Source organism: Pleurodeles waltl, chromosome 5, assembly GCF_031143425.1.
Source record: "Pleurodeles waltl isolate 20211129_DDA chromosome 5, aPleWal1.hap1.20221129, whole genome shotgun sequence".
NCBI classification, from domain to species: domain Eukaryota; kingdom Metazoa; phylum Chordata; class Amphibia; order Caudata; family Salamandridae; genus Pleurodeles; species Pleurodeles waltl.
In genome coordinates this window covers 67,079,400-68,232,832 of record NC_090444.1, presented here as the reverse complement: position 1 = coordinate 68,232,832, position 1,153,433 = coordinate 67,079,400, and the positions used below count along the sequence as shown (strand labels likewise).

At 46.2% G+C, this 1,153,433-nt stretch overlaps 2 protein-coding genes across 2 annotated transcripts; one reads left to right on the top strand and one right to left on the bottom strand.

Moving 5' to 3' along the window:
• The first annotated feature begins 78,575 nt into the window (after window positions 1–78,575).
• On the top strand, window positions 78,576–157,229 carry SLC30A3 (solute carrier family 30 member 3). Its single transcript, XM_069236503.1, has 8 exons — window positions 78,576–78,739; window positions 108,341–108,546; window positions 140,133–140,279; window positions 141,506–141,659; window positions 152,436–152,655; window positions 154,812–154,917; window positions 155,778–155,912; window positions 156,250–157,229. Exons 1-8 carry the CDS (start codon window positions 78,576–78,578, stop codon window positions 156,393–156,395), a joined length of 1,278 nt encoding a protein of 425 aa, XP_069092604.1. The 3' UTR covers window positions 156,396–157,229.
• A 109,900-nt stretch (window positions 157,230–267,129) lies between these two features.
• GTF3C2 (general transcription factor IIIC subunit 2) lies at window positions 267,130–987,286 on the bottom strand. The gene is made up of 19 exons (XM_069236502.1): window positions 987,114–987,286; window positions 962,954–964,812; window positions 911,765–912,185; window positions 873,754–874,156; window positions 820,031–820,125; window positions 779,929–780,006; window positions 777,778–777,876; window positions 727,293–727,520; window positions 673,733–673,844; window positions 642,933–643,050; window positions 555,626–555,657; window positions 526,558–526,687; window positions 492,594–492,738; window positions 455,032–455,193; window positions 429,444–429,531; window positions 428,895–429,023; window positions 393,310–393,483; window positions 349,288–349,395; window positions 267,130–270,336 (listed from the first exon to the last, which is right to left on the bottom strand). Exons 2-19 carry the CDS (start codon window positions 964,749–964,751, stop codon window positions 270,118–270,120), a joined length of 4,539 nt encoding a protein of 1,512 aa, XP_069092603.1. The 5' UTR covers window positions 964,752–964,812; window positions 987,114–987,286; the 3' UTR covers window positions 267,130–270,117.
• Window positions 987,287–1,153,433: the final 166,147 nt, after the last annotated feature.

Here is a 1,153,433-nt window from a genome sequence, read left to right as displayed (position 1 = left end):
GCTAGCTGGTTTCTCCCAGTATTTTTAAAGGTAAAATACCATTTAAAAGCAAAAATAGCTTGCAGTGGAGAAGAACATGTTTGCTCACACAATTGGCACACCTCTGGCACACAGTTAAGTCCCTTGTAAAAGGTACCCATTGTACCAAGGGCCTTGTGGCCAGGGAAGGTCCCCAAAGGCTGCTGCATGTATATGCCACCCTGAGGGACCCCTCACCTAACACATGCACACTGCCTCACAGCTTGTGTGTGCTGGTGGGGAGAAAAAGACAAAATCAACATGGCACCCCTCTCAAGTTGCCATGCCCACAACCCACTCCCTGTGGCATAGGTAAGTCACCCCTCTAGCAGGCCTTACAGCCCTAAGGCAGGGTGCACTATACCTCAGGTGAGGGCATAGCTACATGAGCACTATACCCCTACAGTGTCTAAGTCAATTCTTAGACATTGTGGCAGTGTAGCCATAATTAGTATATGGTCTGGGAGTTTATCATTACGAACTCCACAGCTCCATAATGGTTTCACTGAATACTGGGAAGTTTGATAGCAAACTTCTCACCACAAAAAACCCACACAGATAAAAGTGTTGGATTTATTGAAAAATGCACCCGAGGGCATATTAGTGATGCCCCCTGTATGTAAGCCAAACTGCTAGTGCAGGACTGCCCAGTCTGTGCCAGCCTGCCACTTTCAGACAAGTTTCTGACCACATGTGGTGAGGGCCTTCGTGCTCTCTGAGGCCAGAAACAAAGCTTGTCCTGGGAGGAGATGCTTCACACCTCCCCCCTGCAGGAACTGTAACACCTGGCGGTGAGCCTCAGAGGGTCAAGCCTCTTGTTACAGCACCCCAGGGCATTCAAGCTAGTGGAGTTGGCCACCCCCCTGACAAAGCCCCACTTTTGGCGGCAAGTCCGGTGGTAAAATTAGGTAAAGCAGGGGGGAGGAATGACCACTTCAGCTGGGACCACCCCTAGGGTGTCCAGAGGTGAGGTGACCCCCTCCCTGCAGAATCCTCCATCTTGATGAGTACAGAGACCAATAGGGTTAGGTTTATGTCCCCCCCCTCAAAGGGGGTGGACAGAAGAAGGGTGTAGCCACCCTCAGGGACAGTAGCCATTGACTACTGCCCTCTGACCCCTGTAAAGCCCCTAAGTCCAGGATTTAAGGGCTCCCCTGAACCCAGTTCATCAGATTCATGGTGACCTCACAAGAAAGAAAAGGACTGCTAAGCTGAAACCCCAGCAGAGAAGAAGGAAGACGAAAACTGACTTGGACCCAGCTCTACCAGTTTCTCTCCTGCTTCAGAGAACCTGCAAAAAGAAAGCAATGCATCCTGCGGGTCCAGCGCCCTCTGCCGAGCCTCCAGAGGACTGCCTCCATCACTGAGGACCAAGAACTCCTGTGGACAGTGGCCCTGTCCAAGAAGAAACAACATCTAAGGACTCCAGAGCCTCCCCAGAACCGCGAGTTCTGACCACTCTGCACCCGAAGCCCACGGCCCATGTCCAGGTGGCCCAACTGACTAGAGAGGATTCCCAGGTGATTCCGAATAAGTGCCCACCCTGGGTTGACCTCTCCTGTCCCCCATGGCGACGTCTGCAATGTGAATCTAGAGGAGCCCCCTGACCGCGAAAGCTCCAGACGAAGATATCAGATGCCAAAAGGTACACTGCACCCGCAGCCCCCTGGCCTTGGAGAACCCGGCCTCTGATGCAGCAACGTTCAGCAGGCAGCCCTCCGACTTTCCCAGCCTGTGGTTTTCTGAAACCGACGCCCTGGACCCAGCCTCCAGCATCTAAGTGACTTCCGGGGTCTCCTCATAGGAAAGCATTGGGAGCCCGATGCTTTGTTTGCACTCTGCACCCGGCCGCTCCTGTGCCGCTGAGGGTGTGTGTTTGGTGCTTACCTGTGGTGCTCCTCTAAACCTCTCCGGTCTGCCCTCCGAAGACGCGGGTACTTACCTGCAAGCAGATCTGAAACCGAGAGACCCCAGTCTCCGTAGGAGCCCATGTTAAATTTGCTTCAACTTTGACCTCTGCACCTGGCCAGCTGGTGGTGGTGGGTGTTTGGGATTAACTTGAACCCCAACCTGTGGACTTCCTAACCCCCGGTGACTAGAACTGTAAGTCGTGTACTTACCTGTAAAACGTGCTAACTTTCTTCCCCCCAGGAACTGTTTCTGAAAATTGCAGTGTCAACTTTTAAAACAGATTATTGCCATTTATTGAAAAATTGTACAACTTACCGATTCCAAACAAAGTAATATTGATTCATATCTGAAATACGTATTTATTGATCTACTTACCTGAAACCTGAATCTTGTGGTTCTAGAAATAAATGAACAAAATATATTTTTCTATATAAAAACATTGGTCATTGAGTGTGTGCTTCTTCTGTTGCTTGTGTGTGTACAACAAATGCTTTGCACTACCCTCTGATAAGCCTAACTGCTCGACCACACTGCCACAAAAGAGAGCATTAGTATTATCTACTTTAGCCTCTGTTAAGCCTCTGGGAACCCCTGGACTCTGTGCACAATATATCTCACTTTGATATAGTATATACAGAGCCAGCTTCCTACAGACAGCATTAGTCTACCGGTCCACAACAGAATTTTGCAACATTTAAGAGTACTCCACAATGCTGAATCCCAATATCCTGTAGCAAAGCATCATGAAGATAGTGCACTTTTAAATGGTTTTTGATTGGTTTGATTAGGCCCATAAAACCCTAAAGGAGGGTAACTGAATGACAGGAAATAGAAAAAGGAATGTACAATGAAATCTTAGCCCGCTTGGTCATTACAGGACTGTACCATGGTGCGGGGGTGCCTGCATGACAGGCAGGATTGTTGTTTTGCAGGAAGGCGCTCCTTCCTGCACTAAACAATCCTCTGAGGCCTTTTCCTCTTGTGATGCGTGCTGTAGAATGCCGCACACGTAGAAAGTGGAAATAATGAGGAGAAGTAAAGTCATTTCTCCTTCTTACGCCTCTGTTACGCCTCTGTTGGGATAGCATTCTGTTTTAATGCCTTCCCAGGTTTACTGGTCTTAGTAAGTCTGGGAATGCGCCAGAACCCATGGGGGGGACTCATGGGAGCACCCACGCTTCACCCACAGAACACCTTCCCAATGCAGAATAACGCACACAGAGCCACGCAAAGTGTGGCTGAGTAAATCTGACTTAAGGGCTTGTGTCACCTTGCGTGATACACAGGCAACGAAGGCCCTTACTAAACCTGGGCCTTAGTGTATAAGCTAGTTATTTCCGTGCCACAAGAGGAAGTTCCATTGTAGATGCAGATACAGTGGCTAAATGGTTTGGTTATATTTATTTAAACACCTGCTTCCATAGCAGATGATGATATATGATAATGGGCTTAGAAAATATTAGTCTGCACTGAATTGAAAGAAAATATATTTTTGAAAGTGTCTTTTCTATGTATAGTATTTCTATGTATAGCATACACACACACATATATATATATATATAAATAAATAAATATTTATATAATTAGTTGTATTTTTTTGCTCCTTTTTTCACCTTCGGCTGGTGCACTCTCGGACGGGTGCCATACCCGATGGCGGTGAGTCCATCCATCAAATATACACACCCTTTGGAGAAATTGGTCGCCACTCTAAGGGGAATAATTCAAACTGTTTGTTTATACAAAACAAACAGCAGCAACAAACAAATATGTTTCGGCAAGCGCCTTCTTCAAATTATATATATATATATATATATATATATATATATACATTTATTACCTAGTGGATGTCGCCACTAGGTAGTTATAGTTGGGACAATGTTTCCATTGAAAAAGCGTTTTTTGACTTGCCTATATCTTTGGCACCGCTCGATGAATCTTCACAAAATTTTCCCCAGGAAGTGCCCCAGTGATTCTTGTTGTGCACAGAAGGTTTTGGGGTGATCTTTCAAGCAGGGGCCCAGAAAAAAGTGAGGGGGGCAAAAAGTTGCATTTCCCATGGTAATTCCAAGAAGACCTTTAGACACTCCTACAGCCCGAGCCACTGGACTGAATTACACCAAATTTGGCAGAAAGCTAGATATGGTTTTGTACATTTAAAACGTGAGCCTAACTATAACATCCCTGTAACCTTTTTTTTTATGTTCTGTGAGTTTCTATGTTTTTTTAATTCTATTTCCTATCTATAACGTCATTATAACCTTTGTTTTTTGCTGTCATATATATTTATATATATATATATATATATATATATATATATATATATATATATATATATATATATATATTTTACACTTTAAAGAAAGTTAAATTAGAATAAAACTATAATGCTTGCTTTCGGCGGCTCCTTAGACAGGTCGAGCTCCAGTTGGTGGCCAGCTAACTTTCACCCTCTTCATGCTTCTGCTCTGGAAGCTAAGAATGTGTGAGTCTATTTCAACTCGCCCTCACCTTTCTCTTCTTCGATTGACTGGGTCCAATCCAGCTGCTTCTACTACTTAACAATCATCCGCTACCTGGTCATTGGAGGAAGCCAGGTGTTCGTCTGTCATCACTGCTAGATTGGATCATGCTAACACTCTATCTTCAAGGTTGCAGCTGGTCCAGGACTCGGCTGGCAGCTTTTTCTGCATCTCGCCCTTTCTTCTCACATCTCCTGGGGCTTGCATCAATTTTCTGGTTTCCTCTTGAGAAGTGGTGAGTCCTTAAGGCGATCTATATTTGTGCTAGAGCTGCCCCTGATAAACATCCCTCTGAAGCTGGCCGTGTCTTAGCCACTCAGACTCTCCGTCCTTCTCGGATGTTCCTTCAAGCTCCTAAAGTCAGCAAGACTTGGATAGATGGTAGATCCTTTTCTTTCTTTGCTCTTTGAACTTGATCTTTCTTTCCACAAATTCCTCAAAATTCTTCCCTTTTGATACTTCTTAGTTTTTAAGATTGCTGACTGGGCCCAGATTTACAAAGTTGTAATGAGACGCAACATAGAATCCAAAGCCCCGTACCTAGTAAGATATGGCGTCGCCCTGCTCTCTCTAGTGCTGGCACACAATCCCGATGCCTAGCGCCACACGCACGCCTTTGCATCACAGTGCGAGTTGTCTGCATCAGGTCCAGCATAGGCTTTATACGGAAGGTGCCCTTCCATTACCAAATGCTATGCCTAGGCAAACTTGACAATTGTTCCCACAGGGGAAGTGTGCTGTACAGTGCAGCACACATACAAAGTAGCAAAAGTTTGGAAAAAGAAAACGCATTTCTCTTTTTCGTGCCTGCCTCGCAGAGGCGTCAGGTTTGGGTGTACAACCCTAAATGCTATTGTTAGTAGATAGGGCTTTGCATCAAAATCCACGGTGGTTACATCGCCGTGCCCATGTATCACCCACGGAACACCCGGTTGACGCAAAGTACTGAAAGCAAGAATTGAAAGCGCTGTTTTACTTTACTTACAGGGAATTTTCCCATGCAAAACAGGTTTAGCTTTGGAAAGTAAAGCCAAAATAAACATTTTGCACAAAACATTAGTAAATATGCCCCTAGGCTTTCACATTTTATCCATTGCTAGTACATCCCCTAGGGTACTAGTACATTGTGTAAATGTATATTATAATAATAATTATTATTATTTTTATTATTATTAATATTATTATTATTAGTAGTAGTAGTGTTTGCATTCAATGAAATGCATCAACTATAAAGAAAAGCCGCTGAGATGAATGACATATAAATTTGATCCATTACACGATGCGGGAAGCTGGAGGGAGCGACATCGCTGCTGTGCATTGGGCGCTGTGATGGTACCAAGCACTGCACATTTGGGTCCAAATCTGAAAGACAGTGGCACGCTCAGCCTTCTGGGTGCAGTTTCCCAGAAGAGTCATGGGTAAACAATGGTGTGCCATATATAAGGCTCAAGAAGCTCTCATCGCTGAATATTTACACATTTTTTCACTGACTTTACTAAAGTTAGTCTTATCGTAATTGATGCAGATTGTGGAGCCTCAGAGTCCCATTATAGTCCCTTTTCTCTGTTGAATAAACTTGTCATTACAGTTCTTCTGTGCCCCATGGTCTGTGCCAAAGTCTAGTCCTACTAGCTGTCGCCGGACATTATGTGAACAACCTAAACAATGGCTTTAAGAAGCACTACCAGGATGAGGCTTTAGCTCCGCCCACATGCTGATAGCCAGGAGCACATTATTTGAATGGCCAGAAGTTGTGTGCTTCCACAAAAAAGTGCTTGCCTTCCAATCACCTATGATGATCTTGTTTATTAATCCATCTGCCTGAGCCCGAACTTTTAGGGGCACATACATGACATTGTAATGCTATTAAGTACTATTAAAGATTCTTAGATAGCTTATGTGTTTGTTTTTTTCTAGCAGCAGCACAATTTGGAGGACGGCAGTCATTACCTTTATACTTCAAACTGCAGTTGTGTTTGAGAGCCTAGGCCTAACGTAAATGGATTTTAGGTCCAGCTGGACAGTGCAACTGTCGCCAGACCTTGTGAGATCAACACAAAGGGGCTTTCAGAGGCCTACTGAGAGAGGGACTTAGGCTCAACCATGATGGCTTGCCTGACTACAGGATTTGATTGGGCTGAATCTGTGTGCTTCCACTAACAAGACTACTTATATTGGGTTTGTTGGCTTGTGCCAAAGTTTATACATGATACAGCAGGACTGAGTTGATTATGGTGGCAAGCCAATGATGACGATGATGACTCTGGGTATGATCTGTTTAATATGAAATGTTATGATGAAGGCACTAGGCCTGACGCATTTATTGTTAAAAGTACATGTTAAAGTCTACAGTCATTTAAGGTTGCATAGTTGTTACTTTCTTTTAAAGTCTACAGATAGGTATTTTGTTACATGGCATCGCACGAAAGGCAACAGTTTGTCAGAATCCTAGTTGGGCTTTCTTAGGAGAAATAGTATTTTGCCTTGCCTACTGTAGTTTTATTTACTATGTAATTTTATGACTATGCCTGAAGGTTGCCTTGTGTGAAAACGTAATCTTCATACATGAGTACTTTGTTGTTTATGGTGACAAGCCAATGATAACAGCTGGTTCACTAGGAAAAAATAATTCCAATGCCATAGGTCTGATCAAAGTTATGCTAAATGCAGTAGGCCTGACGTATTTAACATGGATCACATATGTTAAAATCAATATGCATTTAAGGGTGTGTTATTATTTCTCTGTAAAAAAGTGCACATATAGGTATTTTGTTACATGGAATGTCCCGAACTGCCTATGTAGAGAAGGATTTTGGTGTTGGGTATCACTTCTGACAAACCCTAGGGGGAGAAGATTTATACTGTAATAATTCTTGCTAGAATTTCTTTTTAGCTGCTGGTAAGATTTTTTTTTAAAATACATACATTCATATATAAATATCTATCCAAATAGATACATAGATCGTTTTTGGGGCAGCCCTGATCTGCCATCTGTCTGTCTGGGTGTCATTTCCACTCTGTTCCATCCATGACACTGAACTGGATGGGGTGATGGTTCAGTCCACTTCAGTCATTGGCTCTCTTGCCCTGCGAATGGCGGCATTTTCGGATCATGTGTGCACATCCACCTGAAAATGAATAGGTCAGGACTGAGTGTCTAGTATTTTAGTTTTGAATCTACTCCTTTTATAGTTCTCCTTTCATTTATTTGCTTCTCCTCTTTTTATTTTAACGTTTTAAAGAGGATATAACTGCTTTTCAGACAGTGCTAATGGGTCGCTGGCTTCCGCTCATTTTATCTGCAGTGCACCGCATTCCCACAAGGCCACTTTCTCTAACCAAGAAGGCTATTGTCCGTAATGTATCATTGTTTTACCATTCAAAGATGACTAACACTTTGATTCTAAGTGTAGCAGCCATGTTTGAACTTTAAAACAATGATAGACTATTTACAATGCCTTTACAAGACGGACACATGCTGCTCTGTTTAGCCTTGTTATTGCAAGCGTATGGCCGCTTTGTTTAGACGGCAGCACGTTTTCTTTTTTCCACTTTCATTCTTGGAGGTGGCACGTTGTGGGTGGCTGAGGCGAAGCCCTAGCCGGGCACAGCCCGCCAGTCCAGTCAGGGGTGGGTGATTACACTCACTGTAGGCCCATAGGTGCAAATGGTTTTGCATTTCCCAATTTGCAAATTCCAGTTAGGAATTCGCAAATTAGGGAATGCAAACCCCAGGGTGCTGGGGTCTAAGGCCCCCTCTGATGCACCCCAAAAAAATATTTGTGGACATGTGAAGCAAACACATGCCTTAGGGACATGTGTGCGCTACATGTCATTTTTAAAAATGCATTTATAATGCATTTTTTTAAATTGCACGTGCTTACCACCAAATTGGATTTGGTTGTAATTGCATTTCCTAAATGCCCAATTTGCATTTAGGAAACGCTTGATACATGTGCTTTGGGAATCGCAAATAGGAATTCTCTATTTGCGATTTCCTATTTAGAGAATCGCAATTTGTGATTCCCTAAACGGGGTCGCAATTTTAAGGAACCGCTATTTTAGTGATTCCTTAAAATTGCACAGCGAATGCCTTTCATACATCTTGAAAGGCATTTCTGCATTCGCAAACGGACGAATTTTGCGATTCGAACCGTTTGCGAATGCAAAATTGCTTGATAGATCTGGCCCATAGTGACCTCTGCCGCCTAGGCCACATAAATAAAACTCAATGTCAACTGTAAGAGTCCTCTGGCAAGAAATAACCTGCACAGCACACCACCGTGTTGTTGCAACAATCACCCGAGTACACTCCTTGACATTCACTCCGGTGCCACGGATATCAGGTGACTCGCACACACGCACTCCCTCCTGGCACCCCAGTGCGGTGCACTGATATCCGGCAGTTAATGTCACTGTGCTCTCAGACATCTGGGGCCCCAAACCTCCCTCCACCCGCCAACCAGTTCCTGCTACCCCACCCCTCACGAGCTGAAGATGAAAGCAACCTTTCCCCGGATACTAAGCTGAGCGCGGCCAAAATGGCACTTCTCAGGATCCCAGGAACAAGGTAGGGGGAAGAACGAGATGACGGCTGATCTGGCAACAATCAGCACATGGAGGTTTGGGCACCTATCGGGAGGTTTGATCAGAAGTCTGCAAAGTATGAGGGGGGGATCGCTGGGGTCACACAATAGTCACAGCGGGGCCCAGCCAGGCACTCCAAAACCCAAATAGTTACCAATAGCACACCTCCTGGGAAGGAGGCACATGTTGGTACGTGATGACTTGAGCCGCCCGACAATTCTGATTGCACACCAAGAGTTACAAGGTCTGCACTTCCTGGAAAGGAGGCACAAAGTCTGGTGCACAATGACTTGAACCGCACCAGACGATTCCGATCCCAGATGCAAAGTGCTCAATGCTGTACGTCCCTGGAGTGAGGCACAATGTGTGGGGCACTATGACTTGAGTTGTCCCAGGCAATTGGATCACTCATGAAAGAGGTTTCCAATGCAGTACATCCCAGGATCGAGGCCCTAGTCTGCTGCGCGATAACTTGAGTCACACAAGACAATTCCAGACAACCACATGGAGAACTCCTCTCCCGTACATCCCTGGAAGGAGGCACAATGTCTGGTGCGCGATGACTTGAGTCGCACCAGACAATCCGGTCAAACAAAAAGACGCAAGTTCAGCAATGCCACATGAGGTAGGATGCAGCACTGCTCTGGATGAACCCCCACTTCCGATGGTCGCAACCTATGAGTCAGGCACCACACACAATGAGCATGCAGTCAAGTGTTGCATGAGAGAACTGTGACGTGCTCTACAAAGGCGCGCCACGACGGGTCCCATAACCCATGAACCCGCTCACAAGAAACAAGACGTTAATGCGTGCAGTGGGCCCACAATGAAGGGCCACTTTCCGTAAGTGCAGGCTGTACCTTGAAAGCTCGGCACCGGGCAATTCCGGTCTACAGGTGCAAGACTTATTCTACACTCACATATATGCTACCAGGTGGAGTCCAACAGACAATGTAGGCACGGAGAAGATCACCGCTCTCCAGATGACACCAGTAGATGGTGTAGGTCCCTCGTGGGAGGTCTTTGATGTCCCTGAGACCTCCAGACAGACCAAGGGGCAAGCCAACAAGCCCTTGGGCCCTTGGAGAGCTCACTTCAGTGTGCCACACAGCAGCAAGCAACCTGCCCAGGCCAGCCACGATGCAGGAAGGGGGCACAGGTCCCTTCCAAGGACAGTATATAGTCCTGTGCACCACAGATTCCTCTAGCAGTGTGCACCACCCCCTCCAGTGATACCGGTCCCACCTCCCTGCTAGTGTTTTGCTAAGTTGCTGAAGTGTGATACTCGTAGTTATACTCCTTTGAACCACAGATGTCTCCCCTAAATTTCAGTCCTGTCTGCGAAGGGGCCGTGGAATGCAGATCTTAATCTTTAGTGGGGCCATGGTCTGGCTCTGAGAGGCCAAGTTTCAGAACCTCTCCCTCCAATATATCCAGCCAGACCCTGAGATGGCAGAGGTCTGTCCTTCCAGTTACCTAAGTTTTATAGCTGTCGCTGGGGACTACATAGATGTGCTTTTCCCCCACTTCCAGTGAAATGAAGCTGAATTCAAAGACAAAAGCAGCGTTTTTAGAACATAGAATGGCATTTATGGTGAATTATTGAGTGTCTAAACCCATCAACTGGCACAAACGCACATTCATTAGTGAGAGAGAGAGAGAGAGAGAGAGAAAGAGAGAGAGAGAGAGAAAGAGATAGAGAGAGAGAAAGAGAGAGAGAGTATGTGTGTGTGTGTGTGTGTGTGTGTGGTGTGTGTGTGTGTGTTTCTGGTGTGTCTGGTGTGTCTGGTGTGTGTGGTGTGTGTGTGTGTGTGGTGTGTCTGGTGTGTGTGGTGTGTGTGTGTGTATGTGTGTGTGTGTGTGTGTGTGTGGTGCGTCTAGTGTGTGTGGTGTGTGTCTGTGTGTGGTGTGTGTATGGTGTGTGTGTGTGGGTGTGTGTGTGTGTATGCCCCCAAGGGAGAGAGAGAGAAAAAAAAAGAGGGTGCAGGAGGAAACGGTGAAGCCAGCATGAAGTTAGTGTGTGAGAGAGGAGGGAGCGAGATGCAGCGCGGGAGGAGGGTGCATCAGGAGATGCTTTGGGAGAGGAAGAGAGAGAAACACAATGGAGGATGCAGAAGGGGAGATCTTTGGTCAGACAGGTGTGTTAGAGAGAATGGTTGGTAAGGGGGGGATGTGGGGGACAGAGGGAACTGCTGCAGATGGAGGGTGTAAAACGATTGCATGAAAGGAAGGCATAAGATGCAATGCTGAGTGGAGGATGAGAGAGAGGAAGGTGTGTAAAGCTGAAGGACATTGACAAGGGAGGGAACAAGCGGGGTGTGAAGAGGAAGAGCGATGAGGAATGCAAATGGAGTGGGTGTGACATGAGGGTCAGAGGGGGGTGTGAGGCAGAGGATGAGGAGGGTGAGAAAAATGGTTTGGTAGCACGTGGCTGAGAAGAGGAAGGAGAAAGGATGATGCACTGTAATCTCAGGACTGAAACATCCTGCAGGCTCTGGAAATGCACCTCTATCCTGACTTTTCGTGCACCTGTATTACTAACATATCCGCAGTACTCGTGCAGAGCACCTCTGGTCTCAGCTTTGATTTGCACTGGCCTTCAAGTAAAGCCTCCACCATGCTTTCAAGATGTACCTCACGGTGCAATACCATCCCAGTGATGGGGCACCGGCTGGACCATCACAATGCACCTTGGCAAGAACTGGCACCACACAGTGATACCCCTTCACACATAGATTCACAGGGCTCTCACAATGCACCTTCACACGGACTTGCTCCACGCAAGGATATCCCTTCACACATAGATTCACAGGGCTCTCACAATGCACCTTGACAGGTACTTGCTCCACGTAAGGATATCCCTTCACACGTAGATTCACAATGCACATCTACAAGGACTTCCACCACGCAAGGGTATCCCTTCACATTTCGATTCACAAGGCTCTCACAACGCACGTCTACAAGCACTTACACCATGCAAGGCTATCCCTTCATATGTAGATTCACAAGGCTCTCACAATGCACCTCTACAAGCACTTACACCATGCACGGATATCCCTTCAGACATAGATTCACAAGGCTCTCACAATCCACCTCTACAAGGACTTGCACCATGCAAGGGTATTTCTTCACATATAGATTCACAAGGCTCCCACAATACACCTTGACAAGGACTTGCACCACGCAAAGATGTCCCTTCACACATAGAGTCACAAAGCTCTCACAATACACCTTGGCAAGGACTTGCACCATGCAAGGATATCCCTTTACACGTAGATTCACAAGGCTCTCACAATGCACCTCTACAAGGACTTGCATCACGCAAGGAAATCCTTTCAAACGTAGATTCACAAGGCTCTCACAATACACCTTGAGAAGGACTTGCACCACACAGTGATACCCCTTCACACATAGATTCACAAGGCTCTCACAATACACCTTCACAAGGAGTTGCTCCATGCAAGGATATCCCTTCACACGTAGATTCACAGGGCTCTCACAATGCACCTCTAAAAAGACTTGCACCACGCAAGGATATCCCTTCCCACGTAGATTTACAAGGCTGTCACAATGCACCTCTACAAAGACTTGCACCACACAAGGATATCCCTTCACACGTAGATTCACAATGCACCTCTACAAGGACTTGCACCACACAAGCGTATTTCTTCACATATAGATTCACAAGGCTCCCACAATACACCTTGACAAGGACTTGCACCACGCAAGGATATCCCTTCATACGTAGATTCACAAGGCTCTCACAATGCACCTCCACAAGGACTTGCACCACGCAAGGGTATTTCTTCACATATAGATTCACAAGGCTCCCACAATACGCCTTGACACGGACTTGTACCATGCAAGGATATCCCTTCACACATTGGGTCACAAGGCTCTCACAATACACCTTCACAAGGAGTTGCTCCACGCAAAGATATTCCTTCACACGTAGATTCACAAAGCTCTCACAATGTACCTTGACAAGGACTTGCACCACGCAAGGATATTCCTTCCCACATAGAGTCACAAGGCACTCATAATGCACCTCTACAAAGACTTGCACCATGCAAGGATATACCTTCACATATAGATTCACAGGGCTCTCACAATGCACCTCTACAAAGACTTGCACCACACAGGATACCCCTTGACACGTAGATTCACAGGGCTTTCACAATGCACCTCTACAAAGACTTGCACCATGCAAGGATATCCCTTCAAATATAGATTCACAGGGCTCTCACAATTCACCTCTTCTACGACTTGCACCACACAAGGATATCCCTTCACACGTAGATTCACAAGGCTCTCACAATTCACCTCTACAAAGACTGGCACCACACAGGATATCCCTTCACACGTAGATTCACAGGGCTTTCACAATGCACCTCTACAAAAACTTGCACTATGCAAGGATATCCTTTCACATATAGATTCACAGGGCTCTCACTATGCACCTTGACAAGGAGTTGCACCACACAAGCATATCCCTTCACGTAGATTCACAAGGCTCTCACAATACACGATTGACAAGGACTTGCACGACGCAAGGATATTCCTTCATATGTAGATGCACAAGGCTTTCAAAATACACCTTCACAAGGACTTGCACCATGCAAGAATATCCCTTCACATAGATTCACAGGGCTCTCACAATGCCCCTCTACAACGACTTGCACCAATCAAGGATATCATTTCACACGTAGATTCACAAGGCTCTCACAATGCACCTCTACAAGGACTTGCATCAATCAAGGATATCTTTTCACACGTAGATTCACAAGGCTCTCACAATACACCTCCACAAGGACTTGCACCACGCAGTGTTATACCTTCACATGTAGGATCACAGCTCTCACAATACATCTCTACAAGGACTTGCACCACACAAGGATATCCCTTTACACGTTGGTTCACACCTCTGTCACCATGCACCTCATGAAGGACTTGCAAAATAGACTAATTGTGTTTTTTTCTGGCACATGCACAGGCCTCTGCAATGATTAACCTCTGTACTGCCCTGCACTGTGCACCACTTTCTCACTTTTGAGAAATTCTGAGAGCTCTAAAATTATACACTACAGGAGGGACCAGTTTCTTGATTCACACTATTAATCCTGGTCTATCATTAATAATCCAACTGAGCTTTGCCCACTTTGTGCACATATGTTCCTTACTGGAGGATAGACCTCACCCACTTAATTGTGGCATGCTTCATCCTTTGCTTATTCGGCCCGTCAGGCTAAGGTAATACTAACCTGGCGGCCTCAACCTTGGCCAAATAATTTCTTTTTCTTGGGGAAGAGAGTTCAAGATAAATTGTATCCTGGAAGTGTAGGGAACCAGTCTCAAATAAAACGGCCTCTGGGCATCTCTGGGATATCCCCTTTATTCGTGGAGTGCATGGGGTAGGGTTAATATCTTGTTGCTCCCACACTGTGGAGCAACCACTGGTGTGAGTTCTGGGTCATTAGTGAGAGCGAGACACCCACACTATTCTTTATGCCATCATGTTTCGGCCCTTAAGTGAGACTCCTTACCTGGAGTCCTCTCTGTACTTTCTCTTGCAGGACTAGGCCTTCGTCAAGGCTCGTTAGTCGCTAGGGTCAGCGGGCCTAGGTGAACTTTGGCCTAGGTGAACTTTGGAATGCCTGAGAGAAGGGCAATTCTATAATCTAGTCTGGAGAGAATAAGAGACTGCGCCTAACTGGGGTCTGCAGCAATTCCGAAGGGCACGCCCCCAGCGCCTCGGGTACGTACCCGCCTTGAACGGGTGCAGCACAGGTTGCAGCTACTGCACCTGCACCCGTAAGACACAGAGTTTAAGGCAAGGTCTGCCACAAGCAGGACTCCCGGCCAAAAGTAAGGCTAGGATATAACTCAGGTGTGAGATGTACTGCGCACCATGTGATCTTGAACAAAGATCTTTTTCTCATTCGTGGTCTTGATTGCTACTTGGTTGTATATTCTACTAGGGATCTAATATAGCAACCAGTGATGGGATAATAGTTAATAGTGTATAAGGAGGCTCTGCCTTTACTTTGGGGTCTTGAAATACTTGCTTTTTTTCTTAAGTGAGTTCTTTTTTGTCCCTGGTTTAGTGAAACCCTCTGGTTTCTTAAGTGAGTTGTTTTTTGTCCCTGGTTTAGTGAAACCCTCTGGTTTCTTAAGTGAGTTGTTTTTTGTCCCTGGTTTAGTGACACCCTCTGGTTTCTTAAGTGAGTTGTTTTTTGTCCCTGATTTAGTGAAACCCTTTGGGTCCTGGTTTGCTGGTAGGATCTCAAGCGCTCTTTAAACTTTCCCAGGGGTCCAAATATAGTTGTGGAACCCGGATAAGTGTGTATACTCTAAAGACGAAATATCTTTAATCGTGCTTCTCATTGCTACAGGGTGAGTCAGGAAATCACGAGGCAGTAATGCAATCCTTACAAATACAGAGTTGTTTAAAGCATGCAGTTAGTGCATCCTTAGTGGGGCAGAATTCTCCCAGGCAGCCCCACACTAGTGAACGTATTGCACAGAGTTGTATTGCATTGCAAATGAATTTATATAGCGCTTCATGCCGCGGACGAGGTGCTAGCATGTGTTAGCGGGGAGCAGCACGTTACTCCCTAAGCAGTGCTTGTTTGGAAGAGTGTTGCATTGCAGTGTGCCCTATGTGGGAAGTGAATTTGTGGTCCACATATGATGTGGAGAGAGCTGCTCTCATCCTGATATCAGTCCCTGAGCTCAGTGGGAGTCATAGGGTGAGAATGAGTGAGGGATAGAATACATGAGCGCTACAGTAACTCATTAAAGGGTTGTGTTGGGTTGGTAGCATGCCAGTCATGGCCAGGGCCACTGGAATTATGGAGCAGAGGAGGCTTCATTACATGCCAAGGATGACTATATCAGGCAGCAAGACAAGACAAATTATGTGGTGTAAAGTAGCACATTTTATGATAGTATTACCTCATTATTCTATCATTTTTATTCATGGTAAAACTGGGCAAAGATTTCACTGCATTACTACAAGTTTAGCAAACAGATGCAGCAATAAGCAACTGACGGGTGACCAGTCAATTTTTGCAGACGGCCTCCCACTGCCTGGGAACACGTCTCAATGCTTTAGTAACTTTTGATCCGTTTTTTAGAAGGCCTAGCGCCTCCTTGCGCCACATTAGCGCCATTTTTTATGAAGCTAATGTGGCTCAACAAGGTCAAATTTGCAGTGCTATATTTACAAAGTGGCGCAATGCATGCATTGCGCCATTTTGTAACCGCTTGCGCCACATTATGCCTGCGCCAGGCATACTGTATGCAAGGGCAGTGTTTCCCCATTAGGGGGACTGCAAAAATGGTGCAGTGGAATCTATGAGATTCCACTTCGCCATTTTTTTTTGCGTTTTTTTAGCACCCGCACAGAGCAGGCGTTAAAAGGAGGCGCACCATCATTTACAATGAGCCTTCATGGACTTTACAGGGGGCGCTAATCCTGCAAAGTACAACAATAGAGTCAAAAATGTTGATGCTTTTGTCCCTAACCGGCGCTGTGGTGCGCCGTATGTTTAATATGGCGCACACATGATAGAGTTAGGGGGACACTAAGGGGGGACACTAAGGGGCAGAAGAAAAGTGGCGCTGCATATAATGCAGCGCCACTTTCCTTAAATTTGGGGCAACGTTTTTGTCAAAATCTGCAGATTATGCATCAGATGATGGATTATGTGGCAAATGCGGAAAATCGATAATTATGCAAAAAATGTCGCAGCCTCAAAATCACATCATTCCAGCGGCCCTGGGTATGGGTGAAGCCCATGAGTGAAGTGTTTAGGCGGCGTGAGTGATGAGTACAGGAACGCACATCTCATGTTGCTGTGCTTTTGCACAGAGTGAATAGCAAGAAACAGGTGCAGGAGCATGGCAGATCCCCCTCCCCCACCATGGTTGCACTTTGCTCAAAAGTGTTGAATATGTGATGCACAGAGTGGTACCCAGACAGGAGAGCCTGCTCCAGAGATGCAGTCTGGTCACACTCCATTAATTCTGCAGTGATAAACACTTCCCGCCTCAGTACCCCCGCAGCCTGGCTTCCTCCCTCTGCAGCGGGTAATAATGTCTTCTCGACAAGGCCAACGCGTCGTGCACCGCCAGCGGGTGCGCGTCAGCAGACACCCACGATGTGCACGTGCGCACATACGACATCTGCCGCGTGCACCAGAAACCTGACCATTATTCAACGTTACTGTAGCATGAAAGTGTGCGCTGGCGCACAGCAGAGGTGTGCACCTGCTTTTAAGACACGGCACTGTCTGAAGCGCAGCCATTTCAGGTGGGAACGCTACAGCAGCGGTTCTTAACCTTTGGTCCGGGGAGTCCTGGAGTTCCGCGAACTCAACTCAGAGGGTGCGCGACTCCTTCGAAAATCAAATATTATTAACAGATCAATAAAGTGCTTATAAATAAAGAAGAAAAATGTACAGTTAAACATTTGAAAACGTTCTATAAATGTGAAGGAATTTGAAACTGGGGGATAAAAATTAAGTTAGTATCCTCAGATTGAATTGTGGGAGCACGCAGGAGCATCACAGACAATATGTTATGGATGATGGGTGGCCTCAATTGAATATAGAAATCCCCAAACTTCCTATTCAAATTTAAATTTTGTTTTTTTTGTATTTGTTTCCAAATTGAATAAACAATTTCATAATATGTGTATTTGATGACTGTTTTTTCTGTATTTGTGTGCATTGTTTTCTTATTCAAATCATCGAAAAGGCTTAGGCTGGGGACCCTGGACTCCAGGAATTAGACAGTTGGGATTCCCGGATTCCAGCAATGATTCAATGGGGGTCCCCGGTATTTAAGTGGGAGTCAACAGAAGTAAAAAGTTAGGAACCCCCGCTCTACGAATTAATGCATGAGCTGCCGACAACACCGCTCAGGAATGGGGAGCAGTGCTTGTCTCTCCCTTTGTCTGAGCTGCGCAGTCTGCGGCTAACACACTCCCCTGAGAGCTTCCAAGTTCACTCCGCCGCTTCGGAAGGTGCAATCTGCTGAAAACATTACAACGTCCGCTCTGCGCCAGCGCACACATTCATGCTAGGACCCCAAGAAGGTCTAGCGTGTACGGCCGAGCCTCGCTGCACGCCCCCGCTCCACTTCCGGGGTGCGCACTGCATGCATGCAGCAGGGTGCACTGCATGTGCCGTCCAAAGAGCACATTGGTTTGGGGAGCCCCTGTCCCACCGGCCACGCAGCATATGTAGCGTGCCAGGATGAAGTGGGGGCCCATCGCACTATTTGTATATATGTATTTGTGTGTATGTATGTTTGTGTTTGTATGTATGTTTGTGTGTGTATGCGTGAATGCATGTGTACATGTATGTGTACGTGCATATATGTGTATGTATGCACGTGTGTATATTTGTATATATGTATTTGTGTGTATGTATGTATGTTTGTGTGTGTATGTATGTGTGTATGTATGTATGGCTGTGTGCGTATGTGTGTGTATGTGTGTATGCATGTGTACATGTATGTATGTACGTGCATATATGTGTATGTATGCACGTGTGTATATTTGTATATATGTATTTGTGTGTATGTATGTATGTTTGTGTGTGTATGTATGTGTGTATGTATGTATGGCTGTGTGCGTATGTGTGTGTATGTGTGTATGCATGTGTACATGTATGTATGTACGTGCATATATGTGTATGTATGCATGTGTGTATATTTGTATATCTATATCTGTAGTTGTGTGTGTATGTGTGTGTGTATGTATGTTTGTATGTGTATGTATGTGTGTATCTGTGCATGTATGAATGTATGCATGTGTGCATATGTATATTTATACATGTATGTGTGTGACAATGTGTGCACAAAACATCTGGTTTTCCTGCGCGCCTCCACACCCTTGAAACTCTGAATCGTAGAGGGGGGCTTCCGCTTCGACAGGAATGGGGGCCATAATCCGTCTCGCGCACTCGTACAGGGAGGAGGCAGATTTGGGGGTTTATTTGTCTGTTAAACCCCAGTTGCTACCTCAGATACTTCCAAGTCTGCCACACAAGGCACCGGTTGTTTTCTTAGATACGTGAATTGATTATTAAATGAATAACAGAAGAGAGCGCCTGCACCGAATGTGGCGGGTACTTGGTATTATGGGGGTGCCTGCTACAGCTTTGTTATAACTGAGGCTGCAACAGAGTCACCGAGGGTAGAATAGAAAACACCTCATCACGCAGAGCAAACATACAGACCAAAGGTAGTAATGTTCTCCTACCCCGTCACCCAAGCCAGATTTCATTAGCTTCATGCCAACATTCTGTTACCCATTCAGGGTGGAATAGTCAAAATTACATGTGAGAAACAGAGATACAAACACGGGGGCGGGCAGAAAGTTAACAAAAAGGGCAGTTGCCATCGGGTTGAAGGAAAAGCGCTTCTTCCTGGGCGCCTCGAGCCCCTCGGATGCCTGTCCTCGCATGTATCCCCTCGGTTTGGATACATAAATACACGGTGGTTAATTAAGAGCTAGGAATGCCCTGAACGGGGGGGCAATAATGCCTAAGTAGTGCAACACACAGGAGCACTTTGACAAAGATGTACGAAGATGTGCTAGCGCCTTTGGCTGTGCGGGTTTCAGGCAGCGCTAGCAGCGGTAACCCTGGCCCTTCCCTCGGTCTCCACCTGTCTGAGATGTCCTGCGAGATAGAGAGCCAGGCCCCCTTTACAAAGCAGCCTCCAGCCCCGGGCAGTCTAAGAGACAGACCGAGGGGGCGTCTCGCCTCGTGCCCTGACACCCCCAGCCTCGCATTTCATGCATTCATGCTCCATGCCTCATGGGGGGTCAGATACCCGTGGATTTATCAAGCGTGCACTCCCAGCCCTGAATCCACCGGGGTGGGGGCTGCACTGGGGGAGGAGGGTTGTAATGGGGGTGCTGGATGGGGGCGTCCGCCCGCCCTTAGAATGATCCCCTGCTGTACCGTCAACACATTATACAGCACTGAGTGCGCACCCTACCCCGCTCCTGGAGGGCAGGAGCATGCGCTGTGCATGAGAGGTGTGTTATGGAAGGAGCACGTGTGTTGTTTGTGGAGTACTGATGGTGCAGCGTGGGTGTGTGCAGGTGTGTTGTGTTCAAAGCACTGGATGGGAAGTGTGTTGGGCGGTGCAGCGTGGGTGTGTGCAGGTGTGTTGTGTACAAAGCACTGGATGAGAAGTGTGTTGGATGGTGCAGCGTGGGTGTGTGCAGGTGTGTTGAGTACAGAGCACTGGATGAGAAGTCTGTTGGACGGTGCAGTGTTGGTGTATGCAGGTGTTTTGTGTACAGAGCACTGGATGAGAAGTGTGTATAGGATGGTGCAGCGTGGTGTGTGTAGGTGTGTCGTGTACAGAGCACTGGATGAGAAGTGTGTTGGACGGTGCAGCGTGGGTGTGTGCAGGTGTGTTGTGTACAGAGCACTGGATGAGAAGTCTGTTGGGCGGTGCAGCGTGGGTGTGTGCAGGTGTGTCGTGTACAGAGCACTGGATGAGAAGTGTGTTGGACGGTGCAGCGTGGGTGTGTGCGGGTGTGTTGTGTACAAAGCACTGGATGAGAAGTGTGTTGGATGGTGCAGCGTGGGTGTGTGCAGGTGTTTTGTGTACAGAGCACTGGGTGAGAAGTGTGTATAGGATGGTGCAGCGTGGGTGTGTGTAGGTGTGTCGTGTACAGAGCACTGGATGAGAAGTGTGTTGGACGGTGCAGCGTGGGTGTGTGCAGGTGTGTTGTGTACAGAGCACTGGATGAGAAGTCTGTTGGGCGGTGCAGCGTGGGTGTGTGTAGGTGTGTCATGTACAGAGCACTGGATGAGAAGTGTGTTGGACGGTGTAGTGTGGGTGTGTGCAGGTGTTTTGTACAGAGCACTGGATGAGAAGTGTGTTGGACGGTGCAGCGTGGGTGTGTGCCGGTGTGTTGTGTACAGAGCACTGGATGAGAAGTGTGTTGGACGGTGCAGCGTGGGTGTGTGCAGGTGTGTTGTGTACAGAGCACTGGATGAGAAGTGTGTATAGGATGGTGCAGCGTGGGTGTGTGCAGGTGTGTTGTGTACAGAGCACTGGATGGAAAGTGTGTTGGATGGTGTAGTGTGGGTGTGTGCAGGTGTGTTGTGTAAGAGCACTGGATGAGAAGTGTGTTGGACGGTGCAGCGTGGGTGTGTGCAGGTGTGTTGTGTACAGACCACTGGATGAGAAGTGTGTTGGACGGTGCAGCGTGGGTGTGTGCAGGTGTGTTGTGTACAGAGCACTGGATGGGAAGTGTTTTGGATGGTGCAGCGTGGGTGTGTGCAGGTGTGTTGTGTACAGAGCACTGAGTGAGAACTGTACTGGGTGGTGCAGCGTGGTGTGTGCAGGTGTGTTGTGTACAGAGCACTGAGTGAGAAGTGTGTTGGATGGTGCAGCCTACCTGTGTGTAGGTGTGTTGTTTGCAGGGTATTGGATAACAACCACCCTTGGGTTGTGTTTACCTGATGGGATTGTAGATTGTTGTGCCTAACTAGACTCAGGATGCCTGCAGATCACCCTTGGGTTGTATTCTCCTGGTTGGATTGTAGACCTCTTGTTCCTAACTGTACTCCGGGTGCTTGCAGACCACCCTAGGATTGTATTCCCCTGGTGGGATTGTAGATGTAATGTTCCTAATTAGACTCAGGATGCCCTCAGACCACCCTTGGGCTGTCTTTGCCTGGTGGGATTGTACACTGTTGTTCTTTACCATCATCAAAGAGCTCTCCAAACCCAAAGCCAGCAACCAAGACCCCACCCACACACAAACCCTCTGCAACTCCCTCTCAAATTATTTCCACCGCAAAATCCAGGACATACACAACAGCTTCATACCACACAGACCCTCCACACACAACTCCCACCCACCCAACACAAACCCACCACACCCCCCCCACCTACTCACCACCTGGGCCCCCACCACCGACAAAGAAACTGAAAAGACAATGAACTCCATTCACTCTGGCTCCCCCTCCGACCCATGCCCCCACCGAATATACAAGTCCAGTCCCACCATAGCCCCTAAACTCCGAGCCATAATCAACAGCTCATTCACAACCGCCACCTTCCCTGACCTCTGGAAACACGCGGAAGTAACTGCGCTCCTAAAAAAAAAACAAAGCCGACCCAGACGACCTCTCCAACTACCGCCCCATCTCCCTCCTCCCTTTCCCAGCCAAGGTCACGGAAAAACTAGTCAACTCCCGCCTATCCCACTTCCTCGAGACAAATCACACACTTGACCCCTCCCAATCTGGGTTCCGCAAGAACCACAGCACGGAAACCGCTCTCATCGCTTGCACTGCTGAAATCAAATCCAGAGTCGACATGGGCGAGACCGTAGCACTCATACTCCTTGACCTCTCCGCAGCCTTTGACACTGTCTGCCACCACACACTCCTCACACGACTCCAGGATCCGCCACCTAGCCCTGGACTGGCTCACCTCCTTCCTTACCGACAGAACCCAAAAAGTCTGTCTCCTACCCTTCCAATCCTCCACCACCAAAATCACATACAGAGTCCCACAAGGCTCCTCCCTCAGCCCCACACTCTTTAACATCTACATGGCCCCACTAGCCAACATCCTCAAACCCCACGGCACCACCATCCTCTCATACGCTGATGACACACAACTCATTTTTCCCCTCACCCGCAACCTCACCACCGCCAAAACCAACCTACACGCTGCACTCCTTGACACCGCTGCCTGGATGACAGCCAACCACCTGAAACTCAACTCCAACAAAACAGAAAGAATCATTTTTGGTCCTCACAAAAACACTTGGGACCTCTCTTGGTGGCCCACCACATTAGGCCCCGCACCCACCCCCGCAAACCACGCACGCAACCTCGGCATCATCATGGACCCCTCCCTCTCTATGACCCAACAAATCAACGCCCTCACCTCCTCATGTTTTAACACACTCCGCACACTGAAGAAGACATTCAAATGGATCCCCAGAGAGACCAGAAAGACAGTCACCCGTGCACTCATCAGTAGCAGGCTTGACTACGGCAACGCCCTCTACGCCGGCACCACACAAAAACTCAAACGCAAACTACAACGAATCCAGAACTCAGCAGCACTACTCATCCTCGACCTGCCCCGACATGAACACATCTCACCACACCTCAAATCCCTCCACTGGCTCCCCATAGACAAAAGGATCACCTTTAAGATCCTCACCCACGCGCACAAATCCCTCCACAACACCGGCCCAACCTACCTCAACGAGAGAGTGACCTTCCACACTCCCACACGCCACCTTCGCTCCGCTGACCTCTCCCTCGCCACAGTCCCCCGCATCAAACATACCACCACGGGGGCAGATCCTTCTCCTATCTGGCCCCCAAAGCCTGGAACTCCCTCCCCACCCACCTCCGCAAGACCCAGGACCTCCTACTCTTCAGAAAAAACCTTAAAACCTGGCTTTTCGAACAGTGATCTCCCATCCCTCCGCCTCCCTCCAGCGCCTTGAGACCCTAACGGGTGAGTAGCGTGCTCTATAAATCTCTTTGATTGATTGATTGGTTGATTCTTAGCTAGACTAAGCTTGCCCTCAGACCACCCTTGGGTTGTATTTGCCTGGTTTGGATTAGTTACCTGTCAGACCATCAGTGAGTTAACCTGGAGGGTTCTTCTCAAGGACCTGACTGCCTGACTTGGTCTCAGACTCCATCCTTCCATCAAAGCAGAGCCTAATTATTTCCAGAGTATCTTACCACAGCTAACTGGTCCCAGTCACATATAGTTCTTTTCTAAGCACCAGGTTCTATGACACCCCAGCCTAGGTGCCCATCTACCAGGAGAGGCCAATGACAAATAGATCACACACTCTTGACTGGACAGCAGCAACATGCAGCTGGAGTTACACCGGACTCCATCCTCAACTGAGGCTGTGCTGTTGCATTTCTCCAAATGAATAAGGGCACACCCAGGGGCCTAGCTTGGTCAGTAAGATTAGGGGGGCTGAGCTTCAGGTTTTCCAACAAACATCATGACATATCATGTTAATACATTACAAGAGCCAATGCAGAAGGGGAGTTAAAAGAGGGGGTGGGAAGACAGTGGAATGCAGACTGTAAGGACTTTTTTCTAAAATGTAACTAACATTTTTAAGATCTTTAGCACATAGACAGGAGACAGTGTGTGTGTGGGTGTTTGTGTGTTTATCTGTGTGTGTATGTAAAATTCCTAGTTAAATCCGGCAGACTCCTCACCATACCCGAATGAAAACACCTGTACCCAACTATTTACTACAGAATAGATTTATTGGGGGTGTAGCACCCCAAACACCCCACCCTCGAAGCTTCGCCCCTGGGTGTATCAGCTCCCACTGCCTGGCCTGGTAGTGAGGTCCCTCTGGAATGGCCACGGCTTCCTTCCTTCCTTCGCAATGACCCCTTTCCATCTGAGTGATGGTAGGAACCACTCTCTGGAGCATCGGAGGCCTAACAAGTGTCAGCAGATGCTCAGACAGCACTGAAAGCCTGGACTCCGGCACCATTCATGCATTCATCCACTGGCCATGGAGTCCACGGGGCCCTGTGCAGATGATGGAGATGTTCAGGGGTATTTTGTCCGTACAGTGTGCAGGGCAGCACCTCTTTGCTTCCTGGAACTCTCCCCCTCTCAATAGGCGTCTTAGGGTAAAGCACAGATCTGCCTTCAGTTTAAATACTTCTTTTCCTTGTAGAATGTGGGTGAGTGGATGTCCCTAGAGGGAGGGAGGGGGAGTATAGGAGAGTGTCTCTTAGACTCTACTTATCCAAGTCACTCTAGGGACAAATTCTACCCTCTTTGTTTTTTTTTTAATGGTCTGTGTCAGTCAGGGTCTGGTTCTGGTCTGTGGTCCCTCAGCATGCCCTGGGTGAAGGCTGGTGCTTGAGGGTCTCTAGGACAGGGAGGTGTCTCACCAGTGATCTGTAGCAGTCTCTCTGTGTACCTCCCAGTCCATCCTGCAGGGCTCCCCTTGTGCCTCTTCTAAGCTCTGGGGGGGGGGGGAGGGGCTCCCCTTAATTGCATCAGGGTTACCTGGTCTGATGGGAGTTAGGGCTGATAGATGGGATTCTAGGGCTTCTCTGGAGGATTTAGCGTCTTAGGTTTCAGTCTATTACCAGAGGGAATGTAGGTCCCTTCCATGATGTAACAAAAATTATAGGAACACCTATAGATATAGAGTAACTGGAATTCTCCCATTTCTGCTCTGCATTCACGACTGGGCAGTTGCACTGCTACTAGCGACCCCCGTAGGCGCTTCACTGCTCCCAGCGGCCACCAGTAGGCACTTCACTGCTCCCAGCGGCCACCAGAAGGCGCTTCTCTACTCCCAGCGGCCACCACAAGGTGCTTCTGTACTCCCAACGGCCACCAGTAGGCGTTTCTCTGCTCCCAGCGACCCCCGTAGGCGCTTCACTGCTCCCAGCGGCCACCATCAGGCGCTTCTCTGCTCCCAGTGGCCACCAGTAGGCACTTCTCTGCTCCCAGTGGCCACCATCAGGCGCTTCTCTGCTCCCAGTGGCCACCAGTAGGCACTTCTCTGCTCCCAGTGGCCACCATCAGGTGCTTCTCTACTCCCAAAGGCCTCCAGTAGGCGCTTCTGTACTCCCAGCGGCCACCAGTAGGCGCTTCTCTTCTCCCATCGGCCACCAGTAGGCGCTTCTCTGCTACCAGCATCCACAGGTAGGTGCTTCTCTTCTCCCCGTGGCCTCCAGCAGGGGCTTCTCTGCCACGAGCAGACGCTCGCCCTCCCACCTCTGAGATGCACCTTCTCACAGCCTCCAGTAGGGGGCTCTCTGCTGACGTGTCTGGCGCTTACCTTGCAGGTTATATAACCTCCTTCGGATTATAAAGCGGTCTAACCCTCTGCGTTAATAACCCGGCTCTTCGGGGCACATCTTTGGTTTGGAGGTTGACCTGCCCTAGAGACCCCGACCGCAATGAGCACACGTGTGGTGCAGCGCCCAGAAGTACTCACGAGCGAAACATTTACACATACCGGAAGGGCCGGGTCTGCACTTGTGCATGTGTAAACGTAGGGCTAGAATGCATTTTCATTCTGTCACTTTTTTGTTTCTCAAATATTCTCCCCCCACCCACCCCCACCGAAACCTCCTCCGCTGTGGAGTTACTTTCCACTCACTGCTTTAAAACATATTTACTCCTGCCCATCTTCACCCTGACACGCCACAGCCCACAAATTTACTCACACAGGACATTCCGCTGCAGTGACACATTTATACATCTCGATAATAACGTTTTATTGTGTGTGATTAATAAAAAACAATTACAAGTCAAAGATTTTTCTTAAAAGAAAAAAATGTTTTAAAAAATGCGCGGCTAAGGGAAATGCATTTTTTTTTAAATAAAATGCTAACGCAGCATCTACCGAAATTTCAAATAAAGTGCGGCATATTTTGAGTAACAACGTATTACAGATTGGTCAGTTCCTCTTGGATTATATTCATGTACTTCCAAAGAGCCCCGCTGCTCGGGGTCCAGCACAAGGAAAGCCCTGTACAGGACGCAGCCTGCTTCGGATCGCCTGTGAAAAAAGACCCTTCAGTGGCACTAAAACAATGCAGCCTTGTCGCATTTTCAGATTTTTAGGGCCATATGTACGAACACATTTTCCCATAGACACAGAATGGGCAAAACTGCTTTCTACATCTGGCCCTAAGTGACTTAAAGGTAGTAATTAATTGGGTTTTTATTTGGACAGCAACAGAGTAAGGCCCATATTTCTGAAGCCTTTGCATTGCCCTTAGGTCAGGCAAGGTCGTGCGAGGACAACACTTAGGGGCAGATTTATAAACCCCTAGCGCTGCCTTGCGCCACACTGCGCTAATGTAGCCCAACGAGGCCAAAATCCCAGCGCCATACTTACAAAGTGGTGCAATGCGTGCATTGCACCGCTTTGTAAGCCTTCGCGCTACATTATGCCAGCGCCAGGCATAATGTATGCAAGGGCCCGTTCCCCCATTAGAGGAGACGAAAAAATGGCGCAAAGAAATCTAAGAGATATCCTTGCACCATTTTTTTGGCACTTTTAACGCCTGCTCCGAGCAGGCCTTGAAAGGGGCTTCCATTATTTAGAATGGGCCCCTATGTACTCTGCAGGAGTAGCGCCAACATTTTGACGTTACTCCTGCAGAGTACATCAATAGCGTCACATAGAATGATACTACTGCTCGCTACCCTGCGCCATGGTGCGCCATATTTTAAATACAGCGCTCACATGGTGGCGGTAGGGGGCGTTAAGGGGTGCAAGGAAAGTGGTTCTGCACTCCCATTTCCAATAATACTGCCCCTTAGACTGCAGCAATATTGGCAAAGCCTGATTTGCGTGGCCTTGTAAATAAATGTAACGCAAGACAGCTGCTTATGCTGTGTTACGTTACATTTCAAGTTGAGAGGCATTCCACGGGTGGAGCTTGGGCATTCCCACACATTCCATGGCTTGAGCTTGGGCATTCCCATGCATTCCAAGGGTGGAGCTTGGGCATTCCCACACATTCCATGGGTGGAGCTTTTAAATACAGCGCTCACATGGTGGCGGTAGGGGGCGCTAAGGGGTGCAAGGAAAGTGGTTCTGCACTCCCATTTCCAATAAATCTGCCCCTTAGACTGCAGCAATATTGGCAAAGCCTGATTTGCGTGGCCTTGTAAATAAATGTTATGCAAGCCAGCTGCTTGTGATGTGTTACGTTACATTTCAAGTTGAGAGGCATTCCACGGGTGGAGCTTGGGCATTCTCACACATTCCATGGGTGGAGCTTGGGCATTCCCATGCATTCCAAGGGTGGAGCTTGGGCATTCCCACACATTCCATGGGTGGAACTTGGGCATTCCTATACATTCCACGGGTGGAGTTTGGGCATTCCCATGCATTCAATGGGTGGAGCTTGGGCATTCCCAGCATTCCATGAGTAGAGCTTTGGGCATTACCATGCTTTCCAAGGGTGGAGCTTGGGCATTCCCACACATTCCATGGGTGGAGCTTGGGCATTCCTATGCATTCCACGGGTGGAGTTTGGGCATTCCCATACATTCAATGGGTGGAGCTTGGGCATTCCCACGCATTCCACAGGTGGAGCTTGGGTATTCCTGTGCATTCCACGGGTGGAGTTTGGGCACTCCTATGCATTCCATGGGTGGAGCTTGGGCATTCCCATGCATTCCACAGGTGGAGCTTGGGCATTCCTATGCATTCCACGGGTGGAGTTTGGGTATTCCCATGCATTCAATGGGTGGAGCTTGGGCACTTCTATGCATTCCACGGGTGGAGCTTGGGCATTCCCATGCACTCACCCATGGATGTTGGTGCATTCCCAGATTTACAAAGACCTGCAAACCGGAATGTCTCCAAGTGCTATGTCCTTCCGAGTGAAGGGAGTGAGCAGAAATATCTTCATTTCCCCTCATTGTTTCTCTTTCCACAGGTGTTGCAGCCCACATAGCGGGAGATGCCTCTGAGGATAGCTTCTGTGCATGAAGCTGCCCCTTCTCCACAAAAATATTCCTGTCCGTAGCACAGGCGCCCGTGCACGTACCTGACTACCATCCCAAGGGTGGGTTATCTCCGATGCTTTGCACCTCTGCTGGGTGATCAACGCGTTCCCCCCACCAGCTCCAGCAGTGATGCTATCATGCACCTTACCCTCCCTCCTATGTGTAGCCCTCCCCAAAGAACACTGAGGCTATCACAGTGTTTGAGTAGCACTTTACCAAACCTAAAAAAAATAAAAAAGTTACATTCTGATGGATTACCAGTCATGATTCATGGGCAACAAACAAGTACAAAGGTCAGAACAGCAACAGAGCAGGGTAACAACCTCACATAGCATTCCACCTACCCTCATAGGTGGAGAAAGTTCTGCAGAAGAGGAGGGCGTAACTGGAAAGTCAGGGTGTCGTTGACTGTAGTTATCAAGAGACAAAACAAAACAACCTGGGGAAGTGCAGTTCACTTCTGTTTAGGTCTACGGTCTATGTCTCTCGCTGGAAAGGACCTCATGCATCACCCCTGCCTTGCAAAATTTACATTAGTGATGTAATAATTATGAGAAATTATTATGTCACATTGGGGGCCTGGCTGAACTGTGCACCCAAGAGGAGGGGTAAGTGGGAGGGGCTTGGCATGAAAAGATTTGCAGCCTACTCTTAGAATGAGGCAGCTCAGTAAAAGAACATTCGCGGACTCAGGCGAGAACTTTGACTGCAACTCTGATGTGCCAAGAATTTGCTCGCCCCGGCGGAACCCCAGCACTCTGCAGCTCCCCTCCCCCTTCCATCCGACTCTAACTTACACCTTCAAAGGTTACAATGTAGTGTAACCGCCATTGTACATCCTGTGTTAGCAGTGGACACACCCAGTCAACCGCCATAATCCAACCAAAATTCCTGCATTCCTGACAATTAAATGGGAGACGTCAAACTACACAACCAGTAACAGAAGGGAGGCGCGGCCACCCATGCAAAAAAACTGCAGAGGGAGGCAGCCGATATGGCTGCTGGAAATCCTTGAACGCCTTGACCGTTACAGTGATGAATTTTCAGCCCACAGGTACTTCATTTAATGCAATGTCCTGAAGGTTAGCTGGCCAAATAAATTGGGTCTTCACAGCTTATCGAAGCGTAGCATTCCGGCATGCTGCCTCCTCAACCGTTGGTCATTAACGCTTCAGTCCGCGCACGCTCTCTGGCCGCCAGACGCCAACTTTTCCACTGGATGCAATAATTGTTATTAATTGTATAACGTAAGACTATTGAGCTTAGATGTTTCACCTAGGTGATTGAGCTGCCAGGTCTGTTCTGTAGCATGCAAGATAATTACTGAAAAGTTGCTCAGGCGTCCCAGCTAAGGGCCTAGGTGTCTATACTAATTCTAGGTAATTATCGCAGAACACCTGGATGTAGAAAACTGACGCACGCTTAGCGCTTTCTGCCAAAGACAGGGCAGAATGGTGAATGAGGGGCCCTATATGCATGGCCTGAAGCCTCTGAATTATTGGCAGCTGCCCCACCTGCATTCAGTGGAGCTAAACTGAGACGCTTGACCTGGCCTAGATGCTTAGGTGCTGGGCTCCTTTTGATTCAGGGAACATTGCAAAGGTCCACTTCCCCAAGTGCTGCCGAAGTTTAATTGGCCGAGCTTTTCATCCAATCACCACTGCTGAAAAGGAGTCTCAGTCCTAATTAGAGACTAGACTGCTAACCCTACCACTTGAAGACACTTTCAAATGTGCACATTTATTTGTTCTATGTGAATTTGTTGCTTGTGTGGTATTGGTATTGCAGACAATCCTAAACCTCCTATCCGATCGACAGCCCAGATCCCTCAGGATCAGCAGGAATGAGTGTTTCCCCACACTCTTTTCATCATTCAGTGATTAGCCAGTGTGCTGACTGTCAGCTCGGGCCAACAGCAGTGGTTCATTACATGATGCCCCGGTCAGCCTGCATGGGCAGGACTCATTCTCACAAACACATTCTGTGTTGGTATGATTAAGTCCACGTAAGCGCTCAGAAGAACATGTGAAGATCCCTTAACTTCTGAGATCTGACAAGATCAGGTGCTTTCAGGGTGGTATAACCCACGTTTTGTATTTACGGCCATACCACCCTGGAAGCACCGGATCTCATCTGATCTTAGAAGTTAAAGGACAAAACTGTCCTTTGCATGTTCTTCTGGGTGCTCAAATGAACTTAATTATATGAATTGTTTGTGGAAATCCTCGACTTTCCCGGGTAATTGTGTGGCACCCTTGCTCTGTGTTTGAGCACCTAAAGAATAATATCAAAAATGAACAAGCGCTCAGGGGTGATTTCCACCGACATGTTCTCAGGCCACCTAATTTAGCTCACATTCTGCATTGTCCTTGTACAAGCCAAATGGTGAACTTTGTTTCCTGATTCAATAACACAACTCCAAAATATTGTCTAGAAAATGAAAATGTTCTAAGGAATGTAGATCCCAACACGAATTTAGTTTCTAGAGGGGACCTGCCTGGCCTGGCAGTTCAGGCTGGACTGTTCCTATTGGGATAATACCAAGCATAGTTTGAAATGGCTGGTCTCTGCTTAGAGTGGCTTAGTAGGCAAAAAAACAATGTGCTAGAATGCTGGCCAAGTAATTATGAGAGTCAAGCATTCCACCCATCATTTGATGTTCTAAACAAAAAGTCCTAGGTGCATCGGGTATGCCAAGACATGGGTCCATTACCTACTGTGCCACTGGACTCAGTCTGTACCCCAGTGAAGGGGCCCGCTAGGCCAAGGCTGCTCCAGGATTGCTTGTATTCTCATCAGGTGTGGTATCGGCCTGGCAGGTTGGGCTGGAGTGTTCCTGTTGGACCAGGACCAAGATTGATTTGCATATGCCTGGTCTCTGCCCGAAGTGGCATAGTGGGCAAGAAAACCATGGGCTGGAATGTGGGCGACATTATTACAAGTTGCTGAGATTCAAGCATTTCACCCATCAATGTTTTGTTTTTCGTAGTTCCTTGTGTGTCCCTGCTACGTTTGTGTTCCTCACTTTAAATATTTACAACTTACGTTCACCTCTTGCATTTGTCGATCCTTGGTCTCGATATCAAATTTCACTTTTACGCAGGCACGTTCAAGTGATCCTCAAACTGAATGGATTGTATATTGAGGTAATAGTACAACTTTCAGTGCTTAATTTGTAAATGATTGCGTGCCTGTGTCCAAAACTGTGGCTGATACTATTAAATGTCCACTTGCCAAATACGAAAGCTGATTTGTCAGTACCTCTTTAATTCACTACCAGACACTCCATGCCCCTCTGACTCACTTTTGCAGGTTCCTACCCTCTCCCCAAAAATGAGTGCTGGTGCCCCCCACCAGCAACCACCGGCCCAAATTAAGGTATGACAACAGTGTAGGTCACCTGCGCACACATTCACCGCTAGCTGTAGATCAACTGGATGTACTTAAGTAACACCAAAGCATGGATCAGACAAATGGATGCACGGATCGGTAGATGCACGAATTGGTTTTTAAATGTGAGGTCGATCTCCACAGAGAGCGATGCTGCTGTACATCACCAGAAAGACCAAGGGCTTGATTTAGATATCAGCAGATGGAAACTCTGTCACAAACCTGACGGACATCCCGTCTGCAGTATTACGATCTCAATAGAATATAATGGGATCATAATACGGAGTACGGGATAGCCGTACGGAGTATCCCCCCAAGGCAAGATCGACATTCGCGGAGGGGTTAGTCCGTCACAAACGTGACGGACATCCCATCTGCAGCATTACGATTTCAATAGAATATAATGGGATCATAATACGAACAACGGGATATCCGTATGGAATATCCCCCCAAGGCAAGATCGACATTCGCTGAAGGGTTAGTCCGTCACAAATGTGACGGACATCCCATCTGCAGCATTACGATTTCAATAGAATATAACGGGATCATAATACGAACAACAGGATATCCGTACGGAGTGTCCCCCAAGGCAAGATAAAAGTTTGGCAGAGGGGTTAGTCTGTCACAAAAGTGGCGGATATCCCGTCCACCGAAATATAAATTCTATAGGATGTAATGGAATTTATATTTTGGCGGACGCGATATCCGTCACTCTTGTTGTGACAGAGTAACCCCTCCACCAGACTCAGGGCCATAAGCTAAGAGTTTGCTTGCGTTACTGATCACTTTGCGCCCATGACTGAGTGTGAAAGGAGTTCCAGAAAGGCTTTTCCTCCCCTTGCATCTTCTGAGGGTGCCGCGAGGTGTATCGGAAAGCAGGGTGGGTGGACCCACAAACTCAAGGAATTCCTCGTGGTTCTTCGTAGTCCGGTTAACTGGTGATATCGCGCGATAATTGGCAATTTCACCCCCCTCTGCCCCTGTCCACTGCGCGTCACGCGCCATCAAGAGACGTCCGCGCGGCCCCCTCTCAATAACCTGTCGGTTTCATAAAACAATTACATAGATGGATGGATGGGTGGATGCAATCGATACATCGTTAATACCGGATCAATGGCGCGCGCGGCCCCTCCTTCCGGGGCATCCGCACATCTTTGCAAAAAAGAGTATATAAAACAAAAAATACTGCGGCGTCATGAGCATTTTATTGATTTCAGGCAGCGTTTGGGGTGATAAACAGTTGAGGTCCCCCATTAAATCTTGGCGGAAATGACAATGCGCTGTCAGGCTGGTGGCCCTCGCGCCGTTTGGCACCTAAAATTATCTATTATAAAGCCGTTTATAAGGCGCGAGCTAGCAGCTGCGGAAATTGAGGTGCCACCTGGGAATGAATAGCCAGGCTCTGCACGGAGCAGATTATAGCGCCTCAAATTTAGCGGCCGAGAGAGTCACGTACGTTGTTATGAAATTGCCTTGAACCCATCAGCACAACATGCATTTTTCTGATTTCATGATATACATTTCTAAACTCTGCTTGGAAGAGATTTGCACGACGCAGGAGCCACTTTCAAGCATTGTGTGGTTTTGCAGCGTTGCAGTTTGTCTCAGGTCACAGTACAGGGAAAGAAACGCCCCCCACACAGCCCTGCCAAGCTTCCCAGGTCCACGTGCTCCTTCAGTCTAGTTTTTTCTTTGAATTCTGGGAATTGTAGGCTTAACAGGACTACAAGTGCCAGAATTCAAATGGATAACAGTAGACTAGAGCAGCACGTCACACGTGGACTTGAGAAACTTGGCAGCTGTGGACACACAGTACCTTCACACCCACCAACCACAGAGGCTGGCATAAGGTTCTTAAAGTGGCACAGAGGATTTCTAGTGCCAAAGGGTAGGCAGGCAGGCCCGCGGGCATTGCCAGCTGTCTTGAGAGCTCCAGTGCTTGAGCAGGATGGGGGCCCACAGCTTGCACCAATTAAAACACACCTTTCAAACTATTGTACAACAGTGCAACAGAAAAAGGATCTATTCCACCGCCATCTCCGAAAATAAAGGAAATTAGAGACAGTTCTCAAAGAAAAAACGGGAAAAGTGCATGGTAGTATTTAAAGGGGCCATAAAGTAAATGATGTCACAATAATTTCAAAACCCAACCAGACATCATCAGACCGAGGCCCTTTCGGGGATCCTGATTGGTGGGATTGATGATGCATCATTGGTTAAGGGACCGCTCAACTGAATGATGTCATAATGCATCTTTCTGTGGGGATGTTTGGTGATCTAGGATTGGTTAAACGTGCCCCCTTCATTAGCCTATGTGTCGGTCAGCTGGGTAGCTTCTCAACCACAGGCCTGCATTGGATCATTGACGGGATATCAGAAACCAAAATATTGTGTGGACAGAATATTGTGTCAAAAATACTGAAGACCTAAATATTGAGAATGTAAGTGCAAATAGATAAGTTTACTATTCATAACTCCACATCTATGCACCTTGAAGATATATATATCATCAAGGAGCATATATGGGCAGTTACATATTGTAAAACTTTGCTTATCCATAGAAACCTACCTTCACAATATTTCTGCCCCCGATATTCTTGGTGCAATTCTTTTGTCCCACAATGTTTTTGTTTCCGATATACTGCCTAAACAACCCCCTGCATTAACATCTTAACATGACGGAGAAGTTGCTAACAGTTTCACATAAGTCACTTATTTTAAACTTTTAATATTAAGGCCTATATTTATACTTTTTTAGCGCCGCATTTGTGTCATTTTTTGAAGCAAAAGCGGTGCAAACTTAACCAAATACAATTGTATTTTGTTAAGTTTGCGCCGCTTTTGCGTCAAAAAGCGGCGCAAATGAGGCGCTAAAAAAGTATAAATAGGGGCCTAAGTTTCTTGTATCTTCCTCCAAAGTTCGCCCTTACCTGGACGGAGGGGGACACAATCCATTGCTGGCCATCCCAAGAAGAAGCCACCTCCACGGTGCTCCCTGAATCTTTATCAGGAAAGAATGACCACATGTGCCGCAAGAACGCACTGACACGTAAGCGGGTCAGCTTTAGAATCCACAAAACTGCATAAAACGTTTAAACAAATTCACAAAAACTGCAGGGAGTTATTCTAAAATACACCTTAGATCTCACACCCCAAGACACGTTCTGGGTCCCTTGTTGGTGAACAATGTTGGTGGTGTCTTTGCATTTTTTGCCTGTGTATTGCTGATTCATCTCCTGGGCTTCCAGGCGCTCTGCAACATATATGCGGAAGTACAAGATTTTCAACTGTGATATTTTCCACACAAGTATGAATTTTCCATACCTGCCACCACACCCACCACCTGCCACATAATATGCAGATATCTATTCCAACTTCTTGAAAGAAAGCATCGAATCCATAACTACTTCTGCAAATAGGAAAATGTATTTTATGGATCAAAATAATGGACAGCAGACAATCTATTGATTAAAGAGAGAATCTGGTCCCTTTTACCTTTAACAAATTAGATCACACTCAGCTGTCCAGTCACACAGTAGACTTCATTTCTATATATAACATAGAACATAAGGGAGCACACCGAGTGGGGTTAACCAACCGCTTACCACTGTCTGAATCTCCCATCTGAAATACAAGTCACATCCTGTCTCCATCTTGTTCAGACAGACCAAAGAAGTAAGCAAGAGTAAATCTTTTCCACATGTAAAGCATACGCAAAGACCACAAAGTATGACGAACCTATATTAGTTATGATAATATATGCTACAGACCAGTATTGCAATATGATTGGTTTCCTCTAAGCATTGGGTGTGAAGTCAGCAAACATGATCAAAGGCTCTACCCACCAAACTGCATCAATTACTCATTCCCAAGACCATCTACCAACCCCACAGACCTTTCAGTTCTCTCAGTTCTCCAGGAGGCCAATGACTTGAAGCGTTCGTCCCTTCCCCTCTCTTAAAAAGGCCACCTGCAAGATAACTCCTGGTCCATCTCAAGGTTGCCACAGACCACCAAAGAAAAATCATGTTCTTTAAGATCTCCGTGACATCTCTGGGTAGACTCTGAAATGCTGTTTATCTTTTTGAAGATGTGGATTGAAGAATCCTCCATAAAGGAAGCCATCAAATTAGAAATAGTGAAAACATTTGTGAAGGGAGGTTCATGTTCGATGCTTCAGTGACCACCTCTTTCCAGAGGCGCTGAAGTAGTAGCCCAGGGGTGCTGCAGCACCCCCATAATAACCCTGCTGGAGTGCCAGAGGAATGAGTAATAAAGATGTTTTATAATTTATTTTTTATCTTGTCACATTTGCTGTGCGTTCACAGACAGAGGTCAAACATCAAGCTATGTCTTCTGCAAAATTGTTGCTTATTCTTTTATTATGGGGATTGGCTGCAAAGTCAAGGAATTTTGCAAAGTGAACTATCTGGTAATCTTGCTGAAATACAGGAAGTGTGAAAGAAAATGCGTTAGAATGCCAGTTCTTTTAATATACAGCAGCATTTAAATACCTATAAATGAACTTTACTCAGATTTTAAAGTATATCAGTAGTTAAGAAAGCACAAAAATGCATATTATTTGTAATTCTGAAGTGTGAAGGAAACAAACATTTTAAAAAGATCAAAATAAATCAAGAGACATTACTCTACTGATGTGAAAATAATAAATATTTGCAGAAATACGATTGCCGCACATTATCATTTGTGTGTTATATAGTTATATCACTAAAACCGAATGTCCGTACGCATTTTGTGGATATTTCAATGGAAAAAGTGCTGTCTGTAAATGACTGTACGCTACCACACCATGCTTTAGTAATATACTTGCGACAGTGTGCTCCAAAATACGCCACTAGCTACTTACCAGTTGCCTGCTGAATTGGTGTGACTCATTGCTATACTTGTTATTTGTGGACTTTTCACATACCCTATGACTCCAGTGATGTACCACTGATGGCTGCACCCCCCACTTTGAAGACTGGCCAGCACCACTGTCTTTCCATGTCAATATCCAACATTTATATGCATCCCTTGGAAAAATCAATGTGATGACACTATGGGGGGGTGTATGAGGACAACACCAGCTCCATCTCTTCCCAGAGAGCCAACTGAGCTCAAGACTACAGCTGAATGAAGTGAAATCACCTGTGCCGTACAGCTCCAAAAGAGGTGAGCTGCAAGCGAGTGACGTCCTTGATGAGTGAGTGGCATTCACTGGCCCATAACCATGGCTTCAGTTTTAAGCTCATCATCAGAGACAGCTAACCCAGGAGTAATATTTGATTGAGACATAAGGGTGTTCCCACCGAACCCCAGTAAACACCGAGGCGATGGGTGCTACCGTCAACTGTCCATGCTCACAAAGGACCTCACATTTTAAGGAACTAATCACCAGATGCAGATCCTGACAAGTCTAATCAGACACACCATAATTTAAAATAACCTGTCCGAAACACTCCTCAGAAGGTTACAATATGTAGAAAAATAGATGGCCAGCTTCAGCCTGACCATGAAAAAGCGAGAAAAAACAGGACCCGACTTCAACGCATCCCATTGGCCCACAGTGGTGTCTGAATACTCCAAGTGCTTGGCATTATGCATGAGACTTTCTGGAGCGAGGTCATGGACCTGGCAAGCACTGGTCCCTTTCTGAGCTCCAGGCAGCACCATCAGATCCAGAAAGCCATGTCTGGCCAATCAGACAACACCATTCCATGTACCCAAAGCGTAGCAGAAATCCCACTGTGTCTCAGACTCCCATGACCACCGAGCCTCCCCTTGAGTGCCAAGTGTAACCATCAGCTCTACAGAAAATTCCCCAGAGAGACAGTTCGACAAGACACAACACCGGACAAGGCACTGTGATTCCACAGGAGAGGCCTGCTGGCCACACGCGAGCATCCTGACAGTGCACAGAAGGTCTCCCAACCCTGGTGGCAACCTCCTCACTCTTACTTATAATGTAGTTTTGTGCCCACAGTACCTACCCCATCCACAGGGTCTACTATATATTAATAACAAAGGGGCCTGAAGGGGTTTGAAACTATCAAATCGTTTTTCCTTGTTAACTCTTGACACTTCCAAGTGTTTGTAAGTGGGCTTCTCCTGGAACCCTCTCCTGTGTCCACTGGGCAGGTTCAAGACAGCATTCACTTAGAAGAGTGAAGGGAGTCTCCATCCACTCCCAATTCATGCTGATATATAAACATGTTCAGGCATAAGTAAATGACCACCTGGAGTCATTACTTCTCAAACTTGATTTCAAAGTTAATGGCTGGAGGGATAATGACATCAACAATTAGGCATCACCCTAAACCCGATCTTGTTCCACTAAGGCCCTCGTTCAAAAACCTGTGGGAATCCTGAAGGACATGCGATTTGGTGTTTGCATCGAATTCAGATCACAACTGTTGGGTGAATACTGGTCTGACCTGCTGTGTTTTTAAATCCTACCAAACTTTGTGCGGGAAAAACTGCAATACTCTGGGTCTTGGAGCTCGGAACAGGAGAAAACATGCGTTATTCCCCAAAACGACCTATGGAATCCAACCCAGAGCGGCAATAATGCTTAGCTTCAAAACCAAACCCTACACTATAAGTATTTCTCTGGGTGGTATTATCACCGGGCATTACCCCACTTTCTGGAATGACGGGTGAAAACGTATCATAGTAGCTAATGAAAAATGGTATAATACGTACCATGTTTCAGATGTCGGTTTTTGCCTTATGAAGTTCTCGCCTCTCCACTAAACTGAAATGCTTCCCTCCCATACCTCCCAGCAGGGGTACTTTGAGGATTTTCCGAGTGGGGGTGCTGCCCTCAGATCACATGAACTCAAAGGGAGTGTGAAAAATGCAAGCGCCACACAAGAACATATGTAGCAAACTAGCCACGCCCATTCAGGAGGAGAATGCCAAGGGTGATCCTATCAAAATCTCTGTCTACATCACACTTCAGCATTAAACATGGGCTTCATTTGCGCTTTCCTCACTCTTGATATATTTTGAAATATTTGCACAGTTCATTTACAGGTATTTAAATTTTGTAGAGCGCTAGGAAAAAATGTCATCCTGCATCTTTTCCTTTGGCACCCCCTGCACCCCAACAGGATTGTCACATAGTTCACTTTACAAGACTCTCCCACTGTGCAGTCACAGAAAGAAAGGTAAACATTGATATCACTTCTACAATAATACACAGTAATGTGCTAGAAGACATAGCCTGACATTCGACCCCCGTCTTTAAATGCATTGCATATGCGACAAGATTTAAACATACTGCATAGGCCTCTTTTTTGCTCATTTATCTTCTGAACTACAGGGTGGTCATTTTGGGGGGGCTGCATCACCTCCGTATCGCTACTTCCAGCACCTATGCCCACCAGTCAGCCGCACTCTCTACTCTATTGCTTCAAACACGTGTTCACCCGGTCATCCCTTGGTTCTGTACAGAGCGCTCTGGTACCAAGACTAGTTCAACTTCTCAACAGCACCCTCAGGGCGGCCATTGTTGGAAGACAGTGGCTTCCTTGACAACAACCAAGCTGACTTCCACCCGGGAGATTCTCACCTCCATCCTCCATTAAATGGACATGCTTACTGCGGGGAACGCTACCTGTGCTGTGATACTTCTGGACCTCTCAGCAGCATTCAACACAGCTCTGACCTCCTGTCCCACCTGCACTCTTTTGAGATCTGTGGCCTGGACTTGATGTTGTTCTTTTCCTTTTCTTCCAACTGGACCCAGTCCATCACCCTTCTCCCTCTCGCATCCAGGCCTTAGCATCTTGCTGGCATTGACCTCACTCTACCCACCCCTTTCAACACAACCTCTGATCCTAGACTCTGTCATTCAATCACTGCCTTAACTTTCTGAGCTTTGCCACCCACATCTGTGTGCGACTTGAATCGGATGCCCACAGCATGTGCAGTGACCTTGGCCTCTGCATGGCCACTTTTTACTCTGGCTGACTGAAAGGCAACGGTTGTAAGACTGGGGTTGCTCTACTGAGCAGCGGTATAAACATTTACCAATCTGTCTTATAGCCACAGATCTTTTGACCCCAGATAACACAGTAAGGTTGACCCCTTTTCCCAACCTTTTCACTTTATCAGCCTTCTACTGAATGCTGAGGAGCTGGAGAAGGGTACTGCGTAGATACTACAGAAAGTAAACAGAGATTTTGAACCCTGTTTTACTTTCTGTTCCTGCCATCTGTCTTTATAACACCAGGTACCATGGTAGCAAGAGCAGTACCAGGGACAGCAAAGGGCAAACTATGAGCAGCATGTACCCACCCCAAGTCACATCCATGACATTGACAAGTAAGTATGTATATATTTACTGTACCTAACTCCACATATACATATCTTCACAAGGGGTGTGGAATTTAATAAAATATCTACTTGTCCATGGGACAGGTTGCTTCATAAAGCTACTTGTCCTGTAACAAAATCCACGTGTCCCTTTGGTGCCATGTAGTGCAGCAACAAATTATGGCAGCAATCTCATAATTCAGGGGCTTTGATAATAGCCTCTCTGATTATGCCAGGGCTACTACCATAGTAGGGCTTGAATACTATAAAATTCCCTTATTTTGCCACCATTCCACAGATGGACACACTGAGGCTGTAGGTAACAGTAAGCAATAGTTCCAGGTTTGGAAAGCCCTTTTAAGTTCCTGCAAACCTACGAACTTGCATGTTTTATGGGATTTTACCAGCTCTTCTCTGATTGTTTTCCATACTGAGAAAGCTTGGAAATCTATTTCTGACAGTTGAGGAAAAAAGTAATTGGAGGGAAAGCAAACTTGTAAATGCTCAACAGATTTTTGCATGAGCAAACCTAGACATACATATTTGCTTGAGATAAATTGTAGTTCACAAACATTTTCTAAGAGTACCATTTCCTGGTCTATATCTGTAAATTCTTGGTAATTCATGAGTCATAAATCTGCACTAATGCAAGGACGTACCATAGGTGCAATTTTGTGACTTCCTTTAAGAATTGTGCCCCTAATTAGGTGTGGCGTTAACCAAGAACATTTGTTTTTATAACAGTTCTGTCTCTCTCTCCATCTATTGGCTGACTTCACTATGAGTGACAGCATTGTGCTCTTTCACAAGGTAGCTCTGTTCAGTGCCGGAAACTACTGTGGCAACGTGTGCTTTTGAGACCAAACAATATGTGTGCCTTTGCCAATGTTTGTTATAATAGTGAGGCACTGGTAGCTCCTACAACAAACATTTGCAAAAACCATGTCAAAACAAGACATGCATTGTTAAAACCAAAAGGCTGACAACTAATGTCGATCCTACTGACTTTGACAATGCTTATTTGTTTTCATACTTCCCATAATCGTGTTGAAACTGGATACAGTGATTTTTCCATTATGGCTATATTTTTTAGGAGTACAAGGATGCATCAACACATTTTACTGATTGATGCTCCAAAGCAATGGTACCTAAAATTTCATAGCAGCCTTTAGCAAAACATTTTTCCCTCATTGCATTTTTTCCATGAACGTTTTGATTTTTAAATCAAAGAATCCTCAATATTGCTTTCAAGCTTCAGCAAATATTTGCATCTAATCAGAGAGCATTCTGGGAGCAGTATACGTAGCCTCATATTGTTCAACTTTGCAAACATGTGTGTACACATTTCTATACTGGAACTACTATCAGTAGTGCTGTCCAAGCTTACAACATTTCCTTGGGCTGCGCCCACCCTAATAAGGCTTTGCATTAATGAACCATAAATACAAGTTCAAACAGCATTAACATATGGACACAAATGTTACCTTTACTGTAGACAATGCCCTTCCCTGATCCGTAATGTGGTATGTTAAACTGGCAACCATAGGGTTTGTACTGCAGGGGGTTGGATCTACTTGTCCCAAGGACAAAATAAATATGAAAACTTGTTGTCCTTGACCCCAAACGGTCACGATCCTTTGACATTACTCCTTGGGTGCTAAAAACTCTTGGTTGATATCCTGGAGCAAGAATGGTTCTAGGTGAACGAGCCTCAAGGCAAGAAGAGGCTGAATGGTGAATGTATATAACTGGTAGTGTGGCCATCAATATATGAAAGGTGTTGTGGAGTCATGAATGTCCATGGTAGCAAAAAACTTGCAATGTGTGCAGATGGCCAGGCAACTCAAAGTGCTGGTGGAATGTCCCCATGTGCAAAGGAAGAGATCCTTACATGAGATCAAAACACATGGGGGCATATTTAAGAGCCCCTAGCGCCATTCTAACGACACATTAGCGTCATTTCTTTGACGTTACTATGGCATTAGATGGCCAAAACGCCACGCCAATATTTATAAAGTGGCACAATGCATGCATTGCGCCACTTTGTCAACCTTTGCGCCACATTATGCCTGCACCAGGCATAATGTAAGCAAAGGGGGCGTTCCCCCGTTAGGGGGGCAAAAAAAATGGCGGAAAGAAATCTAAGAGATTTCTTTGCATCAGTTTTTTCGGCACTTTTAATGCCTGCTCAGAGCAGGTGTTAAAAGGAGGCTTCAGTTGGTTACAATGGGCCTCTGGATGCTTTGCAGGATTGACGCTAGTTCCCTAACGTCTGCCATGGTGCACTGTATATTAAATACGACGCACACATGGTGGCGTTAGGTGGGCGCTAAACGGCACAAGAAAAGTGGCCCTGCACTAGGTGCAGGGCCACTTTTCAGAAATATGCCCCATGGTTCCTTAAAATTAGCTCATGGATGGGTGGAAGAGGGAATCAATTAGTGAATGATATGGACGATCAATAGCTGTTTATGAGAATTGACTTGTAGGTGTATCAGTGAATGGGTGACAAATGGCTAAATGAGGTGGGGAGATAATGGAGTGAAATGACCGGTAATCATAACAATCAATCAGGATTTATAAAGCGCAGCAAATCACCCAGGAGGGTGTCAAGGCGTTGGCATTGCTTGCTGCTTCATGGTGCTCTGTTCATTTGAACAGCCGTGTCTTATGTCATTATGGATGTCTTTATGATTCACTGGATAGAGCGCTGGATTGATTGACGGATGGGTGAAGTAGTGTGTGTATGGATGATCGGGTGGATGAATACATTGCTAGAAAAACTGATTGATAAATATATGGACAGATGAACAAGTGAATTGCTAAGTTTACTTATGGACTGTTGTAGGCATTGAAGGCTAGTTGGATTGAAGCATTAACTAGCTAAAAGACATATGCAAAAATAAATTCATTTTTGGATGAGTTAGTGAATTCATGTTATTTCATAGATACTTTGAATTACTTCAGTCACCTGTTTACATCTGCTTTGTACTTGGCCCTATTCACAATGAGAGCCTCCTCACTGTATATGATTAAAGCTCAAAAACAGTCTAATGCACATCTAAAGGCTGGGTGGGTGGAGGAATGACAAAATGAATGAGTGTGTGGATGAATGAAAGATGATTGATTTGCATTGTGCACAAATACCAGAGACTCATGTTAATCGGTGTTGAAATGCGAAATACAAAGAAGGTCATGAAAAGGCTAGAACGTGTCGAATGGCGCACATTAGAGGTGATGGGCTATTCAGACCATGAAAGAGCAGATTGAATGCCAAGAGGATAATGAACCTCATAAGATGGCCGAGGATGACATGACAAGAGCTAGAAAGTAGATGAAAAACAATGCAGCGATTGGCTGCGGAACCCCCCCACTATCTGTAATGGTAATGACTGTTCCGAGCAGATGGGCCATAACGTTCAAGTCTGCGGGGAAAGATCCAATTCGAGATGGCGGGAGCAGTGCCTCTTCCTGTCAGCTTATGTTATAGCGTCTTTAAATGCTAAGTGCTGGGCATAACAGCGTGAAATGAACGCAGTAAAAGAGAAAGCCGGGACCAGGAGGGAAATCGAAGCACACGTAGAGTTTGCGCGGGTCTGGGAGGAGGCTGGAAGAGAACTCCCGCTCTGCAGCAGGGCGGGGAGGAGGCGGGATGGGAGAGCGCCTGCTCTGCAGCAGGGCCGGGAGTGGCGGGCTGGGAGAGGACGCCCACTCTGCAGCAGGGCCGGGAGTGGGGGCTGGGAGAGGACGCCCACTCTGCCGCAGGGCCGGGAGTGGGGGCTGGGACATGACGCCGTATGACACAATTAACTTCATAGGCCGATTCAAGTCAAATTGTAAACTGAAGAGGTGCGCTTTAAAAACAAAAAAAGTTCCTGAAGTATGGGCATGAGGCAGTGGGAAGTACACTGTAAGCGTGGAACACAGTTTGGTGTATGCAGGACATCAGCCAAAAAACTTCCTATTTAAAGTGTATTGATGTCTTGGAGATAGTCTGATAATCAGGCGTATTCACACAGTTGGTGTATGCAGGACATCAGCCAAAAAACTTCCTATTTAAAGTGTATTGATGTCTTGGAGATAGTCTGATAATCAGGCGTATTCACAAAAGCATTTTGGGGTACGTAAAGTAGTACTTCTATAGTACTCTTTTACGTACACACCCATCAATTTATGAATTGGCCCGAAACACCTAAAATTAGAATACCAAGTAACTATATGTATATATTCAATTAGTACAAATAGAAAGAAATGTGCCCTCCTTGCAACTTTACTAATTAGGAGTTGGATGTTTCGGGTCCAAATCACAAAGGCATGCAAGAGTACCTAAATGAGTACTCCTCCAGAACCACTCCCCATACTCTTAAATGCTTTGTGAATTGGCCCCATGGTTTCTACGACTTCCATATGGGCAAAATGATCGCATGATGATACCTTCCTGGTCAGTGTAGTCAATGATGTTATCTATGTACTGGCATCCAGGGCAGAGGATGGATGGAAACCCACGTATACCCATCGGCTTCTCCACTTTACCAGGGTGATGTTGTATCCTGAAAATATGTTTCCAGCTTTATAATGTGTGGTGATCTTCTCAAGAGTGTAAGGGACTGCTCCGCGGTTTGATTTTCAGAGCCCAAGTTTAATGATTTGTTGGTGTTTTACCGTTCTATTTCCATAGCAAAGTGACATGGATTTTAGTATGTTTGTTGCAATATGCTGCACTCTTGTGGCAATTTGCTGTGTTGCCATAAGGCAGGTGCCTTTGTGGCTTTGATTTAACATTGGCCCTGAAAGCCAGTCTCTGGACCTAAAAAATCTTCCAGGCTGTCGCTGACACCTGTTGCTGACATACTGTGAATATTTGGATTCTGTCCAGTTGATCTGAAGGGATCCTTGGAGGGTCTCCCCTCGCCTTCCCTTTTCAACACCTTTCATCCCTGTTAAAACAAGGCCCCAAATTGGGAAGACCGGGTGCAGGGTGGGTTAACAGTGACAGTGACGCATGAGGAGCCTACTGCATTTCGCTAGTAGGTTTAGTTATTTGCCTCAAATTTACACTCTGGGGTGTTGATCGGGAAGAACCTTTATTGAAATTATTGAATAGTTGTTTATTTGCATATATGCACCACTGATGCTTACCTCTGCACCCATGTTTGTTCTCGCACAATACAGCTGTACTTTTTATGAAAAATGCAAATAAAATGTTTTTTTTAAAAACAAATTCACCCGATGATTTTGAACACCTGAGTGTGTAAGTAAACCATTTTGCAATAAACCCAGGTTTCGTGGAATTTCATAATCACAATCTACAGTCTTAATAGGGGACAATTTACTGGTATCTCAGAGTTGTTACTCGTTTGTAAGCGTGTGATTATCTCTAACTGAGGTTGTGGTACTTGAGGTCTGCATTATTTAAAAATCCTGGTGTGACTCCAGCTGTTTGACCAATTTCTGCCCAATATCTTTACTGCCTTTCCCCATGAAAATCTTGGAAATACATGTCAATAGACAGTTCTCTGGGTTCATTGAATGTTACCACATTTCCTACCCATTCCAACCTGACTTCACCCGGCCCATGGAACAGACACTGCATTAGTCTCTGCATTGGACCACCTGAGGATGCTGGCAGATAGGCGTCTTTTTGTTGCACGCATTACTTTATCTTTCCGCTGCGTTTGATACAGTCTCCCAAACCATCCTGCTTTCTGTGGTTGGCTGAGGTGGGCATTATAGGCTCCGTCTTGCAATGCTGTAGCTCAGCGGTTCCCAACCTTTTGACTTCTGTGAAACGTCACTTAATCATTATTGGAATCCGTGCCCCTCCCCCCCCCCCCCCACTGAGTCATAACTGGGGTCTGGGGACCCAAGCCTAAACTTTGCTGATGATTTAAACTGCAAAACAATACATAAAAAATACAGAAGCAAGCATTCAACGAACTGATACACAAATGATGACACATTTAGTTTAATTTACAAACAAATAAAATAAAATAAATATGAATTTTAATAGGAAGGTTGGAGCTTTTCTAAATTCATTTGAAGCCACACATACTATATTCCGGTACTAATTAAATTTGTAGTCTCCAATTTCAAATTCCTTGACATTTAGAATACGCTTTAAAAATGTCAGTTGTGCATTTAGCCACTGTATTTATATAGACGTTATTAATCTGCTAACAGTTTTATTTGTAAGCAGTCACGGACCCCCTGAGGAGGATTCGTGGACCCCCAGGGGTCCCTGGAGCAGTGCTGTAGCTGACACCTGGGGGGCAGACAACAGGTGTCCATCTTCCTTCTCTTAGAGCCTCAGGTTGAATCACTGAAGGAGGGAGCACCACAAGGCTCTGCCTTACACCCCCCTAATCCCCCCTCCCCCCGGCTTTGGGTCTCAGATCACACGGTGCGCCTTTAACGAACTTTGGAGACGATGCTCAGTTGGATATTTCAGCAAACGCATGCTTCCACCATGAGGGGTTGATTAGCTGTATCTGTGGCTCAGAACGCTTTAGGGCACTGCCAGTGGGGGGCATTGCCCATGCCCCCACCCCCTCCTTCCAAGCGGCCCCTGGTAAGTGACCAGGAGAGTCCTTTGCACCAATGCTGTTACCTTTTTTTGTAATTTACAACAAATTGCATCACTCAGTCTGTGACACCCGTTCCTGCTATGGGAAACGGATGCTGGGGGTCACAGAGAGGTCACGTGACTGACCCCTTTCTTTGTAACTTGTGCTATGAGGCGGGGAATGACTCAACTTCAGGCGTGATTAGTTGATGTATGTTTAGATATACATTACTCGGCATTAACCGGCATCAGCATACTGACGTGTCATTCTAGAACTGTTTAATATTCCATCTTATGTCTGGAGTCCATTCATTCATTACCTTGACGGTTTGAAATAACTAAGCAATGGCATTGTTCCCTGCTGGACTGTCTCTGCAGAGCTGTGAGGGCATCGCTGGGGCACCTGTGCCACGGGCACTGAACTCCTGTGAAGGGCGCCCACCCGCTGCCACCCCACCCACAGAGGCCGGTGCATCGTACTCTGCACCGCAGAGCCGGGACTGGGGGAAGGGGGCATGTGAGGGGTGCCAGCCTCAGCGTCCCCTTTCCAGCCGCAGGTGTCTGCTTCACCCCGCTAGAGTGAGGCCCAGAGCTGTCACGTTTCCCAGGTCCGTGCGTGACGTGCTGCTCCAGTCCAGGTTTTTTCCCTCGGAATTCTGGGACTTGTAGTCTTCTTTTATAATGGAATAAACAAAACTACAAGTCCCGGAATTCAATGAAGAACCCTGACTGGAGCAGCACATCAAGCACCGACCTGGAAGATTGGCAGCTATAGAGGCACTCCGGCGGGAGGACCGAGAGGGCACTGGGCACAGGCGCTGAGGCACAACAAGGGTCCCATGAGTCCTAACACAGCCACACGAGAATGGGACCTCTGACTCCCCAGGTACATAGCAAACGATATCCTTAACTGACCTACAATGATCACCTCACAGCCTGGGCCCCGTTGCCACTGCACCTGCTGCACTAATGAGAGCTCTGATCCTGGCCTTGATGTGAAACACCTTTGACACGTCTCAGCACTGGCAGATGCAGGATTTGCACACTGCACAGTGAAAGGCGCCCCTGTGGGCTCTGGGGCTTGCGTAAGTATATAGGAGGGTGCATCAGTAGTCAGTGGCGTAACAAAGGCCCCCGTAGCCACGGCGGTGCAGGGGGGCCCCCGAGCTCCAGACCCCCACCCTCAGCACAGCACGTGGATTCAGTGAGTCTGGATGGGGGGGGAGGGGGGCTTCCTGCTGTTAGAAGCCCCTCAGCAGTTTCTTTACGCCGCTGCCAGGAGTTAATATTTTACAATCACAGACGCCCGGCCAGATAAACCCGGGAGACCTTCTACCCGCGAAGTGAATGTTTACAGCAAAGTGACAGGAAGAAGAACCTAATTTTGAGAAGGCCGGAAGCAAAAAAATCAGTCTCATAAGTGTGAAGAAAATGCAGGATACGTGAGATTTCCAAAAAAAGATACTTCACTAGCAAAACCATTCACCGGCACAGATCGCCTGACCTCTCCTTGCAGGGTGTGGCTGAAACACAAATAACCACCACCCTGCTTAGTTTAAGGACCACCCCCAGTGGGTAGACTGCAGCCTTCTGACCCTCTCGCCTCAAGCTGCACAGATGTTTTTAACAGAACTAGCCAGTAGTGAAATCAGGTGAGTGCCAGGCCAGCTGACAGGCAAATCAGGAAATCACATGACAGCCCTGGCCTGCCGGAAAACTCTGATTTTGTGATAGAATTTTTTTTTATTGAAATTGTGACAGACCTGGTCTATAAGGAAATCAGAATATTTCACTGCAGTCCTGGCCGACAGGCCAGAAACGAGTATTAGAAACAGAGCTGGCTGAGAGCAAAGTAGGTAGAACAAGTAACAGGCCTGGGCAGGTTTTACAACAAGTCCATGGTGCTGAGAGAACAGGTGAGCTGGGATAGGCTCACCTGAGAAGGGCATCACAAACAATGCAACGTGGGTACCACAAAGGCACCCTTTGTCTGTCTGCTTGTCAACATGTTCATTTTATTTATTAATTATTCCATGTTTTATATAGCGCTGCTGTACCAGTTTGTGCGCTTTCCACATTAAACAACCATGCTGTGCTAGGCATCTGTAAAGCGCATGGTTACCCAACGGGCTTCCCAGCGCTAGAATCCTGTCCTACCTCTATCTCGAGCATTGGGAGCAGCTCAAAGTGATGGGTTTTGAGAAGCTTTCTGAAGGTCAGTTTCTTTGCTGTGCCTTTTAAGGGGAGGTGGAGAGATTTCCAAAGGTTGGTTGCCAAATAGGCAAAAGAAGACCCCCCACTTCTCAATTTCTTAATTCTAGGTACTAGGAAGAGGCTCTGGCCTGCAGAACAAGGTGTCTTTTGGAAATTTAAGGGATTAATAACCTCTAGATTAGGAGGGGACTTTTAGAAGAGATCATGTTGTGGGCTTGACGGAGGGACTTGAAGTTAATTCTTTTGGTTACCAGTGGCCAATGTAAGTTTCAAGGGAACAAGAAACGGAGTGATGCACTGGAATTTTTAACAAGGTGCGTGATGCAGCGTTCTCGACTTCCTGAAGATGCTTGACCACATATTGAGGGCTCAGTAAATAAACTGTGTTGCCGTAGTCAAAGCGGGACAGGATAAGACCTTGAACCACAGTTGTCCAAGTGGCAGGAGGAAACTAATTCAGAATCTTTCTTAGGGCCTGGAGAAGTCCAAAACATGAGGCAGCAAGTTTGGTCTAATTTTACCTTGGTGAATACCAAAAAGTAGTAAAATTAGACTTTTGCTCTAATTTTACCTTTGTGAATACCAAAAAGTAGTAAAATTAGACTTTTGATCTAACTTTACCTTTGTGAAAACCGAAAAGTAGTAAAGTTAGACTTTTGGTCTAAGTTAGACTTTTGGTCTAACTTTACCTTTGTGTATCGGACCCAGAAACTGTATACATTAAGTAAACCTTTGACTAGGCCACACAAGTCTGAAGGTTGTATGTTTGAATTCACTGCTTTTTGACAGATGTTACAAGTCTCAATCAGTTTGGGTGTCATCATATTATGAAGGGTGTTGCCTCTTACATCAGAATTTGCAAAGGCAAGAAAATAAAAAACCTTTATTCAAAAACTCTGGGAGCACTCAGGGGACACTGCACAAACCATTCCAACCTAAAGCAAGGTATACCTGAGCTACTACTACTAATGTATAACTTATGCGTTGATAGCGGTATGGGCTGGTGCGCAGACAGCTCGTTATTACAGAGATCTGCGAAATTAACGTAATTTGAACTTGCGTAACTACATGAAATTTTGGAAAAATAATATAAAAATATGTGCAATCACATGAAATGCCTAACTGGCATTTGGTACTATATTTCAGCAGCAAATGTGTTCCTGCATCCTACTTAAAAAGTGAGTACGCATTTGGTGATAAATAAAAGTGCAAAAAACACCAGCAAAGCGAACAGCGGCTGCTCACATTCTGGTTCTATGGTTTATGTTTTTGTGTGAACGGCGCTTAATTACGCAAAGGGTGCACCAGTGAAGTTTTGGCAATTTGGCATAACAAGTGTAATGAAATTACCAAAATTACGCAAGATTACACCGGTGTGCTGGAAATTTTACCCGGGCCTATTATTACATCCAATGCAGGGCCTGTATTTGATCCCATTATCACAGGTTTGAACCTCAGTGGACCCACTCATCCTTTCATCTTCCCGAGGGCGAGAGTATGAGTACCCTTGAGTTGTGTAATAATAAGCATTCATTACTACAGTTGTATAAATTAAACTTTACTAGTAGCGGGTAACCAATGGAATGTGTGATGGAACAACGCATGCTCCAACCTCTCATGCCTGAACAACGCAATCAGAACAACGACCGCATTGTTTCGTTGTAAAGGCATGGTGGTAAAGGCATGTGTGGAACGGCATGCGTGGTTTTCACATGCCATCCCCCCACCCACCCTAAAAATACATCTACCTTGATACCCCCAACCCAGCCTGAGCCCTAAAACCTACCCCAACCCCTCCACCTGCTCTAAAAACAACCGACCCCACCTCCAAAAATAAAACTACCCTGCACTTAAAAACAAAATTACCCCGACCCCCCACCCCAAAACCCAACAACCCCCACTCCAAAAACCAAACTACCCCCACTCCCAAAAAATAAACTACTGTGACCACAACACTAATTACCCTGACCCCCCACCCCCAAAACAAAACTACCCCAATCCCCCACCCTCAAAAACCAAACTACTCCGACACTCACCCCCAAAAACAAAAGTACCCCCAACCCCAAAACAAAACTACCCTGCCCCTAAAAACAGAACTGCCCGATCCTCTGCCCCACAAAAACCAGAACTACCCCGATCCCCCACCCCTAAAAATCAAACTACCCTGACCTCCCCCCATCCAAGCCCTTAATCCACCCCCACCCTTAAAAAACTACCCCCCAACCCTGCCCCAGCCCCACTTACCTGACCGTGTCCTCTCCCGATGCTGACTCCCTTTTTCTCTGCCTTATTCACGCATGTGAGTTGTTCAGCACATGTGTGGTGAAGGCAGAGAAAAAGGGAGTCGTTGTTAACGCAAGCATGGTTCCGCTTGCGTTATCAACAACGGCGTGGTTCCGGAGTCGTTGTTCCAGATGTTCCCCGTCACCAATGCATTACTACTACCGGAGAGCTACGTGACCTCAGCAGGACTATAGGAGCATTACCAGTGAAGCGGACAGGGAAGCTGCTTCTTTAACAAACCATTAAAAGCACTTCATGCGGCTCAAGGTTATGGAAAGCGCTATATAAGTACCAATGCAATAAAATACTAATACATGACTATTAATGAGTCAATCAAAGGCTTTTATTTGGATGAATATTTTTGAAATCATGAATTCACAAGAATGAAGAAAAAACACAAAAAAGGATTCCACAAATCCATACATTCCGACTCTAAACTAAACAGTTCAGAATCCTGTCGACTGATATTATAACTTGCTCACAGGTGTGCTTTGCCTTAATTAGGACAATAAAAGAGGAAAAAGTACATTAATTCCTAGAGAGTTCATTATCTCTTACAATTACCAAACCCATCTCGTTTAGGTCACGGACGATGGCCCGTGATTATTACTCCATCGGCTAAATCACTGTAAAACCATTAAGGTATGTCACCCTAACAGCAACGTCAATAATGTGTTTAATTTCCACTGATCCATTTAGCTAACATGGCTAATGGATATGAAAGTATTGGACATAACTTGACTTATGCCATCATCTCAATAGTCTGCAATCGTCTTGATCAACTATATCGACTTTAATGTAGAAGGACCCCTCTAGCTCAAATTGTATTTACTAACCAGATTTTATTTTTGCAAACAACATAATTCATACTTTGTTTTTCAAACTGGAAGCTATTCCAGCTTTCGTAAATATAACCCTACACTGGTTAGGTCCTCAAAATAGTCATCGAAAGCATATTCTCATCTTACAAACTTCTGATAACTAGATCTAAGGGCCCTAAATAGGTCCACTTAGGGTGACAAAAGCAAAAAGAACAGATGATGGATGGAATGCTGAACAATGCAAACATTCGCCCCCAGTCACAGATCTGGGTTTAACCCATATTTCTTTTGCTCACCACACCACTCCAGTTAGGATCCAGCCAAATGCAAATCAGTCTTGACCCTGTTCCCCAGGGGAACAGTCCAGCCCAAACTGCCAGGCCAGGTCCTCCCTGGACCGGGAACAAGCATCCTGGGACCGGTTTCGGGTTATCATGGATGGAATGCTTTGTTCAGCATTCCAACCATGATCTGTCCTTTTCGTTTTTGTCACCCTAAGTGGGAAGGGTAAGCCCAGCCATGGGTCCTGTGCTCACTGCACCACTGGATTCAAGCTAGTCTGGCCGATGAGGGGTCATACCCCAAAACCTGTCCCAGGATGCTTTGCCACAGACTAAACAATAAAGAACAAAGAATATGATTTGTAAAGTGCCTGTACCAAATTTAGTTTAGTGATTCAGATACTTTCCCGGGTTCTCGTTCCTGTTCGCTAAGCACCCGCCAGATGGAGAGACCAGCTACTAGTGAGACCGGTAGCTAGTGTGTATATATATTTTTGGGTACCACAGGAGTGGAGAGGGAAATGGTTGGTTTGGTGGTTCCAAGCTGACACTTTTCAGCATAAGTGTGAAAAGAGACGCGTCATTCAATCGTCTCCCATAAGTTACAACAGAACCAGCAGAATTATAAGAGTGGTACTGAAGAGATGTAGAACTGAGGACTGGTGGTAGATGATGAGAGACACGTTTTTTTTTAAACTGGCTTTGTCAAGGAAGGACTCTGTATTTTTGGTTTCCTTTCACATTCTGGTTGTAAAGAAGAAAGTGGTGACAGTCGATACTGGTGACATGTGACGTGTGAGGAAGAAGCTGAGATTACGGAGAAGGTGGAGTTGGAGTCCAGTTAGGTCATTTCTGGATTGTCTGGAAGGAGAAGGGTTGAGTGCTGCCAACTCCAATTCGAAAATGAAAAGACCACTCTTGATGAGTGACTATGAAACGTAGATCAATTAGAACCTTCAAATACTATGTTTTACGATGTAAGTATACCATGTTGGTGTGCACTTTGTCGGTATATAGTTGTTTTTATATTTTATTTTTCCCATGCATTTTGCATACACTTTGAGAGTATAATATGTGCAGAGCCACTTTAATTTGATGAGCATCATTAAGCAAATGTTTGGAGTATTATGGGTTGAAAAGTTGGTCAGAACAATACTTAGAAAAATCAAATGTGTCTGTCCTCTTGATAATCACCTGATTATCCTAAACTTAATCAATACGGCTTCCCATCTTGAGTAGGCACCTAGTGCATGAAACAGGAAGGTACAAGTTTTTCAGACACTTCTACTTGTACATTACTATAATCTACTTCACCTCATTTGTGTGGTGCACTTCCATGAACAAATGTTGCTGTCATCCATAAATATGTTATGGATCATAATGTTTCTCTACCCACCAGCCTGTATCAGCCACCTCTTATGTCCAGTTCGGTGAGTGTGGATGTTTGACACTAGTTACATGTTACTTGTATACAAGCATTAATTCCCACAACAACCCCATCCCCAGGTATCTTCTGCCTCGGTAAATGCTGCTACGATGTCCAACCGTTCATCCGCTATTGGGTTTTCTCGCAGCCTTCTTCTTTCCTCTGACTTTATAATCACCCCGCCAGCTACTGCCCTTGTCCCACATCTCCTTCCATCTGCTGTGAGGTGGACTTTGGGGAGCTCCAGTGCATGGAGATGGCTACTTTAGCCGGCACCAATGCAAGATCCAGAAATCTAGAGCTCACTTTAGTGCCTTCTCGGCCAGGCATAGGCCCAATAAACATTAGTCCACCTGCAGTAAACTAGTTTTATTCATGATTCTTTCAAGCACGTCAAGTATTTGCCTCCAAAAGGTTTCAATCCCCATACAGGACCATGTCATATGAATGAAATTTGCATTCATTATATTACACCTTGGACAGGAGTTATTCCATGTTCCTTTATCCTGTGAATCCTATGTGGACTCCGGTGAGTAGTCTGGAGCTGGGTAGATTGGGTGTATCGGAACCTCGTGTTTCAGGATACCTTACGGATATGATCCAAGACTCGGTCCCATTCCTTTTCAGGGAAAGTCCTGTCTGAGTCTTTCTTCCCACTTGTTCCTAACATTTGTCAAATCAATACTAGTCTTTGCCAAAGCTGATCTATATAACCAGGATATTGATTTATACCCATTGCAGAAGGTAAGTCAAATTTGTAAAACCTCACGCCTTCCAAGCTCTGTGTGAATATCTTCCCAATCACTGCGCGTTGCTTGGGATGTGTGCGTCAAGCATTGAGATTCCGGTAGTCTTTCCTTATTCCTCAGGTCCTCTGAGCTCCTGAACTTCCTTCCACCAAAACAGTCCCCAACGGTACGTATCTCCACCGCGGTTTACACTTCCATCCGGCGTACAGTAAAACAAACCCCTCCCCCTGCGATGGGAAGCCTATCAGTGGTGGGGGATACACCTGATGCTGATGATGAGTTTTTCATGAGCTTCTTCCAACGTCTTGAGTAGTAGAGCCATTTTCACAGTGGTCAGACCTGTTCCCATCAGTAGAGCTACTAAAGCCTCCTCTTGTTTTTCTCCCACGTACCCCATTTCTTTGCATCGCATTCCAGGGAACTATCTGGCCATCCATTGCAATTGTGATACAGTGTCAAATCTGGGACCCCTAGATCTCCTTCCCTAGTCACTCTTCATAGAGCTTGCAATAAGGTATGCTGCCCCCCAGTAGCCCAGATTAGATCCCACAAAGGGGAATTCAGTGTTACAAACCAGGTTTGGGGGAACCAGATTTAGACATTCACAAAGAAATATAAAACTTTAGGAGACAATATCATTTTAGTAAGTGCAACCCGGGCCATTATAGGGATCTTTAGCATGGGCAGAAGGATAAACAGCCCCTCAGTGCACTGTCTACGTTGCCTTGCCTTACATCTTCGATGCCATAATAGCCTTTGACCCCCCACGGTCCCGACTGAAAGTTCCCCTCCTCCATCGTCCGTGGGATATGCGTGAAGTTAGCAGACACCGGAAACACACAAGCCTTATCCCAGTTCATACAAAGGTCAGAAGTGATCCCCAGCAGTGTCACCATTGGGATGTTCCATTCTACTCCAGGGCTCACATCACACAGACATAGGAGCACATCATCTGCATACAGTGAGATGTTATGTTTTTTATTGTGTAAGGAGCTGTTCCCTCTACGACCTTCCTTCTGGATTATATTCACAAATGGCTCTGTGGCTAGTGCATATAACATGGGGGACAGCGGACAGCCCTGACGGGTCCTGGTTCTAACCTCAAAAGTGTCCGATAAGTTTGGTCCTGTCATTACTCTCTGCTTAGAGAAGAGCTATCCATTTATCCCAGCCATTACCTAAAATGATCTTCATTGATGTGCGCACGTATACCAGAGTAGTGTACCAAAGCCTTGTGTAAGTCAATGGATAGAACCGCTGCTTCCGGAAGTTGTGCTAGGGGACTCTCATCAAGAATCCAAAAGAGGTGATTAATATTCAAAGATGTACTAGGTTGGTGGACACAACTATTCTGGTCGTCGTATATCAGTTCCTGCATACATGGTTGTATCTGATTAACCAAAATCTTACTGAATATTTTAAAGTCAAGACTCAACATAGATAAGGGACGGTTATTATGCGACATCCAGTGAATCTTTGTGGCATTCAGAGAGAGAAATCAACTGTGCATCTCTGCTGGAGGGAGTCAAAAAGCACTCTATTTCTGCAGTTTATAGAGCACGAACTCCATCTGAAGGTATCAACGTACTTTACATGAGCACCAGGTACATTACACAAGGTCCCATTCATTTTTTAAGCACCAGGAGATAAAGTGATTTACCCAGAATCACAGGATGTTGAGCCATCAGCGAAACTCAAACCTGGTTCCCCAGTTCCAAAGTCGGCAGCTCTGACTGTTGCACCACATCCTCTCCCCTCTTCAAACAATACCTTGTACCACCCAGTTACTTGCAGGGCAAATAAGAAGGGCTAAGTGTGACAGAACTCTGCAGGAAGCCCACCTGTGCCTGGGGTTTGCCCCACTTGCCTGGTCTTTAGTAGCTATCTTAATTTCCTGCTCAGTGATGGGGCCACCCAGCACATCTTTAATCTTGTCTGGGGAGCACTTCAATGTTGCTTTATCCGGAAATGCCTTCCCTATGGTTTCCACAGCATAATGGTGTCCTCTATTTATTTCCCTATGGTACTGCACACACACTCTGGCCCAGATTTAAGAAAAGTGGCACTTCATGTCATACAGCGCCACTTTTCTTGCAGCTCATTGAGCCCCTCCTAGCGCCACCGTGTGTGTACCGTATCTAACATGCAGCGCACCATGGCGTAGGTTACGGACAATAGAGTCATCAGTTTTTACGCTATTGTTGTACTTTGCACGATTAGCACCAAACATTTTGGTGCCAATCCTGCAAAGTACCTAGAGGCCCATTAAAAATAATGGTGCGCTTCCTTTTAATGCCTGCTCTGTGCAGGCATCAAAAATGGCACATTGGAATCGCAGTGATTCCACTGCCTCATTTTTGGGGGCCCCCAATGGGGGAATGCACACCTTGCATGCATTATGCCTGGCGCAGGCATAATGTGGCGCAAGGGTTTACAAAGTGGTGCAATGCGTGTGCTGCAACACTTTGTAAATATGGTGCGGCGTTTTTGCCACACAATCGCCGTATTAGCGTCAAAATAATTATGCTAATGTGTCAATAGTTGGCACTTTGCGTATGTCTAGTTGCGAGTGCATTGTTTCCCCCTCAAGGTTTCTAATCGCGTGTGTGGCACACAAGCGACCCTCAGAATTAAGCAGACAGGTGAGAAGGCTTCCTGCCCTACTACTTTCCAAATGTATGGTATCCACATGCTCTTTATATGTGAATGACCATAAGAGGCGTATCCCTGCAGCACCTGGTTTCAGCTAAACCTGGCCAATGAGCTGTTTCCCCAGTACCCCATTCTCAAGAAGACAAGGGGGCTCCTCCATTGTAAATAACTATCCTTCCACTGACTTCCTAACTCCAACCTGCTGATCTATGCGGTGTGGCCGATCACTACCTACAGCGCTTACCATTTTGAGTGTATATGGGCAGCAGTGTTCCTATTGTGAGGAAGTACTCACATATGATGTCGACCAGCGTAACACGGAAAATTGGGTCATCTAGCAGTCGTGGGTGTAATTGCCAAGTCGAGATTGGAGAAAATTTTAGCAATGGGTTATGGTAAGATAGGGTGCAGGCCAAATATCCCACATGAGTGACTCTCCCCTCCACCTGTGAGGACACCATTAATTTAGCCAACCGGACATGCAAGTCATACACCGGGGAATAACAGGAATATTTCATAAGATTGCGGTTCCTATGCTTCCTCACATCCGTGAGCTGTCAGTGCCTAGCTCATTCTCTAAAGTGGTGAGCCATCCTATGTATTGGGGAGTCTTGTAATGGCAGAGTGGAGTGGCGAAGGGTCACCTCTGCTATACAATTACGATTCCTTCCCATCATCTGCACATTAAGCACATCTCTGCCCAGCTGTGGGGATAAAGAATCTAGGAGAAGCTACTGGTCCAAGGTAGGGACATACATACTACCCATTAGCATCGGGGAACCATCCAGTGTAGCCGTCAGTATGGTGTACCTACCCTCTCCATCCTTTTCCTGCATGGTACACACCAAGGGAACGCCTGCATGTACCCAAGTCAGCGTTCCGCATGCATGCCATGAGTAGGTTGTAGCAAACGCCTGCCCTTTACATGTCCTTTTGAACCTAGTGACATCACTGTCAACCAATTGCGTCTTCTGTAGCAGTGCGACGCCCACTCCCCTTCGCTTTAAGTGAGAGTAGAGTTTATGACTCTTGCTAATAGATCCCATACCTCTTGGGTTCCAGGTAAGGATGGTGCACACCATTTGTGAATGCTGAGTAACATGGTGCCTTTACACCTACTGCTTGGTAACCATGGGAACTGATGCCCACACATGCCAAAATCCAACCATCCATACATCCATTCCCTTATCACTAATACAGTGATATTCTACATGGAAATCACGCCTAGCAAACAGAGTATAACATTCCCCAACTCCCACAGTCCTGGACCCCCTGACAACGATCAGGTGTCCATGAAACAAGAAACCGTTACTGGACTGTGAATCGTACTCCATCCCCCCTAATGAATTAAGAGGTTCGGCGAGAAGGGGGGCATAAACCAGTCCTCAGTCTGAACTGCTCAAAGCTCCACTGGGCTTGCCATTCCATTCAATCTTGGAGCTCATAAACACTCAAGAACGTCATACCCCCATCATACCTACACAAACAAGTAAATGTGAACCGCCTATTGCTTTCACAGTCATCTGCAGTACAGCGGGTTAAGTGTAGTTGAGGACAAGATCCTCCCGGGATCAAGTTCAACTCCAAACTCCCAGGTGCTGAATCTAACTAGTATCAACTTTGCTTTTGTGGTTGTAAATTACAAATCATAGTTGCCACTTCCACCTCTGGTGCTTTATCTCTGTCTTTTTGTCTCTTGGAGTGATGCTGCACCCTGGAAGCATCTCATGGATGCATCTCTGCGACATTGTGAATGCCTTTTTGGGTGAGGGGGCTGGTGCCGTGTAGTATTATCAAAGCCACGTCTATGTTGCCCCAGCCACTCCCACACACTTGTGGGGTTGTTGAAAAACAGTAAATGGCCCACTAGCACAAATTTGAAATTTACTGGGAACAGTAGCATGTACTGTAATCCCAACTCTCTCGGTGGTCACTTAATTTCTGAGTACAAATCTCTTTCATATTATACCACCAGAGTATAATCCAGAGAAATTTCCATGGAGCTGTTTTCCACTTGCAACTGGTTCAGAACACGTGCCTTTTGCCGTTTTGTGTCTCCACCTGCACAATGCAGCAAACGGGCAACTACTGGCCGTCCATTGCTCCAGAAGAGGTCTTCTTCTGGTACCCTATGTGCTTTGTCCAGGACAAAGAAAGGGAACAGGCCCTGTGGGGCCAATTTAACTGTCCACCATTGTTCCAAATATGATGCCCTCAGGCAGGCCCACAATTCTCACATTCTTCCACCTATTGTGTTCTTCAGCATCTTCTGCCCGATTGCCTAACTGATCAACCCTTTTAGAGACTGTCTTACGTTACTCCTTTAACATGTTCATCACACAGCACATTTCCTTTAGCACAGACTCATTCATTTTCACCTTTTTCAACAATTTCTGATGATCATCCCTTAGACTGCTCACATTAGATGCCGCCCTGTCCATTTTTAATTCCATTATTTTCCGTGAAGCATTAATAGCTTCCAGTATTCGATCCAGCTTGACATCTGAAGTGGCCATCTGTACGCACCCATGCATCTCAGAAACCTCATGGCACAGTAATTGGATTCCAGTTGTTTACTACCCAGGAGATCCTTTGTCGCTCTGTTTATACCCATTGTGGAGATGCAGTCAGTGTGTCGTTCCGTCTCATACAACACCAGATCTTATCACTCCAGGAAGTGCCAGGCTGCTCCTATTGCCACGTTCTCCCACCTAGTTTGCCACATGCAGCCCCCATCGTCCAATTTTATCAGTGAAGTGGTGACAAGTACTGATGCCCCTGCCTAGCTGCTGCCTTCCACAGGATGCGCCTTATCCAACTGAAGTGCAATGCGGATAAGACCGCAGTCCTGTCTTTGACCGACATTCTTCAGTGGACTGACAGGCTCTGTGGCCGGACGGAACCCTTCTGTTGGGCATGTGGTTAAAAACTTACGGGTTAAGCTTAATAACCAGTTGTCATTTCAACAAGTTAACTCTGTGGTTGGGATGAACAGTAAAAAAGTTTTAGCACTTTTTCTCCCTTCCAGAGCCAGGAAATCAATCACCCAAGCTCTTATTGGGTCCAGGCTGGATTATGGAAATGTACTGTATCTCGGCTCTCCCAGTACTTAGTAAACAGGTTACCGGTGTACAAAATGCAGCTGCTCACCTGCTCCTCAAGCTTCCGTTCAGAGCTCAGAATTCCTCTTGTGTACACTCCTTGCATTGGCTTCCGGTGAGGAAACGCATCTTGTTTAAAACTCTGGAACTCGCACACAGAGCTTTGTGTCTTACTAGACACAGTTACCTTGCATCCGGGATGCACACATGTCTCCCAAACAGGAAGCTGTGTTCCTCTGATGGGCACTTGCCATAGTACCCAGAATGCATCTTTCCAGAGCAAGTAGTTGGCCTTTTGAGGTCAAGTGCGCAAGCGCTTGGACGTGTTGCAATCTATCTGTGGGCTTCTGACCACGCCCATCACACGCCCATCACTATCACTCATTCATGGGCTTGCCTTTCAAAAACCCTTTGTTATCATTGGTAAATGCTTTACGTTTGTCCCTCCTTGGGGCGGTTTTGTTACCGCCTTGGCCATTGACCCTGTTACATGGATAATTGCACGTTTGCCAATACTTTTGTATGTGAGCGAACTTCTTTTTCCTTTTGTGTCTCTCCTTCGCGCTCATGCTCATGGCGGCCGCGGTGCTGTGAATCGGCCGCTTATGTCAACTGTTTTACTTTTCATTTTCAATTTATGTGGCGAGAAAAGTCCGGTTAGGAATTTACAACACTAATAGCTCCAACTCGAGCAAGCGCGAGACCCATTACATTGCAAGTGCTTTTTCTTACGTGGGACCCTTGGCCTGGAACAAAGTGCCCCCTGAACGTCGCCCCACTGAATGGTAACAGCGGTTGAAAAAGAAGTTGAATACCTGCCTATTTTCTTAAAGATAACCGCATTCACTCATGGCTTAGCGCCATGACACTCTTAGGAGTAGATGTGCGCTTCACAAATCCCTTTTCATCTATTCATTCATTGAGGTATAAAGTGTGCCTTTGGAGATATAGATTTTTTTTTATAGCGGGCAGAAGCTCGGAAGCTACACAATAAGGCAGGTAAGGTATATTTTAATTTCTGTGCTAGGAGAGATGCTGTTGTCTCTTGGGCGATACTAAACTTCACTTGCGCCTTGGTTACAGTTATAGTTAGGTCCGACATCCAGGGATCGTGAGCGACGCGCCCGGTCGCGATATTCCAAGTTATGCGGTAATACCACATGTTTTCTCAGTGACCACGTCGCTGGTTTGCTTGCTGAGCTTGCCCGGGGTCAAACGCTGAGAAACAAGGAAAATCTGTCTAAATCGTGCGCGTTACTCCTTGCTTAAGTCCCCAAAACACCTAATTGCGCGGTAGTTACATCAGTGGGTAAAATCGCCAGGTGCATAAATGGTTTCCCCCAAGAAAAAGTTATTTTAGAGTAATTCTTCCGTAGTGGGAATGGGGCCTAACAAAGGGCTCTAACGAGCAGATAATGTAGCACTGCGCCTTGTAATTCATGCATGTTCCCCCCTAGGAAAGGAATACAAGCCAGGCAGCGACAGGGTTAAAACCTTTGTTTGAGGTCCGCCTGCTCCCCCCTCCAATCTCCCCCCTTCCTCCCTCCACTACCTGTAAGAGCTTCCCGGGAGCCATGGACTAAAGCCGATGCCGTGCTCAGCGCCGATGCTTTCATCTTGTGTTCTGCGGCAGAGGGGAGTGCGCGTGCGAGCCCGTGTCTGTGTTCCCTCTGCTGCCGACCACAGCCAGAGAAAATTGTTATTATTGAAAGAACAGCACTAATGACAGGCTTTAAAGCTGCATTATATTCCAGATGAAAAGGTTCCCCTCCTCCATCTGTCAAATAAAATGTAAACAACGAATTGACTTGGTGCGTTATGGTGTAATTGGAAGTGCATGTTTTGTGCCACAAATATTTCAAGATAATCTATCTGCGGGGCTGTTTCCCTCTGGCTAAAACCGGCTGAACTTGTGCTGCAGTGATGAGGTTAGGAAAGAGGCTGGAACGGCTGTCCTCCTCTATGGAGCACATTGTTATAGAAATCAGCCGGAGAGCATAGGGGGCTCCATCCTCAGCATTCCACGATGACATCACAGACTCTCAGCTTTCAGCATCAAGATTCCATGATGACATGATACCCAACTTTCAGCCAGCCCCATGCTCAACATTCAATGATGACATCACAGACTCTCAGCCTCAGGATTCCGTGATGACATGACACTCCCAACTTTCAGCCAGCCCCATGCTCAACATTCAATGATGACATCACAGACTCTCAGCTTTCAGCATCAAGATTCCATGATGACATCACACTCCCAACTTTCAGCCAGCCCCATGCTCAACATTCAATGATGACATCACAGACTCTCAGCTTCAAGATTCTGAGATGACATCACACTCCCAACTTTCAGCCAGCTCCATGCTCAACATTCAATGATGACATCACAGACTCTCAGCTTCAAGATTCTGAGATGACACCCCTGACTCCCAGCTTTCAACCAGCCCGAGCTTCAGCATACCGTGATGACATCAGAGACTGAGCAGCTCCGGGTGCTCGACAATGTCCCCAAATAAAAGTAACTCGGCACCGGGTACAGAGTTAGATTTTACATGTGCTGACTAGCCGGGTGTTGTTGTTGTAACTAAGCAATGTTTTGCTGGTTATTTGGCTGAGGGGTACTCTCCATCACCGAGAGCAGCGAGCCGTCATGGCTTCCGCCGGAGAGGCTGTGGGCCCAGGGTGTGTCCTGCAGCCATGGGGCCGGGTCCAGGGGGTAGGGAGGAGCCCTGGTCCGGGGAGACCGTGCTCTCCAAGTGTCTGTCTGCACCCACCCAGGTGTGCCCTGGCCACCCTTTCCTGCCAGCGCCTGGTTACCAAGACAGGGCTCGGCTCAGGTTGGGTCGCGCCACCTGGTTTGCTGGGGTCCAGCTGCCATTACCTCTCTGCATGAAAGAAACACATTCACAATGAGGCACGGTGACTAGTGAGTGAGACACAATGACCAGTGAGTGAGGCATGGTGTCCAGTGAGTGAGACACAATGACCAGTGAGTGAGGCATGGTGACCAGTGAGTGAGGCATGGTGACCAGTGAGTGAGGCATGGTGACCTGTGATTGAGGCAGGTTACCAGTGAGTGAGGCATGGTGACCAGTGAGTGAGGCATGGTGACTAGTGAGTGAGGCAAGTTAACAGTGAGTGAGGCATGACGACTAGTGAGTGAGGTATGGTGACTAGTGAGTGAGACACAATGACCAGTGAGTGAGACACAATGACCAGTGAGTGAGGCATGGTGACCAGTGAGTGAGGCAAGTTACCAGTGAGTGAGGCATGGTGACCAGTGAGTGAGGCAAGTTACCAGTGAGTGAGGCATGGTGACCAGTGAGTGAGGTAAGTTACCAGTGAGTGAGGCATGGTGACCAGTGAGTGAGGCATGGTGACTAGTGAGTGAGGCAAGTTAACAGTGAGTGAGGCATGACGACTAGTGAGTGAGGTATGGTGACTAGTGAGTGAGACACAATGACCAGTGAGTGAGACACAATGACCAGTGAGTGAGTCATGGTGACCAGTGAGTGAGTCATGGTGACCAGTGAGTGAGGCATGGTGACCAGTGAGTGAGGCATGGTGACTAGTGAGTGAGGCAAGTTAACAGTGAGTGAGGCATGACGACTAGTGAGTGAGGTATGGTGACTGGTGAGTGAGATACAATGACCAGTGAGTGAGGCATGGTGACTAATGAGTACTGGACGGTGACTAGTGAGTGAGACACAATGACCAGTGAGTGAGGCATGGTGACTAATGAGTGAGGCAAGTTAGCAGTGGGTGAGACATGGTGAATAGTGAGTACTGGAAGGTGACTAGTGAGTGAGACACAATGACTAGTGAGTGAAGCTAGCGACTGGTAGCAAAGACAGGGCTTGTGCCCAGGTTGAGTCGCGCCACCTGGTTTGCTGGGGTCCAGCTGCCATTACCTCTCCAGCGCAGTCCAAAAATGATTTCCACATGCAAGAAACACATTCACAATCTGTGAGCTGAGGTGCGTTCCTCGTGGAACAATGTAGGGTGCTCCTCTCTGCCAGGGGCGGGGTTAGGGTGGCGCCCCGAGGTATCACACCGTCTGTCCTGGGAGGGCTTCCTGGGACGTGGTGCCAAGACCCCTGAGGCACAACGCACCCCCAGCTCTTGTGGCAGGGTTTTCAGGCTGGCACTCTGCGGGTGGTATGCAGACGCCTTATCGCTGACCTCTGACCTCCAGGCAGCTCTCACCTGCACCACAGCACGGGGTAATACACAGCAGGCATGGCAACCCAGAGGCAGCGGAGAGCAGCAGGGTAACAGAGGACACTCTGGTGAGTCATATAAAAAGAGGGCAGTTAGAAGAAAACACAACATGGATTGCAGTCTGTTTGCAGTGCTTAATTTGAGCCGGTGGTTGCAGGTGGAGCCCATAGGCACTCATTTCTGGAGCTAATTTGACCCTGAGTGAGAGTGAGAAAAACACACACACGTGGAAAAGGAGGAGGAAGAGAGAGAAAACCAGGGAGAAAGGAAAGAGGGAAGGAAAGCAACCTGGAAGAATGAGGGAATGAGGCAGGCAGTGCCTGATGTGGATGAAAGAGGCATGAGGTGGGATCTGGACTAAGCTGCCTGGTATCCAGTGCTTAATTTGTAAATAAAAACGTGCCGGTGCCCAAAGTCCTCCTCTTAAACACCCGGCTGCTGCATTTAAATGTGGGAACACGGAATACTGAGGCTGCATAATCCTGAAGCCACCTATGGCCTTTTCAATCCATTTACAGCCACTCCCTGCCCTTTAAGCTCACTCTTGCAGATTTCTGCTTTCTCCCACTGTGACGCTTTTTCGTTTTTCTCTTCCTCCGTCTTTCCCATATGTGTTTTTTGCTCACAGATAATGCTTGAGGAAACCAATAAGCCCCGGCCCTCAAAACTACGTGCCGGTGCTCAGCACCGGACACAACAAGCTCAAATTAAGCACTGCTGGTGTCTGGCACACATGATATTTGATAGTACTCACCGCTGGCTTCTGAGCAAAACTTTGGACCCTGGCACTTATTCTGTTACAAATTAAGCATTGAAAGTTGGGCTGAGGGTAGAGGTGACCGGGCAGTGAGAACCTGAGGTAGGGAGCATCATGGAGAGCTACCCAGGTCTGCTCCTCTATGGCAATGTCTCCTTCCGTGGCTGTGTGACTGTGGCCTACCCCGATCCTCAGCCAGTAGAGACCACAGATATCTGGCAAAGAGCCACATAAATAGAGTGGGAGGAAAGGAATGGGCCAACACTGAGGCAAGCAGGCGTGGACACACTGTGGGAAGGTCACCTGTGTCACGCGTGTAGCCGACACCTTCTCATGGTGGACAGTCATACAATCAGTTGATGTCTTCTGCTGCAAGCTCTAGCCTTGGTCTTCAGAAGCAGGAACTCCAGGAAACTATGAGCTGTTTACTGAAGGCCCTTCAGAGCAAGACCCCACACACCACCAGCCTCCACAAAGGGAGCTCCAAATACACTGATCCTATTTACTCAATACCATTACTGGTGATTGACAGGTTCCGCCATCAGCACAAGATGATGCAAAGGAGGGTCTGTAGACACAGAGGCTTCCATAGTCCTGTCCTGTCTTGGACTTCGCTCTCAGCCTGACCTCTTTCAGCCACCATCTGGACTACTGCCAGGTTTGTTTCCCAGTTCTACCCTCTCACTCCTGGGCACAACCCTTTGTTGCACCCCCTTCCTCTTAACACCTAAAACATCATTAACACTGTTATTTCAGAGTGAATGAGCTAATAATGTCCTTCTGGCCCTAAACAATGCATGAAAGACCTACGAAGCGTCTGTGAGTCCGCCCTTTGATGACAGCCCTGTGGAGAGGGGATAAGGGGGTTCTGCGGACCCCCCAGGCATCCCCATGCAGGCAGGTGTGGTCACTTACTGCCCCCGCCTGCAAGGGCAGACCTAATTCATCTTTGGATTGCAGGGTGTTGCCTGCATGGGGAATCTCATAGTGCTTAGAAGCAGCCGTTCCATATTTCACTTGAATGCGCTGCCCGGGGGTGGCGCGAGCTCCTGGGTGCCCCAACCACAGGGCGCGCGGCCACCATTTCAAAGGTGCGCAGCATCAAACAGGAAAAGTGCGCCCTATTTGTTATAATGGCCCAGATGCTGACTTTCAGCTCCTAGAGAAGTTCACGCTCCAAGGGGAGCACAGAAGCATGAGTACCCCAAAGACTCCGCTTCTATTTATAAAACATCCAGTTAGCCCTTTGGTTTAAGATGTAATTTGCATCAGAATTGTGCACATGAAAGCATCAATTGCATTACAGTTTCTTTCACGCTTGAGCAAATTCCCTATATTCGGAACCTCGAGTAAACACCCACAGTGCACTGCTCTGAAAACACATCAGAGCTTTTTCAAAACTGGATGCGAAATGACAACCAGGCTGAAAATAAAGAAACTTTAATACGTCTGTCTGAACCCTGCTCCCAGCCAGAACACTGCCTCTCTCTGTTGTCTGAAGGACATCAGTCTCTGAAGTGAATGAAGTCTCCTGCAGCCCCTTCCAGCACCTCAACGGGACCCTGATAGCGTGTTAACGCGTCATTCAGCCTGGTCGTGCGCGCGAAGCCTGCGGTAGATCAGTCCTACTTCAGTGTCAATGGGAATGAATATATAAAAGTGAGGTGGACCTCACCAGCTCGTTATGTGTCGATGCAGGACTGGGGCCTGTAGGCGCCCAAGTCCTCTCCAAAATCAAGAGTTACTCCGCGTTCCCTCACCACCTGCACACTTGCAATGTCGGCTCGCTCGTCCTACTACAAACAACTGAGCTATGGTCTAAGGCACTGACGTTAGCGTGCTCCAGGCCAGGCCTTGGCCGGCTCAGCGGCGCGTGACTGTCTGTCCACCTTGTTAGTTGTAGACCTGAGAGTGACTTTCTTTTGGTTCATCTCCACCCGGAAGTGTGTCATTAAAATCAGTGAATCACCTACATGGCACATTCTCCAATGCACTGCTCCTGTTCGCAGACTTTACTTGTTGCGTTTGTTTCTCTCGCATTCGTGACACATTTAGCAGCCGCAGTGTGCAGCTGGGACACAGGTGGTCGAGCCAAACCAGGGACTCATGGCGCCCCCTAAGAAAATACACAAACCACAACAACGTTTGTGCCTAGCTGAGTGAGGCTGAGGCGTGGTGACCTGTGAGTCAGGCATGGTGACCTGTGTGTGAGCTAAGTTACCAGCGGATCAGGCACGGTGACTAGTGAGTGAGGCACAGTAAGTGAGGCAAAGTGACAACTGAGTGAGGCACGGTCATCACTGAGTGAGGCACGGTGACCACTGAGTGAGGAACAGTGACCAGTGATTGAGGCACGGTGACCAGTGAGTGAGGAATAGTGATAAGTGAGGGAGGCACAATGACTAGTGAGTGAGGCAAGGTGACCAGTGAGTGAGGCAAGGTGATCATTGAGTGAGGCAAGGTGACCAACGAGTGAGGCAAGGTGACCAGCAAGTGTGGCAGGGTGACCAGTGTGAGTCAAGCAAGGTGACACATGAGTGAGGCACAGTGACCACTAGCTGAGGCAAGGTGACCAGTGAGTGAGGAACAGTGACCAGTGATTGAGGCACGGTGACCAGTGAGTGAGGCATGTTACCACTCAGTGAGGCATGGTGACTAGTGAGTACTCGGAAGGTCACTAGTGAGTGAGGCGTGGTGACTAGTGAGTGAGGCAAGTTACCAATGAGTGAGGCATGGTGATTAACGAGTTAGGCAAGTTACCAGTGAGTGAGGCATGGTGACTAATGAGTGATACAAGTTACCAGTGTGTGAGGCACTGTGACTAATGAGTGAGACAAGTTACCAGTGAGTGAGGCATGGTGAATAGTGAGTGAGGTTTGGTGACTAGTGAGTGAGGCATAGTGACTAGTGAGTGAGGCATAGTGATTAGTGAGTGAGGCATGGTGACCTGTGAGTGAGGCAAGTTACCAGTGAGTGTGGCATGGTGACTAGTGTGTGAGGCAAGTTACCAGTAAGTGAGGCATGGTGACTAATGAGTGATACAAGTTACCAGTGTGTGAGCCACGGTGACTAATGAGTGAGGCAAGTTACCAGTGAGTGAGGCGTGGTGAATGGTGAGTGAGGTATGATGACTAGTGAGTGAGGCATAGTGACTAGTGAGTGAGGCATAGTGACTAGTGAGTGAGGCATAGTGATTAGTGAGTGAGGCATGGTGACCTGTGAGTGAGGCAGGTTACCAGTGAGTGAGGCATGGTGACTAGTGTGTGGGGCAAGTTACCAATGAGTGAGGCATAGCGACTAGTGAGTGAGGAATGGTGACTAGTGAGTGAGGCAAGTTACCAGTGAGTGAGACATGGTGACTAGGAGTGAGGCATGGCGACTAGTGAGTGAGGTATGGTGACTAGTGAGTAAGTCACAATGACTAGTGAGTGAGACACAATGACCAGTGAGTGAGGCATGGTGACTTGTGAGTGAGGCAAGTTACCAGTGGGTGAAACATGGTGAACAGTGAGTACGGGAAGGTGACTACTGAGTGAGACACAATGACCAGGGAGTGAGGAATGGTGACGAGTGAGTGAGGCAAGTAACCAGTGGGTGAGGCATGGTGACTAATGAGTGGAGCAAGTCACCAGTGAATGACGCATGGTAAATAGTGAGTGAGGAAAGTTACCAATGAGTGAGGCATGCTGACCAGTGAGTGAGGCAGGTTACCAGTGAGTAAGGCATGGTGACTAGTGATTACGGGAAGGTCACTAGTGAGTGAGACAAGTTACCAGAGAGTGAGGCGTGGTGACTAGTGAGTGAGACAAGTTACCAGTGAGTGAGGCATGGTGACTAGTGAGTACGGGAAGGTGACTAGTGCGTGAGGCACAATGACCAGTGAGTGAGGCATGGTGACTAGTGCGTGAGGCAAGTTACTATTGAGTGAGGCATGGTGACTAGTGAGTGATAGAAGTTACCAGTGAGTGAGGCATGGTGACTAGTGAGTACGGGAAGGTCACTAGTGAGTGAGACACAATGGCCAGTGAGTGAGGTATGGTGACTAGTGAGTGAGGCAAGTTACCAGTGACTGAGGCATGATGACTAGTGAGTAGAGGGAGGTGAATAGTGAGTGATGCAAGTTACCAGTGAGTGAGGCATGGTGACTAGTGAGTACTGGACGGTGACTAGTGAGTGAGACACAATGACCAGTGAGTGAGGCATGGTGACTAATGAGTGAGGCAAGTTACCAGTGGGTGAGACATGGTGACTAGTGAGTACGGGAAGGTGACCAGTGAGTGAGGCATGGTGATTAGTGAGTGTGGGAAGGTTACCAGTGAGCGTAGCAGGGTGACCACTGAGTGAAGCACGATCACCGCTGAGTGAGGCATGGTGACCATTGAGTGAGGCATAGTGACCAGTGAGCGAAGTAAGGTGACTAATGAGTGAGGCACGGTGACCTATGAGTGAGGCACAATGACTAGTGCGTGAGGCAAGGTGACCAGTGAGTTAGGCACAGTAAGTGAGGCAAAGTGACAACTGAGTGAGGCACGGTCATCACTGAGTGAGGCACGGTGACCACTGAGTGAGGAACAGTGACCAGTGATTGAGGCACAGTGACCAGTGAGTGAGGAATAGTGATAAGTGAGGGAGGCACAATGACTAGTGAGTGAGGCAAGGTGACCAGTGAGTGAGGCAAGGTGATCATTGAGTGAGGCAAGGTGACCAACGAGTGAGGCAAGGTGACCAACAAGTGTGGCAGGGTGACCAGTGTGAGTCAAGCAAGGTGACACATGAGTGAGGCACAGTGACCACTAGCTGAGGCAAGGTGACCAGTGAGTGAGGCAGGGTGGCCAGTGAGTGAGTGAAGCAAGGTGACTAGTGAGTGAGGCAAGGTGACTAGTGAGTGAAGCAAGGTGACTAGTAAGTAAGGCAGGGTGGCCAGTGAGTGTGTGAGGCACAGTGACCAGTGAGTGAGGCACTGCGACTAGTGAGTGAGGCAAGGTGACCAGTAAGTAAAGCAGGGTGGCCAGTGAGTGAGGCACAGAGACCAGTGAGTGAGGCACAATGACTAGTGAGTGAGGCAAGGTGACCAGTGAGTGAGGGAAGATGACCAGTAAGTAAGGCAGGGTGGCCAGTGAGTGAGTGAAGGACAGTGACCAGTGTGTGAGGCACCATGACTAGTGAGTGAGGCAAAGTGACCAGTAAGTAAGGCAGGGTGGCCAGTGAGTGAGTGAGGCACAGAGACCAGTGAGTGAGGCACCATGACTAGTGAGTGAAGCAGGGTGGCCAGTGAGTGAGTGAAGCTAGTGGACCAGTGATGAGGTGGGTGACCAAGTGATGTGCCCATCAGCCCATGACTGGGGTGGGAAAGTGGCCACTGGCCCATATGTGGTCCCTTTCAGCCTGAACCCTGCACTGCCATAGCACAAGGATCACACTAAAAGACACGTCTATAAGTTGCATTTTGTTTCCATTACCACATCAATGGACCTGTTTTTGTGATGGTGAGGAAAGCTTTGTGAAGGGACAGTTGTCCACTGTCAAAGTGCTATGAAGAAGCAATCAATTAATGATTTTAAAAGGGGTTATTACTGAGGCTGCCACAAACATACGATACACGCATCTCTTTGCCGAGGTTAAACACCAGAATTATCACAGTATAGTGTTGTTCTTCCATCACGCATGCGGTGCAAGGGCAGCGCAATCCTAAAGTCAGATTTACCAAGCGCCACAAGGCCACCTTCCGTGGCCCTGCGTTGCTTGGTAAATCTGGAGTAACACAAGCCAGGGGAAGTCTCTGCTTTGTCGTACTCTACCCAGGGAGGCATACCATGGGTGGAGTGTGGGTGGTCCTACATATTCACCCATGGATTTACAAGGCCACCTTCCGTGGCGCTGCGTTGCTTGGTAAATCTGGAGTAACACAAGCCAGGGGAAGTCTCTGCTTTGTCGTACTCTACCCAGGGAGGCATACCATGGGTGGAGTGTGGGTGGTCCTACATATTCACCCATGGATTTACAAGGCCACCTTCCGTGGCGCTGCGTTGCTTGGTAAATCTGGAGTAACACAAGCCAGGGGAAGTCTCTGCTTTGTCGTACTCTACCCAGGGAGGCATACCATGGGTGGAGTGTGGGTGGTCCTACATATTCACCCATGGATTTACAAGGCCACCTTCCGTGGCGCTGCGTTGCTTGGTAAATCTGGAGTAACACAAGCCAGGGGAAGTCTCTGCTTTGTCCTACTCCACCCAGGGAGGCCTTGCATGGGTGGAGTGTGGGTGCTTCTACGTATTCACCCATTGATTGTGGCGCATTGCCAGATTTACTAAGACTGGTAAACTTGGGAATGCGTCAAAACGCTACGCCTTCCCATGGGAGGAGTAACTAAGAGAAGCATCTTTATTTCTACTTGTTTCTTCCTCTATCCTCTTTCTACCTCTGCTGCCTTCTGCTGCGCAGGGAGAAAGAAGAAGGACCTCGAGAGGATTGTTTTTTGTGCAGGAAGGTGCTCATTCCTGCACAATAACACTTCTGTTAGTAATGCAGACACCCTTGCACTATTCCGCAAGAGTGCCTGCGTTGGTGTTAGGGAGCAGATTGTGCAGACAGAGCAGAAACGCGCCATATAGTGGTAAAAGCTCACAATTTGTTACCTTTCATTGAAACAATTTGTTTAGCTCAGGCCCAGAGTGAACGAACAGCGAACACTTTTATGAAGCTTGTACAAGTTGCAGTCTAGTTGAAAGCAGCTTACTAAACCAATGCAAAGCAATATCTAAATTTCAACAAATCCCTGGATTCTGCAAATACAAGATGGCACTAATTCTCAGTTTCGTGGCACTTGGCTTATCAAACTTGAAAGGATGAAAGTTTGGCCTGTGCCCTGCTTGGATATGAGCTCATGACCGGCAAGTGAGCAGAAGTTAGAACAACAACCTTTTCTTACACAGGAAGGCACCAGGCACCCCAATAAACGACGAGCAGCGCTCCCATCACAGAGGTCCCACATCCACCTGACACAATTCCAGTCTTGGACTTCCCACCCTCTCTACTGCCTCAGACTAGCTCGATCTTTTAAATCTGGGAACTTTAAGGAAGGGAAAACAGAACTTTCAGCCTTCCACTCCTGGTGTAAAACTAACAGATTTCCAACCACCCTGCCCCTGGAAGTGGATATAAGACCACAGTATGTGAGTGACGATCCACACAGGTGAGGACAGAAGAGGTAAATGATGGAGAGTAGATTTTAGAAGTCAAGGGAGAAAGTGGATACATTCAGAAACAAGCACTGGCAAAGCCAATAGGCCTGTCTTTGATATGCCATTACATTTATTTAAGTAGACATTGAGCTATTTTGTGAAATAATTAGCCACTTCCTTAATTCTTTAATAATGCTTACCTTTGACTATCTAAAGCCCCATAATGTTGGGGAGTCGATGCAATGACCCACAACGTAGTGGATGTGTTTTAACCGAGGTGCATTACTGACATCATTGTTACCACAGCCATGCAGGTTTATTAGCACAGTATTAATAGGTTATATCTTCACCCAACTGAGTGGTACTCATTTCGTCGATTTCAAAAGCATTAAGAGATGTCAATTGCAAAGTGTGTCGGCTTAGTTCATCCGCTGGTAATAATGGGCCAGATGTAGCAAAAATGTGCGAGTCGCAAATGGCCCGAATCGCAATTTGCGACCCCGCAAAATCGGAAATGGGATGCAGAAATCCCATTTCCGAAGTGCAAATTGTGATGCGATCCATTACCGACTCGCAAAAATTGCGACCCCATTGTGCGACCCGCAAATAGGTAGACCCAATTTGCGAGTCGCAAACCATATGAAAAAGCCACTCTCAAACTGCGACTAGTCGCAAAAAGCCCATTTTGCACATCCAGATTACCACGATTCAGAGCAGGTGGTAACCAGAACCAAAGTATAAGAGGGGACCCAGAAGCCACCTGGGTCACGCAAGATGGCGGAGATATACCTGATAGCAAGGAGGAGGAGAGCCCACGCGGCCCAGCAGATGAGGAGGAGGGGCCAGAGACAGGAGAAGATATACAGAACCAGGCAGACACTTTTCCAACAAACTGAGGAGGAGATTTATGATAAATACAGACTCAGCAGTGCAGCAATATTAGAATTAATTGATCTACTCAATCCGCAGCTTCAACGCCAGACTGTGCGCGGCAGCGCCATCCCCACACATCTGCAAGTGCTATGCTCACTGCACCTCTTGACCTCGGGTAGCTATCAGGGGGTCATTGCAGTGGCAGGTGGGGTATCCCAAAGTGCACTCTCACGGTTCTTCAGATGTTTCCTAGACCCCTTACTCACACACATGTCCCGATACATATACCTACCCAGGAAGGAGGTAGAAATCAACAGCACCAAGTTGGAATTCTACAGGATTGCCAACTTCCCTCATGTAATAGGGTGTGTGGACGGGACACATATACAAATTTGCCCTCCTGCAAATCTGGAATATCTGTTCCGCAATCGGAAGTGTACCCACTCACTGAACATCCAGGTGGTATGTGACGCCCATTATGTCATCACTGACATGGTAGCCAAATTTCCAGGGAGTACACATGACTCTTACATATTCAGGCATAGTGGGATACACCAACGCCTAGAACGTGGGGAGTTTGGAGACGATATCTACTAGGTATTGCTGAAGACACCCTGAAGCCATACACACAGGTCACTGTAGAAACCATCCATGCACTGCTAACATTGTTAATTTTTGCCAAACAGGTGACAGTGCATATGCGCTACGACCATAGATACTTACCCCGTACCTAACACCAAGCAATGAGAATGAGAGGCGATATAACAGTGCACATAGGCGGACCAGAAATGTCATAGAGAGGACCTTTGAACTTTTAAAGGCAAGATTCCGATGCCTCCAAGAAGTGGAGGTGCGCTCCAGTATGCCCCAATAACAGCATTCAAGATAGTTGGCGCATGCGCTACTGTATAGTGCACAACATTGCCACCAGACGTGGACTACATCTCACCCCTGAAGACCCAGATTCGGAGGATGACGAGCAAGAGCTACCACATTGCCAGCCTGGGGATAGAAGCATTGCAAATCAAGGCAGACAGAGACGGGACCACATTGCAAACCAATACTTTGGAGTATACGTGGGAACTGTCACCACACACACTAATGTCACACACAAAGAGCCCAGTTGTGAAGTGGAGCAAACAAGACATTTTAATACGTGAACCTAATAACTAAATAACTGAACTGTTGGTAAGGGGCTGCACATGTCCACCCTCAATGAGGACACATTAACTCCATGTGCCTCATGAGTCCTGCAGTGTTTGGGTCTAACACTGGGCATGGTACGCCCAGAATGGCTCGTGCTAGGTGGGTCAGCAGACCCCTGACGTGCACTGCCACTCCGCAGTACACGTGTGTCTGTGGCAGATGTGCTGCTGATGGTGGACCCCTCCTCACTGTCCTGAGGTGTCTCAGCCGTGCCCCTTGCCACCTGCATGGCCTCCAGCATGTCCACAGCGTGGCTAATGCGGCCCAGTCCCCGCGCCACATCCCCTGCAAAGTGGCCCAGGTCCACCTGCAGGCTCACGGTCCGTCGTGACAGGCCTGTGGTGTTCACTGGAAGACGGACAATGGATGCTGCCATGCAGTCTAATCTCTGCACTAGTTGGCGCTCATGGCGACTTGCACTTTGTCTCTCTGCCCCCAGTTCCGTCACCAGTTGGCGTATTGATAGTGCTAGGTCACTGACATTGTCATTCAGTCTTGTGAACTGTGTGTTCACTTCTGCCAGGCCATGAGTGAAATTGTGCTCCATCCTCTGCATTGCCCCAGAAATAATCCTCAATTGCCTTGTTTGCAGGCGCTGACCCGATAGGAGGGATGCCTCAACTGCAGACATGGATGCGTCCCCTAGATCCTCCTGGGCCACTGCCTGGACTCTGCGTCTGCGACGCGGTGGTGCTTCTGGCTCTTGCTGTCTCACAGTGTGGCTGGGACCAGGTGCTGTGTCTCTTTCCTCCATGTCTACTTCTTCATCTGGAGGGAACTGTGGTGGTGTGGTGCTGGGCCCTGTATTGGCTGCTGCAGCCTCCTGCCCTGCCTGTGGCCTGCTGTCTTCACCCTGGATGGTGGGGCTGGTGGGGGTGTCTTGTGGGAGACCTGTGGGACATAGGGAACACACTGTCAGTATCTAACATCTGTTGTATGCCTCCTAATAAACATTTGCCTATATGCTGCCTACTGTACTACATTGCCCATAATGCACCATTCTGGTGGTTGCTAGTCTGGAATGGAGCTAGTCTGGTTGTGCATGCTGCTGTGTACTGGGTGAGTGCGGGTATAGCATTTATAGGTGTACATGCATGTTTCATGGTACTCAACTTTTAATGTCCCTTGCGCTGACGTGTCCAGTGCTCCCATTCCTGACACTGCCTCAGGCTCCAGGGTCTGCTCAACCAATCCCTCCATGGCTGTGGGTGGTGGGATGGTGGATGGGCCTCCTCCTGTGCCCCTCATCTCCCTGAGGCGCTCTGCCACCCTCTCCTTTGTCCTGGAGCGCAGGTCATACCACCGTTTTTTAATTTATTCGATGCTTCTGTGGCTCACCCCTATGGCATTGATCCTCTCCTGGATGTCCTTCCAGATCCTCCTCTTTTCAGTGTCTGGGACACTCAGGGATGCCTTTCCAAAAAGCTGGTCATGGTGCTGGCAGCATTCCTCTGTCAGCACCTCAAGTTCCTTCTCAGAGAATTTCAATTTCCTCTTCCTTCCTGCACTGCCTGTGTCTTCCATTGTTGCAGCTGTTCCTCCAGGTAGTTGCTCAGCAGTTTGAAAAGGGTGTGGTCCTCCCTCCTCCCAGGTGTATTTGATGTCTTCCTGGCTCTGATGTCATCAGCAAGAGTCAGGAAGTGTTTTTCCAACTGTTTTGCTGCACCTGCATGCAATTTGCAGCACAGTCGCAATTTGCGATACCCGACTCGCAAATTGCGAGTTCGGTTTTAGCGAGGTCGCAATCTGCGGTGCGACATCATTTGCGAGTCGCAAATTGATGTCGCTTTTTTTTGTTGGATCCATTTTGCGAGTCGCAATGACTCGCAAATTGTTTCCTTCCTACATCTGGCCCATTGCTCCTGCGATAGCTCCAGGGTTAGCGCAACTGCTGCAGGGCACTTTCTGCAACCTGCAGGCTGCAGATATACAATCCTAGCAAGACAAGTCAGTGGGATCAGTGTTTGAGGAAGTGTGATGGAGTGTAGGTCAGTGTTGCGTTGAGGTGAGCGGTGGACCCTGTTGTCGCAAGAATACAGCCGAACCACCAGGTTCCTGTTCAAGAGACAATGGCAGGTAGTTTACACCCCAATAAAGTAGGATGGTGTGGCTACCAGCCGGCCCTCTGGTGGCACTCTTCGAATGCAAGGGAGGCTGAGTGACGCAGAAGGTAAAGCCTTCAGTGGGGAGAAAGCCTTTGCCGCAGTGTGGCGTGCATGCGTAAACAAGAGTGGATCAGCCAGTAATGTCTAGGTACATTTATTCCAAGTATCAGGAGGCGGGCTCTAGGCTCCACATCCGCTCAGCCACCTGCTTCCGAATGACTCACTCGCAGCTCAATCCAGAGCATTCTATCATTCTCAGTGAAGCACCACCGCTGCTTCAGTTCAACGCATGAGGCCATACAAGAAGTGTGAGGCCGTACAACAAGAAGTGTGAGGCCATACAACAAGAGGCCTGAGCCCTTACAAAAGGCCTGAGGCCATACAATGAGAGGCCTGAGGCCATACAACAAGAGGCCTGAGGCCATACAAAGAGAGGCCTGAGGCCAACAACGAGAGATGTGAGGTCTACAGTGAGGCACAAGGCAGTACAATGAGGCACAAGGCAGTAAAATGAGCTGTGAAAGACCATGCAACAAGGGGCTCAAGGCCTAGAACGAGAGGCACGAGGCCTACAATAAGAGGTGCGAGGCCTACAACGAGGCACGAGGCAAACAAGAGGTGCAAGGCCTACAATGAGAGGCAGGATAACGACAATGAGGCATAAGGCCATACAACGAGAGCCGGAAGACCAGGCAATGAGAGGCTTGAGGCCCTAGAACAGGAGGCCTACAAGAGGCGTAGGCCTACTACGAGGTGAAATCCCTAAAATGAGGCACAAGGCCTACAACAAGAGGCGCAAGACCAATCAACGAGAGGTGCAAAGACATACAACAAAGTAATGAGGCCTACATTGAGAGGCGTGAGGCCTACAATGAGAGGTATGAGACCTACAATGAGAGGCACAAGGCCTTACAATGAGTGGCGTGAGACCATAGAACAAGAGGCAGAGGCCTACAACAAGAGGTGCAAGGCCATACAACAAGAGGCTTGAGGCCACAGAACAAGAGGCATGAGACATGCAACAAGATGTGCAAGACCATACACCAAGGCTTGAGGCCTTAGAACAAGAGGTACAAGGCCTACAACAAGAGGCACAAGGCATACAACAAGGAACGAGGTTGTATGATGAGAGGCGAAATACCATAGAACAAGAGGCATGAGGTCATACAACGAGATGTGCGAGGCCATCCACCAAAAGACTCGAGGCCTTAGAACAAGAGACGCAGGGCCTACAATGAGAGGCACAAGGCCTACACAAGAGGCGAGAGGCCTACAAGAGGCAGGAGGCCTAGAAGAGGCTCAAGACCATAGAACAAAAGACGCAAGGCCTACGACAAGAGATGCAAGGCCTACATATGAGACATTAGGCCTACAACGAGAAGTGCAAGGCCTGCAACGATAGGCGCAAGGCCTACCACATGACACGAAACCGACAACAAGCGGCGCAAGGCTTACAACAGAGCACAAGGCAATACAATGAGATCAGCAAAACCATGCAAAGAGACGTGTGAAGACATTTAACAAGACGCTCAAGGCCGTACTACAATAGGTGTGAGGCCTGTGGGGAGCAAGAGATGCGAAGCCCACAACGAGAGGCGTGAGGCCTACAATGAGAGGCGTAAGGCCATAGAATGAGAGGCTCAAGGCCAAGGAACAAGAAGCATGAGGCCATACAACAAGAGGGTCAAGGCCATAGAACAAGAGCTACAAGGCCTACAACACGAGGCGCAAGACCATGTAATGAGAGGTGTGAGGTCATACGAGATGCTCGAGGCCATAGAACAAGAGGAGCGAGGCCAACAACAACAGAAATGAGGCACAAGGCCTACAACAAAGCACAAGCCCTACAACAAGATGCGCAAGACCTACAAACAGAGGCGTGAGGTCTTAACAAGAGGCTCACATCCACAGAACAAGAGGCATGAGGCCTACAACGAGAGGCTTGAGGCCTACAACAAGAGGTGCAAGGCCTATAACAAGATGCATGTGGCCTACAACGAGATGCGTGAGCCTAAAATGTGAGGTGCGAGGCCTAAAACATGAGGCACAAGGCCTACAATGAGAGGCACAGGGCCTACAATGAGGCCATACAATGAGAGGCGTAATACCATGCAATAAGAGGCTCAAGGCCATAGAACAAGAGGCATGAGGCCCACAACAAGAGGCATAAGGCCTACAACAAGGCATGAATCTGTACAATGAGAGGCGCCAGGCCATGCAATGAGAGGCTCAAGGCCATAGAAGAAAAGGCTCGGGCCTACAAGGAGGCATGAGGCCTACAACGAGAGGCGCTAGACCATGCAATGAGAGAAACAAGGCCTACAACAAGGCGCAAGGCCTCAACGAGAGGCACAAGACCTACAACGAGAGGCATGAGGCCTACAATAAGAGGTGTGAGGCCTACAACAAGAAGCTTGAGGCTCAAAATGAGGCACGGGGCTTACAACGAGGCAACATGAGACATTTGGGGCCATAGAACAAGGGGTGCGAGGCCTACAATGAAAGTGCGAAGCTTACAATGAGGCATAAGGCCTACAACAAGAGGCAAGAGACCGTGCAACAAGATGGGCAAAGGCCATACAACAGGAGGCTCTAGACAACAGAACAAAAGGTGCGAGGCCTACGAAGAGAGACATGAAGCCATAGAACAAGAGATGTGAGGCCATACAACGAGAACCTGGAGACCATACAATGAGAGACGCAAGGCTGTACAACGAGAGGCCTGAGGATTATTGTTACTGCTTGCTCAGATACAACCTGACATGGCAGCTGCCTGAAGACATAGGGCCTGGTTTAGATCATGGCGGACGGGTCACTCCGTCACAACGGTGACAGATATCTTGTCTGCCGAAGTCTAAATCCCATAGGATATAATGGGATTTATATTCCGGCGGACGGTCTATCTGTCTCCGTCCACCAAAATCTAAATCAGACCCATAGTTATCCTTTAGTTAATGTAAAACAGACGCAGAAACAGTCAAAAAAGGTCCCACACACAGACCTGAGACCAGCCCACCGGACGCTGCCTGATTGCCCTACAGGCCAGACCCACCCTGATGCTACACACCCAAGTGATGGTGTGAACAATACTTCTTTCAGCTCTGTGGTGTGACAGCTCCTTGTATCATAGGGAAGCTATCCTGAAAAGTGCTTAGAAGACAGAGTGGACGCTCTTTAGTGTTACTACAGATTTATATGTGAATTTCATCAATTCATGATGATTCCTTTACTTGTTAGTTGTTGCTGAAACTTTGCTTTATTAATGTGAAAACAGTTAACTTGGCTTAATCTTTATTCATCAAAATGCTGAGACCTCCTTTCTTTTATTCATGCAGCGTTGTTGTGCTTTCATTGGATATACAGGGGGGTGTAGCGCTTAAGTGCTGGTGTCAACCTGTTACATGATGCAGAATACAATTGACCGCTTTCTGCTGTCTATGCACACCTTTTCTTCATTTTTTGTCTATAGTTGGCCCTTTCAAGGAGCTTCACTAATTATATTGCTTTTATATATCTCTGTTCCTTTCTTACTCAGGCTGTGAACTGAGGCTGCAGAGATGCTCAGTTTTAGGCCTGCTTGGGATTTGGCAGTCCTGCTGTCAAACAGACCCACTGTCTTTAATATAGTTATAGTTGGCTTTCGGATTACTCTTGGTAAACTGGATTTTGAAATTCAAAATCTGGGACCATGGATGTCAATTCACTGAAATGCGAGGGGTAGGGGGAGTCACATCACACGCCCTTTGACCTCCACTTTCACTCACACTCACACACACAATTACACATACACACAAGTTCACACTTACATACACTCCCTCACATAAACACACTCACCCACAAGCGTGCACACAGCAGAGACTTAAAAGCATTTTTTACTTACCCCAGCTGCCATGGAAGGGCATATTCCAGCCAATTGGACTCACTTTTTATCACACCAATAGTGAATAATATATTATTATTCACTATTAGTGTGAAATAAATGACAAAAACGAAGAGTGGAGCCCCAACTGACTTCCATAAGGACGAGCAGCTACTATGTTCCTGGCACTGATTTTGCCACCTCTGAGGCCAGGGGTCGAAAAGGGCAAGCCAGGGGTCACAGCTACGACCCCTGGTGACCCCTAAATGACGTCCATGTCTGGGACGTTCCACAAACATCCCAGAAGTAGGACTACAGTTTTGCAAAGAACAAGGGCTACAAAAGTAGTTCATTTAAAACGCTCATCAACATAGTAAATACAGATAATTGAGGCGACCAGGGGAATTAAGTGCAACTTTTATAACTGAGCCATGATTATTCACTAAATTACTCTCTGATAAGGGCTGACAACTAACCTTTATCTGGAACAAAAAAGCTTAATTCCACTCTGTGTTCAGTCGACCCTCTCTGACAACTGGAAGAAGAGCTAACTTTCTGAAATCCACAGAGGCAGATGATGAAAATCTGGGACTACTGTGGCCAATCTGGGACTCTTCATCACCACACATTTTCTGTTACTTTTGGCCAAGCCTCTTTCTGGCATTGCCTTGAGAATTTGTCAATTACATCTTGGCTCAGCCCACCGGAGCCTCCCTCTCTCGCCTCAAGTAGTTGGATTTTAGAAGTGTGTATTTCCCCTTACTGCTTATTCCCACCACTTCCACTTTTCCTTCTTGTTTCAGCTTCTCCTGGCTCCCCCCACCTTCCCTCTTTTCCAGATGCATCCTCCTCGCTGCCACATCTGTCCTTTCCTACTGGCAGCTTATCAACAGTGCTGCCAGGTGTGTCTAGAAACCAAAGATGGTATATCTTGAAGGCCCCCTTGCCTTCATTATGGTGCTGTTTTTGCTTCTATGCGAAATGACAAATGCGCAAGACAGCCTTCATTATAGTCCATCCTTTTTAAGTTGCAGCCCACCATACAGCACAGCAGTCTGGCTAGCTAGAGACATTTTGGGGACATTCAGAAAGTTGACATAGGAATGTATTACGCCCGTCGCTTACCATTGGTTTTGTGGTTTGTAACTCACAGTTTCTGGCTTTCTATTTGTTGGCTATATTTGCTTTAGGCTGTCCAGCTTGAGTTTGTCCCTCCTGTTGCCTAAACCTTTTTACTGTATTCCTCCATAAACTTGTTTTCTGTAAACAGGCGTTTAAATCTTGTTCTTATCTATTCATGTTTGCTGGGCATTCAAAGACAGAGGTGAAATGTCAAGCTGTGTCTTCCGAGGGAACTTGGTGTTTGCTTTCACTAAAGAGGAATGGAGAGTACTCTCCCCAAACAGCCCGCTCGTGTCCCTCCAATGCTCCAGTTTACAAGGCTGTAACATAACCCTTAAATAGCACATCACGTAACATGGGCATGACAGATTTCAGCTAGATAGGTGAGTTACTCCTTTTAACACAGGGATCCTTTTGTTCATTTCATTTAATAAATTGTAATCCTTCTAATATAGCACAATGAGCTAAGAAGGACATGTGGCTCCTACACCTTGTAACCCTCACTGTTTTATGCAACAAACATCTTGTACATTGATTTACATACTTACATTATATACTGTCAATGTATAAAATGTGTGTTATGTAAAGCGCTCTGACACCCTGCACTGGGATGAATAACACTATAAATGAAATAGAATAATGGTATTCATATTGTTATTTGTGCAAATACTGGGACAGAACAACGCATCTGACTTTCTTACAGTGCATACATTTCTCTTATAAACAGGGACTGAACAAAGTCAAAAGTTGCCTCTCTTAAGCACCTGCGAAGTGATAGCAAGCTGTGAGCCTTTCTTTCCCCTCCTTTGCATCTGCATCTAAGTGTGAGCCTCCAGACCGCACCCAGCCAGGATCAGATTGGAACAAGAGGAGGCCTGATGGCCCCTTAACTTTGGCCTTTATCTTTGGCCAAGTTGGATGTGAAAATAAATTTTAAAAAATCCCACTTGCACCTGCATGATGCTACTTGGAATGAATGCAGACAACAGTGCAGGAGCTCCTAAGCCTGTCCCCGGTGTCTGAAAATTACACCAGGACAATTTCAGCATAGGCAACAAGGCAAAGCCGTTCTTCACAAATAACACAACATCGCTGCTCTTCTAAGCACCCCAAACCCCCTCTTCCTTCCCATCCTTTGGACACGCACTTCCAGGAGCTTACTTTATTTTCAAACAGCAAGTGCAGTGACACCAGGACAATAAGAACTCATGGAAAAATTAAAGTACGCTAATGCTTCAGTTTACTTTTTAAACAGACAAAAAGAACACAATTTGTTTACTTGCACTAGGAGATACCACACAATGCCTACACCAGAATATACATTTGGCCCTAGCTTCATGTTAAAATACAAAGCGCAGCTATTGTTTAGAAACACCACAACTTATCACCCTGCTTCGGGGCACACACACCAACAACACACCTCTCTATCGGTCATTCTGAAAAACACTTACCAGACCGGACATTACATTTGTGCAGCAGGTACAGTGGCACCATGCCCAACACAAACACAATGAACATAAAACACAACTTCATTTCGCCTATCTACATATTCTTCTTCTGTCCCTAGACTCACTGCCCCCTGCCACACTCCCCCATGCTTTTACAAACTCCTGACGTCCATTCAGGCAGCAAGTCTACTGGCTCCAGGATGGTAATTTCACTCCTTTGTGCTCTTATGCACAAATGCGCAAGTTGTAACATTAACCTTCCTACCACCCGTAAACAAACATACATCACAATCTGACAGCCACTCTGAAAATCCCTCCTCTGCTCACCCACAGGTCTAAGCACCGCCAAGCTTCTCTGCCTTTCCAGCGTTAAAGCTTCACAATCTGCCTTTAGGTTCTTTTAACACTTTGCCCAACACTGTGTCTACTTACACCTCACTACACACTCTAACAACAGCTACACTGCATCCTTCATGCCCTTTCACCACGGACAACAATAAAAATATATGCACTTTCAGGCCCGGTCTATCACTTGTTGCAAGTATATAGTTATTGTATTTACATAGTGCTTACTACCCCTGAAGAGACGTCGAAGTGCTTTCCTGGAAGTAGCACGCTACTCCAGAACCCAAAAAGGATTAGTGGTGGCTTAGTATAGGGAAATATGAGCTAATTTGAGCCGTGGATATTCAAGTCTGTCGTTTGGATTGAATAGGATAACGGAAGGATAGAAGAGACTGGAAAGTATTATTTGGGGGATCATAGTAGTAAGATGAGGTTTGAGATGAGTAAAGGAGGGGTGGAGGAGGGAGGAGTCTCTAGAAATGGATTAGGAAGATCATAGGAGTAAAATCAGGTTAGGGATGAGTCAAAGGATGGTTACGTGAGGGAAGAATTTAGAGAGGGTTGTTTGGGAGATTGTAATAGTAAAATGAGGTTTGGGGTGATCCAAGGAGGGGCAGAGGAGGGAAGAGTCTCGAAAGGGTTATTTTGAGATCATAGTAGTAGAATGAGTTTTAGGATGAGTCAGAGAGTGGCGGCAGATGATATCATTACATATTCAATAGCCATTTCATTTTTAGAAGCCCCAAAAAAGCAAAAGAATGATGTACTTCAGTTCTGTGACTTGTTTTGCAAAGTAGTTGTATATTAGATGAGGAGGGTCGTAGAGGTAAAGCAGGCAATCGACCTTTGGTGGAGGCCCAGTGACCGAACTAGGTGAGGGGTATTGATGTCAGCCATGCTAAAAAAAAAAAAAAAGTGAGAGATTTTAAGAAAATATTCAGGACAATGTGTTTCCGCCATTGGCTTCTATTGAAGTGCAGGCAATTCCAGGCTGCAGACAGCCAAAATATAGCAATTTTTTGCTTAAAAAATCAGGGGTTTCCCGCCTTACGGTGTGACGGGCATAGTTTTGTAACAATTTCCTGAATGGAAAACTCAAATTACTTCACTGGTATATTAAGCAATACGATTGATGGTCTCCAGCATTAATCTGGGTGATGGAGCCCTCTTGTTATATGTCTATAAACTGGAAAAGCATTTTATCCATTCCAATTATCCCCTTGTAGCCACACTGAACCAGCTTGTTTCACACACTGATACCTCCCCACCAAGAGTGGTATCACCGAACCATTCACAATCGGGATTTCAATTTCTAAAGACTCAATTCACAGTTTTACATTTTGCTATACCAACAACCTGCTTAAGAAAGTTCCTATTTTCTCTTGCAGCTCTGAAAGCAACTTTTGAAGCTATAGCTCCCTGCTTTCATTATTGGTGGTGTCCCAAGACATGCCTGGTATTCAGTTGCTTTATAGGGGCCTACTAATACAGCATGGACTTCTGACTAAAAGTGGAGTGAAACCAAGCAAAGGGATTAAACAAGGACTTTTGCTGGCCCTGATGCTATTCACAACCAAGGTGCATGCTGAACTCTCAAGTACATGTACAAGATGGAAGCTCATCTATACCAGAATTAAGGTACTCCAATGATAGTTATTCTCAGTCACAAACTAAAACATATGCCTGCTTAATAAACTGGCAGGCCACTCACAACACCAATTATTTTCACATTAACCATGTTTAGTCAAAAACTGGGGTATGAAGTCTCAATTGGTTTGCATGGTCAAGGTGACCCAGATTCCGCGGTCTAGAACTGCGGGTCCCTACACATATCAGAGGTCGGACTTGTCTGGAAATCTCCTTTGGGCAGTAAATTGTCCATAGCTAGATATATTATTAGGAGACTTGTTAAATGTAAACAAGTAGCATAAGCAACCCAAACAGGCCTCTCGCTTTTTATTACTTTTCCAGCCCTAGCCTATACAACATTACTTAGTGCGCCTTAATTACAAGTACTGCACATGGTCACTCCTTGTGCCAAAAATAAGATCAATATACAATATTAATTTGTAATATAGAGCTGCATATTTACTTAATACCACTACAAATCAAGACACACTACCTCTGCCATGGAGCACTTTTTCATTAAAATAGATTTGACTTACTGGCGTTATCACCTCTAACCTACACCAATGTGTTCTTTTGAAATCACTAATATTTCATTACACTTTAGCAGGCATCTCTTTCTCCTGTCCCTTCCTTTTGGACACACACTTATATTTCACTCTTTCTATTTGCATAACAGGTGCAGTCCCACAAGGACAATCTGGCACCAAGGACATACAGAAAGCAAAATTCTGCTTCAGTTTCAGTTTTTTACAGGACACCAGGATACTATTTCCTCTATCTCTATGCAGTGTACTCTATGCCACTGCTCTCTACGCCACTTTACTCACTGCAACTGCACTCTGCAACACTCTACTCTGCAACACAGCACTGTCTGCCACTGAAGTCTCTACCACTCTACTCTGCACCACTCTGCTCTGCTCCACTGCACTCTATGCCACTCCACTCTACTCTGTGCCACTCTATGTTCTATGTACTCTGTACCAATGCACTTTACTTTACTATGCACCACTATACTCTTCACCACCGCACTGTACACCACTCCAGTCTAGGTCACTCCACTCTACTCTGCTCCACTCCAATCTACGCCAGTGCACTCTATGCCACTGCTCTCTACGCCACTTTACTCACTGCAGCTGCACTCTGCAACACTCTACTCTGCAACACAGCACTGTCTGCCACTGAAGTCTCTACCACACTACTCTGCACCACTCTGCTCTGCTCCACTGCACTCTATGCCACTGGACCACTCTACTCTGTGCCACTCTATGTACTATGTACTCTGTAGCAATGCACTTTACTTTACTATGCACCACTATACTCTTCACCACTGCACTGTACACCACTCCAGTCTAGGTCACTCCACTCTACTCTGCTCCACTCCAATCTACGCCAGTGCACTCTATGCTACTCCACTCTACCCTCCATCATTTCACTCTAAGCCACTTCACTCTACTCTGAAACAATCTACTTTACACCGCTGCACTCTATGTCACTCTTCTCTATGCTGCATCACTCTACTCTGTGCCACTACGCTGTACACCAGTCTACTCTAAATCACTGCACTCTACCCAATGTACTGTACACCACTCTACTAAAATCAATGCACTCGTTGCCACTGCACTCTATGCCAACAATTCTGCACCTCTACACTCTATGCCAATATATTCTACTCTCAAAACTTTACACCACTGCATTCTGCATCACTGAAGTCTACGCCTCGCTACACCATTGCGCTCTACATTACTGCACTCTATGTCACGCCGTTCTACTCTGTACCACTGTACTTATGCCACTGCTCTTTAAAGCACTCTATCTACACTGCAACACTCTATGCCAATGCACTCTACACCACTGCACTCTAAGAGACTCTACTCCGCAAGACTGCACTCTCCGCCACTGAACTCTACGCTACTCTCCACCACTGCACTCTATGCCACTACACTCTGCTTTGTATCATTTATCTCTACACCAATGTACTGTAGGCTACTACACCCTATGCCACTGTAATCTACTCTGCACCACTGTACTCCACACCACTGCACTCTATGCCACTGCACTCTATGTCACTCTACTCTACACTTCTGCACTCTATTTTGCACCACTTCAGTCTACTCTGAAACAATCTATTCTACGCCCACTGCACTCTATGCCTCTTTACTCCACCCTGTGCCACTCCACTCTATGCCATTGCACTCTACAGCACTGCAATCTAGTCTACTCTGCACCACTACTCTATGCCACTCTACTTACTATATGCAACTGCACTCTACGCCACTGCACTGTACACCACTTTACTCAAAACAAATACACTCTAAGCCACTGCACTCTATGCCAATCTACTCTGCACAACTGTCCCTAATGCCAATTCACTCTAGGCCACTCTACAACACTGCACTCTATGACACTCTACTCCACTAAACTCTACTTCACTCTGGCACGCTACTCCACTCTACAACACTCCACTCTGTGACTCTCCACTCCATTAAACTTTACTCTAATCTATGCCACTCCACTCTATGTCACTCTATGCCACTACTCCACTCTACGATGCTCAATGCAACTCCCTCTGTGCCACTCCATGCCATTTTACTGCACTCTATTCTATGACACACTAATCCACCCTACACCACTCTTGTACTCCACTCTATGCCACTGCACTCTGACACTCTACACCACTCTACATTACTCCACTCTGTGTCACTCCACTCTATGGCAATCTACTCCACTCTACCACTCTACAGCAATCTACTCCACTCTGTGCAACACACTCTACACCACTCTACATTACTCCACTCTATGCCACTCCACTCTGACACTCTACACCACTCTACATTACTCCACTCTGTGTCACTCCACTCTATGGCAATCTACTCCACTCTACCACTCTACAGCAATCTACTCCACTCTGTGCAACACACTCTACACCACTCTACATTACTCCACTCTGTGTCACTCCACTCTGACACTCTGTACCACTCTACATTACTCCACTCTGTGTCACTCCACTCTATGACAGTCTACTCCACTCTGAACCACTCAACTCTACAACACTCTACACCCTTTTCACTCTACAACACTCTACTCCCTCCATGACACTCCACAACTCGTGCCATTCCACTTTGCCATTCCATGGCGTTCCACCCCATTCCACCCCATGCTACTCAACTCTACACCACTCCAGGCCTCTCTAGGCCACTCCATAACACCCCACTCTCTTCCATGACAAAGTACTTTACAACACTCCACACCACTCTCCTTTACGCCACCTTTAGCCATGCTGAACAACTGCCAAGCTGATGTACAACATGGCTAAATCATATTAGCAAAGCCAATAGCTCTTGCAAAGGTGAGACATATTGGCTTTGACAATGCTTGTTTTCTGTGGCATAGCAGGACTATAATGAGGCTCTCTTGCCATTCAACCTTTATTTGATTTAGGAAAAATGTCAGCTTTAATATACTTATACTGCATGCATTCGCATATCAAATCCAGAGCTACAATTTTAACCATGTGTGTGTTATTTTCTTGTGGCACAGATTCTCCTAATTTTCTGTTCAGTTAATAAGGGGAAGTGGGAAGGGTGTGAAAGAATTACGCTATGTACAATCAGGCATAAGACACACACACATACTAAAAAAAGCTGTACGAAACTGCCACAATCTTTACTATTTACCCTTTAAATAGGGTTGGGAGCCTTCTGTTTATCTGTTCACTGCTTTAGAGCACTGATCACCGTCACCAGTGTATGCATGCACACTTATATAGCGCTTACTACCCCTGACAAGGCGCTGAAGACCACAAAGAAAGATTACCAACTAAACTCCACCTCAAAATACAGGTAACAGGTCTCAACTCTGACTCTCAGGAGAGGAAGGGGCGTGTTCTGTACTTTGGAACACTTCACAGCCCCTTTTCCAGGGTAAGAGCCTGATTTAGAACTCGGTGGATGGGTTAGTCCGTCACAACAGTGACCGATATCCGGCCTACCGATATCCGGCCCACCGAAATATAAACGGGTATCCTGTCCGCTGAAATCTAAATCCCATAGATCAATCACGCCCTAAATTTAACTCCCTGACCGGTCCTAGGTAATACCGGCTATGCTCAGTGGTACAGGGAAAGGTAAATGTGATGGGGGGCGAGGGGGTCATGTGAGAGTGGGGGAGGAGGCAGATGTGAGGGGAGGTGGTACCCTGGTTCAGGAGACACGGTGTGCACCGAGGGGCTGCAGTGGGCTTCCCAATGAGGCAGAAAACAAACAGAGGAGAGCGGGGGCTTTAAAGGGAATTGGAAAGATCCCCTCAGAGGATGCAAGGGAGATACCCAGAGACACTGTGGGGGGGTCCATTGTGGGTAGGGAGGAAACTCGAGGCGTAGGGAGGCGAGAGAGAGGTCAGATGGTGGGAGTGAGATTTCTAACATGTTGCATTTTGTACCCTCCAAGATTACCTTCTGTTTAACAAATGGAGCCATTTCAGGAGCAGCGAACTGTGAAATAAGCAAGACCCAGAGAGGAAGGAGGAGGAAAAGAGAATTCAGAGGTGAGAGCAGAGCCAGGCAGACACAGCATCCACAGAGACCGGGGGAGTACAGAACAGAGGAGAGAAGGGACCCAGACCGAGAGGAGAGCACAGCACAGGGAGAGAAGATACCCAGACTGAGAGGAGAGCACAGCAGAGGGAGAGAAGAGACCCAGACTGAGAGGGGAGCACAGCAGAGGGAGAGAAGAGACCCAGACCGAGAGGAGAGCACAGCGGAGGGAGAGAAGAGACCCAGACTGAGAGGGGAGCACAGCGGAGGGAGAGAAGAGACCCAGACCGAGAGGAGAGCACAGCGGAGGGAGAGAAGAGACCCAGACTGAGAGGGGAGCACAGCGGAGGGAGAGAAGAGACCCAGACCGAGAGGAGAGCACAGCGGAGGGAGAGAAGAGACCCAGACTGAGAGGAGAGCACAGCAGAGGGGAGAGAAGAGACCCAGACTGAGAGGAGAGCACAGCAGAGGGGAGAGAAGAGACCCAGACTGAGAGGAGAGCACAGCGGAGGGAGAGAAGAGACCCAGACTGAGAGGGGAGCACAGCGGAGGGAGAGAAGAGACCCAGACCGAGAGGGGAGCACAGCGGAGGGAGAGAAGAGACCCAGACTGAGAGGAGAGCACAGCGGAGGGAGAGAAGAGACCCAGACCGAGAGGAGAGCACAGCAGAGGGAGAGAAGAGACCCAGACTGAGAGGAGAGCACAGCAGAGGGGAGAGAAGAGACCCAGACCGAGAGGAGAGCACGGCAGAGGGAGAGAAGAGACTCAGACCGAGAGGAGAGCACGGCAGAGGGAGCGAAGAGACTCAGACCGAGAGGAGAGCACAGCAGAGGGAGAGAAGAGACCCAGACCGAGAGGAGAGCACAGCGGAGGGAGAGAAGAGACCCAGACCGAGAGGAGAGCACAGCGGAGGGAGAGAAGAGACCCAGACCGAGAGGAGAGCACAGCAGAGGGGAGAGAAGAGACCCAGACTGAGAGGAGAGCACAGCAGGGAGAGAGAAGAGACTCAGACTGAGACGAGAGCACAGCAGAGGGAGAGAAGAGACCCAGACCGAGAGGAGAGCACAGCGGAGGGAGAGAAGAGACCCAGACTGAGAGGAGAGCACAGCGGAGGGAGAGAAGAGACCCAGACTGTGAGGAGAGCACAGCAGAGGGAGAGAAGAGACCCAGACTGAGAGGAGAGCACAGCAGAGGGAGAGAAGAGTCCCAGACTGAGAGGAGAGCACAGCAGAGGGAGAGAAGAGACTCAGACTGAGAGGAGAGCAGAGGAAGAGAAGAGACTCAGACTGAGAGGAGAGCACAGCAGAGGGAGAGAAGAGACCCAGACCGAGAGGAGAGCACAGTGGAGGGAGAGAAGAGACCCAGACTGAGAGGAGAGCACAGCGGAGGGAGAGAAGAGACCCAGACTGTGAGGAGAGCACAGCAGAGGGAGAGAAGAGACTCAGACTGAGAGGAGAGCACAGCAGAGGGAGAGAAGAGTCCCAGACTGAGAGGAGAGCACAGCAGAGGGAGAGAAGAGACTCAGACTGAGAGGAGAGCAGAGGAAGAGAAGAGACTCAGACTGAGAGGAGAGCACAGCAGAGGGAGAGAAGAGACTCAGACTGAGAGGAGAGCACAGCAGAGGGGAGAGAAGAGACCCAGACTGAGAGGAGAGCACAGCAGGGAGAGAAGAGACTCAGACTGAGAGGAGAGCACGGCAGAGGGAGAGAAGAGACCCAGACTGAGAGGAGAGCACGGCAGAGGGAGAGAAGAGACCCAGACTGAGAGGAGAGCAGAGGCAGAAAAGAGACTCAGACTGAGAGGAGAGCACAGGAGAGGGAGAGAAGAGACCCAGACTGAGAGGAGAGCACAGCAGAGGGAGAGAAGAGACCCAGACTGTGTGGAGAGCACAGCAGAGGGAGAGAAGAGACTCAGACTGAGAGGAGAGCACAGCACAGGGAGAGAAGAGACCCAGACTGTGAGGAGAGCACAGCAGAGGGAGAGAAGAGTCCCAGACTGTGAGGAGAGCACAGCAGAGGGAGAGAAGAGTCCCAGACTGAGAGGAGAGCACAGCAGAGGGAGAGAAGAGTCCCAGACTGAGAGGAGAGCACAGCAGAGGGAGAGAAGAGACTCATACTGTGAGGAGAGTACAGCAGAGGGAGAGAAGAGTCCCAGACTGTGAGGAGAGCACAGCAGAGGGAGAGAAGAGTCCCAGACTGAGAGGAGAGCACAGCGGAGGGAGAGAAGAGACCCAGACCGAGAGGAGAGCACAGCAGAGGAAGAGAAGAGACTCAGACCGAGGGGAGAGAAGAGACCCAGACTGTGAGGAGAGCGCAGCAGAGGAAGAGAAGAGACTCAGACCGAGAGGAGAGCACAGCAGAGGGGAGAGAAGAGACCCAGACTAAGAGGAGAGCACAGCAGAGGGAGAGAAGAGACCCAGACTGAGAGGAGAGCAGAGGCAGAAAAGAGACTCCGACCGAGAGGAGAGCACAGCAGAGGAAGAGAACAGACCCACAGCAGAGGGAGAGAAGAGACCCAGACTGAGAGGAGAACACAGCAGAGGGAGAGAAGAGACCCAGACTGAGGGGAGAGCACAGCAGAGGGAGAGAAGAGACCCAGACTGAGGGGAGAGCAGAGCAGGGAGACAGAAGAGACTCAGACTGAGAGGAGAGCACACCACAGGGAGAGAAGAGACCCAGACTGTGAGGAGAGCACGTCGGAGGGAGAGAAGAGACCCAGACTGAGAGGAGAGCACAGCAGAGGGAGAGAAGAGTCCCAGACTGTGAGGAGAGCACAGCAGAGGGAGAGAAGAGTCCCAGACTGAGAGGAGAGCACAGCAGAGGGAGAGAAGAGACTGAGAGGAGAACACAGCAGGGGGAGAGAAGAGACCCAGACCAAGAGGAGAGCACAGCACAGGGAGAGAAGACACCCAGACTGAGAAGAGAGCACAGCAGAGGGAGAGAAGAGACTCAGACTGAGAGGAGAGCACAGCAGAGGGAGAGAAGAGTCCCAGACTTTGAGGAGAGCACAGCAGAGGGAGAGAAGAGACCCAGACTGAGAGGAGAGCACAGCAGGGAGAGAGAAGAGACTCAGACTGAGACGAGAGCACAGCGGAGAGAGAGAAGAGACCCAGACTGAGAGGAGAGCACAGCGGAGGGAGAGAAGAGACCCAGACCGAGAGGAGAGCACAGCAGGGAGAGAAGAGACTCAGGCTGAGATTAGAACATGGTAGAGGGAGAAAAGAGACCCAGACTGAGAGGAGAGCACAGCGGAGGGAGAGAAGAGACCCAGACCGAGAGGAGAGCACAGCAGAGGGAGAGAAGAGACTCAGACTGAGAGGAGAGCACGGCAGAGGGAGCGAAGAGACTCAGACTGAGAGGAGGGCACAGCAGAGGAAGAGAAGAGACTCAGACTGAGAGGAGAGCACGGCAGAGGGAGAGAAGAGACTCAGACTGAGAGGAGAGCACAGCAGAGGGGAGAGAAGAGACCCAGACTGAGAGGAGAGCACAGCAGAGGGAGAGAAGAGACCCAGTCTGAGAGGAGAGCAGAGGCAGAAAAGAGACTCAGACTGAGAGGAGAGCACAGAAGAAGGAGAGAAGAGACCCAGACCGAGAGGAGAGCACAGGAGAGGGAGAGAAGAGACCCAGACTGAGAGGAGAGCACCGCAGAGGGAGAGAAGAGTCCCAGACTGTGAGGAGAGCACAGCAGAGGGAGAGAAGAGTCCCAGACTGAGAGGAGAGCACAGCAGAGGGGAGAGAAGAGACTCAGACTGAAAGGACAGCACAGCAGAGGGAGAGAAGAGACCCAGACTGAGGGGAGAGCACAGCAGAGGAAGAGAAGAGACTCAGACCGAGAGGAGAGCACAGCAGAGGGGAGAGAAGAGACCCAGACTGAGAGGAGAGCACAGCAGAGGCAGAGAAGAGCCTCAGACCGAGAGGAGAGCACAGCAGAGGGAGAGAAGAGACCCAGACTGAGAGGAGAGCAGAGGCAGAAAAGAGACTCAGACCGAGAGGAGAGCACAGCAGAGGGAGAGAAGAGACCCACAGCAGAGGGAGAGAAGAGACCCAGACTGTGAGGAGAACATAGCAGAGGGAGAGAAGAGACTCAGACTGAGGGGAGAGCACAGCAGAGGGAGAGAAGAGACCCAGACTTAGGGGAGAGCAGAGCAGGGGGACAGAAGAGACTCAGACTGAGAGGAGAGCACAGCACAGTGAGAGAAGAGACCCAGACTGTGAGGAGAGCACGTCGGAGGGAGAGAAGAGACCCAAACTGAGAGGAGAGCACAGAAGAGGGAGAGAAGAGTCCCAGACTGTGAGGAGAGCACAGCAGAGGGAGAGAAGAGTCCCAGACTGTGAGGAGAGCACAGCAGAGGGAGAGAAGAGACTCAGACTGAGAGGAGAGCACAGCAGGGGGAGAGAGGAGACCCAGACCAAGAGGAGAGCACAGCACAGGGAGAGAAGACACCCAGACTGAGAGGAGAGCACGACAGAGGGAGAGAAGAGACCCAGACTGAAAGGAGAGCACAGCAGAGGGAGAGAAGAGTCCCAGACTGTGAGGAGAGCACAGCAGAGGGAGAGAAGAGACTCAGACTGAGAGTAGAGCACAGCAGGGGGAGAGAAGAGACCCAGACCAAGAGGAGAGCACAGCACAGGGAGAGAAGACACCCAGACTGAGAGGAGAGCACGACAGAGGGAGAGAAGAGACCCAGACTGAGAGGAGAGCACAGCAGAGGGAGAGAACAGACTCATTTTTATCAGGAGATTTGTGAGAACTATGGAGGGGAGGATGTTTGAGGCTCCCAGCAGATTCCAATACTTTGAGGGATCCACACGAGCCACCCCTGAGTACCCCAGGTGTCTAGTTTACGAAAATATCTAGAGATGGTAAATTCTCCCTAGAGATAACGTACACCCTGGCAGAAAATACAAATATTGCTGCACAACCATCTACTCCTCAAGTACACACAAATACTGGTTGGATTTGGTATGAAGGTGAGTGAAGGGTTCAAAATGTAAATTTTATTAACAAGAGATTTCACAAAAATGAAATACACTGTTAATAAATGAAAGTTAAAAAAACTCAACCAATGACTCACAGCTCGTGAGCTGTAAAACCATGACAAGGCACCAACCACTTTACATGCCATTCACACATCTTTCATGCGTAACACACACAAAACCATTCACACCGCCAGCCGCGGGCCCAGCACATTACAACACTCACATCAACAAACAGCGCCATTCAAGGTCCATCACATTCATATGCCCACAGGACTCACACAGCAATCACACTGCTTGGCAGCTGATGAAGTGTGTGGACTGATGTTTGGCTGGCAGTGTGTGTGTAGTGAAAAGCAGCAAGTCACTACACGCAAACCTCTAACCAAATGCCAGCTCACACACACCACCAGCAAAAGCACCCTGCCAACCAATCACCAGCCCACACACACTGCCTGCCAAGCACCAGTCCACGCACACTGCCAGCCAAGCACCAGTCCACGCACACTGCCACTCAAGCGCCAGTCCATGCACACCACCAGCCACGCACCAGTCCACGTACACCACCAGACAGACGCCAGTTCACGCAAACTGCCAGCCAAGTGCCAATCCACGCATACTGCCGGCCGGACACCAGTCCACGCACACTGCCAGCCAAGCACCAGTCCACGCACACTGCCACTCAGGCGCCAGTCCATACACACTGCCTGCCAGGCACCAGTCCACACACACTGCCTGCCAAGCACCAGTCCATTCACATCACCTGCCACACACCAGTCCATGTACACCACCAGACAGACGCCAGTCCACGCAAACTGCCAGCCAAGCACCAGTCCACGCACACTGCCACTCAGGCGCCAGTCCATGCACACTGCCTGCCAAGCACCAGTCCACACACACACTGCCTGCCAAGCACCAGTCCATTCACACCACCTGCCACACACCAGTCCATGTACACCACCAGACAGACGCCAGTCCACGCAAACTGCCAGCCAAGCACCAGTCTACGCACACTGCCACTCAGGCGCCAGTCCATGCACGCTGCCTGCCAAGCACCAGTCCACACACACTGCCTGCCAAGCACCAGTCCATTCACACCACCTGCCACACACCAGTCCATGCACATCAGCAGCCAAACGCCAGTCCACACACAGCACCAGCCAAGTGCCAGCGCTCACACTCACACACACACACACACACACACACACATATATATATATAGATACATATATATATATACACACATAAATTTGAATATGTATATATATAACTATCAATTAAAAGACGGGCTCACTACCATAGTTTAGTACCTATTTGAGATGTCCTTCACACTTCTGTATAGGGAAAATAACCTTTTAAGTGTTTTAAAAGAACCTTCACCCCCTAACACTAGTTAGTGGCATGCTTCATCATCGGGTTCCCACCCGAGGTGCTGAGTGCCCCCGATGTGCTTCAACGCCTGGTTACAGCAGAGCTGTTTTTTTGTGAATCTTAAGTGACAAAAGGGTGATTTAAAATTGCCTCCAGTTTACCAACCACTGAAGGTATTTTTAATGACGGTAATGTGAGGCAAATTTTAAGAACAGTGGTGGGTGTGTTATGAGATATAAGTGATCTCTCCCTTTCTGGGTCTACATGTTTCAGCCTTGTTATTCCAATGCCCACAGGGTCATTTCTGGCTTTATTCAGGACCAGCGCTGCACACGGGCTGAGGCGTGTGATATTTTTTTCACAGCTCGTAACTTGCAATTGTATGTGTCCCTCCTCCTGAGTTTCTGTCATGGATATAAGAAAAGAAAGACACCAACAGTTAAATGGTAGCAGTATGTGAGGAGGAACCAGGGTGCAGTGCCTGCAACACATTTATGCCATGCACTATGTTTCGAGCATCTCGGAACTTGCGTACTCCACCAAGATCACTCATGGTGCACTCAGTCATCTCACTGCAATAGTATTTGTCCCAGGAGTTCTTTCTGTACCATTGTCAATGCCACACGACGCAAGAAAATTAATTAGGGCACAACAGCGGATCAGACTGTTTTTCAGGAGGGTCGACCACCTGACAATTTCTTTAAAAATATATATTTTAACCCCCACCAAACTCCGGGGCACAATTGTGACCCCAGGGGGAAGGAACATATGTTTAACAAGAATTATAGCCCCTCTGGGGAGTCGGCTCAATAGCCACGAGGGCAGCACCCCTAAAACAGGTCCCTGGTGGCCTCGTCTTATGGATCGCGCCACAAATGCCACCCATGAGTAGGAATAAGTTTCAGAGAGGCGTCACTCGGAAGGAAAGGGGATAGTCTCCCCTTTCCAATGATGCCTCCCATGAACATGGGGTGGCGTCCTACTGGACGCTTATTTGCCTGCTTCCCTGCTCCTGTGGGGGCATGTGACATCAGCGTGTCTCGAGGCGCTGACGTCACAGATGGGCGGGAGGGGAGGGAGGGACGCAGAAGCAATTCCCCTTCTCCCCACCCTTTAGGGGGAAACAGGGAATCCTCGGTGCTTACACCAGGGGATCCTTCTAAGCCAGTGGTCTCCATACTTTTCTATGCCGAGCCCCCCATTTGAAAAATAAAAATCATTCGGCCCCCCCTCAGAATTTTTCACAATTATTTTATAAAGATGGCAATGTTTAAATATGTCTAGACCTATCTAAACATTGCAATTAAGTACTGTTACCTTTTTAAAAATGCAATAACATGCTTTGACTTAAAACAAAGGCCTGTTATCTGTATAATGCTTCTTTTGGCCAGACTCTGGCGCCCCCCCCCCCGGGATCACTTGAGGCCCCCCAGTTTGAAGACCTCTGTTCTAAGCCCTCCCCGGTGTCGGCCAATAGATGACAGACACACCAAGGAAGGTGTGTGTGTGTCGGCCGTTGGCCGACACATCCACCAAAGGAGTTACTATGTAACCATGAATCTAAATATTTAGTCCTCATGTACAAGAGAAGAAAAAAGCATTGCTAAGAATCACCTAAACTAGGCATTCTAGAATGTTCTTTGTTTGATGATGTTACATTGGGATTTGAGAAGAATTGTAACATCATTCATTGAATGGTCCTTTTAAAGATCATAGAGTGGAAGGGGGAAAAACAAAAGCGAGCGGAGCTCAGCGCCCTTTCCCCACCCCCTTCTCCTCTTCCGCTCTATGGTTTCTGCTTGCTGGAAGTATATCTATCGCAAGAGTTCATCAAACTCGTATCCATTGAAGGACCGCTGACACAAAGAAGAGAGCCCACCTCAATTTACATAAATTAGACTTTGTAATACATCATCCTAACACGCAAACAACACACAAAGAGATAGAACTTGTCTCTACAATAGTATCTCTGAACTAGTTCCCCACAAGATAATGATAATGCAATCGCTGCACAAGACGGTGCAATCATATTGGTGGGAAAAAGACCCCCCTAATAAAACCGACCTGCGCTTCATCCTAAAACAACTTGACAGTGCGCCTTATAGCGTACGGCACATGTCCTCCCTAATGCAGACACTAACCTCCAGCCGCCCCAGAATATCTCACCTCTGCCGCCAAGGCCCACAAACCAGTTTTAACTCATATCACTCCCTCAATAAACTAATCGTCCTTCAAACTATAACTTTTGTCTGTCTCGTCCTATCCCCTCACCTCACCTGATCTACCTCTCTGGTTCCCTTCAGAGGATCACCACTAACCTCAACGCCCAACAAATCCCCTCCTGAGCTGGCCCGCCCATCGATTTTCCTTGCCAACTCTTCTTTAATCCCTCAACTTGGCTGTAAGATATAAAACACTCCTGGAGAAGCCTAAAGTCTAACGTGTTTAATGCAAAGACGGCAACGTTCTATCAATTGCCATTTCAACGGACCAGAGCTTCTGCCCAAAATCCGTTTGAAGCATTTAATGCTAAATTCCATACATTTTAAACAGAGTTTCCCTTTACCTGGTTCCACTGAGGACACGGATAGTGAGCGGATCCCCGCGTAGAATGACCACTGCGGTTCGTTGTATCTGAGGATGAGATGTGGCTGCTGGACCCATGAGTGAGAAGAGATGCTAAGGATGGATGAATGGACCATCTGAGGATGAGATGTGGCTGCTGGACTCATGAGTGAGAAGAGATTCTAAGGGTGGATGAATGGACCATCTGAGGATGAGATGTGGCTGCTGGACCCATGAGTGAGAAGAGATTCTGAGAATGGATGAATGGGCCTTCTGAGTATTCCTCTTTAAAAACCTTGAAGCAACAACCCATTCATCAACTTGAGCACAAACGTAGACTTGGTGCTTAGTTTTTTAAAGGAGTTACCTAGAAAGGCATAACCTTAAAAAGGAAATTGACTGAGCTGCAGAATAGCTGCTCCTCGTCTGCCTCCTGTGACCCAAGCCTCAGCAGCCTGCCTCTGATCTCCTCTCTGCCCCCTCCCCTATGTGGCCCCTGACCCCGCTCTCCTCAAACACGTTGCTATGTCCCGTACCCCATGTAGCCTATGGCCCAGGCTCATAGTGGTGCCATCCACTGCCAAGAACCTTGGTGAACTTTATATTTAATGTGAAATTCACTGTGATTATATGCATCTGAAAGATCATCGGTGCAATCATTTGAATTCTGCATTTATTGTTGCTTTGATAACTTGCACATAGATTGTCTCTCCTTCTCCTTGGAAGGTGCAGGAGGTACTGAGTAAGGTATAGTACTCCTCCACAGAAGAACCGGAATTAACATATTCTGCACTGGGCCACTGGGGCTTTTCATTGTGATTCTGTGGCTCAGGTATCACCACCCCTGCCCTGATAGCACACACACCACCTGGTGGTAGATTGTGTCTACTGCCTCGGGGTATCCACCATTGTTTGACTGCACACTCTTCGTGATGTACAGAACAGATTTTGATTGGCTGGATATTTTGTTTAAGCTCTCTCGGGGCCAATCGTGTGTGGGGAAGACATGGGGAAGCCTCATTTCATCACAGAGTGGGGTGGGGTCAGCAGGTCTCACAGACCGCCTCACACTCTGTGATGAGGTAAGGAAGCTCCTCCTTTCATCGGCTGACCTTTGACAAGGTCAGCTGTAGGAAAGTACCATCTTGCCTGGCATGTTACCCCCATTTTTCACTGTATATATGTTGTTTTAGTTGTATGTGTCACTGGGACCCTGTTCTCCAGGGCCCCAGTGCTCATAAGTGTGCCTGAATGTGTTACCTGTGTAGTGACTAACTGTCTCACTGAGGCTCTGCTAATCAGAACCTCAGTGGTTATGCTCTCTCATTTCTTTCAAATTGTCACTGACAGGCTAGTGACCAATTTTACCAATTTACATTGGCTTACTGGAACACCCTTATAATTCCCTAGTATATGGTACTGAGGTACCCAAAGTATTGGGGTTCCAGGAGATCCCTATGGGCTGCAGCATTTCTTTTGCCTCCCATAGGGAGCTCTGACAATTCTTACACAGGCCTGCCACTGCAGCCTGAGTGAAATAACGTCCACGTTATTTCACAGCCATTTTACACTGCACTTAAGTAACTTATAAGTCACCTATATGTCTAACCTTTACCTGGTAAAGGTTAGGTGCAAAGTTACTTAGTGTGAGGGCACCCTGGCACTAGCCAAGGTGCCCCCACATTGTTCAGGGCCAATTCCCCGGACTTTGTAAGTGCGGGGACACAATTACACGCGTGCACTACATATAGGTCACTACCTATATGTAGCTTCACAATGGTAACTCCGAATATGGCCATGTAACATGTCTATGATCATGGAATTGCCCCCTCTATGCCATCCTGGCATAGTTGGCACAATCCCATGATCCCAGTGGTCTGTAGCACAGACCCTGGTACTGCCAAACTGCCCTTCCTGGGGTTTCACTGCAGCTGCTGCTGCTGCCAACCCCTCAGACAGGCATCTGCCCTCCTGGGGTCCAGCCAGGCCTGGCCCAGGATGACAGAACAAAGGACTTCCTCTGAGAGAGGGTGTTACACCCTCTCCCTTTGGAAAATGGTGTGAAGGCAGGGGAGGAGTAGCCTCCCCCAGCCTCTGGAAATGCTTTCTTGGGCACAGATGTGCCCAATTCTGCATAAGCCAGTCTACACCGGTTCAGGGGACCCCTTAGCCCTGCTCTGGCGCGAAACTGGACAAAGGAAAGGGGAGTGACCACTCCCCTGACCTGCACCTCCCCTGGGAGGTGTCCAGAGCTCCTCCAGTGTGCTCCAGACCTCTGCCATCTTGGAAACAGAGGTGCTGCTGGCACACTGGACTGCTCTGAGTGGCCAGTGCCACCAGGTGACGTCAGAGACTCCTTCTGATAGGCTCCTTCAGGTGTTAGTAGCCTATCCTCTCTCCTAGGAAGCCAAACCCTCTTTTCTGGCTATTTAGGGTCTCTGTCTCTGGGGAAACTTTAGATAACGAATGCAAGAGCTCATCCGAGTTCCTCTGCATCTCTCTCTTCACCTTCTGCCAAGGAATCGACTGCTGACCGCGCTGGAAGCCTGCAAAACTGCAACATAGTAGCAAAGACGACTACTGCAACTCTGTAACGCTGATCCTGCCGCCTTCTCGACTGTTTTCCTGGTGGTGCATGCTGTGGGGGTAGTCTGCCTCCTCTCTGCACTAGAAGCTCCGAAGAAATCTCCCGTGGGTCGACTGAATCTTCCCCCTGCAACCGCAGGCACCAAAAAGCTGCATTACCGGTCCCTTGAGTCTCCTCTCAGCACGACGAGCGAGGTCCCTCGAATCCAGCAACTCTTTCCAAGTGACTCCCACAGTCCAGTGACTCTTCAGTCCAAGTTTGGTGGAGGTAAGTCCTTGCCTCACCTCGCTAGACTGCATTGCTGGGAACCGCGACTTTTGCAGCTACTCCGGCCCCTGTGCACTTCCGGTGGAAATCCTTTGTGCACAGCCAAGCCTGGGTCCACGGCACTCTAACCTGCATTGCACGACTTTCTAAGTTGGTCTCCGGCGACGTGGGACTCCTTTGTGTAACTTCGGGTGAGCACCATTTCACCCATCCTCATAGTGCCTGTTTCTGGCACTTCTCCGGGTGCTACCTGCTGCTAAGAGGGCTCCTTGTCTTGCTCGATGTCCCCTCTACCTCCTGGTCCAATTTGCGACCTCCTGGTCCCTCCTGGGCCACAGCAGCGTCCAAAAACGCTAACCGCACGATTTGCAGCTAGCAAGGCTTGTTGGCGTTCTTTCGGCGGGAAAACACTTTTGCACGACTCTCCACGGCGAGAGGGATCCGTCCACCAAAGGGGAAGTCTCTAGCCCTTTTCGTTCCTGCAGAAACCTCAGCTTCTTCTGTCCAGTAGAAGCTTCTTTGCACCCACAGCTGGCATTTCCTGGGCATCTGCCCATCTCCGACTTGCTTGTGACTTTTGGACTTGGTCCCCTTGTTCCACAGGTACCCAAGATTGGAAATCCATCGTTGTTGCATTGTTGGTTTGTGTCTTTCCTGCATTATTCCTCTATCACGTCTTCTATGTCCTTGGGGGAACTTTAGTGCACTTTGCACTCACTTTTCAGGGTCTTGGGGAGGGTTATTTTTCTAACTCTCACTATTTTCTAATAGTCCCAGCGACCCTCTACAAGGTCACATAGGTTTGGGGTCCATTCGTGGTTCGCATTCCACTTTTGGAGTATATGGTTTGTGTTGCCCCTATCCCTATGTGTCCCCATTGCATCCTATTGTAACTATACATTGTTTGCACTGTTTTCTAAGACTATACTGCATATTTTTGGTATTGTGTACATATATCTTGTGTATATTTCCTATCCTCTCACTGAGGGTACACTCTAAGATACTTTGGCATATTGTCATAAAAATAAAGTACCTTTATTTTTAGTATAACTGTGTATTGTGTTTTCTTATGATATTGTGCATATGACACTAAGTGGTACTGTAGGAGCTTCACACGTCTCCTAGTTCAGCCTAAGCTGCTCTGCTAAGCTACCATTATCTATCAGCCTAAGCTGCTAGACACCCTATACACTAATAAGGGATAACTGGGCCTGGTGCAAGGTGCAAGTACCCCTTGGTACTCACTACAAGCCAGTCCAGCCTCCTACATCAGCCAATGAGAGGAAGCGGGGAATCTTTCTTCCGTTCCTTAATTAAAAAAGCAATAGCGGCTTCCCTCCTGCCGTCTGTATTGCTCCACTAAGCACTGTTGGGCTGACTCGCCAGACACAGACACTCTGTCACTGCCAGAAGAGCAGACTTGAAAGACCCAGTGGGCAGGCAGATTTATTTTTTGGTACTGTGGAACTTGACAGAATTAAAACCAGTGGCCCACATACTGGCCCCTTCGAGCTAGCCCACTGCCAGTGGTAGAGGGCCAGACAGGCCATTCCAACACTGCCCCTAGGAACACTGCAAGCTCCATATTTACATCTCACGACTGTGGAAAGGTCAGCATCAGGGCTTAATTTGAGCCGGTGGTTGGCAGTGGGGTCCACTGTCACTCATTTTGGGGCTGGCTGGTGGGGTCCCCCACCACTTCTGTTTTTAGGTTGAGCATAGCAGTGCCCAAGCGCTGCTTTTCCAACCTGTTGTTATCTATTTGGGCTTTTAACCACAGCCACTTTACTCCCATCACTATAGCTTGTTCATGGGCTTGCCCTTCAAAAATCCTTTGTTATCACTGGTAAATTTCTTTATGTTTGTACCTCCCTGGGACAGTTTTGTTACCACCTTGGGGACCGACCCTGTTTCATGGCTGATTGCACGATTGTTGATACGTTTGATTGCAAGCAAACTTCTTTTGCCTTTTGTGTGTCTCCTTCACATTCATGCCGTGGTGCTTTGAATCGGCTCGCTTATGTGAAACTGTTTTACTTTTCATTTTCAATTTATGTGGCAAGAAAAGTCTGGTTAGGAGTTTACAATGCTAATAGCTCTAACTTGAGCAAACGCGAGACCCATTGTATCGCAAATGCTTGTTTCTTATCAGACATTCCCCGAGAGCATCAGAAGGGAAAACAACCAATGGGAAACAAGAAGGAAGTGAAAAACAAAAAAACATCAACAAGGGAGAAAGCAGGAGCTTGCAAGAGTGAGGTAAAGGGACAGGGAGTGTCGCAGTGGATTATTGTCAGTTGTAGTGTCAATCTCCAGCAATGCAACCGAGGTTGCACACCGTTTTAAAACATGTATGGGTACAGTTGTGAATTGGATGAGTAACAACAGCCTCAAACTGAGCTCGGAGAAAACTGAGCTCCTTCTTTTTGGCAAGTGTACCTCCTTTTGGGATCAGTCTTTGTGGCCCCAGACCCTGGGTCCTCCTCCCTCTCCAGCATCTAAAGTTAGGAATTTAGGGGTGACCTTTGTCTCCAGACCTTCTTTTATCGACCCTATTGATAAATTCATCGCATCTTTTTTTTCTGTTGTGCATTCTGAGAAACGTCCTCCCTTGTATCTCATCATCTGTCTACATGCCACATACAGAATCCAACAGTGCAGTTTCGACACACATGCTGCACAGCGCATGAATGTTGTATAATTGGAAATTACCGTGCTGATCACAGCTCACATTTCCACCACCTACACAACATGCAACAGAGCACTTTACACTGAACTGTGCACACACGTCCTGCACAGCACACATATGTTGTGACAGGCACCACCTTGCCCACAGCGGCTCACATCTCTATCCACATTGCACATATGCAACAGTGCACTTTACACAAAACTTTGCACATACATCCTGCACAGCACAGACAGGCCAAATGAATGGGTAAACATGATCAACGCTCTTTCCATAGGACCCTCCTTGGACTGACATACAACCAGTGCTTGGAATGGAAAAATAGAAGTCCAGGTACTCTGTGCCAGAGTCCCTGCTTATTTCTGAGAAGTGCTGGTACTCTCTAATTAAAAGTATTAAGTTTTTCCCAAGAACTGCAGGTACTCTCCCGCTTAAAATAATAAAAGTGCCGGTACTCCGTCCCGGACAGTACCAGCCCATTTAAAGCACTGCATACAACAGAACACACTAAGACACAACTCACACATAAATTTGATTGGCTGTTGTGGCAGGCTGCACTCGCTCATTACATCTGATTGGCTCACCCAGAGGTACTTCTTCTGGGCAATGACCATATTTACTCTCTTAGAAGATTTATGAATCACCTTTAATTAGACATCAGCTGTGTATGTGATCCAGAGGTGAGATACAATTCAGACATATCTGTTTCTTTTAATAGTTCATTTTTAGAAAGCATTGGAAGTTGTGTGACGTGAGTGGTGTCAGTGCTCCACAGGCAACTGTAGTGGAAAGAAACAATTGCCCAAGTAGTGGTTATTTTGTAAATAGAAACATGCCGGTGCCCACAACTCTTCTTTGAAACACACGGCTGCTGCAATTAAATGTGAGCAGAGAATAGAGAGGCAGCATAATCCTGAAGACATCTTGGGCCTCTTTAATCCATTTACAGCCACTCCCTGCCCCTTCAGCTCACTGTTGCAGCTTTCTCCCTTTGTGACGCTTTTCCATTTTTCTCTTCCTCTGTCTTTCCCATGTGTGTCTTTTGCTCGTAGTAACTGCCCGGTACACGTTAAAATTAAGCACTGAGCCCAAGCCTGGGGCCAGGAGTCAGAGTTGTTATCGAAGGCTGAGCTAGTGTGTGTGTGTGTGATTGAGAGGTTAAAGGTCAAACCAAAGACAGCAGAGGGCCTCGTCAAAATGAGGTGGTAAATAAGATGCACGCCTGTGTAGTTTAAGAGCTGAGCGTCTCTTTGCCCTGCAGTTGAATGAGACTTTAATGGAACTTTTGTGAAAGTTTGTTCTAAAGTTTGGGGGCAAGAGCTGAGAAGCTCCGGCCTCCCATCATAGCTCGGTTCAAAAGAAAGGACTGCAACACTCTTGTATCCCGAATGTTAGAAGACTGCATCTTTGAGTGGATGGGAGCTCCCCCCACAGATACAGTGGGGTAACACTATAAAACAGTGATACTCAAAGTACGGCCTGGGGGCTGCGTGCGGCACTCCGGACCTTTACACGCGGCCCCTAGTCAATAGCAGCACTGGGCTGCTAGTTACCCAACTCAGCACTAGCATACAAAGATGTCACATAAACAGGCAATCATTTATTTAAAGGTTAACGAAGTAACAGAAAGGAACACCTTCATTTTAAAGACATCTTGCAGCAAAAATCACTTAAAAATCCAAAACGGCTCCTTTTATTTACAAGCAGAACCGTTTCACCTTAGTACATCGGATTATATATGTGCATTCAGAAGTATTTCTTTTTTAAAGTGATAGTTTCAAAAATGGATTTAGGAGCAATCACCCCCCGCAATGAGACCAGTGAACTAAGACGCAAGCCAGTTGTTAAGTGCACTCTTTGGGCGGCCTGGGAGCTTAATATACATGAACACCATTATAGTTTATTAAACCAAACACAGGGCAACGTTTTGTATGGTACACATCCTGAAGTCGTGTATTTTAAGGCCCTCTTATATGTGAAAATGAAGAAAAAGGAGGGCTATAGAAATAAAACAATTGACTAGAATCACACAATTTGGTTAAGTGGGGAAGCTGGGATCAATCCTAGGTTTCCTTGTTACACATTGTGCAGTTCAGCCACTAAGGGGGTGATTCTGACCGTGGCGGACGGCGGTCGCTGCCCGCCACGCGGTTCCCGCCGAAAGATCGCTCCGCGGTCAAAAGACCGCAGCGGTCATTCTGGCTTTCCACTGGGCTGGCAGGCGACCGCCGAAAGTCCGCCCGCCAGCCCAGCGGGAAACACCCTTCCCACGAGGACGCCGGCTCAGAATTGAGCCGGCGGAGTGGGAAGGTGCGACGGGTGCAGTTGCACCCGTCGCGAATTTCAGTGTCTGCTAGGCAGACACTGAAATTCTTTTTGGGGCCCTCTTACGGGGGCCCCTGCAGTGCCCATGCCATTGGCATGGGCACTGCAGGGGCCCCCAGGGGCCCCGCGGCACCCCCTACCGCCATCCTGTTCCCGGCGGGAGAACCGCCAGGAACTGGATGGCGGTAGGGGGTGTCAGAATCCCCATGGCGGCGGAGCGCGCTCCGCCGCCATGGAGGATTCTCAAGGGCAGCGGAAAGTCGGCGGGACACCACCGACTTTCCGTTTCTGGCCGCGGCTGAACCGCCGCAGTCAGAATGCCCAGCGGTGCACCGCCAGCCTGTTGGCAGTGCTACCGCCGACCTCCGCCATGGCGGTAATTACCGCCAGGGTCAGAATGACCCCCTAAATGTTTATGCTTTGCTTCCTCTACATCCTCCTTACGACAACCCCCCTCTTCCTCCCACGCCGCCCCCCAATCCTCTCACTGCTGGCGTTAATGCGGCCCTCGCTCACATCGTAGACCAAAGATTTTGGCCCCTGGGAAAATGTTTGTGAGTACCCATGCTATAAAACAAGCTTTATTCACCCTTCGCAGGCATGTAAATGGGATCTTGTCTGTTAAATGTGAAATCTGGCATGGCTGCTGAGACAGGATTCAGTCTGCCCATCACAAAATCGGACCCCTGATCTCTACATGACTTGCAGTCATGATAAGAGTTTAGTAATTTCTACAACCTAACAGGTAATTAAACAGTTAAGATGTTGATCTTTTATAGCAGATTAATGTTCATTATTGCACTACTTAGCGGCGTAGCTTGGTTCGTAAGGTTCGGGGGGTGTACTTCATATTTCCCAACAACCATACTAGAGGTAAAAGTACATTATTATGAGAAGGAGGGTGGGGGGGGCTTATGGAGCAGTTGGAAGGGTGAGTATGGCAGATTGTGAGCAGTACTTAAAAATCAATATTTTGTAAAATAATCATTTTTAAAACAGAGATGACTGTGTGTGTTTTTGTCTGCATGTTTATGTAAACATCTCAAGTGAAACCCAACTAACACCTCACCATACCTGACTTAAAGCACCTGAACTCAACTATTTACTACAGAATACATTTATTAGGGGGTGGGGAGGGGTGCAACACCCCACGCTCCCCTGAACCTACGCCCCTGATTATATTATCAGATTCTTACCACCTAACCAGAGGTTTAAGGGAAGTTCATGTCTCCTTGTGCTATAACCACAGCTAATGCCCATCCTCCCTCCCAGACCTGGGCTTATTACAAATGTGTATGTTGTGTGCCTTGCCGGTGTATTGCTGATCTCTGCACATGATTGGTCACTTTTATCTACAAATGTGTACATCTTGTATATGGCCTAGGGCGGTGGTTCCCAACCTGTGGTCCAGGGACTCTAGGGGTCTGCAAAACCTTCTGGGGGGTTAGCGACTGCTTGGAAAATTAAATAATATTAACAGATTAGGTTCCCAGCTTTCAGTAATGACTCAGTGGGGGGGTCCCTGGATTCCAATAATGATTTAGTGGGGGTCCCCCGGTTCCAGTAATGATAAAGTGGGGGACCACAGAAGACAAAAGGTTGGGAACCACTGCCCTAGGTTCGGTCCTGCTGCCCAGTCTCACTTGTCTCACTAATGTATTCATGACATCATTTGTCTTCCACTTGCAGGTGTTGTGCAAATTCTTATTTAATTACTGTGTGTTATAAAGAGCTTTGTCACTTTTTGAGGTGCAGCAGCACTAAATAAACACTATAAAACAAAGAGACACAAACGATGTCCCGTCTTTGTGACGCTTGCTCTGACCCTTGTATTTAGACGCTGACTGATGCCTCCTCCAACCTTCAAACTGACCCCCATGTTTTCCCCCCCTTTGTTTTTTTGCTCAGTCTCTTCACGGGCTCCAAGGACTCCTTTCCCAGCATCCCCTTGGAGAACGGCGGCGCGTCCGTGGAGCTGGAGCGGCACGCGGCCCCGCACTGCCACGGCCTGTCCTCGCCCAGCCCCGAGGGCCACCGCGGCACGCTGCAGGCGCGCGACAAGCTCTGCTTCGCATGCGCAGTCTGCTTCATCTTCATGGTCGGAGAGGTCGTAGGTAAGGGGGGGCTGCTGCCAAGACTGCGGTGGGGCGGGGGGTTGTAAGGCCTGGGCAAAGTAGGACCAGCCCCAGCCTTTCAGGAGGAGCACTGAGTGCCTTGTCCCCATGACCGTGGATAATTCTTAAACAGATGATTAAACACAGTTTTCCTTTCACATATTTTTAATGTGGGTGATGTGTGTGTGTCTGTTGCAGACATTTTACAGATAAATGTTGTGTTTATGTTTCATGTAACATCCATAAATGAAAGAGCTGAAATTGGATCCTAAATTCAAAGCTGCTCCGAACAGGGGTCCCCTAAATACGTTTGGCCCAGGGCCCCCAAAGCCCTTAAGGTGTCCCTGCGGTTCTGCTACTAATCCGTGCTTAACAGGAGAATGAAAATTGTGTTTTGATTAAACTTTAGTCTCTACTGCGAGGCAGCCAAGTACCTCTTTTGGATGTGAACTACATTTAGCAGACTCTTCTACATGCTGTTCTTCGGCTGTGACGCAATATTCTTATGCACAATATGCCAACTGGCCTTTCATAGCCTCCCACGTGCCAGTCTAAGCCACATCGGAGCACTTGATCCCCTAAACTATTTGCATGCACTTCTATGTGTCAAAGCCTGGGGACTTGTAAGAGTGACCCTGAGGGAAAGTCCCCAGGAACACCTCTTTTCGTATACTTCTTTGTTAAGTTTAAAATTCTTTATAATATACCAGCTTATCAAAACTACACAAAATTGAACTCTTATCTATAATCAAAATATACATCTGAAAATTATTTGCACGTCAATGCAGTTAAATAAGTGAATGACATTTATATATCTCAATATTAGATTAAGCATATAGGGGGTGATTCTGACCGCGGCGGTCGGCGGTCGCCGCCCGCCAAGCGGTTCCCGCCGAAAGACCGCAGCGGTCATTCTGGCTTTCCCACTGGGCTGGCGGGCGACCGCCGAAAGTCCGCCCGCCAGCCCAGCGGGAAACACCCATCCCACGAGGAAGCCGGCTCAGAATGGAGCCGGCGGAGTGGGAAGGTGCGACGGGTGCAGTTGCACCCGTCGCGAATTTCAGTGTCTGCAAAGCAGACACTGAAATTCTTTGTGGGGCCCTCTTACGGGGGCCCCTGCAGTGCCCATGCCACTGGCATGGGCACTGCAGGGGCCCCCAGGGGCCCCACGACACCCCATACCGCCATCCTGTTCCTGGCGGGCGAACCGCCAGGAACAGGATGGCGGTATGGGGTGTCAGAATCCCCATGGCGGATTCCCATGGGCAGCGGAAAGTCGGCGGTACACCGCCGGCTTTCCGCTTCTGGCCGCGGCTGTACCGCCGCGGTCAGAATGCCCGGCGGAGCACCGCCAGCCTGTTGGCGGTGCTACCGCCAACCTCCGCCATGGCGGTAATTACCGCCAGGGTCAGAATGACCCCCTTAATGATGAAGATAAGGTGTATACCTGTAATATCAGTAGATCATAAAACATCTATGTAGATCACTGGGAAAAAGGAGGAAGCAGGGGAAATACTGAGTGACAATAACGTGTATATGAAAAAGTTAAAGTGTGTGAGTAACGCACTATTACATGCAATAGAAAAACACATCGTGTGAATCAAACAATGCCCCAGTGACTACTAAGTCTTTCTGGAATCAAAGTGACCTTTGATGTGCACAGAGGATGCTCTGTTTCCCTCTCCTCCAGTGTGTGTATTCCCACCCCAACCATCAGGAATTTCAGCAATCCACATCTAGAGACTGGGGGTTTCAGTCCTCACCTCCACAAGTTTCTTCAGGCCCTGGGCTTGCAAAATAAAACACACAGGTCTCCATGGAATGTATGATATGTACAAATCACAAGCACACACATGCATCCCAGCATGCACACACAAGTATCACACTCTGTCCGGCGCTACGCACAATCCATGCAGGCCAAGGGTGAGTTAAATACACAGACACAGAACCTTAATTGAGTGGATCCATAGGCCCCACTCCACTGACTCTGGTAAAAAGGCCTGTTCACCAGTGATATTGATTACTACTGAACACACAACATATATGCTGCCACCACTGTGCTCATGTCACGTAACTCCAGGTTGGGGCAGTAGTCCTCTACTGTCAGAAGGGTAGTACTTGGTGTGCCCTTCCCGGTCTAAACAGACTGCATCACCATGAGACAAGCTGGTGAACATGCATGATCCATGTTCACCCATGATCAAAACTCATTACCAGGGGACCGGATATCCAGGCAGCTGCTGCACTCAGAGCCGGAGTAAACATCCGTCACAATACAGGGCACTTTTCTGTCCCAACAATAAGCTCATTGATTAAGTTCCAAAGTTGGACCCAAACTGATATAGTAATGGGGGCACTTATAACGGATGTGTAAAAAATCTGCTTTCACCCTATAACCAGCAATGCCAGGCAACTTGTTAGATTTGTGTAATAGATACGGTGTCAGATGCAGTCGTCAGTAAAGAAAAATAAAGCAACTTCAGAAAATAATGGCATGAGATGTAGAATGAAGCCATGACCATAGAGGATCTCACGCTTGAAGTGACCACACTGTAATCAAATCCCTTTCAGTTTGAGATCTGACATTACTCATCTCTAATATTTCCTGGATTCAAGAAGCCTTTGGAGGCTGTGAACATTTCTTGAATAACTCGTAAATACTTTTTTGGGAGTCTACAGAGGCGTAATTCGAATCCCTTTTATCCTCAGCAGCTGTTATTAACTTAACACCCTGTGTACGAAAAGAACTGGGCAGGGGAGGGGGCAAGGAATCATCGTCAAAAAGTGCCCTTAAAGTACCATTCAGCCCAGTAGAAGACCCTAGGATTAATATTTAATTTCTCAATGTACTTTAAAGTTGAGCTAAAAATGCTCCTTCTCACAGAATTTTAATGTTACTATAGTTGTTAATAACCTGCAGTGTTATTAGTGGTAAGGGAAGAGACTGATTTGAGCTTATGGGACATCCACAGTACTTCCGGAAATGACAGAAAAATCATAGGTCTCTCCAAGGCAACCATTGTAGACATAACCAAACCATGTGCACTAAAAACCCAAAACCAACACTGTTGGAGGGAAAAAGCAGAATAATATGTGTAAATATCAGGAAACCTTACACCTCCAACATGTTTAAATCAATTAAGTTGTGAAAGAGAAATTACTGCCTTTTTCTGGTTAAATAATACAATTTTGAAAGAACTTTATCAATAGTCTGAACAAGGAGCTGGGTAAATTGATTGTTAACATGAATTGTGTATAATAATATCAGGAGCAAGCGTCATCTTATTGGTACCACACGGTCCCCACCAAAGCAGAGATAAAGGAGACCACTTCAATATCAAGACATCTATCTTTGGATTTACAGGTTAAAGCTAATTGTTTATTTGATTGAATTAGACAACCAAATACTAAAGTACTTTAATCAATCAATCAGTCTTTATTTACGATTTTAAACAAAATCCAGGTAAGAGCAAAACAATACAATAACACAAACACATCAAATCTAAAATCTCGTAATAGATCGTAAGTTTTTTATAATTCATAAAATAGTTTAAAAAAACATACTGGTTAACAAGTGTGTTTTCCTATAAATTCACCAAATAGCATATTTTAAAAAACAACCAACTGAAAAGCACAGCAAGGGGGTAGATAAGATACGTAAAATGCAAAGTGCCGCTCTGTATTGCTGAAATCCATATGGTTTTAGAATTTGGATTACAAATTTCAGTTTAGGAATCACATAATACTTGCAGAAAAAAGACCTAATCTCAGGGACAAATTAAAATAGACACTGAGTTACACTGACCAAGTGAAAAACCCAGATGAACCTACTAGTGGCTAACCAAAATTTGGTGAACAACAGCGTTTTCCAGGAATTCCTCACAAAATCTAAACAGGGTTCTGTGCCGTGAGAGATTTGGATCATGACAAAGTCCCAAACAATATTTTTTTTATATTCTTCCTCTTCACCATTTACCCTATGAAAGGACATAAGTAAATTTTTAACACTTTCGGCGGCTCCCTTAACTATCAGGTGAGGGGAGATAAACAATTCCGGTCTGCCCAGGGCTTTGGTAATGCTCAGCTTAGCCATTCAATATTATGACTCCCCTTGCAGGCTAGACAGACAGTAATGACCATATGATTAAAGCTAGCCTGCTTGTTAGCTCAAACGGAGACCCAGAGGAGGAGAGATGCTAGCTTAATAGAGTCCTCAATATAAGGAAGGCTCCTCATGTGTACAAAAATACGAACCTAGAGGGTGGGAGTCCTAGCAGTTGCCTGTAGAAGTGCTTTTCCTCCTGTTGCAGTTTAGCACATTTTTGGAAGCCCCAGATAGTTGCCCCGTTGGATACCACTGGGATGCACTCGCGTTTATAAATACTGAAGTATTTGATTTTCTGAGTGTTGCCAATCAAATTATAGTCTCCAGACAAGGATCAAATATTACATTTATTCAATGATTACATTTCTGATCTTTCCACATTTAGGGGGTCATTACAACCCTGGCGGACGGTGTTAAAGCGGCGGTAAGACCGCCAACAGGCTGGCGGTCTTTTTTTTTGGAATCATGACCATGGCGGTTACCGCCATGGTCATCCGCCGCTTCTCCATTCCGCCCTCCAGGGCGGAGACAACCGCTGGGCTGGAGACATGGGTCTCCAGCCCGGCAGCCGTGACAATACCGCCACCGGTATTTTGACCCGGCTTACCGCCGTGGATTTCCAGCGGTAGGAAGCAACATGAAATCCATGGCCGTAAGCACTATCAGTGCCAGGGAATTCCTTCCCTGGCACTGATAGGGGTCTCTCCCATCCCCCACCCCCACCCCACCCCAACTCCTTCCCCTACACCCCCCACCACCCCTGCCATCCCCCAAAGGTGGCAGGGCAGGACCCCCCTCCCCACCCTGACCCCCGACATTACCTTACACATACACACCCGACACTCACGCAGGCACCGCCAACACACATACACGCACACACACCGACACACATGCCTACATCCACACACACAGTCAGACACGCACACCCACATTCAACCATACACGCGCACATCCACACAGACATACCTACAGACATACACGCACTCATTCCCAAAACATGCACCACCCCCGCAAGCATACACGCACTCACACTCCCCCCCTACATACACCCACGTACACCCCCATGCATCCACACAACACACAACACCCTCCCACCCCCCTCCCCTGACGGACGATTGGCTTACCTGTTCCGTCGATCCTCCGGGAGGGGATGGGAGCCATGGGGGCAGCTCCACCAACAGAACACTGCCACGCAGACTCACAGGACGTGATTCGCTGGGCGGTGTTCTGTTGGTGTGGCGGTGGAGGTGGAGCAACCTCCACTTCCCCACCGCCCGTCACCATGGCTGTTGGCGGCTCTCCATCGGAAAAACGATGTAGAGCTCCCAACAGTCCTAATACGCCGAGCGGAAAACCGCCACCACTGGCGGTCTTCAGCACGGCGGTCCCTCAGCGGTCTTGTGAAAAGACCACCGAGGTTGTAATGACCCCCTTAATGTTTAGCCAGAAACACTGACAAATTGACCCACTTCACAAAAAAAGATGTGAGAGATTGTTCAGATACATACAACATGATACTGTCAGCAAATGTGAATAACTTTACTTCACTGCTGTGAATATGAAAGGCACTTATATTCTTATTTGTTTAATATTACATAAAATGGCTCTTCACTTGAATAAATAGAAGTGGTGATTAGGGACATCCCTGTCTTGTATGTAGTCTAAGAGTAAATTGTGGCGAGAGTATGCCATTCATAAAAACTGAAGCCTTCGGGGAGTCATATAAGAGTGATATGTAGTTTGAAAATATCATGCCATTTTAGAGCCTGAAACGTATTCCCAACCCAAACGCCTTTTCTGCATCAAATGCAATAGAAGCCATTGGGGAGAAAATGTTAGAAGTAATATAGAATACACACAGGAGACAGTGATAAGGCCTGGACCAGATGTCCTCAGAAACTGTCCCGCTAACTCCAAAGGCACTGTACTAGGATGTCAATAAAGTTTATGCAGCCTTTTATTTAGCCCTGTTCTCCCGAAGGACCTGCCCCTTTTAGCCCTCTGTGCTGTGGTTCTGCCTAATTCGCATTGCATTATTACCTCTGGATGTAGGAAATTTTCTCCATTAATGGGGAGAACCATCTTCCGGCACTAAGGTTACCATAGTGTTTCCCATGAGCACAAGGTTGTTGGTAACCTCCCGGGTGTGCCTGTGAAGTAATACGGTGTAGGAGGCTGGCCTGCTGTGTGGTGGGTACCTATGGTACTTACACCTTATACCAGGTCCAGGTATCTCCTCTCAGTGAAGTGTAGGCAGTGTCTAGAAGCTAGGCTCTCTAGAGGTAGCTGTGGATTACCAGCCAACGCTTATCCAGGAGACATGCAAAGCTCATGCAATACCACTGTAGTCACACAGTAGTTACACACATGAAAGAAAACACTCGGTGTTACAAAAATAAAGGTACTTTATTTTGGTGACACAAATACCAAAAATACCATAGAGGCTATACTCCCTTAGGAGGTAAGTAATACACAAATTATATACACTAGTATGCAGAAATAGGCATAAAACAGTTAGAAAACAGTGAAATGAGTGAAAATCGCAACAGAGAGAAATAGCCGTAGGGGGAGCAAAAACCATATCCTAAAAAAGTGGAATGCAAAAGTCGGTCCCCCACCTAGGTAAGTGAACTGTGTAGAGATGGGCTGGGTGTACTAGGAAAGCCCAAAGATAAGTACCACAGCCCACCCCAGTGACCAGGAAAGCAGGAGTAAATCACTGTAACTTCCCCAGAACACACACAGAGAAGAGAAGAATTATGCAAAACCCTGAAGAGACTGCAAGACACCAACCTGGACAAGAGGACCTGTAGAAGAAGCAGACCAAGTCCAAGAAGCACAGCAGAGTCCAGGAAGGGCAGGAGCCCCTACCCACCAGACTGAAGGCGCAAGAGGTGAGTCGTTGTGGAAGAAGGAGAATCAGCACTGCACCCAAGAAGACGAAGTCGAGTTCCTGGAGAACGCAAGTGATGTCCCATGCCAGAAGGAGAATTGCAGTCAGGTTTGCGTCTTCGGATTCCAACAACAAGCCTTGGCACACGCAAAACACGCGGTTAGCGAAAGTGGACCTGACGGGGACCAGGAAGGACCAGGTGGACTCTACCCAGGAGGGGGAGTCAGAGGGGGCCCTCAGAAACACAGAGAGCCCACAGAAGCCCAGGCAGCACCCACAGGAGTCCCACAGGCCTGGGACACGAAGATCGAGGAAGAGGCCCACACAGCACTACAAAAAAGGGTCCCACGTCTCTGGAGAACCACTCAGGGAGCTGTGTGTTGCAGGATGGAGTGCTGGGGGCTGGAGCTTCAAGATGCCTGAAGATCTTGTGGAAAGGATGCCAACAAGCCGTGGCAGCTGCAAAGGATGCAGTGCACAGGGGTACTGTCCTGCGTGGGCAGGCAAGGGCTTACCTCCACCCAAGTTGGAGAGCTGGAAGAGAGGACCGTCGGGACCACTTCAGTACACCACCTATGATGCAGGATCCACACCAATCAGCAGGAGAGGGGATCCACACAGCCAGTCGTCGTCGCAGTCGGTGCCTGCAGAAGCAGGGGAGTGACTCCTTCACCCCAAAGGAGATTCCTTTGTCCTTCTGATGCAGGCTGAAGACGGGCTGTCCTCAGAGGATGCACGACTTGGAAAATGTTGCAGTTGATGGAAGGAGCCGTGGATACAATGTTGCAGAATGCGTCTTGCTTCTTTGTTGCAGCTTGTTGGGTCCTGGAGCATCCAGATGCAGTTTCCTCGGTCAGAAGTCAAAGTGGAGAGTGCAGAGGATGCCTTCTGGAGTCTTGCAATCTGAATTTGAGGAACTACCCTAGAGAGAGACCCTAAATAGCCCTGAAAGGTGGATTTGGTCATCTAGTTCGGTGACCACCTATCAAGAGGGGGCTCTGACGCCAGCGGTTGGCACTGGCCACTCAGATGCTCCCAGAGTTCCCTGGCAAGCTTGAATTCGAGATGGCAAAACCCAGGGACCCTTAACAGGAGCTCTGAGCACCACCCCGGGGTAGTGATGGACAAGGGAGTGGTCACTCCCCTTTCCTTTGTCCAGTTTCACACCAGAGCAGGGACTGGGGGTCCCTGAACCGGTATAGACTGGTTTATGCAAGGAGGGCACCAAATGTGCCCTTCAAAGTATTGCCAGTGGCTTGGGGAGGCTTCCCCTTCCAAGCATGTAACACATATTTCCAAAGGGAGAGGGTGCCACACCCCTCTCCCAAAGGAAATCCTTTGTTCTGCCTTCCTGAGCTTGAGCTTCTTCTCAAGCTGCAGGAGGTCAGAAACCTTTCTGGGAGGTGGCAGCAGTTTAGGCTGCCTGGAAACCCTCAGAAGGCTGTAATGGCAATACTGAGGGTCCTCTAAGGAGCCCCCTAGTGCATGGAATCATACCACCAATGCTTACAAAAGCATTGGGGTATGATTCCAACATGTTTGATACCAAACATGCCTATGTTCGGAGTTACCATTATGTAGCTGGACAAAGGTATTGACCTATGTCCAGTACAGGCAAATGGCATCCCTGCACTCACGAAGTCTGGGAAAATGGGCCTGGAGATCGTCGGGGTACCTCTGCTAGTGAAGGGGTGCCCTCACACACAGGTACTTTGCACCCTGCCCTCTGGGCTGGAGGTCTGCCATAGGTGTTACTTATAAGTGACCTGGTGTAGTGAAAAGTGGCAGTGAAAGGGTGCTTGCACCTTTTCAAACAGGCTGTAATGGCAGTCCTGCAGAACCCTTTGCTTGGGCTCCTCATGGGTTGTAAAATATATGCTGCTGCCCATAGGTATCCCCTGGAACCACAATGCCTTGGGTACCTAGGTACCATAAACTAGGGACTTATAATGGGACACCAGTGTGCCAATTGTGGATGAAATACAGAGTTTTTGGAGAGAGAGCATAATCACTGGGGTCCTGGTTTGCAGGATCCCAGTAAATACAGTCAAACACACTGACATCAGGCAGAAAAAAGGGATAACAATGCCAAGAACGAGTTTACTTTCCTTCACAGCCCCTCCCCCCCAAATGAGGGACAAGAAGGCTAACCTTGCCCAGACGAGTCTTCCTTGTCTAGGTAGAAATATTTGGAGAGTCCATCTGCATTAGAGTGGTTACTCCCTCCCAGGTCTATGTTCCACTGTAAAGTCCATGGACCACCTTAACAATTTGGGGTTTTCTCTTTTCATCTGTTTAAGCCAGAAGAGAAGGTTTGTAGTCTGTCTGAACAATGAAGTGAGTACCAAAGAGGTATGGTCTCAACTTCTTCAAGGCCCAGACCACAGCAAAGGCCTCTCTCTCTATGGCAGACCAACGCTTTTCTCTGGTCGTCAACCTTCTGCCAATAAAAGCTACTGGTTGATCCTGGCCCTCTGTATAAAGTTGAGAGAGAACTGCCCCAATCCCTACCTCTGAAGCATCAGTCTTAACTATGAACTTCTTGGAGTAGTCAGGGCTCTTTAGCACTTGACCTGTTGGAGCTCCTCAAAAGCGTTTTGACAGCTGGCTGTCCATAATACCTTTTTAGGCATTTTCTTAGAGGTGAGGTCATTAGGAGGGGCAACAATGAAATGGCGACATAGTTCTTAATGAACTTTCTGTAATACATAGTGAGGCTTAAGAAGGCTCTGACCTGGGTTTCTGTAGTGGGGGAGTCCAATCCAAAATGGTTTGGATCCTCCCCTGCAGTGGCTGAATCTGTTCTCCACCTACTAGGTGTCCCAGATAAACCACCTTCCCGTGCCCTAGCTGGCACTTTGAAGGCTTGATAGTGAGGCCTGCCTTTTGCAGAGCCCCCAAATCATTCCAGAGGTGGACCAGGTGATCATTCCAGGTTGAGCTAAAGACAGCTATATCATCTAGATATCCTGCACTATAGGCTTCCAGACCTTGGAGGACTGTGTTCACCAGCCTCTGAAAAGTGGCAGTTGCATTCTTCAAACCAAAGGGCATTACTGTAAATTGGTAGTGCCCTCCAATGGTAGAGAATGCAGTTTTTGCGTTCGCAACTTCTGACAACTTAATCTGTCAATAGCCAGCAATAAGGTCAAAAGATGCCAGCGTATCGATGAGCTCATCTGCCCTGGGGATAGGATGAGCATCTGTTTTGGTTACTGTATTGAGCCCTCTATAGTCAACACAAAACCTCATCTCTCTTTTCCCATCCTGAGAGTCTGGCTTTGAGACCAGAACCACTGGGCTAGCCCAGGGGGTATCAGAGTGCTCAATGACTCCTAGGTTTGATGCAGTCCCTTACATGGTCAGGCTGCCTGTGCATTTTACTTTTAACAGGTAAGCTGTCCCCTGTATCAGTGGCCTGTTCACACCATGTGGTTTGGCCAGGTGTAAGGGAAAACAGTTCTGAAAACTGCCGTAGGAGATCTCTGCAGTCTTCCTTTTGAGACTCAGAAAGGCAGTCTGCTAAGACTACCCCATCAACTGAGCCATCAGCTGCAGAATTGGAGAAGAGGTCAGGAAGAGGGTCACTCTCTTCTTCCTGTCCCTCATCAGTGGCCATGAGCAGGGTTTAGTCAGCCGTGTCATAGTAGGGCTTTAGGTGGTTCACATGATGTACTCTGAGGGGACTTCCTGGAGTGCCAAGGTCTACTAAATAAGTGATCTCACCCTTTTTCTCCAATATGATGTGTGGTCCACTCCACTTGTCTTGGAGCGCTCTGGGTTCCACAGGCTCCAGGACGCACACTTTCTGTGCTGGTTGGTACACAGTCAGGCAGCCTTCTGGTCATGCCATTGCTTTTGCAATTCTTGGCTTGCCTGAAGGTTTTTACTGGCCTTCTTCATGTACTCAGCCATCTTTGATCTGAGGCCAAGTATATAATCCACTATATCTTGTTTAGGGGACTTCAGGGGTTGTTCCCAACCCTCCTTCACAAGAGCAAGTGGACCCCTAACAGGGTAACCAAAGAGGAGTTCAAAGGGGCTGTAGCCCACTCCCTTCTGGGGTACCTCCCTGTAGGCAAAGAGGAGGCATGGTAACAGGACATTCCATCTCCTCCTGAGTTTTTCAGAGTGTCCCATAATCATGCCTTTGAGGGTTTGTTAAAACCCTCAACCAACCCATTTGTTTGGGGATGGTAAGGTGTGGTGAATTTATAGGTTACACCGTACTCTTTCCACATAGCTTTTTAAAAATGCAGACATGGAGTTACTACCCCTGTCTGATACAACCTCTTTTGGGAAACCCACTCTGGAAAAGATTCCCAGGAGGGCTTTGGCCACTGCAGGAGCTGTAGTGGTCCTAAGAGGTATGGCTTTTGGATAACTGGTGGCATGGTATACCGCCGCCAGAATAAATCTGTTTCCAGAAGCGGTGGGCGGGTCTAGGGGGCCAACAATGTCAACCCTTACCCTTTCAAAGGGTACCCCAACCACTGGCAGTGGAATTAAGGGGGCCTTTGCAGGGCCACCTGTCTTGCCACAGGTGACACAGAAGCGATAAAACTCCTTTGTGTTTTCTGACATATAGGGCCAGTGAAAGTGAGGGACAAGTCTGTCCCATGTTTTGCCTTTTCCCAGGTGACCAGCAAGGGGAATGTCATGGGCTAAGGTCAACAAAAAATCTATATTGCAGAGGGATTACCAGTCTCCTGGTAGCACCAGGTTTGGGTTCCCTAGGTTCTGAATACAGGAAGTTGTTTTTCCAGTACACCCTGTGGGTGCCACTGACACCCCCAGCTTCCTGTTTGAAAGCTTGCTGTCTCAAAGCCTCAAATGTGGGACAAGACTGTTGAGCCACACGTAACTCCTCCCTGGCAGGACCCCCTGCACCTAAGAGTTCAGGTGTGTCAGCTTGAAGTTCTTCAGATGTAGGTTCTGTACAAGGAGTAGATTTCTCCTCCTCAAAGGGGAAATCATCAGTGGAAGGAGGGGTAGGGGAGAATTTCTTACCCTTTCTACCCCTGCTTTTGGGAAGCTCTTGGTTCATAGTTTCAGGATCCAAGATTCCTCGTTCTCTTTGCTTCTTGGCCTGAGCCCTGGTTAAAGCAAAGATATGCCCAGGAATGCCCAGCATGGCTGCATGGGCCTCCAACTCTACTTCAGCCCAAGCTGAAGTCTCCAAGTCATTCCCTAGTAGACACTCTACAGGTAGGTCTGTGGGCACTACACATTTTTAGGACCGGTAACTTACCCCCCACCCCCAGCTGAGATCAACAACTGCCATGGGGTGGCTCACAGTATTGTTGTGGGTGTCAGTCACTTGGTACTGATCACCAAGTAGGTGTTACTCAGGGGGGGCACCAGATTTTCCGTCACCATGGTGACACTGGCACCTGTGTCCCTATAGGCCTCAGCCTGAACAGCATTTATTAGGGGTTGTTGCTTGTACTTATCCATATTAAGGGGACAAGCAACAAGGGTGGCCAGGTCAATGCCACCATTAGAGACTAAAACAGCCTCAGTGGATTCCCTAACTAAACCATCTCCCACTACACTTCCCAGAGTTAGCCCTGCTACACCCTTGGATTGAATATTGATAGTATTAGTCTTCCCACCACCACTGCTGTTGCTAGGGGCACTAGTTGTAGGAGTGGGGGTAGTAGTGGTGGGAGGTTTAGCGCTTTTCTTAGGACAGGAGCTGTCTCCTTCCCTATGGCCTTTGTTTCTACAAATATAGCACCAAGGCTTTTTGTTCTGATTGTTTTGGGAAGAGGATTTATTCCCACCTCCAGAAGAGTTTTGTGGGCCTGATGAAGACTCTTTCTTATCTTTGTCCCCACCTTTGTCATGTCACTTACCACCTTCATTCTTCTTGTCTTTGTCACCCCCTGTATGAGCTTTACTGGTCATCCTTGTTCTGACCCACATGTCTGCTTTCTTTCCCAATTCTTTGTGAGAGGTCAGATCTGAGTCTACCAAGTACTGGTGTAACAAATCAGACACACAATTATTCAAAATGTGCTCTCTCAGTAACAGATTATACAAGCCCTCATAGTCAGACACTTTGCTGACATGTAACCAGCCTTCTAAAGCTTTCACAGAACAATCCACAAACTTAACCCAATCTTGTGAGGCCTCTGTTCTGTTCTCCCTGAGCTCAATTCTGTATTGTTCAGTGGTGAGACCAAAAGCATCTAAGAGTGCAGTTTTTAGAATTGTGTAGTTGTCTGCATCTTCTTCTCTGACAGTGAGAAGTCTATCCCGCCCCTTGTCAGAGAAGGACAACCAGAGAAAAGCAGTCCACTGCCTTTGAGGGACCCTCTGAACTTTACAGGCCCTCTCAAGTGCAGCAAACCACTTGTAGATATCATCCCCCACCTTGTATGGGGGAACAATTTGTGTGTAGGGTTCTGGAATTCAAGAAGTCCTCTCTGACTCTGTAATCCCTGAAACCTGAGTTGCTGCTGCCACCATGGGTGCTAACCCCAACCCCTGTCTCTCTCTCTCCCCGCTGCCAAGGCCTCCCTATCTAGGACTAGTTATTGCTGCTGCAGCCTCAGCCTGGCCTCCTCCAGCCTCAGTTTTCTGAGCTCTCTATCTATAGAGTCATCCCCTGGAGCTGTGCAGTGTGAACCCTCGGACACTGAAGTGATATGAGAGTGAGCAGAGGTGGATCTATCCCTAGTCTTGGTGACCCTTTCTACTTGCCCTCTGGGTGTGAAAGTGTGAAAGGAGCCCTACCAGTGTGGCTTCCCTTCCCACTACCAGCTATGCTAGTTGGTCTGCTAGGAATATGACGATCCTTTGAGGAACCCTCCCCCAGATCTAGAATGTCATTTTCTACCTCAGTGGGGTTCGGGTCTACTTCTTCCTCCTCCTCCCCCTGGCTACCAGCTTGATCCTGATCATCCTGGAGGAGGAGACCCAAGAGCAGACTCTTGTTCGGGTTCCTCCCCATGTCCAACTTCCTCTGTGCACACAGCCCCTTCAATTCCTTGGCCAGGTTCTCATAGGGAGAGTCCATGACCTCAGAGCTATGTCCAGCTGCAGACATGGTGTATGTTAGGATAGTGTAGGGTGTACCTAACCTACTCAACTCCTAGACTCTCAGAAAGAAGTTTAGAGCAAGGGCTGTGCCTTTACCCTAGCTTGCCTAAACTTTAGAGACTAGCTTTCTGTACTAGGTACTATGGGGCTCATTCTGAGCCCAGCGGGCGCCGCCCGCCGGGCGGAAACCGCCGAAAGACCGCACCGCTGTCAATAGACCACGGGGGTCATTTTGACTTTCCCGCTGGGCCGGCGGGCGATCGCCAGAGGATCGCCCGCCGGCCCAGCGGGAAAGCCCCTGCAACGAGGAAGCCGGCTCCGAATGGATCCGGCGGAGTTGCAGGGGTGCGACGGGTGCAGTAGCACCCGTCGCGATTTTCACTGTCTGCATAGCAGACAGTGAAAATCTTTGTGGGGCCCTGTTAGGGGGCCCCTGCACTGCCCATGCCAGTGGCATGGGCAGTGCAGGGGCCCCACGACACCCGTTCCCGCCATCCTGTTCCTGGTGGGTTTTACCGCCAGGAACAGGATGGCGGGAAGGGGGTCGGAATCCCCATGGCGGCGCTGCAAGCAGCGCCGCCATGGAGGATTCTCTGGCCCAGGGGAAATCCGGCGGGAAACCGCCGGATCCCCTTTTCTGACCGCGGCTTTACCGCCGCGGTCAGAATGGGCACTGAAGCACCGCCAGCCTGTTGGCGGTGCTTCCGTTGCCCGTGACCCTGGCGGTTTAGGACCGCCAGGGTCAGAATGAGGGCCTATGTGTACCTCTAGGTAAGGAGTGGTCGTTCCTGTGGAAAGCACCAGGTGACAGAGTGGTAAGGCAATTGCAAGTGCTTATCCCATCGCTGCACCACCAATGTAAGAAGCTGGCCTGGTGTGTGGTGGGTACCTATGGTACTTACACCTAATACCAGGTTCAGGTATCCCTTACTAGTGTAGTGTAGTCAGTGTGTAGAAGCCAGTCTCTCTAGAGGTAGCTGTGGATGAGCAGCCAAGGCTTATCTAGGATACATGCAAAGCTCATGCAATACCACTGGAGTCACACACATGAAAGAAAACACTCAGGCCCTCATTTGGACCTCGGCGGTCTTTTGGCAAGACCGCCGAGGTTACTCCTGGCTGAAGACCGCCAGTGCAGGCGGTCTTCCACCAACCGTATTATGACTGCTGGCAGCCCTCCGCCCTTTTTTGGACGAAGAGCCGCCAGCAGCCATACTGGTGGTCAGCGGGGAAATGGAGGCTGCTCCACCTCCACACCACGTCATCAGAACACTGCCCATTGAATCACAACCCATTATTCGGCGTGGCGGTGTTCTGGTGACGTGTTGCTTGCAGCGGAGCAGCCCCCATGGATCCCGTTCCCTCCTGGAGGATCACCGGAACAGGTAAGTTGATCGTCCATTAGGGGAGGGGGGTGGGGAGGAGTTGTGTGCGTGCATGGGGGTGTGCGTGTGAGTGTGTAGAGGGGTTGTGTTAGTGCATGTATGCATGCAGGGGTGTAGTGTGTATATGGGAAATGTGACGAATATGTCTGTGGGCATGTGTGCATGTATGTGTGCGTGAATGTGTATGAGTGGTGTGAGCGTGCTTGTAGGAGGTGTGGGGGTGTGTGTGGGTGTTTCGGGGGGTGGGGAGGGGATCCTACCAACTTAGGGGGTTGTAGGGGGGTCATGGGTGTTGGGGGAGGACTCAGGGGAGAGGGAGGGGAGACCCCAATCAGTGCCAGGGAACTTATTCCCTGGCACTGATAGTGCCTACTGCCATGGATTTCGTGGCAGTACAAAACCCCATGAAATCCATGGCGGCATGCGGAGTCCTGATACCGCCAGCGGTCTAATGACGGCCACCGGGCTGGAGACCGAAATTACCAGCCCAGCAGTTGTTACCACCCTGGCGGTCGGAGTGTAAAAGTGGCGGTTTGGCATGGCTCAAGACAGAATGGAGTCCAAAAATCAGGGTGCAGTAAAACAAACATTCAGGTACTTATACGGGGCAATGGGGTTCCATACACATCAGATCCTGCCATAGGTTGCCTCCCGGTTCAGTTTCCACCACCTGTGGTGCACACATCTATCAGTTGATATCATCCAGTGTGAAAGGGCATTGTTTATGTAGTGTACATACATCAACTGTATGAGGGGTCTTTCTCTTCAGGAGCTTCAGACCTGGATAGCTCAACCACCCACTCCAAAGACCTGTCCCTAAGATACTGTCCATGCCCCTTCTGAACCCAAAAGTCACATTTTTCCCCAACAGTTTTGAATTCTTATTACCAATAAGCCTTCTAAAAATTATATTTAAATATTGAGTGCAATCTATGATAACAATCTTACCTCATAAATTTTCACCCACACTGGAAAAATAACCTGTACTTATGTTTTTGGTAAAAACTTACTTTTGCTGTGAGAATTTGCTCACAAAAAAATGTTTGTGAAAACTTCTTCGGCACAAACTTTCGTACAGGAATTTTCAGACAAAAGAAGAGGTTGCCAGGGTGTCCATCTTTGCAGCTTCATAAAGTTGCATCATGTGCTGTGTTTACAAATTTCTGTTTGATTTCATTCTTATTACTTATTCGATGAAATAGTTCATATTTTGTATTATTCACTCTGTAGTATATTTTCTTTTTAAATGTATTTTGTTCTACTAACTACATGGAGGGGTTAACCGAGCTATTGTTCCACAGATGGGTTGAAGCACTCATGGACTTCTATCCGAACGTGCAGGACGTTCATGGTCATTTCTTTCTTATCAGTAGAATCATTCTAGTTTCAAATTTGTTTCAAGCCTCAGCAGTTCAATATCCTGTTTCAATTTATTGGACCTATATGTTGGACTGAACCCTAATCCTTGGTCCAGCAACATAATGGCAGAGTTGTCAGTTTATGAAAGATCACAGGAAGCTGGATTTTTTTAGTGCCCATTATCTATTATTTGCTTGTCATGACCACATAGGTTGTATGCCCCCCTTGATTCCGCATTTGTTTCCTTTTGCTTCCTCCTCCTTTACACTTCAGTGATTCAGTGCCCCCCCCCCCCTATCTCTGGAGCCAAAATTATTTTCTCAACTTAGTTAATTCATCTTTTCCTTCTATTTTACCCACTGATTCAAATCTGGTCTTTAAAACAATCTGATCAACCTTTATAAACATATTTATATTACACATCTGTAGGAAAGCAGATTATTGTTTGGGGTGGATAAGAGTTCATCTGAAAATATAAGGCCACTAGCTTCTAGATGTCACACAATTTCAATAAAATAAACCTGTGTTCAGCATCTGGTAATGTGACACAAAGCAGTCAGGTTGGGATCAAAGGCAATGTGTAGAGTATTTAATCTGTGCATGCACAGCAGAATAAGTCACACAAAACACAATAAAATTCAACAACCAGCTTTAAAATAAAGAGAAGAGGGTTATGGGCAAAGAAAGACCAAAAGACCAAAAATACAATATGAGGAATCGGAGAAATTAATTTTGAAAGATTTGAGTAAACAATAGCACCAAATTGTACAACGCACCAATGATAGTCGAGCAAAGCAGTATACTAGAACCAAGATGTGATTTGAGGCCGACCACGATGGAGCCCTCGTCAAATACAAGTGGATTGTTCCTGGTGAAAATATGGAAGTCAAAAAGTTTTTAAATGTTTCTAAGTCCCAAAGCAGAAGAGGACTTTGCATTTTTTGAGAAGTAAAATCCTCCATGAGCGGGCCGTTGGTGAAATTGTAGCCACTGCCATGGAACAAATGGCTGAATATCCCGCTAAAGCTCTGGAGCTTTGGCAATATCTTGCTGAAACGTTCTTAAGTCCCAAAGCAGAATGGGACTAGGGGGCCAGATGTACAAAGTGTTTTTACATTCACATATGGCCCAGTTTGCAGAATCGGGCCATTTGCGAATTCAAAAAGGCATTTTTGTATGTACCAAGCCCAAATTGCGATTCAGCAACCTGTTACTAAATCGCAATTTGGATTTGCGATTCAATATTACGAAGGGGCGCGTTTTGGGCGTCCCTTTCTAATACTGAATTACAGTGGCATGTCTGAATGCTTTACGACTGAAATGCGGTCACAAAACATTTGCATTTTACCACCAACTCCAAGTAGGTGGTAACCCACACGCAAATGGGAGGGGGGCCCCAAGGGACCCCTTCCCCTTTGAGAATGGCTGTAAAAAACTTTTTGAACAGTTGGCATTGGTCCCACTGCCTTCTCTTAAAAAATGAAAAGAAATATTTTAATTTTTCTTTCTAAAACGCGTCCCATTTTGCTTTAAGGAAAACTGTCTGCAATGCAAAAAATAATGCTTTATTGAAAAGTAGACACAGACTTGGGGTTCTGCTGACCCCAGCAGGTCACCGTCCCTGTGATTTTTGTGATTCGCAAAGGGTCGCAAACCTAGACCTACCTCTTTAATATTGATGAGGTAGCTCTATTTGTGACTCACTGGGAATCACAAAATGTGTAAAACACCCATTTCTACATTGGTGTTTGCAGTTACCAAATAGCGATTCACAAAAATATGCTATTTGGTAAACACAAATGTTAGTACATGTGGCCCTTAGTATTTTTTTCAGAGGTTCTAGGAGTCTTGAAGGGGCAAAGCAAAAATCCAGTCAACGCCATGGAACTGCTGGTTGGATGCTTCTTTCCCAGAGGCCCCCTGAAACCTCTGGAAAAAAAGTTTGCAAAAGTTTACAGATCTTCTTCTGCTGCCCAACTAACCACAGGAGTACACTTTTAAAAGCCCCAGGCCCTCAGGAGACGGTAGAGACTCTCAGGGTGTTATGCAGGCAGAGACCTACAGCAAAGCCCAGTCCAGGTCCATTTGCCACTGTTCAGCTGGGCATTTCCAGGAAAAAGGCCTCTTGCCATACAGTGGAGGAGAGCCAGCTGACCCTTGAAGTCCACATCCGTGTCCTGGGTGCAGAAGGGATCAGGTCCAGTCCTTCAGGGCTTCTCTCAGGTCACAGACAGCAGGTCCAATCCTCTTCTCATCTTCTGCAAGTCCAGTATGTGTTCTGAGTATGGTCCCTGAGGGTGCAATATTTATGCCTGGCACCAGCTATTCAGGCGATTGTCTCAAGCCTGGAAGCAGTTTTCACACATCTTTCACACCTAATTAAAGCCAAGTACAGACTATTACAGGTGTTAGAACGCTAATGCAAATTAGCCTCTAGCAGCTTCTGGCTCAGTAAAGGTAACTTTCTAAAAGTTACATTTCCAATATATGTAATAAAAATCTGACTTCACCATTAAACTGGATCTTTATTATATCTAAAAATAAGTATTTGAATGAAGTCTGTAACTTGTCAAAAGTTATATATTCAAGTATATAATATGTACTTCAACTTTTCGGATGTACCAGTGACATCCTGACCAGTAACAATGTCATTTTCGGCCTAGTTGTTTGGGGAACATGCCATTTCTAATGTCGCACATGTGTCACTCAAATATTTTGCAGCCTACCTTGTGTGCAGCAAGGGGTGCTTCGAGGTGAGTTATTTAATATTTGAAATCATGTTTTCCTACCGGCCAAAGGGGTGATTTAGACAGGTCTAGGCAGCACAGTTCAAGCTGCTGCTGTCAGGCTACACAGGGTAGGCCTGAAGCTGTTTTCACTGCCATTGTACTGGGTGGCACAATAGGTGTTGAAGTTCACAAGTGGCATTTAACTTTCCATGCCATGGGTGCCTTTCTGCAGTATATACTATGGCCTTACAGGAAAGCTAACTGTACCTATCAGGGTTAAGCCAAATTTCAACATGTTTTAGGGGTAATAGCACATACATTGTACACTGGAAATTCACAGTGTTAGCACTCAAGATTACCAGCAGCGGTGGTCCCAAAAAAATAAAAAAATAGTTGTGGATGACCCCATAAAGAGGTCTCTTTGGAACAACATGCATGGATAACATAGTCCTTTACCACCCTAATTAATAATCAGGTGGAGTGGTATTCACAGGTGTGGGAACACCAGACCTGATTTTACCATTAAGTAGCCATCTTTCAGCACTGCATCAGCAGTCATTAAGGATAGTGCAGCATTCTTCCAAACAAAGTATCACAAAATCCAATGGGTTTTCATTATGTGCATATACAGCAGTAAAAATGATACTGATATTTAGAAGAGTATTTGACGTAAAGGTTTCCTGAGTCAGCATTTTTTCTGCATTTTATTACAGTAAATATGATTAAGTTATGGAGAGGTATGGGGAAAAGGATCCATAATCCGAATATAGGCTGTGAATGAACTCCCAAGGGCTCCAACAAACCATGACTCACCCTTGGTAGCCAGCTGGGACTTCCAAAGAGCAATGCAAGCAGAACATGCGCAGCAGTAAGCCAAAAACTGTGCACAAAAACAGTTATGAAAGTAAGTAATGAACATATTCAAACCAAGACAGATAATAACAAATACAACGAACAGAACAGCACAAAAAAAGTAAGAAAATTGGATGTAAAGGCTAAAAGTTATAACAAAAGCAAGACTATTAAAACTAGTAGAAACAGGACTTCTGATTGATTGCAGCCTAGAAAAAAGTTTATCTTTGGGCTTAGAAGCATATCTCGAGCAGCACAAGGCCTTGATCTTTCCTACAAAAAGCTCCAACTGGGAAAACCAGCAATGCTGAAGCCACCAATATCACTCTTTTTTTCGGATAGGTTTTGTGCCTTGTCCATATTGTCCAGAGAGAAATTATTTTCTGCATCCCAATTTTACAAAAGGTCTGGAGCTTTAGTTTCTTAACTTAAAAGCCTCCAAACTTTCAGAAAAAGTTCTGCAGACACTAGTCTGAGGTGGGATCCTCAGAACTGCACTTCAGTTAGATGTACAATTGTGATTACTTTATCATATTTCTCTACAGCAGCTATGTAAGACCATAAGAACGTTTATACTTCCAGGGCACAGAGGAGACTTTTCACAGGACAGTGCAAGGGATATGTTCAGTTGTAATTGGTCCATTGTTTTATTTCCACGCAGCCTTAGCTTTCTTTGTTTCCAAGATAGTTTGCCACATAAACAAATTCTCACAGGGACAAGCAGTTGTCATTGGCAGCATCTGGCCACACCAATAGTAATTCTCTCTAAGGCCTGTATCAAGTAGTCAGGAACAAATTTATTATGTTATGTCGATTTGTAAAGTACCTTAATCACCCGTGAGAGTATCCAGGTGCTTGAGCAGGTGTGTAGGTGTGTGGTCCCCACAGAATTAGTCAAAGACCCAGGTCCTCAGCTCCTTACAAAAAGCAGGGAGGCTCTGATGTGTTGTTGGCAGTCGTTCTATGTTTTGAATGGAATGTAGGAGAACGAGTGACTTCCTGCTCTGCTTTTGTGAATACGGGTGGTGTGTGCAAGTGAGACTGTCACAGGCTACTTGTAGTTTATGTCTTTGGCCCACTGGAACTGCAGAAGGGTCTTGATTATAGTAGGTTCTGCCTTGACCAAGGTAAGGGCGGCCCTTTCTGGAAGCCACGGTGCTGCCAACGAAGGAACGCCAAAAGCAGTCCGTGCCCTCCAGAAGGAGTCCCAGAGGGAAAAAAAAACCAAAGGGAAAAACCTCTATAGCAGGAACTCCCTGGAACAAAAAGAAGCAAAAAGGAGAGGCTTCCAACAGGAAAAAACAATACTGGAAGTAGCTGGAACAAGCGAGGTAATAACTGGATAAAAAATAACAGGAGCGAAGATAACCAACAAAGGAAGTGTTGCAGCGCAAGGAGAACAAGAATCACTCACCTTATATACCCTAAAACAAGAAATGACAACAGGATGAAGCAAGTCACCATATTGGATTGGGAAAGAATCATAGGAACATATAGAGAAAATACGCCATTTTGAAAAAGGGTCCTAAGGCATGAAGGAAAAAAGAAAGGCATGGTGGGAGAAAGAAAGAACATGACTGCTACATGTGGACATAAAAACAAGAGGAAAAGAAGTAAAAAGAGAGAAAAGAAGAAAAAGAAGAAAAGATAGGCTCCCCAGGTAAGTGAGAGGTAGGGGGGGAAGGTGCCCATAGTTTATATTGAGGGTGCGCTGCACCCAAGACTCGCGGAGGCCCTATGCCCACTTTGGGGCCTCGTGTGAGGAAGTAAAGAAGAGAAGGGGCGCTGAACACCCGACCGCCAGGAACCGTGCCTGTGCCCTGAGCCGAATGCTTGGCTCGCGCCACAGTCCTCTGAGGCACAACAGTAGGTTCCCCCCACCTAGAGCCCCAGGTTTGTGCGGATATAGACCAAAAAAACGACGGATCAAAAGTGGGGCGTAAACAGAAGAAGCATCTTCCCAAGAACATTCACTAAGAGGATAGCCTTTCCAATGAATAAGATTTTGGTGATGGTTTCAGAATATACGAGAGTCATATATTTCTTGAACTTCATATTCGGGTTCGTCATTCACCAACAAAGGAGGAGGGCATGTGAATTGTCTATGAAAAGGGTCAGGTTTATAAGGTTTCAGTTGAGAGACGTGAAAAACTGGATGGCTTTTCCATATTCGAGGTAAACGAAGACAGAAGGATACTGGATTCATCTTCTGAAAAATACAAAACGGTCTATAATAACAAGGTTTAAACTTATTTTGTGATAGACATAGGCGCAACAATCTGGAAGAAAGCCATATTTATATTGGACTTGATAAGATGGAGCTTCACATTGTTTCTTATCTGCCATTCTTTTTATGTGCCTTTTAGTTAACAAAAGATTAGACCGTATAAGACGTTGAATTCTATGTAATTTTGGGGAAATAGAGGTGATTGCAGGGAGTGTAGAAAAGTTCTTAAGAGTGGCAGGAAAAAAATTGGGATGAAATCCATAGGAGCAGAAAAAAGGAGTGGCTTTTGAGGCACTATGTACGGTATTGTTGTAAGCAATGGATAAGTACGTGGTCCAGTTACTCTGAGTGGAATTAAAAAAACAGCGGAGATATTGCTCAAGTGTTTGATTCAGACGTTCCGTCTGTCCATTGGTTTGAGGATGAAATCCAGAAGATAAGGCTACATCGATATTTAGGGTTTTACAGAAGTACTTCCAAAACCGTGATATGTATTGAGGGCCCGATCTGACTCAGTAACTTGAGGAAGGCCATGGAGATTAAAGATTTCTTGGATGAAGATCTGGCTTACTTCTTTAGATGTGGGTAGCTTCTCCAAGGCAGTAAAATGAGCCATTTTTGTAAACGAATCTACAGTCACCATTATAACTCGGTTTCCCGCTGAGGGAGGAAATAAACACATAAAATCGGTTGATATTGCATGCCAGGGGGCTGGTGGACCTGGTAAAGGTTGAAATAGTCCTGCAGGCCTCATATGGGGTATTTTTGATTGGGTGCAGATGGGAAAAGATACCAAATAACTTTCACCATCTTGCTCAAGTGTAGGCCACCAAAAAGAGCGACGGAGCAATTCCAGCGTTGCTTTGATACCACGATGACTGGCCACAGGGGAATCGTGACACATTTGTAGTGCCTTTCTTTGCACTTTCTTAGAAGGTAGGAATAACGTGTCTTTATGGTAGAAGTACCCTTTACTCTTGCGTAATTTCGGACGCAGCTCCTTCATCACTTGTTCTGAGAGGGTTGAGTATTCAGACCGTACTTCATCGAGGAAAGTCTGGACTAAACCGATTATTTTGTCTGGTTCAATTAGATGCTGTAAAGGGGTGTTAGTACTTTCAGGATAGCGTTGAGATAGAGCATCTGCCAAGATATTTTGAGAACCTGGAATATATATAATATAAAAATCGAATTGGCTAAAGAAAAAGGCCCAACGGGCTTGGCGACTGTTCCGACATTGAAAGTTTCGTAGACATTGTAAATTGCGACGGTCTGTTCTCACTTCAAAGGGTTCTTCAGAACCCATGAGGAATCGTCTCCACTCTTGACAAGTTGTCATTAGAGCTAGGAGTTCTCTTTCCAATACCAAATAATTTTGCTCTGAATCAGAGAGCACATGAGACAGATGAAATATTGGATGTTCTAATCCGTCGTCGTCCTGCCTTTGCAATAATGCTGCCCCAGTAGCTCTTTCTGAAGCGAAGCATCAGTTACAACTATGAATTGTTTGTTGGTGTCCGGATGCCGTAGTATAGGTGCTTGGGTAAAGGCTTGTTTTAGGTTTTGGAAAGCATTTTCAGCCACGTCTGTCCAGATGAAACCATTTCGCAAACTCTCTTTTTTTTAAGAGTCTGTGTGATTTGACTAGTTTGTTGAGCAAAGTCCGAAATAAATTGGCGATAAAAGTTGACCAGGCCTAAGAAACACTGAGTTTCTTTGATTGACGAGGCGGGTGGCCAATCTAGAATGGCCTGAAGCTTCTTTGGATCCATCGAGATACCGATCTGACTAATGTGATATCCTAAATATTTCGCCTCTGTCTTATCAAATTCACATTTCTCAGGTTTACAGTAGAGCTGATGTTGCCTAAGTCTGTTTAATACTTGCTTTACGTGTTCAGTGTGGAGTTCAGGGTGTCTGGAATATATGAGGATATCATCTAAATAAATCACTACAGTGTGATTCAACAGGTCAGAAAATACCGAATCCATGAATCTTTGAAAAACAGAGGGGGCGTTTGTTAAACCAAAAGGCATTACCCTATATTCGTAATGACCAAAAGGTGTACGAAAGGCAGTCTTCCACTCATCACCTTCCTTAATTCTTAAGAGATGGTATACTCCCAAAGGTCTAATTTAGTAAAGATCTGTGCCCCCCCTAACTGCCTCCAATGTGTCTTTGATTAGAGGTAGTGGATATCGGTCTTTTATAGTGATTTTATTTAATCCACAAAAATCTTTATAGGGACGTAGATCCTTCGTCTTCTTGGGCATGAAGAAGAGGGGAGCCCCAGCAGGAGAAGAAGATGGTGCAATAAGACCACTCTGTAGATTTTCTTGCAGATAGTCCTTGAGTATCTGCTTTTCAGGTTCCTTAAGAGAATACATTCTACCAAAGGGAACAACCGCTCCAGGTTCCAGGAGAATGGTACAATCGCAGTCTCTATGTGGAGGTAGTACTGGTTTTGAGGGTTTTTGGAACACGCCTATATAATCCAGATAGTGACTAGGTGCCCCTTGAAGAGAGTTTATGGAATACCCTAATTCACGTTCTGTGGATAACATCTTCTTTGGGGACCAATACGTTTTGGATGCATAGCAATGGTCTTGACAGAAGATTGAGAGGGTTGTGTTGCATAAACCAGGTTATTCCTAAGATTATTGTATGATTAGGAGAGGAGATTAAATCAAAAGAGACATGTTCCTGATGCTTTCAAAATTGTAGACATAGGGTAGGAGTGGTACTGATGACAGAACCGGATGCTAATAGGGATCCATCTCTAGTATGCACTTGTTCTGGAACGTCCTTCAGTAGTCGTGGAATTTGTTGTTCCTTGGTCCAGGTCTCATCCATATAAATTCCACTGGCTCCACAATCTAATAATGCCAAAGCTCTTTCTTCCCGACCGTCAGGTAATTGCACGATAACAGGTAACAAAAACAGGGCAGTTGCATCTTCTTTGGAAGAATTGCTTGAAGGTATCGCAGAAAATCCCATCCCCTCCCTTCTCACAGAGGACAGGAATTGGCATTTCCCGAGGACTTCATAGGACGGACTGGGCAAGTACAGAGCAAGTGGCTGGCAGCTCCACAATAAAGACATAGGGCCTGATTCTAACTTTGGAGGACGGTGTTAAACCGTCCCAAAAGTGGCGGATATACCACCTACCGTATTACGAGTTCCATAGGATATAATGGACTCGTAATACGGTAGGTGGTATATCCGCCACTTTTGGGACGGTTTAACACCGTCCTCCAAAGTTAGAATCAGGCCCATAATCCTTTTCTCCATCCATTTTCGCACTCACTAGTAGAGAGAGGACCACGGGTGGTGTCTATTTGCATTGGTTCCCCTTCTGTTGCCTCCCTTAATTCAGGTCAAGGCTCTTTTCGGAACGATGGACGATTGTACGTGTGTTTCATGCATGAGAAGGTCCACAATTCTTTCTCTTTTCTAGATGGCGTTCTTGTAGATGATACTCTATGGAGAGCGCTAAATCCATCAAGCCTTGTCAATCTTCCACTCTAGCGGAATGTACTAGTTAGTGTTTTATTTCGTCTCGTAGACCTCTATGAAAAAGAGTCATCAGAGTATGTTCTACTCATGTCGTCTCTGCTTCCAGCTGTGTAAAGCATTCTATATATTGGAGAACATCTTGGGTACCTTGCTGAATGTCACATAAAGCTTCAATTCCGGGCGTTCAAACATTTGTTTAAATGCAGTGACAAAAGCTGAATAGTCAGACAGCACAGGGTCATTGGAGGCTACTAATGGAATTGCCCAGGCCAAGGCAGGACCAGACACGGCACTGATGAAGTAACCCACTTTTGTTTTATCTTGCGCAAATTGTGTTGGGCGAAAAGGCAAAATAGGCAGTCAGAGCATCGAGGAATTCTCATAGCTTATTTGGATCTCCTGAGAAATGGGGCATGGTAGCAGAGACAGTGGGAACATCCGTGGTTCGGGATACCAGGGCTTGTCGTAAAGCTGCATTTTCATTTGATAATCGGTGCAGTCCCCGGGCTTGCTGTTGAATGGTTAAGAGTAGTGACTGGTTGGGTTCTGCAGCAGCCATTGCGGTATTCTCCATTCTGCTCGACGAAGTCTGGTTTGTTTGGCGCTACAATCTGTTACGGGCTACTCGGCATTTTTGTCTTTGGCCTACTGGAACTGCAGAAGAGTCTTGATTCTTGACCAAGGTAAGGGTGGCCCCTTCTGGTAGCCACGGTAATGCCGACGAAGGAACACCAAAAAGCAGTCTGTGCCCTCCAGAAGGAGTCCCAGAGGAAAAAAAAAAACAAAGGAACCAAAGGAAAAAACCTCTACAGCAGGAACTCCATGGAACAAAAAAGAAGCAAAAAGGAGAGGCTTCCAACAGGAAAAAACAATACTGGAAGAAGCTGGAACAAGCGAGGTAATACATGGAGAAACAAATAACAGGAGCAAAGATCATCACCAAAGGAAGTGTTGGAGTGCAAGGAGAATAAGAATCACTCACCTTATATACCCTAAAACAGGAAATGACCAACAGGAAGAAGAAAGTCACCATATTGGATTGGGAAAGAATCATAGGAACATATAGAGAAAAGATGCCATTTTGAAAAAGGGTCCTAAGGCCTGCAGGGAAAAAGAAAGGCATTCGTTCTGCTACAGTGGACATATAAACAAGAGGAAAAGAAGAAAAAGAAGAAAAGGACAGGCTCACCAGGTAAGTGCAAGGAAGTAAAGAACTGACGGGGCGCGGCACACCTGTCTGCCAGGAACCGCGTCTGCGCCCGAGCCGAATGCTCGGCTCGCGCTGCGGTCCGCCGTGGCGCGACAGAGACTAAACATAGGTGTCTTGATGGGTTGTGAAAGTGTATGTTGCTGTTGAGGTATGCAGAACTTGTGATGTATAGGGTTTTTTAGGTGTGGGTGAGGAGTTTGAATTAGCTGTGTTTGTGAATGGGGAGACAGTGGAGCTCCCTGAGGTGAGATGGGGTGTGCGAGCGGGGAGGAAGGTTGGGTATGAGTCATGTGACAGCATTCTGAATGATCTGAAGTCTGTTCTGGAGTTGCTAGGAAATTCTGGCGTACAGTGCGCTGCATTAGCCGAGTTGGCTGGTGATGAGTGCTTGCGTGACAATTCGTTTGGTGTTCTGTGGAAGCCACTTGAAGATCTTTTTTAGCATTTGTAAGATGTAGACTCAAGTGGAGCTCACTGCATTGACTTGTGACATCATGTTGAGCTTGTCATCCAGGATGATCCCCAGATTTTGGCATGGTTGATGGGTGTTGGTGTGCAGCCTAATTCATTCGGCCACCAGGTGGCGTCCGACAGTGGGAGCAACAGAGAAGTTCTGCCATCTTGGCTCAAGTCAGCTCTCTGCTAGTAATAGGTCAAGCAGGGGCATTTAAAAAGTAAAATAAATCTGCCACTGGCAATGAATGACACCTAAATCACACACACATTTAGATGCAGGCTTTCCCATCCCATTTTTTGCAACAATATCCCAGTTCTTGTTCCAGGACTATGCATTCAGGCAAATTCCTTTAAAAATAAAAAAGAAATCCAAAATGGTGAGAACTTTGATCCTTGGCGCTCATCTCTGCCCTTCTATAAAATCCTCTCAGGCTGGCCATGTTACTCCCACCAAGAATCCAATAAAATCTCCACCTTCAAGTGGCCATTTGAGCTAGCCCATATGCAGTAGTTTAGCTGTGAAGAGCCAAGGAATGTTCCTCCAAAACAGAATAAACGTTTTTTGGAAGCTCTTCTTCAGTCGATATGGTCTGGGAGGCCGGGGGCCGATGATTCCTCCATTTCACGGTATATTTTGGTACTTTTGTAGTCTCAGCTACATTATTTCAAATAATTTCTTATATTTCAAGGAAGCCTTGCAGCCTGGCTGCAGGAAATATGCACTGTCCAAAGCATATAGATATATATACTTTAGGTGTAAGTCGGAAATCATGTTATCCCGCCTGCTCATGTAGGACATTGTTAAAACTGTGTGAAACAATTCTTAACTCCACATCTGTATGCATTGATGATGTACCCATACCTTGACAATAAATATGTACATTGATGTATATCATCAGAGTACATAAATGTGAAGTCATGTATTGTAAATATGTTCTTAACTGTAAATATTTACCTTCACAATATTGTGGTAAACAATATTTCGGCTATGATATTTTCATATGACGGAATTCAAAACATGATATGCTGGAGGAAAAGCTTTCTAACACTATTCACAGTGCAGAACAGTATTTAATTTGTAAATCAGTGAGTGCCTGTGTTCAAAACTCTTCTTAGAAGCCTGTGGCTCACACTATTACATATTAACATGCCACATGCTAAGGATGCATAATCTGGAATCCACCTCATGTCTCTTTAATCAGCTACCAGATGTTCCGTGCCCCTTTGTCTCACTATTGCAGGTCCCAACATTCACCCTTTGTGGCGTTTTTCTGTCTTTTGATTTCTACTTCTTTCGTCTTTGTGTGTTTTCCCTTTCTTGCTCACAGGAAATGTCAGATGAGGAAAAATAAGTGGTGGTCCCTGTTATACCTGTCAGCCTTGCGGTGGTCTTCCCCCAAACGGTTTGACTTCACTCATCCTGTTTTGCAAAATTTGTTTTTGTTAGCCATAGGACTCTGCACATTTTACCACAACTAACCAGTGCTAGAAGTGCTTGTCCTCTATTAAGCATGGTAAAATTGGTTTACATCCAATTGGTAAATTTAATTTACTTGTAACTCCGCAATAAAGTGGTACTACAGGTACCCAGTGTGTGTAAATTAAATGCAACTAGTGGGTCTGCAGCACTGATTGTGCCACTCACTAAAGTAGCCTTTCAAACTTTTTCCATTTCCATTTTTGCCATTTCAACCTGACAAAATAAACCTTTTGCAGGGCCTAAGCTTTCCTTTATAATACATATGAGTGGCCACTAGGGTAAGCCCTAAACAGCCCACAGGGCATGGTGCATTGTATTTAAAATTTTGGGCAAGTACCTTTAAGTTGTACATGTCCTAGTAGAGAAAAACTCCTAAAGTATTTTTCATTACTGCGAGGCATGCGTCTCCCATACGATAAAATTAGGTTACCGTATTACCTTTAATAAGTGATAATTTTTTAATGGGAGCAGGTAGGAAAGGCATGTTTGGTGTCTGAGGAATTGTTCTTTAAACCATTCTTTAATGGTAAGTTCGGATATTATATCACAGTTCTGAAAATGCCACTTTTAGAAAGTTGTCATTTTCTTGTCTTAAGCATTTGGTGCCTGCAACCGGTTACAGGGTCACATGACTAGGTGTAGTTGACAGTTGACCTTTGTGCATTCCTCCTAGATAGCCACACAATAGGGAGTCTGGGTGTTGGTAGGATGGGCCAGCTCTGGAAGGGTGAGGGGGCGAAGCTGTCACCTTCTATACTTGCAATTTAATGGAGCTGCCTTAAAACACACTCAAAGGACTTCACAGTAGCCTATTGTGTTCCCAAACAGACTGGGACCAGGGCTGGGAGGCAGGAAATTCCAGATACAGCTGTAGAGGAAAACTCCAGAAGCTTCTCCTACTTCACAATGGGCACCAGGTATAAAAAGGGGACACTCAGACCCACACTTCAGTTCACTTCTGGACCTGTGAATAATTCAGAAGAAGGACACCCTGCAGCCCTGCTGCCTGAGACCTGCTCTACCTGCTGAGAATGAAGACTGGACCTGCACCCTCCACTGTAGGCTGAAGTGACTCCAAGGGCCAGACAACCGACCTCCTGAAGCACTACAGGGGTATAAAAAGCTCCAGAGGGCTCCCTGACCTGCAGCCTGGACTTGTAACCAAATCAAACTGAATTTGCAACTGGACCTGCAGCTAGACCTGCCTGAGCCCTCGTGGCTTCTGCTGGAGTGATTTTCAGACCCCTAAGAGGTGCCCTTTGGGTCCTGGACCCTTGGTGTGGCATCAGTTGAGCTCTTTCTTGAAGAAAAGGAGAAATCCTGATGTTTTGGGATCTTTGTGACTACAAACGGGCCTGTCCGTGCCAAGATCTTGCCACACATGCCACACGTGCCACTCATCAACGCAAAGCTCTAGTGATCCTGACTTGGTAGGACAGTGACCACCAGCGACGACCGGTAGCACAGGATCTGCACACTACACCTTCAACAGCCTGTGGTGACCTGCCAGTGGCAATCTGCAGCAGTGACCCTCCCCTGACGCCCAACAGGGTATTCGCACCACAGCGACGACCGTCCGTGATGCCTGGCCTGCTCTTTGAGCTACAGAGATGACCATCTGCAACGCCTTCCTTGCTCCTCGCGGCCTCCTCCATCGCGAATGGAACTCTTTGTGCTGGACTTTAGAAGGTTTATTTTTCAGCGGAACTCACCGGGTCGCAGTATCCAGCACATAGTTCATTGTGGTCGACCTAAACATGTGACTTTTATCAGATCTTGCATGACCAGATAACCTTGAGTGGTACATTGTGCTTTTAGGTGCTATACTTACCGTAAATCTTTAAAATTGCATGTTTCCAGATCTTCAGATCTGATTTTTGTTGTTTTGGTGTCAAATAATTTATAAAATTTTACTCTGTTATTCTAAATTGGTGTGGGAGTTTGCTTTATCACTGTTTGTGAGCTGCGTAAAAAAATTGCCTCTAAGTTAAGACAGACTGCTTTTGTGCCAAGCTACCAGAAGGTTGAGCACAGGTTATTTTAGTGACTTTTTGTGGATCACCTTGACAAGGATTGTGACTGTTTCTCACAGTCCCCAAAAATGAGTGCCAGTGCGCCTCACCAGCAACCACAAGCTCAAATTAAGCACAGGCTATACCTAAGCACTGTAAAGTGCTCTGAAACAAGTGTCCACCTCAATGCAAAAGGCTATTATTGTATAAACAGAACTAGGGGAGCTGACAGGCTAAACTTCAGTTGTTTTGCTGCTTTATTCTAAGACCCTTAGGTAAGTTTTCTCATCAAAGTGAATTCTGCCTGTTCTGCAGGTGGCTATCTGGCACACAGCCTGGCCATCATGACGGACGCCGCTCATCTGTTGACGGATCTGGGCAGCATGTGTGTCAGCTTATTTTCACTGTGGATCTCGACTCGGCCTCCGACAAAGAAAATGAACTACGGCTGGCATCGATCTGGTAGGAACAATTATCTAGTTATCATTTGAATTACTGTCCAGCAAATGAGTTACAGCTGAGTTACCACCTAGTTACAGAATGAGTCAAGCCCTTGGGCAAAGGGTTGGCCAGCTGGGTTTCCTCTTCCTCTCTGTTGGGAAAGAGTAAAGTAATTTTTTAGGTCCATCCATTCTGATATGGTGCAGTTGTTGCTTATGATGGGGTGATACAGGGAGCCCCAAGTCGATCAGCGGATCGCTAAGCATCTTCTGTACATGAACTGCTGAAACAGAACTGCTAGTAAGTGAGAGTGTTCAACTATATCTCATCATATCTTTAGGGAACCTAATGCATGGTTTAGAGCATCAGGGTGTGTACAAGTTCACAGATTCTTAGCTGGTGGGGGAGGGGTACATTACCAAGAGAATACCTCCACAATGCTAAGTCACATCCATTGTGGAGTGTGTTAGATTTCACATTACTATCAAACTCTAAACCATACGCTTTGTCTTGTCAAAGAAACCATTTCCCATGGATTAGGGAAGTGTGTAGCTCTAGGCTGTGAGCTCTCGGCTAGCACGATCCATTAAAGGTTGAAAAATTGCTCATACATTTGAATGGTAGAAATCTTGTTCATAATAATACCATGTATGCCAGGCACTGCATTGGCCATTGGCATCCTACCTACAAAATGAATATGGGACTGACACTCCAGCCAGGCCGTTTTTCCAAATATAGATTTGTGGGTAGTTCTGAGTAGGCTGTCTACTCTGGTGGTGGTACAAGTAATGTCCGTTCCTCTATACGACTGTGTGTGTGCATGTGCGGAGGGCAGGCTAAGTGCAAGATATATATGTACACATGTGCGCCTGCTGTTATCTCAGCGAGGCAGCATGGGATGTCGTGCAAATTGGGAGATCTTCATAGGTAGTGGTTGTTAGCTGTGACTTGGGAGTTGGGAGAGATGTACTTGTGCTTAAGACATAAATTACTTACCTATCACTGGTTTATGGTAGGAATAGTACCCTAGGATGAATCAGGGGCGTGGAGAAAGTTTCCTTTTTTACAGCCTCCCAAACCTTATTACACAATGAATTTGCTCCCATCTTAACTCCCTAAGACATACACACAACGTTAAAGCCAGTGATGTGCCCACGCAGATAGTCACAAGAAGTAATATCCATGGGCTTGTCACTGAGCATGTCTGTTCTCACACGCCTTTACTTCTCTGTTGGGGGATATCCTAGAGATTCTTGGCGCGCTGGCATCAGTGCTTTCCATTTGGATCGTGACAGGCGTGCTGGTGTACCTTGCCACCGTGAGGATCATCAATAACGACTTCGAAATCGATGGACATGTCATGCTCATCACCTCCGGGTGCGCTGTCGGAGTCAACTTCATGTGAGTTCCTTGTCAATGTCTCTATGTCTGTATAACGTTCTGGGAGCCTGGAATATCTGTACAGAAGATGCCTGTAATTTACCTATTACAGGCGGCTTGTGACACCTCTATTCACCTGTAACAAAGAAATGACATAGCTAATTACTCATTACCGTTAGATTCTGATGTCATAGTGCCTGCTGCCAGGGCAACTGAGGGAAAGGCAGTTAACAGAGCATAGTTCCAGCTGCAGTTTAAACAACAATAGGACTAAGTTGCTTTTCCATCTGATCTGTTTTTCTAGATGGACAGTCATAAGCAGAAAATAGAAATGTTTTGCAGCATGTTCATTATTTCACCCATTAGGTAATTCTAGGAAAAAATAGAATCTCTCTGTTTGTATGCATTCTCAGTGACAGCATTTAAAAAAAAAATCTGAAGTATCTTTTTATGACAAAATATCTAACAGTTTTTTGGTGTGTTTAATTTTTCACTAGAGATTCAAACATTATTCTCCATGTTTACAAACGTCTTCTCTCTTTCCTATAAAAGGGCACCATACCTAGAGTTTAAGTGATTTGTGGGAAGGGGTACAGGGTGACCCTGTATTATAAGGAATAAAACAACCCTTGCTGTACATTATAAAGATATTACAAGTCACCTCAGAGTTCCATGACATAATAAAGGAACTTGCCCTCCGTATGGTTCATGGAACTCCCCAGTGATTTGCAATATCTTTATGATGTATGGTAGGTGTTACTTAATCCCATATATTACTCAGTGCACACCTTTACAGCACTCTTTAATTGTAAATATAAAGTGTATTTTACAGTGTTAACTACCCTTGATGAGGTGTCACCATGCCTAGATCATTTACTCAAGTTTGATCTCATCCTAAGAGGCAAGGCCACCTAATATCCTCGCCGGGTGTGAGCGATGATCACATGTAGTGAGTACCGCTATCCTGACATATTTTCCCTTCAACTTTCAGATTTGAGAAGCAATCACCATCATGCTCTTTCTATGCATATGTATTTTAACTCCTTCCTCGTCATCTGGTCCTCAAGCTAACATTATTTATAGTATATTAATTCGGAAAAAGTTAAAGACACCGACCCCGTTTCAACACACTGACGTCAGCGCCCATTATTTGCAGTGTCCACAGCTTGCTGCAGACACTTGCTGTTTGGGGCTACTTTTATCAGACTGAAGCATGGGGCGGAGGGATGATGGTATAAAGAGGAGGTTACTTGTTGTCCCCTTTTCTGGACAGATTGACATAGGTCAAGAGACACCAGAGGAAAAGCCCCAGGTCCTTTAAAGAGTTTGTCTAAGCTACTAATGAGCTGGACGGGGTCAGGGGCCTGAAGTTGGTGAATCACACAGGTCTTGCTTGTGTTTCAGGGTATGTTTGGAGCTAAAGTGGAGATCACACAACTCTACCCTTTTTATGGCCGAGCACAAAGTGCTCCGTCCATTCTGTAATCTCTCTTTGGGCTTGAAACCACGCCCATGCCACATCAGTCACTTACATTGGTTCGGGGGCTTGCCTTTTAAAATCCGCTTGCTTTCATTTGTGAAAGGCATACATGCGTCATGCCTTTTCGGGTGTTTAGCCCACCTACACACCACCGGTAAACTACTGAAAACATACGAGGTTCGATGTTTTCAGCCTGGAGTCCGGACTACTTTATCTGTTTATTTTCCACGCAGCGCAATCGTGCTGCATTTTACATAGCGCTATTGCGCTGCTTTTTTTTTGCTTTACAAACGCTAATAGCTCTAACTCGAACAAATGCAAGACCCGTTGCATTGAAAATGCTTGTTTCTACTGATTTGAACCATGCACTGAAGGCAGTCACATTCCCTTAGCTTTTCTGACTATGGGGTGACCGTAGGTGTTTAAAACTAAAAGGCCAGTTGACTTAAGAAATATCAAAAAACAAATCACATCTTAATTTTGTCGATGTATTTATTTTATATTTATGTATTGCAACATGCTGCCTGGTGGTTTCTTTAGAACTCATTCTGTTCGCACTGAATGTTTTCACTCAGGCACTAACACAGAATGGTAATCCTCTTCATGCAGAAATTCATATTTTTGTCCTCGATATTCTTGACACAATATTTTGTCCACACGATATTTGTTCGCCGATATTCTATCTGCACACCGATTAGTCTTTGTCCATACTTGGAATACTTTTTTCAAGCTTGGATTACTTTGACTTGTGAAGGTGCCAACCTCTTCAAACATAAACTTTATCAGTCGTCACCAGTTTATCAATTATTTTGGAAACCTTTAGATACCTATATTGGTAGATTTCCCTTAAACAATATATAGGCCCTCATTATAATATTGACGGTATAAACCGCCTACCGCCGCGGCGACGGCCACCAAAAGACCGTCACCTCGGCTACCAGCCTTCAGCCAGATTATGACCACATCTGGATTTCCATCAGAAGGATGGCGGACATCTGGCTGTGGCCACGCCGGCGGATGGCGGTAAGGTGGCGCTGCTGCCAGCAGCAGCGCCACCCCAGTAGACCACCGCAGACCGTATCATGACACATGATACAGCCTGGCGGTGTTCTGCTGGCGGACGACCCATCCCGTCTCCTGCCGGAGGACCCCCTCACAAAAGGTAAGTCGGGTGCTCTGACAGGGGAGGAGGGTGTTGTGTGTGGGGGTGTATGTCTGTTTGTGCGTGAATGCGGGTGTGTGTTGCGTGTTGTGTGTGTGTGCAGGTATGGATGTGTGAGCGCGTGTGTGTTGTGTTGTGTTTATGCGTGTGTCTTAATATGGGGAAAAGTACCGCCAGCCTTTTGGCACTACTTTTCTCCATTTTACCGCTGTCCTCCGGTGTCATAATGACCTCCATAGTGTTTCTAATGATCCAGTTGATTTTTAACTGTGCTAATTGTGTACTAATATTGTATACATAGAGGCTTTAAATGTAACATATGTAGCTCATTTTAAGTTCTCCTTTTTCTTTGATTCTGTGGTACTAAGGATGTATTTTTTTTTACAATTTGAACACTTCTGTCATATACCTATGATCATTTGTCTATTCTTTAACTGTTTTTTTTGTTGTCACTTGACATTTGTTAGACCGGTCAGCCCTTGCTGTGGTTTCCCCTGTCTCTCAGACTTCTGACCTTCTGTTTTGATCCTGAGCTGAATTTCGTTTTTGATGGCTTTAGGACTCTGCGCACTTTACCACTGCTGACCAGAGTAAAAGTGCAAGTGCTCGCTGTCTAAATGGTATTGGTGATTGGTTTATCCATGATTGACTTCTTTGATTTACTAGTAAATGCCCAGTACAGTGCACCAGGTGTGCCCAAGGCCTATAAATCAAATGCTACTAGTGGGTCTGCAGCAACGATTGTGCCACCCATGAGTAGACCTGTAAACATGTCTCAGACCTGCCTTTGCAGTCTCTGTGTGTGCAGTTTTACCTGCCACTTCGACCTGGCAAATGCACTCACCTGCCAGGCCCAAACCTTCCCTTTTACTATATATAGGTCACCCCTAAGGAAGGTCCAATGCAGACCCAAGAGCAGGGTGCAGTGTATTTAAAAGGTAGGACATATACTGGGGTGTTTTACATGTCCTCATAGTGAAATACTGCTGAATTTTCAGTATTGCAAGTCCTATCTCTCCCATAGGTTAACATGGAGATTGCCTTGAAATATCTTTTACATGTAATTTCCCATTGCCTAAAGGTACCCCTGCACCCGCAGCCCCCTGGCCTTAAGGAATCCGACCACCGGTCCAGCAATGTTCAGCAGGCTGCCCTCCTCCTTGTCCAGCCTGTGGTTTTCCGGGACCGACCCTTTGGACCCAGTCTGCAGCATCTTTGTGACCCCCAAGGCCCCCCTATTGAAAATCATTGGGAGACCGACGCTGTGTTTGCATCCTGCACCTGGACGCCCCTGTGCCGCTGAGGTTCTGTGTTTGGTGCTGACCTGTGCCCCCCGGTGCTCACCTTAAGCCCCCAGGTGTGCTCCCCGAAGACGCGGGTACTTACCTGCAGGCAGGCCTGATTCCGATTGCTCCCAGTCTCCATGGGAGCCCATGTTAAAATCTACATCAACTTTGACCTCTACACCCGGCCGGCCGGTGTTGCTGGTGGTGGGTGTTTGAATCCCAACCTGTGGACATCCTAATCCCTGGAGACTGGAACTGTAAGGCTTGTACTTACCGCAAAATTTTACTAACTTTTTTCCCCCAGAACTGTTCCTGAAAATTGTACTGTCAACAGATATTTGCTATTTTCTTGAAAACCGTTTAACTTGCCAAATTGAAACAAAGTGGTATTGATACATATGTGGATACACTCTTGCAAATGTACTTACCTGCAACCTCAACTTTGTGGTCCTAGAAATAAAGTAGCAAAATATATTTTTTCTATATAAAAACAATTGGCCTGGAGTTAGTCATTGAGTGTGTGCTTCTTCTAGTGCTTGTGTGTGTACAACAAATGCTTTGCACTACCCTCTGATAAGCCTAACTGCTCGATGGCACTACCACAAAAGAGTATTATCTACTTTAGCCTCTATTAAGCCTCTGGGGAACCCCTGGACTATGTGCGCACTATATCTAATTTTTATATAATATGTACAGAGACAGCTTGCTACAGTATTCCAATTCCCTTACTGATTATGATAAGGCTTGTGTCCATGGATTCCAATGGTAGTTTTTCTGAGAAGTTCTTGCATACCTTTCTGGAATAGTTATTTCGATAACCCCACCCAGGGGTTCCTAGAGTTGCTAAATTATCTTATTAACAACACAGTTTATAAAGTCTAAGAGTATTTATGTATTGAGGACCATGCTTATAGCTTAAAAGCATTCACAATGATAACTCCATCCATGTTTTACTGAGCACCCCATCTACATAATCCTGAAGTAAATGTACTTAGAAACTCATCCATAGAATCTTAATTAGTTACACCAATTAGACTGAGCACGCCATCCATGAATTCTACGAGGAGTTATACTTTCAACCCCCTCCGTACGTTCCAAGAGTTGTTATGTGGAGTACCTCGTATGCTAGAGTGTTAGAATAGTTATGCTAAGATCCCCATCCTTACTTTTTAAGAGTAGTTGTACTTAAAACGTCATCCGGAGAGTCAAAGGACCTTCATATGGAGAACCACTGCCATACATTTCTGGAGTAGCTAGGATGGGAACTTCATCCATACATTCTTAGAGTAGTTGTTCTACATAATATTACTAAGAGACTTACAAATACGACTGCTAACAGCTTTATCATCAAGAAAACTTTTTATATCTATTTATTTAGTATTGATGCAGTCATTCTATAAATCATAGATTTGTCACATTCCTGCTTCTTCACATAGCATCAGAAGTCTCAGCCCACCAACCCCTTGTATGATCTCAGCTTGTGATTGTGGATATACAAATAGTCAATGCATAGGTTCTTTTAACAATGAGCACACATGATGTGATGAGCTGTTGAAGAAGTCTGCTCCCACGTTATAGCGGGTGTGGCAGGCGGTGTGGTTGGTCCTGCTCCTACCTTTATTGGTGGCTGGAAGTGTTTCCTTTACAGGCTTGTCTTCTGAGCTCTCTTGAAGGATGTTGGGTTGGGCCCTCAGATGTTACTTCAAAGTGTTGCATTACTGTGTTCCCCCTGCCCCCCAAGTCACTGTTAACTATCCAAAGTATTTTAATTTAGGTTTTAGGTGTATGGCTGTATGTGGTATTTGTATTGTGCAAACTTTTGTCGAAAGACTGTGGCACACCTTACAGTGCCAATGGCAAAGATGCATTCAATACGTGATTGAAGAGGGAGCTGTGTCCTGTGTGCAGACTGTTACTGCTTCTTCATGGTCTTCTTTCGAATGGCAGACCGTCCAAATTGTTCAGGGTTGGACTTGTCCTGATGGAAAAAAGGATGTTGTTCCAGAATTAGCTAAACAGAAGCCTGGAGCTCTGTCAGTGCAGGACAGATGTTGCCCGACTGACACCCACTTGTTTTTGTGTTCTTTGGAGCTTGGGAGTTTCTTAGTTAAAGATTGCAGGATAGATTATGTTTAAATTACCTATCAGGAGAAAACCAGAGCCTTAGTGAATTTAATGTGGGGACTCTTCTGCATGTGTTTAATCCACTGGTTGAGTCGTGATAAGGTTAAAAGTCGGTCAAACAAAATTTCTAGTAGTTTGGGGCATTGTTTACCAGTAATTGGTGGGGTCTCCAAGTTCCTGCAGCCTTGAAAAATAGAAACGGGTGCAAGCTGCCTCTCTCTTCAATGGTGCTTCAAAGATGGGCATTTCTTTTTAAAATAAATATTTTATTGATTTCACAACCAAGGTGAACTTGGTTCTCCACATATTGTATTCACAATATACATCATCATGAACAGTAATACAACACATCATTCTGACAGCAATATTCAGTTAAGAGACAGAGCCACAACATTTGTTGAACCAGCGCCAGCTTCCCCCTCCCTCACCCACACCCCATATGCATCCCCGTAATGTTGCCATGGGTTGCCCCTGTGGGTCCATGGCTTATCTGGTCAAGGTTCTAGGTGTATGCCTCTAGATTCGGTTCAACCTTTCCACATCTTGAAATTTTTATGGAGGCATCCTCTTGCCATGGAGATTGGACGTTGCAAGCCCATGCAAAAGCCCATGTCATTGGCACATACCTCTATAGAGGGGGTAGCCATGTCTTTTCACACCCCTGCAATGTCTCTCTTGGCAATTGTAGGAAGCTGTCCTGGTGCGTGGTGAGCACCTATAGTGTTATCACCATATTACAGGTCCAGGTATCCCCTATTAGTGAGGTGTAGACAGTGTCTAGAAAGCCAGGGCTCTCTAAAGGTAGCTGTGGATGAGCCGCCAAGGCTTATCGAGGAGACATGTAACGCTTATGCAATACCAATGTAGTCACACAGCACTGACACACATAAAAGGACCACACAGTGTTACAAAAAAATAAAAGTACTTTATTATAGTAACACAAATAATAAAATACTGAATAGGCAATACTCCAACAGGAGGTAAGTAGACACACTATTATGGACACACTAGAAGTCAGTGATTAGGAAAGCAATGGCAAATAGAAAAAAGTGAAGGCGCTGGGGGAGACTAAACCATATACTGAGTAAGTGGAATGTGAAAGGCAGCCCCCGCCAAAGGAAGTGGAACAGTAGAGGGGAGCTGGAGGAACTAGGAGCCCCCCAAGGTAAGTACCAGGGTGCCCCACAGCAATCAGGGGAGTACAGATAAGTACCTGGTTTTTCCCCAAAGCCACGTGAGAACTTTGAAAAAGGACTGTGCAAGACCCAGACAAGACTGGAAGAAACTAAAGGTGAATCCTGACAGAAGAGGACCTGCAAAAGAAGGGACCAAGTCCAGTTTGAGTTGGAGTATCCGGCTGTGGCAGGACACACTACCCAACGTTCTGTGGAAGAAAGACCAGGTCGACGGTGGATGAGGAAATTCAGCAGTGCAGCACAGGAGCAGAAGAGGAGTTCCAGAAGTGATGCAAGTGATGTCCCACGTCGGCAGTCGTGATGCAGTCAGTCAGTGGTGCTGGAAAACCACCAACAAGCCTTGGCAAATGCAAGAGACAGAGAAGAAGGTTTTGCAAGGTTGAATAGGACCTGCAAGGCCCAGGGGACTCGACTGAAGGAAGGGAATCTGAGGTGACCCTCAGCAGCTGGGAGAGCCACAAGAAGAGCCCCCATAGGCGAGCGACAGGCAGCAGGCACAGGAGTTGTAGTAAGGCCCACTCAGCATACCTGAAGAGGAGTCCCACATCGCTGGAGCAGCAGGCAAGAGACTGTGCTTTGCAGGGAAGAGTGCTGGAGGCTGGGGCTACACGGAGCCTGATGATCCCTTGGAGGAGGAACAAACAAGCCTTGGTTGCGGTGCACAGGGGTACTGTCCTGCAAGAAGAGGCAAGGGCTTAACGTCTCCCAAGTTGGACAGCTGGTAGAGAGGGCCAAGGGGACCACTCCAGACTACCACCTGTGATACAGTATCCACGCAGTTCCAGAGGAGAGAGGATCCACGCAGCTGGTCGGCGTTTCACTTGGTGCCTGCAGATGCAGGGGAGAGACTCCTTCACTCCAAGGGAGAATCCTTCTTACTTCTTGTGCAAGCTGCAGACGTGTCGCCCTCTGAGGATGCACAGCCAGGGAAATGTTGCAGTTGCTGGAAGGAGTCGGAGAAACATTGTTGCAGAGCGGAGTCATCGCTAGAGTTACAGATTGTTGGTTCCTGGAGGGCCAGTTGCAGTCCCGGTGGGCAGAAGATGAAGTAAATGATGCAGAGGAATCCTTCTGGAATCTTGCACTTCAAATCTGAGTACCCACCCGAGAGGGAGACCCTAAATAGCCCAGGAAGTGGGATTGGTCACCTAGCAAGGTGACCACCTATCAGGAGGGGGCTGTGGCGTCAGCTGCATGACCTGGCCATTCACATGATCACAGGGGCCTCTGCCCACCTTGGATTCAAGATGGCAGAATCAAGTGGCCACCTGGAGGAGCTCTGGGCACCACCGCTGGGGTGGGAGATGGACAGGGGGGTGGTCACTCCCCTTTCCATTGTCTAGTTTTGCGCCATAGCAGGGACTGGGGGTCCCTGGACTGGTGCAAACTGGTTTATGCAAGGAGGGCTCCAAATGTGCCCTTCAAAGCATGCCAGTGGCTTGCGGAGGCTACCCTTCCAAAGCCATGTAACACCTATTTCCAAGGGAGAGGATGTTACCTCCCTCTCCCACAGGAAATCCTTTGTTCTGGCTTCCTCTGCTTGAGCTGGTCAAGCAGCAGGAGGGCAGAAACCTGCCTGAGGAGTGGCAGCAGCGCGGGCTGCCCGGAAAACCCCAGAAGACTAGTAGGAACAATGCTGGGGTCCTCTAAGGAGCCCCAAGAGTGCATGGATTCATACAACAAATACTGGCAACAGTATTGGGATATGATTCTGGCATGTTTGATACCAAACATGCCCAGGTTCAGAGTGACCATTATGTAGCTGGGCACAGGTAGTGCCCTGTGTCCAGTTCATGGGTAAACTGGCTTCCCCACACTTACGAAGTCCAGTGTAATGGGGCTGGAGTACGTAGGGGCACCTCTGCTAATGCAGGGGTGCCTTCACACATGGGTACCTGAACCATGCCATCTGGGCTAAGAGAGCCTGCCATAGGGGTGGCTTACAGTGACCTCTAGTGAAAGGGTGTGTGCACCTTTTCACGCAGGCTGCAGTGCCAGGCCTGCAGACACATTTTGCATGAGCTCCCCTGGGTGGCACAATACATGCTGCAGTCCATGGGGACCAATGGTGCCCCAATGCCCTGGGTACCTAAGTACCATATACTAGGGACTTATATGGGGACACCATTTGTAGGGTGTGCTAAGTCCTAAGCAACCAAATTTAGAGGGAAAGAGCGCAGTCACTGGGATCCTGGTTAGTAGGATCCGAGTAAACACAGTCAAAACACACTTACAGCAGGCACAAAGTGGAGGTAACCATGCCAAAAAGAGGGTACTTTTCTACAGCAATAACAAGGCCCAGCCAGAGAAGTGTCCTCAGATATCTCGTGCCATCCACATCATCTGTTACATGGAGGAGCACTGGTCTGGGGTCCCTCAGGATTTTCCAGCCCAGCACCCCCTCCAATCGCCCCACAACCCCGTCCCAGAAGTGAGAAAGAACAGGGCAGTGCCAGAAAGTGTGATATAGAGTTCACTAGGAGGCCCCACATCTCAAGCAGGCCTCATCGGATATCAGTCCCATACTATGGAGGCAAGCCTTGGTGTAGTATACACGGTGGAGCAATTTCAGTGGTGGGTAAAGAATAATATGAAGGCTGGGGTATTAGCAGGAAACACAGCTAGGCATGGAAATGTACTGGAAATATTATTATGGGCATAACACTGCCCATAATGCAAAGGTGCCATAGTGTTGCAGAGTGCAAATGAGACACTGGACTTCAATATGACCAAATTAAGAAGCCATTCTTTGAAGTTTTAGCTGTCAGCAATTTCTTGTTTTATTCATTATATTTGGGCCTATGGTAACCATAAACCCCCAAAAAAGGCTGCATATTACTATTTTGATGTTCATATTTTTGGATTACCATTATTTCATATTTTGTTTTCAGATTACCATAAATTTGACCTGATAAGTATGTATACAATTATCATCATTTTCAGGTGTTTTATTTCTTTTTTTTTAATTTTAATTACTTTTTAGGGTCAAACCATGCGTCTAGATGCGCTTGCGTCTCATATGCGAGACGCTGCTGTGGTCAGAAAAGGGCATGGAACTGCCTGTCACTCACCATTTGTTGGTTTGCATGACACTCTTCTTTACAGCCTCAACATTTGTCAAGGCACACCTGGCATCATTTCCGTTCCTCTGTGTGGAGCAGGGATCAAGCACTAATTGATTTCAACTTAATTAATGCCCGTCCGCTGCTTCCGACATGATCGAGGTAATATTTTGTTCTAACTTCCAGTGCCCCGCAAATGGCTTGTGACTGGCAAAAACATGCCCAGCAGGACAAACAAAATTGCAAAGTTTAATTTTTTAAAGCTAACTTTATTTTATTTTAATGAGTCGTCTTTTCTCAGTTTCCACTCATAATTTGTTTGTTTTTGCTTGTGGCTTCTGTTGTCAAAAGATGACAATCAACTTGTTTGAAATATGCGAAACCCATTGCATTGCAAATGCTTGTTCTAAATAGTGGTAGGTCGAAATTGTAGATCTGAAATTGTGGTGATTCACCTAACTAAAGCTATCTGTTGCTTCCTTTGCAGAATGGCTTACATTCTTCACCAGTCCACTGCGTTTCATGGACACAGTCATGGCCCAGAGTATGAGACAATCGAAGATAGTCCCACCAGTGCCACTGGTGGATTTTCGCAGCACCTGAGCCCTCCCAGCAACACCAGTGTGAGGGCTGCTTTTATCCACGTAATCGGAGATTTACTGCAGAGCATTGGAGTCCTAATCGCAGCCATCATAATCTATTTTAAGGTGCAGTTTTAGGACAAACCTATGGGGAAACCCCATATTTATGATCAAGTTCAATCATCTTCCATAGATATTCTACCACCCGGCAACAAAAACATTTCGGACCACAGTCTGCATCAGGGATGAAAAACCAAATTCCAGATCTATGCCAGATTTCAGGATACACACATGAGCTAAATTTAGATATGTTGCCTGATTCACTAAACGTTTTCTGGGAGCAGTGTCTGTTACTCCTGTCTAAGGTGTCAAATACTCCTGATTATCTAGGCCTAATTCACAAAACTTCTTCTAAAATTAGTGAATCACAAAACGGCCTTTACTGCCAGTACTTACAGACCAAGTGACAGCTAAGTCTTGAGTAAGAAACAATTACTCCTCGAAAATGTTTTGTAAATGAGGCCTGGCTAATCAGTACTAATTCACAGCTAAGACAGGTTGAAGACACAGCTACTCACAGAAAAAAAACTGTGTTAATCAGCCTCAAAGAATTGATTCTAGTCAATGGTTTTCCTAAATGCCAGCATGGATTTAACCCTCCTTTATCTATGCTGGCTACCCCGCCTCTCCCTTTTACTTTCGGAATTCTACTCCAGATTCCAGTTAGTGAGGAAAATATCTGGAACTGAAAAGCAAAGTAAATCTCAATGCTGTATCCTGTTTTAGGGAATTTGAATGTGAATTCTTATTTGCTATTTTTCACTCATATCAAACATGTAGAACTTCCTCCAATAGTTCACTCTGTAGTAACTGTTGTGTATAATTCTAGGCGGGAACAAGAAGCACTGGAGTGACATAAAATCTATAATTTACATAAAATGTAGCAGCCAAAATTCAGCCCAGGTAGACAGAACTGAAAATGCTTTAGTCACAGCAGGGACCAGGGACCACATGAGCTGGGGCAGAGGAGTCTTTGATGGGGGTTCAGTGCTCCTCCTCTGTCTCAGCTGGTGAAGTCCACTCATGAATGAACAATGATAAACCAACTTGGTAGTGAGATTTTAGCAGATGTTCTCATCTACAAGCAAAGCGAGTGCAAGGAAAGGGAGCTCTCCTGCCAAGAAGTGTCTGTAATACTGTGGGTGTTTCTGGCCTTTGAGTTCTGCCACTTATGTCACAGAGGCAACATGGTAGGAGCCACCCCCCCCCCCCCCCAAGTACAACCTGAGCTTCAGAGTGGTCCGCCTGCATCAACGTCAATTAGGAGTTGCTTGAGGTAGCAGCTTCTTCCCTTGGCCGGTTCTTTGGTACTCCTGGTGCCGATGACACCTCTGGTCTCAGGTGTTGCAAAGGCAGCAGCAGAAGTGGAAAATACACTTAGGCCAAGAGCCATGTTTATTATTTGTGGCTTCCACTCTTGCCTTGATCGTGGTGCCTCAGCAACAAATATGAGACTTTCAAGAGCTTAGAGTTAAACAAATAGCCCAATGATGTCATCAAGGGTCACAGGTTGCATGATGTTACTTCCTGGCATTTTTGTAAATTGACCTCTATGTGTTCCTGCTGCTCCTAATGCCCTCAACCGCTGCAGAGTGCAATATATTGGATCATTGAAGGCATGAAGTGGTGGCAGCTCTGAGGCGGAGACTGGCACGAAGAGGGGCTGATTGGAGAAAAGTCTAGGTGGAAATCATCATCCTCAGAGTAACGGGCTGAGAGAGAAGCAAAATGGGAAAAAGGGCAATTAGGTTTTGTCTGATATGAAAAAGAAGGGAAATTGGGTCATGTGGATTAGGCAGGAGGTCACAGTGGTGTCCTCTCTTTGAGGAAGAGCTGCAGACTAATGTACCTTCCACTACATCGGTACTGATGCCCACTAGAGGTAGTAGAAAAATATATTACCTGATACATTTGTGTCTCACAAAGGGGCTGTGGCTTTTAGAGGGTAGTTCAAAGGGAGTATTTTTGGAAGATGTGGCGACACATAAATATGTGAGTCTCAACCAGGCATTAAGGACAGTTTTCAACCACATAAGTTTCTGGTTTTAAACATACATGATGTGACCAGTAATGCTGGGCAATAAACTCTTTCCCAGGTATCAGTGAAAAGAGCAGCATGCACTCAGAAATATGTGACGTGGATGCACTCCATCCCTACCAGTCTTTCGTGCTTTTCTGATTTGGGCTCACGTCACATTGACATCTTTGTTCTTGTCTTGCAGCCTCAATGTAAAATTGCAGACCCCATCTGTACCTTCCTTTTCTCAATCTTCGTCTTGGGAACCACACTTACCATACTGCGAGACGTCTTCCGAGTCCTTATGGAAGGTAAGAAATGTCATGACCAGTTTCCTGAAAACCTTCTTGATGTTAAGATGTCCTAATATGTTATCCCTACAAAGGAGGATGAGTAAGGTACACCCACCAACCCTAGACGACTACTATGCAAGATTGGTCAAACCCACCTATCTCTGGCATCTAAATAGAAAGACATAGCTCATCCCATGAAGATCAAGGAAAGGACAGGTGACCTAAACATGTCACCACTTATAACATATGCTGTTTGCCAGCACTTGGACTGGTAAACCTGGTTGATCTTTCATGGGTAGGCTGCATGTCGGTTCCCTGTGGATATGCAGCTATTTTGAATTGAAAAATCTAGTATTACAAATAAAAGGCACAACTAACTGGGTTGTGATACAATGGAGATATGGAGGTGTTTCTCTGGTAGGGGGCAGAAGTCATAAACTTGTTCTCCCCCCCCCCACTCCAGTCTCTCATTTCTTCCGGACATACTGTGCACATTATGGGGGCTCATTATGAGTATGGCAGTCTATAGACCGCCACACTCGAACTGGCTGAGCGGTCTGACCGCTACATTACAACCCTGGCGGTCGGACTACCAGGGAACCACCAGCTCCGCCAGGATCTTTGATCTCGGCAGTCTGGTAGTGGCGCAGATCCTAATCTGCCAGGATAGAACTGCAAGCAGCGCTGGCTTGGGGATTACAATCTTCTTCTCTGTAAGGTGTTCAATGGAGTTTCCTCTTTGTAGCAAGCACGACAAATAATTCAACCTAGCTGACAACAACCATGTCTGTTGAGAACCCAACCCCAGACTGTGCTTTTACCTACATCTACTGTCAACTAAAGCTTTTGCATTTTTGTCTGTCCCGCTGGCTGTCTAGGTGTGCCCAGGGAAATCTCTTTCAATGCTGTGAAGGAAGTCTTGTTGTCTGTGAAGGGAGTGAGAGCAACACATGGTCTTCGGCTGTGGGCGCTTACTCTCAGTCAGAATGTAGTATCAGTCCACATTGCCATTGGTAAGTTTCATTCCCAGCAGAGGTATTTGTTGCTGTCACTGATTGATGGGGCTGCATTGATGTTGGTATTTCTGTCTTCATGATGTTGACCACCCCTCAATACATGTTACTTTCTCCAATACACAAGATAAATGATTGATGAGGTGTAACTCCAAGTTTGGTATTTCCCCCTTCTGTAACAACAGAGCTTTGATTGACTAATGCCGCTGATCACCTCCACCATGGTCCGCCTGGTAAGATGACTCCTGTCCGGTTCGCCTGTGTCTGACCTCGGTTGGAAGGAGTCTGCTCCACTCTTGCCTTTTCTTCTAAACCATCTCTTAATTTTTCCCATCAGATGGCAGCGCTGATGCAGAGACTGTGCTGAAGGAAGCTACTGACATACTGCAGAGCAAGTTTGGCTTTTTCAGCACTACCATCCAGGTAGAAAGGTATTTGGAAGAAATGGCACATTGCTTAAAATGCAAGGATCCCAGGGATTGATCCACCAACCCCTTCATCCAGACATTAAATCAGAGAGGCAGCTGTTGAGCAGGAACTCACAGCTACTGAGCCACCCCAGTCACTAATGCCATCCCAGAATCTGACAGAAGCCAGTCTTGAGGGGACATGCCCAGCATCGCTGCCTCTCCTGACCAGATCGCTGCTAATGCATATCTGTCATGGCTGCCTGGGAGCCATACTTGGTTGGGACATTGTATTGCATCACCTTGTGTTTTCCAGCCTTTTGTTTTAAGAAGGATTTCGGAACGGTGACCGTTGTGTTTCCGTCAAGCACCGTCCAGCATGAATGCAGAAAAAGGCACTGTGTCCTAAGTAGTTGACTTGGACATACAGAATAAACTGGGTTACAACTTCAGTGAACTGTTTGCCCTACACTGCCAATTTCTTCTCAACTTTATCTCCAACACAATTCCAAATAGTCTCTCTGTCCCATGATTATGCAAGGGTTGAGGGACCCTGGGTGAACCAAAGCCAAAAATTGGTGTCGGTCAGTTGGAACTCCAAAGTCAACATAAAACCTCCATCATCATTTCCAGACCACCCAGTGCGCTACAAGGACATAACAGTGGCCGACTGTGACAAATGCCGGTAACGTAACAAAATGCAATTTTATTCTCCAAATTCAAAGTAAAGATACAGACTATTTCCTTTGCATCCACTTGCCTGGCTGTACCTGGGTAATCCTGTCGAATTTTAGATACTCATCCTTCAAGACCGATACCGCCCTGGACACTGCCCTATATGTGAAAAAAATACAAACTGTTAAACTTGATACATTCATCCAGCTTCCGACATTCCAATGTGAAGTTACAAAAAATTGCAAATAATGAAATCCCACAACATACTCTTGGATTCAAGTCTACAGCATTATGGAAGGATATTGATGTGTGATGGATCTTTGATGAAATGTATCTGTAATGGTATTTTTAATGCAAACCTTGGTAAGTGAGGATGATGAGGATTATACAAACTCCTTCTTCTTCCTTTGCAGAGGTTCTTTGACCAGACTCATATACATGTCCATGCTCTAGGATCGCGAGCTATACCCATTATTAGTGTTTTTCCCTTCCAACTGTTGTATTTATTTATTTATTTTTATTCCCCACTCCATTGATAGATCTGTCTTCAACAACCACCAAGTCTCCCTTGGGTGGATTCTTATCACAGGATGATATTCATCCCTCTGCTGTTGTGGTCCATCAGTGCTAGGCACAGTAGTTGAGCACCAGCTGGTAAGGAGATGTTACACTGGAGTTTTGCTTTGGCATTCCATACCTTCAATAACAGATTTATGTAAAATATTCCAATATCAGCAGAGAAGCTTGGCTAGCTGAAGTGTTCAGATTACCTGACTCAGGCCCATTTATTATGTACAGTGCATTCATGGCGTAGACTTTACAGAGTTGCTGGTACCAACTAACCCCTAAAGATTAGAACCCTCATCCCCATCCCTGCCCTTGAGAACATGCTGAGGTCAGGACAAGACCAGGAACATTAGTTAACATTATTAACACCTATCGTTTTGAAACCTTGAGTAATAAGCTTTTTGTAAATGGCCTCACCATCTTGAACAATTTCAGGTTGAGTCTATCATGAAAGAGATGAGCACATTAGGAATACCCTGGCTTGTAAAATGTTCTAATACCACAAAATGACATCCAAGCGAATGTCGCCAAAACATAGACACAACAAACAAAGAATGCATAGCTACCTAGGGAACAGTGTGATTACCATAATCCTACAGATGTAGCTAGGTGATTGAGGGAGCAAGTTTCACAGACTGGCTGATCTAGTCTTTAGAAGTTATAATATAATGCATCTTGGTTCAGGAGGGGTGGACTTGTGCCATGAGAGGCATGGTGGGAAATGCAGAGCACTTTGCCTTAAACCCACCTGGCCACACGTATTAATATGCCTGGGGACAAAGTTGCACAAATGTGGTCTGCAAGCAGACAGATGGACAGCTGCATTTTGCATCAAATGTAGGTGGCTTGCATCCCTAGTTGGAGGCTATTGACACATTTATTTTATTGGAAATTGTAAGTGAGATGATGGAGAGATGCATTAGAGCAGTGTTCCCCAACCCCGGGCCGCGGACCGGTGCCGGTCCGTGGATCAATCGGCACCGGGCCGCCCCACTGTGGCGGGCAGTAAATGTTTGATCATTTTTCCGTGGCCCGCTTGTCACACAATGGGACAAGCGGGCCACGGAAAAATTATCAAACATTTACCGGTCCGCGGCGATAAAAAGGTTGGACAACACTGCATTAGAGGACCCTTCATACATTTTTTTTTAGATTTCAAACGGGGTGACAGCTTTTGCCTGTGCAGTTATGGGCAAATGGTAGACTGGCACCCCATATTCCTAACTATTTAGGGTACATATCAGTAGGGCCGAAAATGGGTCTTAATACTGCATTCTGCCAAACAATACTACCTAGATTTCATCTACATTTAAACCAAGTTGATGTTGTAGCCACCAGTGACCTTTAGTCTCTGGATAGATAAAGTATAATTTGCACGCCTTTGATACATGTGTAGAATATGATGACAAACGCAGAAACAAGTGTGGCCAGGGATTGCAAAATATAGCAATATCCCCCAAATCAAGACCTGAGTAAAAGTGACAAGACCAAGCATGTGTTCTACAGCTGGAACTTAGAGAGAAAGGAATTATACATGTGGAGAGATGGCCATGTTACAGCATTTAGTACTTTCTTAACTAGTAAAATTTCTTAGCAGGCCCAATATCAAATTAAAACGTCATGCACCATAGTAATCACAAAATGCAAAAACATTCAGAAGCAACTATTGTCTCTTCCTATAGAGATAGACTGTTTTAAGAAGCAAGGGTTTCTCAGATGCAGCGCACGTCAGCTATAAATCAGTCTAATAGTGCTCAGATACATGAATGAAAAGAGCTAGTTACAATTAGATTGCTGAACCAGTGTTGGTACAAAATGCTGTTCTTCTTCACATAGAATTTACATCAATCTTCCCTCAGATCCCCGTAGCACACAATACAAGATACATCCCGTCCAGTATCATACTGTACCAGCAGCGGAGAGTCCCATTAGTCTGCAGTCCCAGTAGCAATGTAATCCCAGGGGCATGCAATCCCAGTGGTATGCAGTCCCAGTAGCAATGTAATCCCAGTGGTATGCAGTCCCATAGCAATGTAATCCCAGGGGCATGCAGTCCCAGTGGTAAGCAGTCCCAGTAGCAATGTAATCCCAGTGGTATGCAGTCCCATAGCAATGTAATCCCAGTGGCATGCAGTCCCAGTAGCAATGTAATCCCAGTGGTATGCAGTCCCATAGCAATGTAATCCCAGGGGCATGCAATCCCAGTGGTATGCAGTCCCAGTAGCAATGTAATCCCAGTGGTATGCAGTCCCATAGCAATGTAATCCCAGTGGCATGCAGTCCCAGTAGCAATGTAATCCCAGTGGCATGCAGTCCCAGTAGCAATGTAATCCCAGGGGCATGAAGTCCCAGTGGTATGCAGTCCCAGTAGCAGTGTAATCCCAGTGGCATGCAGTCCCAGTAGCAATGTAATCCCAGTGGCATGCAGTCCCAGTGGTATGCAGTCCCTGTAGGAATGTTATCCCAGGGGCATGTGGACCTAAGCCATGCAGTCCCAGTGGTATGCAGTCTCAGTAGCAGACAGCATAAACAGTATTCACTCCCAGTAGCACAGTCTGTGTAGTCTCCCAAAACCATACATTCCCCTGAGCATACAATGCCTGAAGCACAAATTCCCAGTAGCAGACAATCCCGGCAGCAGACAGTTGCAGTAGCACAGACGCCTCCCCCCCCCCATTTACAACACAGTCCCAGAAGCACACAGTGTAGTCCTAGTAACAGGCAGTCCCTGTAGCACACATCCCCAGTAGCACACAGCCAAAGTAGGATATAGGCCCAGTAGCATAAAGACCCAGGACCATAGGATCCTAGGGGCGTCAGTAAAAGCATTGCATGCTTCCAGTATCTTACAATCCCTGCAGCGTAACGGCTTAGTAGTGCAAAGTCCTAGATGTATGCAGTCCCAGTGGCATACATGACCAGTACAGATGCACAGAGTCTGAATAGAATACAGTCCCATGTGCACACAGTCCCAGTAGCATACAGGTTAAGTAGCGCACAGTTCCAAGAATAGGAAGCCCCAGTGGTATAAAGTCTCAGTAGCACACAGCCCCAGCAGTATAAAGTCCCCAGGAGTATAAAACCTCAGTAGCACACAGCCCCAGGAGTATAAAGTCCCAGTAGTATACAGGTTCAGTAGTCTGCACTGCCAATAGTATAAAGTCTCAGTAGCCATCAATCCGATGAGTATATAGTTCTAGTAGTATACAGTCTCAGTAGCACACAGTGTAGGAGTATAAAGTCCAAGGAGTATAAAGTCTCAGTAGCACACAGTCCCAGGAGTATAAAGTCTCAGTAGTACACAATCCCATGAGTATATAGTTCCAGTAGTATAAAGCCTCAGTAGCACACAGTTGCAGGAGTATACAGTCTCAGTAGCACACAGCCCCAGGAGTATAAAGTCCCAGTAGTATAAAGTTTCAGTAGCACACAGTTCCAAGAGTATGAAGCCCCAGTGGTATAGAGTCTCAGTAGCACACAGCCCCAGGAGTATAAAGTCCCCAGGAGTATAAAATCTCAGTAGTATACAGTCTCAGTAGCACACAGCCCCCGGAGTATAAAGTCCCAGTAGTATACAGTTTCAGTAGCCTGCACTGCCAGTAGTATAAAGTCTCAGTAGCCATCAATCCCATGAGTATGTAGTTATAGTAGTATAAAGTGTCAGTAGCACACAGTTGCAGGAGTATAAAGTCTCAGTAGCACACAATCCCATGAGTATGTAGTTCTAGTGGTGTAAAGTTTCAGTAGCACACAGTTGCAGGAGTATAAAGTCTCAGTAGCACACAGTCCCAGGAGTATAAAGCCCCATGAGTATAAAATCCAAGGAGTATAAAGTCTTTGAATCACACAATCCCATGAGTATATAGTTCCAGTAGTATAAAGTCTCAGTAGTACACAGTTGCAGGAGTATAAAGTCTCAGTAGCACACAATCCCATGAGTATATAGTTCCAGTAGTATAAAGTCTCAGTAGTACACAGTTGCAGAAGTATAAAGTCTCAGTAGCACACAGCCCCAGGAGTATAAAGCTCTAGGAGTATAAAGTCTCAGTACTGTACATTTTCAGTAGCACACAGTGGCAAGAGTATAATGTCCCCAGAGTATCAGGTTTCAGTAGCACACAGTGCCAGCAGTATAAAGTCTCAGTAGCACACAATCCCAGGAGTATATAGTTCTAGTAGTATAAAGTCTCAGTAGCACACAATTGAAGGAGTATAAAGTACAAGGAGTATAAAGTCTCAGTAGCACACAGCTTCAAGAGTATAAAGTCTCAGTAGTATAATGTCCCAGTAGCTCACAGTTTCAGAAGTATCATGTCCCAGTAGTATAAAGTTTCAGAAGCGCACACTGCCAGGAGTATAAAGTCCCAGTAGTATAATATTTCAGTAGCACACAATCCTAGGAGAATTGAGTCTCAGTATCACACACCACCAGTATAAAGGCCCAGAAGTATAAAGTCTCAGTAGCACACAGTCCTAGGAATATAAAGTACTAGTAGTATAAAGTCCCAGCAGTGTACATTTTCAGTAGCACACAGTGGCAGGAGCATAATGTCCCCAGAGTATAAGGATTTAGTAGGACACAGTGCCAGTAGTATAAAGTCTCGGTAGCACACAGTGCCAGGAGTATAAAGTCCCCAAAGTATAACGTTTCAGTACCACACACTCACAGGAGTGTAAAGTGCTGGTAATATAACGTTCTAAAAAAACAGCCTCAGGAGTATAAAGTTTAGTAGCACAGTTGCAGGAGTGTAAAGTGCCAGTAGTATAAGGTCCCAGAAACACAGCCCCAAGAGTAAAAAGTCTCAGTAGCACACAGTGCCAGGAGTATAAAGTCTCAGGAGTATAAAGTCTCAGTAGCACACAGTGCCAGGAGTATAAAGTCTCAGTAGCACACAATCCCATGAGTATGTAGTTCTAGTGGTGTAAAGTTTCAGTAGCACACAGTTGCAGGAGTATAAAGTCTCAGTAGCACACAGTCCCAGGAGTATAAAGTCTCAGTAGCACACAGTCCCAGGAGTATAAAGTCTTTGAATCACACAATCCCATGAGTATATAGTTCCAGTAGTATAAAGTCTCAGTAGTACACAATTGCAGGAGTATAAAGTCTCAGTAGCACACAGTCCCAGGAGTATAAAGCCCCATGAGTATAAAATCCAAGGAGTATAAAGTCTTTGAATCACACAATCCCATGAGTATATAGTTCCAGTAGTATAAAGTCTCAGTAGTACACAGTTGCAGGAGTATAAAGTCTCAGTAGCACACAATCCCATGAGTATATAGTTCCAGTAGTATAAAGTCTCAGTAGTACACAGTTGCAGGAGTATAAAGTCTCAGTAGCACACAGTCCCAGGAGTATAAAGCTCCAGGAGTATAAAGTCTCAGTAGCACACAGTTCCAGGAGTATAAAGTCCTAGTAGTATAAAGTCCCAGTACTGTACATTTTCAGTAGCACAGAGTGGTAAGAGTATAATGTCCCCAGAGTATCAGGTTTCAGTAGCACACAGTGCCAGCAGTATAAAGTCCCCAAAGTATAACGTTTCAGTACCACACACTCACAGGAGTGTAAAGTGCTGGTAATATAACGTTCTAAAAAAACAGCCTCAGGAGTATAAAGTTTAGTAGCGCAGTTGCAGGAGTGTAAAGTGCCAGTAGTATAAGATCCCAGAAACACAGCCCCAAGAGTAAAAAGTCTCAGTAGCACACGGTGCCAGGAGTATAAAGTCTCAGTAGCACACAGTGCCAGGAGTATAAAGTCTCAGTAGCACACAGTGCCAGGAGTATAAAGTCTCAGTAGCACACAGTGCCAGGAGTATAAAGTCTCAGGAGCATAAAGTCTCAGTAGCACACAGTGCCAGGAGTATAAAGTCTCAGTAGCACACAATCCCATGAGTATAAAGTCTCAGTAGCACACAGTGCCAGGAGTATAAAGTCTCAGTAGCACACAGTGCCAGGAGTATAAAGTCTCAGTAGCACACAGCCCCAGGAGTATAAAGTCTCAGTAGCACACAGTGCCAGGAGTATACTGTTCCAGTGGTATACAATCACGGTCGCACACAGTTCTCCACATTCTTGTGTGTTGATAGAAGTCTATTTCTAATCATTCAGAAAAGATCAAGAATGAATGGCAATCAGTCAATCCTTAACCTTTTAATTACGAGATAGAAGTGATCAATATATATGACAACTGTGGCCTACAACTCTGTTATATTAGTGCCATATGAGGTCCCTCCTTCGGTTACTCGAGACCAATCATGTTCATGTGCGTCTATGACTTTTCTGGGGGGTGTCGACATGAAGGACTATAAGGTAATTTGGATATTTATAATGTAAGGTTAATCATCACTTTCACTTAAATGACTTTGCCTCCAATCTCACAATAGGATCAGTTCCATTGAGGATCAGGGGGATCCCATCACATAAGGTCCTCTGTTACTCAGCACATAATTCAATGCATAAGGAACATCATAATGCATTTTACAAGGAACAACACAGAATACATCTGAGCATTAAAACAAAACCTGAAACCAGTGTAACTCTATAATGCTAAAAGTGTCCTAATGTCCCTAAGTATATCTAGAGCACCTTTCATTTTAAAAGGTCTATTGCAGCTTTTCTGCTTGTGCCGACCACTCAGATCGCAGTATGTAAAGCTGGTAGGTTGTTGCAGTGTTGAGGAATTACTATGCCCCCCCCCCCTTCAATATAGGCCAGCACTGTACAGGTTCCATCTCTTAAACAACACATCACACTGATGTTTAGTGAATGAAAAATTGAAAGATTTGAGAAAATCCATACCTCTTCGCATTTGGTATATCAGGCCACATATAATCATCAGAAGAGTAAATTATCCTTTCCTCTCAGATGAAATGCACAAATCTTTCTTCTCATTCCTTTTTAGACAGAAGGACAATTAAGCATCATTGTACATCTTATCCATTGAGTACATGATAGGTTTTTGGGATAAATGTAAGTTCTCTCCAAGATTTCCCTTTTAAATTGGAGTGAAATAGAAATTTCCCATGTGAAGCAGAGAGGAAATCCAAGATGCTTTTAGAGACAACGAGGCAAGTGTTATATGCAAATCAATTTGTTACTGTGACGTCATACATCATACAGCGTGGTATATAGGACTGCAGCTCCATAGAGAAGGTATCTTTATTCTATGATCCTATGCAGGGCATCCCATGTTAGCAGCAGCAGCAACCACCGTGCAGTCCACAGCTCATCATGCAAAGGTATTCAGTCTTAGGAACATCATCAGCACTGTGTGTGGGGCAACAGTTCCAGAGTGCAAACCTATCAATCAGGAAACATCAATCTGAAATAAATTAGTTTAGTCGAAGAGTGATTGTTGAGGGACCTGCAGGAGAGGCAAGGAGACGAGATGCCTGTGGCCATACACAAGGAGGCAGTAGTCATGGCTGTGTACAATATAAATGGTAAAGAGGCAGCCCAGTATCTTGATTTCCCTAAAAGTAACCCAGCCAGGCCCTCCTTTTTGTAAAAAGACTCACCCACCAGCTATTCTGGCCGCGTGCTCCATCATCGGATCTTCATCCAGGTTCCTTCTCTATCTGAACGGGCTCTACCTTGAACCCTCAGAGGAGCACTTTTGAAGGGAATACATGAATTAAAGATGCTTATTGGGTACCTCTGTAATAGTGCTGTACTGAAGAGATCCACTGGCATAACTAAAACAAATTGAAGATAATTTGTTTCTCGCGCATCAGTAGATCAACGTGTTTCAGCCACTTTCTTTGCCACCAAAGGTCATATGGCTTTCTGCAGGACTAGACCTACATCCCTACTCCTCCTGCTGTTTCTATCCGATAAATGTACCATGCGCATTCACACTCATTCCATACATATAATCCAATTTAAGAGTATTTCTAATGCTTCTGTGGGTTGAAATTGGAGCACATGAGTACCAATACTTCGCAAAACCATCCATTCCGTTTACACCATGAGAAAATCGTGGCCAACATTTGTGACCGAGAACTGAATTAACAAAACCAGTAGGAGTTCTACAAGAAGGCAAGAAGGATGGAAGAAACAGTGTGCATAGTGAGAGCCACCAAAAACAAAACAGCGAGAAACCATTGCGAGAAAAAGAACTTTATTTCAAGTAGGCCTAACTCATGGCCAGGCACTGGAAGGTTAAGAGAGGGATGCAGTAGGTCCCAAGAAGAACATGGTGGTCAACTCAGCAGCAAAGGGTGCTAATATGCTAACATTGCATAGACGGAAGACTACTTCTTGAGGAGGATTCCTGTCCTTTCCCAGCACTGGTGCACTTTTGGCTGCCTGGCACCAGTGAGGCACCCTTGCGTCATGGTGCCTGTGTTGTAGCAGGACTGTTTTTGCACAGGAAAGGACATCTTCCTGCACAAAAGCAATCCCGAGAGGCATTTTCCTCTTTCTACACATGGTGCAAAAAAAACAGGAGAAATAAAGATATTTCTCCCTGTTTCGCCTCACTTGGGGAGGCGTAGCATTTTGACGCATTCCTAGGTCTACCACTAATGGTAAGTCTGGGAAGGCACCAAATTCTACAGGTGGATGTGTGAGAACACCCACCCTCCACCCATGGAACGCCTCCCTGTCGCAGACTAACACAGGGCAGAGATTTGCACTGCCTCGCAGTACTCCAGATTTGTCATGCCATGTAGGGCCACTCAAGGTGTCCTTGCATGGCTTGATAAATCTCACATGGCGCAAGGACCACACAAGACCTTGATAAACCTGGCCCTTTGCTTCAGACATCTGCATTATCTACACACTAGTCACTGCTTATGGAGTGTCCAGTTTTATAGTCTACGCAGGGCATTTGTATCTACAGCCACACTTGCTATGATTGGAAAAAAGTGCCCTGTAAGTATCTTTTTAAAGATTAGAGTGCTGTAGATTCATATGCACTCATGCTCCTCCCAGGAAGTCTACATTTGTTGCAGATCTCTTCTCTTTTGGTTGAACCTACACCATACACAGGGTGCACCATGTCTCTTTCTCTCTCCTCTTCATACACACACTCAACTGCTGTGTGAAAAACAATATAACATGGAGTCACTGCGCTTGTGCATTGTTCACTAAGGGAGGAGACACAGCACAACCAATGTCTGGAAGGACGTCTTTGAAGATAAACAACCTGCTAATGCCCAAGCCTAGATGGCAGAAGCATGGAGAGCATGTGAATCTACAGCACTGCACACTAGGAACAAATGCCTACAGGATATGTGTCATTGTAATTCCAGGAAAATAATGCCAGTAAAATACTGTGATGGAATACTAAGCCTATTTTACCAGAAAATGGATGCACTCAGAAGCGAATGCTAGAAAAATATTTCCCAGGAAAATAATGCCCAGGGAATACTGTGCCAGAATAATACCCTTATTTGCCAGAAAATTAATACACACTGAATTTAACGTTAGAAGAATATTGTTTGTAGAACACTGTAAATGAATAATGCCAAAATTGTGCTAAACAATTAATGTACCCGCAATATAATGAAACACACATACTTTAAGGCAGTAAGTATGTTTCCCAGAAAAGTATTGTTTATACAGTATTATTTCCAAATCATGTTCATACTGTGCCAGAAATTTACTGCACCCAGGACTTGAAGCCAGAAGAATATGTTTACCTGGAAAATACTGCCTATAGAGCACCATGTTAAAATTATGCAGCAATTGCAGCAGAAAACGAATGCACCCAAAACTTAATGCCACAAGACAAAGTCTCACAAGCACTGACAAGGACATAATGGTATTTAGTGGAAGATTAGAAGTCTCTCAAGGACTAAATTCAGTGTGCGGTCAGGCGAGTTTTCACTTCTAAATTCAGCAAGCTTTCAGAAAAGTCAGACCAGAATTCATTACACAGAAAAGCAAAATCAGTAAGTAAAATATGTGCTGCATTATAATCCTAGGGTTCATCGCCATTAGGTCAGTTGATTTAGGAGATATTGTATAAAACGTGATTCATTATTTTCACCCACACAGATGATTCAGGAATTCTGCCGTGCTCATTTGCCTATGGCCATGCTGCATACAATCACCAGTGCCAGGTACCAGATGCTATCCAGTGCTTCCTCCCAGCTCCTGGCTCTCTGCAGCTCATCTACTGTGCCTGGATAAACTACAGACGCTCTTGCGTCCCTGGTCTCCCTCAGGATCCCTGCAGTTAAATGTCACCCCCGCTGTCCTCTCATGGTACTGCAGCCTGCACAATTGATTAAATGTCTGCCCCCGCTGTCTTCTCATGGTACTGCAGCCTGTGCAATTGGTTAAATGTCTGTCCCGCTGTCCTCTCATGGTACTGCAGCCTGCACAATTGATTAAATGTCTGTCCCCGCTGTCTTCTCATGGTACTGCAGCCTGTGCAATTGGTTAAATGTCTGTCCCCACTGTATCTCATGGTACTGCAACCTCTGCAATTGGTTAAATGTCACCCCGCTGTCTTCTCATGGTACTGCAACCTCTGCAATTGGTTAAATGTCACCCCGCTGTCTTCTCATGGTACTGCAGCCAGTGCCATTAGTTAAATGTTGCCCCTGCTGTATTCTCCTGGTACTGCAGCCAGTGCCAGTAGTTAAATGTCTCCCCCCCGCTGTCTTCTCATGGTACTGCAACCAGTGCCATTACTTAAATGTCTCCCCGCTGTCTTCTCATGGCACTGCAGCCGATGCAATTGGTTAAATGTCGCCCCCACTATCTTCTCATGGTACTGCAGCCAGTGCCATTAGTTAAATGTCTCCCCTGCTGTCTTCTCCTAGTACTGCAGTCAGTGCCAGTAGTTAAATGTCGCTCCCGCTGTCTTCTCATGGTACTGCAGCCTGTGCCATTAGTTAAATGACACCCCCGCTGTCTACTCATGGTACTGCAGCCGGTGCCAATAGTTAAATGTCTCCCCCCTCTGTCTTCTCATGGTATTGCAGCAGGTGCAATTGGTTAAATTTTGCCCGCTGTCTTCTCATGGTACTGCAGCCGGTGTCATTAGTTAAATGTCTCCCCCCGCTGTCTTCTCATGGTACTGCAGCCAGTGCCATTAGTTAAATGTCTCCCCCGCTGTCGTCTCATGATACTGCAGCTGGTGTCATTAGTTAAATGTCGCCCGCTGTCTTCTCATGGCACTGTAGCCGGGGTCATTAGTTAAATGTCTCCCCGCTGTCTTCTCATGGTACTGCAGCCGGTGCCATTAGTTAAATGTCTCCCCCGCTGTCTTCTCATACTACTGCAGTCAGTGCCAGTAGTTAAATGTCGCTCCCGCTGTCTTCTCATGGTACTGCAGCCTGTGCCATTAGTTAAAGGTCTCACCCGCTGTCTTCTCATACTATTGCAGTCAGTGACAGTAGTTAAATGTCGCTCCCGCTGTCTTCTCATGGTACTGCAGCCTTTGCCAATAGTTAAATGTCTCCCCCGCTGTCTTCTCATGGTACTGCAGCTGGTGCCATTAGTAAAATGTCTCCCCCCTCTGTCTTCTCATGGTATTGCAGCAGGTGCAATTGGTTAAATTTTGCCCGCTGTCTTCTCATGGTACTGCAGCCGGTGTCATTAGTTAAATGTCTCCCCCAGCTGTCTTCTCATGGTACTGCAGCCAGTGCCATTAGTTAAATGTCTCCCCCCGCTGTCGTCTCATGATACTGCAGCTGGTGTCATTAGTTAAATGTCGCCCGCTGTCTTCTCATGGCACTGCAGCCAGTGTCATTAGTTAAATGTCTCCCCCCGCTGTCTTCTCATGGTACTGCAGCCGGTGCCATTAGTTAAATGTCTCCCCCTCTGTCTTCTCATGGTATTGCAGCAGGTGCAATTGGTTAAATTTTGCCCGCTCTCTTCTCATGGTACTGCACCCAGTGTCATTAGTTAAATGTCTCCCCCCGCTGTCTTCTCATGGTACTGCAGCCAGTGCCATTAGTTAAATGTCTCCCCCCGCTGTCGTCTCATGATACTGCAGCTGGTGTCATTAGTTAAATGTCACCCCGCTGTCTTCTCATGGCACTGCAGCCGGTGTCATTAGTTAAATGTCTCCCCCGCTGTCTTCTCATGGTACTGCAGCCGGTGCCTTTAGTTAAATGTCTCCCCCGCTGTCCTCTCATACTACTGCAGTCAGTGCCAGTAGTTAAATGTCGCTCCCGCTGTCTTCTCATGGTACTGCAGCCTGTGCCATTAGTTAAATGTCTCCCCCGCTGTCTTCTCATACTACTGCAGTCAGTGCCAGTAGTTAAATGTCGCTCCCGCTGTCTTCTCATGGTACTGCAGCCTGTGCCAATAGTTAAGTGTCTCCCCCGCTGTCTTCTCATGGTATTGCAGCTGGTGCCATTAGTTAAATGTCTCCCCCCTCTGTCTTCTCATGGTATTGCAGCAGGTGCAATTGGTTAAATTTTGCCCCCTGTCTTCTCATGGTACTGCAGCCGGTGTCATTAGTTAAATGTCTCCCCCGCTGTCTTCTCATGGTACTGCAGCCGGTGCCATTAGTTAAATGTCTCCTCCTCTGTCTTCTCATGGTATTGCAGCAGGTGCAATTGGTTAAATTTTGCCCGCTCTCTTCTCATGGTACTGCACCCAGTGTCATTAGTTAAATGTCTCCCCCCGCTGTCTTCTCATGGTACTGCAGCCAGTGCCATTAGTTAAATGTCTCCCCCCGCTGTCGTCTCATGATACTGCAGCTGGTGTCATTAGTTAAATGTCACCCCGCTGTCTTCTCATGGCACTGCAGCCGGTGTCATTAGTTAAATGTCTCCCCCGCTGTCTTCTCATGGTACTGCAGCCGGTGCCTTTAGTTAAATGTCTCCCCCGCTGTCTTCTCATACTACTGCAGTCAGTGCCAGTAGTTAAATGTCGCTCCCGCTGTCTTCTCATGGTACTGCAGCCTGTGCCATTAGTTAAATGTCTCCCCCGCTGTCTTCTCATACTACTGCAGTCAGTGCCAGTAGTTAAATGTCGCTCCCGCTGTCTTCTCATGGTACTGCAGCCTGTGCCAATAGTTAAGTGTCTCCCCCGCTGTCTTCTCATGGTATTGCAGCTGGTGCCATTAGTTAAATGTCTCCCCCCTCTGTCTTCTCATGGTATCGCAGCAGGTGCAATTGGTTAAATTTTGCCCCCTGTCTTCTCATGGTACTGCAGCCGGTGTCATTAGTTAAATGTCTCCCCTCGCTGTCTTCTCATGGTACTGCAGCCAGTGCCATTAGTTAAATGTCTCCCCCGCTGTCGTCTCATGATAGTGCAGCTGGTGTCATTAGTTAAATGTCGCCCCGCTGTCTTCTCATGGCACTGCAGCCGGTGTCATTAGTTAAATGTCTCCCCCCGCTGTCTTCTCATGGTACTGCAGCCGGTGCCATTAGTTAAATGTCTCCCCCGCTGTCTTCTCATGGGATTGCAGCCAGTGCCATTAGTTAAATGTCTCTCCCTGCTGTCTTCTCATGGTACTGCAGCCGGTGCCATTAGTTAAATGTCTCCCCTGCTGTCTTCTCATGGAATTGTAGCCAGTGCCATTAGTTAAATGTCTCCCCCCACTGTCTTCTCATGGTACTGCAGCCAGTGCCATTAGTTAAATGTCGCTCCCCGCTGTCTTCTCATGGTACTGCAGCCAGTGCAATTGGTTAAATGTCACCCGCTGTCTTCTCATGGTACTGCAGCCGGTGGCATTAGTAAAATGTCTCCTCCCCCTTGTCTTCTCATGGTACTGCAGCCAGTGCAATTGGTTAAATATCACCCGCTGTCTTCTCATGGTACTGCAGCCGGTGCCATTAGTTAAATGTCTCCGCCGCTGTCTTCTCATGGTATTGTAGCCAGTGCCATTAGTTAAATGTCTCCCCCCACTGTCTTCTCATGGTACTGCAGCCAGTGCCATTAGTTAAATGTCGCCCCCCTGCTGTCTTCTCATGGTACTGCAGCCAGTGCAATTGGTTAAATGTCGCCCCCGCTGTCTTCTCATGGTACTGCAGCCGGTGCCATTAGTTAAATGTCTCCCCCGCTGTCTTCTCATGGTACTGCAGCCGGTGCCATTAGTTAAATGTTTCCCCCCCGTTGTCTTCTCATGGCACTGCAGCCGGTGTCATTAGTTAAATGTCTCCCCCCGCTGTCTTCTCATGGTACTGCAGCTGGTGCCGTTAGTTAAATGTCCCCCCGTCTTCTCATGGTACTGCAGCCAGTGCCATTAGTTAAATGTCTCCCCCGCTGTCTTCTCATGGTACTGCAGCGGGTGCCATTAGCTAAATGTCGCTCCCTGCTGCCTTCTCATGGTACTGCAGCCAGTGCAATTGGTTAAATGTCACCCCCGCTGTCTTCTCATAGTACTGTAGCTGGTGCCATTAGGTAAATGTCACCCCGCTGTCTTCTCATGGTACTGCAGCCAGTGCCATTAGTTGAATGTTTACCCCCGCTGTCTTCTCATGGTACTGCAGCCGGTGGCATTAGGTAAATGTCGCCCCCGCTGTCTTCTCATGGTACTGCAGCCGGTGCCATTGGGTAAATGTCGCCCCCGCTGTTTTCTCATGGTATTGCAGCCGGTGCCATTGGGTAAATGTTACCCCCCCTCCCTAGCCCCATACCCCCACCCTGCCTTCTTATGAAACTGCAGCCAGTGCCATCCTTGTTTTTTGGTAGATGGCTTCCTATTGAACTGAGAGCTGCAGATGAATCTTTCTGTATAATCACTAGATGTGAGATAAGCATGCTTGTTTGTGCTACATTTAACATTACGAAAGGGGTTGAGCCATAAAAAGAGGCTATTTGAAAAAGCTACTGTTGTGGTGTTTGTAAAATGTTTTAATGGATGTTTCTCTCTCTGGTTCTGTGACTTCTTTATACATTCCATAATAAGTTGTGAACACAGGGGTCCCAGCCAATGAACTCTATACACTCATGTCCTCCCTGAAGGGGGCGCCGTGCAATTACTGTCATGTGGCGTACACTGTAACCAATGTGTCCTAAGTGTTCTTCGTACTGTAAACCTGAAAGTGTTTGTGTCTCAGTGGCCCCTAATCTTCCGAAAACAGGGCGTGGTCTAAGCCCTTGCTTTTGTACGCAGCCACTAAAACATAAGGAACCAAAGCAAGCGCTTATATGTATATGTGGATGTGTTTCATGCGATCAGAGTGTCAGCTTGTAAACCCCATTGTTGGGCGTACTGTGACCAACAATGCCAGATTTTGAGGGTTCTGAAAAGGCATCACGACTGTTCTCGGAACCACTGCTTACTTCTATTTTAAAAACAAGAAAACGTTGGAGTGTTTTACTTTTTTTTAATGCAGCTGCTGTAGGAAAATGGCTGCTTTAAAAAAAAAAATGGTGGCTTATTTAAAAGCAAGCACAGACATAGTGGTCTGCTGACTAAGCAGTCCATCTTCCCTATGACGGCTGCAAATTGTAGCGCGTCGCAGTTTGCAAACTACCTCATTAATTTTCAGGAGGTAGGTTGAATAGCGCCTCAACCACAATTCGATATTTCGCAAACCGGCCTATTAGTGTATAGGTCAGTTTGCGGAATAGGAAGCAGAATACAAAGGTATTCAGTAAAATTTGGTGCGCAATTCGTGACCACTTTTACTGAATGCATGCTTTGTACAGAAGGCCCTGGGTTCCTTCTGGTAGTCTCAATTTACTCCAAGCATTTCACCAGGAAACACTTCCCAAGTGTCCGGGTGAAACACATCTGAATCATGGTGATCCCAGGGTGGTTGTAATCCATATGGGACCTCACACTTGTGTTAGTGGTCTCATGAAGCTTAATGGATGACCCACAAGCCCGGTCCTAATATTAATTAAAGAAAAGAACAGTAAGACGAAAGCCCAATGCAAAAGATTGTTAAGTAGAAGTTAACATTGCCCAAAAAAGCAAATGAGGCGTGCAAGAATAGAGTTCAGCCTATAAGCATGTAAGATGGTTGAATGCATAACACCAGCACACTCACACTCTGTAACAGGCGACAGGTGGTCTTTTTCTGGCCTCCAAGCTCTAAAGGAAGAAAGATTCATGTGCAATCAATAGGGAAAAAATATAAAAACATTTATTTAAAATTTTTGACCCCTGGCACAGGGCCTGCACCATTTATAGAGCTCTATATTTCCCTATAGTAATCCACCACTAATCCTTTTTTGGTTCCGGAGCAGCATGCTAACTCACCAAAACGCCCTTTGACGCCTCATTAGGGGTAGTAAGCGCCACTTAAATAGAATTACAATTCCCTCGTCAAGCTCAATTCCGTTAACCAAGAAATGTCTGTAGAGGTCCAGGCTAGTAGAACACCGAAAATGACTGACAGATTCATTATTGTGTATTGTCCTGGGTTAAACATTCATTTCTTTCCGGTTAGTTATATGACAGAAGGGCAGCAATCGCACCTGTATGGTGAGCACAAAATTATTCAACCCCAATTATTGTTACAAGTGCTTGTCGAAAGGCGCTGGCTTGTGAGCAGCCCATTGGATGCTGTTGTCGCGCGAGCACTTCAGCGGTTGTGGTGTCCAGGTTCTAGCTGGTGTACCCTGCTGTCGATAATTAAAAACTGCATCCCAGTAGATGTCTACGCAACCGTACAAGGTGTACTGCACGTGCCACAAGCTCTGCGAAGGGCCAATCAACGGAACCAAGCAATTTTAAATTAAGATAAAAGCGAGGAGAACGAGATGTAGTAAGCTCATACAATCCACACTGCCCAGGCTTTTCATTGCCCACATACTACTTTGTCTGAAGATACTCTAAGCTGCTGGGTAGTATTTTATGCCAGAGTCTTAAAATCTATGACTCTCACAATGGACAATGTTGTTTTTAGGTCTCAACCGCAGGCAGCTTTAGCTGCCTTCTGAAAGATCAACTGTTTCCAATAAAGAATGTACTTAGGAGCATTGGCCCACCCTCTTGCTGGTGATTGGATGGCTTTGTAGTCTATCTCACGTATCTGCTCTTGATTCGATGATTTTCCTTCCTGTTCATGCTTTTGTCTCTCCAGCAGCATTTCATTCTCGTAGTGTTCTAAACGGAGAACTTGTATCCTTGATTTGAGGGGTCTCTTTTTTTCTATTTATTTTCAGCACTCAATCGGAGTGCATGTGTATAATTTCTCTCTCGAACTCTAGTCCATCTGCTCCTGAAACACTCCTTTTACTTACCCCTAATGCTCCCTGTTTTAAATGTTTAATTAATCCACTTATTTATTTATGAGGGTCCAGAAGCTGTAAAGTGCTGTCTGGCCACTGCAGTGGCACCCCATCTACTTATGCTCCTCACCCTTTTCCCCTGTTTAATTTGTTACTAAAATTATACTTTCATTTTCTTTAGGGGCAGGCAGCTGCAAAGCTCTATCGTCTGCTTGCTTCCAGTTTTTGCGCTGGTGTGCACTTTAACCTTTGATTTATCATTCCAAGAAGGCCGTCTACCATGTTAGAGCGGTAAATTAACAATAAGAGAATGGCCACTATGTCTCACAGTGCTTACGCACGCATGCGTCACAATGCACACGTGAACCTGCATCACATCACATGGACTACAACAATTGCACATGCATCGTGATGAATGCACGAATGGTTATTGTGACACATGCACTCATTTGCAGCCATCTTGGAATGGGTTTGCTTTAATAGCAGTCCCATTGCAAAACTGCCCCCATAACTCATTTGCACACATGTGAACAGAAAAATGAAAAAGCACTGGCGCAGCCAATAATTCAGCCTTTTAGACAGACCTTTTGGCATTGCTAATGCTTGTTTAAATTTGGAAGTCATTTTTTTCAGAGACTCGTTGCCCTTTGAGGATAGATGGGGGAATATGACTGGCCATTGGGGATAGCATCAATATAGAACAAGCACAAATGTGGCAGACGTCTAAAGTTTTAACAGTTCCCTCGTATAAAAGTTAGCACACACTATATTATAGGGGGAACAATAGTGTATGTCTCAAATGACTAATTAGCAGCAGTCTAAAGTCAGTGCTGTCAATGTTGAAATATTCATCCTCCCAGAACAATTTGATTGGCAGGAAGGCGTGAGATTCCCTACTTTGTTAGTACATTGGGCCCTGTAATATTTCATAGGAGCCCTATTGATACATAACTGGATTATTCTGCAAATGATGTGTTGGTTGGCTATCAGTGTGTTTTGACACACTACATCCATTCATAGCACCTTTCACAGACAAAGCCTACCACTAAGAGAAATCGCACCTTGTCATTACATAAATTTGGATGGGTTTGGCTTTATCATCCAGTGATATTTTCCTTCATCTCCTCTGCAAGGGTACACGCAGAGGACTACTCATTCTGTTAACTGAAGCGACTGCGTTCAGTTCAGGATGACCACTCTCCGTGGTGGAATTCAGGCTAGGTGCACAACAAGGAGAAGCACAGAGGATTTAGGGCGATCCCACTAAGGAGAAGTGTGTAGGTTGTGTGGGATTCATCCACAGCTTGTTCAGATACCTTAGACCAAGCTGAGCCACCAGCAGCGGCCGTGCGCCGAGGGCCTGTACAGAGGATGAGGATGAACACTTTCAGGTTTACAGTGGTCAGTGTTGTGGGTGAATATTCCTGTCCTTGAATTGGGAGATTGATTCTGTGTGCTTCCAACACCCGCATATCAGGAAGATGATTAGACAATTTTTTTGGGATAAGGAAAAGTGGATGAGTCCACCTGTACTTTTGGCAGCTGCTGTAACCACCAGGTAAAAATGTATATGTTCTTAATAGCTGTGCAGAATGAACCCATGCAATATATTGGTGAAGCTTTTCAGAGCACTCGTAGGTGACTTATCATTCTTACACACATCTCATCAGGTCTGTTTCTCCGTGCCTTCAGTTGGATTTAGAGATCATGAAGTTGCCTGCATACCCTGCAGTCCAAGGAACGAGACATATCTGATTTGTTGCCGGTTGAACAGGGATGGTGAAGTGTTGATCAAAGTCCCGAAGAAATCTAGACAACTCATTTTCTGAAGCTACAACTTTGGCAGCACACAGAATCAATAGCCCATTGTAGCCCTCAGATGTAGTGTAAACGTACCCGTGTATATCGCGGTCTTTTGGTGGCTGTGCCAGTGTGTGTGTGTGCGTGTGTACCAAAATTGTGTATATGTGCAAATAAATATTTCTAAAATAAAGTTTGAATAAATAACAGAGGCTCGGCTTTTGTTGAATAGAAAGTCACAATTTATTGTATGCCTTTGAGTAATCATGTTATACTAACTTTACATTAAATCAGCGACTGAGAGCAGGCCCTAAGAAGCGATATGGACTTCTAGTGAAACACTGGGCTTCAACCATGTCCAGTGTTCATGATCTGGTAACAATAAAAAGAAAGTTGTCCATACAGAGGAGTTTGGAAGTGTCACAGAAATTACCAGAGTCGTGTTGCGGATATCCATAAACCTTTAGCAAGGCTCCAAAGCGATCAAAGAAACTTTGTTGCGATTTAGGAGAATGAGATTATTAAGAGGGCGCGGGGAAAAGAACCAGGCACTGAAGTTTGCCTTCTTCAGCGAGTGCTCTACACACTACTTGGTTAAGCGCTTGATATTCCCTGTTGTATAAGACCTAAATTGCCCAATAACTATTCTACTGATAACCATGCAACAATTGTTGAGACATTAATTGTATCTGTAAAGTATCTATAGGAATCCTTTGTCAACTCTCTTGGGTTTTCAGTATCTCAGAGCCTTCTCACTGCTACAGAACTTGAAACTCCTTCTGCTCACACCGAGGGCCTCAGGCACATGTGCAAAATCTTCAGCATTAAGCCGCCGAGGCCTGCTCCTGTTACCATCCTGTGTTGATGTGTAATCTGGTGTTATCATTTCTCTTCTGCTTTATTTCCTGTTCTGTTTTTCCTCCACCTCTTTTTGTCAAGTTGTGTGTCCTGTTTGCTTCTTGTGCCCATTGTCTCTGTTTGACCTTCTGTTACAGTCTTGTGACGGGTTGCGTGTTTACTGTTATCTGGAGTCCTACATGGCACCGCCTTGGGCACAGGTTATGAGGCTACCTTACTGCTGCAAAAATAATTCTGTGATGAGTAAGACCTGGCTCTGCCTCAGGATTTTAATAGGAGATGAGATTGATTGACAGTGGAACCTGAATACCTGGTGTGCACTGACCTCCTGTAATGTGTCCCGGGGTTGACAGCCACGGCAGTGATTTGCATTCAGGGAGCGGACTTTGTGGTACAAAGTAAGTTGTCAACTGAGTCAAGACGACTGCCATGTGGTCAACGGGGGCATTGCCAAGCCTGAGTAAAATCCTTCATTGCTTTGTTTGAGGAATCTCTGATGTCATCACCATTCAATGGGACAGGGTAGGATCCTGATGCGTGGTTGTAGTGGGTTCCCTTTGTCACGCCAAGCGTAGTGGACCTCAGCTCCCTTGAGCATGCTTGGAGGCCTCTGCTTCACCGAGGGCACCCAGTTCATCCCAGTTCACCCCACCTATGGGGACATGTTCTCAGTGAGCAGGCAGTGCACTCTTTTGTGACCCGGCGGCTTGCCAGCTAGACATCACCGCTTGTGCTCTTTGCTGGTGCTGTGTTCTGTGCCAGCTCGGGACCCGTTCTAATGTGTGGAATCCCTGTTGCCTTGTTTGTCGCTGAGATGCTGCTGGCTACTTCTGTGTCACTTTGAGCCACGTGCACTTAGTGACTCTTATTATGTTCTCTCGTTTTGTGTACCACAGTCCTACCTAGTACATTTCTACCAACTTTCTTCTTCCAGTCTCTGACTGAGTCACCCATCGAGTTCACACAACTCACCTGAGTTTTCATAAACTAGCCCCTGGCTGTGGATGGCAGATGACTTGACTCCAAGAAGGCTCTTGTGGTCCACTTTCCAGGAGTTGAGTGACAAAGAACATTAACCATCTGCATGTTGTTGGTCACGTGGCTGGTACTGGGGATTGTGATGGGTTCCAAAAGGCCATCAAGAGACTGGAGGGATCTTTTTCCAAGTACTAACCACACTGATGGAGTGTGCAGGGTTCTTCACACATTACCAGTAGGCTGAGAAATTCACTCCAGATTTGTGGTCTGTTGGATCACTCAGCACACACAAGACTGCTGGAATGTTTTACTCGAACGATTTAGAAAATGCCTAGTTTCTAGCAGTCTAGTCTTAGGTTGAAACAGATCATGTACCCACAGTCAATCTAAGACCTTAATAGAAGGGTTGGATATGTGTTGTGCATTAACATTATTTGACCAAAAATTGTAACACCACCGCTAAGATTCAGGAGGGGGGCATGGGGCAGAGGGCAGACTGCAGGGAGTGTTACCGGTAAGTCACGAAATCAGGGTGCTTGTTGGATTTCATGCTTCTAGCTTGAATCTTCAGCAGTCTCTGAATTTACCTGCTTTAGAATAATACAATTCCCTTACTGAGGGATCGGTGTGCAGATAAAAAATGTCTTTTCCTGCTGCTGCGTCAAGTTTCTGAAATGCGTGAGTCCCCGAAAACCTTCCATTGCATGTGCTGGTTGCAAGTCTGTGAGATTTGTGAAGTTTATGGCAGTTTTTTACTTTGTTTCATAACGGTACCCTTATTGTTTTGACAGATTTACAACGTTAATTATCTTTGAATGTCACAGTTTGTAAGGTATAATAATGAAGTACTTTTTTTTATAGAAAATAAACATATATTTTTAAACGTGTTATAATTTCTTTATATTTAAATTGCACTAAAAATTATTGTGAAGGCAGTTAACATTTGTGCAGAGATATGCAACTACCGACAAGAGCAAGTGGGGAAAAAGAAAAAGAAATGTATTAAATGTCCAAGCAGCAACTTAAATGTTGGGGTGAAATTCACGAAGTTGTTTGCTGGAGGGTGAGTTTTTCATGGGACTGCTGCGGTAGAACTATGCAAGGTGCGTACCTGTTGGATAAGGCTCCATCATGTAATTGACTGCTTTGTGGTGAATGCCAGATTTCGATGTTCCAAAAACCAAGAACTATAAAGGGTGGAAACTGATTTGAGTCATGATATAAATCATTTGCTGGGTGCATCATACACATTTTAGGAATTCTGGTGAGTTCTATGCAACGGTGGGCCCTCCGATAAGGCGTGGTAGTGTCGCCGCACTGCTTTCACAAGAAGGAAAAATAAAATTATAGTAACACAAAGTTATCATTTTATTTATCTGGAGCCAGGTTAGGGTGGGGTGGGGGCAGGAGGAGGAGGGGTATGTGCACCATAAGTGCGCATGTCTGTTGGGCGGGCCAAACAGACATGCACACTTAGCATTTCGCCTCCCGGCTGTATCGCACAGCCGGAAGGAGAAAGTGCGCAGGGTCCCACTCCTTATGTGAGCGCCAAACCAGGCTGCTCACACCAATCACGATGCTGCTGTCATGCTGGTGAGAGCAGCATCATGATTGGCTGAGAGGAGTGTGGAAGCCAGTGTGCTTTCCGGACGGAGGAGACAAATCCATCTACCGACATAGGAGGTAAGTGGTTTTCTAAAAAAAAAAAAAAAGTACGTTATCCTCCATACCCCCTTATTTGTCCTGTCTGTTTACACAAGCTACCCATCTTCTGTGTCTCTTAATACCTCCGAATTTTAAAATATTGTTTGACAGCTAAGTTTTTTAAATCTTTCATTTAAAAGTATGTGAGTAGATTTTTAGTTTAGAGGTGCAGGAAGCTATTTATAGACAGACCTCACATTTGAAACTATAAAACACATTAAGGCCCATATTTATACTTTTTGACGCAAAACTGCGCTAACGCAGTTTTGCGTCAAAAAAATTAGCGCCGGCTAACGCCATTCTGAAGCGCCATGCGGGCGCCGTATTTATTGAATGACTTTAGCCGGCGTTAGCCGCCGGCGCCGCCTGGTGTGCGTTAAAAAAAACAACGTACACCAGGCAGCGCCGGCGTAGGGGAAAATGGAGCTTGGGCGTCAAGAAATGGGGCAAGTCAGGTTGAGGCAATTTTTTCGCCTCAACCCGATTTGCGCCATTTTTTTTCACTCCCAACCCCCATAGAAATGACTCCTGTCTTAGCAAAGACAGGAGTCATGCCCCCTTGCCCAATGGCCATGCCCAGGGGACTTCTGTCCCCTGGGCATGGTCATTGGGCATAGTGGCATGTAGGGGGGCACAAATCAGGCCCCCCTATGCAACAAAAAAAAAAAAAAAAATCACTTACCTGAACTTACCTTAATGTCCCTGGGATGGGTCCCTCCAGCCTTGGGTGTCCTCCTGGGGTGGGCAAGGGTGACAGGGGGTGTCCCTGGGGGCATGGGAGGGCACCTCTGGGCTCCTTCAGAGCCCACAGGTCCCTTAACGCCTGCCTTTTGCAGGCGCTAAAAAACGGCGCAAAAGCGGCCGTACGTCATTTTTTTTGACCCGCCCACTCCCGGGTGTGAATTTTGCCCGGGAGTATAAATCCGACGCACATGCCTCGGAGTTGATTTTTTAGACGTGAACGCCTACCTTGCATCTCATTAACGCAAAGTAGGTGTCCACGCTAAAAAATGACGCAAACTCCATGGACTTTGGCGCTAGACGCGTCTAACGCCAAAGTATAAATATGGAGTTAGTTTTGCGTCTAAATTGCGTCAAAAAAAACGACGCAATTCCGGCACAAACGGAGTATAAATATGCCCCTAAGTTTGGAGCACGAATACAGTGTGTGGAAAGTTTGTGCACTCACCAGGATATTCCGCAATCCTTGCAAAAGCGACAGTGCTGCTAAGCATGGCATGGAAAATTCATTTCACATCGGTAAACTGGTGGTGCCTATTGAACGAAGTGCGGGGAATTGTGCAACTGGTCCACTTAGCAGATCTATGTGTTTTGTGGAAGTTAAAAGGTTGTGTCTAGAAATGATGGATTATTTATTTGTCAACATATACCATTGGTTTCTGTGCATGTCTTCATCACAATAGGTTGTTATATGAGTTAGATGCACCTGTTATAGTGAAAGAGGTATATGGTGGAAATCCCTTTAAACAAAAAGAGAGATCTTACCAACAATGCAACCTGTAAGATCTTTGAAGACATTGCACAGGCCACACTGCAAAGAGGACGAGAATTCAAACGCATCAGTGAAAGACTTAAGAGTGATGAAAATAAAATATGTGCATGGAAACAGAACAGGACGATACAACTCAACAGCAGAAGAGACCTGACACCGTGGAGCCGGAACCTTCATAACACGAATGGCAGACACCCAGACCACAGAGAAGACATGATCCTGGAGGGAGAAACCACAGGACTGATGCTTCCACTAAAGACAGACTTTTCGATGATATGTGCCAAAAGGCGAATGCTATCGCTAGCTAAACTACCTTTACTGAAGCCAGATTGTGTGCGATGTACTATTTTTGGAATTAAGGTAGCAAGATGTGCAGCAAGAATCTTTGCATATATTTTTGTTTTCATGTTAATAAGAGATATGGGTCTAAAGCTTTTAGGATCTGAGTGGTCTTTCCCTTCTTTGGGGATGACTATGATTGTAGCTCCAGATGTGGACCCTGTGACTGTGGAAGTGAAGTGGGTCAGTGTTCCCTAATGTATCAAGAATAACCTCAGTAAAGGTTTTGTAAAATTCTACCTGTAGGCCGTCGGGCCTGGGGCTTTCCCAGATTTGATGGATTTAACAGTGTGAGTAATTTCTTCTCTGGAGGTTGTGTTGTTTAGCTTTTGTCGATTTGCATGAGGGGTTTGCTTGATTGGTAAGGAATTCAGGAACTCTAAAATAATCAGTCATTAGAGTGTTAACTGAGGGAGTGTAGAGTGATATAAAAGCTTTGAAAAACTCAAAGTATTTTGTCAGTAATGGTTTGGAGTTTGTTCTGGTCATCTTTGATTGACAGGATAGTACTTTTATTGTGTTTATATTTTAAATAGGCTGCCAGGGATTTACCAGCCTTGTTGAGGTAGAGAAGTTTTTTGCCTTTTTGTGCTGGAGCTCAAAGGTGTGCCTATTTGCTAATGGTAGTACTGAACTCATATTTAAGACATTTAGGTTTATCAGGATATTTGGATCATTAGTTTCCCTAAAGAGGAGTTCAGTGACTTTTATATCTTTTGTTAGCTGGTCAGGAGTTGATTTGATAAGTTTATTTCTGTGTGACATACAACTAATAACGTGACCTCTCATTTAACACTTAAGGGAGTCCTATAGAGTTACTGGTGAGGATACTGAATTTTGGTTTATATTAATGAAATGGGAAAGTTCTTCTTGGAGTTCTTTGATAGACTCCGCGTCTTCCAGGACTCCTAAGTTCATGCGACAGATTTTAGATTTAGGAGACATAGTGAGAATCTGGGGGCACATTGTTATAGCTGCATGGTCTGAGACAGTAATCGGTTAGATGGAGGTAGAGGCAGCATATTGTAAGAGCGTGGCGTCAACTAAAAGCTAATCTGTTCTGGAAAAAGAGTTATGAGATGGTGAAAAGAAGGTAAAGTCGCTGCCCTTGGGATTTTGATGTCTCCAGACACCGTGGGTCTCACCAATTGTGGTCGCAAAGAAACCCAAGCAGCCCAACGCCGTCTGCATCTGCGTAGACATGCATCTACCTTACCAGGCTATCAAGAGAGAGAGGCACCTCAACCCAACAATCAATTACATAATAGGGGAACTGTCAGGCTCTAAGTGGTTCTCAAAAATGGACCTCCTGTCAGGTTACCATCAGATGGTACTGTAGTGTAGCCATTTTTAAGACAGCTTCATGTGCGTTAGCTTAACATATTAGGCCTCTGTGCACTTTGTCCTAGATACATTTTATTCAGCCTCGCACTGTTATTTTACAATAACCAGTTTTACGGTCTTGTTTTAATTTCCTCCTATCACACTGTTTAGCTTAGTTCAGCACTGTGTTCTCAAATAATGCATTCTTGCTCACTCTGTGCTTCAGTCAAGGCTACAGTCTGGTACATTGCCGGTAAACGTGGTAGAAGTTTAGTCTCTAATGTTCGTAGAAAATATACATCCTTACGTAGGGACATTTTCTTAGAACATCTGCGTGTTAGTTATAAAAACACTTTCTAGTCCTAGTACACGTCAGAGGGAGATTCCGACCAGGAACCTACAACTACATGCTGACTGCCCCGTTGCAGATGCAGATGCCGATTACAGGCCTTTGCTCAGTTATGAGGGTTGATGTCCTCCCGGGGGAACCTGAAAGGCAGGCTTAGAGCTTCGCATGCTGTGCTCAGAATATAACTTAGAGAGAACCTAATCTAGTTGCACTATGATAGCCTTATTCTTGTGCTTCACTCTCATTGTTACTATTTTAATCCTACTATGTTGTGTAGTTCTGGTTATTGCAGCTCAGGCTTTGCTATCTAAAATGCAGTTGTTTTATTAAACCAATCTTTAAAACTTAAACTGCCTTTGTCATTTATATATGAGACCGCACTGTGTATGAGAGAACCGGTTGTGACCCGAGTGACCACGTCTTCCCTGGGAAGTACTAAGATGTCATACGCTCAGCTGCCCAATTGTCTCTTCCCTTTGGGAGAAATGAGGCACTGCTAGTTAGCCGGAGCAAAACCCGGATTTAGAGTGACAGGGGTCCTTCACCGTGGGTCAGACTTAGTCCCCCACACTGTGAACGATCTTGCCGCTCAAAATCCAGTAGTCTCATTAGGATAATGAGAGCCTACGCGACAGTACTTCACCCCAACTCCAGACCAATCACGACCTTCTCCACCCATGTAGGCCTGTGGAGATACACATGTTTGAACTATGGTATATCGAGTGCTGTCGAAATCTTTCAACATACCATCAAAGTGGTACTCGCAGGACTAACAGGTGTATTGAATGTAAGCGATGACATTCTTGTGCACATCCCCATGCTCGAAAGCACCTAGACTGCCTACGCGCAGTGTTCCTTCGGCTGCAAGGCCATGGCCTTACGCTGCATTGCGAGAAGTGCAAATTCCTGAAAGACAGCATCAGCTTCTTTGGTTATCGTTTCTCTCAACACAGGATCAGCCCAGACCCAGCCAAAGTGAGGGACATCCAAGAGGCGCCGGCTCCCACCTCAGTGCCCGGAGTCCGTAGTTTCCTGGGCATGGTCACATATTGTGGCCATTTCATATCGAATCTATCAGACCTTACAGGACCTTTAAGAGACCTCACCAAAGTCGACCATCCCTGGGTGGGGGGCGAAGCCCAAAAGACAGCCTTTAGGAATACCAAGAAGGCCCTGTCAGCTGACACAACCCTGGCCTTTTTCGACCTTCGACGAGAATCCCAACTGTCTGTCGACGCCAGCCCTACAGGACTTGGGGCTATATTAGCTCAAATGCAAGACTGCGGAACATGGGCTCCCATCGCTTTTGCGAGTAGAACTTTGACGCCGACAGAGCAGCGGTACTCCCAGATTGAGCGTGAGGCTATAACCATCCACTGGGGGTGCCGGCATTTTCATTTGTACGTGTATGGCAAAGCGTTCACAGTGGTGACAGACCACAAGCCACTATTGCCACTTTTCAAAGGCTTGTCATCAAAACCGCCCCTGCGGATTGAAAAGTGGATCCTGCAACTGCAGGAGTTTGACTTTCAAGTGGAGTACAAACCTGATGCCAAAAACCCATCAGACTTTTTATTGCGCCACGCGCACCCAGCCACTCCTCAAGAGGATGAGGAAGCCTTTGAGACCGAAGAATATGTGCGGCTCATAGTCAACAGGGCCCGACCGTTGCCCATCCCTCTCCACGAAGTAGTGGAAGCAACGAAGCAAGATGACTGCCTGCTGATGGCTATCGAGGCTGTGCGGTCTTGTGACTGGCGGCAACTGCAACATCCTGCCAGTTTTCGTACCACAGAAGCCAGGACAATGCTCCAGGTGTTGTTCCGCATAAGGCATTTGATGTCAGTGAGCGAGGACGGCTGCCTGTTGCGTGGACCCCGGCTAGTGCTCCCTGCATGTCTAGGGCCGAAGGTGGTACTGTTGGTGCATAGAGCCCATCAGGTCATCGTTAAATCCAAGAGCAGGCTGAGAAGCAAGGTCTGGTTCCCGGGACTCGACCAGCAGGTATAGGACACTGTCAAAAGCTGTTTGGTCTGCCAAGCCAGTGGCACTCGTGATCCCCCAGCTCCTGTCATCACGGAAGAAGGTCCCACTGTCCCACGGCAAAGGGTGAGTGCCGATTTTGGGGGTCTCCCCGATGGATCGTTGTAGGAAAGTACCATCTTGCCTGGCATGTTACCCCCATATTTCCCTGTATATATGTTGTTTTAGTGTATGTGTCACTGGGACCCTGCCAACCAGGGCCCCAGTGCTCATAAGTGTGCCCTGTATGTGTTCCCTGTGTGATGACTAACTGTCTCACTGAGGCTCTGCTAACCAGAACCTCAGTGGTTATGCTCTCTCATTTCTTTCCAAAATTGTCACTAACAGACTAGTGACCATTTTTACCAATTTACATTGGCTTACTGGAACACCCTTATAATTCCCTAGTATATGGTACTGAGGTACCCAGGGTATTGGGGTTCCAGGAGATCCCTATGGGCTGCAGCATTTCTTTTGCCACCCATAGGGAGCTCTGACAATTCTTACACAGGCCTGCCACTGCAGCCTGAGTGAAATAACGTCCACGTTATTTCACAGCCATTTACCACTGCACTTAAGTAACTTATAAGTCACCTATATGTCTAACCTTCACCTGGTGAAGGTTGGGTGCAAAGTTACTTAGTGTGAAGGCACCCTGGCACTAGCCAAGGTACCTCCACATCGTTCAGGGCAAATTCCCCGGACTTTGTGAGTGCGGGGACACCATTACACATGTGCACTGTACATAGGTCTCTACCTATGTACAGCGTCACAATGGTAACTCCGAACATGGCCATGTAATATGTCTAGGATCATGGTATTGTCACCCCAATGCCATTCTGGCATTGGGGGGACAATTCCATGATCCCCGGGCCTCTAGCACAGAACCCGGGTACTGCCAAACTGCCTTTCCCGGGGTTTCACTGCAGCTGCTGCTGCTGCTGCTGCTGCCAACCCCTCAGACAGGTTTCTTCCCTCCTGGGGTCCAGCCAGGCCTGGCCCAGGAAGGCAGAACAAAGGACTTCCTTTGGAAATAGGTGTCAGGGCTGGGGAGGAGTATCCTCCCCCAGCCTCTGGAAATGCTTTGATGGGCACAGATGGTGCCCATCTCTGCATAAGCCAGTCTACACCGGTTCAGGGATCCCCAGCCCTGCTCTGGCGCGAAACTGGACAAAGGAAAGGGGAGTGACCACTCCCCTGACCTGCACCTCCCAGGGGAGGTGCCCAGAGCTCCTCCAGCGTGCCCCAGACCTCTGCCATCTTGGATTCAGAGGTGTGCTGGCACACTGGACTGCTCTGAGTGGCCAGGGCCAGCAGGTGACGTCAGAGACTCCTTCTGATAGGCTCTTACCTTTCTTACTAGCCTATCCTCCTTCCTAGGTAGCCAAACCTCCTTTTCTGGCTGTTTAGGGTCTCTGCTTTGGGGAATTCTTCAGATACCGAATGCAAGAGCTCACCAGAGTTCCTCTGCATTTCTCTCTTCACCTTCTGCCAAAGGATCAACCACTGACTGCTCAGGGCGCCTGCAAAACCGTAACAAAGTAGCAAAGACGACTACTGCAACCTTGTATCGCTAAATCCTGCCGGCTTTCTCGCCTGTTTCCTGGTGGTGCATGCTCTGGGGGTAGCCTGCCTCCTTCTTGCACCAGGAGCTCTGCAGAAATCTCCTGTGGGTCGACGGAATCTTCCCCCTGCAACCGCAGGCAACAAAAGACTGCATCACCGGTCCTCTGGGTCCCCTCTCAGCACAACGAGCGTGGCCCCTGGAACTCAGCAACTCTGTCCAAATGACTCCCACAGTCCAGTGACTCTTCAGTCCAAGTTTGGTGGAGGTAAGTCCTTGCCTCCCCACGCTAGACTGCATTGCTGGGTACCGCGTTATTTGCAGCTGCTCCGGCTCCTGTGCACTCTTCCAGGATTTCCTTTGTGCACAGCCAAGCCTGGGTCCCCCGACACTCTAACCTGCAGTGCACAACCTTCTGAGTTGTCCTCCGGCGTCGTGGGACTCTCTTTTCTGACTTTGGGTGGACTCCGGTTCACTCCTCTTCTAAGTGCCTGTTCCGGTACTTCTGCGGGTGCTGCCTGCTTCTGTGAGGGCTCCCTGACTTGCTGGGCGCCCCCTCTGTCTCCTCATCCAAGTGGCGACATCCTGGCCCCTCCTGGGCCACAGCAGCATCCAAAAACCCTAACCGTGACCCTTGCAGCTAGCAAGGCTTGTTTGCGGTCTTTCTGCGTGGGAACACCTCTGCAAGCTTCTTCACGACGTGGGACATCCATCCTCCAAAGGGGAAGTTCCTAGTCCTCTTCGTTCTTGCAGAACACAAAGCTTCTTCCATCCGGTGGCAGCTTCCTTGCACCCTCAGCTGGCATATCCTGGGCATCTGCCCACTCTCGACACTGTTGTGGCTCTTGGACTTGGTCCCCTTGTCTTACAGGTACTCAGGTCCGGAAATCCACTGTTGTTACTTTGCTGGTGTTGGTCTTCCTTGCAGAATCCCCCTATCACGACTTCTGTGCTCTCTGGGGGTTGTAGGTGCACTTTACACCTACCTTACAGGGTCTTGGGGTGGGCTATTTTTCTAAGCCTCACTGTTTCCAGACAGTCCCAGCGACCCTCTACAAGCTCACATAGGTTTGGGGTCCATTCGTGGTTCGCATTCCACTTTTGGAGTATATGGTTTGTGTTGCCCCTATACCTATGTGCTCCTATTGCAATCTACTGTAACTTTACATTGCTTGCATTACTTCCTTTTGCTATTACTGCATATTTTTGGTATTGTGTACATATATCTTGTGTATATTTGGCATCCTCATACTGAGGGTACTCACTGAGCTACTTTTGGCAAATTGTCATAAAAATAAAGTACCTTTATTTTTAGTATATCTGTGTATTGTGTTTTATTATGATATTGTGCATATGACACCAGTGGTATAGTAGGAGCTTTGCATGTCTCCTAGTTCAGCCTAAGCTGCTCTGCTATAGCTACCTTCTATTAGCCTAAGCTGCTAGAAACATCTCTTCTACACTAATAAGGGATAACTGGACCTGGTACAGAGTGTAAGTACCCCTTGGTACCCACTACAAGCCAGGCCAGCCTCCTACAATCGTACATGCTGGTGGTAATGGATGACTATTCTCGGTATCTGGAGGTCGAGTTAGTTCCCTCTACCGCTGCTCATGTGGTCATCCCAAAAATGGAGAAGCTAATGGCCTCCCATGGCCTCTTCAGGGAACTGCGCACCGATAACGGGCCTCCGTTTAACATCTATGAGTGGGCTGAATTTTTAAATTCCAGGAACACTGTTTATCGCCGAAACACGCCCCGGTGGCCTCAAGCCAACGGCAAAGTGAAAAGATTCGTAAAAAAATTGTCCAAGACTATCCGCATTGCCGTGGCTGAATCACAGAACATTGAAAGTGCCATTTACATCTTTTTGCCAGAATATAGAGCCACGCCTCATGCCACCAACGGCATTGCCCTCAGCCAGTTGTGTTTCGGACGAGTCGTAAGGGACGCCATCCCTCATCACCATCGACTACCAGCGCTTAGAATCAGTCTGCGAGTAGAAGGTCCAGTAGCAACGATTATGCTTCCCAGAAGCGGAGAGCTCGGCGGAGCATGGTTCAAGTAGGAGACCGCCACCCAGGTGGCAAGTTCCGCCTACCATTCGAAGCTAGGAGGTGGACGGTGACTGCCGTCAAGGGAACCATGGTCACTGCGACAAGAGGTGATGAAAGCGTCACGAGAAATGTATCTCACTTCAAGCTCCTTCCTGCTCCGCCAGTGGCTGATCACGAAGAGCCTGGCCCCATGGACAGCCAATCCGTAAGTGATGAAGACGGCGCGGATCCGATACTTACCACGTCTCAGCTGTCGGAGCCCCCTGCAGAAAGCCGGATCACATCTGAACTCGTGGCCTGGTGCATCACCCTTCCTCAGCGACAAACGGAGCAGCATCGCACGCCAGGGGTTTACGGACTCTAAGTGCCATGACCCCGGTGAGGTCAGGGCAGTCAAGAACTGAAAGGTATCACCTGCCGTCCAACCCAGACCCGTCCCGGCGATATGCTGATTTTATATCTGACTAAGTTCCTGTTTGCTGTAAGGCGTTTGATCAGAGTCATAATGATATTTGCTAAGGTACCTCACCAAGACTGATTTGGTCCCTCAGTCTGGGCCTGCCCTTCTTTTGTGTTTGTGGGTTTTTATCTAGTTGGGGAGGAGTGCAGTGTCCGCCCGAACTATGGGCGCGCCCACCTGTGCGGGATTTAGAAGGGGTCAACCTGGCAACCCCTCCTTACCTACCGCATTTGGGACTTGCCTGCAGGGACGCAGGGCGAAGGGTTAAATAGCGAAGGAGGGCGGCGGGAAAGTTAGATAGGGAGAAAGTTTTGAGTGGTTAACTACGTTTGGCAATAAAGCATTGGGAGACCACAACCGGGCCTTGTGTCATTATTTGGCTGCAGACAGGACAGGCCCCACTACAGGTACCTTGCAGGGGGTGGGGGCACTGAGTTCCGATACGATACTGCACTGATCGCCTCTTTGCCTGGGCTTTGGAGCGCTACACAAAGACGGACATGCCATAACCAGAGAGGCGAGGGGGGAGCCCAGCGGATCCTTTGTATTTGCTTATGCAAAGGTACCTTGTTTTTGTATAAAACCGGAAGTCTCTTGCTTACTTCAAGAGTACAAGATAAGAATAATACCGTGCGTTGTGGATAAAGGCACAAAAAGAAATCCTACAGTCATAAATAAAGTGACTAAATCAAATGAAGTAAAAAGAAATGATGAACCGCAAAGAACTAACTGAGAAAATTAAAATAAATGTCGACGATATCCGTAGATAAGTAAACAGAGAGTACGGCTTAAGACAGAACAATGCATTGCTAATTAAAACATAATTACAGTACATTAGCTGTCTTCCAAAATCTATGATATTGATCATTAAATTATGAACAGGTTAGGATTAGCCCTAAACCGTCAAGAGTGGAAAAATTAACAATCTGGAAGCAAAAGCGGCGTGAGGTGAGGGGACGAGGGAGTTTAAAGCCACGCGCATGCTTCCACGTGAGGGTCGCGAGGCCGTACCCCACAATCCCCACGTCACAGCGCGTGCCGCCTGCAATACATAGCAAGCATTTGCAATGCCAGTAGGTCTGGGCGAGGCAAGCCTGCGCATTTCTGTTACGCCGATGTATATTTATTCTGCAAACACTCAGAAGAGGCACTAAAAGCTGAAAAGGAAATTTAAAGAGAAAATGCTGTTATCTAAAGGTGGTAAGTATATGTTTTTTGTGAGCTACTGATTTTGTCAATGTTTTAGCCTTGTTTTACAGCAGCATGGCTGAAAGCAAAAAAAAAAAAAAAAATGCTGTGCGTGGCCAGTGCTTGCTGGGATATTATTCAGGAACAAGAGCAGAACGGGAAGCAACACACAGGGAGAGGAGAAGGCAAACAAGACAGAAAGCGGGTGGGGGGGAACACTCGATGTGACAAGCGCGGGTCACATCATATTGCTGTTCTTTTTGTTATGATAAATGTGGGGACCAACACGGAGGACAGAGGGAGGGCAGACGGGTGGGAGAGGAAAGCAACACGGACAACAGAGGGAAAGGAAATGGGTGGGAGTGGAAAGCAACACGGATGACAGAGGGAGGACAGACGGATGGGAGAGGAAAGCAGCACGGACGACAGAGGGAGGGAGGGCGGACGGGTGGGAGTGCAAAGCAACAGAGACAACAGAGGGAGGGCAGACGGGTGGGAGAGGAAAGCAACATGGACGACAGAGGGAGGGCAGACGGTGGGAGAGGAAAGCAACACAGACAACAGAGGGAGGGCAGACGGGTGGGAGAGGAAAGCAACATGGACGACAAAGGGAGGGTAGACGGTGGGAGAGGAAAACAACACAGATGACAGAGGGAGGGCAGACAGGTGGGAGTGGAAAGCAACACAGACAACAGAGGGAGGGCAGAGGGGTGGGAGAGGAAAGCAACACAGACGACAAAGGGAGGGCAGACAGCGGGAGTGGAAAGCAACAAAGACAACAGAGGGAGGGCGGACGGGTGGGAGAGGAAAGCAACACAGATGACAGAGGGAGGACAGACGGGTGGGAGTGGAAAGCAAGACGGACGACAGAGGGAGGACAGACTGTGGGAGAGGAAAGCAACAGAGGGAGGGCAGACGGGTGGGAGAGGAAAACAACACAGATGACAGAGGGAGGGCAGACGGGTGAGAGAGGAAAGCAACACAGACGACAGAAGGAGGGCAGACTGTGGGAGAGGAAAGCAACATGGACAACAGAGGGAGAACAAACGGGTGGGAGAGGAAAGCAACAGAGAACAGAGGGAGGGCAGCCAGGTGGGAGTGGAAAACAACAGAGACAACAGAGGGAGGGCAGACGGGTGGGAGAGGAAAGCAACACAGACAACAGAGGGAGGGCAGACGGGTGGGAGAGGAAAGCAACACAGATGACAGAGGGAGGACAGACGGGTGGGAGTGGAAAGCAAGACGGACGACAGAGGGAGGACAGACTGTGGGAGAGGAAAGCAACAGAGGGAGGGCAGACGGGTGGGAGAGGAAAGCAACACAGATGACAGAGGGAGGGCAGACGGGTGGGAGAGGAAAGCAACACGGACGATAGAAGGAGGGCAGACTGTGGGAGAGGAAAGCAACACGGACAACAGAGGGAGGACAGACGGGTGGGAGAGGAAAGAAACAGAGAACAGAGGGAGGGCAGACAGGTGGGAGTGGAAAACAACAGAGACAACAGAGGGAGGGCAGACGGGTGGGAGAGGAAAGCAACAAAGACAACAGAGGGAGGGCAGACGGGTGGGAGAGGAAAGCAACATGGACGACAGAGGGAGGGCAGACTGTGGGAGTGGAAAGCAACAGAGAGAGGACAGACAGGTGGGAGTGGAAAGCAACAGAGACAACAGAGGGAGGGCAGACGGGTGGAAGAGGAAAGCAACACAGATGACAGAGGGAGGGCAGACAGGTGGGAGTGGAAAGCAACAGAGACGACAGAGGGGATGCAGACGGGTGGTTGAGGAAAGCAATAGAGACAACAGAGGGAGGGCAGATGGGTGGGAGTGGAAAGCAACAGACACACCAGAGGGAGGGCAGACGGGTGGGAGTGGAAAGCAACAGACAACAGAGAGGGCAGACGGGTGGGAGAGGAAAGCAACACAGACAGCAGAGGAAGGGCAGACGGGTGGGAGAGGAAAGCAACACAGACAACAGAGAAGGCAGACGGGTGGGAGAGTAAAGCAACACGGACAACAGAGGGAGGGCAGACGGGTGGGGGAGGAAAGCAACACAGATCTCAGAGGGAGGACAGACAGGTGGGAGTGGAAAGCAAGATGGACGACAGGGAGGACAGACGGGTGGGAGTGGAAAGCAAGACGGACGACAGAGGGAGGACAGACGGGTGGGAAAGGAAAGCAACAGAGACAACAGAGGGAGGACAGACGGGTGGGAGTGGAAAGCAAGACGGACGACAGAGGGAGGACAGACGGGTGGGAGTGGAAAGCAACACAGATGACAGAGGGAGGACAGACGGGTGGGAGTGGAAAGCAAGACGGACGACAGAGGGAGGACAGACGGGTGGGAAAGGAAAGCAACAGAGACAACAGAGGGAGGGCAGACGGGTGGGAGAGGAAAGCAACAGAGACAATAGAGGGAGGGCAGACGGGTGGGAGAGGAAAGCAACACGGATGACAGAAGGAGGGCAGACAGGTAGGAGAGGAAAGCAACACGGACAACAGAGGGAGGACAGACGGTGGGAGTGGAAAGCAACATGGACGACAGAGGGAGGGCAGACGGATGGGAGAGGAAAGCAACACAGACGACAGAGGGAGGGCAGACGTGGGAGAGGAAAGCAACAGAGACAACAGAGGGAGGGCAGACGGGTGAGAGAGGAAAGCAACACGGACAACAGAGGGAGGGCAGACGGTGGGAGTGAAAAGCAATACAGACAACAGAGGGAGGGCAGACGGTGGGAGAGGAAAGCAACAGAGACAACAGAGGAAGGGCAGATGGGTAGAAGAGGAAAGCAACAGAGACAACAGAGGGAGGGCAGACAGGTGGGAGAGGAAAGCAAAATGGATGATAGAGGGAGGGCAGACGGTGGGAGAGGAAAGCAACAGACGACAGAGGTAGGACAGACGGGTGGGAGAGAAAGCAACAGGGACAACAGAGGGGGGCAGATGGGTGGGAGTGGAAAGCGACACCGACAACAGAGGGGGGCAGACGGGTGGGAGTGGAAAGCAACACAGACAACAGAGGGGGGCAGACGGGTGGGAGAGGAAAGCAACACAGACAACAGAGGGGGCAGACGGGTGGGAGTGGAAAGCAACACAGACAACAGAGGGGGGCAGATTGGTGGGAGTGGAAAGCAACAGAGAGAGGGCAGACGGGTGAGAAAGGAAAGCAAAACGGACGACTGAGGGAGGGCAGACGGTGGGAGTGGAAAGCAACACAAATGACAGAGGGAGGGCAGACAGGTGGGAGAGGAAAGCAACACAGACGACAGAGGGAGGGCAGACAGATGGGAGAGGAAAGCAACATGGACGATAGCGGGAGGGCAGACGGTGGGAGAGGAAAGCAACAGAGACGACAGAGGGAGGACAGACGGGTGGGAGAGGAAACCAACACGGATGACAGAGGGAGGACAAATGGGCGGGAGTGGAAAGTCACACAGACAACAGAGGGAGGGCAGACGGTGGGAGTGGAAAGCAACACAAACAACAGAGAGAGGACAGACAGTTGGAGTGGAAAGCAATAGAGACAACAGAGGGAGGGCAGGTGGGTGGGAGAGGAAAGCAACAGAGACGACGGAGGGAGGGCAGACGTTGGGAGTGGAAAGCAACAGAGACGACAGAGGGAGGACAGACTGGTGGGAGAGGAAACCAACACGGATGACAGAGGGAGGACAAATGGGTGGGAGTGGAAAGTCACACAGACAACAGAGGGAGGGCAGACGGGTGGGAGTGGAAAGCAACACAAACAACAGAAAGAGGACAGACAGGTGGAGTGGAAAGCAATAGAGACAACAGAGGGAGGGCAGGTGGGTGGGAGAGGAAAGCAACACGGACGACAGAGGGAGGGCAGACAGGTGGGAGAGGAAAGCAACATGGACAATAGAGGGAGGGCAGACGTGGGAGAGGAAAGCAACAGAGACGACAGAGAGAGGAAAGACGGGTGGGAGAGGAAACCAACACGGATGACAGAGGGAGGACAAATGGGTGGGAGTGGAAAGTCACACAGACAACAGAGGGAGGGCAGACGGGTGGGAGTGGAGAGCAACACAAACAACAGAGAGAGGACAGACAGGTGGCAGAGGAAAGCCACACAGACAACAAAGGGAAGCAGACGGGTGGGAGTGGAAAGCAACAGACAACAGAGGGAGGGCAGACGGGTGGGAGTGAAAAACAACAGAGACAAACGAGGGAGGGAAGACCAGTGGGAGTGGAAAGCAACAGAGGGAGGACAGGCAGGTGGGAGTGGAAAGCAACACGGACAACAGAGGGAGGTCAGACGGCTGGCAGAGGAAAGCAACATGGACGACAGAGGGAGGACAGGCAGGTGGGAGTGGAAAGCAACACAAAAAACAGAACCTAGAGAGGGCAGACGGGTGGGAGTGGAAAGCATCACGGACAACAGAGGGAGGGCAGAAGGCAGGAGTGGAAAGCGACACGGACAACAGAGGAAGGACAGATGGGTAGGAGAGGAAAACAACAGAGGGAGGGCAGACGGGTGGGAGAGGAAAGCAACACGGACGACAGAGGGAGGTCAGACGGGTGGGAGAGGAAAGCAACACGGACGACAGAGGGAGGTCAGACGGGTGGGAGAGGAAAGCAACACGGACGACAGAGGGAGGGAGTGGAAAGCAACACAGACAACAGAGGGAGGGCAGACGGGTGGGAGTGGAAAGCAACACGTACAACAGAGGGAGGGCAGAAGGCAGGAATGGAAAGCAACACGGACAACAGAGGGAGGGCAGATGGGTGGGAGAGGAAAGCAACACAGACAACAGAGGAAGGACAGACGGGTGGGAGATAAAAGCAACACAGACAACAGAGGGAAGGCAGACGGGTAGGAGTGGAAAGCAACAGAGACAACAGAGGGAGAGGAGGCGGGTGGGAGTTGAAAGCAACAGACAACAGAGGGAGGGCAGACTGGTGAGATGGTGAGAGGGAAAAGCAACAGAGACAAAGGAGGGAGGGAAGACCGGTGGGAGTGGAAAGCAACACTGACGACAGAGGGAGGGCGGACGGGTGGGAGTGGAAAGCAAAATGGGCTACATTGGAAGCTGGTGGCAGTGGGCAACAACAGAGGGAAGGAACTGGCAAGCAACATGGGCAACAAAGGTTGGAGGGCATGGGTGGGAGCAAGCAACACAGGAAACAACTGGAGAGGGTGGGGCAAGCAACATGAGCAACAACAGAGGAGGGTGCAGTGGGGAGCACTTCTGAACATTTTTTACTGGGTGAAGAGGGGGCAGGACCTTGAAGGGAGTGTGGCCAAATATAGCCCTAGACAATTTTTAATTCACTGCCTCCACCCTCCAACACCAAAAATGGACATCGGCTGCTCATAGCATCTAAAAACAATTAGCTAGAAAACTGCTCTCTGCTGGGGTTTTCTGCTAATTGTTTGCACACTCTGGGATATTTGCTCCATACCAGTTGAATGAGTGATGGAAGCTGATATTGCGAGAAATACAGTGGCATAGTGTGAGTTGGAACGTCTGGGGAGGATGAGTGGGGGCAAGCAAAATACAACCCAATCTGAGGACAAGAAGATGGACAGCAGGTGGAGCAAAAGTACACGAGGGAGCCAGCTGAAAAAGACACACTCTTTTAGAGTGCTTAACCACAAAGAAAAATGTAACCCCTACAAAATTAAGCAGGGGAATGACACAAGTAATTATTCCATGCTCCAAGGGAGAGACAAACACACAAAGAGAAAGGAAGTATATGGCAGCTGACGAGTCAAAAGCAAACAAATGAGAGTGGCAATGAAGCCAACCAATGGTAAGCAATGGGCAGTCTCTAACCCCACTGATGGAAAACAAAAGATCACGAAGAGACAGTACATACACTGTCTAGACAAGATCTAAAAAGTTGAAAACAAACAATCACAACAAAAAAATTAAACAAAAACACAAAATGAAAGCAGAGATTGGCCTTCCAGCCTATGTACTGAATTGGACCACTTTTTATGGGGATGTGCACATGCACAAGCAAAACAGTGCCACACACAGCGAAGCCAGCCAATGGCTGAAGTGAGGTGACCCGTTGCCCCACACTGTATGCCATGGTGGGCAGAATAAAGAGGGCTGATCAAAAGTGTCTTTATGTATGAATTTTTTTGGATATTTTTAATTGTGGATATTCTTAATATGAAAACACTAAAGCTATCTTTTGGCCAGACCTAAAGACAGACGGGGTGCAAATACAATGGACAGATAACTACATGGCACAATTGGAACACTCTAATGGCATTGTAAGCTAGTCTTGTTGAGGTTGAGGGTCTGTGATCATAGCAGCTCAAATGAAGAAAACCCTGTACTCTTTTGGGTTAGCTACTTTTTGTACAAAAAGAACTAGGAAAAGATATTACCAGAGTCTCATAATGCTTTGTGTGTGGTATACACAACTCCCAGCAGGCCACCTAATACAATATCTGTGCCAAGCAGTGCTTCTGGGCACCTTCAAGAATTCAGACCACCCTATATATTTAAAGAGAGAGAGAAGGCTGCAAAAAATAAAAACTCCTGGTCAAAAACATACCCTTGATCTGAGAATTAATTCCCTATCTTCTGTTCCCATGTATTTCATGGAGAGTACAAGCCCCAGGCAAGGCGTTATGCTCCACATTGACCATCAGTAACCTCATCTACACCCCCTCCCCAAAAATACCCAATACTAACATAGGTACCTACATACAAGTGCTTGAATGTTCAAGTCCTCTAACCAGAATGACTTGGTAACACCTCCTTAAACTCAGCCCTTTGGCTTGGCCCACAACTTTCTAGTACCACTACTTTCCTTATCTTCTGAACTGAGTCTGGCTACCACCCGCTCATGGAGGTGCTACATGCACCGCCACCTCACACAACAGTTTTCACGGGCATCAGTCTAAGGAACATCTACCACCAACTTCAGAGCAGCCAATGTGACTCAAGTAACAACCGCCTCTCCAAGCAGTCACAGACTGGTCCATTGCCACCACACGCATTCATTGTGAGCCATGAGAAGTGCTCCTTTATCTCCTTTCTCATCAGTGACAACTACTTTGAGGGGGGTTTTCCACTTGGAAATTATCTATCCATTTTCTCAAGAACATTACAAATTCATATTAGGCATCTCCATGGAAATGTTCTTTCATGAGTGTAAATCTACACTCTCTGGGAGAGGCACAGCAATCACCCGATCATCAAATGAAGCCTTGAACCTATCTGTAGCCACTACAATTATCTCTGCAGCCTTTGAGAAAGAATCTTGTGGCAACCCTCTCTGAAGGGTGGTGCCAGTGACAACTCAGAATCAGCACAGAGGACAACTGGCCTAGCATTTTCACTGGCAGAGGTCTTCTCCAGGAACAGCAATCAAGCTAAGCCTGTGGTGCCGCTGAATCTGCTGGCATGGGGGTTAGAGCACCACAATCACCAAGCCCACAGGATCTGGCCCACCCTTGAAAACTAGCCCACAGCGATGAGGGTAAGTTCTGAAAATGTACAATATGGCCAGTCAAGAGGGTTTGAACTGATGGGTTGGCAGATGGAGCCAGAAACTCCAGTTTGTTTCCTATAAATGGGATTAGTTCAACGACATGACAGAGACTGGCATTGGTCAATGCCACTGTGTCTCAGAACCATCTGAGGAGTGGGACAGCTTGCTTGATAAAGAAAAGGACTTCTCCTTCCTGTGGCATTTCTTACTTTTTTGCAGGAGGACCCATTGGACAAATGCTTCATGTCAGGAGACTTACCTGAAAGAGACAAGAGGGACTCTTTTGCGATGCCTTTATAGGCCCCAGTCAGAGCCAGTTTCACTTTCTGCTATCAGATGCCTTTGGGTGCATGGTGGTGCAAGAGTCTCAGGTCAAAGGACCATAGTCACTCCCCATACACCACACACAGTTGTTATTGGCAATGGACAAATAAATCTTCTCTCAACGCTGTGGAGTGTTTGTTAGACCTGTCAGACTTAGGGTGGTCTCCCCCCAAACCCTTTGCCTTCACCCCTCCTATTTTTGCTCACTTCCTTTTTGGTAGCCTTAGGACTCTGTGCACTTTACCACTGCTGACCAGTGATGAAGTGCTTGTGCTCACTCCCCTAAACATGGTTGCATTGGCATATACTGATTGTAAGTCCCTTGTAGAGTGGTACACCAAATACCAGGACGTGTAAATTAAATACAACGACTGGGCGTGCAGCACCTATTGTGCTGTTGTGTAGCCAGTTTAGTTATATCTCCAAGCACGTTATTTTTACATACTAGGCCAGCCGCTGTGCGCTTTACCCTAGATATATTTTATTCAGCTTCATTTTATTATGGTTACAGTAGCCACTTTTACAGTCTTGTTTTATTTTCTCTATCTAGCTGTTTTTGCCTAGACCAGCACTCTGTTCTCAAACAAGACATTCTTGCTCACTCTGTGCTTCTTCCAAGGCTGCAGTAAGATAGGTTGCCTGTGAGCGTGGTATAAGTTTAGTCTCTGACATTCATAGAAGATACACATCCTTACGTAGGGGCAGTTTCTCAGAACATTAGCTGTTTTATTATAAAAACACTTCCCTGTCCCTTACACGTTAGAGGGAGATTCCAGCCAGAGAACCACGACTGTATGCTGATTGCTAAATGCTTTGCTACAGCTGCTAATGCAGACTTCAGGCCTTTGCTCAGGTATGGGGGATGATATCTTCCCAGGGGAGCCTGAAGGGCAGAATTAGAGCTTAACACGCTGTGCTTTGTTATAGCCTAGGTAGGAATTAGTCTATCGACTGTCATGACAATATGGTAGCGTTATTTCTATGCTTTACTCTCCTTGTCACAATTTTAATTCTGTCATGCTGTATCGTCCTGGTTATTGCAGCCCATGCTTTTCTATCTAAGATGCAGTCGCTTCATTAAAAGCATTATTGAAACATATACTGCCTCTGTTTGTCATTGTGTATATGAGACTAATGTAACTGAGAGAAACGGATGATACCTGAGTGACCACGGCTTCCCTGAGAAATCAGTTATGTCATGTGCTCGGCTGCCCAGCCATCCCTGCCCTTGGTTAGAGATGAGGCACTGCTAATTAGCTGGAACAAAACCCGTATTGGACCGACAGGTGTCACCTGTAGTGGGTCAGACTCAGTCTCCCACACCGCAGGCAATTCTCCCGCTCGAAATCCAGTAGTCTCATTAGAATAATGAGAGCCTACGCGACAGAGCCACTCACTTAAATAGCACTTCAAAACATGTCCCAGGTCTCCCATTGCAGCCTGAATGCAGTGGCCCACTGTCATGCCGACTTGGCATTTGAAACCCCTTGCCAAGTCTTAAACTTATCTTTCATTACATTTAGGTCACCCCTAATGTAGGCAATAGGTAGCCCATAAGGCAGGGTGGTCTGTAATTAAAAGGACATGTACTTTTAAGTTTTACATGTCCTGGTAGCGAGCCCCTCACCCCCAAATTCATTTTTCACTACTGTGAGGCCTAGCCCTCCCATAGGATAACACTGGGGATTCCTTATTGCATTCAATAAGCAGTAATTCCTAAATAGGAGAAGGTAGACATGCCATGTTTGGGACTTAAGAAATAGTAATGATAAACCCATGCTAGAGTTGAATTTAATGCTAGAGTCGAATTTATCATGACAATTTTGAAAATGCCACTTTTAGAAAGGTGGCATTTTCCAGCCCGTTGGCCATTGTGCCTGTAGCCTGTCTCGGGTCACATGACTGGGTGTAACTGACAGATAGGATATGGTGAATTTCTCCCACACAGTCACACAATAGTGGTATTGGCAGAGCCTGAACGGCCCATAAACTGGCAGGATGGGGACATGCAGCCCCACTAGCATCTCAATAGGTTATGTCCTGTCTCATCGCAATAGGCTTAACGACCCTGTATTGTCTGTGCAGTCAACTTGGAGCCAGGACACTCCCAGAACTTTAAAGAACCTTTCTGGAAACCTCTCCCACCTTCCAGGAGCAGAGCACCAGGGTATAACAAGCATTTGGAAAGCAATAGGTCTTGCATTTACTACAATTAGAGCTATTGGCATTGTAAATGCATAACTGGACTTTTCTTGCCACATAAATTGGTCAATTCTGCCACATAATTTGGTCCCCTCTGCCACATAATTCCAGTGGCCCTGCATATAACTAATGCACTTCCATTTACCTTGTTCCTCTATCTGCAGCAAAAAATGAAAATATTGCCATTATTTATTATATTTATTTACATTATTATTATTATGAGACTCCCCAAGTAGGTGTGGGGACCCAGAGATGACCCGGACAGAAAAAGCATGTTTGCTGACCGTTTTGACGGTCGTCCTTTTGTCCTAGGACCAACACATGGTGAGCTATGGGCAAAAATATTTTGTAAAAGGAATGACCCGCAAAGCATTATGGGATGAATTTCTGAGTGCAGTCTCAAGGCGGGACAAAAGTAAAGCATTTACCTACAAAATCAAGGGAAATTTGAAAGACAGGCCAAGGAATGAATAAAAGTGATGGGCATGCGATAGGTGTGGTGAAAGCCAACAGATGTAGAGCACAACATGTCGAGAGAGAGCGCATGCGCGCTGTCTAGGCTCAACCTAAAAATAGGGCACTCAAACCCACTTTTCAGCTCACTACTGGACCTGTGGAAGGACTCTCAGAGGACTGCCTGTTGCTGTGCCTTGTTGTCCATTCTGCCAGATTGCTGGTGTACCTGGAAGGACAGCTTTCCTGCCTGGACCCTGCCTTGAACTCTCAGAGGCCATCCCCTGTTGTTCAACTCTGCATCTTCCCCTGCACACAGGACTCCCAGAAGTGACTCAAAGGGCTAGTTGCTGGCCTTCTGTTCTGAGCCACAGGGACATAATAGGCTTCCATCATCTTGAAACCACACCTGGACCCAGCCGGAGTGAGTCCTGAACTCCCAGGAGGTCTCCATCCATTCTTGATTCTTGGACCCTTGATTGTGGTGCTAAAGGGGCACAGATGGCCAATTTATAAAACTGAGAACAGACAAAATGTGGCCAAAAAGTGCTCTGACAACAAGGAGAATACTGGGACAAGCCAGCTCGCCTCTCTGCCCCAGGTACATCACCTGTCAGATTGACTTCACAACTTCTACCGATACGCTCTTCTCCGCAGCAGCAAATCTGATTAAGTGGTCCTTCGCCAAAGGGCTATCTGACCTTCTGGAACGGTCTTTGGCTACCCCCTTCTGCTTCGTCCCACTGGATATTTTTGACTTCCATTCCAGCAACTAAGTCCAAAGGTAAAAATATTCACCATGACTCCACTCTACTGCTATGCAGTGATGACGATCCCTTCTCTGCAGTCTTGCCCTGCTGAACTTCTACCTTCTCAGATACTTTTCTTCAAAACTTTTTGAAGTTAATCGCTGACTGTGTCCAAATCCACTTTCTGTATCCAAACCAAGCTCCATAGTGGTCGGTCTTAACTTTTGACTTTGCACTAGTCTATCGCGACGAGATGTACGCGGTTGGTGCTTTTCTCTTTTAGGGACTATTTTGAACGTAAAACTTTAAAAAATCATAACTCCAGTTCTACTGATTGGATTTCTGTCATTTTGGTGTCAAATAATTTATTAAAATGTACTCTACTTTTCTAAATTGGTTTGCAAATTTTCTTGCGTTGTGTTTTCACTTTATTACTGTTTGAGTGCTGCATAGATACTTTACACATTTCGTCTAAGTTAAGCCTGACGTACAAGTTACTTACCTTCGGTAACAAAATATCTGGTAGAGACATATTCTAGTTGCAGATTCCTTACCTTTGAATTTCCCCAGGCGTCAGACTGGATCCGGAGATTTTTCTTTGAGCAGTACCTCTGTGTGCCGTCAGGTGGCGTCGGTCGACTCCGCGGGCGATGTTGGCGTCGTGCTTGCCGTGATGACATTGCGATCGTATATAGGTGCCACCCTGGTGCGCTGACATCAGTTTCTTTTCACGACTTTCCACACCAGTAGCACGGAGCCATGAAGAACACAGAGTGGTGCGCCAAAACTAGGGCTCTTAAGGGGACGTTCCTGTCCCTAGAAATAAGTTCGCAATGCGGGGAGGATGGGCTGGTCGGTAAGGAATCTGCAACTAGAACATGTCTCTACCAGATATTTCGTTACCGAAGGTAAGTAACTTGTACATCTGATAGAGACTTCTAGTTGCAGATTCTTTACCTTTGAATAGATAACCGAGTAATACCATCCCCGGTGGTGGGCTGCGAACCAAGATCACACCAAACGTGTTGCAGGACCGAACGGCCAAAGTAGCTGTCCCTTCATCTAAGCAGTAGTGTTTGGTAAAAGTGTGCATAGATGCCCATTTTGCTGCCTGACAAATATCCATGACTGTTACAGTTTCCAATGCTTTTGTGGTCCTCTGAAATGCGGGGAAAAAACGTTCGAGGAACAGAATGATTATAATGAGAAGGAACAAGGAACACAAAGGCATAGGAAACTGTTACGGTTCCCAACGATCCCCAGGAATTAATCGACTCTGCTGGGACATTTATATTGACAAGGGAGGAACGTCCCTATTTAACCCGGAACAGCTGAAATAATCTAAATAAATTTTGATTACCTGACTAGTGGGTGCTACCATCTAAAAGTTTGGTGTCTGAGAAACTGTTATTAAGATCCTCTTTAATGATTAAGTCAGATTTTAAGTTACAGTATAGAAAATGGCATTTTTATAAAGTTGGCATTTTCCTGCACTATGTGATTCATGCAGCCTGTTCCTGTGCCACATGACTGGGTATTGTTGGCAGCTGGGCTTTGTAAATTCTTCCCAGGCTGCCACACATTAGAGGGATTAGGTGTGCCTGGGTGGGCCATCACTAGCAGGATGGGGTGCAGAGCTGTGCACAGCCTCACTTCCAAATCAAAAGGCTGTGTCCTGCCTTCATACAAAGAACTTCACAATTGTATATTGTGCCTTCAGCCACACTGGAGCCACCAGGGCAGGGGAGGCAGGAAATTCTAAGCACTTCAAAAGGAATCTCTAGAAACCTCTCCCTTCTTCAAAGAAGGCACCAGGTATAAATATAGGATCCTCAGACCTACACTTCAGTTCAATTTCTGGAGGCGCACAGAGGTCTGCATGCTGCTCTATTTCAGAAGACTATTTTGCTGCAAATGGAAGGACTGCTGTGCTGCCTGAGGCCCAGCCTGCTGCTTGATCCCAGATCCACTGCTTGATCCCATGACTACTAAGGTGACTCCAAGGGTTAGTTGGCTGGCCTCCTGATTACTGCCTCTGGGACAGAAAGGGTTCCAACCATCTTGAACCCACACCTGGACCAAGCTGGAGTGATCATGGTCTGCCAAGTGGTACATCTCTAGTACTGGACCCTTGGAACTGGTGCTAAAGGTGCTCAGATAGCCAAACACCCAAAACGTGGGTACGTACAAACATTTTTGGCTACAACGTGCTCTGAGAACCAAGAGGAGACCAGTACCCACTTGCTCATCAATCCACCCAAGGTGCATAGCTGTTCTCCCTGATTTCACTGCAGCTTTGTTAAATTCTTCTTAGCAACAGCAAATCCTGTTCAGCTGTTTCTGGCAGACGGAGTACCCAGCCTCATTAAACCCCTTTTGGCTACAGCTTACTGCTTCTTCCCACTGGAGATTTTCAACTTTAAAAAAACAGACTAAATCTGAACGTAGAAATCTTCACTGTGACTTTGTCCAGTAGCTCCCCGACGACAGCACCTCATTCTTGGACACCCCTACACTCTTGCCCTACTGAACTTTACCATCTGAGACATTTTTACACAAAAATCTTTTTTTAAGTGCAAAGGTAAGCGCCGACAGGGCAAAATCCACTTACTGTATGCAACCCCCTCTCCATCGCAGGTGGCAATAGTTTTCAAATTTTATAAATTCTTACAAAGTAAAATTTTTACAAAGTTTATAAATTCATAACTCTGGTTCTACTGATTGGTTTGTTGTTGTTTTGGTGTCAAATAATTTACTAAAATGCATTCTATTTTTCTAAATTGGTGTCAAATAATTTACTAAAATGTACTCTATTTTTCTAAATTGGTGTGGTATTTTTGTCTTTATTTGCACTTTCACATATATATTGTCACATATCAGTATCAGGGTTACTCTCAACAGGCATAGTGCACAGATTTCAGCAGAATAAGATGTTTCATACTTAATGTCCTAGAAAGTATATAACAGAGCAATCATCCTGGTCATACATGAAACCACTTAAGAAGTAGTTCTGCTTGACAGGAGCGGTGCCAATCTCCCTAGTCTGGGCGGCAATCTGACCGGGATAGTGCCACTGATGTTGGATAATTTAACGTGTTTTCCCCAATTTATCAAGGTTATAAGTTGTGCAGGCTTTTATGCAATTAAACAGTGAAGTAACAATAACAAACTATATCAAGCAGAAATAATAACTATCCATGGCATTGGACGTTCAATGTGGGCATGTATGTAGGAGTAGCAATGATTCCCGTAAATGGGGGGGGGGTATGTGGTGGTGTCTGACCATACCTTTATCTATAATTGCCTACCCGCATGAAGAGAATTTGGTAGGCGGGGGTATGAGACTCTCAATAGTTATCTGCTCTCCTAACCTTTGGATCCCACCATTCCACCTTGAGTCCACTCCACGCTCGAATATGTGTGTGTGTCTCCAGTTTAGACTCATAGGTCTACATCTTCTAGCAGGTCACTCCACAATTCTAGGTCTTTCTCTGCATTCTCGTCTATATGGACCAATTTTAGTCTTCTCTCCTCTGTGGCTCCCAATTCCCAGGGATTTGCCCTTCACCGTCCCAGCGTGGGGGGTCCGGCCCGCGTCCAGTGAACTGCAACACGGCCTTCAGACAGTACCAGTCCCAACCTGTCTTTCATTTTTGTCCCTTTCTTGGGTATGGAGATTAAGCCCAACAGGCAATGTTTGGCCAAAGGCTCAATCTGTATTGTAGTGATTTCTCTCAGGTCATCAATTATGCAGCTCAAACATTTAATTGCCTGGGGCAGTCCCAGGTCATATGGATGAAGGATGCTGGTTCAATCCCACATCGTGGGCATCCAGGCATGCACACTAGGTCGATCTTATGTAGTCGTTGGTGGGTAGGGAACATCAGTGTAAATAGTGGAATTGGGTTAACTTAAAACGGGCTTTGCTTACCACATTGCTGACTTGTGCAAAAGCCCACCTCCACTGCGAGACAGTGAGGGGAGTTCCCAGATCTAGGGCCAATCTTTCTTGAATTGTTGTCACACCTACTTTGCGATCTGCTTTTAGTGCTTATTTTGGCATATATTGCAAGTAATGATCCGGGGGCAGCCAATAACATTCCAGAGCCTTGTCTATTGTAAGGAATGTCCTGTTTAGGTATAAGTCCCCTACATTTGCACAGCCGCCATCATACCATTTTGTCAAATCCATTACCTCTTGTACCTGCCAGAAGCTTGGAAGCCACTGCAGGGGTAGTAGTTGTGCATATGGGGCCCTGCAAATCATAACTGCGACCATTCGTTTCCAAACCTCCGCCACCTGTCTGACTATAAATGGGGCCTCTTCAGGCACTCTCCATCCCTTCATCAGGTATCCAGGAAGGTCCACCGCTCCCTCTCAGTTCCCCAGTGGCATCTTATGCATAGTGATTATGTCTGCGCACCACTGTGCAGCATACTGTAGAATTCCCGCAAAACTATATAGCTGCAGATCTGGGATCCCCAAACTCCGGGTCAAGCTTCATCACCTCCAATTTAACCCAGCTCCATCCACCCGCCCATAATAGGAAGATTAGGAGTTTTTTGAGCTTTATGAACATGGCCCGCGAATGAGGCACATCAAATTCTGTAGTATATATAGGCAGCGGGGAGCAGGACCATTCTGCTCAGTGCCGCCCATCCCATGGTACACTGCTCCAAAAGCGGATGGAGTCTTCCAGGCTCTTGACAGTAGTACCCATATTAAGTTCATAATTGGCAGCATCCGAGTGGGCACTTGCATTCCCAGGTCTCAGAATTGGGTACACTCCCAGTCTATCGGTGTCTGAGGCAGACCCGCAACATCCATCCAGATAAAACCAACCATCGGGAGAAGAAGTGATTTGCACTGATTAATGCGCAAGCCTGATATCTTCCTTGTCATAATGTCCAGCAGCACGGGGGAGAGTGTTCCAGATTTGTCAGGTAGATTAGCACGTCATCTGCATAAAGGGAAATGTCATGGTTGTGCCCACCTACACTAATTCCCTACCCTGCCATCACCCTCCTCAGTCGCTGTGCAAGGGGCTTGATCACAAATAAAAAAAGAAGTGGAGAGTGGGGACATCCCAGCCGGGTCCTTCGAGTTCTGTGTATGCTTTCAGAGACCACCATGCCTGTGCGCACCCATGCCACTGGATGGGTACATAGGAGATGAAACCATGGGAGGAAGTTAGGTCCCAGGCCCATCCTTTCTAGGACTATCCACATGTACTCCCACTCCACTGTGTCAAACACTTTTTCGATATCAAGGGCGGCCACAGCTGCCTGTGTCTCCGCGCTTGTCATAGAGTGAAGGATGTGGGACAGTCGCCACAAGTTCATGTGGGTCCCGCTGCCTAGCATAAAGATGCATTGGTCCACATGTACAAGATGAATTATGGCACATTTTAGCCTTGTAGCAAGGACTTTAGCTTGTATCTTGGTAGCCACACAGAGGGGTCTATATGAGCCTGGATTCTCAGGATCTCTGCTCGGCTTGAGGAGTATAGTAATCTAGGCTTCACAGATTGACTGAGGCAATGTGGCCAGTCTCTTTGACTCCTGGGGAGTCTCCAGTAGTCAGGGTAGCAAGAGGTCCTTGTATGTCTGATAGTAATCAACCGGCCATCTATCTGGGCCTGGAGCTTTGTATCATGCCATGTCTCTGACCGCCTCTTTCTTGTGCTATTTACACTTTAATACTGTTTGCGTGCTGCATAAATACTTAACAGATTACCTCTAAGGTAAGCCTGACTGTTTTTGTGCCAAGCTACCAGAGGGTTAAGCAAAGTTTACTTATTGGTTGACTCTGATGGGGATTGTGACTGTTGCATGAGCAGGGTTTCCACCTCACTCACCCAACAACCCAATTTCTCGCGCTGTTTAAACCCTGATATCTTAGGAGGTGACATCTGACCTATCAGTTGTTGTAAAAAACTGAGAAATTTTGTAACACTGTAAATAGCTTCAGCCAGCATCAATAACGCACAGAAAACAAAGGACTGATGCCAGTGCAACAGGTGGTGTCACATTCTGGTGGCAGTAGTTGTGTTGGAGTCAAACAGCACTGTAGAGCTATTACTGATGGAAATGTTTCCAGATCAAGTCTGTTGCTTGAGGTGAGGAATCTTTAGGAATAAGTATTAATCAGAAAAGAAAGCGTAACCTCAAACAGTGCCCTTTTCTTCTGGAACTCTGTTAAAAGGAGAAGATGCAAGAAATGCTCTTGCAATAGGATAACTCAAAATGTAATTTCCAAGAGGGAAACTTTAGATCTCTGGAATAAGTTGGAGTACATCATAAGAAACTTAAACGCCAAGTTTAAATCTCAAGCCAGAAAAATAAAAGGCTTCAACAGAAACTTATTTTGCAGATAGTTAAGACCCCTAAACACTACAGGTAGTTTAAACAGTGAGTCCTCTGCAGGCCAAAACAAACCAGCCAAGATAATCAAGGTACTTATCTGTAATACTTAGTCCTGGTTCTCCTTCAGTGAGTCTTCATTATATTCCCAAGCAATGAACCACATGCAGGATCCCAAAGTACTTTTTTACTTTTACAAAATATACATGAAATATTGCACACATGCTTTTGTTTTGGAGGAAAAAAAATCAACTTTTAAAGAAAAGTACATTTTAGTAGAGTCTATGAAAGTCAGGGAAAAAACAAGGTAAAAAAGCTATCACAGAATGAAAGGAAAAGGTTTTGCTTAGATGTTTGGCCCACCTAAATATCAGCTCTGGAATCTGAATCAATAAAGTAGTGTCTTGAGAAAGTGTGTACAAATCTCCACATGGAGGCTTTACAGATGTCAGTAATGGAGACATTTCTCAGTAGTGCTGAAGCAGCAGTTCTGCGTCTAATGGAGTGAGATCTGTGTCTACCCGACAAGGATTTGTTAGCCTTGCTGCAACGAAGAAGAATGCTTGAAACAATCCACTTGAAAATGGGGTGTTTAGATGTGGCTAGTCTGCCTATTGTCTTTGGTCTTTTCCAAGTAGAGTTTTAGAACCCCTTTTCCATCCTGTGCATGCAAGGCCTTTTCAGCTGTAGACTGAAGTAAGGAAAAGCCTCTTTTTGCATGATCACCCCTAAAGTTTTGGACTGATGCTGCTGGAATTTCAACTCTGAGGCCTGCTAACCAGACCTCAGTGCCAATGCTCTGATGCTTAAAAGTGAATTTTTAATTGGCATATCCATTTGGCATGAGGTAAGTTACTTATAAGTCCCTAGTATATGGTACCAGGGGTACCCAGGGTCTGTAAGTTAAAGTGTCCCTCGTGGACTGCAGAACTGCTTCTGCCACCATAAGTATGGCAAAGTAAAGCATGTCTCCCAGCCTGATACTGGAGACCGGTAGAGCAATTTTAAACTGTTAAACTCGACTTTGCCAAAGTCCATACCTTCCTCTTTAACATATATATGTCACCCCTAATGTAAGTCTGTTAAGCACTAAGGCAGGGTGCTGTATATTAAAAAGCAGAACATGTTTTTCCTCCATCTTTGTTTGTCCACTTCCAAACCCCTGGTCTGTGGGGTGCCTCAGGGTTCGGTACTCAGTCTGCTGCCCTTTAACCTCTACTTGACCCCTTTGGCCGCTCTCATTGGACCCTGGGGAGTGAGGGTAGTCTCCTATGCGGATGACACGCAACTGCTGTTCTCGTTCCTAGAATACTCAAAAGCAGCCTCCCTCAAATTTAAAGAGTGCTTAAAAGGGATAGCAAACTGGATGGACTACAACTATTTGAAATTGAATACGGATAAAACCGAGGTCCTCTTCTCCAGACAGCACCGCACCCCCTTGCAAATCTCTGGTGGCCAGCTGACGTAAACCCACCCCGGTGCCGGCTCGAACAGCAAATAATCTGGGCATTGTGTTTGATTCTGACCTCTCCTTTGCGACCAAGATTAAACAGATCCCTTCAACTGGCTTTATGAAGCTTAAATCAATCAGGAAGCTTCTACTTCTGTTCCTGGAAGAGACCTGAAAAACTGTGGTCCATGCTCTTGTGACATCTTGCCTGGATTATGCCAGCAGCCTCTATCTGGGTCATCTGGCTTTTCTGATCTATAGACTCCAGATTAGACAAAATGCGCCTGCCAGACTTATACAGTGGATTCTGTTTCGACAAAACATTTCACCTCATCTTAAGCAGTGCCATTTGCTCCCGTGGCAAAAAAGATTCAATTTAAGACCCTCACTTTAGCTTTTACAGCACTGCGGGGCAAAGACCCCCGTTACCTGAGAAACAGACTTGGCAGACTCTGTTATAAAACTGTGCCGTAGTGTAGTTTTGAGATTACTAAAGTTTGCACAACCATTTTTTGAGTATTCAAAGATAAAAACCAAAAAACCATATACATTTTCTCAGGTGTCTAAGCAAACCAAAGAAGCATGCTGCTACCTTGGTAATTTAGGGATCCATTGTCAATCTGTCATTCAGCCAAAAACCTAAATCCTTAATCGCCTGACTAGGAGTAGGACAGATGCCTAACTCCTTTGGGCAACGATGGGGCCCATTGCCCAGGAGAGATCCCCGACATCTAACCACCTTCGACTTACGCATATCCCCAGGGTTTGCTAAAGCTGGTCGTGGTGGTACATAATTTTTGGTACTAATAGCGAAGTTCTGGAATTCCTTGCCACTCAAACTTCACATGGCCGAGTCCGAACTCTGCTTTAGGACAGAATTAAAACCTGGCTCTTTGACCAAGAGTAGTGAGGTTAAACCAGCTTTCGTTCTCAGTCTCTGCTTTTGAGTGCTAGGGTGCTTCGGTCGAAGCAGCCAAGCGCTTTACAAATGCCATTAATTGATTGATTGATTGATTGAAGGAACTTTCTAAACAGTGCGGGCGAGTTGCAAAATCGCAGATTGGACCGCAAGGTATTCCATAGCTTCGGCCCCAGAAAAGCAAAGGACTGACCTTCCTGTCTTGCAAGTCTAACTTTAGGGATAATGGCCAGGTTGGAACTGCCTAAGTGGAGTTCCCACTTAGGAGTGGGGTGGGGTAAATCAACGAGCATATGTATGAAGGGCTAGTGTAGGAAGTTGGCTCTGAATATACTATCTCAAAGTAAGAAATAGTGTGCACAGAGTCAAAGGGTTCCCCTTAGAGGTAAGATAGTGGCAAAAAGAGATAATTCGAATGCTCTATTTTGTGTTAGTGTGGTTGAGCAGCATGCTTATCAGAGGGTAGTGTTAAGCATTTGTTGTACACACAGGCAATAAATGAGGAACACACACTCAAAGACTTAACTCCAGGCCAATAATTTTTATTTAGAAAAATATATTTTCTTAATTTATTTTAGAACCACAAGATTCAAGATTTGAGGTGAGTACATAAAATGCAAGGTACTTCACACAGGTAAGTATAGAATTTTGAATCAAAGCAGTAGTACACACAGTTTTGGTTAAAATGGCAATAAGCTATTTTAAAAGTGGACACAGTGCAAAAATCAACAGTTCCTGGGGGAGGTAAGTTTGGTTAAGTTTCTCAGGTAAGTAAAGCACTTACACAGTCAGGCTCCTGAACATAGGCATCCCACTGTTCAGAGTTCAAGGCAACCCCAAAACCATAGCACCAGCAACACAGGGCTGGGGTCAAGGGAGGGCCCAAAACACATAGGCACCTATGAAGAACAGGGGTGCTCCGGTTCCAGTCTGCTAGCAAGTAAGTACCTGTGTCCTCGGGGAGCAGACCGGGGGGGTTTGTATAGCACTGGGGGGGACACAAACAGGCACACAAAACACACCCTCAGCGGTAAGGGGCGGCCGGGTGCAGAAGGGACCCGGGGGTCACTTAGGCGATGCAGGCAGGGCACAGGGGGGCTTCTTGGGCCAGCCACCGACTGGGCTAAGAAAAGGGCCGCCTGCTGGTCACTCCTGCACTGGAAGGTGGTTCCTCTCGGTCCTGGGGGCTGCGGGTGCAGTGCTTGGTCCAGGCATCGGGTTCCTTGTTACCAGGCAGTCGCGAGCCTCTGGATCCTCTCTGCAGGCACCGTTTGGGGGGTGCAGGGGTACTCACGTCATCGTAGTCGCCTGGTAGCCCCCTCTGCGGTGTTTGTTCTTTAGAGCTCGAGGGGGGGGGGGAGGGTGCAGAGTGAGAAGTCTCACGCCTCTGGCAGGAAGAGAGTTCTTTGGAAGTTGCTTTAAAGTTGCAAAGTTGTTGCAGTTTTTGAACAGTGCAGCTGTTCTCAGGAGTTTCTTGGTCTTTCGGTTTCAAGGCAGTCCTCTGAGTCCTCAGAGGTCGCTAGTCCCTGTTGGATGCGTTGCTGTGCAGGTTCTTTGAATCTGGTGACAGGCCGGTAGGGCTGGGGCCAAGTCAGTTGTTGTCTCCGTCGTCTCTGCGGGGCTTTTAGGTCAGCAGTCCTTCTTCTTGGTGTAGGTTGCAGGAATCTGATTTCCTGGGTTCAGGATCGCCCCTAAATACTGAATTTAGGGGTGTGTTTAGGTCTGGGGGGCAGTAGCCAATGGCTACTGTCCTTGAGGGTGGCTACACCCTCCTAGTGCCTCCTCCCTGAGGGGAGGGGGGCAGATCCTATTCCTATTGGGGGAATCCTCCAAAACCAAGATGGAGGATTTCTAAAGGCAGGGGTCACCTCAGCTCAGGGCACCTTAGGGGCTGTCCTGACTGGTAGGTGACTCCTCCTTGTTTTTCTCATTATCTCCTCTGGACTTGCCGCCAAAAGTGGGAGCTGTGTCCAGGGGGCGGGCATCTCCACTAGCTGGAGTGCCCCGGGGCATTGTAACACGAAGCCTGAGCATTTGAGGGTCACTGCTAGGCTCACTGCTAGGTGTTACAGTTCCTGCAGGAGGGAGGTGCTAAGCACCTCCACCCAGTGCAGACTTTGTTTCTGGCCTCAGAGAGCACAAAGGCTCTCACCCCAGGGGGTCAGAAACTCATCTCAGTGGCAGGCTGGCACAGACCAGTCAGTCCTGCACTGAAAGAATTGGGTAAAATACAGGGGGCATCTTCTAAGATGCCCTCTGTGTGCATTTTTCAATAAATCCAGCACTGGCATCAGTGTGGGTTTATTATTCTGAGACGTTTGATACCAAACTTCCCAGTATTCAGTGTAGCCATTATGGAGCTGTGGAGTTTGTTTTGACAAACTCCCAGACCATATACTTAATGTGGCCACACTGTACTTACAATGTCTAAGAATAGACTTAGACACGGTAGGGGCATATTGCTCATGCAGCTATGCCCTCAGCTGTGGTATAGTGCACCCTGCCTTACGGCTGTAAGTCCTGTTAGAGGGGTGACTTACCTATGCCACAGGCATGGCATCCTGAGGGGGATGCCACTTTGACGTTGCCTTTTTCTCCCCACCAACACACACAATCTGCAATGGCAGTGTGCATGTGTTAGGTGAGGGGTCCCTTAGGGTGGCACAACACATGCTGCAGCCCTTAGGGACCTTCCCTGGTCACAGGGCCCTTGGTACCACTAGTACCTTTTACAAGGGACTTATCTGCGTGCCAGGGGTGTGCCAATAGTGGAAACAATGGAACATTTTTAGTGAAAGAACACTGGTGCTGGGGCCTGGTTAGCAGGGTCCCAGCACACTTCTTAGTCAAGTCAGCATCAATATCAGGCAAAAAGTGGGGGGTAACTGCAACAGGGAGCCGTTTTCCTACAGCTAGCATGGGTTTATGTACATAACATAGCATAGTGCATTGAGATATTGGAAGCCATGCAATTGATGAAGATGTTGAGAAACTGATGCACTGCAAGGCATGTGGAATAGTAGAGCAGCTGCAGCATTCTGAACAGTTTGCAACTTTTTATCCAGGACTGTGTGGCATCCGGATATAAAACTCTGCTGTAGTGTAGTCTTGAGATTAATAATGCTTGCACAACCGTTTTTTGAGTATTCAAAAATAAAAACCATAGGATCTTTCTCAGGTGTCTAAGCAATCCGAAGCAGCATGCCGCTACCTTGGTAATTTGGAGATCCATGGTCAATCTTTCATCCAGCCAAAAACCTAAATCCTTAATCATCTGACTAGGACAGGTGCCCAACTCTTCTGGCCAACAGTGGGGAACATTGCCCAGTATAAGTATCACTGTTTTATTCCCATTTGTTGTAGGCAGTTGAGCCTCGTCCAGTCAGCCACTTCCTTGGGGCAGCGAACCATGCTGAAAAAGGTGCTGTTATCCATACCGGAGAGAGATAACTCAATTTGTGAATTATCTGCATAGGCATATAGGGATAACTGATGCTTTTCCACTAAATCTGCCAGCAGACAGACATTTATATTAAACAGAGTAGGGCTCAAAGAGGAGCCTTGGGGAACTCCATGAAGCGGACTATACAATGCAGATTCTTAAGGGTTTGCGATTACTTATATATGACCTTCCAAAAATGACAGAAACCAGGAACGATCTACCCTGTGGACCCAACGTCTGCTAATCTCTTAAGCAGCATACAATGTGAAGCTTTGTTGAATGTGGCACTTAAATCCAAGAGTATCAAAGCTGCAGTTCCCCCTCTACTAAATTCCTGCCTGTGTTGAGTAACGCCTAGCTGCGCTGTTTCAGCGCTGTGCTCCATTAGAAATGCAGATTGAGAGGGATATAGTGCATTATAGGCTTCTCGGAATGTAGAAAGTTGGCCATTAATATGCTTCTCAAGCATCTTCATATAAAGACATAAAATAGAAATAGAGCGATAGTTGGCCTAGTCTGATTCCTCCAAATTGTTTTTTATTTTTAATTTTTAGCAGAGGTCGTACCATGGCATGCTTTTGAACCGTAGGACCCCTGCTACAGGCTACAGAGGTGTTCAGCAGATCGGGGAGAACGCATCACTCACCATGCTCAACCAATGCGGCAGCTTAGGCACTGGTAGGAGCACGCAGTTCTTCTGGAGGATGCTTTTTTGCAAGTGCAAAGCAGATGTTAATGCAGAGCATGATCCAGTGGGACATGGTCCTCTCCTGCACAGCCTTATCTTTTTTCGATCCAGTGAACCCCACAAAGAGTTGACCGTCCACCCAGTGTCTTTGGTAGAATCTATGCAAAACCTCAGTGCTCTCTTGGGGTCCAAACAATTTGGTCTCCTTCTCCTTAGAGGGGTGAGGTGTAGCATAGACCGCCAGCAGGGTGACTGATTGACCGATGAAGAACATCATCACAACTTTTGGGAAGCAGTATGCTTGTGTCTTCAAAACCAGTTTGTCTGGGAAGAAAGGATTATACCGTGAGTTGACACAGAGTGTGAAGATTACTCACTCCCCACAACAAGGAACACTGTCGTGTGGGTGAAAAGCAGCAAGGGGCAGCTCTTAAGTAGCTTGAAGAGAACACACATCAGGAATGTAATGATCGAATTAAGGTCCCACTGTGGCATGACAAAAGGGGGAGAGAGGAAACAGGTGTTGTAACCCTTTTTTTAAAAAATGTATAACAACTGGAGACTTAAGCAATGAAGGCGGATCTGGTAACCGCAAAAAAAGCCAAAAGATCTGTAAGATACAATTTAACACTGCTCAGAGGAAAGTCTAGCTTGAGTAGGGCCGAAACAAATAAAACGTCAGATAACTTTGCCTGGAGAAGGTCTATCTGGCGAGTGCAGCACAAAGCCACAAATTAACGGCAGGAGTACTCCATTTTTTTCCAAGAATGCCTGGCTGCCAAGATGACATCACCCACCTCCAGAGGAAGGTCGAAGGTGTTCAACTGTCACCTCTCAATCTCCATCCATGAAGGTGGAGATTGCCAAAGCCGGGGTGCAGAACCCAGCTTTGCTGCTGCCGTAGAAGATCTTCCTGGACAGGCAGCCTGGTCTAAGGTCGGCTATTCAAGCACAGGAGTTTGGGATACAATCATCTTCGTGCCCAATCTGGAGATACTAGGATGAGTTTGGCCGGTCGGTCCTGATCTTCTTGAGAACTCAGACCAGGAGTGGTATCAACAGAAAGGCACATAGGTGTGCCAAATTCCACTTGAGGCGGAAGGCCTCTCCGAGTGGGAGATGCCTTGGAAACTCCATCACGCAGAAGTGTTAACATTGCCTGTTCTTGGCTGTGGTGAAGAAAATGAGCCAGGGTTCTCCCCATTTGTGGAAGAGACCTTGCGCCACCTCCAGATGCAATTGCCAGTCATGATCTGCTAGGCGTGGATGGCTGAGTTTGTCCACCTGGAATTTAAAGAGCCTGCCACATGGTGCACCACCAAGATCTCGCCAGTCCAACCATTTGCAGAGGTGCAAAGCTTCCCGAATCAGGGTCCATGACCCCACTGTGCCGTGTTTGTTGCAGTACAAGAAGGCATTGGTGTAGTCTGTGAAAACCTGTACCAGCCTCCCCTTGATGAATGGAAGGAAGACTTTCAACACAAAGAGGAGGCACTCAGCTCCAGAAGGTCGATATGGAGCCAGGAGACAAGTGGCCTCTGATCTCCACCTCTTCCAGATGGCTGCCCCAGCCCAGAAGTGACGTACTGGTTACCACCGATAGGGAGAAAGATCTGCTGCTGAACCAATCATGGTCCATCAACTACCACTGCAGATCTTTAGCAGCGTCCTACAAATCTGGACATAGTTGGAGAGGTCGCCTTGATGTTGGGCCCACTGAGACTCCAGATCCCACCTGATGTGCTTGACGTGCAGGATGCAGGATGCCATTAGTCCTAGCAGCCTCAGAGGTCACCACTCTGAAGTCCAAGACTGAGGCTGAAAGATTGGGGTCATTGCCTGCATGTCCTGGGACTCTTTCCCAGGGGAAAGCCACGAAACTGACACGTCGAGCGAATGCAAATGGCAACACTGGTGGTGTGCACGCCACAATGAATCATAAACTTCGCCACATTGTGACCATCTTGGATAGCATGAACAAGGACAAGATGGAGATCTTCAAGGACTCAATGGAGGCCACGGAGTCCCAAAGCGTGTGGGAGTAGCATCCCAGGATAAAGCTGGTGTTTACTGATCAGAGAGCCAGGCTGGTAGAAAAAGAAACTTGCTTCTCAAATATTTCCAATTGTATAGACTACTCGGGGGAGTAGTAGGAAAAGTGTTGGTGTGGTGATTGAATCCATTTTAGTTCCCCGCGGGACATAGGAGACAGCTTAGCTATCGGCTTGCAGGCCTGTTTCCCTTTTTATCTAGTAACCTTTTACTCACTTAGCATGCTCTGTTTTATCCCACTTATTTTATTATTTCTTTTAGCCCTTCACAGCAGCCTAGATTTTATAAGAAATGTTTTGCTTATCAGTGCCATTCTGAGAAGGCATAATTATCAGTGACATACCTAGGTTTTGTCATCATGTCCCTTTCTCACTTACGTTTGACAAGAACCTAATACATACTTGTTAGGGATTGTTTAGTAATTGCAAAAACAATTCTGCCACATTATCAGTTGTTTAGGTTCATTCCTGCAACAGGGATCCTACATGGTCAGTATAAATACACCTCACATGGACAAAGTCTTTAGAGGGGTTCCTTCCAGATGTCATCCATGCTGCATGTCACCTTGCTTCAGAATTCTGCCTTTGTGTTTCTACAGAGTCTGACCTCGAGACCTCATTCCAAGGTAACAAGGGGAGGGTGGGGTGGAGTGGGCTTTGAGGGGGGGAGGGCGCTTCTCATGGACATGGTACTGGCAGAATGGAGTTTATCACACCTAGCTCTCATTAAGGTAGAGATTAGGCATTCTTGGTTAGGAATTTCATATCTTATGTTTATTGCAATATGGTGGGGGTTTTCATATTCACAACTCTCAACTTCATGATTTTGCTTTTATTACTGCTCAATTTCCTAACCATTGCAATTCATGAATTTTACGTAGATTGCAGTCTTTTCAATAAATATATTGAAAACTTTCCTGCATCTCCTTCATTGTCTATGTGTGTATGAGACTTATTGCTAACAAGAGAAAAGGGTAACTTCTGTTCCACCACAACTCAGAGAAGTCGCATCTAGAGTCCAATGTGTAAGGCTGTCAGAAATCACCTTTACAGTCAGAGTTTTGGTGAGGTACTGGTTGTGAGCCAGGAGGGTTGGGCTGACAATTGTGACTTGTTGTAGAGTGACTCAGTCACCTACAAACAGAAGTGCTGTCAAACCTAAACCAGCAGTCTCACGAAGGAGCGAGAGTCCAACAACAATATGGCGCCACCAACAATGGTGTTTTGGCACAAATTTAACAGATGTCCAGAGTATCTCTGTCTCACACCCACAGGTACCCTACGTACCATTATACGGAGACATCTGTGGTCTTAGGGGTAATACTCCTCAGCTGAATAGAGAACACGTATATGGGCTCTAGTTTGTTCAAGCTTGAACTTTAAAAAGGATATCCCCCATCTGGTGTTCCTTCTCTGTACCCACTATTCAATATGGCTGATGCCATGGACATTCCAGAAAAGGTCAGACACGCATTAACACAATATCTAATAGTCCATGGCTTAACAGATGAGGGTAGGGATGTCACATTTATCGTGGAAGCTCATGAAGGTTACCAAACAAACATTTTATTCATGGGTTACCTTTCCTGAAGAAGACAATACAACATATACATTTCACACATATGAAATAGCAATAATACCACAACGGTACCAAGTTTTACGGTATCCTGAAATACCACTTTCTTATCAAGAACATCAAAACTGGTTCAATGGCACCCTACCACGTATAATACAATCCGTGAGATTAAGTACCTTAGGTAATGACGGATCAACGTGACCCATGTTTGCCACATACACACACTGCATCCTGGCATTCAGGCCACCGTACGCACACTTTACAATGAGCTAGTAGCACTAAACGGATGACTGGTTCAGTTCGTAATGCGAACTTTGAACACTATCCAAGCGCAGGCGACACCAGTTGGACACCAATTGGCCGTTATTGGGATTAATCCACAAACAGTACATTCTGTTATGGGCAAGGCAAATTCCTTTCTGGATAGCACAAAAAAACTAACCAGCTGAAAACAGTATTCCTCCATATGGGACCCAAAGAAATCTTACAAGGTGCTTGCCATTCAGAATGGTTACCTCATTGGACAACTGCACCACATAGGGTACAGTCTTTGCTGCAATTTATACTACTACGCATGGTAGCCCAATACTTGCCAATTTACAGAAGGTGTTAAAACAAATTCAAAATGTACACAGGGCTGCTCCAGCCCTGGATTTGGGGGTGAAACTGATGTACAACTGATGTGACAGCAACTAACGATTTTCTTGTAGTTGAGAATGCAGACGGGCACGTCCTCCCACACCTCAGGGTTTACAATTTAAATATCCAAATTGAGGAGACATAGAGCGCACTATTAGTGTAATTTTTTTGGGAAGAACTTAATTGTGATATCCTATTGGCAGAAAAAGACTAGTCACCTGAGTATGTCTGCAAGCTACCACATGGGGAAGATTACATTTTGCCTCTCAGATCTTGTTCCAGATGCAGTAAAAGAAGCCAATGCTTTTAAATGGGCTTTTGGTGCAGGCACCCACGCTGTACCGCACCATGTACAGTGGGATAAGGATTCCCCCCACCATGTAATACCGTTAGGTCTACACCCTAGCCTCAACCTCAATGTCCAGTCAAACAGGAGGCTAAACCCCCAGTGAAGGAAATCCTCACTCGGAGTATCAGGGAGTAATTGAGCCCTGTGTCTCTGCAATGGATAACCCATTATTTCCCATTGCAAAACCAGATCATTCATAGGGAATAGTCTTAGATTATAGACACTTAAACAACTGCACACGCACATACATGATACAAAATGCACCCAGCACCACACTAATTAACAACATAGTGCCTAAGAAATATAAGACAAGCTTGGATATTTCAAATGTTTTTTTCTGCTAAAACTGGGCACATGAAAGTCGGGACCTCAGTGCATTCCCATTTGGCTCTCAGCAGCACTTTTGCCATGTACCACAAGGCGATAAGAACAGCCCAGGCTTGTTTTCTGCCCTTGTAACATCAATATTGCATGATATTGATCCTGGGGTGTTGTCCTATGTGGATGGCATTTATCTTGCAGATGAAGACCTCAACGTCCACCTTGACAGGGCTGATCGCATTGTCTTAGGATTTGACCTCTTAGGCTACAAATTCAATTTTAAGAAAGCTAAAATAGCCTTTCTCAGTGTATTTTTCCTCGGATGCGATCTGTCAGATGAAGGCAAGAGCCTGGCCCCGCACTTTCTAGAGAAATTAGCTCAGCTTTAACCACCAAATACCATCAAGAAACTGCAGTCATAACTTGGTTTCTTTAACTTTGGTAGAACTTACATTCCTGATTATGCTTTTTTTTTTAAACACATTTTTATTATTTTCTCCAGATGTCAATAAAATAGCTTGTGACATATTTCAATACAGTGATTATCACAGTATATAATAGACATTATAATTCTCAGCCAAACTTCTTCACATTATTACATTCAGTCATGGAATCTTATATCCAGATTTCTTACGCGTGTCTATTCTTGATCAGTATTAGAATATATAGGATATTCCTGTTTTCGCGGAGTTCCCGGATTGAAGCTGTGTTCTAATTTCTATTCCATAACTTGTAACAATAAATATTCTCCCCCTCCCCCCTATATAACTGTCCAACTTGACATCTTATTCTCATAGCAGAAGCGTAGCAGGGGCATGTCCGGAGTCATTCGCGCAACATAGATCATACGGTTATTGTTTGGGGTCGATACAGAGGGTTTCTTATCCAGCATCTGAGTCCAAAGGTGCAACCGCAGGATCGCATTTCCATTATTTACACATTTCGATCAGTGGTTGTCAGCTCTCATTAAAAACAAAGTGACCTAATAGGGCTGTGGCAATACTCACCCCTGGGTCTTGTCCACCCCACTTGCCTTCTCAAAAGCATCTAATACTTCATCCCAGTCTGAAGCCATAGGGTGCCTCTTCACTTCTCTGCTCTCTTCTCTTCTGAGAGCGGGACCCTCGGCTCAAGCCCATTCCAACACCTCCACACTTCATTGTGTCACTGAGGGGGCCAATGTTGCCTTCCAACGCCTAGTCAATAAGCGTTTTGCCAGTAAGAGTGCCAAGTCTGCAAACTGTGATGCCACTTTCCCCTTCCTCTTATGTGGAAACACCCCAAGCAAACATATCTCCACCGTCTCCCAAATATCCCTTCCTCTTACTTTCTTCAAGACTGCACCAATCTCCTCCCAGTACCCTGTAATAGTAGGGCAGCTCCAGAGCATGTGTATTAGCTCTACCTCTGCCATTCCACATCTAGGGCATTCAGATGATAACGTAGGGCAAAGCTTATGCAGCCTATGCGGAGTGAGATACACTCTATGCAGTATAGTATATTGTATGAATTTGAATCTTGTGTTTCGTGAAACCCGACTAGGGTATTCTAGTATAGAAGACCATTCTTTATTTGATAATTCTTTTCCCATATCTACTTCGCACTTAGACTTAAGAGCCGTCAGGGGCTGCAGCAGGTGTTGTCTAAGTCCTCGGTAGAGCCATTTAACTAGATGTGTCCCATATCCCACCGTGCATATGGAATGAACACATTCGTGTGTGGGGGGTTCTATAGAGGCTAGAGCTCAGTATTGTTTCACGAAATGTACTATATTTGCATGTAGTAAAAATAATTATTTTGATAAATTATGCTCATGGACAAAATCTGTGGCCGTCTCTGAACAGCATCCCGACTGTGCCCACTCCCTCTTGTGTCTATTTTAGTATCCTGTTTTGGGTCAATGGCCCAGTTGGCACGGGCAACCCTAGCAGTGGGATGTTAGGAGCATAGGGAATCGTTCCGGTTGTATACCTAAGCGCAATTTTCCAATATTGCAGGGCTACACATAACAGAAGTGGCATCCTTTTAGTGGGATAGGACCCAGGACTATTCAAGGAATGTAGTCGTCCTCTATCAATCATTGTTTGGGTAAACTCAATTTCCTGCAGATTTCGCCCAGCCAACTAGTATGCAAGCCATTGAAGCTGGCTCGCCACACAGTAGGCTTTAAAGTCGGGCGCACTCATGCCGTCCTGGTCTACTGACATTTGCAATGTAGTCAGTCCAATCCGGCATCTTCCTCTTCCCCAGATAAGTTCAAGCAGCATAGAGTGTAGCACCCTGAAATAGGCATCCGGTACCCTCACCGGTATATTTACAAACAAATACAGGATACGGGCAGCATCACCATATTGACCAATGCTAAGCGCCCTGCTATAGATAGCGGCAACATTACCCAAAATTGAATCTGTGGTTTGAGCGAAGTCATCGCTTTCCGCAAGTTGCCCTCCAATAAATCCAGCGGGGTCCGATAAACCTGTATTCCTAAATAACAAAAGGTGTCGGCAGCTACCTGCAATTGCTTATCTCCGAACCTCACTGCAGTCTCCACATCCAGATTTCGGAAGAGGAATGCTATAGACTTATCATAGTTTATATCTAATCCTGACAGTACTGCAAAATCTTCAAGTATTTGTACAGCAGAACTCGGGTTGTGGGCGAGGTTTTTCACATATAAAATAATATCATCAGCGTATAATTATATCGACTGCCTTGTAGTCCCTATCTCAATTCCCCATGATTCCGCGTCTCACCGTAGTCGGTGTGCCAAAGGCTCCACCGCCAGGACAAACAGCAGGGGAGACAATGGGCAGCCCTGTCTGGTTCCCCTGTAAATATGGTAGGAGGGTGATATATTCTGCCCTGTTTGTGTTCTTGCAGTAGGAGCCGCCTAGAGCAAGCAAACCCATCGGATGTATTCACAAGGAATTCTGAATCTTTCCAGTACTTCAAACATATACTCCCAGTTTAAAGAATCAAATGCTTGGCGGAGATCTAATGAAAGCCACCCCGTTTGGGGGTAGCTCTCTCTAACGGACTCTATTACATGATATAATTGGCGTATATTCAGCGAGGTGCTACGAGACGGTACAAATCCATTCTGGTCGGTGTGTATTAAGTTTCCTACAAAAGGAAGGAGTCTCTGCGCTAACAATTTAGCTAATATTTTATATTCTGTGTTCAGTAAGGATAAAGGCCTATAAGACGCCATATCTAGTGGAGACTTCCTGGGCTTTAATAGTGAGGTCACTATGGCTTGCTTAGTTGTATCTGGGAGGCAGTCGTTGGCCAGTGATGCCTGGTATAATCTCTCCAATTGGGGGGCTAGTTTTGAACTGTACAAGGAATAGAATTCGGATGGGAGACCATCTGATCCTGCTGATTTATTATGACCACTCGTATCTCCCCTTGTGGCATCTGTGCACCCAGTATTTGTTTGGCTGCATCAGCAAGTGTCGGTAATGTAATGTCAGAAAATAAAACTCCAAGGTGCACCTGATCTAATACCGGCGGGGCGGAATACAGAGTTCTGTAGTGGTCACAGAATGCCTCGTTAATTTCCATCTGGGTGTTTACACTAGTTAGTTGTGGTGTATTGATATGTAAAATGGGGGTGGGAGATGGGTCATCTTTTATAAGGCACGTCAAAAGCGCACCTGCCTTATCTCCTTCATTGTGCGTGCGTTCCCTATATTTGGCGTAATCTACCTTTCTTAGGCATTCCAGTAGCTCTGTATGTTCAGCTCTTGCTTCCCATAGCTGCTGCGCTGATTGGGTCTGTGCCGCTGCTTTCTTTTTTAGGGGGCCCAGGCTGTCCTCCACCCGTATTATCTCCTTCAATATGACCGTCCGTACCCCTTCCAACGCTCCTACCAGCGCTCCTCTGACCACTACCTTAAACGCTTCCCATTCCATTGATGGGGAGGACGCCGAATCAGTGTTGTCGGTAAAGTAGTTAGTTATTACCTGTGCTATCTCTTCTCTCAACACCACATCTTCTAACAATGCGGGTTGTAATCGCCATGTCGGAATTGGTGTAATCCGCCTCCCCAACTCATAGTCAGCTCCAATGGGTTGTGATCCGCCAGCGTTTTCCCTAAATATGTAGTGTGTCATCTTCGTTTTCAGTGTAGTGGTGCATAGAATACGATCAAGTCTCATATGTACTTTATGTGGGTGGGAGTAAAAGGAATATTCCCACAGCCCTACGTTCTTTGCTCGCCATATATCCGTGAGTGCCCAACCGTGTAGCCAATTCCGCAATGCCTCCGCTTGTCACAGCGTGGGGTGGATCAGTCAAGGGCTGTGTCCAGCACTTCATTGAAATCTGCCATCTATTATCCAGGGGGGTATCAGCCCATGGGGTAAGCACCATCGATAGGCATTCTAGGAAAGCATCTTGACCACTATTTGGGGCATATACATTACCCAAGACCACAGGCCTCCCACCCAAGCCACCCCTGACCAACGTATATCTGCCCTCCTCATCTACTTTTGTATCCAATCCTTCAAAGGGGACCCCAGACCATATCCACACGGCTGCACCGCTGGCAAACGCGGAGTATGATGTGTTAAGTAACTGTCATCGCCTTTTTTTACGAAGTTTCACCGCCTCATGAGTGGTGAGATGCATTTCCTGTAAATATGCTATGTGAGCTTTACGGCTATTCAACTGAGCCAGTATTCTATGTCATTTGTGGACAGATCCCATTCCACGTACATTCCATGTAACGATATTATAATCATGTAGTGATAGCATTATAAAACCATGATAAACGATTTCCCCCCCCCCCGCTCCCACCAAATTGCTTCTCTCCAGGTAAATCATGCATATAACATTTGTTGATGTCAGAACTTCAAAACCATAAACCATGTCCTCAATGGTGCCCAATTCTCAGCAGAGCCAGAACGGACTCTGCCAAACCCTTACATAATAAAAGTTAAATCTATGTATAATCATCATTATGTAAACAGTCAAACAAGCATACGCAATGGGGTGTGCGAGTTGTTAATGCAATACTAACCTTTTGTGGTCAACAAGTTCCCCTATATAAAACAGGGACCACAGAGTTCGACCGTCTGGGCCCGCAATCAAGGAAGGAGATACTAAGATCCCTTCAAGGGAGGGGGATCCATTCATTAGCAGAGAGTGACTGTGACTTCTGCCTCATATCTCCACAAACAGACAGCACAGCAAGTCTCACTTTCACGTACCGGTCAATGATGAAACAAAGGTGCGACTCGTCTATGGTATAGTTAGTCATTATGCGATATTGTACAGATCACATGAGCAGTCTGTGGGTGTTCGTAGTCCATACCCCGTGGCAATCGGGGAAGTTATTTAGGGGCATTTTGTCACTCCGATTATATTAAAGTTCCTGCGCTGTCTGTGGTGTAATAGATGGAAACAGTGTTGAGCTACTTTCTGAGTCTGACGCAACTGTGTATCCACCGATGAGGCAGCGCCAGGGGAGGGTGGGCCTGTTCTATGTATGGAGTATGCCAATTGTATCATATTATTCCGACCCTCCAGCATCTGCAACATAGTAGGCCCAGTTTTCTTCCAAGTTGTCTGTTCCTCCCGCTCTTGCGGGGTTGGTGTTTCTGCCTTGGTAGTAGGGCCTCATTTTGTCTCTGGGAACCCAGGTGCGGGAAGGTCAAATCCAGCCAGTCACGCACTAAATCAGGGGCGTCAAAGAAGTGCGCCTTTTCATTATATGTAATTCATAGCCTGGTCGGAAACAGTAGGGCGATCTGTACTCCCTCCACTTTGAGTCGCTTCTTCACTGACTGAAAGAAGGATCTTTGTCTTTGAACTGCCAGCGTATAATCCGGATATAGGGAAACTCAAGTATTGTCGACAACAATGGGGTCTGTTTCTCTCGCCACTTGCAGTAGAGTATCACGATCTCTGTAATTTAGTACCTTGGCTACTAAGGGGCACGGCGGTGCCCCCGGCGGGGGGTTCCTACCAGGGATACGATGTGCTCTTCGATTGTAAAATGGATTGAGAGCTAATGCATTGCCAAGGCTTTCAACCAGTCTTCGACATACTGTGTAGCATCTCGACCCTCTTTTTCTTCCGGTAGACCAATTATTCGGATATTATTACGTCTAGATCGCCCTTCAGCATCTTCAACTCTTTCCTGTAGGGCTTCCACTTGATGTTGTAGGTGCTCAATAGCAGCTTTATGCTCCTTATGGTCTGGAAGGATGTTGGCAACATTTGTCTCGGTCTATCCGTTATTTTCTTCTGATCATCTTTTAGAATACTTAGTTCCATCGTGATTGACCCTAGTCTTTGTTCTATCGCCACCCGTGACTCTCTAATTTCCTGTAGGATGACATCAAGTTTGACCATCGGGACATCCCTTGCTGCGGCTGGCTCCTGGTCCTCTGGGGTCGGCACATCCATGCCCTCAGTGTGTTTACCCTTTGTGCGGCCCATGACGGAACTGTCAGCCCACTACAGTGGAACAGCCGGTCTTGTTGTGCTGCAGAGTTGTCAACCGCGGGGGCCACTGTCCCCTCCGCTCTGGTTATTCTTCTGTTTCCTGCGGCAGTAAGTTGCTGGCTGTAGTGGCAACGTTGGTCACTGCTCCTTCACCATAGGAGCTAGCCAATGATCGTGACCGTCGCACAACCGCCACTGCCCGTCTCGTCCCAGGTATCACCCTTATTCCTTTGTTCCCCTCACCTCAGCAAGTAAGGCTGCAGCACCGCTTCGTCACCCTCTCATAACCCCTGGCTCATTCTGTCTCATGCTCAGTCTAGGAGCCCGGGATGCCATCTCCAAGGGACAGCAGGGCCGGCCACGCAGCCATCAACTCTCTTGGCCACCTCTCCGCCGCCCCCGGACTCACCGCGCTCCGCCGCAGACCGCCTGCCCAGTCCCAGGTATCCTCCCTGGTTCCTCTGTTCACCACATCTCCAGAAGGTAAGGCCGCAGCGTCGCCAGTCTTTCTCCCTAAATCTCCGGCTCTCTCTACCTCTCACTTAGTCCAGCAGCACAGGAGGGCAGGCCGGCACCACCCAGGAGCACCAGGAGCAGTGGCCCTTACAACCAGCCCCTCTCACGGCCTCGTCACCGCTGCGTCCGGACTCACCGTGCCGCACCGCCAACCCGGCAGCCGATCCGCTTCCTCCTCTCCAGGCCCAGCATCGCACATGGTCAAACGGCGCTCTAGCAGTGTCGATCAGGGGAGCTCCACCACTCCACAGTGCACTCCTCTGCCACACGAGGGTTGGCAGCTACTTCTCCTCATTGAATGGTCCCCATTTCTACCGGATTCATTACTTTTAGCGGGAGATCCGCAGTTAGATGGCCGCCATCTTGGGCGGTTAGCCACGCCCCCACATTCCTGATTATGCATGACGCATTAAACCACTCTATGATTTAATTCGCCCAGATTTTTCAAGCAAACACTGAACAGCAGAACACACACACATTCTTCAAGAGATGCAGCATGACATGCTAGAAGCAAAACACTTACACACACGACAACAAAACAAATTTGGCCATCAGAATAATTGCTGGTGCCAACGGGTTCACCTATATGTCACCTTTGATGAGGGCAACGGTGCCCACAGCATACAAATCACATTTGTACTCAAATGCAGAACAATGTTTTGCACCCACAGAAAAGATTCTGACCACCGTACAGATGGCTGTCATCAAGCAGAGGCCACTAGCCCAAGGGAAACGTATTATTGTTGTTACCCCGGTGCTGGCCTTACACCGATGATTCAGCACAACCAGATTAGGTACAAAACATCAATACACAGCCGCTTGCGCAGCTGTCAGATATGTGATGAAGGATGGTGTATCCCACCCTCAACATACCTACACGCAGACCCTGGGGGACTGCACCACTCAGTTGGCTGAGCTTAAAAGTCATCAAAGTGAGCCTTCCTAATGCTAAAGCATTACATCCAAGTTGGATTCAATGGGCAACCTCCCTGACCGCCACTGATGTAGACTTCAATTTTTGATCCAAAACTTCAAACACAAGAATTTTTCCAGTACCAACAGGAGTACCCCGCACCTACTAACATATTGCCACTTGACAGATACCAAGCTACCAAGCTGTCATTTACACCGATGATTCAGCACAACCAGATTAGGTACAAAACATCAATACACAGCCGCTTGCGCAGCTATCAGCTATGTGATGAAGGATGGTGTATTCCACCCTCAACATACCTACACGCAGACCCTGGGGGACTGCACCACTCAGTTGGCTGAGCTTAAGGCTCTTATCTTGGCACTATGGAAGAGTGGGAGTTGCTTATTGAGTTCAAATGTATTAACGGTGAACCAGGTGTAAGGAAATGCCTCCTTGGCATGGTTACCCCCTGCCTTTTTGCCTTTGCTGATGCCAAGTTATGACTTGAAAGTGTGCTGAGGCCTGCTAACCAGGCCCCAGCACCAGTGTTCTTTCCCTAACCTGTACCTTTGTCTCCACAATTGGCACACCCTGGCATCCAGTTTGGTATCAAACTTCTCAGCACAATAAATGCACAATGATGCCAGTGTATATTTTATTGTGAAATACACCCAGAGGGCATCTTAGAGATGCCCCCTGAAAACACACCCGACTTACCAGCCTGCCACACATCAGACATGTTGCTGGCCACATGGGGAGAGTGCCTTTGTCACTCTGTGGGCAGGAAAAAAGCCTGTACTGGGTGGAGGTGCTTCTCACCTCCACCTGCAGGAACTGTAACACCTGGCGGTGAGCCTCAAAGGCTCACCCCCTTTGTTACAACGCCACAGGGCATCCCAGCTAGTGGAGGTACCTGCCCCCTCCGGCCACGGCCCCACTTTTGGCGGCAAAGCCAGAGGAGATAATGAGAAAAACAAGGAGGAGTCACTGGCCAGTCAGGACAACCCCTAAGGTGTCCTGAGCTGAGGTGACTCTGACTTTTAGAAATCCTCCATCTTGCAGATGGAGGATTCCCCCAATAGGATTAGGGATGTCCCCATCCCCCCCCCCTCAGGGAGGAGGCACAAAGAGGGTGTACTAACTCCCCAGACCTAAACACACCCCTACATTGAGTATTTAGGGGCCCCCAGAACCAAGCAAGATAGAGTCCTGCAACCTGAAGACGAAGAAGGACTGCTGACCTGAAGCCCTGCAGAGAAGACGGAGACACCAACTGCTTTGGCCCTAGCCCTACTGGCCTGTCTGCCCACTTCGAGAAAAACTGCAACAGCGACGCGTCCCCCAGGGCCCAGCGACCTCTGAAGCCTCAGAGGACTACCCTGCATCTAAAAGGACCAAGAACTCCCGAGGACAGCGGCCCTGTTCCACAAAGACTGCAACTTTGCAACAAAGAAGCAACTTTTAAAGACCACACGTTTCCTGCCGGAAGTGTGAGACTTTCCACTCTGCACCCGACGCCCTCGGCTCGACCTGCGGAGAACCAATACTACAGGGAGGACTCCCTGGCGACTGCAACCCTGTAAGTAGCCAGAGTTGACACCCCTGACCCCCCCCAAGCGACGCCTGCAGAGGGAATCCAGAGGCTCCCCATGACCGCAACTGCCTGCTTCAAAGAACCCGACGCCTGGGAAACACACTGCACCCGCAGCCCCCAGGACCTGAAGGATACGACCTCCAGTGCAGGAGCGATCCCCAGGTGGCCCTCTCCCTTGCCCAGGTGGTGGCTACCCCGAGGAGCCCCCCTGGCCTGCATCGCTGAAGAGACCCCTGGGTCTCCCATTGAAACCTATTGCAAACCCGACGCCTGTTTGCACTCTGCACCCGGCCGCCCCGGGTGAACTTTTTGTGCTGACTTGTGTCCCCCCCGGTGCCCTACAAAACCCCCCTGGTCTGCCCTCCGAAGTTGCGGGTACTTACCTGCTGGCAGACTGGAACCGGGGCACCCCTTCTCCATTGAAGCCTATGCGTTTTGGGCACCACTTTGACCTCTGCACCTGACCGGCCCTGAGCCGCTGGTGTGGTAACTTTGGGGTTGCCCTGAACCCCCAACGGTGGGCTACCTTGGACCCAACTTTAAACCCTGTAAGTGCTTTACTTACCTGAAAAACTAACAAATACTTACCTCCCCAAGGAACTGTTGAATTTTGCACTGTGTCTAGTTTTAAAATAGCTTATTGCCATTTTTGCCAAAACTGCACATGCTATTGTGTTGATCCAAAGTTCCTAAGATACCTGAGTGAAATACCTTTCATTTAAAGTATTGTGTGTAAATCTTGAACCTGTGGTTCTTAAAATAAACTAAGAAAATATATTTTTCTATCTAAAAACCTATTGGCCTGGAATTGTCTTTGAGTGTGTGTTCCTCATTTATTGTCTGTGTGTATACAACAAATGCTTAACACTACCCTCTGATAAGCCTACTGCTCGACCACACTACCACAAAATAGAGCATTAGAATTATCTCTTTTTGCCACTATCTTACCTCTAAGGGGAACCCTTGGACTCTGTGCATGCTATTTCTTACTTTGAAATAGTACATACAGATCCAACTTCCTACAACAGGTCTTTCTGAGAGGAAGCGAATGTGAGACTACTTTTAGTCAGTCAATGATTTGCAAGCAGGTGTGTCTCTTCACAGCTTTTGCAATGTGGAGGCTGCGAACCTGCACGCTTTCTGAAGGGTACTCCCGTCCTTTTGATTCGTCCAGCATTTCAATCACTTTCAAATGGAAGTTATGTGGGTTTGAACGATCAGTTGCTGGGGAAGGCAGCTGGGAATTGTCTACATAATTTCAGTTTCTCAAATTATAACTTGTTGCAGTCATGTTTTATTCCCCCCAACACAAGAGATAAGGGTAGCAGACATGTGACTCCACATTGCTACTGCTAATGTAAATTTTGACAAGCTGAGCAGACTAAAGGCGCTATTGTTTAAAAAACAGGTGGCATTGACATCGGTCAAGGAGATGTAAAATCTCCAGGTAGCGAGATCATCAGCTGAGATACAATTGTTATTAAACACCAACTTCCCCAAGCACTTTGGAGAGCTGATCTGCAGGATTTTTAATGCTTCAAGCACTTCAGATATTGTACACTTTTTAAAGGCTGTAGGTTCTGGATTTCTTTCCACCTTCCAGACTGTCTTCGGAGTCATTCCTTCAGCTATCCATTCACTGTTTTTGAGTGTGTTTGGCAGATTTCCAATAACTTTGGCGCTGAGTGGCAGAATACTGCAACTGCTATTCTTGATACACAGTGGTTATGCTTTCTCAGCTAAGGGGAGTGATGGAGCTACCACCAGCCTAGCTGTGTTATGACCGAATGATGCAGTATTTTGGCGCTCCGTGGCTAGAAGAACTGGTGCATGATTGGTCATTGTCATTCTAACCTGTCTTTCACTGCATCTGGTGCCTCTTTGAATGAATACCAATAGTGTGTCTTGCTGGATAGACAGTGCCTCCTGTGGACAAGGAACTGTTAAGGTTCCCGATAAGGGTTCATTCACGGTCGTGCCCCATGAGACTAAGGTTGATTCACGAGGACACTTATTAGCCACCGATTGTGAACTACTTGGCTCCTGCAAGGTATGGCACAATGGACGGTGCTGCCTACGTGGGTGATCCTGCATCTGAGGCTTCTGCACACTTCTGCTCCGTGGATCCCTCTGGCAATCATGTGATTGATTTGTCATCTGCTGATGTGGAGTCCTTCCTGGACGCACTCCCGTTTAATGACTTCGGCAACTTTCTACAGGATCACACATATTGTTGAAATTCGACCATTGTCTTTTTTTAAGATATAAATTGTGATACCAAATTGCCTTATTAATTCGGCTCGTGGTTGGTCTGCCTTGCTGGTCATGGTTGACATTTTGGGGCACATTATAACATTGGCAGAAAGTGCCGCCTACCGCCGCAGCGGCATCCGTCAGCCAAAATAGGACCACAGCCAGATTTCTGCCACAAGAAGGGCGGAAATCTGGCTGTGGCTATACTGGCGGATGGCGTTAAGGTGGCGCTGCTACCACTAGCAGCACCACGCCAGTAGACCGCTGCCAGCCGTATTATGTCAAATAATATGGCCTGGCGGTGTTATGCTGCTGGCTGTAGCAGTGCCCCGTCCCCTGCCGGAAGACCCCCAGGATGCAGGTAAGTTGGGTTTCCGACAGGGGCAGGGGGTGTTGGGTGTGTGTGTGTGCGTGAATGCAAATGTGTGTGTAGTGTTGTATGCATGTGTGCATGTGTGAGAATGCGTGTATGAATGGAATTGTGAATGCGTGTCAGTATGACTGTGTGTATGGATGATGCGTGAATGAATAGATGCATGCGTGTATGCCTGTGTGAGAATGCGTGGTGTGTCCCTGCGAGTGTGCGTGTATTGGGGGAGTTTGGAAGGAGGGGAGTGGGGGGCATCTTAGGAGTGTACTACAGAGTACACTATACTGAAGTCCAAGACTGAGGCTGAAAGAATGGGGTGGTAGCCTGAATGTCCTGGGGCTCTGTCCCAGGGGAAAGCCACAAAACGTCGTGCAACTGCGAATGGCAACCCTGACAGTGTCCACGCCACAATGAATCATGAACTTTGCCGCATCATGACCATCTTGGATACCATGAACAAGGAGAGGATGGAGATCTTCAAGGACACAATGTAGGCCACAAGTCCCAAAGGGCATGGAGTAGCATCCCAGGATAAAGCTTGTGTTTATTGATCAGAGCCAGGCTGGTAGAAAAAGAAACTTGCTTCTCAAATATTTCCAACCGTTTAGACTCCCTATCGGGGGTAGTAGTAGGAAAAGTGTTGGTGTGGTGAATCCATGTTAGTTCTCCACAGGGCACAGGAGACAGCTTAGCCATTGGCTTGCAGGCCTGTTGTCGTTTTTACCAAGTAAACTTTCACACACTTAGCATGCTCTGTTTTGTCCTATTTTATTATTGCTTTTAGCACTTCACAGCTGCCTATATTTTATAAGAAATGTTTTGCTTTTTAGTGTCATTCTGAGAAGGCGTCATTATCAGTGATGTACCTAGGTATTGTCATCATGTCCCTTTCTCACTTACGTTTGACAAGAAAATAATGCACACTTGTTAGGGATTGTTTATGTAATTGTCAAAATAAGTCACACGGACAAGTTCATTAAAGGGGTTCCTTCCAGATGTCATCTATGCTGTACGTCACCTTGCTTCAGAATTCAGCCTTTGTATTTACACAGAATCTGACCTAGAGACCTCAATTCCAAGATAGCAAGGGGAGGGTGGGTTGGTGTGGTGTGGGAGGTTGAGGGCAGAGGGTGCTTCTCATGGACATGGTGCTGGCAGATTAGGGTTTATCACATCTAGCTCTGATTAGGGTAGAGTAGGCATTCTTGGTTAGGAATTTAATATCTTATGTTTATTGCAATATGGTGGGGGTTTTCATATTCACAACTCTCATCTTCATGATTTTGCTTTTATTGCTCAGTATCCTAAACGTGCAAGTTACTTACCTTCGGTAACAAAATATCTGGTAGAGACATTCTAGTTGCAGATTCCTTACCTTAGACTTTCCCCCAGGTGTCAGACTGGAACCGGAGATTTTTCTTCGAGCTATACCCTTGCATGTCAGTAGGTGGCATCGGTCGACTCCGCAGGTGTTGTTGGCATGGTGCTCGCCGTGATGACATCAGGAGTAGTACATAGACGCCTCAGCACAGTGACGTCTTTCCATGCCAAAGCGCAAAGCCGCTAAGAACACTGAGACTGGTGCGCCAGAGCTAAGGACCTGAAGGGGGAATCCCTGTCCCTAGAAATCAGTACGCAAGCTTGGAGGATGGATGGATCAGTAAGGAATCTGCAACTAGAATATGTCTCTACCAGATATTTTGTTATCAAAGGTAAGTAACTTGTAGATCTGATAGAGACTTCTAGTTGCAGATTCCTTACCTTAGAATAGATAACCAAGCAATGTCATCCTCGGAGGTGGGATGCGAACCAAGATCATACTAGAAAGTCCTGCAGGACCGAACAACCAAAGTAGCCGTCCCGACGGACCTGACTGTCCAGGCAGTAGTGTTTAGCAAAAGTGTGCGGGTACCTCCACGTAGCTGCCTAGCAGATATCCAGGACAGGAATGCCGCGTACTAACGCAGTGGAAGCAGCAGTCGCTATGGTGGAATGAGCAAGCAAGCCCTCATGGGGTTGCTTCTTGGCCAAAGCGTAGCACATCTTGATGCAAAGAAGTACCCATCGAGAGATGGTATGTTTTTGCACCACCTTCACTTTCTTCGCACCCACATAACCGACAAAGAGTTGACTGTCCACCCGGAAATCTTTAGTACGATTAAGATAGAACGCCAATCGCTCTTTCTGGGCCCAGACGGTGGAGTCTCTACTCCTCAAGGGAAAGATGTGGCGGTGCGTAAAAAGTAGGCAGGGTGATGGAGTGGTCTACATGAAAAGGCGTAACCACCTTGGGAAGGAAGGAAGCCTTAGTGCGCAATACCACTTTGTCAGGGTGCAAAGACAAGAATGGAGGTTTGGACGAAAGGGCCTGAAGCTCACTCACCCTGTGAGCAGAAGTGATGGCAACAAGAAAGACAGTTTTGAAGGTGAGGAGCTGTAAGGGACAATTGTGCATCGACTCAAAGGGAGTACACATTAAATAAGTAAGGACAAGATTGAGGTCCCACTGAGGTATGATAAATGGAGTGGGAGGAAATAAACAGGTGAGACCTTTTAGGAATCTACTCACAATAGGAGATTTAAAGAGTGAGGGGCTGATCAGGTAACCTAAGAAAGGCCGAAATGGCAGATAAATACTCTTTAAGGGTGCCAAAGCAGAGCCCTGCTGGGCCAAAGAAAGAATGACCAAAAGAACCTCAAATAGAGGGGCAGAGAGGGGATCAACAGATTTGTTGGTGCACCATGCCAACGACAGACGTATACCATTTTGGTGGAGGGATGCCTGGCTGCCTGGCTGCCAAGATAACATCACAGACTTGGGGTGGAAGACCAAAAGTCGTCAACTGATGTTGCTCAATCTACACACCATTCGTGATCGGCTGTGCATCGACGGCTGAGTTCGTCCTCTCTGGCATTGAGAGAACCCACCAGATGTTGAACCACCAGGGTAATGCCCTGATGTTCCAGCCATGTCCAGAAACGTAGTGCCTCCTGACAAAGGGTCAAGGATCCTACTCCACCCTGTTTGTTGCAGTACCACATGGCGTTAGTACTGTCCGTGAACACCTGCATTACCTTCCCTTTGAGAGAGGGAAGAAATGCTTTCAAAGCAAACCTGATCGCCTGGAGCTCCAGAAGATTGATATGGAGCCCAGACTCCGCCGGAGACTGAGGCCTCTGATCTGCGCCTCTCCCATGTGGCCGCCCCAACCCAGAAGCGACACATCTGTCACTATAGATAGATCTGGCTGGGGAAGGGAGAGGGATCTGCTGAGGACCCAATACGGATTCGAAAGTCACCACTGCAGGTCTTTCGCAGTCCACTCCAAGATCTAGATCATGTCGGAGAGATTCCCCTGATGCTGCGCCCACTGGAACTTCAAGACCCACTCAGAGCCCGCATATGCCATCTGGCACGTGTCACTAGCAGGATGCAGGAGGCCATGAGGCCCAGCAGCCTCAGAGTCAGTCTCCCCAAAACCCAAGACAGAGGCTGAAAGATCAGAATCATAGCCTAAATATCTTGGACTCGCTTTTCGGGAGGATAAGCCAGAAACTGCACTGTGTCCAGAACAGCTCCAATGAAAGGGGGCATCTGAGAAGGAGTCAGGTGTGACTTCAGCATGTTTATAGCGAACCCCATCGTGTGCAGGAGGCTTGCCATAGTCTGAATGTGGAAGACGACTTCCTGGGGCGAGTCCGCCTTCAACAGCCAGTCGTCGAGGTAGGGGAAGACTGAAACCCCCTAACCTGCACAGATGAGCTGCAACTACCGCCATCACTTTTGTGAACATCCAAGTGGCGCAGGTAAGGCCGAAGGGGAGCACGGTAAACTGATAGTGCTCGTGACCTACCACGAATCGTAGGTAACGTCTGTGGGCAGGCAGGATGGGGATATGTCAATGGGTGTCCTGCAAGAAATGGCACCCAATTCCTGTGCCCAGTCCAAAGAGGGGTCATCCTGGTATTCGTAAGGGTCCAGGGACCCGTCCAATCCTTCCCCGAATTTGTACCCATAGGACAAAGGGTCCAAATCCGACCTGGGGTAAGTAGGCCCCATCGAAAACAGAGGTGGCGACGGCTGTGCCGCTCTGAAGCCCCGTCGTCTGGGATAAGGATCTGGCTGACGTCTGGAGCGTCGACAATCAATCCGGCGCCGGGGAAGGTCTCAGTGGTGCGACCGGCGTCAGTGCGGATCTGGAAGGGACTTCGGTGACCTGAGCCAAAGCTGGCGGCGGAACCCGAAGGCCCCTCAACCGAACCCCTTGGGCTCTAAGGTACCGTATCGGGGTCGGTCCACCCAAATATGAGGCGCATGGCCTCACAGAACTCTAAGTTGGGCGGGGGTCACTCCGGCTCCTGGAAACTCGGGGAAGCGTGGAGCGGACCCAGAAGCAGGCTCTGAGGACGGAGGCTTTGAGCATCGATGCTCCTCCCGCATCGCATCAGCCGAGCGACGGTGCAAAGTCGAAGTGCAATTAGACCGCTTGGGCAGCTCCTTTTTCTTACCTGTACCCGAAGATTTGGAGGAAGACGAGTGGTGGTGGTTCTGCAATCGATATTGAGTCCTTCCTCTCGAGTGAGACCGGGACCTACGCAAAATCGAGCGCCGGGCTGCCATGAGCTTGAGTAGAACGTTCCCTCAAGGCCTTCAGGTGCATGGCCCGGCACTCAGAGCACGACTTCGGGTCGTGGTTGCGCTCCAGGTACCACAAACAAACCTGATGCAGATCCGTCACCGACATCATGCGGTGACAGTCCTCGCACGGCTTGAACCCGGTCTTCGGGGACATCCTCGACGCACCAAAAAACTCACACAAAACTCGACAAAAGGTTTGAAATCGGTCAAAAAGAGACCAGGGTAGCTCCCTCCGGATCAGCGCATGGAGCGGAAAGAAAAGAACTGACGTCACTGAGCTGTGGCAGCATCTATGTACTACTCCTGACGTCATCACTGTGACCACGATGCCCCCGGAGTCGACCGATGCCACCTACAGACGCGCAAAGGTATTGCTCGAAGAAAAATCTCCAGATCCAGTCTGACACCTGGGGAAAATTCTAAGGTAAGGAATCTGCAACTACAAGTCTATCAGATATTGCAATTCATGCATTTTACTGTAGAATGCAGTCTTTTCAATAAAGATTTTGAAAACTTTCTTGCATCTCCTTCATTGTCTATGTGTGTATGAGACTTTTTGCTAACGAAAGAAAAGGGTAACTTCCGTTCCACCACAACTCCCCCGAGAAGTGGCATCAAGAGTCCATGCGTAAGGCTGCCAGAAATCACCTTTCCTTTCTGAGTTTTGGTGAGGTACTGCTTGTGAGCCACAAGGGTTGGGCTGACAGTTGAAACTTGTTGTAGGAGTGACTCAGTGGTCTACAAACAGAAGTGCTGTCACCCCTAAACCAGCGGTCTCGCTAAGGAGCAAGAGTCCAACTACGGCAGGGTTAGGCCTGCTGGTGGATGCTGGAACCACTAAACTTTCAGAGTATGGGTGCTGAGAGAGAAATGCAGGGTTGTCCGAGGTAGGGCAACAGCGCTTTGCAATTGGTCTGTTTACTTGAGGGTCAGAGCAAGGTTTGGGCCAGGCCCCCAATAAGGTATTCATTAATGCCTCATTAGATGATAAAAGGGGCTTAAAAGATGTTGGCCCCAGCTTGAGAACTTTGGTCAGTTTGGTAGTCTTGACCTCCAAGGAAGGGAGCTGGAGGTCAATGCATTACAAGTGTTTTGGAAGTGGATTTCTCTGTGGCTGGTCCAGATGGTGAGGGAAGGTTTGTTTAGGGGGGGTTATCAAGACCACTATCCTCCTGCCAGTCATCATACCAATTGTCATCTTGACTGGGCTGAGTGAGCTTATCACCGTCATCATAATCATTGTCCACGTCTGTACCAAAAATGAGTGCAAGACGTGTTGTCTCCCTTGTGGAGGCGGCAGATCAAGTGGAGGGAGCAGTGCCTCAACTGTTGTCAGGCGTAGCTTTGTTGAAGGTCAGTCAGGAGTGGACTTGGAGTCAGACAGTACTATTGGTATCTATTCATCCGGAGTCAATGATTTCAATACCTGCATCGAAGTCGCAGGGACCAGTGTGCACTGTGATGCCAGAGACAGGGTCCACACCGGAGCCAGAGGCATTGTGACAGGCAAGGATGCCCATGATGCCAAGGGCAAACCTGTCTGCAGTACTACAGAAGGAAGGCCTTTTGACTCCTTGGGGCCTGACGACACACCAGAAGGAGTAGGAAAGGATCCAGAAAGTGAAGCATGGCTGTGTAGAACTCTTCAATCTAACATGGAGTGGCAGACGGCCCTGGAAAGTGTCCGAACCACTTGTGGGATCAGCTCCAAAGTCGCAAGCTCCATGAATGAGATCAACAACCATGGATTCGCACCAGTGCCTGCACAGATGAATGACAAGAGGGGGCAGAGTCCTGCTTCAATTTCTTGTGTTTGTTTTAGCACTTACCAGATGATCTGGAGGGCGATGAAGACGGGCCTCTGGAATGGCTTTGGTGACTTCTGAAGTGGGACCAGGAGCGAACCTTGGACTTGAACCATGAATTAGTTCGGTCCCTGCACAAAGTCTTATTTGCTTGGCGATGTAAAGTTTCACCTTGCAGTCCTGGATGGATTTCTGGCTCATTGACGTCCGTTCACAGGTCAATTTCATTGTTGACTCCAGCTGACATTGACCAAGAGGAACTAAGGCACGAGCAGCTGTACGATGGTGAAAGTCTTGAACATGACTTCAGCTGACACATAGGAATGGGGATACTGAGCTTGTTAGATCCTCTCACCAACTGGTTAAACCCTTTCTGGTGAAGATTCAGGGAATGTTGGTGAATGCGTAATAACAGGAAGATAAAGAGTACATGAAAGTATGAGAAGACCTTGACCATCTCGAAGAGCAATAGGATCTAGAGTGTTGTTGAGGTGATGCATAGTGTTGACGGCACTGGTGTAATCCATCACAAGAGCTTCTCAAGTGCTCTTTGTGTCCTCTGGATCTGCTTCTACATGTTCTTGGAGGTAGTGATAGAAGTTAATACGGTATGTCTTCTTTTCTTCCTCTGGGACCTTTCCTTAGATAGTTCCCAAAGGTGGGGCTTGGAAAAGGAGGAAGGGGCAGAGGGGGCACCATCTTCATGTCTTTCAGGGCTTCTAGAGACCTTTTATTGCCTCAACTAGTTCCCCTGAAAGGCATACATCCTTATCTTCTCCCTGTCCTGTAAAGTCTTCCTAAATATGTTCTTACAGAATTAGTAGAAGTCAGGGAGGCACACAATATAGACAGTGAGATGGTCTGTTTGGGCTTTCTTTCACAAGGGGGACACTTTAAGAGCAGCCGGAAAAAAGAAATGGCTCAAGTGCCACCTACAAGGCATGATGGGGCACTGACGGTGTGGTACCCATTAAAGGAGCAGCAGTTTCTCAGTCTTTCAGGTGTCAGCCTGTTAGGTTACAATTTCCCTGTTTTCTTTCACACTGCCTCCATAACAGGTTTGTGAAAGAGTTTCTAGGTCACTAGGATAATGATTGGAAAATTGGCTAATATAGCTTTTCAAAGGAAGTACTAAAACATGTAATGGTGCCTTTTAGGATCCTGCGCAAGGGCAGGACAATTCAGTGCTTATATCTAACAATCAGGCCTGGCCAGAGTTTGCGGGATTCTCTGCAGAGTGCCCAGAAACCTCTGCCGCACTATGCTGAGTTCTGCGAGCGGCAGAGTTTGGGTAAGCCACGCTTTTCGTGCTGATTTTTAGTGCCAGGAGTTTCTCCTGTGCTGTAAAATCTGCGTGAACGGCATCACGCGGAGCGCCAGAGTGCACTAACTACTTTTTGCCGCACAAATAGATTCTCTGCTAGAGTTGCAGCTTCCTCATTCAGAAATCTTGCTTGCCAGCTTACTGATTTCTCTCGCTCGCGTTCACCAACATAACATTGTCGAGCGCAAGAAAAAACACCGCTCCACCTCACTTTGCAGAGTTTTTCGGAACTCTCCATGGAGTGGGGAAAACTCCTCCGACTGTGCCCGCCGAGTGAGATTCTTCATTCATCCCTACTAAAAATGAAGATGTCCTGTAGCTGAACTGTATTTATGTTAGGCTTCTTTTCTGCAAAATGAAGGGCAAACTGCTGAAGATGAACCATGTGTGCTCTGAGGATCCACAGAATGCTCGCTACAATAAGCATCAAACCCCATCCGTTGGAATATGCTGCCTGCATGACTCGCATTAAACATCAAGAACTTCCAGAGGAAGCTGATAATCAGAAAGAGCCATCCTTTTCCGTACCAGCATGAACATTCAGGGCCTTTGGATCTTGGTTAACCATTCTGGCCCTTTTCTGAGGCAAAAGAAATATCCCTGAAGACAGAGGCCAAAATGGGACACACTCTGATACAGTAATCTGAGTATCATGAGCGGCAAGATAAATTTAGGGGAACTGGAATTCCTTGCACTCTATGAAGACAGGTTCTGCTGATAATCAGCTCCATCAGCTGAAGAGGAGGAAATGTATAATGAAGATCCAACATCCAATCCAGTGAGAAGACATCCCTAAGGAAAGGAAAATCCCTCAAGCGAAGTGCCTGGTCTCTTGTAATGCACAGATTTATAAGCAGGAGTCACCAAATCTGGAACATTTTGGGCATCACGTTTGAGTGGAGATGCCACTCATGATTCACCAATGTCATGCTGCAGACTTGGTACTTCTAAGCGTAGCCAGTCAGAACGCACACCTCCTGCTTGAAGACGTTCCAAACAGTGGTGGGTTGTCCATTAAAATTGAGATCTTCTTGCTATGCAATAGAGGCAGAGAGACCTATAGGGCCAATGTGATTGCTCTCAGTTAAAAAATATTTATACAGAGTTTTTTTTTCTCCTTTCTTGACCACAACATGTTGAGCATTGGCTGTTAAGGTAACATCATACTTGAAGATATGCATCCACACCAGTCACTTCTTGCCAGGGAGAGTGGAAAAACTCCTTTCTCCAAAAATGCTCCACACTTCTCCCTCCCCAGTACCTGAGCTTGGAGGCAGACTGTTAGACCTGTCAGTGGTCTTCCTCCAAACATTTTGTCCTCGATTTTTTACTGATCTCATTTTTGTTGGCCATAGGACTCTGTGCACTTTACCACACCTAACCAGTGCTAAAGTGCATATGCTTACTCCCTAAAACATGGTAACATAGGCTTACACCCAATTGGCACATTTAATTTACTTTTATGTCCCTAGTAAATGGTACTATATGTACCAAGGGTATATTAAATACTATTGGGGCTGCAGCACTGATTTTGCAACCCAATTTAGTAGCCTGTCAAACATGTCTCAGGCCTACTATTGCAGCCTGTGGGGGCACTTTTAACTTCCATTTCGATCAGGCAAAATAAAACTTTTGCCATGCCTAAACCTTCCTTTTTAATACATAAAAGTCACCCGCAGAGCAGGTCCAAAACAGCCCAAGGGCAGGGTGCAGTCACTTAAAAAAGATGGAAATGTACTTGTAAGTTTTACATATCCTGGTGAACAAGTTACTTACCTTCGTTAACGCCTTATATGGCAGAGACAGAATCTAGCCAGATTCCTTACTTTAGAATCTATCCCAGGAGCGAGCCTGGATACAGAAACTTTTTCACATAGTACATATGCGCATTAGCAGAGGGCATGTCACGACTCCGTAACAACATAATCCATTGAATGTGACGTCAGTGGAGTCCATAGAACTCCCTTGCCGACGTCAGTTTCTTCTGTGACTTTTTTCCACGCTCCAAACATGGGGCCACAATGAAACTGTGTGACGGAAACAGTGTGCTTTAAACAAAAGACATCCTTGTGTCAAATAATCACCAAAGTCTTAATTTTAGGAGTTGATTTCCATTACGAAATCACCTGAGACAAAAGAGGAACTCAGCTCAGAGCAGGGAGGATGGAAGGGTTGTTAAAGAATCCGCGGCTAGATACTGCCTCTCCTAGATAAAGTGTTACCGAAGGTAAGTAACTTGTTCATCTGATAGAGATATCTAGTCACAAATCCCTTACTTTAGAATCAGATACTAAAGCATAGTAAACCAGAGGAGGGACTGCAAACTGAGACCCTCAAAGAAGCCTCCAAGTCTCACAAAACCAGTCTCGAACAAGAGAAAAAGACAGTACAATCAGAAGAATTAAGATAATTAAAATTATACTCCACAACATCAAAACCTGTGGAAGTAACTGCAACATGACAGCATGGAAATAAGCTCATCCATGTTAGTATGTCAATTGTTTATCAGAAGCGACCTAACAACATTGAAGGTACTCTAGCCAGAAGAAAAGCTGGTCTAGTACAGGAGAAATAGACCATGTACTCGTATAATACATATGAGGAAGAACATCCTCATTAGTAAAAGAATTGTGTAAAAGACCACATGATTAAAAAGTATATAAAACAATAAGAACGTGGTCAGAGCACCCATGATCGATATCATAAAAAATTATGTTCTTAGAACAAAACTGGCCTAGAGTGATGCAAAAAGACTGACATTCATGAGAACGTAGGTGAGCCCTAACAGATTTCACGGGTTAAGACTCCTGGGAGGAACTACTGATAAGGAGTCATACATAGTCAAAAACATGGGAAAAAAACTAAAGGGCATGTTAACATGACTCATCAGTGTTAGGCTATACTGAGGCTATATTAAGCTTCTTTTTCCCTTAACGAAAAAAGAACAGATACACAAATACCCTGTCAGTACTGTGGAAGGACCACAGTGATGTAATCATAAAGGCAAAGAAACCATGGCCAAGAAACACTACCCTGGACAGTGTTACCAAATGACGTTGTGAAAATAGCCTACTGTTCTTATATGTAGACTGAAACTACATATGCTGTCCTGATGGAACACAAAGCAGCATGACATGCCATTGAGCAGAATCTCTTACCATGTAAAGCCAGATCATAACTAGACCTACATCATAAGACACAAATGAAATGTGCATCTCTTGGAGAGAAAACACACAATGGGCCTTGTCAAAAAGAATTCGAAGAAAACAATAGTAACCATTTGGGATATAAATATACTTTCCCCCTAGGAAAAGTGGTAGCTTTAATAAAAACATCTTCAAGATATTACTCATTTATATCTCCACTGACAAAGGAGTGAAACAGACAAACACCAACGTAGTACCAATTAAATATACATTTATAAATATATACCTATCTAAACAAAAGGTCATAAATCTGACACAGTGCACTCAGACTGACGGTGCTAGTGATAGGAGGTAGACCAATTCTCCTCAAATTATACATCCAAAAAAACAGCACCGCACTCCGTTTCTCCAAAAGAATAAGTGTTTAATCCACCCAACAAACACCATCTGTAAGAAGCTGGCTCTGTATATACTATCTCAAAGTGAGAGATGGTGTGCACAGAGTCCAGGGGTTCCCCAAGAGGCTTAACAGAGGATAAATTAGATAATACTAATGATCTCTTTGTGGTAGTGTGGTCGAGCAGTAGGCTTATCAGAGGGTAGTGTTAAGCATTTGTCGTACACACACACAGGCAATAAATGAGGAACACACACTCAAAGACTTAACTCCAGGCCAATAGTTTTTTTATAGAGAAAAATATTATTTTCTTAATTTATTTTAGAACCACAAGATTCAAATTGCAGGTAAGTACATTAAATGTAAGGTACTTTGCATAGGTATATTTAGGACTTTGAACCAAAACAATAATGTACACAGTTTTTCATAAAATGGCAATAAGCTATTTTAAAAGTGGATAGGGCAAAAATCAACAGTTCCTGGGGGAGGTAAGTATTGGTTAGTTTCTCAGGTAAGTAAAGCACTTACGTGTTCAGTCTCCGGGGCATAGGTAGCCCACCGTCGGGGGTTCAAGTTAACCCCAAACACCCAGCACCAGCAACACCGGGCTGGTCAGGTGCAGCGGTCAAAGAGGAGCCAAAATAACATGGGCGCCTGAGACAGGGGGTGCTCCTGTTCCAGTCCGCTCGCAGGTATGTACCTGCGTCCTCAGGGAGCAGACCAGGGGGGTTTGATAGAGCACTGGGGGGTCAAACGTGGGCACACAAAGCACATCCTCAGCGGCACAGGGGCAGCCGGGTGCAGTGGGCAAACAGAGCTTCGGGTTTGTAATAATAATCAATTGAGGGACCCGGGGGTCACTCAAACACTGCAGGCAGGGCACAGGGGGGCTTCTCAAGCCAGTCACTGACTGGGAAAGGGTGAGGGCCGCCTGCTGGTCACTGATGCACCAGTGGTCGGTTCTTCATGGGCCTGGGGGCTGTGGGTGCAGTGCTTCTTCCAGGCATCAGGTGTCTTCGTCCAGGGCAGTTGCGGTCAGGAGGGTCCTCGGGATTCCCTCTGCAGGTGTCGTCGTGGGGGTGCAGAGGTTAGCCCAGGGTGCACACGTTGTCAGAGTTGCCTGGGGATCCTCTCTGGGTCGTTGGTTTCTCTGGACATGGGCTAGAGGTGTTGGGTGCAGAGTGGTGGGGACTTACGCTTCTGGAGTGAGATGAGAGTCCCTTTAAAGATGGTTCGTTCTTGTCTGGTTGGACAGGTCCGCTGTCCACAAGAGTTTCTTGGTCCTTTGTAGTTGCAGGGCAGTACTTTGAGTCGGCAGAGGTCCCTGGGCCCCCGGGATGCGTCACTGGTGCAGGTTCTTTGAAGTTGGAGACAGGCCGGTAGGGCTGGGGCTAGAGCAGTTGTCGTCTTTCTTCTTCTCTGCAGGGTTTTTCAGCAAGGAAGTCCTTCTTCTTTGTAGCTCATCAGGTATCTGATTTCCTGGGTTCAGGGTCACCAAAAAATACTAAATTTAGGGGTGTGTTAGGGCTGGAGGGCAGTAGCCAATGGCTACTGTCCTTAAGAGTGGCTACACTCTTCTTGTGCCACCACCCTTTGGGGAGGGGGGCATATCCCTATTCCTATTGGGCTAAATCCTCCAAAGCAAGATGGCGGATTTTCTAAGGAGGGGGTCGCTTCAGCTCTTGTCACCTTAGGGGCTGAGGGGGTGACTCCTCCTTGTTTTTCTCACTATCTCCCCGGACTTGCCACCAGAAGTGGGGGCTGTGTCCGGGGGGGGCGGGCATCTCCACTAGCTGGCGTGCCCTGGGGCGCTGTAACACCAGGCCTGAGCCTTTGAGGCTTACCGCCAGGTGTTACAGTTCCTGCAGGGGGAGGTGTGAAGCACCTCCACCCAGGACAGGCTTTGTTCCTGGTCACAGAGTGCACAAAAGCACTCACCCCATGCGGCCAGAAACTTGTCTGGAAGTGGCAGGCTGGCAGAGACCAGTCAGCCTAGCACTAGCAGTTGGGCTGGCAGGCAAGGGGCATCTCTAAGATGCTCTCTGTGCATTTTTCAATAAATCCCACACTGGCATCAGTGTGGATTTATTGTGCTGAAAGGTTTGATACAAAACTTCCCAGTATTCAGTGTAGCCATTATGGAAATGTGGAGTTCGTGTTTGACAAACTCCCAGACCATATACTCAGTATGGCTACCCTGCACTTACAATGTCTAAGAATTGACTTTGACACTGTAGGGGCATAGTGCTCATGCAGCTATGCCCTCACCTGTGGTATAGTGCACCCTGCCTTAGGGCTGTAAGGCCTGCTACAGGGGTGACTTACCTATGCCACAGGCAGTGGGTTGTGGGCATGGCACTCTGAGGTTAGTGCCATGTCGACTTAGTAATTTTCTCTGCACTAGCACATACAAGCTGTGTGCATGTGCTGAGTGAGGGGTCCCCAGGGTATCCCTCATCGAAGAATAAATCAGAGACCAAGTTAGAAAAATGATACTTTTGTTCATATATACTTTAAACCCAAGAACTTTGCTATAAGGTAAGTATGTTTGCGAGCATAATTACTTTTTAGTTTAAAAGAAAATTGACAGTGCAATTTCAGAGTTTTTCAATGTTAACCTATAGAGGAAAACCATGTTCAGCAAACACACGGTTAACGACTTACGAGGTAAATTTCAGAGAGTTAAGATAAGTACTGGGCACTGATCAGAACCACACCAGCAGGTCACTCCGGGTAGCACTGGGACAGCTGGATGCATGGATGTAGCAAGATGTCAGGTGCCCAATGGTTTTCAATGGGAATTGGTCCTCAAGAAGACCGGCTGCAGGCTCTGTCTAGGAAGCCAGTCGGGGACAACAAACAAGTAGGTTGAAGACATGTGGGGCTCAGGGACGTAGGTGCACCTTTGGTCTTTTTCTCCAGGGGCGACGGATGCAGGGATGTCCTTAGGCACGGGTTTCTCTGTCCAGGAGCACTCACGGTCAGGGGGTCTTGTGTGTGGGGGCTGCAGGAATCATCAGAGTCCAGCAGGGATGAAACCCGGGTGGACTCGAGCTCAAGGGAGCAGGGGGACATCATTGGCACCAGTGACCCACCTCAGAGTGGGTCGTGGGCGATGGGTGCAGTGGTTGTTGGAGGTGTTGGGCTTTCTTTCACCACAAGGCTGCGGGAGAGGGCACCTGTGTGCAGAGGCTTCAGGTGACTTGGGAGAGTCCAAGAGGGGTGAAACCCGGGTGGGCTCAGACTCTGGACAGCTGGGGAAACTTGCTAGCACTGTTGGTTTACTTCACCTCAGGTCGTGGATGTTGGGTGCAGAGGTTACTTCAGGTGTCGAGCCTTTACTATTCCACTGTAAAGTCCAAAGGCCTTTGACACCCTGAAAGAAGCAATGTGCTCAGCATTTGTTCTTAAAGCTCCAGATTACACCAAACAGTTCATAGTGCAGACAGAAGCCTCTGAACATGGGATAGGAGCAGTCCTGTCCCAAATCGATGATGATGGTCGTGACCAACCTGTTCCTTTTATAAGCAGGAATTTACTCTCCGAAGCAGCATTGGAGTGCCATTTAGAGGGAAGCCTTTGTTGTGGTTTGATCCCAGAAGATGCTGAGACCATACTCGTTTGGTTCTCACTTCCTAGTTCAAACTGAGCAGAGGCCTCTTCAGATGGCTAATGCATATGAAAGATGAAAACCCCAGTTAAGGAGGTCAATCTCCCGATAGGAAATGGACTTTACAGTGGAACACAGACCTAGGACTGACCATGCCAATGCTGATGGCCTTTCCAGGTTCTTCTACTTGGAAGATGACAAGTCTCCTGGGAAGGGTTGGTTTCACGCTCTTTCGTTTGGAAAGGGGTCATGTAAGAAAGTGTCTCTTTTGACATAGTCACCTTCCTATTTTTTGCCTGGTTTCTGGTGTAATTTCGACTGAAAGAGCACTGGGTTCTTGTCAACCAGGTCCCCAGTGCCAGATCTTTTTTCCCCCAAAACTGCAGTGTTTTTTCCCAATTGGCAAAACCTTTAGCACCCACTGTTAGTCCCTTGTAAATGGTACCGCTGGTGCCTGGGGTACTAAGGTCTCTAAGGTCTGCAACACAAATTGTGCCACCTTAAGGGACCCCTCACCAAGCACATGACAGGCTGCCATTGCAGGCTGCGTGTCTTGGTGCAGACAAAAGTGAAAACATGACAGGGCTCACAGCCTGTGTTCCATGTCCCCTAAACAGTTCATACAATATTTGTAACTGACCCCTCTAGCAGGCCTAAGGCAGGGTGCATTAAATTACATGTGAGGGCATATCTGCACGAGCACACATGCCCGTTATGTCTGTCAATTCTCAGACATAGTAAGTGATAATGAATGCCATTTTAAATGCATGTGCTGGACAATGGGCCATACAAGTTCCCCAGGTACATGATGGCTTCTCTGAATACAGGGATGTTTGGTATCAAACATATCAGATTAATAAACCCTCACTGATGCCAGTGAGGGATTTATTAATAACTGCATCCAGAGGGCACCTGAAAACCTACCAGCTACTTGTGTGTCGACTGAATGGTCCTGACCAGTTCAGCCACCTTAGACATGTTTCTGGCCCCCCAGAGGTGAGAACTAGCACTCTTGAGGGCCAGAGACAAAAGCCTGCACTGGGAAGGTGTGTTAGCACCTCACCCAGGCATGATTGACATTCCAAGGCAGAGACCTTCAAAGGCCTAGCTGCCTTTGTAATGCAACCCAGGTCTCTCAAGATGACGGAGATGACCGACGCCCATGTCTGGACTCCACTTTTGGTGGCAGAACAGGAGAGAAAATTAGTCCGATTAGGAGGTGTGCCCACTTCATGCCAGTTCAACCCTTAAGGTGGACGAGCTAAAGTGAACACTACTTTTTAAATTTCTTCATCTTATTTGGAAGGAGTTAGGCGACTGGGGTTAGGGTTATGCCTACTTCCCAGTGTAATTGGTTATAAGGTTGTAGTCACTCTAAACGTGGTCCAGCCATTTACTACCATCAGGCACCCCCTTAACGCCCCTAAGTTGAGTATTTTGGTGGCACCCTAGAACTCAGATTCTGATGACCTACGAAAAAAGGACAAAGGGGAGTTGCACCTGCAGAAGAGCAAAAGAAGAAGCAGCTGACTTGGTACCAGCCCCACTGGCCTGTCTGCTGACTTTGACGGACTCTGCCCAAAAAGATGACTCGTCCTGTAGCTGAGCCTCCAGGACACCCAGGAAGACTGCTCATCTTCCACAGACTCCCGTGGATCTGCTCTGCAACAAAGCCTCAAGAAAGGACTCTGCAGCCTCCGGAACAGCAAAGACCTGACACCTGAAGTGACCTCTGCATCAGACGACCACAACTTCAAGGTGATGCCAACCAACTGTGCCAGCAAGGTTCTCCAGCTGTCCAGTCTGAGTCCACCTGGGTTTCACCCCTCATCCCCTCATGGGCTCCCCCAAGTTGCCTGCAGCCTCTGCACAAAGGCTCTTCCGTGGCCTTGTGAGGAGAGAAAACCTGACACCTCTGGCAACCACTGCACCCGTCGCCCACGAACCAATCTGAGGTTGGTCGCTGGCGCCAACAATGCCTCCTGGATCTCCTGAGCTCAAGCCCACCCTGGTTTCACCCCTGCTGGACTCCCTGACGACACCTGTAGCCTGACCACATAGGACCCCCCGACGAGTGACCTTGGACAGAGAAACCCAATGTCTAAGGGCAGCCCTGCATCAGTCCCCCCCTGGGCCCTGGAGAAAAGGACCAAAGGTGCACCTATGTCCCCCAGCACTCCAAGCCTACAACCTACCTCTTTGTTGTCCCCAACTGACTTCCTTGCCAGGGCCTGCATCCTGTCTTCACAAGCACCAATTCCCATAGGAAACCATTAGGCACCCGACGCCGTGCTGCATCTCTGCACCAAGCTGCCCCAGTACTGCCCAGAGTGACCTACCGATGCGGCTCTGATCAGTGCCCAGTACTTAACATAACTCTCTGAGATAGGCCTTGTATGTTGTTAAATGTGTGTAAGATAAATCCTCTCTCTGGCATGGTTAGCCCCACTTTTTGCCTGTTGTCAGTGTGCTTAGACTGTTTTCACTGGGATCCTGCTAACCAGGACACCAGTGATTGTGCTCTCCTCTAAATCTGGTTGTCTTGATACTCTTTACACCCCACAATTGGCATACTGGTGTACCGCTGGAAGTCACTAGTATATGGTATTTAGGTACCCAGGGCATTGGTACACTAGGGGTCCCCATGGGTTGCAGCATGAATTAGGACACCCATTGGAGCCCATGGTAACTCCGAACCTAGGCATGTTTGGTATCAAACATGTCAGAATCATACCCCAATACTGATGCCAGTATCGGAGGCATGATTTTATGCACTCTGGGGGAATCCTTAGATGACCCACCCAGTATTGCTCCTACCAGTCTTCCAGAGTCTGGGGGCAGCCCATGCTGCTGCACCCCCCTCAGATAGGATTCTATGCTCCAGCTGCTTGATCAGCTCAATCAGGGGAATGCAGAACAAAGGATTTCCTGTGGGAGAGGGGTGCAACTTCCTCTCCTTTGGAAATAGGTGTTACAAGGCTCTGGAGGTGTAGCCTCCTCTCACCACCGGTTTGCTTTGAAGGGCACATTTGGTGCCCTCCTTGCATAATCCGGTTTGCACCAGTCTAACGACCCCTGACCACTCCCCTGTCCATCACCACCCCAGGGGTGGTGCCCAGAGCTCCTTCAGGTGGCCACTTAATTTTGCCATCTTGAAAACACGATGGGCAGAGGCCCCTGGAAGCATCTGACTGGCCAGGTTAGGCAGATGACGTCACTGACCTCCTCTGATAGGTGGCCACTTTGCAAAGTGACCAAGCCCCTTTTTGGGCTATTTAGAGAGTCCTCTGCAACAACCTCTTCTGCTCCTGGCTACTGGAACTGCTGCTGGACTTCACAGGAACCGGACAAGAATGCAACTTGCAGCATTTCCATGGTTGTCCATCCTCTGGGGTCGGCAAAGAAGCAAGAAGGAATCTCCATTGGAGTGAAGGAGTCACTCCCCTGCATCGCCAGGCACCTAAGGCAACAGCGTCCGGCTGCAAGGCTCTGCTGTCCTCTGGACCTACGAAGATTCTCCAACGCAGATGGTGGTTCTGAGGGGTCCTTTCTGCCTTCTGTCCAACTTGGGAGATGGTGAGTCCTTGCCTCTTCCTCCAAGACAGAACCCCTGTGCACTGCGACTGTTGCAGCAACCAAGGCTTGTTGACTCCTGCTCCGAGGGATCTTCAGGCTCCAAGTAGCCCTGGTTCCCAGCACCCTACCTCTGGAAGGACAGTCTCTGCTGCTTCAGTGACGTGGGACTCCTCTCCAGGCGTGTTGCCTGGGCCTCACTGTGACCTACTGTGCCTGCTGCCAGTGGGTTATTCGTGGGGGCTCTGACTGCTTCTGCTGGCCCCTACCCCTCCCCCTTCCACCCCCCTCAGGGTCAAGTCCCCAGCACCTTGCTGGTCCTCTTCAGATCTGCAAATCTCCAACAGCTCCAGTTGCATTTGCTTGTTGGTGGTCTTCCTGACCACTGACCCTTCTACAATCCGGCGATCGTCGAGACAGCTCCTAGGTTACTGCAGCTCCCGGACTCCACAGCTGGACTTCACCCACCACCGTTGACCTGGATCTTCACCTACAGAAGGGTGGGCATTGCATCCGGTGCCACATGGACACTCCTCTTCTTTTGCAGATCCTCTTCATCCACAATCCACAGTTGGGTTCCACTGGCCTGGTCCTGTTCTTGCAATATTCCATTTGTGAGTCCCAATGTTAGCCTATTTGGCGACTAAGTAATTTACCTCTCCTCTCCTGGTCACCGGGAGTCTTCTACATAATTACCTCTTGGGTTTCCACTCTCCCCCAGCCCTTAGAAAACTAGTATATATCCCCTGGTGGGGAACCCATTCTCGTAAACCTTTTAATTTGTATATGATTTGCCCCCCCACCATAGGGCCCTTGCTATTTTGTGCTATTTCCCAATACCCCCGCCCCAAAAAAACAGATGTCCTCAGCCAGGCGCGACGCTTTAATGCCACTGTTGATGCAACCGTTCTGCCTACTGAGTCAGTCATATCAAAGCAACAATGAAAGGTGTACTTAGCTGCGTCCTTCCCGTCTTTTACCGCTTTGGAGTATGGCCCGGGCCTCCTACAGGACCTGAGGCAGCACTTGCGCAACCGTATCCCAAACATTATGTGAGAAACAGCCCAATAAGCAAGAAGTACTCACGGATCTCAGTGCCAGGCTGGTGGAAGAAAACAACTTCTTCCCAAGATGTTCAAGCCTCTTGGATTCCCTATCAGGAAGAGCAGAAGGAAATGCACCATGGGACGTGGAAGCTTAGACTACCAATCTCTCAGGAGTGTGCTGTTGGCTGAGGAAGCTAGGGTCGCCCAGTGCAACCTGGGGTCGTCCTATTTACTGATGCCCCTGTGCTGAGCTTAGACCAAGTTCCAAGCAGGATGTCTTTAAGTGCTTTGTTAAAGGGGTTCGGATGTAGAAGTCCCAGGCTGAAGCACTTCTGTAAAGATATTTGTCTTAACAGCTACTGAGGGCAGTTCGAGGTTGAGGACCTCCGCTACCCTTTGCACCACCATTGCATAGGAAGCTACCTCCTCGCAGCCAGTGTGGAGAGCAAGCCAGTATCTAGAGAGGTGTCCAGCACACTGGCCTCTCCTAGCTCCTCATACCAGTCCAAGGATCTGCCCAACTTGTGTTCTAAACTGTCCAGTGACCCCTCCTACCATTATTCCATGCCGGGCTGTGAAAAATAAGGCTCAGGCAATGATCTGGCACCTATCTGCGCCAGAATTTGCATCGTGCGACGCCGTTCTGACTCATCGGAAATCAGAATAGGGCTGGTGCCGACGGTGGGCACCGGGAGCATCAGCGTTGTGACCGGCGCTGGAGAAGGTCACCTGGGTACGATCAGCGCCGGTCTGGACCCAGAATCAGTGCCATGAGGCTGCGCTGAAGGAAAGGCCGAATCTGCCGGCGTGGATCTGGTTGGGAACTTCTGTAGGTAAGTAGCATCTTTCTGCCATAGTTACCCCCACTTTTTACCTGGTGTCGGTGTGCTTAGACTGTAGTACACTGGGATCTTGCTACCCAGGAACCCAGTGTCCGTGCTCTCTCCCCTAAATTTAGTTGTAAGGTAACTTTTACACCCCACAATTAGCAAACTGGTGCACTCATGTAAGGCCCTAGAATATGGTACTTAGGTACCCTCAGTTCCCACTCTGGGGCAAAACTAAACAAAGGATAGGGAAGTGACTACCCACTGGTCCAGCCCCTCCCCCTAGGGAGGTGCAAAGAGCTCTGCCAGGTAGGCACTGGATTCTGCCATCTTGGTAATAAGATGAGCAGAGGGCACTGGGAGCGTTTGACCGGTTAGTTAAGCTGGGTGACCTCCCTGACGCCCTCTGATAGGTGGGTCATTGCAGTAAGAGTCCAACCCCCTTCCTGGGTTACTTAAGGGCTCCCCCAAGGGTGGTACCCTAGATTCGGTTGCAAGAATTCAGGACCCGTCTGCAAGTCTCTTCTGCAAGGCATTTCTGCAACCTGGACACCGGAACTGCTGTTGCTCTTTACTGGAACCAGAAGCAAGACTGTAACCAATAGGAAGTCTCCTGCTGCAACTTTGTTTCTACTTTCAACAAAGACTTCAGAAAGCCTGTGGCTGTGCATCCTCCAGAGTCACTAGGACTCTGCCTGCACATAGGAGAGCAAGAAGAAATCTCCCTTGGCGTGAAGGAGTCACTCCCCTGCATCCGCAGACACCTCAAGGACAAGGACAGGCTTGTGGATTTACGGTCCCATGGACTCTCCAAGGCTCTGCAACACTGGTGGTGGTCCAGAAGCTCTCCAGAGGTCTGATCTATTTTCCTTGCATCTGTGAAGTTTGTGGTCCCTCCTTGGATCTGCTTAGTTTGAACCCCTGTGCACTGTCTGGTTGTCGTTACCAAGGCTTGTTGGCTCTTCAGTCCGAAGTCCTCCTAGAACCAAGAAGCCCCAACCTCCAGCACTCGCCAACTCCAAGAATGACATCCTCTCTGCAACTCCTGCGACGTGGGCATCCCTCTTTGCTGTGCTGCTGGGCCTCCAATGATTCCTGCTGGCTCTCCTGCTTGCCGAGGGCTGGCCCTGACCTACCTGCCAAGGTTGGGTATCCTAGATGTTCCTGGTCCCCACAAATACTGCAACTCCCTGCATTTGCCAAGGCTTGTTGGTGGTCCCGCTGGTCACTGACCTCTCTGAATTCCAAAGACTGATGTGGGACAGCTCGTGGACTACTCCTAGGCTCCTCCTGCATCACCTGGGCTTCACAGCTGCACTTCTTCGTTCACCGTCCCACAGGAAGCATCACTGAGAAGGGTGTGTATTGCTCTTCTGCACTGCCTGGGCACCTCTGGATGGACTGGACTCTGTCCCCTCTCTCCTTAGTTCCTCTTCTTCTGGAATCCACTCCTGGGTTCCACTGACCTGGTCCACAGGTCGTGACAGCAGCTGTACAACTGAGATCCCCACTGACTTCAGAGGGAGGTACCAACACAACCTCAACGCTATGCACATGGGCTCCCTGGTGTAGGTACTCCACTGTTATGGGTACCTATAAGGTGGGGCTACTATTAACCTCCCTTACCCCAAAGAGTTTCCTCGGGGTCCTCTGGGAAGGGTCCTAAAATGCGAAAACTCCAACAACTACTTCCCCATGTTATCCTATGGACACTAACATGAAACGTCTACTCTGCACACAGCGCTTGGGGAATCCTTCCTACTTACTTTTGGAGTTTTAGTACTTCCTCAGTCCTAAGGGTCCTTGGGTGGTATTGTGGGTTGGGAGTTGTTTTCACATTCCAATTTGTTAGTATATGGTTTGCCCCCCCCATAGCGGACCATGTTATTTTATGCCTTTACTTACCTGTTGCTAAGTGCATGTTTGTACGACCATATCTCCAGTTAGGCGATATACCAAAATTAGTTATAGAGTGTGTGTTATAATAAATGAACAAGTTACTTACCTCCAGTAACCAATTATCTGGTAGAGACTGTGTAGCTGCAGATTCCTTACCTTAGAATTCTCTTGCGTCAGCTTCACATCCGAATTTTTCTGCTGAGCAGTACCCTGCGTGTGCCGTCGGGTGGCGTCGTTCGGATCCACGTACACCGCCCAGCTCCACGCGGCGTCGTCAGCATCGTTGGAGCAGTCTGTGACATCACGGCCTTATATATATATGCCCTGGAGAAAGGGTAAAAATCTGAAAAAACATAGTATATATCTGCAGAGTGGGGAGGCCTGGGTGGGAGTAAGGAATCTGCAGCTAGACAGTCTCTACCAGATAATTTGTTACCAAAGGTAAGTAACTTGTTCATCTGAAATAGACTTCTAGCTGCAGGTTCCTTACCTTAGGATATATGCCCAAGCTATAACCTCCTGGACGTGGGCTACGAAGATATACTTTACACAAGGAAGTCCTGCAGGACCAAGCAAGCAAAACGCCCCTCTCTTTTCACCTGGCTATCCAGGCAGTAGTGTCTTGTGAACGTGTGCAAGGAAGCCCACGTTGTCGCCTGGCAAATGTGTAGAGCAGGGCTCTAGCTAACGCTGTGGTAGCAGTTTTCCCTCTTGTAGAGTGAGCTCTCAAGCCCTCAGGAGGCTGCTTCTTAGACCAGTGATTCCCAACCTGTGGGCCGGGGACCCCTGGGGGTCCGCGACCGCTTAAAATATTTAATAATATTAGGTCCCACCTATCAGTAATGACTCAGTGGGGGTCCCCGTGTTCCAATAATGATTCAGTGGGGGTCCCCGGGCTCCAGTATTGATAAAATGGGGGTCCACAGAAGTCAAAAGGTTGGGAACCACTGTCTTAGACAATGCGTAGCAGATTTTAATACAGAGAACGACCCAGCGTGAAATGGTTTGTTTCTGGACTGCCTGGCCCTTCTTTGCTCCAACGTAACCCACACAGTTGGTCATCCACCTGGAACTTTTGTGTGGTCAAGGTACATCGACAACGCCCTTTTTGGGTCCAGACTGTGGAGACGCTCCTCTTCTCTAGAGGGATGCGGTGGAGCAAAGAAGGCAGGCAGGGTAATGTTCTGACCCAGATGGAAAGGGATCACCACCTTGGGGAGGAAAGAGACACGAGTTCTGAGGACTACCTTATCAGGATATATTGTGAGATAGGGCGGTTTTGATGATAAAGCCTGCATCTCACTTACTGTCCTGGCAGATGTGATCGCCACTAAGAAGGCTGTCTTGATAGAGAGCAGCCAGAGAGGACAATTATGTAAAGGCACAAAAGGAACACACGTAAGAAAAGTAAGCACTAGAATAAGGTCCCACTGGGGCATAACGAACAGCGTAGGTGGAAACATATGTACAAGCCCTTTTAAGAATCTCTGTACAATGGGAGACTTAAACAAAGATTGTTGATCAGGCAAGCGAAGAAAAGCCGATAAGGCAGAAAGATAGCCCTTAAGAGTCCCTAAGGAGGAACCCTGTTGTGCAAGTGTCAGAATGAAAAGGAGGATATTAGAAAGAGAAGAAAGAGGATCAATAGACCTCTCTGTACAATATAATACAAAACGTTTCCAATAGCAGGCGTAAACCGTCTTAGTGGAGGGATGCCTGCCTACCAGAATAATATCACAGACTTTGGGAGGGAGGTCATAAACCATCAACTGCCACCGCTAAATCTCCACGCATGAAGCCACAGAGTTGACAGGTTCGGGTGGAGAAACTTCCCCTGCTGCTGTGACAGAATATCCTCCAGAAGAGGCAACCTGATTGGAGGATTGATGCTCATTTTGGGGAGCTCTGGATACCAGACGCTTTGTGCCCAATCCAGAGCCACTAGGATTACTTGGGCCCAGTCATTTTTCATTTTCTTGAGAACTCTGGGCAGAAGTTGTATGGGCGGAAAGGCGTCCAGGAGGCCTGAACTCCACTCGCAACGAAAAGTGTTGCCTAGCGATAGCTGCCTTGGAAACTCCAGTGCGCTATACTGCTGACATCGCGCGTTCTCTTTGGAAGCAAACAGATCTAACCAAGGCTCTCCCCCACTGCTGAAAGAGTCCTTGCGCCACATCCGAATGGAGACACCATTCGTTATCCATTAAGCATCTCCAGCTGAGTTTGTCCGCTCTAGCATTCAAAGAACCTGTCAGATGTTGAACCACCAGGGCTGTGCCCTGGTGTTCCAGCTACATCCAGAAACATAAAGCCTCTTGACAAAGGGTCAACAACCCCACACCGCCCTGCTTGTTGCAGTAGCACATCGCGGTAGTGTTGTCGGTGAACACCTGCACTACCTTCCCTTTCACAACAGGGAGAAATGCCTTTAATGCTAGCCGGATCGCCAATAAACTGATATGGAGCCCGGATTCTGCTGGAGACCAGAGGCCCCTGGTGTCCACCTCTCCCAGATGGTTGCTCCATCCCAGAAGTGACGCATCTGTCACTACTGTAAGATCTGGTGGGGAAGGGACAGGAGTCTGCCTTTGACCCAATCGCAGTTCACTAACCACCACTGCAGATCCTTTGCAGTTCCCGCCGAGATCTGAACCATGTCGGTAAGATTTCCCTGATACTGTGCCCATTGGAAATTCAGGTCCCACTGCTGAGCCCTCATATGCCATCTGGCATGTTTGACTAATAGGATGCAAAAAGCCATGAGTCCCAACAGCCTCACATTATGCCTCACCGAAATCCAGGATAGAGGCCGAAACATCAGTATCATAACCTGAATATCCTGGACTCGCTGCTCGGGAGGATAGGGCCGAAACTGCACTATGTCCAGAACCACTCAGATGAAAGGGAGCTTCTGAGAGGGAGTCAGGTGTGACTTTGGCACGTTTATAGTGAACCCCAGCGAATGCAGGAGGTCCGCCGTAGACTGAAAGTGGGTTACGAGAGCCTGGGGCGTCGGAGCCTTCAACAGCTAGTCGTCCGGGTGAAATCCCTAACCTGCGCAGATGAGCTGCCACCACTGCCATCACTTTCGTGCACACCCGAGGGGCAGTGGTGAGACCGAAGGGGAGCACGGTAAACAAAGTGCTCGTGGCCCAACTTGAACCGCAAGTAACCCCTGTGGGCGGGCAGAATGGGGATGTGAAAATACGCACCCTGCAAGTCCAATGCTACCATCCAGTCTCCTTGGTTTAGGGCAGACAAGCCCTAAGCAAGGGTGAGTATCTTGAATTTCTCCTTCTTGAGGAAGAGATTGACGACCCTTAAATCCAGGATAGGACGAACGCCCTTGTTCTTTTTGGGAATCAGAAAGTAGCTGGAATAACAACCACTGCCTACTTATGACATTGGGACCCTTTCTATGGCTCCCTTGGCCAAGAGAGCCGTAATTTCCTCGCAGAGTAAGATCAAATGATCCTCCATCAGCCGCTTTTTCCTGGAGTGATACAGGGAGGTAAAGACTGTAAGGGGAGGGAATAGCCCTTCCGTATGATCTGCAAGACCCACTTGCCCGATGTTATGGACCGCCAGTGAGGAAGATGAAATTGAATCCTCCCTCCATCTGGATGGACATGGTCTTGCAGAACCATACTAAGAGGGCTTGGGTGCTGCGGAAGGGGGGGGAGGGGGGGGGGGGGGGTTGGTTGGGTGGTGGCAAACCTCTGGCCAGACCCTCTGGGTCCGACTGTACCACGACCTCGTCTTCGCACAGGATGCTGTGAAGCCGGAGGACGGTGGCTAACCTGTGGCTGGTGTGGTACCGCGCCCCTTCCGAAGCCTCAAAAGTGACAATAGAAAGACTGCTGACGAGCTGGGGCTGAAAAGCCCAAGGATCTGCCCGTAGCTTGAGAATCCTTGAACCCCTCAAGCACAGTCTGCCTTCTCACCATAAAGGCGAGAGACAACAAAAGGCATGCCCATCAAACTCGACTGGACATCCCCCGAAAAGCCAGTAGAACGTAGCCAGGCGTGGCAATGGAGAGCCACTGTCTAAGAAATCGCCCTGCCGAGCGAGTCGGTCGTGTCCAAGCCACACCTGATGGTAAACCTGGCTGCATCTCTCCTATCCTTGACAGCCTGGGTGAGTGTCCTGTACGCCCTCTGGGACCTAGGGCAGCAACTGTGCCATCGTATCCCATAAAGTATGGGAAAAACGGCCCGATGCCCGGCTTGAGGAAGAAAACAACTTCTTTCCAAGTTGGTCCAGCCTCTTGGATTCCCAATCCGGAGGGGCAGAAGGGAAGGCACCACGGGAAGTGGAAGCTTGGACCACCAAGCTCTCCCGGGTGGGGTGTTGGGTGAGGAAACTAGGGTCGTTTGGAGCAGGTCTATGACGGCGGACGATTGCCCTATTCACAGGAGCCCCTGTGCTGGGTTTGGACCATGTTCCCAGAAGGGCATCTATCTGTGAGGGCTTCATTGAAGGGTAACACTGGCTCTGATGTAGCAACCCCCAGCTGAAACACCTCTGTCAGGAGATTAGTCCTGACTGGCACCGTAAGCAAGTCTAGGTCCAAGACCTCAGCTGCCCTACGCACCAGAGGTCGACTGTGAGAAACTGGCACAGGTCCAGATCCGCTATCAGGTCCCAGGGTCCCCAACAGCCCGAGGCCAAAGCTGCCGATGTTGAATCCGATGGGGCCCCTGCTGACCCTGTGGGGGCCGAAGACCCACCTGAGGGTGCAGCCCGGAAAGGAGGGAAGATGCAGAGTCGGCCCTGGCGAGGGCTCTGTGGAGCCGCACTTGGAACGTCGACATTCCCTAGACGTAGCAAAGTCAAAGTCCGCTTGGACTTCTTCTTTTTGTGCCTTTTACCTAAATGCCCCAAAGATCTCGAATGCGAGGAAGATGACTTGGGGCTCCTGGAGTGGTGCCGCAACCTCCTCCTAGAGCGGGACAGTGATCTCCTCAGAGATGCGCTAACCGAAGACAGCTGCTGGGCCGCTAGAAGCTTGAGAGATCTCTCTCCCAAGGCCTCTGGAGCCATGTCCTGACGGTCGGAACAGGACTTTGAAACGTGGCCCTTCTCACATCACCAGTGTTACAGTGTGGACCCGTAACAGATATGGTGCAATGACATGCACCACACGGTTTAGATCCAGTCTTTCTCAAAGACATCGCTCAAATCTTTGACAAAAACATTGAAAAAAGGGTAGCTCTTTCCGGATCTGCACTTAACCAGCGCGGATGGAAAACAACTGACGTGCGCTCGTCTGGGTGGTGCCTATATAGAAGGCCGTGATGTGTCAGATGGCTCCAATGATGTTAACGACGCCACGCAGTGCTGGACAACGCACGCGGATCCAAACGACGCCACCTGACAGCGCGTGCAGGTGTACTGCCATTTGATAAATTTTGTTTTGACCAATGACTTTGTGTTTCACCACTGCGCATATTAGTTGCTCAATGTTCACCAGTAGCACATTGTATGTTTTGTTCAGTTGAGCCGCCTATGGGCTTTGACATGGCATTAGCCATTGCTTTCTGTATTCAGTTTAGCCGCCTATGGGCTTTGACATTGCATTAGTCATTACATTCTGTATTCTGCCTATTGGCTTTGACATGGCATTAGCCATTACTTTCTGTATTCAGTTTAGCCGCCTATGGGCTTTGACATTGCATTAGCCATTCCATTCTGTATTCTGCCTATTGGCTTTGACATGCTGTATCCAGTTTAGCCGCCTACTGGCTTTGACATGATATTAGACATTGCATTTTGTATTCAGCTTAGCTGCCTATGGGCTTTGACATGATATAAGACATTGCATTTTGTATTCAGCTTAGATGCTTATTGGCTTTGACATGACACTAGACATTGCATTTGATATCTAGGTTAGCTGCCTATTGCCTTTAACGTGGAGTTAGACATTGCAGTTGAGAATCCAAGCTGTATTTTTCCAAGCTGTGTTTTTGCACAAGAGAACCAAGATGTTTTTCTCACAGTAGACTAGACATGATAAGAGAGAGTACATGGGTGTTGTTTTTCTTCGCTTGAGCTTGGGAACAGGAGTAGTCTTGGAGACCTGGCCAGTCTCCAAAAGGCTTGCTCAGTTTCCCAGGTCTGAGAGGAGGGGGCACACCTTTGTAACGAATGACACAGGCTGCAGAGATTCAGATTCGGATCTGCCGGACCTCGTGCTGGAGCTTGGCGCCAGCTGCCAGCAATCCCGTGTGGGTAGATGAATCTCTTTCTCGCGGCTGACAAGGGGTCATCAGCTTGCAGACCTTAGAAAGATGAAGCTGTAAATAGTTTCCCACACGGTGAAGTTTGCTTTGCATTCAATATCTTATAAATATAACCTGCTGTGTATATTGCAAACTGATATATTTTGTTTGATTAACGCGGGCTTGAAAGCTACTAATTCGTCATTCATAAATATTGTGGTTGGGGAAGAATTAACAACAATAAAAGTCTTCTTTGACCTCAGAAGTGCATTTCTGGTGTGTTATGTTAGTGCTTAGAAACTAGATAAGAGGAAAGCACTACAGCAGGGTACTGCTCAGCAGAAAATTTTCGGATTCGAAGCTGACGCCAGGGAATTCTAAGGTAAGGAATCTGCAGCTAGAAGTCTCTATCAGATATTACATATTTTTTTAACACTGGTGTGGTTCTTTCCTGTATTTACGTCACAGACAGACCTGTGTGGTATTTGCAACTGCTTTAAACCCTCCTGGATAAGCCTCAGCTACTCTCCACAGCTGCCTGTATGAAAGCTCTGGTTATCTAGAGCCGCCCACACTATCACTAAGAGTTGCCTGGACTTTGTACACGGTGCCTCATCTAAAGGTATACACCATACTCTGAGCCAGCCTCCTATACTGGTGGTAGGAATGGGTTAAAGACTTGCATTGCTTTACCACAGGGTCATAAGTGAGTTTCCACAGGAAATCACTACTGACGGGTGCATACCGTACTTATCGCACATTTTTTTTTTTTTGGTTTGTTTTTTAGATTGAGTTGTTTAGGGTCTGACAGTCTTTCACCGATCTTTGAGAAAACGTTTAGGCCACTAGGATAGGATAGATAAACATACACTATACTAGCTCCATGTCATCAGTTGATGAATCAAGACAGACTCGGGAGTCTGGATATAGCATCCTTAAGTTCCAGGAACTTAGGGTTCTGTATAGGTCTAGAAAACTAAAGACAGGGAGTAACCCTACTAACCCTCAGCTCCTACAAATGCTTGTGCAATATGACTTCCAGAATCCAGAAGGGCAGGTACAGCAGGGAGAAAAGGGTAGTAGGGGAAGACTCTTCAGAGTTAGGCCAGGAGGTGCCCAATACCACACATTCTGGCTCTGAGCAGCTCGAAGAGGACTCAGAGGAGGCCTCAAAGGACAACTTGGACTATAGAGGTAGGTACTCACAGTATAGAAGTGGGCCACTTAGGTAGGTCCACTTCTACTCCCCCCTGGGAGTGTCCAAAGGGTTCCTAGGAGGAATAGATCCTCCTTAACATCCACTTACTCCAATCACTCGGAAAAGTCAGTGTTAGATAGGGGATACCACATGCTCAAGCTTGAGAATGTTAAGCTCAGGCTGAAAAGAGAGCAGCTGGCCCTCGAAAGGAAGGCCCTAGAGGTGGATAGGAAGAAGCTGGGGTTAGAACTCAATGGAGAAAGCATAAAAGATTCCAGAGTCAGAGAGGAACACTTTTATTTTAGGAATCTCAGCAGGATAGTTCCCCCTTACAAATCTGGGGATGGCATCCAATCAATCAATCAGGATTAATAAAATGTATTTAATCACCTGATAGTGTATCAAGACACTTGCAGGTCCCAGAGGCTTATTTGAACAGTCAGGTCTTGAGGGCCATTCGGAATTCCAGAAGTCAGGTGATGGTCTGGAGGTGCAAGTATGGGCAAGTGAAAGGGAGGGAGAGCGCAGTCTTCTCGACGGTTGGTGGAAGTTCAGGCGGTGGTTAATGTACGCGGGTCCTTGGTTGTGTAGAGCCTTGTGAGTGTGGGTCGGCAGCTTGAATTGGCATCTCTTCTGCATGGGGAGCCAGCAGAGTTGCCTAAAGTGGGTTGTGATGTGGGTTCGTCGAGGAAGGCCTATGATGAGTCTGGCTGCGGTGTTCTGTATGGTCTGAAGTCTCTGTAGGAGGTGTGTCATGCATCAATGGAAGCTGGTTCTGGTGGTGGAGGGGTCGTCGTGAGAGATAGTGTGAGTTGAATGTCAGATGCGTAGGAAATATGTGGAGACCATGGGATCTGACGATGTTGGCCAGTGGGGTCATATATATGTTGAAGAGTGTGGGGCTGAGGAACTCCTTGGGTTCGGAGATGAAAGGTGGGAGGTAGATCTTCTGGGTTCTTCCGGTGAGAAGGAAGGTGATCCATCTGAGCGCGTCCCCTTGGATGCTCATGTGATGCGAGTCTTTCGATCAGCATGTAGTGGGATACAGCATCGAAGGCTGCAGAGAGTTCGAGGAGAATCAAAGCTGCTATTTGTCCTCGGTCAAGGAGGGTTGAGATGTCATTGGTGGCTGCGATCAGGGCAATTTTGGTGCAGTGATTGCTGCAGAAGCCGGATTAGGAGGCATTGAGTAGTTGGTTCTGCTCTAAGTATGTCATGAGTTCCTTGTTGATGATCTTTTCCAGTACCTTCGCTGGGAATGGGGGATTGGCTGGTAGTTTTTGGGTTTGTTGGTGTCAGCGGAGGGTTGTTTGAGTAGTGGTCTGACTGTGGCGTGCTTCTAGGCATCAGGAAGTGTTGCAGTGTTGATAGAGGTGTTGAATAGGGTGGTGAGTTCCCGGCCGATCCTTTGATTTCTAAGGCTGAAGATGTAGTGCGGGCTAGGGTCTGTGGGAGCTCCTGAGTAAATGGATTTCATGATGGAGGTCGTGTCCCGGGTAACTGCTCTGGAGAGGGCCTGCAAAGTTCAAAAGGTCTCCCAGAAGCAGTGGGCAGCTAATACCTAATCCAGACTTAAACCCCATCCGTGCTAACAATTGCATGGCTAAAGTTGTGCACACAGGTTTAAGTCTGAACGAGGCATGTGTCCCTTCCAATTATGTGTATTGTCTTTATGTTGTTTCTTCCTTCTTTGGTTTAATTGTATAAGTTTATGATTTTTTCTTTCAGGTGTCCCGTTATTTATGTTGTCCTGATGAGACCTTATATTTATTAAAGGGTTGTAACGTCGTCCACGAAGCCTGGAGCAAACCTATACACAGCAGCCCTTTGATTATAATTGGTTCACTACAAATTGACTTGAATTTGATTTAGGTCTTTTGTGGCTATCTTTGGAAACCAGTTTTGTTGCAATATATCAATGTATATTGATTGATGTATGTTCTTTGGTCGCTTTGGGGTTTGTCTTACAATTAAATTGAACCCTGCACTAACATATGAAGGTTTTGATTAGTTTCAATTCAGCGCACTGATTATAGCTATTTATAATTGTGGTTGCCTTTCCCCTCCTTCTCTCCTGGGTATAATATCAATACAATTGTGTTTTGAATTTTATTGTTTAACTAAATTATAGTCCTATGGGAACCACTAAACAGAAAGCCAGCTTCCTACAATGTATAAAAGATCTGATGGAACTTCTCCAAGTGCTCAAATGTTTAAGGACACATGGCTTAGTGATCACGAATATACTGCATTTTGAACTCCGCTTTCTCTCTCCCAATGTTTAAGGAGATTCCACATTTTTGATAAAGAATAAGGTCCTAGGCGGATAGCTTGGGCAACACTGCCTTCAATTTGGTGCTGTCTGCAGACGGCGGACGCCTCGGAGGTCATAGCCACCCATCTCCCTCTCCTGACCGCTCTGCTGTGAGACCCTCTCCTGACCTCTCTGCTGTGAGACCCCCTCCCTCCACTCGGCCACCTGCGAACACCTGATGAATGTCCTCACTGTTCTGCCCTAGTTCTACTCTTGCTCCTCACCGTTTTGGCTTGATGTGCTGTTCTATTTTCGACATAGCTGGCTTCCTATGCAGTATATTTCAGGATATCCGTTTTTGCTTCACTGTCTACTGATTTTTGTGTTTCATGATTTAACGCACTGGGCAGCTGGTGCTCTCCTCTGGGTTCCTCCATCGACCCCGCGCGCTAGCTCGTGCCAAGGGAGCAACTCACAGTTGAGTATTTCTAGGCTCAGGACACCTGTGGGGGTCTCCGGTTGTAACAAGGGGCTATCCTCTGGTTACAAGAGGATGGTGTGTTAGAGGGAGGGGGCACTGTATGTGATATATGTCAAGTGGTTCCCGCATTTAGTGCATTCATATTGTTGGTTTTACATGACCTGCTGAGGTCACCGGGCCCAGGGCATAGCGCCTGACGGTTGAGTGATTTCCGCATACCGAGGGCAGAGCCTGATGGTTGGGTTTTCCAGTGCGTACTGCAGTGGTTATACCGTGTGTACATGAGAATTGACTGTACAGTTCCATTTCATGTTTTGAGTGGAGATTGCATTTCCTCTGTATGCCTCTTGAAATTTTCCATCTGAGGTGTTCAAATGCTTATTGTCACTGTATTGGGTCATACCTTTTGTCTGTATTGCAGTTGTAGCATGGAAGTGGCTTTCAATTTCGTTGATACTATTACCATTCCTTCCCCTAGATTTTGAGTAGGATCTCATGTCCTGGCAATTGTCATCTGGAGGTGGTCCATAACTAATTGAGAAGAGTCTGCCTTTAGCAACCAGCCATCGAGGTATGTTAAGACTGGTATTCCCAACCTCCGAAGATGGGCAGCAGCCACCACCTTCACTGGGGCACTGGTGAGGCCAAAGACTGAAAATGAAAGTAGTTATAGCCATCCTGAAACCGCAGTGAGATTGTGAAAAGGGGATGTGAAAATAGGCATCCTACAAGTCCAACCGCACCATCCATTCATCTGTATCCATTGCAGCTCAAAGGGTAAAGATTTAAAATAAGAATACATTTGCCACCCTTTTTAGGTGCCAGAAAGTAATGGGAGCAGCAACAAGTCCTACTTTTTATGCCATCAACCTCTCTATGGCTGCCTTATCCAAGAGGGCCTGAACTTCTTGCCATAAGATGGACAAGCGGTTCCCCAGAAGCTGTTGTGGTGTAGGTGATGTGTGGCAGGGTGGATAGGAAAGCTAGAGCCTACTCATCCTGGATGGCTTGTATGATGTGATGCTTTACCACCAGTGGAGTTAATAATTTATCCTGTCTCCAACTGGACGACAATGTGTTGTTAAGAGCAAACTAAAAGGGATTTGGTGCGGCAGCAGTAGGGAGAGGCAGGGGACTGAGTAGTACATTGCCCCTAAGGACCTGGTCGCAGTGAGCTGGATCCCCAGCCTTTAACTTGGAAGGACTTGGAGGTCTGCTGTTGCAAAGTTCGGTTTTGCCATTGCTCTGGTGGAGTCCCCTTTCTAAAGCCTCTAAAAGAGCACACAATAGCTTTGCTTTCTTTAAAGTCGAAGGGTGCCATAAAATGGCATATCCATCAGTGATACTTTGACATCACTTTGGAAATCTGTGGATCTTAACGCGTGATGTGGAAGTACCAGGCTAATTCCAACTGCCTTACCCAGTCAGTCAGTGATGTCCAGGTCTGATCTGATTATATACTTCACAGCATCTTGGCCATCTTGCATTAACTGTGCCAAATTTGCCCACAAGTCATCAGGGACCACAGGCAAGATCTCACTCACAATGTCCTACAATACGTGCGAAGTAATGTCCCAGGAGGCAACCTGAGATCAAGGATCTGAGGAGGAGGCTGGTAGAGGAGAACATCTATTTCCCAAAGGCCTCCATGCATTTAGATTCTCTTTTTTGGGGGTGTGGTTGGGAACGTGTTAGGGTTCAACCTTCTTGTAGATCCTTGTACTACAAGACTCTCTGGTGAGAGATGTTGGAGGAGGAAAGATGGATCTCCGGAACCGGTCTACGATTCCGTGCAATTGGTCAGTTGACAGGGAAGCAAGATCCTGGTTTTGTCCAAGTGGCCATCAAGGTGTCTGTGAGGGCCTCATTAAAAAGGAGGAGAGGCTCTGAAGAAGTCTGCCCCAGCTGCAAGACTCCTATAAAGAAGTTTGGTTTTACCTCCACAGTAGGTGATGACATCCACAGCCCGGCTAATATAATGGCGAAAGATGTCCGTTCTTCCCTCAAGGTTAAAGTGGTGAGTTGAGACCAGTGTTAGATGTGTCCAGACTGCTGGCATCTTGGAGATACAAAAATACATTCTCCTGGTCAAATAAGCGGGACTCATCATCATCATCATGGGGTTCCGGGTCCGAGAAACGTTATGGGAAAGTAAGCTTACCTTCTGAGTCTGAGGATGAGGTGGGTGCGACTTTGGTCAAGGTTGCGGTGGGTTCACTTCATAGTCCGAGATAAGACTATTGGTTCGACCTCTGGTGGCGGCAGCCTCGGTGCCTGTACTGACTCAGGGAAACCAGCATAGGCTTTGGCACTAGGTGAGGAGTTGAAGCAAATGCAGGCTTCAGAGTTGAGGTGGACCCTAGAACGTGGTTGACAGGCACAGTCAACCTCAGGGACAGGTCCGTCAGAGGTAGTCCGACTGGAGGCCTCCTCAGATTTTTGGTGCCTGGAGTTGCGCCAGAAGGAATCAAAAAGGTACCAAAGATGTGCAGCATGGCTTCTTTGAAGGCCTGGATCTTTTGCAGCATCACTGGTGGCCCCGGGAATTCAAGCTGGATCCTTTCCGTGGTGGGAGATCGAGACAGAGACTGAGACACCCTGATGTCTGTTACTACTCTGGACTAGGATGGCTTCTGTGGGGGTTGGGACAGTTACATGTATTTTCACACTTTGACATAGGTTTCTTCTTTGACTGACTTACCAGATGTGACACACAAATGTTCAACTTTAAAATCCATTCTCAAAATGAATATCAGATCAAAACTAAAGTATATATAAAGAAAGAAACATTTCAGACTGTTCTTAAAAAAGCTGTTTTATTAAACAAAGATATCCAGAGTGTCCCATTAGAGCTCAATGTGAGCGACTTAGCATTCAATACTTACAGCCAGAAAAATAACATTTGCAAATTTCAAAGGGTGGGACAGAAGTGTCTACTTCAATAATTTCATCCTCACAGCTGTATAAATATACAATCTTATACAAATAATCCAGGGCACTGCCTACATATTCCCATGCATGCACGGTTATGTATGTTCAATGAAAATACATGTACACGTGTAGCTGGCTACATACACATAAGTGCCAGGTCATTTGGGATGTTTTCAGGGTTATGTTTGACGACTACCTCACAGAACTGTTTTTGGATATTTACAGGCCTGGGGATAAGGTCTAGTTTAGGAAGACAATGCTGTTTTGCTTTGTACATTGCTAATACCTCCCTGTACTCTCACATGGGTCTGGGACAAAGGAAGCTGATTGCACTCTACTTAAAACTAAGGAGATGGGTCCTACTGTGTTGGAGCCACAAGAATGGATTTTGCTCTGGTGTGCAAGGTTAGCAAGCCTTGAGTGCCAATTTAAGAGATCACCAGTGAGACACAGACCCATCCACGAGATCTGAACAAAAGCAATAACTCAAAAGTAGGTGAAAGTTAATTTGACAGACACACTTGGCCAATTTTCATAAAACAGACATATAAGGTGAAAAAACTGAATGTGGCAACATGTTTTCAACCACCTCATGTATATATATCTATATATTACTAACCCCGCCATATGGAGCAGTGCATCAAACTTATACCTATGTACACAACAATTATGTGGCAGCTAATGTTCTGAACCTCCCATGTAATAGAAATTAGGCATACGTTCTTAAAAAAAAAAAATGCCTAAAACTCTACTCTCCGTCCACTGCCAAAGACTGGCAAGAATAAATAATTTACCTGCAAAAGGAGCTCAACAGTTTGGTGCCTTCCATAGAGCCACGCCATGAGGACATAATCTGGCTACTCTACAGAAGATCTTAAGCTGAAGAACTAGAATAATGGCTGAGAGAAGCATGTTAAGAGGGGCACGAGTCTTTCAATGACCAAAGGGACAAAGACAATAACTTCTCTTAGTCTGCATGGAGAATGAACTATCACCACGAAAAAGCTCATCTTCATGGTCCAACTGTTAGGCTCTTACGCCATTTTGATTTAGATTAATGGGAAAAGTGAACACCCAGATTTTACCTAAGAATTTGTACAGTACTGCTCTTCAAAAAAGAAACAGCTGATTATATCCTTCATCTTCACACGCTTACGCATGGGATACAAACAGTGAAAGAATCTATTTGCTCCACGCTTCACTCAGTACAAATCCCATTGAATGGTGAAATGCATTCAGATTAAAACATGGCACCTGCCCTCAGGCTTAAAAGAGAATTAAGACATTGGTTCCATTTAATTAAAAGATTCTGAGCGTGGGCAAACACAGCCTTCAGCTGTGCATGTTTTCAGCAGTCCACACAACTCTGTTGGTATTACTGTATGCGTGTGTATCTATAATCATTTGTATATATTTACAGTCACGTGCTTTATGCAAGGATTGGAAACAGAACAAACGCCTTTATCATAACGACTCCATAACAAGTACTATATATGAATGGTTCAAGGGCAAACGCCACAAGCAACATTTAGGCCAACGTGGACTCCAGTATTAATATACTGCATGTATGGCCATTCTTCCCCCAAAGAACTCTGCTGTATGCCAGAAGGGCGCTTTGGAGACCACCACCCACAATATTCTCACAATATAGCGTGTAGACCGAAGAGATTGGCATGGGGCAATCGAAGCCTCACTTCGAAAGAGCCCTTCTACAAGGGCAGATAAAGTGAGTAAAGCTGGCCTCTGGATGGCGCAGGTCTGTAAAATACCAGTGCAGTACTTCTGTTCAGTTATAGTACACAAACGTATAGATTAGTGAGAGGGTCTTCTTTGCACTCACCCAACGACACCGCTACCAAGTGAGAAGGGCCTGCAGTAGAACTGACAAACCACAGGCAGAAGGCTTCAGTCTTTACAAGTGGTCCTGAACAAGCTACACTGTATTTTGAAAGCAAAAACATAACATAATGCCAGAAAAGGGCAGGCTTCCACTAGAGTTAAAGTTAGGTTTCAAGAACCGCCTTTTCTCTTCTTTACCTGAGTTTGCACAGATACTTTGTTACAAACGGTGCTTTGATTGCGTGTTCCTTCCCAGCTCTAGCTGTGACTATTTCACTATGGCTATCTGACCCATGAGCACCTCCATGCTAGCTTGGACCCTGCCTCGCTCTGATTGTCTATCACTCACACTGAGATGGATCTGAGCACTAGCGCCAATGCACAGACAAGAACAAACAGTGGAATGCACCTTCCAAACTTTGAAGAGTTTCTTCGAGCAGTACCTACTTCTGTGAGGGTCTGACAGAAACATCACAATGACATACACAGCTACTAACAGCAACGGACAGAGATCGGTCTAATGGCTGAAACACAATTACATGAAACCTGAAAACAGCTGCTCACACACAGGTCATGAAACCTAGAAACAAATATACCTCGGACAGACTGACACAGTGAGCCTATGGACTTGAGGGCAGTTTTCAGAAGAAAAAAGAAGGAGGCATGGGGTGATGTAATTCTCAAACTGCATTTCTCGTGTGGCTCTCATCCAGAAAAACGTGCACATCCCACAGGATGCTCCTGTGCCATATTAAACAGCGCACGCAGACAGTATATCGCAGGAGGGAACTCCAGGCACATTCAAACTGCTCTTAGTGCGCACATCAAGGCGGAACGCAGGACAGATGCTTAGCACAAGAGTACATACACCCTTCTTGCAAGGCTGGAACATTTCCCATCACTGTTGAAGGTTGGACTACCATTCCTTGGGTGGGTACATTTTCTGTTAGTGCTTGAGACCAGGTCCATCCTCGAGAATGAAAGTAGATGTATAGACACGAGCCTGCTCTCCTTTTCCTACTCCGCCTGCACCACGCTGTGCCCCACTTCCGGGATGTACTCAGCCTCATCCTGCATCTCATTCTCCTGCATAGTACTGAACTGGGCCTGGCACTCCATGACCAGCTTCCGGCTCACATGGGAGCTCAGTCCTCTCATACAGTGAACTCTGACGAGGCCGGCCTGACCCCCAGACACCAACCAGGCATGGGCGTCCAAGTTAGGATTGAAGCGAACCTACAGAGGAAAAGAAAGAAGAGAATTACAAGTTGGATCACAGGTGGCTTTACACCCAAGAATGCTTTACGCTGTTATCATGGTATTCGAGCCTATATTTCAACATCTGCACAATACACATATAGTGTCAACAGATCCACGTTTCCAGTAGCTAGTTGTCATGACAGGCAAGAAAATGACTTTAAACATCAAAAAGGTCCACTTAAACTATGTATATAAAACGTACCTCGCCCCACATGCATAGACCATATTTTTGGGGGTACGCACAAAGAATGTCCTAGCTGCCGACACAAATGCATGGTTTTACCACATGGTGTAGGAATGCCAGCTTCTGCAACATGCATAGGCAATGGTAACGAGAATGACATCAGATGATAGACCGCCTGATACCAGCTCTGCCTCCTAGGGCTCAAGCCAAGACCCAAAAAGGACAGACTTGTGTGTAGATTTGTACTTCTGGCGTTCATATATATATATTTTTTTTTAAAGCATTGCAATGACCTGGAAAGTGAGCACAGCCCCGGAAGTGAGGCTGTGAATAAGAGAATTTTTGAAGTGGGCAAAGGTAGAATCTGATGGAGAGGTTACTTACCTTCTTTGGTAATGTCTTATCTGGTAGAAACTATTTCTGGCTGCATATTCCTTACCTTTGAATTCTCCGCAGGCCTCAGACTGGATCAGGAAGATTTTTTGTGAGCAGTACCTCTGTGTGCCAGTAGGTGGTGTTGATTGGCTCTGTTTCCGTCGCTGTCTGCATCAAAAGTGACATCACAGATTCTATATGGGTGCCACCCAGGTGTGCTGAAGTCCATTTCCTTTTATAACTTTCCACGCCAGAAGCGGAAAGCCATGAACACCGACCACTGGTTTGGAAAACTAGGGCCCTGATAGCAAAAAGCCCTGTCCCTAGAAATCCATTCACAGAGCGGGGAGGATGGGTGGGATGTAAAGGAATCTGCAACTAGACATAATCTCTACCAGATAAGGCGTTACCAAAGGTAAGCAACTTGCTCATCTGACAGACTTCTAGTTGTTGATTTCTTACCTCTGAATAGACACCCAAGCAATACAATCCAAAGAGGAGAGTCTGCAGACCAATTTCAAACAAGAGAGGTCCTGCAGGACTGAACAGGCAAAGTGCCCGGACCGGACGCTCCAGGCAGTAGTGCTTTGTGAAGCTGTGTAAAGAGGCTGCCTGGCAGATATCCAGGACTGGAGCTCTGCATGTTAACGTAGTGGTCACAGCTTTAGCTCTGGTAGAATGAGCTTGCAATATTTCAGGAGATTGCTTTTTGGCCAATGCGTAGCAGGTCTTGATGCAGAGTACGACTCACCTAGAGATGGTCCGCTTCTGCACAGCCTGACACTTCTTCACTCCAACAAACCCAACGAAGAGCTTGTCATCCACCCAGAACTCTAGTTTGATCAGGGTACAACGACAACGCTCATTTTGGGTCAAGACGGTGGAGTCGCTCCTCTTCTTTAGAGGCATGTGGAGGAGCAGAAAAAGCAGACAGAGTGATGGATTGGCCTACATGAAATGGAGTGACCACTTTTGGAAGAAAGGGAGGCTTTTGTGCAAAGCACTAGTTAGAATAGATGGTGAGGTAAGGAGGCTTGGATGACAAGTCCTGGAGATCACTCACTCTTCAGATAAATATAATTGCTACAAGGAAGGCTGTCTTCATTGTAAGGAGCCAAAAGTGATAGTTATGGAGCGGCTCGAAGGGCGCACACAGCAAGAATTAAGGTCCCACTGAGGCATGATAAATGGTGAAGGAGGAAAGAGATGTACAAGACCTCTGAAAAACCTATTTACAATAGGGGACTTGAAGAGGGATGTCTGGTTAGGCACCTGCAAAAAAGAAAGCAGAGAGGTGGCCCTTAAGAGTGCCAGTTTAGAGCCCTGCTGGGCAAGAGAAAGTATGAAGAGGAGAACATGAGAAAGTGAGGCAGAAAGGGGGATGAACCTGTTTTGCTGCATACCATGCCACACATTTCTTCCATCGGCAGGTGTACACATCTTGGTGGAGATACGTCTGGATGCCAAGATAACATCACAGACTTCAGGAAGAAGATCAAAAGCTGTCAACTGCCACTACTCAACCTCCACGCAAGACGGCAGAGACTCAACAGGTTCAGGAGGAGAACCTTTCCCTGCTGCTGCAAAGGAAGATCTTCCCAGAAATGCAGCTTGATTGGAGGACTGATGGCCATACTCAGTAGCTCGGGATACCAGACTCTCCGTGCCCTGTCTGGAGCCACACACAACTTGGGCCCGGTCGTTCTTGATCTTCTTGAGAACTGTGGTCAGAAGTGGTATGGGTGGAAAGGGGTGCAGGAGGCCTAAGCTCCACTCGAGACAAAGTGTCTCCTGCAACACCCGCTTTGCAAACTCCAGTGCGCAGAACTGCTGACATTAAGTCAGTGAAAGTCATCATAGTAAGAGCAGTGTGTGTCTACATTGTCTGAGTGTGTAGACGGTGTGTGTGGAAGTGGTATAGCATCAAGCAGCATAGGACTGGTACCCTTATGCTCCATAGTCTTTTTCTTTATAGGAGGCTGAGTTGAGCAATGTCTGGCCTCTTCCTCTTATGGGTCATCTCTTCAAGCAATGGTTCCGCCTCCAAATATTGTTTCTTCTCCATGAGCCCTTGGAGGTTTTCAAATATGTTGCCCTATACACGTTTAGAGTTGAGAAATTGCGAGGGTGTCCAAGTTCTACAGAGCTCCAGCACTATCCGTCCGCAACCAATGACAGGAAAAAAAATCAATCTGACAATGGAGCCGTTCACTCAAAGTGAAGGAGTCCCGACGCCATGTCAGCAATAAAAGACTTCTTCGAGAAAAGCAAGTTGTAGAGTTTGAGCCTAATACTAGATGGCAGAAGTGTGCATATAATGTGTATCTGCAGCCAATATATGCTACAAATATTTTTTTTTTTAAGGATATAGTAACTGTAATATTCATATTTCATTTCTTTTAGTCATCATTCATCACGGATATCATTATTATTTACCACTTATACAGGGCAGCTAGGTCCAGAAATATGTAGGGAAAAGCACTTTGCAAATAATTTGAGGACATTACTAAAAGTATTTACATCTATGACGGGAATGGAAAGTGAAGCTACAAGGATTCTTAACTAGAAGCAAATGAGAAACAAGCAAAGCACCGAAAATAGTTGGGAATCAACAAAAAAGATGAGAAATAATAGAAAGTCTCTATCTTGAAAACTGTTTGAATAAATTGTTTCTAGTTGATTTATGAAGGCCAGAAGCAGACTGTGTTTTGAGGATGACAGGCAGCGGGTTGCAGCCTGCAAGAACAGCTGGTGGTGAATGAACAGAAATTGGAGACTTCTCATAGTAGAGAGTCCTTGCTTCTCTGACATCTACAGCCAGTTATGGGCTCGGCCAGGTTGGATGGAATGCTGCCACAAAGAGACTTATGAGTAACAATGAAAAGTTTGAACAGGGATGGGTAGCCAAATGAGGCTGTGCAGAATAGGTGTGAAGAGGTTGTATATTATTGCCTTGTTACCTAACCTAGCAGTGAAATAAAGGAAGGCTCTGAAAGGGGGAAGTGAGTCGGGGAGATGCCTGCCTCATGTGGCACTACTCATTATCTTGCAGCTCCAATGGAAACAATATGTCATTGTCATATAAAGGTTCTGCATTCACCGGAGATGAAGTACTGTCCTTTTATCACACATTATAAAACTAAAGACTGTACTAAAGATGGAGCAAATTACCTACAAAAACATAGCATCTTCAAAAAAGGAGGATGCAAAGGTGTAAGGAATCTTCAAGTCATCATATCCATCAGAAAGAATGTTCCAGATAGTAATTAACGTGTTCTTCCCATGGATATACCTATTACATAATCCCTACTTCATTGCTTCCAAAACAACTCAAAAGAAAATGGGCTGAGGATAATATATCTCTTGAAATAAGGAAAGACTGCAATACTCTCCGACCAAACAGACTAAGCAGGGTTGGCATCAATAAGGTTTTGAGACAGAGTGAAGAGAAGATCTGGTAGCAGGGGTAAACATTCTCTGCACAGCTACATCTCTCAAACATTTGACAGACGTCCCCCACCCCAAGAGGAAATTTCCCAGTCAATTTATAGCAATGTTGTTGTCATGTCCACAGGTGGGTTGGAGTTATAAATAGAGGAGAATGGTGATACCTGCCAAAATGCAAGAGGGACTGCAGAAACGTTTCCAGATTAAGTATGGCACTTAGATTCACATGATGAGGAATCTGCAGTTAGAAGCATACATCAAGCTAAACATATTTTTCACAAACACCTGAAATTTCGAAGATACACAGTTGAGGGAAGACCTTCAGGCAATGGGTTCCCCACTTCAGTGACCCACACTGACAAGCCACACCCATCCAATCAGCGTTTTCTCAATCTAGAGATTTAGCAGATTAGGCGTTGATCAGTGAAGAGTGCCTGAAGAAGTATATTTTTTTATCTGTTTACTGATACCAAAAAGGTGCATGTCCACAGTAGGTTCTGTGCAAGGTGCATAAATCTTTAAACTCGATCCCTTTTTAGGAAGGAAATCGGTGTATCCTACTTAGAAGATGACAGGAATGACAGAATGACAGAAACGAGGAGCAAATACCCCAGTGTCTGGTTGTGGTATCCTGAACAACTTGCATTATTTTAAGATTAGTTAGAAGACCAGAAAACAGAGTTGGCATAGTCCAGCCTGGATCCAAAGATGGCTGCAATGGCTCCACTTCTACCAGTTTCTCTTAAAATTGGATGATCTTATTTAGAAGTCTATGGTGGCAGGAACAAGTAAATACCAGAGATGTAACCCGATTATTAAGTGAGAGCTCCTCGTCTAGATGTTACCTCAAGCTTTTAACAGATTTTAATGACACTGGTAGGTGATATAGCTCAGGTGGCCAGAAGGTGTTGAGTCATAGGTTAAAGCAACCACTGGTGATTACCACAGTGTTATTTCTGCACTGACTATAAGATTGCTGCGATCCATCCACTTGTAGATGAATTTCATACACATTAAGTTGGAGGCTATAAGACTAATCAACATTACCAGACGAGTTTCATCCACACACATGGAGTTGAGGTATTTAGTGAGAGGTCTTACATAAGCCACAGATTGAGAAAGACTAAGCATTGTGACCCTATCAATCTCAATGATGCTTCAGGGCCTTTGAAAGGCGAGACTCACAGACTCCAAAAACAAATTACTCACCTTTGGTAATAGCCTTTATGATGGATATTCTATCTGACTGCAAATTCCTCACCTTTAGAATTTCCTTCAGGCCCGACGGGATCTAGAAATGTTCACAGCTGTGCTCTAATACACTGCTAGGTTGCGGCGTACAGCTCCACGCAGGCCTAGTTCCACCTTGGAGGTGCTAAACTAGAGCCGCATATAAGCACCACCCCAATGAGAAGACACTAGTTTTTAGCTCGACTCTCTCCATGCCCTTGAACGAGGAGCACAAAACAATTTGAGGTACCAGTGTGCAGCTCTCTAATTTGGGATCTCTAAAGTGGTGTAAAAAGAGACCACTCCACAGAATGGGGAGGTGGGAGGGCAGCAAGGAATCTGCGGTTATCCACCAAACAGTGTGTTATCCAAGGTAAGTAACTTGATCACCTGATAGATAGTTTTAACCACAGATTCCCCACCTTTAGAACAGACAGCAAAGCAGTACCTCCCCATGGTGGTCTGTGGATAGGACTCAGAACAAAATGTCACTCTGGACTGAAAATAAACATGACCTTTCCATCAGATCTGGTTGTCAAGGGAGTAGTCTACATTGTGGTCTGACAGATGTCAAAGACAGGAACTCTGCATGCCAGTGCAATGGTGGCAGCCTTAGTGGAATGAGGTCAGCATCCTCCTGGAAGTTGCCTCTTGGCCAATGTGTAGCAGATCATAATATAGAGGACTATCCACCTCGCTTGACCTACCTTAAGGCCAAGCTGGCGGAAGAGAACAATAACTTCCTGAATGCCTCAATCTTGTTTTACTCTGGCAGGAGGGTTTAACTTTGCTGCTGGATACCTTGACCACCAAAGTCTCAAGAGACAGATTGCCCACAAGAAAATCTGGGTTGTCAGGAGTCGGTCTATGGACTCTGTGACAGATTGCCGGAAGGGCTGGATCCTGCCTCCTACTGGCTCTGAATGTGCAGTTGATGGCAAACTAAAGCGGTTTGTTGTTTGCTGTAGCTGGAGGAATTGGAAAACTAGCACCTCTGCTGGCCCACATGTTGCCTGGCAGATGCTCAGACACAGCATTTAACAGACTGGGCTGTCTGTTGCATTTCTTGCAGGAAGGGCTCTGTCTGCCTATAAACCAGCCTGCCAGAATCACCTCTAAATTTCCAGAAAAGGTGGGGAAATTGTTTGGCACTGGTCAACAGAAACCCCCAGGTGCTCTGATGTCTTTGAAAGTATTCCAAGGCAAAGTCCATTGTCTCTCAGAAGGGGTGAACATTAAAAAGCTTGTCCATCAGAGAAGCCTGAACATCACCAGATGTCTTTGGAGGATAACAATGCTACCAACAGCCCTGCCGAGGCAATCTATGGTATCCAGGGCCTGCACACATAATATACTTCCCAGTATCTCACTCATCATATATTATCTGGGCCAAAGCGGTATCCAGGGCCTGCACACATAATATACTTCCCAGTATCTCACTCATCATATATTATCTGGGCCAAAGCGGTCCAAAGATCCTACAGGTCTGCCAGCAAGATATATTTGACCATGCCTCAAAGGGCATATGTATCAGCCCAGAACACAAAGTGTTAACAAATTGCAGTGCCAGGCTGGAGCAAGAAAATGAATGTCTGGCAAAGGCGTCAATCCTTTTGGATTCTCTTATCCCAAGGAGAGGTCAAAAAGGAGTTAGGATTCATCTTACTGGTGAGGCCTGTACAGTAATGCTCTCTGTAGTGGGATCCTTGCTATGAAAATCTGGGTTGCCAGGCACCGCTCTATGAGGTCTAGCACCTACCTGTTAAATGGCAGCAAGAACATGGTTTCAGCCACAATTTGTAGTAATTATAAAGGGCTCAAAATCCTGCGGCTTAGGCTGCATAATGTCTGTCAAAACACTTGTTTCAGTCTCAGCGGAGGGCAGTTGCAATTCTAGTACCTCGTCTGCTCTCCGAACCACCACTGTAAAAGAGCAAACTCCTGTTGGTGGCACCTATGGCAAGTTAAGGTTTGTCTCAGGGGAAATATTGAGCCCCCCCGGTGTTCTGTAAATCAAGGTATAAGTCATCATCAGTACAATAAATGGAGAGCAAGACATCCCCTGCACCACCATCATAATCATCAATATCACAATCCTGGTGGGAACCCTGCTCTGGCACACAATCAGAGGTAAAAGGAGAATGGATCCTCTGCTGATAGATGTGACGTGGTAGAGGCCTAGGATTAGAGTCACAGTGTCTGACAAATGGCTGCACCTTTGTAATCTCATAGTGTGACATCAGCTATGCTTGAGCCGACACTGGTTTGATATCCAACACAGGGGTATTACCAGCGTTAGGGTGGCGAGAACCGACATGGAAGTCTGTACCACAATTGCTAAGGGCCCAGGTAATGGGTCCTAAGGTGACAGATGCGCTAAGGATAGAGCTGGACGAGCACTTTAAATTTGTAGCCTGGCCTCTCTGAATTCCTCAATCTGCTGCAAAGTCAACAACGGCTCTGGAAACTCGGGTGTCAGGATCAACTGAGAAGTCAGTTCAATGGCCGGTGATCTCGATGAACAGCAATTTGCATCTTGACGCATTGGCAGGATGGGGTAGAGTCATGCTTCACTATTTTATGTTTGCATTTGGACTTGGACTTCTGAGCAACAAGTGGCATGTCACATCAGCAGCCCCGGAAAAGAATCCAGACCCATGACTTAGAATGTGATCTATGCTAAAAAAACACAACTTTTTGAGTTCAGCGACATACTACCTTGCCTCACACCCCCTACGGGTGCTTGAGGGCACACTTATCACACGACTTAAGAGTTGTGTTCTGAGTCGAGGTACCAAAGACGCACATCGTGCAGGTCCATCACAGACATCTGTTACCTGAAGTTGCAACCTGACTTGAATCCTGTTGTTTTCTGTGGATTAATTGCTGTGATGTTTGGTGGGGACATCATTCCTTATCACACTGGTAAATGTTTCAGCAGAAAACCGACACAATCAGGAGTGGAACTCAAGGTTCACTTCGAAAGGCACGGATAGAACCAGTGTGCTTCCAAGCACCCAGGTGACCAGTGCCAACTAGTCATGGACTGGACCCTACTGTGGGCCTCTGTTGGACACCATGTGAGTCTCCAAATACCTCTCATGAGGCCCTGGGGGGATTTAGATGTGTTCTTCTGTACTGGATTAGGACTGTGAGAGTGTGCAACTGTTCAGAAGAAAGGAGGCTGCAACCGACCTCTTATGCTTCGCAACACTCAAGGTGATTTTTATGTCAATCTGACACTGAAGGGAAGGCCCCTGAATGGATTTTATCTGCCTTCAATCTTAGAAACTAGTGATGAGTATGATGTATGGGTAAGTACTATTATATGACCCTAGACCTATGAGGCAAAAATAATCATGCCTTCGGATGAAACAAAAGATTTCCTGAAGGATCACCATTTTGAAACACTTGTTCAAAATATTTGTTCAATCCTTTAACATCCCAGGTTGGTCTCCAATCTTATCTGCATTTGGTAATGATCTTTATTAGTATCCTTTGTTTCGTAGGTATTTTGGTAATTATTAAAATACATGTAATTTATTTTTCAAAATCTTGCAGGTGCTTGCATTTTTCTACTTTTGGTGGATGTTTTGGAGGTTTGTTCCACACTTCCACTGGCAGGGAGGATGGGAGAAAAGGTTCTCTCAAGCAGTTTTTGTCTTTTGTGAAGAGCCGGTCGTTGACTTGGTTGATTCACACATCTTTCTGGAGAAGACCATGCTTGACTTCTTTGCTGAATCTGAGTTTGGTTGCATTGTTATGTTGAATACCATGAGTTGCTGATCTGTAGTTTTTAAAATAACTCCCTCTTTGATAATATCCTCTGCGGTTTGGTTGTCTTTTGTAAGTAAAGTATATCTTGCCTTCGGTGTAGTGCTCCGAAGGAGTGTGCCATATCTATCTGTTGTTATTGCCTGGAGGGCTTAAATCCAAAATTGTTATTTCCAGCAAATTGTTTGTCCACTAATTTTGTTTGCATATCTGGTCTGAAGATGGTGCTCGAGCCATCCATGTCTACACATTGGAGCTAAATTAGCAATATGCCAAAAGCCTACAAAGGCTGAGGCCATGGCACAATCTATCAGGGTGGCCAGTCTCTGCTCACTTTCCTTTAATATGGCAAAAGCCTTACTAAATAAATGGAGTTGTCATTCCAAATTTGCTTATCGTACCAGAGAACTATGGCAGAAGCATTTGCAATTTTCATACCTTTGACTGAGAGTGCATTAACTCCCCACCCTCTCTGTGCAGCTCTTGAAATGACTCCGGCTGCATGAGGATTTGGTGTACTATATGATACGGCTGTAGGGCCTTATTGAGCAGTACACCGTTTTGGGTCCAGTCAGGCTTGTTTGCTTAACCTTAAGCCCCACCCTGGGTACTGGTGGCTGCGAGCAGTAAGGCTTCGCAAAGGAACTTAATGTAAAGGCTTTAACAGCACAAAACAACAAAATAAGAGTCACACAACACGTAACAAATTTGACACCAATTTATAAAAATAGATTATATTTTGATGAATTTCTAAGGAACCTGATGAACAAAATCCACCGGAGGGTTCCAGAGATTTTAGAAGCAGTGGCAGTTGGTGGAAAATTACATTAGAGGGGCGCAAAACACATAAAAACCACACAGTAACATACCCACAATATAAAAAATAAAAAATAAATCACTTGCCTTACTCGATGTTCTCCAGAACGTCCCTTTCGTTCTGCAGCACGTCCTCCGACTGAGAAGCTCACAGCCATCTCCCTCATCCAATCAAGATGCTGTTTTCATGATGTTAAGCAGCATGAAAAAAGTGTCTATACTGGCTTGTGCGGGATGACTCCAGGTTCCAGAAGACACTGTAGGCCTGTGCCTGCTCTCCAACCTGGCTGTCTAGGACAGCCGGGCTAGAGAGGCTTGAACTGCGCAAGTCTGTTTGGCCGTAGCATAGTAGCCAGACAAACTAACATTTGCACCTCAAACTTAATTCGCCACTTCACACTGTTGCCAATCATTGGCAGCTGTGACGCAGCAGCGCTGCCCCCGAATTCCATTTGCGGGCAGAAAGCGCCACAAAAACGTTTTCTGCACAGCAGTGTGGGGTGGGCTCCGCTCCAACAGAGAAACTGCCGCTGTTTAGAAGATATTATCACTTTTAAATGCAACCGCAAACAAGCATTTGTCAACAAACAGTTTGCAAACTCTTGAAAAGTTTGAAAGAGTTAGTCTGACTAGTCCAGCCCGGGTTGGGCGAGCAATTCCAACTGGACAGAGCTCTAGGGGGCCGCGATGGACAGCGACTACTATAGATATCAATGGAGTGGTGCTGATGCTAAAGATACAGACAAAATATGCTCAAAGGATGCTCCGGTTGTGGTGTATTCGATGTGGATGTGTGTGCTCCACAAGTGAAGTAGGGCAACTTTGGCCACAGAGCTCAAGATTACTCAAAGTTCTCTACTTTGCAGTAGAAGGCCAGCCGATGCTGGGCTACTGGCCTCTTTGCACCGCGGTTCGGGCGAAATCCTTAGGTGGAGCCTAGTATCCACTGGGTGTGACGAATCCAGTCTTCGACAGCTCTCTGGGGTGGGGACAGACTCAGGTGCAACTTTTGGCTTTTTAGGATCCTTCCTTTTGGGCACAGAGAAACGTTTGTGGTGGCAATGGAGTGATTCTGATGCTGAAGATACAGGCAAAAGATGCTCGTAGGATGCTCCGGTTGTGGTGTGTTCAACAGGGGTGTGTTTGTGGTTGTCCTCTGTCCACGGGTGAAGTAGGACAACTTTGGCCACAGAGATCAGGGTCCCTCGAAGTCCTCTACGCTGGATCTGGGCTACTGGCCTCTGTGCACCACGGTTGGGGCAAAATACTTAGGTGTGAGCTAGTGTCCCTTGGGTGCAACAAATCCAGTCTTGGACAGCACTCCTGAGTGGAGCAGACTCAGGTGCAACTTTTGGCTGTCTTGGATTTTTCCTTTTGGGCACACAGTAACTTGTAGCAGCAAAACGTCTGCAGTGGCTACCAACTTGTCAATTTGGGCTTCTTCAGCTGTGTCCTTGTAGATGGTCCAGGGGATCAGCCAACTGATCCTTGGCGTCACTGTTTATGTCTTGGGCCAGGAATCCTTTTTCCCCTGCAAGGTGCCACAGTCCAAACTTCATTAGCCCAAAATGCAGCACGTGCAGTCCTTCTGGCAGTGCAACCTTTGTGAGATTCCAAGGGCAGCTTAGCAGTACTTCTTCAGTCCACTCATCAAAATCCAATGTGATCTGAAGGGCAGGGTAGCAGAAGTACTGATTTATTCCAGGAAAGAGTCCAGAGGGTACCATGTGGTCACTAGCCAACGGGCTAGAGGATCACCTCCTTCTTAGCTACGTGTTTCCAGTGATGTGTGGCACCTGGCTACCCCAGGGTGCAACACTGTTGCTCCTTTCAAGATGGCACAAAAAACGGTTTGGGGATGGGTTTTCCTTCTCTGGCTCCGTCTCCACTTTTTCTACAGGAAGAGAAGGCATCCAGCTCAGGGGTGTCATCACTACTTCCCTCACAAAGGCGGCTTCCCTCTGAAGTTTGCCTTTTGGGCTAACACCCTGAGTGACTATCCTGGGAGTGGAGGTAACACCTCACTCAGGAGCAACAGCCTTTGTTCCCAAACCTGAGAGCCGTTCACACATCTCCCAGGTGGGCAGAAAGCGGTCTGTGTGCTAGGGTCTTTGTGAGGCTCCTGGGCTAGCTGGAGTACAGAGTGGCTAAACTTTAATTGTGAAATTAAATTTGATCTGGGCATCAGGTCGAATTTAATGACATGATTAATTTCATACCGTACATGACCCAGGTAAGTAGTCCCATTCCGAAGTTAGCCAGGCCGGGGTGGCAACCGGTAACCCTGTATTAGTCAATTAGAAGTGTTGCTGTTAAGGGGTGAAAAATATTTGTCCTACTTAACAATACGCAGCTCCCTGCTATTGGGCTCTACAGGCCATCCTTTGTGGAGACTTACATACATTAATGGAAAGAGTGGCTTAACAATTGGTTTGAATGGCAAAGTCGAGCTGGAAGTATAAATACAGTTTTTCCATTCTGCAGTGGCAGCTGGGAGCCATTTTGTACTTTGTCACACACAGGGTAGCACAAACAGTGCTGCAATCCTGAGAGGACACTCTGCCTTACATACCCAAGTATCAAACAAGGGACTTATAAGTAAGTCCGTTTTTGACAATTGGGCATAGCCAATTCATCATATAATTTGTATACGGTCAGAACACTGGCACTGAGGTCTGGTTAGCAGGCCTCAATGCACTCTCAGTCGTAAAACCAGCTGCTAGTAGTCCAAATAGGGGCAAAAAGTGGGACAAAATCAGCAGAAAGCCTGTTTCCATATAGTCTGTCTTCGTTAGGTCCACTATACATCACACTTTTTTATAAGAGGGCTATAATGATAATGTAGGAGTCTTCATGTGTTGAAGACTTTATTACCAAAAATGGCCCGGAATTAGGATTGCTCTAATTGGTTTTCATTAAATTTTCTTTAAACACATAAAAGCTAAGTATATTAGGTGCTTATTCCACCAAAGCTTGATATTGATCAATATGGTCAGGTGGGGAATCTTTTGGTGCAAGTTGTGGACTTGTGCTGTCTGGCACCACAAAATCATTCCATTCTGACAAGCAACTTGTGTTGCGTGGTCTAGTCTCTTGGTCATCTTTGTTACCTAAGTCTTGGTCATCATATTCAATCATCAGATGAGGTTGCTGTGCTATCAGCATCCTTTGCTAAAGGATCCTGGTGTGTCTGTCTTGGTGATCATCATGTCTGTAGCTGTAACATAGTTGGTTAAATCAAAGTGCTGATTGTTGTAGGTATCCTTTCATCTTGTTTTCTGACATTTGATGATGGCCGAATTTATTGAGCAGTTGCATTTGCAGAGGACAGATGCATGTAAATGTTGTAATCATTTGTTGTAATGAAATAAGTCTACCGAAACTGTAATCACTTGGAGTGTGTGTAGGACATTGTGTATGCCTTACTAACTACATACAACTTACTACTAACAGAGTTAGCTGGTGATTTACATTAACACATTTGGTGTGCTTTGTAAGCAGGAGGTGGTCCATGTTGTGGCAAGAATTAAATGTGAAACTGACTTCAGCTTGTGGCTTGCTGATTTTCCTCACCTTCATCCTGTGATTAAAAAAAACTGCTTCAATTAGTTCTCCATTGCTATCTTTGCTGTGTGATTCTTCTTCATCTCGAATCACCGCTGGTTCTTGCAATAATTGACAGCAACAAAATACTTAATTGTGAGACCTTCACAGATTGTATTTGCAGTGTTGCAGTATTTGGAGACATAGGCCCTCATTCTGACCTTGGCGGTCTTTTCGCGAGACCGCCGAGTTACCGCCGCGGTGAAGACCGCCGACCGCGGCGGTATGCCGCTGTGCGCATTCCGACCGCTGGGAGCGTTCCGCCGGGAAACCGCCAGCAGCCACACTGGCGGTCGGCGGAAAAGTGGAGACTGGTCAACCTCCACCGCCACGCCAGCAGAACACCGCCCACAGAATTACGACCCACATATCTGTGTGGCGGTCTTCTGTTGGCGGTGTTCTGTTGGCGGTGTTCTGTTGGCGGTCACCTCCCCATGGCTCCCGTCGCCTCCCGGAGGACCAACGCACAAGGTAAGTTGACCGTCCGTGAGGGGAGGGGGAGGGGGGGGTGTTGTGTGATGTGGGCGTGCATGGGGGTGTGCGTGTGAGTGTGTAGAGGGGGTGTGTGAGTGCGTGTATGCGGGCGGGGGGTGCTGCTGTGTCTATGGGTAATGTGTGCTGTTCGGCAGGTGCGCATGTCTGCATGTATGTGTGCGGGTATGTGTCCCCGTTGTGTATGTGTGTGTAGGGGGTGTGTATATGTGCATGTTGGGGGTGTGTGCATGTCGGGGTGCATGTATGTGCATGTCGGGGTGGGGGTGGGGAGGGGGTTCGTACCACCTCTGGGGGGTGGCAGGGGGGTGGAGGGTGTGGGGGGAGGACTCGGGTGGGTAGTGGGGGGTGGGGGAGACCCCTATCAGTGCCAGGGAAGGAATTCCCTGGCCCCGATAGTGCTTACCGCCATGGTTCGCATGGCGGTTCCCGACCGCAAGAAACCGCGGCGGTAGGCAGGGTCATGATACCGTTGGCGGTCTTGGGACGACCGCCGGGCCGGAGTGCGCAAACTCCAGCCCGGCGGTCATGACCGCCGTGGCGGTCGGAGTGGGGAAGTGGCGGGCGATCGCGGCGGTGACCGCCGCGGTCAGAATGCCATTTTTCTGACCGCCGGTCTGTTCGCGGTCCGACCGCCGCCTCTCCGCCGACCGCCAGGGTCAGAATGAGGGCCATAGTCAACACAGTAAGAGTGGTATTTACTGTGGTATACCGGTTCTCCATAGTCAAAAGTAAGGCATCCATCGTCCGTGGCAGGTATTGTTGCGACAGAATTAAAACAGTCTGCTCCATCGAATATGGTGGTTTCTCAGTTTTCTGCACTGCAAAGACTTCCTTAGATATTGCTTCTTTAAAAATGTATTTCGTCAGCAGACAAGAATTTTGCTTTGACTACAATTCCCCTTTTCATCAACTAGTATGAATCTGTAGTCTGCCGTCTGTTTGTTGACTATTCCCTTATCTTCGTCTCTGCTAGTGATTGCATTGACAGTCTTGGATAAGGCTAAGTTTGGTTGGTCTTCGAAGACCGGTTCGTAGACTATGCTTGAGATGATGAATGGTGTCCTATCTTCTTACTCTAGGTCAAGATGGACAAAATTATTTTTTAATTTGTTTTTCACTGAAATTTCAGCTGAGGTGTTTTTTGCTTTTCTGTATGTTGTCGTAGTTTGGACTCTTGCTCTAGGCAAGACTTCTGATTAAAGGATAACAGTACTTTTCCTTGTAGGCGAATATGCCTATCCTACAACAAGTTGCAACTGTTGTCCCAACCTTACCGGCTCACTAGCAGCACCTCACCAGAAACACAATAGTAAAAGGTGATTTGTGGCAGCCTTTACGCATGGACTCGACAATAAGACATCTCAGGGAGTGTCGTGGTTAAACGGAGATTACCCCTTTCTCACAGATGTATCATGTCTCATACAAACACAGGCAATGACAAAGATGCAGTAAAGTTTCAATAGTTTTTATTTAACACAACTGCAGTTTGCAATATGTTGCATGGGCTGCAATGATTAGGATAATGAATAATGCAAGAAACAGAATTGTGAAGACAAGAGTCATTATTACAAAGACCCCCACCATCTTGCAATGCATGTAAAAGACATACGAGATGTAATATGCCCTAATAACCTAATGTGAGAGGCCTAACCTCCTACCTAAAGGAGCTGGGTTTGCTAAACCTAATCTGCCAATGCCATGTCCATGAGAGGAGCCCCCAACCCTCGTTACCTTGCAATGAGGTCTCGATCTCAGACTCTGCAGGTACACGAAGACTGGGTCAGCGTCAAGATGACGTGCAGCATCGGTATCAGCGATGGTGGCGATGCCCTCTGGTCGGAATCCCACTGATTATCTGTCTAAAGTGTGATGTATTTATACAGATCTACCAGGACCACTGACGTAGGTGTGTTCCCAAACAATAGATAACAGACATGCTTGGGACGGCAATTATTATAAACAAATCCCTCGAAAGTATAGAGAGGGAAAATCCCTAAGTGTGAACACCTACTGTTTGTTTGTCTTTGTCGCTTGATCTTGACGCCTTAGCGCGGTGGCACTGATAATGCAAAGCATAACAAGTGGCCTAACTATAAACAAGGAAGCCATCTTGTGTGAATTAAATAATTAAATGGGCTAAGTCAGAGCAAGCTAAGTAGGTTAAAAGTCACTAGGTGACGGGGGCACGAGTCTGCAAGCCAAAGGCTAAGCTAACTCCTGTTATCCCATTAAAACAAACTAGAATTCACTACACCCTCCCCCATTGCCATAACAGGTATGACAAAGGTACAGGAACCCAAATGCTAAAATTGCTCTGAACTAAAAAGCTAAAAGCATAAAAAGTAGCTAAAAAAACCCTCTTTAAAATGTGTTAAAAAGGAATAAAAACTGTTCAGCTAAAATACATACAGAGATGTTAATGTCAACCATGACAAGCACAGCGTGCCAAAGCAAGTTAATTTAAATGCATAATTTGTAATCGGGAATGGCAAGCCAATTCATCAAATAATTTGCTGTACGCATGATCTCGAAGAGTGTCATCGAAGTCACCAACCAAGGACCTCAAAAATGAGTCAACATCATCTGATGTTAAATCGAGTGCTGGGCGGACAAACGGATCCACAGAGCAGTACTTTCTGGTGTAAAGTCATCTGTTGCAGTGCTGTCGTCCATGGTAGGTCTCAAAACGGAAGGCTCATAGGTGGCCTCGTGGAACAACCTCAGTCCCAAGGGGCATGACCGTGTATGAACCCTCATCGGGGACATCAGCAATTCGTGGTCCACAGGAGATGTCGGTGCAACAGCAAGACAGACCATAGGCAGATGTTCAAAGAGGCACCATATGCAGCGGAAAACTGGTTGTACGCACCAGGGGGAAGGGGCCGAAATAACAACTAGTCATGCTCCAGTTCCACCAGCAAGGGTGCACGGAAGATCCGAACCAGGCGTTCACGGCACAGTGGAGTTGGTGGGAGCGGCTCCATTGCTCTGCGTAGCTGGAAAGAAACAACCACTGCGAATCAAAAGATATAGCAGTAGTAGTCCGCCTATCAAAGCCAAAATAATTGGAAAGCCACCAAACACACTTGAAAAGAGAGAGTGGGTGACTCTGAAGACAGTCTGGAAGATGGACACGAAACCAGACCCGACAGCATTAAAGAAATGGACAATCCCATTAGTGCTTGAAGCATTGAATATTCTGGATACCAGTTCTCCAAAGTGCTTGGGGAAGTTGGTATTTAATAGGGATTGTATCTCGGCTGATGATCTCGCAATCTGGAGAGCATAAGTCTCCTTTGCGGATGTCAAGGCGACCTGTTTTTGAAACAATAGCGTCTTTAGCCTGCTCAGCTTGTCATAGTTCACATTAATAGTATCTATGTGGGGCCACATGTCAGATACTTTTATCTCTTGTGGACATGTTTTGTCCCCCCCACACACAACACGTAACGACCTTCAAGACCGAGATTGCGTAGGCAATTCTTGGTCGCATGCCGCAACAACTTTGATGGTTCAGTACCACATAACTTCCATTGGAAAGTACATGAAATACCATGCGAATCAAAGGGACGGGAGTACCCTTCAGTAAACAGGCCAAGTTTGCGACCCCGCATTGCAAAGACCATGAAAGGACACCTGCTTACAAATCATGGAATGACTAACAACAGTCTCACATTCGCTTCCGCTAAGAAAGACCTCTGTTTCGCCGTTCAGACATTTATAGTCAAAGGGCAACTCCCACTCTTCCTTAATACAGCGATATCCTTGTTGCTCGTACCTTCCCACTGCAAGATGTTTCAGGCAGCTTGAGAAACAAAAGGTCGTAATGGGTAAATTAATTACGCCATGTAAGAGCCAGATAGTTGAAGGACTCGCTGCTACCGTGAAGGGCAACTTATCTAATTTTTCTACGTGAAGCATGGTGAAACTAGCCTCCAGTTTAGCCATTGTCTGTTGTTCTCTGGAAAGAATAAAAGCAGTGAAGAATTCACTCCCGTTAATATACTTCCATGGAACACGGCCATTTTTCAGTGTCTGTAGAGTCCAACCCAGCTGCATGATGGAAAGCAGCTGTGTCTGTCCATGATATAACCGGGAAAAGTCTGTCTGAGTGATATCAATAGCAGACAACACTATATTCGATAGTGAATAAATCCTGTTGGACAGAGTATGCATGCCGTTGTCGACAACTGCTAAAGCCTTCTCTAAATTTTCCTTATCCAATTGCATTAAATGCGCAGCAGCCTCAATCTGTGAAAGTTTCCAAATTTCATTGTACATAGCATATAGGAACCTTTTCGAGCGCTGTTTTCTAGGACCCAGCAGAAATTCCTGCAAGTCTACATCTTCAGAAAGAGTGTTCAAGTGTTTAACTGCGGCTAACGTGTTGGTCTGTACCAATTGCTGGCACAGTTTACCCACACTGTATGTCGTAATTATACCTGTATGTTGACCCGATATAAAGCGAGGGTCTGGCCTGTTAATAAAAAAAAAACTGAAGAGTTCAAGAAACGCGCTTGACACTCATTAGTGTCAGTGGGCCATATTAACCACCCGCCTGGACTGGAAAGTGAAGAATTATAAGTACCAGCCTTAACCATTGCATCTAGCCTTTCCTCGTGATATTAAGGAAGTATGGCCAATCTTTAAATCTTGCCGGAGTGGGGATACTGGGCGTGCTCATGTCTTTTATTTTTGCTAACCCTAGACAGGATGTCTGCTGAAAATCATTTGCACAGGAATCGGGCATGCTCGAAATAAAGCTTCCCTAACCGTGTATATGCCAATTCTGTGTTCCCCATACACTTTTCAGGTCAATAGTGCTCTTCCAGTATTCGTAACCTTCACCTGTGAGCCGGGAAACAAAGGGATCTGAATGAATCAGTTTTGTGTCAGCAAACATTTTCTAATTTGTGCTGGAGGTATTTTAAAATAATACGACTGCTTTGTTTGTGTCATACCCAGAAAAATATGTAAATTTATCACTATAGTATTTCGGGCTCCCCACTGGTGGTGTAGAACAGTGTTCCCACTGTGTGTAGTTTAATACTGGCCTGTATCTAGTGGCACGGTGTAGGTAGTAATGTCCCCAATTGTTATAGCAGAACATTTGCCCATAATTAATTGTATGTTCATATACATCATCACTTTCAAAAGTGGAATAGTCCTTCATTTCAGTTAGCATGGAATCAACTGTTTGGACATCCCAATCATCAGAGACAACATCAGGTGTAATTACATCTGTCATAGAAATTTTGAACACATATGGTATTTGAATAATCTCTGTAGGCCCGTATATATCAAAGGGAACTTTGTCCCACACAATCCCATCAGAAACCGGTATTGCTGTAACATTTACAGGGGACAAGTCTCTTCGGACCTTATGTGAAGAATCATATGGAGTTAAAACTTCATCAACAGGCTCAACAGAGGAGCGATAAGGAATATAGTGACCATTTATGAGCAAAAAGAAAACGGTCACAAAACCAATCCATAAAAATAATGCAAAAAATGTCAAACAGAACCATAAATAGTTCCATCTGTATAGTAAATAGTTCTTTCTAAGCCATTGATACAGCTTACTTCTTGTCGAAACATTGTCAATCACAGTTGTGGATGAGTCTGAAGAAAAGTCATCAATGTCAATGAAATAGCCAGAGGCAGTCTCTGCAAACACGGGAGCCGGTGCATCATTTGTACTTTGGTTCACTTCATGTGGAGGCTCTAGGTAGACAGTGTCAACAGTCTGTGAGGTGTTTGTGTAAAAAACAGCCAAATCTTGGACAGGAGTGGTCATTGATGTGGTGACTGGAACTAGCAAAAGTTAATTTTCCGCCCTCCCCATGGTCGAGGAGGTATCTGGAACAGCATTGGACATAGTTGCATAGTCCATAGTAGTGTTGTTCATCGTACTATGTAGATCTATGTCCTGTTGGGTAGTGAGAGGAGATCGGGAACCACCCAAGGGACTTCTTGGTCTACTGTGAAGGATCAGCCACATGGTGTAATTTGATGTCATCGATGGAGATAAATCTGTTCGTTCGAGAGCCAGACAGTGCTGGTAAGATGACAGTCCTGGCACCTTGAATTCCCCAGACCGGTACAGGTGCTCTGAATGATGGACCAAATTCCTTCTTCACTGCGATCTTCTCACGAACCAGATCCCCAACTTTAGGAATCCAGCCAGTCGAAGTTTTCGCTAAAGCCCTTATTCCTAAGGTGGCAGCACTTGTAGATGATTGGCAAATTATTCAGTGCTCTCTGGACCCCATATAGGTGATGTAATCAACTGCGTCCTGAACCTAATACTCGAGCTGTTAAGGACTGCTTTAGATCATGATTCCGCCTCTCCACGACCAAATTTCCCTGGGGATGGTATGGTGAGGAGTAATGGAGTTCAACACCCATCGTCCCCATGGTGTCCCTGAATGCCTTAGAGGCAAACGCAGGGCCCTGGTCCGATTGGAATGCTGCAACCGCATATGTACCGATAAAGATCAGCAAGTCTTTTATAACAGTCCGAGCGTCAGCGGACCGCTGTGGCCATACCCACAGGAATCTAGAACAAGTGACTAGAATGTATTTGTATGCACCATCAGGCTGTAAGGGACCACAATGGTCCAGGTACACACACTGTAGTGGCCTGTTGGACACTAAGAGGGATGTCTGCAGTGGGCATTTGATATTAGAGCCCTTTATCTGCTGGCAAATGTCACAGCAAAGGACATCCTGCTTTGTTCGTCTGCATAGACCAGGCCATCAGAAGTGTTTCTGTAAGAGTGTTATCGTGGCTGATATACCAGCATGTGCAGAAGCGACACCCTCATGCGCTGCTTTCACTAGATCTAATCTCTGGTTTTCGTTGGGGATCACTCGATCTCCAACCCCAGGAATTGTTGCGTAGGCAACATTCTGTGCACTGATATGGTAAGTATAGTTTCTAGGGTATCCCTTCGGAAGGGGCTTGCCTGCAGCCGAAGCTTTCACAGCAGTCAGTATTTCATTATCCGATCTCGTTTGTGAACGAGTCACTGCAGCCACAGAAGCCGTAGCTACTGCTGCTTTGGCCGCTTCATCAGCCAATGTATTGCCAGTAACGTGTACTCCTACACATTGGTGGCCCAATGTATGTACTACATGGACACACAGTAGCTTATCCTTAAGATCAGCCACCCTCCCCCACAATATTTTGTGTTTAATGGTGTTCCCTTTAGAGTCTCTAAACCCGTTCAGCTTCCAATGATTGAGATAATCATTGTATGATTGAACGTAGTAATACGAGTCACAGACTTTTAAAGTCAGGCTTCCTGACTCAGTATGTTCGAGTGCTAGTATAAGAGCTTTAAGTTCAGCCAACTGGGCTGTGCAGTCCCCTAAAGTCTGCGTGTAGGTATTGTGAGGGTGGAAGACTCCACCTTCCATCACTCCGCTCATGGCTGCGCAAACTGCGGAGTATTGATGTTTAGTACCTATAGCCGGTTGTGCTGAACCATCAGTGTATATGACAGTATGGTATCTGTCTAGTGGCAAGATATTTAGAGGAGCGGGGTACTCTTGTTCGTACTGGAGAAACTCCTGTGTCTGAAGTTTTGGATCAAAAATGTTATTGACGTCAGTGGCGGTCAGAGACGTTGCCCATTGAATCCAACGTGGATGTAATGCTTTAGCGTTTGGAACGCTTGCTTTGGTGACAGCCTCTAAGGCCGGCACCGGGGAGACAACAACAATACGTTTTCCCCTGAGCAAGAGGCCTCTCTTTAATGACGGCCATCTGAACTGCCGTCAGAATCTTTTCAGTAGATGCAAAACGTTTGTGACGGGTTCTTTATCCCGGGTGGAAGGGATATTGGATTAAGACGACAGACGCGTATTCAAGGGGTTAATTAATTTATTTCTGTTATGGTTCTACGATAAACTTATTTTCTTCTCAGAATGTCAGGCTTGATATAGTCTCTCAATGTAAATAATAAATCCCTTGTTTATTTATTTTCTCTTCCAGGGTTCGGACAAGGGTCCTGGTGGGGTCTGGTCCGGCTTTAAGAGGGTTCTGCTCCTCCTGTGTGACAGCGGCCCAGGTTCCCAGAATAAAGAAGAAAAAGGAAAAAAAACAGGTAAGTGGGGTTTTAAGTAAGTAGGTAGGGTTAATTGGTTTTAGTAGGGATGTGGGGGATAGGTAGGAGTGCCGGGAGGTGAGGGATACTTTTGATCACGTCCTTCTCCCTTCCCCGGTGCCTTCGTGGAACTCCCCTTTGTGTTGTGGTAACAATTATTTTAGGGTGGGGTTTTCGTGCGGTTAGAGGGTACACTGGTTTCCCTTTTTACACCGTCTCCCCTCCCTTATAGGACCTCAGCCCTTTCCCCTTGGTTCCCCGTAGTCCCAGTAACCACCCTGTGCCCCAGTCCCACTTGCGGTACGATCGTACCTTTGTAGGCCACGCCCCTCCAGGGACGTGGCCGGCTTCCTGACGGTCTCCCGACTTCACTGACTCAGGGGCGGGAGGCTCCCTACGTATCGCTCTTCCTTCATGGTGCTCGTCTTCCTCGCTGCTTGCTCTCTGCGCGTCTCGATCCTTCGCGTTCTCCGGAGCTTCGGCAGCGTCCCTCCTTTTAAAATTCCCTCTGGCGGACATGACGTTTGACGTCATGACGTCCAGAGCTCCTCGGGTGCCCCCGGGGAATCCCTCGTCAGTTTCCTCGCTTTCCTGCAAACCGGCGTCGGGAGACGTCCGGTTACACATCCCCTCACTTGAATGGGGCTGTTCGAGCCCCACAGGACCCGGAAACCGGGATAGATAGTCGGCCTGACCCATAAGGTCACCTGGGAGATGGCAGACCTGAAAGGAGAAAGGTTGAAGCTCGATGAACCATCTCAGGATGCGATTGTTGGTATTCTTATATCTTGAGAGCCAGGTAAGGGGAGCGTGATCTGTATACAACAGGAAGGACCTGCCCAAAAGGTAATATTGGAGGCTTTCGATTGCCCACTTAATGGCAAGACACTCTTGCTCGATAATGGGATACTTCTGTTCTCTGGGAAACAGTTAACGGCTGATAAAGACCACGGGATGGCTTACTTCGGTTTCATCTTTCTGAAAAAGCACGGCTCCCAATCCTACGTCGGAGGCATCCGTTTGAAGATGGAAGGGTTTATTAAATTCAGGGCATTTTAAAATCGGTTGAGTAGTGAGACATCTCTGTAAGGTACGATAACTATGGAATTGACCTGGGCTTAGTCTCGTAATGGTTTTAGGTTGTCCCTTTCTCAGAAGGTCAGTCAAGGGGGCGGCCAAGGTGGAGTAATGGGGTATAAAGCGTCGATAGTATCCTACCAAGCCTAAAAAAGAACGGACCTCCTTTTTTGAGGTAGGAGCATCGATGCGTAGAATGGCCTCAATTTTGTTCATTTGGGGTCTCAGTATACCTTCCCCTATGTGATAGCCCAGATAAGAGATAGTCCATCCCTTCGTAATGCTATAAAGATTTTTCCTATGTGCGTTAAATGGTCCTCCCAAGTCTCGCTAAATATGACGATGTCATCCAGATATGCGGCAGCGTACCTGGTATGGGGTCGTAGAATGGTATCAATGAGACGTTGGAAGGTGGCAGGGGCCCCATGTAACCCGAAAGGGAGAACCTTAAAATGATATAGTCCAGAGGGGGTAGAGAAGGCCGTTTTTTCTCTATCTTTTGGGGCCAGGGGGATCTGCCAGTAGCCTTTTGTCAAGTCGAGAGTAGACATGTAGTGGGCTTTCCCCAATTTCTCTAAAAGTTCGTCTACTCTAGGAAGAGGATACGTATCAAACTGGGATATAGAATTGACTTGTCTAAAGTCAATACAAAAACGTATGGACCCATCCGGTTTGGGCACCAATACTACTGGCGAACACCAGGGGCTTTGAGAAGGTTCTATAATATCTAGGTCTAGCATTTTCTCTATTTCGCTCTCTACCAGAACCTTCCTGGCTTCGGGGATACGATAAGGGCGTAAGCGCACTATCTTGTCAGGAGGGGTTAAGATCTGATGATGTACCAAATTGGTTCTTCCCAGTGTCAATGAGAACATCTGAGTATGTTCTTCAAGGAGTTTGTTTAACTGCTTGTGCTGTTGAACCAAGATATCTGTATTTATGACCGGTATCTCGTGTCCACTGGGGCAATCAGTGGGGCACCACCCTACCTCTAATTCCTTAACAGTGTTAACCAGACATCCTCGGACCGGGTCGGTCACAGGTTCTTCCCATTTTTTTAGCAAATTAACGTGAAAGATCTGTGACCTATTGGGTCTATCGGTGAGCTGAATTTTATAGGTCACAGGTGTTACTATTCCTGTCACGTTATATGGTCCCTGCCACTTTGCTAACAATTTGTTGTCTGAGCTGGGGAGAAGCACTAACACTTTATCCCCTATGGAAAAAGACCTCAACTGTGTATTCCTGTCATAATACCTTTTCTGTTTCTCTTGAGCCTTCTCCATGTGTTCCCTTACACTTTCCCACACCGTGTGTAGGTGGTTTTTTAATTCTTGGGTATATTTCAGAAGGGTCTTTTCCCCCTCCTCCTCTTCCCATAACTCCGCTGCCATATCTAATAGGGTTCTGGGTTGTCGTCCGAACAACAGTTCAAACGGACTATGGCCCGTAGAAGCTTGCTCGTGGGTTCTGACAGCGTATAATACTAAGGGGAGTTTCCTATCCCAGTCTTTACCTGACTTGGAGATTGATTTCTTTAGAAGGGTTTTCAGCGTTCGGTTGTACCGTTCCACCAGACCATCAGTCTGTGGATGATAAACCGAAGTCCGCAATTGTTTGATCCCCAAGAGTTGACATATTTGGGACATTAGTGAGGACATGAATTGGGTGCCTTGGTCTGTTAAGATTTCTCGGGGAAAGCCGATACGGGAGAAGAACCCTATCATGGCGTGGGCAACGCTCTTGGTGTTGATGCTACTAAGAGGGATGGCCTCGGGGTACCTGGTGGCGTAGTCCACCAACACTAATATGTAACGGTATCCTCGAGAAGAGGGTAGGAGAGGACCAACAATGTCCATTCCTATCCGTGAGAAGGGAATATCTATGATAGGAAGGGGTTGTAAAGGGGCTCTTCTCCTCGTACCAGGATCAATCATTTGGCATTTAGGACACTGCTGACAGAATTTCCTAATCTGAGAAAAGACACCCGGCCAATAGAACCTCCTCAACAGATACTCCTCCGTTTTTTCCCTCCCATAGTGGCCACCCCCTGGCTGACTGTGTGCTAGGTGGAGAACTTGTTGTCTTTAGGGTTCAGGGACTATCAATTGCTTCTTTTCTGCTCGGTCATTGTTAGTGACTCGGTATAATAGATTTTTAACTATTGTGAACGATGGCCCTTTATCTTGGAGGGTCCGGGGTCGTGCACTTTTCCAGGCATGAACTAAACTTGGATCTTCTCTTTGACAGCTTCGGAAGGGGGGAAGGTTAGTAAGGGTAAGAACCGGTGTAATTACCCTCTCTGGGCTTGAATTTTCTTTTGCGTAGGCTTTTCTGGTTGCTCTCTTTTCACCTCGGGAGGGTTTATACCGATCTAGCGGGGTTGGTATAGGTATGTTAGAGAAGGGAGCATTTTTCCACCATGTATTCATTTCTTCAGAATGTCTGGTACTATCTAGAAGCTCCGAAAATTTTGTAAAATCCGTTCCTATAATAGCTTCTTCCACTAGTCGTTCCACTACCCCCATCCTTATGGGATTTTCTTTTCCTCCCCATGACAGGGTGGTCCACGTTAGAGGATATTCTTTGGTTTCCCCATGAATACAACAGATGGACACAGTAAAACCGGCAGTAAAGGTAGGGTTAACAAGTAGATCAGCTCGGATTACGGACAGACTGCACCCTGAATCGATAAGGGCCAGAGTGGGTCTTCCATTGATAACCAGTCTCTTCTTATATGGGGTTTCTTTTCCCCCGGTATAAAAGACTCGTCCCCTAGTAATTCCTATTTCCATTGGTTCTGGTTTTTCGGTTTTTAGGGGGCAAACCCGGGCTATATGACCCCATTCACCACAACTAAAACACTGTGGCTGTTGAACATACGGCTTTTCAAACCCTCGCGTTTTTCCACTTTCCTCGTTGGTTCTTCGTCCTGCCGATGAGGATGAACTGGGATTCTGTCGATTTGGACTAGGTGTTGACCGAAGGGGGGGGGGGGCCTTGAATTCGAGGGAGCGGTGAAAGGCACATGCTAACTCGATGGTGGTGTTAGTGTCTGGGTTTGGGTGTTGTTTGATCCAGTGACGTGTGTGGGGGGGTAGGGCGTCTAGATACTGTTCCAAGAGGACGATCTCGATGATGTCTTCCCTATTAGTCCCGATGGGGCCTAACCACTTGAGACCCAAATCCTTGATCCGGAAGTATAGGGCTCGGGGATTTTCGAAGGGTCCCCACTTGGCTTTTCTAAACCGGACTCGGTAGTGTTCTGAATCGAAACCCACCCTTTCCAGGATGCTCTTTTTAATGTCCTGATAGGGAGTTATTCCACCTGGGTTCACCGCTTGATAAGCCGCTTGGAGGGTTCCTGTCAATAATGGGGCTATATATTGACCCCATCGCTCCTGGGGCCAGGTAGCGGAAGTGGCAACTCGCTCAAAATTGGTGAAGAAAGCATCTGGGTCTTCGCCTTCCTGGTACCGCTGTAGGACCGAACTGGGTACATTCGGGTGTACCCGGGTGACAGCAATGGTATCCGTGAGATTTTTATTGGCAGTTTCATGAACCAATTGATTGTTGGCCATGATAGTGGCCTGGCTTTTGAGCGCGTTTTGCAGGGCCTCCCTTTCCACTTTAGCCTCCTTCTGTTGCTCTTCCCAGACTATTTGCAGATGCCTCTGTCCCTCGGCTAACTGCTGCATCATATCTGATATTGTGGGCTTATCCTCCATGGTTCTAGACTGTCTGTCGCCCGGTCCAATATCCCACTTCTGACACCACTGTGACGGGTTCTTTATCCCGGGTGGAAGGGATATTGGATTAAGACGACAGACGCGTATTCAAGGGGTTAATTAATTTATTTCTGTTATGGTTCTACGATAAACTTATTTTCTTCTCAGAATGTCAGGCTTGATATAGTCTCTCAATGTAAATAATAAATCCCTTGTTTATTTATTTCCTCTTCCAGGGTTCGGACAAGGGTCCTGGTGGGGTCTGGTCCGGCTTTAAGAGGGTTCTGCTCTTCCCGTGTGACAGCGGCCCAGGTTCCCAGAATAAAGAAGAAAAAGGAAAAAAAACAGGTAAGTGGGGTTTTAAGTAAGTAGGTAGGGTTAATTGGTTTTAGTAGGGATGTGGGGGATAGGTAGGAGTGCCGGGAGGTGAGGGATACTTTTGATCACGTCCTTCTCCCTTCCCCGGTGCCTTCGTGTAACTCCCCTTTGTGTTGTGGTAACAATTATTTTAGGGTGGGGTTTTCGTGCGGTTAGAGGGTACACTGGTTTCCCTTTTTACACCGTCTCCCCTCCCTTATAGGACCTCAGCCCTTTCCCCTTGGTTCCCCGTAGTCCCAGTAACCACCCTGTGCCCCAGTCCCACTTGCGGTACGATCGTACCTCTGTAGGCCACGCCCCTCCAGGGACGTGGCCGGCTTCCTGACGGTCTCCCGACTTCACTGACTCAGGGGCGGGAGGCTCCCTGCGTATCGCTCTTCCTTCACGGTGCTCGTCTTGCTCGCTGCTTGCTCTCTGCGCGTCTCGATCCTTCGCGTTCTCCGGAGCTTCGGCGGCGTCCCTCCTTTTAAAATTCCCTCTGGCGGACATGACGTTTGACGTCATGACGTCCAGAGCTCCTCGGGTGCCCCCGGGGAATCCCTCGTCAGTTTCCTCGCTTTCCTGCAAACCGGCGTCGGGAGACGTCCGGTTACAACGTTGTTCTGCGTTTGAGTATAAATGTGATTTATATGCTATGGGTACTGTGTTGCCTTCGTTGAAGGTGACATAAGTAAATCCAATGGCACCAGCAATTGTTGTGATGACCAAATTATTTTTATTGTCACGTGTGTGCAAGTGTTTAGTTTCCAGCATGTCCTGTTGCATTTCCCTAAGGATGAATGTGTGTTCAACTGTCCAGTGTCTGCTAGAAAAATTGGGCTGAACCAAGTCATAAAGTGGCTTGATACGTTGTGCATAGTCTGGAATGTATGTTCTTCCAAAATTAAAGAAACCTAGTAATGACTGTAGTTTCTTAAGTGTGATAGGAGGGTGCAGTTGAGCACATTTTTCTAGAAAGTGCGGGCCAGGCTCTTTCCCTCATTTGATAGCTCATATCCCAGGAACAATACACTGAGAAAGACTATCTTGCTTTTCTTAAAGTTGAATTTGTAACCGAGGTCTGCAAATCCCAAAATGATCCGATCGACCCTCGCAAGATGAATGTCGAGGTCGTCTATGAGATATATGTCATCCACATAAAATAACACCTCAGAATCAATATCATGTAATATTGATGTTACACAGGCTGAAAATAGCTCCGGGCTGTTTTTATAGCCTTGAGGTAAACGACAAAAGCGTTTCTGTGAGCCAAATGAGAATGCACTCAGGTCCCGACTTTCATGTGCTAAGTTCTGGCAGAAAAAGCCATTAGATATGTCTAATGTTGTTTTATATTTTTTACGCACTATATTATTTATCAGTGCTGTGCTATGTGAATTTTGTATAGCATATGTGTGTGTATGACTATTTAAATGTCTATAATCAATGACTATTCTGTATGAATGGCCTGGCTTTGCAACGGGGAATAACGGATTTATATTGCAGATGTACAAGGCTCAATTACTCCCTGGTACTCATGCTGGGTGAGGATCTCCCTCACCGGAGCTTTCGCTTCATGTTTTACAGGATATTGTGGCTGCGGTTGGGCCGTGGACCTAATAGGAATAACATGACAAGGAGACTCCTTGTCCCAACCTACATGATTGCGGTATAACGCAGGTGCCTGCGCTAAAGCCCATTCAACAGCATAGGGGCTTATTTTTCTGCTTCCGGAACAAGATCGGAGAATGAAGGCAAAATTACATCTTCCCCATGCGGGAGCTTACGGATGTGTTCAGGTGGCCAGTCTCTTTCGGCCAATAGGATATCACTAGTAAGTTCATCCCAAAATATCACACTAATGGTGTGCTCCACGTCTCCCTCTATTTGAGTTTTTTTAGTCAAAAACCCTATCGGGTGGGAGGACGTGGCCGTCCGCAGTTTCAACTGCAATAAAATCGCAAGTTGCTGTCACATCCAGATGATCTTTCAGACTCTTGCGACATATCGTGATCTCTGCTGCACTGTCTAACAAAGTCACTGCCCATGTCTTGTTCCTCAACAGTGTTCTCAAGTATACTGGCATTTTTAGCTGTCAGTGCTGCCACCTTTTTCTTTTTAAACTGTGGCTTTTGCTGAGTAGTCTTTTCTTCTTTATTTAATGGAAGACTGCGGCGAGTCTTTCTTTTCTTTCACTTATTCAGGGCGTCGGTCTGGACGGCCCCCTCTCTCGCTGCGTCTATCCGGTGCGTCCTGAAAGGAACGAGAGGGACGTGAATCAGTATATCTGTCTGGAGTTTTAATGTTCTCCCTATTTCTGAGATTGTATCTCCTTTCGGAGTTCTCCGGGTGTGGAGAATCAGCTCTCTTATTTTTTCTATCTTTGAAGTCTTTTTGTTTGTTCCAGAGCTTCTTAGGGCCCTCTTTTGCCTGCTTTATACCCTCCTTACGGGTGGTACTTTGTAACTCCAATTCCTTTGGCTTGGCTCCCAAACTATCTCGCCCTATACTAGTATAGGTGTCGGAAATAATTTTTGCAAGCAGTCTCTGTTGTTCCAGGCGTGGAGTTTCCCGGAGACGTTGGCGTATTGCCAGTGCTACCGCTTCCCCTTTAATATTACTGAGTATTATTGAGGAAACCGCGTCAAAGTTACGCATTAATTTCATCCCCAAATCCATGGCTGGTGCAGCCCCGTGCTCATTCTGTATTTGTTTTAACACCTCCGATAAATTGGCAAGTGTCGGGGTACCACGTGTGGTCGTATATATGGTAGCGAAGACTGTACCCCATGTGGCACAGTCATCCACCGAGGGAACCATTCCAAAGGCCAAGCACATAGTGAGCAATCTATGTTTTTCCTGTGGCCCCGTATGGGGAAACACGGCTTCCAGCTGATTAGTTTTCAGGGTAATCCAGAACGGTATTTTTCCCCGTTCTGCAGGTACTTTACCCATGATAGTATGCACTGTTTGTGGATTAATCCCAGTAGCCAATTGGTAACCACCAGCTGCTGGCGGTGCTGGACGCGCTGGTGTTGTGTTCAATGTTCGCATTACGAACTGAACTAACCGTCTATATAATGTCACTAATTCATTATATAAGTTTAGCAAATCTGCTATCCACATATTTTGTATGCCTGGGTGAGGTGTGTGTGTGGCAAACATAGGCCACGTTGGTCCGTCATTACTTAAGGGACCTAGCTTCACTCTTTGTAATACATGTGGTAGGGCGCCTTCAAACCAGTTCTGGTGCTCTTGGTATGTGAGTGACATTTCATGATACGGGTATGCTCAGTACCGTGGAGGTAAGTTTGCAATTTCATATGTGTGAAATGTATGTGTTCTCTGGTGTACCTCAGAAAGGTGACCCAACAGTAAAATGTTTGTTTGGTATGCTTCATTAGCTTCTATTATAAGAGTAACATCCCCGCCCTCATCTGTAAGGCCATGTGTTAATAAATGTTGCGTTAGTGCTTGTCTAGCATTTTCAGGAATGTCGATAGCATCTGCCTTTTTTTTTTTTTTTTTAGCAAACGGAACACCAAAATGGGGAGAATAAGTCTTTTTATGAGTTCGAGCTCGAACAACCTACAGCTTAATCAGGTGTTACCTTTTCAGCTGAGGAGGAATTTCCCAAAGACCACGGACGTCTCCATATAATGGTACTTAGGGTACCTGTTGTCTGTGAGACAGTGATAGTCGGGGTATCCGTAAATTAGTGCCTAAACACCATCGTTGGTGGCACCATGTCGTAGTTTGGACTCTTGCTCTAGGCAAGACTGCTGGTTAAAGGATGACAGTACTTTTGCTTGTAGGCGACTATGCCTATCCTACGACAAGTTGCAACTGTTGTCCCAACCTTACCGGCTCACTAGCAGCACCTCACCAGAAACACAATAGTAAAAGGTGATTTGTGGCAGCCTTTAAGCATGGACTCGAGAATGAGACATCTCAGGGAGTGTCGTGGTTAAACAGAGATTATCCCTTTCTCACAGATATATCACGTCTCATACAAACACAGGCAATGACAAAGATGCAGTAAAGTTTCAATAGTTTTTATTTAACACAACTGCAGTTTGCAATATGTTGCATGGGCTGCAATGATTAGGATAACGAACAATGCAAGAAACAGAATTGTGAAGACGAGAGTCATTATTACAAAGACCCCCACCATCTTGCAATGCATGCAAAAGACATACGAGATATAATATGCCCTAATACCCTAATGTGAGAGGCCTAACCTCCTACCTAAAGGAGAGCTGGGTTTGCTAAACCTAATCTGCCAATGCCATGTCCATGAGAGGAGCCCCCAACCCTCGTTACCTTGGAATGAGGTCTCTATCTCAGACTCTGCAGGGACACGAAGACTGGGTCAGCGTCAAGACGACGTGCAACATCGGTATCAGCGATGGTGGCGATGCTCTCTGGGCGGAATCCCTCTGATTATCTATCTAAAGTGTGACGTATTTATACCGATCTACCAGGACCCCTGATGTAGGTGTGTTCCCAAAGAATAGATAATAGACATGCTTGGGACGGCAAGTATTATAAACAAATCCCTCGAAAGTATAGAGAGGGAAAATCCCTAAGTGTGAACACCTACTGTTTGTTTGTCTTTGTCGCTTGATCTTGACGCCTTAGCGCGATGGCACTGATAATGCAAAGCATAACAAGTGGCCTAACTATAAACAAGGCAGCCATCTTAGATGAATTAAATAATTAAATGGGATAAGACAGAGCAAGCTAAGTAGGTTAAAAGTCACTAGGTGACGGGGCACGAGTCTGCAAGCCAAAGGCTAAGCTAACTCCTGTTATCCCATTAAAACAAACTAGGATTCACTACAATGTCTTTCTTGAATGGTATTGCTTTCTTGTTTGCAATGATCAATTATACTCCATTCTTCTTTAAATGTGAAATAGATGACAGGCAATGAGACTGGGTATAAACTGTTTAATTGTCCTCTTAGGTATACTTTTTTGGCTAGAAGATTTGGTTTCAACCTTCTTTCCTTGGCAGGAACAAGAGTTGATATCCTTCCCTATAAGAGTAAAGGCTAGCCTTCACTTGTGATCTTTCAATGTCTAGTTTGGAAAAGTGACACTAATAACCTTTTTGAGGTTGTGGTACAGATCATAAATCTGTCAAACTTTTTAAATAGTGACAAGGATAACACTGAAAAATAATGTTAACACGCTATAACCAAAGCAAATCTATGCTTTTTTGCTTAAAAAAAGAAATGTAGAGCTGAGCTCTAGAGGGTTTTCCCTCACAAACAGTGAAAAAATCTGGCAGTTGGAACCTCATAGGAGGGTAGGAGACTGGGTATTTGGAGCTCCATCTCACTGGCTACAGTTAGGGTGACATAATGAAGTGGAGTGGGTGTACATGCACAGGGTTCATCTGATTATTCAACGTACTAGAGGGACCAATATTCAAACATATGTTCCAAGGGTTACCAGCCTAATAGCAGGGAATATGTTCAAACAAGTGAATCTACAGACGATCCAATGCTAAAGAACCTAAGGAACAAACAGGTCAATCAGAATTCTGTATACAACAATTAATACAAAATGGACGTACCTTCATGAGTGATTGTGTCTATCTTTACTGTATTTGCAAAACACTTATGTCTGTGTGACATAAAGCCCACTCTCCATTTCCACCCACCAACAAATAGAAGAATGGGGCAGGCAAGTGGTCACTTTTTTTTCTATTTCTTTGTACTCGCCAAAAACAAGGAAACACTCAGTTTCACAATGTAATTAGGCGTAATTTAAAATGTCAGTGCTGGTACTCCACAGCTCACTGGGACACATTTGAAAGCCATCCAGCCCTAACTTCTAATGCAGTGCCAAAACTCAGTCTGCAGTTAAAAGAGATATGAAAAACTGTTCACCCACAGAGAATGATATCTGCTGCACGAGATAAGGCCAATCTATCTTAACTTGACACTGTTTCTAGATAATACTATTCTTGGTCAACGCTCAGATCCCAAAGCAGATATACGCTCAAGAGCTGCTCGCATGACAAAAACAAGCAATGATAAAGCCAGACGTACTGACATTGGTAGTATTGGTACTGTTATGGTGTTTCGGAGGTGGTAACAGTGTAATACTGGTAGTGGGTGAGCTGATATTGTTGTGAAAGTATTAACAGTATTGGTAGTGGTGATAATGTGGGTACTGGTGGTAATGGCTGGTTTTGCTATAAGTGGTTTGTAGTTATTGGTGGTGGTAGTACTGGTGTAGGTGATACTGATCATGGTGGTATCAGTTTGTGGCGTCTCTGGGGTGTTGCGCTGCTGATGGTAGTGTTTGCATTTTTGGCACCATTAGTGGTGTGGTATTAGTGGTTATGTGATTACAAGCAATTGTATGCCAGAGTCAAGCTCGCTCTTGAGTCATGACAAGAGTATTCAAAAAGTGATCGCTGCAGAAAAAGGATTGCTTTCAGTATACAATGCATACCTGAAATAAACACAATGTGTCAAAAACAGGAGGGTGGAGTGTACCTTTAGAGGTAAAATACTCTATAAGAGGTGAAATGGCATTCCAGTCAATACCACAGCGGTAAGAGAAATAATCGTTTGGGATGATTTAAGTTGTGCTTGACAAGGCCACATGCCGATGGCTGAAAGAGTCTGATCCAAATATACTAGTGGTTGAAGTGGGCTATCCCAAAGCCCACCTTATGTTTATTGTCAGCAATAGGTGCTCAAACTGCAGCACTGTCAAGTGAGGCCTAAAAATGTTAAGCGCTCCCAATGATAATTGAGATTCCGCAAATCTAGGTAAAATGTCATCCTAATTTGTAATCCATGCAGAGGCACCAGAACCACAAATTGTATTTTTTTTTTTAGGGGAAGGCTGAAACAAAATATCAGGAAAAAGTAAGGACAGATAAGATGGAGAGTGATGCACTGGAGATGGGAGAGCATTAAAGGAAGAAGAGGGGAGGGGGGAATGTCAGAGGAGTCTCATTAGGGTGGCTGCTACCTAGGACCTGTGGCCCAGTGCACTTTAATGGGTACAACAAATTAGCATGCCAGGACAGGCAAAATATGCAACAAATGGAAAATGTTACTTACCCAGTAAGCATCTGTTTGTGGCATGTAGTGTTGGAGATTTGCACACTTAGCATAATCTTGCCACCTAGAGTTGGGTTCGGAAGTGTACAAGTTGTTTTTCTTCAAAGAAAGTCTTTTGAGTCACAAGGTAGAGTGACTCCTCTTGCGCATGAGCATTGACTCCATTGTGAGATTGTTTTCCTGCACGGCAGGTGAGGTTGGAGTGTGGAGCATAGAGTAGTATAGTAAGATGTTCATGCTTAATGAATGTGTGATAACTTCTAAAAGTGACTGTAAGACACAGATGTCCGGGGAGGTGGGTGGGCACATGTGAATGTAAACACTACATGCCACAAACAGATGCTTACTGGGTAATTAACGTTTTCTTAAGTTGAAGGGACATCCAGAGCTGCAGGTTCAAGAGGCTAAGGTATAGGGATGATAAGTCTTCAGAGGATGACATTTTCATGTACAGTTAGGTGTTCTTGGCAAAAAGATGGTTGAAGATGTTTGTGTGTCACAGGTAAACAGTGAAAGGTTAAATATAAAGGCTAAAAAATGGGTGAAAGGTTTGAGTCTGTGGGGACTAACAGTGGTACAGACTTGCTACTTAAACCAAATCAGAGCAGTTGCTGAGATCGAAGGTGAAACATCTGAGAATGGTCACACTCAGTCCCACTCGATTTTCCAGGGCCTTTAGAAGATAAGAGTGGCTGACCATGTCAAAGGCTGATGACAGGTTGAGTAGACGTTAGCATGATTAATTTTGGTCACGGAAACCAAGGGCACCACTTTAAACTTTGCACAATAGCAGCTTTGGTGCTACAAACCATTCTGAGTTAGTTAAGCAGGACATTCACAACAATTAATTGCTTAAGTTGTGATTCAGCACAGCCTTGTATGGTTTTGGCCAGGAGGTTGAAAGCAGGATATGGGACAGAAATTGTTACTGACTTCTGGATCTGCTCTTTTTAAAAATAATGTGAGGACCAATTTTTAGGCAGATAGGAATGTCTCCCTGGTATAGGGAAGAGTTGAGCAGTTTCTTGTAGTGGCGATGGTGAGGATGAGGGAAGTGGATGTGAGTTTAATTAGGCTGGCCTGGACATAATCTAGAGAGTGAAAGGAGGGTTTGACTTCAGCAGTGGTTTTGATAAGTATACATTACTATTATAAACTTCAGTATGTTAACAGCCTTGAGTAAAGTGAAAGGGAATTGTCCTTAACCCTTTCACTGTCCTATTGACATATATGAAAAGGTGTACAGAACACACCCTTTTGACATAGACAGCCCCACATCCAATAAACAGATAATGCAACTTAACCTGAAAGCATCTGTTCGTATAATGTAGTGCTGTAGATTCACATGCACCTACCCTCCTCCATGGTCTGAGTACAATGATGCAGACCGATACAAGTGAATTCCTCACACTACACATTGCAGTAATGCACCCTATCTTTCTTTCTCAAACCATACAGCCTTATACCCACTTGGCGGAAAACAATCTTACATGCCCAATGTGCGTTGAGAGGCGGAGTCACGCTGCATCTCATGAATAGAGTACCTTCTTCTAAGAAAAACAACTTGCAAACATACGAGCCCAACACTAGAGAGGATTATGAAAAGCATGTGAATCTACAGCACTACACCCTACAAACAGATCCTTACAGGATATGACATATATACATATATCTATATATAAATCTGCAACTTTGATGCATAATATACAAACACACATGCTTAGCATAGACTGAAAAACAGTAGGGTCCAGTAACTGTGGCTAACATGTGGCTGATGCAGAGCCATCTAGTTGCTTTACAGATGTCAGCTATGGGTATGCTGCCCAGGAAGACAGTTGTGGCTCCCTTCTTACGAGTAAAGTGTGCCCAAAGAGGTGCATGAAGTACTTGTTTGACTTATGTAACAATTTTGGATGCATTTAACAGTCTATCTGGATATGCCCAGTTTGGAAATTGCCTGCACTTTGTGAGGCTTTTTGAATAAAACAAATACTATTTAAAAAAGTGTGTACGACCCTTTCAGCCTGCAGGGAAGAAACCGGAGGTTCTAAGGTTTGACTGAGGTGAAAAGGAGAAATTTACTTAGGAAAGAACTTGGAGTTGGTTCTAAGAAATAACCAAATTCCTATGTATCTGTAGAAAAGGCTCTTGTACAGACGTGGAGCCCCAAATGCAAAATGATAGAGCAGTGTGCAGATTCCTAGACTCAGGATCTTATTAATGGGTCGAGTCCAATCACAGAATGAGAAGGCTGGGAGGGTCGATGAGGAATCTGCAGTTAGTCTCTCTACCAAAAAGAGCATTAACAAATTCAAGTAACTTGTTCCTCTGATAGAGACTTCTACTTGCAAGTTCCTCACCTTCTGAATAGATAACAAAGTAGTACCCTAAGTGAGGTGGGTTATGGATGGACTCAAACCAGAATATCCTGCAGGACCGAGAGGGCAAAGTGACCCTCTCAGCAGACTTCGCTGTTCAGACAACAGTTCTTCGAGAATGTATGGAGGGAAACCCACATAGCTGCCTGGCAGATCTCTAGGACAGGGGCTCTGAATGCTAACACAGTGGTAGCAGATTTGACCTGGTAAGAGCTCGCAGACATTCCAGGGGCTGCTTCTTCGCTAAAGCATAGCAGATCTTAATGCAGGGCACAGTTCGGCATGAGATAATACACTTCTGCACAGCCTTTCCTTTTTCGCTCCGGCAAACCCCACACACAGCTGAACGCCCACCCTGTGTTTTTTAGTACGATCAATGTTGAAGTTTTGGGGTCTAAGCCATGGAGACTCTCCTCCTTTGAGAGGTGAGGCAGAGCATAGAACACCAGCAGGGTGATGGTTTGACCGACGTGTAAATGTCATAACATTTGGTAGAAAAGATGCCGTAATTCACCAAACCAGCTTATTTGGGGAGGGGGTGGGGGATGGCAGGGATTGTGGGGAGGGGAGGGACTGGTGTATGGAGGATAAACACATGGAGCCCTAAGACGACTCACAGGTAGTGCAGAGGTGATGGCAACCAGGAACACAGTTTTGATGGTGAGAAGCCGTAAGGGACAAGTATAGAGTGGCTCAAACGGAGCACACATCAGATAAGTAATGACAAGACTGAGGTCCCACTGGCGCATCACAAATGGAAAAAAAGAGGAAACATGTTGCAGCCATTTTAAGAAGAGCATCACAGCAGGTGATTTAAATAGAGAGTTGATCAGGCAACAATAAAAAGGCTGAGATAGCCAAAAGATAACCTTTATCTGTGCCCAGAGAAATGCCTAGCAGGGCAAGAGACAGCTCAAATAATAAAAACTTCTGACATTTCGACTGACCAAGAGGGGATCAATCTGGAAAGTCCTGCCCCAAACTACAATTTTGTCACAAACAGTATTTTCTTTGAGGGACACCTAGATGCCAAGGTATGTATAGGAGGGTACACTAAAGTGGTTCGGGAGATGGGGTAGTTTAAAGGGCAGGAAGGGGGCTAGATGGTACACTGCCCTTGACAGCAGGAGCAGTGGGCACAACAGCCTCTCCAGTGAAATTCCTGGTTCCCTGCTGGGGAGGGACCTACCTCCAGAGGAAGGCTGAAGATGGTCAGCTGGCACCGATCAATCGCCATGCATGAAGATGGAGGTTGTGGAAGCCAGAGTGGAGAACCTCCTGGAACCACAGATTCTCCCAAAGGGCCAGTCTGATCAAAGGACAGATGCTCTAGACCAGGAGTTATGGATGCCATGCACTCCCATACCCAGTCTGGAGCCACTAAGATGACATGGGCTTGGTCTTACATCTCCAAGCAAGAGATGCCTTGGAAACTTTAATACGAAGAAGTGCTGACACTGCAGGTTCCTGGAATTGGCTAAACAGATTGAGTCAAGGTTCTCCCTGTTCTCAGATGAGACCTTGCGCTACCTCCAGGTCAAAATTCCATTCGTGGTCAGCTATGCACTAACCACTGAGTTCATCCTCCCTGGCATTCAATGAGTTCATCAAATGGTTTGCCATCAGTGGTCCAGCCATTTCCAGAGGCGCACAGGCTCCTGGAACAGGGTCTGTGATCCCATCCTACTATGATTGGTCCAGTACCATATGGAGACGGTTTTGATCTTGAGCACCTGTTCAAGCCTTCCCTTGATAGATGGCAGGAAGGCTTTCAGTGCCAGGCAGATGTCTCTCAGCTCCATAAGGTTGATATGGAGTTGGGACTCCTCCAGAGACCAGAGGCCTCTAACCTCTATCTTTACCAGGTGGCCATCCCAGCCCAGAAGTGAAGCATTGTTCACCACTTTCAGCTCTGTGTGCGGAAGAGAGAGAAGTCTGCTTCTGACCCAATCATGGTTCAGTAGCCACCACTGCAGATCCTTCCCAATCAATTCGGAAATCTGGATGTGACGGAAATATCCCCTTGGTGTTGGGCCCACTGAGATTACAGATGCCACTGCAGAGCCTGCCTACGTCATATGACATGCTTGGCAATCAGGATGCTGGATGCCATCAATTCCAGAAGCCTCGGAGTAGACCTCACTGAAATCCAGGACCGAGGCTGATAGAGATCATAGTCTGAATGTCTTGGACGCCCTTTTCTGGTGAACAGGCACAAAACTAAACTCTGTCAAGACTGGCCCTGAAGAAGGGAAGCTTCTGAGAAAGCGTCAAGCGTGGCTTCAGCACCTTGATTGTAAACCCCAAAGATGCCATGAGGTTTGCAGTAGTCTGGAGGTAACTGAGAACTTTCTGTGACAAGCCTGCCTTCAACAGCCAATCATTAAAGTATGGAAAGACTGGCACTCTGCGCAACCAAAGACCACCACTGCCATTACTTTTGTAAATATTTGGGAGATGCTGATGAGACTAAAAGAAGCACAGCAAACTGAAAATGCTCCTCTTCCCACCACGAACCACAGGTAGCACCGATGGATCAGCAGGATGGGAAAAGGAAAATAGGCTTCCTGTAGGTCTAATGCCACCATCCAGTCTCTATGGCTAACAAGACCTGAGCCAGGGTGAGCATTTTTAATTGCTCCTTCCTTCCTAAGACCTATGTCCTTCTTGGGCAACAGAAAGTAGCCGGAATAACAATGATGTCCTCCTTCTAACCCTCTTGATAGCCCACTTGCCAAAAAGGGCTTGCACTTCCTGCTGCAAAATAGAGAGATGGTCCTCCATCATTGAGGAGTCAGTGGAAGGTGCGGCGTGAAAGAAATTAATGGTAACGCATAGTCTGCAAACAATTTGGAGGACCTATCTGTCCGATGGGATCGCTTACCAGCCTGGATTGAATTGGTGGAGTCTGTCTCCCACTGGGCGGCTGTGACCTGGTGAGGGTACACTAAAGTCGTTCAGGAAATGGGGCTATTTAGCGGGCGAGGAGAGGGCTAAGTGACGCACTGCCCTTGGCCACAGGGGCAGTGGGGGCACCACCGCTTCTCCTGTGAAATCCCTGGTTAACAAGGTCCAGAGAGTGAGTGGTAGTCATACTCTCCCTGAAAAGTTCAAGGGCAGAATCAGCCTCGTCCCCGCGCAATTGAGTCCCACCAGGGAGGACAGGACATCGCCCACTCACAGCATGGCGAAGAATGGTGACCTTAGTGCCAAAAACCTATCTGACGGAGACTGTGGTGTTCAAGCCACAATGAATTGTGATGTTGGTTGCAATATGACTATCCTGAATGGCCTGTGACAAAACAGGGCGAAGGCCTTCAGGAACACTTGGGAGAACTTGTGCCACCAATACTCAGAGGGCATGAGTATAGCAGCCCAGCAAACTAGAGGCATTAACTGCTCGCAGGGCCAATCTGGCACATGAGAAGAGGTGTTCCGAATGTCTCAACTCACTTTGATTCCCTGTCAGGGGGAGTGGTAGGGCTTGGTCGGGTTAGTGGAGGCCCTCCACCACGAGGCACTCAGAAGAGTGCTGCAGCAAAAAGGCCGGGTCACCTAGAGAAAGGCAATGGCATTGGGCACGTTGCTGGTTAACGGGAGGACTAGTACAAGGTTTAGCCCAAGCCCTTAAGAGGGTATCAGTCAAGGCCTCAATAAAAGGTAAGGCAGGCTCAGAAGCAGTCCTGCTAGGACTGCCGTTAGGACGTTTCTTTTCACATCCATGAGAGCGGAGGTGGAGGTCAAGGACTTTGGCCACCCTATGCATAACCATTGCACAAGATGCATATTCTTCCATGGCTAGACCAGGACTGCTGAAAAGGCCTGACTATGGGGAAGTGTCCAGCCCACTAGCATCTTGCAAATCTCTATGCCAACTGTCATGGACATGGGGCTGAGCAAACATCACACCCTGGTCATAATTGTTATCAGAGTCCATTCCAAAGAGAATGAAAGGAATGTTGCCTACCTTTTGGTAAGGCAAAAGCAGAAACTTTGGTCGAATTCGGCTGTGATGTGTCGAATTCGGACCAGCACAGTAAAGGAGAATATGGACCACCTGTTTGGGCACCTAAGTAGGGATTGACGGGAAACGTACCCAGTTATGGGGTGGGTTTGGGTGCTAGAGTCAGCTCTGTACAGTGGCCAAGGCCAGAAGCAGCTGAGAGGGATCAGCTGGCGCAAAGGGTAAACTCGCTGGCAGTACTTCAGGTGGTATGCCTCTCATCTCCATGGGGCCTGAAGGCATGCCAGAAGAAGGAGGCAGAGAATTGAAGAGCTAATGCACAACGGAAAGAAACTCTTCGATCAGGTGCTGCATGGCTCAAGGCCCCAGCAATTCGGGTTGTATCTGAACACACAGAGCAGGAAGGGGACAGTTGGCAGCACCCACACACTTCTTCAGCGTGAAGGAGCAGAACTCTACTTCAACTTCTTATGCATCTTGTACTTATCTGCAGATTTGGAGTGTGATGAAACTACGGGAACGGGAGCAAGACAAGGAACAGTTCTTGGACATGGAGCAGACCTGACACTGCGTCGTCTTGTTTTTGGCAATGTAGAGTTTTGCCTTGCGCTCCCTGATAGCCTTCTGGTTCATGGATTCGCAGTCTCCGCAGGTCTTGTGGGTTGATCTCAGGTACCATTGGCAAACCTGGTGGGGATCTGTCACATACATGCGACAGTCCTTACAAGGCTTAACACCTGAACACCCTTCATCTTAGGGGGTGACATCCCATGAACACTGTAGAAAATTTATAAGAATTCTTTTTTTTACAGTGTAATAGCGGGCTGTGGATTGTTGTGGAGTGGCATACAGTGCAGTGGCACAGACTGGAGTGGTGTGGAGTGACAGAAAGGAGTGGCATGGAAAAGTGTATATTAGAGTGGCTTGGCATTGAGTAGTGTTGTACAATGGAGTTGAGTACAGTTGAATAGTGTAGATTGTATGGGCATATAATGTAGTAGCAAACAGTGGCGTGGCAGAGACTGGAGTATCCTACAGTTGAGCAGCATACAGTAGAATAGCATACAATGGAGTGGAATACAGTGCAGTGGTGTACACTGGAGTTTGTTAAACTGGACTGGCGTACAATGGTATGAAGTAGAGTATGGTGGGGTACAGTGGAGTGTGGTACAGTAGGATGTTGTGGAGTGATGTAGCATGGAGTGAGGTACAGTGCAGTGGCAAACAGTGGAATAGCGTGGAGTGGCAAACAGCGGAGTAGCGTACAATGGAGTGGGGTGTAGTGGAATAGCATAGCGTGGAGTAGAGTGGAATAGAGTGGAGCGGCACAGAGTGGAGTGATATACAGTGAAGTGTTGTAGAGTGGGGCAGTGTACAATATAGTGAGATAGACTGTAGTGGCGCACAGTGTAGTAGTGTACAGGGGAAAAACATTGACTGTTAGTGGCACAGAGTTGAGTGGCACATACTCTAATAGCATACCGTAGAGTGGCGCAGAATGGAGTGTTGAATGGTGCAATAGAATAGAGTGTAGTAGGGTCAGCGTGGATAAGCGTAGAGAGATGTGCAGTGTAAAGTGTACAGTGTGTTGTCGTGGAGTGGCGTATAGTGAAGTGGCATACAGTTCAGTGGTGCAGACTGGATGGCATAGGTTGGAGATGGAGTGGCACCGAGTGGAGCGTTTTATTGTGGAGTTGCGTACGGTGGACTATTGTAGTGTACTGGTATATTGTAGAAGCATACAGTGGAGTGGTGTTGACTGCAGTGTTGTACAGTTGAGCAGCGTACAGTGGAATATCGTACAGTGGATTGCCATAGAGTGGAGTGTTGTTGAGTGGACTGGCATAGAGTAGAGTGAGCTACAGTGTAGTAAAGTGGTGTATATTAGAATAGAATGGAGTGGTGTAGTGGAACGGCATACAGTGCATAGCGTACATTGGAGTGGGGGTAGAGTGGAGAGGCGTAGAGTGTAAAAGCATAGAGTTGGGTGCCGTAGAGTGGAGTGAGATACAGAGTAGTGGTGTACAGAGAAGTGGCATACAGTCTAGTGGAATAAAGTGGCATACCATAGAGCGCATAGTGTAGAGGTGTAGAATGGAGTGGGATACAGTGGAGTGACGTAGAGAAGACTGGCAGAGAGTAGAGAGGCACAAAGTAGAGTGCTGTAGAGTGGAGTGAGCTATAGTGTAGTGTTACAGATTGAAATAGCATAGAGTGGAGTGGCATACAGTGGAACCGCGTACAATGGAGTGGGGTACAGTGGAGAGGCATAAAGTGGAGTGACTACAGTGTAGTGGTATACAGTGACATATCGTAGGCTAGTGTGGCGTGGAGTGACGTATAGTCTAGTGGGGTGGAGTGCTGTAGAGTGGAATATCGTAGAGTGGAGTCTTTCTTCGGTTCTGTCTTGGACCCAGTGCCATGCAGGGTCAATTGCCCAACTCTGCTAGCTCCTGCCTGGCCTAGACTTAGATGCCTGCCTGTCCTTTGCTTGTCTTGGACCCAGTAATGCTACTGGGCTCATTTGTCCAACGCTACTGCCTATGCCAGCTCCTTACTGCTCCAGGCTTCAGTGCCTGCCCGTACTTTGCTTGTCTTAGACTGAGTACTGGTGCAGGGTTCATCCACCCACCTCTGCTGCCTATGCCAGCTCCTGTCTGATTCAGGCTGCAGTGCCTACTGGTCCTCTGTTTGTGTCTTGGACCCAGTACTGGTGCACAGCTCACACGCCCAACTCCGCTGCCCATGCCAGCTCCTGACTGTTCCAGGTTTCAGTGCCTGCCCGTACTTTGCTTGTCTTAGACTGAGTACTGGTGCAGGACTCATCTGCCCACCTCTGCTGCCTATGCCAAATCCTGCCTGGTTCAGGCTTTGATGCGTGCCGGGGTCCTTCAGTTCGTTCTTGGATTTAGTACCATGAAGGGCTCATTCGTCCAGCTCTGCTGCCTATGCCAGCTCCTGACCTCTTCAGGCTTTAGTGTCTGCTCGTAATTTGCTTGTCTTAGACCCAGAACTGGTCATCCGCCCACCTCTACTGCCTATGCCATCTCCTACTTGGTTCAGGCTTCCATGCGTACCCAGGTCCTTTGGTTTTTCTTGGACCCAGTACTGGTGCAGGGCTCATCCGCCCACCTCTGCTGCCTATGCCAGCTCCTACCTGGTTCAGGCTTCCATGCGTGCCCAGGTCCTTTGGTTCTTTCTTGGACCCAGTACTGGTGCAGGGCTCATCCGCCCACCTCTGCTGGCTATGCCCGCTACTGCCTGCTCCAACTTTCGATTTCCCGCCTGCATTGTTGCAGAATGATCACCTCAGCCGGGTCTTGAAGAGCTCCACTGACATTTTCCTAATTTTACGCCTCATTACTTCTTGCCTTTCAACTGTATTAAAAATGATTTCCACCCCTGGCTCCTGTTCCGGCAGAGGCTGGCACAGGAGCAGGGCCAGTTCTGCACAAGGTTACATTGATATCAAGGAGGGGGAGAGGGGAACGGAGCAGAGGCTGCAGTAGAGAGGAGGAGCCGGGTCTCTACTGCTCCCCGCAGACATGTGTGCTGCAAGACCATCTCCCTCGCGTGGGACACAACAGTAGGCCGGAAAAATACTGCAAGCTCTTCACAGATAGATGAATGTTAGCAGCTCCCTACACATATGGCAAAATAACCGCGGACTCTGCTACCTAGAGATGTGCACGCAAGCCATGCTAGACATACAACCATCTCCAAGCTCTGCTGCACACAAGGACAACAGCCAGAAGCTGCAGAATACACGCAGCTCCATCGCATGGAGGGACACATTCACACAAGCTTTGCCACACAACCGGGTACATATCCGCGGCTCCACTGCATACAAATAAAAGCAAGCTGTAACACACCTAGGGACAAATAACTACACGCTACCTACATACCCGAAACTGCAGCACTGACGGACAAACAGGACGCTCCGACACATATAAGGTCAAACAACCACAAGCTAGGGTACACAGGACACATACCGGGCCCCAAGCCTGCCACATACGGGGACAAGTAACCCCAAGCTACACTACATACCCGAAACTGCGGAACTGATGGACAAACAAACACAAGCTAGGGTACACGGGACACATACCGGGCCCCAAGCCTGCCACATACAGGGACAAGTAACCACAAGCTAGGGTACACGGGACACATACCAGGCCCCAAGCCTGCCACATACAGGGACAGGTTACCACAAGCAAGGGTACACGGGACACATACCGGGCCCCAAGCTTGCCACATACAGGGACAAGTAACCCCAAGCGACACTACATACCCGAAACTGTGGTACTGACGGACAAGATCCGCCACACATAAGCAGATCCGCTATACACAGAAAAACACCTAAAAGCTATTCTACAAGGAAACAGCCTGAACAACGACTCTGGAACGACGACTGTGTTGTTCACGAAAGCGGAACAATGCTTACGTGAACAACAACTCTCTTTTTCTCCGCCTTAACAACACGTGCTGAACACAATGCGTGATAAAGACAGAGAAAAAAGGGAGTCAGGATGGGGAGAGGACGCGGTCAGCTAAGTGGGGCTGGGGCAGGGGTAGTTTTAAGGGTGGGGGGTGAGGGGTCGGTCGGGGTAGTTTTCATTTTAGGGGCGGGGTGGCAGGTCGGGGTAGTTTTAGTTTATTTTTTTTAGAGGGGGTCGGGTATTTTTAGTTTTTGGGGGTTGGGGTGGTGGTGTCGGGTTGCGGTAGTTTTAGGGGTGAGGGGGTCCGGGTAATTTTAGTTTTGGGGGTGGATGTAGTTTTAGTTTTTAGGGGCGGGGGTTGCTGTAGTTTTAAGGGTGGTAAGTTAAGGTAGCTTTAGGGGTGGGGGAAGTTTTAGTTTTAGGAGGGTGAGTGGTTGAGGTAGTTTTAGGGATAGGGGTTGGGGTAGTTTTCATTTTTAGGGGCAGTGGGTTGCAGTAGTTTTCGGGGCGGGTGGGGGGGGTCAGGGGAGTTTCAGTTTTTAGGGGCGGGTGAGTGGTCAGGGTTGTTTTAGGGGCAGGGTAGAGAGGTCAGAGTAGTTTTCGTTTTAGGGTCAGGGTAGGGGGGTGGGGTAGTTTTCATTTTTAGGGGAGGGGTGGGGGTTCGGGTTAGGTTTGTTTTTAGGGGCGGGTAGTTTTGTTTTAGGAGCGGGGGTCATGGAGGTTGCATGCTGGAACCACGCATGCCATGCCACACATGCCTTTACCAGGCATGCCTTTAAAACGAAAAATCATTGTATAGGCATGCGTGGTTCCAGCATGCATTGTTCCATTGTATATTCATTCTACACAATTGTAAAATACCTGAAGCTCCACTAATCAGATTGTAAAATACCCATCACATATAGATAACTACTTGTAAACTATGCTAAACATACCATCAATATCTGCATTGTCTGCTGTGCACAAAGATAACTACTGGTGAAACACATGCACTTGCAAGTTTCTATACACACAGGCAGCAATACATGGAAGCTCTGCTGCACAGGAACTGGCAAGGTCCCCCACACACATAACCGCAAGCTCCGCCACACGTATGAGTTAACACTCAAAGCTCCACTGCATGTACGGAGAAACAGTGGTGAGGTCCACACTCACAAGCTCAGGTACATATATGGACCAACAACTGCAAAATCTACACGCTCAAGCTGTGGTACACTTTCAGTCCAACATTATTAAACATCTACGTGACCCCGCTGGCAGACATCATCAGATCACACATCGATGTTCTCTCCTATGCAGACGACACCCAACTGATACTCTCCCTGTTAGACAAAACCCCCACTACAAGAACCAACTTTGTCAACTACACCTCTACAACCTCTGATACAAATACAAACACCAGCGAGTTCCACAAGCGCAAGCTGTGGTACACATACAGATAAAAACCTGTGAGTTCCACATGCATAGGCTGCTGTACAAGTACAAATGTCTGTGATTTCCACACACACACACACACAACCCCTGTTATACATACAGAGAAACACCTGCAAGTTCTACATGCACAAACACGGACACTAGCAAGTGCTGCACACACAAGCTGTGATACAAATATGAGTAAACACCAGTGAGTTCCATACACACAAGCCCTGGCAAACAGACAAACACCTGTGAGTTCCACACGCACAAGCTCCAGTACACATAGGGACAAACATCAGCAAGATTCATATGCACAAGCACTGGTACACATGCAGACAAACACCTGCAAGTATCGCATGCAAAGCTGTGGTACACATACGGACAAACACCCACAAGTTACACACGCACTAGCACACTTACAGAAAAACTCTCAAGTTTGACACGCACAAGGAGCAGGTCCCAGGCCACCTCTCCTCTGGTGCGGCACTGGTCTTTCCTGGTTGCTGCCTCATTCTCACTACCTTCTCCTCCTCATCCCCGGTTTTTCTGAGTGCTTTCTCCTGCCTTCGGTCTCGTTTTCACTGCTTTCTCCCTCCTTTCCACCATTTTTCTGAGTAATTTCTTCTGCTTTTTGCCTCCTTTCTTTTTCTCCTCATTCCTCCCCCCCCCCCCATTCACACCTCCCGCCTAGTCCCGCCAGGCACCCTCAACGCCCCTCCCTTCTCCCAAGGCCAACTTAAAAAAAAAAAAAAAAAAAAAAAAAAAAAAAAAAAAAAAAGCAACAGCGTGGCTGCGCTGAAGGTGTGCCAGAGGCAAGCCTGAGTGCACCCGTCCGTGCCTGGACCACACCCAGCACCCCCTGGCTCTTCCACCCAACGAAGACACACCACTGCTGATCTCAGAGCCCTGGACGCACCAACAACCACTGCTGGCTTTATTCCTTGCATACCACCAGAGAACCGTTCTCCTGTCGACTCACCTTCAGCATAAAACCAACACATTCGACACACTGACTGAGACCACCATGATGACTCCAGTGCATCCTACTCAACGCACATTCACTAGTTAAACACGCCACCAAGGTCTGGGACAAGAGCTCCTCCCTAATTTCGGATGCCATATTCCTCACAGAAACCTGGCTCAACCACGCTTCTGAATTAGACATCGCCACCGCCATCCCCGAAGGTTACAAGACAACACACCAGCACAAAACCAACAAGCACGGATACGGAATCGCCATCATCTACAGGGACACCATCCGCAGCACAACATCCCCCAACACCAGTAATGGAATACCTCAACTTCCAACTCCACACAGACGGACCAAGCACCATCAGAGGCACCCTTGCCTACAGACCACCAGACCCACAACCCAGCTTCTGCAACACCATCCCGGAATTCATCACCCCGCAAGCAATTGACTTTGCGCACTACATATTCCTAGGGGACCTCAACTTCCACCTCAAAGACCCCAGCAACGTCAACTTCACTGACCACTTAACCATCTCCGGACCCACATACTCTGGCACTGTGCCCCCAGATCCACGCAAATAAACTGGAAAAGGTATTAGAAGACTAGTGGAACGACACTCTCCGCTCCCACATCTCAGACTCTCACCAATCCCACAGCCACCAAGAACAACATCACTCCCTCCTAGAAATTGTGCGATAACCTTGCAGACTTCTTCCATAAGATCTCTGCTATCTACGAAAACTTTGAATGCCAACTCTCCACAGCAGACAGCATCAACCAGCTCACATGCACAAACACAAACCCCAAACACATTCTCACCCACTGGAAATTCCTCACCACTCAAGACATCATCTCCTTCATGAACTCTGTACACTCGGGAGCATCCAGAGACCTTTGCCCCCACCACGTCTTCAACTTGGGAAGCAAGACAATCGGTGATGAGCTCAGGAAGGTCCTGAATACCTCCAACATTCCAGCCTCCTTCCCGGAGGTCTAGAAACATGGTGAAGTGAGGCCCCTCCTGAAAAAAACATCTGCCGACCCAGTCGAACTGAAGAATTACCAGCCAATTTCTCTGCTTCCCTATCCAGCAAAAGTCCTTGAGAAAGCAATCAACCAGCAACTCACCCAACACCTAGAAGTCCACAACATCCTGGACACCTTACAATCATGATTTTGAGCTAACCACAGACCCCGACTGCAGCCCCAGATGACATCAAAGCCCTCCTGCACTGTGTGGAAATGGCAACCATTATCCCTCAGGACCCGTTGCCACAGTCTCCCACCGCATCCTGGTCAACAGACGCCACCACATCGGGATTCAAGGAAACGCCCTCAAAGGGATTGCCTCGTACCTCACTGGCAGAACCCAAAGGATCAGTCTCCCACTGTTCACCTCGGAGCCCAAGAAGATCATCTGTGGAGTCCCCGAGGATCGTCCCTCAGCCCGACCCTCTTCAACACCTATATTACCCCTCCCTGTCTCAAATACAACACTCAAAAAGTGGAGACATCCCATGGATCAGTCGAGCCAACAGCAGAGGACACTCCTTCCCGCATATGGCATCCAAGGCTTGAAACAACCTCCCCCTGCACCTCAGGACTGCACCGTCACTCCAGCAATTCAGAAGAGACCTAAAGACCTGAATGCTCGAATGATCATTCCTCCATGCAGCAGCATACAGCGCCCCCGGACCTTGATGGGTGATTTGCCACACTCTAAAATGTTTGACGGTCAAAAGCTGTCAACCGTCACCACTCAATCTCCATGCAAGGCAGCAGAGAGTGGACAGGTTCTGGTGAAGAACCCTCCCCCCTGTTGCTGGGAGAGAAGTTTATCCCAATTGGGCATTCTGATTGGAGGATCAATGAACATGCTCAGTAGCTTGGGATATCAAACTCTCCTCACCCAGTCCAGAGAAACAGGGATGACTTGGGGGTCCAGTCATTCCTGGTCATCTTGAGAACTCTAGCCAGGTGTGGTATGGCTAGAAATGTGTACAGGAGGCCCGAGTTCCACTCGAGATGAAGTGTCTGAGCGAGAGCTGTCTTAGAAACTCCAGTGTGCAAAATTGTTGACATTGGTGTTCTCAGAGGAGGTCAACATATCTAAACACAGTTCTCCCCACTGCTGAAAGAGACCCTGCACCACCTTCGGATGGAGATGCCATTTGTGATCCGCTAGGCATCTTTGGCTGAGTTTGTTCGCTCTGGCATCCAGACAGCCCATCAGATGTTGAACCATCAGGGATACGTCCTGCTGTTCCAGCCAGGTCCAGAGATGTAGAGCCTCTTGACAAAGGGTCTACGACCTCACCCCACCCTGTTTGTGGCAATAGCACATGACGGAGGTGTTGTCCGTGAACACCTGCACCATCCTTTCCTTGATGGAGGGTAGAAAGGCTTTCAATGCCAGTCATATCACCCAGAGGTCCAGCAGGGTTGATGTGGAGTCCGGATTCCTCCAGGGTCCGGATTCCTCTGATCGCTGTCTCTCCCAGATGGCCGCCCCATCAAAGGAGTGACACATCTGTTACTACTGTCAGATATGGTTGCGCAAGGCAGAGAGGTCTGTCTCTGACAGAATCTCAGATCGTTAGCCACCGCTGCAGGGCTTTGGCAGTTCCCTCCAAGATCTGGACCATGTCAGAGAGATTTCCCTGATGCTGTGCCCACAGAAACTTCACGTCCCACAGCAGTGCCCACATATGCCATCTGGCACAAGGAGGATGCAAGAGGCCAGGAGTCCACGTAGCCTCAGAGTCAGTCTCACCAAAACCCATAATAGAGGCTGAAACATTGGTGTCACAGCATGAATATCCTGGACTCGCCACTCGGGACAAGCCCAAAACTGCACAGTGTCCAGAACAGCTCAGATGAAAGGGAGTGTAGGAAGCTGGCCTGGTATGTAGTGAACACCATTGGTGTTATTACCTTATACCAGGTCCAGGTATCCCCTATTAATGAAGTGTAGGCAGTATCTAGGAAGCCAGGGCTCTCTAGAGGTAGCTGTGGATGAGCAGCCAAGACGTATCTAGGAGACATGCAAAGCTTATGCAATACAACTATAGTCACACAGCAACTTATCACACATGAAAGAACCACACAGTTTTACAAAAATAAAAGTACTTTATTATAGCAAAACAACTCTAGAATACTTATAGGCAGTTCCCCCGACTGGAGGTAAGTACAGACTAATTATATACAGGGAGTGCAGAATTATTAGGCAAGTTGTATTTTTGAGGATTAATTTTATTATTGAACAACAACCATGTTCTCAATGAACCCAAAAAACTAATTAATATCAAAGCTGAATATTTTTGGAAGTAGTTTTTAGTTTGTTTTTAGTTTTAGCTATGTTAGGGGGATATCTGTGTGTGCAGGTGACTATTACTGTGCATAATTATTAGGCAACTTAACAAAAAAATATATATACCCATTTCAATTATTTATTATTACCAGTGAAACCAATATAACATCTCAACATTCACAAATATACATTTCTGACATTCAAAAACAAAACAAAAACAAATCAGTGACCAATATAGCCACCTTTCTTTGCAAGGACACTCAAAAGCCTGCCATCCATGGATTCTGTCAGTGTTTTGATCTGTTCACCATCAACATTGCGTGCAGCAGCAACCACAGCCTCCCAGACACTGTTCAGAGAGGTGTACTGTTTTCCCTCCTTGTAAATCTCACATTTGATGATGGACCACAGGTTCTCAATGGGGTTCAGATCAGGTGAACAAGGAGGCCATGTCATTAGATTTCCTTCTTTTATACCCTTTCTTGCCAGCCACGCTGTGGAGTACTTGGACGCGTGTGATGGAGCATTGTCCTGCATGAAAACCATGTTTTTCTTGAAGGATGCAGACTTCTTCCTGTACCACTGCTTGAAGAAGGTGTCTTCCAGGAACTGGCAGTAGGACTGGGAGTTGAGCTTGACTCCATCCTCAACCCGAAAAGGCCCCACAAGCTCATCTTTGATGATACCAGCCCAAACCAGTACTCCACCTCCACCTTGCTGGCGTCTGAGTCGGACTGGAGCTCTCTGCCCTTTACCAATCCAGCCATGGGCCCATCCATCTGGCCCATCAAGACTCACTCTCATTTCATCAGTCCATAAAACCTTAGAAAAATCAGTCTTGAGATATTTCTTGGCCCAGTCTTGATGTTTCAGCTTGTGTGTCTTGTTCAGTGGTGGTCGTCTTTCAGCCTTTCTTACCTTGGCCATGTCTCTGAGTATTGCACACCTTGTGCTTTTGGGCACTCCAGTGATGTTGCAGCTCTGAAATATGGCCAAACTGGTGGCAAGTGGCATCGTGGCAACTGCACGCTTGACTTTTCTCAGTTCATGGGCAGTTATTTTGCGCCTTGGTTTTTCCACACGCTTCTTGCGACCCTGTTGACTATTTTGAATGAAACGCTTGATTGTTCGATGATCACGCTTCAGAAGCTTTGCAATTTTAAGAGTGCTGCATCCCTCTGCAAGATATCTCACTATTTTTGACTTTTCTGAGCCTGTCAAGTCCTTCTTTTGACCCATTTTGCCAAAGGAAAGGAAGTTGCCTAATAATTATGCACACCTGATATAGGGTGTTGATGTCATTAGACCACACCCCTTCTCATTACAGAGATGCACATCACCGAATATGCTTAATTGGTAGTAGGCTTTCGAGCCTATACAGCTTGGAGTAAGACGACATGCATAAAGAGGATGATGTGGTCAAAATACTCATTTGCCTAATAATTCTGCACTCCCTGTATACAATAGCAATCAGTAAATAGTATAGAAACAACATGCATTGGCAATACTTAGTAAAAATGGCAAGGGTCCCAGTGGAGGGCCAAACTATATACAAAGAAAGTGGAATTTGAGATACAGTCGCTCACCTAAGGATGTGGCGTTGTTAGAGGAGCTGGAGGAACTAGGGACCCCAAGAGGTGAGTACTAGGGTGACCTTCAGCAACCAGGACAGCAGAGATAAGTACCTGGTTTTCCCAAGGACTAACAGAAGGACTTGGAAAAAAGATTGTACAAGAACAGGACAAGAAGAAACCAAAGGTGGATTCCGGTAGAAGAGGACCTGCAAAAGAACGGGACAGAGTCCAGTCCACGATGGAGTGTCCAGTGGGGCAGGAGCCACTACCCACCATTCTGTGGATGCAGAACCAGGTCGATGAGGGGACAAGAAAAACAGCTGTGGAGCCCAGGAGCAGAAGAGGATTCCTTGGAGCATTGCAGATGGAGTCCCACGTCGGTTGTTGGGTTGCAGATGGTCAGTGGTGCAGGAGAACCACCATCAAGCCTTGGCAAATGCAAGAGGAGCAAAAGAAGAGCTGCAAGGCTGAAGAGGACCAGCAAGGCCCAGGGGACTCGACCAAGGGAGGGGAGTCTGCAGTGACACTCAGCAGTCAGAAGACCCAACAGAAGCAGTTACAGCCCCCACAGGAAAGCCTCTGGCAGCAGGCACAGTAAATTGCAGTGAGGCCCAGACAGCACACCTGAAGAGGAGTCCCACGTTGCTGGAGCAGCAGAGAGGAGACTGTGCTTGGCAGGATGGAGTGCTGGGGGCCGGGGCTACACGGCCCCTGAAGATCCCTTGGAGCAGGAGCAAACAAGCCTTGGTAGCTGCAAGAGTCACGGTGCACAAGCGTAATGTCCTGCAAGGAGAGGCAAGGGCTTACCATCTCCCAAGTTGGACAGCTGGCAGAGAGGACCAAGGGGATCACTCTAGACCACCACCTGCGATGCAGGATCCACACGGTTCTAGGAGAGCAGATCCACACAGCTGGTCATTGTTGCAGTTGGTGTCTGCAGATGCAGGTGTGTGACTCCTTCACTCCACGGGAGATTCCTTCTTGCTTCTTGGTGCAGGCTGAAGTCTCTCCGAACCCAGAGGATGCACAACTGGGGAAATGTTGCAGCTGCTGGAAGGAGCCGGAGAAACAATGTTGCAAAGCGAAGTCGTCGCCGGAGTTGCAGCTTGATGGTTCCTGAAGAGTCCAGGTGCAGGTCAAGTGGTCAGAAGGTGAAGTAAACGACGCAGAGGAGTCCTGGTGGAGCTTGCATGTGAAATCTGGGGATCCACCCTTTAGAGAGTCCTTAAATAGCCCTAAAAGGGGTTTGGTCACCTAGTAAGGTGACCACCTATCAGGAGGGGTCTGTGATGTCACCTTCCTGACCTGGCCACTCAGATGCTCCCAGGGGCCTCTGCACATCTTGGTTTCAAGATGTCAGAATTAAGTGGCCATCTGGAGGAGCTTCAGGCACCACCCCTGGAGTGGTGATGGACAGGGGAGTGGTCACTCCCCTTTCCTTTGTCCAGTTTTGTGCCAGAGCAGGCACCGGGCGTCCCTGGAGTGGTGGCAAACCAGTTTATGCAAGGAGGGCACCAAATGTGCCCTTCAAAGCAAACCAGTGGCTTGGGGAGGCTACCCTTCCCAAGCCTTGTAAAACCTATTTCCAAGGGAAACAAAGTAAATCCCTTGTTCTGCCTTCCCTTGCCTAGGCTGGTCAAGCAGCAGGAGGGCAGAAACCAGTCTGAGAGGTGGCAACAGCCCGCGCTGCCAGGAAAAACCGAGAAGACTGTAGAAGCAATCCTGGGGGTCCTCTATGGAGCCCCCAGAGTGCATGGATTCATACAACCAATACTGGCAAGAGTACTGGGGTATGATTCTGACATGTTTGATACCAAACATGCCCAGGTTCGGAGTTACCATTATGTGGCTTGACACAGGTAGTGACCCGTGTCCAGTACATGGGTAAAATGGCTTCCCTGCGCTCATGAAGTCCAATGTAATGGAACTGGAGTTCGTAGTGACACTTCTGCTCATGCAGGGGTGTCCTCACTCACAGGGATTGGCACCCTGAGCTAGAAGGTCCTACAATTGGGCTGATTTACAGTGACCTGTGGTGAAAGGGTGCATACACCTTTTCATGCAGGCTGCAATGGCAGGTCTGCAGACACATTTTTGCATGGGCTCCTATGGGTGGTACAATACATGCTGCAGCCCATGGGGAACCCGTGGTGCCCCAATGCCCTGGGCATTCCAGTACCATATACTAAGGACATATAAGGGGGAACCAGTATGCCAATTGTGGGGTGTGCAAAATCCTATGCAACCAAATTTAGAGAGAGCAAGAAGAATCACTGGGGTCCTGGTTAGCAGGATCCGAGTCAGAAAAGTCTAAGCATACTGATAGCAGGCAAAAAGCGGTGGTAACCATGACAAAAAGAGGGTACTTTCCTACAGGGAGTGTTTGAGAGGGAGTCAATTGCTGATAGTGAACCCCAGCAAATGCAGAAGGTCCGCCATAGTCTGGAGTTAGGACACAACAGTGTACGGCGAGCCCGCCTTCAACAGCCAGTCGTCAACATAGAGGAAGACTGGAACCCCTGATTTCCGTGGATGAGCTGCAACCACCGCTATCACCCTGGTGAACACAGAGGGGCGCTGGTAAGGCCAAAGGGGAGCACAGCAAACTGAAAGTGCTTGTGGCCCACCATGAAACGTAGGCAATACATGTGGACAGGCAGGATGGGAATATGCAAGTACGCATCCTGCAAGTCCAACACACAATGGGGAAAGGAGAAAACCCTTTGGACGATCAGCAAAACCCACCGGTCTGATGTTATGGACCGCAAATGGGCCAGGTGATGGCAAATCCTGCTGCCCATGATGGTAAGAGGACAAATTAGGAGGGTTTGGAGACTGTGGCTGCTGGACTGACCCCACTGCTGGCTGCCCAACCCACAGGGTTTGTGGATACCGTGTCCTTGGCCATGCAAAGGCTGGGAAGTATGCACAGTGTGGTGGCTGGGGCGTGCAGAACATGCTGAAAGCTACCTTCCACAGCCACAAAAGGAGTGAAAGGTAGATAGGGGGCAGCAAGGGGCCATGGAAATGCCCAAGGACCTGGCCATAGCCCTTCGGTCCTTAAAGCTCTCCAATGCTGAATCTGCGTCATCTCTAAAGAGATCCAAGCCATCAAAAGGGATGTCCATAAGTGATGCTTGGAAGGCCCCAGAAAAGCCAGTCGTCCTCACCCAGGCATGGCATCTTAATGCCACTGTTGATGAAACCGCTCTGCCCAATAAGTCGGTTGTGTCTAGTCCACATCAAATTATGAACTTAGATGCGTCCCTCCTGTCAGCAATAGCCCAGGAGAGAGCAGCCTGCGCCTTCTCTGGGACCGCTGGCAGCACCTGCACAACTGTAACCCACAGAGGGTGTGGGAATAGAGTCACTAAAGGAGAACTCAAGGAACACAGTGCCAGGCTGGTGGAAGAAATTCTCTTTTTCCCCTAAGGTGTCCAGCCTTTTGGATTCCCGGTCTGGAGGTGCGGTTGGGAATGCACCAGGATTAACGTGGGAGGAGGAGGCTTGGAACACCAAGCTCTACAGGATGGGATGATGTGAGAATAAGTTTAGGTCCAGAGGAGGGGGCGGTTGGCAATCGTCCTGTTCATAGGAGCTTCTGAGCTGGGCTTGTACAAGGTCCCAAGCAGGATATCATTAAGTGGCTCATTGAAAGCGTGAAGCGGTTCTGATGGGGACACTCCTGGAGCACTTCTATCAAGACTTTTGTCTTAACTGCTGTGGTCGAGGCCCCCCCGCGAAGGATGCTCCCTCCGACGTAGCTACGGTAGGGGTAGAAAGCATACCAGCATCTGGAGAAGTGTCCAGTCTACTAGTCTCAACCTGATACTCATACCAGTTCATAGTGTCACAAGGCTGATAATCCTCAGGGTCCAGAGAAATCCCTCATGCCTCCCTGTGTTCTAGCACATAAAGAAGAGGGCTCAGACTCCGGCCTGGAAGGCATGGCTCCAGTTAGCGTCTCTGGTTTGGGGTGGGGATTACAATGAGGATGGGGCTGCCTCTGGGCACCAGCAAAAAGAGGAGCGTCGATTTTAAGACCCGCACAAGGAAAGGTCGAGTTGGTATGACTGGTGTTGGTCTGGATCCAGGAATGGATCCCAGGGACCTGACTGGTGCCGGTGCCAGAGCTGCAGGCATGAAACCAGAAGGGGCCGCTGCCAATCCCTTGGGGCCCAAAGGCACAACAGAGGAAGTAGACCAGCTAAATATGAGGAGCATGGTCTTGTAGAACTCTTAACTGGGCAGAAGTAACTCCTGGAAACTTGGGGAGGTGGGAAGATGTCCCAGGCGCTGGCATACTGCAGAGCCAGAGCTTGAATGTAGATGCTACCTCGTCTCGACAGCCGACGGATGGGTTGAAGTCGAAGATTTTTGCGACAACGACTTCTTTTTGTAGTGCCATGACTTACCCAAGTGACCCGACGACTTCAAGTGCGATGAGGATCTCCGACTCTGTGACCTCTCCCAGGAACTTCCTCTTATCCGGAACCTCAATCATTGCGGCATCACACATCGATCTGCAGGAGCTTAAGGGGTGGCATCCTCAAGGACTTCATGGAGTGGCAATCGGCACAGGCTTTTGAGTCGTGATCGCGCTCGAGGCACCAGAGGCATACACGATCCAGGTCCGTCACCAATCAGTGACAGGCGCAGCATGGCTTGAAGACTCCCGTCCATGATGATTTCCTGCTACCCCAGGAGGAAAAACCATCAAAAAGACTTCGACAAAAGTAAAAAAAAAAAAAGGTTAGAAAAAAACTGACTAAGGTGTATCTCTTCCCAGATCTGCACTGAATGGCGCATTAAACAAACAGAACAGACATCAGCACATTGGGGCAGTGGCTATATAAGCCCGGCACACGTCACTTCCGGTGCGGACGACACCAACTATGCCATTCAAAGCTGAATGATGCCACCTACTGGCGTGCAGTGGTACGTACTGCTCACAAAACATTTCTGGTTCCATTACAAAGCCTGGGGATAATTCTCTGGTAAGGAATCCGTGGCTAGAAGTCTTTATCAGATACACATTAATGATCACGGTTACATTGGCCTCTATTTTTTAGCAGGGAACATAGCTGCCACACTAAAATGAATAAAGCCTTAACCAAGGATGAAGTTGTAGGAGGCTGGCCTGGCTTGTAGTGGGTACCAAGGGGTACTTACACTCTGTACCAGGTCCAGTTATCCCTTATTATTGTAGAAGAGGTGTTTCTAGCAGCTTAGGCTGATAGAAGGTAGCTATAGCAGAGCAGCTTAGGCTGAACTAGGAGACATGCAAAGCTCCTACTATACCACTGGTGTCATGCACAATATCATAAGAAAACACAATACACAGATATACTAAAAATAAAGGTACTTTATTTTCATGACAATATGCCAAAAGTATCTCAGTGAGTACCCTCAGTATGAGGATGCCAAATATACACAAGATATATGTACACAATACCAAAACTATGCAGTAATAGCAAAAGGAAGTAATGCAAGCAATGTAAAGTTACAGTAGATTGCAATAGGAGCACATAGGTATGGGGCAACACAAACCATATACTCCAAAAGTGGAATGCGAATCACGAATGGACCCCAAACCTATGTGAGCTTGTAGAGGGTTGCTGGGACTGTAAGAAAACAGTGCGGGTTAGAAAAATAGCCCACCCCAAGACCCTGAAAAGTAGGTGTAAAGTGCACCTATAACCCCCAGAGAGCACAAAAGTCATGATAGGGGGTTTCTGCAAGGAAGACCAACACCAGCAAAGCAACAACAGTGGATTTCTGGACCGGAGTACCTGTGAAACAAGGGGACCAAGTCCAAGAGTCGCGACAATGTCGAGAGTGGGCAGATGCCCAGGAAATGCCAGCTGAGGGTGCAAAGAAGCTGCCACCGGATGGAAGAAGCTTTGGTTTCTGCAAGAACAGAGAGGACTAGGAACTTCCGGAGGATGATGTCCCACGTAGTGAAGAAGCTTGCAGAGGTGTTCCCACGCACAAAGACCGCAAACAAGCCTTGCTAGCTGCAAGGGTCGCGGTTAGGGTTTTTGGATGCTGCTGTGGCCCAGTAGGGACCAGGATGTCGCCACTTGGATGAGGAGACAGAGGGGGCGCCCAGCAAGTCAGGGAGCCCTCACAGGAGCAGGCAGCACCCGCAGAAGTACCGGAACAGGCACTTGGAAGAGGAGTGAACCAGAGTCCACCCGAAGACACAAAAGGGAGTGGAAAGTGTGGGAGTCACTTGGACAGAGTTGCTGAGTTCCAGGGACTACGCTCGTCATGCTGAGAGGGGACCCAGAGGACCGGTGATGCAGTCTCTTGTTGCCTGGGGCTGCAGGGGGAAGATTCCGTCGACCCACGGGAGATTTCTTCAGAGCTCCTGGTGCAAGAAGGAGGCAGGCTACCCCCAGAGCATGCACCACCAGGAAACAGTCGAGAAAGCCGGCAGGATAAAGCGATACAAGGTTGCAGTAGTCGTCTTTGCTACTTTGTTGCGGTTTTGCAGACGTCCTGAGCAGTCAGCAGTCGATCCTTTGGCAGAAGGTGAAGAGGGAGATGCAGAGGAACTCTGACGAGCTCTTGCATTCGGTATCTGAAGAATTCCCCAAAGCAGAGACCCTAAATAGCCAGAAAAGGAGGTTTGGCTACCTGGGAAGGAGGATAGGCTAGTAAGAAAGGTTAGAGCCTATCAGAAGGAGTCTCCGATGTCACCTGCTGGCACTGGCCACTCAGAGCAGTCCAGTGTGCCAGCAACACCTCTGTTTCCAAGATGGCAGAGGTCTGGAGCACACTGGAGGAGCTCTGGGCACCTCCCCTGGGAGGTGCAGGTCAGGGGAGTGGTCACTCCCCTTTCCTTTGTCCAGTTTCGCGCCAGAGCAGGACTGGGGGATCCCTGAACCGGTGTAGACTGGCTTATGCAGAGACCCATCTCTGTGCCCATCAAAGCATTTCCAGAGGCTGGGGGAGGCTACTCCTCCCCGGCCCTGACAACTTTTTCAAAAGGGAGAGGGTGTAACACCCTCTCTCTGAGGAAGTCCTCTGTTCTGCCTTCCTGAGCCAGGCCTGGCTGGACCCCAGGAGGGCAGAAACCTGTCTGAGGGGTTGGCAGCAGCTGTAGTGAAACCCCGGGAAACACAGTTTGGTAGTACCCGGGTCTGTGCTAGAGACTCGGGGATCATGGAATTGTCTCCCCAATGCCAGAATGGCATTGGGGTGACAATTCCATGATCTTAGACATGTTACATGGCCATGTTCGGAGTTACCATTGTGATGCTATACATAGGTAGTGACCTATGTATAGTGCACGCGAGAAATGGTGTCCCCGCACTCACAAAGTCCGGGGAATTTGCCCTGAACGATGTGGGGGCACCTTGGCTAGTGCGAGGGTGCCCACACACTAAGTAACTTTGCACCCAACCTTCACCAGGTGAAGGTTAGACATATAGGTGACTTATAAGTTACTTATGTGCAGTGTAAAATGGCTGTGAAATAATGTGAGCATTATTTCACTCAGGCTGCCGTGGGAGGCCTGTGTAAGAATTGTCAGAGCTCCCTATGGGTGGCAAAAGAAATGCTGCAGCCCATAGGGATCTCCTGGAACCCCAATACCCTGGGTACCTCAGTACCATATACTAGGGAATTATAAGGGTGTTCCAGTATGCCAATGTGAATTGGTAAAATTGGTCACTAGCCTGTTAGTGACAATTTGTAAAGCAGAGAGAGCATAACCACTAAGGTTCTGGTTAGCAGAGCCTCAGTGAGACAGTTAGGCATCACACAGGGAACACATACATATAGGCCACAAACTTATGAGCACTGGGGTCCTGGCTAGCAGGGTCCCAGTGACACATAACAAACATACTGACAACATAGGGTTTTCACTATGAGCACTGGGTCCTGGCTAGCAGGATCCCAGTGAGACAGTGAAAACACTCTGACATATACTCACAAACAGGCCAAAAGTGTGGGTAACAAGGCTAGAAAGAGGCTACTTTCTCACAGAAGTCTGCAAAAAAAAAAAAAAAAAAAAATAATCTAATAATATCTAAACTCTACTATAACGCAGTCTTGCCAATAAGATTGCAAAACTGACTTGATAAATATCAGGGGCCGGTCTCAGGGCCTAACATAATTTCTTGTGGACTTGGTGCGGTGGCCACCACAATATCTTTATAATAAAGAACAAACTGTATGTGTGCCACTGGACTGAGCAGGAGGGGGCATAAGCTCAGAATGTACAGAGTGCTACCAATTCCTTGGAATACACTGAGCGCTAGTATTTCTCGAGGCATTTCTTAAATGTCTAGCAATCTCAACTTTTCCTTTACACCTTGTCTAATGCCACATAACTTAAGAAAGCAAAAACAGCACCTTCCAACCAAACATTCTAGCTCCTTTTTCTGATTCCCTCTGCCAATCGATACCCTGGTTTTGGCCTGCCTCATCACTTTTGCTACCTAGGTTGCATGAAAACTGGATTCGTAGTAAGCAAGTTTGAACACACTTGACTATCCATCTACCCATCACAGTTTTTGAAATTGGATTGTCTTTGTGAGGCATTGAAAAGGCTACAAAAAGCTGTTTAGATTTTCTAAAACTTTTAGTCCTATCAATGTAATACAATTAACATCTAGTGTGTGCAGTGCTCTTTCAGTGACCGAGTCAGGCTGTGGGAAAAAAAGAGGTAACTCAACTGACTGGTTAATGTAAAATGGTGAAACTACCTTTGGGAGAAATTCAGGGTATGTCCTAAGAACTACTCTATCTTTACGAAGCTGGAAGAAAGGTTCTTCTAAAGTGAAAGCTTGTATTTCACTTGCACATCTGAGGAAAGTGAAAGCCACTAAAAAGGCAACTTTCCATGAAAGAAATTGCAAAGAGCAGGAATGCATGGGTTCAAAAGGCAGACCCATGAGTCTAGTAAGGACAATATTAAGGTTCCATATTGGAGCTGCGGGAACCCTGGGTGGAATGACTCTTAAGGCCTTCCATAAAGGGTTTGATTACAGGAATTCTAAATAAAGAAATATGTTGTCTGTTTGGAGGTAAGCAGGCATAGCTGCTAAATGAAGTCTAATAGAGGAGTATGGTAAATTTGCCTATTGTAAAAGTTGCTGGTAAACAAGATCTTGTACTGATGCTTTGAGTGGCTCAATGTGTTTAGGTTGACAGTAGCAAACAAAGTGTTTCCATTTAGCAGAATAACACTGTCTAGTTGTAGGGTTACATGCTTCTCTACGAATGTCCAAACATTCAGAGGGGAGTTGTAAATAACCAAACTCTATAACCTTCAGGAGCCATATCGCAGGATTGAGTGTTTTGGGGTCTGGATGTCTGATTTGAGCTCGTTTTTGAGTCAGAAGGTTGGGTCTAATGGGGAGTTTCTGGTGGGGGAACCACAGACAGATCTAACAGTGTTGTGTACCAAAACTGATATGCCCATGTGGGAGCTACAAGGATCATGGTGAGTGATGTTTGTCTCAGTTTGTGAACTAGAAATGGAAGGAGTGGGGGAGGCGGAAAATCGTAAGTAAATTTCCCTGACCAATACATCCATACAGCATTGCACTTGTGAGGGTATTTGGATGTGAAGTTTTGGCTTTTTGAATTTTCTGCTGTGGCAAAGAGGTCTATTTCTGGTGTTCCCCACAGGTGAAAGTATTGGTGAAGTACTTGTGGGGTGAAGTTCCCATTTGTGAACTTGTTGCTGCATCCTGCTTAGGAGGTCTGCAAACTGGTTGTCCATTCCAGGGAGCTATTCTGCCAGAAAGTGAATGTGATGGTGAATTACCCATTTCCAAATTGTCGGAGCAAGAAAGGACAACTGAGACGAGTGCCCTCCCCCCCGTTTCTGCAGTTAATACATGGTTGTCATGTTGTCTGTATGGACTAGAACCACCTTGTGAGAGAGCTGTGGCAAAAATGCTTTGAGCGCTAGAAAGATTGCTAGTAATTCCATGTGGTTGGTGTGATAGTGATAGGTGTGCTGAATGGGATCCCATCTGCCTTGTATTATAGGGTTGAGGTGAGTTCCCCAACTTATCTGTGATGCATCTGTAGTGAGATCGGAGGCACAGGGTCTTGAAAAGGTCGCCCCTTGGAAAGGTTGGTCTGAATTCCATCATTGCAGAGAGCGGCGAGTCTGGCAGTCCAACAACACTAGATCCTAGAGATGACCCTGTGACCGAGACCACTGACGAGATATACACTGCTGTAAAGGACGCATGTGTAGCCTGGCATGAGGATTGATGACAATGCAGGAAGCCATCATCCTTAATAGCTGCATCACTAGACTCACAACTTAAGTGTGTTTCTGGTGTAATTGAGACAGAAGAGTTTGGAAAGCTTGAATCCAGGCTGGGTTTGGATATGCCAACCCTGAGTGAGTATTGAGAATTGCTCACAGATAAGGCTGCATCTGTTAGGGTTGGAGATGGGATTTGAGAAAGTTGACTGTAAATCCCAGAGTGTGTAGAAAATCTACATTGTACTGAGTATAATTCTGACATTGTTGGATGGTATTGGCTTTGATGAGCCAGTCGTCAAAGCATGGGAAGGCATGAATATGTTGCCTTCTGAGGAATGCAGCAACTACTGCTAGACATTTTGTGAACACCCTGAAAGGAGTTGTTACCCCGAACGGTAAGACCTTGAATGGATAGTGTTTTCCCGCAATGACAAATTAGAGATTTTTGCGATGGGCTGGATGTGTGGGAATTTGAAATAAGCGTCTTTGAGATCTAAGGCTGCATGAAATCGCTTTGCTGTAACAGGGGAATAACATCTTGCAGAGTGACCACATAGAAATGCTCCGAGAGGATGTATGGGTTGAGAGGCCTGAAATCCAGAATTGGTCTTAGAGACCCATCTTTCTTTGATATAAGGAAGTATAGAGAAAATACTCCTAACCCTTGTTGAGACGGGGAACTGGTTCTATAGCCCCTTTGAGAAGAAGGGATTGTACCACTTCTTTCAAAAGAATGAGATGGTCGTGTGAATGTTTGTGAGCACGAGGGGAAATATTTGGTGGCGTAAAGATGAGTTCTAGACAGTAGCCATGTTGGATAATTGATAGAACCCATTGATCGTTTGTGAATTTGGACCATTTGTGACAGGGATTTGCTAGTCATCCCCTACTGGAGAGGTGTGTGCTGGAGGAAACTGGTGTGTTTTTGAGGCAGAACCTCTGGAGGTGGACAACTTACCTCTGCCTTTATTATTTGCACCCCTGTAAGAGCCTCAGAAGGAACCTCTGTTGTAAAAGTATGTTCCCTGATTGGTTTGGGAGGTGGAAGGATAAGTGGATGATGTTTTGAAACCTCCCCTAAATTGTGGCCTGCGAAAATTACCCCTACTTGGTGTAGTTAGCAGAGCTCCCATAGCTTTAGCTCTCCCAAACTTTTTCAGCTTATCCATGGTGGTGTCAACTTCTGGACCAAACAAGTGTTCTTTATCGAAAGGCATGTTGAGAACTACTTGTTGTATTTCTGGCTTGAAGCCTGAGCATCTCAGCCAAGCACGCCTTCTTATAATAACACTGGTCTTTGCACTACGTAGCGCGGTATCCGCTGCATCAATGGCACATCTAATGGATATCTGAGATGACTTGCCCTTCTGAGACTATCTCCAGTTCATTTTTCCAATGTTCCTCTAGAGGGTACTGAATCAGCTATTCCATCTCATCCCACTGGGCCTATCATATCTTGCCAGAGGTGCCTGTGAATCAGCAATTCGCCAATGATTAGCCGCCTGAGCAGCTACCCTTTTCCCAGCTGCATAAAGTTTTTTGCTCTCCTTATCTGGAGGAGGAGCATCTCCTGTTGATTGAATATTAGCACGTTTCCGTACTGTGCTTACAACTATAGAGTCAGGAGGTACTTGTGACCTGATACATATAGGGTCTGACGGTGCTGCCTTGTACTTTTTGTCGACCCTTGGCATACTAACCCTTGCCCTAACAGGTTCTTTAATGATGTATGTGGCATGTCTAAGCATACCTGGCAACATGGGCAGAAACTGACTCTCTTTGTGAGTGTTGGTTAATGTATCAAATAGGAAATTGTCTTCAATAGGGTCAGTGTGCATGTGTACGTTATGGTATGCAGCTGCCCGTGCAATAACCTGATTGTATGCTGTTGTATCTTCAGGAGGTGAAGGCTGTGCTGGGTACAAATCAGGGTCATTAAGAAGTATGGAATCTGGATCATATAAACCCCATGGATCTACATCCTGTGGAATTTCACCTAAGTCATCTCCATGAGGTAATGGTGACCTTTCTGGAGAAAACTGTGGCTCTATGAAAGATGTAGGAGATTGTGGTAGTGGAGGAGTAAGAAGAAGTACAGGAGAGTGAGGTGGAGAAGGTCAAGGGTGAACTGGAGCCTTTTCTTTGTCGTTGGAGGCTTTTTTTAGGAGGAGGAGCAGTGTCCAATGTCTCCTGAAAATTAAGTCTCCCTTAAATTGGAATAGGGGGAGAAGAAATTATTTTCCCTGTTCCCTTTTGTATGTGGAGCTGGCGCTGACGAGCGTCCACTACTTCCAGAATTGGTTCTACTGGTGAAGCTGCTCCAGATAAAATAGTCTTTTGAAGCTATCATCTTCGGTTCCGAAGTTTTCGGAATGGAAGCCTTTTGTCGAACGGAAGGTGTCGGCTCCGAAACTGATGCCAAAGCCTTCTTTCTCGGAGCCAAAATGCTCAGATAGAAAATTCAACTCGATCCCGAGACTGTGTGGGATGCTGTTGAGTTTGTGGTCGACGCCGAAGACATCTTGGCCATGGCAATTTTCAGTGCCGAGTCAGAGGGTGGGGCATCGGAATGTAACTTTCAGATCTGACCATGGCCTGTAGGCAGTGATGGACCGACAACCAGTTTAGATGTTTTTTTCAAAGTCTTTAGATGGGACATTGTGGCTGGTGTACTCCCATATTGTGCTGCGGTGAGCAGCTGACTCTCGATGTCAGATTTGACATCTGACTCAGAATCTCAAATAGAGAGTGCTGAAAGATGTCCGATTTCCTCCTGTGCATGCTCCTCTATGAAAAAGTGGGGAGTGTCGTCCGGTGTCTTCAATGCCATCTCCAACTGATACGCTCTTCGGTCCCGGAGAGTCTTCTTAGATCAAAAAGACCTACAGGCGTCACAGTTCTCTTCCTTATGTTCTGAGAACAAGCACAAGTTACACACCAGGTGTTGACTGGTGTGCGGAAATTTGGAATGGCATCGAGGACAGAACCTAAATGGAGTCCGTTCCATCAGCCCTGCATATTCCAACAGCACAGGAAGGAGTAGGCCTAAGAAGGGTGTCGACACCCCAAAGGGTGGTGAACCGACTCCCTACGCAGGAATTTGGTTCCAGTAAATTAAGTTTGGAAAACGCAAGTGAAATACTATACCGTCACTGACAGAAAGATGGAAGGGAACAGTTCGGGACAGATCGAGCCGAGGAATACTGGAGTGAGAGGAAACACGTCCGCACCTGATGGCGGAGACAAAACAATCTAACAAAGGACTCGATGCCCATCCTCAGAATCAGTGAGAGGAGTCACCACTCGATCTTGTGACTCAAAAAGATTCTTCGAACAAAAACCACATGCAACACTCCGAGCCCAACACCAGATGGCAGACTTATGCAAAGCATGTGTATCTACCGCCACACATACCATCTAACACATTGTTCAGCAAACACAGGGTTTACAATGACTTAAGAAGTCAATCTCAGGAAGCAAAGGTAATTACTGGGCACTGATCAGAACCACACCAACAGGTCACACTGGGTGGCACTGGTGCGGCTGGGTGCATATGTGCAGTAAGGCGTCAAGTGCTCAATGGTTCTCTATGGGATTTGGACCTCGTGACAAACAGGCTGCAGGATCTGGCTAGGAAACCAGTCAGGGACAACAGGCAGGTAAGTAGTAGACTTGGGGTGCTTGGGGACATAGGTGAACCTTTGGACCTCCTCTACTGTGCCCAGGGGCGACGGATGCAGGGGTGTCTGTAGGCACTGGTTCTCTCATCCGGGAACACTCACAGTCAGCTGGTCCAGCGTGTTGAGGCTGCAGGTGTCATTGGGGAGTCCAGCAAGGGTGGACCCAGGGTGGACTCGATCTCTTGGGAGCCAGGGGATGTCGTTGGTACTGCTAATCCACCTCAGCTGGGAGCAGGGGTCACGGGTGCAGTGGCTGCTGGAGATGTCAGATTTTTTCTCACCACAAGATTGTGGAAGAGGGGGCCTGTGTGCAGAGGCTGCAGGCGTCTCAAGAGAGTCCAAGGTGAGTGAGACCACACTGGATTCGGTTTCTAGGTAGCTGGGGAAACGTGCTGGCGCAGTTGGTTGGCTTTACCTCGGGTTGTGGACGTCGGGTGCAGTGGTCATTTCAGGTGTCAGGTTTCTGTGGTTCCAGCAGCTGCAGTCTCCTTTCCTTGGAGTTTCTTCTTGTAGGGAAGGTCCGCTGCCCACGGGAGACTTGAGTCTTTATTGAAGGCTGGACGAGTTGGCTTCTTGTGCAGGATCCTTTGAGGCCAGCAGGCAGACCAGAAGGTTCGAACACAGCTGCTTCTGGTATTCCTCATTTACGGGTGCAACTCTTCTTTGGCCTGGTCTTCTGAGTTCTAGGGTACAGGGGTGCCACCTAAATACTCAATTTAGGGGTGTTACAGGGAGTGCCAGGCGGTAGCCAATGGGCTGACTACCTTTAGGGTGACTACACCCTTATTATGACCACTTCTGCTGGGAAGTGGGCATAACACTAACCCTAGTGGCCTAATTCCTTCCAAGCTAGATGGAGGAATTTTGAAAGTAGTGTCCACTTCAGCTTGCCCACCTTAGGAGTGGGACTGGCATGAAGTGGGCACTCCTCCTAATTTAACTAATTTTCCCACCTGTGCTGCTGCCAAAAGTGGGATCACGACAGGGGGTTGGTCATCTCCGCCATTTGGAGAGACATAGGTCACATTACAAAGGCGGGAAGGCCTTTGAGGCTTCCTGCCCTGAAATCTCCATCCTGCCTAGGAGAGGATGCCACACCTCTGCCCAGTGCAGGGTTTTGTCATAGGCCCTCGAGAGTGCTGGCTCTCACCTTGGGGGCCAGAAACAGGTCTGTGGTGGCTGAACCAGTCAGGACCAGTCAGTCAGCACACTAGAAGCTGGAAGGTTTTCAGGGGGCACCTCTAAGGTGTCTTGAGTGTGCACTTATTAATAAATACATCACTGGGGTCAGTGAGGGTTTATTATTCTGAGACATTTGGTACCAAACATCCCAGGATTCAGAGAAACCATCACGTATCCGGGGAACTCACAATGACCAGTGTCCAGCACATGTATTTAAAATGGCTTCCCTGTGCACTTACTAAGTCTAAAAAAATCGACAGACATAACAGGGGCATATCTGCTCATGCATATATGCCCTCACACATGCCTGAATGCATCACATGTTTAGGGGTGACTTACAACTGGCACAAGCAGCGATAGGGGACCTGGCATACAGGGGTGTATGACAGGTCGTGTTTTCAATTTAGCCTGCACCAATACACGCAATCTGCAATAGCGTGCTGTATGGGTTTAGTGAGGGATCCCCAAGGGTGGTACAATTGGTGCTGCAGCCCTCAGAGACCGTCCTTAGTACCCCAGGCCCTTGGTACCAGGGGTAGCATTTTCTAGGGACTTTCAGTGTCAGCTAAAGAGTTTGCCAATTGTGCATAACAACTGTGCAGTTTTGGGGCAAGAGATCTGGCACTGGGGACCTGGTTAGCAGGGGCTAGTACACTAACAGTCAAAGCCACATCGGAAACCAGGCAAAAAGTTGGGCCTAACCATGTCAAGAATTGTGCTTTCCTACAGACAGATGTGAGTGTTTGTGCTTGTGGATGGGTGTTAGTGATTGTGCACCTACGACACTACTGGCAATCAGCCGTGGATTCGAGAGACTAGTGCTGCAACTCCCAACGTAAGGTAATTAAACGCTGATGCTGCCAACAGGAAGTTAAAACGCAGTACTGCCAAAGAGGGAGTCCCTGAACTGCCTTAAGGCCACAAGTCTTGAAAATGAGAAGTGTTCTACAAGCAGCCGGAAAGGCTGCCACTAGCGAGGTCGAGTACTGCCTTCGCAGGCCTGGCCTGCCAACAGCATCATGTGACCTTTGTTGTAAAGCAAGGCTTAATTATATGGTAAAATTTCAGACATGAGGGTACTCGAAACAGCTGATTGCTCAAGTTGTTCTGTGTGCGCCGACAAATGGTACTAGAAGATAGCTTTATAGCAAGCATTGATGAAGCCATTTCTTTTTGCTTGTGGATACAGATTGCTTTGGTCTTGCACCAATAATATTTTACGTGGAATTCAGTGTATAAACAACTAGTTCCTTCCACTGTAGACAAAATATAAGGGTGACTTTAGGCATGTTTAGTGGACTAATCATTTAATTAAGACATACGCACATAGAGCTTGTAATTATAGCATTGTCAAATATCTGTAATAACAAGTAAACCCCCTTCACAATGAACATAATTGGAGTAACAGGGCAAATCAAAACACTACATCTAAGTTTTTTTTTTTTTAACAAAGCTTCAAGTGCAATTTGATTATTTTCTCCTTCATTTTGTTCCTGTGCCTTGCCCCTTCTCTTTGTCTAAACTTCTCTGGATAGAGTTACCTCCAGATCTGGATAAAAGAAACAGAGGAGGCAAAAGATAATAGAAGGATCAAAAGATAAAGATAATAGTATAGTGAGAGCTAAAACAGTAGAAGGGAGGCAGTGATAGAGCTGAGGGATTAAAGTAGCCGAGGCAGGGAAAGACAAGGTAAACAGAACGAAAGATAGAGGGAGGTAGGTAGGTAAAGTCAGAAAGAGAGTCAAGCCGAAAAATTAAATGCAGATTAAAGAAGGGTGGTGAGTGAGAGCTTAAAAAAAAAGGTAGAAAATTAGAGCGTGTAGTATAGAAAGATGCAAGGGCAGGAGACTGGCGAGGTAGAGTGGGGAAAAATGAGAAGTGAGGCATAGGAAGTCAGGTCAAGAAAAGAGTACTGAGGTAGCGAGAAAGGTAAGGAGAGAAGAGTTAAAGGCAAAAAAAGATGAAATATTTAGAGAAGAGAGGTGAAGTTGACAGAAGAACGAAAATGAACTTGATAACGTGGTAAAGGAATATGGTGAGGTAGAGACATAAGTGAGGTAGAGATGTATTCAGAGGGGTAGAGAATTTAAGCTGAAAGAGAAACGTGTAGAGAGAGGAGCTAATGATAGAGAGAGGAAAAGAAAGAAGTAGTGAGAAAGGACTAAGGAATGAACTAAAGGGAATAGAAGTTAAAAAGGGGAAGGCGGTGGATGAAAGGTGAGTTAAAATGAATGTTTAGGTATGGAGAGAGAGATGAGGTAAAGAGAGGATGTAGTGAGAGATGCGAGGTCAGGGGATAATATTAAGATATAGAGAGGTGAAGTAGAGTGTGGTGAAGCGGAGTGTGGTGAAGTGGAGGGGTGAGAAAGATGGATATACTGAGAGGTATACTAGTGAAATGAGGGGAGGAGGAGGAGGAGGAAGGGGTAGTAGATCGATAGAACAGGAGGAGCCATGTTGAGATCGAAAGAAAACAAGTTACCTACCTCCGGTAATGATCTTTCAGATGGATACTATATCTAACCGCAGATTCATCTTCTTTAGAATATCCACCATGTGTTAAACTGGATCCAGACATTCTCAGACATGCTACTGTGCTCCAGTAGCCTCTGCTTTGCCTCATTCTACACTGGAAGTCACGGAGGGAAGCAGCATTGAAGTGATACCCTTGCACAAAAGTCAGTTTCTTGCATGACTCTTTCTGTGCGTTTGGAAGGAGAGCACAAACCAATTGCTGGGACCAAAGTGCAGATCTCTAATGTGGGACTTTTTAGATGATAAAAAGAGAGCACTCAACAAAACGACGAAGAAGTAGGGCAGTGAGGAATCTAAGTATCCACCAGAAAGAGGAGCCCAAAAGGTGAGTAAACTGTTCTTCCGATGGATGCTTCTAACCACAGATGCCTCAGCTGTAGAATAGATACCAAAGCAGTACCTCCCAAACTGGAAGGTCTGTGGAGTGAGCCCAGGCTGAAACATCCTGGAGTACAGTCAAGGCAATAGTGCTATGTGAACGTGCGCACTGATGACAGTGCTGCAGCTTGACAGATGTCAAGGAGAGGCACGTGCCAACGCACTGGAGGGAGCCTGGACCCTGCTTGAATGGGCCCTCAGTCCTTCAGAGGCATGTCCTAATGCAAAGGACTAATCACCTTGATATAATAGTTTCGGTGTTGCCTTACCTTTCTTTAGTCCAGAGAACACATCAAAAAGTTGTTTGTCCAGCCAACGGCCCTTGCTGTGATCGATGTGAAAGCGCAAAACTCTTTTCGGGGTCGAGCAGATTGAGTCTCTACTTCTCGTTCAAGAGGTGGGGGGCAAAGAACATAAAGAGAGTGATGGATTGTCCAGCATGAAAAGGACACGTGCTTTTTTGGCAAGAAGCCTGTCTGAGCACTCAGCACCAGTTTGTCTAGAAAAAGGGTGTTTTAGGGTGGCTCTACCAAAGGAGCCTGGAGTTTGCTCAAGCCACAAGCCGAAGTGACTGCAATGAGGGTGACAGTTTTGGGAGTCAGAAGATGCAACAAGCTGCTGTGCACTGGTTTAAAGGTGGCACACAAACATCAGGACCAAATAAAGGGTGTCATGTGTGTCAAACCTCAGAAAAATAATTTCACAGCAGGTGATTTAAACAATGATGGTTGGTTCAGCAAACACAAAAGGCCAACAAATACTGCGAATTGACACCCAGCATGCCCCTGATTAGTTCAGAGTGTGACTTTATCCACAGGTGCTCCTCCTTCCAGGACTTAGCTGCTACGAGAACCATTGCAACCTTATGCAGAGAGATCCATTATTCTAAATAGGAACCAAGCATGCTCCAAATGCAATGAAATGACAAAAGTTCAAGTGTCCATTTAAAAGTCCTCGATTATTTTCTCTCACATTTTAAATAAAGCAAGCACTAACAGCCAACGGGTTTCATTCATTCAGACAATATGGAACTTCTTTAGGGTAGAAAACCAAGTGTAATTTTCAAACTGCAATCAGTTATCCCCTATGCAGTTTTACTTTCACAACAGTACTGGTGAGCAGTCACATGATGACACCTTACCACGGGCGTGATGTCAGTTACATCTTTGATAATAGGACTATTATGATTTGTTTAGTATGTGAGGAAAAAATTAAGGAGGAATTTTAAATGGACTCTGGAACTTTGGTCACTTCATTGCATTTGGAGTGTGCTTGCTTCCAATTGGGATTAGTATGCCAACAAATAACCTTTACCAGTGTTCACTGCAAGGCTTTGCTGGTCCAAAGACCAAACAAATAATTAAGTATCCAACAGTTTGACTTGTAAGGAGTCAGTGTTGCACACTCCACAACACGCCACAATATTTTTTCAGAGCCCAGCGTAAATGGACCTTGAAGAGGGACATCTGGCCTGTTATTCTGCGCAGCCAAGTGGCTTTTTATAAGCCTATCCGAGCACTTCAATCAGCAAATCTATCGCCATCTAGCACTAAAAAATTATAAAAGACGGAATGAGTGGTCGCTCACTTTCTCATTTAGCTGCCATGCATTGGAATTCTCTGCTTATTGATCTTCTCCTGACTTCAGACCTCCTTATGTTTCAGAAGAGGTTGAAGGCTTGGTTATTCCCTTATACTTGATGGTTAGACATGCTGCAATGTAGCCGTTGATCTAGCGCTGTGAAATCCCTTTGGGGATGATTGTTGCACTTCATAAGGAATGTAAATAAATACATAAATAAATAAGGAGAACATCCACAACCACATTTAGTAGATTAAATGTATTTAACTGTCTCGGTTTCATCTCCACACACACAGGTGCAAATCGAGCAGGTTTGGGTGCAGAACGCTGCCCTGCTGCAGGGATAGAAGAGTATTCTACAGCAGTACCCTGACTGGGGGACTGATACTCATTCCTTGGGAGTTCAGGGTCCGACACTTTCCTAGACTAATCTGAGGTCACAAGGATGACTCTGGCTTGGTTGTAGAAGATCTTCCTCAAAACTTATGGCCCTGTCCTCCAATCTAGGCGGAATGTGTCTCCTAAAGGCAGCTTTCTTGGAAACTCCAACAGGCAAAGTTTTTGAAATTTTTGACATTGCGCATCCTCAACAGTGGCAAAAGGTTCCAGCCAGGGATCGCCCCAGTGGAAGATGCCCTGTGCCAAATCTGGGTAAAACCGCCATTAGTGATCTATCAGGTGTTGCTGGCTGAGCTTGCGTAATCCTGCGTTTAAAGATCCTGCCAGGTGGTTAACAATCAGAGAGAAGCACTAACATCCCAGCCAGAGGAGAACGATCTCTGGGCATAGGACCCCTCTCTGCAACTCCTTGTTGCAATATCATATGGTGGTGGTGTTTTCGGTGAGAATCACCAGCCTACCTTTGATGAGCCTTCAATTCCAGGCAAATCGCCAGCAATAGATTGATATCAAGCGGAGATTCTGCCAGAGACCAGAGTCATGTGATCTACACCTCCCCAATCCAGCAGTGATGCATTTGTCACAACCGTTAGCTCTGGGTGGGGAAGAGAGAGGGTTCTGTTGCTGGTCCAACTGAGGATCAGCAGATCTCTTGCAGTCTCATCCTAAACTTTGACAGAAGCCAACAGGTTTTCTTGGTGCTTGGCCACTGAGAGCTTGTCACCTGGCATAGTCGATGAGCAGGATGCAAGAGGCCAATAGAGCAAGATGCCTCAGAACTGCCCTCATCAAGACCCAGGACAAAGGCACGAAACATCAATGTTACAGCCCCAATGTCCTGGACTGCTTGTGATAAATAAAAGGTCCTGCATTGCACCGTATCCATTAGACCTCCTGTGCCCGAAGCCTCTGTGAAGGAGTCTGGTGTGACTTTGGCATGTTGACGGAGAACCTCAATGATGTCAGGCGATTTAAAGTTGTCTGATCATGGCGAGCCCACCTTTAACGGCAAGTCAAAAATGTTGGGAAATGCTGGTGTCCCCAAACTCTAAAGATTGTCAGCGACCACCGCCATCACTTTTGAGAGCACCCAAAGGGCGCTGATGAGGCTGGAGAGGAGCACAGCAAACTGTAAATTTTCCTGGCTGACCTTGAACCTCAGGCAATGTCTGTGAGACTGCAACAAGGGAATATGAAATTAAGACTTCTACAGGTCCAAGGCTCCCATTCAGTTGCTCATATCCAGGGAAGTCTGAACCTGGGCCAGCATTAGCATTTTGAATCTGTACTTCCACAGGAAGCCATTTAGAGGGCAAAGATCTAAAACAGGACTGAGGCCTCCATCCTTTGCAGGAGTAACAACCCAGTCCCTATCTCCGAGACCGGAAACCTCTTTATGGCTCCTTTGGAAACAAGAGCACGCATCTCTTGCAGCACGATGGAAAGATGCTCCTCTAAAAGTCGTTCTGCTGTGGGAGGAACCTGTGGTGGGTCGGAAAAGAATGGAAGGGCACAGCCCCCTGAACGACCTGGAGGACCCATCTGCGACTATGGGAGACTGTGTTAGGTCCTGCCTCCCACAGGGTAAGCATGCGCAGCCGAAGTGGCTTGGCACTGATGCCGCAGGGGACTGGGAGGATCAGAGCTTTTGGTGATCAGTACGTCGTCTGCCTGATCCCCGGCCACAAAAGGCTTGGGGTGTCTGCAACAGGAGTGGAGGAGCCAGGTGCTATCTGCATGCCAACCCCCTTGCGCAGTTACGGAAAGGCCAAAAATTGGAGTGGTGAAGATGCCAAAAGAAAGTACTGTGGCCCAGCTCTCCTAAAAACGTTTTAAGGCACAGTACGCTTTTTCGCCAAACAAGCGGGATCCATCAAAAGGCATATCCACAAGGGATGCCTGCACATCTCCTGAAAACCCAGTGGATAACATCTAAATATGTTGATAGAGCACCATATTAGTGGTTCATATGTAAACTTTCACCAACATAATGCAGAGTTGAATCATCCCCATCAAATTTACTGTACTCTCCGGGAGGTAAAGTTTGGTTTGTATTGGACTCAAAGGTGATGGAGCCTCCCAGGATGGCTCTTCGATAGTGGCTGTATATTTTCAGAATCAGGTTGATCCGAAACTGGTCGTGTTTAAGTTGATTTGGAGCCAAATGATTTACACCACGAAAAGGATCGGTCACAGGACTGGCCTTGAAAGCATGAGTGGGTTTGCACTCTCGATTTGGAGCAGGGGAGGGACTTAAACATGGTCTGTGAATTCTTTTGATGCTCTGCAATGTACAGCTTTGCTTCAAGGAACCTGACTGGATTTGGGTGCAGGAGGGCAGACTCATCACATGACTTGAAATTGAGCACAGACATCAAAGGCACACCACATGCAGGTTCATTACTGACATCTGTTTCTGACAGTCACTGCAACATTTGAGCTCTGTAGTTTTAGGAGGGGACATTGTTACTTTGTACGTGAGATTCAAATTTGAAAAATCTGTTGAAAACCAATGAGCTCCATATCTATGTTTGAAAGCACGGAAAGAAGGAAATTAAGTTGGCATACAAGGGTGGTGCTTACATGCGGCCCCTCTCCGTCACTTCCAGGACGGGACGAAGTCAACATGACGCTGCATGGCGCCATCCGGTGGCAAGAAGGGGCACTGTTGGGAAAATTTTGAATCCCTTCTGGTGTCTAGGAATATTCTACCAGTAAGGAATCTGTGGTTAGAAGTATCTGTCAGTACAGGTAAAGAGAGGGGTTGAGAAGTGCAGATGTAAGAGTGATAGAGAAAACAAGCTTAGGTGAGGTTGTGATAAACAAGACAGTGTTTGGACAGAAGTGCCTTGAAAGAAAGGTAAAGGCGCCGTAGAGAAGAGACTGGGGAGGGTACAAGTGGTGATGTTAAGAAAGGAGAGATATGGGTGAAGACAGAGGTGAAGGATGGTGATAGAGGTAGTCAGGGGGAGCTAAAGTAGCAGAGGTAGAGGAAAGTGAGGGGGAATCTATCGGCATCTAGTGTCTGGAGCTTGCCAAAAATACAGAGAGATATAACAGCTATTGAAAACCCTGCTTTAAATGTCAAACATTTTAAACCTGCCTTATGGAAAGCTTCAAGGGGTGCTTTTATCAAAGGAGCTAATACAATTTTAAATCAACAACCAAGGTCTTGTGTGGAGGGTGTAATCTATTTCTTGTATGGCATGTCCAAGATGTGATTTTAAAAAATGCAATGCTTCATTCAAAATCTTGGTTTTCATTTGCAAGTGTGACACCATTTCTACTTCAAGATCTCTTGTGCAACTTTCCATTTCTAGCGCTTTATTGGCATTTCTTAACCCTGGCTACAGGAATTGACTTCTTCATTGCTTGAGAAAGGATATTCTTGCCTTTAGTCTTTATGGTTATCTAGACCCTGCTGGAATCAACTCACACTTTTTTTTGATTATCCTTACTGGTGAGCTTCCCTTTCCACCCAATAGGATATTTCTTGCAACTGTCAATGATTTCAATGTCAAAGTTGCCCTTTTGCTCTTGGAAGTGTGATCCACTCGACTGCCAATGCTTTTCGTCCTGAAGCATTGTAGTCTTGTGATCCTGCACTGTCAACAACATTTTTTGTGAGAGATTTTTGAGAACTTCGAAACAGCTTGAAGTAGATTCCTCGACATAAGACTGCCACCCAAGCTCTCTTCACCACGGAAGCCCAAAGATGATACGCTATCCTGCTACGCTTGTACCATGGCATGATGCGGCAATGTTATGTCACAGATTATTTTTTTTTTTTTAGCTCTGTACGCCAGACAGTCAGCACAAACCTTGATCTGATAGTAGTAGAGTAAGCAATGATTAAATACCTCGGCGCAACATTTTTTAAAGCTAATTTTCAATGGCAGTTTGTGCAAAGTTTAACTATTTGTTTCACTCAATTTTAAACTGAGACCTCCTATGATCAATTATCAGTTTACAAAATGCTGATATGTTTGATGCTGTTCTGCTGATCAAAAGAATCTGTGTTGTGTTTAATTTTGACAGTAATCTTCAGTAACTAATGCCCCGTTTGAATCCTCCAGCTTTCGATCGATGACCGAGAACTCCACTCAAAATTTCCAAACCCAGTGGAGGAACAAATAACCTACAGAAGAAAATGTGGGTTTATTCTGAAGTCACAAAGAGTCATACCTCTTTATGAGATAGATCCACTTGCCTCTTCACCATTCAGATTTTTCATATGGCTGTCTCTACTGGACTTCTGGATAATGAATTGCACAAACCGAAAAACCCATTCCCATTATGTATAGACATCTCCTAACAGGTTTGCCGACTAAACCTGTGACGTAACCAGCCAGATCAAGTTTTTCTTCAAATAAGGACAACACAATACTTCCAAGACAAACGGGGGTTTGTACAGCCCCACTAAAGCCTGCAATAATCATTTCTTCCAACTTTGCAGAAAAATATCATTAAAAAATAAATCTACGAACCGAAACATTTTTTATAAATCCAAACATGCACTAAATTGTCATTGTAATATTAACCAAGCCTTTAAGTCTTTTCAAGGTGGCACTCAACAGCAAAATAAGAAAAAGCATGTCAAATGATTCTTTTTCTGATAGAATTTACATAAACAATTGGGGAAACCAGTTAAATAGATTTGACAACGCATTACTGAGATTTTCAATGCTTAAACATTCACCTCCAACAAAATACATTCTTACCAAATGTCCATTCCTTACAACTCCACATACATTACATCCCCAAGAATGTCTAGCCTTGAGGGAGCGAGGTGGTGACCAAGGTGTGGGGACGAAAAGGCTAAAGGCATGAGTCAATCGTATGGACCCTTCATCCATATCAACTGCAACTTAGTAAACTGCTCCAAAAAAAAAAAAAGGTAACCAGGCAACAGAGTAGCAGCATCACTGTTCTCAACCCACTATTCTCTTTTGCTGCTTCTGAAAAGGCGAAACTTGCTTGTCTCCTCATAAAATGCAACGCCATGTAGTCACAATTTGTGTTTAATCATAAATATCTTCTCCGTTTAGCATAAGCTGAGCGACTCGCGAAGATACATTCTGCTATTCACGTTCTTTCGCCATTTCTGCTGAATCAGCAGAAGTCGACACCTTGTGAGTAAGATGCGTCTTATCAATTGCCTCTTCTTTTTAAACAGCACCACTCCCACAATGGGTCTATCCAGATCACAGCCGCAATGAGTCTGCCTTAAGAACCCTTGCCAGTGCACGCACTCATCTGACCGGGAACATATTGATAAGGTCTCGTACTCACCTCTCACCATGGCTAACATCTGGGCCAAAATGTCCTTCAGCATTCTTTTCACTCACTCTGTCCTCTGTGAGAGGACCATCTTAACTGCCTGGGGTCACTCTGCAAGTGTAGGAACAGTCTTTTGTACTTTTGATGTTGACTATGCTGTACCTTAGGGAGTAATGCAGATTAGGAAAGAGAGCTCACTCCAGGTGACACTGGGCCTTACGTGTCGCAGCATGAATGTCCCAATATCCTATGCGGAGTGATTGCATTCCTTCGCTCATCTGCCTCACTACATATCCCCAACGCCTTGTGCTGCACTGTCCGCAATCACAGCTGAACCTTGGCAGTGCTCCATGATTCCCACTCACTCCACCGATCTCATCATCCAACGGGCTTGGACAGCCAACCTATCCTTTCAGCAGGAGCTAGGGGCCAGTCCCTCATGGAATACAGCACTCATATTTTACTAACTTCAAGAAAGTCTGCAGTGAAGGGGTAGTAACAGCAGCTTAAGAGGAAGGAAGAGAGGAACTGAAAGCGGAGTACCAGGTGTAATCTCAAGAAATAACACTGGGAACAACTACAGGGTGACCGACAACCCTATTCCACTTTCTTTCATGTCCACGGACAGTCTGTTTAAGCACTATTATGTGCAGAGAGACTCATTGGGTACCCTAAAACTTAATTTGACTCAAACCTGTGTGGTACGTCCTCTCTCTAGCCAGCTTGAAACATCATCTAGTGCTAACAAGTTAAAGAAGCTCTTAACCTTTAGCTTCCACAATCCCTCAACTTCAGTTACAAAGAGATGCAGATCTCTCAAATTGATTTTTAAGGCTCAAGTTTTCAATACCCTTCAGCGTACATCACACCGCCAAAGAAATTCTACTAGTTTAGATGTGGTTCCATTGAACTAAGTATGCACTTAAGTACCCACTTAGGGAAACCATCTCACATACCACTAATGCTCCATACTCTCGCAAAGCCACTATAACCTGTCAATATTCTGATAAATGTTCCACTTCAAACACAAGCTCTACAGAAAGCGTGCAATGCTGGATTAACTGAACACAACTTTAAAGTCCATTATAGCAATTACAATACAGTGGGAGAATGACTAACATTAAGATTTCCAAAGAGACACATTTAAAAAGGAAATCCCATACTGCATTACAGTGTATTCATGCCATTTTACTGTGTTGGTGACAGAAATCGGTCAATCAATCTCAGGATAGCAATTTTAAAGATACTTGACACATCCAATTAGACTTACTGGTAATGCACCATGGACTTCAAATATGGCAACCAAAAACGCCTACCTTATGGACAGATTCCAGAAGCATGCGGTCAAAGATTAGGTCACCTTTGGATTCAGAGTGCCACATTCGTTTCATTGGCTCACGGTTGAGGTACTGTTTGAAAGTTGTCTACAAAAGAGAAATGGAAAAAGATTGTCGTAGTCTTAGATTACAAGTAGCTTCTTAGAATTCTTCAGCACTTGCACATCTCCATTTAGGAGCGGGGTGTGGAACTGGAACACATTTTAAAAGGCAACTTTATGTAAAAAAAAAAAAAAAAGAAAAAAAAAAGAACACACCTTTAATTCACTCCATCTCAAAAAAAGCATTAGTGAGGCATGCTGCCAGCCATCCACTGTACTGAATAATAATTTGATATATAGTCACTGAAAAAAACAAAGGTTATACTGATGTTATAGTTAGGAAAAAGAATTGAAAACAAAACCCTAGAAATTCACTAAAAAATAAGTTTACTGGGACTTTATATTTAGGTCCAGATAATACACACATAAAACCCTAGAAATTCAGGTGTAATATTGAGTTATTTCAAGTAACTATCACTTGTGTCCTAAGGTAACTATAACTGCTTAATTTCTATGTTGTTGTTGTGTGTGTAAAATCTGAATCTAGCTATAACATCCCTGTAACATTTTTTTTTAGTGAATTTCTAAATTTGTTTAATTTTATTTCATAAATATAACGTCCTTGTAACCTTTGTTTTTTCAGAGAATTTCTAGGTTTTTGTTTAATGTTAAGTAAGATGCCCATCTCAATGCATGGTGGGGAAGGGCTGAACGCAGGGCATTGAGCTGCCCCCACCCTAGCCTGCTGCTCCTACCCCCTCTCCTCCTTGCCATCCATTGTCACATGTACAGGCTCCTGCTCCCTCATGACAGGCCTCTGTGGCCGTTGTTCTACCACTGCCCTTCCCGCCTGCCCTGAAGAGTTAGCTTGCTGCCCCATCCACCTCCTCCTGACCCTCTGTGGTCCGAGTCCATGCACCAGCCCCTTCCCTCCTGCCCTACATGGTCCGGTGTGCTGCCACTGCCCTCTCCCTCCTGCCCGACATAGACCGTTACGCTGTAACGTTCCCTCCAGTCTGTCCAGAATGGTCACCTTGTTGCCCTTGCCTCTTCCCCTCTGCTGTCCATGCGCACGGCCTTGTCCCATTCCTATTGCTTTCCGTGGTTAGTTGTGCTGCACTGCTGTCCCGCTTGCCCTGTGGGGTGTATTGTGCTGCGGCAACACCTGATGCCGGGTATGTGTGTATCATATTTGCGAGCACTTGCACTTGGTAAGAGGGAGATTTTGAAGAAAATAAATAAATAGAGGAATTGATTTTTCCATTGACTTACAATGAAAAAGAGGATATTTTAGGCAGGAGGCAGATAGAATAAAGCCCTTTTGGGCTTAAAAACATCGGGAGTCTCCTGCCTGAAAAAATTAGGTCTGTTGGCTTGTATGGCTGAACTTCCACTGCCTCTTCCTTCTGCCCTCAAGGGTTTATTATATTGCCACAGCCTCTTTTTCCATGGTCTGTTGTGTTGCACTGCCATCCTGCATGCCCTGTGTGGTGTATAGTGCTGCTGCAACACCTTACGCCTGTCCTGTAAAGTCAGTTTGGTGCCCCTGTTATCTGACTATGTCCCTACCCCATTCCTCCTGCCCTCCGTGATCCAATGTACCATAATTGCCAACACTTTGAACTTGGTGAGCGGGACATTTTTAAAAAAGAAAAGCTGAGGAATTGATTTTTCAATTGACTCGCATTGAAAAAGAGAATATTTTAGGCAGGAGGCAGATAGAATAAAGCCCTTTTGGGCTTAAAAACATCGGGTGTTTCCTGCCTGAATTGGGTCGGTTGGCTTGTATGGTTGTACTTGCCTGCTCTCAATGATCTGTTATATTGCAACAGCCTCTCTTGCCTTTCCTGCATTGTTGGTTTGTTGACTTGCCCCATTTTCCCCTGCCCTCCATGGTCCACTGTGCTGCCACTGCCCCTACCGCCTAATCAGTGTGGTCAAGTTGTTGCCTCTTCACCCCTCCTCCCTGCCCTCAATTATCTGAGTCCATGCCCCCTTAACCTCTGCCTCCCCAATGCATCCTAATGCACAATTAGATTGCTAACATTGTATATTTATTACGAAAGTGTGGCATGCCTGATGTCATCTTGATGTAACCAAATCTGTAATACCTAAAGCATTTCCTTAAGAAATTATAAAAATGAGAGGGTGTTATTCCCATATCAATTATGGCTAGTGTTGCTACCCCCCCCCCCCCCAAAAAAAAAAAAAAAAAACAAAGACATATTTTCTGCGTTTTCAAGTAGTGACAAAGAAATTTAAAATTATTTGCTATCTTTATGTTTTTTATCCTGCTGAACGCTTCATTATTTGTTACACTCAGGGGAGAGGATGTGGCGCTACTGCCAGAGCTGCAGACTTTGCAACTGGGGAACCAGTGTTGCCTCCCCCGCAGCCCCAGGGACCACCACCTCCCGGGGCTTTTGGCAATATTACTGCCCATTCCCCCCTCCCCCGCAGCTCTGGAGACCACCACCTCCCTGGGGCTATCACGCTGGAGTGGGGCAGCACGACCCCCCTCGAGGAGCCACTGATGGCCCTGGGGACCGCCACCCCCCAGGGCCTGCTCCTGCTATGTCCCAGGGTGCCTACCAGTGGGAAATAGCTGTTTGCTGTGGCTTGCCTGCAGATTTGACAGCTGCAGGCAAGTCACAGGAAACACTCCACTTTCTGGCAGCGGGAACTGTCAAACAGGTCCCACTGTCACAAAGCGTAGTTTTCATATCTGTGTGCAGGGAACAATGATGAAAGCTTTCCTCCAGCAACCACGGAGCTGCTACTTAAAGCAGCTCCTTGGTTGCTGGATCAATGGCACCACGGAGGAGGCCTTGAGGTCCCCGTGGCCCAGACAGCCCGTAGAGGGCATATAATTAAAAAAAAAAAAAAAAAAAGATCATCAGGGACCACGGGGGAGGCCTTCAGGCTCTCCCCCTGCGGTCCCAGATAGCCCATTAAGGGCCCAAAACAAATATTTTTTAAAAATCTCAATAGCTCAATTGTCACAGACCTTCTCACTGAGCGATAAGGGTTTGAGTCCAGGTGCATCCCTAGTCATTTCCCTCCTTTATTTTTTCTTCTTTTAAATTGAAATGTTTAAGGCTCATACTGAGATGTGATCTTACTCTTTTTAATTGACAAATTTATTTTTTTCCAATTTATGCAGAAATATCTCATTCTAAATATATCATCCATCAAAGCATAGAAAACTCTCTATCTCTCTCCCTTTAACTCTCTTTCTTTCAATCTTTCTCCCATTCACACATCCACTCAGACCCTTGCGCAGCCACTCTCAGACCCACTCATACACTCACGAACCTACTCACACACCCACTCAGACTCTCACACACCCACCCACTGATACCCTGATGCACCCACTCACAGACCTGCGTAGACACTGATGCACCCAATAAGACACTGATGCATGCACACTCACACCACAACACTTTCATAGTTACTCTCATCCTGAGATACACCCTCCTACACCAATACTCACACCAAGAGAGACAGGCTGCAGTCAACTCCAGCCGTGCATGGCCAAATGGCTGTGCGCAGTGTGGGGTTGGGAGGTTAGGGGGGTTAGCTGCAAGGTCTGGCTGCAGGACAGGCCATGCGGGCAATCCCTGCTACGCACGAGCGAAGGCTGTGCATGGTTGGGTGCTTATAGGGGGTTGGCCCTGTGGCCAACCACTGCCGCGCACGGCTGTGCGCGGGGGTGGTTGGATTAACGTGTAGTAATGAAAATTACTATATGTTTAAAAAAAAAAACATAGCACTTCACTGAAAAAAAAAACAAAAAAACGAAGGTTACAGGGACGTTATAGTTAGGAAATAGAATTTTAAAAAAACATAGAAGTTCACTTAAAAAACCTAAGGTTACAGGGAAGTTATAGTTAGGTTCACATTTTAAATGTACAAAACCAGAGCAATTCACCAGTTATAGTCATCTCAAGTAACCATAACTCGTGCCCTTAAGTAACGATAACTCGAGCCCTCACCATGCACTGCTAATCACCCCACAAATTACGGCACTCATGACATCTTTGATAACATTATTGATAATATCGCTGTAATATTTGCAGTAACATTTTTGACAAAAAACTGCATAGCAGGGCGTGAGTTATAGTTTCTTGAAATAACTAACTGGGGAATTTCTATGGTTTTGTACATATAAAATGCGAGCCTAACTATAGCTTCCCTGTAACCTTTGGCTTTTTAAAGTGACTATGTATGCATTTGTATAATATATATATATATATATATATATATACACACACACACACACAACTACAGAGCGGCGCTAGAGAGCAATTCCCTTGATTTATGAACGTTAATAGCTTTGCACCCGTTTGACGAATCACCACAAAACTTTGCAGTTTGCAGACCTATAGCTTTTTCCACACTGGTGGATGATGCAAAATTTCGCCATGATTTGTCAAAGGGGCGCAAAGAAAAATGCATTTTCCATACACTTTATACTTGCATGTAGTCCCCTAACCGCAAGTAGGATTTCCATTACATTTGGTAGGATTATAGATTATGGTATGTAGATGATCCTTTTTCTTAGTACAGGTAACTATAAAGTATTTTTCAAGTTATATGGCATTTAAACTTACTGATATCTCAGGCCGTGGTATTTCCACCAAATTTCACAGTATTTTGAGAAAGTACTGCAGTGCATAGAGATGACAAGGAATTTTGTGATTGGCTAATGATTGCCATTACATCAGTTGAAGAATGCCATGTTGGTTCTAGGTAGGGAAAATTATTTATAAGTTTCTATATACATTTTAAAATGTCACAGAGTACTATGGCATTTCCTAGGAAGTAACGCGGCACACACACACACACACACATATATATATATATATATATATATATATATATATATATATATGGAAAATGTCACTTACCCAGTGTACATCTGTTCGTGGCATGTAGTGCTGGTAATGTGTTCCTGCTATAACGAACCTGAGGTATTTTCTGTGAGCTGGATGGATGGGTATGTGGCAATACGCATCTTTGAGATCTAAAGCAGACATGTAATCTTGTTTTTGTAGTAGTGGAATGACATCCTGCAGAGTTACCATGTGAAAATGCTCTTGACAGAATGTATAGATTGAGAGGCCTGAGGTCTAAGATGGGCCTGAGGGTGCTGTCTTTTTTGGGCATGAGGAAGTATAGCGAGTATACACCTGTTCCTTGTTGAGAATGTGGAACCAATTCTATTGCTTGTTTTAATAATAGAGATTGTACCTCTTGTTGCAACAGAACGTTGTTTTCTGGGAACAATTTGTGGTATCGTGGTGGAATGTTTGGAGTGGTGGAGATTAATTCTAGGCAATAGCCATTGCAGATAATTGATAATACCCAATTGTCTGTGGTGATATTTTGCCAATGAGAGTGGAATTGCTGTAGTCTTCCCCCACAGGAGAAGAGTGGAGGGGTGGGAAGGAAGTCACTGCTTAGGTGGAGTAGTGGCTTGCTTTGTGGTTTGGAACTTGCCTCTGTTCCTGAAATATTGTCCTCTATAGGACCATCTAAATCCCCCTCTTTGATATTGGGTTTGTTGTCCCTGCTTTGTCAGGGAGGTAGAAGCATCAGAGGACTGTGGCTTAAAACGTACTCTAAACAGGGGTCTGTGGAAGGGGCCTCTATATGGTGTGGTATATAATGCCCCCATTGCTTTCGCAGTATCTGAGTCCTTTCTCAGTTTCTGAATAGTGGTGTCTACTTCTGGGCCGAATTGATGGTTTCTTGTCAAAAGGAATATTAACTATTGCCAGCAGCATCGAGGGCAGACCATATCTGGTTATTGCTTATAGCCTGTTCCTCCTCTACAACCTGTTGTGCTCTCTTTTGATGCTCCTTTGGGTGGTGCTGTATAAGATCTTGCATCTCGTCCCAATGGGCCCTGTCATGTCTGACTAGAAGTGCCTGAGAATTGGTAATTCTCCATTGGTTAGCCACTTGTGTGGCGACTCTTTTGCCAGCTGCATCAAATTTCCAACTTTCTTTATCAGGTGGAGGTGCGTCTCCTGATGACTGGCTGTTTGCTCTTTTCCTAGCTGCGCTGACTACCATTGAGTCGGGAGGAACTTGATGTGTGATATAGTCTTGGTCCGTAGGGGCAGGCTTATATTTTTTTGTCAATTCTAGGGGTGATGACTTTAGCTTTGACAGGCTCATTAAAAATGTCCTCAGCATGTTTAACCATTCCAGGCAACATTGGAAGACACTGGTACCTGGAGTGAGTGGAAGACAGTGTGTTAAATAGAAAGTCTTCCTCCGGGGGTTCAGAATGCATAAGCACTCCATGATAAGCTGCTGCCGTAGAGACTACTTGGGAGTAGGCAGTAGTGTCTTCTGGAGGAGAAGGTTTAGATGGGTAAAGGTCTGGTTAATTGTCTGGAATGGGATCAGGGTCATAGAGATCCCATGGGTCTAGTATACCTCCATGTGAATACAATGAGTGTGTTGGAGAAGGCAATGGTGCTGGACTATTGTGAGGTGAAAAAGAAAGTTGTGGAGAGTGAGGAGAAGTAGGGAGAGGTGCTGGTTTCTCCTTTTGTTTCTGGACCTCTGCTGGTGGTTGAGCAGAGTCTAACTCCTCTTGAAAAGCTAGCTTTCTTTTAGTCTTTAAAGGAGGTGCAGTGATGATTCATCCAGTCTCCTTATGTATATGGATTCTCGATTGTCTTTCATCCATAACTTCTAATATTGGCTCAATCTCAGTCTCTTCTTCAGAAGCTTTGTGAGATTCCTGCATGGGCTTTGAGATTTGCTTTAATTTTCTCAAAAGTCCCTGTTCCTCTGTGTATGAGGATTTTTTCGGCTCCGAAGTTTGGATCTTTTTCGGTCCTGAAAAAATAGTTGATTGTTTTGGTTCAGAAACAGTGTGTTGAATTTTCGACTCCGAGGAATGAGGTAGTTTACTGGAGTCTGAGGTGGAAGCTTTAACCGATTTACTCGACTCCGATGTGGATGGAGGCGTGGCCTTTTTCAGTGCAGACCGCCAAGGTTGGACTCCAACAGTCTTTTTTCGGGCCGAACCATGGCCTTCCGGCAGTGGTGTACCCAAAGCCTTCGGATGTTTTTTATGTAAGGGTGTAGGGGCAGACGTACTCACATACTGGCAAGCTGTGATGGGTCTATCATCTTCCGATTCTCGGTCGGAGTCAGTGTCTCGGATGGAGACTGCTGTATGCGCCTGCTCTTCTTCCATGACGTTGAGATGTTTGGTGCTTTTTGATGCCATTTCTAGTCTTCGGGCTCTGCGATCTCTCAAAACGATCGACAGGCTTCGCAGGGCGATATGAAGGTTCCGACAGTACTATAGGTTCAATGCTAGATGGGAAACGCGATCGAAACAATACTGACGAATAAACAGGTTTACTGGGGATTTCCGATTCAAAATCTCAGAGCGAGCAGAAACACGTCCGAACCCAACAGCGGAAAGAAAAAGATCTAACTATAGAGTCGATGCCCATGCGCACTGTAACCGAGAGGAGCAGTCACTCCATCCCGTGACTCAGAAAAGGCTTCTTAGAAGAAAAACAACTGTAACACTAGAAGTCGGAAGAGATATGCATAGCATGTGTATCTGCAGCTACACATGCCATCGAACATGTATATATATGTGTATGTATATATGTGTGTGTGTGTATATATACAGGGAGTGCAGAATTATTAGGCAAGTTGTATTTTTGAGGATTAATTTTATTATTGAACAACAACCATGTTCTCAATGAACCCAAAAAACTCATTAATATCAAAGCTGAATATTTTTGGAAGTAGTTTTTAGTTTGTTTTTAGTTTTAGCTATGTTAGGGGGATATCTGTGTGTGCAGGTGACTATTACTGTGCATAATTATTAGGCAACTTAACAAAAAAATATATATACCCATTTCAATTATTTATTATTACCAGTGAAACCAATATAACATCTCAACATTCACAAATATACATTTCTGACATTCAAAAACAAAACAAAAACGAATCAGTGACCAATATAGCCACCTTTCTTTGCAAGGACACTCAAAAGCCTGCCATCCATGGATTCTGTCAGTGTTTTGATCTGTTCACCATCAACATTGCGTGCAGCAGCAACCACAGCCTCCCAGACACTGTTCAGAGAGGTGTACTGTTTTCCCTCCTTGTAAATCTCACATTTGATGATGGACCACAGGTTCTCAATGGGGTTCAGATCAGGTAAACAAGGAGGCCATGTCATTAGATTTCCTTCTTTTATACCCTTTCTTGCCAGCCACGCTGTGGAGTACTTGGACGCGTGTGATGGAGCATTGTCCTGCATGAAAATCATGTTTTTCTTGAAGGATGCAGACTTCTTCCTGTACCACTGCTTGAAGAAGGTGTCTTCCAGGAACTGGCAGTAGGACTGGGAGTTGAGCTTGACTCCATCCTCAACCCGAAAAGGCCCCACAAGCTCATCTTTGATGATACCAGCCCAAACCAGTACTCCACCTCCACCTTGCTGGCGTCTGAGTCGGACTGGAGCTCTCTGCCCTTTACCAATCCAGCCACGGGCCCATCCATCTGGCCCATCAAGACTCGCTCTCATTTCATCAGTCCATAAAACCTTAGAAAAATCAGTCTTGAGATATTTCTTGGCCCAGTCTTGACGTTTCAGCTTGTGTGTCTTGTTCAGTGGTGGTCGTCTTTCAGCCTTTCTTACCTTGGCCATGTCTCTGAGTATTGCACACCTTGTGCTTTTGGGCACTCCAGTGATGTTGCAGCTCTGAAATATGGCCAAACTGGTGGCAAGTGGCATCGTGGCAGCTGCACGCTTGACTTTTCTCAGTTCATGGGCAGTTATTTTGCGCCTTGGTTTTTCCACACGCTTCTTGCGACCCTGTTGACTATTTTGAATGAAACGCTTGATTGTTCGATGATCACGCTTCAGAAGCTTTGCAATTTTAAGAGTGCTGCATCCCTCTGCAAGATATCTCACTATTTTTGACTTTTCTGAGCCTGTCAAGTCCTTCTTTTGACCCATTTTGCCAAAGGAAAGGAAGTTGCCTAATAATTATGCACACCTGATATAGGGTGTTGATGTCATTAGACCACACCCCTTCTCATTACAGAGATGCACATCACCTAATATGCTTAATTGGTAGTAGGCTTTCGAGCCTATACAGCTTGGAGTAAGACAACATGCATAAAGAGGATGATGTGGTCAAAATACTCATTTGCCTAATAATTCTGCACTCCCTGTATATATATATATATATATATGTTTTGTGTGTGTTGAACAATTAAAATTACACTCTAACACACATTTCACAAATACAGTGTACTACAGTGTATTTTCACTTATGTACATTTTTACTTAAAAAAAAAAAAAATTTACGTAGTAACTTACAAATATATTTTTAAATAATTTGTAAAAAGAAGAATACACCCTTTTGCAATATGGCCCTCATTATGACCCTGGTTGTCTACTGACTGAAGACCGCCATATTATGATTGTGACGGGTTGGCCTTTGCCAACCAGCCACATCTTCGCTGATACTGACAGGGCGGATGAGCATCTCCGACTCGGCGGTCCACAGAAGGCAGCCGGTGGTATTAGGAACCGCCTTTCTACCAGGGTTTCCGCTGTGGTAGCACTGCCACAAAAAACCTGGCGGAAAGGCTACCGGTGACAGGGAATTTCTTCCCTGTCACTGGCAGACGACACTATTCCCCGATCCCCCCCCCAGTAAGCACAATACCCCTCGACCCCCCCCCTTCCCGGAACAGCACCCCCCTCCAGGTACAGCGCCCCCTACCCTTCCTGCATAGATACACACAGACACCAACACACACGCCGCATACACTCATTCACTAACACTGACATACACGCATTCACTCACATGCATCCATACACGCATTCACTACAACTCATACTTGCATTCAAAACACTCATACTCGCATACACACACGCACTCACTTCTACATACATACACGCATACACACAACACCCACTCACACGCAACACTCCCCACCCCTCCCTCCCCGTCGGATGATCGACTTACCTGGATCGGGGAGGAGGTCGTCCAGCAGGGAACAGGCACTTCCACCTCCGGCAGCGCCCCGCCAAGCCATATTATTGCACATAATACAACAGGCGGAGTCCTTCTTGCGGTGTGGGGCCAGTGATAGAACCGCCCCAGCGCCTCCAGCCGCCAACACGACTACTGCTGGATTTCCGCCAATATGTGGCGGAAATCCAGGAGTACTCGTAATAAGGAGGGTGGAGGACCTCCAGCACTGGCGGTCTTCTGGCGCCCGTGGCTTTGGGGTTCTTGAAAAAAGACTGCCAAAATCATAATAAGGGCCTATAATTCAGAAGCATAATGTACTACCAGTGTATTTTTCAATTTTTTTTTACATTTTCCTGTAACTATAGCAGTTGCTTTGTAGGTACGAGCACAGTAGCGCGTTAACTTTTTAAAAAATATATAGAAAGATATAAATATTAATTGTTTTACCTACCTATTACCACTTTAGTAAAGTGGAATTAGGTAGGGAACAATAAAACATTCTACCTACCTATAGCTACGGACCTAACCCAGAACACAGCCAAAGTGTGATAAAAAGTACATGGCTGCGTTTTACTTTTATAAATGAAGCCACCAGCTCATCATATACCGCCTTTTAATAGGCATGTACCATGGTATACCGTAAAGTAACAGCTGTACCTTATACAACTAAGTGTATTATCACTTATAACTTTATTACTTCTTTACCAAATTAGACCTAATATCACAAATTACCCTTTCGACCCCATAATATATATTCCTGTCGAATTTTATCTACATCTTGTCGGCCACTTTCACATTACGTCTTCTTAAAATACACTCCACTGCACAACATACTACTCGACTCTATGGCACTCTTTTCGATGCTATTCTGCTCTGTGCCATTCCACTGTACACCACTCTATGGCACTGCACGCCACTCCAGTGTACACCACAAACTGTATGCTAGTCCACTCTACACCACTCCAATTTACCCTATTCAAGTGTACCTAATTCTAGTGTGTGCCATTTCATGCTATGCCACTATGCACCACTCCAGTGTACGTCACTCTACTCTACGCTATTCCACTTTAACACACAACTTCATACCACTCTGCTCTATACTATTAAAGTGCACACAATGTCACTTTATGCCACTCCACTGAACACCACACAATATTCCACTGTATGTTACTCCACTGCATTCCACAACACTACATGCTATTTCACTTTACACCACTTCATTGTAACTCCTCGCCACCCCACTGTACCCAACTGCACTCTACACCATTCCACTGTACAACACTCAAATCTACACTCTTTGCCATTACACTTTACGCTACACCACTGTTCGCTATTCTACTCTATGCCACGCCACTCAATGCCACTCCACTTTTCGGTAGTTCACTGTACACCACGAAACTATACGCTATTCCACTCCGTGCCACTCCACTCTCCGCTGGTCCATTCTATGCCACTCTTCGCCACTCCAGTCTATGCTATTTAACTCTACGTCACTTCACTGTACGCTATTCTACTCGACTGTACAGTATTACACTCTACACACTTTACTGTATGCCACTGCACTCTACACTATTCCTTGCTATACCACTTCATAACACTCTGCTCCACAGCACACGCTATTCCATTCCATACTATTCCACTCTATGCCACATTATGACCCTCCACTGTATGCTATTCCACTCTACGTCACACAACTGTATGGTTTTTCTCTTTAACCACTCCACTATTACACTGTACCCTGCTCCATTGTACATCACTCCAGTCTAAGGTATTCCATTGAATGTTACTACGCGATTCCACTGTACACCACTTCACTATACAATACTCCAGTCTACACTGTTGCACTGTACTCCACTACAGTTTCGGCCACTCGTGTACACCAGTCAACGCTATGGCACTCCATGTCACGCCATTCTATGCCACACATCTCTAAGTTATCACACTCTATGCTATTCAACGTTACACCACTTGACTCTGCGACACTCCACGCTATTAGATTCTATGTCACTTGCCACTACGCCACTGTACGTGCCTGCACTGTACGCTATTCCACTAAGTCACTCCACTTGTGCCATGCCATTTTGCGCAGCTCGACTGTACACTACTTCACTCTACGCCACTTGTCTAATGTATTCCACTCTACGACACTCCACCCTATGCTATTGTACTGAACGCCACTACAATTTACACCACTTCTCTGTACGCCAGTCAACTCTATGCCACTTCAATGTACGGTATTCCGCTCTATGCCACTGCATTGTATTCCACTCTATGCTCTCCACTCTATGCCATTCAAATTCACACAACTCCACTCTACTGGATTGTATGCCACTCCACACTATAGTATTCCACTCTAAGCTACTGGACTTTACAGCAATCCACTGTACACCCCCTCCACGCTTTTCCATTGTATGCCACTTCACTCTTCGCCAGTCAACATCATTCGACTCTACGCCACTGTACGTCACTCCAACGTGCAACACTCCAGTCTTCGCTGTTGTACTGTACGCCACTACAGTTTAAACCACTCGAGTATGCCAATCAACTCTATGTAACTCCACGTCATTCCACTGTATGACATTTGCACTCTGCGCCACCCCACTGTACACTACTCCAATCTATGCTACTCCACTAAAGGCCACTTGACGCTATTCGAGTCTACGTCACTCAAATATATGCCACTCCACGCCACTTGACTCTACGCCACTGTACACCCCTGCACTGTACATTATTCCACCCTAAGTCACTCCATGCTGCACCATGTAATTCTTGGCCACCTGACTGTACACCCCTCCAAAGTACTGACCTCAACTTCAGTTTACGCCACTTTTTCGTACGACAGTCACTCCATGCCTCACCACTGTATGCTATTCCACTGCACGCCACTCCACTGAACGCCATTCAAATTTATGTGACTCCACTCTATTGCACTGTATGCCACTCCACTGTACACTATTCCACTCTTTGCCATTCCACTTTACGGCAGTCCACTGTACGTCACTCCACGCTTTTTGATTGTACGCTACTTCACTCTATGCCAATCTACATCACTTGACTTTACTCTATTCCACTCTATGCCACTACCTTTTTACGACACTGCTATCAACTGTGCTCTATAACACGCCACTTAATGACACTCCACTGGACGAGTCTACGAAGCTGCACACGTCCAAGCCCAACAATAAGTGGCAAGAGTATGTATAGCATGTGAATCTACAGCACTACATGCCACAAACAGATGCTTACAGGGCAAATAACATTTTCAGTTTGTAGGATGTGTAGCGTTCAACACATGCTGTGCATAGACAGTAAAGCAGTCCTCCCAAAAGTGGTTTAGCCTGAGGATGTTGCAGAAGATTGTCAAAGTGTATAAAGGGCACCCTGGCTAGCATTAGTTTGATGACAGGCCAAGACATCCACATAATGTTTGGTAAATGTGTGGGGTTAACCACGTAACTGCTTTGCAGATGTCAGCTATGGTAGTATTTCTCAGCAAAGCTACTTTCCTACAGGTAAAGTGGTGTTTGGGAGGGATAGGAAAGAGTCTTTTTGCTTTAGCATAATAGATCTTTGTGCACTTTAGACATCAGTGTGCCACACCTGACTTATAATGAGAATGTCCTTTATGTGGTTTGGAGAAAGACACTAGAAGTTGTTGTGTTTTATGAAAGGGCTTTGTTTTGTCAATGTAATATACAAGTGCTCATTTGACATTCAAAGTATGTAGTGCATGCTCTGCTATCAATTCTGGATGTAGAAAGAACTCTATTGTTTTGTTTAACCCCTACGATGCCTTGGAAGAGGTGATCTCGTCCAAGGCACCAGTTCCCAGAAATTAGCATAAGGAAGCGACCCCTTGGGCAAGGGTCGCTCTCGGGGGCATTTTTTGGAAGGCCTTTTCTGCCCCCCCCCCCCCCCGGGGGCACCAGGGATCATTTTCTTTTGCTTGTTTTGTTTTTTAAGAGGTGGGGAGCGACCCCTTAGGCAAGGGTCGCTCCCCTAGGGGGCAAATCATATTTAGGCCATTTCTGTCCCCCTTGGAGGCAGATTGGCCTATTTTTATGAGGCCAATCTGCCCCCAAGGGGGGCAGAAACCACTAGGCACCGGGGATTTTTCTTTTTGTGCCAATGCCACGCAGGGCGAGCGACCCCGTAGGCAAGGGTCGCTCCCAGGAGGGGGTTGGAGGGGGGTCAGGGAGGGGGGGGGGGGGGGGGGCTAATTTATTTAGGCCGATCTAGGCGCCAGGGCAAATTGGTTTTTTGTGTTTTTTTTTTTTTTTTTTTAGGGATGGGGAGCGACCCATTAGGCAAGGGTCACTCCCCTGGGGGGCAAATTGTATTTGGACCATTTCTGCCGCTGATTTTAGGTAAATCTGCCCCCAAGGGAGCAGAAATAACTAGGCACCGTGTATTTTTTATTTTTTTTTTGTGCCAATGTCACGCAAGGGGAGCGACCCCGTAGGCAAGGGTTGCTCCCCGGGGGCATATTTATTTTAGGCCATTTCTGCCCCCCCCCCCCCCCTCCCAGGGCCGGCTGAGCTAGAGGCGAAAATCCACAGGTAGGCACTTTGTAAAAAAAACACCTCTGTTTTCTGTGAAAAAATGTTTCCACGTTGTGTTTTGGGCCATTTCATTTAGCGGGCGCTAGGTCTACCCACACAAGTGAGGTATCATTTTTATCGGGAGACTTGGGGGAACACTGGGTGGAAGGAAATTTGTGGCTTCTCTAAGATTCCTGAACTTTGTCACCGAAATGTGAGGAAAATGTGTTTTTTTAGCCAAAGTTTGAGGTTTGCAAAGGATTCTGGGTAACAGAACCTGGTCAGAGCCCCACAAGTCACCCCATCTTGGATTCCCCTAGGTCTCTAGTTTTCATAAATGCACAGGTTTGGTAGGTTTCCCTAGGTGCCGGCTGAGCTAGAGGCCAAAATCTACAGGTAGGCACTGTGCAAAAAACAGCTCTGTTTTCTGTCAAAAAATGGGATGTGTTCACGTTGTGTTTTGGGGCATTTCCTGTCGCGGGCGCTAGGCCTACCCACACAAGTGAGGTATCATTTCTATCGGGAGACTTGGGGGAACGCTGGGTGGAAAGAAATGTGTGGCTCCTCTCAGATTCCAGAACTTTCTGTCACCGAAATGTGAGGAAAATGTGTATTTTTAGCCACATTTTGAGGTTTGCAAAGGATTCTGGGTAACAGAACCTGGTCAGAGCCCCACAAGTCACCCCATCTTGGATTCCCCTAGGTCTCTAGTTTTCATAAATGCACAGGTTTGGTAGGTTTCCCTAGGTGCCGGCTGAGCTAGAAGCCAAAATCTACAGGTAGGCACTTTGCAAAAAACAGCTCTGTTTTTTGTCAAAAAATGGGATGTGTTCACGTTGTGTTTTGGGGCATTTCCTGTCGCGGGCGCTAGGCCTACCCATACAAGTGAGGTATCATTTCTATCGGGAGACTTGGGGGAACGCTGGGTGGAAGGAAATTTGTGGCTCCTCTCACATTCCAGAACTTTCTGTCACTGAAATGTGAGGAAAACGTGTATTTTTAGCCACATTTTGAGGTTTGCAAAGGATTCTGGGTAACAGAACCCGGTCAGAGCCCCACAAGTCACCCCATCTTTGATTCCCCAAGGTCTCTAGTTTTCAAAAATGCACAGGTTTGGTAGGTTTCCCTAGGTGCCGGCTGAGCTAGAGGCCAAAATCCACAGGTAGGCACTTTGCAAAAAACACCTCTGTTTTCTTTGGGAAAATGTGATGTGTCCACGTTGTGTTTTGGGGCATTTCCTGTCGCAGGTGCTAGGCCTACCCACACAAGTGAGGTACCATTTGTATCGGGAGACTTGGGGGAACATAGAATAGCAAAACAAGTGTTATTGCCCCTTGTCTTTCTCTACATTTTTTCCTTCCAAATATAAGAGAGTGTGTAAAAAAGACGTCTATTTGAGAAATGCCCTGCAATTCACATGCTAGTATGGGCACCCCGGAATTCAGAGATGTGCAAATAACCATTGCTCCTCAACACCTTCTTTTGAGCCCATTTCGGAAATGCAAAGGTTTTCTTGATACCTATTTTTCACTCTTCATATTTCAGCAAATGAATTGCTGTATACCCAGTATAGAATGAAAACCAACTGCAGGGTGCAGCTCATTTATTGGCTCTGGATACTTAGAGTTCTTGATGAACCTACAAGCCCTGTATATTCCCGCAACCAGAAGAGTCCAGCAGACATAACGGTATATTGCTTTAAAAAATCTGACATCGCAGGAAAAAGTTACCGAGTAAAACATAAAGAAAAATGGCTGTCTTCAGCACAATTTCAATATTTTTTTATTTCAGCTGTTATTTTCTGTAGGAAAGCCTTGTAGGATCTACACAAATGAACCTTTGCTGAATTCAGAATTTTGTTTATTTTTCAAAAATAGTTAGCTTTCCGGGATCCAGCATTGGTTTCACACCCATTTCTGTCACTAACTGGAAGGAGGCTGAAAGCACAATTTTTTTTTAAAATGGGGTATGTCTCAGAAAAATGGCAAAATTGTGTTGAAAAATGTGTTTTTTTGATTCAAGTCTGCCTTTTCCGGAAAGCTGGGAAGCTGGTGATTTTAGCACCGCAAACCCTTTGTTGATGCCATTTTCAGGGGAAAAACCACAAGCCTTCTTCGGCAGCCCTTTTTTCAATTTTTTTTTTAAAAAAAAACAAAAATTTTGCTCTATTTTGGCTAATTTCTTGGTCTCCTCTAGGGGAAACCACAAACTCGGGGTACCTTTAGAACGGCAGCTAAGAGGGTAAGATTGGAGAAGTACTAAAGAACAAGTTACTTACCTTCGGTAATGCTTTTTCTGGTGGATACACTGACTACCTGTGGATTCCTCACCTTATGAATTCGATCCTTGCGCCAGCATCCGACGGAAAGTCTTCTTCCTAGCTGTCTACGTCGACGAGGACATCATAATGGCACGGCTCCACGTGACTCCGTCTGATGTCAGCGTGCCAATAAGAGGTCCCCGTCGGCGTACTAACGTCAGTTTCACCTCACTTTTTTCGTGCCTTTAAAGCAAATAGGAGTAAACCGACCATGAAAATTTATAAATAATATAGAAAGATATACACACACAAAAACCTTGATCATTTACATAATCCATTCTTATTGAAAGCTGGGATACATAAATATACAAAATAAATAGAGAAATATCACTATATACATATAAATATACATACATATGTGTACGCTTTCATATATATAAATATAAAGCTAAATACTGCAAGATAAGAGTATAATCAGGCAGGCAACGGGGAGGCGGGAGGGACCGTGAGGAATCCACAGGTAGTCAGTGTATCCACCAGAAAAAGCGTTACTGAAGGTAAGTAACTTGTTCTTCTGATGGATACAACTACCTGTAGATTCCTCACCTTATGAATAGAGTCCCAAGCAGTACCGCACTCGGTGGTGGGTGCCCACCTGATTACACTAAGAAATCTTGCAATACCGAGCGAGCAAAGTGACCGTCCCTCCTCATCTCGGAGTCTAAACAGTAATGTTTCACGAAAGTATGGAGGGATGCCCAAGTTGCCGCTTTACATATGTCTATCAATGGAACTCCCCTCGCCAAAGCCGAGGATGCGGATTTAGCCCTAGTAGAGTGGGCCCTGATACCTTCAGGAGGGACCTTTTTTGCCAAAGAGTAACAGATCTTTATACATAAGATGACCCACCTGGGGAGTGTCCTTTTCTGTACAGCTCTGCCTTTTTGTTGACCAGCATACCCAACAAACAGTTGCTCATCCAAACGAAAGTCTTTAGTTCTTTCGAGATAAAAACTCAGGGCCCTCCTAGGATCCAACCTATGGAGTCTCTCTTCTTCTTTAGACGGGTGGGGAGGAGGGTAAAAAGCAGGAAGAGTGATATTCTGCCCTAAATGAAAAGGGGTGACAACTTTCGGCAGAAAAGCAGCCCTGGTTTTTAGAACCACTTTATCAGGGAAAAACACAGTGAAAGGAGGCTTAACGGAGAGCGCCTGAAGCTCACCAATCCTTCTAGCAGAAGTAATTGCGATCAAGAAAACAGTCTTGAAGGCTAAATATCTCAATGGACATGAATGCATGGGCTCGAAAGGCGAACCCATTAAAAATTTTAAAACAAGATTTAAGTCCCACTGAGGCATGTGAAAAGGAGTTGGAGGAAAGCTATTCACCAAACCCTTAAGGAACCTATGTACAATGGGAGACTTGAATAAAGATGGCTGATCTGGAAGGCAAAGAAACGCCGACAGAGCTGCCAAATAACCCTTAACTGTAGCTATAGCACAGCCTTTCTTCACCAAACTGAGAACAAACAAAAGTACATCTGAAAGATGGGCCTTTAAAGGATCTTTTTGGTTCTCTCCACACCACAACACAAATTTTGCCCACCTTCCGGCATAAATAGACTTAGTGGAGTGTCGCCTGGACGATAGTATAACATCCACTACATCCGGTGGGAGAGAAAAAGAACTCAGGTTGCCCCGTTCAATCTCCAGGCATGAAGGTGCAGGCTCTGGAGGTGGGGGTGTAGAACCTGCCCCTGCGATTGAGAGAGGAGATCTGCCCTGAGCGGGAGACGGAGCGGAGGGCACTGAGAGAGTTGAAGTAGGTCTGTATACCATACCCTTCTCGGCCAGTCCGGTGCTACCAATATGACTTGGGCCCGGTCTTGACGAACCTTCCTTAAAACTCGAGGAATCAAGGGTATGGGGGGAAACACGTAAAGCAACTGGCTGTTCCAGAACATCTGAAACGCGCCCCCCAACGCCCATTTGATCGGATACTGGAGGCTGCCGAATAACGGGCAATGCGCGTTCTCCAGAGTGGCAAATAAATCCACCTGAGGAGTACCCCACATCTCGAAGATGTGGAGGACTACATCTGGATGGAGAAGCCACTCGTGATCTAATGAGAAGTGACGACTGAGAACGTCCGCACGTACATTCAACACTCCGGCCAAATGATTTGCCATCAAGCAAATCAGATGGTCCTGAGCCCAGGACCAGAGTCGTAGGGTTTCTCGGCAAAGAAGATACGACCCCACTCCTCCTTGCTTGTTTATATACCACATCGCGGTAGTGTTGTCCGTCAGGATCTGAACTGACTGACCGCGAAGGGAAGGGAGGAAGGCCTTGAGCGCCAAACGTACAGCCCGCAATTCCAACAGATTGATATGCAACATCTGTTCCACTAGAGACCGACGACCCTTGATCTCCTGGTCCCCCAGATGAGCTCCCCACCCTAGAGTGGAAGCATCCGATATCACTCTGGCCACTGGAGGTGGTAGTGAAAACGGTTTCCCTTGGGAAAGGTTGCCGTCCACTGACCACCAATGAAGATCCGCTACAGCGTCCCTGGAGATCTTTATTGAATCCCTGAGATCCCCTTTGTGCTGGAACCACTGTCTGCGGAGACACCACTGAAGAGCCCTCATATGCCAGCGAGCATGAGTGACCAACAGAATGCAAGAAGCAAACAGACCTAGCAGGCGTAAGACTTTGAGGACTGGAACTGCCGCTCCTCTTTGAAACAAAGGAATCAGTGCCTAAATGTCCCGCACCCGCTGAGGCGGGGGCTAGGCCCGAAACCTTGTTGTGTCCAATACTGCCCCTATGAACAGGAGGCGTTGAGAGGGCTCCAGGTGAGATTTGGGTACATTCACCGAAAAACCCAGATCGAACAACAACTGCGTTGTCATTCGCAGATGAGACAACACAATCTCTGGAGACTTGGCTTTGATCAACCAATCGTCCAGGTAGGGAAAAACCGCTACCTCCCTCTTTCTGAGATGTGCTGCAACAACTGCCATCACCTTTGTGAAGACCAGGGGTGCTGAAGTAAGACCAAACGGGAGGACCGCGAACTGGTAATGCTGCGATCCGACCAGAAAACTGAGATACTTCCTGTGCGACTTGACTATGGGAACATGAAAGTACGCGTCCTGCAAGTCGACAGACACCATCCAGTCTCCTTCGTTCAACGCCAACAGCACCTGCGCTAGGGTCAGCATTTTGAATTTTTCCTGCTTGAGGAACAAATTCAAAATCCTCAAGTCTAGGATCGGCCTTAGACGACCGTCCACTTTGGGAATCAGGAAATACCTTGAATAACACCCCTGACCCCTTTCCTGCAACGGTAAAACTCTACAGCGCCCTTTACCAACATGACTACAACCTCCTGTTGCAACAACAGAAGATGTTCTTCTGAACAAAAGGAGGGACGGGGAGGGAAGGGAGGAGGAAACTCCTGAAAGGGGAGAGCATAGCCCTTTTCCACAATTCCTAGCACCCACGAGTCTGTTGTAATTGACCTCCATTGCTGCAGAAAAAGACTCAATCTTCCTCCTACAGGAGAAGTGTGACTGATAAAGTGGGGAAAACTAGGGCTGCTTCAGCTGCTGTCCACCCGAGGAGGATGAAGAAGAAGAGAGCTGCTGGGCTGGACCTCTAGCCCTGCCCCTACCTCGCCCTCTGAAGGCACGATAGGGTGGGTTGGTAGGTTGTTGGGCATAAGATTGAGACCTACGAAAGGCAGAACCTCTAGCAAACCCTCGAAACCTACAAAAAGGCCTGTACAATGTAGCAGAAGGGGTCTGCAAACCCAGGGACTTAGCTGTAGCCCAACAGTCCTTAAACCGTTCAAGGGCAGAATCTGCCTTGTCCCCAAACAGCTTTTCCCCATCAAATGGAAGGTCCATTAAGGTGGATTGTACATCCGACGAGAAACCCGAAGACCTTAACCAGGCAAGCCTTCTCGTAGCCACCGATGTTCCCATGGCCCTGGCTATAGAATCCGTAGTATCCAGGCCAGATTGAATAATCTGCTGTGCAGCCGTTTGCGCATCCAAGAAAAGGGCCCCAAAAGACTTTCGCACTTCCTGTGGCAGATCTTTTGCCATCTCCTTCGCAGAGTCCATTAAGGCATGAATGTATCTGCCTAGCACACAAGTGGAGTTGGTAGCTTTCAGGGCCATGCTGCAAGAAGAGAAGATTTTCTTCGAGGATTGCTCCATCCTCTTGGATTCCCTTTCTGTTGGAACACCAGGGAATGTACAGGGGGAAGATTTTGCAGAACATGACGCCTGAACCACCAAACTCTCCGGAGTCGGGTGACGAGATAGAAATGATGGATCCCCTGGGGCACTCCTATGCCTTCTCGCCACTGCCCTGTTCACCGCAGGAGATGTCACCGGCTTTTTCCACAGGTCCATAATAGGCTTAGTCAACGCCTCATTAAAAGGCAGCAAGGGGTCAGCACTGGAGGAAGAAGGATGAAGAACCTCTGTGAGCAAGTTAGTCTTGACTTCTGCCGAAGACAAAGGCAAATCCAGATAGTCAGCCGCCTTCCTCACCACAGCATGGAAAGAGGAGGCCTCCTCAGTAAACTCCCCCGGAGAAGCAATGTCCCACTCCGGGAAAGTATCCAAACCACTTGCAGTGGCAAGTCCTTGAAAATCATCAGAAGGCTCTATCTCACCTTCCTCAAGCCTTCTGTATTCCTCTTCCTCCAGAAGCCTCAACGCCTTCCTCCGAGATTTTAAATGCGTTTCCAGAGCCGGCGTCGACAAGGACTCCATCGACGCCGATGATCTCAGACCTTGAATTGGTCCAGGAAGACTCCCGGATTCAACCAGCGCCGGAGCCGGCGCCGGCCCGAAGTCGGCAGATGACCTCCTCGACGCCGAATGTGCAGGAGGAGATGGAGCCGGTCTGGATGAGGCCACCAATGACGCCGGATGGCGCGGAGAAGGAGTCGGACAAGAAGCCGACGGATTCACGGTCCCAGGCGAAGGACTCCTGCCAGGGGAAACCCCCGGCTCCAGACCACCAGGCTCCGAAGGGCAGAAGGGCATGAATGGAGCAGCCCTGTACGACGCCGGCGAGTCCAAATTGAATGCCAATGGCCCCGTGGGACCCGCCGGTGCACCAGCAGGGGCCATGGCTTGAAACACAGCATACATCGCATTCAAAAATACAGCCGGATCCGTCCCTGGAGTCGGGAACGCTGGATACTGCTGTGTAGACATCTGGGGAACATCAGGATCCCTCGGCGCCGGTGAGAAACGAGGACTACCTTGAGTGACCTCATAGACTGAAGGCGCCGGTGACATCCCCGGACTCTCCGGCTGAGGCGTGACCGTAGGACTCATTTCCCACGTCTTCTGGCGCCGTGACGAATGAGACCTCGCCTCGATCGGCTCTGCTCCGACCGGCGCCGAGAGTCATGACGGCGCCTGGAGTCATGATGACCTTATGTTTTTTGGGAGAAGCATGGGAAGAAACCTTCTTGTGTTCCTTCTTCTTTGCCTTGGCCAAGAAGAGCTTCGCTTCTCGTTCCTTCAGAGCTTTCGGATTCATGCTCTGGCACGAAGAACAGCCTTCCACATCATGCTCAGAGCTCAAACACCAAATACAATCCGAATGGGGGTCGGTCACTGACATCCGACCCCCGCATTCCCTACACGGCTTAAACCCGGACTTCTTCGGAGGGGACATTGTAACCTCAAGAGATCGCTACAGTAACCAACGGGCCAGGAAGAAAAACCGTTGAAGTCGAATGCACGGAAAAAGGAAAAACTGACGTTAGTACACCGACGGGGACCTCTTATTGGCACGCTGACGTCAGACGGAGTCACGTGGAGCCGTGCCATTATGACGTCGACGTAGACAGCTAGGAAGAAGACTTTCCGTCGGATGCTGGCGCAAGGATCGAATTCATAAGGTGAGGAATCCACAGGTAGTTGTATCCATCAGAAACCCCAAAGCTAAGTAGGTAGGATTCCCCAGGTGCCCGTGTGCAGAGTAGAAATCTCGGGTAAGTGTCCATAGGATAACATGGGGAAGTCGCAGTTGGAGTTTTCACGTTTTATGAACCTTCCCAGAGGACCACGAAGAAACCGATTGGGACAAGGGTGGTTAGATAGTGTCCCCACTCGTGGATAACTAGAAAAGTGGAGTACCTACACCAGATGCATAGGGATGAAATTGTGGCGGAACCTCCTGCTGAACTCAATGGGGATCTCGGTTGTCCAGCTCCTGTCAGGACCCATTAACCAGACCAGTGGAAACCAGGTGTGGATTCCTGAAGAATACCTAAAAAGAGAGGGGACAGAGTCCAGACCACGCAGAGGTGCCCAAGCGGTGCAGGAGGGCAATGCCCACTCTTCTCAGTGATGCTTCCTGAAGAACGGTGGACAAAAGTACAGCTGTGGAGTCCAGGCGATGCAGAAGGATCCCGGGAGTTGCCCACGAGCTGTCCCTTGCTGGTCGTCGGATTGCAGGGGGGTCAGTAGTCAGCAGGGCCACCAACAAGCCTTGTCAAATGCAAAGAAGAGTCATGTGTAGGGTGCAGAATTCTGGGGACCAGCAAGGTCCAAGTGACCCAACCTTGGTAGGTAGGTCAGGGCCAGCCCTCAGCAAGTAGGAGAGCAAAGAAGGAATCAGTGGAACCCCCAGCAGGACCATCTGGCAGCCGACACTGGGAGGCCTCAGCAGCACAGAAGAGGGATGCCCATGTCGCAGGAGTTGCAAAGAGGACATCATTCTTGGAATTGGAGGCTGGAGCTTCTTGGAGCTAGGAGGTCTTCGGACTGAAGCGCCAACACGCCTTGGCAATGACAAGCAGACGCGGTGCAAAGGGGTTCCAGCCAAGCAGCTCCAGCGAGGGACCATAAAATTCCCAGTTTCAAGGAAGACAGGTCAGACCTCTGGTGAGCCACATAACCACCACCTGTGTTGTAGAGCCTTAGAGAGTACGTGGGACAGCAGGATCCACAAACCGGTCGTCGTGGTTGAGGTGCCTGCGGATGCTGGGGAATGACTCCTTCACTCCAAGGGAGATTCCATCTTGCTTTCCTAAGTGCAGGCAGAGTCCCAGTGACTCTGGAGGATGCACGGCCACAGGATTGCAGAAGTCTTTGCAGAAAGTAGAAACAAGGTTGCAGCAGGAGCCCTCCTATTCATTAAAGTCCTGCATCTGGTTCAAGTGAAGAACAGCAGCGGTTCCGGTGTCCAAGTTGCAAAAGTGTCTTGCAGAGGAGCACTGCAGACGATGCCTTAAGTCTTGCAGACAAATCTGGGGTCCCACTCTTGGGGGAGCCCTTGAGTAACCCAGGAAGAAGATTGGACACTAACTGCTATGAGCCACCAATCAAAGGGAGTCAGGAAGGCCACCGAGCTGGACTAACCAGACAGAAGCTCTTAGGGGCCTCTACTCATCTTACTTCCAAGATGGCAAAATCAAGAGGCCACCTGGCAGAGCTCTGTGCACCTCTCTAGGGGAGAAGTGGACAGGTGGGTGGTCACCCCCCATCCTTTGTGTAGTTTTGTGCCAGAGTCAGAACCAGGGTTTCCAGTACTGGTGCAAACCTGTTTATAAAAGGAGAGCACCAAATGTGCCCTTTAAAGCAGTCTGGTGGTGCTCAGAGGCGCACCCACCCTTGCCTAGAGACATCTTTTTCTAAGAAAGAGGTGGTCACACCTCTCTATCCTACAGGAAATCCTTTGTTCTGCCTTCCCCTGCCCGAGTTAGCTCAGTAGCAGAAGGGCAGAACACTGTCTGTGGTGGGCAGTGGCACGGGCTGGCATGCAGAGCCTGCAAGGCTGTTACAGACAGACTTGGGGGAATCCCCTAAGGGGATCAATGTGAGCATAAGGGTAATATGGAGTTCCTAGGTTGGAACCAACGAGTAAGAGTGACTGTACACTCTAACGATGAGGGACAGATCTGAAAGTCTGGGGAGAACACCATGGAGCTTTGAACCGGAGCTCACAGAGACATGTCTGAATAGGACAGCAGAGGAAAAATAATTTAACAATGGAGCAGATGCCCATGCACATTACCAGTAATAGGTGGAATCATACCTGGTGACTCGAACAGACTTCTTCGAAGAAAAACAAGTTGCACATGTCTGAACTCAACACTAGATGGCAGGAGCATGCACAGCATGTGAACTACAGCTACACATACCTCAAACATATTGTTCCTTTCTGATGAGGCAGGAGAAAAGCTTTTAGAGCTAGATGAAATGCTCTCTGCACCAACTGGTTTATGTACTAGGTTTTCTTGTGTTCTGGCCATTGCCGCATAACAGACAGATTATCCAGGTGAGCACCTGTAGGGAGCTGGATTCTGGTTGCAGTACTTCCCACTTTTTGCCTAGCTTTTAGATCCACCTTTGGCTGAAGAGCACTGGGTGTTTGCTAACCAGATCCCCAGTGTCCCTTCCCTAAAAGAACAAACCTGGTCACTTGATCCCCAAGTGACCAGGCCCTTCAGCCCCCTGTAAGTCCCGAGTAAAGGGTACCCGTGGAACCTAGGACGTGGGTACTGAAGAGAGCCCCTCAGAGCTGCAGCACAACTTGTGCCACTCTGAGGGACTCAGCACCAACCTTAAGCAGACTGCCATTGCAGGCTGCGTGACCAGGTGCATCCAAAATTGAAAACACGACATGGCACAGTGCCTGTGTGTCATGTCCCCTGATACTGCATGCAATATATGTAAGTCACCCCTCTAGCAGGCCTTCCAGCCCTAAGACGGGGTGCATTATATTACATGAGGGCATATCTGCATGAACAGATATGCCCCAGCTATGTCCTTGTCGATTCTCAGACACAGTAAGTGACCAGGGAAGCCATTTTAAATGCATGTGCTGGACACTGGTCACTACGAGTTTCCTAGTGATATGATGGCTTTTCTGAATACAGGGGTGTTTACTATCAAACATCTCACATTAATAACCCCTCCCTGATGCCAGTGTGGGATTTATTAATAACTGCATCCAAAGGGCACCTTAGAGGTGCCCCTGAAAACCTACCAGCTTACCAGCTACTAGTGGGTTGACTGACTGGGCCTGACTAGTTCAGCCACCATAGATGTGTTCCTGCCACAAACACCCCCCCCCCCCTTCCCGGACCACAGACAAAAGCCTGCACTGGGCGGGGATGTTATCACCTCACCCTGAATGGACATTCCAGGGATGGAAGCTTTAAAGGCCTAGCCGCCTTTGTAATATGATCCAGGTCTCTCCAGAAGGTGATGACTGATCCCCCTGTCCTGACCCCACTTTTAGCTGCAGCACAGGTGGGAAAATTAGGCAGATTAGGAGCTGTGCCTACTTCATGCCAGTCCCACCCCTAAGGTGGACGAGCTTTAGTGAACATTCATTTTTAAATTCCTCCCATCTTGTTTGGAAGGAATTAGGCCACTAGGGTTAGGGCTAGGCCCACTTCCCAGCGGAAGTAGTCATAAGAAGGGTGTGGTCACCCTAAAGCCGGTCAGCCCATTGGCTACCACCTGGCAGTTCCTGTAACGCCCCTAAATTGAGTATTTAGGTGGCACCCCTGAACCCTAGAACTCAGATTCTGAGAACTGAATTATCAAAGGACAAAGAAGAGTTGCACCTGCAGAAGAGGAAAAGAAGCAGCAGTTGACTTGGAACTAGCCCCACTGGCCGGTCTGCAGCCTCCAGAACAGCAAAGACCTGACACCGGACGTGTCCTCTGCACCAGATGTCCACGACCCAAGGTGAAACCAATCAACAGTGCCAGCAAGGACCCTCAGCGGTACAGAGTCCGTGTCCAGTGCGGTCTCATCCATCTTAGACTCTCCCAAGTCACCTGCAGCCTCTACACGCAGGCCCCTTCTCCTGCGGCCTTATGGTGAGAGAAAACCCGACACCTCCAACAACCACTGCACCCGTCGCCCCTGGCCCCGCCCCCTGTGATGGGACATTGGTGCCAACAATGTCCCCCAGCTCCCCTGAGCTTGATTCCACCCTGGGCTTCTCCACTGCTGGACTCCCCAAGGACACATGCAGCCTCAACATGCAGAACTTCCTGACCGCGAGTGCTCCTGGACGAAGAAACTCAACACCTAAGAACACCCCAGCATCCGTCGCCCCTGGGCCCTGGAGAAAAAACGACCAAAGTTGCACTTGCATCCCACGAGCACACGAAGTCTACAACCTACCTATTTGTGGTTCCCAACTGGCTGCCTAGCCAGACACTGCAGACTGTCTTCACAACGACCAAACTCCCATAAGAAATCATTGGGCACCGGACGCCTTACTGCACTCGGCTGCCCCAGTGCTGCCCGTAGTGACCTGCTGGTGTGGTTCTGATCAGTGCTCAGTAGTTACCTTAACACTCTGAGATTGGCCTCGTAAGTCGTTGTTAACCATGCGTTTGCTGAACACTGTTTTCCTCCACAGGTAAACAATGAAGAACTATGAGAATTTCTCTGTGTTGATTTTTGATCTGAGAAGTAATAATGCTTGAAAAAGTGCTTACCTGATTATGAAGTTCTTGGGTTTGAAACAGCTATAAAAAGAAGTGTTATTTTTCTAATTTGTTCTTAGATTTATTCTTCAAGTGTGTGTCTTGTTTATTGCCTCGGTGAGTGCAACAAATGGTTAGCACTACCCTCTGATAAGCCTAACTGCTCGTCCACACTACCACAAAATAGAGCATTAGTCATATCTACTTTGGCCTCTGCAAACCAATTGGGGATCCACTGGACTCTCTGCACAATGCACTACTTTTTAGTGCAACATATAGAGAGCCACCTTTCTACAGTACACCATTCCGTTGGAGAAGCATCTGTGATTATTGTTTGTAAAGTTGCCTTTTTCTGGTAAGAAACTGCTTGCAGAAGATTTCGACTGCTGCACCGCAATATTAGGGTGTTTCGAGGCCTTGGTTAGGAACAATCTGTTTTTCAAATCGATCTTCTGACACTAGTGGTCTTCTAGTCACTGCGGGAGAGGTCGTATCTGCAGCCTTACATTTAGGACGATGTAATACAAGATGCCCTAGAACCTAGAAGACCGTAGATTTGTCTTGCTGATGGAGTGTGGTATTCCTCATCAGATGGTATTTGTCACGAAAAGATAACAATCTCCTCTAAAGGAGACACTTTTCCTTTCCTAACAGCACCCAGATAAGTCAATATTTTGAGCTAGAGTGCAAGCTGACCTCAAGGTGTATCTCAAAGAACATCGTAGGTCACAAGTTAGTCCTGTTTGACTTTCCACTGACTGTTAGGTTTTTTTAGCCAATCATCCAGATATGTAAATTCCATTTTTGTTAAGTTGCTGGTGTGAGTGCATTCATTTTGAAAACGTGTAAGGAGCTGATTTCAAGCCGAATTGCAGGACTCGGTATTGGTAGTGGTCATCTAGTATCACCAATTTTAAATATTTCCTGTGAGAGGCTACCAGGATGTGAAAATATGTGTCTTGAAGATTTATTGTGCAGATCCAATTCCTGTGCGTTAGATGTGGAATAATTTTATGTAAGGAAAGCATTCTGAACTTCCCCTTCATGATGAACATGTTTGTGAATGGTCAGACTAACACAAGGCTCGGCTCCATGTTTGAATCTTTCTTTTGCGCTAGGAAATGCCTGGAGTCCATCCCTTTGCATTCTGCTGGGAAGGGGCCAGCTCTACTGCGCTTTGTGACATTACACTTGATATCGGTTTCCCAGAATGGTAAGTTGGTGCTTTGATGACCATTCTGGAGAAGCCAGTGATGGGATGGACTTGAAATGTAGAAAGTATCCATGAGACAGATTATGTCGCACTGATCACTCTTTTACAACTGCTGCATACTCTGCCAGAAGAGAAGATACCGCTCCCCCCACTGGAGTAGAGAATGGAAAGGGGGGAGAATGGTGGAACTGCAGGCCGTGGTTGCGTTAGGAGATCATTGATTGTCACCTGAAGAATATCTCCACCGAGAAGTATTTTTTTTGTCGTGTTAGATCTAGATGCCCTTCTTTGGTATGGGTATTATCGGCCTTGGGAATACTGTGGTGGTTGACCTGGTAGAGCAAGTTGAGGGGATTGAACCCTTTGATTGTAATAACTAATCGCTTGTCTTAGGCTGTCTAAAGAATTTCTTTTTCTCCTCAGAACCTTCTGCCTTCACAGTCTCTCCTTTGTAGTTTATCTTCAGCATTGAATCAGTAAAGTGCTGACCAAATAAGGCACAGCCTGAAGAAGGAGAGTTCATCCACTTAAACTGTGCAACTGGTTTCCGGGGGCGAGGCAAAGGCAGGAAGATTTCCTGATTGAAAGTTCAGGACAGAAGCTAGTTGAGGCTAACTCCGTAGAATCTACAGCTGCTCTTTACAACTGGCTGGCAACAAGGAAACTCATTTAGTTTCTTCTAAAATCTTGCTGGCAGTGTTTTGACAAATCAATGAAAGATCTCATACCGTCCATACCATCCCACAGATATCCTGCCACGAAGGCTATGGCACTTTCATTTTTCAAGCGAGCTGCAGCTCTACCACAAACTTTCTAGTCTGACTCATCCAATCATTTGCTTTCTCTTTCTCTGTGTGCACCCAAATGACTTCCCAATTATAGAGTCTAGTTTAGGGACAAATATCAACGAGCCAGAATCCAGTTGAGGAGCGGAGTATTTTTTTTGCATGAGGTGAGGTGTTGTTGCCTTCAATGTAGCAGGAGTCAGGAATTCTTTCTCTGCGATGTCCAAAAAAACTAGGGACCAAAGGGGAAGTGGTTTTGCAGCTTCACATGGTTGAGAGGTTTCTAGAGTAACTGAAACAGAGGGCTTCAGGGTTTCCAAAGGTATGTGTAACTTGGTCACTCCTCTGGCCAAGATCTCCTGGAATGTTGGGATGTAATCAATAGGGAGACACGAGACGGAGAAGATGTAGGCAACGAGGTGTGTAGGAGGAACTCATACTTTTCATATTGGAGTAGGGGTTTCTGGACTTTCAGGAGATCTGTATCTCTTATTCTTTTCTGGGGTTTGAGTTTCACCCTTTGCTGAGGACGAAGGCTTCATAGGAGAAGATGATCGTCTTTGGCTTTGCCTCACTGCAGCCATGGATTGTTGTCTTGGATACTAGTTGTTAATAAGTGCAAGGGCTCTTGTAAAGGATCCTCAAAACGTATCAGGGTTTTAACAGACTTAGTGGATGTGTATGTAGATTGAGAGTCATGGCTTTGGAGATGCCTAAGGATGCTGAGATTCTGCGTTTTCTTGGGAGTTGGTTAAAATGAAGAAGTAGAAAACACCGGGGTAATGTTCTTTGAGGAAAAAGTCAAATGAAGTAAGTTTATCCTCAGAAAATGTAGAGATCCTATAGAGGCAATTGGAAGTAATGAACAGTCTGTCTTGCTGTCAGGCATTGACGTTTATGGAGAAGGTGATTCTACTATTCAGGGCCTTTTTGATGCCAACGAGTTTGCTCAGACGCCTATGGCGATAACCCTCTCACGTCAGCTATGGATGTCTCGTAAAGTAAGTCTTTGATGTCAATAGTGAAACATGTTTTGAGGCAGAGGTTTTTGACGTTGAGAAGTGATCTTTATGGTGATGTGTAGATGGTATCGAACCCGTCAGACCTTGAGCAGGACACCACAAATGCTCTTGATGTCGACAACTTTCATCTTTTATGTCGATCTTAAATTATATTTAGTGATGACTGTGGTGATTCTTACCACTCTGCCTTTTCTCCTTGGATATCTTCCTTCTAAAGTCCTTTTCAGGTGCGGTCTTCTTCTCAAAAGCTGCATGAGAGGAATCTCTCTCCAGCTTCTCTTCTCCTCTCATATTTTGAAGCATAGCTTTAAGTATTGTTCCTTCCCAGTGCTTGAATGTCCTTTTGGACATTTTCTGGCAAAGATCACACACCTTCGCTGAATGTGAAGCTGTGAGACACACTAGACAAGACAATGAATGGGTCAGGGACCACATTTCTCACACGAGGAAGACTTCTCAAAGACAGAAGGTTTTCTGACTGAAAAATGTAAACTGAAATAATCATCAAAAACAGAGGTGGGAGTGCTCTGAGATCCTACTTCAGGCACCGGAAAAAACATAACTGGCTCTCTGAGGCAACTGCCAGTGTGCAGTGCATCATGGGCAGTAGAAGCTCCTGGAATCTTAAAAGCACAGGACAACCTTTTTACATTTTTAAATAAGGCTCAACAGGATGCATTTTCCTTTATGTTATACACTTTCCACCCCATGGATGTTTTTAAAAGCTAAACTTGCAAGGAGTATGTTACTTACCCTGTAAGCATCTGTTTGTGGCATATAGTGCTGTAGATTCACATGATCTGCGTACTCCTGCTGACACGTGTTGGGGCAAGTTGTTCTACTTCGAAGTAATCTTTTGAGTCACGAGATCTAGTGACTCCTCTCGGTGATACTGTGCCTGGACATCTATTCCTCTGTTAGATTGTTTTCCCGAAGGCGGGTGAGAAAGGAGTGAAAGGTATGTGTAAGAGAAAAGATGTCCATGCTAAATGTATGTATGTATATATTTGTATGTCCTAATCTCTCCTCATATGAAAAGAATTCTCAGACACTCGTGTAATGCGTTCACCAATTGCAGGTTTAATATTGCAGATGGTTAAACCCAACGCGTTTCGGACGTAGCCCTGATCACGGTATGGGGCACCAAAACACTTTCTTACATTTATACTTAGTGGAACAAAAGACGGGCACACGATATTTACAGCCGCTTGCAGTAGTCTCAAAACAGTTGGCATCTGTAGGAAGTTGGCTCTGTATATACTATTTCAAAGTAAGAAATAGTGTGCACAGAGTCCAAGGGTTCCCCCTTAGAGGTAAGATAGTGGCAAAAAGAGATAATTCTAATGCTCTATTTTGTGGTAGTGTGGTCGACAGTAGGCTTATCAGAGGGTAGTGTTAAGCATTTGTTGTACACACACAGGCAATAAATGAAGAACACACACTCAAAGACAATTCCAGGCCAATAGGTTTATATAAATAAAAATATATTTTCTTAGTTCATTTTAAGAACCACAGGTTCAAGATTTACAAACAATACTTTAACTGAAAGGTATTTCACTCAGGTATCTTAGGAACTTTGAATAATCACAACAGCATGTACAGTTATGGCAAAAATGGCAATAAGCTATTTTAAAAGTGGACAGTGCAAAAATCAACAGTTTCTGGGGGAGGTAAGTAAATGTTAAGTTCACAGGTAAGTAAAACACTTACAGGGTTAAAAGTTGGGTACAAGGTAGCCCACCGTTGGGGGTTCAAGGCAACCCCAAAGTTACCACACCAGCAGCTCAGGGCCGGTCAGGTGCAGAGGTCAAAGCGGTGCCCAAAACACATAGGCTTCAATGGAAATAGGGGTGCCCCGGTTCCAGTCTGCCAGCAGGTAAGTACCCGCGACTTCGGAGGACAGACCAGGGGGGTTCTGTAGGGCACCGGGGGGGACACAGGCAGGCACGGAAAGTACACCCTCAGTGGCACAGGGGCGGCCGGGTGCAGAGTGCAAACAGGCGTCGGGTTTTCAATAGGATTCAATGGGGAGACCCGGGGTTCTCTTTAACGATGCAGGCAAAGGGGGGGGGGGACTCCTCGGGGTAGCCACTACCTGGGATAGGAAGAGGGACGCCTGGGGGTCGCTCCTGCACTGGAGTTCGGTTCCTTCAGGTCCTGGGGGCTGCGGGTGCAGTGTGTTTTCCAGGCGTCGGGTTCTTTGAAACAGGCAGTCGCAGTCAGGGGGAGCCTCTGGATTCCCTCTGCAGGCGTCACTGTGGGGGGTTCAGGGAGGGGTCAACTCTGGCTACTCACGGGCTCGCAGTCGCTGGGGAGTGCTCCCTGTAGTGTTGGTTTTCAGCAGGTCGAACCGGGGGCGTCGGGTGCAGAGTGGAAAGTCTCACGCTTCCGGCGGGAAACGTGTGGTCTTTAAAAGTTGCTTCTTTGTTGCAAAGTTTCAGGTTTGTTGAACAGGGCTGCTGCCCTCGGGAGTTTCTAGGTCCTTCTAGATGCAGGGTAGTCCTCTGAGGCTTCAGAGGTCGCTGGACCGTGTGGGATGCGTCGCTGTTGCAGTTTTTCTTGAAGTGGGAAGACAGGCTGGTAGGGCTGGGGCCAAAGCAGTTGGTGTCTCCGTCTTCTCTGCAGGGCTTCAGGTCAGCAGTCTTCCTTCGTCTTCAGGTTGCAGGAATCTAGTTTCCTAGGTTCTTGGAGCCCCTAAATACTGAATTTAGGGGTGTTTTTAGGCCTGGGAGGGCAGTAGCCAATGGCTACTGTCCATGAGGGTGGCTACACCCTCTTTGTGCCTCCTCCCTGTGGGGAGGGGGGCACATCCCTAATCCTATTGGGGGAATCCTCCAAAACCAAGATGGGGGATTTCTAAAGGTAGGGGTCACCTCAGCTCAGGACACCTTAGGGGCTTTTCTGACTGGTGGGTGACTCCTCCTTGTTTTCCTCATTATCTCCCCTGGACTTGCCGCCAAAAGTGGGGGCTGTGTCCAAGGGGCGGGCATCTCCACTAGCTGGAGTGCCCTGGGGCACTGTAACACGAAGCCTGAGCCTTTGAGGCTCACTGCTAGGTGTTACAGTTCCTGCAGGGGGGGAGGTGTGAAGCACCTCCACCCAGAGCAGGCTTTTGTTTCTGTCCTCAGAGAGCACAAAGGCCCTCACCACATGGGGTCAGAAACTCGTCTCTCAGCAGCAGGCTGGCACAGACCAGTCAGTCCTGCACTGAACAATTGGGTAAAATACAGGGGTCATCTCTAAGATGCCCTCAGGGTGCATTTTTTAATAAATCCAACACTGGCATCAGTGTGAGTTTATTATTCTGAGAAGTTTGATACCAAACTTCCCAGTATTCAGTGTAGCCATTATGGAGCTGTGGAGTTCGTTTTTGAGAAAACTCCCAGACCATATACTTAATATGGCCACAACTGTACTTACAATGTCTAATAATAGACTTAGACACTGTAGGGGCATATTGCTCATGCAGCTATGCCCTCACCTGTGGTATAGTGCATCCTGCCTTAGGGCTGTAAGGCCTGCTAGAGGGGTGATTTACCTATGCCAAAGACAGCATTTTGTGTGAAGGCATCCTGAGGGGGATGCCATGTCGACTTTGCCTTTTTCTCTCCACCAACACACACAATCTGCAATGGCAGTGTGCATGTGTTAGGTGAGGGGTCCCTTAGGGTAGCACAACATATGCTGCAGCCCTTAGGGACCTTCCCTGGTCACAGGGCCCTTGGTACCACTGGTACCTTTTACAAAGGACTTATCTGTGTGCCAGGGGTGTGCCAATTGTGGAAACCATGGTACATTTTAGGTGAAAGAACACTGGTGCTGGGGCCTGGTTAGCAGGGTCCCAGCACACTTCTCAGTCAAGTCAGCATCAGTATCAGGCAAAAAGTGTGGGTGGGGGGGGGGGGGGGTAATTGCAACAGGGAGACATTTCCTTACACCATCTTTGAATGTTTTTTTAAAATATTCATGAAATACATACCAACCATATAATATCAGAATCAGAAAACCATTGCAACCACTGTTAATTCGATTAAGTTGTTCTTCAATTATGCGCATTGCAAATCACTTATTATTCACTAACAAATCTCGTATTGTGATCTAAGAGTTGACATTTATATCATAGCGACATATTTCTCCAACATAATTCGAATAGATATACCAATTGTATCTTTACCCATACATATCTAATGCACATCTATGCACTTTGCCAAATCTTGCGGTGTCTGACATATGTGAACAAAGATGGATACACAGTATAATCGAACCATATATGGACATTCCTATACTGGAGGTCGCTTAGTATATATAAGTACATGTCCCAATACCTACATTGTATTAACAATATAAACTTCAATACGCAGTCACTCTCCATTAGTTCACAAACATAATGATGAACACCTTGATGAATAATACTCAATCATGCCCAAGTGCACTGACCTGCATGAGAACTGTAATGATTTCATGAACTGATTGTAAACCTCAAGTGACTTAAAGAGATATTAAATCCCAAGAGTGGCCCAGCAAAGTTATCATGCATGCTTGTCTAATTCTCCCTAACCTCTAACCTCCCCCAGAACATACAGTCAATGATTTATCCTCTGAACACAATCAGGTACAACTCATTTGAGTCCTTCCGTGAAAGCTTTAATTACTGGAATCTTGAATAGTGAGAGATGTTGTCTATTCTGGAGATATGCAGCTATAGCTGTGAGGTGTAAGTGTATGGAAGTGTAAGCTAAATGTTCCTTCTGCAAATCAAGCAGGAAGCAAACAAAGTATTGTACAGTGGCTTTCATGGGGTCAGTTTGTTTGGGCTGACAGTAGCAAACAAAAGGTTTCCACTTAGCAGCGTAACGGGCTCTAGTGGTAGATTTTGCATGCTTTCTTGAGAATGTCCATACATTCTTGTGGCAAGCCAAGGTAGCCAAACTCTAAGACCACAGGAGTCAAATTGCTAGGTTGAGCGATTTGGGGTTTGGGTGTCTGCTTTGCCCTTGATTCTGAGTGAGAAGGTCCAGCCTGCATGGGAGCTTCTTGTGAGGAACTACTGATAGGTCCAGTAGCGCTGTGAACCAGGGCTGACATGCCCAGGTGAGAGTGACAAGGGTCATGGTTAGAAACGTTTGCCTGAGCTTACCAACCAGAAATGGAATAAGAGGGAGAGGCGGAAAAGCGCAGGCAAATATCCCTGACCAACTCGTCCATAGCACATTGCCCTTGGATAGTGGGTGTGGGTATCTGGAGGCGAAGTTTGGGAGTTTTCTGCTGTGGCAAAGAGGTCTATTTGAGGGAAGCCCCACTTCTTTATGAGTTGCGGGTGGAGTTCCTGCTTGTGGACTTGTTACTGCATCCTGCTGAGCAGGTCTGCAAAATCGTTGTCCATCTCTGGGAGGTATTCTGTTAACAAGGGAATGCTGCTCTGTTGATAAAATGTGGCCAGCTTGCACATGACAACTTACTTGTCGCTAAGTTCACAAACATTTTGCCAGGGGGCTGGAGAAGCAGGGATGGTTCCAAGTTCATGTTTAAAAATTCTTACTTTTAATAAGTACCTATTTGTGAAGTGCTTTCATGCGAGGTATTTATGCCAAAGCTTCTGCGTGCTAAAGAAAGGTACTTTTTTTTGAATTTTTAGGAGATTTCATCATATTTTAGGTGATGTTTGCTACATGACTTAGATGGCAAACATTTCAGGTCTCAGCTTGCACAAGAGTTAAAATTCCAAGGACATACAGGCCAGTGAACTGATGTGAGAAGAGTCAGCTTGTTGGCTGATCTTTATCTTTTTAATCATCAGCCCCAAGAGTGGAACGGGTGGGCCAAGAGCAACAAAAGCCATTACTACAGCATCAACTATCCGCTGATAAACATGAACAATGCCCAGAGCACTGACTTTAAAGGAAGCATTAGTAAAGGTTATACTCAATGGACACCAAGCAATACTAATTAGTGCATGGTCCCCCAAAAATATACATTCATCAAAGACACCGCTGCTGTAGCCACCATTCCCGCTATCTTTAAAACTACTGTAGCAAGTGGCCCATGCGAGAACCACTCGCTACTTAACTTGTGGCCCACTGCAGCCCCCATGCAGTGCCATGGAAAAGGAATACAAAACGACTTCTCTCCTCTTCCACGGTGGTCTGCTCTTCCAGATGATATCAACACCCTGGTCCCAGTGCTTTTCTAGCAGGCAAGTGGCTGTTTTGTTTTTTTGTGCTGTTCCTTTTGAAAAACAGCAGTGGCAAATGATCTTGGGTGTGATATATGAAGCATGTAGGCTTCACAATCACGATTGAGCGCTCAGGGAAGTTATAACGCGTGCATGCTCACCCTACAGGAAACACTGGCTCTAGCTAGCCCACAGGCCAGCGTTCATTGTAACTAAAAGGCTGGATGTATAATTTTACCTGTCCTGGTACTGAAAAACTCACAAGTTTGTTTTACACTATTGCATGGGCTACCTGTTGCATACGATAACATTAAGTTACTTTATTACATTTATTGAATGATAACCTTTGCTTAGGAGCAGGTAGGAAATGTATATGTGGTATCTAGGAAATTGTGATTTAAAACCTTTTTTAATGGAAAAGTCTGACTTTTAGTAACAATTTTGAAAACACCACTTTTAGAAAATTGGCATCTACCTACCCTAGATTTTTTGTGCCTGCAGCTGATTTCTGGGTCAGATGGCTGGGTATAGTTGAAAGCTGGGCTTTGTTTATTCCTCCCGGACAGCCACACAATAGAGGGATTGGGTGTGCCTGGATGGGCCACCATCAGCAGGATGGGAAGTCAGAGCTGGGCACAGCCCCACTTGCAAATCAATAGGCTGTGTCCTGCCTTCACACAATTAATTTTTCAGGCAGGGTGACTGGAGCCAGGGAAGACAGGGAACTCCCAGCACTTCAAAGAAGGAACAAGGTATAAAAATAGGACCCTCAGCCCCACTCTTCACTTTCTGGACCTGCAGAAGGACTCTCAGAGGACTGCCTGCTGCTGTGGCCTGCGGTGTACTCAGAAGACTGTTTTGCTCCATCTGAAAGGACTGCTTTGCTGCTGGAAGCCTGCCTTGAAACCCTCAGTGGCCTGCCCCACTGCTTGAGCCCTGTTCCACTTCTTGAACCCAAGACTACCAGAGTGACTCCAAGTGCTAACTGGCTGGCCTTCTGATCAGAGCTTCAGTGAACCCGTACCTGAGCTTAGCCTGGGCGAGTCCCAACCCTCTAAGTGGTGCCTCACCAGCTCTGGGCCCTTGGAAGTGGTGCTAAAGGTACCCAAATAGGCGAAATCCAAAGCTTGGCTTGATAAAGTTTGGCTAAAAACTGCTCTGAGAACCAAGAAGAGATTGGGAATAACATCCAATGTGCATCGCCAGCCGGCCTGACTTGGTGCCAGCTCCCACTACGTTCTTCTCTGCAGCATCAAATCCAGTCCAGCAGTCCTTTGCAGAAGGGGTATCTGAACCGTGGAGCCCTTGTTGGCTACAAATATTATTCAATTATGCCACGTCAATTCTACCTTTCATGAAGTGGGTTCTGGGCCTGGTAGATACAGACTTGTTAGTATTACAGTAAGAAAGGAATATACAGGGAGTGCAGAATTATTAGGCAAGTTGTATTTTTGAGGATCAATTTTATTATTGAACAACAACCATGTTCTCAATGAACCCAAAAAACTCATTAATATCAAAGCTGAATATTTTTGGAAGTAGTTTTTAGTTTTAGCTATGTTAGGGGGATATCTGTGTGTGCAGGTGACTATTACTGTGCATAATTATTAGGCAACTTAACAAAAAACAAATATATACCCATTTCAATTATTTTTTATTACCAGTGAAACCAATATAACATCTCACCATTCACAAATATACATTTCTGACATTCAAAAACAAAACAAAAACAAATCAGTGACCAATATAGCCACCTTTCTTTGCAAGGACACTCAAAAGCCTGCCATCCATGGATTCTGTCAGTGTTTTGATCTGTTCACCATCAACATTGCGTGCAGCAGCAACCACAGCCTCCCAGACACTGTTCAGAGAGGTGTACTGTTTTCCCTCCTCGTAAATCTCACATTTGGTGATGGACCACAGGTTCTCAATGGGGTTCAGATCAGGTGAACAAGGAGGCCATGTCATTTGATTTCCTTCTTTTATACCCTTTCTTGCCAGCCACGCTGTGGAGTACTTGGACGCGTGTGATGGAGCATTGTCCTGCATGAAAATCATGTTTTTCTTGAAGGATGCAGACTTCTTCCTGTCCCACTGCTTGAAGAAGGTGTCTTCCAGGAACTGGCAGTAGGACTGGGAGTTGAGCTTGACTCCATCCTCAACCCGAAAAGGCCCCACAAGCTCATCTTTGATGATACCAGCCCAAACCAGTACTCCACCTCCACCTTGCTGGCGTCTGAGTCGGACTGGAGCTCTCTGCCCTTTACCACTCCAGCCACGGGCCCATCCATCTGGCCCATCAAGACTCACTCTCATTTCATCAGTCCATAAAACCTTAGAAAAATCAGTCTTGAGATATTTCTTGGCCCAGTCTTGACGTTTCAGCTTGTGTGTCTTGTTCAGTGGTGGTCGTCTTTCAGCCTTTCTTACCTTGGCCATGTCTCTGAGTATTGCACACCTTGTGCTTTTGGGCACTCCAGTGATGTTGCAGCTCTGAAATATGGCCAAACTGGTGGCAAGTGGCATCGTGGCAGCTGCACGCTTGACTTTTCTCAGTTCATGGGCAGTTATTTTGCGCCTTGGTTTTTCCACACGCTTCTTGCGACCCTGTTGACTATTTTGAATGAAACGCTTGATTGTTCGATGATCACGCTTCAGAAGCTTTGCAATTTTAAGAGTGCTGCATCCCTCTGCAAGATATCTCACTATTTTTGACTTTTCTGAGCCTGTCAAGTCCTTCTTTTGACCCATTTTGCCAAAGGAAAGGAAGTTGCCTAATAATTATGCACACCTGATATAGGGTGTTGAGGTCATTAGACCACACCCCTTCTCATTACAGAGATGCACATCACCTAATATGCTTAATTGGTAGTAGGCTTTCGAGCCTATACAGCTTGGAGTAAGACAACATGCATAAAGAGGATGATGTGGTCAAAATACTCATTTGCCTAATAATTCTGCACTCCCTGTACAGGAACAATCCATCTAGAAATTGACTGTTGTGAAGTGACCAGACCAGTTTGCCTAGGACCATAAGGCTCTCCTGCTAGAGATTTTCTATTTACAAAAAAGTCTGAATGTGGAAATTTTCTTTGCTACTTTGTTCAGCTGCTCTCCGCTGACAACACCTCCTCCTCGGACACAGTCTGCAGCCTTGGCTCACTGAACTTTGCCTTCTAAGACATTTCTCCCAACAAATTCTACAGAGTCTGAAGTTAAGCGAGGACTGGGTCCAATCCACTTCTTCTAGACAACTTGTGCTCCAACACGGTATGCCATACTGTTCAACTTTGACCTGTTCTCAAACGACTAGATGTCCTTGGTTGACACTTTGATCGTTTAAGCACTAGAGTTTACGAAAAACATTAAAATTTCATAACTCCGATTCTCCTGATTGGATTTTTGAAGTCTTGGCTACACAGCGCATGCGTTGTCTCCTTGAGACATGTTTACTGTTAGTGTGTTTCTAGGCCTCTCTTTAATTACCACTTGACGGCTTCAAAGCCACTCAATTGCTTGCTTCCAGCTGGTCAGCTCTGTGGTGGCCACTTTCCTCTTCCTGCATGTGACTTTCCCCTACAACATGGACCAAGTACATGTGTCCTCACATGCTCGCACTTTTAAGAGCTATTTTTTTAAAAACTTTTTGTTGAGCCACTCTACTGAGTGTATCTTTTGTAGCTGGCTCTGTTGTCTGTTCCCTCCCACTGTGTGTTTGCTTGTTCCCCCATCCTCCTCATGCTGAGCCCCCACACAGCACAATAAATGAGCCCGATGCTCTTGTCCCATCCTCCCAACTTTTGTTTTTGTTGCAGGTTTTACATAGCGTTAACTCGTCGCAAAGGGGTTGGAGTGCTTTACACAAGCGCACATTCATTTTGCGTAGGTAGAGGAAGATCAAGTGTTTTGTACAGAATTGCAGGATGTAGAGCCGGCGTCAAGTCTCAAACCTGGCTTGCCAGTTTCACAGTCTACAGTGCTAGCCATTAGACCACTGCCCCTTCCCATGTCAACTAAATGTGTGTTTGAATCGTTCCCATCATCTCTTTACTTGATTTTTTATTCCGTTACCTCTCCCTAGTCCATCTGCACTTTCCAGAAGTATGGGACAATTTGACTGGCAGTACATTTAACCATACCAACATTGGAAAAAGATGTGAATGTGCCCCAGCTCTGCTATCCTTTCAGGGGGACCAGTCCGATTTGTGTCTGACTTTTACCAATCCTACCAGTATTTCAATAGCTAGTCTGAAAAATGAAAGCCGGCAAGACATAATGCGTGACTGACTGCCACATCTAGGAAGTACTTTACAGTCAGCAGTCTGAGATTAAAGGACACTTTCCACTACAGATCTCTCTGGAGATAGCAAGGGGGTGGTGAGGTTACAGAGAGGACATTTGTGATTCACAGGACATCTCGGCTTCCCTCTATTCTCTGAGTGTCTGTCCCTCCTCACAGACAGAAGTGCAGGCTAAACAGAGGGGGATCAGCTCGGGGGACTTTGAGTCTGTGATACTCATGTGACTGGAGTAGTTCTGGTTGTTTTTCTTTCGGGCATAAAGATGGACATGATATCTAATGGCAAAGTATTTTAGCATGCTGAATCTCCCTGCACATTGTTAACTGTTACAGAATGTGTCTATAGGGTGCTACCCTCACCCCGGGGGCACAAGATATTAAGTGCTGCTGTTATTTTGGGATGTAAACATGTTTCTGCAGTGCATCCAGTGTTTACACACGCACAGAGAATTTTAAAGAGCACATAAATGCATTTTCAAACACACAGGAATAATGGTGCTGGGTACAGTGCCACACACTGAAATGCTGGATTAAGGTGTGAGCTCAGGGCCCCCTTTGACTTTTGTTACGAAGCACTGGACAAATCAGTCTTAAAATGCACTGTTTGCGGACTTTTTGAAAGAGGGACTGGGAAGCGTCCTCTACTGCACTCACCTCACCCACATGACATTTTAAAGCTTGCTCACACAATATAAGGCTGGTATTACAATCCCTTCCAGAGTACGAGTTGCTCACCACCATCAAGCTGTTCTACTTATTTTAGCAATCCTAAAGTTATTGTTTATGGATTGATTACACTCGCAATGTACTTCTTATGTTGTGGCCTGACTGTGCTGTGAATTTTACAAGGAATGGTAAGAAGTCAGTGGTGTAGATCATCTCCATCTTTGTCTTCAATAGTTGATGAACGCATTGCTAGCTTGGTAGGCGAACAATGAAATGGCAAGCCCGAAAGGTGCAGAAAGGATTATGGCAATTGATGAACAAGTTACTTACCTTCGGTAATGCATTAACTGGTAAAGACTATCTAACTGCACCTTTGAAGTTCCCTAGGTGTTAGACTGGATCCAGACACTTTTGTTCGAGCAATACCCCTGCGCGTGCCATTGGGTGCCTCAGTTCGGTTTCACGTGGCATCGTCGGTGCTGTATGTGATGTCGCAGTCACCTATATAGGCGCCACACCCAGACCCGCGGACGTCAGCTACATTAATCATGACTTTTCCCGCCAAGAGCACAAAGCCATGAAAAGAACTGGTGCACATGTGTGTCCAAACTAGGACCTTGAAAGGGATAACCCTAACCCTAGCAAATGAGTTTGCAGAGCAGGGAGGCATGGGTGGGTGTAACGAATCTGCAGTTAGATACAGGATCAATGCCACACTCCAGCATGGCTTAGTATTATCACTCAAAGACAGTGACCTGGACTCAACCCAGCAGTAAAATGGAGTCTCTGGAGCTTAGGAGAGCTTGGTCACCTGAGACAGGCTATGTTCCTCCTGCCACTCACACACTTCTAGTGGAGGTCCCGCTACATGCAGGAGACAGACTGCCCTTGGGTAGTTAGTGATGCGACTTAACCAGCCGAAATAATGTTTTGGAACTCTCCTGGTGGCTTAAATGCTGTAGATGCCCTCCTGACCCTTATTCCTAACAAAGAAATTCAATCCCTCCAGAGGGATCAGTGCAACCTTACTCTTTAAGCAAGGCAAACAATTCTGGAGACACCTTAAAGGGATGTTAGTGTACACAGAACAGGCTTACATAGGAGGACTGTACCCCAACAAGAAAGGCAAATGTTATGCTAAAGATTATGCTAGAAGGCACTTATACCTGCAGAAAGAGAGCAGTGTTGCAAATGATGGACATATGTTCGCACACGTCTGTCACACAAAGCTCCATTTATAAAGCTTTAGAATTTTCCAGTCCCCCCACCGCATGAATGGCTATCTACATGTTGAGAATTGGAACCAGGACTGAAGGATAGGTCTGATATAACAGAATTTAAAGCACATTCCAATGCAGCTCCTTGGGGGTAAGGACAGAGTATCATCAAAATCAAATCATGCTTAACTTCCTCATCATTCTTACGATTCACAGGTGGCAACGTACTGAACTAACTGACCATCAAGAGGGCATCTCCTATTGCCGCCCTCTATTGAAAATTCTCTGAAACTGAAGAGGCGTGTTGCTGCTTTAAGCAACTAAGAGATTCACTAGTGAATGACATATTGTAAACATGCAGGCAAGTGTCCCTTTGGCCAGATTTCTTGGCATCCGCCTTCGCATTAATGTCTTCTTCTAGATGGGCAACACAAATGTAAAAGTCACCAAGAATTGTTCAGTAACACAACGTCATCACTTCCTCGCACAGTGTTCGATGAAAGTGATGGCACTATCTATCAGAATGAAGATTTTTTGAATTTGGATATACAATTACACTAAGGCTAATGGAATCATATTGAGCATTCAGCAGATTTACTTGGCACAATTATTCTTGTCATACAAAAAACATTCACTGGATTGGGCACTACATAAACAATAAATAACAAGGAAAATAAATGCCCTTAGGTAAGCGTCTCACCCAAGTCGGATGCATTGATGACCATATGTATTTAGAAAATCAGTAGACTGAACTGAACTGTTCCAATTTCATAATTTGCAAGTTTGCTAACAAAGGAGATAGCCTGTGATCCAAAGAGCAAGTGGCACTGCATCAGTCGAAACCCTCTAAAATAATATGAAGGTATTTCTGTTCTACACACTGTGTTAGTGCATCTTCACTGCATCTTGACATGGTGTCTCTTGTAGCTTTAAGATTACTGAAGGTTTTAATATACAGCTGTATTATCCAGCGCGACCCTGTTCCCTAAGACAATGGGACAAATTGAGGGAGGATGGAGCCATGGAAGGTCCTGCCTGCTGTGACAGTAATCCAGGGGTCTAACATGAAATAAAGAACTTAACTCCTACTTGAATGGCTCCAGAATCTTGTATGAAGACCCTGCTCTCCAACTTCAGAAATTACTGTATCAAAGTGTACTGCTGTTTCTCAACAGTGATTATTTGGAGACCTCATTATTGCCAAATGTCACACAATATAAATATGCCCCAAAAACAATGCTTCTTACCATATCTGTGTCCTGGTACAGGATGGAATATTTGGTGATTGCCGACTGGTAAGACCTATCGACTGGAGCAGGCTGTGCACTCTCACTGGTGTCATGCTGCTCTTCTTCTGCGGGCTTGCTGTTGGGTGGATCGGCTAATGCAGAACACTGCAAAAGCTCAGCTTTATAAATGGGCTGGCCAGGAGAAATAAAGAAGGCACATTTGAGATCAAAAGCAAAAAAAACTTAAAAGTGCTCTGCTCCTAATGCTGTACACACTGCATTCTGCCAAGCACAGATATAAAAGAAAGAAGACTATGGACCAGTCAGTAATGAGTAAAAAAAAACAAAAGACTACCATAACCACGGTTTGCGAAGATTGATCAGCACTTTCAAACATAAGCAGTGGGTAGGGGCCACCATAACTAAATCAAGTTTAGAACTGCTCTGGTGCATTTGAAAAAATTAAAGAACATTTCTCTCTCACTACTTAAAACTGACTAATAACTATCATTCTGCTTGGAGTACTTTTACTGAAATACATGGGTAATACGCAGGGACTATTTTACATCTTTAAGCTAAAATGAATCGTTAGATTTTCTGTCGCATTTAATCCTCTATGCCATCACTGTACACTACCAGGTCCATCAACCACAACACAGTATTGTTAGTCTAGCACTACCAATGCAACCACACTGCTAGCCAATGTTACAGCCTTATAACTAGTGCAATACAGCCCCCAGCCTGCTCTACACTGCCCCCATAGAAACCGCTACAACGCAATACCATCTTTCATCACTAGAAAAGTATCTTATAGTAGCACACTGTGAACCACTACCCAAGACTGCAACACACAGCTGTACTGCACCCCTTATGCTTACATTTCCATCGGAGAATACTGCCTCACCATCTACCTCATCACACTACCACACACCAGCAAATACACCACTACAGCACCACTCTACACCAACAGCAAAAAACTACCAACTCATACGCATAACCACACTACCCAGCACTTGGTGACAGAACCATCCACCCACCGACTTTACAACATCCCAACACAATCGAACTTTCCAGGCACCCAGCCTACCCCTCAAAGCAACAAACAACCAAATCCATAACAGCACACTACCAAACTCACCAAGAATTATTCACTCCCCACCCTAATCCCATCTCTCAGCACCATGTGTTTGACTGTCATCCCACGTTCCATCACTGAGACGCCACAACCATACAACGACATAACAGAACCATGGCACCACCCACCATGACCACACTTCCAAACCTCATCTTTATTACAACATTCCACTTCTATATTATCAACCCATAAAGGAACTATCAGCACCATAACCTTTCAACTACAAATTGCACTAAACCACAGCTCTATCCATTCATACTGAATTTCCAAGTTACAGCTTCAAATGCGATTAATGCTCTACTGTCCTGAAAACCACACTACAACCTATGCACTACGACCGGCAACGACAAAACACTACAGCACCATGTTAGAATATCACAACATGGACACTGCAATTAAGAAAACATAAAAAAAAACTACTCATAAAATACAGGAAACCCATAATTTTAACACAACAAAACACAACAAACAAAAGCAGAGACAAAAAACTATACAGTACAAAACAACAACAAAAATCACAAAGAAAAAAACAATACTGTAAACATTCTACATATTGTAAGAACAAAGAATGAAAAACAATTAAACTAAGGCATCCAATTTGATATTAAGAATCCATATCTCACAGATCAGTGGTTCCCAAACTGTGGTCCAGGGACCCCTGGGGGTCCGCAAAACCTCCTCAGGGGGTCCGCGACTGCTAAGAAAATTAAATATTATTAACAGATCAGGTTCCCAGCTTTCAGTAAAGACTCAGTGAGGGGGTCCCCAGATTATAATAATAATTCAATGGGGATCCCCGGGTTCCAGTAATGATAAAGTAGGGGTCCACAGAAGTCAAAAGGTTGGGAACCACTGTCATAGATTAAAAAAAGAGTTCACAATTATTAGACTTATTAAAATCCCCACAAATCTATCATATCAGGGCATCAAGTACAACTGGCTGGGAAATAGCAAAAAGTCACAAGCTTTTCACCCATTTAATTGCACACTGGTTATAGTTAACAGCTCCAAGTAAATATTAATTGAAGGCATCAATTGTACCTAAAGCATGGCTTGCCTGCAGTGTCGAAAATTAGCCTCCCTCAGCAGAGGAAATAAAAATTGTTGAGTTAAAGCTATTAGTGTTGTAAACTCCTAACCGGATTTTCTTGCCACAAACTGAAAAGTGAAACAGTTTTACATAAGCGAGCCGACGGCCGCCATGAGTGTAAAGCAAATACACAAAAGTAAACAGAAGTTCGCTCGTAGTGAAACGTATCGGCAAAAGTGCAATTATCCATATCACATGCAAAAGTGCAAATATCCATGTAACAGGGTCTACTACTGCCCAGTGAGATTGTGCTGCCTACGAAATAAAGAGAAAAATAGTGTAGAAACCATATGGAAAACACAGAGCCTTGTATGTTTTCAGTAGTTGGCCAGTGCACTCGAGGCGGACTAAACACCAGAAAAGGCATGACGTATGCATGCCTTTCACTAATTAAATCAAGCTAACCAAACTGATGGGCTTGACATGGGCGCGATTAAAAGCCGACAGGGAGATTACACCAGGGACCGAGCGCTTTGCGCTCGACCCTACAGTATACAATGTAGAATTTGTGGAGGAACAATCGCATAGGCATACTGTCAGATTGGTAGCATGAGTAACTGGTTCAGGGAATGCGAACATAAAGGGCAATGTGACAGTCTTAATCTAGTAAGTAAAGCCCTGTGGTGATTATTGGTGACGCACATAAGATACAATTCCATACCCGGACAGCATCTTAGAGATCTACTGTGAAATACTATGCATTTAACACTTGTATTAGAAATCCCTATTGTGTTTACTCCATGCCCAGAAGAAAGCCTTTAATGTTAGTTTACTCAAATGTAAAAGGGCCTCTGGGTTGTTGTATAGGTCTGGTATGTCTAGGGTACAGCGGACACTTTTTATGTAAACTAAGCAAGGAACCATCCGCCTCGTCCAATTTTATACATTCCAGCAATACCCTGAGATTGAATCCAATTTCTGGCTTGGTCCAAATGGACAACCAGAAAAGAACTGGGCAGAGTTTAATATGACCTTAAACATAATGAAGTAATTGTGCTCTGGGGGACTACCAAGAGTCTTCTAAGGCACCCCTTCTCAATTCTCTAAGTTGTAGGGTAATCCCTAATTTCCCAAAGTACAGAACGATAAATTACAACTGATAGGCATTTTTCTTGATAAACTTCTACTAGTTCTTTAAAAGGTTTAAATCCTAGAATTTATTGCAAACTTGTATAGAGAAGGGAAGGGGTAAAGACATGCCATGGGTGGACTGCTATGAATGGCCACGGCGCCTTACTTTCTTGGACCTCAGATCAGTTTCTCCTTCGTCCCTTTTAACAGCAACATGACATACCTATTACAAACACAGAATAGGACCTTTTGCATTTCACTTTACTCTCTGAGACGATGTACCTTTATAGACATTTATTCCCTGCCCTTTTGCCCTCACCTACCTCTGTATAAGGCCTGCGTGCCATCTAAGGTGCAAAACATGTGTGGGCTGGTTCATTAATCCCCAAGGAATCTTACATTTTTGTTCATGAAATTCCAACTTACCACATTAATAATGTAATCCACACTTCTACCAAAGTTTGCTGCCATAGTACATCTTAATGGCTCACAAGTACAAATAGTGCCCCGAAATGAGGAAAGGGTGAGGCGAACAAGTTATTTACTTTTGGTAATGCCTTATCTGGTAAACTATCTAGCCACAGATTACTTATCTTCGAATATCCCACTGGCATCAGACTGGATCAGGAAAATCTTGAGCAGTACCCCTACACATCAAAAGGTGGTGTCGAACGGCTCAGCGTCTGTGCCATCCACACCTGCTGTGATGTGCGCAGTGCATACATAAGCAAAAACCCAGTGTGCTGACATCAGTTTCTTTTTGTGTGTTGGTCAATAAGGAATCTGTGGATTCCACCAGATAAGGTGTTACCGAAGGTAAGTAACTTGTTCATCTGATCGAGACATATTATATGGAAAATGTCACTTACCCAGTGTACATCTGTTCGTGGCATGAGACGCTGCAGATTCACATGCTTTGCACATCCCGCCATCTAGTGTTAGGCTCGGAGTGTTACAAGTTGTTTTTCTTCGAAGAAGTCTTTCGAGTCACAAGATCGAGGGACTCCTCCCCTTTCGGCTCCATTGCATTGCCCATGGGCGTCGACTCCATCTTAGATTGTTTTCCCTGCAGAGGGTGAGGTAGGAGTTGTGTATTATAGTAATAGTGCCCATGCAATGGAGAAAATATGTATGTACATAATGTGGTTTAAAGTGATATATTTACAAATGTTCAAGATCAACTTTGAAACGGCTACAGGCTCCCGGGGAGGGCGCATGTGAATCTGCAGCGTCTCATGCCACGAACAGATGTACACTGGGTAAGTGACATTTTCCGTTCGATGGCATGTGTAGCTGCAGATACACATGCTTTGCATAGACTAGTAAGCAGTTATCTCCCCAAAAGCGGTGGCTCGGCCTGTAGGAGTTGAAGTTGTTTGAAAAAGTTCGTAGTACTGCTTGTCCTACTGTGGCTTGTTGTGTTGTTAACACATCCACGCAGTAATGTTTGGTGAATGTATGAGGCGTAGACCATGTGGCTGCCTTACATATTTCAGTCATTGGAATGTTTCCTAGAAAGGCCATAGTAGCACCTTTCTTCCTAGTTGAATGTGCCTTTGGTGTTATAGGCAGTTCTCTTTTTGCTTTGAGATAACAGGTTTGAATACATTTAACTATCCATCTGGCAATGCATTGTTTGGATATTGGATTCCCTGTATGAAGTTTTTGAAAAGCAACGAACAGTTGTTTTGTTTTTCGTATTTGTTTTGTTCTATCAATGTAGTACATTAAAGCTCTTTTGATGTCTAATGTATGTAGTGCTCTTTCAGCTACAGAATCTGGTTCTGGAAAGAACACTGGTAGTTCTACTGTTTGATTTAAGTGAAACGGTGATATGACTTTTGGTAAGAACTTTGGGTTAGTTCGTAAAACTACTTTATGCTTGTGTATCTGAATAAAGGGTTCTTGTATGGTAAATGCCTGTATTTCACTTACTCTTCTTAGAGATGTGATGGCAATGAGAAACGCTACTTTCCATGTTAAATATTGTATCTCACATGAGTGCATGGGTTCAAAAGGTGGACCCATGAGTCGTGTTAAGACTGTTAAGGTTCCACGAAGGAACTGGTGGCGTTCTTGGTGGAATAATTCTCTTTAGGCCCTCCATAAATGCTTTTATGACTGGGATCCTAAATAATTAAGTTGAGTGCGTAATTTGCAGATAAGCTGAAATTGCAGTAAGATGTATTTTAATGGATGAAAAAGCTAGCTTTGACTTTTGTAAATGCAGTAAGTAGCTTACGATGTCTTTAGCAGATGCGTGTAATGGTTGAATTTGATTATTATGGCAATAATAAACAAATCTTTTCCACTTATTTGCATAGCAATGTCTTGTGGTTGGTTTCCTTGCTTGTTTTATTACCTCCATACATTCCTGTGTAAGGTCTTGATGTCCGAATTCTAAGACTTCAGGAGCCAAATTGCTAGATTTAGTGATGCTGGATTTGGATGCCTGATCTGTTTGTGTTGAGTTAACAGATCTGGTCTGTTTGGAAGCTTGATATGAGGCACTACTGAGAGGTCTAGTAGTGTTGTGTACCAAGGTTGTCTTGCCCAGGTTGGTGCTATTAGTATGAGTTTGATTTGACTTAATTTGTTTACTAGATACGGAAGGAGTGGGATAGGGGGAAAAGCGTATGCAAATATCCCTGACCAGCTCATCCATAACGTATTGCCCTGAGATTGATCTTGTGGGTACCTGGAGGCGAAGTTTTGGCATTTTGCATTTTCTTTTGTTGCAAATAGATCTATTTGTGGTGTTCCCCATCTTTGGAAGTAAGTGTTTAGTATTTGGGGGTGAATCTCCCATTCGGGGATCTGTTGGTGATCCCGAGAGAGATTGTCTGCTAACTGATTCTGAATCCCTGGAATAAACTGTGCTATTAGGTGAATGTGGTTGTGAATCGCCCAATGCCATATTCTCTGTGCCAGGAGACACAACTGTGTGGAGTGTGTTCCTCCCTGTTTGTTCAGATAATACATCATTGTCATGTTGTCTGTTTTGACAAGAATGTGTTTGTGGCTTATTATGGGTTGAAATGCCTTCAACGCTAGAAATACTGCCAGTAGTTCTACGTGATTTATGTGAAACTGTCTCTGCTGAGTGTCCCATTGTCCTTGGATGCTGTGTTGATTGAGGTGTGCTCCCCACCCTATCATGGAGGCATCTGTCGTTATTACGTATTGAGGCTCTGGGTCTTGGAAAGGCCGCCCTTGGTTTAAATTTATATTGTTCCATCATTGAAGCGAGGTGTATGTTTGGCGGTTTATCAACACTAGATCTAGAAGTTGACCCTGTGCCTGTGACCACTGTGATGCTAGGCACTGTTGTAAGGGCCGCATGTGCAACCTTGCGTTTGGGACAATGGCTATGCATGAGGACATCATGCCTAGTAGTTTCATCACCATCTTGACTTGTATCTTCTGTTTTGGATACATGGCCTGTATTACATTGTGAAATGCCTGTACCCTTTGTGGACTTGGAGTGGCAATCCCTTTTGTTGTGTTGATTGTTGCTCCTAAGTATTGCTGTGTTTGACACGGCTGAAGGTGTGACTGTGTAGTTGAGTGAGAAACCTAGTTTGTGGAGGGTTTCTATGACATACTTTGTGTGTTGTGAACACCGTTCTTGCGTGTTGGTTTTGATTAACCAATCGTCTAGGTACGGGAACACATGTATTTGCTGCCTCCTGATATGTGCAGCCACTACTGCCAGGCATTTTGTAAAAACTCTTGGCGCAGTTGTTATCCCGAATGGCAACACTTTGAACTGGTAATGTACCCCTTGGAATACAAACCTTAAGTACTTTCTGTGTGAAGGATGTATTGGTATATGGAAGTATGCATCCTTTAGGTCTAGTGTTGTCATGTAGTCTTGCTGTTTGAGCAATGGGATTACGTCCTGTAATGTCACCATGTGAAAGTGATCTGATTGGATGTAGGTATTTAACGTTCTGAGATCTAATATAGGTCTTAGAGTTTTGTCCTTTTTGGGTATGAGAAAGTACAGCGAGTAAACTCCTGTTCCTCTCTGATGAATTGGTACCAGCTCTATTGCATCTTTTTGTAACAACGCTTGGATTTCTAGTTCTAGAAGATCCATGTGTTGTTTTGACATTTTGTGTGTTTTCGGTGGGACATTTGGAGGGAATTTGAGAAATTCTATGCAATAACCATGCTGGATAATTGCTAGGACCCAAGTGTCTGTTGTTATTTCCTCCCAATGTTTGTAGAACTTGGTTAGTCTCCCCCCCACAGGTGTTATGTGTTGGGGATTTGTGACGTGGAAGTCACTGCTTGTTTTGAGGAGTTTTGGGACTTTGGAACTTCCCTCTACTCTTTTGGAATTGGCCCCCTCTATATTGTCCCTGAAAACTTCCCTGCTGATATTGGCTCTGATAAGTGGGCCTTGTTTGTGAGGTTGAGGGTTCTGTGCTTTGTCCTCGAAACCACCCTCGAAACTGTTTTACGAAATGTGCCTCTGCTCTGTGGGGAGTAGAGTGCGCCCATGGCTTTGGCCGTATCAGTGTCCTTTTTAAGTTTTTCGATAGCAGTGTCCACCTCCGGCCCAAACAACTGCTGTCCGTTAAATGGTATATTCAGCACGGCTTGTTGTATTTCCGGCTTGAATCCTGATGTACGCAGCCATGCGTGTCTCCTTATGGTCACTGCTGTATTTACTGTCCTAGCAGCTGTATCCGCTGCATCCATTGCAGAGCGTATTTGATTGTTCGAAATGCTCTGCCCTTCCTCCACCACCTGTTGTGCCCTTTTTTGGAACTCTTTGGGTAAGTGTTCAATGAAATGTTGCATTTCGTCCCAATGAGCCCTATCATATCTCGCAAGCAATGCCTGTGAGTTGGCAATGCGCCATTGGTTGGCCGCTTGTGCTGCAACCCTTTTCCCCGCAGCGTCGAACTTGCGACTCTCCTCTTCTGGAGGTGGTGCATCTCCCGAGGTGTGTGAGTTCGCTCTCTTGCGAGCTGCCCCTACTACCACAGAGTCTTGTGTTAATTGCTGCGTTATGTATACAGGGTCTGTTGGCGGTGGCTTGTATTTCTTCTCCACCCTTGGAGTTATAGCCCTGCCTTTCACAGGCTCCTGAAACACCTGTTTGGAGTGTTTTAGCATTCCAGGTAGCATAGGGAGACTTTGGTATTGGCTATGTGTGGAGGACAGTGTGTTAAATAAAAAGTCATCCTCAATCGGCTCTGCATGCAGGGTGACATTATGAAACGCCGCTGCTCTTGACACCACCTGTGTGTAGGCTGTACTGTCCTCAGGTGGCGACGGTCTCGCTGGATAACAGTCTGGGCTGTTATCTGATACTGGCGCATCATGAAGATCCCATGCGTCGGGATCATCCTGACTCATTCCAGTATGAGTTGGGGACTGCATCAGTGGTGGAGTGGCTACTGGTGATGTGTGCGTTGAGTGTGGTGGAGATGGTGGCGGTGTTACTTGTCTTGCCACCTTTGACTGTGGCTGCTTGTCTTTTTCTTGAAAGGCAAGTCTTCTTTTCATCCTAACTGGGGGAAGAGTACTTATCTTCCCTGTGTCCTTTTGGATGTGGAGGCTTCTCTGAGTGTAGTCTGGCTCCATTGACTCTAGTTCTTGTCCGAACCTATGTCCTTGCATTTGTGAGGACAGTCCCTGTTCCCTGTGTAGGAACCTGTTTTCGGTTCCAAAGCCGGATGTTTCGGAATGGAAACTTTTTCGGCTGTCTTTTTCGGCTCCGACAGCACTTTAATTTTTGGCGTTCCGGTCTCTCGGTGCCGACTCGTTTTCGGTGCCGAACGTGCTCTGATCCGCTGTCTCGGGGTCGAGTCTGCTCTGTGCCAGTATCTCGACCGCAGTCGGAAGTCTTCGACACATGCGTGCCCTTTTTCGGTGCCGATGGTCTGTCACCTATTTTTCGGGTTAAGCCATGGCCTGCTGGCGGTGGCGTCCCCTGGGCTTTAGTGGTTTTTCCGTGAGTTTTGTGTGTCGACGTCTTACTCACGGTTTTTGGCGTCTGTTCGGGATCGACCTTGTCCGAGTCCGAATCCGAATCCTCGATGGAGAAGGTTTCTTCTTCCTCCTCCAAGTGTTTTTGTCCTGTCGGCGCCGATGCCATCTGTAGTCTTCTCGCTCTTCGGTCTCTTAATGTCTTCCTCGACCGAAACGCTCGACAGGCTTCACAAGTATCTTCTTTGTGTTCTGGAGACAAACAAGTTAAAGACCAGATGCTGATCGGTATACGGATACTTGTTGTGACATTTGGGGCAGAAGCGGAATGGGGTCCGTTCCATTAGCCTTGAAGAGACACGTGGTCGGGCCGACCAGGCCCCGACGGGGGATCGAAAACCCCAAAGGGCCACCGGAGCTCTTCAAAATTCGGTGCTGATCTGTTGTAACTAACCCGATACCGAACGCAAACAATACCGTCAAATTTTCCGAGATTCTAACTATCTTTCCGAACTGAAACACGGGGCGAAAAGGAACACGTCCGAACCCGATGGCGGAAAGAAAACAATCTAAGATGGAGTCGACGCCCATGCGCCATGGAGCCGAAAGGGGAGGAGTCCCTTGATCTCGTGACTCGAAAAGACTTCTTCGAAGAAAAACAACTTGTAACACTCCGAGCCCAATACTAGATGGCGGGATGTGCAAAGCATGTGTATCTGCAGCTACACATGCCATCGAACATATATATATATATATATATATATATATATATATATATATATATATATATATATATATATATATATATGGAAAATGTCACTTGCCCAGTGTACATCTGTTTGTGGCATGTTCCGCTGCAGATTCACATGCTGTGCACTGTTCCTGCCATCTAGTGTTGGGCTCGGAGTGTTACAAGTTGTTTTTCTTCGAAGAAGTCTTTTCGAGTCACAGGACCGAGTGACTCCTCCCTTTCAGCTCCATTGCGCATGGGCATCGACTCCATCTTAGATTGTTTTCCCGCATAGGGTGAGGTAGGAGTGGTAGAATGAGAATAGTAAAGATGTCCATGCAATGGAATAGATATGTATGTACATAGTCTAGTCTAAAGGAATGTTTATTTGTATATATACAGTTTTCTAATTGCAACTTAAACGGCTACAGGATCCCGGGGAGGAGGGAGGGCGCATGTGAATCTGCAGATACACATGCTGTGCAAAGACTACAAAGCAGTAATCCTCCCAAAAGCGTTGGTCATCCTGTAGGAGTTGAAGTTATTTAAAATAATGTTCTTAGTACAGCCTGTCCTACTGTGGCTTGTTGTGTTGCTAACACATCTACACAGTAGTGTTTGGTAAATGTATGAGGTGTGGACCAAGTGGCTGCCTTACAAATCTCTGTCATTGGTATGTTACCTAGAAAGGCCCTTGTTGCCCCTTTCTTCCTAGTGGAGTGTGCCTTTGGTATAATGAGTAGTTCTCTTTTAGCTAACAAGTCTGTATGCATTTAACTAGCCATCTGGCTATACCTTGTTTGGATATAGGGTTACCAGCATGGGGTTTTTGGACTGCGACGAACAATTGTTTAGTTTTCCGAAATGGTTTTGTTCTGTCTATATAGTACATTAGAGCTCTTTTAATGTCTAATGTATGCAGTGCTCTTCCTGCTACTGAGTCTGGCTGCGGGAAGAAGACTGGAAGTTCCACTGTTTGGTTTAAATAAAACGGTGAAATGACCTTTGGTAGAAATTTTTGATTTGTGCGGAGAACCACTTTATGTTTGTGTACTTGTATAAAGGGTTCCTCAATAGTGAAAGCCTGTATTTCACTAACTCTTCGTAGTGAGGTGATAGCCACTAGAAATGCTACTTTCCAAGTTAAGACTTGGATTTGACAGGAATGCATGGGTTCAAAGGGTGGGCCCATGAGTCGTGTAAGTACAATATTAAGATTCCACGAGGGTACCAGTGGTGTTCTGGCGGTATGATCCGCTTTAATCCTTCCATGAAGGCTTTAATAACTGGTACTCTAAATAGTGATTTTGTGTGTTTAATCTGCAAGTAAGCAGAGATTGCAGTGAGATGAATTTTGATGGAAGAAAAAGAGAGATTTGCTTTTTGTAGGTGTAGTAAATAACCCACAACGTCTTGTATGGAGGCATCCAACGGTGTGATTTTGTTTGCTTGGCAGTAGAAAACAAACCTTTTCCATTTATTAGCATAGCAATGCCTTGTGGTAGGTTTTCTTGCCTGTTTAATGACTTCCATACACTCATTTGGAAGATTTAGATAGCCTAACTCGAAGACTTCAGGAGCCAGATTGCTAGGTTGAGCGTTGCTGGATTGGGGTGTCTGATCTGTTGTTTGTGTTGCGTTAACAAATCTGGTCTGTTTGGTAGTTTGATGTGAGGTACTACCGAGAAGGCCAACAGTGTGGTGTACCACGGTTGGCGTGCCCACGTTGGTACTATGAGTATTAGTTTGAGTTTGTTTTGACTCAGTTTGTTGACTAGGAAAGGAATGAGTGGGGGAGGGTGAAAAGCGTAAGCAAATATCCCTGACCAATTGATCCATAGAGCATTGCCCTTGGACTGAGGGTGTGGGTACCTGGACGCGAAGTTTTGGAATTTTGCGTTTTGTTTTGTTGCGAACAGATCTATGTCTGGTGTCCCTCACTGGTGAAAGTATTCTTGTAGTATCTGGGGATGTATTTCCCACTCGTGAGTTTGCTGGTGATCTCGACAGATTGTCCGCTAATTGATTGTGAATGCCTGGAATATATTGCGCTATTAGGCAAATGTTGTTGTGAATTGCCCAATGCCAAATCTTTTGTGCTAGGAGGCATAGTTGTGATGAATGTGTTCCCCCCTGTTTGTTTAGGTAGTACATTGTTGTCATATTGTCTGCTTTGACAAGAATGTGTTTGTGAACTAGAAGAGGTTGAAATGCTTTTAGTGCTAGGAAGACCGCTAGCAGTTCTAAGTGATTTATGTGTAGTTGTCTTTGTTGACTGTCCCATTGCCCTTGTATATGTGATTGTTGAGGTGTGCTCCCCACCCAATCATTGATGCATCTGTTGTGAGAATGGCGTGAGGCACAGGGTCTTGAAAAGGCCGCTCTTTGTTTAAATTTACAGGGTGCCACCATTGAAGCGAATAGTGTGTTTGGCGGTCTATCAACACTAGATCTTGGAGTGGACCCTGTGCCTGCGTCCATTGTTTTGCAAGGCACTGCTGTAAGGGCCGCATGTGTAGCCGCGCATTTGGGACAATTGTGATGCATGATGCCATCATGCTTAGGAGTTTCATGAGAAATATGACTGTGTAGTGCTGATTTGGTTGTATGTTTGATACCATGTTTTGGAATGATTGTACTCTTTGTGGGCTTGGAGTGGCAATCGCTCTGAGTGTTGTTCCCAAGTATTGTTGTAGTTGGGATGGTTGTAAGTGAGATTTTTGGTAATTTATAGAGAACCCTAGTCTGTGTAGGGTATCTATTACATACTGTGTGCGATTTTGACACCGTTGTTGAGTGTTGGCTTTTATAAGCCAAGCGTCGAGGTATGGGAATACGTGCATGTGATGTCTCCTTATTTGGGCCGCTTCTACAGCGAGGCATTTTGTAAATACTCTGGGTGCTGTTATCCCAAAGGACAATACCTTGAATTGGTAATGTTTCTGTGCGATGGATGGATGGGTATATCGAAATATGCATCTTTTAGATCCAGTGTTGACATGTATTCTCCGTGTTTTAGTAAGGGGATTACATCTTGTAGTGTGACCATGTGGAAGTGTTCTGATTTAATGAATAGATTCAGAGTCCTGAGATCTAAAATTGGTCTTAGTGTTTTGTCCTTTTTGGGAATAAGGAAATATAGGGAATAATCCCCTGTACCCTTTTGTTGGTGAGGTACTAGTTCTATGGCTTGTTTTGTTAGGCTTGTTTTGCAGGTCTCGCAAGTATCTTCTCTGTGCTCTGGTGACAGACACAGATTACAGACCCGTTGCTGGTCTGTATAGGGATACTTAGCGTGGCACTTCGGGCAGAAACGGAAAGGGGTCCAGTCCATTAGGCTTCGGCAACGTCTGTGGTCGGGCCGACCAGGCCTCGGCTGGGTGCGGAAGAAACGAAGGGCCACCAAAACTGTCTCTCGTCGGTGTCGATGGAAGATGTTTCCCGATCGCAAACAATACCGATGCTTTTTGAGGATTTATAGTATTTTTCCGATTCGAATAACGGAGCAAAGAGGAACACGTCCGAACCCGATAGCAGAAAGAAAACAATCTAAGATGGAGTCGATGCCCATGCGCAATGGAGCCGAAAGGGAGGAATCACTCGGTCCCGTGACTCGAAAAGACTTCTTCGAAGAAAAACAACTTGTAACACTCCGAGCCCAACACTAGATGGCAGGAACAGTGCACAGCATGTGTATCTGCAGCTACACATGCCATTGAATATATATATATATATATATATATATATATATATATATATATATATATATATATATATATATGTGTGTATATATATATATATATATGTGTGTATATATATATATATATGTGTGTGTGTATATATATATATATTTATATATACACATACATACACACACACAGATATACAGATTTCTTTCATTAGAATAGATACCAAAGCAATACCTCCCTATGGTGGGTCTGCAAACTAGCTTACACCAAAACCTCCTGCAGGACCGAATGGGCTAAGTGCCTGTCACGATGGACCTGACTGTCAAGGCAGTAGTGTTTGGTAAATGTGTTCAAGGATGCCCACATAGCAGCCTTACAGATTTCCAGAACAGGAACTCCATGAGCTAATGTAGTAGAAGCAGCTTTGGCCTTTGTAGAATGAGCACGTAAGCAATCCAGGGGTTGCTTTTTGGCCAGTGCATAGCAGATCTTGATGCATAGTACTATCCACTTAGAGACAGCCCCTTTCTCCACTGCCTTCCCCTTCTTCTTTCCACTGAACCCTAGAGAGAGTTCATTGCCCACCCGGTGTTCTTTGGTGTGATTGATATAGAATGACAGTGTGCCTTTAGAGTCCAGATGGTGGAGTCTCTCTTCCTCCGTGGAGGGGGGAGGTGGAACAAAGAAATTAAGCAGTGTGATGTTTTGACCAACGTGAAAAAGTGTCACAACCAGTTTGTAAGAGAAGAAGCTGGTGTGTATGAAGGTTGAACAGAAAGCCTGCAGTTAGTTGATGCTTCTGGTCGATGTGATAGCCACCAAGAAAGACTGTCTTGAGTGTCAAAAGTGTCCAAGAGTGTCAAGAGTGCCAAAAGTCTTAGCTATGCTTGAGTTCACAGGGATAACACATCAAAAAGGTTAAAACCAAATTAAGATCTCAGTGGGTTATATTGAAAGGTTGGGCAGGAAACATATGCTGAAGACCTTTCAGAAACGGGAGACTTGAAAAGGGAAGGTTGGTCCGGCAATAGCAAGAATGCAGCTATGGCCGAAAGATACCCCATAACTGTGCCCAGAGCAAGGCCTTGCACAACTAAAGACAAAGCAAACATCAACACTTTGTACATGGTTGCAGAAAGTGAGTCAATGTGTTTCTCAGAGAAACAAGCCACAAGTCCCACCAGCAGACGTATTTAGTTTTTGTTGATAGACAGCTGGCTGCCAAGATGATGTTGCATACCTTAGGAGGTAGGTCAAACACTCCACTGTCACTACTCAATCTCCACAACATGAATGTGTAGGTTTGGATGCACGTCCCTGCCCTGCTGCAACAGTAAACACCCCCCCCCCCCCCCCCCCAAAAGGGCAGGCTGATCAGAGGACAGATGCTCATGCTAAGGAGTTCTGGATACCATACTCTCCTCACCTAATCCGGAGCAACCAGACTGACTTGGGCCCTGTCAATCATGATCTTTTTCAGAACTCTGTGAAACAGTGGTATTGGGCTGGAAGGCATATAGAGTTCTGTATCTCAGTCTAGTCAGAATGCGTCTCTAAGCAACAGCCTCTTTGGAAACTCCATCGCAAAGTGCTGACATTGCAGGTTTTTGAGATCTAGTCAAGGTTCTCCACAGTCATGAAAGAGACCTTGAGATACCTCCAGACGCCAATTGTGTTCCGCAACGCATTAACTGCTGAGTTTGTCAACCCTGGCATTTAGAGATCCTGCCTCACGACCAGGAAAATATCCTGGTGTTCCAGCCATGTCCAGAGGCACAGGGCCCACTGCAGAGGGTCCGCGACCCCACTCTGCCCTGCTTGTCACAGTACCACATGCCAGTACTGCTGCCAGTGACCACCTGGAACAGCTTTCTTTTGAGGGAAGGTAGGAAAGCTTTAAATGCCAAGCAAATCTCCCTCAGCTGCAGAAGGTTGATTTAAAGCTGAGTCTCTGCTGGATACCAGAGGCCTCTGATCTATACCTCTCCCTTCATGGTGACCCCGGCTCAAAAGCAAAGCACTGGTCACCACTGTCAGCTCTGGGTGGGGGTGGGAGAGGGGTCTGCCGTTGACCTAACTGTGGTCCATTAGCCACTACTGCAGATCTTTTGCAGTCTCCTTTGAAATCTGAAACAGTTTAGAGAGAATCCCCTAGTACCTCACCCATTGGAACTTCATATTCCACTTAAGCTCGCATATGCTAACAAGTGTACTTCGCCTGCAGGATTACATCAGCCCCAGCAGTCTCAGAGTCAGTCTCATCGAAATCCAGGACTGAGGATGAAACATCTGGAATATAGCTCAAATGAAAGACAGCATCTGAGAAGTAGTCACATGTGACTTTTGCATAATGATAGAACCCCATTGAATGACGGAGGTATGCCGTAATCTGGAGGTGGATGATGACTGCCGAGGGAGAGCCCACCTTTGGCAACCAATTGTTGAGGTAGAGGGCGACTGGGACCCCTGATCTCCGCAGATTAGCTACAAGCATCAACATCTCTTTTGTGAACATCCGTGATGCACTGGTGAGACCAACGGGGAGCACAGCGACCTTGAAGTGCTCCTGGCCCACCGTGAACCATAGGTAATGCCGATTGGCCTGCAGAACGGGTATGCAAAAATAGGCATCCTGCACGTCCGACTCTACCCATCCAGTCTCCAGGGTCTAATGGAGAGAGGACCTGAGTAAGTGTTAGAATCTTGAATTTATCCTTCACCAGGAAAGCAGTCAAAGAGCCTTCACTTCTTAGTGGAACAAGGAGAGGTGGTCCTCCTGTTAGCTGATCTGAGGATGGTTGCATGGGTGGCTGGGTCACTAGGAGTGGGAGGGCGTAACCAAGCCAGTTAATTTGGAGCGGCCACTTGTATGCAGTATTGGCTTGCCATTGAGAAGGGTGGTGTCTGATCCGGCCTTTAATCGGGTGCCCGAGTTCTTACAAGAGCATATTGCAGAGGTTTAGAGGCTGTGGGTGCTGGGGCGAGGTGGACGACTGGGGAGATCTCTGGCCTTGATTCCCATAGGAAAAGGCTGAGTAGCCGGTTCACCATTGTGACTCTGCAGGGAAGAACATGGCTGATAGCCCCTAGGATTGACTAGGAAGGAGCAAAAGAGTGTGTGGCTGACATGAGGCCATGGTGAGCCTTAACGACCATGCAGCGACCCTAGCCTCCTTGAAGTGCTCAAGTGCTGAGTCCGCTTTGTTGTGGTGAGTGCCATCGTAAGGCATGTCCATAATGGATGCCTGGACATCCCTTGAAAAGCCAGATGACCTGGCATAGCGGCATAGCTTCACCGATGAAGCAATAGCCTTGCTCAGAGAATCGGTCGTGTCCAGCCCGCATCTGACAGTGAACATCGGCAATATCCTGATTTAGGATGGCTCAGTCAGCAGCACTAGCTCAAACGAGTCCCATAGAGTGTGGCTATATCAGCCCAAGTGGCACACTGTGTTCATGGACCTCAGTGCAAGAATGATGGAAGAAAAAATCCTCTTCCCAGGTATCCAGCCCTTTGTATTCCTTGTCCAGTGGACTGGTAAGGAACATGTCGGGATATACCCTGGATGATGAGGCCTGCACTACCAGGCTTTCAGGGGCAGGGTGATGGGTGAGGACCCCTCTGGAAGTGGGATGGTGGTGACGTACAATTATCCTGAGCATGGGGATGCCCATGCAGGGCTTTGCCCAGGCCCCGAGCAGGACGTCAGGGAGGACTTCATTGAAACGCAGTAGAGGTTCTGTGTGGGATACCCCAGGCTGAAGCACCTCCCTTCAGGACATTAGTCTTGACTTCCATAGAAGGTAACTGAAGGTTGAGGACCTCAGCCACCCTCCTCACCACCACAGCAAAAGATGCTCCTTTTTCCGTAGCCACAATAGGAGGAGAGACCAGACCAGTGTCTGGTTAAGTATCCAGGCCACTGGCATACGCCAGCTCCTCATACCATTTGGGCCAAAGAGTTTTCATTGCGGTCAGGGTAACCACAGGATCCTCATTTCCAGCCAAGCCAAAATCCCCACAGGGCCTGCCAAGGAAAGGAGGCACTGTCTCAGACAGACACAGACGATGGGGTCCGGATGGCGCTGGTTTCAACATAGGACGATGCTGGTCAGGCTCAGCATCTGGAACAACTATGGGTTCAACATTAGCAGCACCAGGGATGGGGACACAGGACTGACTCTCGGCGAAGGTTGCAGATTCACAACTGGAGTCAGTCCAGGTCTTAGAATGGATCCAGAGGGCCTGAACAGCACCAAGGGCAAATCTACCAGTGGAAGACCAGTCAGTGTGCCTCCCAGACCCATGGGGGTCAAAGGCAACCCAGAGAGATCCACACACTCAAATATGAGGTGAATGCCTCATAAAACTGAGTTTAGTGGAGGTTGGTTCGGCTCCAGGAAATTCAGGGAGGTATAGAATGGGCCTATACTCAGGCTCTGCAAGTTGAGTGCAGGAGCAGGGCCAAGATATGTGGCGTCCTTCCCACACCTTCTCCAATGCTTTGGACCAGTGAGGTGACACTGAGGAGTGCTTCAACTTCTTGTGTCTGTAGGTCTTACCCGACAACTACTTCTGCCACCACCAAGACCAACGGGAATGACTTCGAGAGCGAGCCAGGGACCTTCCATATGACCGGGACCTGGAGTTGAATCTTCAGATGTCAGGGCACCCGGAGCATAGTCTCCTGCTGCTGAATCTTCTGATTCATAGTGTGGAAGTGGGGACAGTTCCATGTACAAACCAGATGTGGGCCTGTCACAGACATTTCCTGTGGGAGGCCTCACACTAGCTTTTTAGGGGACATCCTTAAAACACTGAGCAGAATGTTCAACAAAAACGTCAAAAAAGTGGTCAGAAAGTGACTGGGTTTGCTCTCCTGGTTCCGCACTGTGGAGTGAAAAGGAAAAAAATGATGTCAGAGAGCTGGGGTGGCACCTATATAAGCACCACGCAAGTCACATCTAGAGCAAACGACGCAGAGCACTTCAACGCCATCTACTGTTTCTGTTCCTCTTTGGGCCATAAATCTTATATGGGTCTTTGATTGATTCACTGTTAGCTCTAGATCTGTCATAAAAACTTCTGAAGCCAAATTGGCATCCTGGTGATAAGCACAGCATAATCCGTGCAGAGTAGGGCAGGAACTGGACGAGACCCAACTTGCAGGAGATCCATATTCAAGGTCTCTAGATGTCTTTCCAAAGGAATTATATAAAATGTAGCTAAAAATGGTGCCAGGATAAAAGTCCTGCTACACTTCTCTGGATAAAACAGTCATAAATGTTGTGATTAGCAAGCATAATCATCAACCCCCCTTGAATCAAACAAAGTCCATATCAGGTTTACAGGCAAGTATAAACTCTGAATAGGTATCATCAGAAAAGCGTGAACAAAGTAGCCTGACCTACACTAGAATCATCCCTCAAATATTAATTCAAACAATAGTCCCTTGTTAAAGTGTGGACCGATTTTGAATTGTGGAGACAAGCATCCTCTAGGTCCTAAGGGCCCATCCAGTCTCCTTGTATGGAAAATGTGATAGAGCACTAGCATGTGAAATCTGTCCCTTTTCAGCCACATATTAGCTTGACATAGATCTAAGACTGGTTTGAATTGCCTCTTTGGGCCTTTTTTCTGAAACATAACGTAGTTTGAGTACATGCCTTTCCCCATGTGAGGAAGAGGTCGGGAAGCAATGGGCTGATTCTATTCCTCCTTGTAATAATGAAGCAGTCTTCTTTCACAAACCAGGGAGGTAGTATTTCAAAGCTGACTTTGGTGCAGTAGCCAGTGGAGCTGCATTCAAATGTAGTGAAGTAGCTATTACTTACAAACATCAGCACCCACTTGTACCCTGTGGTTAACTGGATGGCAGGCGCCCTAATACATTCGGAGGCTGAAACTCAGCCACCTTATTACTTAACCATCTCCTATGTAGTTGCTGCTGTTGTTGCTGCAGATAGCACCTGTAGTGCTCTAGGCCTTGGACAGGCTCTGGGATGTTCAATATTACTGACAATGTTGGCTGAATAGTCTCTAGAAGATTTCAGTGCTCCTCGTGTTAAACATCATTCAAAGTGAAAATATCATCCAAGGGGAGATTTCTGAAGGAGAGGTGCCAAAGAGGCGCTGACTTGGTATATTCGTGGACCAGATCCTCAATGGTGAAGGGGGTGCTTGAGACAGACAAGAGGCTGATGGCCTCTTTTTTTGGGTGACCTCAAAGTCTACCTTGAGACCATTTCAGAAAGTGTAAACAGATTAAGAGGGTTTATAGATGTCTACAGTGGATTTTTCAATGCAATTGTAAATCAAGGCAGCGTGAGAGGCTGGGGAGATTGATCAGTAGAGGGCAATAATCTCTTCTTATGAGTGTAAGTCACTTTTAGAGATAGGCCACCGCTGAAATCCTTGATGTCGATTCATGTGATGTTGAGTGATGGTTTGATGAAGGAAGCATGACATTGAGCGATGTGTCGATGTGGAGCTTATCAGCGGCAAATGTGTAACTCGTGTCAGTCAGGTGTGCTTTAACGTCAGGACACATGGCAATAATGTTTCAACGATGACAGCGAACTGCTGCTTTCGCTGACATGAACGTCTTTGATGCCGATCAGCAATGAAAGATTATGACACTCCCCATGCCAATAATTTCTTTTTTCACGCCTTGAATTTCTCTTTCTTAATTCCCTCTATGAGAGTCCTTGGGGGTTGCAGGCATGGTCACAATGATACTTTAGGTTCCCTTGAGACCTTGTTTTTTTTTTTCGTTTGATTTCTGTTTTTCCAGTTTCTCATCAAATCTTATGCCTTTCTTGTGCTTCCACCCCCTTGTCATTTTAATATAAAATTCACACAATTTTACAAAGTGAAAAGATTGTAAACAAAACATACACATTTAGTGTGGGTCTCCAAGCCTGTTTCCTTCAGCAGAATGGGCACTTCACAAAAAATGAAGGCAAGAACAAAGAAAAAAATCTTGAGAACTTGCAAAAAAGAAAAGTTAACTTTGATAATGCTGTTTCTGGTACACAAAATATCTAAATGCAGATTCCACCCCTTGTAAATATTTTACCAGGTGTCAGAATGGGTCCAGAAACTTAAAGGAAGTACTCCTGTGTAGGGGAGTTCATTCCACTCTGAAAGAAACGAGCTGTACAGCATATACGTGCCACCCAGGGGTGCTGGTGTCAGTTGCTTTCAAAGATTTGACTGGACCCTCAGACACAGAAGCGGTCGACAAAGTGGCTTGACAAGTGCACACATCTTTATAGTTTGGGACCTTTTTAGATGCAAAAGAGGCCAGTCCACAGAATTGTTAGATGGGAAGGTGATGCAGAATCGGTGGTAAGATATAGTATTCACCAGACAGAGTGTTACTAAAGGTAAGTAACTTTTTCTTCTGATGGATATTTCTAACCACATATTACTGACATTGTGAATAGATAACCAAGCAACATCTTTCCAAGGTGGTGGGTCTGTGGTATGGCTCTGATTAAAAAATACTGAATGAGACAATGGGTAAAATGCCTGAGCGTCAAGGCAATAGTGCTTTGTGAACGTGTGCACTGATGCCCACGTAGAAGCCCGAAAGACTATCCAGGACAGGAACTTTATGTGCCAGCGCAGTAGCATCAGCCTTGGCTTGAGTGAAATGAGCCCTCAATCCTCCAGATGACTACAGCTCAGTAGAATTTGATGTAGAGGATTATCAGCCTAGATATGGATCTTTTCTCTACTACACTGCCTTCCTGTGATCTGGAGAAGCTTACAAAGAGTTGCTGGCATCCACAGAAAAACTGTTCAGGATGGTAAAAACTGGCAGAGGTGGTAACCCTGTCCCTGGTGCGAGCAATGAGGAAATGAAGGGTTCTCTTGGGGTCGAAACAATCAATACTAACCTCCTGCTTTGAAGGATGAGGAGGGACAAAGACTGCCGGAAGGGTGAAAGCCTGCCTGACATGGAAAGGTGTTATTACTTTTGGCATAAACGCAGCTCCCAGGTCTCAACACCAGTGTGCTTGGAAAGATGTTGTGTAAGGCAGCTGAACCGCAAGTGTTTGCAGCTCCCTGATGTGACAAGCTGATGTTATTGCGAGCGGAGAGACCCTTTTCAGGGTCAAGAGACATAGTAGATAACTGTGCACTGGTTCAAATGGAGTGCTCATTAGAAAACAGAGAACCAACTTAAAGTCCCACTGTGGTACCACAATCTGTTTCAGCAGAAATATGTTGCAAACCTTCAAGAAATGTTATCACAGAGGTGATTTAAATAAAAAGGCTGCCCAGGCAACTTTAAAAAAGGCAAAAGAGCCAACAAATAGTCTTTAAGAGTTCCCAACCCAAGTCCTTGCTGAGCTAACAACAAAACAACCAACACTTAAAGCAGGTTGGCTAATAGTGGGGCGATCAAGCTAATGCCGCACCAAGCCACAAATGTATCCCACAGCCCGGCACACACCAATATCACAGAATAAAGTCACCGACATCAGGAGTAGGATAGAAGCAAACTAGTTGTCACTGCTCAATCTCCACACATGCAGGTGCAGATTGTGGAAGATGTGCGGCTTGATTGGAGTACAGATGCGCATGCCCAGAAGTTCTGGGTACCCCACCCTCCTGGCCCTAAAGGGAGCCACTATGATGACTTAGGCCCAGTTGGTCTCAATCTTCTTCAGAACTTGAGCAAGGAGGGGTAGTGGCAGGAAGGAATACAGCAGTCCCAAGCTCAGCCTCCAGGAGAGCCTTTGCACTGTCAAGGGAGCCTTTTTGGGCTAACATTAACACTGTGCATTCTGTTATGGTGGAAAGATCAAGTCAGGACTCCCCACTGCTGGAAAACACACTACCCCCCCCCCAGGTGTGCATGATCCCCAAGGCATCGGCGACTGAGTTTGTTAGTCCTAGCGTACAGAGATACCACGAGGTGGTTCACAACAAGAAAACTGACTTGGCAAGTCAGCAACTTCCAAAGGCACAGAGCCTCCTGTCACAGGGCCCAAGTTGATCGCCTGCAACTGCAACAAACTGATGATGAGGCAGGTTTGTGCCTAAGACCAGGGTCTTCTAATCTCCATCTCTCCCACATGGCCTCACCGGCCCAATAGGGATGCATCTTTCATCATCGTCAGCTAAGGGTGGGGGTAAGGGGAGGAGTCTGCCACTGACCCAAATGCAGTCTAGCAGCTAACAGTGCAGATCTTTTGCAGTCTCTTACAAATTCCATATGAAATTCGACTGTTTTCCCTGGGCTTTGCCCACTGGCACTTCAGACCACACTGCAGAGCCCACATTTGACATTTGGTGTGGTTGACTAGCAGGATGCAGATGGCCAATAGTCCCAGCAACATCAACTTCATTGTTACTGAGATCCAGGACCGATGCTGAAACATCAGGATCATATCCCGAATGTCCTGAACACTCTGCTCCCGGGGAAAGGTACAAAACTGCACCATATGCAGGTTGGCTCCGATGAACACAAGTGTCTGCAGACTCAGGCGTGACTTAGGCATGTTGATAGTGCACCCCATTGATGTTCGAAGGTTCGCCATTGTCTGGAAGGCGGTCTATGACTGCCTGTGGCAAGCTTCTTTCCAATAGCCAGTTGTCAAGTTTGTTGTGCCAGCAGCGGGGTCCGGCACTGGTAATAAAGAAAACCCCTGGCATATCCCAGAAAGGGGTGGAACTGTAGGGAAAATTGTCTGCTAGGAAAAAACAACTGAAAGTACTCTGCGACTACAGCAATCGCTCTCATGAACACTTGAGGGGCACTAGAAAAACGAAAGTGGGCACCACAAACTGCTCCTGGCCCACTGTGAATCACAGATAACACCTGTGGGCCTGCAGGACAGAAATATGAAAATAGGTGTGCTGCAGCTCCAAAGCTATCAACCAGTATCCAGGATCCCGGGCAGACCAGAGATGAGCAAGTATGAGTTCAGAGGGCAGTGATCTAAAATAGGATAAAGGCCTACATCCTTATTCAGCACAAGGTAGTAGCAGAAGTAATGCAGAGTACCTACTTCCGAGGGTGTAATTCTCTCTATAGATCTTTCTGGTCAAAGGGCCTCCACTTCCTGCTGCAAAAAGGACATGGGATCCTCCTTAAGTTGCAATAATGGGGGTTGGGTGGGATTGGGGGAGGCGAGGGGGAAGGTGTGTTGGGGCGAGAAAAATGGGAGAACATAGCCTCATTGAACATTTTTGAGGACCCATGTGTCCAAAATGATGTCTTGCCATTCTAAAAAGAAATGTCTGGTATTGCCTCCTAAGGGGAGGGTGTGTCGAAATAACATACTAAAGTGGTTTTGCACATGTGGCTGCTGGAGGGATAGAGGACAGTGTGTCACATTGTCTGTGATGCCCTGAACATTGTCTCTGGGAGCTGCGGGCTCAGCCCAAGTTTGTTGTGCCAGCAGTGGGATCTGGCACTGGCAATATTGAAAACCCCGGGCATATCCCAGAAAGGAACAAAACTGTGGGGAAAATTGATTGCTAGGAGAAAACGACCAAAAGGAATATGTGGTGGTGCCACTTTCTTTGAAGTGTTCCAGGACTGAGTCCGCTTTTTCACTGAAGAGACGAGAGCCATCGAAAGGAATGCCTATTAAGGATGACTGGACATCCCCAGAGAAGCCCGTAGACCTCATCCAGTCATGGCGTTGAAGCACCACACTTGTCCCCATTGCCCAACCCAAGTAATCATGTTGTGAGGCCATGTTGGGCCACGTTGGTTCTCCATTTTAGCTTTGTTTTATATAGTTAACACATTTTAGCAGACATTGCCTTTAGCAGTGACATTTTACACACACAGGCTTGCACGATATTATTCCAAGAATACATTGCATATGCTGCTTGTTTCTAATTAGACTTTCTTGACATGTAATCTGTATACTCGATTCAAGGCTAGGAGCACAGTACAAGGTGTGCTTGTGTTGCCCGTTCTTAGACAGTTTCTAACATCTAGACATAGCACTGCATCAGAACTGTGCCTCTAACACAGTGTGGCTTTGATTATTTAAACAATGCACTGATCCATAGGGGTCAGAGGAGCAGTCCAGACGTGACCTTTTGGGGACGACTGCTGTATTAGACATGCAGCTCTGCTGGCGCTGATCTTCCAGTTTGCCGAGAAGAATTGATATCTATGCTACAGGCCAATTTCCTGGTTCAGTTGTCCAGGTATGGAACCTAATGCTATCCTCTTCGATCGGGCACAGGCAGAGGGTACACTTGCTATGCTCTCAGTATAGGGTTAGTATTAGGCTGGAACACCTAGAAATCATTTGCCATGGTTGGACTGTTTATTCTTTTCACCATGTTCATAATGCTGGTAACTTTGCTTTGTTTCATCTGACCAATTATCGCAGCTCATTCTCTCTATGTAAGAATACGACTGTTTCAATAAATGTAATGACAGCTTTTTTGGCTCTCTCTTCACCTGGGCATGCAGGAGTAAGACAACGAAATGGTAAGATCTGTTTCCACGATTCCCTTGGGAATCAGTGTGGCATGTCCAGGTTGCCATAATTACCTTCTACCATGCTAAGGGTTTGGGGTGAGGCACTGGCAACTAAGCAGGAACTGGTCCGACAGTCTCTGAAGGTGTGGACGGACTCAGTACCCGCATTCTGAAGTTCTGGCGTCTTAATATGCAGTGTTATTATTTTAGTAGGAAGAGTATAACAATCAGTTGTGTCCAGACCTAATAATACATTTTCCCACATCCTGGCTGTCCTGGATTGTATTGGCAAAAGACACCCACCATGTCCCCTGGAACTGACAGACCGACCATGTAGCATCCTCGGAGGCAGCTGGCCCTGACACGTCTTAAAAAAGTCTAGAACAAGAGAACATGCATTTGCCAAGGGTCTTCATGCATTTGGTTTCCCAATCTGTTGGGTTCAAAGGGAAGGCATTATAGTTTACTCTGCTGGTGGAAGCCTGTACTAACAAACTCTCCGGTACCGGTTGCTGGGTCAGGAAGTCTGTGCCGTCCTCCGCTGATCTGTGTCAATGAGCTACCTGCCTAATGGCTTGCGGCCAAGACCATGGTTTTGCCCATGTGCCCAAAAGGGTATCCTTTAAGTTCTTTGTTAAAAGGAAGAGAAGGTTCAGGTACCTCAGAGAGGACATTGCTCTTTAATTCCATGGTAGGAAGCTACAGAACAAGGACCTCCATAGCCCAGTGCTTAACAATGGTGAAAGAAGCACCTTCCTCTGAAGTGGTGTCCAGACCAGTAGCATTCGGTAGTTCTGGTACAAACTGTCCTCCTCATATTGAAGGGGACAAACTTGTCCCCTTAGTCATTGTTTTTTTAATTTATTTTTAAATATATTTTTATTGATTTTATCATATAAACATACATAAACACAAACAACCCCCTTCATCAGTACAGCAAATAGTATATGGAATAACCATCATCAATTATATCAATGTTACATCTCACGAGGGGAATCAACAGGAGTCTCACATTAAGCGATAGGATCTAGGGCTTTGCTTTAAGTTTCCTCCATCAGTTGTCGAATAGCAAAGTCCATAGCAATAGTCCAGGAGGCATACTGCAAGCAGCAGTGGACTGAGAGTAACATAGCGAAAAAAGGGGGACAACAGAGGGAACAGACAAGAAGGCAGGTGGAGTACACAGCCAGACAATAATAGCCAGCCACATTATCCCAGACTTATACCCGAACAGGGAGAGGAAGGACTCATACCCGGGCTTCTTCTATTGTACCACTCACTCGTTTCGGGCCGCTAAAAATTTGTTCAACGGGGCCCAAATATCCTTGGGCCGAGACCCTTCAGGCGTCAAGTTCCAGAAAACCATCAGCTGGTCATGACAAAAAGCAGCATCACGCAACCATTCAGAACTACGCGGCACTCTCGACCCACCCCAGCACATGGCAACTGTACGCTTAGCCAGCAGCAAAAGCAGACCCACCAAACGCCTGTGCGTCACCCGAATCTCCTCCACGCTCCCAAGCAGCGCAATCCTGGGAGAAGCAGATATCTCTAGGTCAACCATTTCGGAAATCGCCTTAAAAAACTGCTACCCAAAAAACATAAACATCCGCACACTCCCATGCCAAATGCAGAAAACCTGCATCCGGCGCCAGACAGCGAACGCAGCATGCATCCTCTCGTAGCCCCAAAGAATGCAATCCCGCAGGGGTATAGTATAGTCTATGCAAAAATTTAAAGTGCAGCAGTCTAAGCCTATAATTCGGGGACAATACCCTCATATGAGCACAACAGTCACGCCACAGAGCCTCTGAGATGGGCTCCCCTAAATCTCTCTCCCATGCAAGCCTAGAAGATTCCAGAAAGCTACTCCTCTGCTCTTGCATACCGTTATACAATTTAGTGACCAACCTACTAGGCGACTGCGCACTGCAGAGAGCCTCCAGAGTGCGAAACTCCAGGGGGGCCCCAGTCGGGCCACACAAACGGGACCGCAAAAATAAGCGAACTCAAATAGCATACATGCCATACCCTCGTAACCAGCCAGCGCCTCAGAGACGTCAAGCAAACGACCATCCACCATCCAATCTCCCAGCTCAGTCAAGCCAGCATCTCGGAGAAACCCACGGACCCCACCATCCCGATACATCTGAACATCAGCTATTGCCATGACTGGCAAGGAAGGAGCATAAGGCACAGTGACTTCAGATCGCTGCATCAACACTCCCCACGCTCTCATCGTGCATGCCACCGTGTCAATTCCCTTCACTCGGGGCGGAACGTGCCTACCAAATGCCCACATCAAGCCATCCGGCCACACAGAGTCACTCTCAGGCGCCAAGTGCGGCAAGTATCGGATCCGGTTCAGCCAGTAATACGCAAAGTGCACCTGAGCACAAAGATAGTATAACTCCAGGTCTGGCGCAGCGAGCCCACCAAGTTCAAACGGTAACGTCAACCTCTCCCAAGAAATGCGCGCACGTCGTCCCGCCCATGCCAGACGAATCAGCGCAGAACGCAGGCGTTTTAAATAGCCTCTCGAGAGCGGAAGAGGAAGATTCACAAATAGATACAGGAACTTAGGAAGGACCACCATCTTCCCAATGGCAATACGCCCAATCAATGATAGTGGTAGGGCCCGCCAGATCTCGACTTTCCCCTCCAGCCACATCAGAGCAGCACCGTAGTTAGCCAGCCATAACGTGTCCGTATCACAACTCAGCTGTATACTCAAATACCGTACCGGCCCCTCCGCCCAAACCAGAGGATAACGTGAATCAAATCTCGTCACCTTAGGGGTCAAAGGCAGAACCATTGATTTGGACCAGTTAATAGTAATGCCAGAAAAGGTACCAAAACGCACAATCTCCTCTAACAACGTGTCCAGATTCTGATCTGGATTCCGTACATATAGTGCGATGTCATCAGCATACAGAGATATCAAGATTGGTCGCTGCCGGAACTGTAACCCTCTATCATTATATTTCTGTCGAAGCCCAGCCGCCAAAGGCTCCATCGCCGCAGCGAAAAGGAGGGGGGACAACGGGCACCCCTGACGCGTGCCTCGCGCAACAGGAAATGAAGCAGACACACTCCCATTAAGGCGCAACCTAGCCGTAGGCAATGTATACAACAGTTTGATCCAATTTACAAAGCACGCACTGAGTCCCACCTGGCCCAAGAGGGCAAACATAGTCCCAGGCCAAGGAATCAAAAGCCTTGGCAGCATCGAGGAAGACTGCCGCCGCATTATCCTCCTCCACCAGTGTGCCCGCCACCGCGAAAAAGGTGCGCAAGTTATGACATGTAGACCTCCCAGGGACGAAACCCGACTGATCCGGTAGCACCAACCTGGGCAGGAGGGGCTGCAATCGCGCCGCAATCATTTTGGCCAAGATTTTATTGTCAATATTAATCATGGAGAGTGGACGGTACGAATCGCATCGGGTCGGGTCCTTCCCAGGCTTTAAGATCGTCACTATCAAAGCCTCACGGAGCGAGTCCGGCAGCGACCCAGTCTCCAGGGCTGCCGCATATACCTCCAACAAGCAGGGAGCTAAAATATCCACATATTCTTTATAAAACGCTGGGGACAGACCGTCCACAACAGGGGACTTATCTCCAGGGAGACCTCGGATGGCCGCAGCCACCTCCTCTACAGTAAACGGTTCATCCAAATATTTCCTATGTGCCTCATCGAACCACACTAGCGCGATGTCCTCGAAAAACGCCTGCGCAGCCGCCATGCTAAGGCCCACCGGGGCTGCATATAGCCTTGTGAAAAATTCTGTAAACACTTGCATAACCCCACTCGATCCCGTCACCCTCTCGCCCTCAGCATCCACTACCTCGGTAACAGTCACTAGCCCAAGGCCTGCGAAGCAAATCCGCTAACGTACGCCCGGCTCTCTCACCCTCCTCGTAATGATGAGCCCGAGCATCTCTCTCAGTAAAGCAAATTTCTCTAAGGGAGTCCTCTTCGTACAGCGATACCTCTTGGCGAATCTCCGCAAGGACATCTCCAGACCAGCTAGAAGCCAATCGCCTCTCTAATTCAGCAAGCCGACCCTCAATATCAGCCATCTCCCGCCTCAAAGCCTTAACTATGCCATGTTGTTTCGAGAGGCAGACTCCTCGGACAACAACCTTAAATGCCTCCCAAAGGGTGCCCGGAGACCTCACAGACCCCCGATTCTCAGCAAAATACAACTTAATCACCTCGCGCAGTTCCTCCCGAAAAGCCACATCCCGAAGCGCCCCCCGGGGTAGCCGCCACATAACCGACCGGCGCAGTTCAGTTGGTATCTCCAACTCCAGACAAACCGGAGAGTGATCCGATAACGTGCGAAGAAGATGATCCACCGCTCTAGTCCAGGACGACACATCTCTGGTTCCCAGCCAGCGATCAATCCGAGACCAGCTACCGTGCACATAATTCAGACACGTTCCCTCTCTCACGCCTCCATACTGCTGCCGCCATAAATCCACCAGCGCGCCATTTCGCATCACTGCCTCCAAAGACTTAGCCGCAGAGACATGCTGCATCCTGGCCAAACTCTCACGGTCCATCCTGGCATCCAGAACCACGTTAAAATCACCACCCCAGATCACTGCGCCCGCTCCCAGCGATTCAACTAGGCGCCACAGCTCCAGAAAGAATTCTGGATCATCAACATTCGGTCCATACACAGCAACAAGTCGACAAGCTCTGTCCAGCAACATACCACTCAGTATTACATATCTACCATTTTGATCCACTAAGACCTCTCTCGTGCGCCACTGCAATCCCTTGCGGAGTAAGATTGCAACTCCACAAGCATAGCCGGAGTACGTGGAGCAGTGCGTCTCTCCAACCCACCCAGCCTTCAGGCTACCCACGGTAGCCCTCACCAAATGCGTCTCTTGTAGCATACAAATATCAATATCATGCTGTTTAACATATGCAGCCACAAGTCGAGCTTTCCGCCGGTCATTGAGCCCACACACGTTCCAAGTCAAACACCGAACCACAGACACTTCCTCACCACTCAACCCCATCGATAGTCATCCAGCATCACACACGAAAGCAAACCGCCACCTGCCGGAGACATAACATGAGACCAACCAGAACAGCAAAAAGAAGAAAAAAAACAATTTCCCTACAAACAAGGGGAACCCCCACCACCCCCCACCCACTCAGAACCCCCAAACGGACCCTTCCAGGAACCCACCCATACAGGCCCCCAACCCTTCCCCAATTACAAAAACAGGGAATGTCAGGACTCATCCGAGGGGCAATAACCGGCCTGATACCTCTCCACCCAGCTAGCACTAGGGAAGAGGGGCCCATGGGCCGAGATACAAGTTACTTAGTAGACGGGACCAGGCAAAGAGCAGTCCAGAGCACTCCAGCATCTCCAGCAGTTGATATTAGGCCAACCGGAGCCAGTTAGTCATTATCACTTAAGGCGTAGTCGTCAGCGCCCATACCCCGGTGCTCCGCGGCCCCCGCACCTTAGGCAAGCGTCTAGCAAACCTGGCCGCCTGTTTCAGATCCGTGAAGTACAGCGTCTTGCCCTCATGTCGCACCCTCAACTTGGCAGGATACAATAGGGCAAAACCTACACCCGCTTGACTCAGCAGACGTTTAATTGGCAAAAAAGCACGCCTCTGAGCTTGCACGCCAAGGGTGTAATCGGGGAAAAAATTGATTTCCGAATTCTTATATAACAACGGTCGTCTCTCCCTAGCTAAACGGAGAACAGCGTCTCGGTCCCGGTAGTTCAATAGACGTGCGATAATTGGACGCAGGGGGGTTCCCGGCGGGGGCCGAGGCCCCAAGGACCTGTGCGCTTTCTCAACCACCAGCATCTGAGAGAGCTCGCCAGCAAACAGTCCAGTCAGCATCCGCTCCACAAAGTCTTCCATGCGACCCATATCAGTCGCCTCCGGCAGCCCCACGATACGGATGTTATTACGGCGGGATCGCGCCTCCAAATCCTCGTTCTTATTTCGTATAACCTCAAGAATTCGCGCAAGCTGGTCTCTATCACCCTGGCGTGCATCTTCTATTTCAGATGTACGTGACTCCAGAACCTCAAACCTGGAATCGTGATCGTCCACACGGGCCCTGATGCGGTCAAGCTGTTCTGTTACATGGTCCAGCTTGGCGTCAATGTCAGCCAGACTAGTCTTAAGTTCCAAAAACATGGACCTTACCGACACCTCAGGGTTATCCTCTACATTCACTTCATCACTGGGCTGAGGGGCAGCAACAGCACTCCTTTTTTTCCCACCCTCAAAGGTGAGTTTTGCCTGACGTTGTTCAGCCTTGCCCATTATTCCACTCCACGCCAACAGCCCTAGCCAGAGCCCGAGCAACTAAAATGGCCAGAGCAAGGACCCCCAAAGTCTATGTCTCTCTCCTTGCAGCACAAGTCACTCCCCAGGGCCACCAGCCAGCACCAGAGTCCCAGTAAACAGCAGAGCACCCCAAGGAGCCAGTCAGTTCACGCAGCTTCTCGCAGTATACACTGACGTTTTATAGACAGAACAAATTTACACTACCGTGGGGAGAGTGGCCCCAGGACAGAGTCTGCACCACCAAGCAAGGGAACCTCCACTACTTCGCCTTCAGCAGGTCGCCACGGTCTCAGCCAGTACTGCCACTGTCTGGGCACTGCCGCGTATCTCCAACAGGCAGCTCGAGGAGTTTAATTAGGCGCTCCAGATGGCTCCCCCCCCCCCCGACTCCAGGGAGAGCACCAGCGAGCCCCCAGGGCCACACCAGGAGGGGCCCCACCACGCCAATCCACAGCTCCATGGGCAATCCACACCGCAATGGCCGGTGCTCCCGGCCACCACCGACCTCAGGGCCAACCCCTTCCACTCAGGATCGACCCTGGATCCAGAACCGGGCCCGCTCCTCTCACGGCCCTCCGCGATCCTGGTCCCGCCGAGCCCAATAGCTCCCGGCGGCCACAGCGGCTGGAAATCACAAGGACCGCGAGGTCCAGCAATGTCTCCGCGGCGCAGCGAAATCCAGATGCGCCCCGGGGCCGCGACTCGACCCAGTCGCCGATCGGCCCCCTGTCAAACCACCGCACCCGGCCTGCACGCTCGCAGGAAGCGCCCACGGGCCTCCGCGTCTGCCCGCCCTATAACTTGCGCGCGCAGGCGAGGCCGTCTGCAGGCCCGCCCGCGCAATTCTGCACCAGCTCCGGCCGCACTCTCGCTCCCGGGCCGCCAGTGACGACCCAGGGGTTCTTCTCAGGGAGCACGCTAGGTCCGCTCCCGCCAGCACCGTCCAAGGGAGAAATAAAACGGAGAAACGGCCCCGGGCCCGGCAGAGCCTCACACGGTGACGGCCATCTTGCCACACCCCCGTCCCCTTCGTCATTGTTGGAATCAGAACCAAAGAGCTGGTGTAATGTATGAACTTTGTCGTGGAATAAGGGCAATGTGTCAGTCAGAAGGGTTGGCTATTGGCTGTGCTTCAATGGGATCGGAACGCTGCTTGGTTCAAGCTACAGATTAGGTTTGCTCGGAGTCAGAAACCACTATAGGTGGTAGTTCCTCTTGCGGCATCGGCACCACCATCTATGTCAAAGGAACTGGTGCAGACAGTGATGCTTGAACCAAAGTCTGCACCAAAGCTGGTACAGAACCAGAAACAGATTCAAGAGGCAAAAGTGGTGCTGAAGGTGAACCCATCGGTGAAACCCTGACTGGAGACTTCTGCAGAGGGCGAGGGCCTGAAGGTGCACTAGAGCAAATTAAAAGCAAATTACGCACAGCATGGCCTCTCTAAAGGCTGATGTTGCCAATGATCCCGGAAATTCAGGCTCCATCGGGACTAAGTTTGGAATCAGCCCTTCAGGAGTTCGAGTGGTGGGAAGGGGCCAATTGTCACTAGGGCTTAGTGTGCTTCTTTGAGTTTCCAGACGGCGTCAACCTCGATAAGAATTTGCCACAGCAACAACTTTTGGAGCAAGAAGGAGACCTACCTCTTCACTTCTACTGCTTACAGTATGAAATCTTCCATTGCTTGGCTATGTAGAGTTTCACCTTATGGTCCCATATGGCCTTTGGGTTCATCTGGGCCTAGTAGTCGCAGGCCCTGGAGTGGTGTTCCAACCCCAGGCATCGTTTCTGGGTATCTGTCACAAACATTTGCTTACAACAATACCTACAAGGTTTAAACACAGTCATTTTGGGCGATGACATATTTCCCCAGTACACTGGTAAAAATACATTTTTAGAAAATAAATCTTTAAAAGGCGAGAGGAGTAAAGCTCCAGATCCAAATCTGAACGCGTGGAAACAAAGAAGCCGATGTCCCATTGCTCCTGGATAGAACTATCATGCAACCTTGCTTGTCACTGCCATAGCAGAACCATGTTGGTGAGAAGCTTTACAAAGCCACCTATCTGCGCACAGGACGCAGACTGCCCCCTGGAGAAATATACGCAAGGTGAGGAATCCGCATTTAAAAGTACCCATCAGGAATAACACAGATCACTTCTCAGATGTAAAAGGCACCAATAAAAAAGAATGGATTCTGAGAGAAAACTCAAACAACAAATGCAAAAACAACAAAGAGCCTAAAAGAAAGAATTGACTCTGAAGAAACTGCCGTTATAAGGCATTATGGGAACTGGATGTCCCTAGACTCCTAAACTGACGTGTGCATTTTTAACTCTTCTAATGTAATGCCTATCGAGCTCTCTTGCTTACTATTTTTGGACTAGCTAGGCAGTAGTTTCTGTACCCCCTTTGAGTAACTTAGCTTTGTGGGCTGGCCTTGCTGGCATTCTAGATCTTAAGCTCCAAAACTGATTTTTAGGTTACATCTAGCACCAAACTAATCATGCCAACCAAAAACCTTTCCATATGTTGCAGAATACTGTAGTGTACCGCACTGTAATGCTTTACACACATGCAAAGAGCAGGCACCCAATAGAAACCGGTTATGGAATTATGGCTTCACTGTGAAAGTTGGTAAGGCACTGTTTTCTTAGTCATTAAGGCACTTTTAGGGGCTCTCTGATCTCTGACCTATAGCTGCAGAGCCATTAGGTCTGGGAACGCGGTTGTAAAATGAGGCCCGAAGTGAAGACTGGTCCTACACTCTCTAGATAATCTCTGCATCATCATCACACTTCCGAATGCAACACCAGTTTACATGGCCAGAATCGCTGCATTCACATAGGCACACTAAGAGTGGCAGCTGTTGAGGTAGTTGCACATTAGAGGGCCATGCCAGGTATCAAGGTACTCTAACCAGTACCCAAGCAACTTGCCATGTTACTGCACAAAGAAACCCGAAGACAGACTACTCTCTTGCCAATCGCCAATGCAAAATGACAAACCCTATAACCATACACAAAATGTTGTGGGCTGACCCAAAGTGTGAAGGACACTTCAAACAAGCAACTGCTGAATGAGGCTGAACGACATTGACCCAAAAAAGCTAACAGCTGAAGGGATCTGACCCAAAGGCTACTCTGTATACTTGTTAGTAACATTATGCCCTTGCCTACACCAAACCAAACAAGCATTGTCAAAGTCAGTGGGATTCGCCTTTTTTGCCCTATTCGTTTTGCTGATGGTTGTTAGCCATGACACACAGCATCCATGATGGTGCAGCGTGGCTAAAGTAAAAGAAACCCTTTTATGTGCCTGCCTGTGTCATTTTGTAGTCACGTGCAGTACGCATACATGCTCCTACAAAATTATGTGGCTGTTTCCAATTTTTCATGTCTGATGTCAGATCAGTAACTAAATACCCCGGGCGACAACAGGGGGAAGGGCGGGGTCACTGAATCAACACAGGCAGGGAGACGTGGAAACATCAAGGGGAGGGCAGGGAGGCATAGAAGCAACATGGGAGAAGGAGGGTGTTGACAGCGTAACAGGAAGAAGCACACGGACGAGCATGACAAGTACTGGGCAGGGAGAAGCATATGGGGACAGGCAGCAATACACAAGTAAGAAAGCTCAAACACACACACTCAGTGCATGCACAAAGAGGAAAATAGTTACCAAACATCGAGCACTGACACTAGGTAAAAATACACATGTAAAGCGGCAATGCTCTAAGGAAGGGACAAACAATATCTAGGACAGGAATAATAAGCAGGCACATGACACGGTCAACAAAAGCCAAGCGAAAGCAAAGGGCAGGCTTCCAAACCCCTATAACTTCATGACCACAATATGCTTCACAACAGTCCGCGCGTGTGCCGTTTAGTAAGCTGGACTTAAAAGGGCTCAGATTAACACAACTACTAAAATATCATCTACGTATCAGATTAATAGCATGTCAGTGGCAATAAAACATTCAGCATATCAGACGAGCAGACTACGCAAACACCTGCTCAGGTATCAACAAAAACTGAAAGAGGGCTAGACTACATTTCTATTTATGGGTGATGTGAGAGAAGATGGAGTCAAGGGGGAGGGAGCTAAAAGGAAAAAAAGGAAAAGTATGACTTACGAATCTTCGCTCAGAAGGTCGCTTGATGTTGGATGGATTGTTGGTGAGATCAGGTAATATAGCGGCTATCACCTCCCCAGTGACATCTCCAGCAACTATGCTGTTTAACCAGTCCGAACCAGAGATACTCTGCCAAAGCAAAATAGGAATAAAGTTATGCAGAGTAGTATTAGTGAAAATCATTTACTTGAAGCTATGATAAGAATAACGCAGCCTTCAACACAAGTTACACATGCAACTTAAGAAAGTAATTAAAGCGTGGTTGGAACTACGTACAAAAGGCAGACTTCAAGATCTAGAACATAATACTATTATTGTTATATTATTTATATTATTTTTTGCATATTATTTAACATATTATGGAATTCTAAAGCAACAAAGTTAACATACTGTAAAAAAGAGCTAATATCGTAGGATTTATGCAATAAGTACATTTGCCTTTTTTTACGTTTCACGTGTGGGTAGATGCTATGCTAGTAGTTCAACGTCACATGTTACAATGTTTACAATCCCTGCGCAGTGTGTAGTACATACTTCTCCACATCTTACCCAAACAGTTCCTTTCCTTGGGGCAATGTAGTAGGCCTTGTACCCAAGGCAACCAGTGTCCAGAAAGTGAATTCCACAGAGACCATAACTACAACACAGAAAGAACAGAGAACATCAACTCAAATTTGCAGTCTACTGCATGCTGATAATTCAATAAAAACATATCTGTTTGCATTTAGTTTGCATATCAAAGAAACATGTTTTTAGAGGGTGGTTTACATTAAACATAATTCAGGTGCCATGGTATTCCAGCAGCAGCCACTGCTACTTATGGAATATAAACCTACACAATAAATCAAGTATAAGAATGAAAAAAGAAAAAAAAAAAAAAGAGCAAAGGATTCCTTAATATACTGTCTTTTATTTTTGCTAACAGCATATACCCTTACTTCAGGGCACTAAAGAACATGTTACTTACCTTTTGTAGTATTCTTTGTGGTGACCAATCTATCTAACTGCAGATTCCTCGCCATCACATGCTTTTTGCACTCGCAAAGTATCTGAATCGTTATTTTAGGCCGTTTGCGAATACAAAAATCTGTTTTCCAATGCAAGAAAGGCATTCGGATCGTTTTTTTTTTTTTTTAAAGATCTGAATGAATCACTATTTTTGTTATTACAAATACTGGATTGTTATTACGAATTCCCTAATAGCGAACCAGTATTTGTATGTATAAGCAGTCGCAAAATCCAGTTTTTGCAAGTGCAATTTACCACCAACTTCAGTCAGGTGGTAATCATGTGCCACCTATAAAAACTGACCCACATGCATCAGGCCCTTTTATAATAACAGCCTTGTAAGTTCTTGTGAGGAGGATGGGTATTTTGGCAGGTCTGCAGAGGGGATTTTGAGGATTAGGGTTACCACCCCCCTTTAACCAAATAGAGGAGAAGGTCTATAATACGACCAGACTAAGTAGTCAGGTATTTTGGATTTAATTTCATAATTAAATCCACTGCCACAAACCTCTACAGCTCTAATGCCATACCACCCATGTTCAAATACTCTGTCACTTCACCTCAGCCTGAGAGGTTACCAAGGAGTAATGGCTGAGCAGGGGCAGTATCACAAAGTGCTATTTTACGTTTTTTTTAAATATTTCCTTGATGTTATGTTGTCTAAAATTCATGATTATATTAGTTTTCCTGTATGCCAACAGGACTTATAACATACTGAACTGAATTTTTGTTGTACTGCAGAATTCTGTAATGTCACTGGCTGCATAGATGGTATTCATATGTCCACTCTGTGAAATTGAGTTTATTTTTCGTAATTACAAAAACAGTCACTCCCTCAATATCTAGGTTGTATGATGCCTCCTGTATTATAACAAACCTTGATGTTCACTCTCCAGGCAGCACTCATGATTCTTATATGTCCCGCCACAGTGTGATATATTTTCGTCTGTCTCAAGGTGATTGAACAGATCTGCAGATGGTAATGCAAGCGTGTGTTATTCTGTAGGTGACAGTGCTTACGCATTACATCTTTGGATACTAATACTCTATTTGAACACGCATTTGAAGTGAGCCAAGATACAACCAAGCTCACAGGACTACACGCTCTGTAATAAGGCACACCTTTGGCATCCTCAAAGGACAACTAAGGTGTTTGCGCAAGAGTGTTGGAGCTCTACAGTAACATGCAGACATCTGTGGCAAAATCATAGCTACCTGTGCAATGTTACATGACACTGCTTTAAGGAGGAGGGCCTTCCCAATGTAGAAATGGAATCAGATTCTGATGCAGAGAATGAAAGTCCATAATCACAACCCCAACAGGATGGCTCTTGCGCTGCAGAGGGCAGAACACATCAAACATCACTTTATTTTTAAGATAAGCCAGAGACACAAAATTCAATTGATACTCTAGATGTAGGAAAGTCACCCTTTCTGGCATGGTTACCCCCACTTTTTGCCTGTTTATCAGTGTGTTTACACTGTTTTCACTGGGAACCTGCTAACCAGGACTCCAGTGATTGTGCTCTTACCCCCAAATTTGAGTGCTTTGGTACCCTTTACAACCCACGATTGGCATACTGGTGTACCCCTGTAAGTCCTTAGTATAGGGTACTTGGGTACCCAGGGCATTGGTACACCAGGGGTCCCCCCCCATGGGCTGTATTATGCCACCCATGGGAGCCCATGCAAACTATGTCTACAGGTCTGCCACTGCAGCCTGTGTGAAAAGGTGCATGCACCCTTTCACTACTGGTCACTGTAAGTCACCCCTATGATAGGCCCTCCTAGCCCGGGGTGGAGGTCCCTGTGTGAGAGGGCACCCCTGCATGAGCAGAGGTGTTCCTATGAACTCCAGTACCAATGCACTGGACTTCGTTAGTGCGGGGAAGCCATTTTACCCATGTACTGGCTACAGGTCACACTACCTGTGGTCCAGCTCCATAATGTAACTCCAAACCTAGGCATGTTTGGTATCAAACATATCGGAATCATACCCCAATACTAATGGCAGTTGTGGTGGCATGATTCCATGCACTCTCGGGGCTCCTTAGAGGACCCCCTCAGTATTGCTCCTACCAGTATTTCAGGGTTTGCAAGCAGCCCATGCTGCTGCAGCCCCTCAGACAGGTTTCTACCCTCCTGCTGCTTGACCAGCTCAGGCAGGGAAAGGCAGAACAAAGGACGTCCTGTGGGAGAGGGAGGAAACACCCTCTCCCTTGGAAATAGGTATTACAAGACTGGGGAGGGGTAGCCACCCCAAGCCACTGGTTTGCTTTGAAGGGCACATTTGGTGTCCCTCCTTGCATAAACTGGTTTGCATCAGTCCGAGGACCCCTGTCCCTGCTCATGCGCGAAACTGGACAAAGGCGAGGGGAGTGACCACTCCCCTGTCAATCACCACCCCAGAGGTGGTGCCCTGAGTTCCTCCAGGTGGCCACTTGATTCTGCCATCTTGAAAACAAAATGTGCAGAAGTCTCTGGAAGCATCTGAGTAGCCAGGTCAGGCAGCTGACATCAGTGACCAAGCCCCCTGTTAGGGATATTTAGGGACTCCCTTGCAGGTGGGTCCCCTGATTTGGCATGCAAGATTCCAGCAGGACTCTCTGCATCGATCTATTCTGCTCCTGGCCACCGGAACCGCAACTGGACACTTCAGGAACCGACAAGACTGCAACTCCCGAAAAGACCTTGCCTTGCAATATTATTTCCTTTGTGGGGGCTGCGATTGCTTCTGCAGACTCTCCCGACTGCTGAGGGTCAGCCCGGACTTCCTCGAAGGGTCGAGCCGCTGGGCCTTGCTGGGCTTCTTCAGCCTTGCTACTCTTTTTTTGCTCCAGCTTGCATTTGACAAGGCTTGTTGGTGGTCCTCCTGAAGTCACTCAAAGTAAAGGGAGCGAGTGGGGGAAAATGGCTGACTCACTGTCTTGTGCTGTATGCTATGGTGGGCAGAAGCAAGATGTGAATGGCAATTTAACAGACCAATAGAAGAAGCCTGCTGACCAAAAGACCCTCAATGTATGTATGTTGTACATGGTTTGTTGGGGCCAAAAATGGTCTGTCAACATATTTAACGCTTTCTCAGTGGCCAGACCAAAAAAAAAACCCTGGTGCTCATTCTTAAAGAAAGTGACAAAAGTGCAACTACAGTTCCATGACCTCGCACTGGGGCAAACTGATCTCTTTCGGGAATTCCCACGTTTAATTCAGTAGGCCAGAAAAGCATACTCCGAAATTCAATTTTCGCGATATACAAGTGCACATTTGCTCGTACGAAAATTTGCAGAGTAAGTGCAAATTTTCCACGGTGGGAAAAATATTTTCTAGCATGAGGAACTCCTTTAAGAACACTTTCACCCTTTTATTGGAGAAGATTCCTGTCAAACTTATGAAACAGTTTTACTACTGTCAGGAGTAAATATCTGAGTAGAGCTAATGAATAATATTAAACTCACAGGGGATCCCCAACCCTGGAATGAAAATGTCACTTACCCAGTGTACATCTGTTCGTGGCATCAGTCGCTGTAGATTCGCATGTTTTACAATAGCTCGCCATCTGGTGTTGGGCCGGAGTGTTACAAGTTGTTTTTCTTCGAAGAAGTCTTTCGAGTCACGGGACCGAGTGACTCCTCCTTTTGTCTCCATTGCGCATGGGCGTCGACTCCATCTTCGATTGTTTTTCCCCCGCAGAGGGTGAGGTAGGAGTTGAATTGTAGTAATAGTGCCCATGCAATGGAGTGACTAAGTATGTACCTATTTAAGGTTGAGATGATACATATACAAATAGTTGAAGGTAACTTCCAAACTGCTACAGGCTCCCGGGGAGGCGGGTGGGCACATGCGAATCTACAGCGACTGATGCCACGAACAGATGTACACTGGGTAAGTGACATTTTCAGTTCGATGGCATCTGTCGCTGTAGATACGCATGTTTTGCATAGACTAGTAAGCAGTTATCTCCCCAAAAGCGGTGGCTCAGCCTGTAGGAGTGGAAGTAGTTTGAAATAATGTTCTTAATACGGCTTGACCTACTGTGGCTTGTTGTGCGGATAACACATCTACACAGTAGTGCTTGGTGAATGTGTGAGGCGTAGACCATGTGGCTGCCTTACATATTTCTTGCATTGGGATGTTTCCTAGAAAGGCCATGGTAGCACCCTTCTTTCTGGTTGAGTGTGCCCTTGGTGTAATGGGCAGCTGTCGTTTAGCTTTAAGGTAGCAGATTTGGATGCATTTAACTATCCATCTGGCTATACCTTGTTTTGATATTGGGTTTCCTGCATGAGGTTTTTGAAATGCAATAAATAGTTGTTTAGTCTTTCTGATGTTCTTTGTTCTGTCAATGTAATACATTAATGCTCTTTTGACATCTAATGTATGTAGTGCCCTTTCAGCTACGGTATCTGGCTGTGGAAAGAACACTGGAAGTTCCACTGTTTGATTTAGATGGAACGGTGAAATAACCTTTGGCAAAAATTTAGGATTAGTCCTTAGGACGACCTTATTCTTGTGTAGTTGTATAAAAGGTTCTTGTATTGTAAACGCCTGAATCTCGCTTACTCTTCTTAGGGAAGTAATGGCGATGAGAAATGCAACCTTCCAGGTTAGGAACTGTATTTCGCAGGAGTGCATGGGTTCAAAAGGTGGACCCATAAGTCTAGTTAGGACAACATTTAGGTTCCATGAAGGAACAGGTGGTGTTCTTGGTGGTATAATTCTCCTAAGGCCCTCCATGAATGCTTTAATGACTGGTATCTTATATAGGGAATTTGAATAGGTAGTCTGCAGGTATGCAGATATTGCTGCAAGGTGTATTTTAATGGAAGAGAAAGCCAGGTTAGATTTTTGTAAGTGAAGCAAGTAGCCCACTACATGTTCTGGAGTTGAGTGTAAAGGTTGTATTTGATTAATATGGCAGTAGCAAACAAACCTCTTCCATTTACTTGCATAGCAGTGCCTGGTGGATGGCCTTCTGGCTTGCTTTATGACTTCCATACATTCTTGGGTAAGTTGTAAGTGCCCGAATTCTAGGATCTCAGGAGCCAGATGAACGAGTTACTTACCTTCGGTAACGACTTTTCTGGTGGATACATTAGCTACCTGTGGATTCCTCACCTGATGAATACTCCCATGGCGCCAGCATTTGACGGAAATCTTCTTACTAGTCTCTGCACGTCGACGAGGACGTCACTCTAGCCCACGCGACGCCGTCTGACGTCATACAGGCAATAAGAAGTCCTCGCCGACGTGCCGATGACAGTACCAACATTTTTTACGTGCATGAGAATAATAATAACCCAATGCAATGAAAGAGCAAAGCAACATCTCTTAATATTGTAAATCACACAACATTGCAATAAAATAGCTGTAGATTTAATATAACCTTTTTTTTTTTTTTTTTTTTAAAACAAATAAATATATTTATACATACGAATCATGTATATACCCAATATATATATAGATTTATATATAAATATACACATATATACAAATATCATACATGCAAAATGTATTGCAACTTTGAAGACCAAAAGGAGCACACTCAAGGATTGCTTGGAGAGACCAAAAAGGCAACGGGGAGGCGGGTGGGACCGTGAGGAATCCACAGGTAGCTAATGTATCCACCAGAAAAGTCGTTACCGAAGGTAAGTAACTCGTTCTTCTGATGGATACAACTACCTGTGGATTCCTCACCTGATGAATAGAGTCCCAAAGCAGTACCACGCCCGGCGGTGGGTGCCTAAATGGTCAAACCAAGAAATCCTGCAGCACTGACCGTGCAAAATGACCGTCCCTTCTGACCTCAGAGTCCAAACAGTAATGTTTCACAAAAGTGTGAAGGGACGACCAAGTTGCGGCCTTGCAGATGTCGACCACAGGAACACCCCTGGCCAAGGCCGAAGAGGCCGACTTAGCTCTGGTGGAGTGAGCTCTAATGCCCTCAGGCGGATCCTTCTTTGCCAAAGAGTAACAGATTTTAATGCAAAGAACAACCCACCTGGAGAGTGTTCTCTTGTGGACTGCCTTTCCTCTCCTCTTGCCCACGTATCCGACAAACAGCTGATCCTCCAGCCTGATATCCTTCATTCTGTCGATATAGAAGCTCAACGCCCTTTTTGGGTCCAGGCGATGTAGTCTTTCTTCCTCCTTTGAAGGATGAGGCGGAGGATAAAACGTGGACAAAGTGATTGTCTGAGCCAAATGGAAGGGTGAAACAACCTTCGGAAGGAAAGCAGCCTTGGTCCTCAACACCACCTTATCCCCATAAAACGTTATATAAGGGGGTTTAACCGATAAGGCCTGCAACTCACTCACTCTCCTTGCAGATGTTATAGCTACCAGGAATACTGTTTTAATAACCAAATACCTTAAGGGGCAAGAATGCATAGGCTCAAAAGGGGACCCCATAAGGAAAGTCAGGACCAAGGACAAATCCCATTGAGGCATAACGAATGGTTTTGGAGGATATTGATTCAGAAGACCTTTCAAGAATCTGAGAACAATAGGGGATTTAAATAACGATGGTTGGTCTGGAAGACAAATGAAGGCTGACAAGGCCGACAAATAACCCTTAATGGTAGCTACTGCACAACCTTTCTGCGCTAGAGACAGTGCAAAAGACAAAACATGTGACAGATGAGCATGTAAGGGATCAATCTGTCTCTCTCCACACCACATAACAAATTTAGACCACCTATTAGCGTAGATAGATTTAGTGGAGTGTCGCCTGGCCGCTAAGATAACATCCACTACATCAGGCGGGAGAGAGAAGGAACTCAGGTTGCCCCGTTCAATCTCCAAGCATGTAGGTGCAGACTCTGGAGGTTGGGGTGTAAAACCTGCCCCTGCGACTGCGAGAGGAGGTCTGCCCTGAGAGGGAGACGGAGCGGAGGGCACAGTGAGAGTTGGAGAAGGTCGGAGTACCATACCCTCCTTGGCCAATCCGGAGCTATTAAGATGACTTGGGCCCGGTCTTGGCGAATTTTCCTCAACACTCGAGGAATCAAGGGTATGGGGGGAAACGCGTAAAGCAACTGGTCGCACCAGGTTATCTGAAACGCGTCCCCCAACGCTCCCTGCATCGGATACTGGAGGCTGCAGAATAACGGGCAATGCGCGTTCTCCCGAGTGGCAAACAGATCTATCCGAGGAAACCCCCACATCTGGAAGATTAAACAGACTTGATCTGGATGGAGACGCCACTCGTGGTCTGCCGAGAATTGGCGACTGAGACTGTCCGCACGTACATTCAAGACCCCGGCCAGATGATTTGCCACCAAGCAAATCTGATGGTCCTTTGCCCAGGACCATAGCCGAAGAGCTTCTCTGCAGAGAAGGTACGACCCTACTCCTCCCTGTTTGTTTATGTACCACATCGTGGTAGTATTGTCCGTCAGGACCTGTACCGACTGACCACGAAGGGATGGGAGGAAGGCCTTGAGAGCCAAACGTACAGCCCGTAACTCCAACAGATTGATATGAAACACCTGTTCCTCTGGAGACCAAAGCCCTTTGATCTCCAGATCCCCCAGATGAGCTCCCCATCCTAGGGTGGAGGCATCCGTTATTACCGTGGCCACTGGTGGCGACTGCGCGAACGGCTTCCCCTGTGAAAGATTGTTGCCCGCAATCCACCACTTCAATTCCACAGCAGCATCTCTGGAGATCTTGACAGTACCTTCTAAATCTCCCTTGTGTTGAGACCACTGCCTTCGGAGGCACCACTGAAGAGCCCTCATGTGCCAGCGAGCATGCGTGACCAACAGAATGCAGGAGGCGAACAGACCGAGCAGACGAAGGACCTTGAGGACTGGAACTACCGCTCCATTTCGAAACATTGGAACCAATTCCTGAATATCTTGAATCCGCTGAGGCGGAGGAAAGGCTCGACTCAATGTTGTATCCAGTACTGCCCCTATGAACAGGAGGCGCTGAGAGGGCTCCAGGTGAGATTTGGGCACGTTCACCGAAAAGCCCAGGTCGAACAACAACTGGGTTGTTGACTGCAGATGATGCGACACAAGCTCCGGGGACTTGGCTTTGATCAACCAGTCGTCCAAGTAAGGGAATACTGCTATCCCCTTCCTTCTGAGCTCCGCCGCAACCACTGACATCACCTTTGTGAAGACTCGAGGTGCTGAAGTAAGACCAAACGGGAGAACCGCAAACTGATAGTGCTGCGACCCTACCACAAACCGGAGATACTTCCTGTGCGACTTGAGTATCGGGATATGAAAGTAAGCATCCTGCAAGTCGACAGACACCATCCAATCTTCCTTGTTCAACGCCAAAAGCACCTGTGCTAGGGTCAGCATCTTGAACTTTTCCTGTTTGAGGAACCAATTCAAGATCCTCAGATCCAGGATTGGTCTCAACTGACCATCCTTTTTGGGAATCAGGAAGTATCTTGAGTAACAACCTCGACCCTTTTCCTGCTCTGGGACCAACTCTACCGCGCCCTTTGAAAGGAGGACTTGAACCTCCTGTTCTAGCAACAGGAGGTGTTCTTCTGAACAATAAGATGGGCGGGGCGGGATGAGGGGCGGGAACTCCCGAAAGGGAAGGGCGTAGCCTTTTCCCACAATGCCGAGAACCCAAGTGTCCGTTGTGATAGACTTCCACTTGTGGAGAAAACGCTGTAATCTTCCCCCTACAGGAGAGGAGTGAGTGGGAAACGGTGGAAGCCTAAGGCTGCTTCCCCTGCTGCACCCCTCCAGAGGACGAGGAAGAGGCAGAGTGCTGTTGAGAGGCTCCTCTGGTACGGACCCCACCCCTCCCCCTCCCTCTAAATGACCTATAGGGGAGGGAAGAGGCGGGTTGCTGGAACCTCCCCCGAAAGGAAGAGGAATAAGAGCCACGCCCAAATCCCCGAAACCTCCTGAAAATTCTAGAAGAGGCAGAGGAAGAAGGAGCTTGCAGTCCTAACGATTTGGCTGTGGCTCTGCTCTCCTTAAATCGTTCCAAGGCTGAATCTGCCTTGGCTCCAAACAGTCTGTCCCCATCAAACGGGAGGTCCAGCAGGGTCGACTGCACATCCGCAGAGAACCCTGAGTTTCGGAGCCAGGCCTGTCTTCTTGCCACCACAGCCGTGCCCATCGCCCTGGCCACCGAGTCGGTCGTGTCCAGCCCAGACTGGATAATCTGGGTCGCGGCAGCCTGGGCGTCCGAGACCACATCCAAAAGACCCTGGGGAAGCTCCGTGAATGAAGACGAAATATCATCCATCAGCGCATGGATGTACCTCCCCAGAATGCACGTGGCGTTGGTGGCCTTCAACGCCAAACTGCATGACGAAAATATTTTCTTGGACTGCGCATCCAGTTTCTTGGAGTCTCTGTCTCCAGGCACCGTCGGGAAGGAACCAGGCGCTGACTTTGAGGAACAGGAGGCTTGCACCACCAAGCTCTCCGGCGTAGGGTGTCTAGAGAGAAAGCCAGGGTCAGATGGTGCAGCTCGATACCTCCTGGCCACAGCCCTATGAACGGCCGAGGAAGACACCGGCTTCTTCCACACCTCCAACACCGGATCCAGCAAAGCCTCATTAAATGGCAAGAGAGGCTCAGCTGCAGCAGAGGCTGGATGCAATACCTCTGTCAGCAAATTCTGCTTTGCCTCTGCCACCGGCAAAGGCAGGTCCAAAAAGCTCGCTGCCTTCCTCACCACAGCATGAAAGGAAGCAGCCTCCTCCGTATATTCCCCTGGAGATGAAAGGTCCCACTCAGGGGAAGTGTCCAGCCCACTGGCTGTATCCAGACCATGCAGTCCGTCTCCAGAGTCCTCAATCTCTCCCTCCTCTAGGACTCGCTGGTACTCTTGCTCTTCTAAAAGACGGAGAGCACGCCTCCTCGAATGAAGTCTCTCCTCGATACGCGGAGTCGACATGGCCTCCGCCGACGTCGAAGAACGGCGCCGATCTCCAGAAGCATCTGACGCCGCGTCCGGCGCCACAGGCAGCTTCGGCGTCGAGGCAGGAGCCGGAGGACGAGGTCTTGGAGCCGATGGATCAACCGGAGTCACAGGGCAAAATCCTGACTTCGACGGAGGGGCAACCTCCGGGGCCGAAACATCCGAAGCCACCGGAGCGGCCACCGACGCCGGCACCGGCGCCGAGCCCACATTCCCAAAAGGGAGAAAGGGCATAAAGGGTGCCGGCCGAAGAGGCGCAGGATCACCCAACGAAAAGGCCAAGGGCCCCGAAGGACCAGCCGGAGCAGCTCCTGGAGCCATCTGCTGAAAGATGGTATACATCGCATTAAGAAACGCGGTACTATCGGCTCCAGGAGTGGGAAAAACCGGATACTGGGGTGCCTGGATCGAGGGCGACCCCGACGCCGGCCTCGACGTCTGCGACGCCGGAGAAAACACAAGAGGCTGCACCACCTCAATCACTGACGCCTGACCAGGTGAAGTCGGTGACGCCGGAGAGGGCAACGGCGTCGATGGATGCGGCGTGACCGTGGGGCTGACCTCCCAAGTCCTCCGACGCCGAGCCGAAGGTGACCTCGAACGAGACTCCTTGCTGGAGTGACGTCGTGAGTCTCTACGGCGCCGGGAGTCTCGATGACGCCGGTGAGACCTTGGCGAAGAAGACTTCTTATGATGTTTCTCCTTCTTCTTTGACTTTGCCATGAATAACTTGGCCTCGCGCTCTTTGAGGGCCTTCGGATTCATGTGTTGACATGAATCGCAAGTCGAGACGTCGTGGTCAGAGCTCAAACACCATAGACAGTCGGAGTGAGGATCTGTAACTGACATCTTGCCCCCACACTCTCGACAGGGCTTGAAACCCGACTTCCTCTGAGACATTGTTACCGCAGAGAAGACTACGCAGCAGACAATACACTGTAACCACGAAGGTAACAGTAACTCCCTCGAAGATAACCGTTTCGAATGCACGGAAAAAAGGGAACTGTCATCGGCACGTCGGCGAGGACTTCTTATTGCCTGTATGACGTCAGACGGCGTCGCGTGGGCTAGAGTGACGTCCTCGTCGACGTGCAGAGACTAGTAAGAAGATTTCCGTCAAATGCTGGCGCCATGGGAGTATTCATCAGGTGAGGAATCCACAGGTAGTTGTATCCATCAGAATGCTAGATTCAGCGATGCTGGATCTGGGTGTCTGATCTTTTGGTTGTGTTGTGTCAACAGATCTGGCCTGTTGGGCAATTTGATGTAGGGTACTACTGATAGGTCTAGCAGCGTTGTGTACCAGGGTTGCCTTGCCCAAGTTGGTGCTATCAATATGAGTTTGAGTTTGTTTTGACTGAGTTTGTTTACCAGGTAAGGAAGGAGAGGGAGAGGAGGAAAAGCGTAAGCAAATATCCCTGACCAGTTCATCCATAGGGCATTGCCTAGGGACTGTTTGTGTGGGTATCTGGATGCGAAGTTTTGGCATTTTGCGTTCTCCTTCGTCGCAAACAAGTCTATTTGAGGTGTTCCCCAGAGTTTGAAATAGGTGTTCAGAATTTGGGGGTGAATTTCCGATTCGTGGACCTGTTGGTGATCTCGAGAGAGGTTGTCTGCGAGTTGATTTTGGATCCCTGGTATAAATTGTGCTATTAGGTGAATTTGGTTGTGAATTGCCCAACGCCAAATTGTTTGTGCTAGCAGGCTTAACTGCGTGGAGTGTGTCCCCCCCTTGCTTGTTTAGATAATACATTGTTGTCATGTTGTCTGTCTTGACGAGAATGTATTTGTGAACTATTATTGGTTGGAAAGCTTTTAGTGCTTGAAAAACTGCTAGTAGTTCTAGGTGATTTATATGCAGTTTTGTTTGATGTACGTTCCATTGTCCTTGTATGCTGTGTTGATCGAGGTGTGCTCCCCACCCTGTCATGGAAGCATCTGTTGTTATTACGTATTGTGGCACTGGGTCTTGGAAAGGCCGCCCCTTGTTTAAATTTATGTTGTTCCACCACAGAAGCGAGAGGTAAGTTTGGCGGTCTATTAACACCAGATCTAGAAGGTGACCCTGTGCTTGAGACCACTGTGATGCTAGGCACTGTTGTAAGGGCCTCATGTGCAGTCTTGCGTTTGGGACAATGGCTATGCATGAAGACATCATGCCTAGGAGTTGTAATATCATCTTTGCTTGTATCTTTTGTGTTGGATACATGCGTTGTATGATGGTGTTGAAATTTTGAATTCTTTGGGGACTTGGAGTGGCTACTCCTTTTGTTGTGTCTATTATGGCTCCTAGGTATTGTTGTACCTTGCACGGCAGAATGTTGGATTTCGTGAAGTTGACGGTGAACCCTAGTTTGAAGAGGGTTTGTATGATCTGATTTGTGTGCATTGAGCACTCTATTAACGAATGGGCCTTGATTAGCCAGTCGTCTAGATATGGGAACACATGTATTTGCTGCCTTCTGATGTGTGCAGCGACTACCGCTAGACATTTGGTAAAGACTCTTGGTGCGGTTGTTAATCCGAAAGGCAGTACCTTGAATTGGTAATGTATTCCTTTGAATACAAACCTTAGGTATTTCCTGTGCGATGGGTGTATTGGTATATGGAAATACGCGTCCTTGAGGTCTAAAGTTGACATGTAGTCGTGTAGTTTTAGCAATGGTAAAACTTCTTGTAGTGTGACCATGTGAAAGTGGTCTGATTTGATGAATGTGTTCACTATTCTGAGGTCTAGGATTGGTCTCAGCGTTTTGTCCTTCTTTGGTATCAGAAAGTACAGTGAGTAAACTCCTGTGTTTATTTGTGTGTTTGGCACTAATTCGATTGCATTCTTTTGCAATAGTGCCTGCACTTCTATCTCCAGGAGATTGGAATGATGTTTTGTCAAATTTTGTGCTTTTGGTGGTATGTTTGGAGGGAATTGTAGAAATTCTATGCAATAACCATGTTGGATAATTGCTAGAACCCAAGTGTCTGTAGTGATTTCCTCCCATGCTTTGTAATAATGACTTATTCTTCCCCCCACTGGTGTTGTGTGGAGGGGGTGAGTGACATGTGAGTCACTGCTTAGTAGTAGGTGTTTTGGGGCTTTGAAATTTTCCTCTATTCCTAGGGAATTGCCCTCCTCTATATTGTCCCCGAAAACCTCCTCTGTACTGTCCCTGGTAACTGGACGGTGTTGCCTGTGAGGTGCTGGCTTGTGTGCTTTGACCCCGAAACCCCCCTCTAAAGGGTGTTTTACGGAATGTGCTGTAATTCCCTCTGCTCTGCAGGGAGTAGAGTGCGCCCATGGCTTTAGCAGTGTCCGTGTCTTTTTTGAGTTTCTCAATCGCTGTGTCCACTTCTGGACCGAACAGTTCTTTTTCGTTAAAAGGCATATTGAGAACTGCTTGCTGAATCTCTGGTTTAAATCCAGACGTTCGGAGCCATGCATGCCTTCTGATAGTTACAGATGTATTAATTGTCCGTGCAGCTGTATCTGCAGCGTCCATGGAGGAGCGAATTTGGTTGTTGGAAATGGTCTGTCCCTCCTCAACCACTTGTTTTGCCCTATTTTGTAGGTCCTTGGGCAGATGGTCAATGAGATGTTGCATCTCATCCCAATGGGCTCTGTCATAGCGCGCAAGTAGTGCCTGGGAGTTAGCGATGTGCCACTGGTTTGCAGCTTGTGCTGCGACTCTTTTACCAGCTGCATCGAACTTGCGGCTTTCTTTATCTGGGGGTGGTGCATCTCCAGATGTGTGGGAGTTGGCCCTTTTCCTAGCTGCTCCTACAACGACAGAGTCTGGTGGCAGCTGTGTAGTGATGAAAGCCGGGTCTGTAGGAGGCGCCTTATACTTTTTTTCCACTCTTGGTGTGATTGCCCTACTTTTGACCGGCTCCTTAAAGATTTCTTTTGCGTGCCGGAGCATACCAGGGAGCATAGGCAGGCTTTGGTAGGAGCTGTGGGTGGAGGAGAGTGTGTTGAATAAAAAGTCATCCTCGACCTGTTCTGAGTGGAGGCTTACATTGTGAAATTGTGCTGCTCTAGCCACCACTTGAGAATACGCAGTGCTGTCCTCTGGTGGAGATGGCTTCGTAGGGTATGCCTCCGGGCTGTTATCTGACACTGGGGCGTCGTATAAGTCCCATGCGTCTTGATCTTGGTCACCCTGGCTCATGGTGGTGTGAGCTGGGGAATGTGATGGAGTTCGTGCTGGTGAGACGTTAATCACAGGTGGAGGAGAGGGTGGTGGGGTAACTTTTTTCACCACTTTTGTTTGTGGTGTTTGTTCAGTTTGGAACTCCAATCTTCTCTTTCTTCTAATAGGGGGAAGGGTGCTTATTTTTCCTGTCCCCTGCTGTATGAAAATACGCTTTTGCGTATGGTCTACATCCGTTGAGTGTAGTTCTTCCTCAAACCTATGCTTTTGCATTTGGGAGGTTAGCGAGTGCTCTTCTGTATAAGAGCCTGAAACTGGGTCGGTTGCAGTTTGTTTCGGCACCGAAACCCTGTCTGCATCTTTTTTCGACTCCGAGGTGACTTTTTTCTTTTTCGGGGCCGAAACCTCTCGGCGTCGATCTTCTTCGGTGCCGCTGTCTCGGCGTCGAGCCGTGTCTACACCGGTATCTCGGTGTCGATGCTTGTCTCCAGCACTTTCTCGGTCCCGAGAAGGCTGCGTGCCGGTGTCTCGACCGGAGTCGGACGATCTCGGCACTGTATGGGCCTTTTTCGGTGCCGACGGTCGGTCACCGAATTTATGGGTCGAGCCATGGCCTGATGGCAGTGGCGTCCCCTGGGCCTTGTAAATCTTCTTTTGAGTGGTTTTCGACGTCCTACTCACGGTTTGTGTATCGTCGAATCCTTCGGAGTCCGATTCTTGGATCGAAAAGGATCCCTCCTCTTCTTGTTCCTCGAACTCCCGGTGGGCTGTCGGCGCGGACGCCATCTGAAGTCTTCTGGCTCGACGGTCTCTGAGAGTTTTTCGGGACCGGAACGCACGACAGGCCTCGCAGGTGTCTTCGCTGTGCTCAGGTGACAGGCACAGGTTGCAGACCAAGTGTTGGTCTGTATAGGGGTATTTATTGTGGCATTTGGGACAGAAACGGAACGGGGTCCGTTCCATCGGCGTTCTTCTGGACGCGGTCGGGCCGACCAGGCCCCGACAGGGGATCGAAAAAATTACCCCGAAGGGCACCGGAGCTCTTCGATCTTAGACGCGGTGTTGAATCTAACTACGCCGACCCCGAACGCAACAATACCGACGAAAATCTTCTGAAATTAGCTATTTTTCCGTTCCGAAACTCGGAGCGACAGGAACACGTCCGAACCCGATGGCGGAAAAAAAAAAACAATCGAAGATGGAGTCGACGCCCATGCGCAATGGAGACAAAAGGAGGAGTCACTCGGTCCCGTGACTCGAAAGACTTCTTCGAAGAAAAACAACTTGTAACACTCCGGCCCAACACCAGATGGCGAGCTATTGCAAAACATGCGTATCTACAGCGACAGATGCCATCGAACCTACCATTTCCCATTAACTTCCAGCCTCTGTCAGTAGACTTGTTCCCAGGAAAATCATCATGTGAGAAAATCTGTTTTGGCGTGCAAAATCAATTTTTGCATATGTAAGCTAAATCTACATGTGTAAATAGCTTTGAGAGGTAGGTCCATAACATTTTGACACTACAAGAACTTGCAAAGTTCATTTAGTTGTAAAATGTAAGCCAATTATTTATCTAGCAATTAGTATATGCTCATATCAATGGCAGACAGGGTAACGGAGGCACAGAGAAATGTAGTGATTTGTCAAAGAATTTAAAAATGTTGTCAAGCGCAGAAGGTTAGTCTATAAGCGGTATCGATCTTCAAATAGCAAGGCAGGCCAATGGAGTCCAAATATAATCTTGGCTGATTTACAGTACAATTGTTTTAAATTGAATGAATGCTTAAACATAATTTTGCCAGAGCAATTCAAAAGAAGCTTTCTCATCAACTAAAATGATTAAGAGAGCAGTGGTACACTTAGTACAATGGTATGTACGGAACGATGTTCTAACTAGAACTCTGGCACAGCCAAACTGATGGCCTATTAGAGAACTATTATGACCAGTATCTTGACCTAAACACAGCCCATACATTAACAGAGCCTACCATTATACAAAAGTTTAACATAAACAGAACCCTGGTATGCTCAGAGTCTGGAATGATGAGACGTGTGGTATAATCAGAGCCTTGGTAGAATCGAAGCCTTTACAGAATATGACAGAGTAGTATCAGAGCTCGGCTAGAAGAAGAACAACTCACTCTATTGCACCAAATCTGAAGTAGTAGATTCTATAGAGGTGAAGCAGATTTCTTAAAAAATAGATTAATTAAATTCCACACCCTTGTCTTACCTCAAGGGGTTACACCTAGGGCTACAAATGGTGATGCACATACACATACCTGTTCAAGGACATAACAGGATGAGTCAGATGTGTTATAACTGGCACTGATTAGAACTGGTTTGGAAATACTTGGAAATCCTTTTTATCCAACATAACAGTAGGCAGCCATACTCATTAACATCTTGCTAACGAGTGGCTTTGTTTCTAACAATTACACATGTACATGTAGAAGTGTTGTAGGCCATTTGTAACAAGAGAATCTAGACACACTTTAACAAAGACCTTCTATACAAACCCAAGCAGCATTTTTCACCACAATTTAATTGCAGGGGACACACCACACATCACAGATGGCATGCACTTCTACATAAATATGGCCAAAAAATACACATAAGATATTCGCATGCTTAACAACTTACTAAAGCATTTTGAAAGAAAGGGGTAATCGATCAAATAATAAAATAAGTAAATGTACAATCAAACAGAATGCAGTGTTAACATACACACATTTCTTTAAAAAAAAAAAATGAATGATTTGGCCCTCACCTCAGAAGAACTACTAGAGCGCAGAGTAATACCGGAAGGGACTAAGGTTACATTTACAATCCTCCAGAGTTGGACCGTTCACTCAAGTCAAACTCTCTCAGAGAACAATTATAGCAAATTCTTATTTCACACAATAGCAGGGACCTGTTGCCCAGTGGATAATAATTAACAGTTCTATGGCCACAGCAAAGCTCTGTTGGACACAAGCGGTGTTGCTTCTCTTCAGTGTTACTTTTTCAGATTCACACTACTGCTATAACTGGCTTCATTTCCCTCATGTTCCTTCATTTTAGGGTTCATGTCCACTTTGAATGTAGTGTTTTTTTTTAAGTGGAGTGTAATATAAAGTTCTTCTTCAACTACTTAAAACATTACTGTAATTGACTTCTGGTCAATCACAAATGTAACATTTCAGCTCATAAGGCTGTGGGACCAAGCACCATTCCATTCCTGCTTATACCCCTTTCATCTCCACCTCATGCAGGAGGTGGGACGGTGAGCAGGAAGGGTCAGGCACAGTATACAAGATATTTTTATCAACACACACTCGCCACTGGTGATGGAAGAACTCGTCAGAAAGAGAAAACATCACCAGTAAAACATGTGTCACGGAGAACATCTGCAACCCCAGCAATTCTCAAGTGCAGCTCATCCATCTCTTGAGAAACTCCTATCTCACCCTCAGGGTTGTGAAGAACATAATGGAAGCCTCAGATCCCCTGGAAAGCAATTCTTTTCTCCCTTTCTGAAGATATTGTCAGGCTGCACAGCGTCCATCTAGGTAAATATCTACTCCCAAACTATCATGTGCACATTTGAGTACCTTGATTAAATATTCCCTCTTGCTGAGGCACAAAATTCCACCAGCAATGTGTCTACATCCATTTCTTTTTCTAGGAGACCTCTTGTAGAGAGGCTACTGACCTGAAGATGCAAAATCTGGACAGAACAATTCATGCTGGTCACCGCTTTCCTCAAAGAGCATTGTAAAGTAATTTACATCTAGTGGAGATGAGCCCAGTGTGGAGGATGGAGGATCTCGCTGATTTTACAAATGCCGCACTTCTGACGCCATTTAGGCAGATAGGGCACTCCACTGCACGTCAGCTTCAAGTTTATCCCAACTCAAGGACAGCGACTTGTCCATTTCAGTGGCCCACCGCTGGCTCATATTTCCCCATTCACCCTTCAAAGTACGCCATGGCTCTCTCCCATGACCAATATTTTTGTTTCATAGTCTTATAACAATGGCATCATGTGTGCTTAACCCTGCACAAGTCTTGGCAGTAAGAGGACTCTTTTGGACCTTCCCTAGAGTTCCTTTAGAAGAGGAAGGTTTAGCCACAGAAAGCTCTTTTTTCCTATAGCCGCTGTTTTTTTATTTTCTGTTGGAGACCAGTATCTCCATGTGTGAGTCACCAAAAATAGGGTTTCAAATCGCTCTCCTGGAGCATTTTAACTTCGTTAACTCACTGGCTTAAACCTCCTATCTCACCAGGCTGTCCTCGATCCCCAATCTGCAGATAACTCAGCAGCCAGTGTATATCAAAGCAGCCTGCCCATACCTGAATGCAAATACCCTGCTCTGGTCTTTTTATTGTCATATGGCACAAAGCACTGGCAATCACTCCAAGCGAAAATATACAGGAAGCCTGCGCTAGGGTTGCCACCAGACTGGTTTTATACCAGAATGACCGGTATTTTAATGCCCTGTAGGTACAAAAATCCTAAAGCCAGAATCTTCCTCCACCATCAGCAACATGCTTAGAACAGTAAATGTTAGAAGAAAATACTTTAAAGTGTGTCCTACAGTAGCCCTAATAGCACCTGACTGATAATTAAACTAAACACAAAGAAAAGTAATGTTACAAATCAAAAAACACATCAGAAAAGTCTGTTTTAACATGCCCAGGCCTTTCTAGAATACTAAAATGTGAACAGACGGCCAATGTGTTTCTCTGGGAAAGGTGGCAACCCGAGTTCTGCCCCTTCCTTCCATAGCACACCACAAATCCCAACACCATTTGCAGTGATTCCCCTGAACGCAAGTCTGTGCTATCTTACTAAAGAGCATCTTTATTAGGGAGGAAGAATTAACTGTAGGTTTCAGAGGCTAACGTGAACTCCCGCCCCCACTCTGCACAGAGACTATCACCTGGGCGCCCAACATTTCTGTACACCATGGACCAATCATCATCTACTGCACTCGTCACTGCAAAAATTACAAAGTGAAGTCACACGACATCTCATGATAATGGCAGTTATGTTCACGTGGAATGGCAGAGTTATTTTAACCTATAACTGTTCATTTTGTAAACGACAAATCACATGGAATTTGAAAAATATATCCTGAAGATATACTTCTAAGTTTTTTTTACTTATACAAAGAGTCTTTGTAGGAAGCTGGCCTGGTGTGTGGTGGGTACCTAAGGTACTTGCACCTTATACCAGGTCCAGGTATCCCCTCTTAGTGAAGTGTAGGCAGTGTCTAGAAGCCAGTCTCCCTAGAGGTACCTGTGGATGAGCAGCCAAGGCTTATCTAGGAGACATGTAAATACCACTGTAGCACACAGCACTTACACACATGAAAGAAAACACTCAGTGTTACAAAAATAAAGGTACTTTATTTTGGTGACACAAATATCAAAAATACCATAGAGGCTATACTCCCTTAGGAGGTAAGTAACGCAAATTAGTCACACTAACATGCAGAAATAGGCATAAAAACAGTTAGAAAACAGTGCAATTAGTGAAAATCACAACAGAGAGAAATACCCCTAGGGTGAGCACAAACCACATATTAAAAAAGCATTTGCAATGCAAAGGGTCTCGCGTTTGCTTGAGTTACAGCCATTCGCGTTTTTAACTCCTAACCAGACTTTTCTTGCCACATGAAATTAAAAGTAAAAGAGTTTCACATAAGCGAGCCCATGGCCACCATGAAGTGTGACGGAGACACACAAAAGGAAACAGAAGTTCGCTCACATTGAAACATATCGGCAAAAGTGCAATCATACATGTAACCGGCAAAAGTACAATTGGCCATGTAACAAGGTCGATGTCATGCAAAGCGCTCAACTACTGACCAGAGAGATGGCGCTGCCTGCAAAATAAAGAGAAAAAGTAGTCCAGAAACTATACGGAAAATATGGAGCCTCGTATGTTTTCTAAAGTTAGCCGGTGCGCTCGAGGAGGGCCAAACAGTGGAAAAGGCATGACGTATGCATGCCTTCCACTAATGAAATGAAGCAAATTGTAAAAGTCAAGCCCACAAACCATCTAAATGCATGGGTGTGGTTAAAAGCCCATAGAGAGATTACACCAGGGACAGAGCTCAACCCTAAAAAATTGAATTCGAATGCAGGACCCCCAGCTAGGTAAGTGGGATGTGTCAAAGGGAGCTGGGGGTACTAGGAAACCCAAAAGGTAACTACCACAGTGCCCCCCAGCAACCAGGAAGAAAGGAGTAACTTACATGATTTTCCCCAAACCACCCAAACGGAAGAAAAATAAAAAAATGCAACACCCAGACAAGACTGCAAGAAACCAGTGGTGGATTCCTGAAGAGGGGAACCGAGTCCGGAAGTCACAGAAGAGTTCAGTGTGACCAGGAGCTACTACCCACCCAGCTGTGGTTGCAGGAGTTGGTCGACGGCAGGACAAAGACAGTCAGGAATGTAGCCCTGGAGCAGGTGAAGAGTTCCTGGAGGATGCAGTCGACGTCCCACGTCAGATGGATGACTGGAGTCAGTCAGTGGCATGGAAAAGCCACCAACAAACCTTGGCAAAGGCAGAAGTCACGGTGAAGCACAAGTGGAGTTGCTGAGGACCAGCAAGGTCCAGGAGGACTCAACTTAAGGAGGGAGTCCTGGGGGACCCTCAACAAGGCACAGAAGAAGAGGCAGCCTTCACATGAAACCCACTGGAAAAGGAACCAGGAGTCACAGAGGAGCCCACACAGCACAGCTGGAGAAGGGTTCCAAGCCGCAGGAGAAGCATGCAGAGGGCTGTGCTTTGCAGGAAGGAGTGCTGGGGGCTGGTGCTACACGGAGCCTGAAGATCCCTTGGAGGAGATGCCAACAAGCCTTGGTAGCTGCAAGAGATATGGTGCAGGGGGGCACTGTCGTGCATGGGAAGGCAAGGGCTTACCTCCACCAAAGTTGGACAACTGGCAGAGAAGACCAAGAGGACTACTCCAAACCAGCACCCTTGATGCAGGATCCACGCAGCTCAGGATGAGAGGAGATCCACGCGGCAGGTTGCAGTTGGTGCCTGCGGATGCAGGGGAGTGACTCCTTCACTTCAAGGGATATTCCTTCTTCCTTCTTGTGCAGACCGAAGACTTGCCACCCTCAGAGGATGCTCAGCCGGGGAAATGTTGCAGAAACAATGCTGCAAGCAGAGTCTTCGTCATGGATGCAGATTGTCGGTTCCCGGAGGGTCCAGTGGCTAGAAGTCGAAGTAGAGATAGCAGAGGAGCCCTGCTGGAATCTTGCCAGCTGTATTTGAGGGCCCACCCAAGAGAGAGACCCTAAATAGCCCTGAAAGGGGAATTGGTCACCTTGCGGGGTGACCACCTATCAGGAGGGGGCTCTGAAGTCACCTTCCTGACATGGCCACTCAGATGCTCCCAGAGGTCCCTGTCAACCTTGGATTCAAGATGGCAGAACCCAGGTACCCTCTGGAGGAGCACTGGGCCCCATCCCTGGGGTGTGATTGACAGGGGAGTGGTCACTCCCCTTTCCATTGTCCAGTTTCGCTAGAGCAGGGATAGGGGGTCCCTGAACTGGTGTAGACTGGATAATGCATGGAGGGCACCAAACGTGCCCTTCAAAGCATACCAGTGGCTTGGGGAGGCTACCCCTCCCAAGCCATGTAACCCTATTTCCAAATGGAGAGGGTGTTAAACCCCTCTCCCAAAAGAAATCCTTTGTTCTGCCTTCCTGGGCTTGAGCTGTTCAAGCAGCAGGAGGGCAGAAACCTGTCTGAGGGGTGGCAGCAGCTTCGCCTGCCTGGAAAACCCCAGAAGGCTGGTAGGATCAATGCTGGGGGTCCTCTAAGGAGCCCCCAGAGTGCATGAAATCATGCTTCCGATACAGGCAACAGTATTGGGGTATGATTCCAACATGTTCGAGGCCAAACATGCCTAGGTTCGGAGTTACCATTATGTAGCTGGACATAGGTAGTGACCTATGTCCAGTACATGCATAAAACGGCGTCCCCATAATCACAAAGTCCAGGAAAATGGAACTGGACTTTGTGGGGCCCTCACACACAGGTAAATGCACCTTGCCCTCTGGGCTAGGAGGGCCGGCCATAGGGGTGACTTACAGTGACCTGGTGTAGTGACTTGTACTGAAAAGGGTGCATGCACACTTTCACGCAGGCTGCAATGGCAGGCCTGCAGACACACTTTGCATGGGCTCTCCATGAGTAGCATAATATATGCTTTAGCCCATGGGGATCCCCTTGTACCCCAATGTCCTGGGTATCATATACTAGGGACTTACAAGGGGGCACCAGTATGCCAAATGAGGGGTGAAAGTGGTTCAAGTAACCAAGTTTGAGGGAGAGAGCATAATCACTGGGGTCCTGGTTAGCAGGATCCCAATGAACACAGTCGAACACAGTCAAACACACTGACAACAGGCAGAAAATGGGTGTAACCATGCCAAGAAAGATGGTACTTTCCTACAGTCTTCATATAAAAAATATTATATTAAAAAAAAATGCTTTGGGATACCACACTGAGAAGCTACATGGCAGCAGTATTGTCCGTGGGAACCTGCAACAGCCATACTCTGATGGTGGGCTGGAAGACTTTCAATGCCAGCCAGTTCCTACTTCTGATGCTGAAACCCTCTTCTATGGCCCCTCTGGCAAAAATGGCCGCATTACCTGATGCAAGACAGAGAAGGCGGTCCTCCGACAGTCGCTCTGACAGTGGAAACTAGGGCGGGATGGAAGCAAGTGGAAGGACATAGAACTGATGTCCATTTGAGGACTCACTTGTTCGAAGTGAAGGAAATATTGGATCCTGCTTCCGACAGGCTGAATGCATGCCAAAAGGACACACTAAAGAGGTTTTTGCAGCTGCTGATACAAGAGGTGGGAGACTGAGATGCATGTCTCTATCATTGAAGTTGTCTTTGTGAACCACGGCCTCAACCACAAAAGGGCTGAAATCTTGCTGGGCTGGTGGCAAGACCAAACGCTGGCAAAACTGAAATCCCAAGCAACAGCTAGCTATGAAGCAGGCAAAATTGTTGGAATTATCTGATGGGGGCGGAAAGATCCAACAAACTTTCTGTGGCCAAGCTTTCCTGAGTTGCAGGGCTGCATCTGCCTTGTTGCCAAAAATGCGACAGCCATCAAGCACCATGTCCATCAAAGATGACTGGGCATCCCCAGAGAAGCCCATAGACCTCATCAAGAGATTGCACCGAAGAGCTACACATATCTATTTATTGCTCAACTCAAGTAGTCAGTCATGTCCAAACCAGACTGGATTACTGGTTTACTGAATAGCTTCCGTCAGGACACCCTGGGGTCTCCTGGAACTGCAGGTAGTACTTGAGCCACTGTGTCCCAAAGGGCATGGGAGTAGCAGTCTAGAAGACTGCTGGCGTACACCAAGCAAGATTTGTGGAAGAAAAAACACTAACAGTTTCTTTCATTTAAACTCAGAATCAGGTGGGGTGGTCGGAAAGGTGTTGAGTTTTATCTCAGATGTTAATGTCTCCACCACCAAACTCCCTGATATAGAATGTTGTATAATAAAAGCAAGGTTGCCTGGTGCAGGTCCCACGTCGGTATCTGTTAGGGCTTTGTTACGAGGTAATAAGGGTTCTATAGGTGTTTGACCAGGCTAGAGCACCTCGCTTAAACCATTAGTCTACACCGCGAAAGTGGGAATTTAGAGGTCCAGTACTTCTGCTGCCCTTCACATAACGGCGAAGAAGGCACTTTCCTCAGTGGCTGGGCCATGGGTCGAAACAAGGCCAGTATCTAGAGAAGTATCCAGGCCACTGGGTTCTTGGAGTTCTACATACCAATTTTTTTCATCATACTGGTGAAATCTTCCCCTTCATCGACATTGTCAGTCTGAATCAGTGCCGAAAAGACTGTGCAAAGTAGGGCCCTACAGCATGCTCAGGGCAAAGTATCTGGAAGTGAGAGATTGGCTGCGCTCCATTAGGAACCAGGCGCAGCCTCGGTCAGAATGGATTCTGAATGGAGTCAGAAAGAAAGGACAATGGGCTGTAAATCCTATTCAAGCACTGGCACAGTCGATGACTAAAGAACCGTAGCCATCAAAGCTGGTGAGGACCCAGATGTGGGTCAGAGAGACAGACTGCACCGATGGCGGGCCTGCCAATGGAATCCCAACTGCAGGCCGCCCTATGGATCCTTGGGGGCCTCTGTGGATTCTTGGGCCCAAAGGTATGCCAGACAGAACTGGTAAAGTGCTGAAAATGCATAGCATTGGCTACTTAAAGACCTCCACTTGCCTGGACCTGGAAATTCAGGATGCATCAGGACTAGACTTGGAACTAGCTCTGATGAAGATCGGGAGGTACATTAACACCGTTTCACCTTTTCTGGAGTTCAAGGGTGGCGGGAAGGGGCTGAGCCCAATTTATGATGCTTCTTTGTTGACTTACCTGAAGACTTTGATCGTGATAATGATCTGCTGTGGGCACAAGACCTTGCTTTTGACTGAGGTCACCGCATGGTATCTTCCAATGTTTGGAGACATATGTCTTCGCATTGCAGTCCCATAAGGCCTTTGGATTAATGGAAAAGTAGTTATAGCAGATCTTGGAACTGTGTTCTGGCCCCAGGCACCATAAACATACTTTGACATGGTACATGGTTTGAACCCTGTTGTTTTAGTGGTTTACATTTTTCCTTCTGCACTGTAGAAATGTGGAATAAATTGTCTTATGCCAAGAAATACTCACGAGATGAGGAATCTGTGGTTAGAAGTATCCCTCAGAAAGACAGATAAAAGAACAGAAACCACATCCTGCTACATAACGCTTGAGGCCCTCTATGAGTATGGAGATGTGTAGACCTACTGTTATTTGAAATATACTTACCAAGATTTTGGGTTACCTACACTTTAGGGTCACATTTGAGGCTAGGAATTACGCTTCTGTCAGACTTGGAGTAAGCAAGACAATTAAGATCCACAAAAATAAAAACAATCTCACTTGTACAAAACTAGACCGGGTAAATCAAACGGTTAGTAAATGTAAACATGATGAGTACAATATAACTGTTATACTGAAAGGGGTCTTACGATGCATAGCAGCTGTCTTGTGCCACAGCAACACCGCTGTATGGCAGGATCCACGTGATCTCTGTGCTCAGGAACCGCTTGATGCTGTTCAGTGGTTCGTATAGCCGACGCAGATCCCAGAACTTGATCTTCCGGTCTCTGCCCGCAGTCACTAGAAAGTTACTGTTGACAGATAAATAAATGCTTGGATGAGAACAGTGGAGTTGTTGCAAGAAAAGTAGCAGAATTAAGAAAAAAGTCACTAAATCCAACAACCAAGAAAGAAAAACACCACCAATTATTGACATATTCCTACTGCACCCTCCACAGGATCGCATGAGCATACGTCTCCAAACAGGGAAAAGTTACTGACTTAAAAAGATTAAATCACTGAAAGGACTAAAAGGCTCAGACCAAAGAAAGAGCACACAGTGTTCCTAGATATTCTTTCTGCTATTCTTCCTGACGATCCCTAAATGGACAACCCAATCAAAGTAACTGCTTTAAAAAGCATTTGGGAGAGAACACAAGAAACAGTAATTCAACAAGTAAAAGGTAACAATTCACAGAACTAACCTGCCCGGCCTCAAGTCTGGTATAAGAAATGTTATCTTCCCTGTGACTTATAATTGTTTTCAATAAGTTACTACCAGGACGTAGAAGGGATCCAAACAAGTGTACAGTTGTAGCACCACAGTGAAAATGGGCCAGTGAACTGAACAATCACATGAAGCCAGAAAACAACAGATATAACAGATCGGCAAACTTACACAAGTTGACAAGGGAGAGGCACAAAACGAACAACCAGTATACAAAAACAGATTTTTTTATTGCCAGGATAAGAGAAAAACCCTATGAACAGATTGACTAAGTGGGTGAAAAGATGCAGCTAAAACAGGGAGACCCCTGCGATAATGCTGGACCATTAGAGACAAGCAAGAAAAGATCATAAAGCAATCAAAGGAAGAATTCTCCAAATTATATCAAAATTTCTATAGATGTGCAGTATAGAAAAAAGATAATGACTTCTTTGCCCTCATAAAATTCAAAGGTGGATGCGGGGCATATGCAGAGTGAAGAAGATCACACTGAGAATGAACACACTTCGAGCAGCAGGTCACCAGGAGAGGAAAGGGAGCTTTGTGGAATTCCTGAAGGCACAGACTTGTTCGTACTGCTGGCCAATTTACGTTCAGAGATTCTGAAGATGTGAGACGGACTGAAAATTGAATAAGGCCCTAACATAAGTGAAGCAAACATCATGGCAGGATCACAAGAAGAGTGTAAATGAAAGGCGCATCATCACAACACAGGCACACACTCTGAGCTGAGCTTCTGGAGAACATGCTCACTAGAAAGATACCTAGAACAGAAAATATGTGAGAGTTTTTTTTTTTTTTTTTAGAGAAACTGAATTCACAATTTAAGACTGTTAGCGCGCACACACACAATGCGGCGGGTTAAGGATAAAAAGGGATGTCTTCTATTGCAACTGCTGTTTGCAGTGGGCTAAGAGGTACAGCCATCAGGAAACTGACCAGACAAGAGTAATAGACCTGTAATGACAAACATTTACGGACATAGCTCTGAGTGCACGAGAGTTTAGCCATCAGAGTTGGCGCTTGGTCTCTTCACTGGCAGTGGATAGGTGGAATGATTTACCCTGACGTGTGCACCCTCCATGAGCACTCAGCTGCTGTGCTGATTGACGTGTTCACAGGCCACATGATTCCTCACCTTTGAAATATTCCCCAGGCGCTAGTCTGGATCCACAGCATTTACAGCAATACTGCGCTCCACCGGATTTCTGGAGATGTACAGGCCTGGCTCATGGATATGTTGATTGATGACCCACATTTTTGATGGCAAAGACAATTCTCCCTTTGAACATTTCAAGAAGAGTAGGGCCAAGCCATGCTCTTTTCGTCTTTTGACCCCTGCCAAAATGTTTCCTCACCAGTATAGGAAATGCCAAGGTCATTCTAGAGGACTGGTGAATAGACAATGTCAATCTTCCCAAACTCTGCTGTAATTACTCCAGTCATTTTGGCCCAGGGACGTGATTCTGGGAGACAAAAAACAGGCCACCAAGGGACCAGTCCTTTCAGACACTTTATCTTGCAGCAACAGCTATCAAGCCATTTTAGCTGTCCATTAGTAGAACACCACAACTCTATGGGAGCCAGGCTCAAGCACATTACCTGAGGGTGGCAATCCATCACGTCAGACACATGGGCCCTTGGAATCGTTCAGCTTGTCTAAGCCATACCTTTTCTTTTTGCTCTGCTGAATCTTCCAACCGTTTGACAGCTAACCGGAGAGGAAAAGCGGTCAGTTCTGCTGCAAGAGGATGGGAACTTAGGGGGTCATTCTGACCCCGGCGGGCGGCGGGAGCCGCCCGCCTGGAGGGAACCGCCAGAAGACCGTACCGCGGTCAAAAGACCGCAGCGGTCATTCGGGGTTTCCCAATGGGCTGGCGGGCGACCACCAAAAGGCCGCCCGCCAGCCCAGTGGGAAACAGCCCTCCATGAGGATGCCGGCTCCGAATGGAGCCGGCGGAGTGGAGGATGTGCGATGGGTGCAGTGGCACCCGTCGCGTATTTCAGTGTCTGCAATGCAGACACTGAAATACAAAGTGGGGCCCTCTTACGGGGGCCCCTGCAGTGCCCATGCCATTGGCATGGGCACTGCAGGGGCCCCCAGGGGCCCCACGACACCCCTCACCGCCATCCTGTTCCTGGCGGGCGGAACCGCCAGGAACAGGATGGCGGTGAGGGGGTCGGAATTCCCCATGGCGGCGCAGCAAGCTGCGCCGCCATGGGGGATTCCCAGGGCAGCGGAAAACCGGCGGGAGACCGCCGGTTTTCCTGTTCTGACCGCGGCCGAACCGCCGCGGTCAGAATGCCCAAGGGAGCACCGCCAGCCTGTTGGCGGTGCTCCCGCGGTCCCCGGCCCTGGCGGTATTTACCGCCAGGGTCGGAATGACCCCCTTAGTCTCCATAAGAGCCACTGAGAGGGTTCCCGATTCAGAAAATGGAGATGATTACTACTCTTGCTATTACTGTATGCCAAAGTGGGACGAGGGCCCTCGGTTAACTTAAATCTTCATCCTATAAATGTCTTCTTGTGGTATGACAAATTCAAAATGCTGAAGGCTGGCCCAGATTCCATCTGCCCTGTACCGAATGATTGGAGAGGGTCCTTAGACCTGCAAGATGAATATTTTCACATACCAGTCCTGCACTCTCACAGGTGTTACCTCTGGTTTAAGGTAAGCCAGGAGCATAGATTAAGGTACTGTAATCTACCCTAGGTATCCAAGAACAGACCTGCAGAGGGGAAATGATACCTGTAATATTACACACCTGATGACAATCTTGTTATGCTGAATAATAGTTTGCAATATCCTCAAAATAAATATAAATATTGGTCTGTTGATGTGTTAATATATTGTACTACAAGCCAGTGATATAGCTGGTATGAGCATTACATGTAAAACTAAAATCTTTGAAGCACGTTTGAGAAACATAAAATGGAGGCCAAGAGCATTTTCAGTTTGCTGTACTTCTTCTGGGCCTCGCAAGTACCCCTCGGGTGTTCACAAAAATGATGGCAATGGTCGCTGTACATCTTTGAATGTTGGGGATTCCAGTTTTTCCCTACCTCAAAACTAGCTGTCAGTCGTAGACGAGCTCTAGATGACAGCAAACCTCTTGACATCTTACGTGTTCATGATCAATGAGCCAAAGTTGCACTTGACTCCTTCGCAGAGGGTTCCTTTCATTCAAGTTGTCCTAGATACTGTAGAGTTTAGGTCCTGCACTCTGTTACAATAAGTCAATGCATTTGGGCTATGATTCCGATGTTTTGAGCTCTGCTGCTGCCATCTGGCAGATGACAAATCACATCTACATCACAAGGTGCTGCAGGACATCTTATAGCAGAGGAGGAGACCCCTGGTTAGATCTCTTTGCCACTGTTGAGAACACACAGTATGAAGATAAGTTAATGACTGCAGTTCTCCCGTACTGGCATCTTTCATAGATTCACATGCTTGAACCATTCCATGTCAAAGTGGCAGTTTCAAGGTGTAAAAAGAAAGCAGTACAGTTTAACACATTGCCTAAAAGAGCTAAAAAACAATCACGTTAGTATGTTATCCCCACCATTTAATAAGAACCAAACTTCAGTCAATCAGGTGATAGCACTCCCCAGAACACTCCCTTCAGAGGCTTCACACCTTCACATTTTCTACCACTAGATGTGACAAAACAGTATAAGGAAAAGGTGAGCCTCTTAGAGGGGGAGTATGGGTTGCATGTGAATCTATGAAATATGCCAATACTGGAGAACTACAGTTACAGGTAAGTAATGTATATCCTTCTCCATTATTGGATCTTTCATAGATTCACATTCTTGAATCAAAATGGCTAGCAGTTAAAACACATGTACAATAACACTCATAATGACAAAGTAGCAGATGGTGGGGCAACTGAACAAGCAAAGGCTCACCCTATAGAATGAAGCAATACTGCTTCTCCCACACCCGCTTCTCTCTGCATTGCAGACTCCACGCGTAGTGTTGTGTAAATGTGTGTGTGTTCTTCCATGTTGCTGTTCTACAGATGTCTTGAAAAGATACACCAGCAGAAAGAGCAATTCTGGTACAGTGAGTGTACCTTGCCTGACAAAGGTCTTCCAGAATTATGGTGAAAAAACATAAGTAGCTGCTGAAACCCACTGAGCTATATTTTGCTTAAAATGTGGAAATCCCTTATGGTGGTTACCATATCCAACCCGCAACTGGTCCTTGTACACCATATGGTGCACTGAAAAGAATCCCTAACTGATTTACAGGGACAAAATTATATAATAGTAACACTCTTTAGTGGTAAAGTGGGTGAGCAGGTAGGCTTATCAGAGGGCAGTGCTAAGCATTTGTTGTATTCACAGAGGCAACAAATAAGAATAAATCCGAGATCAAAGTAGAAAAATTATTATTTTTATATATGCTTTGAAGGCAAGAACTTCCGTACATAGTAAGTACTGTTTTTGTTATGAATTTTCACAGGTAAGTAAAACGTTCAAATCTGTGTGCTTTTACACACACTGTAATCCTATGGAAGGAAAAGTCAGATGCATAAAGACAGATAGTCAGTTTCAGGGGTTCAAATGCAAAAAGAACAAGTGATGGACGGAATGCTGAACAATGTCAAACATTCACCCCCAGTACAGAGATCTGGGCCTAAATCCATCGTTTTTTTGCCACCCATGCCGTTCCAGTTTGGACCCAGCTATATGCAAATCAGTCTTGACCCTGTTCCCCATGGGAACAGTCCAGCCCGAACTGCCAAGCCAGGTCTGCCCTGGACTGAAAACAAGCATCCTAGGACCGGTTTCAGGGTATCACCCTTCATCAGCCAGGCTAGCTTGATTCCAGTGGCATGGGGAGCACGGGACCCACGTCTGGGCATACCCTTCCCACTTGGGGTGACAAATGCAAAAAGAACAAGTGATGGACGGAATGCTGAACAATGTCAAACATTCACCCCCAGTTTCAGGGGATCACCTTCAGGGTTTGGAGTTATAGTGGGCCAAGGTCCAAAGTGCTACCAACAGTTATTTGGGAGCTTCCCGGATTTCACTGGGAGCAGGGAGGTAGTAGCTGGGCGCACCACGGTGAAGGGGAGGCCACCTGGAAATAGACTGGACAGGGGGACTTCTGGACTAGTCAGACAGCTCCGAAACAGGGTGCATGTAAAGAAATTGCTGCATCCTGCGGATTCAGAAGGAAAATGTTATTTACCAGGTAAGCACCTGTTTGTTGCATGGGGTGCTCTGCATACTCCTGCCATCTAGAATTGGGTCTGTAGTAGTGCAAGTTGTTTATCGCCGAAGAAGCATTTTGGCTCACAGGATCGCGTGACTCTCGGTAATAGTGCACTTGAGCATCAACTCCTTTGTTAGACTGTTTTCCCACAGGCAGGTGAGAAAAGGTGTGTAGAATAAGTATAGAGAAAGAGATGTTCATGCAAATGTAACTAATAAATACAAATATAAAGTAACTGGAATGGCCACAGGCGTCTGGGGGGGGGGGGGAAGGTTGCATGTGAATCTACAGCACTACATGCCATGAACAGATGCTTACTGGGTAAGTAACATTTTCTGTTTGATAGCACGTTTGCCCATCGATACACATGCTCTGCATAGACTGTTTAGTTTTTCTAAACTCTTTGGTTCTGTCAATGCAAAACATGAGTGCTCTTAACATCTAGAGTTTGGAGAGCTCTTTCCGCAACAGAATCAGGATGCGGTAAAAGGACTGGTAGCTCAATGGATTGGTTTATATGGAACTGTGAAACCACTTTAGGAAGGAACCTCAGGTTTGTGCGAGGAACCACCTTGTCTCCATGGATCTGGAAGAAAGGTTCTCCCGAGGTTAGGGCCTGTAGCTCACTGACACACCTGAGTGATGTGATGCCAACTAAAAAAAAAACACCTTCCAAGAAAGGTATTGAAGGGGATGTGAACCAAGTGGCTCAAAATGAGGGCCCATGAACCTGGTAAGCACAATACTGAGGTTCCAGGATGGTGCATGAGGCACCCTTTTAAGTCCTTCTATGAAAGCTTTCATGACTGGTATTCTGAACCAAGAACTATTTTGTCTGTTCCTTAGATATGCAGCTATAGCTGCAGGATGTAGGTGAATGGAAGTGTAAGCTAAGTTTGCTTTTTCTAAAAGGAGCAAATAACAATGTCTTGAACAGTAGCTTTGATGGCGGTCAATAAGTTTGGGTTGGCAGTAGCAAACAAAAGGTTTCCATTTTGTAGCATAACATGCTCTGTGGGTCTACGAGCTTCCCTTAGATGGCCAATACATTCCACAGGCAATCCTAAGCAACCAAACTCTATGACTTCAGGAGCCATATCGAAAGGTTGAGTGAATGAAGCTCTGGATGTCTGATTTGTCCTTTATTTGGAGTTAGAAGGTCCGGCCTGTAGGGGAGCTTCTTGAAGGGAACTGCTGATTGGTCCAGAAGTGTGGTGAACCATGGCTGACGTGCCCAAGTGGAACTTCAAGGGTCATGGTGAGACGTTTGCCTGATCCTGTGAACCAAAAATGGAACAAGAGGGAGAGGTGGAAAAGGATAGGTAAATATCCCTGACCAGTTAATCCATACAGCATTGCCCTTGGATAGAGGTTGTGGACACCTGGAGGTGAAGCTTGGCAATTTTGCGTTTTCTGCTGTGGCGAAAAGGTCTATCTGAGGAGTTCCCCACTTTAAAAAGTATGGTTGAAGGACTTGGGGGTGGAGTTCCCACTCGTGGACTTGTTGCTGCTTCCTGCTGGACTAAGATAACTTTGTGAGACAGGTGATGAAGAAATGTTTTCAGGGCTAGAAACACTGCCTGAAGCTCAAATTGATTGATATGTAGAGATCGGTGACTGAGATCCCAGAGGCCCTGTACTGCGAGGTCTTGAAGGTGAGCACCCTAACTCGTCAGTGATGCATCTGTGGTCAGAACGACCTGAGGTGCAGGCTCCAGAAAAGGCAGCATTTTCAAAAAGTTGGATGTATTCCACCATTGCAGAGAGTGGTGAGTATGGCAGTCCAACAACACTAGATCTTCCAGGTAACCATGTGGCTGAGACCATTGACGAGACTGACAGTCCTATAGGGGACGCACGTGGAGTCTGGCATGGGGGACGATGGAAATGCATGACACCATCATCCCTAACAGGCGCATAATAGTACTGACTGTGTATGTGCAATTCTGCTAAAACTGGAGGAGAAGAAACTAAAAAGTCTGAGTGCAGGCCGGGTTGGGGTATGCCAACCCCAACTCTGCATTGAGAATAGCTCCTAGGTAAGGTGGTATCTAAAGGGGTTGGAGGTAGGATTTGGAAAAGTTGAGTTTGAAGCTCAAAGTGTGAAGGAGATCTACTATCAACTGAGTGTGATATTGGCACTGACGTAAGGCACTGGCTTTGATGATCCAGTCGTCTAGGTAAAGGAACACGTGGATGTTCTGTCTTCTGAGGTGTGCAGCAACAACTGCTGAACACTTTGTGAAGAGTCTGGGAGCAGTCATGATCCTGAAAGGCAGGACTTTGAACTGGTAATGTTGGCCTGCAATAAAGAACCTTAGGTATTTTAGGTGTGCAAGGTGAATGGGAATATGTAAGTAGGCGTCCTTTAGATCTAGAGCTGCAGTAAAGTCGCTTTTTGCAGAGGTAGAATAACACCTTGAATATTGACCATGTGAAGTGCTCTGACAGGATGTAATGGTTTAATGGTCTGAGGTCCAAAAAAAGCCCTGAGAGAACGATCTTTTTTGGAAATTAGGAAGTATAGGGAGTATACTCCTGATCCCTGGTGGTGTAAGGGAACAGGCTCAATGGCCCCATTAAGAAGAAGGGATCGAACCTCTTATATAAGAAGGGTGAGGTTCTGGTGGGATAGCCTGTAAGTGAAGGGGGAATATTCGGAGGAGTGGTAATGAGCTCCAGACAATAAACATGTTGGATAATGGAAAGGAACAATTGGTCCATGGCAGGGCCGGCTTTAGGACTGGTGGTACCCTGTGCGACAGTTTATTGTGTTGCCCCCCTACCCCATGACCTCCTCCTCGGTTTCACACACTACCACCAGCAAATGTGACCCTCATCTCTCCATCGCTCCCCTTTCACATACATTCATGTGTTTTAAAGCACTTATAAAGGCTGGCTTTACTAATCTACTCAGCAGCTAGCCACTTAAAATATAGGGGCATATTTAAGAGCCCCTAGCACCACATAAATGTTTTTTTTTTTTTTTTACGCTAATGTGGTGTTAAAAGGCCAAAAACATTGTGCCATATTTACAATGTGGCGCAATGCATGCATTGCGCCACTTTGTATCTATTTGTGCTACATTATGCCTCGCCAGGCATAATGTATGCAAAGGTGGCATTCCCCCGTGACGGGGGGCCAAAAAAATGGTGTAAGGAAATCGGACAGATTTCTTGTGTCATTATTTTCCGGCACTTTAAGCGCCTGCTCAGAGCAGGCGTTAAAAGGAGACTTCTGTTGGTTACAATAGGCCTCTGGGTGCTTTGCAGGATTAGCATCAACATTTGTTACGCTAATCCTGCAAAGCGCCGGACTAGCGTAAAGCATTCTGACAGTAGTCCCCTAATTACCGCCATGGTGTGCCGTATTTTAAATACAGTGCACACATGGTGGTGTTAGGCGGGCGCTAAGGGGTGCAAGAAAAGTGGCGCAGCACTGTGTGTAGCGCCACTTTTTTCAAATATGCCCCATAGGGCATATTTAAGAGCCCCTAGTGCCATTCTAACGCCACATTAATGTCATTTTTATTTTTTAACTAATGTGGCGTTAGAAGGCCAAAAATGCTGCACCATATTTACAAAGTGGCGCAATGCATGCATTGCGCCACTTTGTAACCCTTTGCGCCACATTATGCGGAATGTATGCAAAGGGGGCATCCCCCGTTAGGGTGGCCCAAAAATGGCGCAAATAAATCTAACAGATGCTAATCCTGCAAAGCCGGACTAGCATAAAAAAATTTAAAAAACTGACACTAGTCCCCTAACTACTGCCATAGTGCGCCATATTTTAAATATGATGCACACATGGTGGTGGAAAGTGGGGGGGTGTTGGTGTTTGGGTGCTAAAGGGTGCAAGAAAAGTGGCGCAGCACTGTGTGCAGCATAACATTTTCCAATAATGCCCCATAGGGCAGTGCTTGATTTGTAAATAAAAAGGTGCCGGTGCCCAAAGCCCTCCTCTTGAACACGCGGCTGCTGCAATTAAATATGTGAACACGGAATACAGAGGCAGCGTAATCCTGAAGCCATCACGGGCCTCTTCAATCCAGTTACAGGCGCTCCCTGCCACTTCAGCTTACTCTTGCGGATTTCTGCTTTTTCCCATTGTGACGCTTTTTTGTTTTTCTCTTCCTCCGTCCATATGTGTCTTTTTCTCGCAGTAAATGATTGAGGCAAGAAAATAAGCGCCGGCCCTCAAAAATAAGTGCTGGTGCTCCGCACCAGAAACAACAAGCACAAATTAAGCAGTGCCATAGGGGCATATTTAAGAACCCCTAGTGCCATTCTAATGCCACATTAATGTAATTTGTTTAACACTAATGTGGCGTTAGAAGGCCAAAACGCTGCACCATATTTACAAAGAGGCGCAATGCATACACTGTGCCACTTTGCGCTACATTATGCCGGCGCCAGGCATAATGTATGCAAAGCGGGCATCCCCCTGTTAGGGGGACCAAAAAAATGGTACAAAGAAATCTAGAAATCTGACAGATTTCTTTGAGGCATTTTTTTCTGGCACTTTTAACGCCTGCTCAAAGCAGGCATTAAAAGGAGGCTCCCATTGGTTACAATGGGCCTCTGGGTGCTTTGCAGGATTAGCGTCAGAATTTTTTATGCTAATCCTGCAAAAAAACTGACTAGCGTAAAAAATTCTGACGCTAGTCCCCTAACTACCGCGATGGTGCGCTGTATTTTAAATATGACGCATACATGGTGGCCCCGGGGGGGAGGAGTGGGGGGGGGGGGGGTGGCAAGAAAAATGGCGCAGTACTGTGTGCAGCGTCACTTTTTTAACATATGCCCCATAGAGCAGTGCTTAATTTGTAAATAAGAAGGTGCCAGTGCCCAAAGACCTCCTCTTAAACACGTGGCTGCTTCAATTAAATGTGTGAACACGAAATAAAAAGGCAGTGTAATCCCGAAGCCATCTCGGGCCTCTTGAATCCATTTACAGGGGCACTCCCTGCCCCTTCAGCTCACTCTTGCGCATGTCTGCTCCCCCCCCCCCCCCATTGTGACACTTTTTCGTTTTTCTCTTCCTCCGTGTTTCCCATATGTGTCTTTTTCTCGCAGTAAATGCTTGAGGCAGAAAAATAAGCGCCGCTCTCAAAAATAAGTGCTGGTGCTCTGCACCGAAAACAACAAGCACAAATTAAGCACTACAATAGGGGAATATTTAAGAGCCCCTAGTGCCATTCTAGCACCACATTAGTGTCATTTCATGACACTAATGTGGCACTGGAAGGCCAAAAACGCTATGCCATATTTACAAAGAGGCGCAATGCATGCATTGCGCCATGCATGCATTGCGCCACTTTGTAACCCTTTTCGCTACATTATGCCTACACCAGGCAAAGTGTATGCAAATGGGGCATCCCCACATTAGGGGGGGGCCAAAAAAATGATGCAAAGAAATCTCTCAGATTTGTTTGCGTCATTTTTTTCCGGCACTTTTAACACCTGCTCATAGCAGGCATTAAAAGGAGGCTTCAATTGCTTACAAGGGGCCCCTGGGTGGTTTGCAAGATAAGCGTCAACATTTTTTATGCTAATCCTGCGAAACGCTGGACTAGCGTAAAAATTCTGACGCTTGTCCCCTAACTACCGCCATGGTGCACCGTATTTTAAATATGATGCACACATGGTGGCGTTAGGGGGGGGGCGCTAAGGGTGTAAGAAAAGTGGCACTGCACTGTGTGCAGCACCACTTTTCTCAAATATGCCCCATAGTTCTGTTTTTTGCAGCAGACATATTAACCCTCTATGCCACTTTATGTTGAGTCAAAGCTGCTACTAGGCAAAACTCCCATCTCTCTACCTAGCAGGAACATTAATCACAAGAGGTATCTTGACATTTTAATTGTTTCTTGAAGGCTAAACGCACAAGGAACTTTTCAGCAGTGCTTTTAAATTCCAAGTTTTGGAAGTTATTGCTAAACACAGCGCCCCTCTGAGGTCAGCACCTGAAAGCCGTCTCAGGTCCATGGTGATATTGACTCATTCTGAATGAAAGTTTTGGAGCCATCCTACGACAGGTGTGGAGTGAGCGGGAGAAGACGATGGTAGTCACTGCTTTGCAGTGGAGGAAGAGCCACGGGAGGCGGTGCTCTTACCTCTGCCCTCGTTATTGCCTCTGTAGGCCCCCTATAGAAACCCCTGGAATAAGAAGGTGTCTGGTTAGGGAAGTAGACTCCTCAGAGGATGTAGATCTGTGGGCACCTCTGAAAGTGGGGTGATGAAAAGGGCCCCTTTGGGCGGAGGATTGCAGAGCACCTGTAGGATGCTGGCTCACTATATGGTGCACTAAAAAGAAGTACACCGTGCAGAATGTCCAGTGGCTCCCCAATTGGTTTGCAGAGGTGAAAGTAGATGGGAATAATGCTCTATTTTGCAGTAGATTTTGTGGTAGTGTGAGCAATAAGTTAGTCTTATCACAGGGTACTGCTAAGCATTTGTTGTACTCACAGAGTCAATAAATGAGACAAACTCAAAGAATAAATATGAGACCAATTTAGAAAAATAACACTTTATATTGGGTTATAGTTTTAACCCAAGAACTTCGTTATAAGGTAAGTACATTATAGGCATAAATTTATTTCAGTTGCAAAAATCGACAGTGCAATGTCAAAGTTCTTCGATGTTAACCTATTGAAGGAAAACACATTCAGCAAGCAAGCACTTTACGACGACTCACGGGACTAATCTTGTAGACTCACGGTGAGTACTGGGCAAGGGTCAGGACCATACCAACAGGTCACTCCGGGCAGAACTGGGGCAGCCGGGTGCAGAGGTGCAGTACACGTTGGGTGCCCAAAGTATTTCAATGAGGATTGGTCTCTGTGGATTTAGGCTGCAGGCTCTTGGGGGGTGGGGGCAGTCGGGGACAAACAACAGGTAAACAGGAAACGTGGGGTGTTCGGGGACATAGGTGCAACTTTGGTTCTCTTCAACAGGGCCCAGGGGTGACAGAAGCAGTGGTGTCCTTTGGCGTTGGGCTTCCTTGTCCTGGAGCACTCGAGGTTGGGGAGTCCTGTGGTCTAAGGCTGCAGGGGGTGTTGTGGAGTCTGGGGGGGGGGGGGGGGGGGGGGGGGGGGGTCCGCTGCTCACAGGAGACTTGAGTCTTTTTCGAAGGCAGGCAGTTCTCCCAGGTTTCTGGAGATTCAGCTGCGGGACGAGGCGCCTTCTAGTGCGGAGTCCAGACAGTCCAGCGGGGTTGGTACCAGGTCAGCAGCTGCTTCTTCTCCTCCTCTTCTGCAGGTGCGTCTCTTCTTTGTCCTTTTCTTCTTAGGTCCTCAGGATCAGAGTTCTGGGCTGCTACCTAAATACTCAATTAGGGGCATTACAGGGTGTACCAAGTGGCAGCCAATGGGTTGCCCACCTTTAGGGCGACTACACTCTTTTTATGACCACTTCCGTTGGGAAGTGGCTGTTACCCTGACCCAGTGGCGTAATTCCTTCCAAACCAAGAAGGAGGAATTTAAAAAGTGGTGCCCACTTCAGCTCTTCCACCTTAGGGTTGGGACTGGCATGAAGTGGGAACACCTCCTAATCGGTCTAATTCTCCCGCCTGTCTTGCAGCCAAACGTGGGGTCAGGACAGGGGGGTTGGTCATCGCCGTTATTTGGAAAGACCTGGGTCACGTTCCAAAGGAGGCCAGGCCTTGGAAGCTTTTCGCCCTGGAATGTTCATCCTGCCTGAAGGAGGTGACAACACCTCCGCCCAGTGCAGGCTTTTGTCTCTGGACCCCAAGAGCACTGGCTCTCACCTTAGGGGGTCAGAAACGTGGCTAAGGTGTCTGAACTCGTCAGGACTAGTCAGTTAACACACTAGTAGCTGGTAGGTTTTCAGGGGGCACCTCTAATGTGCCTTCTAGGTGCATGTATCCGTAAATCTAACACTGGCATCAATGTGAGTTCACCAATACAAGATGTTTTATATCAGACATCCCTATCTTCAGTGAAGCCATCATGTAGCTGAGGAACTTTTAGCAACCAATGCCCAGAACTTGTATCTAAAATGGCATCCCTGGTCACTTACTATAATTGAGAATTGACAAAGACATAGCAGGGGCATATCTGCTCGTGCAGATATGCCCTCATATGTAATATAATGCACCCTGACTTAGGGCTGCAAGGCCTGCTAGAGGGGTGACTTACATATATTACATGAAGTGTTAGGGGACATGGCACACAGCCTTGGGCTGCAACCAGAACCCAGCTTCCTACATTTAGCATTAGACAGCTGGATGGAGTTTTTTGTTTTTTTTGTTTTTTTAAGGTTTGACACAAGTTTCCGTTTCCTCTCACAACATTTGTGATGCTTTCTTCCACATTGAGCTCACTTTAGCTTGCCACATGAGTGAACTTCAGGTACTATTACTGCATTCACCCTACACCACCTTTTTCCTGGATAAACTGATACTGAGGACTTGTGCAGCCTCCTGGACAAAAGTAGTGACCTTCTTCCATGTTGGGTAATCAGTGTTCTTTGACACTCCTCACCCCTCGCAAAAGATTAGGTTTCATCAGCTGGACCCTAAAAAAGATGCAAAACTTTTACATCCATTGCATCAAGGACCATCAGGTGGGCAATCCGCTTTTTGAGGGATTCTCTGCTGGTGTTGGGCAGCAGCACCACCATGTGTCAGGACTAAGCCGATCCCACACCATTTGGAAGCTGCTGGCTTAACCTTCATAGCTAGCTAGCAGCACTTCAGCCAAACCTAAAAAGTAAAGGTGATTTGTGGCAGCCTGATGCATGACACCGACTCCTCAGGGAAGTCGCGCTAGAACAGTTTTTTTCCTTTTTCTCAGTTACATAAGTCTCATACATGCAAAGACAAACAGAAGGAGGACTTGGATTAATATTTTATTTAAACAACTGCGTTCTATGTAAAAAAAAGGCATGAACTGCAATTATTAGGAAGATGAAACACAACACAATTATCATTGTGACTATAAACGTGAGGTGGACATCACACTCTTGGACAGGCAATACTTGGCAGATTTTCATACACAGCCTTGAGCAGAGTGCAAGATGAAAAATGTTGTGTAAAGAAGAAAACAAGTTACTTACTTGTAACTACAGTTATCCAGTATTGGTATCTTTCATAAATTCACATGCTTGAATCATCCCCGTTGTAGAAGTGGGAGTCCCACGGTATACTATAACAGCAGTAAGTAAAAATTTCCATGGGCTATAATGCTAGCAAAATCACACATATAGCCTATCCATGTCCTTTTGTAAAAAAGAACCAAACTTGACTCATGACCATTCAGGCTCCAGCACCCTCTAGAATATTCCCCAAAGAGGCTGATTCCCTCAGATTTTCTAGCACTAGAGTGAAGAGTATGTAATGGAAAGGAAATGTGAGCCTCAAAAAGGGAGGAGGGTAGGTCACATGTGAATTTATGAAAGACACCAATACTGGATAAGTGTAGTTACAGGTTAGTAACTTGTTTTCTTATCCAGTATTGGATCTTTCATAAAGTCACATGCTTGAATCTGAATAGGCAGCAGTACTCACAATAACAGTTATGCCCTCAGTGGATGGTGGGTGCGAGCATTGTAATCCTTCTAAATATAGAACTATATAACATATCTATATCAATAGATATATGTGTGTGTGTGTGTATATATATATATATATATATGTATACACACACACACACACACATATATATATATATATATATGGAAAATGTCACTTACCCAGTGTACATCTGTTCATGGCATTAGTCGCTGCAGATTCACATGCTGTGCACATCCCGCCATGGGCTCGGAGTGTTACAAGTTGTTTTTCTTCGAAGAAGTCTTTTCGAGTCACGAGATCGAGGGACTCCTCCCATTTCGGCTCCATTGCGCACGGGCGTCGACTCCATCTTAGATTATTTTCCCCGCAGAGGGTGAGGTAGGAGTTGTGTATGCTAGTAATAGTGCCCATGCAATGGAGTGAATACGTATGTACATAATGTAGTTTAAAGTAATATATTTACAAATTTACAAATGTTCAAGATCAACTTCTAAACGGCTACAGGCTCCCGGGAGGCGGGTGGGCGCATGTGAATCTGCAGCGACTAATGCCACGAACAGATGTACACTGGGTAAGTGACATTTTCCGTTCGGTGGCATGTGTAGCTGCAGATACACATGCTGTGCATAGACTAGTAAGCAGTTATCTCCCCAAAAGCGGTGGTTCAGCCTGTAGGAGTTGAAGTTGTTTGAAACAATGTTCGTAGTACTGCTTGACCTACTGTGGCTTGTTGTGCTGTTAACACATCTACACAGTAGTGTTTAGTAAATGTATGAGGCGTAGACCATATAGCTGCCTTACATATTTCAATCATTGGAATATTTCCCAGACAGGCCATGGTAGCACCTTTCTTTCTAGTTGAGTGTGCCGGCAGTTTTCTTTTTGCTTTAAGATAACAGGTTTGAATGCACTTAACTATCCATCTAGCAATGCCTTGTTTAGAAATTGGGTTTCCTGTATGAGGTTTTTGGAAAGCAATAAATAATTGTTTTGTTTTTCGAATTAGTTTTGTTCTGTCAATGTAGTACATTAACGCTCTTTTGATGTCTAATGTATGTAGTGCTCTTTCAGCTACAGAATCTGGCTGTGGGAAGAACACTGGTAATTCTACTGTTTGATTCAAATGGAACGGTGATATGACTTTTGGTAAAAATGTAGGATTTGTCCGTAGAACTACTTTATGCTTGTGTATTTGAATAAATGGTTCTTGTATGGTAAATGCTTGAATCTCACTTACTCTTCTTAAAGATGTGATGGCAATTAAAAATGCAACTTTCCATGTTAAGTATTGCATTTCACAAGAGTGCATGGGCTCAAAAGGTGGACCCATGAGTCGTGTTAAGACAATGCTGAGGTTCCATGAAGGAACTGGTGTTCTTGGTGGTATAATTCTCTTTAGGCCTTCCATAAACGCTTTTATGACTGGTATCCTAAACAGTGAAGTTGAGTGCGTAATTTGCAGGTAAGCTGAAATTGTGGTAAGATGTATCTTAATGGAAGAAAAAGCTAGCTTTGACTTTTGCAAATGTAGTAAGTATTTTACGATATCTTTGGCAGATGCGGGTAAGGGTTGAATTTGATTATTATGGCAGTAATAAACAAATCTTTTCCACTTATTTGCATAGCAATGTCTAGTGGTAGGTTTCCTAGCTTGTTTTATGACCTCCATACATTCCTGTGTAAGGTCTAAGTGTCCGAACTCTAGGACTTCAGGAGCCAAATTGCTAGATTCAGCGATGCTGGATTTGGGTGTCTGATCTGTTGTTTGTGTTGCGTTAACAGATCTGGTCTGTATGGTAGTTTGACATGAGGCACTACTTAGAGGTCTAGTAGTGTTGTGTACCAAGGTTGTCTTGCCCATGTTGGCGCTATTAGTATGAGTTTGAGTTTGTTTTGATTCAACTTGTTTACCAGATATGGAAGGAGTGGGAGAGGGGGAAAAGCGTAAGCAAATATCCCTGACCAACTCATCCATAACACATTGCCCTGAGACTGATGTTGTGGGTACCTGGATGCGAAGTTTCGGCATTTTGCGTTTTCCTTTGTTGCAAATAGATCTATTTGTGGTGTTCCCCAACTCTGGAAGTAAGTGTTCAGTATTTGGGGGTGAATCTCCCATTCGTGGATCTGTTGGTGATCCTGAGAGAGATTGTCTGCTAACTGATTCTGAATTCCTGGAATAAATTGTGCTATGAGGCGAATGTGGTTGTGAATCGCCCAATGCCATATTCTCTGTGCCAGGAGACACAACTGTGTTGAGTGTGTCCCTCCCTGTTTGTTTAGGTAATACATCGTTGTCATGTTGTCTGTTTTGACAAGAATGTGTTTGTGGCTTATTATGGGTTGAAATGCTTTCAGCGCTAGAAATACTGCCAATAGTTCTAAGTGATTTATGTGAAACTGTTTTTGCGGACTTTCCCATTGTCCTTGCATGCTGTGTTGATTGAGGTGTGCTCCCCACCCTATCATGGAGGCATCTGTCATTATTACATATTGTGGCAGTGGGTCTTGGAAAGGCCGCCCTTGGTTTAAATTTATACTGTTCCACCATTGAAGCGAGGTGTATGTTTGGCGGTCTACCAACACCAGATCTAGAAGTTGACCCTGTGCCTGTGACCATTGTGATGCTAGGCACTGTTGTAAGGGCCGCATGTGCAACCTTGCGTTTGTGATAATGGCTATGCATGAGGACATCATGCCTAGGAGTTTCATCACTTGGAGTGGGAATCCCTTTTGCTGTGTTGATTGTCGCCCCTAAGTATTGCTGTGTCTGACACGGCAGAAGGTGTGACTTTGTGTAGTTGATTGAGAAACCTAGTTTGTGGAGGGTTTCTATGACATACTTTGTGTGTTGTGAACACCGTTCTAGCGTGTTGGTTTTGATTAACCAATCGTCTAGGTACGGGAACACATGTATTTGCTGCCTTCTGATATGTGCAGCTACGACTGCCAGGCACTTTGTAAAAACTCTTGGCGCAGTTGTTATTCCGAATGGCAACACCTTGAATTGGTAATGTACCCCTTGGAATACAAACCTTAAGTACTTTCTGTGTGAAGGATGTATCGGTATATGGAAATATGCATCCTTTAGGTCTAGTGTTGTCATGTAGTCTTGTTGTTTGAGCAGTGGGATTACGTCCTGTAATGTCACCATGTGAAAGTGATCTGATTTGATGTAGGTATTTAATGTTCTGAGATCTAATATAGGTCTTAGAGTTTTGTCTTTTTTGGGTATGAGAAAGTAGAGAGAGTAAACTCCTGTTCCTTTCTGTTGGTTTGGTACTAATTCTATTGCTTCTTTCTGTAGCAATGCCTGAACTTCTAGTCCTAGAAGATCTATATGTTGTTTTGACATATTGTGTGTTTTTGGTGGGACGTTTGGAGGGAATTTGAGAAATTCTATGCAATAACCATGCTGGATAATTGCCAGTACCCAAGTGTCTGTTGTTATCTCCTCCCAATGTTTGTAAAATTTGCTTAGTCTCAGGTGTTATGTGTTGGGGATGTGTGACTTGGAAGTCACTGCTTGTTTTGAGGAGTTTTGGGGCTTTGGAACTTCCCTCTACTTTTTGGGAACTGTCCCCCTCTATATTGTCCCCGAAAACTTCCCCGCAGATATTGGCTCTGATAAGTGGGCCTTGTTTGTGAGGTCGTGGGTTCTGTGCTTTGCCCTCGAAACCCCCCTCGAAACTGTGTTTTTCGAAATGTGCCTCTGCTCTGTGGGGAGTAGAGTGCGCCCATGGCTTTGGCCGTATCAGTGTCTTTCTTAAGTTTTTCGATAGCAGTGTCCACCTCCGGCCCAAACAACTGCTGTCCGTTAAATGGCATATTCAGCACAGCTTGCTGTATTTCCGGTTTAAATCCTGATGTACGCAGCCATGCATGTCTCCTTATTGTCACTGCTGTGTTGACAGTTCTAGCAGCTGTGTCTGCAGCATCCATTGCTGACCGTATCTGATTGTTGGAGATACTCTGTCCTTCTTCTACTACTTGCTGTGCTCTTTTTTGGAACTCCTTGGGCAAATGTTCTATAAAGTGTTGCATTTCGTCCCAATGAGCCCTATCGTATCTGGCCAACAAAGCCTGTGAGTTTGCAATACGCCACTGGTTTGCTGCCTGTGCCGCCACCCTTTTGCCTGCTGCGTTGAATTTTCGACTTTCTTTATCTGGAGGTGGTGCATCTCCTGAAGTGTGTGAGTTCGCTCTCTTGAGAGCTGCCCCTACTACAACTGAGTCCGGTGTTAGCTGTTGTGTGATGTACACGGGGTCTGTTGGTGGCGGTTTATATTTTTTCTCCACTCTTGGAGTAATGGCCCTTCCTTTTACAGGCTCCTCAAACACTTGTTTGGAGTGTTTTAGCATTCCGGGTAGCATGGGAAGACTCTGGTACTGGCTGTGTGTGGACGACAATGTATTAAATAGAAAGTCGTCTTCAATGGGCTCTGCATGCAGGCTGACATTATGAAATGCCGCTGCCCTCGACACCACCTGTGCGTAGGCTGTACTATCTTCTGGTGGCGACGGTCTAGCTGGATAACAGTCAGGACTATTATCTGACACTCGCGCATCATAAAGGTCCCACGCATCAGGGTCATCTTGACTCATCCCTGTATGAGTCGGGGATTGCATCATAGGTGGAGTGGCTACCGGTGATGTTTGCGGCGATCGTTGTGGAGACAGTGCGGGCTTACTTGTTTAGCCACCTTTGCCTGTGGCTGCTTGTCTTTCTCCTGGAAGCCAAGTTTGTGTTTCATTCTAATAGGAGGGAGAGTGCTGATCTTCCCTGTTTCTTTTTGGATGTGGAGCCTTCTTTGGGTGTAGTCTGGCTCCATTGTCTCCAATTCCTGTCCAAATCTATGTATTTCCATTTGTGAGGACAGTCCTTGGTCCTCTGTGTAGGAACTTGATTTCGGTTCCGAGGCCGGATGTTTCGGTATCGAAACCTTTTCGGCTACTTTTTTAGGTTCCGACGAAACCTTTTTTATTTTCGGCGTCGTTGTCTCTCGGTGCCGATTCATTTCGGTGCCACTGTCTCGGTGCCGAACTTGCTCGGAGCCGCTATCTCGGGCCCGAGATTGCTGTGTGGCGGTATCTCGACCGGAGTCGGATGACTTCAACACAAGCGTGCCCTTTTTCGGTGCCGATGATCGGTCACCTATTTTTCGGGTTAAGCCATGGCCTGTTGGCGGTGGTGTCCCCTGGGCTTTTGTGGTCTTCTCGTGAGTTTTATGTTTCGACGTCTTACTCACGGTTTTCGGCGTTTCTTCGGGATCGATCTCATCCGAGTCCGATTCCTGGATGGAGAAGGTTTCTTCTTCCTCCTCGAAACGTCCTTGTCCTGTCGGCGCCGACGCCATTGCAGTCTTCTTGCTCTTCGGTCTCTTAGTGTCTTCCTGGACCGAAACGCTCGACAGGCTTCACAACTATCTTCCTTGTGTTCTGGCGACAAACACAAGTTACAGACCAGATGCTGATCTGTATATGGATACTTGTTATGGCATTTTGGGCAGAAGCGGAATGGGGTCCGTTCCATCAGCCTTGAAGAGACACGTGGCCGGGCCAACCAGGCCCCGACGGGGGATCGAAAAAAACCCGAAGGGCCACCGGAGCTCTTCAAAAGTCGGTGTCGATCTGTTATAACTAACCAGATACCGAACGCAAACAATACCGACGATTTTTCAGAGATTCTAACTAACTTTCCGAACCGAAACCCGGAGCGAAAAGGAACACGTCCGAACCCGATGGTGGAAAAAAAACAATCTAAGATGGAGTCGACGCCCATGCGCAATGGAGCTGAAATGGGAGGAGTCCCTCGATCTCGTGACTCGAAAAGACTTCTTTGAAGAAAAACAACTTGTAACACTCCGAGCCCAACACCAGATGGCGAGATGTGCACAGCATGTGTATCTGCAGCTACACATGCCATCGAACATATATAAATATACACACACAAATATAAAGTAAAACATGTCAAACAATCACAGCATAGGAATTATAAACTTATTGTATATAGAATTAAGTTAACTCATTCAAGGAAAAATCTCACCTCAATGAAAAAGATGACGTAGGACCGCCTGTCCAACAAGAAAATCATCTCTTTGTGTTGATTCCAAACAGTAATGCTGCGCAAAAGAATGAGTAGTCTTCCACGTTGCAGCCTGACATATCTTGTCCAAGGCGATCCCTTGAAATAGAGCAGCCGATGTGGAAATTGCTCTTGTAGAATGTGCTTTTGGGCGGTTCGTTAATGGTGTTCCCGCCTTTGTGTGGCAAAACTGGATGGTGGTGACTCCTGTACCCTTACGGCCTTGGGCATATGAGACTAAGAGCTGGTCTGTCTTCTGGAGCAGTTTAGTACGCTGAAGGTAGAACTTCAAGCATCTTTTGATATCCAGTGAGTGGAGAGTCCTTTCCGCCACCGTTGAGGGATTCGGGAAGAAGGTTCTTAATATCACTAGTTCATTCAAATGAAAAGATGACGGCACCTTAGGGATGTATCTCAGGTTTGTTCTAAGAAGGAAAAAGTTGTCTGAAAACATAAGATAGGGCTCTTTAAAGGTAAAGGCCTGTATATCACTTACTCTTCTTGTGGATGTAAGAGCCAGTAAAGTTGCTACCTTCCATGTCATGTATTTCAGCTCTGCTGTGAATAGGTTCAAACGGGGCTTTCATTAATTGTGAAAGAACTACGTGTAAATGCCATTGGGGCGGGGGCGGTCGCACTGGAGGGAAAGTGCGAAACAGACCCTTCATAAACTGCTTGATTAGTCTGGATGAACCAAGGGAGGGTGTATCTGCAGAGCGTCTATAAGATGATATAGCAGCCAAATGGACTTTAACAGATGCATGACCAAGCCCAGCCTTTGACGGAGTGAGAAGCTATGATATAATTTGCTCTGGCAAGAGTTTTAACGGATGCAAATTGTTTTGATGGCACCAGATAAAAAACCTCTTCCATTTGAGCCAGTAAGTCCCGTTTGTACTGTCAGCTCGTGTCCTAGACAAAATTACCTTGCATTCTTCATCGATGCTCATGCCCTGAAATTCATGGAATTCAGGAGCCATGTGTGCAATTGGAGAGATGCTGGATGGAATATCTGACCTTGATTCTTCATTAGAAGGTCGTGCTTGCTGGGAAAATGTAAGGGATAGGCCACTGACAGGAGAAGGAGTTCCGTGTACCAATACTGTCTGGGCCACTTGGGTGCTATGAGTATGAGCTTGCAACCCTCTGATTTCATCATCTTCAGAAGCCTGGCAATCAATGAGAAGGGGGAAAAGCGTATGCAAAGATCCCGGACCATCGCATCGAAAGGGCATTCCCCCACGACCCTGGGAGCGGGTACCGACTGGCGTAAAATTGGCATTCAGTGTTTTGATTGGTGGCAAAGAGATCCAGGGTTGGCCGTCCCCAGCACAGAAAGATGTTGTCTAGCGTCCTCAGATCGAGTTCTCATTCGTGGCAGTTGTCGTCCGTCCTGCTAAGAGTCCGATAGGGCATTGTTGACACCTGGAAGGTGTTCCACTCTTAGACAAATCTTGTGAAGTGTGAGCCACTCCCACAGAGATTGAGGTTCTCTTGAGAGGAAAGAGATCTTGTTCTTCCCTGTTTGTTGGCCTAGAACATGCTTGTAGTGTTGTCTGTGCAGACCAACGCAGAGGATCCTGCAATCCGCAGAAGGAACGCTTTGAGTGTGAGAAAACTTGCTTTTGATTCTAGCAGATTTATATGCAGTTTTCTCCGCGCAATCAACCATTTCCCTTGAATGCACATGTCTTGCAGATGACCTCCCCAGCCCTCCAATGAAGCATCTGTTGTGATAATGAAATCTGTCATAGGCAGGTGATGGTAGCCTTGGACACCAGCTGTGATGTAGGACCTTTTATCAGCCAGTCGTCCAGATATGGGAAGACTTGCAAACCTTTGTTGCGTAGGAAAGCTGCGATTGGAGTGAGACATTTCGTGAAGATTCTTGGCACTGACTTTAAGCCGAATTGGAGGACTTTGAATTGATAATGGGCACCGGCCACAGTGAAGTGGAGATATTTGCGATGCTTTACATGTATCAGTATGTGGAAATAGGCATCCTGGAGATCCAACGATGCCATGTAATTTCCAGTGTTCAGCAGGTACAGGATATCCAACAGTGTGATTAACGAAAGGATTGTTTCTTTAGAAACTTGTTCAATTTTCTGAGCTCTAGGATTGGTCTCCATTCCCCTGACTTTTTCCTTATTAGACAGAACCGGGAATAGAATCTGAGTCCCCTGTGTTGCACAGGGACCTCTTCTATCGCTCCTTTGGAGAGCATTAGGAAAACCTCTTACTGAAGCAAGTGAAGATGAAGTGGATGCGATTTTCCTGGCGGATGGTGTGGTGGTTTTTGTATAAATTCTAGTGTATGACCTTGAGCCACTATATCCAGCACCCATTTGTCCGATGTTATCTTTTTCCAATTCTGAAGGTAGTTTGAGATGTTCGCTCCCACTTGATGGAATTGTGGAAAATGTGGAAGCGTAGCCGGTGCCCGACAGGGATCATTGTTTGCGGGGTTGATCCCGGGTTTGAGAGCTCTGTTTCCTTCTCTCACCTTGTCTGGTGTAGGAGGCCGTGGATGGTTGCCTGTAAGCCTGCTGATAGGCCGGTCTATATTGGGGCTGCTGGTACTGCCTATGGTAGGAGCCACGAAACTTAGAGAAACCCCTACCCCTTGCTCCCCGAAAGGGTCGTTTCCTGTACTGCAAGGTACCCAGAGAACGAGCAGTGTCCATGTCAGTTTTGATGGACTGTAGGGCCTCATCTATATGCTTACCGAAGAGAGATTCTCTGTCAGAGGGCATATCTAATATCCTAGACTGGACTTCTGGCCTGCAAGATGTTGCTTTCAACCATCCATGATGGCCCAGTACCGCTGCTCCTGCCAGCTGACGAAAGCCTGTGGAGGCTATATCAAGAGCGCAGTCAATGATCTCTTCTGAGGTACGCTCTCCTTCCTGCAGAATTTTGCCTGCCTCAGGTTTGCTTGTTCTCAGGAATGAGCTCTAAGAAGACGTTCATGTCAGACCACATCTGGCGATCATAGCGACCCAAAATCGCTAAAGAGTTGACTGCATGGACAGTTATAGCTGACATGGCCGAGAATCTCTTGCCCACGTTGTCTAGGCGCCTGCCTTCCCTATCTGGAGGAGTAAATATAGGCGTCAATGGATTCTTAGAACTCCGTTGGGCGGCTTGGGAAATGACCAAATCCGGTTTAGGATGCCCTGTTAAACACGCTGGAGAGTCCTGTGTAGCCTTGTATTTTTTATCCAGCTTTTGTGGGACCGGTGGAACAGTAGCTGGATTCTCCATGATTTTAATGCCTTCACTCCAAATAAAGTCTATGATTGGAATTGCCCTCACCGATTTTCTTGCCTGTTCTTTGAAGTCATGGAGGAAGCATTCTTCAGACTGTGAGACAGAGGTTGGAAACTGAAACCGTGTGGCCGCTCTATCCATTAAGTTATGAAAACCTCCTATATCCTCCGGTGGAGAATCTGATGGACGAGGAGGTGGTGGCGATGGAGTAGGAGCTAAATAATCATCCCATTCATTGTTAGGATGCAGGGGTGTTGCAATCTTTCCTTCTCATTCATCCTCTGAAGAGGAGATGTCAACTCTGGGAGGGGTGGCTATTGTAGACTGTGGTGTAAGCCTGGGAGTTGCTGGAGGTGGCGGTATACTCCTTGGTGTAACAGGAGAGGAAGGGAGAGGCGGCTGCGTCTCAGCTGTGGTTGGAAACCTCCTCATAGTCCTGCAACAGACTGCAAATCTTGAATCAGAGAAGCAGGTATTTGGACAGTGTCTCTTGGCTGATATAAAGGCTCATAATATCGTCTTTGATGAGAATAATAATATTGGTACTGTTGCTCATACTCATCTTCTTCTTCCTGATACTTGACATGCAACTGGGATGGACTGTGAGCATCACCAAAGGGCCCATCATCTGACTCTTCCCAGTCTAGCAGATGCCTAGGAAGTAAGGTTGTTCCCTTACTTGGCGATGTATCTGCCGGATAAACAGTAGACTTAGACATCGTGGTAATTTTCACTGTGGCATGAAGGTTGGGAGATCCAGCGGAAATGGGGGATCATGCTGTACTGACTCATAGGAACTAGTGGCATTGACGATGGCGTCAATGACGATGCTCTCGTTGATGGTGGTGTCAACAACAGGGCCCTCGCCGTCGATGTTCTTGTTGACGTACCTTTCAACGACGAGGTCTTTTCTGGAGCAGCTTTCGTCGACGGCTCCAACTACGGATGCGACTTATCCGTGACTCTACCAGAAGGAATCGCAGCCTTTATAACAGACGACGACGTGGTAGCAGTCGACGACGGTCTCGTCGACAAGACAGTGGAGACGGTAGCTGTGGAAACCATCGCTGTCGTCGACGGTGGTGTCGTCATTGACGGTAGTGTCGTAGACGACTTGAATTTAAGAGAAACCTTTCTAGAAGTGGAAGGCTCTGATGAAGGAGAACGTGATGGGACTCCTTTTTGCAACGAAGAGAGGATGGCTCAGATGAAATTTAGCTTTGTATGTTCTTGGCACCGTCCTTATGGTGCTTCTTGTGGTATTTTCAGGATTTTTCAGCTTGCCCAGGTCTGCAGATCTGGACCTTTTATGAGACCTTTCTGAAATACTCTCCTCACCAGATGTACAGGATTTAGCCTGTAACCAGATTAACAGTCTTCCTTCTCCGTCTCTAAGGATCTTCGCAGAGAAGGTGCGGCATATCTTACAATCCTTTACCTGATACACAGGATGTAAGCAATATAAACAAATCCTTATGTGGATCATCCACATGCAACCTTTTCTTGCCACAGGTCTTACAAGCGCGGAAAAGGCCTTTTCTGGAAGAATCAGACATTTTTCTGAAGAAACTTTCTTGAGAGGAAAAAAACTGAGCAGGGTTCAGGGAGACTCCCTTCACACAACTTGCAGTAGAAAATCTGAGGGAATAAGCCTCTGTGGGGAATATTCTAGAGGGTGCTGGAACCTGATTGGTCATGAGTCAAGTTTGGTTCTTTTTTTTTTTTTTTTTACAAAAGGACATGGATCAGCTACATGTGTGATTTTGCAAGCATTATAACCTATGGAAAATTTTACTTACTGATGTTATAGTGTACCGTGGGACTCCCACTTTGACGATGGGGATGATTCAAGCATGTGAATCTATGAAAGACCCAATACTGGATAACTAATAATTTGTGTGTGGAAAAGCAGCTGATAAAAAAAAACAACAAAAAAATCACAGCTAAAATGAATTAATGCTGAAAAAGGAATAAATGAAATAAACTAGGTAAAAGGGCACAGGCCCGAAGCTAAAATAAGTGTGCCTAAGCAAAGCACTAAAATAACACCACAACACAATAGGACTACTCTGCCCTGGACAAAAAAAGCAGCATCAGGAAGGACTGACAGCCCATTTCAGCAGGGCTAAACCTCATATCACTGAATTGACAAGTGGAGTACCTGTCATTGATATCTGTCAGGCTTCACCATGATCATCTGTGTACATACTGACAAACCACTATAGCCCTGACAACCAAGTCCAATGGTAAGTAAATTTCGCCTGCTCGGTGATGCAATGCCTTTCAGTCTGAGTCCACTCCATGGATCCTCCACCTTTGGGAGGTACAGCTTTAGCACCTCGTATAGAGGTGATGAAGAAGTATCCATCAGAAGACAAGTTACTTAACTTTAGTAAAGCTCTTTCCTGTGGATACTCTAACTATGGATTCCTCATTGCCCCCCTACCTTGCCCTTCGGTGGAGTGAAATCTTTTTACCATTCAAAAAGGTCCAAAGTTAGAGGTCTGCACACCGGTATTGAAAATTGTTTCATACTCTGTGCCTGATGCCACAGAAACAGTCAAACCAGAAAGTGCCATGTGTAGAATCTGTGGTTGCACGTAGCCATCAAAACGCAGGGAGAGCAGACCTCTGTCCGTGCATCTACATTCCCAACAAAAAACTTTTTTTAAACCAGCCCATGTCCATCAAAGGAAGTGGTGCAGATTTCCAAAAAGGAAAAATGATACTTATCCAGTAAGCATCAGTTCGTAGCATGTACTGCTGTAGATTCACATGCTAATATATTCCTGTGAATTAATGTTGGACTCTAGCAATTGCAACTTATTTTCCTTCAAAGAAGTCTTTCAAGTCACAAGGTGTGGTTTAACTCCTCCTTTTGCTGTACATTGACCAGGGGCACCGACTCCATTTTAGATTGTTTTTTGCCCAGCGGGTGAGAGTATGTAAAGAGTGAACGACCAGTGTGGTGCATGAAGCGCAATGTGCAGTGGAAATTAATGAAACTAAGATCTGAAATACTAACATATGCTTCTGGGAAGTATGGTGGGTGCATGTGAATCTATAGCATTACTGGCTATGAGCAAATGCTTACAAGGTAAGTACTATTTTCTATTTGTAGCATGTGTGGCTGTAGGTACACATGCTTAGCGTAGACTGTATAGTAGCAGTACTCTGCAGAAAACATCGGCTAGTGTGTTTATGAAGTAGATTCTGAAAGAGTGTCTTTAACACTGTTGCACCCACTATAACGGGCCAGGATGTCCACATGACGCTGAGTAGGGGGTGAACAGGAACATGCTTCACAGATATTCACCAGTGGGATGTTGCCTAAGAAAGCCATATTTTCCCTCTTTATGAGTAGACTGCACTCTGAGTGGGGCAGGTAGAACTCTTTATGCTTTGTAACAACAGGTATGAATATATTTAACTACACAACTGGCTATGCTTACACTGGAGATAGGATTACCTCTCTGGGGCTCTGCAAAAGAGAGCTGATCCTTCTTGTACTCTCCTCACTCAGGCTGGCTCTAACATATTGCTCTCTATTCACTCCAATCAGAATGCCACAGCTTGTGATACGGGGATGAGAGGGAAGGAACATAAGTATTGTTTAATGCTGTAAAATCCATACTGTTACTGTGTCAGTGTACGACGAGTATGAGTGTGGGTGTAGGAGGCTGGCCTGGCTTGTAGTGGGTACCAAGGGGTACTTACACCTTGCACCAGGTCCAGGTATCCCTTATTAGTGTAGAGGGGTGTCTAGCAGCTTAGGCTGATAGAAAAGGTAGCTTAGCAGAGCAGCTTAGGCTGAACTAGGAGACGAGTGAAGCTCCTACAGTACCACTAGTGTCATATGCACAATATCATAAGAAAACACAATACACAGATATACTAAAAATAAAGGTACTTTATTTTTATGACAATATGCCAAAGTATCTCAGTGAGTACCCTCAGTATGAGGATAGCAAATATACACAAGATATATGTACAAAATACCAAAATATGCAGTAATAGCAATAGAAAACAGTGCAAACAATGTATAGTCACAATAGAATGCAATGGGAGCACATAGGGATAGGGGCAACACAAACCATATACTCTAGAAGTGGAATGCGAACCACGAATGGACCCCAAACCTATGTGAGCTCGTAGAGGGTCGCTGGGACTGTAAGAAAACAGTGAGGGTTAGAAAAATAGCCTACCCCAAGACCCTGAAAAGTGGGTGCAAAGTGCACCTAAGTTCCCCAAAGAGCACAGAAGTCGTGATAGGGGAATTCTGCAAGAAACAACACCACCAGCAATGCAACAACAATGGATTTCCTGATGAGAGTACCTGTGGAACAAGAGGACCAAGTCCAAGTGTCACGATCAAGTCGGGAGTGGGCAGATGCCCAGGAAATGCCAGCTGTGGGTGCAAAGAAGCTGCCACCGGATGGTAGAAGCTGTGGATTCTGCAAGAACGACAAGGGCTAGAAACTTCCCCTTTGGAGGATGGATGTCCCACGTCGTGAAGAGTCGTGCAGAAGTGTTTCCGTGCAGAAAGACCGCCAACAAGCCTTGCTAGCTGCAAAGGTCGCGGTTAGGGATTTTGGATGCTGCTGTGGCCCAGGAGGGACCAGGATGTCACCAATTGCGTGAGGGGACAGAGGGGGCGCCCAGCAAGACAAGGAGCCCTCTCAGAAGCAAGCAGCACCCGCAGAAGTGCCGGAACAGGCACTACGAAGTGGAGTGAACCGGAGCTCACCCGAAGTCACAAAGGAAGGTCCCACGACGCCGGAGGACAACTCAGGAGGTCGTGCACTGCAGGTTAGAGTGCCGGGGACCCAGGCTTGGCTGTGCACAAAGGAAATCCTGGAAGAGTGCACAGGAGCCGGAGTAGCTGCAAAACACACGGTTCCTAGCAATGCAGTCTAGCGTGGGGAGGCAAGGACTTACCTCCACTAAACTTGGACTGAAGAGTCACTGGACTGTGGGAGTCACTTGGACAGAGTTGGTGAGTTCAAGGGCCCTCGCTCGTCGTGCTGAGAGGAGACCCAGAGAACAGGTGAAGCAGTTCTTTGGTGCCTGCGGTTGCAGGGGGAAGATTCCGTCGACCCACGGGAGATTTCTTCGGAGCTTCTAGTGCAGAGAGGAGGCAGACTACTCCCACAGCATGCACCACCAGGAAAACAGTCGAGAAGGCGGCAGGATCAGCGTTACAAGGTCGCAGTAGTCGTCTTTGCTACTTTGTTGCAGTTTTGCAGGCTTCCAGCGCGGTCAGCAGTCGATTCCTTGGCAGAAGGTGAAGAGAGAGATGCAGAGGAACTCTGATGAGCTCTTGCATTCGTTATCTAAAGAATTCCCCAAAGCAGAGACCCTAAATAGCCAGAAAAGGAGGTTTGGCTACCTAGGAGAGAGGATAGGCTAGCAACACCTGAAGGAGCCTATCAGAAGGAGTCTCTGACGTCACCTGCTGGCCCTGGCCACTCAGAGCAGTCCAGTGTGCCAGCAGCACCTCTGTTTCCAAGATGGCAGAGGTCTGGAGCACACTGGAGGAGCTCTGGGCACCTCCCAGGGGAGGTGCAGGTCAGGGGAGTGGTCACTCGCCTTCCCTTTGTCCAGTTTCGCGCCAGAGCAGGGCTGGGGGATCCCTGAACCGGTGTAGACTGGCTTATGCAGAAATGGGCACCATCTGTGCCCATGAAAGCATTTCCAGAGGCTGCGGGAGGCTACTCCTCCCCTGCCTTAACACCTTTTTCCAAAGGGAGAGGGTGTAACACCCTCTCTCTGAGGAAGTCCTTTGTTCTGCCTTCCTGGGTCAAGCCTGGCTGGACCCAATGAGGGCAGAAACCTGTCTGAGGGGTGGCAGCAGCAGCAGCTGCAGTGAAACCCCTGAAAAGGCAGTTTGGCAGTACCCGGGTCTGTGCTAGAGACCCAGGGAATCATGGGATTGTCTCCCCAATGCCAGGATGGCATTGGGGGGGCAATTCCATGATCTTAGACATGTTACATGGCCATGTTTGGAGTTACCATTGTGAAGCTACACATAGGTAGTGACCTATGTGTAGTGCACGCGTGTAATGGTGTCCCCGCACTCACAAAGTCCGGGGAATTTGCCCTGAACAATGTGGGAGCACCTTGGCTAGTGCCAGGGTGCCCACACACTAAGTAACTTAGCACCCAACCTTTACCAGGTAAAGGTTAGACATATAGGTGACTTATAAGTTACTTAAGTGCAGTGGTAAATGGCTGTGAAATAACGTGGACGTTATTTCACTCAGGCTGCAGTGGCAGGCCTGTGTAAGAATTGTCAGAGCTCCCTATGGGTGGCAAAAGAAATGCTGCAGCCCGTAGGGATCTCCTGGAACCCCAATACCCTGGGTACCTCAGTACCATATACTAGGGAATTATAAGGGTGTTCCAGTATGCCAATGTAAATTGGTGAAATTGGTCACTAGCCTGTTAGTGACAATTTGGAAAGAAATGAGAGAGCATAACCACTGAGGTTCTGGTTAGCAGAGCCTCAGTGAGACAGTTAGGCATCACACAGGGAACACATACATATAGGCCACAAACTTATGAGCACTGGGGTCCTGGCTAGCAGGGTCCCAGTGACACATAACAAACATACTGAAAACATAGGGTTTTCACTATGAGCACTGGGCCCTGGCTAGCAGGATCCCAGTGAGACAGTGAAAACACCCTGACATACACTCACAAACAGGCCAAAAGTGGGGGTAACAAGGCTAGAAAGAGGCTACTTTCTCACAGTGGGCTACTTTCCTTCCTACTGCTTGCTATGTTTCCAATAAAAAGATCTTTAAAAAAAAAAAGAGAGCTATCCAATAAGCGGAACGGCTTGGTACTGGCAATGTAGTACATGTTGACATCCCAAGTGCGCTGTGCTCTTTCCACAGCAGAATCTGGTTGTTAAAGGAGACCAGGAGCTCTATGGTTTCGTTAAGGTGGAAGGGTGATACTTGGGATTAGTTCTAAGAACAACCCTATCTCTGTGGACTTGTATGAATAGCTCCTCTAGGGTGAGCACTTGCAGCTCACTACTGCGTCTAACGGAAGTACTGGCCACAAGGAAGGCACCTCAGGAAAAAAAAAAGCTAAAGGTGTACAAATGTGCAAGCTCAAAGGGTGGACCAATGAATCAGGTGAGTACTACACTGAGATGCCACAAAGTGGTAAGAGGTATCATAGGAGGTATGGCCCTTTTGAGGCTTCCATAAATGTTTTGACCACTATAATGCTGAAGAGGGACTTGTAATCCCTGCTCTATATATAGGCCGTAACTGTGGCTAAATGCAGGCAAATAACGGTGGAGGCAAAGCCTGCCTTTTATAATTCTAAGAGATAGGCAATGATGTTCTGGACGGTATGTTTTATGGGATCCGGGTTTTTAGATCTGCAGCGATGAACAGACCTTACAGTTTGCTGTGTAACACACTTTGGACTGACTGCCCTCTTCAAATACGCATACGATCTTGTGGAAGGATAAGATACCCAAATTATAGGACCTCAGATGTCAAACCTGAAACCGTGATGGTCAAACTGTAAAGGTTGAGATGCTGATCCTGGGGCCTGAGCTGACCTCAGTGTGGGGCCTGCATTGAGTTTTTGGTGTTCCATCACTGCGGAGAGGAATGAGCTTTTGTCTGCATCATCACTATATGTTCCAAATGACCCTCCACATGAGGCTACTGAGCTTTTAGAGATTTACAGCCTCGCGTGAGGGCATGGTGGCGGTGCAGGAGGCCATCATTCTTACAGGTGAATTAAAGTGCTAACTGTGTGTTGATGAATGGCTGAAAAAGAGGAAGCAGGTGATACAAGTCTAAGATACTTTGCTGGGTGAGGGTAGGCTTTGCCTGTGACTGCAATCAAAACGGACCCTACAAAGGGTTTGCAGTGATTGCAAGTGGGACAAGGTAGCGTATATGGGAAAACTAAGCAGTGAAGAAAGGACACCGCTGAGTGGGCGGTATGGGGGTGCAGGGGAGGAATGCTGCTACCTAGTTTGAGGCAATAGCTGTGCTGGACCAGAGCTGTAACCCATTGATTTCCATTCCATTGAAATCTCGTAACCTCCCCATGACAAGTGGATGATTTTTTTTGGGGGGGCGGCGGGGGGGGGGGGGGATGGATTCAGGCATGGCGCCTAAGTAGGACACTTGTGTTAATTGCCCTAAAGGCTGTGTGTGTTGGGGGGGGGGGGGGGGGGGGGGGGGGGATTGGGGGCCGATAACGTCCTTGGCTTGGCATGGAGATCTTTCAAGCCTTTTGTCAGTACTGACAAAAGGCTTGCAGGCAGCAGGGTCTTGTGGCCGGACACATTCATTCACAAAAGCTGTAGCATCGCCTCCTTCCCGGCCTATACCTGCTGGAGCGTTGAAGATGGCCTGGGGAACTTCCAGCCCACCAGCTCCTGCTGCAGAATTGGTGTCATATGCAGACTACCATCCAGTCTTCTTGGTGTTTACGCCAAGATCTGCACTTATCTGAGACTTGGAATGGGACTAGGAGCTGGAATGAGACCATAACGTGGAGCACAACTTCACCTCCCATTCCCTGTTGCCATTCAGATACATTAGGGAGCACATGTTGGATGACTTTAAATTGTGCTTAGATCTGAGACACCAAAGTCTTGCAAGTCTGTAACTGGCATCTGCTTTCAAAACCTGTGCAACCGTTTGAGGCCTGTAGTCTTCGGGTGAGTCATCTAACAGCACGCTATCACCCAAAAAATAATTCTGAGAGTCAGTTGCGGGCCAACAAAGTTTAACAGTGAAGGATCCACGTCGAAGGGCATTGACAAATAGGCAAGGATGTTAGTGTGCCTCGGTGGCATCTATACATGGCTCTGCTCCGTCAATTCCAGCGGCTGCCGTGAAGTCCATGGCATCACCTACTGGCCCCTGAGAGCAACTGGTGCAAAAAGAATTTGGGTCAAGTATGGCACCTGGGGTAATTAAAAAGGTGAGAAATCTGCTCGGAGAAGTAGCCATCAGAAAAAAAGTGCCTTAAAGTCAGATAATGACGAACAGTAGCATAATTATACCTTCTCGAGGCAACATGCACTGTACAAATATGCATAATAGTTCAATAGCAAGTGATAAAGTATAAGGAATTAAGGATTACTAGCAAGAGCACTTCACATGCTAAGATTTGCAGGTTCACACTTATTAAGGAAAAAACAAACCAACCCGTCTCAAAAGGCAGTAGCGTACTGGCAACAAGCCTAGAATGTCAGAAAGCTTCACATAGAACATGGGGCAACTTAACCTGCCGTAATTGCGGTCACCTGTCGGGCTCACATCTGCTCTGCAAGGATAGCAGACTTGTAGTAAAGTCTACCACGTCAGAATTACCAATGCCAAGCTATTAGAGCAGGAAATTAGTTGGCCACATGCCAGGATCACAGATCCCTGCTGTGAACGCTTCAGACCGCTCAACCACCACCACTGGCTGAACGCATGTACACACTTAACAGGTTTTTATAACCTTCATTCACTCGAAAAGGATATGGGTGCTTTACATATTAATAACTAGTAAAGTATCAAGCTACAGAGTAAATAAATACCAGAGATGACAGGGGAATGTTAGAATGTTGAAAATGACGACAGAAAGACTGGTGTTAAAACTGTGGTGTGTGGAAACTTTGATTAGAAAGGGAAAATTCCATTAAATTTAAGAAAGCAGAAGAATATTGATGTTACTATCAGATATAACAGGATTCATTGTTAGCAATGAGAAATAAAGATGCCGTCTGTTAAGCTTAGGCACAGAAAAAAAATATTTTAAAGAACTAAGTGCGTTTAGGCATAAAAATGAGGCGAGCTAATAGAAATGGAGGAGACAAATCCATTAAGTGATTATTTCGACTACAACATATTTATCTAAAATATATATTTCACTTCTACTTTAAGAAAACAAGGACAATTAAAAGTGTAACAAGACTAATAACTTGATTTTTCAGGACTTTCAAACTACAGCTACTCATGAACCATTCTGAACTCTAGAGGGTTGGATACTTCTAACTGCAGATCATTCAGCTTTAAAATAGATACCACAACAATAGTTCCCAAGCGTTGGAGGGTCTCTGGGGAGGACTCAACCAACACAGGCCTGCAGAGCAGAGAGGGCAAAATGATTCCCCTGGCAGATCTGCCTGTCAAGGCGGTAGTGTTGTGAAAGTATGCACCAGTGACCACGTTGCAGCCTGGCAGATGTCTACAACAGGTACCTCCCTCGCCAATGTTACTGTAGAGGCCCTTGGCCCTAGTAGAATGGGACTGCAGACTTTAGGTGGCTGCTCCTGGCTAGTGCTTAGAAGACTTTAATGTATAGAACTATTCACTTCAACAGGGACCTCTTTCGCACTTGTCATTTTTGCACCAGAAATCCCGACAAAGAGCTGATCATTCACACTGGTTCTGTGCACAGTCATCGTAAAAGCTTAGCATCCTCCTAGATTCTAGGGGATGGAGCTCTTTCAAGTGATGAGGCAAAGCTAAAGACACTAGCAAAGTAATCAAATGGCAAACGTGCAGGAGAGACCTGTCGCCCTGGTCTTCAGCATCGATGTGTTCAGACAGAAGAGGGTGTAGGGCGGTTACACTAATTACACCATAAGGAAAGTCAGGTTTAAGAGTCAACAGCCTTTAGCTCAAAGGATGTGCAAATGAGAAATGTCAAGATCTAAATCAGATCCCACTGAGGCATAACAAATGGTCTGGGTGTCAAACATGCACGTCAAATCTTTTATAAAATGTTTCTGAACCAGTCTCTTAAACAAAGGTGGTTGGTCAAGAAAACCGAGATGGCTGAAAGGACCAATGAGTAACGATTCACCCGTCACAATGACTTGCATGGCTAATAAAAGAACAAACTAAAGAACTTCAGAGCCAAAAAGAGCATGAATTCTCTCTGCTGGTACAGGTGTCATACAGAGACACTGGAAGGGCATTTGGCTTTATAATCACTGGTTGTGCGCCTTTGTAATTTCATTGCACGGAGTAAGATGCTGGGGTTGAGAATGGATCATCAACCAGTGCTGGCAGAGTGTGTGAGCACCAGTAAAGAAGAAACCAGCATAGACCTTCCCATTGGATAGTGTGGCACATGGTGTCCGGGGTGGACTCACAGCAGAAGTCTGACTGGAGACCCCCCCCCCCCCCCCACCACGGCTCTGAAGTACCAAAGCTTGGCAGCAGGGATTCTTTAGAGGTCGCTATTTGGGATGCTCATGGATGAATTCAGGAGACATGAGGGGTGTGATCTGTGTCTCGAAACCCTTGTGCCTTTCCGCTAGACTTCAAGTGGTGGGATGAGGCTGAGTGCTGCTCAGCTTTCTTGTACTTCTGTCTAGACTTTGACTTAATGGAAAACTCTAACAGTGATGTGGATTTTTTTCAGCAACAGCCTCAAGACCAAGGTTGCTACACTGTCCGACAACTTGGAGTGGGAGCAGGGCTTATGCTTCAACCACAATCTTTCATGCTATGCGATGTAGTTCCCATCCTGGTCCCAAATAACCCTAGAAAGTGAAGAGACACTTGTTGCACAACTTGGAGTCATGCCTAGAACCCAAGTACTGCAGATACACTTGTACTGGTCTGTGACCAACATCTGCTTCCTGAATTCCTGGCACAGTTTGAAACCTGTCATTTCAGTGAGGACATCGTTTCCTAGCAAACTGTGAACATATTTAGGGTCAAAGGAAAAGTAACTGAGTTGGGAGCTTAGCTCTGGATCCATCCTGAATGGCACAGTTGAAAAGAAACTGCACAGTGGTGGTGCTTATATGTAGTTCTGAGTCACCACTTTTCAGGGTGGTACGTAGTCACCGCAGAGCCACACAGCACCACCCACCAGAGAAAGTCAACATTTCCGAAGGGCTCTCCACAACCAGTTTCATACCTAGAGATAATGGAAAGGTGAACAATCTGCAATTAGAAATATCCACCAGAAATAAAACAAACAATCACTTGTCAGGAGTTGGCCCTCACCATCTGCCATGAGACAGTGGCACCATTATACAGTCACGATGTGGCACCTCTGAAGATGTCCTCAAGAGGACGCTGCTGTTGTGCTATGAAGCTAAGAGGTATGAACTGCTGAAAACACCCCAGATTCAGTCAACACAGACAAGTTTCTAAACTTGGTAAGTTTACCAAGCTACACCTCATTGGCTAGAAAGCAATGACAAAGGCATTAAAATGGCTACTGAAGACTACTAGTTAAAAAAGAGCTAAAAAAAAACAATAGCATCGCATAAATTCAACAAATTCAGAGATAAAGTGAGTGAGAGCTGAATCATGGGAACCCCCTTTTACACAAGGATGTTTGGGGAAAATATTAACTAAGGATGTTTTCTGCAAAGTTACAACAGTTGCAGATTAAAGTAGAGAGAAAAAACAATGCTTTGATTGAAGAACTAGGCAACATGCAGGGAGGTAATAGATAGGTAGGGTTGCACACAGTAAAGGACATTTGTAAAATAGGGTCATTCCTAATCAGCTAAACCAGTTATTTTTCTGAAAGAATGGTTCCAAAGATGACCAAGAACCAGCATGGAAAATGTCAGCAGTTTCATAATGCTGTGGGAACAGATATCCAAACACCAAATGAGAATAAAACAACCACAGAATAGCTTCACACATCTATAATAATCAACGATCCTCTGCTGAAAACAATCATGAAACCTAAAGAAACTTGCCCCAGAATGAAAAGACCCATGGCTAAAACTCTTTAAGGTGTAAAAGAGCCACAATCCACTGAGCTATCACATCAACTTCCCTTTGACAAGCTCATGTGTCCCAATGATATCAGGGTATCTTACTACTTCAGTAAGCCGCAAACACAACTTACCAGTTGACTTTGCACCACTCGATGCTCTTCACGGCGTGGTCATGTGCAGTGAAGCAGTTGTAAGGATAGAGCTTGATAAGACCATCGGCATATCGCACCCGCTGCAGCAAGGACTTTGTAGACAGGTCCCACATGGCAACAGTGCCTAAGATTCAAAGAGACAACAGAATTTTACTTTGGTACATTTTTTAATTTCTTCACAGACAGATATGGATAAGAGAGCTTGCTATGTTTGGCACACATTATTATCTACTGTAAGACTAAGTAAAAGGCACAAGGCAAATAATTAAGTGACCATGGATTCCAATAAATTAAGGGACAAAATATATGAGTTGGATGAAGTCACTTTATGATGACAGTTAGTAGACTTTTTCTCTATCAACCTTGTGGGTATTTTGCCACTTGTGGTGGGATTGGAAATATTTTATATGTCAGGTGTCATCTGCGTAGAGCAAACCTAGCCAAAAGGCAGTGAAGTTCTGATGAGGGTTGAAGGCAAAATTGAATCAGAGTGTGAAACTAGATGGGCTTCAGGATACTTGATAAAGGACGTGGGGCAACTTACTCTGTCACAATGTAGTGTATTTTAAAGCAGTGTCTTTCCAAAATTGTAGATTCTATGTGGGTAGATAGGAAAGTATGTTGTCTGGCGTTTTTCATCCTTGCAAGTTTTCATCTCCTATCTGATGATGTCATGGCTGCAGGTGTGTCATAAGACATTGGAGGTGGTGAACTTGTCAGCCAGCTAGGGAAGAGTGCTCTTCATCATGGCAACAGAGATGGATGAACTGGATATGAAGGTGGTCTGGGACAGCAAGGGAAGTCAGAGGAATTAAAATAGGTTGGTGGTGACGAGTTCATATTTCTTTTGGCCCTTGATAAAACATGCTACAGCATGCAGGCTGCCCTTAAGGCATGGGTGGGGTTTCAATGTAAAACCTGGGAGGCAGAGGAACGGGGTCTTGTGAGAGTGCAGATGCAAGAATAGAGGGACAAAAAGGCAGATCTGAAGTCATTTTCTGGGAGGCACATTTTCACTTTCCTTTGCATAGAGAGCTAGTACCAAGCCGGCGTGGTGTTCTTGCTGTCCTCACCGCAGGGAAATCATAAACCACTGGAAATGGTAGGCACGTCAGCCAGCTAGGCAGGAGCACTTGATGGCATTGGTTTATAGATGCAGCTGCCTTGAAGGTGGTGTAAGACAGCAAAGGATGCCAGCAGAGTTCCATTAGGACCGTTCTGACATGGTCATATTTCTTCTGGTCCTTAATAAGAAATGCAGTGGCATGTATGGTGCCCTTAAACTGAGGGTGAATGCTCAATGTGGAGTCTAGAAGGCAGAAAAGCAGTGAATTGCCACAACCTATATGCAAGAATATACGGCAAGAACGGCAGATCCGAAGTCACGTTTTGGGAAGAACCTTTTTTTTCCTCGTCTTTATCTCCTGGTTGATGTGAGGGTAAGATTGCTGTTAAAGGTGAATCATAGTGACATGGTGTTGGTAGAAAGTTAGGCTGCAAACCAGTTTGGGTTCATGCCATCCAGCGGAGTTTGGACTAGTGATACATTAATAGGAATTGTATGGTGCACTTATCACCCGATGGGGTATCCAGGTGCCAGAGCACATGTGTAGGGCGAATTGTGCTCCTAGTTAAACAGCTAGGTCTTCAGTTTTTTGTGGAACTAGAGTAGCGAGGGGGGATCCTGATGTGATGGGGAAGGTTGGTCCAGGTTTGGCAGCGATGTAGGATAAAGAGTGAGCTTGTATTTTTCTTCTGCAGATGTGGGGTATCTGTGTGAGGCAGAGTGCAGTTGAGTGCAGTTGCCTTGTTGGATAGTGGAAGTTGAGGTGGAGGTTGAGATAGGAAGGTCCAACACTGTAGAGGGCTTTGTAGGCGTGGATGAGTAGTTTTAACTGGCAGAGCTTCTGAATGGGTAGTCAATATAGTTCTCTGAGGAGGGACATGGGGTGTGTGATGTGGGAGGTCTGGCACCGTTCTGGGTAGGGTGGAGTCTTCATATGAGTTAGTTCAAGATACCAGCATTGCCGTAGTCAAGTCCACGGGGTGACTGTGTCTGGCGTTTGTGGGGAGCCATTTGAATAGCATTCGTAGGATGAGAAAGAAGAAGCTATGACGTTCACCTGTTTGGCCATTGTGAGTTTGTCATCCAAGATGATTTTGAAGTTTCTGGTGTGGTCTGCAAGGGTGGGCGTGGGCCCCTGTTCGGTTGCCCACCAAGAGGAGTCCCACAGACAAGTTTTGCTCAAAAAAATCAGGACTTCTGTTTTGTTAGCGTTGAGTTTTAGGTAGTTCTGTTGCATTCAGTTTTCTATGCTAGACATGCAGACTGAAGCTGGTCCTCGTGGTGGGGTCGTTGTCTATGAGGGAGATGATGAGCTGAGAGTTGTCTGCATAAGAGACCAAAATGGTGGCGGAACGACGGCGACGAACTCCGGGCTGGGGGCTCCTGAATACGCCGACAGTGTAGGTGGTGTACGGATCAGCATGAATGTGGGTTGATGGTGCGAGCGGGGATATCGTGCTGGATATTGGAGCCAGGAGTTGCGCAGGCCGCAGATGCCTACTTTGCTGCACGGGTGCTTCGAGATATGCGCGATTGTGCTATCAAAATATATATGAGGCTGCCTGTCTTTTAATTTTAGCTTTGTCAGACCCTCTGATCCTTGGGTAACAGTTTCTTCCTTTCAGCATAGAGACGCGCTGAAAACAGAGGCTGCCTGTCTCTCCTTGCTGGTGATTTAAAGCCCAGGACTGGAAACTTAATATTACCTTTTAGAGTCACGTTTTTCGAACATTTATTCAGTGGGTTGTGTGCACTTGAAAGACTCGAGTTACATCACTTGACGGAGGCAGACATATCCCTCTGAATGTAATGCACAAAAGGAATAATTCATACAGCAAAGTACTCAGCCTCGACATCATTTATATTTCCAATACCGGAAATGACTTCTATTTTGAGGGACTAAAGTCATCAATTATTTTTCTCTTGCCTGAGACATCAAGGTCACATCATTCTTCTATACTTCCCTGAAGAAGTTGTCTGGACTATATACGGTACTGCACGGACCACGTTGGTTGCTTTTTATGCAACACCAGTAGAAATTGAAGATAAAGGACTATAAGAAATGTTAAAAGACTGAATAAGTTCTTTTTGTTCTAGTCCGCTGCTCTTTATGTAATTTAAGCTGGAGACAATGGTGGGAACAGCGGCACAATATGAGCAGATAAATCCTCTCCCAACGGGTGAACTGACGAAAGTTATCCTCCTCTAGACTCTTAGGGCATTTGGAGGTAGTTCTGTCTGAGTTAGGAGTGAGATGCACTCCTTGCACCATTTCTTCACAGCTGTGCAGCACTTAGTGCCAGTTGCAACGTTTAGGTTTGCGCAAGTACGCACGCTGGTCTTTCGCTGCATTGGCAGCAGCCCCGACATTCTGGAAACAGGGCATTTGACCCCTTTTGAGTTGGCCAGTTGACCAGGGGGTCCTGGTGGTTTGTAGGGCGCCAGGCCCCATTGTGTATTTGTGGTGCTAGGAAATGTATTTCTTGTAGTTTGATTTTCAGACCCTGTTCTGGCTACCTCTAAATTGTGTTTTATGATTTTGAGGTTGTCTTGCATACTTTGAGTTATGCTAGTGAAATTATGTTCCACCCTGTGCTTTTTGCCCATAATGTTGGTGATACTTAGGAGGTAAGTGTCTAATATTAGACTGTTGAGATTTAGGGCGTACAATGCGTTTGATACCTTTTGTGATGCTGTGCTTTATATAGTTTATATCTCAGGATGATAAGTACAGTGATTTTCCTCTTACACCACTCCATCTTCAGTCCTATCTTGTTGAATCAGCCCTGTTCTGAAGTAACAACCTATCCCTAATCGCCTCACTTTCCTGTCTCCACAATAACCCAGATTCCTTCACCCGACGTCTGGATTACGTGCCCCCTTCTTGCCCTCATACTTCTCCCCACCACCACCGTCCTAGTAACACCCTTCCCTTATCCCCACCACCCTCCTCCTCCACAATTTCCAACATGGCCACCGCTCGAATTAAGTCTGGAATTAATTGCTACAAAATCATCTACCCTTCTAACCTGACTAAAGCTGCAGCAAAACGTTTCAAGCATAACACCATTGAATGTTTCCCCGATTCCCTTTTTGTCGATCAGTTTTACAATGGTCGGTATGGGGGGCTCAAAAACGATCTAATTTTTTTCACGCACGACATACCCTCTTGGTCTACCAGCTTTTACAATTCCTTTAACGTCACCTCCTCCTCCTCTATCCCTCATGGGAAACAGCTAAAAATTTCCCCCTCTGCGGGTTTTAACAGCTCCCTCACTATCTCACTCTATAACAACGGTACTGTTATGATCCAAGCCAAAGACACCTGTCTCTCTCTCTTTGACCGCCTCTTCCCTTCCCTACTCCCCTCCCCTGCGACCGGGCTATCCCTTGACTCTCCATCTAGCTCCACCAATTACTCCCTTTCTCCTCCCTTGACCCCCCCACTCTCCAATAGGCTGCACCATGGGGAGGCACAGGTCGACCCTCTTCTCTCCCCTCGGACCTCCCCTCCCATTCTTCCCCCTCACAGTATGCCCCTCCCCTCTTCACTTCAGCCTTACCTCTAGCTAACACGCTCCTCGTCCATTCTGCACCGTCCCGGCACTCCATTCTCATCTCCTCCCCCCTATCCCTTCCGGCCACCCCCCTCCTTAGACCACCTCTCCTCCAGCCCTCTCCCCTTGTCTATGTTCCCTACGTTCCCCTTGTTCCCTCCTCCTCTCTGCTTTTCCGCCCACTCCTCCCCTCACTATGTACCCCGATTTCCCCACAAATACATTCCATCTCTCTCCCTCCCCACTCTCCTCCAGCAATGCTGTGCTACCCCCTTTCCTCCCCTGGTAACCCCTTCCCTCCCTCGGACCGAGCAGAATCACTTCCTTTCTTCAACTTCCCTTTCTCCCAATCCCCCCCACTCTGCCTGATACCCGCTCCCTCACAGCCACCTCACTTAGCTACCAGGACCTATCCAACCCCCTCCCCTCCTTCCAAACCTCCCTAATCCCTATGACTCCTCACTCTCCTCCTCTCTCCTACCGCCCCACCGCCCCACTCCTCTCCTATCGCCCCCTAATTTTGCCCTTAATTCCTATCCTTCTTGCAACACCAACAACGTCAACTCTCCTCTCACCCCTGGCGCACCATCTCCTGCTCTCATCCAAAACCTTTCCCCACCTCTGAACCCAATACCCCTACTGCCCTCCCGTTCCCCCACCTCTCCCTGCCGTACACTGCCTAGTGCACCCCCTCCTGTTTCCATCGAGCCACCCAACATGCTGTGCTCTTCCTTACTCTCTCTGGAAAATAAGCTAGGCTCTCTAATCTCCGCCATCTCCCAACTTGAAGATACCATTTTAGTTTTAAGCTCCAAGATCTCGACTTTTCCACACACCTCAATTCCTTTGGCAAACACTCACCCTTCCACGAGATGCACCTCACCCCCACACCCCATTATAGTTAAACATAGCCTGTCGTCTGCAAATCCACACAAGCACTTGAACGCCACCCTTCCTTCACTTCCACCTCCCAGTAACCCTGTTATCTACACTATTCCGACCATCTCCTCTGTCAGAACCACTCGCCCACCTAAACCCTCCCGAGCGCCCTCATATAAGTACAATATCCCTATCACCCCTCATAGCCCAAGTGCCCCCGTCACCAAAACAGTTGCGTCAGAGCTGCGCTGTTTGCTCCACAACTGCAGATCTGCAATAAAACACAAACTTGAAATCTCTGATACCATCAACTTGCACAATATTGACATGCTCTTCCTCACAGAGACCTGGTTCAACGATACCTCTCACTCTATGTTTGATCTCCTTGTACCCACAGGCTATTCTTTACTTAGAAATGACAGAATTGACAAAGTGGGGGGAGGTGTTGCAGTCATCTTTAGAAACTCCCTTCAACTTAAGGCTCTTCCGAACAGCTCCTTCCACACTTTTGAATGCCTATCTCTTGAGCTTCAATTGCACCACCGCTCACCTCTCAGATTCCATGCTATTTACCACCCGCCTGGTAGCAGCCCTTCGTTTATGGAGGAACTCACAGACTGCATCAGCGACCAATACACGCAAAGTGACAATCAGATCTTCGTGGGTGACTTCAATGTCCACTGGGCCTCGCCTCAAGACACCTATGCGAATTTGCTGGCCACCTTCCTCTCTGCAAACGATCTTATCCAACACTGCACAGAAACAACACACTCTAAAGGCTCAATCCTGGACCTTGTTATTTCTAAAGCAGGCTTGTTGACTATCGCTACCCCTATTCATGTAGACTGGTGGGACCACCTCATCATCCCATTCTCTCTTCACCTATCACACTCTATAACTCTTGGCCAGCCTAAGAGGGCTACTTCCTGGTTCCGTGACACTAAAAATATTGACCTCAGTACCCTCTGTGATTCTGCTTTGCTATCACTTCCAAGGCTAGACCCGGACCTAGATGTTAACGAACTCACTTCCCAATGCCTCACAGTCCTTGCAGTCGAAATCAATAATGTCGCTCCTCTCCAAAGCAAAAAGAAAAGGCCCACTCCCTCAGCACCTTGGTTCAACAAATCCCTCTATGAAGAAAGGAAGTTCCTAAGAGCCCTTGAGAAACAATGGAGACAAGCGCCCTCCACTGAAAATTTGGCCACGCTTCGTTCAGCAAGATCCAAGTACCACAAGCTCATCTTCCTTGGAAAAGCGTCACACCACAAATCCCTCCTTGACTCAGCCAAAAATAGACCCAAAAAACTATTCGATCTCATCAAGAACCCAAACAGCTCTCCCCCAACCTCCAAACTGGAAGATTCCACAAAGAAAGCAGCGGAATTCGCTGTATTCTTTGACGAAAAGGTAAAATCACTTGTAGATCAGGTCATTCATCCTACCCCTACAGAGGAGCGCAAATCCTTAACCATTTGGCAAAACTTTGACCCCATCTCTGACGATGCTCTCCTTAAATGCATCCGCGATACAAAGCCCTCTAACCATTCTCTTGACCCCATCCCTAGTGCCATTGCCATTGACTTCTATACTAACTCTCTTTCCTATTGGACCACTCTGGTCAACCTCTCCCTCAGTCAAGGCTCCCTTCCTGCTTCCTTCAAAACTGGGCAGGTCACCCCTCTGCTTAAAAAACCCACCGCTGATGCAAACGACCTCAACAACTACCGTCCCATCACTAACCTACCCTTTCTTGCGAAAATCACAGAAAAATGTGTAGCGAAACAACTCTCTCGCCATATCAAGGAAAATGATCTTCTTGACAATTTCCAGTCCGGCTTCATTCAAAACTGCAGCACTGAAACAGCCCTGCTGCTAGTGATTGATGACGCGCTGCGGATACTCGATTCAGGGGAGTCTTGTCTTCTAATTCTTCTTGACCTTTCTGCAGCCTTTGACACTGTCAATCACAACACTCTCCTTAACACTCTTCAACAGAGAATGGGCATGGAGGGCACTGTGCTCAAATGGTTTGCCTCCTTCCTCTCTGATAGATCCCAAATGATCAAAATAGCGAACAGTCTTTCAGCTCCTTTAGCGGTCAGTCAAGGTGTTCCTCAAGGCTCCATACTTGCACCCACACTATTCAATCTCTATTTAGAACCATTGGGAAATCTCCTGAGTAAATCCGGGATCCACTATCATCTATATGCGGATGACACTCAGATTTACCTTAAGGTGGCCTCCAATCACGATCTCTCCTTCCTTAGCTCTACTCTCGACTCCATTCAAAACTGGATGTTAACTCATCAACTGATCCTGAATCCCTCCAAAACAGAATTCCTCCTCCTCACTTTCTCATCCCCCAGTGCAATCATGGATGGATCAGATCAATCTAATGAACAATAAGCCCATCATTGTTGAGAGCGCAAAATCCCTTGGTGTCATACTCGACAAAAAACTCAATCTACTCTCCCACATCGACTCCATTGCAAAGTCTGCTCGACACCAACTGCGCCTTCTTTGGGGGATTCGTCGCTTCTTCCCGGAGCACGACCTTAAAACCCTGGTCCAATCGCTGGTTCTCTCCAGATTGGACTACTGCAACTCTCTTCTTACTGGCCTTCCCAAATCCCACCTTTCCCCCCTGAAGTCTATTCTCCATTCAGCAGCTCGTTTCATATATAGGGCCAAAAGAAGCGACCACATTACATCCATTTTATCCACCCTCCGTTGGCTTCCCATAGAGGCAAGATCTATCTACAAAACTGCTTGTATCACCCACAAAGCCTTTCACTCCTCCTCCCCTCGCTACCTGGTGAATAAACTGAAACTCTCTGGGGGCTCCAGACCATCACGTAATGCAGAAAAGTTATTGCTTGAACCTCCCATTTTCAAGAAGGAAAGATCGATGGCCCAATCCTTTTCAGGCAATGCGGTGAGAATCTGGAACTCACTTCCGCCTCAGCTTCGGACCACCACCTCTTCCCAGGCCTTAAAAACTGACCCCAAAGCTCTCCTCCTTCAAAGACACTTCCAAATTTAATTCAAGCCCTCTGTTTTCTGAAGGAAGTCGTTCCATTATAGGAAATTCTGTTCTCCATGCCTATAGAAGTGCCTTCCCAGGGTGTTTTTGTGTTTTGAGTGTCTGCCATTTAGTGCAGTATTATACCTCTACCTGTATTTTGTACTCTTTTGCATCATGCACACGGCACCTTTCCTTTTACAACGTATCATTTTCTACCTCTTATATCTTGTTTGCTTTTGATACATGCACAACGGCCACCACTGCCGCATGTAACGTAACTATTGTTTTAGTGTTTTGAGTGTCTACCATTTTTTTTTTTCCTCTACTCGTACTTTATTTGCTCTTGTAACCTGCACACGTCACTTTTTCCTTTCGTAATGTATCGTTTGCTACCTCGTGTATTTTTTGATACTTGCACAATTATCACTATTGCCTCATGTAATGTAACGTTTGCTTTTGTAACAGGCTCACTTGTAATTCTTCTCCTCTTGTATCTTTACTTTGCCTATTGTGAAGCGCTCTGACACCTTCGGGTAAAGTCCGCGCTATATAAAAACGCATTAAATAAAATAAAAATAAAAAAATGTTGATTTTTGGGATCTTTTTATGTGGCGAGCGCTGCCATGTAGACGCTGAAGAGGGAAAGCTCAGAGATGACCCTTCAGGGACTCCGCAGATGATGTTCTTGGGTTGTATGATGGGAATCTGACTCCTTGGGCTCTGTCGGAGAGGAAGGAGGCAAGCCACCTGAGGTTGGATCCTTGTATGCCGGAGATGTGGAGTCTTGGGTTGAGGGTGCAGTGAGAGAGTGTCAAAGGCCTTGGAGAGGACGAACAGAATGAAAGCTGAAGTTTCCCATTTGTCCATGATGGTCTGATGTCCTCAGCTGCTGTGGTGAGGGACGTTTCCATGCTGTGGTTGCTGCGGAAACCTGAGTGATGTCAAGGAGATGGTGCAGTTATAGATAGTTGACGAGTTGCCTGTTTCACCATGATGATGGAAGGAAATTAGATAGGAGGAGCAAGATGGGTCTGTAGTTGCAGAGCTCTTCCAGGTCTATCTAAGACTTTTTCAGGAGAACAGCGACATGCATATTTCCAGTTGTCCAGAAAGATTCCACTGAGGATAGAGGCATTGATGATGGTGGTGAAGTTGGAGCTGCTCAGGCTGCCTCCCAGGTTATAGATGTAGTGGGGGCAGAGGCAGCTGGGGGCCCACCGAGTGGATTTTTTTCATGATTTTGGCTGGGTCTTTTGGCATGAGGTGGCTCCAGTTTGTTAGCATTTGTAGGTGTTTCTTGCATTGTTGTCCCGGCTAGTTCTCCATCTGCTTTTCAGTAATGTTTGGAGTCTTTCAGATCTTAAGTGTACCAGCTAGCTCACACATTGGTTCTTGATTGTCTGACATCCTTCAAGGGAGCGAAGGTGTCCACCCAGCCTGTGATTGTTGAAGATTCGTATGCTGGTCGGCAGATCTCTGGTGAGGTCTGGTTGGCTGCCTCTGATGGTGCTGGCCCAGTCCGCTTCCGCAATCTTGTACTAGCTGTGTCTCTGGTTGCTAGCTGGCTTCAGTGTGGGAAGTTAGGGTGCATTGATGTGGAAGTGAAGGATGGAGTGATCAGCTTCCTACAGTGACGAATAGGATGGTTTTGGTCTGGGTGATTTTAAGCTTCAGATAGGTGCTGGACATCCACATTTGGATGTGGTGCATGCAGGGTTGAAGAGTCAGTTGTCTAGAGCAGAATACATTTTCATGTAGAGTTATGAATAAATGACATTTTGACACTTTGATTCGGTTATCTGCGAGTAGAGTTCCAAGGAGTTTCATCTAGAAGTTTATGTTGACGAAGAACAGGATGGTCTAAAGATGATTCTGCAATTGATGGGGGAGTTTCTGGGATCTGGTGGAGCGCATATGAATTAACCGGTATTGGCTGGAGAGGCAGGAGGACCAGTGGGCGATGTTGACAGTGAATTGCTTCGAGACCTGGTGTGGATGAAGGTGGGATGCTCAATGGTGTTGAAGCTGATCAACAGGCCACGAAGTACCTTTATCTATGTTCCTGAGAGGATTGTCCAAAATTTGTTAGATAGTTTTAGTCTGATCTGAAGCCAGGATGGCAGTAGGAAACAAAAGGTGTTGACATGATCTTGTAGTTTAAACAACACTGAGTTTTCAATTATCTTGCCATTGAAGGTGAGGAGACTAATGAGAATTGCTGGAGAGCTAATCAAAGATTAGTGTGGAAAACTTGAGAAGGGGGGAGATCTGGTCTTTGACAGCTTACTAGAACATGCCTTGAGAAAGAGGCACAGAGGATACTGAGTAGGGGTGACCCTAGAGGGTTTTAATGAATGACTAGGACAATACATCTTTATAGAAGGTGACTTTCAAAGAGATGAGGATGTAGAAAAAGACTGTTAGATGCAACTGGTTTGAAAGACGACAATTGTGGGACCAAGCAAAATTGTGTGGGATGCAACAGTAGAAGTAGGCTTGGTGGGGTTAGTGGGTTTTCAGACAGTCTGTATTTCTTCTCTGGAGAAGAGGTGCATGGGTTTACACTGGGGATGAGGGATCAAATAAGTGGTACATGCAATACTTGGTAATGGTGAGACATTTTCTGCTTCTGTTGGGCGTTTTACTGATGGGGCTGGAGTAGAACTTCGCTTGTATTGATGAAATGTCAATGTGTAGCAGGTAGGGACTTTACCAGCATGATTTCTTAAGGTGCTTTGCTTTTCTTTCATTTGATTTCCTGTCTGTAGATGTAACATTTCTTATCAGTCAGGCCTGTGGAGTACTAGGATGATAAGAAGTTCAGTTTGCACTTGCAAGCTTTTTTTCTTTAGTTGGAATGTTGGTCTTCAAATGGTTCACTAGAAAGGAGCTGAAGTCATTCAGAAAGCAACCGACATTGGACTGTGGGGTGGAGACTGCAGGGTGAGAGATGAGTTAGTGTTTCAGGATCTTGATGGAGAACTACTAGAAGGATCTGAAGGCACTCTTACTTTTTAAAGAAAATGTCTAATCAACAACAAGAGGGAAACCCATATGCCTGTTCTCTGCACTAGAGTCTTGATCTCTGCACTAGAGTGAGTGATGAGAGGTTGGAAAAATCTTTGACAATGCTGAAGTGCTCTTTGCAGTTGTTTTAATCTGGTTTTTAGTATCACTGTAAGGGCTGTTTTCCTGGCTTCTGATCGGGGTGTGATCCTTTGTAAGCCTGTAACATTTCTTGTAACATCTTACTTTGATTCTTCAGAATCTTCAGCCAACTTCAACTACATAAACAAGCTACTTTATCTCATCTTCAGTAATGCTCTTTCTAGTGGATACTCTGACTGTAGATTCCTCTCCTTAGACTAGCCCCAAGGCGCCAGAGTGGTGAGAGTAGTTTTTTCACTGCAGTGCTGCAAAACACCACTCTTGTTGGCTCCACACAGCTTAAAAAATGACAGTGTAACTGCATAAAAGCGCTAACCGTCTGCACTCATCAGTTTGTTATCTTTACCCGTACTTCCCTCTCAGACAATAAAGGTGAACAAGTGTTGGTAAAAATGAGTTTAATGCTAACTTTGGAGACCTTTCAAGATCCTAAAAACCAGTCAATTCATAGAGCTTGGTGGGAGGAGGGCAGTGACAAACCAGGGGTTAGACACAGCACCCACCAGAAAAAGCATTACAAAAGTTAAGTAACGTGTTCTTCTGATGAATACTTCTAACCATATATTCCTGGACCCCTGATCCGGCTCAGCAGGAAAATTGTTGTCCAGAGATTTACATTTTTTATTTGTATTTTTGCATCATTAGATAAGTAATTAAGCTTGGGTAGACACTGCTAATCTGGGCTGCTTTTTTATAGACAACATTTTTAAAAATGGAGGATAAGTTGCAGAGATGTAATATTTCAGGAACCATGAGACCTATTTACTTCATTTTGGTGTCAAAACATAGGTTTTGGGGGGTCAAGCAGTCTTACAGAGACAGAAAATAACTCCTCAGATCAACCCTTCCGTCATTTTCCAAAATAGCGGCTCCATAGTAATGTGATTTACCTATCATATCGGTAATTTATTTTAATTTTGTTTCAGGTTATCCGTGGTTCAAATTCCTAAACATGAGCGAAGCAAGTGGCAGCAGAGGATCTTTACCTTCTGACAGAGTGTTGCTAACTACAAAATCTGAGGACTCCTTCAACAAAGAAAAATGTGTCATAGGCCAAACTAATCTGAAAGAAAAGTTATCAACTGCGGCTGGACAGAAGAGCATTCGAGATGCTGCAGAAACGCAGCATGACAAAGTTCACAAAAGATTGAAACTGATGGGTGAAGAGGTTCAAATATTTTATTATTTTGACAACAAGTGCTACAAATCGTATACAGTGCAACTAAGCCTGGAAAGAAAATGTCAAAAAATAGCAGAAACCAGTGAATCCCAACAAAAATCCAAGTATTCTGAGAAAGCGACAACAAGCAAACCCAATACCCATCCACTTAGAAGATCGATGGCTACCCCTCGTCCACCTCCAACATCTGATCAGAAAGCAGAGGATCTTCAATGTGTTATCTATGGTTTGGCCAGAACAAGGGCCAAAGGGATCGACAAAAGAACTAAGTACAGAGTATGTTAGTCTCAAAGGGCAGGCATGTTTTTATCTGCAGCTGGGTTCTTCCAAGATGAAGTTTTCAGCAGAGTAGCTGATCTAAACAGTGAGGTCAATGTACTTGCAGCGGATTTGTATACCCACATGAACTGCAGGCATACATTTGAAAATATGAATGTACAATGAGCTCCCAGCAGCAATGTAACCACCAGCCTTCAGTTAAGTTTGCACTCTAAAAAAGCAAATGCAGTTTTAAATCCACTCTTGAGTGCTGGCTAAGGGCTCACACTCAGTGAGACCAGAGAAATAATGGTCAACATTGATGACACCGTATTGATCAATAATAATGAAATTAAGGTTTTTCTGGTAAGAATGTACAATGAAAGAATTCGTTTTTGTCAGCCTAACAAAAAGAATGAGCCACTTATGGTGTTCTCAGTTGATTTAACTCCTGAAGTTCTTGCTGCCAAAATAAGATCACAGGGTGCAGTAAAATCAGCAGAAATATTTTTTTTAATTTCCTGAAAGATTTAGGTTTTGGACCTAAAGAAAAATTTTGTGACGCTCCAGAGCTCCGCAAATCTGGAGAGTCAACAAGAATACCTGATGTTGTCTTAACAATTTTTACATCCTTGTTTAATATCAGCAAAGCAAAACTGTTACAAACTGAAGTTCTTGAGTTTGGAACAGAAGCCAAAAACATAGGTGAAGGCTTTCAAGGTATAAGTGAAGAAGTGGAAGACAATCCCATGAACAGACAGGCTTATAATGAGCAAATATACTGTCCTTTCCAAATCCCGTTTTATCAATTAAATCACAGCAAAAAGAAAACTCCGCTAAACATGACTGCCCACGCAATCTATGACAAGTGCAAAAGTAGAGAGTTAATCACTTCAATGAACAGGACTGGTGTATCAACAAGTTATAATGACATAGCACAGAACCTGAACTCGTTAGCAGCTCATGCTGTAAAATATTGTGAATCCGACAGCACATAACTTCCAAGTCACTTTACCAGGAAAGGATTTACAATTGCTTGATAAATTTGATTTTGAAGACATCTCTCCTTTGCCTGGAACATCCAGTGCTCATGATACTGACATCGTGCTTTTTCAAGCCTGTACCAATGAAGACGTTGCTGGAAAACTAACTGTCAGCGGTAGGCATAAACAAATGAAGCTGCAAACTTATAACCCAACTGCCTTGCCAATGTGTGCAAAATCACTACAAGCCACCAAGAAGTTCCAGTCTACCAGAACGTTTCAAAGTGGCTGAGGGCATGGATCTTCTACCTGATGCCTCAGTCCACAAAGCTGATTTAAATGAATTTATCATATTGCTTATTCGGTGCGGACTGCAGGATAAACAAAAGCCAGTTGAACTTCCAGAATACCACCGTACTGTAGAAGGTTGGGTTTTTACCAATAATACCATCTCCAGTCAAACTATGCAACAGTATGCACAGCTCTAAAAAAAAATCAAAAATGTGCGTGCTCCGCTTGAAGACCATCCTATAATGGCAATTTTCTGCAATGATGGTGTTTTCCATATGGTAGCTGACATTTTTTATGAGCAATCCAGTAGAACTTTATGATCTTTATTCAACGAAGGGCATTTTCCACATGACAAAAGTTGTATTGCGGTGTGCAGGAACTTATCTCAGTGGATGTGGCATATAATGACAAATTAGGTTTTCATATCTTATCTCAGAAGTGAACAAGGCACAGGGTGCACTTCATTCAAAAGACATAATGCAAAGCCAGGCAATGTTCAATCAGAAACCATGAAACCCAAGTTTGTAGAGTTTGTCAAAGAATGCGAAGAAGAATCTGAACTCTGCAAGTACTGGGGCCATGTTTTACACATGACAGCTCTAGTGAAAAACTTGGTACATGCTGATTGGGAATGTGATTGGGAGCTGCATGTAAAGACTGTGAAGTCACAGATTACTGTGTTTTGCGAATTTGACTGCATAAACTACTCAAGATAGGGGTCCTGATATCTGGAGAGAGTGAAGAAGCTAAAGGTGGAAAAAAATACCTCTACAGACAATTCATCCAAAGATATTTTGTGGTGAAAGGCAGAGAGGGAAGGGTCAATGCTGTGGCTCCAGATATGAAACTGGAACAAACGATCCGGAGAACACAGAAAAGCTCCGAAGGAATTGTTGATCAGACACGTAAAAGTGAATGTTGCTCAATGGCAGCTAGTTTACCATGAAGTCCCTTCTATTTGCAATGCTTTCAGAGAAATTACGCATTCAAAATTAATGGACCATTGTGAAACTGTTCCTCCCCACGAACCTGTGGGGAAAGGGAGGGGAACATTTTAATACATATTGACAGCCTTTCTTCATTTCATGCAGCAGCAAGGAAACCCCTTTGAAATGACTAAGCCTGTGCGACTACACAATTTCGTGACCAAGCAATATGTGGATAACAATATAAAACACGTCTATTAGATGTCCTGGAACATTGACAGAAACTATACGAAGAACTGAAGAAAGAGAGATTTGTATTGAAAGAGAAAAAGGTGTTTGACATAATCACTAAAGCTAAACGTACATGCTTTAATTGCCATAGAAAGAGTTTCGTCCAACAAGCTACTACAAAACAAGTTACAAAAAAGTTATCACAAGCACAGAGAGATGGATGTAGCAAAAGAAAGGGGTGAATTTATCAAGGACATTCTGTTGCATGATCTTCCAACAAACGCCTTATTTGATTGAGATGCTGCAACCAAACTACTGAAGCACAAACTCGTACAAGGGCTAGGAAAAAAAACTTCCACTGAAGAATTTCAATTAAAAAAGGAGTCCTCATTAAAAACTGCTGTTGCTGTGGACTATACGTCACAATAGTGAATGGTCAAGATTTCATCCATCTAAGCTTTGTAGAGGTTGTTCAGTCTCTTCTACAGATATCAATGTCAGTGTGCACCTTGCAAGAACTGCACAGTGTCTTTGGCAGTTATGTTGAACTATCCGTCAAAGAATGTGAGAGAATCATACTGTGTACAATTCTGGTCATCAACATCAAACAAGGTGAACTTGGAGATGTTAATTAGTCAAAACACTGCTGGTGCTTCAGTGAACACTGAATCTCCAAGTATTGCAAGTAGAACGACTGTCAATGAGGAGTTGGTGCCTGCAGCAATGTATTCAAAAGGTGCAAGTCATACAGTTCAAGAACTTAACAGCAAATTGGATGAAGCTGACCTTCGTGTTTGTAACACATGTTGAGCGGACTGTTGGAAAGGGTTACAATTGAGTCATTGCACTGTCAAATGACACCGATGTTATTATTGTGCTACTTAGAATTGTTGCACTGTTCATAAGTGAAGGATTGTTAGAGCTGTGGATAAGTTATGGAACAGGCAGGAAAAGACACTTAATCCTGCTTCATATTCTGTACAAGAAACTTGACTCAGATGCCCAGTGTTCTTATCAAGGCACATATTCTGACGGGTGATGACACTATGAGCAAAATTGGAACAAAGCTTGGAGCTTTAACTGCTGAACCTGTGAAGTTTCTAAAAGGATTTGCTGAGACACAAGAAGAATGTGACTTTAAAGACGTAAAAAAAATACCTTGCCCATGTGTGAAAAACGAGTTCTGACAGTCACACATTTGATGATGTTCAGTACAGGGAGTTCAAGAGATCGGTCCCGCTAAGTGACTTTCCACTGACCTCATATTCTGTGTGTGGACTCATTAAAAGAGCATCCTACTTCATAAGACGATATGCAAATGTTTTGGATCATGCATGTGTAGAGAATTTGGTTGGGAAGATATTGATAGGATGCTAAAACCTACAAAATTTCTAAAGCTGTTACCCACAGAACACATACATGTACCTGCCAAACGTGCTACAAAAAGGTGTCCCTGCCTATATGCTCTTCTCAAAAGTTCAACGTTCTTCAAATGCACCGCAAGCCACTGCCGAAACAAAGTGAACTACGAAATTTGTCTAAAACAGGAGTGATAAACATTATTTATTTTTCATACTAAGATCATAAACATTGTTTGGTCTATAAATAAGAGGATTAAAAAACATTCTTATTTGTATTTGGCTCTTTTTCCTCTATTGAAGCCGCCATTTTGAAAAATGGCAGAAGCGTTGCTCTGAGGAGTTATTTTCTGTCTCTATAAGACTACTTGACCCCCAAAACCTATGTTTTGACACCAAAATAAAGTATATAGGTCTCATGGTTCCTGAAGAACAAGTTACTTTCCTTTGGTAACGATTTATCTGGTAGAGAAATAATCTAGTTGCAGATTCCTTATCTTAGAATTTCCCCTAGGTGTCAGACTGGATCCAGAGACGTTTCTTCAAACAGTATCCGTGTGTGTCTTCAGGTGGTGTTGATCGACTTCGCAGGTGTCCTGGTCGCCAGATATGACGTTGTGGGCCATATATAGGTGCCACCCCATCGTGCTCAAGTCAATTTCTGTTCATGTCTTTCCACGCCACAAGTGCGGAGCCATGGAGAACACTGAGAATGGTGCCCCAAAACTAGGGCCCATAGAGGGAAGTACCTGTCCCGAGAAATCAGTTAGCAGTGCGGGGAGGATGGGCGGGTCGGTAAGGAATCTGCAACTAGAATACGTCTCTAACAGATATATTGTTACCGAAGGTAAGTAACTTGTACATCTGATAGAGACTTCTAGTTGCAGATTCCTTACCTTTGAATAGATACCCGAGCAATACCATCCGCAGTGGGGGGCTGCAAACTAAGATCACACAAAATAATCCTGCAGGACCGAATGGCCAAAATAACCGTCCCTGCGGACCTGACTGTCCAGGAAGTAGTGCTTGTTGAACGTATGTAAGGACACCCATGCTGCGGCCTGACAGATATCCAGGACTGGAACTCTGCGTGCTAATGCTGTGGTAGCAGCAGTTGCTCTGGTATAACGAGCTTGTCAACCCTCAGGGGGTTGCTTTTTCACCAAAGCGTACTCCATCTTGATGGGGAGGACTACCAATCGTAAGATGGTCCTCTTCTGCACTGCCTTCCCTTTCTTCACACCCACATTTCCCAGAAAGACTTGATCATCCAACTGGAAATCTTTGGTACGATCTAGAAAGAACGCCAATGCTCTTTTTGGATCCAGGTGGTTGAGTCTCTCCTCATAGGAGGGATGTGGGGGTGCATAAAAAAAGTAGGCAAGGTGATAGATGGCCTACGTGAAAAGCCGTTATCACTTTGGGAAGAAAGGAAGCCCTAGTGCAAAGCACCACTTTGTCAGGATGCACTGCTAGGAATGGTGGCTTCGAAGAAAGAGCCTGAAGCTCACTTACTCTGCGAGCAGAGGTGATGGCAATCAAGAAAGCTGTTTTAAGGGTTACAAGCCGTAAAGGACAGTTGTGGAGTGGCTCGAAAGGGGTACACATGAAGTATGTGAGGACCAAGTTCAAATCCCACTGGGTCATGATGAACGGGTCGGGAGGAAACATATTAGTGCGGCCTGTAAGAAATCTCACAACAATGGGAGATTTCAAAAGAGAAGGTTGATCTGGTAGCCTTAAGAAAGCAGAGATGGCAGACAAATATCCCTTGAGGTTGCCCAGAGCAGAGCCCTGCTGGGCAAGAGAGAGAATAAAGAGGAGAACCTCTGACAGAGGTGCAGAGAGGGGGTCAACAAATTTGTGAAACACCATGCCTAAAAATGTATTCCAATGACAGGCGTAGACCGTTTTTGGTGGATGGACACCTGGCTGCCAAGATGACATTACAGACTTCGGGGAGAAGGTCAAAGGCAGTCAACTGTTACCGCTCGATCTCCACACAAGGAGGCAGGGACTTGGACAGGATTGGGTGGATAACCATCCCCCGCTGCTGTGACAGAAGATCGTCCCGAAGGGGCAGTCTGATCGGAGGATCGATGGCCATGCTCAAGAGCTCGGGATACCAGACTCTTCATGCCCAGTCGATGCTCTTCCTGTGTTACGTCGTGCGAGCGAGCGACGGGGCGGAGTCAAAGAATGTTTGGCCTTGTTCGACTTCTTCTTGCCCGAATGTCAAGATGACTTGGACAAAAAAGAATGGTGGTCACTCCGCGACTGGTCTCCTGACCTTCCTCTCGAACGGCATTGGGAGCGACGCCGAGTCAAGTGTCGGGCTGCCATGAGCTTCAGCGACCATTCCCTCAAAGGTTTCGGGTTCATGGCCCGACACTTGGAGCATGACTTCGGGTCGTGGTTGCGCTCCAAAAACCAGAGGCACACGAGGTGCGGATCCGTCACCGACATCATGTGTTGACAGGAGTAGCAGGGCTTAGATCTGGTCTTCCGGGACATTCCTCAACGCAGACCAGGGGGGTTCTGTAGAGCACTGGAGGGGACACAAGTAGGCACACAAAACACACCCTCAGCGGCACAGGGGCAGCCGGGTGCAAAGCAGGCATTGGGTTTCAGATGGGACCCGAGGGTCACTCTAGCGGTGCAGGCAGGCACGGGGGGCTTCTTGGGTCAGCCACCACCTGGGCTAGGCAGATGGCTGCCTGGGGGTCACTCCTGCACTGAGGTTCGGTTCCTTTAGGTCCTGGGGCTGCGGGTGCAGTGCTGGTTCCAGGCGTCGGGTCCTGTATTACAGGCAGTCTCGGTCAGGGGGAGCCTCTGGATTCTCTCTGCAGGCGTCGCTGTGGGGGCTCATGGGAGGTCGTCTCTGGCTACTCACGGGGTCGCAGTCACCGGGAAGTCCTCCCTGTGGTGTTTGTTCTCTGGATCTCGAGCCGGGGGCGTCGCGTGCAGAGTGGGAAGTCTCACGCTTCCCGCGGGAAACGTGAAGTCTTTAAAGTTGTTGAAAAGTTGCAAGTTTGTTGCAGATTGTTGAGCAGAGCCGCTGTTCACAGGAGTTTCCTGGGGATCAGGGCAGTCCTCCGAGGCTTCCGAGGTCGCTGGTCCCTGTTGGATGTGTCGCTGGTTGCAGGTTTTCTAGTCAGGAGACAGGCCGGTAGGGCTGGGGCCGTAGCAGTTGTCGTCGTCCGTCATCTCTGCAGGCTTGTAGGTCAGCAGTCCTTCTTTGGTTCAGGTTGTAAGAATCTGATTGCCTGGGTTCTGGGATGCATCTAAATACTAGATTTAGGGGTGTGTTTAGGTCTGGGAGGGCAGTAGCCAATGGCTACTGTCCCTGAGGGTGGCTACACCCTCTTTGTGCCTCCTCCCTGTGGGAGGGGGGCACATCCCTATTCCTATTGGGGGAATCCTCCAAAATCAAGATGGAGGATTTCTAAAGGCAGGGGTCACCTCAGCTCAGGACACCTTAGGGGCTGTCCTGACTGGTGGGTGACTCCTCTTTGTTTTTCTCATTATCTCCTCCAGCCTTGCCGTCAAAAGTGGGGGCAGTGGCCGGAGGAGGGGGTGGGGGGGCATCTCCACTAGATGGGATGTCCTGGGGCGCTGTAACAAAAGGGGTTACCAGGTGTTACAGTTTCTGCAGGGGGATGTGAGAAGCACCTCCACCCAGTATAGGATTTTTTCCTGGCCACAGAGTAACAAAGGCATGTGGCCAGCAACTTGTCTGGTTTGTGGCAGGCTGGCAGGAACTGGTCAGCCTACACTAGAAGTCGGATTGGTATTCAGGGGGCATCGCTAAGATGCACTCTTAGCGATGAGATGCACTCTGGGTACATGTTACAATAAATTGCACACTGGCATCAGTGTGCATTTATTTTGCTGAGAAGTTTCATACCAAACTCCCCAGATTTCTGTGTAGCCATTATGGAACTGTGGAGTTCGTGTATGACAGACTCCCAGACCATATACTCTTATGGCTACCCTGCACTTACAATGTCTAAGGTTTTGCTTAGACACTGTAGCGGAATAGTACTCATGCACATATGCCCTCACCTGTGGTATAGTGCACCCTGCCTTAGGGCTGTAAGGCCTGCTAGAGGGGTGACTTACCTATGCAACAGGCAGTGTGAGGTTAGCATGGCACTCTGAGGGGAGTGCCATGTCGACTTAGTCATTTTATCCCCACCAGCACACACAAGCTGTGGAGCAGGGTGCATGTGCTGAGTGAGGGGTCCCCAGGGTGGCATAAGACATGCTGCAGCCCTTAGAGACCTTCCCTGGCATCAGGGCCCTTGGTACGAGGGGTAGCAGTTACAAGGGACTTATCTGAGTGCCAGGGCTGTGCCAATTGGGGAAGCAAAGGTACAGTTTAGGGAAAGAACACTGGTGCTGGGGCCTGGTTAGCAGGGTCCCAGCACACTTTCAATCAAAACTTAGCATTAGCAAAGGCAAAAAGTTAGGGGGTAACCATGCCAAGGAGGCATTTCCTTACAGCGAGCCTTTATGGCCCGCGTATACCGATGGGGGGGGGGGGGACAAGAACGGGAAGCTCCTGCACTGGCTTGCGACTCAGCCCTTAGCAAGCAGAGTCGTCCCCAAAATTGTTGACGGAACAGGAGCCATCTCCCGGACGTCCCATGAAACTGCTCAAAGCTTTGCTGCCTACTACGAGCAGCTCTACGAAGAGAGACCCAGACCCCTGCTGGGGGATGTCTCCTTTCCCAGAATCTCAGAGGGAGAGAGGCAGGATCTCGACAAACCGATAGTGCTAGAGGAGATCAAGACTGCTATCTCAGCTATGGCAGCGGTCAGGACCCCAGGCCCTGACGGGTTTCCAGTCGAGCTTTACAGCAGGTGCACCAACCTCTTGGCACCTCACTTGCTCAATATGTATTAGGAGGCGGAGCGGGTGAGCAGATTCCCTATGGGCCTTGACCAAGCTACCATTGTAGTGATACCCAAAACCAATCCCCCTTCACAATCGTGTGCGGCCTACCGCCCCATTTCACTCCTTAATACTGAAATCAAGATAATGTCCACGATATTGGCCACCAGGTTGAAGAGGGTGATATCCTCACTGATACATTCGAACCAATGCGGCTTTATGCCAACCAGGAGTATTAGGCATTGTATCCGTCGTCTGCATGTAGCGCTGGCCCACCATGGCTCCTTGTCCTCTCCTTTAGCTCTCCTACTCCTAGACTTTGAGAAGGCATTTGATACGGTGGACTGGACGTATCTCCACCAGGTACTCTTAAGAACTGGGTTCGGTCCTAGATTCCGTGGCCTAGTGAAACCTCTTTACTCCAACCCATCGGGACGGGTACAGGTCAATGAGGTGGTATCCGACCCATTTCCTGTTCGCCAGGGAACCCGCCAGGGGTGCCCTTGTCCCCGCTTCTCTTCGCACTGGCGATGGAACCGGTCACCAAAATTATAAGGGAGGACCCCCTGATGGACGGTTGGCCCTGGCCCACAGGCCATGGGGACCACATACCGTTGTATGCAGACAATGTCCTCCAGTTCCTGGCCAACCCAGCCAGTAGTGGTCCCAGAGTCCTGTACCTTTTGAGGATGTTTTCAGAAGTCTCCAGCCTGACACTCAACCCCTGCAAGTCTCTATTGCTTCCGTTGCATCTGGCACAGGATTGCTATGACTGGCAGACTAATATTCCAATCAGGCGCAATAGCTTCCGGAACCTGGGAGTGACAGTCACCCTCATGCCGGAGTTAGCCTGGTCACTCAATATCCAACCTCTCACTAAGCGGGTTAAGGGAGACCTCTAGAGATGGAAGACCCTACCCCTTAATGTCCTGGGAAGGATAGCGCTATACAAAATGATGGTGCTGCCCCGGTTCCTCTATCTCCTCCAAATTTTCCCATACCCTAAACCTAAGGGATGGCTTAAAGCAATGGACGCAGCAGCGTGGCAATTCCTATGGTATAATTCCCACCCCCGGCTCGCGTTTCGCACTTGTCAAGGAGATGTGTATGAAGGGGGTTTGGGGATGTCTGACCTTTATCTTTACTACCTAGCAATGCATCTGCTAGTAATTAACGACTGGCTGGGAGGAGGCTGGTCGGACCCGGCATACCAACTTGAACTCCTGACCATGGGCTTCCCCGGCCTGCTTGGGATTCTGTACGGCAACCCCCAGCCACGCAGGATTCCAGAGAGGACAAGAGTGGTACTGATGGGATGGAGGGCAGCACAGGGGGCAACGTGGGTGGCGGTGACTCACCCAGCAGACTCCACTATGGCATGGGACATGGCTGGGTGAGGTCTCTGCCTTGGAGGGGTTCCGGAGGTGGGACCGTATCGGTATCTCGCTTTTAGAAGACGTCAGGGGAGGCTCCCACATGAGGTCCTTTCAGGAGCTCCAGCAGAGGTACTCGCTTGCCGGGACCCAATTTCATAGATTCCTGCAGCCCAGGCATGCACTGAATGTACACGTCCTTCCTGGTATGACCCTCCCACAATTCGGCCCTGTGGAGGCCAAATCCTTGATGGGCAGCCTAGGCAAAGGGGGAGTGTTACGTATATACCGCACCCTAGTCACCAACACGACGCAGACCCTCCACAAGCTCCATGAACAATGGGAGGGCTGGTTAGGCCTGATAGCAAACGACGACTGACGGGATACATTGATGGCCGGAGAACCCTGACTATGACCTCCCACCTACGTGTAGTGCAAACCTACTATCTGCATGCAGCTTAACGCACACCTGACAGGCTACACAAAGCAGGCCTCCGATCTCACGCTGACTGCCCCTGTTGTGCAGGCCCCAAAGCTGACTTTTACCATATGGTGTGGGCATGCCCACACATAGCGACCTACTGGCTTGCGGTAGCGGGAAAAGTCTCCAGGACCCTACAAGTGGATGTGGAGGCCGCCCGCTGCCGCTGTTGTTGGGAGTCCTGGAGGGGGTGGTGTTCGGTAGAGCAGACCGGGCTTTCCTGGCGGTGGCGTGCTTGGTAGCAAAGAGACACTGCAGCGGGCTGGAAGGCGGAGACGGCACGGGCACTTGTGCAGTGGCGTTGGGGGTAGACAGGTGCGCTCAGCGTGAAAAATTAGTATATGAAGCACAGGGATACCCGGCTAAATATGGCAGAGTGTGGGGGAGGTGGACCGGTACTTGGGATACCCATTCCGCTGCTGGGCATAAGATGCAGCCGCCCAGTGTAGGACCTGTCTCAGGTCAGTATAACTAACATCAAATACATGCTTAGGTTACCCATATTGGAATTGTACAATATGGCGCCTATGAGGTGCGAATGTGACCTTTTCAGTTTTAGTCTTGAATATATGCTCATGTTAACCATGTTGGAATTGTACAATGTGGCGCCTATGAGGTGCGGATGTGACCTTTTCAGTTTTAGACTTGAATTTGTTTTGTCCTTGTGTTCAAGTGCAAAACTAATAAAGTTGCTTATTAAAAAAAAAATATATATATATCAACATAATAAGAGGAAGGTAAAATAGAGTTCAGAAGTACCAAACTGAGATCCCCCGGAGCGAGAGGAAACACGTCCGAACCAGACGGTGAAAAGAAAACAATCTAACAAAGGACTCGATGCCCATGCGCAGTATCACCAAGAGGCGGAGTCACTCGATCTCGTGACTCGAAAACGTTCTTCAAAGAAAAACAACTTGTAACATTTAGAGCCCAACACTAGGCGACGGACTTATGAAAAGCGTGCGTCTTTACAGCTACACATGCCATCGAAAAAATATATGTATATATTTTTTTTAAACTTATATGTTGACATAAAATTGTACCTAGAATTTTTACGCATCTATACATTTACCTAAATATTGATGCAGCCTATGTTACGTTTTTCTTTAATAAATATCAAACCAGTCTCAAGTATTTCTGTAAGTCAGAAAAAGAGAGACATACAGTGCAAAGATTTCCTTTATTGAAGAGAAACTGCAATGTTAGCCAATAGGCTGCATTTAAAACATAGCAAAACAAAACCTGGCACCGTGCCTTTAAGACCTCAAGGACCTCCAATATCCCACCATGCCTCAGAGGTGACAGTTAGGTCAGAACTTTTTTACGGTGTTATGAAGAACAGAACACCACCATGTATTCACTTTGATGAGGATTCCCCTAGAAGAGAACTAGGATAAGTAACTTTTCCTTCTCTTAAGAGGGGATCCTCTTCAATAGTCATAAGCCCTAAATAGAGTAGCAAGCCCATCCCACACCCCCTGTGGACAAAGTGAGAGTAAACAAAACAGTAGACCAGTTTATTAAAATACATTTCTCAAGGAGGCCTGTTCTTCTTGGGTGTCTGGCTTAGTATCAGAGTCTAGACAGTAATACCTTGTGAAAGTATGCACTGATCTCCACTTCGCTGCTTTGCAAATTTCAGAGATAGGGACATTTTTCAAAAGGGCTGCTGTTGACACGTTGCTCCTTTTAGAGTGGGCTTTGGGCCTGGCAGACAAGTGCTTGTTAGCAATCTGATAAGATAAAACAACGCAAGGAACTATCTATCTGGAAATGGGTTGTTTAGAGGCAGCGATGCATGTTCACCTAGCAGCCGCTAAGATGATGGAGCCTGGTGGAGAGTCGGCTCTTAAGAACAAAGGATCCTTCTCTGGGGGCCTTGAATTTCTTTAGGATTCTTGGTGGAGCCGCACGTAGGGATGCTGGAGTGAGGAAAAGGTCCAACTGTGGTAGTAGGAGACCTAGACCCAGGGTGAGGAGCGCTCATGAAGAGGACCGATGGTGTAGAGTTTCAAAAATTACAGAACATGATGTCGTGGAGCAGGGATGTATATATTTAATTTATTAGTGCCTCTAACCAATACTTTATTAAAGGTGTTGCTATCATGCACTGGGGATACTCTCGCAGGGGGAGTTTTTATTAGAGTAGGCGAGTAATCTTGTATGGATGATGTGGTTGTAGAGAAGCAGGAAAGAGATCTGTGCCTTTGATGACGTGACCTAGGGCGATGGGATCTCCTGGTAGGAGATGGTGATCTTGCTCTAGATGCATGTTGTGATCTACTCCTTGTCCGAGAGCTGGGAGTTTCAGTCACTTTAGGTATCCTGGAACGTCTCTGAGACCCAGGTGTTGTACTCAGTCACCTCCATCTGAGGAGTTGGTGACAGTGTCCTTGGGGAAGACCATGTAGAAGAATAAACTTGCCAATATCGTGAGTCCTGACTCTCTGGAGCCGGACCCCCCTGAGGCTCTTCAACCATCTTGGCGATAGATTGAAAGGAGACAAGTGCACCGTTGTAGAGCCACGCAAGGAAGCTCCTGATGCTGCAGCCGCAGGTCTGTGATCTTTGGTTTTGGCTGTAGGTGAATCTTGTCTAGAAGTTGCTTGAGGTCCAGACGTCGACAGAGTCCTTTTAGGTGAGAGAGTCTTCATCAGTGAGTGGTGCTTTGAAGTCGTACGACGCTGTAGTGCCATCGAGAGAGCGTGACAGTCTATGTCTGGATGTCGAGTGGTGCTTTGACTTCGATTGAGACAGAATAGCAGGAGTGCGTCTCGATGACGAACGGCGCTTGGTTGCAGTCTACGAAGATACAGACTGTTGTTTTGATGTTGATGACAGATGGCGTGAGGTTGACGGCACAGTTCTCATTGTCAGAACTTTGCTTGTCATCGATGGGCTAGGATGTACCCGCAACAGAGTCTCAGCATTCAGGTGCTGACTTGACGTTGACCATTGACGGTGACTTATCCAACCTTGCCCAAGAACAGCGCTGCGTTACCTCTTTTGATGGTATGTCCCTTGATGTCATGTGCGTTGTCGTCGATAGAGGTGGTGCTAAGTCCCTTAACATTGACAGACATTGTTGACATGGATCCCGATGCCGACGGGGAACAGATAAGCATCATCCTACCCTTAGAGGTAGATCTTGCATGTCGTTATTCTGTGGGTTGTAGTCCTTTGCCCTTGGAGACCTCTTCATGAAGAGAGGCGGACCTGGATTCTCCTGATGCTGCCTTCTCTCTCTCTCTTGGATGCCAAGGAGACAAACCACCTCTTTAGAAGCTGCTGGCAGTGTCTGTATGTCTCAAGTATATGTGTGTCAGGTAGACATATGATGCAAACTGAGTGAGGGTCAGTCTGGGCTTTCTTTTTGCCACAGGCAGGGCACTTGACAAAAAGAAATGGCATTTTTTTAAAATAGGAAAATCAATAAATTCCTGTCAGGAAATGATGTATTTTCACTGAAAAAACGCTGAATGAAGTATTGAGAAGTAGTTTTTAGTAGACATTTTCTGGCTAAAAGACCAGAAAATGAGAGCTCACTGCTCTAGGATCCTCACTGAAGGAGGTGAAAGAAGAACTGACCTAACTGTCCCTCACTCTCACCTCTGGGGCACAGTGGGACACCGGAGATCTTAAAGGCACGGTGCCAAGTTTTGCTTTGCTATGTTTTAGATGCAGCCTATTGGCTAACAATGCCTTAGCATTTCATTGCAGTTTCTCTTCAATAAAGGACATTTTTGCACTGTATGCCTCTCTTTTTCTGACTTACAGAAATACTTGACTGGTTTGATATTTATTATAGAAAAACTTAACGAAAATTTGAATTTTTTTTTTAGCTTTTAACATTGCCTGCATAAATATGTAGACAAATGTATATGCATAGAGGCGTTAAAATACTAGGCACAATTGTATATCTACATATACATTTAATACACACACACATATAAATTAATATTTTTCAGGGATCCCCGCAAATGTGTGGGAACATTCAGAGCTTAGGACTATTGATGAGAATTCCCTGGAAGAGAAGCATATTGTTCATCTTAAAGAGACTTCTAGTTGCAGATTCCTTACTTTAGAATAGATACCTAATCAATACCACCCCTGGAGGAGGGTCTGCAAACCAAGATCATACTGCAGGACTTAACGAGCAAAGTACCCGTCCATTTGGACCAGACTGTCCAGGCAGTAGTGTTTGGTAAATGTGCAAGGATGCCCACGCTGCTGCCTGGCAGATGTCCAGGACTGGAAGTCTGCGTGCTAACAGTGGTTGCAGGTGTTGGTCTGGTAGACTGAGCGTGCAAACCCTCTGGGGGATTGCTTTTTAGCCAATGCGTAGCACATTTTAATGCAGGGAACCCATCTAGAGATGGTACTCTTCTGCACTGCCAGACCCTTGTGCGCCTCCACACAACCCAAAAAGAATTGATCATCCATCTGGAACTCTTTGGTACAATCAATACAGAACTCCAACACTTTTTGGTCCAGTCGGTGGAGCGTCTCCTCTTCCATAGAAGAATGTAGGGGTGTGTAAAAAGTAGGCAACCTGATAGATCAGTCTGCATGAAGGGGTGTGACCACTTTAGGTAGAACGGAAGCCCTGGCACAAAGCACTACCTTGTCAGGATGGATGGAGATGAAGGGTGGCTTCGTGGCCAGAGCCTGCAGCTCACTCACTCTGCAAACAGAGGTGATGGCTACATGGAAGGCTGCCTTAAGGGTAAGAAGCCAAAGTGGTCAGTTGTGAAGTGGCTCAAAAGGACTAAGGACAGAAAAATAAGAATTAAGTTCAAATTCCATTGAGGCATTATGAACAGAGCTGGAGGAAACAGATGGGTAAGACTCTTTAGAAATCTTCCAACAATGGGAGATTTAAACAAAAAGGGTTGCTAAGGCAACCTGAGGAAAGCCGAGATGGCAGACAAATAACCCTGGAGGGTGCCCAGAGCAGAGCCCTGCTGGACCAGGGACAGAACAAACAAAAGAACCTCAGAAAGAGGTGCAGAAAGGGGTTCAACAGACTTGCCTGCACATCATGCCACAAATTTGTTCCAATTTCGGTGGAGGGACACCTGGCTGCCCAGATAACCTTTCAGACTTCAGGTGGAAGGTCAAAAGCTGTCAACGTGCCACTGCTAAATCTCCACACAAGGAGGAGAAGACTGGCTCTCAAATATGATCAAGCATTGGCAAAGCTAATAGGTCTCGCTTATGAAAGAGTTATTGGCCTTGCCTAAATGTCTTAGCCATGTTGCAAACCAGCGTGGCTGCTGTTCAGCGTGGCTAAAGGTTACTGGGGTAAAGGAGAGTGCAGTATTGTAAATTAGCATGTTATGGAGTGGTGCAGAATGATGTAGAGTTCAGTGGCACGGAGTAGAGTGGAGTGTCAAGGAGTGTCATGAAGACAGCAGAGTGTTGAAGAGAGAAAGGGTGTAGTAGAATGGCACAGTGTTGTGTAGCGGTGTGTAGTGGCACAGAGAGCGTTTCATAGTGTGTTGTACAGGAGAGTGGTGTAAAGCAGAGTAGATTGTCGTTGAGTGGAGTGGCTTAGAGTAGAGTAGTGTAGAAGAGTGGAATAGAGTGGATCTGAGTGTTGTAGAGTCAAGTGGAGTGGCGTGGCATAGGGTGGTGTGGCATACAGTGGAGTGGTGTAGAGTAGTGTGGCCTAGAGGGGTATTGGCGTAGAGAGGGGTGGGGTAGAGTAGAGTGGTGTAGAATACAGTGACAGAGTTGAGTGGAGAAGAGTGTCGCAGAATTGAGTAGAGTAAAGTGGCATGGAATGGCATAGACAGAGTATCCTAGAACATCTAAGAGTGGAGTAGTGTTGTAGAGTTCAATGGATTAGAGCATCAGCGTGTAGTGTGGCAGAGTGTTGTAAAGTGTCCTAGAGTGAAGTGGCGTAAAGTACACAGGTGTAGAGTAGACTGATGTAGAGTGCACTGGCATAGAGTTCATTGTTTCGAGTAATGTGGTGTAGACTGCACTGTTGTAGAGTGCAGAGTAGTAGAATAGAGTGGCAGATTACTCTGAAACAATATACTCTACGCCACAGAGTAATGTGGTGTAGAGTGCACTGATGTAGAGTGCAGTGTAGCAGAGAGGAAGATGGTTCTGTGGCTTAGGGTATACTGTTTCAGAGTAAAGTGGTGTACAGTGGAGTGATTCAGGGTAGAGTGGAGTGGTGCATGTTAGAGTGCAGAAGTGTAGAGTTGCGTAGAGTGCAAAGGTGTAGAGTAGAGTTGTGCAGAGGAGCAGAGTGACGTAGAGTGCAGTGTTGTGGAGTGCAATGGTGCAGAATACATTTGCGTGACATGGAGTGAGGCAGAGTATAGTGGCACAGAGTGCAGTAGAGTGGCGTACAGCTGAGTGGTGCAAAACCATGGCGGTAGGTGCGGTTATCATCCTGCATGCAATCATTACCGCCATGGCGGTCGGTGTGGTACATTGGCAGTTTGCCTTTAGCCAAACCGCTGATGTCTTAATATGGAGAAAAGTACCGATAGCCTGGAGAAAGTTCCTCCTTATTAACGCCATCCGCTGGGGTCATAATGACCTACTATGTTTTGGCATACATAGGATGTTTAAGGCTGTCGTGTAAATAACGTAGTTGCTTCCAGGCACTAATTTGTAGTTTTCTGGAAAGCAGTAATCTGTGTTGTCGAGGTTTTTATTGCACAATGCTATTACATGTGTTGCACATACTGAAGCTACTGCTCATTAAGTATAGTTGTGTAGTCTACACCTTTTGGCTTGCCAATGCGTGTTATTAAAATGGTTTGGTGCTCTAACTAGCTGACTGTAAACAGAAAGATCATTAGACATTCACTAGAGGGTCACATTAAATAAAAAAACAACAGTTCATTGATATAAGAGTTTTGACTTGAATATGTGTTGCCACAGAAAGCGTGAGCACCTCCTTCCTGCAGGCCTACTTTAAGGGGTATGTTACAGCTTCCTAAACTGGAGCACAGGAGGGCCATGAGCAGGCCTCTGTGGGAAAGAATAATCTGTATTCCTCTTGCTTTCCTATGGACGCTCTCTGAAATCAGAGAGAGAAAAGTAAACACAAAGCTCTCTCAGAAGTATGAGCCTGGTGTTTTTTTTTGTTTTGTTTAATCTTTTTGTTTATTGCACAGCAAATGTGACAAGAAAAGAACAGGACTTAAAGGTAATTTTAAAGAAAGTGGGGACCTGGAAGGATACAGTAAAGAAGGTTTGGGCAAGGGCAGGGACGAACTAAAGCTGGACAGCTTAAAACAAAGAGTGCCAGCAAATAGAAAACAAGAAAATGTGAGTTACAAACCACAAAGGAACAGGCGGAACGCATTCCTATGTCAGCTATGTGAATGTCCCCAATATATCTTTAACAAACCAGCTGTGCTGTCTAGTAGGCTGTGACCTAAAAGGTACCATGAGCCTTCTTACTTAACAGGGCCAACTGTTAGTCTGTTCTTGATCTTTGCTTGCATGGGATATTGTCTAGGTGAACTAAGAATATATTTGAAGCTGGCTCGAATAAACACACTTGCCCCCACTTGATTTCGAAGTATGCAACCTCAGCTTGCTAAGAGGACAACACAGTCTGATTGCACTGACTTGCAGTATAAGAATGTCCGCGAAAACAAGGTGCAAGTCAGCAACACCCGGCTGTGGCCTTACCTTAGTTGTGGTAGGTGGCTCACACTGTAGGAAGAGAGAGGAGGAAGGGGGGCAGGCTGTGCCTGGGCTGCTGCATCACTGACAGTCCCCCTTGGAAGGACAATGGTCAGGTGTATGAATGCTGATGATTTCTCTGGAAGTCGGGTCTGTCCACATGATGGAACGGGCTGCCTTATCAGGTTTTATTTAAGGCAGGACCCGTTTATAAGTCACCGACTTGAAGAATGGGCTGGAATTTAAGATGCAGCGAGAAACAACAGAGTGTGTCTCTTATTTATCACTTTTGTAAATGCAGAGGTCGGACTGTAAGATAGAAAACAGTGCAGCTGTCAGCTGCGGGGGATGGAGGGAGTGCGGCTGCCGGTAGCGAGGGGATGAGTATTCAGGAGGAAGACGCTGCCTGATCTGGGGAAGCTGGTGACAGAACCAGGAGGAGGGGGCGGGGGAAGAATCTAGGTCTCACCTGGAGCTCAAGTATAATAATTAGCGTCAGTCAATGACCAGTGCAAACAAAAACAAAAAAGTGCTTAAAGGGCAGAACATAAGAGTTGAGCGACAAACAAGGGCAGCACTATGTAACGGGACAAATAAATACAACACAAACTAGTCCTGGGTCAGTACAAATCACAGCAAACTTCAGTTTCCGTGCAATGAAAGGGTGCTTGCACGAGCAAGGCCTTTTAGTGACCTTTAACCTTAAATTATTAACGATTCCTAAAGCGTGTAGAGGACAGCCCAGATCTTTATGAAGCGCTATAAGGAGTGCCCATTTTCCTTTTATTGAAAGCATCTTAGACCAACTGGTTCTCGTTCGTTGCTACATTTATCAAGCACTTTCTAACATGACAAGGCATTTTTTTTTCTTTCCTATTCAAGAATATCTACCAATGAGTCTTCTTTCAAGGGAAATCTGGCCTGCTCCCTGCCTCCACTACTCACTCCCACAGATGCCTTCAAGTGCTCCTTCCAGGCCATAACCCGCTACCTGATTGGCTGCACCTGGGCACAGCATCACATGACAACTCCTTTACTTCATCCAGTCCTCCCGGATGCTCCAGGCAGACCGTTTTAACCTAATGCAGAAAAGAGGAGGTCACGTGATTGTCAAAGGAGACACGTGACAGCCCTAAATCCTGCTCTTATACCCAAGGTCATCCACTGCCTGCTCAGCGCCCCATCTTCACAAAGCACTGGCACTCATCCATAGACAAACATTTAAGTTAAACCTTTTACATATATGTGTCACTGTGGCAGTTACATTACACTACTCCTCAGTCCGCAACCTGGTGCGCACAGATGTAGCACATCCCATCACCCACAAGAACCTCTGTCTCGTAAAACACTAAGCGGCTGTCAGTCACTCCACCATCTTTGATGAGCTGCTTCATCTGGACATCAAAAATAGATGCACAAAGAAGGTAAGGCCTTCCCGGTCGCCCCCTGGATGATCTCAAGACTACACTGTTAAACTTGTCTTCACACAACACACTCCATTCCCTTCAACTTAACTCAAAGGCTGCTCTCGTGCCTATAAGTGAAAGAAATCTTTCATGAGATACTGAAGTCAAGACCATTAGGGCAGGCTTTTCGGATCCCTTCTCCTCAAGCCACACCTGGCCAAACCAACTCAGTCAAATCAAACTTCAACACTAAATTAAGCTATCTAGGCTCTACCCAAGATCCTCTGATGTACTCACCAAGCTGTGCACTTCAAAGCCTCACACACAAACCACCACACAAAGACCAACAAAAACCATAGCTAAGTCTTCACCAGGTTCCCAAGAAAAGGCTTGCAACAAGTACGATTTTCACTCCCAGTAATGCAGACAACACATTTCTAGGGACAGTCAAGTCTGCAGATTTCAGAAAACCATTCAGAATCAGCCCCCGTGTGAAAACAAGGACAGGACTCTAATTATCTAATTAAAGTGCAATCCCAGACTGGACATACTTTGCAACACGATAATAACATACAAGTACATGGGCTGCTTTAAAATCAGCACCAGCTCACGCACAAATCCACAATCACCAAGCTACTCAAACAAAGCAATTAAATACACTCATTAGGAAAGACTGCTATTCCGACTCCTGACCTTGGGTAACCTTCTCGGCATCAACATCCTTAAAACCATTACAACCCAAACCACGGAAGGCCAAGCCTGGATCAATCCACTCACCTGAAGCCTACAGCCAAGGATCAATGCTAGAATTATTTTACTGGTAATTGGCGCATTTTCTAATCATCCACCCTGCAGTTGATTATGAGAAACGCTTAGCTCTGATACAACCTCAAATCTAACCTTCACAATTTATTTTTCTTGGCAATGTTTACTCGTTCAAATTATGCAACTAATTAAAGATGGAATGTTAAAAGCACAATGCAACACGTGTAACGTTAGGCGGTCAAACAGGGTATCGTAGTAACTTGGATGGAAAGGAAATTAAGGCTGTGGCAAGAATGTAGCCATCAAAATTATATTTGCAGATTATGTGAAGCACAAGATGGTAGTATGAAAGACTGACATCTAACACATTCAGGGTGAGACATATGGGCTCAAACCGAACTCTGCAAGTCAGTCAAGCACTTAGGATAAGTACTCACCATCATAGAAGCCGGCTGCCAAGTGGTGATGAGGTTTGGAAGGCAGCCAGGCAACAGTGAAGCACTGCCCACACTCGCCGGCACTTGATGCCTGGATGGATCCCACGTTCAGAGTGGCAACGCACTGCACCTGCACGGGAACAAACATGGTGAGGGAGGAGTCATCATGGGAATCACCACCAAAGCAGGAGACGAGCTGACAGTCAAGTTTATGGAGAAATGCAGAGAAGAGAAAGAATGCAAGGCAGCTAAAACCTACAGAAGCAGCCAAACAAACATCAAGAGTCTAATGATTATCTGAATCTTTGAAAGTGACCTAGTTCAAAGAGGTTAATAACAACCAGAACTTGAACTGTGATTACCACTAGTAAGTCTAGTACCTTATCAAAGTAAAAAAGGAAATACTTTAATTCTCAATTTTTTCTGCTCTTTCAAATATAATGCCCTGCAGGGCTTTTCCTAACTTAAAAAGGTGCTTTGTAGAGGCCCCAAAATTGGCAGGGGCATCACAACATTTTGCGGAGGACTGAATGAGGCCACAGTAGCCCTCCCCCCAGTGATTCACTCCAAATAACTGACTATGTTTCTGGGGTCTCCAATATTATGACCTCTCCAGAATTTCCCTTGATTTAAAAGTGTTCCATGGCAGATGTTTTTGCTCCTTAGCAGGGAGTGTAGTGCCCTCTAGTACTATGACTGCATTTTATGTGCCCTAAATGTGTATTAAAAAGCCAGACAAGATACGGCGGATTCCAATGCTTTTTTAATCAATAATGTTTACAGTAAATGTTGGGCAGTGTTAAAATGCTTTACTGATAGTGATTACTGCATTTACACATGGTTAATTACTGGTATTGTAAATACGCAGGAAATTATGTTTTTTGTGGTGTTTTGGTCTTTTAATAGGGTGAATCTTTGATGAAGCCAACCTGATATGTTTTGATGACCCTAGACAAAAATCAACAGGCTGTCTGGTATAGGCGAGGGGTGGCGGGTGGGGGTCAGGGAGTATAGAGGAGTCCGGGTAGGTTGTTAGTGTGATTTCACGGGTCATGACCCTTTAGGGGTCAAATGTGATTTCCTAATGTAACCTAATGTATTTTGTGTGTATTTTCTAAAGGGGAAGTGTAGGAAGTTGGCTCTGTATGTACTATTTCAAAGTAAGAAATAGCATGCACAGAGTCCAAGGGTTCCCCTTAGAGGTAAGATAGTGGCAAAAAGAGAATTCTAATGCTCTATTTTGTGGTAGTGTGGTCGAGCAGTAGGCTTATCAGAGGGTAGTGTTAAGCATTTGTTGGACACATACAGGCAATAAATGAGGAACACACACTCAGAGACAATTCTAGGCCAATAGGTTTTTGTATAGAAAAATATCTTTTCTTAGTTTATTTTAAGAACCCCAGGTTCAAGATTTACAATCAATACTTCAAATGAAAGGTACTTCACTTAGGTATCATAGGAACTTTGAATCAGCTAAATAGCATGCACAGTTTTGGCAAAAATGGCAATAAGCTATTTTAAAACTAGACAGTGCAAATTTCAACAGTTCCTGGGGGAGGTAAGTATTGGTTAGTTTTGCAGGTAAGTAAACCACCTACAGGGTTCAAAGTTGGGTCCAAGGTAGCCCACCGTTGGGGGTTCAGGGCAACCCCAAAGTTACCACACCAGCAGCTCAGGGCAGGTAAGGTGCAGAGGTCAAAGTGGTGCCCAAAATGCATAGGCTTCAATGGAGAAGGGTGCGCCCTGGTTCCAGTCTGCCAGCAGGTAAGTACCTGCGACTTCGGAGGGCAGACCAGAGCGGTTTTGTAGGGCACCGGGGGGGGGGGGGGGGGGAGGACACAAGTCAGCACAGAAAGTACACCCTCAGCGGCACAGGGGCGGCCGGGTGCAGAGTGCAAACAGGCGTCAGGTTTGTAATAGGTTTCAATGGGAGACCCAGGGGTCTATTCAGTGAAGCAGTCAGGCAAGGTGGGGGGGGGGGCTCCTCGGGGTAGCCACCACCTGGGCAAGGGAGAGTGCCACCTGGGGGTCGCTTCTGCACTGGAGGTCGGATCCTTCAGGTCCTGGGGGCTGCGGGTGCAGTGTCTTTACCAGGCGTCGGGTTCTTTGAAGCAGGCAGTCGCGGTCAGGGGGAACCTCTGGATTCCCTCTGCAGGCTTCGCTGGGGGGGCTCAACTCTGGCTACTCACAGGGTTGCAGTCGCCGGGGAGTCCTCCCTGTAGTGTTGGTTCTCCGCAGGTCGAGCCGGGGGCGTCGGGTGCAGAGTGGAAAGTCTCACGCTTCCGGCATCTTCAAAAGTTGCTTCTTTGTTGCAAAGTTGCAGTCTTTGTGGAACAGGGCCGCTGTCCTCGGTCCTTTTAGATGCAGGGTAGTCCTCTGAGGCTTCAGAGGTTGCTGGACCCTGGGGGACGCGTCGCTGTTGCAGTTTTTCTCGAAGTGGGCAGACAGGCCGGTAGGGCTGGGACCAAAGCAGTTGGTGTCTCCGTCTTCTCTGCAGGGCTTCAGGTCAGCAGTCCTTCTTCGTCTTCAGGTTGCAGGAATCTATCTTGCTTGGTTCTGGGGGCCCCTAAATACTCAATTTAGGGGTGTGTTTAGGTCTGGGGGGTTAGTAGCCAATGGCTACTAGCCCTGAGGGTGGCTACACCCACTTTGTGCCTTCTCCCTGAGGGGAGGGGGGCACATCCCTAATCCTAGTGGGGGAATCCTCCATCTGCAAGATGGAGGATTTCTAAAAGTCAGAGTCACCTCAGCTCAGGACACCTTAGGGGTTGTCCTGACTGGCCAGTGACGACTCCTGGTTTTTCTCATTATCTCCTCCGGCCTTGCCGCCAAAAGTGGGGCCGTGGCCGGAGGGGGCGGGCATCTCCACTAGCTGGAATGCCCTGTGGCGCTGTAACAAAGGGGTGAGCCTTTGAGGCTCACCGCCAGGTGTTACAGTTCCTGCAGGGGGAGGTGAGAAGCACCTCCACCCAGTACAGGCTTTGTTACTAGCCACAGAGTGACAAAGGCACTCTTCCCCATGTGGCCAGCAACATGTCTGGGGTGTGGCAGGCTGGTAAAACTAGTCAGCCCACACTGGAAGTCGGGTATGTTTTCAGGGGGCATCTCTAAGATGCCCTCTGGGGTGTATTTCACAATAAAATGTACACTGGCATCAGTGTGCATTTATTTTGCTGAGAGGTTTGATACCAAACTTCACAGTTTTCAGTGTAGCCATTATGGTGCTGTGGAGTTCGTGTATGACAGACTCCCAGACCATATACTCTTATGGCTACCCTGCACTTACAATGTCTAAGGTTTTGCTTAGACACTGTAGGGGCATAGTGCTCATGCACCTATGCCCTCACCTATTGTATAGTGCACCCTGCCTTACTGTAAGGCCTGCTAGAGGGGTGACTTACCTATGCCATATTCAGTGTAAGGTTGGCATGGCACCCTGAGGGGAGTGCCATGTCGACTTAGTCATTTTCTCCCCACCAGCACACACCAGGCAAGCAGTGTGTCTCTGCTGAGTGGGGGGGTCCCCAGGGTTGCATAAGACATGCTGCAGCCCTTAGAGACCTTCCCTGGCATCAGGGCCCTTGGTACCAGGGGTACCAGTTACAAGGGTCTTACAATTGTGGAAACAAAGGTACTGTTTTAGGGAAAGAACACTGGTGCTGGGGCCTGGTTAGCAGGCCTCAGCACACTTTCAAATCATAACTTGTCATCAGCAAAGGCAGGGGGTAACCATGCCAAGGAGGCATTTCCTTACAGGGAGTATTGACTGGACAATCATTTACTGACTGTTTTACTGTGTGCCAGTGAATGGTGATTATTAGCCCACACCACCTCACTTAAGTAGGCGTTGCTCTACTCTGCTTGACTACTATGAGAGAGTGGCATAGAGTGCAAAGGTATAGAGAGAGTCTAGAGCTACAATGGGGTGCTTGGTTCCCAGAAGGGGAAACTGTGGGCTATTTACTTATGCAGGCCTCACATCCTGCACAACTAATAACCAGATTTCCTACAGTTACAAACTGAAGCAATCTATTGCACTTCTGTCTTATCACAATTTTTTTTTTATTTTTTTTTTTTTTTAACACAAATGGCCTCTCGATTTCTTTAAACCGTTCAAAAATATTTTTTCCATTCATTGTTCCATCTACCTTTGCACATAACCTAACTACTTCTGCTTCTCCGACTCTTTCTATTAAAAAACATATTTCATTGGTTTCGCTTAGAATGTTTCCTTTTTTCCAACAAAGGAAAACCCTGTCTTTTCAGCAGTTAATTGTAGTTGTCTCACGCTTGGCTTACTCAAGTTCATTACCTGAAGATATTTTGCAGTATGATCCATCACCATTAAAAAATATTTTTTCTATTCACTCACATACGTTTGCTTCTTTGTAACTCCACTTATATTACAACCTACTTCTTCTTTTGCCAACACTGGTTGCCAATTCTCCATCCCTTTCAATTTCACAAGTTAGGCAAGGAGCCGGAAAAAAGAACTGAAGCAACTGCCACCAGCTGTGCATGATGGGATACTGGTGGTCTCGGAGTTTTTAAAGGCACAGCCTCTATTTTAGCCATTCTCCTTCATCTCTACCATAAAAGTACAAGTTACTTACTTTCGGTAACAAAATATCTGGCAGAAACATATTCTAGTTGCAGATTCCTTACCTTTGAATTTCCCCAGGCATCAGACTGGATCCAGAGATTCTTCTTCGAGCAGTACCTCTGCATGCTGTCAGGTGGCGAAGGTCGACTCCGCGGGCGTCGTGCTCGCCGTGACAATGTCGAGGTCGTATATAGGTGCCACCCCGGTGCGCTGAGGTCAGTTTCTTTTCACAACTTTCAACGCCAGTAGCGTGGAGCCATGAAGAACAGAGTGGTGCGCCAAAACTAGGGCCCTTAAGGGAGTCGGTCGTATCCAGACCACAACAAAACATGAACTTAGCTTCATCCCTCCCATCTGTTACGGCTTGGGAAAGGACAGTTCGGGCCTTCTCCGGAACTGCAGGCAGCACTTGTGCAACGTATCCCGGAGAGTATGAGAATAGCGGCCCAAAAGGCATGCAGTTTTCTTCCAACAGACTGCAGCGCTAGACTGTTGGAAGAAAACAACTTCTTCCCCAAATTATCCAGTCTTTTTGATTACCTATCCGGAGATGTGGCAGGGAAGGACCCAGATGAAGAAGAAGCCTGGATGACAAGGCTCTCAGGTGTGGGGTGTTGAGTGAGGAATTTCGGGTCTGACAGAGCAGGCCGATGGTGGCAGGAAATTGTCCTATTCACAAGAGCCCCTGTGCTGGGACCGGACCAAGTACCCAAAAGGACGTCTGTCAGTGCTTCATTAAAGGGTAGAAGGGGCTCGGAAGAGGAAGACCCCGGTTGAAGCACGTCAGTTAGGATGATAGGCCTAACCACCACAGAAGGTATCTTGAGGTCCAGGACCTCTGCCGCCCTACTCACCACCATAGAATAAGGAGCACCCTCCTCCATAGCCACGCCAAGAGGAGAAAGCATACCAGTGTCAGGGGAGGTGTTTAGACCACTGGCATCACCCAAATCCTACACCCAGTCCATTTGGGGGTCAAGCTGGGATTCTAAAGGGACCAGCATCCCCTTCATACTTTCTCCGTATCCATACCCACAAGAATAAGGGTCTGGATCAACCCTGGGCCCAGGAGAGCCCATAGAGAACGGAATTGGCGTCGATCGACGTCGTTCCGGCTCTGGGTCGTTGGGTATGAGGATGGGATCGACGTCGATTGTGGGCCCAACCGACGTCGGGAGCGTGAAGGTCTGACCCTATGCTGTGGAAGGTCACCGTGGCAAGACCGGCATCGGGACGGATCCACGATTGGATCCGGAAGGGCCCTCCACAGCCCTGGCCGAAGCAGACAGCTTTGAAACCGAGGGAGCCCCAACCAACTCACCTGTGCCCGAAAGCACCAAAGGTGGGTCAGACCGCCCAAAAATGAGGCGCATGGCCTCGTAAAATTCCTTAAGTTGGGCAGGGGTGGCTCTGGCTCCCGGGAAGTTGGGGAAGCATGGAGCCGACCCAGAGGAAAGCTCCGTTGACGGAGGCCTAGAGCATCAAAGCTCTTCCCGTGTCATATCATCCGATTGACGGGGTGAAGTCGAAGAACGCTTGACCTTGTCGACGACTTCTTTTTGTGACCCAAAATGTCCCGATGGCTTGGAGGACAAGGAGCGGGACCATGAGCGCCGCGGAGTCAAGTGCCGGGCCGCAATGAGCTTTAAGGACCGCTCTCAAAGCTTTTGGGTTCATAGCACAACTTCGATTGTGATCGTGCCCCAGGCACCAGACACACATGAGGTGCGGATCCGTCACCGACATAGTTCGGTGACAGGAGTCGCAGGGCTTGAATTCGGTCTTGCGGGACATCCCTCGATGCCTCCACGAACTCGTAAAAAATTTCGACAAAAGTGATGACGTAGACAAAAAATGACTGAGGTAGCTCTCTCAGGATCTGCGTGTAGGCTGGCGTGGAAAGAAAAGAACTGGCGTCAGCGCACCGCAGTGGCGCCTATATACGACCGTGATGTCATCACGGCGAGAACGCTGCCCGCGGAGTCGACCAGCGTCACCTGACGTCACGCAGAGATACTGCTCGAAGAAAAATCTCTGGATCCAGTCTGATGCCTGGGGAAATTCAAAGGTAAGGAATCTGCAACTAGAAGCCTCTATTAGATAATGGGTTTGCAAGGGAGATTTATTTTGTTGCAAATGTATCTCCTATTATAATGTATTGGTCCTTTTTTGACTTCATGATGAAGACTTCGGCCAGGGTATCCAATGTACATAGGCTCCATTATTTGCCTCTTTCTTAAGTGCATTTACAGGCCTTCCTGAAGAAAGGCGAAAATCTCCACTTAAGAAGTTATATTTTAAGGAAGTGCTCCGGGGTCCCCACAAGTGGTCGGACTATTCAGTGCTTCTGACTTATCATGGAAATCCCCTACGAGAGAAATAATATTTATAGATTCTGAGCTTACCACACCAAAAATTGCATGTTATAATAAATATTAGGCTCTTTTAAATTCCGGCAAAACTCCAAAGCACTCAATCATGGTTTAAGAGTGTCTCTTTCTTGCTGCACAAATGTATATGAGACTCATTTTGGTACTATCTGATGTTTTTAATAGTTTTACTTCTGGATAAAAGTGCTATAAGAACAAGTTACTTACCTTCGGTAACGCATTATCTGGTAGAGACTCTGTCTAGCTGCAGATTTCTTACCTTTGAATTCCCTGGCGTCAGCTTCGAATCCGGAATCTTTTTGCTGAGCAATACGTGCTGTCGGGTGACGTTGTTCGGAGATTGATGGGTGTCAGTTGATGGCTTTTGACCTACCTCCCGAAGTCTGTAAGGTTATTTTGGCAGCCAGGCGTCCCTCCACTAAGTCGGTACACGCCTGCCGTTGGAAACACTTTGTATATTATTGTACAGAAAGGTCTATTGACCCTCTTTCTGCTTCTCTTTCTGACATTCTTCTTTTCATTCTGTCTCTTGCCCAGCAGGGTTATACCTTAGGGACTCTAAAGGGCTATCTTCCTGCCTTATCTGCATTTCTTCGGCTGCCTAACCAGCCTTCCTTGTTCAAATCTCCCATTGTAAATAGATTCCTCAAAGGGCTTGTACATATGGTTCCCCCTACGCCCCTTATTATGCCTCAATGGGACTTACATTTTGTCCTCACATTTTTTATGTGTGCTCCCTTCGAACCTTTACACAACTGTCCCCTCCGGCTGCTTATCATCAAGACATCCTTCTTAGTGGTAATAACATCTGCCAGGAAGGTGAGTGAGATGCAAGCCCTGTCATAAAGGCCACTGTATCTCACTATCCATCCAGATAAAGTGATTCTCAGAACTCGTGCCTCTTTCCTCCCTAAGGTGGTGACCCCATTCCATCTGGGTCAGAATATCACCCTGCCCAGCTTCTCTGCTCCACTGTATCACTCTAAGGAAGAGGAGCGACTCCATTGACTGGACCCAAAGAGAATGTTGTCATACTACCTTGACCGCACAAGAGTTCCAGGAGGTTGTTCTCTGCATTAGGATATGCTACAAATTGGCCAGGAAGCAGCCTCCTGAGGGCTTGCGGGCTCATTCAACTAGGGGCAAAGCTGCTACCACTGCGCTAGCTCGAGGCGTACCAGTCCTGGAGATCTGCCAGGTGGCAACGTGGGAGTCTTTGCACACGTTTGCGAAACATTACTGCCTGGACAGTCAGGTAAGAAGGGACGGGTACTTTGCCCGTTCAGTCCTGCAAGACTTTCTAGTGTAAGGAGTGGTATCCGCAGCCCACAGCCAGGAGGTTTTGGCTTGGGTATCTATTCAAAGGTAAGGAATCAGCAGCTAGACGTCTCTATCAGATGAACGAGTTACTTACCTTCGGTAACGCATTATTTGGTAGAGACAGTATCCAGCTGCAGATTCCTTACAACCACCCCATGCTTGTTTCGCACAGACAAATGTTGGTTCTATCCATGATTCTATGCTTCTGGTGTGTACGTATTTTGGATAAAAGAACTTACATACGCGAGCTGAGGTGGTGTCTATATAGACAACCGTGACAACGTAGACGGCTCGAACAACGCGGACGAAGCCACGCAGAGCCGGACGACGCACGCGGATCCGAATGACACCACCCAGCGGCGCGCGCATGATATTGCTCAGCAAAAAGATTCCGGATTCGAAGCGGATGCCAGAGAATTCAAAGGTAAAGAATCTGCAGCTAGAAGTCTCTATCAGATGCTTTAAAATAAACAAAAATGTTCATCGTTCTTGCTCGGCTTTAATTCTAAAAAAATGTTTTGAATTTCGGATAATTAGTCAGAATGATACTTCTATATCACTTTGTTTAATTTACACACAAATCTTTGTAATCCTACATAAATAGATAAACAACAGTTCTATTTCTGTGAAGAGAAATTGATATACAGAGGTCTGCAAACGTAGGTGGAAATCATTGAACAGCAGCAGCTAATCAGGCAATTAAAAAATATAATAAAAACAAGCATTTGCAATTCAATGGGTCTCGTGTTTGCTCGAGTTAGAGCTATTAGCGTTGTAAATTCCTAACTGGACGTTTTTTGCCACATAAATTGAAAATGAAAACTAAAACAGTTGACATAAGCAAGTCAATTCAAAGTGCCATGGCCACCATGAGAGTTATTGGCTCCATGCGTGAATGTGTAGAAAGGATCGTGACTGGGATGAAAGAGAAACCGAAACAGGAGGAGGGGCTGTCAAACACTGTTGCAGGAGGAAGCGTGACGTAGTGTGATGGCCAACAAAAATGTTCACTTCGTGAAATTGCCTGGGAGGGAACTCAACACACAACGGAGGGACATTTCACAAAATGCACCAACAAAAATGAAGCATTTAAAACAAGCACAACAAAGAAAGGATAGCAAGAGTGGGAGTGGTTAAAAGCCCACAGAGAGATTACAACAGGCCAGAGCGCTTGCGGGCTCGACCCTAATAATAGAGGGACTAAGATACAACCTTTGTGCAGGCAATTATCAACCACTATTAGAAATTAACACATTACTTACCTTAGGTTACGCATTATCTGGTTGAGACAATATCTAGCTGCAGATTCCTTACCTTTGAATTTCCAAGGCATCAGACTGGATCTGGAAACTTTTACGCGGTCAGGACCCTTGGGTGCCGTCAAGTAGCCTCGTTTGGCTCTGCAAGGCGTCGGCTGCACCGGTAGTGTATAGGGGCCACCCAGCCGTGCGGACGTCAGTTACTTGTCACGACTTTCCATGCCAGGAGTGCAGAGCCATGTAGTGAACCGAAGAGTGTGTGTCCAAACTAGGGCCCTGAAAGGGGGGACAACCCTAGCCCTAGAAATCTGTTTGCTGAGCGGGGAAACATGGGTGGGTGTAACAAATCTGTAGCTAGATACTGTCTCTACCAGATAATGCGTTACCAAATTTACGTAACTTGTTCATCTGATAGAGACTTCGAGATGCAGTTTCCTTAGCTTCAAATAGATACCCAAGTCATACCATCCTGGTGGTAGGCTGCAAACAAATTTAACTAGACTAAGAAGTCCTGCAGGACCGAACAGGCGAAATGCCCATCTCTACAGACTTGACTGTCCAGGAAGTAGTGTTTGGCAAACGTGTACAGGGACGCCCAAGTTGATGTCTGGCTGATGTCCAGGACTGGTACTCCAAGAGCTAATTGTAGGAAGGTGGCTCTGTATATACTATCTCAACGTGAGAGATAGTCTACACAGAGTCCAAGGGTTCCCCTTAGAGGTTGATAGTGGCAAAATTAGATAATTCTAATGCTCTATTTTGTGGTAGTGTGGTCGAGCAGTAGGCTTATCAGAGGGTAGTGTTAAACTTTTGTTGTACACACACAGGCAATAAATAAGGAACACACACTCAAATACTTAACTCCAGGCTAACAGGTTTTATATAGACAAATATATTTTCCTAATTTATTTTAGAACCACAAGACAGTAGTACATGTAGTTTAGGTTAAAATGGCAATAAGCTATTTTAAAAGTGGACAGTGCAAAAATCAACAGTTCCTGGGGGGAGGTAAGTTTGGTTAGTTTTTGCAGGTAAGTAAAGCACTTACACAGTCAGTCTCCTGGGCATAGGCAGCCCATCGTTGGGGGCTCAAGGCAATCCCAAAACCACAGCACCAGCAACACAGGGCCGGTCAGGTGCAGAGGTCAAAGGAGGGCCCAAAACACATAGGCGCCTATGAAGAACAGGGGTGCTCCAGTACAAGTCTGCTTACAGGTAAGTACCCGCGTCCTCGGGGAGCAGACCAGGGGAGTTTTGTAGAGCACATGGGGGGAAGGGGGGACACGACACTCACAATCCCACAAAACACACCCTCAGCGGCACAGGGGTGGCTGGGTGCAGTAGGCGTCTGGTTTGCTATAGAAAGCAATGGGAGGCCCGGGGGTCACTTAGGTGATGCAGGCAGGGCACAGGGGGGCTTCTCGGACCAGCCACCGACTGGGCAAGGTTGAGGGGTTCCTGCTGGTCACTCCTGCACTGGTAGGTGGTTCCTCTCGGTCCTGGGGGCTGCGGTGCAGTACTTCGTCCAGGCGTCGGGTTCCTTTGTTACCAGGCAGTCGCAATCCGGGGGGGGGCCTCTGGATCCTCTATACAGGTGTCACTGTGGGGGTGCAGGGAGGTCGACTCAGGGTGTCCACGTTGTTGGAGTCGCCTGGGCGTCCTCTCCGCAGTATTGGTTGCCAAGTGCTCAAGCCGGGGCTTTGGGTGCAGAGTATGAAGACTCCCACTTCTGGCGGGAAGTGAGCACCTCTTTAAAAGTTGTTGCAGTTTCTGAACAGTGCCACTGTTCTTGGGAGTTTCTTGGTCCTTTAGGTGCAGGGCAATCCTATGAGTCCTCAGAGGTCACTGGTCCCACTGGATGCGTCGCTGTGCAGGTTCTTTGAGTCTGGAGAGAGGCCGGTAGGGGTGGGGACAAAAGTCAGTTGTCGTCTCCGTCATCTCTGCGGGGCTTTCAGGTCAGCAGTCCTTTCTTCAGGTTGCAGGAATTTGATTTCCTGGGTTCAGGGTCGCCCCTAAATTCTAAATTTAGGGGGGTGTTTAGGTCCGGGGGGCAGTAGCCAATTGCCTCCTTTCAGAGGGGAGGTGGCACCTCCAAACTCATAATGGAGGATTTCTAAAGGTAGGGGCACCTCAGCTCAGGGCACCTTAGGGACTGTCCTGACTGGTAGGTGACGCCTCCTTGTTTTTCTCATTATCTCCTACGGACTTGCCAACAAAAGTGGGGACAGAGGCCAGAGGGGCGGGCATCTCCACTAGCTGGGATGCCCTGGGGTGCTGTAACAAAAGGCATGAGCATTTGAGGCTCACCGCCAGGTGTTACAGTTCCTGCAGGGGGAGGTGAGAAGCACCTCTACCCAGTACAGGCTTTGTTCCTGGCCACAGAGTGACAAAGGCACTCACCCCATGTGGCCAGAAACTCGTCTGGTTGTGGCAGGCTGGCAGAAACTGGTCAGCCTAGCACTAGGAGTCAGACTGGTATTCAGGGGGCATCTCTAAGATGCCCTCTGGGTGTATTTTACAATAAATCCCACACTGGCATCAGTGTGCATTTATTGTGCTGAGACGTTTGATACCAAACGTCCCAGATTTCAGTGTACTCATTATGGAACTGTGGAGTTCTTATTTGACAGACTCCCAGACCATATACTCTTTATGGCTACCCTGCACTTACAATGTCTAAGGTGTGGCTTAGACACTGTAGGGGCATAGTGCTCATGCAATTATGCCCTCACCTGTGGTATAGTGCACCCTGCCTTAGGGCTGTAAGGCCTGTTAGAGGGGTGACTTGCAGCCCTTAGAGACCTTCCCTGGCCACAGGGCCCTTGGTACCAGGGGTACCATTTAGAAGGGACTTATCTGTGTGCCAGGGCTGTGCCAATTGTGTGAACAAATGTACAGTTTAGGGAAAGAACACTGTTGCTGGGGCCTGGTTAGCAGGGTCCCAGCACACTTTCAATCATAACTGGCATCAACAAAAGGCAACACGTTTGGGGGTAACCATGCCAAGGGAGGCATTTCCCTACACTAATGCTATGGTTGCAGCTCTTGCCCAGGCGGAATGGGCCTGTAGGTCTTTGGGAGGCTGCTTTTTAGCCAGGGCGTAACCGATCTTAATACAGAGAATGACCCTGCGAGAAATGGCCCATTTCTGTATTGCCTGACCTCTTTTCGCTACTGTATACCCCACAAACAGTTGGTCGTTCACCAGGAACTCTTTTGTGCGGTCCAGGTAGATCGACAATGCTTGTCCTTGTTCTTTTTGGGTATCAGAAAGTTGCAGGAATAACAACCACTGCCTACTTCTGAATTAGGAACCCTTTTTATAGCCCTCTTGGCCAAAAGAGCTGTAACTTCCTCTCAGAGCAGAGATAAGTGATCCTGCACCAGCTGTTCTTGAGATGGCGGTATAGGGGGAGTGAAGGAGTAAACCCCCCTCCCCCAAATGATCTGCAAGACCCATTTGCCTGATGTTCCCTCACAAGCTCCTCACGGGTGATATGCAGTACTCTATAAACATTTGACTGACTGTTATGGACTGCCAGAGGAGGAGGAGGTGTTGGATTCTCCCTCCAAGTGGGCAACCATGTTCTTGCAGAACAAAACTAATAAGGTTTAGAGGCTGCAGCTGCCGGGTGGTGGACGACTTCTGGCTGGCAGACCCACTCGGTCTGAAGGGACCGCACCCACGTCCTAGCCCAGCTTGGGGAGTCTGCATAGGACAGTGGCTGGCATAGGGCTGGTGCAGTGGCACGCACCTCCCACAGCCACGAAAGGCAGACTATGGGCGAGGGGTCACTGTAAGGCCCAAGGACTTGGCAGCAGTCCACGAATCCTTGAAGCACTCCTGCGCAGAGTCTGCCTTCTCTCCGAAGATATGAGTCCTGTCGAAGGGCACGTCCATGAGATTGGCCTGGACATCCCTCGAGAAGTCAGATGCTCTCAGCCAGGCATGATGCCTTAAGGCCACCACTGAGGAGACCGCTCTGCCCAGCGAGTCAGTCATGTCCAGACCACATCTAATGGAGAACTTTGCTGCGTCTCTCCCGTATTTTACTGCTTGGGAGAGGATGGCCCAGCCTCTTCCGGAACCTGTGGCAACACTTGCAAAACCGTATCCCATAGCATATGAGAATAGCGTCCCAAAAGGCATGTGGCGTTCGCCAACCTCAATGCCAGGCTGGTGAAAAGACATCTTCTTCCCAAGTAAGTCCAGCCTCTTGGATTCTATTTCTGGGGGAGCTGCAGGGAACGCGCCATGGGAAGCTGGGGCCTGAACTGCCAGGTTCTGAGGGGTAAGGTGTTAGATGAGGAAACTACGATCACCCGACAGCATGCAGGGGTACTGCTCCGACAACATTTTCCGGATCCAGTCTGACGCTTGGGAAATTTAAAAGTAAGAGATCTGCAGTTAGAAGTCATATTAGTGAACCCTTTCTGGCATTTCATACCCTTTAACAGACATCCCAATAACATAGACACCATTTTCAATAAAACATGGTACTTCTCTACCTCAACAGTCTCTTGTAAAGAATCGTCAAAATCCAACAAAACTTAGTGATATGTCCCAACCAGATCCCAGGGATGCAGCAATCCAAAAAGTTGTCTATGAGATGTTCTCCACTTCCACATGCTTATCCAACAGGTCCTGGGTCTCTTAAAATGGAAACCTCAGGCTTCCATCTATTGTGTCCTTCACAAGCAAACATACATCCCTGTACACACGTGTGTGCAGGCTCCCATGTATTACACTCTCACAGGTACACATACATCCCAGCACAAACCAGCAGACACATGCTGACTTCCATGTATTGCACATCTCACAGGTAGACATACACACCAACGCTCATACAAAAACACGGGCACACTGTACACCGCAACATCCATCCGAATGTAGGTTGAGGGTGAGTTAAGCACACAACAGCAGAACTTTACACAAGTGTGACAAAAGTGCACACACTCCAGTGACACAAGTAAAAAGCCTGTTCAAACTACTGATCATTGTTTACTTAAAACACAGAATGCTGCCACCAACATGCTCGTGCTACTGAAATCTCAGTGAAGGCAGTAACCGTCCTCTACATGAGGGAAGTGCTATGGGCACCCCTCATGGCCTAACCAAGACCACAATCCATAAGACAGACCTAGGTCATGGCACACATGCATGATCTGTGTCCGCCCAAGACCAACAAATGTTACCATGGATCCAGATATCACCCCAGCTGAGGCTTTCAGGGCAGCATTATCTGATCGTTAACATGTGATGTAGCATTTTGTCCAAACAGAGTCTTTCTTATTCAACCCACTTCTATTTACAATTACAAGTGCATTGCAAAAATTGCTGGAAGGAAGCAAATCATTCCTAACACTGAATGGATCACAACTAAAGGTATTTTACTTCAGGGAATTTTAAGAATTACAAAAGAGATTCTCAAATAAACACACTGGATGATGGAAGAGATAAGCTCTTCAGTACACATTTTAAAAGGGCTCACCTATTGTGAAAGAGAACACTGGTCAAAATGGCCTAGAAACATTTCAGGGAGGCGGTGGGGCTGATAAGGAAATCTTAAAGAGTACGGCTGGTAAGCTTTGTAACCTTTTGAAAAAAGTATCAGTGAGACTGACATCCATGTGTGATACTCTAGTCACCCCTGTGACCTGTGTTTTGCGGCTATCGAGTTTTGAGACACTTTTGCTGTGATAGACGTCTTTCAGAAGGAAGGATAAGACAGAGGAGGGGGCACTTCAAAGTGGGCAACCCCCATAATGCTAACTTCAAAGACTCACACTAAATTACATTTAGGTCTGGAAACTGATCATAAAACGGAGAGCTTGATCCTCCCAAGATTGTGAAACCAAAGCTGTTCATCAGTGCTCAGGACTGGGAACACCAAGACTGCCATCTCTGCTGGGTGAAAGGACGTCACCCAGAAGAATCAAGGTATTGCACCAGCTTCTGCTTGACCGAATACCAGAGGTCCCTTGTAAGAGAGGGTGACAGCCTGGACGGAGCAAGGTCCAGATGGGATACTGCCAAGTGGATCCCAGGAGCTGAGTGTGCAATTCTGGTTCGTCTAGAATGCCACATCTATAGGGCTCTCAGAATATGAGTGTTCAAGGCCCCGTATGTCAGGTGGGGGCAGCAATGAAGATTAAGGGCCATCACCCTATTCTGTGAGGTAATCTGAAGGGGCTGTTGCTTGGTGTGTCACTGGGTGGGACCCCTGTATGTCAACAGGGGGCCACCGCTAGTAGAGAGGATAGTCACCCTTGGAGCAGCGTGCAGCTGTCAAAACGTTTCAGCTTACAACCTATGGAGGAACATCATTGATTCAACCCCCCAAACCCAGAGTACCCATGACCTGTCACCGGACTCAGGGAGACTTATCACAGAAACAAGGACATCTGCACCCTTGATCGCAGCAACCAGCCTTCTACTCATCGATAGGCTGTTGGCACATGTCTGGGCTCTCCAAACCCCCATTCCAGCAGAAGAAACGTTATTTTGAGTATCGGGCCGCTGGGCTTCAGGGGGCATTTGCTCTGACAGAAGCACCACAGCACAAGGACTATGGCTTTCCAAAAGCCATTGCTGAACTTCTAAGATTTTAATTCACAAGCATGCTTTAAGTGTTGCCTTACATGAACGGGGAATAAAACTGCCCTCACGAGCAGACCTGTATTAACACTAGCGTGCCTGCCTTAAGAAGTCTGTGTATATTATTTGTGGTGCGTCATATTCCCGTTCTTTCGTTTATATAAACTCTACTTTTTCATTAAAGCAAGTATCTGACTGGGCAGTCATTTATTGATCACCTTAAATCGACCTCTTCTCCAAGAAGGCTTGAGCCGCTCAACCCACCCTACCACGGAGTGACAAGTGCTGAATGGGAACTTGGCCCAGTTGCTCAGAGCCCCTAAGTAAGTTGGGCCTGAGACATTAGGAGTAAAAGGCCTGGACCTCCACGGTTGCACCCAGTAGCTGCTGCTTGTCCCATGGCCCTCTGAAAGGGAGTTTGATAGAAACCAATCAGGATTTAATTTTATTAAGGTACTTGAGAATCCCTTGGAGTTCAGGGCTTTAGGGAATTTCAAATTCAGGATGGCAAATTCAACTGTGACAATCCTTAATGGGAGTGGGTCAGACATATTAAGTGTCAACTGATAGACTAGCACATCTTAAACTCCAAAGTACTGACTTAAAACACTGACATATATACTTTGCTAATGCCCCAAATCAGCACTTGCATTTGAAGAAATTTAGCCAGAGTCAACTAGCTTAGCCATTCCCTGCTCATGTTGCTTGAAATCGGTACCTTATTCTCATTTACAGAGGATCATTACTTAGACAAGTGTTCTATGAGAGTTGTTATAAGAAACGTTTGTTTCAGCAACACATATTGTAATTGTAGACAATATACCATGATTCCTCTGCTAGCTACTTAATCCTTTATGCCTTTCAAATCTAATAGCCTCAGACATGTTTTTGCCCTGAGGATTATGGGCAATTGCTTCCAACTGCATGCCTTTGCAGCCTTGAATGGCCTTCTGACTCAAATTATGTTAACATTTTAACCAGGTTTTCAGAGCCCTGTATTTATAGTTTTCATTCAGTGAAGGCTGTGAATTACTCATGCATTTTTCTCAAGGTCGAGGAAAAACAAAAAAAAAACATGTTGAAAGAATAATGAAAAATTCAGGGCTAGGCCTTGTGAGGGATACAGATTCTGGCCTATACCTTTTAGCAAAGATAAAGGGATATTGTGAGGGCAAGCACAGGGTTAGTGGCATGTCACATACATATGCATGCATACCTGCAACTGGGATGCAAAGCTCTTTTTATTTAATAAAATAACAAATAAAAAAGTAACAAAAGCAGCTTCTGGCCAGGACTGTTGGGGGCAGGCATAACTACAGGATGAGAACGGAAAAGATGCAAGATATGGTATGAATTGCCTTGGACAAGCGTGTTGTCTAAATAAGGAAAAAATGTGATTCTCCTAGTAGAATGCTGCTACAGGGGTCACACACTTTGTGAAACTTCTTGGTGCTCAATGAGATCGAAGGGCAGCTTCTTCAATTGATAATGGTATTAGGCTGCATCTACGGACAAAACTCCATGTTTGAAATTATGAACCGGGATGTGGAAATATGCATGTAGCAAATCCAGCAAAGTCACATGTATATCCATTTTGGAGCACCTCCTGCTTGATGACAATCCTGAGCAATTGGTATTTACTGATCTGCCCAAGATCCAAAATGGTTCGTCACTCTCCCGATTTTTTTCCAAACAAGAAAACATCTCAACTGCAATTCTGTATTTCACAGAGATTTGGGACAGGCTCTAACACGCCCTTAGCAGCCAAGGAAAGGATCTCTACTTGCAGCAACTGCAGATTTTGACGGGTGGTTTTCTATGATAGGGTGGGTAGTGGTCTTTGCATAAATTTGAGTAGACTAAACCTAATAACCACAAACTACATCAAACACCCACTTGTGAGATGTAGTTGCTTCCGATTGTTGACAGAAAGTGGAGATTCTCCCCCTCACAGGGCCTGAAGCAGGAATGATGTTGGAGTGGTCAAGGCCTGCAACATGTCAAAGACCACACAGTTTCTCCTTTTGGCTGTATTAACAGCACCCCACCAACCCCCTGGCAAGACTGTTTGCAACAGAAAGAGGAGGAAACGGAATGCTGCTGGGGTAGATAATAAAATTAAAAATACGGCATTTGTTGGGGCTGAAATCTTTGTGTTTGGCCCTCTCTGCAAGATGCCATCCTTCTGCCTCCCCAAAATAAGAACTTGTTTTCTGTACTGCAATGCCCTGGCAGATATGGCCACACCTGCATCAGATTTGACTGCAAAACGTGATCCACATGACACCTTTCAAGGTGTGCTGCATCAAAGGGCATATTACAATATCTGTTGTCCCCTTAGAACAGAATCATTTTGATACTTAACCATATACACTGTCAAAAACAGTGGATGGCATATCCATTGCTCCATCAGTTGCAGCTGCTGCCTTCTTCTACAATACATAAAGAAAATTTGTCAAACCCAGTAACCCCAGGACCCAGGTATTTGAATCTAAATAAGAAATTTCTGGCCCCGGGGGGGGGGGGGGGGGGGGGGGGGGGGGATGTGGGGAAGTGTAGCCTCTGATTACCACGGCAAACCAATTTCTTTTTAAAAGAACCTTGCAAACACACATGGCTGAAAGAACTTTACAAATTATCAATTTACTCAATTATTGGCATGATTTAGCATACTAAGGTGCTCCCAAGATAACAGCGCAGTGAAACGTGATTAGTGTGAATATATTAAGTGTCAAGTGTTATTTACAATATGTACAATTTGTGGTTACAAATATATAAAAGAAGGAGTGAACTTCAAAGGGACCCCTTCAGTCCACGTGTCCAGAAGTCACTCATTTTATTCAGAAGTAATCCACAAAACTTAATGTCAACGTTTCAACCCCAAAGAAAGAAACAATCAAAGGGTCATCATCAGGACAAAAGTCATACAGGTAGCATCCTCATCATAACAATACTCAAGGTTTTCTTTTTCAGTGCATCCAACAGAGCGTCCTGCTCTGTTTTACCACAAGCAGAGAGGAGGTGGTAAATGGGAGCAGATCCATCTCTGTAATTGGGACTCTGCCTCTGGGGTTGGATCTGGTATTTCTGAATTCACATGCTAAATCTTATTCTGGGGACAGAAACTTGAGATAACTGGATTTAAGTACGAAGATACCAGCTGGAGTAATTATTTCTGGCCACACGTAATTGGGGCTATATTGTGCACGGTGTTCGCATGCACATGAACACAACACATGGGCGATCACAGATGGGTATGACTTATCAGTCACTGTTGTCAGTGTATGATTTATGAATCAATGTTATCAGCTATCACTAGTAACGAGAATCAGATTCTTAAATACCTGTGTTTCATGTCAACTACCGAGTGACATAAGGAAGTAGATAAAGTTAACTGATACTGATTCCTACAAGTAAGTGATAACAGAACTCAACTCAAGCATTTTGGCTGGCTTGAATTCAAAAAGGAGATCAGTGGTGACATGACAATCTTAATTCGGGATTTAACATTATTTTACTGCAAACACAGCTAAGTTGAACTGGACTATCTGCTGAATGGAATTCCAGTCATGAAACACTTCTGTCTGCAGCTAATTCCAAACAAGCATTTGCAATGCAATAGGACTCACATTTGCTTGAGTTAGATCTATTGGCGTTGTAAATGCATAACTGGACTTTCCTTGCCACATAAATTGATCAAACCTGCTGCATAATTTGGTTCTCTCTGCCACATAATTCCAGTGGGCCTGCATATAACAAGCACTTCTATTCATTTCTTTCCCTATCTGCAGCAAAAAATGAAAATACTGCCATTATTTACTCACAGTAGGAGTCCCTTTCAAGCCGTACTACAATTTAATTTAATCTAATCTCATTTTAATTTAGCTTAGGAATCTGTAAGGGTGAGTTAGTGATTGTCAAATGAATGGTCATTAAAACGTTCAGAACAGGGATCAAAGTAATGAAAGGACAAGGTGATGCTGGGGAAGTACAGGTGTTCTAAGTAATTTTATACTTCGCTTCTGCAAGCAGGTACTATGGGATATTCTTCTCTGACGCTAAAGGGGTTTCCAGTAATGGACTTCTTGTAGGACAGGGAGGATCTCATTTTTTGTACCATAGGGAAACACAAAGGTGCAGTTTTACCTTTGTTTTTGGCAGACGGGCATCTATATTTTTGACAATTCTACACAATATATCAATGTTAGTAAGGAGATATCTTTGGTGCAGCTTTGGTGTTCAGCAGGTTTCTAAGAATTCTCAATCTGATCAGATAATGAAACCAAGGAAATGGGAGATAATAGCGATGGGCATGTTATAGTCAACCACGATAATCAGTAAACTGGTCACATTTCCGGCCCAGACAATTACCTGAATTTGTTTAATTTCAAAAATTAATATTTTCGTGACAAAATGTAGTATTTGTGTAACTAAGCGACAATGTGTGTAAACATGTTATTACCCAATATTAAGTGCTATGTCAGCCCCCTTTTCCATAGTAATGCAAACTTGTTTCACAATACTCAAGGCGCATCAACTATAATGAATAAACTGGCTGGGTGTGATAATTTCCTTGCGTAATGCTTCCCTAGTAGTTTGTAGTCTGAAGAATCCAATAAGCTATTGTTACAGACAACACTTCTGTGCTCCCTCCGTATCACTTCTGCAACAAGGCAGCGATATAGCAATGTCAAAACAGAAAGTTAGCACCAGACTTTGGGAAGAGGTGGTTTACTTGGGAAACAACATACTTATTTTAGTTTTAATATCAAGAGTATAATTTTGCAACTCTTCCCATATTACTAAAACAAAAAACGTGTGAATAGAAAAACGCGTTTTAAAAACCTAAAAGGTAAAGAATATATACAGAATGAAAAGATTTAAAAAGTTAGGTCGATGACACGGCATGAGAATTATGTTATAAAGCATCACAGGCTCTTTAAAACATTCAACTGTCAGAATGAAAAGTGTTTTTATACCGCAGCTAATCAAGGAACATAGCCTAGACTGTTGAGCGCTGTCAGTTTGCAGACCTCAGAGCTGGTGAGCGTGCACTGCCCATGCAGCACGCACAACATTTGCCAACTTTAGAACACCAGAAACACAAGGGGAACACGTAAAGGGAGCAGACAACTGCCACCTGCGCATACTGAGTTCCCTGTGCTACGACCATGGAACGAGGTAGTGCCTTTTTTAATATGTACTCGCTGTGCACAGACTGGCACGGTCCACCCCCATGTCATCTAACAAAATAGACAGCACTCACAACTGCTAATCCGTATATCCACGTAAGGATATGTATGTTTCTGTGAAATTCAGAGGCACAGAGTACCACATCTGCCGGCAACCCTATCTGACTGCAGCCATGAGGAAAGCACAAAGTGAAATGAATGCAGTGCTAAGAACGTAATGCTTTCCTAGGCGAAAGAACAACTAGACAGACAAAATAAAACACCACACCAAATGTGGCTAATGCTAGAAAAATACAGTGATGCTGAATAAAATGTAACTGGCCCAAACTGCACAACAGCAGGCCTACTTTGCTAAAATAATATGCTCAAAACATGGCTAGAACAGCTATACAACACCGTCCCATTGACGGTTCACAGGTGGTTCAAAGCCTAACCTGAAATAAAAGATATTAAAATCTATTCATAAAAGCATATTAACCTGAATGTCAATAATGACAAGTTAGAAGATACGTGAGCATGAGTTTAAAAAAAAAAAAAACGAAGTTTGAAACATTCGCAGTGGCGCCAATAGAACCAAATTCAAAAGTCAATGTAATTTTTAAAATATGCGCGATTCCAGTACTGGATGCGTTAAATAGTCGTCCGATGAATTCACCAAAGTGTCTCAGAAAGTTTGTACTTAAAAGGACAGAATCTCTGCAGATGACCTCACAACTTGAAGCGCATAGGTCTTGCATGCAGATGTACGCGCCACATGTTTTTGAAACAATAAAGCTGTCAGTCTGCTCAACTTGTCAAAATTCACATCTGAAGTAGCAATATGAGGCCAAATCTCTGCTACTTCCCTTCGTTGTGTGTGTGTGTGGAGCAGGACGTTCCCGCAACAGGTGACAATTTGGGAGACCGAAATGACATAAGCTATTTCAGCTTTCATTCCACAACAACTCTCACTGTTAAGGAGCACATAGCTACCATTTGAAAGCACCTGGAACGCAGGTCTAATCAAGGGTACTGGAACTCCCATCAGATAGCAAGCCAAGTTTGTTGCCAAGGCCCTGGGCAAAGACAGCTGCTTACAAACCATCGAATGGCTCATAGAAGTCTGACGCTAAGAAAGACCTCTTTCATGCCATTGAAACATTTGTACGAAAAGGGAAGCTCTCACACCTCGTGTATATAACTATCTCCTAGCCTTTCATATCTGCCTACTGGAATGTGTTTCAAGCAGGATGTGAATAGAAGTGTTGAAATAGGCAGATTATTAACCCAGTGTATTGACCATTCAGCTGATGGCGCTTCAGCTACAGTAAAAGGCAACTTTTGTTAAATTAAGTGTTAAAAATATATCCCTTGCACTTACGTGTTGCAAGGGAACGTGACCTTTTTCAATGTTTGCAGTGTCCAACCTAACTGGATAATGGACCTTAGCTGACTCTGTCCATGGAATAAAGACGACATGTCACTCTGGACTATGGCTATTGCAGAAGAAACAATATTATTTAAGGTATATATCTGGTCAGACAAGGTATTAATACCATTATCTACAACGGCTAATGCTTTCTGTAAAATTTCCGGATCTATTTGCTTTAACCGGGCAGCCGCTTCTTGTTGGGAAAGTTTCCGAATTTCATTATATACTGCAAATAAGAAGCGCTTTCTGCATTGTCTTCTGAAGCATAACTGGAAATCCTGCAAATCTGTATAGTTAGACAGGAGACTGAAGTGTTCTTTAACAGCATCAAGTGAGGAACTTTTCAACCATTGCTGGCATAATTTCCCTACACTATATGATGTCACTATACCAGAGTGTTCCGATGGCACATAGCAAGGGTCTTGCCTATTTGTTCTAAAACCCAGTGGAGTTTACAAGATGTGTATGGCACACACTGGTGTCTAATGGCCACAATAACCACCTACCAGGACGTGAAATTGATGTGTTAAATGTTCCATTCTGTACTCACTCATCGAGCTGATCTTCGGATGCAGTTATTTGCCATTTGTAAACTTTTGTAGGGGAAGAAATACTGGGCTCATTCAAATCGTTCAGTTTTGCTAAGCCTAAACAACTTTTCTGTTGTACGGTTTCATTTTAAAAATCATTTGAACAGTTATCAGGGGTACTCTAATTAAACCTTCCTTTCCCCATATTTGCCAATTTTAAGTTCTGCACACACTTTTTAAGTCTATTGACTTCAACCAATATTCATAGCTTTCAATAGCTAACCGGGAAACAAAGGAATCAGAATAATTCAATTTTGTATCAGTCAATAAGATGTGTTGACTTCCCATTAATGGCAAATAAAAATAATATGACTCAGCATTTTTTACATTGTGCGCAGAGAAATATGCTAACTTTTCAACATAAGTTTTGGAACTCCCCACTGGCGGGGTCGTACAGTATTTCCACTGCGTATAATAAAAAATAGTCTTTGTGGTACTTGCTCTTTGAATAAAATGATTTCCATAATAATAATTATAACAGAACATATTTCCATAATTTTCTTTGGATTAATAAACATCCTCCAATAGTACTGCAAATCAGCCATCATGGAATCAACCTTTTTTACATCCCAATGATCAGAAACTACTCCGGGTGTTATAACATAATTCATGGAAAGTTTGGATGACTTCTGTCTGGCCATATATATCAAACAATACTTTATCCAAAACAATCCCATCTGGAATAGGTACAGCGGAAATGTTCACTAGGGAGAAGACTCTGCAGATCTTGTGAGAGGAAAAATGTGGTTTTAGGACCTCATCCACCAGTTCAACTGTAGAGCGTTCAGGAAGATAATGACCATGTATCAGTAAAAGGAAGACAATTAACAAACCCAATCCAAAGGAAAGGCAAGTACAGTTAATAAGAGCCACAGACAGTTCCATGGAAGAATAAAATAGTTAATTTTGAGCCAAATTATCAGCCTACGTGCTTAACAGTTCTGTTGTAGTAGAGGCAGATGAGTGGGTGAAAATGTCATTTATGTCAGCAAAATATCCAGAAGAAGTTCATGCATAGTGGGCTACACCATCCATTTGTGTGGAATTTGAGTAGAATCACTCAATGTTGTTGACATTACTTGTCACAGAAGAAGTTAGTGGAACTAATTAAAGATCATTTTCCACCCTCCGCAAGCTCGGAGAGGTGTCAACGTTGATGCTTAAAACCTGTAGAGAAACATCCTGGTCTGTAGAGAGAGGGATTCGGGTACTACCCAGGAGTCCTGTAGGTCTGCTGTGCAGGATCGGCCACATGGTGTAGCTTGACACTGTCGATGGAGACAAAGCGATTTTCTTTAGAACTAGGCAGCGGTGGTAGAATCACATTTCTGGTACCGTGTATTCCCAGGACTGGAACCGGTGCACGATAGGAAGGACCAAACTCCTTTTCCACAGCAATCTTATCATGAACTAGATTCCCAACGTTTGGAATCCAGCCGGTAAATGTTATTGGTACATCCCTTATTCCCAAGGAGGCGACACTAGCAGATGCCTTGTTGTCACTGAACTGTTGTAAGTCCTGCAAGACAGTGACACGTTCATGTATGTCAAAAGGTGTATCTGCCGCCTCCGCACCAGGACCATCAAGATCTGGAACATACATTTGTGTTTCGAATAGGCATTCGTATGAGGTACAGGGCAGATTATTAAGTGCTCTCTGGGCTCCATACAGGTGAGTAAGCCAACTACGGCCTGTGCCTAATACTCTGGCTGTTGAGGATTGTTTTCTAAATTACGTTTTTTTCGCTCCACAGCACTATTTCCCTCAGGATGAAATGGAGACTAATAATGCAGATGGACCCCTAACGAAGCCATGGCATCCCCGAAAGCCCTTGAGGCAAATGCAGGACCCTGGTCCGAATGGAAAGCCGCAACAGCATATGTGCCGATAAAGACTTGCAAATCTTTAATAACAGTTCAAGCGTCAGCTGAGCGTTGTGGACAAAGCCATGGAAATCTGGAGCTTGAGTCAACAGCGACTAAAGTGTATTTGTATACACTATGAGGTGTCAGGGGACAATGGTCCAAGTACACACATTGTAATGGTTTGTTTTAAATTAGGAGGTATGCGGTGGGCGTTTGATTGTGGACCCTTTAATTTGTTGACAGATGTCACAACAAGGACATACTGCTTGGTCTGTTTGTATAGGCCTGGCCACCAGTAACGTGCTTGTAATTGATTATATTGTAGTTTCCACAGCAGCAAGGTCAGAAGCAACTCCATCATGCACTGCTTTGATCAATTCTGATCTTTGTTGGGAATCACACGATTATCCACCCCTGGTATTACTGCTAGGGCTGTACCGAGGCATGATATGCGGTAGGAATATTTGTCAGGATATACCTTTGGCAAGGGCGTGCCGCCAGCCGAAGCTTTCACACCAGTCAGTGTTTCATCATCCAATTTCGTTCTAGAACGAGCTACTACAGCAACAGAAGCCGTAGGTACTGCTGATTTGGTGTCCCAGTGTATGTACAACATGGACATTAGGTAGCATTTACTTCAGATCTGCTACTTTCCCCCACAGAAGTCTGAGTTTAATGGAGTTATCTTTTGAATCTATGAACCCGTTCTGGTGCCAGTAATGCAGATATTCATTGAAGGACTGGACACAATAGTGCGAATCAGAGACAATTGGCATCAGCTGTTCAAGATCCGTGTGTTCCAGTGCCATCACCAGAGCCTTAAGCTCTGCCAATTGCGCAGTGCAGTCCCCTAAGGTCTGTGTAAAAGTGTGGTGTGTATGGAATTCACCATCCTTCATGTAGCCAGTCACGAATGCGCAAGCGGCGGAGTATTGATGTTTTGTGCCTATGGCTGGTTAGGCTGAACCATCAGTCTACATAATTGTTTGATATTGTTCAATAGGCAAAGTGTTTGCTGCAACTGGGTGCTAAAGTTCTTATTGCAAAAATTCTTGAGTTTGCAATTTTGAATCAAAAACTATAGTCTATATCAATGGCCGTCAGAGACATTGCCCATTAAATCCAACATGGATATAGTGCTTTAGTGTTGGGAACGCTAGCTTTAGTAACTGATTCAAGGGCCAGGATTGGGGATGTGACAATGATACGTTTCCCCTGTGCCAGTGGTCTCTCTTTGATGACAACATCTGAACAGCAGTGAGAATTTTCTCAGTGGGAACAAAGCGTTGTTCTGCAGTAGAGTACAAATGTGATTTGTATGCAATCCGGAAGGTCTCACCCTCATTGAACGTTACACAGGGGAAACCATTGGCCCAAGCAATTACTCTGATAACCAAGTGTTTTTTGTTGTTGCTTGTGTGTAGGTGTTAAGCTGCAAGCATGTCTTGTTATAATGCTCTGAGAATGTAGAATGTGTTTGACTGTCCAGTATTTACTGGAAAAGTCAGGATGTATCAAGTCATATATGGGATTAATGCCTGTGCATAATCTGGAATGTATTGTCTGCCAAAATTTTAAAAGCCCAACACTGACTGGAGCGGATTGTGTTTGGAGGTTGTCATTGTGCGCATTTTTCAAATAATTGGGGCACAAGGCTCTTCCTTTCATCTGATAATTCGTATCCCAGGAACAGGACACTAAGGAAGGCTATTTTCGTTTTTTAATTGAATTTGTAGCCTACTTTGGCAACTCGTACAACAATGAGGGCTATCCGCCTTACATGTTGCATGAGGTCGTTGTCAATGAGGTAGATGTCATCTGCGTAGGACAACGCCTCAGGGTTAATGTCATGTAAAATAGATGTAACACGAGCTGAAAACAGTCCTGGACTGTTCTTTATTTCTGAGAGCCTAGAGCGCTAACACTTGCTTAGTCCCTACTTTCAGGCACTATATTTTGGCAGAAAAACCTTATGGAAATATCCAGGGTTATTTTGTATTTTTTGTGCACTATATTGTTCATAAATGCTGCGTGCATACTGTATAGCAAATGTGTGCCTGTGACTTTTTAAATGCTATAGTCTAAGACTGTTCTATATGAATGGTCTGGTTTAGCTACGGGGAACAATGGATCTTTCATTGGTGAGACACAGGGTTCGATTACCTCCTGGTACTCTGTGTGAGGATTTCCCACACAGATGCTTTAGCTTCATGTTTATTGGTTATTGGGGATGAGGGTGGGTTTGGGATTTAGTGGGTATTACATGATAGGGGGAATCTTTATCCCACCCTGCGTGGATGCGATATAACGCAGGTGCCTGTGCCATTGCCCAATCAATGGCATGAATTTCTCTGAGCTTTCTGGGAACAAGGGGCAAGAAAGACTTTTCAATTATTTCTTCCCCCTAAGGGAGGTTACGGACAAATTCTCATGGCCAATCCTTCTCAGCCAGCAAAATACCATAAATGGTATGCTGTGCTAAGAACGTGATGCTTGCCTAGGCGAAAGAACACAAATGTGGCTAATGCTAGAAAAATAAAGTGATGCTGATTAAAATGTGACTGGGCTAGTGCACAATGGCAGGCCTAGTTTGCTAAAACATGGCTAAAATATCTATACAACAGTATAAGCTGCTCTAGAACTCAATGACAATTTGAAGATGGGAAGCTGGACATCTTGCAGAATCAGAAGTGGGTGGAAACTTGGCATAATGATTTGATATCATCTGATGCATTTCACGTATCAGATTCACAGTGACCCTTAGCATGAGCTAAGAAATAGTGACTCTTCATAATGTTTGTTGTAGGATTATTCATATTGGGCACCATCCCCAGTGCGAGTCTTCACCTTCCTCGCCTTCATAATACCACTCGTCTTCTTGATCTCTATCTTGCTCACACTGCTACTCCTCCTGCTCTTCTTCAGTATGTAGAGTTGTACTGGGCTGGTGGCATTCTTGAATGGATACTCACCCTGAAATTATTTTCAGTATCAAACAGTCTCTTAAATGAACACAATATCTGAGTAAGGTTATTTTAGATTCAGCCATTTTGTGAGGAATAACAACCGAAATTGACCTGCATTAGAATCTAAGAACAATCACCTCATGTGAAGAGCTGCTCTAAGAAGCAGAACTAACCAGCAGAGTGTACAATCACCTGACGTGAAAGAAAATTTCATTTTGAACGTATCTCTGAACGGGACTTTCTGTCACATGATTTCTGGCTCTAAATCTAACTTACAGTAGCCTCAGGAGAATTGGAGTTCTGGTCTGTATTAAACTCATTCTTTCAACATTCGGTCTTTTCTAACGAGGTGTGTGGGCTTCTAAAGCAAATGTTGTCTAAGTTTTGATGGAAACGTAAAATCACTGCTACAGTTTATTAACCATGGAGCACTCAGTTTCACGATCGGGAATGAGTCAAGCATGTGAATCTATGAAAGATATCCGCTCTGGAAAATTGGACCAACAACTAACTTTTTTCTTACTTTGCACGTATTAAGAAGATCCAATGCTGACGAACACAAACACCAGCATTAAAAATCACTCACACTTAAATGGGGGAAACTTAGATCCATCCACCCAAAATCCAACTACATATATAATAACTTTATCATATCTGTTAATCGGTAATAGAATTAAGTAGGTCTAAATACAGTGAATAATTGAGTATGGAAACTATTTTTGAAAATTCAATTTTGAACAAAAACTTAAACCAGCTAGTTATATTTAAACAGTAGCAAAACACCAGGCAATGTTAGCTCACAATTAGCAATATACACATTGATTGCTGAATGATCAAAAATAAAAAATTAAAAAATACTGAAGAAAAATTTACCTTGCAGATGGTGTATTTGGAGTAGAATGGATCTACAGTAAAGAAAAAACGAATTTTAAGTATTTAAGTCCGCAAATTCAAAAACTATAAATAAGAATTTAGTAATACAAATAATCTGCCTCACATGGTCTGGCAGACACATTACATAAATGCATGTCAAAGTAATGCCTACAAATACCAAGTTTCTTTAAGAAATGCCTTAACATGCAACAAAATTATCAGTGCAAACATGGCCAAGAAACCTGATGTATTCTATTCTATTAGGCTTTTTTTAATGACTGTGTTCTAAAGTATCAAAATAGCTTGACCATGCCAGAGTGACAGATAATCTGGCTTTAATTACATAATATGCATTTCAATGGCGCAGGCTTTTGTCAAACATGGTACGTAACGTAGCCTTCCCAGTAACATAATTAGTCTCTTAGTTTATGGAGTACAAAACTGATACACAGTTAAAAAAGCATATAATCAACTATGAATGAACCATCAAAAAATGTATGCACTCGATATTTCAATCTGAGTGATAATCATATTGACAGAATTAGCACTGTCTTCTCTGTGCAGAGCAATAACAAGTGTTCCTCTTGAATGTAGCATCTGGAATGCATACCTCTCTAAGCCCTATTGACTATTCAAATAATCTGTTAAACTTATGGTATTTTTTGTGATTGTACAATAATGTGAAAACAACTATCTAGATGTAGCAGTTCCCTAGAACTGATAGTTAGCCAAACCCAAATACAGCCTAACTGGTGAGAAATCTCTTGAATGCAAAGATTTCTTCTGGATTTAAGCCACGATAAAGGATGCCTGCAAACATATGAATTTCTTGCAGCACTAAGAACCCCCCCTGAAACATGGTAACTCATAACTCTTTCTTGGTATAGAAGCTTGGTGGTGCAGAGCCCACATTAGTATATATCCTCTAGTGACTTTAAGGATGGCCCTGGATGAGGCTAAGTCTTGTTTTTCATCATTATCCCTCATCGAAGTTTGACTCTCTGCAAGAGATGTTGTCCTCACCGACGTAAAATAGCACAATCTGTGTAACATAGACATGTGGAGGCTCAAGTGAACACCATTTTCATACTACAAAACTGTGGTGTAGAGCCTGAACTTTGAAATGGACGGCGGATAATAATACAGCCCAATAAATTGCTATTGGCTGACACATTCTACCCATCCCCTTTTGTTGCTTTAATGTGTCACCCTAAGTACCAGTGGCAGGAGGCCTGAAATCACTGTCTCTTGATCCACGCCAGACTTTACTGATGAAACCCAGAAAGGCTGAAATCTGTCTGTGGTTATTCATGCACTCATTCAGCCTCTAGCTCTGGTTGGACTGTTCTTATTGGAGCAGGAGAAAGACTCATTTCCATCTGGTTGCTACCGTATGGAGTGGCACAGTAGGCAAAAAATTATGACTGAAATGCGGCACAAGCAACTGCCAGTAGCCAAGACTTTTGCACACTTTCCACCCCTCAGCTTTTCATGTGTCATTAAAAGTGCTTTAGCAGGGAGAGAGGCTTGAGAGATCTCTACAGTTTTATGTAGCTCAATTTGGACCATTTGACCTATCTGACAGAATCATTTTATCTTGAGCACAGTGCATTGCCTCATGGGTGGTGGAAGGAAACTAACTGACAGAACCACAAAAAAGATCTAAAGCAAATGTATTATACTTAAATGCACAAAAAGAAATCCCCCTGGACACACAAAAAGAAATAAACATGACCTTATTCAAGGTTATCAATCCAAGCATGAGCTTCAAACACCACTCTAGCAACATGCTTTAATTCCAAAGCTACATGTCATTTAAAAAAACAAACAAAAAACAGATGCTTACCTGTAAAAATGATATGGCAGCTTGAAGCTCTTCAAGATATAGATGCGGTCCAGTATTCAACCACCTAGTGGATGGATCCGCAAGTGTTTATTTGCAAACTTTATCCTGTCAGGTGCCGACCTAGGCAGAGTTCTTATTATTGATTATCCTTTGTTTCCTGTATGTAGCAAAGTATAGCTCTTCTTACACCCAATGCCTGTAATGCTCTCTTCTGCTCTATTTGTTGCCTTTTGAAAACAAACATTGGCAAAGCCAATAGGTTTTGTTCATGTGAGATCTACTGGTTTGTCAGTGTCTTAAAATGTTGTACAGCAGCGTGGGTTTCTGTGCAACATGACTTAGAGTAAAGAGGATTGCGCTTATGATTTTGTGAGTGTTTAGTAGAATTGAGGGAATGGGTAGAATGACAGGAGTGGGTTAGAAAAGGGGAACTAGCGAGCTGTTTTGAAAGTAGTGGTCGTGTGTGCTCATTAGTTGGGTAGCATGGATAAAGGAGGGGTGACAAAACTGAGAAAGATATTTCGGAGTTCACAGAAATCAGGTTTGGGATGAGCCGGGGGGAGCAGGGATGGGAAGGATGGAAGGTTTTTTTGTTGTTTATAATAGCAAAATGTAAATAGTTCTAATTAGGCTGCATCTATTGCTTGTCTGTACTACGCACGTTGTGTGAACGGGTGAACTTTACTTTGCTGCATGTAATAAAGTAAGGCATCAGCATCCATTATCACTCTTGGAACACACAAGTCACAAGTCACGTACATCAGTCGGGGTTGGGAACACGCAAATAATATTTTTAGCAAGAACAAGTGCCTGAAACCTCCATGTCCACAACCAAAGACAGTTTTCTAGGCTCATTTCTGTCGTAGATTTCGGGCCGAGGACAGGGACTTAAGAGCACAGCAAACTTCGCCCCTCACCCCCACCGGTAGTAGGATGCACGGGAAGCTTGCAAAGGCTTCAGGTCAAAAAGGGAGGAGGGTGGGAAACAAAGAATGAACAGAGAGGGAGTGGTGGGTTGGTTAAGAAAGGGAACAGCAAGCAAGAGGATGAAACAACGGACACCATTGAGAAGTACCTTCAGTGTAGTAGCTAGCGGAAGGACACTGGCCAGTCGCCAATGGCAAGTGACTGGAAGGAGAACTTGGTCCTGAGGCAACATGACGGCATAGAAGATATCAGGAAGTGAAAGCAGACGACATGCTGGCCAATCAGAAACACCTAAAGTAGTGCAACATGGAACTAAGCCAATGGTAAGTTCAGGTAAGTAAGGGGCGGGTTCTAAGCTTCTTTTACGTTTTCTTTTTTTTTTTTTTTTAACTCGAGAAAAGATTCCGCAAGCACAGCACGCAAGTGCGCACATGCAGGTGAAACCTAAAAGTGGTAATAGAACACTTGGGTATACGTCCAAAATTGAAACAACTCTCAGTATAAATTGAGTGTCTCTTCAGAATGACCTTATCCCGTTGGATAGTCAATATGGGTTCCAAAAAATGAGTGCCCATATTTCCCTTACCCTACAAAACCAGTGAGGTCAGCACCAAGAGACTGTTGAAGGGAAGCCGTAGAAAACAAATATAAAAAGCTCTGAAAAAGGGGGCAAAAAACAAACAAGCTACTGCTAAAGGGCCACTGGGAGGCAAAAATAGAAATGCAACAAGCTCACCACAAACCAGCTATTTGCAATAAGCCGTAGAAAACAAAGTGTACGGGGGCTAGACGCAACTTGGAAAGAGAACTAGAAAACAGGAAGAAACACAGCGCCAACAAGATAAAGGCATAGAAAGCAAAGGAAAAAAAATAAAAATATGATGCCAAAAACGAAATAGCAAAGGAGGCCAAATGATCAAATGGTTCATCTAGGTGATGCAATTTCAACACATCTTCGTCTGTGCACTGTATAGTTTTATTAGTAAATCTGTATGTCTGTGCATATATAATGGTCATTTCAATTGAAAATGTGTTGTCTGTAATGGCAGTGTGCACCACACCATGAATTCTCCACCCTAGGACACTCTACACCATTCCACTCCACTGCACTCCCCTCTGCACTATTGCACTTTACACCACTCCATGCCACTGCACTCTGTACAACTCCACAGCACTGCCCTCTATGCCACTGCACGCTACGCCTCTATACTCTACCCTGTACCACTCTACTCCATGCAAATGTACTCTTCGCCACTGCACTTTACACCACACCAGCCTACTCTACGCCACTGCAACACTGCACTCTATGCCAATAAATCTTCACCAATGCACTCTAGTCTGTAACACTCAACTCTGTGCCCCTGAACTCTACACCAATCCACTGTAAGCCACTCTAATCAACTCTGCACCACTGCACTCTTCGCTTTGCTCTGTCATTAAAAAGGGGATTTATCCTGTGGGTGCTGACCCAAAAACATGGCGAAAAACCCTGTCATGTGGCTTATTCAAGAACTACGTTGGATAGGGTGGCAGTAGGGGTGTCTTTATGCTTGCAAACCATCACCACAGCAGAAACCGTACAGTCAAGACACTTAGATCTCCACATGCCCTTGTACCCCAGATGTTAATATAGAAAACCCAACATCTGTCAGTTACTGGGCTAACCAAGTATGAGATACTACTTTTATCTGCAGGACATAACCTTGTCACCCAGTCCTGAAACCCATGTCCATACTACCTTGCCCCCGAAAAGAAGAACCTCACAACTGCTGTTACTGACAAACTTGTCATTTCAAGCACACAGCTTAAAGACTATCCCTTGAACAATCTTGATTTTGTCTTTTATATTGATGGCTCAAGTTTAATAGAAGAGGCTTGTTTGTCGTTGGATATGCTGTGTGCTCTCAATCTAAGAGCACAAAGAGTGTCCCATCTATCCAGTGTTGGTTCCACCCAAGCGACTGAGTTGGTTACTCTTACACAAGCCATAGCCCGGCAGCAAACTAAGGGCCAGATGTAGCAAACAGTTTTGCCCATTCTGTCTATATGGGAAAATGTGTTCGTACATATGGCCCATAGCTGTTAATATCACTACTGATACCTGCTATGCATTGGGGATAGTGTCAGGGACGGCAGATGAAACTGGAATTTTGGACATAAACTAGAGGGGCAGTATAACAATGGCTCATAAGCAGCAGATGCCTGTTTGCTGTTATTAAATGTACAGTCCAACAAAACATCCAAGTTGAAGTTATGCATGAAAACGCTCAGCTTATATTGCAACGCAGATGCTTTCACTCCATCCCCAATGAGAATTCCCAAAGGCCTCATTATTTGATATCGCTGGATTGAACAATTTGGTACCAAACAGGAAGAAGTCACAATGGAGAAGGATAGGACACATGGACCATCTATGACAATCTAGGTGGAACATCTGGTAGTACCTAGAGTCCCGCTCCATTAACTTGCTCAAGTGCATCTGGAATAAAACGTGAGCAAAGGAGGGAAGATCACTGCTGATAACATCAAATGGTTTGCCCCAAATGTTTCATCAGTGGCACAACAATATAATTTATCACCTGTGCCGTTTGCCAGGCCCATAATGTGGGCAAGGCAATCAAATTGACACAAGCATCCCATCCCATTTGTCAATATACAGATGGATTTAATACAGAAATCTGCAAGGTGTAACCACAAATATGCACTTAAAATATTTTGTATGTTTTCTGGGAGGATAAAAGCTTACCCCCATGTTAGAGCAGATGACAAAACAGTGACTAATATTATGTCAGACTTTGTTCCACAGTTTGGCATTCCTTTCATTTTCAAGAGTGACTATGACAAGGTATTGAGAGAGATGTGTAAAAGACTCTGGATTCTTGAAAATATTCACTTTCCTTACCACCCTCAATCTGCAGGGGTTGTGCAGAGACAGCAAGAGGAGCTCAAAAACAAAATAGCCAGAATGTGTGTATAATCTAACAGCCTGCAGGGGTGTGGAATTTAAAAAAATATATACTTGTTTATCGGACAGGCTGCTTCATAAATCTACTTGTCCTGTAAAAAAATCTACTTGCTCTTTTGGTGCCATGTAGTGTGGCGACAAATTAAGGCAGCAATCTCATATTAGAGTTCTGATACTAGCCTCTCTGATTATGTCAGGGCTCGTACTATAGTAGGGCTTGAATACTAGCAGTTTATTTATTTTGCCATCTTTCCACAGAACAGAACTACATAATGGGGCGTGAGGTAGCTGTAAGTAATAGTTCCAAGGTTGGAATGCCTTTTTTAGTCTGTGCAAAGCTATTAATTTGCATGTTTTAAGGGTTTTCACTAGCTCTTCTCGAATCATTTCCCATACTGAGAAAGGTTACAAATTTACTCCTGACAAAAGTCAGAGGTAAAACATCTTCCAGGTTTGGGGAAAAAAGTGGTTAAAGGGAAAGTGAACTTGTAAACCCTCAACAGATTTTCCCATGAGCCAATCTACATCTGCATATTTTCTCGTGCTCAAATACAGTTCACAAATATTTTCTAGGACTACGATTTCCTGGTCTACTTCTGTAAATTATTGTGAATTCATTAAATACACAAATCTGCACTGATGCAAAGACATACCATGGGTGCACTCTTGTGACATTTTTTAAGAACTGGGCCCCTAATTAGGTCTGGTGATAACCAAGACCTTTTGTTTTATTAAAATTATATCTCTATCCATCTATCGACTGGCTTCACTGTGACTGATCCTACTTGCAGAACCTGCTCCTACCCGGCTCCTGGATACACTCACACGTGTCAAGTTCCATGTTCTACAAATTCATGTTACATTACAATGACCTCAAATTGCTCTTTCAGAAGGAGCATACCAGCACACAAAGTAGTTTTGTTCAGTGCCAGGACCTATTATGGCAATGTGTGCTTATTGTGACCAAAAATATTTCTGCTTTACGTTAATATTTGTTACAATGGTGAGGGCCCAGCCGCGCCAACAACAAAGTTTTACAAAAGCCATGTAAAAACAGGCACGCATTGACAAAACCAAAAGACTGACCACTAATGTTGGACCTATTGGCTTTGCAGTAGTTGTTTATATTCATGTTTACCATAATTTTATTGAAACTGGTTACACTGACTTTGCATTACGAATATTTTTGCATGCACAAGCACATTTTACTAAATGATGCTTTAAAAACCTGGTACCTAGTTTCACAGTAGTTTCGCAAACCATATAATTTTTTTCCTAGTTGCATTTTCTGTGAACACTATTTTGAAAGCAAACAAATCATCAATTCTGCATTCAAGCTTCAGCAAAAATTTGCATTTCAACAGAGAACATTCTGGAACATTATACGTAGCCTCATATTTTAAACTTTGCAAACGTTTGTACATGTTTTTTACTGGAACCACTATCAGTAGTGCTGTTCAAGCTTACATTTTCTTAATGCGCGCTCATCCTAATAATAAAGGCTTTGCATTAATGAACCTTAAATATAATTTCGAACAGCATTAACATATGGACACATCATCTCAATGCAGACAATTAATTTCCCTGCTCTTTAATGTGGTACTGTAAATTGGCAGTCAAAGGGTTTGTGCTGCAGGGAGTTGGGCCTACTTGTCCGAAGGACACAAACTTGAAAACTTGTTGTCCTTGGCCCCAAACTATATGTCCTGGGAGTAGGCTAAAGGAATTCCACATCCCGGAGTCTGACGCCTTAAGGATTATACAATCTAGAACAAAAGAAACTGAGCTAAACCCAGTGAGATTTTCGGAGGCAGGTCTGTGAGACCTCTGACCTCTCCTCCAGTTCACTCTTCACTACTAAATATACATTTGGCTGATGATGTTGAGTTGAATTACTGACAAGCTCTAATCAAAGGAGTTGGAAGTGTTTTTACTTGCAGGTACTGCACACTCTGCCAGAGGAGTCCACACAACCTTGTTACCAACTACAGCCTAGAGACTGGATCTATAATAAAGTGCACCAATGAAATATGGCTATCCATCCACAGTGGCAAGGACCGTATCTGGTATTGCGCCCGATAAACACAGAAGTGAAATGCTCCTCAAAAAGAAAGGAAAAAGATCCAGGGTATAACTACTGGAGACCTATACCTTGCAAACTATAATAATGAAGAAGATTTGCAACTATATAGAAAAGAGGATTTGCAACTACACAAGGAAAAAGACGGGCTGCTACAAAATGACAAAAATGTGCTAGTTCATCCATATCACCTACATTTCGGCCCCAATGGGGGTGGGTAGGTCTACTTTTCATGATTGTAGAACTGGCCTTTCTGCAACTGAGGGAGGAATATAAACTATTTTTCTCTCATCAGTCCTGCGGTCATACAGGGTTACATTCAGAGAGCTATGATCAGCAGAACATGATGCTGAAGTTGTGGTAAATTGTACAATTCAAATTAACGTAAAAAGAACCACTTTTGCCTTCTAGTTACTAAATCTATTTCCTTTGTTATATGACAAATTTCTACCCCCTGAAACATGCATGTATAGGCCACCAATGTAGCAGCAAGATTGGGAGTCTATGCTGACATTCAACTTCCATAACTCATTGCTTACATCACAGAGATGCTAAACTGGGTACAGGCCATAGCTGAAGGTGCGCTGAGGACTAAGGATATTCACTGGGGAAGGGAATGCATGCTGAGAGATTTAGGGAGGTGGGGGTGGAGGTGTTTGGTTTGGTAGCGCCAACTCTACTATGAACATCACTGCAGTAAATGGGGAAATACCTGTGTCAGGACAATGAGAATCTGCCAGATAGAGGAGAGATGCTAGGAGGGAAGATACTGACAGATCACGTTAGCCTTCGGATGTTCCATTAAACTGACCACCGACAGCTCAATGGGAGCACACAGTATCTTAGGGGACAGGGTGAGTAGTGGGATCAAAAGGGCCACTAACCAGCCTGCATGATTAGTGGGATGCACTATGACCCTTAATGCATGCTTCTCTCATGCAGTGCACAGTATCAGAATTTGCACACACAAAAAGGAAGAAAAACAAAAGGCGGAGTACCATATGATCGCACGTTTCACCAGATTTCAGGTGGATGAAAGGTTTGAATCCGTACCTCTTGTCCTGTCACCATCGAGGGAAAGTGGCTGTCCTGGAAACTCGAGGTCACCATGGAGGTGCCAATCATTAGTATGGAGGGGCAGTACAGCCAGTTTAAAACGGTGCCGGTGGGTCCCTTGCACTGTGGTGCTGTAACTTCTAGACACCGTCATCCATTTATTGCAAGACATCCACGGCCCATCTGTGGGTCTCAGGAAACGGCACGGATAGTACGTAATGTGGTCACTGCAGGAAATATCACAAAATAAAATGGACGGAGTGTTGAAACTTTTCAAACACTCACCCGCAGTCACAGATCTGGGTTTAATCCATCGTTATTTTGCTTGCCACGTCACTCCAGTTCAGACCCAGCTATATGCAAATCAGTCCTGACCCTGCTCCCAATGGGAGCAGTCCAGCCCGAACTGCCAAAGCCAGGTCCTCCCTGGACAGGATTCAAGCATCCTGGGACCGGTTTCAGGGTATCAACCTTCATCAGCCAGATTTATTTAAAAAATGCACACAGAGGGCATCTTAGAGATGCCCCCTGTATTTTATCCCAATCCGTCAGTGCAGGACTGACTGGTCTGTGGCAGCCTGCCACTGAGACGAGTTTCTGACCCCCTGGGGTGGGAGCCTTTGTGTTCTCTAGGGCCAGAAACAACGCCTGCACTGGGTGGAGGTGCTTCTCACCTCCTCCCTGCAGGAACTGTAAGGCCTAGCAGTGAGCCTCAAAGGCTCGTGTTACAATGCCCCAGGGCACTCCAGCTAGTGGAGATGCCCGCCCCCTGGACACAGCCCCCACTTTAGGCGGCAAGTCCAGAGGAAATAATGAGAAAAACAAGGAGGAGTCACCTACCAGTCAGGACAGCCCCTAAGGTGCCTTGAGCTGAGGAGACCCCTGCCTTTAGAAATCCTCCATCTTGATTTTGGAGGATTCCCCCAATAGGAATAGGGATGTGCCCCCTCCCCTCAGGAAGGAGGCACAAGGAGCGTGTAGCCACCCTCAAGGACAGTAGCCATTTGCTACTGCCCCCAGACCTAAACACACCCCTAAATTCAGTATTTAGGGGCGACCCTGAACCCTGGAAATCAGAATCCTGCAACTTGAAGAAAGAAGGACTTTTGACCTGAAAGCCCTGCAGAGACGACGAAGACACCAACTGACTTGGCCCCTGCCCTACCGGCCTGTCTCCAGACTCAAAGAACCTGCACAGCGACACATCCGACGGAGACCAGCGACCTATGAGGACTCAAGAGGACTGCTCACAGTCTCCGGCCAGGGACAGGCCGCCTCAGGCGCAGCAGAGACACTGCTCAGAGTCTCCGGCCAGGGACAGGCCGCCTCCAGGGCGGCAGAGACACTGCTCAGAGTCTCCGGCCAGGGACAGGCCGCCTTCAGCGCAGCAGAGACACTGCTCAGAGTCTCCGGCCAGGGACAGGCCACCTCCAGCGCAGCAGAGACACTGCTCACAGTCTCCGGGCAGGGACAGGCCGCCTCCAGGGCGGCAGAGACACTGCTCAGAGTCTCCGGCCAGGGACAGGCCACCTCCAGCGCAGCAGAGACACTGCTCACAGTCTCCGGGCAGGGACAGGCCGCCTCCAGGGCGGCAGAGACACTGCTCAGAGTCTCCGGGCAGGGACAGGCCGCCTCCAGCGCAGCAGAGACACTGCTCACAGTCTCCGGCCAGGGACAGGCCGCCTCCAGCGCAGCAGAGACACTGCTCACAGTCTCCGGCCAGGGACAGGCCGCCTCCAGCGCAGCAGAGACACTGCTCAGAGTCTCCGGCCAGGGACAGGCCGCCTCCAGGGCGGCAGAGACACTGCTCACAGTCCCCGGCCAGGGACAGGCCGCCTTCAGCACAGCAGAGACACTGCTCAGAGTCTCCGGCCAGGGACAGGCCGCCTTCAGCACAGCAGAGACACTGCTCAGAGTCTCCGGCCAGGGACAGGCCGCCTCCAGGGCGGCAGAGACACTGCTCACAGTCTCCGGGCAGGGACAGGCCGCCTCCAGGGCAGCAGAGACACTGCTCACAGTCTCCGGCCAGGGGCAGGCCGCCTCCAGGGCAGCAGAGACACTGCTCACAGTCTCCGGCCAGGGGCAGGCAGCCTCCAGCGCAGCAGAGACACTGCTCAGAGTCTCCGGGCAGGGACAGGCCGCCTCCAGCGCAGCAGAGACACTGCTCACAGTCTCCGGCCAGGGACAGGCCGCCTCCAGCGCAGCAGAGACACTGCTCACAGTCTCCGGCCAGGGACAGGCCGCCTCCAGCGCAGCAGAGACACTGCTCAGAGTCTCCGGCCAGGGACAGGCCGCCTCCAGGGCGGCAGAGACACTGCTCACAGTCCCCGGCCAGGGACAGGCCGCCTTCAGCACAGCAGAGACACTGCTCAGAGTCTCCGGCCAGGGACAGGCCGCCTTCAGCACAGCAGAGACACTGCTCAGAGTCTCCGGCCAGGGACAGGCCGCCTCCAGGGCGGCAGAGACACTGCTCACAGTCTCCGGGCAGGGACAGGCCGCCTCCAGGGCAGCAGAGACACTGCTCACAGTCTCCGGCCAGGGGCAGGCCGCCTCCAGGGCAGCAGAGACACTGCTCACAGTCTCCGGCCAGGGGCAGGCCGCCTCCAGCGCAGCAGAGACACTGCTCACAGTCTCCGGGCAGGGACAGGCCGCCTCCAGGGCAGCAGAGACACTGCTCACAGTCTCCGGCCAGGGACAGGCCGCTTCCAGGGCAGCAGAGACACTGCTCAGAGTCTCCGGCCAGGGACAGGCCGCCTCCAGCGCAGCAGAGACACTGCTCAGAGTCTCCGGCCAGGGACAGGCCGCCTCCAGCGCAGCAGAGACACTGCTCAGAGTCTCCAGGCCAGGGACAGGCCGCCTCCAGCGCAGCAGAGACACTGCTCAGAGTCTCCGGCCAGGGACAGGCCGCCTCCAGCGCAGCAGAGACACTGCTCAGAGTCTCCGGCCAGGGACAGGCCGCCTCCAGCGCAGCAGAGACACTGCTCAGAGTCTCCGGCCAGGGACAGGCCGCCTCCAGCGCAGCAGAGACACTGCTCAGAGTCTCCGGCCAGGGACAGGCCGCTTCCAGGGCAGCAGAGACACTGCTCACAGTCTCCAGGCATGGACAGGCTGCCTCCAGCGCAGCAGAGACACTGCTCACAGTCTCCGGCCAGGGACAGGCCGCCTCCAGCGCAGCAGAGACACTGCTCACAGTCTCCGGCCAGGGACAGGCCGCTTCCAGGGCAGCAGAGACACTGCTCACAGTCTCCAGGCATGGACAGGCCGCCTCCAGCGCAGCAGAGACACTGCTCAGAGTCTCCGGCCAGGGACAGGCCGCCTCCAGCGCAGCAGAGACACTGCTCAGAGTCTCCGGCCAGGGACAGGCCGCCTCCAGCGCAGCAGAGACACTGCTCACAGTCTCCGGCCAGGGACAGGCCGCCTCCAGCGCAGCAGAGACACTGCTCAGAGTCTCCAGGCCAGGGACAGGCCTCCTCCAGGGCGGTAGAGATACTGCTCACAGTCTCCGGCCAGGGACAGGTTGCCTCCAGGGCGGCAGAGACACTGCTCACAGTCTCCGGGCAGGGACATGCTGCCTCCAGGGCGACAGACACTGCTCAGTCTCCGGGCAGGGACAGGCCGCCTCCAGCGCAGCAGAGACACTGCTCACAGTGTCCGGGCACGGGCAGGCCGCCTCCAGGTCGTCAGAGACACTACTCACAGTCCCCGGCCAGGTGCAGGCTGCCTCCAGGGCGACAGACACTGCTCACAGTCTCCGGCCAGGGACAGGTTGCCTCCAGGGTGGCAGACATGCTCACAGTCTCCGGTCAGGGACTGGCCGCTTCTTCTGGCACTCCGGAGACAGAGAGCTCGGAAGGGATCATCACTCTGCCTCTGGGGTGCAATCCACATCTGGCCCCGCACCGGCTGACTGAGGACAGGGCCGCTCTCACTCCACAGCCGCTCTCTCAGGAGGGCTTCAGGTTGGCCGAGCAGAGATCCCCCGCGCCAGGCAGGGGCAGAGGGGCTGCCATGCATCTTGTTGTCATTCCAATTACAGATCCCAGACCGATGGGAGCCGGCCGGGGAGATAAAGCTTTTTATGGGATGCTTTAATAGCCCTGCAGCGTCCCCTGCCAGGCACTGGTGTCATCCAGGCTGTACAGATAGACAAGACTACAGTACACCTCCGATCCCTCGTCAATCTTTCAGCTTGGCCTCTCAACATTTTATAGAAGTGCTACTCATGCCCCTGAGATGGCCAAGGTGGTCTAAACGTCCCCTATGCTGACACAGAATGTATGCATGGGTTACTCTATACTGTGGAGGAGGCAAGGTGAGAGGAACATTATCAGGAAAAGTAACAAGCATTGGTAAAGCCAACAGCTATAGCCCTAGGCCTATTGCCTTTGCCAATGCTTTTAGCCATGCAGCACAGCATCGCCCGTAATGTGCCCTATGGCTAAGAAGTTTGTGTAATTCTCTATGAGCACTAACCACGTATGTGCGTGCCAACAAAAAGATGTGCCACTCTCTTTTTAGTTACCAATCAGATTTCAATCGGTAACCAAAAAAGTGTGTTTCTTTTCTTTAATTTCTCAGCGGGGAACGCAACAAGGGGAGGCGGAAACAACATTGGTTGGGTGGAGGAAGCAACACAGGGGTGCAGAAGAAAAATGCAGGTCACTTGTGGGGGGGTCAAACAAGCGAAAGCAGCAACGTGGATCTGGCGCGGTGAAAACACGAGTAAGAAGGCAGCACAGGAGGGAAGAGAGCAAAAGCACACACGCACACAGGTGCCATCTGGCAGGGAAGACAGAAAACAGCACAAGAGGGAAGAGAGGAGAAGCGCACACACACACACACACACACACACACACACGCAGGTGCTGTCTGGCAGCCAGGACCTGAAAGGAGAAGCACCCACGCACGAGGGTGCTGTCTGGCAGGGAAGACCTGAAAACAGCACAAGAGGGAAGAGAGGAGAAGCACACACGCATGCAGTTGCTGTCTGGCAGCCAGGACCTGAAACCAGCACAGGAGGGAAGAGAGGAGAAGCACACACGCACGCAGGTGCTGTCTGGCAGGGAAGACCTAAAAACAGCACAGGAGGGAAGAGAGGAGAAGTACACATGCACGCAGGTGCTGTCTGGCAGCCAGGACCTGAGAGGAGAAGCACACACGCATGCAGGTGCTGTCTGGCAGGGAAGACCTGAAACCAGCACAGGGAGGGAAGAGAGGAGAAGCACACACGCACACAGGTGCTGTCTGGCAGGGAAGACCTGAAACCAGCACAGGAGGGAAGAGAGGAGAAGCACACACGCATGCAATTGCTGTCTGGCAGCCAGTACCTGAAACCAGCACAGGAGAGGAGAAGCACACATGCATGCAGGTACTGTCTGTCAGCCAGGCCTTTAGAGGAGAAGCACACATGCACGCAGGTGCTGTCTGGTAGGCAAGACCTGAAACCAGCACAGGAGAGAAGAGAGGAGAAGCACACACACACAGGTACTGTCTGGCAGGCAGGACCTGAAAACAGCACAGGAGGGAAGAGAGAAGCACATACGCACACAAGTGCTGTCTGGCAGGGAAGACCTGAAAGCAGCACAGGAGGGAAGAGAGGAGAAGCACACATGCACGCAGGTGCTATCTGGCAGCAAGGACCTGAGAGGAGAAGCACACACGCACACAGGTGCTGTCTGGCAGGGAAGACCTGAAAAGAGCACAGGAGGGATGAGAGGAGAAGCACACACGCACGTATGTGCTGTCTGGCAGCCAGGACCTGAAAGGAGAAGCACCCACACATGAGGGCGCTGTCTGGCAGGCAAGACCTGAAACCAGCAGAGGAGGGAAGAGAGGAGAAGCACACACGCACACAGGTGCTGTCTGGCAGGGAAGACCTGAAACCAGCACAGGGAGGGAAAAAGAGGAGAAGCACACAGGTGCTGTCTGGCAGGGAAGACCTGAAAACAACACAGGAGGGAAGAAAGGAGAAGCACACACGCATGCAGTTGCTGTCTGGCAGCCAGGACCTGAAACCAGCACAGAAGGGAAGAGAGGAGAAGCACACATGCATGCAGGTGCTGTCTGGCAGGGAAGACCTGAAAAGAGCACAGGAAAGAAGAGAGGAGAAGCACACACGCACGCACTGTCTGGCAGCCAGGACCTGAAAGGAGAAGCACCCACGCACGAGGGTGCTGTCTGGCAGCCAGTACCTGAAACCAGCACAGGAGAGAAGAGAGGAGAAGCACACACGCACGCAGGTGCTGTCTGGGAGGGAAGACCTGAAAACAGTACAGGAGGGAAGAGAGGAGAAGCACACATGCACGCAGGTGCTGTCTGGCAGCCAGGACCTGAGAGGAGAAGCAGCCAGGGCCTGAAACCAGCACAGAAGGGAAGAGAGGAGAAGCACACATGCATGCAGGTGCTGTCTGGCAGGGAAGACCTGAAAACAGCACAGGAGGGAAGAGGGGAGAAGCACACACGCATGTGCTGTCTGGCAGGGAAGACCTGAAACCAGCACAGGAGGGAAGAGAGGAGAAGCACACAGGTGCTGTCTGGCAGGGAAGACCTGAAAACAGCACAGGAGGGAAGAGAGAAGCACACACGCATGCAGTTGCTGTCTGGCAACCAGGACCTGAAACAAGCACAGGAGGGAAGAGAGGAGAAGCACACACGCACGCAGGTGCTGTCTGGCAAGGAAGACCTGAAAAGAGCACAGGAGAGAAGAGAGGAGAAGCACACATGCATGCATGTGCTGTCTGGCAGCCAGGACCTGAAAGGAGAAGCACCCACGCATTAGGGTGCTGTCTGGCAGCCAGTACCTGAAACACACGCACGCAGGTGCTGTCTGGGAGGGAAGACCTGAAAACAGCACAGGAGGGAAGAGAGGAGAAGCACACACGCACGCAGGTGCTGTCTGGCAGCCAGGACCTGAGAGGAGAAGCACACACGCATGCAGGTGCTGTCTGGCAGGCAAGACCTGAAACCAGCACAGGAGGGAAGAGAGGAGAAGCACACGCATGCAGGTGCTGTCTGGCAGGAAAGACCTGAAAAGAGCACAGGAGGGAAGAGAGGAGAAGCACACACGCACGCAGGTGCTGTCTGGCAGGGAAGACCTGAAAACAGCACAGGAGGGAAGAGAGGAGAAGCACACACGCATGCAGGTGCTGTCTGGCAGCCAGGACCTGAAACCAGCACAGAAGGGAAGAGAGGAGAAACACACATGCACACAGGTACTGTCTGGCAGGCAGGACCTGAGAGGAGAAGCACACACGCATGCAGGTGCTGTCTGGCAGGCAAGACCTGAAACCAGCACAGGAGGGAAGAGAGGAGAAGCACACGCATGCAGGTGCTGTCTGGCAGGAAAGACCTGAAAAGAGCACAGGAGGGAAGAGAGGAGAAGCACACACGCACGCAGGTGCTGTCTGGCAGGGAAGACCTGAAAACAGCACAGGAGGGAAGAGAGGAGAAGCACACACGCATGCAGGTGCTGTCTGGCAGCCAGGACCTGAAACCAGCACAGGAGAGAAGAGAGGAGAAGCACTCATGCACGCAGGTGCTGTCTGGCAGCCAGGACCTGAGAGGAGAAGCACACATGCAAGCAGGTGCTGTCTGGCAGCCAGGACCTGAGAGGAGAAGCACACATGCACGCAGGTGCTGTCGGCAGGCAAGACCTCAAACCAGCACAGGAGAGGAGAGAGGAGAAGCACACACGCACGCAGGTGGTGTCTGACAGCCAGGACCTGAAACCAGCACAGAAGGGAAGAGAGGAGAAACACACATGCACACAGGTACTGTCTGGCAGGCAGGACCTGAGAGGAGAAGCACACACGCATGCAGGTGCTGTCTGGCAGGCAAGACCTGAAACCAGCACAGGAGGGAAGAGAGGAGAAGCACACGCATGCAGGTGCTGTCTGGCAGGAAAGACCTGAAAAGAGCACAGGAGGGAAGAGAGGAGAAGCACACACGCACGCAGGTGCTGTCTGGCAGGGAAGACCTGAAAACAGCACAGGAGGGAAGAGAGGAGAAGCACACACGCATGCAGGTGCTGTCTGGCAGCCAGGACCTGAAACCAGCACAGGAGAGAAGAGAGGAGAAGCACTCATGCACGCAGGTGCTGTCTGGCAGCCAGGACCTGAGAGGAGAAGCACACATGCAAGCAGGTGCTGTCTGGCAGCCAGGACCTGAGAGGAGAAGCACACATGCACGCAGGTGCTGTCGGCAGGCAAGACCTCAAACCAGCACAGGAGAGGAGAGAGGAGAAGCACACACGCACGCAGGTGGTGTCTGACAGCCAGGACCTGAAACCAGCACAGAAGGGAAGAGAGGAGAAACACACATGCACACAGGTACTGTCTGGCAGGCAGGACCTGAAAACAGCACAGGAGGAAAGAGAGGAGAAGTACATACGCACACAGGTGTTGTCTGGCAGGGAAGACCTGAAAGCAGCACAGGAGAGAAGAGAGGATAAGCACACATCCATGCAGGTGCTGTCTGGCAGCAAGGACCTGAGAGGAGAAGCACACACGCACGCAGGTGCTGTCTGGCAGGCAAGACCTGAAACCAGCACAGGAGTGAAGAGAGGAGAAGCACACACGCACACAGGTGCTGTCTGGCAGCCAGGACCTGAAAACAGCACAGGAGGGAAGAGAGGAGAAGCACACATGCACACAGGTGCTGTCTACCTGTCAGGCAGGACCTGAAAACAGAGTAGCAAGCCACAAAAGGAAGCACTCCTGAGCAGCGTGTTCTCAGAATACCCAATTACACTGATACTGTCCAATATCATTCATCCATCAGGGATTTCATTAAACCAGGTATGGATAAATAAGGCCTCGTAGGTATACTGTTAGCTTCTGGAAGTAGGGCGACATGAAAAGAACATTGTAAAATGCTGATAGAACTACTATAATAAAGTGTGTGATACATTCAACTAAACATTAATTATAGATTCTAACATTAACTATGGATTACAGTAGCTTAAATGCCTCACTTATTTTTAAAGACTGAAGAAGAAACAAGCTGCTGCTTCTGGTGCCTGCAGGCAAGTAAAGATCTGAACAACCATTGCATGGTTCGCCTCCATCACTGAGACACCTCTCTGTCCCCATGCCATCTATTGAACACTGCTAGTGCAGTAGGCATCGGGCATTCTTGACTATGCCACCACTGGAACATGAGACCAGAGCTCTGTGGATCGATGCGGCCCATATATAGATCACGCACCCATTCGGACTTGATGATCACTGTTGAACTATGTTAACTTATTGTGATGAAATCGAGTGGCAGCATATTGCCTTAAGAAATTAGCCACCTTGAAGAAACCCCTCCTTATTCAGCACTTGGGTTGGAATGTCGACATCTCTGGTAAAAGATTGTTGGCAAAAAGGATCATTTAATGTACCATTTAACTGTAAGCTCATTATGTAGAGTTGTCCAAGTTAAAAAACAAATACTGCACTTTCTTCACTTAGCACTTTCATTATAGTACACAACTGATGTCACACTAAATATGGTTTAAGTATGGCATTACTAATAAACTGACTGGCTAGATTAGGCCTTTTAGGCGTTGTTTAAATATTTCAGTATCACCAGTCTTTAGATGTAATTATATAACACAGAAGTCTGGTTATATTTTTTAAAGTATTTTGAGGGAAAACTGTTGTTCTTTCTGGGAAACTGTAAGAGTACGGATGCAAGACCTGAATTTTCTAGCAGATGTGAGGAAGAAACCAAACAGGGATAGCCCTGGTTCAGGGGTTATAACTTTCTTCTGACTGTGTCAATGGGAGGAAAAAACTGTATGAAAAAGACCATCTGTGGTGCACCATTAACCACAGACATTACTGGTCCTAGATGAATTCACAAGAAAATGGACAATGATGGTTAGCATGGAAACTTCATGGAAGAACCTCGCTGGCTTCCAGGTTCAGAGCTGTCTGGCAATGGCAGTCATTTAAGAATAGATTTCTGGGCCATAACAGTATCAGAACTGGGTTAGAACCACAACTAGGAGAGTGGCAATTGGAAAATGAACACTGGCGGGTTTTACTTTAAACTATGTTAGGCGATGCCTACAGGATTTTCAGGTTTTTGGAGGGACATTGGTCGGAATGGTGTACTACAGAAAGGGTGGCTATGCATAAAGGTTTGCACTTCCTATATATGTATATAGTGTACTTGGGAAAATGATATCAAAAGATCACATATAATACTCTGAGGGTGCCAAACCGGTGCCACACCCAACCACCTCAGGTGTAGTTATGTCGACTGAAGAGTCGATCAACATGGAGAAATAGATAACGGTTTACCCAGGCACACCACAATAGTCTATAAAGTCGGTTTCTTAGTACAATATATCAGTCAAAAGTTTCAAGTATGCGTCTGTGCAGAGGTGAAATTGTATTCATCCAAGGCACCATGAGTCCAATGATCAACAGACGAATCCAATGAAACAACACCCGACACGTGTTGTGTCATCAAGAGTTCCTCAAGGCATATGCTTGCAATCAATGTAGTATTTCAGAAAAGATGTAATACTCTCAAGTGTGGGGTGACGCAGGATGTTAAGTTGTATTGCCAAAGACTGGAGAATTAATAAGTAAATCCAGTAAACACGGCCATGGTAAGCAGTAACGTGCTGTTGCTGCGTAGTGCAAAGAGGTGTGTGTGCAAGTTGTACTCAGAGTGGTAAAGCTCAGTTTATGCACAGCTGCAACAAATTAACTGGTGCTTTCTAAACACTGAAATGAAAAAACTCAACGCTCTTCCCAGCTGCAAAAAAGAGATATTCTCCCAAAATAGTACATGTTCAACAAGATGAACAAGTTGGCTACACCTTCCCCTGTACATCTGAAGACTCGTCTTGCTCTCCCTACGTGCTGGCCACATGGTTTACAAGACATTAAAGATACCTTGGCATCAAGAAAGCATGTTACACATCAGCAGCATAAGGTCTTCTTTACCGATGACGTCTACCTCTTTCCTCGTGCCCCGGTTCTGCGCCTTGGAACGCATGCGCTATAATTGCGCATCTCTAAACTCACCTAACTTGATCACATCCTTTACTTTGCTTTCATCTATTTCCACGACTATCCAGTCAAACATCAACATATTCAAGGCATTTCTGTCCACTCCTGGAACCTGCATCTCCTGTAGCCCACCGCATTCAAAATGCTGGGCTAACTTTCAGTTTTAAGATATTTGCCTATTTCTCAACAACTGATGGTCGCCTTATTCAATATGAAACAGCCTAAAGGCGTCAGCGACTGCTGCCGTTACCTTTGGTGTTGTTACTAATACTATTATTACTGTCATTATTATTGAACCTCCTTGTGTGGAGGGACTATGTCCACCTAGAAGCAGTGTTCCGGAATACACGTCTGGCAAGCAGCAACGGTAAATGCATTTATTATTAATCTAAATGCACCATCCTGTTCTCCGACACTCTACCTGTGGCACTTTGTACAACTGCACATTCATGTAAATACTGAACTTAGCATTGACTGAAAAGGGTCGCTTTTTCCTGGTAAAATCCTATGTTTGTCTCCTGATCTCCCTTTGGCTTCACAAACCCGCTCCTGCAATCTTCCCATCAACACGAGTACAGAATATTTTCTGGTAAGTTTTGTGGCTTCAGCAAGGGTTTGCTCTCACTGTATATATTTTCTCCTGGGTTTTGCTGAGATTCCTGATACCTTCTACACGCAGGCCAATTTCCCCTGCTTTCTCTACCCTTCTGGACGATTATTTTAGTTGTTTTTTATTGATTTGCACAAAACGAAAATGTCTTCGATAATGGCTCCCTTTGTTTTCACTTAAATCTCTTACAGGTCTTCCCGATAAGAAGAAACTACCGAGCAATAAAGAGCACAGGAGCGCAGCACCGTAGAGCTCAGCTGCACTGACCAAGGAGGCCGAGGCCTGGAATAAGACATTGCACCACCCTATGTGGCGACCACATCACAGAAGAACACGTGCACGGGTGGAAGGCAGCTAAAGCAACAGTGAGGAATGACATTGCTAAAAATGACGAACAAGGGAGCCAGCAAGAGGTGTTTTCAGAAGTTACTGATTCTTTAAGGTTAAATGTAGGCTCAATTATTTTTTGCCTTATAATTGTAAGCAGTTCTCTGACATTATTTTTTCTAGTTGACCACCAAATGCTAGATCCAGTCCTCACGGAGACTTTTAGTTTATATTTGTTTGCCCTAGCACCAGAAGGTATAGATGTTCCATTGTGGCTTGGACGTTGGAAGAGATCTTGGAACACAACCAAGACTTTCCTTCAGTAGTGTCGGACTCACTTTGGATTTGCAGAATCATCTCTGCTCACTAGAGTTCATCTTCCAGATATCTGATCTCTTCCACACCTGCACGTTTGATGGCTGAGAGCATCATACTCTGTATTACATGCCCAGTATACACCTGATGGCAACATGAACAGCATGTACAATGTGACTGGAGAGCAGTAAGTTATTCAAACAGATTTCGTTATTGAGAAAACCTGACGTTTAAATCTATTTTACAGTTGTAAGTATCCCTTGAGAGTTTCTTCAGTTGAGTATGTGCAGCGTCCGCGTTCCGAACTTCAGTTCAGCTCCTTTTATATTTATCTCACCTATTCCACATCACCATAAAGTGACCTTGTGCGTGCATTGCTTTTAAGGAGTCTGAATCATTGGACCCGTTCAGAATATTTGTATTCTTCTCAATTCATTTCCCTTCAGTCAAGCCATCAGGTGTATACTGGGCATGTAATACAGAGTATGATGCTCTCAGCCATCAAACGTGCAGGTGTGGAAGAGATCAGATATCTGGAAGATGAACTCTAGTGAGCAGAGATGATTCTGCAAATCCAAAGTGAGTCCGACACTACTGAAGGAAAGTCTTGGTTGTGTTCCAAGATCTCTTCCAACGTCCAAGCCACAATGGAACATCTATACCTTCTGGTGCTAGGGCAAACAAATATAAACTAAAAGTCTCCGTGAGGACTGGATCTAGCATTTGGTGGTCAACTAGAAAAAATAATGTCAGAGAACTGCTTACAATTATAAGGCAAAAAATACAGTTTGTCATCCTCCGATACACTTTAATAATATGTAGGTATTTCATTAATAATGACTTAATACACTAACATATGTGGCTAAGTGGCCCAGTTCTGTCTGATTTTCTTACTGTCAATTCACCCTTTACTTTTAATGGCTACATTCAGCAGGTCAGGTTATAGATTAAGTTGACAGGGAGTAAAAAATATGTATTTTTTTTATAATTATTGTAACACATGGTGTAGGAAGTTGGCTCTGTATGTACTATTTCAAAGTAAGAAATAGCGTGCACAGAGTCCAAGGGTTCCCCTTAGAGGTAAGATAGTGGCAAAAAGAGATAATTCTAATGCTCTATTTTGTGGTAGTGTGGTCGAGCAGTAGGCTTGTCAGAGGATAGTGTTAAGCATTTGTTGTTCACACACAGGCAATAAATGAGGAACACACACTCAAAGACAATTCCAGGCCAATAGGTTTTTATATAGAAAAATATATTTTCTTAGTTTATTTTAAGAACTACAGGTTCAAGATTTACAAACAATACTTTAAATGAAAGGTATTTCACTCAGGTATCTTAGGAACTTTGAATTATCACGATAGCATGTACAGTTTTGGAAAAAAATGGCAATAAGCTATTTTAAAAGTGGACAGTGCTAAAATCAACAGTTCCTGGGGGAGGTAAGTATTTGTTAGGTTCACAGGTAAGTAAAGCGCTTACAGGGTTCAAAGTTGAGTCCAAGGTAGCCCACTGTTGGGGGTTCAAGGCAACCCCAAAGTTACCACACCAGCAGCTCAGGGCCGGTCAGGTGCAGAGGTCAAAGTGGTGCCCAAAACACACAGGCTTCAATGGAAATAGGGGTGCCCCGGTTCCAGTCTGCCAACAGGTAAATACCCGCGACTTCAGAGGGCAGACCAGGGGGGTTTTGTAGGGCACCGGGAAGGGGGCAGGGGGGATGGGTGGACACAAGCAGGCACAGAAAGTACACACTCAGCGGCACAGGGGCGGCCGGGTGCAGAGTGCAAACAGGCATCGGGTTTGCAATAGGATTCAATGGGGAGGCCCGGGGGTCTCTTCAGCAATGCAGGCAGGCAAGGGGGGGGCTCCTCGGGGTAGCCACCACCTGGGCTAGGAAGAGGGTCACCTGGGGGTCGCTCCTGCACTGGAGTCTGGTTCCTTCAGGTCCTGGGGGCTGCGGGTGCAGTGTGTTTTCCAGGCGTCGAGTTCGTTGAAACAGGCAGTCGCGGTCAGGGGGAGCCTCTGGATTCCCTCTGCAGGCGTCGCTGAGGGGCTTCAGGGGGGTCAACTCTGGCTACTCACGGGCTCGCAGTCGCCGGGGAGTCCTCCCTGTAGAGTTAGTTTTCCACAGGTCAAGTGGGAGGCGTCGGGTGCAGAGTGGAAAGTCTCACGCTTCCAGCGGGAAACGTGTGGTCTTTAAAAGTTGCTTCTTTGTTGCAATGTTGCAGTTTTGTGGAACAGGGCCGCTGTCCTCAGGAGTTTCTTGGTCCTTTTAGATGCAGGGTAGTCCTCTGAGGCTTCAGAGGTCGCTGGACCCTGGGGGACGCGTCGCTGTTGCAGTTTTTCTTGAAGTGGGGAGACAGGCCGGTAGGGCTGGGGCCAAAGCAGTTGGTGTCTCCGTCTTCTCTGCAGGGCTTCAGGTCAGCAGACCTTCTTCGTCTTCAGGTTGCAGGAATCTATCTTCCTTGGTTCTGGGGGCCCCTAAATACTCGATTTAGGGGTGTGTTTAGGTCTGGGAGGATAGTAGCCAATGGCTACTAGCCCTGAGGGTGACTACACCCTCTTTGTGCCTCCTCCCTATTGGGGGAATCCTCCATCTGCAAGATGGAGGATTTCTAAAAGTCAGAGTCACCTCAGCTCAGGACACCTTAGGGGTTGTCCTGGCTGGCCAGTGACTCATCCTTGTTTGTCTCATTATCTCCTCCAGCCTTGCCGCCAAAAGTGGGGGCAGTGGCCGGAGGGGCGGGCGTCTCCACTAGCTGGGATGCCCTGTGGCGCTGTAACAAAGGGGGTGAGCCTTTGAGGCTCACCGCCAGGTGTTACAGTTCCTGCAGGGGGAGGTTTGAAGCACCTCCACCCAGTACAGGCTTTGTTACTGGCCACGGAGTGACAAAGGCACTCTCCCCATGTGGCCAGCAACATGTCTGGTGTGTGGCAGGCTGGCAAAACTAGTCAGCCCACACTGGAAGTCGGGTAATGTTTTCAGGGGGCATCTCTAAGATGCCCTCGGGGTGTATTTTTACAATAAAGTGCACACTGGCATCAGTGTGCTTTTATTGTGCTGAGATGTTTGATACCAAACTTCACAGTTTTCAGTGTAGCCATTATGGTACTGTGGAGTTTGTGTATGACAAACTCCCAGACCATATACTCTTATGGCTACCCTGCACTTACAATGTCTAAGGTTTTGCTTAGACACTGTAGGGGCATAGGGCTCATGCACCTATGCCCTCACCTGTGGTATAGTGCACCCTGCCTTAGGGCTGTAAGGCCTGCTAGAGGGGTGACTTACCTATGCCACAGGCAGTGTGAGGTTGGCATGGCACCCTGAGGGGAGTGTCATGTCGACTTAGTCATTTTCTCCCCACCAGCACACACAAGCTGTGAAGCAGTGTGTCTGTGGTGAGTGAGGGGTCCCTAGGGTGCCAAACAACATGCTGCAGCCCTTAGAGACCTTCCCTGGCATCAGGGCCCTTGGTACCAGGGTTACCAGTTACAAGGGGCTTACCTGGATGCCAGGGTGTGCCAATTGTGGAGACAAAGGTACAATTTAGGGAAAGAACACTGGTGCTGGGGCCTGGTTAGCAGGCCTCAGCACACTTTCAAATCATAAGTTGGCATCAGCAAAGGCAAAATGTCAGGGGGTAACCATGCCAAGGAGGCATCTCCTTGCACATGGTGAATGTTATGAATAGGGTCTCAGCATTTCAGTGAAGTAAAACTCGTTTTGAAGACATCAGCTCTAAACATGCAAAAGGAAGATGGTAAGATCACAAGCAGATGTGGTCAGATATAAAATGGGTCAGTGAGAATAAAAGGGAAGAATTCCTTTAACAAAATCATAAGATAAAGTGCCTCTACCATAGACACACAAACCAGTTAATCTGATTTGTTTCTTTTAATTAAAACAGTTTAATAAAACAAAAGGAGGGCGCTAACAATGTACAATTAATGCATAACAGTACATCCATGTTTATGATAATACAGGTAACTGCATGAGTAGATTAGGTAAAGGTAAAAATAACAGATGGCAAAAGAATTAAACTACTGCTTCAGCAAACAGAATGCCAAACAGTAACAATACGTTCTGAATAAATGTTTCGTGTACTCCTACTGATGTTACGTTATTTTGTACAAGGTGCAACCAAATTATTTTCTTAGATACTCTACTTCTATATTTCCGCCTACAAATTTGCTTGTTTAGGTTGAGTGCTCTTGTTAAACAAGCAATCAATGTGTTTAGGTTAAGGTTTACTAGAGAACATTCCTTTACCCCCATTGTCAACAACCTTTTACAATATAGCACAGGCTGTTGCTGGAAGATTAGAGTTATTCTTAGTCTTAAATGTTCCTTCTTCATGCTGCCTCGGTGCTCCAACTGACATACACTTCAACAAATCCAGAACACACATCGTGACAACAAAACTAGTATTCATCACTCACTTGAATGACTCTTCCAGGTCATTGGGGTTTCTACCCAACTCTGGGCTAATAAAGCAAGCACACATCGCACAAAAGCATACTCCAGTTATCTCTTGAATGAAGTATAAAACCTTTTCTGCCCACATTTGCTATCCAGGCTGCTGTTCATTCCTTAGTTCTGCCATGGACTGTAAGTGAAGGGCGTAACAGGTGAGGTTCCAAACATTCCTCCTTCTACCACTCACAGCAGGGCTGCATTCAAAGGCACCATGAACTTTTAATGTGTCCCAAACACACCCTGAAATCCCTAGATTGGGTGCTCACCTTAGACCGGCCTGCCTCCCCATAGATGTATCTTAGAGTAACCCTCTTAAGCCTGAGCTCAAAGCACCAAAACTTTGGCAGTCTGAGCACGACCTGCTGCAAAAAACATTTTTTTAAAATAATCGGGTGCCTGTTGTTGGGGTGGTAGGCCTTTATGGTGTCTGCTGGCAAAACCCCTTAGTGATGGCTTGCGAAGGGTGAAATCGCTGTGGATACTGCCTTGAAGGTGTACAAGGGCCAGGGAGCGAGCAGTTGCTTTACTTTCTTTGTAAAGCTTGTGGGCAGAGTCAGCCTTCTCGTCAAAGAGTCGAGGACTCAATGTCAACTGATAAGCCAACTAATCTCATCAACACGTGGCTCCAGAGGACTATGCTAGTACAAACCGCTCTGCCTAAGCAGTCTGTGTGCAGGTTTGACAAGATAACTTACTAGGCTATCTTGAATGGCCAGGGCCAAATTGGAGCAGAATTCCTCCAGGACAGCAGACAGGATTTCAGTAATTGAATCCCATTAAGCATTTGGATACCAGCCAAGAAAGCAGCTGGCACTGACAGAATAAAGGGCGATGCTAGCGGAAGAGAAAAACTGCTTTACGAATACCTACATTTGTTTTGACCCTCTGACCGGGGGGGCGGCAGTCGAGAAAGAACCGGGGTTAATCCTGCTGGTGGAGGCTTGTACTTCTAGGCTCTCAGAAGTAGGGTGCTGCATTCAAAAAGCAGTGTCGCCAGGAGTGGGTCTGTGACAATGTGCCACCTACTTACTAATGGGCAAGAGCAAGGTTTATTCAATGTGGGAATTAGAATTTCAGTCAGGGCCTCGCGGAAGGGCAGTAATGGTACTGAGGAGCATTGTCCAGGCTGTAGAATATCTGTGAGGTCATATGATTTTACATTAATGGACAGTAACTGGAGATTTCAAACCTATGCCACTGATCTAATGACCATTTGGAACCAAGCAGATTCCACTGTGGAGAGCTCAGGGGGTGAGACTTGTCCCCCAGTGTCCAGTCCACTTGTCACATGTAGGCCCATATAAAACTGTCATCACAATATTGAGGGACAAACTCATCCCTACCATCATCACCTAAAGGTGCTTGACTCTGGTCAGAGTCCCATCCCAAAGGCTAGTGGAGCACAGGAGGATGGCTCCTTGACGTGGGTACTTATTTATGTCATAGCCAGACTGTATTGGAGCTTCAGCGAGATCAAGATGGATTTGGTTTGGTGTAGGACAGGAAAATTGGATTTTAGTCTTCCTCGGCCAGCAGCAGCGGTGCCAGAGTCAACGCAGCAGGAACTGGTATGGACCATGGTCCTGGCATGGAGTCATGTCCAAAGATGGAGCAGATCCAGAAGTAGGTTTGAGCTGCACAAAAGATGCTGAGGGCAGACCAGTCAGAGGTAACCTGATTGTAGGTCTCCTCAGACCCACAGGGCCAAAAGACTCATGAGTGGGAGCCGGTAGGGTGCCAGAGATGCACAGTATGTCCTCCTTTAATGTCTTAATCTGTTGTGGTGCTGCCAATGGACATTAAAATTCAGGGTGCATCGAAACGAGCTGGGAATTAACTACTCAGTAGAAGAACGGGAGCGAGACCAGAAGGACACCCCAACGTCCTCACTACATCTCAGAGGGAGAGTGGCAAGGCTGGGACGATGCCTTCTCGGAGTTCTGGTATTTCATTTTTGACTTGGACATATCCATAGAAGTGGATCGCAACAAAAGCCTGCTGCGGGACTGGACCTGAGAAAGAACAAGTCTGTGTCGTCGACTTCCAGTGGGAATAGGTTGTACGTGTCCACCTGTAGTGTTCAGTACCTTACAGCTTGCTTATACATGAATCGCCTTCGGGTATATCACGGCACACTCCCTGCATTATTTGGAGTTGTGGCCCGAACAGAGAAGCACATCTTGTGGGGCCGTGTAACAGATATTTATGTGCACCAGTCCCAACAAGGTGTTAACCCTGTTGTTTTAGGAGGAGACATGTTCTTTCACATACTGGAGAATTTTTTTTTAAACAGACCTATTTAATGATGAGGAAAAAGTTGGAGGTAGCTCCGGATCCACATACAAGTGTGCTTAGCAAAGGGAATTGACGTGATTGCACTTAGGGGTGCCTATCGCTTCTGAGGTGGGACAGAGTCACTGAAGAGTCACGTGACGGTGTGCAGGGAATGTGCTGAAAATTCTTCTGGATCCAATCAGGTGCTTGGGGATATTGTAAAGGTGAGGAATATGCAGATAGCAGTATCCATCAAAGAATCTTACACTTCTGGACTTTATTCACTTCACTAGCCTATAAGGAGTAGAGGAAGGAAAGTGAGAATCTGTGGAAAGATACCGTAGGCACCCAAAATAGCATCAGTAACAGAGGTGGGCAGGTAAACAAATTATCGGGGAGAGACAAATCAGAACTGAGCCAAGGATCAGCTCTGGCTGTAAGAGCCTGTGCAGAAGTACGGAAACAGAGCCTTAAAAATAATAGCCATGTAAATCAAGGAACAAACGTCATGTCTCAATATGATAAGATGTCATCAAAAGTCTTTTTTTTAACATGTGAAAGCGTTTCAATTTAGTGTACAAGATGTTATCTCTCCGTTGAGAAGTGTTTAGTAAAAGTCCGTTTTTTAAAGCACGCTTCTGCCCTGGTAAAATGCTATGAGTGAACTATGAGGAAAGTCAGCTGCCACGTCCATCCTACATGTGGCATCTATTTTTAGAGACAGAACAACATTATATCCTATTAACTCAAACACAAGAGGTGCTTTGTACTGTGCACATCCTGGGCTCATGCATTTGAAGAATTCATATGTGATTAGGACCGAACAGGGTGTTGTGAAATGAAGTACTTGCCGGGGACCACACACTTTGGTCAAGTGGGAAGCCAGCGTGGATACTGGATTTTGCAGTGTCACACTGTGCAGTTCAGCCACTGGGTGAGTCTCTTTGGGGCCTGAAAGGTCAGGCTGCGATTAGAGCATGGGTGACAGGCAGGATTCACATTTTATTTTTGGCAGTTTTACACAGTGTAAGCCTTGCTAAGGACACCAGGACACTTCCCAGCACACAAATGCTATGTTACATTCTTTTTACGACACAGGGGCAGAGCTGAGGGCAGGTTCCACACGGTTCCCTCTGTTGAATGGTGGCGGCTGAAACCGTTACGGTCACATCGCATCTCTTGAAAGCTTGGCTCGTCCAGGGCTCGCATGTCCAAGAGCTGAGCCCGAGCCCGGCATCTGGCTGCTCTTTCCCAAGGTGTTCACCTCTTGAATGAGTCCTCATGCACTCACCTCCAGGACGAGGGACTGAGTAGTGCTGATGAACCACGGAAATCGATCATCAGGCCCCTGTCGGGCAGGAACGAGGCGCCGGAGCCCCTGGCGAGAGGGTTCCGTAAAGCGCGCCCCCCACCCAGGTAATGAGCAGCATGTCGCAGTCCGCACACACTATACTTGTGTTTTAATGTCTTTAAAAAATAAATTCGAGTATTTCAAAAAGAAATCCCCCGTTCTCTTGGCTGCCATGGCTGTCTGTGGTAGTTTAGCAGTCCCGGTGTTAGTAATTGCCCTGTTCTGTCGGGGTGGGGGGGCAGCAGGCACGGGAGGTGGGGGCAGTTTTACTGCTTGAACCCTTCTCTGGGCCTGTGCTAGGTCAGGAAGCAGGCCGGGGGCAGACTCGAGTCACCGGCTGAAGGAGGGGGCCAGCACGGACGGGGGGGTGAAGGGTGCAGGAGGGGTGCAGGAGTGGGGGTGCAGGAGGGGGCCAGCACGGAGGGGGGGGGGCAGGAGGGGGCCAGCACGGACGGGGGGGTGAAGGGTGCAGGAGGGGGCCAGCACGGACGGGGGGGTGAAGGGTGCAGGAGGGGGCCAGCACGGAGGGGGGGTGAAGGGTGCAGGAGGGGTGCAGGAGTGGGGGTGCAGGAGGGGGCCAGCACGGAGGGGTTGGGGGGCAGGAGGGGGCCAGCACGGAGGGGGCCCCGGGGGCAGAGGCCTCTCGAGGATCTCGAGCCTACAATGGAGGCACTTGTCAGACCCGTGGAGCAGGACAGGGGCACTTCCTTCCACTGCATCGCGCGCCAATTACTTTCCATCACCAGGTAAAGCTTTGTAGCAGAAAATGAGCTGCCAAGCAGATAATAAAGGTGAAGCATTAATTACAGCGGCTTCTGCTGCTCCCCCCGGAGCAGGGCTTATCGAGCCCGCACAGAGGCCCCGCCACCGATCCCGGGGGAGAGTTACAGCCCTGGAAGCCCCCGCTTATCTCCCACACCGAGCGGCCCCTGATCCACTTCCACAGATAGCATCAGTGCGAGGAAACAACGAGCGAGCATCTCCGGGCCAGAGCACCATCCCTGGGCGGGAGATTGGGGGGTCCCTGGTCAGGCACCGTGGGCTGCCACCCCAGGCTGAATCCCAGCCGCGCTAGGTCAGACCAGGGGACCGGTCACAGCTCCGGAAATCCAGCTGCCTTACGGACCCGGGGGTTTAAATCCCAGCCGCATTACAGACCCGGGAGATTTAAATCCCATCCGTATTACAGACCCGGGAGATTTAAATCCCAGCCGCATTACAGACCCGGGAGATTTAAATCCCATCCGTATTACAGACCCGGGAGATTTAAATCCCATCCGTATTACAGACCCGGGAGATTTAAATCCCAGCCGCATTACAGACCCGGGAGATTTAAATCCCAGCCGCATTACAGACCCGGGCGTACATCACATGGAGAGTGGGTACTACTGCGTAAATCCGGACCTCATTACAGACCATGAGGGGACACCTCAATAAATCTTAATCACAGACCAGAGGAGAGGTTATAACTACTTAAACTCAAAGGTGCATTACAGACTCGGGAGACTTAAATCCCACCAGCATTACAGACCAAACATGTCACTCAAGGGGGAAGTAGGTTCAACTGCTAAAATCACGCGGGTACTAAAGAAGGGGAGGTGTGTGTGTGTGTGTGTGTGTGTGTGTGTGTGTCTGTGTCTGTGTGTGTCTGTCTGTGCGCTGAAATCCTGACACATTACAGACCAAGGAGAATTGGTGCAACTACTTAATGCCATCACCCTGCAGAGCTGGGAGAGCGGGCTCACCCCCAGCATTAGGAACAAGGAGGAATGGGTAAAACGTCTCCGATCCCAATCACATAAACAGGGTATGAAACATGCAGCACCCCAGCTTCATTACAGCACCCGAAGGATAAGACACAGCTTCATTACAGCACCCAAAGGATAAGATGCAGCAAGGGGGGTATGAAACGGGTTGTAGCCCGCCTCACGACAGCACCCGAAGAATAAGACGCAGCTGGGGGGTATGAAACGGGCTGTATCCCCAGCTCATTACAGCACCCGAAGGATAAAACGCAGCAGGGGGGTATGAAACATGCAGCACCCCAGCTTCATTACAGCACCCGAAGGAAAAGACGCAGCGGGGGGGTATGAAACATGCAGCACCCCAGCTTCATTACAGCACCCGAGGGATAAGACGCAGCAGGGGGGTATGAAACATGCAGCACCCCAGCTTCATTACAGCACCCAAATTATAAGACGCAGCTTCATTACAGCACCCGAAGGATAAGACGCAGTGGGGTGGGGAGGGGGGTGAAACAGGCTGCATCCTGCTTCATTACAGCACCCAAGGGATAAGACGCAGCAGGAGGCTATGAAATATGCAGCACCCCAGCTTCATTACAGCACCCTAAGGATAAGACGCAGCAGGGAGGTATGAAAGGGGCAGCACCCAGCTTCATTACAGCACCCGAAGAATAAGACGCAGCGGGAGGGTATGAAACGGGCTGTATCCCTGCTTCATTACAGCACCCGAAGGATAAGCCGCAGCGGGGGGTATGAAACATGCAGCACCCCAGCTTCATTACAGCACCCGAAGGATAAGACGCAGCAGGAGGGTATGAAACGAGCAGTATCCCCGCTCATTACAGCACCCGAAGGATAAGACGCACCAGGAAGGTATGAAACATGCAGCACCCCAGTTTCATTACAGCACCTGAAGGATAAGACGCAGCAGGAGGGTATGAAACGGGCTGTATCCCCGTTTCATTACAGCACCCGAAGGATAAGACGCACCAGGAAGGTATGAAACAAGAACGAGTTACTTACCTTCGGTAACGACTTTTCTGGTGGATACATTAGCTACCTGTGGATTCCTCACCTGATGAATACTCCCATGGCGCCAGCATTCGACGGAAATCTTCTTACTAGTCTCTGCACGTCGACGAGGACGTCACTCTAGCCCACGCGACGCCGTCTGACGTCATACAGGCAATAAGAGGTCCTCGCCGACGTGCCGATGACAGTACCAACATTTTTTACGTGCATGAGAGTAATAATAACCCAATGTAATGAAAGAGCAAAGCAACATCTCTTAATATTGTAAATCACACAACATTGCAATAAAATAGCTGTAGATTTAATATAACCTTTTTTTTTTTTTAAACAAATAAATATATTTATACATACGAATCATGTATATACACAATATATATAGATTTATATATAAATATACACATATATACAAATATCATATATGCAAAATGTATTGCAACTTTGAAGACCAAAAGGAGCACACTCAAGGATTGCTTGGAGAGACCAAAAAGGCAACGGGGAGGCGGGTGGGACCGTGAGGAATCCACAGGTAGCTAATGTATCCACCAGAAAAGTCGTTACCGAAGGTAAGTAACTCGTTCTTCTGATGGATACAACTACCTGTGGATTCCTCACCTGATGAATAGAGTCCCAAAGCAGTACCACGCCCGGCGGTGGGTGCCTAAATGGTCAAACCAAGAAATCCTGCAGCACTGACCGTGCAAAATGACCGTCCCTTCTGACCTCAGAGTCCAAACAGTAATGTTTCACAAAAGTGTGAAGGGACGACCAAGTTGCGGCCTTGCAGATGTCGACCACAGGAACACCCCTGGCCAAGGCCGAAGAGGCCGACTTAGCTCTGGTGGAGTGAGCTCTAATGCCCTCAGGCGGATCCTTCTTTGCCAAAGAGTAACAGATTTTAATGCAAAGAACAACCCACCTGGAGAGTGTTCTCTTGTGGACTGCCTTTCCTCTCCTCTTGCCCACGTATCCGACAAACAGCTGATCCTCCAGCCTGATATCCTTCATTCTGTCGATATAGAAGCTCAACGCCCTTTTTGGGTCCAGGCGATGTAGTCTTTCTTCCTCCTTTGAAGGATGAGGCGGAGGATAAAACGTGGACAAAGTGATTGTCTGAGCCAAATGGAAGGGTGAAACAACCTTCGGAAGGAAAGCAGCCTTGGTCCTCAACACCACCTTATCCCCATAAAACGTTATATAAGGGGGTTTAACCGATAAGGCCTGCAACTCACTCACTCTCCTTGCAGATGTTATAGCTACCAGGAATACTGTTTTAATAACCAAATACCTTAAGGGGCAAGAATGCATAGGCTCAAAAGGGGACCGCATAAGGAAAGTCAGGACCAAGGACAAATCCCATTGAGGCATAACGAATGGTTTTGGAGGATATTGATTCAGAAGACCTTTCAAGAATCTGAGAACAATAGGGGATTTAAATAACGATGGTTGGTCTGGAAGACAAATGAAGGCTGACAAGGCCGACAAATAACCCTTAATGGTAGCCACTGCACAACCTTTCTGCGCTAGAGACAGTGCAAAAGACAAAACATGTGACAGATGAGCATGTAAGGGATCAATCTGTCTCTCTCCACACCACATAACAAATTTAGACCACCTATTAGCGTAGATAGATTTAGTGGAGTGTCGCCTGGCCGCTAAGATAACATCCACTACATCAGGCGGGAGAGAGAAGGAACTCAGGTTGCCCCGTTCAATCTCCAAGCATGTAGGTGCAGACTCTGGAGGTTGGGGTGTAAAACCTGCCCCTGCGACTGCGAGAGGAGGTCTGCCCTGAGAGGGAGACGGAGCGGAGGGCACATTGAGAGTTGGAGAAGGTCGGAGTACCATACCCTCCTTGGCCAATCCGGAGCTATTAGGATGACTAGAGCCCGGTCCTGGCGAATCTTCCTCAATACTCGAGGAATCAAGGGTATGGGAGGAAACGCGTAAAGCAACCGGTCGCACCAGGTTATCTGAAACGCGTCCCCCAACGCTCCCTGCATCGGATACTGGAGGCTGCAGAATAACGGGCAATGCGCGTTCTCCCGAGTGGCAAACAGATCTATCCGAGGAAACCCCCACATCTGGAAGATTAAACAGACTTGATCTGGATGGAGACGCCACTCGTGGTCTGCCGAGAATTGGCGACTGAGACTGTCCGCACGTACATTCAAGACCCCGGCCAGATGATTTGCCACCAAGCAAATCTGATGGTCCTTTGCCCAGGACCATAGCCGAAGAGCTTCTCTGCAGAGAAGGTACGACCCTACTCCTCCCTGTTTGTTTATGTACCACATCGTGGTAGTATTGTCCGTCAGGACCTGTACCGACTGACCACGAAGGGATGGGAGGAAGGCCTTGAGAGCCAGACGTACAGCCCGTAACTCCAACAGATTGATATGAAACACCTGTTCCTCTGGAGACCAAAGCCCTTTGATCTCCAGATCCCCCAGATGAGCTCCCCATCCTAGGGTGGAAGCATCCGTTATGACCGTGGCCACTGGTGGCGACTGCGCGAACGGCTTTCCCTGTGAAAGATTGCTGCCCGCAATCCACCACTTCAATTCCACAGCAGCATCTCTGAAGATCTTGACAGTACCTTCTAAATCTCCCTTGTGTTGAGACCACTGCCTTCGGAGGCACCACTGAAGAGCCCTCATGTGCCAGCGAGCATGCGTGACCAACAGAATGCAGGAGGCGAACAGACCGAGCAGACGAAGGACCTTGAGGACTGGAACTACCGCTCCATTTCGAAACATTGGAACCAATTCCTGAATATCTTGAATCCGCTGAGGCGGAGGAAAGGCTCGACTCAATGTTGTATCCAGTACTGCCCCTATAAACAGGAGGCGCTGAGAGGGCTCCAGGTGAGATTTGGGCACGTTCACCGAAAAGCCCAGGTCGAACAACAACTGGGTTGTTGACTGCAGATGATGCGACACAAGCTCCGGGGACTTGGCTTTGATCAACCAGTCGTCCAAGTAAGGGAATACTGCTATCCCCTTCCTTCTGAGCTCCGCCGCAACCACTGACATCACCTTTGTGAAGACTCGAGGTGCTGAAGTAAGACCAAACGGGAGGACCGCAAACTGATAGTGCTGCGACCCTACCACAAACCGGAGATACTTCCTGTGCGACTTGAGTATCGGGATATGAAAGTAAGCATCCTGCAAGTCGACCGACACCATCCAATCTTCCTTGTTCAACGCCAAAAGCACCTGTGCTAGGGTCAGCATCTTGAACTTTTCCTGTTTGAGGAACCAATTCAAGATCCTCAGATCCAGGATTGGTCTCAACTGACCATCCTTTTTGGGAATCAGGAAGTATCTTGAGTAACAACCTCGACCCTTTTCCTGCTCTGGGACCAACTCTACCGCGCCCTTTGAAAGGAGGACTTGAACCTCCTGTTCTAGCAACAGGAGGTGTTCTTCTGAACAATAAGATGGGCGGGGCGGGATGAGGGGCGGGAACTCCCGAAAGGGAAGGGCGTAGCCTTTCCCCACAATGCCGAGAACCCAAGTGTCCGTGGTGATAGACTTCCACTTGTGGAGAAAATGCTGTAATCTTCCCCCTACAGGAGAGGAGTGAGTGGGAAACGGTGGAAGCCTAAGGCTGCTTCCCCTGCTGCACCCCTCCAGAGGACGAGGAAGAGGCAGAGTGCTGTTGAGAGGCTCCTCTGGTACGGGCCCCACCCCTCCCCCTCCCTCTAAATGACCTATAGGGGAGGGAAGAGGCGGGTTGCTGGAACCTCCCCCGAAAGGAAGAGGAAGAAGAACCACGCCCAAATCCCCGAAACCTCCTGAAAAATCTAGAAGAGGCAGAGGAAGAAGGAGCTTGCAGTCCTAACGATTTGGCTGTGGCTCTGCTCTCCTTAAATCGTTCCAAGGCCGAATCTGCCTTGGCTCCAAACAGTCTGTCCCCATCAAACGGGAGGTCCAGCAGGGTCGACTGCACATTCGCCGAAAACCCTGAGTTTCGGAGCCAGGCCTGTCTTCTTGCCACCACAGCCGTGCCCATCGCCCTGGCCACCGAGTCGGTCGTGTCCAGCCCAGACTGGATAATCTGGGTCGCGGCAGCCTGGGCGTCCGAGACCACATCCAAGAGACCCTGGGGGAGCTCCGTAAATGAAGACGAAATATCATCCATCAGAGCATGGATGTACCTCCCCAGAATGCACGTTGCGTTGGTGGCCTTCAATGCCAAACTGCATGACGAAAATATTTTCTTGGACTGCGCATCCAGTTTCTTGGAGTCTCTGTCTCCAGGCACCGTCGGGAAGGAACCAGGCGCTGACTTTGAGGAACAGGAGGCTTGCACCACCAAGCTCTCCGGCGTAGGGTGTCTAGAGAGAAAGCCAGGGTCAGATGGTGCAGCTCGATACCTCCTGGCCACAGCCCTATGAACGGCCGAGGAAGACACCGGCTTCTTCCACACCTCCAACACCAGATCCAGCAAAGCCTCATTAAATGGCAAGAGAGGCTCAGCTGCAGCAGAGGCCGGATGCAATACCTCTGTCAGCAAATTCTGCTTCGCCTCTGCCACCGGCAAAGGCAGGTCCAAAAAGCTCGCTACCTTCCTCACCACAGCATGAAAGGAAGCAGCCTCCTCCGTATATTCCCCTGGAGATGAAAGGTCCCACTCAGGGGAAGTGTCCAGCCCACTGGCTGTATCCAGACCATGTAGTCCGTCTCCAGAGTCCTCAATCTCTCCCTCCTCTAAGACTCGCTGGTACTCCCGCTCTTCTAAAAGACGGAGAGCACGCCTCCTCGAATGAAGTCTCTCCTCGATACGCGGAGTCGACATGGCCTCCGCCGACGTCGAAGAACGGCGCCGATCTCCAGAAGCATCTGACGCCGCGTCCGGCGCCACAGGCAGCTTCGGCGCCGAGGTAGGAGCCGGAGGACGAGGTCTTGGAGCCGATGGACCAACCGGAGTCACAGGGCAAAATCCTGACTTCGACGGAAGGGCAATCTCCGGGGCCGAAACATCCGAAGCCACCGGAGCGGCCACCGACGCCGGCACCGGGCCCACATTCCCAAAAGGGAGAAAGGGCATAAAGGGTGCCGGCCGAAGAGGCGCAGGATCACCCAACGAAAAGGCCAAGGGCCCCGAAGGACCAGCCGGAGCAGCTCCTGGAGCCATCTGCTGAAAGATGGTATACATTGCATTAAGAAACGCGGTACTATCGGCTCCAGGAGTGGGAAAAGCCGGATACTGGGGTGCCTGGATCGAGGGCGACCCCGACGCCGGCCTCGACGTCTGCGACGCCGGAGAAAACACAAGAGGCTGCACCACCTCAATCACGGACGCCTGACCAGGCGAAGTCGGTGACGCCGGAGAGGGCAACGGCGTCGATGGATGCGGCGTGACCGTGGGGCTGACCTCCCAAGTCCTCCGACGCCGAGCCGAAGGTGACCTCGAACGAGACTCCTTGCTGGAATGACGTCGTGAGTCTCTACGGCGCCGGGAGTCTCGATGACGCCGTTGAGACCTTGGCGAAGAAGACTTCTTATGATGTTTCTCCTTCTTCTTTGACTTTGCCATGAATAACTTGGCCTCACGCTCTTTGAGGGCCTTCGGATTCATGTGTTGACATGAATCGCAAGTCGAGACGTCGTGGTCGGAGCTCAAACACCATAGACAGTCGGAGTGAGGATCTGTAACTGACATCTTGCCCCCACACTCTCGACAGGGCTTGAAACCCGACTTCCTCTGAGACATTATTACCGCAGAGAAGACTACGCAGCAGACAATACACTGTAACCACGAAGGTAACAGTAGCTCCCTCGAAGATAACCGTTTCGAATGCATGGAAAAAAGGGAACTGTCATCGGCACGTCGGCGAGGACCTCTTATTGCCTGTATGACGTCAGACGGCGTTGCGTGGGCTAGAGTGACGTCCTCGTCGACGTGCAGAGACTAGTAAGAAGATTTCCGTCGAATGCTGGCGCCATGGGAGTATTCATCAGGTGAGGAATCCACAGGTAGTTGTATCCATCAGAAATGCAGCACCCCAGCTTCATTACAGCACCCGAAGGATAAGACGCAGCAGGAGGGTATGAAACATGCAGCACCCCAGTTTCATTACAGCACCCGAAGGATAAGACGCAGCGGGAGGGTATGAAACGGGCTGTATCCCCGCTTCATTACAGCACCCGAAGGATAAGACGCAGCAGGAGGGTATGAAACATGCAGCAGCCCAGTTTCATTACAGCACCTGAAGGATAAGACGCAGCAGGAGGGTATGAAACGGGCAGTATCCCCGCTCATTACAGCACCCGAAGAATAAGATGCAGCAGGAGGGTATGAAACATGTGGCATCCCAGCTTCATTACAGCACCCGAAGGATAAGACGCAGCGGGAGGGTATGAAACGGGCTGTATCCCCGCTTCATTACAGCACCCGAAGGATAAGACGCAGCAGGAGGGTATGAAACATGCAGCAGCCCAGTTTCATTACAGCACCTGAAGGATAAGACGCAGCGGGGGTATGAACGAGCAGCACCCCAGCTTCATTACAGCACCCAAAGGATAAGACGCAGCAGGGGGGTATGAAACGTGCTGTATCCCAGCTTCATTACAGCACCCAAAGGATAAGAAGCAGCAGGAGGGTATGAAACATGCAGAAACCCGGCTTCATTACAGCACCCGAAGGATGAGACGCAGCGGGGGGTATGAAACATGCAGCACCCCAGCTTCATTACAGCACCTGAAGGGTGAGACGCAGCAGGGGGGTATGAAACATGCAGCACCCAGCTTCATTACAGCAGCCGAAGAATAGGATGCAGCAGGAGGGTTTGAAACATGCAGCATCCCAGCTTTATTACAGCACCCTAAGGATAAGACGCAGCAGGAGGGTATGAAACATGCAGCACCCCAGCTTCATTACAGCACCTGAAGGATGAGACGCAGCAGGGGGGGGTATGAAACATGCAGCACCCCAGCTTCATTATAGCACCCGAAGGATAAGACACAGCAGGAGGGTATGAAACGGGCTGTATCCCCGCTTCATTACGGCACCTGAAGGATAAGACGCAGCAGGGGGGTATGAAACAAGCAGCACCCCAGCTTCACTACAGCACCTGAAGGATAAGACGCAGCGGGGGGGGGGGTATGAAACATGCAGCACCCCAGCTTCATTACAGACCCTAAGGATAAGACGCAGGAGGGTATGAAACATGCAGCACCCCAGCTTCATTACAGCACCCGAGGGATAAGACGCAGCAGGAGGGTATGAAACGGGCTGTATCCCCGGCTTCATTACAGCACCCGAGGGATAAGACGCAGCAGGAGGGTATGAAACGGGCTGTATCCCAGCTTCACTACAGCACCTGAAGGATAAGACGCAGCGGGGGGGGTATGAAACATGCAGCACCCCAGCTTCATTACAGCACCCGAGGGATAAGACGCAGCAGGAGGGTATGAAACGGGCTGTATCCCCGGCTTCATTACAGCACCCGAGGGATAAGACGCAGCAGGAGAGTATGAAACGGGCTGTATCCCCGCTTCATTACAGCACCCGAGGGATAAGACGCAGCAGGAGGGTATGAAACGGGCTGTATCCCAGCTTCACTACAGCACCTGAAGGATAAGACGCAGCGGGGGGGTATGAAACATGCAGCACCCCAGCTTCATTACAGACCCTAAGGATAAGACGCAGGAGGGTATGAAACATGCAGCACCCCAGCTTCATTACAGCACCCGAGGGATAAGACGCAGCAGGAGGGTATGAAACAAGCAGCACCCCAGCTTCATTACAGACCCTAAGGATAAGACGCAGGAGGGTATGAAACATGCAGCACCCCAGCTTCATTACAGCACCCGAGGGATAAGACGCAGCAGGAGGGTATGAAACGGGCTGTATCCCAGCTTCATTACGGCACCTGAAGGATAAGACGCAGCAGGGGGGTATGAAACAAGCAGCACCCCAGCTTCACTACAGCACCTGAAGGATAAGACGCAGCGGGGGGGTATGAAACATGCAGCACCCCAGCTTCATTACAGACCCTAAGGATAAGACGCAGGAGGGTATGAAACATGCAGCACCCCAGCTTCATTACAGCACCCGAGGGATAAGACGCAGCAGGAGGGTATGAAACAAGCAGCACCCCAGCTTCATTACAGACCCTAAGGATAAGACGCAGGAGGGTATGAAACATGCAGCACCCCAGCTTCATTACAGCACCCGAGGGATAAGACGCAGCAGGAGGGTATGAAACGGGCTGTATCCCAGCTTCATTACGGCACCTGAAGGATAAGACGCAGCAGGGGGGTATGAAACAAGCAGCACCCCAGCTTCACTACAGACCCTAAGGATAAGACGCAGGAGGGTATGAAACATGCAGCACCCCAGCTTCATTACAGACCCTAAGGATAAGACGCAGGAGGGTATGAAACATGCAGCACCCCAGCTTTATTACAGCACCCTAAGGATAAGACGCTGCAGGAGGGTATGAAACATGCAGCACCCCAGCTTCATTACGCCACCCGAAGGATAAGACGCAGCGGGGGGGGGGGGGTTTGTAACGAGCAGCACCCCAGCTTCATTACAGTACCCGAAGGATAAGACGCAGCGGGGGTATGAACGAGCAGCACCCCAGCTTCATTACAGCACCCAAAGGATAAGACGCAGCAGGGGGGTATGAAACGTGCTGTATCCCAGCTTCATTACAGCACCCAAAGGATAAGAAGCAGCAGGAGGGTATGAAACATGCAGAAACCCGGCTTCATTACAGCACCTGAAGGATAAGACGCAGCGGGGGGGTATGAAACATGCAGCACCCCAGCTTCATTACAGACCCTAAGGATAAGACGCAGGAGGGTATGAAACATGCAGCACCCCAGCTTCATTACAGCACCCGCGGGATAAGACGCAGCAGGAGGGTATGAAACGGGCTGTATCCCAGCTTCATTACAGCACCCGAAGGATAAGACGCAGCGGGGGGTATGAAACCTGTGTTCATTGTGTGTCTCTCTTTAGATGCCAGGGATTCATTCAAGCATTCAAACCGTCCACTTTTTGTTTACATCCTCCAACACCAGTAACATGCCAGGCTCTAAACGCCTCGCTGGACTCGATCCGGTTCTGCAGCTGGTACACGGCAGACCCAGCAGCTGCAGGACTGGAGAGGTGCCAATCAAGGCCCCGTGTCCAGCTTCACACCTGCTGGTGCCAGCGTGCGTCCCCCACTCAGGAGGAAGAGGGGTTGCCCGTGAGAACTGGGCTGGATTTGAAGTAGTAGAAATCCTTCAGCAAACACCAGGCCCACTAGGACAGGGTCTCTCGGGTTCTCCCGAGTGTATTGATCAGTAAACGAGCCTCTGACTGCTCCCACGCGTGCGCGGGTCAGGATGGGGAGCGCATCCTTCAGCACAGACACAAGGGGTCAGCCAGGACCACCGCGACAAGCGCCGCGGAGAAGGGGTTTCAATAGTAATTCATTTCACTGCACTTCAGCGGACTCCTGAGAAATCGCGTCTGCTCAGGATGACCGACTCCAGCGAGTACAGGACGCCGAGTGCATCAATCACGGGGCAGCCGGGGCTCAGCTGGGCAGGACGGCGATTTCCAAGAATCAAATGGATATGTACAAGGATGCGCTGATTATGTCTCAGGGGACCAGAGCGACCCTAAGCACCAGGGGTACCAAACCAGTTCTTCCGCGCCACTTACATCCTGCACCCGCCGGGCACCTCACAACCTGCACCTTCTAGGCACCCTACATCCTGCGCCCAATGGGGACCCTTACATCCTACACCCGCCGGGCACCTCACGCCCTGCACCTTCTAGGCACCCTACATCCTGCGCCCAATGGGGACCCTTACATCCTGTACCCGCCGGGCACCTCACGCCCTGCACCTTCTAGGCACCCTACATCCTGCGCCCAATGGGGACCCTTACATCCTGCACCCGCCGGGCACCTCACAACCTGCACCTTCTAGGCACCCTACATCCTGCGCCCAATGGGGACCCTTACATCCTGCACCCGCCGGGCACCTCACAACCTGCACCTTCTAGGCACCCTACATCCTGCGCCCAATGGGGACCCTTACATCCTGCACCCGCCGGGCACCTCACGCCCTGCACCTTCTAGGCACCCTACATCCTGCGCCCAATGGGGACCCTTACATCCTGCACCCGCCGGGCACCTCACGCCCTGCACCTTCTAGGCACCCTACATCCTGCGCCCGATGAGGACCCTTACATCCTGCACCCGCCGGGCACCTCACAACCTGCACCTTCTAGGCACCCTACATCCTGCGCCCGATGGGGACCCTTACATCCTGCACCCGCCGGGCACCTTACATCCTGCACCCGCCGGGCACCCTTACATCCTGCACCCGCCGGGCACCCTTACATCCTGCACCCGCCGGGCACCCTCACACCCTGCACCCACCGGGCACCTCACACCCTGCACCTTCTAGGCACCCTACATCCTGCGCCCAATGGGGACCCTTACATCCTGCACCCGCCGGGCACCTCACGCCCTGCACCTTCTAGGCACCCTACATCCTGCGCCCGATGGGGACCCTTACATCCTGCACCCGCCGGGCACCTCACAACCTGCACCTTCTAGGCACCCTACATCCTGCGCCCGATGGGGACCCTTACATCCTGCACCCGCCGGGCACCTCACAACCTGCACCTTCTAGGCACCCTACATCCTGCGCCCAATGGGGACCCTTACATCCTGCACCCGCCGGGCACCTCACGCCCTGCACCTTCTAGGCACCCTCACACCCTGCGCCCGATGAGGACCCTTACATCCTACACCCGCCGGGCACCTCACAACTTGCACCCGACGGGGACCTCACACCCTGCACTGGACGGGCACCTTTCATCCTGCACTGGACGGGCACCTTTCATCCTGCACCCGCCGGGCAACTTACATCCTGCACCCGCCGGGCACCCTTACATCTTGCACCCGCCGGGCACCCTTACATCCTGCACCCGCCGGGCACCCTTACATCCTGCACCCGCCGGGCACCCTTACATCCTGCACCCGCCGGGCACCCTCACACCCTGCACCCGCCGGGCACCTCACGCCCTGCACCCGCCGGGCACCTCACGCCCTGCACCTTCTAGGCACCCTACATCCTGCGCCCGATGAGGACCCTTACATCCTGCACCCGCCGGGCACCTCACAACCTGCACCTTCTAGGCACCCTACATCCTGCGCCCAATGGGGACCCTTACATCCTGCACCCGCCGGGCACCTCACGCCCTGCACCTTCTAGGCACCCTACATCCTGCGCCCGATGAGGACCCTTACATCCTGCACCCGCCGGGCACCTCACAACCTGCACCTTCTAGGCACCCTACATCCTGCGCCCAATGGGGACCCTTACATCCTGCACCCGCCGGGCACCTCACAACCTGCACCCGACGGGGACCTCACACCCTGCACTGGACGGGCACCTTTCATCCTGCACTGGACGGGCATCCTGCACCCGCCGGGCACCCTTACATCCTGCACCCGCCGGGCACCCTTACATCCTGCACCCGCCGGGCACCCTTACATCCTGCACCCGCAGGGCACCCTTACATCCTGCACCCGCCGGGCACCCTCACACCCTGCACCCGCCGGGCACCTCACACCCTGCACCCGCCGGGCACCTCACACCCTGCACCCGCCGGGCACCCTTACATCCCGCACCCGCTGTGCACCTCACGCCCTGCACCTTCTAGGCACCCTACATCCTGCGCCCGATGAGCACCTCAAACCCTGCACCCGAAGGGCTCCTCAAACCCTGCACCCGAAGGGCTCCTCAAACCCTGCACCCGAAGGGCACCTCACACCCGGCACCCTACATCCTGCGCCCAATGGACACCTCACACCCTGCGACCGACGGGCACCTCACACCCTGCGCCCACAGGGCACCTCACGCCCTGCACCTTCTAGGCACCCTACATCCTGAACCCGCAGGGCACCCTTACCCCCAGCACCCGCCGGGACCTCACACCCAGCACCCGCTGGGCACTCTTACATCCTGCACCCGCAGGGCACTCTTACATCCTGCACCCGCAGGGCACTCTTACATCCTGCACCCGCAGGGCACTCTCACATCCTGCACCCGCAGGGCACTCTCACATCCTGCACCCGCAGGGCACTCTCACATCCTGCACACGGAGGGTACCCTTACAGCCTGAAAGCACTAGGCAACCTTAGATCCTGCACGTGTTGGGCACCTTACGTACTGAGCCCTCCAGGCTCCCTTACACCCTGCATCCGCTAGACATTACATTCTGTACCTGATGGCCATTTACACAGAGTACAACTTGTCAGAAAGCTGGAGAGTGCAACCCCTAGTAGGGCTACACCTCAAGTACAGACATTGCTACTGGAAAATGTCCTAAGCTCCTAGTATGAAGAAATACCCCTAACTTAGGAGCTGGCCAAGGTTGCCCCACCCACTTTACCCACAGACTGGCTTACCTTCTCCATCCTCCCTTCTTGCTGGAAAACGTAAAGGTTCCTACTTACTAAACCTTGTTAAGAGTAAAATTGTGATGTTTTCTATTATTTTTATTTTAGTCGCTGTTTTAGATCAAGCATAAGCATTTAACCTGGTGTATACTTAAGTATACCTATACTGTGGGCTTAAAGCAATTTCATTTGTTGGTTGCAGTGTCCTTTAAAAACTATTACCCACTAGCGGTCAGTTCTGCCTCCTTTTTCTGTTTCAGAGAAGTGACCAACTACTGTGTTGTTCCACTTTGTTGCTGTGACTGACCATTATTTTGGTGTCTCGGTCTCGGTCTCTCTCTCTCTCGGTCTCTCTCTCTCTCGGTCTCTCTCTCTCTCGGTCTCTCTCTCTCTCTCTCACACACAACACTAATCGGGCCAGCACATAGGGTGGGTGGCCTTTCTTCCTTTTTACACTACTGCTTTGTTTTCATGGCTGGCCTGACCCGAATATGTGTGTGTATTTGTTTATTCCATTCTACTTTTCCTGCCTATAATGGGCCTTTGCTGACAATTCTGCCTCTGTTCTGACGACCTTTCAAGCGATTAAGCATTTCAGAAGTGCAGAATACTACAAGTCTTACCCTACCTGCTGGGCTTATCACCGTACCTTGCCAAAGGAAATGCAATATTCACCTAAATCTGATTTCTTCACAGTGTGCAAACATTTGTTGTTTGTGTGCACACATATTTTCGTGGCTGTACGGACATCTCTTTATCCGAACCTCCAGACAGTGTTGCTTTTCTTCGAAAGAGCAGGACAAGGGAAATTCTCAGACAGTGTACATTTACAATTAATATTGTTGTAATTACTGGTAGGGCTGTAACTGAATCAGCCAGCGCATTTGGCCTTCCTCTATTTGTAACTTATTTAAATCGCTTTTGGTTTCTGGTAGTTGGAAACATGAGTTGAAGTATCTATGTCATTTCTTGTGAAGTGTTTCATGTGATTATCCTATCATGGTTTATTATTGTTTTAGTGCTGCTTTTTCAGGAAGCAATAGGCCCCTCCATTCAAAAGTGTACATCACTGGAGCAGGAGCCTGGTCTTCAAGAATGTCTTAAGAACATCTAGGACTTTCTAAACTACTTTGGGTACTTAGCGAAGGTGGGCCACTGGCGATGTACACGGGCATGTAGCACTGTATGACCCACTGGCCTTCAATGTGTACTCTACTACCTCTTCCATCAATTCCATTCTGTCATCAATATGGTCATTGCATGTACAGTTTTGTGCAAAACCAGGGTTTGCGCAGCCATCTTTGAGTGCAGAGATAGAGCATCAGCTCTGGAGCCTAGACTTTGGCTCATGCACCTCATGAGCAAAAGAAATGGATGCGCATAGGAGGCTTGTCTAACTTGTTGTTCTGCAAATGGTCCTGCTGATTGCTGGTTTATATTTTTAAGGATATTTAAGACCATTTTTGGCTCTCTAGTGGGTATGCTCTGTGCGCCTCAAGACTTTGGAGTACGGCGTGAAGCACAATGATGCTGATATATCCACTCTGTCCATGTTGTCATGGTCTCTGTCAGGTTTGAAAAATCATAAAAATGTTACTAAACCCGCAGGTCGAGTAACTTAAATAATCTACTTGACCTAACTGTAATTTACTTGACCCGTAAACGGGTCTCAAATTGTGTGATCCTAGGCAAATAGTTTACAGTCGCCTTTTTCTGAATTCTCACATATGATTGCACCTACAAATATGTGAGCTCAGCATTCCTGCAGTACAAAAAAACCCTATTTTGATTAAGTAGACAAAGGTTTGCTGCATGCATCACAAGAATCTAGCCTACATACCCATAAGGTCTAGCCCACATAACCTAGGACTTCTTTTAGTTTACTAACAACATTGCCATCAGGGCAGGAGTGTTTGTTTAAACACTCAATTTTAATAAATATATTACTAAACCACGACGTGGTAACATTTTGTCATCTACACACAGTAACTTTCCAAGAAATGTTCAAAAACATCTGCACTAACTTACAGCTTTACTGATAAAACTATATAGTGTAGTAACAATCTGTGAAAATGGGTTTCAGAAAACATATCCTTTGCATATTAACATTTAAAGTATTCCAGTTTGTTTTCATCCTATTAAAATGTTTTTTCATCACACAGAAATATAAAAAAGGGTTTTCACAACTACTGAAATATATTTTGAAATATTTTCACTAATGTTGTGTTAGGAAAAACCTGACACCTTATATACTTTAATTTTACATTCTAAGCAGCAGGTCACAGTTCACCTTACAAAGTCCTGGAAATCTGCAGTCAGAAGGAAGATTAATTGTAAGAAAAACTGACCTTACACCTCTGTCTGTGAACAGAGAGCAAATGTGACATAAGAACAAGATTTAAAGGCATCTTTTATTGCCCCTCCACTTTTCAACTGAACAAAACACCTGTTCAGTGTCAACTCCCCAGAAGGGTTAAGTAAGTATTAAAAATAGCTCGACCTGATCAAATAAGACTCACCAATGCGAGTGGATTTTTCGAGCCCTCTATGTGGAATGAATCATACACTGAATGATCTCTGCGTCTAGGAAAATTTATGAGGCTAAAAACTGTGGTGGCCATTTTCAGTTTACTGATTTTTCGGTCACCATAATGAACGGCTGTCTCATTTATCCCCTGATCGCGGGGGTAGCAACAGCTTTCTTTTTTTGTTTGGTTGCTTCCCCCACAGAAATTACTCCCTGTGCAGTCATCGCTGGGAACCAATGTTTTCCTCAAGGGTTTTGAGGTTTCTCTTTCTCTCTAGATTAGGAGGTTGTTTTCCTGTCATTCGACTAGCCCAATCTCTTGATGTTTCTAATTTATTGCAGTGCAAGTGTTATAGGTAACACTATGGGATTTCTATGGTAGTGTTGGCGCTGCCATTCTCTGGCTATTGCCGTTTTGCTATGGACTTGTGTTGGATGAGGAAATGACAGTTTTTTGGAGCTCGTCACATGAGGTCTTATGCAGGGATTGAGCTATTGTATTCATGGATTACTTTGCAAGAACCTTCTGATCTTGGCCCTGTTGTATTGGCAAGCAATACTTCTTAGTCTTAGTGGCAATCATAGCTGGATCTTGTCTGATGAGTTCACTCAGTTTGCTCAATTGCGTTTTGGATCTTGTAGCTCTCATGAAGGGTACTCAACAGCTGGAGTAGATCAGGTTGTTCCTTGACAGGTTGATAGTCAAGTGGTCTGTAGTGGGAGGCAGAGGGCCAGGGCTGATATGACTGAGCCTGATATATCTGCTTATGTTTAGGTGGGTGGGAGTAGAACCCAAGTTGGTACCATGTCACGCAGCAAACTCTACTCTGAAGCTGCACTAGGAACTGCCTTCACACCGCCCCCCTTTCAGCCGAAGCCCATGCCTTGGCTGCACCACACAACACAGCATCACACTCACCAGAGACCTGCGCCACAGGTGGCAGCTGGTGATGTGTGAGCAGCTTCCCCAGAAGAGGCAAGGAGAAGAGGGGAGGTCGATGGGCTGAAAAACAGAATGCTGATGAAGAGGTTAACAGCCAGCAACCGCCAACCCGCAGGAGCCTCAAGAAACATCCTGAGCAATGTCAAGGGCAGAGGACCATGGAGTCAGCAGGGCTCGAGTGCTCCTGCCCACCTCTGTGGGCTGTGTTGCAGGTGACTGCTCAGGTTCCGTCGGCCTCCAGCCTCAGACAACAGCCGTAACACTAAACTGAGCCACCGTACAACCAAACATTCTATTACATTCAGGGATACTATAAATGTCATCCCTTGATAATCTTTGCAAGACTAGAATTGCCACTTTCCTATTGGTCTCCAAGAATTCACATGCTTTTAACTACACACCCCAGATCCATCAAACTTGAGAGGGACATCGAGCTGACTAGCCTCTGCCTTATTAACACGAAAACCACCAGGCACTAGGAAAATGGACCCGCCAGACCTCCGTAGTAAACATGCACAACAATACACACTAAAGCAGAAAACTGACAAGGACTGAGAGACTTTAAAAAAAACAACAACAACAAAAAACTCAAAGATCCAATGCCTCCAGGAAAACTGGTCTACATATGAAAAAGTCTTCCAGCCATCAACCGAGCTAAGGGTAGAGCACATGGAGGCTGACTATATGAACCAGAGTCTCAAGATGAATTGGCAGCGGATAGGTTCACACCATACTGTCTTCCAATCATCAAATGAACTAAAGGTAGACCAAGCAGAGGCCGCATTATAGGAATTTCAGTTGCACGCACCTTCGGGGAGGAAATTTACACAACGCCTAATAACATACAGCATCTCATTTTGAGGACCTATTTCCTGATCATAGGTGTGTTTAACATATATCCGGCCCAGGATTAAAACAACGGAAAAAACAAGCTGCTAAAAACTTTGGAATCCACCATCTATCAATCAATCAATCACACTCAAGAAAACATTAAGGAAATCACCACACTTGGACTTTAATGTAAAACAACATGAGTCAATACTGGACACAGACATGACAGATGAGGAATATGCATGAGACATACCATCCTTCACATCACAAACCTAAAGACGCTCTACGGAATGCAACCTTACCTCAGCCATGTTATAATGCAAACTTCACTCACTAACTCAAAGGACACTGTTTGATATGCCAGCAAGAGAAACTTGCAGAGCTAACAACCACGCAAGCCGCATTGATTACATCGTAATCAGTTCTGATATATAGTACCTGGTAGCGGACATGAAAGTGGGCGGCCGACAGGAGAGCGATCATGATCCATTACTCGCAAAATGTATTATGCAGAATTTGAAAAACAATTGTAATAAAATAAAGTCACTTCTGTCAATCCAGAAATTGACAGTTAAATCTCAAATAAGAAGCATATACTAGCATGCATCACGTCACCTAACACAAATGCTAACTCCAGCTAAGGTCTTAAAGAAAAAAATCGTATCCATTAGGAAGCTAAATGAAAGTTGAGGAAAGGCTGCAGAAATCCTCCTCAACTTTGAGGACCCTGACTCATCTGGCCTCGCAATCACATCAGAGACAACATGCCATAGGTCAAAGCCAATTGGAGAACATGATATGGGTTGATGGCGAGAGCCTAAAGGTAGAACGAGTCCTAAAAATCGAGCTGAGGGGAAAGCATAAATGTTCATCAGGGAAGAAAAACTTAGGAACCTAAGAAAGGGCTATAAACTCTGAATTAAACATACAAATAAAAATCTGAGCTATGGTAAGACGGACTGAAAGGTCCTACAGTAAACCTGGAAACAGGAATTGACCCGGGTAAGTGAACATTATTTTTTCATCTACACCACAATCAGAGCCAACTAAACAAAAAAAGAGTAAGTACCCAAAATTGAAAAAAAAAACAAAAAACTGGTAATTAATGATCTGGAAATTGAATTCATGGACGATGGGATAAGAGATGCAGTTCTTAGCCAAAAAGCACCAAAAGCTCCAGGACCAAATGCTATCCCTGCTGACGTTTTCAGATCACGTCAGGCGTTGGGCTCCACTCCTAAATACCATGTACAATGCAGTCTTGCTAACAGGGAAGATCCTTATCTCCCGGAAATCTGCAACATTTACCACCATATTTAAAAATGTCCAGAAGTCGACCCAATGAACTATCGACCATTCTCACCGATCAACAGTGCTGGGAAAATCAATGGAAAACGCATTCTGATAGTATGAGAGCTTGGAGTCCCAAAGAACATATGTGCACCAGTTACTTCCAGTTGCTTCTTGCATCCTGTCGCCGTGGCGATAATCTGTTACAACTCCGCCGGACAAAAGAAAAGGATCTTGCTATAAGACTGCACAACTGAAGCTGTGATGTCTAAATAAAACCCTTTTATTTTATAAATAAATGCATTACACAGCAGATGGAACCAGGGGGCAGGAGATGAAGGGATTTCCACGCTAACTATCCAGTGGACAAAGGAGGTAAAGACCGGCCAACACCCTCATCCTGGTAATCTCATGGTACTTTTGGGGGGGCAACAGCTGAGGGTATTTTACCTTCTAAAAGCGATGGTAGTGACTCTTCAAATTTACAGGATCTCATTGTCAAAGCCTTGTGGGTGTTTGCAACAGCCACAACCCAGGGCTCATGAGGGACAAAGGATAATTGCCCCATGGCTAGCAATAACGCAACAAAGTACTAATCATGGTACCTCAGCAATTACCAATAGTGGTACGGCTCGAAAAGACTTGTGCTTAACACAGTGGACACCGTGGTAATCTTACTGATGCAACCAGCCATCTGCATCAGCCCAAGTAACAAGCAATCAGTGAGCTCTGCTGTGGCCCAGTCTGCAGCCCAGCAACAGATTCTATTTTCCAGAACACCTTTCCAACATACACCTCTTCCAGCAGTCTCAAGTACTGGTCACATAAGGTCTCAGAAAAGCAGCCCGAGTCTAGAGTTCAGAAAGGGGCAGCTAACCATAAAAGGTCTCAAAGAACCTAAAACGTCTGACAGTTCAGGCAGCCTATCTGAAAGTTTCAAGCAATGGGCCAGAGAGCAAAAAGAAAAAAAACACTAGTAGACGTGGCCCACAAGACTGGTGCACTGTCTTACAGGCAGATGCACATGGATGAGGGAGTGGTATTTCACTATCAGTTTTTATCAGTATTTGCACCAAAGTTAGCGGTGGCAGGGATCGAACTGGTTAATTTCTCCAAGTGTTTCTAGACATTTTCCTGATGTGCCACATTCATTTTGTAACCAAGTAAAATCAGAGGGGAACATGAGGATAAATATGCTCAGTACAACAGTTTGAGAGGGCCCGGGGAGGCAAGGGTAGTGGTGGGGGGTGATGATGTGCCACATCAAAAAAAAAAAAAAAAAAAAAAAAAAAAAGAGGTCATCCTTCCTAAATGCTATCAAACAGTCATACGAAACAATTGAAAATAAAACTGACACCGTGGTCACATATCTTTCCCTTAAACATGCTGACCAGCAAAAGGTGTCCGATAGAATCAAAGGCAACTGACCCTTTCAGAGATGGAACCCACACTCAGCGACTTAAAGGAGCAAGTTATTTATATGACTTAACATATACTTTTTCTGGAATATAAAGCAAAGGACATAGAGAATTGCTCTAGAAGATATAACTTCAGGGACTATTGGCCTCCCAGCCCATGTTGTATTGGGCCAATGGTGCCAAACTGGTCCCTTCGCCTCTCCAGAGACAAAGTCCATCATGGGTTTGCCCACTGCAACCTTCACAGCAATGCCTGCAGCCTCTCCGTGCAGGCCCCCCTCAACTGCCTCAGCACCACTGCACCTCTGCATCCGGACTTCCAGGACTGAGGAGAAGAGGACCACTGGTGTCTCTGCGTCCCCCAGGCTTGTGAGGGTTGAGCCCACCTGTAGGTCTAAGAACCCTCTGCAGCCAGATGCCCAAGACCGAGGAAAGGAGGACCACTGGTATCCCCACGTTCCCAAGCATCACAAGAATCAAGCCCACTGGGTGGCTCACCCTGACTGGGCCCCCACTCCTAGCCTGCCAGCCTCTTTTCCCCCAGACCGATCACCATTGATTAACGCTGGGCACCCAGGGTCTTCCTACACCTCTGCAACTAGCCATCCCTGTGCCGCCCGGTTTGACCTGTTGGTGTGGTCCTGACCCTTGCCAAATACTTACTTTAAGTCCAGGAGATTGGTTCCATAAGTCGCTGTACTATACGCGTTTGCTGTATTGGTTTTCCCTACATAGGAAAACATTGGAGCTTTCAAGAATTGCACTAAGTGTCGACTATTCTAAACTGTAAAGATTTTTCTTGCAAAACATACTTACCTGATTGCATTGCTTTTGATGCCAAAACATATAAAGATGCTTGGAATTTTTGTAAACTGGTGTGGATCTCCTTCTTGAGTTCTGAGTCTCATTTATTGACTGTGTGTGTATTTGCAAGTGTCTCACACTCCCCTCTGATAAGCCTGAGGCTGCTAGACCACACTAGTCCCTATAAAGAGCACCTTGGGATTGCTAGAGTAAGCCCTGTCCACTGGTAAGGGAACCCCTGGCCTCTGCACACTACACCTCATTTTGGTATACCATATAAAAAGTCAGCTTCCTACAGTTACAAAGGCAGGGATTATCATTCTGGAAAATGTAATGGCACTGGTGTAAAGGCAGGGATTATCTGTCTGGACACAGGAAGGGTAGGCTGCAAAGGCAGGGATTATCGTTCCAGAGAATGGAATGGTATGGGTTAAAAGGCAGCTATTATATGTTCGGAGACTAATCGGTGGGACTACAAAGGCAGGTACTATTGATCTACAGGTTGGAACGGTAGGGCTACAAAGGAAGCGATTTTTGGCCTACACACCGGAATGCAAGATAAGATTGAAAAAAATAGGGATTATCAATCTGGAGACTGGAATGGTAAAACTATAAAAGCAGAAGTTACCTCTCTGGAGATTGGAAGGATTGTCAGGAGTAAAGCGTGGAGGAGTGGTGATATAGCAATGTCTTAGGTACGGACGATAATCCAGAATGTCACAAGAAGAGAAGTTTTGTTTTTTTGTCACAACTTGTGTTATGAGAGGAGTAGAGCGTGGAGGAGTGGTGATATAGCAATGTCTTTGGTACGGATGGTGATCCAGAATGTCCCGTTAAGAGTTTGCTTTTTACATCACAACCTGTATGTTATATGAGTAAGAGTGTGGAGGAGGGGTGATATAGCAATGTCTTAGGCAAGGACGGTGATCCTGAATGTCACGATGAGAGAAGTTTTTTTTTTTTTTGTGTCACAACCTGTGTGGTATGTGAGGAGTAGAGGGTGAATTGGTGACTTGACAATGTCTTTGGTAGGCAGGGATGTGGAATTCCGGGCCCGGGACATCTTGTTTGGGGTCAAGGGCAACAAGTTTTTATGTTTACTTTGTCCTTGGGACAAGTAGGCCCAACCCTCTGCAGCACAAACCCTTTGGCTGCCTGTTTACAGAGAGTGGAACTCTCTGCAGTTGAGGTAATGTGTTTCCAAAAGACAATGCTGTTCGAACTTGTATTTATGGTTCATTATTTGAAAACCTTCATTATTAGGGTGAGTGCTGTAAATAAATGTTTTAAGGTCACACTTCACTACTGACGTTGGTTCCAGTACAAAAAAAAAAAGAACGTGTATACACATGTTTGAAAAGTTTAGGCTATGAGGCTAAGTATAATGCTCCCAGAATGCTCTCTGATTAGATGCAAATGAAGTGTCATTTAGTAAAATGTTTTGATGCATGCTAGTATTTCCCAAAAATATTTCTAATGGAAAATCAGTGTAACCATTTTTAACACGATTATGGGAAGCATGAAAATAAACAAACACTGACAAAGCCAACTGATCTGACATATTTTTATAAGTCTTTTAGTTTCATCAATGCGTGTCTTGTTTTGACATGGCTTTTGTAACACTTTATTGTTTTGGGAGCTACCAGGCCCTCAACATTGTAACAAACACTGGCAAAAAAAAAAAAAAAACGTTTTTGAACTCTAAAAGCACACGTTGCCACCAGTGGCATAACAAAGGCCCCGCAGCCGCCCTCCAGGGGGCCCCTTCAGCACAGCACCTGCCCTGAGTGAGTCTGGAGAGGGGGCTCCTCCATGTTCTTTGCAAAGGGGCACCCTCCAGTTTCGTTACGTCACTGATTGCCACTGTAGTTCCTGACAAAATGCTCCTTGTGGAAGAGAAGAATGCGATCACTCACAGTAAAGCCAGCCGAAAGAGAGAGAAATAGAAGTTTAATAAAAACAATATGTCTTTGTTAACACCAGACCTAATTAGGGACCAAGACCTACATGTAGGTAGCTTTTTGCATGTCGCAAACAGCGGCTTTCGCTGTTTGCGATGTGCAAAAAGCACATTGCTATGCACAAACCCAGTTTTGCGATTCGGTAACCTGGTTACCGAATCGCAAAACAGGTTTGCGACTCGCAATTAGGAAGGGGTGTTCTCTTCCTAACTGTGACTCGCAGTGCAATGTAGGATTGTTTTGCGACCACGAACGCGGGCGCAAACCAATCGCAGTTTGCACCCATTTCAAATGGGTGCTAACACTTTCACAAAAGGGAAGGGGTCCCCATGGGATCCCTTTCCCATTGTGAATGTCACTGTAAACATTTTTTCAGAGCAGGCAGTGGTCCTGCGGACCACTGCCTGCTCTGAAAAAATGAAACGAAAACGTTTCATTTTTGTACTGCATCTCGTTTTCCTTTAAGGAAAACGGGCTGCATTACAAAAATAAAATTGCTTCATTGAAAAGCAGTCACAGACATGGTGGTCTGCTGTCTCCAGCAGGCCACCATCCCTGTGAGGCAGCCATTCGCAAGGGGGTCCCAAATTGCGAACCACCTCATGATTATTCATGAGGTGTGCAATTGCGAAGCCCTTGCGAATCACAGATGGTGTCAGGGACACCATCCTACATTCGGATTTGCGACTCGCAATTTGCGGGTCGCAAATCTGAACCTACCTACACGTGGCCCCAAATTCTTAAAGAAAGTCACAAAAGTGCACCCATTTTATATGTCGTACCCCTATAAAATATTTGTGAACTGTATTTTAGCATGGGTAAATACGCATGTGTAGATTTGCTCATGTGAACATCTATTGAGCATTTGCAAGTTCATTTTCCCTCCAGCCACTTTCTTCCCAACCCTGGAAGTTCTAATTCTGCCATTGTCAGGAGTAAATGTCCAACCTTTCTTATTATGGGAAAATATTAGAGAGAAGCTGGTGAAAATCTTTGAAACATGCAGGTTAGTAGGTTTGCAGACTCAAAGGCATTCCAGCCCTGAAACTATTGCTCACTGCTTCCCCCAGCCCCAGTATGCAGATCTGCAGAAAGGTGGAAAAATAAGGAAATTGCTACAGTAGGGATTGAAACTGCAAGTATTCAAGCCCTACTATGGTAGTAGCCCTGGCATAATCAGAGAGGCTATTATTAGAGCTCTTACATAATGAGATTGCAGCCATAATTTGGCGCCACACTACATGGCACCATAGGGACAAGTAGATATTTTTACAGGACAAGTAGATTTGAGAAGCAACCTGTCCCATGGACAAGTAGATATTTTAATAAATTCCACACCCCTGGGTAGGGATGGTGATCCTGGAAGTTGTGCTAAGAGGTTTTTTTTTTTAAGTCACAGTCTGTGTGTTAAGTGATTTTGTGAGCAGTAGAGTTTGAGGAGTGATGGGTGATATGTTACTCAAAGTTTCTCTTCATTTTGACATTCCTTGCAGCAAGGCGATGAAGTGACCAGTAAAGACAAAAGACTGGATGACTGGGGAGGAACAGGACCTGGGAGGGAGAGGTAAAGGTACAAGTCTAACGTAAAATGCTAGAGCGGTGCGGACTGTAGTAACTGGAAAAAGTGGCAAGAGGCTGTATATAAAGATTGTAAAGTTTATCATCATCAAAAACAAGTTTACTAGGCAACTTAATACTCATAACAAATGTCCATAAAATCACATTCCTCAAATGTTTCTTATGAGTTACAGCCTCTAGGAACCGGCTAACAGGATACACAACATCTAAACTAGATAAAATCATTACCCTCTGCGCCCCCAACATTCGCACATAAACTACCAAGTCTGAAAGGCTGTCTAGCTGATGGGTCAGAGGAAGTGAAGCGAGGGCTAGTGTAGATGTTTAGCAACTACATCATGCAGACCCACAGCCCCAGATAGCCACTGAGAGGCAGGGAAAAGCTAGATTCACATTCTCCTCTGTTACACCTAGCCACAACTGAAGGCTGTGCACCGCTCCAGGCAGCCGACAGGCCACCGAGAGGCAGGGAAAAGCTGGATTCACATTCTCCTCCACCACACCTAGCCACATCTGAAGGCTGTGCACCGCCCAGGGCGGCTGGCAGGCAACCGAGAGGCAGGGAAAAGCTGGATTCACATTCTCCTCTGCTACTCCTAGCCACATCTGAAGGCCGTGCACTGCCCCAGGCAGGCGGCAGGCCACTGAGAGGCAGGGAAAAGCTGGATTCACATTCTCCTCCACCACACCTAGCCACATCTCAAGGCTGTGCACCGCCCAGGGCGGCTGGCAGGCAACCGAGAGGCAGGGAAAAGCTGGATTCACATTCTCCTCTGCTACTCCTAGCCACATCTGAAGGCCGTGCACTGCCCCAGGCAGGCGGCAGGCCTCTGAGAGGCAGGGAAAAGCTGGATTCACATTCTCCTCCACCACACCTAGCCACATCTGAAGGCTGTGCACCGCCCAGGGCGGCTGGCAGGCAACCGAGAGGCAGGGAAAAGCTGGATTCACATTCTCCTCTGCTACTCATAGCCACATCTGAAGGCCGTGCACTGCCCCCGGCAGGCGGCAGGCCACTGAGAGGCAGGGAAAAGCTGGATTCACATTCTCCTCTGCCACATCTGAAGGCTGTGCAACCCCCCCAGGCAGCTGACGGGCCACCGAGGGGTGGAGAAAAGCTGGATTCACATTCTCCTCTGCTACACCTAGCCACATCTGAAGGCTGTGCACCACCCCAGGCAGCTGGGGGCCACCGAGAGGCTGGGAAAAGGTGGATTCACATTCTCCTCTGCCACACCTAGCGACATCTGAAGGCTATTCACCCCGCCCCCCCCCTCAGGCAGCTGACAGGCCACTGAGGGGCGGAGAAAAGCTGGATTCACATTCTCCTCTGTTACACCTAGCCACAACTGAAGGCTGTGCACCGCTCCAGGCAGCCGACAGGCCACCAAGAGGCAAGGAAAAGCTGGATTCATATTCTCCCCCACCACACCTAGCCACATCTGAAGGCTGTGCACCAACCGAGGCAGCCGGCGGGCCACTGAGAGGCAGGGAAAAGCTGGATTCACATTCTCCTCTGCTATACCTAGCCACATCTGAAGGTTGTGCACCGCCCCAGGCAGCAGACAGGCCACCGAGAGGCTGGGAAAAGCTGGATTCACATTCTCCTCTGCTACACCTAGCCACATCTGAAGGCTGTGCAACGCCCCAAGCAGCAGACGGGCTACCGAGAGGCTGGGAAAAGCTGGATTCCCATTCTCCTCTGCCACTCCTAGCCACATCTGAAGGCTGTGCAATGCCCCAGGCAGCCGGCAGGCCACCGAGAGGCAGGGAAAAGCTGCATTCACATTCTCCTCTGCCACATCTGAAGACTGTGCACCACCCCAGGCAGCTGGTGGGCCACTGAGAGGCAGGGAAAGGGTGGATTCATATTCTCCTCTGCTACACCTAGCCGCATCTGAAGGCTGTACACCACCACAGGCACCGAGAGGCAAGGAAATGCTGGATTCACATTCTCCTCCACCACACCTAGCCACATCTGAAGGCAGTGCACCGCTCCAGGCAGCCGACTGGCCACTGAGGGGTGGAGAAAAGCTGGATTCACATTCTCCTCTGCTACACCTAGCCAGATCTGAAGGCTGTGCACCGCCCCAGGCAGCTGACGGGCCACCGAGAGGCAGGGAAAAGCTGGATTCACATTCTCCTCCACCACACCTAGCCACATCTGAAGGCTGTGCACCGCTCCAGGCAGCCGACGGGCCACTGAGGGGTGGAGAAAAGCTGGATTCACATTCTCCTCTGCTATACCTAGCCAGATCTGAAGGCTGTGCACCGCCCCAGGAAGCTGTGGGGCCACTGAGAGGCAGGGGAAAGCTGGATTCACATTCTCCTCTGCTACACCTAGCCACAACTGAAGGCTGTGCACCGCCCCAGGCATCTGGGGGGGGGGGGCACTGAGAGGCAGGGAAAAGCAGGATTCACATTCTCCTCTGCTACACCTAGCCACAACTGAAAGCTGTGCAACGCCCCAGGCAGCTGGGGGGGGGGGGGGGGGGGGGGGGGCACTGAGAGGCAGGGAAAAGCTGGATTCACATTCTCCTCTGCTACACCTAGCCACAACTGAAGGCTGTGCACCGCCCCAGGCAGCTGGGGGGGCACTGAGAGGCAGGGAAAAGCTGGATTCACATTCTCCTCTGCCACATCTGAAGGCTGTGCACCTCCCCCAGGCAGCCGAAGGGCAACCGAGGGGCGGAGAAAAGCTGGATTCACATTCTGCTCTGCCACATCTAGCGCACATCCGAAGGCAGCTCGCGGTGTTCCACGCCAGCCACTAAACCACTACATCCCCTGGAATGCAGGAAAGAGCTCTGGTTTAAAGCGGACACAGCAGAGGCAGCTGCAATCCTTCCTCCTGTGACAACCAGGCGGTGAGAAAAGGGTAAATGTGTTCACTCGGTGGTGACGCTGGGTGACTTGTGTCAGGGGCTGCGCACACATAGACATAATTTAAACAGGTAACACAGCTTGGGATGAAAGGGTTTACAGTGCGGGTGAAAGCACCACGGCAGCCAGCTGCAATGCTGGGATCCAGCGCCCTCTGGCGGATCCCTGGAGCAGGCCTCTTCTAGTCACACTTCAGAAGGCGGCAGCCTTAGCATTGCTCCAATGTCTGCACACCCCAGAGGTGAGAAGAGGGCCTCTGTGGGTACACGTGCCCCTGCCTCCCAAGGAAGGGCACACAACGCTGAGAAAGGTTGGGCACCTTGGACTGTTTACCAGCTTTCACGCAGACACGTGGGCCAGAGGGGGACGAAGGTGGACGGGGATGATGGCAAAGTGCAGAAAAAGGGAGATTCAGGAATTTGCTCAGGTTGTGGGCACAGAGACAGCAACGCTGCACTTTTTTTATAACAAAAAAAAAATCCTTCAGTAATGTCTTTCTCACTTGCGTAAAAAAAAACACTGCCCAGATGCACCTAAACCTGGGAAGAGGCTTGGTTTAGCTTAGTATCCATCCACTGTGTGGTGAGAATGCCTGCATTCCTCTTTGAAGTACAACATATATGTATAAGAGATAAGAGTGGAACCTAACATTGAACACCTTGGACCATAAACTCATGGATCCCTTGAATGTCACTGGCTGCTTCCGAACTTCAGCAACCATTCAGAAGTTCGAAAATATGACCTTAAACTTTTTCCTTAAAAAGGTTTGTACAAACACAGACTACCACACCCCCGGTGCTGACCACACCAGGTTACAGGGGGTGGAGAGACCCAGTCTTCTGGAAAGGTCTACCTTAGAATCACTGGTTTAAAAACCAGGCTGTCTGACTCAAGAACCACTAGACACGTTCCTAGGACAACATTAACACAGCAGATGTTTAAAAATGTGACCAATCCATTAGCGTGTAATACGAACAAGTTAACTTTAAGGAATGTTATATAAAAAAGCCAAGTTATGGTAAACATGAATTAGGACACGAGTCCCAATGTCCTGGTGGTCAGACTGAAAAAAGCATCGACTTCGCGACGTTCCGGGGATGGAGACGGCCAGGACCGCGGCCGGCCATTGTCAGATGCTGTGCGCAGGACACGAGTCCAGCTCATAAAGCTGCCAAGAAGCTGGGCCCACTGACATCTGATGAACTTGTCCCGGTGTTCAGATATCAGGACATGCTGAGCAGCGCCCGCACCCTGTCTGCTTTTGTGCACAGTAGGAACATGAGGGGCGGGGGGCTCTGTTACTTGTAATCTCAGCTGGGCCCAACACCCAGGCCAAGGGGACTTCTGCCTCATATTTAGATGCAAATGCAATGATGGGGAAAGAAGGGCACGGAGCTTGTCATCACTTCACAAATAACTGAGAGGCGTGGTTCTGACTTTGTCCTCTCCCTGCACATGCGTGCACTGCACGAATCTCAGATGTGTGAGACACATGCGTGTACTGTACGAATGTCAAATGTGCGCGACACATGCGTGCACTGCACGAATGTCAGATGTGCGAGACACATGCGTGCACTGCACGAATGTCAGATGTGCGAGACACATGCGTGCACTGCACGAATGTCAGATGTGCGAGACACATGCACGCACTGTACGAATGTCAGATGTGCGAGACATGCGTGCACTGCACGAATCTCAGATGTGAGAGTTCGAGACACATGCACGCACTGTACGAATGTCAGATGTGCGAGACATGCGAACACTGCACGAATGTCAGATGTGTGAGACTGTCGCAGTATTTACACACAGAATTTAAGTACCCATATTTTATTACTTTTATAGCGCTACTCAACCCAATGTAGGGTGTCATTGACAGTAAATCATGTGTGTAAATAAATGTACAGGAGATGTAACATAGGACAGTGAGGGTTACAAGGTGTAGGAGTCACATGTTCCTCATAGCTCGCTGTGCTATATTAGAAGGAATACAATTTATGAACTATGAATAGTAAAAGGATCTGTGTTAAAAGCAGTAACCCACTTACACAAAATAAAAATCTGTCATAGGCATGTTACATGATGTGCTTTACGAGAAATACGTAACCCTCTATGCTACTTTGATTCAAAATTGGGGCTAAGCAAAACACAGATCTGTCCAGATACCATGTCCAGCAGAATGGATGCGCCAGGAGTCCCCTTCACCATCCACCTTGCCTCGTCTCTTTTTAAGACGTGTCTTTTGGCTACATGTTAACTATGCCCTCTTCGGGGGTAGGGCACAGCTAGCTTGACATAGCTTTGAGTCTCCGCAACATTTCCCAGCATCGGTGTAGCGTGAAGCAACGTACAGTGCAATGGTGTGGAGCAGTGTGTAGTGGTGTGGAGTGCAGTGGCAAAGAGTGCACTGGCACAGAGTAGAGTGGTATAGGGTAGAGTAGAGCGGTGTAGCATGAAGTGGTATAGAGTGCAGTGGTGTGGAGTGGAGAGGTGCAGAGTGCAGTGGCATGGAGTGGTGTAAAGTGAAGCAGTGCAGAGTAGACTGCAGTAGTGTGGAGTGGTGCAGAGTACATTGGAGTGCCATAGAGGGAGTATTTATGGTGTGGTAGCTTACTGTCGTTATAAACAACCCAGTTCCAATTGAAATTATCATTACTTTTGCACAGAAATACAGTTTTACTAACAAAACTACACTGTCCACAGACGAAAATGTGTTTAGTGATTCGTTTTGATCATATTAAAGTATTAGTTTCCAACACACTAAAGAAATAACAAAAAAACGTGGTTCTTTTGGGCATTCATAATTCCGATGTATTCTGAAATACTGACAGTTCATTTAAAAGTTGTTGTGTGCTAGGAAAAAAAAAAACATTCCTAACCCCAGTATCCAGCAAGATTGTTACATAAATCCTCTCACTTTGAAATCAGAGAAAAAAACTAAACAAGTGCCTTGTAAGACAGTGCCTGACATTTGACCTCAATTTTTTAATGCACAGCAAATGTGACGAGATAAGAACAAGATTTAAAGGCCTGTTAATAGAAAGCAAGTTTGTGGGGGAAAAACCCCCAGAAAACACGGTTTAGGCAACAGGAGGGACAAACTAAACCTGGAGAGCCTAAAGCAAATAAAGTTAGCAAATGGAAAGCCTGAAAGTGTGGGATACAAACCAGAAAGCCAATGTTAATCAACAAGAGAAACGCATTCCTAGGTCAACCTTCTGAAAGTCCCCAAGATGTCTTCAGTAACCCAGACAGCTGCGCTGCAATCTTAAAAAAAGAGAGTTCAATCCCCCACCTCTTTAGGAATGAGCAGAGGTGTCAGGGGAAAATAGATTTTACCCCCAGGCCTCTTTCATCCGCTTTTGGCTATGTTCAGCGGATGTGGGGAAGAGGTTCAGCAACAAGGCACATCTCCCCTCCTCCATTCAGGGGCCTGTTGTCCTGTAGCAGGGGCAGACCAGACATCTCTGGAGTTAGAGCACGACGCTGCAGTGGATACAACAGTCACGGTGAAGGACAAAGGAAGCCACCAATCACAAACCAGGGGGGGATTAGGTGCCACAGTGGGTATGTCCCAAGGTTCTTCAAACTCAAAAGCTGCTTATTTTGGGAGACAGATGTTTCTGGGAAGTATGGGATGACTTTGCAGAAGTAATTACTCAGTCCTGAGGCTTGAAATGGATCTTCTGCAACGTTAAACCTGTGCTCTGTGGTAGAAGAAATCAATTTGGCACACCCTAGCCCTACCACAACGACACCTATGTTATGTTGGAATGCAGCCTTGAGCCATATTAACTGGCAAGAAAAATGTATTAATTCAAGCTCCTCCATGTCATGGGGTTGCAAAATTGCAGGGATTTCATTCCTGAGATTTAATTAGTACCTCAAAGCTGGGGGGATCCTCGAGACATATAAATCATTCAAACCACCGTTAGATGACTTTGCCCAAAGTAAAACCTGACTACGTCGCCCTGAAACCATGCAGAGGCAGGCTATGAGCAGAACCGGAGTTCAACCCTTCAGAATCCAAGATAACAATGCAACAATTGGGAAAGAACAACATTTCCAGCATCAACAGATCTTTCGTACTCACTACATTTGAACTTCGAGAAACTATGGTATTAATGGGAACAAAACGTTCATGAACAGGAGAAGGAGAGGGCAGATGCACATTTTGGCTGCCCGCACCCTGGCTAGGCTAACTCAAGTACTTGCTCAGGGTCTAATTTCATCCAGCAAGGTTATGGGAGACGGGTAGAGCTCCAGACCCGAGCTGCCTATTCTGCAACTGGGCACACGGTACATTGCGCAGACATATGGATCTGTCTAGTAATTACTCAATACTGGAACCAAATAGACATTGGAGAGGGCGGGGACACCAAATCCTAAAGTAGCAACACCTGATACACTGGTAACTAGGCGGCTGCAAGGATTTCTGGGTATAAGGGGTTGCACGCTTAGTGTCTTCATGGGGGGACAGAGCGGCATCCTCCAAGCAGCGAGTGGCGCAACTGCAGACATCAGTTGAAGAAATATCAGAATCTGCGAGTCTGAGCGCGCGCAATGTGGCTGCTGCGTTCCAAGGAACCTCTTGCTCGATGTGGTAGTGCGTACTTGCACCCACGGTGGGAAGGGGGCGTGGGGGAGTAGACACTGTGCCTTTAAAAACAATAACATTATAAAAAATGGGATGCCATGACAATTTTTCAGTAGATATCTAATGTAAACATATCAACCGTACCGGGGCAATGGTGGCAGACAATTAAGATCACACCTCACTTTTCAAAGGGCTCTGAAAAATATTTTGTCCCCATCTTTGGCAACTGTTTGACAATGTCAATCAAATTTCACAACCAGTTATGGATATCACGTTTGGAGAAGAGCAAAATATTTCAAATCGAAAAATACATTTTACAGACGTCGTAAAGAACATTTTATCACAAGAGCACACTTGAACACACAAAAGGTGGAAGCACAATGAACAAAAAACTCTGCACACCTGTAAAAACAACCGGAGCCAAAGGTGTACTTCGGCAATGGAACAAATGCTCTATTTTAAGAGAGAAACAAAAAAAAATTGTATCTATCATTCCAAATGTATGCTTCAACGAAGACATAAAATGCTCCAGGCCCCCCTTGTCGGAGAAAATCCCAAAGTGGATATATCCCTCCAAAGGTGTGGTTCAGCAATGGAACAAATGCTCCAGTTATTCAGAGACGACAAAAACACAACACCAAGGTTATGTGTAATTTGGCAGTCTGCAAAAGTAAAGTCATGTCCGTGAAAAAGTAAGTATGCAGTATTCAGAAAGCAACTATCCTGCAATTATTCATATATCTGCAAAGTGTCTACACTGTAAATGCTTCCTAAAACCGTCTATCATCCGAGCAAGTGATCTGATCCAACACAACAAATCATCAATCAAATATCCAAAGCAATCAAAAGTCTTGCACTCCACTGATGTGCACAGAACAAAAATATATTTATATTAACCAAGAATTCCATGAAAGGCATTCACATGCTTGTGCATTCCAATCACCCGAAAACACAACTAAACACTCGATTAAAGCGCACACGCACGAGCTCATCAGGCAGTCACGTCGCTTCTCGAGTCTAACACTATCAGTCTTACACAACCCCAGGACACAATGCGCTACGAAGCAAACTGCATCCTTCTGAGACTGGGACCGGGGGATCCAGCAGCTGTTACTGAGTCGGTTAATGTGTGAATTAAAGGAGTTCCGGCCGATCTCTAGCTGGACCAACACAAAGGCCCCACCTAGCGGCCATCAGCCCTCCTTGTGCTGGAGTCTCACACTAACTAGGAGCTATCTGTAATACGCAGACACCCGTGGATTGCAGACACAAGGGCCCCACCTAGCGGCCATCAGCCCTCCTTGTGCTGGAGTCTCACACTAACTAGGAACTATCTGTAATACGCAGACACCCGTGGATTGCAGACACAAGGGCCCCAACCTAGCGGCCATCAGCCCTCCTTGTGCTGGAGTCTCACACTAACTAGGAGCTATCTGTAATACGCAGACACCCGAGGAGTGCAGACACAAGGGCCCCACCTAGCGGCCATCAGCCCTCCTTGTGCTGGAGTCTCACACTAACTAGGAGCTATCTGTAATAGGGAGACACCCGTGGAGTGCAGACACAAAGGCCCTAAGCTTGTAACGAACTCCCAAGTGCTTAACAGAAACTATGATTGGGAGGCAGGTTTCTGGCTGGTTTTACCCGTTTATGAGCGGTGCTTGCACTGTAATGAAAATGTCACTTACCCAGTGTACATCTGTTCGTGGCATTAGTCGCTGCAGATTCACATGTTTGGCACAGTCCGCTGCCTGGTGTTGGGCTCGGAGTATTACAAGTGGTTTTTCTTCGAAGAAGTCTTTTTGGTCACGGGACCGAAGGACTCCTCCCTCTTTGGCTCCATTGCGCATGGGCGTCGACTCCATCTTAGATTGTTTTCCCCGCAGAGGGTGAGGATGGAGTTGTTTGGTATAAATAGTGCCCATGCAATGGAGTGAATATGTATGTATGATAAGAGTTTCTAATAATTATTTACAAATGTTCAGATGTTTAAGGTTTATGATCTACTTCTAAACGGCTACAGGCTTCCCGGGGAGGTGGGAGGGTACATGTGAATCTGCAGCGACTAATGCCACGAACAGATGTACACTGGGTAAGTGACATTTTCAGTTCGATGGCATATGTTGCTGCAGATACACATGTTTGGCATAGACTATAAAGCAGTTACCTCCCCTAAAAGCGGTGGTTTAGCCTGTAGGAGTTGAAGTAGTTTGGAATAATGTTCTTAGTACAGCTTGGCCCACTGTAGCTTGTTGTGCATTTAGTACGTCTACACAGTAGTGTTTAGTAAACGTATGAGGCGTAGACCAGGTTGCAGCCTTACATATTTCGCTCATAGGAATGTTTCCTAGAAAGGCCATTGTAGCACCTTTCTTTCTGGTTGAGTGTGCCTTTGGTGTAATAGGCAATTTTCTTTTGGCTTTAAGATAGCAGGTTTGGATGCACTTTACTATCCATCTAGCAATGCCTTGTTTAGAGATTGGATTTCCTATGTGTGGTTTTTGAAAAGCTATGAACAGTTGTTTTGTTTTCCTGATTAGCTTTGTTCTGTCAATGTAATACATTAGTGCTCTTTTGATGTCTAATGTATGTAGTGCCCTTTCAGCCACAGAATTTGGTTGTGGGAAGAACACTGGCAATTCTACTGTTTGATTTAAATGGAATGGTGAGATTACTTTTGGCAGAAATTTTGGATTTGTTCTTAGAACTATTTTATTGTTGTGTATTTGAATAAATGGTTCTTGTATGGTAAATGCCTGTATTTCACTTACTCTTCTGAGGGATGTGATTGCAATGAGAAATGCGACCTTCCAGGTTAGATATTGCATTTCACAGGAATGCATGTGTTCGAAAGGGGGACCCATGAGTCTTGTTAAGACGATGTTAAGATTCCATGAAGGAACTGGTGGTGTTCTTGGTGGTATAATTCTTTTTAGCCCTTCCATGAATGCTTTAATAACTGGTATTCTAAATAGAGACGATGAATGAGTAGTTTGTAGGTAAGCAGATATAGCTGCGAGGTGTATTTTTATAGATGAAAAAGCGAGATTTGCTTTTTGTAAATGTAGTAAGTATCCTACTATGTCTTTAGTAGAGGCATGTACTGGTTGTATTTGATTGGCATGGCAGTAGTAAACAAATCTTTTCCACTTAGATGCATAGCAGTGTCTAGTGGAAGGTTTTCTAGCTTGTTTTATGACCTCCATGCATTCTTGTGTGAGGTCCAAGTGTCCGAATTCTAGGATTTCAGGAGCCAAATTGCCAGATTCAATGATGCTGGGTTTGGATGTCTGATTTGTTGTTTGTGTTGTGTTAACAGATCTGGCCTGTTGGGTAGTTTGACATGCGGTACTAGTGAAAGGTCTAGTAGAGTGGTATACCAAGGTTGTCTTGCCCATGTGGGTGCTATCAGTATGAGTTTGAGTTGGTTTTGACTTAACTTGTTTACTAGATATGGAAGGAGAGGGAGAGGGGGAAAAGCGTACGCAAATATCCCTGACCAATTCATCCATAGAGCATTGCCTTGTGATTCGCGGTGTGGGTACCTGGATGCGAAGTTTTGGCATTTTGAGTTTTCTCTTGTTGCGAACAAATCTATCTGGGGTGTTCCCCAAATTTGAAAGTACTTGTTCAGAACTTGGGGGTGAATTTTCCATTCGTGGACTTGTTGGTGGTCTCGCGAAAGGTTGTCTGCTAGTTGGTTTTGTATTCCTGGAATAAATTGTGCTATTAGGCGAATGTTGTTGTGAATCGCCCACTGCCAAATTTTTTGTGTTAGGAGGCACAATTGTGTTGAGTGTGTTCCTCCTTGTTTGTTTAGATAATACATTGTTGTCATGTTGTCTGTTTTGACAAGAATGTATTTGTGTGTTATTATGGGTTGGAAGGCTTTTAACGCTAGAAATACTGCCAACAGTTCTAGGTAATTGATATGAAATTTTGTTTCGTGTATATCCCATTGTCCTTGAATGCTGTGGTGATTGAGGTGTGCTCCCCACCCTGTCTTGGAAGCATCTGTTGTTATAACGTATTGAGGCACTGGGTCCTGAAATGTCCGCCCTTTGTTTAAATTTTTGCTGTTCCACCATAGAAGCGAGAGGTATGTTTGGCGGTCTACCAACACCAGATTTTGAAGTTGACCCTGTGCCTGTGACCATTGTGATGCTAGACACTGTTGTAAGGGTCGCATGTGTAGTCTTGCGTTTGGGACAATGGCTATGCATGATGACATCATGCCTAGAAGTTTTAGCGCAAATTTTGCTTGTATCTTTTGGTTTGGAAACATAGCACTTATTAGCTTGTGGAATGTCTGCACTCTTTGTGGACTTGGAGTGGCAATTCCTTTTGATGTGTTGATGGTTGCTCCTAGATATTGTTGTGTTTGACACGGTTCTAGGTGTGATTTTGTGTAGTTGATGGAAAACCCCAGTTTGTGAAGGGTTTGTATGACAAAGGTGGTGTCGCTTGCGCATTTTTTTACTGTGTTGGTTTTGATTAGCCAGTCGTCTAGGTAAGGGAACACATGTATCTGTTGTCTCCTGATGTGTGCTGCTACTACTGCTAGACATTTTGTGAACACTCTTGGTGCAGTTGTTATTCCGAATGGCAACACCTTGAATTGGTAATGTATTCCTTTGAATACGAACCGTAGGTACTTTCTGTGAGAAGGGTGTATTGGTATATGAAAGTACGCATCCTTTAGGTCTAATGTGGTCATGTAATCTTGCTGTTTGAGCAGTGGAATGATGTCTTGTAGTGTGACCATGTGAAAATGGTCCGATATGATGTAGGTATTTAGTGTCCTGAGATCTAATATTGGTCTCAATGTTTCGTCTCTTTTTGGAATTAGAAAGTACAGGGAGTAAACTCCTGTGTTTTTTTGTTGTACTGGTACTAATTCTATTGCATTCTTTTGCAGTAGTGCTTGAACTTCTAGTCCTAAAAGTTCTAAATGATGTTGTGACATTTTGCGTGTTTTGGGGGGGATGTTTGGTGGGAAGTTGTGGAATTCTATGCAATAGCCATGGTGGATTATTGCTAATACCCAATTGTCTGTTGTAATCTGTTGCCAAGATTGGTAGAATTGGCTTAGTCTTCCCCCCACTGGTGTTGAGTGAAGGGGTTGCGTGACGTGAAAGTCACTGTTTAGGTGGAGGTGTTTTTGGAGTTTGGAATCTTCCCCTACTCCTTGGGAATTGACCCCCCCGATATCCCCTGAAACCTCCCCTTTGGAAGGAACCCTGATATGGTGTGGTTCTTGATTGTTGGCTGGTGGTGTCTGTGGGTTGGCCACGAAACCCCCCTCTAAATGGAGTTTTCCGGAAAGAGCCTCTGCTCTGCGGGGAGTAGAGTGCGCCCATGGCTTTGGCCGTGTCTGTGTCCTTTTTAAGTTTTTCAATGGCTGTATCCACTTCCGAGCCAAACAGTTGTTTCTCGTTGAAGGGCATATTAAGGACAGCCTGCTGGATTTCAGGTTTGAAGCCTGAAGTGCGTAGCCAAGCGTGTCTCCTTATGGTGACAGCAGTGTTGACTGTTCTTGCTGCAGTATCGGCTGCGTCTAGTGAAGAGCGGATTTGATTGTTTGAGATCGTTTGTCCCTCTTCCACTATTTGCTGCGCCCTTTTTTGGTATTCCTGGGGAAGATGGTCTACGAGAAGTTGCATCTCGTCCCAGTGTGCGCGGTCATATCTGGCCAGCAGCGCTTGTGAATTTGCGATGCGCCACTGGTTGGCTGCCTGTGACGCCACTCTTTTCCCTGCCGCGTCAAATTTTCGGCTTTCTTTGTCCGGAGGTGGGGCGTCGCCAGATGTATGTGAATTTGCTCTTTTGCGAGCTGCCCCTACTACCACAGAGTCGGGTGGTAACTGCGAAGTAATAAACACTGGGTCTGTGGGTGGTGGTTTGTATTTCTTATCCACCCTTGGGGTGATGGCTCTTGATTTTACGGGCTCCTCAAAAATTTGTTTTGCGTGCCGTAACATCCCTGGTAGCATTGGGAGACATTGATATTGGCTATGTGTAGCCGAGAGGGTGTTAAATAAAAAATCATCCTCTATAGGATCGGAATGCAGTTGGACATTGTGGAAGTCTGCAGCCCTAGCCACCAGTTGCGAGTATGAGGTACTGTCCTCTGGCGGTGACGGCTTTGTGGGGTATGACTCGGGATCATTGTCCGGCACTGGGGTGTCATACAGGTCCCAAGCGTCTTGATCCTGATCGTCATGACTTATGGTAGTTTGCGCTGGTGAGTGCATCTGTGGCGGTGTTTGTGCCGGCGATGCCTGTGGAGGAGAGGGCGGAGGCGTGACTTTTTTAACCACTTTGGCTTGTGGTTGTGTGTCATCCTTTGGAAGTCCGATCCTTCTTTTCCTCATGATTGGGGGAAGGGTTGATATCTTCCCTGTATCTTGCTGGATGCACAGTCTCTTTTGTGTGTAGTCCGATTCTACACTTTGGAGCTCTTGTCCAAATTTGTGCATTTGGCCACTTAGTCCTTGTTCCTCTGAGTAGGATGAAGGTGTGGTATTTTTCGGCGCCGAGAGAGAATCTTTTTTCGGTTTCGGCACCGACAGAATTTTTGTTCCTTTCGGCAAGGATTCTCGGTGCCGATGTTTTTCGGTGCCGGTATCTTGTTTCTGTCTCTCGGAGCCGCTTTCTCGGCTCCGAGGTTGCTCCATGGCGGTCCCTCGACCGGAGTCGGGTGTCTTCGCTATGGGCGTGCCCTTTTTCGGCCCCTTCGACGGGTCGCCTGATTTATGGGTCGAGCCATGGCCTGTTGGCAGTGGCGTCCCCTGGGCTTTCGGTTTGTCGATGGATTTACTTTTCAACGTCTTACTCACAGTTTGTTGCTGTTGTTCGACGTCGGAGTCTCCGGATTCTGATTCCGGAACCGAGAATGTTTCCTCTTCGTCGTCGAAACGTTGTTTTGTCGACGTGGACGCCATTTGGTGACGCCTGGCTCTTCGGTCCCGGAATGTTTTTCTGGACCGGAAGGCTCGACAGGCTTCACAGGTATCCTCCTTGTGCTCGGGGGACAAGCACAAGTTACAGACCAAGTGCTGATCTGTATAAGGATACTTACTGTGACATTTTGGGCAGAAACGAAAGAAACGGGGTCCGTTCCATCGGCTTCGATGTCGCACGCGGTCGGGCCGACCAGGCCCCGATGGGGGATCGAAACTGCCCCAAAGTCTTCCGATGATCGGTGTCGATGTACCTAACTATCCCGATACCGAACGGAACAATACCGACGCTTTCTTCCGAGATTCTGACTAACTTTCCGAACCGAAACACGGAGCGAAAAGGAATACGTCCGAACCCGACAGCGGAAAAAAAACAATCTAAGATGGAGTCGACGCCCATGCGCAATGGAGCCAAAGAGGGAGGAGTCCTTCGGTCCCGTGACCAAAAAGACTTCTTCGAAGAAAAACAACTTGTAATACTCCGAGCCCAACACCAGGCAGCGGACTGTGCCAAACATGTGTATCTGCAGCAACATATGCCATCGAACTAATGTTACACGCATCTGTCTGCATGAGTAATTTTTTACACTGCTAATGATTTATATAGTACTTACTAATGTATTTTTATTTCTTTTATATCACTAATCGTGTCAATGGAAGAGTGCTTTTCATCTCACATTATGCTGAGTGTGCACATCAACGCACAGAAAATGTTCCATAAGACACTGAGGGGTACACGGAGTAGGAGCCACACACCATCCGTACTGATGGGAATTATGTGTTAGGAGTGCTTGGGCTGTAAACACAAAGGAAGGATTCACAAGGGGATACAGCCGCTGGGGTAGTCTGTCCTAGTAGGACTATTTCTACCCAAAGGAACCTTTGCAGCAACCTTGGAATAGCAGAAGCCTTGGGGGTGGGTGGTCTTGGTGGTTCACTGAGCAGTGCTGACGGACAGCTGCAGTGGCGTTTAGAGGGTCGTGCTTACACAATGAAGGGCCTGGTAACTCGGCCTGGCACACCATCAGAGGCGCCCAGGTTCAGGCAACGCTCCCCTGCTTTCCAATGAGCGCCCATTTAGCAAACCGCCCAAGTTTCTACTTAGGTATCCGAAGAGGTAGACAGAGGTCTACGGGACTTCTGCCGCCCTCCAACTCTTTCCTACTCTCAGGGTCTCCCTTAAGGCCACCTCCTCACTCTAAGGTGTTCTCCATTAAAGCCGCCACTCTGTAGCATGTAGTACTCTACAAAGGAGCGAATATTATAGTCACAGAGTTTCAGTAACAGCCCCCACCATGGTATTCAACGGCACTGACTGCTCTACTCACATGGACTCTGGTACGCCCCCCGCGCAGTGGTATTCTACACCAGTCACTCTTTTCTACACACAGGATTTCCGTTACGGTCTCCACCGTGGTATTCTCCAGCACTGACTCTTTTACTCAGAGGGTCTCAGTTAAAGCCCTCCCACTCTAAGGTATTCAATGCTATTCATTCTTTTTTACTCACAGGGTATTCATTACAGGCCCCAGGCTGTGGTATTCTATGCTCATTCTTTTCTAATCACAAGGTCTCTGTTAAGATCCTCCACAGTCCGAGGTATTCTACGTCATTCATTCTTTTCTACTCACAGGGTTTCAGTCAGAGCCCCCGTGCTGACTCTTCTACTCAGAGTGCCTCCATTAAATCCTCCCACTCAGAAGCATTCTACGCCATTCGCTCTTTTCTACATACAAGGCCTCCACTAAAGCCCCCACTCTGAGGTATTCTACGCCATTCGCTCTTTTCTACATACAAGGCCTCCACTAAAGCCCCCACTCTGAGGTACTCTACGCCATTCGCTCTTTTCTACATACAAGGCCTCCATTAAATCCTCCCACTCAGAAGCATTCTACGCCATTCGCTCTTTTCTACATACAAGGCCTCCACTAAAGCCCCCACTCTGAGGTATTCTACGCCATTCGCTCTTTTCTACATACAAGGCCTCCACTAAAGCCCCCACTCTGAGGTATTCTACGCCATTCGCTCTCTTCTACATACAAGGCCTCCACTAAAGCCCCCACTCTGAGGTACTCTACGCCATTCGCTCTTTTCTACATACAAGGCCTCCACTAAAACCCCCACTCTGAGGTATTCTACGCCATTCACTCTTTTCTACATTCAAGGCCTCCACTAAAGCCCCCAACTCCGCGGTATACTACGCCATTCGCTCTTTTCTACATACAAGGCCTCCACTAAAGCCCCCACTCTGAGGTATTCTACGCCATTCGCTCTCTTCTACATACAAGGCCTCCACTAAAGCCCCCACTCTGAGGTATTCTATGCCATTCGCTCTCTTCTACATACAAGGCCTCCACTAAAGCCCCCCCACTCTGAGGTATTCTACGCCATTCGCTCTTTTCTACATACAAGGCCTCCACTAAAGCCCCCACTCTGAGGTATTCTACACCATTCGCTCTTTTCTACATACAAGGCCTCCACTAAAGCCCCCACTCTGAGGTACTCTACGCCATTCGCTCTTTTCTACATACAAGGCCTCCACTAAAGCCCCCACTCTGAGGTATTCTACGCCATTCGCTCTTTTCTACATACAAGGCCTCCACTAAGGCCCCCACTCTGAGGTATTCTACGCCATTCGCTCTTTTCTACATACAAGGCCTCCACTAAAGCCCCCACTCTGAGGTATTCTACGCCATTCGCTCTTTTCTACATACAAGGCCTCCACTAAAGCCCCCACTCTGAGGTATTCTACGCCATTCGCTCTCTTCTACATACAAGGCCTCCACTAAAGCCCCCACTCTGAGGTATTCTACGCCATTCGCTCTTTTCTACATACAAGGCCTCCACTAAAGCCCCCACTGAGGTATTCTACGCCATTCGCTCTTTTCTACATACAAGGCCTCCACTAAAGCCCCCACTCTGAGGTATTCTACGCCATTCGCTCTTTTCTACATACAAGGCCTCCACTAAAGCCCCCACTCTGAGGTATTCTACACCATTCGCTCTTTTCTACATACAAGGCCTCCACTAAAGCCCCCACTCTGAGGTATTCTACACCATTCGCTCTTTTCTACATACAAGGCCTCCACTAAAGCCCCCACTCTGAGGTATTCTACACCATTCGCTCTTTTCTACATACAAGGCCTCCACTAAAGCCCCCACTCTGAGGTATTCTACACCATTCGCTCTTTTCTACATACAAGGCCTCCACTAAAGCCCCCACTCTGAGGTATTCTACGCCCTTCGCTCTTTTCTACATACAAGGCCTCCACTAAAGCCCCCACTCTGAGGTATTCTACGCCCTTCGCTCTTTTCTACATACAAGGCCTCCACTAAAGCCCCCACTGAGGTATTCTACGCCCTTCGCTCTTTTCTACATACAAGGCCTCCACTAAAGCCCCCACTCTGAGGTATTCTACGCCATTCGCTATTTTCTACATACAAGGCCTCCACTAAAGCCCCCACTCTGAAGTATTCTACGCCATTCGCTCTTTTCTACATACAAGGCCTCCACTAAAGCCCCCACTCTGAGGTACTCTACGCCATTCACTCTTTTCTACATACAAGGCCTCCACTAAAGCCCCCACTCTGAGGTACTCTACGCCATTCGCTCTTTTCTACATACAAGGCCTCCACTAAAACCCCCACTCTGAGGTATTCTACACCATTCGCTCTTTTCTACATACAAGGCCTCCACTAAAGCCCCCACTCTGAGGTATTCTACGCCATTCACTCTTTTCTACATACAAGGCCTCCACAATAGAGCCCACACTGAAGTATTCTATGCTCTCTTTTCTATTCATATGGTTTCTATTATGTCCCCACCGCAGTATTCTACAGCTTCGACTCTTTTCTACTCACACGGTCGCCGCTAAGGCCCCCGCGCTGAGGTATTCTATACTCTCTCTTTTCTTCTCACAAAGTCTCTTTTATGCCTCCCTCTCTAAGATATTCTATTTCATTCACTCTAGGGGTGACTAACAAAACTTCCTTCCTGAAGAAAAATAAACTCTTCTGTACTTTAAAAAAAAAAAAAGAAGAAGAAAAACTTTTGGATTTCAGTCGTTTTTTTGCTAGTTAGTATCCCTAAGTGCGTTGAAACTCAATGGTTCACTTACAAAAAGATTATAAGTTAGTCTTGTTAGTCTGTGATGGTTGCACGCAGACACAATCGAACATATGGATCCGGGACCCACACAAGGGGAGTAAAGCGGCAACCACTAATCAGACACTTGTACAGTCACACAATACCCCAACTCCAACACGTCTGACTGATTCTTGGGCACCAATGGCATCTCTGTGCCAACCTCACATACTGGGGACCGAACACTTACAGTGCAAGACTCGGACACCAGCTCGTGCCAACTCAACCTTCAATCAGCATTACACGTGAAAATAAATCTGAGAAATAGACACATGACATGACTTCAGTATACACAAACACGGGCTTAAAGAATGCAAGAAAAAACTAATATACAGCAAGAGGGCACCGAAGACTTCAGAACAAGGATAAACAAACAACAGCAAACGGGCAACTGCGAGGAAACTCATCGACCACTCGAGACACATACTTCTGTTCTGGTCCCGTGGGCTGTTGATTGCAAATCAAGACACTGCAAGGGAATGGGGGCATTAGGTGTGCCCTACAAGGTGCACATGGAGGGAGGCCGTGGGTCAGTGTCTGGCCTCAGGTTCAATGATATGTGACAATAGAAGCTGGCCTCCAAAATGTACAAATATACTTCACATGGGCACACTCTCACCTATCTAAAATATCAGTCAGAAACTTGGGGAGAATTGTGACAAGTGTGTTACTCATCCATTTTGTTGCTGCTAGGATGGTGTCCCCTCATCTGTTGCACTGATGTACGCATGCTGACATTCACATGTATGCACCAGGGTCGGCTCCAGTCTGGGCAAAGCGGCGGGGCCACAAAAAAAATGTACAAATTAAAAAATAATGAAGAAAAAAAAACAAAAAAACTTGCCTTACTTGTCGCTGTAGGAAAGTACCACCTTTTTAGCATGGTTATCCCAAGTTGTGCCCTCTATCAGTGTGCTCAGACTGTTTTCACTGGGATACTGCTAACCAGGCCCACAGTGATTGTGCTCTCTCCCTCTAAATTTGGTTGCCTAAGACCTTTGTGCAAAACACAACTGGCATACTTGCCCCCTTGTAAGTCCCTAGTATATGGTACTTAGGTACCCAGGGCACTGGAGCACCAGGGGTTCCCCTTGGGTTACAGCATGTAGTGTGCCACCCATGAGAGCTCATGCAAAATGTGTCTGCAGGCCTGCCATTGCAGTATACGTGAAAAGGCGCATGCACCCTTTCACCACAGGTCACTGTAAGTCATCCCTATAGTAGGCCCTCCTAGCCCAGGGGGCAGGGTGCAGGTCCCGGTGTGTGAGGGCACCCCTGCATGAGCAGAGGTGCCCCTACGAATGCCAGTTCCAATGCACTGGACTTCATAAGTGCGGGAAAGCCATTTTACCCAGGTACTGGACACCTGCGTCCAGCTACATAATGGTAACTCTGAACCTGGACATGTTTGGTACCAAACATGTCGGAATCATACCCCAATACTGTTTTCAGTATTGGTTGTATGATTCCATGCACTCTGGGGGCTCCTTAGAGGATCCCCACCCCCCAGTACTGCTCCTATCAGTCTTTTAGGGTTTTCTGGGCAGCCCGCGCTCCTGCCATCCTTCAGACAGGCTTCTGCCCTCCTGATGCTTGATCAGCTCTGGCAGGGGAAGGCAGAACAAAGAATTTCCTGTGGGAGAGGGAGGCAACACCCTCTAACCTTGAAAATAGGTGTTACAAGGCTTGGGAGGGGTAGCCTCCCCAAGCCACCGGTTTGCTTTGAAGGGCACATTTGGTGTCCTCCTTGCATAAACCGGTTTGCACCAGCCCAGGGACTCATGGTCGCTCTGGCGTTAAACTGGACAAAGGAAAGGGGAGCTCCTCCAGGCTCCACTCGATTCTGCCATCTTGAAACCAACATTTAGCGCATTAGCACGCTGGAGTGGCACCTACATAGGACTGCAATGTCATTACGGCGAACACAGCACCAAACAACGGACGCGGAGTCGACTGACACCACCTGAAAAATATGAAAATTTGAGTCCCACAGATCCAAAACTAGAATTCCTGCATCAAAAGGGACAGATGGTCCTCCAACAGCCATTGTGGGGATGGTGGAAGATGCAGTGGCACGGCAATGAATGGTGGGGCATAACCCCAGTGCACAATCTGTAGGACCCAACTGTCTGATGTTAAGGCTCATCAAGAGAAGAGGAGACAGAGAGGGAAATAAAAGAAAAATGTGATGCCCACTACCCAAAATAATATAAATCAACAAAACCTCACTCTTCAATCATCCCAAAGAATTTTTCCATTTATGCAATACTCAGCTGGTCCCCTTGTTTACTGCAAGTTAAAGGGCCAATCTCCAACTGTGGAAGTTCTACAAAAGGAGTGAATTACAAAAGAAAGTGACATAAAAAGGTGACAGGACAGTCGCTGATGTAACAATAAGGGTGAATCATTGAATATAAGAACAAGAAGTGCTTCACGAAGATAATTACTATCAGCCTGTCGAAAGGCACTACAGTGACTGGCTACTATATCACTGGCACTTTCCCATTGAGGCAGGAAAAATTAACGTTCTTTGAACTTATCTTACGGGGAGACCAAAGGCATGTTTGCAAAAACTCTAATACTCTAGTGTCTGCATAGAAAGAAAAAAAGAAACAGAAGGAAAGAAGGTCCTCAAGTCAATGAGATTTCCAACATCTCTCTCCGAGTCAAAAGTTAGCCCCTTAATCATAAAAAGGTGTCCTGAATGCCCCCCAAAAAGTTAATTAGCAGGTCATTCAGCACATGAATAAAAACACTCAGACCATAAAGTGACAAATGGCCGACATGTTTCCTTGCCAAAGAGAAGATTGCAGCAATTACATCAGGGCCAGAGGGCCATACTGTCCCCCAACAGTGTCCCGCACCACATCACCACCTGGTGAAGACCTAACAGTAGTCACAAGGTTCATGCAGTGAGTGATAACAGCATACGAACCCTGTAAAAAGTAAAAAGTAAAAAAAAAAAAAAAGAAACCATTGCTTTAAACAATCATTTGCCTCACAAAAAAGGGCAGGACAAATGAAACCACACACATAGGTATGTGGTAAGCAAGCAGCCAGGTAAATCTTACTTTATACCAAGCCTGAACAAGCACACCACAGGAACAGATTAACAAAATAAAGCCGACAGGCTCAGTTGAATGAAGACACATCTAAAATTAAAAGGTAGGCCAGAAATAAACTCATCAACCCAAGCCGTTTCAACATATCCCATAACAATTTCGGATCCACCAAATCAAAAGCGGCTCGGAAATCAACAAAGCAGCAAAATAGACCCCCTATTATTTCAATGGACTTTTTTGCCAATGACCAAAGACTAAAACAGAGGTCTCTTATCAAGTGACCTTCTTTAAATCCACTTTGCTCTACTGGGATCAAGTTGTTTAACTTTGCCCAGGATTTAATTTGACCAAGCAATAGCTTTGCAATTTTTTTTTCTCGCCTACATCCAGTAAACTAATTAGGCAATCATTTTTTGGTTGTGTTGGATAATTTTTTTTTTTTTTTTTATAGATCGGCTTATTATTGCACCCTTCCAGTTCTCAAGAAAACAGTTGGAGTCAGAAATTTTGTGAAAAGTTACATAAAAAAAGTTTTGCCCACCAGTCAATGTTATTTTTTTATTATTATCGTTAGAAGGTTGCCTGGGCCCGCTGCTTTAGTTCGCTTATGAGCTGCAATTGTTTCTTTCATCTTTTGCAAAGAGATAGCTGATCTTAGGACCCCACCTACGTCGACTTTATGTCCATGTTCTACCTCAGCGTCCTTTCCTGTGTATACGTTGCAAAGATGTTTGTTCCAACCATTTTCACCAACTAAACACCGCATGTTCCCGGTGGCTTTTCCCTCCCTCACCAACTGCCATAACCCCCTAATGTAGTGCATTCCTATCACATCTAGAATAACTTCCCGATACCGATACCTGTTTATGTACTCCCATTTCCTCATCCTTAAAGATTTGTTTATAACCTTGCTTAGCTAGGCGGAGCTTCTGTTCTACTTCCTTAGTGTGTCTTTTCCTGAAATCCCTTTCTAGTTTTCGCACCTTCTGATTCTGAGTCCTGCACTCTGATTATACCAGGTATGTTTACTGACCCTTCCAACTTGTCTCTGTCTTGTTCTCCTGTGCTGTTTTTAATTTTACTTTCAGACAATCTCCTATTTGCTCAATTACCCTATTGTATCCACTAAAGACATCATCAGGGTCTTCCACCACCCTAAGATCTCTATAGTTCACTATCAGCTCATTAAGCACTTTTAGGCTGTTTCCTGTGATTCGGGTAGTTATCCTACGCAGATACTCTACCTGCAGGGTAACCCCTTTCTCTTTCTCGCAGGACGTTGTTCCCTGTCCCGAGGGTTAACTGTAGGGCCCCGTGATCAGTACCCTCTAGATACACAAGTTCAAAGCCTGACACTTTTCCAAAGTGCCATGCATTTATGAAGGAAAAATCAATAGGACAAGCTTGATTACCTATTCGAAAAGTCTGTTTTGCCGGGCGATTGGTATTCACGCTTCCGTTAATGCAGAACATACCTAGAGAGCCTAAGATTCTTACTAGGTCCCTATCCCGGGCTGTACCCTATGTCTTGGGGAAAATACTTTGCGGTATCCGTGCAGCGGTCAGCAGCTCTTTACACAATTTATCAGTACTTGCAGGATCTAGTTTATGATTAAAATCTCCCAAGATCAGATCCATCTGTTCCGCTTTACCTATACAGTTGGCTAGGTCCAAGGGAAAAAGCACGAGCACCAATGCACTGAAACAACTGCTACGTAGCAAAGTAGAAAGACTCATATTCCTCAAAAGTCCAAAATTGTGCAATCTGTATTAATAAGGAGGAGAACAAAGTAACCTACAGGTTCACAAAAAGGCACCCCTGACACTACAACAAGAACCAGATGCCATTGCAAATGATGATTTCTCAACAAAGGGCATGTTAACTCCCTATTTTCTGTATCAACACCTCTTCCAGTATGCAGAGCTAAGTAATCTGCAGTGTCCGATGATGCATGATTGCTGCCCCACTGCCTTCCTCTGTGTCATGGTGAATGGCGTCAGGAATCTGAACTTAGACTGAATCAGAGCCAAAGAATCCATACATTGGGTTCCAATAGCCCTGGCTGGAAGAATCTCAGCATTTGTCTCAGTACTTTTCTTCCTCTACTACCGTTTGCGCTTCCCTTCTTGACTTGTGCAGGACATTCCTGGATTTTAAAGGAATTGCTCTAAAGAAGGTACCAGCTTCCAGTGGTGCCAGAACGAGCACAGATGCAAAGTCAAATGGCAAATGCATGATAGTATTTCCAGACAAAGCCACAGGCCTTTCATGATGTACAGAGGGGACATACGACAACCAGGACGATATGCCAGAGCATCGTGAAGTACCCTGGGACTGAAGGGGATACTAATGAACACCAAACATTTCCATCATGACGTAATGAAGACCAGCCTGTCACCGCAGCAGGTTTGGCAGCAGATGAGTAGCTACGGGGGCAGGCTCTAGTGTCGTCGCCAATGGTGATCCCCCAACCAATTCTGGCTCCGAGGATGAGTCCGCATTAGCCGGAGAATGTAGGCAGCTTACCACTGGATTGTGAACAGTGCCTTAAGGAGGAATGATTTTGCTTCATCTTATTTGTGTAATTTTTCCTCTTGTCCCTAGAGGACTTCAACAGAGAGCATACGGACAGAGAACTTGACCTTGAACGCTACTTACAGAGTGCAACACTCGTTACAGAAGCAGGCCATGATAAGCTTGGCCTCAGTTCTTTAATGGTCATAGGGTTCATGCTGCAGCATAGCTCGACCTTGACTAGATCCTGGACACCACAAGCAGAGCTTGTGGGGATTAGTGATAGACATTTGCCCATAGCAAGTGGCCAAATTGAGCCGCAAGCTGTTTGGGGGTGGCATCCCTAAACACATCACATCTACTGTGAAACATTTGTATGAAAGAAATCCGCTAAGAAACAATGAAAACAAATGAGGGCCCTCTCAAGACTCACATCGAAGGCTCCAGAAAAAAAAGGAACCAACGTCTGCTTTAATAACATCGTTGATCATTGCTTCCGACACTGAGATGGAGCCCACTGCACTTTGTACAAAACATCTATGGAATAGTTTCCAGATAAACTCTGGTGCTTAGAGATATTCAACAGCTGGGCAATCTACAGGTATCCATCAGAAGGGCAAATTATCCAACATAACATCTATAACACTTTTAATCTTTTAATCCCTGTAATCTAGGATGTCTACATCCCTCTAGGTCATTACAGACAGTATTTCCGCTTCTGGACGTGTGTGTTAGCCTATTGCATTGTTTTACTTCCACCAAACTATTAACACACATGGATTCAATGACATGTTAGTGAAAAGCCAGTACTAAAGACATTGTCCATAATGACCTTTGTGAAAAAGTCACAAGGCCCACCTTACATCCAATCTACATCCCCAGTAAGTCAGGGAGGTCAGGTATGTTTGAGTTAGGAGGTCAGGGGCAGATGGCCTACTCACTGGCAGGCTACTTATTTTCATAAAGTGCTAGCACACCTACCCTGATTTTTCCAACATTAACGGTCATCACATTGTATTGACTAAAATGGTTCACGGTCAAACAGTGTCATAGTGAATTATGGCTGCAGCAGATAGGTGTCCATTTTTCCGAGGGGTAGGTAGGCATGAGTGGGTGTGTAGACAATATTAAGAAGGAAGAAGAGGGCAGTTATGTGAGGAGTCCAAGGAACATGTGTTGGTAGGGAAGCGTGGAGTTAAGCTAGGGCCCAGGCTTGAGAATACATGTACAGCAAGAGGATACAAGATTTTGATTGTCAGAGGCGGGAACATTAGAAGAGCATATGAAATGAAAATGTCACTTACCCAGTGTACATCTGTTCGTGGCATCAGTCGCAGTAGATTCGCATGTTCTGCAATAGCTCGCCATCTGGTGTTGGGCCGGAGTGTTACAAGTTGTTTTTCTTCGAAGAAGTCTTTCGAGTCACGGGACCGAGTGACTCCTCCTTTTGTCTCCATTGCGCATGGGCGTCGACTCCATCTTCGATTGTTTTTCCCCGCAGAGGGTGAGGTAGGAGTTGAATTGTAGTAATAGTGCCCATGCAATGGAGTGACTAAGTATGCACCTATTTAAGGTTGAGATGATACATATATAAATAATTGAAGGTAACTTCCAAACTGCTACAGGCTCCCGGGGAGGCGGGTGGGCACATGCGAATCTACTGCGACTGATGCCACGAACAGATGTACACTGGGTAAGTGACATTTTCAGTTCGATGGCATCTGTCGCTGTAGATACGCATGTTCTGCATAGACTAGTAAGCAGTTATTCCCCCAAAAGCGGTGGATCAGCCTGTAGGAGTGGAAGTGGTCTGAAATAATGTCCTTAATACGGCTTGACCTACTGTGGCTTGTTGTGCGGATAACACGTCTACACAGTAGTGCTTGGTGAATGTGTGAGGCGTAGACCATGTGGCTGCCTTACATATTTCTTGCATTGGGATGTTTCCTAGAAAGGCCATGGTAGCACCTTTCTTTCTGGTTGAGTGTGCCCTTGGTGTAATGGGCAGCTGTCGTTTAGCTTTAAGGTAGCAGATTTGGATGCATTTAACTATCCATCTGGCTATACCTTGTTTGGAAATTGGGTTTCCTGCATGAGGTTTTTGAAATGCAATAAAGAGTTGTTTAGTCTTTCTGATGTTCTTTGTTCTGTCAATGTAATACATCAATGCTCTTTTGACATCTAATGTATGTAGTGCCCTTTCAGCTACGGTATCTGGCTGTGGAAAGAACACTGGAAGTTCCACTTTTTGATTTAGATGGAACGGTGAAATAACCTTTGGCAAAAATTTAGGATTGGTCCTTAGGACGACTATTTTTGTGTAGTTGTATAAAAGGTTCCTGTATAGTAAACGCCTGAATCTCGCTTACTCTTCTTAGGGAAGTAATGGCGATGAGAAATGCCACCTTCCAGGTTAGGAACTGTATGTCGCAGGAGTGCATGGGTTCAAAAGGTGGACCCATAAGTCTAGTTAGGACAACATTTAGGTTCCATGAAGGAACAGGTAGTGTTCTTGGTGGTATAATTCTCCTAAGGCCCTCCATGAATGCTTTAATGACTGGTATCTTATATAGGGAAGTTGAATAGGTAGTCTGCAGGTATGCAGATATTGCTGCAAGGTGAATCTTAATGGAAGAGAAAGCTAGGTTAGATTTTTGTAAGTGAAGCAAGTAACCCACTACATGTTCTGGAGTTGTGTGTAATGGTTGTATTTGATTAATATGGCAGTAGCAAACAAACCTCTTCCATTTACTTGCATAGCAGTGCCTGGTGGATGGCCTTCTTGCTTGTTTTATGACTTCCATACATTCTTGGGTAAGTTGAAAGTGCCCGAATTCTAGGATTTCAGGAGCCAGATTGCTAGATTCAGCGATGCTGGATCTGGGTGTCTGATCTTTTGGTTGTGCTGTGTCAACAGATCTGGCCTGTTGGGCAATTTGATGCAGGGTACCACTGATAGGTCTAGCAGCGTTGTGTACCAGGGTTGCCTTGCCCAAGTTGGTGCTATCAATATGAGTTTGAGTTTGCTTTGACTGAGTTAGTTTACCAGGTAAGGAAGGAGAGGGAGAGGAGGAAAAGCGTAAGCAAATATCCCTGACCAGTTCATCCATAGGGCATTGCCTTGGGATTGTTTGTGTGGGTATCTGGATGCGAAGTTTTGGCATTTTGCGTTCTCCCTTGTCGCAAACAAGTCTATCTGAGGTGTTCCCCAGAGTTTGAAATAAGTGTTCAGAATTTGGGGGTGAATTTCCCATTCGTGGACCTGTTGGTGATCTCGAGAGAGATTGTCTGCGAGTTGATTTTGTATCCCTGGTATAAACTGTGCAATTAGGCGAATTTGGTTGTGAATTGCCCAATGCCAAATTTTTTGTGCTAGCAGGCTTAACTGCGTGGAGTGCGTCCCTCCCTGCTTGTTTAGATAATACATTGTTGTCATGTTGTCTGTTTTGACGAGAATGTATTTGTGAACTATTATTGGTTGGAAAGCTTTTAGTGCTTGAAAAACTGCTAGAAGTTCTAGGTGATTGATATGCAGTTTTGTTTGATGTACGTTCCATTGTCCTTGTATGCTGTGTTGATCGAGGTGTGCTCCCCACCCTGTCATGGAAGCATCTGTTGTTATTACGTATTGTGGCACTGGGTCTTGGAAAGGCCGCCCCTTGTTTAAATTTATGTTGTTCCACCACAGAAGCGAGAGGTAAGTTTGGCGGTCTATTAACACCAGATCTAGAAGGTGACCCTGTGCTTGAGACCACTGTGATGCTAGGCATTGTTGTAATGGCCTCATGTGCAGTCTTGCGTTTGGGACAATGGCTATGCATGATGACATCATGCCTAGGAGTTGTAATACCATCTTTGCCTGTATCTTTTGTGTTGGATACATGCGTTGTATGATGGTGTTGAAATTTAGAATTCTTTGTGGACTTGGAGTGGCTACTCCTTTTGATGTGTCTATTATGGCTCCCAGGTATTGTTGTACCTTGCGTGGCAGAATTTTGGATTTTGTGAAATTGACGGTGAACCCTAGTTTGAAGAGGGTTTGTATGATATGATTTGTGTGATTTGAGCACTCTATTAACGAATGGGCCTTGATTAGCCAGTCGTCTAGATATGGGAACACATGTATTTGCTGCCTTCTTATGTGTGCTGCGACTACTGCTAGACATTTGGTAAAGACTCTTGGTGCGGTTGTTAATCCGAAAGGCAGTACCTTGAATTGGTAATGTATTCCTTTGAATACAAACCTTAGGTATTTCCTGTGCGATGGGTGTATTGGTATATGGAAATAAGCATCCTTGAGGTCTAAAGTTGCCATGTAGTCGTGCAGTTTTAGCAATGGCAATACTTCTTGTAGTGTGACCATGTGGAAGTGGTCTGATTTGATGAAAGTGTTCACTACTCTGAGGTCTAGGATTGGTCTCAGCGTTTTGTCCTTCTTTGGTATCAGAAAGTACAGTGAGTAAACTCCTGTGTTTATTTGTATGTTTGGCACTAATTCGATTGCATTCTTTTGCAATAGTGCCTGCACTTCTATCTCCAGGAGATTGGAATGGTGTGTTGTTAAATTTTGTGCTTTTGGTGGTATGTTTGGAGGGAATTGTATAAATTCTATGCAATAACCATGTTGGATAAGTGCTAGAACCCAAGTGTCTGTAGTGATTTCCTCCTATGCTTTGTAATAATGACCTATTCTTCCCCCCACTGGTGTTGTGTGGAGGGGGTGAGTGACATGTGAGTCATTGTTTAGTAGTAGGGGTTTTGGGGCTTTGAAATCTCCCTCTATTTCTAGGGAATTGCCCTCCTCTATATTGTCCCCGAAAACCTCCTCTATACTGTCCCTGGTAAGTGGACGGTGTTGCTTGTGAGGTGCTGGCTTGTGTGCTTTGACCCCGAAACCCCCCTCGAAAGGGCGTTTTACGGAATGTGCTGTAATTCCCTCTGCTCTGCGGGGAGTAGAGTGCGCCCATGGCTTTGGCAGTGTCCGTATCTTTTTTGAGTTTCTCAATCGCTGTGTCCACTTCTGGACCGAACAGTTCTTTTTCATTAAAAGGCATATTGAGAACTGCTTGTTGAATCTCTGGTTTAAATCCAGACGTTCGGAGCCATGCATGCCTTCTGATAGTTACAGATGTATTAATTGTCCGTGCAGCTGTATCTGCAGCGTCCATGGAGGAACGTATCTGGTTGTTGGAGATGGTTTGTCCCTCCTCAACCACTTGTTTTGCCCTATTTTGGAAGTCCTTGGGCAGATGTTCAATGAGATGTTGCATCTCGTCCCAGTGGGCTCTGTCATAGCGCGCAAGTAGTGCCTGGGAGTTCGCGATGCGCCACTGGTTTGCAGCTTGTGCTGCGACTCTCTTACCAGCTGCATCGAACTTGCGGCTTTCTTTATCTGGGGGTGGTGCATCTCCAGATGTGTGAGAGTTGGCCCTTTTCCTAGCTGCTCCTACAACAACAGAGTCTGGTGGCAGCTGTGTAGTGATGAAAACCGGGTCTGTAGGAGGCGGCTTATACTTTTTTTCCACCCTTGGTGTGATTGCCCTACTTTTGACCGGCTCCTTAAATATGTCTTTTGCGTACCGGAGCATACCAGGGAGCATAGGCAGGCTTTGGTAGGAGCTGTGGGTGGAGGAGAGTGTGTTGAACAAGAAATCATCCTCGACCTGTTCTGAGTGGAGGCTTACGTTGTGAAATTGTGCTGCTCTAGCCACCACCTGAGAGTACGCGGTGCTGTCTTCTGGTGGAGATGGCTTTGTAGGGTATGCCTCCGGGCTGTTATCTGACACTGGGGCGTCGTATAGGTCCCATGCGTCCTGATCTTGGTCACCCTGGCTCATGGTGGTGTGAGCTGGGGAGTGTGATGGAGTTTGTGCTGGTGAAACGTTAATCACGGGCGGAGGAGAGGGTGGTGGTGTAACTCTTTTCACCACTTTTGGTTGTGGTGCTTGTTCCGTCTGGAACTCCAACCTTCTCTTTCTCCTAATGGGGGGAAGGGTGCTTATTTTTCCTGTCCCCTGCTGAATGAAGATACGCTTTTGCGTATGGTCCACATCAGTTGCTTGTAGCTCTTCCTCAAACCTATGCTTTTGCATTTGGGAGGTTAGCGAGTGCTCTTCCGTATAAGAGCCTGAAGCTGGGTCGCTTGCAGTTTGTTTCGGCATCGAAACTTTGTCTGCGTGTTTTTTCGGCTCCGAGGTGACTTTTTTCCTTTTCGGGGCCGAAACCTCTCGGCGTCGATCTGTTTCGGTGCCGCTGTCTCGGCGTCGAGCCGTGTCCACACCGGCATCTCGGTGTCGAGGCTTGTCTCCAGCACTTTCTCGGTCCCGAGAAGGCTGCGTGCCGGTGTCTCGACCGGAGTCGGACGATCTCGGCACTGTTTGGGCCTTTTTCGGTGCCGACGGTCGGTCACCGAATTTATGGGTCGAGCCATGGCCTGGTGGCAGTGGCGTCCCCTGGGCCTTGTAAATGTTTCTTTGTGTGGTTTTCGACGTCTTACTCACGGTTTGTGTATCGTCGAATCCTTCGGAGTCTGAGTCTTGGATCGAGAAGGTACCTTCTTCTTCCTGTTCCTCGAACTCCCGTTGGGCTGTCGGTGCGGACGCCATTTGAAGTCTTCTGGCTCGACAGTCTCGGAGTGTTTTTCGGGACCGGAACGCACGACAGGCCTCGCAGGTGTCTTCGCTGTGCTCAGGTGACAGGCACAGGTTGCAGACCAAGTGTTGGTCTGTGTAGGGGTATTTATTGTGGCATTTGGGGCAGAAACGGAACGGGGTCCGTTCCATCGGCGTTCTTCAGCACGTGGTCGGGCCGACCAGGCCCCGACGGAGGATCGAAAAACTACCCCGAAGGGCACCGGAGCTCTTCGATCTTCGATGCGGTGTGGAATCTAAGTACGCCGATCCCGAACGCAACAATACCGACGAAAATCTTCAGAAATTAGCTAATTTTCCGTTCCGAAACTCGGAGCGACAGGAACACGTCCGAACCCGATGGCGGAAAAAAAACAATCGAAGATGGAGTCGACGCCCATGCGCAATGGAGACAAAAGGAGGAGTCACTCGGTCCCGTGACTCGAAAGACTTCTTCGAAGAAAAACAACTTGTAACACTCCGGCCCAACACCAGATGGCGAGCTATTGCAGAACATGCGTATCTACAGAGACAGATGCCATCGAACAGTATGTTTTCTAATAAAAAGAGTGCAAGATAAGAAATGACAAGTCTATACACACTTTAAGAATAAACATTTTGTGATTGTATAAAAGGCACGCCGTGAGATAAATGAATAGCTGTTCTACAAAGACAAAGGTTGAGGGCATCACACACTGGGCACTAAAATAGGGTCCGTCTCTTCCTACCTTTTACCTGCAATTGCTTGTAGGCGTGTAAGGATTCAGAGTGAGGCAGGCTGTAGATTTCCACAAAGCCACTGGAGAACGCAACCGCCAGGAGCCCCAGTCTAGGCATCTGAGGGTTCTGTGCACAGGAAGACAGACAAAGAAGATGAACACTTAGGACGAGCAGGAATGCAGGAGTCCTTAAAACAGTGAAACCAAAGTGCACATGAGATCATTAGCATTCTCTGTTAATAAATAAAAGTACCAAGTAGCTTATTTCAAATAATATTAGGAGACTCAAACAATATCCCAACACACTAGAAGGCAGGGAAAGCTCATGCAATACCACTGTAGCCACACTTAGTACTCACACACATGAAAGAAAACACTCAGGGTTACATAAATAAATATACTTTATTATAGTAACACAAATACTAAAATACTGTATAGGCAATACCCCTACTGGAGGATACTAAACACAGTATTATATACACATTAGGAATCAGTAAATAGCATAGAAAGCAATATGCCATGGCAAAAGCAATAGCAAATAGTGAGGGCACTATCGAAGAGCCAAAACATATACTAAGAAAGTGGAATGTGAAAGGCAGTCCACCACCCAAGGAAGTGGGATCAATAGAGGGGAGCTGAAGGAAATAGGAACCCCCAAGAGGTGAGTACCAGAGTGACCCCCAGCGACCAGGGGAGCAGAGGCAAGTACATGGTTTTCCCCAAAACCAACGGGAGGACTTTGGAAAAGGATTATGCAAGACCCAACCAAGACTGGAAGAACCCATAGGTGGATCCTGACAGAAGAGGACCTGCAACGAAAGGGGGCCAAGTCCAGTTCAAGATGGCGTGTCCTTTTGTGGAAGGGGCCACTTCCCAACCTTCTGTGGATGCAGAACCAGGTCGACTGTGGACGAAGAAGGTCAGCAGTGCAGCACAGGAGCCAAAAAGGAGTCCCAGGAGTGATGCAAGTGATGTCCCACGTCAGCGGTCATAATGCAGTTGGTTAGTGGTGCTGGAAAACCACCAAGCCTTGGCAAATGCAAGAGTCAGAGAAGAAGTTTTGCAACGCTTAAGAGGACCAACAAGGTCCAGGGCACTCGACCCAAGAAGGGGAGTCCGGTGTGACGCTCAGCAGCTGGGAGAGTCACAAGAAGTGGAGGCAGCCCCTACAGGCAACCCACTGGCAGCAGGCACAGGAGTCGCAGTGAGGCCCACTCAGCACACCTGAAAAAGAGTCCCATGTCATTGGGGCAGCAGGCAGGAGACTCTGCTTTGCAGGGAAGAGTGCTGGGGGCCCAGGCTAGAGGGAGCCCGAAGATTCCTTGGAGGAGGAACAAACAAGACTTGGTAGCTGCAAAAGTCGCTGTGCACAGGGGTACTGTCCTGCAAGGAGAGGCAAAGGCTTATTTCTTCCCAAGTTGGAAAGCTGCCAGAGTACCAAGGGGACCCCTTCCGACCACCAACTGTGATGTAGGATCCACTCAGCTCCAGAGGAGAGAAGATCCACGCGGCCAGTCGTCGTTGCAGTCATAGCCTGCAGATGCAGGGGAATGACTCCTTCACTCCAAGGGAGTTTTCTTCTTACATCTTGTGCAGGCTGAAGACTTATCGCCCTCAGAGGATAGAGGTGCACAGCCAAGGAAATGTTGCAGTTGCTGGAAGGAGCCGGAGAAACAATGTTGTATAGCAGAGGCATCCCTGAAGTTGCAGATTCTCGGTTCCTGGAGGGTCCCACTGCAGTCCCAGTGGACAGGCGATGAAGTAAATGACGCAGGGGAGTCCTGCTGGAATCTTGCACGTCGAATCTGAGGACCCACCCAAGAGGGAGACCCTAAATAGTCCAGGAACGGGGATTGGTGACCTAGCAGGGTGACCACCTATAAGGAGGGGGCTGTGATTTCACCTACCTGACTTGGCCAATCAGATGCTCCCAGGGGCCTCTGCCCACCTTGAATTCAAGATGGTAGAATCAACTGGCCACCTGGAGGAGCTCTGGGCACCACCTCTGGGGTGGTGATGGACAGGGGAGTGATCAATCCCTTTTCCATTGTCCAGTTTCACAACAGAGAATTGACCGGGGGTCCCTGGACTGGTGCAAACCCGTTTAAGCAAGGAGGGCACCAAATGTGCCCTTCAATACATAACGACGGATTGGGGAAGCTACCCCTCCCAAGCAATTTAACACCTATTTCCAAGGGAGAGGGTGTTACCTCACAGGAAATTCTTTGTTCTGCCTTCCTCTGCCGGAGCTGGTCAAGCAGCAGGAGGGCATAACCCTGTCAGGGGTTGGGGGTGGCAGTGCAAGCTGCCCCAAAACCCCAGAAGACTGGTTGGAGCAAAGCTGGGGGACCTCTAAGGAGTCCCCAGAGTGCATGGAATCATACAACCAATACTGGCAAAAGTATTGGGATATGATTCCGACATGTTAGAACCTTAACGTGCCCAGGTACGGAGTTACCATTATGTAGCTGTATCCAGTACACAGGTAAAATGGCTTTCCCGCACTCACGAAGTCCAGTGTAATGGAGTTGGAATTCGCAGGGGCACCTCTGCTCATGCAGGGGTACTCTCACACACAGGTACCTGCACCCTGCCCTCTGGGCTAGGATGGCCTACCATAGGGGTGACTGACAGTGACCTGCAGTGAAAGGGTGCATGCACCTTTTCATATAGGCTGCAATGGCAGGCCCGCAGACAGATTTTGCATGGGCTCCCATGGGTGGCACAATACATACTGCAGCCCATGGGGAACCCCTGGTGCCCCAATGCCTGGGTACCCACGTACCATATTCTAGGGACTTACATGGGGCGCCAGTATGCCAACTGTGGGGTGTGCAAAGTCCAACAGGGAGAGAGCACAATCAGTGGGGTCCTGGTTAGCAGGATCTCAATGAAAACAGTCAAAACACAATGGCAGCAGGCAAAAGTGGGGGTAACCATGCCACAAAGAGGGTGCTTTCCTACAGATATGTTGCCGAAGCATGCTCTTATGCACACCACCAACCCCCCCCGCTTTATTTTTGTTTAATGAGTGCAGGAGTGACAGCATCTCTGAGAAACATGAAAATGAGTTAATTAAATGGAACTTCAGTTCTCCAGTGCTGGTATCATTCCGAGATTTATATGCTTGAATCTTACCCATCAGCAAAGTGTAAGTGTAGGAAGTTGGCTCTGTATGTACTATTTCAAAGTAAGAAATAGCATGCACAGAGTCCAAGGGTTCCCCTTAGAGGTAAGATAGTGGTAAAAAGAGATAATTCGAATGCTCTATTTTGTGGTAGTGTGGTCGAGCAGTAGGCTTATCAGAGGGTAGTGTTAAGCATTTGTTGTACACACACAGGCAATAAATGAGGAACACACACTCAAAGACAATTCCAGGCCAACAGGTTATTATATAGAACAATATATTTTCTTAGAATTTAAGAACCACAGGTTCAAGATTTACAATTAATACTTTAAATGAAAGGTACTTCACTCAGGTATCATAGGAACTTTGAATCAAAAAATAGCATGTACAGTTTTGGCAAAAATGGCAATAAGCTATTTTAAAACTAGACACTCCTGGGGGAGGTAAGTATTTGTTAGTTTTGCAGGTAAGTAAACCACCTACAGGGTTCAAAGTTGGGTCCAAGGTAGCCCACCGTTGGGGGTTCAGGGCAACCCCAAAGTTACCACACCAGAAGCTCAGGGCCGGTCAGGTGCAGAGGTCAAAATGCTGGCCAAAACGCTTAGGCTTCAATGGAGAAGGGGGTGCCCCAGTTCCAGTCTGCCAGCAGGTAGGTACCCGCGACTTTGGAGGGCAGACCAGGGGGGTTTTGTAGGGCACTGGGGGGGGGGGGACCACAAGTCAGCACAGAAAGTACAACCTCAGCGGCACGGGGGCAGCCAGGTGCAGAGTGCAAACAGACATAGGATTTGCAATAGGTTTCAATGGGAGACCCAGGGGTCTCTTCAGGGAAGCAGGCAGGCGGGGGGGGGAGGCGGGGGTGAACGACTCCTCTGGGTAGCCACCACCTGGGCAAGGGAGAGGGCCACCTGGGGGTCGCTTCTGCTCTGGAGGTCATATCCTTCAGGTCCTGGTGGCTGCGGGTGCAGTGTCTTTACCAGGCGTTGGGTTCTTAGAAGCAGGCAGTCGCGGTCAGGGGGAGCCTCTGGATTCCCTCTGCAGGCATCGCTGGGGGGCTCAGGGGGGTCAACTCTGGCTACTCACAGGGTCGCAGTCGCCGGGGAGTCCTCCCTGTAGTGTTGGTTCTCCGCAGGTCGAGCCGGGGGCATCGGGTGCAGAGTGGAAAGTCTCACGCTTCCGGTGGGAAATGTGCAGTCCTTTAAAAGTTGTTTCTTTGTTGCAAAGTTGTATCTTATTTGGAGCAAAGCCGCTGTCATCAGGAGTTCTTGGTCCTTTTAGATGCAGGGTAGTCCTCTGAGGCTTCAGAGGTCGCTGGACCCTGGGGGACGCGTCGCTGTTGCAGTTTTTCTTGAAGTGGGGAGACAGACCGGTAGGGCTGGGGCCAAAGCAGTTGGTGTCTTCTCTGCAGGGCTTCAGGTCAGCAGAATCTGTTTTCCTAGGTTCTGGGGGCCCCTAAATACTCAATTTAGGGGTGTGTTTAGGTCTGGGAGGGCAGTAGCCAATGGCTACTGTCTTTGAGGGTGGCTACACCCTCTTTGTGCCTCCTCCCTGAGGGGAGGAGGGCACATCCCTATTCCTATAGGGGGAATCCTCCAAAATCAAGATGGAGGATTTCTAAAGGCAGGGGTCACCTAAGCTCAGGACACCTTAGGGGCTGTTCTGACTGGTGGGTGACTCCTCCTTATTTTTCTCATTATCTCCCCTGGACTTGCCGCCAAAAGTGGGGGCTGTGTCCAGGGGGCGGGCATCTCCACTAGCTGGAGTGCCCTGAGGCATTGTAACACGAAGCCGGAGCCTTTGAGGCTCACTGCTAGGTGTTACAGTTCCTGCAGGGGGAGGTGTGAAGCACCTCCACCCAGAGCAGGCTTTTGTTTCTGTCCCCAGAGAGCACAAAGGCCCTCACCACATGGGGTCAGAAACTCGTCTCTCAGCAGCAGGCTGGCACAGACCAGTCAGTCCTGCACTGAACAATTGGGTAAAATACAGGGGGAATCCCTAAGATGCCCGTGTGCATTTTTTAATAAATCCAACACTGGCATCAGTGTGGGTTTATTATTCTGAGAAGTTTGATACCAAACTTCCCAGTATTCAGTGTAGCCATTATGGAGCTGTGGAGTTCGTTTTTGACAGACTCCCAGACCATATACTCTTATGGCTACCCTGCACTTACAATGTCTAAGGTTTTGCTTAGACACTGTAGGGGCATAGTGCTCATACACCTATGCCCTCACCTGTGGTATAGTGCACCTTGCCTTAGGGTTGTAAGGCCTGCTAGAGGGGTGACTTACCTATGCCATAGGCAGTGTGAGGTTGGCATGGCACCCTGAGGGGAGTGCCATGTCGACTTAGTCATTTTCTCCCCACCAGCACACACAATCTGGCAAGCAGTGTGTCTGTGCTGAGTGAGGGGTCCCTAGGGTGGCATAAGACATGCTGCAGCCCTTAGAGACCTTCCCTGGCATCAGGGTCCTTGGTACCAGGGGTACCAGTTACAAGGGTCTTACCTGGGTGCCAGGGTTGTGCCAATTGTGGAGACAATGGTACATTTTAGGTGAAAGAACACTGGTGCTGGGGCCTGGTTAGCAGGGTCCCAGCACACTTCTCAGTCAAGTCAGCATCAGTATCAGGCAAAAAGTGGGGGGTAATTGCAACAGGGAGCCGTTTCCTTACAGTAAGGCTCTGGTACATACTGAGCAGTATAGAAAACAATCTTCCATGCAAACATTTACAAAAAAAAAAAAATGCATGTCTAGTAGTCCTCATTTGAAAAGGCTCACACTTCAGACAATGTGCTTTAAGGGCCATGAACTCCACTCCTCTTCTAAAATGTTATTAAATCTCAAACTTTCAAACACATGTAATGCATAGTCAACAGACAAAGTAAAAAGAGGGAAGGAGGAAGGGCCACAATTTAATCTATGAAAGATACCAATGTTAGGGAAGTGATAATACAGGTAACTCGTTTTCTTCTCCAGCACTAGATCTTTCTCGGTTTCAAGGGGTACACATTATATTTCACTAAAGGAAAGGAATGAGGCTCACCTTATCAGAAGAGGTTACGAAGAGCAGCCTGTCCTACAGCCAATCCTATGCTGCTTCTTTATCCGACCAGGATTGCTCAGTAACATTATGGTGGTTTTTCTAAGTTGCCGTCCTGCAAATGTCTATGAATAGCCCTCTTGTGTACAAAGCTGTAGTCGCACTACTCTTTTGCGGAGTATGCCCATATTTTCGTTCAAAGGGGCCTGTGGCCTTAAGATGATAAAAGGCTACTAATGTTGTAACATATCTTGCAATCCTTTGTTCTGATGAAGGCCTACCTTTGCTTGAAGGGCAAATAAAGACAAATAGCTCAGAGTTCCTGAAGTGTTTTGTCTTTGCTAGCCAAAACCTAAAAAGGCTACCCACGTGTAGTAAGCGTACAACGCTCTTAGCAGCATTTAATGGGGCAGAGAAGGAATATTTAAAAAAGACAGCTTCTTTTAGGTGGAAATCTGTTCATACTTTTGGTACGAACCTATGTCATAGGTCTATTTGCTGGTAGACAGGAGGGCAAGAATACAACTTGAACCATTGAGTCATCAAGGCAGTGAGGGCATCATTAAATAGTATCAAGGGTTAGGCAACACTGGCCCTGGTAAATGAATCTGTCAGAAACTTTGAGTCTCACTGGAGGGAAGATGCAGACCTAGTAACTAAGCGTCCTCCAGACCGCAGCTGCAAACAAGATACTTTCTCCCAGTAGAAGCCCATGTGGCAAGTCAACCACTGTTTCAGGCGTGTTGTATAGCTCACTGCCATTTCGTAAAACCAAGAATAGTGCACCATCAGCATAGTGAGGGTTGTGGGGAGTAATCCATCACACTTATCCTCAGTGTCCTGGGAGATCCTATATGTTTCTTGTATATGGTCCAAGTCATGGCCAAAAAGAGAAGAAAGCCTTTAAGACAATTGAATAGTAGTAGAAGCCCAGTGGTATAATAACCGGATACTCTTGTTTTCTCGTAGTACAACACTAGTCGAGCTCGGACCGACCTCAGGTCGGTGTGGAAGTCTGTACCGACGTGGTAACAAATTCTGAAGGGCATCCTACATGGCGGCCAAACAAGGATTTGCATTATTTGCATTACTGGTCATAATGTGGTACACCTAAGTCAGCCTTGACATAGTAGTGCAGCTCCAGATAGCTGATGGAATCCAACATTGCACACATCCATAGCTTTATCAATGATAGCTGCATAAGATTCTTCCCTTTCCTTAGTACAGAAATAGGCTCTTCTCTTTTCTATTTTGGAAAAAGTTCGAGAAAATGGCCAATATTTAATGGTTGTATGAACCACGACTGGCTTAACAATAAATTCCTTTACAACAATCCCTTAACAAATGTGTGTTTACAATGAAAGTTTTTAAATTAAAAGTTTTTAAAACAACTTTCTTTACCATGAATTTGCCTCTACCACAAAAATCTAAGTTTTTGCAGGTAAATGTAAACCCTTTTATATGCCACCCCGTAATCGTCCCCAGATTATATGGGGTTCATACCAGGTGGAAACCAAGGTGTTGAGGAAGGCAATACACAGACACCATAGAGTGGGGAGGATGCTCACAGACTGCTGTTGAGGCTGAGGGTTCCGGGACCGTGTGGTATGGTGTAAGGTAGGTGGCGAGGGCATGCTTGCATGCTTGCTGTACTCTCGCCCACTCAGAATGATTTCCAGCAGAAACTCAAATTTCTTTACATTCAATGTTAGTAGGGATTTGAAACTTAATGTTACTCGATTGAGCCTGCAGGTACAGCCTTTGGATAGAGTCCTCATGTCCACCAGTTGTAGATGTCACCACCTATGCATTATATGTATCTAACCTATGACATACTTGTGGTTTTCTGATGCCGCATTGTTATTTGCAAAAACTGAAAATAGTAAAAAAAAAAAAAAAAAAAAAAAAAGTATAAACCCTCTTATTTTATTTTACATATGTGTACAATGGGTTTATATTTACCTGTAAAATAGTTATCATTTTGTTCTAAAGGCATGTATGGTAAAGACAAATGTATAGTGAAAATAATATAGCTAAGAATTAAGTATAAATATATATATATATATATATCTATATATCTATCTATATGGAAAATGTCACGAAAGGGGAGGAGTCCCTCGATCTCGTGACTTGAAAAAGACTTCTTCGAAGAAAAACAACTTGTAACACTCAGAGCCCAACACTAGATGGCGGGATGTGCACAGCATGTGTATCTGCAGCTACAGATGCCATCGAACACATATATATATGCCAAACTTCTCAGTTTTCAGTGTAGCCATTATGGTGCTGTGGAGTTTGTGCATGACAGACTCCCAGACCATATACTCTTATGGCTACCCTGCACTTACAATGTCTAAGGTTTTGCTTAGACACTGTAGGGGCATAGTGCTCATGCACCTATGCCCTCACCTATGGTATAGTGCACCCTGCCTTAGGGCTGTAAGGCCTGCTAGAGGGGTGACTTATCTATACCTATAGGCAGTGTGAGGTTGGCATGGTACCCTGAGGGGAGTGCCATGTCGACTTAGTCATTTTATCCCCACTAGCACACACAAGCTGGCAAGCAGTGTGTCTGTGCTGAGTGAGGGGTCCCCAGAGTGGCATAAGACATGCTGCAGCCCTTAGAGACCTTCCCTGGCATCAGGGCCCTTGGTACAAGGGGTACCAGTTACAAGGGACTTACCTGGATGCCAGGGTGTGCCAATTGTGGAAACAAAGGTACAGGTTAGGGAAAGAACACTGGTGCTGGGGCCTGGTTAGCAGGCCTCAGCACACTTTCAAATCATAACTTGGCATCAGCAAAGGCAAAAAGTCAGGGGGTAACCATGCCAAGGAGGCATTTCCTTACAGAGTTTCTATAACGTATTGTGTGTGAAGAAGACACTGTTTTTGAGTGTTGGTTTTTATTAGCCAGTCGTCTAAGTATGGGAATAGGTGCATGTGCTGTCTCCTTATGTGAGCGGCTACTACTGCTAGGCATTTTGTGAATATACCCTTGGGGCTGTTGTTATCCCGAACGGTAACACTTTGAATTGATAGTGTACGCCGTGTATTACAAACCTTAAGTATTTTCTGTGGGAAGGATGGATGGGTATGTGAAAGTACGCATCCTTGAGATCCAATGTTGACATGTAGTCCTCCTTTTTTAATAAGGGAACCACGTCTTAAAGTGTTACCATGTGGAAGTGGTCTGACTTGATGAAGAGATTCAGTGTTCTGAGATCTAAGATAGGTCTTAACGTTTTGTCCTTCTTTGGAATTAGGAAATATGTTCCTTTCAGATGGTTGGGTACTAGCTCTATTGCTTGTTTTTGTAATAGTGCTTGGACTTCTATTTGTAATAGGTCTAAGTGTTGTTTGGACAGATTGTGTGCACTTGGGGGCACATCTGGCGGGAAATTTGTGAATTCTATGCAATAACCATGTTGGATAATGGCTAGGACCCATGCGTCTGTGGTAATGTGTGTCCAGTTCTGATAGTATGCGTTAAGTCTCCCCCCCACTGGTGAGAAGTGCTGGGGTTTTGTGACATTGGAGTCACTGTTTGGTTTGGCTTGTTTTAGGTGTCTGAAACTTTCCCCTTCCTCTTGGGAATTGTCCTCCTCTATATGAGCCACGAAACGCTTCCCTCTGGTATTGTGCCTGATAGGTGGGTCTGGTTTGAGAGGTGGAAGGCTCTGGTGTTTGCATTCGAAAACCCCCTCTGAATTGTGGCTTTCTAAATGTGCCTCTGCCTTGTGGGGAGTAGAGCGCACCCATGGCTTTGGCCGTGTCCATGTCTGTCTTTAGCTTTTCAATTGCTGTGTCCACTTCCGGCCCAAACAATTGTTCTTGGTTAAAAGGCATGTTCAACACCACTTGTTGGATTTCTGGCTTGAATCCAGAGCTTCTTAACCATGCATGCCTGCGAATGATTACCGCAGTGTTGACCGTTCGTGCTGCCGAGTCTAGTGCGGACCTTATTTGGTTGTTGGATATTACCTGTCCTTCTACCACAACCTGCTGGGCACGTTTCTGGTGTTCTTTTGGCAAGTGTTGTATAATGTGTTGCATCTCGTCCCAGTGTGCCCTATCGTAGCGAGCAAGTAGGGCTTGCGAATTAGCAATCCGCCACTGATTGGCTGCCTGTGCTGCCACTCGTTTGCCCGCTGCGTCAAACTTTCTACTCTCTTTGTCAGGTGGTGGAGCGTCTCCTGACGATTGAGAGTTTGCCTTCTTTCTTGCTGCTCCTACAACTACCGAGTCCGGTGTAAGTTGTTGTGTTATAAACACAGGATCCGTTGGGGGAGGCTTGTACTCCTTCTCCACCCTAAGCGTGATAGCCCTTCCTTTAACTGGCTCCTGGAATACTTGTTTTGCATGTTTGAGCATACCCGGGAGCATTGGCAGACTCTGGTAGGAAGCGTGGGTGGATGCCAAGGTGTTGAACAGGAAATCATCCTCTATTGGCTCAGAATGCATTGCTACGTTGTGGAACGTAGCTGCCCTGGATAGTACTTGCGTATACGCAGTACTGTCCTCTGGAGGTGACAGCTTTGTTGGGTAACAATCCGGACTGTTATCTGATACTGGTGCATCATATAAGTCCCATGCATCAGGATCATCCTGTGTCATCCCTGTATGTGTAGGTGACTGCATTGGAGGTGTTCCCACTGGAGAGAGTTGTGGTGAGTGTAGTGGGGAAGGTTGCGGTGAAAACCTTGGTGGTGGGGATTTTTCTCTGGCCACCTTCGCCTTCGGCTGCATTTTTGTCTCCTGAAATGGCAGTTTTCGTTTGGTTTTAATTGGAGGAAGAGTTTGTATTTTCCCAGTCTCTTTCTGGATATGCAACCTCCTTTGCGTATGGTCTGGTTCATCCATACAAATTTCCTGCTCAAACCTGTGTCTTTTATGCATTTGGCTGGAACGTCCTTTCTCTTCTGTGTTAGAGCTTCTTTTCAGCTCCGAAGCCGCTTTTTTCGGTACTGATGTTTCATAAAATGTCTTTCGGTTCTGACGATATTTTTCTCACTTTGGGTGAGTCGAACTCTCGGTGTCGAAATCGTTCGGTGCCGCAATCTCGACCTGAGTCGGAAGTCTTCGGCAAATCTTTGGCCTTTTTCGGTGCCGATGTTTGGTCACCTTCTTTTCGATGGGTTAAGCCATGGCCTGCTGGCGGTGGCGTCCCATTGGCCTCAACGATCTCAGTGTGCGTTTTGGACTGGGCAGTTCTACTCACTGTTTTCTGCACCGTCGAGGGTCGCTCACTTTCGGATTCGTCAGAGTCCGTCCCCTGGATGGAAATTCTTTCCTCCTCTCCGGCGTCGAGTTGTTCTCTCGGTGTCGACGCCATTTGCAGTCTTCTCGCTCGATCACGTAGAGTCTTTTTAGATCGAAACGCTCGACAAGCCTCACAAGTATCCTCCCTGTGTTCTGGTGACAAACACAGATTACAGACCAGGTGTTGGTCTGTATAGGGATACTTCGAGTGGTACTTCGGACAGAAGCGGAAGGGGGTCCGGTCCATTAGTCTTCGACGATGGATGTGGTCGGGCCGACCAGGCCCTGCTGAAGAACGGAAGCCCCGAAGGGCCGCCGGAGCGCTTCTGCTATCGGTGCCGATACAATAACACTAACCGGTACCGAACAAGAATAATACCATTGAATTTTCAATATTTAGCTAACTTTCCCGATTCGAAATACGGAGCGAAGAGGAACACATCCAAACCCGATGGCGAAAAGAAAACAATTTAAGATGGAGTCGACGCCCATGCGCAATGGAGCCGAAATGGAGGTGTCCCTCAGTCTCGTGACTCTAAAAGACTTCTTTGAAGAAAAACAACTTGTAACACTCCGAGCCCAATACTAGATGGCAGGATAATGCACAGCATGTGTATCTGCAGCTACACATGCCACCGAACATATATATATATATATCATTGTAAAGACTTATGTTGTAAAGATGCTTTCATTGTTCAGGTTCGTTGTAAAGGCATGCCATTAATTCGGCGGCGGCGTAAATGCTGTTTCCCATATTTCACATTTGGCAATAACAGCAGCCTACGTTCAGCATTACATTTACAGCCCAGATGAATAGATCAGTCAGTGACAAAACCTATTTGTCTAGGGAATCCAAGCACATTTCTTCTCTTTCAGGAGAAGCAATACACGTAGGTAATGGATTATGTGAGCAGCACTGTGCAGCTCGTTGCACGACAGAGTCTGCGCCTTAGGATGACCAATCAAGCATGCTGGCATAGTTAAAAGTTCAATATTTCTTCTCTATTCTTGGCACAGTCACTGACAACAGTTGAACGTTGCATTAGCTCTTTCTTCATTATTCCATATTTAATCCGCTATAAGTATGACTCTTGTGTCCTTCTTTGGTATGTATTTAAAGTCAGAGAGAAAACAATCAGTTGGTTGAACTTGGTCAGTAAAACAAATCTTTTAGATGTTAGGACTATGTGAGAGAAAGCTGAAAATGTTGTGGGGGAAATCTACAGGCAGGAGATACATTTTTCGAGCTAGGTACTTGGCTGGACTTCCTCCTGGACATCAACTTATTCCTCTACCCCAGCGCCATTCTCTTTTGTAGTATCTGCATCTATTATCCTTGGTGGCGATTAAAGTTGAGTGGCTGAGATGTAGTTGGCTGTGTGGCTGGTTGTTGCTGTGGTAGCGGACTCTATGGTCGTTGTGCTGGTTGCTGTGGCTGAGGCAGCAGGACTAGATGAGTAGATTCTACCCGAGTGTGGGGAAACCTTGATACGTACATCATTGGATGTTCTCATCAAAATTCTTCACAATAAGGATCAGAGATCATAATGCGCATATCAACAGTACCAGGGTCATACCTCCAGTGGACAGAAAGTAGATTAGGGGTAATATACCCTAGCACAAAAGGATCATTTTCATTATGTAGGAAGCTGGCCTGGTGTATGGTGGGTACCTGTGGTACTTCCACCTTATACCAGGTCCAGGTATCCCCTCTAAGTGAAGTGTAGGTAGTGTCTAGAAGCCAGGCTCTCTAGAGGTAGCTGCGGATGAGCAGCCAAGGCTTATTTAGGAGACATGCAAAGCTCATGCAATACCACTGTAGTCACACAGCACTTACACACGTGAAAGAAAACATTGTAATGAAAATAAAGGTACTTTATTTTAGTGGCACAAATAACAAAAAGTAAGAGAGGCAACCCTCCAATAGGACGTAAGTAACACACTAGATATGCAGACTAGTAATCGGCAATAGACAAAGAAAGTGATAGAAAACAGCGCAAATAGCAATAGACAATAGTGACCCTAGGGGGAGCCCAAACCATATACTAAAAAATGGAATGTGAACACAGGGCCCCCACCTAGGTAAGTGGAATGTGTAGAGGGGAGCTGAGAGTACTAGGAAACCCTGAAGGTATCACAGTGTCCCCTAGCAACCAGGAAGAAAGGAGTAAATTACTAGATTTTCCCCAAACCACCCAAAAGAAAGGAAAAGAAGAAAATGCAACACCCAGACAAGACTGTAAGAAACAATTGGTGGATTACTGAAGAGGAAGACCTGTGGAAGAAGGGGACCCAGTCCAGAAGTCACGGACGAGTCCAGGGGGAGTGGGAACTACTCCCCAGCCAGCTGTGGAAGCAGGAGTTGCTCGACGGTAGGACAAATACGGGCAAGAATGCAGTCCTGGAGCAGGTGAAGAGTTCCTGGAGAATGCAGTCGACGTCCCATGCCGGATGGATGATTGCAGTTGGTCAGTGGCGTGGAAAAGCCACCAACAAGCCTTGGCAAAGGCAGAAGTTGCGGTGAAGCAGAAGTGGAGCTGCTGGGGACCAGCAAGGTCCGGGAGGACTTAACCACGGGGAGAGTCCTAGGGAGACCCTCAGCAAGGCAGAGAGTCCACAGAAGAAAAGGCAGAGAGTCCACAGAAGAAAAGGCAGCCCCCACAGGAGACCTACTGCACGAGGAACCAGAAGTCGCAGAGGAGCCCACGCAGCACAAATGGAGAAGGGCCCCACGCCGGAGAAGCACGCAGAGGGCTGTACGTCACAGGAAGGAGTGCTGTGAAATGGGTCTACACAGAGCCTGAAGATCCCCTGGAGGAGATGCAAACAAGCCTTGGCAGCTGCAAGAGATACGGTGCACAGGGGTACTGTCCTGCGTGGGAAGTCAAGGGCTTAACTTCACCAAAGTAGGACAGCTGGCAAAGAGGACCAAGAGGATTACTCCAGGCCACCACCCTTGATGCAGGATCCACGCAGCTCAGGATGAGAGGAGATCCATGCAGCCCATCGTTGAAGTTGGTGCCTGTGGATGCAGGGGAGTGACTCCACTCCAAGGGACATTCCTTCTTCCTTCTCGCGCAGACTGAAGACTTGCCGCCCTCAGGGGATTCACAGCCAGGGAAATGTTGCAGAAGCTGGAAGGAGCTGTGGAAACAAAAAGTCTGCTGTGGATGCAGATTGTTGGTTCCTGCACGGTCCAGTGGTGGTTCCAATAGCCAGAAGTCGAAGTGGAGGTTGCAGAAGAATCCTGCTGGAATCTTGCAAGCCGAATAGGAGGAGCCACCCAAGAGAGAGACCCTAAATAGCCCTGAAAGGGGGATTGGTCACCTAGCTGGGTGACCACCTATCAGGAGGGGGCTCAGACGTCACTCAGATTCTACCAGAGTTCCCTGCCAACCTTGGAAACAAGATAGCAGAACCCAGGGACCCTCTGGAGTAGCTCTGGGCTCCACCCCTGGGGTGGTGATGGACAGGGGAGTAGTCACTCCCCTTTGCATTGTCCAGTTTCGCGCTAGAGGAGGGAATGGGGGTCCCTGAACCAGTGTGGACTGGTTTATACACGGAGGGCACCAAATGTGCCCTTCAAAACAAATCAGTGGCTTGGGGAGGCTACCCCTGCCAAGCGAGTCACACCTATTTCCAAAGGGAGAGGGAGGTAACACATTTGTTCTGCCTTCCTGGGCTTGATCAGATCAAGCAGCAGAAGGGCAGAAACCTGTGTAAGGTGTGGCAGCAGCTCCGGATGCCTGGAAAACCCTGTAGACTGCTGGTAGCAATGCTGGGGGTCCTCTAAGAAGCCCCCAGAGTGCATGGAAACATACTTCCAACACTTGTAACAGTTTGGGGTATGATTCTGACATGTTTGATACCAAACATGCCCAGGTTCGGAGTTACCATTATGTAGCTGGACATAGGTGGTTACCTATGTCTAGTACACGCGTAAAATGGCGTCCCCACACTCACCAAGTCCAGGAAAATGGATCTGGAGTTTGTGGGGCACATCTGTTAGTGTAGGGGTGTCCTCACACACAGGTATTTGCACTCTGTCTTCCAGTGATCTGGTGCAGTGACCGTTTCACGCAGGCTGCAATGGCAGGCCTGCAGAACCCTTTGCATGGGCTCCCTATGGGTGGCAGAATAAGTGCTGCAGCCCATAGGGATCCCTTGAAACCCCAATGCCCTGGGTACCTAGGTACCATATACTAGGGACTTACATGGGGGGACCAGTATGCCAATTGTGGGAAGGAAAAGGTACAATTTACAGGAGAGAGAACAAGCATTTGCAATGCACTAGGGTCTCGCATTTGTCGGAATTACAGCTGTTCACAGTTGTAAACTCCCAACCGGATTTTTCTTGCATTAAAAGAAGAAAACAGAGCGATCGCGCTGCTACAGTTCACACGTAATAATACATATCGGCAAAAGTGCAATTATGAACGTAACCAGCAAAAGTGCAATTAACTGTGTAACAAGGTCGATAGTATGCGAAGCGCTCGACTTCTGCCAAGTGAGATTAGGCTGCGAAAATAGAGAAAAAGTAGTCCACAAACCCAGCGAGCCTCGCATGTTTTCTGTACTTGGTCGCTGCGCTCAAGGAGGGCTAACCACTGGAAAAGACATGACAGATGCGTGCCTTCCACTAATCAAAAGAAGCGGATTCTAGCAGGCAAGCCAACTTGCCAATGAAAGACACCGACGTGACGTCGACGGGGCTCGGAGCCCTTTTCTAATACCTAAAGCGTTCTGCTAGCGATACGCATGCACGAGCGCATGCGACGCAGGTTCGACCCTAAAAATTACTGGAGTCCTGGTTATCAGGATCCCAGTAGACACAGACAAACATACTGGAAACAAGCAAAAAACGAGGGTAACCATGAAAAGAAAGAGGGTACTTTCCTACATCATGTCAGGGATTCCCAGCAGGGCTGCATGGGTTTTGAGATCTACCTCTGCCCAAGTGGAGGACTCCATGTCATTCCCTGCCAGACATTCAACTGGAATTGCAGAAGAGACCACTGCCTATTTCAGGCCAGTAACCCCTCCCCATTCTAAGGACTCCATAGCCACGGGATGGACCTTAGTTATGTTATCAGCATTGGTAACTGGATATGTTTGTCCAGCCACGTACTGTCCTGGGTAAAAAGTTTTTTTCTGTCACTATGGTGACACTGGCACCTGTATCCCTCAAGGCTTCTACTCTATTCCCATTAATCAAGGAACGCGGTCTGCATTTGTTCATATTGAGGGCCAGACAGCAAGAATGGCAACATCTACCCCACCCTCAGAAACTAAAGTAGCTTCAGTGTAAACCCTGATTTGCTCTGGCCACACTGTTGATCCCACCTGTAGACTGGCTATACCAGAGCTAGCTGGTGCAGTACCAGGGGGATTCTTTTTTGGACAGGCCGAGTCTTCAGCTTGGTGCCCATTCTGTATACAGATGGAACACCAGGATTTTTTGGGATCAAAGGTTTTACCTTTGTTCCCATCTAAAAAGGACTGGGGCCCACCCTCCGGTTCAGGTGTTCGGGTGGAGAACCGTCCCCTGTTGCTGTGACAGAAGATCCACCCGAAGAGGCAGTCTGAGTGGAGAATCTGGTGGCCCTGCTCAATAGCTTTGGATACCATACTCTCGGTGCCCAATCCGGAGCCAGCAAGATGGGGGCCTTTAGAAGACTCCTTACTTTTATCCTTAGGGGTCTCACCACCCCTCCCCTGGGGAGACTTTGTAACCCCTTTCTTTTGGTCACCCCCAGTGGAAGTTTTGGTCACCCTAGTCTTGTGGTCTGCCTTCTTTCCCAATTCTTGGGGAAAATTGGACCTAGGTCTACCAGGTATTGATGCTCAACATGTGTTCTTTCATAAATAAACTGTAAAGCCCATCTTAGTCATGGACTTCACTTCCACTTATCCAACCATCTAGTGTTTTCACTGAGTAGTCTACAAAATCAAACCAGGACTGACTCAAGGTTTTGTGAGACCCCCTAAACCTAATTCTAATACTCCTCATTGGTTAGTCCAAAGTCCTCAATCAGGGTAGCCTTTATGTGGGCACAGGACTCAGCATCTGCACCAGTGAGTGTGAGTAGCCTATCCCTACACTTACCAGTGAACAGTTACCAAGGGAGAGCTCCCCAGTGAGACTTTTCAATCTTCTGGTTCTACTGGCCATCTCAAAGGCTGTGAACCACTTGGAGATGTCATCATCATCCTCATGCTTGGGAACAATCCCTTTGAGGATTTTAGGGGTATCACATTGCTCTCTTTCCCTAGGTCTTAAGTCGCTGCGACCATTAGTGGGTGGTAGGCCCATTTCTGATCTCTCCCTCTCTACAGCCAGGAGCTGTCTCTCCAAAGCTCGTCCTTTTGGCCATCCCTGCTAAAAAGAGGTCCTCTGCACTGAGGCTGCCCTCAGTGTTCCCAGAGGAACCAGACTCCCCTGAGAGACCCCAGGCCCTGTGAGCACTATCCTTGGAGTCAGGGGCACTGAGGCCTTGTCCTCCCTAGAGAGATGAGGAGGGAGCAGGGGTGGCGCCTACATACGAACATACCGTCATCACAGCGACCATGACACCAACTACACACGCGGAGTTTCCCCAATACCACCTGACGGAACGCAGATGTACTGCTTGAAAAAAATCTCTGGATCCAGTCTGATGCCAGGGGGAAACTCTAAGGGAAGGAATCTGCAACTAGAAGTCTCTATCAGATAAATTCTGGTAATAAACATCGAACAAGATGAACTTGGAGATGTTAATTCGCCAAAACATTGCTGATGCTTCAGTGAACACTGAATTTCCAATTATTGCAAGTGAAGTACAAGTTACTTACTTTGGTAACAAAACATCCGGTAGAGACATATTCTAGTTGCAGATTCCTTACATTAGGATTTCCCCCCAGGTGTCAGACTGGATCCGGAGATTTTTTCTCTGAGCAATACCCTTGTGCGTTGGTAGGTGGCGTCGGACGACACCACAGGTGTCCTACTCACCGGGATGACGTCGGGAGTAGTACAGACGCTGCCTCAGCGGAGTGACGTCAGTTTCTTTTAACGACTTTCCACACCAAAGAGCAGAGACGCTAAGAACAGTGAGATTGATGCGCCAGAGCTAAGGATCTGAAGGAGGAATCCCTGTCCCTAGAAATCAGTTTGCAAGCAGGGAGGATGGGTGGGTCGGTAAGGAATCTGCAACTAGAATATGTCTCTACCAGATATTAAGTTACCAGAGGTAAGTAACATGTACATCTGATAGAGACTTCTAGTTGCAGATTCCTTACCTTAGAATAGATACCCAAGCAATGCCATCCTCGGAGTTGGGCAGCGAACCAAGATCATACTAGAAAGTCCTGCATGACCGAACGACCAAAGTAGCCGGCTCGACGGACCTGACTGTCCAGGCAGTCATTTTTAGCAAACATGTGCAGGGATACCCACGTAGCTGCCTGGCAGATATCCAGGACAGGAACTCCACGTGCGAACGCAGTGGAAGCAGCAGTTGATCTGGTGGAATGAGCACGCAAGCCCTCAGAGGGTTGCTTGTTGGCCAAAGCTTAGCACATCTTGATGCAAAGAAGCACCCATCAAGAGATGGTACTTTTTTGCACCGCTTTTCCTTTCTTCACATCCACATACCTGACAAAGAGTTGATCGCCCACCCGGAAATCTTTAGTCCAATTGAGATAGCATGCCACGCTCTTTTTGGGTCCAGACAGTGGAGTCTCTCCTCCTCATGAGAAGGTGTAAAAAGTAAGCAAGGTGATGGACTGGGCTACATGAAAAGGCATAATAACCTTGGGAAGGAAGGAAGCCTTCGTGCGCATCATCACTTTGTCAGGGTGCACAGACAAGAATGGAGGCTTTGAAGAAAAAGCTTGAAGCTTACTCTGCGAGCAGAAGTGATGGCAACAAGAAAAGCAGTTTTGAAAGTGAGGAGCCTTAAAGGGCAATTTGCATAGGCTGAAAGAGTACACATTAAGTAAGTAAGGACAAGATTGAGGTCCCATTGAGGCATGATAAATGGAGTGGGAGGAAATAAATGGGTGACAATTAAGGAATCGATTGACAATAGAAGATTTAAAGAGTGAGGGCTGATTAGGTAGCCTAAGAAAGACCGCAATAGCCGATAAATACCCTTTAAGGGTGCCCAAAGCAGAGCCCTTCTGGGCCAAAGAAAGAATGAACAAAAGAACCTCAGATAGAGAAGCAGAGAGCGGATCAACAGATATGTTGGTACACCATGCCACAAAGTTATGCCAACGACCGGCATGTACCGTTTTGGTGGAGGAACGTCTGGCTGCCAAGATAACATCGCAGACTTAGGGTGGAAGATCAAATGTCGTAAACTGGTGCTGCTCAATCTCCACGCATGAAGGCGGAGATTGAATATGTTCGGGTGGAGAACCGTCCCCTGTTGCTGTGACAGAAGATCCACCCGAAGAGGCAGTCTGAGTGGAGAATCTGGTGGCCCTGCTCAATAGCTTTGGATACCATACTCTCAGTGCCCAATCCGGAGCCACCAAGATAACTTGGGCTTGGTCGTTCCTGATCTTCTTGAGAACTCTTGGCTGAAGTGGTATAGGCGGAAAGGAGGCCGAAGCTCCACTCTAGACGAAAAAACGTCTCCGAGCGAGTGCCGCCTTGGAAACTCCAATGCGCAAAACAGCTGACACTGCGCGTTCCCTGCAGAGGCGAACAGATTTAACTAAGGCTCTCCCCACTGGTGAAAGAGACCTTGCGCCACCTCCGGATGGAGATGCCATTCGTGATCAGCTGTGCATAGACGGCTGAGTTCATCCGCTCTGGCGTTCAGAGAGCCCGCCAGATGTTGAACCACCAGAGTAATGCCATGATGTTCCAGCCATGTCCAGAGATGTAGTGCCTCCTGGCAAAGGGTCTAGGACCCTACCCCACCCTGTTTGTTGCAGTACCACATGGTGGTAGTGGTGTCCATGAACACTTGATCTACTTTCCCTTTGAGAGAGGGAAAAAATGCTTTCAACGCAAGCATGACCGTCCGGAGCTCCAGAAGATTGATTATGGAGGCCAGACTCCGCCAGAGACCAGGGGCCTCTGATCTCCGCCTCTCCCATGTGGCCGCCCCAACCCAGAAGTGACGCATCTGTCACTATGGATGGATATGGCTGGGGAAGGGAGAGGGATCTGCCGTGGACCCAATGTGGATCCGAAAGCCACCACTGCATGTCTTTCGCAGTCCCCTCTGGGATCTGGACCATGTCGGAGAGATTTCCCTGATGCTGCACCCACTGGAACTTCAAGTCCCACTGCAGAGCCCGCATATGCCATCTGGCATGTATTACTAGCAGGATGCAGGAGGACATTAGGCCCAGCAGCCTCAGAGTCAGTTTCACGAAAACCCAAGACAGAGGCAGAAAAGATCTGAATCATAGCCTGAATATCTTGGACTCGCTTTTCGTGAGGATAAGCCAGAAACTGCACTGTGTCCAGAACAGCTCCGATGAAAGAGCGTCTGAGAGGGAGTCAGGTGTGACTTCAGTACAATGATATTGAACTCCAGTGTGTGCAGGAGGCTCGCCGTAGTCTGAAGGTGGGAGACGACTTCCTGGGGCGAGTTCGCCTTCAACAGCCAGTCGTCAAGGTAGGGGAAGACTAAAACCCCTAACCTGCAGAGATGAGCTGTAACCACGGCCATCACTTTTGTGAACACAAGAGAGGCGCTCATAAGACCTAAGGGGAGCACAGTAAACTGACAGTGCTCGTGACCTACCACAAATGGCAGGTAACGTCTGTGGGCTGGCAGGATGGGAATGTGGAAATAAGTGTCCTGCAAGTCCAACGCTACCATCCAGTCTTCTGAGTCTAAGGCAGACAGGACCTGAGCCAGGGTGGGCATTTTGAATTTCTCCTTCTTGAGGAAGTAATTGAGGTCCTGAAGGTCCTAGGATAGGGCGTAAGCCTTTGTTCTTTTTTTCGGCACCAGAAAGTAGCTGGAATAACAACCACGATCTACTTCTGGCATAGGGACCTTCTCTATGGCTCCCTTGGCCAAGAGAGCCGCGACTTCCTGGCGGAGAAGTGCCAGATGACCCTCCGGAAGATGGCTGACTGATGGAGGGAATAGCCTTTTTGAACTATCTGCAAAAACCCACCTGTCTGTAGTGATGAATTCCCAGTGGGGCAGGTGACGGCGAATTCTGCCACCAACTGGATCGAAGTGAGGGGACGGACTAGGAGGGTTTGTAGGCCGCAGCGGGGGTATCGGCGGACTGGGCAGACCTCTGATTCCCTCTACCACACCCACGTAGGATTCCGCGTACCCAGCCACGCAGCAGCTGAACAGCATGGGTGGCACAGTGGCTGGGTTTGGGACATAACAAGAAGTCCCTTCGTGGCCACGAAAGGGGCAAAAGGCAGACTGTTGGGGGCGAGGGGCAGTGGAAAGGCCAAAGGACCTAGGCGTAGCCAGGAAGTCTTTGAACCTCTCTAGGACCGAGTCCGCCTTGCCGCCAAAGAGACTGGAGCCATCAAGGGGCATGTTAATAACAGACTATTGGACATCCCAATAAAAACTAGAAGTGCGCCACCAGGCGTGGTGTCTCAAAGTCACCGTCGTAGCAACTGATCAGCCCAGAGAGTCGGTCCTGTGCAGCCCACATCGGATCGCGAACTTCGCTGCATCTCTCCCATCGGTGACAGCTTGGGAGATGATAGCACGGGCCTCCTCCAGTATCTGTGGCAGAACTTGTGTGACCATATTCCACAGAGATTGGGTATAGCGGCCCAAAAGGCATGCGGTGTTCACGGACCGCAGCACGAGCCTGGAGGACAAAAACATCTTCCCAAATTGTTCTAGCCTTTTTGATTCCCTATCCGGGGGTGTGGAACGGAATGCACCCGAGGAAGAGGAAGCCTGGATGACAAGACTCAGCCCTGGGGTGTTGGGACAGGAATTTAGGGTCGTTCTGGGTGGGCCGATGGCGACGTGAGATAGTCCTGCTCACAGGAGCCCCTGTGTTGGGTTTGGACCAAGTACCCAAGAGGACATCGGTGAGGGCTTCATTGCATGGCAGAAAGGGCTCAGATGTGGAAGCCCCTGGCTGAAGCACCTCCGTCAGGAGATTTGACCTGACCTGTACAGTAGGCAGTCAAGGACCTCAGCCACCCTACAAACCACCATAGAGTAAGTAGCTCCCTCCTCGGTAGCCACAGTAGGAGGAGACAGCATGCCAGCATCTGCAGAAGTGTCCACGCCACTGGCCTCACCCAACTCCGGTGCCCAGTACAAGGTAGGGTCACCCTGGTATTCATAAGGGCCCAGGGACCCCTCTAATCCTTCCCCGAATTCGTATCCATAAGAAAAAGGATCCAAATCCAACCTGGAGTGAGTAGGCCCCATTGAAGAAGGAGGTGGCGGCCGACACTGTTCCGACTTCGAGTCATCAGGGATGAGGATCGGGTTGACGTCGATGGTGGGCACCAACAAGGTTGGGATCCTCGACAATCCAACGGCACCGGGGGAGGTCTCAGTGCATTAACCGGCGTTGGTGTGGATCCGGAGAGGGCCTTGGTGGCCGGAGTCGAAGATGCCGGAGTGGAACCCGAAGGCCTCCCCCCCCCCCCCCACCCCACTGAACTCCTTGGGCCCAAAGGTGCCGTATCGGGGTCCGTCTGTCCAAAAATGAGGCGCGTGGCCTTATAAAACTCCTTTAGTTGGGTAGGGGAGCACTCCTGCTCCTGGAAATTCGAAGAAGCGCGGAGCGGACCCAGAAGCAGGCTCCGAAGACGGATACCTCGAGTGTCGACGCTCCTTCCACGTCACATCAGCCGAGCAACGGGATGAAGTCGAAGGGTGACAGGACCGCTTCGACGACTTCTTACCTGTGCCCGAAGACTTGGAGGAAGAGGAATGGTGGTGGCTCAGTGAGCGGTCTCGAGACCTTCCCCTCGAGGGAGACTGGGACATACGTGGAGTCGAGCGCCAGGCCCCCATGAGCTTGAAGGACCACACCCTCAATGCCTTCGGGTGCATGGCCTGGCACTCAGGGCATGACTTCGGGTCATGGTCGCGCTCCAAGCACCACAAACAGACTCAATGCACATCCGTCAACGACATAATGCAGTGACAGTCCTTGCACGGCTTGAAACCAGTCTTGGGAGACATCGACGCACCAAAAACTCACCAAAAAATTCAACAAAACCGTCTAACTCGGTCAAAAAGAGACCCGGGTAGCTCTCTCCGGATCAGGGCGTGGCACAGAAAGAAGAGAACTGACGGCACAGCACTGAGGCGGCATCTATGTACTACTGCCGACATCTTCAAGGCGACTACAACACGAACGAGGCCCATGGAGTCGACCGACGTGCAAGGGTATTGCTCGAAGAAAAAAATCTCTTAATCCAGTCTGACGCCTGTGGGAAAATTCTAAGGTAAGGAATCTGCAACTCGAAGTCTCTATCAGATATGATTGTCAATGAGGAGTTGGTGCCTGCAGAGGGATATTCAATAGGTACGGGCCATATTGTTCAAGAACTTAACAGCAAATTGGAAAAAGGTGATCTTCGAACTGTGCCACACGTTGAGTGGCCAGCTCGAAATGGGTTCAATCAAGTCATTCTCCTGTCAAATTAGACAGTCATTATTGTGCTACTAGGATCTGTTGCAATGTTCATAAGTCAAGGATTGTCAGAGTTATGGATATGTTCTGGAACAGGCAAGAAAAGACACATAATCCTGCTTCAAATTCTGTATAAGAAACTTGACCCAGAGAGTCCTAGTGTTCTTATCAAGACGCATATTCTTACACGTGATGACACTCTGAGCAAAACTGGAACAAAGCTTGGAGCTTTAACTGCTTAACCTGTTTAGTTTCTAACAGGATTTGCTGAGACAAAGGAATGTGACCTTAAAGACATAGAAAAATACCTTGAGAGTGTGTGGAAAATGAGTTCCGACTTTCACACATTTGAAGATATTTGGTACAGTGATTTTAAGATATCATCCCTGCAAAGTGACCTTCCACAGACGTCATTCTGTGCATGGACACATTAAAAGAGCTTTCTACTTGATCAGAAAAAGTGTAAATGTTTTGGAACATGTATATGTAGAGAAAGATCCATGAGCATTTGGGTGGGAAGATATTGATGGGATGGTAAAACCTAAGGAATTTCTAAAGCCGCTACCAACAGAACTTACACGCACTTGAAAAACCTGTTGTAGGAAGTTGGCTCTGTATATACTATCTCAAAGTGAGAGATACTGTGCACAGAGTCTAAGGGTTCCTCTTAGAGGTTGATAGTGGCAAAATTAGATAATACCAACGCTCTATTTTGTGGTAGTGTGGTCGAGCAGTAGGCTTATCAGAGGGTAGTGTTAAGCATGTGTTGTACACACACAGGCAATAAATGAGGAACACACACTCAGACTTAACTCCAGGCCAATAGTTTTTATATAGAAAAATATTATTTTCTTAATTTTTTTTTTTAGAACCACAAGATTCAAATTTGAAGAAAGTACATACAATGCAAGGTACTTCACACAGGTAAGTGCAGAACTTTGATTTAAAACAGTAGTACACACAGTTTTGGTTAAAATGGCAAAATAGCGATTTTAAAAAGTGGACAAAGTTAAAAAAATCAACAGTTCCTGGGGGAGGTAAGTTTTGGTTAGTTTCTCAGGTAAGTAAAGCACTTACATAGTCTCCTGGGCATAGGCAGCCCACCGTTGGGGGTTCAAGACAACCCCCAAGGCCACAGCACCAGCAACACATGGCCGGTCAGGTGCAGAAGTCAAAGGAGGGCCCTAAACACATAGGTGCCTATGGAGAACAGGGGTGCTCCGGTTCCAGTCTGCAGGCAGGTAAGTACCTGCGTCCTCGGGGACCAGACCAGGCAGGCATCACTGTGGGGGTGCAGGGAGGTCGTCTCAGGGTGTCCACGTCGTTGGAGTCGCCTGGGAGTCCTCACTGCAGTGTTGGTTTCTCCAAACTAGAGCGTCGGCTGCAGAGTGTGAAGACTCACGCTTCTGGCAGGAAGTGAAAGTCTCTTTAAAGTTGCTTCTTTGTTGCTGTTTCTGGACAGAGTCGCTGTCCTCGGGAGGTTCTTGGTCTTTTAGGCGCAGTTCAGTCCTCTGAGGCCTCAGAGGTTGCTGGGCCCGCTGGATGCGTCGCTGGGCAGGTTCTTGAGTCTGGAGACAGACCGGTAGGGCTGGGGCCAAGTCAGTTGTCGTCTCTGTTGTCTCTGCAGGGCTTTCAGGTCAGCAGTCCTCCTTCTTGTTGTAGGTTGCAAGAATCTGGTTTTCTGGGTTTAGGGTCATCCCTAAATTCTCAATTTAGGGGTGTATTTAGGTCTGGGGGCAGTAGCCAATGGCTACTGTCCTTGAGGGTGGTTACACCCGCTTTGTGCCACCTTCCTGAGGAGAGGGGGGCACATTCCTATTCCTATTGGGGGAATCCTCCAAAACAAGATGGAGGATTTCCTAAGGCAGGGGTCATCTCAGTTCAGGACACCTTAGGAGCCAAAAGTGGGGGCTGTATCTGGGGGGCGGGCATCTTCACTAGCTGGAGTGCCCTGGGGCATTGTAACACAAAGCCTGAGCCTCTGAGGCTCACTGCTAAGTGTTACAGTTCCTGAAGGAGGGAGGTGTGAAGCACCTCCACCCAGTGCAGGCGTTGTTTCTGGCCTCAGAGAGCACAAAGGCTCTCTCCCCATGGGGTCAGAAACTCATCTCAGTGGCAGGCTGGCACAGACCAGTCAGTCCTGCACTGAAGGATTTGGTAAAAATAGAGGGGGCATCTCTAAGATGCCCTCTGTGTGCATTTTTAAATAAATCCAGCACAGGCATCAGAGTGGCTTTATTATTCTGACAAGTTTGATACCAAATTTCTCAGTGTAGCCATTATAGGACTGGGGAGTTTGTTTTGACAAACTCCCAGACCATATCCTTAATATGACCACACTGTACTTACAATGTCTAAGAATAGACACTGTAGGGGCATATTGCTCATGCAGCTATGCCCTCACCTGTGGTATAGAGCACTCTGCTTTAGGGCTGTAAGGCCTGCTAGAGGGGTGACTTACCTATGCCACAGGCAGTGTTTTGTGGGAATGGCACCCTGAGGGGGATGCCATGTCGACTTTGCCTTTTTCTCCCCACCAACACACACAATCTGCAACGGCAGTGTGCATGTGTTAGATGAGTGGTCCCTTAGGGTGACAACACATGCTGCAGCCCTAAGGGGCCTTCCCTGGTCACAGGGCCCTTGGTACCACTTGTACCTTTTACAATGGACTTATTCTGTGTGCCAAGGGTGTGTCAATTGTGGAAACAATGGTACATTTTTTAGTGAAAGAACACTGGTGCTGGGGCCTGGTTAGCAGGGTCCCAGCACATTTCTTAGTCAAGTCAGCATCAATATCAGGCAAAAAGTGGGGGGTAACTGCAACAGGGAGCCATTTTCCTACACCTGTGCTACAAAAAAGATGTCCCTGGCAATATGTTCTTCTCAATTGTTCAACATTCTGCAAATGTACCAGAAGCAACTGCTGAAACATATAAAGTGAACTATAAAGACGTGTCTAAAACAGGAGAGAGAAACATTTCTTTCAGATTCAAATCAAACATTGCTTGGTGTATACATAAAAGGATTAAAAAACATAATTTATTTCATTTCTATATTTGTCTCTCCTTCCTCTATTATAGCTGCCATTTTGTAAAAAGGCAGAAGGGTTGCTCTGAGGAGGTATTTTCTGGCTCTTTAAGACCACTTGACTCCAAAAACCTATGTTTTGATACCAAAATGAAGTATATTTGTCTCATGGTTCCTGAAATATTACATCATCTCTGCAACACATCCACCATTTTTTACAATGCCTTCCAGGAAAATTCGGTCCAGATCAGCAATGTCTACCCAAGCTAAATGACTTCTCTAATGATCCAAAAACACAAATGAAAAATGAAAATCTCTGGAAAATATTTTTTTTTTTCACGGGGGTGTATCAGGGGGCAGGAGAAAGGAAAAATAATCATTTTTTATATAAGACCCTCACCCACTCTAGTAGTGGCATGCTTCATCATTGGGCTCACCTTGCCTCCTAAAGGTCAGAGTTGGCTCAACCGTGGTCCAGGGAGCTGTTTGTATATTATTAGTCACAGGAGCGCAAATTAAACCAAAAGATAAACTTAAAATATTGAATGGCCAACTGGGGTCAGATCTTGAGAGCTATGAAGTAATTGTACCCGATGAGTCTGAAGCCAATTTCAGTAGTGAAAAAACCCCTCTCTCTCTTAAACATTGACATTTCTGCGAAGAGGGGAAGTGGGCAAGCGATCCACAACACCACATTTGTTGAATTCGTACAAATCAAAGTATAATCTGGCCACTAGCCTTTCGCACAAGCACCACAGGCCCCATCCATTCTGTCACCTGAACATTCCCTATTATTACGTTCACCTTTAGCCTCTCAAACTCCTTGACGATAGCTTCTCTGACCATGATCCTTACCCTCCTCAGTCCGGCCTACGTAATGTTGAACAGTAGATGCACCATAACCATATAAAGCTGAACAGCAATCAAACAGAAATCATTTGCCATTTGAGGCCTTTGCCTTTCCCCTCCCTTTTGACAAGGCCCTAAATATTTTCGTACAGCCAGTGTGAAGAATCTAAGTGTTAAATTTGGCCTCTGAACATGGCCGGCAAACTCAAGCCTGTAGTTAACTGACGTGTTTTTTTTTTACCAGCTCAGAAGTCCGAAAAACATTTGCAGCTGTTTTTGTTATCCCATTAGGTCATGTTTCTGAATGCCTTCCTTTCAGCAGGTTTAGAGTGCTACTCAGTCTAGCTGAACCTTTCAGCCTATTTGATATGTGGGTTTCATTTGGCACAAAATTGTGCTGTCATGTTAGCCGTGGGCCTAAGAGCATTGGATCACATCTCTCAAACCCCTACCCGTCTACACTGTCCTGTCAAAAAGCATATTGATCTCAAGTCTTTTAGCCTGGTCTATAAAGCAGCGTAAATCCTAGCCACTCTCCTCATAGGCACCGCTTTGCTACCGTCTAACGTGTACTCAGATCTATTAATGACTCGCCACCCGTGATTCCCCTCAGTTTCTGAGGTCGACATTAGAAGGTGAGACCTTTTCAATGGCTACTGCTGTGAAAAGGAATTCCTTACTTTGTCTCCTACTGAAATAAGACAATCTTAATTTCAGGAAGGCCTTCAACCACGGCTATACCCACAGTAGTAGTAGTAGGCTAGGATAGGCTTCATTTTACTGTTAGAAGAGTTCGCTTACCATATGGTTATGCTTTCAGTGCCAAGATACCATTTCCAGAGTGATAGTTTGCACTTCACAAGTACCATAACCTCACTTAACCAAACAAAATTCCTCTTCGTATTTTTCTTTTTTTCTGCTCAGTCCCCTAACATCTGATATCTTATTCTACCAAACTACTGCTTTTCTTTTGGGGTTATGGTGTACCCCTAGATCACTTTGATGAAACCATCTGATGACAATCTTTTACAGATGCATACATTTTCCGACACATACATATTGATATATTTAATGCACCCAATAAAAGTAAAGTACCAGCTTAATCGGCTCGCGCTGTACCCTTAGGAACTTTAGTCTATTTTACTTTATTTTTCCTCATAATTCTCTCTCACATACATGCCTTACCATTAACATTTTGCTTCAGAATTAGGTAGTAGTTTACAATTTGGATCCCCAATCTGCATAATTTTAATGGGTCTATTTTGACACTTTTCTACAATTTGCAGTACCACTTCCTCACATACATCTTTACCTTCAACATTTACTTCCCTAATTATTTTCCTTATCTTTTTCACTCCTACAATGTTTAGTATAATGTCCTTTACCTTAACAACCTTGCATAGCACCTTCCATCCAGAGCAATCTTTATTGTTGGCCATGTGACCCTCCCGTTCCACATCTGAGGAACATTTACTTAGAAATTTCGATCCATCACAGTCATTTGGTTTAGTTTTACCAATCAGTACCTTCTTTCCATCACTTATCTTTTTTTTAAATCCCTCCTCAAATGAAATAAAATATTCAAACCTCAATGCTATTAACAATACTTTGGTTAGTGAAGAGTCGTACTTTTGTCATAGTTTATATTTGGCCTTTCCACAATACACACCAACATGAACTGTCCCTTAATTTTCTTCCAGACGGCTCCCCAATTTGCATGTTGAGGCCAGCTGGCAAAGATCTGTGACACAGTTCTCTACTACTTCACCACTTATTTGTACTTACTTTGCAAAATGATACTGTTGTAAAACAGGTCTCACTTTGGGAAGGTGGTGCAACTCTTTTTTAATACAAATTTTCTATTCATTGAGACCAGCAGCATTGTCCACCCACATCTCTGTGAGGTGATCAAATGCATCTGGTCCTTCTGGCCTAAGACAATGCATTAGGTGGTCTTCTGTTCTGCACTCCAGGATGTCCCACACACACTCACATAATGTCCAAAGTCCTTCTTCTATTTCTAAATTATTTAAGGCTCACCAGGGTGTGACAAAATGAATGGTGACCTGTTCACATACTGCACGTTGGCTCATTTGTAATTATCCGATTAACTACACACTGGAAAGGTGATAATTGTGTTGTGAGTAAAATCAAATGGCAAGAAATTAACAATGTTAAAACAAAGAATTCTCCTTCGTTAATATTTTTTTAATATTGCACACGTCAAGTCTTTAATGTGACACTCAATGCAAACAAGACTGCTGCTCTATTAGCCAAAACATTACCAGTTTTTACTTTCACTCTGACACCCAAAATAATGCCTGTGATCCTCAAAATTAGCCAGCCAGTTGGCATTACGTGTATCTGAAAGCTGGGTTTGTGACATTTCAGGGTGCTGCACATCACGCTGTATCCAGATTTCAACATTCAGAAGGACGCCCACCAAACATGTTGCTACTCATGTGAACATTCTGGAGAGTCATGTGAAAACCTGAAAACATTGAACATACAACCGCTGAGTCCCTGTATTTACACCAAGATAGCACGGAAACAGCTCTATATATTATTTTTTTCTTTAAATAAGCCAGAGCACAAAAGATCCGCATTGTTTCAAGTGGTTTCTTGTCGGTTCTTGAGCTCCTAGAAGAAATTGCTGTTTGAACCAGATACCCACCCATGTGGTCTACATCTGCGTTTCTTGTGGCAATGCAGACCAAGTTTTTACAGACAGTGGCAAAATAAAATTTAATCATTATCAGCTAATCATAACCATTGGACAACCAAGGTTTAAGATAATATTGTTGATCAGGAAGCCAGCTGAAAAATGATGCCTAGTACATGTGGCCAAAACATCCACACAAGAGCAGACATAACGAATTCCCATTGTCTGGCAAACTGTGAAAAACATTACCTTTCTTTTTGTGCTCGGCAACTCCCAGGCTCCACTGGGGCAGAATTTTAGATCCCAGATACAACCGTGGTCGAGAGCAATGCCATAGGTCATTGTAGCTTTTGTGGAAGTGCTACAGAGAAAAAGTAACAAATGACACTGAGTTTTCCGGAGCAGGCACCACCAAGAACATGAATCTAACATTAACGGCTTCATACACTTAAAGTATTGAAACAAGCCTGCTTCTATTGAAGTATCAGCTGCTCCAGAGGGACGAAAAGCCAATTTCATTTTGCTTGGCCTTTTTATGGCAAAATCTATTCTTTCACTTAGTTTGCAAGGTTTTTACAACAACTCCCAAAATAGAACATTTTTTACTCCTCGTTTGTTAAGAATAACTACTAAATTAACAAAAGCTCTATAGAGTTAAACACATTCAAACCCACAATAAAACATAAGAGTAGCTTTTCGTATTATTGTTTCTATCAGGACGTCTCATCAAACCTAGCTCACCAAGCCCCTTATGCAGCCAGAGGCGGATTGTGGGTATGGATTTCTCAGTCTGTAACTGTATGTAGTAATTTGAGTTGTATTCTCTTAAACCACCAATATAAGCACAAAAACGTTATAGTGCAATAACCACTGCACAGGTCAGAAGTCAGTAACACCCAGTACATGCAATCTTTTATGATAGTTTTTTTTTTTATATAACTTTCGTACTGATTTTCAAACAAAGAGAATAAAACCATTATGTGTGCTTCTGTTTCTCAATCAGACCACCAAAGTTATTTCCCATTTTGGTGTTGCACAGATAAACTGCAGTAATTGTCTTCGGTGTACCCCACCACATCTGTGTCCCCAGGGATATTCCATCGTGGCATATTGTCAAGCATGAAAGCTAGTGCACTAATCTCCACTTGGTATCTTTCCATATATTTGCAGCAGTCCTGGGACACACCATGAACCTCATAAGGGAGGTAACAATCCTTTAGATGTCCGTCTCAACCACGCCCCACAAAATTACAAACACTAAACTAAGCAGTTCCAACAAGGGATGATGTGAGGAAAGTAGGGTGTTGTCTATTCAGAAGACGATAAGACTCCTGTTTTTATCTGATCTCCACAAACAGACTGGAGGGGTCTAAAGAAAGTAATTGTGACCTCAATGATAAGGCCATATCAATGTTACTAATTAGGCCTCCACTCCTGCCTCCAACCCACAGCTAGTCACCCCACTATGCATTATGTACAGATCCCTCACTTCCCAGCAGCAGAGCCACTGTTTGCTGAAAATGTATGTGACAGTAGCCAAGCACTACAGCTTGAGTCAAGGTCTGCACAGCCTACATAACTTTGCTGATTACATAGCAGTGTATATACACAAACAAATGCTGCAAGTAGTCTACCCGTCTCAATTTATGACCTATAAAGGCCTTAGGGCAATTAGGCAAAGAGGCAGACAGCTCCACTTCCTCAAAGAGGTTCAACTGCTCAGATTATCTACTCTTATAGCGATCGATGGATCACTCTTCTCCTTATGCAAAAAGCAATTTAAGCTTCTTTTTGTAGCTGGCTTGCCAACTCCAGATACCTTTGCTTTTTACAGAGATACTGCTAAAATAATAATTGTATTTAATCCTTGTGACGCATTTTGGGCCAAGTAAGGTACTTGTTGATCACTCTTGTACAAAGTGTTTATGTTTTCTCCCAAAAAGATGGGCATTCCAGCAAGAATTTCAGCTCCATGACCTTTAAGGATAGACCAGGTCTGCTCCTCTTAGAACCCCTCTTCATGGGGACAGTCTGTCAAGAGCTCTCCCCGTAATTCTGCTTTTAAGGCCAAAAGTGTAAAATGGATCATCTCACCAGCAAGGATCATGGAAACGCTTCAAACCGACTTTAAGGGTCCTATGCTTATGTCAGTACAGACCATACTTTTGGAGCAGGTGACAAACCTGCTGTCAAGGCCAAAATTTGTAAAACTGGTGATTGGTCAGTTAGAGTCTCTCCGAAAGAACCAAATAAAACGTAATTACCAAAAGGTACCTTTCTCTGGACAGGGAACAGCTCGGGCATGCAAATCTGTGAATAATCCATTGCTCAATAGTCTACACCTTACTTACAATCAGGAGTGGAGAATAATTCCACTGATGTACAGGTTCCTACAACACTTAAATATAAGAGCAAATGCCCTCCAAATAAAGACAAGCATTGATAAATGCTTTGGGTTTCGCCTATGTGATTATTTTTATTTTTTTGGTAAGTTTTAGTTTGGAAGTTTGCAATACAAGTTGAAGAAAATCCATAAGTGTAAGGATATTAATGGAAATATCTAAACCACGCAGGAAAAAGAAGGCAATGCAGCACAAGGATAGATAGCACGTACTTCTAACTACTAGGATGGAGAATAATGGGTTGGCAGAATGGCATATGCTGAGACAAGAATGGCGGCCATGTGAGCCTTTCTGAAACCTGAGCTATAACTGCGCTCTCTACAACCTAAGAACTGCACCAACAAAGTGTCCAGATGGTTCCATGTCATCCGGAGCCCTGATATTACAGCCAGGCCTTTTCTTTTTAAAAACCAGGGCATTTCACCCTTTATAGTCAAATGAGTGCAAATGAAGCAAACAAGACTACAATACCAAGATTGCAAATTTATTTTTTATTAACAGCCTAAACTGGAACACAGTGCCTCAGTGATGTAGTAGCCTTATGTTAAACTGGTCTAACTTGAGAGAGAGCTGTGCTGTCTAAACCTGATGTCTGTAAGAGCGTAGTCATCTGGTTAGAAAGCTCTTCATTGTGATGCCTGGTAACTTCGCTGTGTCTCTTCTGGGAGTAGATCATGTGTCCAAAGTCTGTGGGTTGTGATCTTGTTAACGGATGATGCTTGTTGCCTGCAGGTTTGTCCCTCCATATGCTATCTGTTTGTGCAGGTTTAACAATACTGCAAACATACCTTTGACCTTTATTGGGATTCTGTTTTGAATTCTAAGCTACAAATTAGCATTTCTCCTGCACATGGGATTTACCACGAAACAGGATTTTGAGGTTTGCTTTCGTTATTAGGTGGAAATGTTGTAAAAAAAAAAGAAAGTGCGAACACTGTAGTTTTCCATTAGAAGTAGGGGCGGGACTCTTAGCTCAGCATGTGGAAAACGCTCATTAGCTGGTTTTAAATCAAGATATATGAGCCACTCCAGAAGAGTGCCTTGCGAGAACAAAAAAAAAAGAAGAAAGCCTGCAGCCAGTAAAAACATTACGAAAAAACAATACATTGATTTTAATAAAAAGTGCAGAACAATCTGTTTGCCTAGTGGAGCATCATCAGTTTGTTTGAGAAAGCTGTAGTTTTCACTTTTTCGTGTTTTTAGTTGCTGTTTTTAGTTTAATTGGGGACAAGCGGTTTAACAGTTTCGGTGCGTCGGACGGCCGTGAGCCGTCCAATGCAATAGTGCTCATGTGCGGACGGTTCCCATCTGTCTGCACCGTGGCACTCGAAATCCGTCTGATGCAGGCACCAGAGGGATTTCTTTTAGAAAGAAACAGCCTTCCGTATCTCCTGGTATTGTTTCCGTGAAATGATGATCAGCGCTTGGTGTGCTGGAGTCATTTCACTGAAACTGGCAGTGAAATGAGCTGATCTGGTACTTTCACTTTCACTGCCTCGGTGCTCACGGTGCTATGTCAGCACCCTGGGCACAAAAGCAGATGGGAGCGGTATCATTGGAAGGGGGAAATTCTCCCCTTTCCAATGGTACCCTCCCTAGTGAATCCCAACTTGGGAATTGTTGCGGGGGTGAGCGGGTGGGAGGGGTTGCAGAGCCCACTAAGCTTCAGGGATTTTTTTTTGTTGGGGTCATCTAGGGTAGGAGCTTCCCAATATGGGCAATGCAAACTTCCCCCCTCCCTTTCAACAACAAAAAAAACAACAGCAGTCTTTCTGCCCCCCTGGGGGCAGATGGGGATTATCAGAACTGCCACTAGACACCAGAGAAGCATTTTTTTATTTTATAAATAGAGGGATGGGGGCCGGCCACAATCATGGGCATAGTCATCTCGTCTCACCCCCCCACCACAGCTGAAGGGTGGGAGGGATGACTGTGCTTGCATCTCATCTCAGTGGCAAGCAAGAGGAAATTTGACTATTGAGTTTTGATTTTACATATGGACCAAGAACGCTTAGCTGACTCCCAATATCGTCCCACTTGCAATGGTAATCAGCTACACTTTTTGGACATGGGTACGCGGACACCTGGAAAAATCTACCAGACCCAGACACTTCTGAAGACTAAACATCTGAGGGAGTGCAGGGGTGTGAGCGTCACATGCACTCCACACCTTTTCCCTTACACACAATGTCCTGCAAACCTCCAATTTTGCCTGAAATCATGCATTTTCCCTACATTTCTGTGATGGAAACTTTCGTAATCCGCAGGAACAAACAAAATTCCTACCATCCAGCACTGCACCATCTGTACTGATAAAAAATATGCCCCACTTGTGTGGGTGCCCAAAGCAGAGTCAGTCTAAAAACGTATTAAACAAAAACGGCCCTTTGGGATCCGCTTTGGTTCCCCCTCAATCTCTACACGTTTTTGGCCCTTCCCTGTGGCAGGCACTTGGTCCACCTACACAAGTGAGGTACTATTTTTATCAGGAAACTGAAGGGAACACTGGGTAGTAGGAGTTTTGTGGCTCCTTTCAGATTCCAGAACTTTCTATCACAGAAAAATGAGAAAAATTAGCATTTGTAGACCAATTTTGAAGTTTGCAAGGGACTAGGGTTAAAACAATCAGGCAAGAGCCACACAAGTCACCCAATTTTGGATTCCCCTGGATGTCTAGTTTAAATTTTTTTACAGGTTTTCTAGGTGCCCCTAGGTACCAGTCGAGGTAGGGACCAAAAACCATAGCTACCCATTTTGCAAAAAATCGGGTCAGTTTTGGTGCAAAAATTTGATGTATCCATGTTGCGCTTTGGGACGTTTTCTGTGGCGGGCACTAGCCCCACCCACACAAGTGAGGTACCATTTTCATGACAAGACATAGGATAATGCTGGGTGGAAGGTAGTTTGTGGCTCTGTGCAGATTCCAGAACTTTCCATCACAGAAACGTCAGGAGAATATGTCTTTTTAGTTAATGTTTGAGGTTTGCAAGTTATACTGGGTCGAAAAATGGGGTTAGAGCCACACAAGTCACCCCAACCTGGATTCCCCTAGGGGTCTAGCTGTAAGAAATGTACAGGTTTGCTACGTTTCCCTGGGTGCCAGCTGAGCTAGATCTCAAAATCCAGTTAATCACATTGCTAAAAAAAAAAAAAAAGGGGGGGGGGGAGAGTGGGGGGGTCAGCTTTCAGTGGAAAAATGTGATGTGTCTACGTTGAGTTTTGGGGGCTGTCACAGGCAGTAGGCCTACCCTCACAAATGAGGTACCATTTATATCTGGAGACGTGGGGGAACACAGAATAGCACAACAAGTGTTATTAACAATTGTCTTTCTCTGCATTTCCCCTTCCAAATATGAGACTGTCAAAAAAGTCATTTTGAGAAATGCCCTCTAATTCACATGCTACTATGGATACCCACAAATTCAGAGATGTGTAAATAAGCACTGCTTCTAAACTCCATATCTTGTGCCCATTCCAGAAACACATAGGTTTCCTTGATACCTATTTTTCGCTCTTTATATTTTACCAAATTAATTGCTGTATACCCAGTACACAATTAAAACCCTTTGCAAGGTGCAGCTCATTTATTATCTCTGTGTACCTAATGTTCTTGGTGAACCTACAAGCCATATATATCCCTGCAACCAGAAGGGTCCAACGAACGTACAGATATACTGCTTTCGAAAATCTGCCACAGCTGGAAAAAGTTACAGATGAAAAAAACAGCTATTTCTGTCTACATTTTCAACTCAATTTCATTTTTTTTATTTGAACTTTTACTTTCCATGGGAAAAAATTGAAGGATTTACACAAATATCCCCTTGATGAATTTTGAATGTTGTCTACTTTTTAGAAATGTATAGCTTTCCGGGATTAGTTTCACACCGATTTCTGACACTAACTGGAAGGAGGTTGAAAGCACAAAAAATAGGAAAAATGGATTACGTTCCAGTAAAATGTCATAACTGTGTTGAAAAATGTTTTTTTTTAAAAAAAAATTCTAGTCTTCATGATCCCGACAGCTGTTAAGATAGTGATTTTTAGCACAGCAAACCCTTCCTTGATGCCACTTGCAGTAAAAAAAAAATGATGCTTTCTTCTGCAGCTCTTCCCCCGCCACCCCCCAAAAAACAAAAACAAAATGTAGCTTGTACTTTGGCTAATTTTCCGGTCCCCTCCAGGGGAATCCACAAACACTGGCTGCCTTTAGAATCCACAAGATTTGGATGGAAAAAGGACACAAATTTGGCATGGATAGCTTATGTGGGCAAAACGATATGGAGGCCTAAGCACAAACTATTCCAAATAGCCAAAAAAAGGCTTATCACAGGAAGGAGGAAAGGCTTAGCAGCAAAAGGGTTAATGACAAAAAGAAAGATTTTCCAGACCAAAAGTCAATATTAAAGTTTCACTTTGTTCTTATAATTTTCTGCTGGTTTAGCCATAAGTGGTGTGAATCACTGATGTTTAGCTTGGAAACAAGCACAGCACCAGCCTTGAGATTATAGCACATACAACTGCTTTTGTGGTGTTTGCTTTCGGAGACCAACATGTTGATCTCTGCATTCCAGCATGCGCCAGGCTCACTCTGAACTACAAGCTTGATTGTGCCTAACCAGGAACAGCGCTTGTAGGAAGCTGGCTCTGTATATACTATATCTAAATGAGATATAGTGTCCACAGAGTCCAGGGGTTCCATAGAGGCAATAATAGATAATACTAATGCTCTATTTGTGGTGGTGTGGTCGAGCAGTTACGTTTATTAGAGGGTAGGAATAAGCATTTGTTGTACACACACAAGCAATAGAAGAAACACACACAATGTCAACTCCAGACCAATAGGATTTTATATAGAAAAATATGCTTTGTTAATTTATTTCTAGAACCACAAAATTCAGTTTGCAGGTAAGTACGTGGAATGCAAGGTACTTTGCATAGTTCTAATCAGAACTTTGAATGGACTCAACAATGACTACAGTTTTCTTTAAAATGGCAAAAAGCTATTTTGAAAGTGGACAGTGCAAATTTCAACAGTTACTGGGGGAAGAAAAGATTGTACAGTTTTACAGGTAGGTATTAAACTTACAGTTCCTATCTCCAGGTTTTAGGTAGTCCGTTGTTGGGGGTTCAAGTTAATCCCAAACACCCACCACCAGCAACACGGGGCCAGTGGGGTGCAGAGGTCAAAGGAGAGCCAAGTTAACGTGGGCTCCTTTGGAGATAGGGGGTACTTGGAATCCGGTCAGCCAGCAGGTAAGTACCCGCAACTGGAGGAGCCACAAGTAGGCACCAAACACACATCCTCAGCGGCACAGGGGCAACCGGGTGCAGGGTGCAAACCGTATGTGAGGTTTCCAATGCAACTCTATGAGGGGACCACAGGGGGTCACTCAGAGGCTGCAGGAGAGGGTGAGAACTTCAAGGGGGGAAGGGGGGATTGTCTCGGGCACACCACTGGTGGGACAGGGAAGAGGGCTGCCTGTTGGTCGATGCTTCCATGGGGGTCGATTTCTCCAAGGCCTGGGGGTGCAGTGGTTCTTAAGGTGTCAGTTATCTTCGTCTGGAGCTCGCAGTCAGGAGGTCCTCTCTTTGAGGCTAAAGGCTAGGTGTTACAGTTCCTGCATGGGGAGGTGTGAAGCATCTCCTCCCAGGACAGGCTTTGTTTCTGACCACAGAGTGCACACTCACCCCATGTGGTCAGAAACTTGTATGAATGTGGCAGGCTGGCACAGACTGGTCAGTCCTGCACTAGAGGTTGGGCTAACATACAGGGGGCATCTCTAAGATGCCCTCTGTGTGCATTTTTCAATAAATCCCACACTGGCATCAGTGTCGGCTTTTTGAAAAAGATTTATTGTGCTGAGAAGTTTGATATCACACTTCCCAGTATTCAGTGAAGCCATTATGGAGCTGTGCAGTTCGTAATGACAAACTCCCAGACCATATACTTAGTATGGCTAGACAGATGGACTTAGACACTGTAGGGGCATATTGCCATGCAGCTATCCCTCACCTGTGGTATAAAGCACCCTGCCTTAGGGCTGTAAGGCCTGCTAAAGGAGTGACCTACCTATGCCACAGGCAGTAGGTTGTGGGCATGGCACACTGAGAGGGGTGCCATGTCGACTTTGCCCTTTTCCCCACCAGCACACACAACCTGCAAGGCAGTGTGCATGGGCCGAGTGAGGGGTTCCCCAGGGTGGCATAATACATGCTGCAACCCTTAGAGACCTTCCCTAGCCACAGGGCCCTTTGTACCATGGGTACCTTTTACAAGGGACTTGATTGTGTGCCAGGGCTCTGCCAATTGTGGAAACAAAGGTACAGTATTATGGACCGAACACTGGTGCTGGGGCCTAGTTAGAAGGGTTCCACCACACTTTCAAAGTTGCCATCAACACTAGGAAAAAAAGTGTGTGTGGTGGGGTGTGTGTGTGTGTGTGTGTGTGTGTGTGTGTGTGTGGGGGGGGGGGGGGGGGGGCAAACATGCCAATAGTGGCACTTTCCTACATCCCCCCTGCCCCCAAACGAAAGAGGATGAGACTAACCTTTCCCAAGAGAGTCTTAATTGTCTAAGTGGAAGGGACGAGCCTGGGAGCAAATTGTGCTCCAAGTCTGGCATGCCTTTATGTAGGGTTTTTTGAAGAAAAACATATCTACAATGAAATGGCCCCATTTTATGAAAATGTGAGGAAATGGGTATGTTTTATTGACAATATAATTTTCATCTGGCAAGGCAATAGAGGTGATTTAGATTCCTTTGTTGCCTGGTTACATTTTGGAGACTCTAACGTAAGATTTACTTCAACAATGAGTCAGATGGAGTGTGATTTTCTTGGCATAAAGATAAAAGCGGTGGAGATGAAATTACAGGTTGAGTTATATACGAAACTCAGATCGTAACACGTTGTTGCATTATACCAGCAACTATCCAAGTTGTCAAAAGGATAACATTCCATTTGGCCAATTTCTTAGATTACGGAGAAATTGCACAACAAGAAGTTATTTTGAAACACACGCAAGAGTATTAGAGAAGTTTCTAGATAGGGGTTACCTAAAAAAGTTAATACGAAGAGCCTACAAGAGAGCGAACTACTATAATAGGGAAAGTATATTCAAGGGAAAACAGAAAGTACAGGATAACAATCGAATTGTGTGTATTACGAATTACTCAAGTATTAGCAATAAAGTAAAGAATCTAATCAATAGAAATTGGACACTGCTAAGTGGGGATAATGGAGAACGGTTAGAAAAACCCTTATTTGCTTTTAGAAGAAATAGGACAACAAGAAACTGTTTGGTACACACATACAGCTAACCTAGGGGGCCTGAACAGAGAGACATAAGCAACAGTATTAAGATTTAAGGTAACTTTCCATGTGGGACCTGTGGAAATTGCAGCAATGTCAGGAAAGGGGCAATAGTGGAACTTAATGGGATCAGTCATCAAGTTTTAGGCATAGTGAATTGCAGAACGCAAAATGTGATATACTTGATTGTATGTCCATGTGGTAGGGGATATGTAGGAGAAACAAGCAGAGAGATGAGATTGAGGCTGAATGAACACAGATCAGCAATAAGAACTAAAAAGAAAATGTGCCTTTAGTAAAACATTGGATTGAAAATGAGCTATGGTGGTGTATCCTAGAAAAAGTAATGGGTACGAGTGGAGGGGGAGATATAAACAAAAAAAGAAAGAGGAGAGAGCAGTTTTATAAGTGCAAATTTAAAACATATAAGGAAGGTTTGAACAGTAGAGCAGAATGGGAATTTTTGGTGCGGTAATATTGATGTTTAAATCATGATTGTTATTGGAATATTCGAGCTAACTGCTGAGGTTATGGTATCAATATGTTAATTAGAAATTTTCAATAAGCGTAGGGAGTTTAAATAAATAAATAGTGTTTAACAAAATAATGAGAAAAGATCTGGTTTTATTATAAAATAACATAAGAAAATATAAGGGCAATAATGTAAGCAATCAAAATGGCGGCTGTAAGTGGCACCGTGTAGAGGTTTTAAAGTTTTACATAAATTAGGCTGAATCTATACAAATATTTGAAAGTATACATGATAATGGGATAAGAATGCTCATAAATGCAAAGGGGGAAGATAATATTGACCTTGAAAACCGTGCACACATGGTGAAGGGACATGGTGAAATTAGAAATAGAAAAGGCCCCATAAAACCTCAAAATTGAGGTTTTTTTTAAATAATAAAGCCCAAAAATTGGAAAGGATGCGAGTTTCTATGAATTATATTCAGTTTTAAGAATTTCTTGTGAAGAAATGTATATTCCGCTTATTAAAAGATAAGGTATAAGTAGAAGTGTTTCGTTAGAGCTGCAAAAGTTAAAATGGCGCAACCGGAATTCACAGGCGGTAAAATTGTACGTTGGAAGTATTTACTATTTATCATTAATCTGTAGTTGTAATATTAGTATTTTATTTACAGGAAAAGAATGATTTAATAAAAAGCTTTTGCAAAGAGTAATTATTTGGATATGGTTGCCAGCAGTCAAAATGGTGGGACCGGGATTCGTAATCGGCATCGCCACCTAGCATATATACGGGAGACAGATAGCGGCACCACAACTAAACGAACCGATCAGAGAGCGCCAACCTACAGGTAAGCAAGAGCAGTGGGGCACTCTTAAACGTGTGACAGTTAAAGAATAATTGATAAAACATGTGGGGAGTTAATAACAGGGGAGAGGACCTTCGTTTTCTGTTTTCTTAGATCTCATGAGAGACTCGGGAAACGGAGACAAACGTCAGGGATAAACCGCCATATGATAAAAAACATTTATTAAAGGCATGACCAGGAAACGGTCCTTGAATTTCTAAACCAAAAGGCAACTCTCCAGTTGAAAGGAGAAAATAAAAGACTGAATCTTGGAGGTAATGAGTTCATTAGTCCCCACTTGGGCACAAAAGGGTTTATGGTAAAAAAATTATGACACAATTTGATGTTTTACCCTTGCAGAAGCAAACAAATATAGAAAATGGATGGCAGTGAATGAATTGAAATCATATGCTTCGTTAACACAATTGACCAGTAAGTGGTATGATCTATTTAAGATAATTTCAGTACCAGGGATGTGGAATTCCTATCGCCCGACGCCCGGGACATCTTGTTTGGGGTCAAGGGCAACAAGTTTTTATGTTTACTTTGTCCTTGGGACAAGTAGGCCCAACCCCCTGCAGCACAAACCTTTTGGCTGCCTGTTTACAGAGAGTGGAAGTCTCTGCAGTTGAGGTAATGTGTTTCCAAAAGATAAAGCTGTTCGGACTTGTATTTATGGTTCATTATTTGAAAGCCTTCATTATTAGGGTGAGTGCTGTAAATAAATGTTTTAAGGTCACACTTCACTACTGACGTTGGTTCCAGTACAAAAAAAAAAAAAACGTGTACACACATGTTTGAAAAGTTTAGGCTATGAGGCTAAGTATAATGCTCCCAGAATGCTCTCTGATTATATGCAAATTAAGTGTCATTTAGTAAAATGTGTTGATGCATGCTAGTATTTCCCAAAAATATTTCTAATGGAAAATCAGTGTAACCATTTTCAACACGATTATGGGAAGCATGAAAATAAACAAACACTGACAAAGCCAACTGATCTGACATATTTTTATAAGTCTTTTAGTTTCATCAATGCGTGTCTTGTTTTGACATGGCTTTTGTAACACTTTATTGTTGTGGGAGATACCAGGCCCTCAACATTGTAACAAAAACTGGCAAACCCTCTCCAAAAAAAGTTTTTGAACTCTAAAAGCACACGTTGCCACCAGCGGCATAGCAAAGGCCCCGCAGCCCCCCTCCAGGGGGCCCCCTTCAGCACAGCACCTGCCCTGAGTGAGTCTGGAGAAGGGGCTCCTCCATGTTCTTTACAAAGGGGCACCCTCCAGTTTCGTTACGTGACTGATTGCCACTGTAGTTCCTGACACTGAACAAAACTACTTTGTGTGGTAATATGCTCCTTGTGGAAGAGCAGAATGCGATCACTCACAGTAAAGCCGGCCGAAAGAGAGAGAAATAGAAGTTTAATAAAAACAAAATGTCTTTAACACCAGATCTAATTAGGGACCAAGACCCACATGTAGGTAGCTTTTTACATGTCGCAAACAGCGACTTTCGCTGTTTGCGACATGCAAAAAGCACATTGCGATGCACAAACCCAGTTTTGCGATTCAGTAACCTGGTTACCGAATCGCAAAACGGGTTTGCGACTCGCAATTAGTAAGGGGTGTTCCCTTCCTAATTGCGACTCGCAGTGCAATGTTGGATTGTTTTGTGACCGCGAACGCAGGCGCAAACCAATCGCAGTTTGCACCCATTTCAAATGGGTGCTAACACTTTCGCAAAAGGGAAGGGATCCCCATGGGACCCCTTCCCCATTGTGAATGTCACTGTAAACATTTTTTCAGAGCAGGCAGTGGTCCTGCGGACCACTGCCTGCTCTGAAACGAAAACGTTTCATTTTTCGTTTTTGTTATGCATCTCGTTTTCCTTTAAGAAAAACGGGCTGCATTACAAAAAAAAAAAAAAAAACTGCTTTATTGAAAAGCAGTCTCAGACATGGTGGTCTGCTGTCTCCAGCAGGCCACCATCCCTGTGAGGGCCGCCATTCGCGAGGGGGTTGCAAATTGCGACCCACCTCATGATTATTCATGAGGCGGGCATTTGCGAAGCCCTTGCGAATCACAGATGGTGTCAGGGACACCATCCTACATTCGGATATGCGACTCGCAATTTGCAGGTCGCAAATCTGAACCTACCTACATGTGGCCCCAAATTCTTAAAGAAAGTCACAAAAGTGCACCCATGGTATATGTCGTACCCCTATAAAATATTTGTGAACTGTATTTTAGCATGGGTAAATACGATGTGTAGATTTGCTCATGTAAAAATCTATTGAGCATTTGCAAGTTCATTTTCCCTCCAGCCACTTTCTTCCCAACCCTGGAAGAAGTTCTAATTCTGCCATTGTCCGGAGTAAATGTCCAACCTTTCTTATTATGGGAAAATATTAGAGAGAAGCTGGTAAAAATCTTTAAAACATGCAGGTTAGTAGGTTTGCAGACTCAAAGGCGTTCCAGCCCTGGAACTATTGCTTACTGCTTCCTCCAGCCCCAGTATGCAGATCTGCAGAAAGGTGGCAAAATAAGGAAATTGCTACAGTAGGGATTGAAACTGCAAGTATTCAAGCCCTACTATGGTAGTAGCCCTGGCATAATCAGAGAGGCTATTATCAGAGCACTTACATAATGAGATTACTGCCATAATTTGTCGCCACACTACATGGCACCAAAGGGACAAGTAGATCTTTTTACAGGACAAGTAGATTTGAGAAGCAACCTGTCCACTGGACAAGTAGATATTTTAATAAATTCTACACCCCTGAGTACAGAGGCATCTGCTGGCACATACATCACATTATAATGAATTATTTATCTAGTCACCATAAAAACACTCAGCAATGTGGTGCACCAAATTTTTGTCCCTACGATAATGTACTTAGGGAAGAAAAGATGTTTAGGGAAGATGTTTTAGCCATTGTTGAACCTTAGAATTAATATATATGGGTTGTAATACTGGATTATCTTTTTGATTCAGTGATTTGTTGTCCATAAAGTTTTAATTGTCCTTAAGAAGGCGGGGTGAATCATTTGGAAGACCACCTAAACGCTGCGTCAACACTTTTTAAATAAATATTTGGATACCTTTTTATAAATACTTGTATATGAGCATTTGTGATTTGTATATGTTCTATTAACAAAAGTTTTAATGTGATAAACTGAATTAAGACAATATTGCACGAGTGCTTGTAGGTTTGATTATAAAATTTCTATATTTTTAATATGAATATTGTGTAATAGGTTTTGTAAACAAAAGTTTTATATTCATAATCAATCAAGTAAGAATCGTGAGTAGCTAGGAACTGTTTTGAATACATTTGGAGAAAAATTCTTATGAGTACATACTATTGATATAAAACAAGAAGAGGATCAGTGTGTGTGTTTGATTGGAAGGATAGGTTCTAACACGGCTACAACATAATCACTAAATTAAAATTGAGGCGCACCAGCAATAATTTTCTGGGCTTGACAGTAACATGTTGGTAAAGGGAATTCTGTGTTTGTGCATCAACTGACACCCAGCCATTAGTTCCTTGCATTTACTTTTTTTTCCTGAGTACCCAAACAATGTCTTTGAAGGCAAGCCTGCAGAGATTAACAACAGCAACAATAACAGAAGCTCTACGTACTTAACTCTAGGTCTGAATTGTAAATATCTTCACTGAAGTCATAAATGTAGAATTTAATACCTGTGTGCTGGGGACCCAGAAAAACTTTAGTTTCGGCTTATCATGAATATCCAGTGGGAGAAATGCTGTCATTTGTCGAATGCAGCAGAAACCTTCACTGCTAAAAAGTAAATTAATAATACAGAAAAATAGTTTGTTAACGCTTTTTTAGGTTTCTTGCCCACTTTTGACATATTGCAGCTTATCACCTTCAATGGACGACCATAATAGTTTGAAATTAAAGTGCTCCAGGGTCCCCATACACAGGTGGGAACATTCTACATTTACAACTACCAGTGAAGACCCAACGGCACAGAATACATTTGCCTTCCTTCAGAACTTACTATAAATGGCACTTATTGGTCAGAGGAGAAGGATGGGTGTGGGAAGTAATCTGCGGGGAAAAATAGTATCAACAGTTAATGTTCCCAAGGGGAAGTAAGTTTCACATTTGAAATACCTTCCACGGATTCCTCACCTTATGAATGAATCCCAAAGCAATGCCTGAAGAAGGTAAAACTCAACAGTGCTGGCCAACCAAGGAAGTCATGCAAAAAAGGCCTGGCAAAATACCGATTATTGCATGCCTGAGCTGTGAGACTAATGTATGCATTCCTATCCAAAGACCACATGGCAGACAGTGGGACGCCTCTGTTAAGGGTAGTAGAAACTCCCATGAATCCTTAGAGCATACATGAATGCCAGATTAAGCGCCTTTCTTGGCCAAAGCAAAACAGATTCTCTTATCGTTTTGCATTTCTTCACTCCAGTGAAGCCTACAAAGGAACTTATCATCCACTCTGTTTGACCTTGTATGGTTATTATAGTAGGAAACAGCATGGGTGGAGACCAGTACAAGCAGGTTCTCCACTTTCTAGGTGGGATGTGCAGGAGGAAAGATGCAGAGAAGACTGACGGGCTTGGCCCATGTGGAAGACTGAAACAACCTTTAGTAGAAAATGGGCAAAAACTTGTTTGGATAGAAAGCACTGAATCCTGAGTAGATCGACAATGCATGTAATTTACTGACCAGGAATCCCCTAATGATTCGCTTTTCAAGAGTGCACCTCTCCTCTGAGTGACCCATCAAATTGACCCCTGATATTGTGACCCTTTTTGGCCTCAGAATATGACAATCACAGGTGCAGCACAACAAGGACCAGCGAGATAGTGATTGAGACGCAAAGCTAGGCTCTGCAGTCACCAGGGGTGCCAGATGCATGCCTCAATAGTAAGCACTACAATTGTTGTCTCAGACTGATTGCATAGATGGCTAGTGGAGGCAGATTGTTAATTTATATTAGCAGAGCAGAGCTGTTGTCTGTTCCATGCATGCGTGGTTGGCATACTGGCCTAGCCTGTTAAAATGGTCTGTCTAGTCTTCTGCAATCCTGTCCTTTGCTGCATTTAGTAAACATGGTTAGACACATCAGAGCTTGAAAACTCACACATTACCACTAACCCTACAGGTCGAGTAAGTTAATGAAGGTACTAGACCCAGAAATTGTGCACTAGATCTCACATTCTTAAATAAGAAGGAAAAATATATACTTCATGCACACATTTTTAATTGGTAAAACTTCTTATATGAATTGTGGCAGGCGTACTCAACTTTCTCAGAGTTGCTTAGTAAGGCAGCATTAAGTATCTAGAATCTGTCAATGGGTCATGCAACCCTCTCAGGGTATAAGCGCCCTTTAAAAATGGTTGTGTGCTGTTGTTTTTTTTGGTTTATCCAAATTCCAAGAAGAGCTCTGACACACAGTCCATCAGATGTATGGTAGTGCTTGGGACGTGACTGAGTCTTTCCCAACTCTATCACCCTTTCAGACTCATTTTGCCCAAACCCAGACATCCTTACAGAAGTGATGCTGATACATGACTCACTGTGCCCAGCACTTCTACTCAGTAACTGATCTGACATAAGACTTACCTTTTACAGCTTACCCTGGAATATGAGGGAGTATTTCCCAATCCCTACAGCCTGCAAAATTTAACAGTGTCTAACTGCTTTAAGTCTGCTCATCAATCAGCGATAACCCTGACAGGTGACAGTAGTGATGCCAAATTGCTGTATATCATGCCTGCAGAACTTCCAGTGACAAGTGCTACAGGTGCAGAGGACTATCTTACTTGACATGGTTCTTTTCCACCACCCTGCCCTTCTTTGCACTTGAGAAACTGATGAAGAGCCGATTATGCACCCAATCTTTCTCCCAGTTGATATAAAAGCTTAATACCCTCTTTAGGACAAGGAGATGAAGCCTCTCTTTCTCTTTTGAGGTATGAGGCGCAGTGAAGAATGCTGGCAAGGGGAAAGATTAGCCAATATGTAATGGAGTCAAGGCTTTAGGGGGGAAAAGCCACCCGAGTTCTCCATTTAACATTTGAAGCAAGAATGTAACCTAGGGTGATTGTACCCCGAGCCTCCTGGTACCTAGAACAGGCAATCTGCTCTGCCCTTCTTGCTGCAATTCCACATGGCAGTAGTGTACGTGAGAACCTGCACCAGCCACCCTTTATGGAAGGCAGGAAGGCCATGAGGGCCAAGCAGACCGCTTGAAGCTCCAAGTGGTTCATATGGAACAGGGTTTCTGGTAGACACTAGAGATCACCATCCCCCTAAGCGAGCAAACCAACCCAGCAGCAATACATATGTAACAACTGTGAATTCTGGAAGGGGAAGGGAGAGTGACTTGCCACAGGCAAGGTTGGTAACTGTCAGCCACCACTGCAGTTCCTGAGCAGTCTACCCTGAGAATCAAATGGAGTCAGAGAGGCAGCTCTGATGCATAGCCCACTGGGATTTGAGGTTCCATCACAGGACACATATGAGCCACTTGGAGCTGTGAAGCAGGATGACGTCAAGGCCAAGCGACTTCGCAGCCATCCTCACCGAGACCACAGGATTGATACCAGAATGTCAGGATCATACTCTGAATGTACCAGACACTCCGAGGTGGAGAAAAAGAATTGAATGCTCCTGTGTCCAAATAGTTTGGGGCTCTGGAGTGACTTCAACTCGAGGATGATGAAAGTTATCAATTTCAACAGTATGGCCCTCGTGCAGCAAATGTACTCCCGACTTCCGAAAACAGGACACTACCACTGCCCTTGTGCAAAGTCAAGGTGCAGAGGTAAGGCCAAAGAAGAGCATAGCAAATGGAAGGGGTTCTTGACCCACCTTGAACTGCAGGAAACACCTGTGTGAGTGCAGGGTGCGGTACATGGACATATGTGTCCTGCGAATCCAGGGACACAATCAAGTCCCATGGGTTTACAGCAAAAACGGTCTGAGCCAGCAGAAGCATTTTGAATTTGCCTTTCCACAGAACGGAATTCATGAGGAAAGGTTCAAGATAGATCTGTGTCTCTCATCTTTTTGACGACAAGGAAGAAAACAAGTTACTTACCTGTAACTGTGGTTCTCCAATGTGGAAATGTTTCACAGATTCACATGCTTGAATTATTCCTTGTCCTCGGGATGGGAGCCCGGGTAACATATAATAGCAATGCAAAGCTAAATATATACACATCTATATAATATGAGAGCCTTAGGCCCTTTTATTGTGCAACATATTGTAGTCTATTTAAAAAAAAAGAAACATATCAGCCAATAAGGCTGCACCATCCTCTAAAGAACTCCTGAAAGGAGCTCCAGTCCCTCAGATATTTCATAGCACAAGTGCAAGAGAACCTTAAAATAGGAGGGAAAGGTGAGCTTCCTCGGGGAGGAGGGTGGGTCGCAAGTGAATCCATAAAAGATTCCAACACTGGAGAACTACAGCTACAGGTAAGTAACTTGCATTCTTATTCCAGTATTGGGGCGTTCATAGATTCACATGCTTGAATCAGAGTAGTAAGCAGTAATAAGAGCACATTGCTATATGAGAAGTACAGCATACACTCATGTTAAATACCACATAGGAACATTCATGCTAAAACCGAATATTTAATATTGAACTGTCTACTTAAGTCGTTAAATTTGGTTACACGAATGAAAACATTCCCAGACTGAATTAGTAAATAGAAAATATATATATACTCTCTTTAAGCAATGTGCTAAACTAGAAAGTAGGAGGGTGGGAAGAAAAGAAAGGCTTACCTATACCGAAAAAGATCTCTGAGAACTGCTTGGCCAAACCACAATATCACCTCTCGGGATGGAGTCCTAACAGTAGTGCTGTGTTAAGGTGTGGATACTCTTCCAGATAGCTGCTCAGCAAATGTTCTAGTGTAGTACACCAGCAAACAGAGCAGCAGACGTAGATAATCTTGTGGAGTGGGCATGCACAGAATACTGTAGTGGCTTTCCTGCTGCTTGGTGACAATACTTTATGGCAGCAGCCATCCATCTGGCTATGCTCTGTTTGGAAAGGGGTTGCCCTTTCCATGGTGCTCTATACGCCACAAATAGTTGGTTAGACCTAAGGAAAGACTTTGTTCTGTCTATGCAGAACTTGAGGCATTGCTTGATGTCCAAGGAATGAAGAGCCCTTTCAGCTGGTATTGAAGGGCTTGAAAGGGACCTTAGGAATAAACTTTCGATTTGTGCAAAGAATAACTTGGTCTTCTCTAAATTCTAGGCAGGGTTCCTGAATAGTCATAGCTTGGATTTCAGTGACACGCTCTGGGAATAGGCTCAAAAAGGTGTTTGCAGTCACAGAACCGTGTTTAGATGCCATGATGGATGCTGATGACAGAATGGATTCTAAATAAGCCCTTTAGAAACTGCTTAATTATCCTGGAAAAGCATGATGAGGGTGATCTGGGTGACTCAGGATATAGCAGCCAGATGAACTTTGATGGATGCGTGAGCCAAACCTGAGCATGTCAGATGTAATAGGTATGGCAAAATGTGTTCCGGTGACAGAGTATGAATGCGCTCCTGTTGGCACCATAAGCGAAATTTTTGCATTTGTGAGACTAGGTTTTGTTCGTACTTTATGCTCTAGCCTTGGAAAGTACTTCTCTACATTCAGGTGTGATGTCTAGATGGGCGAGTTCATTGTGTTCAGGAGGCAAGCCGATAAGTGGAGGGAGTGGGGATCCGGGTGCAGGATTTGCCCATTGCTCACTGTCAGAAGATAAGGAGACACTGTCAGCAGGATGTGAGGTTTCTCTGACAGTAAGAGAAGCTCTGTAAACCAGTGTTGGGGAGGCCACGTTGGGGCTATCAAAATTATTCTGCAAGGTTCGTTCATCTTTGTCAACACCCTTGGAATCAGAGTAATAAGCGGGAAGGCGTATGCAAAGCAACTGTACCATGCCATCAAAAACGCATTTCTCCAAGATCTGGGATGGTGATGCCAGCTTGCAAAGATCCAGCATTTGGTATTCTGGGGAGCTGCAAAGAGGTCTAGGTTGGGTTTTCCCTACAGCGAGAATTCCCACTTGTGGCATGGAGCTCTTAATCTGCTTAGGGTGTCCGCTATATTGTTCTGGTTCCCTGGGACATGTTCTGCTCTTTGCTGCACTCCATATCGGATGGACCATTTCCAGATGTCTTGCGATTTTCGAGAGAGTGGAAGTGATCTTGTACCTCATTTGTTTATGTAGTGCATCGTTGTGGAGAACTGCAGTTTGTGATCCTGGGAAGGAAAACCTAAAAGGCTGGATGCACTGCCTTGAGCCCCAGCAGTTTGTTGTGACAGCTCTCGTGTGGGGTCTGCCCTTTACCACTGACTTGTAAGTCTTGAAGTTATGCTCCCCAACCATCCAACCATTCTTGAGGATGCGTCTGTGGTAATGATCAATGGAGAGGGTTGAGCAAGGAATGAAAGGCCGAATGTAAGTTGTGTTTTTAGTGTCAATCAAGAGAGCTTGTATCATAGTTGGAGTGACCTTGATGTCCTCAAACAAGCCTGTTGCTGGTTTCCACTGGAGATCCAATTCTTCCTGAAGGGGTCGCAGTTGAAGTCGACAGTACGGAACCAAAGGGATGCAGGCCAACATCAATCCCAACAGGGACTGGTATATGCGCACTGAGAGAGACTCTTTTTCTGAACCACCTTTGCTAATGACATTAGTTTGTCGTGTCTTTCTACCATGAGGCAAGCCTTCTTGTTCATAGTGTTGAGGGTTGCTCCAAGAAAGGTTATAATCCTTGGGGGTTGCAGATTTGACTTATTCCTATTCAGGATGAGGCCAGCTCATTGAAGAGGGCTACACAGGCTTTGGTAGATTCCTCTGCTGATTGTTTGGAGTCCGCCTTTATCAGCCAATCATCTAAATGCAGGAAAATTTGATGTTTTTTGTTCCGTAGAAAAGCAGCTACAGGTGCAAGGCATTTTCTGAAAATTATTGAGGCTGATTTCAGACCGAAAAGAACAACTCTGAACTGGAAGTGGCTCCCGGCTACTGTGAATCTCAGGAATCTTCTGTGAGAAAGATGGATGGCGATGTGAAAATATGCATCCTGCATGTCTAGAGTTGCCATATAATCTCCTTGGAGTAGTCGTAGAAGAATATCTTGCAATGCTACCATGCAGGAAAAATTGTTTCTTTAGATATTTGTTGAGGTCCCTAAGATCAAGAATAGGCCTCAATTCCTTCTTTTTCTTGCAATTGAGAAAGAAATGTGAGTAAAACCCCTTTCCTTGCTGCATAAAAGGGGCACTTTCTATTGCTCCTTTTTGCAACATGGTGCTGATCTCTAGTTTGAGTAGATGCAGATGTGTGGGAATGGAGATGATCAGTGGGTTTAACGGCAGGGACCGAGACTCTAGTGTATGATCAAATTGAACAAGGCTGAGGAACCATTGGTCCGATGTATCTCTTGCCATTTTTTGATAGAGTGGGATATCCGTCCTCTTATTGCCAATGGTGAGGAAGGATGAGTACCAGAAGCCTGTAACAAGTCATTGGCAATGACCAGGTTCCTTTCCCTGACGTGCTGATCGCCTTTGAGGCGTAGGTTTGTTCTAGGCCGCTTGAGGTTCTGGTCTCTGTGGGTACTGGGATCAAAACTACTGAGAAGTAGAGGTGTAGGAGGGATAGCCTTCTCTATATGAAGGCATCGCTATTTCTCTGGCCCCATGAAAGGGCAACTTCTTGAACTGTAGAGTTCTCAACAATTTAGCTGTATCAGTGTCTGTTTTTATTGACTGAAGTGCCTCATCTACATGCTTACCAAAAAGGGCCTCTCCATCAAAGGGAAGATCCACAATTATATTTTGCACTTCAGGCTTAAAGGCAGTGGCTTGAAGCCAGCCCCGTCCTGTCTCCTGAGGACAGCAGATCCTGCTAGTTGTCTAAAGGCAGTGGTGGTGATGTCCATAGTGCAGACTATAACTTCTGCTAAAGTGGCTCTTCTTCATGCAGAAGCCTTAGCTTCTTCTGGGAACTGGTCTATGTATGAGGCTATGTCGCCCACAACTGTATCTGCCAAAGACAGCCAGAGAATTTGCTGCTCGAGCTAATATTGAAAACATCGAGGGAAAACACTTCCCAATATTATCTAAACATCTTCCTTCTTTGTCCGCAGGCACAGAGGTCGGGCGGATGGGTTCTTGGATCTTCTTTGGGCTGCCTGCGCGATCACAGTGTCAGACTTTGGGTGACCGGTCGGGCAAGCCAGGGAATCCTCTGGCGCTTTGTATTTTTAATCAAGATGTGGAACAACTGCCATCACAGAAGCCTGACTGGTCTCTACTTTTAGGCCTTCTTCCCAGATATAAGTGACAACAGGCATGGACCTTACACTCTTCTGGAAAGGTTCCTTAAAAACATAAGAAACTAACCATCTGTTTGGTGGGAGCGCAAACCTCTTAGGTATTCATCCCATTCAGTATGTGCTTCACTTAGCTCTCCTTCCTCCCTCTCCTCATCCGAATCATGGAGAAAGGGGGTATGTGGTCTAATCAATGTCAGCAATGACACAGGTTTCTGTGCTGGTGTAGATGGCGGAGGAACTGGAGATGTGGCAACAGCAGATGTTTGCTATTTAGGAGTTGCCTCTGATGGAAAGCGCCTTCTATACTCTGAAAACATTAGCTGTAAGTCTGAAATCAGAGATCCAGGAAGACATTTGCTCTTGGAATGGTTGTTGGTATTGACCATGGGAGGTGTAGTTATCCTGGTCATATTCCTCCTCATACTCTTCAACTTCTTCTTGGCACCTGGGACTGGGAGCAATCCTAAAGGGTCATCTTCAGAATCTTCTTCATCTGAAAGAGGAGCCGGTATAGGAGGCGTCACCTTGCTGGTGGAGGTGGGCTCTGGAGTTATAATCTTAGATTTGTGTCTAGGAATTATGTTTGTCATTTACGGAGTTGTCGACTTGGAAGCCTTTTTTTTTTTTAAAAGGTAGCCCTTTTTTTCCCCTCCCTTTTTAAGAGGAGATTTTACCTTCCTAAGGAGATGTTGAAGGGCTGCGACCTTTGTAAGACCCATGAGTGGTCTTTTTTTAAGTCTTTCTTGTGCTGCTCCAGGAAAGTTTGTGAATGGGGTGATCCTTCCCTCTTATGAGATCTTTTAGAAGACCAAGAAGAATCCTACCAATCAGAGTCAGAAACTGGCTCTTTCTGGGACTTAAGTTTTTGCAGCCAGATTAGTAGCCTGTACTCTTCCCCCTTCAACTTTTTTGTTGAGAAGGTACAACAAACCTTACAACCCTTGGCAGAATGATGAGTATAAAGGTAATATACAATTCTTAGGTGGGTCCTCTGAATGAAGCCTCTATTTTCCACAGGTCATGCAGGCCCTGAAGAGGCTTTTCTTCTCTTTGACATAGTGGAAAACAAAAATATCAGCAAAAAAATCTTCTGAGAGGATAAACTCTGAGAACCCAAATAATACTTCTCTTGTGAAAATAGAAGATAAAAATATCCAAACAGGAAAAAACATCAGTGGAGACTCGCTTGTACAATGTGCGGTACTGGAGTTCCTCTCAGGAGTGTTCAAGGGGGTGGTGCAGCAAGATTGGCTGATAGTCTATTTAAAAAAAAAAAAAAAAAAGAGAGACCAACCTAACAGGTTGCACATTAGAAGGATCTAATGCCTTCATATTATATATATATATATATACATATATATATATATACACATATATACATACATATACATATATACATACATATATATATATATACATACATATATACATATACATACATATATACATATATATATATATATATATACATATATATATATATACATATATATATATATATATATATGTCACTTACCCAGTGTACATCTGTTCGTGGCATTAGTCGCTGCAGATTCACATGCTGTGCACATCCCGCCATCTGGTGTTGGGCTCGGAGTGTTACAAGTTGTTTTTCTTCGAAGAAGTCTTTTCGAGTCACGAGACCGAGGGACTCCTCCCATTTCGACTCCACTGCGCATGGGCGTCGACTCCATCTTAGATTGTTTTGCCCGCAGAGGGTGAGGTAGGAGTTGTGTATGCTAGTAATAGTGCCCATGCAATGGAGTGAATGCGTATGTACATAATAAAGTTTTAAGTAATATATTTACAAATGTACAAATGTTTAAGATCTACTTCTAAACGGCTACAGGCTCCCGGGGAGGCGGGTGGGCGCATGTGAATCTGCAGCGACTAATGCCACGAACAGATGTACACTGGGTAAGTGACATTTTCCGTTCGATGGCATGTGTAGCTGCAGATACACATGCTGTGCATAGACTAGTAAGCAGTTATCTCCCCAAAAGCTGTGGTTCAGCCTGTAGGAGTTGAAGTAGTTTGAAATAATGTTCTTAATACAGCTTGACCTACTGTTGCTTGTTGTGCAGTTAGCACATCTACACAGTAGTGCTTGGTAAATGTATGAGGCGTAGACCATGTTGCTGCCTTACATATTTCGTTCATTGGAATATTTCCTAGAAAGGCCATGGTAGCACCTTTCTTTCTGGTTGAGTGTGCCTTTGGTGTAATAGGCAGTTCTCTTTTAGCTTTAAGATAGCAGGTTTGAATGCACTTAACTATCCATCTAGCAATGCCTTGTTTTGAAATTGGATTTCCTGAATGAGGTTTTTGAAAGGCGATAAATAGTTGTTTTGTCTTTCGAATTAGTTTTGTTCTGTCAATGTAGTACATTAGTGCTCTTTCGATGTCTAATGTATGTAGTGCTCTTTCGGCTACAGAATCTGGCTGTGGGAAGAACACTGGTAATTCTACCGTTTGATTTAAGTGGACCGGTGAGATTACTTTTGGTAAAAATTTAGGATTGGTCCGTAGAACAACTTTATTTTTGTGTATTTGAATAAATGGTTCTTGAATGGTAAATGTTTGAATTTCACTCACTCTTCTTAGAGATGTGATGGCAATTAAAAATGCAACTTTCCACGTTAAGTATTGCATTTCACAAGAGTGCATGGGCTCAAAAGGTGGACCCATGAGTCGTGTTAGGACAATGTTGAGGTTCCATGAAGGAACTGGTGGTGTTCTTGGTGGTATAATTCTCTTTAGGTCTTCCATAAACGCCTTTATGACTGGTATCCTAAACAATGAAATTGAGTGCGTAATTTGTAGGTAAGCAGAAATTGCCGTAAGATGTATTTTAATGGAAGAGAAAGCTAGGTTAGATTTTTGCAAATGTAGTAAGTATCCTACTATTTCTTTTGCAGATGCGTGTAAAGGTTGAATTTGATTATTATGGCAGTAATAAACAAATCTTTTCCACTTATTTGGATAGCAGTGTCTAGTGGTAGGTTTTCTAGCTTGTTTTATGACCTCCATACATTCCTGTGTGAGGTCGAGGTGCCCGAATTCTAGGATTTCAGGAGTCAAATCGCTAGATTCAACGATGCTGGATTTGGATGTCTGATCTGTTGTTTGTGTTGTGTTAACAGATCTGGCCTGTTTGGCAGTTTGACATGAGGTACTACTGAAAGGTCTAGTAGTGTTGTGTACCAAGGTTGCCTTGCCCATGTTGGTGCTATTAGTATGAGTTTGTTTTGACTCAACTTGTTTACTAGATATGGAAGAAGTGGGAGAGGGGGAAAAGCGTACGCAAATATCCCTGACTAGTTCATCCATAGTGCATTGCCCTGAGACTGATGTTGTGGGTACCTGGATGCGAAGTTTTGGCATTTTGAGTTTTCTTTTGTTGCAAATAGATCTATTTGTGGTATTCCCCACATTTGGAAGTAAGTGTTTAGTATTTGGGGGTGAATCTCCCATTCGTGGATCTGTTGGTGATCCCGAGAGAGATTGTCTGCTAACTGGTTCTGAATTCCTGGAATAAATTGTGCTATAAGGCGAATGTGGTTGTGAATCGCCCAATGCCATATTTTCTGTGTTAGGAGACACAACTGTGTTGAGTGTGTACCTCCCTGTTTGTTTAGGTAATACATTGTTGTCATGTTGTCTGTTTTGACAAGAATGTGTTTGTGTCTTATTATGGGTTGAAATGCTTTGAGCGCTAGAAATACCGCTAACAGTTCTAAGTGATTTATGTGAAACTGTTTTTGCTGTATGTCCCATTGTCCTTGGATGCTGTGTTGATTGAGGTGTGCTCCCCACCCTATCATGGAAGCATCTGTTGTTATTACGTATTCTGGCACTGGGTCTTGGAAAGGCCGCCCTTGGTTTAAATTTATACTGTTCCACCATTGAAGCGAGATGTATGTTTGGCGGTCTATCAACACCAGATCTAGAAGCTGACCCTGTGCTTGTGACCATTGTGATGCTAGGCACTGTTGTAAGGGCCGCATGTGCAACCTTGCGTTTGGGACAATGGCTATGCATGAAGACATCATGCCTAGTAGTTTCATCACCAGTTTGACTTGTATCTTTTGATTTGGATACATGGTCTGTATCACATTGTAAAATGTGTGAACCCTTTGTGGACTTGGAGTGGCAATCCCTTTTGCTGTGTTGATTGTTGCTCCTAAGTATTGCTGTGTTTGACACGGCAGAAGGTGTGACTTTGTGTAATTGATTGAGAAACCTAGTTTGTGGAGGATTTCTATGACATATTTTGTATGTTGTGAACACCGTCTTAGCGTGTTGGTTTTGATTAACCAATTGTCTAGGTACGGGAACACATGTATTTGCTGCCTTCTGATATGTGCAGCTACTACTGCTAGGCATTTTGTAAAAACTCTTGGGCAGTTGTTATTCCGAATGGCAACACTTTGAATTGGTAATGTATCCCTTGGAATACAAACCTTAGGTACTTTGTGTGAAGGATGTATTGTTATATGGAAATATGCATCCTTTAGGTCTAGTGTTGTCATGTAGTCTTGTTGTTTGAGCAGTGGGATTACGTCTTGTAATGTAACCATGTGAAAGTGATCTGATTTGATGTAGGTATTTAATGTTCTGAGATCTAGTATAGGTCTCAGACTCTTGTCTTTTTTGGGTATTAGAAAGTACAGGGAGTAAACTCCTGTGTTTATTTGTTGTTTTGGTACTAACTATATTGCTTCTTTTTGTAGCAATGCCTGAACTTCTAGTCCTAGAAGATCTATATGTTGTTTTGACATATTGTGTGTTTTCGGTGGAATGTTTGGAGGGAATTTGATAAATTCTATGCAATAACCATGCTGGATAATTGCTAGAACCCAAGTGTCTGTTATTTCCTCCCAATGTTTGTAAAACTTGGTTAGTCTCCCCTCCACAGGTGTTATGTGTTGGGGATTTGTGACCTTGAAGTCACTGTTTATTTTGAGGGGTCTTTGGGCTTTGGAACTTTCCTCTAGTTTTAGGGAACTGTCCCCCTCTGTATTGTCCCCGAAAGCCTTCTCTTTGATACTGGCCCTGGTATGTGGGTCTGGTTTGTGAGGTTGAGGGTTCTGTACTTTGGGCCCAAAACCCCCCTCTAAATTGTGTCTTCCTAAATGTGCCTCTGCTCTGTGGGGAGTAGAGCGCGCCCATGGCCTTGGCCGTATCCGTGTCCTTTTTTAGCTTCTCTATAGCTGTGTCCACCTCCGGCCCAAACAACTGCTGTCCATTAAAAGGCATGTTAAGCACAGCCTGTTGGATTTCGGGCTTAAATCCGGGGGTGCGTAGCCATGCGTGTCTCCGAATAGTGACCGCTGTATTCACAGTTCTTGCGGCTGTGTCCGCTGCATCCATTGCCGATCGTATATGGTTGTTCGAGATACTTTGGCCCTCTTCCACCACTTGTTGTGCACGTTTTTGGAACTCCTTGGGCAGATGTTCTATAAAGTGCTGCATTTCATCCCAATGAGCCCTGTCATATCTTGACAATAAAGCCTGGGAATTGGCAATGTGACATTAATTGGCCGCTTGTGCTGCAACCCTTTTCCCCGCTGCATCAAACTTTCGACTTTCTTTGTCGGGTGGTGGTGCATCTCCAGAGGTGTGTGAATTAGCCCTTTTACGTGTTGCGCCTACTACTACCGAGTCAGGTGTCAGTTGTTGTGTGATGTATACAGGGTCTGTAGGGGGAGGCTTGTACTTTTTCTCCACCCTAGGTGTGATGGCTCTGCCTTTGATGGGTTCTTGAAATACTTGTTTCACATGTTTCAACATCCCTGGTAACATCGGGAGACTTTGGTACTGACTGTGTGTCAACGACAAAGTATTAAATAAAAAGTCATCCTCAATGGGATCTGCGTAAAGTGCCACATTGTGAAAAGCAGCTGCTCTGGACACCACTTGCATGTAGGCAGTACTGTCCTCAGGTGGTGATGGTCTTGCTGGGTAGCAGTCTGGACTATTATCTGATACTGGCGCATCATATAGATCCCATGCATCTGGGTCATCATGGCTGATCCCTGTGTGCGTTGGTGATTGCATCATAGGGGGGGATGCAATTGGTGACAGTTGCGGTGAGTGGTGTGGTGATGGTTGTGGCGAAGTGAGGTGGAGTTACTGCTTTTGCCACTTTTGCTTGTGGTTGTTTTTCTTTGTCTTGGAAAGCAAGTTTCCTTTTTATCCATATAGGAGGGAGAGTTCTTATTTTCCCTGTTTCCTTTTGAATATGGAGCCTTCTTTTTGTATAATCTGGCTCCCCAGCTTCTAGCGCTTGTCCAAATCTATGGCCTTGTAGTTGTTCTGAAAGTCCTTGTTCTTCGGAGTAGGAGCTTGTTTTCGGCTCCGAAGCTGGATGTTTCGGCACCTAAACTTTTTCTACAGTCTTTTTCGGCCTCGAAGCCACTTTTTTAGGTTTCGGTGTACCGCTCTCTCGGTGCCGACTTATCTCGGAGCCGGTCTCTCGGTGTCGAGTCTGGTCTGAGCCAGGTTCTCGGTGTCGAGTATACTCTGTGCCGGGATCTCGACCGGAGTCGGATGACTTCGACACGTGTGTGCCCTTTTTCGGTGCCGATGGATGGTCACCGATTTTACGGGTTAAGCCATGGCCTGCTGGCGGTGGCATCCCCTGGGGCTTCATGATTTTTGCGTGAGTTTTGGCCGGGGCTGGTTTACTCACGGTTTTCGGCGCCTGTTCTGTTTCGGGCTCGTCCGAGTCAGCGATGGAGAAAGTCTCTTCTTCCTCGACGTCGTGGTGTCCTGACGACGCCAATGCCATTTGAAGCATTCGTGCTCTCCGGTCCTGTAGCGTTTTCTTCGACCGAAACGCCCGACAGGCCTCGCAGGTATCCTCTTTGTGTTCGGGGGACAAACACAAATTACAGACCAGGTGTTGATCTGTGTAAGGATACTTGTTATGGCATTCGGGGCAGAAGCAGCATGGGGTCCGTTCCATTAGCCTTGAAGACGCAAGCGGTCGGGCCGACTAGGCCCCACCGAGGAATAGAAGCCCCGAAGGTCTACCGGAGCTCTTCTTGATTCGGTGTCGATCTGCGCTAACTAACCCGATACCGAACGACAAGAATACCGTCGATTTTTCCGAGATTTAACTAACTTTCCGAACCCAAACACTGAGCGAAGAGGAACATGTCCGAACCCGATGGCGGAAAGAAAACAATCTAAGATGGAGTCGACGCCCATGCGCAATGGAGCCGAAAGGGGAGGAGTCCCTCGATCTCTTGACTCGAAAAGACTTCTTCGAAGAAAAACAACTTGTAACACTCCGAGCCCAACACTAGATGGCGGGATATGCACAGCATGTGTATCTGCAGCTACACATGCCATCGAACATATATAAATATATTTTGCATTACAATTATATGTTACCGGGGACTCCGATCTCGACGACGACAGGGAACAATTCAAGCCTGTGAATCTATGAAAATTCCAATACCGGAGTAAGTAGCATAAACAATATTGCCTTGCGTTCTCCAAGTGTGGTACCTGTTCGATGACACCTTTATAAAGTAAAAGATTTACCTCCTGCACCAGGATCAAGATCTCCTTGGAGATCGCCTCTTCAGGGGTGAATCAAGTAGACTTAGCCCTTTTGAATGATCTGAAAGACCCATCTGTCTGATGAGATGATCTCAAGCCGGAAAGGCAAAGTAGTATCCTGCCCCCACCTGCCTGACATGAGCTATAGAGGACAAACTAAAGGGGCTCGATTGCTGTTGCAGCAGGGAATGGGAGGAACAACTGGAGGACTCCTAGCTCTGCTGTCTTATTCAGTGTTTGTTGGTGCAGAGTTCATGGCCCCAAAATTACTGGACTATCAGCCAGGAAGGCAGATGCTGCCTATCTGTTAGCACCCAGAATAGTGTCTGAATTTCCTAAATTGAAGAGTTGAATTGTTTCACTGGACTCAGTGGCCCCAACGAACGAGCAGTGGCTCATTAGTGATTCCTCTACTTCACCACAAAATATAGTCAAACTCATCTAGGAGTGCCTGCGAAGTCCAACACTGGTGCAACAGCTTTGATGGTAACCAGACCCACACAAATCATGTATTTCTCTGAATCCTGTCAATCCTTCATGTATTGCCTGAGTCATAGAAGGTCAGAGGTCCTCAGGAACCACCAGCAAAATATCTGTGTATCTATAACCATGTCATACAGAGCATGTATATAGCTGCCCAGTATTTATGGGCCCAAGGACCAGGCTAGCAGACAAATAACGTTCTCATACTAAAAGCATCAATCCTTTTGAATTCCATATCAGGAGGATTTTTCTGCAAGAAATTGGATTGATCTTACCGAGGCCTGCACAACGAGGCTCTCCACTGCAGGAGCTTAGTTAGGAAATTCAGAACACCAGGCGCAAACCTATGACGCCGGGCTACCGGCTGGCTGACAGGAGTTATCCATCACTTTTCCTCAGAGTTTTGGGGGACACTATGTGCTTCTTCTATGGGGTCAGAGCCAAAAAGAGAATGGAGCCTCTGCTGATAGCAGCCGGTCAGGAGAGGCACAGGGTTATACTCAGGCTGCATAATGACCGTTATCTTTTGTTACTGCATAGTACAAAACTGGTTGAGCTTGGGCCAAAGTAGGCACAGGGTCCAACATAATGTACATCGGTATTAGGTATTGCAGCAGCACTGGCAGCACTTGCATTGGCCTGACCATCATGGATCTTGTGGCTAGTGTGCAACTCTCGAATCCTGGGGCAAATGGCAGGAAATTTAAGGTTGAAGAACAGAGATTGTGGCTGCAGATAGTCCAACACCAGCTGTGGCAATTACACCTTCAGCAGCCAATCACAGAGGAAACGGGAATACAAAGATCCTTGAACTGTGAAGATGTATGGACACAATCTTTGTGAAGACCCCAGGGGCTGAGGTTAGTCCAAATGTAAAAAATGTAAATTGACTGAGGGTGGGGACCACTACTAAACTCAACATGACTGCAGGAACCGCGTATGAATGCTGAAGGATACCTTTCAGTACCCCCACCAACAGATCCAGAAGGAATTGCGCACATAAAAGCATCCTGAACTTTTCCTGGAAGAGGAAGGCATTCGCAACATGAACGTCTAGAATGGAACTATCTGACCCCATTCAAGGGGCCACAGGGCAAGCAGGGGTTACTGGGCCTCAGCCTTGGGAGGTGGAGTCATTTGCTTCTGATGTCCGGGGACCATTTTACCATGGCTCTGCAAACTGGGCCATGTACAACCACTTTAGCACTTGATACTCAGTGCCAGCAATAACAAGCAGTCACAGGCTTCTCAAGGAGGTAGGGTAGTAGGGGTGTGCAATCTTAGTACTCAGCCAGCAAAGCAATATTGAAATATCAATCTGAGTTCTCTCTTTCTGCAAAACTAAGTACTTTAATTGACACACTTGAGCCTTAATACCTTATAGCACATAAGACATTTACAATTTTCGTACCTGCACTTGAGGTACTGCATGTTGTGGTCCGCCTCACCTCTCCCTTCTCTCAGGTGCCCCCTCTCCCCCTTTGATGGACTTACATCAGTCCGTCACTGAGGTTTGAGTGTGACTTGCACTTTACATAGGGCTGAGTTGCAGCACTCATTTCCAAAGCAAGTTTCTGCTATATACAGTCTCACAACAGCGCAGGTCATAAAGTCTGTTTTTAACAGCAGGTGAGGACCCCACTGAACACGTCTAGCTTCCCTCTCACTTCTGGGAGTAGTGTTGGCTAGAGGCTCGACCCGCAATCTGAGGGGGGGAGAGCAGCAGGATGACATCAGGAGGCGTCATCCGATGTCCTGAAATGTAGTTGGTGACTCCGGCAATGGAAGGACCTCTTCTGGGATGCAATAGGTGCAGAAGCAGCAGGTGAAGTTGGCAGGGAGCAAACATCAAAGGTCACAGAAGAATTAGGTCAGCCTTAGTGGGTTCTCAGTTGCAGCCGAATGACACACCCCGAGCACAGGTTTGGGCAGTGGTGGCCTGGCCCACTTAAGACCTTGGAGCAACTTCTGTGTGGCAATGCACCCTATCATGGGAACAAACTTCTCAGAGGCACACTTCACCTTAGGCAAAATCACCCTTATAGTTGCACACACTGACTCACACACAACTTCTCAATGACAGTGGCAATAACCACGCTTTTCTAGCATGCTGTTCACTGGTACCAGCTGTTCGCTAATATCAGGGTATGCGGACTGCTATCCTCAGTTTTCCTTCAGATACTGGACACACTCGGCACCTACGATCAACCTACTCTGGCATTTCAGCACAATCACACCTCTGTAGGGTTAGCAGGCTCCTCCCGTCTCTCAGCAGAAGGTTGACTTCAAAGCAATTCCGGCCACTTACTCTGCATATACCAGGAAGGCCGTAATCCAGGGTACATCCCCATACCAGGTGATGCCAGCAAGACAGCTGTCAGGCAGACACTAGCTCTTGTCGTACAGTAGTCTTCTGCATACTCTGTGGAGCACGCCATTCCTGGTTGAAATGAATTATGAACTGGAACAAAGGTGGATCAGTGGCTCCCACTGTTATACAGGTTAAGTTAACGGGGATGTGAATTATCTGTCTGCCCTTTAAGAAACTGTTTGAATTGCTACTCTTCATTTTGATTCTCCTCTCTATGCTGTTTTCCAGGCAGCTTTTGTTCAGAGTGATGCTTCTCACAGCAGGGTAGCCTCCAACCTGGAGAATCCACAACAGAGGCGTGGTGAGGCATGGGCATTCTGCACCTAGCTCTTCAACAGTCACAGTAACTAGGAAAGAGACAAAATGCTGACCTCACCTAAAGGACCATTCTCACCTTGATCAACGGAAAGGACCTAACAGATTTTCTGAATTTCTTCCCCACTTCAGTGACTATGTCTCCTGCCTCCATGTTTAGGAATACAAATGCAAAAACAACAAATCATGGATGGAATGAGGAACAAATCCAACATTCACCCCAAAGTCACAGATCTGGGTTTAATCCATCAGTTTTTTCCCCTCATCATACAATTCCAGGTTGAACCCAGTCATATGCAAATCAGTCTTGACCCTGCTCCCATGGGAACAGTCCAGTCCAAACTGCCAGGCCGTCCCTGGACCAGAAACAAGCATCCTGGGAACGGTTTCAGGGTATCACCCCTCATCAGCCAGGCTAGCTTGAATCTGGTGGCAAAGCGAGCAAGGGACCCACGTCTGGGCATACCCTTCCCACTTAGGGCGACAAATGCAAAAACAACAGATTATCTAATGCACCACAAACTACAAACCAATATTTACAGGTACATAAAATTTTCCATTTGTAGCATATATAGCTGTAGATCACACGACCTGCACAGACGAAACAGCAGTTCTCGCTTCCTAAAGTGGCGGCTTGAAAGCAAATGTGGAAAATGAATAGGATAATCTACTAAAGACTGTTTTCCTAACTTGAGCTCTTTGTAGAGTATGCATTTCTAAACAATAATGCTTCGGGAAAGTGTAAGCCACGTAGCTGTTTTATAGACGTCTGTAAGAGGTACATTACTAAGGAAGTTCATAGGAGCTCTTTTTTTGCACGAGAAACGTGCTCTGGAAAAAGTGTAAAGTGCATGGTTAGCTTTAGTATAATACACCTGAATACATTACACTATCTAGCCAGTCCTGACTTGGGAACAGAGTTAACCAGGTGGGGCTTAGCATGAATGCATTTTGTACGAACAATGTAATACATTAGGGCCCTCTTTACACCCAATGAGTTTGGAAAAGATCAATAAATCCGTGATCTTATTGAAATGCAAAGGGGAGACAAACTTGACGGAACATCTGGATTTGTCCTCAGGACAACACAAACCTTATCACCAGGAAAGAAAGGCTACTCCACTATTAACACTTGCAATTCACTAAGTCTACAAAAGGAAGTAATAGACACCAGGAAGGCTTCTTTCCATGAAAGAAATCTCCTCCTTCAAGAATGTAATGGCTCAAAAGGAGGTTCAATGAGTTGTGTAAGAACTACATTAAGGTCCTGTGTAGGGGCTGCTGGTGTAATTTGTGTCCTAGTTAGAGACCCTCCATGGATGCTTTCATAACTGGAATTGTTTCTAAATGAATCTTAAACGGAACATTGTGCTGTGTATTCTGTATGCAAGATGCCACTAATACTAAATGAAGTCTAATGGAGGTATATGCTAGATGGATAAGTTACTTACCTGTAAATCCTAGTTCTCTTCCAGGGGTATCCTCATCAAAGTCATAAACATTGAATATTCCCACCCTTGTGCGGGGACCCCGGAGCATATATAAAATATACACATATTATACATGTGTAACAAACAGTCATGCAGGCTATCATGTTAAAAACAGGCTAAAATGCTTTATTTCTATGAAGTTTTTTTAAAAAATTTTTTTTATATTAAATACTACAATAGAGCATAAATATGTACTCAAGCTCCTAAAACTAGGCTTAGGGAAGTAAGCAGTAGCAAACTCTAGAGAAAAAATAGAAAAAACTGCATTGAAAAACAATGAAGCATTCTTAGCCAATAGGCTGCATGCAGGTTAACACAGGAGAACCATAAAAACTTTGGCACCGTGCCTTTAAGACCCTGAGCACCTCCAGTATCCCACCATGCCTCAGGGGTGAAGGAAAGGTGACAGTTGGTTCACAGTTAGGTCAGTTCTTTTTACGGTGACAATTTGTATAACTGATTCCAGACACAGTCTGTCCTGCACTTCTAGGAGACGTGCGTCCGGGGAGGAGGGTGGGTTGTTTATGACTTTGATGAGGATACCCCTGGAAGAGAACTAGGATTTACAGGTAAGTAACTTATCCTTCTCTTCCAGGGGATCCTCATCAATAGTCATAAACATTGAATAGATTAGCAAGCCCATCCCTAAACCCAGCGGACTGTCCGATAGAAGTGCAGGAATAGATATGTCTTACGCAAATAGATTTCTTAGAGAGGCCTGCCCCACTTGGGCATCCGCTCTTGCATCTGAGTCTAAACAATAATGTCTTGTAAACATATGGACAGACTTCCATGTAGCAGCCTTACAAATCTCAGATATCGGAACATTGTTAAGGAGAGCAGCAGTAGTCGCTTTACCCCTTCTGGAATGCGCTCTAGGCCGCGCTAGTAATTGTTTATTAGCTAGCTGGTAAGTATTAACAATACAAGAAACTATCCATCTTGATATTGTTCGCTTAGATGCTGCCTCTCCTGTCCTTAAATGACCATAGTTTACAAACAAGCGGTTAGAGTGTCTAATCGATTTTGTCTTGTCCAGATAAAATTTCAGCACTCTTTTCAAGTCTAATGAGTGCAATGCTTTCTCTGCCGGAGTCTCCGGATTGGGAAAGAACGTCGGTAAAGATATGGTCTGATTAATATGGAATTCTGACACCACCTTTGGAAGGAAAGATGGGTGAGTTCGAAGAACCACTCTATTGTCATGAAAAACCGTGTACGGTTCTTTTGAAGACAAGGCCTGGATTTCACTGACCCTCCTCGCTGAAGTAATGGCCACTAGAAAAGCCGTCTTCCACGTAAGGTGTTGTAAAGAGGCCTCATGTATAGGCTCGAAAGGAGGGCCCATAAGTTTTGCCAGGACTATGTTCAGTTCCCATGGAGGAGAAGGCCTCCGAATTGGCGGAAAAACTTTCTTCAAACCCTCTAAGAAATCCTTGACTACAGGTTTTGTAAAGAAGGATTCCTGAGAAGGTGACTTGCGATAGGCTGTAATAGCAGACAAATGTACCTTAATAGATGATACCTGCAGACCGGACTTCGCTAGATGAAGCAAATAGGACAGTATGACATCCTCCTGCGCCCGTATGGGATTATGACCTTTCTGACAGCACCATATGTAGAATCTCTTCCACTTAAAAGCGTAAGAACGCTGCGTGGAAGGCCGTTTGGACTCTTTCAAGATGTTCATGCACTCCTGCGAGAGCCCTAGGTGCCCATACTGCAGGAATTCAGGAGCCATGCTGTTAAGCTCAGAGAGGGTAGGTTGGGATGTAGAATCCTGCCCTCCATTCTGCTCAGAAGATCCGGTCTGCACAGCAGCCTCCTGTGTGGTTTTTCCGACAGGTTGAGGAGATCCGTGTACCAGAACTGTCGGGGCCATTGTGGCGCTATAAGAATCATTCTGGTCCTGGATCTGTAAAGTTTGCTGATCACTGCCGGAATGAGGGGAATCGGTGGAAAAGCGTAAAGAAATATCCCTGACCAGTCGATCAACAGGGCATTCCCTCGAGATCCCGGACGGTAGAACCTGGATGCGAAGTCTGGGCATTTGTTTACTTCGTCTGCGAAGAGATCCAGTTGAGGCCGACCCCATTGCGCGAAGATGTATTCTGCGACTTCGCCGTGTAGGACCCAATCGTGAACGTCCTCCAGGTGTCTGCTTAGAAAGTCTGCTTCCACGTTCTGCTGACCTGGCAGGTGAACTGCTGTAATTGACATTCCTCTGGCCAGGAGCCAATGCCATATCGCTTGGGACTCTCGCGATAGGGGTAGGGACCTCGTTCCCCCTTGTTTGTTCAAGTAATACATCGTGGTTGTATTGTCCGTCTGTATCAAGAGAGTTTTCCCCTGAATTAGCGGTATGAAAGACTTGAGAGCCAGATGGACCGCTCTGAGTTCTAGCAGATTGATGTGGTACTGCTTTTCCTTGTCTGACCACAGACCCTGCGCTTGAAAAGGACCCAAATGAGCCCCCCATCCCTGAAGAGATGCATCCGTTACTAGGGTGTCGGATGGAAGCACCTGGTGAAACGGAGCACCCACTGACAGGTGAGGTCTGTGCATCACCCATCTCAATGACTGAAGTGCTACCGCCGGTAGCCGCACCGTGTCCTCCCAGCGTCCTGTTCTTTGGCTCCAATTGGTCTCCAATGCCTCTTGGAGGGGTATCATGTGGAGTCTGGCATTTGGGACAATAAAAAATGCACGATGCCATGGAGCCCAGCAGTGATGTCACCTGACGTGCCGTAGGTGCGCTGGCTCTCAACAGGTCCTGGCACTTCCTGTCTATTGAGGATAGTCGTTCCTCCGAAGGATACACTTTTTGGAGTTCTGTGTTTATGATAGCTCCTAGGTAGTGAAGATTCTGCGTTGGAATCAAGGTTGACTGCTGGTAATTGACCTGAAGACCTAGAGCTTCGCAAACTCCTAGTACAATGTCCCGATGGCTTCTCGCCTGCTCCGGAGAAGAAGCCTTTAGTAGCCAGTCGTCTAGGTATGGATATATGTATATCCTTTGTCTTCGGAGATGTGCCGCCACCACTGCCATACATTTCGAGAAAACTCTTGGGGCAGATTTCAGGCCAAAGGGTAGAACTCTGAACTGGTAATGCTGTAACGCTACTCGGAAGCGCAGGAATTTTCGATGTTTGGGAGCTATCGGGATGTGAAAGTACGCATCCTGTAGGTCCATGGAGCACATCCAGTCTCCCTGATGCAGTTGAGGGAAAATCTGGTGAAGCGCTAGCATTCTGAACTTCTGCTTCCTTATGTATTTGTTCAGCAGCCGTAGGTCCAGAATTGGCCTGAAAACGCCCTCTCGACCCTTCTTTGCCACTAGAAAGTAACGGGAGCAGACCCCCTGTCCTCTGTGTGCAGGTGGAACCTTTTCTATGGCATTCTTTTTTAGGAGGGCGAGAGCCTCCTTGCGTAGCAAGCTGAGATGAGATGGATCGTCTTTGGTTGGTGGCAAGCGTGGTGGAGGCTGTTTGAAAAGAAGAGAATAGCCATGTTCGACAATATTGAGCACCCATTTGTCTCTTGTGATAGAGTGCCACTCGTGAAGATAAGCCGTAATACTTCCCCCCACCGGAGTGGTGTACAGTGTCGAGGGAAGCGAGATTTCATTGCTTGGTGGGTGCTTTCAGAGTGGACTGTTGAGGTCTACTTGACCCTCGCTCCCTTGTGTTTCTCCTTTGAAAAAGAGGGCGTCCCTGTCGTTGCTGTGACCTTTGCGACCAATGAGGGGTTTGAACCCTCTGCTGGAAAGGGCGCCTGTCATACGGCCTGTACCTCCGCCTGAAATCTTTCTTTCTTTCGAGGCCCACCGCCTTCATGGTATCCACCTCGGTCTTCATGCGGGCCATCTCTTCGTCTGCATGGGCACCGAATAGAGAGTTCCCGGCAAATGGGAGATTCAGGATGCGTTGTTGTGCTTCCTGTTTCAAGCCAGTGAGCCTCAGCCAGGAAGATCTCCTCGCACAGATACCATGTGCGTATCCATGAGCTGACAAATCCGCCCCATCTGCTGCCGCGCTGATAACCTGGTTGGATACCAGGCATCCTTCTTGTAGTATCTCCTGGAAATCTTGTCTGTCTTCTCTGGGCAATTTTTCTGTAAATCTACTGAGGGAGTCCCACAGAGAACGATCATACCTGCCCAGGAGCGCAGACGCACTGGAGACCTTCTTTGCTGAAGCCGCTGTCCCGCATATCTTTCTCCCCAGAGAGTCTAGATGCCTGCTCTCTTTATCCGGGGGTACCGTGGATGAAGATGCCACTGAGTGGGTCTTTCGGGCGGCAGCTATGATAACCGAGTCCGGTGGCGGATCCTTTCTAAGGAATAAAGGGTCCTGTTCTGGAGCCTTGTATTTTTTGAGAATTCTAGCCGGGGCAGACTTAAGCGAGGCTGGGGCCAGAAAAGTGTCCATGGTTGGCTGCAACAAACCAGGCACTAGAGGCAGCAACTTTTTTGACGCTGATCTCTGTTGTAGAGTCTCAAAGATGACCGATGAGGAGGTAGATGGTTCTGGAACCTCTAAGTTGAGTTTCTGCGCTCCTCTTAGCAACACCTCGTTGAATGTGGTAATGTCATCCACCGGTGAGACTCTAGCAGGTGGTGAATGTGTTAGGGTGGGTGAGTAACGCCCGACAGATGAACCTGATGAAGACCAAGAGGGTGATCTTCTTCTTGACCGCGACCTGGATCTTCGTTGAGAGCGAGACCTGCTGCGAGACGCTGTAGCCGAGCGTCTAGGCCTCGCGGTCGGTTGGCGAGGAGCTGAACGAGCCCGTTCTGCCCTGGCTGTCGGTGATGGCGTTCTTGGCAGGGAGGCAGTAGGTGAATACATTCGCGAATATTGCGAATCTGGGGAGGCCGCTGGTCTGTTGAGGCTCTCCAGCCATCTCGGAGATAGGTTGATGGGCGAGACATGCCCAGAAGATGCCGCTCTTGACCGAGAAGAGTCGCTCGGTATGGAGACCACTGGAGATGGCGCCTTGTCTGGCGTGGGGTGATGTTCTGCTCCCTGTGGGACAGGTAAAACCTGTGTCGACGTCGATGGCTGTTTCGACGTCGAAGGACGCCCAGCCGGTTGCTCATGCCTCGACGTTGAGTGCCTCGACGTTGAGTGCCTTGACGTCGAACGGCGATCGTTGGACCTCGACCTGCTCGCCGTCGTGTGCCTTGACGTGGAGCGATGGGAGGTCGACGGCGGATGTCTCTCGTGCCGTCATGGCGATTTCGACGTCGTATGTCCTGACGTCGGGGGGCGCACAGCCTTTGGTGGCGACCGGGCACGCCGGCGATGGCTCGACGTCGATCGGCGGGCTGCCGTCGATGGAGACCTGCCCCTGCTCTGATGTCCCTCCGACGCCGGGCGTGTCGCCGTCGACAGCGATCTATGCCGGTGAGACGGTGGTAGCGACGACGTCGACGGTGAACAAACAGGTACTTTCCTACCTGTCGACGTCGACCGGGCCATGCTCTCCTGAGAATGGCCTTCTGGCTGTCTGGGAAGTGAGGAGGACGATGTTCTTTTCCTCTCCTGAAGCCCATGTAGCCGGATCTTCTCTCTGTCTTTCAGAGTCCTCCTAGACATCTTCTTGCAGTACTTACAAGTGTCAGGGCAGTGACTCTGAGGCAGGCACACTATGCACAGAGAGTGGGGATCTGACTGGGCCTTCTTCTTCCCACAAGCAGGGCATTTGACAAAAAGTGAAGGCATTTTTCTGTCAGAAAAAACCTGCCTAGCTCAGACAAAGGTGTTATTTGTCGAGTGAAAAGTGAAAAAACGCTTTTTTAAAGAATTTTTCTGAGAAAAACTCAGAAAAACTGAGAGCTCAATGCTCCAGGATCCTCTCAGAAGAAGCCGGAAAAAAGAACTGACCTAACTGTGAACCAACTGTGACCTTTCCTTCACCCCTGAGGCATGGTGGGATACTGGAGGTGCTCGGGGTCTTAAAGGCACGGTGCCAAAGTTTTTATGGTTCTCCTGTGTTAACCTGTATGCAGCCTATTGGCTAAGAATGCTTCATTGTTTTTCAATGCAGTTTTTTCTATTTTTTCTCTAGAATTTGCTGCTGCTTACTTCCCTAAGCCTAGTTTTAGGAGCTTGGGTACATATTTATGCTCTATTGTAGTATTTAATATAAAAAATAAAAAAAATAAAAAAAACTTCATAGAAATAAAGCATTTTAGTCTGTTTTTAACATGATAGCCTGCATGACTGTTTGTTACACATGTATAATATGTGTATATTTTATATATGCTCCGGGGTCCCCGCACAAGGGCGGGAATATTCAATGTTTATGACTATTGATGAGGATCCCCTGGAAGAGAACTGAATTTTCAAATGCTACCAAATAGTAAACAACATCTTGAACCAAAGTCTGAGGAAGCCTCTATGGAGGCAGTAGTGTACAAATGTTTACCATTATGTGGCATAACAAGCTTTTGTAATAAGGCTACAAGCCACGTGCAAAATGAGCACACACACTTCAGGAAGTTGTAGGTATGTAAACTCTGATCTCAGGTGCTGAATCGCAAGATTCATTTTCTTGATGTTCAGATGTCTTAGTTGCCCCTGATGCAGAGTTAGAAGGCCTGCGCTCAGGGGGAACTTTGCATGTTGGTGGACCGATATTTTGTCCCAGAGACTGAATACCATGGTTGTGTCACCCATGTTGGAGCGTTCAGAATGAGTCTCAGACATTTGTCTCATTCTCCTCACTATATATGAATCAAGAGTTTGTAGAGGAAAAGTGTAGGGAAATATCCCTGATGAATTCCTCAATTAGGCATTAGACTGTAGATGCAGTATCTGGAGGTGAGCTTGGGTATTTTGTGTTTTTTTGTGGTGGCTAACCAATACATGATGGACATCTCTCATTTAGAAAATTATCACCGAAGAACTATGGAATTAACCTGCCACTTGTGAGCTTGTTGATGTGCCCACACGGGGGTGGACTGCCCAGTGTGGCACTGGCAAATGCCAATGTTGACAAGTGGGAAGAATGAGTGTCCCTTGCTTCTGCATGTAATAAATTGCAGTCAGATTGTTAGAATGAGGACAGTCTATCTGCCAATTAGCATATAAAACACTGAGGGAGGATTAAGACCTTGGGGGAGGAGATTACTCTGTCCCAAACGTGATGGATATCCCATCAGCCGTATTACAAGTTCTATTATATCCTATGGAACTTGTAACAAGGCAGATGGGATATCCGTCACATTTGGGATGGAGTAATCCCCTCCGCCAAGGTCTTAATCAGGCCCTAATTGCCAGTTAAACTGCTGTCACCTTTAAGTAAATGATGGGTATGGATTTTGTTACTATACTACTGTATTATACTTTGATACCATACTTATTACAAGTTGTACTATTATATTACATATTGGGTTGTATGCATGTGCAATTTTCTAACATGGACCACTTGTTCGATGTACAGTCATGTATAATATTCTTACTCCTGTTTCTCTTGCACTCTAAAATCTGTATTTTTAATCTGACGCTGGGTTGGGTACTCTCATATCCGCACTCTTGGGGATAATCCCACACTGGTTGCCCCGACACTGACACGGTTGACCAAACATACATTTGGGTGTTCCTTTTCCTTCCTACTTTTATTCAGTGTTATATATCAGCCTTGAGAAAGCCTCAAGTCTGTGCACCGGGAAGGGGTGAAACACGTTGTTTATGTTCTATATACTTTGGTTCACAGCTTGGAACCCTTGTTCATTCAAAAAAATAAAAATTACTTTTCTCAGTCCAAGACTGTGGAATCTACAAATGTATCTATACCACAAGATAAGAAAATAAGTTACTTAACTGCAACTGTAATTCTCCATTATTGGAATCTTTCATAGATTCACATGCTTGAATAATTCCCTTTCGTCGAGCCGGTAGTCTCCCGGTACCTTAAAATAGCAATGTAATGTTAAGCATAGTGCATGAAGGTGTGAGGTCCTTTGTCTTTGTAGCACATTTTAGTCAATTTAGAAAAAGAGACCAAACATAAGTTTCAGCTAATCGGGCTGCTTTGTCCTCTGGGGCACTCTTGTAAGAAGCTCCAGTTCCTCAGATTTTCCAAAGCACGGCTGTAGGAGAACCAACTGTAAAAAGCAAAAGGTTAGCTTCCCAGGGGAGGAGGGTGAATCGCATGTGAATCTATGAAAGATTCCAATACTGGAGAACTACAGTTATAGATAAGTAACTTATTTTCTTACAACAGCATTGGAACTTTCATAGATTCACATGCTTGAATCCGAGTATATAGCAGTAGCAAAGCACACTGCATTCTCAATTGTGAACATAAACCTCTATAAAGACATCTAAATATGTTGATATATATAATCTCATATTTGCAGAAAAGACAACAGTATGTACACAATAAGTGATGCGTTTACACATATCCTAGAATGTTAAATAGGATGAGAGAAGAGTTAAACAATGTGCGGAAAGGAGGAGATGGCGTGCCTTTATTGGAAAAATATGTCTTTGCACCTCTTGACCCACTGCAACATCACCTTGAGGCATTGGGTTTAAGTGGTAGTGCTTCATTAAGGTGTGGCTATTCTTCCAGGTGGCTGCTCGGCATAAGTGGCACACCTGCAAACAATGCCAATGAGGTTGACATAGTTCTAGTACAGTGAGTATGTGCTGATGTCTGCAACCGTTTTCCTGCTGCCTGGAAACAGAAGCAAATTGAGGTAGATATTCACCTAGCAATACTTTGTTTGGAAAGGGGATGGCTCTTTCTTGGCGCGGTGCAAGCCAAAAATAACAGGTAAGATTTACGAAAGCTTTTGGTTCTGTCAAGGTAAAGCATCTCTTGATATCCTGTGAATGAAGAGCCTTTTCTGACAATGAAGTAGGGTCCTGAAAGAACAAATTCAGAATTATCAGTTTATTGAGGTGAAGGTCTGACGAGACTTTAGGAATAAACTTTGGATCTGTGTAAAGGATTACCCTATCATCCGTAAACTGTAAGAAGGGTTCTTGAATGGTGAGGGCTTGCATCTCGCTCACCCATCTAGCATAAGTTAGAGCCACAATGAGAGCAACCTTCCATGAAAGGAATTTAATATTCGCCCTGTGAATGGGTTCAAATGTGGGCTTCATGAGCTGTGATAGCACCATGTTCAACTGCCAAGATGCAGGAGGAGGTCTGACTAGTGGGAAAACCATAAACAAACCCTTGAGGATCTGCTCGAGAATTCTGCGGACCACAACAATGGTGACTTGGCTGATCGCCGGAAACAGGATATAGCCGCCGGATGAAGTTTGCTTTAAGAATGAACCAATGTGGAGCATGCCAACTGTGAGGAAATGCCTCCTTGGTATGGTTACCCCCTAACGTTTTGCCTTTGCTGATGCTAAGTTATGACTTCAAAGTGTGCTGGGACCCTGCTAACCAGGCCCCAGCACCAGTGTTCTTTCCCTAAACTGTACCTTTGTCTCCACAATTGGCACAACCCTGGTACTCAGAAAAGTCCCTTGTAACTGGTATCCCTGGTACCAAGGGCCCTGATGCCAGGGAAGATCTCTAAGGGCTGCAGCATGTCTTATGCCACCCTGGAGACCACTCACTCAGCACATACACACTGCCTCACAGCTTGTGTGTGCTGGTGGGGAGAAAATGACTAAGTCGAAATGGCACTCCCCTCAGAGTGCCATGCCAACCTCACACTGCCTGTGGCATAGGTAAGTCACCCCTCTAGCAGGCCTTACAGCCCTAAGGCAGGGTGCACTATACCACAGGTGAGGTCATAAGTGCATGAGCACTATTCCCCTACAGTGCCTAAGCAAAACCTTAGACATTGTAAGTGCAGGGTAGCCATAAGAGTATATGGTCTGGGAGTTTGTCAAACACGAACTCCACAGTTCCATAATGGCTACACTGAAAACTGTGAAGTTTGGTATCAAACTTCTCAGCACAATAAATGCACACTGATGACAGTGTGCAATTTATTGTAACATACAACCAGAGGGCATCTTAGAGATGCCCCCTGAATGCCTACCCGACTTCTAGTGTAGGCTGACCAGTTCCTGCCAGCCTGCCACACACCAGACATGTTGCTGGCCACATGGGGAGAGTGCCTTTGTCACTGTGGCCAGGAACAAAGCCTGTACTAGGTGGAGGTGCTTCTCACCTCCCCCTGCAGGAACTGTAACACCTGGCGGTGAGCCTCAAAGGCTCACTCCTTTTGTTACAACGCCCCAGGGCATCTGAGCTAGTGGAGATGCCCGCCCCTCCAGCCACCGCCCCCACTTTTGGCGGCAAGGCTGGAGGAGATAGTGAGAACAACAAGTAGGAGTCACCCACCAGTCAGGACAGCCCCTAACGTGTCCTGAGCTGAGGTGACCCCTGCCTTGAGAAATCCTCCATCTTGAGTTTGGAGGATTCCCCCAATAGGATTAGGGATGTGCCCCCCCCTCCCCACAGGGAGGAGGCACAAAGTGGGTGTAGCCACCCTCAAGGACAGAAGCCATTGGCTACTGCCCTCCCAGACCTAAACACACCCCTAAATTCAGTATTTAGGGGCACCCTAGAACCTAGGAAACTAGATTCCTGCAACCTGAAGAAAGAAGAAGGACTGCTGACCTACAAGCCTGCACAGAAGGAGGAAGACAACAACTGATTTGGCCCCAGCCCTACCGGCCTGTCTCCAACTTCGAAAACCTGCCCCAGCTACGCATCCGACAGGGACCAGCGACCTCTGAAGCCTCAGAGGACTGCCCTGGACTGCAGGACCAAGACACTCCTGTGAACAGCGGCCCTGTTCAAAACTAGCTACTTCTATCCAACAAAGAAGCAACTTCCAAAGACTTCACGTTTCCCGCTGGAAGCGTGAGACTCTACACTCTGCACCCAACGCCCCCGGCTCGAGATTCGGAGAACCAACACCTCAGGGAGGACTCCCCGGCAACTGCGAGCCCGTGAGTAACCAGAGACGACCCCCCTGAGTCCCCACAGCGACTCCTGCAGAGAGAATCCAGAGGCTCCCCCTGACCACGACTGCCTGTAACAAGCGACCAGACGCCTGGAACCAACACTGCACCCGCAGCCCCCAGGACCTGAAGGAACCAAACTTCGATGCACGAGTGACCCCCAGGCGACCCTCTGCCTAGCCCAGGTGGTGGCTGTCCCGAGAAGCCCCCCCATGCCTGCCTGCACAGCTAGAGTGACCCCCGGGTCCCTCCATTGTTTCCTACCTGAAACCCTACGCCTGCTTTGCACACTGCACCCAGCCGCCCCTGTGCCACTGAGGGTGTGTTTTGTGTGCTTACTTGTGTCCCCCTCACTGCTCTACAAAACTCCCCTGGTCTGCCCCCCTAGGACGCAGGTACTTACCTGCTGGCAGACTGGAACCAGAGCACCCCTGTTCTCCATAGGCGCCTATGTGTTTTGGGCACCTCTTTGACCTCTGCACCTAACTGGCCCTGAGCTGCTGGTGTGGTAACTTTGGGGTTGCCTTGAGCCCCCAACGGTGGGCTGCCTATGCCCCAGAACTGAGACTTGTAAGTGTTTTACTTACCTCCTAATATAACCTTTACTTACCTCCCCCAGGAACTGTTGATTTCTGCACTGTGTCCACTTTGAAAATAGCTTATTGCCATTTTTACAAAGACTGTATATGATATTGTTTTCATTCAAAGTTCCTAAAGTATCTAAGTGAAGTACCTTACATTTAAAGTATTAACTGTAAATCTTGAACCTGTGGTTCTTAAAATAAAGTAAGAAAAAATATTTTTCAATATAAAAACCTATTGGCCTGGAGTAAGTCTGAGTGTGTGTTCCTCATTTATTGCCTGTGTGTGTACAACAAATGCTTAACACTACCCTCTGATAAGCCTACTGCTCGACCACACTACCACAAAATAGAGCATTAGAATGATCTGCTTTTGCCACTATCTTACCTCTAAGGGGAACCCTTGGACTCTGCACACTATTTCTTACTTTGAAATAGTATATACAGAGCCAACTTCCTATACCAACTGTAATAGGTAAGGAAATATCTCTTCAGGTGTAATAAGAGCAGATGGATCTGCACCTGTTAGCATCATGTGCAAAATCTCTTATGACAGGTTTTATTTGTATTACCCGCTCGGGCTCTAGCAAGTATGCCCCTGCATTTGGGAGAGATGTTTAAGTGGGCGAATTAATTGTGCTCAGGAACCAAGCTGATAAGTGAAGAGACTTGGTATCCGGGTGTAACACTTGGCCCTTGTTCAGCTTCAGGAGAAAAGTTGTCATTCTCAACAGGATGCATGGTTTCTCCAGAAGGAGAAATAGTTTCGTAAACAAGTGTTGTCAAGGCCACGTTGGAGCTATCAGGATTATCCTGCAAGGGTCAGTCTTCATCTTCGTGAGAAACTTTGAAAGGAGAGGAATGGGCGGAAAGGTGTAAACAAAGATTCCGGACCATGCAATCAAAAATACATTCCCCCATGAACCAGGATAGTGATGCCAGCTTCCAAAGAATCAGCATTTGCTGTTCTGGGGACTTGAAACGAGGTCGAGATTCAGCTTCCTCCACTGTGAGAAGACGTGATTGAGAGTTTCCTGATCCAATTCCCACTCATGGCAAGATGTCTTTAATCTACTAAGAGTCCAAAATCGCATTCTGAGGAACTGGAATATTCTCTGCCGGAAGGACCAGTTCCAGATGTCCTGCAACTCCTGAGAGAGGAGAAGTGATCTGGTGCCGCCTTGTTTGTTTATATAGTGCATTGTGATTGTATTATCTGTATGTATCAGAACTGCGAAGTTCCTCATCTTCGGAAGGAAAGCCTGCAAGGCCAGGTGTACTACCATGCGCTCGAGAAGATTGATGTATTACAGCTGACAAGGTTTTTGCCACTTGCTGCCGACTTGTAGGTCCTCAAAGTACCCTCCCCATCCCTCTAGGGAAGCATCGGTGGTGATAACCAATGGAGAGGGTAGATTGAGGAACGACAAGCTGACTGACAGGTGTGGATGCAGCATTCATAATGACCGAGCCAAGATCATGGCTGGGGTGGCGCTGATAATGTTGTCGAAAGAGCCTGTAGCCTGTATCCAGTGGTTGTCTAGTTCTTCTTGGAGGGTTTGCATTCTTAGCCAGCAGTACAGAACTAGGGATATGAATGATGACATCATCCCCAAAAATGATGATTTGTAGAGGCAGACAGAAAGAGACTTTTCTTTGGATCGACTTTGCCAATTATACTAGCCTTAGTTGTCTCTCGGCTGTGTGGAACGCCTTGTTAAGCGTAGTATCTAGTGTTGCCCCCAAGAAGGTTGAGGATTGAAGAATTGACTTTCCAATTCAGTGTGAGATCCAACTTGCTGAATAGGGATATACAGGCTGCGGCTGACCTTTGCGCTCCTTGACTGCAATGAGCCTTGACAAGCCAATCGTCTAAATACGGGAACACTTGGTGTTTTGTTTCCTTAAGAACACCGCGACTGGTGTTAGGCACTTTGTGAATATTTGGTGGGCTGACTTAAGGCCAAAAGGAAGAACCCTGAACTGGTAATGGCTGCCAGCTACTGTGAACCTCAGAAATCTCCTGAGGGAGGGAACGAGGAAGGGAGGGATGGATGGGAAAATAAGCATCCTGTAGGTCGAGGGTTGACATATAATCTCTGTGATTTGGTGGTAGAATATCTTGTAACATTACCATGCGGAATGACTTTTTGAGATATTTGTTGAGATCTCGGAGATTGAGATTGGCCGCCACTCCTTCCACTTTTTGCAGACCAACAAGAAACAGGAATAGAATCCCTTTCCTCGTTCTGAAACAGGAACTCTCTCTATTGCCCCCTTCTTGAGCACGGTTATTACTTCCAATTTGAGTAGTTGTAAATGCTTTGGAATGAGGGTGTGAGGTGGGTTTGGTGGTGAGAAATGAACAAGTTCTACGGTCTGGCAAAACTGCATAAGGTCTAGAACCCATTGCTCTGATGTTATCTTCTGCCAGCATTGAATGTAGTGGGTTATTCTTCCCCCTAGTCTGACTGCAGAGGGAAAACGAGTAAGCGGAGCCTGTGAATGGTCATTGCCAACGACCAGCAGCCTTTCCCTGGCACCCTGCTCTGCCTTTACACGGGGGCCTGTTGTAGGCTGCTGCCGGTGGTTGCGTTTGAGAGTACTGCGGACAAAATTGCTGGGAGGTAGATGTGTAGGAGGAGTACCAATATTGTGTAGGAGGAGTACCAATATTGTTGAGATCCTCCCCTATAGGATGGGAAATCTCCTCCTCTGGCACAACGAAAAGGCTGCTTTCTAAAGGGGAGAGTTCTCAGAGATTTAGCTGTGTTGGTATCTGTCTTTATGGTTTGAAGGGCTTCATTGACATGCTTGTCGAAAACAGCTTCTCATCGAATGGAAGATCCTATATTTTATTTTGTACCTCAGGCCTAAACGAGTTAGCTTTGAGACAGCTTTCCTCCAAAGTACAGCAACCCCTGCAAGCTGTCTAAATGCAGTTTTTGCAATGTCCATAGCATAGTCTATCACTTCTGCTGCAGTGCTCTACCTCTCCTGTAAGATCTTTTGACGCTGCTTTGGCCTCTTCTTGATTAAGATATGGCGCAATGTCAGCCCGTAGTTGTTGATTATACCTTCCTAGAACAGCTAGAGCATTCACCGCTGACAGCAAGCACTGACATTGAGGAAAATCACTTACCAAAATTATCAAGGCACCTACCCTCTTTATCCAGAGGCGCAGAGATTGGAGTGGAGGGATTCTTGGAACTACGTTGGGCCAACTCGGTGATCACGGAGTCCAGCTTTGCTAGGCCAATAAGACAGGCCATAGAGTCTTCCCGAGCCTTATATTTCTTGTCTAGACGTGGAAGAACGGCAGCCACTGTGGCCAGATTCCTCATTACTTTTAGGCCCTCTTCCCAGCTGTGGTGGACAATGGGCATAGATCTGACGCACTTCTGGAATGGCTCCTTGAAATCAGAGAAAACAGTCCATTTGCTTAGGGGGCATGGGAAGTGCAAACCTTTTTGCAGTCTAACTATGAGATATTCCAATGTCCTCAGGTGGGAATCCACTCGAGTGGGTAAACGAGACAAGGGTGTGGATATGAAATAATCATCCCATTCCGTGTGGGAGCCGTGGAGCTCCCCTTCTTCTCGATCATCAGAGGTTGCAGGGTATTGGAGAAGAAATGTCTGAGGGGTATGCCTTGTTGACTCAGGCAGTGGTATTCGTCTTCGTCTGGGCGTAGAAGGTTGAAAAGTAGGTGACCTTACAATTGTGGATACTTGAGTGTAGGAGGCTGGCTCAGCTTATGGTGCACCTATGGGTAGCTGTAGTGAGTAGCTAAAGCTTATCCAGGAGTGTAAAACACATGCAATACCACAATAGTCAGTCAGTGACTGTTTGCAAGAATGAACGACACCAGGTGCTGCAAAAATAAAGCATTCTTTATTACAATACCAAGATTACTCTAACATTGGTATATCGCCACTTGGAGCTATTTACACACAAAATACACATTTAGAAACAAGCAGGAAAAGCAGACATACATGGAGCCCTATGGGATGGGGGTCAAACCATATACTTAGAAAGTGGTATAGGAATGGAGATACCCATCCAAGGTAAGTGTGTTAGAATCCCAGGGGCTGGGGGAGTAAGAAATTGCCAGAGCTAAGCACCAGAAATCCCACAGGCACCCAGGTGCAGAGTTCTTATTGAGCCAGGTGTCACATAGGCTAACACAAGACAGTCGCAGTTGGATTTTTATGGATTTAGGTCACTTCACAGATTGCAGGATTGTCAGTGGCCAGCAGGGCTACCAACAAGCCTTGGCAAACGCAAATAGTTGTTGCAAGAAAGATTGTAGGTTTTTGAGGACAAACAAGGTCCTAGTGACTCGGACTCTTGGAAGAGTCCGGGCAGGCTTTCAGCAGTGAGGAAAGCCAGTTGTAGGAGCCTCCACGAGTGATCCACTGGCAGCAGCCACAGGGAGTCGCAAGGAGGCCTGAGCAGAACAACCAAAAAGGAGTCCCACATCGCAAGAGTTGAAAAGTGGAGGATGATCTTGGAGTTGCAGAGAGCTGGGACTTCTTGGAGTTCTTGGAGAAAGAGTCAACAAGCCTTGGCAAGAGCAACTGTTGCGGTGCACAGGGTTTCCGATCCAGTGAGTGCGGCAAGGGTCCACCGTCTCCCAAGTTGGTCAGAAGATGAGTTTGACCCTGAGAGGAGCACAGAACCACCACCTGTGAGCAGAGCCTTTTCGTTGTCCGTAGGACAGCAAGATCCACCAACCGGTCGTTGTCATCTTGAGTTGCCTATAGACGCAGGGTATTGACTCCTTCACACAGTGATTCCTGAACACGGTCAAAACACACTGAGAGCAGGCAAAAAGTGGGGGTAACCAATGCCAAAAAGAGGGTACATTCCTACAAACAGTACTTAACTTAGAGTCAAGACGTTTGTTTGAAGTTGATCCCGGGAGGGACAATACTTGGAGTGGAAGCCTTCAAAAGAGTCTGTCTCAAGTGCAGGTTTCACAGGGGCCCCTTAAGATGTCTCCGCTCCGTAGTCTGAGTCCCCTGGAGGCAGAGTTCCTGGACTGTGATCGCCAGATGCACCTCCTTTCTCTGCATCGAGTATTTTCACTCAACGTCTTTGAGCTCCAGGTTTAGTAGATTGCCCTGCAGAGTTCAGGTGCTGCATTCTGCAATGTGCTCACCAATGTTCCCTCAGATATCTGATTGTCTTTTGTTTCAGAGGGCCTGGCAGTCCGAACAGTTTGATTCCCTGTGTTTGGTGGGAAAGCATAGGTTACTGGTCCTATGTTGGTCTGACCATGGAAACTTACAGCTGACTTGGGGCAAAACTAGAAGGTCTTTATAACCGCCCATCCGTGAGTCATTTTCATAAGGCCTGGTGCTGAGAAAAGAGCTTGGTCTGGGTTGATTCCAAAGCGCCATCATATTGTGTTTTTATTACTAACTGGAAGAGATGCTGGTGAATGGAATCAAATTATTCTTTTATAGCTCAACGGTCCTGAAGTTTTGAAAGGGCATCTGCTTCAAGTGGCAGTAAAAACATCCCAAGATGGAGTCTTTATCCTGTTGCATTGTGGGTTTGGGGAGTAATCTCGGGTCACCTTGAAACCAAAAGTTCTACTTCGAAGAAAAACAACCTGCAACAAGGCATTTAATATTAAACGGTAGGAGTGTGCACAGTATGTGATCAAAACCCATTTATACTACAAACATTATGCAAATAAAAAAAGTGGATCGATAAACTAAACAGAAATAAAAATATACACAATTAAATTACAGAAAAGGAAGACAGCTTCAAAGGAATTTTAAAATAAGTGCTAGTAAAATGAGGAATATAAAATAAACGTAGTAAAATTTCTCAAGTCTGATTTGGGCAATATTCCAAAACAAACTTACTAGAAGAGGTACAAAAACTTTAGTTTAAATAAATAATGACACCTATAAAACTGTGAAAACAAAGAAGCAAGATTGTTAAGTCTATCCTTCTAGCTACCCTACTGTAAAACACTCAAAACCGATTAAGCGCCATTTCTGAAAGAAACATATCACCACTCTTAAAACCCCAAATCTGTGATTCTTATCCTGAGTTAAAAACAGCTGTTTCGAAGCATACTGTTAAAAAAATTAAATAATTTTAGCAATCCAATAAAGTATGTACACATAAAACAAAATGTAAAAATGAACTTTTTAAAAACCACTAGTAAATGAGAAGGAATCAGACGTCACAGGCTTAACATTAAGTAGGTATCCGTAGCTTGAATTTTGGCAGCAGATCAAGTAAAGTACACAGAATTAAGTATGGAGGATTGGTAGCCCTGGAGCCCAGTCATGCACCGACAGAAAATGTGCTAGGAGTAAAAAGGCAAAGTGATATGCTAGAGACTAGTGTACCACTTCGTCTTTTAGAAATGAAACCAGATAAACAAAAACTCCAATCTTCCCATTAAAATTAAACTTATAAAAGTATTTATTTTTGAATTATTTAAATAACATATTCCTAAACTTGTGTAATGTTTGGTGTACACTTTTTTCTGTATTTTCTTTCTGTATTAATTTAAGTTCAAATCATGCACACTGGATAGGCCGGGGTCCGCAGTTTCCAATAATGATTCATTTGATGGCTAGAGAAGTCAAAAGTTTAAGAACCACAGCTCTAAAATGTATACTGGCATTTAAATAAGACAAACATGGTCATCACGAGTTTGACGGTCCTAACACGGGACAGCCAAACTTGCAGGGAGGAGGACTCCACTGCCAGGGAGGTGGCTTTCCCCCCGCCCTATTACAATATTTCGTCTGAAATTTACTTGAAATAGAGCATTCCGGACAGTCACACCGTAGACAGGAGATAGCTCTCAGCTCCCTTAAAGGAGCCAATTGCTATCTTGTAGCACGGAGGCAGCCATCCGGCACCCTTCGAATGATGTGCATTCCGAAGGTGCTGGGTAGGGGCCACTGTGGCCCCTTGCACTACCTTTCCACTGGCCATTTCATGGCGAGCTACTCACCATGAAAAGGCTGGCGGAAAGTGGGGTTAAAATCATCTAGGCGGAGCTAAGTCTAGCGCTGCCACAGCGGATTACAAGCCCAACCGCCATCATGCCATCGGGAAACGTGTGCCCAGCGGGGACGGCGGTTCTTTGGCTGTCCGACCCCCAGTCATAACTTGGCGGTTGGACCATCAAAGCTGTGGTGTTCGGTCCGACTGCCACCGCATGTCTAACGGTCTGAAGACCACCAGATTCGTAATGAGGCCCTAAGATTCTCACATCCCAGTAGTCATGTACAAAGGTTCCTCCTACTCCCTGCCACTATTGTATTCTATCTCCAAGTCACAAACCTGCTCCACCTAGAACTTGCATTTCACAATACTTCACTGCCCAGTACAGTACTCAGTTGCTTCTCAAAGCTAGCTTTATAGTCTGTGAAAGGTAATTAGCTGAGGTGCCTTACAGGTAATCTCAGGGATCATCTAAGGCAGTAAGACATTGTACATCCACTAAGCCACAAGCAATGCATTGAGCAGACAAGTGCACCATGTATTAGAGCAAATTTAGAACCATTACGAAGCAAACTAACAATCACAAACATCATGAGGCTCTTTTAAAGCACAACATGAGAACAGCAACTTTACTTCATTCTTACAATGGGAAGGTTTATAAAAGTCAACTCACCAGATTTCATGCTGCAAGGGACCTAGATTCCAGAGCTGCAGGAGGGCTGAACCCTGGTAAACTTCGTTCAGGTCATGTTTGTCATCCATTCCCATGTTACAATACAGAGCAACATATTGGGAGGCAGCAGAGCCATCTGGGGTGGGGCACCAATCCAAAGACCAAACAGGCCCTCCAACAAAGAAAGTCATGTCCCACCGCTCATCATGTGGGTGTAGGCAATGAAATCTGAAAAGAAACAAAAGTATTCATAAGACCAATTAGATATATGGGCCAAAGCTTCTCATTTATGTTGTGAAGTCTCTGGAGACATCACAGTTTCTAAACATTTTTTATTTTTCCTTTAATTTATTTTTGTTCACATGTGCATTTGGTTAATCACCACTTCCAGTCAGGACAGCCAATATAAAATCTAAACATTGAGAATAATAGTTGAGTCATCAACTAATTTGCACACAAATTGCACAACACTTGTGCCAAAGAGCATTAACACTTTTTTTCATAAACAAAGAATGGGGAAAAACCTGTTTCTACATCAGGCCTGTTTGGACAGACAAGTCCCTCATACGGTAATGGATGTACACCCCTGCCATGAGTGCTCTAACTGTTATGTCTGGCTCCTCAACGCTGATTTTTGTAGTCATGGGCAAACATGGATCATGCATGTGCGCTATGACGAATGCCTTTCTCATGGATTGCGGTCTTTTTGGACCAGGAGGGGTGCCCAAAGTGCCACTCTGATAATGGTGAAAGGCTGCTTTCTTTACCAGGAGTTAATAAAGTATACAAATAAAATACACAAAAAAAGTGATGGATCGAACACTTGTATTAATCTCAGCTAATAGTGATTAGTCAGGGCAGCATCCCACTTCACTGTTATTTTGCACATCATGCCACCTCAGTCTGAACCCAGCTACATACAAATGAATTTTGATCCTGTTCCAATGAAAGGAGATTAGCCCTAACTGCCAGGCCAGGTCTCCCCTGAACTGGAACATAAGCAACCAGGACCTGCTTCCCCATATATAGGGCTCATCACAGTGTGCACGGAATCCAGATCTGGGGATACCCATCCCACTTAAGGCGACTGAAGAACCTCAACCACAGAGAAACTGGTCTTCAGTTGCTTGTGTTTTAGTTCAGAGAGGAACTGGCTAGGCAGTTCGGGCTAGACTGTTCCCATTGTAGTAAAGTCAAGACTGATTTGCATACGCCTGCTTCTCATCTGAGGTGGCATCGTGGGTGAAAGAAAAATAGGTTTGAATGCTACACGAATGATTGCCAGTCAGATTTATTGCAAGCATCCTCCAATCACCTTTTATGTGTTTCATTTAACAGGAGTTACGCAGCACTAGCATGGTGGTGTCAGCATACTGTGTGGTGATCAGTTGGACTGAAGAGGTTCTGAGCCATTGGAGTGAGCTTAGTCTCACCTGTTTGTAAGTCTGATGCTGTGTGCTTAACATACCTTTGGACTATATAAGTTTGGTGTGGAATCCTACGCAGTGCATGTGTTTGCATGTGTGTTGGATGTATGTGTCCAAGTACGTGGTACAATACAGGGATAAAGGCAGGGGTGGCTCCTCTGTTAGGGCCGCCACCCCCCCCCCCCAAACAGCGGCAAAACATTTAAAAGAAAACTGTGTTTATGATCGTTTTCCTGTAAAGGGACAGTGCCTCGGGGGGGGGCGGCACTCCTCTGCCCTAACAGAGGAGCCACCCCTGCCTTTATCCCTGTATTGTACCACGTACATGGACACATACATCCAACACACATGCACTGCGTAGGATTCCACACCAAACTTATGTAGTGACGGGTGAGACTAAGTGCGTATGTGTGTTTGGTTGGTCGTCTAAACACACATGCGCAGTGTGCCCCCCTCAGTCCGGCAGTGTTGCCGGGCTTGAGAGAGCATGAACAGGCTCCCAGTCTGCCTGGGAGCACCCTGGCCGGGCCCTCCCAGCCAATCCGAACACTGCTCTGAGAGGCATCATGATTGGCCGCAGGGCAGACTGGGAGCCTGTGCCTGCCTGCAGCGAAGAGGAGACGGAGGAGCAGTGCGTTGGTGTGCAGGTAAGTGTTTTTTTTTTTTAATTAATGTTTGTTCCCTCCCTATGACTCCCCACCCCCACCTGCCGCCCCGCCCCTTCCGCGAGCCACGACTGGATAAAGCAGTGTTGTGCAGTGCATGTATATCATATGCATGTGCTGGATGTATGTGTGCCTGTGAATGGTACAATACATGAAGGATGTAGTGCTGTTCAGTGTGAGTATGCTCTATGCACCTGCTGGGTATATGTATCTGTAAAGGGCCCAATAAGACTCTGGGTTCGATTTTGGGAGATCCAGGGCTGACTGGCGGAACATTAGGAGAGGAGGTAGAGGAATTCTCCTCCTTTCTCCCCCACCAGACAGATCTGTGTATTGTGGCAGTCCTATAAGCTGAGTGGGACACACTGGAGGAAGAGAGAGCCAGGCTCTCGAGTTCACTTCAAATGTTGCTTTTTGATTTAAAGAGGTTATTGGGAAGCTGCCTGGGCACATTTCAGGAAGGAGATGGGCCAATAAGAGAATCAAAAAAAGAGTAGGGCTGAGGCCCTGGGGTAACTTTTTGATACAGATTACTGTGGCTGACATCCAGGAGTGAACCTCTGATTTGGAGTCGCTCCTGTTGTGACAGATTTCTTTCTGGAGAAAAGGCACGTCAAAAAAGAGAGGGTACCTCATAAGGAAGGAGACTCCCTACCCGCCCAACATAAACTTCAAAGACTCAGACTCTAAATCACATTTGGCATCTGGAAATGGACTATAAGAAGGGAAGATCAAGCCCCCAAAAACTGTCAACTAGCCAGTCAGGCAGTGAGAAGAGGAGAAGGTCTGCAAGATGTCTGTGTGTCAGGGCTATGGACCAAGGCCTGATTGTCTTCTAGCTGGAGGGGACACCACCCAGAGGAATATCCAAAGATGGAGAGACCTTGCTTCTTAGGCAAAGGCTTTTTCCAGGTGGAAATCTTGCCTCCGTGTGGGTGGAAGATGTGCTGCTGCCTTTCATGCAGCTCCTATTGGAGCGTTTTGAGGATAGGACACTCATGTGTCTCCGCATGGTGTTCAGAGGGTCCAGGGTCGATGGATGTAGATGGGACATCCTACGGCACCTCTTCTTCCTTGGCTCCAAGGAGTCTGAGTGAAAATATAGGGACTGGCTGTAGGAGGTTGGCTCAGTTTGGGGTGTACATCTATGGTGTGGCACCTTATACCGAGTCCAGGCAACCCTTAGTGTTAGCGAGTAGGCGTCCAGATAGCAGAAGCTCTCTAGGGGTATCTGAGGCGAGCAGCTGAAGCTTATCCATTAGGAATGTAAAGCACTTGCAATACCACAGTCGTCAGACAGTAATTCACTCCCAAGAAAGAACCTCACAAGTGTTGCAAAAATAAAGGATACTTTATTACAGCACTACTACTAGACTAGCATTGGTATATCTCCCTTTGGAGATAGCTACGCAAAATATATACACAAGATAACCAGCAGAAATAGTGCAAAAATACACAGGGCCCTATGGGAGGGCCAAACCATATATTAAATATGTGGATTCTGAAATAGTGAACCCAACCAAGCTAAGTGTGGTAGTTAGCTAGGGCCTGGGGTAGATAAAAACACCAGAGGTAAGTACGGTAAGTGTCCCCAGCGACCAGGTGAAAGGTAGTTACTCACTCAGTCACCCCATAGGCTATCACAGAGAGTTGTGGTTGGAGTTTGCGGGATTCAAGACCCTTCCCAGGGGACCTTGAGGAAACCAGGAGACAAGAGGAAGTTTGGAGAGTGACCCCCACCCCAGGATACCCAGAAGACAGGAGTACCTACACCAGGGACCCAGATGCAGAGGGGAAAGGGACTCTCTCTGAAGTCAGTGGTTGCCTCAGATTGTCCAGCTGCTGTCACGACCCGTGGACCAGGCTGGTGGAACCCAAGGACAGATTCTGGATGTGGAGGACCAGTAAAGGAAGGGGTCAGAGTCCGGAACCCTTGGAGGTGCCCAGGTGGAAGTGCCCACCTTCCTAGAGGTGATGTTCCATCAAGTCGGTAGAAGAAAAAGTCCAGCTGCAGGATTAAAGAGGTACAGAAGATCCCAGGCGTTGCCTACAAGCTGTCCCTCGATGGTAGCTGTATTGCAGGAGGGTCCGGGCCAGCCAGGTCATCAACAAGCACTGGCAAAAGCAGGTAGAAGCTGAAGAAATATTTGCAAGGTTTTCGGACCGGCAATGTCCAGGAGACTCTACCCTTGAAGGGGTGTCAGGGCTGGCCTTCAGCATGCAGGAAGGACAACAGAAGTAGATGGAGCTGCGAGTGACCCACAGGCACAGGACACAGAGTTAAGAGGAGGCCTTACCAGTACGATAAAACAGAAGTCCCATGTTGCAGGAGTTGGAAGACAGGGGCTGGTCTTCGAGTAGCAGAGTCCTGGAGGTTGGAGCTTCTTGGTGCCTGAAGATTTCCTGGAGGAAGAGTCAACTAGCCTTGGCAAGTGCAACAGTCGCAGTGCACAGTGAATCCAGTCCAGTAGCAGGAGCATGGACCCACAGTCTCGCAAGTTGGTCAGAAGACAAGCAGGACCCAGAGATAAAGTCAAAGACTCACCACCCGTGAAGCAGACTCTTTAGACGTCCGTGGGACAGCAGACCCTACCAGTCAGTCGACGCTGACTTGAGGTGCCTGTGGATGCTGGGGAGTGACTCTTTCACTCCAAGGGAGATTCCTTCTTCTTCCTTCCAGTGGATGCTAGGGAGTGACTCCTTCTCTCCAAGGGAGATCCCTTCTTGCTTCTTGGATGCAAACCGAGTCTTTGTGACCCTGGAGGATGCACAGCCTTGGATATTGCAGAATTCTTGCAGGATCCAGAGAAACAATGTTGCAATGGGATCCTTCCCACCAGAAGCAGACATGTTCTGGTTCCAAAGCTGATGTGCAGGCGTTCCAGAGGCCAGGAGCTTAATATGTCTGACAGAGTTCCATGGAGAGTCTTCCTTGACGAATGTGAGGATCCACCCACGGGGAGCCCTTAAGTAACCTTAAAACGGGGGTGGTCACTCTCTAAAGTGACATATATCAGAGGGGGTCAGGGATGTCATCTACCTGGCTTAACCAGTCAGATGTTGTCCGGGGCCTCTGCCCATCTTGTTTCCAAGATGGTAGAAACAAGTGGCCACCTGGCACAGCTCTGTGCACCTCCCTTGGGAAGGTGCTGGACAGGGAGGGTGGTTACTGCCCTGTCCTTTGTGTAGTTTTGTGCCAAAGAGGGAACCAGGGGTTCCTTAACTGGTGCAAACCAGATTATGCAAGTAGGCCCCAAATGTGCCCTTCAAAGCAGTCTAGTGGCACTCACAGGCCACCCCACCCCTTAGACACCTAATACACAGGAGAAGGAGGTCACACCTCTCCCTTACAGGAAATCCTTTGTTCTGCCTCTCCAGCTTGAGCCTGGCTCACCAGCAGGAGGGCAGAACAGTGTCTTGGGTCAGTAACAGCATGGGCTGGTAGGTACACCCAGTAAGGCTGAACTGGCAGAACTGGGGTATCCTTTAAGGAACCCCCAGAGTGCATGGTGGTATGCAACTAACACTGGAATTGGTGTAGTTGCATGATTCCACCATGTTTGATTCCAAACATGCCTAGGTTCAAAGAAGCCATAATGTAGATGGACCACTCTTGTTGACCAGTGTCCACTACATACCTTAAGATGCCTTCCCTGCACTTAAAGGGTCCAGCAATTGGCCTGGGGTCTGTAGGGGCACCCTGCTCATGCAGGGGTACCCTCACACTTTGAGACATGCACCCTGCCCTTGAGGGACGACTTATAATGTCCAAGTGAAGTGACCAGGTTTGGTGCGGAAAGGATGCATGCACCATTTCACGCGGGTTGCAATGACAGGCCTGCAGACAAAGTTTGCATTGGCAGCCATGGGTGCCATAATATATGCTGCAGCCCATGGGAGAACACTGGTGTACCAATGCCCTGGATACCCAAGTACCATATACTAGGGACTTACATAGTTGCACCAGTATGCCAATTGTGGGTTCAAAAAGTTTATCAGCAACCAAATTTAGAGGAGAGAGCACAGTCACAGGGGTCCCGATTAGCAGGATCCCAGTGAACGGCAGTCTAAACACACTGAAATCAAGCAAAAAGTGAAGGTAACTATGCTAGAAAGATGGCACTTTCCCACACTGGCTAGGTGGGCCGGACGATCACATGACTCACCAGATTCTTCTTTTGCTATGCCGAGCAGATCTTCCCCGCTAAAGATGTCCAGCATCTCCGAGGATCTCCGAGGAAGACCAATACATTTTGTTCTAGCTTGTCTCTCTGCTGCCAAAGACTTTTTGCTCCTTAAGGCCAAGCAAAATTGCAGCAGGACTCCTCATGTCCTGGAGAGACGGGTCAGTTACAGGGCAGAGGCTGGCCAAAGAGTACTTGGAATGGCACCGAGGGAATCTTTGAAGGGCATCCGTTCCAAGTGTCTTCATTCTTTGATGTCTGTAAGAAGGATGCTCTTCCTTGAAGGGCAGGAGCGTTGTAGGTGCTGGGAAGCCCAGTTATTTAACAACTGAGTCTTCTGCGGTTCGAGTAGAGGCGGTCAAAGGACACTAGGCAGGTCAAAAAGTCTTCTCTGCAATGGAAAGGAAAGCCAAGAGGCTCAGGTCCGCGACGGTCAGCAACTAACACATCAAGGCCGGGAGCAACGCTGATACACTACACGTCCGAACCCAGTAGAGAGAGTGCCCTCTTGCACTGATGACCAGAGGAAGTCAGCAAGACCTTCTGACCTGAAACATCACTGCAAATAAAAATAAGCTGGAGCAGTCCGAGCCAAACATTTGAAGACAGGACTATGCAGAGATGTGTATTTACAGACACATCTGCTACAAACCCATTTTCTCTAAGGTCGAAAAGGACTGCAAAGAAGAAAATGCCAAATAAAGGCCGGGTTCAGTGTTCCATACCCTGTCATAAGGAACTGTACTGCCAGTATCACAGCATGATGAGATACTGGAAGTCTGCAACTGTTTCAAGGTGCAGTTTCAGTGTTACCGTTTACGGGTTCTGCAGCTTTTCTGTTTACAGGGGGGGTGTGTGGTGTGTGTGTGTGGTGTGTGGTGTGTGGTGTGTGTGTGTGTGTGTTCCTGCCATCTGGTGTTGGGCTCTGAGTGTTACAAGTTGTTTTTCTTCAAAGAAGTCTTTTCAAGTCACGGGACCGAGTGACTCCTCTCTTTCAGCTCCATTGCGCATGGGCATCGACTCCATCTTTGATTGTTTTCCCGCAGAGGGTGAGGCAGGAGTGGTAGAGTGAGACTAGTAAAGATGTCCATGCAATGGAATAGATATGCATGTACATAGTTTGCGGTAAAGGAATGTTTATTTACATATATACAATTTCTAATTGCAACTTAAACGGCTACAGGCTCCTGGGGAGGTGGGAGGGCGCATTTGAATCTGCAGCATAACATGCCACGAACAGATGTACACTGGGTAAGTGACATTTTCCGTTCAGTGGCATGTGTAGCTGCAGATACACATGCTGTGCATAGACTACAAAGCAGTAATCCTCCCAAAAGCGGTGGTCAGCCTGTAGGAGTTGAAGTTGTTTGAAATAATGTTCTTAGTACAGCCTGTCCTACTGTGGCTTGTGTTGCTAACACATCTACACAGTAGTGTTTGGTAAAAGTATGAGGTGTGGATCAAGTGGCTGCCTTACAAATCTCTGTCATTGGTATGTTACCTAGAAAGGCCATTGTTGCTCCCTTCTTTCTAGTGGAGTGTGCCTTTGGTGTAATGAGTAGTTCTCTTTTAGCTTTTAAGTAACAAGTTTGTATGCATTTGACTATCCATCTGGCTATGCCTTATTTGGATATAGGGTTACCAGCATGGGGCTTCTGGAATGCGATGAACAATTGTTTAGTTTTACGAAATGGTTTTGTTCTGTCTATATAGTACATTAAAGCTCTTTTAATGTCTAATGTATGCAGTGCTCTTTCTGCCACTGAGTCTGGTTGTGGGAAGAAGACTGGGAGTTCCATTGTTTGGTTTAAATGAAACGGTGAAATGACTTTTGGTAGAAATCTTGGATGTGTGCGGAGAACAACTTTATGTTTGTGTACCTGTATAAAGCGTTCCTCAATAGTGAAAGCCTGTATTTCACTAACTCTTCGTAGTGAAGTGATAGCTACTAGAAATGCCACTTTCCAAGTTAAGAATTGGATTTGACAAGAATGCATGGGTTCAAAAGATGGGCCCATGAGTCGTGTAAGTACAATATTAAGATTCCACGAGGGTACTGGTGGAGTTCTTGGAGGTATAATCCTCTTTAGTCCTTCCCTGAAGGCTTTAATGACTGGTATTCTAAATAGTGATTTTGTGTGTTTAATTTGCAAGTAAGCCGAAATTGCAGTGAGGTGTATTTTGATGGATGAAAAGGCAAGATTTGCTTTTTGTAGGTGTAGTAAATAGCCTATGATGTCCTGTATGGATGCATCCAACAGTGTGATGTGTTTTGCTTGGCAGTGGAAAACAAATCTTTTCCATTTATTAGCATAGCAATGCCTGGTGGTAGGTTTTCTTGCCTGTTAAATGACTTCAATACATTTGTTTGGAAGATTTAGATAGCCAAATTCTAAGACCTCAGGAGCCAGATTGCTAGATTGAGCATTGCTGGATTGGTGTGTCTGATCTGTTGTTTGTGTGGTGTTAACGTATCTTGTCTGTTTGGACGTTTGATGTGCGGTACTACTGAGAGGTCCAACAGTGTGGTGTACCACGGTTGGCGTGCCCACGTTTGTGCTATGAGTATTAGTTTGAGTTTGTTTTGACGCAGTTTGTTGACTAGAAAAGGAATGAGTGGGAGAGGGGGAAAAGCGTAACCAAATATCCCTGACCAATTGATCCATAGAGCATTGCCCTTGGACTGAGGGTGTGTGTACCTGGACGCGAAGTTTTGGCATTTTGCGTTTTGGTTTGTGGCGAACAGATCTAGGTCTGGTGTCCCCCACTGGCGAAAGCATTTTTGTAGTATCTGGGGATGTATTTCCCACTCGTGAGTTTGCTGGTGATCGCGACAGATTGTCCGCTGATTGTGAATGCCTGGGATGTATTGCGCTATTAGGCGAATATTGTTGTGAATTGCCCAATGTCAATTTTTTTGTGCTACGAGGCAAAGTTGCGATGAGTGTGTTCCCCCCTGTTTGTTTAGGTAGTACATTGTTGTCATATTGTCTGTTTTGACAAGAATGTGTTTGTGAGCCAGAAGAGGTTGAAAAGCTTTTAGTGCTAGAAAGACTGCTAGCAGCTCTAAGTGGTTTATGTGTAGCTGTTTTTGCTGGTTGTCCCACTGTCCTTGTATACTGTGATTGTCGAGGTGTGCTCCCCACCCAATCATTGATGCATCTGTTGTGAGAATGGCGTGAGGCACAGGGTCTTGAAAAGGCCGCCCTTTGTTTACATCTTTGGGGTTCCACCACTGAAGCGAATAGTGTGTTTGGCGGTCTATCAACACTTAGATCTTGGAGGTGACCCTGTGCCAGCGACCATTGTTTTGCGAGGCACTGTTGCAAAGGCCGCATGTGTAGCCGTGCGTTTGGGACAATTGCGATGCATGATGCCATCATGCCTAGGAGTCTCATCACAAATCTGACTGTGTAATGTTGATTTGGTTGTATTTTTGGTACCATGGTGTGGAATGATTGTACTCTTTGTGGGCTTGGAATCGCAATCGCTTTTTGAGTGTTGAGTGTAGCTCCCAAGTATTGCTGAGTTTGGGATGGTTGCAAGTGTGATTTTTGGTAATTTATTGAAAACCCTAGTGTGTGTAGGGTATTTATTACGTAACGTGTGTGATCTTGACACTGCTCTTGGGTGTTGGCCTTTATCAGCCAATCGTCGAGATATTGGAATACATGCATGTGTTGTCTCCTTATGTATGCCGCTACCACGGCAAGGCATTTTGTAAATACTCTGGGGGCTGTTGTTATCCCGAAGGGTAATACCTTGAGTTGGTAATGTTTTCCTTGTATAACAAACCTGAGGTATTTTCTGCGAGATGGATGGATGGGTATATGAAAATACACATCTTTTAAGTCCAGTGTTGATATGTATTCTCCCTGTTTTAGTAATGGGACTACATCCTGTAGTGTCACCATGTGAAAGTGTTCTGATTTGATGTATAGGCTGAGGGTCCTGAGATCTAATATTAGTCTTAGTGTTTTGTCCTATTTGGAAATAAGGAAGTACAGGGAATAGACCCCTGTTCCTTTTTGTAAATGAGGTACTAATTCTATGGTCTGTTTTGTTAAAAGGGCTTGCACCTCTGCTTGTAACAAAGTTAGATGTTGCGAAGATAGTTTGTGTTCTTTTGGGGGAATATCTGGAGAAAAATGTATGAATTGCATACAGTAACCATGTTGGATAATTGATAGTACCCATGTGTCCGTTGTTATGTATGACAATTGATTGTGGAACATTTCCAGTCTTCCTACCACAGGGGATGTGTGTTGGTGGAAGGTGATGGCAAAGTCACTGCTTGGTGTTGGTGGCCTGCTTTGTGCTTTGGAATTGTCCTCTGGACCTTGGGAATTGTCCTCTGAAGGTCCAGCGAAACCCCTCTCTCTGATACTGTGGTTGGTATGAGGGTTTTGTTTGAGAGGTGGATGGTTCTGATGACTGTGGTCTAAAACCTCCCCTATACTGCGGTTTTCTGAATGTCCCTCTATATTGGGATGAGTAAAGCGCTCCCATCGCTTTGGCTGTATCGGTGTCCTTCTTCATCTTTTCAATGGCTGTGTCCACTTGTGTGCCAAATAGTTGTTGCTGGTTGAATGGCATATTGAGGACAGCCTGTTGAATCTCTGGTTTGAAACCTGAGGATCTAAGCCATGCATGGCGTCTGATTGTCACTGCAGTGTTCACTTTTCTTGCGGCAGTATCGGCTGAATCTAATGCAGATCTTATTTGATTATTAGTTATCGCCTGACCCTCCTCTACCACTTGCTGAGCTCTTTTCTGGTATTCTTTGGGGAGATGTTGGATAATGTCACTCATCTCGTCCCAATGAGCTCGGTCATATCTTGCAAGGAGGGCTTGAGAGTTTGCTATGCGCCACTGATTGCCAGCTTGTGACGCTACCTTCTTTCCTGCCGCCTCCAACTTCTTACTCTCCTTATCTGGAGGTGGTGCATCTCCAAATGACAGCAAGTTGGCTCTCTTCCTCGCTGCGCTGACCACTACCGAGTCTGGGGGCAGCTGCTGGTTGATGAATATTGGGTCTGACGGTGGTGGCTTGTATTTCTTTTCCACTCGGTGTTATGGGTCTTCCCTTCACGGGCTCCTGAAAAATCTGTTGGGCATGTTTAAGCATGCCTGGGAGCACAGGCAGACTTTGGTAGGAAGCATGTGTCGAGGTCAAGGTATTAAAGAGAAAGTCGTCCTCTAATGGCTCGGTGTACATGCTCACGTTGTGGAATGCAGCAGCCCTAGCCAGGATCTGAGTGTAGGAGGCATTATCTTCAGGTGGAGAGGGTTTAGAAGGATAGCACTCCAGGCTATTGTCTGACACAGGGTCATCATAGAGGTCCCATGGATCTGTATCTTGTTGCGACTGCACAGTCTGTGTGGGTGACTGTGCAGTGGATGTGGCAAGAGGAGAAATAGTTATTTGAGGCGAATGCGGAGGAGAATGTGCTGGGGAGAGCTGGTGTGGCGGAGATTTTTCTCTGTGCACCTTAGCCTTTGGCTGCTCAGTGTCTGAACGTCAATGGAAAGCCAGTTTCCTTTTGACTACGAGAGGAGGTGCTGTTTGGATTTTCCCAGTATCCTTATGGATCTGTATCCTTGCCTGTGTCTCAAACTCCTCCATTTGGTGAAGTTCCTCCTCGAATCTGTGTCTTTCTTTCATTTGTTTTGAAAGTCCTTATTCCTCATATATGAGGTTTTTTTTGGCTCCAAAGCCATTTTTTTCGGCACTGAAATACCCAGGCTGATAGTAGGCCTTGGCTCCGAAAGACTCTTTCGAGATTTCGACTCGACGAGTCGATGTTGAGTTTTCTCGGACACGGTTTCTCGGTTCGAGTCCGAAGACTTCGGCACGGATTTGGCCTTTTTTGGTGCCGAAGGTGTTGCTTGGTCACCGCTTGATTTCTTGTGGGTTGAGCCATGGCCTAGCAGTGGCGTCCCCAAGGCCTTTCGTTTTGTCTTGGACTGACTCTGGGCTTGGGTCGGGGCAGGCGTACTCACGTGCTGGCCTGCTGTCGGTGGTCGGTCTGCGTCGGAGCCGTCCGAATTGTAAGCTTGGATGGAGATGGCCATCTCCTCTTCCTCAACGTCGAGGTGCTCGGTACTTTTCGACAGCCTTTGCAGTCGTCTTGCCCTTCGATCCCTCAAGGTCTTCTTCGAATGGAAGGACCTGCAGGCCTCACAAATATCCTCTCGGTGGTCCGGTGACAAACACAGATTACAGACCCGGTGTTGATCTGTGTAGGGATACTTGGCGTGGCACTGTGGGCAGAATCGGAACGAGGTCCGGTCCATGAGGCTTCGACGCTTTCGGCGGTCGGGCCGGCCAGGCCCTGGATGGGCGCGGGAGCCCCAAAGGGCAACCGAAAGTGTGTTCTGCCGGTGTCAAGGTGTTGATGCAAGATGTTTTGCGATCTAAAACAATATCGACGATTTTCTGTGAATCTTAGTCTTTTTCCAAATCGAATAACCGGAGCAAAGAGGAACACGTCCGAACCCGATGGCGGAAAGAAAACAATCTAACAATGGAGTTGATGCCCATGCGCAATGGAACGGAAAGGAGGAGTCACTCGATACTCCAAAAAGACTTCTTCGAAGAAAAACAACTTGTAACACTCCGAGCCCAACAATAGATGTTGGGAGAGATATGCATAACATGTGTATCTGCAGCTACACATGCCATCGAACACATAGGTATATGTAACCTTTGTTTTTTTCAGTGAGTTTCTTTTTATTTTTTATTTTATTTTTAACATTCTATTGCCTAATCATAACGTCGCTGTAACCTTTGTTTTTTTCTGTGAATTTCTATTTTTTTTTTTAAACGTAATTTAATTACTGTACAATAATCCAACCATCTCCCATGTGCACCTTAAAAACACCTTGGAACCAAAAAACTCATACCCACCCTAAACCCTAAAGATTTCCTTGCCACCCAAAAGCCCATATCTACCCTAAAAATACCCTTGCCGCCCAAAAACCCATACCCAGACTAAACCCTGAAAATTCCCTTGCCAACCAAAACCCTACAATTGCCCTTGCTTCCCAAAAACCCATGCCCACCCTAAAATTACCCTTCCCACTCAAAAACCCATACGCACCCTAAACCCTATAATTAACCTTGCCACCCAAAAATCCATACCCACCCTACAATTACCCTTGCCACCCAAAAACCCATACCCACCCTAAACCTTAAAATTCCCGTGCTACCCAAAAACCCATAGCCACCCTAAACCCTAAAATCACCTTTGCCACCCACAAAACCCACATCCACCCTAAGCCCTAAAACACCCACTGCCATTCAAAAAAACATGTCTACTTTAAACGCTTATATTACACCTGCCACTCAAAAACTCATACCTACTCTAAATCCTAAAATTACCCATGCCATCCGAAAACCTATACCTACCCTAAACACTAAAAGGTCCCTTGCCACCCAAAAACCCATACCCACTCTAAACCCTAAAAACACCCTTGTCACTCAAAAACCCATATCCGCACTAACCCTAAAATTGCCCTTGCCACTCAAAAACTCCAACACACACTAAACGCTAAAATTAACCTTGCCACCGAAAAACCCATACCTATTCTAAAAGTACCACTGAGATCCAAAAACACATATCCATCCTAAACACTAAAATGGCCCTTGCTGCCTAAAAACCCATACCCACCCTAAAAGCTAAAAATTCCCTTGCTTGCCACCCAAAAACCCACATCCACCTAAGCCCTAAAATACCCCTTGCCATTCAAAAAACATGTCTACTCTAAACGCTTATATTACACTTGTCACTCAAAAACTCATACCTTCCCTAAATCCTAAAATTACCCTTGCCATCCAAAAACCTATACCCACCCTAAACACTAAACATTCCCATGCCACCCAAAAACCCATACACACCCTAATCTCTAAAATTACCTTTGTCACTCAAAAACCCATACCCATCCTAAAATTACCATTGAGCTCCAAAAACACATATCTATCCAAAATACTAAAATGGCCCATGACACCCAAGAATCCATACCCATCCTAAACCCTAAAATTACCCTTGCCACCCAAAAACCCATCCCAACCCTAAACCTTAAAAAACAAAAAAACAAAAAACACTTACCACGCAAAGACCCATACCCACCCTAACCCTAAAAATGACTTTTCTTATATATTTGAACAAGTTACTTAACTTTGGTAACACATTACCTGTTAGAAACTCTATATAGCTGCTGATTCCTTACCTTTAGAATTTCCTGGCCTCAGCTTCGAATACAGAACTCTTGCAGAGCACTACCCCTTGCCCGCGCCGTAAGGTGGCGTCATACAGATCTACATGGTGTCGTTGGAGCCGTATACGATGTAATGGTCGCTTATAAAGGCACATCCAGGCGCACGTACTTCAGTTCCTTTTTCGTGAACTTCCACACCAGAAGCGCAGAGACATGGAAAGAACTGTCAGTCTGTACCAAAATACTATGTCCCTGAAACGGACAATTCCTAACCTGCAGCTAGATAGAGTCTCTCCCAGGCAATGTGTTACCTAAGGTAAGTAACTTGTTCATCTGATAGACTTCTAGCTGCAGATTCTTTACCTTTAGAATGCATACCCAAGCCATAACCTCCTGGCGGTGGACTGCGGACAGATCTTCTCACACTAAAAAGTCCTGCATGACCGAACAGGCAAAGTGTCAGTCTCTGCGGACCTGATTGTCCACTCAGTAATGTCTTGTGGGCGTGTGTAAGGATGCCCACGTCGCTGCCTGACAGATGTCCAAGACTGGAACACCGTGTGCTAACGCAGATGTAGAAGCCTTGCCCCTTGTGGAATGAGCTCTCAAGCCCTCAGGAGGCTAATTCTTGGCCAGGCCATAGTAGGTTTTAATGCAGAGAACGACCCAGTGTGAAATCATTCATTTCTGCAGTGTCCTATCTTTCTTTGCTCCTATGTACCCCACAAAGAGTTGGTCATCCACCGGAACTCTTTTGTGCTGTCAAGGTAGAACAACAACGTTCTTTTTGGGTCTAGCCAGTGGAGTCGCTCCTCTTCCTTAGAGGGATGCAGTGTAGCAAAGAAGGTGGGCAGTGTGATGTTCTGGCCCAGGTGAAATTTGGTCACCACCTGGGGGAGGAAAGACGCACAAGTTCAAATTAACACCTGGTCGGGTAACATGGTGAGATACGGTGGCTTAGATGAGAGCCTTGATCTCACTCACCCTCCTGGCAGATGTTATTGCCACTAAAAAGGCTGTCTTGATGGTGAGCAGCTGGAGGGGACAGTTGTGCAGTGGCTCAAGAGGAGAACACATGAGAAAAGTGAGGACCAGAATTAAGTCCACTAAGTCATGAGAAAGGACGTAGGAGGATACATATGTACAAGCCTTTTAAGAAATCGATGTACAATTGGAGATTTGAATAACGAAGGCTGATCAGGCAGCAAAAGGAATAGAGATAAGGCAGAAAGATACCCTTTGAGAATGCCCAATGCAGAAAAAAATGTCAGAGAGAAGAAGAAAGAGGATCAATATATCTTTCTGTACAATAATATACAGAGTGTTTTTAACAGCAGGTGTATATCGTCTTAATGGAGGGACGCCTGGCCTCCAAAATAACTTTACAGACTTCAAGAGGAAGGTCGAAGGCTGTCAACTGTCGCCTCTCAATCTCCATGAAGGAGCAGAGTTGCCAAATTCGGGTGGACAAAATTCCCCTGCTGCTGAGACAGAAGATCTTCCCAAAGGGGCAGCCTGATTAGAGAATTGATGCTCATTTTCAGAAGCTCAGGATACCAAACTCTCTGTGCCCAGTACAGAGATAACAGGATTACTTTGGTCTGGTCGTTCTTTATCTTCTTGAGAACTTTGGGCAGAAGTGGTATGGGAGGAAAGGGGTGCAGGAGGCCTGGAAACTAACATGTAATACTGCTGATATTGCGCGCTCTCTTCAGAGGCGAATAGATGTAGCCAAGGCACTCTCCACTGCTGACATAGTCCTTCTGCCACCCCTGGATCGAGAGGCCACTCATGATCCGCTAGGCATTGACAGCTGAGTTTGTCTGCCCTGGTATTGAGAGAAACAGGCAGGTGTTTAACCACCAGGGTTATGTCCTGCTGTTCCAGCCATGTCCAGAGATGCAAGGCCATTTGACAAAGGGTTCAGGACCCAACACCATCCTGCTTTTTGCAGTACCACATTGTAGTGGTGTTGTCCGTGAACACCTGCACCATCTTCCCTTTGACAACAGGAAGAAATGCCTTCAATGCTAGTCAGATCGCACAGAGCTCCAGTAAGATGATATGGAGTCTGGATTCCGCTGGAGACCCAAAGCCTTTGATCTCCATTTCTCCTAGATGGCCAGCCTATCCCAGAAGTGATGCATCTGTCACTACTGTAATCTCTGGTTGGACAATGGAGAGGAGTCTGCCTCTGACCCAATTGCAGTTCATTAACCACCACTGCAGATCTTTTGCAGTTCCCTCCGAGATCTGAACTGTGTAGGTGAGATTTCCCTGATGCTGTGCCCATTGGAACTTCAGGTCCCCTGCAGAGCCTTCATATGCCATATGGCATGCTTTACTAACAGGATGCAGGAAGCCATGAGGTCCAACAGCCTCAGCGACTGTCTCACCGAAATCCAGGATAAAGGCCAAAACATTGGAATCATAACCTGAATATCCTGGACTCGCTGCTCAGGAAGACAGGCCCGATACTGCACTGTGTCCAGAACAGCTCAGATGAAAGGGAGCGTCGGAGAGGGAGTCAGGTGTGACGTCGGCACGTTTATAGTGAACCCCAGCAAATGCAGGCAGTTCCCCTTAGTCTGAAGGTGGGTGACAACAGCCTGGGATGAAGGAGCCTTCAATAGCCAGTCGTTGAGGAAAGGGAAGACTGAAACGCCTAGCCTGCGTAGATGAGCTGTGACCACCGCCATCAACTTGGTGAACAGCCAAGGAGCACTGGTGAGGTTGAAGGGGAGCACGGTAAACTGAAAGTGCTTGTGGCCCACTTTGAACCACAGGTAATGCCTCAGGGCAGGCAGGATGGGGATAAACCATCCAGTCTCCTTGGTCTAGGGCAGCCAAGACCTGAGCCAGAGTTACCATTTTGAATTTCTCCTTTTTGAGGAAGAGATTGATGTCCAGCAAACCCAGAATAGGTCAAAGGCCCTTGTTCTTTTTGGGTATCAGAAAGTAGCAGGAATAACAATCACTGCCTACTTCTGATATCAGGACCCTTTCTATAGCTCCCTTGGCCAAGAGAGCTGCAACGTCCTCGTGGAGCAAAACCAATTGATCCTCCATCAGCCATTCTATTGAGGGAGGCATTTGGGGAAGGAAAGACTGGAAGGGGAGGGAATAGCCCTTCTGTATGATCAGCAAGACCCTTTCGTCTGATGTTATAGACTGCGAGTGAGGGAGATTAAATTGAATCCTCCCTCCAAATGGACATAGATGGTCTTGCATAACAACACTAGGAGGGCATGGATGCTGTGGAGGTGGGGGGCTGGGTGGTGAATGTCTTCTTGCCAGCCCCTCTGGTTCTGAAGGCACCACAACCGCACCCCCGCACAAGATGTTGGCCTGGCAGAGGACGGTGGCCGCTCTGTGGATGGCGTGGTGCCGTGCCCTTTCCAAAGCCTCAAAAGGGTTGAAAGACAGACTGTAGGTGAGGGGTCGCCGAGAAGCCCAATGACTTGGCATAGCCTTGGAGTCCCAGAAGCGCTCCAGTGCAGTCTGCCTTTTCGCTAAAAAGGTGGGTCCCATTGAAGGGCATGTCCATAAGGTTTGCCTGGACATCACTCGAAAAGCCAGAGCTACAAAGCCAGGAGTGGCGCTCAAGAGCCACTGTCGAGGAAATCGCCCTACCCAGTGAGTCCGTCACGTCCTAACCACACCTTGTGGTAAACTTGCCTGCATCTCTCCCATCTTTGACTGCCTGTGAGAGAGCGGCCAGCACACCCTCCGGAACCTAAGGAAGCACCTGCGCCACTGTATCCCATAAAGTATGGAAAAACGGCCCAATATGCATGAAGTGTTTACCGACCTCAATGCCAGGCTGAAGGAAGAAAACATTTTCCCAAACTGCTCCAGCCTCTCGGATTCCCTATCCGGAGGAGCGGATGGGAAGGCACCATGAAGAGGGGAAGGCTGGAGCACCAAGCTCTCCGGGGTAGCATATTGCATGAGGAAGCTAGGGTCTCCCGGAGTCGGTGATGGCGGCGGCCAACTGTCCTATTTACAGGCACCCCCTGTGCTGGGTTTGGACCACGCTCCCAGCATGACATCAGTGGGGACTCCATTAAAGGGTAACATCGGTTCTGATGTGGAAACCAGCGGCTGAAACACTTCTGTATGAAGCTGGCTCTCTATATACTATATCAAAATGCGATATACTGTGCACAGAGTACAGGGGTTCCCCAGAGGCTTAATAGAGGCTAAAGTAGATAATACTAATGCTCCCTTTTGTGGTAGTGTGGTCGATCAGTTAGGCTTATCAGAGGATATTGCAAAGCATCTGTTGTACACAGACATACAACAGAAGAAGCACACACTCAATGACTTCACTCCAGACCAATGGTTTTTATATAGCAAAAATAACTTTCCTTAATTTATTTTTAGAACCACAAGATTCAAGTTGAAGGTAAGTACTTCAATAGATACGTATTTCACACATACATCAATAGTACTTTGTTTGAAATTGATAAGTTATAGAGTTTTTGAAATATTGGCAATTATCTGTTTTAAAAGTTGACAGTGCAATTTTCAGAAACAGTTCCTGGGGGAAGAAAAGTTAGTACGATTTACAGGTAGATACTTGACTTACAGTTTCAGTCTCCTGGGGTTCGGAAGTCCACAGGTTGGGGTTCAAGTTAACCCCAATCACCCACCACCAGCAACACAGGGCCGGCCGGGTGCAGAGGTCAAAGCTGAGGAAAATTTAACATGGGCTCCTATGGAGACTAGGGGCACTCGGTATCAGGCATATTCGTGACTTTGGAGGGCAGACCTAGGGGTTTTAGAGGAGCACTTGGGGGGGCACAAGCAGGCACCTAACATACACCCTCAGCGGCACTGGGGTGGCTGGGTGCAGTGTGCAAACAAGGCATCGGGTTTCCAATGATTCTCTATGAGAGGACCCCGGGGGTCACTAAGATGCTGCAGGCGAGGTCCAGGGGGTCGAATGGGCCAAACCACAGGCTGGACAGGGAGGAGGGCCACCTGCTGAATGTAGCTGCACTGGAGGTCGGGGTTCTCCAAAGCCTGGGGGCTGCGGGTGCAGTGGTCTTTTTAGCCGTCGGATGTCTTCATCTGGAGCTTTCGCAGTCAAGGGGGTCCTCGGGATTCCCTCTGCAGGTGTTGTCGTTGAGGGGTGGAGAGGTCAACCCAGGGTGGGCACTTGCTCGCAATCACCTGGGGGATCCTCTCTAGTCGGTTGGGCCACCTAGACACGGGCAGAGGACATCGGGTGCAGAGAGGTCAGGACTCACGCATTCAGAGTGATGCTGGATTCCCTGGGTGTTGTTTCTTCTTCTACAGAGCCGCTGTCCACTGGAGTTCTTGGTCCTTTTGGGTGCAGGGCAGTCCCCTGGAGCTTAGCAGAGGTCACTGGTCGTGCTGGATGCATCAGTGTTCTTGTGAAGGTTCTTTAAAGCAGGAGACAGGCCAGTAGGGCTGGGGCCAGGTCAGCTGCCGTCTTTCTTCTCCTCTGCTGGGGGTTTAGATAAGCAGCCCTTCTTTCTTGGAAGGTCACCGGGAATCTGTTGAGCTAGGTTTGGGGAGGCCCTTAATTCCTCGATTTAGGGGCGTTTCAGGGGTCATAGGGCAGTAGCCAATGGCTACTGTCCCTAAGGGTGGCTACACCCTTCTTGTGTCCACTCCCTTTGGGGCGGGGAACACAAACCTAACCCTATTGGTCCCTGTCCCCAAACCAAGATGGAGGATTCTGCAAGGAGAGGGGGGTTACCTCAGCTCTGAACACCTTAGGGGTGGTTCTTCCTGGGGTGGTCACTCCTCCCTATTATCCCTAATTTTCCCTCCAGACTTACCCACAAAAGTGGGGTTTTGTCAGGTGGCGGGGATTAAGAGGTCCCAGTATTCAGTGAAGCCATTATGGTGCGGCAGAGTTCGTAATGACAAACTCCCAGACCATATACTCATTATACCTACACTGCACTTGCAATGTCTAAGAATGGGCTTAGAGACTGTACGGTTATATTGCTCATGGAGCTATGCGCTGATCTGCGGTATAGTGCACGCTGCCTTAAGGCTGTAAGGCCTGCTAGAGGGGTGAGTTACCTATGCCACAGGCAGTGGTTTGTGGGCATGGCACCCTGAGAGAGGTGCCATCCACTTTGCCTTTTTCTCCCCACCAGCATTCACAAGCTGCACAGGCAGTGTACTTGTGCTTGGTGAGGGTCCCCAGGGTGGCATAATACATGCTGCAGCCCTTGGGGACCTTCCCTGGCCACAGGTCCCTTGGTACTATGGGTACCTTTAAAAAGGGACTTAACTGTGTGCCATGGGTGTGTTAATTGTAGAAACAATAGTACAGATTTTGGGAAAGAAAACTGGTGCTGGGGCCTGGTTAGCAGGATCCCATGACACTTTCACTCAGAGTTGGCACCAACATCAGGCAAAAAGTGGGGGGTAACCACACCAACAGTTGCTCTTTCCTACAAGCCCTTTCAGGAGGTTAGTCCTGACCGGCACGTAGGCATATCTAGGTCCAAGATCTCTGCTGCCCTACACACCACCACTGCATATGATGCACCCTCCTTCCGTAGCCACAGTAGGAGGTGAGACCATGCCAGTATCTGGAGAGGTGTACGGACCACTGGCCTCTCCTAGCTCCTCATACCAGTCCAAGGGTTCTAACGGGGAATCTAAAGAGTCTTGAGACCTGGCTGTTCGTAGAAATGCGCAGGCAATGATCTAGCACCTGTGGGCGCCGTCGGTGTTGGAATCCGGCTCATCGGTAATAAGAATGGGGTTCGCGCCACCGGTGGATATCGGTGGCGCCGGGAGCAACACCGGAGGAGGTCGACTGTGTGGACCTGCCGTTGTTCCATGTCCAATATCGGAGCCAAGAGATCCCATTGGCGCCAAAGCAGCTGGTGTGAACCAGACATAGGCCTCTGCCAACCCCGTGGGGCCCGAAGGCGCTCCGTCAGGGCCAGCCTGTTCAAATACAAGACACATGGCTTCGTAAAACTAAGCTGAGCGGGGAACGTTTCGGCTTCCAGAAAAGAAGGAAGGCACGGAGTCGGCCCTGGCAACGGTTCCACGGAACCGTGCCTATAACGTCGGCATTCCAGACTCACCTCGTCAGCCCTCGCCATGCACTGCTAATTACCCCAGATATTGCAGCACTCATGAGATCTTTTATAACATCATTGATAATATCACTGTAACATTTGTTGTAAATTATTAATTAAAAAAAACTGTGCATGGCGAGGGCACGAGTTATAGTTACTTTCGTTTTTTAGGAGTAAATTCAGAACCTAACTGCAACGTCCCTGTAACCTGTGTGTGTGTATGGAAAATGTCACTTACCCAGTGTACATCTGTTCGTGGCATGAGACGCTGCAGATTCACATGCTGTGCATTATCCTGCCATCTAGTGTTGGGCTCGGAGTGTTACAAGTTGTTTTTCTTTGAAGAAGTCTTTTCGAGTCACGAGACCGTGCGACTCCTCCCTTTCGGCTCCATTGCGTATGGGCGTAGACTCCATCTTAGATTGTTTTCCTCGCAGGGGGTGAGGTAGGAGTTGCGAGTATACTAGAGGTGCCCATGCAATGGAGTAGTTATGCATGTACTTAATGTGTATCAAAAGAATATTTATTTACATATTTACAATTTTCATTCAACTAAGAACGGCTACAGGCTACCGGGGAGGTGGGAGGGCGCATGTGAATCTGCAGCGTCTCATGCCACGAACAGATGTACACTGGGTAAGTGACATTTTGCGTTCGGTGGCATGTGTAGCTGCAGATACACATGGTGTGCATAGACTAACAAGCAGTAATCTCCCCAAAAAACGGTGGTTTAGCCTGTAGGAGTTGAAGTTGTCTGAAATAATGTTCTTAATAGAGCCTGTCCTACTGTGGCTTGTTGTGTTGCTAACACATCTACACAGTAATGCTTAGTAAATGTATGTGGCGTAGACCATGTGGCTGCCTTACAAATTTCTGTCATAGGTATATTTCCAAGAAAAGCCATTGTGACGCCTTTTTTCCTCGTGGAATGTGCTCTTGGTGTAATAGGCAAATCTCTTTTTGCCTCAATATAACAAGTTTGAATACATTTAACTATCCATCTGGCGATGCCTTGTTTGGATATAGGATTACCTGCATGAGGTTTTTGGAAGGCTACAAACAATTGTTTTGTTTTACGAAATTGTTTTGTTCTGTTAATGTAAAACATTAGTGATCTTTTTATGTCTAATGTATGTAATGCTCTTTCGGCTACTGAGTCTGGTTGCGGAAAGAAGACTGGGAGTTCCACAGTTTGGTTTAGGTGGAATGGTGATATGACTTTTGGTAAGAATTAAGGATTTGTACGGAGAACCACTTTATGTTTATGAATTTGTATAAAGGGTTCTTGAATAGTAAATGCTTGTATCTCACTTACTCTTCTAAGTGATGTGATAGCTATTAGAAAGGCTACTTTCCAAGTCAGATATTGCATTTCACAAGAATGCATTGGTTCGAATGGTGTACCCATGAGTCGGGTTAATACAATATTATGGTTACACGAAGGTACTGGTGGTGTCCTTGGGGGTATGATTCTTTTTAGTCCTTCCATAAAGGCTTTAATGACTGCGATTATAAAAAGCGATGTTGTATGAGTAATCTGCAGATAGGCAGATATTGCAGTGAGATGTATTTTAATGGAAGAGAATGCTAGATTAGACTTTTGTAAGTATAATACGTAACTTACAATGTCTTCTGTGGAGGCATGTAGTGGTTGGATCTGGTTAGTGTGGCAGTAGGAAACAAATCTTTTCCATTTGTTTGCATAACAATGCCTTGTTGTTGTTTTTTTTGCTTGTTTAATGACCTCCATACACTCGTGTGTAAGACTTAAATGTCCGAATTCTAAGACTTCAGGAGCCAGATCGCTAGATTGAGCGATGCTGGGTTTGGGTGTCTGATCTGTTGTTTGTGTTGTGTTAACAGATCTGGTATGTTTGGTAGTTTGATATGGGGTACAACCGATAAGTCCAACAGTGTTGTGTACCAAGGTTGGTGAGCCCAGGTTGGTGCAATGAGTATTAGTTTGAGTTTGTTTTGACTTAGTTTGTTGACCAGATAAGGAATGAGTGGGAGAGGGGGAAAAGCATAAGCAAATATCCCCGACCAACACATCCATAGTGCATTGCCCTTGGATTGAGGGTGTAGGTACCTGGACGCGAAGTTTTGGCATTTTGCGCTTTCTTTTGTTGCGAATAGGTCTATGTTTGGTGTTCCCCAGCGGTGGAAGTGATCCTGTAGGATCTGGGGATGAATTTCCCGTTTGTGAGTTTGCTGGTGGTCTCGACTGAGATTGTCGGCTAACTGATTCTGAATGCCTGGTATGTATTGTGCTATCAGGCGAATGTGATTGTGAATTGCCAAATGCCAAATTCTTTGTGCTAAGAGACACAGTTGTGACGAGTGTGTCCCCCCCTTGTTTTTTGAGATAATACATTGTTGTCATGTTGTCGGTTTTGACAAGGATGTGTTTGTGGGCTACCAGTGGTTGAAATGCTTCTAATGCTAGAAACACGGCTAGCAGTTCCAAATGATTCATGTGAAATTGTTTTTGCCGATTGTCCCATTGGCCCTGTATGCTGTGCTTGTTGAGGTGTGCTCCACACCCTATCATGGAAGCATCTGTTGTAATAACAGCTTGAGGCACTGGGTCTTGGAATGGCCGCCCTTTGTTTAAATTTATAGGGTTCCACCACTGAAGCGAGAAGTGTGTTTGGCGGTCTATCAACACTAGATCTTGAAGTTGACCGTGTGCTTGTGTCCATTGTTTTGCTAAGCACTGTTGCAAGGGCCTCATGTGTAATCTTGCATTTGGGACAATGGCTATGCATGAAGACATCAAGCCTAGAAGTTTCATTATAAACCTTACTGGGTAGTGTTTGTTTGACTGTATGCTTGATGTTACATTTTGGAACGCTTGGACCCTTTGTGGACTTGGAGTGGCAATTGCTCTTTGTGTGTTGAGTGTTGCTCCCAAGTATTGTTGTATTTGGGATGGTTGCAGATTTGATTTCTGGTAATTTACAGAGAACCCTAGTTTGTGTAGAGTTTCTATGACGTATTGCGTGTGAAGAAGACATTGTTGTTGAGTGTTTGTTTTTATTAGCCAGTCGTCCAAATATGGGAATACGTGCATGTGCCGTCTCCTTATGTGAGCAGCTACTACTGCTAGGCATTTGGTGAACTCTCTTGGGGCTGTTGTTATCCCGAACTGTAGCACTTTGAATTGATAGTGTACGCCTTTTATTACAAACCTTAAGTATTTTCTGAGAGATGGATGGATGGGTATGTGGAAATACGCATCCTTGAGATCTAATGTTGACATGTAGTCCCCCTTTTTTAGTAAGGGAACCACGTCTTGAAGTGTTATCATGTGGAAGTGGTCTGATTTGATGAAGAGATTCAGTGTTCTGAGATCTAAGATAGGTCTTAATGTTTTGACCTTTTTTGGAATTAGGAAATATAGTGAGTAGACGCCTGTTCCTTTCTGATGGTTGGGAACTAGCTCTATTGCTTGTTTTTGTAATAGTGCTTGCACTTCTATTTGTAATAGGTCTAAGTGTTGTTTGGACATATTGTGTGCTCTTAGTGGCACATCTGGCGGGAAATTTGTGAATTCTATGCAATAATCATGTTGGATAATTGATAGGACCCATGCGTCTGTGGTAATATGTGTCCAGTTTTGATAATATGCGGTTAACCTAGTAGGGCTTGCGAATTAGCAATCCGCCATTGATTGGCTGCTTGTGCTGACACTCGTTTGCCCGCTGCGTCAAACTTTCTGCTCTCTTTGTCAGGCGGTAGAGCGTCTCCTGACAATTGAGAGTTTGCTCTCTTTCTTGCTGCTCCTACAACCACTGAGTCCGGTGTAAGTTGTTGTGTTATGAACACAGGATCCGTTGGGGGAGGCTTGTACTTCTTCTCAACCCTAGGCGTGATAGCCCTTCCTTTAACTGGCTCCTGGAATACTTGTTTTGCGTGTTTGAGCATACCTGGGAGCATTGGCAGACTCTGATAGGAAGCGTGGGTGGATGCTAAGGTGTTAAACAGGAAATCATCCTCAATTGGCTCTGAGTGCATTGCTACGTTGTGGAACGTAGCTGCCCTGGATAGTACCTGCGTATATGCAGTACTGTCTTGTGTAGGTGACGGCTTTGTTGGATAACAATCCAGACTGTTATCCGATACTGGTGCATTATATAAGTCCCATGCATCAGCATCATCCTGTGTCATCCCTGTATGTGTGGGTGACTGTATTGGAGGTGTTCCCACTGGAGACAGTTGTGGTGAGTGCGGTGGGGACGGTTGTGGTGAAAACCTTGTTGGTGGGGATTTGTCTCTAACCACCTTCGCCTTAGGCTGCATTTCTGTCTCCTGAAATGCCAGTTTCCTTTTAGACTTGATTGGAGGTAGAGTTTGTATTTTTCCATTCTCTTTCTGGATATGCAACCTCCTTTGAATATGGTCCGGTTCGTCCATACTTCATTCCTGCTCAAATCTATGTCTTTCCTTCATTTGGCTGTAAAGTCCTTGCTCTTCTGTGTAAGAGCTTCTTTTTGGCTCCGAAGCCGCTTTTTTCGGTACCGAGGTTTCAGATATAGTCTTTATTGGTTCCGATGATATTTTTCTCACTTTGGGTGAGTCGAACTCTCGGTGTCAAGAGCGTTCGGTGCCGGAATCTAGACCGGAGTCGGAAGTCTTCAGCAAATCCCTGGCCTTATTCGGTGCTGATGATTGGTCACCTTCCTTTCGATGGGTTAAGCCATGGCCTGTTGGCGGTGGCGTCCCCTTGGCCTTAAAGAACTTTGTGTGAGTTTTGGACGGGGCAGGTTTACTCACTGTTCGCTGCACCGTCGAGGTTCAGTCACTTTCGGATTCGTCCGAGTCCGATCCCTGGATGGAAATGCTTTCCTCCTCTCAGACGTCGAGTTGCTCTCTCGGTGTCGACGACATTTGCAGTCTTCTTGCTAGTCGATCTCGTAGGGTCTTTTTTGATCGAAACGCTCGACAAGCCTCGCAAGTATCCTCCCTGTGTTCCGGTGATAAATACAGATTACAGACCAGGTGCTGGTCTGTATAGGGATACTTCGAATGACACTTCGGACAGAAGCGGAAGGGGGTCCGGTCCATTAGTCTTCGACGAGGAGTGTGGTCGGGCCGACCAGGCCCCGGTGAAGAACGTAAGCCCCGAAGGGCCACCGGAGCGCTCTTGCGGTCTGTGCCGATGCAATAACACTAACCCGGTACCGAACAAGAACAATACAGTCGAATTTTCGATAATTTAGCTAACTTTCCCGATTCAAAATACAGAGCGAAGAGGAACACGTCCGAACCCGATGGCGGAAAGAAAACAATCTAAGATGGAGTCGACGCCCATGCGCAATGGAGCCGAAAGGGAGAAGTCACTCGGTCTCGTGACTCGAAAAGACTTCTTTGAAGAAAAACAACTTGTAACACTCCGAGCCCAACACTAGATGGCAGGATAATGCACAGCATGTGTATCTGCAGCTACACATGCCACCAAACATTATATATATATCATGTCACTTACCCAGTGTACATCTGCTCGTGACATGTAACGCTGCAGATTTACATGCTATGCATTGCTTCTGCCATCTAGTGTTGGGCTCAAAGTGTTAGAATTAGTTTTTCTTCTAAGAAGTATTTTTTCGTGTCACTGGATCGATTGACTCCTCCTCTCGGTCATAGTGCGCATGGGCATAGACTCCTTTATTAGACTGATTTCCTGCAAAAGGGTGTAGAAGGAGTGATAGAGTGAACAGCTATAAAAGTAATAAGTAAATAAGATGTCCCGCAAATGTAAATGTCTATACATATGTACAAATAAGAACCTGCAACGACTACAGGCTTCCGGGGAGGAGGGAGGGTGCATGTGAATCTACAGCACTACATGCCACAAACAGATGTACACTGGGTAAGTGACATTTTCTGTTCGATGGCATGTGTAGCTGCAGATACACATGCTATGCATAGACTACAAAGCAGTTGCTCTCCCCAAAAGAAGCGGTGGCTAGCCTGTAGGAGTTGGAGTTGTTTGAAATAATGTTCTTAGGACAGCTTGGCCAACATTGGCCCGTTGCTTTGAAAATACATCCATACAGTAATGTTTTGTAAATGTACGTGGTGTAGACCATGTGGCAGCTTTGCATATGTCTGCCATTGGTATGTTTCCTAAGAATGCCATAGAATCACCTTTTTTCCTAGTGGAATGAGCTTTAGGTGTTATCAAAAGTTGTAGTTTTTACTTAATTTAACAATCCATCTAGCTAATCCTTGTTTAGGAGGTAGGATTACCTTTATGTGGTAGTTGAAAGGCAACGAAAAGCTGTTTAATTTTTCTAAAAACTTTTGTTCTATCCACATAATACATTAGAGCTATTTTAAGGTCAAGAGTGTGAAGGGCTCTTTCAGCAGTTGAATCTGGCTGTGGGAAGAAGACTGGCAAATCCCACTGTTTGGTTAATGTGAAAAGGCGATACAACCTTTGGCAAAAATTATGGATTTGTTTAAAGTACAACTTTGTGCTTGTGTGCTTGGAAAAAGGGTTCCTCCAGAGTGAATGCCTGAATTTCACAAACTCTTCCTAATGATGTAATTGCTACTAGGAAAGCAACTTTCCAAGTTAGAAATTGAATCTCGCACGAATGCAAGGGTTCAAATGGTGGACCCATTAGTCTTGTGAGTACAATATTTAGATTCCATGCAGGAACTGGAGGGCTTCTAGTGGAATAATAAGTTTCAGTACTTCCATGAAGGCTTTAATAACTGGAACTCTAAAGACAGGTATGTTGTATAGTTTGCAAGTATGCAGATATGGCAGTAAGGTGAATTTTCATAGATGAGAAAGCTACATTTGCCTTTTGTAGATGAAGAAAGTAGCATACAATATCTTGTATTGATGCTATAAGTGTGTCAATATTTTTAGATTGACAGTAATAGACAAAACGTTTTCACGTGTTAGCATAGCATTGTCTAATTGTAGGTTTGCGTGCTTGTTTGAGAACTTCCATACATTCTAAAGGAAGTTGTAAATATCCAAATTCTATGACTTCAGGAACCAAACTGCTAAGTTGAGAGCACTGGTATGTCTGATTTGACCTTTGTTTTGTGTTAACAAATCCGGTCTGTTTGGAAGTTTGCAGTGAGGTACTACTGACCGATCTAGAAGTGTTGTGTACCAATGCTGTCGTGCCCACACTGGGGCTATGAGTATCATGGTGAGAAAAGGCTGACGCAGTTTGTTGACCAGAAATGGAAGTAGTGGGAGAGGGGAAAAAGCGGACGGAGGGTGTGGGTATCTGGACGCAAAGTTTTGGCATTTTGCTCTTTCGCTTGTTGCGAATAGGTCTATTTGTGGTGTCCCCCACTTTTGAAAGTAATGATGAAGTGCCTGAGTGTGAATCTCCCATTCGTGTATCTGTTGATGTGTTCTGCTTAGGAGATCCGCTAGCTGATTGTGTATTCCTGGGACGTATTCTGCTAGTAGATAAATGTGATTGTGAATTGCCCATTTCAATATTGTTTGGGCTAAAAGGGACAGTTGAGATTAATGTGTCCTGCCTTGTTTCTTTAGGTAATACATGGTGGTCATAATGTCTGTTTTTACCAAGACAGTCCTGTGTTTGAGAGGTGGTTGAAACGCTTTTAGGGCATGGAACACATCTAATAATTCTAAATGGTTTATGTGATAATTTAGCTGTTTTCAATCCCATTCCCCCTGTATGGTTAGGTTGTTGAGATGAGCTCCCCAACCTATCATTGATGCATCAGTTGTTATTGTGGTCTGAGGCACAGGGTCCTGAAATGACCGCCCCGTCATAAATTGCTGTGATTCCACCATTGAAGGATCTTATGCATTTGGCAGTCTAACACCACTAGATCTTGCCGTTGGCCCTGTGCTTGAGACCATTGCTGTGAGAGGGACTGTTGCAGTGTTCTCATATTTAATCTTGCATGTGGTACTATTGCTATGCAGGATGCCATCATTGCCAATAGTTTCATGACAAATCTTATAGTATATTGTTGATTTGGCTGCATTTGTGATATGATTTTATTATCCAATCGTCTAGATAAGGAAAGACATGTTTGTGTTTGTCTTCTACCGCTAGACTTTTTGTGAATACTCTTGGAGCTGTTGCTATGCCGAATGGCAGGACCTTGAATTGGTAGTGGTTTCCCGCTATGACAAACCTTAGGTATTTTCGGTGAGCTGGATGTATGGGGATATGAAAATACGCATCTGAGATCTAATGCAGTCAAGTAATCTTGCTTTTGTAGTAGTGGAATGGCATCCTGCAGAGTTTCTATGTGAAAGTGTTCTGACAGGATATATAGATTTAGTGGCCTGAGATCAAGAATGGTGTGTGCCATCCTTTTTGAGAATGAGGAAGTATAGTGAATATACCCCTGTCCTGTGTTGAGATTTTGGAACTAATTCTATTGCCTCTTAGTAGTAGCGATTGTACTTCTTGTTGTAACAGAACGTTGTGTTCTGGGGACAGCCTGTTATAACGAGGAAGAATGTTTGGAGGAGTAGCAATACATTTTAGGCAATAACCAATGCGGATAATTGAAAGTACCCATTGGTCTGTGGGGATATTTTGCCATTGGGAGAGGAATTACTGCAGTCTGTACCCCACACGAGATGTGTGGGGTTGTGGCATGCTTATGAAGTCACTGTTTTGATGGGGTAGTGACACTTTTTGAGGCCTGGAATTTGCCTCTGGCTCTGAAGAATTGGCCACTATAAAAGTCAACTTTCTTTTTGATTGTGGAGGAGGTGCAGCAATGATCCTCCCAGTCTCTTTATGGCTATGAATCCTTGACAGTCTTTCAACCATGATTTCCAGAATAGGTTGAATGTCTGTGTAGTCAGAAATGTATTCTTATGTTTTTGGTGATTTAGAGGACTGTTCATTATATGTCTTTGAGCTCTGCTTTTATCGGCTCGAAAGTCCTTGTTCTTCTGTGTAGGAATACTTTTTCGGCACCGAAGTTTGCAATTTTTCAGGCCCGAAAATACAGCCTGTTTCAGCTCTGAAGCAAGACGTCAAGGTTTTGACTCCTAAGAGTATGGATGCCGGCTTGGTTTGGAAGTGGACCTTTTGGTGGATTTGCTCGACTCCGGTATCGAAGTCGGTGTGGCCTTTTTCGGCACCGAACCCAAAGGTCGGTCGCAGACTATTTTCTTTCGGGTCTAACCAGGGCTCTCTGGCCGTGGTACACCCAAGGCCTTTGATGGGTTTTTTAGGAGTGGGCATAGGGGAAATTGTACTCACGTGCTGACCCGCAGTGATGAGTTGGCTATCCTCCTCCGAGTCTTCTTCGGAGTCAGTGTCCTGAATGAAAACTGCCATCTGGGCATGTTCTTCCTCAACGGTGCCGATGTATTCTGTAGTCTTCGAAGCCATTTCCAGTCTCTGGCTCTCCGGTCATCTGGTGTTGGGCTCGGAGTGTTACAAGTTGTTTTTCTTCGAAGAAGTCTTTTCGAGTCACGAGATCGAGGGACTCCGCCCATTTCGGCTCCATTGCGCATGGGCGTAGACTCCATCTTAGATTGTTTTCCCCGCAGAGGGTGAGGTAGGAGTTGTGTATGCTAGTAATAGTGCCCATGCAATAGAGTGAATACGTATGTACATAATGTAGTTTAAAGTAATATATTTACAAATTTACAAATGTTCAAGATCAACTTCTAAACGGCTACAGGCTCCCGGGGAGGCGGGTGGGCGCATGTGAATCTGCAGCGACTAATGCCACGAACAGATGTACACTGGGTAAGTGACATTTTCCGTTCGATGGCATGTGTAGCTGCAGATACACATGCTGTGCATAGACTAGTAAGCAGTTATCTCCCCAAAAGCGGTGGTTCAGCCTGTAGGAGTTGAAGTTGTTTGAAACAATGTTCGTAGTACTGCTTGACCTACTGTGGCTTGTTGTGCCGTTAGCACATCTACACAGTAGTGTTTGGTAAATGTATGAGGTGTAGACCATGTAGCTTCCTTACATATTTAGGTCATTGGAATATTTCCCAGACAGGCCATGGTAGCACCTTTCTTTCTAGTTGAGTGTGCCGGCAGTTTTCTTTTTGCTTTAAGATAACAGGTTTGAATGCACTTAACTATCCATCTAGCAATGCCTTGTTTAGAAATTGGATTTCCTGTATGAGGTTTTTGGAAAGCAATAAATAATTGTTTTGTTTTTCGAATTAGTTTTGTTCTGTCAATGTAGTACATTAACACTCTTTTGATGTCTAATGTATGTAGTGCTCTTTCAGCTACAGAATCTGGCTGTGGGAAGAACACTGGTAATTCTACTGTTTGATTTAAGTGGAATGGTGATATGACTTTTGGTAAAAATGTAGGATTTGTCCGTAGAACTACTTTATGTTTGTGTATTTGAATAAATGGTTCTTGTATGGTAAATGCTTGAATCTCACTTACTCTTCTTAAAGATGTGATGGCAATTAAAAATGCAACTTTCCATGTTAAGTATTGCATTTCACAAGAGTGCATGGGCTCAAAAGGTGGACCCATGAGTCGTGTTAAGACAATGTTGAGGTTCCATGAAGGAACTGGTGGTGTTCTTGGTGGTATAATTCTCTTTAGGCCTTCCATAAATGCTTTTATGGCTGGTATCCTAAAAAGAGAAGTTGAGTGCGTAATTTGCAGGTAAGCTGAAATAGCTGTAAGATGTATCTTAATGGAAGAAAAAGCTAGCTTTGACTTTTGCAAATGTAGTAAGTATCCTACGATGTCTTTGGCAGATGCGTGTAAGGGTTGAATTTGATTATTATGGCAGTAATAAACAAATCTTTTCCACTTATTTGCATAGCAATGTCTAGTGGTAGGTTTCCTAGCTTGTTTTATGACCTCCATACATTCCTGTGTAAGGTCTAAGTGTCCGAACTCTAGGACTTCAGGAGCCAAATTGCTAGATTCAGCGATGCTGGATTTGGGTGTCTGATCTGTTGTTTGTGTTGCGTTAACAGATCTGGTCTGTTTGGTAGTTTGACATGAGGCACTACTGAGAGGTCTAGTAGTGTTGTGTACCAAGGTTGTCTTGCCCATGTTGGCGCTATTAGTATGAGTCTGAGTTTGTTTTGACTCAACTTGTTTACCAGATATGGAAGGAGAGGGGGAAAAGCGTAAGCAAATATCCCTGACCAACTCATCCATAACGCATTGCCCTGAGACTGATCTTGTGGGTACCTGGATGCGAAGTTTTGGCATTTTGCGTTTTCCTTTGTTGCAAATAGATCTATTTGTGGTGTTCTCCAACTCTGGAAGTAAGTATTCAGTATTTGGGGGTGAATCTCTCATTCGTGCATCTGTTGGTGATCCCGAGAGAGATTGTCTGCTAACTGATTCTGAATTCCTGGAATAAATTGTGCTATTAGGCGAATGTGGTTGTGAATCGCCCAATGCCATATTCTCTGTGCCAGGAGACACAACTGTGTTGATTGTGTCCCTCCCTGTTTGTTTAAGTAATACATCGTTGTCATGTTGTCTGTTTTGACAAGAATGTGTTTGTGGCTTATTATGGGTTGAAATGCTTTCAGCGCTAGAAATACTGCCAATAGTTCTAAGTGATTTATGTGAAACTGTTTTTGGCGAGTGTCCCTGTAGGAGGCTGGACTGGCTTGTAGTGAGTACCTAGGGGTACTTGCACCTTGCACCAGGCCCAGTTATCCCTTATTAGTGTATAGGGTGTCTAGCAGCATAGGCTGATAGATAATGGTAGCTTAGCAGAGCAGCTTAGGCTGAACTAGGAGACGAGTGAAGCTCCTACAGTACCACTAGTGTCACTTGCACAATATCATAAGAAAACACAATACACAGTTATACTAAAAATAAAGGTACTTTATTTTTATGACAATATGCCAAAGTATCTCAGCGTGTACCCTCAGTGAGAGGATAGGAACTATACACAAGATATATGTACACAATACCAAAAATATGCAGTATAGTCTTAGAAAACAGTGCAAACAATGTATAGTTACAATGGGATGCAATGGAGAAACATAGGGATAGGGGCAACACAAACCATATACTCCAAAAGTGGAATGCGAACCACGAATGGACCCCAAACCTATGTGACCTTGTAGAGGGTCGCTGGGACTATTAGAAAATAGTAAGGGTTAGAAAAATAGCCCACCCCAAGACCCTGAAAAGTGAGTGCCAAGTGCACTAAAGTTCCCCAAAGGACATAGAAGTCGTGATAGGGGAATTCTGCAGGAAAGACACAAACCAGCAATGCAACAACGATGGATTTCCAGTCGAGGGTACCTGTGGAACAAGGGGACCAAGTCCAAAAGTCACAAGCAAGCCGGAGATGGGCAGATGCCCAGGAAATGCCAGCTGTGGGTGCAAAGAAGCTGCTACTGGACTGTAGAAGCTTAGGTTTCTGCAGGAACAACAAGGGCTAGAGACTTCCCCTTTGGAGGACGGATCCCTCACGCCGTGGAGAGTCGTGCAGAAGTGTTTTCCCGCCGAAAGACCGCCAACAAGCCTTGCTAGCTGCAAATCGTACGGTAAGGGTTTTTGGACGCTGCTGTGGCCCAGGAGGGACCAGGATGTCGCAAATTGCGTCAGGAGACAGAGGGGACGTCGAGCAAGACAAGGAGCCCTCTCAGCAGCAGGTAGCACCCGGAGAAGTGCCAGAAACAGGCACTACGAGGATGCGTGAAACGGTGCTCACCCGAAGTCGCACAAAGGAGTACCACGTCGCCGGAGAACAATTTAGGAGGTCGTGCAATGCAGGTTAGAGTGCTGTGGACCCAGGCTGGACTGTGCACAAAGGATTTCCGCCGGAAGTGCACCGAGGCCGGAGTAGCTGCAAAAGTCGCGGTTCCCAGCAATGCAGTCTGGCGTGGGGAGGCAAGGACTTACCTCCACCAAACTTGGACTGAAGAGTCACTGGACTGTGGGAGTCACTTGGACAGAGTTGCTGGATTCAAGGGACCTCGCTCGTCGTGCTGAGAGGAGACCCAGGGTACCGGTGATGCAGTTCTTTGGTGCCTGCGGTTGCAGGGGGACGATTCCGTCGACCCACGGGAGATTTCTTCGGAGCTTCTAGTGCAGAGAGGAGGCAGACTACCCCCACAGTATGCACCACCAGGAAAACAGTCGAGAAGGCGGCAGGATCAGCGTTACAGAGTTGCAGTAGTCGTCTTTGCTACTATGTTGCAGTTTTGCAGGCTTCCAGCGCGGTCAGCAGTCGATTCCTTGGCAGAAGGTGAAGAGAGAGATGCAGAGGAACTCGGATGAGCTCTTGCATTCGTTATCTAGAGAATCCCAAGAGACAGAGACCCTAAATAGCCAGAAAAGAGGGTTTGGCTACCTAGGAGAGAGGATAGGCTAGCAACACCTGAAGGAGCCTATCAGAAGGAGTCTCTGATGTCACCTGATGGCACTGGCCACTCAGAGCAGTCCAGTGTGCCAGCAGCACCTCTGTTTCCAAGATGGCAGAGGTCTGGAGCACACTGGAGGAGCTCTGGGCACCTCCCAGGGGAGGTACAGGTCAAGGGAGTGGTCACTCCCCTTTCCTTTGTCCAGTTTCGCGCCAGAGCAGGGCTAAGGGATCCCTGAACCGGTGTAGACTGGCGTATGCAGAAATGGGCACCAAATGTGCCCATGAAAGCATTTCCAGAGGCTGGGGGAGGCTACTCCTCCCCTGACTTCACACCATTTTCCAAAGGGAGAGGGTGTAACACCCTCTCTCAGAGGAAGTCCTTTGTTCTGCCATCCTGGGCCAGGCCTGGCTGGACCCCAGGAGGGCAGAAGCCTGTCTGAGGGGTTGGCAGCAGCAGCAGCTGCAGTGAAACCCCAGGAAAGGCAGTTTGGCAGTACCAGGGTCTGTGCTACAGACCACTGGGATCATGGGATTGTGCCAACTATGCCAGGATGGCATAGAGGGGGCAATTCCATGATCATAGACATGTTACATGGCCATATTCGGAGTTACCATTGTGAAGCTACATATAGGTAGTGACCTATATGTAGTGCACGCGTGTAATGGTGTCCCCGCACTCACAAAGTCCGGGGAATTGGCCCTGAACAATGTGGGGGCACCTTGGCTAGTGCCAGGGTGCCCTCACACTAAGTAACTTTGAACCTAACCTTTACCAGGTAAAGGTTAGACATATAGGTGACTTATAAGTTACTTAAGTGCAGTGTAAAATGGCTGTGAAATAACGTGGACGTTATTTCACTCAGGCTGCAGTGGCAGGCCTGTGTAAGAATTGTCAGAGCTCCCTATGGGTGGCAAAAGAATTGCTGCAGCCCATAGGGATCTCCTGGAACCCCAATACCCTGGGTACCTCAGTACCATATACTAGAGAATTATAAGGGTGTTCCAGTAAGCCAATGTAAATTGGTAAAATTGGTCACTAGCCTGTTAGTGACAATTTGGAAAGAAATGAGAGAGCATAACCACTGAGGTTCTGATTAGCAGAGCCTCAGTGAGACAGTTAGTCACTACACAGGTAACACATTCAGGCACACTTATGAGCACTGGGGCCCTGGATGACAGGGTCCCAGTGACACATACAACTGAAACAACATATATACAGTGAAAAATGGGGGTAACATGACAGGCAAGATGGTACTTTCCTACAGTCCCATTGTCCTTGGATGCTGTATTGATTGAGGTGTGCTCCCCACCCTATCATGGAGGCATCTGTTGTTATTACATATTGTAGGAACTGGGTCTTGGAAAGGCCGCCCTTGGTTTAAATTTATACTGTTCCACCATTGAAGCGAGGTGTATGTTTGGCGATCTACCAACACCAGATCTAGAACTTGACCCTGTGCCTGTGACCACTGTGATGCTAGGCACTGTTGTAAGGGCTGCATGTGCAACCTTGCGTTTGGGACAATGGCTATGCATGAGGACATCATGCCTAGGAGTTTCATCACCATTTTGACTTGTATTTTTTGTTTTGGATACATGGCCTGTATTACACTGTGAAATGCCTGAACCCTTTGTGGACTTGGAGTGGCAATCCCTTTTGCTGTGTTGATTGTCGCCCCTAAGTATTGCTGTGTTTGACAAGGCAGAAGGTGTGTAGTTGATTGAGAAACCTAGTTTGTGGAGGGTTTCTATGACATACTTTGTTGGTTGTGAACACCTTTCTAGCGTGTTGGTTTTGATTAACCAATCGTCTAGGTACGGGAACACATGTATTTGCTGCCTCCTGATATGTGCAGCTACGACTGCCAGGCAGTTTGTAAAAACTCTTGGCGCAGTTATTCCGAATGGCAACACCTTGAATTGGTAATGTATCCCTTGGAATACAAACCTTAAGTACTTTCTGTGTGAAGGATGTATCGGTATATGGAAATATGCATCCTTTAGGTCTAGTGTTGTCAAGTAGTCTAGTTGTTTGAGCAGTGGGATTACGTCTTGTAATGTCACCATGTGAAAGTGATCTGATTTGATGTAGGTATTTAATGTTCTGAGATCTAATATAGGTCTCAGACTCTTGTCTTTTTTGGGTATGAGAAAGTAGAGAGAGTACACTCCTGTTCCTTTCTGGTGTTTTGGTACTAATTCTATTGCTTCCTTCAGTAGCAATGCCTGAACTTCTAGTCCTAGAAGATATATATGTTGTTTTGACATATTGTGTGTTTTCGGTGGGACGTTTGGAGGGAATTTGAGAAATTCTATGCAATAACCATGCTGGATAATTGCCAGTACCCAATTGTCTGTTGTTATCTCCTTCCAATGTTTGTAAAATTGGCTTAGTCTCCCCCCCACAGGTGTTATGTGTTGGGGATGTGTGACTTGGAAGTCACTGCTTGTTTTGAGGGGTTTTGGGGCTTTGGAACTTCCCTCTATTTTTTGGGAATTGTCCCCCTCTATATTGCCCCCGAAAACTTCCCCGCTGATATTGGCTTTGATAAGTGGGCCTTGCTTGTGAGGTTGTGGCCTCTGTAGGTTGACCTCGAAACCCTCCCCTAAATTGTGTTTGGCGAAATGTGCCTCTGCTTTGTGGGGAGTAGAGTGTGCCCATGGCTTTTGCCGTATCAGTATCTTTTTTGAGTTTTTCAATAGCAGTGTCGACTTCTGGCCCAAACAACTGCTGTTCATTAAAGGGCATATTCAGCACGGCTTGTTGTATTTCCGGCTTGAATCCTGACGTACGCAACCATGCGTGTCTCCTTATCGTTATTGCAGTATTTACTGTTCTTGCAGCCGTATCTGCTGCATCCATTGCTGACCGTATCTGATTATTGGAGATACTTTGTCCTTCTTCTACCACTTGTTGTGCCCTTTTCTGGAACTCTTTGGGTAAGTGTTCTATGAAATGCTGCATTTCGTCCCAATGAGTTCTATCGTATCTTGCTAAAAGTGCTTGTGAATTGGCAATATGCCATTGGTTAGCTGCTTGTGCTGCAACCCTTTTACCCGCAGCATCGAATTTGCGACTCTCCTTGTCTGGAGGTGGTGCATCTCCCGATGTATGAGAGTTTGCTCTCTTGCGAGCTGCCCCAACAACCACAGAGTCTGGTGTTAATTGCTGCGTAATATAAACAGGGTCTGTTGGCGTTGGCTTGTACTTCTTCTCCACCCTTGCAGTTATGGATCTGCCTTTTACAGGTTCCTGAAATATTTGTTTGGAATGTTTTAGCATTCCCGGGAGCATAGGTAAGCTTTGGTATTGGCTATGAGTGGAGGAGAGTGTATTAAACAAAAAGTCATCCTCAATTGGTTCTGAATGCAAGGTGACGTTATGAAAAGCAGCTGCCCTTGAGACCACCTGCGTGTAGGATGTACTGTCTTCAGGTGGCGACGGCCTCGCAGGGTAACAGTCTGGGCTGTTATCTGATACAGGAGCATCATAAAGGTCCCATGCGTCGGGATCATCTTGACTCATTGCAGTATGAGTCTGGGACTGCATCAGTGGTGGAGTGGCTACCGGTGATGTGTGCATTGATGGTGGTGGAGATGGTGGTGGAGTTGTTTGTCTTGCCACCTTTGCCTGTGGCTGCTTGTCCTTTTCTTGAAAGGCAAGTCTTCTTTTCATCTTAATTGGGGGAAGAGTGCTTATCTTCCCTGTGTCTTTTTGAATGTGGAGCCTTCTTTGAGTGTAGTCTGGCTCAACTGATTCAAGTTCCTCTCCGAACTTATGTCCTTGCATCTGGGAGGACAATCCCTGTTCCTCTGTGTAGGAACCTGTTTTCGGTTCCGAGGCTGGATGTTTCGGAATCGAAATCGAAATCTTTTCGGACGCCTTTTTGGGCTCTGAGGAAATCACCTTTATTTTCGGTGTCGTGGTGTCTCGGTGCCGAACCATTTTGGTGCCACTGTCTCGGTGCCGAATCTGCTCGGAGCCGCTGTCTCGGGCCCGAGATTGTTGTGTGGCGGTATCTCGACCGGAGTCGGATGACTTCGCTACATGCATGCCCTTTTTCGGTGCTGATGATCGGTCACCTATTTTAGGGGTTAAGCCATGGCCTGTTGGCGGTGGCGTCCCCTGGGCTTTTGTTGTCTTCTCGTGAGTTTTATGTTTCGACGTCTTACTCACAGTTTTCGGCGTTTCTTCGGGATCGAGCTCGTCCGATTCCTGGATGGAGAAGGTTTCTTCTTCCTCCTCGAAACGCCCTTGTCCTGTCGGCGCCGACGCCATCTGCAGTCTTCTCGCTCTTCGGTCTCTTAATGTCTTCCTCGACCGAAACGCTCGACTGGCTTCACAGGTATCCTCCTTGTGCTCTGGAGACAGACACAAGTTACAGACCAGATGCTGATCTGTACATGGATCATTGTTATGACATTTTGGGCAGAAGCGGAAAGGGGTCCGTTCCATCAGCCTTGAAGAGACACGTGGCCGTACCGAGCAGGCCCCGACGGGGGATCGAAAAAACCCCGAAGGGCCACCGGAGCTCTTCAAAAGTCGGTGTCGATCTGTTGTAACTAACCCGATACCGAACGCAAACAATACCGACGATTTTTCCGAGATTCTAACTAAATTTCCGACCCGAAACACAGAGCGAAAAGGAACACGTCCGAACCCGATGGCGGAAAAAAAACAATCTAAGATGGAGTCGACGCCCATGCGCAATGGAGCCGAAATGGGAGGAGTCCCTCGATCACGTGACTCGAAAAGACTTCTTCGAAGAAAAACAACTTGTAACACTCCGAGCCCAACACCAGATGGCGGGATGTGCACAGCATGTGTATGTGCAGCTACACATGCCATCGAACATATATATGAACATATATATATATATATATATATATATAAATACTTACCTGTAAAACCTTTACAACAAATTTGCCTTTACCAATCATTCTTTAACAAAAAAAATCATTGCAATGGCATCTGTGGTAAAGGCATATTCATTGTAAAGGCATGTGTAGTAATGGTATGCGTGGTAATGTTGAATGAGTGGTTAAGCCTGCATGCTAATGGCATACGGGGTTCAGCTTCATTGTAAAGGCTGGTTCCCTTACAGCACTAACTATAAATTCTATGACAAAATGAACCCCCTCATTTTGTTCCTTTCTGAATTAAATGTTTTAAGTCTTACCAGTTTGGCTCAATCAAGATGGCTTTAAGTGTGCCACACTTATCATAAGTGACGCTGTTAGCGCTCTAGTTGTTGTTCAGAAAACTCTGAAGAAGCTGCTATAGAATACAAGGGAATCAACTGACAGGCTGTTCCTGCTGGAAGTACACGTTTTACTGAGAATGTCAGACTTCGTTCTCATATGGTTTAGAAAGATAGTGTGAATTTACAGAAAATATGCTCTCATTTTAGCTTCTCGAGCACCTTCCATTACCTCTATCGAAAAACCATGAGAAAACAGATTCCTCTCAAACATGAAATACCAGCAGGGTAAAATCACCTTACAACACACCACATTTCCTAAATTTAATATGGTACCATCAACGAATAATTTATACTGTAACTAAAATTTGTTTTCACCCTTCAAATGTTCTCCTTTTTGTGACCCTCAAAACCAGCCATTCACTACAATGCATTTCAATGGGTGCTATCAGGTATATTGGCCCCACAATGGCTGCCAGCAGTTCCTGGTTAAAGTGCTGACAGCCAATCAGATCTCACCATGAGGTCTGTGCTTAGGCTCCACCCAGATATAAACTTTTGGATTTCCTTTCATTTCTCCTGAGCTATTGAACGGATTTACACCAAATAACGAAAAGTGTAATCTGCGGACCGAAAGCTATCTTTCTGGCCAAATTTGGTGTAATTCCATCCAGTGGTTCGGGCTGTAGTCGTGTTCAAAACTCCTATGGTAATTAACATTCTAACCACACTTTTTTAGACCCCCTTCTTCTCGGCCTCCGCTTGACAGATCACCCCGAAACTTCCCATGCACAACAAGAATCACGAACGCAGATTTTTGGAAAATTTCAGGAAGATTCCTCAAACGACACCAAAGGTATAGGCAAGTCAATAATTGCTTTTCCTAGGGAAACATGGTCCCAACTACAACTACCTACTGGCAATCGCCAGTAAGATAGACAGAAGATAGACAGAGGTTACAGGGACGTTACAGTTAAGCTCACATTTTAAATGTACAAATCCATAGAAATTCACCTGTTATAGTTAGTTAAGTAACGTGTGCCCTAAGATAACTATAACTCGTGCCCCTGCCATGCACAGTTATCTGATCAATAATTGCATTACAGATGTTACGCTGACATCAATAATAAAATATATGAGTGTCGTAATTTGCAGGGTAATTAGCAGTACATGGCGAGGGTGCGAGTTATAGTTACTTAAATAACTAACTATAACAGTTGAATTTCTATGGTTTTGTATGTTTAAAACGTGAGCCTAACTTTAACATCCCTGTAACCTTTGGATTTTTTAAGTGAATTTCTATTTCTATTTTCCAACCACCACCGCACATGGACTTTCTTCAAGGTGAAAAATTTTGCCATGGTATTTTTGGCTAAGGAAATTGGATTCGCTGGAAAAGTGTGAGATATCTACTTCAAGAGAATAGGATTTGCGCCAGCACCGAACAGTAAACTCTCATTCTATGGGACAGGTTTCAGATTTCTCTTAAATGGTTCTAATACCATAGAATCTTCCAACCAATAAAATACTTCCATTCCATTAAATGTTATAGTAAAATTCACCTAGTACCAGTTAAGATATCAGTTCATTCCTGCATGCTTGATGTGGATCGCTAAAACAGTTTACTGGTATCAAGACTGTGATTGCACAAGGGTTGGCCCGGTCTGAACAGTACAGTGATTCTCATAATGTATGCCACAGAAAATTAATTATTATAACACTTGTCGCATACTGAATATCTAGCCATCAATTCAGTCACTAGCAAAGAAGAACAATGAGCAGCCATAGGCAGGCAAGTTTTTGAGGCCTGTGACATCTTTTGTGTAAAACAGACGTGGACCATAAAATGAAGAAATTGTTAGACTTATGCTAAGTATAATCCCATTTCAAGGATGAATGTGTTGCCTTCTGTAGCAGAGCTGACAGTGTTCCTAAAGAAACTCTGCCTCTTCTTTGTATTATGTGTGGTTTTGATGTCAACTCCTTCTTCCATTCCCCAACCTACCGCATGCCTACCTCCAAGAAGAAGAGGCAGTTTGGGGTCTCGGTGACCGAGGAAGAGGAGCAAGCTGTCTTTTCTGCAAAGAAGCAGGGGACAGAGTGTGGCCACCCACGCTTTCCGCCAAAACCCAGTAGCCAAGTGAAACCAAAATGGACGCAAGGAGGCCCCCCGGAAGCCAGGATGATTCTCTATAGACCCTCCATAAATGCTTTGATGACTGGGATTCTAAAGAGTGATGTTGAATGTGTAATCTGCAGATAGGCAGATATTGCTGTGAGATGTATTTTAATGGACGAAAAAGCTAGCTTCGATTTTTGTAAGTGTAGTAAGTAGCTTACAATGTTTTTTGCGGACGCATGTAGTGGTTGAATTTGATTATCATGGCAGTAATGAACAAATCATTTCCATTTATTTGCGTAACAATGTCTTGTAGTAGGTTTCCTAGCTTGTTTAATGACCTCCATACATTCTTGTGTAAGGTCTAAGTGTCCAAATTCTAAGACTTCAGGAGCCAGATTGCTAGATTGAGCGATGCTGGATTCGGGTGTCTGATCTGTTGTTTGTGTTGAGTTAACAGATCTGGTCTGTTTGGTAGTTTGATATGAGGTACTACTGACAGATCTAGTAGTGTTGTGTACCATGGCTGGCGAGCCCAAGTTGGTGCTACTAGTATTAGTTTGAGTTTGTTTTGACTCAATTTGTTTACTTGATATGGAAGGAGTGGGAGAGGGGGAAAAGCGTAAGCAAATATCCCCGACCAACTCATCCATAACGCATTGCCCTTGGAGTGAGGGTGTGGATACCTGGACGCAAAGTTTTGGCATTTTGCGTTTTCTTTTGTTGCAAATAGGTCTATTTGTGGTGTTCCCCAGCTTTGAAAGTAAGTTTGTAGTATCTGGGGATGAATTTCCCATTCGTGGGTTTGTTGATGATCTCAACTGAGATTGTCGGCTAACTAGTTTTGAATCCCTGGGATGTACTGTGCTATTAGGCAAATGTGATTGTGAATCGCCCAATGCCAAATCTTTTGTGCTAAGAGACACAGCTGTGATGAGTGTGTCCCTCCCTGTTTGTTTAGGTAATACATTGTCGTCATGTCTGTTTTGACAAGAATGTGTTTGTGGGCTATTAACGGTTGAAATGCTTTTAATGCTAGAAACACTGCTAGCAGTTCTAGATGATTTATATGAAGTTGGCTTTGTTGAGCGTCCCATTGTCCCTGTATGCTGTGCTGGTTGAGGTGTGCTCCTCACCCTACCATCGAAGCATCTGTTGTGATCATGGATTGAGGAACAGGGTCTTGGAATGGCCGCCCTTGGTTTAAATTTATAGGATTCCACCATTGAAGCGAGGAGTGTGTTTGGTGGTCTATCAACACTAGATCCTGTAGTTGACCCTGTGCTTGTGTCCATTGTGTTGCTAGGCACTGTTGTAAGGGCCGCATGTGTAGTCTTGCGTTTGGGACAAGGGCTATGCATGAAGACATCATGCCTAGAAGTTTCATCACCAATCTCACTTGATAGTGTTGTTTTGGGTGCATGTTTTGTATTACATTTTGGAATGCTTGTACCCTTTGTGGACTTGGAGTGGCAATCCCTTTCTGTGTGTTGATTGTTGCTCCTAAGTATTGTTGTATTTGACACAGTTGTAGGTGTGATTTTTGGTAATTTATATAGAACCCTAGCTTGTAAAGGGTTTCTATGACGTATTTTGTGTGTAGAAGACCCATATTAGACCTCAGAACACTAAATCTTTACATCAAATCAGATCACTTTCACATGGTGTTGAGAGCTGGTTTTTATTAGCCAATCATCTAAGTAAGGGAACACATGTATCTGTTGTCTCCTGATGTGTGCTGCTACTACTGCTAGACATTTTGTGAACACTCTTGGTGCAGTTGTTATTCCGAATGGCAACACCTTGAATTGGTAATGTATTCCTTTGAATACGAACCGTAGGTACCTTCTGTGAGAAGGGTGTATTGGTATATGAAAGTACGCATCCTTTAGGTCTAATGTGGTCATGTAATCTTGCTGTTTGAGCAGTGGAATGATGTCTTGTAGTGTGACCATGTGAAAATGGTCCGATATGATGTAGGTATTTAGTGTCCTGAGATCTAATATTGGTCTTAATGTTTTGTCTTTTTTTGGAATTAGAAAGTACAGGGAGTAAACTCCTGTGTTTTTTTGTTGTACTGGTACTAACTCTATTGCATCCTTTTGCAGTAGTGCTTGAACTTCTAGTCCTAAAAGTTCTAAATGTTGTGGTGACATTTTGCGTGTTTTGGGAGGGATGTTTGGTGGGAAGTTGTGGAATTCTATGCAATAGCCATGTTTGATTATTGCTAATACCCAATTGTCTGTTGTAATCTGTTGCCAAGATTGGTAGAATTGGCTTAGTCTTCCCCCCACTGGTGTTGAGTGAAGGGGTTGCGTGACTTGAAAGTCACTGTTTAGGTGGAGGTGTTTTTGGAGTCTGGAATCTTCCCCTACTCCTTGGGAATTGACCCCCCCCTATATCCCCTGAAACCTCCCCTTTGGAAGGAACCCTGATATGGTGTGGTTCTTGTTTGTTGGCTGGTGGTGTCTGTGGGTTGGCCACGAAACCCCCCTCTAAATGAAGTTTTTCTGAAAGAGCCTCTGCTCTGCGGGGAGTAGAGTGCGCCCATGGCCTTGGCCGTGTCTGTGTCCTTTTTAAGTTTTTCAATGGCTGTATCCACTTCAGGGCCAAAAAGTTGTTTTTCGTTGAAGGGCATATTAAGGACAGCCTGCTGGATTTCAGGTTTGAAGCCTGAAGTGCGGAGCCAAGCGTGTCTCCTTATGGTGACAGCAGTGTTGACTGTTCTCGCTGCAGTATCGGCTGCGTCCAGTGAAGAGCGGATTTGATTGTTTGAGATCGTTTGTCCCTCTTCAACTATTTGCTGCGCCCTTTTTTGGTATTCTTGGGGAAGATGGTCTACGAGAAGTTGCATCTCATCCCAGTGAGCGCGGTCATATCTGGCCAGCAGCGCTTGAGAATTTGCGATGCGCCACTGGTTGGCTGCCTGTGATGCTACTCTTTTTCCTGCCGCATCAAATTTTCTGCTTTCTTTGTCCGGAGGTGGGGCGTCACCAGATGTATGGGAATTTGCTCTTTTGCCAGCTGCCCCTACTACTACGGAGTCAGGTGGTAACTGCGAAGTAATAAACACTGGATCTGTGGGTGGTGGTTTGTATTTTTTATCCACCCTTGGGGTGATGGCTCTGGATTTTACGGGCTCTTCAAAAATTTGTTTTGCGTGCCGTAACATCCCCGGTAGCATTGGGAGACATTGATATTGGCTATGTGTAGCCGAGAGGGTGTTAAATAAAAAATCATCCTCTATAGGATCTGAATGCAGTTGGACATTGTGGAATTCTGCAGCCCTAGCCACCAGTTGTGAGTATGAGGTACTGTCCTCTGGCGGTGACGGCTTCGTGGGGTATGAATCTGGATCATTGTCCGGCACTGGGGTGTCGTATAGGTCCCAAGCGTCTTGATCCTGATCATCTTGACTTATGGTAGCTTGCGCTGGTGAGTGCATTTGTGGCGGTGTTTGCGCCGGCGATGCCTGTTGTAGTGGAGAGGGCGGAGGCGTGACTTTTTTGACCACTTTGGCTTGTGGTTGTGCGTCATCCTTGAGGAGACTGATCCTTCTTTTCCTCATTATTGGGGGAAGGGTTGATATCTTCCCTGTGTCTTGCTGGATGTACAGTCTCTTTTGTGTGTAGTCTGATTCTACACTTTGGAGCTCTTGTCCAAATCTGTGCATCTGGCCACTTATTCCTTGTTCCTCTGAGTAGGATGAAGGTGTGGTATTTTTCGGCGCCGAGAGAGAATCTTTTTTCCGTTTCGGCACCGACAGAATTTTTGTTCCTTTCGGCATGGATTCTCGGTGCCGATGTTTTTCGGTGCCGGTATCTTGTTTTTGTCTCTCGGAGCCGCTTTCTCGGCTCCGAGGTTGCTCCATGGCGGTCCCTCGACCGGAGTCGGGTGTCTTCGCTATGGGCGTGCCCTTTTTCGGCGCCTTCGACGGGTCGCCTGTTTTATGGGTCGAGCCATGGCCTGTTGGCAGTGGCGTCCCCTGGGCTTTCGTTTTGTCGATGGTTTTACTTTTCGACGTCTTACTCACAGTTTGTTGCTGTTGTTCGACGTCGGAGTCTCCGGATTCTGATTCCGGAACCGAGAATGTTTCCTCCTCGTCGTCGAAACGTTGTTTTGTCGGCGTGGACGCCATTTGTAGACGCCTGGCTCTTCGGTCCCGGAGTGTTTTTCTGGACCGGAAGGCTCGACAGGCCTCAAAGGTATCCTCCTTGTGCTCGGGGGACAAGCACAAGTTACAGACCAAGTGCTGATCTGTATAAGGATACTTACTGTGACATTTTGGGCAGAAACGGAACGGGGTCCGTTCCATCGGCTTCGATGTCGCACGCGGTCGGGCCGACCAGGCCCCGATGGGGGATCGAAACTGCCCCAAAGTCTTCCGATGATCGGTGTCGATGTACCTAACTATCCCGATACCGAACGGAACAATACCGACGCTTTCTTCCGAGATTCTGACTAACTTTCCGAACCGAAACACGGAGCGAAAAGGAATACGTCCGAACCCGACAGCGGAAAAAAACAATCTAAGATGGAGTCGACGCCCATGCGCAATGGAGCCGAAGAGGGAGGAGTCCTTCGGTCCTGTGACCAAAAAAGACTTCTTCGAAGAAAAACAACTTGTAATACTCCGAGCCCAACACCAGGCAGCGGACTGTGCCAAACATGTGTATCTGCAGCAACATATGCCATCGAACTGGCTAGGACCCACAAGTCCGTAGTTATGTCTTGCCAATTTTGGTAATAATCTGTGAGTCTCCCCCACCACAGGTGTTGTGTGTTGGGGGTTTGTGACGTTGGAGTCACTGTTTAGTTTGTGGGGTTTTTGAGCTTTGGCATTTCCCTCTTGGTTTAGGGAACTGTCCACCCCTATATTGTCCCCGAAAACCTCCTCCTTGGTATTGGCTCTGGTATGTGGGCCTGGCCTGTGAGGTGGAAGGTTCTGTGGCTTGGGCCCGAAACCCCCCTCTAAAGTGTGGCTTCCTAAAAGTGCCTCTGCTCTGTGGGGAGTAGAGCGCGCCCATGGCTTTGGCCGTATCAGTGTCTTTCTTTAGTTTGTCTATAGCTGTATTCACCTCCGGCCCAAACAATTGTTGTCCATTAAAAGGCATATTCAGCACAGCTTGCTGGATCTCTGGCTTAAATCCGGAGGTGCATAGCCACGCGTGTGTCCGAATGGTGACCGCCGTGTTTACTGTTCTTGCGGCTGTGTCTGCTGAGTCCATAGCCGATCTTATTTGGTTGTTGGAGATACTTTGGCCCTCCTCTACAACCTGTTGGGCATGCTTCTGAAACTCTTTGGGAAGGTGTTCAATGAAATGTTGCATTTCGTCCCAATGTGCCCTGTCTTCTCCACCCTAGGTGTAATGGCTCTGCTCTTCACGGGGTCTTGAAACACCTGTTTGGCGTGTTTTAACATGCCTGGTAACATTGGCAAGCTTTGGTATTGGCTATGTGTTGATGACAGGGTATTGAATAGAAAATAATCTTCTATAGGTTCCGAATGTAATGCTACGTTATGGAAAGTAGCTGCCCTGGAAACCACCTGCATATAAGCAGTACTGTCCTCTGGTGGTGATGGCCTTGCTGGGTAACAGTCCGGACTATTATCAGAGACTGGTGCATCGTATAGATTCCATGCATTTGGGTTATATTGACTCATCCCTGTGTGCGTTGGTGACTGCATCATTGGGGGTGTTGCTATTGGGGACAGATGTGGTGAGGGTGGTGGCGATGGCTGTGGAGAAAACTGTGGTGGTGTTTTTTCTTTAGCCACCTTTGCTTTGGGCTGCATTTCAGTTTCATGGAATGCGAGCTTCCGCTTCATTTTAATTGGGGGAAGAGTTCTTATTTTCCCCGTGTCCTTTTGTATGTGGAGCCTTCTCTGTGTATGATCTGGCTCTCCCATCCCCAGTTCTTGTCCAAACTTGTGGCCTTGTAGTTGTGAGGAAAGGCCCTGTTCTTCCGTATAGGAGCCTTGTTTCGGCTCCGAGGCTGGGTGTTTCGGCATCGAAACCTTCTCAGCAGTCTTTTTAGGCTCCGAAGAAAACTTTTTTGATTTCGGGGTGCCGATCTCTCGGTGCAGAGTTTGGTCGGAGCCGGTATCTCGGTGACGAGTATATTCTGAGCCGGTATCTCGACCGGAGTTGGATGTCTTCGGTTGCTGTGTGCCCTTTTTCGGTGCCGATGCTTGGTCACCGTGCTTTCGGGTAAAGCCATGGCCTGTCGGCAGTGGCGTCCCCTGGGCCTTCATGATTTTTGAGTGAGTTTTGGCCGGGGCTGGTTTACTCACGGTTTGTTGCCTCGTCGGCTGCTCACTCTCTGGCTCGTCCAAGTCTGAATCTGGGATGGATAATGTCTCCTCCTCTTCGACATCGGGGTGTCCGGTCGGTGTCGACGCCATTTGAAGCCTTCGAGTTCTCCGGTCGCGCAGCGTCTTCTTAGACCGAAATGCCCGACAGGCCTCGCCCGTATCCTCTTTGTGTTCGGGGGACAAACACAGATTACAGACCAAATGTTGGTCTGTATAAGGATATTTAGCGTGGCATTTGGGGCAGAAGCGGAATGGGGTCCGTTCCATGAGCCTTGAAGATGCACGCGGTCGGGCCGACCAGGCCCCGTCGAGGAGTGGAAGCCCCGAAGGGCTGCTGGAGCTCTTCTTTTCTTCGGTGTCGATGTGCTATGTCTAACCAGATACCGATCGCAAACAATACCGTCAAATTTTTCGTTCATTAACTAACTTTTCCGAACCGAAATACAGAGCGAAGAGGAACACGTCCGAACCCGATGGCGGAAAAAAAACAATCTAAGATGGAGTCGACGCCCATGCGCAGTGGAGCCGAAATGGGAGGAGTCCCTCGGTCTCGTGACTCAAAGACTTCTTCGAAGAAAAACAACTTGTAACACTCCGAGCCCAACACTAGATGGCAGGATAGTGCACAGCATGTGTATCTGCAGCTACACATGCCATCGAACATATAGATATATATAAATATATACACACACCAGTATTTAGGTGGTAGGCTGGATACTTCAGAACTTATGACTATTAATCATATTTCATTGGAGAAGAACACGTATTTTCATGTTATGACTTTGAAGCTCCACAGCTAGCTAGAGAAACATTATCCTCTAAATAAGTGAACATTGGGCATCATCTTTAATGATTTAATTACATGAAAAATCAACTATGCTTAGTCTAAAGAGAATCCAACATTTCATCCACGACACTGTACAGAAATTGACACTAGGAAGTGTTATAAAGGGAAATGTATACAAGCACATTCTATGTTATAAAAGCATACAATAACTCTTACAAAATCCAGATCCACGATGTCCGCTAGAACTGTACAGTTGGCAAGAGCTGTATTGTGTATTATTTGCCATAACAATAATATTATTATAAGTAGCAGTAGCAAAAGGGCCTACCCAAGTATAAGAAACTAAATCCCACAATGGTTTCTCTTAAAATAAGCCTTAGGCTTCAGCTTGGTTCAGGTCCTGTCTAGTATTTTATTCTGGAATATATTTTAATTATACCTCCTCACAATACGTAAGAAAGTAAATAAAGAGGTGTTTTTCTTGTGGATGTAATGTGAAGCTGCACTGCAAATGTCCATTCTCCTGCCACCTTGATTCATGGGCACCATTTGTGCAAGGACATGTACCCAAAGCCTAATGGATAAAACAGAAAGCTTTTTGGACGGAGACCTTTCACTATAAATGCTTGTGCCTACAGAACTCTCTCCTTTATTATCTTCTACTATAACCAGAACGACAGAAGTTGGAAGAGGGGACTGAAGAGTACCTACGGACTTGCTTAGCAGGAAGCACTCTTGTCTCCCTTTCCTGTCTCCACTAACCGCGATGCTGTGAAGCACTCAGAAGGCAGTGAGAGCTCAATTAAACATACTTATGACATGTCACAGATACCTGTAAGAATCATAGGAAATCAAATTATTCAGTGTACAAATCAAATGTGTTTAGTTTTGTTATTGAAACAGTATTCATATGCAATTAGGAATATTACATCTTTTGTGATGAATCAATAAGTGTTTCAGCTCCGTGGTAGACCGCTGAGAATGTCTGTATTTTCTTTTTTGATGCCATGAGATGTATGGATTTGTGCATATAATAAAATACCATGATAATTCTTGCAAAATCAAAACCAGCAATGTTACTTTTCCCCCATACCAACAATGATTACTCACATGAAATTGTAATGTGAAAATTAGCCCCTCTCCTAACACAGTGAACCTAAGGGAAACAAACAATACCTGTTGAGCCTGTAAAAGGTGCCCTCTTCTCTGAGTCCTTCCCGTCTGATGGTGAACAGAGGAGACTTGACTTCTTGTGGCATGTAGTCACTGGCTTCACTGAAATAAGAAATGGAGGGCATGTATCATGGAACACAGTGCCGTGCATAATCATGATCTATTCCCATGAGCCAAATACTTGACATTTGAGAATATATTGAAAAACCACTAACATGCAGGTAAGAAAGCCCTGTCATCATGACCCGCAAGAAGATGTATTAGGAGCCACCTTCTTTTAATGTGGACCACATAAAACCACTGTCAACCTTCTGCACTGGACAAAATTCTCCACAGTGCACTTTAAGTTCAACCTGCAATAATAGTGTTTCATTGCACCAACTACTTCTACACTTAGGACAGTAAAAATCATAGAGAGCAGCAAATGCTTCAGTTTTCTTGCACCCTTTACTGCTCTTGTACTGGACAACTCGAAGTAGGCCCTGAGCTATGATTGGCCTTGAATCAAGCTCTGCCTCTAAGCATTATATTCATGTCTAGTGTCAAGTCTTATTAATTTGCCTAAATTGCAAATGTTCTGCTGTTTCTGCATCATGACACCAATGCAGCTCAGTCAATAATCTAGTAAATTGGCATGTGGGGAGCTTGTCTGCAAGGGCCCGGACCAGAAGTGAAGTTGAACAAGGATATTCATTCTTGTTATGCCTTTGGTGCTTGTATAGAGTGCTAATCGCCTATGAGGTCATCCACGCGCTCTGGAGCTAGTGTGTAAGGCCAGACTTGTAGGGCTTCTTCAAAAAGCCAGGTCTTCATCTTCTTGCGAAAGCCAAAAAGGAAGAAGGCTCTAATATGTTGTGGGAGGTCGCTGCAGGCTTTAGGAGCCAGGTATGAGAAGGTGCGCCCCCCCCCCCCCCCCCCATTAGCTTTTGTCTGCGTGGTGTGTTTGCTAGTGTGAAACCGGCAGTGCAGAGGTGTCTGGAAGGTTAGTGGAAAGGAATGCAGCTATTCAGGTAGGCAGGGCCTGTGTTGTAGAGTGCTTTGTAGGTGTGGGTGAGACGTTTGAAGTATGCACACCTGCGTATCAGGAGCCATTGGAGTGCCTTAAGGTTTGATGTGTTGGAGGCTTGGCATGGGAGGTTGAGGACTAGTTTGGCTGATGCGTTTTGGATGGTATGCAGTCTTCTTGTGAGCTGGTTGGTTATGCCTGTGTACAGGGTATTCCCATAGTCTAGCTTGCTGGTGATAGTTTGGGTAATCATTTTCCTGGTACTGTGCAGTAGCCACTTTAAGGTTTTCTTCAGCAGCGTTAGGGTGTTGAAGCTGAACAAGATCACTACACTGCCTTGGGCGGTCATGTCCAGTTTGTTGACTATGATGATGAGTCTGAGGTTTCTTGCTTGTAAGCAAGGTGCGGGGTGGGTCCGAAGTCTGTTGGCCACTAGATTGAGACCTCTAGCGAGGCGTATTTCCAGAAGTCCACCAATTCAACCTTGTCCGAGTTCAGTTTGAGGTAGTTGCATTTCATCCAGATGGCCATTTTGACGATGCATGTGGTGAACATTTTCCTTGTGCTGGGTGTTTTGTTCAAGAGGTACAGTATCAGTTGTGTGTCATCGGCATATATGAGGATATTTATGTTGTGAACCCATGTGACGTCGGCCAGAAGCATCATACAGAAATTGTTAAGTACCGGGCTTAGCGAGGAGGTTGGAGGGACTCCGCACATTAGCTATCGTGCTTCAAAGGAGATGGGGGCATGTTGGCAGTTCCTGGGGTTTGTCCCTGGATGCCTGCTTTGCGGAGTCATCAGGTTAATGGTATAGGAAATGGTGTCAAGGGCTTCTGAGAAGTCTAGTTGGTTGAGGGCTGCAGTTTCCCCTCTGTCGAGGATTACTCAGATGTTATCCGTTGCTGCTATAAGGGCAGTTTCCATGCTGTGGTTGGGTCTAAATCCTGTGTGGCATTGAGAAGCTTGTGTTTGGCGAGGTGGTTAGAAAGGAGCTTGTTGATGGCATTTTCCAAGACCCTAGCTTGGTAGGCAAGGAGGGATATTGGTCAGTGGGTCTTCTGAAACATCCTTGACTACCATTACAGTATTAGAATCATTACACTACATCAAAAAATAAATTACGAACACGCTAACAGTCGACTTACCTATCGGTTAAGAACGTCCACTTTGTTGACGAAGGAACCCACTCTGGGAACTCCCACGGTGAATGATGCTCTTCTCTACTGTTAAACAAAGTATGTCTCACATTAGGATGCTTGCTGATCTCTACAAAACATGCAGCATCACAGTTCACTGGACATCACAGCATTAAATACAAGACGGTCGTAAAGTAACACAATCTGATAAAATGGTCAAAGCTCTTACAACTCTGAGTATCATAATCCAGGAATAAACATGAACATCAAACATTTATTCAAAAACAATAAGGTAAGAAATCAAGTGGTTTTTGCGTATACCACTTAAAATGTGACAAGCATTGTGTAAAAAAAACTTTGACAAAGCCAACTGAATTTGCATGTTACACTGTCACAGGGACTAAACTAATGAAGGAAACACGTCAATTGGTTACTATAGTGCACTGTTAGCTTACTCTACCTTTTTCTCACTGTTGTACCTCTGCTGCTGTGACCCAAAGAATGCCCTGAGACCATGCCTGCTCATGTTCTTAGTGAAAACAGTCCTTAACAGTAGAAGCATCATTTTTCTTTTTTTTACACCCAGCCACTTGGTTTCACTGTCCGTGCGCCCTCGTGCAAAGGGTACAGCGGACTGTCATTTCAGAGGATAGAAGTGAAGAGAGGTGTAAATGTAAGATTGCACTTACGTCACTAACGCTAGATTTTGGTTGGGAACAGTGTATTGAGTTCACTTCAGAGAACATCATGTCAATGTAACCCAGCCCAGTTTTCAATGCATTTGAAACAGAAGAAGCAGACAGCTACCCTTGCAATCACCCTCTCTGAAATTGTATGTTTTTTAAATCCACTTTTATGCAGCATTTTGTTTGCACATTCGGAAACTAGCGATTTGCAGGTTGCAGTAGGAGGTCGGGTCAGGGTTACTTATAAACTGAATGAATATGAACAAAAGAGGACATGGGAGTAGGGCGGCCAAACAACTGACATAAGAGGAGCGTGAAAAGACAACAGATAACGCGGGGTGGTGAATTTACAGCACTACATGTCACGAACAGATGCTTACAAGGTAAGTAACATATTCCATATTGATGCATGTGTGGCTGTAGATACACATGCTCTGCAGACTGTAAAGCACTCCCCCCTTAGAAGTAGTGGCTAGCCAGTGGGTGTTGCAGTGGTTTGAAAACGGGTACTTAGCACTGCCTGATAAACACTGGCTTGTTGGCGTACTAGAACATCCACACAGTAATGTTCAGTGAAGGTGTGGACCATAAAGCTGCCTTACAAATGTCAGCTATGAGCACGTTTCCTAAGGCGGCCATGGCTGCTCACTTTTTTGCAAGCAGAGTGTGCTCAGGGAGAAACAGGTAAAGGTCTTTTGGCTTTAAGATAGCAAGTGTGAATACATTTGTAGGAAGTTGGCTCTGTATATATTATTTCAAAGTAAGAAATAGTGTGCACAGAGTCCAAGGGGTCCCCTTGGAGGTAAGATAGTAGCAAAAGTAGATAATTCTAATGCTCTATTTTGTGGTAGAGTGGTCGAGCAGTAGGCTTATCAGAGGGTAGTGTTAAGCATTCGTTGTGCACACACAGGCAATAAATGAGGAACACACACTCAAAGACTTACTCCAGGCCAACAGGTCTTTATATTGAAAAAAATATTTTCTTAATTTATTTAAAGAACCACAGGTTCAAGATTTACATTCAACACTTTAAATGCAAGGTACTTCACTTAGATACTTTAGGAACTTTGACTGAACACCATATCATGTACAGTCTTTTTACAAATGGCAATAAGCTATTTCAAAAGTGGACACTGCAAAAATCAACAGTTCCTGGGGGAGGTAAGTAAAGGTTAGTTTTGAAGGTAAGTAAAACACTTATAAGTTTCAAAGTTGGGGCATAGGCAGCCCAACGTTGGGGGTTCAAGGCAATCCCAAAGTTACCACACCAGCAGTTCAGGGCCTGTCAGGTGCAGAGGTCAAAGTGGTGCCCAAAACACATAGGTACCTATGGAGAACAGGGGTGTCCCGGTTCCAGTCTGCCAGCTGGTAAGTACCCGCGTCCTCGGGGGCAGACCAGGGGGGTTTTGTAGGGCACTGGGGGGGTTGTGGGGGGCAGGAAGGCACAGAAAGTACACCCTCAGCGGCACAGGGGCGGCCGGGTGCAGTGTGTAAACAGGCGTCGGGTTTTGTATAGTAAGCAATGGAGAGACCCGGGGGTCACTTCAACGATGCAGGCAGGCACAGGGTGTGCTCCTTGGGGCAGCCACCACCTTGGCTAGGCAGAGGGTCACTCTTGCACTGGAGTTTGGTTCCTTCAGGTCCTGGGGGCTGCGGGTACAGTGTTGGTTCTATGCGTCGGGTCCCTTGTTACAGGCAGTCGCGGTCAGGGTGAGCCTATGGATTCTCTCTGCAGGCGTCGCTGTCGGGGCTCAGGGGGGTCGTCTCTGGTTACTCACGGGCTCGCAGTCGCCGGGGAGTCCTCCCTGAGGTGTTGGTTTTCTGCAGGTCGAGCCGGGGGCTTCGGGTGCAGAGGGTGAAGTCTCACGCTTCCGACGGGAAACGTGAAGTCTTTGGAAGTTGCTTCTTTGTTGCCAAGAAGTAGCTGGTTTTGAACAGAGCCGCTGTTCACAGGAGTTTCTTGGTCCTTGGGTGCAGGGCAGTCCTCTGAGGCTTCAGAGGTCGCTGGTCCCTGTTGGATGCATCGCTGGTGCAGTTTTCTTTGAAGTTGGTAGACAGGCCGTTAGGGCTGGGGCAAAGGCAGTTGTTGTCTCCGTCTTCTCTGCAGGGCTTCAGGTTAGCAGTCCTTCTTCTTTGTTAAGGTTGCAGGAATCTAGTTTCCTAGGTTCTGGGGTGCCCCTAAATACTAGATTTAGGGGTGTGCTTAGGTCTGGGAGGGCAGTAGCCAATGGCTACTGTCCTGGAGTGTGGCTACACCCTCTTTGTGCCTCCTCCCTGTGGGGAGGGGGGCACATCCCTAATCCTATTGGGAGAAACCTCCACTCTCAAGATGGAGGATTTCTAAAAGCAGGAGTCACCTCAGCTCAGGACACCTTAGGGGCTGTCCTGACTGGTGGGTGGCTCCTCCTTGTTTTTCTAATTATCTCCTCAAGCCTTGCTGACAAAAGTGGGGACAGTGGCCGGAGGGGCAGGCATCTCCACTAGCTGGGATGCCCTGTGGTGCTGTAACAAAAGGGGTGAGCCTTTGAGGCTCACCGCCAAGTGTTACAGTTCCTACAGGGGGAGGTGAGAAGCACCTCCACCCAGTACAGGCTTTGTTTCTGGCCACAGAGTGACAAAGGAACTCTCCCCATATGGCCAGCAACATGTCTGGTGTGTGGCAGGCTGGCAGAAACTAGTCAGCCTACACTGGAAGTCGGGTTGGTATTCAGGGGGTACCTCTAAGGTGCCCTCTGGGTGTATGTTACAATAAATTGCACACTGGCATCAGTGTGCATTTATTGTGCTGAGAAGTTTGATATCAAACTTCTCAGTTTTCAGTGTAGCCATTATGGTGCTGTGGAGTTCGTGTTTGACAGACTCCCAGACCATATACTCTTATGGCTACCCTGCACTTACAATGTCTAAGGTTTTGTTTAGACACTGTAGGGGCATAGTGCTCATGCACATATGCCCTCACCTGTGGTATAGTGCACCCTGCCTTAGGGCTGTAAGGCCTGCTAGAGGGGTGACTTACCTATGCCACAGGCAGTGTGAGGTTGGCGTGGCACTCTGAGGGGAGTGCCATGTCGACATAGTCATTTTCTTCCCACCAGCACACACAAGCTGTGAGGCAGTGAGCATGTGCTGAGTGAGGGGTCCCCAGGGTGGCATAAGACATGCTGCAGCCCTTAGAGACCTTCCCTAGCATCAGGGCGCTTGGTACCAGAGGTACCAGTTAGAAGGGACTTACCTGAGTGCCAGGGTTGGGCCAATTGTGGAGACAAAGGTACAGTTTAGGGAAAGAACACTGGTGCTGGGGATATGGGGCTGCCTTTATGAGGTGGTGAAAAGTCAACAAAGTTGTTTAGACTTTCTGAAAGTTTTTGTTCTATCCATGTAGAACATGAGTGCTCTTGTGGTATCTTTTGTATGAAGAGATCTTTCTGCAACGGAATCCTTTCAGGGGAAAACAAAACTGGCAACTCAATGGATTGGTTGAGGTGAAATTGAGAGACTACTTTAGGGAGGAATTTAGGGGTGGTGCGGAGAACCACCTTGTCTCTGTGCATTTGGAAGAACAGTTCTTTCCAAGGTTAAAGCCTGGAGATCCATAACACACCTGAGTGAGGGTAGAGGTTCCAAAGGGGACCCTTGATTCTGGTGAAAACAATGTTAAGGTTCCAGGGGGGATGCTGGAGAAACTCTTGGTGGTATTACCCGTTTGAGTCCTTCCAGGAAGGCTTTGATGACTGGAATTTTAAAAAGTGGAAGATGCTATCCATTTTGGAGGTAGGCAGCTATTATAGGGAGGTGTAATTGTACGGAGATGGATGCTAAATGTATCTTTTGTTAGCTAAGCAGGTAGTACACAATGTCTTGCACCATGGCTCTCAGAAGATCAATTTGTTTGAACTGCCAGTAGCAAACACAGCACTTCCATTTCATTGCATAACAGGCTCTAGTGGTGGGTCTGCATGCCTCCTTGAGACTATCCATGCATTCTGGTGGTAAGTCAAGGTAGGCAAACTATGACCTCAGGAGCCAAATTGTCATATTGAGCACTTTCGAGTCTGGGCGTCTGATTTGTCCTTGATTTTGAGTGAGAAGGTCCGGCCTGTTGGGGAGCTTCTCGTGTGTATCTATAGAGAGGTCTAGGAGTATTGTGAACCAAAGCTGACACGCCGATGTGGGAGCTACCGAGATCATTGCAAGAGACGTTTGCCTGAGCATCCGAACCACAAAGGGAAGAAATGGGAAAGGCAGAAAGAGTAAGCAAATATCCCTGACCAACTCATCCATGTGCATTGCCTTTGGACAGTGGGTGTGGGTACCTGGAGGTGAAGTTTGGGCATTTGGTGTTTTCTGCTGTGGTGAAAAGGTCAATCTGAAGGAACCTCTACTTTTGGAAGTATGGTAAGAGGACTTGTGGGTGGAGTTCCCATTTGTGAGATTGCTGCTACATTCCTGCTCTGCAGGTCAGAAACGTTGTCTGTTCCCAGAAGGTATTCCACCAATAGGTGAATGTTATGATTTAGAGCCCATTTCCAGATGGTCTGAGACAGGTGTGATAGTTGTGAAGACCGTGCCCCCCACTGTCTTTGTAGGTAATACATGGCTGTCATATTGTCTGTCCGGACTTTGACAATCTTGCGAGACAGGTGAGGTGAGAAAGCTTACAGTGCTTGACAGACTACTTGAAGCTCTAGGTAGCTGATGCGGAGGGATTGAAGCCTGATATCCCAAAGACCTTGTACTGAGAGGTCTTGTAGGTGAGCACCCCATCCCGTCTGTGATGCGTCCGTGGTGAGAGTAATGTGGGAAAGTGGGTCCAGAAAAGGCCGCCCTTTCAACAGATTGTTGGTGTTCCATCAATGCAGAGAATGGTGATTGTAGTGGGCAATCAAAGGTCCTCCAGATGACACTGTGACAGAGACCACTGGCGAGCTAGACAGTGCGGCAGAGGGCACATATGTAACCTTGCATGGGGCAATGCAGGAGGCCTTCTTTCCTAGAAGACGAATAACCATCCTCACTGTGAGCTTCTGGTTTGTTTGGAACTGGGGCAAGTTCTAAATCTGAGTGGGATTGGGGTAGGCTAATCCTAATTGTATGTTTAGGATTTCTCCCAAGTAAGGCTGAACCTGTAGAGGTTGGAGGTGAGACTTGGGGATGTTGAAAGTGAAGCCTATGCTGTGAAGAAGCTCTACTATTGTCATCGGACTGTGTTGCTGGCACTGCTGATGGGTACTGTCTTTGATAAGCCAATCGTCTAAGTAGGGCAATATGTAAACATTTGGTCTTTGCAGATGAGCTGCGACCACCACCAGGCATTTTGTAAATACTCGAGGGTGGTAGTTGCACCAAACAGAAGAACTTTGAAGTGATAATGTTTGGGTGCTATTGCAAATCTTAAGTAGTTGCAGTGAGCAGGGTGCACTATGTGGAAGTAGATTGGTTATAGAGACACGTCCTTTTTGGGGATTAGGAAATATAGGCGTATATCCCTGAGCCCTGCTGTTGAAGTTGAACGGGTTACATGGTCCCTTTGAGGAGAAGGACTTGGATGCCCTGTTTGAGAAGTGTCTGATGTTCCTGCATTAATCTGTGAGTAAGAGATGGAATATTGGGCAGTGTGGTAATGAGCTCCAGACAATAGCCATGTTGAATAATGTAATGGCTAACAGCCATTTGTCTGTGGTGATGGTATGCCACACTGGGTGGAAAAACTGAAGTCTGATCCCGGTGTGGTTTGGTCAGGGGGGGAAGCGCGAGAGGAAGCACCCTTCCCCCCTACCCTTGTTATTGTTTCCTTTGAACAAGCATCTGTAGAAACCCTTGGTATAGGTAGTCTGGTGTTGCTTCTGTTGGAAGGTGGACGCCTCTATGGAGGTGGACTTGTGGTACCCTGTAGCATGGGTGAAGAAAAGTGCTTCTGGGAGTGGTAGTTTGCAATGTTAATGCCCCACAATAAACTGTGTCAAAAAGTCCAATTTCATAGTATAGATCCATTAGAATCTTCTCTTTATTCTTTTTTATTTCTTAGAACACAATGTGCTGTTTGCATGTGCTGTTCTAAGAAATACAAAAGAATAAAGAGAAGATTCCAATGGATCTATACTACAGAATTGGAATTTTTGACAGTTTAGTGTGGTGCATCATCATTATTTGTATTGCTTTAGGTTTCTCCTTGTTTCAAGGAATGCACCTAGACAGCAGGTGTGGGTATGAGTGCACACATCATAAGAATAATTATGTATAAAATATGATTCCATTTCCTATTTTGAATTTTTTATACATGGGGGGAAATGGGATTTAGATGCATTAAGTAATAGCCTGCTGCCATCTGTTAGGATAATAGTAGTTTGCAATATTCCCATAGCTTTGGCCATGTTGGTGCCATTTTTTCAATTTTTCGAAGGTAGAGTCTACTTGCGGGCCAAAGAGATGTTCCTTATTGAATAGCATGTTGATAACAGCCTGTTGGACCACCTGCTTAAAGCCGGAACACCTCAGCCAAAGGTGTCGCCTAAGTAGAACAATAGTGTTTATTCCCCAAGCTGCAGTATTTGCAGTGTCAAGGGAGCAGCAAACAGAAGTGTTGGTTTGTCCCTCTGTAACAATGTGTTGGCCCTCTTTCTGTGTTCTTCTGAAGGACCTCCTCCATTTAGTCCCAATGGGCCTTGTCATAACAGGCCGAGAGGGCCTGAGAATAGGCAATACGCCATTGGTTGTCAGCCTGCACTGCAACCCTCATCCTTTCAGCACCCATGCTCTTGCTTTCCTTTTTTGGGGGGGCAGGGGCAAGGGGCAGCCTGAAAGTTGGTCCTCTTGCATGCAGTAGTTGTTACAATAGAGTCTGGTGGCACTTGACTCCGAATGAAGGGTCTGATGGTACTGCCTTACATATTTTATCTACCCTAGGCGTGATGACCCTGGCCCTAACAGGGTCCTTAAACATGTTGTCTGAGTGTCTCTTCACGACTGGTAACATTGGCAGATACCATGTGTCCCTGTGCGTAGAAGCTAATGTGTGGAATAGGCAATCCTGTTCGAGGGGTTCCTTATGCAGCTCTACATTATGAAAAGTTGCCGCTCTCGCAGTGACCTCCTGGTAGGAGGTTGCGTCCTCTGGAGGGGCGGGACAAGTTGGATACAGGTCGGGATCATGGGTGTAGAGATTCAGGTCATACATATCCCATGGGTCGGGATCTCCCAACGACCCCTCAGCCCACCAGCGTCCAACTGTGGTGACCCCTGAGGTGAGGTGTGCAGTGGATCATGTGATGGTGACAATGCGTGAAGAGAATGAGGGGGAGGCAGTGTAAGAGGTGGATGATAGGCAGGGCTAGTGGTCCTTTGTTGTCTTGCTGGGAGCAAGGGGCACATCTAGTGCTTTACTCAAAAGTCAATTTCCTCTTTAGAGGTGGAAGAGAGGACGGGGAAGCAATAATCCAACCAGTTCCCACTTGGATCTGTATTTTCTGCTGACGAATGTCCAACTTTTCCAGAATGGGCTCGACAGGAGAGGTGAAACCCAATGATGTTCTACAGTCTTTCAGCTCTGACGGTTTCAATACAGAGTGTTTCAGCTTCAAAGTGTTAGGCTTCGTTGGTGTGGAGGTAGATGGAGTCAGCTGCCAGGTCGGCACCGATGGTCGGGTCAGTGCTGAAACATGCCCAAAGAGGTTGATGCTGAAGGCTTGTACTTAGTAGTAATCTTCGGCACCAGGCCCAAGGGCGGGGCGTCCAAAACAGTATTTTGGATCTGGCCATGGCCAGAAGGCAGTGGTGGTTCGGCGACTTCTAATAGTGGGAGTGCTGAAGCCGGAGGTTTCTAGGTCGGCAGGGGTCACAGTACGCATGCCTTGAGCGAATGTAACTTACTGCATCTCCAAGTCTACCTCAATATCTGAGCTGGAGCTGTCCTTGATCGAGAAGGCCTCTTCCTTGACAATTGGTTCTTCTTGGGTGTGCTCTTTGTCAAAGTTGTCTGGAGTGTCGTCTCTGGCACATTCAAGATGATGAACCCTCCCCCTCCCTTCAAATGTGGAGGCCATTATATGTCTCCTGCCAAAGCCTGGGGGTGACACGGCAGACTGCTCCTCTTATAGGCCACTCACCATTGTTAATTCGGCTGTTAGAGTGCTCTGCAAGCTTTTGGCATCTAGACTCTGGGGCGTAATCTGAGACCTAGTCAATGAAGACCAATTAGATTTCATTCTGGGCCGGAACACCGAGTACAATATCCGTAGGGTGTCTCATGTGCTCCATGGGGTCTTTGATAAATACAGGATATGGTACTCGTGGTCATCAACCTGGAAAATGCTTCCAATACGGTGACTGCGCCTACTTGCTGGCTGTGCTTAGCACAATGGGGTTTGGACACTCTTTTCTTAGCTGGGTGAGATTATGGTATACAGTCCTGCATTAGGGAGGGTAGCGCCTTCTCCAACAGCTGGATGATTGGCAAAGCCACACAACAGGGGTGTCCACTACTGCCACTGCTCTTTGCATTGGAGCCTCTGGTGATTTTGTTGAGTCAGGAGATGAGGGACTGGGGCATCCAGGTAGGAGACACTATACATGTCATATTGCTGTACACAGATGACACCCTGTTATATGGTCCGGTTGCCGAGGGAGGAGGTCCCTCTTCTGATGCGCCATATGGGGACTCTCACCAAATGCTTGTGTTTCTCTTATGGAGATTTCTGGATGTGCCACTAGAGCGTCTACCAGAGTTGGGATTTAGATGGGAGACTGACAACTTCAGGGGCACGACTGGTGACATGGCGTTGGTGCAGCTTCTCATGAGTGGTGCGCGTGCAGATCAACCACCGCTCCCTATCTGATCGGTCACAGCAGCAATCTGGGAGAAGACAGCCACTGAAGTGCTCTGTAGGGCCCTCTTGGATAGAGAACTGCAGCTTTGGCTCCCTTTTCTGTCAGAGATACAGACATGTCAATGGAACAATGGAGGTACAGGGCTGTTCTCTAGTGGGGGATGTCTACCCTGGGGAGGTCTTCACCATGTTTCGGGAGGCTCAAGACATTTTAGGCAGAGGCTGGACAGTTACTGCAAATCGCAAAATTAGAGAATGCTGCAAGGGACTTATGGTGTACATTTCCGACTGCTCCGGTGCCCTCATAGGTGTTGGCTGGGCTCCTTAGATGGGTTGCGGGTAGATATTTGATAGCTTTTTTATAGGGGCATTGGGGGTAGGGAGAGAGAATTAATACAGGCCACCTTTACGAGTTCAGCAGGCACGGGAGGCGGAACCATTCTCTGATGCAGACTGGAATCGGGCTTGCTCATTAGTCCGTAAGGTCTCATGTAACAGTAGATTCAAACTAATACAGTTGAATTACCTCAACCGCACATACATTACTCGCTATGTCCTCCGTAAAATCTACCCGGACAGGATGGCTATATGTCCCAGAAGCGGGGAGGAAAGGGCACCCTTTTTACATCTAGCCTGGTCCTGTGATGCAGTCATGGCGTATTGGAGGGTGTTGGTGCTCGCTGTCACCCCTGGTATGTGTCCACTCAAAGAATCCTTTAATTAATCAAATACGCTGCAACCTATACATAAAAGAGATGGAAGTAGATAGGGAAGGAAAACTTAAAAGATGGCTCTGCTCATACACAATGTGATTTGTTTCCGGACAGAATCAGAGCAATAATGAAAATGTCACTTACCCAGTGTACATCTGTTCGTGGCATCAGTCGCTGGAGATTCACATGTTCTGCACAGCTCGCCATCTGGTGTTGGGTCGGAGTGTTACAAGTTGTTTTTCTTCGAAGAAGTCTTTCGAGTCACGGGACCGAGTGACTCCTCCTTCTGTCTCCATTGCGCATGGGCGTCGACTCCATCTTCAATTGTTTTCCCCGCAGAGGGTGAGGTAGGAGTTGTGTTGTAGTAATAGTGCCCATGCAATGGAGTTACTAAGTATGTACCTATTTAAGGTTAAAATAATATATACAAATGTACAAAGTTGAAGCTAACTTCCGAACTGCTACAGGCTCCCGGGGAGGCGGGTGGGCACATGTGAATCTCCAGCGACTGATGCCACGAACAGATGTACACTGGGTAAGTGACATTTTCAGTTCGATGGCATCTGTCGCTGTAGATACACATGTTCTGCATAGACTAGTAAGCAGTTATCTCCCCAAAAGCGGTGGCTCAGCCTGTAGTAATGGAAGTGGTTTGAAATAATGTTCTTAACACGGCTTGACCTACTGTGGCTTGCTGTGCGGATAGCACGTCTACACAGTAGTGCTTGGTGAACGTGTGTGGCGTAGACCATGTGGCTGCCTTACATATATCTTGCATTGGGATGTTCCCTAGAAAGGCCATGGTAGCACCTTTTTTTCTGGTTGAGTGTGCCCTTGGTGTAATGGGCAGTTGTCGTTTTGCTTTAAGGTAGCAGATTTGGATGCATTTAACTATCCATCTGGCTATACCTTGTTTTGATATTGGGTTTCCTGCATGAGGTTTTTGGAATGCAATAAATAGTTGTTTAGTCTTTCTGATGTTCTTCGTTCTGTCAATGTAGTACATTAATGCTCTTTTGACATCTAATGTATGTAGTGCCCTCTCAGCTACGGAATCTGGCTGTGGGAAGAACACTGGTAGTTCCACTGTTTGATTTAGGTGGAACGGTGAAATAACCTTTGGTAAAAATTTAGGATTAGTCCTTAGGACGACTTTATTTTTGTGTAGTTGTATAAAAGGTTCTTGCATTGTAAACGCCTGAATTTCGCTTACTCTTCTTAGAGATGTAATGGCGATGAGAAATGCAACCTTCCAGGTTAGGAACTGTATTTCGCAAGAGTGCATGGGTTCAAAAGGTGGACCCATGAGTCTTGTTAAGACAACATTTAAGTTCCATGAAGGAACAGGTGGTGTTCTTGGTGGTATAATTCTTTTAAGGCCTTCCATGAATGCTTTGATTACTGGTATCCAATATAGGGAAGTCGAATAGGTAGTCTGCAGGTATGCAGATATTGCTGCAAGGTGTAATTTAATGGAAGAGAAGGCTAGGTTAGATTTTTGTAAGTGAAGCAAGTAACCCACTACATCCTTTGGAGTTGCGTGTAAAGGTTGGATCTGATTATGATGGCAGTAGCAAACAAACCTCTTCCATTTACTTGCATAGCAGTGCCTAGTGGACGGCCTTCTGGCTTGCTTTATGACTTCCATACATTCTTGGGTAAGTTGTAAGTGTCCGAATTCTAGGATTTCAGGAGCCAGATTGCTAGATTCAGCGATGCTGGATCTGGATGTCTGATCTGTTGGTTGTGTTGTGTTAACAGATCCGGCCTGTTGGGCAATTTGATGTGGGGTACTACTGATAGGTCTAGCAGTGTTGTGTACCAGGGTTGCCTTGCCCAAGTTGGTGCTATTAATATGAGTGAGTTTGTTTTGACTCAATTTGTTTACCAGATAAGGAAGGAGAGGGAGAGGAGGAAAAGCGTAGGCAAATATCCCTGACCAGTTCATCCATAGGGCATTGCCTTGGGACTGCCTGTATGGGTATCTGGATGCGAAGTTTTGGCATTTTACGTTCTCCTTTGTTGCAAACAAGTCTATTTGAGGTGTTCCCCAGAGTCTGAAGTAAGTGTTTAGAATTTGGGGGTGAATTTCCCATTCGTGGACCTGTTGGTGATCTCGAGAGAGATTGTCTGCAAGTTGATTCTGGATCCCTGGAATAAACTGTGCTATTAGGCGAATGTGGTTGTGAATTGCCCATCGCCATATCTTTTGTGCCAGCAGGCTCAACTGCGTTGAGTGTGTCCCCCCCTTGTTTGTTTAGATAATACATTGTTGTCATGTTGTCGGTTTTGACAAGAATGTATTTGTGAGTTATAATTGGTGGAAAGCCCTTAATGCTTGAAAAACTGCTAGCATTTCTAGGTGATTTATATGCAGTTTTGTTTGATGTACGTTCCATTGTCCTTGTATGCTGTGTTGATCGAGGTGTGCTCCCCACCCTGTCATGGAAGCATCTGTTGTTATTACGTATTGTGGCACTGGGTCTTGGAAAGGCCGCCCTTTGTTTAAATTTATACTGTTCCACCATAGAAGCGAGAGGTAAGTTTGGCGGTCCATCAACACCAGATCTAGAAGGTGACCCTGTGCTTGTGACCATTGTGATGCTAGGCACTGTTGTAAGGGCCTCATGTGCAGTCTTGCGTTCGGGACAATGGCTATGCATGAGGACATCATGCCTAGGAGTTGTAATATCATCTTTTCTTGTATTGTTTGTGTTGGATACATGCGTTGTATGATCTTGTTGAAATTTTGAATTCTTTGTGGACTTGGAGTGGCTACTCCTTTTGGTGTGTCTATTATGGCTCCCAGGTATTGTTGTACTTTGCACGGCAAAATGTTGGATTTTGCAAAGTTGACGGTGAAACCTAGTTTGTAGAGGGTTTGTATGATTTGATTTGTGTGGTGTAAGCACTTTGTTAGTGAATTGGTTTTGATTAGCCAGTCGTCTAGATACGGGAATACATGTATTTGCTGCCTTCTGATGTGTGCAGCCACTACTGCTAGACATGTGGTAAAGACTCTTGGTGCGGTTGTTAAACCAAAAGGCAATACTTTGAATTGGTAATGTATTCCTTTGAATACGAACCGTAGGTATTTTCTGTGCGATTGATGTATTGGTATATGGAAATACGCGTCTTTGAGGTCTAGGGTTGTCATGTAGTCCTGTAGTTTTAGCAATGGTAACACTTCTTGTAGCGTGACCATGTGAAAGTGGTCTGATTTGATGTAGGTGTTTAGTATTCTGAGGTCTAGGATTGGTCTCAGTGTTTTGTCCTTTTTTGGTATTAAGAAGTACAGTGAATAGACTCCTGTGTTTGTTTGTGTCTTTGGTACTAATTCGATTGCATTCTTTTGCAATAGTGCTTGAACTTCTATTTCCAGAAGTTCGGAATGTTGTTTTGATAAATTCTGTGCTTTTGGTGGTATGTTTGGAGGGAATTGTAGGAATTCTATGCAATAACCATGTTGGATATTTGCTAAGACCCAAGTGTCTGTAGTTATTTCCTCCCATGCTTTGTAATAATGACCTCTTCTTCCCCCCACTGGTGTTGTGTGGAGGGGGTGAGTGACATCTGAGTCACTGCTTGGTTGTAGGGGTTTTGGGGCTTTGAAATTTTCCTCTATTCCTAGGGAATTGCCCTCCTCTATACTGGCCCCGAAAGCCTCCCCTGTACTGTCCCTGGTAGCTGGACGGTGTTGCCTGCGAGGTGCTGGCTTGTGTGGCCTGACCCCGAAACCCCCCTCTAAAGGGTGTCTTGCGGAAGGTGCTGTAGGTTCCTCTGCTCTGCGGGGAGTAGAGTGCGCCCATGGCTTTAGCAGTGTCAGTGTCTTTTTTAAGTTTTTCGATTGCCGTGTCCACTTCTGGTCCGAACAGTTGTTTTTCGTTGAATGGCATATTGAGCACTGCCTGCTGTATCTCTGGTTTGAACCCAGACGTTCTTAGCCATGCGTGCCTTCTAATGGTCACAGATGTATTAATTGTTCTTGCAGCTGTGTCTGCTGCGTCCATAGAGGATCGTATCTGGTTATTTGATATGTTCTGTCCTTCCTCAACCACCTGCTTTGCCCTCTTTTGTAGTTCCTTGGGTAGATGCTCGATGAGGTGTTGCATCTCATCCCAATGGGCTCTGTCATAGCGCGCAAGTAGTGCTTGAGAGTTAGCGATGCGCCACTGGTTTGCAGCTTGTACTGCGACTCTTTTCCCAGTTGCATCGAACTTGCGGCTCTCTTTATCTGGGGGTGGTGCATCCCCAGATGTGTGGGAGTTGGCTCTTTTCCGAGCTGCTCCTACTACGACGGAATCTGGTGGCAGCTGTGTGGTGATGAAAACAGGGTCTGTAGGAGGTGCCTTATATTTCTTTTCCACCCTTGGCGTTATTGCCCTACTTTTGACCGGCTCCTTGAAGATTTCCTTTGCGTGCCGAAGCATACCTGGCAGCATAGGCAGGCTTTGGTAGGAGCTGTGGGTGGAGGAGAGGGTGTTGAATAAAAAGTCATCCTCGACTTGTTCTGAGTGGAGGTTTACGTTGTGGAATTGTGCCGCTCTAGCCACCACTTGAGAATATGCTGTGCTGTCTTCTGGTGGTGAGGGCTTTGTTGGATATGCCTCCGGACTGTTGTCCGACACTGGGGCGTCATATAAGTCCCAAGCGTCTTGATCCTGGTCACCTTGGCTCATGGTGGTGTGAGCCGGGGAATGTGACGGAGTTTGTGCTGGTGAGACGTTAATTACAGGTGGAGGAGAGGGTGGCGGAGTCACCTTTTTCACCATCTTGGTTTGTGGCGCCTGGTCTGTTTGAAACTCCAGTCTCCTTTTTCTCCTAATAGGGGGAAGGGTGCTTATTTTTCCTGTTCCCTGCTGTATGAAAATACGTTTTTGCGTATGGTCCACTTCGGTGGATTGCAGCTCTTCCTCAAACCTATGCTTTCGCATCTGAGAGGACAGTGATTGCTCCTCTGTATAAGAGCCTGGACCTGGGTCGGTTACGGGTTGTTTCGGCACCGAAACCCTGTCTGTATGTTTTTTCGGCTCCGAGGTGGCTTTTTTCTTTTTGGGAGTCGAAACCTGTCGGCGTCGATCTTCGTCGGTGCCGCTGTCTCGGCGTCGAGCCGTTTCTACACCGCTATCTCGGTGTCGTTGCTTTTCTCCAGCACTTTCTCGATCCCGAGAAGGCTGCGTGCCGGTGTCTCGACCGGAGTCAGACGATCTCGGCACTGTTTGGGCCTTTTTCGGTGCCGATGGTCGGTCACCGAATTTATGGGTGGAGCCATGGCCTGGTGGCAGTGGCGTCCCCTGGGCCTTGTCACTTTTCTTATGTGTTGTTTTCGACGTCTTACTCACGGTTCTTTGATCGTCGAATTCCTCGGAGTCCGATTCGTGGATCGAAAAGGTTTCTTCTTCCTCTTGTTCCTCGAACTCTCGGTGCGCTGTCGGCGTGGACGCCATCTGAAGTCTCCTGGCTCGACGGTCACAGAGTGTCTTTCGGGACCGGAACGCGCGACAGGCCTCGCAAGTCTCCTCACTGTGCTCAGGTGACAGGCACAGGTTACAGACCAAATGTTGGTCTGTATACGGGTATTTGTTGTGGCATTTGGGACAAAAACGGAACGGGGTCCGTTCCATCGGCGTTGTTCTACACGCGGTCGGGCCGACCAGGCCCCGACGGGGATCGAAAACTACCCCGAAGGTCACCGGAGCACGTCGACCTTCGATGCGGTGTTGAATCTAACTACGCCGATCCCGAACGCAACAATACCGACGAAAATCTTCCGATATTTACTAATTTTCCGTTCCGAAACTCGGAGCGACAGGAACACGTCCGAACCCGATGGCGGAAAGAAAACAATCGAAGATGGAGTCGACGCCCATGCGCAATGGAGACAGAAGGAGGAGTCACTCGGTCCCGTGACTCGAAAGACTTCTTCGAAGAAAAACAACTTGTAACACTCCGACCCAACACCAGATGGCGAGCTATGCAGAACATGTGTATCTACAGCGACAGATGCCATCGAACATAACATTACTATAAGAAGAATTACCCAATTTCTGAAGAAATTGCATCAAATCACAGAGTAGGGGAACATCTGAGCCTACAACACTGTAGCAAAAGTCTGTTGGAGAACACTGGCATAACCTGAGCCAAAGTTTCAATAAAATACCTGGGTATCAATCACGCAGCTTCAGTTACAATTTATGTATTTAATATCTCATCACTATTAGAGACAGTATGCTAGGATCTATATAAGTGGAAGAAGCTCAAGATTTCAGGGTCACAGTAGATAACACGTTAAAATAAATGTTCTACTTAGTTATACATGGTACAAATCCTACCTATATGGTTCCTCATGGCAACACTAGCACACATACAACACAAAATATTGACATTCATTTGGACATCTTGCCATCGTTGGACAATACAGACGAGAATATAACATAACTAAAAGACTATACAATTAACATTACAAAGTCGAAACAGTGAGAACAGCTCTATACTAGTGTTTCATGAGCGTTTTTTTTTTGCTTTGGTCAGACACGCTTACAAATGTCAAATATAAAACTAACAACATAATCTATAGCCTATTTAATATGAAAATATGCTGTGCCCTGTGCCTTCGAAAATCCATAAATAAAATTGTTTTATTTTCTTAAGAAAAAGATGTAGCCAAATATTAATGACCTGTGTAGAGGAATATGTGGCATGGAGAGCAATTAGCCACATTTGGTGATCTTCACCGAAACTTGGCCTCTTTAAAAGGAGATCTTAAGCCCTTGAAGAGAGGACTTGGGTGATCCCAATCACATGTTTTGGGACGGAGTTATGTGAAAATAGAAGGTATGTTTAGTCAGCAAAGAACTCTTCTATTTCAGATGTTGAGAAATTATAGATAGCAAGATGGGAAAAAACAGGATCTCTCTTAGTTTTCTGGGTGTAGTTGACCTAAGGAATACTGGAGTTGATGTGACTTATGATATGTTTGGGAAATTTTGCTTGAACAGTTGATGAGAAAAACCCTAGAACAACAATGCCCCCGGACTTTCAAAATGCAGGGACTATATCTAAGAGAGTGACAGCTTGATGAACAAGTTACATACCTTCAGTAATGCTTTCTGGTAGAGACTATTTTAGCACAGATTCCTCACCCAAGAGGAAGACTGGATCTGGAAAAGCAATACCCCTGCAAGACAGCAGGTGAAGCCGGATTCTCTAGATGTGACTTTGACGAGTCTACATGGGCACCACTCATGCAGGCTGACATCAGTTACTTTCTGACCCATCTAAGCAGGTTGAGACTAGTGTGCAAGAATCTAATCTCGGACCTTTTTAGGTGGAAAAGAGTCCAGCTCACAGCACAGGGAAGATGAGAATGCTGGTGGGAAATCAGCAATTAGAGTCCCTACCAGAAATAGTTTTACAGAAGGCAAGTAACTTGCTCTTCTGATAGAGACTTCTAACCTCAGATTCCTTATCTTTTGAATAAATACCCAAACAGTACCTCTCATGAGATGGGCCTGTGAATTGGCTCAGATCAAAAGGTCCTGCAGGACGTAACAGTAAAAATGCCTATTAAGACAGACCTGGATGTCCAGACAGTAGTGCTTCATGAATGTATGGTAGGAAGTTCACATACCTGACTGGTAAAAATGTGCAGGACAGGCACCCTGCGTGACAATGCACTAGTAACAGCCCTGGCTCTCGTGGAATGAGCCCACAAGCCTGCAGGGGGCAGCTTCTTTGTCAATGCATAGCAGTTGCTAAATCAGAGTACAATCTAGTGAGAGCTGTTCTCTTAAGCACAGCCTTGCCTTTCTTTGCTACAGTGAATCTGATAAATAGCTGATCGTTCCCTCAGTGTTCTCTGGTACAATCAACATAGGAGATGATTGTTCTTTTCAGATCCAGCCGGTGAAGTCTCTCCACCTCTTCCTCAGAGGGGTGAGACGGATAAAAGAACACAGATGAGTGATGTACTGTCCGACGTGAAAGGCAGCTACAACTTTTAGAAGAAAGGGGCTCGAGTCAGCAAAACCATCTTGTCTGGGTAGAAAGTGGAGTAGAGCAGGTGTCAGATCAGGCTTGTAACTAGCTTACCTGCTGCGATGATGTTGCAGCGACAAGGAAGACTGCTGAGGGTAGAGCATGAAAGAACAGCTCTCTAGAGGATCACCGAGCACACACATGAAGAATGTGAAGACACAACTTAAAACCCAATGGGGCATAACAAACAAAGAATGGGGCAATATACATTGTAAACCTTTAAGGAAACATCACCACTAGGGACTTTAGCGAGGGTTGGTCCGGCAACTGTAAAAAAACAAAAAACAAAAAAAAGGGGGCAAAAGAGCTGCCAGGTACCCTTTAGCAGTGCCCAAAGCAAGGAGTTGCTGAGCTAGAGCCAAAAACGACAAAACATCAGGCAGCTTAAAATGAGTGGGTCGACCCATTTAGAAGTGAATCAAACCACAAACTTATCCCAATGGCAGGCTTATACAGATCTGGTTCAGAGATGCCTGGCTGCCAAATTAACATCAATAATTTCAGGAGGAAGGTTGAAAGTGCTCAACTAGTGCTGCTCAATCTCCAAGAATGGAGGTGTAGGTTGTGCAGGTTTAGGTGCAGAACACTGCCCAGCTGCTGAGAGAGTAGGTCCTCCTGAGGGGGTAGCCAGATAGAGAACAGATGTTCATGCCCAGGAGTTCGTGATTATAGGAGGCAGGCTGTAGTGTGCAAAGCTGGGCACACTGTGCAGGGGGTCCAGGCAACCACACATTTGTTTACAGAGGTAAAAACTAGACCACCTAATGCTCTAATTTTTATGGTAGCTTGGTGGAGCAGTTAGGATAAACTTGGAGAAGTGCAAAGCATTTTTTGTACTCAGAGCATCAATCTTGGAACTCATACACTCAATGGAATAACTCGAGACCAATTTTTAAAAATACTTCAGATGTTTATGTAATTTTTAAAACCAAGATCATTAAAATTGGTTTAGTACTTTGAGACATTAATTTTTGGCGTTAAATAAAAATAGTCTTTTTGTGCGTAATTACTCACCATAGGAATAAAAAATACATATAAAATCACACAGTAAGTTTACCAAGTTCTTCTTTTGGAGGTTGGTTGAGGTCGTTGGTGGGCACACTGTGCCAGATGGAGAAGTCCGGGTGGCTCCCGGTTCCAGCGGGAGCAGCGGGAAAAGGTGTCTGGAGCAGCTGCAGAGCCACTGCGTGGGGCCACTTAGGAAAGCACTTCACAGGTAAGTTTAAAGGTGAATCCTGGGGCTCTCCTTGGAGTGTCAAAATCGCAAAGGGTGGTGGACCCTTAGGGTGCAGCTGGTTCTTCGGTGCAGGGCACAGGGCGGCCAGGTGCAGAGCAAATCGGTGAGCCGGGAGCTGTGCACAAGGATGCCCTCTGACGTAGGTCGGTTCAAGTGTCATTTGCAGGACAACGGGGGCACACTGGCTGGAGGTTCGGGTTGTTTCTTAAGTTTCTCAACTGGGGCTTCCTCCTGGTCCTTTCACAGTCCCAGGCAGGCTGTTCTTTCTTGGGGTCCAAAGTTAGGTGACTAATACCCAGGGTATTGGTAAGGTTCAGCCGCTAGAGGGTGCAGTGCCACAGGTTTGTCCTCACGGTCATCGGTGTGAAGTTTGGTCCGGTTGCGGGGTCCAGATCCGGAGTTAGCACCCGGTTAGTGAAGTGGACCTCACTGGCTTGTTGGTTCCTTGTGGATTTAGAGTGGTACCTCCACTCTGGAGGGAGTTCTCTCGCGATTTGCGAAGCCTGGAGGTCCTCTGATGTTGTTTAGAGTTTTTCCAGTTGTCCAGCAGCTCCTCAGTGGGGATTATCGGGTCCTGGGTGCAGCAGGCAGGGTTTGGAGCCTTTAATTTGTGCAGCAGGTCCACAGTTCACGCGCCTTTGGATCTTCTTGTTGCTGGTCTTTTGTGTCTCAATTCTGATTTCTTGGTCTAGGGATGACCACTAAATACTGTATTTAGTAGGCGTTTTAGGGGGAACCTGGTAGTGACCAATGGGTCATCTACCTTAGGGTGGCTACACTCACTAAGTGACCACTCCCGTGGGCCGAGGTCACTTCCTTACACTCGATTGGCTATTTTCCTTCCATCCAAGATAGAGGAAAACGAAATGGAGAGTCCACCTCGCAGGCAACACTTTAGGGGTGGTGTATGCTATGCACGGCCACTTCTCCTGTCCTTTCTTTGAGTTTCCCGCCGTTGCTCCCACCAAAAGTAGGGGTTTGCAATGGGGGTGGCGATCTGCTGCTAGCAGCAGGCATGGAGATCAAGTTTCAAAGGCGGTAAGCCCTTTGAAGCTCACCAAGAGGGCAGTGCACATTCCTGAGGGAGGGGGTGTTTGCACCTCCACCCAGGAAGGGCTTTGTTCTACATCCCAGAGGACAGAGACCCTCACCCCAGGGGTGAAGATTTATGTCTGGAGGTGGCAGGCTCGATGTGACCTGCCAGTAACCATGCCACAGCAGTTAGGTTTTGCAGGGGCACCTCAAAGGTGACCCCTGGGTACATTTGGTAATAAATCCAATACTGGTACAAGTTTGGATGTATCATTCTGAGGTGTTTGATACCAAACAACCCAGGGTTCAGAGTGGCCATCATGTAGCTGTGAACCTCGAATTGAACAGTGTCCAGCACATGTATTAAAATGGCTTATCTGTTCACTCACTATGTCCCAGGCTTGGCAAGGACACAGTGGGGGCATATTGCTTATGCAGCTATGCCCTCACATGAAGTATAGTGCACCCTGCCTTAGGGCTGGAAGGCCTGCCAGAGGGGTGTCTTACCCACAGTGCATGCAGTGTATTGTGGACAGGGCACACAGGCATTGTGCCATGTCGAGTTTGCATTTTAAGTTTGCATCAGGACACTCTGCCTGCAATGGCGGTGCTGGGTGAACCTGAATGCATGGCCCTAGAGGGTGGCACAATCAATGCTGCTGCTCTCAGGGGCCTACCCTTGGTACCTCCTGCCCTGGGTACCTAAGTACCATTTACTAGGGACTTAAGAGTACAGCTAAAGGAGTCTCCAATTGTGCCAACAAAACACAACAGTTTAGGGAAAGAGCTCTGGCCCAGGGAACCTGGTTAGCAGGGGACCTGGGCACTAACCACTTCTAGGCTATATCATATACCAGGCAAAAGGTGGGGGGCTAACCATGTTTAAAAAGAGGCCTTTTCTCACACTCCCAATAGTGAGGCCTGCCTTCTGCAGAGCCTCATGAACCTTCCCTAGGTGGATCAGGTGATCCTGCCAGGTGAACTATAGACAGCTATGTCATCCAGATAAGCTGCACTAAAAGATGCCAGGCCAGCCAGGACTTGGTTCAGGTGGCAGGTGCATTATTTAGTCCTAAGGGGATAACAGTGAACTGATAATATCCACTAGGAGTAGAACATGCTGACCTCTTTTGTCCCTAGGGCCAGACAAATCTGCCAGTATCCAGGTGTCAAATCAAAGGTACTCAGATATTTGGCTACCCCTAGTCTGTCCATGAGCTCAACAGCTTTTGGGATTGGGTGTGCATCAGTTTTTATAATAGCTGAGACCCCTGTAATCCACACAAAACCTCATTTCCTTTTTCTCTCCTTTAGTGTGAGGATTGGGGACTAAAACTACTGAGCTAGCCCAGGGACTCTGAGGGTTCAATGATACCCAAATCCAGCATCTTTTTAATCTCTGCCTGGATGCTCTCCCTGAAATGGCCCGACTGTGTAGATTTGTTCTTGACAGGCAAGCTTTCTCCAGTGTCCACAACATGGGTACACCAGTTTGTCTTTCCAGGGGTCAGGGAGAATAACTCAGAATACTGGTTGAGGACTTGCCTGCAATCAGCCTGCTGTTGCTCTGTGAGGGTGTCTGATAAGACCACACCATCCACAGAACCATCTTGTGGGTTGTTAGAGAGATCAGATCAGGGAGAGGCTCACTCTCATCCTCCTGTTACTCACCTTTAACCATGAGCATGGTCACATCACCTCTGCCATAGAAGGGCTCTAGAAGGTTGACATGAATGATTCCTTTGGGATTTTTGCAACTACCCAAGTCAACTAAATAAGTGGCCTCCCCTTTTCTTTCAAGTATGGGATAGGGCCCAGACCATTTGTCTTGGAGGGCTCTTGGAGCAACAGGCTTCAACACCCAAACCTTCTGCTCCGGTTGGTACTCAACCATGGCAGCTTTCTGGTCATACCAGAGCTTTTGCACCTCCTGTTTGGACTGAAGACTTTTGTTGGCTTTCTCCATGTACTTAGCCATTCTTGAACGCAGCCAAGCACATAGGCTACAATATCTGGCTTGAGCTCTTTGAGAGGCTTCTCCCAGCCTTCCCAAACAAGCCTTACTGGTCCCCTCACAGGGTACCCAAACAAAAGCTCAAAGGGAGAGAAACCTACTCCCTTTTGTGGCACTACCCTGTAGGCAAACAGCAGGCAAGGAAGCAGGACATCCCATCTCCTTCTTAGTTTTTCACAGTCCTTCAATCATGCCTTTTAGAATCTGGTTAAATCTTTCAGCCAATACATCGGTTTGAGGATGGTATGGGGTGGTGAACTTATAGATCACACCACATCCCTTCCACATGTGTTTCAAGTTGGTAGACATGAAGTTTTAAACCCTATCGGATACTACCTCCTTAGGAAACCCTACCTTAGTAAAAATATCCAGGAGGACTTTTGCAACTGCAGGAGAAGTAATGGTTCTAAGGGGTATAGCCTCAGGATATCTAGTGGCATGATCAACTACCACTAGTATGTATCTGTGTCCAGAAGCTGTTTGAGGTTCAAGGGGGCCAACAATGTTGACCTCTACCCAAAGGGTACCTCAACCACAGGTAGTGGCATTAAGGGGGCCTTTAAGTAGGTAGTCTAGGACTGGCAAAAGTCCTCCACTTTTTGGGACATTCCTGGACAGTGAAAGTCTTTAACTAACCTACTCCAAGTTTTATTTTAGCCCAGGTGCCCAGCTAGGGGAATGTCATGGGCCAGAGTGAGGAGAAATTCTCTGAATTGCTGGGGCATTACCACCCTTCTGGTTGCACCATGATTGAGGTTTCTGACCTCAGTGTACAGGAGCCCCTCCTCCCAATAAACCCTGTGGGTACCACTGACATTTCCTAGTTCTTCCTGTGCAGCTTGCTGCCTCAGGCCTTCAAGAGTGGGTCAGGCCCTCTGCCCAGGGCACAAACATTCCTTTGAGGGTGCCCGTGGGTCCAAGAGCTCTGGATGGTAAGGCCCAAGCTCTACAGGCTCAGTTCCCTCCAAGAAGGGTGAATCATCTTCCTGAGAATAAGGGTCCTGATCTAGGATCTGTTGTGAAGCTGGTTCCCCAGTCTTCTTGCCTTTTTTCTTAGGAGGCTGGTCCACTATTTCAGGATCCAGCTCTCCTTTTTCCTTCTGAAGTTTGCTCTGTGCCCTAGTTTCGATGCATGCCCATTCTGGGATCCCAAGCATTGCTGCATGGGTCTTCAGTTCCACTTCAACCCAGGGGGAATATTCTAGGCCATTTCCAAGCAGGAGATCTACTGGGAATGATGAACACAACCACTTTTTTTCCCTACTACTCCCCCCCCCAACCAAAGGTTACCATAGCCATGGAATGGAACTTTCTCTCACTGTCAGCTTAGGTGACAGGATAAGGCTTCCCTACCAGATACTGATTTGATTGGACCAAGTGTGGAGTTACCATGGTAACACTAGCCCTGTGTCCCTCAGTGCTTCCACTTTCTCCCCATTAATCAAAGGGTGCTGCCTGTATTTTTGAATATTACTTGGCCAGGCAACACAGGATAATTCTACCCCACCACGAGTGACTAATGTTGCCTCTGTGGGGTCACTGACATGGTCAGGTCACACCTCTGATCCCATTTGGAGACTAGCAACTACATTTACTCTGTTCACTCACTATGTCCCAGACTTGGCAAGGACACAGTACGGGCATATTGCTCATGCAGCTATGTCCTCACATGCAGTATAGTGCACCCTGCCTTAGGACTGGAAGGGCTGCCAGAGGGGTGTCTTATCCATAGTGCATGCAATGTATAGTGGACAGGGCACACAGGCAGTGTCCCATGTCGAGTTTGCATTTTAGGTTTGCATCAGGACAGTCAGCCTGCAATGGCGGTGCTGGGTACACCTGAATGCATCGCCCTAGAGGCTGGCACAATCAGGGCTGCTGCCATTTACCATATACTAGGGACTTATAGGGGCAGCTAAAGGTGTCTCCAATTGTGTCAATGCATCACAACAGTTTAGGGAAAGAGCTTTGACCCTGGGAACCTGGTTAGCAGGGGCCCTAGGCACTAACAACTTCTACGTTACATCATATACCAAGCAAAAAGTGGGGGCTAACCATGTCAAAAAGAGGCCTTTTCTCACAGTAATACTATACTATCTGTGCCCAATCGGAGGCTACCATGATGACTTTAGCCTGGCCAGTCTTGATATTCTTGAGAGGCATGTAGGAGTCTGGTGTTTCACTTGATACAGAACATGCCTCAAAGCGGGAGACGTCTTGGAAACTAAAACATGCAAAACTGGGTGGTGGCGAAAAGCTCGAGGCAGGGCTCTCCCCATTTGAGAAAAAGAATTCCACATCACCTTCGGATGTTACCTCCATTCGTTATCTGCAAGGTGTAGACCGCTTTAGTAATCCCATTTGGCATTTATGGAACCCTCAAGGTGAGGCATCAAAGATTCATGGTAATGTAGCCAACCCCATGGTCACGGGGTCCATGGCCCCAGTCCATCCTGTTTGCTGCAGTACCATGTGGAGATTATGTTGTCCCTGACAATCAGCACCAACCTCCCTTTGATGGATGGTAGGAAGGCTTGCAACATCAAGCAGCTGGCTCTCAGTGCCAGATGGTTGATATGGATCTGGGCCTCTGCCAGAGACCAGAGACCTCTGATCTCCACTTCTGCTAGACAATCTCCCCAAACCAGAAGCATTACATTGGAACCACTGTGAGCTCTGGGAGGGGTAAGGGGAGGAATTCGCTGCTGAACCAATCACAGTCTTGTAGCCACCAATGCAGCTCACTTGCAGTCTCGTCCGAAACCTGCACCAGATAGGAAAAATCCCCACTGGTACTGTGCTCACTGAGACTTCAGATCCCACTGCAGACCCGCATATGCAACCTGGTGAGCTTGACCAGCAGAATGCCAGAGGCCATCAGTCCCAGTAGCCTCAGTCATCCTCAGTGACATTCAGAACAGAGGCCCAAACATCTGGATTATAACCTGGACTGTCTGCTTCAAGGGAGAAGCACGAAACTGCGCCATACCCAGAATGGCTCAGATGAACAGGAGCACCTGATAAGGAGCCAGATGTAACTTCCGCATGTTGATGGTGAACTCCAACTTGGTTAAGAGGGGGGGGTGAAATTATTGATGCTGCTGGCGAGGAGGAGCAGATCGCTTCAGGGAGCACACTGTGGCTCTGCAATCTTAAAAGTGGGCATGGGCCGAATCTGCTTTATACCCAGCCAGAAGCCAAACAGCATTTCCATAAGGCTGGCCTGAACACCTCGAAAATACAGTGCACCGGATCCTATGGCTCTACCATGCAAGTCAGTGGTACCTAACCAGCAGCGGATAATTATGTGGCCATATCACAACCGTCCTGCATAGTCTGAGAGAAGGTAGCACAAACTTGTTTCAGAAGTAAATGCACTTACTTGTAATCCTGGATCTCCATTTTAAGTGTCCTCAATGATTTCATAAACATAGAAAATTCCTGCCCCAGTACAGCGACCACAGAACACTATATATATCTCAGGAATCCTCACTTAAGTCAGTAATGTTATATTATACCATCTCACATGACAGCAGTCCAAAAGAACTGGGGCTGTGAGGCAAGCTGCCAGTACAGTGCATGCTGGGACAGAGACGCTGCTGGTTTCTAAATAGATACAGTGAACTTTTGTAGCGGTTTCACGCTATGACCTAACAGACAATCTTTCCCTGCATTTTTCTCTATCAGAGAGGGAAGGTTAAAAAGTTGTGTTGGATAATGTGACACATTCCTTCAAGATGAACTGTCCATATACTGGAAGAGGTGCCACCGGATTATTTATGAATTGGATGTTTATCACTAACTAAAACTGATATACAAATAGATAAGAACGAAGCTGGCCTCGTGTGTGATGGGTACCTATGGTACTTACACCTTATACCAGTTCCAGGTATCCCCTCTCAGTGAAGTGTAGGCAGATTCTAGAAGCCAGGCTCTCTAGAGGTGGCTGTGGATGAGCAGCCAAAGGCTTGTCTAGGAGACATGCAAAGCTCATCCAAAACCACTGTAGTCACACCACACTTACACACATGAAAGAAAACACTCACTTGTAAAAAAATAAAGGGTCTTCATTACAGTAACAGTACCAAAAGACTAGACAGGCAAACTTCCATCCAATAGGAGGTCAGTAAACACACTAAATATTTACACTAGTTATCAGAAATAGGCATAAAAAGTGATAGAAAACAGTGCAAATGCAAATAGACAATACTGACCCTAGGGGGAGCCCAAACAATATATACTAAAAAAAAAAATGGAGTGCAGACAGAGGACCCCCACCTAGGTAAGTAGAATGTATAGAGGGTAGCTGGTGGTACTAGGAAACCACAAAGGTAAGTACCACAATACCACCCAGCGACCAGGAAGAAATGAGTAAGCTACTGGATTTTCCCCAAACCACCCAAAAAAAGAAAAAAGATATTGCAACGTCCAGGGGAAGCATGAGCTACTACCCACCCAGCTGTGGATGTAGGAGTTGTTTGACGATAGGACGAAGACGGTCAGGAATTCAGCCCTGGAGCAGGTGAAGAGTTCCTGGAGGATGAAGTCGACGTCCCACACAGGGTGGATGATTGCAGTCAAGAACCACCAACAAGCCCTGGGAAAGGGAGAAGTCATGTTGAAGCAAAAGTGGAGCTGCCGGGGACCAGCAATGTCCAGGAGGACTCAACCCACAGGGGGAGTCATAAAGGGACCTTCAGCAAGGCAGAGAGTCCAAAGAAGAAGAGGCAGCCCTCACAGGAGACCCACTGGATGAGGAACCAGGTGTCGCAGAGGAGCCCACGCAGCACAACTGGAGAAGTCGTCCCACGCCGCAGGAGAAGCACACAGAGTGCTTGGAGATGCAGTGCATGAGGGTACTGTCCTGCATGGAAAGGCAAGGGCTTACCTCCACCAAAGTTGGATAGCTGGCAGAGAGGATCAAGAGGACTGCTCCGGACCATCACCTATGATGCAGGATCTACGCAGCTCAGAATGAGAGGAGATCCAACGCAGCCGGTCTTCGCAGCAGTTGGTGCCTGCGGATGCAGGGGAGTGACTCCTTCACTCCAAGGGAGATTCCTTCTTCCTTCTCGTGCAGGCTGAAGACTTGCTGCCCTCAGAAGGTGCACAGCTGGGGAAATGCTGCAGAAGCTGTGGAAACAATGTTGCAAGCAGAGTCTGCGTCGTGGATGCAGACTGTCAGCTCCTGGAGGGTCCAGTTGTGGTTCCAGTTGCTAGAAGACAAAGTGGAGGTTGCAGAGGAGTTGTGCTAGAATCTTGCAAGCTGAATCTTGCCAGCCGAATCTGAGGACCCACCCAAGAGAGAGGCCCTAAATAGCTCTGAAAGGGGGATTGGTCACCTAGCCAGGTAAGCACCTATAAGGAGGGGCTCTGACATCACCTGCCTGGCCACTCAGTTCCTCCCAGAGGTCCTTGCCAACCTTGAATTCAAGATGGCAGAACCCAGTGACCCTCTGGAGGAGCTCTGGGCACCACCCCTGGGGTGGTGATGGACAGGGGAGTGGTCACTGACCTTTCCATTGCCCAGTTCCGTGCCAAAGCAGGGACTGGAGGCCTCTGTACCGATGTAGACTGGATAATGCAGAGAGGGCACCAAATGTACCCTTCAAAGCATACAAGTGGCTTGGGGAGGCTACCCCTCCCAAGCCATGTAACACCAATTTCCAAAGGGAAAGGGTGTTAACTCCCCCCTCTCCCAAAGGAAATCCTTTTTCCTGCCTTCCTGGCCTTGAGCTGTTCAAGCAGCAGGAGGGCAGGAACCTGTCTGAGGGGTGGCAGCAGCTTGAGCAGCCCAGAAACCCCCAGAAGACTGGTAGGAGTAATGCTGGGGGTCCTCTAAGGAGTCCCAAGAGTGCAAGGAATCATACTTCCAATACCTGCAACAGTATTGCGGTATGATTCAGACATGTTTGATACCAAACATGCCTAGGTTCGGAGTTCCCATCATGTAGCTAGACATAGGTAGTGACCTACGTCCAGTACACACACTCACAAAGTCCATGAAAATGGAACTGGAGTTCATGGGGCACCTCTGCTAGGTGGCCTCACACACAGAAACTTGCACCCTGCCCTCTGGGCTAGGAGGACCTGCCATAGGGGTGAACTGGTGCAGTGACCTGTAGTGAAAAAGGGTGTGTGCACCCTTTCACTCAGGCTCCAATGCAGGCCTGCAGAACACTTTGCATGAGCTCCCCATGGGTGGCATAATACATGCTGCAGCCCATGGGGATCCAGTTAACCCCATGCCTGGGGTACCATACACTAGAGACTTACATGGGGCACCAGTATGCCAAATGTGGGTTGAAAGTAACAAAGTTACCAAGTTAGAAGGGAGAAAGCATAATCACTGGGGTCATGGTTAGCAGGATCCCAGTGAACACAGTCAAACACACTGACAACAGGCACACAATGAGGGTAACCATGCCAAGAAAGAGGGCAGTTTCCTACTAGATACTGATATAGGTATAAACAGATATGGATACCTAGGAAGCAGAAACAGGATTACAAGTAACATATTTGTTTGCATCATATGATATTCACTAATAGCAAGCAAATCTCTAGGCCGTGGTAGTCATTAATTTAAACAATTATATGAAACTGTTTCAAAATGGTGGTTTAACCAAATCAATTCTTCAAGGCTGTTTGACCTGCTGATGAGTCAGCCATACAAATCATCTTCAAATAATGATTTGTTAAAGTGTGCTATGATTGCCAGGCAGCTGCTTTACAAATCTTTGGTAAACAAACATTTCTTAACCAAGCAAAAGAAGTTGCTTTGCTGCAAGTATAATGAGTTCTTGGTTTCCCTGGAAGTGGTTTATTTGTAAGTTGGAAGCAAGAAACCATCCATCTAGAGACGGGCTGAAGAAGCAATGCCCGTCCTGAGCAGGCCATGGTTAACAAATGATTGATTTATTAATGTAAATCCTTTGTTCTATCCAATAAAAAAAATTGAGGACTCTAACATCCATGAACGCAAGTATCTCTCTGCTGATGAAGTTAGATTGTTAAAAAATAACGGCAAATATATAGTCTGGTTTGTATTGAAATCTGATACGTCCCTGAGGAAAAAAACAAGCATGATGTGTTCTTAGAACGACTCTTTTGTTATGGAAAACAATGTAGGGCTCAACTGCCGAAAGAGCTTCATTTTCAACGATTTCTCTCAGAAGTAATGGCTACCTTCCATGAAAGTGCTGCAAATAGACCTAAAGTATGGGTTCAAATGGAGAAGCCATTAATTTGGATAAAACCTGATTCAAACCCCAAGAGGAGGAAGGTTGTCTAACCGGAGGATACATTTTCTTCAGTCCTTATAGGAAGACCTTGATACCTAGAATGGTAAAGATCCTTAATTTGGTCCTTTTCTGTATGCTGTTGTGGCAGATAGATTAACATTAATTAAAGCATAAGGTACAATAACTATTTCCTGACAATAAATGGGCCATATCCTTTGTCTAAGCACCGTATAACGAATCTTTTCCATTTGAAAGAGTATGAAGCTCTAGTGGATGGTTGTTTGGCTTCCTTAAGAATGTTCATACAGTGCGTTGGTAAATTCAAACAGCCATTTAGTATGACCTCAGAAGCCAAGCTCCCAAATTCAATGAGTGTACATTTGGGTGAAGAATCTGTCCTTGCACTCTGGATAGCATGTGCTGGTTGCACAGCAACGTCTTGTGTGGTTTGATTGATGGGTGAAGAAGTTATTCAGGGACTATTAAGATGATTGTCTCATTGGAGTGATGTAGTTTGATCATTTCCGTTGGTATTAGAAGAACTGGAGGAAAAGTGAAGAGAAATTTTCCCGACCAAACGGTCAAAAGGGCATTGCCCAGAGATCTTAGTTCCCATGTGGAGGACTAATTTGGGCATTTTGCATTTGCTTCTGTTGTGTTAAAACATAAATGGAGGAAAACTAATAAAACTTCTTCTACCTCCCATTGGTGATTTTCTTGAAAACACATGCTTAGAAGGTCAGCCTGACAATTATGCATCCCTGGCAGTTGAATTGCTTGAACTGACAAACCCTCTCTCTAATAACAAATCAACTGGGATTGCAGTAATAGAATTCTGAATCTGTTGCCACTGTGTAATGCATTACTGTGGTGATTGTCTGTTTGTACTAAGATTCTGTCTTTCTTCAGTGATGGTAAGAATAATCTGAGGGCTAAATCAACTGTTTTGATTTCTAGGATTTGTTTTGTAAAGACGTTTTTCTGACCAAAGATCCTGAATGGTTAGATCCCGCAAGCAAGGGCCCCAACCTGTCAGAGAGGCATCTGTGACAACTGTTTGAGTTGGTAAATCTTGATGGAAAGGCATTCCTTCCAGAAAGTTCTATTTGCAACACCACCATTTCAGAGATTGTATCATCTTAGATTGTCCTTCGAGTTGTCTTTCCATGAGACCACTTGATTGTTTTGGGATTGCTGTAAAGGTCTGATCTGGAGACATAAATTTGGAATTAGATAAATGCATGAGGCCACGGACCCCAACAGGGAAGCGATCTGACAAGCTGCTGGAAAGGGTCTGAACAGTGATAGAATTTCAGTTAAATTGCACACTCTCTCCTCCGAAGAATAAACTTCTCCTTTTTGCGTATTTGCCTCTAAATAATCAATTATCTGTACTGGAGACATTGATTTTTTCAAATTGATTTGTTGCCTTAGGTGTTATAATAGACTGACTGGTGCACTAAAATCCAATTTTGTCTGATATTCAGTTTGTGCTTTCATCAACCAGTCGTCCTGGTAAGAGTAAATGCAGATTATTTTCCTACAGCTGATTTCAGTCCAAAGGGAAGAACCTTAAATTGACAATAGGTCTTAAGCATCGGAGAAACTTTCTTTGATTCAGTGTAACGGGGATGTGGAAATACACATCTTGTCAATCCAGAGAGTACCATCCAGACTCCCTTCATTAACTGTGGATAAATTTGGTGGAGGACCAGCATTCTGATAATTTTTTGATCCACTTGTTTTGTTTGTGTTATGTACAAAAAAGGACTGAATTCCTTTATCTTGTTCTGCTGGCTTGTATTCCTTGATTAGCTTGTGTGTTGCAGATTTTCACATTGCTGAATTTTCCCATCAGCTAATTACTTAAAACCAGGAACCAGAGGTAAAATAGATCTTCGAGAGACTATACGCTGCAGTGTCTCCATGATAACAGATATTGCTGTTTGTGGGGCTTTTATTTGGTGTGTGATTTTTTTTTTGCCCCTCTTAACAAGGCATTGTGGAAAGTAATTACATCATTAGCAGGGGAAATTTTAGTTGGACCACCCTCCAGAGAAGTTGGACTGGAAGAGGTATAAGAGTCTGTGGATTATGAGCTTGAAGTTGTGGAAGCGAACGACAGGCACCGTCCTCCCTTGCATCTGTCTGTACTATATTGCGGTGATACTTGAGTAGTTGGTGTTATTGCTTACGATCTAAAGGAACCAGAAGACATGGATGCTGCTCTTGGTAGCATTATGGGAGGACGTAGAAGAGTCAAGCAAATGGAGATACTACAGGCTTTGGAGGTTATAGTGAAGGTCTTGCAGGGATTTCCTCATGGGGAATAGCCTCATGAGAGGATAAGGAATAAATAGACATGAAGATACTCTTGGCGGCAACTCTATAGCGACTTTCTTGAAGGAGATCACAACGTCATTCATGATCTGAACATCAGATGTCATCAGCGACGTCATAAATTATGTCACAGAACATGTCGATGGTGTTGTCAAACATGAGGTCATAAGCAGAGCATGGCAGGGGTGCAAGTTACAGTTAGCACTGCTAACTATAACTGGTGTATAAAGCTCCATGGGCCAATAAAAATACTCTATTTTTAAATTGCCCCTCCCGCGAGAGTCTCACAGACTCTCGAGATCCCAAATGTCAAAATACATAATTATTTTTTTTTACCCTTAATTTCTCAAAAAGTACAGAACGGATTTACAACAAATCATAAAAAGTGGACCGCGATCTGCCAAATTTGGTTTAATTCCATTCAGTATTCCATCTTAAAGAAGTCTATGGAAAATGTACGGGGATTTTGAGTTTTGTGGCCTCCTTTTTCTCCACCCCCACTTGACAGATCACCTCGAACCTTTCCAGGACGGGACTGAGGTTTTTGAAAGTTTGATGAAGGTAGGTCAAACTGGGCGAAAGTAATTAGCAAACCATAAAATGCTCTTTCTATGGAAATCAGACCTAACTATCTAGTGGCGACACAGGAAACACATTTTTCAGGTTGCTTATATTTGTGGCGCCATTTAATAAATCCTCACAAAACATTTCCCCAAAATCTTTTTAACCTCAGCTCGTATCTGGAAAGCATCAGGGCGCGGGCTGAGAAAAGGGAGGGTATGGGGGGTGTCCGTAAAATATGTTTTCCCCATTCATTTTTCCACAGCAACTTTAGACACAGCTACAGCCCAAATCACTGAATGGATGTATAAGAAACAGGTTAGAAAAGGATTGCATAACCTGTTCGACCAAGACTACTGGAAATCCTTGTTGGATAGTAGGCCATTTACACATCAAGCACCTTCTGAAGCAATTATATATTCACACGTGTAAGCTACTCTAATGAGGAACTATTTCCTGTCAATGGAATGAGTATTATCTATGAAAGAAAGTGAGTATCCTGGGGCTATTTTTCCCCCAATACTACAAAATAATATGGCCTACTTTAAAAGGCAAGTAACACAGATATATAAGTAGTGGTAGCAATCCTTTTCTGAACAGAGTGATAAACTAAACAGAGAATATTCGTTACACATTACTATCATTAAGATAAGGAGTATTAATATGAAAATGGCAACGCTAAACTTGAATGCCTTTGTTTGACGATTTAGGACTATGGGATGATTACTATTAAGTGAATTTCCAAAGATATCTGACAAGAATTTTTTTTTCACACTTTCAAGAGGAAATAAAGAAAGTGTTACCCTGTAACCCTTTGCTCATAGTGTGCATTGCTGTAGATTCACATGCTCTGCATAATTCAATTTAGTGATGGGTCAAACATTTGCAACTTATTTTTCTTCCAATAAGTTTGAGTCAGAAGAACAGTTGTGACACCAAAATTTGTTCATAATGCACCAGCTCAACCAAGATTGTTTTCTGCTTAGTGGGTGAGTAATATAAGTGAAGTGCTGTGTTGAAGGCAGGGTAAAGTGTACATAGAAAAGGGAGTTAAAGGACAGTATGGATAACTTTAATTATCACTTACTTCTGAGGACTGTGGATAAACAGATGACTGCAGGATAAGTAACATTTTCTGTTCGCAGCATGCCTGGCTGTAGATATACATGCTCTGCATAGACTATAAAGCAGACCCTCTCCAAAGTGGTGGCTTGCGAGCAGGTGATGCAGATGTCAGAAAAAAGGTGTGATGTGACTAATGTAGACAAAATAATATTTGGTGACGGTATCAGGGCACTGACCAAGTGGCTGTTTTGCATTTATTTGTTAAAGGGATGTTACAAAAAAAGGCCAGAGTTGGACAGTTTTTGCAAGTAGAGTGGGCTCTGGGGGGCACAGGAGTTTGAGTTTAGCCTTTGTATTGCGAGCCTGGGTGCAATTAACTATTCACCTGACAATGGCAGCTATAAAGATGGCATCACACCTGTGCAGTTTGGCGAAGGCTACAAAAGGTAAATATATTCCTAAAGAGCTTGGCTTGATTAATATAGCAAATAGGCACGGGCAGCTCAATGGTCTGGTTCATGTGGAAAGATGAATGAACCTTGGGCAGAGGTTTGGGGTTGGTGTGAAGTATTACTCTATTTCTTGAACCCGAGTAATTGGTTCTTAGAGTGTAAGAGCTTAGAGCTCACTAATTTGTCTGAGGGAGGTGATTAAAAAAACAACCTTCCAAGACATATTGCAGGAGAGCAAGGATATTGCAGGAGAGCAGGGATTCAAAAGGAGGACCAGTGAGTGGTGTGGGGACCATACTGAGGTTCCAGACAGGTGCACGAGGCATTTTGGGGGCATTAACCTCTTTAGACCCTACATGAAGGCTTTAATGACTGGTATTTCAACAGGTACGAATGTTGTCCGTTTTGTAGGTATGCTGCCACTGAGCTTAAGTGCAAACAGAAAGTGGCATAGCAAGCTTGAAAAGTGGACTTTCGGGCCTCCCCCCAGGATAACCATGCATTCCTCTGTGAGAATGAGGTAACCTATCCTTGGATCTCATTTCAGATCGCAAGGTTTAGTTGTTCGGGATCTCGGTGTCTGATGCGGAGTGATAAGATCTGGCCTGAGTAGGAGTTTCTCCTGGGGAGAGGCAGACATATCTGGGAGCATTAAATACTAGGGTTCTCTAACCCACATTGGTGCTATTTGCATCAGGGTCACGGATACTTGCATTATCTTCCTTATCAAATACAAGACAAGGGATAAAGGAGGAAATGTATAGGCAAAAATCCCTGACCAGTTCATTCATGGTGTACTGCCATGGACTGAGAACCGGTACCCGAAGGCGATGTTTAGGCATTTTATGTTTTCGTGAGTGGTGAGCAAGTCAATTACTAGAGATCCCCACCACTGAAATTACTTGTAAAGGCTTGTGATTGGAGTTACCACTAGTGGACTCCAGAGGAGGCCCACAAAGTTGTTCTCCACGCCTGGGAAATCACTGCTGTTCCACCAAAGCAGAGGATAATGGGTCCTGGCCTTTATCAACAACTAGATCCTCCCAATGCCCTTCCACATGTGCACTCTGCTTTGCAAGGATTTGCTGTAGAGGGCACAAGTGCCGCATCGCATGGCATAGGGTACAATTGGTATGCATAAAGTAATCATCCCCAACATTTTCATGACAGTTCAAAGAGTAATGTGATGGCGTGTCTGAAACAAGGGGCAGCATCTGTTGCAATCCATGAATTCTCTGCTCCCTGGGGTATGCCTTCCCTGCCACTGTATTTGGGACTGAGGCGAGAAAGGGCACTTGCTGCGACTGGTAATGGGATTTTTTTTTCACATTAATGGTGAAACCTTAACTGTGAAGTAGGGACACTGCTTTTAGAGTGTGTTATAGGAATTGATGTTTGCTGCTCCTCTTGGTCAACCAATCGTCTAAATATGGAGAGGCATGTACTGCATTTCTATGCAAGTGCCCTAGTAAAACCAGTCAGCATTTTGTGAACACCCTTGGAGGCAGCGTGGCATCCAGTTAACAAGAACTGAAGGAACGATAACGCAGTTGGTGGATTCAGATATAAAAGTGTGTGTCTTTCAGGTCCAGCAGTGGCATGAAGTGGCCTTTGCATAGCAGCGGGATGACATCAAGTAAAGGGACCATATAAAAGTGTTCAGAGAAGATGGACCTTTTCAATGGCCAGGGGTCAAAGATCGACCAGAGGGGGTGAAGTCGTTTTTTGGGGATTTCTGGAAAAGAAGCCCACCAAATTGGCAATGCACCAGTGAGTGGCCACCCCAAGCATAGCCCGCTTTTCTGCAGCATCAACTGGCTTAATCTCCTTGTCTGGCAGGGGGGCATTTCCTATAACCTGTGAAGAAGTCCTCTTATGGAAAATATGCACAACCAGGGAGCTTGAGACAATATGTCCACGAATATAAGCCAGATTGTCTGGGAAAGCCTTTTTTATTTTCTCCACACAGGGAGTAACCACTCTGGCTTTCAGAAGCTCCTTAAAGTTGTTGTGGTAACGTGAGCATTCCCTTGAGTATGGGGAGGTAGTGGGTTGCACAATTTGTCTTGGAAAGTGTTTCGATTAGTAAGTCGCTATGGTTGCCACTGTGTGGAGTTTGAAATGGTGATTTTGTGCAGGCCTTTGTATTACTCCCTGCTATACAGTAATGTAATCTGTTTGGCATGACTTTGCTGGCCCTTTATCTGGGTCCTCTTTGGGGTCTACTCCATAGTATTCCCAGAGTCCACCTCCATCTCAGGGCCTAGAAGGCTGCCCAAATCGGACTCAGTGTTGTGTGGCTCAGGAGGAAGTGTGTGTTCAGGGGTAGTGGAGAGTGAGGAGGAGGAGTTGATGGTAATGGTTGGAAAGTTATAGGGCTGGTGGCCACGTCTCTGACCCTTTTGGGTCTGGGCAGTCTTTTAGCGTCAAACTGTGGTTTCCCCTCAAAGGCTGGCAGGCATTTCTTTAGGATGCAGCCGAGTCCTGGAATTGGAGGTTTGGCTAGAATCTTGCCTGTTTTGGTAGATGTAAAACTTTTTTTGCTTTGCACAGAGGACCTTCAAGAACCTTTTGATGACTGGCACCTCCCTAGTGTCTAGCTTCGATGGCAGAGGGTTCTTCAGATTAGACAGGTTGTGGCAGAGCTTTTGGTGTCCGTTGCTGATCAGAGTCTGGTTTGTGAAGACTCAGGGCTGCATAGATTCTGTCTCAGAGTGAGGCTTCTCGTAGCCTTAGAGCTGTGGCAGCAGAGGGCAGTCCAGGCCCCTCAGATGGGGTCTTTGCTGGTACTGATCCAGTATGTCAAGTCCTGGATGCCCCGGCTGGTAGGGCTAAACTCAAGGTTTGTGCCATCTGCAGTTCGACTTGGGCTCAATGCTGAGATCCAGCAGGTGCAGTGCTCTGCAGTTGAGGCGCATGCCGTTGTCTTGGTATTCTGGCCAGATTCTTGTGCGTGCTGCACTGCTGGCTCGAGGAATTCAATCTCCTCCTCCAAATGAGCCCCTGCAAAATACCCTTCAGACTTTCTTCTCCACGAGCTGCCAGAATGCAGAGCGTACAATTTCCCCCCACTCTGCGCCAGGCATGCCTTTAGCTCTGGAAATGTCAGACGTCCCTGATGAGCCCTGTCTTTGAGTCTTGTGGTAACCCCACCTCCTTTCCTGCCAGCACCTTAAACCTTTTTTGGAGCAGAAAGTGAGGCAGGCTTCGCAGGAAGTCTTGATGAGTTCCGGGGAGAGGCATGGGTTGCAGACCTTGTGATGATTGCTCAAGGGGACTTTGTTGTTACATCTAGGGCAGAGGTTTAAGGGAGTATGTTTCATAACACTGTCCTAGGTCGAATCTTGACGAAGCATCAGCAAAGACTTAAAAGGATGGCAGTGTAATGACAGGGTGCATATTAACATATCGATCTCAGAACAGCGTTTCCAAAACCAGAGCTTGATGGCAAAAGAAAACAATGTGAGGAAGTGTTCTGGTGCATTATGGACAAAGGATGGAGTTAAAACAGGCCTTGTAACTCTCACTTCTTCAAGGAAAAACAAGTTGCAAACATCCAAGCCCAACACCAGCTGGCAGGAGTATACAAAGCATGTGAAAATATAGCTATGAACTATTTTGAAGGACAATATGCTATGTAATAATTGTATTAAAAAGGATTATGTGAACCACCACAGATTACTTCATAATATCAAAACAAAAACTATCTGTTCGCTTATGATAAATGTGAAAATCTACAAGTCTACAGGCTTGAGAAATATATGCATTAAAACAGTCAGTCAAGCAATGACAAAAAAGCTGATTAATAACAAGCCCTGGCAAAGTCAGCAGGTCTCAGGGTGATGTGCTAATGAAGACAGGGTAAACACATGACAAAAAAGAGGTTCTCTTACCCTAAATATAGTCCTATTGTTGTTTCTAGATCAAATAAAAGGAACATTCATTATAGATGCTCTATACTTCCAATAACAAAGAAAGGAAAGACTATGAAAATGTTGCTTTGCTGTCCGACCTTCATTTGACGGGCAAAACAAAAATGGGACTGTATGGAATGCAAGAGAGCCTTCAGTATAGACAGTCATTTCTAAAGCAAAAAATAAAATACCCAGGCCTGGAACAAAGGCGAATCTGCTTGAGTGAATGGTGAGAAGGGGCTCATGGTGCAGACATATGAAAGACAACACAGAGGAAAAAGGTAGGGGGAATGAGAGGTAGCAGGGCAGATATAGAACAAGAATTGGGGAGGGGGTTTCAAGATGTGGATATATAAAGGACAACAGAGGAAAAGGGGAGGGGGAGGAGGAATGACACAGGTAGCAGGGCAGATAAAGAACAAGAAATGGGAAAGAAAGTAGGGCAGGAGGGAAAAACGAGCAGAGCGGAAGATGTGGGCTTTGGCAACGAGAAGAACAGACAGGTGAGAGATATGCATGGGAACGAGGGACCGAAGGGAAGATGGGTGCTACACTTGGGCAGGGGAACAAGGATCTCACTGTGGAATGACAGATGTACGAGGGTGGAACAGAGGGTTGGCCTGCGACAGAAATGAACAGCAAGACACATGAGGATTAGGGATAGTTGTAGGATGCCAGCAAGTGCAGACATATGCAGTGAAAGTGTGTTAAGGAGCTAACAGAGATGGTGCTTGTGGTATAATCGACACTAATTCAGTTCAATGCAAGCACTCCACTTGAGAAAAGAAGATCACACTAACAGCCCAGAGGAAATACTCCTCTGTTTTAGCCAAGATATGACTGATACAGTCTCAAGCCAATAGTAGAAAGAGGTTGAGGGTCAAAAAAAGCTAAAGATTGAAAACTGCAGGCCCAAAGCCCACAATATGTACAGTAGCAAATCTAGGTCTGTTTGGTAACTGTTTGGTTTCTAAGTCCCAGACTTAGAAACTGGGGAGTCCTAATGTTGATAATAATCATATCTTAGCCAAACCAATATAACATTCAGAGATGGTGTGACATTGAGGAATAGATTGCTACTTCCATATCCTAAGATGACTTTGAAAACTATGCCCCTTACATAACATTAGTAACCTGAACTTTAAAAAGCATGATGGGTGTGGAAGGTGCCTTGCATGTCAGTTGACTACCAACACTGAAACAAATGTCAGAAGAGAGCTACCACTAGATGGGCTGTTTATTATAAAATGCTGGGTTGGGCCATGAAAGGAGCATTCAACTCTCTTACTGAGAGAGTCACTGGCAGTAGACAGGACAAGATGGGTGTATTCTTAGCAATGGCATATGTAGAATGGCACAGTCAAGAATGTCTTGTTGTATGTTGCCATTCTAAAGGTGGGTCATAGATTGTTCTAATTCAAGCACTTGCCCATGCCACTGGGGGACAGGAATGAGTCAAAGTTATCAGCCTTGTGACAGGCCTGAAAATTATCTGGATATAATTGTCTTCCTACTGCAGCAGACACATGAGGTACACAATCTGCAGCTGAGTTTGTGTTATTTCACTACACAGTTTAATTATTTGGGAAGCAAAATACTGTCTCTCAAGCCCATCAGAGATAACTTATTACAGTTGAGCAGCGATGTCATTTCATTATTACAAGTGACTAGAGATGTCACAAATTGGCTCCAATAAGGAAATTAAAGATGTCCTTTTGTACAGGAATTGCAAGGCACCGATGTATATCATTTGAAGTTCTGGGCTGGAGTTCTGCTCTCCATTAAAGTCAGGATTTCTTAATTTCAAGTAAGGCATTTAAAAAAAAGGATATATATTTTCTTACTGCGGGCAATAATACACACAGGATAGTCCCCATTGTTACACTTCCATACCATCACAATGGATTAGGGATGTTGTGCTATGAATTATTCCATTATTCTATATACACACCAGACGTTACAGGACTAGATTTACAGATAAAGGCAGGTCTACTTACTGCTCCATAGTTACTCTGGAACACTTCCAAATAGGCAGCATGACGGTGTTGGGAAGACCATTTGGAGCAGTTCCTTTCTGTGGGAACTTCAAGTTCTGCTTTCAAAACAAGAAAAACAAAACCTGGATTTTTCTCTGTTAACAATTTCAAAGTAATAATCCTGCATTCAGTTTGCTGAACTAAAAGAGGAGATTCACTTTATTTCTTGTCACATCCTCTCAACGCGATTGAGAGGAAAGCCCAGGTCAACAACTTCATTGAAATGAAAACTGAAGAAACAAAAGCAAGATTAAGAAAAAATATTTGGAGTCCCCCATCTTCTACATCCTGAATTTGGCAGTTGGATGCTCATAACAGTGGAAAACCTAACACTTGCTAATCAGTAAAAAAAAAAAAAAAAAAGTTATTAACCGCAGATAAAGGTACACGTATGGGTAAAAAATGTATTGACCATAATCCTCTCTCAAGCATTAGGGCTCAAGTCTTTCAACTATCCTAACTGAATCAAAGTTTTTCTTCTTCATTATGCGATATGGCAAATATTAATTTCAGTTATTTAGTGCTCATGCTCCCATCCAGGAACAGAGTTTCAAATTCCATGAATCCACAGTGGGGTTTATGGGGACACTAATAACAAAATAAGTTACTTACCTGTAAATGTAGTTCTCTAGTACTGGCATCTTTCATAGATTCACATGCTTGAAACGTTCCCAGTCGTCCAGGTGGGATTACCATAATAAAGCAGTGCATAACATTACCCTAGGCTATAATGGCAATGGAACTTTCACTTTGATAACTTACCAGATCATTTAAATGGAACAGTACTCCGGCCAATCAGGCAACAACACCCTCTAGAAACCTCCCCACAGAGGCAGATTCCATCAGATTTCCAAGCACTAATGTCAAATGTATTCCCATAAGAAAAAGGTGAGCCTCTATGGGAGGAGGGTGGGACGCATGTTAATCTACGAAAGATTCCAACACTGGAGAACTACAGTTACAGGTATGTAACTTACTTTTTTCTCCAGTAACGGATCTTTCATAGATTCATATGCTTGAATCAGAGTAGCTAGCAGTAACAGTATGTAGGAAGTTGGCTCTGTATGTGCTATTTCAAAGTAAGGAATAGCATGCACAGAGTCCAAGGGTTCCCCTTAGAGGTAAAATAGTGGTAAAAATAGATAATACTAATGCTCTATTTTGTGGTAGTGTGGTCGAGCAGTAGGCTTATCCAAGGAGTAGTGTTAAGCATTTGTTGTACATACACAGACAATAAATGAGGTACACACACTCAGAGACAAATCCAGCCAATAGGTTTTGTTATAGAAAAATATCTTTTCTTAGTTTATTTTAAGAACCACAGGTTCAAATTCTACATGTAATATCTCATTCGAAAGGTATTGCAGGTAAGTACTTTAGGAACTTTAAATCATAAACATTGCATGTATACTTTTCAAGTTATTGACAAATAGCTGTTTTAAAAGTGGACACTTAGTGCAATTTTCACAGTTCCTGGGGGAGGTAAGTTTTTGTTAGTTTTACCAGGTAAGTAAGACACTTACAGGGTTCAGTTCTTGGTCCAAGGTAGCCCACCGTTGGGGGTTCAGAGCAACCCCAAAGTCACCACACCAGCAGCTCAGGGCCGGTCAGGTGCAGAGTCCAAAGTGGTGCCCAAAACGCATAGGCTAGAATGGAGAGAAGGGGGTGCCCCGGTTCCGGTCTGCTTGCAGGTAAGTACCCGCGTCTTCGGAGGGCAGACCAGGGGGGTTTTGTAGGGCACCGGGGGGGACACAAGCCCACACAGAAATTTCACCCTCAGCAGCGCGGGGGCGGCCGGGTGCAGTGTAGAAACAAGCGTCGGGTTTTCAATGTTAGTCTATGAGAGATCAACGGATCTCTTCAGCGCTGCAGGCAGGCAAGGGGGGGGCTTCCTCGGGGAAACCTCCACTTGGGCAAGGGAGAGGGACTCCTGGGGGTCACTTCTCCAGTGAAAGTCCGGTCCTTCAGGTCCTGGGGGCTGCGGGTGCAGGGTCTTTTCCAGGCGTCGGGACTTAGGTTTCAGAGAGTCGCGGTCAGGGGAAGCCTCGGGATTCCCTCTGCAGGCGGCGCTGTGGGGGCTCAGGGGGGACAGGTTTTGGTACTCACAGTCGTAGAGTAGTCCGGGGGTCCTCCCTGAGGTGTTGGTTCTCCACCAGCCGAGTCGGGGTCGCCGGGTGCAGTGTTGCAAGTCTCACGCTTCTTGCGGGGAGTTGCAGGGTTCTTTAAAGCTGCTTCTGGAAACAAAGTTGCAGTCTTTTTGGAGCAGGTCCGCTGTCCTCGGGAGTTTCTTGTCGTCGTCGAAGCAGGGCAGTCCTCAGAGGATTCAGAGGTCGCTGGTCCCTTTGGAAGGCGTCGCTGGAGCAGAGTTCTTTGGAAGGCAGGAGACAGGCCGGTGAGTTTCTGGAGCCAAGGCAGTTGTTGTCTTCTGGTCTTCCTCTGCAGGGGTTATCAGCTGGGCAGTCCTTCTTCTTGTTGTTGCAGGAATCTAATTTTCTAGGGTTCAGGGTAGCCCTTAAATACTAAATTTAAGGGCGTGTTTAGGTCTGGGGGGTTAGTAGCCAATGGCTACTAGCCCTGAGGGTGGGTACACCCTCTTTGTGCCTCCTCCCAAGGGGAGGGGGTCACAATCCTAACCCTATTGGGGGAATCCTCCATCTGCAAGATGGAGGATTTCTAAAAGTTAGAGTCACCTCAGCTCAGGACACCTTAGGGGCTGTCCTGACTGGCCAGTGACTCCTCCTTGTTGCTTTCTTTGTTCCCTCCAGCCTTGCCGCCAAAAGTGGGGGCCGTGGCCGGAGGGGGCGGGCAACTCCACTAAGCTGGAGTGCCCTGCTGGGCTGTGACAAAGGGGTGAGCCTTTGAGGCTCACCGCCAGGTGTCACAGCTCCTGCCTGGGGGAGGTGTTAGCATCTCCACCCAGTGCAGGCTTTGTTACTGGCCTCAGAGTGACAAAGGCACTCTCCCCATGGGGCCAGCAACATGTCTCTAGTGTGGCAGGCTGCTGGAACCAGTCAGCCTACACAGATAGTCGGTTAAGTTTCAGGGGGCACCTCTAAGGTGCCCTCTGTGGTGTATTTTACAATAAAATGTACACTGGCATCAGTGTGCATTTATTGTGCTGAGAAGTTTGATACCAAACTTCCCAGTTTTCAGTGTAGCCATTATGGTGCTGTGGAGTTCGTGTTTGACAAACTCCCAGACCATATACTCTTATGGCTACCCTGCACTTACAATGTCTAAGGTTTTGTTTAGACACTGTAGGGGTACCATGCTCATGCACTGGTACCCTCACCTATGGTATAGTGCACCCTGCCTTAGGGCTGTAAGGCCTGCTAGAGGGGTGACTGACCTATACTTGCATAGGCAGTGAGAGGCTGGCATGGCACCCTGAGGGGAGTGCCATGTCGACTTACTCGTTTTGTTCTCACTAGCACACACAAGCTGGCAAGCAGTGTGTCTGTGCTGAGTGAGAGGTCTCCAGGGTGGCATAAGACATGCTGCAGCCCTTAGAGACCTTCCTTGGCATCAGGGCCCTTGGTACTAGAAGTACCAGTTACAAGGGACTTATCTGGATGCCAGGGTCTGCCAATTGTGGATACAAAAGTACAGGTTAGGGAAAGAACACTGGTGCTGGGGCCTGGTTAGCAGGCCTCAGCACACTTTCAATTGTAAACATAGCATCAGCAAAGGCAAAAAGTCAGGGGGCAACCATGCCAAGGAGGCATTTCCTTACACAGTATTTGTACAATCAACATCATAATATCACAATAGTGGATGGTGGGTATAAGCATATATACACAGATATAATTATCAGCCATAAATATGTAACCGCAAAAAAGAAAAAAAGAAAAAGGCTCACCTTATTGAAATAAATGATATAACACCACCTCTCCAACAATCGCATCACTGCGTTGATTTCAGGCAATAATGCTGCGTAAATGTACGTGCATTCTTCCATGTCAGTTCCGGCTGGACTGTTCCCATGAGGAACAGGGTCAAGATTGATTTGCATATGGCAAGGTCCAAACTGGGGTGGCATGGTGAGAAAAAAACGACCCGACTTCTCTTCACTTATCTGCATGGCTCCTGAATTCAATGGGTTTGCAGACCTAGATATCCCTCAAGACTGCTGGGACGTTCTTACAAAAGCCAGAGCGGAGACCACTACAAAAACGTGTACATTGAAATGGAAACATTTCTGTCTATGGTGCCAGAAGTTGAATATTCATCCTATGCAAACATCTCCAGAACAAATGTTACCTTATCTCCTGTCACTGGCAAAATCAGGATTGGCTCATACATGAGTTAAAGTACACCTGACTGCACTATCAAGATGCAGGCGCTGTTCAAGTTCTCTGTCTTTGTGGTCTAATAAACTCATCAAAAAGTTCATTAAAGAATTATTCAGGGTTTTCCCTCCAGTAAGGCCTCGTCCCCAGCATGGCAGCTGAAAGCAGTGCTGACGCAGTTGGATGAAAGGTTCATGAACCCATAGCCAAAGTGGACCTTAAGTTCCTGTCATGAAAAATAGCATTTTCGCTAGCTTTAACTTCACCAGGAGAGTGAGTGAAATACCAGCCTTTATAATCAAGGAGCCTTTTATGCGTTTTACAGAAGACTGTCTTATTCAGAACCAACCCAAAGTTTATTCCCAAGGTCCCTTTGGATTTTTAATCTTAATGAGCCTCTGGTACAAAGAACTTTCTTTCCAAATCCTTAGATATCAAAAGGTGTCTGAAATGTTATTTGCTTCGCACCAAACAGTTCAGACAAACAGATCAACTGTTGGTAACTTATGGAAATAACTGTAGAAGGTGCCCCAGTCATAAAGGAAACCATTGCTTACTGGATCTCATGTGCTATACACTTCATTCCAAAGCTGGCAGACCACTGACAGCTAAAGTCAGGGTGCATTCTACTAGAGCGGTCTCTACACTGACCGCATTGTTTGGTGGAGTGACTCTCAACAAGATATGTTGTGCTGTGACATGGAAGAATGCAAAAAGAACAGATGATGGACGGAATGCTGAACAATGCCAACATTCACCCCCAGTCACAAAGATCTGGGTTTAATCCATCAGGATCTGGCTTGGTTCATCGTCAACATAGTCTTGGATGGTGTCATGGTTGGCTTCTGATAACAGGAGTAGCTCCGTAAACCAAGGTTGTCCGGGCCATCTGGGGGCTATGAGGATAATAGGGCATTGTTCTGCTTGCACCTTTGGAAGAACTCTTGGTATAAGATGGATCAGGGGGAAAGCGTATGAATAGATCCCCGACCATCTCATTGAAAACGCATTGTCCCACAACACTGGATGTGGATGTCAACTTGAATTAACTAGCATTTATGGTTCTCCTTTGTTGCAAACAGATCCAGAGCAGGCAGGTGTGCCCCAGAGAGAGAAAATCTTGTTCAGAGACAAGACTGACAGAGCTCCTGTTCATGTCAACTGGTCTTTGTCCTGCTCAGCGTGTCCATTAGGCTGTTGCTTATCCCGGGGACATGCTCCTCTTGAAGTGTTATCCCATGTGTCATAAACCAATTACAGATCTTTTAGGTTTTCCTGAAAAGGGTTAATGATCTTGTGCCGCCTTGTTGGTTCAGATCATGCATGCTGGTGGTATGGTCTGTGCAAACCAAAACTGATGAATTTGATATCTTTGGCAGGAAAGCCTGAAGGCTTAGATAGATTGGTTTGAGCTCCAATTGATTAATGTGCATGCTCTTTTGGTCCGTAGACCACTTTCCACAGATTTGCAAGTCTTGCAGATAGCCACTAAAGCCTTCTAAGGAGACATCTGTGGATATTACTTAATCGGGTATCGGAGGTAGGAAAGTTAGGCCTTCATAAAAAGGACTGGTCTGTGTCCAACAGGTTAGGTCTTCTGTCATACCTACAGTGATCTTTATTAGAACGTCAAACTATCCCTCTGTTTGGAGCCAGTGCTTGTCCAATTCTTCCTCTAGAGTTCTCATTTTCAGGCAGGAGATAGGGACAAGAGATATCGCAGAGGACATCATTACTAGGAGCGATTTTAACAGATGTTCTGAAACACTTTTTTCTCAACAGTTTGAGGGTTAACTTCTTGAGACATTGTACTGAGACGAAAACGCTTTGTCTTGAGTGGTATCCAAAAATGCTCCCGTGAATATTATTATTTTTGATGGAAGAGTGCATGAATTTTGGTGGTTGACAGTGAAATCTAAGCTGTTGAACAATGTTAGACAAGTTTCCGTGGCTTTCAACATTTAACAAGCCTTTATGAGCCAATCATCGTGGTATGGGAAGATCTGATTTAAAAAAAATTGTTACGGAAGATGCGACAGGTACCAGGCATTCTTCTTTCTCACGTTCTTTTCTATCATTGCCCGAAGATGAAGGATCATCCCTGGGGAGTTATCGCAATGTTCGATGCAGGTGTCATCCTGGACATCATTGGTGCTGGAATAGCCCTTGGGGACGAAGGTGGAGTAGGAGCTTTAGACTGTTAGGCACATTAGTTCAGTAGGTTCTGGTAACCTCTCATAGCAATCTTGCAACATCCCTTGGAGATCTTGAAAAAGGATCACGGGACGCTGTACAATACTCTCCTGTGAAGGACAGTGTGCATCGTACTGGGAATGTTCCCAATGCTGCTTGGGTCTTTCAGCATATCTCATCTGCGGAGGATCATAGTATTCTTCAAAGAATTGTTCATCATCCTTATCCTCCTCTTAGCATTTGACATGGAGATCAGATTGGCTCAGACTCTTCTACATCCAAATGGTGACTTAGAGGGAGAGCAGACATCTTAATTGGAGAAGTATGCTCAGATAATAGGGATGGTTTGGAGTTTTTACTCCTGTTGACAGTGTAGTTGCCGAGGTTGTTGTTCAGTGAGGAGCTTCGAAAGAATCTTTGTGATCTTCAACATCAACAAAGTTTTCAACATCGACGGGGCTCCTGTCGAAGATGTCATGACTGTTGTAGAGGTGCCATTAGCGAAGCCTTCGTCAACGATACCTTCGCCAACGGAATCAGTGCGGACGATGTCATGGATGGCATCGTCGATGTCTGTGCCGCGAACACCGATGTCGACGTCACCGTAGTTACCTAAGCTGGTTTTCTCAACAACAAACTCGTCGTCACTGAGGTTTTTCAAGTGATTTTTTACTTTGTTGCCGACGTTTCTGAGGAGGACTTTTCTGATCTCACACCAGAATTAACAGATGGAGTAGAAGGCTCAGATCTTGTAGGTTCTGAGGGTATTCTTCCTCATTTCTCTTTTTGGAAAGTGGCTCTGACAGACTCCTAAATTAGTCTGATGTCCCCTAGTCACTTGATCTTTCTCTTTTGTGTGTCCTTTTTCGAGAGGTTGAGGAAGTATTACTAACTTGTTCCACAGAAAGAAGAGATTTTAGATTGACTTTCAAAGCCAAGGACGAAGCCTCTCCTCTACCCTTTAAGGTCTTAGTAGAAAAGGTACGAAAGATCTTGCAGTCTTTTACCTTATTTGCAGGATAAAGGAAATACACAGTCCTTGTAGGGATCATCTGAATGGATTCTTTTCATCTCACAGGTGCCATAGGTCCTGAAAAGGCTTTTCTTTGATGACGCTGACATATCTGCTACGTTCAGCTAAGTTCTTCCAAACAAATTGAAGAAACTGAGCAGAACTCATGGAGACTTCCTTCACACAATGTGCAGTAGAAAATCTGAGGGAATCAGCCTCTGTGGGGAGTATTCTGAGGGTGCGTCACCTGATTGGTTGGATTTCGGTTCTTTTTAAATGATTTGAATAAGTTATTTAAGTGAACATTTCACTGCCATTATAGTCTATGGTAATGTTATGTACTGCTTTATTACGGTACAGTGGGACTCCCACCTTGAAGACGGGGAATGATTCAGGCATGTGAATCCATGGAAGTTTCAATACTGGAGAAGTGGTATTTGATTGGACTCTGCGACTTCAGGGGTACCCCATCTTTATATCTCATTGGTGCTCCTTTGTAAGTTTTCTTCTAGTGAGAGGGTAGACCTTGATGAGGAGGCCAAAAGGATGTTGAGTGTGCTATTGGAACATGTTTGCCTTATCTATACTAACAGGTTTTAAAATAGAGTTCCATGGTAAAAGCTGTTTTAATGAACCTACTTTACAAACAAAAGCAAAGTCAATGTTCAATTGTGTGTAGCAGACAATTACATGAAAAAGAATCAAATGAGCTCACCTCCACCAGCATTCTCAACATATTCAACAGGAGCAAGTGCACTTACACAGTGTAACTACCCCACAGATCTCCAGTTCACACCCACTGTTGTATTTGTTCCGAGCTCCATCTGCACTCCAACTGCTTTCTGATCCATTCCTGTTGAAAACTACCATTCTGCCCACACCTTATCCTTCTGACCATATATGTTCCCTTTACAGCCTACCATGCCCAATCTCGCTGCATTACTCCTCCTCCTCATTGCTCCATTCCTGCTGTAAAGTCCTCCTCATGTCCATTTACCTTCTACCCTGACTACTTCTGCTCACCCACTTCCCACAAACAACCAGCTCTTTCATGGGTGACCACTGCCTCCAAATCACAGTAACATGTAATAAACCCTCAGACCGTATCCACTTCCAAACCTGCCAGCATCATCTATTTTTCCCACGCAGCCACCTTCAAACAACCAGATGAAAGCTTCTTTCTATGTTGGTAAATTACACATATTCTCCAAGGTGGCTCAATGTAACTTACTCACAAAAGCTACAAAATTAGCTCATGTTCGAGCCAACAGGCTCACAGTGAGTTGGTGTCACATCATTCCCCTCAAAAGAATTTTACCAATAATCCTTGTCAACCTACCTTTTAGAGGTCGCACTAGAATTCATTATCACTGAAAAAGTACAAACCTTGTTCATACATATTTGGAACGTGAAAACAATATAGTAATGCCAGCCAACCACCACTCACCTCCATACTAGGCTTCTCAATGCATCACAAACTGGCAGTGTCGTACCTTAGCTATTACAAATAGCTTAAAAATAGAAATAGAAAAAAAGTGGATCCAGATAACTTGAATACTTTAGGACAGTTTTCAGCCTCCATTGTTCCACAAAGTTTCTTAAAATAATTGCAACCTCTTTGTTCACCTGGAACTTAACAATGAGTGTCAAAAGAAATTAATTTTCTGCCTAAGTCGATCATTAAATCCTATTTTATTAACTCAAGCCACATAGTCATAATTCTGCAACAGAAGGACAGCATTCAGACTAATGAGGTGAAATGGGAGCGTATTTCCTAAATCTTTAATGACTCATGAAATGTCTCAGGGTTCACATATATCTATTGGACAAGCTACATATTTGTCTTTGTATTTAAGGTTGACTACGAACAAGGAACGCCAATTTGCTTTAATAGGTTTGCCTTTTCCATTAAACAACAACCATAAAAAAATTCTGACTGATACTTCCTAAGATGATGCACCTCAGAGAAGGTGGAAAAAGTAATAAGGTGAAGGGCTCACACAAGGTGTATTTACACTGAACATGGTAATTCCAAAAGGAAACTTTCTATATTGTAGTAATGAACGAGTTACTTACCTTCGGTAACGACTTTTCTGGTGGATACATTAGCTACCTGTGGATTCCTCACCTAATGAATACTCCCATGGCGCCAGCATTCGACGGAAATCTTCTTACTAGTCTCTGCACGTCGACGAGGACGTCACTCTAGCCCACGCGACGCCGTCTGACGTCATACAGGCAATAAGAGGTCCTCGACGACGTGCGGACGTCAGTACCAATCATTTTTTACGTGCATGAGAACAACCAGGCAATGCAATGAAAGAGCAAGGCAACATCCCATTACATTGTAAAAATACACAACATTGCATGAATAACTGTAAATCTTTTATATATATATAACTCTCTCTTTTTAAAATATATATATCTACACATCAAGTATATACACAAAGATATATACATATATACATATAATATATACAACATCTATTGCACCCTCAAAGACCAAGAGGAGCGTACTCAAGGATTACTTGGTAAGACCAGAAAGGCAACGGGGAGGCGGGTGGGACCGTGAGGAATCCACAGGTAGCTAATGTATCCACCAGAAAAGTCGTTACCGAAGGTAAGTAACTCGTTCTTCTGATGGATACAACTACCTGTGGATTCCTCACCTAATGAATAGAGTCCCAAAGCAGTACCACGCCCGGCGGTGGGTGCCTAAATGGTCAAACCAAGAAATCCTGCAGCACTGACCGTGCAAAATGGCCGTCCGTTCTAACCTCAGAATCCAAACAGTAATGTTTTGCAAAAGTGTGAAGGGACGACCAAGTTGTGGCCTTGCAGATGTCGACCACAGGAACACCTCTGGCCAAGGCCGAAGTGGCCGACTTAGCTCTGGTGGAATGAGCTCTAATGCCCTCAGGAGGATCCTTCTTTGCCAAAGAGTAACAGATTTTAATGCAAAGAACAACCCACCTGGATAGTGTTCTCTTGTGGACTGCCTTTCCTCTCCTCTTGCCCACGTATCCAATAAACAGCTGATCCTCCAGCCTGAAATCCTTTGTTCTATCAATAAAGAAGCTCAACGCCCTCTTTGGGTCCAGACGGTGCAGTCTTTCTTCCTCTTTGGAAGGATGAGGCGGAGGATAGAACGTGGACAAAGTAATTGCCTGAGCCAAATGGAAAGGGGAAACAACCTTCGGGAGGAAAGCAGCCTTGGTCCTCAACACCACCTTATCCCCATAAAAAGTTGTATAAGGGGGCTTTACTGATAAGGCCTGCAACTCACTCACTCTCCTTGCTGATGTTATAGCTATCAGGAAGACTGTTTTTAAAACCAAATACCTTAATGGGCAAGAATGCATAGGTTCAAAAGGGGACCCCATAAGGAAAGTCAGGACCAAGGACAAATCCCATTGCGGCATAACAAATGGCTTTGGAGGATATTTATTTAGAAGACCTTTCAAGAATCTGATAACAATAGGGGATTTAAATAAAGATGGTTGGTCTGGAAGACATATGAAGGCTGACAAGGCCGATAAATAACCCTTAATGGTAGCCACTGCACAACCTTTCTGCGCTAGAGACAGAGCAAAAGACAAAACGTCCGATAGATGAGCATGCAAAGGATCAATCTGCCTCTCTCCACACCACGCAACAAATTTAGACCATCTATTAGCGTAGATAGATTTAGTGGAGTGTCGCCTGGCCGCTAATATAACATCCACTACCTCAGGCGGGAGAGAGAAGGAACTCAGGTTGCCCCGTTCAATCTCCAGGCATGTAGGTGCAGACTCTGGAGGTTGGGGTGTAGAACCTGCCCCTGCGACTGCGAGAGGAGGTCTGCCCTGAAAGGGAGACGGAGCGGAGGGCACATTGAGAGTTGGAGAAGGTCGGAGTACCATACCCTCCTTGGCCAATCCGGAGCTATTAGGATGACTAGAGCCCGGTCCTGGCGAATCTTCCTCAATTCTCGAGGAATCAAGGGTATGGGAGGAAACGCGTAAAGCAACTGGCCGCACCAGGTTATTTGAAACGCGTCCCCCAACGCTCCCTGCATCGGATACTGGAGGCTGCAGAATAACGGACAATGCGCGTTCTCTCGAGTGGCAAACAGATCTACCCGAGGAAACCCCCACCTCTGGAAGATTAAACGGACTTGATCTGGATGGAGACGCCACTCGTGGTCTGCCGAGAATTGGCGACTGAGACTGTCCGCACGCACGTTCAAGACTCCGGCCAGATGGTTTGCTATCAAGCAAATCTGATGGTCCCTTGCCCAGGACCATAGTCGAAGAGCTTCTCTGCAGAGAAGGTACGACCCCACTCCTCCCTGCTTGTTTATGTACCACATCGTGGTAGTATTGTCCGTTAGGACCTGTACCGACTGACCACAAAGGGAAGGGAGGAAGGCCTTGAGAGCCAGACGTACAGCCCGTAACTCTAACAGATTGATGTGAAACATCTGTTCCTCTGGAGACCAAAGACCTTTGATCTCCAGATCCCCCAGATGAGCTCCCCACCCTAGAGTGGAAGCATCCGTTATGACTGTGGCCACTGGTGGCGACTCCTGGAACGGCTTTCCTTGTGAAAGATTGTTGCTTGCAATCCACCACTTCAAATCCACAGCAGCATCTCTGGAGATCTTGACAGTACCCTCTAGATCCCCTTTGTGTTGAGACCACTGCCTTCGGAGGCACCACTGAAGAGCCCTCATGTGCCAGCGAGCATGCGTGACCAACAGAATGCAGGAGGCAAACAGACCGAGCAGACGAAGGACCTTGAGGACTGGAACTACCGCTCCATTTCGAAACATTGGAACCAAATCCTGAATATCTTGAATCCGCTGAGGCGGAGGAAAGGCCCGACCCAATGTTGTATCCAGTACTGCCCCTATGAACAGGAGGCGCTGAGAGGGCTCTAGGTGAGATTTGGGCTCGTTCACCGAAAAACCCAGGTCGAACAACAACTGGGTTGTTGACTGCAGATGATGCGACACAAGCTCCGGGGACTTGGCTTTGATCAACCAGTCGTCCAAATAAGGGAATACTGCTATCCCCTTCCTTCTGAGTTCTGCCGCAACCACCGACATCACCTTCGTGAAGACTCGAGGTGCTGAAGTAAGACCAAACGGAAGGACCGCAAACTGATAGTGCTGCGATCCCACCACAAACCGGAGATACTTCCTGTGTGACTTGAGTATCGGAATATGAAAGTAAGCATCCTGCAAGTCGACAGACACCATCCAGTCTTCCTTGTTCAACGCCAAAAGCACCTGTGCTAGGGTCAGCATCTTGAACTTTTCCTGCTTGAGGAACCAATTCAAGATCCTCAGGTCCAGGATTGGTCTCAAACGACCATCCTTCTTGGGAATCAGGAAATACCTTGAGTAACATCCTCGACCCCTTTCCTGCTCTGGGACCAACTCCACCGCGCCCTTTGAAAGGAGGGCTTGTACCTCCTGTTCTAGCAACAGGAGGTGTTCTTCTGAACAATAAGAAGGGCGGGGCGGGATGAGGGGCGGGAACTCCCGAAAGGGAAGGGTGTAGCCTTTTCCCACAATACTGAGAACCCAAGTGTCCGTTGTAACAGTCTTCCATTTGGTGAGAAAATGCTGTAATCTTCCCCCTACAGGAGAGGAGTGAGTGGGAAATGGTGGAAGCCTAAGGCTGCTTCCCCTGCTGCACCCCGCCAGAGGATGAGGAAGAGGCAGAGTGCTGCTGAGAGGCTCCTCTGGTGCGGACCCTACCTCTCCCCCTAAAGGATCTATAGGGATGGGAAGAGGCAGGTTGCTGATATCTTCCCCGAAAGGAAGAGGAGGAAGAGCCACGCCCAAATCCACGAAACCTCCTGAAGAATCTGGAAGAGGCCGTGGAAGAAGGAGCTTGGAGCCCTAACGACTTAGCCGTGGCCCTGCTCTCCTTAAAACGTTCCAAAGCCGAATCAGCCTTGGCTCCAAACAGTTTGTCCCCATCAAACGGGAGATCCAACAGTGTGGACTGTACATCTGCAGAAAAGCCCGAGTTACGGAGCCAGGCCTGTCTCCTTGCCACCACAGTTGTGCCCATTGCTCTGGCTACCGAGTCGGTCGTATCCAGTCCCGTCTGGATAATCTGGGTCGCAGCAGCCTGGGCATTTGAAACAACATCCAAAAGACCCTGGGGAAGCTCTGTAAATGATGAGGAAATGTCATCTATCAGAGCATGAATATACCTCCCCAGGATACAGGTTGCGTTGGTGGCCTTCAACGCCAGACTGCAGGACGAAAAAATCTTCTTGGACTGCGCCTCTAGTTTCTTTGAATCTCTGTCCCCAGGCACCGTCGGGAAAGAACCAGGCGCTGACTTAGATGAACAGGAGGCCTGCACCACCAAGCTCTCCGGCGTAGGGTGCCTAGACAGAAAACCAGGGTCAGTCGGAGCCGACCGATACCTCCTGGCCACGGCTCTGTGAACTGCTGGGGAAGATGCCGGCCTCTTCCACACCTCTAACACCGGATCCAGCAGAGCGTCATTAAATGGCAAAAGAGGCTCCGCCGCAGCTGAGGCCGGATGTAGCACCTCTGTTAAAAGGTTTTGTTTAGCCTCCACCACCGGCAAAGGCAGATCCAAAAAACTAGCTGCCTTCCGTACCACTGCATGAAAGGAAGCAGCCTCCTCAGTGTATTCTCCCGGGGACGAAAGATCCCACTCAGGGGAAGTGTCCAGCCCACTGGCCGACTCCAGACCACGCAGCCCATCACCTGAGTCCTCTAGCTCTCCTTCCTCCAGGGCTCGTTGGTACTCCTGCTCCTCTAATACACGGAGAGCACGTCTCCTCGAATGAAGCCGTTTTTCAATACGCGGAGTCGACAATGCCTCCGCCGAAGTCGAAGATCGGCGCCGATCTTCAGAAGCCACCGACGCCGCGTCCGGCGCCACAGGTAACTTCGGCGCCGACAAAAGAGCAGTTGAAGCAGATGGACCCACCGGAGTCACAGGCCGAAATCCCGACGTCGACGGGATGGAAATCCCCGGGGCCAATCCCTCTGAAGCCACCGGAGCGGCCACTGGCGCCGAGCCCACGTTCCCAAAAGGGAGAAAGGGCATAAAGGGTGCCGGCCGAAGAGGCGCAGGATCACCCAATGAAAAGGCCAAAGGCCCAGCCGGAGCACCCCCTGGAGCCATCTGTTGGAAGATGGCATACATCGCATTCAAGAATGCGGAACTATCGGCTCCAGGGGTGGGAAAAGCCGGATACTGGGGTGCCTGTCTCGGAGGCGACCCCGACGCCGGCCTCGACGTCTGCAACGCCGGAGAAAACACCTGAGGCTCCAATATCTCAATCACCGACGCCTGTCCAGGTGAAGTTGGAGACGCCAGAGAGGGCAACGGCGTCGAAGGATGCGGCGTAACCGTGGGACTGATCTCCCATGTCCTTCGGCGCCGATCCGAAGACCTGGAACGAGTCTCCTTCGAATGACGCCGAGATTCTCTACGGCGCCGGGAGTCTCGATGACGCCGATGTCTTGGAGAAGAAGACTTCTTGTGATGCTTCTCCTTCGATTTCGCCATAAACAGCTTCGCCTCACGTTCCTTGAGGGCCTTTGGATTCATGTGCTGGCATGAATCACAAGTCGAGACGTCGTGGTCGGAGCTCAAACACCAAAGGCAATCGGAATGAGGATCCGTCACCGACATCTTGCCTCCACACTCACGACAAGGCTTGAATCCAGACTTTCTCTGCGACATTATTACCACAGCGAAAGACTACGCAGCAAAAATACACTGTAACCACAAAAGTAACAGTTGCTCCCTCGAAGATAACCGTTTCGAATGCACGGAAAAAAGGGAACTGACGTCCGCACGTCGTCGAGGACCTTATTGCCTGTATGACGTCAGACGGCGTCGCGTGGGCTAGAGTGACGTCCTCGTCGACGTGCAGAGACTAGTAAGAAGATTTCCGTCGAATGCTGGCGCCATGGGAGTATTCATTAGGTGAGGAATCCACAGGTAGTTGTATCCATCAGAAATACAGTTTCATGCCCTTGATCATGACTCAATGCACTCCAATTTGATCACACCAGAAGGCTCTTCTACTGAATGCCCCAAGTAGGCTGGTAGAGGAAGCAGTTCCGCTGCCACAACTGGCACTGATCTTTGACTTAGGACACTAGGAGTGCACCACATGACAATGTCAACAAGTGTATTACTATCCATCAGCCATGACTATGGGACCCCTTCTTTGAGACCTATTTCTTGTTGCAATGCCTGCAAAGTAAACATAACCGCCAAGCGACAGCTCGTCAAAGAGGAACAGTGCAGCCTAATCAGCAAGGTACCGCAGTGACCCAGCGTTCTTCAGTGGAGAGCACGTGCATGAGGGTAAATAGACTAAGAGGTGTGTTAGATCACTCTCTGATATCGAAGCCAACCACAGTGTAGCAACAAGATCCCAGTGGAGCCGCCGGCACAACAACGGTGCGAAAGACGAACCAATAGGTGACGCGCGTCTGGCAAGACTCAATAGGACCCGCAACCTTAACTTCGGGCCCAGTGCTGCATAGCCAACTTGCAGCCTACTAGCATGCCTGCATCCACCAGTAGCAGCCCTGAAACTTCGACGCATTGGTCCTATGAGGGTGCGATACACACATTGCTCCGTTAAGCAACATACTAAACCAGAGTTCCATTGCCAAAAATTCTGAACTCGTCTTGATAAGGCCTTTAATGTCAACCTCCTTCACAGCGCTGCTGAGAAACGGCCCTTATATATGCAACCCTGCTTGGCCCTTCGCACCACGTGGCTAGGTGGCTCACAATATCAGCCGCTGGCCAACATTGGTGAAAGACCAGCCACTCTGAAAACAATAGCAGATGACCTCCAGTGGGAAGGCAGTGAATAATTACCTAGCCACCAAACACTCTACAAGAGGGTCCATACTGAATGGTCAACCCAACGTTACATTACAAACCACATAAAGGAACAGTAACATTTTATCTTCAACTGCGCAACACCTCTACATCTGAGGTCTACTGGTCAGCTTGAAGGAACAAATCCTGTTCAGGCACCTGCTTGCTCTCTAATTTGGTGTCTCTCAACAGATACGTTTTCTTGTGCCCCGCTGTGCAGGGTAACCACACTGCTCACCAGACCAAGCCGGACAAATATAACCTGCCCAAGAACTCTGCAACTTCACCAGTGGCGAAGGGACAACATCGCAGGCCCCTATGACAGAAGAGGTGTCCACCCTTGTAGACATAATGGCAGCGATACAGGGAGTCCATACTGCATTAGAAGGAAAGATCGATTCTGCCTCAAACAAAGCTGCATTAATACAGGGATCTCTGAAATATGGAAGTTTCGTGTCACAGATGCGGAGAACTTGATCACTGTCCTCAAAGATGAAATCAAAACTTTGAAGGCCCACATCAAGGAGCTGACTACCACTACAAGGGCTCTAGAGCTCAAAGTGGAAGATTTTAAGAGGAGGGGAGGTCAAGGTGCAACAATGTCTGAATAATCGGAATTCCTGAGAAAACAGAAGGACCAACTGTGGATCTGTCCGTAGAAGACCTCATGTAGGAAAGTACCCTCTTTTTGCCTGCTATCAGTATGCTTGGACTGTTTCCCCTGTAATCCTGCTAACCAGGAACCCAGTAGTTGTGCTTTCTCCCTCTAAATTTGGTAGCTTGGGACTATGCACAAACCACAATTGGCATACTGGTGACCCCTTACAAGTCCCTAGTGTATGATACTTAGGTACCCAGGGCATTGGGGCACCGGGGGCTCCCCACAGGCTGCAGCATGTATTATGTCACCCATAGGCACTCATACAAAATGTGTCTGCAGGCCTTGCCATTGCAGCCTGCGTGAAAAGGTGCATGCACCCTTTCACCACAGGTCACGGCAAGTCACCTCTATGGTAGGCCCTCCGAGCCCAGAGGGCAGGGTGCAGCTACGAACTCCAGTTCCATTGCACTGGACTTCGTAAGTGCAGGGAAGCCATTTTACCTATGTACTGGACACAGGTAACTCTACCTGTGTCAAGCTAGATAATGGTAACTCCGAACCTGGGCATGTTTCAAATCAAACGTGTAGGATGCCTCATGCACTCTGGGGCTCCTGAGAGGTCCCCCAGTATTGCTCCTGCAAAACTTCTGGGTTTTCTCAGGCAGTCTGCGTTGCTGCCACCCCTGAGACAGGTTTCTGTCCTCCTTTTGCTTGACCAGCTCAGGCAGAGGAAGGCAGAACAAAGGATTTACTGTGGTAGAGGGAGGTAACAACGTCACCCTTGGAAATGAAAATGTCACTTACCCAGTGTACATCTGTTCGTGGCATCAGTCGCTGGAGATTCACATGTTCTGCATAGCTCGCCATCTGGTGTTGGGTCGGAGTGTTATAAGTTGTTTTTCTTCGAAGAAGTCTTTCGAGTCACGGGACCGAGTGACTCCTCCTTCTGTCTCCATTGCGCATGGGCGTCGACTCCATCTTCGATTGTTTTCCCCGCAGAGGGTGAGGTAGGAGTTGTGTTGTAGTAATAGTGCCCATGCAATGGAGTGACTAAGTATGTACCTATTTAAGGTTAAAATAATATATACAAATGTACAAAGTTGAAGCTAACTTCCGAACTGCTACAGGCTCCCGGGGAGGCGGGTGGGCACATGTGAATCTCCAGCAACTGATGCCACGAACAGATGTACACTGGGTAAGTGACATTTTCAGTTTGATGGCATCTGTCGCTGTAGATACACATGTTCTGCATAGACTAGTAAGCAGTTATCTCCCCAAAAGCGGTGGCTCAGCCTGTAGGAATGGAAGTGGTTTGAAATAATGTTCTTAACACGGCTTGACCTACTGTGGCTTGCTGTGCGGATAGCACGTCTACACAGTAGTGCTTGGTGAACGTGTGTGGCGTAGACCATGTGGCTGCCTTACATATTTCTTGCATTGGGATGTTCCCTAGAAAGGCCATGGTAGCACCTTTTTTTCTGGTTGAGTGTGCCCTTGGTGTAATGGGCAGTTGTCGTTTTACTTTAAGGTAGCAGATTTGGATGCATTTAACTATCCATCTGGCTATACCTTGTTTTGATATTGGGTTTCCTGCATGAGGTTTTTGGAATGCAATAAATAGTTGTTTAGTCTTTCTGATGTTCTTCGTTCTGTCAATGTAGTACATTAATGCTCTTTTGACATCTAATGTATGTAGTGCCCTCTCAGCTACGGAATCTGGCTGTGGGAAGAACACTGGTAGTTCTACCGTTTGATTTAGGTGGAACAGTGAAATAACCTTTGGTAAAAATTTAGGATTAGTCCTTAGGACGACTTTATTTTTGTGTAGTTGTATAAAAGGTTCTTGTATTGTAAACGCCTGAATTTCGCTTACTCTTCATAGAGATGTAATGGCGATGAGAAATGCAACCTTCCAGGTTAGGAACTGTATTTCGCAAGAGTGCATGGGTTCAAAAGGTGGACCCATGAGTCTTGTTAAGACAACATTTAAGTTCCATGAAGGAACAGGTGGTGTTCTTGGTGGTATAATTCTTTTAAGGCCTTCCATGAATGCTTTAATGACTGGTATCCTACATAGGGAAGTCGAATAGGTAGTCTGCAGGTATGCAGATATTGCTGCAAGGTGTATTTTAATGGAAGAGAAGGCTAGGTTAGATTTTTGTAAGTGAAGCAAGTAACCCACTACATCCTTTGGAGTTGCGTGTAAAGGTTGGATCTGATTATGATGGCAGTAGCAAACAAACCTCTTCCCTTTACTTGCATAGCAGTGCCTAGTGGACGGCCTTCTGGCTTGCTTTATGACTTCCATACATTCTTGGGTAAGTTGTAAGTGTCCGAATTCTAGGATTTCAGGAGCCAGATTGCTAGATTCAGCGATGCTGGATCTGGATGTCTGATCTGTTGGTTGTGTTGTGTTAACAGATCCGGCCTGTTGGGCAATTTGATGTGGGGTACTACTGATAGGTCTAGCAGTGTTGTGTACCAGGGTTGCCTTGCCCAAGTTGGTGCTATTAATATGAGTTTGAGTTTTTTTTTACTCAATTTGTTTACCAGATAAGGAAGGAGAGGGAGAGGAGGAAAAGCGTAGGCAAATATCCCTGACCAGTTCATCCATAGGGCATTGCCTTGGGACTGCCTGTGTGGGTATCTGGATGCAAAGTTTTGGCATTTTGCGTTCTCCTTTGTTGCAAACAAGTCTATTTGAGGTGTTCCCCAGAGTCTGAAGTAAGTGTTTAGAATTTGGGGGTGAATTTCCCATTCGTGGACCGGTTGGTGATCTCGAGAGAGATTGTCTGCAAGTTGATTCTGGATCCCTGGAATAAACTGTGCTATTAGGCGAATGTGGTTGTGAATTGCCCATCGCCATATCTTTTGTGCCAGCAGGCTCAACTGCGGTGAGTGTGTCCCCCCTTGTTTGTTTAGATAATACATTGTTGTCATGTTGTCTGTTTTGACAAGAATGTATTTGTGAGTTATAATTGGTTGGAAAGCCCTTAATGCTTGAAAAACTACTAGCATTTCTAGGTGATTTATATGCAGTTTTGTTTGATGTACGTTCCATTGTCCTTGTATGCTGTGTTGATCGAGGTGTGCTCCCCACCCTGTCATGGAAGCATCTGTTGTTATTACGTATTGTGGCACTGGGTCTTGGAAAGGCCGCCCTTTGTTTAAATTTATACTGTTCCACCATAGAAGCGAGAGGTAAGTTTGGCGGTCTATCAACACCAGATCTAGAAGGTGACCCTGTGCTTGTGACCATTGTGATGCTAGGCACTGTTATAAGGGCTTCATGTGCAGTCTTGCGTTCGGGACAATGGCTATGCATGAGGACATCATGCCTAGGAGTTGTAATATCATCTTTGCTTGTATTGTTTGTGTTGGATACATGCGTTGTATGATCTTGTTGAAATTTTGAATTCTTTGTGGACTTGGAGTGGCTACTCTTTTTGTTGTGTCTATTATGGCTCCCAGGTATTGTTGTACTTTGCACGGCAAAATGTTGGATTTTGCAAAGTTGACGGTGAAACCTAGTTTGTAGAGGGTTTGTATGATTTGATTTGTGTGGTGTAAGCACTTTGTTAGTGAATTGGTTTTGATTAGCCAGTCGTCTAGATACGGGAATACATGTATTTGCTGCCTTCTGATGTGTGCAGCCACTACTGCTAGACATGTGGTAAAGACTCTTGGTGCGGTTGTTAAACCAAAAGGCAATACTTTGAATTGGTAATGTATTCCTTTGAATACGAACCGTAGGTATTTCCTGTGCGACGGATGTATTGGTATATGGAAATACGCGTCTTTGAGGTCTAAGGTTGTCATGTAGTCCTGTAGTTTTAGCAATGGTAACACTTCTTGTAGCGTGACCATGTGAAAGTGGTCTGATTTGATGTAGGTGTTTAGTATTCTGAGGTCTAGGATTGGTCTCAGTGTTTTGTCCTTTTTTGGTATTAAGAAGTACAGTGAATAGACTCCTGTGTTTGTTTGTGTCTTTGGTACTAATTCGATTGCATTCTTTTGCAATAGTGCTTGAACTTCTATTTCCAGGAGTTCGGAATGTTGTTTTGATAAATTCTGTGCTTTTGGTGGTATGTTTGGAGGGAATTGTAGGAATTCTATGCAATAACCATGTTGGATAATTGCTAAGACCCAAGTGTCTGTAGTTATTTCCTCCCATGCTTTGTAATAATGACCTATTCTTCCCCCCACTGGTGTTGTGTGGAGGGGGTGAGTGACATCTGAGTCACTGCTTGGTTGTAGGGGTTTTGGGGCTTTGAAATTTTCCTCTATTCCTAGGGAATTGCCCTCCTCTATACTGGCCCCGAAAGCCTCCCCTGTACTGTCCCTGGTAGCTGGACGGTGTTGCCTGCGAGGTGCTGGCTTGTGTGGCCTGACCCCGAAACCCCCCTCTAAAGGGTGTCTTGCGGAAGGTGCTGTAGGTTCCTCTGCTCTGCGGGGAGTAGAGTGCGCCCATGGCTTTAGCAGTGTCAGTGTCTTTTTTAAGTTTTTCGATTGCCGTGTCCACTTCTGGTCCGAACAGTTGTTTTTCGTTGAATGGCATATTGAGCACTGCCTGCTGTATCTCTGGTTTGAACCCAGACGTTCTTAGCCATGCGTGCCTTCTAATGGTCACAGATGTATTAATTGTTCTTGCAGCTGTGTCTGCTGCGTCCATAGAGGATCGTATCTGGTTATTTGATATGTTCTGTCCTTCCTCAACCACCTGCTTTGCCCTCTTTTGTAGTTCCTTGGGTAGATGCTCGATGAGGTGTTGCATCTCATCCCAATGGGCTCTGTCATAGCGCGCAAGTAGTGCTTGAGAGTTAGCGATGCGCCACTGGTTTGCAGCTTGTACTGCGACTCTTTTCCCAGTTGCATCGAACTTGCGGCTCTCTTTATCTGGGGGTGGTGCATCCCCAGATGTGTGGGAGTTGGCTCTTTTCCGAGCTGCTCCTACTACGACGGAATCTGGTGGCAGCTGTGTGGTGATGAAAACAGGGTCTGTAGGAGGTGCCTTATATTTCTTTTCCACCCTTGGCGTTATTGCCCTACTTTTGACCGGCTCCTTGAAGATTTCCTTTGCGTGCCGAAGCATACCTGGCAGCATAGGCAGGCTTTGGTAGGAGCTGTGGGTGGAGGAGAGGGTGTTGAATAAAAAGTCATCCTCGACTTGTTCTGAGTGGAGGTTTACGTTGTGGAATTGTGCCGCTCTAGCCACCACTTGAGAATATGCTGTGCTGTCTTCTGGTGGTGAGGGCTTTGTTGGATATGCCTCCGGACTGTTGTCCGACACTGGGGCGTCATATAAGTCCCAAGCGTCTTGATCCTGGTCACCTTGGCTCATGGTGGTGTGAGCCGGGGAATGTGACGGAGTATGTGCTGGTGAGACGTTAATTACAGGTGGAGGAGAGGGTGTCGGAGTCACCTTTTTCACCATCTTGGTTTGTGGCGCCTGGTCTGTTTGAAACTCCAGTCTCCTTTTTCTCCTAATAGGGGGAAGGGTGCTTATTTTTCCTGTTCCCTGCTGTATGAAAATACGTTTTTGCGTATGGTCCACTTCGTCGATTGCAGCTCTTCCTCAAACCTATGCTTTCGCATCTGAGAGGACAGTGATTGCTCCTCTGTATAAGAGCCTGGACCTGGGTCGGTTACGGGTTGTTTCGGCACCGAAACCCTGTCTGTATGTTTTTTCGGCTCTGAGGTGGCTTTTTTCTTTTTTGGAGTCGAAACCTGTCGGCGTCGATCTTTGTCGGTGCCGCTGTCTCGGCGTCGAGCCGTTTCTACACCGCTATCTCGGTGTCGTTGCTTTTCTCCAGCACTTTCTCGATCCCGAGAAGGCTGCGTGCCGGTGTCTCGACCAGAGTCGGACGATCTCGGCACTGTTTGGGCCTTTTTCGGTGCCGATGGTCGGTCACCGAATTTATGGGTGGAGCCATGGCCTGGTGGCAGTGGCGTCCCCTGGGCCTTGTCACTTTTCTTATGTGTTGTTTTCGACGTCTTACTCACGGTTCTTTGATCATCGAATTCCTCGGAGTCCGATTCGTGGATCGAAAAGGTTTCTTCTTCCTCTTGTTCCTCGAACTCTCGGTGCGCTGTCAGCGTGGACGCCATCTGAAATCTCCTGGCTCGACGGTCACGGAGTGTCTTTCGGGACCGGAACGCGCGACAGGCCTCGCAAGTCTCCTCACTGTGCTCAGGTGACAGGCACAGGTTACAGACCAAATGTTGGTCTGTATACGGGTATTTGTTGTGGCATTTGGGACAAAAACGGAACGGGGTCCGTTCCATCGGCGTTGTTCTACACGCGGTCGGGCCGACCAGGCCCCGACGGGGGATCGAAAACTACCCCGAAGGGCACCGGAGCGCGTCGACCTTCGATGCGGTGTTGAATCTAACTACGCCGATCCCGAACGCAACAATACCGACGAAAATCTTCCGATATTTACTAACTTTCCGTTCCGAAACTCGGAGCGATAGGAACACGTCCGAACCCGATGGCGGAAAGAAAACAATCGAAGATGGAGTCGACGCCCATGCGCAATGGAGACAGAAGGAGGAGTCACTCGGTCCCGTGACTCGAAAGACTTCTTCGAAGAAAAACAACTTGTAACACTCCGACCCAACACCAGATGGCGAGCTATGCAGAACATGTGTATCTACAGCGACAGATGCCATCGAACCAGGTGTTACTAGGCTTGGGAAGGGTAGCCTCCCCAAGCCACCAGTTTGCTTTGAAGGGCACATTTGGTGCCCTCCTTGCATAAACCGGTTTGCACCAGTCCAGGGACCCCCTGGTACCTGCTCTGGCATGAAAATGGACAAAGGAAAGGGGAGTGACAACTCCCCTGTCCATCACCACCCCAGGGGTGGTGCCCAGAGCTCCTCTAGGTGGCCACTTGATTCTGCCATCTTGAATCCAAAATGGGCAAAAGCCCCTGGGAGCATCTGAGTGGCCAGGTCAAGCAGGTGACGGCACAGCCCCCACCTGATAGCTGGTCACCTTGCTCGGTGACCAATTCCTCTTCCTGGGCTATTTAGGGTAACCCTCTTTGGTGGGTCCTCAGATTCAACATGCAAGATTCCAAAAGGACTCCTCTGCATCATTTACTTCATCTTCTGGCCACTGGAACTGCAAATGAACTCTTCAGAAACCGACAATCAGCAACGACAGCACCGACTCTGCTTTGCAACTTTGTTTCTCCGGCTCCTTCCAGCAACTGAAACATTTCCCCAGCTGTGCATCCTCTGAGGTCTGTGAGACTCCAGCCTGCACCAAGAAGTAAGAAGGGATCTCCCATGAAGATGAAGAAGTCACTCCCCCTGCATCTGCAGGTACCAACAGCAACGAAGACTGGCTGAGTGGATCTGCTCTCCTCCAGAACTGCGTGGGTCAAGCAACAAGGGTGGTGGTCTGGGGCGGTCCCCTTGGTTCTCCCTGCCAGCTGTCCATCTTGGAAGACAGTAAGCCCTTACCTCTCCATGCAGGACAGTACCCCTGTGCACCGCGACTCTTGCAGCTACGACAGCTTGTTTGCTTCTGCTCCAAGGGATATTCAGACTTTGTGTAGCCCCGGACCCCAGCACTTCTTCCTGCAAATCACAGTCTCCTCTCTGCTGCTCCAGCGATGTGGGACTGCTCTTCAGGTGTGCTGAGTGGGACTCACTGCAACTTGCTGTGCCTGCTGCCAGTGGGTTGCCTGTGGGGGCTGCATCCTCTTCTGGTGACTCTCCCAACTACTGAGGGTCACAACGGACTCCGCTCCTTGGGTCAAATCCCCTTAGCCTTGCTGGTCCTCTTCAGCTTTGTAACTAGTCTTCTTCCTTCGCATTTGCAAACGCTTGTCAATGGTTCTCCGTCACCACTGACCAACTGCAACGCAACAGCCGACATGCGACACCATATGCATCACTTCAGGGACTCCTCTTCAGCTCCTGTGCTGCACAGCTGGTGGTTCTTTCCCCCCCGTCGACCTGGTCCTGCATCCACAGAAGGGTGGGGTAGTGGTTCCTCCCATGACCGGACACTCTATCACAAACTGGACTTGGTCCCCTTCCTTTGCAGGTCCTCTTTTGCCAGAATCCACCATTGGGTTCTTCCAGTCTGGTCTGGGTCTTACACAATCCTTTTTCTAAGACTTCCTGTTAGCTTTGGGGGAAATCAGGTACTTACCTCTGCTGTCCTGGTCGCTGGGGGTCACTCTGGTACTCACCTCTTGGGGTTCTTAGTTCCTCCAGCTCCCCTTTAACAATTCCACATCCTTGGGTGCACTGTATCTCGCAGTCTATTTTTTTAGTATCTGGTTTGGCCCTTCCCTAGTGCCTACACTATTTCCTAATACTGTTGACAATGCTTGCTGCTTTTATGCTCCTTACTGATTGCTATTGTATATATTTAGTGTGTTCATTTACCTCCAGTTAGGGAACTGCCTATTAGTATTCTAGTATTTTTGTTACCATAATAAAGTACCTTAATTTTTGTAACACTGTGTGGTTCTTTCATGTGTGATAGTGCTGTGTGAGTATAGTGGTATTTGCATAAGCTTTGCATGTCTCCTAGATAACTCTTGGCTGCTCATCCACAGCTACCTCTAGAGAGCCCTGGCTTCCTAGACTCTGTCTATACTTCACTTATAGGGGATCCCTGGACCTGGTATAAGGTGATAACACCATAGGTGCTCACCAGGCCAGCACCTTCCTACACCTCATACTCAAGCAGTTACAAGACCATGGCCTCTCAAACTATTTTTCAGTTGAGTATGCTCATCGAGTTCCTGGCATTCCACCAAAGCCAGGAGCACCAGACCACTCTTAGTGCACCCCCAGTCAAGTATGAAAACAGTACTGTCATCTCCTTTCCAGACTTCACTCAGCAAGTTCAAAAACAACACTGATCCTTTAATTTAGTCAAGCAGGCTTTAAGAGAGCATAAAATAAAATTCTCCATGATATTTCTGGCAAAACAGAGTAGTTGCAGATGGAAAAACATGGTCATTCACCACACCCGAAGACGCTCAGGATTTGTTGGACGGCTGGAGAATTGCGGGTGGTGCTGGACTCTGAGCTCGGTCCCGAAGGCAGCAGACTTAACCCAAGACTCCAGACAAGACACAGGACAAGGAGGACTAGAGATGATGACCTTGAACTGGTGCCCCATGGCACCTTTTTGTGGAACTACCTGATAGATATCAGGCTATTCGGTCAGCTCTGAGTGATACTGTAACTTGCCTATTAGGCAATGAAGTACAAACACTGTGATTCTGGAGACATCAGTTGTTTGAGGATATGCCTGAAAGTCACCAGGACTTGAGGCTAGATTATTCCTTACACTGACAACAACTCTTGTAACACTTATTTGTTATAAGTGGGAGGGCGGTAGGGTGGCTCCTGAGGGGCACAACGGTCTCCTTGCGTTTATACCATGTTTTGGGGCGACCGGCGCTCTGCAGAGGGGGAGGGGGCAGATAGTTCCAAGTTTGTCATTCAGGGAGGGGTTATTGTACTGGGGTGTTAGTTGAATTGTTTGATTTTTTTTTGCTATATGCACAGATTGGTGACAACCATTCATAGACACGACCACAGTGTAGGCTAGACAATCCAAAATTCCATCCTCCAATAGCCCCTTTTACTGATTGGGGCCCCGCTCTAGCCCCAGTAGTACGGTTTCAATTGAATATGGGATAGTTTCACTGTTATCCTTGCCACTGGCCATACAATCTGCAACTTGGGGAGAGACACAAATTACTGACCATCTTCAAATTCTTTTAATGGTAGCTATCCATGACTGACGCATTGAACACTCCTAGCTTCAAGATCCTTTCCTGGAACGTAAATGGGCAGAGAGACAAAATACAAAGAGGAGTGGTATCGAAATACCTCAAAAGACACTCATCCGATGTGGTTCTCCTACAGGAGAGACACCTTCAGGGAAACACCTACTGTGCCTTAGATAGATGGAGTCATAAATAAGTTGCCCATGCGGGACACACAACTGGATCTATAGGGGTAAGTATCCTCCTACCTTTCCATACATCATACTGAAAACTTGGTCTGACCCACAAGGGTGGTACGTGGTGCTCACAGGGCAATGCGCTCAACACTGTTTCACTCTATATACCCCCAAGACAGCATGATTCAGCCTTTTCTGACCTCGGCACGCTTCTCCTTCACTTCCCTGAGGGTGGATTGTTACTGGGTGGAGACTTTAATGCTGCTAATAGTGATCATAATGATTGCTGCCCACCTCGGAAAGCTGGATCAACACGTAACTCTGTCCTATTTTATGTCTGCGATTGGCCTTATCGACACCTGGCATGCCTTTAATCCCACTACACAACAATACACATTTGACTCAGGAGCCCAAGAGAGTCTCTCATGAATAGACTATATACTTACCCTGGTTTACCAACTTCCCTGCTTTGGAGAGGTTCATCAACTTGCCAGAGGCATTCCTGATCACTCTCCAGTTTGGGCATCCTATGGACTAGATGACCAAAGAAATGGCAGTAGATTGGTGCTTAACCCTTGGTACCTCAAGATACACTGGATCCGCGAGAGCCTACACAATGTCACAGAGCAATACTTTTACAAAAACACTGGTACAGTAACCACTGCACAAATGCTGTAGGAAGCATACAAAGCGGTCAAAAGAGGGCAGGGTATGGCATAGATTGAGGACACCAAAAGGAGAGGAGAGTCTGATTGAAAAGGACTGAAGGGGAGATTCTGGAGTTAGAGTCCCAACTCGACACTGATGACCATAGAAATCTGCAACATGATCTAAGCTTAAAGCAAAAGGAATAAAGAGACACTGTAACAGAGGAGACCAAGACTAGGTATTGAGCAACTCAGACTCCTCATCTGGTCAGATTAAAAACAGACGGCATCCAGATGGGTTCTTGGGGTTCTAAATGGTAGTGGCGAATAAGCTGAAGATTGACTGGGCATTGTTGAGGCCTCTGCAGCCTTCTAAACTGGCTTATATTCCACAGCGCTTACGATTACAATTGAGGAGTCTCATGAGTTACTAGCAGATACATAGTTGCCTAGTCTCACGCAATCAGATAAAGATATTAAAGAATAGGAATTGACGGAGAGTGGCGTCACACAGGCCATCCAGGAATTAAATTCAGGTAAAGGCATGGGGCCCTTATGGCCTACCCGTCGAGCTCCACACACTTACAGTGCTTAAAATAGCCCCACACCCCTTGCACATGTGCCTGGAAAGCCGGGATGCTGGGATACTAACCAAAGATCAAAGATTGTCTCATATAGTCATGATTCATAAAGAGGGCAAACTGCCAAAGGACTGTGCTTCCATTAGCCCTATTTCGTTGTTGAATGCAGAGGTCAAAATATTGGCGAAGTTGTTGGCCAACAACTTGATACATGCGATTCTGTCTCAAATTCATCAGGACCAGTCCAGCTTTATGCTGGGGAGAAGCCCTGCGCTGCATTTGTGATGTTTGCACGGGGGTCCTGGGCTGTGTGGCATAGCTCAGGGAATAAGCCCTGGTATTGTCTCTTGACGCACGGATGACCTTTAACACGGTGGAATGGCCCTTTATGTATGTGGTATTGGAGAGGCTGGGATTTGACGCCTCCTTTCTTTCCTGGTTACAGCTCCTATTCTCTGCTTCCCTCGTAACGGTAAATGGGGCACGTCGGCAAGGGCACTAGGCAAGGCTGCTCGCTCTCTCCATTAATTATTGCACTTCTCTTTGAGCCGCTGGCGGCTTGAATAAAATGCAACCCTCTGATCAGAGGAATGAGGTGGACTACAGACTGGAAGAACAGAGTCTTCCTTTATGCAGACGGTATTCTGCTATATGTTGCGGACCCAACTGTCACCCTTGATAGAATCATGCACATATGTCAGTTATTTCGTGAATACTCTGGGTACAATATTAATTGGAATAAGTCACTAATCTGTCCTTCACAGAAAGATATTGCGCCTACCGGGCGATTGTGCGGCTAAAATAGTCACGGATGGGATCCGATGTAGGAACCTGTCCCATTGTGCGGTGGAAACCTATGGTGTTACACCTTATAGTGGGTCCAGGTAAACCCAAACTAGATAGTGTTACAGTGTCTAGATAGCCAGGGCTCTCTAGGGTAGCTGTGGCGAGCAGCCAAGTCTTATGTAGAAGGCATGTGAAGCACTTGCAATACCACAGTAGTCACACAGTAACTTATCACACATAAAAAGGAACCGCACAGTGTTGCAAAAGAAAAGGTACTTTATTATAGGCACACCAAACTAGACTACCATTAGTATACCTCCCTTTGGAGGTATGAACACAAGATATATATATATATATATATATATATAGGTAAGTATTCAGGAAAAGCATAAATTAGCAAGGGTCATGTAGGGGGGGCCAAACCATATATTTAAAAAATGGAATGTGAACGGGTGTCCCCCACCAGTGTATGGAGTAGCTAGACAAGCACTGGGGGAAGAGTGGAACCCCAAAAGTGAAGTACCTAGAAGATTCCCCAGCAGCCGAGTGCATAGGGGTAAGTTACCCGGTTTTCCCATAGGCTAACATGGGAACGTCGCAGATGGAGAATGCAGAAGCAGGCCCGGACCAGTGGAACTCAAGGGCGGATTTTGGGGCAAGAGGACCAGCAAAAGAAGGGGACAGAGTCTAGTCCACACAGGAGTCTCCAGGCAGGAGTCAATGTCCACCCTTCTGTAGCTGAAGATCCAGGTCGACATTAAGTCCAGCTGCGGGGTCCAGGAGCTGTACATTAGTCCCTGAAGTCACCTACAAGACTGTCCCTTGACGGTCACGGATTGCAGATGGGTCAGTGGTCAGGATAGCCACAAACAAGCAAATGCAAGAGAAGCTGCTGGACGTTTTGCAGAGCTGTGGAGCACCAGCAAGGTCCTGGGGACTCGAACCTTGGAGGGGATTCTGGGCTGACCCTCAGAAGACAGGAGAGCCAGCAGAAGCAGTCGGAGCGCCCACAAGCAACACACTGGCAGCAGGCAGTGAGGCCTAGTCAGCACACCTGAAAAGGAGTCCCACTTCGCTAGAGCAGCAGAGAGGAGCCTGTCCTTACAGAGCTAGAGTGCTGGGGGTCAGGGCTACTTGGAGCCTGAAGATCCCTCGGAGCAAGAGTCAACATGCCTTAGTTGGTGGAACAGTTGCGGTGCACAGGGATTCTGTCCCAGGGGGAAGGGTTTAAAGTCTCCCACATTGAATAGAAGGCAGAGAGGACCCAGGAGGTCTCTCAGAACCACCACCTGTGTTGGAGAATCTTTGCAGATACGGAGGAGATAAGATCCCACCAGCTGAATGTCATTGCCTTGGGTGCCTGCAGATGCAGGTGACTGACTCCTACACTCAAACGAAGATTCCTTCTTGCTTCTTGGTGCAGCTGAAGTCTTGCCGACCCCAAAGGATGCACAGCCGTGGAAATGTTGCAGAATGCTGACAGGAGCTATGGAAACAATGTTGCGAGGAGAAGTCTTCTCGTGCTTTGCAGTTTTGTCTGGTTCCTGTGTTGCCCAGGAGCGGCTCTGCAGGAAAGGGGCAGAAGATGTCTTTACAAGAGGTCCTGGTGAAGTTTTGCATGACGAATCTGGGGACCCACCCTCAAGGGAGTCCCTAAATAACCCAAAAAGGGGGTTTTGTCACTCTCTGGAGTGACCACCTATCAGAAGGGGTCTCTGACATCAGCTACCTGGCCTACTCAGTCAGATGTTCCCAGAGGCCTCTGGCGATCTTGGTTTCAAGATGGCAGAACCAAATGGCTACCCGGAGGAAATCTGGGCACCACCCTAGGGGTGGAGCTGGACAGGGGAGTGGACACTCCCCTTTCCTTTGTGTGCTTTACGCCAGAGCAGGGACCAGTAGACCCTGGACTAGTGCAAACCGGATTATGCAAGAAAGGCACCAAATGTGCCCTTCAAAGCAGTCCGGTGGCGTGGGGAGGCTAACCCTCCCCAGCCCAGTAACACCTATTTTCAAAGGAGGGAGGCTGCACCCCTCTCCTGCAGGAAATCCTTTGTTCTGCTAAGCAGAAGGAAGGCAGAATCGTGTCTGAGGAGCAGCAGCAGCACTGGCTGTCTGTAGACCCTGGAAGACAGATAGCAGAACTAAGGGATGCTCTAAGGAACCCCCAGAGTGCATGGGAACAGGCCACCAAGACTGGAATCAGCATTGAGGTAATATTCAGATATATTTGATACCAAAAATACCCAGGTTCAAAGTTACCATTATGTAGCTGGACCACAGGTATTGACCAGTGGCCAGTACATGGCTAAAATGGCTTCCTCGCACTTATAAAGTCCAGGGAATTGGAACTGGAGTTCGTTGGGGCACCTCTGCTCATGCACAGGCACCTCTGCCCATCCAGGGGTGCGCCACACACACACACACAGGGACCTGCACTCTGTCCTTTGGGCTGAGAGAGCTTATCATAGGGGTGACTTACGGTGACCTGGTGTAGTGACCAGCAGTGAAATGGTGTGCGCACTTTTTCACCATGCTGCAAATGGCAGGCATGCAGACAAAGTTAGCATGGGCTCCCATGGATAGCATAATATATGCTGCAGCCTATGGGAGAATCCTGCTGTATTAATGCCCTCGGTACCCAAGTACTATCTACTAGGGACTTACAGGGGTATACCAGTAAGTCAAATGGGGGGTGTAAGTACCACCAAGACAACCAAATTTAGAGGAGAGAGCACAATCACTGGAGTCCTGATTAGCAGGATTCCAGTGAAAACAGCCTAAGCACACTAACATCAGGCAAAAAGTGGGAGTAACCATGCCAGAAAGAGGGGACTTTCCTACATCCGCTACCTAGGAATCCTCGTCACCCAAGATCCCCATATCTTTCACATCCGCAATCCCGAGCTGCCACTTGCATGATTGCGAGCGGATGTCCAACAATGGAGATTCCTGCCTCTGTCCCTCCTGGGAAGAGCCACCCTATTCAAAATGATGACCCAGACTCGTTTTTTGTATGCACTTCACAACACACTTTATTCCCCCCCCCCCTCCCCCCCCCCCCCCCAAAAACAGCCCTCCAGAAACTTATAAGGGGCTGGTATGACGGGGGGGTTGCTCTACCATACCTAAAAAACAAAGTATAACTAGGCGGCACAACTTATCACTATTAACCACTGAGTTCATCGCCAGACAAAGAACCTGCATAGAAGGAATATGCACCAGAGGGTTACCCTAAGTCATCTGTGGGCGGCCACATGCTACACCCGTTCCAGGCCCCACCACAATTATGCTTTTTCTTTGGCATACTGCACTAATAGCACTGGGTTGGGGAAGACACGATTACATGACCTACTCCCTTGTGGGATACCATGAATCTGGACACCTTGGTCACGCAAAAGGTCTTTGATAAGTGGGATATGATCAGTCTGTCTAAGGTAGGTGACCTCTGGAAGCAAGGTGACATACTTTCATTCACATTCACTGACTTACAGAGAAATACCAACTAGAGCCAACTGAGACCTACCGAAACTTTCAAATACGTCACGCACTCCAAAAGATGTTGCCAAGGGGTGAGGACCTCCCTGAATCCTCCCCCCTCCAAGATAGATTGCTAGATGACTATATGCCTGGGCAGGCAATATCACTCACTTATCGTAAACTGCTACACAATTCCCCTGACACCTTGACCCATTTGTGGAAGAGTTGAGAGCATGATCTTGGGGGCTTGGAAGACAAGGAGTGGATTGAAGCACTGGTGTTCCCTAGTGAGGGGGCCATACGCTCCAGATTTCGCCTAGTGCAACTGAAAATCCTCTAACACGGTTTGTATGCACGCACAACATTGGTCAAAATGAACAAGGCAGAAAGTGCACTCGGTCGGAGGACCTGTGGTCAGGAGGGAATGTTCCTTCACATGATATGGGGATGCCTGGCAGTCCAGTGCTATTTGAAATCTGTGATTAGCTGTCTCGATGTTTGTGGGAGTGAATTAGGGATATCAGCAACACTGAGCCTCCTAAATGTCTGGAGGAGGGCGAGTCTGACTTCTTTTGTATGGACCACCCCTGGCTGACACTGGGGATGATGTTGGCCAAACGGAATATAGCACATATGTGGAGGACCGAAACAACGCCGCACCTAGGTGAGTGGAAAAGGGATATGGATTGGTGTATCCAGGCATTGAGGGTGGTGTATGAGAGCAGAGGGTGCATGGACAAGTGGACTAAGGTATGGGGCAAATGGAATGTATATCGGGGGAGCTATGCAAGCCTATTACAGGCACTACTCAAGATACTCATGGAAATTGTCACCTGGAGTTTGCTGCTGTGGCGAGAATTGCTGGTGGGGCGTGTGGGGCTTGATGGGCTCCTAGATAAAGCTGAGGCAATGTTGCTCTATGATTGTATCTTACTTCTAAAATATATACTGCCTAATGTCACTGCAATCTTACTTGACATATTCAATATAAAGATCTTTTTTTAAAAAGTGGATTACTCACAAGCTACTGGAAGTTGAAAAAGCTGCAAGCTTTTGGTCTGTAGCTTTGATCCAAAGACATGGTAAAGTTAGCACTGGAAAGAGGATACACATCTCTTTCCAGTGATACTGCCTGCAAGTGGATCCGTGCGTAGGGACTGACTATTCCGAAGCAGAATTCAGCAACAGACCAGCAGGGATGATTTGTTGGTTGGAGTTGCCTCCCCGGCCAAATATCCTAGCTTCTCTCATACTGGGAGATGCCATCTGGCTTTCTGACGGGTGAGGACCACAATGGGGATTATAATATTTCAAATACTATCAGATAAATGAAGCTTGGGGACAGCTCCTCTGTCTACCATCAGCCACAAACCCTGTTCAGACATCTTGTGGGCAAACTGAGAAGTGTTTATTCTATATCTTTTTTCCTGGGGGCTAAAAAGACACCACAGAATATTACAAATAATATTGCGGTCAAAGCTGCACGCTCCCAATCAGAGGAAAAAAAACAAAAAACTTTTCTGCTCTTCTGTGACAAGACCAGGGTATTTAACCCAATCTGCCCCCGAGAAGTGCAGAAGGTCCCACAGGACTCAAGGTATTATGCTGGTTTGCATACACAGCTGCTACAGATAAATGAAGCGGGCCCAAGTCCTCTTGGTATGGGGATGTACCCCCTCTCAGGCAAAATCCTTTACAGCCACATAAGGAGGAATATTGGGAGGGGGGTGTCCTGCCTCCACGCACTCTGCCCTTCATGGCTTGGAAAGGCCCATAAGACATCCCATAACAGCACAAATAATGGAGAGCCAAGGCTTTCCTCATCAGGCATTTCCAGACCATTCCTGTGAGCAAAACACAATACTGCCCCATGGTAGCTGACTGGCATCTCCCCTATTCGACTGTCTGATAAGCACTGACCCTTTTCTGATACCGTGGCCTGACATGGAGTCTGGAAAAGGCAGACACACCTGGGCCTCAGCGACTTGAAGGAAAGCAAAAGAGGAGACAGCAGTGTTTGGATTTATTGCATAACTAGGCTGATATGCTCTTTTGTGGGCCGGGCCTGCTTGAGGTATGAGGACGGGGAGGGACAGAGAGGGTGGCTGGACAAGCAAAGAGAATAGTGATTGTGTGTATGGGTTTTGTTGTGTTGCCCTGCCATCTGGGTAGCTGCAACCCAAGGTCAACGAGCAACCACCTACCATTCCCAATAGTAGTCTGGCCTTCCATAAAGTGGGCTTCCTTTCCTTATTGCAGCACTATGATCCTAGAGGTCCGTTATTCCTTGTACGTTGTGGTCAGCCTTGGCTACTGAAAGGCAGCCTGGTAGCTGTCCCAAAGATTTGCTCACTGCTACAGGCATGTGGTGGGCTTATCTACTATATGATCATGACATTTAGGCATAAGATTCTTACTCTGTCCATTTGTGAGAGTACCAGATAGGATTACTTAATGAAAATGATCTGGTGTTTGAGGTTGGAATCATGAAAACACTAAATGAGAAGCTAGAATTTAGTGAGGTGTTACTGTGTAAAAATGACAAGTCTATTGTGGGCAGGGGTGTTTTAACGATTTGAGTTTTTCAGTAAATAAAGGTCTTCTATTTCAAAAAATAATGAGCGCTTGTCTGAAAAAAATCAATCTGATGTAGTAGAAAAAAAAGTTACTTATATGTACCTACAGCTCTCCATCACTAGTATCTTTTATTGAAATATTTCCCGACGTCAAGCAGAGAGCTCTTCCTATTCAATGTTAATAGAGCAGAATTCAAATAAAGCAATGACACTGAGCATCAATTGGGAATAGTCACAGATTACAATTAGCCCACTTTATGACCTCAGGTCCCACCAATTAGGAGAGGGGTTTGGAGTTACAACACTTCTCAAAGGCATCTAGTTTTTGTAGTTGGCATCATGCAGTAAAAATATGCCACATGAATATTGATGAGGGAGAACAGATATGAATCTGTGAAAAATACAAATGCTTGGAGAACTGTGTTTAAGGTAAATAAGTTTGACTTTTCCAGCACTGGATCTTTCATAGTCACATGCTTGAATTGGTATTGCCACAGCAGGCAAAATTCATTGACGGAAATAAGGCTTACCTTAACAAAATAGGTTCCACAAAATAGACTGTCCACTGCTAACTCAGCTTTCAAATGAACATCCAGATAGTAATGCTGGGAAAGGTGTCCATATGTCCAGAAAGGGCACTTCAGTGAATAGTGCAGCTGTGGCAGCAATGTCCTTCCTTCAATGCACCAATACTTTGAGACTGACAGGGCAGAGGGGGTGGAATGTTATATTGTTGTACGATGATCACATGTGTGTGTCAATATCAAGTAAAATGTATGTGTTGTAATTGTATTTATATATTACTACCCCGACGATTAAAAAAATGCAATAGAAAATAGAGAAACGACTTTCACACTCTGCTGACGGATGCAAAGAAAGATTTAGTTCAGCCTTTAAGCTGCCTGGTCTATCGGAAATGTCTCATATCTAAATAAAAAGGGCTACTTTTATTTTCAATAGATGATCTATATGAACGCTGACAAACTGCGCACCTTACAAGGAAGTACTTAATGCTAAGCCAATTAAAATAGTGTAATTTGAGAAGAGGAAAACAAAACTTGTGTTAAAGCGATATTGGCTTTTGATACATGCAGATTTTTAAAGAGAAATTAGATAACTTTCCATTCGGGACATCTGCGATTGACACAACTTTACTACCAGGTAAGTAAACACTTAGAAAGAAGGACCACCTACATTAGCCATTTTTAAAAGGGATCCACGTTAAAGATTTCTTGGGAGACATCTAACAACTGTATTAACATTAATGTGACAGTGCACGGCAGTGGAATTTTGGACCGGCAGTGCCTGTAGACAGCAGAGTTAAGACCGATGGGAATCGGTTTCACTGTCAGTCTATAGCCACTTCAGTTTTAATGACATAGGGGATCTGACTTCTGCCATGCCTGAAGCCTTAGTGTTAATCACAGATGAAACCAGCCATGGGCCAATTTCTGGTCCTGTCTCTTTTAAAGAAAGTTGGGTATTAACCTCCAAACCTTGCCATTTTATTGGCAGCTGACTTGTTGCCTGCTGCTGTTATATCATGCTTCCACTTGTACTGGCAGCTGGTGTCTGGCCTGCTGTTCGAGTTAGGGGCATTCGTTTTAATTATAGTGGGGTTCTGGCCTGCTGTTTGTGTTTAGAGCCACAGGAAAGTTTTGAAATTGTGTAGCTCCATGAATAAAAGAAACCTTCCTGAACTGCAGAGATATCACTGACCGTCTCAAGCACTATACTCTTAATAGTTAAATGTAGAGAGCAAGGAAACAAAAGTCCTCCTACATAGTGAGCAATTAACTGCTTCAAAATTGAAAGTAAACGGTTTGAGTATTTACTATTTGAAATAGGCAGTCTGACTGAAGCTTCACAGCTGCTTCAGCTTTTGAAACCCACTTAATGTTGTGTACTGCAATGGTATGACTTTTTTATATAGTGTAGCCCACCCTATTGCTTTGGCCCTAGTGGCCTTTCCCTTCAAGAGTACACGTCTGCGATTGTGGGTTTACTCTCAGAGGGTCACCCCTGGGAGGACTGTCAATCGACCAAACACAACACAATATGTTTCAATGTATCACTTGCAAAAAATGACTTTTCCCTGCATTTACCTTCCAATCAGGAAAAGCTGGGTTCAATGGGACCTGCCGGACAAATCAAAGTCATAGTGCAAGTGATTGACTCTCCACTACCCTGAGTCACTTTGTCAATTAGCCTAACTCTTGATGAGCCTCGCACTCTTCAGGACACAACTGTAATTTCCTAGGAATAATCGAACTATCTGCGGGATGGATATATGGATGATAGATCTTCTTTGCACTGGCTATTTTGAGAACAAAGGTACCCAAATGAGAACCTGGCTCCAACTCTAGCTAATGGCATGAAGCCACTGCAAAATGTGCTCCCTTGCAAGGAGTGCAATGAAATACTTAAATAATAGAGTAGAAAGGGAAAAATGTGGAGGCAAAACAATACATGAATTGTCTTAGTACCTTTGTAATATACATGACTGAGTTTGGAACTGGTAAGAAATAGGGTGTTGGTACTATGCGTGTTCTCAAATTCGATATTGTGAAACACGTTTGACCAAACGATAAGGGTAATTAGCACACACTACAATGGTGCACGCTGCTTCAGAACACAATGCAAACTGGGCTTTGGACTTTATGAAACTGATTGAGTTCTGCCAAACAAAGCCAAGAGGATTTATTGATTGAGATTTGGCTCAAAAAATATTATAAGAAAAGATCATGACCTGTCTGCATTTATATCAATATATATATATATATATATATATCAATATATATATATATATCAATATATATATATCAATATATATATATATATATATATATATATATATATATATATATATATATATATATATATATATATATGGAAAATGTCACTTACCCAGTGTACATCTGTTCGTGGCATGAGTCGCTGCAGATTCACATGCTGTGCATATCCCGCCATCTAGTGTTGGGCTCGGAGTGTTACAAATTGTTTTTCTTTGAAGAAGTCTTTTCGAGTCACGAGATCGAGGGACTCCTCCCCTTTCGGCTCCATTGCGCATGGGCGTCGACTCCATCTTAGATTGTTTTCCCCGCAGAGGGTGAGGTAGGAGTTGTGTATTATAGTAATAGTAATAGTGCCCATCCAATGGAGTGAATATGTATGTACATAATGTAGTTTAACCCCTTAGCTGCTGGGCCTTTCCCCCCCCAGTGCTGAGCCCTTTTTTGGCTATTTGGGGTAGTTCGCGCTTAGGGCTTCATAACTTTTTGTCCACATAAGCTAACCACGCCAAATTTGCGTCCTTTTTTTCCAACATCCTAGGGATTCTAATGGTACCCAGAGTTGGTGGTTTCCCCTGGAGGAGACCAAGAAAATAGCCAAAATACAGTGAAAATTTTGTTTTTTCCAAAAAAATGGGAAAAAAGGGCTGCCGAAGAAGGCTTGTGGTTTTTTCCCTGAAAATGCCATCAACCAAGGGTTTCTGGTGCTGAAATCACTATCTTCCCACCTTTCAGGAACGGGCAGACCTGAATCAGAAAACCGAATTTTTCAACACAAATTTGGCATTTTACTGGGACATACCCCATTTCTACTATATTTGGTGCTTTCAGCCTCCTTCCAGTTAGTGACAGGAATGGGTGTGAAACCAATGCTGGATCCCGGAATGCTAAACATTTCTGAAAACTAGACAAAATTCTGAATTCAGCAACGGGTCATTTGTGTAGATCCTACAAGGTTTTCCTACAGAAAATAACAGCTGAAATAAAAAAATATTGAAATTGAGCTGAAAACAACAGCCATTTTTCTTTATGTTTTACTCTGTAACTTTTTCCTGCGATGTCAGATTTCTGAAAGCAATATACCGTTTTGTCTGCTGGACTCTTCTGGTTGCGGGGATATAAAGGGCTTGTAGGTTCATCAAGAACCCTAGGTACCCAGAGCCAATAAATAAGCTGCACCCTGCAGTTGGTTTTCATTCTATACTGGGTATACAGCAATTCATTTGCTGAAATATGAAGAGTGAAAAAGAGGTATCAAGAAAACCTTTGCATTTCCAAAATGAGATCAAGATAAGGTTTTGAGGAGCAGTGGTTATTTGCACATCGCTGAATTCCGAGGTGCCCATACTAGCATGTGAATTGCAGGGCATTTCTCAAATAGACGTCTTTTTTACACACTCGCTTATATTTGGAAGGAAAAAATGTAGAGAAAGATAAGGGGCAATAACACTTGTTTTGCTATTCTGTGTTCCCCCAAGTCTCCCGATAAAAATGATACCTCACTTGTGTGGGTAGGCCTAGTGCCCGCGACAGGAAATGCCCCAAAACACAACATGGACACATCCTATTTTTTTTATAGAAAACACAGCTGTTTTTTCCAAAGTGCCTACCTGTAGATTTTGGCCTCTAGCTCAGCCGGCACATAGGGAAACCTACCAAACCTGTGCATTTCTGAAAACTAGAGACCTAGGGGAATCCAAGGAGGGGTGACTTGCGGGGCTCGGACCAGGTTCTGTTACCCACAATCCTTTGCAAACCTCAAAAAGTGGCTAAAAAAACAAGTTTTCCTCACATTTCGGTGACAGAAAGTTCTGGAATCTGAGAGGAGCCACAAATTTCCTTCCACCCGGCGTTCCCCCAAGTCTCCCGATAAAAATGATACCTCACTTGTGTGGGTAGGCCTAGCGCCCGCGACAGGAAACGCCCCAAAGCGCAACGTGGACACATCAAAATTTTTGGAAGAAAACAGAGGTGTTTTTTGAGAAGTGCCTACCTGTAGATTTTGGCCTCTAGCTCAGCCGGCACCTAGGGAAACCTACCAAACCTGTGCATTTCTGAAAACTAGAGACCTAGGGCAATACAAGGAGGGGTGACTCGCGGGGCTCGGACCAGGTTCTGTTACCCACAATCCTTTGCAAACCTCAAAAAGTGGCTAAAAAAACAAGTTTTCCTCACATTTCGGTGACAGAAAGTTCTGGAATCTGAGAGGAGCCACAAATTTTCTTCCACCCGGCGTTCCCCCAAGTCTCCCGATAAAAATGATACCTCACTTGTGTGGGTAGGCCTAGCGCCCGCGACAGGAAACGCCCCAAAGCGCAACGTGGACACATCCAAATTTTTGGAAGAAAACAGAGGTGTTTTTTGAGAAGTGCCTACCTGTAGATTTTGGCCTCTAGCTCAGCCGGCACATAGGGAAACCTACCAAACCTGTGCATTTCTGAAAACTAGAGACCTAGGGGAATCCAAGGAGGGGTGACTTGCGGGGCTTGGACCAGGTTCTGTTACCCAGAATCCTTTGCAAACCTCAAAAAGTGGCCAAAAAAACAAGTTTTCCTCACATTTCGGTGACAGAAAGTTCTGGAATCTGAGAGGAGCCACAAATTTCCTTCCACCCGGCGTTCCCCTAAGTCTCCCGATAAAAATGATACCTCACTTGTGTGGGTAGGCCTAGCGCCCGCGACAGGAAATGCCCCAAAACAGAACGTGGACACATCACATTTTTTCATAGAAAACAGTGCCTACCTGTGGATTTTGGCCTCTAGCTCAGCCGGCACCTGGGGAAACCTAGCAAACCAGCACATTTTTGTAAACTAGAAACCCAGGGGAATCCAAGATGAGGTGACTTGTGGGGCTCGGACCAGGTTCTGTTACCCAGAATCCTTTGCAAACCTCAAAATGTGGCTAAAATACCACGTTTTCCACACATTTCGGTGACAGAAAGTTCTGGAATCTGAGGGGAGCCACAAATTTCCTTCCACCCAGCGTTCCCCCAAGTCTCCCGATAAATATGATACCTCACTTGTGTGGTTAGGCCTGGTGCCTGCGACAGGAATAGATCACACAACGGTCAATGTTGGTCCTTACGTGAGGCAGCTGTTGACCCTGGGGTGATCCATTCCTGACACAGGCACTAGGTGTAGGCACTCAAGTGGGGTAGTGTTTTTATCAGGACAGGTGAGGAGTCACTGGGTGGTAGGAATGTAGTGGATCCCAGCATATTCCTGTAGTTTGTGTGACAGAAATGCGAGAAAAATAGAGTTTTTTCTCAACATTTCAGCTTTGCAGGGTATTCTGGGTAAGAAAACTTTGGGGAATCCACACAAGTCACACCTCTGTGGACTCCCCCGAATGTCTAGTTTCCAGAAATGTTTGGGTTTAGTGTGTTTCTCTATATGGCCGCCGAATCCAGGACCAAAAACACAGGTGCCTGCCTTACAAAACCAGTTTGTTTTGCCATAGACAATTTTGATGTCTCCACAATATGATTTGGGTGGTGGAATTTGGGGCTGAACTAAATTGGTGAGCTCCCAAGAGAGCACTCTCTCTCTGCTTGCCGCCGCATTCACCTGCTCTCTGGGTTGGCCTAACCCACTATTACCCAGTTGCACGAACAGCTTGCGAAGGGACAGCAGGACTGTCCTCATCACCTCCCTCATAATGTACTGGAAGAGGAGTTTTCGAATGGGACTCCTCTGACTGAAAAATCACTCCCAGAGTCTGCGCCATTGTCCTATCCCTCAGATGCTGTCTCAGTATCTGATGTCTCAGTCTCTGATCCTATGTCAGAGCGGTCCTCTATAACCCGAGTGCAGGCAGCAGTCATCCATCAAGATGCCATCTCTGCTATTGGCTAAACTGTTGCTCTAAAACACTAGCCTACGTAGACAGTCACAAAATCGATGGTGTGTGTGAGATACGTGCAACAGTAGAGGCCACCTTACCTGCGCTTCTTCCCTCAATCAGCACGTACTTTCAAGACACTCAAAAAACACCTTGTCACATACCATTCGTCACAGTCTTTAGCACCTCCTGCGCCCAGTCCAACAATCAATATTGGTGCTCCCACTCCCTCCTCCTCGGATTCCCTCATTACCACCCAGCAAAAGTGCCCTTCATCTCTCCATAGACTTTACTAATGTACTCAGCTATTTACATAAAATACAGATGTGCTCTTTGCAGTAGGCATATAAACCTTCTGTGCTTCTTTATGGCACTAAAACTGCCACTAGACAAGTCGGACCCTTTTCCCCCCCAGGGAAACCACACACATATTGACAAAAGTGATGTATATATGACAGCCAACCACCTGAAACTCAACTCAAGCAAAACTGAAATAATCCTCTTTGGCCCTCACCAAAAAAACCTGGGACGCCCCATGGTGGCCCACCACGCTAGGCCCTGCACCCACCCCCGCCAACTACGCACGCAACCTCAGCATCATCCTAGACTCCTCCCTCTCTATGACCCAACAAATCAACGCTCTTACCTCCTCATGCTTCAACAAACTCCGTATACTGAAAAACATTAAAATGGATCCCCACAGAGACCAGAAAAACTGTCACTCACGCACTCATCAGCAGCAGGCTTGATTACAGAAACGCCCTCTACGCCGGCACCACTCTAAAACTCAAGTGCAAACTACACGCATCCAGAACTCAGCAGCACGACTCATCCTCGACCTCCACCGACACGAACACATCTCTCCACACCTCAAATCCCTCCACTGGCTCCCCATTGACAAAAGGATCACCTTCAAGATCCTCATCCTCACACACAAATCACTCCACAACACAGGCCCTGCCTACCTCAACGAGAGTCACCTTCCACACCCCCACACGAAACGTCCGTTCAGCTGACCTCTCTCTCGCCTCTGACCCCCGCATCAAACACACCACCACCGCGGGCAGATCCTTCTCCTACATTGCACCCAAAACATGGAACGCACTCACAACCCACATTCGCAAGACCCAAAACCTACTTCTTTTCAGGAAGGGCCTCAAAACCTGGCTTTTTGAACAGTGAACCTCCTAGCCCCTTTCCCTCCCCCCCATCCCCCCCCAGCGCCTTGAGACCCTCACAGGTGAGTAGCGCGCTTTATAAATCTCTTTGATACAGATCTACCTATATATATATATATAAATATATATCTACATAGATATATCTATAGATATATCCATGTACCTAGATATATCTATCTACATAGATATATATATATATAGATATATACATATATTTTTTTTTTTAGTTGTTGTATGGTTTCCTTGGGGGCCAAAATGGCCCCCAGGGAAACCCTACAACATCTAAAAAAAAAAATTGCCCCCACAGGGGGTCACCCTGCCCACGGGCGACCCCCTGTCATTTCATTTAAAAAAAATAAAAATAAAAAAAAAACCCTGGGGGGGGGGGGGGGGGGGGAGATCGCGCCCCCCCCCCCTCCCCAGGGGGCACCTACCTTTTTATTTTTTTAGGAAAATTATCCGGGGGGGGGCGGCCCGTTTTCCAGGGGGGGGGCTGCCCCCCAAAAGTGAAATCCCTGGTGTCTAGTGGGGTTTCCTGGCCCCCGATCGCAGCTGTGCTGCGATCGGGGGCCAGGAAACCGTTTCAGAAGGCCTCATAAGAAAGGGGAGACTCTCCCCTTTCTTACGAGGCCTTCTGAAAGTGTTTCCTGGCCCCCGGTCGCAGCTGTGCTGCGATCGGGGGCCAGAAACAGTTTCAGAAGGCCTCGTAAGAAAGGGGAGAGTCTCCCCTTTCTTACGAGGCCTTTTCAAAATGTTTCCTGACCCCCCCGATCGCAGCTGTGCTGCGATCGGGGGAGCCAGGAAACCTGAAAGTGTTTCCTGGCCCCCGATCGCAGCACAGCTGCGACCGGGGGCCAGGAAACACTTTCAGGAAGGCCTCGTAAGAAAGGGGAGTGTCTCCCCTTTCTTACGAGGCCTTCCCGAACGTGAAAAAGGCCGTTTTCCCCATGAAAGCAGGAAGCGGCCGCAAGGCTGCTTCCTGCTTTCATGGGGAAAACACCTTTGCAACGTCAGCGCGCCTCGCGGCGCGCTGACGTCACAAAGGGGCGGGTGGGGGGCGGGGGGAGACACGGTAGCTTCCGTGTCTCCCGGGGGGGGGAAAAAAATAAAAAATAAATCCTCGGGTGCGACGCACCCGAGGATTTATTAATGCCCTTCCTGGTGTCGGCCACTGGTCGTGACCCGCACCAGGGAGGGTGTGTGGGCGTCGGCCAGTGGCCGACGCCCGCATTTAAGAGGTTAAACTGTTATATTTACAAATTTGCAAAATGTTCAAAATCAACTTCAAAACGGCTACAGGCTCCCGGGGAGGCAGGTGGGCGCATGTGAATCTGCAGCAACTCATGCCACGAACAGATGTACACTGGGTAAGTGACATTTTCCGTTCGATGGCATGTGTAGCTGCAGATACATATGCTGTGCATAGACTAGTAAGCAGTTATCTCCCCCAAAAGCGGTGGTTCAGCCTGTAGGAGTTGAAGTTGTTTGAAACAAAGTTCGTAATACTGCTTGGCCTACTGTGGCTTGTTGTGCTGTTAACACATCCACGCAGTAGTGCTTGGTAAACGTATGAGGCGTAGACCATGTGGCTGCCTTACATATTTCAGTCATAGGAATATTTCCTAGAAAGGCCATGGTAGCACCTTGCTTTCTAGTCGAGTGTGCCTTTGGTGTAATAGGCAGTTCTGTTTTTGCTTTGAGATAGCAAGTTTGAATGCATTTAAATATCCATCTAGCAATGCCTTGTTTGGAAATCGGATTTCCTGCATGAGGTTTTTGGAAAGCAACAAATAATTGTTTTGTTTTCCGAATTTGTTTTGTTCTGTCAATGTAGCACATTAACGCTCTTTTGATGTCTAATGTATGTAGTGCTCTTTCAGCTACAGAATCTGGCTGTGGGAAGAACACTGGTAATTCTACTGTTTGATTCAAGTGGAACGGTGATATGACTTTTGGAAAAAATGTTGGATTTGTCCGTAGAACTACTTTATGCTTGTGTATTTGAATAAATGGTTCTTGTATGGTAAATGCTTGAATCTCACTTACTCTTCTTAGAGATGTGATGGCAATTAGAAATGCAACTTTCCATGTTAAGTATTGCATTTCACAAGAGTGCATGGGCTCAAAAGGTGGACCCATGAGTCGTGTTAAGACAATATTGAGGTTCCATGAAGGAACTGGTGGTGTTCTTGGTGGTATAATTCTCTTTAGGCCTTCCATAAATGCTTTTATGACTGGTATCCTAAATAATGAAGTTGAGTGCGTAATTTGCAGGTAAGCTGAAATTGCGGTAAGATGCATCTTAATGGAAGAAAAAGCTAGCTTTGACTTTTCCAAATGTAGTAAGTATCTTACGATATCTTTGGCAGATGCGTGTAAGGGTTGAATTTGATTATTATGGCTGTAATAAACAAATCTTTTCCACTTATCTGCATAGCAATGTCTAGTGGTAGGTTTCCTAGCTTGTTTTATGACTTCCATACATTCCTGTGTGAGGTCTAAGTGTCCGAACTCTAGGACTTCAGGAGCCAAATTGCTAGATTCAGCGATGCTGGATTTGGGTGTCTGATCTGTTGTTTGTGTTGAGTTAACAGATCTGGTCTGTTTCAGTAGTACCTCATGTCAAACTACCAGAGGTCTAGTAGTGTTGTGTACCAGGGTTGTCTTGCCCAAGTTGGCACTATTAGTACGAGTGAGTTTGTTTTGACTCAATTTGTTTATCAGACATGGAAGGAGAGGGAGAGCGGGAAAAGCGTATGCAAATATCCCTGACCAACTCATCGCCCTGAGACTGATCTTGTGGGTACCTGGATGCGAAGTTTCGGCATTTTGCGTTTTCCTTTGTTGCAAATAGATCTATTTGTGGTGTTCCCCAACTTTGGAAGTAAGTGTTCAGTATTTGGGGGTGAATCTCCCATTCGTGGATCTGTTGGTGATCCCGAGAGAGATTGTCTGCTAACTGATTCTGAATCCCTGGAATAAATTGTGCTATTAGGCGAATGTGGTTGTGAATCGCCAAATGCCATATTCTCTGTGCCAGGAGACACAACTGTGTGGAGTGTGTCCCTCCCTGTTAGTTTAGGTAATACATCGTTGTCATGTTGTCTGTTTTGACAAGAATAGGTTTGTGGCTTATTATGGGTTGAAATGCCTTTAGTGCAAGAAATACTGCCAGTAGTTCTAAGTGATTTATGTGAAACTGTTTTTGCTGAGTGTCCCATTGTCCCTGGATGCTGTGTTGATTGAGGTGTGCTCCCCACCCTATCATGGAGGCATCTGTCGTTATTACATATTGTGGCACTGGGTCTTGGAAAGGCCGCCCTTAGTTTAAATTTATATTGTTCCACCATTGAAGCGAGGTGTATGTTTGGCGGTCTATCAACACTAGATCTAGAAGTTGACCCTGTGCTTGTGACCATTGTGATGCTAGGCACTGTTGTAAGGGCCGCATGTGTAACCTTGCATTTGGGACAATGGCTATGCATGAGGACATCATGCCTATCAGTTTCATCACCATTTTGACTTGTATTCTTTGTTTTGGATTCATGGCCTTTATTACATTGTGAAATGCCTTTACCCTTTGTGGGCTTGGAGTGGCAATCCCTTTTGCTGTGTTGATTGTCGCCCCTAAATATGGCTGTGTTTGACACGGCTGAAGGTGTGACTTTGTGTAGTTGATTGAGAAACCTAGTTTCTGGAGGGTTTCTATGATATACTTTGTGTGTTGTGAACAACGTTCTAGCGTGTTGGTTTTGATTAACCAATCGTCTAGGTACGGGAACACATGTATTTGGTGCCTTCTGATATGTGCAGCTACGACTGCCAGGCATTTTGTAAAAACTCTTGGCGCAGTTGTTATTCCGAATGCCAACACCTTGAATTGGTAATGTACCCCTTGGAATACAAACCTTAAGTACTTTCTGTGTGAAGGATGTATCGGTATATGGAAATATGCATCCTTTAGGTCTAGTGTTGTCATGTAGTCTTGTTGTTTGAGCAGTGGGATTACGTCCTGTAATGTCACCATGTGAAAGTGATCTGATTTGATGTAGGTATTTAATGTTCTGAGATCTAATATAGGTCTTAGAGTCTTGTCCTTTTTGGGTATGAGAAAGTACAGAGAGTAAACTCCTGTTCCTTTCTGTTGAATTGGTACTAATTCTATTGCTCCTTTTTGTAGCAACGCTTGGACCTCTAGTCCTAGAAGATCCATGTGTTCTTTTGACATATTGTGTGTTTTCGGTGGGACGTTTGGAGGGAATTTGAGAAATTCTATGCAATAACCATGCTGGATAATTGCTAGGACCCAAGTGTCTGTTGTTATTTCCTCCCAATATTTGTATAACTTGGTTAGTCTCCCCCCCCCACAGGTGTTATGTGTTGGGGATTTGTGACGTGGAAGTCACTGCTTGTTTTGAGGAGTTTTGGGACTTTGGAACTTCCCTCTATTTGTTTGGAATTGTCCCCCTCTATATTGCCCCCGAAAACTTCCCCGCTGATATTGGCTTTGATAAGTGGGCCTTGCTTGTGAGGTTGTGGCTTCTGTGGGTTGACCTCGAAACCCCCCCCCCCTAAATTGTGTCTTGCGAAATGTGCCTCCGCTCTGTGGGGAGTAGAGTGCGCCCATGGCTTTTGCCGTATCAGTGTCTTTTTTTAAATTTCTCAATAGCAGTGTCCACCTCCGGCCCAAACAACTGCTGTTCATTAAAAGGCATATTCAGCACGGCTTGTTGTATTTCCGGCTTGAATCCTGACGTACGCAACCATGCGTATCTCCTTATTGTTACTGCAGTATTTACAGTCCTCGCAGCTGTATCTGCTGCATCCATTGCTGACCGTATCTGATTATTTGAGATACTTTGTCCTTCCTCCACCACTTGTTGTGCCCTTTTCTGGAACTCTTTGGATAAGTGTTCTATGAAATGCTGCATTTCGTCCCAATGAGCTCTATCATATCTTGCCAGAAGTGCTTGTGAGTTGGCAATGCGCCATTGGTTTGCTGCTTGTGCTGCAACCCTTTTCCCTGCAGCGTCGAATTTGTGACTCTCCTTGTCTGGAGGTGGAGCGTCTCCCGAGGTGTGAGAGTTTGTTCTCTTGCGAGCTGCCCCAGCAACCACAGAATCTGGTGTTAACTGCTGCGTAATATAAACAGGGTCCGTTGGCGGTGGCTTGTACTTTTTCTCCACCCTTGGAGTTATTGCCCTGCCTTTTACAGGATCCTGAAATACTTGTTTGAAGTGTTTTAGCATTCCAGGGAGCATAGGTAAGCTTTGGTATTGGCTATGAGTGGAGGATAGTGTATTAAACAAAAAGTCATCCTCAATCGGTTCTGCATGCAAGGTGACGTTATGAAAAGCAGCAGCCCTTGAGACCACCTGCGTGTAGGATGTACTGTCTTCAGGTGGCAACAGTCTTGCAGGGTAACAGTCTGGGCTGTTATCTGATACCAGGGCATCATAAAGGTCCCATGCGTCGGGATCATCTGGACTCATTGCAGTATGAGTCGGGGATTGCATCAATGGTGGAGTGGCTACCGGTGATGTGTGCATTGATGGTGGTGGAGTTGTTTGTTTTGCCACCTTTGCGGTGGCTGCTTGTCCTTTTCTTGAAAGGCAAGCCTTCTTTTCATTTTAATTGGAGGAAGAGTGCTTATCTTCCCTGTGTCCTTTTGAATGTGGAGCCTCCTTTGAGTGTAGTCTGGCTCCATTGATTCAAGTTCTTGTCCCAACTTATGTCCTTGCATTTGGGAGGACAACCCCTGTTCCTCTGTGTAGGAACCTGTTTTCGGTTCCGAGGTTGGGTGTTTCGGAATCGAAACCTTTTCGGTCGCCTTTTTGGGCTCCGACGAAACCTTCTTTATTTTCGGCATCGTGGTGTCTCGGTGCCGACCCATTTCGGTGCCACTGTGTCGGTGCCGAACTTGCTCGGAGCCGCTGTCTCTGGCCCGAGATTGCCGTGTGCCGGTATCTCGACCGGAGTCGGATGACTTCGACACAAGCGTGCCCTTTTTCGGTGCCGATTATCGGTCACCTATTTTTCGGGTGAAGCCATGGCCTGTTGGCGGTGGCGTCCCCTGGGCTTTTGTGGTCTTCTCGTGAGTTTTATGTTTCGACGTCTTACTCAAGGTTTTCGGAGTTTCTTCGGGCTCAAGCTCGTCTGAGTCCGACTCCTGAATGGAGAAGGTTTCTTCTTCCTCCTCGAAACGCCCTTGTCCTGTCGGCGCCGACGCCATCTGCAGTCTTCTCGCTCTTCGGTCTCTTAATGTCTTCCTCGACCAAAACGCTCGACAGGCTTCACAAGTATCTTCCTTGTGCTCTGGAGACAAACACAAGTTACAGACCAGATGCTGATCTGTATACGGATACTTGTTGTGACATTTTGGGCAGAATTGGAATGGGGTCCGTTCCATCAGCCTTGAAGAGACACGTGGCCGGGCCGACCAGGCCCCGACGGGGGATCGAAAAAACCCCAAAGGGCCACCGGAGCTCTTCTAAAGTCGGTGTCGATCTGTTGTAACTAACCCGATACCGAAAGCAAACAATACCGACGATTTTTCCGAGATTCTAACTAACTTTCCGACCCGAAACAAGGAGCGAAAAGGAACACGTCCGAACCAGATGGCGGAAAAAAAACAATCTAAGATGGAGTCGACGCCCATGCGCAATGGAGCCGAAAGGATCTCTTGACTCGAAAAGACTTCATCAAAGAAAAACAACTTGTAACACTCCGAGCCCAACACTAGATGGCGGGATATGCACAGCATGTGTATCTGCAGCTAAACATGCCATCGAATATATATATATATATATATATATATATATAAATATAAAACATGTGTCTGACAAAACTATGGCGCTGTTGCTCTTAAACTGATTGCCAATGCACACATGCCTTGTTTATATATTACTTTCTCAAATTGATTTCGAAATTGAAATTCTTGTCCATGGTGGGTTCATTTTACTACGAGTGAGTCGAGTGATTGAATTGATTATGTTGATCGTTACAATTATTTTGAAACCTGAGTTGGTGTATCTTGGTTGACTAACAAAGTTAACTGGTTTAGTTAACCACCTGACTGCCTAAGAGGCTGGTACGGTTTCAATAAAGGAGTTAAAAAGAGTTGGAGAAACGTTTTTACTGTTTAATTCTATTTCTCTTAGAATGGAAGGTCCATAAGCCACTGAAGAAAAGCTGGTGGGAAGCCTGCAACGTGTTGGCAGTGAACATGCTGCTCAGCTTGACTGCTTTTAGTAAATCTCAAATGAAGAGTATATTTTTGATGCAGTTAGAAGCAATACAGCCTCCAGTATATTACAGATAAACCACTGTGAAAAGGGATGCTCCAGTGTGGTGTGGGGGCACTATTTGCTGAGGACTGGTCTTCAGCTTTGTATGAATAGCATAGGATCTGTGTATAGCTCAGGCAGTGCAGGCTGAGTCACAAGAGGGATAAAGATTTTAGATGCTTCCAAGACTGTCAGCATGTCCGAAGTAACGGTTATTTGCCAATGTTTGGGTGATAAATTCCGGTCCACCAGCAGGGTTTTGCCCACTCTGTACTCCATACAGAGTATAAAATAAATTCCACAAAGCGGCGTAGAGATTTTCCTCACTTGCGGTTCACCAATGGTAGGTTAGCGAGCAAGAAAAATCACACGCTGGGCCACCTCCCAGCAAGATTTTTCAATGTGGGCGGCCACACCAGGTCACTACCACTCACGCTGAGAAATCTAAGGCTTACCTTGAGGAAGCTGGCGCTTGAGTAGAAAATCTACTCGAGCAGCAGAAAGAAGCAGTGCCCTCTTCTGCTGTTTTTACAGTGCAGGACAAACTCCCAGTGCTAAAAATCAGCACTCCCCCTCTCGTGGAACTCTGTGGAGCGTGGCAGAGTTTTTTTTCAGCACGTCGAGGAGTTCCACATAGCAGAACTACATGAAATCTGCCCAGGCAGAATGCAAACCAGTGTCTTGGACTTACTTCTCTGCACTGAAGTCCATCCACACAAGCTTGAAGCAGGGACAACAGCAAGGCAAAAGTAGGTCAAGAGAGCACCTGCAAACTTGTTTCTCCAATAACCTTTGAGGCATACTTCATCAGTAGGCCTCGTCTGCAAAAGATTGTTAAGTCTAGCTGGGTCACAACTCAAACACTTGTAATGAGTCTACAGGTCAAAGCTAGGAGGCTCCCCAGCAACTTACTGGCCCTCAGCACTAATAGGACCTGGCCAAGAACTGATGCAATCCTCCAAAGAGGACATGGGTAGGATGCCAGGTATCTGCAGCAAGCAGAACATACTACATTCTAAACATTGAAATACAGGATGGTCCAGCAACAGGTAATGTAACATAACTCTTGCTCTCAACCCTTCACAGCAGCTAGGATTATAAATGCAGGACTGTCTCAGTGAAAGAATTCCCACAGTGTCAGCTTCACATTACTCTACAAGTACAGTTTTCTGAACTCCAGAAGGCTTTAGCTGCATACACCTCATATAACAAATATCTTCATGCTGTACCACTTCACAAAACAGGCTTTATTCTGGCGTGTCTTTTTTAATTTACACAGGCTTCCCCTAGCACTAAGCACTAGAGGACTTCAGAAGTGGGGACGCCCAGTTCTTCCAGTATTGCCTTCTGACTTCTTGAGTATTCCAGCAATGTGAGCTCCTGCAGAGGTGTTTAGAAAGCTATGGGAGCCCGGCAGTGTAATCTTCCTCTACTTGAACTATACTAGTACTCAAAGGTAACAGGTAGTTTAAATTTCCCATCAGCGCCCCTCTGTTTACTAGGGTCCAAGCTACTTAAGTGTCAGCTGGTATTCATAGTGAATTCTCAGTAATCGAGGCTTCAAAGTCGCGCACATTTCCTGCAGAAGTTTCCTAGTACTACAGGATCCCAGCAATTATCCATTCACGTTTTTTGTGCCTTAGGGAGCCACACAGATTCAAATTCTTTGAGTAGCAACTTCCAAATAACAGAAACCCCATAACTATCTTGCAAATGCTTGAGGCTTATTAAAGTGTAGCTTCTTACTATTTCCTCCATCAAAGTTTTGGAATCACTAGCATTCACTTAGGCAAACTGTCTTATCAGTGTCAAAGTCAAACTCATTTTTAGAGTCATTTTATCCATCTTCACCATTTTACTTTAAAACCCTATGATTTTTCATGATGAAGCATGTTTATAGAGACTTGCAGTTGGTGGTATTAAGGTCACAGGTAATTTAGGTAGGGTTACTACTAACATCTCAAGGTTGCCCTCTCAGGATCCAGTGTTAGTTTTTGTGACTGCTATAACATGATTCAAATGCATGTCATCATGTATGAAGGACAGAAAGATGGCAATGAGTGGAGGTAAGATTGCCCATTCTTGCATAAACAGCTGCATAACAGTATGGAAAAACTAGGCTCCGTGAGAATGATCACATTCTGTGGCACACTCAGTTTCCACTTTAGGGCTCCTGGGCAGAATTTCAACTGGACACACAGTTTGTTCCACCAGCTGAACAGATCCAGTACCACAACAATGTTAGAATCAAGCTTATCTGTCGCAGCCTCAAAAAGACAGTCAGAAATTATCGCTTTTGAAACTGAATCTGTAATCTCCAGAACTACAAATGTAAAAGGCAAAGGTCTTTTCAAATGACACTGAATAATCTCAAAGTACCCTTTTGAAGCAGGTGTCAATGCAATAACACAAACACTCAAGGATTTGGTAGAAAACCCATCAATCTTCATTGAGCATTTAGTATTAGAAGCCTCATCAACACCAGACTCGATTAAACCTGTTGGAGGAATGAGCCCACTTCGTAGTTCTATTATGACCTTAACCATTTTGAATAGGCTGCCTGTTATTTAAGTATTTAAAAGTTGTGACTAGGTTCTGTAGTCCTCTGTGTGGCCTGCATGATTGTCCTTCCGACTAGTGGTTACAGGGGGGTAGGGGACCTTAATCCTACCCCTGTTGGGTCGTGTCTCTGCAGAGGCTGGGCTAGGCTTCGCAGTGTGTGCCCGACCACAGGATCTGTGCACACAGTAGTTTTCAAATACCTCCTCCGCTCCCTGTGGTTTCCTCCAGGCGCTGGGTTGACCGGCACCCCCTCAACAAGAGGCAAAGCTCCTGCTTCACGCCAGATTCCCTGCAAAGCCTTACATCTGCACTTGTCCCACTCAAAGATGTCGGGTTCTCTCAGTGCTGCGCCCGAGCCAGCTCTTGGAGGTCACCCCTTGCCTCAAGAGCCACGGTAGCACCCCCTTTAGGTATACTCCTATATAGATATATATAGGATGCAGAATATTTTTTCCTAGGTGTTGTGCATCCCAGGGGCTCTACAATAGTGACACGTCGTCGTCAATTTGGACATGCTCTGTGCATATTAAAACCACTTGTAAGGCTAAACCATAATTATGTCCTTCACATCAACTGTTGTACTGAAATGTTTTTCTGAAAAAAAATAGTCTACTGCAATGAGTTCCAGGTGAAGTTTTATCTTTGCTATATGATACGTACCTAGGTTCCTGCTGGAATAAGGACAGCTCTTGTTCCACTGCAACAGCTGAACCATGACAAAGAAAACTAAGGAGGGGCCATCATGTGAGGGGAAGGGGCATACGTTCTCTCTGGATCCCTTATTAAAAAATTAAACCAAGAAACCTTTTTTTAGTACTGACTGTGGTGGAAGCATACTCAAACAGTAGGAAAGACAGAAGGTAGAACATCAAAGGAGAAGAGCTGCAACGGGATGTACAAATGTGAGTTACAGATATTAGTGTATTTTAGAATTTGGAGCAGCGCAAGTGGAAATGGACTGATCACATCTCTTACTAAAGAAGGAATTAAAAATGTAACTCTAAATAAAAAAGTACGTTTGACAACTTACTGTGAGACTAGATCGCCCCAAACCTCTTCGTAGACTCTTCATCTCAGGATCAGGCCCATCATTAAACAAATCATTCTCATCCTCAAGTATCTCATCATCCTCCCGTTTTAGTAGTTCCTCTGACAATACAAAGTCTGCATCCTGAGACACATCATCCTCATCCCAGTCAGTCTTTTTCTTCTTCCGCCCTCGTTTCTTTTGGACTGGACTCCTTGGTTCAGGGTCGGGCTCAGCCTCCGCTTCAGCTTCAGCTTCAGGCTCGGCCTCAGCCTCAGCTTCAGGCTCAGGATCAGCCTCTGGTTCAGCCTCAGTTGTTTCAGCTCTGTGAGGCTCGCTGGCAGGGGCTGGAAGTGGACCTGATGATGTGAGTTCTGCCGCCAACTCTTGAAGGTACACCATGGCCCTGTTCACAAAAATGAAAGCACAAGCTAAGGCCAAAGCAGTGATAAACCAACTCGGATAGATACCAAATGCAGACACAAGGCAAATCCTAAGAGCGCAGCACACATTTCACAATAGCCCAATGTTGACAAGAAAAGATGTACAATTATGTTTGAGTTTATTGAACCTATAAACACAATTATGAAAAGGACAGGCCACTTCACTGCATCTAGTTCCAAGCCTCAAGGTATATGCAGGTTACCACTGCTGAGTATCACACAAAAAATACTGAAAGTTAGCAAGATGCACTATTGCATACCTAAATTAAAAAATAATAATAGCAGCTCCGTAGCTATTACATCAGTTGCCTAGCTTAGGAATCTAAATGTTATTAGAAATGTCTGTGATGACTACCAAACAAATGGAGAAGGGACATACTGAGTATTTTTTATGTGAAAAGATGAAAGAAACAGACTTGAACCACTTACAAGCATCAGCTTCCAGGCAAGAATGCCTGGGTGTACTGATGTCTTTGTAGCCATTTTGCATGTAGGTGTATGTCACTCACAGAGGCACAACCACTAGATGAATGATTAAGAGATATGCAATATGGCCATTTTGATAACAGCAGTATATAGAAGCAGCTATCCACCAAGACACGTCTTGTTCATGAATTAAAGTAATTTCCACTAAATAAATGCAAAGAATATACAGCTGATTTGTTGAATGAATTGTAAAATCACAGCATCTTTTCACACCCAATGTGTGAAGGGCCTTCGCAGAGGAATCTTAAGCTTGAAAGATAATATGGACAAATTGATAATCAGGGGGACAAAAAAAACTAATAACTTTGGGGGGGTGAGGCGGGATATCTTTCGAGCATCATCAATACCGTCTCAAACCCTGTAATTTTTCTCTGGTGAAGATTACCTAGATCTAGACCTAGACTGGCACCAAAAAAATCAAACTAGCACAAATAAAGCTTTTTATCACAGCCATGGAAGAAAATCAAATGGATCAGACATTAGGTTTGCCGGGACTTCACTAGAAGCCCAAGCTGGCGCAAGTGACCACATATGGGGACATTTTAGTTGTAGGCTCTCCAGTAAAGGGCAGATTATTTAAATCGAAATCACTGTTGAGATTTATGCCTGTAAAATCTTATCACTGCCATGTTCAACATAAGGGAAGAATGAGTCATACCTGCCAATGTTTCCATCGCCACAAGGCAATGAATCAACTTCTTCCCTGAGAGTCAAACAAAAATGTTTCCTGCTTGTAAGTAAGCATGGCTGGTACTTTAAATGCCCTGGTGCCAATCCTCCAATATGTGGCCTGAAAACTGAGGTATCAGACCAATGTTGTCACAAAATCTTTGTCTGGAGAATGAGCTTCGACCACTTCACACTGACTAGAAAACACAGGTAATGAAGCCGGTATCCTGCTGTCTGCACGTTTATAAAGTGGATTTCTTACGAACTACTCAACAAGGTGGGGAGACATGGCTACTATCGCGAGGCACTCTTTGGTGCAGATCATAAGCCAAATAAAAGGACACCAAACCAGTAGCAGTCAATGCCTGATCAGGAATAAAATGCTGGAAAAAGCACAAAAAGCACTGGGTCAAGGTGTCCTAGTAAATGGGAGACTGGATATCCAATCCCTTCTTTTACCAGAAACCATGTCTCTCTTTTTGTAAACATAACCTACTTGCAGCACTGGCCTAACAGTAAGTTTAAGCAGGGCGCTTTCACTGCACACTATGATGTGGTCTAAAACCACTGTGCTATGGTAACGGTATCTTAATCCCCAAGTTTGTTTAATCAAAATAAATTTGATACCATTATCCATATTGCTCTTTGTGTTTTAAGCACAATTCTCTGGATGGGTGCATGGTGACCTAGGTAGCCTTGATCACCAAGCTACACACTGCCCTGTTACACAAAGAAATCATGATTGCATTAATAAAGGTGTTTTACTGCCATACTGTGCTCAACTATTTCTAATTGCTATTAATCCATCTGTTACCCCAGTGACCAAGATCGCTTTGTGCTGCTGTAATACAGCATCTGCTTTTTGTCCAAACGGCCCCACAAACAATTGCTGATAACCAATTCTATCTGGTGCCTCTTGATCGAAGTGCCTTTTTAGGTTTTGCTTGCCTGCTGTGCTTGCAAAATATTTTGCTAATAAAAAAATAAAATAAAAAAGAGCTTTGAAATCTCCCCTTATTTACCTGAACTTACCATTGGCTTGGTCCATAGCTCTAATTTATGTGCTTCTGAATGGCCAGCATGTTGTCTGCTTCACTTCCTGCTATCATCTTTGCGGCTCATACCGTTGTGTTGCCTCTGGACCAGGTACTCCTGCTGGTGACTTGCCATTGGACATTGGCCAGTGTCTCCTCTGCCTTCAACGCTGAAGAGACTTTTTTTTGTTTCCGCATTCCGTTTTCTTTCTTCGCTGCCATCTTCTTTGTTCGCTGCCGTCCTCCTTGTTCCCTGCCCTTCTTTCTTCTTCGCCGCATGCCGTCTTTTCTCTTATTTTTTTTGCTGCCTTTCTTCTTCGCCACATGTCTTCTCGGTCTTCTTTCTTCTTCGCCACATGCTCTTCTGTGTTCTTTGTTTGCTGCTGTCTTCTTTGCCACATGCCGTCTTTCCTGTCTTCTTTCTTCGCTGACGTTTTCTATCTTTGCTGCCATCTTCTTTTTTTCTTCGCCGCGTGCCGTCTTCTATCTTACTGGATTATAAATATTAGAAAAATGTTATAATGTTTATTTTTAATTTGATAAACTGTTAATGATTGTTTTATGTTGTGATGTATGTTGAATTAATAGACAACAAAAAACAACTAATAACAGTTTCTCAAATTTAACACAGACATTATTATAACATTTTTCTAATACTTTGTAATCCAATTTGATAAAAAGAAAAAACAAAGGTGAAACCTATTGGCTTTGCCAATGCTTGTTTTCTACGACACTCTGGTGGAGGTGGTGACCCAACTGCAGAATGGAAGGGCTCGTTAAACAAGGATAATGCTATTTTCCCTTGTGTTACAGAATCTGCTCCATGTGGTTTCACTTGTTAATGATGTACGTAAGTATGTATGTGGTAGCCTTGCTGTTTGCCAAAAGAGCGCTGTACAAGGATAAGCCACATTCAATGAGGGATTGGAAGGGTAGTTGGTTTCTAAGGGTGAAAGTGGACTGTTACTGCATCATGATGTAATGATCTTTAAAGAAGTGTGTCTCCAGTTCTTTGCTAAATCGGGGAAGGGCTGGAGTAGTCCTGTTGGTTATGGTGGTGTCATTCTAGATCCTGGATGCACAGAATGAGAAGGCCTGTGCCTTTTTTCGTTTTTGCACTTCTTTGTTTCTTATATCATGGCATGCTATTGTGTAGAGAGACACTGGATATGGTGAGCTTGTTAGCTAGCTGGCCAGGGGTGCTGGCCATGATGGCTTTGTAGATGATGCAACTAGTTTTGAAGATGAAGCGGGCTGGAAAGGTCAGCCAGTAGAGCTTTAATTATCTAGGGGTTCCTCATGCTCATGATTAGGCAAGATGTAGCAAGAAGGAAGCCCTTAAGTGAGGGCCAGTGTGGAGCCTAGACTGCATAGCAGAAGGGCATTACCACAATACAGATGCAAAAGTATGGGGAGGTTCAAGAAATGATTGGTTTATTTTTCTCTAGCAGAGAGAGCAGATACCCGTCTGTCTTAGTTTTCTTTGTGATGCTTTCTTTGGGGTTGAGACTGGTGTACAGAGTGAATCGGAAACATTGACAATGGGTTGTAAGTTGGGGTACAAATCCAGCCAGGACGTTGAGCCAGGATTAGACTAGTTGTTGCTCTTGGTGAACATCAAGAATCCTGAGCTAGCTGCTGGACAGCCAGTCCAGCAGTGCTGAGGTGATGGATATCTGGTGGTGAGATACAGGTGTGTGTGCAGTCTGCGTATTCATGAATTTTGATAGTAATACATGTAAGCCGTGCCCTCAAGGGATCCATGTGGAGGTTGAAGATGACACAGAACAAGACAGAACCATACGGATAGATGTTTAGGATCTTTTGGGTCCTGAAGGTACCCATGTGAACAAACTGGGAAACCAGTTAAAGCAGTTTCCCACTGACCCCACTCAAGACTTCAGATTGTGGTTGAGCACGGTGTGGTCAAAATTGTTGAAGGCAGCTGATATGTACAGTAGGAACATAAGGCAGTAGGGGCTTCTTCATCTGTGGTCCGGTGGGTATGGTCTGTGATTTGTAAGGTAGTTGTCTCTGTGCTGCGGCATTATCATAAGTGCTATTTAAAGTTGTATTAAACAGCTGTTGATGATGTGATGTTTAAATTGCACACCGTCTTCTTTTTCGAGCACCTTACCAATAAAGGGTAGATGTTTGATGAACTGATAGTTGGAAACGGAGGGTCTAGTGAGCTTTTTCAAGAGTGGGAGAATCTGTCCTGTCCTGGGACCTTCAAAGAAGATGCTGCAAGTGACAAGTATGTTGTCGATGGTGAGCAGGTTAGGAGAGTTTTTCCCGAGAGGATTAAAATGAAGGATGAGCTTAAAATATTATCTTCATACGTGGTTGCATTGATGGAGCTAACAGTGCTGGCAAGGTCACTAAGAAAGAGGGGTTTGAAGGATAGCCACTGTGGGATGCAGTGGTGAAGAGTAGGTATCACAACACAACAGGTTTGGTGTTGACAATGTGCTGCTGGATCATCTTTATTTTCCAGTAAGGATGTGCGCCTGTACATGGAGTTTGTGATGGGGGGGTCAGACATGAGGATAATGTGGTGCTGAGTTGTTCCGAACAATGTTCTGCCTCTGATGGCAGCTTCACTGAGGGTGCTGGTATAGTATTTGACGTTGGCTGATGTGATTACTTTTCTGTGTGTTATGTGCAGGGTTATCAGGGATTCTATTTTGCTTGCACTTGCTTTGCTGTCTGTGCATCGTGTGTTAGTTATCGTCAAGGTCTTCGGCATAAATGGTGCTGAAAGTTTCGGTTTGCACATTGATAATTCAGACCATAGGCATTCACAAGGTTTTCCAGAAATGTGGTGAAGTCTTTTAGAAAAGTGTTAAAGTGTTGACATTAAACATAGAGGTGGCAAGGCAAAAGAGGAGTGTGAGCTTGAAGCTGTCAATGGAAAAGTCTTTGAAAGTCCTGAAGGTTTTTTATTCTCTTTTGAGTAGACCTCAATAAGTTTGCTGGCGCTGAGCAATTGATGGGGACAGCAAAATGGTCAGTCCAGGTGTAGGAAAATCTCACAACTGACGCCTATGTTGAGAAGATGAGATTCAGGATGGAGCCTTGGGAGAATATTGATTCGGTAACCTGTTTTACCACGCAGTAAAAGTGAGGGGGAAGGAAGGTCCTGTTTTTTCATAGGTTCATGGCATTGCATGTTGGTTCATAACCGGCAGTCCTTTTGACTTCCGGGTTGCAGACACAAGACAGTGGAGTCGCGTACTCGCGTCTCCGTGCTCCTCGATATTTGAGAACAGTGCGATTTTACCCTGAATGTGATCTGGAAGGCCGATAATTGATTACATACCTGACATTCGCTGATTTGTGGGTCGATTACTTACTGGAGATGGAAAATCGTGCCTATTAGGATGTGGACCCTGTAATAAAGGAGTTCGGTCTACAACTTGCATACCAGAACAAATTTGATGAACACTGTTGATGACGTATAGAGGTGGTCAATCCTATTAATTAGGAGCCCTGAAGAAGTCGTTTGGGATTTGAACAAGGATTTCCCATGACGAAACACGTGTTGGCTTGAGTTGTACCATTATGGAGGTGTTTTCAAGCATGGCTTGAGTTGTACCACTGGAGGTGTTTTCAAACATATGAGAAAACTATTCAAATCATCAAATACGAATTGACTTTTCAAACGTATATTAAAAATGGACATTTGATTTCCTCGAGATTACTTATTGATTTTTTATGTGTATAAATAAGTGTCTGTTAGGTGTGCCGCACTCTGTACCACGAGGTGGTGAAAAGGCCCAAGAACCAGCATAGGAAGTCTTGATCTGTCCATAAAACTTGTAAATGAGGTGGAAGGTGGTGACCTGAGTTGCAGAAAAAGAGAAGTTGCATGTGAGTAGCTCCATGAAGTTGAATGTTGTTTTCGTTATTGTGGTGCAGGGCCAAAAGGACTTGTGAATGACACCAAGGACTGATCCCTTCTTGTAAGCATGATCTGCAAGGTGGATGCCGTAGCCTGTGGGAAGAACGAGTGAGCCAGTTTCTGTGATGAAGGGTTCATCAAAGTTGTGACAGGTGATTAGGTTTGCAATATCTGGAGGTAGGTTGCTACAAAGAGTGGACTGAAAAGGGAAGAAGACAGGGAATTATGTCTCTCTGTGTGGACGATGAATAATACTGGTAAGTGCACTGACGTCATTTGAGACATATGGATGTAAGGAAGTAAAGTCTGCTTATCTAACTTCTTCTGAAAATAGTTTTGTCATGTCATTCTGTTGACAAGAATGCTAAGAAATCAGTGGCAATGTCATATTTGATCTCATCAGTCATGTAATCAGTTATGTATTTGAGAGGTCACTTGAGGAGCCTGGGGGTGTTTTTCTGTTTTATAACTATAACTAAACTAAATTATTACTGACCACAGGGCCTGGACCTTGATCAAGCAAAGTACTCATTCCAGCAGTAAGTAAACACCCGCTGTGCACGGTCTCCTGACACTGTGCAGCAACAGCTGGTGGCAAGTTGTGGGATGTAGCCAGAAATCAGAAACAATCAGAAATGGGGCTCCAGGGAGAGGACAGCATAGGCGCACAGCGAGCGCCTCCTTTCAAGCATGTTTGACAATAAGGGGACACTCCCCCTCCTGGATACCAGAGGCCATTAGCCTCTAGGGATAGGGCCACCTCTAGGTATTTCCTTGGGTAAGGTAGGCCTATCATCTTAACTCTTTCACTGTCTGTTAATTTGGAGTAGGCTCTTTCACTCTAATTTGAGTCTTAGGGATCCGAGGCCCTGATGAATGCCCCAAGACCTTCCTTGGCTCACTACTAAGGGCAGAAACATGTTGGCTACCGATTTTTAGATAGGTGACCCTGTGAGTCCTTGTTCTCACGGAGGTGTCCCACTTTATGTTTTTAACCACACCAAACAGACACCATTATTAAATTGTACCTTCCCACAGGTGACTGGTTAGGTGTTTTTATTTTTCCTAGGTTAGCTGGATCCCAAATCTTTCCAGACCAAGAATTAATTTACGCACTCCCTCCTGTTCTTTTAACAGTGAGGTTGAGTCCGCACAGGTGGCACTGTCCTACCTGGGTGGGACTAGGTGGTCAAATGATGAAGCATGATACTATATAGTGTGTGAGACCACCTAGACCGTCAAGGGAATTCCCTGTGTCTTCCAATACTCCACAGCATCATACTGACCTAATTATCCTAATAAGGACTTCGACTGGCCGGGGGCACAAGTATACCCCTGACTTTCGCTGTTTGATTTATTAATGAACCCCGTACTTCTTTGTGTGATTTCTGGTTATATCTGGTTATATTCATAGGGAGCGTAGTACGGTTGTGTTCCTCCTAGTTGTCTTTTTCTCCCTTACTCTCTCCATGTGTTTTGAAAGTTGTGGGATGTAGCCAGGCACTGCGCCCAAGCAAGCAAACCACATTCCATACAGCTTCTGGTGATGTGCAGTACTTGTCCTAGTTGGTTTATAGAACCAGGAGTGTAAATAGAGTATGTTGCTTACCGTGTAATCATCTATTCGCGTGAGTGCAGTGCTGCAGATTCACATTTTATGCTCACTCTTGCCATCTAGTATTGGCTCGGACTAGACAACTTGTTTTTCTCAAAGGAGTCTTTATTGCTGACGTGAAGCCAAGTCTCTAACAACAGACACTTGGGTACTGGCAATTATCCAGAATGGTTATTGCATAGAATTTCTCAAATTCCCTCCAAACGTCCCACCGAAAACACACAATATGTCAAAACAACATATAGATCTTCTAGGACTAGAAGTTCAGGCATTGCTACTAAAAGAAGCAATAGAATTAGTACCAAAACACCAGAAAGGAACAGGAGTTTGTCTTGCCACCTTTGCCTGTGGCTGCGTGTCCTTTTCTTGAAAGGCAAGTCTTCTTTTCATTTTAATTGGGGGAAGAGTGCTTATCTTCCCTGTGTCTTTTTGAATGTGGAGCCTTCTTTGAGTGTAGTCTGGCTCAACAGATTCAAGTTCCTCTCCGAACTTATGTCCTTGCATCTGGGAGGACAATCCTTGTTCCTCTGTGTAGGAACCTGTTTTCAGTTCCGAGGCTGGATGTTTCGGAATCGAAATCTTTTCGGTCGCTTTTTTGGGCTCCGAGGAAACCTTTTTTATTTTCGGCGTCGTGGTGTCTCGGTGCCGAACCGTTTCGTGCCATTGTCTCGGTGCCGAGTCTGCTCGGAGCCGCTGTCTCGGGCCCGAGATTGTTGTGTGGCGGTATCTCGACCGGAGTCGGATGACTTCGCCACATACATGCCCTTTTTCGGTGCCGATGATCGGTCACCTATTTTTCGGGTTGAGCCATGGCCTGTTGGCGGTGGCGTCCCCTGGGCTTTTGTTGTCTTCTCGTGAGTTTTATGTTTCGACGTCTTACTCACGGTTTTCAGTGTTTCTTCGGGATCGAGCTCGCCGAGTCCGATTCGTGGATGGAGAAGGTTTCTTCTTCCTCCTCGAAATGCCCTTGTCCTGTCGGCGCCGACACCATCTGCAGTCTTCTCGCTCTTCGTTCTCTTAATGTCTTCCTCGACCGAAACGCTCGACAGGCTCCACAGGTATCCTCCTTGTGCTCTGGAGACAGACACAAGTTACAGACCAGATGCTGATCTGTATATGGATACTTGTTATGACATTTTGGGCAGAAGCGGAATGGGTCCGTTCCATCAGCCTTGAAGAGACACGTGGCCGGGCCGACCAGGCCCCGATGGGGGGGAATCGAAAAAACCAGAAGGGCCCCCGGAGCTCTTCAAAAGTCGGTGTCGATCTGTTGTAACTAACTCGATACCGAACGCAAACAATACCGACGATTTTTCCGAGATTCTAACTAACTTTCCGACCCGAAACACGGAGCGAAAAGGAACACGTCCGAACCCGATGGCGGGAAAAAAGCAATCTAAGATGGAGTCGACGCCCATGCGCAATGGAGCCAAAATGGGAGGAGTCCCTCGATCTCGTGACTCGAAAAGACTTCTTCGAAGAAAAACAACTTGTAACACTCCGAGCCCAACACCAGATGGCGGGATGTGCACAGCATGTGTATCTGCAGCTACACATGCCATCGAACATATATGGAAAATGTCACTTACCCAGTGTACATCTGTTCGTGGCATTAGTCGCTGCAGATTCACATGCTGTGCACATCCCGCCATCTGGTGTTGGGCTCGGAGTGTTACAAGTTGTTTTTCTTCGCAGAAGTCTTTTCCAGTCACGGGACCGAGTGACTCCTCCCATTTCGACTCCATTGCGCATGGGCGTCGACCCCATCTTAGATTGTTTTCCCCGCAGAGGGTGAGGTAGGAGTTGTGTATGCTAGTAATAGTGCCCATGCAATGGAGTGAATGCGTATGTACATAATGAAGTTTAAAGTAATATATTTACAAATGTACAAATGTTTAAGATCTACTTCTAAACGGCTACAGGCTCCCAGGGAGGCGGGTGGGCGCATGTGAATCTGCAGCGACTAATGCCACGAACAGATGTACACTGGGTAAGTGACATTTTCCGTTCAATGGCATGTGTAGCTGCAGATACACATGCTGTGCATAGACTAATAAGCAGTTATCTCCCTAAAAAGCGGTGGTTCAGCCTGTAGGAGTTGAAGTAGTTTGAAATAATGTTCTTAGTACAGCTTGACCTACTGTTGCCTGTTGTGCAGTTAACACATCTACACAGTAGTGCTTGGTAAATGTATGAGGCGTAGACCATGTTGCTGCCTTACATATTTCGTTCATTGGAATATTTCCTAGAAAGGCCATGGTAGCACCTTTCTTTCTGGTTGAGTGTGCCTTTGGTGTAATAGGCAGTTCTCTTTTAGCTTTAAGATAGCAGGTTTGAATGCACTTAACTAACCATCTAGCAATGCCTTGTTTTGAAATAGGATTTCCTGTATGAGGTTTTTGAAAGGCGATAAATAGTTGTTTTGTCTTTCGAATTAGTTTTGTTCTGTCAATGTAGTACATTAGTGCTCTTTTGATATCTAATGTATGTAGTGCTCTTTCAGCTACCGAATCTGGCTGTGGGAAGAACACTGGTAATTCTACCGTTTGATTCAAGTGGAACAGTGAGATTACTTTTGGTAAAAATTTAGGATTGGTCCGTAGAACAACTTTATTTTTGTGTATTTGAATAAATGGTTCTTGAATGGTAAATGCTTGAATCTCACTCACTCTTCTTAGAGATGTGATGGCAATTAAAAATGCAACTTTCCACGTTAAGTATTGCATTTCACAAGAGTGCATGGGCTCAAAAGGTGGACCCATGAGTCGTGTTAAGACAATGTTGAGGTTCCATGAAGGAACTGGTGGTGTTCTTGGTGGTATAATTCTCTTTAGGCCTTCCATAAATGCTTTTATGACTGGTATCCTAAATAATGAAGTTGAGTGCGAAATTTGAAGGTACTACTGAAAGGTCTAGTAGTGTTGTGTACCACGGTTGCCTTGCCCATGTTGGTGCTATTAGTATGAGTTTGTTTTGACTCAACTTGTTTACTAGATATGGAAGAAGTGGGAGAGGGGGAAAAGCGTATGCAAATATCCCTGACCAGTTCATCCATAGTGCATTGCCCTGAGACTGATGTTGTGGGTACCTGGATGCGAAGTTTTGGCATTTTGAGTTTTCTTTTGTTGCAAATAGATCTATTTGTGGCGTTCCCCACATTTTGAAGTAAGTGTTCAGTATTTGGGGGTGAATTTCCCATTCGTGGATCTGTTGGTGATCCCGAGAGAGATTGTCTGCTAACTGATTCTGAATCCCTGGAATAAATTGTGCTATTAGGCGAAAGTGGTTGTGAATCGCCCAATGCCATATTTTTTGTGTTAGGAGACACAACTGTGTCGAGTGTGTTCCTCCTTGTTTGTTTAGGTAATACATTGTTGTCATGTTGTCTGTTTTGACAAGAGTGTATTTGTGGGTTAATATGGGTTGAAATGCTTTCAGAGCTAGAAACACCGCTAACAGTTCTAAGTGGTTTATATGAAACAGTTTTTGCTGAATGTTCCATTGTCCTTGGATGCTGTGATGATTGAGGTGTGCTCCCCACCCTGTCATGGATGCATCTGTCGTTATTACGCATTGTGGCACTGGGTCTTGAAAAGGCCGCCCTTGGTTTAAATTTATACTGTTCCACCATTGAAGCGAGATGTATGTTTGGCGGTCTATCAACACCAGATCTAGAAGTTGACCCTGTGCTTGTGACCACTGTGATACTAGGCACTGTTGTAAGGGCCGCATGTGCAACCTTGCGTTTGGGACAATGGCTATGCATGAGGACATCATGCCTAGGAGTTTCATTACTAATTTGACCTGTATCATCTGGTTTGGATACATGGCTTGTATTACATTTTGGAATGTTTGGACTCTTTGTGGACTTGGAGTGGCAATCCCTTTTACTGTGTTGATTGTTGCTCCTAGGTATTGCTGTGTTTGACACAGCAGAAGGTGTGACTTTGAGTAATTGATTGAGAAACCTAGTTTGTGTAGGGTTTCTATGACGTAATTTGTGTGTTGTGAACACTGTTTTTGCGTGTTGGTTTTGATTAACCAATCGTCTAGGTACGGGAACACATGTATTTGCTGCCTTCTGATATGTGCAGCTACTACTGCTAGACATTTTGTAAAAACTCTTGGTGCAGTTGTTATTCCGAATGGCAACACTTTGAATTGGTAATGTATCCCTTGGAATACAAACCTTAGGTATTTTCTGTGTGAAGGATGTATTAGTATATGGAAATATGCATCCTTTAGATCCAGTGTTGTCATGTAGTCTTGCTGTTTGAGCAGTGGGATTACTTCTTGTAATGTAACCATGTGAAAGTGGTCCGATTTGATGTATGTATTTAATACTCTGAGATCTAGTATAGGTCTTAGAGTTTTGTCTTTTTTGGGTATTAGAAAGTACAGTGAGTAAACTCCTGTGTTTAGTTCTTGTTTTGGTACTAATTCTATTGCGTCTTTTTGGAGCAATGCTTGAACTTCTAATCCTAGAAGCTTTATATGTTGCTTCGACATACTGTGTGTTTTCGGTGGGACTGTTGGAGGGAATTCTCGAAATTCTATGCAATAACCATACTGGATAATTGCTATTACCCAAGTATCTGTTGTTATCTCCTCCCAATGTTTGTAAAATTGGCTTAATCTTCCCCCCACAGGTGTTATGTGATGGGGATGGGTGACTTGTGAGTCACTGCTTATTTTGAGGACTTTTGGGGCTTTGGAATTTTCCTCTACCTCTTTGGAATTGTCCCCCTCTATATTGCCCCCGAAAACTTCCCCGCTGATATTGGCTTTGGTAAGTGGGCCTTGTTTGTGATGTTGTGGTTTCTGTAGATTGTCCTCGAAACCCTCCCCTAAAAGGTGTTTTGCGAAAGGTGCCTCTGCTTTGCGGGGAGTAGAGTGCGCCCATGGCTTTAGCCGTATCAGTGTCCTTCTTGAGTTTCTCAATAGCAGTGTCGACTTCCGGCCCAAACAACTGCTGTTCATTAAATGGCATATTTGGCACGGCTTGTTGAATTTCTGGCTTGAAACCTGACGTGCGGAGCCATGCGTGCCTTCTTATTGTTATTGCAGTATTTACTGTCCTTGCAGCCGTATCTGCTGCATCCATTGAAGACCGTATCTGATTATTAGAGATACTTTGTCCTTCTTCCACCACTTGTTGTGCTCTTTTTTGGAACTCCTTGGGTAAGTGTTCTATCAAATGTTGCATCTCATCCCAGTGCGCTCTGTCATATCTTGCCAAAAGCGCTTGTGAATTGGCAATGTGCCATTGGTTTGCTGCTTGTGCTGCAACCCTTTTGCCTGCATCAAATTTGCGACTCTCTTTGTCTGGAGGCTATGAGTGGAGGTTAGAGTGTTAAACAAGAAGTCATCCTCAATTGGTTCTGAATGCAAGGTGACGTTATGGAAAGCAGCTGCCCTTGCGATCACCTGTGTGTAAGATGTACTGTCCTCAGGAGGGGACGGCCTGCTAGGGTACGAGTCTGGGCTGTTGTCCGATACTGGAGCATCGTAAAGGTCCCATGCATCGGGATCATCTTGACTCATGGCAGTATGAGTCGGGGAGTGCATCAGTGGAGGGGTTGCTACTGGTGATGTGTGCACTGACGGTGATGGAGAAGGTGGTGGAGTTGTTTTCTTTGCCACCTTTGCCTGTGGCTCCTTGTCCTTTTCGTGAAAGGCAAGTTTTCTTTTTATCTTAATTGGAGGAAGAGTGGTTATCTTCCCTGTATCTTGATGAATGTGGAGCCTCCTTTGAGTATAGTCTGGCTCTACAGCTTGAAGTTCCTCTCCAAATCTATGTTTTTTCATTTGGGAGGCCAATCCTTGTTCCTCTGTATAGGAACCTATTTTTGGCTCCAAGGCTGGATGTTTCGGAACCGAAACTTTTTCGGAGGTCTTTTTAGGCTCTGAAGAAACCTTTGTAATTTTCGGTGTAGTGGTGTCTCGATGCCGAATTTGTTCGGTGCCGCTGTGACGGTGCCGAAATTTCTCAGAGCCGATGTCTCGGGTCCGAGATTGCTGTGTGGCGGTATCTCGACCGGAGTCGGATGACTTCGACACCAGCGTGCCCTTTTTCGGTGCCTTGGCTCGGTCACCGCTTGTTTGGGTTAAGCCATGGCCTGTTGGCGGTGGCGTCCCCTGGGCTTTTGTTGACTTCTCGTGAGTCTTATGTTTCGCCGTCTTACTCAAGAATGACTGGGATTCTAAAAAGTGATGTTGAATGTGTAATTTGCAGATAGGCAGAAATAGCTGTGAGATGTATTTTAATGGACGAAAAAGCTAGCTTAGATTTTTGTAAGTGTAATAAGTAGCTTACAATGTTTTTTGCGGACGCATGTAGTGGTTGAATTTGATTATTATGACAGTAATAAACAAATCTTTTCCATTTATTTGCGTAGCAATGTCTTGTAGTAGGTTTCCTAGCTTGTTTAATGACCTCCATACATTCTTGTGTAAGGTCTAAATGTCCAAATTCTAAGACTTTAGGAGCCAGATTGCTAGATTGCGCGATGCTGGATTCGGGTGTCTGATCTGTTGTTTGTGTTGAGTTAACAGATCTGGTCTGTTTGGTAGTTTGATATGAGGTACTACTGACATATCTAGTAGTGTTGTGTACCATGGTTGGCGAGCCCAAGTTGGTGCTACTAGTATTAGTTTGAGTTTGTTTTGACTCAATTTGTTTACTAGATACAGAAGGAGTGGGAGAGGGGGAAAAGCGTAAGCAAATATACCTGACCAACTCGTCCATAACGCATTGCCCTTGGAGTGAGGGTGTGGGTACCTGGAAGCGAAGTTTTGGCATTTTGCATTTGCTTTTGTTGCGAATAGGTCTATTTGTGGTGTTCCGCACTTGTGAAAGTATTTTTGCAGTATCTGGGGATGAATTTCCCATTTGTGGATTTGTTGTTGATCTCGACTGAGATTGTCGGCCAACTGGTTTTGAACTCCTGGGATGTACTGTGCTATTAGGCGAATGTGAATCGCCCAATGCCAAATCTTCTGTGCTAAGAGACACAGCTGTGATGAGTGTGTCCCTCCCTGTTTGTTTAGGTAATACATTGTTGTCATGTTGTCTGTTTTGACAAGAATGTGTTGGTGGGCTATTAACGGTTGAAATGCTTTCAATGCTAGAAACACTGCTAGTAGTTCTAGTTGATTTACATGAAGCTGGCTTTGTTGAATGTCCCATTGTCCTTGAATGCTGTGCTGGTTGAGGTGTGCCCCCCACCCTACCATGGAAGCATCTGTTGTGATCACGTATTGAGGCACTGGGTCTTGGAATGGCCGACCTTGGTTTAAATTGATAGGATTCCACCATTGAAGCGAGGTGTGTGTTTGGCGGTCTATCAACACTAGATCTTGAAGTTGACCCTGTGCTTGTATCCATTGTGTCGCTAGGCACTGTTGTAAGGGCCGCATGTGTAATCTTGCGTTTGGGACAATGGCTATGCATGAAGACATCATGTCTAGAAGTTTCATCACAAACTTACTTGATACTGTTGGTTTGGGTGCATGTTTAGTATAACGTTTTGGAATGCTTGCACCCTTTGTGAGCTTGGAGTGGCAATCCCTTTTTGTGTGTTGATTGTTGCTCCTAAGTATTGTTGTATTTGACACGGTTGTAAGTGTGATTTTAGGTAGTTTATTGAGAACCCTAGCTTGTGAAGGGTTTCTATGACGTATTTTGTGTGTTGAAGACACTGTTTCTGAGTGTTGTTTTTTATTAACCAATCGTCTATGTACGGGAATAAGTGCATGTGCTGTCTTCTGATATGTGCAGCTACTACCGCAAGGCATTTGTAAATACTCTTGGTGCTGTTATCCCGAATGGTAACACTTTGAATTGGTAATGTACTCCTTGGATTACAAACCTTAAGTATTTCCTATGGGAAGGATGTATGGGTATATGGAAGTAAGCATCCTTGAGGTCGAATGTTGACATGTAGTCTTGTTGTTTGAGCAAGGGAATCACGTCTTGAAGTGTCACCATGTGAAAGTGATCTGATTTGATGTAAAGATTTAGTGTTCTGAGATCTAAGATGGGTCTCAGTGTTTTGTCCTTTTTTGGTATTAGAAAATACAGGGAGTAAACACCTGTTCCTTTCTGATGGTTGGGTACTAGTTCTATTGCTTCTTTTTGTAACAACGCTTGGACTTCTAGTTGTAATAGATCCAAGTGCTGTTTGGACATGTTGTGTGCTTTTGGAGGCACATTTGGTGGTAATTGTAGGAATTCTATGCAATAACCATGTTGGATAATGGCTAGGATCCACGAGTCCGTAGTTAGGTCTTCCCAATTTTGGTAATAATCTGTGAGTCTCCCCCCCCCCCCCCACTGGTGTTATGTGTTGGGGATTTGTGACATTGGAGTCACTGTTTAGTTTGTGGGGTTTTTGGGCTTTGGAATTTCCCTCTTGTTTTAGGGAACTGTCCACCCCTATATTGCCCCCGAAAGCCTCCTCTTTGCTATTGGCCCTGGTAAGTGGGTCTGGCCTGTGAGGTTGAGGGTTCTGTGCTTTGGGCCCGAGACCCCCCCTCTAAATTGTGGCTTCCTAAATGTGCCTCTGCTCTGTGGGGAGTAGAGCGCGCCCATGGCTTTGGCCGTGTCCGTGTCTTTCTTTAAATTTTCTATAGCTGTATCCACCTCCGCCCCAAACAACTGTTGTCCATTAAAAGGCATATTCAGTACAGCCTGCTGGATCTCTGGCTTAAATCATGAGGTGCGTAGCCATGCATGTCTCCGAATGGTGACCGCTGTGTTCACTGTTCTGGCGGCTGTGTCCGCTGCGTCCATAGCCAATCTTATTTGGTTGTTGGAGATGCTTTGGCCCTCCTCCACCACCTGTTGTGCACGCTTCTGAAACTCTTTGGGAAGATGTTCAATTAAATGTTGCATTTCATCCCAATGAGCCCGGTCATATCTTGCCAATAAAGCCTGTGAATTGGCAACGCGCCATTGATTGGCTGCTTGTGCTGCAACCCTTTTCCCCGCTGCATCCAACTTTCGACTTTCTTTGTCGGGTGGTGGTGCATCCCCAGAAGTCTGTGAGTTTGCCCTTTTCCGGGCTGCCCCTACTACCACCGAGTCAAGTGTTTAGTTGTTGCGTGATGTACACAGGGTCCGTAGGGGGAGGTTTGTACTTCTTTTCCACCCTAGGTGTGATGGCTCTGCCTTTGACTGGGTCTTGAAACACTTGTTTCGGGTGTTTTAACATGCCTGGTAACATAGGCAGACTTTGATATTGGCTATGTGTTGATGACAGGGTATTGAATAAGAAGTCATCCTCTATGGGTTCAGAATGTAGTGCTACATTGTGAAAAGTAGCTGCTCTGGAAACCACCTGCATGTAAGCAGTACTGTCTTCTGGTGGTGATGGTCTTGCCGGGTAGCAATCCGGACTATTATCAGATACTGGTGCATCGTATAGATCCCATGCATCTGGGTCATCTTGGCTCATCCCTGTGTGTGTTGGTGATTGCATCATTGGGGGTGTTGCAATTGGGGACATTTGCGGTGAGTGCTGTGGCGAAAAACGTGGTGGAGTTTTTTCTTTAGCCACCTTTGCTTTTGGCTGTTTTTCAGTTTCGTGGAAAGCGAGTTTCCGTTTCATTTTAATTGGGGGAAGAGTTCCTATTTTCCCTGTGTCTTTCTGTATATGGAGCCTTCTCTGTGTATAGTCTGGCTCTTCCATTTCTAGTTCCTGTCCAAATTTATGGCCTTGTAGTTGTGATGAAAGTCCTTGTTCTTCGGAATAGGAGCTTTGTTTCGGCTCCGAGGCTGGATGTTTCGGTACCGAAACTTTTTCCACAGTCTTTTTCGGCTCCGAAGCCACTTTTTTCAGTTTGCCGATATCTCGGTGCTGACTTTGTTCGGAGCCGGTATCTCGATGCCGAGTATACTCTGTGCCGGTATTTCGACCGGAGTCGGATGTCTTCGGCATGTGTGTGCCCTTTTTCAGTGCCGATGGTTGGTCACCGTGTTTACAGGTTAAGCCATGGCCTACCGGCGGTGGCGTCCCCTGGGCTTTCATTATTTTTGTGTGAGTTTTGGCCGGGGCTGTTTTACTCACGGTTTGTTGCCTCGCCGGCTGCTCACTCTCGGGCTCGTCCGAGTCCAAATCAGAGATGGAGAATGTCTCCTCTTCTTCGACGTCGAGGTGTCCAGCCGGCGTCAACGCCATTTGAAGCCTTCGAACTCTACGGTCCAGTAGCTTCTTCTTCAACCGAAATGCCCAACAGGCCTCGCAGGTATCCTCTTTATGTTCGGGGGACAAACACAAATTACAGACCAAATGCTGGTCTGTATAAGGATACTTAGCGTGGCATTCGGGGCAGAAGCGGAATGGGGTCCGTTCCATGAGCCTTGAAGACGCACGTGGTCGGGACGACCAGGCCCCACCGGGGAATGGAAGCCCCGAAGGGCTACCAGAGCTCTTCTTTTCTTCGGTGTTGATGTGCTATTACTAACCTGATACCGAGCGCAAACAATACCGTCACATTTTCCGATAGTTAACTAACTTTTCCGAACCGAAACACGGAGCGATGAGGAACACGTCCGAACTCGATGGCGGAAAGAAAACAATCTAAGATGGAGTCGACGCCCATGCGCAATGGAGCCGAAAGAGGAGGAGTCCCTCGATCTCGTGACTCGAAAAGACTTCTTCGAAGAAAAACAACTTGTAACACTCCGAGCCCAACACTAGATGGCAGGATAATGCACAGCATGTGTATCTGCAGCTACACATGCCATCGAACATACTCTATTCGTAGCATGTGTTGACTGTAGATACACATGCTATGCAGAGACTGTAAAGCAGTACTCCTCTTGGGGTCGAGCTTGGCATTAGATGATGTAGATGATTGAAATAAGGTTTGTAAAGCTGTCTGTCCTACCAGAGCATGGTTTCTGGCGTGAACATTCGCACAATCATGTTTTGTGGACGTGTGCGGATTTGACCAAGTAGCTGCCTTATAAATGTCTGCTAAGGGGATGGTTCCTAAGAAAGCCATTGAAGCACCTTTCTTTCTTGTGGAGTGGGCTCTCGGAATGGTTAGCACAGATCTTTGGTCTTTACATAACTTTACAATCCATCTTGCAATTACTGCTTAAGATATGGTGTTACGCTTCCTTGGATATGAGAAAGCTACAAAAAGATGATGTGTCTTTCGAGAGGATTTAGTCCTCACTCTCAACATCGAGTGCATGAAGAGCCCTCTCTGCTACAGTCTCTGGCTTAGGAAAGTAGACTGATAATTCAATTGTTTGGTTCAAGGGGTAGGGAGAAATGACCTCTGAGAGAAATGTTGGATTGGTATGAATTTGAACCTTATCCTGGAAAACCTGAAAATAAGGCTTCATGATGGTTAGAGCATGAATTTCGCTAACTCATCTCAGGGAAATTAAAGCGATAAGAAAAGCTACCTTCTAAGAGAGGAACTATAGAGGACACAAATGCAGTGGAAATTAACCGTGTAAGAACAACATTTAAGTTCCACAAAGGTACTGGTGGTGTACGTGGTGGAATTATTTTTTTCAACCCTTCCATAAAAGCTTTGATGACTGGTATACGGAAAAGTGACTAATGTTTGTGGTTTCTGGAGATAAGCAGCAATTGCTGCCAGATGTAATCATATGGAAGTGAATGCTAAATGCACCTTTTGGAGATGTAGGAGGTAGCATACTATCTGTTCTACTGTAGGTGTTGAAGGGTCTATATTCTGGGCTGTGCAATAGTGAACAAAACATTTCTACTTAACTGCATAGCAGGCTTTTGTGGTTGTGCATTTTGTCTCTTTTAGAATATCCATACATTCTGGAGGCAATTGCAAATATCCAAAATCTATGACTTTAGGAGCCAGACTGCAAGGTTGACTTATTTGAGGTTTGGATGCCTGACTCTGCCCTTGGTGTGAGAGAGAAGATCCGGTATGTTGGGAAGCTTCTTGTGAGGTGTTTGTGACAACTCTAATAGCATTGTGTAGGAAGTTGGCCTGGTGTGTGGTGGGCACCCAAGGTACTTACGCCTCCTAACGGGTCCAGGTATCCCCTATTAGTGTAGAGTAGGCAGTGTCTAGAAGCCAGGCTCCCTAGAGGGAGCTGTGGATGAGCAGCCAACGCTTATCTAGGAGACATGCAAAGCTCATGCAAAACCACTGTAGTCACACAGTACCTACAAACATGAAAGAAAACACTCAGTTGTAAAAATATGAAGGTACTTTATTTTTGGTCACACCATACCACAAAATACTAGAAGGGCAACCCTCCAATAGGAGGTAAGTAATACACTAATTATATACACTAGTAAACAGTAATATGCATAGAAAAGGTTAGAAAACAGTGCAAATGCAGTTAGATAATAGTGACCCCTAGGAGGAGCTCAAACCATATACTAAAAAAGTGGAATGCGAACAAAGAACAAACCCCTCCGCCCCCCAGGTAAGTGGAATGCGTAGTGGGGAGCTGAGAGTATTAGAAAACCACAGACATAAGTAACACAGTACCCCCCAATGACCAGGAAAGCAGGAGTAAATCACTGGAATTTCTCCAAACCACCCAAAAGAAAGGAAATGAAGAAAAGAAGATACCCAGACAAGACTGCAAGAAATCAGCGGTGGATTCTTGGAGATGAAGACATGTGGAGAGAGGTGCGACCACGTCCAAGAGTCACAGGAGTCCAGGAGGAGTAGGAGCTACTACTCACCCAGCTGCACTTGCAGAAGCTGGACTAGGGTGATGAATAGAAGGTCAGCATTGCAGCCCTGGAGCCGGAAAAGAGTTCCTGGGGGATGCTGATAATGTCCCACGCTGGAAGGAGGATTGCAGACGGGTGTCAGTGCAGGAATACCACCAACAAGCTTTGGCAAAGGCAAATATCGCGGTTGGTGGAAAGTGGTGCTGCCGGGGCCAGCAAGGCTCAGGAGGACTCAACCCAGGAGGAGGAGTCAGAGAAGACCCCCAGCGACACAGAGAGACCACAACAGCAAAGGCAGCACCCACAGGAGTCCCACAGGAGAGCTGACAGAGAGGTCCAACAGGACTACTCCAGACCACCACCCGAGATGCAGGACCCACGCAGCTCAGGATGAGATGAGATCCACGCAGCCAGTTGTCGTTGCAATAGATGCCTGCGGATACAGGAGAGTGACTCCTTCACTCCAAGGGAGATTCCGTCTTCCTTCTCGTGTAGACTGAAGACTTGCTGCCCTCAGAAGGTGCACAGCTGGGGAAATGTTGCAGAAGCTTGAAAAAGAGCTGTGGAAACAATGTTGCAAGAAGAGTCTTCTTCATGGATGCAGATTGTGGGTTCCTGGAGGGTCCAGTCACGGTTCCAGTGGCTAGAAGTCGAAATGGAGGTTGCAGAGGAGACCTGCTGGAATCTTGCAAGCTGAATCTGAGGACCCACCCAAGATAGAGACTCTAAATGTACCTGAAAGGGGGATTGTTCACGTAGCCAGATGACCACCTGTTAGGAGGGGGCTCAGACATCACCTGCCTGGCCAGACCACTCAGATGCTCCCAGAGGTCCCGGTCAACCTTGGATTCCAGATGGCAGAACCCAGGGACCCTCTGGAGGAGCTCTGGGCACCACCCCTGGTGTGGTGATGGACAGGGGAGTGGTCACTCCCCTTTCCATTGTCCAGTTTAGCACCAGAGCCGGGACTGGGGGTCCCTGAACTGGTGTGGGCTGGTTTATGCACGGAGTGCACCAAATATGCCCTTCAAAGCATACCACTGGCTTGGGGAGGCTACTCCTCCCAAGTCAGTAACACCTATTTTCAAAGGAAGAGTGTGTTACCTCCCTCTCCCCAAGGAAATCCTTTGTTCTGCCTACCCGAGCTTGATCAGATCAAGCAGCAGGAGGGCAGAAACCTGTCTGAGGGGTGGGCGGCAGCTTGGGCTGCCCCGAATACCCTAGAAGACTGGTGGTAGCAATGCTAGGGGCCCTCTAAGGAGCCTCCAGAGTGCATGGGATCATACTTCCAATACTTGCAACAGTATTGGGGTATGATTCCAACATGTTTGATACCAAACATGCCTAGTTTCGGATTTACCATTATGTAAGTGGACATAGGTTGTGACCAATGTCCAGTACACGCATAAAATGGCTTCCCCGCACTCACAAAGTCAATGAAGATGGCACTGGAGTTTGTGGGGGCACCTCTGCTAGTGAAGGGGTACCCTCACACACAGTTACTTGCACCCTGCCCTCTGGGCTAGGAGGGCCTGCCATAGGGGTGACTTATAGTGACCTGGTGCAGTGACCTATGGTGAAAAGGGGTGCATGCACCCTTTCCCGCAGGCTGCAATAGCAGGCCTGCAGAACACTTCGCATGGGCTCCCCATGGGTGGCATAATACATGATGCAGCCCATGGGGATACCCTGGTACCCCAATGCCCTGTGTACGTGGGTACCATATACTACAGACTTACATGGGGGAACCAGCATGCCAAACGTGGGGAGAAAAGGGTACAGTTAACAAGTATAACCACTGGGGTCCTGGTTAGCAGGATCCCAGTGGACACAGTCAAACACACTGACAGGCAGAAAATGGGGGTAACCATACCAAGAAAGAGGGTACTTTTCTACACATTGTGAACTAGGGCTGACGCGCCCAGGATGAAACTACAAGAATCATCCTGAGACTTGTTTGGCTGAGTTTCCTGACCAAATATGGAATGAGTGGGAGAGGCGAAAACACGTATGCAAATATTCATGAACAGTTAATCCATACAGCATTTCCCATGGACTGGGAATGTTGGTACCTGGAGGCGAAGCTTTAGCATTTTGAATTTTCTACAGTGGTAAACAGGTCTGCATCTGGTGTTCCCCAACGCCGCATCTTGCTTAGTAGTCAGCCACTGAAGTGTCCACTCTAGGAAGATATTTCACCAGAAGGTGAGTGTCATGGCAAATAGCCCAGAGCCAAATGGTCTATGCTAACTGACAAAGTGTTGAGTGTGTCCCTCCTTGTGTCTGGAAGTAATACGTTACTTTCATATTGTCTCTCCTGAGAAGAACAATGACCCCAGATATACTGAGGAGGAATGCTTTCAGAGCCATCTAGGTCTATAGGCTCTAGTATGCTGATGCAGAGTTTTTGCTGAAGAGTAGTCCAACAGCCCTGGACTGCTATGTCCTCCATGTGTGCGCCCCACCCTGTGGGTGATCCATCCGTGGTGATAGTCACTTGCGGTATTCGGTCCCAAAAATGTCTGCCCTTAAGGATGTTCTGTGTGACCCATGACTGACTGACCATGGGCCAAACAAACACTAGATTCTCCAAGCTGCCAACACCCCTCCACCCTCACCTTACCCCCACGGCCCCACCCTCGTCTCTTGTAATGCGCGCATGTGTAGTCTGACATGTGAATCCACTGATATACAAGAGGATATCATGTCCAGAGGGAACATAACCGTGCGGACTAGTAGCGATGATGCGGCTGAAAAATAGCCAGCTAAGTCCGAAAATTCAGAACCTTCTGTGATTTGGGGTATGCTTTGGCAGTGATTGAATTAATGACTGCTCCCAGACCGAGCTTTATTTGAAGAGGTTGCAAGAGGGATTTGGTAGCATTTATTGTGAATCACAATTTGTTTAACAGATTGATGGTGGTCTGTGTGTCTTGCAGACACCTCTCTCTGTTGAACCTCTTGACCAGCCAATCCTCGAGGTATGGGAAGACATGAATGCTGTGTCCTCTTAAATGAGCTGCCTCTACTGCTAGACATTTGGGAAACACTCTCGGGCTATTGTTACCCCAAATGGTAGTACTTTGAATCCACAGGCGATGTGCATGTATTTGAAAGTATGCGTCATTCAGAACTAGTGACGTTATGAAGTTGCCTTCCTATAGTAGTGATATTGTATCCTGCAGTGTCACAATTTGAAAATGCCTTGACAGGATGTAAAGATTGATGATGCAGTTCCAGTATTGGTCTTACGGACCCAACTTTTTTTTGGTATTAAAAGTATAGGACAGGTGTCTCCAACCAGTCCATCACGAGTTACCACTAGCTCCCAGACACCTTCAGAGTATCTTGTGGCCTTAAGTTCATTTTTCATCACACACAGAAAGCAGGGCCTGATAATGAGCAGTTCCCAAATCAGTTTTACTGGGGCACAGAGGTGAATAAGCATTGGCATAGCCAACAGGTTTTACCCATCTAAGAACTATTGGCATTTGTTTTGTTTTGTTTTTTTAAAGATGATGCACAACAGCACCAACTGCTCTACAACATGGATTAAATTAAATAAATACTAAGTGCTATTGCATGGTCAATGATGGCCATGCCATTGCGTTTTATTTCTGTTTACTTTAAGCTATGTTGCACAGCAGCTCGAGCTGCAATGCTAAACTTAAAAAAACAAAACACATTGATAATGCCAATCTGCGATGTCTAACTGAACAAGAAGATGAAAAGATCAGCAGCAACTATTTAAATAATTTATATATATTGCTAGGCACATCTAATTGTTAGATGGTTGTAAATGCTTCATAAATCTATAGCTGCTCAAGGAGCCGGAACCTGATGTGCGGAGTTAAGTGATCTGCGTACTGAATGGATGCTTGTAACTTTGTGTACTGCATGTCTGTTGATAATGCTTGTGTATGGGCTGTGTGGTTTGTCTATTTTGTGACTACATTTGTCTATGATGTTTCCGGTTTGTGTGCTTGCACTTACCTGACTGACAATTGTGGCTCTTGCGTTTCGAGGCAAACTCATGCATTATAAAAATATTACATGCTTTGGTCTGAAAAGTCATCTGGGACGCAGATGTGCAGGTTTTTCCAGCTTAGGAATACACAACTTCATGTATTACTTTGTAAATCTCCATCTTGTCTGTCCAAAATGTAGGTGTAAAGGTATGTGTGTTCATTCCTCCAAAACTAAGACGCCTAGATTGTGAGCTCGTCTTCTGTACTTTCAAAACCAATTTATGTGCTCTTATATCTAAAGTACGCAACTCACCTATCTGCCTTTGCAACCAGCAAGAATCAATCACTCATCAATACGCCCCTACGCTATAGTGAAGGTTACTTCGAGATATACTGCTGGCGCTATTGTATAAGTTACGTTTCAAACTTCGCTAAATTCTGGGCAAATTACTTAAATCCGCTGTGCCTACAAAAAAATTAGAGTATCCTTGTATTATGTAACTAGGGCTCCTATAAAGCCCTGCTCCTGTATAAAACTGCAAGAAATTGATAAATAAAGTGGACCTTCTTGCACCAAAAAGGGACAGCTGAGTTTGGTAAACATGGACTTGTGCTTTGTACAAACAAACTGTGCAAATCTTCAAACGACAGAATGAGGCCACTTATCTGCCTACACATGAGTGCAGCACAGGATGATGGCTTCTGCACACAGATTTCATTATGGGTAATTGCAGCACACGTTAGGTTTCCAGCGTACTGTAGCCATGCAAAGGAAAGTGACCTGTTTTTAGTGGGTCAGCGTCACAGAGGAAACAGCACCTCTCACTTTCCCATTTTAGCAACAGGAACAGTCCTCAGACTGTTGTTATATTGTGTGGTCTTTCTTCACACAGATTCTCATCCTGAAATGCACGCAGAAACTCCCCCCCCCCCCCAACACACACACACCAACACATTTTCCTCTCCTCAGTCTTGAGGAGTAGGATCGGGAGAGTGGTGCACCAATGGTGAAATGGTTCCTAATGCAAGTCTGGAACAGGGGCACTTACAGCACTAATTAGCTGCCCCCTGAACAGGGTGGTGGGGTGTCCTCTGTCAGTTCTTTAGATAAAAATAAAGACGTACAGATTACTCGCTCTGCAACGAAAGCGAGAAGGGTGGAAATACAAAGAACGTGCAGCGCAAGTTGGTGGGGGGATTAAAACGAATGGACAGTGGGCGGGTTAAAAAGAAAAGAAAAGCTCAGCCAGCAGGAGAAGGCCTTGTGGGTGAGGGCACTCATGTAGTTTGACCCAATGGAGCGCGGGAGAAGGAAAATGTCACTTACCCAGTGTACATCTGTTCGTGGCATTAGTCGCTGCAGATTCACATGCTGTGCACATCCCGCCATCTGGTGTTGGGCTCGGAGTGTTACAAGTTGTTTTTCTTCGAAGAAGTCTTTTCGAGTCACGAGACCGAGGGACTCCTCCCATTTCGACTCCACTGCGCATGGGCGTCGACTCCATCTTAGATTGTTTTCCCCGCAGAGGGTGAGGTAGGAGTTGTGTATGCTAGTAATAGTGCCCATGCAATGGAGTGAATGCGTATGTACATAATAAAGTTTCAAGTAATCTATTTACAAATGTACTAATGTTTAAGATCTACTTCTAAACGGCTACAGGCTCCCGGGGAGGCGGGTGGGCGCATGTGAATCTGCAGCGACTAATGCCACGAACAGATGTACACTGGGTAAGTGACATTTTCCGTACGATTGCATGTGTAGCTGCAGATACACATGCTGTGCATAGACTAGTAAGCAGTTATCTCCCCAAAAGCGGTGGTTCAGCCTGTAGGAGTTGAAGTAGTTTGGAATAATGTTCTTAGTACAGCTTGACCTACTGTTGCTTGTTGTGCAGTTAGCACATCTACACAGTAGTGCTTGGTAAATGTATGAGGCGTAGACCATGTCGCTGCCTTACATATTTCGTTCATTGGAATATTTCCTAGAAAGGCCATGGTAGCACCTTTCTTTCTGGTTGAGTGTGCCTTTGGTGTAATAGGCAGTTCTCTTTTAGCTTTAAGATAGCAGGTTTGAATGCACCTAACTATCCATCTAGCAATGCCTTGTTTTGAAATTGGATTTCCTGTATGAGGTTTTTGAAAGGCAATAAATAGTTGTTTTGTCTTTCGAATTAGTTTTGTTCTGTCAATGTAGTACATTAGTGCTCTCTTGATGTCTAATGTATGTAGTGCTCTTTCAGCTACAGAATCTGGCTGTGGGAAGAACACTGGTAATTCTACCGTTTGATTCAAGTGGAACGGTGAGATTACTTTTGGTAAAAATTTGGGATTTGTTCGTAGAACAACTTTATTTTTGTGTATTTGAATAAATGGTTCTTGAATGGTAAACGCTTGAATTTCACTCACTCTTCTTAGAGATGTGATGGCAATTAAAAATGCAACTTTCCACGTTAAGTATTGCATTTCACAAGTGTGCATGGGCTCAAAAGGTGGGCCCATGAGTCATGTTAAGACAATGTTGAGGTTCCATGAAGGAACTGGTGGCGTTCTTGGTGGTATAATTCTCTTTAGGCCTTCCATAAACGCTTTTATGACTGGTATCCTAAATAATGAAGTTGAGTGCGTAATTTGCAGGTAAGCTGAAATTGCAGCAAGATGTATTTTTATGGAAGAGAAAGCTAGTTTTGCTTTTTGCAGATGTAGTAAGTATCCTACTATATCTTTTGTAGATGCGTGTAAGGGTTGAATTTGATTATTATGGCAGTAATAGACAAATCTTTTCCATTTATTTGCATAGAAGTGTCTAGTGGTAGGCTTTCTAGCCTGTTTTAGGACACCCATACATTCTTGTGTGAGGTGTAAGTGTCCGAATTCTAGGATTTCAGGAGCCAAATTGCTAGATTCAGCGATGCTGGATTTGGATGCCTGATTTGTTGTTTGTGTTGTGTTAACAGATCTGGTCTGTTTGGTAGTTTGACATGAGGTACTACTGACAGGTCTAGTAGTGTGGTGTACCAAGGTTGCCTTGCCCATGTTGGTGCTATTAGTATGAGTTTGAGTTTGTTTTGACTCAACTTGTTTATTAGATATGGAAGGAGTGGGAGAGGGGGAAAAGCGTAAGCAAATATCCCTGACCAGTTCATCCATAGCGCATTGCCCCGAGACTGATGTTGTGGGTACCTGGATGCGAAGTTTTGGCATTTTGAGTTTTCCTTTGTTGCAAATAGATCTATTTGTTGTTGTAATGATGTAACATGGCTCCATGTCAGAACACTGGGCATGGAACCAGCTTGTTCTGAGGTTCTGTCATGCAGGGTTCTCTGCATGACAGTTGATATGCTGGCTGTTGGTTGAGGCTGTAATAAATACCTCCTACCATATATCTTCATCTGGTGTGGATTCACTTTATTACACTGGCGACGCTTGGGCGGAGAAAGGAACACAGAGGAAGGGACAGCCTCAACAACAACAAAGAAGGAAGAGCTTGGATTATTTAAGAGAAAAACGGAGATAACTTACAGAGATGTGCTGGGAGAGGATCGAGCGTCTTGCAGCATGTTCTAGCGGAGAAAAGTGTGAAATTGCGGTTGTAGGGGCTTTGTGGAAAGCTGTTTGAGCATTTACTGAAGATCAAAGTGGTCTCTGTATGCTTCACGACATCAGAAGGTCAGTGAGCAATTGGAAAAGGACTGAAAGCTGTGGGAATTGTTGGCGGCCATCTTGAGTGTGGTGGAAGGAGAAAAACAAGCCAGATTGACTGAAGAAAATAGACTGGATGTTTGGTTGCGGCCATTTTGAGTGAGGAAAACGATCCGAGATTGCTCAAAGAGAAAGCAAGCCCAACTGCCTGAAGAAAACGGACCAAATGTTTCGTGGCGGCCATCTTAGATGAGGAAGAAGGAATTTTTTAATTTTTAAAAAAAACATTTTTTTACAGCTCAATTGTTGGAGGACATCGAAGAAGAACATCGACGGTCTATTGGAAGTTGAAACTTAGACGGAGACTGGATAAGTATCACTATATTGGTTTGTGGTCACGGGAATATATATTTCTTTGGAAACTTTATTGCACTTGTGGAATACAAGTATTGGGCGTTGTAAAATGAATTAAACTGAAAAGGTCGTCTCTGCGGTGACAAACACACCTGAAGACCCATGTTTGATATAGCGGCATCGTGCTGGGACATACAGTGACTGGCACACCTTTTGGACTTTAAGTACTTTTAGCAACTAGTAGGGTTTGGAATATATTGTGGGGAAGAAGTGTTTTACACCTCTTGTGAGTATGCAGAATGTTACGGCGCCGCCGTTTTTCTTGTCAGATCCAGGAGAACCGGTTATTAAGTGGAAGAAATGGAAAAAGATTTTTGAGAATTATGCCAGGGTGTGTGGTACGAATTTGAGTGGTGAAAGGAAGCAGGCACTTTTGTTACATTGTTTAGGGGGTGAAGGACAGGAGGTGTTGGAAAATCTACCTCCATTGTCGCAAGCTGATCAGAGGGGGTTGAATGAATATGAAATATGTGCAAGACAACTAGATTTACATTACTTGCCAAAGATTAGTACTATTATGGAAAGGTACCATTTTGGTTTGCGGGAGCAAGGGAAAGAGGAGAGTGTTGAAGAATATATTACGGCTTTACGGAAGTTGGCTTCAAGTTGTAAATTTGGGGTGTTGGTAGAAGAAAGGATTAGAGATCAGTTTGTGCTGAGGTGTTGCAGTGATAAAGTGAGGGAAGAACTCTGGCTAAAGGACGAGCCACCGTTGGATGAGGTTGTTAGAATTGCAAAAAGGGTAGAGCATATGTTAAAGTGTGTTGGAGAACTAAGTAAAGCACATAAAGAAGACCAGGTCAGTGTAAAAGCACAAGAAGTGGAGTGTCAAGTCATACAAAAAGATGAGAAGGAAAAAAAGTATGAGGGTGTCCGTGAGAAAGGTGTTGTAATAGAAAATAGCGCAGGAAAGACACAGGGGAATAGGAGGTTTGCAACACCTTTTCAAGGAAATTGCTACAGATGTGGAAGATTTGGACACATGGCTAATGCAAGTGAGTGTCCTGCTAATAGGATTACTTGTAATGTTTGCGGAAAAAGAGGACATTTTGGCAAAAATTGTAGGATGAGGAATAGGAGAGATTCTAGAACAGAAATAAAGTAAGTCAGTTTTCAAGTTAGTGAGAGTGAGGTGGAACATCCCTCTGAGTGGGTTTTGGTGGGGAATGTTAGAGTCAAAATGAAATTTGATTCGTGCTCTCACATCACGTTTCTCTCAAAGGATTTTTTTATGAAGAATTTTCAAGGAAGGAAGAAACTGTTCAAACCTAATATTAAACCTACGGGTTATGGTGGGTTGCCAATTAAGTTATTAGGTTATTTTGATGACTGCATTGAGTACAATGGTAGGTTCACTGATGCTAGGATTTATGTTGCTGAGAGGGGTGATAATTTGTTGAGCTGGAGTCATCAAGCACGCTTGGGTTGTCATTCTCAATCCTAATGCACATCCATCTGTTCAGGTACAATCTATTGAGGGTGACGAAAACAAGTTTGTGAGAGCTTTTGGTGAATTGTTCAGTGACACCTTGGGGTGTTTAAAGGGGTACAATCACCATAATAAGTTGAAACAGGGCGCAGTACCAGTTGTGGCAAAAGTTAGATGCATTCCCATTTGTGTCCAAGACGCTGTACAAAAAGAGATAGATAAATTGATGTCCACTGGTGTTATACAGCCTGTAGAGGCAACGGAGTGGTTAGCTCCCATTGTTGTGGCACGTAAACCAAATAATGAAATCCGTCTATGTGTGGATCTTCGTGCCTTAAATAAAGAAGTGGTGGTTGACAAGTTCCCACTTCCCAATATTGAGGAATTAGTATCATCGTTGGATGGTGCTTGCTATTTTACCACTCTGGATATGGCATCAGCATACCATCAGGTTCCGTTGAGTAAAGAGTGTCAAGAATTAACGGCTTTTATTACGCCAATGGGGGCCTTCAAGTTTTTGCGTATGCCGTTTGGGCTGGTTTCTGCGGCCTCAGTATTCCAGAGGATTATGGAAGATCTTTTGAAAGGCATTTCAGGCGTAAAGTGCTACCAGGATGATGTATTAATATGTGGGAGAAACGTGAGAGAACATGATGAGAGGGTGCATGCTGTGCTTAAAAGGATGCTTGATGCTGGGTTATCTCTTAGGCGAAGCAAATGTAAATTTGGAGTCACTGAACTGGACTATTTGGGTCATCATATTTCACGGCAGGGGGTGAGTCCTAAAAAGGATTTGGTGGACACTATCGAAATGTTAAAAGAACCGTGTACAAAAGATGAGGTTTCTTCATTCTTAGGTATGGCAGAATTTTATAACAAATTTATACGAAATTTTGCAGATAAGACAGTAAATCTAAGGAAGTTGATGTGTAAGAATGCAGAGTTTGTTTGGACGGAAGAGTGTGGTACAGAATTTAAACAAGTAAAAAATGATCTCAGGAATGCACCAAACTTACAAGCTTTTGTACCTTGGAATCCCACTTTCATTGTTACTGATGCGAGTATAAAGGGGCTGGGTGCTCTTCTTTTTCAGATCAGAAAGGGCCAAGAGGTGCTAATAGCTTGTGCTTCAAGATGCTTGAAAGGGGCAGAGATATGTTATTCTGTTATAGAGAAGGAAGCGTTGGCAATATTCTGGGCCATAAACAAGTTCAGAAAATTTGTGTGGGGATCTTCTTTCGTAGTCAGGTCTGATCATAAACCCCTGAAAGAAATTTTTGAGAAGAGGACTATTGTCTGACACTGGTGCGTCGTAAAGGTCCCATGCCTCAGGGTCATCTTGACTCATCCCCGTATGTGTTGGGGATTGCATCATTGGTGGAGTGGCTACCGGTGATAGTTGTGAAGAGTGATGTGGGGATGGTGGTGGTGTTATTTGTTTAGCCACTTTTGCTTGTGGCTGTTTGTCCTTCTTTTGGAAGGCAAGTTTTCGTTTCATTCTGATTGGGGGAAGAGTGCTGATCTTCCCTGTATCTTTTTGAATAAAGAGCCGCCTTTGCGTGTGATCTGGCTCTATTGTTTGCAATTCCTCTTCAAATCTGTGTTTTCATTTGAGAGGACAGTCCTTGTTCCTCTGAATAGGAACTAATTTTCGGTTCGGATGCCGGATGTTTCGGCACCGAAACCTTTTCTGCTGCTTTCTTCGGCTCCGACAAAATCTTTTTTCTTTTCGGCGTCGTGCCCTCTCGGTGCCGACCAACTTCGGTGCCGCTGTCTCGGTGCCGAATCTTTTCGGAGCCACTCTCTCGGGCCCGAGATTGCTGCGTGCCTGTATCTCGACCGGAGTCGGATGACTTCGACACCAGCTCGCCCTTTTTCGGTGCCGATGGACGGTCACCTACTTTTCGGGTTAAGCCATGGCCTGTTGGCGGTGGCGTCCCCTGGGCTTTGGCAGTCTTTTCGTGAGTTTTATGTTTCGACGTCTTACTCACGGTTTTCGGCGTTTCTTCGGGATCGACCTCCTCAGAGTCCGATTCCTGGATGGAGAATGTTTCTTCCTCCTCCTCGAAACACCCTTGTCCTTTCGGCGCTGACGCCATTTGCAGTCTTCTTGCTCTTCGGTCCCGGAGTGTCTTCCTAGACCGAAACGCTCGACAGGCCTCACAAGTATCCTCCCTGTGTTCCGGTGACAAACACAAGTTACAGACCAGGTGTTGATCTGTATATGGATACTTGCTATGGCATTTTGGACAGAAGCGGAATGGGGTCCGTTCCATCAGCCTTGAAGAGACACGTGGCCGGGCCGACCAGGCCCCGACGGGAATCGAAAAAAACCCAAAGGGCCACCGGAGCTCTTCTCAATTCGGTGTCGATCTGTTGTAACTAACCCGATACCGAACGCAAACAATACCGACGATTTTTCCGAGATTCTAACTAACTTTCCGACCCGAAACACGGAGCGAAAAGGAACACGTCCGAACCCGATGGCGAAAAAAAAACAATCTAAGATGGAGTCGACGCCCATGCGCAGTGGAGTCGAAATGGGAGGAGTCCCTCGGTCTCGTGACTCGAAAAGACTTCTTCGAAGAAAAACAACTTGTAACACTCCGAGCCCAACACCAGATGGCGGGATGTGCACAGCATGTGTATCTGCAGCTACACATGCCATCGAACGAGGGTGTTTCTCTCACAAGTAGTCTCACGAGTAGTCAGGCTGAATTGTCTTGGGCAGTGTGGTCTAATGTCTAGACCAGCCTGGTGGACGGTCCGTGCATCTCCAGAAAAGTACATCACACAGTCCGGTACACTGTGAAAGTAAACAAAAAACTACCTTTTGAAGCATATGGTCAGTGAAAGGACACAGCCATTAGCCAATGGCAGTGACTGGAAGGAGTACTTGGTCCAGACTCCACATAATGGCATGACGGCAAAGCAGCAAAGAGCAGAAAGTGGAAGCAGACGATGTGCTGGCCAATCAGAAATACGTAAATTAGAGCGATGTTGGACTAAGCCAACTGAAACTTCAGGTAAGTAAGGGGCGGGTTCTACGGCTCTTAAGATTTTTTTATTCTCAAAAGATTTGCAAGCACAGCGCACAAGTGTGCACGTGCAGGTAAAACCTAAAAACTGAAGTATTTAACTCTTAAAGAAAATTTCCTGTCAACTCAATACTGAAGGGTCAGAACAAAATGTTTCTGAATGCTGTTAAATGACCATAAATTAAAATGAAAAGTTACCTTAATGATTAAGTTGACTCTTTATCTTCTGCCATTCAAAAAGTCACATTTACTGACAGCAGGTCTCGTGTACCCAGTGGCCAGTAGACACTGTGCTATATGTATAAGTGAAAAAATACAATATTTTGTTTAAATGGGAGAAGTTTAAAGTGCGGAAAAATGTTCCACATTTTAAACATTTTTGCAGAACTTTCTTCTGCACTTCAAATTTCTTCCATTAAAAAAATTGTTGTATGTTTGTGTTATACATAAAACGGTGCCACATATGGTGAAAGGTATGTCCTGTTCCACAAGTACATACAACGGAGGCTCACAGTCACTTGTACACTTCTAGTCCATTTGTATGTACACATGTTCATACATTCCCAGAACACCACGTTCTCACTGAAACACATGGCAGTCCTATCAAAGCGCCCCTAGTATTTTGTTCAAAATATTTTATCTGGATCTATGGACATTACACTCCAAGTCAATGAAGCTGGCCGTGGGGGTGTCCGGTAACAATGCACAATTTGTTTAGCCTTCAGTAGCTATGAGTTTTACTGATCAGAAGCAGCACTCACTGCAGAAAAGGTTGGAGACCCCTGGTATAAGGAATAGAGATCATTGCGTTGATGGCTGTTTGGTACAGGCTCTATGGCAGGCTCTATGGCATCCTTTAACAACCGAGCTTTTGTTTCCTCTTTGAGAAGGTGAGGGTGTTGAGGGTTGGTTTGCAAGGAGGAATGTTTTGTGGATGGGATTTAAGCTCAATACAGTGTCCCTTGCAGATAATGAATAGCACTCACTGGTCCGATGTCCTTTTTAGCACAACTGGTGACACTGTTGTGGCCTTTTCCCGACAGGAGTTTTGTGGTCAAGAGAATGTGAGTCAGGTCCAAGTTTGAAAGTGAAGGCTTCCTTTGGGGGATTTCTGAGACCTTTATCCCCTTATTTAAAACCTCCTCGGTAATAGCTCTTGCCAGCTTGCTGGTGATATTGTTGCTGCTATTTCTTTTCTAGCTGAGAGTTAATATCTGTGCCAAAAAAATGTTCACCGTCAAGCAAGACATTAGTTAGGTGTTGTTGCACCTCCAGCTTGCACCCAGCAATGCGTAGCCAGGCATGCCAACAAAGGATTATAGAGGAATGTATTCCTCTCGCAGCAGTGTCAGCACTATATAAGGTGCACCGTATGGTTGCAAGGGATATCTGTCTACCTTCTGCGACCAGATCCTCCCCTCATTCCTGTATTTGTCTGGGAGATGTATAAGGTCTTCCATGTCATCCCAGGTAGCCCTGTTATACCAAGACAGAAGTCCCAACGAATTAGCTGTGCACCAACTATTGGCATATATATACAACTGCCACCCTATTCACTGCTGCATCTATCCACTTACATGCTTTGTCTGAAGGAGGGGTTTCTCCAGTAATCTGGGAAGCTGCTCTTTTCCTTTCTGTTGTTACCACTAAGTAATCAGCTGTTGGGTGTGTCAGATATAAATTGGTTCAGTGGGTGGCAGGGGGGAGGGGGGGGGGGGGGGGGGGGGGAATGTACTTCCTCAATACGTGGTGTAAGGACTAGTTTTGCCCGGGACTGTAAATATCTCTGTGGAGACTTTAAACATGAACACTATCATCGGGGAGATTTGTACTGAGCAATTTGTCTTGCAAAGTGTCTCTACCAGGAAATCTGATCCGTCCTCTGTGGTATGCAGCTATAACGTAGGTGCCCGCTGACTAACACCACAGTATGAGGAGGTTATCATCCCTTGGTGATGCTTTCGCTGGTACTGAGACATCAATGTGTGGGGCTGACTATATTATATCATATGTATCCCATGGGTCCGGGCTTCGGACAGGGTGTCATTGTAAGTCTGTGTCATGTAAGTAATGACTAGAATTCCCTGTGTCTATTACTTTTGAGTGTATAGAAGATCGTGACAAGGGTGGTGGAGATAGTGGAAAAATCTGTTGCCGTAGGAATTCTGGCCTTATTCTCCATCTTTTTCCTCTTTGCAAGAGGTTGTGGGGGGGGGGCTGGGAGCAGTCTTCTGGCTCTTCTTTTTATGAGCCTTCTCAGGCGAGTGTTCATGTGCAATAGGGCATTTTTTTACGCAAGAGTTCATGCAAGTTTTCAAATATGTTTCCCTCAGACTCAGGAATCATTGTTGCCTCGGTCTTGAGCGCCGTATGGGTTTGTGTGTGATCCTTATACCCACTTTGGGAGTAGAAGGTGATGTAGAAACAGTCAATGCAGTTGCCTTTTGCAGAGTTGCAGTGTGGTTTTGCTTTGAGATCTTTTTCAGAGTTGATGTGTGCTTTGGCTCCGACGTGGTGTGTGTTGACATCATAAGTTGCTGGTGCCAAAGGGAGGCGAGGTGTTGGGAGTCTTTGCTGGCACAATAGGCTGAGCAAGTATCGATGGCTTGGTCGGCACTGAATACCTCTTTGTGTCATCTCTGTGTCTGTCCCTGCAGCCTGGTCGAGACAGAGGGTAGTCTCATCCTGTCTCTGCTCTGTGTCAGCCAAAACAGGAAGGCTGTGGCGCACCCAGGCGATATTGGGAGGACTCCTAGGTGTACATTCTTAAGAGTGCAAGGGGGTTATGGTTTTTGGGTACCCATGGCCCTTGGCGTGGTCCTCATCCTGGGTCTCAACCCGATACCAACTGTCCTTTCCTTTCCTTTCCTGACATGGCTGATTCCTCATCCTCTTTGTGTAGGCTGGACTCATCCGAGGCCAGATAGTGCGGACTGCATACAATCGTTCCCCCTACTAATGGAATGGAAAATCACCACCTTTCTTGATGCCAATCTGTAGGTGCAGTTCCTCGTCTGCTGAAAATTCTGCTGCCACCTCCATGTCATGGGCTAGGCTTTGGTCCCATCTAAAGTGGAGGGTTGTTTTATTTTTTTAACAGGCTGCGCAGTCCTGCTCTTTATGCTTCCGCGACAAGCAGAGGTTACAGATGTGCTTGTCTGAATATGCGTATTTAGCCCCACATTAAGGGCATTTCCGAAAAAGTCTATCCTTTTTTATTTCCATTACCAGGAGCCGATTATTAGCATTGGTTCCTGGAAAGCAGCTGTGGTGCTGAAGTAGATATGAACTCACACAGTGGCTGAAATCCTGGATACAACACTTGCTGTTGACTAAGCAAAGTTGGTTTTGTCAAGTTGAGGCCACTACGAGCCAGTTAGGCATCCACAAATCGCAAAGGCGGTGAAGAATCATGGAGCTCCAGTGTAATCTGTCCAGAACTGATGGCAGGGAAAAGTAAAAAAGAAGGAAAAAAAAAAAACTAACAATGGATCAATTGGACATGAGCATTCTCTCCAAGAGGAGGAGACTCAACTTCTTTGAGAAAAACAAGTTGTACAGTCTGATCCGAACACTAGATCATGGGAGTGTGCATAGCATGTGTATCTGCAGCCAACACGTTATAAATATGTTGTTCCCAGTCTTTTTGTAGCTCAAAGATAGTCAACTGCACCCCTTAGACAACTTTCCAAGTGTTGAATATCATCCATGTAAGACAACTTAAATCAAGCTGGCTGTTATCCGGATATCCATGGACTCTAATGCTCAGAAGAAGCATAAAAAGGTGGGGATATGCAAGTGGGGAGAGTGCAGGAGCCCTACAATATGAATAACTGTCATTCAAGCAAGGAGTCACAGTGAATGTAATGATCAAAGGGTATACAAATGATGGATGGCAGTCCCAACTTTTCCCCACTTTCGGTGAGATACGAAAGCATGAAAAGTCTATCTCTTACATCTCATTTTGACACTCAGATAAATTAGAGAAGTACTATACTCCTACCTAATAAATCAGACTGGACATGTACACTCCCCACCCAGATCGTGACCTTAAATTGTATTGAAATATTAGACAAAAAAAGTACAGTATATAAGGTTCAATATTTAGATATGCAGACATAGAAGAGGAAAACAGGGCATATATAACCAGTGCTGCTCAAAGTGGCAAGAGCAAACTCCCTTCTGCCATGCAGATCAGAAGTCTACAGGACATCCTACTATCACAAGCTATCAATGGAATAGTACCACATAATGAAAGCATGTCATTGTCTTGATCAGCAGATAAAATCATAAGTATAAATTAAAGTGCTGATCGCTTGCACATGTCTATTATACTATACAGTAGATGGATTTTCACATTTTTACTAGCTGCATAGAAGAGAAAAAGGCCAAGCAAACTGATTTGAACTCAAGCATTCCATCCCTCAAAGGAGAACAAATTCAACACTATAGGTTGACTATTAGTAACTTCTGTCACTGATGGCACTTAGACACGTAAGAAGTGCAGTATAAAGCATTATAGGAAAAAACATTAAACTTGACCACTGATTGACCAAGGGGAAAAGTCATTCATAACCTGCCAGCTGACATACAAAGATATAGAGTAAAAAAAAAAAATGGGAATGCGATTTGTTAAACAACTCCAAAAAAGGAAATCTTTACATAGTTCATTATTTAACTTACGCTTTGGCAGCTCTTCTTTGTGGACGTCCACCAGGTGTCATCTCAAGGACATCTGGCTCTTCCAGAAGTTTCTTTATGTATGTTGGCTTTTCAGGCTCCTTGTCCAAACCCTGTGCTAGCCGTATCATCATCAACTCTGCTTTAGACTTCCTTCCACGCTTCTTGTAAACTTTTACAGGCGGAGGTGTTGCAAGATCAGCAGACTCGGAGCCAAGCTCTGTAGTCCTAGATGCTGCTGATGCGTCATCCTGTGCTGGAGTTTCCTGAGAATTAGGTGGAGCAAGTTCCAAAGACATGGAGGACAACGTTGATAGGACAGTTTGAGATTGGTCATCTGTCTTTTTAGGCTTTACTAATCCTAATTCTACATCTGGATCAGTTAAAGCTTCTAAAGGTAAGGTGATATCTTCAGACACTCCACCTATGGAGAGAGAGGGGGAAAATGTTTGCATCAATTTATACACTTACTAACAGTTCAACATTCGCATCACTGACATGAGGATAAACTTTGGCAAACAATACAACCCTCAATATATCTTGCAAGAGAAGCGAAAGGCTAACCACAGAGAGAAGGTGGTAGTTTAGGATATTGGTTGCTAAAAAAAAAAGATAACTAAATAAATGCACATGCAGTGAATCAAAATGGAAAACCCATGCACAATAGGTGTGGCACTGATCCAGCATCTTGAGGGCACAGCTAAACTATATATTAGGAGCCACACTGTTTAGATGAAAGAAACAAACAAGTCACCTTCGATAACCTAAGATTTCTCACCTTTTGAATACCGCCCAGGCACCAGACTGAATTCAGAGAATTTTCTCAGCAATTTCCTCAAATGTCGGTAGGTGCCGTTTTATGGCTCAGAGCAGATTCATCCTACCTGGAAGGGATGTTGGGCCCCTATATAGCAGTCACCTCCGTGCATTGACATACATTTATTTCTGGTATCTGTCTGCAGAGTATGGCGTGGATCTTTGGCAATCAGATTGTGCCAGTGTGCACACCTCTAAGAAAGAATCTTAGTAACACAGACCAACAGTGTACAATTAACAGAACAGGGAGGACGGTTGATCGGTGAGGAATCGAAGGTTAGACAGGATGCTCACCAGAAAAAGTGTTACCGAAGGTATGTGTTGTTCCAACCGCAGACTCCTCACCTTGTGAATAAATACCCAGGCAGTATCCCCAGCCAGATGGTGGATCTGTGGAATGCCTCATATCAGGAAATCCTAAAGGACAGAATGGGCACAGTGTCCCTACCATCAGACTTGCCTATCCAGTCAGTAGTGCTTCATGAATATATGGACGGACACCCACATTACAGCTGGCAGATATTCAACATGGGCACACACCACACCAGAGCAGTGGTAGCAGCTTTTGTTCTGGTAGAATGGGCATATAGACCTTCAGAAGGCTGATTCTCAGCCAATCCATCAGAGTTTGATGTGCAGGGCAATCCATGGTCCACTTTTGCAGAGCTTTCCCTACTTCGCCGCAAGGACCACTACAAAGAGCTGATCGCCCACCCGGTAGTTCTTGATACGATTGACATAAAAAGCTCAGAGTGCTCTTTGTCCCTAGGTGATGAAGTTTCTTCCTCTTGGGACGGTTCAGAAGGAGCAAAGAAATCTGCCAGGGTAACAGATTGCTCTATGTGTAAAGGCATGACAAATTTCAGGAGCAATACTTCTTTGGTTCTTAAAGATAGCTTGTCCAGGAAGAAAGTTGTATACCGTTGCTGGACAAAGTGTTAGTAACTCACTCATGCGACAAGCTGATATTTTATCACTAAGAGTAACTCTGTTCAAAGTAAGTAAACAAAGAGGACAGGTATGCATTCGCTCAAATTGAGTGCACATCCGGAAAACGAGAAACAGACTGAGGTTCGATTGAGGCATCACAAATGTAGTTGGCGGGAAAATTAGTCAGCCCTTTTAGAAGGATAGACGATTAGGTAACCATAAAAAAGGACGGTAGGGCCTTTAACTGTTGCCACAGCAAGGTCTTGTTCGTCTAAGGATAAACAAAAGGGTAGTGTATCAGACATGTGGGCTTGCAAAGCTGTATATGCTGGGAAGAACACAAAAAAAATCTTCTCCAAACATCCTGTATAGATAGTTTTAGGGGACGGATGCCTGGCTGGCAAAATGACATTCACTACTTAATGAAGGAGATCCAAGGCTGTCAACTTCTGCTGCTCAAACTGCAAGCATGGAGGTGCAAGTTGTGCAGGGTCGGGTGCATGACCCTGCCCTGTTGCTGCAACTAGAGGTCCTTTCAAATAGGCAATTGGACTGGAAGACATCTGCTCATGGCCAAGAGTTCTGGGAACCATACTTTTCTGCCCCAAGTCACAGCCACTAGGCTGATTTGGGCTTGATCATTTGTGATGTTCTCTAGAACTCTGGGCAGGAGAGGTAGAGACAGGAAGGCGTACAGGAGTCCTGAGCTCCAACCAAGGCCTGTGGCAATGCAAAAAGCAAAAACAGTGTAAGTTTTCTGCGGTACCTAAAGACTGAGCCAGGTTACTATATATTGCTGGAAAATACTCTATGCTACCTTCAAGCGCAGCCACCATTCATGATCTAAAGGGAATGATGGTTGAGTTGGTCCTGCCAGTCATTTAAATGTCCAGCCAGGTGCTACACAACCAGAGAAATTTCCAGACAATTCAACCAGTTCTAGAGGCGCATGGGCTCCTGGCACAGAACCCACAACTCTGCTCTGCTTCTTGCAGTACCACATGGTGGTGGTGTTGTCTGCAAGAGCCTGCAACCATTCCCACTTCATGGACGGAAGGAAGGCCTTCAGCGCAAGTGAATCGCCTGGAATTCCAACTGGTTATGTGGAGGTGGGTTTCTGCCTGAGACCAACATCCTCTGACCTCCATTTTACCTGGATTACCTCTGCAATCCAGCACCGATGCATTCATCATGACCATTAGCTCTGGATGGGGCAGGGGAGAGAGGTCTGTCACTGGCCCAAATAAAGTGGGGTATATTAGCCACCACTACAGATTTTATGGAGTCTCCTTCAACACCTGGATAGAATCCGAAAGGTTCCCTGGGTCCTGAGCCCACTGTGACTTCACTGAAGAGTCCACGTGTGCACCTGACCTGGCGTGACCCACAAGTTAGATGCAGGAGGACACGATGCCCCAAAGAGGCTCTCACTGAGACCCAGGTGAAGAGTTGAAACATCAGGATTATAGCCCAAACATCCAGGACTTTTTGAGGCGGAGGAAAGGCAGAGAATAGCACAGTGTCCAAGATGGGTCCATAAAAGGGGAGTTCTGCAAAAATGTTTGGTGTGGTTCTGGCACATTCATGGAAAATCCCAGTGATGTCAACAGGTTGGCCATCAACTGCCGGTAAGCCACGATAGTCTGAGGCGAGCCCGCCTTTAGCAACCAGTTGTCAAGGTATGAGAATCCTGGTTTTCCCAACCTATGAAGATGGGCAGTGACCACTATCATCACTATTGTGAACATCAGAGATAATCAAGTAAGGCCGAAAGGGAGCACTGAAAACTAAAAGTGCTTGTGGCCTACCTGAAACCAAAGGCAGCGCCTTTGAGACTGCAAGACGGATATGTAGGAATAGGCGTTCTACTGAGACAATGCAATCATCTACCAGGGTCGGCAGAACACGGCTCAGAGTGTGCATTTGGAAATTGTCCTACGGAGGAAGCAGTTCAGGGAGTGCAGATCAAGGATGGGATGGAGGCTTCCGTTCTTCTTCTGCACCTGAAAATAACATGAGTAACTACCACACCTGACCTTTGATGCTGGCACCCTCACTATGGCTCTCTTGTCCAAGACTCACGAAATAGAAAAGTGGTGCTCCAGAATTTGTTGTGCAGTAGAAGATGTGTTTGCAGGAGGTGAAAAGGAAAGGCGTATCCATGTTGAACAATTTAGAGTACCCATATGTCTGAAGTGATACACTGCCATCCATGGAGGTAATGGGTGATCCAACCTCCTGTTGGGTGACAGAGGTGGGCAGGAGATTGGTTAGTCCCTTGCCCCCTGGGGCTTGGATGCTGTCCGACAGATCCTCGATCTCTTCTACAAAAGGCCTGGTAAGGTCTACTGCTGTAGAGGTAAAGTTGTCTTGTGGCCACTACTTGAACCATAGTTTGGTGCCATGAAAGTTCAAAACTGGTGGGGGAACTATCACACAGGTGCTACTAGTCCAAGAGTGCGCCTGGGTGCTTTGCTCTCTCAAAAATGCTCCAAGTCAGAGTTCAACTTGGCATTGAATGGCGTGTCCACTAGAGATTGCTGGAAAACACATAAGGTTTAATCCAAGTGTGCCGCTGAAGCATCACACAAGTACCGACTGCCCTACCCAAGCAGTCGGTAGTGTTCTGATCCAAACTGATAATTTATTTCATTGCATCCCAGTCGCCCTGTATAATCTGTTGAAGGCTGGTCCAAAGGTCATCTGGGAAAGCTGGCCAGATGTTAGCAACCATGTGACACAATGCATGCAAACTGCATCCCTGGAGGCAACTGGAGTCAACAGCCTTGAGGATGAGCCTCGTTGAGAAGAATATACATTTGAAAAACCCCTCCTGGTCAGAAAAGCATTAGGGATGAGCCTGCTTTTGGAGGCTTGAACTTCCAGGCTCTCCAGTACTGGATGCTGCAGGAGAAAAGCTGGGTCTCCTAGGGCAGATATATACCATTTATTTGCCTGTTCACTGGTGGGCTATATCCTTTCTTTGCCCATGTACGCAGTGTGTCAGTGAGGGCATCACTGAAAGCCAGGAGGGGTTCCTTTGAGGTCTACCATGACCACAGGACTTCAGTCTTGACCTCCATAGTAGGCAGTTACGGGTCTAAAATGTCTGGTGCTCATCTTATGACCATCGTAAAGGAGGCAGACTCAAGTAGAGCCAGACGTTGGATTGGAGAGAGCAGTGTCTGGAGGAGTGTCAGGACCACTGGCTTCCTCGAGGTCCAAAAAGGTTTATGTTGATGTATAGTTTAGAGGTATCATCAGCATCATCATCTTGGTCAAGGAGCCCATAATTTAGAGGATGCATTTCAGATTCTGAATAAGCAAATGGTTGAGAGGGTTGCGATTCAGATCAAGGTCATTGCAGATTCACTTCACAGTCCGAAAAGACTACCGGTTCCTCCTCCTGCATCAGTGGGGTTTCACGCTTGGGGCCCAAGGAGTCACTCATGGTGCCAAATGTGGGGTTGACAATGGCATCAGCCCTGGAAGTCAGTGCTGACCCAGGGATGGGGATGAGAGCCACAGTCTGTGTTGGGGACAGATCGACAGGTGGTAACATGACTGAAAGACTCCTTGGATGCATAAGGCCTAAAGTCTCTCCAGAGGGATCTGGTAGGGTACCAAAAGTTCAAAGCATGGCCTCCTTGTAGGCCTGGACCTGCTGCAGTGTTTTAATGGACCCAGGACCTCCTACTGAATCATGAAGAGAGCAGAGATCGATTCAGAGTTCGAAGACAAAGACCGTGACTTGAAGGTACCCTGGGGTCCACGCAATTCCTCATGATGGGCGTGTCGGGATGAGGGGGAGCAGTGCTTGGACTTCTTGTGCTTCTTTGACTTTCCTGTTGGATGTGATCTGGGAGAATCTCTTTTGAAAGACCTGCTTCAGGAAAGAAAGCATCTGGGTCTGACTTTGAGCGGATCGAGCCTTTCGGTGATGGTCTGTAACAAAGCTTGGCTTTGTGGTGCTGGATGAATTTCAGATTTACCCAAACGCATTTGTGGTACAACACCAAAGTGTGTGAGGAGCCCCGAACACCAGAGACAGGCCTTGTGAGGATCCATCACTCAGACTTGTTTGTGGCAATCCTTACAAGGTTAACCAGCGAACAATTTAGTCAATACGGCCTGACAAAAAAACGAGGAAGCAAGCTCCAGATCTGCATCAGTAGGTGCAAAAAGAAAAGGACTGATGTCAGCACACAAAGGTTCTGGCTATGTATTGCCCCAACATCACTTCTGGGCGAGTCAGAGCAAGCATGGACACCACCAACTGGCACAAGAGTGAACTGCTGAGAAAAGTCTCCTAACCCAATTTGGCACTTGGAACTGGGGGTTATTTACAAGGTGAGCAGTCTCCGGTTAGAGGTATCCATCAGAAAGCAGGGTTTAGTAGATCGGCAGAGTAAAGTCTTTGACAGAATAATACTACACTGCTTAAAGGTAGCGCTAGAGAACATGACCGAATTTTTAAAATGTACAGATGACTAGCATCAGTTTACAATGAATTCTGAGCACACAAACAGGTGATTTGGTGGAGCCAAATCCCGCCACACAGAACAAATAATGAAATAAGACAAAATAAAACCTGAAAATTACATATAAGGAGAATAGTTCTACTTTCTGTTTTGGTGTTTGGTTTCACAAATGATGCAACGTGGGCATCGAGTACTTCTGTAACAAACTCATTCACCACAAACATTCACAAGAAACCCTCTAATGGCAGCAATTGAAGCGCTAGGAGGTGGTATACAATTTCACAAGTATATAATGAGATCTGAACAAACTATTAGAGCACAATGAATTTACATATTCAAACATTTGAATCTCGCTTTGGTCAAATGATTCCCAAACTGAAAGAAAAGAGATAATTTAGTTTTGTACTGTAAACAGGTAGCAATTCATACTACTAGAGAGGAGCCAACGCAAAAATCTGAATGTTCTATGGTATTAGTGTGTATTCTGTGGCTTGGTGGGAGAGATTCAAATGACACCTATACTGAAGGCAGGGAATATAAATCTGAAATGACGAAGAGCTGGTGCAAAAATAGTTTGGTGTGTGGTGCATGTTGAATCTGTGAAACTAAAGTGTACATTCATAGTTCAGTCATGTGAAGGGGCATAATTATTGTTGATTAAAAACTGACAATTGCATCAAAATGGGACAGATGCCCAATCCCATACAAGAAACAGATGGAAAAGCTTTTTACTTGTGTGAAAATAATGTGATGTTTACTTAGCAATAACTTACCTGGAGTCACTGCTTCTGTAGGAATCCTCACTGATAGTTATAAACATTAGAATTATTATTATTTTCATTTGTGGAAACCCAAAACACTTTACATTGAATTGTCGTCAATAGAGTTAGGCACATAAGGTGCCACTGAACATATGTCCATAAGAAGTAGCAACCTTAGGAAGCCTATCTAAGGCACACTTTTTTCTAAAATAAAATTCTAAAATATAAACTGGTTATGTCTAAAATTTCCTGCAAGATTACACTACATCCTGTGATATGTAAAATTAAGTAAACTCTGCCTAACATTTAATAGAGAAATGCAACCCAACAGGCTTACATTATAAATAAGTGAAAACAGACTACTATCCTTTATGGCATTTTTTGCCCAGCTCATGAGAAATGGATCAAAGAACACCTTAAGGTTTCACACCCGATTTTTCAAAGAGATTTTGTGGGAAAACAGACTGTTATGCATGGTCACCCCTTTTGTTCCGCCTTCAGTTGGACCCTATATTTTTATTGTTGGTAGACCTCTGTGCACTGATAAACAGTGATTAAGTGCCAAAGCTCCCCCTTCAAAAAATGGCCACATTTGCATATTCCTTATTGGTATATTTAATTTACCTATACGTTCCTAGTATATGGCAAAAGATGCACACCAATTCAAAAAAATGGCTTCGTATGTGGTATTCTGGCAAACGCATTCTGTGAGGCATTTATGGATTCCTCATCACACCAACAACACGCTTCTAACCACTGGTACAGTGGCTTTGGAAGCTGGAATGTTAATGCACATTTACTCCCAGGGAGTGGCATGACATCCTACATAAATGTCTGTGCCTCTGCTTGTAGAACCTCTGACAAATAAATTCTGCTCAAAATAGCACATTATTGGTACTACATGTCAGCTAGAATGGCCAAATGAAGGCTGGTGGAGATGACAATTGCTGGAGGCTGTGTGGACAACCTGGCATGCTGACATATCCTCCGGCGCTGCCCCCAAAATACAACTGTTCTGGACAGAGGTCTTGGCAGACGTTGATGAGATATACGACACTGAGCTATCCAGGTTCCCCAGTTATATTTTACTAGGCCTTCCAAATGCATTAACCTATCCTTTGAAATCAGCACAGGGATGGGCCATAACCCTAGCCCTTGGTGCAGCTAAACAGGTCCTTTTATCCCGCTGGAGTACCGACACGATTATAATGGCATAAACTATGGGAACTGCTGGCCGTGGAGAAACTGACTGCTGTGGTAGCTCGCATGTTGTCACGGTTTGTAAAAACTGGGGGTCTTGTATAAGGTTTATATCTAATGAGTTCAGGGAGCTGACCTGCCCAGCATATCAACGCATACTCATCTCACGCAGGTAGACCATTCTGCTGATGGAAACATAAATGTGAAATTCTTTGGTAACCCTCTCCTGCATGTGACCTAGGAGTCCTATATATTTCACTTCAAGACCGTCAGGCAAACACTCTCCCTTTTTCCTAGACTCCCTAAATATCCCTCCTTATCTCCTAGTTTCCATCACACAACTGCCAATTGTTGTTGTCATCGACTTTCTATTGTCCCCCAACTACTATTGGATGTAGGTGGGATGTTTGTTGTATTGTACCCTGACTTAAAATAATAAAAACGTATTTAAACCTAAAAGATGTACCCAAGGACTGAAAGTTAAATGCCACTAGTGGACCACAGACCCTATTGTGCCATACACTACAGTTACAGTGTAAAGCATGGCTTCAGGTCTATCTATATACATATTGACAGGTCAAAAAGCCCCTTTTAAACATTAATAAGTCACCCCTATTTACGTCTTGCTGTCCAAAAGGAAGGGTGCATGATATATAAAAGTAGGACATGTAGAAATTCAAAATTTACTTACAGAGCCTGGCACCAAAAGCTAATTTTCACAGTAGCAGCTCTAGCTGTCCCAGGTTAAAAACTAGAGTGCACATTAAAAGCCTAATGTTTTTCTGGAATGGGACTTGCTAGACAAATAATTTAATAACTATTTGTAATAGCTATTAGAAATCTAAATCAATGGTGAGGTCGAATTTTTAATAAATATTAAGGAAAAGTAAGTTTTAGAAAGTTACCTTTTCCCTGCCTGACTTTCCAGGGGGCTAATTTGCATTTCCTCTCAAACCTCTCCCAGCCAGAGATTAGCATTTAAATAGGTGTGAAATGCTTCCCAGGAGCAAACCTCAGGCAGACCTAAATGGCAGAGAGGACTCCTCTGAACCTCACAAAATATGCAGGGTCGGGTCTGTGAGAATCCTTTTGACATTCGTGTCAAATGCTGCTTCAGTGTCAAATACTGCTTGACAAGCCTGATGGTTTTACATGTAACACTTAGGGCATAGTTGAAAGTAAGGGAAAAAACAATGACAATATAATTCTTGTGTATCCACTGTCGGGTTGCTAAAGGACCCTGATTTATCCCACCAGACATCTGTCTCTGGACTTTACATATAACATGAGGGGCACATCTGAAAGGACAAGAACCAGATGATAAGACAACTTTTGTGTACCTACCATCTGGTTATTGTTGCACTCTGTGTTGTTCTAGCACATTTCTGTTTCTGGATTTATTGTGGGTACGGTGGTTGCACACAAACTGGATTTTAGTGTTAGATATTGGAGGACACATAGGATTGCCATAGTACACCACACACACACACACACACACACCCCTAGAAGTCATTCCCACCCACTAGCTCATGCCAGGCATAAATAGGGCACCTTCAGGCACCAGGTTCTGATGGAAAAGTCCTGCTCCCTCTTGTACCCAGGACAAAAAAGGCTGACCTTCAGTTCAAGCTACAGGGATGCAACAAGCTACAAGATTCCTGGCCAGCTGATCAGTAGCAAATGAATCTCTACTGGACCCTGCTGTTGGCCTCTGTTTTACACTCCAAAAGTCTTTAAGTGTTTTCCCCGAGGTCCTGGGGTGGCTCTAGAAGTGTACACCTTAGTGTAGATGGGGACTTAAAGGACTCAGAAGGTAAAATCTTTGACCAGAACAAACCTTGTAGCGTTTCCAAACCACACTCCATTATTAAGCCTCAAATTGTGCCTAGACCCCAGCCTACTGCAACCATTGACTATCATTGGCACTTTGTCCTTTTTGGAGCTAATCCTACTTAAAACTTTAAAAATGTATTTCTCTGGCTCCCGTTATTGAAGGTTTGTCATTATCTTTATTAAATGTTACTTTCTTTTTCACGCTCAGTTAGGGATTTTTAATGTTTTGCATTTTGATTTCATTACTGTTTTGGTGCTGCATAAAAACATTATACATTGCCCTAAGGAATGCCTGTCAGCTCAGTGCCATACCTACCAGGGGTTGAGCTCAGGTTGTGACTTTGAAGCTTTACCTGACCAGGGTTGTGATTATTCTTAAAGCCCTTAACTTCTGGGTGTTGCAAACCCCAGTGCTCAACCCTTTTTTGTTCATTTGGGATAGCTCCCACGTAGGGCTCCAAAACATTTTACCACATAACGGATACACAGCAAATGTGGGCCTTTTTTTTTTTAAATCAACATCCTTGGGATTTCTAAAGGTACCCAGGATTTGGCCATTCACCTGGATGGGCCTGAGAAATTAGGCAAAGTGAGCTAAATTTGTAGGTTTTTTTTATTGGGGGGGGGGGGAGCAAAAACCTTATGTTTTACCACAGTTTCGGCATTTTCCAGAGGCAGTCTTTTTTTCTTATTATTTCAGCGTGCAACCTACTTCCAGCTTGTGGTGGAAACCAGTGTGAAACCCAAAGCTACTGCTTTCTGAAGAGAAGACAACATTCTGAATTTAGCAAGGGGTCATGTGTATAGATCCCTTAAGGTTTTCCCAAAGAAACTAACTGTTGAAATAAAGAAATACTGAAAATGAGTAGAAAAAAAAAGTCAATTTGTGACATTTCCATCTGTAACTTTTTGTCACAAAGGCGGATATTTGAAATCAATATACCATTACATCCGCTAGACCCTTCTGGTTGCAGGGATATATAGGGTTTGTAGCTTCTTCAATAACCCGAGGTACCCAGAGGCAACAAGTGAACCGCACCATACAATGATTTTTCACTGGAAGCCAAGTGTAGACCAACTGATATGGTAAAATATGTTAAGTGAAAATGGTATCAAGGAAACTACGTATTTCTGAAATGGGCACGAGATAAGGAGTTAAGAAGCAGCGGTTATTTGTACATCTCTGAATTTGTGTGTCCCCATATTAACATATGACTTAGAGGGTATTTTTCAAAATGTCTTCTTTTTTGCACACTGGCTTACATTCTGAAGGCATGAATGCAGTGAAATCCGGATGGTAATAACACATTTTCCGCTAATCTATGCTCCCAGATATCTTCCAATAAAATTTTTTTAAACGGAACAAAACACAAGAACGACACATCATATTTTTCCACTAGAAACTGGTCCTTTTCTCCCAATGTTGGTAGCTCTGGATTTTGGGCCCTTGCTCAGCCGGCACCTACGGAAACCTAGCAAACTTGCACATTTCTGAAAACTAGGTGCCTGAGGGAATACAGGATGTGGTGACTTGTGTGGCTCTCGGCAGGCTTTTTTTTTTTTTTAACCCAGAATACACTGAAAACCTCAAACTTTGACTTAAAAAAAAAAAAATACACATTATCCCCACATCTCTGTTGGAAAGTTCGGGAATCGGTGGGACAGTTCCTGCAGGGGGGAGGTGTGAAGCACCTCCACCCAGTACAGGCTTTGTTACTAGCCACAGAGTGACAAAGGCACTCTAACCATGTGGCCAGCAACATGTCTCAAGTGTTGCAGGCTGCTAGAACTAGTCAGCCTACACAGATAGTCGGTTTAGGTTTCAGGGGGAACCTCTAAGCTGCCCTCTGGGGTGTATGTTACAATAAAATGTACACTGGCATCAGTGTGCATTTATTGTGCTGAGAAGTTTGATACCAAACTTCACAGTTTTCAGTGTAGCCATTATGGTGCTGTGGAGTTCGTGCATGACCGACTCCCAGACCATATACTCTTATGGCTACCCTGCACTTACAATGTCTAAGGTTTTGCTTAGACACTGTAGGGGCATAGTGCTCATGCACTTATGCCCTCACCTATGGTATAGTGCACCCTGCCTTAGGGCTGTAAGGCCTGCTAGAGGGGTGACTTATCTATACTACATAGGCAGTGTGAGGTAGGCATGGCACCCTGAGGGGAGTGCCATGTCGACTTACTCGTTTTGTCCTCACCAGCACACACAAGCTGGCAAGCAGTGTGTCTGTGCTGAGTGAGGGGTCCCCAGGGTGGCATAAGATATGCTGCAGCCCTTATAGACTTTCCCTGGCATCAGGGCCCTTGGTACCAGGGGTACCAGTTACAAGGGACTTACCTGGATGCCAGGGTGTGCCAATTGTGGAAACAAAAGTACAGGTTAGGGAAAGAACACTGGTGCTGGGGCCTGGTTAGCAGGCCTCAGCACACTTTCAAATCAAAACTTAGCATCAGCAAAGGCAAAAAGTCAGGGGGTAACCATGCCAAGGGGGCATTTCCTTACAGATTCCATGTGGATGTATGAGGAATTCTGAGTGGAATTACTCTTTTAAGGCCTTCCATAAAGGCCTTAATAAATGGCACTTTGAACAAAGGTAAGTGTTACCTATTTTGCAGATAGGCAGCCACTGCAGCTAGATGAACGCATACTGTAGTGTAAGCAAGGCCAGAGAGCTGTAAATGAAGAAGGTAGCAAACAATGTTTTGCAAAGTTTTATCAAATGGATCAATGTGTTTTTTACGGCAGTAAAAGACAGATCTTTTCCATTGAGCTGCATAACATGCTCTAGTTGTAGGCCTACAAGGTTCTTTAAGAAAGGTCATACATTCAGGTGGAAGATTTAGCTAACCAAATTGTATAACCTCAGGAGTCAAATGGCAAGGTTGAGTTGATTTGGATTTGGATTTCTCCATGGTTCTGAGTCAGAAGGTCCATGATGTGGTGAAGCTTCTTTTGGGGCTGGAGGTGGGGGTGGGGGGCTGGGGGGAGGGGTACGTACTATGGATAGTTCAAGTAGTGTAGTGAACCACGGTTGACGAGCCCAAGTAGGAGCTACTAGTATGAGGGAGACAGACGCTTGTCTAAGCCTCCGTGAACCACAAATGGAAGAAGAGGGAGCGGCAGAAAAGCGTAGGCCACTTCATTCATAGAGCACTGCCCTTGGGTAGTGGGTTTGGGAACCTGGAGGCAAAGTTTGGGCGTTTTGCACTGTCTTCAGTTGCAGACAGGTCTATCTGTGGAAATCCCCACTTGTGGAAGAATGGGAATAGGTCAGGTCTATCTGTGGAAACCCCCCCCCCCACTTGTGGAAGTACGAGAATAGGATCCGAGGGTGAAGTTCCCACTTGTGAACTTGTTGCTGCACCCTGCTGAGGTCAGCAAAGTAGTTGTCAGTGCTGTAGTGCTCACCCTGAGAATGAGGTGGAGAGAGCGTGGTTGAGTTGATGGAATCAAGGATGGAAGAGAAGGTGGTTTTGGTGGAGAAGTAAATGGAGGAGGCTGCAGGAGGGTAGTAGCCTTGTTCGTCTTCCTCTTTTTAACAGGTACCAGCAATTCTATTTCTTTTCCAAAATAAAGTTAGTGCTTCGATGGAGGTGGCGCTGACACCACCACCACCAGTCTTGGCTAATATACGGCCAGTCTGAGCCTGTGTGTGCAGTGGTTTTTGGAGTGGATCGAGCCATTCCTGCATTGTCTGGAGGACTGGTTCGGGAGCCAATTTTGATTCCGGTTTCAAACCTTTTGATAAAAATTGGTTTCAGGGCCGAAGTGGTCAGAGATGAAGATGTGAGAGCTGAGAATTAAGAGGGTTAGCTCGGTGCAGAAGCCATTGGTTTGGCCTGCCGTTTCGATGCCGAGCCCTAGGGTGGGGCATCCACAGCAGATGGTCGGCGCCAACCACGGCCTGCTGGCAGTGGTAGCCCGGGAGCTGTATGTTTGTTCAGGACCAAATGTTTTTTGGGTGGCAGGACGGGGATGTTAGTACTCATGATATGGTGACCTGGTGGAAGGTCCTGCATCTAGAGGTCGATCGCCAAGCTGAAGTCGGGGCCAGAGTCTTGTAGGGAAAAAGCCTCTTCTTCAGCCTCCTGGAGCCGGTGTTTCTTCAAACCCCCACACCCCCAAAAAATGCTGCATCTCGTTGCAACACACCCTTCAGTCCCGTAAGGTTTTCTTTACATCGAAATGATAGACAGGCCACACAGTCTTCTTCCTTGTGATCGGGAGACAAGCACAGATTGCAAACCTGATGAAGGTGGGTACTTAGCGTGGCACCTCAGGCAGAAACGGAATTGAGTCCTGCAGCTTGACATGAGGGTCATGAGCCCAGAAGGACCTCACCCCCCTCCCCAAGCACACCGGCAGGAGGTCGTCCCCAATAACGTTCTACAGTGACCGAAGGCGCATAGATTAAGACTTGTGCTTCTGCTGCGTGAAATACTCTGCAGCTTGACACAAGGGTCACAAGCCCAGACGGACCACACCTCCCAGGCACACTGGCAGGTAGGAGGCCGCCAACGTTTTGCCACGCCCGAAGGTGCATTAATTAAGACTCATGCTTCCACTGTGCTGAATAGTCTGCAGCTTGACACGAGGGTCACAAGCCCAGAAGGACCACACCTCCCAGGCACACCGGCGGGAGGAGGCCGCCAACTACACTGTGCTCAACCTTAAGTCGCAGAAATTAAGACTTGCACTTCCGCTGCGTGGAATACTCTGCAGCTTGACACTAGGATCACGAGCCCAGAAGGACCATACCTCCCAGGCACACCAGCGGGAGGAGGCCACTAACGACGCTTTGCTGTGCCTGAAGGCGCATAAATTAAGACTCGCGATTCTGCTTTGCGGAACACATGTGGGACGCACCTGGTCCCATCTGCACCCATCCGCAGCCGACCGAGGCTGGGCTGGGCTTGCCCACTTGGTTTTAGGTTGCTATTATCGGCCGCCCACTTTAATGTTGTGTGGATATAGTAAATAGGCTGGCAAATAAGTAATGACGAGTAAGTAACCGGGACGTCAATTTATACCATCATTGCTAATCTATCCTGGGTGCTTATTATAGTTGTTGGGCTGACTTATAGAATTGGGGGTTAATATTCAGTATAAAATATGGGCAAATGTAAAGCTGGAAGCTAGAAGGTAGACACTCAACCAAGTTGTTCCGCCGACTCCTTTTTAGTACGTGTGGTGGGGGTTATCACTAAAGAATAAAACTATAGACGTGGCTGGAAAGGTGCCTATCTCTAGGGTGCAGAATGAAGCAATAGGGGGGTGGGGGGGCTCTCTAGCCCAATGGATATAGTAACTGATATTCATCACGGCTTAGAGATGGATGTAACGAGGAATGGTGGAGAATACCTTAGACATATGGACTCATTCACCGTTACACAATACCAGTCGCACATTCACCTGCCGTAAAAAGGAAAAGACGGTGCAGAAAGGGGGTTGATGGTGATTTGAGCCCTCTCGTATCAGCCAGCCCTGATCCTATATCATGGAATAATTTTATATCTGCTATTAATGATTTGCTTAAGCCACTTATAGATAAGTTGGACAAACTCGAAGGGGAGGTAGTGAAAATAACTGCCATGTACCAGAAGCTTTCTTCGTCTACAGTGGCCCCTAACGTTCAGACAGCTGCTTTACATAATGCTCTGCAAAATGAGCTTGGCCCCGTAGATACCCCACAGGGCACAGATTCTGTAGCTGGAAGTTAGGAGGGGCAGCCAAGGAAGGATTGTGGTGTAGGTCAATCTGGTGGGCAGAGCGCAATCACCAACGCTAGGTTGCATGGTTCGACATTGGGTGGTGAGTGTCATAGTACTGCCTTATGGAATGTTCAAGGTCTATGTAATAAGATCAAGGCAAAGGAGTGGTTTAACACTGTCAACGACCTTGATTTGATCTGCATCTAAGAAACATGGTGCGTTTCTCCCATTCACATACAAGGATTTACCTCACATTTTTTGAATGGCACTGCTTCCCAATTAGGAAGGGCTAAGGGTGGGCTCCAGGTGCTTATCTCAAACAAACTCCCTGTAGTGGTTAATTAGACCTCCTGGGAGACTCCTAATTTCCAACTGTTGTGGTTAAAATATAAGAGCATGGTTGATGTCGTATTAATCAATTATTATAACAAGGTTTTTAATTCCACTCATTGCAGAGTAGTCCATGCTTTGGATCAGGGTTTAGACCAATTTTTACCCCCAATCCACTCAAATTTTATTATATTATGGGCTGGAGATTTTAATATCCAACCTTGCTCCCTGCCAGAAACCCGAACCTGTGGGTGTATCAGTCATGAGGGGGTAGGTTACGACCATTTTTGCCATAACGACTATGGTGAGGCCCTTAACTCGACCCTACCCAGATATGATTTGATGTTATTGAGATGTAAACATCGAGATAACGGGGAGGAGATTCCATCTTTCATCTGTTATTGATCATATCATAGTGTCTTCATTCGCCAATAGTGTATGTGATACTCCCTATATTGTTCAATCATCACTGAGTGATCATGACTTGATTATCCTCCCAACTGTATTCTGTGGTCCAAAGTGTGTGTCTCATAGCACCATGAATCAGGTCAAGACTCAGAGGATAAATGGTGTGAGACTGAAATGGAAAGATACTGACCCAGATGGCCTACTGCAGAATATTGTACTATTGTAAGGAAGGGTGGGGGGTCTGAATTTAACTATTGCTTGCATGATGAAAATTAACCTTTACTGTTACTCAGTTGCTTTAACAAAGTTATTTCTTATAATAAGCTTCTTTTGATCAGCCAACCAAAAGCCAGGCAGACAGAGGAAAAGAGGGTGGTTTGACCATGTGTGCACTAAAGCTAAAGGGGGAGGCTTAAGATAGCTTTTCACACATCACCCAGAGACCCTTGGTGACTAGGTCATTGCGTGGAAAATACAGGGGAAGTCTTGGAGCGAAGGAAGAAACAGTGGAGGGAAAAGGCATTGTCAAAACTAGCCCTGGCTACGGAAACAAATAACAAATTGTTTGGGGACATAGTAAACGACCCTTTTTGTCTGATTGAACATCTCCTGGATCAGGCTCCAGCCTATCCTGTGTAGCGTGGGTGGCCACATTTCTGAGGTCTTTAAGAAAAAGAGAGGGGAAGTAGATATAGTCGGACAACAGGAGTCGGTGTTTGTATCTCAATCATTTAAATATTACTATGGCTGGCCTGGCTATTTTAGCAAGTGCTGGCAGCAGGACCCCAGGTCTGGATGTGGTACCGGTGGATATTTCTAAATCAAATAGCAAACTTTAGGCACTTATCTTGACTAGGGTGTTTTATATAGTAATAAACATTGATATCCTGATGTCTTGGACTAAACCATTATCGTATTTATCTATAAGAAAGGAGATAAATCAGACCCCAAAAACTATCAGCCAAAATCACTGCTGGACATCTATGAAAGTCTTAAGTAGGGTTCTACTGGCAAGACTCAATGAATGGGCATTGGATAATAATATCCTCTCTCCGGTCCAGTTCAGGTTCAGGAAAGAATTAGGTACCATTGAGCAATGTGTGAATCTTGACCAGCTGATCGGGAAATATACAAAGGGTAAAATAGGGGCACTATATCTCTGTTTTGCTGGTCTCAGTAGCGCCTTTGAGTTAGTGGAGCATGCCCTTATGTGGCCTTCACTATAAGAAATGGGTGCCCCAAGGTATATTATTGACTTCCTGGCCCATCTATACAAAGATTTAACATGTAAAGTCCAATTTGGGCCAATAGGAGAATGCACCACCCCTTTTAAGATCAGAAGAAGCATTCACCAAGGCTGTGTCCACGCCCCGTTATTGTTCTCGCTATTCCACAATGGGGTGGATAACATGCTGCAGGCTATTCAGGCGGACCCACCTTATGTGGCACGGCGCCCCATACCTGTGTTACTATATGCAGAGGATGCAGTCTTGATCACTGGGACCCCAGTGGGACTTCAGAAACTAATGAATGGCTTTGAGCAGTTTATGACATAAAAGGGTATGGTGATCAATAAATCCAAAACCTTTACTATCGCCTTTGGGCAAAAGGCAAAGAAATGTAGGAGTTTTTATCTCCAGAATACACAGATTACTGTTCGTTCCTTCAGCTATCTGGATGTTCTGTTTACAAGTAATGGGTCATGGGAACAGCATATTCATCCGGGTAGGGATAAATTGCGAAGGAACTCTTATGCTATTTTTAGATTTGCTAGCAAGTTAGGGAATCGCCCTATCACACCTGTGGTGGATATTTACAGGACTAGACTTTTATCTATGGTAGTTTACGGAGCAGGTGTGTAGGGCCATTCTAAAAGTACCTCTTTCAAATAGAGGAAAATTATTTCTTAAAATGGCTGTTATGTCTACGAACCTTCGCATCTGACTGGATTGCACATCGGGAGGTGGGTTTTCAGTACCTGGAGGATGTGTTGCAGCTGAGCCCTTTGCTCCAATGGCGCAGTATCTGGTCCAAGTAAAAATCTATTTTTACCAAACAAACCATCCTAGACTGTTTAAAACTGGAAAATGCCTTATGTAATCCTTGGCTTGCCTATATTGATTCTTCTTTTAAAACTCTGTTCAATATAACGGCAAACTTGGACAAAGAACAAGTGTTGACACTCCCAAAGAAATTCATTTAGGATACCTTCCTGCAATACAGGCTGGTTGGCAGGAAAATTACCGAAATGACAAAATCTACAGTCGGTATATATGTCCTTTCCTCTGGGGGCAAATAGAGAATGACACTATCAGCATTACTAATATGCAGAATCAGTTTGTCCGGACAAGACTCCGTTTGGAAATAGTGCACCACTTAGTAGCGTTTCCTGTCTCCATCAGCTGGACAGGTGCCCCTGTGATGGGGCAAGTAAACAGAGCACTCTGCACTTTATACTATTCTGTTAATTTTATGTGCACCTTAGGATTTTTTTTTTTTACCTTAAACCTCTTTTTATTGAACATAATATAAGAACATATTTGGTGGCACTGGAATTTCTATTAAAGTTAAATAATCCCCATGTGTGCTATAAGGTGGCACAATATATCTTAAATGCCATTCATGTTAGGAAAAGCATTAGTTTTTGCAAAATCTGGATAGGAGTAATTGATTGTGCGGTCTTGTTCGCTCTAAGTGTTTTGAATTTTTTATGATAATTGCCATTATGAACTTGGCAGAGTCTTTGTTGAATGTTTTATCTATTTTTCTTTTTTTTTTCTTCACTTTTATGGCTATTTTGTATCTGTATTATGAACCTGTATGAGTCTGTGTTGAATGTTTTATTATTTATTTTTTGTACTTTTATGGCTATTTTGTATCTGCTGAATAAAGTTTTCTGAACTAAACTGAGTCCATTCTATTAGCAGGGCATTCTAAGTTGAAGCCAACAAGATTGTAAGATAGGCCTGGAAAGGTGAGGCCCGAAGGCCACGGGTGAAGCGTGTCGACCCGACAGGTGATAGTTTCCTAAATTTTCGAAACACAAAGATAGAGGCACGTTCAGAATAATACCGACGAGGTTAAGGGTGGATTATGAACTGAAGGGAGTCCAAAATAGTTTCGAACTGGAACACAGGAATACACATTCAAACCCGATGGCAGGGAAAAAAAACAATCTAACAATGGAGTCTATGCCCAAGAACAGTATCACCAAGAGGAGGAGTCACTTTACCTCGTGACTCGAAAGACTTCTTTGAAGAAAAACAACATGCACACATCCGGACCCAACACTAGATGGCAGGAGTATGCAAAGCATGTGTATCTACAGCCACACATGCTTCGAACAGAATGTTCTATATATATTGGGGTGGGGCATGTCCATGCCCTGGTGGTCAGCCCCCACCCCTACATTGCTATTTGAAAAAACAATCCCTACTCTCTAGTGGGCATCAGGGTGATTGGGGTGGGGAAGCAAGCAGGATAAAAGTTTGTAGGAGGGTTAGGGTAGTACAAGCATTTGCCTGGTGGCCAGTGAGTGGATCCCTCGTCGGTGATCGCTCCCCTGTGACAATCCCCAAGTAGGGATCCACTGGCTACAGGCACCACTGGAATGGGGAGATTCTCCCCTTTCCAACAATACCTCTTCCCAAGAGAATCAGTGCTTGAGGGGGCTGAGATATTCTTGTGAGGCACTGATTAAGTGAAAGTAAAACAAACCTATTGGCTCGTGTTACTTTCCCTCTAGGGATGTAATTACGTTCCGGAGCAGCCCGAGCCTCAGGGGAAAAAAGGAAACCTTCTGGTGCAAAGCATCAGAGGGGCCTTTCAAAACCACCCTAGTGTCGGTCAATGGCCAACAGACGCACTGGGGGGGGAGTGTGCCTGTCAGCCATTGGCCAATAGACGGATTTAAGGGGTTAAGGGTAGTCACCCACCCCAGTTAATAATCCAGTTATTTACAGTTTTTCATCTCAGATAACACTGTTTTACATTGCTACTAAACGTCTGCAGATAACATTTAACAAGCAAACCTATTTTTCTGAAGATTCTATTTTGTCGGAATGCTTTCACTTTTTAGCAAAATAGGCAACCTCGGACTCACACAGTCTATGTAGTGTGTTTATCATCACTATACTAGTAAGCTAAAGAATGTGAGTTTGCCATAAATTGTCCAGGGGGTCACTGAAAGATATAGAATGTATACAGGCTCATGGAGAAGCTTGAAGACATGATGGAAAAAGAAAATCAAAAGCAAAAGTGAGCTGAAAAGTAATCCTACAATCCGTCATCGAACTCACTCAGATGCCATCATCTCCAAAATACTTTGCCAGAATAAGATCTGAAGCGCGGAGGAAGAAAAATAGCTGGAAATACAGTCATAGTTATCATTCTCAAAATCACTCCTGGTTTAAGATCTTGGCGTCAAAACTCAGTGCTGACATGTGTACCCACACTGATGCAAGTCACTGATGTTGAGTCACTCTTGTTTGAGAGACCATGGTTCATTGGTGAATGCTTCACTCTCGAGGATGATGCTGTAGCGTCATAGATCGCAGTCAGTCCCAACGTTGGAGGAAGCATAGATTGACATTGAGAACATCCTCATCGGAATGTTGACACCATGACTTTCTCCACTTGATTACACCTTCTATCTTCACAATCTATTTGGCTTCTACTAACAATCTATCAAGGCTGGACTGTCGTTCTATGATGCCCAAGTCAAATTCTAGGTTCTCAGCTTCTCCATTTACGCCTACAACTAAAGAGACCACATCTGAGGAAGAGATGTCATAACCGCTAGGAGTGCCATGTTGCATGATACCATTATCATGCCATGAATCATGCCTAAATGTGTTGAATGTGGGATCAATGTTGTTTTTCTAGAAGCAGTTATTGTTGGACAGTATATGAAAAAGATAGACTGCAAAAAATGTAGGCTGGGAGAGGTGGTGGGTCACATGTAAAGAAGGCCACAAGATTCAGAAGCAATTTGAGAGATGAGATGGAAAGGATACAGAGTCACCCTTGCTGATACCTTTTCAGACAACAGCAGCCCCGTTCAATGTAACTAAGTACAATGTTAGTGGACTTAATCACCCATCAAAATGCTTTATCATCTTACTTAGCAGTGTGTAAAGTAGGCACAAGCTTCATACAGATTTACAAAGCATAGGCCACTACAAACTTTTGTCCCTGCTTCTGTAGGTAGTCCCTGTCCTTGGCTTCCATGATAAAGTGGAAGAGATGGATAGTCTCAATGCATTGCTATTTTCGTATATGGGGCAAAAGGTCCTCAGAGATAAGCAGAAATGGTAGGCAGTGGCGAACAGCACTATTCAGTAAAATCCATTTCCCTGTTAGGCCTAGATGATGCAAATTAGGAAGAGTTCCTACAGCACTTGATATAAGAAACGGGGACTTTGATACTGAAACACTGGTGTTAAGGAAATATCTTAACCTTGCGCTATTTCAAGATACATTACAACAGAGTAAGAGAAAGAGGTGATCTATGCAGCTCGGAAACTACAGAAGAGATGGGTCTGTTAGATACTTAGTGGCATAGATACCCACTCAAAATAGAGGACTCCCAAGTCTGCGGGGCGTCACATGTATGCATAGGTTGGTAACTTGATGGTAACCACAAGGCTACGATGAGGAATTGAAGAGAGTTAAAACACCAATATCACCATCAGATACTGGCCTGCTTTCAGGAAAGCTGAGATGGGAAGGTTGTGCCAGGAAGGGAGATGGTAATTAAAGAGCTAACTTGTGGAGAATCCAGTTTCAGTGCGAAACAACAGGTCAAGGAATAAGCTAATACTACTGACATATGGAAGGTAGACAAGCGTGTGATATAGGATGTCCTCAAGGCAGTGATATGTGGTCACCTCATGATAGAGATTATCTTAGCTCATTTACACTTCACAAGATGTGTTCGGAAGACCGAGCGGCTGCAAGAATCCAATCACTGAGGGAGAACGTCTAGTTGCAATTGGTTATCTCAAGACAGCAAAGATTCTGGAACCAAATGGTTTTTTTGCAACATGTTCCTGAACCTTCATCCTGCAACAGTTGCCACTCCTCAAAGATGTGGTTGAATGCATTCCTTGAAATGCAATGTACCTCATTCTTAAGCCTAAAGGAAGTCCCCAAGCTGTTGTTGCTACAGGACTATTTCACGTCTCAATTTGGATGCTAATATTTCAAATGAGTATTCAAATTGAGAAGTGAAATAGTCCTGTAGCAACATCAGCTTTCAAATAAAGTCCTAGTCAGCAGGCTAGACAGGTTCATGGCATCTATGAGCACACATGCCATACTGTATCAAGTTAGGGCAGGGTCTGTTCAAGCTCACAGACTTTGCAGTGACAAATCTGGGACCATTGTGTCTGCCCTACACGTCGAAGCAGACCAGTTTCAACCATTTGCTGGCTTTTAGATGATATGCTGAAGTGGGAGGAATCAATTTTCACTAGAGACAGGAGGGTGGAAGAACTAGCAGTCAGCATGAGCAGATGAACAAGGCCATTGTGGGTATTGCACGGAAACGATGAAAATCACCGATCTAATAAAGCATGTTAAAATGGATCCATCAAGCTGATGAACCGATATGATGTCCTGGGCAGGAATCACTGCTGCATTTTAGATGATGATTTTACCACACATCTTGAAAACCTTGCAAGCTCTCCCTCATGGGAATGACAGATGTCAACAGATTGTGCAATCTATTCATCTCATTTAGGTATAGATTACACTACATGCAGTTTTAAGACTAGATTTTACAGCAGGAAGTGCAGAAGCACCTTGAGACCGTACAGGTGATTAGCCGCGCTTTAGAAATCACTGAATGATTGAGAAGGGAAGGGAACACTACAGGCATCACAACCTTTGAGAGGCTATACTTGGATGCCTACAATTAGACATATTAGGAACATTTTGTAGGAAGTTATAGATAGTGTGCACAGAGTCCAAGAGTTCCCCTTAGAGGTTGATAGTGGCAAAATTAGATAATACTAATGCTCTTTTTTGTGGTAGTATGGTCAAGCAGTAGGCTTATCAGAGGGTAGTGTTAAGCATTTGTTGTACACACACACAGGCAATAAATGAGAACACACACTCAAAGACTTAACTCCAGGCTAATAGATTTTTATATAGAAAAATATTATTTTCTTCATTTATTTTAGAACCACAAGATTCAGAATTCAAGTAAGTACATAAATTGTAAGGTGCTTGGCATAGGTAAACATGGAACTTTGAATTAAAACAGTAACATACACAGTTTTGGCAAAAATGGCAATAATCTACTTTAAAAGTGGACACAGTACAAAAATCAACAGTTCCTGGGGGAGGTAAGAAATAGTTAGTTTCTCAGGTAAGTACAGCACTTACAAGTTCAGTATCCGGGGCATAGGCAGCCCACCGTTGGGGGTTCAAGTCAACCCCAAACACCCAGCACCAGCAACACAGGGCAAATAAGGTGCAAAGGTTAAAGCAGGGCCCAAATAACATAGGCGTCTATGGAGATCCGGGGTGCTCCAGTTCAAGTCTACTAGCATGTAAGTACCTGCGTCCTTGGGGAGCAGGGGGGTTTTGTAGAGCACGGGGGGGTACAGTGTGCAAAGTAGGTGTCAGGTTTTAGGTTGAAATCAATGGAGAGAGCGGGGGTCACTCTGTCGATGCAGGCAGGGCACAGGGAGGCTTCTTAGGCCAGCCACCGACTGGGCAGCGATGAGGGATGCCCGTTTGTCACTGCTGCACCAGTAGTTGGTTTCTCTCGGGCCTGGGGGCTGCAGATGCAGTGCTTCTCCCAGGCGTCGGGTTCTTTGTTACCGGGCAGTCGCGGTCAATCAATCATTTGTAAAGCGCACTACTCACCTGTGAGGGTCTCAAGGCGCTGAAGGGGAGGCGGGGGGGTGTCAGGAAGGGGGGGGGGTGATAGTACTGCATGACCAGTCGGGTCTTGAGAAGTTTCCTGAAGGTCAGGAGGTCTGTGGTCTGGCGCAGGTGGGTGGGAAGAGAGTGTTCCACATTTTGGCGGTAAGGTGTGAGAATGATCTACTGCCAGATGTATTTCTGCGGACACGTGGGACGGTTGGGAGGGCGAGGTCGGCGGAGCAGAGATGTCGGGGTGTAGAAGGAGAGACATCTGTTGAGGTATTCTGGTCCGGTGTTGTGTAATGCTTTGTGAGCGGTCAGGGGGAGTCTCTGGATTCTCTCTGCAGACGTTGCTGTGGGGGTGCAGGGAGGTCGTCTCAGGGTGTCCACGTTGCTGGAGTTACCTGGGGGGGTCCTCTTTGCAGTGTTGGATCTTCTAGACACGAGCTGGGGGCATCAGGTGCAGTGTGTTGGGGACTCACGCTTCTGGAGTGAGGCTGAGGTCCCTCTAAAGATGGTAGTTTCTTTGTTGCTTGGACAGAGCCGCTGTCCACGGAGTTTGTCCCTTGGGTGCAGGGCAGTCCTCTGAGTCGGCAGAGGTCGCTGGTCCCGCTGGATGCGTAGCTGTGCAGGTTCTTTGAGTATGGAGACAGGCCGGTACGGAAGGGGCCAAGTCAGTTGTTGTCTCTGTCGTCTCTACAGGGCTTTCAGGTCAGCAGTCTTTCTTCTTGGTTCAGGTCGTCAGGAATCGGTTTTCCTGGGTTCAGGGCCACCTCTAAATACTCCATTTAGAGGGTGTTTAGGGCTGGAGGGCAGAAGCCAATGGCTTTGAGGCTTACTGCCAGGTGTTATAGTTCCTGCAGGGGGAGGTGTGAAGCACCTCCACCGAGTACAGGCTTTGTTCCTGGCCACAGAGTGCACAAAGGCATTCTACCCATGTGGCCAGAAACCCATCTGGATGTGGCAGGCTGGAAGAAACTGGTCAGCCTAGTACTAGTAGTCGGACTGGTATACATGGGGCACACCTTTAAGATGCCCTCCGTGTGCATTTCTCAATAAATCCCACACTGGCATCAGTGTGGATTTATTGTGCTGAGAAGTTTGATACCAAACTTCCCAGTATTCAGTGTAGCCATTATGGAACTGTAGAGTTCATGTTTGGCAAACTCCCAGACCATATACTCTTTATGGCTACCCTGCACTTACAATGTAGGGGTATGGTGCTCACGCAGCTATGCCCTCACCTGTGGTATAGTGCACGCTGCCTTAGAGCTGTAAGGCCTGCTAGAGGGGTGACTTACCTATGCCACAGGCAGTGGGTTGTGGGTGTGGCACCCTGAGGGGCGTGCCAGGTCTACTTAGTCCTTTTCTCCCCACCAGCACACATAAGCTGTGAGGCAGTGTGCACGTGCTGAGGGGTCCCTAGTTTGGCATAGTACACGCTGCAGCCCTTAGAGGCCTTCCCTGGCCACAGGGCCCTTGGTACCAGGGGTACCATTAACAAGGGACTTATCTGTGTGCCAAGGCTGTGCCAATTGTGGAGACAAAAGGTACAGCTTTAGGGAAAGAACGATGGTGCTAGGGCCTGATTAGCAGGGTCCCAGCACACTTTCAATTATAACTAGCATCAACAAAAGGAAAAAACGTTAGGGGGTAACCATGCCAACAGAGGCATTTTCCTACACATTTGTTTACTTATTCAGCAGGTCTTACGATGATTTTGATATACAATTATATTTAATGTCATTAATTTTTATACATCACAGAAGGAGGAGAAGATAAATGAGATATCTCTATTATTCTTCTGGTAATTCAACTGTTGCAAAATAATTTGCACCGGATAGCCAAGCGAAAAGGAGGAGTACATCTGACTGCCAGCATGTGCTTAGTACCCTGTAGGCACCTAATCCTAGGGCTTTTTCAAAGCTTTAAAACCATTTATGGATATAGGAAGGTGTTAGTTCTAAACTGTCTGGTGCATCTACGATTGTACGGAAGCAAGTTCCAAAAACGAAAGTGTCCTTGAAAGCAGATCAGGTCAGTACAGCAGGAGAAGGGGAGTGATAAAGCACTCCCTATGCGTAGTAAAAGTGACAGACTGGAAGCACCTTCCATTAAGGTAGTCTGGAAGCGTCACAAAGTTTGAAATACTTCTCCAAAAACTTCTTAATACCTCAAGTGTGGTCTGCTGAATTTAGATTTACCAGTATCCCTTCAATAGGGCAAAAACTAACCTTACAAACGGAATGGGGCATACAATGAAATGCACAACAGTGGGTTGCGATATTCTGTAGGACCCTTAATTTCGCCAGGCATTAACAAATCATGAAGCACTTTACAAAATTCTTTAGTTTTTGGCATTACAAACCAACAAATCTTTACGCCTTTGACCACTCGGACAACCACTGCTGAAGGAAGGGGGGGGGGAAGGGGTTACTTCAAATAATTTATGGAACTGTCCATGGATAGTCAACAAATGGATATGCATCTTGGACACTTACATATTAGACAAAAAGGGAACTACAGACCCATACAAATAACTGGAGGTACTCATTCTAGGGCAAGCATCAGAACTGCAAATTCAGTTTGACAGGAGAAGATACAGTAGTTGAATGCCTTCTTGACCTAGGATTGCATTGTAATTCTTATCTTGCAACACAAGCGGAATCTTTTCAACTTCAAAGCATAAGATGATCTTGTGGATGACCTTTAAGATTCTTTCAAGATACTCGTGCAAGGCTGAGGATGATTTAAGTGCCATACTATAATAAATCAGAAGACAGTCCCATAAGTTCACTGATTTCAAATTGGGATGCTAGAGTTGTGGCTTTGAAGTCTAGTAAACTAATTTGGCCTACATGGCAGCTACCTGTAGCTATTACCGATATTTGTATTGGATCTGGGCGGCACCACCGTCGGGCCATTTGGGAGCAATAAGAATCATTTTAGCTTTAGACAAGCTCACCATCTCCAACGGGGTCTCTGCACATCCAGAGTCAAGACACAATCAGTATGGAGACAAAAATGATAAAGAACAAAAAACAAGGTGACAGACCTACTTTATCTATGCATTCGGGATCAGGAAAAGTATCTCTGTTTTCATCATGACTGACCTAATCCTGCAGGAGACAGACAGTAAGGAACACTGCATTACTGTGCAGTAACAGTCCACTTTCAGTGTTAGTAAGCAGCCACCCCTCCAATCATTTGGTGCCTTTACCTCACCATTGACCCTGTACAGTGCTCCTCTGGCTTTGAAATATGTGCTATACAAATATGCAATCTATGCACAACCTCAGGACAGGTGGAATCCGGGGAATCTGAAGAAAAGAAATGCTCATGAACGATTCTTCAAAAGGGCACTGCCACACAGTCCTAGTTCTGGTGTTCTGGGTATGAAGTCAGAGTATTTTGCTTTTATGGAAGTGACTAAAAGGCCTATGAGAGAAACCCCAATCTGAAAAGATGTTTCCAGCATGTTGTCACGAATGGCCCACTTGTGATTTTCTTCACAGTGTCTGCTGAGAACAAGAACATTTGCTTCAAATTTCTGAATTCCTGAAAGATACTGCTTAATTCAAGAAATTGCTCAACAGAAGCCATGTCCAGACTATCTGACCTTCCAGAGTGTTTTTCATTTCTGGTGCCTCCTTACTTGTTTAGCTAATTTCTCACAGTAGTTGTGTCGATTTAAATGAAGGCCCAACTTGTTGTCAGAGAAGGCAGGAAAGCCATTAGAAGGTGGGTTGCATGGAGCTCCAGCAGATGGACATGACTGAGCCTCTCTATGAGCTGACAAAATCTTGAAATGGTCCATCAACACCAGTGGATGCTTCGTTTGGGAAAGACGTTCCTGACAGGGCAGTACTTCCTACGGGAGACTGCTTTTTTTTTTTTTTTAAATCACCAAGAAAGCAAGAGTTTTGTTTGTAGTGATAACTAAAGCTTGTCATTCCAGCTTCCCATCAAGACCACTGGCCTTTTAGGTAATGTTAAAGGTTTCTTATATGAAGTTTTGCAAAAGGGCAAGGAAAATGACAAACACTGCTGATCTCAGTAGAGAGAAATGATTTGCCATAGCCAAGAGTTGAGGACATTTTACAAGGTGGATAACGCACTCTCCTCCAGAGGAAAGACGTTTCCTGTGCTTATCATCACTCCTATGTACGACAGAACTTGGACTGGAATGGAGGTAGCCTTCTGGAAGTTACCCTGAAGGCCTAGACAAGGAAGAAGATAAATTGTCCGGTATATCTGAAGCGCATCAAGTGGGTTGTGAGTTGCGAAGAGCCATTCATCCATTTATGCGTAGATGAGCATTTTTGGATTGCAATAGGAAGTAGCCATAACCGGTATAAATGTGGAGAAAGTTTTAGGAGCAGATTTGAGGCTAAACGGTTGTATTGTATATGCCTCCTCATGATGATGAGAAAGTGTAATTTCTATATTTCATGCAGTTCTTATTTATTCTGTGCAGGGGTGTGGATTTCCTATAGCCCGACGCCCAAGACTTATTGTTTGGGGTCAAGGACAACAGGTTTTCATGTTTATTTTGTCCTTGGGACAACTGGGCCCAAACCTCTGGAGCACAAACCCATAGGCTGCCAGTTTACAGGGAAGGGAACTGTCTGCAGTTGAGGTAATATTTGTTTCCATATGTAAATGCTGTTCAAACTTGTATTTATGATTCATTAACGCAAAGCCTTATTAGGGTGGGCACTCTAAATAAACGGACAGTGATTTCAGTAAAAAAAGTCTTAGTTAACACCAGACCTAACTGGGAGCCAAATGCTTAGAGAAAGTCACAAAGGTGCACCCATGGTAAATGTCTCTGCATTTGTGGCTTTCATGAATTCAGAAGAATTTATAGAAGTAGAACATTTAATCCTACTCCTAGAAAATATTTGTAACTGTATTTTAGCACAAGCAAATATGCAGGAGTAGATTTGCTCATGCGAAAATCTGTTGAGCATTTACAAGTTCACTTTACCTCTCACCACTTTTTTCCTAACCCTTAAAGAACTTCTAAGTCTGTCCTTCTCAGGACTAAATGTCCAACCTCTCTCGGTATGGAAAAAGATTAGAGAAGAGCTGGTGAAAATCCTTAAGACGTGCATTTTAGTAGTCTGCAGACTCAAAAGGCACTCCAGCCCTGGTACTATTGCGTACTGCTTCCTCCATACCCAGTATGTAGATCTGCAGGAAGGTGGGAAAATAAGCAAGTTCCTATAGTAGGGATTGAAGTTGCTAGTATTCAAGCCCTACTATAGTATTAGCCCTGGAATGATCAGGAAGGCTGTTATCAGAGCCTTTACATAATTAAATTACTGAAATAATTTGTCGCTGCACTATATGGCACCAAAGGGACTACTATTTTTTTTTTTTTACAGGACAAGGAGGTTTAGAAAGCACCCTGTCCCATGGACAAGAAGTTATTTTATTAAATCCCACACTCCTGTCTGTGGCAGTCAAATTTTACTTATTCCTGTTCTCGAAAAATCACAAAAGTGTTACTAGACATGCAGGTTGAGTAACTTGAATAATCTATCCGATCTAACAAATATACTTGGCCCGTAATCTGGTCTCAAATTGTGTAATCCTAGGCAAATATTTTATTTTACAAATCAGCATTTTTCTTGATTCTCGCATATGAGTGCACCTTCAAATATGTGAGTTCAGCATTTCTGCAGTCCAAAAAAAGACTAATTTGTTTAATTAAATAGACTAAACATTTGCTCCATGTATAATGAGAATCTTGACCACCTATGGGGTACACATGATCTGTGACGTGCCTCTTAGTTTGCTAATAGCATTGCCATCAGGGCAGGGTTCCTCAGTTCATGTTAAACACTCACCTTTAATAAGTATATTACTAAAGCAAGATGTGGCGGGCGTGGCCAAGATGGCGCAGAGTGCAGACAAGTAATCACAGCTCCGCTACGGCCCACTCATAAATTACAAATATTCTGGGCATCCTGTGTGGGGGATGCAGAATACGAACTTCAGACGCACCACCACCCACTCCCTTCTGAATGTATTAAACATAACTGAAGCTGTGCAGCCAAGCTAGCTGTTAACTGGCGGACCAACAAGTCATGTGACACCGGCCTTGACCCTGGAGCAGAGCAGCCACTGTGGTAAGGAGGCCGTGGGCCGAGCTACTCACCTGAAGAGCAGTGCACACCAACTGTAGCAGCGGTGACAGCTGAGAGCCAGGAAGAGAGCGGTGCAGTACAGGAGCAGACTGCAGACGGCGTCTCCAGTGGCGATCCCCGGAATAGATGTACGACCCGTTAGCCCTGGTGCAGCATCGCAATTGTGAAGTCCGGCATCCTTGCTTGGAGATCTGAAGAAGTGGACTAACAATCAGAATGCAAACGTCGGCTGAACCGGGTGAGGTGGGGGGACAACTCTGCCACACACGAAAGCTCCTAAACAACAGAGTGCAGACTTCTAACTCTAGAGTGACCTATCCCTCTGGCCCTTACCAGGTTGCAGCGCTGCAGTGCATACCAATACTGAACTGCTCTCGGTTGCTGTTCTAGGCTGCCCAGAGGCCCACAACTACTTGACTACACTAGGTCTCAAAGAAAAATAAAATCTGGGCAGCTACATTCCTCAGCAAATAGCTGGTAAAGGGGAACTGCACACAAAGAAGAAATCAGTATGTCACCTACTGGCCCAAGTTTCATTGTACATTACAAATGGAAACCAGGATGGGCGAAGACTGTTGTGCCCCCCCCTTCTGTGATCCGTAATGGGTCTGTGACACCAGGGAGAGACCTCACTGAAACACTTCAGTGCACCTCTGAACTCCCACTGAAACCAGCTATACCACTACTCAATTTCTAATAAGGAGAGGCGACATAGGCAAGCTGGCTAATAAAAGAGACCAAGTAACTAAGCGCCCCCCCCTGTCGTAACCGAGAAGAGAATTACTCATATCCGGGGAGCTGAACACTGAGACAAAAGGACCCACACTACAATATGTCCTTCAGGCAATTACTGTGAGGAGAGGAGTTCTGGAGACCAAAACCAAATACCTTAGGTGCTGAATTTGGAATATTAAAGGATGACCATCGCTGCCTAGCGTAATGAGTCACAATTGCAGAATGGGCGATCTCAGAGATCACCCCCCACCCCCCGAGCTCAGTGATGCCAAAGAGAGACTAATAACCATGGAAAATAAAGTACACATCCTCAAACAGTGTGCAGAAGATGCAGAAAGAGCACCTTCCTCATCCTGTGGTGGCAAAAAAAAATATTAGAGAGACAGAGATGCTCTACTGGCTCAAGCCCACAAGAGATATTTCATGACAGAGAACAGCAGAATCATGAATTTTCCTGACTACACTAGGGAATTACAAAGACAGAGAAGCTCCTTCATGGCGGGAAAATGTCAATTCCGACAAATGGGGTTGGTTTGTGCTATTCTCTTTCTGGCTTATCTCAGAAGAGCAACACAAGATGACAACCACTTTTTACCACCCCACAATAGGCGTGGATGTGGATTGTGCGCCAACCAGAGAGTACCGCAAAGCAACAGAAGACCAACGTCCAAAACCAAATCATCAATGCAAAAATGGCTCCCCCTCAGCGGCAGGAGCTCAGAGAGCTCAACAACAGGCGATACAATATATAGTCGCCCTAAGAGTGGGCAAACCCACCAGACCCCTGTCTCGATCGGAGATGGTGTTGGTGTTGTACAACGACACCTCTATCCTGGGCAGCGACCCAATCTCAATTGAGCACTCTGAGCCAGACCCTAAACTACTGACTGTTACCCCCAGGTCAGCAGATGATCTAATTTAGGAGCTGAGTTCCGAAACCCTAAACTGTCTACAGATCACACACAACAGACATCACATGGAACGCTGAGATGTCGCCCGCTCCAGATTTGCTCTATTGTAGTACCAACATTTACCTATCTAACTTTATACGTTATTAAATCTTATGCTTATGTCCACTACATGATGCATGAATGCAAAAAGGGGGGGCGTAGTCCTTTTACTGAGCATGTCGTAATGGTCACTTATCCAGAGGGCTTTCCCATTAATAGGTTGATTTTTAGGATGGTTTGGATAGGGAAGATGCACTTACCAGGTCCTAGGGTTGGGGAATTGGGTGTTCACAAGTTTTATGTTGTAATACACCTTGTTCCTTGTATATTAGGGGACATCACTCACTTTTAATACAAAAAGACTGTCCATTTTGGCAATCTCATTATTGTGGCACGTATCTAGGATTACCTAACACATACATTGGATGATTACTCCCACACAATATAAACTAATTTCTTAAAATGTAAGGGGAATACATTCCATGTGCAAGGGTTATTAGATATCTTCCTATCTGACCAGACGAGGATGGCAAATAGCTCTTCTCCAGGAAACTCATATTATGCACAAAGAAGGTGCTGCATTACACCGCCGCTGGAGAGGTCAAGTATATTATACAACCTACTCAGCCTTCGCCAGAGGAGTGTTGATTTGGATTTGTTCAGGAGTGCACTTCCAACATACTAAACATATCATTGACTCTGAAGGGCAGTACATTACGTGGACAGGCCAACTACATGGGAGGAACATCACAATTATAAATTTCTATGCCCCAAACTTGAACCAAATGAGTTAACGCTCAGACTTGTCCAGTCATCTCGCACCCTACCTAGTAGGAGACGTGATTATGGGGGGGCAACTTCAACTGCGTAGCAGCCCCTACAGCTGACAGATCCCACCCCCCACTGGGCGATTCCCTGGCCTTTAAGACGGCTCAATTCTTCATCACATGCTGAAAAAACTGGGACCTTATGTATTTTTGGCGATCAGGGATTTTTCTTTCTACATACCCCATACCTGATCTATATGTTAGATTGGATACCTTCCTCTGCAGCCCATTAGTTCATCAACAAAATACATGAAGTAGAATACCTAACAAGGACACCATCAGATCACCATCCAGTCCGACTTCACTTACAATGGGAAGACACAGCTCCCCAATCCCCACTTGAAAACTGAATCCAGAATCCCTTGCCCATACACTATTCAGAGATCAGATAGAACTATATATACACAACAATACTTCGACAATAACAAATGAACTACAACTGCAAGAAGTGTAGAGTGGGATGCTTTTAAAACAGTCCTGCAAGGACATTGTATCGCAGAGGTAGTTGGAATAAGACAAACCCTACTCATCTGCTGAATATGCCCGGAGGCTCATGGAGTCCCAGGTCACTCAGCCCAGGAAATGACTCTCCCACAAGAATGACACTTCACAAAAGATATTTTCAGACAAAAAAAGCCCTCTTTATCTTGACAAACAGGAGAAAGAAACGGGAACAATTGAAAACCAGTTTTTCCCAATTCTACAAGAAATTTTAAGGAAAAGGTTGAAAAAAATCCCAGGAGTGTTCACAGTTCCTACTCACACAAGCTGAGGCAACTGCTAGTACTATGCATGATGAGAAATGAAAGCTGCTGGCTTTTATTGGATTTAATGAATAGAATAATCATTCAGGAATTTAAGCCCAAAACTGTATGTATATGTGTGTGTGTATAAATATATATATATATATTTATTTATTTTTATTCTAAAACAACAGGTTTCAATCTTTTTAATAAATGACATTTTTGGATTTTAAAAAAAAAGTAGAGTTCTCGGATACCTGTACATAGGTGGGAATATTCTGATGTTTATGGTTTAAATGAAGATACTTTAATGAATAAATATTGACCATATTTACCAATGAGGGCACTAATTAATGCTTTGAAGGACGTAGACCTAAACTTGGTAAGGGCCCTTTACCAAAATATTCTATTTTGTAACTACCAGAAGAGAGTAAAGCCTTTTCACTGTAGGAAGAGTAAACAAAAAAGCAGCAATGATTTGGTGAAGAATCAAGCCAATATGTAAAAGGTTGTGCAGTTGGATGAAGCTACTAACAAAAAGCTCAAGAATTTGGAAGTCCTATTAAGAGAAAAGGGGAGTGTAGTAAATTTGTTTTGCTATAAACAGCAAGTATAGAAAGGCACTGTGAAAAGTTATTGCTAACAGCAGAGGTGAAAGTGACCAGTCGCCCAGTCAAGAGACATGTCAGACTGCCCACCCCACCCCCACTGTTGTCCCAAAGGCGAATTCTAAATTCAAAGCAAACCTTTTGTTACAGGCATTGGACTCAAACTGATGTGCTGGAATACTGCCAGGCTAAAACCACATTCACAAAAACAATTCGAATTGATTAGGTTCATTGATAAATATATTTTTAAAAAGCTGGCAAGAGGCAAATCAGTGGTGGGCTTTGCCTCTTGATGGATTACTTTGATATCTCTCCAAATGTAATGAACGGTGTAAACCCCAGATAATGCAAACAATTTATTTGACATTAGCTCATACAAGGGCTTCAGGTGATTAGTTTATGCCTACTTGTATGAAGAGGATATAGCAAGGAAGTTGTCCATTATAAATTTTAATACCTTTACATGAGAGAATAATAATTTTCCTCATATTATATTATTACTTTGGGAGATTTTTATGCCAGCTCATTTTACCAGAAGAAGAGTTTTTTCTGACATAAAAACTTAAATCATCTATCAGCAACTTATCCATAGGTTTCTGTGGACATTCAACAAAGAGAGGAAGACTTTTGACTAGCTACATTTTCTTCATGTTACATTTAATATAAAGTCTTCAATTAACCCAACCTGGGTGAAAAAGCGCATGTTACTACTACTGGATTGTATCTCTGCAATAGGGATTGCTTGATTACATTTATCGGTGAACCCTATTAATAACATCTTTTCTAACTCTACCCCACTTACAACAGTTCTTAGCATGAAAACTCTTCATAAGTCCAAAAGACATTAATACTGTACAGTGCACGATCCGAGTCTGGAAATTACTCAGAATTAAAGCTCCCTTGAAGCTTACATACACACACACACCTGTGTTCCAGCCAACACATCACCTGTTACTCAACAAGACAGGTAAAGAAAGTACTTAACTCACAAGGCTATGCCGCAAAAAAACTGGGATACAGCTAGGAGGAAGGTACTTATATCTCATTTGATACATTTATAGCCAACACCACCCACTGGACACGTTCTTGTACCACCGACGCAAGTAAGCAACTCACATTTGATTTCTCCTTGGAGACCCTCTCCTCAAGACAGTGGTAACCAGCAGAATACTTAAGAGACTGATAATCACCTTGTTCCGTGAGATGCAACGGGCTACCTCACCTCCCGTTACAAAGTGCTAGCCAAGGACAAATGGGATGAAGACCTAGCCACCTTAATGTCTGATAAAATGAAGGAGTACTGCTACTCCCATATGGATGAAATAATACAGAGCAGAAGGCTTCACCTTGTTTATCTTAGATACCTTCGTAGACCATACCACACCCAATTAGTGCTGTACAAATTACATGTCATGCAGAGGGAGCAGACATATTTGCCATGGGACTGCTCCAAAGTATAGGAATTTTTCAAAGAGGAGGAAGGAACTATGCAACTGATGATGGACATGTCGTTTCGGCTGACACCTCAAATGGGGTTCTTGGGATGGGCGAAGGGGCTGCCATATGAAATGGAAATTCACTGCTCTTGCACTATTACCAACCAAGAGACCACTGCCTATCCAGTGGGGAAGGTTTACAGTGACTACATGCAAGCAGTGAACATAAGACTTAACATACTATAATGTGTTGTTGTAAAAGTTGTTTTTAAAGTTTCATGAAATTTTGACACCTAGGGAGGAGAAGAAACATTTTCTATATATGACAGTCTGTCCTCCTACAAAGTCCTTTGTGTGTTTTCTGTCCAGTGTTGCTGCCAACAAGGACAGAAGCATTGCAACTTTAGGGACTGTTTTTTTAATTCTCGAACTGCTACACAGACCCAGTGCCAGTATTCTGACCCTTAAAAGGTACATGTCGGTTTACCCACAATTAGCATATGTTAACTTATTTATAAGTCCCTAGTAGATGGTACAAGGGGTGCCCAGGTCCTGCAAGTTAAAGTCTCCCTCAAGAACAGCAGCTTTTATTGTGCCACCACGAGTGAGACAAAGCAAAGTTTTAACTCCCAGCCTATCAATGCAGACTGACAGAGCAGTTTCAAATTGGTTACTCAACTCTGATATTTAAAGTAATGGCAAAGCCAAACCCTTCCTTTTAATTATATTTAAGTCAACCCTAAGGCAGAATGATGTATATTAAAAAGGTGTGATATGGTTTTACATGTTCTGACAGTAAAGAACCCACATTGTCGTATTTACTGTAGAAAGGATTGTAGCACTACTAACTACAGGGTTACACACTGAGCACTCAGCAGGACTAACTTCTGAACGGGATTACTGTTAGAATCCATTTTGAATTGCTTCGTTTCTTTTACACGTGTAAGTTTGAGCTTTTGTTGTCTCTGAACGCACTGTCTATCACATATGTTATCTTATGTATATTTGTTTAAGTAAAATAAGCCTGGTTCCACGCCATAGGCTTGCAGCTGGTTTCTTTCCCTAACTGGGGCACTGTACTCATTATAATTGTGTGTTCAAAATAACTAACTGACCTCGGCTGTGGTATTTTGGGGAGGGAAAGGCTGATATCTATACCTTTGAACCACGTAATCCTTTGAAGGGTCTCAAGAATGTGGGGAGTCAGGCAGCTGCAGAGGGGAGGCAAGGACAAAGCTGGGAATGGAACCGGTGTGTGGAAACTGATTAACTCCTTAAAATATCTGTATGACGTATATCATTATTTACACATTTTATGTATCCTTTGATGTATGAGTATAAATATCACTGTTAAACGCTTCATGCTAGCACACTTTACTTCGGGCCTGGGATGCCAGTGGTAAACCTGTCCTCTTTGCTGCAGCAAAAATAAACAGACCTTTGGTCATTGATTTTTCACTCCGGCTCTCCGTGTCAAAAAACTCCTTTGAAAATGCATTTGTAAGTATCTGCAAATATGTGCATTTGACAATTTGGCGCCCGAACAGGGACCTTCCAGTGGATATCTTCAGTAGCTCTGTCAAGAGATGTGCTGCCAGTGGGGGGACGCCGTTCCGGAGGTGTAGATTCCAGGGGCCCCTGCACAAAGACTTAGTTTCAAAAGCAGCTGCATCTTATCCACCGGGCAGGCCTCTCCCCGCTTTCTCATGATGTCCCAGCGAAGTCCCTGAAAACATCGGTTTTTATCTTGACTGATTAGTCTGACACGGGCGGCCGGAGAGAAATCCAGGAAAAAGCAGATAGTCAGGTAAGACTGTTCCTCGCTGGCTACTTGTCTGCTTTAACTTGCATTTGAGAGAATAATTGTTTTTGGATAACTTATCTTGGTAAATTTGCATTTGTACAAGGTACCATTTGACAATTTGTATTACACGTGTTTTTCTTGTTTGAGTAATTTGCCCAGGCCTGGAGCAATTTGTAAAGTTGGTAAATATTTGAAAAAGGGTTTTTTTTTTTTCTCTTCTTTGGTGCACATTTGAAAAAGGTTTTTTGTGGTGCATGTTGCATTTTGAAATTTGGTGTGTGTTGTCTTTTGAAAATTTAAAAGGTTAGATATGGGAAATAAGAAATGTTGGCAAGGGTTATGTCTTTGTTTTCACCGAAATCATGTGCCACGTTTAGATAAAAAGCAACCGATCCCAAAAGAGGGAACACCAGGGTGGGACATGTTAAAGGATTATGGTTTAGAGAATAATTTGTATAATAGTATATGGCGCAGGTATACTAGACATTGTCCTGACCTCCAGTGGCCAGAGGATGGGTCTTTTGATTTAAAGAAACTAACCTACCTACAGGAATGTTTGTTTCATAAAAAGGCTAGACAACATATGTTTGAGGTATACAGAAAATGGGAAATGGAGGCCAATAAAAGAAAAATTAAATCAGATAAACTGATAGAGAGGGAAAACAGGAGAACCATCATGCAGAAGGCCGCCCTTTATCACCAGTCCCAAACCCAGAAAGGGATTGAATCTGAAGATAGAGTCCATAGGGCCCAGGTGGAGGGAAGTTATGTATCAAAGCCAACAGAATCCAAACATGCATTAGAGGAAGATGAGGTAATGCTACAGCTATTAGATAATAGCCCTACTGCACCTCCACCTTACACACCCCCTGCAGTAGCCCAACCTATCATGGGGGCACAACAACAGCAGCAAGGGCAAGGGCACAATTTGGGAAATCCAGGTGCACCAGTACAGCAGCATGTGCCACAACCACCACAGCCTCTAGCCCAAGTTACCCCAATAGCCCAAGTTCTAATCCCTCCGCCACCTGCCCCACCACTACCAGCCAGCACTGCAAGGTTACCAATAATGTCCCCTGCCCCTAATACCCCAAATGGACAACGCCGACAGTGCACAGCCACACACTCACTTTCACCCATATGGAGCACACCTATTAAGTCGATTTCGCCCCCTAGTACCCGCTCCACTATTGGGGATGGGGAAAAACGGGTTATCAAGAATCAGTCAGAGAACTGGATGTCACATCCTATTTACACCCACACCGATATTATGGACACAATACAACAGATGTCACATTTTGGACAGCAATTAGCACTACAGTATATGATTGAAAAATTGGAGAGGGATTGGAAGTCTTGTATTACAGATTCTACCCCTCTCCCTTATGAACAAGAATTATACCAATTATGGCGGGACAGTGTGGCTTGTATTCTTGATAGTAACAGCATAAATGAGGGAGTACGCATTTGTGTCATAGCCAGGGAAGATGTTCTCAATATATATGACAAGGGGTACCCAATGAGGGAAGTGCACCCTGATATGCCCACTGCAGCTGCAGTTGCAGCAGCAGCTGCCGCCGGACAACCAGCTCCCGTGCCGGTGGCCCAATTTGTCCATATACCATGGAAAAGGGAGGAGGTAATGGCTATAAAGAAAGACTTGCCAGACCCTCGAAAGAATCCAGCTGGATTCTATCGGGACCTTAGAATTGCCATTTCCACCACAACCATGACACTCAAAGACATTGACTATTTTTTTGGTGTTTTATTGGGTCCTGAAGTTTGGCATAAAATTAGAAGAGTAGATGATGCACCTACTTTGGGAAATACATGGGGGGGTTTAGAAGCACGGGAAGCACAAAGGGCGCCAGGAACCCTGCCGCATCAGGATATTTTAGATTTACCTAACCGGATATTGACTAAGTTAGAAACTGTTATACCTCTTCAGACTGTGGATTGGGGAAAACTTGCCACTTATAAACAGAAAATAGGTGAAGATGTCCCAGATTATTTTACTAGAATTGAACAAGCTTTCATAGATTTTAGCGGTCAAGACCTCGCCACCGTAACAGGTGTCACACTATTTGTAGAACGCTTTGTTAATGGCCTTCTACCTGAAATATCACAAAAATTAAAAGCAACAGAGAGTTCGTGGATGACGAAGGGACAGGCAGAGATTTTACAGATGGCACAATACTATGAGAGCAGGTACAAGGAAGAATTAGAAAAGAATGAGAAGTCAGTAAAAGAATTGAAGAAAAAGGTATTATTACAGCAGGCATACCCCCAGCGGGATACAACCCCTCAGCAAAGGGGTGGCCCACCAAGGGGACGGGGAAGGGGTCGAGGCCGAGGTGCATCTGCACCACCCCAAGACCGCCGATTAAATATCAACCAATGTGCCTACTGTAAGCAGGATGGACATTGGCGTGATACTTGCCCATTACTGGAAGGAAGACAAAGTATGTCACTTCATAGAGGGAACGCGGCAGGTAATGCACGAGGACGAGGAAGAGGTAGAACTGATCAGAATTCGCAGAATGAGAATCAGGTCCCGCGTAACACTAATATTTTTGACAATGCATTTGAACGACAATATTATGCTGATGATTTCTTTTCTGAATCCTACAATTATTAGGACAGCCACAGACAGGGCCAGGGGCGAGTAAGTATTCCTGTAGATCAGAATGGTCCCTACATTGATGTAAAAATCGAAGGAGAGGGCCATAAGTTTCTTCTAGATACTGGTGCCACCAGAACATCTATTGCACATTCTGCAGTCCCCGGGGCTCCCCTGTCTGGGCTTCATACCACATCAATTGGGATTTCTGGGATCCCCGTGGTGAGCCCCATCTCAACACCTATGAGAGTAACTGTAGGCCCATTTACAGTACACACGCCACTCTCTTTAACATCAGGTTGCAATGAAAACTTGTTTGCATTAGATTTGTTAAAGAAATTAAATGCAGTTATTCACTGTTCAATGGATGGTGTCTATGTAACTATGGATAGTGTTTCCCCAACTCGGTGCATGTTCTCACAGGAATACGACTTACCCCCAGAGCTAAAGGAAATAGACCCTCGCTTATGGGCCAAAGGCAAGAATGATGTAGGCATTATGGATATCGACCCTATTGTAATAAAAATCAAACCAGGTGCCCGGTTACCTCGTGTTCCTCAATACAAATTACCTAAATCAAGCGAAAAAGGGCTCAAGGCAGTCATATCTGATCTTGTGCATGCAGGTGTCATAAAGGAAATAGTGAGCAGCCCATGTAACAGTCCAATCCTTCCTGTTGTAAAGAAACAAAATGATGCTAATAGATTAGATGGTGAGCAATCAGTTACTGATAACACAGTATATCGATTAGTTATTGATCTCCGAGAAATTAATAAAATAGTAATTCCCCAGTTTCCCGTGGTCCCAGACATGAATAGTCTTTTCACCATGATTCCACCCTCTGCGTGTTTTTTCACCGTAATCGATTTGAAGAATGCTTTCTTCAGCATTCCAATTGCCGAAGAATCTCAATATTTGTTTAGCTTCGCGATTTTTGGTAGATCATTCGCGATGACAAGAATTCCTCAGGGATTTGTTGAGTCCCCGAGCATATATAGTCAATGTCTTAAACGTCAATTAGACCAATTCAATCCACCTTCAGGCTCTGCATTGTTGCAGTACATTGATGATATTTTAATTGCCTCAGATTCCATGACACAATGTAAGACTGATACTGTTGCATTATTACATCATTTAGCACCTCTGGGCCATAAGGTGTCCCTTCCAAAATTGCAGTATTGTAGAGAGGAGGTCACCTATCTAGGACACCTCCTCTCTAAGGAGGGAAGGAGATTACATCCAGACAGAATTAAACTGGTTCATACAATGACTGCACCACGCACCCCTTCTGAAGTCCGAGCATTTTTGGGATTTACATCCTTTTGCAGACAGTGGATTCCAAATTTTTCACTTATAGCAAAACCATTGACTGCTCTGACACTTTCAGATGTGCCCTCTCCTGTACCTTGGACTGACAAATGTGAGGAGGCTTTTCAAGATTTAAAAAAGGCGATGTGCTCTGCTCCTGTATTGGGTAATCCGGATTACAGCAAACCATTTGTTTTATTTGTGCATGAAAAGCATGGCTGTACATTGTCTGTTTTGACACAGGATCAAGGTGGGAGACAACGCCCTTGTGCATACTTCTCTTCCACCTTGGACACTGTGGTGCAAGCTTTGCCTACTTGTCTTAGAGGAGTGGCTTCTGCAGCAGCTGCGGTGAAACAAAGTGAAGGGTTTGTTGGTGGCAATCCGCTCACTGTGATGGTTCCTCATGCCGTTGATATTTTGTTAAACAAGACACAGACGCAGCACCTCACCAGTGCTCGTCTAACGGGTTACGAATTAACATTGTTCAGTCCAAATATTACTTTGAAGCGGTGCAATGTCTTGAACCCAGCTACGTTACTACCCCTCCCTCAGGACAATGTGGAATTTGATCATAATTGCATTTTTACCACTGAGGAAGAAACCAAGGGACGGGTAGACTTAACAGACACTCCCCTATCTGACCCACAGGGAGAGCGGTTTGTAGATGGGTCTTGCTTCAAGTTACCAGATGGTACGACCACTGCAGCCTATGCCGTCACGACAGTCAAAACAGTGGTTGAATCTCATAGAATCCCGCAAAATTCGGCACAGGCTGCAGAATTAATTGCCCTCACCAGAGCTTGTGAAATAAGTGAACATCTTAGTGTTAACATCTACACTGATAGCCAATATGCGTTTGGAGTAGCTCATAATTTTGGGCGACTCTGGGCGAATAGAGGTTTTATCACGTCACATGGCACTACCATTCAGCATGGCAACTTGATTGTGACACTTTTGAATGCTCTCAGCCTGCCCAGTCAGGTCGCAATCATTAAGTGTAGTGCCCACAAAAAAAATTACTGATGATATAGGACGAGGAAATGCTTTTGCAGATGCTACAGCGAAAGCAACAGCACGAGCACCATTTGACAATGCATATGTTGAGAGTAGCATCAAGGGAGAGCCCCAGAACGAAGTATTAGAAAATACCATGCAGTGTGTGAGAGATATTCAAGCAGAAGCAACAGCAGAGGAAAGGGAACAGTGGGAGAAGAACGGTAGACTAGACAGTGAGGGTTGTTACACAGATGACACAGACAGAAGAAGATGGATGTTACCTAATTGTTATGTACACGCTATGGTTACTATGGCCCACAGTCCTGCACACATCAGTGCCCAAGGCATCAAGACAACTTTGGACCATGTTTGGAGTAATCCTTTGATATCCAAAGCTGCTAATAATCTGGTTAAAAGTTGTATGGTGTGTGCAGTGCACAATGCAGGAAAAGGGACCCCTACGCCCCCTGGCCACTTTGCCCCTCCTGATCTCCCCTTTGAAGCAATACAGATGGATTTTATCCACATGGAACCGTGTAACAAACTGAAATACGTGTTAGTGGTAGTATGCATGTTTTCAAAATGGATAGAGGCCTACCCATTAAAAGACAATGGTGCCCTCTCTACCGCTAAAATATTACTAAAAGAATATTTTCCTAGATACGCATTGCCACGATTAGTCTGGAGTGACAATGGCAGTCATTTTGCTAATGAGGTAATGGAGAGGGTCTGTACCGCCCTTAACATCAAACATCGATTTCATGCTGCAAATCACCCACAATCAGCGGGCCTTGTAGAAAGGTATAATTACACCTTGAAGAGCAAAATAGCTAAGATTTGTGCTGAGACCAACTTAAAATGGCCAGATGCTTTGCCCCTAGCATTAATGTCCATCAGGATGACTGCCAGTAGCAAGTCACGATTATCCCCCTATGAAGTTGTCATGGGGAGGCCAGCCAATATCTGGGGGGTACCACGACCAAAGAAGCTTTCTGAAGTGCAATATCCTTTGTTTGTAGATTACTGTAAACAATTGACTAAAGATTTGCGTTTGATCCATCAACAGGTCAAGGCCAGCCTACCGACTCCTCTTGAAGGCCCTGGTCACCCTTTTAAGCCAGGGGATTGGCTTATGACAAAGAATTTTCAAAGAACCAACAGTCTTCAGCCCAGGTGGCGGGGGCCAGCCCAGGTACTGCTTGCAACACAGACAGCGGTGAAAGTGGAAGGAAGGAAAAACTGGATACATGCTAGCCACTGTAAGCGTGCACCAATTCCACTACAAAGTACTCTAACAGCAGAATTACCATTGTCTCCTGATTACAGAGAAGTAGGGAGACAGGAAACACCCCCACAGGTTTCAAGTGCTACTTCTGCTCCTGAGGTGACACAGCAGCCCAGTGACGAAGAGTTACTGTTTGAAGATCAACAAACTCATCGATACAACCTGCGTCCTCGCCCATCCAAATGAACAGAATTTTTAAGGTGCGTAAGGTGGTGACCCCTACGAAAAGCTACATTTACATCACCCTGATAGCTCCTAGCTTGGAATTGCAAACTGAGGTCTCTTCTGAATGGCCAAGGAATCCTTTGCTCAGCAGAATACGGCACGCCTGCCTTCATGAAATACAGTTCCCCGCTTTCACCGCCACCGGCATTTCCGATGCCATTGATGTACCAGCATTAAAACGAGCTATCCTCACTGTTGTTACGCACACTTTGGGCGACGAGGTTGTAAATGACTCTGATGACTAAATTTTCAGCATGAACAGGAACACGGGTGACTAGCCTGTGCAACGACACCAGAACATTGGTTAGAACAATTGTCTCAACGAGAAAACAAGCATAGTGGGATGCAGCTTGTGCAACGCTATTATCTGTGTTAAAAGCAGTGGGTAAATGGAGTTAACAGTTCTGTGACTGGCGAGAAAAACCAAGTACCAGTTCTACGGAAGCGGCCAGCCATTAGGGTTGGTGCGGTTTGTAGTCCCAGCGGTAAAAAAAAAAAGGTGCCCTTTTCTGTTTAATACCCAAGCACATCACTGATCTGGTTGAAAATTGCTGGCCTCCGCCCTCATTTTTGCTGAGACACTGAACGAAACTGACAAACTATACTGAAGACGAACTTTGAAGTATCGCGACTTACTCACTGGGAGTTGAGACTCACCAACCAGTGCAGCCTAACTGCTAGAGTGGAAAGCACGGCGGTGCTGAACCCTAGTGGGTGTGAACATTGAAGGAAAATTTACTTATCTGTATCTATACGCATATGATTATTAGTATAGTGATATCAATATTTTGCATTTACATATTTGGTAATTGTGTGGGTATATTTTTGAACACACATAGGCGGTTGAGACTAGTAAAACGGTATCATAGAAAGGTTGTAGGACCAAGGAGGAGAGCACAATAAAATTATGAAAATATATCCATTTGGCAGGACAAATATCCCTCTAGAGAATAGGGAAGAGTGGCCTTATAACTATTTCTACAAAACAACAATGAAGTACCTAGTGACCCTTATGTTAATATGTATAATGTCCAGTGGTGTTGCATCATTGTTGCAAAATCCTACCTTACATCCATTGATAAAGGTTCATGGAAAATTAGCGGAGACATTAAGTCTCACTGACTGCTGGATTTGCCGGCACTTGTCTAGACACCCTGAGGATCCTATAGGCCTTTATGAAGTACCAGTATCACCAAGCGAATATGAAAGAGGGGAAGTGTGTCTTGTACCAAATACCACTTGGAGATGTGACCAACAAGAATATCAATGGTACCCTAGGTGTGCGGTGCTCCCTAATACCCAGGCAGAATACAAGCTCTCCCCGATGCCTGGAGAGAATGCCACACTTAAAATGTTTCCCATATATTTTGGTACCTATTTTTATGGGCAAAACCCAGAGGCAAAATACATGGGAAAGATCCCTCCTGAACAGTGTGTTTACACTTTGTTATTTGATATAAAAACAGGGAATTGGGATCTTGAAGGAGAGGAGAAAATAGACAGAAATTGGACAGCGTTAATTAATGGGACTCATCAAAATTACACTGTAAATTATTGGAACCTGACTGTGGGAGAAAATGAGATTCTGGTAGATCCAGAAGGATTGTTATATGATCCCTCCAGAGAACAAGATAGAAATGGGAAAAATTCACCTGTAATATTATCCCGGGTTTTCCTTGGCCCCCTCTGGACGGCTAGATGTTGCACCCTGGGAAAATGTATCATTGCTAAATACAATCTGGGAGGATTACAAGTATTGCAATGATTCTGAGCATGACACCCCAGAGGGTGTAGGATTGCCCCGAATAAAATACAGCATTATAAATTCACAAATCCAGGGAGGCATGTACTTCGTATGTGGAAGAACTGCATATAAAGTACTACCTCTAAACTGGGAAGGGATATGTTCGCTGGCATATTTGGCACCCAACATTACTGTGATATCAAATATATCATCTTCCCAGCCCCTTAACATGGGGAGTTTTGCACATAGGTACAAACGAGGGACACCCATATTGGAGGAGCGAAAGAACTGGGTATTTCAAGTGCTACATGTTCTTATTCCAGGATTTGGAATTTTCGATTTACAACTGGCAATGATGAATATGTCAGCTGAATTAGCCATTGCATTTAATGCCACCAGGGAGGCCATAGGAAGTGTACAGATAGAGATAAACTCTGCAGCCCAATTGGCGATACAAAATCGGCTTGCCCTAGACTTGATTACAGTACAACAAGGAGGAGTATGTGTTTTAATCCAACATCAGTACCAGCAAAAGTGCTGTTATTTTGTCAACAAGTCATCAGAGATAGAATTGGATATTGGGAAAATAAAAGAAGCAGTACAGGTATTTGAAAAGGGGGGCCAATATGAAGGAGGCGATTTGAGTTTATCATGGTTATGGTCTTGGTTTGGGGGGTGGGGCTGGTTGTTTAAAGACATACTTTTTATAATAATAGCTATTGTATTAAGTTGTTTGTTAGTACAGTGCTTACCTGCTCTCTGTTCCTGTTTAAAATTGTGTAAACTTCCGCCAGTGAAAATACTAGAAACCAATCGAGCTATGATGCAGAGAGAAGAGATAAATTCCCTAATGTCTATTGACCCCACTATCCTCACTACAGATACTGGTTGCTCATACCCATCGGTTGTTTATGTCCCCATGAATGCAAATTTCAAGGAAGTAGGAGTAAAATTCAACATATATGAGGAAATTTAGAACTATTCAAACGTTTATTATGTTCAGAAGAAAAAAACTCAAAAAGGGTCGATTGTTAGAATCCATTTTGAATTGCTTCGTTTCTTTTACACGTGTAAGTTTGAGCTTTTGTTGTCTCTGAACGCACTGTCTATCACATATGTTATCTTATGTATATTTGTTTAAGTAAAATAAGCCTGGTTCCACGCCATAGGCTTGCAGCTGGTTTCTTTCCCTAACTGGGGAACTGTACTCATTATAATTGTGTGTTCAAAATAACTAACTGACCTCGGCTGTGGTATTTTGGGGAGGGAAAGGCTGATATCTATACCTTTGAACCACGTAATCCTTTGAAGGGTCTCAAGAATGTGGGGAGTCAGGCAGCTGCAGAGGGGAGGCAAGGACAAAGCTGGGAATGGAACCGGTGTGTGGAAACTGATTAACTCCTTAAAATATCTGTATGACGTATATCATTATTTACACATTTTATGTATCCTTTGATGTATGAGTATAAATATCACTGTTAAACGCTTCATGCTAGCACACTTTACTTCGGGCCTGGGATGCCAGTGGTAAACCTGTCCTCTTTGCTGCAGCAAAAATAAACAGACCTTTGGTCATTGATTTTTCACTCCGGCTCTCCGTGTCAAAAAACTCCTTTGAAAATGCATTTGTAAGTATCTGCAAATATGTGCATTTGACATTACTAAATATGGCACTTTAAGGTATCAAAAGAATTGATGGTCAAGTTGAATTTAATGCAATTTTTGTACAAGCGGCAACTTTAGTACTTTATTAAGTACCCACTTTGCTGTCCACATTTTTCCCTGGACCATTTACAATTGCTAGCCACAATACAGCATTCTGCCCTCCTGGGGGGAGGTGTGAAAGACTCTCAGGAAGGAACACAAAGGGCCTGCCTTTCGAAGAGATGTGATCTCCCCCTGGTAGGAAGGTCAAACAGGGTGTGAGCCCAAAAAGTGTGCTTCAAAGGTGAAACCACCTTTGAAGGGTAAATGGTGGGCACAGATTAGAGAGGTTGCTCTTTTGTTTTTGCAGACAGGTTTGCGTCAGGGATAGAGGGCGGAAAAAGCTGTTGCCAAACCGGTTATCCCATGGATGTGTAGCCCCCACTTAGCCACACCTCTGCGGTGGGCTAGGCAGCTCAACACACCAAGAGAAGGTCTCTGCCATTTTGGTAGTGGCCAGAATAATGCATTCTGAGCTAGCTAGATGCCACACTACCCAGGAAGTCGTCACTAGACAGGAGGGGACCTTGTAACTGACTGGCTAGTAGCCGCCACATCTCCCAAAGGTGCAAACTAGGCATAAACCTGGCTACCCTAGAAACCAGACCTCAGATCACGTCTATACTGAAAAGTGGACCGAAGGACTAGCCTGCTGTACCCTGGACCTAGCAAAGAGAGGCAGCACCAAGACTGGACTGTACCTGCTACTCCTTGGTCTAATAAAGGCAGGACTGTGCTTGTGGTGCCCTGCTTGAAGGAAAAGTCATCCACAACCCTCAAAAAGAAGAAATTAACTCCTAGAATCAATTGGCTGACTTCCTGTTACCGCAAGAGGAACTAAAAAAATCTGAAGACGCCTTGCTTGGCGAGTTGGTAGCCAGGTATGCCTCATACTGCTGCCAATGGCAGCCTGGGAGGTCGAGACAAGACCCTTAACAATTACACTGGAGTCTCCTGGAGCCAGAGTGCAGTTTGGTCGAGATTGAAGTTATCATCATATAAAGGGAACCACTGGTTCCTCTGTAACCGGAGACCAGTAGACAAGTAGCAATTGTTTTTTTGTTGTACTTCAGACTTCGAGGGACATCAATCCATGTTGCCAAAGTCGCCACACTGTGTTCGTGGACCGAGGAGTAGCCTTAGGAAGACCCCCATCACCAGATTAGCATCCTCAGCGTCCTTCAGGAACCTCAGCATCCTGTATCCCTTGCATCAGGACCACTCCTATGAAGCCTATGGATGTTTGCCCATAGATCATAGAACTAGACTGAAGACTGCCTCAACTACAAGGTAACTGTTCAACCGAGCCTCCTTAGCCACTGGATCTTGCTCCCTGCCAGAGCTGGTCACTCAAAGCTTGCCAGAGCAGTATTTTACAACTTTATGAATGTTTACCAAAGATTACAACTTGTGACTGCAAGCGCGGTCCATTACAATGATTTGTTGTGTTGCATGAAAAAGCAATGATTTACTGTCCCTTTACAAAATTCATGTCTCCGGAACCCTCCAGTGGAGTTTTGTTGTTGAGGTGACTATTTGAAGATAGAAATACAACCTATTTATATTGACTGGTGTCAGATTTTATTTGTGTGCTGTTTATTTCTTGTTAGACTGTTTTGGTACTTTCTAATCTTTTACACTTGTTCCTTTGATAAAGCCAGAATGCTCGGAACCACAGCTACCCAGTGCTGAGCTAAGGTTGTACGAACTAATCTAACTGGATCCAGTACATGTACTGAGTTTATTACACAGAGAGGTCTCCCCATTACGCCATATAATATAAGAGACAATGTACCTCCTGCAGTACATTACAAGGATATTGCAAGTCACAGAAGAGTTGCATAACCATATAGAGGAACCTGCTAGATGGTACTTTATCCTATATAATACATGGGCTCACCATCACCTTTCCCACAAACCACTTAAAACCTTGGTGCGTCGCTTTTTTATATGAAAGGGTGAGTATGTTTGCCAACATGAAGAATATAAATGAAACCTCTAGTGCAAAATGTATTACATAAAAAACATGTTAGATATTTGCTGCAAACAGATGTTAGAAACAGCTCAATTTAAGTCAATTTTTTATTTAAAAAAGAGCTGCAGTAGCTCGGAATGTGCAGAAACATGTAGTAAGATTCAAGCTTAACTCTTTCAAAAGGAGTGCAATTTCTCTCTGCTTGTCAGTGCAAGCTATTACAAATAGAGCAGATGAAAGAAAAGCAATGTTTGTTGTCATTGCTTTAAACAACTGCTTCAATTATGCTCCGTGACCTGACCTACTTTTCACCTTTGGCAACAGGTATTGTGATGTCAGAAGTCGACTCAATGACTTATAATAGTCAAGTTCTGGCAAATGAGTGCGTCACTAGTGACCAATTATAAAGAAATTAGAGATGTGCATTTAGACAGAGATTAGAGAATACCATGTATCATAAATGACTTTCCTCACACTGCTTGAACAAGATGGACATTCGATATGGAAGAGCTGATGTGCAGACCGCAGTCCAGAAGTAGATTCACTGTTGACTAGAGGTCCTGTTGTAGTATTGGCACCGAGTAATTTTTCACACCCACTCTATCACCAGTCAATGATCTAAGAACAGATATACAAAGATGCCCTTTCCCCATACAGTCAGCACTACCATGCACTTATGCCCGAGGGGCTGCTCTTGCACAATATGTCTAGACAGTATAGTGATATTGGGAGCTCCCTATCCAAAACCTCAAGTAATCTTTGCATACTGAACTGTGACAATATGCATCTTGTAGTTTTCTGGAAATCATTTAATCTACAGAATGATTATGTAGAGAATTTAGCCATATTTTAGGTCTATAGTTGGACGATATCATGATGTAGGAGACATACATGCCATAATTCTTCTGCTATTTGGGCACAAACTCGAGTGCATTCTGCTGAAGAAAGTAATGAACTTTCCATGCCAGTCAGTCCAGGAGTAAGAGCAGTGACTCCCATGGAGCAATGCTGGGTGCCGAGTCTACAAACCTGATTTTGTATGTGTTCTGTATAACATTAGATACTTATTCTCTACCACAAGGAAATATTACAAAATATATCATAGAAGTCATACAAGTACATCCAGGGTATCTTCCCCCACTTGAAGGGTATTATCAAAAAGAGATGGAATGGTGGCTCATCGGAATGCCAGGTTAGAGGAAACGTCTACAACAAAAACAGGGGAAAAATTCATCTAATCGAAAAAAAGAAAAAGAGTATATCTGCCAAGTAGACATCAAATTACGCATAGTGGAAATTAATCTTCCAAAAACTATGTTTTTGGTCAAAAACAAACTCATACAAACACATTGTTTTGGGGTTTCTCCTCAAAAAGCCATAGAAAAAAACTGGCTGAATGACAATGCATGGCATGTTCACAAGGCTGACAGCTTCTGGAATTCTTAAAGGTGTGGGATCAATTTCAGAATAAATTTGCAGCCAAAAAAGGCCACCTTGTCTCATTACACATTCTTTTAAGAAAACAGTTATGGATTTCAGAGAGAATCCCATGACAGAATTATTTGTAGGTCTCAATAGTGGCCAGCGCACAGATATCTTCAGCCCTGTGCAAAAGGCTCCAGATATTAACAATAAATCTTAAACTCACAGTTTATTAGTGCAAAAAGTGTGAACTACAGACCAACACTGAGCTTAAAACAAAGTAAACTCTCTTACCGTGAGAGAGACCCAATGTTCCCTTCTTTTTACGACCCTTCTTGCGCTTCGGTGCTGGCTCATCAGTCGAAAGTGGCAGTTTTCTTTTGTTTTGTATCACATTTTCTACAGTTTCTATTGTAATTTCCTCAGCCGGTATTGCATTGTCCTCATCCAGAATGGTATCGTTCCCAGGCAGGTTAGTAACCACTTCATTATTCACAGTCTGTACAGGGTTGGCCTCTCTCTGAAGGCTATCATCCCTGAACTGCACGTTGATATCCTCGGGCTGCACAGCGACGTGCTCAGGCTGCACAGCGCCATTCTCAGGCTGCACACGGCCATTCTCAGGCTGCACACGGCCATTCTCAGGCTGCACACGGCCATTCTCAGGCTGCACCATCCCATCCTCTGCCTGCAGTGCCCTGTCCTCAGCCTGTACCACTCTTTCCAGCATTGTCACTGCCCCATGCTCGGCCTGAACAAATCCACCATGGGCCAAGATCGCCCCACACTCGGTTAGTATTGTCACTGCTCCGTCCTCTGCCTGCACTGCCCCGCCCTCCGCCAGTATAGTACCACCTTCAGCCACTATTGTCCCGCCTTCAGCCAGTATGGTCCCATAATCTGTATGTATCATGTAATCCGTCTGTATTGTCCCACCCTCCATCTGTATTGCCCCATTGCCAACCTCCATCGCTCCAGTCACTGACTGAATCGCCTCTCCCTGCATCGCCCCGCCCTCATCAGCCTGCAGCGCCCCGCCCTCATCAGCCTGCAGCGCCCCTGCCTCATCAGCCTGCAGCGCCCCTCCCTCATCAGCCTGCAGCGCCCCTCCCTCATCAGCCTGCAGCGCCCCTCCCTCATCAGCCTGCAGCGCAAACGTCCCCTCCCCATCAGCCGGCAACGCCCCCTCCCCATCAGCCGGCAACGCCCCCTCCCCATCAGCCGGCAATGCCCCCTCCCCATCAGCCGGCAACGCCCCCTCCGACTCCATCGCCCCTCCTCCATCAGACTCCATCGCCCCTCCCCCATCAGCCTCCATCGCCCCTCCCCCATCAGCCTCCATCGCCCCTCCCCCATCAGCCTCCATCGCCCCTCCCCCATCAGCCTCCATCGCGCCTCCCCCATCAGCCTCCATCGCGCCTCCCCCATCAGCCTCCATCGCGCCTCCCCCATCAGCCTCCATCACGCCTCCCCCATCAGACTCCATCGTCCCGTCATCAGTCTGTACCATGCCATTATCCACCTGAGTTGTTCCATCACCAACCGGCATCATTCCATCCTCAGCCGGCATCATTATTATCTCAGCTTGCATCATGTTGTCCTCAACCTGTATCATGTGGTTGCTGGTTTGTATGTTGTAATCTTCTGTCTCCACTGTATGTTGCTCACTCTTTACTATATTTTCCCCTAGCTTTATTGTATTGTTGCTAGCATCAACAGTGTGGTCATTGGCTTGCACTGTGATAACTTCTGGTTGCAACGGGTAGCTCTCGGTCTGTATTGTGCTGTACACTAAGTCCTCTGTCTGAATTGTATGGTCCTCAAGCTGCACATGGACAACCATCGTAGGGGACGTTGTTAATATTTCTTCATAATACACATCCTGATAAGCCACTGTGTCCAACGGGGCGACATGGATGCTATGCATATTTCCTGCACTGGTTTCTGCCACCTCCATGAGGTTCCCTGCCTCCATTACATTGGTATGGGCTAGCATGTCATGGGGAGGATTCTCAGGGTCCTCAATTTCAGTAGCTATACCCATGACATAAACATTTGCTCCTTCGCTGCCGTCCTGGTCAGATGGGTCCATCAAAATTGCTGGTGAGGCTAGGGAATGCTTTCCCCTCCCACATAGCTCACCTGGTGAACATCTGTCCAAAAGAAAAACAATAGTTAGGAAAAAAAGGTGCTATATATCAGTACAAAAAGTATCAACTTCTGAAATGCTTCATACCAAAGACCTTATTCTTAACTTTCTAAAAACTCTAAAGGCAAGATATTGATGCAATAGAGATTCTAAGCTGATAGAGACTTACTTTGCTCCCACGTACAGTATTACGAACACTTTAAGTCCAGATGTACTATTTACCTGTCCATGCCTTACAAAGATTGACTGAAACTGTTAATTAGTGCACATCAAAGGAGCCCCAATTACATAGTGTAACTGCAGACACTAGGCAGGGTTTAAGTTTATCTATTATATTGCAGCCAGTGGCTCATACACCAAGTCGAGCTCCCTACTGTGCCTCCTAAAGTAGACCAACAGGTTACTTGCATTTGCAGTTTGGCAGGGTTGCAGGTGCTCATAGCACTGCAGAGTCCAATTCAGGACATATGTTCTGTGGTTGTGAATTACTTCAATGAGCATTCCTGTATTTGGGAGGGGTGGTTTACAGTGTTTCAAGTAATTGGTAACCTACAATTGCTCTGTAAACTGGCCAGTAAAAGCACAGGAGATGACTGGTGTTGTGGAGAGGACAGCTGGTGATGTGCAGTGAATACTGTGTGTCCAAAGGCGTCCCATGGTGCTGAACACACTTATGGGTTGGATGTGTTCAAGGTTTCTCTAATGGTGTGAAAGGAATAACAGAACATTAATGAAGGGGCTGAGCACTTATCGGGCATATCTGAAGATGTGCTGAGCACTGCAGAACACAAAAGAGAAGGTGTACAATCACTTGATGTACACACAGGTGTCATGAACAGGGACCTGCAGCATGCACATTTATTTTTAGGTACTGCAAGCTCCTTAATACAGGCTTCCAAAGGGGTAACGTGTGTTGTGATCTACCAACAAAAATGTCTCAATTCATACCACTGCTACTCTTTGCTTGGAGCTAAGGCCGTCTTTTCTGATATTTTGTAGAACTACAGTTTGTCTTATATCTAGTGATAGGACCAATTTATTTCACAGAAGACATTCCAAATCCTTCTTCACCTCATTTAGCTAAATACAACTTGATGTGAATCTCACGATTACTCAAATCTTCCACCCCTATAATAAGGATTCCCATCACTGAACCTTTGATGGTGGCAAACTAGAATGTAAGAAAGCACCCCACATTGGGGGACAGCCCCATGAAAGAAACATGTTTCCCACCAAACACACAAAAACATCCACCAGCAGACCCTTTAACGTACTAAGCCCTTCCTTGCTAAAACCAGAGACAATTCTTAAAGGTTGTTCTGATTCAAAATTCACCTACTTCTTGCGACACAAAACTAAATCAAACCACAAGAAAAGATCCACCCAAGTTGGTGGTCTCCAATCTACTAATCCAAACCTGAATAGACTGGTCAGATGGCTTACAGATTTGTTATTGACTTCTACAAACTAAAACTATGGTGATCGGTCAAGTAAAAAAATAAAATAAAAATAAGCAGGAGACATGGGTGGATGATGACAATAAAAATATTAACAATAACATTTTACTGCTGAGCATCTCTAGGAGACCTCTATTTACATATACCAATCAGGTTAATTCCTTCAGAACCCAGAGTCCAGGGATGAACTCCATTGCCAGAGTATCGCCCCAGGGGCGAGAGAAAAAGCAACTCGACCTGGTTTAATAGACAGTGTCATTTAGGCAAGCGCTCTCTCCTAAAGGCTTTAAGATCCAAAGATAGTGGTGCGATCCGCTTAGCCAGGACAGACTATAAACATGCTGTCAACAGTGGCAAAAGGGATTGGGAGCAAGATAAGTGGGAGTCACTGCTCACAAAAATAAGAATTTTAAAACATTATGGCACATTGTAACTACCGGCCACCCAGAGGTGTGGCCCGAATTGAGAACAACATCTCGGCGGACATGTGGAAAGAACACTATTGCTCCTTATATCGAGAGGGGACTGTGCAGGAAGACTGGGAGGAAGAGACCCCGAAATAGCAAAATATGAGTGGGACCATTTTGGCCAGGGCCAAGGGACTCCAACCCCATAACCCTGGAGGAAATCGAGAGGGCCATCAATTCTATTGCCCCAGTTAAGGCACCAGGTTTGGATAAAATACCGGGGATCTCTTTCGGGCAGCACCTGAAGTTTGGGGTCCGTATCTGGCCACTGTGTTTAATGCCCTCATGGAGGGGTTGTCAATTCCATACACTTGTTTAGCTGCAGAGATGATCCCCATTTTTAGAAAAGGCTCCTACCTTGAACCTACAGGCCTATCAGCCTCATTGATGTCCAGAAAACATTTTTTTTCTAAAGTGGTTCTAGAGAGACTGCACGACTGGAAGGAGGACCTTGATGTTCTTTCCCCACTTCAAGCAGGCATTCGCAAGCGTACCACGACCACATTTTTATGTTACAGCTATTGTACTGGAAGTACATTGTTTTGGTGAGGTTGGGGGGCAGGTAGTTTGTGTCTGATCTTTGTTGATCTATGCTCTGCTTTTGATTTGGTCCCTAGCGACAAGCCCTGGTGTGTTTTGGCTGACCTAGGGGCTTCCCCTTATCTGTGCCTCATTTTACAAAGACTTCATAAAGGGAACTTTGCTCAGGTTCACTGTGGACAACTAGGAGAGCTCTCAGATCCATTCCCCATTTTAAAAGGGGTCCGACAGGGCTTTGTGATGGCACCTGCGTTATTTTCTTTGTACGTTAACGGTTTAGATAACTGGCTGTCAAAAATACAGAACAATGTCCCCAAGTTAGCAAATGCTATGGTACCGGCTGTTATGTGCGCAGATGATACAATTTTAATCTGAAAGTCCCCCATGGGAATTCAACGGGCACGTGATAGCTTCAACTCTTTTTGCAGGGAAAGGGGACTAGAAATTAACAGGAGGAAGACAAAATTTATGATTTTGAACCCTGCAAGACCACACGCTCTTATCCCAGTTTGAGAGGGTTTCAACCTTTGAATACCTAGGTGAGCGCATGGACTGGCTTTTTCATATGGAAAGACAAAGATTGAGTTTGGGCCAGTTTGTGAGTGGGCTTACAAAGATGTACAGGGGGTCACTGTTCAAGCCAGTTAGCCCCATAATGGAGATTTATAAACGGCAAGCTGTAGGTGCGACCACATATGGAGCTGAGCTTTGGGGACACTAGCCTGTGGTCGGGTTTCCGAGTATCGACAAAAAAAATTTGAAACACTTCTTAAGCCTCCCAGCCAGCACCCCATTGCGGTCCCTTCACTTGGATCTGGGGTTGAGACTCCTAGAAGAGGATATCAGACTTGGACCTTTTCTCTTTTGGTAGAGAACATGGGCAACTCCGGAGTTAAATCCCTACAGATCTGCCCTTGAGGAAGTTCTAGGGCAAATAGACTTCCCTGGCTGAGTTATGTCAAGACTACTTTAGAACAGATGGGGAAGCAACATATGTTGGACAATCCATGTGAGGCTTGTCATTCTATCTAATGAGTGGAACTCACCAAATGCTACAGGGATTGCAAACTTTCCATCTTGTCCAGGTCGAATTCTAAAGGCAATCTGTCTTCACGATTCCTGTGTTTCAAGGATTCCTATTGTCTGGAAGGTTGCCTTGGCAATATTCAGCAGCCCCTAGTGAGAAAGTTATACCTCCAGTTTTGGCATGGCACCCTTCCAATTGGTTCCTTCACAAGTGGAGTCTGGAGGGACAATTGTTGGTGGATAGTCTGTGCTATAACGTGGTCAGGGGAAGAGACAGGAGTATGTTCTCTTCTTCTGTCCAATCTACAGGAGGCTTAGATCTGTTTGGATAATCCCAGTCTGTCGTAATCTAGGATTCTCTAGTTGTTCCGAGGCATTAAGAGGACTGAGGATGAACACTGCCCAGTTTATAATCTTTGCTATCTCTAGTTAGCAATTTATTTAACATGTGGTGCTTAAGGAAGAGGGTGGGTGGCTGACACGAACACCAATTCTCGCTGCCTGTTGTATCTGGTCTCACGATGTGTACAACATTGGTTTTATTTAATGGGAGCGTGATGCTACGGGCTCTAGAAGGAGCTGCTGCATTGGGTTGCATGTAGTTATAACCATGCAATCTCTGTAATTAAGTTCTTGGGTGCTATGTGGATACTCCATCAAAATGCGTTTTTAGGTTGAACTTTGTGCTACACCTCTGTGTTTACATTTTGAACAACAGCACAATATCGTGTCCTTTTGTGTATTTTAATTGCTTTTGTATGTGTCAGCTGGCATTTTAAAGTTTTACTGTACTGCCTTGTTGACCATTCACTTTTCCTGCCCTGAAAAGTATTGTTTTAACCATTATTATGTATTTTATATTGTATTTGTACTTTTTATAGTCCTGGTGGCCGAAATAAACGATTTCTAATGGTAATGGAAATTTTAAACATCCTAGCTCCCTAAAAAAATTAAAATAGCATTCGCAAAGCTAATAGGTATCCCCCTTTACATGCATCAGTATAACGTTTGCCGTTTGGCAGAAAAAAAGTTTTTTGCTACTGCTGAACACCATCTGAAAAAATTAATGGCCAGTCCCAGTATGATGACACACATGCACGCTTGTCACCACACATGCATATATATGCGTCATGATGCAGCAGCAGCTTTTTTTTTTTTTTACTTTCAATTTAAGTTCTTTTACTGTTCTAAGACAGCAGCCATCCATATTGGTGGCCAAAAGTTAGATGGTATGTTTTCAACAACTCCATACTTCTGTCTTCAGTTGTCACACTTTCTCTTGTGTGAATAATGCATACCATAACTGTTCCGTTTGGTCTTTATCCTTCCCCTTTGATACATTTCCTTTCCTCATAGAACTGCTACAAGTGTACGGCAAAAACATTATTTGGATTCAGTAACTAAAGAAAAGGTACAAAACAGGTCTGCCATTCTATGTAAACAACCACTCACAGCACAAATCTCCTAAATATCCATTCTCAACTCCACTCTTTTGAACTTATACTGCAAGCCTCATGAGAACACCAACAAAGTAGGGTACTGAGTTATGTATGCAAGCCTTAACTCCAGATGACACATCTAGATATGGCTGACGATATTATGCAGGCTTCAATGGCCTGTCACCATCTAAAACTGAATCTACCTAAAATAAAATCTCTTAAAAATCCCCCACATACAAACATGAAATCATCTTCAATAAAAGGTTTGAAGTTCTCAATGTACTCCATCACAAGCCAGAAATCACAGAATGAACAAAAGTGTATTAGTTTAACTCCCCCACTGGCAAAGAAAATGATGGAGGGCTCAGTTTTAAAAATAATCTTGTAAGGGATAAAATAATTTATCCCAGAACAAAATCATAAAACAATTGTCTGATCCTTAGTTTTTCTGAGACGTGATTTTGGAAATTACCCCACTTACGAACATGCTCAAAGGAGCACTTATTTTCATGAAGGCTACCTTGCAGGCTGTAGCGTGCCTGGTTTGGGGATTTTCTCACCTTCTCAGCCTCATTTTCCTAACGTCAACTGTTACAGATTAAAGCAAGAATCATGCATGCAAGAGAGAGCGTGGGGGAGGAGAGGTTACAGCCAAACATCATTGAAGATGTCAGCTTCTTCTCTGGCTGAATGATAGGCGTTATTGCAGCCCACTGTGCCAGACTGATTAGAATTGCGAGAGGGGGTGTGTTCCGTGGAGGAGGCATAATGCTGCATCTCTGAGGAGACTCAATTACCATGTTGCGGGTTCCTGGTAAGGAATTCATATGGTGCCCGTGCACTCCTGGGGCTGACTGTGGCAAACCCTGGAAAAATCCCATCTGAAAAAATTGGGGACACAAGCCGGGAGTAGAGAGAGGGGCTTCTCCTGGTCTAGCAGACACTGCAAAGATATAGTGGCAGAGAGGAAGGGTTGTGTGGAAAGGAGGAGCCGTGGAAGTGTACCAGCCCATTTTTTAAAGTCCTGTGCAATATTCTCAGTAGCTGTAGCAGCCGATGAGAGTGGAGATTTGCAACCGACCCATCACAATCCCATTGAAAATGTGCACTCAGAGCAGGCACTACAAGAGCTGCTGAATTGGATTAACACTGCATTGTGGAATGGGGAGGGAGGCGAAAGAACTAGGTATCTTGAAATAGTTTTCTCCATGGTGGCAGATAAAAGAGAAACAGCATCAATGAGGCATGTTTTTACACGAGATGGCGCCACACCATAAGGCAGAATTCAGATACATACCAAATCATAATCTGGTGTTACTGTTGTAAATGCTGTAAAGAGTTCAGTTACAGGTCTTAAACTCTTGTCATAATCCTTCAACCTGGAGTAAAAGACTGCCGTATGCAACATACTGAATATAGTCTATATTTTAAGTAAGACGCAAAATTAGTAGTTACAGTAGATGTAAAAATATTAATTCCCCTCTAATCGCCCCTCCTGCCCCCCAATCCACCAACTTCTTGTCCAGTATCACAAACGTGTCAACTGAAGCCCCTCCATCTCTCACAGAAGACCTGAAGAGCTGCATAACTGATCTCCCAACTTCATATGTTTAATGTCTTGAGCGAAGACATGTAACAACATATGAATAAAATGAAAGAAGCTATGCGAGCAATGACAGAGCGGCTCTGTAAAAAAACATTTAAAAAAACAAACAACTGAACACAAGGGCTGGATCTAACCAGCTCATACATATTGCAATAGCATCCCTTGCAATGCAAACCCAGGTACTGAAAGGTAACTGTGAAGACAGAGAGAACTGGTCATGGCAAGGGAACAGAAGGTGGTGATACATCTACCTAGAGAGATCTACTCAGAATGGTCCTATGGCCGAAGTGGGGGCCTTTATTGACATAACCACGGTGCAAAGGTTCAAACAGAAATCCAGAGAACTGGGTGTCAGGCGAAGATATACTGTGGCAACATAATGCATATCACAACTCAAGGGAAAGCATTCTTGGGGCAGCCAAAAAAAATCAGAATGCTGCTCTTTGAGACAGCACAAAAATATTGTAGTAGTCAATGAGCACCCTAACAGTGAAGAACATTTTGCCAGCTTACCCGAGTACTTTTTATGGGGAAACTAAGATATCAGTAGTCATTTTCAGTAGGACTCCAATGTCATCAAAACAGAAAAGAATAAACAGTAAAGGAGGCAGAGGAAGGCGTGCAACCAACAACGGTGGGTAAACCCACAGAAAACCAAAAGGCACCATGTAAATGGCTGAACTAAAAGTCAAGGAAGAAGAGAACTGCAGTGCAGAATACTGAAGCCACAAACTCAACATGGAAGTGAAGATAAAGACTGAGCTATATTCAGTCCAACTACGGAGTATCCCATCTACCTTTTCTGATTAACTATACCAGACCAACAGGAGTAGAGGAAATTGCCTACGCCCTGAATGGTTTGTATACAAACAGGAACCCAAAACCCCTGAGGGTTTTTTTTTTTTTTAAATCACATTATCAATTTAGAAGCAATTAAAACATGCTAATCAGTGCGGAGTACAGTGCAGCGGCGTGGAGTACAGGGTTGGCGAGTGGGAGGGGAAAATAAGCAACTTGGACGGGGTAAGTGGAAGGTACTTGAAGCTACATGGACAGGGATATGGAAGACAGGCTGAAAATACAAGCTTGAGCACACACAAAAAAAAAGATAGCTCCAAAAATGCGAGCAGTAGAATGACAAGTACTTGGTCCATGCTCCAGGGGAGAGCCAAATACAAGAAGAGGACATGACACCTGCATGCCATGAAAACAAGAGTGAAGCAAATGAGATAGACACTGAAGCTAATAAATGGTAATCTATGAGAGGGCTGTGAGTCCACTGTAAGTAAACCAAAGTCTTGCAGAGACATCTCATGGCTGTCTAGGCAAAGCCAAAAAACATTGTTGGATCAGTAGTGCACCTTCTTACAGAACGAAGGTTCTTTAAAAAATCTTATGAATACATCCAATCAACGACCGAGTTGGCGTTTAACTGCAGTTGGAAAGTCAGACATGCCAATACTTGGGACTAACATGATAGAACTGAGCAGTTCTCATCTCATTGACAGTTTTGTCAACCTGAGCAAGAGGACAGCTGCACACTCACACACACAGCAAATCATGGCAATCCAAAGATCTGAATGGTATAGAAAGTGGTATCCCTCGAATGATAAACTGCCTGATTTCAAAAGCAGAAGGCAGCGACAGAAGGCGTCTTCATTCAATTTTTCAATTATTGGTTATAATTTTCAGCATCGCTTCCAACCAACAATGGTCGTATGTGTGCTAGCACAGGGCTCCTGTAGTACAAGCTACAGCCAACTGATTCACCTAGTTAAAAGGTTTACAGTCAAATAAAACTCCAGGCTCAGATGCCATACCAGTATACTTCCACAAAAGCTTCTAAACACAAAAAACTACTTAATAGACCTTTTTAACTCCTTTTCTAAAGCTGGAAGCATTCCCTCAACGATGCAGGAAGAAGAAATCTTAGTACTAAAGCAAAGAAAAAAATACAACGCATTAAGCTTCTTAAAGGCCAACTGCCCTATCACACACAGACAAAAAAGTTAACCAGAATTTTTAGAAATAGACTCAACAAATGGGAGATGTATCCAATTCATTTGGATCAGGTAGGCTCTGTCAAAGAGAGACATGGATCTTTTAACTACTGTAGAATTGCAAACCTCCCGCGTTTACACACAAAGGAGAAATACAATTGTGTTAGCTGATGCTTCTCTATGGACGTTCTTGAGCATATAGGACTAAGTCCAAATATGAAGCAAGCAATGGCAAACCAATAGATCTTGCCTTTATCATGTGAATGCCAAGCTACTGGCTTTACCAATGTTTGACTGTAAAGTATTGTTTAGGAGAAAAAAGTAGAAGAATAAAATATTTAAAAATACTGAAGGAAATGCAAGCATACCTTATGCCACCCCAAAACTGCATTTAAATGTTTTCAATCTTTATTAATGGCGTGGGTTGTTTTTAGGTCGCGCGTGCAAGCGCTCTGACGTGTTTTAAGTGTTGTGGGCTTTTAACCACGCCCACCACACGCCCATCACTATCACTCGTTCCTGGGCTTGTCTTTCAAAAATCCTTAGATATCATTGGTAAATGCTTTACATTTGTCCCTCCTTTGGGCAGCTAGGTTACTGCCTTGGCCATTGACTCTGTTATATGAACAATTGCTGATATGTTTGACTGAGCAAACTTTTTTTCTTTTGTGCGTCTCCTTCGCGCTCATGACGGCTGAGGCGATTTGAATCAGCTCGCTTAAGTCTACTGTTTTACTTTTAATTTTTTTTAGATTCTGCTACATACTCTCAATATGGTACAGAAGGTAAGTCGCTTGTGTTAAAGCACTAACTAAAGGAGATAAAGGGAAGCAGAGCACACCTGGTAAAGTTTCGGTATGGAAGGAAATGGCAACCTAAATAAGGGGAAAACATTTTTCCTTGCATAGCAGTGTAATAATTTCTAATGAGTTTAATTAGCTTCATTCTTTCCCCAAGCAGGTATGATGCTGCACCGCTTGAATTCGGTCTGCTAATGTTTCTAGCAAATGAGCAGCAGTACTAATTAGACTTCACTCTCAGTTGTGTGGTAATGTACGTGCTTTACTCTTGTGTTTAATATGATTGCTTTCCTGGCTCCTTTCATTTTCTTCTGAATGCTTTCCTACTGCGATACTTTCCTAAGTTTCAGTTGCCGGGGGGGGGGGGAGGTTAATGGTTGCTTCTGCTTCTCTACTACAGTTCCAGATAATGTTGATAATTGAAAGTTTACCTTGTACTTTTGGAAGTTAGGAGTAAAATGCACTTTTAAGGAGTATATAGGCAACTTTAATTCAGAAGTAATATTACTAGGCACATGAAATTACACTGTGTTATTTTTTTTTAATTGGTTAAACCGCATCCTAACTGTGTAACTTTTTACGCAGCTGTGCGGTCGAAGCACCGGCTATGTCCTGCACACCAGTTAATACCAATTTTAGGTCTGGCCTAGAGACACTGAGCATCATGTTTTACATAAAATTGACAAAAAAGATACATCCTTATATACTTGCCTGGTCAGTCCTTTTCATCCGTTGGTCGATTAAAGTGCCTGCCTTTCCTATTTTGCTTCTGCTTAGTATAGCACATACGAGACAATGAGTCAGCCTAGTTCAGCCATTTACTCTGTCACTGTAATGACACTTTGCTTGTGCACTTTGGCTTAAAAAGTAGTCCCACTCAAGTGTTGGGGCTCCTGGGTCAATATCCCCCTTGATTTCATGTGTTTTTTCCATTTTTCTGATGGGTCATTTTTGTGCAAACCTGCATGCCACTCGAGCTTTTAAAACGTGTGTGTCGATAAATGAATAAATGTTGCAGGCTTGTTATGGCCACATGTTTTGGCTTTGTTATTGAGGACTATTGATCTAATTGTTGGGAATAAAACAGGGTGCGATGTGCTTACGTCCTTGGCCTGTAATGGCTTCATAATAATGCTTATTTGCAACTGCGTCTGGGTAGGGCAAGGAATTACACTATAATAGACTGCAGTGTACGAGCTTCCTGTAATTTACTCACATATCACCTTTATAATTAGGTGGAATAGTCTTAGACACCATACATGGAAAGAAGGGAATTCAGAAAGCCTATGGTGTGATGTTGGGAATGCAAATTTAGCAATACAATTTAGTGAAGTAGGACCAAAATAGTAAAGTGAAGGGAAAACCGGTTATATGGGCTACAACAGCTTCTTTTTTAGGTCGAACACGCAAGCACTGTGACCAGTTGTTAGTCTTGTGTGCTTTTAAGCATGCCCACCGCATGTCGATCTTTCATTCGTTTGTGGGCTTGCCTACAAACGAATTAAAGAGATGGGAGTTATCATTGGTAAATGCTTTATGTTTGTCCCTCGTTGGGGCGTTTTTTTTACTGCCTTGCAGACTGTCCCTGTAACATGATTAATTGCATGACTGCTGATACATTTGACTGTGAGCGAACTTCTGTTTCTTTTTTTGTCTCTCCGTCTCATGCCGCTATGAATCAGCTCGCTTATGTCAACTTATGTTTTACTTTTCATTTCAATTTATGTGGCAAGAAAAGTCCTGTCAGGAATTTACAGTGCTAATAGCTCTAACTCGAGCAAATGTGAGACCCATGGCATTGCAAATGCTTGTTTTAATTATTTCGACTCAGGAAACTCGGAAAAGAATTTGAAAAGAATAAAAGCAGCAACAATTAAAAGGAAACGCTTGCCCTTGCCTAATTTACTTTCCGAAGATTCAGACATTTGGTCCTCTTTAGAAGCCCAGGGGGCAGATTTATGGGCATCCATGAGAAGAGTCATGCTAAGTACACCTTCTGCCTCAGACGGCAGCTCAGCTAAGTGAGTTGACTAGACTGCCCTTCCCCTAGCCACCATAAAAGCTGTTACGTGACAAAGCGTGTGCTTTCACACAGTATGTGGAATGCAGGAGATACCAAAAAAAAAAAAAAAAAATTGAAATCAGCTTTTCAGCTACACACTAACAAAAATACCTGCTGTTGTGTTTTTACAGTCAAGATGGGACAGTTGGGGAGTAACACAGCGTGATTGGGGGCATTTGAGGGGGGGAGAACAGTATGCGATGGAGAGAGCTAGAAAACATACATTTTCATAGAGTGCTAAATGAATTAGAAAAAGCAGCTTCCTAAATGTGAACAGTGAAAGGATGGTCAGCCAATCAAAAGGATCGCAAAGAGGCTAAGCTCCAGAGGAGGAACAAACACCAGAAGACAAAGGCAAGTCATTTGACAAGTAGCAACAAAACAGGGTGAAAACTAACCAAATGGTACCCAGGAGCCAGGCTGTAAGTCCATCACAAGATTATAATAGATCTTTCACAACCAGACAGCAAGCTCTGCCCGGTAGTGAGATCAAAAAATGGATTGTGTAAAGTTAAAAGGCCCCAAAGGAAATAGTCAGTGTCAACAGCACCTTCTGACCATTCCTATTTGCACTGATGGTAGAGCCACTGGTACTTAGGATTCAAGGACAGGCGGACAGCTGAAGAATCCAGTTTGGATCTGTAGAGGTACAAGCTCTGCTTATTTGCCCCCAATGTGTTGTTGACTAACAGAGGCAGTTTGGGCAATCGTGGCCAAACCAGAACATTTAAAAAAAGTTTCGGATTTCAGGAGTCAAAAGCAAAATTCTACAGTTACCCATCTCTATCTCAAATTAAATTAAGAACGAGATTACATATTTAGGAACTAAAATGAGTGTATAGAAAAAAAGAACAAGGAAAAAACGGCTGTCTCAAAGAAACCACATTTTAGAAGACCTCAAAAATATGTCTTGTTATCTTTCTCCTAGATAGGTAGGTGTAACATACCAACATATTAGTGCCCTGGTGCCAAATATCTCTTCCAGGCTATCCCCTTCTCCTAACCGAGAAAGAAGCTAGAAAATTTACTTAGAAAAATGATACACACAAGTTAGTATAAAATTGCTAATGGCAGGAAGAGAAAGGGGAGATTTGCCATGCCTTAAACTCTTACAGAACTACTGTGCATTGTACCTTCACAATCATCGAATGGGACAGCTAAAGAGTCAGATAAAGAAAATGTCTACTTATGGACAGGGCGGTTGTGGATAGATCAGATGTTGGGGGGGGGGGGGAGGGATGCCTTCGAATAGTTAGCCAAAGGCCAAATGCTCAATAATGCATAAATCTTGACACCACCAAAACAGTAGTAGATATATGGGAGTAAGCCACTACACCTAGAGGCCTAACCACTTTCCCCATCATCCAACTCACCAATACATAACAACACTAAATTCTTTAAAGGGATACAAGATAACAAGGTGGAAAGTAGGCAGTACCCCTAACCAATGTATTTCATTAACAGCAAATAAAAACAGTCACACAAGGTAAATCAAACTTCCACTTGCTAGGAACAAATATGCTTCCATACATATAGTTGAGGGACCTAGCCCTGTTGCCACCTAATAAAAGGAGCTGTCATAAAGGACTAAACCGTATTTTTTAAAATTTGGGAGACTACATTTCGCCTTCAGAAGTCTAATCTCAGGCATTTACAAACGTTTAGGGAAAGGAGCATGTGAACAGACATGGGAGTACCAGATTATTGGTAGAGCATCACTCAAAGGGAATTAAAAGGCAAACAATTGTTTAACGTGCAAAGATGTAACAGTCATGCACATTTATTAGGAGGGTAGGTGGGCAAAAGCTTTCATTAGTCTGGAAAGAAATCCTAAGACACAAAAAAAAAAGAGTTATGAGGGGACCAGACAGCAGCAGTCCCAGGGCATATACTACTCAGTCTCTGAGGCAATACTGCACAATTGGTATATTGCATGAGGGAATCTCACTCCAAATGGTCAGAGTTGCAAAAGTCCTAACTGCCTCCCAATGGAAGTAAAGGGGTCCCACTTCATAACACAACAGTTCCAAAGGCTGTGGCAATTCTCAGCAATGAAAAAGCTGACAAATAACCTTAGGCTAGAGAGCAAGGCAATTGAGAATAAGTGGATGCAGCAAGTAGACTATTTGAAGAGAGCAAAACACTGACAACATGCACTAATAAGATTAACAACATTGCAAATTTTGGAAGATCATGAACAGAAAGACGTAAAAGAGGAATAGGCCAGAAAAATGTATTGAAATAACTGAAGAGAGATGAACAGCTTGTAAAAGATACTCACTGAGAACTCACATGTTCTTTCTCAATTTCTATATTGGATTTAAAGAAGAGCTGGGAAGGAGAGTAGTTTGGGAGAAGGGTTGGATTATTAGGAGGATAGGAAGTTAAAGAGGGGTCGCATAAGCAGAATAATTAGGTTTTCAATGTTGTACATCCTTCCTCGAACAAAAAAAAAAAAAGCAAAGATTTAAAAAATTTTAAAAGCAAGCAGTTATTAAATCCTCAAACCTAGACTTCAAAGTACCCACTGTGCATAATCGTATTTATACAAGATGAAACTAGCCGGGGAAGCAACAGACTGCTGTACTTGAATACAGGTATACAATCTTGCACTTTACTGAGAAGATAAACTCCTATTTCGTGCATTACAGAACTTGTTTTAAAATCAAGAAATGCTGTGCGAGCCCTGCTAGCCACCAAAAGCCCACTATCTAGAGATAGTCCCAAAAGCTCCCCACCATCCAAGAAAATGTTCGAGCACAGACCATTCTCCTTACATTACAGCGATGGGATATATTCAACATTTTAGATCTTCCTAGAATCATAAATATTCTAGGGTGTAAATTCCACATGTGCTGACCAACGCTGTGCATGATAATGGGGTGTTTCTCACCAAACAAGTGCTACACACTATGTTGGGGGTTCGCCAAATATTGAACTCCCCTGAGCATGGGTGACTACCATCCATATTATCTCACCATAAGACTGCCATCAGCTGGTGGCAACTGAATCGCGTTGAGTAAAAGTAATTACCTCTGCATCCACTTCCTCGTTCCAGTCTTTTTTTTTTTTTTTTTTTTTTTTTTTTAAGTGTGAGATAATTCCATTTTTCACAACAAGAACAAAAAACTCAAATCTCAAATCCTACTTTGATTTCTAACTACAAACTGTTCTCCACTTTCACATGGGCCTTTGGTAATTCAGGTGACATTCTTTGTCACCTGAACTATTTAAATTCCTTATTTCTTTAATAGTCTTCTGGGATGTTAAGAGGGTTTCAGCACATTTGAAACGCTGCTGCAAGACTGGCCTTATAGTAGTCTTGGTTATCTTCTGTCTCGTTTATCTTCTGCTTTAGGGGCTCTGAACACATACCTTCCACGCTCCCCGTCTCCTAACAGGTCAACTTTAAATTGCCTTGCTTAGTCCTTTGTGGCCCTCACTATTTGTAAAGCCAGTTTCAACATTATTCTCAATATCGGAAAATAAAATTTTCTGATGTCCATTTGGTCACTACTCCCAAGTTATGTCATGTAAAATTGGGCTGCTGCAGGGCCTTTCCAGTTAAAGCAGCCCAGCTTTGGAATTCTTTGCCCCTCCCAAGTGAATGTTGAAACAACGACTGTCTTTTCAAAAAGCCTTAAAGACTTTGACATTCTACTCAAAAAGTTGCCCACAGCATGGAGTTAAACCATTTTTTACCTTAGTGCCAAGCAGATTATAAGCATTATTAACATAACATACCAGATATAGGGGGCGGTTCGCCCAGCAGTCACCCTGCTTTTTGGTATGTCTTGTAGGTTGGACATCCTTAGTCTTGAGTCTCAGAGCAATGATTTCTGTTTTAGCTTTGTTCTTGTATATTTTTTAAGGTTGGTATTTTTGTTTTAACTAAGAGCTTAAAGCGGGTCTCCTGCTGCGCAAAATGAATTGTTGGTAGCATCTAGTGCACTATAAAGTCCAAACTGCAACCGCCACCGCTCCCTGATTTGGCAACCACTAGTAAAGGTACAATCACCCCAAGCAGCACTGTCCCCATCTGCATCCATTGCCCCCCTTTGCAAAAACAAACAAATCAAACACCTGCAATCAGGCACTGTCTGGCTACTGATTGAGATTTAGTTCTGTGAAAGTAGACCTAAGTCTGCAACGCAGTTCAGTTATACAGCAACAATAGCTATGCTGTCAAACAATACTGTCACCGCCACATCAGAGGTATGAACTTTTTAAACATAATCTACTTGCCCATGGGACATAATGCTTCAGAAAATCTACTTGTTCCGTAAAAGAAATCCATGTGTCCTTTTTGGCACCATGCAGTGAGGGAACAAATTAAGGAACTGTTATGAAATGCGGGCTCCGATGACAAACCCTGATTATCCTCAAATTTTAATCAGGGTTTGGATTGAATCAAGGCTCTGATTTTCCCACATTGCCACAAATCTACATACAGGCATTTAAGTAGGTGAAAAGCTGAAGTGGCAGCATTGGGATGCCCTGTGAGTTTGTGGAACACACACTAACTTGCTTGTTGAAGAGTATTCACCAACTTTTCATCAATCCTTTCCGACACTAGAAAAAGTTGAAAGTTTACTCTTGACAAAGGCAGGAATACAACTTTTTCTAGGATGCAGAAGGAGGGCAGGTGAGACAGGCCCTATGGCCAGCTCCCACTGTGCATGACCAAAGGCCCTGCTCAGTGTGGGATTGGCTGCCTTTACGAGGGTTGGCCACAGAACCTGCTCATAAGCCAGGTCTTGTGGCCAACCCCCACTGTGCACAGCCAAAGGTCATGCGCAGAGTGGGGTTGACTGCAGGAGTGGGGTTGCTCACAGGGCCTGACCACAGGCCAAGCCTTGTGGCTAAGCCCCACTGCACAGGGGCAAAGGCAGTGAAGTAATATGGTACTTAACTGCAACTGTGTAAACTATAACACAAAGTATGACACCCAATGGATTAGGCCAATGATGTCAAAGAACATATGCTAACACTGATACTCAATGGATGATGACATCAATTAAGCCATTTGAGAGGTCATCAGTAATGTTGAATTATGTCACAGAACACGTCATGAGTGATGTAATATGTGAGGTCATAAGCAGTGCATGGCTGGGGTGAAAGTTAAAGTTAGCTGTTAACTATAACTGGTGAAATACTGTGGGTTTTTTTTAAGTTCAAAACGTTAATGTCACTGACAAATTCACCTAACTATAACGATACTTTAACCACAGTTTTTTTCCCAGTGAATTTCTATTTTTTTTCCTTTTTAAAACAAAAGCAGATCTTTCTATCACACCTAACTATAACGTTACTTTAACCTTTGTATTTTTTATATAACTTACATTTAAACAACACTAATATGTGAAAGTTTTTACGTAACTGACCAAAATATAACTTGCTTGAATATGTGAGGGAATAAGCAGTGTTTTGTGAGGGTACAAGTTATACTTTAGGTCAGTTACGTTGGTTTTTAAAACTTCGTTTTTATATTACAGACCTATATATAACACCAGTTTAACCTTTGATTTTTTTTCACTTAACTGTTTTTATTTTTAACTTCAAGTAAGATCTTATTGGAACACTTAAGCGTATTTCAGGTATATCGGCTGTGGGTGGAGTGGGAGGGAGCAGCAACACGTAAAAAAAATGTATTTCATTTTTTTACTGAAAACTGAAAAAAGGTTACAGGGACATTATAGTTAAGGTGGCATTTTACCCACACAATACCATAGAAATTAAGCAGTTATAGTAATACTTGGTTATATTTATTTTAAGAAACTATAACTCGTGGCCTAAAGTTGCTTAATGGCACAAGTTATAGTTTCTTCAGATAAGTATAACTGCTGAATTTCTATGGTTTTGCATGTGTAAGATGTCAATCTAACTATAACGTCCCTGTAACCTTTTTTTTTTTTTTTTTTTCAGTGAATTTTATTTATTTAAATAAAGTAATATGTAACACGCATATGTTAATGCAACAACCGCCGCACACATTTGGCCGTGCGCAGCGGGGAAATGGTGTGCGAGTAGGTGAGATTTTTTTTCCACTGGGCTTCTGATCAGCGGATCCATCGCAGATTTATACTGGGGAGCACAATGGGCGCTGCGGTAGATCAGCGAATTTACAAACGGTTATAAAAAAAGCCCACTTTCTTGCCCATGAGGGGCCCCCTCAGAGACCCCTCCATGTGTCTTATGGGGCCAGGATACCTCTATAATGACCCCTTATGTGTGTTTTTACTTATGTTTTCCCCACAGGGTCCAGCCAAGAAATTAAATGATGGCTTCAACTTTCCACTCAGGTCGCGGACAGACAATCAGGGCCTTGCTTCCCCCCACACTGGGTCCGCGGATACCCACAGATTAGGGAAGGATCCGCGTTCCTAGATATCTACATTTTTTTACTTTTATAACTCCGAAACTACTGAACAGATTTGCACCAAATTACAAAAAGGTCTCTTTCTAGACCAAGCTCTATTTCCTGCAAAATTTGGTGAAATTCCGTTCAGCAGTTTGGACTGTAGTTGTGTCTAAAAACTGCAAAATACCTATAGCCATTGCGTGGGGAAAAAGCATTTTGTGACCCCCCGCCCCTTGACGAATCACTCTGAAGTAACCGGTACACTAGTTTTGTAACTTTCGAGAAGATTCGACTGACGGCTCCAAAGTTATTAGCAAAACAAAAAATGCTTTGTCTATGGGAAATGTTGGCCCTAAACTAAAACTACCTACTGGTTGTCACCAGCAGGAGATAAATATATGTATATATAAAAATCTATCAGGAGTCGCCCACTGGGCCTCCCACACAACGGCCAAGGGACCAGGGTACCTCTACCCAGCCGCTTGTACCTTATGTTTTTTTATAAACTCAGGACAACAAGACCATGTCAAAGAGAACTCAAAATTATGGCCGTTACAATTCTGTTGATGTTGTGGCCTGTCAATCAAACCACTCAGTCAAGGCCAGAAGTCACCAATTTTTAAACCTTAATTTCTCAAAAACTTCAGCATATTTACATCAAATCACAAAAAGCCCACTTTCCGAGTAAACATTTAGCTTTCTGACAAATTTGGTGTAATTTTCTTTGGCCATTTTTTTCTGTATCGCTATCTAAAATTTCAATGGAAGACTGAAAACTGGGAACCACCTTTTTCCCGGCCTCCGCTTGACAGGAAGGAGCTGTGCATGAACTTTCATACAGCAAAGTTTTGCGAAGATTTGTCAAATGGCACCAAAGTAATTAGCAAAATAACAACAACAACAACAACAAAAAATCTCTCTTCCGATGAAAACTCTGAGCTACGTCTAACTACACAGGGAAGACTACCACTGTGTTTGTTAAGTAGTTATAGTAACTTTTTTTTTCTTCTTCAGTGAGTATATACATTGCACCCGCCAGGATTTTCAAATTCACACAAGGGAGGTGATAAACTATAGACCCAACTCTCTGCTCCCTTTCACAGCCAAACTAGCCGAATAGGCCGTCAACCAGCAACTCACCAAATCACTTGAGACACACCAAATCCTAGACCCATCCCAATCCAGACTCAGGAGCAGCCACAGCACAGAAACAGCACTTCTAGCAGCCACCGACGACATATGCACCATACTAGACCACGGAGGCCTGGCAGCACTCATCCTCCTCGACCTCTCCATGGCATTCAACACTGTCTACCACTCCACCCTATGTGCCAGATTCCACGACACCAGCATCCATGATGAAGCATTGGAATGGATCAGGTTCTTCCTCACCGGAAGAACAGAGTGTCAGACTACCGCCGTTCACATCAGAACTCAAAGATACATGCTGCAGAGTGCCTCAAGGATTATCACTCAGCCCGACGCTTTTCAACATCCACTAGCCAAGATTAAACAACATGGGCTAAACATGGTCTCCTACGCCGACAATACCCAACTGATCCTCTCCCTGTCCAACAACCCTGTAAAGGCCAAGAGAAATTCACACAATGGGATGAGAGCAGTCGCCTCCAGGATGGAGGCCAGCCACCTCAAACTCAACTCAGACAAAACGGATATCCTCGGAATCGGCTCCACCCGTTCTGCCTGGAAAGACTACTGCTGGCCTACCACACTAGGAAGCGCCCCGCTCCCACAGACCACGCATGCAATCTGGGCATCATCCTGGACTCCTCTGTGTCCATGACTCTCCAAGTCAACGCCGTCTCGTCATCATGCTTCCTCACCCCCAGACTCCTTCGAAAGATCTTCAAGTGGATTCCCTCCGACACGAGGAAAACAGTCAGCCATGCACTTGTCACTAGCAAACTGCACTACGGCAATGCACTCTATGCCGGCATCAACAAGAAACTGAAATCAAGACTACAAAGAATCCAGAATGCAGCAGCCGGACTCATACTGGACATCCCCAACACAGCGACATATCCTCCCACCTCAGAGACCTACACTGGCTCCCAGTCAACAAGCGCATCACATACAAACTTCTGATACTCACCTACAAGGTAATACACAACATAGGACCTGTATACCTCAACCACCGCCTTTTACGTACCCAACAGACAACTCCGCTCTTCCCAAGAGCCATAAAAGCACAGCAGGAGGAAGATCCTTCTCCTACCTCATAGCCCAGACATGGAACATGTTACCTCTCAAACTCAGGCAGACCGTATCACTGAAGCAGTTCAGGAAAGACCTCAAGACCTGGCTTTTCGATTGAGCAGTACACCTGCAAACAGTGCCTTGAGACCATACGGGTGATTAGCTGCGCTTTAGAAATTAGTGATTAACTGTTGGGACTTTTGTAAAGATCCTGCGACTTTCACAAAAGCCCCCCCAAAAAATGTAATCCTATCTGACCCTCCTATTACTGCCTCTGCATTGCCTCGTGAAAGAAATGCTTGCACTCTTTTGCCCCTGCTCTGGGACACAACTGTGGGCTTCCTGGAGGCAGAGTCTGCCTTCAAGAACCTCAAAACAAGCATTGTCATGCCCGCCAAAATGGTTAAAAATACTGCTGCACTGTAGGACACTGCATGTATATGAGCGCCCTCGTCTCATTTGTAAGTCTTTCTCCTGGTCCTCCAACTGACTGCCTGGCAGAGGTCTTTATGCCCTAGCTCTAGTCCTCATTTCCTTTTCAGTCACCTTTGTCCTCACCACCAACCTCTGCATCACAGAGAAAAGTGAAATACATGCTGCAGGGGCTGTTACACTAGCTCTCAACCCACTCCTTGCACCTTACATTAAAATGGGAGGAGGATGCAGGGGCATATCAGCACCTCCCTTCACCATATAGCACCTCCCTTCGCCAAGTTCTGACCTTGTACTGGTTCTACATCACGCAGTTACCAGAGATGCAGCTACGAGCAGTGTGAAAATCTCAGTTGCGTACCTCAACTTAGAGGAAGCACACCCTGTTATTGATACTCAAAATGCATAAGGAAGAAGAGCTTGGCAGGGTACATATTGCCCCTAATAGTGTACGTGTTATGCACCAGTCAGTGTAGAAGGTTCTGTCAGTGGAGTGAGTGGGCAAGGGGGTATGGATTCTTGTAATAAAGAGGGATGTAAATTCTGACAGAGTATACAAGGCATGAGTGCAACACCTAGCGTGTACAATGGTCCGGCTTCTCGAAAGGCACAGTCAGGTTTTCCCTGTTGGTTTATGGATGTGTAAATCGTCTGACTGAATACTATCCTCGCTTTGCCAACGTATGGGGGGGCTCGATAGAGACACCAGATTTTCCAGCCAATGCTATGTGGGACAGCTACTAGTATGTGCAGGTGGAGATGCTGACAGAGAATGAATTGAGAGTAGAACTCCTGCAGCATATGAGAGCACAGTACTGGACTGTGCAGTGACTTCTACTCCTGATAGTCTATGGGTTGCTGACCCTGACATGACATGGTTTGTCTATATATTCCAGCAGTGTAAGACATACTGCAGATGGAAGTGTGGAGGGATCAGAGATCCTGAACTTTTAGAATGGGTAAGGGTGTATTATCTGAGATACTGCCAAAGGTATGGATAGGCATACAGATGTTGACAAAGTAATTTGGTTACCAACGGCAGTGTAAAGGGTTCAGATACTCTGGCTGATTTTAGCTGCGTACGAAGGGTAGAGATCACGATGGCGTGGCTGTGTATGAAGGGTACAGGTCACGATAGTGAGGAGGGTTTTTTGTGTACGGGTGGTTTACGCCTTATAGCACCTGGGTGTGCAGATCCTGATAGTGGGGAGGAATGGAGACGCAATAGCGTATGTGGAGCAAATGTAAAGCCCATGCAGGTGTCCGATTAAGCAAACCACTGCGGTGCAGATCCTATACGTATGCATGGTGCTGGCTCTATCAGCGTATGGCTGTAAGAATCCTGGTAGTGCACGAGTGGGCAGAACTAGCAACTGATGCAGGAGGCAAGAAACTTTCTGCAACATGCAGAACTAGCAATGAAGGGCCGTGCTATTCTGGCAGCGTACGGACGTGCAGACCCTCTCAGTGGAAGCAGTGCGGGAGCTGTCAGTGCACAGGTCTGAAGATCCAGGCAGTGTGCAGGGGGCACCTGCAGCCAAGTGTGCAGACGCAGAGTCCTCGGCACTGGCAGTGCCCGGTGGTACTTCTCCTGCGAGTGCCCGGGGGCACAATCCCCCAACCCTGGCTGAGTACATGCTGCAAGTGTGCGATGGTGAACCATGAACGTCAGGATCACCTCCGGGAGAATCAGGACCACTGTATAGGCGATGCCCACGCTCACTTGGGCGGGGGGTACTGCCCTAAACAGGGGGTGTTACCCCAGACTCCTCCCCCCCTCCTTTCCCTCCAGAATGATCCCACTCTCTCCCTCTCTCCTCTTCCTGGGCTGCTCCGCTTCCCCCGGAGCCCCCTCCCTGCCCCCCGCTCTGCCCCCGCCGGGGCCCCGCCCCCGGTACCTGCCGCCACCGCCGCTGTCACTTGTTCGCTCCAACTGCAAAGAAAACGGCCGGGGTTCCCAGTCCTAACGAGGCGCTGGGGCCGCGAGACGTGCGACATACGCGCTGACGTCAAACGACGCGCCTCAGCGCACGCGCCGGGCCGCTCGAGCGAAGGGGCCCCCAACGAACTGCCTGGCCTCTGCTCATTGGGAGGCTGACGCGCGTGCCGCCCAGCTGTGCGCGAGCGCCCCACTGCGCATGCGCGGGCCATTGTTCAGGTCGCCTCAAGAGTTGTAGTAACGGGCGTCAGCGGTGCAGGTGTCGGGGCCGCGGGGGTGAGAGAGCGGGCCCCGGGACTAGAGGCCCGTCTCCATTTCCCCGTGTGAACGGCTGTAGGAGTGTCGTAAACTCCTGCTTTCGCTCCCTCCTGCAGGCGTAAATGCAAGTAAACGGGGGACATTACATCTCCGGGTATTCGCCCACCTCCCCTGTAGGTGGGCTCAATTATTGCCACAGGTGGCCTAGCGTGCGTGGGCGCCGAACGGGAACGAGCCCGTGCTCGCGTGCAGCATCCAGAAGCGTTAAATTGGGACCAGAAATTAAAAACTAGCTCACGTGCGAATGACAAACGTTCTCCAACGTCGCTTGCTTAAAATCGGGGCGCTATTTTAGGGCGATGTTTGTGGTAAATATTTAAAGTGTGTTGGGCTAGTAGCATTGGTCAAGACTGAAAACACCGTTATTTCCTCGCAGTCCACTCCCAGGTGGGCTGACGTGCGCTGTAAATCTCATTCCCCACGCACCCAAATCTCCTGCTCACTTGTATCACCAGCCCTTGCTCACAATCAGATGTCGGACTACCCCGTTCGCAATCAGGCCCTAAAACTACTGGTCATTCTTAGGAATCCTCACTTGCCACTGACCAACATGATCTCAAAGGACCACGCTCATCCTCAGAGCTGGGGGCTTGTGTTGACTCTGAGACCTGTGGGTGCTGTTCATCCCAGGTCTCTAAACTATCCTCTTACCATCCCTGTTATAAATTGGGTTACTGGTTGACTGAGGTGTGAAGCCTGGTCAAGCAGCAACCACAGTCCTAGTCCGGGTAAGATGCAAGCAAACCCCAAATTAACCTGTGATCAACCCCTTGGTAGCTTGGCACAGAGCAGTCAGGCACTCTTGGGTGCTGCTCATCTAAGGTCTCTAAACTACCCACTTACCATCCCTGTTACAAATTGTGTTACTGCCTAAGTGGGATGGGAGTCCTGGTCAAGAAGAAACCAAAATCCTTGCCCCAGTAAAGCATAAGTAAATCTCAAATTAACCTGTGCTCAATGCCCTGGTAGCTTGGCACAGAGCAATCATGCTTGGAGGCAGTGTGTAACATTTGTGCAACACTTCAAACAGTGAAAACAGCACACAAAATAATCCCACGCAAGGTTAGAAAAATGGGGCAGAATTTAAGTAAATAAAACAAGACAAAAATCCAATCAGTACTAACAGAAAGCTGAATTTTTAAATAGTAAACTGTAATATAGCCCCTAAAAGTATAAAGTGGCAACCAAGCCTCTCTGGTAATGCTAGACTGGGTCAAAGTCAAACGTTCAGGCCCACCGCGATGGAACATGAATCAGATACCATCCCAGATTAGTTCTGCTAAAGTATTACCTTCTTAAATTTAGTGGCAAGTGTCTCATTCTCATTAGTGGCAAGTTCTCATTCTCAAACAGCAGTCAGCGTGGCGAGAACAGCAGGCCCAGCGTTGTGGATGGGCGGGCTGGAGCTTCACATTGGTGGCACCCCCGTAGTCTGACAATGTCCTGTGCGAAAAGATGGGTTGGTGGCAGCTCATGCTTATTTTCAGTGCGAGAGGCACAGTTCTGGTGTAAACGGATCTCTTTGTGGTCACAAAGAGCCCAAAAGCTTGAATTTAGGAGCTTGACTGCCACACCAAGTGTCAAGGACCCGAGAGGCACCTCTTGAGAGTCAAGAACTTGCTAAAGTGTGGTCCAGGAACTGTTGGGGAGCCATTTATGTCCCAGAGGCTCTGATCATGGCCCCAGCAGACTATCCCTTTGATTCACTCTGGGGTCCTGGGTCCAAGATGGATTGCAAGTCCAGATCTTACTCCTGAGGCAAGAGGGCAGTATGTCAGCACAGCAAGGCTGCAGTTCCTTCAGCGTAGCAGTCCATGAGAGTGACAATCCTCTCAGCAACACTACAATCCTTCCTGAAGGTCCAGAAGTGTACTGAAGAGTTGGTGTCTGAGGTCCTTCTTTTATACCCTGATGCCCTGGTTCTGGAAGGTGGGAGAAGCTTCTAGACAGTGGCTTTGAAGTGAATGGAAACTCCTTCCCCTGTGCTGGTTCCAAGCTGGCAGTAGTGAGAAGACATGGTCGTTAGGCCCTTTGTGTGAAGGTAGAGCACAAGCTATTCAGGTACAAGTGGGGCTGTGCTCTGCTCTGCCCTCTCATCCTGCCAGCAGACGGCCCACCCAGGCACACCTACTCCCTGTATTGTGTGACTGTCTAGAAATAATTCAAAAAGTCTGTCAGTTACACCTAGTCATGTGACCCAAGCCAGACCCCAGGCACAAACGGGCTGAGGGTAGAAAAATGTCAGCTTTCTTAAAGTACACAAAAGAGACAAGAGCCAACACTGTAAGTTACTTGGATAGAATTATTATTCACAATGAGAAGGAAAACCAATTACCTCTCACTGGCATCAATTCATAGCATTTATCAAAATAACAATTTTAATTGAAAAACATTTATCCCACACATAAAAACAAATACATAAATGAACAATTACCCAATATAAAAAATTGGCACTACACAAACATTACTTACATCAAAAACATTTGGCAATAGTATAAAGACAAACAATAACACATTGAAAAATAAAATTCAGGTTCTGCACCAATTCGAAAAAAGAAAACTAGGAGCCTAACTCGTTCAAAATAGTTTTTGGGCTCCTCCCTAAAGACCAAAATAGTTTTCTTTTTTTTTTTTGTGTGCAATAAATGTTTTTCAAATGTTTTTTTTTTTTTTTTTTGTAAATGCTGTGAATTGATGCCAGTGATAGGTAATTGGTTTTACCCTCTCATTGTGAATGATAATTATTTCCAAGTAAAATACAGTGTTGTCTCTTGTCTCTTTTGCGTGTTTTGATTAGCCTAGCTCTGCTGTTTTGGGGGCCATACCCCTTTTCTATTACAGTAGCTTTCTAAAAGTGGCATTTTTAGGGTCGAACGCAAAGCGCTCTGTCCTTGCTGTAATCTCTCTATGGGCTTGTAACCACGCGCACTGTGCGTCCATATGTTTGGTTGGTTTGTGGGCTTGCCTTTTACAATTCACTTGCTTTCATTAGTGGAAGGCATGTGTACGTCATGCCTTTTCCGGTGTTTAGCCCTCCTCGAGTGTACCGGCCAACTACTGAAAAAATACAAGGCTCCACGTTTTCGGTATGGTTTCCGGTCTACTTTTTTCTATTTATTTCCTACGCAGCGCGATCTTGCTGGGCGGTAGTTGAGCGCTTTGCATCACATCGACCCTGTTATATGGTTAATTGCGCTATTGGTGATAATACGTTTGACTGCAAGCAAACTTCTTTTTTGCTTTTTATTTTAAATTTATGTGGCAAAAAAAGTCCAGTTCAGAATTTACAACACAAATAGCTCTTGTTCGAGCAAACACAAGACCCATTGCATTGCAAATGCTTGTTAACATTGTGGTCAAAAACCTGACTTTACCATAGAGGGTCTGATTTAGAATTCGGCGGACGGGTTACTCCGTCACAACGGTGATGGACAGCCCATCTGCCAAAATCAGTCTAAATCCCATTATATCTTAAAGGTTTTAGATTTTGGCAGACAGGATATCTGTCAACTTTGTGACGGAGTAATCCATCTGTCGAGTTCTAAATTATTCCCTAAATAGGGTTATTCACCCCAGTTCCAAAGATACCAAACATCAAGGGGTGGCCTTCTTCCCATTTGGAAATTATACTTATAAAATGTAATAAGGTAACTCCAATGTTATCCTATGGACGAGATAGGCCTTGCAGGAGTGAAAAACGAATTCAAGAGTTTTTCACTACCCGGGCATATAAAACTTAAAAGTACTTGTCCATCCTTGTACATACAATGCGCCTTGCCCTCAGGGCCGTCCAAGGCCTACTATAGGGGGAACCATATATATATATATATATATATATGGCTTGGGCCAGTCAGAAGATTTATTTTGCCAGGTCAACATGGCAGTTTAAAATGCACACAAGCTCTGCAATGGCAGGCCTGAAATATATCTAAAGGTCTACTTAAATGGGTAGCACAATCAGTTCTGCAGGCCTACTAGTAGCATTTAATTTACAGGCCCTGGGCACATGCAGCACACTTTACTAGGGACCTATAAGTAAATTAAATATGCATATTGGGTATAAGGTAATCAATCATATCATGTTTTAAGCAGAGTGCCCAATCCCTTTAGCACTAGTTATCAGTGGTAAAGTGCACATAGCCCTAAGGCCAACAAAAACAAATTCAGCAAAAATAAGAGGAGGGCAAAAAGTTTGAGGGTGACCCAGCAGAGAGGGCCAGGTCCAACAATCTCTTAAGACCATTCTATTACATTCCATGTCTCATGCTAAAACATTGATCATACCATTGTACATCAAGTGTACACTCCACTGTGAGTGAATAATAGTATGGGCTATGGAAATTTGGGGGAAGGAGGTGACTGGTGGGTCTGAGAATATTTATTCGATGTATGCAGGAATGGTAGATAAGAGCAATACACTTGCCATTCTTTCACCTCAGTTTCCTGTGTTGCTACACAGCTCACATTTGGCAGGGAGGCTGGGATGTGAGCTGTCCTGTTGTATATCGTGGGCTGCCAGCGTGGAGTGCTATTTCCAGGCAAGTGTTTGAAGCTCTTATCACTGACCAAGTGCCTGGCTTCTCACCATCCAACATTACTGGTGAATCATCCGAGGCAGAGCCAGCCATGTCCTTGCCTTCTCCGATGCACTACCCTATCCCTGTGGATACCGAGTTTCTTCCCATCTAGAAATCACATGTAGGGTGGGCCAGGACGTCAAGTGCTTAGAGCTGGACTTGTCTCACAGGCTTGAAATTCCTCAAACTTTCAATGTCTACCACTATCCGGCCAACATATGCTGATATTGTCAAGAAAAGAACACAGAGGCATTTTCCACTGCCTCAATTGGTTAACTTTTTATTTTCCTTGTGTGCACAATGAACATTTTTAAGCGTGACTGAAATTATTTCACAGTTACATTCATTCTTCATTTAAGAAAAGTCATTTGTGCTGAGCTGAAGTTGCAGCCTGTTCAGACATACATCCTATAAATTTAGAGTTGAAGAGCTAAAGTACAGTTTGATCCTCCTCAGAAATTCCTGCAGAGGAAGGGAGATCCCCCAATCCCATGGAAATGATGGACGGAGGAATTTCAGATGTACCTGGTAGCAATTGATGCCAACAAGATGAGTGTAGAATGGAGGAAGGGTGTTCTGCACTGCCTAGGGTTCTGAGGGGCAAGACATCTTTAGAACGTTGCCTAAGGTTGAGACACTAGTGGTTGAAAGAGGATATGATGAAGTGAAGGAGGCATTGCTGAGATTTGAAAGAACTTTTTAGCCTAATATTAGCATTATGCTTGAGCGGTATTTATTTTTACACCAGAAAACCGAGAGAGGGAGAATCTTTTGATGAGTTCATAACACTACGAGGATTATCTAGTACATGCAGTTTTGGTGCATTCACTGATAAAATGATTAGGGATCAATTGATGGTAAATATAAACAACAAGAGCATCCAGGGAAGGCTATGAGTCATAGGGACCCCACTCTTGATAAAGTCATCAAATCAGTGAAGGCTATTGAACAGTTGGTCTTATGGGTACGTGAAGTAAACAATGAAAAGCCAAATCTGTTGCATGATCTTCATATTCAAGGAAGAATAAAATAAACTGAATTGTCGGAGTGTGTGCTGCCTATCGGGGAAGCACATGGCCTGACGCTTTCGCCTGACAAATGCAATTTATTTAAAATTGAGTGGAGTACCTGGACACAAAACAATAGCAGAAGGAGTGGTTCCTAAGGAGTCCATAGTGTCTGCTATAAATGAAGCTCTACGCCCCATGTCCAAAGAAGAACTATTATCCTTTTGTGGGTTATGTGAATATTACTCACATTTATTAAGAACTTTGCCATATTCATGGAGCACCTGAGACCATTGCTTAGGAAAGACCAGAGTATGTGTGGGCAAAAACTCAACATACCTTCAACCTGATAAAGCAAAATCACACACATTACATCCATTCACCATGGGAAAGGAATGCACTATAAAAGTGGATGCTAATGCTTATGGTGTAAGGGCTGTTTTGTCCAAAAACATGGTCATGTTGAATGGGTAGTTGGATATGCTTCCAGAACACTGAGTTCCACTGAAGCACGCTATGGTGTAATAGAGTGATAGTTGTTGGTTTGCATTTGGGCGGTAAATCATTTCAGACATTTTATTTGAGCAAGCAAGCTCAAATTGCAGACGGATCACAAACCTCTGGTTGACGTATTGTCTTCTGGGGTAGTCTTAATTCAACTGCGCACATAGCAAGATGAGGTTCAAAATTGCAAGAGTATTGCTTCACAGTGTTGCAAGTTCTGGGCAAAGGCAATAAATGTGCAGGCTTTTTATCATAATCTCACTTGCGCAGAACCTGTTTGTGTTGAGGATGAGGTGAATGAATGTGATGTGGTTGCTAGTTTGAGAGAGATTTGTGCCATCCAAAATATACCATAAACCGAGGAGATATGGTTCTGTGAGGATGCTAATGATGAAACTTGTGCAAAGCAAAGTACACTACCTTAGGGTGACCGTCACTTAAGACTTGCAAGGAGAATTACGCTTGTTTGCTCAAGGTGCAGATGAATTGAGTGTAACCATTTGTTGTACACACACAGACAACAGAAAAAGCACACACTCAATGACTTAACTCCAGACCAATTGTTTTTCTATAACAAAAATATCAAGATTTAAGTTGCAGTTAAGTACATGAATAAATAAGTGTTCACATATGTATCAATATTACTTTGATTCGAATTTGCAAGTCATACAGTTTTTGAGTAAATGGCAATAATCTTTTAAAAGTTGATACAGTGCAATTTTAAGAAACAGTTCCTGGGGGAGAGAAAAGTTAGTAAGTTTTGAAGTTAAGTACACGACTTACAGTTCCAGTCTCCGGGGGTTAGGAAGTCCACAGGTTGGGGGTTCAAGTTAACCCCAAACACCTACCACCAGCAACATGGGGCACTGTAACAAGAGGCCTGAGCCTTTGAGGTTCACTGCCAGGTCTTACAGTTCTTGTAGGTGGGAGGTGTGAAGCACCTCCACCCAGGACAGGCTTTGATTCTGGCCACGAGAGCACAAAGGCTCTCACCCCATGTGGTCAGAAACTTGTCTGAAAGTGGCAGGCTGGCACAGACTGGCCAGTTTTGTACTAACAGTTTGGCTAACATACAGGGTGCATCTCTATGATGCCCTCTAGGCGCATTTTTCAATACATCGTACACTGACATCAGTGTGGGTTTATTGTGATACCAAACTTCCCAGTTTTCAGTGAAGCTATTATGGTGCTGTGGAGTTACAAACTCTTAGTGACAAACTCCCAGACCATATACTCAGTTGGCTACACTGCACTTACAATGTCGAAGAGTGGACGTAGACACTGTAGGGGCATATTCCTCATACAGCTATGTCCTCACTTGTGGTATAGTGCACCCTGCCATAGGGCTGGAAGGCTTGCTAGAGGGGTGACTTACCTGTGCCACAGGCAGTGGTTTGTGTTCATGGCTCCTTGAGAGGGGTGCCATGTCGACTTTGTCTTTTTCTCCTCACCAGCACACACAAGCTGCACAGGCAGTGTGCATATGTTTGGTGAGGGGTCCCCCAGGCTGGCATAATCCATGCTGCAGCCCTTGGGGACCCTCCCTGGCCACAGGGTCCTTGGTACCATGGGTACCTTTTACAAGGGACTTAACTATGTGTCAGGGGTGTGCCAATTGTGTAAACACAGGTAAAGATTTTGAGAAAGAACATTGGAGCTGGGAGCTGGTTAACAGGATCCCAGCATACTCTATATCAAGGTTGGCATCAATATCAGTCAAAAAGTGGTGGGGGGGGGGTAACAATGCCAACAAGGGCACTTTTTCTACAAGGGGTTAGAGAAATTATAATGAAGGCTTGCCACCAGAGTCACATGGGAATGTCCCCTTTGAAGAACAAATAGATAACACCATCAGAGTCACATAGTAATGTCTGCTTTGAAGAACACATTGAGAACATTGTTTTGGTGCCCGGGTATGGACCATCAAGCTGACCACTATGTGAGAAATTCTGTGGAGTGTTCAAATGTGATAAAAATCTTAAGTGTATTACTCTACCCATGCATACTGGACCTTGACCACAACTACCATGGCAAAAACTGACTTTTGATATTGCAGGCCCATATGCAGGATTACAGTGACAATATGCCACTGCAATGGTAGATTATTTCTCAAAATGACCTGAGGTCAAGTTAGAAAGGTTCACCACTGACTCAGTCATACATTTCATGAAAGAGAGTTTCAGTAAGAAGGGTTTCCCTCAAAGCATTGTCACTGACATTAGCATACAGTTCATCTCCCAGGAAACAATGAGTTTCCTCATTGTGCACAATATCAAACACATGTTTACTGCTGTTTAAGTTGTGTCACAATCAAGAGAGAGTACACCTCGAGTCATCCAGGATGGGCCCACTGTATATCTTAGAAAGACTATTTTCTTAAGGGAACTCTCACTCACTGAATGTTATCCAGTGACATGCTTCACCATCAAGTTCTTCCTAACACTCTGAGTGCCAGGCATGCTGTGACCTCTTTACTTACAAGGGATCACTTTTTAAGGAAAAAGTTTATGGGATCTATATATGGTAATCTTTAAAATTGCCAAGGCGGTGCCCAAGTTAGTATTTATGCTCAGTTAATGTCAAAGTCAACATCTATATTAATGCTATATGATGTGTAAGAATCGCCTAATGGGTCACATTCTTCAAGACAACACCACGTCCTCAAAGTTCTTGTCGCAGCTGGAGGACATGGTGTTGCAGAACTCATCCCTTTAGGTCGAACCAATAGTGCAATTATTGCACATTATGTAGCATTGATGCAGATATCGACCTTGATATAACCCTAGCATAGAACATATGCACACTGCTTGTAGGTGAAATGCCAGTTTGTTCTGAAGAGATCCCTATGAAATAACACAAGGGTTGAAATGTCAACAATTCTTTTTGGGATTGCCTGATTGTTTACATTGTGGACAGGAATCAATGGTTGTATTTTCGACTGTTTCTCATTCCACTGTAAAGCCCCAGACATCCCATTGTATATACGTATTATTCTGAATATTGCACCTCATTGCAACCTTTTGTACAAAGTCAGACAATACTTTATTACAAAACTTCAAATAACAAATCACTACACATCCTGCCTCCCGTGACCCTAAACTTTAATCTAATTCCCTACACATCCTTAACTACAGTTCTAACAATGCTTAACTAACTAACCATTCTTTAAGCCTGAATTCATGTGTATTTGTATATGTGCTCCATCGTTCTGCTCCCAAGACCATTTTATCATCTGTTGTGTACCATTTGGCTAATTCAATTTCCTGCTCATATTCTACAGTGACCTTCAATCACATACTTGTTTAACTAGGATGACAGAATACATGTCTGTGTGCTAGGGCCATAAATCCCTTAAAACTTGCCACACACCGGGTTTTCTTTAACTAGAATCCTGTAAGTCATGCATTCTACTTTCAAGTGAACTCTTCACCTTTGTCTCTTTAACACAGGTTTGAGGCCTGCACTGTTCTTTCACCATGTGTAGCTGTGTGACACTCTACTGTTGTACCATGTTTTAACTTTTCCCATAACAGTAACTATGAAGATCTAGGAGAGGGGCCCAGATGCTCTGAAGCACATTCATACTAACACGATGAAGTTTGTGGAGGACGTTAGTATCAATAGGAGGAAAGTGCTTGCCCTGAGGGATGCTGAAGCTTTCTACACTATGGTTGAGAGAAAGTACCTTTAGCCTGAGGAGACACTCCCTAGTACCAAGGATACAAGTTTGGTAGCCAGCAAAGAGGGCATGGAGGATCCGCTTGGCAGGTTTGAGATTGAGCTCAATGGCAAGGCGACCATGGTTGATGTTGGGTTAAGGAAAAAGCAAGGTGCTGGATATCTCTTGAGAAGTGATTTGATTGCCCCTGGCTTGGTATCTGGACCAGAAGCCTTTAAGACTTTTACAGCATCAGCTCTGTTGGATGCATAGTCATCTCCGAGTGAGACTGGGATCATTTAGGTAGTTTGCATTGACTGTGGAGGTCACTGCTTCTGTTCCAGAGGGATAGAGATGTTGAGGCTACTGAAACGGACCAGGTGCTGGGGTCTTGGTCACTTCCAGAGTTGCAAGGCTTGCTAGCTGCTGGAGGGCATACCCAACAAGATTACCACAAGTCACAGGAAGAGTGCCCTAGTTTTGTGGGATTTCTGAAGGAAGCCAAGGAACAGGTCAGAAAACAGAGTGGTCATGAAGCACTGTTGACTAGGAGGATGACTTACTTTATAGTGAACTGGTAAATCCTGAACCGGGAACTAGCAAGAGGCTAGTGGTTCCATTAGTGTACAGAAATTCTCTGTTGTCACTGGCCCATGAAGTGCCCTTAGCAGGACACTTAGGGATTAGAAAGTCCTAGGACTGGATGGACTGAGGTGAAGACCATTAGGCCGGCTCCATTTTCTGTATTTTTGCAGAATCATTAACATGTCTGCCTTTGACACAGGTGATGTCCGTTCTTATCTTTCCAAGACCTGTGAAAGTCCTAAGTCACTGTGATAGAGACATCAATAAGACACTTGATTCAGCATCAAGCTAAAACAAGTGCCTTGTTATTTCTAGCCAAACAGTGTCATCTGAATTGTTGTATTTTTATCTCATTTATTTATGAGAACGTGCCTTAGAATAGCATCTTGATGCTCATTGGTTATACCAGACATTCCTAAGGTGATACTGGAAATTCCATCTTAGATAATATACAGTATAAAGGGCAGCCACTTGTTAGGAGAGGTCCTTTGCCTCAGATTATCATGCAAGGTATTGCCAAATACAAACTTAACTCCCAGAGATGCTGCTGTATCGTACGTTCTACTGAAAACTGATATCGAGTCCAGGAGGAGAGGAACAGATGTGATGCATGTTTGCTTTTCACTGGGAACATGGCTCCCTGAATATTGACAATTACAGGGCTTTGCTGTAAATAGGTATGCAGTGTGCTTATTCTCTATAAGAAGATCTAGATGCAAGTTATACTACTCCATACTCTCCTAGCGTAGCGCATGGAAGTTGGTTTTAGGGTGTTAGGTTTTTAGATGACATTTTAACCATGTTAGAAATGTTAATTTTATTCTTGTTCACAATATGCATTTGTGCTGCTTTAATTATATTCTGTGTGGTTGTTTAAGATGTGCTAAGAAACAAGCGGGTACATGTACGTACAATTTTTCTTTTCGCAAACGGCCAGATTCGCAGAACTGGACCATTTGCGACAGGAAAAAAAACATTTTGGTATGTACAGAGCCTATTTTGCGATTCGGTAATCTTTTTACCGAATCGCAAAATAGGTTCGTGAGTCGCAGTTAGGAAGGGTAGTTCCCTTCCTAATTGCGAGTCGCAGCGCGATGTAGCATTGTTTTGTGACTGTGAATTCGGTCACAAAACAATCGCAGTTAGCACCAGTTTCAAACTGGTGCTAACCCATTTGAAACGGGAAGGACATTGTGAATGGCAGTGAAAATATTTTTTTTAGAGCAGGCAGTGGTCCCAGGGACCATTGCCTGCTTTGAAAAATTGAAAAGAAAACTGTTCATTTTTGTTTTTGAAATGCATCTCGTTTTCCTTTAACTCCTTCGCTGCCAGGCCTTTTCCCCCTCCTGTGCCGAGCCTTTTTTTGGCTATTTGGGGCAGTTCGCGCTTAGGCCCTCATAACTTTTTGTTCACATAAGCTACCCACGCCAAATTTGCGTCCTTTTTTTCCAACATCCTAGGGATTCCAGAGGTACCCAGACTTTGTGGGTTCCCCTGAAGGAGACCAAGTAATTAGCCAAAATACAGTAAAACGTTTGTTTTTTTTTTCAAAAAAATTGGAAAAAAGTGCTGCAGAAGGCAGCTCGTGTTTTTTCCCCTGAAAATGGCACCAACAAAGGGTTTGCAGTGGCAAGATCACCATCTTCCCAGCTTTCAGGAACAGGCAGACTTGAATTTGAAAACCCAATGTTTCAATACAATTTGTAGATTTTACTGGGACATACCCCATTTTTACTAATTTTGTGCTTTCAGCCTCTTCCAGTTAGTGACCAAAATGGGTGAGAAACCAATGCTGGATCCCAGAAAGCTAAACATTTCTGAAAAGTAGACAGAATTCTGATTTCAGCAAGGGGTCATTTGTGTAGATCCTACAAGTGTTTCCTACAGAAAATAACAGCTGAAATAAAAACATATTGAAATTGAGGTGAAAAAAACAGCCATTTTTCTCCACGTTTTACTCTGTAACTTTTTCCTGCGATGTCAGATGTTTGAAAGCAATGTACCGTTACGTCAGCTGGACTCCTCTGGTTGCGGGGATATATAGGGCTTGTAGGTTCATCAAGAACTCTAGGTACCCAGAGCCAATAAATGAGCTGCACCTTGCAATGGTTTTTTATTCTATACCGGATATACAGCAATTCATTTGCTGAAATATAAAAAGTGAAAAATAGGTATCAAGAAAACCTTTGTATTTCCAAAATGGCCACAAGATAAGGTGTTGAGAAGCAGTGATTATTTGCACATCTCTGAATTCCGGGGTGCCCATACTAGCATGTGAATTACAGGGCATTTCTCAAATAGACGTCTTTTTTTACACACTGCCTTACATTTGGAAGGAAAAAATGTAGAGAAAGACAAGGGGCAATAACACTTGTTTTGCTATTCTGTGTTCCACCAAGTCTCCCGATAAAAATGGTACCTCACTTGTGTGGGTAGGCCTAGCGCCCACGAAAGAAAATGGCTCAAAACACAACGTGGACACATCACATTTTTTCACAGAAAACAGAGGTGTTTTTTGCAAAGTGGATTTTGGCCTCTAGCTCAGTCGGCACCTGGGGAAACCTAGCAAACCAGCGCATTTTTGAAAACTAGACACCTAGGGGAATCCAAGATGGGGTGACTTGTGGGGATCTGACCAGGTTCTGTTACCCAGAATCCTTTGCAAACCTCAAAATTTGACCCAAAAAACTCTTTTTCCTCTCATTTCGGTGACAGAAAGTTCTGGAATCTGAGAGGAGCCACAAATTTCCTTCCACCCAGCGTTCCCCCAAGTCTCCCGATAAAAATGGTACCTCACTTGTGTGGGTAGGCCTAGCGCCCACGAAAGGAAATGGCCCAAAACACAACGTGGACACATCACATTTTTTCACAGAAAACATAGGTGTTTTTTGCAAAGTGCCTACCTGTGGATTTTGGCCTCTAGCTCAGCCGGCCCCAGGGGGGGCAGAAATGGCACAGAAGGGGTTAAGGAAAACGGGCTGCATTTCAAGAAAAAAATACTGCTTTATTTAAAAGCAGTCACAGACATGGTGGTCTGCTGTCTCCAGCAGGCCACCATCCCTGTGAAGGCGGCCATTTCCAATGGGGTCGCAAATTGTGACCTACCTCATGAATATTCATGAAGTAGGTCATTTGCGACCCCATTGCGAATCGCAAACAGTGTAAAGTACACTGTTGTACATCCGGTTTTCTGACTCGCAAATTGCGAGTCACTAAGATTCGCAGTTTGCAATTCGCAAAACCGGATCTTTGCACATGTGGCCCAAGGTGAGCCTGCTGAAATAAACACTTTTTAGTTAAAGTATCTTTCTGTTAGTGTGTATGTGGTATTGAGAAGAACGAAGAAGATTTGTTTGCAATCACCACGGTGTCCCTGGATCCCTGTTTAGGGACTGTTAGTAGCCAAAAGCATTGACACCACTTCGACTATGTATTGGGTGGGGTTCTGCAGGGTTGCAACAACCTTTCACATTCAAGAGTGGGTGCACTGAACTAAGTTCACTCATGTCACCCATGGGTATGAAAACTAACCTTGTAGAGCCGAACCAAAGACTCAGTTTACACAACATCTGTTCTTCTGATCAGTAATGTGCAAAGTCATAAAGAGGTTCTGTAGAACCTGTCCTACTTGCCTGATGAGGAGGTGTGACATTTCCGAAAATTGTATTTTCTGAACGGGGAACCAGCTTCATCTCCCCTTATATGAGAGAAATGTGGGCGCACACTGGTGTGACATACCACTTCTCCACAACGTACCACCCACAAATCCATGGTTTGGTGGAGCAGTCTAACAAGACACTGAAAAGCATGATGGGAACTCTGCCAGAGAACCTCAGGAGGAAATTAGATCTTCTCTTGTCATGTCTCTTGATTGTCTACAGAGAGATTCTGCAGAGGAGTGTAGGGTTCAGTCCTTTTAAGCTTCTGTTTGGACACCTGGTACGGGGTCCACTCACCTTGGAGAAGGATAGGAAGGAACCTCGGAGTCTCCACAGAAGGATGTGGTGGACTATGTGATTGGCCTCAGGAAGATGATGTCGAATACATGAGTCAGGCAAAGGAACATCTTCATGCCAGCTAAGCTTTGATGAAGGAGTGGTACAGCTAGAAAGCTATGTTGTCTGGGTATCAGGAAGGTCAGGAGGTGTTGGTGCTAAAGCCTATTTGTCCCAGAGCCCTGGAGTACAAATGATATGGGAAGTGCCTATTTACCCATACTGAAGTGATTGTCTTTTTAAGACTCATCGGTTATTACAGAAACTTTGTGGCGAACTATGGAACTATAGTTGCCCCATTGACTACTTTGACCTCAAAGAACCAGATCAGGAAAACGATGTAGACTGAGGAGTGTCAGAAAGCATTTAAGGAACTAAAGAAGGCATTATGCACTGCACCTATACTGAAAGCACCTGACTGCAGTAAGCCTTTCACTGTACAAACTGATGCCTCTTACAAGGGATTTTGAGAAGTGTTAGCTCAACTGGATAACTAAGGTAGAGCGTCCCCCAGTAGCCTTTATTAGTAGGAGCTATTGAGAAGTAGTCCATTGCAATAGTGTGTGATTATCATAAGTTCCGGTCTTACATTTTTGATCAAAGGGCCTGATTTATATCTTGTCCCCGTCGCAACAAAGTTTCCATACTTCCAAGATGATGGTCTGCCTGCCCAATTTAAATACAGTTGGACTACAGTTTGACTACGGAAGAGACCCGCCCCTTCTGGGAGCATTTACTTGACATCCACTTGTGGCCCCCTTATGTTTTCCCCTGGACTGAGGGCTCAGGGTTACCTTTCAAAGCATGATTGAGTTATTGTGAGATCAGTCAAGATTTCAATTGTGTCACATGACTGGCGGCCATGTTGGCTGGAGTGGGCATAAATATTACGCCCCAGCCATGAGGCCGGTGCACAGCTTCGTTGTAGCAGTGAGAAACCCGCTTCTCTTTATGCTGAAACTTACCTGTAAGGAAGAGAGAGAGAGAGAGAGACACACACACACTCTCTCTCTCTCTCTCTCTCTCTTCTCTCTTCTCTCTCCTCTTTCTCTTTCTCTTGGTTATTTATGGGCCAGATGGCTCAGGCGAACTTGCCTGCCTTATAGCACTTCAGCGCTAGAACACTTTAAACTTTAATAAAGGGTCAAAGTGGGACTCCTGAGACATGGACTGCTACTGGGGCTTTACCTAAAGGTTGCCTATAGTGAATGGGGAGTAACTACTGCTAGCGAGAAGGCAGTGGGACTCGGGGACATGCATATAAAAAAACTACAACCCTGACCTCAGGGAACCGTGTGTATTGGTTGCGATTGTCTTATTTTACTTTGTTTTCGTATAAATACTTGTTTTTCCATAAAAGCAAGTATTTGACTGTACAATCATTTACTACTGATGCTCAACATATTTTGAGTTGTTAGCCTGTGTTCACTCCCCCATGTTTAAGTCCCATCCCAACCCGAGAAGACCTGTATTCTTGCTTGACCCGCTTTACCCCTGAGAGTCAGGTTCTGATGCAGTACTTGGCCCAGTTAGTAAGGATCCTTAGTAAGCCTGGACCCTGGGACATCAGGAGTTAGAGGCCTCAACCCCCTCAGTTTGGCCCAGTCGTTCCTGCTTGTCCAGTGGCTCTGAATGAGGTTCTGACTCTGTCTCCCTCTCTCTGCCCTTTTCTCCCATTCCACATATTTTTCTATCTTTTTCTCTCTCCCGCTACCATTCCCCTCCACTCTTTTTTCCACTGTTTTCACTCTATTGTTTTCTCTAATTTTCCAACAGTTTTACCTGATTCTCTGCCTTATTGTTTCTCCTTTTTCCCATTTCCCTCACTCCGCTCTTTCCCTCTGTTTGCCTTTTTTATATCAATCCCCTCTTTCTTCTGTCTCCCTTGTAAGCACTGATGTTCCTTTTCAGTGTGCACCCTGAATATCGAAAGCTTAATATCCCTGACACAGAATATTGAGGACAAAATATCGACAGTGAAATATTGACCGCAAAGTAAGTCTACATTTACTATACCTAACTTTACATACATGTACCTGTATGTCTTCAAGGTATGCAGATGTGAAGTTAGGAATAGTGAATCTGTACTTCCCTGTAGGCACTTATCATTCAATATTTTGTCCCTCGATATTCTGCCAATGATATTCTTGTTGGCTGATATTCTGATGGTCAATACTCAGTAGTGCAGCCTTCTTTTTGTCCCTCCTCTGTAATTATTTCCCACTCACTCAATCTCTGGCTCTCCTTTGAGTTTTTCTTAAGTTCTTTTTCTGTCCTGCAAATTCTCCCTTTCTTGAAGCATGTTTTCTCATGTTTGTGCCACTCCTTTCCATCTATGCTTTGAACTCCTTTGTGTCCTGTACCATACCTAATGTTTTATTCCACTGTCTCTCAGTTATTACTTTGCTGCAGGTTGGAACTGTCTGATTTGAGAATAGGGGGACAATTCCCCCCCACAGAATTTCAATGTCCTGTGGTTCTTGTGAGTGTTTTAAGTTCCACTTGCTTCCAAAGATTATTCCGGTAAGTGGAGGGACTTGTTTTTTTTAATTACATCTTTTTTTTTGTTTTCAACAGGTGTGTACCATACCCAAAGAAATTTTACACAGTGATACCTCACTGCAGCACCAATATTAAAGAAATATGAGCAACAATCTCCCCAACCCTCCCCCCAAAAGCCCACAGACACATATATTCAAACATAACAGTAATTGGTCTCTAGTGAGTGGTATGCCATCCAGGCCCCCAAACCCTCCAAACCTTTTGAAGGCAGCCTCTGTTTGCATATGTTACAGTGGAGGGACTTGTTGTACATCTGGTGGTAGACAGATTAATATCCCAATATTAAGTTGGGTCGCAACAGAAAATCTACCTGTTTTTGGAGGAGGTTCTAAAACCAGACAACAGTCCACTGGAATACGTCCTCCAGCAAACTGTCCTTTTCAGAGAGGAAATTCCACTGATAGAATTTCCTCTGGATTTGGAACTTCATCTAGGTACCACAATTTCTGATGGATACAACTACCTGTGGATTCCTCACCTAATGAATACCCCCATTGCGCCAGCATTCAACGGAAATCTTCTTCCTAGCTTCTGCACGTCGACAAGGACGTCACATTCGCCCACGCGATGCCGTCTGACGTCATACAGGCAATAAGAAGTCCTCGCCGACGTCAGTTCCCTTTTTTCCGTGCCATTCGAAACGGTTATCATCGAGGGAGCTACTGTTGCTGGAGCGATGGGCACGGCTGTGGTTGCGAGAAGACAGGCTTGGCTTCGCAACTCAGGGTTCTCTTCGGATGTGCAGTCGACCCTGTTGGACCTCCCTTTTGATGGGGACAAGCTCTTTGGTGCCAAGGCGGATTCGGCTTTGGAGAGGTTTAAGGAGAGCAGGGCCACGGCCAAGTCGTTAGGACTGCAAGCCACTTCTTCTGCCTCCTCCAGATTTTTTAGGAGGTTTCGCGGATTTGGTTGTGGCTCATCCTCCTCTTCCTTTCTGGGGAAATTCCAACAGCCTACCTCCTCTCTCGCCTATAGATCATTTAGAGGGAGGGGTAGGGTCCTTACCAGGGGAGCCTCTCAGCAGCATTCTGCCTCTTCCTCGTCCTCTGGAGGGGTGCAGCAGGGGAAGCAGCCTTAGGCTTCCACCAATTCCCACTCACTCCTCTCCTGTAGGGGGAAGGTTACTGTATTTTCTTCACAAGTGGGAGGTCATCACATCAGACGCCTGGGTTACCAGCATTGTGGGAAAAGGCTACACCCTCCCCTTTCGGGAGTTTCCGCCCCCCATCCCGCCCCGCCCATCTTATTGTTCAGCAAGATCACCTCCGGTTGTTAGAACAGGAGGTTCAAGTCCTCCTTTTAAAGGGCGCAGTGGAGTTGGTTCCAGAGCAGGAAAAGGGTCAAGGTTGTTATTCCAGGTACTTCCTGATTCCCAAAAAGGATGGTCGGTTGAGACCAATCCTGGACCTGAGGATTTTGAATTGGTTCCTCAAACAGGAAAAGTTCAAGATGCTGACCCTAGCTCAGGTGCTTTTGGCGTTGAACAAGGGAGATTGGATGGTGTCTGTCGACTTGCAGGATGCTTATTTTCATATCCCGATACTCAAGTCGCACAGGAAGTATTTCCGGTTTGTGGTAGGGTCGCAGCACTATCAGTTTGCGGTCCTCCCGTTTGGTCTTACTTCAGCACCTCGAGTCTTCACGAAGGTGATGTCGGTGGTTGCGGCAGAGCTCAGAAGGAAGGGGATAGCAGTATTCCCTTACTTGGACGACTGGTTGATCAAAGCCAAGTCCCCGGAGCTTGTGCTGCATCATCTGCAGTCGACAACTCAGTTGTTGTTCGACCTGGGCTTTTCGGTGAACGTGCCCAAATCTCACCTAGAGCCCTCTCAACGCCTCCTGTTCATAGGGGCAGTACTGGATACAACATTGGATCGAGCCTTTCCTCCGCCTCAGCGTTGGTTCCAATGTTTCAAGGTGGAGCGGTCATTCCAATCCTCAAGGTCCTTCGTTTGCTCGGTCTGTTTGCCTCCTGCATACTGTTGATCACGCATGCTCGCTGGCACATGAGGGCTCTTCAGTGGTGCCTCCGAAGGCAGTGGTCTCAACACAAAGGAGATCTTGAAGGTTCTGTCAAGATCTCCAGAGATGCTGCCTCGGATTTGAAGTGGTGGATTGCGGGCGACAATCTTTCCCGGGGAAGGCCGTTCACGCAGCCTCCACCAGTGACCACGATCATAACGGATGCTTCCACTCTAGGGTGGGGAGCTCATCTGGGGGACCTGGAGATCAAAGGGATTTGGTCTCCAGAGGAACAGATGTTTCATATCAATCTGTTAGAGTTACGGGCTGTACGTCTGGCTCTCAGGGCCTTCCTCCCATCCCTTCGCGGTCAGTCGGTTCAGGTCCTGACGGACAATACTACCGCGATGTGGTATATAAACAAACAGGGAGGAGTGGGGTCGTACCTTCTCTGCAGAGAAGCTCTTCGGCTATGGTCCCGGGCAAAGGACCATCAGATTTGCTTGGTAGCAAATCATCTGGCCGGAGTCTTGAATGTACGTGCGGACAGTCTCAGTCGTCGTTTCTCGACCGACCACGAGTGGCGTCTCCATCCAGATCAGGTCCGTTTAATCTTCCAGATGTGGGGGTTTCCTCGGATAGATCTGTTTGCCATCCGGGAGAACTCGCACTGCCTGTTATTCTGCAGCCTCCAGTATCCGTGCAAACGAGCGTTGGGGGACGCGTTTCAGAGAACCTGGTGTGACCAGTTGCTTTACGCGTTTCCCCCCATACCCTTAATTCCTCGAGTGTTGAGGAAAATTCGCCAAGACCGGGCCCAAGTCATCTTAATAGCTCCGGATTGGCCAAGGAGGGTATGGTACACGGACCTTCTCCAACTCTCACTGTGCCCTCCACTCCGTCTCCCTCTCAGGGCAGACCTCCTCTCGCAGTCGCAGAGGCAGGTTTTACACCCCCAACTCCAGAGCCTGCACCTTCATGCCTGGAGATTGAATGGGGCAACCTGAGTTCTTTCTCTCTCCCGCCTGATGTAGTGGATGTTATCTTAGCCACTCCACTAAATCTATCTACGCTAATAGGTGGTCTAAGTTTGTGGTATGGTGTGGAGAGAGGCAGATTGATCCCTTACGCGCTCATTTGTCAGATGTTTTATCTTTTGCTTTGTCTTTAGCACAGAGGGGTTGTGCAGTTGCTACTGTTAAAGGTTTCTTGTCTGCTTTGTCAGCCTTCATTTGTCTTCCAGGCCAGCCTTTGTTATTTAAATCTCCTATAGTACTTAGATTCTTAAAGGGCCTTATGAATACATTTCCTCCAAATCCTTTCGTTATGCCTCAATGGGATTTGTCCTTGGTCCTAACTTTCCTTATGGGGTCCCCTTTTGAACCTATGCATTCTTGCCCCTTAAGGTTGTTAGTTCTTAAAACAGTCTTCCTGGTGGCTATAACATCCGCAAGGAGAGTGAGTGAGTTGCAGGCTTTATCGGTAAAACCCCCTTATACAACTTTTTATGGGGATAAGGTGGTGTTGAGGACCAAGGCTGCTTTCCTTCCGAAGGTTGTTTCACCCTTTCATTTGGCCCAGACAATTACTCTGTCCACTTTCTATCCTCCGCCTCATCCTTCAAAGGAAGAAGAGAGACTACACCGCTTGGACCCAAAAAGGGCGTTAAGCTTTTACATAGACAGGACGAAGGATTTTAGGCTGGAGGATCAGATTTTCATCGGATACGTGGGCAAGAGGAGAGGAAAGGCAGTCCACAAGAGAACACTCTCCAGGTGGGTTGTTCTTTGCATTAAAATGTGTTACTCTTTAGCAAAGAAGGATCCTCCTGATGGTATTAGAGCTCATTCCACCAGAGCTAAGTCGGCCACTTCGGCCTTGGCCAGAGGTGTTCCTGTGGTCGACATCTGCAAGGCCGCAACTTGGTCGTCCCTTCACACTTTTGCAAAACATTACTGCTTGGACTCTGAGGTCAGAAGGGACGGCCATTTTGCACGGTCAGTGCTGCAGGATTTCTTGGTTTGACCATTCAGGCACCCACCACCGGGCACGGTACTGCTTTGGGACTCTATTCATTAGGTGGGGAATCCACAGGTAGTTGTATCCATCAGAAGAACGAGTTACTTACCTTCGGTAACGACTTTTCTGGTGGATACATTAGCTACCTGTGGATTCCTCACGGTCCCACCCGCCTCCCCGTTGCCTGTTTGGTCTCACCAAGTAATTCTTGAGTGTGCTCCTCTTGGTTTTGAGGACTGGTATAGATTATGTATATATGTGCATGTGTATATATTTATATGCTTAGTGTATATATTTATTTATTTATTAAAAAAAATATATATATATATTAAATTAGTAGTCCATCTTCTCGCAATGATGTGTTGTTTACAATGTCATGAAATATTGCTTTTGTCTTTCATCTCATTGGATTATTGTTCTCAGGCACGTAAAAAATGTTGGTACTGACGTCGGCACGTCGGCGAGGACTTCTTATTGCCTGTATGACGTCAGACGGCGTCGCGTGGGCGAATGTGACGTCCTCGTCGACGTGCAGAAGCTAGGAAGAAGATTTCCGTCGAATGCTGGGGCAATGGGGGTATTCATTAGGTGAGGAATCCACAGGTAGCTAATGTATCCACCAGAAAAGTTGTTACCGAAGGTAAGTAACTCGTTCTTTTTGTCTCAAGGTTTACATGTATGCTGATGATACAGCTAACATTAAACCCATTGCAGCTCTTCGGGTTTTTGGTATGCTTTGTAAATGCTGTGCTTAACTCTTCAACCCAAGAATCACATCACTGAACACAATTTTTCAATTTCATATCACACATGCTTACCTTGATATAGCACTAACACAGCTGACCTGCTTGTCAAGGATGGCATTGTGTATAGGAAGGCGGGATGCCAGTCTGCTGATCCTCCTAATCTCTCTTCTGCTTTTGATACAGTCAACAATGTGGCACATATTTTCATTCTTTCCATCCTCAAAGGAAGGCCTGCATTCCTTTAAAACCTACTTTAACACCTACAGGAAGCCCCTGACAGAGTGCGTGGTGGGTCGTGGCTTGCTAGCCAAGATGGCAGACGTCTAATTCGGTATCCCTGTGACACTTCCCACTGTTCATCACCATCCGAGAGGGCCACTCCTTGGATCCCCTACTCCCTGACACCAGGCATGCGAATAGCATAGGGCCAGTGCTGGATTAAACCCTGTGGAGGCCCCTAGGCAGTTGAAATTTCGGGAGCCCCCTCGCAAATGATCTAGTAAGTTTTTAATTTTACCAACGAACAATTTTAATAAACCACTTTTATTACACTTAACTAAACATTACACATACATAGTTTGCACCACATTTATTTTTACAGACTGACAGCTGACAGAAGATGAGCTTTTAAGAGACAAACTGTTTTGTACTGTTATGTGAAACTGATGTCTATTTAAGTTGTTAATGGGTACATTACATTAATACAATATTTTCTCTATAGAGCCTTTAATGTAAAGTTTTCGTTTCTTTGAGTTGATTCATTGTTTTCTATCTTTTGGAAACAAGAAAGCTTGATTGTAATTTTCTTTCAAGATCAAATCAATATTATTTTGATCCGTTGTCGCAGGACCCCTAAGAGGAGTGGGGCCCATAGGGCGGTGCCTGCTTTGCCTATTTTGTAATCTGGCACTGGATAGGGCAGCCCCTAGATCTGGACTGTGGTGCTGCTACAGCCGGATAAGGCCTAAAGTTGGCCATTAGAAAGTAAGCCCATGCGCAAAGAGGCTTGTGAGGGTGACCTCAAATACCGCCTCGCCTTCTACGTACCCAACAGACAACTCCGTTCTTCCCAGCTCACCCTTGCAGCCATTCCCAAGATCAGGAAAAGCACAGCAGGAGGAAGATCCTTCTCCTATCTCGCAGCCAGGAAATGGAACACGCTACCTCTCAAACTCAGGCAGACCACATCTCTGAAACAGTTCAGGAAAGACCTCATTCCCTGGCTCTTCTATTGAGCAGCATGCCTGCAAACAGTGCCTTGAGACCCTACGGGTGATTAGCCGCACTTTAGAAATCACTGATTGATCGGCTAAATCTGTTCCACCCAATGGTGGTATCAAAGTGCTTAAAAGAGAGACCCGAAGATGCTGAACTGAGGGCCCAGAGAAACAATTGCGGATTGTGGGCATCCTGTAGGGCACAGAAGGCATACACACTGAGCACTTTATTGCTAACTAGCTGAATACCTGGATTCCTTTGGTCACGGAACATATGGCGTAGGTCACAAATGGCCAGACGCCCCCGACCCCTAGGGCTCTTTCAAGGCCCATTCTGATGGATACAACTACCTGTGGATTCCTCACTTTATGAATTCTCCCAGTGTGCCAGCATTCAATGGAAATTTTCTTCCTAGCTCTTCACATTGACGAGGACGCCACAATTGCACGGCTCCGCACACGACTCCGGATGACGTCACTGTGGCAATAAGAAGTCCTTGCCGGCGCACTGACGTCAGTTCCCTTTTTTCCGCGCCTTCAACGCTAATGGTTTTTCCTGGCTCTCGAACAGTTACTGTTTTGAAGTTGGTCTTGTCTAGTTACAACGTCTCCACCGAAGAAATCGGGCTTTAAGCCATGTCATGAGTGAGAGGGTCGCATGTCGGTCTCAGATCCTCATGAGGACTACTTGTGGTGCCTAAGCTTGCACCACGACGTGGAGGGGTGCGTGTCGTGCCAGCAGGTGAACCCGGAGGCCTTGAAGGAGAGAGAGGCTAAGCTCTTCTTGGCAAAAGCTAAGAAGGAGCATAAGGGTCATGGAAGATCTAAGGCGAGGGACTCTTCTTCACATCAGTCCTCAAATTCTCATAGGAAGCGGCGCCGGCATGATTCTCGATGCCGTTCTTCCAGGGATCGGTCTCGGTCCCCTCCGAGACGGCGCCGTACAGCATGAGAGGTCAGTCCAACGCTCACTCCTCAGCCTCAGAGTCCACAGGCTTCTCCGGCGCCGTCGTTGATAGAGGTCTTCGAGTTCACCGTGGAGTCCTCCGGTTCACTTTTCTCATGTGTCAACTCAGGAGCCGGTGGCACAAGATTCAGATTCGGCTCAAGCGCCTCAGGACGAGCAGAGGTTTCCTGCTTTCCTGACTCAGGGAGTGGATCCAGCAGCGTTCCTTAATGCTATGTTTAGCATTCACCGGCTGGTCCCACGGGTCCATTAGCTTTATCACTGGGTTCGCCGGCGCCGTACAAACAGGCCCATTTGTACCCTTCTATCCAGCTGAAGGTGCTGGTTCGACGCTGATGACGTTGTCGCCCCAGATGATGTTGCAGACAGCGCGATGTAGTCGATGCCAGCGCCAGATGGATCCCGATCGAGACGCAGTGTATCTCCACGCACTCTTCCGCCGGAGCGTCCATCTGCTTTGAAACCGTCGATGTCGGCTAATTCCCTTTCGACGCCGCGGTTAGAGGCCAGACTGAGGTCAAGGAGGAGTATCAGCAACAGCTGTTGCAGGAAGGGGAGTTTCCTGAGTCTATGGGTGAATTTCAGGGTCTGGACTCTGCAGGTGGCCTAGATACATCCCCTGCGTGAGATCTTTCATACCCTGGCGAATTCACAGAGGAGGCAGAATCTTATCACAGTGTGATAAGAAAGGCTGCTGAATTCTTGGAACTTCCTTTACCAGCATCGGAGGTGAAGACGAACTTCCTGACTGAGGTGTTGCATCCTTCCTCTACGTCTGCGGAGCCCCTTCTCCCTTTTAATGATGCCCTTACTGAGCCCATTTTAGACATTTGGAGGAAACCTGTCACAACTCCATAGGTTTCCAGGACTGTGGCTAGGAGGTATAGAGTTGCTCTAGGGGATCCACAGTTTTTGTATCAGCATCCAACACCTGAGAGCTTGGTAGTGCATGCATCTTGTTCTGCCCGATCTGCACCTGGTTCGTTCCCTGCTACTCCATCGGATAGAGAGTCTAAGCAGATGGAGCAAACAGCAAAGAAGGGTTTCTCCTCGTGCAGTATGGCCTTGAAGTCGGTCAATGCTACCTGTGTGCTGGGAGATATATTCATGCCCTGATAGACAAGGCAAGAGCTCTGGTGCCAAGCCTGCCTCTGGATGTGCAGGGGCAGTTGGATGAGCTCCTGTTAAACACTCAAGCAGCGGTCAAGCAGGTTATCTAGTCTGGTTTGGATACGGCTGATTCAGTTGCCAGGGCAATGGGCTCTTCAGTGGCAACGTGAAGGCATGCATGGCTTAGGTCTTCTGGATTTTCCACTGATATTCAGACAACTTTGTTGGACATCTGTTTGATGGCGAGAAGTTGTTTGGATCCAAGGCCGACTCTGCTTTGGAGCGTTTTAAAGACAGCAGGGCTACTCTAAAGTCCTTGGGACTACAGGCTTCAGCAACCATACCCTTTAGATCTTTCAGAGGTTCACAGGGTTTGGCCGTGGGTCCTCTTTTTGTGGAAGGCCACAATCCAGCATGCAGCAGCCTGCCAACCCTCTCTATAGGTCTTATAGAGGGTGGGGTAGTGTTAGAACACAAGGAACCACTCAGCAGCCTCCAGTCTCATCTTCAGCCTCCGGGGGAACCCAACAAGGAAAGCAGCCCTAGTTTTCTCTCTATCATACTTCTCCCTTAGTGGGGGAAGGCTATTTCATTTTCTCAACGAGTTGGAGTTAGTCACATCGGACTCTTGGGTGCTGAATATTGTGGTGAAAGATTCTGCCCTTCTTTTTCGGGAATTTCACCCTCCCATCCCTCTCTGTCATTCGTTTTGCATGGAAGATCATCTCCCGTTGCTTTAGCAGGAGGTGCAAGTCCTTTTGTTAAAGGGTGCAGTGGAGTTGGTTCCAGAGCAGGAAAAGGTTCAGGGATGCTATTTTGAGATATTTCCTGATTCCCAAGAAGGATGGTCAGTTGAGGCCTATCCTGGATCTGAGGATTTTGAATTGGTTCTTCAAACAGGAGAAATTCAAAATGTTGACTCTAGCACAGGTGCTTCTGGCGTTGAACAAGAAAGACTGGATGGTGTCTGTCGACTTGCAGGATGCTTATTTTCATATCCCTATTCTGAAGTCGCACAGGAAGTATGTCCGGTTTGTGGTAGGGTCGCAACACTACAAGTTTGTAGTCCTTCCTTTTGATCTTACTTCTGCACCTCAAGTCTTTACAAAGGTGATGGCGGTGGTTGCAGCGGACCTCAGAAGGAAGGGAGTATCTGTATTCCCTTACCTGGACGATTGGCTGATAAAAGCCAGGTCCCCAGAGCTTGTGCTGCATCACTTGCAAATGACAACACAGTTGTTGTTCAACCTGGGCTTTACGGTAAACGTGCCCAAGTCACACCTGGAGCCCTCTCAGCGCCTCCTGTTCATAGGGGCAGTACTGGATACAACATTGAATCGGGTCTACCCTCCACCTCAGCGAATTCAGGACATTCAGACGTTGATTCCAATGTTTCAAAGGGGAGCCGCTGGTCCTACGTCTGCTCGATCTGTTTGCTTCTTGCCATCTGTTGGTCACTCATGCACGTTGACACATGAGGGCTTTCCAGTGGTGCCTCCGAAAGCAGTGGTTTCAACACAAAGGGGATCTCGAGGAGTCGATAACGATCTCCAGAGACACTGCAGTGGATCTACGATGGTGGGCTGTGGACAGCAAACTTTCCCAAGGAAGGCCGTTTTGCCTCTCACCTCCAACACTGCAACAAGGTTGGAGATGCACCCGCATTCTCAAAGAAAAAGATCTGAGCATCGGTAGGAGAGCCAGGACAAAAGACCCTCTCAAAATAGCAACAGAGAGGAAGTGATTGATTGCAGAACAAGACCAGAGAGAATAGGTGATCCACCGAACCTAGCCCCTCAGTGATGCGAAGCAACAGCACTTCTCTTCAAACTTATGTTCCACCCGCGACCTATAAGACAATGGGCTCTTAAACATCATGACACACAGGCTACTTACTGCTCAAGGACCACTGAGTCATCTGACCCTTGTCATAGTAACCTGGTTTGGGGGGAACGAAGGTAGCAAGCGCGTGAATAGTCCATACTAGTGTTAATAGTGGTTCTATGACTCACCTGGGTGGTGGTGGGGAAGAGACTGTTCAAGAGTTACAGTTCATACTGCACAATCTAGGTTGCTGAGTTTGGAAAGTTGACTATGCAAGATTATAGATTCTTCTGGGGAAGAAGCACGAGGTGGGGGAATTGGGAGGATATGGAATGTTGCATGCCCTCTGGGTTTCCTTTTGCTGGTTGTCACTTCTGGTTACTGTTACTATAGGCACAAGGTGATGCTCTTTAGTTATGAGGTCCCACCCCTCGTATCAGAGCTTCATAGGTCAAGACAGCAGCGGCAACCTGAAGGTTTCTGGAGGGGCCACCATGGCAGTTCCCCAAATGCAATTTTTGTGTAATGCAGAAGTGCACAGTGTTTTTTTCCTTTGATTTACAGACATCACAACTTGCTGTGCATGACATGACCGTTGAAAATAAGGTATCATCTCTTGTGACTGAATAGTCTGAACAGTAAGATCAATTCAGTAGTGGTCATGCTTTGTGCTACGAAACACTTTCCCAATGCCCTTTACCTGAAGAGACACATTTACTGGGCACCTAGTGCAACTTTTTAGCCCAGTACTGTTACAAGCGAGTATTTAATTAAAGTTTTACCCAGGGCTTCATAAGAGTTGCCGTGCCTCTCTGGAAAACCTCTCCTTTTTCCATTGGCAACACATGTAGATTGTTTGGGCCAATTTATTAGAGCCATGGGATTGTTAGGGGATATCTATGGACACCTGTGAGCATATACATACTCACCAGATTTTAGAAAATGACACTTAATCATATATCCAAGTTACTGCTAGATGCCCCCAAATGGGATGACAGTTATTGGAGGAGATTTTAACGCTGTCATGATCTTCATGTAAACATACAAAGAACAGACTTTATGGGCAGATCATTGGTTCTATCTAAATGGGCTCCTCACTGGACCTTATAGACATGTGGCTCAGATGGCATGGGGAGGAAAGCTGTACCCTAACCACTTGAGACCACACCACTCCTTCTTGCACAGAGACTACATTTTTGTCCTAGTTGGGGAGACTGCCATTTCAAAGGTGCAAATGCTCCAGAGGGGGGCTGTATGACCACTTTCCAGGAGAGATATGTTTCCGGGGAGTAGATGGAGGTCCGAGAGGGGCATGGAGATTAAATGCTTAATCGCAACTAGCTGCTCTCAGGGACAAACTACAGAATTTGTCTAACTTAACCTAGGATTGGTCGCTTCTCAAACCTTTATTTGAGAAGAATAGGAAACTGCCATCTGGAGATGGGCTGTGTCCTACTGCAGAGGCAAAGGCAGGGATAGGGAGCATGAGATAGAGGAGTTATAATAGTAAGTCTTAAGCCTTGTAGCACATTAGTCACCAAGAACACAGAAAAAAAACTCTTAAGGGATTCAAAGCATTGAAAGCCATCCTAATGGGAAAAATGATGGACTCAACTCAGGATGCTTGGTTGCCCTGCCAGCACAAAATATATATTTGGGGATATGTGGCAGGCAAGCTGCTTTATTAACTTGCCAGCAGGGAAGCAGAAGCAAGGGTTTTCCTATCTATATTGGATGAAAGTGGCCATCTCGTCACCAACACGGTTGGAATCTCAGACACTTTGACCAATTTTAACTACAGGATCCAGTTGTTAAGGAGACACTGAGACAGGCCGTACAGAATCATATCTCCAGTTACTATTGAAGGCCACTGGAACGGGAGTTACTTCACTTTTAGTCGCTGGTTTATCAGTGTAGCCAGCCCAGTGGAATGAGAACAGCAGACCTATTTTATTTAACATAGACCTCTGTTAAAACAGGTATGTGTGTAGCTTTGTGAAACGCAAAATACAGGGAGTGCAGAATTATTAGGCAAGTTGTATTTTTGAGGATTAATTTTATTATTGAACAACAACCATGTTCTCAATGAACCCAAAAAACTCATTAATATCAAAACTGAATATTTTTGGAAGTAGTTTTTAGTTTGTTTTTAGTTTTAGCTATGTTAGGGGGATATCTGTGTGTGCAGGTGACTATCACTGTGCATAATTATTAGGCAACTTAACAACAAAAAAATATATACCCATTTCAATTATTTTTCATTACCAGTGAAACCAATATAACATCTCAACATTCACAAATATACATTTCTGACATTCAAAAACAAAACAAAAACAAATCAGTGACCAATATAGCCACCTTTCTTTGCAAGGACACTCAAAAGCCTGCCATCCATGGATTCTGTCAGTGTTTTGATCTGTTCACCATCAACATTGCGTGCAGCAGCAACCACAGCCTCCCAGACACTGTTCAGAGAGGTGTACTGTTTTCCCTCCTTGTAAATCTCACATTTGATGATGGACCACAGGTTCTCAATGGGGTTCAGATCAGGTGAACAAGGAGGCCATGTCATTAGATTTCCTTCTTTTATACCCTTTCTTGCCAGCCACGCTGTGGAGTACTTGGACGCGTGTGATGGAGCATTGTCCTGCATGAAAATCATGTTTTTCTTGAAGGATGCAGACTTCTTCATGTACCACTGCTTGAAGAAGGTGTCTTCCAGGAACTGGCAGTAGGACTGGGAGTTGAGCTTGACTCCATCCTCAACCCGAAAAGGCCCCACAAGCTCATCTTTGATGATACCAGCCCAAACCAGTACTCCACCTCCACCTTGCTGGCGTCTGAGTCGGACTGGAGCTCTCTGCCCTTTACCAATCCAGCCACGGGCCCATCCATCTGGCCCATCAAGACTCACTCTCATTTCATCAGTCCATAAAACCTTAGAAAAATCAGTCTTGAGATATTTCTTGGCCCAGTCTTGACGTTTCAGCTTGTGTGTCTTGTTCAGTGGTGGTCGTCTTTCAGCCTTTCTTACCTTGGCCATGTCTCTGAGTATTGCACACCTTGTGCTTTTGGGCACTCCAGTGATGTTGCAGCTCTGAAATATTACCAAACTGGTGGCAAGTGGCATCGTGGCAGCTGCACGCTTGACTTTTCTCAGTTCATGGGCAGTTATTTTGCGCCTTGGTTTTTCCACACGCTTCTTGCGACCCTGTTGACTATTTTGAATGAAACGCTTGATTGTTCGATGATCACGCTTCAGAAGCTTTGCAATTTTAAGAGTGCTGCATCCCTCTGCAAGATATCTCACTATTTTTGACTTTTCTGAGCCTGTCAAGTCCTCCTTTTGACCCATTTTGCCAAAGGAAAGGAAGTTGCCTAATAATTATGCACACCTGATATAGGGTGTTGATGTCATTAGACCACACCCCTTCTCATTACAGAGATGCACATCACCTAATATGCTTAATTGGTAGTAGGCTTTCGAGCCTATACAGCTTGGAGTAAGACAACATGCATAAAGAGGATGATGTGGTCAAAATACTCATTTGCCTAATAATTCTGCACTCCCTGTAGGTTTCATGTTCTGCTTTGCTAAAATTAGATTAGCGCTTAGAAGTAGCAGAATCAGGGTAGGCTTGCAATAACTTAATAAAAGCAATCGTTTTGGGATGGTATCTTATTTACACTTTTGATCAATGTTGCTTCTGCCATATAATGTGTCTTCATTGTGCTTACAATTCATATTGTGTGTCCTAGCCTAGGATGTTTGTTTTAACATAAATATTTAAAATGCACACACTATACGGGAGCCCGATCCCCGAGAGACCCCAGACGTGACCAAAGTGGTGCTACTGGGTTGGCAAACAGCCCAGAAAGTGACGGGGTGGTGGGGACGTCTAACCCAACAGACCCCGCTATGGCATGGAAGGCAGCTGGTACAAGTGGCAGGTCTGGAGGGTTTTCAGAACTGGGACAACATAGGGATCTCCACACTGGGAGATATCTGGAGAGGGTCACACATACGGTCTTTTCAAGACCTCCAGATACAATATTCCTTAAACAAGACACAGTTCCACCGATATCTCCAGTTACGCCATGCTCTACTAGTTCATCTACAGACAGGAGACACCATACCCGAACATAGCCCCATGGAAGCTAAGGCATTGATGGGAGACCTGGGCAGGGGAGGAGTTTCCCAGATTTATCGCACCCTAATCACCGCCGCTGGGGGCCCCCTGAGAGAGCTTCGCCAAAGGTGGGAGAGTTGGGTGGGACCCATGGAGGATACGGACTGGACAGAAGCACTAATGGCCCCACGTTCCCTAACAATGGCCACACGCCTCCGGTTAATACAATCCTACTTCCTTCATACCGCATACCTCACACCCGCCATATTACATAAAGCGGGCCTCCGCCCCACAGCGGAATGCCCCCGGTGCAGGAGTCACACGGCTGATTTCTTCCACATGGTATGGACATCCCCGACTATAGCGGCCTATTGGGAAACGGTGGTGCAAGAGATCTCCGGGGCCCTACAGGAAGAGGTAAAGAGGTTGCCACTGCCCCTCCTTCTAGGGGTCATGGGAGATACAGGGCTACGAAGAGCAGATCGGTCCTTCTTAGGGGTGGCTTGTCTAGTGGCCAAAAGAGATATAATGGCAGATTGGAAGGCCAGATTTGCACCGACACTGACTAAATGGAGACGGGGAGTGGATTGGTGTGCGCAGCGAGAGAGACTTGTGTATAAGGCCAGAGGTTGCTTACACAAATACAATAAGATATGGGGGAAGTGGGAGGGTGTAGCGGGCTTTTAAGCGTTAGATTGTGAGTAATATTTAGTAATTATATGTGGCGGGGACCTAGGGTTTGACCATGATTGTTTGATGCCCGTTGGCATCATGTTGAAGTGTATACATCACTGTTTCAAGCAAAATTAATAAATTCTCTTTATCAAAAAAAGAAATATTTAAAATGCATCCTTTGTGTTCTAGTGTACTTAAGTGTGTTATTCCTTAATGGAAAAGGGTTTGAGGTTCCACTGTCCCTGTAATATCTCATATGAATGATCATTGCCTGGAACACATCTGGCTCAGATATTGCTCAGTTGGTTGTGTAATAGATGTAATACAACTGTTTTTCCGATTTGTATTGGCAGAATGATGTAGTCCTTAGTGCCAAGGAGTCTATAAAACCGACCTCTGTATCTCTAAAAAAAAAATCTAGAGAACATATCAATGAGGCACCATTATATCCATAATTCTGAAAACTGGCAAGCCTCCAAATGCCTTAAAAAAATATCTTCGTAAAGCTATTGGTCAAAATCCTGGCAACCAAAGTCGCCAAAGTAATACGCATCTTCATCCACAGCGATCAGAATGGTTTTATACCAAGGGACAGCATTCAGCACTGCCTCTGGTGCCTTTAGGTGGCAGTACCATACAAAAATGGATTGCAGAACTAGGTACTCTGTCGATCAGTGGACTATGAAAAAGTGTTTGATATAGTTAACTGCCCATTCATTCAACAGATGCTACAAAATATGGCATTCAGACACTTTTTCTCAGATACTAAACGGTATTGCTTGCAGCTGCTAGGGCCCACAGAGTGTTGTCCGCACCCTTCTCCACATAGCTAGCTCACCATGGTTACCCACTCTCACTTCTTAATTGTATTGGTAATAGAACCTCTGGCTGAATGGCAATGTCGAAATGGCAACATTCAGCATTGCCTCCGGTGCCCTTAGGTGGCACTCCCATACAAGAATGGATTGTAGAATTAGGCATCCTACCAGTCAGTGGACTATGAAAAAGTGTTTGATACAGTTCACTGCCCAAGGTGCTACAAAATACGGCATTCAGACACTTTTTCTCTGATACTTAACAGTATTGTATGCAGCTCCCTGGGCCCACAGGGTGTTGTCCGCACCCTTCTCCGCCATGCTAGGCACACACCATGGTTGCCAACTCTTACCTCTTATTGCATTGGTAATAGAACTTCTGTCAGAATAGCAATGTCGAAATGTCCAGCTAACAGAATTTCAGAGGAATGATAAGCTCAAAGACAGAGTATTGCTGTATGCAGACAACCTATTCCTCTGCGTTCAGTGACCTGACGGCTCTCTCACTAGAATAATTAAAATATTGCATATCTTCAGGTCTTGGGTCTCAAAGTCACCTGGAAAAAGTCCACCTATATAGGCCTGTGAGTTGAAGCTGGAACCTGAACATCCTCTACTAATCAGGAAAACACTTTTGATAATGGGCAGGCGAGCACTCTTTAAAATGGTCTCATGAATGGTTCTTGTATATCATTCAAAATTATCTGTAGCCCCTTCCACCTCAATTCTTCCAATCCCTACACTTTTTACATCTCATGTTCATTTCAAGATGGTGGGGGGTTTTGTATTCATGACTCTCATTTTCACAATTATGCTTCTTGCACCGTTCATTATCTTGATCATTGCAGCTCATGCATTATACCATAGATTGCAGTCATTTCAATAAATGTATTGAAAACTTTCCTCCATCTATTTAATTTCCTGTGTGTGACTTATTGCTAATGTGAGAAAAGGGTAATCTCCGTTCCACCACGACTTCCCTGGGAGGTGTTATCTAGAGTCCATGCGTGAAAGCTGCAAGAAATCATTTTTTTCTGTTTGGGCTTTTGGTGAGGTACTGCTTGTGAGCTGGGAGGGTTGGGCGACAGTTGCAACTTGTAGAAATGGCCTAGTCACCTACAAACAAAAGTGCTGTCGTCCCTAAAGCAGTAGTCTCACCTAGGAGTGAGAGTCCAACTACAACAAGGTGCCACCAACGATGGTGTTTTGGCACTAATTAACGGATGCCTTGAGTATCTCTATCTCACACGCAACAGGTAGCCTAAGTACCATTATACCGAGACATCCGTGGTCATGGGGATAATCCTCCTCAGCTGAACAGGGAGTACCTAACTAGGCAGTAGGTTGTTAAAGCTTGAATTCTTAAAAGGAGTTTCTCCCCATTTGGTGTTCCTTCTCTGTCCTATTACTCAACATGTCTAACGCCATAGACATTTCAGAAAATGTCAGACATGCTTTAACACAACACTTAGTGGTCCATGGCTTAATAGATGAGGTTGGGGATGTCACATTTATCGTGGAAGTTCATGAAGCTTACCAAACATAAACATTCTATTTCTGGGCTACCTTTCCTAAGGAAGACAATACAACATACATATTTCACACATACAAAATTGCAAACGTACTACAGCAGTACCAAGCAAATCAGTATTTAGAGATACCCCTTTCCTATCAAGAACATCAAAATTGGTTCAGTGGCGTCCTACCACATGTAATACAACCCGTGAGTTTAGGTCCCTTAAGCAATGACGGACCACAGTGGCCTTTGTTTTGCCACATACACACCACGTCCTAACATACAGGCTTTGCAAGTAGCTGAGGTACGCACACTTTACAATGAGCTAATACAACTATGTAGACAATTTGTACAATTTACTATGCGGTCCTTGAACATCGCCCCAGCACAGGCTGCACCAGCTGGTCACCTATTGGCCATTACTGGAGATAACCCACAAACAGTACATTCTATCATGGGCAAAGATCCCATGGATCATGAGAAGTTTCTGTTCTGGATAGCACAAAAAACTAACCAGCTCGAAGCAGTATTTCCCCATACAGGACCCCAAGCTAAACAGCCTCACAATGTGCTTGCCATTCGGACTTTCCACACCCGGAAAGCTCCGAAAGGAGATATAATCTCAGAAATAGAGAAATGTTAAAGGCTCCTGACAGATATACTGATTCACATCCCTCTTGTTCCTTTCAAGACACACCGGATAGACGTAGCAAGAGAGTGGGCTGGTCAGAGCAATGTCCTGACTACGTGAAACAGAAGAAAGACTCACAGCAGTCTTCAGACAGGAAAGAAGAAAAGTCCCCACAACAAAAGCCACAATTTAAAAAGAAAAAGGTGGCAGTAATTTCAATGAAACATGACAGCAAACTTGAGGACATTGCTGAAGAACAATACATAGGCAGTGACCCTGCTGGACAGCGTGGCAGAAGTCACAATATGTTGCCAGAGGCTGAAAGATCATCTGGATGTGACACCAACTTGCGACTTTATTGCAGTCTAGACTGCGAACGGGCGCGTTCTCCCACCCGATGGGGTTTATGATTGAAACATCCAAAGTGAGGGAGAAATAAAGAGGAATATTAGAATAATATTTTTAGAAGAACTTAATTGTGATATTCTATTGGCAGAAAGAGACTAGCCACCTGAATACGTCCACAAGCTCCCATAAAGGGAAGATGTAATTTTGCCTTTTTTCTCTGCTCTTGCTCAGGAGGCGATAAAACAAGCCTACTCTGTTAACTGGACTATGGTTCAGGCACCTGCACTATAATGCAGTCATGTAGGTTGGGATAAAGAGTCCCCCTACCATGTAATACCTATCCGGCTTACACCCCAGCCTCAGCCCCAATATCCTGTTAAACACGAGGCTAAAGCTCCAGTGAGAGAAATACTCAGCTCGAGTACCAGGGAGTAATCGAGCCATGCGTCTCTGCAATTAATAACCCGTTATTCCCTGTTGCAAAACCAGACCATTGATATAGAATAGTCTTAGATTGCAGACATCTAAACTCACACACGCATATTTGCAATACAAAATTCACACAGCACCAAAGTTATTAACAACATAGTGCATAAAAAATACAAAACAACCTTGGAGATTTCCAACGTTTTTTTCTGCCAGAACTTAGCACATTAAAGTGGGGACCTGAGTGCATTCTCATTTGGCTCACGAAAACGCTTCTGTTGTTTGCCCAGGGGCTACAAGAACAGCCCAGGGCTGTTTCTCAGCCCGTGTAACATCAATATTGCATATTGATCCCGAGGCGTTGTCCTATGTGGATGGCATTTTTTATCTCACAGATGATGACCTCAGCATTCATCTTGCCAAGATCTAGCTAGGATTCGCAGCCCTTGGCTACAAATTACATTTTAAGAAAACTAAAATAGCCTTTCTCAGTGTATTGTTCCTGGGATACGAGCTATCAAATGAGAGCAAGAGCCTGGCCTCACACTTTTTAGCAAAATGTGCTTAATTACAACCACCAAACACTATTAAGAAACTGCAGTCTTTACTTGGTTTCTTCAACTTTGTCAGAACTTACATTCCAGATTATGCACAACCATGAAACCACTCTATGATCTAATTCACCCAGATTTCTCAAGCAAACACTGGACTGTTGAACACACACGCATCCTTAGAGGATTGCAGCAAGACATGCTAAAAGCAAAACACTTACACACACCTGACAACAAAACAAATTTGGTCATCAGAATATTTGCTTATGCCATTGGGTTCACCTATGTCAAATTTAATGAGGGCGACACAGTGCCCATAGCATATAAATCTCATTTATATTCCAATGCAGAACAACACTTTGCACCCACAGAAAAAAATCTGACTGCTGTACAGATGGCTGTCATAAAGAAGAGGCCACTTACCCAGGGGAAATGCATTAATGTTGTAACCCCGGTGCCAGCCTTAGAGGCCGTCACCAAAGTAAGCGTTCCTAATGCTAAAGCATTACATCCTTGCTGGATTCAGTGGTCAACCTCCCTGACTGCCACTGATGTCGATTACATCTTTGACCCAAAACATCAAACACAAGAATTTCTCCAATACGAACAGGAGTCCCTCGCACCACTTAACATCTTGCCACTTGACAGATACCACAGTCATTTACACTGATGGTTCAGCACAACAAGCTGTAGGTACAAAACATCAATATTCAGCCGCTTGCGCAGCCGTGAGCGGAGTAATAAAGGATGGTGTATTTCACCTTCAGAAAACCTACACTCAGACCCTAGGGGACTTCACAGCACAGTTAGCTGAGCTTAAAACTCTCATCGTGGCACTGGAACATACGGATCCAAGACACCTCATATTGATGGTGTGTGATTCGTACTTCTGTGTCCAGTCCCACAATGATTAACTCAATCATTAGCAGTTGAATGGGTTCAGACACTCAAAGGGGAACACCATCAAACACCGGACTCTGTGGAGAAGGGTGGCTGATCTTAAGGATAAGCTACCATATGCTCATGTACATACATTGGGCTACCAACGTGTAGGAATACACGTTATTGGTAACTCGGCGGATGAAGCAGCCAAATCTGCAGCACCTACAGCTTCTGTTGCTGCAGTGACTCATTCCCACACAAGATTGGATAATGAAATTCAGGCTGCTGTGAAAGCTTCGGCTGAGGGCAAGCCTCTTTCAAAAGCATACCGTACAAAATAGTTCTACCATATCAGTGCACAGAATGTTGCCTTTGCAACAGTTCCTGGGTTGGAGATCGAGTGATCCCCAACCAAGACCAGAGATTAGGTCTCATCAAAGCAGCGCAAGTGGGCTTCGCATCTGCCCATGCTGGTGTTACGGCCACAATAACACTCTTGCAAAAACGCTTCTGGTGGCCAGGTCTGTACAAACAGACCAAGCAATATGTCCTTTGTTGTGACATTTGCCAGCAAATTAAGGGCTCATCAAACGCCCTCCGCAGACATCCCTCTTAGTGTCCAACAGGCCACTACAGTGTGACCATTGTGGTCCCGTCCAACCTGATGGTGCATACAAATACATCTTAGTCTCTGTTGATTCTTGTTCTAGATTCCTGTGGGTATGGCGACAGCGGTCGGCTGACGCTTGAACTGTTATAAAAGACTTGCTGCTCTTTATCAGTACATATGCAGTTGCAGCATTCCACTCAGACCAGGACTCTGCCTTTGCCTTAGGGCATTCAGGGACACCATAAGGATGATGGGTGTTGAACTCCGTTATTCCTCACCCTACCATCCCAAAGGTAATTCAGTCGTGGAGAGGAGGAACCATGGTTTAAAGCAGTTCTTAACAGCTAGAGTATTAGGTTCAGGCTGCAGTTGGCTTCATCACCTATATGGGGTCCAGAGGGCACTGAATAATCTGCCAAGACAGTCCTTGGGAGGACGCACTCCTTATGAGGTCCTCTTTGGGATATCTATGTATGTCCCAGATCTAGATGGCCCTGGTATGGTGGCAGCAGACACATCTTTTGACATAAATGAATGTCTCACTGTCTTACAGTAGCTTCAGCAATTTCGTGATGATTATTCATCCGCCAGTGCTACCACCATAGGAATAAGGGATTTGCCAATGACTTCTAGTGTTTAGATTCCTAAAGTTGAGGATCTGGTTTGTAAGAAGATTGCTGTGAAGAAGGAATTCAGGTCATCTTACAGAGCACCAGTTCCAGTCTTGGGGATACAAAGGATCAGAACTGTCATTCTACCACTTCTGCCAGGCTCTAAAACAAACAGTGTTGTCTCAATTGACAACATCAAACAACACCATGTGGCCAATCCTGCACAATAGACCCCGAGGTCCCTTGGGTAGTCCCCGGTTCCCTCTCACTACCCAACAGGACATACCTCTTCAAAGAAGAAACAACAACACTTCTGAATATACCAGCATGTACAACAATGCTGCAAATGCCTCCTCTAGCATGGGTAGGGCAGTTTTCTGCTAATTCCTGTTACCACTTCACCAACGAGAACTGTCCAAGATGTGGCTGTTTTCTACTCCAATTCAACTCAAACTAACAACACCATCTACTATGAACCTCCACTGGAAGTGGATCCATCCATCAGTAATGCACCGGCTCCTGTATGCACAGGGACTGCTTCTGGTTACTTTATTGACCTTGATGACTTTTCTTCAACTTCATCCGCTCCTACAATAAAAACTGTTTCAAAGACACGTAAGCTGTACATATGGCTCAAAAATAACTATTTAGTTTATCCATGGTATTATCTGTGGATATTTTTGACATTTCTTGCCTTTCTGTTATGGGTTGGTTTTGTGACTGTTTTCTTTCTCTTGATAAATGGTCATTATCTTCCTGGATGAAGTTTTAACACCTTACCTTTCCTCACATAAGATCCAAAGAGACTTGTCCCTTGTGAATATTTCAGTAGTACCAATTCCAGATGGGATTGTTTGGGATAACGTTCCAGTTGATAATTACGGGCCTACTGAGGTTATCCAAATTCCATGTGTGTTCAAAATTTCAATGACTGGTGTAATTAAACCTCGTGTTGTTTCTGATGACTGGCATGTTCAAACGGTTGATTCAATTCTTGCTGAGCTGCAAAATTTCACTGTATTTGAAAGTGATGATGTGTACATTAACACAACAAATTATGGGGAAATGTTCTGTTATAATCATTTGGGACATTATTACCTGCACTACCCAACTAGACATAGATCAGTATTTAGCTACACACAGTAGGAACACTGTTCAACACCTCCTGTGGGTGGGGCAGCCCCAAAACATATACAGACAAATTTGCATATTTTTTGGGCATGACACTACAAATTCAGAGTCATATTATTTCAAGTTACCACCTTCAAAAACATGAAAGATTTTGCTGACACCAAATTGATCTATTCAGATTCCTTTGTTTCCTGACTTGCAGTTGAAGGTTATGAGTACTGGAAAAGCACTATTGATGTAATGAGTGTATGGGGAACACAGGATTGGCAAATTCAGGGTAGGGAAGCTTTGTTTAGAACATGCCTTATTCCTATCCAAATGATTTTCTTAAATGACACAGTTCAACAGACATCCTGCCTAGGGTTAGCCAATATAAATAACTCAATGCGCCCAGTATCTCCACCCCAGCCGAATTCACCAATTGGCAATTATTCCTCAGTGTCACAGAAGAAGAATTAAATGATAAAGTTCAGGATGGTACCTATAATTTGTCACTTTCCAGACCCGGCGGGTGGTTATTGTGACCAATAGACACAGGTGGCAGGCGCATTTTGTTAATTCTTCAGGGGGTTTCAAAATTAGCGCCCGACACTCGCTTTGTCTCAGGTCAGCACTCGGGTATAGTTACCACATACAGTGTGGGTAAACTGTGTGGTTACAGAATAACACCTTAGCAGCAGTTAAAGAACATCTTAGTCTCCTATCAGAGGAAATAGACTTGCAGGATTTCTTGCTAGGTTCAAGAAAGACTTGCTCTAAACGATTCTTGTATGCCATATATAATGAGATCTGGAAGCTTTGTCAAAAGGAAGCGGCTGCACGTTTAAGGCAGAGGGATAAGGAAAATGAAGAAAAGGCTTTAGCGTTTGTCGATAAAGGCATTAATACTCTGTCCAACAGAATATACACCCTAAAAATCACAGTGTCATTTGCAATTTTACATCATGAAGAATGACATGGGCAAAGTCAACTGCGTTCCATCATGCAGTTAGGTTGGATGTTACAGATTCTGAAAAATGGCCGCGTCCCATGGAAATACATTAACAGTAGTGGCTTGTTTGCCGCTTTTAATTTAATCAGGGAACAACAGATAATGGCTAAAAAGCAAGTTACACCATGCTCAACATTGAAAAATTAGAAAAGCTGCCTTTCACTGTAGCATAGACACCCTCTATTGTATGGCTTGTACATAGCGTGATAAATCTGACAATTTCCACTTTTTGTTTCATGAAATGCTTGAAACATTTTGTTGTGGGCAAATACAAGTGGCTTAGCGATAGCTTTATTAAAGAAGAGTGGGAGTTGCCTTTTTGGTTCAGATGTCTGAACGGCGAAACAGAGGTCTTTCTGAGCAGAAGCGAATGTGAGATTACTGTTAGTCATTCAATGATCGGCAAGCAGGTGTCCCTTCACGGCCTTTGCAATGCGGGGGTCGCTCACTTGGCCAGTTATGTGCTCCTGAACGAACAGAACTGTTGCGGGATGAGACCAGGAATTGCCTACGCAATTTCAGTCTCTCAAATTGTAATTTGTTGTGGCAATGTTCTATTCCCCCGCCCCACAAGAGATAAGAGTAGCAGAAATGTGGCTTCACATTGATACTACTAATGTCAATTATGACAAGCTGAGCAGACTAAAGGTGATACTGTTCCAAAAACAAGTGGCTTTGACATCGGCCAGAGAGACTTATGCTCTCCAGATAGCAAGAACATCATCCGAGATACAATCCCTATTAAATACCAACTTCCCCAAGCACGTGGAGAGCTGGTTTCCAGAATATTTAACAGATCGAGCACTATGGGGATTGTGCACTTCTTTAAGGCTGTTGGGTCTGGATTCATTTCCATCTTCCAGACTCTCTTCTGAGTCATTCCATCAACTATCCATTCACTCTTTTCAAGTGTATTTGGTGGCTTTCTGGTGACTTTGACATTGATTGGCGGAATACTGCTGCTGCTGTTCCTAATACCCGTGGTTGCGCCTTCTCAGCTGTGCCATCGCATGGTGGAGTTCTAATGTGCTCTGTTGCTGGAAGAATTGGAGCATGATTGGTTACTATCATTCGGACCAGTCCTGTGGTGCGTGCAACATGTCTTTCATTGCACCTGGTGCATCTTTGTGTGTCTTCCACTGGTGTGCCTTGCTGCCCCGCCAGTGCCCCTTGTGGACCTGTAACTGCTGATCTTCCCTATGAGGGTTCATTCACCGTCGTGGCCCATGAGACTAAGGCTGATTCTCAAGGCCACGTCTGAGCCACCCCTAGTCAACTATTTGGCTCCATCAGGCACTATGGATGATGCTGCCTTCGCGGGTGATCCCGCACTTGGGGGTTCTGCACACTTATCCTCCGTGGATCTGTCTGCCAATCCAGTTATCAATCTGACTATGTAGAGTCATTCCTGGATGCACTTCCTTTCAATGATTTCAGAGAAATTCTTCAAGATCATGATTACTGTGAACTGAATTTGACCTTTTGCTTTATTCCAAAGTTTTAAAAGTATTATGCCAAATTACCTTATTAGTCAGATTTACTTTGGCCTGCTGTGATTGTCATGGTCGACATTTTATCTCTTTGTATGTTTTTAGCTAGTTTTTAATTCGTTTTTTAGTTAGATTTCAGCATGTTTTTAGCTCAGAGCATTTTAGCTTGGACTCATGCACCTTCTATTTCGTCATCGTTATGGCATCATCCTTGTTTCGGCAATGGGTAGGGTGTAGTGGTTCCTATTTAGTTTTAATGGGTCTCAGGAGTCTAGCTTCTCCTTCTGGCTTGCAGGCCTGTGCCCCCATCACTTAGTGACTTTTAAACTACTTAGCCTGTTCTGTCTTAGCCTGTCTATTCTATTATTTCTTTTAAGATGGTTGTCTTTGTTTAGAGTTAGAGCACTGTTTTGATTTGTGTTATCAGTGCCACTCTGTGAATGCGTCACTATCAGCGTCATAATCAAGTGATGTGCGTAGGTATTCACATCATGTCCCCTTCTCCTTTATGGGTGACAGGAACATAATGTACACATGTCGTGGATTGTTTACATAATTGCTGCCACATGTATGCCTTTTCATCTATTGTTTTGGAACATACCTGCGTCAGGGGTCCTACATGGTCTGTGTAAATACACCTCACACAGACATGGTTATCAAAGGGATTCCTACCAGATGGCATCAACGCTATCTATGCTGCATGTCGCCTTGATGCTCACCCAGCCTTCGTGTCGCCACAGAGTCTGACCTAGAGACTTCATTCCAAGGTAACAAGGGTTAGAGGCGCTTCTCATGGACATGGTACTGGCAGATTAGGTTTATCACACCTACCCTCTCATTAGGTTAGAGAGTAGGTTCTCCAAGCTAGAGCTTTTAGTTTTTTTTTACATCTCATGTTTATTGCAAAATGGTGGGGATCTTTGTATTCATGACTCTCATCTTTGCAATTATGCTTCTTGCACTGTTCATTATCCTGATCATTGCAGCTCATACATTGTACCGTAGATTGCAGTCATTTCAATAAATATATTGAAAACTTTCCTACATCTCCTTAATTTCCTGTGTGTGACTGAGACTTATTACTAATGTGAGATAAGGGTAATCTCCGTTCCACCACGACTCCCCTGAGACGTCGATTTCTAGAGTCCATGCATGAAGGCTGCCAGAAATCACCTTTTACTGTTTTGGTTTTTGGTGAGGCACTGCTTGTGAGCCGGGAGGGTTCGCTGACAGTTTCAACTTGTAGGATTGGCCAAGTCGCCTACAAACAAAAGTGCTCTCATTCCTAAACCAGCAGTCTCACCTAGGAGCGAGAGTCCAACTACGACAGAATGACATCCCCAGGATCTACAGATCTTTATTACTGAACACATTCAACCCTCTCACGTAACTATTGGAGAAGTTGGAGCAGGATCTGTGAGAGCTTGAGGATTGGGAGTGGACAGATTCAAAAATGGCCTCACACACCATGGCCATCTGCTCATGCTTCAGACTAATTCAAATATCTCCACTGTGTCTATTCTATTTTCACCCCCACTAGACCACTAGATTATGGCAGAAGGATAGAACATCATACCCTAATTGCCTAAGATGTAAAAGTGCAAAGATTAATTTTATGCATACCTTTTGGAGTTGTCCAGTAGTCACAAATACACCACAATCTGGAGAGGGTTGTGGAACACCCTGTGACATCAGATCCTAGGGTAACAAAACTTGGTATCATGGACAACTGGGAGGGGGAGAGTTCCTGTATTTTTGTGGGAGTGGAACTCCTAGTGGCTAAATGAGACTTAGCATGTAAATGGAGGTGTGCCTACACCACTACATAGAAGGAGCAGTGCACTGGAATGGACTGTTGTGTTATTGCAGAGGAATCTATAAAGTTCGGGGCTGTCTGAAGAAATTTCAGAACATTTGGGCTCCGTAGTGGCGTGCCTGACTGTTGGGTATCAAGGGGTCCATGTGTCTGTAAACCAGTACCTTACGTTGCAGTTAATAGTTGCAACTGCACGAGGGAAGAGAGAGCTGGTGAGAAACCTTTTATTCAATGCGTAATGCATACCGGTTGTAGGTGGTTCACTGTATCTATTAGTGTGAACCGTGCTTATCAAAAGCAAAAAAAAAAAAAATTGTTATTGAAAAAAGAGAAATGTAGTGGCTGGCTCTAATCTCTATCCACCAGTAAGCTCTTCATATCCAGCTCAATCACAGAATCCATATATGAACGATTGGTTTATTTTTTAAGTTTTATGATGTGCTGCGTGTCAACAGTCAGATAGTTCACAGCTTTGTTCTGTGAAGGGCACTGGACAGTAAGACAGCAAGACAGTAAAAGTATGAATTTTACGTGCCTGATTTCGGGTTTGGCGTACTTGGTTACTCGGTCACAAACATGACGGTTTACCAGTCCTCCGTATTATAACTTCCATAGAATAGAATAGGATCGCAATATGGCGGACGGGATATCCATCATGTTTGTGATGGAGTATTCCTCTTTGGAAAGTTCCAAATCAGGCCCTTGTTCTGTGGTCGAGGTCAGGTCCAGGCAGCACGAGTTCAGGTCTAGGCAGCACGAGGGAATCCCTAGTCAGATATTCTTCAACCGGTACACCCAGTGGCAAGGAATTCAGATGGGGGTGGTCTGAAACACTTCAGGTTTAAGTCCTTTTCGAAACCAGATGGTGCTTAGCCCAGCTCTTGGACTCACATTTGGTGCATTCCATAGGCCTGGGGCTCAGGATTCCTAGCGATCTCTCGCTTGATTGATTGTGGGTTGATAAAGTTTGGTTTTGAGGATGTGGATTTCTGTTGGGAGTTTAATGAGGTGTCATTATTTTAGGTATCTGGGTCCTTTTCCCCAGAAGTACTTGAGTAAGGTAAGCAAGGTTTTGAAGGTGATCATTGTCTCCGTTGAGAGCAAGCCAAGCACTTTCAAGGCTAGTTTGATATAGTCAACTATTTGTAAATTTAAGCATAATCTGTCTGCTTGGATTTTGGGATTTTTAAAGTCTGTATACAAGCTTCTTAGGCAGCCCGGTGTAGGTGATATTGCAGTGTGCCAGATTTTTCAGATGGGAGGGCTCTCCATTGATGTAATTGACCACTTTGTTGACTTTGAGAGCAAAAGACATCACTAAGTATGATCCCTGTGTTCTGTATATATAGTGCTGTGCATAGTGACGCATCAAGACCAAACTATTCAGAGGGGATTGAGGTGTACACTGTTTACTCTAATAGCAGGACCTCATATTTTACTCCATTCAGGAAGAGGAAACTCTTTCGTCCAGTGGTAAATGCTATCCAAACAGGTAGGATTGCATGTTTTCTAGCTGGAATATAATGTTTGTCTTTAGCATACGTTCGAAAGATTCACTTGATACTGCTTGAGGAGTTGTGCTTGTGGGCTCACATACACACATTAAAGATCAGGCAGTATGAACGTTTGATGAGAATTCTGTGGACACAAAGCACAACTATTGGCTGAGATTTGAAAGCACTGATCAAATCCAATTCAGTTCAGACCTGTTCACTTCGACTGTAAAGTTTTCTTAGGACAGTGTCTTGTTCTGAGAGTTTCAGAAGTATGAAGTTTCTCTTTTCATCAAGGGACACCTATATTTCCGCTCCAATACTGGTGAGAGCACTTTGTTCCTCTACCTGCCCTAAATTCAGATGATGATCATCCAAGAGGTGGTTTAGTTACAAGTGCTTGTGTGACTGTCCTTTGGTCTCATTGTCCATTATTTTGCTACGGTAGAGAAAGTTGGATATGGGCTGAAGGATGGAATAGACCTTTCGAACAGCTAAAGTTTTTTTCAAGAGTGGCGTGATCATGGCAGGGTGTCAGATAGGTCGGTATCAGTATACTGACAAACAACTGGGAGTCCTACAACAACCATACAGAACACTGCCTGACTTTCAGAACCACGTTGGCTACTGGCGAGCTCTACTACTCTACTTATCGGCCAAGGCTGTGCTAAACAAATGATAGGCTTACCTACTTTTCTGCACGTTTTACAAAATACACTGTAATGGGTGCCAGAGGAATTCTTCTGGAGAACAGATGCAGGTCTGCGTGGGAACCACAGAGAACTGCCCTGACACACAGCTCATGGAGTCCACGATGGAGCAACAGCACTACAGGACCTACACGATTATTGCTGGATGTCCCAGTTGGTGGAGGTCAATGAATGAACCTTCTGTTCCATACACAAATCTTCATGGACGGGACGCTAAATGACCCCTGGATACCCTGCACACTGTCTGGTGCCACCAAAGTTAAACAGCTGGCAAAACACACAGGGAAAAACCAGAACAAAAAACCAAAATGACACCCAATGCTTCCAGGGTGTCAGTATCAATATTTTTTTGTTTTTCAACTACGAACTCCAATTTTGGTAGTTTTTACTTTTGAGAAACAAAAAAGTTTAATGGGCGGATGCATGAAATATGTCAGACACTCAGCAAAATACAATGCATAGGAGCTGCGGTGGTGACAAGTCCTCTCAAGGCACAGATATCTCCCCCAGGCACGCAGAGATCTCTAAGTATGGCTAGTGAACATCCACATGAGTGACAGAGGTTATGACCTTCAGCCCCCTGTCAGACAGCGGGGGTGCCCGCCATAACTGTAAATAATACCCTAAGTCCAATGTGTGGCCTGTATTGTCAAGAAAATCTGATGCTTGTTTTGATTTAGGACTGTTGACCTCTTGGTCGAAATCTCCCATTATTAGGATTGCCAGAGAGACACCTATCTCGCAAGCCAAGGACCCCCAGGGGCTTTGGAGGGTCTGGACCATGGGGAGAGGGGTCCACCCAACCTTACTCCCTGTTCGGGTAGCGTGGTTTAGCGTCTGTTGTTTCTGGTGTCCCAGTGTCCTCTGACTGGCCTGGTTCTTCTGTATCAGGAAGCCTTGCTTTCTCTGGTGGTGTTCCATGTTCTTTTGCATCTCTCCTTTTGGCATACACACCCTGACTTTTAAAATAACATGGGAACGTCAAGCAGGTACTTCCGCTTCTTACACTAGTCTTTTTTCTCTTTCTTTTTCCTTAGGTGATGTCGACATGCAGTTGGGGATGTGCTGCAGTCACAGAGGATCATCTAAAGGTAAGTCTTCGTAACAGTTCCTCAAAGGGAAGCAAAAGGAGCGAGCAGTCAATATCGGCGGTGAAGTCTGGGACAGGAGAAAAGGTCAGGAACTCCATCAGGCAGGTGGAGATTTCTAAATATGGATGGTGGACATCTAGCAGAGTTATAGAGGTTATGACCTCCGCCCCCCTGACATATGCTGAACTGGCCACCATAACTTTAAATAACTCCCCAAGTACAGTGTGTGGCCTACTGTGTTGATTGGTCCGTTCACTGGTTGAAGGCCTGGTCTGCATATTGTCATGAAAATCTGATGCTTGTTTTGATTTAGGATTGTTGACGCACAGGTCGAAATCTCCCCAAATTAGGATTTTCTTGGCAGTGTTTTGAGGTTGAAAATCCAGTTCTATGAATGTTACTTCTAAAAAGATCTGGAATGCCTTCACCCCAAGTACATTCAGTATGTCATACGATATCTATTATAGCATAATTCATAATAAGAAAATTCAGTAATTTGCCAGAACAGATGAACAGGGGCAGATCTAGGAGACTTCATCAGCAACTGCAGCTCCAGTTAACACCATCATCTCTACCAGTACTACTGCCTCAAAGCCTCTCTGGCTCTTCCACTTACACCAGCTTCTTCCAGTTGTGGGAAGGATCTCCCACTTTCCCAGTAATTGGGAGACAGCCACAACAGATCACTGGGTCATTCAGCTACTGTGCATGGTCTAAACCCTATGCTTTCTTTCTTCCCTTACAGGCTGCCATGACTCTATCAGGATGTGCCCTCAGACACAAGCCACGGTTCAGAAGGTGGGACTCCTCAACTTGCACAACAAAGGAGCTATAGAGGTGGTGTCTGTATAACTGAGAGACACAGGATTTTAATATCTTTACTTTCTGGTCTCCAAGAAGGACAGAGGTCTGATGCCCAACCTTTGTATCTTGTGCCAGTTCATTTGGCACAAAAGTTCAAGATGTTGTCCCTGAGTCAAGTTCTGCTGGTCATCACTGCAGTGGATTGGCTGACATATCTGGCCCTCCAGGTCACCTTCTTACATTTACCAGTCTTCCTCACCCATAGGTGTTACCTAACATTCACTCTAGAGTCCCAGCGTTACTACTTCATGAACCCAGTATTTGGACTGATGAAGGCACCATGAGTCTTTACTCATGGCAGTTGTGACAACGTCACTGCAATGATCAGTATTCCGTGTATTTTCATTCTTGGACAACTGTCTGGTGAAAGAGAAGTTCTCATACTGGGTGAAGAAAATATTCAGTACACAATGTATATCCTTCATGGCTAGGGATGTACTATCAAGCCCTGGAAGTCTCACCTCACTCGGATGCAGAGGTTAACTTTCCAGGAATGGTGTTGGATATGACCCACACAAAGGCTTTTTCCTCTTCTCAAAAAATCATGGATATTTAACAAGTGATTCTTATGTTTCTGGCTCAGACACAGATCCTGGTTCTGTGAGTCTTGCAACGGCTTGATCTCATGGCCTTTTGCTTCTTGTTGGTGCCCGATGCCAGACAGCAAACGAGGGCCCATTAGTAGTACTTGAGAAAACATTGGCTCAAACATCAAGGGAGTCATTTGACTCAGAGCGTACACAGTCTATCTGGATCTACATTGGTGGATTTATCCCTCCAAAAGTTTGGCACAAGCTACAGTGATCACGGATGCCTCTTTGCTTGGCTGGCTAAAGTACACATCTGGGTGACATGATGGTGCAAGATTTTGGTCCGCACCTGCACATAAACATGCTAGTGCTGTGGCAGTCCACCTTACCATGAAGGTATTTCTCCTTTCCATCTCAGGGAACACCATTCAGATTCTGCCAGACATCATCAGAGACAATTAAGTCAATAGACAGGGTGGTGTTGGTTCATGGACCTTGTGTTGGGAGTCGATTTACCTGTGGCTGTTGATGAAGCAACTGGGAATCTTACTGTGAGCAGCTCACCTTGCAGGTTCCCTCAGTGTGAGAGTGGATGCTTTGAGTCATCTTCCACTGAAGAAATTTAAACGGGACCTACTTACAGAAGTGGCAAAGGTGATCTTCTCTAAATTAGGCTATGCATACATGGCACAGCCCAGAGCCAGAAGTGTCCCCAGTTTTGCCTCATACAATTACCACCAAATGGTTCCATAGGGATGACTTCAGGTCAACCTACTTTCAGGGCCGGCTGGACACATTTCCACAGATTCCACTTCCATTAAAGAACCTATAAAAACTGTGGAAGGATCGACCATAGCTGCTCCTGATTGCTTCAGTCTGGGAAAGGGTATATTGGCCTTTTAGCAATCAGCATTCGGTCACCTCTTCTTCTCCCAAATACAGTTACCTTCTCTGGCAGTAGGATGGCCAGGTCCTGAACCCCAGTCCCTGAATGGTGTTCCCACAAAATATCATACAGTGAATATCAGGCGTCACAAATATTGTGTCATAAATATTGTTATGTAAAAAATCTCATGGGCCAGAATATTGCAGGTAAGGATATTGTTTCTTAACTATTTTTAATACTGTGAAAAATAGTTTTTTGACTGATGCTGCTGTATTTTTTTACTCTAAAAGCGCACTGAGGCCTGCTAACCAGACCTCAGTGCCTTCGCCCCAAAAGTGTATGTCAAATTGGTTATACCCAGTTGGAAATGGCTAACTTACCCGTAAGTCCCTAGTAAATGGTACCCTGGTACGCATGGCATGTAAGTTAGTGGATTGCCCCAGGGCTTGCAGCACTGATTGTGCCACTCTGGAGGTCCCTCATGTAAAGCAAGTCCTCAAGTCCGCAACTGTAGACTCATAGAGCAGTCATGCACTGCTAGCCTGACTTTGCCATTGAAGCAATAGCTAAGCCACTAATTTCTCCTTGACATGTGTGTACGTTACCCCTCAGGCAGGCCTACGAAGCCCTAAAGGCAGTGTGCAACGTATAAAACAAGCGGTACATGTACATTAAAACACAAGAAACAACATGTCCTGACACTAAAACACACAAAACAACAATTTTTACTCTGGAAAGACTTGGCTGCCCAGTTGGTGAGCACAGGTTCACCACCGAACTCCAAGAATCCAAGTGCACCTGCAGGTGCCTAGAGAAGAAATGGAGAAACAGCAAAACCAACAAAGACCTCCCCTCCTTCAGAGCCGCCACTGCGACCCACCACCGACGCATCAAGAACGCAAAAAAAGTTGCACTCCGTGAACGCATCAACACCTCCCCACACAACACGAGAGAACTCTTCACGGTAATCAACAAATTCACCAATCTCCCCTCTGAAGCCACCAACACCCCCGTCACAAGACCTCTGTGACAAATTGGCCTCTTTCTTCCACTGCAAGGTTAAAGACCTATATGACGCCTTCCTCCCACAGAACCCACCCAGCTCCAGAACCTACGATCGACCCAGAACCCACTCAAACCATCCACAGCTGGTCCACTCTCACCACAGAAAAGACTGAAAGCATCATATACAGCATTCACTCCGGAGCTCCCACAGATCCCTCTCCTCACCACATCTACAACAGAGCCAGCGCGTCCATCACCCCCAAACTCCACAAGACGCTAAACCGCTCTATCAACACAGCCACCTTCCCCGAAGATTGGAAACACGCCGAAGTCCGCCCCCTTCTGAATAAACCCACTGCCAAACCATCAGAGCTACTACCCTACACGGCCAAAGTACTGGAAAAAGCCATCAACTCATAACTGAGACAATTCATCAAAGACAATAACTCTCTGGATACCTCTCAGTCTGGCTTCCTCAGCAACCACAGCAAGGAGACAGCTCTTCTTGCAGCCACCGATGACATCCACACACTCCTGGACTGCAGCCACACCTTAGCACTTACACTCCTTGACCTCTAAGCAGCCTTCAACGCGGTCTCCCACAGCACCTTATGCACCAGACTCCACAACGCAGGAATCCGCTGAAAAGCCCTACAGTGGATTCACTCCTTCCTCTCTGGAAGAACACAGAGTAAGGCTCCCTCCCTTCATATCCAGACCAACAGAAGTCAGCTGCGGAGTCCCGCAGGGATCCTCCCTGAGCCCAACTCTCTTCAACATCAACATGGCCCGGCTTGCAGCCATTGTCAGCGGCCACGGAATGAACACACAACCCATAATATCCCTCACTGAAGACTCAGACAAAGCTAAGAGAAACGTTCACACAGGAATGATAGCCGTCGTTACCTGCATGAGGGAGAGCTGCCTCAAGTTCAACTCAGACAAGACCAAGCTGATCATCTTCGGAAACTCCACTTCCGCTTGGGATGACTCCTGGTGGGCTTCATCGCTCAGCACCCACCTACTCCGATTGACCATGCCCGCAACCTAGGAAACAGCCTCGACTCTTCCCTATCAATGACCCGACAGGTAAACGCAGTCACCTCTTCCTGCTGGCACATCCTACGCCAACTCCGCAAAATCTTCAAAAGGATCCTGGCCGACTGCCACAAGACAGTCACCCACGCCTTAGTCACAAGCAAGTTTGACTATGGCAACGCACTCTACGCCCACACCACAACAAAGAACATCAGGAAACTACAACTCATCCTGAACCTCCCCCGCCAGGAACATATCTCCCAACACCTGAGGATCCTCCATTGACTCCCAGTGGAGAAGCAAATCAACTTCAAATGACTCACCCACACCTACAAGGCCCTTCACATCGGACCAGCCAACCTGAATCATCGCATCTCTTTCCATAACCCTCCCAACCCCATTGCATCTTTTTCCTTAACCCTGCCAGACCCCAGTGTTCTGCCCAGCAGGCGCTAGCCACCATCCCATGCATACGGAAAACCACTGCCGGAGAAAGATCTTTCACCTACCTCGCAGCTAAGAGCTGGAACAACCTGTCCATGCACCTCAGACAAAGCCCATCACTCACCATCTTGAGGAAGAACATCAAGACATGTCTCTTCAAATGAGGCCCAGACCCACCACCAGCGCCTTGAGACCCTCACAGGTGAGTAGTTGAGCTTTATAAAAACGGATTGATTGATTGAGGGTTACATGTTGACCCTTCCACTATGCTAACTATTGAGCAGTGCAACCAAAGTGGGCTCTCCAAGGTATCAAACAACTTGTTACATTCAGCTTGACTTGTTTCTCAAGTCGAAATGAATGTAAATCGTCGCAGTGTGCAGCTTTAGAAAAGCTGCCACTTTGTTGCTTTTAAAAATCCTGTTTCTTTTCAAGCCCACATGGAGCCTGCTCCACAAGACAGCTTTCTGCCCTCTTGGAGAGATGTGCTAATGACTCTCAGACAGGGGAACAATAAGGGGTTGCATGCCAGGGAAGTCACCTCCCTCCTGCAGGAAGCCTCCTGGGTGTTAGACCCAAAAGGCAGACTTCAAAGGTAAAGCTGCTGTTGAAGAGCAGATATGGGGCACCAGGTTGGAGGGCTGCCCCATTGTTGAGGTAGACATGCTGGCACAGGGAGTAGAGGGAAAACCAGTTGCTAAACAGGTTTCTACAGGGGTTTGTCGCCCTGAGGGAGCCATACCCCTGGGGTGGCCTAGGGAGGACAGCACACCAGGAGAAGGGTCTCTCCATCTTGGAAGTGAGCAGAATGGAGCATCATAGGATAGCCAGATGCCACACTCCACAGGAAGTGGTCACTAGGTGGGAGGGAACCCAGTAGCCCACCTAGTGACCACTATCATTGTGGACCAAGGAATCCCTGCAGGAAGTCCCCCGTCAACTACGTCGCATCCACAGCATACTTAAAGCATCTTCAGCATCCTTCATCCCTTGTTTCTGGACCACTCATAAGAATCCATTGTAACTTTGATAAAGTGCCAGGAACTGCTGAAGGATTGCTTCTTTTATAAAGGTAACTGCTTTTGAGGACGTTGCTGATCCCCCTGACTAACTCCCTCCCAGACAGAGTTGATCACTCCAAATACTTCTAACCGACCTCTTTGACACTTACCTAAGTTTTCCTTGAAAAAGTTTCTAAGTCCGACCGCATTGACATGTACCTAAGTTTTCCTTGAAAAAATTTCTAAGTGTCCAATTCGCTGACTTTGGCAAGGCTTGTTTGTGCTTGAGTGAAAGTGCACTGAATTATTATTGGTTGTAAAATCCATATCTCTGGAACCATCGGGTGGATCTTTTTCATTCTAGTGTCTAAATTCTTATAAAATGTAACCTATTTTTATAAATTTGTGTTGGTTTCTTGAGTGTTGTGTTCATTTCTTCTTCAATTGTTTTTTGTGATGTTTAAATGCTTAACACTTGTTCCTCTGTATAAGCCTTACTACTCAGTGCCTCAGCTACCCAGGGCCGAGTTAAGGGTTTTCCAGATGAAACATACGGGATCTTAAGGGGTTGTTAAGTGTATTACACAGTGAGGTGGCACAACCACCCCATTGAATATACCCCATTTCCTCCCAAATATCATGTAATATATATATATAATACAATTTATATCATTTTTAGGGTCTAGCGTAGCAGCGTGCAGGCGATGCTTTCCTACGTTTTGTAATCTATTTGTGGGGTTTAACCATGCCCACCTCACGCCCATCACTTTCATTGGTTCTTGGGCTTGCCTTGCAAAAATCTCTTGATGTCATTGGTAAATGCTTTAGTTTGTCACCGCCTTGCAGACTGACCCATCTACATGGATAATTGCACCTTTGCCGATAGGGTTTAGTGCAGCGAACTACTTTTGTATTTTGTCTCTCCCCTTCACGCTCCATGGCACTTTAAAGTTTGATACAACGCAAACTTGATCGTGCATTGGAGCGCTTTGCATGAGCACCAGTTACGTCACATTGTTTTCCTTTGTCTTCGCGCTCCAGGGCGGCGGGAGAGCAGAAATGCTTTGGGTTGTTTTAATTGGGCTCGCTGTAGTGGTTGTTACAAAAACATGTTAGATGCACTCGCCCTGAAACTCACTGACAAAGATACGCCTCGACAAAACCTCTTTAACGTTTCTCTTCTCTTTCTAATAAATCCGCTCCTCTTAATAGCTCACCGAGATAGTTCTTAGATATTGTTATCCCCTACCCTGAGCTGTCCTGTTTATCACTTAACTTCATCTCACTGCTTTCCACGGGTCGGCAGGATAGTAAATTCGAGTAGCTGGCTGCAGTGCTGAGCAATGCTGACGTTGGTCACTAGATGGCAGCGGAGGATGAAAACGAACACATGTATTTTACCCTTCTGCATACACACACACCAATTGTGACATCCATGGCTTTTACATATTTCGCCCTTACATTCTTCAGTGTTCCTCCATTTTTTTTGTATGCCGATTAGGTACACCTCACATCGGCTCATAGAGAAGGGACTTGTTTGTAAAAATCCAGAACGTCAGTATATAAATCAGTTTTTTTTTTTTGTAAATTAACCGTGTTTTGTGTTTGGAATTCCTACGGGATGCTTTCCTAGGACCTATATGAAGTACACGTGACCGCTCACCGACGAGAATAGAGTGTAAGTTCCCATGTTCACACTATTAGCTGCTCTTGGTAAACAACTTCCAAGGGATTTGTGAAAGATCGTATTTAACACTCCTATATCTTGCCTACTGATTTTTTCACATGATTACAGATAGAAAACTTTGGGTGTCATTACGAGTCTGGCGGTCACTAGAGCGCCACTTTATGACCACAGCGGTCGTGCCGTGGTGGGACCGCTTGCACTGCCAAGATGAGAGATCCCGGCAGTCTGGCAGTTGCGGCGGTCTTAATCCGCCAGGGCAGTGCTGCAAGCAGCGCTGCACTGGGGATTACGTCCTCGTTCTCTACCAGTGATTTCATGGCGGTAGCACCACCATGAAAAGGCTGGCTGAGAACAGGTGCAGGGGGGCCCCCATGGGGGCCCTTGTACTGCCCATGCACTTGCAGTGCAGAGCTCCCCCTGGTCAGCACCATCTCAGTGTTCACTGTCTGCACTGTGTGAACATTGCGAGGGTGCTGACACACCCTGCATCCTACAGCATTGTCGCTGACTCGATTATGAGGTGGAGAAAATGCTGTAGGGTGTTTTCCGCTAGGCCAGCAGACGGAACCTCAGATTTCTGCCTGCTGACCTAGCAGGAAACTCTTAATGGGCCCGGTGAGGAGGTAGCCACTATGGCGGCAACCTTCCCGTCGGAAGTTCAGCAAATAGCCTAAACCGTCCGCCGAACTCGTAATAACGCCCATTGTATTTTACTGTCCATTTCTTTTTCTAAACAGAAGCCTAGGGAAATTAGGTACTTTTGAGTAATTTTATTTACTTTTGATCACTAATGCCAGGCATCCCTGTGCAGACTCACAGCATAGGTAGGCAAAACCGGTTGATACATCCTTTAATAACTGCAAATGTTTATTTTTAGGTTGCGCGCGTGAGCGCTTTCCGACCTGTTGTTATCAATCTGTGGGCTTTTAACCACACCCATCACTTGTGGCTGTCTTGTGTCTTTTTTTGGAAATTGTTTTAGCCAGCAACTCTGATGGTGGGGTGGTGAAAGTGGTATTCTATTGCAATTAGGGTGGCAGATTTAAATTAGAATGCAAAATTGCAAAAATTTCATTTTTGTCTGCAGATAGTGTCGCGTAGGCTCTCATTATTCTAATGAGACTACTGGATTTTTGGGTAGCAGGGTCGTTCTCAGTGTGGGGGACTAAGTCTAACCCACGGAGAAGGACTCTTGTCACCCTCAAGCCGGTTTTGCTCCAGCTAACTAGTAGTGCCTCATCTCTCCCAAAGGGAAGGGATGATTGGCAGCCGAGCGCATGACATCTTAGAGCTTCTCAGGGAAGTCGTGGTCACTCAGATCCCAACCAGTTCTCTTATACCAAGTGTGGTCTCATATACAAATGGCAGAGGCAGTTTATGTTTTACAGAATGATTTAATAAAACAACTGCATTTTAGATAGCACGGCGTGAGCCGCAATAACCAGAACCATACAACACAGTAGGATTGAAATAGTAACGAGGAGAGTGAAACATAGAAATAACGCTATCATAGTGTTACCAGATTACGTTCTCTCTTCTGAGTTCTATTTTGAGCACAGCATGTTAAGCTCTAAGCTTGCCTTTCAGATTCCCCGGGAGGACATCAACCCTCATACCTGAGCAAAGGCCTGTGATCTGGATCAGCATCTGCAACAGGGCAGTCAGCGTCTAGTTGTGGTTCCCTGGTCGGAATCTCCCTCTTACGTGTACCAGGACTAGGAAGTGTTTTTATAACTAAAACGCCGTTGTTCTAAGAAACGTCCCTACGTAAGAATGTGTACTTTCTACGAACCCTAAAGACTAAACTCCTACCACGTCTATCGGCAATGTACCAGACTGTATCCTTGACTGAAGCACAGAGTGAGCAAGAATGTATTGTTTGAGAACTCCGGTGATGAAGTAAGCTAAACAGTGTGATAGAAGAAAATAAAACAAGACTGTGAAACTGGTTATTAAAAAATAACAGTGCGAGGATGAATAAAATGCATCTAGGACAAAGTGCACAGAGGCCTAATGCTTTAAGCAAACGCGCAAAGGCTATATTAAAAATGGCTACACTACACCCTCCCCTTGTCGGTAGAAAGTGGTTTAAATCTAAGCCTAAAAAAATGCCCTATGTTAAAACCAAAGTAACTAAAAACCTTATATAATTTTCAACAAGTCAAGAGGACACTAAAGCATAATAATCCTAAATTTAAAAGTAAGCATGCGGCTAAGAGCCAAATTCATATAACAGTGTCAATTTAGACCAAATCCAATGCAAACGGTGGTCAATGAAAGCAGGAGATTCTCCACTTCGGCAGATGACAAGACCGGAAAATCCACGCCAAAGACTATCAAGGAGCAGGTGTGTTCCAAAGCCTCAGAATCATCCAAAGCGGCAACCCGTGCAGGGCCTGTGAACGAGTAAATATCAACTTCCTCAAGGAAGGGTATCTCGTAATCAGCCTCACGAAGCAAACTCAGCCGCAGCGCAAATGTCTGGGAATGAGCCCTCACCGGGAACATCAACAGATCAGCATCAACCACTGGGGGGCGCTGCTGTGAGAGACAGACGTTTAGTGTATATTCAAAAGAGCATCAACTGCACCGAAACACGGGCTGCACACAATCCAAAACCAGTCTGAATGACAGAGACCAGTCACACTCAAATGTCCCAGGAGTGTTGCTCCGAAGTGCTGCATCATGCGTTCATGACACAGCTGCGCTGATGGGAGCGCCCACATTCGTTCTTGTTGCGGCGGGACAGCCATTGCGGAAAAACAACAGCAACAGCAAAACGCCGGCTAATAAAGCCAAAGTGATCGGAAATCCCCCCAAAATACTTCCAAAAATTGAATGAATAGCCGAAGGTATCAAACCGAATATGGAAGAGAAGGTGTGAACAAAACCAACACCCACGGCTTTAAAAAAATGTGCTAGTCCAGTTGTGCTGGACACATTAAATATACGTCCCATGAGTTCACCAAAGTGGCTCGGAAAGTTGGTATTTAACAGGGACTGTATTTCTGCTGATGACCTTGCCACCTGAAGTGCGTAGGTCTCGCACGCAGATGTAAGGGCCACGTGCTTTTGAAACAATAGAGCCTTTAGTCTACTTAACTTGTCGAAATTCACCTTGGAAGTAGCAATGTGAGGCCAAATATCTGCTACCTCCCTTAATTTAGTGGGGGGAAATAACACATTCCCGCAGCAAGTAACGACCTTGGTGACCGAAACAACGTAAACTATTCCGGCCCTCATGCCACAACAGTCTTCACTATTGAGGAGGACGTAGCTGCCGTTTGAAAGCACCTGGAATGTGTGTTTAATCAAGGGGACCGGAACTCCCTTCAGATAGCAAGCCAAGTTCGCAACCGAAGCATTACATGCCCCATGCATGGACAGCTGCTTAAAAATCATCGAATGGCTGACTGAAGTCTTGCATTCACTACCGCTAAGAAAAACCTCTCTCATGCCATTAAGACATTTGTTCAAGAAGGGAAGTTCCCACACCTCATGTATATAACAATCTCCCAATTTTTCGTATCTGCCTACCGGAACATGTTTTAAACAAGAAGTGAATTGTAGTGTAGAAATAGGCAGATTAATAACCCCGTGTATTAACCACTCAGCTGAGGGGATCTCGGCAACGGTAAAAGGCAATCTTTCCAATTTTTCAGTGTTTAACATGACATAAGTCGCCTCCTTCTTAGCCATCAGTTGTTGTTGACGTGTCAAATTAAAGGAAACAAATATCTCCCTGGCTCTGATGTGCTGCCACAGAACGCGACCCGCCTTCAGTGTCTGAAGTGTCCAACCCAGCTGCATAATGGACCTTGTTTGACTTTGTCCATGGTATAATGAAGACATGTCAGGTCGTATAATGTCTATGGCAGAAGAAACAATGTTGTCAATGGTATATATTCGGTCGGACAGGGTGTGAATTCCATTATCTACAACAGCTAATGCCTTTTTCAAATTTTCCTGATCTATCTGCCTTAATCGGGCCGCAGCCTCTTGTTGGGAAAGTTTCCATATTTCATTGTATACTTCGTACAAAAAACGTTTCCTACGTGGTGTCTTCGGGCCTGACAAAAAATCTTGCAAGTCAGTGTTATTAGACAGGAGCGTGAGATGTGTCTTAACTGCATCTAGCGTGGATGATTTTAACCATTGTTGACATAATTTTCCCACGCTATATGTAGTAATAATTTCAGCATGTTCAGGTGATATGTAGCGAGGGTCTGCCCTACTTGTCCTGAAACCCCCAGAGGAGGTGACAAAACGTTGATGACACCTGTTGGTGTCTATAGGCCACAATAACCACCCGCCCGGACGTGACAATGAAGTGTTAAACGTACCATTCTGGACCCACTCTGTAAGTTCACTAAAAGTGGCATTGATATATTTCTGCTAATTCTTCATTTTGGTATGGACAGGTATGCCAGGCATATTCAATTCTCTAATCGTTGCTAAGCCCAAACAGCTAGTCTGTTGCACAGTTTCATTTAAAAAAAATCATTTGGACAGGAATGAGACATGCTCTAAACAATGTTTCTCTACCCTGTGACTACCAATGTTTTGTTACCCAAACACTTTTCAAATTAAAAATTTTTGACCAATATTCATAGCCCTCAATTGACAGTCGGGAAACAAAAGAATCTGAGTATATGAATTTCGTATCAGTCAACAACATTTGCTTATCTTTCTATGGAGTTAACTTAAAATAATATGACTTAGCATTCATTTGATGATGCCCAGAAAAATACGCAAATTTGTCAGCATATGTTTTAGAACTCCCTCGCGGGGGAGTTGGGCAATGTTCCCACTGCGTGTAGTCAAATATCGTCTTTGGACTACTGGCTTTATGTATAAAGTGGTGCCCATAATAATTATAACAAAACATGTCACCATAATTGTCTTTAAACTGGTAAACATCTTTATTCTCATAGACAGTATAATACTGTAACTCAGTCATCATGGAATCAACTGTCTTCACGTCCCAATCATCAGATACAATGCCTGGTATTACGATATCATTCATGGATAACTTTAGAACGTACGGTATTTGAATTATCTCAGTGGGACCGTATATATCAAACATCACTTTATCCCACACAATCCCATCCGGAATTGGCACTGCAGAAATGTTCACAAAGGACAAGTCTCTTCGAACCTTATGTGATGAAAAATGTGGCTTCAACACCTCCTCCACCTGTTCAACCGCTGATCTCTCAGGAAGAAAATGACCATGTATTAACAGAAAAAAGGTAACGACAAACCCTATCCACAGAAAAAATGCTATCATAGTCAGTAAGAGCCACAGATAGTTACAAGGAAAAACAAAATACGTATCTTTAAGCCAATAAATCAGCTTACGTGGACCTGGGTCAGGTGTTGAAGAGGCAAAAGAGTCTGACAGACCATCGTCATTGTTGGCAAAGTACCCAGAGGCAGTTCTTGCAAAAGGTGCCGCCGTATTCAATGGAGGAGAAGGTGTTTCTCGCGGTGGTACTGTCAAAGCCCAGCTCACCTGAGTCCTTGTTCAGTTCTGATGGAGGTTGAAGACAATCCGACCCCACCCTGAAACTGCTTGTTCCAGCACACTAGTTTTTAAAACAGTGCACTAAGAACAGAAGCTCAAGGGAAGGGGGGAAGTGGATAAAATAAAAAAGAGAGACAACACCGTTCTTGCGTTTCCACTGTTGAAGTGCTGCACAAATCTGCGGCCCTCTCTGACTTTTGTAGAAACTGGTGCCTAATGAAACATAAACAAAGAACAGATAAGTACAACCTATTCCTAACTGGGTTCCTGACTATCCCTTTATTTATTAGAAATTTTCTTCTAAAAGTACCTCTTGGATCCTGGTCTCTAGTTTCCAGGTTTGGAATGTGTTACTGCTCTGGGATGTGCTTTCTATTACTCTAAAGCTTCTAAAACATTAAACAAATACCGTTATCAGAATTACCAATATCAAACATTCATCTTAATATAACTAAAGCCTAAATTCCCAATAGCAGACTCACTTTTCCCATATTTCCAGAATCTTTTATAAAACAAATACTGTACTTTTACGTCAAAATACAGCATGTAATTTGTGCAAGTCCTTGATTTACTGTTTGCCTTGCTGTTAATGGTTTCCACGGTTCGATTCTTAAAAGTTCCATAAAAAAAAAAAAAAATGTTTGCTTCACAAAGTTCCGCAAAGTATTCTTGTAACAAAGAGTTTGAATCACAATGTTCGTGGAAGGTATCTTGTTTCAAATTGTCTGTACACGAATCCAGAAATTGTTGTCAAAGTTCTTTCAGGTAATAAAAGTTTTGCACTTACTTGTTGCTGGCAAGAGATACTGATCAGTCTAACCTTGTCTTCTTTCTCTTTTGCAGGTTGCTTGTAGGAGAGAGGCTAAGGCAAGGAGGAACCGAAAACCGGAAGAAGGAAGAGCCAGCAGCTGCGCCCATTGAAGCCAATGAAAGTCTGTAGAGAGCAGGAGTGCCAGCGCCGAGGGATCTGTCCTCAGGTAAGCAGGAGGTAGACGAGCACAAGCACTGGGTGAGGCTCGGGGGCTGCCTTTTATAGACAGGGCTGGGTGTGGTCCTCACATGCTGCACATGTTCTTGAAAGGTGTGCAGAGCTGGGTGTGGTCCTCACATGCTGCACATGTTCTTGAAAGGTGTGCAGAGTTTCAGTTATTATGCAAATGAGTTAAATTAACACATGGCCTAGAGAGGAGTGTTTTAAAGAAGCCTTGGTAAAAGCAAGGCCCAATGTGTAAACAAAACAGCACATTAAACAACATACACAGAAGCCTAGGGGGGGGGGGGAAGGTGAGATAACAAGAAAGGCTTTCAATAGTAAGTTTAAAGGGAGCTATTACAGAACCCACTAGTGCAGTGAGAGGGGACATGCTCTTTGCTGTGCACAAACCCTAACAGTTGCCCCCCTCAAAGGCCCTCCTACAGGACGGGGTTTTCCTGGATTTTTTAAATAAAACCGTCTAATCAGCTGTGGGGCATGTACATATGATGCTGGTTCCCATGAATTCTCAGATTCATCATATCCTTTCCATTCTACTAAATAAAACAGACGTCCACTAATTCTTTTTGAGTCTTTTATGCTTTTCACTTCATATTCTAGATTTCCCTTAATTGGTATGGGTGGAGGTGGTGGTTCAGGTCGGGTTTTTGGATTATACGGCTTAAGCAAGGACACATGGAATGTAGTATGTACTGGATATTCTTTTGGTAAATCTAATTTTACTGTTACCGGGTTTACTATGGCAGTTATACTAAAGGGTCCAATGAAACGTGGTTGCAGCTTTCGGGATCCCTCTATGTTTAGGTTCTTTGTGGAGAGCCATACCTTGTCACCGATTTTATACATTGGGGCCTCAGATCTGTGTTTGTCTGCTTGTCTTTTCATGCTTTCCTTGTACTTTAATAAATGTTTCCTGGCTTTGTCTTGTATGTCACCTAACCTCGTTAGTCTATCCGTTACTGTAGGTAACAGAGAATCTTCTAACAAAATGGGTATAGCTCTTGGATGATACCCCTGCAAGAAATAGAATGGTGAGCAAAGTAGAGCTGAATGCTCAGTATTATTATAAACAAACTCCGCTACAGGGAGAGCTTCCAACCATTCACTAGAATAATCAGCCAATAAACAACGTAGCGTTTGAAGTAAGGTTTGGTTCAGTCGTTCAGTCTGTCCATCTGTCTCTGGGTGGAAAGCAGTGGATAATGCCACATCTATTTTCAGTTTTTTACATAATTTTTTCCAAAATTTAGAGTTGAACTGGCTCCCTCGGTCTGACACCACTTTGCTTGGCAAACCATGTAAACGCACAATTTCCCTTATAAAAATATCGGCAAATTCTGCCGCCGTGGGTAATTTCCGTAATGGTACAAAATGTGCCATTTTAGATAAAAAATCCACTATAACCAACACTGTTGTGAAAGATTTTACAGGTGGTAAACCTACAATAAAGTCTACGCTCACAGTGTGCCAAGGTTGTTTGGGTGTTGGCATTGGTATTAACAAGCCGTCAGGGGCCTTATGAGAAGATTTATGTCTTGCACAAATTGGACAGGTAGTGACAAATTGCTTAATGTCCTTTCTTATAGTGTCCCACCAAAAGTGTTTTTGCACATTTTCCAGGGTTTTTACCCAACCAGGATGACCTGCCAAAGGTGAGGCGTGATGCCAAATTATCACCTGTGTTTGTAATTCAGAGGTGGGCACTAACAGCATGTTGTCGTGATACAATAAACCTCGTTGTATTGTGTTATGGGAATCCTTTAACCAATCCTGAGGTGCTATTTGCATGTGTGCATTATATAGATCTGTGATGAAATCCTACTGTTGTACTGGTGCCAAAAACTTTTGGGGAGGAATAATGGGTTCTCATATTTTATCTTGTTTCATGTCTGAAGTATGTCCGTATCTAGATAACACATCAGATTGAATTTGTTGTGCACCTGGTCTATAGGTTATTACAAAGTCAAATGTGCTAAAAAAAAATAACCAGCGCATCTGACGTGGTGTTAGTGCTTTAAGTGATCCAAAAAACTGTAGGTTCCTATGGTCAGAAAAGATTGTAACTGGGTACTTGTCTCCCATTAAATGGTGCCTCCATTCTGAAAAGGCTACTTTGATAGCTAGTAGTTCCCTTTCAGCCACAGTGTAATTTTGTTCAGCTGGTAATAACTTTTTGGAATAGAAGGCTATAGGATGTAACTGGCCATCTACTGCATCTCGTTGAGAGAGAACTCCTCCTAAAGCTACTTGTGAAGCATCCGCTTCAACAAAAAAAGGCAAGTCAGGATCAGGATGTTTCAGAATTAGGGCTGAAGTGAACTTTTGTTTTAGGAGTTGAAAGGCGTGTGCCGCCTCATCAGTCCAAAGAAATCGTTGCCCTTTCCGCAACAAGGTAGTTATTGGGGCCGCAATGTCTGCAAAATGTGCAATAAACCTCCTATAAAAATTGGCGAAACCCAGAAATTTCTGAATATCTTTTACAGAGGAATATCTTTACAGAGGCCAATCAGCAATAGCACTGATTTTCTTTACATCCATAGTTATTCCTTGGGGTGACAGGCAGTATCCTAAAAAGTCCACCTTGCTGACATTAAAAGTACACTTTTCTAACTTAGCAAAAAGATGATTTTCTTTTAACTTTGATAATACTGCACGAACATGTTGGGTATGTTCTTCTGAGTTCTTAGAGTAAATGAGGATGTCGTCTATGTATACTATGACACAAACGTCCAGGAATTTGTGTAGGACCTCATTTATAAAGAACTGAAAGGCCTCAGGGGCATTGCATAACCCAAAGGGCATTACTGTGTACTCAAATAAACCAAACTTTGTCTTGAAAGCTGTCTTCCACTCATCCCCCTCTTTTACTCGGACCAGGTGGTAAGCTCCCCGCAGATCTAGTTTAGTGTATACAGTAGAATGTCTTAATTGATCCAACAACACAGGTATTAGAGGAAGAGGATATTTATTCTTTATTGTAGCCTTATTTAGTCCTCTATAATCGATACACGCGCGCAGGGATTTATCCGGCTTCGGGATAAAAAAGAGTGGAGATGACACCGGAGATGTGGAATGACGGATGAACCCAGACTGTAGTAGGTCATCTAGGTAGGTTCTTAAGTATTTGGTTTCTTCGTCAGTCAAAGCATATACTCTGTTATTAGGTAAAGGGGCCCCTGGGATAAGATCTATACGACAGTCATAAGACCTATGTGGGGGCAGCACACTAGCCTTTACTGGATCAAAGACGTCTTTAAAGTCAGAATATTCAGGAGGGAGACTTGGTTCATCTTGTGTAACACTAGCACAGTATAATACTGTGCTCTGTTCTGTACCTGCTTCTTGATAGCAATTGGTTCTACAGAAAGAGGAATCCAAAGTAACAGTTCTATTCACCCAATCAATTTTTGGGTTATGAGTTGTTAACCAGGGTACCCCGAGAATCAAACCAAAATTAGGAGTATCTATCAGATCAAAGCTAATCACCTCTGTGTGCCCGTTCTGACAGACCATAACAAGTGGACTTGTTTGTTTTGTGATTAATCCAGAGGTCAATTCTGACCCATCCACTGCACATACTGCTTCTGGACAAGGCTTTAGGCACATAGGAAGTCCTAAGTTTTCAGCTAACTTATTATCCACAAAATTTCCTGTCGCGCCTGAGTCCAGTAGGACAGGGAGAGAATGCCTCACTTGGGTAGTAACAATTAAAACGACCTGAATTATGAAATGTCTAGGTATGTGCGGTACCATGAAGGCTGCAGCATTAGAGGTTTGATTAAGATGTTTTCTCCAACAAGTAACCTCTCCCCTTGTCGAGCTTAATCGTTTCCCGATTCAGTTGAGGAGGTGGAGGAAACAGCACCCTTTCGTGGATTTTTAGGCTTTACTGGACATTCTCTGGCAAAGTGACCTGCCCTTCCACAATATAAACATAATTGAAGTTTTCTCCTTCTTTCTTTTTCCTCTGATGTGAGTGGACCTCTGAGTGTCCCTATTTGCATAGGCTCAGGTTCAGGGAGTTTATTATCCGGGTCTTTCTTCTCGTGTCTTATAAAAGTTAACCGTGATTCCAGTTTGTATTTATCCCCCTTTCTTTCTCCTAGTCTATGTTCTAATTTCACAACTAAATCTACAAAGTCCGAATAGTCTTCTGGCAAATCAACGATATGAGCCAGCGCGTCTTTTAACTCGTCTCTCAAACCTTTATAGAAAAGGGAGACACGCTTTTCTTCTGGCCACTGTGTCTCGGTGAGTAAACGATTAAAACTAGTGAGATAGGTCAATAAATCCTTGTTACCTTGTTTAAGATTTAAAAGCTCATTATCACTTGCCTGGATGAAAGTGTGTTTTGCAAAAAGGCTGGTCATGGTACGTTTAAATTGATTCCAATTATGGAGGATGGGATCATCTCTCTCCACGAAAGGAACTGACCAATTGGCTGCTGTGCCACCCAAATAAGACAAGACGAATGCCACTTTCGTAGCATCAGTAGGGAACTGTTGTGGCTTACAAACGAAGTGTAATTGACATTGATTGATAAAAACATGGAATTTGTTACTATCTCCATGAAAACGTTCAGGTGCTGCTAAGGGCACAGCATTAGGAACATTAACAGTGACCTCAACTGGGGGAGGCAAAGTTGTATGTTTTGATGGCGCCCCTGTCTCTGAGGAGGTTTTAAACAAAGGCGTAAAAGCTGTGTTCCACTGAGATACCCTAAATTTATACCTGCTTAAATCCTGTTTTAAAGAGGTATTCTCCATCTTTAATCTCTCTATTTCCTCTTGCATATGTTGCAAGATGCCAGACACTGATTAATTATGAGCCAAGTCCTCATTTAGGGCCTGCGCCATATCCGTGACGTCAATGCCCTCTATTTCTTCCCCGAAATTCATCGTCCACCAGAACTGAAATTTTTTTTAAAAATTTTTTTTAAGGCTTGTGCTTCTGTCAAAGCCCAGCTCACCTGAGTCCTTGTTCAGTTCTGATGGAGGTTGAAGACAATCCGACCCCACCCTGAAACTGCTTGTTCCAGCACACTAGTTTTTAAAACAGTGCACTAAGAACAGAAGCTCAAGGGAAGGGGGGAAGTGGATAAAATAAAATAAAGAGACAACACCGTTCTTGCGTTTCCACTGTTGAAGTGCTGCACAAATCTGCGGCCCTCTCTGACTTTTGTAGAAACTGGTGCCTAATGAAACATAAACAAAGAACCGATAAGTACAACCTATTCCTAACTGGGTTCCTGACTATCCCTTTATTTATTAGAAATTTTCTTCTAAAAGTACCTCTTGGATCCTGGTCTCTAGTTTCCAGGTTTGGAATGTGTTACTGCTCTGGGATGTGCTTTCTATTACTCTAAAGCTTCTAAAACATTAAACAAATACCGTTATCAGAATTACCAATATCAAACATTCATCTTAATATAACTAAAGCCTAAATTCCCAATAGCAGACTCACTTTTCCCATATTTCCAGAATCTTTTATAAAACAAATACTGTACTTTTACGTCAAAATACAGCATGTAATTTGTGCAAGTCCTTGATTTACTGTTTGCCTTGCTGTTAATGGTTTCCACGGTTCGATTCTTAAAAGTTCCATAAAAAATAAAAAAATGTTTGCTTCACAAAGTTCCGCAAAGTATTCTTGTAACAAAGAGTTTGAATCACAATGTTCGTGGAAGGTATCTTGTTTCAAATTGTCTATACACGAATCCAGAAATTGTTGTCAAAGTTCTTTCAGGTAATAAAAGTTTTGCACTTACTTGTTGCTGGCAAGAGATACTGATCAGTCTAACCTTGTCTTCTTTCTCTTTTGCAGGTTGCTTGTAGGAGAGAGGCTAAGGCAAGGAGGAACCGAAAACCGGAAGAAGGAAGAGCCAGCAGCTGCGCCCATTGAAGCCAATGAAAGTCTGTAGAGAGCAGGAGTGCCAGCGCCGAGGGATCTGTCCTGAGGTAAGCAGGAGGTAGACGAGCACAAGCACTGGGTGAGGCTCGGGGGCTGCCTTTTATAGACAGGGCTGGGTGTGGTCCTCACATGCTGCACATGTTCTTGAAAGGTGTGCAGAGCTGGGTGTGGTTTGAAGAGCTGGGTGTGGTCCTCACATGCTGCACATGTTCTTGGAAGGTGTGCAGAGTTTCAGTTATTATGCAAATGAGTTAAATTAACACATGGCCTAGAGAGGAGTGTTTTAAAGAAGCCTTGGTAAAAGCAAGGCCCAATGTGTAAACAAAACAGCACATTAAACAACATACACAGAAGCCTAGGGGGGGGGGGGAGGTGAGATAACAAGAAAGGCTTTCAATAGTAAGTTTAAAGGGAGCTATTACAGAACCCACTAGTGCAGTGAGAGGGGACATGCTCTTTGCTGTGCACAAACCCTAACAGGTACACTGTAGATAACACCACCCGCAACATCAGCAGTCATAGTGACTCGATCAAATGTTTCCAAATTATTCATCGTCAGTGGAACTATAGCAAGATCATCTTCCACCCTCCCGAAGCTCGGAGAGGCAACAGTGTTGGTGTAAATCACTTGGAGCCGAACATCTTCCCCAGTAGTGAGAGGGATTCGGGAACTACTGGACGTTCCTCCTGGTCTGCTATGCAGAATCGGCCACATGTTGTAACTTGACATTGTCGATGGAGACAAAGCGATTTTCTTTGGCACCTGGCAACGGTGGTAAAATAACAGTTCTTGTTCTGTGTATTCCCCACACAGGGACTGGGGCTCGATAAGAAGGGCCAAATTATTTTTTTACTGCGACCTTTTCACGCACAAGATCCCCAACTCTGGGAATCCAACCATTAGGCGCTACTGGCACATCCTTAATTCCTGTGGAGGCAGCACTTTTAGAAGAGTTATCTTCACGGAACTGTTGTAATTCCTGCAAAACAGTGACACGATCATTTATGTCAAAAGGCGTTTTGGCCGCCTCCACACCAGGACCATCTAGATCCGGAACAAACATTTGTGTTCCGAACAGGCACTCATATGAAGTACGACCCCCCCAGGGACCTTCTAGGCAAGTTATTCAGTGCTCTCTGTACTCCATACAGGTGGGTTAGCCAACTACGACCAGTACCTATGACTCTAGCTGTTAAGAATTGCTTTAAACCGCAATTTAAACGCTCCACAACAGAATTTCCCTCGGGATGAAATGGAGACGAGAACTGGAGCTGGACCCCCAACAAAGCCATGGTGTCCCTGAATACCCTTGAGACAAAAGCAGGGCCCTGGTCCAAATGGAACGCCACAACTGCATATGTACCGACAAAGACACGCAAATCTTTAATAACAGTTTGAGCGTCAGCCGAGCTCTGTGGCCATACCCACACAAATCTGGAGCACGAATCCACAGCCACCAAGATATATTTGTATGCACTGTCTGGTGTCAGTGGACCATAATGATCCAAGTAAACACATTGTAATGGTCTGTTTGATATTAAGAGGGGCGTCGGCGGCGGGTGCTTAGCCGTTGAAACTTTACTTTGTTGACAGATGTCACAACAAAGGACATACTGCTTCGTCTCCTTATAGAGACCAGGCCACCAATAACGGGCCTGTAATAGTGAAATTGTGGCGGCCACGCCAGCATGTGCAGATGCCACCCCCTCATGCGCTGCATTAATCAATTGAGGTCTTGCAAATTTATTGGGGATCTCGCGTACGCCTACGCCTGGTATTTTAACCTCAGCATTCAGCATACTTCCCATTAAGTATTGATATTTATTTGGAAATCCCTTAGGATAAGGCGAGCCATCAACCGTAGCTTTTATGGCAACCATAATCTCTGTGTCTGGTTTGGAACTTGAACGAGTAACTGCGGCCACAGTGGCAACTGCGGCTTCATCAGCCAAAGTATTCCCAGCAACGTGTATTCCAACGTGCTGGTGTCCAAGAGTATGTACAACATGGACTTTAGGTAGCGTCTCCTTCAGGTCTGCTACCTTCCCCCACAGTAGTCTATGTTTTATGGTGTTGCCCTTTGAATCTCTGAACCCATTCAATCGCCAGTAATGTAGATATTCATTAAAAGACTGGACACAGTAATATGAATCACAAACAATTAATGTAAACTGTGTCGGATCTGTATGTTCTAGTGCCATTAATAGAGCTTTCAGCTCAGCCAACTGTGCCGTACAGTCCCCTAATGATGCGTATAAGTATGTTGGGGGTAGAATTTCTCCCCCTCCATATGGCCGCTCACTACTGCACATGCAGCAGAATATTGGTGTTTTGTCCCCACCGCTGGTTGCGCAGAGCCATCAGTGTACATGACTACTTGATAGTGATCAATAAGCAACGTGTCAGCGGGAACTGGATATTCAATTTCATATTGTAGAAATTCCTGTGTCTGTAGCTTTGGGTCAAAAATGTAATCTACATCAGTGGCTGTTAAAGACGTAGCCCATTGTATCCACTGCGGGTGTAGTGCTTTCGCGTTAGGAACACTCGCTTTCGTAACAGCCTCTAGGGCCGGAATGGGGGAAACAACTGTAATGCGTTTGCCCTGGGCAAGAGGTCGTTCTTTAATAACAGCCATCTGTACAGCAGTGAGAATTTTCTCTGTTGGTGCGAATAGTTGTTCAGCAGTCGAATACAAGTGAGACTTGTATCCTATCGGGACTGTCTCACCTTCATTAAAGGTGACATACGTAAACCCAATGGCCCCAGCTATTACCCTGATCACCAAATGTGTCTTATTGTCCCATGTATGTAAATGTTTTTCAGCTAGAAGATCTGCTTGCAACTCTCGAAGAATATGTGTATGCTCAATCGTCCAAAGTTTGCTTGAAAAATCAGGACGTATTAATTCATATAACGGTTTTATGCATGTAGCATAATCAGGAATGTACGTTCTGCCAAAATTTTGAAATCCCAACAATGATTGGAGTTTCTTACTCGTATTAGGAGGTTGCAATTGTGCAAATTTTTCTAAAAATTGTGGCGCTAGGCTCTTACCTTCGTTTGACAGCTCATATCCCAGGAATATGACGCAGAGAAAGGCAATTTTTTACTTTTTTAAGTTAAATTTGTAGCCAATTTTGGCAAACCCTACAACAATGTGGGCTACTCGTCTTAAATGTTGTAGTAACTCGTCATCTGTGAGATATATATCATCTACATATGATAATGCTTCAGGGTCCAACTCGTGCAATATTTCAGTCACACGAGCCGAAAACAGTCCTGGGCTATTCTTATACCCCTGAGGCAAACAACAATTTTTTTTCTGAGAGCCTAACGCACTAAAACTTGCAAGATCCCTACTTTCGGGTGCTATATTCTGGCAGAAGAAACCATTCGAGATGTCTAAAGTCGTTTTGTACTTTTTCCGCACAATGTTGTTCATTAGTGCCGCGCTATGTGAATTTTGTATAGCGTATGTATGTGTGTGTCCGTTCAAGTGTCTGTAGTCTAAGACTATTCTATATGAATGGTCAGGTTTAGCTACAGGGAATAAGGGATTATTCATCGGCGAGACACAGGGTTCAATTACTCCCTGGTATTCTAATTGCGTAAGTATTTCTCTCACCGGTGCCCTTGCTTCATGTTTTATTGGATATTGCGGTTGTGGCTGAGGTTCGCCTTTAATCGGAATTACATGGTATGGAGAATCCCTATCCCACCCTACATGATTTCTATATAAGGCAGGTGCTTGTGCTAGAGCCCATTTGATGCTATATGACTCTGCGAGTTCCCCTGGAACACGTGGTGAGAACGAAGGCTTAATAACCTCCTCCCCAACTGGGCAGGTGCGAACAAAGTCAGGCGGCCAATCCTGTTCAGCCAGCAAAATGTCATATATCTTGACTACACGATCCCAAAAGATTGCGTTTATAGTGCGTTCAATGTCTCCTTCCAATTGTAAAGTCACTGTATATACCCTATCGGGATCAGAGACACGCATATCCGCTGTTTCAACTTGTATGAAGTCATCAGTTGCTTTCACCTCCAGATGCTGTAGAAGATTCTGGCGAACTATTGTGACCTCTGCTGCACTGTCTGACAGTGCTAGTGCCCATGTCTTGTTCTTCAAGAGAACCCTCTTTCTGTGTGGCATGTCTAACTGAGACTGCTGCCACTTTTATCTTTTTAAACTGTTGTTTTTGTTGTATCGGTTTCTCTTCCTTCTTGACAGAAACCTCCGTTGAGCGTTGTGATTCCTGTCTCGGTTTCACGTACTCTGTTTTCCGCTCTGACTGTCCACCTCTCTCATTTCTCTTTTCCGATGAGTCCTGAAAGGAACGAGATTGGCGTGTATCAGTATATTGATATCTATCAGGCGTTTTCAAACTATCCCTATTTCTGAGATTATACCTAGTCTGCGGGGTCTCCGGTCGCGGAGATTCTCCCCTTTCTTTTTTCGGTGTCTGTTGTTTTTTCTCCCAGCGCTTTTTATTACCCTCAGGTTGCTGTTTAGTATTATCTTTACTAATTTTCCCTTGAAACTGTGGTTTCTGTGGTCTAGCCCCTAGGCTATCTCGACCGATACTGGAATTTTTTTCCGCTATTATTTTAGGCAGTTCCTGCTCCTGATCTAGTTGCGGGACGTCAGGAAGATGCATACGCACCGCTAGTGCCACTGCCTCCCCTTTTAGATTACTTAGTATTATTGAGGAAACCGTGGCAAAATTGCTCATCAGTTGCATACCCAAATCTAAGGCTGGGGCAGCCCCATATTCATCCTGAATCTGTTTAAGCACTTCCGGTAGGTTTGCCAATGTTGGTGTACCATGTGCTGTTGTGTAGAGCGTGGCAAATACAGTGTCCCATGTATTACAATGTTCCACTGTGGGAACCATTCCAAACGGTAAACACATTGTTAATATCCTATGTTTATCCTGAGGTCCCGTATGGGGAAATACTGCCTCCAGCGTATTAATTTTTTGCGCCAGCCAAAATGGAGTCTCCTCCCGTTTTGCTGGAACCTTACCCATGATAGAGTGTACACTCGCCGGATTTATACCTGGAGCTACTGCATGTTGTTGAGCTGGAGCAGCACGCGCTGGGTTTGTGTTTAGTGTCTGCATCACAAATTGTACTAAGAGTCTATATGTAGCCGTTAAGTCTGTATATAAACAACGAACTTCAACCACCGGCATATTTGCAACCGCAGGATGAGGTGTATATGTGGCCAATAAAGGCCAAGTCGGACCATCATTACTCAGTGGACCTAACCTTACTGGTAATATTGTATGGGGTAGGGCGCCATCAAGCCAATTATTATGTTCTTGATAAGATAGAGGTATCTCTAAATATGCGTACGCCCTGTACTGGCCAGGCGCGTTCGCAATCATACATGTGTGAAATGTATTTGTATTCCCATCGACTGCTGGAAATGTGACCCAAGAGTAAAAAAGTTCTGTTTTATAGGCTGCATGGGCGGCCACCACAAACGTGACTGGACCCCCCTGGTTCGTAAGACCATGTGCAAGCAAATGCGCTGTGAGCGGTTGCCTCATATTAAGAGCTATTTGTATTACCTGGGGATTCACCATTATAAGAACAGCCACAGTTCAGAGAAGGCACACCAAAAACGGGGTCTTTCCTTTTACGATTCAAGCTTGAACAACCATCCGCTACATCTAGGATTACCTATATCGCGGTGGTGGAAGTCCTCAGCACCACGGACGTCTCCGTTAAAGGAACTGAGGGATCATTATAATATTTGAGACTGAGAGAGGCTGGTGGACCGAAAATTAGAGCCAGACCAAACGTTGGCGGCGCCATGTCGCGTAGGCTCTCATTATTCTAATGAGACTACTGGATTTTTGGGTAGCAGGGTCATTCTCAGTGTGGGGGACTAAGTCTAACCCACGGAGAAGGACCCTTGTCACCCTCAATCCGGTTTTGCTCCGGCTAACTAGAAGTGCCTCATCTCTCCCAAAATGAAGGGATGATTGGCCAGCGGAGTGCATGATATCTTAGAGCTTCTCAGGGAAGTTGTGGTCACTCAGATCACAACCAGTTCTCTCATACCAAGTGTGGTCTCATATACAAATGACAGAGGCAGTTTAAGTTTTACAAATTGATTTAATAAAAAGACTGCATTTTAGATAGCAAGGCGTGAGCCGCAATAACCAGAACCATACAACACAGTAGGATTGAAATAGTAACGAGGAGAGTGAAACATAGAAATAACGCTATCATAGTGTTACCAGATTACGTTCTCTCTTCTGAGTTCTATTTTGAGCACAGTATGTTAAGCTCTAAGCTTGCCTTTCAGATTCCCCGGGAGGACATCAACCCTCATACCTGAGCAAAGGCCTGTGATCTGGACCAGCATCTGCAACAGGGCAGTCAGGGTCTATTTGTGGTTCCCTGGTCGGAATCTCCCTCTTACGTGTACCAGGACTAGGAAGTGTTTTTATAACTAAAACGCCGTTGTTCTAAGAAATGTCCCTACGTAAGAATGTGTACTTTCTACGAACCCTAAAGACTAAACTCCTACCACGTCTATCGGCAATGTACCAGACTGTATCCTTGACTGAAGCACAGAGCGAGCAAGAATGTATTGTTTGAGAACTCCGGTGCTGAAGTAAGCTAAACAGTGTGATAGAAGAAAATAAAGACTGTGGAACTGGTTATTAAAAAATAACAGTGCGAGGCTGAATAAAATGCATCTAGGACAAAGTGCACAGAGGCCTAATGCTTTAAGCAAACGCGCAAAGGCTATATTAAAAATGGCTACACTACAATAGAGGAAGCAGGTAAATGGATGTGCTTTAGGTATATGCAGGGCCACTGGAATTATGTGGCAGGAAGAGACCAAATTATGAGGCAGGGTTGACCAATTTACGTGACAAGAAAAGTCCAGTTATGAATTCACAATGCCAATAGCTCTAACTCAAGCAAATGTGAGATCCATTGCGTTGCAAATGCTTGTTAAAAGTGTATTTTGCTTGCATTTCATTAATATAGTGTTTTTATTTCTCAAATGTATTTCTTTTAATAATAATTTTAGGAGCAGGATGTTGGATTTATAGTGAAATAGGGTGGGGAGCAACTTAAAAAAGGTTTAATTTTATGTGTTTGTTATATTTAAAATTGTATGATTTTTTTAAATATAAAAAATGTTGTATTCAATTATTTTTTAAGAAATTATATTTTAATGTTTATTTTATTTATAATTATGCAAAATTCACATTTTATATGTAATTTATTTTGAAAAATGAATTTGGTTTCAATATTTGTATATTTTCTAAAGTTTGTAATAAGTATGTATTTCTACATAGAATCTTATAAAAAGTATTTTGTTACTCATTACAGTTATCTTTGTTGTTAATTAGTTTAAATATTTTGGTTTTAAATAAAGTGTTTTTTAATTAGTGTCTTCTCATTGAGAGTTATGTAGTTTAATTAAAAAATTTAGAATGTTATTAATTTGTTTTTAATATTGAATTTTAACTTCTTAGCTGCTGGGCCAAACCCCCCAAATCCCTCCCCGCCCCTATGGCTGAACTCTTTTTTGGCTATTTGGGGTAGTCCGTGTTTATGGCTTCCTAACGTTTTTTCATATAAGGTCTCCATGCCAAATGTGCGTCCTTTTTTACCAACATCCTGGGGATTCCGAAGGTACCCAGGGTATTTTGATTCCTCTGCAGGGGGACTGAGAAAAAAGGCAAAATATAGCAAAATTTGGAGGTTTTTTTTAGAAACATAGGGAAAAAGTGCTCTAGTTAAATGTTTCTGGTTTTTTCCTAAAAGCAACATCAAAAAACGGTTTGCTGTACTAAAGTCACCATCTTCCCAGCTTTCAGGAACATGCAGAGCGGAATCGAAACAACAAATTTTGTACCACAGGTTTGGCATTTTTTTTAAATTAGCCCATTTTTCCTATTTTTTGTGCACTCAACCTACTTCAAGTTTGTGGTGGAAACTAGTGTGACACTCATGAGTGATCCAGAAAGGCTATTAATTTCTGAAAATTAGACAACATTCCAAATTCAGCAAGGGGTCTTATATGTAGATCCCTTAAGGTTTTTCCAAGGAAAACAACTGTTGAAATAAAGAAATATTGAAAAAGATTAGGTAAAAAATGGCCATTTGTGATAACATTTTCTTCTGTAACTTTTTGTCAAATTGGCCGATTTACAAAAGCATTATGTCCGCTAGACCGTTCTGGCTGCAGGAATTTAGAAAGTTTGTAGGTTCTCCAAGAACCCAAGCTACCCAGAGCCAACAACTGAGCTGCACCATACAATGGTTTTTCATTGAGTACTGAGTATAGACCAATTCATATAGTGAAATAGGCAGAGTGAAAAATGTGTATCAAGAAAACATATATTTCTGCAATGGGTACAAGATATGGAGTTTAGGAGCAGTGGTTATTTGTACGTCTCTGAATTTGTGGATACACGTACTAGCGTATGATTAAGGGGGATTTTTCAAAATATCTTCCCCCCTTATAAGTCCCTAGTATATGGTACCTAGGGCATTGGTGTTCCAGGGGATCCCTATGGACTGCAGCATTTCTTTTGCCACCCATAGGGAGCCCATGCAAAGGCTTCTACAGGGCTGCCATTGCAGCCTGTGTGAAATGGTGCATGCACCCTTTCAGTGCCATTTACACTGCACCAGGTCACTTATAAGTGACCCATATACCAGGCCTTCCAACCTTGAAGGCTAGTTTTCAGAGTACCTGTGTGTGAGAGCACTCCTGCACTAGCAGAGGTGCCCCCATGACGTCCAGGACCATTTTCCAGGACCATTTTCCCGGACTTCGTGAGTGCGGGGACACCATTTTACACGTGCACTATACAGGGAGTGCAGAATTATTAGGCAAGTTGTATTTTTGAGGATTAATTTTATTATTGAACAACAACCATGTTCTCAATGAACCCAAAAAACTCATTAATATCAAAGCTGAATATTTTTGGAAGTAGTTTTTAGTTTGTTTTTAGTTTTAGCTATGTTAGGGGGAGATCTGTGTGTGCAGGTGACTATTACTGTGCATAATTATTAGGCAACTTAACAAAAAACAAATATATACCCATTTCAATTATTTATTATTACCAGTGAAACCAATATAACATCTCAACATTCACAAATATACATTTCTGACATTCAAAAACAAAACAAAAACAAATCAGTGACCAATATAGCCACCTTTCTTTGCAAGGACACTCAAAAGCCTGCCATCCATGGATTCTGTCAGTGTTTTGATCTGTTCACCATCAACATTGCGTGCAGCAGCAACCACAGCCTCCCAGACACTGTTCAGAGAGGTGTACTGTTTTCCCTCCTTGTAAATCTCACATTTGATGATGGACCACAGGTTCTCAATGGGGTTCAGATCAGGTGAACAAGGAGGCCATGTCATTAGATTTCCTTCTTTTATACCCTTTCTTGCCAGCCACGCTGTGGAGTACTTGGACGCGTGTGATGGAGCATTGTCCTGCATGAAAATCATGTTTTTCTTGAAGGATGCAGACTTCTTCCTGTACCACTGCTTGAAGAAGGTGTCTTCCAGGAACTGGCAGTAGGACTGGGAGTTGAGCTTGACTCCATCCTCAACCCGAGAAGGCCCCACAAGCTCATCTTTGATGATACCAGCCCAAACCAGTACTCCACCTCCACCTTGCTGGCGTCTGAGTTGGACTGGAGCTCTCTGCCCTTTACCAATCCAGCCACGGGCCCATCCATCTAGCCCACCAAGACTCACTCTCATTTCATCAGTCCATAAAACCTTAGAAAAATCAGTCTTGAGATATTTCTTGGCCCAGTCTTGACGTTTCAGCTTGTGTGTCTTGTTCAGTGGTGGTCGCCTTTCAGCCTTTCTTACCTTGGCCATGTCTCTGAGTATTGCACACCTTGTGCTTTTGGGCACTCCAGTGATGTTGCAGCTCTGAAATATGGCCAAACTGGTGGCAAGTGGCATCGTGGCAGCTGCACACTTGACTTTTCTCAGTTCATGGGCAGTTATTTTGCGCCTTGGTTTTTCCACACGCTTCTTGCGACCCTGTTGACTATTTTGAATGTAACGCTTGATTGTTCGATGATCACGCTTCAGAAGCTTTGCAATTTTAAGAGTGCTGCATCCCTCTGCAAGATATCTCACTATTTTTGACTTTTCTGAGCCTGTCAAGTCCTTCTTTTGACCCATTTTGCCAAAGGAAAGGAAGTTGCCTAATAATTATGCACACCTGATATAGGGTGTTGATGTCATTAGACCACACCCCTTCTCATTACAGAGATGCACATCACCTAATATGCTTAATTGGTAGTAGGCTTTCGAGCCTATACAGCTTGGAGTAAGATAACATGCATAAAGAGGATGATGTGGTCAAAATACTAATTTGCCTAATAATTCTGCACTCCCTGTAAATCGTTCACTACCTATGTACAGCTTCACAATGGTTAACTCCGAATATGGCCATTTTTGGTATCAAACATGTTGGAATCATACCCCATGGCTTTTGCAAGCATTGGTTGTATGATTCCATGCACTCTGGGGGCTCCTTAGAGGACCCCTAGAAGTGCCATTACAACCTTCTGAGGTTTTCCAGGCAGCCCCAGCTGCTGCCACCTCACAGACAGGTTTCTGCCCTCCTGTTGCTTGAGCAGCTCAATCCCAGGAAGGCACAACAAACGATTTCCTTTGGGAGAGGGATGTTACACCCTCTCCCTTTTGAAATAGGTGTGACAGGCATGGGAGGGGTAGCCTCCCAGAACCTCTGGAAATGCTTTGAAGGGCACAGATGGTGCCTTCCTTGCATAATCCACTCTACACCAGTTCAGGGACCCCCAGTCCCTGCTCTGGCGTGAAACTGGACAAAGGAAAGGGGAGTGACCACTCCCCTGTCCATCACCAGCCCAGGGGTGGTGCCTAGAGCTCCTCCAGAGTGTCCTTGGGTTTTGCCATCTTGGATTCCAAGTTGGCAGGGCACTCTGGGAGCATCTGAGTGGCCAGTGCCAGCAGATTACATCAGAGCTCTCCCCTGATAGGTGCTTACCTGTGTAGCTGACGAATCCCCCTTTCAGGGCTATTTAGGGTCTCTCTCTTGGGTGGTTCTTCAGATTCGGATTGCAAGACTCCAGCAGGAAACCTCTGCACCCCTTACTTCACCTTCTTACCGACTGAACTGCATCTAGACCCTCCAGGAGCTCTACAAACTGCAACAAAGAAGCAAAGACGACTTCTGCAACATTGAAACTTCAGCTCCTGCCAGCAACTACAGCTGTTTCCAGGTCGTGCATCCTCCCAGGACTGCCTGTCTTCAGGCTGCACCAGAAGAACGAAGGAATCTCCCTTGAAGTGAAGGAGTCACTTCCCTGCTTCAGCAGGCACCCCTCTGCAGCGATGACCAGTGACTTGGGTCCCCTCTCCTGAAGAAGTGCGTGAATCCACAACACGGGTGGTGGACTGAAGTGCTCCTGATCGTCCAGACGTCCAACTTTTCACCTTTGGTGGAGGTAAGAGCTTGCCTCCTCACGCACGAGAGTACCCCCGTGCACCACGTGTTTTGCAGTTACCAAGGCTTGTTGGCATCCCAGCACTCTATCCTGTAATTCACAGCTTCCTGCGTGGTTCTCCGGCGGCGTGGGATCCCTTTGTGTAGTGCTGTGTGGGCCTCCTTTTGCACCTTCTGTGTCCCGTGCTGTGGGACTCCTGTGTGCGCTGCCTGGTCTTCTGAGGGCTCTCTGAGTTGCTGAGAGCCCCCTCTGTCTCCCCCCTCCTGGGTAGAGGTCCCTCCTGGTCCCGGGCAGCGCCATTTTCCGCTAACTGCGAGCTTTGCGTGTGCCAAGGCTTGTTGGCGGAATCCAGCGATGCAAACCAGACTGCATTCGTCCATCCGGCATGGGACATCTGCACCAACCAGGAACCTGCATCCGTCTTCTTGGGTGCAGTACTGACTGTTGTTCCTCACCGGTGGTTCTTCTTTTGCACCTTCATCCGGGTTAGCAGGGGCTCTTGTTCTCCCTGGACTCTTCAGTGCTTCTTGGACTTGGTCCCCTTCTTCCACAGGTCTTCAGGTCCAGGAATCCATCGATGGTGTCTTACAGTCTCTTCTGTTTCTTGCATAATCGTTCTCGTGTTCTTGTGTGTTCTAGGAAAGTTACTGTGATTTACTCCTGCTTTCTTGAACTCTGGGGCGGGTTATATTACTTACCTTTAGTGTTTTCTAATACTCCCAGCGCCCCTCTACACACTACACTTGCCTAGGTGGGAAACCGAATTTGGCATTCCACTATTTTAGTATGTGGTTTCTGTTCCCCCATCCCCATTTCTAACTATTGTGATTTTCACTACTTGCACTGTTTACTAACTGTTTTTACAGCTATTACTGCATTCTAGTGTATATACTGTGTATATTACTTACCTCCTAAGGGAGTATAGTCGCTAAGATATTTCTGGCATTTGTGTCATCAAAATAAAGTACCTTTATTTATGTAACACTGAGTATTTTCTTTCATGTGTGTGAGTACTGTGTGACTACAGTGGTATTGAATGAGCTTTGCATGTCTCCTATTTAGGCCCTGGCTGCTCATCCACACTACCCCTGGAGAGCCTGGCTTCTAGACACGGACTACATTTCACTAATAAGGGATAATTGGACCTGGTATAAGGTGTTGGGGCCAGATGTATCAAAGGGTTTTACCCATTCTGAGTCAATGGGAAAATGCTTTGGTACATATGGGCCTAAGTTCCTTTGGTACCCACTATAGACCAGGCCAGCCTCCTACAGTCATAACAAATGTTCTATGTTCTGTGTCTGTAGGATTAGTTCCTGTGACAGAAAATTGTCTGTGGATAGCTCTAGATTTTGGACCTTAGCTCAGCCGGCACCTGGTGAAACATAGCAAGCCTGTACATTTTTGAAACCTAGACACCTAGGGGTGTCCACAGTGGGCTGACGAGCGTGGGTCTCTCCAGGTTCTTCTACCCAGAATCCCAGGCAAACCTCAAACCTTGACTAAAGAAAAACACATTTTCCTCACATTTCTGTGATGGAAAGTTATGGAACCTACGGGGTGCCACAAACCTTAAGCCACCCGGCATTCCCACAAGTCTCCCAATAAAAATGGTACCTTACTTGTGTGGGTATACCTAGTGCACATCACAGGAAACGACCAACAACACAACATTTTGAAATTTGCAAGTTGCAATTAGGAAGTCACAAATCCATGCAAGTGTAAAGGTGGCTCATAGTCACAGTACCATTTCTTCTTTCCTAAATCTGCAGGTTCTCCAAAGACACTAAAAAAGACAAAAAAGACACAGTATTATTTCATCTTGCCGCATACCCATCATCACAGGCTTTACCGCTGGTGGCGCCCGTGCTACAATCATTTTGGCATGCCTCCCCCCCCCATGACCTTCTCCTCAGTTTCCCTCACTACCACCAGACAGATGTGCCCCTCATCTCTCCATAGCCCCGCTCTCACATACATTCTCTTTGTTTTGAAGCACTGGTAAAGGCTGACTTTACCAACAAGAATGTATATCTACCCAAACGAACACTTTTTAGCAACATTGTCCTAACCTTTTTTATGCAGTTTGCATGCAGCTCTTTGATCACAGTTCGTAACGGTCACTGTTCTATATTAGAGTTGTATCTTATGACTGCAGCAACAAAAAAAACTCTGTGAGAAAAGCAGTAATGCACTCAGCTATCCACAAAAATACAGATTTATGATCTGTACAGTGTGCGTTCATAGCAGCAGGCATATTAACCCTCTGCACTACTTTATGGAGAGTCAAACTGCCACTAGATAAACCTCCATCTCTCTCTCTCTAGCAGGAACATTAATCACAAGAATTATCTTGATATTTTCGTTGCTCGCTGAAAGCTGGACGTACAAGGAACTCTGCAGCAGGTGTTTTTAAATTGTAAGTTATTACTAAACACAGCACACCCCATGACATCAGCACTCCCCTCCCCAAGTCAGCGCCAAGTGTGGCCACACCAGTTGCACTGCCTTAAAGCTGGCCCTGTATCGTGTGTGTGTGTGTGTATAAATAAATTGAGAGAAATTAGGCCCCATAGGGGGTCTGCCTGTGTCATTTTTTTTTTTTTACATTTAATTATAATCCACTGGGGGGGGGGGGGCGCGATCATGCCACCCTACTGGAAAAAAACACCTTTATTTTTAAAAATAAATGCTCCCCCTGGGGGCGGTCTGTTACCCCTATGGGCTGGCCCTCTGCCCCCCCCCCCAATAAAGTGATCTCCCTTGTGGGCTAATTAATTATATTTATTCATTTTAAAGCTATAGTAATTATTATTATTTTTTTTGCTGGTTAGTTGTCCCATTTCATCTTATTATGTTATGTGGTTTCATATTTTCAGGTAATTAAAATGGCTTTCTGTAATGTATAATTTTTAGTGTAATGTCTTTTATAATTCTTTTGGGAGTAGTTAATTTTGTTACCTATAAGCCTAAAAGTCCAGCACTTCCCCAATGTGGTTAAACTGGAATAGGAATAGTAAATCTGAACCCCTCAAACTGCAGTTCTTCCACCAATACTGTTAAGTTTGGAGTGGAAATAGTAAATATGAAATCCTCAATGTCCTGTTTCCTCTAATATGGTTAGGTTTGGAGTGTGAATCGTTTATTTTAACCCTTCAAAGGCCAACACTTTCACCAATTTAGTTAAGGTTGCAATGGCAATAGAAACCTGAAACTCACACAGTTTAACACTTACCCAAATATGATTACATGTGGATTGGGAATAGTACATTTTAGCCCACCAAAATCCAGCTCTTTCCTCAATGTGGTAAACATCTGAGTAGGAATATGAATTCTGACAACCCCCAGTGTCCTCTTTTCCAACTGCAGTAAAGCTTGGAGTAGGAGTAGTGAATCCGACTTTCCCAAATTAGAACACTTTCTCCAATGTGGCTACATTTTTTATTGGGAATATGTGTTCTCTTCCAGGGGATCCTCATCAATAGTCATAAACACTGAATATTCCGGCCCACGGGCGGGTACCCTGGAGCATATATAAACACACATGTATATGTATCAGATGTATATGAAAAGTAATATTTGAGTAGAGAATTTTAATACATATATATCCTATACATGTGTAAGCAATAATGCAGTCTATGTTGAGAAACAGGCTAAAAATGCTTTATTTTTTTATTTATTAATGAAACTCTTCAATTAATGGTAAACCCTTTCTGCAATCAAAGAAGAGAGCATAGAAAGTATAAACAATTCACTGTGAAAGAAAAAACTACATTGAAAATAAAGGAGCATTGTTAGCCAATACACTGCATGCAGGTTAACATAACAGAACGAAAAAACTGGAACCGTGCCTTTAAGGCCCTGAGCACCTCCAGTATCCCACCATGCCTCAGAGGTGGGAGTGAAGTGACAGTTGGTTCACAGTTAGGTCAGTTCTTTTTTCCGGCTTCTCCTGTTAGGATCCTGGAGCACTGAGCTCTCATTTTTCTGAGTTTTTTGCCAGAAAAACCTTCTAAAAACACATTTTCTTTACTTAACTCGATGTCTTTTTCCTTAAGATTTTTCTCTGAGGAAACTGCCTTCCCTTTTTGTGAAATGCCCTGCTTGTGGCAAAAAGAAGGCCCGGACTGACCCACACTCAGTCTGCATAGTGTGTTTGCCACAAAGCCACTGTCCTGAGACCTGCAAACACTGCCAGAACCTGTCAAAAAGAACTTTGAAAGACAGAGAAAGAATTTGTCTCCATGGCTTACATGAAAGAGAGAAAACATAGGGGGTCATTCCAACCTCGGAGGTAAAAGGCGCTTACCGCCGGTCAGAAGACCGCCATAACACCGCCGCGGTAAACCGCCACGGTCATTCTGACCCGCAAGAGGAAAACCGCCAAAAACCCGACATCCACAACAGTCCGCCACACCAACGGGCAGCGAAAAACTGGCGATGACCAAACCTCCACCGTCACGCCAACAGAAATACGCCCATGCCATTCCGACCCATGAATCCACGCGGCGGTCTTTCAACCGCGGTATTCCATTGGCGGTACACAACGCCGCGGTCAAAATACACACACAGCTCCAAAACACAGCCACATTGGACAATTTGAAATACACACACCTGAGACACATACAAACAACACTCCCACACACCCAATACAATATAAAACACACACCTACATCACCCACAAACCCTTACAACCCCAAATCAGAGACGAAGGCCAGAGAGAGACAGCACAGAATAGAGAACACCATCACACAGAGGCACACTACACCATCACCCACACAACATCCACGCACAAAACACCACACACCACCACACTCATCACCGCAAACACCACCCCACACCTCCTCCACACCACCCCATGGCACCCCAAAGACACCCCAGGTTTTCAGACGCTGCACTCAGGGTCATGGTGGAGGAAATAGTTCGGGTAGAGCCCCAGCTCTTCGGGACACAGGTGCAGCACACCTCCATTGCCAGGAAGATGGAGCTATGGCAAAGAATAGTGGACAGGGTCAACGCTGTGGGTCAGCATCCACGAAATTGGGACGACATCAGGAAGCGGTGGAACGACCTACGGGGGAAGGTGCGTTCCATGGTATCGAGGCACAACATCGCGGTGCAGAAGACTGGCGGTGGACCCCCACCTCAACCCCCAGAATTTACAACATGGGAGGAACAGGTCTTGGCGATCCTGCATCCTGAGGGCCTCGCAGGAGTAGGCGGAGGAATGGACTCTGGTAAGTCTAATCTCAACTACTTCATCCCTCCCCACCCACCAGCATGCCAGCTCATACCCCCACCCTCCCCCCCACCCCCATCACACATCCTCCTTGCTAATGTCTCACCATCACAACCCACCCATCCCAAAACCAAGCCCTGCATGCCACCACAAAGCATGGACACCCATCACCTAAGCATGCCCACTGCACATACCCATCCCCCCCACAAACCACCGTCACAACAGCCCCCACAAGGGAATGCCAGCACTGGGGTACACGGGCACCCACCCATTGCACGCTATGGCACACACAGAAGCAATAACCATACCCTTATACCCCTGCAGGACCCGAACGCCACGAAACCGCCCAGGAGGGTCCAGAAATGTCCATCCCACCCCCAGAAGAGGCCCCCAGTGATGACAGCAGCTCTGTCTCCCTGGACCCAGATGACCAGCCCGGCCCATCGGGGACCTCGGGACAGTCGGTTCCCCTCACACAGCCACAGGCCACAGCAGACCAACCCACCTCTAGGGACACCAGCACAGCACCCACCCAGCGGGCCCATGCCTCTGTCTCCAGGACACGTCAATCAGCGGTGTGTCCACCACTACAGGGCACCCAGGTTAACCCACCACCCCAACAACAACAGGGACCTGGGGGCAGTGGTAGTGGGCACACGGTCCAGGGGACGGAGGCCCAGGGAAACAGGGGAACTGGGAGGGCTGCTGTGCGACAGGGGGGGACAGGCCCAGGGAACCCACTCTCCACGAGGCCCTCTCCTCCATCATGGGAGCATACCACCACTCCCAGGAGACGATGGCCACGGTCCTGGCCAGGTTCCAGGAGATCCAGGTACTGCAGGAGGAACAGTTTATGGGGTTCAGGGAAGAACTCAGAAACATCAGTTCCGCAATGGGCACCATCGTTGTGGCTCTCAACCAGATTGTCATCACATTGCGGGACCATGTGGCACCACAAAGGGCCCCTGTCACTAGCATGGACCAAGAACTGTCTACCACCTCCGCCGGCGCTAGTGGACAGGAGGCCCCGACACAAGAACAACAGGCCACCAGAACCCCACCCCCTGCAGAAGGAGAACCACCCCGCAAGCGGGGCCTGAGATCTAGGAAGAAGACAGAGTAGGATGCCAAGACCCCCGCCAGGAAAGGATACCCCCTGATTGTCATCCCACTGTCCCACATTGTCACCCTGTCCAATCTTAAACTGCCCCTGCTCCACCTTCCACAGGCATATGGACAATGCACCTGTGAGACTGAAAATCTGGACTCTGCCATGGACATTTCTCCACCATCACCCATCACCGATTTACAACCATTTCCCAAAATTGAGCACTCCAATAAACACACTTATTGCACAAAAATAATCTGGAGTCTGCCTGTATTTTTGAACAAATGTATTAGACATAACCGTGCCAAAAAGTCCAGTTACATTGTGATGACAACATACCACTGTCACACAGCTGTAGTCCATGGGGAAACAAAGCAGAGGTCACGCTGTGGGGCCCACATCTCTGAAATTGGAAGGGAAAGTCACAACTCAGTTAACATACACTGGGGGGAATCTCAGACAGTAGAGAGGCAGGAGACTGTAAGTAAATGTAAAATGCCAGTGTTGATTCTTACCTGTGTGTCATTGAAAATACTGCTGTATTACTGTGTCCCTGTTGTCTGTGTCGTCCTCTTCGTCTTCCTCCTCTTCACTCTCCGCAGGCTCCACAGCTGCCACAACACCACCATCTGGACCATCCTCCTGCAGGAAAGGCACCTGGCGTCGCAAAGCCAGGTTGTGAAGCATACAGCAGGCCACGCTGATATGACACACCTTCTTTGGTGAGTACATTAGGGATCCACCTGTCATATGGAGGCACCTAAACCTGGCCTTCAGGAGGCCGAAGGTCCGCTCAATCACCCTCCTAGTACGCCCATGGGCCTCATTGTACCGTTCCTCTGCCCTTGTCCTGGGATTCCTCACTGGGGTCAGTAGCCACGACAGGTTGGGGTAACCAGAGTCACCAATTAGCCACACACGGTGTCTCTGAAGTTGTTCCATCACGTAAGGGATGCTGCTATTTCGCATGATGTACGCGTCATGCACTGACCCAGGAAACTTGGCATTTACATGGGAGATGTACTGGTCAGCCAAACAGACCACCTGGACATTCATGGAATGATAACTTTTTCTGTTCCTGTACACCTGTTCACTCGTGCTGGGGGGGACCAAAGCAACATGTGTCCCATCAATGGCACCAATGATGTTGGGAATATGTCCAGGGGCATAGAAATCACCCTTCACTGTAGGCAAATCCCCCACCTCAGGGAAAACGATGTAGCTCCGCATGTATTTCATCAGGGCAGACAACACTCTGGACAACACCTTGGAAAACATAGGCTGAGACATCCCAGATGAAATGGCCACTGTTGTTTGAAATGACCCACTTGCCAAAAAATGGAGTACTGACAGAACCTGCACTAGAGGGGGGATCCCTGTGGGTTGGCGGATGGGTGACATCAGGTCTGGCTCCAGCTGGGCACACAGTTCCCGTATAGTGGCTCGGTCAAGCCTGTATGTCAGTATGACATGTCTTTCTTCCATTGTCGACAAGTCCACCAGCGGTCTGTACACAGGAAGATTCCTCCATCTCCTCGCAAGTCCCAGCGGACGGTGCCTAGGAAGGACAACATGGAGCACAGAGTCAATCAACCCACAGGTACGTTCCCACAGCTTGCACATAACACGATTCTCAATGCATTGAATTGCTTGTATGAGTGTTTATGCAAGGCCTAGGTATGTGTGACGCAGCAGAAATTAAGATATGGGGGCCCTTGAAATGGCGGCTGCCTGACCTGTGAAGTGCGACAGTGGGATGTGAGGTCAATGCGCTGGCGTGGCACACCGTGGCGGTAGGCGGTCGAAGACCGCGGCGCAAAGCTGCATTGGTTAACATTGAACTCTATGGGTTTCAGGAGCCAATGACGATGTGCGGCGGCGGTACGCACCGCCGCGGTACGCACCGCCGCGGGCGTGACCGCCATTTTCTATCTGCTTATTCACTCGATACCTGATCATCCACAGGAGAGGACCTATACTGCAAGTGCTGCTGTGACCTCGGTCTGGAAGAGACAATAGCTGCTGCGACTGGGGAAAGGTCCCCTGCCTTCATTTCTGAAGAATTGGAGAAACTCGTGGATGGGGTCCTCCCCCAGTATGCGCTACTCTACGGTCCTCCAGACCAACAGGTAAGTACACTGGGACCATGCTTTGTGGCCAATGCCTGGGTTGAGTGGGGTGAATGAAAGATGGTGGGGAGGGGAGCGAATGAGGCATGCATCAAACTACAGATGAGAGCATGTGCCACATGGCAAGGGTGGGGATGGGGGCCCACTCTCATCGAGCATGCAGAAGGTGATGTTTTTTTTTTTTCTCCCCCTGCACTTGTCACATAGGTCCGCGCCCATCAGAAAATCGACATTTGGCGTGCCATCGCCAAGGACGTCCGGACCCTGGGGGTCCACAACAGACGGGGCACCCACTGCCGGAAGAGGTGGGAGGATATCCGCCGCGGGAGCAGGAAGACCGCGGAGGCTCTGCTGGGGATGGCCTCCCAAAGTAGGAGGGGTGCCAGTCGTACTTTGACCCCCCTGATGTCCCAGATCCTGGCGGTGGCCTACCCCGATTTGGATGGGCGCGTGAGGACATCACAGCAGACACAAGGGGGTGAGTACAAGCACATTCTGCTGATTTTGCGCACATTGGAGGTGTCAGGGTGGGGGAGGAGGGCTGTGGGTATCCCTAGGCCAGGGTGTTTTCTGTAGGGTAGGCCCCTCCGTTAGGCATGGCCCTGTACCCCCGCCCCCCACCTCTGTAGGTTGCCTAATACAGCTATTCATGGCCCTGTGTCACCTATGTGTGGAGTTGTCGTCCATAGGCTTGTAGGCCATGTCCCACGGATTGAGTAGTGTACCCCAAGTGCGCGGCGTAGTGCAGGGGGCTTCTGTGTCTGTCCTCTCCGCCAACCGTGTCACCAATGCATGCACTCAACATGTCTTTGTTTCTCCGCCCCCCCCCCCTTTTTTTGTGGTCTTCCTGTTCATGTGTGCATTAGCATCATCAGGCGGAGGAGAAGTGGCATCGGAGCACGAGGGAGCTGCATCTCACATGGCCATGGAGGGCCATGCAACTGACTCTGATTTCACCAATGAGACGGAGGGCGAGGGGAGCTCCACAGCGGGGACACGTGGTGACACCAGCGACACAGACACGTCCTCGGAAGGGAGCTCCCTTGTGGTGGCGGCAACATCCGTGCCCACCGCAACAACAGGTACAGCCGCCACCCAGCGCACCAGCTCCGCCCTCCCAGCAGCCCCTCAGCCTTCGCCCCGTGCCCGCTTACCCAGGAAGGTGGGCATCTCCTTCGCCCCAGGCACCTCAGGCCCAGCACCAGTTACCCCTGCTGCCCTCAGTGAGGAGGTCATTGACCTCCTGAGGACGCTCATTGTTGGGCAGTCTACCCTTTTGAATGCCATCCTGGGTGTAGAAAGGGAGGTGCACCGGAGTAATGCATACCTGGAGGGTATTCATTCGGGTCAGGCTGCCCATCAGCGATCGTTCAACGCTCTGGCCTCAGCACTGACGGCAGCCATTGTCCCTGTCTCCTGCCTCCCTCCTCCAACTTCCTCAACCCAGTCCCACTCCCCTGTACCTCTGCCTATCCCAGACACACCATCAGATCAGCCTGCACACACCTCAACACCCCAGGGCAGCTCATCCAGACATAAGCACCACACATCACACAAGCGTTCACACAAGCAACATCCACATGCAGACATGGCAACAGCCACTGCCTCCTCTGTGTCCCCCTCCTCCTCGTCTCCCTCCTCCCTCCCTGTGATGTCTCCACTCACACTTGCATGCACAACATCTTCAGCCACTATGTCCATCACCAGCACACCCACCAGAACACTCCGCACACGTGCAGTCACCACCCCCACTACCATTTACACGTCCCCTGTGTCCTCTCCCAGTGTGTCTGTCATCCCCTCTTCCAAACCACACAAACGCAGGCAGCCACACACCCAACAGCCATCCACCTCACGACAGCCTCCAGTACCTGCACCCAAAACACCTAAAGTGACACCTCCTACAACCACCTCCTCTTCCTCCACTCCCATACCCACTACAACTACCCGTCCCTGTCTTACTAAATTGCTTTTCCTTTCCAACCTTGACCTCTTTCCATCAACTGAGCCACCCCCTCCATCCCATAAGGCTCCAATCAGCACCTCAGCCACCACAAAACCTGGACCTACAAAAACAGTAGTCCAAGGATTTTGGAGTCCACCACCTTCAAGTCCAGCTACTTCGCCTAGGAGTAAAGAGACGGCCAGCCCACCCCCTGCAAAAAAAGCCAAGAAAGCCAGTGCCCGGCGCGAGAGGCCAAAGACATCAGGCTCCAAGAGCACTACCCTGGTGCCGTCATGGAGTGGGGTGCCACCTGGCACACCGGCAAAGGGAGGAAAGGGCCACAGAGGAGCAGGGAAGGGTGGCAAGGGCAGCACGCCCGACAAGTCCGGCAGCAGGCGAGCTGCCCAGGAGGGCCCCGCCAGCCCCAGCCCAGCTGCACAGGAGGGCCCCGCCAGCCCCAGCCCAGCTGCCCAGGAGGGCCCCGCCAGCCCCAGCCCAGCTGCACAGGAGGGCCCCGTCAGCCCCAGCCCAGCTGCACAGGAGGGCCCCGCCAGCCCCAGCCCAGCTGCACAGGAGGGCCCCGCCAGCCACAGCCCAGATGGGCAATGAAGGAGCGCCAGCCACAGCCCAGCTGGGCAATGAAGGAGCGCCAACTCAAGCAACGCTGAACATGGCAAGGACTACCAAGGCAAGCACCGCTGAACAGGGCACTGCCATCTCAAGAACCGCTGAACGGGGCCCTTCAAGTCAAGAACCGCTGAACAGGGCACCGCCATCTCAAGAACCGCTGAACGGGGCCCTTCAAGTCAAGAACCGCTGAACAGGGCACCGCCATCTCAAGAACCGCTGAACAGGGCCCTTCAAGTCAAGAACCGCTGAACAGGGCACCGCCATCTCAAGAACCGCTGAACAGGGCACCGCCATCTCAAGAACCGCTGAACAGGGCACCGCCATCTCAAGAACCGCTGAACGGGGCCCTTCAAGTCAAGAACCGCTGAACAGGGCACCGCCATCTCAAGAACCGCTGAACGGGGCCCTTCAAGTCAAGAACCGCTGAACAGGGCACCGCCATCTCAAGAACCGCTGAACAGGGCACCGCCATCTCAAGAACCGCTGAACAGGGCCCTTCAATTCAAGAACCGCTGAACAGGGCACCGCCATCTCAAGAACCGCTGAACGGGGCCCTTCAACTCAAGCACCGCTCCGCTGGGCCCTTCATCTCAAGCACCGCTCCGCTGGGCCCTTCATCTCAAGCACCGCTCCGCTGGGCCCTTCACCTCAAGCACCGCTCCGCTGGGCCCTTCACCTCAAGCACCGCTCCGCTGGGCCCTTCATCTCAAGCACCACTCCGCTGGGCCCTTCACCTCAAGCACCGCTCCGCTGGGCCCTTCATCTCAAGCACCGCTCCGCTGGGCACCGCCGTCTCTGCACCGCTCCGCTGGGCCCTTAATCTCAAGCACCGCTCCGCTGGGCCCTTCACCTCAAGCACCGCTCCGCTGGGCCCTTCATCTCAAGCACGGCTCCGCTGGGCACTGCCGTCTCTGCACCGTTCCGCTGGGCCCTTCATCTCAAGCACCGCTCCGCTGGGCCCTTCACCTCAAGCACCGCTCCGCTGGGCCCTTCATCTCAAGCACCGCTCCGCTGGGCACCGCCGTCTCAAGCACCGCTGGCCCATTGGCAGAAGGGGCAGGCCCGCATCTGTGTCGGGCAGGGCTGCACGAAGCACTCTGGGCACCATGCCTCCTCCAGAACCAGTAGAGTCTGTAATCCACTTGTGAGACTGTGGCTTTGCACTCCCCAGGATTGGACAGTGGGCAATCCACCCACTGAAGAGACTTGTGAGACTGTGGCTTTGCACTCCCCAGGATTGAAGAGTGGGTAACCCACCCACTGTAGAGACTTGTGAGACTGTGGCTTTGCACTCCCCAGGATGGCACAGTGGCCATGGAGGCCCCTCGTGGATCTGGCGTCGTGGACTCATCTGGCTGAGGTGCCCCCCCTTCCCTTCCCCCTGAGGTGCCTGTAGTTTTGCTATCTGATGCCCCTGCAGTGTTCTCTCCATTGGAGCCGGGTATCGTGTGTGGGCTTTGCCCATGTGTTTAGGCCCATTGGCCCACGAACAATGGCTGATACCCAATTTGGACTGGACAATTTACATATGTATATATAGTTATAGATGTTTGATATATTTTTTTACTTAGCCGTACAATATACTTCAAATTTCATGATAATTTATTTTTGTCTTTGCATTCTTCCGGGGGGTTTGGGGGTGTCACTCTGAGTTGTTGCTCTGCATTGATGTGTATGTAGTTGTGGGTGAGGGTGAGGGTGGGTGTGTCGCGTATGTGTGTCCCCGTAATTTTTTTGCCTCCCCCCTCCCCTGTGTCGTAGGTGCAGTACTCACCGTTGTCTTCTGCGCCGGCGTTCGTGCTCCTGGTAGAGGAGCAGGAAGACAACAGCTGGTTGGATGTGTAGTTCGGGTTCCATGCTGTCCAGATTCCTCGTGGAGTGTGTAGAGGTGAGCGTTTTCCGTTCGTAATGTCTGTTTCCGCCGTGTTTTTATCGGCGGGGCCACCGCCCCGGAAAAGGTGGCGGATTGGTGGGTTGTGATAGGGTGGGCGGTACATTGCCTCCCGCCTGTCTGTTGGCGGTGACCGCCGCGCTGTTTGTTTGTCCCGCCGTGGCGGTCGGAGTGTTAAAGTGGCGGTCTCTGTTGGCGGTTTCCGCCAGGGTCAGAATTCAATTTTTTTAACCGCTTGCCTGTTGGCGGGTTGGCCGCCGCTTTAACACCGACCGCCAGGGTTGGAATGACCCCCATAATCTTCATCCCTTCATAAGAAGGTCACAAGAGAAAGAGTTTCCTCTGACAAGCGGCGAGCAAGATCCACCTCAGTAGGTAGGAAAATTCCTGTTTGTTGGACGTCAACGTCATCACTCCTGTCGTCGCATCAACATCGTCATCCGACGTTAAGGAGTACACCTCCTTTAACGGCGACACGGGCGATATCCAGGGACATGATGTCGAAGAAACAACCACCTCCGAGGGATAGATCTCTGTCGGTGCCCACCCACCACTCAACGTCGAGCAAGCACAGGCAGGCTGATACTCCGTCAAGGGCACGCCCAGACCCTTCGACGCCGAAACAGTCAACATCGAAGACGACCTCAAGAACAAGATCGAGGACTCCGCTGACGGCTACAAGACGCCGTACGACGTCAAGATACACTCCCCCGTTGGGCCATCACTCGACGTCGAGGAGTTCAACGTCGAGACACACTCCCCTGTTGGGCCATCATTCGCCATCAGGGCGTTCAACGTCGAGACAAGTGACATCAGGAAGATCACAGGTTTGAGCGGTCTCCGTCGACGACATTACATCATGGTTCGACGTCGAGACACTCCTCACCTTTGCCGGTAACATTGAAAAGAGCTTCTTACTGCTCCAGCTCTCCTCAAAGTCAACCAAAGACGGCAACAGGACAAACTTTGTCTGTTGAAACGGCTTTGCTGCCTCACGACCCAGTTCTTACTATACCAAGTAGGTCATCTGTAGCGTGCTCGAGGGCCTCATCACACGCACTGCTCTCTCCCATAAATCTGTCGCCGAGGTGGTTAGAAAGCCTTAACAAGACTCTGGTCCATCAGTCTCTGGACTCACAATATTCTCGATTATATTTCCCCTCGGATTCTTTTCCAAGAACACCATCCCCAACACCTCCAGCCAAGCGGGCGACAGGACCCTCTTCGGAACAGCCCAATCCACGGCGCAGTCCTTCTCGGTCGCGCACAAGGAGTAGGTTGCCACAGGCATCCAGGCGAAGGTCAAGGTCCCGGGCCTCTAGATCCCGTCACCAGAGGCGCAGATCTCCTTCATGGTCCACAGCTTCTATGTCTTCTATCAGAAACTATTCGCCCACACTAACAAATACTCCTCTGGCAAGAGTGTCTCCAGTGGATGACTTTTAATGAGGTGTTGGTTAGAGGAGCCCAAAAACTCAATCTAGACCTTCCGGAACCTACAGCGTCATCGTCGGTAATTTTCAAAACACTGCACCATCGCTCCTCTTCGAGACAGCTTTTACCGTTAGTTCCCGGTCTTCTGCAGCCAGCCATGAATACCTTCCTGACAGCAGGAAGCTTGCGTGCAGCTCCTGCTCGAATCCTAAAGAAATTTAAGGCCCTAGGCCAGGATCCTTTATTTTTTAGAGCTGATCCTCCACCAGATTCTGGCATTTTAGCTGCAACCCGAAAGACCCATTCAGTGGCATCCTCATCAACGGTCCCTCCAGATAAGGAGAGCAAGCATCTGGATTCATCGGGAAGAAAGATGTGTGGTACCTTTGCAATATGAAGGTATTTAGTGCCTCTGCACTTTTAGGAAGGTACGACCGTTCTTTGTGGGACTCTCTAAACAGGTTCGTAGACAAACTGCAGAGAGAAGACAGACAGGATTTCCAAGAAATCCTTCAGGAAGGAGGTCTAGTAGACAATCAGGTGATCAGTGCGGCTGCGGACGGTTCAGACCTAGCGGCTCATGGGTATGCACACGGCATATGTGCAAGAAGGTCATCTTGGCTTTGTCTCACAGGTCTAAAGCAGGAGGCTCCACATCGCATTCTGAACCTCCCATTCACTGGAAACTCTTTGTTTGGGACCCACACAGATAATGAGATGGCCAAATAAAGTCTGAATTGGACACTCTGAAAGCCGTAGGGCTAGACAAACGCAGAAGGTATAGACCATATGATAGGCATCCATACCAGCTGAGGGTTCAAACACCTCATTGGCCCCAAAGGCAACAGCAAAGACAAGGACGACCATTCTACCAGTCCCGAAAGACAACAAGGGAATGTGGGTCGAATAAACAAAATCAGTCTACCTCCAAAACATCTGGTAAACAATGAGGGTTCGCCTCCCCTGATCCTGTCAACCACTCCAGTGGGGGGAAGTATTGCAAACTATGTAACCAAGTGGCACTCCATAACAAAGGACAAATGGGTGCTAAATATTGAGAATGGGTATTCTCTACGTTTGAAGTCACCTCCTCCTCTGGTGCAACCAACAAAAACAAATTGTCATCACCAGTCTCTCCTGCAGAAAGAGGTTCTCATTCTACTGCAAAAACGAGCTATTGAAAAAGTTCCACCTTCGCAGAGAGGAGGAGGAGTGTACTCCTGTTATTTCTTAGTTCAAAAGAAAGGTCCAGATGGGGTTTTCAGACCTATTTTGGATCCGAGACATCTGAACAAGTACATTCAAAAAGAAAAATTCTGAATGCTGGCCCTTCATCAGATTTTTACTCAGCTCCATCAAGGAGACTGGATGTGTTCCATATATCTGCAGAATATATGGAACACATCTGTATTTTCACATCCGGGGACAGCAAAACACCGCAAATTCCTTCGCTTCGTAGTTGCATCCCAACATTACCAATTCAGGATACTACGCTTCGGGCTAAAATCAGCCCCTCGAACATTTTCCAAATGTGTAGCAACAATAGCAGCACACTTTAGGAAGAAAAAGATCTTTATTTACCCGTACCTCCACGATTGGTTACTGAAAGGCAACATTTCAGACCAAACCTTGCACCACCTGTAGGAAGTTGGCTCTGTATATACTATTTCAAAGTAAGAAATAGTGTGCACAGAGTCCAAGGGTTCCCCTTAGAGGTAAGATAGTGGCAAAATTAGATAATTCTAATGCTCTATTTTGTGGTAGAGTGGTCGAGCAGTAGGCTTATCAGAGGGTAGTGTTAAGCATTTGTTGTACATACACAGTCAATAAATGAGGAACACACATTCAAAGACTTACTCCAGGCCATTAGGTTTTTATATTGAAAAATATATTTTCTTAGTTTATTTTAAGAACCACAGGTTCAAGATTTACATCAAACACTTTAAATGTCACCGAGTGTTTGATGTAAATCTTGAACCTGTGGTTCTTAAAATAAACTAAGAAGATTTACATCAAACACTTTAAATGTCACCGAGCTCTTGGACGGAGGCGGTAATTTGTTTGATTTTGAAGCCCCGTAAGGACCCAACACAGTGCTCTTCTTCCCTACACTTTCCAGTGAACATTTCCCAAAGGAGAGCACCCCTGTGAGATCTGTTTACTTTTCTGGTTGCACAAGCCCTCTCAAAAGCTGTGAACCATTTGGTGATGTCATCACCATCTTCATATCTTGTTACAATCCCTTTGGGGATTTTTAGCATGTCAGTATTTTCTCTGACCCTATTTAAGTTGCTGCCTCCATTGATGGGAGCTAAACCCATCTCTTGTCTTTCCCTCTCTATGGCTAGGAGCTGTCTCTCCAAAGCCAACCTTTTGGCCATCCTGGCTAACAGGAGGTCATCTTCATTGAGGACGCCCTCAATGCTTCCAGAGTTACTGGACTCCCCTGTGGAAGAACCAGTATCTCTGACTATCACTTGTGGAGTCGGGGTTTGAGGGACCCTGGCCTCCCTAACTAGGACAGGAGGGAGGGAATTATCCTCCAGGTCACTAGTTTTCCCCTCTGTAAGGTTATCTTCAGAGGGGTGGTCTCTTGCAAACTCTGCCAAAAGCTCCTGGAGCTTAACTTTGATAGGGTGTGACCCAGTCTTTATATTTTTTAGCTTACAGAGAGTCCTTAGCTCTGACCTCCCTAGATGCAGGTAAGGGGTGAGGTTGAGTTCCACCACCATCTCTTCTGTGCTAGACATTATTTTTCTAAAAGTTGGGATACTTTTTAGGAACCTAAAACTATTTCTAGAACTTAATCCAAACTTTTACAAAACTTTTAAACTCTAAAAGAAATGCTATGAGGAACTTACACAAGGCCCTAGCAGGACTTTAAATTTTTTTGAAAAATAGCTCAAATTGCAAAAATCAGTTTCTAATGAGAATTTTGGGAATTTAGTCGTGTGATCAGGTATTGGCTGAGTAGTCCAGCAAATGCAAAGTCTTAGACCCCACCGCTGATCCTCCAACGTGGGAAGGTGGCTCTGGATATAGTATTTCAAAGTAAGAAATAGTGTGCACAAACTCCAAGGGTTCCCCTTAGAGGTAAGATAGTTGCAAAATTAGATAATTCTAATGCTCTATTTTGTGGTAGTGTGGTCGAGCAGTAGGCTTATCAGAGGGTAGTGTTAAGCATTTGTTGTACATACACAGTCAATAAATGAGGAACACACATTCAAAGACTTACTCCAGGCTATTAGGTTTTTATATTGAAAAATATATTTTCTTAGTTTATTTTAAGAACCACAGGTTCAAGATTTACATCAAACACTTTAAATGTCACCGAGTGTTTGATGTAAATCTTGAACCTGTGGTTCTTAAAATACACTAAGAAGATTTACATCAAACACTTTAAATGTCACCGAGCTCTTGGACGGAGGCGGTAATTTGTTTGATTTTGAAGCCCCGTAAGGACCCAACACAGTGCTCTTCTTATCGGCCTATCTCACTACTGAATTCGGACTATAAAATGTATACAAGTTTGTTATCCAAAAGGCTGGGGAAGGTTATGCTGGGACTAGTCCATCCAGATCAGAAAGGGTTTATTAAAGGTAGACAGCTACAGGAATTAGTTCACGATTTATTGGCGGCAATGGACTTGGCTTTAGCAGAGAGGCTTCCTCTTGCAATAATAACTTTTGATGAAGCCAAGGCATTTGATCAGGTAAACTGGCTATTTTTGCAGGTGGTTATGGAAAGGTTTGGATTAGGGACTTCTTTTATCAGAGCAGTTAATGAACTATATAGGTCACCAACAGCGAGAATTCTGATTAATGATGTGCTTTCACAAGAAGTAGCTATTTTCAGAGGGACGCGTCAGGGGTGTCCCTTGTCCCCTTTGTTATTTGATTTATATATCGAGCCGCTAGCAACACTGCTTAGAAACAACAGGGAAATTCTTCCCTTTCAGAGTAGGAGCTGGGAAAAGAAGGTTGCATTATACGCGGACGATCTCATGATTTACACTAGGGATCTCTCTTTTTCACTTCCCTCAATAAAATTGGCGATAGAAGGTTTTGGTAGAATGTCAGGTTATAATGTCAATGCTGAGAAGACAGAGATTATGTGTTGGAACATGTCATATGAATCCCCGCTAGTTAAACAGGAAATTAGATATTTAGGAGTCCAGATCACAAAAGATTTGGGGGATTTGGCAAGGATAAATTTTGAGAAAATACATTCCGAGGCCAAGAAACTCCTGAGAACATGGGCGGCTCTCCCGCTGTCTTTAATAGGTAGATCTAATATTTTGAAAATGATAATTCTGCCAAAATTCACTTTTTTATTTAATACTATCCCGTTGGAATTTAAGAGTAAGTGGTTTACAAAACTGCAGGGAGACATGTCCTCGTTTGTCTGGGCACAAAAGGGAATAAGGATTTCTTGGAAAAAGTTATGCAAGAGAAAGGAACGGGGGGGCTAGCAACACCTGAATTTTATAAGTACTATTTGGCTTTTCAATTTAAGAATATTAGAATTCTCTTAAATAAAAAGTCAGAATATACCCCAATGTGGGCAGCGTTGACTGCATATGCGGAGGAAGGGGCGGAGTTTTTTTAAAATAAATTTGGCCACCCAAGGTTTTTCAAAAAAGTCAGACTTAAGATTTTGCGGCAGGCCTGTAAAATTTGGTTACAGATTCGCAACCTACTGCGGATAGCTCATTACTCAGGTTCAGCTCCAATATGGGATTCACCTGGTACCCCGGTATGCCTTCATGATAAACTATCAAATCCACTGAAGGCGAGCGGGATACTACGATGGGGACAGATTATAGAGGGTGCAAACTTGATACCATGGGACACATTTCTGAAGAGAGTGGGAGGGTCCTTACAAGAATGAGAAATTGGTAGATCTTGTTGGGATGAGAAATTAATTCAGAGACCTCTACCTAAGGAAATTGCGGTCTGGTATCAAGCCTTGATGGAGGCAGTTGAGGAGGATCCCCCCTCTCGCTCCAGAAATGGGGAGAGGTGTTCCCAAACATGGATATACCAGCGATGTGGCAAAAATCATGCTCTATTCTTTGGAATACAGCTAAATCAGCGGCAATGAGGAGGAACCATTTGTTTACATTGCACAGAGTATATTGGACTCCAGCAAGGTTATCCTGTATAAGTAGAATCCAGAAAAAATGCCTACGATGTGGAGGCACTGATGCGGACGATATTCATATGTTTTGGGATTGTCCTGGCTTAGCTAATTACTGGGTAGATGTGCAGAATGTCTTAAATAGGATATTTGGGGAAGAAATAACATTGAATTCTGCTTTAGTGCTATTTGGGGTTTGTGAGATGAGAGACCAATCACAGCAACGTCTTTTGTTTCTTTTGATGCTTATTGCCCGGCGGCAAATTTGTCATAACTGGACATGTCCACAACCTCCTACAGTGCAGGAATGGCTGAACTCGATAGATAGATTATATAAACTGGATAGAGCCGGGCCGATTAGTAAAAGAGATGTTTTGTGGGTAGGATGGGAAAATGTTTGTTAAAACCTTACATGAGTTGTTAATGAAGTCCGATGATTATATCTGATCCCCCCCTCGGCGTTGCTGCCAGGACCTTGCCGGGACCTTCATTGAAGGGCAGGAGCCCTTTAAATCACTTTCGCGCTCCCGCCGTCGCGGGAAGCGCGTTGCTGCCAGGACCTTGCCGGGACCTTCATTGAAGGGCAGGAGCCCTTTAAATCACTTTCGCGCTCCCACCGTCGCGGGAAGCGCGTTGCTGCCAGGACCTTCATTGAAGGGCAGGAGCCCTTTAAATCACTTTCGCGCTCCCGCCGTCGCGGGAAGCGCGTTGCTGCCAGGACCTTGCCGGGACCTTCATTGAAGGGCAGGAGCCCTTTAAATCACTTTCGCGCTCCCGCCGTTGCGGGAAGCGCGTTGCTGCCAGGACCTTCATTGAAGGGCAGGAGCCCTTTAAATCACTTTCGCGCTCCCGCCGTCGCGGGAAGCGCGTTGCTGCCAGGACCTTGCCGGGACCTTCATTGAAGGGCAGGAGCCCTTTAAATCACTTTCGTGCTCCCTCGCGCGGGCCCGTCCTTGCCCGTCATTGCCAGGAAGAGCCAGGGCAGGGCCACCCCCCTGACATCTTGAACTAGGCAGCTTACAAGTGCAAGGCTGCCAGAAGGTACTGTGTCGGGGTTTAACAAAGTAAAATATCTTTACCCTTATTGCGCTATTTTTTCAACCTGGGTTTACTGGCTTCTGGATCATATTAGTCACGGCACTTATATTTTCCCCTTCTTTCTTCTGTTATAACGTACCTGAGGACAATATCCTACCAAGATGGGGAAAAGGAAAGCTACTAGCAATCCTACCGAGCAAGGAAGGGAAAAAAGAGCACCTCGACATGCGGCCGAAAACTGCACGCTTACCCAAATTGATGATCTTATAGAGGAAGTGGAGAGTTTGCTAGCCACTAAGCCCTCAAAATCTCGTAGGAAAGATGCTTTTGCCACCTCTAATGATATAAAATCTTTCTTCGCTCCCGTGAATAGAGACTCGCAGATATCTATATCTCAGGGCATCAGCGTAGAACTTAATAAATCAGGGATTTTTAATCCAATAGAGAGCCCTAAATCAAACCTGCCTAGTCAGCAAGATGGTGTATCCCCCCTGCCAAATTGTAATAACCGCTTCTTACCCCTCGCTCTATTATCGCCACCTGAATTAGAGAGAATTATGCCAAGGGGAACTGAGGAGCCAGCATCAGTTATAATTACTCAGAAGGAACATCCAGCTGACGCACAGTTAGCGCAGATAAGAGCTGAAATTTTAAGTCTTAGAGAGCATCTTACATCTTTTACCCACATGATGTATGAAAAGCTGGATGGTATATCTGTGGTAATTGGGGACATAAGGAAGTCATCACAAAAATCTGACCCTAACTCCTTGGCAAAACCAGTTTTAACACCTGAGACACTCATGTCACAGAGGCGTAGGGGCCAAAGGGTTGAAACGGTAACACAGACCACTCATGGGGGCAATAGTGTACTTCCTGTAGCATGTGCTCATAATACATGTGATACATTCTTGGACATAGGGGCTAATTGGAAGATGCACAGAGAAGGACACTTAGATAAAAGCTCCAAACGCCTCTCGGGAAATATCCCCCAAAGTCCGATTAGACATGGCGGCTACGATATTTACATGATAAATGTTCCTAAGCTGAGCAATGGCCAATTTGAGCAAGGGGAATCTCTAAAAAATAAAGGCCCTCATTCTGACCTTGGCGGGCGGCGGAGGCCGCCCGCCAAAGTCCCGCCGTCAGGTTACCGTTCCGCGGTCGAAAGACCGCGGCGGTAATTCTGACTTTCCCGCTGGGCTGGCGGGCGGTCGCCTTCAGACCGCCAGCCAGCCCAGCGGGAAAGAGGCTTCCACGATGAAGCCGGCTCGGAATCGAGCCGGCGGAGTGGAAGCTGTGCGACGGGTGCAGTTGCACCCGTCGCGTATTTCACTGTCTGCGCAGCAGACAGTGAAATACATGTAGGGGCCCTCTTACGGGGGCCCCTGCAATGCCCATGCCAGTGGCATGGGCACTGCAGGGGCCCCCAGGGGCCCCGCGACCCCCCCTACCGCCATCCGGATCTCGGCGGTCCGACCGCCGGGATCTGGATGGCGGTAGGGGGGGTCGGAATTACCGCCGCGGTGCAGCAAGCTGCGCCGCCGCGGAGGATTCAATGGGGCCGCGGTACACTGGCGGGACCCCGCCAGTGGTGCCGGTCCGACCGCGGCTTTACCGCCGCGGTCGGAATCCCCATTGGAGCACCGCCGGCCTGTCGGCGGTGCCGCCAGGGTCAGAATGACCACCAAAGTCATCCATTGGATAAGAGGGACAAAGAAGTGTAGGTCCATTATAAGGGATGACATAGTTTTCGCACAGAGACTCACAAGAATAGGTTTAACATCAGATCTTATAGGGATAAAATTGACGAGTCAGAATTTAGCCAAGGGCCTTTTGGCACTCGATGGAAGAGAAAGACCTGGTGCCTCATCCCAAGTGACACTTGTCCATAAACTTCCCCAATCATTGATAAACCTGTTTCCACAAGAGAGAAATAATACCACAATGGCCCAGCATCTTTGTGCCCAGAGAAGGGATCAAAAGCACAGCCCAACTTCAGCCATAGACTGACGCGAAGCCCCCGTGACTGAAGTTGGGACTGATGGCATACTCAGTCTCGATTCTTATATGCCAAAAAACGACTTATTTGATACCCTGGGGGCGGAGCCAAAAGTACATTGCAGTGGCTCGCTAAAGGAGAAGGACCAGCGAGCAATAGCTAGCTTAAATGAGACTAGGGAGAAACTGCCAGAAAATGGGGATGATTATGACTTACCGATTAAGATCTTATCTTGGAATGTAGCAGGGCTGACCCAGAAGACAGCTAACCCTGATTGGTGCAGATTTATAGATCAACACCATATTATTTTATTACAGGAGACATGGGCTCCATCCGTAGTAAATAGAGAAGGTTTTTGGACCTTCCAGAAGACTGCACTTCCATCATTATCGGGCAGGGCTTCAGGCGGTCTGATAATTTGGCTAAAACACGACCTGTTCCCAAAGGTAAAAGAGATAGTGACCCCTACGAGGGATTCATTAGCCGTTGCGGTCGAAATTAGTACTGCTAGAGGTCCTGTTAGCATAATAATTGTAAATATATACATTAGACCTGGCACCCAAAGGACCCAGACTGTTCAGATGAGTACACTAGTAGATTTTTTTAACTGCCTTCCTGACGGGCGGGGCTTAATTGTTGCGGGCGATTTCAATATGCAATTGAACTGCAGAGATGACAGTCAGCAAGAAGGATCTCAGCTTGCAGGCCCATGGGATAGATCTGGGCCGGTGCAAGCCACATCCAAGAAAGAAGGAGGAGCTTTAGAACTACTCGAAGATTTAATAAAAATAAAGGGACTAAGAATAGTAAATGGGAATACCAGATCAGATAACCCGGCGTCGCCTACATATAGGAGAGGCTCATATTCTAGCCACCTGGATTACGTTTTAGTAGATGACGCCCTCTGGAAATCCCTAATTGACATGATAGTTCTCCCTCGTGTTGACAGTGACCACCTTGCTTTGAGTACCTCCTTCTCTACTATCTTATTCAGTTCTAAGACATTGACAACATGGACTCTAAACAGTGCCCTCACTAGGACCAATGACTGTAAAAATGTGAAATGGGAACGGGTTGAAGGTGATGTAAATTTCCATCTATTAATTTATAGAATAGTTGCAACAACACTTTCCGCATTGAAACATACAAATACCATATTGGTAGATTTGATCCATCTCCATAGTATCCTGATTACCCGATTAAAACCACATTTCCAGACGGAAAGGAGGCGGATAGAGACCGGGATTAAAACATCAAGGTGGTTTTCTAACCCCTGCCGCCAGGCTAAAATACAGCTATTGGGAGCACTTAAGGAAGGGAACTGTCGAGAGATAAGGAAAAACAGGATTGTATATAAAGATGTACTTAAGAACGCAAAAAAAGAGTGGGCGACTAGGCTTTGGAATAGGATGGTTGAGGCGCTCCAGGAGAAGGATTTCAATTTATTCTGGAAACTAGTGGCAGATAAAAGTAGCTCCCAAGGAATGGAAAACTACCCTGTAATCCAGCCAGAAACTTGGGTGACGCATTTTTCAAATGTATACAGAAAACCACATATTAGTAGTACTATTCCATCTCTCCTAAAACCTAATGACTTCTTTGCCAATACCTTAACGTGGGGGAGTACAACACCACCCAAATTTGATCTGGACCTTTTTTCCCTAAAAGAAACAACAGAGGCTCTCCAATCAATACGTAAAGGGAAGGCCCCTGGTCTTGATGGTATTCCAGGGGATTTATATCTCTCCCGACCAATAACATGGTCACTGTATCTAAATGCGCTTAGTAATGAGATACTGAGGGGGGGAGGACTTCCTACTACGTGGCAAGGAGCAATTATAGTCCCTATTTATAAGAAAGGGCCAAGGGAACAACCTATCAACTATAGGCCTATCAGTCTTATTGACGTTAGCCAAAAGATATTCACCAAGCAGCTACTGAATAGATTACAGACATGGATAGAGGATTCTCAAATTCTCTCCGATTCCCAGGCAGGCTTCAGAAGAGGGTTGAGTACAATAGACCAGGCATTTAGGTTCAACCTTCTTTGCTGGAAATACCTGTCACTTAATAAAAGCCATTTGTATGTAGCTTTTATCGATTTAAAAGCTGCCTTTGATATGGTACCTCGGGATACATTATGGAAAGTCATGGAGAGTTATCAACCCAATAATGAACTACTAAGACTGATTAGATATCTACATGAAGGGACTTATGCTCACGTGCGCTGGTCAGAAAGCGGCGATCTAACGGAAGCTATACCTGTCGATAGAGGGGTTAGGCAGGGGTGCATTTTGGCACCTACACTGTTTAACCTTTACATCAACGGTGCTGCGGACCAATTGCTACATTGTAATCATGATGCCCCAAGGTTAGCTGGAGCCCCCGTTCCCATTTTAATGTTCGCCGATGACACTTTATTAATTTCAAGAACACCTATGGGCTTACAAAATGAATTGGACACCTTTTATAATTTTTGCTCTAGCAGAGGACTTGAAATTAACCCAACAAAATCAAAGTTCATGGTTTTTAACCCGCACAAACTATTTAGGGGAAAAATGATGATAGCAGGCCAACCAGTGGAGAGAGTCAGCCAATTTGATTATTTGGGGATTAGGCTAAGTGACGACCAACGTTGGTCGGCACAGATCAGGAAGAGTCTGACAGTACTTAGGCAAAGGTCAACAGTGATAGCGAGGAAAATAGCCAATACTTCGGAAGGGGAGATAACACCTGCCACCACCGTTTACAAAGCAGTGGCAGTAGCAGCCTCAATTTATGGTGCTGAGCTTTGGGGACATACTAACTCTAGGTGTCTGACCACGGTAGAAAATCGCTTTATACGAAACTTCCTGAAGTTGCCGATGAGCACCCCTCTCACCCCGCTCAGATTTGACTTAGCCCTAAATGAAATACATAATGAAATTGCACTAAGACCACTAATGTATTGGATTCGTCTTTGGACCTCAGAGTATCGGTCCACCCTCCATATAGCATTAGATGAATTTCTCATAAGTGACAGCGTACTAAAGATCCCTTGGTTCAGACACATTAGAGATACGTGTAAATTCCTTAAGATGGAGGAGGTGTGGAGTGCTCCTCACAATTTGACCAAGGAAACAAAGGAGTGTGTACAAAGGTGCTATTGGGAGAGCATTTTGGCCCAAATTTGATTAAAAAATCATGGCAGTCTGACTCTACAGTTTTTAGACCATAAATGCAGCCCCAAATTTGAGGCCTATATGGATAATGTAAATCCTCCCTATACTAAAACACTATTCATCAAGTTCAGATTAGGGACCCTCCCGCTCAAGACATTTACAGCGCAATGGGGATCGGAGGACTGCAACTTAATATACTGCCATCATTGTCAAAAGACAAAAGAGTCACTCGCGCACTTTGGGGGTCATTCCGCCAGGGATGCGGGAGCACCGCCAACAGGCTGGCGGTGCCCCGCCGGGCATTCTGACCGCGGCGGTTTGGCCGCGGTCAGACAAGGAAAACCGGCGGTCTCCCGCCGGTTTTCCGCTGCCCTTGGAATCCCCCATGGCGGCGCAGCTTGCTGCGCCGCCATGGGGGATTCTGACACCCCCTACCGCCATCCTGTTCCTGGCGGTTCGCCCGCCAGGAACAGGATGGCGGTAGGGGGTGCCATGGGGCCCCTGGGGGCCCCTGCAGTGCCCATGCCAATGGCATGGGCACCGCAGGGGCCCCCGTAAGAGGGCCCCACTGTGTATTTCAGTGTCTGCAATGCAGACACTGAGATACGCGACGGGTGCAAACTGCACCCGTCGCACATACCCACTCCGCCGGCTCCATTCGGAGCCGGCTTCCTCGTGGGGAGGGGTTTCCCGCTGGGCTGGCGGGCGGCCTCCTGGCGGTCGCCCGCCAGCCCAGCGGGAAAGCCTGAATGGCCTCCGCGGTCTTTCGACCGCGGAGCGGCCATATGGCGGTTCCCGCGAGGTGGGTCGGAATCACCCCCTTTATGTTTTTCTGCCCTAGATATCTGGTACCTAGGAAAAAGTGGATTGCTCCGTTATGTAGGGCAGTTGGGATAAGGGAATGGAATACAGCATTACGATTTCTAACAACCGACACCAATGATAAAATAGTTTTTTCTGTTGCGAGATATTTGCAAAGTGCATGGGCCATAAGAACAAGAGAACTATCATAAACATGTATTTTTAATATATTGGTTTTAGATCATATTTATTTTATATAACGGGTCTTAACTGGCTGAAGCTAAAGACACAATGGTTGGGATCTTCAGATTTTAAGAATAATGATGATTTGCTCTGTTTTTTTTGACAACTTTGTGATTCCATTATTTTTCTAGGGCTCTTAAAGTAAACTATGGAATTTCCTCCCTTTATACCAAACAACTGAGATAAATGATAAAACTGGTTCCTCAGCAGTGAGGTACTTGTAGAACATAGGGAGATATGAACAAGAGAATTGGTATAATCACGTGCTTTTAATAATTTGGTTTTAGATTATATCTATTTTGATAAGTTTTAATTGACGGGAGTCAAATTACAATGACCTAATATTTTTATATCTTTTGGGACGTTAAAATTTTAACAATAGTTTATATTCGTGTATCTTTTAGGATTCCCAAAGTAAACTGTGTCATCAATCGACATGTTGCACAATCATGTTATGTTTTGTATTGTTTACTTTTATGGCTTCCAGCCGAAATAAAGTTATAAATTGAATTGAATTGATCCCCCCCTCGGTACATCTAGCCCTACTGTCCATTCAGGATTCTGGGCGGAGGGGGGAAGGATTTGCCAAGGCTATAAGGAGATCCATAGAAAAGAGCGCCAGGTTGAATGGCCTGTTGATATTAGGAGGCTAGATACCTGGAGTAAAAATGGATCGCCTCGTTATTGGTACGGGTCAGTGAGATGAGGACAAAAGAAAAAAAAAAAAAAACTTTAAATGTAAGGTACTTCACTTAGATACTTTAGGAACTTTGAATGAAAACAATATCATGTACAGTCTTTGTAAAAATGGCAATAAGCCATTTTCAAAGTGGACACAGTGCAAAAATCAACAGTTCCTGGGGGAGGTAAGTAAAGGTTAGATTAGGAGGTAAGTAAAACACTTACAAGTCTCAGGTCTGGGGCATAGGCAGTCCACCGTTTAGGGTTCAAGGTAACCCCAAAGTTACCACACCAGCAGCTCAGGGCCGGTCAGGTGCAGAGGTCAAAATGGTGCCCAAAACACATAGGCGCCTATGGAGAACAGGGGTGCTCCGGTTCCAGTCTGCCAGCAGGTAAGTACCTACGTCCTCAGGGGCAGACCAGGGGGGTTTTGTAGCGCACTGGGGGGGACACAAGTAGGCACACAAAACACACCCTCAGCGGCACAGGGGCGGCCGGGTGCAGTGTGCAAAGCAGGCGTCGGATTTCAGGTAGGAAACAATGGAGGGACCCGGGGGTCACTCTAGCGGTGCAAGCAGGCACAGAGGGGGCTTCTCGGGACAGCCACCACCTGGGCTAGGCAGAGGGTCGTCTGGGGGTCACTCCAGCGTCGAAGTTTGGTTCCTTCAGGTCCTGGGGGTTCCAGGAGTCGGGTCCCTTGTTACAGGCAGTCGCGGTAAGGGGGAGCCTCTGGATTCTCTCTGCAGGCGTCGCTGTGGGGGTTCAGAGGGGTTGTCTCTGGTTACTCACAGGCACGCAGTCGCCGGGGAGTCCTTCCTGAGGTGTTTGTTCTCTGGATCTCGAGCCGGGGGCGTCGGGTGCAGAGTGGGAAGTCTCACACTTCCAGCAGGAAACGTGAAGTCTTTGGAAGTTGCTTCTTTGTTGCAAAGAAGTAGCTGGTTTTGAACAGGGCCGCTGTTCACAGGAGTTTCTTGGTCCTTTAGTCCAGGGCAGTCCTCTGAGGCTTCAGAGGTCGCTGGTCCCTGTCGGATACGTCGCTGGAACAGGTTTTTGAAGTTGGAGAGAGGCCGGCAGGGCTGGGGCCAAAGCAGTTATCGTCTTCCTCCTTCTCTGCAGGCTTGTAGGTCAGCAGTCCTTCTTGTTTCTTCAGGTTGCAGGAATCTGATTTCCTGGGATCTGGGGAGCCCCTAAATACTGAATTTAGGGGTGTGTTTAGGTCTGGGAGGGCAGTAGCCAATGGCACTGTCCTTGAGGGTGGCTACACCCTCTTTGTGCCTCCTCCCGGTGGGGAGGGGGGCACATCTCCAATCCTATTGGGGGAATCCTCCAAACTCAAGATGGATTTCTCAAGGCAGGGGTCACCTCAGCTCAGGATACCTTAGGGGCTGTCCTGACTGGTGGGTGACTCCTCCTTGTTTTTCTCATTATCTCCTCTAGCCTTGCCGCCAAAAGTGGGGGCAGTGGCCGGAGGGGCAGGCATCTCCACTAGCTGGGATGCCCAGGGGCGCTGTAACAAAAGGGGTAAGCCTTTGAGGCTTACCGCCAGGTGTTACAGTTCCTGCATGGGGAGGTGAGAAGTCCAGTACAGGCTTTGTTCCTGGCCACAGAGTGACAAAGGCACTCTCCCCATGTGGCCATCAACATGTCTGGTGTGTGGCAGGCTGGCAGAAACTGGTCAGCCTACACTAGAAGTCGGGTAGGTATTCAGGGGGCATCTCTAAGATGCCCTCTGGGTGTATGTTACAATAAATTGCACACTGGCATCAGTGTGTATTTATTGTGCTGAGAAATTTGATACCAAACTTCCCAGTTTTCAGTGTAGCCATTATGGAACTGTGGAGTTCGTGTTTGACAAACTCCCAGACCATATACTCTTATGGCTACCTTGCACTTACAATGTCTAAGGTTTTGCTTGGACACTAAAGGGGCATTGTGCTCATGCACATATGCCCTCACCTGTGGTATAGTGCACCCTGCCTTAGGGCTGTAAGGCCTGCTAGAGGGGTGACTTACCTATGCCACAGGCAGTGTGAGGTTGGCATGGCACTCTGAGGGGAGTGCCATGTCGACTTAGTAATTTTCTCCCCACAAGCTGAGAGGCAGTGTGCACATGCTGAGTGAGGGGTCCCCAGGGTGGTATAAGACATTCTGCAGCCCTTGGAGACCTTCCCTGGCATCAGGGCCCTTGGCACCAGGGGTACCAGTTACAAGGGACTTACCTGGATGCCAGGGTGTGCCAATTGTGGAGACAAAGGTACAGTTTAGGGAAAGAACACTGGTGCTGGGGCCTGGTTAGCAGTGTTGCAGCACACATTCAAATCATAACTTAGCATCAGCAAAGGCAAAAAGTTAGGGGGTAACCATGCCAAGGAGGCATTTCCTTACACCACCTCAAAATAGTTTTGGACACATTCAACACCTTAGGTCTACAGGTCAATCTTCAAACCTGCAACCTGCCAAGAGAAGCTGCCTGGCAGCCCAAAGGACTCCCCTGACTGCTTTGCTGAAAAGGACTGCTGCCTTGCTGTTGCCCTGCTGCCTTGCTGCCCTCTGGCTTTGCTGAGAAGTGCTCTCCAAGGGCTTGGATAGAGCTTGCCTCCTGTTCCTTGAAGTCTCAGGGCCAAAAAGACTTCCTCCTGCAAAGAACTCCTTTGAAAATTCGATGCACACCCTGCCAGAAACGACGCACAGCCTGCACCGTGGTGAGAAAATCACTGCACGCCGAACCGGAACGACGAAGCCCGGCTCCCCGAGTGGAGATCGACGCAGCAGCAGCATTGCGACCGGAACTTCGACGCACGGCCCACTGGATTGAAGAATAGCCTAGCCGGAAGGACGCAGCCTGACTTCCTGAGAAGAATCGACGCAGCACATGCCATGCGACGGAAATTTTTCCCGCATCGCCCTCCGGATCGATGCAGGTCCTGTAACTTTGTCTTGCATGCCCAGGATTTCTCTGCATCGTCCCCGGGGTGTCCGAATACCCCACAACCCGAAGAGGCTCGAAGTCAGCGCGCCGGAAATCGACGCAAAGCCGTCCCTGCGTGGAAAATTATCAACACATCTGCTGTGTATGCCCGGAAAAACCGATGCACACCTCCCCATTTTCCACACATCTCCTTCTCTGTGGTTCTTTGCGAAGAATTTGAACGCAAACCTGGTACTTTGTGCTTGCAAGAGCCACTTGTTGCTTTTTAAAGACGACTCTTTTTATCATTTTGTAAGTGATATTTCAATGTGTTCTTGATCGTTTTAACCTGCATTTAACCAAAATAATATTCTATATTTTTCCTAAACACTGTGTGGTGTATTTTTGTGGTGCTATACTGTGTTATTGCATGATTTATTGCACAAATACTTTACACATTGCCTTCTAAGTTAAGCCTGACTGCTCAGTGCCAAGCTACCAGAGGGTGGGCACAGGATAATTTGGATTGTGTGTGACTTACCCTGACTAGAGCAAGGGTCCTTGCTTGGACATGGGATAAACTGACTGCCAACCAAAGACCCCATTTCTAACATTGGTGATCAGCGGTGAGGATAGGACTTGTATTTGTGCAGTGACATACAATAGCTAAGTATACGCTACCTACCCACAGTTAAAGGTCAATTGTTTTATCTTTGTTTGCAATTTCATTTTCTGCATGACATGTTTAACTAAATCCTGGCTGGGTCTCAAGCAGGAGCTGAAGATTTTGACCTAGCCAAGCTGGAGACAAACACTGTTAAACAGCTGAAGGGGCTCTGCAAGGGGATGATAATACCTACCCTGGGTGCCTCCAGAAAGGATGAATACCAAAAGGCGCTGAGGGCCTGGCCAGAAGCCCATTTAGATGAGAATGTTGACGATGAGGAGCAAGAGGATGGCCCCTCAGAGTATTTTTTGCCAGTAGTGGGGGATGTCATCCCTGAAACTGTGCCCCCTGCTAAACCAGGGAGCAGTGTCTCTAGCCATGGCCTGAACGCAGAGGAAAGGAAGGAAGAGAGGGAATTTCATCACCAAATGTCAAGGTTAAAAATTGAAGCTCAACAAGAGGAGAGGAGGGCAGAGAGAGAAGCCAAACAGGCTGAAACTGAGAGAGCAGCCAAGCAAATTGAAGCTGAGAGAGCAGCCAAACAAGCTGAGGCTGCAGCTGAAAGGGCCTTGGCTGAAAAGAAACTTTTGTTGGCTCATAAACTGAGTCTCAAAGAGCTGGCTATCAAGGCAAGGCAGTCTGAGTCCAGCAGTGATTGTGGCAGCATACATGCAGGACCTGCTGGGGAAAGGAAGGTTTGTATACCCATAAGTATAGTGGCAAGTTATGTGGTGGGAGATGACATTGATAAGTGGTTGGCTGCTTATGAAGTTGCACTAAGGGCTCATGGTGTCTCTGAAGAGCAATGGGAGGCAGCCTCGTGGTGGTATGTACCAGTAGTGGGGAGGGACACACTCCTTGCATTGGATCCAAGGGATCAAAACACATACGCACCCATGAGAACTGCTTTGATTGCCAAGTATGGGCTGACACCTGAAAAATACAGTCAGAGGTTCAGGGACATCACCAAACTCTTCACACAGAACTGGGTAGACTTTTTGATTTCTCTGGTAAGGCACTGAATGGATGGGTGCGGGGCAGTAACATAAACGATCACACAGGGTTATATAATTTAATTCTGAGAGAGCATATGCTCAGTATTTGTTCTACAGAGTTGCAACATCACCTGGTTGACAGTAAGCTGACTGATCCCAGAAAGCTTGCTGAGGAGGTGGACCTCTGGGTTAGCACCAGAGTGTCCAAAAAGGTAACTGGGAGTGACCCGAAGAAGGGTGGTTCCAGGTTCCCCCCAACAGAGTGAGGGAGAGGTTAAAGATGACCCAGACAAGTTCCAGAGTAAAGGGGGAGGAAAGGGTTCCCATGCCCCATCTGAGAAACAGGGTGGTGGTTTTGGTGGGCGGTGGCCCAAAGCATCCCATTCCCAACTCTGCTGCTTTGAGTGCTCCCAGCTAGGGCACAGGAAGGGGGACTCTGTCTGTCCAAAGAACTCACCCACTGGTTCAAAATGGACACTGTCGCTTGTGGCACAGTTCACTTTCACCGTAAAGGTTATCCAAAGGGGCTTGTGTGCAAAAGTTTTGAGAGAGAACAAAGCGGTGTGGCTTGCATAGTGATGAACTGCTAGCTGTGAAATTTGCAGACAGGAGGGGTGTCTACATGCTGACTACCATCCATGATGAAAGTACTTCAACTTTGACTGTTTGGGGTCAGGTTGCTAAAGTGTTCAAACCTGTGTGCATTTTGGACTACAATAGGTACATGGGTGATGTAGATAGAGTAGATCGGAGGTTGGAACCTTACACTTCTGTTTGTAAGGCTTACATTTGGTTTAGGAAGTTGGCTATCCATCTTTTCCATTTAGCAACCTTTAATGCTTTTGTTGTGTTCAAGGATTCTACTCCAGAGTTAAAGATGAATTTTGTTCAGTTTCAGGAGTCTTTGATAGGCACCCTTGTTGTAGTTGTAGTGGAACAGGCAAGTGTTCCTAGAGTTGGAGTGGTGGAGGATGTGGCTAGATTGAAAGATCTCCACTTTGCTGATCCCATTCCTCCCACAACCAAAAAAACAATCCCTATAAGAGGTGTAGAGTCTGTATTAGAAGAGGCACTGCCCTGATTGTCCTTCTAAACTTGGGCTATGTGTGCCCGCTTGTTTCAGAATGTACCACACGCAAAATAATTTTTTTGGGAGCACCCATGAGCGTTGCCTGGTCTGTATTGATTTATATATTTTTTGTTCAGTTTCACGTTTGGCATTCATGTGATGTATTTGGGTTGAGCTACTGTGTTTGTAGTTTTGCATTTACTTACAATTGGTTTGTGTTTTCTTTTTTTTTGTTAAATAAATATGATGGCGGTGTGTGTGGACTGGAATTTCGCTAGCGGTGTGCATGGACTGGCGTTTGGCTGGCGGTGTGCGTGGGCTGGTGCATGGATGGTATTGTGAGTAGGCTGGCGCTTGGCTTGCAGTGTATGTGAGCTTGCACTTGGCTTGCAGTGTGTGTGAGCTGGCGTTTGGCTGGTGGTGTGTCAGTAGTGGCTTGCTGCTGGTCACTACACACTGCTAGTCAAACGCCAGTCCACATACTCTGTCAGCCGGTGTGATTGCTGTGTAAGGCATGTTGGCATATGAAAATTATGGGCACTTGAATGGTGCTGTCTGTTGATGTGAATGTTGTTATGTGCTGGGCTCACGGCGTGAATGGTCTTGTGTGTGTCAAGTATGAATGGTGTGTGAATAGACGGTAAAGCGGTTGGTGCCTTGTCGCAGCTTTAAAGCTCACAAGCTGTGAGTCATTGGTTAAGTTTTTTGTCCTTTCAATTATTAGCAGCGCATTTCATTTTTGTGAAATCTCTTGTTAATAAAATTGTATATATTGAACCATCACTCGCCCTTGTGGAAAATCCAACCAGTATGTGTGTGTACTTGGTGAATATATGGTTGTGCAGTAATAACTGTCTTTTCTGTATTTCTCTCCCACGGTCTTCATTTTCTCTACACATCGTCTCTTGTTGTGAATGTTGTAATGTGCTTGGTCCACGGCAGGCTGTGTAAATGGTCTTGTGTGTGTCACATATGAAAGGAGTGTGAATGGTCTGTAAAGCAGTTGGTGCCTTGTCGTGGCTTTACAGCTCATGAGCTGTGAGTCACTGATTCTGTTTTTGTCCTATAAGTTATTAACAGAGCATTTAATTTTTGTGAAATCTCTTGTTAATACAATTTTATATATTGAACAATCACTCACCCTCGTCCCAAATCCAACCAGTTTGTATGTGTGATAAGAACAGTGGCTAGCCACAAGACCATTTTATTGCACTTCTCCTCTCAGCTGGGAATTCAACTCACAAAATAAAACATGCTCCACTGTAATCAGATGTTAAAGTACACCCGTGACACACTAGGTATTTCGGGTAGGACCCCAATGATGAAGTATGCCATGAACTAAGTTGGTGGGTGAGGGGTCTTTTTAACAAAACCTAAGGGTGTGTTTTTTTGCAGTTTTAGTGTTTGGGATATCAGAGAAGAAACAGACTTGATAGCATGCTCGCTGCTTGTCTAGGGAATATCTACCAACTCTAGATATGTTCGAATAGTAGACACTCAGGGGAGTACAGGGTTGTGTGCCTCTTGTGAATCCCAACAAGGTTCCTTACCCACAATGCCCTGCAAACCTCAAACTGTGACTAAAATCACATATTTTCCTTGCATTTCCGTGCCATATTATTTTAAAAACAGAAGTAAAGCACACATTTCCTACCACCCAGGGTACCCCTAGGTCTCCTGATAAAAATGATACATAATTTGTGTGGGTGCCCAAAGCAGTCAGCCTAAAAACGTATTTTGAAAAAAACTAGCCTTTTGGACCCGTTTGGGTTACCCCTCAAGCTCTACACATTTTTGGCCCTTTCCCCACACAAGTGAGGTATCATTTGTATCGGGAGATCGAGGGGAATGATGAGTGGTAGGAAATTTGTGGCTCCCCTCAGATTCCAGAACTTTCTATTACAGAAATGTGAGGGAAATATGCTTTTTTAGACTAATTTTGATGTTTGCAAGGGATTCTGGGTGGCAGAACCTGGTGAGATCCACCCAAGTCACTCCATCCTGGAATCCTTCTACGTGTCTAGTTTAAAAAAAATTACAGGTTTCCCTGGGTGCTGGCTGAACTAGAGCCTAAAATCCACAGCTAGGCACATTGCAAAGAAAGGGTCAGTCTTCAGTGGAAAAATGTGATGTGTCCACATTGCGTTTTAGTCCATTTCCTGTACCCACACAAGAGAGGTACCCTTTTTATCGGGAGCCTTGGGGGAATGCTAGGTGGAAGGAAGTTTGTGGCTCCACTCAGATTCCAGAGCTTTGCATCACAGAAATGTGAGAAAAATGTGGGGTTTTTTAAAGAAAAACTTTGAGTTTCGCAAGGGATTCTGGATAAAAAAAAATAGTGTGAGATCTGCATAAGCCCTGGATTCCCCTAGGTGTCTAGTTTAAAAAAATGTAGAGGTTTGCCAGTTTTTCCCTAGATGCTGGCTGAGCTACGGTCGAAAATCCACAGCTAGACACTTTGCAAAAAACAAGTCACTTTTCATTGTGTCTACGTTGTGTATTGGGCCATTTCCTGTCACAGGCGCTAGGCCTACCCACACAAGTGTGGTACCATTTTTATCCGGAGACTTGGGGGAACACAGAATAGCAGAACAAGTGTTATTACTAGTTGTCTTTCTCTGCATTTGTGCCTCCCAAATGTAAGACAGGTGAAGGAAAGAAGTAATTTTGAGAAATGCCCTGTAATTCACATGCTTGTATAGGGTCCCCACAGATTCATAGATGTGCAAATAACCACTGGTTCTCAACACCTTATCTTGTGCCCATTTAGGAAATACATAGATTTCCTTGACACCTATTTTTTTCTCTTTATATTTTACCAAATGAATTGCTGTATATCCAGAATACAATGAAAAACCATTGCAAGATACAGCTCAGTTATTGGCTCTGAGTACCTCGGGTTCTTGGTGAACCTACAAACCCTATATATCCCCACAACCAGAAGAGTCTAGCAAGCGTAACGGTATATGGTACATATGAAAACTTAGACACAAATGGCTGTGTTTTTCAACTCAATTTTAATATTATTTTAATACAAGTGTTAGTTTATGTAGGAAAACTTTGAAGGATCTAAACAAGTGACCCCTTGCTAAATTTCGAATTTTGTCTTCTTTTCACAAATGTACAGCTTTCTGGGATCCACTGCTGGTTTCACACCCATTTCTACCACTAACTGGAAGGAGGTTGAAAGCACACAAAAATAGGAACAATGGGTTATGTCCCAGTAAAATGACAAAACTGTGTTGAAAAATGTGATTTTCTGATTCAGGTCTGCCTGTTCCTTAAAAGCTGTGAAGGTGGTGATTTTAGCACCGTAAACCCATCATTGATGTCATTTGCATGGGAAAACACAGAGGCTTTCATTTGCAGCACTTATTTCCCATTTTCATCAAAAGACCCAAAATTTAGCTGTATTTTGTCTAATTTCTCGATCCCCTCCAGGGGAATCCAAAAACCCTGGGTACCTTCAGAATCCCCAGTATGTTGGTGAAAAAAGGATGCAAACCTGGCGTGAATAGCTTATGTGGATAAAACATTATGGGTGTCTAAGCGCAAACTACCCCAACTAGCCAAAAAAAGACTTAGCAGAGGGGGTGGGGGAAGTCTGAGCAGCGAAGGGGTTAGGATCACAGTATTTTGGTTTCCAGTGTTGTTTGACAATATTTGTGTGTTTTTTATAAATTTGGTGACATATAACCCCAAAAAACCAAGGTGCTGTATACAAAGAGATTGAGCAGTGCCAGCTAGAGTTCTTTCACCTTCCTGCTGAACTTGCACACATTATCTTGGCTGCCAGTAAATTCGCTGCAGAATCAATTTTTTACTGGATACTGAAACAAATTTGTTCCTCAGTGCAAGTCTGAAGGCCCGAGTTATTTTTGTTCCCACATTTCCGATATCCTGCAGTTTGTTTTGCCTCTTGCCCAGCAGTTAAAGTATGTTTGACTGCCCTGTTGACCTTCAGATGTCTCCCCAACTAGCCATCCTTGTAAAGATCGCTACTAGCTGCATGCTTTCTAAAAGGTTTTGTTTACTTGTTTGCTCCCTTTCCATTAATTGTTTCTTTGTGGGATTTGAATCTTGTGTGGACTTGGAGGAGTTGTTCACATTTAACAATTCTGCAAGGGAGACACTCAACCTTCTTCTCCGTGGAACGAGCCCATAGGGTACCAAGTAGACCACTTTCACCCAGAGCTCCACCAAGCCTAGTGGTCACCCGACTTTTTAACTTCAGGGATAGAAAGCATGGCCCATATTTATACTTTTTTTGCGCCGCATTTGCGTAATTTTTTGACGCAAAAGCGGCCCTAACTTACAATATACAATTGTATTTTGTAAGTTTGCACTGCTTTTGCGTCAAAAAGTGACACAAATGCAGCGCAAAAAAAGTATAAATATGGGCCCATATTCTACAGGTTACCTGAACTAAAGGCCCATGGACAGTGGAAAACACTCAAGTTAACATATTCCCTGACTACCCATGGAGGTACAGCTCCGAAGATCATCCTTTCTCCTGTGAAACGCTGCTTGCATGAACAGTATATAAAAGTTAAGGTCATGCATGGGGACTGCACCACATTCTGTAATACTTTGGAAGAGGCCTGGTGCTGGCTGGAGGGCAAAGGCATAACTGTGGCGTCATCTGGAGTAGCTGACACCTCCAAGGCCGGATCATGCAAAGGCGCCGCAAACCCCGCAAGGCACACAGTCATCTGGGTCCTACTAAAGAACAGGCAGCTAAAGAAAGGGCCGCAGCAGTGGCAGATCTAGAACAGAAAGAATGCACCCCGTCTCCTACCGGGTCAGGGGTGAGAGGGCTTGAGGATGAGGCAGAACACATCCCACAATCACCAATGGAGGCCGAACCTAGGGGTGGCCCGGTGGTTACCCCACAAACGGCGAAGAAGTATTATGAAGGTAGGGGGAAACGATACTCATGCACTCGTTCTATCTCGGGGTCTCACCAGGCAGGAACTCTGGGACAGAGCCAGGGCGGAGCCTTACTCATACTTTGGGGCTGGGGATCAGGCGCCCTAAATTAACTGCTATTGAGACTGGCTCATCACCACTCCACACATTGACAAAGTAATTGTAACAGACCAGTTTGTGTTCTCAATTTCTCACGCAGAAACTCAGTGTGAATGGCTGGTCACCAGCCTGGGAAGGGGTGTTCCATACTTAGGGGTTGTTCATTCACTTTGATCAGAATTGTTTTATTGTTATTTGCTTTTAGCATGATATGTGGCTTGACTGTCGGAGGAGCCAGTGGGACTGAGAAAGGGCTGAGGGAGGGGGCAAAGGTGGAGCGGCCCATCAAACACTATGATCACATGGCCACAGTATGGACAAGAACAAGGACTCAGTTCCTGTTACTGACCTGGAACGTACAGGGTTTAACTAGCTACACTAAATGCTCCTAGTCTATCAACAGATGGGCAGGCGGCGTATCAGTGTAGCACTCTTGCAAGAAACACACTTAACAGCACCTGATTTACACAGTATGCGCAAGCACTGGCACAGTACTTTGACGCGAACCGCATACTCTTGGAACGCTAGAGGGGTCCTTATCTGGGTTGCACGGGTTACACTGTTGGAGGTTTTACATACTAAAGTGGACACAGAAAGAAGATACACAATATTGGAAGGGGTGTTAGATGGTCTTCCCATCAAACTAGTTTCCCTATATGCCCCCAACATCAACCAGGCACATTCCCTGCAATCCCTTACACCGGCTTTGATCACAACATGATGGCACCTAGTTATTGGGGAGGTGACTTTAACTGCATGCCAAATACAGTGCTAGACCGATCCCACCCACCTGTCCCAGGAGCATAACCAGTTGTGCTCTCTCAACACAACAACAAGCGCACTTTGTCACCAATACCCAAGTTATGGATGTGTGGCGTAGTCTACACCCTGAGCACAGGGAATACTCCTAGTATTCAGGCTTGCACGACATAAACACCATGATAGACCTCATATACTGCAGCTCAGAGGTGCTACCGGGGATCACTTGGGCTGAATACTTGGGATGCACTACCTCAGCCCACTGCCTGTTACTACTGCACCTGAACTGGGGACACGCCCACCCTTGTTTACCCACCTGGCGGCTTTCTTTAGAAGCCTTATGAGATGTGACTTTCCGAGAAGCCTAGTCATCTCACATCACGTCATACTTCACAGATAATGAGGGCATGACATCCAACCCTGGAATCGAATGGGATGCCTTTAAAGTGATCCTGCGGGGCCATGCAAAAAAACAGAATACGGAACTTGAATGGTGCTACGCAAGGAGCTGAACACTCTGGAAACTGATACCCATAAACTTGAGTGGTTGCAACCAGCGACCGGACGGCAGTGACCTCCCTCCTGAACCTACGCCGAACACATGAGATGACATTGGAACAACTGTGCAGAGCAGATTACAGGACATTTCTTACAAAAACACATGTATAGGGCAATAAGGCGGGTGGACTACTGGCGTGGCTTTGCCGATCTGAATCGCCCAGGACACCTATCACTGCTATACGCGACACAACAGGTCACATCCTAAATGCCTAAGAGGCCATAAACACTGCTTTCCTGCCCTACTACGCCAACCTTTATTCGGCCCGCGCCCAAGGATGTTACTCTGTTATATTTGTTCCTAGACACCCTTGTATTGTCTTGTCTTCAGGTGTCACACAGGGTTGACCTCAAGGGCCCCCTCTCCACTGACAAGATAGCAGAGGCGATCCAGCAACTGGCAAGGAGAAAACTCTGGGGACGGGTGGCTGGCTGGCTGAGTTTTACTCTACGTTCTAACCTAAACCTCTGCCACACCTACTCAAGATGTTTAACTTAGCTTTGCAAAATAAATGCTTCCACTTTCCCTACGAGAGGCTGTCCTGGTGGTCCTCCCTACACTGGACTGTGACCCGCTACTGCTGGGCTCATACCGCCCCTTCTCCCTATTGAATACGGATTATAAGGTCTTGGGGAAGGTACTGGCTAACCGACTGACATCTATTGCGCAGCAGTTGGTACAGCAGGACCAGAACAGGTTCATCCTGGGACGAAATACCTTTCTAAACCTCCGCTGCTTATTCATGCTGATGGATTGCGTGAGATAATCGGAAATAACCCATGGATTGCCTCTCTAGACATAGGAAGGCATTTGACACCCTTGGGTAGTCATATCTGTTGGCGTTTCTCAAAAAGACAGGAATAGGCCCCTAGTTCCTGCAATGGATCAAGACACTCTAGTACTCCCCACAGGCGCAGGTTCGGACTGGACTGGACAAACCATATTGGGACCGTTCACCATAGAACGAGGCACTCGGCAGGAGTGACCCCGTCCGCTATTATCTTTAGAACCCTATTAGCTATGGAACCGTCAGCCTGCACCGTTTGACCATGTGCTCCGGACTGGGGAATCCATGGCAATGGCAATGGCAGCTGGCATATCTTCTCGCTATACGCAGACAATGCACTGGTATACTTTAGAGAAGTTGCTAAGGTGCTCCCTCAACTCATAGAACTACTACAGCGATTTGGGGAAGCATCCAGTCTGAGGGTAAATTGGGATAAGTCTCCCCTGTTCACGATGATGGCCCTATCTGAATCTCAGAAGAGGGGGCTACCACATACCCCTCTTCCCTGGGAGTATTACTCTATTAGGTATTTGGGTGTTTGTGTATCACTCATCCACATACCTAGTAGATGGTAACATAGGTAGAGCCATCAGGAGTGTGAGAGCTTCCCTTCCATTTTGGACATCCCTTCCTCTCTCACCAGTGGGTAGAATCGCCATCTCCAAGATGCTCATCCTACCTAGGGTACTATACTTTTTCTCCGCCCTACCAGTGTTGCTACCGGCAAACATTTTCGCAGACCCCTGCTCTCTCCTTATCACACTGATCTGGGGCACAGGCAGACGCAGAGTGGCTGTAGCCAAACTGTACTCATCAACAGACAGGGGTGGACTAATTATGAGTATTACTATGCAGCTGCCCAACTTCAATCAAATCAAATCAAATCATTAACATTTATAAAGCGCGCTACTCACCCGTGCGGGTCTCAAGGCGCTAGGGGGGAAAGGGGGGGTTATCGCTGCTCGAACAGCCAAGTCTTTAGGAGTCTCCGGAAAGCGGAGTGGTCCTGGGTGGTCCTGAGGCTGGTGGGGAGGGAGTTCCAGGTCTTGGCCGCCAGGAAGGAGAAAGATCTCCCACCCGCCGTGGAGCGGCGGGTGCGAGGGACGGCAGCAAGTGCGAGGCCAGCGGAGCGGAGGGGGCGGGTGGGGACGTAGAAGCTGAGGCGTCTGTTGAGGTATTCCGGTCCCTTGTTGTGGAGGGCTTTGTGTGCGTGGGTGAGAAGACGGAAGGTGATCCTTTTGCTGACTGGGAGCCAATGCAGGTGTCTCAGGTGTGCGGAGATGTGGCTGTTGCGGGGTACGTCGAGGATGAGGCGGGCCGAGGCGTTTTGGATGCGTTGCAGGCGGTTTTGGAGTTTGGCGGTGGTCCCGGCGTAGAGGGTATTGCCGTAGTCCAGGCGACTCGTGACAAGGGCGTGGGTCACGGTTTTTCTGGTGTCGGCGGGGATCCAGCGGAAGATCTTGCGGAGCATGCGGAGAGTGAGGAAGCAGGCGGAGGACACGGCGTTGACTTGCTTGGTCATGGTGAGAAGAGGGTCCAAGATGAAGCCGAGGTTGCGGGCGTGGTCTGCGGGGGTCGGTGCGGTGCCGAGGGCCGTGGGCCACCAGGAGTCGTCCCAGGCGGACGGGGTGTTGCCGAGGATGAGGACTTCCGTTTTTTCAGAGTTCAGCTTTAGGCGGCTGAGCCTCATCCAATCTGCGACGTCCTTCATACCCTCTTGTAGGTTGGTCTTGGCGCTGGCGGGGTCCTTGGTGAGGGAGAGTACAAGTTGGGTGTCGTCGGCGTAGGAGGTGATGATGATGTCGTGCTTGCGTACGATGTTGGCGAGGGGGCTCATGTAGACATTGAAGAGTGTCGGGCTGAGCGATGAGCCTTGAGGTACGCCGCAGATGATCTTGGTGGGTTCTGAGCGAAACGGAGGGAGGTAAACTCTTTGGGAGCGGTTAGCGAGGAAGGAGGCGATCCAGTCCAGGGCCTGGCCTTGGATCCCGGTGGAGCGTAGGCGGGTGATTAGGGTGCGGTGACAGACGGTGTCAAAGGCAGCCATGAGGGCGACTGTTTCACCGTTGTCCATCAGGGTTCTGATGTCGTCTGTGACTGAGATGAGGGCGGTTTCCGTGCTGTGGTTGGTTCGGAATCCGGTTTGTGAAGGGTCGAGCAGGTTGTTGTCTTCCAGGAAGGTGGTCAGCTGTTTGTTGACGGTCTTTTCTATTACCTTGGCTGGGAAAGGTAGAAGAGAGATGGGGCGGAAGTTTTTCAGGTCGCTTGGGTCAGCCGTAGGTTTCTTTAGTAGGGCGTTGACTTCAGCGTGCTTCCAGCATTCGGGGAAGGTAGCAGAAGAAAAAGAAGAGTTGATGACGGTCTGGAGGTGCGGGGCGATGATGTCGTCGGCTTTGTTAAAGATGAAGTGCGGGCAGGGGTCCGAAGGGGCGCCGGAGTGGATAGAGTTCATGATGGATTTGGTTTCTTCCGTGTTGATGTGGGTCCAGTTGTTGAGGGTGATGTCCGGGGAAGCGGGTTCAGTGGTGTATGGTTGGGTCTGGTGTCCGAAGCTGTCGTGGAGGTCGCTGATCTTGCGATGGAAGAAAGTGGCGAGGGATTCGCACAAATCCTGTGAGGGCGTGACGGCGTTGGCGCTGGCGCTGGGGTTGGAGAACTCTTTGACGATGCTGAAGAGTTCTCTGCTGTTGTGGCTGTTTTTGTCTAGTCTGTCGGTGAAAAAGTTCCTTTTGGCAGTGCGGATCAGGTGGTGGTGTTCGCGTGTAGCGTTCTTGAGGGCGGTCATGTTGTCAGCGGTGTGGTCCTTGCGCCAGGCCTTCTCAAGGGCACGACAAGTTTTCTTTGATTCTTTGAGGGTGTCAGAGAACCAGAGAGGTTTTTTGGTGTTGGTCTGTCGATGCGTGCGTTTGAGGGGAGCAAGGTTGTCAGCGCAGTTGGAGATCCAGTTTGTGAGGTTGAGAGCTGCGTCGTTGGGGTCGGTGGTGAGGGTGGGTTGGTTGGCGGCGAGAGCGGAGAAGAGTTGCTCTTCAGGGATCTTGTTCCACTGTCGACGAGGGATGGGTTGAGTGCGGAGGTGGGAGGTCTCGCGTCGGAATGTGAAGTGGACGCAGCTGTGGTCGGTCCAGTGTAGGGCAGAGGTGTGGCTGAAGAAGACGTGTTTGCTGGCGGAGAAGATAGGGTCGAGCGTGTGTCCGGCGATGTGGGTGGCGGTGTTCACCAGTTGTTTGAGGCCGAGGTTGGCGAGGTTGTCGAGCAGGGTGGTGGTGTTGGGGTCGTTGTTTTGTTCCAGATGGAAGTTGAGGTCGCCTAGGAGGATGTAGTCCGGTGAGGCGAGGGCGTGCGGGGAGATGAAGTCGGCGATGGCGTCGCTGAAAGAGGCGCGAGGTCCGGGAGGACGGTAGACGAGGGATCCTCTGAGGGTGGTCCTTGGGTCGGTGCGAATCTGAAAATGCAGGTGTTCAGCGGCGAGGGGGGGGTCTTCGGTGGAGGTGGTGACGCTGATGGAGTCTTTGAAGATGATGGCGACACCTCCTCCTACTTGGTTGGTGCGGTCTTTTCTGGAGATCTTGTAGCCTTCGGGGATGGCGGTAGCGATGTCTGGAGCAGAGGAGGCGTTCATCCATGTCTCCGTGATGAAGGCGACGTCCGGGGCTGTGGAGTCCAGGAGGTCCCAAAGTTCAACGGCGTGCTTGTGGACGGAACGAGCGTTGACCAGGATGCACTTGAGGTGGTTGATGGCGCGTGGGCTTGTGGTCGTGGTAGTTGCGTGGTGGAAGATGCGTTTGCAGGAGTTGCAGGCGAAGGGTCCATGGGTGCGTTTGGGGTGAGCTAGGAAGCAGGTTTTGGAGCGCCCTGGGTTGAGGGCGTGGAGGGTGGTGGGGTCGTAGCGGATCAGCGGGGCTTGGGGGAGCTGGGGACCAGGGGTCGTGGCGCTGGGCGTGGGCCAGGCGCGGACGGGCGCAGACGGGCTTGCCTCTGGCGCGCCTCCGGCGCGCCAGCGGCGTGCCCGCTGCGCGCGCCCGCTGCGCAGTCGCGCAGCGGCCGCCATAAGAGGTAGGAGGGGGGGGGAGGGGTCAGCTGGGGGCGAATGGGAGCTGGGGGGCGGGGGCGTGCAGGAGGTCGCGGTGGGAAAGCGCGAGGGAGGGGGGGGACAGGTAGAGTGAGAGGAGCTGGGGGAGGGGGTTTAGGGTGGAGGAGGGTGAGTGTTAGGAGGTTTGGAGATTAGGGAGAGAGATAGGAGTAGGGTTGTGAAGATAGGGGAGGGGGGGTTGTAGAGGTGGGTGAGGGAGAGAGGTAGAGTGAGAGGATAGGGAGATAGGTAGTAGAGGGGGTGGCGGGAGGGGGGGAGAGATAGAGAAATAGATAGAGAAAATAGATAGAGAAGTCGATAGATAGGGAAATAGATAGATAGACAGATAGGTAGGTAGGAGGAGGTGGAGAGTGGGGGAGTTAGATAGTGAGATAGGGAGCTAGAGAGATAGGAAGATAGGAGGAGTGAGGGAGGTAGATAGCGAACGGGTTAGCTAGGGGTGAGAGAGGGGGAGGCGAGTGAGGGAGGGGGATGAGGAAGGAGCAGGAGGGCAGGCTCGGGGGAAGAAGACGGAGGAGGTAGAAGAGCCGAAGACAGGAGAACAGAAGACAGAAGAACAGAAGACAGAAGAACAGAAGACAGAAGAACAGAAGACCGGAAGAGCAGAAGACCGGAAGAGCAGAAGAGCAGAAGACAGAAGATCGGAAGAGCAGAAGACAGAAGAACAGAAGATCGGAAGAGCAGAAGAACAGAGAAGAACAGAGAAGAACACAGAAGAACACAGAAGAACCGAGAAGAAGAACACAGAAGCACAGAGAAGAACAGAGAAGAAGAACACAGAAGACCGGAAGAACACAGAAGAACAGAAGGGAAGAACAGAAGAACAGAAGGGAAGAACAGAAGAACACAGAAGAAGATTGCAGAGGGGGAGCGAGGAGGAAGAGACAGAGAGGAGGAAACTTCAATGGCCCATGAGATGGCTTGCAGGCCACAGTTCATCAGAAATGGAACTTAGGGGGAACGGGAACTTAGGGGGGAACGGACTGACACCGGACCAGGCATTACAATGGTTACTGAGATCCGATGCAGAGATATGGGGAAATATAGGAAATGCCTTGACAAGGGTGGCAAAGTCTTGCTGGGCCGTATTCGTAATCAGAAAACATAACTGCCCCCCATACTCACCAGCACTCCCTTTTTGGGTGTTGCTGGAGTGCAAAGACCTGCAGACGCGAGCCAGCATAAATGCGTGGACTAACGCAGGACTGACGACCTGGGGAGTTCTATTCACCAATAAGATTATTAGCACATTCGACTGCTTGGTTGATGAATATGAGATACCACAGGGCTCCTTTCTGCTTTACGCCACAATTACCGGAATACTGCGAACCGCATGGCAAAAAAATACATGTCAAACCAGAGCCCTCCATGGTGCTCCAGGTCCTGCTGACACACAGGACTCCCCCGCAAGGCCATAAAGCAACTATACAAACACCTTACTATCCAAAAGGGAATTCCCCGTGCACCAGCTTCGAGCTTACTGGGAAACAGCCCTAGCGTCACCACTGACAGACAAACAATGGTCACAATGTCTGAGAGTACCAAAAAGTGTTTCAACTAATGCTAGATTCAAATAAACGCAGTTCAATTACCTCCACCACATGTACCTAACCCCCAAAAGGGGGGCACGCATGTACCCACGAGCAGAAGATCACTGCCCCTGATGCCACACTACCATGGTTGACTTTCTTACCATGGTGTGGGACTGCCTGACACTTGCCTCCTTTTGGGATGAGATCATGGGTTTCCTCACAGATGGTGGTCAGCACCAACTCCCTTCTAGGGGAGGATACATGCACGCACCTCCTCCCTGCACACACAGAGGGATAGTGCCCATGGCCACGGCCACTAATAGAGGACCAGCGCCCCCCTTCGGGTAGGGGATCGCCAACTAGGGGCCCTCCCCTACCCGGGCAGTGCACATTCTGATGTACCTACATTGCCCTACTGTAATGCTATTCATATTTAACCACCAGCTCTATCTTGCCCACTGACTCAATTTTGTGCTTAGCTTCACACATCGTCAGTTTTTTTTCCACGCCAGCTTCTGCAACATGTTTTCACTCTTTCTCACTAAAGGATGGGTGCATAACATGGAGGAGTGAACAGTACTGATGATAAGATGTACCAGGCTGAGAATGTTTATGGTAAGGCAGGGTACAGCTCGGTCTTGGAAAAACACAGTGAGAGTTGGCCAGTCTCACACGTGCCCCCTTCTAACACTCACCAAATATGTAGATATATTATCCATGATTGAAATAGTGTATTTTTATTGTTTGTTTCTATGATCATTGTAGGAAAGTACCATCTTGCCTGGCATGTTACCCCCATTTTTACATGTATGTAAGTTTTATTTATTTACACACATGCTTTATTCGATCAATCGATCATCAAAGCGAATATACAATAATAGTAAGAATAAAAAAATAAAATAAAACCAATAATAGTAGTAATAATAATAATACATAATAAAATTAGGCATGGATTCCTAAGAACATAGTCCCTTTAAAATTCTCAGAACATATAATACACATATGATTTCAACCCCCCACTACAAAAGAGTAAAAAGCGGGGCTCTGGATTAAAACACAGTCCTTACAATGGAATTACGTATTCGCCATGCTACTAATAAATATTTACTAACAGCAATTATTAAAACCGTAGAATGGTGGCTTTTTAAATTCCTCAAATCGGAGGCACAGTCTCTTGTCCCCATTTCGCGGCAAATGTGGCAGATCCACTTAGATCTAGGAAGGGAGTAAGCAGGGCAAAAAAACATGAAGTGTTCAACCGTTTCTGATTTTGCGCCACAAACTGGGCATGTACTTGTATCTGCTTTTGCACCCCATCTGCACGTCAATGCCTTCAACGGCAATGACCCGAAACGGAATCTGGCATATAAACTTTTGCCGAGGATGTCGGGAATATTGTCTAAGTATGGTTCAAATTGTGGGTACCACTTAAAATCTGTGAAGCGGTTTGTTAAAGTGCCACAAGTTCTATAGGTAATATAATCGTTACATACATAAGACCAATATGTACGTTTCAGCACAATGGAGTGAGCCTTTTCTAGTTTGAGGGGTTCCTCCCAGAAGTGGCTAAGGCCAAGTTTGTTGAACCAACCGGATACATGTTTAATCCAAGGAATAGAGGTTGAGTTGGGGCACTTTAACAGGTCGTGGAGTGAGGTCTTGTAAACATCTAGTTCAGGATTAATCCATAGTCATATCCAATATAATAAAGGTCTTAAAATGATTAGATCGGCTATGCGTCTCAAACCCAGGTCTAAAAACAGTGGTATCAATGGAGTACTAGGAGGACAGGCACACAAGGACCTTGCAAAATCGTTCTCACTGATAGTGAGCTCAATGGTTAGAGCGGCAGACCCTGAGGCAGAGATCTGGCTCAAGACCAGGATTCAAGTCCCGCTTCGGCAGGTCTTGGGCTCAATTCCCCTTGACCAGATAATTCTCGAATCGGGGCCTAATCTAATTCATGGGTCCCACTCTGCAACTCTGGGCAATAGCTTGCTTAATCTCCACAACGGCCCCAACAGCGCTTGGATGCCTGGCTTCACCCTGGGGGTGCTCAGGAGTGGGCGCCTCACAGGGAAAAGCCAGGAGGGGTTCCATAGCGGTATGAGTACAGCGCCTTGTGACTCTAACGGGTGAGTAGTGCGCTATACAAGTGCTAATTTACATTTACATTTGTTACAGTCAGAAAAACCCCAGACCTCTGCTCCGTAAGCGGCGGCACCCTGTGCTCTGGCAATGTAGATCTTAAATGCCGGGGAGACAGTTTTTGCTGTCGTACCCCTATAGAAACGCAGGATTGATGCTGCACCATGTTGCAGGCGACCCACACTTTTATTGATCTGTTCTGCCCAGTTCAGATTATCGGAAAGCCTTACACCCAAATAATCAATGGAAGAAACCTTATCCAAGAGGTTTCCTTCTAAATGGATAGTACATTTCTTCCGCGCTCCTGAGCGGAACGCCATTAATTTGGTCTTTTTATGGTTCAGCTCTAGGCCGTAATCTCGACAAACGGAGTTAAATCTATTAATAAGAGTTTGGAGGCCCATGGGAGATTTAGAAATAAGAAGAGAGTCGTCAGCGAAAAGAAGGATTGGTATTTTTGGGGCGCATAGGGTGGGGGCATCATTCTGGCACGTCATTAAAACCTGTACAACCTCATTGATAAAAATAGAGAATAAAAAAGGTGCCAACACACAACCCTGGCGAACACCCCAATTTATGGGGATTTTGTCTGTTAGTTCGCCTAGGTTCCCCCCTCTCACCTGCGAGTATGTGTCCTCGTGCAACCGCTTCAAAAGTTGGATTAGATTAACTGGAGTCCCTATTATTTGTAGCACCTCCCACAATTTTTCTCTCGGGACCAGATCAAATGCTGATCTCAGATCAACAAAGGCGATGTGTAATTGTTGTTTAGCCAGGGCTGTATATTTCCAGTACAGAATGGCCAGTCTAAAGACCTGGTCTACTGTACTGGTCCTTGGTCGAAATCCAGCTTGAAGGGGGGAAAGAATGTTCTGATCTTTAGCCCAATTAGTTAATCTACCTAGGAGTTGCTTGGCAAATATTTTTTGGATGTTATCAATTAAGCTGATTGGTCTGTAGTTTGTCGGGAGGTTTATGTTACCCTTTTTATGAATGGGGATAATTTCTGCACCCTTCCATGTCATGGGAATCTGCCCCCCTTCGGCAATTTTATTGGAGAGTGTATTAATGTACCAAGTCCAGACTTTTGGTTCTGACGAATAAAGATCCCCCGGAATTTTGTCTGGACCTGGAGCTTTCCCCAGTTTTAATGAACTAATAGCATTGGCTGTTTCTTTAATAGTAAAGCAGATGTGGCTCTTATTATCCTGTGAGCCCCCTACAAGGGGGGCTTGTCCATGATGCTCATCAAAAGTAGAGTGAAAGTCTTGGCCTACTTCCTCTGTAACTAGAATTGTGGGGGTCTCAATTTTTTTTATATAAGCCCGAAAAATGCTCGACCCATTTTTCTGTCTGTATGTGGCTTCTCACACCAGTCCTACCCTCTTTCTCTCGCGTACCTAACAATTCCCAAAACAATTTACTGTTATTGGATTGGGTAGCGTTCAACAATTCCTGCCAGGTTGTGTCTTCCCAGATTTGTTTTGCTCGGGTAATGGATTCTTTGTAAGTACGTCTGGCTATTAATAATTCCCCATGGGTTCCTTCCAAGAGGGCACTTTTTAGTCCTTTCTTGGCCGTATGGCAGGACTCGCCAAACCATGAGCTATGAGTAGCTCCTTGGTGTCTTGCCCCAACCTTCCTATAGAATATACGTTGTAATCTTATGATCATATTTTCATGTATGGATAAGAAGGGGATGTCATTGGAATCATAGTTATTATATGGAGCAAAAATATCTATAAAAGCCTGATAGATTTCGCGTAGCAGATAAGGGTTTGACTGGACCTTTGGCCACCTGACCTTCGTAGATGTGATGTTCATGGTAGGAATTGGGACCAAGGTAGTTTGTTTGTTCAAGGTCCTTCAAGGAGATTATTTGTTCCAGGTTTGAGGCATTGAGGTTTTAACAATATAACTGGATCGTGAGGAGACCTCTGATAGGAAGGGGCACTAAAACAACCAGGAGAGGATTTGGGAGCGAGTAGGTCGCTGGCATTAGGTATGGGATAAAACCTCCTGAGTGGGAGATTATCGATCTGTTTACAGCTCTTTAGTGGCAGATAGTTTGAGGGCCCTGGGGGGGAGTGTATTAATAGCACTATGATTTCTCATAGTATCCCCCTCATCTAGTGGTCTTTTACTATGCTGGTTTGCCTGTGTAATGTTGGGTTCAGAGCGTATTGCGTTCCCATCTGAGCCAGCCCGATGTATCTTCTCCTTTTGATGATCAGTAGCCTGGCCCCCCCTGTGCAAGCCGGATTGATAGTGTTGGGTCAGGCATTGTGTGGCCTATATTCGCCCCTTCATCCCTAAAGTTGCACTTGCATCCATAGTCTAAGTTCTCCCGGAAGCATTTTGCCAGTTGTAAGACCAGGGACCTAACTTCTTCTATTCTCTGAAGTATAAGGGCATTACTAGGCTCAGTGGCGGGGTGCGGGAAACGGGTACTGATTTTGTGGTGCAAGATGTTGCCTCATTGTTAATGTCATCTGTAGTTATGTCAAGAACTCTGGGAGTTTCATCATCCTCAGCTAGGGCCTCAAACCGGTTTCTACAAGGTATGTTCGAGATCAGTTTGATCACAGGACTTGGTGATATAACAGGGTTAAGGATGTTACCCTCTGTTTCTGCATGGGGAGATCCGCACCTGTGCACCAATACCTTTGTCGTATTTATTATATCATTTGAGGGAGGGGTAGGTAGCAGGTGCGTTATTGGTAAAGTTGCTCCGTTATTGGTCAAACCTAGATCCAAACCTTGATTCTTTGTCCTTTTCTTAAAATAGTCTTGTATCTTCCCAGGTGGTACTAGGGCATTTTTTCCCAAGGAGGTACCATTGTGATTGGGTGAACAGTTTAATATCGCCTCAACCTCTTCAAACAGCAGATCTATTTCCTCAAAGGGTTTTTTAGGCTTAGTGACCAGTTTAACAGTACGCTTCCTCTGCTTTTTACGGTCTGACAGAGGGTCTAGAGAATCGGCAGCTTTCCTTTTCCCCATGGAGACTGTAAAGTTATGGGATGCCGGTAAGTTATATAAATTAAGACTTACTTGGTATGTTTAGACAGTAGATGAAAGAGAGTAGGCCCAGCCCAGCCTCATCCGGACGAAGACGGGCGCAGGACGGGCCCGCCCTTGGCCCGGGCTTTGCCCGGGTGCCGCCCGCACGCGTCCCGCGTGCGGGAGCGCGTTGGCTGTGTTTAAAGGGCTCCTGCCCTTGTTTGCTGGCTGCTGCTGCGGTCCCCTGGATGTTCGCGCTTCCCGCTGGGCGGGAGCGAGTTGGCTGTGTTTAAAGGGCTCCTGCCCTTGTTTTCTGGCTGCTGCCACGGTTCCCCGGATGTTCGCGCTTCCCGCTGGGCGGGAGCGAGTTGGCTGTGTTTAAAGGGCTCCTGCCCTTGTTTGCTGGCTGCTGCTGCTGCTGCTGTAAGTTTGTTTTTGCCTGTTTCACTGGGATCCTGCTAGCCAGGACCCCAGTGCTCATAGTTTGTGGCCTGAATGTGTGTACCTGTGTAGTGACTAACTGTGTCACTGAGGCTCTGCTAACCAGAACCTCAGTGCTTATGCTCTCTCTGCCTTTAAAACTGTCACTATAGGCTAGTGACCCTTTTTACCAATTCTAATTGGCACACTGGAACACCCTTATAGTTCCCTAGTATATGGTACCTAGGGACCCAGTGTATTGGGGCTCCAGGAGATCCCTATGGGCTGCAGCATTTCATTGGCCACCCACAGGGAGCTCACACAATTCTTACACAGGACTGCCACTGCAGCCTGAGTGAAATAACGCACACGTTATTTCACAGCCATTTTTCACTGCACTTATGTAACTTATTGCTCAACTCCCTGAGTTGACCTCCGGCTCCGTGGGACCCTCTTTTGTAGTGTTGAGACAACTGCCATGTTCAGTCTTCTTGAACCCGTGTTCAAGGACTTCTGCGGGTGCTACCTCCTTGTGCATGGATTATCTACGTTGCTGAGGGCCCCCTCTGTCTCCTCTCCCAAGTGGCGACATCCTGGTCCTTCCTTGGCCCGGGCAGCACCCCTTTTCTTCAACCGCGACTCTTGCAGCTAGCAAGGCTTGTTTGCAGTCTTTTGCCAAAGAAACAACTCTGCATCCTCCAGCACTCCGTGGGACATCTTCTGCATGAAGGAGAAGTTCCTAGCACCTTTTCATGTTGCAGAATCTTTAGCTTCTTCCATCCGGAGGCAGCCATTTTGCACCTTCATCTGGGGTTTAGTGGGCTCCTGCCCCCCCCCCCGGACACTTTCATGACTCTTGGACTTGGTCCCCTTCCTTTGCAGGTCCTCAGGTCCAAGAATCCATCTTCAGTGCTTTGCAGTCTGTTGTGGTCTTTGCAAAATCCACTATCACGAGTTTAGTGTGTTTCTGGGGAAATAGTACTTTACTCCTACTTTCTAGGGTCTTGGGGTGGGGTATCTTGGACACCCTTTCGGCCTGATTACAACTTTGGCGGAGGGTGTTAATTTGTCCCAAATGTGACAGATATCGCGCCCGCCGTCTTACGAGTCCATTATATCCTATGGAACTCGTAATACAGTGGGCGGGATATCTGTCACATTTGGGACGGATTAACCCCCTCTGCCAAAGTTGTAATCAGGCCCTTAGTGTTTTCTTACACTCCCAGCGACCCTTTGCACACTACACTAGCCTAGGGGTCCATTCGTGGTTCGCATTCCACTTTCTTAGTATATGGTTTGTGTTGCCCCTAGGCCTATTGCATCCTATTGTATTCTACAGTGGTTGCACTACTTTCTGACTGTTTTACTTACCTGATTTTTGTTTGTGTATATATTTTGTGTATTTTACTTACCTCCTAAGGGAGTATATCCTCTCAGATATTTTTGGCACATTGCCACTAAAATAAAGTACCTTTATTTTTAGTAACTCTTGTCTTTCTTATGATATAGTACCTATATGATATAAGTGGTATGGTAGGAGCTTTGCATGTCTCCTACTTTAGCCTAAACTGCTCTGCTATAGCTACCTCTATCAGCCTAAGCTGTTAGAACACTACTATTCTACCTATAAGGGATAACTGGACCTGGCACAAGGTGTAAGTACCATCAGGTACCCACTATAAGCCAGGCTAGCCTCCTACAATCATTATAATTCTACTGCTGTGATTATTTTCAGAAGTGTACTTGTGTTGCTGCATTTGTCCTGCACCCTTTCCCTGTACGAACCTTGAGAAGTGCCTTAATAAATGTATTACTCAGACTAAGAGTGCTGCATTGTTGGCATTCCTTTCATTTTGTCTTTTCTCAATCTGAAGTATAGTAAAACACTTTGGCGTAGTCTGCAGGATGGGAAAGGTTGAAAAGTGTAAGATTTCAAAGTGAAATATGTTTGGCAAGAAGTCAAAAGCAGCATTGCAAACCATTTCTAAAAATTCATGTGAGATTCCAGGGTGGATCAAAGAAGCTTATAATGTCTTGGTGAATGAGTGGTCCTGCGGGTCGTGACTTTTGGAATGTTGGGATGAATGTCTTAATGATGCCAAACCTAAAAATGTGTTGATAGGTTTACAGAAGGTACCTTTTGAACATAGTGGTAATTGATCTATTTTAGGGTTGGATACTGCTCTCTGCCTATAGAAAAATGCACGAGAAATGCAAGCAGTTATAACAGGAGAGTCAACAATTAGAAAGACAGTTAGTTAAAACAAAAAATACTGTAACTATGAAGTCTTGTTCAGAATACGCTGTTGCAAGATAAGGCTGATACCTATCAGTCCGTGGCAGAGAAAGCCACTGTTAAAGTTGTCCAGAACAAATTTAGTAAACGCAGAGGTAAAATAAATCAGAAAAAAGTTAATTTAGCAATTGCTAATGCAGGATTAGACTGGAATCCAGATGTATGGGACACTAATGTATGGGAAAGCACTGATTTTTCATATTGCAGTGATGAAGAGGTTAAAAATGTGGGGACCAGTGCAGGCCAAATGAGCAGAACTTAGTTTGCGCACAGCCAATATTTAGATGAAAAATACAGGAGACGCCACAGAACCTGGGAGGAATTGAAATGCATTCTTTAGAAGATTACACCCAGCAAGAAGTTAATTATATTATAGACTGATTTAAACAGAAACGTGGGGAAGCACTTTTCACGTGGATGGTGAAGTTATTTGACACAGGTGCTTCAGGGGTGACATTAGATTCGGGAGATTCAAGGAAGTTTTGTACTCTTAGCACTGACCCCCTAATACAAGAGCAATTCAGGAGTTATGGGAATCAAGGAGCGACCGATTTATTACAATTGGCAGCCATGGAATGTGATAAAAAAACCATATTGAATCAGACTCGCCACCAAATGATAAGTCTTGGTACACATTAAGAGATGCCATGCAAAGAAATTGGGAAGAAAGCATGAAAACTGCTATTCAATTAGAGGAAGCTCACAATTTGTTAGAGGCTCCACTGACCATTTCAGTACGAAATAAAATAATCTACCTCAGCCCTCCTGCTTACAAGCAGGTAATAATGACTCTCCTAATTAATCAGACAGGGTAGAGAATAAAAGAGGTGCTTGAGGTGGTTCGCAAGCTGGGAGAGCTTGGCTATTGGAGTAAACCAGAGAGAGCCTCGAGGTCTGAGGGTCGCACAGATAACAACCGAGTATCTAGGAGAGACATGTTTATGGCATTACTGAAGGATGGTGTCAGCAAGGAGCAGGTTGATTGGATAGACACCAAAAGCCTGTGGGAGATGTACTGTAAAAGAGGCCTGGACTGCAAAGAAGTTAGCAGGTGAGTTCACAAGCAAGATAATAATATCCGTATTTATACTTTTTTTGCGCCGCATTTGTGTCGTTTTTTGACGCAAAAACGGCGCAAACTTGCAAAATGCCATTGTATTTTGTAGGTTTGCGCCGTTTTGCGTCAAAAAGCGGCGCAAATGCGGCGCTAAAAAAAGTATAAATACGGGCCTAAATGTGTAATTCAGTCAGCCACAGAAGCAGGAGGATGGAAAGGAAAGGGAAAAATTTATTTTTACAAGGGAAAGAGGAGGACGGTTGGGACAGTGAGGGGTTAACCGTTGAAAGCAGGGAGGGAGTAGAGCCTGCTTGCAGATATGAAAACATACATCCAGACCTGACTTGGGCAAAAGTTGACAGGTTTAAATCAGACTAGGAAACAGGCCAAGCGCCGGTACAGGGATGGGCTCGTAAAGATAACAGACCACATGTTGATTTAGAAATACACTGGAAACACAAAAATGTGCAGAGTCCGAGCACTAGTTGACACCGGAGTGGAGGCCTCTTTAATTTATGGTAATCCCCAAAAATTTACGAGTCAGCACTACACCATCACAGGGTTAGGTGGAAAACAAACTCCTGCTGTGCAGCCTACGGTTCAAATGAAAATAGGAGAACACCGAAAAGAGAATATACTGTTTTGATTGTGCCCCTTCTGGAGTACATACTGGGAAATGACATTTTAAAAGGAATGACTTTGTATTTGGATGATGGTTGTTATCAATTTGGATCAACAAGATACATTTCAGTGGCAGCTAAGAGGGTAGGTCATCTGAAGATATCCCCAGTGAAGGTACCCCCAGCAGCCAATGTAATACACCTAAAGCAATACTGCACTCCAGGGGGGCATGATGAATTAAGTAAAACCATCCAAGAAATGATTGAGGCTGGTGTAATAGCTCCAACCACCACTGAATGGAACAATCCTTTGTGGCCCGAGTGTAAACCTGATGGGTGCTATAGAATGACTATTGATTACCGCGAGAAGAATAAATATACACCCCCATTGACAGCTACGGTCCCTGACACCAACACTTTGATTGAGAGAATACAGAAACATAAAGGGACATGGTATGCAAATACTGATATTACCAATGCTTTCTTTTCTATACCATTGACCCATGAGTGTCAAGAACAATGTGCTTTCTCACATTCTGACAGACAATTCTGAATGTTATCTTTACCTATGGTGCATATGCATAGCCCCACCATCTGGCAGAGCACCTGGATGAAGTATCTGTCCCATTACATTGATGATGTGATGATTCAAGGAGAGACCCAAGAACATGTGCAGACTCAGTTAGAGAGGGTTGTGGAATTCTTGCAGATTAAAGGGTGGCTGATTAATCCAGATAAGATGCAGGGACCCTCTCAGAATGTGGAGTATCTAGGGATTCAGTGGAATCAGGGACATGGAGAGGTTTGCCACAGGCAAAATAAAAGACTTTAGAGTTTGCCACTCCCTGCACTAAGCAAGAGATACAGCAATTCATTGGATTGTTTTGTTTTTGGAGACAACATATTCCTCGTTTGAGCCAGATTCTAGCCCCTTTGTACAAAGTGAAATGAAAGAAGCATGAGTTTGAATGGGGTGAACCGCAGCAATGTACATTTGATTTGGCAAAGGAGTCGATCCAACAGGCTTGAGACTTGTGGACAGTACAGGTTGGAGACATTGAATTGCATGTAACCGTTCAAGGCCAGTATGCAAATTGGAGCATGTGGCAAAAACAGGGAAGAACGAGGGTGCCCTGGCCTTCTGGACTAAAAAGTTGTCTGATACTGGGGAGCGATACACTCCCTTTGAGAAACAGTTACTTGCATGCTACTGGGCTCTAGTGGATACTGAGCAAATGACCCTAGGTCATAATGTGATTTTGAGACCTGAGATTCCAATAATGCAGTGGGTGATGAGTTCTGCATAGAATATGCACAAGAAGCTATCATCATACGTTGGAAAGGGTACATACAGGACAGGGCTCAAGTGGGACCAGCAGGTACAGCTGCTCTACATGAACAGGTGTCACAAGCCCCCGTGCAGGATGAGGAGAGGGTGCAGGAGGTACCACAGACAAAAGAGCCACCAGTGAGATGGGGTGAGCCATTTGAATCCTTGTCCCCTGAGGATAGGAAGCATGTTTGGTTCGCTGAAGGTTCAGCCAAATATGTGGGGGCCAAAAGACATTGGAAGGTAGTTTCATATAACCCAGTCACCAAAAAGCTGTTGAGTACTACAGGAGAAGGGAAGAGTAGTCAATATACAGAATTGTATGCTATGTTTGAGGCATTAAAGCAAGGATTGCCTGGAACTTGTCACATTTATACTGATTCTTGGTCTACCGCCAATGGGTTAGCCACCTGGCTTCCCACATGGCATGCACATAACTGGCAATTACATTCAAAAGAGGTGTGGGGAAAAGAATTGTGGTAGAAAAATTGGGAAATGCTAGAGCAAAGTACCATAAATGTGTATCATGTAGATGCCCACTGTCCCACCGATTCACTAGAACACTGCTTCAGTTCCCTTGCATATGACAAAACCAAAATTTCAGAGGCAGTGGTGGCGACACCGAATTCTGACTTTGTGGGGGTGGCTAAATTGGCACACCAAAAATATGGATACCTGGGAGAGAAAGCCACTTACAGGTGGGCAGAGATTAGAAGGATGCACATTCCCCTAGACTTGATAAAAACTGTAATTATGCAGTGTCCTATTTGTCAACACACACAACAGAGATCTGGCCCGCAAACTGTCAGAGGTCAGTTGGGGAAAGGGAAGTTACCAGGGCATATATGGCAAATTGACTACATTGGGCCACTACCGACTAGTTGCGGATGTCAATATGCTTGCACAGTAGTGGACACCTATTCTGGTTACTTGATTGCTGCCCCTTGTAAACGTGCCACTCAGTATAATATCATCAAAACTATGGACCTGTTAATGTTATATTATGGAGTACCACTCCAGGTCCAGAGTGACAATAAGACACACTTCAAAGGAAAATTGGAACAAGATTATTGTTTACAACACAACATTGAGGTGATATATTACATTCCTTAGTATCCACAAGCTGCAGGACCGATTGAGAGAATGAACAGCTTGCTGAAAGCCCAATTACGAAAATTGTCGGATGGAACTTTGAAAAACTGGAGAGAGCATTTAAATGAAGCCCTCCAAATTCTGAATAACAGACCACTAACAAATACTGTGACTCCCTTGATGAGGATATTAATCCCGCATTGCAGATACAACCCCATGTGGCCCCCAAAGACCATCATGTGTTGGGAAATAAAACCAGAAGCCTTAACTCCTTACCGAGCCACACCAGAATCTGCAGGTCTTGACCTACATGGTTTAAAAGCTTACACATTGAAACCAAGAGACATGGCACTCTCTGAAACAGGCATTGGAATATAGATTACCCTGGAGGATTTTGGATTGATTGCTCCCAGATCTGGGTTGGCACTCAAAGGTATTCAGGTCTTAGGGGGAGTGATTGATGCAGACTACCAAGGAGAAATCAAGATTATCCTCTTGAATAGTGGAGACACTGCTCTGATGCTACAAGCAGGAGATAGAATTGCTCAGATGTTACTCATCCCAGTGTATGGAGGAAGTGAGAAAGGGAACTGCCCCAGCCCTTCTTACGGTATGTGGGGAGGGAGGTTTTGGTTCAACTGACAAAAACCCTGGTGCTAAGGTGTGGGTAGAGTCCCCAAATCGTCCTCCTGAACCAGCAGAAACCATTGCCAAATGGAAGGACAATTTCCTCCTGGTTATGAAGCCCGGTAAAGATGGGTGGTAGTATATACCAGCTGACAAATGTTATTTGTGAGAACGATCATACTTGTCTCTTTTACAGATCATACTACAAAGTGTCTATGCGCTGACTGTGCTGTGTGGTCTCCTTTCGGGCGTGCGCGTGAAGGGTCAGGAGGGACTAAAAACATCCAACTCCAACCTGATTGATCGACCATGTCGAGCAGCATCTTTACTGCACTTGACTGAGAATATTTGGACCCAACTGGCACGAGTCGTGCTCATCAGGTCAGATTTGTGCATGGAAGCCATGCAAAGTACAGTGGATGTCCTATCTATGTTTTTGATTGCAATACCCACACCTGCAAGTGTCTTACTGGACATTTTTAATGTCACCAACCAGGATGGAGATGTTCAGGAGCAAGATGTGATATCCCATTTCAGCCAATATGAATATTGTAGGGATTGTCAAGAAGTAACAAACGAGAAGTGGGAAAATGTCTCTCAGATAATTGTGTACAATATCACCACCGGTAACATAAGTTATGGCATGTCTTGTAATCCTTATGATGTTGGAAAATGCACTCAACTGCGCCTAGAGGCAAAAACATGGTTTTCTGAAGAGATGCCATGGGAGCACCAAACTCTGTGCTAACATCGAACAGATAATCATTGCAAAAACATGACCAAAAACATGGCTTGCCTTCACATTGTGACTGCCGCTAGTCACATCAAACATGTGAAACTCCGAGTGGGATGGTTATTTTCATGTGGAAACATTACTTTCACATACATTCCTGCTAATATAACTGGTGGACCATGTACCTTTACACGATTAAGACTCATGATGTTTCCATTCCATTCTGTACATACTCGCTAACCAAGGGACACCGTTCAATTAAGTGAGGACTGTGACTCCGAAAATTAAATTATTATTCCAATCAGAATATATAAGCTTGGGTCTCTCTAATGTAGGCGTGCCCGGACTAGCTGTTTATAATACTCAAGTTATCAACAAGTTAGCATGTTTAATGGTTAAAAATATCAATCATACTACTATTTCTTTAGCTAAATTATTACTAGATATATGAGGTACTCGGAAAGCTGCATTGCAAAACAGAGCTGCTATTGATTATCTATTGCTAAAGCATGATCATGGTTGCACAGAATGTGAAGGTCTATGTTGTTTTAATCTGTCAGATCATTCTAAATCCATCCAGTCCCATATTGACACTTTACATGAATTAGTGAAAGGAGTAAAACACCATGTGGATAAAGGGTGGTGGGACTGCTTGTTTCAGTGGTTGGCCGATTTTGGGCAGTTATGCAATGCTTTGGGTGGGGTTCTGGTAGCTATTTCCGTCATGATAATGATGTGTTGCTGTGTACTACGTAGACCTAATCTACTTACAATGTTTAAACCAAAAATAATTAATTTCATACCAGTATGTTATGAGAGTCACTGTTCAAAGGGTTGAGTGTAATGCTATTTGTATTTAACCACCAGCTCCATCTTGACCCCTTGACTCCATTTTGTGCGTAGCTTAGCTTCACACACCATCAGGTATTTTTCCGCGCACAGCTTGTGCAACATGTTTTCGCTTTTTCTCACTGAAGGATGGGTACATAACATGGAGGAGTGAAGAACACTGATAATTAGATGTACCAGGCTGAGAATGTTTGTGGTAAGGCAGGGAACAGCTCGGTCTTAGAAAAACACTGTGAGAGTTGGCCAGTCTCACACGTGCTCCTTTCCAACACTGACCTGTTGCGGCCAGCGTTTGAACAACATCTTACAGTATAGGAGGGGGGAGTTTTTAGAATTCTCCTCTCCAGCTTGTTTAAGGTATTTAAGAGGGAAGCTTGATGATTGGGATTAGGCAAAACCCATTCCGGGAAGGGGATGCCTTTTGCCCAGATTCCCATTGAGGGTCGTTTTCTCTCTTTCGGCAGTCGTCTGGATTCTCGACTTGAAGCTAGCAAAGATATGATGTCAGGGTCAAACCCCATGGTGATGCATTTTTTATTTTTATTTTTAGCTTTGTGTTGTGAATTAATATATTACTCACTATATGTGTAGATATATTATCCATGATTGAAGTAGTGTATTTTCATTGTTTGTTTCTATGATCATCATTATTCTTCTGCTGTGATTATTTTCAGAAGTGTACTTGTGTTGCTGTATTTGACCTGTATGCTTGCCCTGTATGAACCTTGAGAAGTGCCTTAATAAATGTATTACTCAGACTAAGAGTGCTTCATTGTTGGCATTCCTTTCATGTTGTCTATTCTCAGTCTGAAGTGTAGTAAAACACCTACACTTTCCACCTCCCCGCCATCGGGGTCCTCCGGGGAAGGTGTATGGCTTGCTCAGGTCTGGCCCCCTCATTTGGGCAGCCACTCTGGGCACGGGAACCCTAGAGGCCCCACAGGCCTACTAAACCAGGCCTCAGCCATGACCGACGAGGTAGCCAAGGGGGTGGCGCACACAGTGCAAAAACCCCTGGCAGCCAGGACCATACCCACCCCAGATACCTAGCGTACCCATGCTAAGGGCCCTTTTGGGTATGGGCTCCGAGACCCATCTATAACTGCCACTTCCTACCAGAGGTAGGATGGGAGTGCACCCATCCCTGCTGCCATACGGTGTTGAAGCGTTCAGAGTCCTAAGGTCATGCACAGAAGGCAGGATAGACTGGGAGAAAAAAGCAAAATGTTTCAGGATTTTTCCGTAAGAAGAGCCATGTGCAACACCTGGTTTGTCTTTTTACTGTGCTGTTAGTAGCAATAACTTTAGTCAGTAGGATCAGAGAACTTTATACCCTCTCAGTGTATTAATCTTTCAAATTTTCTACCCAGATACGTTGCTGCTTCTTACATGCTCATCCTTCGTGTCTAAGGTGTACTGTCTTTCGCTTGGGCCAGTCTACTACCCTTCCATTCATCTTCCCTCCTCCTCATCCCACCAAAGAGGAGGAGCAACTGCATAGACTGTACCGCAGACATGCAATGTGCTATCACTTCGATCACAATGGAAAAGACAGGGTGGAAGGTCAGCTCTTTGTGGGCCTCACCCACGTTAAAAAGGGCAAAGTGATGACTATGTGAACCATTTCTTCTTGTGTCATCACTTTTATCAAGATCCACTTTGACTTAGCCAAGAAAGATAGTAGGTAAGTTGTTCTTTGGGTAGCTCTGTAATATGGTAATAGATATCTGTGAATAGGTCATGGGTGTACAAATCATTCTTTAGGCAGAATGGGCTTTGAGGAGGTGCTTTGGTCTTTTGAAGGAGTGTTTGGTTAAAATAAAAGCGCACTGGGATGTATTTGCATTAACAGGAAATGTAGATGCATTCTGATGTTCATCATCCTGGAGACTGATTTGAATCAGCTAAGCAATGGAGGTCTCCTCATCTGCAGCTCTGTCCTTTACAAACCTCATCAACTTTGGTAACAACTGCTAGGCTGTTTCTTTCTGTTCAGATTTTACCTACTGCTTTATCTCCAATGTGTGTTCCTATAGTGAACTTTTAGTTTTCATGTAAAACTCAGGCCAAACATTAATACAATCTACGAATCATGCGCTTAGCAACTTTCCTTGCTGATACAATTCAAACACTTCTGAACCCACTCTTATGTCAGGGCTAATGTCCAGGCCCCTGGCCTTGTTCTTTCACATTAAAATGATGGAAATGCCATTTTGGTGTCTTTTCTCTGCTGTAGTGCTTTCTTCCTTGAAATATATTTTGCACACTGCTGCTCACTTGCTTTTTGGTACAAACAATGGTTTTCACATTAGCCGAGCCCTGCTTGCCCTTACTCTGCAGAAGCTGAGTCAGACTTTTGTGCAGTCTTCAAGATCTTTACTCTTGGTCAGACTGCTTAGCTTGATTTCATGTTAAAAAAACATAAATCCTCAGCAAAAAGAGTATGTAAAGCATAGTCTGAAGGTGTATGCGAAGCAGAGAAGTGGAATCTCCCTTAGCCTGAATATGGCTTGTTGATTGAGATTAGGCTCTGGGGTGTTTTCAGGATGCAGGAAAGGCAAACAGACACATCATGGTCCTACTGTAGACTTACCACCGCTGTCAAGGAAGGTCCCATTTATTGGCCATGGGCACCATGCCTGCCATGCTGGGTGTATGCACACATGAGATGGTTCAAGAACATCAGTAACAGCTTTTTGCATCTGCCATATAACATCTCTCTCCTAATTCATTAAGAACAGTCACAGCTCTGTGCTGGAGAGGCAGTAGGGTGTACAGAGGGTTGGTGGGGTCTCCCCACAATCTCAGGTGGCAAATTCACAGAGACAAGTGGAAGGTATAGGGTTGCACCTCAGGTAGTAGGAGTCCAGCCTGCTCCAGAGTCCCTCAGCTTTGGGCAATCTCACTCATTCCGGAAGTGACTACAGTGTGGTTTATCCAGTGTCCTTCATTTTGAGAGTCCCCATGTTAGTGGACCACTATCAAGAGGCTGGAAATGTCAAGTTGAAGTGTCTTTGTGGGCTCCGGGTCCAGGACTCCATGGGCCAGTTCAGCCTCAGCATTCCTTGCGTGAAACCCTTCTTGGTATGTAATGTTGCTGAGTAACACTTGATCCAGGACACATTTCAGATCGCAATGAGCTTTTGTCACTTGGTCTCAACTCCTTTGTTAAAGGTGTCGCTGGTTTCTATCACAAGACTGTCGTAAGAGGCCATGAATTGCTCTTCCCATCATAATTGGTGTAGATACCAGTCTAATGGTTTATGCTTCCATGTCTGCAGGCTACATCCACACAGCCCACTGCACCTACCTTCCCTGTGCTCCTAACTATAGCAGCCAACCAGGGCTCTGGTCAACACCATGAAATTCTACACTGGTATCATTAATGACGGTTGCCTATCCAGTGCCTGTTTTGGAGAGTCATGCGACATCAGTCACTCTTTTCATTTCATTTAGCCATGGCACACACCATCCCACCTGGCTAGGCCATATCAGGGAGCAAAGGGCCACCCACAGGGGGGTGAGGATGTGTACTGTGGCTGTCTGGATCATTTCCTTTGTAAAACAGAGAAGGAAAGTGCTGAATAAGCAAAAACAAACACCACAGGATCCTGGAGTAGGCACATGCACAGCGAATTAGTGCAGTCTCGAACTAACTGAAAGTGCCTCCCAGAGAGATCTAATGAAGGGGGTAAATGGCACATTTGTTCATTAAGCATTCTTTCTTTAATACTAAGTATGCCAGCTCATGCCACCTCCTGATATACAAGATGTGGCATTTCTTGGGACCAATTTATTTGGGAAAGGACAGCATCTATTAGTAGATCAAACGCAGGGAGCAGTCAAGGGTGGCAAACAAGGCTTCCTGGCATAGAGCCCTGAAGACCTTCTTACTCCAGTGCACTGCATTTGGTGCTTACACTTGTAGCAGACAGGTGCTTCTGGGCCACAGCTGTGGTGTTGGAGGTCGTTTGCCACTGTTGTCCTGGAGTCAGTACCAGTGTTGCTCTGCAAACTGGGCCAAGTACACCATTTCTGCTCTCCGGGAGGGGGTCCCTCCATGTACTTTGCAGGGGGACCCACTCAAGTTCCATTACGCCACTGGTAGTCCCACACAACCCAAAGCAGACCACCTAGAATTCGGGCTGTGCATTTTGTGTGGAGAAACCGGCTCTTCAACATAATGGGAAATGTTCTATTACTTTTTTCTGAGGTCCAGTCAGGAGGTTTGTTATCTTCCTAGTCTATCATTCAACCCTGTGAGTGACTGTGTCCACCTCAAAAAAGTCTGAGTTTGACACCCAGTGCACTGTGCAGTATTCTGAAACCCACCGGCTGCTCCCTTGCCTCAGCCCACGACAAACCCCTTTACGTCTTACTAGGTGTGACAATCTGCGTGTACCGACCTCAAGAACCTAACAGGCTTCTTTCTCTCCCATACAACCCTGTGTGAGTTCTTGGCTCGGTCTCCCTCATGAACTTGACAGCGCTCTGATTGGCCATCACAAGCAAGCAAATACCGGGTCAACTGTCGACTATTCCTGTAGTGCAGGGGCTACGGCCTCTGAAAAGAGGAAATCATAGTCTTGGGTGAGCGGTATGAACTTGTTGTATCTTATTGGTTCTGGAGGCCCCACTACGCCCACAGCATTGCCCTCAAAATAAACCATTGGAGAATGCTGCATAATACTGGTGTGTAGGACTGTATAATTCGGGCAAAAAAAAGTATTAATTCTCTTCCAGACACTTTGCATCCCAAGTTGTCATGGCCCAGATAAGAACACTTTCCATCTTGTTTCACCTGGTGTAAGAGACCTTTCTAAAATGTAGGGAAACTGTGGCTCAGTGGTTCCCAACCTGTGGTCCGGGGGACCCCAGAGGGTCCACTAAAGCCTCCTCAGGGGGTCGGTGAGACTGTTTAGAAAAGTATCTAATATTAACAGATTAATAAAGTGTATATAAATAAAGTAGCTATATGTACAATTGAAAATGTTAAAATGCACTGTCAATATCAATGAATTTGAAAATGAAGGCTACTAATTACATTAGTGTCCTCAAACTGATTTGTGGGAGCAGTGCAGGTGCAGCAAGCAGGATACAGTACGACGATGTGTGGCTTCAACTGAATTTAGAAAAACTCCAACCTTCCTATTAAAATGTTTATTTTTTATTCTGTTTGCAAATAAATAAAATGTGCTTTCATTTGTATATGTGTTTGATGGAATTCTTGTTTCTGCATTTTGTGTGTACTGTTTTGCTGTTCAAATCATCAACAATGTATAGACAGGGGACCCTGGCTTCCAATGATTCACTGGGGTCCCGGGCTCCAGTAATGATAATGCGAGGGTCCAAAGGTTGGGAACTATTGCTGTAGCTGGCTCTCCTACTCGTGGGTACTAGCCTGCTCTAATGCTACACTTAGGGTTACATCATTTTCCTGGGCTACACCAAAGAGCCCCCAGCTATCCTCAATCTGTCAGTCAGGATGCGGTTGTTAATCTGTTCTTGTGCTCGTGTGGAGATTACGAGGGAGGTGTTTAGGCAAACATAGCTTTCTCCAAACAATTTGCTTCCTGGATATCAAGTTTCACAAGTCCATACCAATGGCCATCTCATAAGGGAACAGACACAAAACCAACTTTCAAGTGGATGCTGGTGTCAAGGGTGTGTAGATTTGTTTGTCTTGAAGGGTAATACTGAGTGTTCCTCTAGGAACGCACCCTTTTTGTATGGTCCCCACACGTTTTGCCCAAGTGCTGATGGTTATGACTGAAAGTGCACTGGAGCCCTCTAACAGGATCCCAGTGCCAGTTCTCTCTCCCTAAATATGATGACTGCAAATTGGTATGCCGTTAGCAAGGACTTTAGACCCCTTATAAGTCCTTAGTAAATTATACCAGTAGTATCTAGGGAAAGGGGTCACTATTTGAGTCATCCTGAGTGACCCAAGTAAATCTATGACAGCAGGCCTGCAATTGTAGACTGCAGGAAGAGTGCAAACTACTTCAATTAGACTTTGCTCTCACCATGTGTAGCAAAGTCAAAGCACTGCTTTTAATATATGCCTGTCACCCCCTGGGCCAAGGTGCATTATATTAGTAGTGTGGACATATAAGTGCAAGCTTATATACACCTATAGTGGCCTTTGTCATTAAAGACTACTATAAGTGTCAGCTAGGTATAGACTAACATGGGCTGACACCTAGGCATTCCGAGGTGGCCAGCATCATTATGACCCCAACTGAAGTATATCATGTTTGGTATCAAACAACTTGTCTCATAAAACCTGACTCAAATCCGATGCCGGATTTAATGTGACATGCACCCAGATAGCTACCTTAGAGATTGCCCACCTGGTTGCCTCAGCGTTTCCTGTGCCCCGGCTTACAGCCTGCCACTGCTGCTGCCAAGACAGGATTCTGACCCCTGCAAGGAAGTGTGAACACTCCCAGAAGTCAGAAACAAAGGACTGGCTGGGTGGGAGGTGTCACCGACACTCCTGGCAGGATGGCTAGTGAAGTACCACATCAAGGCAGTGAGCTTCAAAGGGCAAGTAGGCTGCCCAGAGAAGGACAAAGCCGTATTTCTGCCCCAGGCATATTTGCACCAGGGCAGGAGGGAAAATTAGGTAGTCAGGAGCCATACACCCCAGAAGGCTAGCCACACCTCTAGGGTGGACAACGGGGTCTGTATAGCCGAGGATGTTCATAAGTAAATACCAGGGCACACCAAGTATATCCAATTAGCTTCTGTATGTGTCAATGAAGATTCCAATTCGAAACTGATGTGTAGTCACGTTTATTGTTCATCCAAAAGTATTCCATAGGGTAGTATCATCAACATGACTTTTTCAAGGCAAGGCAAAATAAGTTCCAAATGTCAAGTGTGTTGAAGAAAAATATTCTAGTGCACCAAGGCGTCTTGTTGGTGCAAATCTTGAAACCAATAGGTAGGATTCAGGTAAGTTTAAATGAAATCAGACACGACCATGCTAAGCCTGTCAATGCATATAGAGTTGTTTTATCGCCAAGTCTCGAACAGCCGAGGATGTGTTCTGCCATTTTGAAAATTGGCAAAATAGATGGTTGTAGGTAAAAAGGGTGACCCCCACACCCCCTGATGTGGTCACCTCTGGGAGATTAGCTGCGAGGGTTAGTAGCCCATTGGCCATTTGCACCCACACTAATTCCCCTAAATCTAGGATACAAGGGGCACCAGAATCTCAGATATGGATCCACTTGCACCTAAGGACAAAGAAAAGACCATAGTCTGTGACTTCAGGACATGCACAAAGAAAGAGCACAAACTTCTGCACCTGTGGCAGCCACCCTGCGACTCCTAACTGCAATTTTTCCTGGACCAGAGACTGGTTCCAGAGTAAAGAGGAACTTCTCTGAGCACCAAAGGCAACCCCAGAACTCCCTAGGGCTAGAGCTACTAGGTCCCTGCAGTCTGCTGGAACAGCACGTTCCCGGAACCAAAGAATCACTGGCCATTGTGCCCAGCAAGGGATCCCTCAAATGTAAATGGCACAGTGCACTGTGGGACTTGTAGTCCAGCCCTCCAGCAAGTTTGAGGCCACTAATGTTCTCCCCTGGATGTTGAAGTCTCCATAAGCTCTGCTTGACGCTGCCAAGGCTTGTTGGTCGCCAGCCAGTCTAGCAATGCTTTTGCTTGAGGGTGCAAATTGAAGGAACCCTGCAACAGCTTCAACTACTCACCTCAATGGATCAGTTGTCGAGCTTTTGCATCCATTTTCACTCCTGCATCGCTGAAGTAGTAAATCCAGCATCCGTAGCTCCCGCATTCAGCACCAAGGACAGCCATGACTACTCTGCACCTGGGCCGTACAAATCAGATAACATTGTACTGCCTGGTGAACCTTGGACCAGGGACCCACCCTAGATTAACCTCCAGTGGGTTCCCCTTAATTCCCCATAACTCGACCTGCAAGTGACTGAGTGTCACAAGTGTGTTTTTCAGCAACCACAGCTCCCGTTTTTAGCACCAAGGACAGCCAGGGCAACTCTGCACCTGGGCCACATGAGCCAGGTAAAATTATACTGACGGCTGAACCCTGGCCCTGGGATCTGCTTCACCTTAACTTCCACAGGCTTCCATTAGACTTGACCTGTAGGAGACCAGTTGTCACTAGCTGTTTCCTCAATTTACCGCGATGTTAAAGTTTGACAGTAGTGACCTGCACTGATTTATTCTTTCACTCTAGAATCCATAACTCAGGTTATATACATCTAATTGTGTCCATTTTGGTGTCTACATTTATATACAAATCTGCTCTATTTTTATAAATTGGTGTCGGATTTCTTTCAAATCATGTTGATTCTTATCGTCCATGTTGGAACTCTGAAACAGTTAACACGTGTTCCCCTAGTAAAGCCTGACTGCTCTGTGGCACACTACCAGGAACTAGCTCAGGATTTATTATTGTGGATCCAAAGAACTCAGTTTGGGGCATTATGTGAGTAACGCATAGTGAGACCTAACCAGCCTCACTACATCATACTCCGTTTCCTACAGTCCCCATTCACACATGTAGTAGCTGTGGCTGTTCCCTTTGCAGACTTTGTTTACCCATTTGTCCAATAGCAAGAAGCAGGCACTGTGCTTTCAATGTAAACCAAGGCATCCACCAATCACAAGACCAGGTTTATTATTTGGGCAAAACTTTTCTCGGCAATCCTTGAATGCATAGGTTTAGATCAGTGGAGTTTGCATGGCTACCCCGCAAGAGGCTTCCCAGCGCAAGACAGCACACTATACAGTAGTGCAGAAGTAAAGTTCAAACAGCCAGGCCTTGAGATGTTTACGGAGTGTCAGCAGATTAGTAATTGAATGCAACTTAGACAGAAGGTGTCCTAAAGCCTGGAGTAAGGATTCAGAAAGAGCAGCTGCCCGGTCTTGTCAGTTTGAACCATGATACAATGACCAGACTGAGCATTGAAGATCTGAGGGTTTTAACAGGGAGATAGAACTTTAGCAGGGATTCAATTGCAGGCTGGGTCAGCAGAATTTAAAATTCACTGAGTGCCTCAAACTGGATAAGTTTCTCTATGGGGAGCCAGTGCAGGCTATGTAGCTGACCGAATGTCAACTAAGTTTTAGGAAGGTGTCCAAGCAAATGCACCACGGCATTTTGGATCAGTTGGAGCCGGTTTCCGGCAGCCTTAGTCATACCCAGATATGCGCTGACAAAATCAAATGGGAGGTTTAATAGTGTTTGGAAGCAAGTCCCACATTGTCTTCATTGATGTCTTCATACAGAGAGGTGCCAGAAGGATTCCAAAATTGAAAAGTTGCAGCCAACAATGGGGTAATGTTCAAAAACATTGTTTTGCTTCCCAACCTACTCGTCAGGCCACTGTTTAAAAAAGAAATGAGAACATAGTCATCTCCTTTCTGCTATCGGGGAAGGTTTTGCATGGGTGGAGGTGGCTTAAACCAGGCCTCTGTGAAAGCTGTGCATCTTTCCTCAATACTTCCACCTATTGGGTCTGCCTCGCTTGATAGCCCTACTTAAGGTATCAATGTTCTTGAGCCTGTTCCTAAACTAACTGCTGCCTTTCCACCAGGTTGTTTGAGAGTGGAAGGTTTTCCAGTCTTGAGGCCCTGATCGCACTTCTGACACCCTCTGCGGTGTGTCTCGGCAACAGTCCGCATGTTACTGACAGCACTTTTATGGTGGAAAGGGTGTTTTATTTTGAAATGTAAATTAAGGCATCCACCAATCATAAGGAGCAGGTTTTGCTGAATTAAGGTAATGACGCTGACTACTTTGGTTTGTTGCTCAGTCCACAGGTTTAGTGGGAGACTAAATACAAGATACCTCAATCAGGGGTTGGTTAACTAGACCATAGTCTGGCCAGACAATAGCTGGACAGTCTTGTCTGTCAATCCTTTTGTTCTTATAAAGCGCTCTCTAGATGCAAGCCTAGTATTTACCTGCCTGTTCCATGCTTCCCTGATTGTTTCTTGAGTGGGGCATACTCTTAGGTTCTGAACAGGTCTGCCTCCTCTGCAGGTGCACATGGGTGTATTTTGAAACCAGCAGCGTTTAGAAAGAGGCAGCTTGTATTTCCCATTTATGGGATCCAGTGACCTTCTGCGTCCATTTTCTCTGACTATGGCCATGCTAGTTGCAATACTGAATTTCGAAGATATGAATATCATTGCACAAGAATATTGTGGACAAATTATTGAAAGGTAAATGTACATACAGGAAAGTTAGATTTCCTTTCGATAATTTCCCATTGGCGTACCTTAAATATATATTGTAAAGGAACAGATTTGTAGATTTAGGCATAGCAAATCTATACTTACCTTTTAATATCTGTTCTTGATATTCCATCTTCAGTATTCAGGTAGCCCATCGAACATGCTGCTGCACTCATCCCCTATTCCCTGCTCTCTTGCCATTGACAGCTAACAAATGTTATAGTTCACACTGTGAAGTTTATTAATTTTTCATTCATTAACTAAAATGGGGTCAGATAATCAAACCGTTGGGCATATCTCTCTTACACAGAACAAGGTGCTATAATATGAGTGAACTCTGGAACAGATATTCATAATGAATTCTTACTGGAGTACAGAGGCAGCCTGTAATTTTAGTAGGGAGGGGGGCAGGGCACCCATGAGACACACTCATTTTGGACGCGCACACATCCATTCACAGCACTCATTATCAAATATTCAAACATACACACCTGCACCAAACATTCCTTTAATAAAAAATAAAAAAACACACACACACACACTTACCTTCAGCTCTGCCTCTGCCCAGGAGCTTTGGGACTGCTGCCTTCCTTCACTGGCTAACCTAAAGTCAGCCAATGAGAAACTGCAGCAGTCCCAACTTGTCACAGAGTGGAGATCAGTGAGACTGCTGACCGCACCCCACCCCACTCTGTGATGAGGTGTCACTGATTGACATTCGGCCCTGGGCGCTTCAGGGCTCAAAACCGAAGTGCCCAGGTGAGAAGCAATTGGTGTTGTTCACCCACAACATGAGGGGGAGGGCCTCGAGCCACCTTTGCTGAGCTGAGGTCACGTCCACAGAGCTGTGACTTCTTCAGCTCAGCAAAGTTGAGCTCAGGCAGCCGGGAGCCTGCGTAAATAGCACGTCAAGCTCCTGGCTGCCTGACCTGAAAATGAATTATCTGTCAGGCTGAACTTTGCTCTTCTTCAGGGGCAAAAGATGGGAGGGGGGTGTGGCTCCTCAGCCCTAAAGGACGGGCCGCCGCTGCTGAAGTACGCAAGGAGTATATATTTGGAAAAGCAAAGAGCATAGGGAGAGGAAGGCATGGAGCAATTTGGTGAAAAAAAGTAGAAGCCAGCTAGGAAGAAGAAAAATTATCTTCAGAATCCTAGAGGTCCAATAATTGGAGAGAAGTATTGGAGAGCAGTGGCACAGGGAACCTCCCTAGTTTTTTCCCCAAAACAATTTTAGTTGTATTTGACTGATTTTAAGCATCTGTCAACATAATAGGAGAAAAACTAAAAAGGGCTGCATACACCGGACACATTGTGATTACAGTATAAGAAAAATACAAGTGAAGGGGTTTTAATAGATTCACAGTTTATGTGCATGGGAGTTAGTAGATATCCGCTGATTGTAAGCTTCAGCTTGCGCGATTGTCCGTAGGTTGAGAAACAGATGTACTGGCTCCTAATGAGGTGTAAGTATTGTAGTCTTTCAGCTGTGTGCTGCTCTATAAAGTATCACTGTGACTCACTCTACTGGTCCTGGAATGATAATAGGGGTCCAGTCAGTAATAATGTTTCAGAAGCTTCCGACAATGGGCACTGAAGGCTAAGGAGGGAGATAGGGTGTGGAGTTAGGGAAGAGGAGTCGGAGGGGGCACGGGCAACAGTGGTGCGATGAGGCAATATAAGATTCGTAAGATTGACGGACGGGGTTGGGGCATCTTCTGGGGAGGAGGGGGTGGTCCGGCACAGTCAGACATCTGGGCGGTGCTTATTTGGACAGATCCGAGATGGCGATTTGGGGCAGTGGGAGAGGATTAAGTCCTTAAGGGGAAAGGTTTGGTTAACTCCATAGCAAATACTTGACTGTGTTGATTCAAGGGTTACAGCGGTTAATGGAGTACGCCAGAGACTAGGGATCATTATGTTTGGGGTGGTGTAGGAGGGGGATCCTCCTTGGTTAAGTCCTTAAATTGCATGAGCATGACTGCGGCAATAGGGCACCGTCATATTTGACGGGACTCTTCCCAATGTAGTGCAGAGCTTTCTGCTAGCGAGCGCCGCTCTCCACTGGTGGAGGAGCCAGGGGGTCTGGGGCAATCCACCTGTGTACGGACCAGGAACATTGTATCTTGCAAGTGGGGTGTAGGAGCTGGCGTATTATGTAGGAGGGGAGAGGACCATCTCCTGTGCTCGTTTCGTAGGTGTTTTGTCTGCCAATGGCCTGTAGGAGGCTGGCCTGGCTTGTAGTGGGTACCAAGGGGTACTTACACTCTGTACCAGGTCCAGTTATCCCTTATTAGTGTAGAAGAGGTGTTTCTAGCAGCTTAGGCTGATAGAAGGTAGCTAAAGCAGAGCAGCTTAGGCTGAACTAGGAGACATGCAAAGCTCCTACTATACCACTGGTGTCATATGCACAATATCATAAGAAAACACAATACACAGATATACTAAAAATAAAGGTACTTTATTTTCATGACAATATGCCAAAAGTATCTCAGTGAGTACCCTCAGTGTGAGGATGCCAAATATACACAAGATATATGTACACAATACCAAAAATATGCAGTAATAGCAAAAGGAAGTAATGCAAGCAGTGTAAAGTTACAGTAGATTGCAATAGGAGCACATAGGTATGGGGCAACACAAACCATATACTCCAAAAGTGGAATGCGAACCACGAATGGACCCCAAACCTATGTGAGCTTGTAGAGGGTAGCTGGGACTGTAAGAAAACAGTGAGGGTTAGAAAAACAGCCCACCCCAAGACCCTGAAAAGTAGGTGTAAAGTGCACCTATAACCCCCAGAGAGCACAGAAGTCGTGATAGGGGGTTTCTGCAAGGAAGACCAACACCAGCAAAGCAACCAAAGTGGATTTCCGGACCTGAGTACCTGTGGAACAAGGGGACCAAGTCCAAGAGTCGCGACAATGTTGAGAGTGGGCAGATGCCCAGGAAATGCCAGCTGAGGGTGCAAAGAAGCTGCCACCGGATGGTAGAAGCTGTGGATTCTGCAAGAACGAAGAGGGCTAGAAACTTCCCCTTTGGAGGATGGATGTCCCACGTCGTGAAGAAGCTTGCAGAGGTGTTCCCACGCAGAAAGACCACAAACAAGCCTTGCTAGCTGCAAGGGTCGCGGTTAGGGTTTTTGGATGCTGCTGTGGCCCAGGAGGGACCAGGATGTCGCCACTTGGATGAGGAGACAGAGGGGGCGCCCAGCAAGTCAGGGAGCCCTCACAGAAGCAGGCAGCACCCGCAGAAGTACCGGAACAGGCACTTAGAAGAGGAGTGAACCGGAGTCCACCCGAAGTCAGAAAAGGGAGTCCCACGACGCCGGCGGACAACTCAGAAGGTTGTGCACTGCAGGTTAGAGTGTCGGGGACCCAGGCTTGGCTGTGCACGAAGGAAATCTTGGAAGAGTGCACAGGAGCCGGAGCAGGTGCAAATCACGCGGTACCCAGCAGTGCAGTCTATCGTGGGGAGGCAAGGACGTACCTCCACCAAACTTGGACTGAAGAGTCACTGGACTGTGGGAGTCACTTGGACAGAGTTGCTGAGTTCCAGGGACCACGCTCGTCGTGCTGAGAGGGAACCCAGAGGACTGGTGCTGCAGTCTTTTGTTGCCTGCGGTTGCAGGGGGAGGATTCCGTCGTCCCACTGGAGATTTCTTCAGAGCTCCGGGTGCAGAGAGGAGGCAGGCTACCCCCAGAGCATGCACCACCAGGAAACAGTTGAGAAGGTGGCAGGAGAAGCAATACAAGGTTGCAGTAGTCGTCTTTGCTACTTTGTTGCGGTTTTGCAGGCGTCCTGAGCAATCAGCGGTCGATCCTTTGGCAGAAGGTGAAGAGAGAGATGCAGAGGAACTCTGGTGAGCTCTTGCATTCGGTATCTGAAGAATTCCCCAAAGCAGAGACCCTAAATAGCCAGAAAAGGAGGTTTGGCTACCTAGGAAGGAGGATAGGCTAGTAACACAGGTAAGAGCCTATCAGAAGGAGTCTCTGATGTCACCTGCTGGCCCTGGCCACTCAGAGCAGTCCAGTGTGCCAGCACACCTCTGAATCCAAGATGGCAGGTCTGGGGCACGCTGGAGGAGCTCTGGGCACCTCCCCTGGGAGGTGCAGGTCAGGGGAGTGGTCACTCCCCTTTCCTTTGTCCAGTTTCGCGCCAGAGCAGGGCTGAGGGGTCCCTGAACCGGTGTAGACTGGCTTATGCAGAGATGGGCACCATCTGTGCCCATCAAAGCATTTCCAGAGGCTGGGGGAGGCTACTCCTCTCCAGCCCTGACACCTTTTTCCAAAGGGAGAGGGTGTAACACCCTCTCTCTGAGGAAGTCCTTTGTTCTGCCTTCCTGGGCCAGGCCTGGCTGGACCCCAGGAGGGCAGAAACCTGTCTGAGGGGTTGGCAGCAGCAGCAGCTGCAGTGAAACCCTGGGAAAGGCAGTTTGGCAGAACCCGGGTCTGTGTTAGAGACTCGGGGATCATGGAATTGTCTCCCCAATGCCACAATGGCATTGGGGTGACAATTCCATGATCTTAGACATGTTACATGGCCATGTTCGGAGTTACCATTGTGACGCTATACATAGGTAGTGACCTATGTATAGTGCACGCGTGTAATGGTGTCCCCGCACTCACAAAGTCCGGGGAATTTGCCCTGAACAATGTGGGGGCACCTTGGCTAGTGCCAGGGTGCCCACACACTAAGTAACTTAGCACCCAACCTTCACCAGGTAAAGGTTAGACATATAGGTGACTTATAAGTTACTTAAGTGCAGTGGTAAATGGCTGTGAAATAACGTGGACGTTATTTCACTCAGGCTGCAGTGGCAGGCCTGTGTAAGAATTGTCAGAGCTCCCTATGGGTGGCAAAAGAAATGCTGCAGCCCATAGGGATCTCCTGGAACCCCAATACCCTGGGTACCTCAGTACCATATACTAGGGAATCATAAGGGTGTTCCAGTATGCCAATGTGAATTGGTGAAATTGGTCACTAGCCTGTTAGTGACAATTTAGAAAGCGGGGAGAACATAACCACTGAGGTTCTGGTTAGCAGAGCCTCAGTGAGACAGTCATCACACAGGGAACACATACAGGGCACACTTATGAGCACTGGCTGGCAGGGTCCCAGTGACACATACAACTAAAACAACATATATACAGTGAAATATGGGGGTAACATGCCAGGCAAGATGGTACTTTCCTACATGACCTAGACACCCACTGGCACTGTGCTGCTAAATGTGTTTTGAAGGATGGACACCCCAAGCCCTCCCTGACTGACTTGTAATTAAAGTTTTTGAAGGGCTTTCTGGGGGTTAAGGGGTGATCATCTTGGAAAACCCTATCTTACCTGTTAGGCCAGAGGAATCTGCTGCCAGAAACACACCTGAGATCTGAGGGCCCTGAAGGCACATTTCAAATTGCCTCTGAACAGGTCTTTTGGGGTATGATATATTCAAACCCCTAGATAACAGGGTGGTGCTGTGTTCCAGGTTAGGGGGACCTCACCCATCCCGACTGACTGTGAAGGGGGTGGGCGCGTCGCAGCAGAGCAGGAAGGCACATGATTTCTCCCAGTTCACTCGCAGGCCTGCTGCCGCAGTCTCAAAAGGTAGCTGATAGCGAACACTGGTCTGCGGATGCGTCTTGGATACATAGGAGCAAATCATCCGCTTAGTGACACGGCCTGTGTGGTTTTGTCCAGAGGGATACCCCAATATTGGCCTTCTGCTCTGAGGAGATGGCCAACAGGAACGCCCCTACTTAAGCAGCTTGAGTGGTGGCTTATATGGGCTCAAGGGATTGATGAACTGTCTTCTACTGAACATTATTTAGTAGTTTATAGGTCTCTCTCCTTCTGCATATAAAGTGTTCTGTAATAATACTTTAAGGAAATACCAGGGCACAGGCGTGTGTTTTGTGAGCTGCAATGTACAACAATAGGAACTAGAGAATGAAAAATGATGAAAATAAGGAAAAAGCAAGAGAGAGCGGGGCAGGCAGAAATGTTTGAAAGAAGTAAGGATGAGAGAAAAAATATTACATAGAGGAAAGAAAGCACAGGAGTAGGGGAGGGTGAAAGGAAGGGAACAAGAAAAATGGTGAAACGTAGCATGGAAGAGTGAACGAATGAAAAAGCACGTGTGAAATGAGTGAAATAATTGAGATCAAGGGGTGGATCAATGGAAAGATGATTGGATAGATGTGGAGAACTGAAAGGATGGATACTCAGGTATATGGATGGGAGGTGGCTGAACAGGTGAATGTATGTGTGGATGGATAATCAAGTGGAGGACATTTTAACTTTCTGGCTACTGCCTTCTTGGAAAGGAATGAGAGGTTCCCTGTCGCCTCGCCCTCTGCCTGCCCCATCAGATAAACAGCCTGCTCTCCAGTTTCCTCACACAGCTCAGTCTTTGCATACCCCCTCCAGTTAATACGGTGTCCTTTGCTCAACGCTTAAAATGTACATTGTTTGTGATTTATTACCGAAAATATGATGATGTCTTCAGTAAGGGGGTCGAGCAGTTACCACCTCATCAGAAATATATTACAATAGACTTAATAATTGGGGCAAAGATCCCTCCAGGTTGCACATGTGCATTAATGGTGTGAGAATATCAAGATTTAAGGACGTTTGTGCACAAGAACCTTTCAAACGACCTTATAAAGCACGCCACTTATCTGGTTGAGACACCTACATTATTTCTACTAAAACCACACATGCAGAACACATTCTGACCACAAAGAAGTAACTGCTATTGCAGCCTGAAATTGCTGTCTATTCACTCTAACTTCATGGACAATTAAAAGTTGAATAAGGCTGCATGAAGGACATGACAAAAGATGGATCCAACACTTAACAGTCTATACCAAAGCGTTTAATGATTTTTGAAGCTCTGGCATCATTGTATATTTGGTTTGGATGAGATCACTGCATTTACAGCCTTGTTGGACAAATATGCACAATATACATCCCCCCCACGCCCAGAACAGATGACAAAAGGTCTTCAATTTGTCTTTTTGTTTGCAAACATTGTATTTGTGCCTTTCTATAAATAGCAACTTTTATCAATACTCTCCCCGTAAAAAAGGCATCAAGTTTGTTTGTGGAGCCGTACAGGAACAAACAATCTAGGTATTAAAAGAAGTTATCACCTTGTCTTCCAAACCCATCTATAGCCTTTTTTGTTGCAGAAACTGCTTGACCGCCATCTTGGAAGCCATTCTGTACCAACAGCCTGAGTATCAGAAGCATCTCATCAAGCAGCCTCCCAGTTTGTTCGCCACCATCCCTACAGGGATTCCATATTTGTCTTGTGCTTGAAGATGGCTTGCACTGCATCTCACAGGTTCTTCAGCCCTTACATGTGCAAGCAAGGGATTTCATTTCCAGGTGCTGAGGAAGCAAGAATGCAACACCTCTGTCCTCAAGAGAAGCACTTTTGCAAGGTAATCGCTAGTTACCTGGTTGCAGACACAAGACTGAACTTTTGAACTATGGATTTTTGATTTTTGTTCTATTCCCGGCTCATCTGCACGGGAACCTTTGGGGCAATCCTCTCTGGAAGTTTGTGGGTACAAATGCACTGGATATCCGATGGCTGAGATCAGGTAGGACTCTTCAGTTTAGTTGTATGTACTCAGTCTATTGGGATGATGCTGGATTTCCTGACAATGAAGAATGAAAATGTCACTTACCCAGTGTACATCTGTTCGTGGCATCAGTCGCTGTAGATTCGCATGTTTTGCATAGCTCGCCATCTGGTGTTGGGTCGGAGTGTTACAAGTTGTTTTTCTTCGAAGAAGTCTTTCGAGTCACGGGACCGAGTGACTCCTCCTTTTGTCTCCATTGCGCATGGGCGTCGACTCCATCTTCGATTGTTTTTCCCCGCAGAGGGTGAGGTAGGAGTTGTATTGTAGTAATAGTGCCCATGCAATGGAGTGACTAAGTATGTACCTATTTAAGGTTAAAATAATATATATACAAATAGTTGAAGGTAACTTCCGAACTGCTACAGGCTCCCGGGGAGGCGGGTGGGCACATGCGAATCTACAGCGACTGATGCCACGAACAGATGTACACTGGGTAAGTGACATTTTCAGTTCGATGGCATCTGTCGCTGTAGATACGCATGTTTTGCATAGACTAGTAAGCAGTTATCTCCCCAAAGCGGTGGCTCAGCCTGTAGGAGTGGGAGTAGTCTGAAACAATGTTCTTAATACGGCTTGACCTACTGTGGCTTGTTGTGCGGATAACACGCCTACACAGTAGTGCTTGGTGAATGTGTGAGGCGTAGACCATGTGGCTGCCTTACATATTTCTTGCATTGGGATGTTTCCTAGAAAGGCCATGGTAGCACCTTTCTTTCTGGTTGAGTGTGCCCTTGGTGTAATGGGCAGTTGTCGTTTAGCTTTAAGGTAGCAGATTTGGATGCATTTAACTATCCATCTGGCTATACCTTGTTTTGATATTGGGTTTCCTGCATGAGGTTTTTGGAATGCAATAAATAGCTGTTTAGTTTTCCTGATGCTCTATTAATGCTCTTTTGACATCTAAAGTATGTAGTGCCCTCTCAGCTACGGAATCTGGTTGTGGGAAGAACACTGGAAGTTCCACTGTTTGATTTAGATGGAACGGTGAAATTACTTTTGGTAGAAATTTAGGATTAGTCCTTAGGACGACCTTATTTTTGTGTAGTTGTATAAAAGGTTCTTGTATTGTAAACGCCTGAATCTCGCTTACTCTTCTTAGAGAGGTAATGGCGATGAGAAATGCAACCTTCCAGGTTAGGAACTGTATTTCGCAGGAGTGCATGGGTTCAAAAGGTGGACCCATAAGTCTAGTTAAGACAACATTTAGGTTCCATGAAGGAACAGGTGATGTTCTTGGTGGAATAATTCTTTTAAGGCCCTCCATGAATGCTTTAATGACTGGTATCCTATATAGGGAAGTTGAATAGGTAGGCTGCAGGTATGCAGATATTGCTGCAAGGTGTATTTTAATGGAAGAGAAAGCTAGGTTAGATTTTTGTAAGTGAAGCAAGTAACCCACTACATGTTTTGGGGTTGCGTGTATTGGTTGGATTTGATTAATATGGCAGTAGCAAACAAACCTCTTCCATTTACTGGCATAGCAGTGCCTGGTGGATGGCCTTCTGGCTTGCTTTATGACTTCCATACATTCTTGGGTAAGTTGCAAGTGTCCGAATTCTAGGATTTCAGGAGCCAGATTGCTAGATTCAGCGATGCTGGATCTGGGTGTCTGATCGTTTGGTTGTGTTGTGTTAACAGATCCGGCCTGTTGGGCAGTTTGATGTGGGGTACTATTGATAGGTCTAGCAGCGTTGTGTACCAGGGTTGCCTTGCCCAAGTTGGTGCTATTAATATGAGTTTGAGTTTGTTTTGACTGAGTTTGTTTACCAGATAAGGAAGGAGAGGGAGAGGGAGAGGAGGAAAAGCGTAGGCAAATATCCCTGACCAGTTGATCCATAGGGCATTGCCGTGGGACTGCCTGTGTGGGTATCTGGATGCAAAGTTTTGGCATTTTGCGTTCTCTTTTGTCGCAAACAAGTCTATTTGAGGTGTTCCCCAGAGCGTGAAGTAAGTGTTCAGAATTTGGGGGTGAATTTCCCATTCGTGGACCTGTTGGTGATCTCGAGAGAGATTGTCTGCAAGTTGATTCTGAATTCCTGGGATAAATTGTGCTATTAGGCGAATTTGGTTGTGAATTGCCCAACGCCATATCTTTTGTGCCAGCAGGCTCAATTGCGTTGAGTGCGTCCCCCCTTGTTTGTTTAGATAATACATTGTTGTCATGTTGTCTGTTTTGACGAGAATGTATTTGTGAACTATTATTGGTTGAAAAGCCTTTAGTGCTTGAAAAACTGCTAGTAGTTCTAGGTGATTTATATGCAGTTTTGTTTGATGTACGTTCCATTGTCCTTGTATGCTGTGTTGATCGAGGTGTGCTCCCCACCCTGTCATGGAAGCATCTGTTGTTATTACGTATTGTGGCACTGGGTCTTGGAAAGGCCGCCCTTTGTTTAAATTTATATCGTTCCACCATAGAAGCGAGAGGTAAGTTTGGCGGTCTATTAACACCAGATCTGTAAGGTGACCCTGTGCTTGTGACCACTGTGATGCTAGGCACTGTTGTAAGGGCCTCATGTGCAGTCTTGCGTTTGGGACAATGGCTATGCATGAAGACATCATGCCTAGGAGTTGTAATATCATCTTTGCTTGTATCTTTTGTGTTGGATACATGCGTTGTATGATGTTGTTGAAATTTTGAATTCTTTGTGGACTTGGAGTGGCTACTCCTATTGTTGTGTTTATTATGGCTCCTAGGTATTGTTGTACCTTGCGCGGCAGAATGTTGGATTTTGCGAAGTTGACTGTGAACCCTAGTTTGTAGAGGGTTTGTATGATTTGATTTGTGTGTTGTGAGCACGTTATTAACGAATGGGTCTTGATTAGCCAGTCGTCTAGATACGGGAATACATGTATTTGCTGCCTTCTGATGTGTGCAGCGACTACTGCTAGACATTTGGTAAAGACTCTTGGTGCGGTTGTTAAACCGAAAGGCAGTACCTTGAATTGGTAGTGTATTCCTTTGAATACAAACCTTAGGTATTTCCTGTGCGATGGATGTATTGGTATATGGAAATACGCGTCTTTGAGGTCTAATGTTGTCATGTAGTCGTGTAGTTTCAGCAATGGTAACACTTCTTGTAGTGTGACCATGTGAAAGTGGTCTGATTTGATGTATGTGTTTAGTATTCTTAGGTCTAGGATTGGTCTTAGCGTTTTGTCCTTCTTTGGTATTAAGAATTACAGTGAATAAACTCCTGTGTTTATTTGTGTGTTTGGTACTAACTCGATTGCGTTCTTTTGCAATAGTGCTTGAACTTCTATCTTCAGGAGCTCGGAATGATGTTTTGATAAATTTTGTGCTCTTGGTGGTATGTTTGGAGGGAATTGTAGAAATTCTATGCAATAACCATTTTGGATAATTGCTAGAACCCAAGTGTCTGTAGTGATTTCCTCCCATGCTTTGTAATAATGACCTATTCTTCCCCCCACTGGTGTTGTGTGGAGGGGGTGAGTGACATGTGAGTCACTGCTTAGTTGTAGGGGGTTTTGGGGCTTTGAAATTTTCCCCTATTCCTAGGGAATTGCCCTCCTCTATATTGGCCCCGAAAGCCTCCCCTGTACTGTCCCTGGTAACTGGATGGTGTTGCCTGTGAGGTGCTGGCTTGTGTGGCCTGACCCCGAAACCCCCCTCTAAAGGGTGTTTTGCGGAAGGTGCTGTAATTTCCTCTGCTCTGCGGGGAGTAGAGTGCGCCCATGGCTTTAGCAGTGTCCGTGTCCTTTTTAAGTTTCTCAATCGCCGTGTCCACTTCTGGACCGAACAGTTCTTTTTCGTTGAATGGCATATTGAGAACTGCCTGCTGAATCTCTGGTTTAAACCCAGACGTTCGTAGCCATGCATGCCGTCTGATGGTCACAGATGTATTTATTGTTCTTGCAGCTGTGTCAGCTGCGTCCATGGAGGAGCGTATCTGGTTGTTTGAAATGTTCTGTCCTTCTTCAACCACTTGCTTTGCCCTCTTTTGTAGGTCTTTGGGTAGATGTTCAATGAGATGTTGCATCTCATCCCAATGGGCTCTGTCATAGCGCGCAAGAAGTGCCTGTGAGTTAGCGATGCGCCACTGGTTTGCAGCTTGTGCTGCGACTCTCTTTCCAGCTGCATCGAACTTGCGGCTTTCCTTATCTGGGGGTGGTGCGTCCCCAGATGTGTGGGAGTTGGCCCTTTTCCTAGCTGCTCCTACAACGACAGAATCTGGTGGCAGCTGCGAAGTTATGAAAATAGGGTCTGTAGGAGGCGCTTTATACTTTTTTTCCACCCTTGGTGTGATTGCCCTACTTTTGACCGGCTCCTTAAAGATGTCTTTTGCGTGCCGAAGCATACCAGGGAGCATAGGCAGGCTTTGGTAGGAGCTGTGGGTGGCAGAGAGGGTGTTGAATAGAAAGTCATCCTCGACCTGTTCTGAGTGGAGGCTTACATTGTGGAATTGTGCTGCTCTAGCCACCACCTGAGAATATGCAGTACTGTCCTCTGGTGGTGATGGCTTTGTAGGGTATGCCTCCGGACTGTTATCTGACACAGGGGCGTCGTATAAGTCCCATGCGTCCTGATCCTGGTCACCTTGGCTCATGGTGGTGTGAGCCGGGGAATGTGATGGAGTTTGTGCTGGCGAGACGTGAATTATAGGTGGAGGAGGGGTGGCGGAGTAACCCTTTTCACCATTTTTGTTTGTGGTGTTTGGTCAGTTTGAAATTCCAGTCTTCTCTTTCTCCTAATAGGGGGAAGGGTGCTTATCTTTCCTGTCCCCTGCTGTATAAAAATACGTTTCTGCGTATGGTCTACATCGGTGGATTGCAGGTCTTCCTCAAACCTATGCTTTCGCATTTGGGAGGTCATTGATTGCTCTTCGGTATAAGAGCCTGAAACTGGGTCGGTTGCAGGTTGTTTCGGCACCGAAACCCTGTCTGCATCTTTTTTCGGCTCCGAGGTGGCTTTTTTCTTTTTCGGAGTCGAAACATCTCGGCGTCGATCTTCATCGGTGCCGCTGTCTCGGCGTCGAGCCGTGTCTACACCGCTATCTCGGTGTCGATGTATGTCTCCAGCACTTTCTCGGTCCCGAGAAGGCTGCGTGCCGGTGTCTCGACCGGAGTCGGACGGTCTCGGCACTGATTGGGCCTTTTTCGGTGCCGACGGTCGGTCACCGAATTTATGGGTGGAGCCATGGCCTGGTGGCAGTGGCGTCCCCTGGGCCTTGACAATCTTCTTATGCGTGGTTTTCGACGTCTTACTCACGGTTCGTGGATCGACGAATTCCTCGGAGTCCGATTCGTGTATCGAAAAGGTTTCTTCCTCTTCCTGTACCTCGAACTCTCGGTGCGCTGTCGGCGTGGACGCCATTTGAAGTCTTCTTGCTCGACGGTCTCGGAGTGTTTTTCGGGACCGGAACGCACGACAGGCCTCGCAGGTGTCTTCACTGTGCTCAGGTGATAGGCACAGGTTACAGACCAAGTGTTGGTCTGAATAGGGGTATTTTTTGTGGCATTTGGGACAGAAACGGAACGGGGTCCGTTCCATCGGCGTTCTTCTACACGCGGTCGGGCCGAGCAGGCCCCGACGGGGATCAAAAACTACCCCGAAGGGCTCCGGAGCTCTTCGATGCGGTGTTGATTCTGACTACGCCGATCCCGAACGCAACAATACCGACGAAAATCTTCCGAAATTTAGCTGTTTTTCCGTTCCGAAACTCGGAGCGACAGGAACACGTCCGAACCCGATGGCGGAAAAAAAACAATCGAAGATGGAGTCGACGCCCATGCGCAATGGAGACAAAAGGAGGAGTCACTCGGTCCCGTGACTCGAAAGACTTCTTCGAAGAAAAACAACTTGTAACACTCCGACCCAACACCAGATGGCGAGCTATGCAAAACATGCGTATCTACAGCGACAGATGCCATCGAACATAACATTTCCTGAGGAAGTAACACCTACCAGTTATGAATTATATTCCGGAGCTGTAGCCGTGCTCGCCGCTTAGTTTACGTTTGGGCTTCTCTTGCTCACCTCAGGTATACGTTAGTAAATATTCCTTGCTTGGGTCACAGCACCCGATCTTTCTTTGAATACTGCTCCTTGAATGTATCTTCCTTGATTAAATCAAGCGTTAGGGCCTGATTTAGATCTTGGCGGACGGGTTACTCTGTCACAAATGTGCTGTTGTTCAGTCTGCCATATTATGATTTCTGTAGGATATAATGGACTCGTACTACGGGATAACAGAGTAACCCTGGCCCTTAGACAATGACTTAACTTTATGATTCGTATGTTTTCAGACTGACCCACAAAGACTGCTAGTAGCATTGTCTTTGAACCCAAGCACTAAATGCCAACAACATCCACAACTTTCGACCTAATTTCCTCATAGTGTTACAATCAAACATCTGTACCTAGCACTGGTGTCATCTTCTGGGCTATCTAAGAGTAAGATTTGCCAGCTTGACACTTTGCAACCATGGTTTATTGTGCCCTGCTCTGGACAAGGCAAGGTGGATCCTAGGAGAAGGTGACCACAGACATCCATTCAGCTGGACATGGTCTGTTCTGTTGGGGTGCTCTCCAGGTTCAGACGCCTTCCAAACCAGGCACTGAATAAGTGACAATGTGTCTATTAATTGCCTTGTTATATTTTCGAGTTGATGGATGTTTACAACCATTTTTTATACTATATTGTTTATGGCGCATATAATTTGCATGAACTCCAATACTAATATAGTATAGTTTTTAATATGGTGTAGTGGGTATATTTAAAAAGATGCTCTTATCTGTCACACTGTGCCTCTTTTTTTTTTTTTTTTTTTTTTTAACTGTGAGAAGTATCTTTAAATGAATCTTTCTTTCAACAGGTTTACATCCACAAATTGCAGCAAACATTCTCAACCTGTTGTATCCCTTAAACTCCTGCATGAAAAACTGACCTTCCAATCACTTATGTTTTTTAAATCGACCTCTGGTTCTTCCTGCCTACCTTCTGTCTCCCTCATCTGTGTGCAAGTTACTCTGAAAATCTCATAACTATCTGCCTTAAAGCTCTTTTGAAACAGTAACAATATTAATTCCAGCTTGTAATTGTGCCTCATGACCCTCTCTAATAATCACACCAAACGAAACAAGCCCCCACACAGCATGCAAACTAACCCCAATAACCAACTGACTGACAACTAACTAGGTAGGCTCTGAGTAGTGTGCTACTCACCGTAAAGCGCTTTGACGCCTCATCAGGGGTAGGAAGCGCTATAGAAATACTAGACACCTTCATTCATTGGCAAAATGATTTGAGAGGAGAGGTGTAGGACACAAACGTACATGCTGAACACTGGAACCTGAGTTTCATGAAATCATTGAGATGTTCCAAACACAGACATGTCCAATTGATGTTCTCTTTTATACTTTACTTTCATATAAAGTACCGCCTTGGGAACAAATATGGCAAGCTAAGCGCCCACGGTACACAATGCATCTGATGAGAGATCAGTACTACCCATTAATTTTCTTTCATTTATTTAAAATGCATCTGTTATCAGCCGCAAGCTGAGGTTCGCCTGGGGTACCGCATAATGAATCAACGCCATTGCCTCAAAGTACCACGTGTCAAGATATCGCCAAGCGACTGCTACGCTGAAGAACAACGACCTGCAGTTGCACTCACAAAGACGCGCCATGTTGTCACTGGAATGCCAAAGTGAGCTGCAACATGAGCAGAGATCTCGCCCCCAGCTGCCTGGAAGAAGGCCACCAACAGAAGCCTCTGCTCGTCTCGACCTTCGGCGCGATGTGCTAGTGGCTAGCTCCCGCTCCCTTGAAGACTACCACGTGCCTCTTGGAGTCTCCCCGCTCGCAGTGAGGTGCCGCTGCAGGGGGGGGGGCCGAATACGGCCTGGTGCTGCTCCTGTGAACTGGGTGGGAGACTAAAAAGGGCCAGCAGCTGAGTGTCGACGAAACCAAACTTAGAAGTGGGGTGGGGGAGGACGTGCACTGCACCCATAAGCAATAGTTGAAACTGTACCTGGTGGGAACACACAGAAACGGGAGGACCCGCAAAGGGACAGGTGGAGGAGTAGCTGAGCCAACCAGAAAAGGACCCTAGCAGCATTAGACTCACACCTGTAAATCAGGTATCCTTGCATTCTTGAACGCATTGAAAATGTCACTTACCCAGTGTACATCTGTTCGTGGCATCAGTCGCAGTAGATTCGCATGTTTTGCAATAGCTCGCCATCTGGTGTTGGGCCGGAGTGTTACAAGTTGTTTTTCTTCGAAGAAGTCTTTCGAGTCACGGGACCGAGTGACTCCTCCTTTTGTCTCCATTGCGCATGGGCGTAGACTCCATCTTCGATTGTTTTTCCCCGCAGAGGGTGAGGTAGGAGTTGAATTGTAGTAATAGTGCCCATGCAATGGAGTGACTAAGTATGCACCTATTTAAGGTTGAGATGATACATATATAAATAGTTGAAGGTAACTTCCAAACTGCTACAGGCTCCCGGGGAGGCGGGTGGGCACATGCGAATCTACTGCGACTGATGCCACGAACAGATGTACACTGGGTAAGTGACATTTTCAGTTCGATGGCATCTGTCGCTGTAGATACGCATGTTTTGCATAGACTAGTAAGCAGTTATCTCCCCAAAAGCGGTGGATCAGCCTGTAGGAGTGGAAGTAGTCTGAAATAAAGTTCTTAGTACGGCTTGACCTACTGTGGCTTGTTGTGCGGATAACACGTCTACACAGTAGTGCTTGGTGAATGTGTGAGGCGTAGACCATGTGGCTGCCTTACATATTTCTTGCATTGGGATGTTTCCTAGAAAGGCCATGGTAGCACCTTTCTTTCTGGTTGAGTGTGCCCTTGGTGTAATGGGCAGCTGTCGTTTAGCTTTAAGGTAGCAGATTTGGATGCATTTAACTATCCATCTGGCTATACCTTGTTTTGATATTGGGTTTCCTGCATGAGGTTTTTGAAATGCAATAAATAGTTGTTTAGTCTTTCTGATGTTTTTTGTTCTGTCAATGTAATACATCAATGCTCTTTTGACATCTAATGTATGTAGTGCCCTTTCAGCTACGGTATCTGGCTGTGGAAAGAACACTGGAAGTTCCACTGTTTGATTTAGATGGAACGGTGAAATAACCTTTGGCAAAAATTTAGGATTGGTCCTTAGGACGACCTTATTCTTGTGTAGTTGTATAAAAGGTTCCTGTATTGTAAACGCCTGAATCTCGCTTACTCTTCTTAGGGAAGTAATGGCGATGAGAAATGCCACCTTCCAGGTTAGGAACTGTATTTCGCAGGAGTGCATGGGTTCAAAAGGTGGACCCATAAGTCTAGTTAGGACAACATTTAGGTTCCATGAAGGAACAGGTGGTGTTCTTGGTGGTATAATTCTCCTAAGGCCCTCCATGAATGCTTTAATGACTGGTATCTTATATAGGGAAGTTGAATAGGTAGTCTGCAGGTATGCAGATATTGCTGCAAGGTGTATTTTAATGGAAGAGAAAGCCAGGTTAGATTTTTGTAAGTGAAGCAAGTAACCCACTACATGTTCTGGAGTTGTGTGTAATGGTTGTATTTGATTAATATGGCAGTAGCAAACAAACCTCTTCCATTTACTTGCATAGCAGTGCCTGGTGGATGGCCTTCTGGCTTGTTTTATGACTTCCATACATTCTTGGGTAAGTTGTAAGTGCCCGAATTCTAGGATTTCAGGAGCCAGATTGCTAGATTCAGCGATGCTGGATCTGGGTGTCTGATCTTTTGGTTGTGTTGTGTCAACAGATCTGGCCTGTTGGCCAATTTGATGCAGGGTACTACTGATAGGTCTAGCAGCGTTGTGTACCAGGGTTGCCTTGCCCAAGTTGGTGCTATTAATATGAGTTTGAGTTTGTTTTGACTGAGTTTGTTTACCATGTAAGGAAGGAGAGGGAGAGGAGGAAAAGCGTAAGCAAATATCCCTGACCAGTTCATCCATAGGGCATTGCCTTGGGACTGTTTGTGTGGGTATCTGGATGCGAAGTTTTGGCATTTTGCGTTCTCCTTTGTCGCAA

Coding starts and splice junctions, on each gene's coding strand:
- SLC30A3 (XM_069236503.1), top strand. CDS start 78,576: ATGCGCAAGACCTACAAACAGAGGCGTGAGGTCTTAACAAGAGGCTCA. Junction 140,280..141,505: donor CTACGGCTGGCATCGATCTG/GTAGGAACAATT, acceptor GGGATATCCTAG/AGATTCTTGGCGCGCTGGCA. Junction 141,660..152,435: donor GCTGTCGGAGTCAACTTCAT/GTGAGTTCCTTG, acceptor CTTCCTTTGCAG/AATGGCTTACATTCTTCACC.
- GTF3C2 (XM_069236502.1), bottom strand. CDS start 964,751: ATGGACCCATCTGACCAGGACGGCAGCGAAGGAGCAAATGTTTATGTC. Junction 673,845..727,292: donor CCCTTGCAGCATGAAATCTG/GTGAGTTGACTT, acceptor TTTTCTCTGTAG/CACTTCCACAAAAGCTACAA. Junction 349,396..393,309: donor TGTACCAGGACACAGATATG/GTAAGAAGCATT, acceptor TCTCTTTTGTAG/ACAACTTTCAAACAGTACCT.